This window comes from Manacus candei, unplaced genomic scaffold (genome assembly GCF_025592945.1).
Source record: "Manacus candei isolate 608988 ecotype Guabito, Panama unplaced genomic scaffold, ASM2559294v1 h1tg000043l, whole genome shotgun sequence".
Lineage (NCBI taxonomy): Eukaryota > Metazoa > Chordata > Aves > Passeriformes > Pipridae > Manacus > Manacus candei.
The window spans coordinates 16,890,478-18,041,064 of record NW_026138091.1 but is presented as its reverse complement, the minus strand read 5'-3'; the positions used below and the strand labels follow the sequence as shown (position 1 = coordinate 18,041,064).

At 37.9% G+C, this 1,150,587-nt stretch overlaps 6 protein-coding genes and 4 long non-coding RNA genes across 29 annotated transcripts; 5 read left to right on the top strand and 5 right to left on the bottom strand.

The window, feature by feature from the left end:
• Positions 1-164,968: 164,968 nt before the first annotated feature.
• FAM3C (FAM3 metabolism regulating signaling molecule C) lies at positions 164,969-192,007 on the top strand. 2 transcript variants are annotated; one of them, XM_051795589.1, is made up of 10 exons: positions 164,969-165,129; positions 178,683-178,743; positions 181,311-181,415; positions 182,504-182,533; positions 182,942-183,065; positions 186,312-186,370; positions 187,859-187,909; positions 188,327-188,411; positions 189,337-189,463; positions 190,403-192,007. In XM_051795589.1, the coding sequence occupies exons 2-10, from the start codon at positions 178,731-178,733 to the stop codon at positions 190,490-190,492; spliced, it is 684 nt and encodes a 227-aa protein (XP_051651549.1). In that variant the 5' UTR covers positions 164,969-165,129; positions 178,683-178,730; the 3' UTR covers positions 190,493-192,007. The 2 variants fall into 2 exon arrangements, with proteins under 2 accessions (XP_051651549.1, XP_051651550.1); XM_051795590.1 differs by lacking the exon at positions 164,969-165,129 and adding an exon at positions 178,540-178,558.
• A 3,919-nt stretch (positions 192,008-195,926) lies between these two features.
• WNT16 (Wnt family member 16) lies at positions 195,927-211,601 on the bottom strand. The gene is made up of 4 exons (XM_051795540.1): positions 210,520-211,601; positions 210,181-210,428; positions 207,939-208,225; positions 195,927-202,904 (listed from the first exon to the last, which is right to left on the bottom strand). Exons 1-4 carry the CDS (start codon positions 210,903-210,905, stop codon positions 202,440-202,442), a joined length of 1,386 nt encoding a protein of 461 aa, XP_051651500.1. The 5' UTR covers positions 210,906-211,601; the 3' UTR covers positions 195,927-202,439.
• Positions 211,602-226,849: 15,248 nt separating this feature from the next.
• Positions 226,850-373,344, bottom strand: CPED1 (cadherin like and PC-esterase domain containing 1). Of its 6 annotated transcripts, none has more exons than XM_051795420.1 (23): positions 373,218-373,344; positions 372,278-372,747; positions 360,588-360,774; positions 340,880-340,986; positions 338,928-339,003; positions 328,414-328,570; positions 326,748-326,916; positions 314,142-314,284; positions 312,691-312,763; positions 310,974-311,141; positions 309,922-310,026; positions 308,589-308,758; positions 303,220-303,287; positions 302,855-302,899; positions 300,903-301,089; positions 298,045-298,213; positions 254,131-254,248; positions 247,308-247,444; positions 237,954-238,174; positions 237,589-237,690; positions 236,709-236,796; positions 234,819-234,965; positions 226,850-229,941 (listed from the first exon to the last, which is right to left on the bottom strand). In XM_051795420.1, exons 2-23 carry the CDS (start codon positions 372,527-372,529, stop codon positions 229,714-229,716), a joined length of 3,117 nt encoding a protein of 1,038 aa, XP_051651380.1. In that variant the 5' UTR covers positions 372,530-372,747; positions 373,218-373,344; the 3' UTR covers positions 226,850-229,713. The 6 variants fall into 6 exon arrangements, 5 of the variants coding, with proteins under 5 accessions (XP_051651380.1, XP_051651381.1, XP_051651382.1 ...); XM_051795421.1 differs by having other exon boundaries at positions 298,045-298,210; XM_051795422.1 differs by lacking the exon at positions 234,819-234,965.
• On the top strand, positions 367,839-1,069,907 carry LOC127474598 (uncharacterized). Its single transcript, XR_007905913.1, has 3 exons — positions 367,839-367,857; positions 832,815-832,953; positions 1,069,663-1,069,907. It is a non-coding gene; the product is annotated as an uncharacterized LOC127474598 (long non-coding RNA).
• Positions 388,935-407,147, bottom strand: ING3 (inhibitor of growth family member 3). 3 transcript variants are annotated; one of them, XM_051795550.1, is made up of 12 exons: positions 407,008-407,147; positions 406,777-406,848; positions 402,502-402,602; positions 401,064-401,129; positions 398,428-398,524; positions 396,227-396,298; positions 395,828-395,947; positions 393,511-393,668; positions 392,996-393,186; positions 391,649-391,841; positions 390,548-390,586; positions 388,935-389,888 (listed from the first exon to the last, which is right to left on the bottom strand). In XM_051795550.1, the coding sequence occupies exons 1-12, from the start codon at positions 407,033-407,035 to the stop codon at positions 389,772-389,774; spliced, it is 1,254 nt and encodes a 417-aa protein (XP_051651510.1). In that variant the 5' UTR covers positions 407,036-407,147; the 3' UTR covers positions 388,935-389,771. The 3 variants fall into 3 exon arrangements, with proteins under 3 accessions (XP_051651510.1, XP_051651511.1, XP_051651512.1); XM_051795551.1 differs by having other exon boundaries at positions 393,511-393,569; XM_051795552.1 differs by lacking the exons at positions 406,777-406,848; positions 407,008-407,147 and adding an exon at positions 402,784-406,006.
• TSPAN12 (tetraspanin 12) lies at positions 431,835-484,437 on the top strand. Of its 11 annotated transcripts, none has more exons than XM_051795512.1 (10): positions 431,836-431,956; positions 432,322-432,458; positions 432,765-432,873; positions 434,851-434,893; positions 452,254-452,336; positions 452,961-453,096; positions 468,265-468,339; positions 473,066-473,173; positions 476,742-476,885; positions 482,882-484,437. In XM_051795512.1, exons 1-10 carry the CDS (start codon positions 431,937-431,939, stop codon positions 483,176-483,178), a joined length of 1,152 nt encoding a protein of 383 aa, XP_051651472.1. In that variant the 5' UTR covers positions 431,836-431,936; the 3' UTR covers positions 483,179-484,437. The 11 variants fall into 11 exon arrangements, with proteins under 11 accessions (XP_051651471.1, XP_051651472.1, XP_051651475.1 ...); XM_051795513.1 differs by having other exon boundaries at positions 431,846-431,980; XM_051795515.1 differs by lacking the exon at positions 432,765-432,873 and having other exon boundaries at positions 431,839-431,956; positions 434,843-434,893.
• Positions 488,989-759,965, bottom strand: KCND2 (potassium voltage-gated channel subfamily D member 2). 2 transcript variants are annotated; one of them, XM_051795503.1, is made up of 7 exons: positions 759,857-759,965; positions 756,504-757,677; positions 510,662-510,824; positions 499,859-499,957; positions 498,231-498,326; positions 494,004-494,251; positions 488,989-492,203 (listed from the first exon to the last, which is right to left on the bottom strand). In XM_051795503.1, the coding sequence occupies exons 2-7, from the start codon at positions 757,616-757,618 to the stop codon at positions 492,026-492,028; spliced, it is 1,899 nt and encodes a 632-aa protein (XP_051651463.1). In that variant the 5' UTR covers positions 757,619-757,677; positions 759,857-759,965; the 3' UTR covers positions 488,989-492,025. The 2 variants fall into 2 exon arrangements, with proteins under 2 accessions (XP_051651463.1, XP_051651462.1); XM_051795502.1 differs by lacking the exon at positions 759,857-759,965 and adding an exon at positions 758,826-759,163.
• On the bottom strand, positions 817,697-847,155 carry LOC127474597 (uncharacterized). Its single transcript, XR_007905912.1, has 3 exons — positions 847,039-847,155; positions 823,233-823,279; positions 817,697-820,814 (listed from the first exon to the last, which is right to left on the bottom strand). It is a non-coding gene; the product is annotated as an uncharacterized LOC127474597 (long non-coding RNA).
• LOC127474595 (uncharacterized) lies at positions 847,385-860,270 on the top strand. The gene is made up of 4 exons (XR_007905910.1): positions 847,385-847,492; positions 848,886-849,013; positions 850,841-850,908; positions 860,148-860,270. It is a non-coding gene; the product is annotated as an uncharacterized LOC127474595 (long non-coding RNA).
• Positions 997,087-1,000,570, top strand: LOC127474600 (uncharacterized). The gene is made up of 3 exons (XR_007905915.1): positions 997,087-997,235; positions 999,369-999,448; positions 1,000,522-1,000,570. It is a non-coding gene; the product is annotated as an uncharacterized LOC127474600 (long non-coding RNA).
• Positions 1,069,908-1,150,587: the final 80,680 nt, after the last annotated feature.

Sequence of the window (1,150,587 nt, the reverse complement as noted above, 5' to 3'; positions counted from 1 at the left end):
CATTATTTGCCGGAGAAGTGGGTCAGGACGCAGGCACTGGCACCGTTTCTGCGGGAAGTCAAAACAAGACCAGAAAGAAAAGAATGCAAACCCCACCAAAACTAGAAGTGAAAAATGAAGGCAGACAAACACCAGATCCCACGTGGTGGGAAATGCGGGAGGCGGGGCGGACACTGGGCCAGGGGGATGCAGAGAGACACGACTGGGTCCTGTGCGGAGCCCCGGCCGAGACCCCAGCCCTGAGCGCACCGTAATCCAGCGGGAGCGGGCACCCTGCCTCCTGGGCTGCACCTGCTTTCCCACGGCCTTCCCGCGCCGAGCCGATCCCTCTTGAGATGCAAACATCCCTGGCAAACGCGAGAGGAATTGGGAGGGTAAGATGGCACACGTGGTCCTCAGCTTCATCACAGGCCCGCCGAAGTGCAGCCCAGGAGCCGTGTGAATGGTCTCTGTGTTTGTGATACTGTTCGCATCCGAGGGAAACGGTCTACTCTGCAAGGATGTGATGCGACTTTTAATGGTGGGCAACTTAAGTGTAAAAACGCTTGGTGCTGTATAGGTACCCTGCTCTACCGAGCCTCTCAGTCCTCAGACACAGGAGCTGCATCTATCAGCTTGTCCTTCAATTTAAACAAAAAACCCCATCCTGTGTCAATTTTACATTTCAAAGTCCACCTGCTCTACCTGGCTGTTTGGTACATTATGAGGTATCTTGACATGAAGCAAATTGGAAATTCCTGAGTGAACAAAAGTTAGAGGAGGAAGTGCCGAGGTGCTCAAGCAGTCGATTGTATTTGGAAAGCAGACTGCTGTTGTGTCTTCTTATGCAAGGCCAGCATCTTTCAGAGTACTGCAGAATTTAAATACAATAGAAATTGGTTCTTTAGGAGAAGGATTAACTTTGAGTGACAGTTCTTGTTAAACGGACTTTTGGTATCACAGGAAGAAACAAGTTACATGTGCTGAGCTCTACCAATAAAAAACTATTTTAGGATTGTCCTAGGGAAAACGTTAAAGATTTTATTCAGCTGATTTTCATGTTATTGAAAGAGCCTAAGTGCCAGGAAACAACTGTAATGCTTTCTAAACCCATACGCATGCAAACATGCACAAACACACTGAGACACATATGCAAGACAAGATACTAATACAAATAGATAATATATTTGAGACAAACTCCAGCTCCAATCTCATTTTGCAATTGGTTTAGGAATAAGAATAATACAATATTGCATAGCAAAATGTGTAGGTATTATTATAATATACAGTATAAAGCCAGTGCTTGAAGGACTGCAGTAATGTGTACTTGGCTTTCTCTCAAGCTGGTAGGTAGACATAACTCAGTTGTGCTGCTTCTGAGTACACGTGAATTTGCAGCAACTTCCATATTCCTCCTCCATCCTTGTTGGGACCAACTTTTGAGCAGTTTGGTGCTTTTTTAATCATCAGGTGCTCAGCTGTGGCCAAAGAGACTCTCTGACAAGGCTAAAGGATTGCCTTTTAACAGCTGCTAACATGATTACCTGAAAATTAATTTTTCAGGTGCTGGAAAAACTTTAATTCAGTGTGTTCACTTCCTTACAGGGTTTCTTTAAGAATTCCCTTTTACTTGTGCCATGAACAAGTTACCCATTGTGAACACACCCACACTAAAGGACAAGCACAGCATTCACAGATGGCACAAGTATTTCCTAGTTTTCCACAGTAAATTACTACACAGAGAGAATCTGGACCTGACATGGTCATTATGCTGAGAGTTAACTTTCACTTCCAGTAGGTAATACACAATAATATTTTACAAGGTGAATGATAAACATTTAGAACAGATCACCAGTGAATATGTTAGACTCTCCATAATTTCAAACCTTTACATCATGAATTTATTCTCCTTAAAATGTGACCACAAATGTCTGCACTAAGCAACTCATCTGCAGTTTTATGGGCTGTAATGCAGAGATAATAAGGATGGATTAGAAGATTTGTCTCTGGCCTTTTAGTGTGTGCATACCTGGTCAGAATAAAAATTAATTTATAATATCCTTATATGATAATACTTTACACCTGCTTTGAACAGATGTCAGTGATTTAGAAAAGACACAGGACAGAGGCCAAGTACTACAAATCCCTTCTGGTTCTTGAACTGAAGAATGGTTGGTGAGAAAGCTCTCTACAGCCTAGAAAATACTAACCTAGAAAATACCCTACTGTGATAGGGTGACACTGTTCCTCTTTGCTTTCAGTTGTCAGGAAAAGATGTTCTAGCTTGTACTGTGACAAGCCAAACTCACAGAAATTAATTTTGAAATAAATCTGTCAAAAAAATAATTCACTAGCTCTAAATACATGATTTGTTTTACTGTTTCCTCTCTCTCCTGTATGAAGTATAAATAACCCACAACATGACTAAGTAGCAAGCAGACATGAAAAGGACTTGTAGTTAGCATTGCAGATTTCTGTTTCTTTAAAACTATTCTTATTGATGACTTAGCAATGAAAATATGACTTATTTTCTTTGCTATACCATACAGTAAATTTTTAGTGGACTTACATAAAGCTGCTCTTTCATTACACAATATTGTAATTATATACTTGTACTTTTATGGAATATTAGCAAATCTTGATGAGAAACTGGTCCCTGTTTAGTTACTGTGTTAACGTTTTCCCCTCTTGATAAGCCTTTCACTTTTTTTTTTTAAATTTCTTTAGTTCAACTTTCTTTTCTCACCTGATGTTAAATACTTTCTCCTAATCTGCTCTTTTTATCAATTGTTTAATTTTTTCCTCAGTCTAAATGAACTTTTTCTCAGTGTTGAAACTGTATTTTCCTTTGTATTGTGACAATCTTGTTAATTTCCGTGGTGAGTCATTCCACATCTCCTTCAGCTTTTTTTTCTTTTTCCTAGCTTACTTTCAATGCTTATGGGGTTTTTTTGCAATAGTGTCAATTCTTGTTGCATTTATCTTCCTCTCTTGTGGGAAATGTTTTCATTTTCAATACTGTCTTTGATATTTGTCAAATCCTTCTTTGAGTTTACATGCAGCTTCTATCTTCCTTCCTTCCTATTCTTCCATATTTTAAGTGAGTTCTATTTTTTACACTCCATCTAGTGTTATTTTCACTTTTTAAAATTGGTCTGAAGCATTACTTTCTGAATTCAGTTGCCTCAAAGAACTCAGAAAGACAAGAAAAAGGGAGACTTTGAACCTCTTATTTGTCCCTTTGCTAAACATATGTAACTGAACTGCTTTTCAAAGCTAAACCCAAAGATGGTAGATGTGTATATTTTCTTCTCAGAAAAAGATCCAAACTTCACAGTTCAATAGCAGCCAGGTGCCATCAGACTCTGGGAAGGGCTGGGCGAGAGACAAAGTCTATTTTACTTCTCAGTAAGGAGCAGTTGAAAAAGCTGAACTGTTAGATGCACTAAAGAAAGCGGGGTTTAAACCTGTGTTTTCAGACAGCTATCTGTCTGGCCTAGCCATGGAGAAGGCTTCAACACCATGTCTTATGGCAAAGCAAATGATCTAAATGAAAGGTTTGTGGGCTAGAAATCTTAGATATCTGTTTCTGCCAGCTTCGTCAGCTGATTGTGAAATAAAACTCCGATCTCTTTGCAAGCTCTGTCTCTTCTGGCAAAACCAATCTGTACCTAACTGTTCAGTGTCAAAACAGCTGCCCCTTGCTAAGTCTTCCAAAGAATGTACCAATACAGTGGTTACAGAGTATTAGAAAATAGCAATGATGGACTGAACTGCAAACTTTGAACAAGATTTGTTTTATATGTATACATATATATGTATGTACATGAGCACTGAGTCAAATTTGTCTGCATTTCCTTAATGCTCATTTCATTCATCCTCATGATCACAATTTACCTCTCTGCTATGTAGCACTCAACACTACTACTCGATACCCACTACTACTATTGAAAGCCTGTTGTGAACAAGTGTTTCCAACATACTTCACGAAGGTTGCTGCTATTTTTTCTGCATGAAACCTTTCTGTAAAGAAAGATGCACCAGTGACTGAGTTTCTGCCTAGGTTTTCAGCTTTTAGAGAGCCATGGCCATGTTGTAAAATGCTCTTACTCCAGTTGCAAATCCCCTCCTGTGTTCTAGATAAACAGATATGCCTCTACTGGTTTTTGGTTGTTTTCCATCTGGCTATGCAGCAACAGAGAAAATGAAAATAATATTTCATACTCCTGTTAAGCATTCCTATTAATTTCTGATTGGGATAATAAATGTAAAACTAGGAAAGCACAACTACGACCAGACTAGCATATTATCCCACTGCATGGATACCTGTTATCAACACAATAGTTTCCCACAGGGACAGATAAGGCTAACTCCTGAAATTATAAATGAAGAGTGGGCAGGAGTGAATTATTTAACATTCAATTCCCTTCTAGTCTCCAAACACAGGGTAGTGTGACCTCTTGGGGGGTTTAACTTTTGCTCATCTTTCTGTGGAGAGCCAGGTAGAAGTGGGTCTGCCTAAATGCCAGGAGCAGTGATAGCATGGTACAAAGCCTCTCCAGGCTCCTCTACAGCCTACTCAGGCCCCGAATTTGGCCCTCCACTTTGAGACATGTAAGAAACCCAGTCTTTCCCATCACCCACACAGTGAGCTGTGTCTACAGTTTCACGTCCCCTTCCCCTCCTGCTCTTACCACCAATAAAGCTCTCATTACGGAGTGCAAAGAAACATTTTCTGTCCCAGTGAAGAAAGTACTTTCAGTCTGTAACTGCAGAATAAGGCACCGCTTTCAGTGCTGTTGACATTTAAAAGGCTCTTTTTCTGCTACCTCCTTTTAAAGCTACCATCTTTGGGTTTAGCTTTGAAAAGCAGTGTATATCCTGATGGGAAATTCAGATAAATAAAACCAAAAGGTATACTTACAAAAACATCATACCAAAATGGAAAACTCCAGTGCATGCTTAAGCTATGTGTTAAAGGCACACATACACTCAAACGTGCAGAGTAAACAGATTCCTACATATGCAGCAGGCTTTAACAATAGCTCATATAATAGTAAATAATAAATAAATAAATCTCCCTGGAACCAGCCATTAAACTGAGATTTAGTATGTCAATTCCAACCCAAAGCAAGTTGTCTTGGCACATTCTCAGGTCTAATAAAAATTATTTCTTATGCTGATTTCACATTTATCAATTCTTTTCTCTTTCATTTGTGACTCTGGTGATCTTCTGACAGCAAGTGCTGACCTACAAGTACAATAGATGTGAAATCCCCAGAACAATTTATCATTATCATCATGCTTGGGTAAACATTGTTGGTGGTGCTGCACAGAGGAGTTTGCAAGTAATGTATGTGAAATAGTAGGAACACTTCATTGCTGGAAAATGAAGGACAGATTTTTTTTGTTTAGGTAGTTTTTGTTTATTTGTTTGGGGGGAGTTGTTTGTTTTTGTTAAATGCATGTTTATAATTTTTCCTGTATTTTTTTGCTTATTACAAATTGTAGCACTTTTACAGAGTATGTTTTAATTTTAACTAGGCAAAGAAGCTACTGAGATTATAGAACTAACCTTGCATTTGACTGCTATTATTCTCATAGATTTTAGTATGTAAACATTTTTGAAATCTATTATTCACCTGGGTATAAAAGTATATAGCAACAAAACAACAACAAGGGTATTCTGATATGCCATAGCCCATATCAAAATAGCAGGTATTTATCAGCATTCAAAGTGTTCACAAAATAAACTATTCAAAATTCATCCTCCTTTTAACAGTACCACATGTTGCTGGTTCGTATATAGGAAAAATAAACAGAGGTAGACATTGAATTCTGTATAGAAACAAAATGCACAAGTTTCTCAAGTAGGGAAAGGAGTAACTAAATAAAAAGTATTCCTTCTTAACATCTAAAAGCATTTAAAGCAGTCATTCCATTATAATGGCTTTTAAGATCTCAGAACATCTGTTGTTAGAAAGAGTAACTTCTGAAATTTGAACAAAATTTAATCAGAAAACATAGACATCTTTGCTATTAAATCTTCAGAGCTGTCGATCAGCTGTGACAACTGAAATATATAAAATTTAACATATACAGAGAAAAGTCCGATTCATTTAAAAAAAATCTTATATTCTAAAGGAAAATTATGAGATCTGTTACTACTCAGTATTTGTTATTTGGGGTTATGATAGACAGTTGTATGCAAATACTTGCTCAGTACTTGGTAGATATCAAACTTGGCAAAAACAGTCTTAATACTTATTAGAAAGTGAATAAAGAACAAAAGAGAGTACATCAGTTACGCCACTCTATAAATCTTCTCTCTTGGCGCTTCTAACTGTGACTGAATACAAAATTATTTCTTAGGTGCCGTTGTTTGGGGTTTTTCTCCCTCACTATACACATTCAAATCCCCAAAGTTTCTTCTTTGCAGAACAACAACAAGGGTGATCAAAGATGAGGTGGAATGGCTTCTGTATTTAGGGAACAAGGAGGAATATATTTGAAGAATTTGAGGAAAAAGAAGAGTCTGGATTGGAAGGGGATTGGAAGAAAGGTTCACTAAATTTTACTAAATGGACATGTACCATCAGCCTTAGTAAATCTCCTGAACTCAGAATTAGTTAGTGGTTGCAGGTTACTTGGGGAAAGTGTTATATATCAGTCCTCTTTCCCCTTAGGAACCTACTAACTACTGGAGAAAAAACAGTTGCTTTTCCTGAGCTGAATGATACTTTTGGATTACATTGTTATAATTTCCTTCTGCACAGACAGCTGAGACCTTCAGAGATCTTATTAATGATAGGCATGGTCCTGTTTGATGACAGAAACTATGGCATTTTTAAATAAAAAAGATAAAAAGATAACAGTGGTTTACTCAGACCATCAAAATATTCTGCCTGCAATTAATGAGTGTGCCATTAGTTATGCTCTTACCAAATGACATGTGCTTAAAATTGGAAAAAATGTAAACAATTCCATGGAACCAAATTTCAGGAGAAAAATAAATCCCTAAGTAAATTTTATGGTTAAAGTAAGGATTAAGGACCAATTAAGCAAAAGCTAAGCAGCCAAGTGTAAAGTATGCAGGGAGATGACGGAGCCATGGCTCGCAGTTCAGCTAATTGAACATGACATGAGACATTATCTCGTGGGACATAATGAATAACAGAGTGAGAAGCTGTCAGAAGTTAGAAATAGTATTGTGAATGTTGGTTGTGTTTCACGTTTGGTTAAGGGTGAGCTACATGAGAGTTGGCCAACTTCACAATAATTGGAGTGCAATAGTGGCATCTTCCGGGGAGAGAAACTCTTAGTGCCAGCAGTGCCTAGGTAACAGTATCATTAAAACTATGTAAGGTCTAGATTACCTAGGTAACTCTACTGAGAATACTAAATTTGAATACAGATATAGTAGAACTGGTAAAATTGGGAAAAAAAATAACTAAGGGTTGATTGATTATCTAGAGGAAGACCAGAGGGGAAAAAGGGAAGGATCAAGGAGGATGGGGGAACATGCTTGGGAAAATGTCAATGAGGAGCATAAAAGGGTTTGCATGTGTGAGCAGGTTTTGAGTCAGGAAGGTTTTCTTACTTTAATCAACCTGACTGAAACATTCCCAGTTCATAATATGAATCAGCAGCATTGTGTGACCGCCTGGATTGTCACTTCTGTTGTGATACTTCACTGTACAGTCAATTTTTAGTGTCAGGTTATGTGATTTCATCCTACCAGAATCAGTAGGATGCCTTGTTTCGTTTTGTGGTTGTCCTTGAAAAGGCCAAGCCAAATTCCTAATTCTGTTTTAGATTGTCTCAATGGGGAGGCTGTAGTTTGCAAGTGAAGACACGTAAATGTAAGGGCGTCCAATTTACCATGCTCCCATCATTGCTCAGGGAGAACTGACCATTGGTTTCTGATCAAATATCAATGTCTCCTTTGCAGGGCCTGTCGAATAACTCTCTAAATGTCATTGCATGTCTCTGTTGGGATATTTACTGACTACTGTGAGAACTTAGAAACCTCACATACACGGAGACTTTTAAGGGCCCAATTCAAGTTCCTAAACATAGGCATTTGGTGCTATTTGAGAATCTAAGAACCTCAATTTACTACTTACAGCAGAGGTGAACAAAGCTGTAGCAGGTTCTAAAAACAGATCTGGCAACCATGGCTGCCAAGGTTTAACTGTCTTAGTTTAAATCATCTCTTAAAGTGCAGGCAATTAGCTCCCTTCTGAAAACAGCTGAAGAAGGAAATGGCCACTTTTTGTATGCTAGTTGAAGCTCTCACATAGGCAATAGGACATTCAGGTCCTCTGCCCAATTCTTTTGCAAAGTTCGCTGCCTTTTTTCACTGCTAGAGTTTGCCTGAAGCTCCTGGGACCCATTAAGTTGTGTAAGTGGTTTTGTGGGTTCTGCTCCAGTGTTTTTCTTCTCTACAGGTTTTTATCTGCTCAGGAAAGATGCCAATGCTACTCTGCTCACACGGGGATTTTTGGAGATAAGTACTCTACAGACAGCTCAGTACCAGTCTTTCAGACAAACGTAGTCTATGCAACACTTAGTATAGTTTGTGGCAACTTCAAACTCTATTTAGATTAAGGACTTTGTGAAAAGGAAGATTATTATCAAGATACTATACCTATATTTAGTATAAATATATATGAAAGTAGGAACACTTGTTGAAACATCTCATATTTAGCTAAATTATTATTAATAGGAGACAGGGAGGCTTAATAAGTGGGATTAGCATACATGAGTGGCTACATTAATGAACTGTTAGGATAAATGAAATACTTTGAACTTTCATCATTTGGAACAAATAAGCTTGTTCATCTCCTGAGTGATTTATGAATATACCAAAAATACCCTTCAACCTTTGATGTGTAAGATAGTTACTTTTAAAGGGGAGGGAGAAGTGTGGAGAATTGTGTGTGTACGTGTGTGTGTAGTACAGCAAGCTCCCATACTATTTTTTTTCCAAACTTTTTAATCTCAAAGTAGCTTTCAGACTCCAGCAACAGTCAAGAATATGGAAAAAAAATTAAAATATTAGGATAGAATCACACATTTCTTCCCCTATGATCAACGTAACCAGAGTGGTTGCCTTTGCACTTCTGTTCACCCTGAGCAGTGCTGAGCTGGGCAGTCAGTCTTGCAAAGGCCTCCCTTATCTGTTAACTTTGCTGAAGTTGGAAGTAGCCTTAAAAGACTTGCTGTATGGAACAGCTTGACAAATTCCATAGCTAGAATAAGTAGAACTCTGAAAAACAGGTCCCTTTCCCACACTTTTAGAGTGCATGCTGAAAGATTCCAGTTAAACCAAAGACTGGAATAAAACCTGTGGTTTGCTCTGTCAGCTGCTCAAAAGAATTGAAAATGCACAATTTACATTCTGCAGATATCAGAACCCATATCAGAAAACAGGGTCACACCTCCAATATTTTTTATTAAGATGAAAGTAAATCTTACCACTGATTTGTGATACTGGCAAGTATGTTTGTCATAAAATTATTGATTTTTTATAACTCAAATCTTGAGGGGCTGGATTATATCTAATTGTCACAAACAACAAATGTGCAGTAGCTACAAAACATCTTGGCTTTTTCCTGAAAGAATAGTTTCACAGTTTCTTGGTATACATTGTAAATAAAGGACCAAATTTAAAATTTTTTGCATTCAGTTTCTTTGTGCTCAGAGCACTGAAAAATTGAGAGTTTTCATCTCACAGCTGCTTTGTCCTCCCCACCTTTCTGGGGCTTATATGATATAGTGAGATGTGCTGTTCTTCTTTAACAGCAAGAGAGAAAGATTAGGAAAAACACTGGTGGAATGACTAAAACATGTAACATCAAACATAACCTAGCCCATCCCCACGCTGAAATTTGCGTGGTTCTTTTCTCCAGTATCTCTTACATACCATAGACAAACAATTCTGTTAAGGGTGGGGCTTTTTTGTTTTGGCTTGGTTTTTCTTGTTGTTTTAGTTTTGGTTTTTGTTTGTTTTGTTGTTTGTGTGTTTTTGTTCGGTTGGTTTTTTATTTCAATTGCTTTAGTTTTTAGTTTGTTTTTTAATATCTAGAGCCATGCCTGTATTATTGTGTCTCAGTTGGATTCTATGTAAAAACAACTGGAACTGTATGCTGACCTTCCAAAACATTTATGGAAATCCTCAAAAGACAAAAGAGTCTTGGATTGCATTCATGTATTAAAACACAGGATTACTGAAAGAGATGAGGTCCCTGAAAGTTTACTTTGAAATGTTTGACTACCCCAGTAAACATTCAGCCTCTGGTGTGTACTTTGCCTGGCATACTTAATAGCCTCAAGGATATACAGAAAAGAGCTCTTGAATAAGCATGTTCCCTTTCACTGCCTGAGCAGCTTTTAAAAAACATATCTACCTCACATATTTCTAAAATCCTCATAAATTCAGGAATTAACTAATTCTTAGTGAGTAAAGGAAAGCCCTCTGTAGTCTATTTTTATGTTAAGGAACAGATTTTTCTCCTATGCAAACTTACTAAAGGCAGTTTGTGTTCAAGAATACTCAGTTTTTGGTAATACTTGTGTTGTTTCTCTATGCATGAAAGGAAATATTTTGGAACACCTGTGAAATCTGTACATGTTTCAGAAACTGATTCCAGATTGTGATGAGGTTTAGAAAGATTGGCTCAGCTTTTGAGTAATAAAATACAGCAGACAGCAATTCTTCTTCTGAAATATTAGACTAGAATTTATATCCTCTGAATTGAACAGGAGTTCACCCCTGTGTACAAATGCATAGAGAAAAAAATGCATGCAGGTACTTTATTTGATTTTCTTTTAGCTAGGTATTCTGCATAGAATTAGTATTAGTGAGAGTCTTCAGCTGAAAGTCAACAAATGTGGGTTTTTTAAGCCTACTGTCGCACAAAGGCCAAATTGTGCAACTCTTTCTCATGCAAATGAGAAGTTCAAGTCAATGGGATTTGACACGTAAGTACTGAACAACTTCATAATTTTGCCCTAAATGCTTTTACTTTGATAGATCTCTGTCTTGCTGTCTCTCTGTCTTTTGAAAACAGGTTATCTCTGAAACTTTTTCTGGTGATATATCGTGGAAGTGAGCTCAGTAGGCTTCCTGCCACTTTTTGAAAACCTGTTAACAGAACATGTTAATTGCCATTTGCTCCCAACTTCATTATAAATATAATTTTATGCTGATCTTCAAGCTCCATCTGACAGTACTGTGCACCATAATATCAAGATATTTACAGCATCCATCATCATGACTGACACATATTAGACAATTTTGCTTTTTTATCAACAAGGTTCCTATCTTTGAAGACACTGTCAGTGCAGTGCAAAGCCAAATAATACAATGTGGTCTACTAAAACACTAAAAAGAGTGCTTCAACATCTTTTTTGTGTTTGTTTTCTTTTTTTTTTAGAGACTAACTCTTAGATCTCCTTAAAAAGGAAGATAAAGATTTTAGTGGCCAAGGAGGGTTCTTGAGAGAAGACAGGATCATTCTGGCCCTGGAACTAATGTTTCTCCTTCGGTGATATCTTATCTGTGGGTGCCTGTGATAATAACAACTGAAAAAATGAAACTGAGTAAAAATCACACAGGTAGATATCACGACACTTGTTCACTAGAGGAGACTCTTTCCTCTGGGCAACAGGGAACAAAGCCTGATTCTGCTTGCTGAAGGGCAGCTCGGTCTAACCCACAGGACTAAGACAGTGAAAAATGAAAGCAATTGCACTGATACAGCCTGCTGCTAATATATAGGCATCCCTCCTTACCACGCAGCTCGTGGGCTCATGTTCAGCTAGCAGTGCTGCACCTGTGCAACGGATGTGTGAAAAGGCAATCTTTAATTTTACAGGTTACAAATGAAATGTGTCTGTATTTTATGCTCTGCGCTGAATATTTAATGCAGGGACTGAATGGTATTCATGATATCAGGGAGAGATTTTTCACCTCAATGACATTCAGTCTAACCTGAAAATGAACTATAGATTCTTTGCCTTTCTGTTTCTCCTCTTCCTTTGTGGCACATATAAACCACGGAAAGAAAAACAGCCATGGTTGAACTTGGACTGGGGTCACTGTAATGCTGTCACTGTCAATGTTCTACCACTCTTCATTCTATGGAGCAGCAGAAGGTACTCCCACTGCAGAGCAGAGGATCTCCAGATACAGCATTCTATTTCCAGATATCTGTATTCGCTTCAGTGATGGTCTGTTCTTGTGCCCTCCCTTCACTGAAAAGCAAGGGTACCTTAACACCCATATCTCCAGCCATGGTAATCTCTCAGTCCTGCTGAAGGATGTATGGTCATGCCCTGGGAAAACAGAGCCCATACAGCAAATATTTGAGCATATTGGATTGCTCTGCCAGAGGCTGAAGCAAGAGATGCTCAGAAGAGTTTCAGAGCTAATGTCATTCCCATGTTACAAATCTGCTGCAGGCTGTAGCTGTTGGGGACTGAGGTAACACACAGAAAAGAGATTTAAGGATTGGTAAAGTGGCTGTCTTGACTCTCTCTCACCAGTGGCTAAGCTGGGCTGCTTCCAAACCAATTTACTGCCCAGCCCTCCCCCAATCATCCATGTGTGGTGCTGTATATATACAGACATTGATACATCACCTACAAAAGAAAAATGCATTTAATAGGCTGAGTTGAAAATTTGGGTGAAAAGCCTTTGTAGAAAAATAGTACTGTGGGTCTTGATGACTTTCTTCTTCTAAAACAATTTCCACATTTTTGCCAGTTCACCCAAAGAACACTAAATCATGCTGATTTTTTTCTCGAATTAAACAAGAAATTACCTCTATTAACTCTGTAACAGGTCTTACTGCAGTTTTAAAGCTCCCTAACTTCACTAAATTTATCAAAGTTTAGCCTGACTGTCTCACCAATCAGGGCAGGACATCCACAGCTGAAATCCCCCCTGCCCAACAGAGCATACTGACATTCTGTCTTCCGTCCTGTATCCCAAGAGGTCCAACCATCCTCTCCCCTGGGAACATCAGAAAAATACTGTTGAACTGCAAGGCAACGTATCTGTATTCTATATTTTTATTTAAAATAAAAAGGCAATTAATTACTTCATTAACATCAATTTGCACTGAAGTAACTTCAGGATACTGCCACTGAAATCAGTGGATTTTCTCCACATAAACACCATCTGAGCTGTCTGCACAGTTTTATTTAAAGAGGGTCACATGTGGAAAAGCCAGAGTAAACAGCAATGCCACTCTGAAGAACCTTGTAGGCTGTGCAAACAGTTGATCTGAAAATAATAACCCTGGAAAGAAGAGGGTTATTTTTGTATAGAAATAGCATAAATCTAAGGGGCTGCAAATCAGTAATATTTCAGAAGTTAGAGAAGAAAATAAATATCTGGTTCCTATTTGTCTTCTCAGGATGCCAAGAGTGCAGGCTAGCACTCTCTAAAACATTTTGTGGAAGCAGTAGAGGACAGTCAGTAGCAAAACTCTTCATTATGGGATGCCAAGTCCAGAATTCACTCTGCATTTTAGTCCCATGTCTCACACTTCTGTTAAAAAAGACCCACCCACGAGGGTACTCTCCTGGGCCACAGCTGAGGCAGGACCTCAGAGGCAAAAATGAAGGTTTCTTTTTCAAGGATGAAGTGCTAGACTGCTTCTCCTCAGGAAACAACACAGTAAATTGGCTTGCTACTCCTGCAGGGAAGGATGATTGAGGACAGGAGATGGCAACTGCTGTCTCTTCTTCCCCTCACTACTAGGTCAGCCACTGCCCTGGTCTAGTATAACCTAACTACTTCCTGAGAAGCAGAAGCAAACTTGGTTTCTTGGGACAGAAAAAGGAAGCAGTAGAGCTCTGTTCACGTGCTACCCTTCATAATTATCCGTCACAGAAAATTGTTTACATGTCCTTTTCCTGAACTCATGCTGAGGTGAAATGTTCTCTGTTTCAACCAGAAACTCAATCTTGAAACTTGGTAATCTTTCTGAAGTGTATCCATAAGAAGATAAGGTATTATGAGACTGACAACCTTTGATGAAAAAAAAATGGCAGGAAAAACTCCTATGCAGCACTGATAAAAAACAACAAAAAAGGGTTCTTTTAGTCTATGGGCTTTTGTGAAAGCTTGATTAATATGTGTCAAGAGATTTGAGGGTCTGAAACAAGACAAGGTGAATGGCCTGAAAATTGAAGAATATCTCTAATTATTGTATATTTGACTCCTCCCAGAGTTAGGATCAATGGGATCTTCCTTAGTAGAACACGCCAGAGTCAAAAAGTAGAGCCAAATCAGGAAATATTTTGACTAGAAGACTAAAAAAATAAAACTTGCTTCAGCAGTTCACCAACTATAGATCATCATTTATATTTAATTGGCTATATTATTTCTCAACTGCTTCTAATAAAATGTTGCATATGTTGGATTTGTGTTAATAGAAATGAGACAGAAATTGAGACATAAATGTTGTAGAAATTGCAAAAACTTTTGTGTGAGTTGTTATAGAAGTAGTAAAGGTCCAAGGGAATGCCCCCAGGATGTGAACTTTGGTGGCATACCATATTTATTTATTAATTTAGCAACTTAACATTTACATAAAGCTCAGGTAGAGCTATTCCTACGAATAATGTTGCACAATAACATCAGACATCTCTACTAATCCTACAGAACATCAAAAGCAATGCTGGCTGCTATTCAGCACTGGGTTCAGTGCCATGACAACAGATGGAATTCATGGCTGAGGAGTAAAAAAACAGACTTCCATCCCCCTGTCACTGTGTAAGAATCCCTAAAGAGAAAATTATGCAAACTAGTCTAAAATGAATGTGGAACAGGAATGCCTGTGAATGTGTGCTATGTGCATTTACACAAAACTGCTTATTTGTGAAACAGAATGTAAGTGGTAAAAGTAGATATGAAAATGTTATTTAAATTCTTGCAAAGGGCAAAGAGAAGAAGGAGGAAGAATGAGCTAGATTTCTCTTCCTCAGAGTTCGTGGGGAGCAGACTGAGATTCATAATATTATGCTCACAGGCAGATGACATGAGAATGATTTTTTTATGCTGTTAAAATGAATGTTCCTATGTTTTGTGAAGAGATCATTCTGGGATATTTTAATCTAAATATGCATGTAAAATTTTGTTTGGCAATATTTGGATATCTGTAGATTGAACATTTTGGATGTTACTGCCCTATAGTTAAGAAAACTATAAATGAAAACCTAAAAGTTAAAATTAATCATTGGTTTACATCATCCATTAACAAGAAAATGGTTGAGATGATGGAAATTACCAATGTAAAAGAAGAGATCTTGAACTAAGTTTTGCTGGTATTTTTTGGTGGGGGTGGCTTTTTTGTTGGTTTTGTTTGTTTGTTTGTGGTTTTCAGTTGTTTGTGGGTTTTTTTGTCAACATCCCACAGAGCGAAGCCGATGAGTCAGATGTGTCTACTATGCAACTCCTAAAGACCACTGTTCCTTCAAAAGACCAGGCAGTCATGCTTACTAAGTTTTGAAGGCAAAATAACCGTACTTTCTGAAGCTTAAAAAGGTCAAGTAACAATAGGTTCAGCGTTGCAGGTAGAAATGAGAATTCTGGGAACTGAGATGAAAGTAAAAGAAGAAACTGAAGTCTTAAGTTTAAGTCAAAAGATTATTCATATACTAAGATGTTTGCATGATCAAGTAATACATGTGGAGCAGAATATAAGATAGAAATGGCAACTCTTTAAAGGTACTCTCTGGTTACCTATCCCTATGTCTAATAGAAGCACAGTGTTACATAAATAAATTTTCAGAATTGTCTTCACATTCTCCTCAGCAGTAAAAATGTGCTGTCCATCAGAACCATCTGTAGTACAGAAGCATGAGCGATTTTTTTCTGCAAGATGGTAGTCAGAACTAACCATATGGTTCTGCATTCATTTTATTTTGGAATGACTATTTAGTACCCTGGTGACTGGGTGCTGCAGGAAAAATAGGAATGTTTCAACATTTCCTCACCTAGCTACATGTTCTGTAGCAAACTTGCAGTGGTTTGCCATTGCAAGAATACTTAAGGAGCAAAAAGTCTCACTGAATGTCCTATGCCTGTATTCCTGACCTTTAGAGAAGTTTGACTCAAGGTCTTCTTGTTTTCTGGTTTTCGCTACATGTCACTGAAAATTTTCCTTTATTGCATTTTTTTATATATGGTGAAAAGAAAGAGACAGCCTTTGATAATAGCTGCAAAATTGTTTAATTTTTATTTGTTCTCTAATTTATTTGCAGTAGTTATGACTGAAATACCACTGTAATTTTTTTTTTATTAAATACCTGATGTTTGTGTCTGGTTCTTTGATATGACCTATGGCAAGGAACAAGCACAGATGTGAAAGACTTCTCTGTACAAGCAGTGTGATCAGATACTCAGCTGTGCATAGTTGTATTTGGGAGCATTCAGTTGCAGATTTTAGACTTGAGGGGTGTTTTGAAAATATGTTTAGGAGTATACATTATGCATCAGCCTTGTTTTGGATTCCCAGTTCATACACTAGAAAAGCATTTTTTTGGCCTCTAGTAAGACTACTCCTTCACCTGATGTTTTACATAAAACTTAATATATGACTAAATCAGCCTTGTTAAAGCTGACCCTCAGCCAAGCAGAGACAGAAATTATTTGTGATAGAGTAGCAGACAGAGTTACATCTTTTTAAGGCCAAGGAGGAATTTAATGTGCTCATTAAAAAGAAATTCACTAACAAAGTTAACATTCTCATAAAATAGAAAAATTCCTAATTTTTTGATACACAATGGGGCATCCAATTTAGGAAGGGTCAGTGAGTTTCAGAGGTCCCTTTCGTCCTTTCTGGACTGAATACGTTCTTTTGAAACCTACCTTTTGAGGAGAGGGTGGAAGGCAGCAAGACCTATTGAGATGACAATGAGATCAAAAAACAAGGAGTGATTATTCAAATCCCTCAGAGAAATAAAAGCCTGAAGCAAGAAGAACTGAACCCAAAAAGGACCAGGCAGGGTGGGGAGCGGGCAAAGGGGAATGAGAAGCACAAACTGAATGCAGAGGGCAAGGCCTGAATGGGAAGCAGTGAAAGAATTGGGAGTTGAAAGGGGAAGGAGGAGGGGAAAGCAGGGCTGAGGAAGAGAAGAAAGCAGTGAGAGGCACATCATGATGAATGAAGTACAGATGGAAATTTTATTCTTCTCAACCTGTAGCTCTTTTGAATACTTTATCTGACGGGTCTATTTTGCTAAAGCACAGCTTAATCATATTGCTTGTCCTGAACTAAGATTTATCAAATTTTCCATTTTTACATCTGTTGTCAGAGTGGGCCACACTGGTGAGTGGCAGGTACTGTAAAGTTTCAGAAGGCCATGAGACAGCACATTCAGTCTTCCGCTTGGTTGCTTAGATACACTAATGAATTGTAGGAATTTCTCACCTCACATTTGCCCTCTCCTATGCTTCAACTATTGCATTTCAGATAATAACATGCAGACATTAAAAAAAAAAATCCTTCTTTCTATGAAGAAACTACTTACAGCACAGCTGCACCCACAACAAGAAGCAAGCAGCTCAGATAGTTTTCCTCATAATTTTTCTAAAATCCTTCTTCTGCAAGCTCTTTCTTAACGTCCCGATTAATTTAAACTTCAAACTCTCAAAAAATTTATTTGCACTGGTTAACTAAAGAAAAGCTAAATTTATCCTATCATAATTCTCTTCCAGTTTTGAGCATAATAGTCCAGCTGCAAGTGCAGTTTCCCTTTTAGTATTGGCATGTAAAATTTGGGAATCAGTGTCATCTCAAAGCATGGGCTGTAGCTTTGAGAGAGTCAGTACACAGAAACCTTGTGGAGTTAGCTCCTTTTGCATCATTTAGCCTATTGCATAATTTGGATCAGGTTGAGTCAGTTTTTGGCTGGCTTTTAGGCTTTCTTACACATCTGGGAGAGTGGGACCTTCATGGGTCTTAGACATAAATTAAGTCTAACCCGTGTTGAGAAAGAAAATAAGGTAAAGCAGACGTCAAAGAGGATGAGGACAAGAACAAGGAAGAAGATGAGGATGAGGATGAGAACAAGGAAGTGGAAAAGAAAGAGGGAGAAAGAGAGGAAGACAGAAAGAGAGAAGGAGCTGGGTTTTTTTCCAGTGAAGTTAGGCTAGGAAAATGACAGGAAAGATCACTTAACAATAAATAAACTGTTTTAAAAATCCTTAAATGTTTATGTTCTATTTTATTCCATGAATTTAAGAAAATTATTTTAAGAAATAAAGAAAATGCACAAGTCCTGCTGTGCTCTTATTTTTTTATTTGTGAAGAACCACCAGTGCGGTGATACTACACATTAACAAGCTACACATAGGTGTTAAATACATCGAGTAGTATAACTGTGGAAATAGCGAGGTAGAGTGAAGTGTCTTTGGAAGAATAAAATAATTTGAGCATCCTGTTACAATCTCTGATAAGAAGGAAGTTAATAAACAGTGGTTATTAAAAAAAGAAAAAGTGATTTACCACAGGAAGAGTTAGAGAAATAAAATCTCCTGCTGAGAAAGAAACTCATGAAGTTGACTTAGCAAAATTTAATTTTAAATCAGAATAAGATATATTTTGTCATAGGCAAGCATACATTCTCATGTGTCCTGTAAGTTTAGTTTAGGGATTTTTTCCTCCAAATTTAGTTAAACTGCCAGCAGTTCTGTTGCGCATTCAAATTCTACAAAGAAATACTATGAAGCCTGTGCGAGGTTTCTGTCTATTCAGAGTCCTGAAAAGAATAGTGGATGGCTACACCTGCAATTCTTCTGATTTCAGTCATAGCAAAGTGCATCACAAGGGAAAGTGTGATTCAAAACACATCAAAGATTAGCGTCTGCAGACTTCCTCCTCCCTCTTAAAGGAGGTGTCCTATTTATTAATAACATTTCCAAAGAAATTAATGAATTTCTATTCACTCACCTTCTCTCCCCATGAAAATTCTATTCTCAGTGTCCCTCTGTTTCTGTGTGACCATGGACCTAGAAATGGAGAAACCTGACAGGGAGTCTAAAACAAGTAATAACAACTCTTTCTCTAGAGCTTACTTTGACATACGCTTAGATGAAGCCATTGCTCTCAGCAGAAACAAGAAAAGAACATTGTTCAGATATTGCAATAAGTATTTTTTCCCTTTTTTTTTCAGCAGGGTGTCTTTATTGTTTGTTTCCTATTGATGGTAGACATTAATAGATGAGTAACTAACACTCGTATCCAAAGAAAAATTCTCCTAAGAAAAATTCCTCATGACAAAATCATTGCATTCCAAAAATTTCACTGACATTGTGCATGACAGGTATAAGACTACTGAGTGGACAGACACTCTGCAGAGGAAGCAGCCACCCTTGAGCCCGTGTATTAATTGGATCTCACAAATCCCTGGGGGCTTGATGAGTCCTACACGATGAGGTTCCTTCTGTTTCTTTTGGCAAAAAGATATACTTTAATAAACTACTCGGTTGACTTAACATTTAGGCCCTTTCCTGAGCTACAGAGCTGTTTAAATGATCCATCTTAGAGATATTCAGTAAAGATAGTATGACTCAGAAATTCCACACCCCATCATGTCACTATATTTAGCATCTGACCAACCACTGGCTGAGTGGCAGTAGTTGCCTGCTATTCCACACCCTGGAATAATAGGATAAAGAGGTTTGAGTGAAAAAGATGGAATCTAAGTTCAAATACCTAATGCTTTCCTCAGGATCAGAGCACACATCCTCACTAATACAATTACTTAAATGAAGAGTGAAGACCTGTGCAGCTGATTCAACCTCTATGTATATCCAAACCCTCAGAGTGGCTATTGTCCTTCAGCCCATTCTTGGTCCTTGGAAGGAGTCCTTTGTGACTTCAGAGGATGCAAGGCTGATATCCTACTCAGGCCACTGAGGGGTAGGTGTGGGACTCTAAAGATATGATCCCTGCTCCTCCTTTTACTCTCATAGCAATGAAGGAGAACATTATGGTCAATAGCAGACCTGAATTTAAAGCAGGGATCTCACTGTCCAACTGAGCCAGACAAAGTTGCATGTAACTTGCAGAAACTTTTTATAATTTGATTGCATAAAACTACCTGGTTACTACCACTTGATTCTAAAGTCTTTGGTAAATCCAGTTTTAGTACTTGAGAGGATACACATAAGTGCCAGCATTCGGAAAGAAGTGCTTAAGCTCTGTGTGGAGTTGTTAAAAGACTTGACTCAAAACATATGGTTAAGAACTGAAAAGTAAGAAAATATTTATCTAAACAGTGGAAATTTGCAAACCTAAAAGGAAGACCTAAAATGAACACAATCAAGATTTGAGAGAGAAAAAAATTCAAGTAAGATTTAGACAGTCAGGCAGACAGAAAGGGTGTATGAGAAAGAAGAGCTCCAAAGGAATGAAGAGCTATTTTCATCCCTGTTATATAAAGTAGACAGCTACATGGGATAAAATATAAGTGGGTTTTATATAAATAATATAGTCCTGGAGGGGTTACCATGTGAATAAGGTATGTAGCAAGTGATACAGTCTGACTTTCCTGTGTGACTTCCATAAAATCCATATTCAGTAAGTTTTGCTTTCTAGCAAACAATGGGACATTCAGTTTATATGTGAGGGGAGAGGGCATTCCAGTGAAAAGAGAGAGGGCACAGAATGGGAAAGAGAAGCAACTCTGGCACAATAGAGTCAAAGAATGCCAATTCAGAAGGCGGGTGTGAGAGTAAAATCTGCTTCCATGCCTGCTACAGCATATATTACACAACTGGCACTTACTTGGCAAATCATCCGCACAGGCACTGAACTTGGCAGCTTCACAGGGATAACCTCTATGTGAGGAAGGACTGTTCTTCAACAATGTCTCTAAAATGTTTGGCACCAAAATACTTTTTTTTAAGAAAGCAAGCATTTCTTCCACTTCGTATTTCAGTTGAAAATCAGCATTTTCTTTTGGCTGCCAAGGAGACATCCCGTCCGTGACTTTTGGTATATTCTTCATATGGTGTTCCAGATTATTTGATATTGTGTACAAATGCCATTGCACAATCATTGCATTTTGTGGATGTTCCCATGTTAGAGAGCAATGAGTGTATTCAGAGACTTGCTCAAGTTAAATGATCTCCTTTTTAATTATTTGAGGAATTATGACAGAGTGCTTGAGGCTACAATGCCCTGATAGAAAGTCTACAGATGTAAAAATGAAAAGCATTTGAAATACTGGTGAAATTGAAATGTATTTTTTTCCACTGACATGCTATCTTATGCACAGTAGTAAAAGAAAGATTTGGGATGTTAGTAAGAGTAGTCGTCTTTTATTTCTTTAATGAAGTAAATCTATTCACTTCAATGGTTTGCTGCAGGTTATATACTTACATTACATACTCAGGTCACGTAGAAACTCAGTGCCCAATTCTACAAACATGTGAGTGAACGCTATTAATTTGTGCAAGAAAAGTTAAGAAAGTTAGGAATGTTCAAGTCATCACAGGATATACCTTTTGGATAATTACTTTAAGGAGGGATGGGATCACATGAATCCTAGAATGAGATTGGTTAAGTATTTCTAATCACATTCCAAAGATGAAAAATCAGTCTTCTGGATAACAACCTAAGACTCTCAAAGAAAGTTCCAGTTAATTTTGAACATGGTTGAAATTATGAGTGCTAGAAAGAAACAAATGTGTCACTCTTCCGATTTGCAAAGAAACATGAAAGTGAACAGAGGCAAAGATGTTTATTACAATGCAAAAGAAACTAATTCCTACAGACTTGATTTTCATTTGATCTTTAAGAAATAACTGAAACTTTTCTGTGAAGTTAGACAGTAGGATATCTTCTTGCTGTGCACAATAAATTCATAGTCTCTGAATCAGCAAAATGGAAGTCACATACAAATACATAGGCATTGTAAGCAATTTATTCTCTATTCAATACCTCCCACAGAAAGTCTGTTTAGGCAGAACATAGACATTACTTTTAAATAACGGAGGTGTAAATGCTCTTAGGAGTTGTAGAGGATATAATCATTCTGAGAATTATTCTTGCTAGAAAAGATTGCACCAGTGAACTAGCAGATCTTTGTAGGTAAACATTTTAAGAAGCCTTCTAAACAGTGTTTTGCCCATATGCATCCCCATACTTACTACCAGATGGCATAAAATTGCATCACATAGGGATCACTCTCTTTTTTCTCTTTCACTTCCACTGTCACTCATTTTGATGAATAGAGGGTCACAGTGAAAATAACACATACACAAAAAATGGCTGAGGCCCAGATGAGGAAACAATATTCATTTCAGGTCTGAACTCGGCCATTTTAATGATGATGGGAAGAGACAGGAACCAGGCCTGATCAGATGGGATCTGCAGCTGACATGCTTCCTGATCTGTAATGGACAGACATTTGTTCTGGACAGGACCTTTACCTTGGCTCTTACTATGTCTCCATACTCTGAGGCTGCCATATACCCTGTGTTGGATGCTGGCAGGCCCAAATTGCTTGTGTCAGCCTTGAATGTTCATCACAACTTTACTGGGTACAGATTTCCTGAAGGGCTTCACACAACATTAATTCAATTCCATTCTCTTCAAAAAGAACATCTCACTTCAGGGACTGTGGATCATGTAGGTGAAAGCATTTTTTTAGAGGATGGACAACAACTTGGGAAAAATGCGCCAAAAGACCAAAATGAAGGAAATCTTAAACTCTGGGGATTTCCCAATGAAGATTTTCGTTGTAGTTGTTGTAGAGGTATTTAGCACCTCTTCCTCAATTTGTCTGCCTTAGAACTGAGATCACAGGGAGACAAAGGATCTTCTCATTTAAGTGATCTGTCCTTCCACTGCCAGATAATGTCATGAAGTTGATAGCAGGGATTGCAAACTGCCCTTTCCTGTCCAGCATATAATAAGCCTTGCTTGTATATCAGATCTAGGGGTGTCTGCTCCTGTGTTCTAGTGCAAACACTGCTTGCTGGATAAATCGAAGAACTTTCTCTCTCATAGTTAAGTTGCTGTGCCTTGAAATTCTTGCACAAAAGTCTTAAAATAGAAGGTTTCTCTCCTCTACCCAAAATAACCACATTCAGCTTTCTGTATTACAACTGAGATGATTGCTTCACAGCCTAACAGTCACAGCCAACAAAATAGGATCACATGAAATTCAGCAAAGATTTTGATGAACAGACATCAGCAAGTAACTCTATCTGTGAACACAAGTGTTATTTAAGGTTCTTGGACTCCTTTATTTATGATCATTTCTGTGTCTTATCACTGTGGTATCTGAGTGGCTCACAAAACTCCCATGAGCAGGGCAAAGAATGATCCCAGTTGAAGGAGGAAGAAGAGAAGGCTGAGAGAAGTGGCAGTCACACAGAGCATTTACAGAACAGCCAAGGTCACTATCCATGCTTCCTCCCCTTTATGAATTCCCTGTCCTTCCTTCCTTTTACTAGATTGTTGGCCAAATAAATATGTGCCTTCCATCCAAAGGTCTTTTGCCTGGTTTTATCATCATGATCGAGCTAATTGGGAGCAGGAGGGTAAATGAGGCATAGCTGATGTATATGGCATAATGCCCAGCTCACGCTACTATTAAGCTGATGCCGGAAAAGTTAGGAAACCATAGCCTGGCACTGAATAATAGGCCTATTACAACTCGAGTGTGGGGCAGAGAGAGATTTTCCTGCAGCTGGCACCTTTTCTACAAGTGGTTTACAAGAGAAAGTAATGAATGACTTGACTCTTTATGTTTCCTAGGTTCATTTCATCACAGTTCATCAGGCACCCAAGTCTGACTCCATGTAGAAAGCAACAATCATTTCCCTTAAGAGAAATGAGTGACAGATGAAAAATAAACTGGAGTTATAATCTCCCATTTCATGGGTTAAGTTGGCAATTTAATGGACTGTGCTTATTAACTGATTTAAGTTCCAGTTCACTGATATGAATATCTGTAACTTAAACTTTGCTTGTGATGAGAATAAAAGCTAACAGCTAACATCATAAATAAGGTACACTGGAGATAAACTAAACTTTCATTTCAGAATGATTTTACTCCATCAAGACAAGGTACCCGGCATCTTGCTCAGCACTTTTTCCATTAAAAGCCCATGTTTGCCCAAAGGGGAGCATCTGTTAAGATCACTGCTGCCACATGGAAACCTTTTCCCATATGTACTACATACAAAATGAAATGAGCACACGCATTTTTTCAACACAAATGAATTGTGTTTGTTAAGCAAAAGAGAAAAACAGCTATATAAAAGCCGAACTCCGCCTGGTAAATTTGGGTGAAATTTGCCTTTATCCCCATCTATAGTCTGATCTTCTCCAAATATGCTAATCTTCTCTGAATACCCAACTTTGGAGGACAAGTTCAGGCTTCTTGAATGAGATACTCAAACCCCCAAAGATTTTTATGAAGCTTCAGAGCTGTTGGTGGGTAGTTACTGCTTGATTGGCGATGGTGATGACTTACAGGAAGTTTGTGGATAATTAAAGACTGCAAAGAGTGGTAGCCATTAGCAAACCATTATTTACTATTGATTAACATATGATGAGGTTAATTAAGCAACAGAAAAACTTATTCAGTATTTTGATGGATTTGCATTTGCTGGGAATTTTCTTTAAGGTTGGCTGCTTTTCTAAAAGGTTTGGGCACATTCAGACAGCGACTCAGCTAAAATACTCCTAGCCTCCTTGTGTAAGGGGTTGTATTTTAATTACCACAGTATTTCCTTCTGTTTTTTTTTTCCTTCCGTGGTAGAAATGTAATAGGTTTTTATGTACTCATAACAGAAGCTATTGCAATGTTTATTTGGGTAGAGTAACCTCTGGTAAAGTGTTGTTCTTTAACGCTGCTCTGCACATATCTCCCTTTCTCCCTCACTACAAGTAGCTGCAGCCAGGAGGAACTGAAGAGAGGGGGCTGAGAACTGACTCATGGGTCCTCTGCTCTACTGTTGATTGTTTGCCACACCTAAACCACCTTCTGATTTCAGAGCTGTATATAAGGAACTTCCATATTAAGTACAGAACTAGTTTTACAGGGTTATTTTCCTGTTACAAGAGCACAGGAGACATTGTAAGAAGGATGAAGGAGCAGGAGCCAGAAACATGGCAGAGACAGATGAGAGGTTCTTGGAAGTCAAAAGAGTCATAACCAGGAAAATCCCTCTATGACCCTGCACCACTCCAGTGCAGTGGCTAGCAAGAATGATTAATCCATGTTCAGAACTCTAGGAAGAATTATAGCTGCACAGGCACTCCCAACATCATAATATTTTTCTATTCCAGGATTTTTTTAGGAGTTCCCTCTCTCTTAGTCCCTTCCAACAGCTGCTACTGCTATTGTGGATTTGCATCTGCTGTTTCTGTGTGGGCTTTGCTGCCATATGGCACCATAATTCTCGCTTACTCACCACAGCTCTGCCCACTCTCCTAATATCCACAGTGTTATTGAATAGTACATCACTTTGTGTTTTGAAGAGAATGTTATGTGTTTTGGCTATTAATCATGATTCCAATGGTTTTATTCCACAGACCTGAAGGCTTAACTAAAGTGATGCCAATTTTTTTATTATCAGTTGTCACTCATTTTCTCCAGTAGATGGTAAATTTTTTTTCTTTAAGTCCATCCTTACCTAAACTGCAAAGCTTTTATCTATGGGCAAAAAGATGTCACCAAATGTGCAGTCTTTGAAAAGTACAATTTTCAATAAAGCGTATCCTAGAGAAATATCAGAGATGATTTATTTAAAATGGCTGTGAATGTTCATTCAACATGGCATGCCATGAAATCAAACAAGCTGGAGGTCACCTGGGCTCATCTTTCACAGCCTATCCTCCTGTTTAAAGGCTGTGGTAGGGTGCTTTGGGCAGGTGGTGGCTTTATGTGTCTTTGGGCTTTTGAGCTTTTCTATGGTACCACAGCACCAGAACAGAAATCAGCCAGAAATGAGAATGAAAGGAAGGGGAATTTAAGGGTTTTTTCTCTCATTCTCCTAGTTTTTGTTGTTTTTTTCTCTCATTCTCCTAGTTTTTGTTATGGTCCCTCTCCATGTTTGTTGCATGTACAAAAATAGCTATGAGCTTTAGTGTCTTCCCATTTTTTCTGCAAATACCCACAATTAACAACACAACTGGATCAGACACATGAGCACATGCTTTTGCCTGGCAATGGCAAGCAACATTTTTCTTGACCTGTTATATACTTATGCCTTTTATAGAACAAAGGAGAATGTATTGTGTAGATATAATGCTAGCCCATTATTATACCAGAGAATTTCTTGAGCTTATGTGGTCACATACTGTAAACTATTCACTAGGCAGCCAAAGCACTATTAAACCAAGAGTAACCTGTCTGAAGGGCATGGGATTGAACAGTTAAACTTTTATATCCAGAGTTACAAGATCTCAATCGATAGCATCTTTGCTTTCTGCTTTGTTGCAATATGAAGTGCCTCACACAGAAATCCAGGATGGCATATGAATAATAAATATTGCTGAGTAACAGCTGGAGTTTCTCAGGGTGTCTCTCTGTGAAATGCTTCCCTGTATAATTTACTAGGTGTCTCATTAAAGCGGAGACAGTATATACAATTACACCTAACAAAATGATACCTCTGAACAGAAAGGGTCACTGTGTTGCCTGGAAACTGGTAGTCTGTCTAAAACCAAACACCTGCTATTGCAGACCCATGTTAATTTGTACTGCTTTTGGACAGGAGCGGTTATGAGAATTCAACCCAAGAGCAAGATGCTTGTCATCAGGAAGAACCCTGCTGTGGCACTGAGGGCCTCTTTGCTCCACATCCAGGGTCACCTGGGCGGGGTAAATGACATTTTACTGTACACCATGAAGCTACAGTGTGGGGGTAAATCCCAAAGGCTCTGTATGTGGGAGACAAGGAATAGTATGTGTGCTCCTGATCCATTCCAGACAGAACATGGCTGTTGTGACTTCTCTCTGAATTCTGTTCTCTTCAACGCAGGCACAGTAGCAGATTCAAGCTCTGAGCAAAAGGCAGGGTTTCAGCTTGAGGATAACTTTTGTGCATGTATTAATACACTTGTTTCTTTGGTTCAGTGCTGGAGGAACATTATGAACTTTTTCCTATAATATAATGTCATAATTAGTTGTGAGAGCCACTGAACCTATTATAAGGGACATTTCATGCAATCATGTTTGCTGAAAAATTTTTCATGCTTGCAAGAACAAGAATATATACCCAATTATTTTTAGAGTGTCAGTTTTCTGCATGTGGATTTAATTAGAAAATTATTAAAGAGAAAGGAGAGTGGCTTTTTTTTGGTTTGCTTTCTTTTTACAAGCCAAGTTTCAGGAAATGAATTGCATAAATGTTGCTACCTTGGTAGCCTTTAAAATTATAATAATAATAACAACAATAAAATCTTGTTCTCAAAAGGCCAGGAAAGCACTTGATGTAAATAGACTCAGCTCCGTGGAAGCACATGGATTTTTGCCAATTGATACCAATTTAGAATCTGTCCTGACCTTTCACTCGGGTATATTAAGTACTCTGATAGCAACTGAAAATTTTGAAAATGACAGAGTTCTTTTAAGACACATTTTAAAGAATTATTTAACCCTAAAAAGAGAAAGATTCCATGGCAGAAAGTCGACAATAAGTGGGGGTTTTGGCACGGGGTTGGGCAGGTAACACGGTGAATTGTATTTTTTTGAAGGCCGTGACTCTGTTGCTCTGGGTTATATTAAAGTCAGCCTCTGTATGTGAGAAAAGTTGATTGATTTGGATGGACTTATTCACAGTTCAAGGTGCTTATTCAATGACATTTAAGTTGTCAGAATTGGATCTCGTGATAAATAGAAATAAAACATTTTTTGTGAAAGACAGATGAAACACAGTAGCATCTTTCCAGTCTAACTACCTACCTAAGCCCATAAGCACTGATCTTCCCAGACATGCCATTGAAGGAAGGCTTCAAAAATCCTTGTTGACACTAAATGTACACTCACGGTGAGGTGACAGATAATGATTTTCCATCCTGAATCTCTACCAGCAGCTGGGTCCTCTTTGCATCATTCGCTGCCAGTTGTTCTTGGAAACAGGAAACCCTGAATCCAGGTCTCCTTTATCTGAGGAAGATTTGATTTCATTCAGACCCTACTGAAGGCTGACCAGGCCCCCAGTCCTGTGGTGTCCTGGATAGCAGTGTACTCGGCTCCCTTTAAGTTGCATGGCGCAAAGGGCAGTGGAGTGTGCAGAAGGCAAGCGAAGCCCATGTTGTCCTCTGAGTACAGAGACAGAACCCTTCCCCTTTCAGGCATTCCCTTCTGCTGTTGGCAGGTGCCCAAAGTGGAAGTGCATATATGCCTGAATTACATGCCTTAGTTGGGTTCATTGACCATTAAAAAGGGGAAGGGAATACACTCTGTTTCCAATCCCTCATATTGCAGCATTTGAGAGGAGTTGTGCATGGGAAAGAGCTTCACATTTTTTCTCTGTGTGAGCTGCCATCACACAGCAACACAACTAGGTCTCTGATCTTTCTCCCATCTGCTTTATTTTCTTTCTTGCAGTGAAACAACTTCACTCTCTGACTTATTACTTCTGCTTCAGCCTTAATCTGGGAATTTCTGCCCATATCTTCTCTTCTTCTTTATATAACCCTTTGGTTTGTCTCACTCTGCCCGAGCAACTGAGGACAGGAGTCCTCAAGATCTGTTTTTATAGCCCTGCCTTGGATACCTTGCTGTTCATGGGGTAACGTTTGCCTGATAACCCAGCTCTGTGCTTTGTAAGGTGGTTTGACAGTCATAGTCAGAGCCACTGCAGATTTTTTCTATGAATGCATATTTCCATGTCTGTTTGATGTCTCTTTGCTTACCAGTAGTCATACTGAGACTATGCAACTGGAGAGGGGTAGTCATCTCTAAGTCTTATTTTGCTAATCATTTTCATGTCACCCAGAGTAAGGAAGTAAGAACACACCTGGTACAGGTCTAGTGATCAATTATTTTTTGATTCCTGGCACGACATATGAGTTATCAAGGACAGTGTCTGAATCAAATAGTGTAATGCACAAACTAGTTCTCAAGCTATAAATGCAAAATCTGCAAAGCTGTGTTTGATGGGAGGAGCAAAAGAAAAATAATAGGATATGTCACAGAAAAAGTCTATTCCAGCAGCTATGATATGAATTGCAGAGTGAGTAATTTCAGAATCAATTAGAATATTCTGTATTTTAGATCAGTGATGGAATAACAACTGTATGGGATTTGGACTTAAAAGTGAATTGAAGTCTCAGGAGTTTGTTTCATAGAAATGTGCTGGCAATAAGGCTGGGATGAGGCTGAATATAAAGAAACCAAATAAGGCAAGTTCTTGAGGGATTTTTAAAGGGGAAAAATCTTACAGTGTTTAGATAGACTACAAGAAGAGAGCAGCATTAACTGGAGAACCATACATTGAAACATAAAGGGGTTGCATTACTCTGTCAGTAGATACCACTTTAACTTATCAGTAGATATTTCATTATCTTACTTTACCTTTTCTAACTATAGAAAATAATGTGGTAAATTAAATCAATCAATGAATCAGTCATGGCAGTGAAGCTGAGGTGTCAGAGTAGAGCAGTGTATTTATTAGAAACCGAACAAGACAGAGTTAAAAAGTGAAAAATACAAGGAACAAAGAATTAGTGTAGTGCTTCATAAACAAGCATTGATTTAACTGGCTCCACCTTAACTCTGCTCCGGAATTAAAAAAAAAAAAAAAGGAAAAGAATCAGGTCTTTGCATATGTAGACATAAATGTAATTTAACAAAACAGGCTGAATCATGAATTTAATTACACAGCAAGTGCAAGTAAAGTGTTTGTAATGCCATTATGGAAATGTGACTGTGATAAACTTATTCACATTACATTCTGTTGCTAATTCAATTTCTATGCACAAGTCCAAAATGCTAAGTCTGATTTTGTCATGACAGAAATAACAAAAACAGTATAAAGGAAGACATGTTTTGTAGGTCTTTCAATAGCTGGATATTAAAAACTATGTTTTCCTTCCTAATAAATGTTATACTTACAGTTAAGCAAACCGAAGAACAGTTTCATAGCCAACCTTTATGTCCAAGAATAATATATTCTTGGACATTAAAAAAATTTTGAAGCACCCACCATAAAATTGTACATGAAAACTCATACTGAAAATGAAAGAGAAATAAACTTGAAGAGAATGTTAGTGACATCTAGTAAATTCTCTTGGAAAGGAAAATTTGTTCCCTGCCTGAATCCTCTGCTTCTCATTATTATCACAGAAGTTTTACTGTTACTTCACAGACATAATCTTGCTACTAAATAAAATGTTAATAACTTCTTAAAATGAGTCTACATATTTGTTCTTTGGTTCTGTGTACTATGTGAACTGCAATCCCTGTCTCTGCTAATCTTGGGGTTTTGTTACAGGGTCGTGAAAGGTCTGTGCTCTAATGATCTGACTAGTTTTAAAATAGGTGGTTTAGGGATCAGTTGTCCACATGACAAAAAATTTTCATAGAATACCCTTTTTTTCGCCAAAAGGTACCACTTTTAAATTCATGTCCCTTTTTCCCCCCCTAAATATCAAAGTTGACAGTAAGGGTCCACAGTTGGATATACAACCCAACAGCTTCCTGCTAGGAAGGGGTGGGCACAGTGCATTTCTCATAAATAGCCATGCACTTATTTTTACCTACTGTTTGTGTGTGAGGTAACTGTGGAAGAACGGACTGCAGACTAACTACATACACATGGGAATTAGCTAATGTTGGCAAACCCTTTCCCTGAGATAAGTTGTCTCGTGGTGTGCTGATCATACCATGGCAGAAACCTACCCACTCTTGATGCTAGAGAGGTTGGTAAAACAAACTAATTCCTTTGTACAGGTAATCTGCCAGTTTACTTTACTGACTTTTGATTTGCATTCTACCATATTTACAGTTGGCTAAATAAAAGTTCTGATTCCTTGGCAGTGATGTGTGCACCGTGATGGATAGGTGCTGTATACACTTTTGATGCCAATATAAAGCTTCTGACACTACAGTAGCTGGAATATTATGTTGAGTATAATCTATAATCCGGTTTGCAGGATGAACAAACACATTTAAAATGTTTCCTTAGGACTTGAACTTCTCAATATCATAGCCTAAACAAAGTAGTAACTTACCCAACAGGAGAGAAATAAATGGCCAAATTCTGCACCAGAAAAAGAAGAAGCCTTTATTAACAAAAGGAAGTACTGGGGTTTTTATTTTTCTTTGATATTTGGCAATAAAAAACCTTTCCGATAAGTAAACATGATGGAAATGGTGTACTGACAGTGATTTTTATCACTTAATCAACCAGTAAGCAAGAATAAGATCATGATTTGGGGCACATCATCAGGAAAGCTAACATCAAGGTTAGCCTTTGACTGAGGCAGGAATAAATGTAGGCCAGAGTTACTATCCCTTGAAAAGGAAGGAAAAATTAAACTGAAACCCTGTATGCCTGTTCCATTTCAGGAGTGATTAAAAAAGGTAAGAAATAAGCACTGTAGCCTGAAAAATATGTCATTGCCCTTCTTTTTTGTGCACTCATCTGTTTAGTAGGTGTATTTTGCTTATAGGTGGAATATAATATATGAAAAAACACTTAAGTATGTCTTTTGATTCCTACAGCCATTTAGCTTCTTCTTGGATAAATTAGGCTGCTGTACACTCACCACCTTAGCATGTACACTGCTGAGCTGATCATGTGTTTCTAATGCAATCTGTTCGGATTTTTTTTCTTCTCAGTACAGAAGAAATTCAAAGTCAACTTAAGCAAGCAGTAGGTAAAAAGACTTTTTAATATGCACCTTATCTCAGAGCTAGTGCAAAGGAAGTTAAATGAAAAGATGTGGAGATCAGTTTTTCTTCAAACTAGAGTTTTAAAAACACTAGTTTAAATTTTTAAATTTTAAATATTTTAAAAATAAAATACCTAAGGAATTTGTGTGTATAAAATTCATCAATTATATGTGCCCTTCATCATTCCACCCTGCTTAAAGGTAAACTACAGCCAGAGACAAAGATCTCAGAAACAGATGAATTGATAGACTAATATAAATTTAAAAAAAAAATAAAATTAGGTTTAAGACTCTTTCTTTCACTTATTTGAGCTTTTTAAAAGGATGAACATTCATCATGACTGTTTCAGGATTCACTTTAATACATATTTGATGAGGTTTGAAAGAACTCAGACTTAGAAATTCTCTTTTATTTAGGCTTTTCTAAATACTAAAGTGGAATCAACCTTGGATTTAAAGGAATATTAGCTCTCTCCTCACATATTCTGTCTAGTCTTGTGAGAACTGCCCATTGTACCCAAATACAAGAGTTTCTTTAGCAGTGCTGAATCTTAGACATTAAAGACAGCCTCTCCTCAATGGGGGTTACTACAAGGGGAAAAAGAAATTTTCAGTGCGTCAGAGAAGGGACAATCTAATCCTCTTTGCTGGTACATCTGCTCTGGCAGTTTTGCTCTACAAATCAAAAGGCATCCCATTAATTAAAATTCCTTTTTCTTTCATTTTTATTCAGTTCAAGAAATCTGACCAGTATTCAAAAAAAAAAAAAAAAAAAAGATTTCAGGCCACTTTAGTCACAAATATCCACACAGAAGTGTACACACTTTGTCTGGTTTCCGCTTTTTTCTTTCTCCTTCCTTTCTTTCTTTCTCTCTCTCTCTCTCTTTCTATCTCTTTCCTTCTCTCTCCCCCTCTTTCTTTCCCTTTTTTTATAGAGAACCTTCTTCTTTGGCAAAGTGTAATACACTCAGAGAGTCTTACAAAACAAAGCTTTCAGTTCTTGGTCAGCAACAAACTCATCTTTGTTCATGGAACTCTATTAAAGAAAGAAGGCCAATTTTATGCAGGTTTCTATGGTCTGCAGCACAAAGGCATCTATCTGCATGCAAGCTATCTGGCAGCCACACAGTAGACTATGAGATCATCTATTTTAGCAATCGCCAGCTGCAATGAGGAACTGTAAAAAATTATAAACTGGTTTATATAGTACGTTTTTTTTTCTAAACAGGTGGCACTACAGATTTATGTATTGTTTTGTGGACAGATAACAGTGCAGCTCATGGGGTGTCTTCACATCTAGATCTTGGGATCTGGTCTGCATTTTCCCTATATGTCTAAGTTTGTTTTCATTGGACACTAATGTCATCTATCTTAAGCAGGAAGTGATGCTCGACTGCGTTATCCCTGGGGTTTTAACTGTTGTCTAAGGAATTCTGGCCCTTTATTTGATGGACTTTTACTGTGCTTTTGCAACCATCCACTATTATTCCACAGTGGGTGGCCAGCTATTTAACACTTGCCAGTTGCATCATACACTGCCCATAAAGACCACGTACTGTAATTTCACAGCACGAAGAAAATGAGAATATTTCAGAATTTCTTCTCATAGAAGAGGAAGATGTTTTTAGAAGGGAACTTGAAAGTAATTGGAAGGGCTTTTATACAGAAAAATGGGCTGTCCATGGCAGGATGCATAACGTGATCTAAAACACAGTGGAAAGACTCCCTTTCTATCCAGTCGGATTTGAACTGAATCTATGCTGAAGATGGACTTATAAATGATGGGTCTGGGCAGCATTAAGCTACAGAGTTCAGTGGGTTTCCTTGATTATTGCCATAGGTCAGGGAGAAGTGAGTCTCTCAGTAAAGAAAGAGTCAACTAGAAAAGGTTTTCTTGAGAGACAGTTTTCCTGTTGCACACAGTGCCCACCTTATGAACAGATGAGCAAGATATCATATAATAAGGTATAATGGGGAATTGTATTATGTCGATCCTTGTGCAAAAAAACCACTTTGAATTTGTTTTTATTATGCAGTGACTGCCAGGAATACAGTGTCTTGTTCAAAGAGAATACCTTAAGGTTGTTTCTCCGTGGAGTTCAATTAGCAATTCCCTAAATTTGAAGGCTAAGCGCACCTTCCCTGTGTCAGAAGTATTCTCCTGAATTTATCAATGCAATTATAAAATGGTCAAACCACCAGATTTAGAATATGTTTTCTGAAAACAAAATTCCCTGTAATTTCTGAATATAATGGCTTTTTCAAACTAAAATTACCTGAAAAGCATAAAGGAGGGTGGAAAAAACAGGGTGGTAGTTGTGCTTCATAGGGTGTGTGAGATATATTTACCTAAAGAGCAAAACCAATACAAGACGCTCCCTTTCAAGCCTGTTTGAGTGAGAATTTTTTTACACAGGAATATAAAAGATTTATAAGATTTTGTTATCTAGTACCAGCAATTCAGAAACAGTTAAATTCTGTAAAGAGAGAATACTGTGTACTTTTCATTAAAGCAGGATATCCAGTTGCAGCTAGTACCACTGGAAAACTCACCATGTTAATGAAAACAAAGTCTTTACATCCAGCATATTCTGACCTAACTAGTGTGATCCTGCAATCAGACTAATGATTCTTTATACATGCCTTTTGGATCACTGTATCTAGTCTGAGGTACAGAGCAATAGATTTAGAACAAATGAATACATCATGTTTACAGAATCACATCGTAACAGAGAAGCTGAAATGCTACAAAGGACAATATTTACTGCTGTAAACAGGTGACTGTTCTTTCTGCCTCTCCAGATGAACTCCAGGTTTTACCTTAGGTTATACAATTGTAGATGGCCTAAGCATTAGAAATATTATTAGAAATTATTACTTTGTATTATTAGCAATACTATATTTTGAGTTCATATTAACTTTACTGTTTACTAGCCTCAGCCCACAGTAGCAGATGTTGCATAAATCCTTGAGAGAATTCTATGTATGTTTGAGAAGATGGGTTCTCACATTGCTTTTAGCATTTGTTATAAAAGCAAAAAAATAAGCCTTATTTTGTTCCCAAATATGAAAGAGAATTTATGCCTTCAGTAGCACCTTTGTGAGTGGGTGAGAAGTGAGTTATGTTTCAAATGAATTATTTAGCCACCCACACACAGTTTTAGGTGGATGATTAACCCATTAGTGGGTCTTTTGCTAGAGCATTCTGCACGATTTGTAGTTTTAGCCCATATGTGTGCGTGCATGCATGCAAGGCACACATAGCTACTCAAAAACTTGGGTAACCTGACATAGGTAGAAGAAATAAAGCAATGTAAAGAATCACAGGCCCTCAGTAAACATTCTCTTTGGAAGAATAATAAAATACATGCCTGTGTGTAAGACTATTTGGAATAATATTTCAAGGTATTGAAAAATCTGTAGCTATTTCTTGGGATAAGGAAATAAGCTTTCAAGCAAATGCATTCAGGTATCTATTCAATGAGCTGCTGTGGGACTGTCGGAGGAACTTTCAGGTGAAATTCTGCTTAGGTTATGAGTCAAAAACCTCTCATGAGCTGAATTACATATTTGGAAGCTCTGGGGTCCCATGATTTCATTTTCTAATGGTGAGTTACTACAGCTTAATCATCTGCCACATGTCAGATAGGCCTTCAAAACAGGCTGCATGCAAGCTACATGGGATGTAAGAAAAATTTGACTGTACTTAACCTGCAAAGGAAGAGCCACCTAAGCCTCATTTGCAGAGCTTAGCGGGCTAAGTGTAGCAGTTATTGCTGCTCAGCTGAAATGAAGTAACTATTATGCTATAGTAATAATGAGGCTTCAATGGGATTTATGTTTCTAAGTGCTTATGTCATTTTTGAAAATGGGACTTCAACAGCCTAAGTAATTTAGGTAGTTCTGAAGGTTTTACCTTAAGCAATGATAATACCTTCCAGCTTTACAGGAATCAATCTATCCCAGATTTTACACTGTGCTGGAGGGTGCATTTTGCTATGGGAGATATACACTATGAAGACCTCATGATAATAACCCCTTATCCTTCTTCGCAATGTAGTATCTGGGAACGGAGGCAAAATTTTTCAGATAGGAGGAAGACTTAATTTCCTCTGTAGTTCTTGCATGATATGTACAATTCCATGGGAATAGCTAGTCAAGAAAAGAGGCACAAAAATCAGGATGTTTGATATTTCTACCCCAGTGTCTGGAGCCCAGATGTGAGTCTAAAGATCAAACAGCACCGAACCAATACTTTCTTCCTAGTGGAAGAACCAGCAAAAATTCTTCTTCTCAGATCTACACTTCACTGAAAGTCCAGCCTTTCAGAGCATGTAGTTAAGTTCAAAAAAAGGCTCTTACAGGATCTCAGTAGACTAAAAGAGCAATAAGTCCCTTGTTACTTGACAGAGCTGTCTGTCTCCAACAGTTATGAGCAGAAATATGATACAATTATGCTTTTAGGTGGCATGTGGGTGGCTCTTCTGGGCTACCTTAGTTGTGGGATAATTTTTCATGCTCATATTTCATGAGTTAAAAAGTGGCTTTGCACACCTGACTTTTTAAAACCAAGATGGCTGTTCTTCAGCTGGTTTTGCCACAGTTGAGTTTCATGATGCCTTCACAGCAAAACTTTCTCTTTCCCCTACCCACAATACTGTGTTTTACAATGGTCACATTGCAGCTTAACTGTTATTTGGCAAAAAATTCCTTCTTCCTTACTGTCAGACAACAGAGCACATATTTATACAGCAAAGTGACAGCACTATACAGGGAGTTGATGTGCATTTGGAGAAATAAAACTAAAAGGACCTTTTTGACCCTATTAAGGGCTGCTTTCTAGAGTTTTAATTGCTACCAATTACGGTAGATATAAACACTAAAACTTTCATTGCAATGAATAGGGTATGATACTTCTATTTTTATTTTCTGTCAGTGAAGACATTACAGTAAAGTAGATCACACTTGCCATTGCTTATCAAAATGGTAACAGGGTTTATGAATTGTTCATATGTTGCAATGAGGGACTTGTCCTTAATTTATTTAGGTGATCAAAAGAAAATCAAGGCACAACTTAGATATTTATATAAACATAAACACATATATGTCTACGAAGGAGAGATCAGTAGATGCAATCAGTCTTTAATCTAGCAGGCAAAGGCAGTGTCTAGAGGTTAAACCAGATAATTAGGTAGACGGTATATATTTTTAACATTCTTGTGTGCTAGTTGGAACAAAACTCAGAGATTTCCTGAATGGTATGCTTGAGACAAATTTTTCTATTATACAGGTGTCAGTGATCTGTTGTCCCCCTTGGCTCTAGAGTAATGGGTTATATATAATCCATGATATTATATATTGCTTTGCCTATCCGTGACTTTCTCACTTACCTCCTTCTACAAGTGGAATATCAGTTATCTCCTAGTTCTTGACCTGGGGGAAGGATCACCATATAATGTTTTGTAGTCTGTGTTGGGCAACAGGTCATACTGCCTTATATGTCTCCTTATATTTCATGACTTCTGAATGACAAAAATTGTAATTCATTGTGTCTGACTTCAGACATCTATGCTGTTGTGCCTATGCTGGAGCTAACTGTCCATGGCTCTACTTATGTCAATAAAGTGAAGTAGGTATTTTTAGGATGCATGTCATCATTCTATAATGGGAATGCAAACAAATACATAAACCCCCACAAATTCAAAACATATTAAGTTTAATTTTGGGAAAACCAATATGGTCACTGGAAAGTTCTTACATTTGATGTTTTTCAGTTATAATTTATGGCAAAATTACTAACAGAATATCAGAAATTCTTTAATCTTGAAGAATTTGTCATTCAGGAATGTATAATTTTAAAATTCATTGCTATAGGACTTGAAATTGTTCCACTAAACAGGGAGGCCTCTCACTGACTTCAGTGGATTTGGGAACGTATCACAGCATCTGATTTTTGAAACACACTTTGCACACACAGTTGCCATCAACTTAAGTAAAATCTGACAATGACATGCACCTCTGAAATATGGTTGTTTTGTTGAGATGCAGTTATCTCACTGACACAGAATCTGATATATGAATGATTAGGATGTATCGTTCTTTCTCTTATGCCTCCCTAAATAAGCAATACCTGCTACAAATTTAAATCTTCAATAAAAGGGCAAGCAGCTACTGCTTCGATCTTCCTACTGTGATGAGACTTCAAAAATTAGTCATGGTCAGTAGTGTTCATCATTTATGATCAGATAAGCCTTCTGTGTTTGACATCAAAGTGCGTGTAAACTGGATTTGAAAAGGTGATGACAAGCCTTTTGATATTTTCGTGTATGTGTACACATTGACTATCTTTAAAACGGAGATGAGTCATAACTCAACACACTATAACATCAGAAACACAGTCACATGGGGACATCAGTATGATTCTAGCAGCAGGGTAAGATTCAAGGAGGTCTTGAATAAAATACTGAAGAAGTGTTAGTTTATTTAAGTAATTCATGGAATTCAGCACCTAGCTGTTTGCAAACCTTGTAGAAATATAACATCTGAATTTGGTTAGAGAGTATGTAGTTCCGTAAGCTGAAGATCCATTAGAGCAGAGGACTTGCCATTCTAGTGGGGAGGTAAAAAGTGAGACAGAAAGCAGAACATCTGGAGGTAGTGGTGTATGTCTTAGAAAAGTTTAGTGGAAATACTGGGAGCTTTGAGAGAAGCCAACTGTATCCTGGACTGCATCAAAAGCTGCATGCCAGCAGGTTGAACATTCTGGATGAACAGATTCTGCCCCTCTATTCCTCTGCGGTGAGGCCCCCTCTGGAGTACTGCATCCAGCTATGGGGTCCTCAGCACAGGAAGGACATAAACCTGTTGGAGTGATTCTAGAGGAGAGACATGAAGTTGATTAGAGGCATGAAACACCTCTCTTGTGAGGAAAGGCTGAGAGATTTGTGTTTGTTCAGATTAGAAAAGAGAAGACTTAGGGGTAAACTAATTGTGTTCTTCCAGTACCTGAAGGGAGCCTACAAGAAAGCTGGAGATGGATTTTTTACTAGAGCATGTAGCTACAGGACAAGGGGGAATGGCTTCAAACTGAGAGTAGGTTTAGATCAGATATCAGGAAAAAAGACTTTACTGTAAGGGTATTGAGGCACTGGAACAGGATTCCCAGAGAAGTTGTGGATGTCCCATCCCTGGAAGTGTTCAAGGCCAGGTTGGATGGAGCTCTGAGCAACCTGGTCTAATGAAAGGTATCCTTGTACAAGGCAGGGAAGTTGGAACCAGATGATCTTTAAAGTCCTTCCAACTGAGGTCATTGTATGATTCTACAATTCTAAGATGCAGGAATGGAGTACAGGGAAAAAGAAATACTCTCTGAAAGCAATGGAAAAGTCTTAACTGGTCAGGAAGGGGTGGAAGTTATGTTCCAGGTTGAAGAGAAGCATGTAAACAAATCTTTGGAGATTTGAAAGCAGGCCGTGGGTCCTGGCTCAGGTCTGTTTTAGTATAGAATATTAAAAATAAACCTATTTTAAAGTATTGGAGATATAATTCTGCAGAGGGCTTCAGGTAACTGTGTAACTCTCTACGTCTAAGTTCTGGACTTGTGGATTTTAGACTTGTGTGATTGTTGGCAGAACAATTTATTCAGCAATGGTCTTATAACACAGCAGCACAGCATGTGAAGAATGGTTGCAGTGCTGATGCCATCTATCAAAGTGCATTCAGAGCTTAGGAGATTGATGCTGATTAATGTGGTTTTTTTCCAAATCAAACTATGTGATCAGTGCACATGGCATCACGGAGTCATAGACTGAGTCAGAGTTGTTTTCCAAAGGAAGCAAAAAGTTAGAAGCAAACATGAGCTCATTTGATTGCCAAGTAAAATGTAGACGTGCTGATCACTGTGGGTAGTGGCAATAATGAAGTGTTGTGTCATTTCATTCATTGATTGTACCTTGACTTCCAAATTTACGTGGGTTTTTACTCTGAAAGGAAGTGAGAATTTTTGGTTCAAGGAATTAAAATGGGGGAACTGACTGCCTTGTGTAAACTGAGAACAAGGAAAACAATGCCTGCCAGAAGAAAGATGGGGCACTAGCGAAAGGTGGAAGGTTGAGAGCCATGCTTCTGACGAAGAAGGAGGAAGGATTACTTTAAAGTCTCATAATGACTCTTACAGCATGCCTTTATTATAAACTGTAAATGTTAATCACATCACCTTCAGCTTCTGTTTACTGTAACTGGAAGCTGTTATCCAGGACAACAAGCCACCCACCTTTTGTGTGTCCTTCAAAGGCTGAAACAACACAGTTATCCAAATAAACTGCTCAAAGCTACTACTACTCACTACTGGGTTATTATGAACATGATATTTCTGCTCTCCCATCCTGAGTTATAGAAGCCCTAAGAAGAAACTGCATGGTGCTCCATCTACAGCTGGCAAAGGGACAGAAGTGCAGCTCAGTACAGAGGTGCACTCCAAGTCCATTCACACAAGTTGATGATCTTGGAAACAAAGTACAAACTCTTGAAAGTTCTAAATACACTGTCTAGACGATACAGAGAGCATGAAATATGATGCAGTCCAGTCTTGGAACTAAAACAGTGCTGAGGTCAATTTTCTATCCAGCAGTTTGGGATAAATGGCTCTTCTTATTCTAGTTTTTATTAAAGGCTCACAAAGTACCATGCATTTAGTAAGACAACCAACTTCACTTTGCTACTTTTGGGCAGAAAACAGACTACTAAAGTTTCAAACATCACTGACCAATTTTGAGTTCAAAATCACATAAGACAATGTTTTGTAATCTTTTGATGAAGAGTAACAGATTGGGAAATGTAAGTTGAACCATAGGAATTCTAGAAGTGACAAAGGAATAAAGTAATTTCACTCCATATGCCAACCATGGATTGCATAGCATTGTCAGTAGTGCACTGATCTTTTCTTCTCTGTGGGTTTTTTGACAGGTTTTTGTATATCATTTTGTAGTTTATTCTTCTCAGTCTTTTCTTTGGTGCTTAAATACTGTTAAGTCTTTTGCACACATTTCATAGTTTATTCCAGTAATGGTCTGGTTTTCCAACTATATTTCTTTCTACTTCTCTTATGCTGGTTCATAACTGGAGGACTTTTCCACTGCACTCCCTAAGTACCTCAGGTTTAATTGTCTGAGAGAAGAATGACTGTGTAACTTCTAGTACAGAAGCAGTTGAAGGCTGCTCTATACCCAGTGCCAGTATGTCCTTAAGTGAAGGGAAACAACTGCAGGTTATAAGTATGGAAAAAAAATTTGGGCCTCTCAGAGATGAGTTGCTGCACCCTACATGATGGGAAGGTTTCACCTTGCCTCAGTAGCAGGATCCAAGTAGGAGAAATCAAATATGTAGGGTTTTGACTGTGTCATTTCCTAGTAGGTGGGATGTAGGGTTTTGGCCAGGAAAGGTGGTAGAAGGTATTTTGCCACTTTTATTATTGACTAATCAAGCTGGGAAAGTGTTTTGGCAGTAAAATCCTAACTGTGATAACTCTTTTCTATTTCCATTGCCTGCAACTTGTATTTGAGACAATGGTAGAGAACATATTAATCAAGCTGTTTCAGCAGCAACAGAGCTAGTTATCCAAACTACAAGAGCTATAAAGAGCTTTTAAAGTCAAGTTGGGTCAGTTCTGTGTTCCTTGAATTTAACCTGTTTTCTAGAAGGGTGAGAGCTCAGCTTACCCGTCAAGGATTTAAGCCATTATGCTTGCAAATAAATAAGGCCATTCTTTTGGACAAATAAAGCTATTTTTTCCTCATAAAGATTTTGCTTCAGCAAAATTCTCTATCTCTATGAACTCCTTGTGATCACTTCAATCTTAAAAGCAATTTTTTAGTATTTTATATTCTCAGTAAAAAAATAAAGTCCTAAATTGCCATTGGAAAAAAAATCGAAAAAGCAAATCTATTTTTTTCCAGTAATTGTGAGTTCTGGTTATTTAAATGTACCTGACTTGTATGAGAACTACTTGGCTTCAATGTAGTTTATAATCTTTGTGGGTTTTTTTTTCTCCGTAGTGAATACTTCTTTACCTGCTGTGTCTTTCCTATGGCTGTGGGAATGCAAGAAAGAAAACAAAATGCATAACAAGTTCTGGATTGATTTAGAGGAGACTCTATATCTGTCTGCCCTTCTTTTCCCTGAGAAGAGATGTGTTACTCTTCAGGGAGAGATTGTGACTGATATTGATACTAGAAAAAGATTAAAAATCCATTGGGGAAATCAAATGAGACTCAGAGGAACTTCTGAGCAGTTATGAGTAGTTATGAAGAAAATATATTCTTTAAATTTCTTTTAATCTTCCTTTTGAGTGCTCCATTTGCACACCAGTGCCTCAACATTTATACTTCTGGGAAATTTTAGAGAGAAGGAAGATGTTTTTCATGAGAAGGGATTTAGGTGCACATCACTGTTTTAAATGAGCTGAGTAAAAAGATCTGTGATGCTAATGATTGCTGGAAGGTTTTGTTCTTTGGTCTTTATAATTGAAGTCTGAGATAACATCTAAGTACTATGTTCTGAGGGCTGCCATTGAACTGATTTTTCACTCCCCTTTTCTAAAACTACTGAAAATACCAATGATCTTTCTGGGACTTAAATTTATCATCTTTCCAAGTCATACTCAGAGACTAGGAGAGAAGAACTGAATGAAACATCATCTCTTCATTTAGTTCTGTGCAAATAGCATAGGATTTTTATTCTTGGTAAATACAGTTATTCATAGAGTATGTTTGGTTTGCATCATACGGATTTTTTATTGTAGTGCACAATCACACAACTTAAAATTTCATCCAGTTCTTAGAAAGAATAATTCTTTACTCTTTTATCCAAATGATTGTAGCTGAATTTCAGTAGACTTCAGAGTACTTGAATATTACTTTCCCTCATGAAACTTCATCAGGCTTCATCTGAATTTCCATTTCTCAAGGAGTTCTGAGATATGAAATTGAATAAGAAGCCAAATATTTCAAAATTCTAGAAAAATGAAAAATTTAGATCATTCTCCTTGAGTTGTTTCAACTCCATACATGCAAAATGGTCTGTGTGGATAAGATTAAACTGCTAATTCTGGTGTGATGTCTACTAATAAAACACAACAATTATTTTAGCTTTATGATAGAATGCACATTAATATTTAGTATAAGATGACAATTGAAATGATGACATGAAAATAATTCTTTTTTTTGCCCTTTATCAAGATGAAATATATTTCAGATCTGTTGAAGTGAGTATTAGGTAATTTTGGAATTGCATTGAAAATATAGGAAAAATTAAAAATTAACCATTTCTACTACACTATGATTACCTTCAATCAGAGCTACACTCTTCTTATTGAGGTTGCTTGGGTGTGTCTTTTATCTAGAACAAGAGAGTTATTATTCCAGAAAGACATTCATGTTTGTGTAAAATATTTTACATAAGTCAAAATCAGCATTTTTTGGAAAGAATATTGTTCCCTGTATGCTCAACCTCGAGCCCTCAGAAGCCACATCAAAAGCATTGCTAACTGAAGCGAGGTGATAATTATAATCATTATGTCAATAAATAAAAGCAAAAGGCACAATTTTAGAATTGCTCTCTGAGCAGGTATGGTTCAAGTGAACTGAACAGATCTTCAAACTTTAAAACAACAAAGCTACAACTGGAGAAACTGCAACCACAATTAGCCTATATAATTACACATAGCTTGCATCTGATGAGTCAGGCTGATCCCTGGATCTGACAATGGAAAGATGTTTTACCTCCAGAAAAAATTACCTGGGATGACTACCTCATACATAGGCATTTACATTACAGGCATCTGAAGTGAGGTGCAAAGGATCCCACCTGTGGGAGATTTTGCCTTTGAAGTGTTCAAGGCCAGGTTGGATGGGGCTTAGAGCAACCTGGTGGAAGATGTCCCTGTCCATGGCAGTGAGGTTGTAACTAGATGATCTTGAATGCCCCTTCCAACCCAAACCATTCTATGATATATGATGAAGGAATTTAAATGCAGGGAAAACAATAGATATAGTGAACAAAACTGACCCTTGAAAGGAAACTGATTGCAATGACAATATTTAGAGGAAGATGAAAAAGAAAGCATTTTGTACCTGCCCTTAAACAAATACTCAACCTGTCAGACTGTGGTTTTCACATTGCTTTTACTCTTCTGTGATATGACTGCAGGAAGGCTCCAAGCATGTTCTGCCTGATCTGCTCTTTTTGTTAGTAAGAGAGACATTTTAACACAGTTCTCCTCTGTGTTAACCTTCCCATAAGAGTGAATAAACTGTAGAGCCTTCCTGATGCTGCAAAGTTAGCGCACGATGTCCCACGATGATGGTAATGGGATTATATGATGCAGTGATCCCTTTAGGTGCTACGTTCACATCTTTCATTCATGCTCCACCCCTCCCTCATTCATAAGAAGGGGAAACTCAAGAATTGCTGCAGAAAATGAATCGAGAGACATAAACTGGCAATGGCTGAGACCAAATCATAGAGTCGTTTAGGTTAGAAAAGACTTTTAAGATCATTGAGTCCAAAAGCAGCATCAAGAAATCAGCTAAAGTCTGTCATCTCTGTAGCTTCATGTGACCTCTCCTATGACAATGGTGGTGCTGGGCAAAGGTTCACACTATGCCTCCATAGCCCACCACTCTTCAGCAAAACACTCATGTAGATTTAAACTGAATTACAAGCTTCTGTCCTACTAGTATGAACAGAACTTTGTCACACACTCGAATTTAGGTATGTCTTTAAGCAGTCTGTTGCTTAGCAATGAACCTGGGCTCCTACTTATATATTTTGGTGATCAAAGGACTCTGTGAGACAACAGAGAGCACTGCAGTAGCTGTTTCATATATTTAACAGCTCTTTCCTACTGTTATGCTGTGAAGAGGAGTTAGACAGCGGCAAGAAAAAGGTTCCAAAACAAGAATCATTCTTCTTTATTGTCACATGCAGAACTGACCCATTACTTGCAGGAGTGCTCCAGTCCTCAAAACATCTTTTCTCTCTAAAGCTGATGTTTGTGCAGTTAAGTTGTCTCTTTATAATTCATTATCCAGTTCTTCTCCCAGCTCCTTTCTCCTCTCCTCTTTGCCTGGGTAATAGATAATATGCCTCCCTGGAGCTCATAGTTTCTGATTGCTTCAGTGCAGAGGGCCTCTGCTGGACCGGGGGAGTCCTTCCCAGCAGACACAGACTCAGGATGGGGGAATCTGACAGCAATTAGCCTGGACCACCAGGATCACCACCTGGAATCCTGGAGTCCAAGCCTACCTGTAGGTGCTGCCTCTGCTCTCAGCAGGCCTTGAACACCTCCTCACTCTGGGGGACAGCATGATGCTAAACTTGCCCTGTGGTGAATTCCCCAAATCCCATACAGCTGTCTGGGTAATCTGTGCTTAAGACACTGAATTTCATTGATGATTTACATGGTTTCATTTATCCTTGTAATCTTGTCACCCTTTTCCCTACCACAGTTTTTGTGTGTTAGTTTCAGTTCTATGTTTTTTGGATTTAAACTATTTGAGGAGGGAGTGGGAGTTGAATTTACAGATATCTTAACGAACCACTTAGTTTATGAAAAACTCACTTGTAGAATAATGGTTTTCTATTTTGGAAAAGAATCCTGCAAATTATACAACAAATCAGTCTGCAACAAGTTACAGATTTTCATGCTAAATATCTTTACCTTTCTAACATGCATCTTTACCTGCAAGAAATGCTTGCCATCATATTGAAATAGTTCAAGGTACAACTGCTTAGATATGTAGATCTGATTTTTTGACAAGATTATTATGTGTTAGGGAAAATTTTATCACCAGAGTTATAGTCAGAACAGACAGAAAAGACCTAATTTTCACTGCCCCTCTGATGTCTTTCCAACTGTCATTTTAGAACTCAGAGATATATTTGTCAGATAAAATCTACTAGTTCCCTCAAAATCTCTTGATACTGCTTCTTTTAATGCTGCTGCCATTCATGTATGTATTCATTTAATGTGCACTGATTTTCCAGTGAAGACTATCAGGCTGACAATCTAGAAGTTGAAGAAATGTATTAGATAATTTGGGAAGGTAAAATTTTTTGTCTCCACACAATGTCTAGTCAACATGGCTAAGATCTTACTCACAAGGGTGAGTAAAAGCATCAGTGACAAGTGTTTCTTGGACCTTGTTTCAATGTGTGAAAAAGCTGAAAGGAGCCTTTGCAGTGATAGAACCTCCTCATGCAGCAACTGCACTGGGATCATTATATATGGGCACTACCTAATAGCTGGAGAGTGTGGATGAGTAGCTTTGATATAAATACAAGTCTTTTTACCTCTGCAAGAAGCTTCAAATAAATGTTGACACCCAGATTTTTGCTTAGTCAGAAGTCTCACAGACAGGTCTTTTCATTTGCTATAAAATCATCTGACAGTATTTAATATAAATCTAATAAACAACTTTAGATTTTGTAGCATCCGGAAATAATAGCTATATTCTGATAGCCTAGCTTACTAAACTAGCTAGTAGTTCAGATCTAAACCTGTTTGGCTCTAAATTCAATTGCTGAAGTGGTTTCTGTCACATGATCTAAACACTTAGGCTGTGCTACCTGCCAGAGTAAAGCTGTTGTAAAAAAAAGGCCATAGATTCATAGGGTCAAGTCTAAGCTCTCAGATTAAGACACTTAGAATCATAGAATCAGATGGGTTGGAAAGGACCTCTGAGATCATCAAGTCCAACCCTTAATCCACTACCACCACGGTTACTAGACCATGGCACTAAGTGCCATGTCCAGCCTCATCTTAAAAACCTCCAGGGACGGAGAATCCACCACTTCCCTGGGCAACCCATTCCAATGGCTGATTACCCTCTCTGTAAAGAATTTCTTTCTAATATCTAACCTAAACCTCCCCTGGCACAGCTTAAGGCCATGCCCTCTTGTCCTACTGCAGATTGCCTGGGAGAAGAGACCAACTCCCACCTACCTACAACCTCCTCTCAGGTAGTTGTAGAGAGCTATGAGCCTCTCCTGAGCCTTCTCTACTCCACGCTACACAACCCCAGCTCCCTCAACCTCTCCTCATAGGACTCATGTTCAAGTTCCTTCACCAGCCTCGTTGCCCTTCTCTGCACCTGCTCCAGCACCTCAACATCCTTCCTGAACTGAGGGGCCCAGAACTGGACACAGCACTCCAGGTGTGGCCTCACCAGCACTGAGTACAGGGGTAGAATCACTTCCATGGACCTGTTGGCCACACTGTTCCTGATCCAGGCCAGGATGCCATTGGCCTTCTTGGCCACCTGGGCACACTGCTGGCTCATGTTCAGTCTCCTGTCAATCCAAACTCCCAGGTCCCTTTCTGCCTGGCTGCTCTCCAGCCACTCTGTGTCCAGCCTGTAGTGCTGCATGGGGTTGTTGTGGCCAAAGTTCAGGACCCGGCACTTGGCCTTGTTGAACCTCATCCCGTTGGAATCAGCCCAACTCTCCAGCTTGTCCAGGTCCCTCTGCAGAGCCCTCCTGCCTTCCAGCAGGTCAACACTCCCTCCCAACTTGGTGTCTTCTGCGAATTTTCTAATGATGGACTCAATCCCCTCATCTAAATCATCGATAAAGATATTTAACAGAACTGGACCCAACACTGATCCTTGGGGGACACCACTAGTGACCAGCCGCCAGCTGGATGCAGCACCATTCACCAGCACTCTTTGGGCCCATCCCTCCAGCCAGTTCCTAACCCAGCACAGGGTGTTCCTGTCCAAGCCATGGGCTGCCAGTTTTTTCAGGAAAACCTATATGTCCAGTTATAAAACTCAGATAGGTGTTGAAGGTCCCAAAAGAATCAGTGTAGATTCAGTCAACAGCTCTAGAGCCCAGAATGATTTTAAGGTGACCTACATTCAGCCAGTGGAGAGTTCATTTGAATAGAAACTGGGTCTGGGACGAGGAACCTGGAGCTGGACCTAAGCACAAGACAGACATGGGTACCCTCTCTGTTTAGGAGAAGGGTCTTCTAGACCTAAGCCTGAACAGAAAGAGAGGAGAAATAACAGCTATCCAGAGAGCTGGCAGAGGAGATGGCAAAGACTGGCTCATTCCCTACTCAGGAACAAGGATTTCCTAGTCTGAATATGATGAGGATCCTCTGAAGGGGAGAGGAGATGTAGTTTGCCAAAAGCAGCAGCACAGAAAAGAGTCAGCAGCAGGGAACAGGATTCTCCAAAAGCAGGTTTTAACAAAGGGCTCTGGATCTGGCTGTGATTTCAATGCTCTGAACTGATCTTCCTCTAGGAGACCTTAACTAGAAGGAAATGTTTTTACTCTTGATTTAGTCAGGCATAACTGAAGCAAAGAAAAGTGCAAAGAAACTGAAAGAATATGAAGTCATTTCAGCAACTTGTTGAAGCAGTATGGCAATCACTATCCCTCTTAAAAGGTCCTGGGAGCTGTTGATATCAGTGGCAGCCAAGACTGACAAATAAATTTGATTTTTTTTCTAATTTTTTTCTTCCTGTTCTTCAGTTTATTAATTTTGTCCAAGTGACAGAGTCCATTTTCTTCAATTGCTTATGTAATCAATTACTGTCTTATTATGCATCTCCTGTTGGTTTGGGGGTTTTTTTGGTAAGGAGTTAACTACTGGCGTGATGGTGGGATGTGAATGGTCCATGACTCCTCAGCTGCTGCAGGTTTACACTGTGGGAATGCTCAGAGATCCTGGTTCATCCAGTTACAAGGGTTGCAATCTTCACCTAAGCCTTCCCTGGGTCTCATCTAGCCCATATGTCTGGATCTCATCCACACAATAATCAGCGTGGGGAGAGCTGTGCACAGCCAGGGATCACCCCAAGGTAAAAACAGCTTGTGGCAAAAGCATCGATCTAGACCTTGGAGATCAGAAGAACCCTGAGGACTCCTCAGTTTAGGATTTAGCAGTGTGGACTGGGAGCTTATAGATCACCCTCAATAACTTCTGCCTCAGAGTGTGTTGTGGCAACCCTCTGCACGATAGAGAGGATTTTGGAAAAATCTGGAAATTACTGGAGAGTTAGAAGAGTCATAGCAGTAAGAGTTACAACACTTATTTCAGATACCAATGAGGAGGGACAGGACTGTAGGAGTAAGCTGCTGAAATGATGCTTAGGTAATTTTAAAATGGTTTTAGATGACCCAGTTTTCAAAAAGAAATACAAATGCCATCCTAAGTTTCTTATCATTAAGGACATACACAGGTGCTTTTCTCATTCGGGACCCTGTGACTGTAATAGTTAAATTACTCCATTTACATGAGGGCAGGATTAAATCTAATAATGTGAAAGGTGGGAAGAAGTAAAGGCTTTCAATAATGGAGACTGTGCCTGCATTCAAATTAGAAGGGGGAAAAAACCTCATATGAGAGGAAAGGGTTTAGATATAGTAAAGTAATTTGTGGACTTTGGGATTAAATTTCAATTTTTTTAAATAAAATTTTTAATGATTGTTCCTTTTAGAAGTTGAATTCTTCTTTATTTATTAAAAAAAAAGAAAAACAACAACCAAAAAAACCCTAACTCTACCCCCCCCCCAAAAAAAAGTAGCTGCAAAATCATTTTCATAAATGTAGAAGTACCAAATATTGTTAATGTTTCTTTTTGTGTTAGCAAAAAGGAAAGAAATCAGTTCAGGTTGATCTAAAACATATTAGAAAATATTTTTTAGGTTCAGCCACCAACTTGAAAAATCAATTATTTACACATGTCTAATTAGGATTGTAAAAAAAGCCTTAAAGAAGAGGAGTATGAACTATTTTTCACAGCTCAGTGTTCTCTAATTTTTTTTTTTTGCTATAGTTCCTCACAGGCATTGCTATAACCCTTTCTGTTACAGTTGGTTATGCAGGCTCCAGTGCACCTTTTTCAGTTATTAGCAATACACAGTATCCAAGCTGTCTCTCCTTTGAGCCCTATTATTAGACACAGAAGGGATCTATGTAGCTCCTTTGCGCTGCACAGACAGAAGGTAATTTTGCATGCACGGCTGCCTATTTTCAGTAGGTATGTGCCTGCTCTGTGTATGATAACCTCTCTGTGAGTGTATATTTCATGAGTAAAATTTAGGTTCTGATGTTTCAGCAACACATGCTTAACTCATGAGTTCATGGCTTAACCTGGACCGATGCTCAATTAAAAATACCAGTTTAATATTTTATCAATTACGCTGTCAGGTACTCAGGTTATTGGAGCTGTTTCCTAATGCTAATATTCTTGGGCTATCTTTTTTACTTAATTAGGACTTTTTGGAAGACCTGTATATTGAGCACTATTATTTTAAGCTAAACCTTTTCACTTGTTATGCTTCTGATTTCAAGATGGAATCATCATTACTTTGTCCCTATGTTCTGCACTGGGATCTCTTCTACATAGCATGGGTTTCTTTCTGCAGAGTTGCTTTCTGTTTCTTCCAAATAGAGTTGGGATGCTTGTTTTGGCAGTTCTTAGAATGTCTGAAAGGCTTTACTTAAAAGCATTTTCAATGCACTCTGTGCTTTTCTGCAGACTGGTTTCCATTTTTGTCCCCATGACTTAGAATGGTGACAGTGTTTATTTTACTGATCAAGGTGCACTTTTTCATATTTTAAATGCTTTGCCTAAGTTGGGCAAAAGGATTGAAATGAGTACCATACAAAATATCAGATAAGCTCTGAAAGATATTCTCTTTGTGATAGTATTGGTGATATCTGGTCTGAGACCATCCCAAATGAAAACATTTGACACCACTGGATTTAGAAAATACAGTGTTCGTGTTGTTATTTTAACACTGACTTAATATGGGGCTGATTACCCAGACAGTTCCTTAGAATTTACCTGTGATGAAATGCTTTCCTCCTTTACCTTTTGTTTCACATTAAAGTGGAATACAAACATTTTGAAGGACCTGGCAACATGAGGAGCTATGCACTCACGTATTAGTCTCTTTCAATATGTTCTTATCTTTTTCATCTGTTATTTTGCCATAAACCTGAAAAAAGAATCCAACAATAGCTATAAAACAATTTCAGTGTAATTATCATTTTTTTGGAGGATAAAATAGCAACTCTCATCACATCTTGTTTAGCTTTGAAGTCTGAGAAGAATACCTGGTTTTAGGTTGCAGTAAACACTTCTTCATAGGCCTTCACGTTCAGACTTTATTCCAAGAGCTGCTTGCACTTCATAGTGAAATATAAGCATAAATTTGTTATTCCAAATGTTTCAAATAAATGGTTCTCTATGTCTAGCATTACCATGTTTCTTGCTTTTATTCCTCAGTTGTCATGATTCTTACCTACTGCATCTTACTACACAAGCAGCCTTGTAGGCTGGGTTGAGCTTTTTATCCCAGAATCCCAGAATATTCTGAGTTGGAAGGAACCCACGATGATCATCAAAGTCTAACTCCTGGCCCTGCACATGTGGAACAGAGAAGATGTGGTATTTCACAAACACACTGTCCTATACTTGTTATGCAAAGAAATTATATGGGGCATTTTACATTTTAGAAAAATGCACAAACCCCTGCTGAATGACTGATAAGTGGGAGAGGATTATGTGGGTAAGGGGAGAAGGATATGACAGTCAGTCTTGATCTTCAGAACTGAGTGCAGGCAGGTTTATTGTCTGGCTTGAACGTGTCTGGAGAAAGTAAGCTGAATCTAGGCACGAGTGTCAGCTAACAGATACTTTAGCATATACATATTTTTACAGTCTCCATTAAATCTCCATGAAAACATTATACCCTGGTGGCCTGCTCATGAGCATTAACGACCTATTCCAAAGCCTGGGTCTGGGCTATAAGCAGACTTTCAAGTAGTTTCCACAGTGACTTTCCTGAGGCATGAGCATGACAGCACACAGAGAAGCCTTACAGACTGAAGTGATAAAAACAACAGCATGGTTTAAATGTTTACTGGAGTGAGCACATTACTAGATACCTTTCATTACCTTTCAGCATAGGTAGAACAAACTAGTGTTTTACAGCAGGGATCTCAGGTTAGAGGACTGACTAGAGAACTGATTCCCTGGAAATTATTAGACTAAATGAGCTGCCTCTTTTCTTGATTCTGATGAAAACACCTTCTATTACGTATTTTACATTAGTAGCACCCTTGCAGAAAGGGTTTGTAAACATTTTTTTCAAACACAATCTCACAAATCAGTACAGTCAAACATTTTCTCTTGGTTAATTTAATTTCAGTCCTCTCTCCTGAGCTGGAAGCTGCTACATTTCCCCTTGAAGCCATGGACTGATTTGAAAGGTTCCCCAGGGGTTTGTTGTGAGGGGTCTTTCTTTGTTACCTGATCCTGGAAGAAGGGGTGTTTTCTGTGTCTGCCAGGAACAAATTTCTCAATACAGAGCTTGGCACTCCCAGGCCCCAGCTGACCCTTCCAGCCTGGCTGAGAGGATTTAGCACCATGTCAGGGTGTACCTCATGGGGGGAGCACTAGACTGATGCTTGCATACTTTACCTCCAGAGACAGAATGTGAGCTGAATTTGTCAGCTTCCATTGGCCTCAACTCTAGCACTGAAAAAATGATGGGGAAAATTGATGCAAGCTTATTTGAGCAAAAGAAAATCTTAAATTCTTAATATCAAGGTTGTAAACAAAATAGCAAAGGTAAAAATCAAAACAGCAAAGCATAATTCTAACTCACCTCTGACAAAGCTTTTGAGTGTCACGTCTGTCCCCACTGACTTCTGGAGAGGAATTTCAAAATTCAGAAGTCATGCATTGCAGCAGAGTCTTCCTCTGTCCTTACCTCTGTCCCTTTCTATGCAAATTAGGAATTCATTGCTTTCTTGGGGACATCCCTAAAATTCTTCCAATTTTTCCAAGGTTGCTGCAACATTTCAAGGCCATGATACAAACATACAAATGTTATTTCGTAAAGAGAATTAAATGTATTTACATTCTTTACACCAAACTCATCCTTATCTATCAATGCTACGTTTTGTATTGTGGGTGCATTGAAGAAAGATGGTAACTTTAATAAGAACATAAGTGTTTTTCAACCTAACGTGGGCTCAGCAGGTTACTTATCATAACCAAACCTGAAGTTCTTGGTCTCTTTAGAGAGCACAATATCTTGCAAAGAAACATTTTTCCCCCTCTTACTCACCTCTCATATAAGCAGTCTCACAGGTTTGTTTAAACACAAATATTTTAAATTTTGAGTCTTTATAATAATGGAACAAAGTCAAGGCACTGTTCTACAGTCAGTCATATCCCAGAGTGCTGGCTGGCCATCTGCTGCCATGTACTGCAAGAAGCACTAGTCTGGAAAATATCACTTCCAGCAGTCCTTTGGGGAGGCTTCACTCTATTGAGGTCAAACAGTTTTCTTCTGGCTTCATGTAGATTATGTGTGCTGAGGCATGTCATGGGTCTAGTAATTACAAACATTTTTTTTAAATTACAAACATTTATGTATATGCACATATCGTACCATCACTATGAATATCCAGAAGCAGATGGCTTCTATCTCAATTTCTACCTTTAAGGAGCTACATCCCTTCACCTACATGTAAAGATGATATTTTTTTCAGGAAAGTGAATTCACTCTGCACTCTGAGATCTTATGCTGGTATTACTGCTAAAATATGCCACACATTTCCATAATACTTTCTCCTGTAAAGTACTCAGTATCTTCTCTCAGCTGTAGCAATGTCGCTAGCATACCAATCTTGGTAGCAGAGTCACCTCAGATTTTATCATGGCTCCTCATCTGCCAGAATTTTTCTTTTCTCTCCTTTAGTAGGCTTGAGATAGCCCTCTTCCAGTAGTGCTTTGGAGTGACTTCCTATGAAAGCCCTACTCAGGAAGAGGAGAACTGGATTACCCTACACATCTATACAATCCTTCTCCCCAAAGATCTCAGTGTAAATGGTGAACAAAAACACAAAACCAAAGCAGAATGCTTGATTTTTCTTTCCCTCCACACATTTGTATTCAGCAGAACTTAAAGAAAACGTCTCCTAAATCCGTTCTGAATAATGCTTGAAATGTTTACCCTTTGACAAAAAAAGCACAAAATAACTAGGAAATACAAAGTCCTGAAACCATTCCCAGAGGCCACTGTTGCATACACTGTCTACTTATTTCAGTTCCTTTATGCCAGGCAAGACCTTAAGCTTTCTGTTCAAGGCACAGGAAAATACAAAAGAGACTCAGCTTTCCTTCCTCATGGGAATGGGAATCTCAACAGAAGAGAAAGAGGACCAGTTCACTGTGCAGGAAGTTACTTTAGCTTACAGTGAAAGTAATTCTCCAGTGTGTGCCAAAAGATGTTCAACATAGCTAGAGTTCTCTTTTCATTAAAGGAGCAAGTTGCAAACCAGTACATACTTTTGATTTTCATTTTTAGTATGGTTATGATTTTTATGATAATTAATCACCATAATCTATGAGACCACCTTCTTATGACACAAGAATCTCTTGTTATCCTGACCTTCATGTAATTATCTGATCAAGCAACTAAATGGTCAAGCCTGAAAACACAATGTATATAACAATATGATACATCAAAAATGACTAATGTTTAATGTGTTGGCTTCCAAGAAACCAGAGGCTGATCTGTTGAAAGTTCCTGGGGACAGATAAAAGTAGAAGCAAGCTGTGACGATGCAATAGAGCCAAGAGCCTGAGCTACTTGAGACACATTACTACTGTTAAAGCTTTATTATTAAAAATCAACTGATTGAGAGTATATAATGGAATGTTTAAGTTTAGGTGCCTAATAAGAGAAAACAGACAAGAAGAAAAACTTCTAATTGTATTTTAGGATTAAATGACAAGAATGAGTCCAGTACTTACCAGGAAAGGGAAGGAAGTAATGAGCAGAGAAATTAATAGTCTTTTTAATTTCAAGTATCTCAAAAAATTATTTCTTCTATATGATTAATATAATAAAAATGAAAAAGCAGATGTAAAAACCCAGGCTCAAAAACCTTTGAGAATATTTGAGATATTCTTGAATCTGGGAGGTCCTGATGAAGTGTATTATAATAGCTCTCAACTCTGCAGTGATTTTGTTCCAGAGATCATGGCAGCCAAGGGAACCTTATGACAAAGATATTTCCAATTTTGAAAGGGGTAGAATAAAATTATGGAAACATGCCATTTTGATAGCCTGGAAAAATCAGAAGCAAATTATTAAAAGTAAGTTTTCAGTATTTAAAGGATAATTGCATAATAAGAAAAAAGACAACTGATTTTTACAGAATTAAACATATTAATCCACTACAATTTCTTTTTTTCCAGAGAAAAATCATGTAACAGACAGAGAAAGGGGCAGCAGCAGGATGTATCTTGACTTTTGGCCTTTGAGATCTCTCCATATGACATTCTCTCTCAAGGAAGTCACGCATAGATGATGGCTTAGGCAGGTTCACAGCTAAGAGCACACATCTGCTCCAGAGCTATTTGTCAACCATTTCTTATTACGTCCCATTCCCTAGGGCTTTGTCCTCTGCTCAGTATTCTTTAGTATTTTTTAATAGTTTACATGAATAATTTTTAAATCATTTGGAAAGAACTGTCATTAAAAACTGAGTGAATGAAGATGGTAGTCAAGGTTCACTGAAGACGATCTTGACCAGCTGAAGAATCTTTCAATATGAAAAAGTGAATTTCAATAAAGGTGAAATTCAATATACTGCTTGGGGCTTTTCACGTAGAAAAGAGCATTGACTGACTGGCAGCAATAACATGGAAAGGGCATAGAAGTCTCCACAAGCTAGCTCTGAATCAACTGTGTGTCATGTGGTTGTAAAGACATGTCATTTTGTGGTGTCTAAGGGTCGTCGTTCTGTGAGGACTTACCTGGGGTACTATATTTAGTTGGGTCATCATATTTTAAGAAAGATGGAGTTGAAGAAAATCAGAGAAAGCCAAGAAGAAAAGAGTTTTACAAAACAGGACCCATAAAAATTTGGAAATATCTGATTATATTTAGCATATATATAAGCAAACTAAACAAGCGACAAAGGACGTAAAAGCCTTATAATCCTGTAACAATTCTTTGTTTTGTTTTTTTGTTTTGTTTTGTTTTGTTTTGTTAGCAGAATAATTCTGTTTTGTACTCCAAATCCACAGGGGGTAGGGCAAAAAGTAAATATGTTAATTTGCTATGTTTATTTTTTTATATTTGGAAATACTTCAATATTTTAAGGTGAGTAAAGAATTGTGCGAGCTTAGTACCTAGAAGATTACAGATGTGTTTAAATAAACCTGTCTTGAGAATTCTTCATGTTCACTTGATCATGCTGTCATGACGGTACCCTTTCTCAGCCTTTGTTTCTGAGGGAAGTTCTATTCATGTTCTGTGTATACAAGTGGTTACCAACCAATGTAAGATCACCACGCTTCATTCAGGCCCCGATGCATGCTGGGTGTAGACATGGAGTTTGTCCAGCCAGTTCCCTGTAGATCATTGACTTGCTACAAGCACAAGCAGACTGGCAAATTTAACATCCAGGAACCCTCTTCTGCCAGTCTCTTTCAGACCCACCTGTAGCCCCCCTTTTTATTGGGCCACCCACAAGGCTCTTTCATGCCTGTTATAGCCCCCTTTGCCAGAAACATATAGTTTCTTGTGCCAGCTCTGAGCCTTTCATCCCAATATCCAAGACACTGATCCCTCTTTCTGCAGCCAACTCCCAGCCTATTTAACTTCTCCCTGCTACTCCAAAAGCCACATAGCCTCTGGCTTTCTGTAACTGCTCCTGGTATTTCCCTTTCTGTGCTGAAAAATTGTCTCATGGATATGTACCAAAACTGAATTAAATGAGCCTGTTGGCTCACTGGTCGTCTTTCAGGGAAAACTGCTACCCCCAGATTAGAATTTGGCTGGATTGAGAAACTGTTCCGTGGGATAAAACTGTCCTTCATCAAATTTGGCATCTTAAATCTGTTTATTGAAAGCAAATCTGATTTTTTAAAAAGCCTGGGACTTCAGCTTTGTAGCAGGTAACTTTTTCCCTACTATCTTAGAGAAGGGGAAACACCGCCTACTTCATACACAGAATTGTTCCCAACTTGCAACTAAAGCAATCCTTCACGCACACTTACATCTACAAAATCATGCATTCTTACTTTCATATATTTAGACATGTCCGAAATATTTTCTGTGGTTGAACTGAGCCCTAAGACAAGAATCACATTACCCCGTGTTTCCAAAGTGTTGACAACACTAATACGACCTGGGAACAATTGGAATTTCTCGCACTTTTTCAGGTGCAAAGTGAAGGATACAATACGAAGAACACAGATTCACATGGTCACACTTTCCTAAACTTAAAAAAAAAAGTCTTGAAAAAAAAATTGCTGCTTTGATGCTAAAAATAGATTTTTTTTAGGTAGTGGTACAAAAATCAGATTCTTTGGAAACAGACCTTTAGAAAGTAATTTAGATGCCCTATTTCAGGTGTTCCATACAGGTAAAATTTAATTGAAGGCACTACAATTTCCCAAAGTATGTTTCATGGATTGAATTTAAACAGAGGCTTCCTGTAAGGGTCAGTAAGCAGAAGTGCTAATAGCATTATGAAAATCTGTCTTTTCTTTGAAAATTGAGATCCTTGCCTTTCTAAAGGACTTTTTGTGAAAAGATGCTGAAAGATGAATGTTTGTATTATTTTTAACAAATTTTAGTACCAGTAAAGAAATTAAAACATCAAAAGAGAACTAGTATATGTCCTAGAGATGTTTTTTTAGAAAAGGAATATTTTACTGCTATTATACATTAAAATAAACAACAGGGTGGGGAGACTGTGCGGGGAGGAAGGGATTTTTAACTAGAATAATACCCACGAATCAGGAAAAACCTTTATCAATACAGATAAGAAAATTAGGCTAATGTGTTTAAACCTGGGTAATTATGACAAAGCACCAAAATAGTCACATTTTGTTTTTAATCTCTGTGCCTGAGGACTGTAATTCAAGTTTGCAGGAGAACATAGCTGGACCAGGTCTTATATCAGAGTCCATTTCTACCTGCCGCAGAGCTTTCCAGCTTTGCTACAAGTTTGACTGAACAAGACGTTCATCAGCTCTGCTGTCACTGCAATCAGTGGGAAAGGCAAAAGTACTAGAAAGCAATCAGCTGTTAATGTATTGCCCTCTTTTCTCACTCATGGATTTTTGTTCAAATATCCTGTATATAAAGGCTTGATTTCTGTTCGTCATTGGCCTGAAAAAAGGATAAGGTCACCAAAATCACTGGCATGAGACTCATTCAGCTGAGATGGGAAGTAAGTGTAGTATATCAGAGTGTCTACATATATTACAGGTTTTGCATGCAGGGTAGAGCAAGTAAGAATTTACAAGCCAGCAGCAGTAGTTGAAAAGCTTTGAAAATTAATTGGGATAAAAAGTTGGTTGAACTTTTACAATTACAGAATTCCTCTAGCCTACCCACTGTAGCATATGTGTTTTATAGTGTTTAGACCTCTACTTTTGCCCAAAATGAAAAGTGAAAAGGGAAAGTAATTCCACCAAATCACATGATGTGTAACCTACCTGAAAACTGAAAAGCACTTTCCAAATCTAATAGTCTCCAACATGTTACCTCTTCTTGCTCCTCACTGCGTGTGAGAATCATCACACATGCACTGAAACAGAGAAAATACTTTTTTCCTTACTTAAGTTGGTGATAACTTCTGATTCTGCTAATGTTGTTACATATCTATGTTTGTTCTTTTTAACAGCTAAAAACTTAGGCTGTAAGGTGAGAAGGTGTGCAAGAGAGAGAAAGAAGAAGATAGCTAGAATTAAGGGGAGTGGTAATTGTGAAGATCTGTGAACATGGATTTTAGGAAGAAGTTCTGCAAACCATTCAGGTTTTATTCCTAAAAAAGCAAGAGGACCAGCACAATCCTCAGCTGAACTCTTTTTTTTTCCTGAGACAATGCATCAACTCTTGTGTGTATGATTCAAAGTAACGATGCACAGGTATGCTCACAGATGGGCCTTCCAGTCTTTGTATATGTCACACACATATACTTCATGACTGCAACAAAAACTGCTACGGCAGGCCAGGAAGTCCATGAATTTCATTTCTCTGTTCCTCCTTATAACCCAATTTGAGACATTTGAAAATTGAAAAGGGAACCAATCTTGTTTAATTAAAAAAAAAAAAAAAAAAGAGAAAAAGGTCAAATGTATAAACCTTTTCCATGCAGTAGCAGTCTTGAGATGTAGGTGCTACATACTAAATGTATCCAATACAAGTTTTAATGCTTTTAATGGCACTGGCACGAGGTGTTGCTGACCATTACAGAAGCATCTTTAAAGATTTTGTTTTCTGAGAGGATGCAAGCAACTCAAAGCATTAGAGCATGATGGTGTCCAGGCTGCCACTGGTTTCACCAAGGCCTTAGAGATTCCCTACAACCAAACAATCAGTCAATTTAGTTTGCTAAGCCAGTGGTTTTACCCTGTGCAAGTATTAGATCCCACAAAATGATGTAGAACTAAATGATGAACTCAAATCAGTAATCACTATTAGGATGAGGTTCTTCTCACATATCTATAAATATATATTTAAAAGTCAGGATCTTGGTTCTGCTGTTTCCATGTGGGGATGTGATGCCATCTGAGTTGCCCAGAGATACCCTGCCTAGCTCCTTGCTGCCTCTCCAGAAAGTTTCCCATAGGTCCTCTGTCACATCTGCCAAGCTAAATACATACACCCTCATACACCCTAGAGAGTCTCAGGTGACCCTGGCCACTGAAGTTTGAGCAAATTATTTGACCTCTAAGGTCTTGACAATTAGAGCTAACAGAAGTTCATTTAAACTATGTCCCGGCCATGCTCCATACCAGCTTCTTGTGAAGCTTCTCGCTGGTGGAGCACAGGAAACTGGAAAGTCCTTAACTTAGGGTAAGCACTACTTAGCAACAACCAAAACATCAGTGTGTTATTAATATTATTCTCATACTAAATCCTAAATACAGCACTGTACCACCTACTAAGAAGAAAATGAGCCCTATTACAGATGAAACTGGGTCAGTTTTCAAAGAAGAAATACGTTTTCTGTCACAGTGGCCAGTAAGGAGTTTCAAATAGTTCATAAAAATGCCACAGATGTAACACGTTATGTTATACAAGTTATGATATGAAATACTAATTTTGATTAGCTGGTTTACTGTGTGGTATTGCAAGATTTGCATGTTGGAGAAAAAGAATGAATCAAGCACATTACATAAGACAGAAGTCAACTCTTTATACGAGACACGTTGAAACACAACCAGCCCAACCCAGGAAAACCTTTTGATCACTCTATAAAAACAAATTAGGAAAGTTGCTCAGGCAGGTTGTGCATGTGCTGTTTATCAGGACAGCTTGCCTGGGCTTGCAGAAATAAAGCAATTTTATTGTAGAAAAGTATCTAATAAGTAATTATTTACCTTTTAATGCAAATATTGACTTCTTTGAAAGTGATCATCCTCATAACAGTCATAAGTAACTAAAATAGCTCAATAAGACTTAAGTTTTATTTGCACACGTGTGGTTTTTTAGGAAAGAAATAAATGTCATTATGTGACTATCTGAAACTACTGACTTTTTCCAGTGACAGTCTGTGATATCCATAGAGAATGAACTGTATTTCTACTGAGAATTACTTGTAAAAATATCTCAGATAAATCTAAGTAGCTAATCCTCAGTTAATAATTTGCTTATTTTAGCTTTTTTCGGTTTTTTTGCAATTTCAGATTTTTGCAACTCAAATTTATTCACCAGATACTTATTGTAAATAATTTTGATATGTAGACCACTGGCAGGAATATGCAAAATCTGAACTGTGCTAGAACTTGGTGATCATATGATGTTCCTTTCTTCCCCAAGCTGGATAAGTAAAACATGGAAAAAGCTTTCTTCACAAGGAGAAAAACATACATTTATTTGTAAATGTTTTATTAGAAATCTGTTATTTAACTGATCATTCCTGTTTGAAACAGTATCTATGGGAAGTAAATAAAAGAAGAATTAGGCAAACCATCTTCAATCTGAAAATTTTAATGTATATGCATAATAGTTCATATGCATCTTTGTTCAGTTCTTGTACCTGAATTCAGCCAAAACCAGTGAAAGACAACAGTGACAGAAACTGCAATTACATTACATTACACTCATGTTGACTTAAGTCACTCTTATTAACTGCTGCTATGTTTCTTGAGTATGTTTGCTACAACACATTAAATTGAGAAAATCTGTGTATCCACTTTGGCTCAGTAAAATCATGCTAGCCTCTCAAAGGACCCATAAAGACTGACATTTGCAAACCCCTGCTCTCCACAGCATTACACTAATCCACCAGTGACCTATTTTTGAGTTGTGTTTCTAATAGCTGGACTATCTGTCATCATACAGAATAGGCATGTTTACTAAAAAAGAGATGTTAAATGAGACAGTTTTCAATCTGTCTCTAATTACCTTTTAGTATAAAACTACTACAGATGATACTGTAAACCCTTCCCGCCAATGAGATTATATTCCCTTAGTACAGGTGTGTCTTCTGTTCTTAACCAGTTTTGAAGTAGAATATAACATTGTGGAAGATTAAGTAAGAGCATAAAAAAACATTAAAAATCTCTCACAGTTTTGTTTTTTTTTAGTAACATCAATAGAAGCCAGTAAGAAGTCAACATATATTTTCTGAAACAGAATCTGACCATTTTTGACATAGCAATCGAAACACATGAAACCCTGTTATTTTTATAATTTTCCCCCTTGCCTTCAGATGACTCCCTGAGCAATTCAACCTAGATAATGCTATACTACCTGCAAAGAATTTTCTGTTTAATATATGAAGTAATTATAATTCAGTATGCAGTTTGATACAGAATGGAGCCAAAGGTGAGAATTACAATTCTTATTTTCTGATAGCAAAAAATTTTTAATCTGTGGTAAACTGAAATGAAGAAATAGAAAAAGATTTCCAGATTTGGAATATTAATCTGTAATGAGTTAGAAACACACAGCCACCTCTACATACCTGCTCATGACCTAACTTAGATGGGCAGCGTAGTCTCAATCCCTTTACATCTCTTTGGAGACAGGTATTTTCTAGGATCCAGTTGATCTTTTTTTTGTGTTGTAGATTTCTTTTAGCAGGGGTAGTGTTAGTTCAGGCAGGGATTTCCTGTCAGTTCAGAAACTCCAAGTTACCACTTACTATGTTGATTTAGGATAACTTCCCTCTAGAATCAGCCCTACTGTTGGCTAACAGAATTCGATGTCCTCTTTCAGCATCTCCATTGTTGTAACTGAAGAGGAAGAAATCTGCAATCTTCTTTCTCAGACCTTGTTTGGTCAGTAAAAGAAAATTACAGATTTGTCCCTTCTTGTACCACTGTATTCATGCTTATAAATGCTTATAAAGGCTTTTGGACACACGCTAACATATTCCCTTGTAAGTACTCAACCTCAGCTATTTCCAGAACTCTGATCTTTTCTAAATCTTCATTACTTCAGAAGCCCTGAAATAGTTTCAACGTGAGACAGCGCTCTGTTAGCCATTGCAGAGCCATTCCCTGTTGTTAACTCAATCAAAATACCCAAACCAACCTAATAGGTATCTATGGTAAAATGACTGGCTTGCTAAATGAGTGGAGAGCAGTGCAAATTGTCTACCTTGACTTCAATATGCTTTCAACACCATCTTCCAGAAGATTCCCTTAGAAAAGCTGATGAAATATGGACAGAATAAGCTGATAGTGACATGACTGAATACTGCTTGAATAGCCAAGCTCAGAGGGTATCAGTGATATGAAATCTAACTGGAAGCCAACAACTAGTGACATACTCCATGTGTTGATAATGGTCCAGTACTTCTCAACATTTTCATCAGTGATCTGGATGATGGGACGGAATGTACACTTATCAGTTTTGTTTATGATACAAAGCAGGGAGAACTGGCTGATACACTGGAAGGTTGTGCTTTCATTCACACAGACCTCAATGGGCTGGAGAAATACTTTGAAAGAGACCTCTTAAAGTTCATCAAGGGAAAACACAAAGTATTGCATCTGGGGAAGAACAAAATCAGGCACCAATACATGCTGGGGGCTGCTGGCTGGAAAGCAGCTTCACAGAAAAGGACCTGGGCATCCAGTATTCCATCATCGAGCACTGGCACAGGTTGCCTAGAGAGGTTGTGGAGTCTCCCTCCTTTGAGATATTCAAAAGCCATTAGCATACAGTCTTGAGCAACCTGCTCTAGGTGACCCTACTTGAGCGGGGAGTTTGGGTCAGATGACCTCCAGATACCCTCTCCAACCTCAACTGCCCTCTCACTATGTGAAAACATTAAAGAAAGAGGCAAAAAGAGTTATCTCATTGGCATAAAAAAGAGAAAGAGCACACATTATAGGGGTTTGAAAAATATTTAGTATTCGCCACTCCCAGCTGAAAGTAATAAATGATCACTGTCATCCACAAACGCAAATTATTTTCTAACAGGTATTCTAAAATAAGTGCAGGATTTCACATAATTTATTAATTTCTTAAAAGAAAGGGCTATCTTTAGCAGAAATAGACAGAAAATGCTGATGAGTATGAAAAAGCATATAGTACTGCTTGATAGTAAAAGTGTGAATGTGAATGTTCTGGGTGTATTATGAAAACTTTCAGAACAGCATACAAGAGGGCTACCCTTCTTTACTGTTCTTGAAAACAATAAATGAAATGTGGTTATTAAGAGATCCTGTGGTAAATCTTGAGATAAATAAGAAAACAATCACTATCTGTGTTTATTGTGATAAAAACATCTATTATTTAATTATTCAGAAGAAACTACTGGGTTAAGGGATTACAAAACTATAAACATATGCTAATCTACACATAAGAATCTGTGGAATATGGTTAAACATAGATTAAAATACTGATGTGAATTTAGGACTACCCATGTGTGCTGTGTCCAGATTGAACCTTGGCTTGAATATGGGCTTCTTGTCTGCTTGTGTACCAGGACAATATCCAAAGGGTGGGTGATATAGGTCAAAGAAAACTCCTTGATCTGAGATGGATTAATTTGAGGAAAAATATCTTTCTCTGACTGTTCTGCAGCAAACCAGCATGTGAGGCTACTGGATTTCTTCAAGAGGGAGAACAGCTGCCATTGATAGCTACCATAAGTGAAAAGGGGTATAAAAGAGGAGAACTAACGCTGACAGAGGAATGCTGGACAGTAGGGAAGGGATATGAATTCATACAACACAAATTTATGTCTACAGTTATATTTAAAATTATCCTCATGCAGCATAAACTACATGGATTTAATTTCTTTCTCTATTTCAAGTTTTGCAGCTCACACGGAAGTGATTTGTATGATGCTTTTATGAATGCCCTGGGACTGCAATCAAATATATTTCAGAGGGGTTAGTCATTAGCAAATTTTCATTCCCCAGAAGTTCACATCACTAAACTGCAGTCTCATGTAGTTCAACACAGCAGGTGAGATAAGCCAAGGAAGAAGTAAAATTCCTTGCTTGAAAGTGAAGGGGGGCGTGAGTGTGGTGGGAGCTCACACATTAATCACAAAGGATCCTGGATTTCTCAGAGGACATGGAAGCATATCCAGTGGGTGTTTAAGAGTAAGTGGGGGAATTCTGACAGGTGTGTTATTATTTTTTCTAGATCTGCATATGTTTGTAATACACAGAATATAATTATGTTTTGGGAACCCTGTAAATTCTTGTATCTGCTTACTTTCAATTATCATGGTGTGCTCAAGAATAAACCCAGAGTGGGAGTCTTGGATAAGGAAATGCAAAACGCTTCATTCTCTTCATACCAAGAAAGCTTAAAAGCACACATGACTTATGTTGAACACTGATATGTTATCTAATTAGAGGAATAATTTCCAGTTTTGCAATTCTGTGTGAAGGCAGCGTTCCACACTGAGCTATGAAAATATGTTGATAGACTTGGATACTTGAGGACTCCCAAGTTATGTAGGCAGAAAGGTATAAATTCTGGCCTATGACATCAACACTGAGCCAATATCACTTATCCAGAGTGGTAATCAGAGAAGAATACAAAGTAGAAAATACTTTGTGTAAGGTGATTGATGATGATGTAAAAATTTCAGAATCAGGCTTCTGTTTAGAGAATCTAGGGAAGAAAAAGGTTTTGTTTTCTTCCTCCCCCTAGGGGTACCTCTATGTAGATTTCACCATTACTTTTAGAGGCAGCAATTGCTATACTTTATAGAAAACGCTTTTCATTGCCTACTATAAAAGTCACATTACATGAGAAGATAACTGTATCATGTTAACAATCAAAAGTCATTTGCTTCATGGCCCTTCAGCACCACATTTAAATGTAACTGCATTACTGACTGCATGCTGATGATTAGTTATGTTTACTACCTTTGATGATTAATGGTTGGTAAAAAAAAATGAAAAGGGGAAAGAAAATTATTAAAATGTTCTTCAATGCTATACTTTTGGTATAACAAAGGGCTTACTCAGATCTGAGAGTGGGTTGTAAAAGAAGATTTAGGCCCTTAATCCTTACTCCAAACAATACATAAGATAAATCAAACAGGAGAGTGGAGATGCTGTAAACATTACACAGTGCTTGTATCTGGTATCCGAGACACTGGGATGAGAAGCATCACATCAGTCCCTGAAAATCCACACTCTCTCCAGAAGCACTAGTTAACTCTGAAAAGAAGATTTATCTAGATAAATCTGCTTTTTGGAAAGACGTATTAGAAGATAAGGATACAGATGTGAGTAATAGAAATATAATTAACTGTACAGATATGATCTATACAGTACAATTTGACCTCAAGGCCCAAGAATGAGATGAAGAAAATGCAGATTCAGATACCAGACTGAGAGATAGAGTATTAATCCTGAAATATAGGAAGTACTCCCTCGTGTATATATAAAAAAAATATTTTTCAGCTTGAGAATTGTAACGGTGTTTGGACTCAGAGGCTTTGCCTTTGCAGAAGTACACCCATCACTGCACAGTTATTCATAAAAGCTGTTCTTTGTTTGTGGCTTACAGAACATTGCAGGTGTGTTTAAAATTCATTTTGTGTGATCTTTAAAGGTCATTGCACATATTTACAGTTTTGCTGCACAAAGATTTGCTGTTGAATGTAATTTTAGGTCATAGTACTTACACTCACTTCAGCTCAGGTCAGAAATGAGAAAGAATGAGCGGAGACAAGTATTATAGTGAAAACAAGTTGTAAAGAAGGCAAGCTTTATATTATTTATTTGAGGGAAAACACAGACATTGAGTCTGAAAATAGAATCTTTCAGAGCATTATAATGCTTAGGAACAAGTTTAACACGGAAATCACTTTGGAAATTTAAGTATAACTAATATAAAAGTGACATTTTAAGGAATATTTATAGATTGAACATTCACTGTAAAATGTCTTTTTTCTTTGTAAGTCTTTTTCTGTGATAAAGACAGTGGGGTTTTGGTTTATTCCATGTTGCATCACAGAGTGTTATTTGATACAGTGTTACAATGTCTATTTAGACACTGCATGCCAAACAAGGCACTTAAGGAAGCCATGTGATTGTAATAGTATCTTAACTGTAATTGGATAAGTATCTGTATTTCCCTTTATATCAGCTAAAGAATCTAAAAGTCCTTCTGGAATACATTTATGGGAATTAATGCATAAGTTTATTGCCATGGTAACACTATCTAATATTCTCAACATCTAGTTGGATTGTTCCTCATTGTGTTCCACATATGGATAAGGCAGTGCTGTATTTTTAATTTTTGGTGCTTGGGTTAAGGGTGACTGGATTCAATAAAATGGATGTGCCTCATAGATGTAACATGAAAATTACGGGTGCACAATGCCTTTTATTACTGAAGAAGAAGAGTTCATTTTTAAACCATAGGCAAAACCAAAAATACCCAAAAGACAAGAAAGAGAAGGAGAATCATTTGTTTAGGTACTAGCTAACCTGCTACATTAAACTTCTCTCTCTCTGGAATATCTATATTGACCAGAACTCCCATTTGTTTTCATGTTACAGCTGGGGGGGGTGGGGTGGATGGAAGAAATAAACACAAAGGAAATCAAAGCTAAAAATCAGTTCAAGTTACATAACAGAAGAATGGGTTGTGTTCATATCAGAGAAAATATTTGCCATTAGTTTGTTGGTCAGACTCCTCAATAGTGTTATTCACACTGGTGTAAATTAGAATGGAATTATCTTTCGTGATTTTCAAAAACTGAATATCGAGTCCTGGTCACTCTTCAGGAATAGATATGTTTAAAACCACATAATTTATCTAAGGATGGATAAAGCTATGTGGCTATCTCACTTCCAGGTCAGTGGTTTTTGCAGTAGCCCAGTACAGCAGGAAAAAGCAAATCCTTACCACAACTGCTTTTTGGTTATCTGGGCAAAACTAATTGGTGGTCTCAGTCTCTGGTAAAAAAAACCAGCCACATACACAAGTCTGGGCCTGACTCTATCTTTGACATTGCAATGTGTACTGCATTAAAACCAGCACGGGTTACAGAAGCCTAAGGGTCAATCTAAAGCCCTCTTTATGGATCTAGTCCCTGGCTGACTTCTCTGATTGTTTAAAAAGCTTCTGGTAAAGTAGAAACTTAAGATAAGACCTGAATCTGCGCTCAAAGTTCACAATTTTGCTTTACCTTTTGAGCTCTGTGTTTCATAAAAAGATATGTATAATTCAATTTTTTAAAAAAAGTTTAGTGGCTCGGTACTTTTTGCATGCAGTTCATGAGCATCCCTCTTTACCTTAATCCTAATTTCATGGCAAATTACCATTTCAGAGGGTATTAAAACAGGTAGTATTTTCTTTTCCCACCCTTTCAAATTTTTCTACACTTATAGTGAAATATGTTCTAGCTGAGAGACAAGTTCTACTGCTTAAATATGCTTAAATAAAGCATACTTTACTTCTTGGGCATTGTTACATCCTTTGTGCCTATACTGTGGTACCCCAGGGCACTCTCAGTGTCAAAACAGTCTGTGGTCTGGCAGGCTTCTGTTTGAAAAGGGATAGGTTACTTCAAGAAAGAAAAGGTTGGGAAAGAAAAGAATTTGACAAGAAAAAGCTTGTTTCATATAACTAAGTGCAAATTACTAAAGCTTTGCATGCATCTTAAAATTATGTTTATGAAAATAATTTGTTCTTGATTAGAAACAATGAAATACCATGCACAATAGCTCAAGCAGCACCAGAGTGAGCAGTATATATAAAAGGTGGAGCAAATGTGTTTTAAGGAAAATGTTATGGAATAAGTTGGAAGATGAAAAACCAAGATGAATCATATTTATCTTTAATTGCAAGAGGAGTCTAAAGATGGTAACCTTGATTCTGAAATGTATTCAAGCATTAAACTCAGTTATTAGCAATCACTGCTTCTGGGATTTAGTCAGCTGAATACAAGAATCTGATGCATATGCTTGTAACTATATCTATTTACCTCTGTTATATTAAATGTACAGAGGACTGTGGTAGATCTACTCCTACCTGGAGCAGCAGCTGGTAGACAGTGCATCTCAAATAGCAATAGGTACCTCTGTTTAAGTGATGGAATCTCTTTTTACATAAAGGAAGATGTATTGAAATATTCTGATTAAGAAATTAAGTATGTAAAACAGTGTATTGATATGGTCTAGTTTTCTTTGGAAATAAAATGCAAGTGGTATTGATCCAATTTGACAAGGTCTTAGATTTCAGCTGAATGGTTGATTCCATCAGCCTTTTGAGTGGCCTTTGAGTGCTACAAAAATTTCCCTGACCAGTTTTGTTTTTCAGGTTCTGGTCTCTTACAACTTCTCACATTACACACCTGTTGTCACTGACTCTAATATAAAGTTACAGTTGATATACTCCAGAGAGCAGAGTCTGACCCAGAGTCCATAAACTACTCTGTATATTTGCTTTTAAACTGCTCTGTATATCTGCTTTAAATCTTCATAGACATTCATTACTATCTCTACAAATTCAAATGTTGAAACTGATTGACATAAGGATTTTAGTTATTTCTTGTATGCAGATTCTTCTATTGATATAACGATAAAATATTAAATGGCACACAAAAAAAATCGAGATGATTAAGAGGTATAATGAAAATTAGTTATGTTGTAGTATTTGAACATCTCAAAGTTACAGTGCTGTCAGTGTAACTTAAAAATTTGATACTTTGTTGTAAATGATCATTATAAAGTAGACTAAAACTCATCCAGTTGTTACTACTGCTGTCCTGACCAGAAACAATAGAGTTATTCTCTGTAACTGGAATTTTCATGCTGGTAAAATAAGCTCAAGAAAGAGGCATATCTATAAGCAGGTCTGTGCTTTCAGTGGAAGCTGTGCTAGGACATGAAAAGAATGATGTGGACGGGGTGAGGGCTGAATGGGAAGGGTCAGCACCAGTCCCGCACTGCAGACAAAACAGCATGGGCAGGGAGCAGAAGGAATGAGCAGAAGTGATATGTGCAGATACAAAAGTAATGACAAGGCCTTAATACATTACCAGACCACAGAGCCCAGCATCTGGGAAGAAAACATGGAAATGGAAGAGCCTTAATGAGACCGTGATGACCGGTTGTTTACTCGACTACAGCACAAAACTCATTAGTATCAGCTGACTGCCCCTGTGGTGTGCTGTGATGGACCTCACCTAATTGCCTGAGTTCCTGGAGATAAAAGATCTCTTCTCTTGAATAAGCAATGATCTAATTAGTGCATTTCTGTGCAGCATTTCTGCTTCTATATCTTTCTCATATTTTGGTAACCATATTATGTGGTATCCAAAGGCAACAGCACTGAACTCTTTGGACACTTAATATATTGTGATAGCCTTTAAAAAAAAGTTTTTCAGAGCTGAACTGCCATGGGAAATTTTAATGAATCGAGGTACAGATTTTATATTCTTCCTAGCCACAAAGGTGTTCAGGAAGCTGCAAATGAAATAGATTTATAACGTAGAATTTCTTTGAAAATAGTCGGACTGGTAGACTACTCAGGGAGAATACAACACAGAATATGAAAGAACCAGAAAGCTACCTAAAAAGGGTTTTCCCAGTGTACTTGCCTTCCTCACAATAGAAGAGTTGAAGAATTTATGAGATGCCCTCTGCAAGACTATCTACAATGAAATTTGGCTGTGAATACAACTGAGATTCCTCAGGTGCAAAATATTACATATTACAAAACTGGCAAATGACTGGATTGAACAATTAGTACAGAGAAAGTCCAGTATGAATGACAACAATGAAAAGGGCAAAAGGAGAAACATTCTCTCGGGTGAAAGTAACTGGCAGAACATATGTTATATATACCTAGGAAGCTCTTTTTTGTTTTTGTAACTCTCATCTCAGTTACTTCAGGGAGGTTTTGTACTCCTAGATACACTGGTGAGTCATCAGGCCTTCATTGAGCTTCAGCTTCTTCATCTATCAAAGTAGAGAATAATATTTCTCTGGTTTACTGGAGTGTTACAACTAAGATGTCCTAAAACACTCTGAGTTCCAAGGTGGTAAAGTACATGGGAATGCAGAGGACGGTCATAACTTTGATTCTCTGTGCTGTGGGGATTTGCCTGGAGACATATCTACCACAGGCATTTCTTTGATAAGTTTGCTTGAAGTGGTATGCCAAAACGCCTTCCAGTGTGCAAGAGACTGTTTGTATGTGCTTTGGAGCATGCCAGAACATATCTGAAAAGCAAAATGCATTTTCCAGGTCATTTCAGATCACATAGCATCCACACAGCACATAGCTGCAGTACATACACTACCTTTACACTGTCAGCCCAACAGAAACATTTATTATCTTACAAGGAGGGGAACATTGTCCAGTCCTGTCCAATCTCCATGGAGCAATAAACAGGGGCGTTGGCTGGTGTGGTTCAATGGATAGAGTGTGAGGCTGACTACAGCTGCAGCCTCTCTACAGTCCCTGTGAAGTTTGCCCATCAGTATGGTAACTGTCCATAGCTGGTGAGAGGGAAAGAGCCTGCAGGAGCTTGATACCCAAATAAAACTTTTATGTTTTCCCAAGGGGTCTGCTCCTGCCCATAGAATGTACACAGATGCAAACCATTACACCCCTCCCATGTCTGGATCCGAAAATCCCTTAGCTTACCTCTCTTCCATTTGGACTCTTCCTACCAAGCCCTGCTCATGCTGAATTCATCGCAGGAAGATCTTTGACAACCAGATCATCTCTAACAGACCTTCATGCCTAGATGACACTGAAGAGATGTTCCCATGTCCTGATTCAACATTGGCCTTCCCATACATTCAGGAACTTTCTCTTGCCCCTGATTTAGATGTGTGGGAGATGGCTTACACTTGTGAATGCAGTCCCTTCCAACCTTCAACATTCCTTGATTCTGTGATTCTGTGTGACTGCTGCCTCAGTAGCAGATTAATAACTGTCTTCAAAAGAGAATAAGCAGAAACACAGTGACAGTCTTGTCAAACATGGTAAGTTTGAGCAAAAGAGCTTGGACAGCTTTTAGGCACAACTAAGTACACTTCATGTATTAACCCCAAGCTATTGGTTCAATGGCATATACATAAAACCCTTACAACCAGGAGGACTGAATCGTTCTAATCTTGTCATTGCATGTGCTTCTTTCTGTTGAGACATAAACTGACAGTGGCTAATTAGTAGTGATTTGAGTTCATATCTCTCTTTATTATAGGTGTAACAATGAAGAAGGGCTCTCAAACACAGATTTTCTGCAGAGAGAAAAAGAAGGCTGCTGTGTCTTTTTTGGCATCTTTGGCCAGTCACACCACACAGTTTTATCCCTCTGCCTAGAACTTGTAATATAAGACTTACGTGATAATGCTGTCAAATGCCATTGTTTCTTTATCAGACAGATATTTGTAGAAAATTATTTGCAGTATGGTTTCTGAAGCTCAAGAAATATTTAGATCTCTTCAATTAGAAGTACCATTTTGCCAGCATTTTCCAGCTGCTTCCACAGGAAGGATTGAATCCAAGTGGATTACTCGTGCAGTACGCTCAAAGCATAAAGCTGTGCCAGGATGAATGGTGGCTAAAGAAATACACTGAATTTTTCACAGTGAATGGTGGATTTTGGTAAGCCACACAGGACTGAGCAACTTGAAAGCCCTGGCTGAATGATGAGAATTAAAGAACAAGCAGAAGTTCAGTCACTGTGGTATTTATCGCAGCAAACTACATCTTTAAAATTTCTGGTTATCTTGGAAATGGCTGTGGATTAGTCAGGTTGTAAAACTGTCTGTTTTTTTTTTAATGTAGGGACACTGAATTCATGCTTGTTTTCAGTGATGTGAGAAAAATAGAAGACTGTCATCAAAAGCATCTTCAAAAGCAAATGAACTGGTTATTACGTTGAAAGTGGCCATTTTGTCTCTCTGAATTCTGGTCCAAGAAACAAGCTTTCATACTGATTTCAGGTTTGAAGGCACAGATGATTTATGCCTGTCAAGATTTGCCTAATTACCTGATATGTTCATGTGTCTCAGTGAATAGACTGCCAGTTTACAGCAATTGGAAATTTGAACCTTTACAATAAAACTGAGGTAATGAAAAAACAAATATGACTTACAGGAGAAGAAATTGTTGCTCACTCCCAACTCCAAAATTTTTTCTTACTGAAAATTAATTGAAAAATATTCTGACCACACCAATGACAGTGAAGAACAATTGCCTACATTTGGTTGGGAAGTTTAATGAATTTCCTTTTGACAATATAACTAATGGAATTTTGATTGTGTGGAATTAAGCAGAGATGACATCCTCCAGGATGCCTTTTCAGGAAAGAAAAAGGAAGAAGTGATTAAATTATGATGTGACCATACACTCAGTGTCAGAATTTTCCCCAGAGTCTTTTGGCTGAGAAAAAGTAGAAAGTTGCTGAGCTTGATACTGGACTTCAGTCATCATAATACCTTGCATATACTACAAAAATGTGGTGGTATTTCCTTTCTAATTTGGATGGCTACCTGTAATAATGGCCGACTTAAATTTTGGTGACAGCAGTTTTATTATTTTCCATAAAGCCTACCATCTCAGGTGCTTGCCTGGGAAGGATGAAATCTTACTCTGACTTCTAAACTGAAGAGTAGTTTGAACTCATACATCCCATATTTCAGGAGGATGTGAATGTGCAGCTGGAGGCCAATGATCACAGAAACAAAAGAAGATGAGGCACAAAAAAATGCAATTATAACCTAGTGCTTGGAGCACTCCTGTGGGAGCAGAGCCCTTAACGTGTTTTTCCTTCTAGATCAGTCTTTAATCTGAAACTAGACTCTCTTCAGCTCAGTTAGGTGGCTCAGTAGCTGGAATGGATCTGCCTTCCACTCATTCCAAAGTCAAAGTCTGTTTCTGATGTGAGCCTTTTTCTGTGCTTACCTCTGGAGCCGTTGATAGACACAGCAGGCTGCAAAGCTTTGTTTGTTTCTTTGGTTTGTTTTTCTTATAATGCTTCATCACCCAGTGTCACATCTGCCAAACTTCTGTGCCAAAGTCCATTCTCCATCTCTGGGTTTTGTTTTGGTTTTTTATTTGCCAACATGTGAAGGTTCCTTTGTCTCTACTTGAGAAGACCAATGTAGTGGTGAAGTGGTGAAATGGTGAAGCATTTCACCACTCAGCTTGAAGTCTATTTGGATATCTGTGGTGGAGCTTGAAGCTGAAGTGAGTTTTCAATTGAGCATCAGCTGTGATCTGTTCATGAGTAAAGAGGAAATAGCAAAGGAAAGGAGCTTCAGTTCTCTCACTTCATCACATAACTAGCTATTTAACTTAATTGAAGCAGAATGTTCCTGCTCTGCCACTGTTCAACTCTGCAAGGGACAACAAATCATAGTGAGCTCATCCAGGTCAGAAATGCCACTTCTGACAAGTAATGCCCTCTGCTAGGCTTACCTTCCCAGGAGGCCAGAAATTCGGATCTGTTACACTCTCAGGACATGTTACAAAGGCTGCTACTTTTAACAGACTTCAGACAGGCACAACAGCAATATAGTTTTGTATTTCTGTGGGTGGTTCCAGTCTGTGCTTTTCTGTCTGATAAAAAACCACTATTTTGGTTTTCGTAATATTTGGCCTTTATGTATACTCTTAAAAGCTGCCTATTTCAGTGCTTAAGCATTCTCAGTGCCTTACAAATTAAAACAGAATAAATTAAAGAACAAAAAATTAAAGAACAAAAAGCTTTCTCTTTAATAACTTGATGGTGAACAAAAAATTAAAGAACAAAAAGCTTTCTCTTTAATAACTTGATGGTAAACAAAAAGAGTAAAACAGATGTCACTGTCTGAATGGGATCCAGGATTAACTGACCAGAGAGTCAGGGGGTGTTTTACTCATTTTGTAATGTGAATATTCTCCCAACTTTCTACCTAAGTATTTACTAAAATAATTTTGAGGATATATATAAAAAAATAAAGTGTATATTTTTTACCAAACATAAGCAGTGTGAACTTCAGTATTTGCATGAATGACAGCATATTTCAGCTTGGACCCAATTATATACTTCAAAGACCCTTCAAAGATCCTGAAATCTGTGTTAAGACAAAATCCCTATTTGAAGTTGGTACCTATAGGGAATTGGAGGATATTTATATTCCAAAAAACACACTTAAATTTTAAAAGGAGTGGCCTATTTTATGCTTGAACACAACTCATTAGAGAAATCTCTTAATGAATATTTTTCAATCATCTAACATAGAAAATCAAAGCACATAGGGCATATTGTAAGATCTGCATGGATTGCTAAATACTCCAGTGGACATGGGCACTGCAAATTATGTGCCATTAATAGTTTTGTGCTCATTCATCAGCATATGATTTAATAATAATTTCGGTAGTGAATTTCTGTAGTATTTACACTATGAAAGAGAAAAAATACATGAAAGTAACCACCATCTCTGCTACTCTAAAACAGCACCTCTGAGACAGCTACATAATTAATGGGACTACGATTTTTACATATACCAATAAATTTTTAACATCAAAATTCCTTAAATAATGTTGTTTGTTTCTCTGATTTATTGAATTTTATTTATATGAAGCAAACTGCTACAGAATCTGACTCCCCATCTTCTGTCATCCTGATATTTATAAGTTTTTTCTTCTTTAATACTCCAGCTTCAACTAAAGAGGATGAAAGGTGGTAACAGTCTGATGACTCTTTCCTTGGGAGTTGGGCTCTGCAGGTTTGAATGTTCTCAAGGCAAGGGAAATATAAAACATCTATGGATGAGTGTCTGGCTAATGGGATATTCTATACAGGACAGCCCAAGGCATATTCAATGATACTAGTTATGCATTTGTTTGAATATTATTTTTTGTGTGCTCATTGTGTGGAGGATCCTGAAGGTCACCTATATGAGAGGACATTTAGGCATTACATTCTGAAAGCAGAGAAAATAAAGACCAAGAACATTTTGAAAAGTACTTAGTGATTCAGGCTATGTCAATTTAAAGGACAACGCAATTTTAGGGACAACTGCATGAATCCCAACTTTCAGAAAAAGCTGAGCTCCTGAAGGTTCTATCTTGGGCACTCTGAGTCACTGGAGAATCTAAGAACTGAGACGGAACACCTCTCTGCCATAGTACCTTATTATGTGTAGTAAGTTGGCATGTCCTCACAGGGAGTGAAACATGACGTTTTGTGGTTTGTATTGACTATGACTTCCTATAAATACAGTAAAATTTCATGAAAATATGGCAAGAGAACCAAAACACGTGTCAGCATGTATACATATGTGTAGTGTGAACCATTACCGTTTATCAGTTTCCCCTTACACAGCTCCTGAAAGAACAGTGGGGGGGTTGAGTTTGATAAACTCAGACTTCTGTAGAAAACAAGAGCTAGATAACTGCTGAACAACTTTTTCTGCTCAATATGTACCATGGGATATATAACTGTATTTGTAGGACTAGTACAATATGACAAAAGTATGTCTTCCCATTCACTTTGCTGCTACAGGGAAGAATTAACCTGTTTCCCGAGCAGCTGTTAGGCAGCAATTACAACACTAGTAACAGCGTTACTTCAAATCTTCCCTTCAAACTGATTAACTCATGGCTTCTCCTTTGTGGTTGGGAGAGGAGGCTGATAGCTTGCTCCAGAAAGCTGAGAAGAGGCAATGAGGACACACATGCTCCTGCTGCAGTTCCTCATTGTATGCTTGGGAATGTGATCTGTGCCAGCAAAGATGGGAAGAGTGTGAAAGAACCCTGTTTTCCACTCTTTAATCCTCTCTTTCTCCAATGGGAATTATGGAAACAAACATGATTATACTACATATGCTGAACAAGACTATTTCTTCTTTCTCTATGAAATTATTGCTAAAAACCTATTTAAATTACTTAACATATTCTACCTTTTAGGGAAAAATAATATACACAAAATTAATTTGACTTATTTTGTGCTGTTTGCTTTCCCAGAAAACGAACGTAGGGGGTGTCTCACGGAATGATCTCTGGTAAAATGGAAAAGCTGTAGCAGCATCCCCATCAGGGGCAGATCTCCTCTCTCCCTCTCTGAAAGATCCAAATTCTACACTAACTTACTTGAGCCTTTCTTCTTACACTCAAATCTGTTCTGAATACTCAGCAGACTCCTTACTCTGTGCACAAATCCTTTATCACTGCCTAATCTTCCACTGTCTGTTGTCACTTCTAAGTATCACATGATCTCCCAGTCTATCTTCCCACATTCTCCAGGGAGAGTAGAACTCCTGCCTAATGACCACCAACATACGTTACCTCTTCCTCTTATATACAGTTTTATAAATGCCTACCAGGAGTAGCCTGTTGCAGGAGTTATGCTCACTACAGAGTTTTTAAATCATAAAATGACATCTAAACAATTCTGAGTTGGTTACACCATCTGCTTACTCAGTATTTTCAGTGTCTGAGCTGCTTTAGCAAATCAAGGACCTGCCTAGGGTAGGTCATTACTTAGGTACTGAGGCTGTCAGAGCGGGGAGATCATAGAGGATAAATCCACATCAGGCAGTGCAGCATATCCAAACTGTCTGCAAATGAACTGACTCAAACCCTGCCAGAGTTATAGCCGTGTCAGAAAGACACATCATCCAAACTTGCCCCAGTGGAAAACTGTTAGCTTATGCTTCTAGGAGCCAAGATAATATCTCTGCAAGACAGTGCACTGTATTATTTAAATATATTCATTTATCTAGCCCTAGCATGGAGCTGTCTACACAGCACTGCATAAATTGTAGTGTCCATTTCAGAACCAGTTTAGGAAAATAAAGGTTTTGTTTTTCAGAAGGTAGGAGGCCAGGGACAGGCCACCACTGCTGCTGGAATGAGAGATCTGAAAAAAGGTGTTGCACTGGAGTTGCTCCACATTGCAGCAACTATTGCTTCAACCACCTTGACCTCTTTCTCAGGAATAGTACCAGCAGCAGCAAACCTAGACTGTCCTGCACACAGTAGAGAAAATCTTGGCCCTTTTGCAAGACTAGCAGTCTGCTGCTCTTGACAACTACTTGCAAAACACGTGCCTCAAGGTGGGTATGGTTCTCTTTTAAAGGTCTCTGTATCCTACATTTTTGCAGCATCTCTGGGAATGGTACTATGTCAAAGGAAAGAGCAAAGCTGGCTTAGCACACCAGATGTGCAAGCTTTATCTTCACAGATAGGAGAGTAGCAGCTGGCATGCTCCCATTCCAGGAAATGGTGCAGTTCTCTACTGCTCTATGCTCAAGCTGGTCTTAAATTGCACAGTATAAGCCATAGGTTGTAGACTCCATAGGATAGAGAATGTTTCTGGTTTTTTCTGTTTTGTACAGTGCCAAGAATACCAAAGATTTCCATAAATAAAAATTATAAATAATTATCTCCCAGAGTTTCACTACAGCTGCCAGGTTCTGTGCCTGAATGTGATTTTACAGGATAATTAGTTGTGAGTGGTCTTATTTTCTTGTGGAATGAAAGAGATCTTGCAATAAAATAGAAGATAAAATATACTTAATGCTACTTCCACTGTCTGCAAGAAGAAAATTGAATTTGCCATTAAAAGATCAGCTTGAAAGGAACCATCAAGATGTGCACTATTTAGAATAAGCATGAGACTGTCTTTATTAATTTCCTCTCACACTATTTACTAATCTGATTTCTTGTGACATATATGAAAAACAGGTTGTAATAAGGTTGACAGAAATTTTTAATTCTTTTGTGTAGTCAGCAATATTTCCATCTCAAAAACTAAAATCACAGCATATTTAACAGTTAACACTTTTCTTTATTATATTCTTTATTATATCGCTCTTCTTGACTGTCTTAATTGTATGAAATGACAGAGATAGACAAGTCTGTCCAGCTTGTGTGGCCTACAATCAGGTAACCCGAAACACATATCCTCTTTCCATTTAAATGTGTCACATTTTCTATCACTTTTTTCCCATGATTTCAAGCACAAGCTGAAACTCCTAAGTTTTGGTTTGTGATTAACTTTGAAATTTCACTTCATGTCAACCAGACTCTGGTTTTGTATTGGTTAAACAGGTGATCTTCCCCTCACACCCCCTATATATTGAAAAGTTTCTTTTCAGGAAAAAACCCACAAGAATTCTGGAATTTAAGCTTTAATTTCAGACCATATTGTTTTAATTTTATGTTTATGTTATTCCTACATTAATTCACAACACAGTCGGGAATGCAAAATTGGGTGCAGATGAGATTGTGCATCCCACCATATAATTCCATGGTAGCATTTTCAGTAATAACATTTCAATATTATGTATTTTGAAAGACATTAACGGCAGTTACCAATTATGGCAGATTAATGACAAAAAGTTGCAGTGTCTCCTGCTATTAAAGAGTTTAATGGTTTCAGCACTTCATTTTGTTTTCTGTTGAATGCATCATTTCATCAGAGCATAAATGGGGAACACTCATGTGGAAAATAATAAGAGCTCTGATTCAGAGTCTCTGATGGATTTAACTACAATGGCAAAAGAGGTTATTGCCTGCAGCTGTCCATCCTTTTCCTGCAGGAAAGATTAACAACCCACTGTAGAGTACGAACAGCACAGAGCGTGTCTGCTCGTCACAGAGCTGTACCTGTGTAAACTGCCATCAGCTGGGCTTGACCCTCACGTCCGAAGAGGTGCTGAATTTGAGAAGGATTGTGAACCAAGGCTCTCAGATAGTATTTTCAGATAGTACTAACTGGCAGCTGTCCTTAATGCCTAGTAATATTTTCTGGGCATCTGTATTAGACGTTTAGAGTTTCATCTAGTTCAGCCTTTTGATTCACCTGAGACCATGAGAAGTGGGCTCATGTGAGCCCCATGAGGTTTAACAAGGCTAAGTGCAAGGTCCTGCACCTGGGCTGGGGCAACCCAGGCAATACAGGCTGAGGGATGAAGGGATTGAGAGCAGTCCTGCTGAGAAGGATTTAAGAGTACTGGTGGATGAAAGGCTGGACATGAGACAGAAATGCGCACTTGCAGCCCAGAAAGCCAAACATATCTTGAGCTGCATCAAAAGAAATATTGAGGCAGGTGATTCTGCCCCTCTCCTCAGCTTTTGTGAAACCCCCAAATGGAGTACTGTGTCAGCTCTAGGGTCCAGAGAATAAGAATGACATGGACCCGTGGAGCAAACCCAGAGGAGGCCATGAAGATGATCAGAGGGCACCCCTCCTATGAAGACAGACTGAGAGAACTGAGGTTGTTCAGCCTGGAGAAGAAAAGACTCTGGGAAGACTTTATCACAGTCTTCCAGTACTTAAAGCGAACCTATAAAAAAGATGGGGACATCAGGGTGAATTTTGCAAATACCAAGATGACTCCTAGAATGTCTTTTTTTGGGGGACAATGTTTACTGTACTCTTTTACTCTTGCCAGTACCTGGATAATGGAGAACTGAGAAGCTGTAGTGAAGAATTTTTCTATGTAACAGAGCAAACAAACCAAAACATTTGATGTTTGTTTGCTTGTTCATTTTTCTTCCAAGTGAATAGGCTTCGGAATAATAACATTAGCCCCAGCACAGGAAAGGCCTAGCTTTCTGTGTGTCCAAGAAGCACACATCCAAGGCAACACAGGGTTGTGTTGGTTTTCCCTTCTGTTCAACAAAAGGTCAGGCAGAGTACAAGCTTGTTACATAAAATGTGTGGTTGACAGACTGTTCTTTCTGTTAAACCCAAATGTCGACATTAACTGTCTTCACTTGAAGAATACTTAAATCTGTTAGACAGGGTGCAGTAACATTTGCATGCTGATGGTGATAGCAAATCTTTTCTCCTCTTCTGAGTAAATAGAAGAGGGCTGCCTCTATCTGCCAGAAAAAAATGCATTGGGCTGATTTCAAAAGACATACATGTTAGCTGTTGCCCTGAATCTCCCCCAGCACTGTTCCAAACCATTTTGGTTGCAGGGTTTTGCCAGTACTTAGTGTGTGTGGCAGAACTTCCCAAGGCATCAGCATGTTGGGAGACCTGAAATGCCCACTTGACCCTTCTGTTACGGTTTCAGGAGCATTTGCTGGGGCATTTCAGTTATGCAGAAGCCACATCAAAAGGAAGGTGGCTGTGCACAGTGAGACATCTCTTAGACCACATGTCAATTTATACCATACAAAGCCAGTCTACGAATACATCACATAAAGCTGCAGTCTTATGGCTTGTTTTGACTATTCCTAAACCAAGCAAATAGATTGTCTCCCTTCCTTTTCACTCAGCTGGTATAACTTCACATATAATCACTCCATGACCCAGTTCAGTCAGAATGATCCAGGTTAGCTCACACACTTTAAATAGTAGGCTTTTTTCCTAACCTGTTTCATTTTGATTGAATTGGGTTAGGGAACAATTATGTACACGTATCAGAGGGGGAGCATGGGAAATGGGGGAGGATAACCTTCAGAGAAGACAACGAGAAGCATCTGGGATTAGGAACCTTTTTGATCCAGATCAGCTGAAGCCAGACATGCAACAGCAACCAAACACTGGCACTACAGGAAATTCCTATGGGATTGGGTCTTCATCTGATTCAAAACATCTTAGTTCCTTTGAAGTTGAGAGTGATATGTTCATTTATAGTACTAGAGATACTGTCTCCTGTGTATTTCTGAATGGTTGCAAAGTGGTTTTCAACCATTCAGACTGTCTCTCAGTAGCGAATTACTTTAAGCTAAATATCTGCAAACAGAAAAGATTAATCTTAGAAAAGAATACCACTAGTGGGTCTCTGTGGGCTCACTTCTTTCAATCATCGACAAATTCTATTGACAAGGTTTCTCCATTGAAAGCAGAGATAAGCTCAGCTTTCCAGTCTGCACTATTCTTCATTAGCTAAAAAAGAAAAAGTCATACAATATAGGGAAAGAAAAAAAACCAAAGACTGCTTCTGAAGACTAGGGAATTCAATGCTTTAAGCTTGCTTCTTCCTTGTAATTTTTTTCCAAGAACTCCCCAGTATGAATTAATTAAAATGGGCTTGCTAATTGTTAAAGAGGTTGCCTGTATATTTGTGCTCTGTTGTTCATGTGCTGTGCTGACCACAAATACAGAAAACCAGAAGAGATAGAACCAGAAATCTTATATTTTTATGTGAATAAGTAACCTGTCACATCCTGGTAATCCTTGCCTTTTTTGCCTATGGAAAAGAGATGTCTAAGCTCTGCATATTCATCCACTAAAGCAAGAAGATCCTTCCTTTACTCAGTTCACTGGATGCACTGAATTCTATCACCTTTGAATGGTAATTTAGAAGGAATAGAATTATAGAGAATGGTACAACTCTTATTTTTGTGGTCAGTCACTGCTAGAAAAATGAGTAGAGGTAAGGCAAATGCTCTGCTCTATAGAGTCAACAGTGCAACTTATATTGCTTGATAGATGTAAAAACCAAGGATCTAAATCATCAAGGAGTTGATCATATGTGGGTGGAAGAGGACGGGCTGAGGTTCAGGCAAAACAGAATAAAGTTTTTTTCAAAACCTCAAGCCTTCACCTCGTTGCAGTCATTTGAGTTGCACAATTATGCTAATATCCTTGGTGTATTTAGCTTTTGGTTAGCAGTGAAAGAGTGCTGAGATGGAAGTTTTGCTGGAATGCAAAGGGTTTGGGTGAAACGAATGAGACGTAGAGGAGAAAGTAAGAACTTTTTTTAGCTGTTCTGTAGAAGAGTGGGTGTAAAAAGGAGAGAGGGGCAATGTGAACTGCACAGATGCGACTGGACATAGAAGGCATAAAAGAAGTTCCAAAAATTTGTTAGTGAAGTTTGTAAGAGATGAGGTAGAATTGTGTTGCTCTGTGGAAGGACTGGGAAGAACATACAACTCCCACAAAATTTTGTGTGAGGAAGCTAATAGGGACTAGAGATAAGTGGTGACAAAGGTATTAAGAGAATGAGACAAATCCCCTCATCATGAGGAACAGTCAAAGCCACATTTCATGAAGTCATGAGAAAAGAGGTTTTTTCTGTGGGGCAGACTGAAAAAAGCTGAGGAAGAGTGAACTTCAAATAAAGACTGAATTTTGAGAGAGATTCCACATGATGAAAGTGACAGGATAAAAAGAGCAGGAATCAGAAAATGGAGTCTTACTGTCAAATCATGAGCACTAGAGATGACATCCACACCCACATTATGCTTTCAGGATAGGATATTGTCAGGTCTAGCCCAGCATGCTCCCCATCATGAACTGATCTGATGAATTCATACTGCAGAAGTTTTTATTTTGTCAACAAATCCCACTCACTCATAGGGCAAAGGTGCTCAGGGATCTCAGACTAACCCTTTGCATGTTCTTTATACTTCAAGGAGTGGTGGAAACATTGCTGAAAGGAGTAACAGAGGTGTTCGGATCAGGCATGCTGCACTAAGGGATAATATTACCCAGAAGTTTTTTCTCTGTTCTTTTCCAAAGGTCACCACAACCTCATGTTTTAAATGCTGACAAAAGCATGCAGGCTTGCATGGCCTCAGGCTCCTTCTCTAAACATATTCTAGTTATAATTAGGTGTGCTCAGCTTATAATTATGTCTCTGATACTGACTTTCTTTTATTGATTGCCTTTGGGTGAGACACTTAGCTTCCCTACCCTTTCTGTCTTTTAGTCTTTCATGTTTAGAAACAGATATGGCAATATTTACCTTCTTGGCTTTGAGGCATCTTTTAGAGATGAATGTGTGGTTGCTCATGAAACTCTTTGAGGATGAAAATATTATGCACATGCTAAATAATAATTCCCTGGGTGTGATGTAACAGCTCAGTCTCACTGCTGACTATTCGTATTCATTTGCAAAGCATTACAATTTGGACTACTCACACACTTTAGAAAAGGTTCTATATAAAATGAATGTTCTAGTTTTAGTTGTTAATGTTCATGTAACTGTACACTGCTTAACTGTTTCACACTATAAATGCATAAATGAGCTTCTGTGACAAAAGCAAAAGGAATACATGAAACTTTCTAGAGGAAAATATGACCTATAGCCATATATTATAAAGTCAGAGATGAGGAACACTTCCTTAGTAAGTTTTTCAAAATAAAAATTTGTTTAACTGACATTTTTATGTAAATAACCTTACTTCAAATGTTTCTTAGAGATACCCAGATTTTTTTTAATCTTCTGCCTAATTATGAGGCAGAAATATTTTTTTTTCTTTAAGATCTTGATTGAGTAAGAAAAGCCCAATTACTTGGTCTCAGCTGGTATCCTGTGTCCAGTGGGGGTCACAAGCAGATATTGGCCAAGCATTTGCAGTACCTTTCTCCCAGCCCCCTTAGCCTCTGACCATTTTCAGTTCAGGAGGCTTCCTGAGTAGATTCTGTAGTCTGTAACAGACCTCTGCTCAAGTGCTTGTCTCTTCCCTAGAGCCCAAGCAAACTTTTTGCATCTGTAAAGAACATCTTTCCTTTTCACTGAATTAACATTGTCCCAGTGACAATTCAGCCACACCTGCACCAGTTTTCCCCATTAGCCTTGCATAAGCAAAGAGCAGTAAAAAGAGAAAAAAGAAAAACTCCTGATAAGGATGCACCAGTGTCATGGTTTGAGATAGCCCCAAAATCCAATTCCCTAGCTCCATTCCCCCTCTCAAACCATGACAACCAGTAAGTTAGTTCTCTGCGCATTTTTCCCTAATTTTTTTGTTAAAGTAAAGGGGCTATTTAGAGTGACAGCATGCAACAATTGGCCCTGTCACTGTTTGAAAAATCCTTCTTTCCTTTGTTTCCTGCTACCTACCTTTTAAGAGAAATATATATTGTAGGAAATTGTTTTACTTGTCATGAGAATCATCAGTAATTGTTCATTTTATGGAATTCTAGCTTCAATATAAAAATGGAACTTGGCAAATAACATAATAATCAGGTTCCATTTTGTTCACTGATCCTACACTGAGTGAATGGAAGATGCATAGGTTTGCAGAATAAAACAATATATTAATATACTTTCATAATCGGTTAGAAAAAAAGTCTGAATTTATGAGTTATTTTTTGCTTTACTCTTGCACATCAGCTTCAGTAACTGAGGCATCAGCTCTTGTGTTCTGTCACCCCAGAGTGAAAACATACAAGTACCCCAAAAATAGCTTCCATCCTGTTTCCAATATGTTTTTCTTTCAGATAAGGCTCTGAGTTATTAGTGCTGTACTAATGAATTCCAGCTATAGCCCATGTTGTGCAAACAGTTGCCTGAGCTTCTCACATTCTATTCAGCTACATATCTATGAAACTAGTGGCATATTAATCAGAGTAATACCCACCGTTTTCATGGCAAACAGCAGAGAACTTCTAGATTGCAACTAGCCACAGAGTTAAGCCAAACCACAACAGTTGTGTTGTTTTCTTTTTCTCTGTCTTAATGGAAAGGAAAGCAAGAAGATGTAGAAAATGAAGATAAAAGGATGTTCAAAGAACAACAGGTATCCAAAAAGGATTCTTCACTGTGTCTTTTTTGGGGGCACTTTTCCTCCTATCAACAGAAGAATTTTAAACTTGATCACTTGGTGGTTGCTGTGGCCAAGATGACCACCAATCTCCGCGTAGCTCACAAGATCTGCTTTGTTGACAAGCAGCAGATCAAGAAGGGCATCTTTCTGAGTCAGCTCTCTTAGGACCTGTTTGATTAAGTTGTCATCCAGGTATTTTAGGAATCTTCTGGAACAAGTTGTACCAGTTGTTTGATGCTCCCTGTTAATTTCTGGCAAGTTGAAGTCCCCTATAAGGATAAGGGCAGTTGACTTGAAAGTGTCCCCTAGCTCCTCAAAGAATAATTCATTGGTGTCATCATCCTGGTTGGGAGGTCTGTAGCAGACTCCCACCATGACATCCACATTATTTGTTTGCTCCTTGATTCTTACCCAGAGGCTCTCAACTGTGCCATTGCCAGCTGTGAGTTCCATGTATTCTAACCATTCCATTACACACAGTGCCACCACTCTGCCTCTTCAGCCCATAAGTGCTCCTTTTCTCAAATTTTTGCACATCATCCCATTGCTCATCACTGGTGAGCCTGATTTTGTCCCTTTCACCCTTCCAAACCAGTTTAAAGCTCTGTCAATGAGCCCTGCTAGCTCCTGTGCTAGAACTCTTTTTCCTCTCAGATGAAGGTGCATCCTGTCAGGTGTTAGTAGACCAAGTGTTGAGTAGATGGTCCCATGGTCAACAAACCCAGAATTTTTCCAAATACATGGACCTCAGAGCCATTCATTGACCTGATGGATCTGCCTATTCCTATCAATATTATTCCTTGTTACTGGAAGGATCAAGGAAATTACTACCTGTGCTCCTGATCTGTCTACCAATCCTCCCCAGGCCCTGAAGCCTCTTTTGATTGCCCTTGGGCTTCTCTTTGTTGTTTCATTGCTGCCAGTTTGAACAACCAATAGTGGAGAGTAATCAGAGGGACTGACTAGACTGGAGAGTTTTCTAGTAATGTCCCTTACCTGAGCCCCTGGGAGAAAGAAGACTTCCCTGTGAGTTGCTTCTGGTCTGCATATCAGGTCCTCTGTTGCCCTTAGAAGGGAGTCTCATACTACAAATACCCTTTTCCTGTTAACAGAGGAGGTCTTGATGTGGGGTGCAGACGGAAAGTAGCTGGATTTTTTCAGGCTGAACCCTTTTCTCTCAGGAGTTTTGTTAGATTCTCTACATATACTGGCAATAGAACCAGTTTGTCATAATGAGTGTTATTCCAAACTGCATGAATTTTTATAATAGAAAACCAGAATATTTTGATGCATTTTCCACTTTGTCATACTTCAGTGTATTGGTTTTCAAAAAGTGTCCCTAAAGGAAGACATGCAACTGCTGAAAGTATTAATAATCCATAAGAGATAGAATTAAAACAGTATCATAAAGAAGGACTGTAGAATTGATTGATGTCAGATAGATTTTCTTGTAAAAGTCTATAGCCTTGCTATCAAATCAGATATTCATGAAGATTCATCAAAAATATTTTAATGGATTGCTATTACAGATCACTCTAAAGCAATTAGAAATCCATTGCAAATTACAAAGCAGATACTGCAGGAATACCATACAGCAGATGATCATGGGAAAAATATTTTAAAAGCTGCAGATTAAAGAAAATTGCTGTTTTACATTTGGCAGAGACAACCAACCAAAACAATAGAGTTAGCAGAGAACTGAGGTACCTGTAAGGAGAAAAAAATCAAAACTGCTAAGGATTCAAAGAAGGATTGGAGAGTTTCAGTCTATTTAACTAAGAATAGATATATATCAGCTCCTGCCATTTTAGTCAAATGTCTTCCAAACACTGGTGCACACAAAGGGTCCTGTTGCCTTCAACATGACTAATCAAACTATGCAAAGTACAGCATGTTGAAAATGTCTGAGGAAACGGGGCCTTTTAAGAGTCGTCATTTTGACTAATAGACAGTATTCAAGTGTTCAGTATTGATTTCCTTATATCCTATTCTGTCTTCACATATGCACTAAGTATAGGATTTATTTCAAAAGTAGTCCTTTTAATGCGAAGTTTAACTTAATCGCTGGGTACTGTCAAACTAACATTAGAAATCATGAACTAAGTCCACTTCTAGGCTTGAAACTAAAGGTCTCCAAGGTAATAAATTGAGCATTGACTTAAAAATATGTTTTAATTCTGTAATCTCTTGTCAGAGTATTAAGGCTTAGGCTTGCAAGATCTTCCATAGCATTAGAGCTTATCCTTTCAAGTGTTTCTTTTTCTTTTTTTAATAAACATAGAGCTTTTTCTTCATCTTGTGAATGTAAGACTTTCCAAGTTCAACTAATTTCTGTAGATACCGCAAAACACAGGTGGAGAAACTTAGAGGATGACTGCCTTGACTACCTGATATTTGTATTTTACTTTTACGGATAATGCAATGTTATGTGTAGAAAAGCCTGGGTGTGGGCATCTAGAAGACTATGTTAGAGCAAAAAAAAGAATCTGGAAAAAAACATGTCCTACTTCTAATGAATTGGACATGTTTTCCTTTTCCAAACAAATGCAAGCCTTTAAATTGCTTGTGAAGACTTTGTTCTGGATATTTTTTTCCATAAAAACAGAAGTAATGATATACTAAAAATTTCAGACAAGTTTACAAGTCTTTGTCTTACATTTATAAATGCTTTTAGTACAAATATTAATAGTATCTTTATTAACAGTACTCTTCTGAAGCATCTGCTTTCTCTTAGTTTCTCTATAAAAAACTTAGACCAGCTCTGATGAGTTCTAATTCTCCTGTAACAGTCATAGCCATGTTTTAGTGTTAGGCACAGGACCAGGGCTATGCTCACTGACAAAAGTTTCTCATTTTGATTGGCTTCTCTGCTCCTGAAGGCATCTGTTAAAGTGAGATTGGCAAACAGATACACGAGGCTGATTTTAGCAATTATTATGTAAGCTGACATTTGGCTGACAAAAAATGAGACCAGGTAACAATTTAGCAATGCCTGAAATTAAAACCATACCTGAAGAATATCTTGAGTGTGCATTTCCATTACCTTTGTATCTTCTGTTACTTTTGTCACAAAAATTTCAACACCCTTAATAACTTTGGTCACTTTATGTGCATGCAATGCTTGAAGGCCAGCTACTGTGAAATCAATGATTTTCAACATCTTCACTAAATTTGATCAAACAGGTTCAAACGTTCTTGCCTTGATTTTTTTTCAGAAACACTATTCAGTAGAAGTTCAATACATTGTAGCTGAACCTGTAACATTAAAAAACCTCTGTTACAGAAAAGAAGCTGTACCCTTGGTCTGTTTGTGTGGTTTGAAGATAAACTAACTACCTTTTCCTGAAAGGACTGGCCCTCTTCATGTGAAATATTTAACTATTATAGAATTCTTAGCAGAAGTGTCTATCATCCCTAATAGTGTTCAGCCTAATTTTTTTTTAGGTTTTTCTATGTTTGTGTGAAATCTCTTTCAGAAGCCCTTGCAGGCAGTTGAAGGTAATTCTCAGAAGGTAAAGCCAATGTTCCTGCAGAGTTTCCATCTTCTTGGAGAGAATCATGGATGATTTCCAGAGAAGATATGACTTTATTTTTCATACGGTAGAGTTTCTGATTTTTGTGTTTTATTGTACTTCTATGTCTTCTTGATTTGCAGTCTTGTTGCTATACCTGGTGAGATACCTGTATACAGCATTTTCAGGATTCACCTGGGCAGAGTGTTGGGTCATATTATCTAGACCGTGTTTTCACCAAGAAGAGTTGGACCACATGATCCTTGAGGTCCCTTCCAACCTGGTATTCTATAGTTAAAATGCTATTATAACATTGCCCACCACTTTACAATCCTGTTAGTTCACCGCCAGTGATAGTTTGCTTCAGTGGTTCAGAATTTATATTTTTAACTTTATAACCTGAAAAATTTATGGAGAGTTTAAATGAGTGAGCTTTTGACTTCCCTGGCTTGAAATTTCCCTTCTTTCCTTCCTTCAAAGAAGACCAAAGGGATTTTCAAATACGAAAGCCAGCGTTTATCATACAAGTAAATTTAACTTACTTGGCAGAGAAAATACAAATGAATAGGCGAAGAAGAATAGAAGAGAAAGAGGAATTTACATCTAATTTCCCTCCTCTCCATGGTGTCCCTGCAGGTAAGTCCTTGCTCCCAGATTTGTTTCTACTTTGTTACTGATCAGGTGGATTCCCTCATCCTGTGTACTCACTCCACAGCTACACAAGGAGAGGGTTATATTTTGTATCATGGCTGACTGTCCTGTGCTGAAGGACTCTTGGCACGTGAACTTAACTGAAAAATTTCATAACTATTTTGGATCCAAAGCCCTCATATCTGAGAAGGGGGTGATTATTTTTCCTAGTTTTGCCGTGTTGTCTAGCACCAGAAAAAAATTACAGAACTGTAAGTTCATTCACATGTTTCTATCGTATTAAAAAAATAGCAAAAAAGAGTTGAACCACATTCCCTTCAGTGCTTGCTAAAACTTGATCCTGTTTGCAACATGATATGTAAGACTAGATTGAAACAAAATGGTAACCTGAAGGTCTATGCTCATCACAACAGATGAATAAAATGCAAAAAACTTTTCAGGAGCAAGAGTGCAATACTAAGGTTTTTTTCAGACTGATTAACTTTTAATAAGACAACATTATTCTTAATACTGTAAAGGTTATGCATTAAAGCTAATCTTGCATTGAACATTCCTAAAAAATACCCTTTGAGAGTATGACACAAAATAAAAAGATCAAGCTTGTTTCTTTCTTTCAACGCCTCCATATTTTTAATTAGACAATAATTGAAATAAGCCATTAGTAGCTGACAAATAATCAATTTGAAAAGACCTCACTCTGTGCATTGTCTAATGTACTAATTGTTCCAGTTTCAAAGTTATAGGCCTGCTTCAAGGAAGGATTCTGATTTTTGCCACGCTAACACTTAGGTATCTAGTTCTTTGGGCAGTGTTTAGCAGTCCTGATTGAATTTTATATGCAATGAATGGAGGATAGAATAGTGGCACAGAAATCAAGATTCAGCTGTTGTAAAGTAGGTGGATAACATGAAAACCTAAAGGGAAATTTATTTTTAAGTTCTACCTCTCTTTTGTATATATTAGAGACTGCAGTTGTAGGACCTTTCTGTCATCCCTTTCAGCACAGTTCAGTGCCTCCTTCATGCCTGCTGTAACATGCCTGCTGTAACAGTACTTATATGCAAATAGATACTCTAGTGGTCACAGCACTCTGGCAAGCATGGCAAGAAACTTGTCTTTCAGGCCTGGCACAGGCTCAGACCCGGCACAGGCTCAGACCCACAGAACAAATATCCTGGACAAGTTTGCTAGCCACTGTGTTGTGGGCAAGGCTGGTGTCTCCTATGCTGAGCATGTGATATGGCAAAAGGGAGCATAAGCTCAGTGAATGTAACTGAATTTTCTGGGCAGGGATTCGGTGACTGGGGCACTCCTGTACCTTATCACTGGGCATGCATGGTAGCAAAATCTTATGTTGAAACAGGAAAATTCAAAGCACTGAACCATGTTATAGTATGTAATTTGAGCAGTATTTCCACCTTACAAGCTTTAGTTCTGGACTTCTTCTTCCTTTATAAATTAGGCATATAACCTTAAGCGTAGAAGTATTCTTTTGCCAGACAGAAGTTGTAGAGAAACAGTAAAGGTACCTTGATTTTTTTTTCCACATAAACAAGCTATAAATGAGCCAAGTGCAGTCTCTTGACTGATGTAAGCTGACTAGTTCCATATATTGTTATTACTGTTCTTACTTCAGAGCCAATTGACTAATGAAAGACAAATAATCAAGTCTGAATGCTAAGTACCTGTGTCACTGAGTTCTTAGGGCAAATATTTTTAACCATATATTGTAGCTTTTATGTAGCATCCAAAAGTGTGATAGGTGGCGTACTGATAAAAGAGTTCCTACTCCAAAGTATTTATATGATCTGATTATTCATGACATATCAAGCCAAAAATCAAAAGAATGGGAAGAACAAGGGGAAGCAAGACCAAAATATAATGTGTCAACGTGTTTCTTTCTCTTTTGCTTTAGGAGTCTTACTAGTTTGGGCATTCTGCATAACCAAGTGTGTTTCGTTTAAAAAAAAAGGGGATAAAAATGGAAAAAAACCCCAAAATTAGGGTGGGAGGGCATGTGTCTACACAGAGTACAGTAGGGTAGGGAAAAGGAATGGCAAAGCTAAACAATAATAAAGAGAGAGCAATGAAGAAAACAAGGAAAAGTTAGGGAACTGATGCCAGGATATAAGTTTGATTGAAAAAAAGATGTGGCTGTGGACTGCAAAAAAGAAGGGGGATAATGGGAAAAGGTCAGTTCTAAGACAGTCTCTTATGAAAGTACTTACAATACCAGAGACCAAAGAGATTACAGAGATGATTGTTAGTGGCTAAACTCCAAATAATCTCTACTCTGACAATGCCACCAAAATAGCATAAGTGGAAGGTCAAAGTTAAATCACAGAAAAGGATGGACAGTTATATCTTGTAATGGACCAAGTTACATGATCACAGAATCAAGTAGGTTGGAAAAGACATCTCAGATCATTAACTCCAACCTATAACCCAACACCACCTTCTCAACTAAATCACAGCAGCAAGTGCCACATCCAGTCTTTACTTAAACACTACAGGGGTGGTGTTTCCACCACCTCCCTGGGCAGTCCAATACAATGTTTAATCACCATTTCTGTGAAGAAATTCCTCCTACTCTCCAACCTAAACCTGCCTTGACACAGCTTGAAACTATGTCCTCTTGCTAGTTGCCTGGAAGAAGAGGTTGACCCCCGACTGGCTACAGTCTCCTTTCAGGAGAGTGATGAGTTGTAGAGAGTGATGAGGTAACCCCCAGGCCTCCTTTTCTCCAGACTAAACAACCCCAGCTCCCCTGGGCACAGCTGTGAAATCCCTTCTCTTGCTGAGGTGTTTTGCATCCAAATTAGTGAATGAAACAGAAGTTGAGAGTTTGTGTTGCAAGGCTGAATGGAAGCTTTAGGGTATGGAATTTCTTTTTGGCACTGTCTAATCAGAGCAGAATAGGGCCAGACTGATATTTTAGAACGTTATCTTAACACTGTTATTCCCATAAAAAGTTGGAGGCAACAGGTGCCGGTGCTGAGGCATGGCTTCTCAATGATGGAACTTGCATTTCCACTTAGTGCCATTGCTCTGATGGTTTGGTGCATATTATCCAAGATTTCATCATAACACAGAAGAATTTACATTTTCCAGCAGTTACTTCTAAATTACTGATGTCAGTTTATTTCAGCTAAATATTTATTACTTGGTATACCATTTCTAACATCACTCCTTTGGGGGAAATCATTCAGCATATTCTAGGTGTTAGAAATATGTTCTTTGTCTCTTCACACTAATTATTACATCTTTTTATTAAATATTGAGCACAGCCCCCATATACTTCTTTTGGTGATAGACTCCCCATGTGCACATAATATGGCTATCTCTTCCTTTTGATGCCACACTATTCTTACACAAACAGCTTTTGCAACAGAGTCAGACAGTTAGTATGAAAATACCTATCCTGTCAGAACAGTTCAGCCACGAAGTTCAAATGACCAATTAATCACTGCATCTGCTTCAAACTCCCCTTAGAGGCTTGTATTGTCTGAGCCACTTGCCCTTTAAGAGTTTCTCTTTATCCCTAGGCACTTATGACTTCATTTGATCTGAATCTAATTAGGTGCAGAAGAATATGAGAAGCAAGTCATTAAGACAATGGAACACAATCCTCAACACTGAATTTTATAGCAGCACCTATAGCAGAATTATCCTAGGAATTTCAGAGAGCAGGCAAAACCCCACATGACAGTATTTTCAAATACTGCTCTAGTGACTAAGTGTCAGTCTCCAATCTCTTGCTGCCAGCTTGTAGAAAGCTGTTTCAAATCTGAAATACTGAAAAAAATGGACTTCAGGTGGCAGACTGAAACAAAAAGGAATAAGTATATATTGTGGTTTTGGGACAACTGTCCCTATTCCTGCCTAGTATTTCAAGGAAAGAAAAAAGGGACATATAAGACACACCTTGGTGTTTGCCAGAGGCCATCCTAGCAGCAAAGATGTTCCATCTTTAATTCTGCCCCTGGAAACAGAGACTGCTTACTTAGAAGACAGTGTAGTGTGCCTGACTGCCATGGATGTCGACATTTCTTCTTTCTTCTACTTGTCTCTTTTATTTTTAAAATAATTATATGAATACCGAGACAGAGTTTACGTAATTCCACATGCTCCCCTTACACCAGAAGCAAGCAGTACATACACTTAAATGGGTAGATACCTTGGCTAGAATCACTTCTACTTGCAAGTGTGCTGGAATAATGCTGCCAAGTGAAAAATATTTCTCTGTAAGTACCACTTCACAGTTTCAGAGTGACTACCAAGATTTTAATCCATTATAGGTTTTCTAAAAGACCTTTATGCGCTACCTTTTCAACCTCATATGCGGTCTTTTAATTCCAATGAACTCTTTTCCTCCTATCAGTCACTGAGAAGGGAGAGGTAAGGTGTCTCATTTGATAGGACTTTAGCAGAACTGATGCATCAAAAATCTTATGCAACCTTTAAAAATGTCACAGACTCAAGAATGACTAAGCACTCCAATCTCTAAACAGTCACACTGACAATTAATAATTTTATTTTCCAGTTCATTAAATTATGTCTCTTAGCATTTGGGGCAAAACACATATTAAAAGTCAATCCAATCCAGAGTGACACAAAATTCAAAAAGCCAAACATCAGATTTTAACATATTTTTGTCCAAAATGCTACTTTTCATCATCAATCTCCTTCATCAGATGCCAAATGAAGTGGAAGGTGTTTCAGCATGGTCTGGAAAATACGAGCTGCAGGCTGCTTACCCAGGTTTAATGCAAGTGTTAGTCAAATGCTCTTCCTTGAGACCTCCATGCCACTAAGATTCAGGAGTTTCAGCTGAGGTAGGGTTCAGTTAGGCCTCTCAGGTGAACTCAATAGTTGTGATGGAGACCAAAATGACATATGTATGTGGGAAGGGGGGGTAAGAAGTCCTAGACTTTTGATCCTATTTTATATGAGACTTTTGTACCATTATTTGAGTTCATATAACAGTCCTTCTTTCAGACCTAACATTCTACCACTGATGCCGAAATGAGCTTCATCATTAACCTCAGAGCAAGTAGCAAAATGTTTTAAGACCACCAAAGACAAAGGCATGTGTCACTCCACGAACTACAGCTGGCCATGGGTTACAAAGGAGTGGGGAGCCAGGGTGCTCTGTGCTTGAAGCAGGGCACTGCACGTCTTTGGAGATATGTTGAGGAAGCAGCAGCAGCTGCCTTCTGCATTTTGAAATTTGTGATTAGTCTTCAAATTCAGATCATAGTACAATGCAGTCATTGAGCCAGGACAACACAGACTGGCACATACAGTTTTGGTTCCCCTCTGTACTTAAAGCATAATAGATATACGGTGACTACTTTCATTCCGTTTCTATCTGCTGGGCTAGAGTTCGAGCTGCATGCACCCATTCTGCCTACAAGGGCAAAGACAGTGTTTGAGGCAGATCTAGCCTGGACATGAGTTTGCTTGCCTGGAAAGTCAGTTGTCTCATTCTAGATGTGAGTCAGAGTGTTTGGGCTCTGTGCTTAAAAGAGAGCTCAGACTATGAATTAAGATGACTGTAGTTAGCTTGACCAGAGTTGAGCCTTTTACATTTGTTATTGCTCCTGATCCCTGCAGAAAAGTCACTTCAGTTTTTTGGTGTTTTCTTTACCTCAGTGATGTCCATGAGATTTAAATGAAATTCTAGAGGTCTCAAGTTCATGAGACACATGCAAAAAAGGTGATATTGGGCTTACACTTATTTCAAGCTGCTGAAACTGTTCTTAAAAGAATATCTTGGAAACTCAGTTTGCAGAGTACAGCAATATTTCTTATATATACAAAAATAGAAAAGAAACCCACATGCAGTCAGCCTTAGGCATGCAAAACCTCTGTCATTATTAGACAGAAAACTAGGAGTTAGTTATATTTTTAGAAAACTAATAATATTCCACAACTTTCCAATATATAAAGCCAATCCCTTGCTGTGGTGAAACATACAATTTATTTCTAGACACGAGAGTGACCTAGTTCTGCTCTCCTGCACATCAGAGTCAACTTCTGTTTCAGAAATCTCATCATTCAGTGCAGGAAGATTTTATGCTGAGTACACTGATGAAGGCCATTGCCACGGTTTTGCTTTCACCTATGCTCAGTTACACAGACTGAACTTTTCACTTATGAAGGAGTATGAGGTCAGTTGTACAGTGGCAAACCAGAAAGAAAGTGATCTCACTGTGTTGCTCCTCCTATGAAGTGAGTAAACACTGCACCATCCAGATGAGAGACATGAACTCTGTTCACCTGGATTTGCACTGACAAGGGAAACACAGCAACCAGGGAGTGAAGATCAACCCTAATGATGTTCTAAGACATATGAGAAGCCAAAGACATTGGAGAGCAAAGTTTGTGACATCTTGTTGGTTTTTTTTTCTCTATGGTACAGTTTGACTTCTCACTGCAAACTTTGGCCCTTATTTTCTAAAGGAGACCCCTGGCACACCCCTTTATTGAGTCAAGACCAACCTTCAATTGAAAAAGTAGTGGACATCTGATTTTTGTGTATTTGCCATCTTTTTTTTTTTTTTAAATTTCCCCTCCCCCCCCTTCCCAGATTTGACTTTCGTGTATTTAAGTTTTTTCAGCCAGTCTGATAGTATACGAAGAGCTATCCTAAAGAGACAAGGCAGTTCCAGGGGCTCAGAGGAACCTGCAGGAGGTGGCACCACTCCCACGCTGCTGTGCCCGTCTAGGTACACCAGCAGAGCCCTCTCGTGGAGACACCATGAGAAGCAGCAGCAGGAGTGGTTTTTTCTAACTATAGCTTACACAGTTTTCTTAAAAGAGCTAAACAAAATAAAGAAAAATCCCCACTCTTCATTTGAGAGGTCTATGAGAGGCATTTCGTGGTGTAACCAAATTGCTTACGAACGATGCTGGCTTAGCCAACACTTGCTATCCTGGCTCAAGCTTGTATGCATTTGGCTTAAGATCCCCAAGTTAAACTGATGCAGTTTGGTCGTACTAAATATTGCCATCATAGGGAATGTGAATAGATCAAATCCTCTGTTTCACATCCTTATGCCAGTAAAACTGCTTATGTATGTGGAAACAGGCTGATGGAAGAGTGCTTTCATTGGCAAGGATAATATCACTAAGCTATGGTGGTGTGTCTCTCTCAGCAAGGGAAAACATTTTCTTGGGGCACTGCCTGTGCTCCCCTGAGGGGGATCAGTCAGAAAATGGGCTGATATATGGATGTTGACTATGAATAACAAAGAACGAAAATTAAGATCCTCCATTGCTCAGGGTGTGTCTGTGGAGCCTTATGTTAAGTCTTCACCACCAGCATGAAGTCATGGAGGTCTTTGCCAGTCCATTTGTCCAGCGTCCTCAGTACTTTGGAGTTGTAGAGCAAAACTATGTCTCCTATGAAGAAACAGCCACGGTGGTGGAAGGATGGGTATGAATGTATAACTGGCTTTGGAAAAGAGTTTCTGCTATACAGCAGGCACTCCTGAAGCATAGTCTTAATCTTAGACTGTAATGTTCTGTGGTTTTATTACTTGCTGCCTCTCAAGGAAAATAGCACTAATTAGACTACTGACATTTGCATTTATCACTGATCACATTTTAATACCACTTACTTTTTCTTCATCTCAGTTTAATTATCAGTTCAAGGATTTGATGAAAAGTCAATTGCTACTTTCATCAGGACAGCACTGGTCCTTGCTAGGATTATTTTCTCCAGTACTCCTGTGGAGATTGCCAAAGCTCACTCTCTGAAAACTGCTGGATACTTTCTACAGGCCCATCTGTATTATATTAAAGGTTTAGTTCTTAGGAGTTTTGAAAACACTGAAAAAACACAGGTAAATAACCTGCTGATAGATTCTGCATTAGAAGGGAAATGTGCTTCAATACAGTGAACTTCACATCTTCTGTCCCTTTGTTTGCTGCCATCTTTCACTAGGACTTGGTCTTCATGATGAATGACTCTTATGATAACCTATAAATATACCTGACGTTTTATACTTTCATATCCTCTTTCTTAATAATAATTCTTGATCTCCCCTTCTACAGATTGTGGCAGGGCAATTCAGTTTCATGGCACTAGTGGAAAAGCAGCTCAAAGAGACCATATGGCAGCTAAGCCTCCTCAGTCACCAGGGAAAGCAATCCCATTAAAGCTATATTTAGCTGGCTCTAGTCCAGCCTTGTGAGCAGTAACAACTATGTTTCTGTGACTGTCAAGGCATCAGAATCAGATGTGGGGCTTACAGAGGGTCTGTAGCCTGTACCACACAGTGTGTTGGATTTGAGAGACCAGTAATCCACTGGAGAAAAGAAAGAAACAGGCAGAAACTGAGGGAGCTGATCTATTAACTGCATTGTTATATTCCCTCAAGGGGTTGTAATAGGAAAACAAAATGAAGGTTAAGCGAGGAATCATAGAAAACGTGAGCAACTTCCAAACAGCCTCAGTGATAGCTGATGTTTGTATCATGACACAGACTTGAATCAGTGTGATGAAGTGGATCGTTGGACCTTGTGCCTTCTACTGCTGCCTGTCACATGGATTTCTTGGCTCCAACATAGTCAGTTTCAGATCATCATTGATTGTGTAGGATAAGGGATCCTAGGAGAGATAAGATTTAGGAAGTCCTGAAGACTGCAGGCAAAAATAGTCATAATCCTGTGCATGTCTACCTGTAGCATGTCTTAGAAGCAGAGAACAAATTCAGATTTTACTGTTTCCCAGAGGTTCTGCTTCATGCTGTGCACGCTAAATTATCCATGCTTGTGTTGTTTACCAATTCTCTAACATTTCTGATCCTGAAAGTACTTAACATGAATGCTGCTGTCTGACACTTTCTCATTCCACACAATTCTGTGGATACGAGGAGAGTGCCTGCCAAAGGTTTTTTGTCAGCCATCTCTCTCTTAGTAATGTTCGGCCTCTTTGACTGTGCTTTCCACAGTTTTGGTTTTTTTTGAGTCCAGGGGCAAACATAGTACAATGCTCAAGTAAAAAATGAATTTGGCTCAGATCGAACTGGGGAGTAAACCTAGAGGACACCCTCTTGAATGATCTGCCTTTGTGAGTCTGAAATCTTTTCTGAAAAGCTGCTTAAAATATAAACCAACAAAAGCATAGAAGAGAAAAATGGTGCTGAAAAAAGTGATTCTTTTTTAAGACATTTAGGGTTGTCAGTTGTATAGGCATCCTGTTAACAGAATTCCCCCACTAAAACAGAGGGATATGGGATCAATCTCCAGTTCCCCTTGGCAGAGGATTTTCATCTAGATTCCAAGTTTTTCTGGGGTCATTTTAATGTGAATGCCCTCATTCAGGTCCTTAGACAATACAGATTTAGATAGTCTTTTCCAGAAGTAGGGAAGCTTATTCACAATTCTGAAATGCCTAATCCTACAAACACTAACCCTGTCACGTCCCCACCTCACTCTGTAGGAAGAAGACTGCATTTTGGAGGAGACTCATTCAGAAGCCACTGAGGGGTGTGGCAGCAGGTCCTGTCTTATGGGAGTTCTTAGGGGATTTCTGATCTCTCCACAGAAACATAGCATTCCTCTGCCATCAGAGAAACAAATAAGTGCATGAGGAAAAACTAACACAGATTTTTACCTGAAATTACTAGTAACGTACTTGTCTCTGGAACAGATGAGAGGTGCTTAATACACTGAATAAAACACAGCTGCTGAAAACTTCTGAAAGTTCAAGGAGGTCATGGAGACATATAGGGAAAGTTGCTATTATCCTGCACTCTATTATTTAGGAACACAGTTCAAGGTAACATCTAGTCCTCCATGTTAAGTCCATTTAATTATTTATTTTTTTTCTAAAGGCCAATTAATATTTTAAAGTCGAAAATACATGTCTTGCCTTAAGTGTGACATTAAGCTCAGGTACAATCATAGACAACTCATTTAATAATGATGCTGATTGCTATAATTTTTATAATACATCACGTTTAAAGGTCTAATTGTCTAAGGACTATAGTTTAATGAACATTCCAGTTTTACTATAGACAACATTCTTAATGATGCCCTATTTCACACTACTGCTTTTGCTTATATGGTTCTTTCTTCAATTGCCAAATCTGAAGTATTTAAGCATATGCTCTGTCTTGATGGTTACCTAAAGCAATTAGCTGTAATTTCATGTTCAGCAGTCCAGTTGTTTCCAAAAGTGAGTTCAGAAAATTATAATGTGTCATATTTGCCTGAAAATCTCCTGCATTCCAATGTTTTGGTACAAGTAATTAAAACTGGAGGCTCACTTATTCCTGTGAATGTGCCCGTGAAGTTCCAGTAGAAATCTGCCTACAGGTACACATAACCTTCAGAGCTGGCAAGCAGTGTTGACTTTCCTAATATATACTTAATCACTGGGGGTTAATTTTTCATACTAACAAAAGTGAACAACTGTCTATACGATGTGATAACTGTATACAGGTAAGGGCACAGTTAAAGCGTTAACTGAGAGAAGTAGACAGGTAAGCAATATCGAAAAGCCATCTTCTAATCCTGTAACACTGAAGAGTGCAGAAGCACTGTAACATCCTTTCTTTCTCAGCTTTATCCACTGCTGCCAGGAATACCTGAGGGAGTAATGGTCTCTGCGAACAGATCTGGGTAGCAAAACCTATCTGTAACTGATTCAAGAGGTCATTCAGCAGTGGGAGAAATTCTATTCCTCTCCAATCTCATGAGCTGGATAACATGATTTTTGTTGTATTGATCTGGCTTTTTAATAGTAGGAATGCTCTGGCCCTTAATAAGTAGAACAGTAATTTTATTCTGTACCTCTTTCTGTTTATGAAGCCTAAAGTGCATGGCACTATTTAGCACATTACTAATAAGACAGGTTATTATCTCCTGTGTGGGTGCACTTCTAGTGTAAGACAGTGTAGGTAGGAGCCAAGGGAAGTCAAAGCTGAACAGTGTGTTCAGGACCCCCAGACACCAGAAGTGTACAAGTGAGCAGGACATTCTACAGCCAACACTGAAATTAGCCCTTATGCACACTGATAATGTGCTCTTCAAAACTTTTCTCTCTTCCCAAATCTCATTTTCTCTGTTTGCAGTGAAGAAAAAAAAATAAGTAGAGACAGTCACTTATAAGATTATAAATGTTAGGAGAATCCTATGCAACCTCCTAATTAGTTTCATTTCCCCTGTGTGCACTCAATAACCCATTTAACATCATGGATGTTATTAGAAGCCTTTTCTGCCCATCCTGTTTGTGCTCTAGTCTTTGTCAGAAAAATTACTTTACTGTCACACGTGATTTCTGCCACTGCCCTGATCCTGCTTTCAATATTTCAGCTCTTCAAACAAGGATGTTAGGAAAACCTGCATGTACAGCAAAAGCAGACTCTTCCATATAAAATGAATCCAGTTCAGCAGTGTTAAGTGATTTAAATAAGTCTTCAAACCCCTAATAAATGCTGTATCAGTCCTTATGTTCATACGTATGTCCAATCCAATGCTGAATGCTCATAACTAGCCTACATGAGTTTATTTTTTTCTTTGGTATTTGAGAAATATAAAGTTTGACTCTAGAGTAAGACAAATTAAAAGCTATATTGTTCTCTTGTAGATTATATTTGCTGTGACAGATACTAATTATGTTAGGGCTGGTGCTTTCAGGAATGGATGTATTCACTGGTCTGGGGGCTAAGGGTTGTTTCCTCACCTTAGAAATGCAAACACAACAGAAGAAAATGCTTAGTGCTTGTGGTGGGTTGACCCTGGCAGGACATCAGGTGCCCACCAAAGCTGGTCTATTACTCTCCTCCTCAGCTGGACAGGAGAGAGAAAAAGTAATGAAAGTCTTATGGGTCAGGATAAGGACAGGGAGAGATCACTCACCAGTTACCATCACAGGCAAAACAGACTCAGCTTGGGGAAATTAATAGAATTTTGTGCCAATCAAATCAGAATAGGACAATGAGAAATAACCCCAAAATCTCAGAACGCCTTTCCCCCAAGCTTCCCTTCTTCCCAGGCTCAACTTCACTCCCAAATTCTCCATCTCCTCCCCTCAGTGGTGCAGAGAGTCGGGAAAGGGGGGTTGAGCCTGTTCATAACACATTGTCTCTCCCTCCTCAGAAGGAGGACTCCTCATATACTTCCCCTGCTCCAGTGTGGGGTCCCTCACACAGAAGAGGGAACATGAACACGAACATGAGTCCTCCCCATGGGCTTCAGCTCTTCTCGAACTACTGCAGCTTAGGCTTCCTACTTCTCACAGCCTCTGTTGGGCATCCATCTGCTCTGGCATTGGGTCCAACACGGGCTGTAGGTGTACTTCTGCTTCACCATGGGCCTCCACAGGCTGCAGGGGCACAGCTGCCTCACCATGGTCTTCACTATGGGCTGCAGGGGAATCTCTGCTCTGATGCCTGGAGTACCTCCTTCCCCTCCTTCTTCACTGATTTTGGTGTCTGCAGAGCTGTTTCTCTCACAGTCTCACTCCTCTCTTCACTGCTGTTGTTAAGCAGCAGGTTTTCCCTTTCTTAAATCTCTTATCCCAGAGGCCTTATCACAATCACTGATGGGCTTGGACTTGGCTCCAGGTGGTTCCATCCTGGAGCTGGCTGGCATTGGCTCTTTTGAATATGAGGGAAGCTTCTGGCAGCTTCTCACAGAAGCCACCCCTGTAGCCTCTCCACTACCTAAATATTGTCATACAAACCTGATACAGTGACACTTCATATCAAAAGCAGATTGTGGTGGGAGTCTAACATTGTCTCTCTGAACACTAGCACCAAAATCTAGCACAAACCCTATACTTGGTCTGAACCTTATCCTGAAAAAGTTATCAATGCCCACAGATAGGATCTGTTTTAAAAAGTGTGAACTGGGAGATGTGAGGGATATGTGAGCTGATTTATGTGCATTTTACATTATTAAATCTGATGGGTTTATGATTTTTGTTCACCTTTAGGTTATCTATTTCTGTGTCTACACAGTTCTGATTTCTCCCTTGATTGTTTTTATCTTCATAGTTCATATTGTCAGTAAATTGCATTAACAAAGTGTTATTTTTCTGCCCAGATTATTAATGCAAGCATTGAGAACTCACTGTCAATAATATCTTTAAAAGCCTTTGTTACTAATCTCTCTGAAACTCAGCAATTCCTTCTTCAGCATGACTCAGTGTTCCAAATGATTACATGAGTTTTTACTCACCTTAATTAAATAAAAATTTTAAGATCATTAATGCCTTTGAGTTTTGTTTCCTTCTTGATTATGATTGTTTTCATGTTCATATCCTCATCTCCAATGACTAGATTGGTTTTTTCCCTGGGAAGACAGGAAGAAAAGCTGGAACACAGTAAACTGTGATTCATTATGACGAGCAACAAAATGTTATTATTTTTTAAACATGAGGTTGGTCCAAAACTGGTTGGCCAGAGTTGCTGTGGACTCTTTATGCTTGGAGATGCTCAAGAATCAACGGGACACAGGCCTAAGCAATCTGCTCTGATTAGATTTGCTTTGAGTTGGTGGGGCACGGGGTGAGAGGTGGATGGTGAACTAGATGACCTCTGGAAGTGCATTTCAAATTTAATTTAATGATTCTAATTCTAACATTGCGATCCTCACTGAAATCAGTGCCGAATGCATCTCAATGATCTTTTATTTCTATTCTGTTCTCCTATCACAGTCATACTTATTTTCTTGTTCTCCTTCATTTAGGTAATTGAAGTGCTTGTACTGTATTTGAAGTATATTTTTGCTGTATAACACAAAATATAGTTGTGGAAACAAAAATAGAGTTACACTGGCATTATGTATTCATAAAACAATACTGTCATATTAAATAAGTAACAGCAAAAGACTGATTCATGAGGCCAGAACTTGAACCATCAAAATGAGAAAGACCGTAGTCGTTAAAATAATTCACAGAAAGATAAGGCTTAAAATAAAAAAACATAAAACTTAATAATCCTTTCATGTCATAGAATTCAAGCTTCTTTGGAAAAACAGATTTGTATCCGTATGGGAGTATCACTTTTTGCACAAAGGGGGTATGCAGAAATCCATAAAAGATACTGAAATGCTTCTGTAAAAGAAAGGGTCAAGAGACACTAAGAAAACAAGTCTTACAAAATATTGTACTTATCAAATCCTGAAGCTTTTTCCCAGGAACTTTTATTGTCTGTGATTCTGCAGACTACAGGTGGAACAGAAATGAAGCTGGTGAATACATGGCTAAGCAAATGTCATTGTAGTTTTTCTTGTTATCAGAAGTACAGAACCAACTTAGGAGTTACTGAGATAGTCTGATAACCAAAAATGGCAATTATTTCTGTTAACATCCTGGAAAAAATTCCCAGCATACTTCTGAGCTTTCAGAATTGATTCTGAATACCTGAACTTGACCAAGACTTGCCAATCACTTAAATTAATGAATTCTCTGTCAAAGTCTTCCTCTGATTCTTTCTCTTTGTAGCAAAATTATGCCTTGGAAGACTTGTACCTGAATGCCACCATACTTCAAGATCTACAGACATTGTGACGTTGCCAAATGGTCTTCCTTACACAAAATGGCTACTCTGACATCATTGTAACCAACAGGAATTATTGGTTACAATAATGAAAGAATGCTGAGGATACAACACAGATACTCAGCTAATTTTAAATTACCTACTAATTACTAGCTTTTAAAGAATTGGGCCAAAACATATTTCTTGCACAAAATATCCTTCTAACTGATCATGCTTATTTAAAAATGGGCATAGGTTTACAGAGAAATTGAATTTTTCTTGTCACAACTTACTCTGAGCTTTAACTATGAGCAATTTCACAGCTCCAGGGAGAATTCTCTTCAAGCTGCATGACAAATTACAAATGCTTATTAAGGACCTCAGACTATCATCGTCAGATACAAGCACATGTTTAAGGCCCTTACAGGACTATCTTACTATCTAAGTTTTTGCTTCTGGTTATATTTTGCCCCATTAATTGGAGTTATTAGTTTATGATCAGTCACTTGCAAGGTTATTTGTGACAAAGGGAAAATTGTCAAGAGTTGGATTTCTTTTGCTGAATTCTGTTTGTTTACAAGGGATGTACATAAAGGTGTTTTCTTGCATACAATAAACAGGCAATTTCTTTGCTTTTAAATGGTATATCTGAACGTTCTGTGAGTTCTGGGACAGAGAAGCTCTCATTTCTTGCTGCTTCTTGAAACCTTTTTATTTTCTGATTACCACTGCTTTCTGCCTCAAACGCATATGGATATCCAGCAGTGTCATGTCCTATCTTCTGATCATGACCCCATTGCTTTGAGTAGTGTTTTGAATTACTCTCTGTGGATAGACTTGATTACTAGTTCCATTGACCTAATGCATCCACCATCTGTGAATGAGCCTGCTATTCTGTATTTAGCCAAAGACCCACTTCATGGAAACTGTGAGCACCTTTCCACCCTATTTCAGACAACACATTACTCAAGCATGGCTGTTACAGTCAACTCATTCAAAACATCTCTTCACCTGACCTGAGTCTCATGGCAATTCTTTTGCACCATCGCTAGGTTATTGAGACCTCTGTAAACAGCAGGATAGATTGAATGAGTATCTCCAGTTTAATCCCTCCTGTGAAATTCCACACTGCTATGCTAATTGTTATGAATAATTTATTTCAGCTTTCTTTGTGCCAACATCCAGTTACTGATATTTCAGCAGATACTGCGTTTCACTGCAAACTAAAATGAAACTGCATTGTAAAAAATCTTTCTGCATCTGTGTCAAATTAATCTATATTCTAGTTCAGAAAAAAAACTAAAAAAGAAAGGAATTATTGCCCATGACGTCCAAACCTATTATGCTTGTAGACTGACCAAAATTCAGCAGTTAGCCCAAGTATGTTTTCCCAGCTACTCGCTTGCTTCTTTCACTTGCACTAGAGTATGTTTCTTCAGTTGTTCCACATAGTGTAATACTGTCAATTTGCCAGCTTTTACTTAAACAACACGTTAAAGAAGGTTCATCTAACTTGACATCACTGTGGGAGGCTTTATTCTGCCCAAATCCTGATGTGTGATGGCCAGCTATTACACAACGCTTCTCAGAATTTATTTATAACATAACAAGGCATGTATATTTCAAATATGTCTTTCATGGCAATGGATAATTTTCCCGTGCTTCATCTAAATTATCCTGAAAAGACTATTACACATCTTTGTTTGTTTAGTACAGATTGGAGGCCTTTTCTTTCCCCTCATTCAGACATTTTACGTAATTCTATTACGGAAGTTCTAGAGTTGATGGACTCTAGAATGTTTAGAAATAAGTGCATATAGCTGTGTACATAGCTATGTGTAAACAGTGGCTGTCTTACATTCAATGGATCAGAAAAGTTTCTTGTTTCACGACATAGCTTCATAGAAAAGTTTGAAATTGTTTTTAGCTCCCTCCTTCCATCATCTACTAATAAGAAACCATTATTTTAATTTTTTTTTGGAAATAGAATATTTTTGCTCTCAAAATAAAATCATAGAATCATAGAATCATAGAATCAGACAGGTTGGAAAGGACCTCTGAGATCATCAAGTCCAACCCTTGATCCACTACCACCACAGTTGCTAGACCATGGCACTAAGTGCCACGTTCAGCCCCATCTTAAAAACCTCCAGGGATGGAGAATCCACCAGTTCCCTGGGCAGCCCATTCCAATGGCTGATTACCCTCTCTGTAAAGAATTTCTTTCTAATATCTAACCTAAACCTCCCCTGGCACAGCTTAAGGCCATGCCCTCTTGTCCTACTGCTGATCGCCTGGGAGAAGAGACCAACCCCCACCTGCCTACAACCTCCTCTCAGGTAGTTGTAGAGAGCGATGAGGTCTCCCCTGAGCCTTCTCTTCTCAAGGCTAAACAACCCCAGCTCCCCCAGCCTCTCTTCATAGGACTTGTGTTCAAGTTCCTTCACCAGCCTCGTTGCCCTTCTCTGCACCTGCTCCAGTACCTCAATATCTTTCCTGAACTGAGGGGTCCAGAACTGGACACAGTTTTTTTTTCCCTCATAATTTCCTCAGTACCATAAATCAGAGCATATTACAGTGGCACAGAGAGATCGTGGTAGGCACTGAGCTGCAGTGCTGCATACAAACCCTTGAGTGCAATAGCACAGTAAAGTAACGGGGTATAGAAGCTTCAGAAAGTCTGAAGCAGGAGTGGAAACGCTAGAAATGTCTCACCAGGAGCACAGGTGGATAGGCTGAGAGCACCTGTCCTGGCATACAGCATGGACATGCCTAATCTCACCCCATATTTGTGGACAGTTTGTGTGATCCTGGGATGTGATAGATAATCTCTCTTACAGTTACAATAAGAACATTTCTCTGAGGAATGCTGAATGGCAATATACATCTTGGTCATTTATGGGAACAGTAATGCCCCTAGTTAGCATGGCAATCAGCAAACTAGTATCAGCACGGATTTGCTAGCACTGAACTGCTGTACCTCAGGTCTGCAGGAGTTGCATGGCCAGCAGGACATGTCCACCCAGTTCTAGACTCTGAAGTAGTTTTGGTCTGTAATAGGTGTCTGCTATGAGATGAGACAATGGTGTGAGCCAAAAGAGTGGCTGACAGCATGCTTTAGCACAGTGCTGTTGCTGACATTCAAATATTAGCGTAAAACTGAGATACATTTGCTGTGTTTAAATTGTGCAGTAAAGAACTGCTAAAGATTATCATCAATTAAAGTAACACTCCCGTCTGCGTCCATTTCCCGAGACGCAAGATTACTTTGCCGCTTTTACTTATCAATGACATTTTTATTGGTATTTTAGTGGTAAAAATCATAGCCCTAGAGCCTGAAAGTCTCACTCAGCTCCTACGTACACTTCTGCTTGATAGCTGAGTAAACTCTGAAGTCCTTCAAAAAAAAGAGGTATATAATCACTTTTGGACCAAGAAATTTTAAGGATTCTGTGGGGAGTTTTAGTGGAACCAGTATGAATGGAAACTTTTCTGCTGACGATGGTGTGATCCAGGCAGGACGCCAACCCCGATCTTGCTCCCAAAAACAGCTTTACCAATTTGGTATTAAAACTGTTCTCTACATAAGCCAAAGCTTCAGAGCAACAATTCCATCTGTGATTTGAAATGTTGACTACTCACTTTGCCCACAGAATTCAGCTGCAAAATGATACGGAATAAAAAGAGATTAAAAACCTCTTTTTCCTATTGACTACTCACACACCAGAGACTGAAAGGCAGCCAAGTAGCCAGTTGATTTGACATTCATCTGCACATCTTGGGGACCTGAGAGTTAGTGATAGGATTTCCCCTTCCTTTTCTACACTACTTCAGTTCCAGAAATCTCTATCCTCTCAACTGTTCTGATCCAAATGGTCCTGTTCTAGCTGATGGACAGGAACAAGTTGCAGAGGGAAAAGGAGGATGAAAACTACTTAAAACAGAAGTAAAAAAGCTTAATTTTTTATCACCATAAAACCATTGATCAGAAACTAGTAAGCACTTAACAGTCCTACAAAGACACAAATAGCTATTAATGAAAAAGAGAAAAAAAATATTATCTGATATCTCTCTGAATTAAGGGGATAATTGCCTCCAGTATAAAATACTAGCAAGTATTATTAATATTTATATTAAATCAAATAAAATACTTTTAATATTATAATGGTCAAGACTTAGAGACAGTTGCCTCAAGGAATGAATTTCCAAATAACCCATTTCTGAATAAGATATTAAAGCAAACAGCTCTATTTATGATTGTCTACATTGTTTTGTTACTTGGTGTTCCTGGGAACAACTGTGATCCATTTTAGGTGCTGTGCACACTACTAGGACAGGCCAGGGTCTTTTCTGAAAGAGAAGTGTGAATGGGACCACATTGGCTATGGAAGGAAAGGGCAAAATGTTTAGTTGTGTGAATTCAAGCAGGAGTCACAAGTTGCTCTTGGATTCAAAGAATGGTTCCCAGTTCCCTAGGACTGCAACTTGGATTCACAGGTTTGATGAATTTCCATATTCTATTTTTTTAAATAAACAATTCTCACTTAAACATAATTTAAACAGATTTATTTGTGAATAAAAATGTATCATTTTCAATTTTCTTTATTGCCATGCGTGTGGTGATCAAAGTGCATTTTAGACAAGCAGACTGTGTTGATATAAATTCAGCAAATCACTTATCACAAAGGATTCTGTGACAAGTGGTGTCCCTCAGGGGTCTGTATTGGGACCAGCATTATTTAATATCTTCACTACTGATATAGACAAAGGGATCAAGTGCACTCTCAGTAAATTTGCAGATGACACCAAGCTGAGTGGTGTGGTTGACACATCTGAAGGATGGGATGCCATCCAGAGGGATCTGGACAAGCTTGAGAAGCTGGCAAGGTGACTTGAGATTCTTGGATTTTATTAACAACAAAAATTGCATGCTCATAAAGAAGAATGCGGGTCTATTTGGAGGTAGAAAACCATGATGCCAAATTAAAAAAGTTTCCCTACACCTGGTCTCCTCCAAAGAGGACTACATGTCTAGATCATAGTGAATAGCTGCTGGAGAGATGTCTTCAAGGGTTTCCATCAGCAAAACCTTTGCAATAATACCTCATCAGGGTCTTTGAATATTTGCTGATGTAGATCTCTAGAAAACCCCTTCCAGTGTAGTATCAGCTGATACTGCAAATGACTTGTAGAATTTCAGGCAGCAAAGAATGCAACATGCATGGATAAAAATAATAACTGCAGAGATATCCCAAGGATAAATGAATAAGGTGCCTCCCCATTTCCATTACTTTTACTCACAACTACCAAAGTTGAAGGCTAATTTTCTCCCCAAAAAGAATTGCTCCAAAATTTTCTTTAAAAATTTCTCCCAAAATGGTATTGAAAATGTCTTATTTTCAGCAGTTTATAATCCTTATGAGAACCTTATATCCACACAGCTTCTAGGGAGCTATGTGGGCAATGACAAACAGGAGTGTATGCCTATCATACAGATTCATCTGGCCATTGATACTCTTTCCTCCATCTTTATATCTCTATTTCTATCCTTTATGGATCTCAACTCAGTATAACATACTGCATTTTGTCTAGTTCCCTTTGCCATTCATAGTAAGATTTCAATTAGAGACAATAATTAAAAAAAAAGCAGAACCTATTCTGGTTACTAACATTAAACTGCCACTGAATTGGTTAGTATTTTTCAAACAGAACTTATTTGCAGTGTGTTCTTCATTTGCATTTGACAGAGGACCCATACAATCAAAATAAGTATTCAAGAAAAATGAAGAAACATAAAAGGGTCCTTAAGGCAGTTATTGTGTGCGTCTGAAACTGTTTTGGTAACTCAGATTTCAACCTATCCAATTATTTGGTTTTCAATTGTACTTAGCTCCTACTATTTTTTTATTTTTTTGAGGGGAAGGCTTTCTCTTTAAATTACTGTTCTGAAAATATTAGCTCCAAAAGCGGAAAACATGCGTGTCTCACTGTGTCCTGGGGAGGTTTTTGTGATGGCCATCATTCACCTAGCATTAAGCAACCACTTACACTACTCACATCCAGTAAAACCTTTATATTTTGTCTCTGCAAGGGAGCTAAAAGAGAGCTTTAATCCTCTTCTGCTTTAGTGCAACAGTGGTAGCTATTTATAGAACCGCTCTGGCGATGGGTGGGCATTGCAGATGGCTCCGTCTCACCACAGAGCTAAATTAAGTAATTTGCTTCTGAAGGGGAGGTTTATTTATTGACCTCAAAAAAGTTAATCTTGTCTTTGCCTAGAGCTCAACATACAAGTCTAATCCAGCAGGTTCATTTCACTTTCTCTATGATTTTTCTATCTTTAAATGCCTGGGTTTGTTTCTCTTTACATCCTTTATATTTTAACGTAGCTCTCATTTCAGATCCCACTGCTTTAGGCTTATCTTCTGGTGTCATTTTCCATGAGCATTTTGAGTTAACTGGCTGCTTGGGAGCTCTCTAACAAGTCATAAACATTTAAAAGTCATAGAAATAGTTTTGCAGATGAAATTCTCTCACCAGAGACCCTGTGGCATTGAAATGGAGAATGGAGATAGCCCTGTGACCTCCAGAGAACTCCAGCACTGGTTTCTCCTACCAACCACATTGCTGGCTCCCCCCCTCACAGTGACACCAGGGTGGTCAAGAGCCCAAGTTGTCCCCCTGCCCTCTGACCTGGGGACATGCTACAGTGCATCAGAAGACATACACTACAGCGGGTCTCCCCATGGAGATCAAAGCCCACATGTTGCTTTTCTAATGCTAACAAAGGTGGTATGAATTCAAATGTTGCTGCCAAATGATGCCATGGTCACTTTTGTGACCAAATTCACCTGAAACTGGTATTGCAAGAGACGTTGTGACTGTCACGTTTTCTCCTGCCCTGCTGAGGCAAGGCAAATCTGATCTTTTCCATAGCTTCAGGATTCTGACTGATATTATGGCATCCATAATACTGCTCTGCATACTCTTAGGGTGTGTCTCACCTAGTCTTTTATCTTCAGGAAGAGAAAAATTAGAAATTATTTCTGAGGTCCTACCCAGAACTGCACAATTTCTTGTCCTACAACATCATGACGACAATCCATACAAAAAGGTAATTAGAGAAGGAAAGAAATACCACACTCTATTGAAATTCTCACAGTATATATCCCTTAATACCAAGCTATAGGTAAATCACGTGCTGGACTGACTAAATTTTTTTGTACTAAAGTTCAGGAAAGTCCCTACAACAGCAATATAGGTAAAGATGCCTTGAGGAATAGCAGGGCCTCACTGGTGGCAAGTGTTGGTACAGTATTGATTTGACCATGATAGGTTCACAAACCAGGATAATGTTGTTTGCAAGCAGCTACCCCTAGAGTAAATATAAAAGTGAATTTCATAGCTCAGCTGAACTATCAGAAGTGCTGCCTTCTTGAAGAAAACAAATTTCACTAAAAACTTTATTGCAGACTAATCTGAAGCTGTGAGATGTACCAATACCATGCAGACACTTTAGCACCTTATCTAGTCTGCTAACCAAATACTGCAGTTATTGAGTACCCGGAGAAATTAATTTCTACAGGTAATCTTCCAGTCCACAACTGGATACATGTTCATGATATTTCTGGGGTTTTTTCCATTTTTCCTTTTGGATCGGTATTTGTATTAATGCTAAATTCTATTATCTTATCTTCATATTGAACTCCTCCTTTTACTTCTGTAATAATCTGGTAGCTCTTCTGTTCACTAATTAATTCAAGGACCAATTTCATGTTTAAAGGTATGATAAGGAAAATGGATATTTTATATATAGTAATACTATGAATCCTGGATCTACTTATTATCTCATGTGGAAAATTAATCTAATATTCTCATGGCACCCAGAAGCATTTTCGGGAAATTACATTTTGGCTTATTTTTTACATTTAATTCGTAAAATAATAGCATACCTTTTTTTTTAAGTTGGTGGTAACTCATTGACACACTAGTTAAAACTAGGACTGGAGAAATCCCGCAAATTCTCTGTATTTTCAATAAGCTCCTTGTGTCTGCCCAGAACAAATATGATCCACAATCCATTGCATTTTTCCAAAACCCAGGAAGTTTATGGCATATTGAATGAGATTGACCTGCCTGTCGCAGGAAGAGAGTAAGTTGCTTTACAAAAGTGCCTGTTTCTCTCCATTAGCTTTGAAAGGAATGTTTTACCACCTTGCTCAGCCTTAACTCCTAAAGTCTAGTTTCTAACACCTAAACTCTTTTCCTAAGAGCAGAATGGCTCAGCTCCTCCAAAAGCCAAGAGGAATTCCTTGTGTGTGTTTACACAGAACCACATGCCTTCTGTATTTTTCTACATTATAATTCTGCATTTTACATATCACCTGCTGCACTTCACAATACAAACTGCAAAATATTTCTTAGTTGTTGGAAATAAACATTCTCAGTCTTTGGACAGTATATAAGAAATATATCTGGGTTTTTTTTCAAATTTTAAGTGATCACTGCGTTGTTATGGAAAATGCCTGTGTGGTCAGGTGTGCTTTGGGCGACATACAGGAAGCAATCTCCATTGCATCTGTTTTTAATGTTAACTCATACTTGAGCTAATTCCAGACAGTCTTCATACCTTCATTTAATTTCTAAAGAAAGCATGTTATACATGGTTCAGTTATGAATGTATGATATAGTTTAGATGTTACAATTCTTTGAATGTTTACTGTGCTAGTGGCCTGTTACTGCTGTACTAGAATGAGGAACTACTAGAATTTAATGCTACATTATAAATTTAAATTTGAGTTTCTATTTAAAAATTATTTCTATTAGTTCTATAGCAAGAGCAATAATTTTTTCAGGTATACAAAAATGGCTAATTCCTATCAAGCATGCAGGATGTTCTTTACGTGCCAGAAATGCAACGTGGTCAATGAAAACAGATAGCTTGTGAGTCTGCATTTTTTATTATATTAAAAAGAATTTTTTTCCATTCTGAAGATCACATTTGCTCAAGATGCAGACCACCATGACCTCTTATGCAATAGCATAAAGTCATGTTTTGCCAGAGGAAAAGTGAATCACTGTTCTAGTTTACGTATTAATTTCAGTCATACTTGTGCTGCCATATAAAACACTGTGACAATCAATGTCATTTATGTTATGATTGTTTAAGTGGAATCCACTTAACCCTTCCAGTCAGTTTTAGTCATAGTCTAGCTATTGTAGTAAAAATTCCCTGAATAGCAAAACGTCGCCTTAATCACATGTAGTCAGCATAATTTTTTTTATAAATTTTGGGTAACCGTAGAAGATTATTGGAGAATAATATGTATATACTTGAAGATTTTTTAGGTTTTTTAGATTAATTACATGCAGAAATCTATTACAAGATGATAAGTAAAACATTTCAAATGAAAACTTGCACATTGGCAGTCAGTCACATACGTATTTCAGCTGCTTTTCCTAACAATGTCCATTACTCAAAACTAACATTTTGAGTTAATATATGGATATATAAATATATCCATAGTCTTCAAAATGAGGTAATTCTAACCCTTTTCTTCTAAAGGTCAGCTCAAGGTTTGCTATTGCTTTCAGTGGCAATAAACAAGAGCTTGAGTAGAGCAGTACTTGCTCTTAAGTAAGGTTTGATCCTCAACGACTTGTCCTCAACTTTTGTCAGTAAATTAAGTCCCTGGATGGGGCATAATGACACAGTGCATCTGTCTTGAGGAATTATCCAACCCTTCATCCAGTCTGGTTTCTAAAGATTTTGATGGTCCTTCACAGTTCCACAAAGGCTATTTTTTGTTCACCATGAAATTGTTTTGCTTGAACAGTAGAAGTACTGCAGCTCAGATGGGGACAGCCTCTAGTGGGACCTTGCGCGGGGTTATTGCGACTCTCTGTCACTGTGTGCTCAGTGCTATTTGTTCCTATCCTCATGAGGAGGACTGTTCTGCTAAAAAGAAAATAACGAAGCCAGAGTGTAGGGTAATGTGATTCCCACGTTTCTGAGTACCAAATATAGATAAGTAGATTGTGCCTGGGAGGCATTAATTAAATTCCTGGGGTAGGTGCTATGGTTTTACTGAGTGCCTTGTTCTGTATTTATTTATTTATTTGTTCTGAAGTTCCTAGCTAAGCCTCAAACACTTTTCCTGTAATCCTCTTGTGTATAATTACATTGTAATAGAGAATTCCAGAGCAAAATCCTGGTCCCACGGATGTCATTAACAAGAATTAGGTCAATTGCCTTTATTGCCGAAAGACAAATTCAAACAGCCTGAGACCTGAGCTTCTGGCCTGGCCTTAGATATGCTTTTAACATCCCAATATGTATACTACTTTCTATCTTCATCAGCATCAAGTAATAACCAAAGGTAAGCCAAGTTGTGCTCTTCAGCTGTGAGACCTAAGGGACATTCAGCAATCCTGTAGGTACTCAGACTGCACATCAGGGCTGCCAGAGTTCCTTGTCAGTAGGTGCTTAAGGAAGAAAACTTGAGAAAGTAGAGGCAAGAGGTAAATTGAAGGATTTTCAATGGGATATGCACCTTCTTTTACTGAATTTGATATCAAATACTTTGTATCCCCACAATAAAAACTTGTTCACACAAGTTTTAGAGGATAAATGAGTTCTCAGAAGTGAAAGAGAGTAACAATACTGGTTATTTAAATGTACTTCTACTCTATTTTTCTTAAAGACTAGGGAATATGAAACACTACCAGATTATTCATGTACTCATCAAGTATTATATATATTTTATGATTTCAATTTAAAAATAAGGGAAAAAGACTAAACATGATTTTTTTTTTCTTGATAGGCAATACAGAATGACTTGTTGTCTTAGTAGGAAGTTACATCAATAATAAATTGGCTAAAGAAATGCAGCATTATTTATTGTTTCCATGCCTGTTATTTACAGCCGTGATATTTATCATAGTCTATGTCATCATGGCCAGTCTTCGCGAATGAAGATTTGGGAAAGGTCTTTACCCTTCAAGCCTGCGCAGTGGATTTTTTAGGTGAGACACAGTGTGCACTGAACTGAGCCCACCCTTTAGTCCTGAGGTTCATCTCGGACAGTGGCAGCGAGGTCCTCAGGACGTAGGTTTGTTTTAGGGTGACCTTCTCTTAGATGGATGGCCTTACAGGGCTGACGAGCTCCATCTGCCCGGAGGAGTTCCCTGACCGGGAATCAAACCTGGGCCTCGGCGGTGAGAGCGCCACATCCTAACCACTAGACCACCAGGGGGCCCCTATTGTCTATGTAAACCATTGTAAAATGCAACATCCTTCTCAATAATAAGAAATTAAAATCACATTAGGTTGTGGAAACTTAAATACACAATCCCTCTCCCCATAAAGACTAATATTCACTTGATCTATCTTTCCTCCAAAATCAACATTTACTGGGGACATTAAAAGATTATGTTTTATAATCCATGGCAAACAATTTTCCTGCAAGCCCCTTCTACTGTCAGATGCACTGTAATCCTTCTTTCACTCTATCAAATATAATCCTACTTCTACATCAGATACCAAAATGCAGCTGTGCTGCTGCTTCTGCTGCTAGGACACAATTGCCTTCCCCCGCCTGCACCATCTCTAACACAAAGAAACTCCCCAGAGTTGTGGGACAGGTTAACTCTTCAGTTCACATCTCTTTTTTATCACTTGGAGCAGCTCCAAGCAAAACAGATCAAGGTGCATACATGTTTGTTTTTATTTTAAAGAAACGGAGCTAGGTTTCTCTGTTATTAACATCCCAAACCAACTGGTTTGTCCTAATGAAGAGGAATCCATGTCTTACTGTAGTATTTGTGTTTTGGATTTTCTTTTCTTGCTATAAATTAGAGCAAAGAGTGCATGATTGAAAACATACACTCTGCTCTAATTTAATATAAGGAGTTTTCTGTCATTCACAAACCACTTAAGTTGAATTCACTGTATTAGCAGGTCATCAAAACCCCCTACATTATATTACCATCCACTACTCAATTTTCTATCTTGAGTTATTTTTTATTAAAATGTGAAGTGAACCACTGTACAGCAGGCAGCTTGCCAGGCAAAAAGTTATTAAATCAAACACAAGAGACATAGATTTAGCTGAAACACAGTACTAGCCTCTTTTCTGCTCTGAGTAGTGGTAAGATTTGTGAGAACACCTGCTTTAGCTTTTCCTGTAACTTACAGTCCAAAATGCTCTCAATGCCTCAGCAAAGATTTATCAAGACAGACGCTTTTCAAAGACATCTGACTTTTGTTTGTTTGTTTTCTTGAGACCACCTGCAAGAGCCCTATTCTGCATTAAATTTTGTGTACAGAAGTGGCAGCCACCTTCAGTGTTGTCAAAAAGAATAAATTAAATATTCCTTGTCTGACTCAATGCATGGCTATAATCATGGGGTGCAAAAAAGCACCAATGGGGTCTCTGAGACAGGGAGATACAGCCAGGCTATGAAAGCCTCTACATCAAGGAGACATAGGAAGACTGATGTGAAGAGAAGGGAGTGAATGCAGGCAAGACTCAGAGGTGATGGAAATACAGAGAATAAAAGTTTGATCATGGTTGCCCATGGTCTGTTCAGTGAAGAATGGCATAAAAAGACAACAAGGATTGATTTTTCACTCTCTCTTCCGTTACAACAGTTAGGTGATAACAAGTAAACTGTGAAGAGGCAAGCTCAAAACAAATAAAAGAAGATTTATTTTTTTTCTCACGTAGTGTAGTTAAGCTGTAAACCTCCTTGCTTAAGGATGTGGATGTTAAAAGTTTGTATTGATTCAAGGGAAGGCTTGATGGAGTTCTGCAGAAACGTGTTAAAAAGAACATAGAGAATGTAGCTTAGGTGGTATCTGAGTCTGGTTAGAGATCAGAGGGTGCTTGAGAAACACATTGCATAGCTCCTCCCACTCTTACAGTCTTTCCTGGGTATCCACTTTTTTGCCAGTATCAGCAACAGGATATTGGATTTATAGGAACCTTTAGTCCAGTCCAATAGAGAAACTGTCATCTTCTGAATATGAACATCTGTCCTAGTTAGGACAGCTGAGATCAGTTCATCATGGTGGGTGTAACCCAAAACTGTATTCTATAGCCTTCCATGTCATTTCCCAGAAACTAGACTATTGTTGTCAATAGACTATTCGCACCCTCTGCCCATAGAGCCTGACTCCTCAGGCTATAAACTAGGTGTTAAGAGGCCTGTGAGATAGGAAGATGTTTCTGTCCTCACACCCTTTGTGGAACTCCCCGCCCTGAGGGGAGCACTGAACATTCCTGCCTGAACTGGAGGATATATAATCTTGGAGTTTTGGAACATTTTTCAACCCACTCGTGGGATCCAGAGGACGGCTGCATCTCATCGCTCTCAACCAGACTTAGACCACCACTGGACTGCGATCACCAGTTCTGGCCAGACTGCAGCAGCTCTCCCACCAGCAGGTTCTTCCCCTCTCCCTTTACTTTGGACTCAAACAGGGCCCAAGGAACACCACTTTGTTCAGGCCCCAGGGTACTGGGCTATACATTTGGGTTTTTGTGGGTTGAGACCAATTGTTTGTTTGTATTATTGTACTTACTGTATTATTTTAATAAATTGTTATTCTGACTTATAATCTCTCCTTTGAGTTGAGTTCATTCCCCCTGCTGGTTAACTTTTAAACCAGCACAACATCATAGATATTTACCATGGATTTCAGAAAAAGTGTTGGACAAATGAAATTGAAATAATCACAAAAAACGGACTCATGAAAGGTTTGCTTAGCTGACACGCTGATCATTTCAGAAAGCAATGAACTCAGTAGAATTAAGTTTAATGAGTTTCCTGCTGAAATCACTTCTGAAATGTTGACTTCTTCATGAACCTTTGAAATAAATCTGCATCATGCAAGTGATACAAGGCTTATCTTGGTGGTTGTGATTGGCTGTGACAGGTTGAAAGTTAATTAGAAAGCTTAACTGGATTTGATAAATGTCTGCATTTCATCAGTTGTTAATCTTGATAAATATTGATGTGTAAATCTAGTCTACAACCAAGTCATGCAAATGAAAGCACAATTACACTCCACCACAGCATGCTCATACTCAGAACTGCCAATATTTAAAAATCTCACTTCAAGCACTAGTCTGAGGTGCTCACAAGTGTACAGGAGCACTGCAGGTTAAATGGGGTTGCCGTCAGTGCTTGTTCCCATTCACCATGTAAACCATCACCTCTAACAGGAGAATGAGCATCTGCCTTTCTGACTGGTGTGATGTACTGGGATAAGGCTGATCCCCATGTCACACTGCAGAAGGCACACCCTGAAGCTGTGACCCTGAAGTCATAGAAGGGCAACACAGAGATGCTGCTGTACTACCACATTGCTAAACCACCACCAGACAACACCAGGGAACCTGGGAACAGAAGGCACACATTATCATGGCCCCTGTAACTAGCCCTGTGCCATGTTTTGCACAGTCTATTCTGCTCTTTTCGGCAGATTTCTCTGTTCAGAAGGGAAGTGTTGCCATAAATGAGGGCAGAGAACCTTGGGTGGAAGTGAGTTGAGGAGGGCGGAGAGCCTCCCTTACAGCAGGAGGTCCCAACAGTTTCTCCTGCATCAGGAGATGAAGTTCCCCACAAGGAGCTTGCAGGACCAGGGAGGCTAGCAGATCTCCCCACTCACAGCCTCCAGAAATCCCACTGGATCCTAGCTCCATAAACTTAAATGCTTGTGTGGTACTTGGCTGTAAGCATGATCCTCTTTGATATCATGTGCTATGACAGAGCTTGCTGATACTGCCTGTCACAGCTGCAGGTATGTTTTGTCACTGATCATGTTTTAGGGAAGAAGCTGAAATAGAATCCTCCCCCATACTTTCCCTCTTCTCCCAAACCAGAGATATTGAACTCGCTTCAGAGGTTAAGAAAGAAAAATCAACCTTTCTGAAAGCCTGACCTAGATTTTTTCTAACTTTAAAGGTCGGGACAGACCCTTTTTTAACACTGATACTGGGCTAGATCCATCTGATGTCAATACCGCTCCTGGGTGGCACTGTCTTGAGGCTGTGCAATTCAGGCACTAATTTTTATTTTAATTTCCATTTGGTCTTCAAGATCAGCAGGTAGTTGCAATAATTTCTCACATGTTGGAATGCAAAGGACCACATCAGAGAGGAAGGAATACAATCCCTTCACATCAGAGATAAAAGAAGCTCTTTTGAGTCATGGTTGTTGTCTCTGAAGCTAGAAATAGAAAGTCATCAGTGTTTTTTTTGTCCTGTTGTCATAGGGGAGATTTGCCAAATTATCTGAAATTCTTCTCTTATATACTTTGGGACTCTGAGCCCCAATTTAACTAATACTCAGTCTGGCTGGCGTTTCCTCCCATCGTGGGTTCCATTTCCAACGGTTTGAGGTGGATAGGGAGGGGGAACTCCAGCACCAGGGGTTTCTTCAGGTCCTGAGCCTGGAGGGGAGAGGTGCTCTCCCCTCCCCCCACTCACAAGGTCCCATGGCAGCCACAGAGACAGCACACAGGACGTGGAGAGGAGGCAAGAGAGAGAGTTTATTGATGGGTTGGTTACATATATAGGTTTAGGAGATTCACAGGGTAACCAATTACAGGTCTCAAAGGGCTTACAGGAACACCCAATCACAGGAAGGGGTTAACAAGGTCCAATGAGAAGACCTCAGGACATCTTCCCAGGACACTCCTGCATGGCAGATAAGAGTCCTTCACAGAGGGTGTCGGGAGGAAGGAGTAGTGACTTTGCAGAAATACAAAAAGCCATTTTGAAACATGTTTAAACCACAGTTTCTCATATAATGCAGATTTACTGCCACAACTCAGCTAGTCTCAACATGTGATGCTGTGGATGAAATTTAGATCTTCAACATGAATAATTATTGTAAATCATAAAACATGTTAAAAGCAGTTTCCAAAGGCAAAATGGGAGTGATGATGTTGTGCAACTTTTTACAAAAAAACTCCCTCAATACAACTTGCTTCATGTTAATGTTTGGTATTGACTCAGGCTGGTGTTCTGCTTCTCTCATCAGTTCATCTGGCAGATGCAAAAACACCTGGTAAATTCTTTCTGTTCTTAGTTTGCCTTCTTCAGTGCTGTAACCTTGGCCCATCAGTGAGGTTTAGGTGTTCCAGGGGGAAATTGGTCTTTCCAGCAAGTTCTCTGTATTAGCCAGTGTCTTCTTCCATTTAGAATTTATGAAATGTGTGCCTTTTCATTGCCACATTTGACGGGGCTGGGCTGAAATATAGTTTAAATATAATAGTGAAAGTAAGCTCTTGTTCGTATATTTCTTGGGGTTTTTTCTTTTTCTACCAAGACCCAAAAGTGTATACTTTACACAGATTTTACAGAGGGTGTCTCTATACAAAGGGGTTCGGGCACCACCAAATAACACTCATGCCCTGCAGAAGTCAGATATTCCAGCAGTTAGACAATGGTGCTGTTGCCTAAAAGACCGTGGATGAAAAAAGTCTCCAGGGTCTCCAGGCCAAAATAGGTAGGAGATAAGATAAGAAAGCAGAAACTTTAACGAGCCTCCAGGCCCGGGGAATACAAACCATAGCATGCACCTTCCAACCCAGGTGCTACAATTTTATAATGATGTCCATTCAATCCCCGCTCATCCACCCCCCCCCCCCCCCGATTCTGCCCTGTTCCACCCCTCAGCACACCCCTTCTGGAACTGAGTATGGGGGAGTTTGGGACCCCTCTTTCATCATCTTCCTCTTCATCACAGCACGTACAGTCCTTGGAGTTCCTCCAAAGTCCTGGGTTTGAAGGTCACTTTGCCTGTGTTTACATCTCCTGGGGTGCAGGTATTAAGGCGCTTTCTGCAATTCCACATTAAAAAGAAGACTAAACAGCTAACAGACTTTTGAGGGATTTACATGGGAAGGAGTTTGGTATGTGCAACTGCTAGGCTACTGCCATTACTTCTACTGGAAAATACTGGTAAAAAATATAACACCGTGAGAAACATAATACAGTTACATTTAAAATCTACATTCACTACATAACTACTTCTAAAGTCTATAAAAATTAAAAAATCAAAAACTCTAAGGCAGCAGTGCTGAGGCAGTTTAATTCAGCTCAGTCCCCAGGCACTCAGGCAAGAGCTCCATCAGTTCTGAGCACTGGTGGAGTAAACCTGCACCCACTATTCAGACAGAAACACTTTCAGAACTTTTTAACAGCCTTCCAAAAACCAGGTTTTCAATTTTCTTAGTTGCAATCTGGATTTGGACTGTGTACACTGCCAAGACCAGAATTCACACTTCACGTATTCTTTATTCTCAGTTAGTAAAGAACCATTTAAATCTAACTAGGGTTTGAAGATAAGACTATAATACTACTAATGTTTCAAAAATTGTCTGGTTTAAATTCAGACACTGTAACATTACAGACTGAATTGATCAATAAAAAACCTTCATATCCTAAGAAAAGAAATTTTTTCTTTTTCACATGCTAAAATTAAGGTTTTTCAGCAATTCACAGGGAAATCCAGAGAAAGAGATATAAGTATACAGCAAAACCAGCTATTATATGTTTTAAAGATAGACCTTGAACACATCATGTGGATGTCATCAAATAAGGGCTGTAATCTCAGGGTGATTCTGGGGTTCAGTGTGGAAGGTAAATTCCTTACCTGTGGTTTGGATCTGAGAAGTTTCTCTGATGAATTTTTTCTTCAGTTATTTTTTTTATCAAACTAACTTTTTCAATAAAGACAAAGCAATGCATAGATGTTACAGGGTAGAAAAGGAGGTGGGAGAAAAACCAGGAAGCCCGGAAAGATGCAGGGCCAGAACTGTAGGGCACAAAGTTAGCAGATGTCTGCTCTCTCCTGCTTTATCATAGAATCATCAAATAGTTTGAATTGGAAGGAACCTGATGCCTTAAAGATGATCTGGTTCCAACCCCTCTACCATGGGCAGGGACACCTTTCACTAGACCAGGTTGGTTAATGCCCCACCAAACCTGTCCTTGAACACTGCCAGGGATTGGGCAGCCACAGCTCCAGGCAACCTGTTCCAGTGCCTCACCACCCTCACAGTAAAGAATATCTTCCTAATATGTAGCCTAAATTTCCCCTCTTTCAGTTTTAACCCATTACTCCTGGTCCTACCCCTACAGTTCCTGATGAAGAGTCCCTCTCCAGCTTCCCTGTAGGCCCCCATCAGATACTGGAAGGTCGCTATGAGGTCTTCACACAACCTTCTCTTCTAGCTGAAAAGCCCCAGCTTTCTCAGCCTGTCTTCATAGGGGGGTGCTCCAGTCCTCTTATCCATTTCGTGGCCCTTTGAGTTTTGCAGTTACTTCAAACTGTATGCACCTCTCTTTTTTTGTCCTTTAGAAAGAATGCTATAATTACTGACTTATTTTCCCTTCAGAAGTATCTGCATTTCAGAATTTAATATGCTGCAGTCTAGAAGCAAATCTGATCAATACATATGTGATTTCTGCTATTAATACATTTGTAACAGAATTTAAAGAGCTATTTATATTTTTAAAAGTATAACATTGCTAATCTAGAAGAGTTTTTTATTGTAGGATATATTCATACATGTATGCAATACTGTGAAAATAGCTACATTTCAATTCCGCCCAAATTTCACTAGATGGCACTAAAAGCCCCAAAAACTCTTGGTCACAAGATACAGTTAATAAAGCAATGACTTAAGCTTCATTGTATCAGTCTTTCATTAAGATTTATACTATTTCTTACCAAAATCAAACAAGTTTTGAACATGCATTTATCACAACATATCGTATGTCCACTTCTGATGTATACCGATTTCTAATTTTCTCAAATTTCACTGTAGTAAAAAAATAATTCATATGCTGAAAGGATGTATGTACCATCCTTGCACTTATTGAAAGCTGGCTGCAGTTTTTAAGCACATCCCTTGGATTCTTTGATTATAAGCATGATTAATAATTGTTGTATGTAGTAGCATGGGATCAAACTTAAATAGAAGTAAAGAAAATGCTGAGGACAGACGTAAATGACATCTTTCAAATCTATCCCTGTACCGAGTGTGCCAGCTGCCAAGGGCCCAGTGAGGGGACTCCGATCAAAATCCAGGTCCAGTGTCACCAAAGGAAATGAATTGACCTTGGACACTTCCATCTGAATCTCTCCATAGTCACAGAGTTCAGTAATTATCATTATTCAAATGAGAGTGTAACTTTGTACTGGAAGGTGCTGATGAATACTATAGACCTACTACAGCAAACCTCACACTAAGCTGTGAATCTGACAGTGTGTGAAGCTTTTAGTCTCTGAATCATGAAGAGTGGGGAGTGCAAGGAGATAATTCTCATTGCTTTGGATAAATGACACTTTCCCCATAGAGGATAAATTAATCAGCTCTTTCTCTGTTGTGTCTTTCCTACAGAGAGGACTACAAAGAAGCCCTTTAAGTTTAAATTAATTTCAAAGTAAGTAGAGCCACAATACCTACTACATACACAACCGTGTACATAATTGCAAGTATCACATTATTGGTGACAAGCATGGCAAGCATGGCATTCGTAAATGTCCTGTTTACACTCAGCCATCACATGGCTGTAACCTCTACAAGAGGAAAAAGAAAAAAGAAAATTTAGAGTTCCCACGAGGCAAAGTAATTACAAGCAAAAGTTCTAAAATGTAATTTCACTACTTGCCCTGTACCATGCCAAACACCTGCCAGCTACACAATGCTGGCTTCTGCAGCAGCTGAAAAAAATTGGCTTTCTGAAGTACTCAGCATGTTTCAGGCAGCACCTTGCTGAGCCTGATACTCCATATGAATAGACAAAATCACCAGTGATTGCAATCTCTGAAGGGAAATATTGCCTTCCATTGTATCTAGATCTTATCACTGAAAGTGGATGCAATTAGAAAAAATGTAAGTGGATGTAATCAGTTTGGAATGTGCATTGGGCAATTTTTGAACCAGACTTGCAGCACCAACCCCAAGTTAAAGTACATTATGGAAGCCATTTAAACTGCCTGAATTAAAAGAAAATTACATGTACAATCATATGAAAATCTTGAATCTTGAGGTTTCTTTTGGGAAAATTTTTCCCTGACAGACTTTCTCTCCCATAATTATGCTTTAGTGCAAACATTCAAAGTAACTTCTATTAGTGAGCTTATATTAATAACCAAAAAGCACCACAGACGCAAATCAGACATGAAACAAAAACGTATTCCCAGATGCTATGAAATACTGATTCTGCTTCTCTTCTCCTTCTATAGTTCTTAAATTCTTCTCACAGCTTTTCCTAGAAAGATTGTACTCTTACCTCCAAAGATGGCATCTCCAGCTTTTATCAGGAAAAGGTTAAAAAATGCTTGTTTGAATCTTGTAATTCTTATTACCAGTCACAAATATTTCACACACAGGCAAAGCCTGACCAGTGCATTTTGGAAGACTGTAGCACTACAATCAGATATCAGCTAATGAAAATTTCAGAAATTTCTCCTTCTCCATGGGTTCCTACTCCCAGTCTCCATATTTGGTTCAGTTAATCCCAAGCACTCCTGTGCTATTTGTGACTGTACTTAATTTTTTTACCGAACCAAACACTATATCACTATATCCATACTAAGGACTAGCAGCTAATCCCAATAGTATTTCATTTGTACTTTTCTATAACTAAGCCTTGTTCTGTTTATTAAGAAATCTTTCTCTGGTACAATTTGGTGGAAATTTTCTCACTACCTTCAGTCAGACCAAGATACTCTTCCGTATATTTTGTTTTCCGGCATATTTTAACAAAAATTTTGGTGAATTCATTGTTTCAGGAAAGTGATATAATTCCATGTGAGTTGTCTGGGGACAGAGCATTAGCACATATTTGTTTATTTTGTAAATAATAGGCATTTTCCCCAGGACCAGACCTTCATACATGGCAGCAGCCAATAAACATAGGCATCTGTTTCTTTTCTTTGTTGATATTGAGTTTTCTTCATACTTTTTTATCCAATCACATACTTGTATTTGGACAGTTGTAGAGCTGGAATGTTATTTACAGTCCTGAGAAACAGTAGTTTCTGCTTCTGTATAATTCAGTTCTTCCACTCAAAAAATGAGCAGCATATATATTCCTCTCTTTCTCTCTTCTTTTTACACGACTAAACAAGTCTGAAATTTTCATAATAGAGGCATTTAGAAAGAATATAATAACATTGCCTATTGTTATGTGAGCCAAGCAGTAAGAGCTTCCTTCAGGCTGAATCAATTGCCTCAATGTAGTTTGGAGAATAAGTTCAGCGAACAGGTAGCCATCTAGGCTAATCCTTACAAAAAAAGTGAACCAAAACCTTCCTTCTGAAGTTTAGGTACCTTAATCAGGGTGTCACTGAAGAGCTTCAACATGTTCTAGCTTCACAGCCTTCTTCTAGAGTCATGACTGGAAAGGAGATGCTGGTGTCTTCGTTATTGTTCTCTGTGAGGGGATTCATACTCCCCCCTGGGTCCTCGAGTTCATGGTTTGGATTGTACCCGTTAGAAGCTGCCAGATCCAGTAGCCCATTCGAGGTGAGGCCACAACTTCCTGGTCCCAGGTCCAGCCAGTAGCAAGGGTGAGCACGTGTCTCCAACAGGCACATACACATGCATACAAAGCATGCACACAGATCTGCATACATACACAGATGTATCTACACATGCATTGCTGGACAGACAGAAAACCCATCACTGAAGCAAGCAGAGCACAAAAGGCCTGATCCCGTTCCCCCCTCTGCCTGATCAGGATGAAAGCCCATTAGTGGAAAACATGTCAATATATATATGTGACCAGTAGCTGTCTCTGGATCCCAGTCTCCTCTGCTACTGTCACTAGGACATAGGCACCCCCAAGCTGTCACCACAGTCTAGGTGTTGGTACTCTTACCTGCACGCACACATGCACTCCCCCAACCCCTCCTCCAACACCAACACATCCACCTATGGTGGGGATGAGGCGCAGGGCACTGCTAGACACAACAGCCTGTTTACACATTTTATCCCCTTTCTCCTCTCTTATTCCACAATTGTTTCTCCTCAAATGACCTTGATGTTTCCCTTTGCCCCATCTTTGGTTCCTCTAGTAAATATCCCACAATAAGTCTCTTACATGCTGAAAATGCTCTTGCCAGCATTCCATGATGTATCCCACAACCTTGGAGGCAGGAATCCCCCCACACTCCCAGTCTGTAAGGTGAACCATGGAGAGCCTCACTGGCAGTGGGGCTGGTAGCCCAGAGAACAAGTGTGCTTGGCTGGCACTACGTTGGGTTGCTTTGCCTTGCATTGCTCCTATATTCTTTCATGGTTATGGAGATTAGCCTTAAACCATATAACATAAAGAGTCCCACTTTGCACAGAAATCATTACTCACTGGGCTAAAGTGAGTATCAGTCTTAGGTTTTCCTCTAAGCCTCTGAGCCTTGCTCACCCAAGAGAAACCTGGGTCTTCTGGCAGCACCGTGATGCCAGATAAAACATCTACCTAACAGTAGAGAGCCTGGGTTTAAATCCTGTGGTGTCATCAGACCTTTACATGTAAGTAGAACAGTCTCTGCTCTCATCAATGCTTTGCGTGCAGATTAGAGCACACACCAGAGACCAGGTCTTCTTCCAGGTGCCTGAATCATCAGATTACTGACTTGTCCTCGCAATCCTCATCCCTGTCATCCCACTGCTTTGATGAACCCACCATCTCCAGCAAAACATGCAACCAGAGTGTGGATGCTCCCAAGAGTTTAGGCTTGCAGTTTCCAACCCCCACCAGCAGAAGAAGAAGAAACACCCAAATTCTTTCCTCTTGAATTCTAATCCTTTAACATCTCCACAAAAAGAAGGAAAACAGCACTACCAGCACATGCTCCAGCCATGTGTTTGAGAGAGATGTGTCTAGTCATTAAAATGTAGATGCCTACTGGGCTGAGTCCCCATGTGAGAAATACCACTGTACAAATCATTATGTGGCCTAGCGTGAAACAGGTGCTGAGCTTTTATAGATGCCAAAACTTACAAGGAAAAAACTTCAAATACCTGAGGAATACTTTACATGGCAAACATGAATATCTGTGAACTTAAAGCATCTTGTAGGTTAGATGGCAAGTTCTTTAAGAGCTGGATTTTGGGTATCTACCTAAAATGAACATTTGAAACTAAGCGATTGAGACAGCCTATCCTTCTGTACTTGTAAAGCCTATCTGGCATCTATGTTTGTTGTGTGTTGACCTTGTAATCCTGATGGATTCTCTGGATTTTATCTTTGCAGTCTAAATATAGGCTTCCAAGAACACGCAGAAACACTGCTCTGAGCTGCGGAGTGGACATGACTGCTCTGCGGACATGTCTCCAAAGTGTGCAGATAAAGCATGTACACTTGGCAGCCATTTCAAGCAACAACCACGGCTTCAGAAGTGAGTCATGCAGTGAGTCAACACCTGAACAGGACATCATCTGTGTTTCTAGCATTTAAGCATAAGAAGCTCAAAATGTGTTTTGGTTTACTTTACTAGAAGAGAAATACATTCAAGACTTCCAACTATAATGTTGGATGTCTCCTTGGAAAGACTAAATGATCTTAGAAGTTCTACTGTAGTAGACTAACAGTAGAAGATAAATCCCCAATTAATGTGAGCACACGAACAGTTTATATTATCTCTCCTAGCCAAGATTCCCAGGGCTTTTTACAGCCATTATTCAACAAAAGCTTCCTCACAGCCTTGTGAGAAAGACAAGCATTACTTTCCCCACTTTCTGTATATATAAACAAGCTCAAACAAGGTTAAATGACACCAGGTAACGCAAGAAAGCTTCAATGCCAAATTACTGCAGCATCTGCTTCACTGGAAGAAAGGGTCAATATCGGAAAATCCCAGTGCTATTTTATAATCAGAATGTATGAAATTACCTGTCTGTGGATTCATCATTAACATACAGAACTATCTTTCCTCCTGCAGACAGCAAACCTATGTAATTAACCTGGGGTTCATTTTTCATGCATTTTTAAGAAATAGAAGGCAGATAAGATGGACTTTGCTCTTTCCCATTAACCAAGCTCCCCTGAGGGAGATGTAATGGGCTGTGTCACAGCTGTGCCTAAGCACTCTGGAGGAAGAGATAAGATTATTTCACCTGCAGTTTAACAAGCTACTGGTAATTGATTGGAGGTTCTTACTGCAAATGTGATCTAAAATGTGTCAGCTAAGGCTTCAGTCTAGGTTAATAGGAGAAAAAATGTTTTCCTTGACAAATACTAGGGAAGAAGCAAACACCTTGGCAGTCACCTGCCTTGGCTGACATGTAGTGACTTATTAAGGTTCAGAAACCCACTAGTCTGCCTGAAGTGTTAGACAAAAAACAACCTATCACTCTAATTAAAATGCAGCTCTGGAAGCTGCCCTTCAAGAGTAATGTTATGTGCAATGCTGGCTCGGTTCTGTCTCATACAGGAGAGAGAGTGATTATGCCAAGTCATGAGTTCACTTTAGAGATGAGGAAGAAATATTAATGAGTGAGCTCTTGAAAACAGAGAAGTATGTGCAAAGCTTTCCTTGCAGGATAGGAAATTATACTGCCAGTGCTCAATAAAAGCTTTCTATGTACTAAATGGGTTCATTCCTAGTGGACATTGCTAATGTTATTTTTTTCTGCATTAACTGCATCTACTATAAAGTATTTCAAGAATTTACATTTTTTCTATTTTTTAATTGTGCTTTTCTTCAGGAAATAAGTCTGCCGTTGGGTTGGCACAGGTAGGTCACCTCTGCTCCACCATATTTCAGGATGCTTTGAGACAGAGGTGAACAGGCAGCTGGATAGGGTGCAGGAATCTGGGGGAGGAAAGGAAGAAGGAAGAAAGGAAGAAGGAAGGATTATCACAGCCTGGGAGCCACCTTGCCCAGGAAAGAGTCATGAAAGCCAGGTCACCTACTGGTCTTGCTGCTGTGAGTGGGAGGGCAGGGTGTCCTGAGCTTTGCAGGACTTTGCTGTGCAGGACAAGTGGCTCTGACACATGATATAATCACCCATCTGTCCCTCCATACCCCATAGATGTTGCAGAGGCTGCAAGCCCCACTTCCCTGGGCTCTTACTTCAGCTCTCCATGCCACCCTCTGACATTCCATACCATATTTGTGGAAGAAATGCCTAATTCATTTGGTGTGGCAAAATTCAGCATACTTGCACTGCTGAGGAGGTGAAGTGGAATGTGTGTGATTCTCCATGCATGCTCTTTCTTCTCGGCTGCTGTGAGCACATTATCCTGGTTCACAAACATTCCCACACTGAACTAGTCAACAAGGATGAAAAAGGTCTTCAGTCTCCCCCACACTTAGCTTTGATTTCTACAAAATGAAGGAGCATGCTATAAGCACCTAAGAAACCAGGGGGCAAACACTACAGTGAGTGAGAAATAATGACTCCGTCTTTCTCCTATATAAATCTACAGAAATTTTCCTATGTAGGCAGGAGAGGATTGGGAAGGTTTGAGGAATAAGAGCATGTTGAGGAATTTCAGCCTTACAACTGAAAGCCAATTTTGAAGTGCCCTCATGCAGCATAGCAATACCTGGTATGAGAGAGGGAAGCGCAAGCAGGCTGCATCCTGTGGTGAACCTCAGGACATTACACAGCCATGACTAGGCAGGAGGCCAAGAAGTCCATCAGATACACTTTGTCAACCCCCCTTGTTCAATCAATATTTTTTCTCAATTTGGGGGATTTTCTACCATTGGAGGTGATGTTTTGCTCTGTAATGGAGTTTTTTTTAAAGTAGAGTTTTACTGCAAAGTTCAATAATCATTCGTCCAAAGCTTTCTGACAACAATCTGCTTCATTCCATGCTTGGGTTATAACTGATGAACAATGTAATCTAAATTGCCAGGAGCAGATTAAAATCAGCAGTTGCTAGAACTCCATTCTCTTAAGGAAAAAATTAACATGATTACTAGCCACTACCTTACTCCATTCGTCTTTTTCCTCTTCCTTATTGAATAATATTGTACTGAGGATTTATATCATTAGCACTTACAAGCAAATGAAGATAAATGTCCTGTAATCGATTTCAGAACCATCCTCGAACTAGAAGCATGAAGAAGCAGATGAAAAACCAAAATGTACTCTGGATTTAAACCACACTTTAAAAAAAAAATCTCTATTCAGGGCTAATATTGTGTGGAAAATTCACTACAAGGAAAATAGCTCAAACAGATGTCTCATATATAGAAATAAGCAGAAAAACAGCCACAGAAACAAGGAAAGAACAATCCTGTGAAGACAGTTGCCTTCCATTTCAAAGCCTCAGCTTCTCTCAGGGTTTCTGCATTGCCACTGAATATGTTGGCAATACAGCTGCATCTGCATTTCCTTGCATAGAGATTTATTTTTAATTCAGACTGTGGACAGCAAAACCAGTAGCAACCTAAGAAGGTTTTCTAATGAAAAGGGGAAGACATCAAGTACTACAACATTTGACTTAAACAAATCCAGAGAACAATCTCTCTTGACAATAACCAAGAGAGCTCACTAACATTGCACTGCCTAAAATGACAGAATGTCAGGGTAACATTTGCAAATAAAATACCTGAGGATTTGAGGGGGGGAGTGCCTCTCTGTGTATGATCTGTGATATCAATTTCACCCTGGTACCTGCAGTGGTGCCAAACACAATTATTCCTTGTCCATCTTCACAGTAAGATTTTTGTCCAGCTCCCACTTGCACATTGTGAACTTTAGCAAATAATACTTTGTGTGTGTAGATCAGGCCATGTGCAGGCCAGGCTCTGATGGGTGGTTTGTAGATCTTGTCAAAAGCTTTCAAAAGGACATTCAGTCAGAGCAAGAAATTGCCAAGAGTAGGGAATAATTAGTATGGCAGCCAGACCACTCTGGAAAAGCAGGTTTCCAAAACAAATCTGGCCTGAGTTGCATCATCAGGACATGGCTTTGCCCTAAGCAATGTTTGGAGCAGCCAGTGTGTTCCTTCTGGAAAATGCATGAGCCAGCATCCTTCCCTGGGAAGAGACAAAAAAGATGATGCCACAGTCAGCTCTTCCTCCCTGCAAGGCAGCGACATTCCCAAATCTATGCCTACAAGACACAGAGATGCTTTGTCTAGAAAGTGTCATCATAAAAAGCCAAATAGATTAGCTCACAATTTTGTCACCCCTAGTCTCATGGCAGCTGACAGAGACTACTGCTCATTCCGTCTTAGAAGAAAAGTATTTTGAAATACGCCTCCTTGCCTTCACACAGCCCCTCACACAAATGAACTGAGAGGGTAAATGTTCAGACTTTCAAAAGGTCTTTTCAGCCAGGCACTTTACATAGCTCTCTTTGCTCTCTGCCCAGGAAAGGCTGACTGAGACATCCAGTCACTATTAGCTGGTTAAATGAGTTTGAAATACATTAAAAGAGTGGGCTCATTTTCCTCTCTTTTTGCCACAATCTTGCCTTGATCAGACAGGTAATCAAGCCTATCAGTCTGCCGTAGAGCCAGATTTCTCTGAATACAGCCCCACATTCCACTCCAACTCACCCCATTTAACACAATGCAGAGATTTATTACTGTGAAAATATCTTTTCTGAAATTGATTCTGAGTACTGAGAGACAAATTCTGCACAGTGAAGGCAAATGAGAACATTTTAGCAGGTAATAAATGGATGATCAAGCTCATGAGTTTTCTCAGAAGGGACCCTTTCTGTTGTGGTCGAATGATTTTGGATACTAAGCTGCTAAAAATAATGTGGTGTCTTGCATTCTAATGACAGAATTGTTATTGTACAGATAATACTTCAGGCTGCATGAGAGAATGTTGTTTGGTAGGTCAAATCCTTGAGGGATATTTCAAAGAGGAAATAACTTTTATAAAACCAAGAATGAGTTAATAAGATACTAATCTGTCATGTTCTTCTGCAGTGAGAACACCCAAAGGCACACTGAAATCAGTTGGTAACTTTTGATTCTGAGAGCATAATTTTACATCATGCTTAAGCCTAAATTAGTTCACAGCATCTTCCTGCACTTCATATTTTTGTAGGCATTACCTGTGTGATTAACTTTGGTATTTCGCAGCAGATAATGTGCCTCATGCCACAGGTCTCCATTGCAGCATCTAGACTCTGTAAGGGCATCTGAAGACCAGTGTTTATTGCTGTGTGAATCAACTGGTTCCACTGAAACAAAGAGCAGGTTTGTAGTAATTTTAAAAATGCCACACATGAGAATTACCCAAGACTGAAAATGACAAAAGCATCATTAATCCTGAAGGCTACAGCTCACAGATGGAGAGAGCTCTGATGCCATCTACAGAGGACACGCAGGAGGGAATGGAATAGGCATCTTCTGCATGATTTCAGGCCAAGCAAAATGAGGTTTGGCTAGAAATCCTTTGAATTTCTGCTGAAAACTAGTGAGTCTCCATGTCTGACTCAGTGTGGTCTGACTGACAACTTGTAGTCAAATCTGGCATACAGAACACTTCCATCTGGTCTCTTCCCTGAAGGAGATGCAATAGTCATTCAAGTATGAATGACACTTGAAGAGACAGATGCCTATTCCAGAGGCTATGAACGAGCTGCTACAGCACTGCTACTGCTCCCTGTGGAAGGTGAGGGTGGGAGACAGAGAAAGACCTTCCAGCCATCACTTCCTTCACCCAGTTTTCCCTCACTCCCTACAGCAACAGCAGATCTCCCCAAGACAGGCACGGGGTGCAGCTGGTACTGCTCTTGATGGTAAGAAATAGAGGCAGCAACAGTTTCCAGGAAGTGAGAGTGGCCAGCGAAAAAAAAAAAAAGAAAATGGTGAGTCTTTAAAACACCTGAGTGAACAGGTTGCCTCATCCAAACTCTCAGTTCAGGAACACAGTGTCCTTGCAGAGCTGAAACCTAGGCTTTGGACTGAGGATTTGCACTCTCCTTTGTCTGGACTCAGCGCCTGGAAACCATTCTGGCTGTGGAGCACCATCCTGTCTCAGCTGGGTATTACCTGGAGAAACAGGCAACAGAAGCAGGGATAGAACCACCCCAGAGCTCCTGGGGTAGATAAGAGAGTCTTGATACTGAACGAACTGAGCACAGAGGCAGTATATGACACGGACAGGTAAATAATAAGGCAGAAACACTGTGATGCCACTGCCAACACTGCAGCTGCAGCTTACTGTACCGGGAGGAGATGCCAGGAGTATCTTCAAGGCTCTTTTACAGAAAGCAGGCAGCTGGAAATGGGTCTGCTGGAAAACAGCCCTTGACCCAAAAAAATTTTACTAACTACTGACAGCCATCTGAGGGCAAAAGGAAGAAAAACTCAAGGGTGGAAGGAACCCTTGCTGGTAGGAATGTGTAATTCACTATTCACATATGATAACTGTTCAACTCTTCCTAAACTTTCCTCAGGTAGTGAAGATTTTCCTGTCCCCTCAGGAAAGCATTCAGTGCTTTCCATTAAATTTGTTAAATGTGTTTTCCATTAAAATTGGTTGGGGGAGCATTTGGGTTTCTCAGCTTTCAGGGTGAAGCTTCGCTCAGCTTTTATATATTTACTGAGATTTTGAATCCTGCTCTCAGTTTTGGGTTCCAAAGTCTAAGGCTGCTTCAGAATAGCACGAGATAATTGCATTACTCATATCCTTATGCCCTTGTGTTCTCCTACACACCCCTGGGTCATAAAGTGAGGGACAGAATGGCCCTGTTCATACACTCCCAAATCAAAACAATCCAATTAATCCAATTAATCCAATCAAACCAATACCTCTGTAGGTAATTCCTGGAAGGATGTTTCTTTTGTCTTATTGACACCAAAGGGACATGAGGAACAAAAAAACCACACTTTCTGTGTTTCTCAGGATTATGGCTGAAGAACAGTTATGGCTGGAGAATTGATTTTTTCCACACATTGTGTGTGGTCAATGCGTCTGGCCTCTTCCTAAATACTTTTAAGGAACATTCCAGCATTTATGGGAAAAAAAAACAAAAGTCAGGTTCAAGTGTTTATTTTCCAAAGAGATCACGCACTGGAATCCTTTCATAATGAGTATTTCTGTTATACCAGATGACTGATGGAGCATTAACCAGCTTATCTGCTGGCTTCTGTGTGCTAGAGCAACATTTTCTGACGCTATTGCTATTGATCCGTTGCTGTCCCATTAGCTTACAGAATTGACTCATGGAGCACTTTAGACATAGGAAAAGTAGATACTACACAAAAGTGCCCTCTGGTTTTTATTAATACACTACAGCTAAATTCTCAAGAGTTGTCTTGGCACCACTGATGTACAAGCAGTCTTAACTTGTTTGCGATTTATCCTGGCAGGCATGTGACACATCTTCACCTCCCTGTGGAGTTAGTGCTGACCTGAAATGGAATGTCCATTGCTTACAATAGTGTCTGTTCGTTTAATATTAACAGATCAATTTGCTGTAGGTTTACAGACACATGGAGTCTAAGCACAGTGTATTCTAACTTTAACAATATTTACAGTTCTCAGCAAGCCACTTCCATTGTCAATATCCAGTGCCTCTGTTCCCTGTCAGTTCCTGCTCTAGTAATCACAATGATAAACACTGTTTAGTGAAGAACATTTTTATGCAGCCTACTTTGGACAAATAATGTGGGAAGGAAAAAAGTTTATGAGCCTCAGAAACTTTCCAAATGCTACTTTTGGTTCAGCAGATACATAACTCAGTTTCTTTTTCGCATCTGGACTGTGTACACACTCTCACTGAAAACAGACTAAAGAAATTCCATTGATGTCCCAGGAAGAGGATCAATCCCCATAGCTCACCTTTTGACAACAAGGACCTAAATAAATATCAGGTCTTTCAAAAGTAGGACTGGTTTTGAGAAGAGGTGAAGTAGATGATCACAGAAAAATCCACACTGGCTCAGTAACAGTGGCAAAGTGTCTCTTCCATGGCTCAATTTGTTCTGATGGTTCAAAGGGTAGAGAAGAAGCAAACTCCACAGCCTTTATAGTACACAGCTGTCTGCTACTGCCTGTACAACTGCCCTTGCTTTCTATCTACCTCTGTATCTTTTGGTCAGCAGCCACACTAGCAGAAGGTGATTCCCAAGCAGAGAGATGAGAGCAAAGAGGAAACCCAGTGGTGGGCAGCACTACCTTGTCTCACCTTTCCTCGGTCAGCAGATGTTGCCTGAATAGGGCTTGGCACAGGAGATGGGAGGGAAAAGAGGGGCAGGCACTTTCTGGGTCCAGGCATGGAGGGAGGAGATACATGAGATATCTCTGCAGAGAGGGGGATTTGCTCAGCCTCAGGGCTCCCAGCTGGTCATGGAAGACAACACTTCAGCTAGCAGTTTTGTTGCTGACAAAAAATTGATCTTTTTCTGACCCAGTATGAGGACAAATTAATACATTTAATTTTCAACCATGGGGAAAAAACCCATATTTGCCTGCTTTACTGAGATCACTGAGCTGACCTTGCTCACTGAGGTTGGGAAAGAATGAAACAGTTTTGTGCAGTGCAGTGTGACAGACTGCCAAAGAGATCCCTCCGACAAGACCAAGAGGAAGGCAGCTCTGTCATGTCTGCCCCAGATGCATACAGCACATCTCCACCACCCTTTTACTTCAGCCTAGGCAGCCATTGGTACCAATGAGGTTAGCTGCTGACAAGTCAATTTACATTCATTTCAGACCTGAGAAAAATAATCAATGCATAGAGCACAGCGATGGTAAATCCAGCCCAAAAAGATGGATGACTTATACCCCTGTTAACGAGTTAAATGAAATCAACTCTACTTGAACTCCACATTCTCTCTCTCAGCCAGATATACATATCTTAGGATATACATCCTAATATCTTAGGAAGAGATTATAGTTTGTTTCTTAATTTAGACAGAAGATGCCAATATAAAATTTACCAGAGCCTTAGTGATGGTGGTCACAGCTACTTTACGGGCTTCCGAGATAAAATGAATACTGCCAACAAAGAAGTTTTATTCTTTACTGTCTTCTAGATCTTCATCACTTACCAGCAGTTTTGAATACAACCCTTTATTACTGCAAAAATGACTGCACGTGGTTCCCAGAAATGGACTCTCAGAGGCATGGAGAATGCATCTCCTCCTCCAGTGTAAGGATCTTCCAGATTTTTAAACTGCTCCAAAAAATTAATCTAAAATGAGGTAGCCTGGGAAAATAGGCCTGGGACAAATTTGCATGAACGTGGATATTACTACTGTGGCTTCAGGGAACAGATAAAAAAATAGAATGGATTTTGTCAACTGATTATACTTTGTCCTTAGCTTTGGTTTGCGCACCTTGAGAAACATCTTTTCCTCTATGGAGATCATTCATATTAAATGAATAATTGGTTTATTCTGTTGCTTCAGTTTTTATTTAAAATATAATTCATAGGCAAATTCTGTATTCCCTCTAGATTTTATGAATTACAAAACATATATTTAATCTATTTTACTTAAACCCACAAATTTTCCTTTTCAAAGGATAGGAGCTCTTCAGCACTATAAGAATATCTTTAGCAATATCTAAACAGGCAGATGAGAATTAATCTGTTTCTTTGTCAAGCCTGCAAATCTAATGCACATTAATTGGAGGTTTATGTGCAGCTATGTAAAATCTCATTCTTCAAGGTGCTGAACAGCTTGCCTAACACCTGGAGGTGGTAAACACACTTCAAGGTGCCAAGCTCCTGTAAGAACTTGTACATTTATGGAGGCCTCTGTTATAACCCAAGGCTTCTTCAGTTGCTTAACAGAGTTTGATGCATTCATTATAAATTCTGTCTCAGAGTGAGAAATCCTTTTATATTTATCTGTCTAATCTTTGTGTTTCCCTCTTGGTCAGACAGACTTAACAGAGAACTGTGAGTCTTGTCAGACTTATAGGGATGTCAGTTGAGTTTTTAATCATCTTCCCAATTCTTATTTTAAACATAATATATGTAAGCGTATTAATGCAATGTCATAATAAATGTGTACATAGTAACTGCATACCATGCAGCAAATTATTAGACAAAAATCTCACACTCTATAAATTCTTTATCTAGATCAATTCTTTTACAACTTGGCTAAAACTGGAAGTAGGGTTTATTTTTCTTTTGAACGGTAGTTCTCTGAACTCTTGTGTTTGCAGTCGCTGTTCCACACCACGTTGCACTGGATAACCAAAATAGGCAAAGATTATCTGAGAAATTATTACATGACTGTAATGATAACACCCAGAACTCAGTTGTTTGTTTTTTAATTGTTATTGCCTTCTTTCATGTAATTTCTTGTCTTTCTGACAGGTGCACAGAAGATATTTTGTTCAACATACATGATAAATACTTGTCAAATGCTTGTACGCCCAGACAACCAAAATTTCAGCTATGTTTTTAGCTTTGGTAGCATTCATCTCTTGTCCCTAGAATACTATCAGTTCAGTCCATTGGGCAGTCTCCCTGACCAAGAGCCTTCTGCTGTTGTGTTTCAATTTCCTAAGAATGCCACTATACATCAGGTGCATTTCTGCTCCCATGGAGGTTCAATTTGCATACATAAACCATTGCATTCTTTAGGTGTACATTGCATAATTACAAGAGAAGACCTAAGTTTCACAGCTATTTTAATAGTGTAGGTTTTCGAAGTAGCATTCTGCTTATTTTTATCATCCTCAGCATATTGATATCAGCATAGTGATTCTGTGATATAGTATTCAAACTGGAAGAAACTAGAAGATGTATTTTTTTCAATTCAAAAAAGAAGAAATTAAATGAGTTTTGAACACTACTCTCAGAAATTAGAAGGTAGAGAGTAAAATCTGTTATTTAAGTCTATTATGATTTTCTGCTCATATCAGTGCTGTGCATCACGATATATTACCAGAAACTACCTGAAATTTGCTGTAGCCATTTCACTTGCTGCAATGAGTATTTTGTTCAAAGACACACAGGAGGTTGCTCTTCTGGATTCTACTGGACAGGATCTGCACACTGAGTTGTGTTCAGTATCATACAGAGGTGTTACAGAATTATTTCAGATTTGCTGGCTTTATCTCTGATGTGTTGGAAGTTGTTCAGACTTTTGCCCCAGCAACACAGAAATTATCTGAGGAATGTGACCATCTCACCATGAGTTTCTGAGCACTGATTCTTTTTGAAATACACAGTGCAATACTCAATAGAAGGGTACATCACCCCCTTCTAAGCTGACTTACTACTCTATCTTAAACCTTGTAATGTTTCAGTCTTTAAAATAAAAAGGTCACATCCTCTCACATGCCACACATGCATTTGAACTCTTTAGTAAATTTAGAGGATAATAAATGATAAGAATTAGGAACAAATATCTGTAATTGTTATAAAAAGTTTATTTTAACATTAATTTACAAAAATACTGCACAATTATGCTTTCTTTCTAAAACAATGGGATCTATCTAGATAAGACATATTCTGCTATGACTGTCTTAGATGTTTAAGTGTTCCATTATGTGAAGCCTCTATGACTAATGGCTCATTTAATTCAGTGGTAGAATAGAAACTTTTCAAAAAAGTGCTATTTAATTAACTTAAAATACTGGGTTTTTTTAAATTCAGATGGATAAATGAATAGTTCTAGAGTAAATGGAATGCCTAATATAAGAAGCTGCACTCTGCTGGGGCCAAGGAAATCAAGGATGGATCAACTTCCACTTGACAGGTACCTTTGGTTAGCACACTTCCTGTGGCTGAGCATAGTTTGAGTTCAAATAGCCATTCTGCTTCAGGACAACTGAACCAACAACATCCAGAGGAGTGCTCTAAATCTTCTGAGCCCAGAAATGGTGGGAGTTTGATTTTCCAGTCACTTACCTTTACTCATTTCAGTTCAACATGAATAACACTGAATACGCACTGGGGACAAGGGGTCGTGTGTCTCCCTTGCACTATGTCTGTCCGAGTGGCAGGGCTGGGGTGTTCCTGGGCTGTGCTTGTGGAATCTCTTGCCACGTCACCGTTCAGGATTGGTGGATAACAGGCAACACTAGGCAGCATCACAGCTTTAAGGGCAACTCAAAGTGAACAGAACAACTAGGCCTTAGGTGCAGGTTGGGGATACACGTGGGAGGTCATAACTAACCACTCAACTAAGGTAAGAGGATGAATGAACCCTGAATAGGTGAGGATTAGAAAAGGATAAAGACACCTGAAGAAAATGAAACAACTAAAGATATCTGTGCCATCTTGTTGGGGTTATTAGGAGGACAGGAAGTAAACTAGGATAAGGGAGAGAGGAGAGCGTGGGAAGAAACAAAAGCTTTGACTTGCTTTGTTTTATGGATACCAGAAGGAAATAATGTAGTATTCCTTTCTTTTCTATATGATTGTGAATGGGAGAGGGAAGTGAGAAGATAAGTTTCAAGCCTGCTCAGCAACAGAAAGCTACTCTAGTTTTGTTCTTTATCAGTTCCAGTGAGAGGAAAGGAGCTGGTAAGGAAGCAGAGCAGATTTTATTTGCACGTCAGCTGAAGGAGCAGTGAGCAGAGTGGGAGGACATTAAAACCTTTTGTAGGTTTCCGAGATGAAGAGAGATGTGAAAACTCGAAATTTAGTCTCACTTCATTTGATCATTGTGCGGGGCACAGAACAAAACTAAAATCTTCCATTTTATTGGATGAGGGGCTTTCAGAGAGAAATACAGTATTTATTATTTATTAATGTTGTCATGTCCTTGTGTTTATTGTACTTCCTGTATTTTTATATTAGTATTCAATATGAGTATATTGCACAACTCGTATTGTGATTAATGTTTATTAAACTCATTCTAAAGGAAGGATCAAAAATATGATGCTTTTATGAAGAGGAGTAAGAAAGTAGTGACATTCCTTTTGTATTTTCCTTTTTTTTTTTTTAAGGGGTTTGAAGAAATTAAAGTAATGACTTTTGTATGTGTTAGCTGTGAGGAGACAAGGTACTCCATATGTCTCATTTAGTCCAGCCTATTTAGACTGAGGGTAAGAGTACATGAAAAATCCCATTGTTAAAGTCAGTGAGACAAACAATCAGTGCCTCTAATACGTTTTACAGTGGCACTACAAGATGCTACTGGGAGAAAAGAGAAAAGTCCACTATCTGAAACCACTTTCTTATAGTTTCCTAGTGTTCACAAGTCTTGATTAAAATATGTTAGAATGTAACATATATCACTTTAAGGAATTTGTCTACTCCCTTTCAAGGCTGTGATAGTATCTCCATTTTTTCTATTTTAAATTAGCTTCACCAAGTGCTCTCTAGTCCTGGCATTGCAAGATGTAGTTAATTTCACTTCTGCATTGACCTTTTTCACCACCTTCATAATTCTGTAAATCTCAGTCCTTTTTCCTTACAGATTTCTCATTTCTCTTTTAAATCACTTCAACCTTTTTAATCTTTTCTTATAAGGCTGCTGTGACATCTCCATCATCATTTTACTTGCCTTTCTCTGTACCTTTTCTAACTCCACTGTGTTTTTTTGAGGACCAAGAAATTTTAATTTTGCAAGATGAGGGGTTTACATAGTGGCAAAATTATGTTCCCTGTCTTATTTTCAACACCTTTCCTGTCAATGATCGAGGTTTTGCTGGCTTTTTAGGGGGCTGGTACTGAACACCGGGTCAATGATTTCTGCAAACTGACCACGATGTTTCCAAGATCACTTTCCCGAGCTGGAATAGCCAGTCCTGAATCCTGTATGTAGGTACACTTCAGATTCTTTTTCTCTAGATGCACTTCTTTTCATTTAGATAGAGTGAAACTAATTAGATATCTTTTTGTCCATTCAGTTTTGTGAATTTCTTCTGGAGTTCCTCACTGCCTATGATAAGAGATTGGTATCATCTTCAAACTTGAGGATTTTGCTGCATTTCCCTTTCCAGATCACTGGTGAAGAAGTCCCTACTGAATTTCATGGCTGATATTTTTCCACCCTGGACAGTGTCAGTCTTTATTTCCCATCCTTTATCCATCCTCCAGTAAATAAAAGGTCATTTCCTGCAATACTATGGCTGTGTGAGGTTGGGGTTTTGTAGCCTTCATTTTCACTATGACACTCATGATTTTGTAGGCATCTATCATATTGTATCTCAGGGGGATGCTTCTGGCTGAATAGCCTTGTCTATAAAGCAAATCCTTTGCTTTCATACATTAGAGCACTCTTATCCTTCTCTGAGCCTTCAGCTGGAGATTTTTTGTTTCCTTGCCTATTATTCTTTGCCTGGTTTTGTGCAATTTGGGATAATTTTGTCTGGAGTATATAAACTGTAAAGTAGGGCATCCAGCAAGCCTGTCCATTTTCTTCCCCAAAGCCCTAAGTTTGTAACAGAATCTACCACGGGATTTGCAACTCTTTTAAATCATGTATACCTCTCCCCACTCCGCATTCAAAAAGCATCCCATATTTTCATCTGGGTTTTCTGGGAATAAAAAATCTGCATGTACATTATGGACAGTGCCCATCATGGTTATTCACACACACAATTAAACTTTATGGCTGAACTAAGTTGGATGGTCACCATCTGTCAGGAAACAAACTTGTCAGAAAGCTAACTCTAAGTGAAAAGGGAGCAGTTTTTAATTGGATTAACAAATTGAATCAGCATATCGTGCTGTGAGGCATGCTAGAGCAAGAGAGTTATGCAGTTGCAAGCACAGGAAGCAAGGGCAGGTGCAGCCTTCTGGGAAGCAATGAGCCATGAGGATGGCCAGCTATACCCAGCCTGCACACTGACTCACTATGGGTGGGACAGATGCTGTCACAGACTGGTTGCAGAGCTGAGCTGGATATCTCCTGCAATCTGGTACTCTTTGGACAGGTTGGGTTTACTGCTGAGTTTATAGCAGCTGTATTGGGTGTCCATGCCCTGGTGTTGGCAGCAGGGGGGTGCAAGGGTGACCTTTGTGAGAAGAAACCAGGATCTGCCACTGCATTAGGCAGTTCTAGATGGCTCCAAAACTGAGCCACCACATGACACACAGCTGGGTCTGTCAGCCAAGCTGTGGTACCTCTGCAAAAATGTATTTAAGGAGGGGTTAGAAACCTGCAGAGCAGCAGAGAGAGAGAGGAGTGAGAAAATGTGAGAGAAACAGCCCTGGAGACATCAAGATCAGAAGTGAAGGAGAGGAAGGAGGTGCAGTCCATAGAATATGATGGAGCAGTTATTCACATTGAAGGCCATGGAGTTCTCCATGCCACAGTTGGTGGATGCAGCCTTGAAGGAACGTACAGCTCATGGAGAGTCAATGCAGGAGCAGGTTTCCTGGAAAGAGCTGAGGTACCCACGATGGAACAGTCTGGTTTTGAAGGACTGTGCCCTATGGGAAGGACCCTCACTAGAGCAGAAGGAAAGTGTAAGGAGGAAGAAGGAGCAGAGAGGAGAAGTAATGGACTGACTGCAACCTCCCATTCTCCATACATCTGTCCCACCTGGGGTAGAAGGAGGTAGAACAGTTAGAGGAGTTGGGAGAAAGGGATTGAAGTTGAACCTGGGACGAAGGTTTGGAGTGGAGGGGAAGGTGTTTTGATTTTGTCTTTCTTTCTCACTATCTTACTGTTTTTCTCTTTTTTTTTAATTGTCCTAGTTAGGACAGCTGAGATCAGTTCATCATGGTGGGTGTAACCCAAAACTGTATTCTATAGCCTTCCATGTCATTTCCCAGAAACTAGACTATTGTTGTCAATAGACTATTCGCACCCTCTGCCCATAGAGCCTGACTCCTCAGGCTATAAACTAGGTGTTAAGAGGCCTGTGAGATAGGAGAATGTTTCTGTCCTCACACCCTTTGTGAAACTCCCCGCCCTGAGGGGAGTACCAAGCATTCCTGCCTGAACTGGAGGATATATAATCTTGGAGTTTTGGAACATTTTTTAACCCACTCGTGGGATCCAGAGGACGGCTGCATCTCATCGCTCTCAACCAGACTTAGACCACCACTGGACTGCGATCACCAGTTCTGGCCAGACTGCAGCAGCTCTCCCACCAGCAGGTTCTTCCCCTCTCCCTTTACTTTGGACTCAAACAGGGCCCAAGGAACACCACTTTGTTCATGCCCCAGGGTACTGGGTTATACATTTGGGTTTTTGTGGGTTGAGACCAATTGTTTGTTTGTATTATCGTACTTACTGTATTATTTTAATAAATTGTTATTCTGATTTATAATCTCTCCTTTGAGTTGAGTTCATTCCCCCTGCTGGTTAACTTTTAAACCAGCACAAATAGATAATAAACTAAATTAATCTTTTCCAAGTCAAGACTATTTTGCCTGTGACAATGACTGGCAAGTGATCTCCCTTCTTTATTCATGAGCTTCTTCACCTTATTTTCTCCTTGTGTCATGTTGAGGGGGGAGGCCAGCTGGGTGCGTGTCTGACAGCCAAGCCAAGGTCAATGAGTCAGCTGCAGTTGTGATATTCCATGTATTACAGAAATCATATTCTCCAACTCATTTCACATGCAAAGCAGTAGAGAGTACTCATTTTGTTAATGAGAAGCTCAATACAAGCAGGCAAGGAGCACTTGCAGCCCGTAAGACCAACCTTATCCTGGGCTGCATGGCCAGCAGGTTGAGGGAGGTCCCTTCCAACTGGAAACATTCTATGATTCTGTGATTTCTCGGAGCTGCCCAGTGGGAAATTCAATCAGAGCATTGTTAGAAATCTGACAATCCCAAGAAAAATATGGTGATAGTATAAAAAGCACAGAAAAACACAGCAAATTATTACAAGAAATGTTAAACTTGGCCAGTCTGTACTGAATAATAAACAAGAAAACATAAGATTTGATTTAGAAAAGAAGGTGATGTGAAGTATCATCCCCAGCCATGGATATGGGAACCACCAGCACTGTGCACTGCCTCTCTCTTCCCCCTCCTTGCATTCACAGCTGCAGTCAGACTCATCTGCTAGGGCACCCACCCTGCAGCACTGATGGACAGGTTTCCCTGGGGAGAACCAAGAATGGGCTGGCAAATTTATAGGGGTTGGAGTGTTGCAGTTGGACATAGGAGCCCTGGGATGCAGTATACCCCTGTTCCTGCACATTGATTCAATGGTCCCTCTGTGTGTTCAGAGGAGAGTGTATGAGACACAGCCCACATGGTCCTGATAGCATGGAGTAGGATTGTTTGAGAAAGAGGTGGTTTTTTTGACCTTACAGCAATAGTGATAATTATTATTACAGAGTTTGCAGAAGTGTTGAACTCTGTCCAAATCACACTTGGTATTTTTCCAGCCAAAAGGGATTGCTGTTGTGGTTGTACTTTCATTGTAGTTATGGGTATTGTAGAAGCTTGCTAGTTATAACTCTTTGCTGTTTCCATCTCTTTCTAGTTTCATATTTGTGCAGCTGTAATGAGAACAATAACAAGCTCCTTGAAAAGCTGTAGTTAGGTAGGGACATTCTCTTCACAATTCTGCAGAGTTTATTCTTTGGTTCAGCTGCTACAGGGCATAGGCTTAAAAATACATGACGATACAATGACTGCAAAGCATAATTTCACACAGACAAGTGAAAGAATGATTTAGCTCTGTGAAATCACTGTTTTTAGGAGAAAAGCGCTAACAACAGTAAGATGAAACTGCAGGTGCTGAATCTGCATTGTTCAGGTGAAATGTCAACAAACCTTAGAGCCATCCAGAGATACCATTGCACTTGTTCAAGATGGGAAGAAGATTCTCACACATTTCAGTGTGAGCTGGATTAGACTCGACCATCTCAAATATAACAGGTAATTAACACACCATGCAAAAGAATGAATTTGCAGTATACTGTCCCGTACCATTTAATTAAAAAAAATGCACTATGCTTTGAAATTTGTAATTATTCCTTCTTTTTTACTCATTTGAGCATCTGAGTACACAACAGTTACTGTAAGATTACTTGGATTGTTGGCTGCTTTATTACCAACATTGAAGAACCAGTGCAACTCCACTATTCTGATGATCATGTTCTCTTTGGAAACCTGTTTCAAATTAGGTTCCAATCTTCTAACACAACCATTGAAAAAAAATGAGATAGTAAAGCCAAGCATTCACAAGCCTGTAAAATGTTCCAGTTAGGGCTCTTCGTGCAATCTCAGCTTGTTCTTCCTTGTGTGTGAGTGTTATAATATCACATTTAATTTTAAGTTAATGACAAGATATTCCAGATTCACAAAAAGAATGGGTGATGCTCTGGGACAAATCTGGTACCTGTGAAGTTAGAGATTGTAGGCTGCTTCATTTAGAGACATAAGTAGACATGCAAGGGTAAGCCAGGGAAAAGCAGGATATCAAGTGATGACCTTAAGACTAGACAGTTGAGTGCTTTTCTGGGAGACTGAACCTTCCTCAGATACAGGCTGCTTCTGTGATTCTAGACATTTTTTTATATTTAATCTTTTGCCTTGGCTGATAAGTGAGTCTCATGCTCTGAAAATTTAGGGCCCTGATTTAATTTTTTTTATAATAGCAATTGGCATATATTTTGTATGGATAATCTGGGTTTTAATTTCTCTGCCTCTGCTTATATATTGTAACAGTTGCATTGTGGAGATAACTATAATAATGATTTTGAATTACTTAGCTTTTTCTATTAACAGCAATCCTGAAAGCTCTGTAAAGAAAATGAGATTTCTTTTTAATCCAACATGGGCTGATGTGGGAAAGTAGTGAAAAATGGAAGTACAGTTTCATATTATTAAAGACAATCACAATGTCTGTGCTTTGAAGGAGCAAATTAAAATTGCACAGAGATCCTGAATTCTGTCATCCTACAGATTCTAAATATGTGAATTTAAAATCTTTCCTCTATTTTAATGCCCTAATTCTGAATTTAAATTTTAGCTTTCATTCCTAGTGCTCATTTAATCACTTGAACTTCTGGAAAAGTAATAATAAGATGCTATGCTAGGAAGAGTCACAAGTTTGGAATTTGTTTTCTATTATCAAGATATACATGTTAGTTATCACAGTGTCTTTCCTTCTAATTTCTTTTACCATCCTTCCAAAGCTTTTCTACCATTCAGAATGTTAATTTTCTATCTTCCTAATTCCTTCCTTACTGCCAAAGTCTCTCAATCAACTTACAATATTTTGTTTTGCTGCATTACAGAAAAAATCATGCTTCACTTCCAGAGCTGAGAATATTCTCAGATTTAAAATGCATTCAAGCTTTGGCAAGCATAGCAAATGGTGCTTTCCCAATTCTAATTAATTTCTGTGTCAGATTCTTCCCTCGTTTAGCCATGTTTCTCAATAAATCCAAACATAAGGGGCTCTGAACATCTAAAATTTAGAAAAAAGATATTGAAAAAGCAGTATGACCACTGACAGTGCTGTATCATCTAAATAGCTAATACCAGCAGCCATGTATGAAGTCATGAGGGATGGCACAAGAGGCTGAAGGAGCTCTGCCTGTTAGTATCCATAGTAGCAGAGAATGCAGGGTTCTGCTAAGCTTCTGGCCCCACAACATGCTGCAAGGAAGAATCCCAACCTGTATCTGCTCAATTATTGATCTGCTGATATCCTCGCACCTATCTTCCCCACCGTCATGCTGCACTAAAAGCATCTTTTAGTTTCACTCTGTAGGAGACAGGTAGTGAAATTTTATACAAGAAACCTTTGCTTTCGGCTTCCTTTGGGACTGCTGACTCACGAAACCATAATGTTGTTCTAACATAATTGGAGTAAAAATATACTTGACAAAGAAGCATTTTTATGTAATGCTGCTACTCCCCTCATCCTGAGCAGCTAGCCAAAAATGAAGTTGTTGGCTACTTATGTAGGAGCAAAAGTAGTTGGCAGTGTGTTTCTTTGTTACTGTTCTCTTTATTTTTAAACATGTACCAAGGTCCATATCTTTGCACTGAGAAAGGGTAAAGAACTGAAAACAGATTATTCATTCCTTTTGAATTTTCCTTCAGTCTAAGCACATCTCTGAAAACCCATTCATTTGCTACTAGCTGTGATCATGCCCTAGAGCTAGGGTCAACCTTTCACCTCTGTCAACTTCACTGTTCCACCGTGCTCCTTTACTCAGATGAAGTCCTTCTGCTTCATGCAGTCAGATTTTTGCATTCCAGTAAATAAAACCGATGACAGACATCCTGATTTTGACTGAGAGTTGACAGATTAATCCAGCATATCACATAAATTAGCATAAACTATCTAGAAAATTTCAAAATGTGATATGCCAAGCTTGCATTTATCTTATAGTTAATGTAGAAATCATGACACTAAAAATAAACTTTACTAGCATGAAGATTTTTCTTTTCTCATAGTCATTAGATCACAAAGACACCTTACTTCCCAAATAATTTATTACTTTTACATTGCAGTATCACAGAAGTAGTCATTCTTAAAAGCAAGTCAAGTAAAAAAAAATTTTCCAGAGTAATTAGCCAAGCAGCTATGTCTGAGATGAGTGATTCAATTAGAAATTGAATTATGCAGAGTTTGTTTTTACTGATATGAAAAAAACCCCACCAAAATCCCCAAAAAACAAAAGGATTTAGTCCAGCCTTGGAAGTCTGTGGCTTTAGTTGACATTCCTATCAAGAAAACTTCAGGAGAAAAAGGCTTCCTTTCAGACAAACAAACAAATCTTTTTCTGAGTAATTATTACCACACTTCAGGTGCGACTGTTGTAAGCTATGATGCTGCTTGCTAAGTGACGGGCTGCTAGAGACATGGAAGTGGCATTTAGAAATTCTCTGTCTGCAGTGCTGCTTGTTTTTGAAATCAATTAAGGAGCAGTAATAAAGAGCAAGATCAGGATTTTTTTTTCTGTAGGTACCTGAGAAGGTGAAATGGTGTCAGAAGACATCCCCTTATACTCTGATTGTGAAATGATTACAGTCCCAGTATTTGCTATCTCTTGAGAAAGTGGTCAGCTCCATTCTAGCAGGGCAGAACTGAGCCTCCCTGCTAGTGCCCCTTCTGCAACAACAGAAGCATACAGAAAAAAAAAAGAAGAAGAAAATACCCTTTTAAAATATAAAAGTGCAAATATTTTCTTGGATGTTGCAAAATTTGGGCTGCTACTCACGCACTTCATCTCAGTTATTTTAGGCTCCTAACTGAAGTCCTAATTTGTTGCTTAGGGTATTATTTTACAGCAAATGGGAGAGATATCTTTAAAGAGTGACTCAGCCAAGCCAATTGCAGGTGCCTATCTCTATTTATTGACTGGAGAAGGTTTGTTGGGCAATTCAGTTAAGGCTCCAAATCTTTTTTTGTAACATGTTTATTATTTCCAGAGATGTCATAGAGCTGATGGAACTTCATATTGTTCACACAGATGAGTGCATTGTAAGTACAGTCTGCCCACAGATATCAGCCCACACCTCTGCTTGTTATTATTTTGCATAGCAGCACTTTTCTGGGAATATAGGACAGCCTATTCTTGGTCCTGAAGCAATATTATAAATAAAGATTATTATATTATGTTCATAATTTGTAAAAAAAGATTAACTAACTATGCTATTCTATGCTATTTCATTCAGTCTCATGGTATGAAGCATTATTCTTTTAGATTATGCACCTCTGTGTGCTAAAGTTATTTTGCATATCAGGTCATATACACAGAAATTAGATACACAAAGAATACTGACATTTTGCTTTAAACTAAAGACAGAAACTTCTGTGTAAGATTAGTTATCTAAACTATACTCCAGCATCATGCATTGAACTGAACATTTAGAAAGTGGCTTGATACTTTCTGACCATCTGTACAGGGCCACATGCACCGTTGATACAAGAAGATTCAACTCCGTTTCATAAGCATTCCGTTGATTTGCCTGCAAAATACTAAATATAGTCAAGGAATTTCAAAAGGTTGGGACTACCAGCAGAGCAGAATACGAATGCATTATCTCATATACTTATAACATACAAAAACTTGAATATTTTCCATAATACAGTCATGACACTCCATGATATGTTTATAACTTACTGTGCATAAAAGTTGCCACTAAAAAGTCTTTCTTTGTAATTGCTGGTCAGTATCATTTTGGATACCATAATATCTCCTTTTATTTTAGGGGAGAAATGGAAGCACAGAGGTATTTCCTGTGCAAATGGGTTCTTCTTTATTCTGAACCTCATGTTATTTTCCTCCTATGGACTATATGACACAGAAACCCTTTGCACAGCTGGAGATTTGCTTGTTGCTCACCATAGTTCTCTTGGCAAGCCGAAAGCCTTAACCACTCTGGTAATTAAGAAAATAATAAGAAATAAGAGGCAACACTGTTGTTACAGTAAATCAATGCACGTACACAGAATTGCACATCAAGCTTGGTGTGAAACAAGAAGGGCTAGCCACAATCTAAAACTTTTTGTGGTGTCTGTATATGGAGGAACACAAAGAGAACACATTCATCCAAAAGCAATCCAGACTCATCCAAAGAGCAATGGAGAGATGGACAAATTAGCTAGTGACTCACATACAGTTGCTTTGTGACTGTGGCCATTATCAATGAACATGCTGGAAGGTCAAGATTAAGGCAGAATCGATTGCCTGATCCTTCCCAGTATATTGATGGACATAGGTGTGTCTAATAAAAGCATCTCATCTGCCATCCAATTTTGTGTCTCTTCTTGGGGAATTAAATTAGGCAACAAGCTGTCAGAAATAACTATGGCTCAGAAACAGTGTTAAGAAAATGCAGAAACATACATATAGAAACAGGAATAGAAATGGCAATGCCACTTCCAAAGCGCAGTTGAGCTCCTCTTCGTTTTCTGAATCTGTTGCTCATCTGAATCGAGTAAGGCTCATAATGACTGAAAGATGTTGTAGTACAGTCTGCTGAAATTAGTCCATCTTCATCACAAAATAAATCATCACTGCTCCTGCCACTAACCAGCATCCGTGCTGGCATTTTCAGCAGAAGAGCTGAAGGTACTGCCAGCAGACAGAGACTGAAACCCTTACTGGTCATTTGGTTGTCATTTGGGACAGGCATGAGATGTGTGCAGTAACAGGGAGCATGTAGTGCCTGAGAGCCCACAGCTCCCCACTAACTCCATCTCATGACCACTTATCTGTCCTTACACAGCTTTCATCACTCAATTACTTGAGCAATGTATGTGTGTGTTTGCCTCATGCTTTGTGAAGTACTAAAGCATTCCTTCACATTTTCTTTCAAATGGATAAAAAAATCAGGTGACCATGCAAAATGACTTACCAGCATATATAAAAAAACTTATTCTCACTTCCACTGCAGTCACTAGGCACAAAGCCAGTTTCCTGACACTCGTTTCAGGAATGGTTGACTTTCAGCTGGGGTGAAGAGAGGTCTTCAAATCCCAGGCCTGTTGATGTGATATATTTTATAGATTTGATATTCTGCATGCATGATTTTTTTAAGAAAGAATAAGACAGAATATAAACTGCTTAGTATATTCCAAATATGTAAGCAGGAATCTTATTCTATTGTTTAAATATGATTGTACCAAGTATGCAATACTGTCATTATTTGTGATCAGTGTTTTGTTCATCCACTTCTTGTGCTTTTGAGATGTAAGATGACTACAGTCTATTTAATCTGCCATTAAATTGGTATTTCTCCCCTTATTATGAAAATTCAAGTGATCACTAATTCAAGTGATCAAATACACTGAAGACGAAATAATGAACCAGTGTCCTCAGGAACAACTAGAGATGGACTTGTGCAGGCTGTCTCTGAGAAGCAGTCTTTGCCAGGGTCACTCCTTAGCAGCTTAGAGCATTCCTTTCTCAAAATAGGTGTTACTAGGCCTTGCTAAAATCAAAATTTAAATGCTCTTTTATGATGCAGCAAAATATGGATAGCAAAGTGCAGTCTATAACAAATACATAATAAAAAAGATCTGTGCGTGCTTAGGGAATTTACTTGATTTATCATATTATTTCTGTGGAAAAAAGTAGCTCTTTAATGCAAGAACTAGAGAAATAATTCTTAATTTGCCATGTTTCATCTGTTTGTCAGAGTAAAATTCCTACAGAGACATAGATCAACACCATCTTTTAGCTCTCAAAAGCAAAATGACTGAGATGTTTCCTAGTGTTATCATTGCAGAAGAAATTATACTACTGAGGTCATGTACAAAGGAGTACAGTGTTGGTATCTTTGTGAGGTTCTCCACCTTTTGCTTGTTTGTCTTATTTTGACCATCATGTTTTGAAAACAGTCTGCTTTAAAAACACAAGGAGTGTTTTATCTACAACCCAGAAAAAAAAAAGCAAAACCAAACCAGTTTGCGAATTAAATGTACTTATTCTAGTGAGTCTACAGACCTTTGTCTCCACAGAAAAATATTATGCATTCAAATAAATATAAAAAACCACAAATCTTGTTCTGGAGATAAGAAATCATGTGACAACTTTATAATATTTCTTTTACCCATATCCTTGTCTTTATTTTTACAGTATCGACTCTGTGTTCCCAAAACCAGGTTTCATTTTCACAGGTCCTTCTGAAGTACAGTTTCCAGCAGTTAAATATTTAATAAGAAATGTCAAGGCTAAAGTGTTAAATGCTGTAACCTGCTACCACCATATTAATATCCCTCTCATCAAGCAACAATTTCAAAAAATTAGATACCTTTTTTCCCTCAAAGCCTTAGCTCGAAGGTCTAAAAGGCACAGCAGCATTTGAACTAATTTATTTTTTAATCTGGAGTTTAAAGTGAGAATTGAGACCGTTATCTCACACAGGTCTGTGTTTACATCACAAAAATGATTATCAACTGATAGTTTCTGTTCAGCCCAGGCTGGAGATCAGAACACCTTACAAGCTCTACATCTCAGCTGAAGTACTTTGGCAAGACAAAGTGGAAAAACCTGTAGCTCTACAGACATTAATACCTCAAGTCACTACAGTTCGGGTTGAACTGATATTGCTTCACTGTTTCCTTTATCAGTCTAATGGGAAAAATAATATTGTATTTACCAGTGTTGCAACAGCTATGTCTTACAATAGAAGTTATCTCAGAGTACAGGTGTGTGTCAGTAAAAAGGGAGAAGTAAGAAGCAGTAAGTGTATTAGTTTGTGATAAGACCCTCTGATGGACATGTAGTGACAGGACAAGGGGAAGTGGCTTTATACTGAAAGAGAGTAGGTTTAGAATAGATATTAGGAAAAATCATTTTACTGTGAAGGTGGCGAGGCACTGGAACAGGTTGCCCAGAGAAGTCTTGGATGTTCCACTTCGGGAAGTGCTCAAGGCCAAGTGGATGGAGTTTTGAGCAACCTAGTTTAATGAGAGGTGGCCCTGCCCAAGGGAGGGAGGTTGGAACTCAGTGAGTGTTAAAGGTTCCTTCCAACCCAAACCGTTCTATGACTGTACTATTGCTCAGCTTACTCAAAACTAGCCTTTCTACACAATGGGAATTATCACAGTAGAAATATACTGCATCATGCTCATATGTGTGCAGCCTGCTCAAACTCAGGAAGTTCTGTGGGCAGGTTTGGTGGTTTGCTTGCATATAAAGAAAACAAAATTACTTTTAGTTTTTAGCAGCTACTGCAACACTACTCTCTCTGTCTTCTTTCAGCATTGAAGACTAATGTTTTGGTTTTGTTTGTTGACTTGGTACCTGATATTCAGATTTACATTTTGTTCCTTGCTTTGTGCTGCATGAGAGAGCTCTCAAAGCACTGGGATAAAAGGATAGCACCATGTCCTTATAGGGAGCAGATTTCTACTAGTGAGAAAGTTTCCACACACTGGCCATTAAGTATGTAAAGCACATAGACACAGCAGTGCCTCTTCATACACGACATTTTCTAGTCTGATCGTGTGGCAGATGTACATCTTGGTCAGACAGGCTGAGGGGGAGGTCATGCTCGGGATTTAATGAAGTCACAATTCATGCATAGCCACTAATTCTAAATCTGTAATTGTGAAGTTTTACATAGAGTTTACCAGGGCATGAGGCTGAGATGAGAATACTTGTTTTCTTCTTTATGATGAGCACCCTGGCCCTCTTATTTCAAACTGTCTTGCAGCCTTTGGGGAAGGATTTATGTTGTCTAAAACCACTGATGCTGCAGGCGTATGAGGATAGCATCTCATTCAGTTAGGAAGCTCAATGAAGTCAGAGAAAGGTCATAATACTTTCAACCCTGCATACTACTCCTGCAATCTTCTTTCAGACTAACACAGCTCCTATGTGTTTGTATATGTACCTGATGTATCCCAGACTCATTAGAACTGTTACACATGTACAGATGGAACTTCGATGCATGCACTGCAAAATCAGTTTTCAAAATGAGTTTTACTTCCAGTTTATATGCAAATCAGTTGCACAGTGGGTCCCATAAGCTATAAACCTCTCATGCTGTGCCCATACACTAGAGCACTTGAGAAGTGGCTGTGTGTCCTGGATTTGTTGATGCGCAGCCACTGAGATACTTAGGAATCCTTGAAAAGTGGCAAAATCCCCCAGTAGTTCAGAAGGCTATTCATAAAAGCAGCCACCTACTGCTAAAATTGGTAAAGCAAGAGTGTGCACACTGTGCTGCAGACTAGTTTTCCATTGTGGTCACGATGCCAGTTCAGTCAGTTCAGCCAGATCGCAGTGTAACTGGGGTGTGATGACCATTCACATTACAAATAAATTTAGGTTCTTAGATTATTTCAGGGAGCTCAGAAACTATTTAGACAGTATATGAGCTAAGCTGTGAATAGAAAGTCTGAGGAGATATATTGGACTGGAAAGCCATGTCAGAAATTATGAGCATAGTGTAACTAATCTTCTACTGATATCTCCGACCCCTCTGGGAGGGGTTCTCCGTTCTGTGCCAAATTGACCTGCACTTAACTTCATATGTATTAAATGCCTTTTCATTTGTGTTTCCCTGACTATCTAATCAATTGAGCAGAGCAACTGACCATGGAAAAAGAACTCCTTCCCTTGCTCTTACACCCAATATTTCCTTTTTGTCTTCCGGAGAAATGTTAGGTTATAAGACTAAAAAATCCCATCCAAGAGGAAGAATAGTCATCAGTAGAGTTCCCAAGCACTGCAACATAAAGAGGAATTAGAACTGCCAAAGCATGCCAAGACGAATAGTAAAAGGAACCCAAAGTTTCATAAATTTCAGATTGAGTCAAAACACCAAAAAAAGTTTTTTAACAAAAAAAATTGAATTTTATTTTAAAATAGCCCATTAAATACAAAGTACTGCAATACAGCAAATGAAAGTATATCCACAGAGGGAGTGAATCCTCTTATTTTGAAGTAAATGAGAGTAAAATTGGGGCCCCAGTATTTTGGAAAGAAAATTGAGGAATAAGATAATCCTTTAGGCAAGAAACTGAAGTGTGGGTTAGCCTAAGAATGCTGTAACAGATAGAAAGAAAAGCTTTGAGCTTTGAGACAGACTCATACACCAGCCTTTCATCTGCTGCCCAGTCACTCTGTGTTTTCCATCTATGGCATAGTAGTTGTTGTCCCATAACATGACTGTATGTTTGACTAAGTGTAAAATAAAACTGAATCACCACATAAGAGATAATTTGGTATTAGATGCAACTCTGCCAGCAGCTCTTGCTCACATTTGTCAAAATTTCATTTCATGTGCTTCATACAGTTGTGTCCATACAAGATGTTGGCCATTATAGGCAACAGAAAGTTTGCCATGACTTCAAAGGAGTCAGGATTTCCCCCATATTCATCACAGTATATTCAGCATAATAGCAAAAGTGAGGATATTTTAAAACTCATTTAATATGTGCAAGGAGTATTAGGCAAGTAGTCAAAGATGAATCCATTCAATGCCTCATCTTTGCCAACACATATTTATCCTAAAAAAAGCACACTCTTTGGCTTAGTTTACTTTCTAAAATACACATACTTATCAATTTTAGGCAAATGAGTGGTAAATTTCCACTGGCTTACAGTATTGTAAGTGGGCAGATTAAAACTATCAGCCTGAAATCCAGCTCCGTTGGAATCAATACAAAAACTTCGATGGATGTTGCATAGTGCCAGGATTTCCTGTTGCCTCAGAGACAGTATCTGAACATACTGGGCCTATTGGTTGTGACTGTTGACTGGAAGACAGTCAGAGTTTTTACGACCTTCAGCAAATGTTTACATTCTATGAATGCAGAAGACCCATTATAATTTCCTTTAGGAATCTAGAACTAGTATTTTCCTTAGTAGATAAGTCACGAGTCACTTCAGCTCTGTATTTGACCGTGGCTAGTACTGCATACTTGCAGAAAAAATGTTAGGAAAAATCATGGATATAACATAACTTTTCTTTTCATAATATGTCCCACCATGATGTTCTGTTCATTTGCAATAAAGAAACTTCCAGAGGTCTTGGTTTCAGCTAGAAAATTGTGTTTAATGTTAATCAAATAAAATTTTAGAAAATATAATTTTACATCATCACAGAAATGTTGACTAGGAGGGACTTGCAGAAGTTGACAGGTTTATCCTCCCACTCAATGCAGAACTATAAATATCTTATCTTTAAATCATCCCTCCCTCATTAGACAATTTAAGACAGCAATTGTATTATTCTCTTGGCTACCTCTTCAGGCTGAACAAACTCCCTCAGGCTTTGTACATCACATGCTCCTACCCCATCACCATGTCAGTGGATCATATTCAACTTCGCATCCACTGTGACCCCCACCAGTGCTCCTACTCAGCCAGTTAATTCTCAGTGCATTGGCTTATCCTGCTCCAGGTGAACAACTTTAGTAAATCTAATGGTATATTTTTCTATATTTGACCTTGTGCTTCATGAAAGAGATATTGGAGCTTTTCCCCAAACATATAAGTGTGTGAATGCCAAACAACCATGAAAAAGATGAATAGCAAGTAGCCTTTTTTGGAAAAATCTGGTGTGCCTTTTAAGTCACTACCATCTCCATAGCTGTTTTCTATTGTCCTTCTTCTGTAGATCACCAAGCAAAAGCAGCATCAGTACACAGGTCATGTTGCCATGTTAGGTTAAGCTTGAGACAGGGCAATGCCATCATACAGAAGTGGAAAAGAAATGGTCACATTCTCCCTCTGTGAGCTGAGCTGTAAGGACTGTAAGACTAGCATGTGAGAAGTGAAGATAGAAAAGAACAGGCAGGGAAGGTGTTGTTTGTATTGGCTGAAAGAATTGGATGATCATCTAAGGCAAAACGAAGGTATTTTATTTTAATTAAGACTCTTAGCAGAATATGCCAGATTGTGAAATAGTAAACCTGATGATATTGATATGTTTTGTGGTTACAAGTAGCAGGTTTTTTGCCTCTAAAATGGACTATCACTTCAAAGATATATTGATAGAAGTGATCAGTTATTGTGAAGAAAAGCATTAGCAACAATAGTGCTATGTGACCACATTACCATGGGCACTACTGCCTCACGTTCAGGTGTGACCTTCATCATTTACAAGCCTGTGTGTAGTCAGCCTGCCAGAACCCCTTAAATTTTTTTCTTAATTTCATACAACAGCTTGTAACAAATGAATATGCACACACTTACAGGATTAGGCTCTGATTTGGAATACAGGCTCATTAGAGCAGCATGAAGAAATGCATTTTTTTTTCCAGTAGAAGATTTTAATATTTCAAAATTTGGAATGAAACCAAGGAGTGTTGAGTCTTTTCATGGTATGCTGCCTCAACTCTGGGGAAGCCTGTCAGCCTCACCCCCCGCATGTCTGGGCAATTGGGATTGCCAAGAAGCCATAAACTGGAGGTCCCTTCCTTCCCAGCTCTCAGCACTCTGTCAGTCCCAAAGCAAAGCAGTCTGTAAGCCCAAGATCGCTTAGAACCAGCCAGAAGGGCTGTTAAGAAGAGAAATGGCAGGCTCATTTGTCTTGGAAACCTGCCTGGATTCCATTGGAAATCGGTCAAAAATGGAAATTCTTTTGTGGAACATTTTGATTTCAGTGAATGGCATATCCCGACGAGAAAATGTTTCATCAGAAATTTTCTAGCCAGAGTGTTCTCTGTTGGAAGTAGATAAAGCTATTTTTTTTACGGATTTTTTTTTTTTTTTGCACTCCCACATGGTTTTGTAGGATCAGATTAATGAGCAAAGCATTCTGAACATTCAGTGGCATTTGATTCTGAGGTTTTGCTCCAGGAATCCCTCCCTCTGGCTGAAATCTAAGTTCTAGCTCCATCATTCAGGCTCCAATTAGAGAAATTGTTATCAAGTGAAGCTGATACCAAAAGATAATTAATTGCTCTCCACTGACACATTTCTTATATGCCCATAAATGCTCTTAAATTCAGAACAATTAATTGAACTAGAGGCCTCCCTCTGATTAAAGATAGACATTAATACCAGATTAGTCCTAAATACAGGAAGGGGATATTTCCTACGGAAATCCTGGTATATCTTTCTGTAAGCAGTTTCTGTTCATTTAGACAGCTTCTAATATGCTACAAGAAATAAAATCCTGTAGCACCAAAATCAGGTTCAAAAAGTGTAGGATTTTCTGGTTATTTAAATTTAAAATGGTAGTAGGTAAATAGCAATCACTCTGTGACTATAAACATGTTTATGGGTAGGTAGGCAGATGTCAGATTAATGCCATTAATTGCTGTGAAACCAGTGAAAATTCTAAAAGGAAAAAGAAATGCTACTTCAAACACCAAAAAGACCAAATATCACAGGTTCAGGATAGACGTTAGGATCATAAGCATAGATAGGTAATGGTATGGATGTCTTGCAGAAACTAGACCCTCCCTCACCAGATGGAGTCTGAAGGAAAGGTTCATGATTCTGAAGGGAAATAGAAAGGTGGGTTAGGAGACCAACAAAGGCCCTTTTCAGCTACTTCCCGATACTCTGTGGAAACTATGTGTGACTTTATCTGATAAAGCAGTCAGTTCTGGCAAATTCTAAAAGTAGTGGCTTTAGGGATAATTTAAACCACTGTACTGGGGGAAACATCTTTGGTGAATTTTTAACAGAAGTACAGCACTTCAAGAAGGAAAATACATCAAAAGGATCCTTTGTAACACAAATCTGTTACAGTAACATTTTTGTCCTGTCAAAGTCAAGTGAATTTAACTCCAATATGTCCTGTCTAGAAACTAACTGCGCAACAGCACAACAGACTCTCACTCCTCCAGTATTTTTCTTTCCTTTTCCTTCATGGTGTTTCCATTTGCAGGATAAAAGACTCATTGCAAGTAATAAAAGTTTAGAAGTCAAGTCTTGCATACATAATTTTTTAAAAGTAGTAAATAGATTTTTATTTCAACAAGATATATTGCTAAAAAATTAAAAAAAAAAAGAGAGAGAGAAGAAAAAGAAACAAATAAACAATCCCACAAACCAAAAAACAATGACGAAAAAGAAAAAACACATTCAGGCAAATACAAATGATAAAAACCAAAATTGCCTTCTAATTTGTTTTGGGAATGTTGCTAGAAAGGGCTGTTAGTTAGTACTTTATTTAAGACGTGCAAACCATTTTGTGCACATACACAGGCAGTCACATGTACAATCTCACATCCTTTTGAACTAGTGATGTTTCCTGCAAACACACAGGCTTGAAAGACAGGACATGTCCTGGTGTGCAGACCTGATGGAGGAACAAGTTCATGCCTCTTTGAAGAAGTTTGCTTTCCTTGGGAAGTTGTGCACCTCTACATTTTTTGGGGGTGGCGTGAGGGGGTGCATCTAGGAGATTTTGCTCTCTGGACATCCTACAAGCTAGTATTTAAGTTGAGACTTGTACACAAGTTTAACAAACTGGGTGAATAGACACGGCAAAAGACAAAAGAATAGTAAGAGCTGTTCATACAGTACATTGCTATAAAACAAAGCAAACATTCTTCCAGTGTCATTATTTGAACTAAAATTTAAGTTATCTGTAATTGTATCGTATGGAATACATGGGTTTAAAATTTACTAAGTCATACTATTCTTTTTTCAGAAAATCTGTGGTATTAGGCTTGCACCTAGCAGCATGAGAAACAGTTAAAAGTGCTGATGTACAGGGAAGGTGTGTCCAGCTGCAAGAAGGAGGTATCGGTTCTGACAAGGTATCACACTTAATGAGACTGTTGTTAAAGTTGATTGGTTCTCATACCATACCATACCATTGTGGCTATTGAGATAAGCCTCCATCAAAGAGATCTGAGTTTCAGTGACTATATCAAAACTCTGTGGCAGAAGGAAGTAATCAATGAGAAATACTTTTTCCTCCTAAACTGCTGAACTCAGAAAACTGCCATGTCTGTGGTGAATAGAAAGTCTCCACTGCACTTGTTTTACTGCTCAGCAAGGCTGAACTTCTGTCCCAGCTGGACTGTGAAGAGCTTTTGAGACAGGAGTTGATTAACTGCAGGCAAAACTAGAGTCCGCTATCCTTTCACTGTGAATGTTACTGTGCTACTTTGAGATGCTCAGCAATAGCAGCGAGATCCATAGAGGTGTAACACCAGTGTGAAGGTGGCAAGAGAACAGTATCAGAGGGCATATGGGTTAAATGACACCTTCCAAGTCATTCCAGAGGTTCTCATGTTTCTGGTTCCTTTCCCCACAACTGCAAAGCAATGTTTTCTAACCTCATCATCCAAACTGCCACAGCTTCAGTATTTTAATCTCAGGGTACTGTATCTTCTGGCCCTTGAAGAAATAATTTTTGCAGTGTGGTCTTATGACTAGTGAGCTCTGCTATATCACGAGGTATCTGCTCCTGGAGTTTCCACAGTTGCCACAGATCCTTTCATTAGAGTTCAGTTGCTTGTACTAGCTGGAGCCTAGTCTGATCTCTAAATAAATCTCTTTGACCTAAAACCATCTGCATTTAGGTCTGCTGTACCTAAAGTGTGTCCAAGTTCTCTTTTTTACTTTCAGGGTTAGTCAGATGCCTCTGTTACCAGTTCTGTAACTCTGTGGTTAGAGCTAGAATCCCCTCTTCAGGGCTGTGCCTATCAATCTACAGCTAAGGATGCAATTTCTTTTCTGTGGTCTAGCCAAGCATGAAAGTAGAGATGCAGTGATCACCAAAGTCCCTGAACTTTTTATCTTACTCATCACTTGAGGTTTAAATGGATGGAGTCTGGTCATTCCATGCTGGTGACAACTGTGTGAGCTAGCAGAATCCTTAATTATACATGCTGCTTTCTGCTTTTGGATACATAGGATTTAATAGCTTTTATTATAGTAGCACCTAAGGGCCCAACTGAGTATTGTCTCTATCCTGCAGGTATTTGCTGAGCTCTGTTTTTGCCCCATCACCCTGAGAGTTTTCTCAGAAGATGGGATTCTTTCCTTTACACTGGATAAACACAGACATGATAACTGCTTACAATGGTTTATATGTTGGTAAGACAGGAAGAGTGGTTATCTTTATTAAGCACTAAAGTGTAGGTGGACATGGAGACACTGTCCATCAACTCCTCTCTCATCACTTGTGATGTATTGTGAAAAACAGAGCACATTCCTCACGTACTTATATAGGTGGGAGGAAAGAAATTATGATGAGGGCTGGAGCTTGTTGGTTTCTAGCAACAGGAGAAAGGCTCCCACTCCTATCTGCAGATCTGCACCTAAGAAATACTGAGTGCCCCGGCAGCAGCTGAAGGGCCAGGAGCTCAGTCCAGCAAAGCAGATGCACCAGCTAAGCCTGACCCTGCAACAACACCAGGTGGAACCTTCAAACGATCACAGGGGCAGACTCCCTGCTATGGGGAAGGAGGTCCTCACAGGCTGATTTCACCTGCTGGCAAAGGGTATTTCCCTGTTGCTTGGGCTTGTATCTCAGACACCAAATAAAGACTTGTGGGGCCTTAGACTATTATCCTCTTCTGCTCTTCCACATGGGTAGCAATGATATTGCCAGGGGAAGCTGTGAAAATATTAGGTATAACTATATGGCTCTGGTGGAGAGGCTCAAGGACGTAGGGGCCCGGGTGGTTTTCTTGTTGATCCTACCAGAGAAAAGAAAGGCAGGGCTTGAGGAGGAGTAGGCAGATACTGCAGATCACCAGCTGGCATCAATAATAGGGATTGGGTTTTTTATGCTTGAAATATTTTATCTCAGGGTAGGAACTCCTAGGAACAAATAAGGTCCTCCTGACAAAGGGGAGCAAAAGCAGCTCTGCCATGCAGCTGGCCAACATGGTAAGCAGAGTTTTAAACTAGGAACTAAAAGGGAGGGAGATAATGGCCCTTAATCAAGTAAGGAAGTGGTGTGAGATGATGTGTAATAAACAGAACAGGGTAAAAGAGGTCAACTTAAGCAAATGCACCTCAATGAGGAAGTGCCAACAGTATGGTATTACGAGAAAAGGCCTGATCTTTTTCTGGGTCGTTGGCTCAATGGGGTGCCTTATCTGACATATTTATCCATGAATGCATGCAGCATGGAGAAGCAACAGGAGCAGTTAGAGATAGGTATGCAAATTCAGGGCTACAGTATCTCTTTGAGATCACAGTGATGTCATGGGATAGCTCACACAATCGTGCAATCGATGGTTACAGGCAGTTTAGTGATGACTGGGAGGGAGAGGAGGAATTTACCTTCTGTGAGAGAGTAGCAGGGATACATGGAGCTCTGCCTTGAGAAAGGTAGGATCTGGTTGAGAGCTTAGGGGTGAGAAACAATATCTTGCTGAAATGAAAGATTAATAAACTTTGAAGCAAACTTCACATGCTTTCTATGACAAGGAGTTATAATTGGAGTGGCTTCGTTGTGCAGAAGAATTCTCATGCTGCCGCAAGATGTTCAGAGTGGTGCTCATGCCCTTTCACAGGGCAGCTCACGAACAATATCGTCTGTCTGTCTCAGGGCATCTCCAATTTCCAGCTGGTGATGCTAGTTCTTGATCTCAATGAGTACAATCTCAGTTGGAAATGTTCCCCATATGCTTCTCGTCTAAAACTGGACAACTGATTTTTAGGACTTTCAAAGCTTTTTGGAAGACCGTTTAGACTCAGTAATGTCATATGTGGGAACCATAAGATATCCACATGGAAGGTTTTGCAAAAGATCTGCTTTTTGCTCTTTATCACTGCAGATAGATTTTGCATGGGTCTCCAGCTTTTTACACTTGGCTCATAAGTCCTCAAGCCACAGCATCTGTAGTAACACCTATGTATCAGATGTTAAGACAAATCTTTATGAGTCTCATATGGCAAAAGAAAATTACCACCTCCCACTTCTGTCTAAATGACAGAATATCCTGTCCCCACTGGCACCAAATGGCCTGATTTCACAAAGAATATTATATTTCCTAAGGAATTAATAGGATATCATATAAAAGGAATAGCCCTTGTAACACTTAAAGCACTTTAGCAAATCAGATAAGAAAGCTCCCTCTAACCTATCCCATATATGTAATTTACAGAACACTTTGGTCTCTGCTATTGTCAATCTATAAGAGTTGAACAATACTTTAGCAGTTGCAACTACACTGACTTCAGTGGAATGTTGCTCACTTAAATGCGGAGATTTCCTTTTACAATTACATGCATTTAACTTGAAATAAAAATAGACCTAAATTAAGGGAAAAAAAACAACCAACCAACTAAAAAAAAAAAATCCATTGCTACTCAGACATCTCATATCAGAGACCTGCCATTTTGGCTGCTTGCAAATTCACTTCTGATAGCAACAGGGTGAGAAATCAAAAAATGAGAAGGTATATATTTTAAATCCTATCCCATCATAGGGCAAACACTAAATAATACATTCTCTTTCAGACACACACCCTCACTGTCTATATAAAACTGATAACACCAGTCAGAAAGGTAACAAAATGTCATTTTAGGGAAGATTTTTTCATACATGTTCTCACATGTTTGGAGAGACAGGAGAGAAGAGAGGAGCAGGTTTCTTCTTGTGCTTTTACATTTTAGTTTCTATTTATAATTAAATGACTCACTACTCAGTTAAAATCACATTTTCCAATTGCTTCCAGGCAAACTGCCTGCAGTGTTCTCTAAGGAATTTTTTTCTCTTTTTTTTTCTCTGTAATATTTAAAAGATGGTCTAGCATTTGCATCTTATTTATCACAGCACTGTAATACTGATGTTACCAAATGCAAAGACAAGTATTTCCTATGATTCTGCTACTGTGTTGAGAAAAATAACTTTTGTGCCACAGATATTCTAAGTTTTGGAGAGATGGGTCTCTGCGGCTGGCTCATTGAAAGCACCATGGAGAGATCTGCTAGGGAAGAAGTATTAGTTTATAGCATGAAGTTTAAATGTGAAGTATAGGTTTGCAGGGGAATAGTACTCTTAAAAGTCACCAGGAACTGCTTTGATACCAGAACTGAGAATCAAGACTGATTAGTGATCAGCAGAAAATCTATTGCCAGAGGCAATAATCAACGGCCTAAAGGTAAAGCACTTGAAAGGGTTTGCTTCTGTATTTTACTTAATTTTCATTTATCCCTGTTAGCCCTGGGATGCTAAATGAGGCATGCAGTACATTTAGTTTTCCTGTAACTACATGAAGGAAATGTTTTAATTTTCAATAAAAACCAAAAACATAGTGCTGTGCTACAAATTTCACTTAGTAAAAAAAAGTAGTTATGAGAGAGACAAGAAAGTTCAGGTCAAATGCTAGAAACTAGCAAAGAAACTTGTAAAAGAGAGGAGTAAGGCAACAAGGTCTTCTTTGTTCAGGCCCAGTGTATTCAAGTTCTTAAGACACTTTGGATTCTGATGTTTGCAAAATAAATAGTTACAGTATATGTTTTTCCTACACAGTGTAATCATAAAACCAAGTTATCTTGTTATTTTATTTTTAAATAAATATAAGCATTTTAGAATTTTAAAAATTTAGATTTAGAACACATTAGGTCATGATGAAACATTTAGAATGTACGTAGCTATGAAACACATTATGTTTCATACTGAACTTCTTAATCTACAGAACATCACAGACAATAATAAAGAGCAAGGTCCTGTAGGTATAGATATTATTTGTATTTCTTATGGAAGACCTCTACTTAATGATCATTATAAGGCAATTTACCAAAAAAAACCACCAAAAAACAAAAAGGAAAATTATAAAGTAAATTAGAAAAAAAGGGGAAAAGAGGAACTTGGAGCCTTTTTGAGACACTACGGAGGCTGCCATACACCTTTGTCTTTTGTTCTATCAGCTGCCACATTTCCAGGGAACTGTGACTCTTCGCTCTCCATGCCTTGTGTCACCCTTTCAGCCAGATAAATAATCAACAGAATTAGCTGTAGCCATTCTCAAGTCTTACTTATTTCTTTGACTTCGATAGAGATGTATTCTGGGGTGTTAGTTATTGTGCAGATAATATTATTTCTTCTTTTAATAATTTGATACTGCTACTTACATAATATTTTTAAAATGTTTGTTTCTATTGCAAACATTAGCTTATCAAAGGAGTCAGCCTCTATTAGCATAAAAAATGACTTGACTAATCTTACTGTAGACAGTGTCACCTAATAAGTAATCAGAGGAACATGGTGAAATTTCATATATTAAGCACTGAAATAACTGTCAAACTAAGATATATTTATATCATCATTTAGAATTAAAAGTTATAAATACCTCCTTTTCTTTAGTAGTGCTCCCACTGGATATTTCTTTGAGAATACAGTATGCCTGAAATTTCAATGTATTGTGAAAATTTACTAAAGAAATTGCTTGACTGATGTTCAAATAACCATCCCATACCAAGGACCACTTGGTATAAAAGACTGTTATTTTAAAACGGATAAAAGAAAGATCTATTGGACAGAAGTTGTTAAAATAATACATGGAAACTTCCTTTTGTCTACCTGACACTGATGATGTATGATATGCCCTACATTTTGGCTGTGGCTTTGTTCTCCGCTAAAAGAAGTGCCACGCTGATTTTGTAAAAATGCTCTCTTGCTGGTTTGACAATAGTGGAATTGACAAGAGCCTGGCTCTCTGCTGCCCTAGCACTTTCCATACCCACCCCAGCAACAGTCCAGCTGACGGAGTTAGGCTAGCAGAAGTCTTCCTCACAATAAAATACTGTTCTTCCCGCTTACCTCCCTACCTACTCCAACTACCTCTACCTCCATACCCACCCACCTACCTACCCCAACTCATGGTGGGGTTAGAGAAACATCAGTGCCAAAAAAAAAAAGGATAAGGAAGGGATGGGGATTACCTTTTCTTCTTACACAATAACACAGTCTGGGTCTGTCCTACTGACCACAGTGTTTTTAAGAGAAAAGTTAGGGGTTTTTTGTTTGTTTGTTTTAAAGCCGAAAATATTTTTTCCTGTTCGGTAAGAGAGGAAAACTTGTGGTGTGCCTGGGGAAAAAAATGGGTGTGTAGAAAATAACAGAAAACAAGCAGAAACATTTTGGTCTCCCAGCCCCTCCCGGACCGAGCACCAGACTGACCCTGGGGCACACGTGGCATCCCCGGTACAGATGCGTGGCTGAGCACGCTCGCACCTGCGGGACCGCGTAACCACCCGCGGTCCAGCACCGCCCCTGTCCCCGGGACGGCCCCTGCGCTCGGTTGGGGCGGGCGGGGGCGCGGCTGCGGGCGGAGCTGCCGCGGTCCCGGTCCGCCACCGGCAGGGGGCGGGTGCGGCCGCCCGCGCCTCCCTCCGGCTGTGCGGCGGCGAGGGCTGCGCTCGGTTCCTGCTCGGGGCGGGCGGGCCGGGGCAGCCTGTGCGGCGCGGCCGCCGAGGGGACGCTGCACGCCGTGCCCGCGCCCTGCAGCCCAGGTGGGTGCTCGCGTTCTCCGTTCTCGGGGGCCGAGGGCGGCACAGCCCCCGCGGGGCGTCCCGCCGCTGGCTCCGCCGCCCGGGCGCCCATCGCTCTCCTGTGCGCGGGGCAGCCGCGCCGCGCTGGCGCTGGCCGCCGGCCCCTGCCTCTGCCGCCGGCTCCCCGGGCAGCGCCCCTTCCCCCGGCGGTGCCCCTTCCCCGGGCCGCCTGACCCTTCCCTCGTTCCCTCCCGCCCGCGTCGGGTGAGGCCGGCCGGGGCTGCGGGTCAGAGGCAGGCGGCATCCCCGTTCCCGGGCCCTAGCCGGGCGGCGCGGCGGGCGGGAGTCTCCCGGCGCTTCCTCTCCTCCCCGTCCTCTTCCCTCGTCCGCCGGCCTGGCCCAGCGAGGGGGCTCAGGGCCAGGCTGGAGGTGGTGGTGGGGCGGCGGCAGCCGCTCTCCGTTCCCTCCGGCCGGGGCGAGTGCCCGGTGCCGCCGGCGGAGGCGGGGGAGCAGGAGCTGGAGGAGGCACGGGGCGGTGGCGGCGGCCGGACAGGACACCCCGTCCAGTTAAACAAGTGTTGGCGTTGTTGAAACACCCCTTGGTGCTGAAACAAAGACGGCGCGGTGCAAAATAAGTGGTGTTCCCACCGCTTTCTCTATGGAGAAAGCGCCTGCCTGGTCGCAGGCGCTATTGGCAGATGGATCGTAGGGCTTGACTGAAACACTAAATACACCTGTACGGAGGGCAGCAGTGAACTCATAAGGAATTTGAATGTCCTGTTTGCAGAGAGATACTTGTCGAAGCAGCCTGTGTGTCTCTGGTTTCTGGCCTCTGAGTTGATGAAGTAGGAAAAATACAGAAATTTATGTACTTTTTTTTCTGGTAGATAAGTGCTGCCATATGTTAAGCCACATTTTTGGCTGAGCCGCTGGGGGGGGATGTGTAACTCACCTGACCCGTTTGTCTGCCCATTTTCTCTCATTTAAGAGGTTAAATAATGACGTAATAACTCCAGACTTGTGCGAAAATCTTTACGTATACCAGATATTTTTTGTAATGTTCTGTGTGCCCTATAATGCCACACAGGCTTAGGACCCATTGTTGGCTCTTTGCTGGTGAATGTCTGACTGCTCCTCTCTTTCAACATGGTATTATTTATTTAATACTAATAGGGGAATTATTTAGGAAAAAAATAATTCAAAACAACAAACCCATACCAGAAATAGCTGGTTAATGACTGTACAACGGTCGTGTTGTTTTTGGTTTGGGGTTTTTTTTAAGCTTTCAAAAGTACTCAAGGTATGAGTGTCTTCATTAGCACGTATTCTCCCCTAGGGATTCTTTTAAGTATGAAGAAATGTTTTTCATCTGTTGGTTTGTGTGGCAAAGCAAGTTTTGTGACTTGCTTTCAGCCTGCGAGTAGGTTCTTCACAAGTTGATAGCTTGGTATTGTAATGCAATAACATCTAATCACTTCGGGGTGGAGGAAGCACAGGATTTGTTGCAAGCCATTACTTCAGTCTCTTTACAAAGGTCCTGACCGTTTCACCCAGTAAGAGTAAATAGTTAATAAAAGTTGCTTCACAGAACCACAAGTTACTGCTTAGCCTCTCTTAAATGCGGCCCGAGTGCTTCAGGGTATATGTGCTCTACCCAGAATTACAGAATGGTTTGGGTTGGAAGCGGCCCTACAGAGCATGTAGTTCCAACCCTCCTGCTGTGGGCAGGGACACCTTTCAGTAGACCAGGTTGCTCAAAGCCCCCTCCAACCTGGCTTTGAATGCATCCAGGGGTGGGATATCTACCGCCTCTCTGGCAAACCTGTGCTAGTGTCTCACCATTCTCCTAGGGAACCCCTGAGACATGCCACTCATCACTGTTTTAGTCACTTGGACATTGAACCGCTGACCACAGCCATCCAGTGACCACCCACATTTAATGAGAACTCTGTGTTTAAGAAGAGAGTGATAATGTAGAGTTTGAGATTTTAGTGGAACTTTGGGAAGCTAATATTTAAAAAGTGAATTCCTGCATGTTCAGTTTTCAGGTTTTTGGGGAAACATTATACTACAGGTAAAGGAATTTGTTTCCTTTTCTTCTTTTTTTTTTCCTTTTTTTTTATTGGTAAGGTCATAAGATGAATTGGTACTATACTTGCCTGTGTACAGATTGTTGTGTAGCCTAAAGATTAGGTGTCCATTAGATGAATCCACAGCAGACACAGAGAACACATTCTTAAAGGTTTGAATTGTTGAAAGAGAATTTGTTATTCAAATAGAACCTAGGTTCTGGTTTTTAAACCAGCAGTTCCAGTGAAGTGAGGGAATTGACACGTGAGTGCTATGGCTGCGAGTCTTTCTACTTATATGTTCAGTTCTAAGTTTTTCACTAAAATCTGCTGAGAATTTATAGGATCTAAGGCTTAATTAATGTAAATCTTCATGTTTTATTTGCCAGTGGCCAGCTGCATAACCTTTTTGCTGTCAACAGTACTGGAATTATTGTAATTGTTTTGCAGTTTAGAAGGATCCCTCGGAGAAGTCACACATTGATCTGAAACCAAGACTGTATGTAAATTCTCAGGAAGAATATCATTTACATTAGTTTCAGAAATCTGAGAGTCCTGCAGTGAGACCATGAGATGGGTGAGCAAAATTAGCAGCCTGATGCTGCTGCGCTTTGCCTCTCAACACTCTTGAAAGTTGTCCACTAATCTGTCATAAGTTATGTTCTCTTTTACTGCATTGGGGTTCCCTAGTGAGCAAAATCATGTGGTCTGGGCTGGAGAAATGGTGAGTGGGCTGGAGCAGCCTGGCAGGAGAGCTCACCTGTCTTGTAAATTTTCATGGTTCTTGATGTTATCTAGGCTTAAAGTTCTGTGACGTGAGACCAGAATGGTGACAAGGAAGTAACTTTAAACTGGTATTGCTGCTTGAAACCTCATTTCTTAGCATTTCTTAGCTTAAGCATCTGCAAATTATAAGTAGGTGCTCCTAGCTTCCTGCTTCATCATCTAAAATTTTGTGTTTAACCATGAATCCAAGCATAGCCTCCTCATGCTTTTGTTACGGGAATATGCATCCCAAGAGGATTTTAGGATTTTTTTTCTTGAAGGGAATATGTTTCTGGATAATTTGTGAATCTAAATCTACCCTGTAATTTGTTTCCATCTGCTTGCATCTTGGTATTATCCACAAATTTAAAAACCTTATCCTTCTTCAGTAGTACAAGTCATTGTACTACTTATTAAATAGTATTTTACGCATTTGTAAATTCAATCACATTAAACTTTTTACAGGGCATTAACAATAGGTACTCTTCTGGAATTATTTAACTGTTTTTGCTCCCCATATACAGTACCATATTTTTGTGATGCAAAAATAGTTTGTATCTTCATTTGCAGACTAAGCTGTAATTTAGCATTTCATACCTCTTGTTGGCCTCATACATCCTTAGTGCTAAGAGGATATGGAACAGACTTTGTGGAAGAGAGGAGAAATTTTGGAAGACTATCAGGACAGAGAGAACTGCTGGAGTAAACTCTGCCCTGCATTTAATGTGCACTGTTGTTGAGTCAGTTTTAATGGCAGAAAGTTGCACAATGTGTTTATATATACAAACATGTGCTAGTTCTCATGACAGTCCAGTTAAAATCTTAATTAACGTTGAAATACCTGACACATTCTCCCCTCTAGTTATATGACTTGCTTTCTTGTGTCTGGCTGACTTCCTTCACTTCTCCCACCCATTCTCCAGTTGTCTTTTCTCTGCGGAGAAAGTAACCATCTCCTAGTAGCAAAGATCTTTTGTTGTTTCTTGATCTGTTTAACTTGATCACCATTTAGTTGAGTCATCATTTCACAAACATTTAAGCTGGTATAAGCTAGTATTGCTGCTGGTAGAAAGCTGCTGACCTGCTCCCAGACATTAATTCTGCTTTTAGATCAGCCTGGATACTCTTGAGTTTACTAGGTGAGGTGGTTGAGGGAATTGGCATGGCTGGCTGTGTGGTTGCTGATGAACTGAACATTAGTGATACCTGAATGGTTTTGGAACTGCATTTACTGAGGGATGTCGTTCCTCAAATTAGTTCTTCTTGGATATGGGTTATGTTTTTGATACTGGTTTTGATACTGTACCCAGCCAAGATGTAGGTTATAGATCTTTATTTTAATATCTTCATGCTTAGAAGCCAGTCTAGAAACTGCAGATTTTGGGACTGGGCTGTCTTGTGTGTCTTCAGTAGAAAGAAGTGAGTCACTTGAGCTGTTAAGGACTGTGTCACTAACTGACTTCCTCTCCATTTCCAAGCATCTTCCACTTCATTACCCACAAATGGTGGCCTGACCAGTGCTAATATGGACCAGTAGTAATGACTTGCCTGTACCACAGGAGCTGTGTGGTTCTGAGTGCCTCACACAGCATGGAGGTTATCAGTTACCAGCAACAGTCTCATATGTGCAGTGTGATCCCACTGTGCAGTGCCTTGTAGGCATAGCACAGTCCTTCTGTGTGTTGAGCCTGCTGTGCTGCTGCTGCCCCTTCTCCCCAGAGCTGATGTGCAATGCTTTCTCTGCTGGGGGCACCGCTTGGCCAGTGACTTGCTCTGTTAATCCTGCAAAGGACCAAAACTGTGCCAGATGCTGCCTACACACGGTAGATGAGTGGATGAGAAGAGGTTCTGTGATGGAGCATGGGTTTCTGTATCCCTTAGAGCAAGAGAGAGAGATACCAACAGTGCTGTGAGTGGTGGCTGTCACCAGGGAGTATTTTCTCCTGAGACGTACCCAGCTTCCTGGTGAGATCAGCTTGCTACTGAGCAAAGGTTAAAACTCCTTTCTAACATGCAGCCTCAGATAATGCTGAGCTTTTGTTAAAGAAGCTTAAATGCTTGGTAGCGTAGATTTGCAGGTTTTTGCTGCAGTGTGCGAAGATGTCCCTTGTTACTATTAGTAGGCTTAATCCTCTCTGCCTTGCAAAGTATATAGAACCTCTGTGCCTCACCATGTCTGCAGTCTCAGTGTGCAGCTCCGTGATGGGTGTGGTGGTCTGTGCAATAAATAAATCTTATTAAAAAGATGATCATCTCGTTCTGACATCTGAAAGCTACTATCTAGAGTCTTACTGTGCTTGGGGAGAAGAACAGTGCAGAGGAGCTGATCAGTTCTCCTGCAGTAAATCTGGAACTATAGAGGAAGTATTTGTAATGCTCCTTTCCTCTTCTGCTTTCTTGCTTCCTTGAGAAATATATTTAAAATGGGCCTCAGTGTAAAGTGATGTGCTGTAACCACAGCCTCAAGTAAATTTATGTAGTGGTCATATGTAGTTCTATCAAGTCCCCAGTACATGAGAGTGATGGAACTTCTGGATTGGGTCCAGGGGTGGGCACCAAAGATAGCCAAGGCGCTGGAGTATCTATCTATCTTACAAGGATAGGTTGAGAGAATTGGGCCTCTTCAGTCTCAAGAAGAGATGACTGAGATGTGATCTAATCAGTGTCTATAAGTACCTGAGGGCAGGGGGCCAAGAGGATGGAGCCAGGCTTTTCTCTGTGGTGCTGAGCAATAGGACAAGAGGCAACAGTCAGAAACTGATGCACAGAAAGTTCCACCTGAATATGTTGAAGAATTTCTTTATTGTGTGGGTGACCAAGCACTGGAATCACAGAATGAAGTAGGTTGGAAAAGACCTCTGAGATCATAGAGTCTGACCTGTGACCTAACACTGGTGTGTCAAATAGAGCATGGCACTAAGTGCCACATCCAGTTTGTTCTTAAACACCTCCAGGGACCGTGACTTCACCACCTGCCTGGGGAGCTCATTCCAATGCCCAACCCTTCTTTCTGTGAAGAACTTCTTTCTAATGTCCAACCTAAACCTCATCTGATGCGGCTTAAGACTGTGTCCTGTTGCTTGTTTCCTTGGAGAGGAGACCGACCCCCACCTGGCTACAACCTCCTTTCAAGTAGTTGTAGAGAGCGATGAGGTCTCCCCTGAGCCTTCTCTTCTCCAGGCTAAACAACAGATTGCCCAGGGAGGTTTTGCAGTCTCCTTCACTGGAGATATTCAAGAACTGTCTGGATATAATCCTGTGCCATGTGCTCTAGGAGACCCCTCCTTGAGCAGGGAGGTCAGATCAGGTGACCCACTGTGGTCCCTTCCAACCTTACTCATTCTGTGATTTTTGAAGTCGTAGTAATTATGTGTATGATTATTGTTCTTCAGGCACGTACCTTTTGATGTGGTAGTTCTGTTGAAATTTTCTGTATGGAGCAGGATAAGATACGTGGTAGTGATGTGTTATACTAATAACAAGCTTAGTATTTTTTATTGATACAAAGATGTGAAAGCTGTTGTACATCTGAAATGTCTGCTAGATTCTGGCACACCTTGTTTCAAGTGAGACCTGGTGATTCTACAGATTAATGTGTTGCAAAGCTCTATTTACTCCTTCCTGTTGAGGAAAAACTGAACAGACTTTGCTCTCTTATGAAATCAAGGTGGTAATTTTTTTTCTTGAAAGAACATGACTGAAAACAAATCAGTAGTTTTAAACTTTTGAACAGGTAGTATTTACAGCAGTGCTTCAATTACGAAATAGTTTGTTTATCATTTGGCAGAAGAAAACATAAAACCTCACTCTCTTAAATCTTTATTGTGAGATTTATGTACTTCTCTGTGATGAAATTGGGAAGTAAGTTTGTGAATGAGGTTCAGCAAATTGTTCTTGGGGATTTTATCTATCTGAACTCCAAAATGTGATATTATCCAACTCTATGAATATAGAGCTAAGATTCTCTTTAATAGGTACGTCAGCAGCAATAATATGGTTTACTTTATCGCATATAAATCATATGTTTTTTAGGGACCATAAGTCCCATTTTTAACTATATGAACCAATGAATTTTGTGTAATATTTGAGGAGAGTCTTCAAAGTATGGATTGGGTGCTTATAAGGTTGGATGTTTGGTTTTGTTTTGTTGTTTGGGGTTTTTTTGTTGTTGGTTTCTTTTCTTGGATTGGTTTGTTTTTGTGGTTTTAATTGCAAAAGGAATGTGGATTGAGTTTCGTGTGGGAAGAATGCCTTAATACTTTTATCTTGAGCTTCCCAGGATTGAGAAGAATTTTTCAGTGTTTGAGACTGAGTAGTTTATGTGTTGTGGGAAAGTACTGGCTCGATGCCAGTAGCAAAAGCTGGCATGATCAGTGATCTGACATCCCATTTGGGGAACGTTAGTTTTGCACATCAGGTATGAAAACACTCTGGCACAATTCTGCTTCTTGTATTTGTTGTCCTGGAAGTGAAACCACATAGCAGTATTTGCAACATAGGACATGCAACAGTAACTGAATTACCTATTTTTAATTTTGGAATAAGCTTGGGTTTAATTTCCTAAATATATCTTCATTTGGAGTAGATATAATTTGATAGAAGTAAAATAAAATCTCGTTTTAACAGGCAAACACTTTGGATCTAAATCAGTTGTCTGGAATATCAAGCTGAATCTTAATGTGTATATAGAAGAATACAATTCAGGTGATATCATTTTTGTAAGAAATTAATCATTATACTTCATGGTAGCATGTGTCGCAAAGGAGAAAATACGTATTCATGAGTCTCGAAGTTGTTCTGTGTGGACAGACCTTTTGCCTATGTGAAGTTCTACCATAACCACAAAGATTTCATATGGATGTAGGAGTGCTGTTTGTAGGAAACAACTACTTAGGTCACAACCTGTGTTACCAGAATACACAAAGAGTGCATGATTATACAATAAAATTGAGCTGCGCTATTTATTTTTTAAAGATGTAATTCTTTTCTATGTCTGTCCTTCGCTAGTTTCAAATTAAATGAATTTTGTAAACATGGTGGAAAAACTATTCGTAGCCTAGCAGAAGAGTAAGCAATCTGGATAAGAAAATACATCCTGCCTTTGAATAAAATTATCATATTAGAAGCCTAGATTCCCACTCAAATTTAGCCTTAGAATGATTTTGAATGTCTCAGCTGTTTGGTCCATGGCATATAATTCAGGCTGACACAACCATTGATTTAAAACCAGAATTCACATAAGAATAACTAGTATGGTCTTTGATGTGTCTAATTAATTGTGTAATTCTGAGTAAAAAACCACCACTACTCTGAACTGCTTGAACACAACAAACTGAAATATCAACGGAGGTTGGATTATTCAAAATGTTGCTTCACTGATTGCATTTTACCAATTATGAAAAGCTAAATTTTTTGGTTGGTTTGGTTTGTTGGTTGTTTATGCTTTTCTCTGACAGGAATAAAATGCATCTGCTAATCACTGAAGAAGGCAGTTTGTGCTGAAAAAAAAACCCAAAAAACCAGCCAATGTCCTAATCTCCTAATGTCTTGGAGATAAATAAAAAACTCGAGCGTTTTTTTTTGGTTTTTTTTTGAATGCTTGTCTAATTCTAGTACGGTGTATGCTATTCATATTAACAAATAACACTAATAGTAAATGCAGACAAAAACAGGTGTAACATTATTCGAGCTTGTTTGAAAGCATGAAAACATTTAAGTCCGGGTTTAGGGGGAAAATTTCACTTTGAATTTAATGCAAAGCATCTCAGGCTGATACAGATTTAGTATTACATAATCTGGGTACAGATTTTCATATAATAGTGTAGAAAAAGGGGGTGAATATTGAAGGGGATATTAATTTGTACCTGTAGACTACCTGTGTTAAGAAAAACTGTCTCTGATATTTTTTCAGGTTGTTATGATGATTTACAGCCTCCTTTTATATTTTTTGTTTATCCTAGTAGGTGGAAGGTTGTTTTTCTTCAATATTATAAATACAAACAAGTAAGCAGCAACCAGAGAATACTGAGAACAGTTGATCTCGGCATATTTTGTTACAAAGTATATATTATAAAATATATATATTTAAAATATATATTTAAAATTATATTATGAATAAATAGTATTTTAAAAAATTAAATATAGTTTAAAATGACACCTTAAAGATAAGAGGCAAAGGTGTCTGATCCTTACTTCCCTCACTTTCACAGTTTAGTGCAAAGCAGACTTGATTCTTTTATCCCTTAGTTAGTTTATTTAGGTCATGTAATTCTTATCTAGATTCTTCCATTTGGGGATTATGCGTTAAGATAGGAAAAAACTGCACATGGGTCTCAGATAAAGGTCAAGACAGCACACAGAGCAAAGTATTTTTTGTTTGTTTAGGCAGAGCAGAGTAGCTGCCTTTTTTTTCTTTTTTTTCATACACAGCAGTCCTGATGGTACAGCTCACAATGAGCAGTTACACTTCTGTGGCAGTCTGACATTTTTGACCCCGTATTAGAGAGCTGCTATAATCTCTTGAATCCTGTTCTTCGTTTCTGCTGCCTGTCCTGCTGCACTTGATGTCCGTTTTGAAGTGTATTACTTCCTGTTTTATTAAATATCATTGTTGATTTTGGGACCACTTTGTAATCAGCTAAGGTTAGAATTCAAAATTATCTTGACCTTCTAAATTTTTGCCTCTCATCTTTGCTTGTTTTTATATGCCCATTTTGTAAGTATAATCTGTGCATGTTATGATATTGCTAATGGAAATGCTGTTACCTGAGAATGAAATAATCTGCATGTTTTGTTATTATCCTTAAAAACATTAATTACAATCGTGTTTGAAAAACCCTTTTAAATGTTAAGTACATTGCAAATGGCCACAGCTTTCTGCACGGTAAGTAGGACAGAGGCTGTGCCCAAGTGACGTGTATCCCATGGCACCATCTCTGGACAAGAGTGTCAAGAAAGCCTGATGAAGAATTGACGAAATTTAATTGCATTCAGCTTGGGACTGAAATCTGGATTTCATTCAGTAGTGCGTCAGTGTGGCAGTATTAATAAGTACCGTTTGTGTGTATTTTGTCAATTACATCAATGCAGTTTCCTCTTGCACCATGATTCTAAGAGGTAAACTTGTTTGATGATGATCCTATCTAGCACATGAATGTAGAAAAAACTCATTCTTTTTATTATCTAATGAAACATGATTATGGACTCGTAATCTTCCTAAATGAAGTTATATTATAAGCTTCCTCTGTGAAGTACCTAGCAGGGTTCCCTCAAGAGACACAGGTTGCTTTTAAAAGCATGTATCTGCTGCTCCCCTGATTGAAGGTATGGATAAAAATATGTGCAGTAGCTCTGTGGACTTATCTGCTAAATTTGTTGTATTTGTGTTGAGTTTGTCATCCTACACAAGTTAATGAACAAGTGGGACAGAGTGGAGGAAAAGCCCTTTGTTTTTTCTCTCCTTTTTTTTTTTTAAATTATTTTTTTTTTAATTGTAAACTGCTGTTTTCTGTGTAGCATCTTGGGGGTTGTTTGGAGTGGCTTTGGCACCGGAAATTGCAACATCTGGATATTGCCCCTGACTTGGAGCAAAATACAATGCATAAGGATGGATGGAGTAGAAAAAAAAGCAATCAATAACCTTAGCGCTCAGCTGTCTTTCCACATTTCCACTTTATAGCAGTTTGCCTCTAGAATAAATAACCCTTTTCTGCATGGACAGACATGCAATTCCATGTGGGGAACTGGACAAATTCAAGAACCTTTCACTTGTCTTCTCTCATTCAGGTTCTTTTGAGGACAGCTCCTCATTTCAAGGCACTTTCTGCTGCATTTGAGGGATTTTTTTGGTTTCTTTGCACCTCCCAAGTTTTGGACCTTGACTGATAAACCTCCTAAGTTTTGTGCTACGAAAACAATCTGAAGAAAAAGATGATCTGTGTTTTAAGTCATGCAGTATAATGCTTCTCAAAACCATCCATTTTACTTTTTAACTTGGAGATATTGATCGCTTCTGTTGCCTGTTTTGTGATGCTCTCTTTGGCTTTTGCTTCTGTATAGGCTTCTGCTGTACTCATTGGGGTACTGCCTGTCAACCCTGCTGTATCTCCTACCTCAGTCTCTGACTAATAAGTGATAAATGTCAGCTTTGTTCTACTACCTCACAGAGAAAATTATGTAGTAATAAAGACATTATTTATATTACTCGACATTCATAAATCAAGAAGATATTTAGGTTCTAATTCTGCTGCCCCTGTTTGATGGAATCTTATGCCGAAGAAGAGAAAAATAGTGTTTGGGTTATTTTGGCCCGTTTTCAAAGCAATCAAAGGAATGTTGTTGGTATTGGTTTTATGCACCTGAGTCTGCATCAAGCTCAGTTATGGTCCTGTGTTCTTTGTTTTTAAATGATCCTAAGATGTGCACTATTAGAAATTCCAAATCCATTTTTTAATGAGTTCTCTGATTTCAGTTGTGAGGTCTAATACTGAAGATGTAGAGTAATGGTCTTTAAGCATTCATAAGAGCTGTCCTGTTTTATTCCTGTTCTGTCTTGAAATAATAAAAAAACCCTCTAAGGTAATGCGATGCAGGGAAAGGACATGGCATCCATAAATTATTGTCCTGCAGCTGGAAAGTGCTGTGCAGTGCTTATCTCTACTGTAGCATTACTGTATTTATCCTGTAGATCAAAACCCACAATACTTCGATATACTGTAATTTAGAAAAAGAATCTCTAAATCACTTTTGAAATTCCTTTCAAGGTGACACATGGCATACTCATTTTTCCTTTTCCTAAATCAAAAACATTCCACACCTTAAAAAAAACCCCAAACCATGTTGTCTGTTGTATATTTTTTGATGGCAAGATTGATGGCAATCGTTGAAATGGGTGGAAGGAGATGTTAGGATAAAGGCAGTCAAGATTGGATCAGGATTGTTTCACTTAGATGCTGCTTTCTTTTTGTTCATATTTTTACTTTCACACTTTGAATTCATGATGTGTATTTGTTTAGAGTAAAACAAAATAGGAAACTTTAGGGTTTTTTGAGTGCAACCTTAAAACAAGCTTGTAGTAGTTCAAACTACAGACTGTTTATTTTAACACTGATATATTTCTGGGGGTGGGGAGAGGAAGGAGCCTAGAATAATTCTGTTCACAGACTTTGAAATAAAATGAGTTTATCTGCCCTGACAGATTCTTTGTCTTTTTACAAGACAGATGAATACTAGCCTTTCACTGAAAGAAAATGTTATTTCTGGATATAATATGTGGCTATAAATATAATGGATATATTATGCCCATAATATGCTATGAGATTTCCCTTATAGTACAACATTAGCACTCAAAAACATGTGTCTGCTTTTCAAACTTTGTTGATACATATTTTCAAATTCTTATATAGTTAAAATAAATATTTCTATATTTGCTTTTGTTTTTTCCCCTTTATTTCTCTGCTGGCCATTTTCTTGGAAGCTTGAAGCAATAGAGCACAATGAGTCTTTGTCAAAGAGGATCTTGGACACAAATGACTGAACTTGAAGATACTGAACTAAGTGAAGGCAAAAGTTTGTCTGCATAATACTGATTTTTTTTTTTTCTCCCTAGCATAAACCATGAAAACTATGTGGGGGCTTTGGTGCTTGTCTCCAAATGATTTGCATTTCTAATAACAGTATTTTTTCAAACAGTTTTAAAGATAATCTTTTTGATGTTGTTCAAAATGATAGCATAGGACTGCAGACCATTAGGGATGCTGTAGCTTTTGTGATGGGTGGTCTGGGGCAGCTACTTGGATTAGAGTGATAGCTGATTACATGTTTTCAAATGTGCCTCAGTATAGATGATTCAGGGGAAACTTGAGCCAGATGTCCAGACTCAGTGCAGCATGGGCCCACCAAGGCTGAGCATGACCGGGGTGCAGAGTGCAGATTTGGTACAGCCCAGGGGCACAGCATCACTTGAGGAGGAGGTGATAGTCTTTGAGCAGAGCCTGTGGAGTTTGTGGCCCATTTTGACTCTGTATGGTGGCACGCTCTTCTCAAGAAGATTTTGGAAACTTACATGGTGTTTGCTCATAGACAGTGATTTTCCGTTTATTCTAAAATAGTTTGAGTACTAAGCTTGGTACTTCTGTCATCATTGACCATCATATTAGTCTTCTGGATGTAGCTAAAAGTGACAGATGTGTTGTTACATTTCTGTAAACATAAATTAAAGTATTGAAATTACCTTCTTTCGATTCTACTGAGTGCAGTTTACGCAATACCTTAAAGACCAAAACGCTTAAATCTTTTCTCTCTAAATCACAGTCTGCTATGTTATGTTGCCAAATAACAACTTGCATCCAGAAGTTGGTAGGACTTCGAAGCAGTGAAGATGGAGTTGTTGCCTTTTACTACATAGCTTTTGGAAATTAAAGACTTCATAGATAGAGCACTGGTAAATACTTATGTCACAAATTGAAGGACTGAAAGTTAAACTGAATTTGTAGCGGATTTGATGACATTGATTTAATGTTTTTTTTCAGAACACTTGTTTCATGGAGTAGCAAGTGAAAGCAAGACATCAGAAATCCCTCTTAAATCTTACCTTTACTGTGAGCATTAAGAAATAGGTATTCAGAACAATTATCATTAATTTTGTTGACTAGAAAATCTATGGACTTATTTCTGTTAACTCATCACAGAAGTGCTTATTTGGTTGTAATTACAATGATGTGTTGTTTTTTTTTCCTGCAGGTGGCTATTTTTAATGCAATAGCATTGTTAACTGGCTGAAGACTAAACATGAGAATAGCAGGTAAGCACGCTCTGTAAAAATCAGACTTTGGTCACTTGTGTAACAACTGCTATGGACAATATTAACAAGTTGTGACAATAAGGATTTAAAGTCATAGAATCATAGCATACTGTGTTGGAAGAGACCTCAAGGATCATCTGGTCCAACTTTTCTTGGCAAAAGCACAGTCTAGACAAGATGGTTGCCTAACCATGTGATCCCTCCATGTGAAAATGGGGGATTTTCTCAAATGCTTAGTGTTTAATTAGTCTGTCAGCACCCCAGGAAAGCCAGGATCATTGTGCCTGCACAGTCTGTCCGTTATGGGGACCCTTCACTGAACTTCCTTTATGTGCAGGTGGATCTTGAGTGACTCTAGTCATACATGCTTTTGTTACTGATTGGTGTAAAATTCTCTCGCTTTGCTCCTAAAGATACAGTCAATAAAATACAGAGCACCAGTAGGGGGTGATCATAAAACATAAAATATGCAACACCATTGGGGGGTGGTCATACCTTGGAGGTGGGCAACTTTGGGATAGAGATGTGTGTGTTATTACAGTTAAGCTTCAATGAACAAAGTTCATCTGAGGAGAGAGATTTCACCATGGTTGTTGGCTCAACAGCAGGACATCTTTCCTATCTCCCTTGGTTGACAGGTGCTATATGGTTTATCAGCTGCAAAGTGCCACCAAGTTCCACTCCCTGCAGGGATTTTAACAGCCTAGCCATGGTGTTTTCACTCTGCTCCGCCTGCCGTTTCATCCCCCTTAGCATGGCCTTAAGGTTATAGATTGTGTGTGGCAGGGGAATCATTGTGGGATAAGTTGTTGAGCATGCTTATGGCATTCCATCCAGGGAGTAGCAGCTGCATTTTACCCTATAATTTCCATACCATTGTAACTTCTGTTTGAAAGTGAATATAACTTCCTCTAATTTGACTGACACCCATCTTTCTGCAATGGCCCAGCACCCTGTTCAACCAAATCTTAAAAATGTCCAAATTGGAGAATCCACCACTTCCATGGGGAGATTATTCCAACTATTGATTGTTCTCATTGTGAAAAATTTTTCTTCTGTTTCCAATTGGAATCTCCCCCAGAGTAACTTGTACCCACTTCTTAACGTACGTTCAAATCATCTGTTTTCTCCAGTGCTTATATGTAGTTCTCTTCTCTTCAAGTGCAGTGATCTTTGGAGTTCCAGCATAATATTTTTAAATTAAGTTTGCATCTGTGTTTTCTTACATCATAGTATGTATGTGCTCACACACAAAAAAAGAAGGATCAACTACAGGCAAAAACCTCTTGTATCTCTTCATCTTTCTTTTCTGTTTTTATCCCCTCATCTTTTTTAGCCTTTTGGAAGGATTGATTAGCCTCTCTCATGCTTCTGAAGGCTGAGTAATCTGTCTATTTTAAGGTTTTCTGAACAGCCCATCACAACAGCAGTCTGAGATGTGCAGGAATACATAAGTTTGTTTTTTTCTGAAGGATTTATTTGGCTGGCAATGTGAGAAACAGAAGTGTGCTTTAAGGTAGCTTCTTCCAACCAGTTTGACATACTGCAGAGAGATAGGAAGGCAAGATGTTGATCAGATGCCTTCTCACCTAACTTCTACTCTCAGTCAGTATTTTACAATAAGATAAATAGATGTAAAAATGTATTTCAAATTATGCTAAAAATGGTGAGGTTCATGGCAGTGCCCCATACATTCAAGTTTCCATTTCAGATGTAAGTTGCTGAGGTTGTGTGCTTCCAGCTCTTCTCCCAGGAGATAGATTGGCCACTCAGCACTGGAGAAAGTTTGGCTCTCCAACTTTGAGATACCCAGGGCTTCAGTATATTAAAAGGGGAAAGGGAGAGGTACTGCTTTTTCTTACTTTTTAAAATAGCTCTTTTGAACCATCAAACTTTGTTTTTGAAGGTCGTTAATTTAAGTTTGTTGAAAAGTAGGTGAGGATGCTTTTTTCTGGTTGGCTGGTGGTTTTGTGGTGGTTTTGTTTTTTTAACATAATACTCAGAGCTGACTGACCATAGCAGCCAAGCTACAGTATATTAACAGATCCTAATCAGTCTCAGTCTTGGCCATACATTAAAATAGAGGTAGCTCAATTTAGGGGGTGGGGGTGGGAAGCACAGTATTTGTGAACAAGGAGGAACCAGGTACTCATGGCTAAGAACAGGGAAGTGGAATGAGAGAGGTGGGAATTTCACGTTTGGGCAACAACCAGGTAGATCAGCTTAGTTCATCTTGTCAAACTCAATTTTCATGGAAAAGTCTTTGGTTTCTCCTGGCTTCTGAGCTGAATTGGTGGACTGTGGTGTCAGGCAAGCATGAAACAGGAAAAAGCTAAGAGCAGAGTATGTATTTGGTATGGTAACCTGATGGACTGGTGCAGTTACATTCTACATTATAATGTCCATTTTTTGCAGGTTAATTCTGTTTAGTAAGTCCCCAAATGATCATATTGTTTCTGAGTTCCCCATAGTGTAATCTGATATACAATTCTCATGTTGTCAGTTTTGGTGAACTAACGTTGCTATTTGCAGACAATTTTTTGAAACTTTTCTCTGTTTCCTAACAGGTGCTGCAAAGTTGGTAGTTGTCATAGCAATATTTTTGTTGACGTTTTATGTCATATCTCAAGTGTTTGAAATAAAAATGGATGCAAACTTAGGACACATATTTGGTAAGTGGTGACTTTGTTTTCTCTGTACATCTGTTAATATTTACTTGAGCCGTAATCAAGAACATCATATTCCTTCTTCTTTAAGCTTGACTTAGGCTCTTACAGTTAAGAATTCTGTGTTTGTTTTTAATATGTATACTTGTTATTTTATATATATATATAATATATAATATGTGTATTAAATTATTTTCTGTATACATCATTTTACCTGCTTTTTTTGTTTACTGGTACTTGCATTCTTAGTGTAGAGTTGCAAACTAGGTGACCTGAATGATGTTTCTGGAAATCTGTGCTCTGCCTTACTACTGCTAAAGAAATTCAGAATTTGTTTTGGGTAGACTTTTTTGCTTGCACAGGTACACTACCATGTTAAGTTGAATGTGCAGTAATCGAAACATTTCAGATGTGCCCAGGTTCTACACAGAGAAGTATTAGCAGTTAAGGTGTCTTAAAATTTAAGTCTGTTTTGAGCCAGCATTATCTTTAAAGGTGCTTTTTATTACCAAAAACCCACCAAAGAATTTTAGGTACATGGGTAGAGTTCATGTTCGTTAACTCCAGATTACTGCAGTGTGAGCCAACATCTGAACCAGTCAGCAGAGATAACTTAAATAACCATCGAAGAGACAGAGGTGTCATTAAGGTATGTGCATGATGAGGTCACTTGTGTTTCTTCCTATCCCAAGAAAGGGAGTCACAAATGGCTGGGTTGAAATACACCTCAGTTGCAGCTTCCAGTCTGAGGTGAAAGGAACCTCATCCTCCTGAAGCTGTAAGAGGGAAATTCATTTCACTTTAGTGCCCACACCTCCATAAATCCTTGGATGTTTTGTATCTTCATGGATCTTTGTGTTAATCAGAGAATAATAAATTAAGGCAGAGTTCTGAATGGGTTTCCTGATCACTATCATTCTTCTACTGTGTAAAAGTTGCTTTTTATTGGAGCATAGTATTCAGGTGTATTTAATACTCCATTTCAACCAACCTGTGTTTATAGAGGTACAGAAAGATTTTACATTTATAGGATATTTTGTAGCAGATGACACTTAATTAGTAACATCTTGTAAAATTTTCCTTTTTCATTTTAGCTAGATCAGCATTGGATGCAGCTGCACGCTGTGAGTATTCATATGCATGTATTACTGCTGTGACTTGCTTTTGCTAGTAACAGAAAGACTGTTGAATTTTCATAGTTAAGGAAATTTTAATTAGACTTTAAATGCAATCAGAAACTAATTTTCCTCTTTTCCTGATTTTTTCCTTAATTTCTGGTAGTCTATTCTGTAGTTTTGGCTTGTGGCTTTTGATGACAGTGCCAGAGCAAGCAGCAGGGTGACAACAAGAAGTTAGAATAATGAGGTACTTCAGAAACCTAGATTATTTTAAGCTGCTATGCAACTACAGATGTGATACTTTTTGCTTTTGCTCTTTTCCTTGAATTCCTTCAGAAAAGTAACTGACGTTATTTGTCTGTTAGCCTAGCTATGGTGTTGTCTCTAAAATCTTGGTTTATTTCCTTTTGAAAGCTACAAAACCTCCAAGATACAAATGTGGAATCTCTAAAGCTTGTCCTGAAAAGCATTTTGCATTCAAAATGTCAAGTGGAGCAGCGAATGTAGTTGGACCTAAAATTTGTGTAGAGGATAATGTGTAAGTATTTTTTACCTGTTATCTCAAAGTATCTCTTTCCAATACTGTCTTAGATCACTTTGCACATAAAATCAATAGCTTAAATTAGGTTTTGTTTTCCAACAGTCTGACCATATGAAAAAATTACATTGCATTATAACTTTATCTCTGAAGCATACTTAATGCTCTGCAGTAAATGCAGAAATGTATGTTATTTTAATACATGCAAGACAGTTTGTACTTTATATCAAGTTTACAGATTGAAGGGTTAGGTAAACTTTGTCAAATCAGATGCACACTTGCCTCTTGTCCTTATGCCTCTAATAGTAATTCAGTGAATTATTGTATTGTCTTTTTCAAGTCATCTTTTAAGCTGTATTTCCACAGTACCACTGTCAGAACACATTTTCCACTTCTCTTTAAAGGTTGATTTCAAAAGGGGAAATAGTATTTTAACAATTGGTATTTAACTGTGCTAATAGTAACTAAAGTTAATAAACTTAAAATAATTGTGAAATGAGGAAAAGAACTGCTCGAGACACAGTTTGGTTTTAAGTCTTCTATTTTTAATAATGATATTTTTGACAGTATTATCAATAATACTGCATCTAGAGTATGTAACTGCATACCTTTCAGTAATCCCCATAATGGGAATAATAGTATTTATTTTTAGACTGTTTTTTCCTTGTAGGTTGTTCCTCCTCATTGTCACTCAGAGTGTACAGCTTCCTATTAACATTATCTGTCTACTCAATTTTGCAGGTGACATGTCAGAAAAGATGTTACAGTTGTCAGATTTTTTTAATATCAGTCACACTTAAAGCCTTTGCCTTCCATTTGCGTTTAAACTACTTCAGTAGCTGTTTGTCAGCCCACATTATGTTAGTACAGAGAAACATATATAGCAGTTGGTGCTAATGAATTCTAGAGCAGATGTCAACTTCATTGTGAACAAAAGAACCCTACGTAGTATAGTAAATTAATCTATAAGACAATAAAACATTTTCCATCACTTTACTATCTAAAGTAACTGTAAGACTAGTCTCAAATGATCTTAAAGAGAACACTATTTTTAGCACTAACTCTGGCATTCTGTTGGGAGGCTGACTTAGCTCAAGCTTGCTCGCTTGTGTAGGAGTCACTTTGCAACAGAGCATCATGGTGTAGTTGGGGAGCACGTGTGAAGAAAGCACGAGCTCACCTTGGCACATACTAACTACAAGCTGCTAGGTTTCGCTTTCCATTCTTATCAGTGAGTCATTTTGTGACCTTGGACAGGCTTATCTAATCTGTTGGCGAGGTATTTTTGTTGGTGTTACAAAACTTGTTACCATCTCGTTCTGGTTGCTTAATATAGGAAGCTTAATATCTGTGAAGACTTAAGCTGATTCAGTGATTAAAAGTTGTGGGAGTGTAAGTAATATTTTAATTTTGGAATTGTAGTGTTATTTTCTTTGGGGTTTTTTTGACTTTTTTTTTTTTAATGTATCGCTTACTGTTTAACTAAGAAGAGATTGTTGTTCCTGTCCAAAAAAAAGTAAAAAATCTTCTACTGGATATTTTACTGAAGAAAGTGATGAAAAGAAAGTAGTTGCTGGCAAAAGTTCTCTATTCTCTTAGTACTAGTGCACACTTCAGTGCTCAGCTATTGCATTTTAAAGTCCAGTTTGCCTTGGCAAAAATCTTTCTGGTTTGCTTCAGAGGAGGACTTGTCATGTCTGTTTAAATGTCCACCAGAAAATTCGATTGATTTTATGTGGTCTCCTGCTTTGCTCATAAGAGGTTTTATTTCTCTTTCAAAAGCTCTCATAACTTTTTGATTGTAGATTCTTGGAAGAATTCTAAAACTGATGAAGGGCTGCCCTCCTGTGAGAAGCTCTTGCACTGCAGCCTGTTATGTTCTTGACGGTGCACAAGCTGTCTCAAGTGTACAACGTAGTATATCAGAACTCTGAAAAAAAACTTATTTCCTCTTCAGAAGCTGTTTTATTAGAGATATTTTGTGAACTCACTCCTGCAAAGTTTTTTTTCTGATTACTTTGTACTCTTCTTCATACTTTCAAAACAGGAAAGCAGGAACAAGTTTTCATAATTTGTAAATTATGTTTACAGAGTAGGTTTTTCCCTATACATTAAATGTAAGGATGTCACCAGGTTTATGAAAGCACTAAAGGTGCCGATATGATTCAGAATGCATGTAATTTCTCAATCTTTAATTATATAGATATTTTAATGTGAAACAGGAATTCTGCTGTGTAGAAGCTCAGTTATAGCCTTGTTCTGTATTGGGAGGCCATAATCTGAATTAGAAAAAAAATACTGGACTCATCATCAAAATATTATTGTAGTCGCTACTTCTTGGGATTTTTAGAAGGGGTGATACTTCTTTACTACCAACTTCTCCATGCAGTTTTACTTCCTCTGTTAAGAAGCCAGTTGCATGATTGTGCCACGGTAGCCTGATATCAGAATGTTGCACTAAATTCCTTTAATAACTAATAATTTTTGCATTCATGGTTGCAGGATTTTTTGTTGTCTGAATGTGTGGAATTTCAGTGTCTAGTCACCTCAGATATTTTTGGACTATTATTTATTTACGGAGAATTTTTGATTAAAATGGAAGGGAATTCTTATTATTTTTTTGTAAATTAAATGTCCACTAAATTTCGTATGAGGAAAGGAGTGTGTTCAGAACTTCACTGCCTTCTTGCATTTATGTTCCAGTCTTTATTTGCCATATGTTTTTCTTGTTTAGAATGGATGCTCAGACATGACATGAAAATCTTATTTCTTGATGTGATGCTGTAATATGAGTTTAAATGCTTCTGTTCAGTTAGCTTTTAAATTCATTAACACATTTTTGTTTATCATGTGCTTACAACAAAAAAAAAACACTTAAAATGTTGACTATGTGACTGTGCCAAGCTCCTCAAGTTAATATTTGGTTCAGGCTCTTTAGCTGCAAGGTATTTTTTTAAATAAATTAATAACACTATTTTTGTGACATTTTTAATATACAGACATACTTTGAAATGAAGATGATTAAATGATCAAACTAAATCAATACAACTGGAGATATTTGTGTTATTCTCAATTCGGTTGTGCCATAAGAGCACAAAGATTAGTTCAAGGAGATTTTGCTTCATTTAATTACTCATGAATGTGTGGTCTTTTAACTGTGTGACTTCTAGAGTTTGATCCGATTTAAAAAACAGAAATATTTCACATCAGAAAATTTTCCTATTAAAAATATTTATTTTGTTTCAGTTTAATGAGTGGAGTTAAAAATAATGTTGGCAGAGGAATAAATGTGGCCTTGGTCAATGGTAAGTGACATTTTAAGTCAGCAAATTGTTTTCATTTTCAAATTGTTTCCAAAATTTAAGGTGAAGAAGTAAGGGATGATGAAAGGCAAGCAGTATGAGAAAAGGAAGCATTCAGCGTATTTATACTGAGATAATGTCAGATCTTGGCACTGACACCTTTTTGTTACAAAGTAGAAAAACTCAGTGTGTTTTTGTTTCTAAAAATGAGCTGTAAAAATAGCAACAGTGGAGTGCTCTGGCGACATCAGATAAATTCCTAATACACAACAAGATGGAAAAAGACATGAGATGCATCCTACTTTTGCCCTTGCGTGTTTCCACCACTAATAAAACTGTAGCCTGCATTCTTCTGTTGCTCTGTTTTCAGTGAAACTTCTTTAACAATTTTGTTACTACATGGAAAGACTAGCTCATTATTTCTTAGCTTGAATCTGTATATTTGGTCTATAGATCTTGTCCCTAAATACATGATGTTAGGTAATTTTGTTCAGGGTTCTTAATTTTCATTAAAACCAAACAAATTTAACTGTGCGTTACCTTGAAAGCTGAACTGAATGTCAGTACTGGCAAATTTCTCCTTAATGTGTAGGAAGCAATTCCTTGTAGCACTGAGATAGCACTTTGTCAATTCACTGTAATATAAATTCATGTTATTTTTGGATTGTACTTAGGTTTACATCATCTAAAGCATGCCTTATAAACCTGTGCTGCTTTCCTAAATTGTCTTAATCTCTTCAAAACCAAAATACTTCTTTGTATTTTATAGCTCCAGTGTTTCTCTGTCTTCCAAACTTTAAATGAATGTGTATATTAAAAAAAGTCTACCTTCCATCAAATACTGCCTTTGTAGACACCATAATAAAAAAAAAACTAATGAGATATACTATATTGTCCATTTTTTCTATCTATTCTGATTAAATCTACTAACAATTTCCAGTCTATAGGGAAACATGCAGTGTAATTTTCATCTTCCTTACTTTGTATGTGGCACTAAAGGCAGTCTATAGCTGTACTGTCTATTTTTGCAAAACCAACTTTAAAAAAGGCAAATATATGTACTGAATACTCTGTATTTGTTTTAGAGGATGTAGGTGTTTTATTTTAGATTCCACTTGAAGTGAAATCAGAAGTTTGTAAAGAGTCATAGAATGGTCAGGGCTGGAAGGGAATCTTAAAAGATCACCCAGTTCCAACCCCCCTGCCATGGATAGAGACACTTTGCACTAGACCAGGTTACTCAAAGCCCCATCCAACCTGGCCTTCAACACTTTATGGATCATCTCACTTTATTTCCTCTTAGGTTTTCCTGCACCTTTTCGCAAACTACTGTTTAAGGAACAATTTTCATAGAAGTTAAGAGTTATCATTTATATAGTGTCTTCTGCAGCACTTCCTCTGGAAGAGTCAGTAACAGGAGTGTTGGGCATGTTTTCTGTAAGATAATTTTGGTTAAATTCGATGACACTAAATATTTCTTTTTCCCTCCAGGTAAAACAGGAGAAGCATTAGACACTAAGTTCTTTGACATGTGGGGAGGAGGTAGGTGCAGTTTAGCTGGTCAGAAACAACAAATGTGCTTTTTTTCCTTCTCCAGACTCCATTTGCTGTGGTGGTTTAACAGGATAGTTAAGGGAGTGCTTCATCTCTACCTTTGTAATTGTGAGGAGAGTGCAACTTAAACAAATAACTGAGGTGGAAGGAAATGGTATGGTTAATCAAACAAACTTGTTCTCCAGAGTAGTTCTCACTAGTCTTTACACAATATGTATTAAACTCTTTCTATAAACTAAGAGTTCTCTGATGCATTTTAGCTTTCTCTCACTTCAGCATTTTTTATGCATGTTAAGTACATTTAAAATATTCTTAAAATAATATCTTCACAGAAAGACATTGCAGATGTTTAAGTATAGAACTGTGGCTTGTTAATAAACAGTTTTGTGTTCTCTTTCTTTTCAGATGTGGCACCATTTATTGAATTTCTGAAGTCCATCCAGGATGGAACAATAGTGTTAATGGCAACATATGATGATGGTGCAACGAAGTATGTAATTGATTTTAAATAGCAAGTCTTGCTTTAAACTTTTAAATGCTAGTTTATACTGAGAAAAAATACATTCCTTTTCATGCAATCACTTCAGATAAGGATTTGTTTTTCCAAGATGACAGATTTGAAACTATACTTTCCGTTTATTAGTTTTATAATGCTGATGTGATTTGGGAACATCAAAGATCAAATTAAAACTAAGCAGATGTATGTACATATTTACTTAGAGAACTCTTAGGTGTATACTATTGTGAGAAACAAAAGTAAATTAGATATTAAATTAGACCCTTAGCAAAAATATCATGAGTGTTTGTTTCTGAAGACCCTGTAGGTAACTTAAAGGAAGAAATGAAGAGCTGCTATTTGGAGATTTTGGAATGATAACTTATCCTACAGAATTGTTTTCCCTTCCATACTAAAATTATCCTTTGTGGGCCTACAGGCACTGATCTGTGCTGTGGGGCAGCAGTCTGAATTTTGAATTAACTGACCCAAGCAGACAAGAACTTCTTTCATATATTCAGGCTATTCTTCTAATCTAAAATAGCTTTCACTTTATCTAGACTTCAGCTTGAGCCTGCAAACTTTATTTACTTTAAAGGTTGACTTTTTTAGTTGCTTGGAGAATTGCTAACATGACTTGAGATATATGTATAAATTCTCACAGGAGTGGGTTCCTGGCTTTTGTTGGTGTACTAATAGGTTTGTATCCTGGTTCCTTGAGCTTATAGCATGAAAGAACAGCGCTCATTGCATCAGGTAATGTTAGAACTAGCCTTATCTGATTTTGAAAGATAGATCTTGCCCAATATTTACTGACTTAAACTATATTTAATCAGATTAAAGATGATTGGTGCACTGAGCAATGAAAGCTCTAAGGGCATATGTTTTATTCACATACGGAACTTCTGTTTTGTTCAAGGCTTAACGAGGAAGCCCGGAAACTGATTGCTGAGCTGGGGAGCACATCAATTACCAACCTTGGCTTCAGAGACAACTGGGTCTTCTGCGGTGGAAAAGGAATTAAGACTAAAAGTCCATTTGAACAGGTCTGTGATTCTTTAACTTACTGGAATTTAACAGCTTGCGTTAATAAAGGCGTAGCATGTTTTATGAATGCTATGCATTTTTACAAGCTGACCATCTATTGCAGTAGTGGCACACAGTGTTACTTTCAGATTTTTTCCTTGAGCAGCCTCCTCCTTTTAAACACAACAAAAAGATTCTTTGGTGACTCATAAATAAGAAAAAAATCTTACATGGGGTAGATCTTAATATGCCAATAACTAGATCATTTATCTTTTTAATGAATCAAATTAAACTGAACAATTCAAAACTTATTGCCTAACGCTTGTATTTTAGTTAGTTCATGCACTAACAATGGTGAACTTCTGACAGATAAGTGGTAGTTAAAGTGCTGGTGTTCCCAGCTGTTATCTTTGCTCTTCTCTCAAAAATTATTGCTGCTACAGCAAAATTTGTGAAATAGAGTATGTTCCCATGCTTTAGCTGTTAAAATTCAGTATGTGTCAATGATGCCTTTAATTACTGGTAAACTCAGCTTTGAACTAGGAGAGGAAGGAAGATGCATTTTCATTTGCCAGCTTTGCAAGGGAGTGGAAACCAGTGCAGAAGCAGTGGCAAACTCTTGGAGGCAATAGTGTCTTACCTGACTGCAGATCATTGCTTTGAGGTGGTTCATGCTTTAATACAGTTGGTCTTTCCTTGGTTGTCTCTCTTCCTAAATAAACATCCATAATAAAATTTAAAAATGTTTTCCTGGTGTGGCTTAACTATTCGTAGCATACACTTGTCTGAGCAAGTTACATTAAGTGGTGAATACTGGGAGATTGTTAAATTTGATATGAAGGACAAGAGACTAATAGTGATGTTTTTTCTTTTTGTCCATAGCCTGAAAATAAGTAAATGTCTTAAAGCTGTGAGTTAAAGCAACACATTAACAACAGATTGATGTTTTCCATTTATAGCATATAAAGAATAACAAGGACACAAACAAGTATGAAGGCTGGCCAGAAGTTGTCGAGATGGAAGGCTGTATCCCTCAGAAACAAGACTAAATGAAAACAAAAGGAAAGGATAAAGAATACGGAAGAAAATGCACTTTCTGCTATTATTAGAGAGAGGGCTATGAAGGAGACTGCACTGTAAATACTATTTTTAAAGCATGCAGCCATCTTGTCAGTGTGTGCATGAGCACTGACATTTTGAATATTGGGATTATTTATTGCTAACACACATAGAAATTCTTTTTGTAAATATGTCCAAAATAAAAGAAACATCAAATCATTTCTATGCAGGTTTCTTAAAAGCACAGTATTTAGTTTTGCCTGTGGTAAATAATATCTTGTAGATAACTGGCCAATAAATTACATATGTGGACAATAAATAGATCCTGACAAATGTACTGTCTTCTTAACAGTGCAGTGTTGCTGTGACTATGTAAACTTAATGGAATATTGTAGATTTTAGTGATAAATTAATAAGGAGCTTTAATTTTTTTTATCCTCTGCCTTTTTAATGGCAGCATCACTTTTTATTAAAACTATTTGGTTACTCTGATACCGCATGCTCCAAAAATTTTTGTAGTTCCCCATGAAAACTGAATAATCAGCAAAGGAAGAATATATGATTGTGTAACACAGGTATGCCATGAAAAGCACAATAGAAATTATTATTTTTTATCTTTAGGGGATGAACAAAAATAAATATATAAATAGCGTGTGTGATATTTAAAACAGACTTGGAGGAATTTGTACTTAACTTGAAAGTGTTTACTTTATGGAAGAGACTTGGCATGTTAAACAGCAGTACTGTAATTTGTTCAGTTTTTATTGCAATTCTTGTACTGCTGCTTAACCACTGATTCTCACTATGGCTATTCAGCTATAGTGGCTGGTCATATAGTAAATGTGCATAATGGAATAGCTTCCTCTTTCAGTTCTAACATCAGAATTAGAGCCTGTTGGAAAGCAGTCTGCCTTCTAGTGAGAGTTGTTTCAGGGTACACAGTTGTGATCCTTTACCACCCATGTTACTTCTAATGTGAGCTGAGGCAATCTGTTCTTCCAGTGAAATGTTAAGAGCATTGTGTCTTGGGTTATGCAAAGTGTTACTTGTAAACTTAACTGACAATGCTTTTTTTTATGGAAAAAAAATGAGCCAAGTTTAAGTGGCCTTATTCCGTAGCTTGTATGAGAGCTGTGAGAAGACCTTGCTTTCTTTGTAAATTTCTGTTTAAGTAGGGCCAGCTTGAACTTTTCCTGAAACTAAGTAAGGTATAACTGACGGTGTCTGTATTCACAAATTAAGGGCTGACACAGAATTGGCTGTAATCTCTTGGGCTTTGTGTCATGAGTTTTGGTATATTCTGCGTAAACTTCAAGCTAGTACCATGGGGCAAAAACCACAAAGGATTTTTCAAGAAGCCACAGTGAGTTTAACACAGAGGCATTAGAAATACTGTTATTGTTGATGTTTTCTGAGACAAATTCTGTGCACTAAAAATTTCAAGCAATATTGAGAATTACCTTGTAAGACAAATAAATAACCTCTGATACCAGAGTAAGACTGGATTCTGAGTTGTTCTCTATGTTTAACTAGCCTGTTAAATAATGTGGGTTTCCATCAATTTTAATGTAGAACAACAGTAAACACACCTGACACTGTAAAACTGTTTTTCTTAAATCTTTCAGATTTTCATGTATAGGAGAACATGTCAAAATTCTATATGTTTTTTTCATCAGTGTAAACCCCCGTGTTCTAATGAATTTGAAATTCTATTTCATAACATTAAGCCGTTGAGGAAAACAAGTTGCATAAGTCCTGGAATTTTTACAGAAATCCAGTTTTGTTGGTGTATATGCCACTGTTGGCTTTGCTGCCATCCAGAATAATATCAAAATAATTTTGAAGTTACTTGGCAGGGGCTTAAGAGAAACAAAATTTGGCTGCATTAATAGTTTCCCTGGACTACTTTTGTTTTGGCTTTTAATGCCAATGAATATTTTATCTTTCATCAAATTAAAAAGTTCAAATTTCCTTTACAAAATTAAATGGAGAGGAAATAAGACTAAAGGCAGCTCTCTTTTAGCCCTTGTATCTTTTAAATTTGTGCCTTTTTTAGCAATGCAAATTGAGTAAATATATTATGATTCTTTTAACCTCTTAAAGTTGTACCTACAACAAATGTTTTAAACAATGGATTTTAAAGCAATAAAACGGTAGGATTATTTTTGTATCTTCTTAAATAATTTGATTCTTACTCTTATTCTCTAACTCATGTCCTCACAGCTCTATGGTATCACATTTAATAAGACTTCTGTCAAGTATATGAAAGTTGTACTGGAGTGGCCACACAAATGTGGTCTCCTTGCTCTTGTCCCTTGTCATGGTCTGTTGACTTACTGCAGGATTTGGTCATGCCATCTCTGCCTTTGGTGGGCAACTTACAGTGTCCTGCTGTCGAGGGGAACTTTCTTAATGTTAAACAGTGAGACTTTCTGACAATCTATCTGCATTTCATTTGAGTTGCCAAGCACAAAGATTACTGTTCTGGCCTCTCTGGTCTCCCATAGTTGATGGTAGCAAGTAGTCTGTTGCAAAGATGAAGGGCATTTTGTACCTGTGTGTGACAAAGCTCCAGGATGCGTGTTTTCCTACACAAGATGATGGGAACATTTGCAGCATCTTGGAGACTTGTTGAGAACAGAGCAGTGACGGAAGAGAAAGGTAGTGGGGGGATGTCTACCTCAAAAAGAAGAGCTGTGAGAAAAAAGAGGGGAGGACACAAGAAGATTGTTAACTTAATTTTCACCAAGGAACACCCAGTTAGGATTCAAGCCACTTGAAGCTGACTTCATTGTAAACCACAGCTCTTAATTGTTGTACTAGTGGTGCTTTATATGGATTAACAAGAGTCTTAAAAAAGAAGCTGAAGAGAGGTCTCTGCCCTCTGGACCTTTCCTAGTTTTCATGATCCAACTTTTTTTTTTTTTAATGTTTCCTCTGGAAACAGCAGACCCTTTTACAGCCTCAGTTTCCTGAGTACTAGTTTGGAAAAAGCTTCATTTTGCTCGGCATGTTTTGCTTTCCAGATGTCTTACTGTGGCACTTAGTTTCCTCAAACATTAATGTGACTACTAAATGCTTGATGTGTATGTAATGTCTCCTAAACTGTTTGGATTTTCTGCAGTCTGAGAGTTTTTCAAGAATATGTGTATTAATAAAATAAGAGGCCAGGTGGATAATTTCAGAAGGGGAAATAATATTCCAAGTCAACGCTACAACTAAATGTTGACTGACTTGCCTGTGTAAGGGTGGGAAGGGCTGCTGTACTTCAGTAACTGACTTGGGACATGGCTAAGGTGGATACTAAGCAAGGGACTTTTTCTTGATGAAATCCTCTTCAGTTTTATGGCTGTAAGGCCATAACCTAGCCTTAATACAAGGGGCCTGGCAAAGAAAATTGAAGAAACCTGTAAGGCTGGATGGGGACTTTGAGGCTGAAACAGGAAGGTGCAAGAACAGCTCTTGACTTGTTCAGTGATATCACGAGGTGTCAGTGGCTCCTGATGCTGTACAAGGGATGCAAGGGACCCTGCTTCTCACACTCTAAGCAATGTGCCAAGAAGACACAAACACCTGAGCTCAGCTACATCCTGCTTCTGCCTCCCTGGGAGTGAAAAAATAAAGAATGGCAAGAGAGCATGTGCTCTACTGGAGATGTTTCATTACATTTCTGCTAACCTAGCTTTAAGCCACTTTTAGTTCCTCCTTGCTGCCTCTGTAGTTAGCCCTTTCACTCTTACAAACAAGTTCTAAAACATCCTTCATAGACTTAGGTTAAAACAGGTTCCTCAAATATCTCTTCCTATGTATCTCTTCCTAGTATCCATCTAGGTAGGTTGGCTCATCTGCCATCCAAATCTTCTTTGCTGAAAATTAACAATTAGTTTTTCGCAAGTTAAAAGTTGATGACTCTACTTAGATATCTTTTACATTCTTCCTGGCCCTATCTTTTCCTTTCTAGAACACACAACCCAATTGCTTTAATCTTGCATTTAAGTTGCTTTAATCTGTAAATCTGTAATCACCCATTCCCTCGGAAAGGTCTGTTCCTTTTTTAGGGTGTTGTCCACAGCAGGATATAGCTACATGGTCATGAAAAAAGGCACTCCCAGCTGAGGAGGAATCATGTCTCCTCTTTGAGCTTGATGGATGGCAGTGGAAGAGAGTGCTGTCTCCTGTGGAATGTAGTCTGCAAATGTTTTTTCCTACCAAATGCTACAGCAGTCTTCTTTGACTAATTGTCTTTCTCAACCTTGAATATTTCAGCATTGTTTTTATCAGTACAGCCTCCTGTTCCCAGATCTTGTCAGCTGAATCATCCCATTGGAGAACTTGCTGGATAATGTCTTGATTTATGGCTTTTATATCTTAGTCCTCATAGGTGCCTTGAAAGCACCTAACCCATCGTAGATAACTGCACCTTGTGATAAGTTTTGTAGTGTATTAGTAAATAAAATTAATATCCTCTGTTTGTTATCCTTTGAAGTATGTAGATTTGAAAACTTTGTCTCAGGGCATTAAAATATATGTGGACAGAGGAGATCAGTATAGAGCACTGTAATAGTCCAGCTACATTGTCTACTATGTAAAATGCACAGAAATCACTCTATCCTGTGGGAAATTTCTGATCCCTGGAGATAGCCCAAAGCAGCTAATTAATTCTGTTCCTCTTGTTGATCTTGCACTACAGTGCAAGAGGCTTAGAGTGTTTCTTAGCATTGCATTTATGGGACAGTCAGCAAACGGGAAAAAAAAACCAAAACACTGAACTCAACTAATGTTTGAAGGTTATTTAAGTGGTTGAAATTGTATTATCCCAAATAGGATCTTAGCAGAGTGTATGTTACTGTTCTGTCTTGACTTAGTGCTGTTTAGTCCTGGGCAAGCAGGGCTTTTTGATCAGGTTACTTGCAGTTGTACTGCCATAAAATCATTGATCAATGATATGCCTGCCCCGAAGCACTAATCTTTCTTACTGTACATGGTTTGCTTGTTTTCCTGAGAGGGCGTGTCGTCAGGGATCATAAAACTTCCACAGGAGGTGCTCGAGCATTGGGTAATTCCAAAAGTTTGATTCTACCTAGATTTCTTGCATAGAAATCCCTGAAATTGGTTTATTTTGCAAGCTGCTTTTTTTGCAGAACTTCTGTCATTCTCTCCATTCATGCTGTGGGGGTTTTGGTTTTGTTGGTTGGTTTTATGTTAAAACCCAGGCGTTTTCAATGCACATGAAGTGTGAAACAATAGTTGGACAATACTCTAATGCTAGCAGCACAGTCGAGGAGTTACTACTCCTGGTCACCTCCCTGAGGTGTCATGCCCTTGCTGCAGTTTTTTTCTGCTCCAAACTGAGCCAAATCTGTTGTTTGTACAGTGTTTCTGTGAACCATATTGTTTAAACCAATCAATGAGCTGTGCTTCAGAACAGGGAGTAGGAAGCCTGAGCTCAGCCAACCTGGCAGGCAAACCCAGCCTGCCATGAAACTACGGCCTACAGCTCTAAAATCAGCATGTATAAAACTTAACAACTTAGTTCTCAAAGCCTCAGGTAACTTCTGGTTTTGCTCCCATTGGCATAATCAGCAATAACTAGCCAGATTTTTTTTTTTTAAATGGCACATCTTAAACTGGAATTGAGTAGTATTTCACTTTTGTGTTCCTCTGAACGTTGATTCTCTTAATGATCTTTTAAAAACTCAGTATGTTTAATGTCAAAATATGATTTAGCACACACTGAGACACAATGGAGTGTCAAATTAATTTCTTAGATTATGGGGCAGATTGGTCCATGCTAAAGAATGGGACATTTTTCCAGTTTGTGCTACTGACATGAGGCACAATGTACCTTTTAGCACAGAGGGTAAATCATCATGCACAGAAATAATACTGCAGTATGTTTTTTAACCCCCAGTATAGTGTCGAGCTTCCTCTCTAGAAAACAGAAATGCTCATGAAATGTGTTTCACTCTGCTCCACAATCAAATATAAATTCTCAGGGCTTTGGGGAAAATGATTATAGAAGTCTTACCCAATCAAGTTTCAGCTTTTGAATTAAGGCATCCAGATACACAAATAACTTGATAATAATAATAAAAAAAGGACTGTAAGCTTATGATTGTTGAAGTATTAAGAAGAAAAATGTGCAGGTCATTTAAAATATGCTTTGTTGTAATAAACGTAGCAAGGCTGAGAGGAAAAAGAAATGGCCAAACCCTGAGATGGGCTCTGATTTTTCAGCCCATGACAAGCTGTTTTCATGCTAGCAGGCACAGGTTCAGCAGAAGGTTTCTCAAGGCATGTGGCACTACCCTGCAATGAATCACTCTATCATTTTCCTGTTCAGCTAGTGTCTCTAAACTCCACGTGTGTCTGCCTTTACTCTCCTAAATGCTTTATTTGTTACACCTCTTTGGTGTGCAAAAAATTACAGCTCCCATCCGCTGAAGGCCATCCATTTACAGTCACTCCTGGCGTCCAAATTCCAGCCTTGGCCAGAGGTATCACCAGTCAGTGTTCCCTACTAGCTGTGAAATGAATTGCAGTCTTGTGTTCATATCTGCCACCACACTTCCAGCTCTGCAGAGATGACACAGTGGCCAGAGAGGAATAATTCACATTTCATTCTCTGCTGGGTAAACCATTAGTTATTTAACAGAACTCTCAGTGAAATTACACAGTTGTTGATGCAGTTTAACAGCAGACCCTGGGACAGACATGAGTATTTTAGCACTAATTATCTGCAGCATTTACATGAAGATCACATGGAGGCACCATTCCTTTCAGGATGAATTTGTCATTTGGCAGGGCAGGGGGTGGGGGAAGCATATTTGACTTCCAGAAATACAAACCACAGAAGGCCAAGTTTGGGAAATGCAGTAGCCAGCTAATTCTTTTAGTCTGTACCTGTGCTTAGAAAACTGTACTCAGCTCTGCAGGACTTGCACAATAGCGACCACTGTATGGTCACTATACAGTCCTAACTAGCAAGCCACAGTTTTCCAACTACACGGCCTGAGAAATAAATGCAGTGACAAGGTAGCCAAAACATTAGGTTGATTCTTTTCTTTTTTTTCAAATCTAGGTCTGCCATTGTTTTTGCACATCATTTTGAGAAAGTCATTCCCCCCAGTTTCCTGTTTATAGTCAGAATACTAATGCTACCCTCCTTAGTGATGCTCATTGGACATATGGGTGTGAAGCCATTTCTCAGTTATTGTCTCAGCTGTTGGCTGCCCATGCCACTTCACTAACAGGAAAAATTGTGAGAGTCTGTAAAATCCTAGAAGTTGCTTTTGCATATTCTTGCATGAAATGAAAAATTAAATCATGATACCACATTCACTATTACTACTGCTGCTGGATCTGGGCACTCCAGATCACCTAGCAGCACAGACGGGATACAGTCAGAAGAGGATTCACAACTAACAGTTTTTGCAAGTTCTCTAGAACAAATAATAACATATTTTCCACTATAGTACTTCATGCTATCCCTCCCATATGAAAGTTACCATAAGACAGAGGGTTCAGATAAACAGTGCCTCATTTGGCATGAAGTCTGCCACAGTGGGATGATCCCTTTACATGACTTTAATAAAATTTTAGCCATTGGGCGGAAAGCAGTTGGTGTGGGTTCAGCACTTTCCCACTCTAAAGTTGTTTATCTTGTGAAACCTCATCTTTCCATGAAATCAAGCATCTCAGCTCCATCAGAAATCTCAGCCAAAGTGGATGTCCTTCTAACATCATTTCCTTTGAATGACCAATGATAATTGTTCCTGTTTACTTTACACATACACTTCACATACTTGTACTGAAAAGTACTGCTCAGCACAGAGATGTTTTGACAGCAATGGAAACAATCTCCATTTACTACACATCCTTTGACAAGGGATCTCCAACAGGGAAAGACAAGATGGTGTTCTTTGGTTGGCATGTTGACAGAATGACCAGCTGTATTCCTGTATTAACTCCTCAGAGCACGTCAGCACTTCAGTCATCAACACAACTTTGCTCTTAAAACATGCAGCACAGTGCACATGCATTTCTGTGTCCAAAACAGAAAACATAATTTTCCCTTTCACAAGAGGCTACAATTATTCTTTCTTCAAAAAGTAAACTTGTGGCATTTTTCATAGGTTTGCTACTTTTCTCAAACTGCTACTCCATGCATAAAAGGGCACTATGTGGGAATAGGACTGAGAGAAGACCTTTTCCCCACTCAAATTTCCTTCCAATTTTTTTTTCTAATCTCACTTGCTCAGATAAGCACACATGAAGCTACTTTCAAACATAAAGTATGTATTATTGCAAAGCTGTACAACAGTATTATAAGGCTGTAGTTTCAAAGTCAACAGCCTTGATCCTCCAGTCCCGGCATAAGGAAAAAACCCCACCCCATTCAACTGAGTTAATTAAATTCATCCGAGTGCCACATGCCCACCAGAGTAGCTGAACCACATATGTCATACATAAGCTCCTCTTGGAAAGAGGAGGCATGCTGTCTTACAGATGATTCTCTCTCTTGCTGTCCCGCAAGGAAAGCTTTGGTTTGAGAGTGTGGAAGTAGTAAAGGCAGTTTTGTGCAATAAATAGTGCAATAGATGTCAGTTAATTTTTTTAGCCCTGATGCTACTACTAAACAGTGTTCATAGCCTGATCCAAAATTGCTTTTACAGATACTGCTCATCCAGAATTAATTTTATGGATGTAACTGAGGTAAGTTACAATGGAGCTTAACTTAAACAGCAATTTAAACTGTGGTGGGTAAAGAGAGTAGCTCATGCTCCAGTCTCCCCAGTGCACTCAGTTTTGCTTCTGCTTCCCTCAGATTGCATGCACTTGGTCTACCCTCAGTGCAGAAAGGGTAACACCACCTCCCATCAAATTCTCCCTCAGCTTCTCAGAAGCAAAATGAATTCTTCTGCTGCCAGTGAAGCTTCAAACCTGTGTTAGCTTGTTTGCTCAGCCATTGAAGCTTTCATAAACCTTACATGTTGCCACTTCTCTTCATTGTCTTTTGTCATTCTTTGAAAAAATACTCTTCCTCCCAAGAAAACCAAGAAAAAAATCTTTTATTAACAACACTTATGAACAAAAAGGTGGGGTTTTTTTGTTTGTTTGTTTGTTTTTTTCTGAAACTAGATGATTGTTAAAAATAACACAGCATCAAATGCTGAATAAATAGCCAAGCAGGCAAGAGACACCCTGGCTGTGATGGCTGCGTTCTGGCTGCCCCACATCTCTATGCAATGCCAATGTCAGTGCCCTTCTCCTTCAAACCCACAGAAACATCTTTCTGAGGTTTGCCCCTCCTGGGAAAATCCTTGCAGTTGACCTCAGGCCCAGAAGCCCAGAATCATTTCCTCCCCATTTCCGGCCCTGCCAGAAGTTAAGGTGAGATTGAGAAGTATATTGGCAATTTTCCATATTTTACAGATCAGGTGTGGAAGAACCTTTAGGTCCAGTAAAAGCTAAGCTGTTTTGAAAGAATGGTCAAGGCTGTAAGGATTCTGGTCTTCACATTGAATTCCCATAAGCTGGAGTCCCATATAAAAAAACAGTTGTAATCTCAGCAGTGAACTCAGTACCTCTAGGAGAAGGCTCAGGTAGGACACCAAGGCACTTGCCTCTGACAGGAACTTGATGTGGGGCAGAATAAAAAAGAGAGAGAGGCAATCTCTACCATGCCTTCATATCACATTGACCAGTATCATCTCCCATCCATGCTGCCAATAGGTGCTGTGGCACAGCCTGAGGAGCCACTGGGTTTCCTTTCATTGCTGCAAGATGGGAACAACCTGTGGCTCACAACCCTCTCTTTAGGATCTTTCAACAGCATGTGTATTTCCCATCTGAATTTTCACAGAGAGGGTGTTGAATCCTGTGACAGTGACTGGCATGCTGAGCACCCTTCTCACAGACAGCAGATTTTGTGGCCTCAGGATAATAATCTATCCAGGTCAAGAGACACACTGGCCAAATGTGGAGTAAAGGTCCAAAAAGAACGAGCAGATTAAGGACTTAATTGTTTCTGAACTGATGTTCCTAAAATAATCCACATAAGGCAGTGAAATACCACAACATAGAAGATTTTGTTTCCTTCTTCCTGACCTACACATCCAATAAAGAGTGACAGGGAATCTGGTCACCATCTTTCATGGGAAAATAACTGACAACAAGGAAATGAATTCTTCAAAGTAACTTTGAAAGCCTCAACCAAACTGTCCAAGATGATTTCTTTCTAAAAACTTAGTATGGAAGAAGTTAAGGGATTGCAAACCCTTGCAAGTCCCCTTGATGTCAGTGGGAGTTCTGCACTTACTGCTGGAGCTGGGATTTCAATGTTCGTAAAATGCATTTAAAAGAATAATAATAAAAATGAAAATATTCAGAATACTAATTAACTGATCATTTAGAGAATCATAGTGTTTCTCATCAGTGTGTATTCACTGCAATAATTATGAGCACCCTGATGGTAAAAAAAAAAAGGAACAGTTATGTAATTCTCTGACTAATTTCCCTCAGCACATGCAAATAAAAATCAATTAAAGGCTACTACAATATTACCAAATATCTAACCAACAAATATCAAAGACTGTAGTCTTATCACATAAGTTTTGGAAATGTTTTACATAACTTGCATAATTTAAATATTTACAAAATATAAACTTTCTTGTCTTATCAAAAATAGGTATTTGCACAATTAAACAACAGTAATCCTTTCACATGCTGCTTTTTAAGCCAGGCATTAAATCATTGCATGAAAATAAACAACCTTTCACAGATGTGAAATAAAATTAAGCCAACATATGAAGGGGGAGAAAATGTTATCATTAACAGTTAAATATTTCAGTGGTATGAGCCAATCCATAAATTACATTGTGCATTGAATTTAATGAGGATACAACCTAATGAAAAATTTTAAATGCTGCTTCTATAAAGAAAACATGTTTTAAAAAATCTTTTGCTTTATGGCAGATTTCTTTGGGCTGTGTTTCACATGGTTAATTTTGAAAATGATGGTGAAACACCAGTGAGATGGTTGAACATGGCAAGTTATTGCAGTGAGGTGATGACCAGCTGACTCACAAAATGTGTGCTCAGATACTGAGGAAATGCCTGCAAGGGTTTTTGTTTCCTTCTAATATTAAACTGTATTTTTGTCCCTCCTCAGGCCTGTCCCTCGTGCATTTGAAGGACAAGCTGTAAAAAAAATCCTGAGGTTGCTATTTGGTACACCATTCACATTCATCAAGCTGTGCTCTCCCCTCTCTACTCTGGGCACAGCTTGCCTCACACCAACAGATCCTCCTCTCCCAACCAGGCAGTGCTGAGCCCTCTGCAGTCATGCACATTTCTCAGTACCATATGCTTTTCTGCATATTACACAGAAGACAGCTTTCTGAACGGCTGCAAAGCAAACACTTAGTGGTCAAGAGCAGAACACCTCCCCTAACCTTGTGATTTTTTCTGAAGTGCAGAAACGAACCATCTAGTGGATTCATCTAGTCCCACTTATAAAAACATAGACATAAGGCTATATCTAATGTATCTTATAAGTCCTCTTAACTCTTCAGTCTCTGACTAATGAGATCTTGAGTTTTCTCCACTGTACCTGCCCACCCCATGGATCTTCAGGACGTTGTAGCTATTAAAGACTTGAAAAGTTTAGTGTCTGTCCCTGCTCACAGAGTAAGATATTCAAATGTGTCATCAGGAGTCCTTTTTTGTTGTTTAAGCTGCCCCTGCATGCAGTCTGGTGCTCACTAACTTGTTCTTTCAGTCGCCAAATGCTTGGACTACTTGTTGTTTGGCAGTACCCATTCTCCCCGAGGTTGATCCCCCCAAAATCCCACACAGTAATAGGATTTGCTGCCTGTGTGGCAGCTCCACACCAGACAGGGCAGGATGGTTTGGCTGTGTTTCCTGTACTTCATCTTACTTGCAGGTGTGTACATCAGTCATGGTCTCACACCTCCTGCAGCGCACGTAGCAGCACCAGACAAACTTGCACTCGCACCTTTCCACGTGCCTGACAACGTGGGTGTTGTACCCGCGCCCGCAGCACAGGAGGTTACAGCCATCGGGTCCCTGTGAGGTGCGGTTACATTCTCTTCCCTGAGTCCCAGGGATCCCCAATTTTTGATCTTCAACGCAGTAATTGGGTGATTTGTTCACATATAGCAGGTCCTCTTTCCCGATTGGTACTTTTCTCTGGCTTTTCTCTTTCCTGCGTAGCTTTTTTTTCAGTCTGTCTGATATTTGTATGCTGTTTTCATACTTATCCTTTAAAAACCGGCCAATCTTTTCAAAGGATGACATTGTTTTCCAACAAGTTTTCACAGCACAGGACCCAGAAACACCGTGACAACGACAATCCACAGACATCAGCTTTGCTACAGCCTGAAAGCAAAGGGAGAAAAACATTTGGATGTGATCTTTCATTCATTAAGAATGCTGCCTGACATCAGTAACACGGAGGTCTCAAAGTATTTAATATTACAGCTGCCATTGCCATTTCAGTGACAGGGAAGCCACAGCACGTAAGGAACCACAGACCCTCTCTATGAGAAGCCCCATCTTCAGAAATACTCTGCATTTGGACTTTGCAATGGCAATATCAAATCACAACAACGAAAACTATGATTTCTGAATCACTTTTCATTCTGGAGGATCTTAAACACCTGAAATTACATGTCCTGTGTCACTCCTTCCACCACTGGAATGCAAATGGCTCTCATGGGGAATAGCAGAAAGGGAAAGCAGGGACAGGGCGGGTCAAAGTACCCTTCCTATGCTGGAAGACACTGCGCAGGTAAGTGCCCAATTACGTAGCCTTTTAAGGGTGCCTTGCAGCTACCACCAAGATGACTAAACATCCACAACCCAGTCTCTATCTAATGTCCTGAGAATGGCTGAGGTCACACAACAGCACCTGGGCACATCGTGGCTCAGCACCCGAAGCAGTGCAGCGTGCAGCCCCAAGGCACCTCAGGGCAGACTTCTGTTGGAAGAGCAGGAGGATGCCCACCTTTCTGAGCTTCGCAGAAAGTCTATCGAAAGAGCCACCATGGCTCAGCAGAGGTGTCTTCAACTGAGGTATTCTGGAGTAAATCTCAAGTGCTTCTCACTTACAGGATAAAGCTCGGTTCTTTCAATTTCTGCATACTTGAACTAGCGTGGGTTTCTAGTGTTTCAAGTTTCATAATGGCTCTATTTAACACAATTAGATAGTTGCATTCATATTACTTTTCTTATTTTCAATGTTTTAGCAAAGATTCCAGAGTTATTGCCAACACTAAAATACTCTTAGATGAGTTACTTTTCCATGCCCCTGCAGAAGCAAGGGCTGGGCTGAACAATAACTGTCTGGCCAACAATGGGAATCTGAAGTCTGTGTCAAGCTTTTGTAACACATGAGAATTTTACTTCAGTTTATAGGAGACCAAGCCTCGAAGAACTGGAATCTGTAAACAAGGAGTAACTTACTTTATCTGAGACTACAACTCAAATACTCAGCAGACAATCAATTTAATACTTCCTTTTTGAATATCTAATAGTCATAGCATAAAATTATACGATTAGTATTGTGACATATCTCACATTAGAGTTTGTAAAAAGTGCACTGAAAAATCACACATTCACAGATGCAGCAAGAGAACAAGGCAAAATGCCAAGGAAAAGAGAAACACAATATCAAAAGAAATTTTACACACAGTTTACAAACAGAGAGGATTTAATAGTATTTTTCCAATTTTGAGTGATTAGTTATTTTTGTCAAGCAATTAGAATCTCAAAGTAGTTTGAAATCATATTGTGCTACAAGATTTATAAGGTTACAGGTGTACTTCTTGTTTTCATGTCAGTATGATAAGGTACTTACTAAGGGCATAAGGGTCCAGAAATTGTCAGAGGAAGCACTGGACATGTCTGTTAACTGCTAAGGGTGAGTTATTTCCATGTGGGCAAGTAGCCCAGCCGAAGACACAGAAGTATTGTCCCTAGAAGACTGTTATTGCAAGACAGTGAACCAGGAACGTGATAGTATTCATTACAAACGGTAATAAGGTATCAAAATATCCTTCTTATAAGCCCCAAAACATGAACATAAACATTTTCCAGCATCTCCTATGTAAAGATTTAAAAATACAAAAAGGAAGAGTTATGCTAAACTTTACTTCAGATAACATTACTGCTAGAAAACCCAAATACCAACAATAAACATTCTTTTATTCTGGACAGTGGTCAAAATATTTGCTTTATCTTAGAGTTTGCCATTAAATTACAAAATATCTATGCATGAAAGCTGCCTAAATACTCTCCATGTTTTATTTCAAGATAATGAACAACAAATACACCATTGATACAACATCAGTGAAATAAGGGTCTTCTGGCCTTTTGGGCTTGCAGCAAATTTGTTTTTTCTTAAGAAAACAATGCCACAGTGCCTTGGAAAAGGAATGAGTTCATGTGTCATATGCACCAAATAAGCCTGTGACAGGGTACAGAATCTTTTTGGAGAGCTCAGTACTGTGAAGAACCTGAAACGTGTCCTGGTTTCAGCTGGGATAGAGTTAGTTTTCTTCTTATTAGCTAGCACAAAGCTCTGATTTGTATTTAGTATGAGAATAATGTTGATAACACACTGATGGTTTAGTTGTTGCTAAGTAGTGCCTACACTAAATCAAGGACTTTTCAGTGTCTTGTGCTGCAGTGAGGAGCTGCAAGAGAAACTGTGAGGGAGCATGGCCAGGACAGCTGACTTCAAATGGCCAAAGGGATATTCCACATCACGGAACATCATGCCCAGTATATAAACTAGGGAGACTTGGCCAGGAGGGGTAGATCACTGCTGGGAGACAGGCTGGGCATCATTCAGCAGGTGGTTAGCAATTGTATTGTGCATCACTAATTTTTCTCAGGTTTTGTTCCTCTCTCTTTGATATCTCCTTTTACATTACATTATTATTGTTGCATTCTATTTCAATTATTAAAATCTTCTTATTGCAAACCACTAGTTTTACCATTTTTTGCCCCAAACCTTCTCCCTAGCCCACTGAGGGGAGGGGAAGAGTACAGAGGATGTGAGCAAGCAGCTGTGGTTCAACCACAACACCCTGAAAGGTCCTCAGTATCTGATAGTTTCTGTTGGGCCAAATTCTACCACATTCCCAGAGACTGTCAGTCTAGTCTAAAACTCTGGTTTCATTCACTCACTCAATGTGAATGAAAATAGAAAATACTACTGTTGCCTGTCATTAAAAGTGTGGACTCACAATCTACTATATTTTACACATATAGCCAACATATAAGATAACTTTGATCCTCTCAAAAATACTATTCATGGAAAATGAAGACTCAATTAGATCCTTCAGCCCCTTGTAACTTTAGTTCACCATTTGAAAACATGTTCTCTTTGGCTGAATGCACTTTTCTCCTTTGCCAGTCAATCCCATCCCCATGACACACACGGCCCAGCTGACTAGAGGTGCGATCTGGAAATGGATCCAACTTTGAAGAAAGCAACACGAAAATAAATGTTTATGTTCTAGGCTCTGTGTTTGTGTGTGTAGTTTTTTTTTTAAAGTTGAACAGTTCCTTGGTACAGTTCACAGCAGAAGACTCCAGACAGTTCTGCTGGCCCACTGGCAGCAATGAATGATGAGCACAAGGATTGTATGGGAATCACAAGTAAACACTGTCACTGCAGACAAAAGGACAGCAAACTATTGCTGCTGCTATTCTAAAGGTAAAGGCCAACAAGACAATAGGGTATCAAAGAGAAACCCATATCACTGACACCTTACACAGAAATCACATTCTCTTTCTCTTTCAAGTTCCTCTGGAGCCTTGCAGTCTTCTTCCCTACACTTCTGTCGCCCTAATCTGAGACAATGGCTCTGTCTAATGACAAACATGAGTAATAAAATAAAAATTTATATCTGTACTGTGTATTTAAATTAAGAGAGACCATTTTATAGAAATTACTATCTCCTTCCTTAACTATCTCTCTCTCCAAACATGAGAAACAACGTTTTGCTCCTTCCCTAAGGAAATAATCACTTAAGCTTCTGTTACTCTTATTAACATCTCCTACTACAAGATACCAATCACTTTCCTTGGAGATGATTTAGCTGACTGGCATCTAATTAAACTTACAGTAAGTGTTCTCACCAACTACTTAAGGTTTAAAGTTTGCTTCTTCCACTTCGGTTATGGAAAGGGCTTATGTCAGAGAGCCACAGAATCATAGAACGGTTTGGGTTGGAAGGGACCTGAAAGATTTTCTGATTTACAACTGTATAGCTTAAATGAAATAACATATTACCTGTAAAAATTAGTTTAAATTAAAATAGTTTTCAGTTATACCACCATAGCTCTCATGGCAGTTTCCTATGGTTATTCCTTGTCTACAGCAGGTAGGAAAGTTGGGTTCAGTAAAACTCACTGATCCTGCTTCTGGCTACAAGAAATTACTGAATTACAATGGAGTCCATCAATACATGTAGTTAAAACCAAAGGTTTTTCCTTTTTTCTTTTTTTCCTTCTATAGTTATATCTGTGCCACTGAGCAGAACAGACCTAAAGTATTATAGACCCAGAGACAGCCATTAAAGATGAAATTAAAAACTCCAAGGTAAAGCAGAGAAAGCAATTTGAAAGCAAGAACCAGCATCCAAGTCTCTGTCATTCCAGATGTAAGATCCAAGCACTCACAGGCTCACATCTCCCTGTATAGGTTGTTTTGGCCCCCATTTTTTACCCTCTACAGGACAGGACAGGAGAACCCAATGTCACACACTCACAAACATAACATTTCCTCTGCAAACTTGGTTTTGAAGTTCTTTGGGCTGATGAAAAGCTGTCCAAATCCACTCTCCTCTCACTTCTTTGATTCATGCTTTAACCAATGAGCTATTTTAAAATAGAGGTGTCATTTCTATCTCATGTTTTAAAAGACAATATTAACTCTTGATTTCCTCTCTGAACAATGCGAAACTTGTGGTCTCAGGTCTGCACCCCAGACTGTGGATGAGTAATAAGGCCTTTTGTCCAATTGGCCTTCTCCTTCAGTACTAGAGAGAATTAAAAATGTAGGTCATGATGATAACAGAATAGTGAGTGAAAAAACTCGTATTATGCTGACAACAGGATTATTTCAAATTTGCTACAGAGTATCTAGTTAAGATAACTTTATTATTTAAGCATTGCAGATCTATTTCTTAGTTTGTGGCTTTTATTTTAATCCATGGGGATTAGTTAGTTAAAACCAGCTCTGATTTTGAGTTTGTACGTGCTTGCTTTGGTGAATGTTAGTGCTGTTTTTACCATTGGCTCCACATACACCTGCAGTCAAGGGCCGGCCTCCTTTAGTTGATGTCATTTTGTCAAAGAAGGTGAACAAGCAGTTGCTGCCCATATCTGAATGACACATACCTGCCTCCCAGCCTCGTTGTTGTGCAGGTTCATCACCACCAGTCCGCTCCCACTCTTGCCCGTTAAGTTCTTCAAAGGCATGTCCAGGAACTTTCTGCTGAATGACATTCCGTAGTGGATATCGTCAGAGCAGCCGCCCCAGTGCCAGCCCTCGCTGGCCGAGCCGCCGTGCCTCAGGCTCAGGTCGCAGGAGCACTCGGTCACGTTCCCCGCACTGCAGGATCGCGTCACTGAATGCACCAGTCCTGCTGATGTCACCGCGTAGATGAACGCGGTCTCCTTCGTGCCTGCAAAGCAAGGCATGAAAATATTACTTCATAACTCCCGCTGATTACCTTCCTGGCTGGGTTGTAGAGAGCAATTTTACAAGCCAGACTATTATGAGAAGGGAACAGTTACAAGTTTAAAGTCATCACAGCTTGGTCTGTAGTGTTAATTTGTTTAAAGTAGTGGATGTTCATATCCAAAAATGACTTCACAGTCCCTTCATAGGACCGTGCCACTAATGGTGCTGTTTTCTGATGCTTGTATCACGCATTTTTTGGTAACTTCTTTCTAAATCTGATTGGGAACTTTATTTGCCACAGAAATTTTCAAGCCAATTAAGTTTAATCATAAAAAATAAAAATAAAAAAATCAAACCTCGAACTAACCATATTCCAAACCCCTTACTCTCCACTCTGCTTTTCACTATTCACATTGATTTGAGGAATAAGAAAAGGTTAGTTTAAATCTCAGAGAAGCTGTCACGATCCCAGGTTACTTTGGTATAGGGCCAGAACTTACCTCATGCTAGATTCAGCAAACATTAATGTTATTCTAATTCACAAAGGTTGCAAAGAGCCCCAGAAGTGTTAAACCAGATAGAAATCAGGATGGCATAAGAATATTTAGGTCATGTGCTTTTCCTAGAATAAGGTGGCCATGGGAAAGACAACAGCATAAAAGGCCTTTAATTGTTGGACTATATCTCAGAAGAATCATGGAGTGACCTGCATGGGCTTCTTAAGCTGGTTCCATTCTCTGAGACTTCCAGCATAATGTGGCACACAGCTTTAAACCATGTTAAGCAAGGTATACTCTAAGCAAACTGAAAATCCAAGGGTGGTGAATAACTGTAGCCAAAATTTCACTGTGCTAATTTTCACTGTTGTGAAACAATCTCCCAGGTTCCTACTCACAGGCAGGAAAGTTCCTGTTTGTTTCCCTTGTTCGTAGTGGTCTATGGTGCTGGTACGATCATAAAAGGCTTCTACAGGACACACTACTGAAGCTTTGTGGGTGAGCAGTGGCACTCACCTGCGGAACAGCCCTTCCTGTTGGACAGAAGGACTAACATACAATACATACAGCTACATATAATGGGGTAAACTTCTCCCATTTTCTTTTTTTCCTTTTTGGAATCACTTTTTATTGCTCATTTTATGTTTTCATGGTTAATGCCTGAGGGTTTTACACTGTTTTAGTACAAAGTGAAGATTGCACAAACACAGAAGGAAATGCCACAATACCTAAATTCACATCAATCACACAATCAGTGACCAGAGTGTTAAAAATTAGTTTGCAGGATACCTTGGTGCTGACATTTGATTCAAACATAATTTGAATCAAATGTAACCCCCAAAGGCTTCTTCTTATTTCGGTGGAAATCTCAGCAGTTCCATAATTAGTTTATGCAATAAAAAGAGCTTTAGTTTTGCTGTGCTGATCAATACCATGTCGCTGAGCACATATAATACATTTTAAAGCAATTCACACTGTATGTGGTGCCTTGAGCAGATTTTTTACCTGCAAACAAGTGACCTTTTTGAAATGCTATGTCTCATCACCCCACTCATTTAGTAATTGTGACATAAGGGAATCAACCCAACATAAGTCTAAGAATAACAACATTTCAACATATTTAAGTGGATCTACATACGGGTAGTGTCGTCCACGGCCGCACTAAGCAAAAATTACACTTAACAACATCAACGCTGGAAAGACAAGGGCAGGTTTCGTCTGTTGGGTGCGTTTAGCGTGCCTGAGGTAGCCTCCCGCGACGGCTGCGTCGACCGCCCGCCCCGCCGCCCCGGCTGTGCCCGACTCTGCCGTCGGGACGGACGGACGGACGGACCGATGGACGGTCGCCGGCGCCGCCCCGAGGGACTCCTCGCCACGCAAACCCAACACACCGGGGCAGCCCGGCTGTGTCTGCAGCGGACGCACCCGGCCCGGCGGCCCCGCTGGGGCGGACACTCACCGCTGCTGAGCTGGTGCCCGGGGGCGGCGGGGGCGGCGGTGCCGCGGCGGGCGGCGGGCGGCGAGCGGCAGTCCCAGCGCTCGTGTCGGAACTGGCTGCGGCACTCCTGGAGGCCCAGCCGCGCTCCCTCCCGGATGGCGGGCACCAGCTCCGGCTTCTGCTCGCACAGGTCCAGCTGCCGGCGGCTCAGGGGAGGACTGGTGCAGCCCTGCTTCTCCGGCCCGCCGGCGGCGGCGATGCCCAGCCACCTGCAGGAGCAGCTCCCCGTCAGCGCCGGGCCCCGGCGGACACGACGGGACGGGCACCGCGCAGCCCTCCCACCCCCGCCCGGCTACTCACATCCAGGTGCTGCCAGCGGCGGGGCAGAGGAAGAGCAGCAGCAGCAGCGCTGCCCGCAGCAGGCGCAGTCCGAGGGGAGCCCCGCGCCCCATGGCCGCCGCATCGAGCCCCGCCACACAGCCGCCGCTGCCCGCGGCCCCCGGGCAGCAGGGACCTAGGGGGACAGTCCCCAGAGGCGCCCCCCTACTCGGGTCTCTCCCTCTCTTGGGGCAGGGGGCAGCTGGCGGGGCAAGCACGAGCCGTCGGACGGCGCTCCCGAGGAGGCTGAGCTGGCAGGGAGGGCGGCTGGAGGGGACGCATCGGGAGCGCCTGGTTCCTTTCAAGGTGAGAAAGTTGGGACTGATGTTTTCCCTGACTCCTTCGGCTCTGCCTCCCCGGCCGTGCATTGGCCGCCAGGGGGCCGGGGCGGGCCGGGGCGGGGGCTCCGCACAGCCCCGCACCGCACCGCACAGCCCCGCACCGCACCGCACGGCCCCGCACCGCTCCGCGGCGCCCGGCCGCACCTCTCGGGCTGCGAGGGGTTTAGCGGGGGTCCGGCTGCGGCAGAGAGGAACTACAGGCAAAGGTTTTAATCCACAGGAAGGAGAGAGATGCTGTTAAGAGATCATAACATTCCCTACACCTTTTATTCAAATTTTCTAATGCTTTAGCAGTATTAACTGACCGAGTCAGCATCAGTATTCATTAGGACAACATTTGTTCACTTCTATTAACTTCAGTGAGACAGTCTTATCAACTGCTACCTTATTTGTTAGTCGTTAGTTACACATTAAAAGCCAGTGAATCAGCTAGCACCTGATGAAGAGCTGGCGTTGGCACTCTGGACTTTCAGGTCCTCTTTAATCACAATATATTGCTGTTTCCTTCTGTGTAAGCAAAACACCTGCACAAAAAATAATCTGGTATGTAAATGGTAGATCTGTAAAGACTTTGATTTGATACAGTCGTAAATGAGCAAAATAGCTCTTGACTGACAATAGCTCCAAGTGAAGAGCACAATAACTCATCTCAATGACAAATATACATTTTTAAGAGTACAATGTGTTGAGAAATAATCACGTAAATGTGCTGTTCCCCCTGTCTTTTTGCCCCATGGATGTGATGAGATGTTTTGAGGCCACAGGCTGTGGTATATTTAGGTCTATAAAATTATGTCTCCTTTGTACTTCATGCTCATTTGTCTGTTCTTAAAGGGTCTCCAAAGCATCACCAGCTCTGGGCAGATTACTAATGAGCCCATGAGCTATATAAACCTTCGAATATAACTTGTTTTCTCTGTTCTGAATTTTAGTCTGGAGAACATCTGCTTGTGGTTTCAGAGAAACTTAGTCCAGAGTGAAGGAAATGGATGAAGGACATTGGAACACAGGGAACCGACCATGAAACAGGTCTGAACCAGCCAAAATGTGTGGGCTGTGTCAGAGAATTATCTAATTATTCCAGGACACATGGCTCATTTTATCCTCATTACTGCTTCCTGGCTCCATCTTCTAAAGTTCATTCAAAGCCCTGGTCTAGCAGACAAGAATTTCTTATGAGCTCCTTTATCTGTTCTATGCATTTATCATCCATTCTCAAATTATTTTTTTCCTTTTAACAGGGTTATTCTCTTTGGCTTTTTTGTTTGTTTGGTTTGGTTGTTGTTGTTGGTTTGCATTTATATTTTTTAAAGTTAATATGCAACTCTTGGTCCCAAATTCTTACATGTGAACTTTTCTGTACTAGCTACAGAATGTTATATGCTAATAGCAATGTAAGATTAAGTTAGAAAAATATTGATTTCAAAAATTCCACTCTTATTTGCAGCATTTTGTATATGGCACCATAAATAAATTACCCCTCTATTGGGTTCCCATGTATTGGGATCTGATTTTGTGTGCTTTTTTTGGTACAATCATCTTTATCTAGTTAAGAAAATCCTTTGATCGTATCCACTTGTGTAAAGTAAAACATTTGCAATTTGGAGGGCTGATGCTAAACAAAAAATAATATAAATTGTAAGAGACTCCTTGAGATCATCCAGTTCGATCTCTAGAAGTGACTTGAAGCAAACTACATTTTTGCATGACCATCTGATTTAAAGAAGTTTGGATTACTATGTATTTGAGTCCTATCTCCCATCTGCCTCTCTTCCCATCTGTTTCCTTTAGAACCACTCCCCTCTCTCCCACAGCCCCTGCACCTTCCTCCCTAACTGTCACATCCTGGTTCCCCACAAGATCTCACTTCTCTGGCCTCCTCCCTTCTCCTGCCTCTTATCTTCCTGCCTGCTAGTTACATCATCTCTCTCCTTTATTCCCTCCAACAGTACTCTCCTCCCCAGGCAAGGGCAGCACATACAGGACTATTTCTGGTAGTCTAGAGCTGTGCGTCTGCGTGTGAGTCAGTTTGCTACTAAGAAGGGAAGGGCAAACACATTATTTTGCATGTTATGTACTTTGCAAACCTGCAAAGGGACACAATTTGGAAATACCTTGTTGATCTACCAAAATTTATTGAAATTTGCCAAATGTTTCTGAAGTCCTTAATTCTAATTCACTTATGCTTCAGAGCCCTCTGTGCCTGAAGATCATTCACAACATACAGAAAGCAACATGAGCGGGATGCAGAGACAGAGAAGCAGAATTCTAGCCAAGGTCAAGTGCCAAGCCTCTGAACAAAATTTACTATAAATCAGGGAAGATAAATTAGACTTACTGCTTATCTTACTTTCTCTAGCCCAGGTGGGGCTATCTGTGGCTATTTATACTAAAATGCCCACATTTTTTGTTTTGAGAAGAAGACAATCAATTGTTTAAGCAGGTTGGTATTTCCTGACTGGACATTTATCACCTTACTATTTGATGTAGATGAATGTGATCTTGACAGAGTCAATTACATATATATATAGTTTAATTCACTGTGAAATAAAGAAGTACTCTATTGTGCATAATCTGTGTGAATAAGCAGATCACATGATAAATAATGTGCTTCAAAGATGGGCCAATTACCTCTTTAAAGAAACAGTGGCTAGTATTTTCACTACAATAAGGTGTACCTTGATTAGATGCACCTAATCTGCCATCTTATTAGATGCAAATACGTACAAAGTTAACTTCTTTTACAAAATTAACTTCAGCTAAACAAGTCACCCTTCTTGAAAGTTTTGTTAAGATTATTTCCCTTCTCCTGGAACTTCTGAAGGCCAACAGAGACATGAATATAACAGAGCAAACTCCATTATCCCACCTGTACATACAATGAGGCCATTATCCCCTTGTCTTACAAAACTGAGCAGAGGTAAACCTGCCATCCAAACAGGAAAAATCTCCCATAATCTCTATATCAGGTTATCCCTTCAGCTATGACATTTATTATGTTTGGTGACCAAGCTCAAATTCTATACTTCTGATGCAAAAGATGCACTTTCAATCCCCCTCAGTTCTTGGCTGCACAGTGGCACCCATCCCCCTGGGAACTGCAGACATGCTGGGTCTTTGCATTGAAGGAATGGAACTTTGTTGGCAAAATGGTGGTACCGAAGCAGAGCCATTACAGGATGGGAGTTGTGAGAGTACTCTCACAACTTCAGTCTTCAACTGATGTACCCTCAGTGAGAAGGGACATACGCAGTGCGACCCTGGACTTCAGGCCATTAGTCCTTGGTGCAGTGCTCCCTTACAGTGCAGCATCTTCTTTTGAGGTGATCTCTGTGTAGACAAGTCTCAGGCCCTCAATAAGGTCAGGCTGGAGGTAGAAGGGATGCTAAGAGAGGAAAAGAGATGCCTCTTCTCCCATACATAGCCCACCAAGATCCCTTTGTCTCTTGTCTGAAGGTTATTGCTGTTATCAGTGTATTTTTCATTTTAGTATTTGTAGACTGAAAGTACACACTGTTGCTAATTCAGACCCAGCATGCTGAGTTCACAAATGACTGGGACAGCAATTAAAGTGCATCCAGTAATGACATGGTGGCAGAGAGAGACTTCACAAACAGACCTCAAAAAATTGTAATGATTCCAAAGCTATCCCTTAACATTATCTTTGTAATAACTGCACAACACAGTATACAGAACCACAATTTCTATGTACACGGATATATAAAAAATGGAGAAGAAGGACCTCTAAGGTAAGGAAAGAGCAGGCTTCTCACAATCCTTTGCCAAAGAATCCAGAAGAAAACTAAGCTTTCTGTATCCCATAATTGTAGACAATTGCTGAAGCAATTGCTGAGCAGATCTCCTGGCAATCTACATTGACTGTATCTTTGGTGATGTGTTGCCAGAAAGCTGGGGCTTAGGAAGAGAGGACTGGGACTGACTACGGATCTGCTGTTCCCTGTGGTCAAAAATCTAGAGGCAGCATCCTGGACTTACCAGTATTTACATGAGTGCTTGAGAACTGCTTGTGTTCTGGGGGATCCTGGAAGCAGGTGTGGGTTTCTTCTGAAGTGCTGCTGGCAAATTCTGTTCTCTGATATGGACTGCCTAAATGTAGGTATTTTCTAGAGTTACTCCTGAGGCATATTTTGGGCATACCAATATTAAGTAAAATGCATCTAGGGAATGCTGTAAAGGCTTCAAAGCTTCATGCGAAAGATGTGGGAAAAAGATGCCCTTATTAATTCTAATTGCACCCAGATCTTACTTCCTACTAAAACTGAAATTAGTGCTAAAACTGTATTTGATAACAGTGAACCTTTGTGCCATCAGTTAATTTCCCTGGTTGTTTTGAGAACGATGAGAAATGCTCCTGGAGACAGGAGGTAATAAAAAAGGAATTTTTTACTGACATAAAATTTTCCTAATGTTTTCTTGAAACTTAAAGCAAAATTATTTTTAAAAATTATTTTTTTACTTAGTAGATGAAGTGTATGAGATTAGAGTTGGTGCTAGGAGGTAACTGTGGAGTTTGGTGAAGAGTAGTTCAAGTGTGTGGGAGAATTCAAATTACTTTAGTGGAGTGGGGATGTTTGGTGGTAGTCCTTATTTAATTTTAAATTATACTCCCCTAAGGACGTAACACCACTACTTTGTTCCTGTATGTGGAAGCTTTATACATAAGTTCCTGAGATAAGCAGAAAAAGATACTCTGTGTGTGTGCACAGAAGTAGCATGCTCTCTCCCAAGGACGTCACTGAATTTTAGGTATAAAACAGGTAGAGGAAGGAGGGGGAACTGCTCCTCTGAGAGCAGTGCTGTCATGTTTCTGCCCCAATGGCTAATTTGCGTTATCACTTTCCACACAACTCTTTCATAGCAATGATTTTGCTACATCTCATAAAAGTGACATGATTTGCATGTATAGAACTGTTGCCATCCTGTGATGACAGAACTGAGATTCAGAGGGCTATTTAGTTTTCTGTTGATAGATGGTACATCATCATGAAAACCATGGTTAGGCCCTTGGTTTCTCATTGCTAATTCAACTTCTAATGAGTTACCTATCCTTTGAGTGAGGATAATGATAGAAAAAGAAGAATCTACTCTGTAACTGTCATAACACAAGGCTGGCACTCTATTTATTGTCTTCTCATTCCTTGAGGTATGGCTGTATGCCTAATTCACAAAGCATTTGGTCCAGTCATCAGATTACTTGCATCATACAAGTGAATTTACCTACAGAGTCAGTTTTGAAAGGAAGAAGCTTAGGAAGAAGTGAGGGAACGGTATTCTGTCAACAATGACAGAAGTAGTCACTTCCTACCTGCAGTGTGGTGGTGATGGGAAAAAATGCGTGGCCTGCTTTTGTTATATGACAACATTAAAAAAATTCCAAATTCAAATAATTCACTGTCCACCTTTCCCCCAATTTCAATGATCTTGCCCACTTCAGTGTATTAATTTTGTCTGTTCTGCCTCAGCATTTTTTCTTTAGAGCCTCAATAATGCTTGCTTCACATCTTGCCCCATTCACACTTGGCATTTTTTGATTGATAAAAATAGAAAATAAATAAAAAATTGAAACCTCATACAGTTACGGTCTGGGTAATCCAAGACTCGTGTAAACTTATGTGTCTTCACTGATAATGAGCACAACAGATCTTAAAAATCAAGGTGCAAAAAACTGCCTAGTAGGATGGCAATCTACCCCTTCATAAATGTCCATTTTAAGATTAAATGATTACAGGATACCTTGCACAAACAAGTTTTATAAGACTTTAAAAAATTTTGACTGGGTTAGATGATAAACATCAAATCCTTCTTAGAATTTTTCTAGATCTTTCTAAGTCAGTGTTACATGTTACCTGTTTCCTGAGCCACCTTCTTATTTCCTCTCCTCAATGATCCCCTCCTTCTCTCTTTCTAACCTGTCTTTTTTTTTTTTTGGCTGGGCCTGGCACTGTAGTACTTGAACCCACTTAAACCTTTTAACACTGTTGTCACAGAAAGTCTTTCAGCTTTGGAAACCTTACCCTTATTATATCCCTTTAGCTGTGATATTTATCCACTGTTGCATAAGGCAGGGTGGTTGTGGTTTAAAATGTGTGTAGCCACAGGCAAGATGCCAAAGTCTACAGGGTTTAGGCTGTCCCCAACTAATTGAACTCTGCTAAACTGGCAAGTTATCAAAGTAACTGGGATTTGACATCTCAGCAACCTTGTAATAGCATTGACCTAAATCATGCAAAAGTTAAGGCCATGGGGATAAAAGGGAATAGTTTAAATTATTGGGGATATTCTGTGGTTTTATGCTCTTCCCACTGGTAGTTTCCTATTGTGCTAATAATTATTTATTTGAAAACTTTCTTTGGCTCTTGTGTTTTGAGATGTTTGAGCAGATCAACAGCTGCAAAAATGTGACCATCAGTGAAAATGGGGTCAGTGTGGAACTTGAACATTTAAAATTTCCCCAAATGGGGTCAGTGTGGGGCTTGAACATTTAAAATTTCCCCTAGTCCTGTGAGCAGAGGGCAGTAGCCCTTCGCACAGCATGGTCAGTAGTAAACATGACTTGGGATTCATCCTGGAAAGCAGGGCGAGGCACCTTCCACCCCAACCCTTTTCAGGAGCTGGTACAGCCAGGTAGTCTTTGCTAGGAGAGGCAAGGAGGAGGCATGTGGTCCAACATTGCCCTGGAGGGTCTGGGTGATACAGGACTCCACAAACACCAGCACTTCTGATTGAAGTGTGTCAGTCCCTTCAAAGTGCAATGGTTAATCCTGACTCCGAGAGTGGAGCTGGGCAATTTGTCACTCCATCTGCCTTTCCTCGCCATCCTGCAGAGACAAGGCTGTTGCCCAGAGGCCTAGGATCTCTTGCTGGTTGCAATTCCTAGGGTATGTGAAAGATTCCCCATATGAAGTGTAAAGGAGCTCACAAACACAGCTGTAAGATTAAGTGCCGTGGTGCCATAAGTATCTGTTTTTAATAGTACACACAGTATTAAATTTCCCTCTTAAATGAACAATTTATTTACAGCCTCAGAACCAACTTAATGACTTCTTTTGTCTAGAATTAGGCATATTTCTATAGTTTCAGTGCCCTCACAGCAAATGCTGTCAACCTGTGTTAATGCTCAGAAAATTTAATTATTTTGTGATTCAGAATTTTCCTGTCCTTTAGGCAGTGAAGGACAATAGGCAGGACTATCAAGTCCTTTAATTTCTCATTTGTGTAAATATAATCTATTTTATTTCCTAATTATCCTCAACAGTTGCATTAGAATTTACTCCAGCTCATCGTTCTGCCCCAGCTGTGTTTGGTACTTCTGTGTGTGAAAGCCTGACAGGTACTTCATTACTATCAATGATTTGGGGTGGTTTTTTTGTGTCTATGGCTGTTTCTACAGAAGTGATTAGGAAATATGTTTGTATAACAAACTTTGAGCGTACACTATATGTTATTCCTCGGAATTGTTTTCCAGTGGTAGGCATCGCATTATCTGTGTTTTAATGGAACATGCATCCTCTTCAGGTGCACCCTCAGGAGTATTATCTGTAAGGGTCCGAGAGAGTCCACTCATTCATGGACAAACATTGTGATGATATACAACAGGCCTAGTCCAACACCAAAAAAAGGAAGGGAAAATAAGCCTGTTTCCCAGAAATGACTATCGATGTCTTTGCATATTCTGTGATATCTGTGATATCTATCATCTTGTGTTTTCCAAGGCTTGTTACACTTCAATATCTGTTGGAGCAAAGGGGAGGAAAGTGATAGGGGCTTTCTATTTTTATTACCAGAAGGTTGACTTCGTTAGCATGCAAATCCAGTATCTCTGTGTACTTCTTGTTTATCTCATCCTCAGGCTATACAGGATATTATAGCATGCTGGCCAATAATATAGGTGATTCAACAGGAAAGATTTTTAGACTGACTTAGTGATACTTGACTTGTGCTTTGAGATACAACTTAACGGGCATATGTGATTAAATGCTTTCACGATTGTAGAGGAAGCTTGAGTGTGTGATTCAAGTGCAGAAATATATGAAAGAGAACTCAATACATTTTGTTTTATTGTAGCTGTCACAAATTTTATATTATCAGGGTTTTGAAGAACTGATGTATTATTTTTATTTTTTCATTTGAGATTGAAGATGCTATTGTTAGCAATGACAACTCTAATGTCTCCAATAATGTTTTCCTTATGGTAATTGTAGAAATTGAGAGTTAAGAATATAATGACAGAGCCAAAACAAAAACTGGATTTAAGTACAGAGAGTAAATACTGGTCACTTATTTTTACCAATAAAAATGACTTGTACTGTTATAGAAACTTGAAATGGCAAAAACTAATGCAGCATAGCTTGAAGGGAGGCCTAAATACAAAGTCTTAGGTGAATCATATGTATTCAAAAGGGAAAGGAGCGCATTCTCAGATCTGATTATAAAAAAACCCAGAATTTGCAAGTATTCCATATGATCTCTATTTTATGCCTGTTGATACTTTCAAGGAATAAATTGCACTATCTGTACAGTATAAATAAAGCAGAAAAATAAATGTCTGCTAAATCAAATTATATCAGACTATATTTACGTCATATAAACTTAAGAGTAAGTGTTTACTGGATCAAATCCCTGCAGCCATATTGGAGGACAAAGTTTCATTGTATTATTTGTGGCTATAGGGGGGCAGTATATTAACTTTAAATTTACCTGCCTTACAAAAATAAGCAAACTGGTTTAAAAAAAAATATAATCAGATGTAAAACTACTCCCTAGCTGCAGAATCTGTGACTTTCAGAAAGTGGCCAGGAGCTGTGGAAACAACTTTTTTATAGAAGTAAGCTTTAAGACACTTAAAGCTGTATGCTGAGGTGATGTGTTACAAGGTAGACTGCTTTACAATACGACTCCTGAGACCACTTATGCATGTGTGAGTGTGTGACTTGGTGCAATTTACTCACCAGAATCCTGAATCTGCTATGTTACAGCTCCACCTATTTAAATCAGACGTCTCCACTTCAACAAAACAAAACTTTCCTTCCTTTAGCACACTATCCCTGTATGAGAATCAGCTAAAAAGAAGGACAATTGCTGTGTAAATACATAATGTAACTTTGTCTATACAGGCACATGAAAGATAAATGGATAGGTAGGATGTATTTCTGTGAAAATAGGGATTTGATGAAATTCATTTGCTGGAGAACAAAAAGGAGGGAGATGAAGGAAGAGATGGCTCTTGTAAGAGAAGATAAAAAACGAAAATGCGTTTTAATTTTTTTTAAATTAGTTTTAATTTTTGACTTCTCACAACTTTTGCTTCTAACAGCTTTTAGTCACGTAGTGGGTCCCAGTTGTAAACAGAAGGAGTCCCAGTTCAGGTAGGCGTGTTGAGTCCACAGGCTTGCTGGGATGTGGAGGTCATTGTACATGGCTGTACATCTCTCTGACTTTTTGAAGAAACAAACTGTGCAACTTGCCCCTTCTGTTTGCTGGTAAGACAGTCCATAATCCTTTTGAAATCAGTTGCAGCATGGAGGCAAATGGCAATGGCAAAAACTAATGCAGCATAGCATTTGTCTTGCTCACAAAACCTTTACTACTTGTCCAGAATAAAGCTGATGTAGACCACAGCTTCGCTGGTTGGCAGGCTAAGGTGCTGTGTGGAGACTGGAAAAATTAGGTTGGCCACTTGTCCATAGACAGGTGAGGGGGGAGGGGAAATGGAAAGGGTGGGATCCCACAAGAAGTAAGGCAAAATTATGGAAGTGGAAAAGAAAGGCCAAAAGATTTTAATAAGGAATGAAAGGCAGGAAAGGGAAAAGACCAGGAATGCTTTTGCAAGAGGATGAGAATTACGTGTTTGCAGGACTTGTCTAGATATGCCAGGAGAACCCATGATTTCCTTGCATGCAGTCATGTTCTGAAGCATGAGCAAATCTGAAGAACTCTGGGCTTCAGAGGTTTGTCATTTTATCGCCATCTAGAAGCCCTTTTTGGGGATCTTTTCAAATAAAAATATAAACAGTTGGAGAAAGAAGTCTAAACATGAACAGGTAGCTGGTCCACATGTTGTAACTATGTGTAAGATATTAATACAAAACAGAATTATCTGCATTCTTGACTAGATGGTCACAAAGTATTTACAGATCCAGGAAACACATCTATTGATAGCAGTTGAATATGTGGCTGTAATAAGGCATTTTCTCAGACACTTTCATAGTAGTTTTTTCTAAATCTGCCAATAATAACCTGGAAAGATACTGAAAACTTCTGCTGACTATCTACATTTTCTTCAAAAGTAATGATATCATGCATGAACAGGCCAGGATTGGATGTCAGCTTGCACTGCCATTAATATTATTGTGTGGTGAGAAAAAAAACACAAGTATTCCATCTGAAACAAAAAAAAACAAGGCTAGGTCCCTCAATATTACTTGGTGAAAGATTTGAAGACACAAATCCCTATTTAAAATCTACCAGTATTGTGTCATAGCATTTTTACCAGAGCCCTTGTAAATCAAGACCTGATTTTTCTTTCATTTTATATTGCAGTGTGCTGACACTTGGACATTAGCCATACTTTTCACTTCAGCAACTTGTCTGTGGCTGAATTACTGTCAAACAATTAAACATGCCAAAAGACTTTTCTCCTCAGATCTTCTACACTCTGTGTAGGAAGCTTGTGCTCAGCAGGGGCAATAACAACCTTGAACCAGGCAACAAATAGTCAGTGTAGTTTCACTTACAAACATCCCAGAAAATGTGTGGTCAGGATAATGGGAAGCAGCAGGACCACCCTAGCTTCCCCAAGCATGAGAAGGAGGCAGAGACCTGGTTATGGTGGACAGAGCAAGTCTAAGTCTTACTGTTTCCAAATGGAATAAACTGAAGCAAATCCATGTCAGGGAGCATCTCTTTAGGACAAGAGAAGTCTTGTTAGATGTGCAAGTGCTACCCTTGGCTGGTGTATGGTAGTGACTTTACTTGAGAAAGATTAGACTGTGCCACTGCACTAATTCTTTTCCAGCAGGACCGTATTCTGTAGTGTTGAGACCCTGGTGCTGTTATTTGGGGATTGATAGCTTACAGGCAGGTCAGTGCACCTGTATTGACCTTCCCACCATCAAAACACAGATTGCCTGGAGTATGCCTAGTCAAAACTAGAAACTACCGTGAACTTGAGGGACAAATAATGACTAAACGGTTGATATTCAATCCGTCAGACCATAGGAAATAACCCAACTACCCTGGCTGGAGGAGCATGGAAGACAGTTTGCCGGATACAAAATGTGGTAATCGCAGCCTTGTCTAGACAGACACTTCACTCCAGACTGTCTCCTGGGGAGCGACAGATCACTCATTAAAATGACTTGCATCTCTACTGAATGTTAATTAACAGAACTGTGAGGAGCAGGTGTTAACTTGTTTTATAGATTCATTATAGTTCCTGAGCTCCCTAGACACAGTTAGATATAGTTACCAAACATTTAGAAGTTCCTGATTTTGACCCTTTTTGTCTCATTTACAAACTTGTACTTGTATATGTAATTGTATTTATTCACACTATTTTAAGGATATTTTAAAGTCAGGCATTTAAACCCCAGGAGCTGCAAGAGAAGTCCACCAACAGGTGTTCGGTGGGGAAGGATGCAGTTTGCCTGCATCAAACTTGCGGAGAGATTGTCAGCTCCCTCCTACCTCCAGCTCAGCATTTGTTTTTCACCTCTCTCTTCGGGGATGCTACCATTCACCCAACTGTCATAGCTGCTATCTAACAGCTGCCCAACTCAAACTATCTGAGATTGCCCAGGTTAGTTTACACACTTTAATTCATAGAGGTCTCTTATATACTGTAGTGTTTTTAATTGAGCTGGAGAGCAATTACATAAATAGCTATAAGCCACACAAAGGGAAGTTATGTTGGGGTTTATTTGTGTGTTTGAGGTGTGGAGAGGTGCTCAGGGCAATAAATTCTTCACAGAACCAAAATGGGGGATGTGACCAACATGTCAGGCTCATTTTTTAACACCTATTCGACCTTTTACTGCACAGGGGTCAGCCTGTCAGCTCCGCTTTTCTCACATAGAGACATTCATCTAGCCCTCTTGTAAGGCAGTAGATGGAGATTTGTTCTTCATTTACCCAAATGAAAGGTCTTGAACCTGTATATCCCATGCTACCATCAAATGTTCAGCTCACCAAAATGCCTGCAGGGCTGGCTTCCCTCTGACCCAGTGCACTGTTAAACAATCAAGTAGCTCCAAGAGCAGATGTTGAGAATGTTCCATGTTCTCCATGCTGGAGAGCATATCCTGGTGGTGGTGGTGGTGGTAGTGGGCTTGTGATCCTGGTCTCAAGGAACAGAGGGGGGATGTAAAAACATCTTCTACCTATGCAAGGAATCCCACAGCCACTCATCTGTTGAACTGATATTCTTTCTCAAAACTTTAGTCACCAATCAGAAAAATCTAAGAGTTACTTTAGATTCTCTTTACAGTAAAAAATATTGTAGAAACAATAGACACCTCTAGAGAATAATTCAGATTTCAGTCTTCCTGTGATGATTACAAAGAAGCCTAGTGTGACCACAGCCATAATTAAAATGCCTCAGTTAAATGTCTAGAGTTAAGGAGGAAACCAGGTTTTGGTGCCTGAAAACAGTCTCTAGAAGCTGTTGTCCCTGATTTCCAGGCTGACCTTGACCCAACAGGTGAGTTTTGAATATGTCTGCAGGCTCTGTTGGATGCATTTCACAGCTGAAGGTCTGCTCTTTTGATAACTCTATCAAGGCTTCAGAGCTGAACTGTTCTAAAGACTGTGCAGACAGTCTAGAGAGCTGTGCAGACAGCCAGCATTAAGAGGTTACTACACCCTCTTTGTTACTGCACAGAAATGATGCAATGTAGAATTTAGGGAATAGTAATGGGTGGAACAGCAAGAACTGCTATGATTTAACCTTTTACCACCTTATATGTCTGTGTTTTATAACAACTGGGCAGGATACAGTGCTCATAGGATGTTGAAACAGGATTTTACAGTAGCTAATAGATACCATTTGCTGTAAAGAGAGCTTGACAAACACTCTGAGCTGAAAATAACTACACCTATCAGTCCACAAATTGTAATCACTCCAGTAAAAACTTTAGTAGAAGAGAACATTGCTTTATTATAAATGAAGATGTGACTGTGATTCTCTATTTTAAAGGAAACCAGTTCTGGGGTACATCATTCTGGGTGCTGCATTATCTAATGGCTTGCAAGATCAGGTTTTCAAGGCCTAAAGTCCATCCTATTAGGATAAATAGGGATTGGCAGGTTTCTTTGAATACATTGGAGGCATTAAAGCTATCATAACTAAAAATTTCTATAAATATAAAGAAACTTTGGAGCTGGCATATGGACTTAAAGGAACAAAACCCTTCAGAAATAATAAAACTTCTCTGATCTATGAGATGACTTGACTACCATCTGGGGAGGCTACACAATCATCAGGCAGAGTAGAATATTGCTTCAAACTCCTTAGTCCCAGTGAATCATAACAGAGAAGCTGATAATGACAAGAATAAAAGAAAACATAAAAGATGTTTTTGGAACATGACAAGTGAGAAACTCTGCCAAATACAGATCCGGTCTTCAAACCCTGAAAATAATCCACAGAATTTACTGACTTTAAAGGGCTCCTGACAACTTTAACTTTACACACTTGATCTACAGTGAGATCTTCATGACTGCCTTGACTTTGTCAAAAGGTGTCTGAGTCATTTTGATTCCTCACTCAAGGATTTTAATTCTGCAGTCTTGTCTTCACCCAGACTCCACCCAGCATCCTGAGAGCGGCACCCGGGCAAACATTACTGGCAGACACTGAGACAGGCACTGTCTGTTTTAACTGCATTGCTCACGACAGATAAAAAATCACAATAGTGAAAACCATCTGCTGGGAGGATTTTGTCCCCACAGTGGGGTATATGAGGGAAATGCTGACTGCATTGACTATGTGTGAACACAGCTTACGTCAGTCTGTTAGGTGGGAGCATGCAAAGCAGTTCCCTCCCTTCATTCCATGTAAGCAAGCAGTGGGGATAAAGTTTGTCAAAAGCTGGGAAAAGACCTTGTTATTTGAGTTTCAGCTGAAAAGGACTGAATTCTGCTCCTCATTAGGGAAGTTCAGTTCTAGAGGAAATCAAGGGGATGCTGCATAAATGCTGTGTTTCATAAAGACCTCGGTTCAGATTTCATTTGAACATATGCTTGACCTTCACTTCAGGGCTCCTTAACATGCTGTCCCTTGCCAAGGTCGTTGAACGTGTTTGAGGGATTGCAGGAAGGGCTACCACAAGTGCTGAGGAGCTGGCCAACCAGCCAGATGAAAGAACCTAGAAAAGGTAGAAGTCCATTGTGAGAGAAACTTGTGCTGCAGGAGACCCTGTTGTGACCCTACAGGCTCATCTTGACCGTTCAGGTTAATGACTTGAGTAGGTACTGGCCTGGACTGTCATGTAGCACTGTTTTTAGTACAATCAAACCACAGGCGAGTAAGGCTAAAATGCATATTTTTACTGTGTAGTCAGAGCTTTTCTGTTCAATGGATAGTGTGAAGGTACCAGTAAATACTGCAGCACCAATACACAGGTATGCCTGCATTATACACTGACTGTTCTGGTGTTTTGAAGATTTACAAGTGCAAAGATGGTGGTGGAGTTTGAAAGATGGATTTTTGCTTGGTAAGGGCAAGCTCCATGAAGAGCTAAGTGCTAATGCAAACTAACTACTTAACACAACACAGCTGTTTTAAATTCATCAGAGAAAATCACTGCCCCAGACAAGAAGCTTGTTCTACCTCTGTAGCACTCATTAGATCTTTTGCTGTTGGAATTGACAAAAACATTAAATTAATCACTGATACTTTGAAGAATTGTGAAAAATGCATGAATTTGCAACAGTCACATCTTAGATTTCCAGAAGTTGCTGGGCTGATGAAACACAAACTTCTAAGGTCATCTGAAAAAAAGACTAATGTGGAGTAGGGCCAGTACAGATAGTCATAACAGTGAGGTAAAACAAGCCAGATGCAAGGCTAGCAAGCAAACAAGAAGGTAAGACTGTATTTTTCATGTAAGCCTACAGAGACTTGTTTAGCAGTTTGACTCTATGCCAAATAGTTCACTGCACCTCTAAAAATTGCTTTACTCTAAAAAAGTAATCTGAAAGATCCCTGGACTGCAGTCAACTTAATATCACACATATCTGCATCTTCAAAGCATTCTCTTTGGCTCAACATAGCAACAGAAGCATAACTATTAGTGGTTATTTCAACCTTGAGGTAATTTGATGCCCTGCAACTCCACCCACTAAGCAAATAAACTGACTTTGATGTCCCTTAAATATGTGACAGAAGAGAAAAACAAAGGCCTTGTATTTAACACTGTGAAAGAGATGACTTCTCAAGGCATTTCCCTACAAATAGAGAAATCTTCTTTTATTATAGCCAGTTATTCCAAAGATACTCATTAGGATGGACTTGATCATGGTGGCCATCTATCCTGCAAGGCTCAAACTCACAGTTCAACATCTATGTAATATTTAATATGAGAGACGAGGAGTTGCAATGCAGTGTCGTTGGACACTGGTAAATCATGCTCCAGCTTCAGCTAGAGTTTAAAGGGATGTAATAAGAGCTGAGGTTACTGCTCTGTATGTCAGAGTATTTATTTTGCAGCATAGTTCCAGTCTCTCTCCACCTGTACTTAAAGTATACCCCAGTTCTATTCTAAACTCCATGTGCTGCTGGGAATGTTTGAGCAGGAAACTTTACTTTTCAGTGTACTTGTTTCCCAGCCTGAATATTTCAATCCTACCACCAATTTCAGGGCCACTTATATCTGTGTTAGGAGGTGGAACTCAGCTTGACAATTAGGTCCTTTGCTATTTTAATGGTAAGTAATGGGACTGAGGTAAATATATGGAATATAGGAACACTTTAATGCTTATTTAGGCAAAACATCACAGCAGATATGATAATTCTAGAGTAAATCATTGATAACAATACATACTCTCACTGGAATACAAACACAGTGATTCTTTTATTGTCTTAATCCATAAATTTTAATGTGTATGAGCAAGCGATCCTTGCATGTCAATCTCAGCTCTCATCTTTCACATACCCAGAGATGCTAGATATATTTTAAAGTTACATAATGAAAATGTAGCTTGGTACCTGTTTTAGTCTGCATTTCCTTTATTTATTCCTAAGACTACATGGATCATATATAGTGTTCAAAAAAGCTTATTCAAAGAACTCATTTAAATAAAGATCAATTTGCAAATTGTACCAATGACTCTGTACAGACAAATATATATGTACATAGACATGTAAGAAATAGAAAACACAGGAAAATATCCACTTAAAACACTTGAAAAATATTAGGATTTGGAAAACATTAAGACATCTGGGTGTACAGCACATGTAAACCATTTTGTGGTGAAACTAGAACTCATGAATTGCACATTCACTGATATCAGCTACAGTATAACAAAGTCAGCTCTTTCCTTTTCATCAATAGGCTTTGGTTAAAAAAACCCAAACATAAAAACCCAGTTCATACCTTAAAGACATTTGTGTACAGAACAATAGCAGTAACAGCATGTGGATTTAAATGAGCTACCAAAAAACCTCCATATCTTAACAGAAGCAGAATTGTAATACACCTATTATTGATCATCTTAATACTGAAGACATCTGACCGTATTTTGCATCGCCTATTAATAATGACATGATATTATATCTTTCAGCTTTAAGGCTGTGAAGCTCTGGAATTCCAGACCCAAGAGAATATATTATATAATTTGCATACAATATTCTTTAGATAATCATATTGCTCAAAAACAAATGCTGTTTTTTCTGTATTTATGCGCAGCTCCTGACCCATCTTTCAAGCAAAGCTCCACACCAGGGAAAACCTTACATAGAAATTTGGAGACATTTACTGTAAGCAATCAGCAGCATATTTTACAGAAACAGAGATAATCACACCATCTCACAAAATGTGAGTAATTGTCTAAATTAGGAGCTTTTTCAGCATAGTGGAAGGTCTCCTAAACTAGACGTGCCAGATCCTCTTTTTGAGGATACTCCTATTACCTAGGAAGCCAAACTCCATACTGCATAACAATTTCTCATTGCATCCCTACATATCTCACCTAAAGGAGCATGAATTCACAAAACTATAGCTGGGCATACAGACTGTTGAGTTTAAGGATCTTTGGCAAACCCCAAATGTTGTGTCATGAACTGTTAGCCCTACTTCTACTAGCACTACTAAGGTAAATAAGATGATGATTCCTTGCTATAATTTGTTTATTCTGTGACATGCTTTGAGGCTTCCTTTCCCAAATTAGAAGCTAATGGAGGATTATATGTAAAACTGTGAAGGGAAAGCATGACACAGAGTCAGTAGATCTTTTCTTAGACCTGCACTTACCTGGTTCAGACTCCTTTCTCTAACGATAGTGGGAGAGAGTGGTGCCTTAATTGCCTGCTGCATGACTGGATTAATGAAAATCCATAACTGGATAATTTGTAGGGACAACAGTCTTATAGGTTGCCATTAACCTGTCACTCAGCTGTTAAACCTGGACTGTGCTTGGTTTCCCATCATGGCACCATAACTGTGAATGAGTGGGCTGCCAACACTGTGGCAGGGGACCAGCAGACAGCCTCTCCCTGGGGCTTCACTCACAGAAAGTCTGCAAACATTGCTGATGTAGCTGGGCTCCAGCATGAAACTGCAGTTCAGAGAAGGTCTGAACTGAAACTAACATTCACAAAAGGTCTTGTCCCTGCCAAGCATGGGATGCTGGCAGTAAATCTCCTGCTGCCATTGCATCGCACGCTCCTCATGACAGATTAATAACCAGATCCTGAAGTTTTTATGTGTGCTTGAAAAGGGGATTTTTCTTATGTTTGTGGTATTGGCTTCACACATTGGCAAGTATTTTATGAAAATCATGAAAGAAATGGCACTTCCATGTGGGAAGAATACTTGCTTGGCTCACAGGCCAAGGTAGACACTGAAGCACTTATCTAAGTGTTCTTCTTGCATATGGGCACTCTTCTAAACTGGAACCATAAATAAAATTATGTTAACAAATTCGCTATATTTACATGTTACATTGAAACTGTTACACTCATTCTCAAGTGTAAGGAATCTATCTATTAGCTTTAGAACATGCAAAAAAATAGAGTAGATATCTCTTCCATCTAAGATATAAAGAAGAGGTGTGTTTTCACTAAAAACACTAGAGTTCAAACTTGGCATCATCAGTAAAATGCTAATAGACATTTTCAGTTGTATAAACCAAGTGTATAACGAGAAAAGGTTTGATATTCAGGGGGAATCTATCCATATAAAATAAAACTCTTTAAAATGGAATGTAGTCAGTTTCTAAATACATTCAAATATTACAGTGTCTCTATAAATAGAAAACTATATAGTGCTGAAGAACTGAAGCAGTCCTTTCCAAATGTTCAAGTAAATATATTTCTCTCTCTTTACTATCATAAATACACAGTTGCTTGAGCTACAGCTGTTCTAGTCTTTGGCAACAGTTCAAGTAACTTCCTCTCTTCTCTCCACCTTCCATTTTGACACAATAGAGTTACCAGGGCATATCTCAATTTCATAATGTTTTTGAAAAAATACCACATGTCCCAAACTCTGTGTGTATGTTCAGTCAGTCAAGGAAGCATGTCAAAATTCTCAATCATCCTTCAATTGTCACTCCCGTAGTGGTATTTCTCTAGTACCAGCACTATATCCAAGAGAGGTTATGTGCTGACAAGCTCCCTCTTACTTGCACAGAGCCTGCTGAGAAGGATTTCAGAATATACTTGATTTATTGGACCTCGGACATGATATGGGGAGTGAGAATTTGTTGCATAGTCCTGCAGTTGTGATGATTTGCTTTGACCACCGAAATACTTCCCCAGTGTATAGTGCCTTGATAACGTCATTGTTATGTGTGGCTGTTCTTCAGAGGGATTGGATTTCACCACCTGCAAAAAAAATGACATATGTGAGTGCTTTCTGCCTGCATCTAGAAAGACAGATACACAGCTGTGTGCACACAAATGCTACGGCAGTTGTGCACAAAGCAGGTCCTGATACTTTTACCTTGAGCTGCAAGTTGCTCGCAAACAGTATTTTAATGGCCAACTTGTTATGTTACATACTAACTAAAGTGCAAGATCTTAAGTCTTGAAATCTAAATGCATCGGCCCATTATACTCTGTAGATTCTGTAACGCTAATTCTAATGTAAAATACATTCTGTTCTCTTCATTAGAGACAGTTTATGGAAAACAATAAAATTCATACTCAGAGCTTGTCTCTATATTCAGCATGTGAAAAAAACAAAGGACAGCCCCAAACTGCAGAAAGGTTTAAATCCTGCTCTGATATTAAGCACTTGAGGAACAAATACTGTGACTCAGCTAAGAGCCTTGTCTCAACTATGAGAATGTCTCACTCTAAGGTCGTGATGCAAACCTGGCCCACCCCCATGTTAAGATGAAAACACTCATGTATCATGTTTCTCCAAGAAGGGAGTTATGGTGAAATTTAACATCCCTGTCCCCAGGGCCTCACATGACCTCACATCACCTGACAAAACCACAACATGATTCAGTAACTAGTGCCAAAGAATGATGCACCTTGGCCCCTCAAGTATGTATAAAGCTCTGGGATTATCAGGTTCAACTCGAATGGAATAAACAAATGCCCATGGGACTAATAAGAGAGAAAGTGAAAGGTATGGTTGTCAGGAGCCTAATGACTGGGGAGGGTGGTCTCCTGTGAAATGCTGAAGATCTTGTCTCAGTGAACACTCAGTTACTGATGAATAATGAAGCAACTTCAAGAGAGGCAAAACTTCAGAACCTTGCGCATATGCAGGACAGAAGACTTCAGCCCCAGCAGTGGCAAATCCAGAGAAAGCAGAAAAGGAGACAGGTGGTTAACTTATTTTTTAAAAAGTAAACATATGCTGACTTGAGAGCTCTGATGCCCATCAGTTTTCCTGCTATATCAATCACAGCAGACGCTTGAAAATGCAGAATTCATTTATTAATGCACATATTTATTCAGAAGCATGTTAGCTTTTCAAAAATATAAGGTATATTTACTGCCACTGAACAACCAGAATAAATGTTCATATGTAGTGAATATTATAATAAACAAAACAAATCAGACAAAATTAAGTGTGAGTGAAGGAGTAACATATGCAAAGGCTTGAAAGATTGAGCAGAGAGGCTATGAGGAAGCCAGCTGAACTGAGAAAGGACCAGGAACTACCCATGTAGAAAATTAATATATCCTCTGATCAATTTGATACAGCTAAGTGAAGGGCTATTATTTGTTTTTATTCAGTTACTGCAGGTTCATTTTTCTAAATTAGTGCCTTAAATCTTATAACTATTTCAAAATGATGCCACCTTGAACCAATCACCCAAACTGCATTCCTGTTAGGCATAATCTCCCAGGAATGCACTCTAATGTTCATCCAGCAGTCAGCCAGCCACTGATTAAGATACCAAAATCCCAAGGTTGCTAGTTTCTGTGTTGTGACCATGATTTGATTTCATTGCCATTAAAATAGGAAATAAATCTGAATTTAAAAATAGCTTCTATAATGGTCTTTATAAGTGCTGCCCAATCTGCTTCTCCATAAGCATTTTAAAAGAATGAGCTAAGTAAAAAATCAAGTTTGCATGTGTGCACAGAACTAGAAGTTTGTTTGGGCAGCAAGTACCAGGGTTATGCAAGATAGTTTGTCTCAGCTCAACATAATCCTGTTGAAAGCCCAGATCCCTTGGCAATCTGAGCAAAGATTGTAGGCTCTACAGAGGTGCAGATTTCTATGCTATCAGGCTCACCCTAAAGACCCACTGAAGTGGGTTGGTGGGAACTCAATTTTTGAGGACAATCAGAGGAAACAGCTTTCTCTTCAGACAGTTATTGGGAACTAAATGAGAACTGCTGAGGGCATTTCAGTTCTTGTTTTTTTACTGCAGAGAATGGCCAGTCCCCCCTTCCAGCACAGCCATGGTTTAGCTCAGATGGCAATTATAGGGGAGTGTCATCTTCTGGGCATTTAGGAGTGTCATTTTTTTAAGAGAAAGCAAATGAAAGTACAAAGCAACAGACTTAATCTATCTCATCTGGTTTCAGAAAACATGAAAAGTGCTGGGGTTTTACACAGTATTCTTGGCTCTGTCCTCAGAGGCAAAATGCCATTTTCCTAGTGCAAACTGCTTCAGCACCTGATGAAACTCCACTTGCCAGGATGCCAGGATGCAGAAATAAGCTGATGACAAAACTGTTAAAACTAACGAGGTATCAAAAGCATTCAAGGACTTTCTTTTTGCTTTCCTCAAGGATCAAGTCTGGATTTTAGTTGCTGATGAATTCTCCTGGGCATATCTGTGCCTCTTTTAGGCACAATGACCTCTCAAGCCTCATTAACAACAGTTTTGTGGGCCAAATTCTCCAGTGATCCTCCCCAGAAACACATACTTTCTGTTGAGATTCTTCCGGCACAGAAACAAGAGCAAATCTGAACACAAGCTCATACAAAATGATGGGGGAGTGCATGAAAAATGCTGATGACTGATCACACCCTGCTGTTTTCCACCCAGTTCCATACAAAGCATCTGAAATATTTCCCTTTGAAGCTCTCCTTTTCGCTTGTAAGATCTGTAGAAGTGACAAGCATCCGCAGTGACCCACGAAGACACCAACATCTGTGCTCTAGACAAAAAAGGGTTAATACAGCTTTCTGGGTGAAATGGAGGGAGGCATTTACTCCATGGGATGATTTATCCATTACATAAATATGTGCTCTGTGACTTACTCCGTTTTTCTAACTCCATTTGTACTGAGCTGTGTTTGTGCCTCTCAAGTTCTGAGCAGAGTAGATTAAAGGACTGGTTAACCAGCCACACCTGCTGATTTTGGTCCCAAAGCACTACAGAGGCCATGGCAATGGCCTGAAAACATGTGAGCTGCTGGGGAGCTGAGGTGGAAACCAGCTGTGAGGCTGACACATGGCACTAGAGATCAGATGGGTCTGATAACACTCCCAAACTTGTGGTCTGTCCCAGGCAGCCTCATACCGGAGCAGAGTCCCAACCAATTCCAGTCAATTGACTCCCCAGACTCTTCTGGAAATGCATTTGCTGTCTGGTAGACTGTGTTTGAGATAATATTTCTGCCTGTGTATTTATGGAGAAAAATCAAAGCTTTATAGTTATTGTTTTATTCTGCTGTGTCTAAGAGAGTTAAATATAATCCACAGGCTACAAGAAAATAGACTTGCTACGCATATGCAGACACCACAAGGACACTCTGGAGCCTATGCTTGAATTTTATGACCATCACCGCTGAATTTCGGTTTGTTTAGTTTAAACTACTCGTAGGTTTAATTAGCCACAGGATATTTTGGTTTCCAGTGTATACTGTGGGTGTCTGATGAAGGCACCTTTATTTTTAGATTGTTGTTTTTTGCTGTAATATTTTTTCACAGCAAAAATTAGTACCTCCACTTCATTCCTGGTGCCATGGCCCATCTTTGTACCTGAAAAACTCTACAGAGCTTCTCTGCTAACCCTGAACACATTCAGGTCCTGGGAACAGGTTTGGCCAGAAGTGAGGCTTACAGAAAAATCGGCATGACTTGGCAAAATAAGCAAAGGCGGTTTATCCTTGAGAGGTTCAGAAAACATTTGACGGTCTTTCTTACTTAAAGTAATTTATTTTGACAGAAAACAAATTCCTAAAATTATGCTGAAAAAATACTAGCATTTCACTTGTGTGGTGCTAGTCTTTTTTAACACTTATGCGCTTTTGATAACTCTAATAAAAAAAAACCACCTAGTATTTTCTCCATGAGAATTAAGTTTTTGTATTCTAAATGGCATATCAAATTACTTGTGTCATTATTCTAGTCAGTAATCAAATTTCTGAGATTTTTTCCAACTCGTAGCTTCTTATTGGCTAAAAGCCCCCAGCTGACTATGAAACATTATAAATTTATTAACTCTTGATTTCAGAGAGCCATCTTTCTTTGCACCCTTTTTGCCCCCCAATTTTAACTTTTCAGTAACAATTTGTTCTCATTCTGTATTTCATTCTATCAAAACTTCCACCTCTCTTTTGATCACTCAGAGAAAACGCAATCTTTCTGAAAGATATGACAATCCCAGTCTTATGGCTATAAACAGATTTTAGCTAAATAACTTGAGGTAGTTTCCTAATCTTTTGTTAAACAATCCAGATTTCAGTTCATAAGAATGAAGAATGTAGCATCACAGGCAATTTCTCACTTACACTTCTGTTTGTATAGTTGGTTACTGTAACTATCCCAGATAATTTTTTCTCAGTCAAGGGAAAACAGATACATAGCAGTGAGATTGGTCCTTCAATTTTAAGCTCCATTTTAATTGTATGTATGATTTGATGTGTGTGCACTGAGCTGCTCAGTTGGGAAGCCATCAGAAAAAAACATGCAAGACTGAGGTACGGCAAAAAGATAAACTCAGTCCATGAAGAAGCAGCAGGGATATATAACACATAACAAATAATATAAGAACCTGGAAACTGTGCAACATCCTTTTATATGAGTTACCTTTGCAGAAGAGCACATTTATTCTTATTTTGAGGAATTATCACTACAGCAGTTCAGCCTGTCCTTGGGTGGCCTTACACTCCAAGCAGCGAGGGACAAGCGCCCTGTACAAACTGCTATACCCATGATTTGTATTCAGGCCTAACTTTGAGTCACAAATGCTAACCTCATTGCATACCTTTTCGTTTCTAAGCACCTGACAGTTAAAATATCTTAAATACCTGGAAATTATATAAGTGTAAATTATTACCTCATGGAAATGGCAACCACACTTCCCTTGCAGGAATTCCTTGTAACGTCCCATGGTGATGACAAAGGTGTCAACCACTTCATAGCCCAAATTTTTTGCTGTATCCAGAATAATCAAGTTTTCATTCCACAGGTTTTGTATTTGTGCCTGCATTCCAGATAAAATATTGCAATGTCTTGTCAGAAGGGCTGTTTAAGGGGTATTGTGTCATGGAAATGAATAGCAAAACTGCATTTTGAATAAGCAATGATGTTATACTCCAGGCATGAATTACTATAAATTCACTCTTGGAAATAGCTGCTACTCCAAGGCTGTTGTAGATGTTTGCAGAAATTACAATTACTTTTCAGTAGTTGTGCAGCTTCCTTTACAGGAAGATTTCAAGGTTGTTTAAAATATAATCAAATTCATTGAGGCTGTTGCTTAAAAAGGAGTAAAGGACATGGGTATCTTAAAAATGGTTATACTGAAGAACAGTTACAACTGCAGTATCTATTTCTGAAGATACTGCAGGAAGGCCAAGAATAGAAAAAAATTTAACCATGAAGGAGGCAAGGTGGTGGATTGGACACTGCAGATAGAAGAGCTTTGAGAGTAGCTGTGGTAGTCCTGAAGCCTAGAGCACCCAAACCACATGGGTAATTTGGCATATGATTCCAATATTGAAAAAGAACGTCAGTTATTCATCATAGTTGATTTCTGGAGTTTTGCCAATTTACTGAATAAAAAAAGATAAAAAGGTACTCCTCAAAAGCCTTTAATACTCTTTTTATTCTTGCCTCATCTACCCTGCATCAAAATTCTTCTTCCTCCTAGGACTGAACTCTACTGAAACCTGTGGCAGGAGCTGTGAAAATGTTTCTTCATGTTGATGACAACAATTTCCCTACTGTATTCTATTGTGGTCATCCAGATAAATTAAGAAAATTGTTTGAATCAATAAGAAGACATTCGGTAGAGAAAAGGTAGATAAATAGTTAGACAGAAAGAATTGGCAAAATCAGACAGGGTAGTCTCTGTAGCAGAAAGAAGGGTGAGAGTAGCAGTAAGTCACACACTGAATACAGCAGTGTGTTATGGATGCAAAAGGACGCAGACACCAGTCCCCAGTGTGAAAGGAGTGCTGTATGTAATCTATGAAAGCTAATAATTTTCTCTTTTCAACACCTGTGAATAGCTGGAGCATGACACACAGTGCTGGTAGGCATCATGCACTCCGTTCTGCCCTCTACTGCTTCTCATCCATGCATTTTATGTGTAGAGAATAGAGAATTAATGTCCAAATTCTAAATAAAAATATTGAATTGAATGAGTTACAAAAGCGCATTGAAATGAGGCCATTTGTTACTCTGAGGGTCTTGGATATGATTTAAACTAACTGTAACATATTATTAACATACAAATAACAGGCTGGATTCACCAGTACATTCCAGCTGCTCTGTAATGGTCTGGTTTCACAGGTGAGTTAAGGTAGATTTATGAGAGTTATGCAATGCAGCCAGACCAGTGAATCTGATCCAGCAGTAAACACGGAGGAAGCCTGTGAAGGGCCTGTGCTCAATGTGGTACAAGGAGCAGTCTGCTTATCCCTATCTCAATTTCTCAACTTGGACAAGAGGATTAATATTGGAGCTTCTTTTGGTTCTTGGGACAGCTGACCAAGCACAGCATCTCCAGTGGCTCTCTGATTGCAGTGGAATCCTTGAAATAAGGCGAATTGGTTTGAATCCATATTAGTAAGCAGTATGAGCAAATACAAACACTAATCTTTCTTTGATCCGCTTAAAGCTTGTTCAGCAGAGGTTGTAACGTATTTTGACCAGACAGCAAAATTAATGCTGAAATGACAAGTCTTCCATGAAAATACATTCAAAATGTACTATAGCTTACTTGTGATAGAGAATGTATTCCATCCACCGGGAGGTGAAAGCCCATGCCTATGGATTTGATAATTACCAGGATATTTGATAGATTTTCCCTGTTTGGCAAATTAAAAAAAAAAAAAAGGATAAACATTTTAATCACAGAATCAGAGATTATGCTGAGTTGGAAGGGACCCACAGGGATCATCAAGTTCAGCTCTTAGCCCTGCACAGGACCATACCCTGAGAGTCACACCATGTGCCTGAGAGTATGATCCAAACACTTATTGAACTCTGGCAGGCTTGATATTGTGACCACTTCCCTGGGGAGCCTGTTCCAGCACCCAATCACCCTCTGGGTGAAGAACCTTTTTCTAATATACAACCTAAGCCTCCCCTGACACCACTTCAGGCCATTCCCTTGGGTGCAGCCACTGGTCACCACAGAGAAGAGATCAGTGCCTGCCCCTCCTCTTCCCCTCACAAGGAAGTTGTAACTGCAATGAGGTCTCCCCGCAGTCTCCTCTTCTCCAGGCTGAACAGATCAAGTGACCTCAGCTGCTCCTCATACTGAGCAGCCCTCCCCTGAGGGCCCTTCACCATCTTCGTTGCCCTCCTTTGGACACTCTCTCGTAGCTTAATGTCATTCTTATATTGTGATGACCAAAACTGCACACAATATTCAAGGTGAGGCTGCACCATTGCAGAGTAGAGCAGGACACTGGTGTGGCCTCACCTTGAATATTTACTTAACAGAAACATCAAAAGACAATGTATATTTATTTTTTTTCAAAGCCATTTAAATGCACACCCATGAAAAAACAAATGAAATTTTTGTGTTTAAAAATTGTTGTTTCTCATAATTTATCATATCAAAACTTGGAATAACACCAAGTACATAGCATTACCTGCTCAACACCTTTTGGATAATTTGCAGGTGATTGGAATTAAGCCACTGAACACCACCTACAATTAATACAGTCTGGTCTGTGTTCTCCAGGGGACGTGACCTGAAACCCAGAAAAGAAAAACAACACATCTTGCTTTAAAACAGATGGCAAACATTTTAACTGCATTGCATTGCATTTCACTGAACTGTATCTGGCACCCTGATCAGAGGCCTGATGTAATTTTCTACTATTTTTTTAATCACACAACATGGTCTGCACACGTTATGCGTAATAGTTTACCATCTTTAATTGTGAAATGTGTTAAACACATTTGCGAATAGAACAATAATACAAACAAGGGTACAACAGAGTTTGTACAGTACCTCTGCAGCAGCTGTTCCAGTGCTTTTTCAAAACTTGGTCTCTGGTTTGCATTCATCCAGAACTGGGGGTAGTAGGAGTAACTGATAAATGTTTTCCCCTCATTGATATTATGATAACATTTAACATCATGAGTCTTTTGCCATTCCTGAAGAGTCTTATTCACTCTTTCTATTAGATAGTACATCATCCCTCTGTTAGTTGAGTCACCTATAAAAAGAATCTTTAGATGGAAAAAAAGATATGACTTAGAAGTTGTACAATCCAGAAACCAAAAGCTTAGAAAAAAATACAGCTGCTCAGGAGGTCTTTAAACCCTTCTCATAATGTTCAAGTAATACCTCTGTGAGCTGCCTGTTCTCCAGACCTAACATCTCAATACTAAAGTTCTCCTTTAGCAAAATCTGTGTGATTTGATTAATAAAAATATTATGTGTTTCAAAGACAAAAAGTGCAGGTTATAGATGGCTATAGCTGCATAGTTAGCCCCGCATTTTTCATCCTTGGTGGTAATTTCTTCTGCTTATGTGTATATATCCTTCCAATTGCTAGTACACAACTGCTGTCGTAATTGCTTGCAGCTTCCTGCTTTTTTTCCTTCAATTTTTCATGTGATTTGTTCCTACACAGCATGTCTTGATTAATGTCTGTCTTCCATAAAGGGAGTTAGAAATGCTGTCAGGATGATGGAAGTACTTTAGGTATAGCAGTCTCTGCTCTGCTACTCTGAACTTGCACATGAATGAAGTCATTTGGGCTTGTTTCTATTCATTCTTACAGTCCTCTGACAAATCAAACATCTCTGTATTTGGAGACCACAGAACTTAGTGGTTTGTTGTTTTTTTTTTAATGCAATTGCTCTATTTTTAGTGGATAGGACTAGCAGTTCCTCCTGCTGAAGCAGGTAAGCAATGACAAAATATTACGAGAACCCAGCTTCACTGCGGTTTGCCAATGAAACTGTGTGCATAATCAATTACCACAGTCACCTCAGCCAAAAATCCACACTGAGGACCAAAAATGTAAAACTGGGAGTCAGAAACCCCACAGAACCATAACACAGTAACAGCCCTGTTCTCTGCACAACAGTATGCAGCTTCTCCTACCTCCTCTGGCACTCAGGGTAGGTAGCACCCTGTAAGCTGGTGTTTTGTTGTTTCATTTCTTAATTTGGTTTGGGGTTTGATATTTTACCACTTCCAGATTGAATATTTGATTATGCAAATAAAATTGAGACTGCACAGGATTTCATGTTTAAGAATACATTTCCAAAGTGTTTTTTTAGAGATTCTATGTGGTGGAAGCATCTTGGACTTCTCTCATCTAATACATCTCTATTTATCTATTCCCTTGAGGAACATACCCTAATTTGGTGTCAGGGCTGAGAATGGGCATATCAAGGGCTGCAGAGAAGCCCTTGATAGATTATGTATGGTAGCAAACAAATTAAAACTAACACGAAGTGCATAGAGGCTCTTCTACCTCCTGTCCTGGACCTCTCAAAGCCTCTCCACAGAGGAAATTCTGAAATAGCTGCTGTTCATGCTTGCACTGAACAAGCACTTCTCTCATATGCAAGGGGGTTTCCAGCTTTTCACATTGTGTCAGAAGAAACCACTTTAAATCAAGCATAACATGACACACAGAAGTCAAGGATCCTTGGATCCCTTGGATATTCTCTTTTTCCCTCTCTGACAGACACAAACATACATACAATTATTTATAATTAGGAAGACAGTTTATGCTTAGAATATGTCCTAATTCTAAAGTAGATTAACCTGAGGTTTTAAGCGACAATTTTTTTAGCTTGCAAAATCTCCTAATTTCTTCAGTCTGCCTATATCCATGTCTCTTTAATCTCCATTTCATGAGTCCATCACTGTAGTATCTAGATGCATATCTATTTAAAAAGTAGTTCTCAGATATTAGCAGGCAAGGATATCATTAGCTTGTAATGTAGGTGAGAACATTTTTGTGAAAACACAACACATCATTAGCAGAATAACAAATAGGCACTACCAAGTTACACATGTACTGCAATTGGTAGAACATCCAAGATTGTTTCTCTTCTAGTAACATACAGTACTATTTTGTTATCACAGCACATGGGAATTGCAAAGGAGCACATTCAGCTATTACACTAAATGGGCAGATCTGGCATTTTTATCTCATTCTTCATTCTACTGTGATAAGGATTCTCATAGATACTTTCTCCTTCTAACTGTGTTTGGTCTAATCTCATCTACCACTCGTTTCAAATAGCAGGACAACAAACTTCATGAAAAAAAGGAGAGAAGAACTATGGCTAAGGCCAATGAAAATGATGCACAGATATCTTTTTTTGCCAACACTGTGCATTTACTATCAACTAAAGTGTGAAGTGTCATGCTAAATATTTCCGAAGTCTCAAACAGTGCAGAGCATCAAAGATCGACTCATCAGTCTCTTTCCTATTCTTTGGATGTGTCAAAATTAGAGCAAAACACACACACATGTCCCAATTCACACTACTAAATAATTTAGCCTTGTAGGGCTTTACAATTTCTATACCTACACAAGCACACACATATAAGCTGTGGATCCATGAATGAATTTTCAAGCCTTCCCTGGGGTACCTAGCTGGCCAGGTTTGCAGATGGAAGGGCACTATGTGCAGTCATTTAGTGACAAGATAGGTACAATTATGTCTTAAAGTGGCAGCTCTAGTTCATAAATGACATGATGCTGGGCACCATATGAAAATATCAGGTGGGCTTTAGCATAGTTGTCCTGATGTTCTGCAAATGTGATGGAGGTGATAGGAGTCAGAGCAGATTCCTTCTGATAGTTAGTATAACTGGATGAAACAGGTAACTGTTACAGCCCTGACATACTTCAAATATCATCACAAGATTGATGAGACTGCACACAGCCTATCTCCAAAGGCTGTTGTGAGTCTCAGAACATCTCCATTTTCACTCTTAAGTGAACTTGTTATGAGATGGTGAAGCAGGAGGTCAGGAAATTAGATCAGACAGTTAATGCTGTTGAGTGTCCATCTGGGAATGTATACTTATTTCTAGGAGAAGGTGTGGCTGAACAGGATGAGTCAGGATTGAGACAGATGGCAACATCCCACTGGGGAGGAATACAGATTGTTTCACTTGTGAAATTACCACAGACTCTCAGAACAGGTCGGTTAAGAGAATACTTGAGACTTGATGTAAGTGGGGAAGAAAGAAATGAACCAAAGTGGACTTGTGGATGTACAGAGAGGCAGATCAAAAGCGTAGGTCACTCTCAAAGGTGTCAGTCAATTACAGAACCATATGAGCTTTCAGTGAAGAAGTCTAGCTGTTCAAGCAGATAAGAGCTACATCAGGACTGTATAACTGGAATCAAGCAAATTTGTTTAACTCCAGCTACATCTTTCACAGTGATATTACAGCACTGTTGAAAGATATGTCATTAACACTAGGACTGCAGTATCTGAAACCTACAGTCCCTGCTCTCTAGCTGTAGTCTGTTTGCAGTCATCACAGGAGGGTAACGACAGTCATTCTCTGGAGACCATGTGTGCTGGGATATTGAAGGGAATGTTCTGCCCTAAGTCTAGAGAAGATGTCAGACAGAAAGATAGGTGTGCATTCCTTGTAATCCAATGCACCCCAGGCTGGTGGATGAATAGCAAATCACCAGCAAATCTGCACACACACTGCATCCATTCATTAAGACCTTGTCTGCATTCAACTATCTGCTTCTAACTATTGGTTCAACCATGCTGTGAGAAGTGTAAATCCTGGAAAAATAAAAAAATTCTTCTCTCTAAATAAAAAGAAATTAGGTGGAAGAAGAGGACACCTGTACATAATCCTACCTGCTTTTCAAACTGCCCTTGTGCAGAGCTGGCCAAGCACATTTTGTTGAGGTATGCAAACCATCAGAAAGCATCTTTCAAAATTCATGTTCTGCAAGTCAGCTTCATTTTCAGCAAATGCTTGGAAGCCTCAAAGGTTAAAAGTGGTGTTCAGCTTGAGGAAGAAAACCTATGTCCTTCAGCTAACCCAAGAGCTTTGATGAATTAATCATTCAATGTAATTTAATGTGTGGTAACTGTATGCACATTTATTTCTATACAGTTGCATGAACTCACTGTAGTTGCATATGCCATGCAGTATTTAATATGATTTCAACCAAAGGTTCTAGGGATGACTATGACAATAATAAGGAAGATGATGGCTCAGGTGTGTAGAATACCTCATATCTCTTTTTTTTTTACACGTCTGGCACAAGGCTTAGTCATGTACTGTTCAAGTCAATGAGGATTTGTCTACAGGATGACTAAAGGATCAGTCATACATAAGGTTATAATTTTACCAGACAAAGAACAACACTTTCACACAGACAGATGTTTTCTTGCAAATATTTTGTGTGAAAAATTCCATTACAGCTTAAAGGCTTTGAAAGATTGTGTAAGCATAGTGGAATTCAATTCTTAACCAGACCTATCATTATAAATTAACCACACTTAGGAAATTTAAACACCTGTAAGTTCAAAACACCACTTAACTCTAAAATATTATTAAGAAATTATAAGCTAAAATTCCTGTTTTAACAGCTGAATTTTAAGTACTTCAGCAAATATTGTCTTTTCATATTTCCTGTTCTTAATTACACATGGCTCAATGGTGCTTAATTATAAGACTAAACTCTGGGTAGTATTTCTCACTGAGAAGCAAAATATATATCCCTCCTGCTGTTGAGGCCAACTTTCTATATGCTGCTAATTGGGTAAATAATAACCTGTTAGAATCCATTTTCCTCCACCCATTTTTAAAATTTCTTGTACAAAAATCAAAGCATCGTGTCTTAATACAATTGTATATGTCTTACAGTAAGAAGTCATTAACCACAGTTAGAGAGAATTTTGTTGAGCCAATATAATACAGATATGATATTTTATTATGACTACCAATTTCTTTGATTCAATTAGAACATAAGTGTGGAGTTCCCTAAGAATGACACAGTCTGCATCTCATTAGACTTGGAGTTTAAAATGAAGGAGAAAAAAGACTGCAGATATGAAAAGTGGACTGAATGAAAATCTATTCAGCCAGAACAACCTTAAGCACAGCACTTCAAAATTTTCCTGTTTACTGTGTTTGAAATGCAAAAATATCACTTACTATTCTTGCTAACACATCATAAAGCAAAATAAGACCTCATAAAACTCGTTTTGTGCACATACATGCTTTCTTATGTCTCCATTAGCCTGAATGTTATTGTTTCACTACAGGTGGTCTTACATTTTTATGAAACCAAGTGTCCTGGTTTTCGCTGGGGTAGAGCTAATTTTCTTCCTAGTAGCTGTTACAGTGCTGTGGTTTGGATTTAGAATAAGAATAATGTTGATAAGACACTGATGTTTTAGTTGTTGCTGAGCAGTGCTTACACTAAGTCAAGGACTTTTCAGATTCTTGTTCTGCCCTGCCAGCAAGGAGGCTGGGTAGCACAAGAAGCAGGGAGGGGACACAGCCTGGATAACTGACCTTAGCTGGCCAAAGGAATATTCCAAATCATATGGTATCATGTTGAACAATAAAACTGAGGGGAATTGGCTGGGGAGTGACAACCTCTGCTCAGGGACTGGCTGGCTGTTGGTCAGTGGGTGGTGCGAAATAGCACTGTGTATCACTTCCCTTGTATATTTTTTATCATTATTATTTTCCTTTCTTCTTCCATTCTGCTAAACTGTCTTTTTTTCAACCCACAACTTTTACCTGTTTTTCTGATTCCGTCCCTCATCCCACTGTCGGGCAGTGAGTGAATGGCTGTGTGGTGTTTAGCTGCCTGCCAGGTTAAACCATAACACACAGAAACAAGTTAGCTCAAGCACAGTTTTATAAGCATACAAACTGAAATAGCAGTTAGTGATGATGTGAAATCAACTGGAAGTCACAGCCAGGGAAAATTAATTTCTTTTATAGAGAAAGGAGATTCCATTTTTTCAGATGAGCTTTGGAAAACAAACAAATTCTAACATAAGACATGAAAGTAGCCTGGAGTTAGAAAACAAATTAGAAAGCATTTTTGAAGGCCTAATTATGATGCAGATAGGAAAGAAGTGGTCAGCTTGGGTGATCATAAATATATTTCAGAAATATTGGTAAATGAATAAAAGAAACTAAAGAGCAAGAGATATCTATGTGCTGCATTTTATCAGTGTTCTATGAAACATGAGAAAAACAGAAGGATTGCACTTAAAGATACAGTTGATCTTCTGTGTGCTGCATTTCAGACAAAAAGAACATTCACTTTACATTATATGTCATCACCCCAGCCTGCACTTGTGCTTGGGATTGCTCTGACACAGATGCAGGACCTTGCACTTGGCCTTGTTGAACTTCATGAGGCACAGAAGCCCACCTCTCAAGCCTGTCAGGGTCCCTCTGGATGGCATTCTTTCCCTTCTGCAAGTTGACTGCACCACACAGCTGGGTGGCAAACTTACTGAGGATGTACTTGATCCCACTTTCCATGTTAAACAACACTGGTCCCAGTACCAACCCCTGAGGCATGTCATTTGTCACTGCTCTCCACTCGGACATTGAGCCACTGAACACAACTCTCTGAGTGTGACCACCCAATTAATTTTTTAAACACTGAATGTTCCATCTATCAAATCCTTGTCTCTCCAGTTTAAAGACAAGGATTTCATGCAGGACAGTATTGAATACTTTACACAAATGATGTTTTAAATTGTAAGAACTATAGTCAGCAGATCAGAATCCTGAAAACAAATTATATTTTTTTCCAGGACAAAAATCAGAAACTTTAATGAATCACAAATGTCACTACTTGCTTTATCTGTGACTCCTGGTGCAATTTTGCATGTCTGAATTTTTTATGAAGGTATTCAGGTGTGAAATTCAGTCACAGAGGGTTGTTAGAATGTTGACAGTAGGCTCGATGTCATTGGACCGAAAGAGGCTACAGAAATACATGTCTCTGCTTTCCCGAGAAAGGATTGGTAATTATCTGGGGTTTACAGAGATTTTATTGCCTTAGTTCAGAATAAACTTTCAGGAAGAATTCAGATGTAGATACATGAGTCCTTCCTAAAGAATTCTGAACTCCAGAGACCAGAGTTACACAAGCTGAATATTCAAAAACCCTGAATACAGAGGCACGCAGGTTAATTGAGCCCTTTTTGAGAAGTGGACGCACAAATGAGTTGTGTTGTTCTTAGGTAACTTCAGCAAATGACAATGTAAATCAAAGAGCGTTCTAGATTATCTCAGTATCCTCAATTGGACTGATGACTTTTGCCCTTGTGTTTTGCACTCATCCTTTTTTTTGCTATCTGCTTACATTTCTAGCATTGAAACCTGTTTCTGGAAACTCAGATGTCTGTACTACTTAAAGACAAGGCATGTAATGAATTGAAACTAAAATCACAAATGAGGAAATATAAATATCTATAGATCTTTATAAAAATCTCTTGTGTAATAAAAATGTATTTACAATAATTATATCTTTCTGGCTACTCAGTAGCTCCTCCATAAAAGATCCAGGTGTCTAAAACATATGAGACAGGCAAAAGCCTTTTGCAGTGAGCCCCTGAAATTTTTTTTCTACTACATCGCTTAGACTGTATAAAGTAATTCTAAAGTTTGACTTACAACAGGTAGAATCAGGATCTTATCAGCCAAGCAGGGAATCATTTTTATTCATTTACATTTGGTATGAAGAAATTCTCTCTTAGTTCTTAAGTTCCACTGAAAAAAGGGAGTTAACTCATACTCTACCTTTATTCATTTGGTGAAGGAAGTAAAAATGCTATTGCAAAACATCACACAAAGTTAAAATCACTCCAAAGTGATGACAAAAAGGGAATATATAGGAGAGGGAAAGACACAGGGGAAATATACCAAAAGGGGAACATACTTTAGAGTAATGACTTTAAAAGAATAAACCAGCTAAACATACATCTGTGCAAAGGTAACAGGAGTGATTCAGCAGATTTCTACAGAGCAGAAAAGGTTATCAGACAAAGTCAGGTGACTTATGTAAAAGATATGGAAAACAAGTGCAATCAGTTTTACAGAGATTTTTCTTGCATGGTGTTAATGTAGAGCAAGTAGGATCTGGGTCTCATCTGACACTGGAATAGATCAGTGACCTCAGAGAGTCAGAACATCATGGAAGTTGAATTAAGAAATTAAGCTGACAAACAGTCATTTCATATACTTGGTTTTAATGGACTCTTAACAAATATTTTTGACACTGGTGAACGCGAGTGGTCAGATTCAGGAGGTGGGAACACCAGCAAATCCTCCCAGCAATACCCTGGCAATCCACTTCCACAGTGGTGTATTGTTCCTCTGCTGTCCTTCAATTGCCTAACCAAAAGGTGTTTGCTTATTGAAGCAGCCTGATGTCCATGGAAATTAAAGACCAAAGCAAAGCTATCGATTTCTTGTCTATTTTTGCAGTGGTCAACCCAGAAGTGCTTGTTTTGTACATGAGGAGCAAATCAAGCCTCTACTCTGTCATATAAACCAATATTATTTTAGAAAAATATGTTAAGAGAAATGCACAGCTTTATAGTAATTGAGAAAACCACAGGCAGAAACAAAGCCAAATGGCAATAAAGTACATTTTGCAGGGCAAGAAATTACAGAATTGAAGGAGAAAATGTTAATTGAAAGACTATTATTTTTGTATTCATCTATATAGAAATGCTCTTCGATTTTATCAAAAAGTTGCTTTTAGTTACTGTTTTCTTACCTAGGCAATACACTTTAACATCTTTATAACAATTAATTACTTACTTTCTGGATATTTGTATCCTCAGTAAGGTACCTGAGCCTCAGATCAGAGCTCGCTCTCAACAGTTTTACAGTCATAGCATGCTTATTAAGGGGACCTTGTATTTCCAAGCAATCACCTGAGAAGCTTCACTAAAAGAAAAGAATGTGCGAGAAGACTTGGTAAGATTAGTGTGCACAAGCAATGCCATGCATTAGGTATGCAGAAAAAGAAAATCGACTTGCATGTCAAATGTGAGACAAACTGTGACAACAATGCAACAACATCCTCCATTTGCCATCCTTGTGTACTCACTGCAGGTCTGACTGGTAACCACATACACCATAGGTCTTGAGATCCCATGTGAAATGACAGCAGACAACTGCCTCTGCATATGAGGCTAAATTATGGATAATGGTTGTTTTTTATCCCCGTGGATTTTTCATCTGAATATTTTTCCAGTTATAATAAAAAGGGATTTTTCTCACACATCAAAGAATTTTGAAATCTTCAGGACTAATATCCAGGTAGATAAAATGAATTAAAATGTAAAACCTGTTACATACCCTTCTGCCCTCCACACAGCGCTGGAGCTCGGGCTTGGCTAGCACAGAGTATCGGCAGCCATGGGGCTGCCACGTTATTTCTCTCCAGTCACAGGTCCTGTTGTCAGAGCAGCTGAGGCAAGGGACAATCCACTGCCCTGGAAAACAGCAATGGGAAGTCAGCACCTCCTCTGTATTTTTGTGAATGGTTTTATTGCGCAGGAAGCAAGATGTTTTTGAGTATTTTGTCATGGGAGTTTTTCCAAAATTAAATGCCCTCTAACCCTTTGAGGAGACTATTTCCTTCCATTTCATTTAGCTAGGGTAGGAGTTTTTCCTTTCCCCAAAAGAGCTGTGAATGCTCAAATCTGACAGCTGTTCATGGGTTTATTTCTCAGTTCATGTTGCCTTCTTGTAGCACCTTGTCCTTTTTCAAGAGAAGAGATACAAGAAAGGGAAAAGTGGTGAGGAGTGAATGCAAAAAGAAAATATTCACATTCAGAAGTGCCTGAAGACAAGGTTCATTCTCATCTACAACTAAACATTTAAAGGCTGGATGGCTGGTTGAGAGTACCCAATAGAAAAATGAAGCAGGATGAAGACTTTCCCTCAAAAAATACTAACTTTAGTTTGTGAGAGTTCATAGGACTGTCCCAGATTGCACATATAAATTTCAGAAGATGACAGTAAGGTGAGATGAATAATGTATGTGATTTATTAAAGCCTTATCCCTATTTTCAAAAATTATTTTGCAGATTAGGAGCATAAAGTGGGATTACCAAAGGTCAGTGGGTTTTAACAATCCCTTACCAAAGGTTGAACGGTTTTATTATTTTGTTTTCTAAAGTTATGCCTTTCCAAAATCCTACTGGAAGCCTGATGGATTTAATCCCTCAAGGAAGACAGAAAACTTTTGAGTAGCCTTTATATTCAGATCAACAAAAGAAACACTTTTTCTAGCCCATATAAGTACACAGTACTGACACCTCCCAGGGACTATGTAGCTCTGCCAGCAAAACCTACTTTTGTTCTGATTAAAGGCATTAGACAAGGAAGAGTGCAGAGGCCCCCAAATCCTTGTGTCAATGCTATCAGGCCTTGCTAGCACAGATGGGTTCCTCAACACTGCCCAGAAAATAGCTCCAAAAGCAAATGGTTGCAGAGTAGACCTGGTCTTAGAGTTTGTTGCCAACGCTGCTACCAGGCAGCAGGTCAGCAGCCAGCTGGGTGTGATGGATTGCTGCTGCACAAGAAGCTCCAGCAAAAACCGCAAGGCTGTATATTGACATTTTTTTATCAGGCCAGGGACTGAGGGGGCTGCTGAGCGAAGCAACCCTGTGGGATGCCAGCGACCTTGGGAGAGTCAGCTGCTACTCAGGAGCACAGGAATTTCCAGGGAGGCAGCCTGTGCTTGCACTTAGCCAAAAATCCAAGTGAATATGTTTTTGAAAGCAGCAGAGGGAGTTGTCTTAGCAGATAAAGAAGTCCTTCCAGATAAAAGCATCAAGAATTGTTTGTATGGGAGCCCACATAAGTACATCTAAGGGCAGAAAACATCCCACAGTGCCACGACCATGCAACACCAGTTATGGCTACCCTGCCCTGTGCAGAACATGCTCATCCCAGCCTTAGAGGCACTTGCAGATGATGTGGAGTAAATTATGGCAGACTGAACCTAAAGAAAAACCTGGAAATTGGCTTTTACCATGCTGTGGGTCAGTGAGGATGACCTGGCTCCCTTGGTTCCCACGGGCATGGGTGCCTCATGAAGGCTGTGCTGGGCAAGCAGCATGGAGGAAGGAGGGAAGGAAGGAAACTCAGGACCATGGTGGTAGAGTGCAAGCAGGAAGATAGAGATGCTCCACGCTTCTGGCTCAGAGGAGTTTCAAACTTGCATTTTCTGCATCCTAATCACCCAGCTGTTAGGAGAAACATTCCCTACTCTTACCAGCTGAGGACCACTTTAAAGTTCAAAATTCATTAGGACGGGAAAATAACATGCTTGTAACCTGGAAATTTTTGTGTAAAAACAGAGATCTGAACTTTGGCCCCTGGGCAAGATCCTATGTAGACTTTTTATCAAGGGGTTAAATTGAATCTTTATCTAAAGGTACAAAGTGAATAACTAGGTTCAGGAGCACGGAGTGTTCTTCCAAATGAATGTCCTGCTCAGCTGGGAAACCAAAGGCTGAATTTAGACAATTCCTGTTGCTTGTAGCCTCCCAGTGCTAGCTGCTGTGAATCCCTTACTTGTGCTGACCATCCTTTGGTTTTGAGGTCCTTTGTTCCAGATTGTGGTCTACTGGCCACCACTGGTGTCAGGAATGCTTTGACCCTTCAATTGCCCTCTACTGTCACTTGTGGATCTTGCCCTTAGTTCCCTCTGCACACACTTTGCAATCCATGACTAAAGAGTCATTCTCAACTTCATAGTAGTTGTACGAAGAGACTGGAAAGTGCTAGGTCTCAGATAACCCAGCAACAGTTGCTATGCAAACATCTTTTACTGCTTTGTGCTTTTTGAGTAATAGAGCAGAGACAGAATGGTTAGTTGTTTTGAATTCTGGACTCCAAGACTGCTACTGTTGAGCTCTTCATAAATGATCTGAGAGTTGTTTCAGGCAGTGTTTTATATTTTAAAATTATATGAAAACTGAATATTTTTTCCTGATGTTGTAGTTTTTCTTTCACACCAAATACAAAAAAGTTCTGGCAATGTCTAGAACACAGGAGATCCCTCATTTTATGAAATTTTCTTTTTAACATTACATACATTTATGAGCTGATCTGGTTTTAGGTAATAAACCAGAAAAGTAGAACTATATAAAACGAATATTGAGGAGCCAAAATATCTGAACAATAAAAGTTTAAACTTTGGCAATTGTAAGTGATAAGTACCTTTTGAAAAGTTTATTTTAAATAGTTTGGTTTATATTCAATAGCTCTCTAGGTATATTAAGAAAAAATAGATCATTTTTTGGCATATACTAAAGATTAGTAGTAAATAAAAAAAGATTTGAGAACAAGGATATATGGAGACAAACTGATGTGTATAGGAAGCACTAACATTTAATGCTAACAGAATAGTTGTAGGTTTTATATTTACATAGCTTTTTCAAATGATGCATCTAAATTTATGCATTTTTGAACCAGTTATTATTAACTTTTCCTGTTTCAGTTTCACAACAGTTAGTCAATGCATTCTCAACCTTCAAAAGTAGGATTGTGTTAAAAGAGAAAATGAATCTTACAAAAAAAGGTGAAGACCATTAACAGTAAAAAATAGCAAAAAATATTAGTTTGGAAATTAAACTTATTTGCTAGGGAAATTGTAAGTTGCTTTTCCCCTATTTATAGAAGTTAGCAGCACACATTGCATCTTTCAGCACCATTTCAATCAGGCTGCATTTTGTTGTGCTTCAGCCAAAAGAGTTAGCATTAGCTCTACCAGGCAAGGGCAAGTTTACCTGCAATTCAGTGAAAGAGAGCAGGAAAAAGAGAGGTGTTGTTAGTTTCTTCACAAACTAAAAATTGGCATAATCAAAGTTTTATGCTAACCTGTAAGCAGGAGGTTTCCACAGGAAGAGCGAAAGTAAATTGGATCTTTGGCTCATTAGAGCAGTTATAAATCTTCTTAAGATATGAGATTAAACATTGTCAGTACTCCCTAAAACTGTTCTCATAACATGAAAAGAAAGATACTTTAAAAATAATTAATTAGGATTGTTTATTTTCTATTTTAAAAATATTACCCTGAAGTTAAAATTTTAACCAATAAAAGCCAATCATTTAAATCTGATAGTTTTGTTGCTTCTTTTAGCCTCTTTTATTTTTATTCACCCTTTTCCATTTTCATAGCCACATATACATACATTTTCAAATTTAAAATCAACTTTTTTCTATACTGCCGAACAATCATCCATATAAAGAGAAAAAAGTATTCTATCCTGATTACTCAAAATCAAAATATTTAACCTACCTGATGCTAAAGATAGTTTGTGGATTTATGACTAGCTTACTTTTGCATTTGGTGTTTATTTGGCACTCTAAGACTTTCAAAAAGCTTTTTTCTCTGTGACTAGGCTACAGAAATATTTTTTATTTTATTATTTATTATTTATTTTTTAGCTCAATTTATGAAAAGCAAAAGTAAAAATTATTTTTAAAGGACATTATTTGCTTAGGCTTATGGACTTATGTCTGAACTGAGATTTATTCCTTGTAACCAAAGGAGACATTCATTTTGTTGAACATCAGTTAATGTCTCTGTTGGACCCAAATCCAGATAGCTGTTGAATGCAGAGAGAGCTCACACAGAATTATGTTAAACTGGATACAGTTGTAGGAAATGTGGAAAGTGGGATATAACTAAAACATACATGTCACAGAAGCAGGGCAGAACATTAGAGGAGAATCTGTGATCTCTTACCCACCAGATTTTTGTAATTGTCTGCAAACCACATTTCCACAGACAGCAGTAGCCTGATTCACTTGCAGGAATTTAGCAAAACTTGGGGTTCTCATGGTCTCTCTCAGCTTGCTCTCTCTTTCTCTGAGGAGCCAAACACACAGTTAATGCTTGCTGACTTCTGTATTATTGATAATACACCAATACTGAAGAAAGAGCTAATTTTCCTGTGATAGCCTGGTTCAAACCCCATGTGAATCAAGGGAGATTTTCGGAAAGAAAAAAGATTTTTTTTGCTCTAAAAATTGTAATTTCATTCTATGATGTAAACAAGAAGGAAAGAAACCTCTGCTGTCGAATATTTCAATTTGCATTTAGTGATTAGAGAGAGAGTAAGAGAGAGAAAGAGACAGAAATGATGTAAATTGAGTGCATATTTCGTAAGGTGCTGAGCTTCCTCTAAAGAATAGTGTCATAGTAACTAGGAGAGGAGGAAGCCACTTCTGCCTTTGGTCAGATCCTGAACTACTGTCCCTGCTCTACATCAAAGGACTAGAAATGAGGCATGAAATCCGAATTGTATGGAATTGCAAAGCAGACTTCTAAGTTTTACCATTAGTGTCAGAGGAGGTAAAGTTTCATCTCTAACTCTGCTGCTCCACCTCAGCCTTTTTCCATGTATGCACAAACACAAGTTTTTCTCAGCACAGATAGATTTTGCAGTGGTAGTACCTCAGTATCCCTATAAAACTAAGCTCTTCCCTGGCATAAGAACAGGGTATGGTGCCACCTTACTTCTGCAGAAGTTTTGAGTTGTCTTCTGAGGGGAAATGACATTGCTTGGCTTCTCTGAAACTTTAACTTATTTAAGTGAAAGAGTTGTTTCTGCTTTAGCAGGGAATTTGCCATGGCTTCCATATGTGTTAGGAAAATGTTCACTGCCAAGATTGGTATACCATTCGGTTGTTACAAATTTGGAATGGTTTTCCACATAAAGACATGCTTTCCAGTTCCACTTGGAAGTTGTGACACACAGTAAAACTACATGGCCACTTGTTGCCAGATACTGCAAACCCCAGTTCTAGGTTCATTAGACACTTGACAGTCTTCACTTTCTAAGCATAAATTATCTTTTCCTGTTTAATATACTTTTCCTTTGAGACTGCACCTCCTGAAGTTTGTTTGAACTTTAATTGTGTATAGTATTCACAATAAGGCTGTAAAAGATATTTTATATTAAGCCTCATTTAGCTAGATGCAGTATTCAAAAGGAGTATGCTATATATCAGGAGAAAGAGACTGTCGGCCCCAGAAGGATTCAGTGGATTTGGTCTGGGCTTTCTAGTCACAAATGCTATGTCCTGATATAGTGGCATCGGATGATTCACAACTTGTGTGATTAAAATATGCTGCTAGGTACAACAGTGTCTCTTTTGTGCTTTCCCTCTGTATAACACAAATTTAATATATGCCTCTGTTTCACATGATATGATGCATTCAGGCAGTTCCCACATTCCTGTAACTTTTTATTGATTGTTCCATGAGTTTGTGCAAATTTACTGCTGTGAGAAGTACAGATAAAGATAAAGAATACAGTTGTGTCAATAGACCATAAAGGAGTGTTGGGTTATTTTTCATTTCTCTAATAAAGGATTGAACAAAGTTACTTACTGTCTAATACAGCAACAACTTAAGCTATGAATGACCACACACCTGAGTAGTTAAAGTACACCTGAATAAATCTTTATGCAACTGTGACCTTAACATGAGTACATGCCTGACATTCTGTTGTAATCTGAGTTCACACTAAACCAAAGACATGTCTTGATTGCATTTCTTATTGTAGAATGTTTAATTTGTCCATCTTGTAGGTATAACTATATGTAAAACTAAAAACTGGTTTTGTGTCTCCAATATATAAATGGAAGTATACCATTCAAATGAATCAAAATGTTGTATTCTTTTTCTAAAGTTAAGTTTTGAGTAGACAATCCCTTCTGGTTTGAATAAAACATCTGAGATTGGCTCAGTTGGTCTGAACAGGGTTCTAATAATGTCAAGGTATGCCAAGATACCTGTATGGGTTATTCACTTAAGAGCTGGACTCAATGATCCTTGTTGTTCCTTTCCAACTCAAAATATTCTGTGATTCGGTGATTTTTATTTTAATTGGTTTCAATAGGAATATTTCAATGCATTGTAAAGGCTATATGACAATAACACAAGCAATGGTGGATCATTGATTAGAAACTTATTAACAAAACATTCTCACATAAACAACCTGATTTTAAAAATCAGTAACTGTTACAAGTGATTAGTTCAATTTATTGTGCGTAGGTTAGTGCATGTCTATAGCAAAAAGTAAATACTGTTTCTAGTTCTTCTTTGATGAGGTGCATGAGTTAATTTTCAGAAGAAAGGGGATAAAGTACAAACCTTTTGTGTCTCCAGCTTCACAGGTCTTAAACACTGTCTGTGAAATTGCTGAGAGGTATTCATGAGACAGAGGCTGCAAGCCACAGGACTCCTCTGGGTGAATTTTGGAACCACAGTCCTGAATTAAATGAAATATGTGAAAATTACAGCAGTGTGCCCATCCACATAACTTTGAAATCCTCTTCAAGCACATTTAAAGAGGAAAAAAACATATTTGGGGTTGGTTCTGGAGTTCATTCATCCTTTACTCTTCAATATATAGGTTAATATGAAATTTATTATTCTTTTTCCATTCAGACAAGGGTTTTGTAATAAATTATCCCAATCCACAGTAAACATACAAAATATTACATTTGCTAAAGACACAAGAAATTTTATTGAGGCAAACATAAATAACTTTCACAAAATATTATATTGTCTCTACTTACGGCATATAAGTATATATAATATATATATATATAAGTATATATAATACAAACTGCATGAAAAATGGAGTGGACCTTTCTGGCTAAATGCAATGATAAGATAATATTCAGTAATTCAAAATTTGCCTTTTTAAAAAATTGCATATGCTTAGTACTACTAATTACTTACAAACTACACAAATGTAAAGACACTTTTACTGGAGTGTGTCCATTTCAAGAAGGACTATTCTTGAAACATAAAGAATACTGAAATGCAATTTCTCCAAAAAGAACAAAAGTATTTCATTAGTATTTTCTTCACTGAAGCAGGCCAATTTCTATTTTCTAAAATGACATTAAAATTAATTTCACAGTTGTCATATAATATCATTCACTGTTGCCATGAAATTATGCTACATCTAGGATGTTATGCCTAAATTACACCAATGAGAAAATTACAGTTAAGTCTGAGTAGGGTGTAGGTGAATCTTGACAGCTAGTAGAATATGTGCAACTGATACAGATGGCAATATGAACACATCCTGGAATTTAGTAAATACTGGTAGTTCTTGATTATGCAATCAAAAAACCAAAGTGAAATATTTGTCTCAAAATTAATCTGATCTCATTAAATTGCATGGTGGCAGAAACAAAAGTCTTCCCACTGACTTCAAGAGGTTAAGGTAATTTTTGTGCACACATAGGCAGAGAAATAGTGGGTATTTCTGGGTTGTCCTGTTCTCTGCTTAATCTCTGTAACTAGCGGCAGCTGTTATGACAAAAGGAATGGCATAGTGTCTTCTAGTGTTAAATGTGATGCTGTCTTGGAGCCTCTGGGTCTGGACACACCGTACAGCTATTTGACAGTATTACTTCAAATAACATTAACAACAGAAAGTTCCTACCTTGCAGTAATACAATTTGCACAGGACTTCACAAGAAAATCCAAAATTCCTGAATGTACTGCCATTGCTCTCAACACAGTGCCATAAAATAACAGGGATTTTCTTGTTCATATCTCTGCCCAGGGTATGTGTTTAAACAAACAAGATTTTTTTTTTAATTACATTTCTTTACCATTAACAGCAGTTTCATGTGGCTAGTTACCTACTAATTACAATCAATATGCAGGGAACTATGTCACTTTTGACTTTGTTGTGTTTTCAAAGTATGCGAACCATGAATTTTAAAGGATGCTGTTTGTGTTTAATATGTAATTCACATCTAAACTATCAGGTCACAAGTGATTGTGAATCCCTGAACAAAGCTTATTTGTTTCATCTTTACCTTTGTAGGAGACCAATCCTTTACCACCACTGACATATTTAATATAATGTGCAGCTACAGATTTTACCACAGCTCCATCAGTCTATGGCACATTAAGGGCTTTTCAAACTGCCTGCAGATTTTTTATTGTTTTTTGCAGGTGCTGCAGTGACATGAAATTTTTCTTGCCTTGCCCAAAGATGAAACATCTTGTGATCTTAAGTATGTTTACAAAAGATCACTCATGGCAAAGATGAGAGCAAGACATGTAAACATAAATGATAGCTTCTGCTCTGTGTCTGTTCTCCCTGCAAGCCTTCATATTTGGATGGGAGATATAAGAAGGCCCTTGCAATGTCTGGACTAGAATCAAAGGAAAAATTCCCCTGCATTATGTACTTTAGTGCATATCTAGAATGACACTTTATAAGATTGATTTGGCAATTGATTTGGCATTTCACTAGTAAACTTTCTTTTATCTTTATGGAAGATCATCTGGACACTAGCAAATAAAAGAGGAATAAAGCTTTCTTCTCTATATCTAGATAGTTTTTAGTCATCATTGGTTGATACTTAGAGAGTGAATATTTCCACTGTGTGAAATGACAATTGTTTCTGTTTCAGACCACACTACAGTGAACCTGATTTTTCATAAAGTTTTAGCATTTAAAAGATCACAAAGATTTCTGAGCCTGCTACTTTACAGTTTTCTCAAACTACTAATTCATGTTATTTCATTTATTTATAGTCTGTGTGCCTGATTTAATAAGAATTTTGTTTGTTTAGTTCACCTTTCAATAACCACACACTATATTTCCTCTCAATTATATACTTATGTATATACATAAACATAATGCAGACTTAGTTTCACTCAGGTACACGTTAATATTAAAAAACCCCAAATCCAGAATCAGTTTTAAAATTGTATGGGGGAGATAGAGAGAGAGGTAAACAAAGCATTATAAAGGTGACCCACACTCATGCAGCTAATATGGCATGAGTATCATATAGCTAATACCATCATAGATGCAGCCATGCTTTAGATTAAGGAATCTAAATTAACTATTAATGGATTTTTAATTACTGTTGTACCTTTTTACCATCTCCACCCTAATAAAAGAGTGATTACTCTGAAATTGCAGCAATTGCCTACAGACTAACCCCATAAACTTTCACCAAACTAGAAGCAGTTAAAAAGAGAGAAAGTAAGCAGCCTGAGACTTCCCTGGAAAAAGTCTTATCAAGCAAAGGACAAATGGTCTATCTGTGTTTGTTTGAACACTCGGTGCTCCAGCAGTGACAGAGCATCACAAAAAAATAAAGTTACTTTTAGCATCTACAGCTGCTGCTACCTGTCATCTCAAAAAGGCATTTTAAATAGAAAGGTAGGATTTTCAGCATTTTTCTGGAATAACCCAACTCTGTCCATTTAAAGCTGTTGCTAAATCTATAATTTTTGGTGGAAGTAGACTTATGTTAATGAATTGAATGCCTTGGAAACTCCCACCCAGGATGACTGTATCTAGACTGTATCTAGACTGAGCAAGGTCTACAGTTTGGTCAATAATAGTTCTTGGTGCATTTGTATGAAACTCCCTAGCAATCAAAAGGAGTGGTGGGCTCAACATTTTGAAAACCAGGCAATTTCTGCATTTCTGAAACTGTACCCAGCCCAAATCACTGAAGAGTACCCCTACCAGTCTAATAAAGGATCAGAGTATCGGAATGTTTTAAGCTAAACAACAAGAGAAATATAACTAAGCTCACAGGAATTCATTTTAGCATTGCATACAACCAACATGTAGCCAAAATCCTGCCTTTTTCTTACATCCAGAGCCCATGCATGTCTGGGAACTAATGGATGAGATAAACCTCATTGATTATTCTTGATAAAGAAGGGAGGAGACCTCCCCACCTGTCAGTTCTGCCCCTGCAGTGCCACAGCCAGCATTGCCCGTCAGCACAGCAGGTCACTCAGCTACCTCCCCTCAGGCACCACAGCCCTGCCTCCTCTCACGGTGCTGCCAGGACTGCCTTACTCCTTTTGACTGTTTGCATTTTAGACATGACAGAACAAAACTTCGTGTGAAAGAGGTAATTTAGAACACTTTTCTGTTGGTCTTTGTAGGTTCACTGACTTAACTTTATTTGATCTGTTTCTATTTTAGCTGACCTGAGTTTCTCATGAAATCTTTTCATGTCTCTTTAGTCCATCTTTTTCTGCTATTTTACACATAACTAAAACTGGATGAAAAGTGATTAAAAATGATACTATAGAAGGAATTTCAATAAAGTTAGTCAAAGAGTGAGCTCATGAAATAGTGAAACTGTATCTTACTGCTAGGGCATAAATTGTGAGCAGACGGATTAGTTCCACTCTATCAACTTTCTTAATATGGCAGTAATAAATGAAGGAACAGTTGGCATATTGACTTCTATTCAACTGTCTCCCTCTGTCTGGCTGCATTATTCAGTGATAGATGAACCTCCAAAGATTCACAGCTTCAGGCTGGTTCAGTTCAACACCCAAACTGACTACACTGAACTGAAACTCATGGGTGTACAAAACAGGTATAGAGATCTGTCATAAGGAGAGGCATTCTTACAAGAAATTTCAGTACGTTATTGTTTTTGACTGGGGCATAATGACTATTGTTAGCCATCAAGCACTAAGACATAGATGAAGACATTGCCTGCATCAAAAGACACACAAAGTCATAAAACAGAGAATATAGGATTAATGGGATGAACTGATGGAGTAATGTGCTGCAACTATGATTTAAAGGAAAGAAACTGCCACCACTGTATTTTTTAAGGAACTTAATGTGTTCCATCTGCAAAAATGGGATAATAGCTCCCCAAAGACCCCAAAGACACTGTCATAAATATCACATTAAAAGACTACAAGATGCTCAGTTCCCCACAGATCTGGTAGGGACCATAAAAACACTTTAGAGAAGGAGTCTGGGCACTCGAAGATTTGGAATACACAGTACACAGACATCAGCAGGAGTCCAGGAAGGATATGAAAAGCTGAGATACTGACCATATTGTTGGGCATGGTGGAGACATCAGAGAACAGTTTGAAATGTGGACAAAGTACAGCCATCAGTCTAAATTGCTTTCCAGTTCTTAATGGAACTATTCATGTTGTTGATATAATTAATATTACTGTGTCTTAAGAATACAATAATACCCTGAACTGTGGGTCTCAATCACAGACTTCTGTATATAAAATTTCTTTGAGAATAATGTCATATGCTTTAACCAGTGGCAGAAGAATTTCATAACTACACAGTATCTTTACTAATTGCTAAAGAACTTTTGAAAATTCCAGTAGGTGCCTCTCTACAAAGACAACTGACTCAAAGCTCTTACAATTTATGGACAAATAAATTTCATCTTGATACTAAAGCAGATGCAGTGGCTTCCTCTGCACTGAGAATGCCAACCTCACAGAAAGCTAAGAAACTGTTTTGAGAAATAAGTACTATCTATTAAGAAAAAATATTACAAATTTCATATCACTTTTTAAATATCTTTTACGTGTATGGGGAATATAAAAGGATCCTTTTCTTCTGTGGAGGATTTTGATTCAATTTCACTTTACATGGATGTGATATCAGTTAGACCCTATCTACCTTCCTGCTTCCAAACACTCAATAGCTCCAAGTTCTGCGTTTGTGAGCTAAAAAGCACAACTCTTAATCTAGCAGAGTCTTGTGAATTAGGACTCTGAACTGCTCAGAGATCCATCAGAATTAGTTGAAGTAAGACAACTGAATGTAAAATCCAACTCTATTAAGAATGGAATAATATAAACTTAAATTTTGGAAAATGTTTCAAAATGTACCTAAATATAATTACAGAGACTTTTTTCCAGTATTGGTTGCTAACATCTGCATGGATTTCTAAAGTGCTTTCTTAGCATACATGTTTTCCTCATGCAGTTAATGCTATTTTTCCCAAGCAAGAACAGTGATGATTTCCAGCTTGTATGCTTTATAAACAAAGTACACAAAGCAAGAAAAAAAAAAAGGAATAAAAAGAATTTAGTATGTTTTCCTCCCTAAAAATAAAGATAAAATAGGGAAAAGTAATAGCAGATAAAGACAGGCATTTTGCTGTTTACATACTGGTGGTTTTTAGTTTAAAAAGTGATATGGTACTGCTGACCTGAAGACTTTAGGAGCTGCATTGATTTTGGATTTTCCCTTAGTCCTTTTCTTTATCCCTCTCTTTTCTCAGTACTAGCTCTGAATGTGAACTGATTTGAAGTTTGCCAAGTCCACTATCTGAAAGCAGGGAATAGCTTGAGAAAACTGTGTGCTTTGACAGCGCAAGAAGTAAATATTTTATGTGATAACCAAAGGAATTGTTAGGTATTTATGATTTTCTCAATAAAGTGTTGATGTGATTGTGATTGTTTTCTCTGCTAATTAAGTAAAAAATGTACTATACTAGCTGGGAAATCCCACAGCCTTGTGGCTATTTTTAAGGAGTATTCAGAGTTATTGGTTGTATGGCATTCACAGTTCACATTGCAGAGAGATCTATACCCCTTCCTATGTGCGAGAGGTGCTTGAGCTCTAGACTTGTCCCTTTGATTTTAGACTAAGACCTTTATATCACAGCCGTGGAAGACACAGCAGAACTTCTCAGACTGAACAGTTATCATTACATTCAGAAAGTATGAAAGGGGATGAGAGAAAATAATGAGTTGAAAAGCATTACTGTTCCTTCATGAATTCTGAGATTGAATACTCTAAGAATGAATTCAATGCATTGAAAAAACATATGTGAGCCAAGGACTCAGTCCAGTGAGCTATGCATCTGCCAACGCTACTGTTAAAGCTGCTATTTGCAGTATCAAGGCTTGCAGAGATGAACTCATTTTTTTAGGGTATACCATACCAGAGGTACTTCCTTCTCATTTCTAATACCAAATCCTTTAGACCTTGAAAGAATATCTATTAACTTTATTTAGGGCCTGGAGTATAGTGAGGTTAGGATTCCAAGGAGAGATTTAGGATGTTTGAATCCAATTCACAACTCTGCCTCTTATTTTCTGAATCTTGTAGCTTCATCCAACACTACTTACCCTTGTAATGTATCATCTCAAAAGTCTGACTTGCCACAATCCTCCTAAGTGCCTGTTTTCCTCCAGTGGGCATAGGCAAAGCCACCCATAGCTCACAGAGCTATTTGAGTCAGCCCATTTAGCACTAACAGAGTTTAAAAATACCTTTGCCAACAGTGCTCGATCTTATAGGTGTTGTCAGGACATTACTGGGAGTGGGCAGTACATAAACATTAACTGGTATTTCCCTGGGAGAACATTTCCCTATGATACAGCAAACGTAGTTTAAAGTCCCTCTTTGGAATGACTGGCTGCAAAGATTTCAGTTCACTCTCCCAATGTTTTCCTTCCAGTTAGGGGGCTACAGGCTATTCTGGGCAGTTGTTTCAGTCTCTCCCAGGGAAGCTGTTTGCATTTGTTTTGTACATACAATTAAATACTGACTTGTAAAGAGCCTTGAAGTAGGTACTTAGATCCCTGAGAGAGCATGTGGCAATTCACACTGAAGGACAGATTCTCCTGTAACCCAACAGGATATATAACTCCCACAGAAATGTAAATCTAACATCTATTTCTTTCTCTATTATTTTCTGCAGAGCAATACATCTGACACCCTAATCACTGTGCTGACATGTGGAGAATCTTGTTTTTACAAGCTGAAGTCTTCTATTTCAATTTTTAAAAAGGGTTGTACTCAAATGCTTCTTTTGGTGTGTGCTTTCTTCCCCTCAGTTATATCAGATGCTCTACTAAAAAACATATTAAACCTTTCTCTGCAAGCTTTACCTCACTAACACTCCCTACACTGTGCAAAAGGAACCTCGTTACACTGCCTGGACATGGCCTGTTTCCCTAGGCCTCATGATGCTAAAATGTATCTCTCCCCAACTGATTGTTCTGCATTCTCCTGCACATTCCCTGAACATCACAAAAGGCATGTAACACTACTTTTTTCAGCAAAATATTAATGATGAATAGTAAACTGGTGACTGCCAAACAGGATGAAAGAAAAAAAGAAGAAGAAGAAGAAGAAACATTGGGATTTCCTTGCTTATTCTAAATTGGTCCCAATGACTGAAAAGGTATTAGTGAGCCATGGATGGACTGAAGGCAAGATTTCAAGAGGTTTGTTACCTTGGGGAAGCAGACAGAAACAAAGCTAAAGAAATAATAAATACATGGACTAGATATATTCATAAAAAAAACCTCAACAAACAGAACAGTTTGTTACTTGATTTATTTATGTCATACTGACTTCAGGGTAAATTAAAATGGTTTTTGTTCAAGGAATTACTGCACCCACTGTTTTATACAGAAATTCTGTTCTCTATGGCATACTAGGTTTTGGAATACACATCAGAGCCATGCATGGTCTGGGGAACATTGAGGAAGCTCAGAAACACCAAGTAGATTTCTGAAACTGTTTTCCTAGACAGTGGCAAAAAATCCAATGAGTTCCTGCCTTTCATGTAAAAGTAAGTGCCTACATATGCGTGGAGTCTTCACTTTAACGGGAAGCACACTTGTATCTGGTGGACAGCAGGAGGTATTTCCCTTTGCATACGTACAGATTGCACTGATGCAAATGTTTGAAGAGCCAGAGCACATGGCCAGCTTCGTGGAGCCATGGGCTTTGATGCTGGTTGTCTTTAATCTCTCTGTGTCTCAGGGAACACGCGGGGTCAGATGCTGAGAGGAGTCGTGTTGAACACTCGAGTCAACTCCCCAAAGCTAAACACCCTCCACTTCGGAAAACAATATCCCTGGTGAAAGAACGTAAACTCACTCTCAAGTGAGAGTGTTCCAAATGGTTTCTCTGCTCAAGTGTGCGCTGAAAAATATCACCCACCTATAGAGGTTTAGAGGGACACAGGGCAGTGCCATTGGGTCAGACCTGAGCTGAGCCTGGAGAGGTCTTTTCTGCAGAAGGCCATCTCATCTGAATGGTGCTAAGAAGAAAAACATCTGAAATGGGTGTGTGCTCGTTGCAATGCCCCCACTCTGGGCAAGGATGATCCCCATACCTTGTGCTTTCCTGGCAGCTCAGTGGGAGGCAAGTCATAGTGGCTGGCAGTTTTGCAAGCAGCTGTCTGACCCTTCTGTTTTGGGTCTGTTTTTAAAAGGACCTTTGACAAAGGTCCCATTTCTGAAGAATCAGCCTCTGAGGCTTTTCTGGTCAAATATCAGACCCTTCTCTTATTAAAACATTAGGCTGTTTATTTATGAGTTAAGAGACCTTGAGAAAGTATATTTTTAGAAAGAGAGCATTTAGACAAATCTTTCTAACTGCAACCAGCAAATATTTTATAAAAAACCTATTACTGGTGTAAGGTTTAGAGCCTTTTTGCATACAAAACAAAATGTTAGGGCTAAAACTAAGAATGTGTAAATGATGTTAGAGAAAGCATTCATGCAAATGTCCAGAACACATAGGCAGTGCATGGATAGGTCTCCATTTCACACTACGTGTGACTCCCATTGAAGCCACTTATATTCAGAAGGTGATATATAAGCCTATGGTAGTGCAGAAAGGATGACTACGCCTTTTTTCTGTATGTGTGAAAGAGAGCGAGACAATGGGAAGATTTAAGAAGTGGTGGGTGGTTTTTTTTCTCTTTTTTTTCCTTTTCAGTTTAAAGCTTCAGTAAAAATAAAAATACTTGAAAGGAAATCAGTCAACATTATTTGAGATTAAAGTTTCTTGGACAATGCACATAATGAAGACTATATCAAACCAGAAAAGATAAATGTATTTACAGGCAGAATCTGGTTGTCATTTATATTTCCCTTATACCACACTGTGGCTTACCATAAAAAGAATGAAGTAATTGGAGGACCGATGTGACTTTGAAAATCAATATGTATTTAATTGAAAAGAGCCTTTGAGCTAGAATATTTTCCTTGCTGTCTAATAGCTATGTCCAGCAGTAAATTTCACATATCCCCAGATACTTGTTTAATATACACAGCTGGGAGACAGGAGTAAGACAGGCAAATTTGTTTTCCTAGAACACCTACAAATCTAGCCATGTAATAATTTATTTTCTAAACTATAATGGTGTCAAAATTGACGCTAATGAATGTGCAGCACACTGGCTGCTATAATCACAGAAGTGAATTTCATGGATTTTTATTAAGCATGATCTTTTTCAAAAGATACTGTTTAAAGGTTTGCCTTCTGGTGCACAGCAGACTGAAAATGTAGCTTCCTTACAGCTTGATGGCTTATTGAGCAGCAGACTGCATGCAGGTAGCTTTCACACATGGACAGAAACAGATTGCATGCAGTTAGTGCCAAATGAGCAGACTGAAGTTAGAATTCACCCTGCTTTCTCCAACAGCCTGCTCGCAGTAATTTACTACTACACGCCCTTTTCATTCACCTAAAGTAATAAAGCAGCCACTAGCTGAACAAGGTTGCCCTCAAAAAAACCATCTAATTACTTCTGAAACCTGAATAATGGGCTTAGTGACGATATTTATTCTACTGCACAAGGCACGATAAGTGACACTGAGCTGAAGCCTTACTCTGATCAACACTGAGATTACATTATCCCAGAGATAATGTAATTTAAAATTAAAATTAAAAACTTAAAAATTGACATTTAGGCTCTCTCAACAATGTATTAAGGCAGTGAACTACAGCCTATTAATCATCAAAGTTCCCCTGACCTACACAAATATTTTTATACAGTAATTCATTCTCCCTAATAGATAGATGTCTGGAAGATCTCTGTGATTCACTTCGAGTCTGGAGAGCAATGAAGAGGCAGATAATGCAGCCAGTGCAGCACCACAAACATAAATAAATCAAAGTGACTCAAATTGTTTTCACTGAAATGTCAGAAACATGTTAACAACTGTTTTTCTTGCAAGGACAGAGGCTACACTTGGATCTGGGCAATTTTCCAGGCCCAGGTGGAACCCACTCACCGAGATTCAGCACTTCAAAGAAATAACTCTGTGTGGAGCTAGAGACTCCTCCACCTTTCATATGTATTTTGAGTCAGCCTGTGAGGTGTTTTGTGTTTAACTTTCTTGTGTCCACTAATAAAATGAATTACTGTAAATTTAGGCTTCTGGTGACATGGAACAAGTTTTCCTTCAGCAAAGTAGGCATGGACAGCAAACCCTCCCACATTATCACTACATTGTTTTTCTGACTGAAAGGACTATTTGATTACAGGCAATGCTCCCTGAGCAACTCTAAAATCATGGATTCAATATTATCTTATTATTTCAATATTTTTGCCTTAGGCTGATGAACAGTCTAGCTGACAGATGGCCTTTGACCCGCCCATACTCCTAGTCATTTACCAGCTATTTTTCATTTTCCTACTCTTCTTCAGTAAGACACTGGATATCTCTAACAGAAATTTTTCTCAGAGTGTCTGCCCAGTAGTTACTCAGCAAAAGCCATACAAATCTTGAACCAATCACACAGACCAGCTTCCCTCCAGTGGCAGCTCTTTTTCATGTGATAAAGGGCTGCCAGACCTTATTGTGGACATTGGGACTCTGGCCTTACAGCAGACTGGGCTGTTGCAGAAAACTAAAATATTTCCAGTTTGAATTAGAGGATCTACTACAGACAAAAGAACTGAGATAATGGAAGGGCTCTATTCCAGCAAATATTAGATTACAGTGTACTGTGATTTAGCATATATTAGATACTATTATGTTCTGTATACTGTAATCTGTATTAGATACATGATAGTAATTTAACAAAGGTTAAATTAATTATTAGTGCAAGGATGTTGTCATCTTGCTTTTACTTCATTTGAAAACTTCTTGGTTTTTTTCCAAAAATTTTTTCATATTATCAACATGAGAAAGACAGTAAGAATGCTTGAGGGAAGGTCAGAATGGGGAAAGGCAAAAGACAAATACGGGTTAAATGAACAGCAAATTGTTTTCTTTGGATACACAGCTGTCTAGATGTGCCATGTTATGGCAATTGAATAGAATTATTTAAATGATTGTTTGCATTTGCTAAAAGATATTTGGAAATGCTTCAAAATGCCTCTATTTTGCAATATTAAACCTACCTTCTATTGTGTTGAAAGAATAACATAGGAGGAAACAGCTCAAGATCAGCTGCTAGTCTGAAAACTCTGCATTACTATTTTCATACTAAAGAGCGAACTAAAAAGAAAACATGTAGTAGATGAAATATAGTTTACCATTTTGCACTGAAAAATGTCCATACAAAGACTGATCTTAATAGAACCCCATATAGAGATTATGGTAATTAAATAATCTCCTTCTAAGCTGATGAACTTCTGCATCTAACATACTGGGGAATGGAAAGGTACTAATGTCCAACAAATTACCTCAATGCAGCTATGAAATCCCAGACATGCAGAGGCTCCAAATAGCCTTCACATTGCCAAGTTCAAGGCTTAAGGATGATCTGGCTTTCTCCTGGTAAAACAGCATAAACCCCTTCACTGTATCAGAATGCAAAAGCAAAGCTTCATGTAAATGAAGGTTGGACTTGATGATCTTGTAGGTCTTTTCCAACCTTAACAACTCCATGATTAAATGAGATTTGGATATGCTGTAAGGCATTTCATGTAAAGCAAAAAAAGCTCTCTCAGTCCTATTTTGCCTGTTCTCACCCTCCAGCAACTGATTGAAGTTCTGAGTTAAAGCCAAACGAAAGCTGTGCTATCATTATTGATGAGTGCCAGTGGTCCCCTGGCAGTGTGCCACTCATAACCAGTTTTTACAAGAAGTTAGACATTTCCCAAGATATTTTTTGCCTGTCTTCTGATTGACCTTGGAAGCAGCTGTTGAGTGCAATTATCTCAAAGGTCTGCAAGACTAATGAGTACCTCTCTGCAGCAGATGCAGCAAGTTACAAAAGTAATTTCTATTCTTTCTCAATGCTTAATAGTGAATGCCTCAAATGCCAGGAGCTAATGCAAAGTCTAAGTTCCCCAAATACTCATGTTTGCACCCTACCAGATACAACTCACATATATGAGAAGTTTTTTTCCAACAGAGCAACTCTTCAGATCTACTTGTCCATCTTTTCTGAAGTACAAGCTCCTTATCTTAAGCTTTCTTCACACAGACAGTAATAGTATTAAAAAAATATGCCATGTCAAATTATGATATACTGTCAGAAAGAGGACAAGTTAAGTGAAAGCATGCTGATCATAACTTTATTGTGATTTTATCTGGAATAACTTGCTCTTGCAACATGCACATGTGCAGTGTTTAAGGGTTGTCAACCACATGCTTTTGCTCCACATCTGTCAACTAAGACCAGAGATCTGTTTGCCCAGTGTAGCACTCTGGAACATTATGATACTCCCACAAGTATTTCTGGCTTACAAAGCAAGAAATGGGTTACCTTGAGGCTGTGGTATGTTCATCTGTGTTTTATATGTTACAGTTGTAACACTTCATATTTTATAAATTATATTAGTCACTTCATATGTCAAATCACAGAAGTCAAAAATGAAAAGGCACTTCTAATCATTAGTACAAACAAACATATATAGCTTTGAATCTTTCACATCATAAAAATTTGCCACAGTCAAAGAGCACATCTGATTTGTTTTATAACCCTTAAAAACGGGCATCTTCTTCCATACAGTTCAGAGAATCACAGAGTCAGAAAATCATTCCTCTACAAAAGAACCTCAGGAGGTCACTAATCTAACCTCTTGTTTCATGCAGACTCAGCTGTGAAATCAGATCAGGTTGTTCAGATTGCTTTGCTATTCTTGAAAACCTTCAAGAACGGAGCCTGCAAAACCCCCCTGTGCAGACTGCATCTCTTGACTCTCCTCAAAGAAAGAAATGTCCCCTTACATGTTCCCAGACAGAAATTGCCCTGTTTCAATTAATCAGCTTTTGTTCTGCTGTGCATCTCTTTCATAAAGAGCCTCTCCTTGTCCATCTCCTCTTACACAGGAAGACTGCTATTAACTATCATGGAAACCTTCTGCATGTTGGGTTAAAAAAGACCATCTCCCTCAGCCTCTCCTCTGAAGGCAACTGCTGCAGGCCAAATGTGCTCTGAGGGCTTCCTGTACTGCAGCTTGGCATGCACACACCCACCAGAGACCTGACAGTGCTGAAATTCAAGTTAGGAGAAGGCATTCCTCTAGTTTTGTCAGTGTAGGTTGATTAGTAAATATTCTGGGAATTGATATGCCAGACTAAGCCCAGCGGAAAACATTGATGATTCTATGACTCTCATGAGAAGTGCTGAGACGTAGGAGATGCAAGTTCAAATCTTTTATTTACTGATTGATGCAGGTACAGTCAATGGTTTAAGTAAAAAATCTACAGTGGGATAAGCAGTGACTAACTCTAAAGTAGGGGTTCATCTATCATGGGGATTCTGCTCCACTGTAGGTAACTGTTTCATAGATTTAAAAAGAAACAAAACAACAAAATAATAAAAATCTGCAATGATTGCAGACTGGCAAATCCTCTATTTGATGTTAATCCTATTTTAAACTCCTTAGATTAATATGCAGCTTCAACTAAACAAGGAGATGTAATTTAGCACTTACTTGGACTTCACAATGAACTGGTTATCAGTCACCGTTCTGGTCTATAAAGACATGATATTTTTAGCAATACGTAACCAAAAATATGTATTCAATTATATCAGCTTCTGTTTTCTTCATTATGGGAATGGACACGGTAGCTCCATGCTTTACAAATATTTCTGATTTGTATAGTATGACATCAAGTGCTATTAGTTAGAGACTAGCAATAGCATGAAGCTTTACAAAATCACACACTAAGAAAAACCTACCACAAACATACCTGCAGTTTCAGCGAAGGGCTTAGCAATCAGTCACTACAACTGAAGTGTCCTAAATAGTAAGAGTATAAAAGAAAAATGTGTTTCTTCATCTAAAAACTTGACCCAGTAAATTAATCAACAGCCTGTTCATGGAAAGCCACATGTGGCAGCTGTGCAGATAACAGAGGAGTAGGCTCCTTGGCTGTCTATTTACTCACCACAACTGCTTCCTCCAGACAATCCTCTCTTTCTTACAAGGAGTAACTAGCTAACAATATGTTTATGGTTTAGTAGAGCGATTCCTCAGCAGGATGGAGAGACGAGATGTGACAAAAATTCCCTGTTCAGTGCCAGGAGATGGAGCAAGCAGGTAGGGTAACATCCTACTCTCACTAAGCACATACATACTTCCCATTCATATCTTCCTTCTTTAGGATCATAGGATTAAGGCTGGGCACTTGTATAGGTACTTTGCTGTATTGAGAACAAACGCTTCAGTTCCTGCAATTGCTGCTGTTACAGGCACAGAGCCTTCTCTCTGTAGTGCTTTTATCGTAAGAGCCCCTTTTCAGAGTATCCACGAAACTCATTTTTTTCTGAAGCTTCAAGATAGTTTGCAAAAAATATAGAAAGGCAGCGTACAAGCTCAGTGAATGCCTTTTTTCCCATCATCACCTCAACTATATTTAGGTGATCTTTATCTCTGATCTTTGAGAAGGAGGAGAATAGGCTTGCTATTGACTTCAAGAAAAGCTGTTTTCTGTAATGTCATGGTGGCATGTGTTAGATTCTACAACTCACTTCCTGGAAGGTTATCTTACTCCATTCACTTCACTGAGGACTCTGAAGGACTAATGCTTTAGCTCAGGCACCTGAGAGAGATGCTCAGATTTGAAAGGGATGAATACCTCTCTCCGTTTTGTTCAGGGGATCTTCAAACACACTACAGATATAGGGAATTGAAACAAATATGAACATATTCAGGATGACTATGAAATCCAAAGTTGTCTTAAATTTTTCAACTATAACATTTCATGACAGAGATAAGCTATTGACACAAGAGTATTGCATCATTGATATATTGGCATGTGAATCGATGCTTTGTCCCATATTCCTTTTTAAGTTATGTGACAACAGCTGAAGGCACCTTTAGTCAAAGAACTGACAGAAGCAGCTCCAGAAGTTGATTTGGATTGTGCCAAAATAAATATTCTTCTAGAGGAACCAGAAGAGTGCCCATTTGCCACAGAGGGAATTTACTGTATCCCGTTAACACACATGTTCCCAGGAAGAGCTGATGCAAAGAGAATGCTCTTATCAAGAGGAATTACATTAATGTAGGTCCTTTTCACTATAAATTAAGTTTCCAATCTTCTTAAAGTCCAGCATTTGCTCATCAAGTAAGAGGGTCAAAACCACATCCAAAATTAAGTGTATGATGTGCTCTTTCCATCCTGACAGATATCTACAAGTAAGAATCAGACACCATACAGTTCTTTCTTTTTCCCGGGAAAGAGAGTTTTCCAGATGGTTCTTACTTCCTTTCAAGCTTGGTATTTATAGATTAAAGGACACTTTTGAAAAAGCCTTTTTGGCAGGCTGGAACTTAAAAACTCAAAAGAATAAAAAGTGTATTTTTAAACTTCTATATTGTATATTAATTTGCTGTGCTGTTCATATTATTCTATTACAAAATAATAAAATAAAATAATATTTATAGATCAGCTTTTATATTTCAACTGCTTTTGAACAACTAATAATGATGTTCACACCTAAAGATAGGGAACAGTCACAAAAGTATGTGACTGGAGCAAAGCTTCATAACTTTATAAGGTGAGGAGTGAAAACTGAATTTTTATTTCATAGAGACTAGAGACAGAGCCTTCAGTCTTATCACTAGTGGATTTATTTCTCTATCATTTATTTAAATTATACATTGCATTCCTAACAGATGATAAAACCCTGGATAAAACTTCAAGCCATATAAAGAAAAAGTAAAAAAAAATCCCTCACAAATTTATAATTTCAAATAAAATTATTATGGGAAAAGTGGTTTTGCTGCTCAATTTCCTTCATCACCAGTCTTCTTCCCCCTGACTCCTGCTCCATTTTCTCTTCTTTCACTTCCTTTTCCAAAACAAACTTTTATCCAAACATCATATTACCTCTATGATGATTTGACCCTGTGTTTGTAAGAGTTTTAGGAATTCTCAGTGGTTAAAGAGTCAGATCCAACACAGGTCCAATCCTTTAGAATAATATGCTTTATTTCTGATGAAGTATATGAATACAGACTATTCAGCACCCCACAAGTCCTCAAACTCTGAACATTATATACATCATCAGATATTCAGAATTCACAAAGTCACACCAACAGTTATGACTTCAGGTTTGAACTACACGTATCTCACATGCTAGCGAATGCAACTAACATCTTGCTAAAAGAGTTTGCACCACGTTCCCTACCTCCTGTGAACATGAGACTCAGGTAACTTTGCATGCATTACTTGTTTTTGTCAATTGTATTTTACCTAGATTGCTCAGGATGTAAGTTACAGAGCATAGGTTTCGTCTGATCAAATATTTAGAGCTGTAACACAGACACTACTCCTTTATAGCTAAGCCATTCAGATAACTCAAGAGAGATCAGCTGAACTGTGCCTTAAAACTGTTGATTTTCCCCATTTATAGGCATCCCAAGGAACTAGGTCACAGTGTTGATAACAGAAGTAAGGCAAGATGGATCCCATACACAGTGTACAGACTGAGAAAACACTTGGGTCACAGAAGACTTTCTCTTCCATCTCACCATCATATTTCCATTTTTATAAAGAGTAGGGACCAAGCAAAATATTTGGTATCAAGGCTCAGTGTAAGCTGTCAGCTCCCAGAGCACCCATCAAAAATGCACACAGTAGCTCTTCAAGTACCATGTCAGCTCTCTGACAACTCATTGTCAAACAAATGTCTTTTAAGGCTGCTACAAAGCACAGAGGAAAGCCACACATCTGTCTTCATCTTTCCTACTGTAAGAAGAGTGGGCAGCAGAAGATATTGTTAATATTTTTTCTATAGCAACCCAAATATAAAACTTAACGGTCCACAATACACGGCACTTTCTTTCGCAATCTGTGGGAGAAGTAGTCAAAGAACATATGAGCTTCAAATGGGCTTGGAAACAGCTAATAGTGGGCAATAAGCCACAATAATGAAAAACACAGCTTTGAAGCTAAACTGAAAACTGTACTATTTTCAATATCTTGCTTTCAAAGGCAACAATAAAATGCATTTTGAAGAGATGATACGCTTTCACATTTCTTTTTTGGTGGATTTACATATTTTTCTGTGCTTCTGTCTAAAGTTGATTATTAGTTTAATTTATTGTAAAACAGAAAAATCAAATTCCTATAGAGTTTGGTATATCTTTGATTTACAACTCAGTTTTCAATCTGCTCTTTGCTGAAACCAGCCACGAAACACAGAATTACTGAAGTAGAACAAAACAACTACAATGCTCCACTTTGTTTTCTGAAACACTATTTTTTTCTAGCAGAGGCCTCTGTATTTATTAATGAACCTTTCAGACAGAGCCTGGTCTAAAATGCCTCACCCTAATTTGGCCAATCAGGCATTCAAACTGTCGAACTTACAGAACAGGGAGTAGTTTCTTTCCTAACCTAAGCCCTGTTGGAAAGAATTAATAAAGGAGGTGTGGGTGATGTATTGACTCTGCTTCTCTGGATTTGTGCCTGGAAGAGATCTCTGAATATGTCCCTTGGCTAAGAACATCATGATTTGACCTACCTGGACCAAACACCAAAGTTTCACAATAAAGCCTACTGTTATTTTGGCCTTCCATAGCTTTTGCCAGCAGGATCCTCCCATACAGAAGGACCAATTTGACAATTTTAAATCTCTATGGTTATTTTTGAAGTCTTATCTAGGCTTAAATATGACACGCATTTATTTTTGTAATTAAAGTCAATATTTTTGCTGGATAGACCAAGCATAATCATGACAATTGAGACTGTTCTTATTGCAAATATAGAAACCTTGAGCCTTCCTTCACTGGATTACAGCATCAGTAGAGTGGAGTGTGTTTAGGTAAAATCTCTAACACAGTGTTACAAAAGGAAAATAGGTAGCCTAACATGCTCCTGCCTGATGTGTATGCAATCATAGTTCAAATTTTATTTTCAGAAACAACCAGATAGATTCTGTTTCTAATAAATCAACAAGGATTTTGACAAGATATGGTCAGTTCTTCTGGTATCTATGTGTAGCATCAATAAAATTTTTTTAAAAATCATTATTTCAGTATTTGCATGTGATTACAGGTCTTCTTTTTGTGGCTGCTTTTTTTTTTTTTTTTTACTGTTTCATTTCTGTCCTATTTCTGTTCTACTGTTGCAGAAGAACAGAGCTTTACATACTATGGCTTTGTTCAGCACACTAGAACTTAGTATAAGTTTAACACATGTAACACAGCTGATGTTAATAGACATAAATGTCCCCTAAAGTAGTTTTCCATATTTATGTTGGAGCAGATGTTTTACCTCTTTTTGTGTCCTTGGACAATGGCCATTCCACAAGACTCTAACTGAGATACAATAGGAATTATGTGGCTAAAATACGGTTTGTTCAGCAAATGTATCTTCTTTTCAGTTGGATTTACCACCAATATGATAGGAAAGAACAGGAAAAATAATAATCTTCCATTGTGCACAGTTGACCAGAAATGCAGAAAAAGTGTAAGATGTTTCCTAAGACTGTGCTGCAAAAATAAAGTTATATTAGAATGTCACCTCTTGTGACCATATATCGTTTCTCATACTTGTGCAAAGCAGCTACGTTCAGATAAAAAAGAGTATTTCAAACAAAACACTTTTCTCTGTCTTCTCAGTTTGGTGTTATGAACCAAATACTTAAAAAATTTTTCTGGAAATTTTAATGAATATTGATTAGGTTGAATTTCTGGAAAAGCAGTAGAGCAGCAGTTTATAATCAAACATTACTTTTCTAGCAAATAGAATATGTTGTCTGAAAATGGTTTCTACTACATCACAGTTCATTAATTTAAACCAGGTAGACATAATAGCTTGCTTTGAACAATGGATTTAAGTAATTGCTTTCTTTCTTTTTTTACTTTTATGTAAATCATAACATCACAGTTCTGTTGACCTCCAAGAACCTCATAATTCTTCAGCAATCATAAATGAAGTCTTTATTCTAAAACCCAGCTTCATTTTGAGTTAAAATCTGTATCATGAGCTTGTCTTCAATTCAGTGACTTCTTTTTTCAAGTTCTGTCTTCATTTCCCTAATGTCCATATGTATGTTGACGTTGCTCCATAACAGAATGTTTACTGGATCAAAAACAAGGGAAAAGTCTCATTGTTCTAATGATGGCATCCATCCCAAACTGTATTAGCTACAAATAATTGCTTCCTAAATTGCTCTGTTGGCAAGGAACATCCTGGTTTAAAACCCTCTTGACCTTCAATTTACAGAGCAAAGCAATTGTGAGCAAGATTTCTGGCAATAAAAAGCCTCTAAATTATACTTCTCTTATTTCACTTCTTTAAAACTGAACAGAAAAAGAAGTTCTTAAGCTCAGATATGTGAGCAAATCATTAGCAGATCTATTTTATTTCCAGTTTAGGTTAACTAAATGTGGCATGGCACAGCTCTTTACAAAAAGAATCTGAGTTGTGAGAATTATGGACACACAAAGCAGGATAGAAACCCACAGCAAAGAAACCCATGGGGTCATGTAGTTCATCCTCCATACTGAGGCAAGATCAAGTGTACTAGCAGTTTTACTAATCTCACTTAAAATCTTCCAGTAAAGGGCATTCCACAACATAGCTAAAACAGTCTGGGAGAAGCCACATAATCTATCACTCCTGAAATGCTAAGAAACAGCAATGAGTGAAAGGAAAGAGCAGTAATGTTCTTTGCCAAATATCTGTTTCACATCTATTGTTTCTTCTTTATAGGACCTTCCTTTGTTTTACAGATGAATCTATAACTAACCATTAGTAAAAAGGAATTAATTCACAAGGACAAAAGCATTTCTCTAGAGATTTGCAACTATAAAGTTAACTAAAAACAATGCAATAGAGAAGAGACACGGGCATGGATGAGATTTCCAGAATTTTAAACCAAAGATCTGAAAAGAAAACTCCAGGTTGTTTATGCTCATTTCAATTACAAAGATTAAAAATATGAATTCATCTAAAATACTGATCCTGTTTACTTTGACATGAATATGACCAAGAGTCAAATTCTTCTGAGTGGAGTTTTTGAATAAATGTGATATGAAGAAGTATATTGTATCCTTTGGACTTTAATGAACTCTCTCCGTCAAAATGTCAAAGTAATGGTAAAGAAACAAGATTAGTTTTTTTATTTGAATGTGATGGAAATAAGCAGTGGTTTGTAAAACAGTAAATAAGACTATCAAAGAAATAACATGTATAAGAATACAAAAACAATAGTAGTGAATGTGTTCCCTTTTCTCTGATGAACTAATCTGCATGACAGTACTAGGACATAACTTGTCTCACTTGTACTTAGTTTCACACTAAGGCAAACTTGGCACAGCTTCTAGCTTGCTGAGTGGGGAGTTACATTCTGACTTGGCAGATGACGCTCCTGCCTTGCAGTGCCAAAGGTCCAGAGGTTAAAATCTAGTTGCAGCTATGTGTGGGATACATACACAGTGAGTCCCATCTCCAGCTAGGACTAGGTCCCTGTTAATTGGTTCTATCCTCTTGAATGTCTGATTGCCAGCTGGCAGGCACAAAGTCTCATTTGTGGTATTTAGCAAATTGGAAGTGATATAGTCAACTCAGACCTTCAAAGTCAGGCGAAATTTTGCTAAATGCAGTGGAAATACTTCCTGCTCTGCTCCATGGGACACATATACAAAGGAGGTGAGAAGAGCTGTGTACAGGAATAATGGAAAAAATACTGTATTACAGGATGGATTCTGTCTTGAAAATTGAACTGTGAAGTGATCCATGTATCTGAGGTATTCCCAACAGCCTTCACACTCAACTAAGTTTCATGGACTCAACACTCGTGGACTCATAGAAGAATTTAGATTGGAATGAACTTTAGGAAGCTCAAAGCAGGCAGAAATGTGATAACTCACTTTTTCAGGGCTCCTAAGTATTTTAAGTTTCAGATACCGCAGTCTAGCAAACCCGGTTAATTTTATTTTGAAACAGTGTATGAGAATTTGTACAAGAAGTGGCTGCTTGTGTGCTGAGGAGGCAGTACCAAACAGCTGACCAGCAGCAACTGAAAGCGATACAACAGAGAGCTGGTGCATCCCACCATTTGGTTAACACATCTCTAATTAAAAATGTCCCAGTCAAAGGTTTGAACCTTCTCAATCCAGTTTTGCCCAATTTTCCTTCTTGGAGCCTCTATCTGTGTTGCCATAGAACCATGAAATTGCAGAAAAACAGGTTGACAGGGACATCAAGAATCATAGTCTAAGCTTTCTGTCAAAAGCACGGTCTAGACAAGATGGCCCAGCATCCTGCCCAGCTGAATCTGAAGTGTCCAATACTGGGGAATCCACCACTTTCCTGGACAGTTTATTCCAATGGTTGATTGTTCTTAATGTGAAAAATTTTTCTTCTGTGTCCAGTCAGAATCTCCCCCAGAGTGACTTGTACCACTACCCCCCATCTTTTCCATGTGGTTCCTTGTAAAAAGGGAGTCTCCATCTTCTTTGTAGCTACCCTTTAAATACTGGAACATGGTGCTAAAGTCTCCCCTAAGTCTTCTTTTCCCAAGGCTGAACAAAGCCAGCTTTCTCAGCTTTCCCTCGTCTGGCAGGATGGATCAGTCCTTTGAGTGTCTTTGCGCTGGACCATCTCCAGCCTGTACATGTCATTTTTTGTTGTTTTTTTTTTTTTTTTTTTTTTTTTTTTTTTTGTATAGCAGGGACCAAAACACAACATCCCAGTGCAAATATTTTGTCTTGGATAAAGTCCCGAATGAGTGGAATTTTTCTTGACTGGAAAATTAGGTTTGCGTGACATTTAAGGTGACAGAGAACCATCTTTTTGTACATCAATTCATCATCCAGTTGTATAAGAATTGAAATTACAAATGCAGTTGCCTTAGGACAACTATACTTATTTGGGACTGGGGATAATTCCATAAACAAGTAACAGAAAGCTTCTCTGATAACTGACTAGTCACATCCAGGATGATCACCAGAATATGACTCAGAAGGAACCATTAAGGCCATCAGCAGGAGTTACTACAACTATTTAAGGTGATGTCACACTCCTCATGAAGAAAGCCAGTCAGGAAGAGGACACAGCAGTGTCCTCATGCATCCACACCATCTGAATCTCACCTCACCAATGAAACCATCAGCCAAGAAGCCAAGTATCTCCTGTCAGCGAAAAGAGTTTTTTAAGGAACAATCTACCTATTTTGATATATAAACAGAAGAACCTGGAGTAGATTGGGAGCAACTGGAGAAGGTTATTAGGAGTGAGGAAGATAGGAAACAACTGGGTCAGAGGCACAAGACAAAGAAACTAGGAGCTGGTATTCTTTTTTATTTGGGAGTAAGACTGGAGGAAGCAGAAAGAAGTTTTGAGTTGAAAGTTCATTTTAGTTAAAAAACCACCAAGTCGCTTCACTTTCGATACGCTGAATCAGCCTCCCAAAGAAGCCTCTTTGGACATCCAAAAATCAAAGCGGAGTAGAAAAACTGAAAGTCTGAGAAGTATTTCTGAACCTAATTATCACATACATCAACTAACTTGCAAAGGAATTATTCATGCTTTATTGTAGAATTTGCCAAGGTGATAATAAAAGTATTTTGTGCCTTCCAATGTACCTCTATTTTGCTTTAACACATTTTTTAAAAGAGAATATTTAGTTATATACAATATTCAAATGTGAAATTTTGTGATTTCTGAAAATCCAAGAACAAAAACCTACTTGCCAAATGAAAATAAATTATCCTGTCTCAGACCTCAGGTTAGTGAATATTCAAAGCAGCAAATATCTGTTAATTTCCTTCTTATTCCTAAAGACAGCCAAAGGTATAAAAAAAGTTACTCAACTTGTTTAATTCCATTTTTCTGGTGTGCTCATTTCAAACAGGAATTCTGAGGTTGCCAGGCAAATTATATTATTAAGGGGGCTATCTCAGTCTTTCAGACAGTTCAGTCCTTCATGATATTTTCTGCTTTAACATCAGGTGTGTTATGATGCTCTTAGTCCTGCCTTGGAAGCTGACTTGGATGCCTAAACTGCTTATGTAAGGTGTTAAAAGTCTATCATACACAAGTACCACATTCAAAGTCAAGCAAATATGTTTTACCTGGTCTTCAATATAGCACCCTTACCCAAGCTAGCAACAAACAAGTTTGGGACAGAAATACATCAGTTCCCAGGGGTTTACATTTAAAAGACTGCTGTTGAGAAAATGGGATATTATATGTCATAAAATCATCACATAATCAAAGCAATAGCAATGAGTTATGGGTTTGGCTCTGATCCACTGTAGTTTCCAGATGCTTTGCAAAATGCACAAACCTACAGTCTGTACTCAGTTACAATAGCTTCAGTTACTTCAGTGAGGTTATGACAGGTTGGCACAGCAACAGCTGAATGCAAGCTCAGTCTTCATTTGCAACAATAAAATATAAAAGCTATTGAACAGCTTAAAAAGAATTCAAGTTTATTATGGATTACAGTAAACTGTTTCATAATGTCACATAAAGTATGCAATATATCTAAAAAGAAATGCATGAATATAAGTAATATAAAGAGAATAATATTTCCCATCTTTGACATACGAGAATTTCATACAGTTTAATGTCAACTTCTCTGCTGGACATTTCAAGGCCCTGTGTCTCATAGTCTGAATTTGCTTTCATGATGTTTGGAATATGTGCTAACCATCACACATATTTCCAAAAGACTTACTGGTTTCGAAAATGCATCCTAGTCATATGCCCAAATCTCTCTGAAACGTGTGGCCAAAACTGTGTGTGCAATTGAAATCAATACATGCAAAAGTGTGTTTTTCAAAAACAGTGAAGAAGGTTTGGGTTCTATGAGCCAGGTATCTTCTCATCCCTTAGCACATACTCTTTCAAAACAAGGTTTTTTGTTGGATAGCACTGTTTATCACACCAACTGCTCTCTATCTGTATGTATGAATAAGTAATACTAGGAAGTGCCTATTTATAACAGCTTCCAGTGCACTTTTTCTGTCTGTATCAGGAGATGGTGGGCCTGAGACAAACTGCTGAGTCTTAGCATCCCGGCAAACAAACTGTGGAGAAGCCTTCTCTGGCCTCAGGTGAATAGAACCAGAGTGGCTCCCTCTGCCTGAGTACTTTCTACACCATCCAGCAAACTAGACAGCTAATGTTATTTGCCCCACCAAGGATTCACAGACCATGTACTCATATCCTGGATCTCAAAGTCCTTGGTACATGGTTCACCAACAGCCCCTAAAGAGCTCAGTGATTTGCTGCAATATTTAAGAGGGCTTAACCCTGTTTACAAGCAGGAGGAAAGAGCAGGACTGCATTCTGTTCTGGGTTTCACCACCTGACCTAGGTGACCTTGCAGTCTTTTATACTCATCTTGCAGTTCTGCTTGGATTGCAATCCAATCTGCTTGGATTACTGCGAACAAATACCTAATTTATTTTCAAGCTTGAACATTTTACTGACACCTACTTTCCTCTTACAACTGGGGAACTGGAAGGTTTGTGAGAGTGGAACCTGAACGTGAACTTTCACAGTGACTGAGCTGACAAATGTTGTACTTGGTCCCTAAGGGGAGGTGGATGATTGAGAATATCAGCTCATTCAGAGCAAATTGTAACCTCATTCTCCTCAACCTATATACATCCTCAGCAGAATTCTCAAAGGAAACAAGAAAAGTGAGAAAGTTGAAAGGAAAAGGAGGGAGAAAGAGAGAGGAAAATTTAAGACCTATAAAACTTCAGACAGGAGAAATAAGTACCATAATCTTATAGTGTTATTAATTTTATTTTGCTGCTTTTGCTCTAAACATGAACTTTAGTTTCTCCAGCCCTCTCTAGTAGTCAAACTAGAAGTAGAAAATTGAATACACAGGTAAGTAGGGAGCAGCAGGGGCAGAGGTTATTACACACGAGAAACTTTGCATACCAAAAATGAAATAGTGAAATACCAGTGTAAGTCCACCTGCCAGGGACTGAGAGCTACTTTTGTAGATGTTGTTCTCACATGGCTGTTCTGTTCAGTGGATTTACCACTTGTAGAGATAACTGTAGTACTTTCCTTTGGTCACTGTAACCCATCTATATTATTTTGATCTTAGGGCTACTAAAACACAAACAAAATTTTTTAATCATGTGTTCCTGCCATTTGTTTAGTGGTATACAGTATGCATACTGCAGAGCCCTGTCTATGGCAGCCACAGGCAGGGACTCTGCTCATGACTGGCCCTGCCTATAACTTTCATTTAGATCTCAAGTTCTCAGCCCCAAGACTTGAATTTTAGCTTTAAAAAAAAAAAACCAAAACAAACCCAAAACAACTCCTCTAAATTATTTCACACTTTTAAGAATGGAAAAGTCATGTCCCAAGATTTTAATAAGAAGATTAAAAGACAGTCCTGCATCATATATCCGCACCTTTTTGATGTTTTCCCAAGATCAACAACAAATACAGAATCCTTGTTGCATTTTTTTTCTTCTAAAGTTCTATTGTGGGATTTCCAGATTTTCAAGAAGACCTCAGTTTAGCCTCTGCTGTCATTGCACAATCAGCTAGAGGATTCTGGGTGGTGTGTTTACTCCTCAATTGGCTTGTCAGCTCATGAAGTACCAAGAATACAAAGGTTTGGCAAAGGGAAACCTTGTAGTATTTAGTTGCAAACATAAAGAAACAGAGAAGTCGGTGATTTGATAATAAAAATTAGTACCATTAAATTTAGGAAAGGAAGAACATAAAATCGTATTTGCCAAAACACATAATGTGCACTGTGTAATACTTCAAGGCATTTTACTCTTAAAAATAAAATATGCTTCAAATATCACTTGATGAGGCAAAGCTTCCATTGTGTATTCTCTTTTTGTCTTGAGTAAACCAGCTACAGAATACTTGAAAACATTTGATTTAATGCTGCTGATAAAATATTTTTAGGGACGAATTTTAAAGGTACACGCAAGGTAAGTACAGCTACTCCAGTCTTTTGTTACTCTCTTCATAAATGAGTGGAAAAGATATTCACAACCTGAGGTGTGAAGAGTTACCCAAATACGATGCTTATAAGAGCAGTCATTCCAGCACAAAACATAACATTAGATTTTCTCTCTCTCCTTTGATTACTTGTCCTACTTACCAAGACACTGTCATAGCAGGAAATGAGGACAAACACATTTTAAGTTCACTAGAGGATTTCCAAAATTGCATGTCTTTGACCTATTTTCCCTCAAAACATTTGATCAAACTCTATTACTTCACAGGCCAATGAGGGCTAGCATGTTTTTTCATTTTGAAATGGACATCAATGGTGGACCTAAAAAATATTTTCCACAAACATGCCCAGACAAAATGATCAAATGTTACTGATGGACATATAAACAGGCAGAAAGACAGAGAGACAAAAGGAAAGAATAAGAGGATATATTCTCTCTTTGTTCATTCTGATTACTCCAGCAGATTTTGTTCCAGCACTTTTTAAAGACTTCAGGAAATCCCACTGCAAAAACTAGCTCAGAAGGGAGTATCCAGGCCCCATATGTATAAGCAACTCCTTGATATTTATCAATGATTCTGTGTAATCAATAAATCTGTTTCTCTACATTAATAATGTAATAATGCACAGAAAAATTTAAATAGGGCATTTATTTTTTCTTTCTAAAGAATAGAATTATTTTTCATAAATATGAAAGTATGTCATCATGAAAAAGAGCAAAAGGAATTAGAAGACAAAAGTCAGGAGTGCTGATAGACACTACAAATATGTTTCTGTTTTGGAAATAAATAAATACTGACTGTCCTGTTTTAGTACAGGACAAATGGGAACATGGATACAATTATACACACTCCAGATCTAATAATATTGCTTAAGACTTGGGGCCTGCAAAGATGGAGACCTATGATATTATTCAGAACAAGTTAACCCACTGACTTTGCTGGAAATGTCCGGTGTGTGAAGTGAAGCATGCATATCCCTTTGTAGAAAAATGCACTAAAACTTCCATGTTTTCCCTCTGAAACCTCATCAAGCCATGGGGATTAGAGCTCCCCTCAAGTATTTTCTGTGTCTTTTTGCTGCCAGCATATTGTTGTTCAGTTCCTGCATTCTATTAGTGTTCCCTTTTGTCTAGAATTTACTTGGCAACTCTTAAAGATTTTTGGTAATATCATAACCAATTTCTAGAACATCCATGCTCTCTCAAAATAAAATTCTTAAGTGTCAAATGTCTGTCTCAAAAAAAAAGCACCAATAAACAAAAATTGTGCAACCTTTCTGTCAAGCACTGCATCTCTTAATAAAGATATTATGGCAAATTACACAATAATTTTACTAATTTTAATAATTTTAATTTTGATTAAAAGAAGACAATTCCTCAAGCAGTTTTTTTCCAATACCTTTTTTTTTAATTTTTGTCTGTAGTTCAATACTATGAAAAACACTTGGGTGTTGGATCAGGAAAGGTATAGCACAATGGGGACAGGAATCAGGAGTATCAGTAGTGTTTTTCACTCGTGACAATATACTTTGTAGAAAAAAATCATATAGTAACAAGAGGTTGTGGAAATTACCTTAACCCACCAGGTGACCAGCCAGAAACATTCAGGGTTTGGTACAGCCGCTGAACACAGGTATCCAGAGCCTTGCCAGTAAGGTGTAAAAATGATTTTCAGCATACTAACCACTTACACAGAATTGGAAGGTATGCTCAGCCTGGGATCATCAGCTTGGAGGAGGATGTGATACTGAGCTTCTGATGTGATAAGAAGGGAATATTGAGGCAATTGATACCTGTTCCCTTTCTCTTTAGATCCTTTTCACATGGCAGTTCCTAGTAGGTTCCTTGGTCCTTTCCTAAAGTGATTTCATTGCTAAAAATGCAAATTGGGAACTTCCCTGCTGAAGCTTTTCCTTTCCTTGGATGAACTCTGACTAAGGGTTCAGAGTGACTGGAAGAATTCCTTAACCCCTCTCCCAGCAGAGCATGCTATGGCCAGGAAAAGGCTTGTGCTTTTGTACTCAGTTGAGGTCAATAAACCGCAAGCTGACTAAGGGGCAGGGACCATCTTGAGATACCAGGATAGCTGCTTATTTAAATTTGTAACCCTCTTTTGGGGTTTTTCTAAGGTTTTGGGTTGCTAGGTTTTTTTGCTGTTGTATGTGCCATCCATGATGAAAACATGGGAGAGGTCTGAAGGAAGAAGAAAATAATGGGACAATGAATAGAAAAGAAACCCCTAAAACACAAGAGCAATAAATCCACAGGAAAGCACAGGCACTACTTGTATTCCAACCTATTAGTGGTAAGAACTGAAGATGTTGCAGCTGTTCCAAGGTATTTTGCAGATCAAGGCTTCCTACAGGACCGTAGTGGGTTTGTGCAGCAAGGTTTTACTAGTGGGGAGGACTACAGGGGTGGCTTCTGTGAGAAGCTGCCAGAAGCTTCCCCCATGTCCAACAGAACCAATGCCAGCTGGCTACAAGAATGGACCTGCCCCTGGCCAAGACTGAACCAATTAGGGATGGTGGTAGTGTCCCTGAGACAACAGAGTTAAGAAGAAAAAATTAGTTTTTGCACAGAAGTAATTACAGCCAGAGAAGAGAGGAGTGAGAATATGTGAGAGGAACAACCCTATAGACACAAGGTCAGTGGAGAAGGAGAGAGAGGAGCTGCTTCAGGCTCCACAACTGAGATTCCCCTGCAGCCCGTGGTGCAGACCATGGTGAAGCAGCTGTGCCTCTGCAGCCCACGAAGGTCCACAGGGATGCAGAGATCCATCTTCAGCCCATGGAATAGCCCCACACCAGAGTGAGTGGATGTGTGAAAGAAGGCTGTGACCCCATGGGAAGGTGATGCTGGAGCAGTCTCCTGGCAGGACCTGTGGCCTGTGGAGAGAGGAGCCCATGCTGGAGCAGGTTTGTTGGCAGAACCTGTGATCCCACTGGGCATCTACACTGGAGCAGTCTGTTCCTGAAGTACTCCACCCCATGGAGAGGGATCCATGTCAGAGCAGTTCATGAACAACTGCAGCCTGTGGGAAAGACTCACACTGTAGAAGTTTGAGGAAGACTGTCTCTCCTGGGAGGGACTCCATGCTGGAGCAGCAGAAGGACTCCTCTCCCAGAGGAGGAAGCAGTGGCAGAAACAAAATGTGATGAACAGACCGTAAGCCCCATTTCCCATCTCCCTCCACCACAGGCAGGGAAGGAGGGAGGGGTAGGGAGGAAGGTATTTTTAAGGTTTGTTTTATTTCCCATTTTACTTATTCTGATTTTAATTGGTAATAAATTCAACTAATTTCCCTAAGTCACAAATGTTGGGCCCATGACAGTAATCAATTAGTGACCTCTCCCTGCCCTTATCTCAACCCACAGGCCTTTTATTATATTTTCTCTCCCCTGTCAAGTTGAGGAGGGGAGTGATAGAGTAGGCTTTGGTCGGCATCTGGAATCAACCTGGGTCAACAGACCACAAGGACATAGGAGGAGTAGGCATAAATAAAACAGATGATTTTGATGAAAAAATAAGAGATACAGGTTTCATTCAGAAATTTATCATAGAATCATAGGACGTTCTGAGTTGGAAGAAAACCACAAGGATCATCAAGTCCGACTCCTGGCCCTGCACAGGACCATCCCCAAGACTCACACCATGTGCCTGAGAGTGTTGTCCAAACACTTCTTGAATGCTGTCAGGCTTGGTGCCATGACCACTTCCCTGGGGAGTCTGTTCCAGTGCCCAACCCTGCTCTGGGTGAGGAACCTTTTCCTAATATCTAGCCTAAATCTCCTCTGACACAGCTTCATGCCATTAAAGCAAAAATGTTGGCCAGAACACTGGCCAAGATTAAGTGAATTACACATATTCACAGACCTTTAAACCAAATGCTCTAGAGAAGAAAGACAGCATCTCTTCAGCAGGCACATCACTCTGTGTAAGTGAAGGTGGCTCTATTCTGCAATGCCTTTCAGTAGAAATTTTCCCCCTTTTATGGGATTAGGCAGAGGAGGCAATGCTCATTTAGAGACAAAGGAATAATAGAATGACAGGGTGAGACAGCAGTCCACCTGTACCACATATTACTCAAATTCTTTACTGGAACTCAGAAGACTTCTGTGTATGGTGGCTCATTGTCATGGCTGTTTCTTTTTTCATGCCATGCTCAGACATTAAGCCACTCACAACTGCTCCTTCTTAAATAAACTCCAGAAGCCTTTGATCTGTTTTCTACAAGGCTTCCCAGCAGATATTGGCATCTACTTTATTTTTCAGGCAGCACCAATGGAATGAGATTTATGAATAACTTCTGTCCTCTGAAGCAGTCTGGTAGCAAACAGCTGAGCACGTGCCACTCAATTGAAGACTCGGGATAAGCAACAGAAGCTTGCTTCCTTCCTAAAACTTTTATATTTTTCAAGGTGAGAACCATTGCCAGTGTGGCCAACGCACAAAGGCCGACAGTTTTACACAGAAGATACCAAATTTGTTTGACACTAATTTGAAATATTTTTAACCAGATTAAAGTGCAAGGCATCTTCAAGTGATCCTTAAAGTGGAATTTTAAAATTTATGCATTTTAGTACAAAGTACAGGCATCAGCTTCAGAGTGACAAGTATTTGAGCTTTCAGTATCAGCCACAAGAAATAAAAATACTAAAAAACACTAAAAAAAAGAGTATCAGATTCTAAAATGAATAGCCACAGCACTGAATACTGTTCTTTTTTTTTTTCCCCCCAAGTAGCATATTGCTGTCTTTCATACAGAGCTGTGCATGTAAATGAAAGGAGTCTGAGATGTACAAACTCCAGCTGGAAAATATGCTTAATTCAACACAATAAAATGAGAAACAGAACTATATTTAATCATAACTATATTTTAAAAAATCTAAATAAATGTGTACCAAAAATACTGCAAAATAGTATTGCACCATAGTACTGCACAATAATTCTTCATAAAGAGATCTCATGGTTCCGTCTTCTTTGAAATGCAGTGAAATATGCCCCCAACCAATGTTTTTCAGCAAGTAGGTTGATTGTCTTTAGCAAAAGGGCAAGGATTCATTCCAAGAGTCGTGGTATATGCAAAAGTAGGTAAATGACCTTCAGACTCCCTTTAAAATTCAAGCTCATTTTTTTCCAGTAGCTAGTCAGACCCCCAGGACACCCTTACTGAGGCATTTATGCGTTCCATTTTCTGCAATGAATCCCACCTTTTATCTAAAAATTTAGTTTTAACCATTTTCATTGCAACATCCTGTGAATAATTTATGCAGATAATTACAAATGTTTATATTTATTTTGATTTGACCAAATAAAAATAGATTCACTGGATGAGATTTTCATTGATAATCCTTATGTTCACAAGCACCTGTAATGGCTGGAAGTTCTAACCCTAAAGGGAACAAGGCTGGACTTGATGCTGACCTGACTGCAACTACTCTGTTGTGACTGATTTGTTTCCTTGTTTATATCTACACACTCTAGCTCTGAGCAAAATCAGAACACTTATTATGCATCAGCATTCCACGCTCTTTTATGTTGGATTATATACAGTAAACACCTCACTTGACAACATTCATCACACAGGTAGCACATTTTATTTGTACGGGTAAACAAAATAGGTGGAAAGTACACATACAAGTATTAAATGGCCTGAATTCCAGATGGTTTGCTTGCTCCATAAAGTAACAGTATCTGCTGAGATGACTGTGGTACTGTAGTTCTTTTTCCTTACCAAACACATGCAGTAGGAAGTTTCTCTCTGTTCTTTTGTCATCTTCTTTGCTGCTCTCTTATTTCATGACCTCTGAGTTAATCCTTCTATTCTTCCTATTAGCAAGTTTAAGCAGGCAAACTTCAAACAGACTAGCGATTGGTCACAAGGTTTAATGGGCATGTAGATAATCATCTAAATTACATTTCTGGAGTTGATGGGCCAGACAGGCTTAGAGAGTAACTTTACCAGCTTTCACTGTTAATCAGCAAGGATTGTGTGTCTCAGTACTTATCTGCCTTTGCCTGCCTCCCCGAGGGCCTGGGTCATACTGACTGATTAACAAAGGCAGCTGCATTAGCTTTCTTCTCCCAAAAAGTGTGGCATGGAGGCCCAAATGACTTGAAAGGCAAATGTGACCACAGCTCAAGCACCAAGCACTCTCTTCTCATCACTGTGGAATTGCTGGCCCTCCTCTTGCAGATTATGATACTCACACAACAGTTGTTGCCAATTTTCATGATCTGTTAACACTTAGGAAGCCTTATGCTGAAGGCTCTTATTTCACATCTATTGTGCTATCATCAAGGGGAAAATTCAACAGGCTATTTCACATTTTCTGATTAATTTGAGAGCAGTGTATGAGGTGAACCGAAAAGAATACAACAATTGAATTGTCAATAATGAATGCCCTGGATTTCAGCTTTGAAACACAAACTGTAGATGGCTGGGTAAAGAGAATAACACCCCTCTGTAGGATACAGACAATTTTACAACTACAGAAATAGCAATGGATGGATCTGTAGTGTGAATCTGATTTTCTCAGCGAAGCAAAGTGTATCAAATCTGAGTCTCTTCTTTGTCTTATATTGGTGGTTGTGTTTTATATCTACCTTGATTACAAAAGGAACAAGAGCAGAGGAGGATTGGCTTCCTGACTTTGGCAGAAGTTTGTCCTTCAGGTGTTTGTCTCATCTTGTGTAGTAAATACTTTTTAATCTCTTTATCAAGTTGTTAAATAAACACAAAATCAGACCAATTAAACTACGATTATCCACACAAGAAGCTTACTCAGGAGCAACATAGGCTAATTCCAGCACTCTTTAAAACAGTAAAACCTTTTCATACATTTATAGCTCTGTACAGAATGGAATCTGACAAACCAGATAAGATTTTATTTTGGATCTCAATTAAGAACATTCTACAAGAAGAAACTAGTGAGGAACAAAGTAAAATAATCTAGAACACCGACTTCCTTATCTGTCTCTTGAACTTTGAGAAAGGAAGTTGGATTCTGACTTTCCACAAGTTTTTATAGACAAAACTATGAAACATTCATGTTTCTGTGACCTAGGTGCAACCACTTGTGACTGATGTCAGAGGCAGACAAGAATTAGGCTAAATACTTCCATAATTTTCCAGTCTAGGAAGCATGCCATTTCTCAAGTTTCTAAACAAAGACAAAATTTTCCACTTTTATCTGGGACAGACCCAGAACTCAAGGACTGTCCCATATTGTGATAAAACCTTCAAGTCTCAGTTTTGTTCCAGGTATTCCCTGAGACATGGGATTATCCTATTTCCTAGCTTTTGCGTGGCAGCCTGAGTACCTTACCCACTCCCGGAGCCACAGCGTTCACGCCTCTTTCAAGGAGAACAAAAATGGCCAAAGCTCTATGCCAGATCATGAAACCCACAGCAGGATTTCAGATATGTCACATCCTCTTTACCAAAAAAAATGCACAGAGAAAACAATCTGAATTTCATATATGCACTGTGAGCATATAGCTGGAAGAGTCTTTACACAGTGCAGCATTAATTCACTTCACTTTTCATTGTTCTATTGTACAATTTGGCTGATTTACAGAATTATCCTTTTCGCTTTTACTTTACCAAGTCAGAATTATAAAATTGTAATTAAAAGACCAGACAAATTATTGAGTTATGATATCATTACTGTGACTCATTAGTCTTTCCCTTATATCATGTTGATAACAATCTATACCCTCTACTTAACATTACAGCTTTTCAATGCCAAAATGCCATCAATAATTTCCAATAGCATCAAAAGCTGAGATGATCAAAATCTAGCTATTATTTCTGGAGAGGCAATAGTAAGCATACTCTTTCCTGCAGACTCATTTTTTGATCCCACGTGGTAAGAAAATAAGTCTAGTTAGGTCAGATCCAAATTACATGGAAGTCAATGGGAGTCTGTTTCTCTGTTCAAAGAGCTTGCATTAAGGATATTTTTCTCTTCTTTTACTGTTATACACACCACAAAAAATGGGCACAGAACCTGCTACTAAATCCAAATTTCAGTCTGCTTTTCTTTCAGTCTCAGAACTGAAAGAGCTGAGTTGTACAGCTGTATAATAAGAAATGTGCAACTTTTGTGTGCCCAAAACTTGGCTCTAGACACCTTTACCTTTCACCCCTCATGATATGAGTATTACAGAAAGTCTTGTAGATGGAGTAAACTTGGGTACCAGAAACCGACAGATGTATGTGCAATATATATTTTGCAAATGCTTCACAGACAAATGCTTTGCCTGTGACTTAGGAACTGGCAGTCTGATCATAGTTGTAACACTTTGTGTGCTGTCATACAGTGCAAGTTATTTCTAATTAATGAACTTTCTCTCCATGAATCAGGTACATTGACAGAATGTAAACACTGACACAAATATTTACCCAAAACATAACCTAAATATTTCAGTGAGGCTTTAGAAACTCTGAATGACCTTTTCTTCCTCCCCACCCTCTTCAATTATTGTACTTTTAAATGTGTCACTGGACTTCCAGGAGCTTGTAAAAAACTGCTTAGCTCAAACTTTGCAGTTCTCATAGTTATGTGGCTCATTCAAAGACTTGTAAGGCTTTACACCTTGCTGGGGAGTTAATTCTTATCTCTCGATATTGCACAGTTAGAAATGGAAGTATTGAAAAATTATGGGCTTCATTCTACCTTCCTAATTTAGCACAGTTAATGTAGGCAATGCAAAACCTGATCCACCACAGTGATTGAGAGGGCTAAGGTTCCCTGTGGAATCAAAGAAAAACAACAGCTATTAGAGGATGACTGAGAGTCCTCAAGTACATTATCTATTCCTTTCCAGAGATCTCAGGTGCCATCACAAGACTTTATCATCAGTACAGTACACAGAGCACGACCCAAGAGTGCCTGGCTCAGGGCTGCATGGTAGGAGCTGCCTCTGCCTGCCCAGGGTCTGGCTCCAGCAGTGCCCTTGCAAAGATAGGACACAGAAGGAAGCAACCCAACTAGTCAGGCTGGGTCAGGATGCCCCAAACTGCCTTTTGGCTGAGGTGATTTGAACATATGGTCCCCCTCTTTTCCCTAAGGGCTATCAGTCCATCAAGCTGTACCTCTCTGCTCAAACTGGAGCCAGTGCAGCAATGCATGGAGGGATCACTGTGCTGGGCAGGGAGAGGAAGCAAGAGTAAGCACAAAAAAAGTCTGAGTTACAAGGAGTCTTCTGCAGAAGTTACTGCTACCAATTCTCCAGCAAAATGTAATTGATTCCAGCTGTGTTACTGGGCCTGTGTTATAATGAAAACATCCAAAATAAGAGCAAAGGACTATAAGTGAAAAACTATTTCTAAATATGTGGGATGATTGCCTGATAACTTAGCATAAACAAAAAAATCCATAGCTGACAAGAATTATATTAAAACAGGTTTTCTGATAAACTTTTCCAGAGAACAGTGTTCTGCCAGGATCAGAATTGCCTACCCAGCATTTACTTCCATCTGTCTCCTTTCACAGCCACCCACAATGGTTTGCTGTTATTATTTAAAAAGACATTTCAATCCTTTGGTTAAAGTCAGAAAAAACCTGGATCTATTCCAGTCTGTACTAGCCATCCCTCATGGGCTCAGAGATAGCACTGTATCTACAGAATCTGCATCCACAGCACTGTATCTGCTGCAGCACCTCCCCATCCTGCAGTACCCTAGGGAGCAGGTATTGCAAGGCAACTGTCAGGCTGAAATGTCCAATCATACGCCCCACCAGCACCAGTGGGATCATATGTGTCATAATTTAACTTCCTAACATTTTTAGTCATGCAATTAGGAGTTTCTGCTTGGCTAGTTTCCGGGCAGATCTTCATCTTCTGTATGTTTAATGTGTCATGCACACCCATGAGATGATATCAGTAATTGTATGAAAGGGGAGAACAGCCTGAACACACAAAAGAATGGAATTACTCTCTCAGGTCGTTGAAGTTTACCTTTTATGATTTTGTTCATCACTTACGACATTTTTCTGTGGCAGCATAACAGCAAAATAACCATTCAAGTTAGGAGTCTAACAGAGTCCCTAGGATGGTGAAATGATCCTAGCAAGACTGTGCTAAATTGCAAACACATAGAAGACAGAAAGAATTGTAGGAAATACTAAATTTTCCATTATTGAGGTAGGAGGTTCTAAAAACACCTCTAGCTGGTGTCAATAAATTCAGCTGTGCTGAAGAGTGATATCATTCCTGACTTAAGAAGTTCTTAACTACAAGAGTGCCAACCAAGGAAAGAGAGCATTGGAAAAACTAAAGCTGAAAGCTCCATATAAAATTATCTCTCTTCAGGGGCTAATTATTACAGCAACCTAATACTTCCTCTCACTAATGATCATAAACCAAATTAGTTCATTGGTGTCATCTCAGTCATTATTGGCTTAAAATTGTTGAATCATTGAATTAGTATTCCTATGGATAGTCTCAAAGCACTGGTGGCCAATTTCTCCATCAGTGATCTGTGTAACACATAATTTCCCATGTACAATGCATCGTAATAATGACAAATGTAGTTGCTGCATCGACACATCCGCTTTCTTCAGTCTTTGCCTGAAACTTTCCTGAAGGGTATCTGGTATTCATCTTGGATCATATGTTAAGCCGGAAACTTAGCTACACAGAGAAGACTAAGCACAACTAATATAAAACCAGGAGTGTAAGCAAAATACTGTAAACTGGAAGACTATAAATTTTTCTCCAGACAGCTGGACCCAACATGGACTTAAGCCTCAAAGTCTGGGCTCTCTAATGTGGCATCCCCAATGTGCTGGGGAGTATGATGATGGTCCTACTCAGGCACAGTCTACTGGAAATACAGGATGAAACTAAAAATTTTCTTTCCATGCTTAGAGAAAGGGATGCCTAAATAGAAGCACAGACATTGTGCTCATTCTTCTGCTGGTTTTTCCCATCTTATGCCATAGTTGTGCCCATTTTCTCTTTATGGCCTCTTCAGAGCCCAGCAGATGTCTGACAGGGAACAGTGACTCTGGGAACCTGTGACTACTAAATGATAGTGGAGACTATCATTTAGTGGAAGTTAACTGTGCAGATGAAAAAAGTGAATGTTTGCCTTCTACAGAAAACCCAGAGCATTATATTAATTCCTTCAAATGATGGATCTCATCAGCTCTGCTGAGTTTTTGAGACCTTTCCTTAAAGCAGCAGATAATGGCCACTGATCAAGATGCCAGCTTAACAGCCACATTCTGAGTCTGAATCCAAAAGGAGTTCAGTACAGAACAGCATAAATGTTAAGAATACCCATCACAATGGTTAATTGTTCCTCTGACTCATCTACAATGCTTTAAATCATTGCAAAAGTCTTGGGTATAATTAAGGAAACGTGGCAAGCCTTCTCTCCCCAGTGGTATACATGCTGACAAAGACAGAACATGCTGACTCTACAAAACATTTTGTTGTGAGATACACACACAAAGTAAACCTCTACTTGCAAATTAGCTAAGTGTATTTATTATTTTCATGTCTATCATCTATCATCATAAACATTGTGGAAGCACCAAGTTGTGTTATTCAATTTAGGTGCTTTTTCACTTTATACTTACAGTGAATGGTGATTATAAATCCCTTGATCTTTAAATATTTTAAAACTTCTTCAAGTAGTTTTTTAGATTATCCTAAGCTTTTGTTTGATCATAAATATTTAGGAAATTTAAAAAATTCTGTTTAGGATATCTAAGAGGATATCTATCTAATTAGGAAATCTAACAAATTCAGCAGTTTTATTCAAGTGAATTTGCTCAGATACATTGCCTGGCATACCTAATGGAAGAGAATTCAGCCATATGTTTTTGCCAGGATGGGTACTCCGTCAATGTAATTTGGAATTGCTCCCCTAAAATTAATTGAACCATGTTGACATAGAGCAGTTGAAGATATAAGCCCTCAGCCTTCTTTCTATGGCAGTCTCTCTGTACTAGCTCTCTATTTTGCGGCTTTCACCTAAAGTACTCACAATTTAACATGTATTCAATTTGATACATATTTGTTCCTTAAGGCTAGGTGAACCTTGCTCTATTTTTCCTGGGGAGTGGGTTGCAGTCACATAGTACCAAAATAATTTATGCTTTATTTAATAGATTAATAGCAATGCAAATGTACTTCTAGTGTTTTGTGTGTTTTCACCCTTAAATCACTTCTACAATTTCTGAACATGAAGCTTCTGCTCATTTAAAACCAGCAAGAGCTTTAAACCCAATCCTGATGTGAATTTCTTTAATGAAGAAAGAAAAATCTGCCTTAACCAGCACCCACTAACCACCCTTCTGTGCCCAGCTGCTCATTTCTGCCCCTGAATCTACCCCTTCCCTTGTGTTCACATAGAGAGATTGGGTAATTTATCCTGGAAACTAGTTCATAAAAAAAAAAGAAAACAAAGCTTTTCCATCTAGTTCATGAGTAGCTGCAGGCAGGGAAAGGGATGCTTAAGTTGGCATTGCTCCTGGAAAGAATGACTGTTATACTGTGCTCTCACTAATGTTTCTGAAGAAAATTTAGGGTATAAGCTTGAGTGTTTCAGATCTAGTAATGAGTGGGCTTTTTTCTTGTCCCAGATACTCCCTCCTTGAAAAGAGAGTTAGCATTCTGGACTGCACAATAGCTAAAATATCTAACTTAACAGTTATACCAACAAAATTTTCAAATTTTATACTCATTTAATCAAATAATCCTCAATGAATCAAACACGCTCTTTTGAACAACAGGAAAAAAAAAAAAAGGACTCCAACTATTTTTTTGAAGTTTGGGGCATTTTTTGTTGTTGTTCTGAAAAATCCAAAACCACTGAAAAATATTCTTACTAGCTCTATACCTGAGAAGGCAGAGGAAAACAATGCATGATTGCTCTCATAATGGACATTCTTTTTTCTCTGAAAGGGAAGTAAGCTTACTTTGTAAATAAGATACAGTCTGGTGGTTGTTACAATTAGGTTGTGTATTCAGTTCCAGAGATGCACTCTCCATGTCTTTTCAAGCAAGACACTCAAACCCAGAACTACCAAAAGGGTTAGCTGCTGCTACAACAAACTCTGCAAAACCTCTGAGTCCACACCTGGCATCGGCAGTGTCCTGAGGACAGAAGAGATGAGCAGTTTGTAATGGTGGTCATGCTGAATCTAATGCAGATAATGGGAAATACAGAAGAGAATAATGTGCTTCCAGCCTGTCCTACTACAAGACAAATTCTTTGTTTCTCTCCTAAGCTTTCTTTTTTTTTTCTTTTATGGACATTATGTGATACTTGCAAGGTTCTTTGAAATCTTTGTGTGGAAGTACTATGCAAAGAGTTAATACATGTTTCTAAAAGTGATGGTTTTTACTTGTACTGTCTGGTATGAAAAGCTTTGTAAATGTAATAGCACACAGTTTAAAATGAAATAAAACCATTTTATTTTCCCACAGTTTAAAATGAAGTAAAACTCTTTTATTTTCCTTTGGAAATGTATAAATTGAGCTGCAAAAAAAAATAAGTATTCTCATAACTTTCTTAACACAAAAATGAGAGCTTTTTCTTCTCTATATCTGAAAATCTATAGTAAAATTAAATATACTTACTATACTAGGTCTAGGTCTTAATTGCTTTGTCATCAATGGAAGTTTAGTGGACAGACAGAGAAATCAACATGTTGTTGCTGGCAACCACATTAGCCCTCTGCACTGCACTGATTCTGGAATGTACTCTTTTACATTTTGAGCAAATGCCCAAAGAGAATGATGAAGAGAACAAAACACACTATGGTACAAAATGTAATATTAGCTATCCATTACTCATAATACACAAGCAAAATCAAATAAATAACTGTATTACTAAAAAAACCAAAACCCAAAACACCTAAAAAACACAACAACAAAAACAAACAAATAAACCAAAAACTACCCACTCCAAAACACTCTAGATACAAAGTTCACAGTGTCAAACAAGATTCCCTAAGCACATCACCAGTTACTCGCCATGACTGCAACTAGGCAAAGATTAAAAATCAAAGAGAGAGCACATTTCAAGTGAGGTATAGATAAATCTGTTTGCATTTTAAAGATAATAGTCACTGCAAGGATGAATAAAATACTTTTTCCTTTACAACAGTTTGTATGTAGTGTGGGGTCTTTCACTTGAGAGAGATGCTGATAACCCTGTCTTAAGAGCTCACTGGCTTTCCTGCTGCCTGCTTTGAATCCTGACTATCTTGGTATCACAGCTTCAGAGACGATAATGAAATGGCACCACTTCTTTCGGGGTACTTAATTTGAATATTGTTACTAATTGCACAAAATCTGCTGAAGGTGCTCTGATGATGCAACAGTTTATTTTCTATTGATTTGGTTTTAATGAGGATATTATAGTTGCTATAAAAAAGTAAAGAGGACAATATCTTTTCCCTTTCTAGGGGCTGCAAGGCTTGGAACCACACACCTCTGAATTCAATAGCCTTGAAATTAATCCAGCATTATTCAACTGCATGAGAATTGTTAGAAGACTGCAAATAACATCCTGCACTCTGTCTTTTTATTGTAACCTTCCTTATAGTATCATCTTGCAGTGAAACCCGAATATACTGATGGGATTAAACATAAAAGAAAGTCAGGAAAAAATTACCGGATTAGAATTTTAAGCAAAGCCTTCTGTGAGAAAGACCACACCACTGTCAGTGACCTTCCTCTCCTCATGTGTGATCCCAGTTGTGCCTAGTCAAGTGTCCAAAGGATACTCCATCAGTTCACGCTTATTTATCCTTTTGCTCCTAAAACAGGTGTCTTTGTTCCTAAGAGAACAAGCATTCATGGTGGTGTATTAACCCACTCTGCCAGAGGTCATAATGTTCTCTACTATTAAAAGCAGAATGTAATGATGTTATTTAAGCCCTGAGTTCTGTATTGATAAAATGACATCATTCTAAGCAAAAAGGAATAAATTCTCTTCTAGCAAATAGGAAAAAGAGTAAAAAATGTAGGCTTTTAAGTGTTTTAGAATGCCATTTCTATCACCAGCTCCAGTCTTTGTTTGTTTTTTAAATGCACTTTCTGATAAGTTTGCCTCTAACATAAGTAAAAGTTGTTTTAGAATCTCATACTGTATCTTCACAGCAGTCCTTAGATACCACAAGAATGCTTTTCATCTTATTTTTACTCTAAACTCCTGAAGCTGTCCCTAGCTCTGAACAATTATATTAATTAGAGAATAGTTATTCACAGCGAAGCAGAAAACCGAGCTTAATCAAAAGAAACTTCTAAAACACTCTTAATTTTTATCACTCTAGATCTCTTTGCCTTTGCAGTGCTTTAAAGATTCACACTGTCTCATAAATGCTATCATAAAACATTAACAACAGTGTAAACTCTAAGTGTGGGAGGATGTGTATGAGGTTGAATTCATATACCCAGATATGTGCCCCAAATAAGGAAAAAAGAAGAGCTCCTCACATCTTTCCAAGCAGTGTGTTGTCCTCATAATATAACCCCAGTTCAACTTATCGCTGCTCTCCTTTTCATATTAATTCACACTTAAGATGTCAGGCAGGTTGCTGTACACCTGAACTGAAATCTTAGGTATTATATGTGGTTTCTCTTATTTTACTGTAGCAACTACTAGATCTAGTGCTGAGCCAGTAAAAAGAGCAAGAAGATGGTCCTTGACCTCTTGGGTTTGTAAGAGAAGTCTAAGAGAACAGACAAAGAATAGGTAGAGGGCCAGACAACACTATAAACAAGTATTCAGATCAGCAGTCAGTAGGCTATGACTATTACACACATTTTCTCTGACAGTTCTAATTTGCAGATTGATATAATTATTGTCAACATACAATTTGCTATCAACATTTATTATCTCTTTGCCTCCTGTTTTAAGTCCCAGTATGTATCTCTCCACAAGAAAAAAGAATCCCTCTTGATCTCCCCCATCACATAAAATGCTCTGCCTTCTACCACCCTAGTCTGCCAACCAGAGATGGGAAGGAAGTTTTGCTAATGGATATATTGATATATAAAGATCTTCATAAAGAAAATAGATAAATAAAGATAGGATTAAACATTTGACATGAACACGGATGACAGTTTCAACACAATAGTTTTGAAAATCCTTCTTCCTGGATGCAGAATTAATTGTGACAAAATATACTACTCCTGGATGCTCTAATAATTAGAATTAACACACCAATCCTTTTAATCTGCCTAAAATTCCACAGGCAAAAGCATTGCCCTGGATTACCATTTACAATGTCACTTCCTTCTTTGAACTGGTTGGCTTATCTTTGTCCACCATATCAAGGATATTTAGTCCTCAAACTTTGGAATACAAACAGCTCCGATACAGCCTGTGTCCCAGGTTTTTTCTCTTATACAGAATATCTTTATCACCATAGTTTCACTAACTGAAATCTTCACTGTTACCTGCTTTCACTACCTTTCTTCCAATTTTCTGTATAATTCAGCCTGATATCCCCTTTCCCAGCCCCAATTTAGCCCTACTGGACAGACTCTCATCCTTTTTTTCCCTCAACAGACCCACTGCTTCCTAAGCATTGTTATTATGTTCCCAAATTTTCATTTGGATAAATGTGATGTAAGCAACAATGATCCCTTCCTTCAAAATTATCAGTGGGTTTTTTTCATTATGTTTGTTGCTCTAGAATAAACAGTTTTCATTCATAAATTATCTGGCAGTATTTTTCTTGAACAATGATAAGCGCACTGTCATTGTAAATATCTTTCCCAGTAAAAGGATTTCCATGGCTCCAGTGTCACAGACAGATACTTATGAAAACTGCCCACTGCGTGTTACAGAGGGACTGTTTTATCACAAGCAAACAACACCTCTCTGATGGAGAAGGTTTTGCCTGACCAACGTAAAGATTAATTCACCCGGAGCTCTCAAATACACGGTAATAGGTTCTTATGCTGGACTTACCTTTTATATCCAAAACTTTATGTAAATATTGAATTTCATACAATTTTAGTGTTTAGAACTCAGATTCTAATCTCAACAAAAACTGACTCTACACCAGCTTTGGCCCATGTACCCTAATTTATATCACTGGATGAACAGAACCCAGCTAATATCACTATTAATTTGAATACGAAAAGAATGCAGAGACAATACCTGCACAAACCCACACATCATGTAGTCATCAAACAAAGGCAGACTGGGACGGTCCTCTCGATAAATTGTTACTTTGTAGCTGCTCACAACCGGAGGGTTGGGCTGCGAATCATCTGTTACGAGAATGATGACTTTGTTCAATCCAAGGCCAAGGGGGTAGTTAGCACTGCTGCACAACAAAATAGGAAAGAAGTGGAATAAATCTTAAAGAAATAAAGATTTATGCTGCTTTATCTGTGGCTGCTAAATTTTACTTGTTCCTTGAGGCTGCTATTTCTAACATTTTCTCTTAAAAAATACATGTGATTTTAAATAAAAACAGTGTAAAATAACATTTTTAACAATTCATAGTTCTTTCAGAAAGATATAATACTGAGAGTGAAACTTCGTGAAAACAGCTTCAGTAGCAGTGGCAAATATTCTGACATGAAATCTGTGAATGAAACCATCAGGGACAATAATTCCTGGCAGGCCCAAGTTTGTGATGAAGTCAGCAGAGAGACAAACATGACCAGAGATGTCGGCCACTGAAATTGTCCACTAGCCAAATGTGATGACTAGACAAACTGCTCAGAGTGACAGACAAGACCAAAGCTGAGCTGTGCTCGTCTTCCTTTGGAAGGGAAACAAAAAATGCTGAAAGGCAGAACCTGCACATGCAAGGCTTTTACTTTTCAATTTAAAGGACATATTGGTATTCTGTTTTCCTTTTACAAGGAAGAAATCTCTAAGCTTTTCACTTGTATCCATATTGACTGCCAAGGGAGTTAACATTAAGACACCAAAATGTTCAGTGGAAGAATTTTGTGGTAGTTTCTTTTGAAATGATATATCAAGACTAACTTCTTACTGAAAATACAGAAAACATACTGAGTATTAGATCAGTAAGAACTGTACAGACTGTCTAGTTATTAGAAGACATTCTAGGTCAAAGCATCTGCTTCACAGTCAAAAGATGGTGTGTTGCATGAGCACTTCATGTCATGAAGCAAAGTTTGCTCTGTAATGGTTAAGAATTCTTTCCAAGTAATTCATTGTTCATGCTCTCCTTTTTATCCACTCACTAATGGCTAGTATGTAAATAGGCCAGTTCTCTGGTTCTGAGGTACCTGACCCAAATAAATAAACTGGTATTGTCCCTGGCACATGCTGTTGTCTCTGAGAGAGCTGGTTGGCAAAGACAAAACTGTGCCAGGGATCACAATAGCAATTAAATATCATGGATGATTGTGGGTCAGTGATAAAACCTAATGTTTAGTGATGACTGCTCTCTCTTCTATCATCCAGCTTTATATTTCTCTAAAAGATCAGATAAGCTGGGACTCTTGCAGATGGCAAGATGACCCACTTAGTGGATGAGAGCAAGGCTGTTGTTGTCTCCCTAGTGCCTTTGGCACTGTTTCCCACAGCAATCTTATGGAGAAGCTGTCTGCTCACAGCTTGGATGGGCATACACTTTGCTGGGTAAAAAATTGGCTGAATGGCCAGGCCAACGATCAGGACAAGGAGAATGAGTGCAACCTCAGTCAGTTTGCAGATAACATCAAATTGGGCGGACGTGCTGATCTGCTGGAGTCTCTGCAAAGGGATCTGGACAGGCTGGATGGATGGGCCAAGGCCAAGTGTATGAGGTCCAAGAAAGTGATGTGCCGTGTCCAGCACTTGGGTCATAACAACCCCATGCAGAGCTACAGGCTTGGGGCAGAGAGGCTGGAAAGATGTCCAGTGGAAAAGGACCAAGGAGTGCTGACGACAGTGGGCTAAACATGAGCCAGCAGTGAGCACAGGTGACCAAGAAGGCCAAAGGTATCCTGGCTTGTATTAAGAATAGTGTGGCCAGCAGGACTAGGGCAATGGTTGTCCTCCTGTATTTGGCACTGATGAATCCTTGACACCTTGAATCCTGTGTTCAGCTCTGATCCCTCACGACAAGAAAGACATTAAGGTGCTTGAGTATGTCCAGAGAAGGGAAATAAAGCTGGTGAAGGGTCTGGAGCACAAGTTTTATGAGGAGCAGCTGAGGTAGCTGGGGTTCTTTAGCCTGGAGAGAGAAGGAGGTTGCCTGAAAGGAGGTCGTAGCCAGGTGGGGGTTGGCCTCTTCTCCCAAGTAACAAGAGATAGGACAAGAGGAAATGGCCTAAAGTTACACCAAGGAAGTTTTAGATTAGATATTAGGAAGAATTTCTTTACTGAAAGGGTTGTCAAGCATTGGAACAGGCAGACCAGGGTGAGTCACCATCCCGGGAGGTATTTAAAAGACCTGTAGATGGGTCACTTAGGGATATGGTTTAGTGATGGACTTGGCAGTGCTGGGTTAACATTTGGACTTGATGATCTTAAGGGTCTTTTTCAATGTAAATTATTCTATGTTTCTATGACAATCCCTTGTAATACAACTCTGATGAAAATGAATCATTGTAAATTAGGAAACTTGAACCTATTTCTTCTTTTGACCCCAGCTGTCCTACTCTGACCCACATAAGCAGACCAATTCTAGCAGCTTAGGGCACAGTGCAAAATTAACACCTGGATACAAAAGCTCAAATTCTTTCTTGTCTACTGTGTGCAGTGCAGTGATGGTCCGTTCCTACTCAGCTTTGATGCTGTCAGAGATTGCAGGAGCTGGGTGAGATGCTAGCAACTGTACCCTCTATAAAGCTAAGGCTAATTATGGCTTGAGAACATACTACCACTGACTTCAGGACATTGAAAATAAATACAAGTTCCTCAGTGTTGAACTCCCTCTGACTTTCACTCATCTATCTGTGTTCTAGGTATTTGGAAACACAAAAATATTCTGGAATATTCTGCCATATTTCCAAAATTAAGTTTTTACACTCATATTTTGTTGCTCATACCTTGGCCCTTTCTTGTCGTCAAGGTGCACTTGGCATTGACAGTTAGAGGGTTCTGCTCCTATCTTCACTGTCACCATGTCGAATGGGACTTCTGCGTAGTATTCTTTGATCTTTGGGTTAAACTGAGGATTCAAGTCCAGCTGTGGACTGGTGAAGATCTGCCTGATATGAGATAGGGTATCTTTATCTGTTCCAAGAAGGCATCAAAGAAAAAACTGTGAAATGTATGAACATTTTTGAGTAACATGCAACTTCTGGCAGATTGATAACATGTACAGTGGCAAGATATTTAATGCCTAGTCACTCTGAGACTGATAATCCTGCTGCAAAATCTTAATGGAGTTTTTAGTGGCACTTCAGAGAAAGGTTTAGACCTTGGAGGGATTTTAATTATTCAGTGCCCAATCACTTTAGTCCTAGTCACAAAACTCAAAGCCTGAGTAAGCCTTTGAAAATGCAAGGATTAAGTCTTGGAGATCTGTCTCCAGTTGGTTTACCGAAACATAAAGAAGAGCTAGGCCAAAATTCATAACCTACTTAGGTACCAGCCTGTGTACAGGGTTTATGTACAAATGTAATTTCCAATAAAAATCAAAATAAGTTCGACATATTCTTACTCTTCATAAGAACAAGTCACATGGAGATGTCTAGACTCATGGGGTCATTTGCAGTACAACTGGAAGAATGTTTTATTAAAATTCCTAAATCAACAAATTCCAGCTCTTTGCCTGTGTATGAAATCTCCACAGTCAAATCCTATTTGCTCAAATGTATCCTTTATTTTGTAGTGTTTGCCCAATTACTCATGAGAATAATTATTTGCTGGCAACCCACTTATGACAAATATTTTAATCCAACCTATCAGATTCAGATTTACAGTACAATTCCACATTCAGAACTGCTTTTCACATACATTCACTAGTACATGTTTAAAACTGGGTACTTCAGAAAACATTCCAGATAGAAAACTCTTTTATTATAATATCTGAAAAATCTTGTAGCTTAAAACCTGGTCTAAAAGGGTCATAAAGAATGTAAGCAGTTCTTTGTGGACCTTTTCTATCTTGAAATATCTGCCTTGAGAAAGAAAACAGGGCAATTTCAGCACCTTCTTGCATGGATTAAAATATAAAGGAAGTTATTCCAATGGAAGAGAAGAACTTGGGCTAGATTTGTAGGGGAATAGAGTCTTATACATTAATACACAGAAGGTATTAAAAACACCCCTACGGATGAGTACAAACAGTTCTCCACATCCTGTATGTCTTACTTAGAAATGTTGTCTCACTACTAGTTTAAAAATGAGGAATTTCAAAATAAAATTAATGGAGGTATTTTCAAACTAAAATGTTATAAAATCAGAATAGTGATGCCAGTCAGCCAGCCCCGCAGCATTTCTGGCCTTTGATTGATAGAGTAGTTCCTGGAGGCACCATATCAGTAATAGAGAGGACAGAAGGCTCAGTGGGTAGCAAAGCCTTTCCACCACAGAGCAATGGCTTCACATTTACAAAGCGATCCCTCAGATAACATGTCAATGAGGAAGGCAGCCTACATTTTAGAAAAACTCATCTCTTGAGCAGCTATTTAATATCCCGTTATTGAACCCCAGACAAATTTAAAGGTTTTTCCACAAGAAAAAAACATATGCTGAAGTTAATGGAAATAAGGGGCAAAAGTCTATTGAAGTGTGACAAGGGATCAATGAGTGCTGGAATACTCACATTAATATGCACACATAGCAATGTTTAATTTTGTGCTTAAGGCATATTTAATATAATAGCCCAGTTATTGAGAGTTGTTTATAAACATTCTTGCTACTTAAAAATCCTTTTTTTTTTTACAGCCTGCAGATACTTGATTCACTGAGAGGTTATGCAGAAAAACCCAAGGAATTTGTTCAAGAAATCTCTCTTCTTCCCACTTAGTGATCTAGAAAGACCTTGACTTACCATGACTGCATTGCCTTTCTTCAGTCTTACTTGAATAATGCAATGCTGAAAGATAAACAGAAACACCTAGTAGTTTTCTACTGTAAGCCCAATTACAATCCTATTGGAGAAGAAAATATCTTTTAATCATAAAAGATACGTTGTACTCTTATTCTCTACAGTGTGAGATCTTTGTTTTAGGCCCATGAACACAGTTCATGGGCTCAGCATAACAACTTACACTGAAGAAATATATATTGGTCTTTTATATGTAGTAAGCCAAGACTTCAGCTGGAATACAAAACGGTGTAATTTAAATCATGCATGTTATCAGAAATAATACAAATAGGAAAAACATGCTTTATATAAAAGATCTGATCCCTTACCTTTATGACTCTTCTTGGAGTCAGAAGGAACATTCTGCTTAGGACTCCTATTTCCTTGAGAAGATAGCCTGTTGATTCAATAGCAGACATATTTTTACATGAATGGAAGGAACAGAAACCATGAAACATTTTTCAACAATTTCTATATGGTATCCTAGGGCACATGGTATTTCAATATTCCCCATAGAAAGATCAACCTTCTGGATTCATGCTCTCAGCATTAGCAATATTACCTGAGTGAACATATTCCATAATAAATGGCAGCATATCATATCAAAATAGAAAACAAGAAATAAATTCCAAAACAAAGTTGCATTACTGGGAAAAGGAAGAGTGGATATAGCCAGGAATAAAATAACCCAAACTGTATCTCTTAACTGTTTGTATGATGGTTTTCTGTATATGCCTGAGGTTTCAAAAATAATTAAAAATAAATGAAGGTCTGTGTCAAGGGCAATATCTCTACTGACATTAGCACGAATTCCTAAATGAAACTCCTATGTGTTTTGCTTTGTTTGCCAATTCAAAACAAATCCAGAGTATATATATAAATAAATCCTCCATGAAAAAAGACAAATGATTTGCAACAATTCATCAACATGTTAGTGGTGCCCATATTACAAGCTTTGCAGACTTTTTCTTTCAAATAGAATTTTGAGAACATAATAGAAGAAAGGGAGTAGCACAACAGAAGAAAGGGAGTACGCTTCTTTTTGATCACTGTACTGGAGCTCTAGGTAATAACACCTTTTCAGAGGTCTACTAGCATTTCTTGAAGCTTTCATGCGTTTTCCTCCCCGTGTTTTCCATAGAAGTTCTCATAAAGCAGCTTCTTCACAGATACTGAAGTTTGGATTTTGAAAGACATGAAGTCACTGTGCCAAAGGAAGGGAGGTAGCAATATTGTTCTGTGCAATCATCCATCATGTTTCAACAGAAGCTTCTGAAAGCAATATTGAGGTCACTCATGGTAAAAGGTAAACTGTTCAATGATAAAATAGAGATTTCTGCATTATGTCAATGAGATAGGAAAGAAGTCGCTGGCAGATCGATGTGTCTCTGTGTGTGCGTGAAAATGTAGTTCTGAGATTGAAGTGTCTAGACACCACCCTAATTTCATGCACATTCTTGACCTACTTCAAAGGAGGCACTTAACAAATTATTAGAGTTTGTTTTCCAAGTTGCAAGTAATTTTTCACCCCCTTCCTCCTTGCCAAAGAGAACAGCTAACACTTGTTAAATGCATTTTTCCTCTCCACTGTTTCTTTTTTCTTGCCCAGTCCCAAACTCTTAAGGTGAAAACAAGATGCCTTAACTCTATAAAATGCCAGAGGCAGTGATCATCCCACTGTACTCAGCACAGGTGAGGCTGCATCTCAAATCTTGTGCCCAGTTTTGGGCCCCTCACTACAAGAAAGACACTGAGGTGCTGGAGCCTGTTCAGAGAAGGGCAATGAACCTGGTGAAGGGTCTGAAACACAAGTCTGCTGAGAAGCAGCTGAGGGAGCTGGGCTTGTTTAGTCTGGAGAAAAGGACGCTCAGGGGAGACTTCATCACTCCCTACAACTACCTGAATGGAGGCTGTAGCCAGGTGGGGTCATTCTCTCCTCCCACTTAATAAGTGACAGGATGGGAAGAATCTTTCCAATCCAAATGAGTCTATATTTCCACGATTTATTTCTCCTCTTTTTACTCATCAGTACCATTAAGTTTTCCTTCGTGCAAGCTCTTTGCAGTCATCAGACTGAGGTAAGATGCAGTTATGAAGCTCTTCAAAATACAGGCACCAGCTGAGACCCTGGACTGTGCAGAGTCCTTTCCTTCACATGCTGTTACTCAAGAAGAGACCTTTATCTGTATGAGTGGCCCCTTATTTACTTAAGTATCTCGAAGGAGCTATCAAGTAGAGGTACATACTTTGCCCACACACTTTGTAATTAGCTCTAATGAAACCAATGACTGTATGTCAGTACCCTTGGTGACTGCATGCTTATGAATGTATGTACCTTTTGAAAAATCCCAGATGTGTACATCACAAACTATTGACTGTGAACCTGTCCTTTAGGAATCTCTCTGATTCCGCAAATGAGAAAGCCAAAGGATTGATAGCAGCAATAGTAATATAGCTCTGATGGTCTAAGCAATCAGAGACATAAGCAATGAAGGATGTGTAGAAATAGAATCTTTCATTAGATTAAAATATAAAAAAGAAAAAATCTAGTCACTTTTGGTGCCTTTGATGGGTATGTTAGTTGTGGATGGTACAGTTTGTAATGGGTCATTAACTAAAGATCGAGAACATATTTCAGTATTTAGCAGAGTTATGAATTTTATTTCTTTAGCTGATGTTATATAGTTATCTCTTCAAAATGAAGAACCACTGGAGGTAATTTTGTGAGACTGTATCACTAACAATTTTTTTCTGTTTGATTAACTGGCAGTGTGAGCTCTCTGTTTTGTAGAGTGTTTGCTTGGCTTCAGTCACAGTTTCCATGATGGCATTTGGTTGCCTGAATAAAATACCTTGTGCTGATCTTCAGAAGAGAAATATAAAGTTGCTGACTCAAGAGTAGGAATGGTTTCCTGGCACTCAATACCAACTGTCTCTCTCCTTTCCTACTTCCCTTTCTCTCTCATTCCTCCTATTGCAGGTCAGTGATCTTATCCACACTTCCTTGTTGTTGCCACCTTCTGTCCCACAGATCAAACCATGTTACTTTCTCAAACTGCCTGGGTAATTGGCACAACCAAGTTAAACTCCGAGAAATTATGTTCAACACAAATTCAGTCTGAAGGCTGCTGCTTCTATTTTGATCTAAAAAAGGGCTTGTATATGGAAAGCTAGAACCACTTTTCCAAATATATCAGTTGATTTCATAAAAACATTTGCAACTTTATTGACCTGCTTAGGCTTTTGTCTTTTGCAAATACAGAAGAGCTAGCTTCAGTCACTAATTCGATTCTTCCATGATACCCTGCTGTGTGACATAGCCGAACATACTTGCCATGATACTTCATAGCACCTATTTTAAAAGACAGCAGCTATGCACATCCTATCATAAGTCATATCACAAGTTGAAACTGCAGAGTTGAAAAACAGTGCACAGACAGTGCAGAAAATTGATTTCAGTGCACATGTTAGGTAGTACTGCTCCATCACTTTCAAAGAACTTTGTAATATCTTATACCAATACATTAGAGGTGGTCATTTCACCTAGGCTGTAATCTTTTCATTATACTCTGAGATGAGTTTCTGGAGTTCTTCTTCACTAACACCATTTAAGGATTCAGAACTAGTCATGTAGATGAAATGGGTGAAAAAATGTAGACCAGGAAGCACCTTTAAATCCTGTCTTCATCCTATAGATTCGTGATCAATGAACAGAGTGACTGTACAAGACCTGAGTCAGAAGTCACTATTTTTCACATAAGTATCTCGTCTGGATTTTTTAAATGGAAATACCAGTTTTGCATAGTCAGAGAAATAAAAACTGTGTGCCACAGAATCAGCTCAGTTGCTTAGAGCATGGTGCTAATAATGCCATGGTTGCAGGTTTGATCCCTGAATGGGCCATTCACTTAAGAATTGGACTCGATGATCGTTGTGAGTCCCTTCCACCTCAGAATATTGTGTGATATCAAGTGTTAAATAAATCAACTGAACAGCCTGGCCTTACCTGAAGAAATTTAGGAAAAGTGTTCTGATATACAAACTCATCAAAGTTGGGAATTGCAAAAACCAGATAAATCAAAGCTCAAAGAGAATGCATACCCGAGTTAGTAAGTACAAAAAAGCTCGTTCTTCCTTGCAATTAAATATAATTACATGCCTATCCGACATATGCATCACCATCACATGCATGTAACTATAGGAGTGGAAGATTATGATTTAGCAATGTCAAAGAACACGTTTTTTTTATACAGTGAATGAACAAATGGTAATATTAGCTTAACCATTGCAGGAAAATATAGTGCAAAGAAGCAGATTGGCCCTTGTTCTGGAGAAGTATCATGGTACTTCTACACATTAATATGTATACAGTAATGTTCAGCTTGAAGGAAAAAATGAGGCCAAGGGACTTACTCAAAGTGAGTGAGTGGCACAGCTTAGATTAGAACAGAAAGCTGCTAAAGTCTGGTATGCTTTGATATGCAAACCTAAATATTTCTGCAAAAGGGCAAGGGCTTACATATGAATGCAAGCAGCTGCATCTTTGAGTTACTTCTCATGGAGTGGTCGCAGTAACAACAATAACTCTGCACATTTATGAAACTGTGTATTTTCAAAACACTAATAAACAGTTACCTAGCACAGTGGGAATGGATAAACGACTTTATAGCTAAGTAAACAAAGATAAAGATAACTATTGACTTGATGGAAGCCCCACCCAATTCAGTGAGGAGCAAAACTAAAACTTAAGAAATCTTACAGATGCCCTATACAGTCATGACAGCATTCTCCAAGCAAAATGCATAAAATAGTGTCATTCATTCAACTTGAGACTCAGTGGAACGGAGCACACACATTGTCTAATGTGCCTCTGTTTCCAAGCCCTTGTTTGTAAAATCATAAATGTCTTTATACAGCAAAGTGTGGCATATATGTATATAAGACATCATTAGCCAAGAGATAATGAAAACAGAAAACACATTTTGACAATTTTTTTACTAAAGATGCAGTATACCACAAGTTTTCCCCTTCCCTCCATTCATTTTTCACTCCCTCTTTTCTTTTGTCCTCTCTGTCTCTCCTTCCCTCCTTGCTTTTCCTCTTCCCTCCTATGAAAGTTAAAATTTCTTGATAGAAGTTCAGTGGATCCAACCTTGTCATTGCGGTATTTTTTCCAGCTCTTCAAAAAGAGTTAAAATGAGGTTCTCAGAGTATTATGGTCTTTGACCTGCCTCTTGTTGGTCAGAAAATCTAGAGTCACTAAAAATTATTTGTCCTTTTGAAAAATCTTCACCTGAAATATTATATTTTCTTTACAGTTTTGCTTTTAATTGGTGCATAAATTAAGACAATCTTAACCCTGAAAAATATTCCTAATATTGATTTTACAGTTTTTCGGAAATAACTTAATAATTTACTTCATCTTTTTTCAAAAAAAATTTAATGTAGTTCCAATTAAATTTTAATCCAGAGTCCTTCATATTAGAAAGAGAAGAAAACACTGTCCTATGTAGAAACCTAGCTACAATTCTAATGGCAGAATGGCTGACAATGCTCCATGATGGCATGATGGACACTCCTCTCAAGATTGCAAGTCCACCTGCATCTACTGAAGAATTAAGTTTTATAATGCTCACTGGAGATATTGCAATTAATATAATTTGAGAAACTACCCTCATATATATAACAGCTGTCTTACCATTCTGAAATATTTGTATGTGCCTCTTTAGTCATGAACTGGAATTGTTCAAGTAAACTGGAAAGCAGCCAATGCATCGTCAGGACTGAACCAAGCCGCCTCATTGGGTCTACCATGCGATAAAGGTCGTGCAGTAACCTTTGAATCTTGGGTGCAGCAGAAGGGAAAAGCTGAGAAGAGAGACACTGATTAGAAACCCCACAGTATAATATTTCTAGAATGTCAAGATGTGAGAAATTATCAGAAGACAGTATATATAGCATAGGGATTATTATATATTAATGCTCTTACCCACATGTGAAGAAAATTACTGTCTTGCCCAGCCTTGCAAATCAGAATTCCTAGTACTGACAAGGAAGTCAAACTCCTTTGCCTCTGTACTGACTTCTGGATCTATTAAACTCAATCGCTCTTCAGAAAGCTTTACTAATTTCCATCCCTGAAACTCATCTAGGAGTTCTCAAAGAAATCCTGATATCATGCAGACTTTCTGAACAACAGATTCAGTTTCAGATCTTTTATTTCTCAAATATTCAGCATTTCCCTCACTAACTGCCATGCCTATTTACAGACACTGACTGTTATTCCTCTACCTGTATTCTTCTCCAAAAATGAACATGAAGTGTTGCCACTTCTTCATCAATATCTACTCTTGGGTCATGATCTCACTGTTATAGTGTCTTCACTTCTTCCAATCACACCTGCTTTGCTTTATTATCATTCTATTTTATTACCAACTCATTGGTCATTTACATAGTTTTCTTCCCTTCCCTTCCCTTCCCTTCCCTTCCCTTCCCTTCCCTTCCCTTCCCTTCCCTTCCCTTCCCTTCCCTTCCCTTCCCTTCCCTTCCCTTCCCTTCCCTTCCCTTCCCTTCCCTTCCCTTCCCTTCCCTTCCCTTCCCTTCCCTTCCCTTCCCTTCCCTTCCCTTCCCTTCCCTTCCCTTCCCTTCCCTTCCCTTCCCTTCCCTTCCCTTCCCTTCCCTTCCCTTCCCTTCCCTTCCCTTCCCTTCCCTTCCCTTCCCTTCCCTTCCCTTCCCTTCCCTTCCCTTCCCTTCCCTTCCCTTCCCTTCCCTTCCATTTTCTGCTGTCTGTTTCTTCTTTAGCTGTCCTTTTCAGTGAATCCTTAGCTCAAATTCTCTATTTCTTTATGTCTTTTAAATTAAATGCAAATGATCCTCCAAAATAAAATCAGTGTAAACTCTTATCTCCTTACTTCCCTGCCCATCCAGCCTAATACATGTGCAAAGAAGGGTAATGAAGGATAATGAAGGAGAAATGTTAGGAGATTTACATAAAATATACATCCAGTACAACAAAACCCTATTTATTTTACCAGCTCAAACTGTCCAAGACTCTTCAGCTCCTTTATGAAAGTAATCATTGAATTTATCTCTTTTAAAGAGAAACATTGCTCATCTTCTCTGTGGTACTTTCCGTCCTGTGAAGGAAAGGGCAGCATGTTCTGGTGAAACCATGGAAAACAATGTGCTTTCAATTAGATCCCAATCCCTTTGGTGATCAAAAGAACAAGTTACAGCAGATCTCAACCAGCCCTAACCTCAGCCAACCAGCTCCTTGATACCTCTTCCCATTTTTCAGTCTAGAATAAAGTTGATTGTGCATTTCTTTTTCTTTTGTGTAGAAAAGCACAAGTCATGGTATCCTATGGAACACAGCCTATGTAGTTGCATCACTCGTGCATATGTCTGCTGCTTCCTACTTTATCCTGTCATAAATTTAGAACCCATGACCCTGTTTTAGCCACACCTGGCTGAGAGACAGAAGTTGCATGGATAAATTAGTCCCTGTAAGTCTTGCAAGCAGGATGCTCCTCAGAAATGCATCCTTAAAAGTGCCCAAACTGAGAGAAATACTGCTAGAAGAGACTCCAGCTTGCCAGAATAGTTTTCACTAGTCATGCAAACTTTATACAGACCCTTTAAATGCAAAAAACAAAAAATGGATATTGCATTAAGAATAAGAGACAAAGTTGTAGGACAGAAAAATCAATTCTAATGCTCATGAACTTACTTGTGTGAGTTAATCAATTCAGGGTGAAATTGCGAAAACACACAAATCTGTACATTGACAGAAGACCATTTAAAAAATGATGGGAAAATTATTTCGTTAAAGTTTTACATATATGTTTAAAGCTCAGTGTTTTGGGGAATGATATAATTTGAGAGTCAAATTTTAAGAAAAGAAAATTCCACTGTTTAATATAATTACAGTTTTATTCCCAAGAATACAATAATAGATAGTTTTTGATAAAATAAACTCTTCATTCTATAATTTCTATAGAGCATCAGCAATTTCAGAGAAGCATACAATTTAAAATTAAATGTTTTCAAATAGTCAGTAATAAGAAAAAGTAGAATGAACTACCTTGCTCACAGTTGATCCATATATTTTTTGCAAGGCTTCAATGAAAATGGATGTGGAGGATGCATTAGATAAGAGAAATTTAAAAGTATCTTCAAAAAGAAGTTCTTTAAAAGTTTGGTCCTGAATAGTTGATTCATCCTCATCTTGAAAGTCAAAGTTTTCATGCACCTGTTGGAAGACAATATAAGAATTTATAGTTTGAATAAGAAGTCCAGTCTCCTCATAACGATATATACTACACTAGAACTATTTATTTTAAAAATGTAATAACACAGCTGACGGGATTATAAAATAACAAACGTGTGCCACATTTTGTCACAGCTTCATACCACAATGTTTCCTGCCCTCCAGTGGACAGAGTGCAGTATTGCAGTGCCATGTGAGCTTTTCTCGTACGTTTGACTTATAAATTTATTTTAAAAAAAAGATTTTATGCTAACCTAACTCTTTCAAAACTCAGGTATTTAGGGCTACTACAGATAAAAGGATAAGTTTAACAATATAAATAATATTAACAAATTAATATTTATGAAATATTACTAAATCATTATTTTAGCATAAAGACAAATATAACGTCAAGATGCATAGGGTGTGTGCATGCTACACTTTCCAAGGGATACTATTCAAAGTCAAATGTCGCATTAATTGTCAACTGTTATTTTTTTAGAGCAATTTGTATTTTCATAAAAACACGATTAAATTCTACTGATTTACTGCACATTTACGGATTGTGGATAATGGTTGAAATTCCCATACAGGCAGATAAACATTATGTTTTATGTTTAGTTTTTTAAGCACTTCTGGCAGAATTTTTTACAGCCTGGCATACGATTATTGAATTCTTATGACATGCCACATTTTTTACACTAGCTGAAAAAGTCTTTGCAGACTATTTAAGGATATTGTCTTCATGGATTTTTTAAATTGTGAAAAATTGCTTTCATGTGTCCATTTTTCCTATGTGTCTAAAGGATTTTTTTTTTGAAGGATGGAGAGAATGACTGCACTGTCGTTGCTAGAAACTTGAACAGATTTTAAGTAAGGATATATTCACAATTTTTTTTTTAATATTTGCGTATCACAAATATGGACAAACATTTTATATGCCTAGGTATATACATATTCATGTGTGTACAGGGGTAATGAGAAGCAGCTGGAAACTAGTACAGTATTTGTTTCAGGACAGGCTGTTCTGAGGCAAGAGTGGTACGAAAACTGGCACAGGTCACATTTCCCTGGTTTTTAGGGCCTTGAGGATCATCCGGAAAGAAGATAGCACAATGGAGGTTAAAGGAGGTCATGGGCTGCGGGAGTACAATACAATTTATGGAGAACTTTAATTTGTATTAAAGGCCAATTGTGGTATTTTAACTTCCTTCCCACATCTTTGTTCTGTCATATTTAAAACCTACCTCTACTTTCATGCAAGGTTTCCTGTGGGTTTTGTATCACTGATATTCAGTTGGGTCATAGATAGTCCTTTCATGCTAAACTGAAAGATTTGCACACCTCCTGGTGTGGTGAACTTTATCACAGGAACTCCAACTCTTAAAAACACATTTCTGCCATAGCAACTCTCCACATTTAGGCAAAATTAATATTAAAGTATTTGTACATTTCTAAAAGATTTGAGAGTACCTATCAAAGAGGGTTTCCTGCTGTGTTCTTCTTGGTGTATTTTTTGGAGGTCAAGCAATAATTTGTGTAATTTTCTCACCTCAAGAACTACTGGGTATACTGACATGCCGAATCCAATGTCAAAGGTTAGCATTTGAAAACATTGGCTGCATCTGAAATACAATATAACAGGAATTGGATTCAGTGAGGTTAGGTACTGCTGTGAAATACAGAATCACAGAGTCATTTATGTTGGAAAAGACCTTTAAGGTCATTGAATCCAATCATAAACCTAACACTGACAAGTTCACCACTGAACCATGTCCAATACATATGGTGAAATGCAATACACACACAGGTCCAGAGAACACACACAAGAACATGCACACAGAGGTCAAAAGACAGCATGTAATGCAGACTAAATAAAATTTCCAAGAGCCAGCAGCATTAATCATATATGGAGTCAAATTGTGAGCTGATACAAAAGTGCCATATAAAAACATATTATTATATGGTTGACAGTTAAACCAGTGAGGGAGGTGAATTATGATAAAGGAGGAAATGTCTTTTGAAGAGAATGAGGTCCTCCAAAAGTTTCAAGACATTTGGAGGGTAATAGATGGTGAAACTCTGCAGGCTCACTGAAGCTGAAGAGTTCTGCTGCAGCTATGGGGATGTTTGAAGGCATGGACCAGGAGCTCTAAGCAAGTCTTGTGTTACATAAACAAGAGAATCCATCCTATTGGTAAAAAAAGAGAGCTTGGACCACTGTCAAAATAGCTTCATTCCCATTACACTCCTCCCCTCCTTGCTACCCTCTCTACTCACAATGTAAGCTTTATTCCCAACTGTGTAAGTCAAATAATGAGCTTTACATTACTGCCACCTGACTTGTCAAAATAGCTTTATAAAACACATAAATGTACTAAATAGTGACTTATTTAGTATTTATCATAAAAATGTCAGGGATGGGACATAACATATATAGAACAAATATTAATTTTAATTAGTAAAAATATTACATAATAGAGGTTGATTTATGTGTAAGAATTATAACACGCTAATGGAAGTGATTACACACAGAAATGTGGTTGTTTGCGTCTAGGTGTCTTTCATAAGGTACATTCCATAAGATATTCTACAGTGTCTCTTGTTCAGGTTGCCAGCTAGAGTCAGCTCTAAACCACCTGGGATATTCTAGCATTAAATATTTGACATATGAAAGATGGCTCTCTGAAAGGAAATACAGCTTTATATGTGTTAGGACAAGCTGAATTTTGAGTGATTTCTGTTCATCTGTGCTGCCTGAAACACTTCATCAGGACAAAGCATCTGGTCCTAGGTATTCATCACAACCTTTTCACAAACTGGAAACACTGTGGATATTGAAGAGGTTTACTCCTTAAATGCATGTCCTTACTTGACAAAGAAGTACGAAATAGTAGGTAATTTTTTATTTTAGGAGTTGTGTAGCCCCTACAATTTTTATTGTGTTCTAAGGAGTTATCTTGCATTACACTAGAATTACAATGACTACTGCGAGTCACTTACTGATTGAAAGAATTTGGTCCTGAGGTAGATGATTCACTGAAGACCTCAGTTATAAGTAGAAGTTTGCTTATAGCCTCCTTCATGTTGTTCAAGGCTTGTTGGGGAGAACTGTTTTTGAAGAATATGTCAAAAAATCTTTGCAGCTGTGAAAGAGAATTCATATACTTTTGAACATTTACAGTAAATCAGTGCCTACAATCATAAATTAAAAAGCTGGTAGAAATAAAAACTGCCTTGCAATATCAACTTCAGTTCTTATTTATTTTCACAGAGAAGCGGTATGAAAAGCTTAACACTTTTTGTTTAGAAACAAGCATATCAGAAACAAAATCTATATTAATGGTTTTAAAAAATATCAGTCACAGTCTAAGCTTACTTCAGTATAACCTTTTGCTGGCACTGGTTCTAGGCAAAGGAAACTACAAATGTTTATTTCTTTAGCAGTGGGTAATAGCACACTTAAAGTAAAAGCCTTCTCTCTTAACACACTGTGCCAAGGGCCATCCCATTTGGCTTTGACTACAAATCCTTACCCCAGTCAACAAACTTTAAAGAGAATATATGAGACAGATGTTGAAAAAAAGACCAACCACCCCAGCCTGTGTTTTGACTGAACTCTGCATACCCTGTGATTTTCAGACTCATGAATCCTCACAATGGCATATTTACTGGCCTGCAGAGCACTGTCCTCAGCTGCTTTCATCACTCATGCAAATTCACCCATCTCATCACTTCAGACAGAGATTCAGGGAAACAACTGGAGCAACAGAGACCCAGTGAAGAGTGGGACACAGGCAGGGTTTTTTGCAAGAGAGTCATCTGTGCTAAGAAAGGGCTGCCTTTAAACCATATTTCCATTAGAGTTATTACATGGCAAAGAACCCAACTAATGTCTGAACTATGTAAAACTGTTAGATAATCTAGTAGTACTGTACTACCAAAGATCTCTTCAGAGATAAATGATGTAAAAAGTACACGTAGAACATGTTTTGTATCGACATTCAGAAAGGAAAAAAATCTGATTACTTACAGGAATTTCTCTACTAAATTTACCTAGAAATGCCAGTATATATTTTTTATTATCACCCACTTATACATGTCCCACTGGGATAACACGATGAAAGTATGCAAACTTCTGTAGACAATCCTACTGAGGACTGATGCGCTTGGCATCTCTCATCTCAGACTACCTTTGACTACTACAGCCATGAACAAGTATACACAGCAGATGGGTTAATCAAGCCTGGTCTTCAGTAAAAGTTTAACGTTATATTTTGGCTTCAAAGCATGATCACAGAATCACAGAACCACAGAACGGTTGAGGTTGGAAGTGACCTCTGGAAGCCATCTGGTCCAAGTCCCCTGCTCAGTCAGGGTTATCTGCAGCTGGTTGCCCAGAACTGTGTCCAGACAGCTTTTGAACACCTCCAAGGATAAATACTCTACAACTTCTCTGGGCAACCTGTGCAAGTGCTTGGTAACTCTCAAAGTAAAAGTGTTTCCTGATGTTCAGAAGGAACCTGCAGTATTTCAATTTGTGCCCATTGCCTCTTGTTCTGTCACTGGGCACCACTGTAAAGGGCCCAGGTTCATCTTCTCTACAGCCTCCCTTCAGGTATTCATACACACTGATGAGATCTCCCTGACCCTGAAAAGCTCTTCCAGGCTAAACAGTCCCAGCTCTCTATGTATGCTCCCTCTATGAGCATTTCCTCATATAAGGAATGCCACAGTTCCTTAATCATCCTAGTGGCCCTCCACATCCCTCTTGTACTGGAGAGTCCAGAACTGGACACAGTAGTCCAGGTGTGCCACAAGGGCACACTGCTGGCTAATGGTCAACTAGGTGTCCTAGACCCTTTTCTGCAAAGCTGTTTTCCAGCTGCTGATCTCCAGCATGTGCAGGTGCCTGAAGCTGTTCCTTCCCAGGTGCAGGACTTTGCACTTCCCCTTGTTGAGCTGCATGAGGTCTCTGTCAGCCCATTTCTCCAGTCTGTGGAGGTTCCTCTGGGTGGCAGTGTGACCCTCTAGTGTATCACTCCTCCCAGTTTTGTGTCATCAGCAAACATGGTGAGGGTACACTCTGCCCCATCATCCAGACATTTAACGAAGACATTGAACAGGAATGGATCCAGTAGGGATCCCTGGGGTACATCGCTGGTTCCTGGTGCTGTGTTATGATGCATTCACTGTGCTCACACCAGATACTAAGCATACTTCTGTGCACTCTAGTCCACAGCATTTTCTAGACCATGTTGGCGTCTCCCCTTGTGAGCATGAATACTGTCAAGCACATTGGTCTCCACTGGCATGGATGAATGGCTTTCAGTTTCTTCAGGCAGCATACTGCAGTTAAATGTAATAAGCACTTTTCACTTTCCTTTTTAAAAAACACTGTATCATTGCCTACAGCCAGCCATGGGAGATACTTGAGTATGCAGTTAACACTGATCCTTCTTTGCTTTTTGTTCTCTTCAGCTCAAGTAACTCCATCCAATTGTGCTGGTAAATAACTGGTTGGTAGGCTTTTGGTCTGTCTGCCTTCCTGTTCTTATCACCTCTGATTTTATTTCAACAAGTGGTTGTCTTTCCAAATTTTACTGACTAAAAAAAATGTCACCCATGCACAGTTCTGGACTAAAGGTTTGTAGTGCCTGAGACTTTTTCTCCCTTTCTAATAAAGCTATTTGAAATGCCAGTAGGAAAAAAATGACAACAGTATATATGACTGAAGTCATAAAATTAAACCTCTGACTGCCAGGAAATTATGAAGTAAAGGTTTCACATATAGCCTCAACTCTATCCTTTGGATATTTGCATGATGTTGAAATGTTGAATCACATCACACTGTATTTTTATGCTGTAGAAATTTTTCCTTGTGTACTACAGTTCCATGGGTCTCTGGGGCAAAAGATCCCCGGAAGTGCTATTTAGAGATTATGCAACTCCTCATAGTATTCTCCATTTCATTACCACAACAGGCTGAGAAGGAGTCCTTGTTTCCCAAAGTCTAAGACCACCAAGGCTCTGTTTCTCCCACAGAGTGGTAGAAAGATTAAGAACAAAAAGCTCCATATTTTTCAAATTAGTTCTCATTCAGATTAATTTCTGAGTGAAATTGTCCGATTTCAGTTCATTGTTCAGGGCAAATTAATTAAACTGCTCATCTGGAATAAAAAAAATAAAATAAAATGAAGGCTCATCTCACCAAGGTGGTTCTTCAGCTGACTTTGACAATTATTTCCAGCACCTCTGACAGATCTGGCACACTACTCACACTCCTGCTACACTGGCTTGCACATTTTCTCTAATTTCCTAAATCTCCAGTTGGTATTGAAGGATTAAGCGAGAAGCTGTGTTATTTTGCTGCACAGGGAACATAAGAAATTGTGGAGTTTTATAAAGAGAGATGGGGGATTACCACAAGGAAAGGCAAGAGCACCATTAGCTCATTTTGTCCCTTGCCATCAATCAATTCCCAAGCAGTTCAACACAAAGGATACATAATGCATACATTTCTAGTAACAACTGATGAAAGACAAGCTTACTTCCCCTATTGGCACTCAGAGCATGCTGTTGCCTATAATAGTCAACTGTTGCCAACAGAACAGGCATTAAAACAAAACTGGCTTCTCCAGGAAACTGCTCTCCTTAGCCAGCCTAGAAAAGAAACATTGCTCAACAGGTTCTCATTAAAGGATATCCGATTTTATGCCAATGTTTTTCTAAGCCAATGGCTGAAAATAAATATTTAGTCAGGCCGGTTCAGTACCAGTGGAGACAAGAGACAAATACTTCAAGTTAAATTCCAATTCATAAAAAAAAAATCCTATTCAAACAAGTTCAGGTTAGGTTTGACTCTGATGGATTCCATAGGATTTTCAGCAACTGCTGGAAAAATTTAAAGTGATAAAGTGTGAAAATCTGCAGTAACCTCAGGTTCTTCTGAGTGAACAAAAGTATATAAATATCTGTGTTCAACTGCAAAATCCTAAAGTCATTGAGTTGAAGGTTTCTTCAGGTGATCACAACTGATGCTGGCTGTCTCACCTGCAGAGGAAACAGTCTACCTGTCCAGCAAAATTCAACCTCACCATTGCTGGAGTGGGATCAAAACAAGCACTGAATAGTGTAAAGAGGACAGAGCAAGAAAAACTGCTAGCAATCACAGGAATCTACTCTGGGAGAAAGCTGACCTCTGGCTGGCAAATTTTTAAGCAGAGGAAGAGAGATTAAATTTTAGTAGGCTGTAAAACTTAATGCAGACATGCACATATATTTTATACAATGACACTACTACAGACAGAATTGCAAGACTTCTCAGGAGCTTGCAGATGTTCATCCACATGTTGGACACATACAGCTGGGGGTATGTTCTAAATATTTACGTAATGCCTTACAGAAGTGTGTAAATGCAGTCAAATTATGTGGATCAAGCACACATTTTCTGTAAAGCCAGAATGAACTAGAAATACTCTTTAATTTAACTTAAACTCATTGACCTTTCACTGCCTGATAACTACTTTTGCTTTAGGAATAGCCACTGGGAAAAAACAATGGCTAACTCAATATTACTTTTATGATGCTTTTTCTTTAGCTGTTTTGACAGTTTTTAAAATCTGCAGTCATTAAAATAAGGTTTATACTCTCAGTGACACAGACCCCTCTGGTTCCTCAAAAATACACTGAACCATTAGTCAACGGTCTGACACATTGAAAAACTGCCATTTAATTGACAAAAGAATTATGATTTTCAGACCTCATGTACAAGACTCATGGAGCCTGAAGAAGAGTGGAAGAGTGTGGTGCTCACAGGGCTGGATGTTATGATGACTGTAATTCCCTCAAGAGGATTTTCCTCTGGCAATTTTTCTGCAAAGGAATTTCTCAGGAGAGATGCTGGAGCAGCCTATAGCAGCTAGCTGAACAGTGAGCTGAGGATTGCCCTGAAAAAGGGTATAAAACCAACCTATAGTGGTCTTTCTGAGATTGCCTTCTAACTCAGTCCTAGCACAGCCTTGTCTCCTGATGAAACAAACAAGAACGATTTTCCTTAACTAACATTAGGAATGAAAACAAACGCAAACTTAGAACACTTCCCTTCACTGACTGCATTCATTAGCTTTCTGTTGACTGTAACAGGTGTTCAGAGACACAGCTCACATGAACTCAATTCACTCAGGTGTCAATACTGTAGAGAAATCCCACCCTACAAGACTACATAGCTTATGTCTATGGATGAGTTAAATGCCTACTATCTGTGTGGAACACAGATACTTGAAGAGCATAATTCATGCCATCCTAAGGTAGCCACCTCAAAATGGTGACATTAATTGCAATCTAAAATTGCTCAGGTTCCTCTGGGAAATCTAAATGAGACACTGAAGACAGGTAGGAGATACCCCACCGGAGTGATCATACAGCCCACCCACAGACAACACCACCTGTGTGCCTGGAATATTCAGAACTGTCTGGGATTATGTTTGATCAAATTTACCATGGTAAAGAGGAAGGTGACCATCAGCAAGGTTAAACAGTAACCAGGAAATTACAAAGTGACTTTTGAAACAAAGAAGGAGCCAGCTTGGGAAATTGATAGAACGTATATTATTATTACTGGTTGCCAGTTAATTGTATATCATCAATTAGACACTTCTGAACCTATCCAAGAGGTAAGGAGATAGAAGAAAAGAGACCACTGTGGCTACTGAGTAATACAATTTTGAGGTTTACATTTTGGGATTTAGTGCATCATAATTTACAGTATTTGTATAAATAGATTTTGAAAGGACCTTGCTGGTTCCTAGTTGTAGCCTTCAAAACCATATGGCAGACAAAGTTATCAGGATAAGAGTTGAAAGTAAGATTTACATCTGATGTGCCAAAGAATGACCTTTGGTTTCAAGAAATTACCCTTTTTGAAGTAACAAAGGGCATCCTCTCCGGATTGTTCTGCTAGCCACCAGAGCTTTTGCACTCCTGATCAGCCGGATCTGCAAGGTCTCAAAGACAGTAATTGCCTCTTCTTGAAAACAGCTTGAATAAATTCAGCCAATCTCTGAAAACTTTCAGCACAGGCTCTGTACCCGCAGTTCGCTTTTGTACATTCATTCATTCTTCTTACTGGATCTATCTTTGGTGAAATTTCTTCACCAGGTCCAAATACTTTTGGGTGTAAGTAGTTGTCCATAGGTACAAAAATACTCTTTTACACACAAACAAGAATCTTGTTGACTATATGTATGGAACTATCCAAATATCTAGCATGTCTGCAAGAATACAAACTGATTCACTTTGAAGGCTAGGATAAAACATATTTAGCAATAAAGCTACTTCCTATATTGTCTGTTAGCACAGGTGGACCTCTCCACTGATCATAGTATATAGGAAAAAGTCACAGGATGTGTAATGGGATAAAAATGTACCCATGAACCATGTACCAATGGTTCCAGAATAAATCACAGAGAAAACACTGCAGTAATTTATCATAAGTTTATAGCACTAGCTTAAAGTAGGTCTGTTTATTCCACTCCTGATTTATTGTTATGATGTGCCATTTCTCTGCAGCTTTATCATCGGACTTGACGAAGGGGGAAATCATGTTAGTATTCAGCTGTTTTCTACAGTAAATTTCCCAGTTATGTATATATTTTTCTTTACATAAGATTTTTAAAGACATGATATTTAACTGTTCATTAAAAAAGTTGTTAACAAAAAACCCCCAACCTCTTGTCCCTTAACACTTTCACAACTTATCTACGTGGAGGAGAAAAGGCCATCTGAGAGAGGTTTCCTCTAAAGCTCCTTGCTCTTAAGACTAAGTTTAAAAACAAAGAGCCACTCACCAGCTTCAGCAACCACTAAATTAGGCCATTTGATTGAGACTAAACAAAGAATGATTTCCCAACCCAGCACTAACTTCTTAGTAGGAAAGTAAAGGTGATTTACTAACAGCATTTCCCAGCTCACTGCAAGACACAAAAGTGGATCAGCTTGACTAAGGGAAACGGTAAATCAAATAAAAGGAAAGATGAAAAGAAGAATCAGGATAATGGAAGGCAGGTCTAGGAAAGTTGGGAGCCGCAGTGGGGCATGCTTACAGAGCTTACAGAACAGCCAGAGCAAGAGAATTTGTGAACCAGGAAAAAAACCCAGAGACCTAAGGGCCAGGATAACAGGGTAAAGACTTATGACATATTCACATATTGTAGAGAACAACCAGTCTAGAGCTCTCCCTTAGCTAAACTGGGATGTTCATAATGAGAAGAGTAGAAAAGAACTCCAGAAGGAATTTTGACTGTATTTGTGCACTGCATGACAGGTTGACTCAGAAATGAAGAAGATAAAGAAGAAGGATTATTTATTCTTTCTTTTAAGATGAGAAGTAGGGGTATGAAATCAAGTAACCAAGCAGAAGTTTCAAAGCAAACAAATACTCTTTCTCAAGCAACACATAAACAATCTGTACAGTCTTATTCCTAGAAGACATTGGGAAGATCAAGAGAATTGCACGGCATAAAAGTTCACTGGAACTTATTAAACATCAAGTTATATATTCCACTTCCAGTTTTGTATTTCTAACCTTGCAGGTTACCAGAAATAGCTATAGTCTGCCTAGGGACCAGCACCAATTTATGCTTGTCCTGTTACACATTTTCATGATGCTCACTTGCCTGGTTGTTGCCAAGAACGGCATGTCAGACTAAGCATGTCTTTGATCTCCCCCCGTCCAGACAGACTTCCATTCTTAGATCAGTGAAAAGAGAAATGATAGTGCTCTAGATCCCATGAGGACAGAAAACAGAGATGGGATTTATATTATGTCCAGTCTCCCGGAAAGATGAGAATTAAAGCATTCTTACAGAACTTAATGAATAAATTTAATTTTAGCCCCAAATAATCCTGCAATCTAATTGATTAAGAATTGATGGTAATTTGTCTTTTGTGTTTGCTCCCGGAAGTGATTGGGCAAGAATATTAAATTAAAAAAAACAAACAAACAAACAAAAAAAACCCAAAACAAAACAAAACAAAAAACCAAAGTGAGAACATCCCGAGCCTTTCTGCCGTTTGTAAACATTTTGCTCTTTATCTGCATGTATGTTTGCATTTTATCTCACTACAAATGTGTGCCTAAAACTTGAGGTAGTATCAAAACCAGCCACTTGAGGGCAATACTGCAACTTAATTTCACGGTGCTCGGCTGTAAATCAGACCTCCACGTCATATTAAAAGACGGATTTCCTGTATAAGTGAGGGTCCAGTTTTATTTGCATGTGTATTAAGTAGAAAAAAAGTATTTTTCACGTTTCCAAATGCTTAATACACAGAGAGTTTCAGCGACAGTCATAGTGACTTACACCACAGCAAGATTAGCAGCAAACTGCTTTAATAAAGTATGTTTACTTCACAACTGGAAAATCACTTCAGAGCTGTTTCATCTGAGCGTATTAAGGGTTATGCAAAAACACCAGTCAAGCAATTCAAGTCTAGGAGGCACCTGTCTATTTTGGATGAGCAAAGGGATGGTGAGCCAGGGGGCCACGGGATATTGCCAACAGCATAGAAGAGCCTTCCCTGATGACGCAGGAGGTGCTATTACAGTCTACAAAAGTACATCCCTTCATTAAGAACTGGGATCAGGTTTGGAAAGGTTAATGGCAGGGCAAAGTAAGCACTTCACAGTGTGTTAAGCCTTGGGATAATTAATCATAAATTACTGTTCTGCATACCAACTTCTACAAAACAGAAAATTATTCAGGGGTCAGCATTCTACTCAATACACATGCATAATGTCGATTAACACAAAGGAAATTATTGCATACATTGACAGAGACCCTTCCCTTAATTGGTCCCATATGCAAAATAGAAAGCTTCTATTTTATTACTAATTTTTCAACACACAGATGGTCTAAATAAGGGGTTTCCAAATTCCCTCAAGGAAATAGGGCTATTACACAAGCCTTATATCAAAACATCTGTGTGGCAGAAAGCCATTCTCTCCCCTGCATCCCTTGCATGTTCCCATGCTGGGCCCAAATCTAGAGCTGCACTTTTTTTACCCGTTAGCTACACACAAAATCATCATGGCAGCTTAGGATTTACCTTCTTTTGCTTTCTGAACTGAGATACTAAAATATGTATAATCTAGAGAAAACCTGGTAGTCTGTGAGCAAAACATACTTGAACTCTTCCTGAACTTCCATTTGACCAAGGCTTATTCAAGTAATCATCCTGAAACCATGCCACTACGACTAGGATAAGTAAATATGCATTTCAAAAATCACTTATAGTAGTTTACTAAGAAAAAAGAAAGCAGTGGGGAATGCAGTATTATTTAATTCATTAAACTCTTGTTTTCTCTTTACACAGTTTCTCTTAATCATTTGATATCATCTGCTACCCCATCTCCAGTTTTATTAAAAATCTCTCCATATATACCATATTCTGGTAACTACTAGCAACCATAAAGTGTCGTTGTACACAGGAGATCAAACTTTAAACATACTTAACATAATAAGTTTATGATAGCAATGCTTTAACCAAGTTAACCACAAGCATTGATGAATTTCTCATAGATAATATTTAATTACACTGGTATGAGACAAAAATTCCTGAACAGAGGTCTGTACACTGAGGAGGTCTCTAAATTATTGTGTAGCATTATTGGAAGCAGCGCATCAAAATTATTCTCATCTCTTCATTAAAAAAAAATAAAACCTAGAACTCAGTCAGCTGCTCTCAGGGAAAAACATATCAAACACTAGGAAATTTTTCCAGACCGAAGTCTCCTCTATAGGCATGTTGAGTCCCCAGAAACAGTGATGGGTATTCTGTCAATCAGTGGAAGAACGTGTCTTAGAGATCCCTTCTGTCTGTATCGACTATTGACAAGTTGGTGATTCAAAGCATGACAAACCATTTCCATCCTACATAATAGAGTCGGCGGAAATTTAAAGTGTAGGACATTTCTGGACCAGGTTCCTTAGCTGGTACAAACACACACAGCTCCACTAGCTACTCTGGGAAAGGAGATCACTCTGCTGGTATTGTATGTCCCACTAGCAAATGACAGCTCCATGAAGTTTATGAGAAACTTGACATAATCTCATCCCAAAGGATATCAATGGTTAAATTCATACCTTCTCCCAAGTATTACTTTCTGATGGGTGATCTGCCTGTTGCTTCTGCATCAAGCACAGACCCTCTTGATGATTTTCCCAGTAGTGCTTTCTCTCTACTCTATGAATTCCCAGCATCTAATTTCTCCTAGAAAATCCCTGACCCCTTTCATGTTCTTTATAGGGTGCACTGTGCTGAGAGAGTTTTACATACCCTATTTTCTGTCATTTCATTAATTTGCATTTCAACCTCCACATCCCTACAAATGTGCTTTCTGTGGTGCCTATTTTTTGTTTATATCTCACCATTTTGGCAAGTTTGCCTAAAGGTGTAACACCACAGCAGATTGGAACTACTGCAGATGCACTGCTATAATTTTTATTTCTTCTTCAGCTGCCAAAGTGCTCTGTAAATGGTGGCTGGCACCCTGTTCAGCAGACTTCTCTCAGTGGGAATTGTTTTACAGAGCTATATCACAATTACTAATGACTGCTTCAGCTGCAATAGTGATGCTGCTGGATATTGTGCTATTTTAATAAACATAAACCAAAACTGAATCCCAAGGTTTGAAAGTGAGCAACCATTACTCTTCATAAATGTAAACAGAGGAAAATAGATGGCAACGTAATATCTCCATTGGCTTCCATAGCTTCTGAGGGGGTGATATGGTTTGAAGCTGGCTCCCTGCCAAGTCTCCAAACCCTACCACAAGAGTTCCCCCCCATCGAACCTCAGGGAGAAGAGGGAGAAAAACAACCAAGAAAACCCGAAATGAGAGAGAGACAGCTAAAGTGATATATATAAATATATTTACACCTATGTTACACTTATATACAATTAAAATATATACAATTTCCCAAGGTAAAGGGAAGGGGGAAGGGAAAAGGAACAAAACCAAAATAAAATATATATATATATCCTGATTAGTGGCCCGAGATCTAGTAACTAAAAGAGTTAGCAAGGAAATATCTCACACTTTCCTTGGGACAACAGAGAGTCACTCTGGACCTATTGCCGGCAACCTCCCCCTCCCAAGGTTGACAAGGCCTAACCAGGCCTCGCTCCCCAACACGGCAGACCCGACAGCAGGGAACCTGCACCTCCAAGCCACCGGAAGGAAAGAGAGTAAAGGCCTCTCCTCCTTTTTTCTTATAATCTGGTTTACGTAAAAATCGTAGGGAATACTGGGTAAATCTGGACCCTTCCTTGGTTACAAACTGGTCACCAAGGAAGGCCTAGCCCAAACCACCACAGGGGGGAAAGAGAGAAGTAGGTTCAACTCATCCAATTCTGGTAATCCAGAATTTGGTATAGAATGTCATAGCCCACAGAAGGAAGCAGACACTTTTACCAGGAAACTCATCTCACTCCAAAACTAGCATCTAAACTGGGTGGGATGACTTGTTCTCTAGAGGTGTCTGTTTCTCCAATAACTAAAATTAGATAAAGAGCTTAGAACTAGGCACTTCACTTTGAGAGAGCTAAAATTGTAGAACATACCAAATGGCTAACATCATTAAGAGTCCAGACAGTAACACCACAACACTCGGACTGATCCAAAGCCAAGATCTGCTCCTACTCCAAGAACACTAAATGGCCAAAGCGCACCCATCCACTGACGGCTGCTGCAGGAGCTGATCTATGTGACCTCAAGAAATAACTGCTGCTTTGTGATCTTAAATCATCAAAAGGAAAGAAGAAGCTGCACAACTGTAGCTTCTTCACAAAGAGCTGATGTGTTGGAAGCATAGTTCCTTAAAGAAATGCGAAGGCATATTTACCAGTTCATAGGTCTGCTGAGCAAACAAAATGTGTAGAGAGAGGGGTCTCTCCAGGCACTTGGAGAGAATTAATCCAGTTAAGGCACACCCTTCTTCATAAAATTGAGACCATGAGGGGGTTTAGGGTCAGGGTTGAGAGAGTGAAAGAGCCTAGAGCCCCAGGGACACTGAGGCTGGAAAATGCATGGCAAGGGGATCACCCCAGGGCCCCAATATTGCTGCATCTGCACCTTTCGAATCCCACCCTCTCCATGGTATACTTCCTTCTCCTTATTTAGAAGTGCCCTGACCTTCCTCTAGTCTGTTTTACTGCACCTAAAAAAGGAATCTAAACAAACTATTTTAAATATTTACTTTCCTGTTTCACAACACTGTCAATATCCCAGAAAAAAGCTGTTACTGTGTGGCAGCACCCACACTGCTGTGCTTTAGAGAAAACAACCTTGCAACTGCTGTCAAATGTCACCAATAAAAATGGGCTCTGAGGCGTGCAAATGCCCCCAGTGCACAGGGCAATGCTGCCCTGCTTCATGAAGCAAACCCAATCTGTTCTGAGAAATGAAAACAGTACTTTACGAGAACATTCATTGTAGGCTGTGGACTGCTAACAAATAAGAGGTAAAAGAGAAGAAAGATATTCTCTGGTTTTCTGTCTGTGTACTTTGCCTGAAAGATGGAAAAAGTAGAAAACAAAATGTTTGACCTTTATGGTAAAATGCTTCTTCTTGGGTGGATGCCAGACACTGGTGGTTGAATGAATGAATGCCCGCAGAGGTGTTAAGGATGTCACAAGCACATATGCTTTGATGATGACAGAAAGGTCTTGAGCTTTAAGGATGTCCTTGTGCTCTGATGAAGCTGATACTTGATTCCTGGAAAGTAATAAAAATACATAGCATTAATACAGTGCTTTTGCAAATGAGTTCTAAGAAAATAGTGAAATAGTGAAATTGTTGGAAAATAGAAATTAATCTTTTTTCCCTGAAGGTAAGCAACACAGTAGATTAAATGAAGTGGCCTGGAACAAAGCTTACATGAAGTAATTTCATTGCTTTCAGCATTTTTAAATCTTAATTTCCAAACATATAAAGCAACTATATTAGGAGGGAGTAAATTTTGAGAGTACATATGGGTAAATGCATTTTTGGAATATTATACTTGTTGCAAACCCAGGACATTCAGAGTGAAATATCAAATTAAGATTAATTTAAACATTAAAGAAATCCAAAAGCCTTAAAAACCAGAAGTGCATAGTCAAGGTACCCAGATTTAACACTGATTAATACCAAATACAGAAACTCCACCAAACTCTGGGGAAAAACTGTAATATTGTTAGTACTTTCCTCAGTGTAATAAAAAGGACAGAAACATGTGGTGCTGCATACTTTCCCTAATGAAAGCCATATACAATAATTCCAAATATTAGGAAAGACTAGGATACCTATAAATAACCCATAATACCTCAGTTAACCTAAGAATTATTCAAGGTAACTTTGTCTGGGAAGTGATACAGCTCTCTAAAAACTGGCCTACAGCTCCCATAGTACACACAAAAAGAATGAGCCATAGAAACAGGACAGAAAAAAAACAAACTCGAGGAAAAAAAATCAGTTATTTAAAAGCTCATTGCTTGGGTAAATATGAGCTGTACTTGGGCATATTCACAAATGTGGTTATTAATCTGTCTGTTAAAATCTCTGAGTATCAATTTACCTCATAGCAAATGCAATGGGAAGATGACTATACAAATTATGGCTCCTAAGGCTGATTACTTGTAAAAGACAAGGGGCTCTCCTCCCATTTCTGTGCAACTTTTGGCAATACGTGGCCTTTCCAGACCTCAGTTTTGCTATCTGTTAAGGAAGCCTAACAACATCTATCTGAAGGAGAACTACTTCTTCCCTCTGCAGAATAGTAGGTCCTCAGAGCATAAAATTTGTGAAATACTGTAATATAGGAAACAGCACTTGATAACAGACAAGTTATCAAGTACTTCTTCATTCTTCACTTGAGGGAGGATCTCTTTGCAAAGGACCACATATGTGTGTCTGTGGTAGGGGCAAGGTGAGGATGGGAGCAGGAAACAGCTCAGCCACCATGAGACCTTAACATTCAGGGGTGTTTCTGGGTCTGTATTTATCTTTCTAGGTTCTTCAATGCCCTCAACATAAAGACTTCAATGTTTACACTCAAAACATGTGCAAACTCGGCTAGTACAGAAACAAACATTATGCAAGTATGAGATGCAATACATCCAAATGCTCCATCTGCTGTGGTCTCCTCTTTAGCTACATTCTGCATCCCTGACTCCCAACTAACTGTATGATGAAGCACTGGCAGTTCCTGAGGATGGGGTATCATGAGCTTACATCTCTGCACTCATGTGCTGCTTCCACTGGTGCTGCAGATGAGAGGTATGTGTCTTGTCGGTGCTTTTGCTGCCCTGGGACACATTGCTTGTGGTGCTGGCCCTTGATGGTCCAGGCTGGCCAGAACACTCTGGGGTGACTACTGGGAGCTGCAGGTCTGAAAAAGTACCAAGAGGATGAGAAAGGAAGTCAGCAGTGCATTGAAAGCAGCGGTCAACTCCTGCTGCTAAGGTTAAAATGTATAACACATAATAGATAGAGAGGAGCTATCAGCATCAGCCAACAATGCAAAATAACAAATGCTGAGATAATAAACCTTTTTTGATCTGCTATCAGAGAGTTTCTCCCCCACCAAGCACCCCCTTCCAGCTGCAAGCTTAGCTGCAACTAAGCTTGCAGCTTAGAGGCTTAGCTGCAACTCAGAGGCTTAGCTGCAACTCCCACTTTACAGGTGAGTGCAGTAATGTTCCATACAAAAAGTGCCCCCTTCTCCCTTCTTCAGTACAGAAATCCTTTATTTCTAAATACAGAATTCCAAAACTTAGTTTCTCACAGAGTACAATTACAATTAATGGGGATACAAAATTTATTTGACTAAGAACCAAGGGACTTTGACACTGTAATAACATAGACAGCTCAGTAAATAACCACATATCTTTGTTTCTATGTTCACTATTTAAGGCTACAATTTGTAGTTACTGAAACCTATGGGAGGCTTAGTTCTGCCATCGAATACAGGGGGTGCAGGACTAATGTACCATAGTCTTCCAGATTACTGAGGCATATGACCATCAGTAGTAATCAAAATATTGTGATGTGAGATCAGTCAATGGGTGGCATGTATTTTCTGCTTTTACTGTGCCTTTAAAAAGGCACAAAGCCCTTATGTTGTATCATTATTTCATGTAGGGTGGTTTTCATTAACTCTAATACACCTCACATTTCAAGTTCTTAAGTAATAGTCAGGGAAAAGTCAAACTGTTCACACTACTCCCAAACCTTAATACCTTTCTTTTTAATGACATACTGCATCTTGCTAATGTTATGAATTTATTTGTAGAACTTCTCTTTTAAAGCATGCACTCTCAACTCTGGTACATGACATGAAAAGTAAAACTGAAGTTGTGTTTCTGGTGATGAGCTGTGAGCAGCCATTTAAGGAAAAAAATTATTCATTTTTATAGAGATCCTGGTAAAATCACATTGTGATTGTCTATAATCATTGGCTGTTCATCAGATCAGCTCAGTTCAGCTTTCCAATCTCAGTTGGGATCTAAAGTTAAGCTGGTCTTCTGCCTTACATGCATTGCACCATTTAGCAGGATAAAAGGCTTTAATAATCAAAACCATGCAGTTTTTTAATAGAGCACGTCATACTCAAATGTTATTCACACTGGCATCTCTCTGTTGTGTTATGCATTATAGCTGATTTGGACTTTGTAAGTGACTACCTGGTTTTTGACGGTACAGCAACAAAAACAGACTACTCCGCCTACTTGGCTGCACAGTGGTAACAGGAGTAAGCCAGTAAACTCCCATTAAGTAATTTATTTAGCACGCTTGCTTCTGAATATGCACAGGGACCAGATCTGTGAAATCAAGTGCTGTTTTTTCCATGCTTGCCTTGTAAAGACACAAGGATAATTTCCACCCAGTAGATAGACAATGGCATTTCACCATGGCAGTTTGCAATGGCCCCATGCAACTACTCCTATGCATCACTTTAGATATCTATTAGCATGGTAGTATTCTTAGGCTTTGTATTTAAGCAATGGAGAGAGAGTGAGAGAAAGAGTGAAACAGAAAGAAAGAGAGACCAGCCCTTGGAGCACTAAGAGAAATACTGGTTCTGAGGGGCTCTCTGAAAGAGAGTGGCTTTTTCACTGACCGTGCAAGAAAACTAACCTACTTTCTTGCAGCTGCAAATAATTCCCAGAGTGTAAAGTTTGATCACACAGCTTTGGTGTTCAGATAAAACCAGAATTATTAAAACACATAAAGGCCCTCCACAGTGCACAAATTACTTCAGAGATCTTTTTCTAATTTATGCTCACATGGGTAAAAAGGCAAGACACAGCCTTCTGCTGTTGCAACTATTTATGGAGTTATGGAGCCAAGCCCCATACCCCTGTATCTTGGTAGTGTAGTACATTCACCAGGAACAGAACAGCACTGTAAGACTCTGGAGTTCAACTCTAGTAGCCTCGATCTTCAAACAGCAAGATACTGATCTGGCACACGGCTGAAAGGAGGCAGAACTATGTTTCCAGACAAAGCCCCCTATAACATCAGGCCATATCTCCATGTCTACGTTAACAGAATCATGCAAAGGACCACAATCACAGCTCTTCTTGTCTGATCATCTGAAAGCCAAATTATGTCAAAGGTGCACATTTTTCAGCAATTACTTTAGGTGAAATGACCATTATGTTGAGAGAGTGAAATACACAAAACATAATTTTCTTATTTAAAAGAAAGTAAACATTTCACTGAAAATAAGAACATGGCAGAAAAGGGCTGTTCAGCTCATTATTCAAGAGAAAGCAAAGTGTCTTTTCCTTTAAAAATATGTTTTTAATTGTGTTGCTAAGGTAACAAGTAAGCAGTATCATATTAACTCACAAGACAGAGTCTGAAAATAATGAGATGAGATTTATACCTGTATTTACCCCTCCTAAATGAGAGTTTTAGTTGTTTCAGGGAAATACAAAAGACTAATTCATTTGATATAACATTAATTGATTTGATATAACAAAACAAAGTAAAACAAATGGGTAGGGACAGATGAAAAAGAGAAATGTCCTTGAATTCTCAAACTACTGGGTAGAAGATCCTTAGTATTGCCCTAAGTCATTGCGAAATGTCCCAATGTCAAAAAAAAAAGGAAACCTGCCATCTGTTAAAGAAGAGAAAGTTAAAAAAATTCAGGGTGCTGGTGATGAGCATTGAGAACTAAGAAAGGGAGAATTGTCATAAATTATTCCTCATGTTATAAGGCATTCTGTTTGCATGGTGCCTTACACCGTTCTACTGGTTTTGTGTTGGCATCCACCTGGGAGAGAGTCCATTGCAAGGTGGCTGTAAGAAGTAGTGAGACTGTCAGAAGGTGCTTGCATCTTTGAGATGACACACAGCATGTACGTCATCAGGTAGAGTTAAGGGGGAGTGACAGTCCCTCAGTTTGGTAAATCTACTCCTAGTAATCAATGAATACAATTTTCATAATAATAAAGAGACATCAGTAGGGCTGAACTGAGCACTCAGCTACATCAGTTCTCATGGCAACTCTTCACCTGCTCCTGCACTCAAAAGCAGTAACAGTGTTTATTAGAGCTGTGTATTTGTTAATCAACATTATCATCAATGAAAATTAGCCTGCAGTGCCTTTACCGTTTGCAGTAATTGCCATGTTTTTCCATCTTGAAATCACTCTACAAGCTGTTGTTAATTAACCAGTCCTTTTGAAGTATGTAAACAACATCAACATTTATAATGGAAGAGGTGAGGCAGGCTCATCAGTTGATATTTGTCAGGCAGCTTGGAAAACCAAGTTAGAAAGAGTTCCAGCATCCAGATTACATTCATGTCCAGATAACATCCCTGCTTTCAAAAATCCAAATCTTAAGACCAGTAATTTCTGTAGCAGACTCTAAAGATCGAAAGGAAAAAAAGTAAACTACAAAAGAACATTTTTCCTTTAAAGTGGCTATGCAGTAATTGAAATGCTACACAAACTGCTGTTTTTCCTGAGGAGCAGCTGCAGGCTTTGCCACAAGTACTTTTTGCTGCTGCCATTTGTGATGATCCTGTGTAAAGCAAAGGGCCTAAGGTTGGATATGTGCTTTCACTTTAAAAAAAAACAGAAAGCTTCCCTTCCTTGAAATTCTGGCTTGAAAAAGGTTTCTGATGCTGACATCTCTGGAATGATACCATTGAAAACACAACAAACAGCACTACTTTACCTCTGCCTAGGGTGTTCATTGTGAGGCCATGTTGATGGGTAAGGAAGCCACTACAGGTTCTCAACTGAATTCACACATCAGCTCTCTAACCACAACAACAGGTAAAAGACAGACCTAAGAACAGTTGAAGGGCACATCTGAAAAGGAGGTGTAAGATCCAACAAAGCAAGTCAACACATCCAGATAAAAAAAATTAAGCACCTCTTTGTCATATGAACTGACAGTAGATACTGTTCTGTCAAGTGCAATCTCTTGAAGTACAATAGTCAAACATATCAGTTAACAGTGACAATTGATACCTAATGCAGCAGCCTCGTTGACATCTGAGGCCTTTCAAGTGTTTTACACAGCTATGACTCCTTGTTCTCTCTTTCAGTCTCCAGCTCCTAAGGTATTTTCTTGTCTTTGGCTCAGAAGTGAAGATTTAAGACATACACAATAAAGAATAGCTGATTTACGAGTACAACATCTGGCCAAGCAAAAGGTTTACCAAGAGTTAGAAGTATATTTGGACAAATTAAGACTTCCTGGAGCAGAGCAAAGCTGCAGCCACCTGAACTGGTGGTAAATGGAACACTTAGGTTAACATGAACATCTGGCAATCTGCAAAGGTGAGGAATTCAGCAGGAGAATACCCTACTAGTTGAACTAAGTGGGTAACACTCAGTTAAAGAAAAGGAAACAAGATGAATGAGAATGTGTCCTCTTTTTTATCTTTCCTTTTATAGTATCCTTTGGTGTTACAAGGAGGGTTATGATATAGTTTTGTTAGTTTCGTTTTTTTACTTTGTTCAAGATCAAATAGACTATATTTTATACACTTCAAACATGAAGCAAGGAAAAATCAAGACTATTTTCTGTGGAAAAAAAAAATCATTTTGTTTCTAAAGTGCCCATCAACTGTCAGATCTGTTACAAACATTTCAAGAGTGATTCAGTCACCTTGGGAGCTCCTGGTTGTTTAAAGAAGCATAAAGTTAGAGAAGGGATGCAATGGAACTGAAGTGCTGTGCTTTGTTCTGGGCCCAGCACATTGTTAATTTCTTTCATAAGGTGAAAGCTCAGTGCATTTGTACTTGTAGGGTGTTCATCTGATGCTTTTCAAGCAGGAAAGACATTACTTTAGAACATGGAAGTACATTGATCCTGAAAGTATGCAGGAGTCTTTCCATCTGCATAGGCACCTTGTGAACTTCTTCCTAAATTTTCATAGTGGAAGTCTGTTTCTATCAGGAGCCTGAATTCTCTCACATATGAAAAAAAAGAGAATTATAGTCACCTCATGCCCTTTATCATCAGTTTCTACCACACAATATTCAGGAAATACTGATGTCCTCTCTGTCAGCCTTGCAGGTTTGCTTTCTGACAGGGCACCTCAGTGAATTAGAAGAACTCCACACTTCATCGTGTTCTAGGATCATCCAACTTCCTGACTGATGTGGGCTGCTGGAAAACAAAGAGTTTATTTGTGATACAGACCAGGCAAGCTGCATTGCTACAACCTGGTCTTCTTCTGGTATTTCAGCTGGACAATTTTCCAGCCCTTGTCGGTTGGAAAGGTGTGTTTAACAGCTGCAAAGATTGTTCCACATCAGGAGATGCTTAAAAAGCTTTCATAGATTCTTAAGCAGACTTTTGAGCACCTCCAGGACCAAGAGATTTTGATCAAAATAAAGCCTAGTATCCAGTACCTCTGGCTCAGTCAGGTATAGCAACTTTCTCTAAGCTGCATAACTATGAAAGTAATGAGCATTGAAAGTGTTTTTTTTTTTTTTTCATTTTTCAGTGTTGATTTTGGAGGATGGATGATTTCAGTTGAACTACCACCACTATGTGCCTTGAGACTTGTCACAGAAAGCAAACCTATCCTATTTAATTGCTTCCTGTTACCCATTTGAGCTATTGGATGAAAAGACTGAAACAAAAGACTCTCCTATTGATTATACATTATGAGGACACTAAAGTAAGAGAGAAAAATTTTAACACTCAGTTTTATAACCTGTGCATTTAGAAACTGTGAAACTCAAAGTAGATAATGAGTATTTGAAGGAAATTAGGAAGACTAGGGCAATCCTAGCCCCAGTGAAGTCCTGGAAAAACTTCCATGGATTTCACTGGAATGTCGTTTCTTGTTTGATATTTAAAACTCCTGGCATGGTCTTGACATGTGTTTCAAGCTTCATTTGTGATGTGCACATTGCTGCAGGTTCAATATCCCACCCACTATTGACTATTGATCCAGCTATCCTTAAAAGGTTTTCATATTCAAAAAACACAGTAATCTCACCCTCTGTAATACAGTTAATCTGAAAGCAACCCACCCTGGATATTTAGAATGAAGAAATGTCAAACTACTTGTGATTTCTGAAAATTTAAACTATCCTAAATACATTTAGTATTAAAAGCCAAACAACTTTATAGTAAAGCAGATATAGAGGGAAGTTAATTTAAACTGTGGGTTGAAATGCACTGAAATTCATGCCAAAAACACCCGTGAAGTTTCAGAGTTAAAAAGATAAAATGAGGATCATTTGTATGATGTTGTTTATTTTCCTCTTTAAAAACATCAGGAAATACAGCTTCAGTCTAGATCAATCATTTCCCATGTTTATTTTATCTCTGTTTTGACAGGTGAATTAAAAACAGTATTTACAGTATTGATTGAATACAGTGTTTGCTTTTTCATTCCTAAAGCATCCTCACAGGTAAACATTAGAGGTTTGGGGTTTTTTTTCCAACATTTTCCAGAAGGGCTGCTTCTTCTGTGTGCATCTTTCATACTAGAACTTAATTATACAGATAAGCTATAAAACTCTTGAAAAACCAAGTCAGTGAAAATGCTGGCTGATTACATGATTACATGATTAGAGCCACAATTCTGTACTAGTAACAGGGTAGAATATAGAATAGTGTAGGCCAAGTAATTAAATTAATTTGGCTGCTTTACTTCTTTTCAGACTACTCATATTTGTTGTTCTTACAGAAGTACGTTCTTGTCCTAGCTGAGATCTGTCACTGTTGTAAAACCAAAGAAGCCCACATAGTTTATAATCAAATTAACTGAAAAGAATCAGATATTGGTTTTATTGGCCATTCTTGAGACTCTTAGCAACTTCAGTAGCAGAAAGGTAGTAGGCACAAACCTGATCAGAGCTGGTGTGCAAACATTTACAGGGACCAGCTGGCAAAAGAAATTATAACCAAAATTAAAAAATCATGTTCCAGTCACAGAGATGTTGAATTATTACAACAGAAAACAAATTTAATCTATAGCTTCTCTTGTCCATAGGTGGCTCCACTGGGTCTTGCTTCCTATCAGCTTGTAACCCTTCCTGCTGAATCCACAGTAACCCAGGGACACTGGGGACAGGCAAGAGAGATTTGCTAGGCAGGAGGAGAGGAAAGCTGGCATGGGGTTAGCAACAGACCGTAAACATATCACATAGTGAGAGCACAGTCACAGAGCTGGACTATCTTGGCTCTCCCTCCTACACAATTTCATTAGGACTACGCCCATCCCAAGACCTTCTGCGTGATTAATGCTGTTGGCCAGGCCAGCAGGTGATCAGAAGAGCACATAAAGCTGGTAAACACTTGCATAGTCTCTGCACTAGTGACACTAATAAAAAGAAACACAGAAGCTGTATAGCAAAAGTATTTCTTAAAAAAAGGATCAGTGATCTGTGTGAGTAGAGAAAACAACTATGCATGGCACAGGCTGGGCCCTGGAAGTGATGAAGCAAGACAAATGCTTATATGGGAAGACAGACTAGTTTGAAATCCTTAGGGAACAGGAAAATCAGAGAGGCAATGCTATAAGCAATTCTATTTTCCCAGGCAAAACCTCTTAAAGAGACTATTTGTTGTACATGCATCAGGGTGCCTTTCCTGTGCCTTAAACTGAATCTGAGGAACTCTGCTCACACTGTGGACCTTAGTCCTCTTCATCTCTCATCTGAGCATAGTTCCAGGAGGCAGCCAAGTGCAGTTTTTAATGCACCTATGGTGTGATACCAAGTATGAACACCTGAAATCTCTCTGACAGTTGTTTTCCAACCTCAAAAAGCTTCTAGGTTTGGGTTGTTTGCAAGAAGATTTAGTTTCCAGATCAGTGCAACTGCTGCAGCTTTTGCTGACCTGAACAATAAATGCCAGGAGCCTTCCTTCATCATCCATTAGCCATACCAGAACCTCCTCATGGCCCAAGTCCCATATAGTGAGCAGAGATCAGGTGCTTGATTAAAAACTGGGCCAAATGCCCCGTAAAAGCAGAAGTGAAACCAATCTTCTCATACTGAACAGCAAGCACTTATCAGTGTTGAAATTTAGGATTTGTTACTATTCTTATCCTTTCTTAACCTCCTTGCTTCTCTCCTAGAAAGTAGTCATCACTGGTATATGCATAATTTTTCCCCCCATAGAGACAGAAGGAATATGAAGTGTGAGACTGACAAAAATATTTTGCATTAGAGACAAAGCAAAGAAACAAGCACTGGCATAGTACTTTCTACAAAACCATTTTCTTTCCTATAAAACAAGGGTATGAGAATGGGTGTGCTCTCTTAAATACAAAACCTATCAGTTTAAGAGTTGTGCAACAAGAAATAGAATAACATTTTTTAAAAAAAACCTTTACCACTGATTATCCATATCAACACTGTCATAGCACATAGTAAATCCAGTAATCCCATCCTCTCAGCCTTTCTGCCTGATATTTCTTTCTACAGCTTACTATGTCTTTAATAAGATGGCATAATTCTTTGTGTATTCACTTTTACAGGAAATTGCTTGGCTCCTTGGAGGCTAACTAAATGACGAACACAGTAATAACAAACCCACTGATCCTCTTCAACAGGAATTGCAGAGAAGCCCTGTTGACTCAAATACACAAGAGTGAAAGTACATGACTGATTTGAAAGGAAACAAACTGTTCTGTGAGGAAATACTGATGAAAACCATTATTTCTGTGAAAAACTTTAAAATTGAGCATCAAACAAATCCTACTAAATGGCAACTTAACAGTTGTTGGAAAGAAAGATCTGTTGGAGAATGCAAGCTAAAGCAAGTAGAAAGAACTGGCTTTATCAGGTGAATGGAAGGGGAGCATCTGAAGTCTTGCCTCTAGAAGTTTGCTTTAACTAATGCCTTTTTGTCCAAGGCAGTAGGCACCACTGAAGACATGCTAAAACTCAGACAAAACAGAATGTCACTTACCTGGTGTAATATGACTTCATGAAAAAACACTCTCACAGGACCTGGATAGATGTTTATTACACTGCATGTTCCTTATGATCAGTTTTGACAATGTACTGCACCAGGAAAATCTAAAGGTCCAATTTAAACTGACCTTCAATGTACAGTTCTTTTAAGGGAAACACTTCACAGCTTTTAAATATAGATCCATCTTTAAATGAAACAGCACAAAAATTAAAAGGGAAAAATATGGTATACTTAGGTTAGGAACCATCTAACCTCAAATTTAATCAAGCATCCAAATGTGAAACATTTAATCTAAGCTACTTGTCTAGACCCCATTTACAGTCAGTGATGAGAGGTAACTGGATAGTAAGTACCTGCAGAGGGTAATTCAACACACCTATTTTAAACACATATTTTAGGATAAAAAGAAATAGTATTTGTAGGTGTATCTCTCTCTCCATTGACTTAAATGAAAGACTAGAATACTGCTGCAGAAGATACCTAACTTGTAAATGGTTAAATGAGATGTAAAGAATCCTTTCCTATGTGTTAGATTTTAGCATATATATAAAAAAGGTGAGAGAGGGGAAGGGAGAGAGGGGAGGGGAGGAAAAAAAATAAAAATCAGACATATAATTGCAAACAAGGTTAAATACTAATGGAATAAACATGGAGTTAGTTGTTATTGGATTACAGAACAAATCAAGAAAAAGACAAAATTTCTTATTAATAAAGTTTATATTGTGAAGGTAGATCATAAATTCAAAATAGCATCAATGATGGAATTCGAGTAGTGTAACTGAGATCATAGTGTGTCCCTCTGTAGTGTAAATAACCCCAAGAGAGTGCACAATAGTTTTTTTCCAGTTTCTATTCAAAGCTGAATTTTACCAATGATAAATTAGAATTCTCTGGCAACTTGCCCATAACCTTTAAACTTTTCTGGTTGATGATCTTAATACACAAAGGCTTTATATCAGTAAATTATGTCTGGATGGGAACCAAACTCTGACTCCTACTCCTTCTCCATGCCACAACATTTTTGTAAAGCTGAACAAACATATTACACTGAACCCAGGGCTTTGAAGAGTAAACACCAATACACTACAGTAACACAAAACAGTCCAAAAATAAGACACTTATAGCCAAATTATTTCTGCAATATGCAATAGCCAAACAATGCAGTATCTTTACCTGAAAAGACACTGCATAACTGTACTCTATACTGAAGTGGTGTCTGAAATGGATTACCATTCTTGTTTAATTTTTTCCCTCTATGCATTCATACTAAAAATAAAACAGAATTGTAAGCCCGACCATAATCACATATTGAATTTGAAGAAATTAGATTACCTGAAAAGGCTTTTGCTATCTGGCATAATCCCTCTTTTCTGCAAAGGAAATGCTGGATTTCTGGAAGTAGGTTTACCTGTATGTAAGAAGAGAAACTTTAATGATTTCATTCAGAAAAGCATTCTTTTTCCTTCAATGGAAAAAGCCTTCAATGGGTCTGTGTTCAATTTATCAGAGACACTTCATGTGCAAAACTCCTGCCAGTGTCAAAAGGAAATTACAACACTGCCATCCCTGCAATGTGGGATAATGAAGTTAAGGTGTGGACTCTTCCTCCATGGCCATCACAAACCAAAATTTTAGACCTACATCTCTCCTCCTGGCTGCTGAGTTTTCACCTGTCCCCTTTTCAGTCTCTGCAGGTTCTCTATTCTCTGCAGTTACCAACTGCTTTCCCTCCCTGCATGGAAATACCCCATGCCTCTTGAATGACTGTGCTTGGGATCAGTGGAAAGCAAACGTAGCTGAACCACTTCCAGGCTCTGCAACAAAGAACTGTGTTGCACTGTGGTATGGACATGCCAGCAGAGAGTAATATTACTCAATATTTAAAGCTATCTGAAGGTCTGGGCCATCTGGTTTAAGTCCCCGCTCTGCTGCAGACTTCCTGAGAGAACTTGGACAATTCCTTTGATCACCGTGTGTCTCAGTTATTCATGTGTGAAGCTTTTGGACATTGCAGCATGCTGTAAGGATTATTATATTTCACAGCATTAGAGGCTCAGATATGATAATATAGGCAGACTGAGCAAAAAGCAGCTTGCAGAAGCCTGGGATGTTTTATCATCTGAGCTCTGAATTCAAAGTATGTGTATTTCTAGCAAACTGGAACTGCTACAAAAATTTCAGTTTGAATACACTTAGATAAGGCATCCTGTCCCAGGGAACCCCAGTGTACATGCTCCTAGCTCTGACTTCTGTGGACACCAATTGTTTTTTGTATCTTCATGAACTTCATACCTGAGGCACTTTCTAAAAGCAGTTCCACTTCTCCCAGACCCTCAAGTTGGAGTCTATAATTTAGGGTCTTACCATTATTATCTGTGCCATTTTAATTTAAATACAAGTCAACTGTACCTATAGCTTGGTCAAATCTTTTCAAAGACTTACATATTTTTATTAACAGGCCACTTCTTTATTTAGACATTATATATCTAAGTAACCTAAATTGTGCCCACAACACACTCAAGTGAAAAAAAAAAAAAAGCAACCCTGAAAATACCAAGAAATATTGGCACTACCAATGCTTTGGACCATGAGTAAGCAGTTTGCAGTGCCAGAACAAGGAACTCCCTTGAAGGACCTGGAGGAGAACACTGGTCCAGCTAACACATTATCAATTGTAGGAGCACTGTCGCTGTTTGGAGAGGTGCCTAAATTATGTTTACAAAAGAGCAATTACAACAGGTGAAACTCAACAGTGATATAAGATGTGAAGCCTAAATTTGTCCAGCTCTATCTTCTGCCTATGCTATTATTCTGAAATATTGTGTGCATTTTCTAATCATTTCTTTCCATTTCTAAAGTCTCTTTTCCAATGGGGTAAATTGCTTAAATTTCCCTTGACTTCTGTAGACACTTTTGCTGCCAGACATGCTGGTTGATGGTGGCCAAGAACACAAAATTTTAAGCTCAAGAACAGAAAAGGGAAACTTGACACCCAATTTTACTAATTTTCAGTATTTACATTGAAACACTTACATCCAAACTAACCTCCTGTGTCTAAATGAGAAATTGCTTTTGATCACTGGGTGCGATACAGAGAATTAAATGCTGGTATCTGACAAGTATTTCACAGTAAATAGAAAACATAAAAAACCTTTTTTAATTGCTGCTAAATCATGGTGCTGTGGTATAAAATAAGGATTAGATAATTTTCTTTTTATGTGGGCTGAAAATTTGGCCTAGCCTGTCCATCCATTCCCACAAAAGATAACACAATAATCTCATACCTTCTGGAACAACTCTAGATTATGCAAGTCTTCTGTTTGAATGCAGCCAGTACCAGCATTTTTTCTGGAAGATAAGCAGATCAAAAGATCCCAAGGGTTTATACCACCTATCCAGAAAGAAAAGAAGCACATTGAGAAAGAAAATGTCATGTGATTCCTATTTGTGCAAAAAATACTTAAGAGCCAAATCCTAAAGAACAGTAAACGGTTGGAGTGCTAAATACCTGAATTGCTACAGCTGGCAGCAGGATAAAAGACATATTTGCTACCAAAGTTCAAGCTTTGGAACTATATAAAGGTGTTTCACAGTTGGCATTTCCTGTTATCCCTGCCTGCTGATGTTCAAACCCTGTTGCTTAGCATTCGGAAATTAAAAAGTTCACTAACATGATGCTGCTTTAAGTTGTTCCTTTTTTTTTTTTTAACTCTTCAGCATGCTCACTTATAATACACATGCAATATGATTTTCTGAAGTCTTTATTGGGAAGCAAATTTCAGAGGCATTAATACTACGGTCATGCTATTGCAAACAGCAGGAATTTCTAGCCTGAATTTTGGTGTAGTAGCTTCCTAAATATTAGACACCTAACTGCCAGATCTAGAACTAATGTACAAGTGGGAATGAAGTTCCTAGCTTCCGAGCTAGTGCTGATGCTTCCTTTCTGGGGCAAAAGAGACCTGTGAGATCATGGGGTTCTATTATCAGAAAACAAGCAACATCAGAATCAGACATAGCTGCTTGAAGAAGTGACAGAACTAAATTGCACCAATTTAAACACCACTGGATTAGAAGATACAAAGTCTTGAAGTTTGCCCATATCTCAGCATGTGCTGTGGTGTAGAAGTGCCAGTGTTGCTTCAAAGGAGCTTGGTCAGCTCCCTCAAATGGTTATTTGTTTATCTGGACGAGTTAGAGATAATGGCATCTCACAACAGAATTATCACATCTGTTGAGGTCACAATGAATATGTTCAATAAAGGGTAAATCATTTCACTGACAGGATGGCAATTAGTAATAATGAACTTCCAAACTAAAAGGGTAGCCAGTCAAGTTGTACAACATCCAAGGCAGAGTATAGCATCGGGTCTCGAAGCTCCCTTCAGGACAGCTATTTCAGTGACTGGTTGGTTCTTTTTCCCAAGGTTGGGAAGATTACATGCATATTATTTCATTTTGTGCTATCCATCTGTGATGCCTTCCTACTTTGATTCGATTATCCTCTAAATTTGGTTCCGCCAAATAGCCCACAGAGGCATTTATTTTATTTATTTCCTTTATTTCCTTCTCTGAAATGTACTTTTCTCCTATCCAATCATGATTACAAATGTCAAGCAGGGTGAAGATTTCACTTAAGGAGATTTAGCACTCAATTTACATTAAGTACAGTAATGAACTGATTGTACAGAATGGATCCAGGACTGTGAACGTAACTATCTCTTTTTTATGTTTATAAGCAGTGTGACAAAGCTTAAGAGATCAATTTTCAGTTACACTACACTTATTATTGTGACGAGTTCTTCGATTTCACATTATGAGAACCAGTATTACGGTATAAAAGTAATTAAGGTATATGAAATTTAGGCAAGACAGACTCACTACATGCTTCTTTGTGAAAGAAACAACAAAAATCCTCTGCAGGTAGATAAAAACGTCACAGACAGCAAACAAATGAAGCATTAAAGAAATGTACAAGCAAATACTTCATTTTAGTGCAAAAGATTGGCAGGGCTAACAACCTACTCAATGACCTCACCAGCTATGTAATTATCAGATAAGCAAGATGTTATGCCTCTGACTAGTAAACACCTTCGAATAAATCATTATAATTATATATAAAGCACAATGCCTAGTTGTGTGCAAATTGAAAGGGAGCTGGAGGGAACTCCATTTCTCAGAAGCAGCTCATTTCCTTCCCTTGTTTATTGTGACACATCCTGTCCTGGAATGAATTTGATCCCTGACACCAAAGGATATGCTGCACTGTGTATTTGCCTTTAGGATACATCAGAGTGATCAATATGAATGTACTGAAGAGAAGAAAAGGAAAAAGTACCCTCAGATCTGCTGTGTTTCTGAGCCAGTGCCCAGGAAGTAGAAGAGTTCAGGAGGCTTGAATGCCTGCCATGATTTGTGCTTTCTATTTAGAGTAGTTAAACATCTAGCCAGTTATTTCAGTACAGAACAATCAGAACACAAACATGTCTATTTATAGATCTCAGGAGACTTCCTATCAGAAAAACAGTGTACACCTAGTGCTGTCTCTCAGATTCAGGCAGACAGAGCAGTATGACTTCTATTTCAATATATTGATACATTCCTCATCAACTATACCTGGAAAAACATTCTTGGAAAACAAAAATGAAAGAGGCATGTGTTACAGCAGCTATTTGTTCTCAAACAGATTCCTCTGTGAACAGATATAACCTAGAAATTGCCCGTGTCACTTCTCCTACAGCTTAACTTTTTGTGGAAAACAAACATCTCTGATCATGACACCAACTGACTGTCTTCCTTCTGCAAATTTAACAATTATAGAACTATATTGTAGAAAAAATTTGCTAGTATTATTAATATTGTAATAACACCAGCGGCCCATGCAAAGAATCCCAAGCTGTCAGACACCATGTTTTAACATAGGAATCCCTTTCACAGAAATTATTTTTAAAGTAAAGCAAGACACATGAGCTAAAACATTTTAAAATAAAAGAGAAAAGAAGAACAAAATGCACAGTATTAATAAAAGTCATCTGAATGGAAAGACTTGATTCAAAATATTTTTAGAGACTTTAATGGAGAAGCATTAATACATTCATAATATTCCATCTTCAACATACACACTGTTTTGCTGATTTCCTGCAGACTTCAAACCAGAAGCAGGCTTTGACAGGACATTTGAAGGGGAAGGTTAAAAGGAATACTTGATATCTGAACAATTTAATTATTAGCAGTTTGCATGAAGTTTTTTCCATATGAAGGACTTTGTCTATAACTACAGAAATCCTTTTTGCTTTATGCAGCAAGTCAGTGGAGCTCAGCATGCATAGATCAGTTAGTATGAAATCACCTCATGGAGATAGTCTCTACTACTTTGTATTGCTTTGCATTTGGACAAGCAGGAGAGTGGTAACAAAATGAGCATGTTCATACCCTCTCTGAGCAACTTTTCAAACTAAGATTGTTTAGTTCAGCCTGTTAATTAAGGCCTTGCCTACACAAGGAACACTCATCTGCAGAATGAAATCTAATTATGCAGGCAAAGTGAGCTTTATGTGGATACATGCTGGCAGCATGATGCTTTTATTCACCCATCTTTTGTCAGCTCTTTCCCCCTCCTCTCCTGCAGTCATTCTAGCCCCGTCTTCCAGTCCCATCTTATAAAGTTTTGTGTACCTGTGATGTGTATCTGATGTTCACCTAAAAATATCAACCCAAGTTGCTAATTCAGCTAGTAGTAGTACAACATATTTTGATTCAAACCTGATGTGATCACCTTTCATTACTTTTATTCTGAGTCAAAGTACATGCTATCCAATTCAGAGATCAATGTTTCAACCGAAAATTGATATAATTTACAAATTATAATTTTCAACAAGATACCAATGTTTTCATTGGCTTTGACTCTTTGAAATATTTGAAGTAGTTAATGCGGAAAAATAATTTAAAAGATAATAGTCAGATAATAGAGAGAGAAACAAACATGTTTTTTACCAGCAGAGGAAATAGCAATGCAGGGACCAATAAAAACTTCTTCTAGAAAAATAGTCTCTGGAGAGTTTTTGTATTCTGATATCATACATCAAAGTTAACAGAAACCAAATGAGAACTGTAAGATTTAGTGGGGTATTAAACTTATGGATAATTTTCAAGAATTTCTGAAGGTGATTTCTAAAATGAAGTTATCCTATTCCAACCTCTGAAGTTATCACATTTTCCCCATGAGCTATGGCACTGGAGGCTGGATTTTGCAGGAGAACTGTCAGAAGCATGCTCCTCTATGGACCTTTTAATTTCCTAGGTGTAGACACAGAAAAATATTATATGGTTTAACCAAATGAGTAAGTTTCATCCAATACCATAGAGTGAAATTTCATTTTGCAGTGCTAAGGTTCCTATTCTGAATTTTGAAATGAAAGAACTTTGAAAATCAAATAAAATTTTCAGCTTTTACACTTATCTTCCTGTATTTCATTCATTCTGGGAAATTAAAAAACTGTTTGGTTTTATTTTTATTTTAACTTCTAATCAATTTGCAATTTTGCACTTGCTCACACCATACCCTAAAATTAATCACTTTATGAGCATGAAAGGAAAAGAAGAAAACAAAAGTGAGCGCGGATTGCACCAAGTTTGGTGAGCAGAAACATATTTATTGAAGTAGCTGCTTATGAACAAATCCAACTTTAAACTACACAGAGAAATATGTTTTATAAAGCAGTATTCATCCCTGCTATGTAGCCAATTAATAGGAGTCAATAGGACAGTGGAAGCACTAACAGATGTCTGAAAGACAGAGCTTCTGCCTCACTGACTGGCTCTGGATCCTGGGCTGAATTTTATGCTCCTCAGCATCTCAGAGGGCAGCAGCATCAGGCAGATTGTGTGATGGGGTCTGAGGATGTGGGAATTCTACACCTCTGAAGATCTGAGCTTCACTGATAACACTCCAGGAGAAAATATCCTTTGAAGCCTATTTCTGGTTACAGCAGCTTGGCTGTCTCACTTGTGCAAAGATCAGAATGCCACTTGTTGGACTGAATACTTTCTCTTTGTTAACAATAAGCCATTTTACAAGTTTTTGATATCACTGTTTCATTTGTAAGGCTTTCCCTAAAGGAATGTCTCACACCTAGGTGTTCAGGAATTTTCCCCTTAAAGAAGTAGTTAATGGAAGCATTTTAATTTCTCTTTTGGCATGGCCCTTGACAGTCATGAGCTATCACTGATAAGGACTCACTACAACAGCAGTAAAGGAATATTCACTCTGTTGAGTGAAGACAGCACAGGACAAGGTGGCAAGGTTTCTGATATTTTCTGAACTATTCTGGAAAGCAGCTGTAAACCTGTCCATATGCAAACCTTTTGCTGTTTCACACAATGTGCTCCATGCCACTTGTTGAGACTGACTGTACTCTGCCATAACACACAGCCCAGTAACCACTTGCTTAGCTGGACAAATTAGGTTGAAATCTTTTGTCACATTAATTGCAGTGGAGTATTATAAGTGTAGAAAAACCCCCACACTATATATGAGGCTGAGACTGTTGGATGCAGTTAATTCATTCACAAAATACTTTGTACAGTTGCTGTATGGTTGCCAGGGAAAGGCTGAAGGAATCCTGAGGACTGTCACTATTCACCCCCCTTGAGGATGATCAGGATTTTTTATTTCTTTTGGCTCAGCTGCCCCCTAACTAAAGGATGTGAAGTGCCAAGGGAAGCATTCTTCATAGAGGAGAGGCTGGCATGAACCGAGTAGAACCAGACTGCCCTCTGCTCAAGAATTAATGCACAGTCACATCTGAGTTCTGTATTTGGGGAGTGAAATAGCCATTTGAAGTTCTATCACAGTGCCTTGCTCATAAAAACAGGATAATGCTTGACTGTTCTGTATCTCTTCTGCAAATGCTGTGGAGAGATGTTAGGTCTAACTACAAATGGGGAGGTATAATGCTTCCACTCTTGTCTTAAAAAAAGAGAGAGTTATTTTATTGCTGTTTCCTTATATCAGGAAGGGCCAGGTTGCAAGCCTGCTTTTCTTGTCAATCCAAAGGAGAATTTTAAAAGTGAAAAAATAAATCAGTGTAACAGGCCAAGAGCTACCTGTTTCTCCCCAAAATGTTCTCAAATATTTCATTTTTTCACCTGGTCTCAAACTCTAAAACTGCCTAAGACCTACCTACCAAGTCAAAAAGTTATTATCTCCGCTACTGGAGTAACTGATGACACAAGGCAGATGACTTTCTCTAAAAGAAGCAAAAGAAATCTATTGCAGGCATAAGTACAAGAATGGATAACTGACAGGACAATCCTTTCTCCATTTGTATTACACTGAGTCATGCAATATATTAACAATCCTTTCTTCAACCAAAAAATTGCCATACTATAAGAGAAAACCACAACAGAATTTTCAGAACTGCAGCAAACGTGTTAAAGCATGTTTTTCAATTTGCAGATAAGTGTCTATAAGACAACAAAATGTAATAGAAAAAAATAAATTGCAGTATTATTAAACTCTATCCATATATTTTTCTATGCAACCAAAGAATGAGCAGAATACTGGAAATAAAAGTAACTAATTCTCCACGGAGTTGTATTACAGATTCTAACTTTAAGAACCTATAGGTTTTATCACGGCATAATCTGTCAACTCAAGCTATGAAAATATGCTGTCAAAATACTTTCTGAACTACAGTAGAGTTCAATAGCAAACAAAAAGAAAATATGCAGTCCTGACCTAATGGCAAACACATTGGGGCAATTCAAACACTCAAGCCTGTTATTCCACTTCTGTGCTTACACACCATGCTTTGAATGAATATTCAGATTACTCTGGTATGTTCTCCACACATGGGTGTTTTCTGCACAGCAAGCCTCAGTGAAACCAAAAGCACCTAGTAATCCAATATTACTCTTCTTGTATGCAAGCTAAAATGATTTATATATAGTTGCTCCTAGATGCTAGAATTCTTACTTTACATGTATTTAATACACCAAGTAATACCATAATCAAAGTTGCTAGATAGGTCTCTCACTTGCACAAAAAACATTGTAGGACTGAGACCTAATTTTCTCTGGGATGGAAGTACTCGATACCTCATTAAAGCACAGATTTCACAGATTTCCCAAAGCTCAGCTTTAGGAAGGTATCTCCTTACCTTCTGTGAATGTGGAGAAGAAAACTGTCTGACAGAAAAAGAGATAGGCTACTGAGAATGGACTGGCATGAAGAATCAGGTGAAAACTGGAAACAGAGAATGTGGATGTGGAGAGGAGAAGAGTCATGCTGTTGAGATGTGGGGATAAGGTTGAGGTGAAGATTATAGGGAGGGCAACTCTATAGTTAGGGAAATTATTGTCCATATGCTTCATCTGCCATAGCCATTGAAAAACTTGCAATGATTCCCTGTCTTGGTAGCAGGGCCTAAGGCTAAGCATAAGAGGTGGTAGTGCACCATGCATGAATCAAAGAAAATAAGTCAAATATTACCAAATTTTTACATGTGCATCCCACTAAGGGAGGAAAACCGCACTGCTTCACACGATGAGAGAGAGGGCACTGCGATCTCCAAGCATCAGCAGAGAGGAAAGAGTAGCTCCACCCTGCTCAGTGCCAAGTAAGAAGTCTCTGCTTGACACAACTGCCTTTGGACAGCTCTCACTGCTATGTGATCCAAGTTATTCTAACAACTCTTGGGACTATATCCAGCAAAGAACTTTGTATCCCTGTCCTGTGCACCCTGAGGCAAAGTCATATGAAAAAGCAGCACATAGTCACGAAGTGGAAGGATGTATCATGAGCGAGTGAGTCAAATCAAAGTTGGAAAAAATGGATGTCACAGCTTTTGAGTACCTAACTGTGTGCTGGTTGTGTGCATATATGCCTGCTCTGGTCTGATATTCACTGATCTCCCACTGATTTTATAAAGTTTTTTTATTTAAACTTCCGATAACATGAAAAAAAAAATAGCAGTTCAAAAATGTGATACCTTTCACTCACAAAGTAGAGTAACAAAAGAAGGGAAACAAACACGTAGCAATGAAGAACACACTAAGGACAGGGAAAGCTCCTCTTGGCTGGATGCAGGAATATAAAATGATGAGAGTCAATAGATGCAGAATCACCAAGATTCAAAAATTCTATTACAGAAACATTTACTAAAAGTCCAGTCATTTTTTCAAGGGGGGGGGAGGAGATTTATACCTGAAGTTCTCTTATTTTACTGAGTGTAACTAGAATTACAGTTTTCAGACCCATGTCTTAGTTGCTGAATAAAAGTGCTGTGATCACTAGTTCTGTGATAAAAACTCATCTACAGACCTGCCCAAGGGAGCCCAGAGAAACCACAGCAGGTGGAGGAATCCAAAGAGCATCCTGCTCCAGCTGCTTCCAGGGACATTGCAGGAGGGAGATCTATCCACAGAATACTCTTTTCTCTTATGCACATGCACACACACACACACGTGCACACACACTAAGGAACACAGAGGCACAACGCTTGGCAGGGCAACCCCAGTAACACTGTCACAGAGATACAAGCCCCTGCCCTGGTCTCCCCAAGTCCTAATGCCCATCAGGATGAGTGAACGGGAGCCCCAAAGCACCTTGTGGACCTGAGGAGGGGTTGGAAGCACATCCTAACTTTGATAAGTGTGTACACAGGAGTTAACAACAAGAACAAGAAGTACTGAGGCAACTTTCCCACTAGACTATTGCCAAACCTGCTGATTCTGCTACTTACAAGGAAGAGTTTGGGCTTTTAGAAAGGTGCATGCAACAAAAGAGCTGGAGGCTGGAAAGAAGATTCAATTGGAAAGTAGTTCCTGGGGAGGATGAGTTCTGGCCAAAGGAACCAAACTGCCAGCTTGGTTATACTTTCCATTCTGCGTTTCACCCCAACCTTTCCACCACTCCCATTCTTTGCAATGGAACATGAGGAACTTGAGCTAAGCCACCCTCTGAATGACAGCACTAACGAGAATTCATCATTGGTTTTAAACTGTCCTAGAGCTGAGAAAACAGCCTCTACCCTTCTATGGATATAGAGGAGGTCAGGATAAGCAGTAGATGGGTTTGTTTTAATGTCTTGTTTCATTCTAATTACAATGAATTACAGTAAAAATGACAATGTTAAAAGAATGATGTTTGATCACATACGCAAAAAACCCATATTTTAAGGTCCGAATGGCAGCCCTTGGTCACTGCAATTACAACATGCAGGCAACCTATGCCAATCCTTATTATTGTATCAGAATCCATAATACCCAAGAAACAGGAAACAATCAGAATACTGAAAAAGAGAAGCTTGGGAATAAAGGCAATGGACGAAACAGTGTCAGGACAAAGGGTCAACTACTCGTCTGTAATCATCTGCTGTGTTTGTTTTCTTCTCCTGGGTGGCCATGCAATGCCCCAGGAGACAGCCTAGGGCAGTGACAGTTCCTAAAACTCAGGGAAAAGCAGGCCACCCTCAGTGACAGGACCAGAGCGCAGATATGTGGACATGAGCCATACTGCATTACTTGTCCTCAGCTCTGGGGAATTGATCCATTTTATTTATGAGTTAGACAAAACCACAGAAGATAGTGATGCAATAATTAAGTCATGGCTAATGTAATGGAGACTTCCTACTGTACCCACAAACACTGTTTTCTATGCAGCACCCTACTCTGCCTTTCAGCTCTACTCACCTGGCACGCCATGGGGTAGTGAAAGTTGGTGACACGGATATCATTATGACTACCATGTAGAGCATCAATGGAACATGGACTCTAAAGTAGACCTTAAAATTATGCCTCCAAACATTTTAAAGAGACCTAGGATCAGACCTCTCACTTTTAAAGGTCAACAGACACCCTCACATTATTAGATTTGCAAAAAATGTGTACTGTAACGGCTGGGGTGTAAATCAGATGTGTCATGGAGCTGCGTAGAAAAGTAAAAAACCTGATGCCTTCTCCTACTTCACACAGAGGGCAACATAACTAGTCTACAATTACCTTCTGTGCTAGCACTTTCTGGAATACTTCGTTCTCTCTGTTGTTAGAGCTTTCTCCAAAAGTCCTCCAACCTTTTTCTAAAATCATAGTATTACATTTCAAGTGAAAATAGGGTTAACATGTGCCTGACTCTGTATTTAAAGTCCTTGTCTTCAGCCTACTCTTTACAAAAAATGACCACAATTATTTTTTGTCGAAGACTGACTTCTAGACAGGTTCCAGTGACATCTGGCCTCAGTGGGGTTGTGAAAACTGGAGTGAGCAAGGTTTTTTCAGAGACTTACTAAAGCCAGCTGGGGAAGGAATATTTAAATGCCTAACTCCAAACACAAAAAATTACTTCTTGATTTGGTCCAAAATAGCTAGATCTTGTTCTTATTTTGTTTATCAGCCTGTTTAACAGTGCTTTAGTATGCTGATAGGCTTTCTATTTTATATCTTGTAAAAAAAATAATGAATTGTAGCAAAGAGTGGTTTTCTTCCAAATCAAGAAAAAATGGTCTTGTCTAATTTTACCACTTTATACTAATAGTCCTTTCCCAATAAACTGATCTACTGAGCTGTCAGCTCTAAAATAACTGTGGCTGTGCTAGATTCATCTTGCATTTAAACAACACAGTAGAAAACTCAGTGTATTCTATATACATACACACTTTTAGTGGTTGCTATAAATTAAAACAAACTCCTTTTTATAGCTAAATATTTATTTTGGAAAGCATTACCACAACTGTCAGAAACAAAGTCATTACAACAATAAGCTTGTTATACAAACACTTTATGACTTGAACAATTTGGTTCAAACTTTCCAAAACACATACCACTAAGCTCTTCTGTCCTTCCCTCTATCAGAGTCTGAATATATTTTATTTATATGAGGCACCATTGAGGAAATATGTTAATACTATACTTCTTTAATCTTGCTACCCATTAAAGTTGCTCAAATCCTATTCCTTTGTCAGTTTTTAATCCAAATCCCCTCCATATTTTGACCTTCTGTTGTGAAAAATGGACATTTTTTTGTAAGGAAATATGCCTGCCAAAAATGATAGAAATTAATGACATGTGGGGTTTTTCCTTTCTAATCAAAGAGTGGGTGTCACTTTCAGTAATATTTTTCTGTATGAAATAATTTTTTCCAGAAATCTGAAAACTCTTGTGACTAACTTGAAACTGAGAAATAGTTCCAATCTCTAAATATGTCAGAGAAGCTTCCATTCTTTTTGACATCTGTGCAAACTAGGATTACCTCCAAATGGACAAATTCAGGGGTTGAATAAAAGAATATTCAATATTACATTGAAAAAATCAACTTTGATGGAGTACAATGAACATCAGAAGGGTAGAATAATCACTCCTCTCATGAAAAAAAGATTCCTATTTGATGTAAGATAAGCCAGCATAACAACAATATGTTGTGTGAAATTTTCAGAAAGATGTTCTAACTCGTGGGTGGCTACTGCACTTTTGATGTCTGGGGTGGTTTTGGGATGCAGCATTCAAAAGAGCTGTCAGCTGAAAGTGGATGCAGCTGGAGAAAGTTGGAATCTGAACCTAGGAATGGCGTGGGCTGGCTGCAAATTACAATGAAGGCCCACATAGCGTATAAGCTTTTTGCTGCCTGAACCAATAAAAGTCATGGTAGCTAAAGTCAAGAAAAAAAATGTTTTTGTTTCAGTGGTATATAATGCCTCTACCTAAAATGGGAGCACAGTGATGAAAAGCAGCAGCACACTTCTCACAGCTGACCAGGGCACAGAGCCAGTGAGCACATCAAAAAGGGTGCACAGCTTCCAGCAGCCAAAACACTGGGCAATCCTACCCAACAATCCCTTAGAGAGAGTGCTCTGGCGGGACTGTGACAGGCTTCTGGCTCGATTTACTGTCATTCTCCCATCACCTATTTTAGCAGACAATTATCTGACATTTAGGAACAGACATATGTATTTATAAACTAGTCTCTGCTTGAACCCTATCAGAGCCAGGATTCATTTCTAAAGTGAAGCATTTTTAAAATACTTGAAAAAGCAATTATATGCTGTTACCTTCTTATCCCACAGGCTACAGTTATGAAACATTATCTCAAATTCTTTTACAGGATTTGCGCGTTACTTTTGTTATAATTTGCATATTATAAAGCTTGCACACCGACACCCAAATCCCTTGTATTTATTTAATTTCAGTGGAACTGCACATTGCTGCTTTCCTTTGGCCAGTATGTAGATCTGCCTGGACACTGGTGTTTTTCAGATTCTATTAGCATGACATAATTTATTCCAGTAAGGTTTTAATTTTAGCTCACTGTGCAATCAGTGCGTAGTATTTTAATTGTTGGAATTTCTAGGTCAGCCCCATAAATACGACTCTCCACTGGACTGTATGTTCTGTTTATAAGACTAAAAAGAACATTCAAAGAATGATATGTTGGGTAAATTTATGACTAAATGCAATATTTTGATTTTACCTTACAGACCTCTGTGTCCTTATCCTTTGTTATGAACAAATAAAGAATTTCTCTTTCTCAGGGAAAAGAGTGCATTTGAAACAGGAGATTTAGCACAATCTTACAGAGGGTTTATTTTAGTGCTACAAAGAAATTGTTTGTGCGCTCTTCTTCTAGAAAGCATGACTATGTTCTGCTAATAATTAGGAAGAAGAATACATATTGTTCAGAAAAATATATGATGCATTTAGATTTTCTAACAAGAAACCACAGCATCAGATTAGAGAGCACATGCTTGTAACACACTGTGTTCTGAGGACCACATTTCTACCTATTTAGCTTGTTTAGGAAGCTCCTTGCTTAATAACATACAAAAAGTATGCTTCTATTTTACTTGTCAAAACTTTGCTCAGGACTCACATGACATATATTTTGCATTACAAAGCCAATCAGTTTTGTATACTGTTGGTTATATATTTGTACCAGCAGTTAACCAAAATGATTTTGGGAAGAGAATTTACATCTGCTAGATTTGAAGATACACATGTATTTGTATGGTAACCCACAAAATACTTCTGTGGCTAGTCTCAGCATTATTATTTTGCACAATATTTTAAATTACTTACTTATGATAGAATGATCTTGTGCTTTTGCTGGCATGTTAAGAGCTCCAGTTCTGCTTATTTAACCTTACCTCCACAGGATTGTTTACACTTTCAGAACCTGATTCCAATTTACTTTAATTTTCTCAGAGACTTTTGTATTTATAAAAGCTGAGCATCTAGTGACCTCTGTATTCCTGACATTTCCTTTACTCTCCACCATGAAAAAGAACAAAAACCCCAGTGTCCCATTTCTGTTCCAAAAAAACTAAACTGCTTCCTTCAGTGGGTTGGTCCTTGTAATTGAAAATGGCAAACAGATGTTTACAGAACACATAAGCAATTTTCCTTGAGGCCTTTAGTCTTTATAATTGTTTGCTAAAGTTAGTTGGATTTCATGGAAACTTGTCTGAGGCTGTAACAAACAGCAAGTAAGGGCTCCTCCTAACTGTATTCTGAGCAATTAAAAATAAAATAAAAAAAAGGAAAGTTAGAACTAATGTTACCTACTCCTGTTAATGTATTTCTAACTCAATAGAAAACCACTCACTAAGGAAAGAAATTTGGTTCTATGAGTACTGATTTTTACATACTGTCCCATGAAAACCATCCCTAGTTCAAAATATGTTATTTGCTTTCTACCTTCTCAAACTTCAGCTGCCTAGTATCTAAAAACCACTGATTTTGTACTCCCTTCCATTTTCCCCCCTCCTGTCAGGAATGCATTCTCATAGATTTTGATTTTTTGAGAATATTTTGCATTTTAAGAAGATGCAACTACATACTGAAGATACATATGTATTTGGAGGACACGTCCTCCAAGCCCCGAATCACCACACCTGATTCATACCTGAAATTGCTCCATTTGCTTTAGAAATCATGTTTTTCTAAAAATCAGTTTCTTGTTTGCCTCATTGCTCAAAGTTAGTCATAGACTTCCAGAAATCTGTGAGATCATCTTGTTACCCCACAAGGGGACTCACTACACCCAATAAAACCTCTTTATCTAATATTTCAAGATGTCTAAGATCAAATGCTCCACAGCTCCAGGGGATCCATTTGATTACTTCACTAGCCTTATCCCCAAAACAGGTTTCCTAATAACAACTTTGTTGTTGTTGTAGTACTGTTTACTATAGGCATGATGAAAAGATCATTCTTTTTTTCTTAGCACCAGACTTTGTTAATATTTTATGTTAACAAGTACCTCTGTTCACTCAAACATACCAGCCTTCACACTCATTGAAGAAAGAGCATCACTGTGTCCTCCTATATCTACCAACTTCTCTCATTTTCACTTATTTTGCTGATATACTGTATCTTGGAAAATGAAAAGCGAATGTCTGACAGTCACCAGACATGGCCCTGAGGGCCTCCGAAAGCCACGGCTGTAGTTTATTCTCTACACTAATTAGCAGTCCTGAGGAAACTATTACTGGCTGCACTTATGAAGTAGCATTTCTACAAGTTCCTACCTTGCTGCTGGCCCAGATGTCAGCAATTAGGCTGACACTTCTGCTATTTAGCCTCTGGTCAAAAGTATGTACAGTGAGGAGTACTAGGGGTGATACAATATGCTAAAGGAGTAACATAAAGATATACAGCAAAGATCATGCATTTCATCCTAGTTCTAACTGTGACTCATACAGTTTTTATCTAAGTTCCTCCATCTCTAACTCTGATGTGGCAGCATTTCTCTGCCTCCTAACTCCTACTATGAATCAAAGTGAACAGAATCACTGTCTTCTCATGGAAAATGTAGATTTTCTTTAAAAAGTAATTTTTCCAAACGATACCCAACAAACCAAAATGAAAAATTAATAAAGGCTGACTTGGAAAATTGCTTTTTGGAAGAATCAAAGGAGAGTTTTCTTTCATCTGTCCCCAAATGCTTCTTCATTCCTGTAGCACACAGAGGGAGACAGAAAACTTTGCAGCTAGCATCACTCCACATCTAAGAACACCTGTGCCTGCTCCTGCAGTCTCCTGCTCCCTGACATTCCCAAAGCAGCTGGTTTTACAGGGAGTGACCACTGGGTACAAAGAAGCAACAGAACTCTCTACAGAGAGCAAAGGAGGGTGGCAGCAGAGGCCATACCTTCCTAAGAACACAATTCTCAAATCACCATTTTACAGCAAAATGAGTTATGCCTGACTACATACAGTTTGCTTTATCAGTGAACAGTTGTTCACTGTTTGCTGTAAGTAGTACTCCTTTAAATAAGAGACAGATCTCTCGAGCCCAGCATGCAAAAAGAAGGGCCAAGATCACTCAGATTTGCTCCCATGGGTGTTGTCTCACTCATCCCTTCCTGTTCCTGATGCAGCTCCACCCAAGCACCACTCCCACATCTGCAAAAAGCCAGATCATCCTCATAGTTAGTTGCTGGAACGAGGGCTTAGTTAGCACGGCCAAGTACTTAAACACAGCAAGCTCTTAACGTGACAGAAAATAGAACAGCATTAAGTATGTATTTATAAAGCCAAAAAAATGAAAAAAAAAACTTCAGAACTAATATTCTTCGCTATATATGTAAATTTGAGGATATATATAGTGTACTATCTCCACTCAACAATGTCAGGTGAATGAACAGGAAATGAAACTGGTATTGATTTCAGTGGAAATTGACAGAAGAGCTAAATATTGACCAAAGCTAAATTGGGTTCAATACTTATTTTATGGAACAATAAATCACAAAAAAAAAAACCCAATCCAAAGCAATATAGGTACTGTAGATATCTTTCTCATGGCATGGCTAAAATTTCATTTTCAATGGATGTCACTAAAACTGCAAACAGAAGCCATAGTTAAGTTTAAATACTTAACTTGGTATTTTAAAAATAAGAAATTATCGTGTAAAATGAATACTAAGAAAATGGTTTATGATTCCTTTTTTAAAAGTCCCTCAATACAATTGCAAAAACTTCCATCAAATTACTAACATTCTAAGGCAGCAGGGAGCATATAATGTTACATTGCACTCAGTTTGCCAGTAGCTTGAATACATGTGTTTTATTCCATGGCCAAACTAACTGGCTATCATTTGAGGTTATGCAGAATCTTTTCCATTCCAAGATGCACCACTAACAACAGAACTTTGCATGCTATTGCTGCATGAACTAAAACTGGCTGGTTGGATTTGTAACATACAACTGCACATGTTTTTTGGAGTCTGCAGTGTGCTGACATTTGCTTAACTATTAGGAAAGGTGAAGAATTGAGAAATGAAGGAAATTCCTTTTAAAGGAGGGCTACCAATGACTAATGAGGCAGGCACACTGAGCAAAGAACAGAAAAACTGATGGCTCCAGAATGAAAGATATAAGGAGTTTATTTCTCTTTGAAGATATCATCTGGGCAAAGTACGGAATTCATAAAAGGTTCAGGCAGCAGGCAGTAACTAGGGAACATTATTTTTGGAGGGCAGAAATGCATTTTAGTGAAAAAAAATTCTGAGATAAAACCTTCCTTTTAAAAAATGTTTGTTGTGAAAATGTTGTCAGGGCATCACAGAGCCGAAGGGACCCACAGATCTTGTTAATCTTTACTGTGGTATCAGAGATGAGAGCTTCTCTGACTGGAAGAACAAAGAAGGCAGAAGACATTGGAAAATATTTGGCAAGTTCTTCTCCAGTATTTGCCTCTCTGGGAGAATCTAAGAGTGCTCTGAAGCCAGATGGCTAATCCCACTCTTCTCTGATAGAGCAGCACAGCTCTGTCCTAGGCTGAGGGAAGGAAACCCTGTAGTTTGTACAGCTCAGCATGGCAAACCTCCCAGGAGAAAGCCTGAAGGTGTGGGGCTTTCTCACTCCTGATCCTTTTATCATTTTCCATGAGATTGTGACACTGGTTTCAACACCCTCCAGGCTGTGGCAAAGGCAGAATGTGTCCCAGAGGCTACGCCTCTATGAGCAGAGGTTCACATTTTAAAAAAGGACACAGAAGGAAGGAAGGAGCCACACACCAATGACACCTTCTTCTGCCTAGCTGGCAAACAAAACAACTGTACCATTTGTAGATGTGCTGGCCAATACAACCTGATATCTTTCTCATCTGCTGTTATGCAACTTCTTTTGAACTGCTTGCTTCAAAACAGACTTACCACAGATACTTACTGGAGGTACTGACCATGCTAAAATGGATTGCCCAAGGTGGCAATCCCAGTTCTCTGCATAATCTGACTATCCCATCATCTGCTACTAATACAGTACCACCTCTCTATCTCCATGCCAGCAGCAGACTAAGAGACATGTTAAACTTATAGCAAAACTGGCTCATTTAGGGCTGCTGAGAAAGTAAGTCTCAAAAAGCTCAGAGCAGGGACAGATACCATCAGTCCATGGACTTTTCTCTCCATGTGGATTTGATTGCTAAGGAATGGTGAAAGCACAAATACTTTTTGTTCAGGCAAAGCTGCTTGAGAATTTACTGACAAAGCTATTTTTCAGTGAAAAATTAGGGGATTGAATAATTTATGTTTTACTGCAGAACACATCTGTATGGATTTTTCATAGTAATCCCATAACCCACAGACTCTGCCATGACTAAAAAAAAAAGTATACTTTTCCTTTCTGGCCAACTGTTTTCCAGTTACCAAAACTCAAAATGTTTTGGCTGGTCTGTAAGAAGTGAAAAATTTCCACTGAAGAAAACCATTCCTCCGTTTCTCTCTGGCAGCAATGAATTCAACACAGTACTGCAGCCCAGGTGTGGAGGATCTTTCTGGAAGATCAGTGTGCAGAGCTGTCACATTTGGGTTTCAAACAGGAGCAGAGCTGGTCCCAAAATTCTTAGTGGGCCAGCACAAAAAAAGTTAGGAATGTTTTGTGGTGAATTTTTTTCCATATATGACTTCAGCTAGAGTCTTGGCCCTCAGCCATTCAAAACAAAAAATCCTTTCAAATTTAAGTGTACTTTGAAAGATACATGAGTAAGACAGACTGAACAAAAATAAAGCATCAGATAGAGCTGCTAAATAATACCATGTAAGAAGGAATGATTCTTTTTACAGATTTTTCACAACATTCAGAATCTATGTTTCTCAGTTTGTTACCTATATATTTTTAACTGAGGCTTCAAGGAGTATATTTTTAATAACTTATTACACTCCTATTAGGAAAATATGCCAAAGCATAGGCCAAAATACCCTTCTCCAAAATAAGAAGTACTATGCCATCCAGAACAGTAAACCCCATCATCTATTGGCAAAAAAAATTAACTTTGAATGCAGTTTGCTTAGCTGCAAGAAAAGATCATTGGTTTGGTATGCAGACATGCTCTTTTACTTACTTCTTGTTTTTAAAACGTAACTTTAAAGCTAGGCACTTGCATAACAGGGAATAGTTAAAGGCAGAGTTATGTCGCCATGAAATGGAATTAATAGTCTTACTCTTTGCCTTAAATTGGCAAGCATTTGACTTTTTTATGTAATCCAGCATCTGCTGAAAGCTGTAGGATGTTCCTGGAAAATACCTAAAATCTTTTCAGTTTTTAATTTTTTTTTATTACTGGAAAAATACTACAGGAAATACTGATTCTAGCCTGTAAAATATAAATACCCACAGTTAAGCTGATTTCTGCAGGGAAAATGTTTGCAGTGCAAAAACCTGTATTGGAGAACGTCAATCTGAACTCATCATTGTAAGAAAATCTAGTACAGTCTTTTTTTTTTATGGGTCACAACTGAATTTGGCATACCCACTTCCTTAGCCATTTGAAACAAAAGTGTTTCACAGAGATGGTGCACATGATCCCCAGAGATGCCATCTTTTCTCTGCAGCCCATCTGACATTAGCAAAACCTGCAGACATGCTGTGTCTTGTCACTGTGATGGAAACTACTCAAGGCAAGGAGTGGCTAAAATATGCCTATGTTACCAGACTCAAATAAGAATGAGGTGAAGACCATTCACTATTTCTTGGTACAGCCTGCCAAAGAAAACTGAATGAACCTCATTTTCAAGAAAGTTTCTTAAAGAAACTTGAAATTAGTGATGGAATTTTGGGCAGCCTCGAGCATGCTAAGTAATTATAGTTTTCATCTATGAAACTACTCGGTTTGGTTAAACTCAAAGCAAAACTGAGCTCTCTGGCAACCCCAGAAATGCTGAAAGCCCGAATGATGCAAACAGCACTCCCTTTAGCATGAGAAATATCCAACCACACCATTTTCCATCTGACAGAATGGTGACCTATGTATTTTTTCAAAGTCATCCAGTTTCCAAACTTACTTGCAACAGAAGACCAAACAGAGAACACAGTTTCAGTTCATACATCTAAGGTGTCCAAGAGCTCTTAAACATGGTCAGTTTATATATGCCCAAAGCTCCTTTATCAAGCACAGTGTAACTGTACACAACAAAGCCATAGTCCCTTGTGCAAAAGACCAGGCTTCTTCAGTAGCCTGTTTTAACTGTGGATCAACTTTCAACAGAAACTAAGAACCAACAGTAATGCACCCCAGATTCTGCAGCAAATGGAAAATGTACTTTTTCTGTATCATGTTCTTTAACAAGCTTACAGAACAATCAAAACATTACCAGAGGAAAAAAGTACTTTCGTGGATACAGCTTTTCTTTAAGAGAGAAAATGAAAAGGAACTAAATGTAACAGGTATGTGTTTTGTTATAAAATGCACTATTGAAAATCACTCAGTTATATTGATGAAGTTGGTATGAGAAGTCATCAGAAACCAGACTGATGTGATTTAGTTGTCAAGACTATGACAAACTACTCTGCTGCATTATTTTAAGGAAGGATATATCTAATGGAAGAATCACCTAATTGTGGAAAATTAGCTTCACAACTGAGAAGGGCTAGAATTTGGCTTCTATCCTTACTTGTATTGGACTTTATAAGCTTTATCTTTGTGGAAGAATGCTAAATAAATACTGTATTTAGTGATCACATTTAGTAATAAATGAATTAACTAAGTCCAGTTAGTCTTACTGTGATAAGGGCCCTCATGCCTGGGGTTTTCCACTAGTCTCCTGTTTTCAAGGACTGTGACTGTATATCCATGTTTTTCCAGGATGCGCTGACAGAGCTGACGGTCGGTCTCACGGTGGGCAGGAGGTGCATATAAAACTGCTCTTCTCATGTGGTTTCCAAAGTAGTGGAGAATGGAATCATCAATCTACAGCAAACAGAGTGCAAATACAATGGTTTTAAGATAGGACACTACTCAGCAATATAAAATACAGTTGTTATTTTTCACAAAAATAAACTAGTAACCTAATGTGACAACACAGGAAATAGCTCTAGTATAATTAAGAATCCTAAACAGTACTAGAGATTACTGTGCTCTAGAAAATTAAATGTAACCTTATCATACCTTATTGCCTTATTAGTCCAACATAATCCAGCCTACAGGAGGACTGGCAGAGAAACTTTTATATAGGAACAAGTGGAAAGGTGTCTGATGTCTCCAATGAATCCCAAGGAACACCTGGGTTACCTATCACTCACTATGTTCCTATATAGTGTCTAGGGACAATGGCATCTAGAGAAAAGCCTTCCTCTATGTAATATCCTGGAGTATGAGCTTCTTGCAAGAAAAAATGGAAAAGAGATACCCCAAACACACAAAAATAGTGAACTTCTCCAATGCAAGTCCTTCCTACAGGCTGCAGATCTTTACAAACTGTTCCAGCAGGGGTCCCTTCCGCAGGGTGCAGTCCTTCAGGAACAGACTGCTCCAGCATGGGTCCTCCATGGGCTGCAGGTGGATACCTCAAGGTGGATCTCCATGGACTGCAAGGGGATTGCCTGTCTCACCATGATCTTCATCACATTCTGCAGGGGAATCTCTGCTCTTGTGTCTAGAGCACCTCCTTCCCCTCCTTCTTCAGTGACCTGGGTGTCTGCAGAGTTGTTCCTCTCACATATTCTCAGTCCTCTCTCTACCTGCAGTTGCACAGTTGTTTTTTTCCTCTTCCTAAATCTGTTATCCCAGAGGCATTATCAGCATCCTTGATGATGAGCTTGGCCTTGGCCAACAGCAGGTCTGTGTTGGAGCCAGCTGAAATTGGCTTTGTCAGACATTGAGGAAGTTCCTAGCAGCTCCTCGCAGAAGCCACCCTGGTAGTCCCCCCACTACCAAAACCTTGCTATTCAAACCCCAGTACAATAAGGCATAAAAATAGGATGCTCCATGTAGCAATCAGGACACTAATATCTAGAACACTCTAGCTATTCTTTTGCAGTAAAAACACCATTCACAAACAAGACTTTCTTTTGGTGAAAAGTACTTGTCTTTAGGATTGAAATATACCATGAAGGATTAAAATCAGGACATGAAATTAGTTCTTCACAAGCTTGTGAATTTCAACCTAGCAGTAGTTAGCAGTTCAAAAACTAAGTTATTCCATATCTTCTAATTTTAGTAAGCTTATCACCAGAGATATGAAGCACAAACAAATCACCACCATTTTGTGCACAGTAGACTAGACTGAAAAGAGACAGATGTTTTGATATAAATAAATATCATTCAAGATGTGTCCAGTTGTTTATAGGACTGGGATCTAGTGATAAAGTCACTCTCCTTAGCAGTCTATTCCCTGAGTATGAGATGCAGTTTTACATTACACTTGGCTGAACTGTAAGTTTCTCTGCAGCAGTGAGGAGCACAAACTATTTCAGAGCCCTGAGCTTCTAACAGCACATCTGCTTTTGCTCCATGGAAAGGGTTAGCATCATTGATGAAAGGACCCTGAAAAAATCTCAACAGAACATTGTCAGAGTTTTCCACATATATTTGTTAAATGTGCAACCCAAAACTAGTTTAGACACTGGGATATTCAAGTAAAGGCTTGATCACTTGCTGGCCGGAAGAAGCACAAATAGCACAGGGTGAAGTCATAGGAATTGCATTAGATCACCTGTCAGACAGTGTTCCTGGCATCCCAGCTTTTTAAAAACACATTAATCAGGTGCCAAGCACAGCGTTAGAGTCTCAGACGGCCCTTCCCCACCACAGCACCCATCACTCTTGTTCTCCTCTGCCTTTGCCCCTTCTTCCTCTCCTCTTATCTTCTCTCTTTCCTGCTCTCTTGCAGTGCCAGCAGCTGCTGGCAGCCCTTTCTCTCCATTTCCCTCCCTGTTCCTAAATCCGGCCCTTGTCCCAGCCCCCCTCCTGTGCTCCCTCTCCCTCTTCCAGGCAGTCCAGCCAGATACTTCCCACTTTCCATTTCACTTGCATCGTGGAAGAAACCCAGAAGACAGAGACACCTCTTGCTTTATTTTGCAAGAAAATCCCATTTTCCATCCCACATGTGCTGCAGGGGCCAGCGCTGCGGGATGAACTGAGGACACGTGAGAAGCACAGAGGGGCTGCAGGCCAGGACACATCCCTGTTCCATTTTTGCTTGCAATTATGGTTTCTCCTACTCCCGTCCTTCCCCGTGTGGCCGGGGTCCTGCCTTGGATGTGGCAGCACTTTGGGTGCACCCTCCTCACTAACAGTTACCACAATTCTGTTATGCTAGAAAACACACCTTTCTTCATGAAAGCAAAGTCTCCTGCAGTGTCACCTCTGAAGTATTTTGCAGAGGTCCTGCCTCGAGCACCCAGCAGTGACTTCATTTCCCCTGCAGTCAACACTCCAAGGTCAGTGCCTGCAGGGCTCCCCCAGCTTGACCACTGCCTCACAGCCCACGCCTGCTCCAACTGGCCTTGGCCTTGGGTGCCAACCCCACATGAGGGACGAGCTGTCCCGCCCGGTGAGGCATAAGGGACAGGAACCAACCAGCCCCGAGGCGTCCCAAGGAGCCCAGGGGTCAGCCAGCCTGCCTGCGGCAGGATCTGCCAGGGAAGGGGCTCTCCCTCTTGGTTCCCTGTCACCATTGATGCAGACGGCATCTTCCTCAGCTCTCTGGGGAAGAGCAGAAATGTTTACAATGCTTTAGTTTGGCTGTGACAAATATTCAACAGAACACTGATAGCAGCATTAAAAAAAAAAAAAAGGAAACAGAAAAAAAAAGTAAGTTCTGGCAGTAGCAGTAGCCTGGGTCATTTCCACAAAACACAAAGGGAAATGGCCCCAAGCAGCTCCACAGGGCCCATGCAGCAGCCGGCTCCCACCAGGCACCTCCCATGGGTGCTCAGGGGGCTCCTGACAACCCTCGCAGATAGAGCACAGCACTAGTTGCTCCAGAGGGCTTTTCTTGGGGCATTCACTCCAGAGATACACATAAGTCCCTCAGACTGATGGTGTACAAAGCCTTCTGCCACAGCGCTGGGAAGGACCAGGTGGGGACAAACTCATCTGTGCCCCAGCCTCCCCTCCCACTGCCCAGGCACTGGGCACGAGGTATTTTTATCCAACAGTTCCCAAAGAGCTGTGATGGGATCTCTGGGACAAGGAGAAAATTCAGGATCCTAAATTTAACATCTTGACCCAATATCTAATCTGGTACTATTAAATAATATGAAGTATCTCCACACCTTTTAGGGTACTTTCTTGAGATTCATGTGTAGTGTTGCCAAATTTATTTCCTCTGCCCTTTCCTTTTAGAGCTATATGCAGTCCAGGTTACAAGATGCAATGTGTCCACTGTTTTCTTGCCAAGCCAGTCCAATGTAAGGTGGGTTGTTAGCTAAACAGAATTTAAAAAAAAAATAATCTGGCCAACTGCATGCCTGTAGCAAGTGATTCCATACTTTTTTCCAAAGTTCTATATAAAATGTTTTGCATGACTGGACATGTTGATCTAGTTACTATTGGATGTTTTTCAGAATTTCCAATATTATAGCAATAGCAGTTATGTTTATATATTTAAAGAGTCTTCTGGTTTTCATAAAATGTTTCTCAATCATAAAAATTCAGCCTGAAGAGAGAGTTGGTATAAGAGAAGCCGAGTGCAATAGATGAAAATAAGCTGTTCACATAATTCCACATTTTATGGTTCTGATTTTTTTGGCATTCCTATGAATTTAATGTCCAGTAGGTTTAGACAGAAAACAAATGGGTCCATAACATTTTGAAAATTTGAGAATAATTGGTAAGTGGCCAAATGTTTTGGTGTACCAACCATTTATTAGCTCTTCCTCAGTTTGAAGACTCAGACTATTTGTTAGGTCAATTTATCACAGATTCAATATACCTTATGTGACAGGGATTGGTAAAGAACATCTGCAGCCCATGTCTTACCTACAGAATGGTGTGTTTGTCTCCACAGAAATTAATGAGGCTTTACAGCAAAGCTGAGATTTCCCATATGATTTAGGATGAGGCCTGTGTCAGCTTTGACATGATATACCTGCTTTTACAGCTTACAAAACACTGCATTTAGCTGAGTCACTGACCTCATTTTAGTGCAATTGGCTGTTACACAGATGATCCACAGCCTTAACAACTGGTTTAAACAAACCACAATGGGCTATAAAGTGAATAAAAATGCGTAAAACTTAATTTTGTAATTTTTTTTCAGTTTATAGAATAACATGGAAAACACAAAAGAAAACAAATTGAGCTCCATTAAAATTTATTATGGTTTTTCAAAAAAACTATCACATCAAATGTATATTCCTTTGATGTCTTAACAAGATAAATGGCCCAGTTTATATAATAGGAAAGCTCAAGAATTATGTAACCATCCTTGTACAGAGGAAAATAGACATCTGTTATCTGAGTTGTAATTCTTAGTTCTGTCTATATGTAAGTTCCACAGAGCTGTGAAGTACTCTGTTAAAGAGAAAATGTTTTGACATTTCCCTTGAAACCAACATATCCAATTCTAGTTTATGAATGTATAAGGATATAATTGATTCTATTAGTCTCTGAAGCTTTTCTCTATTTTACAGAATTTCTGGGTTGTTCCAAAAATCTAGAATTTGGTTACTAACTGGATCTTAGGATATATGATTGCTGTTTTTGTTTTGGTCAAGAAGAAAACAGCAAAGATATTTCAAGTTGCGGAGAGAAAAACAGTTCCTTGGCAGTTTTTTCAGATTCCAAGAAGATTGCATAATTCCATAAATATTGATGCATTGTCTAAGCCTGGCAAAGAAGCAAATATATAGTTTGAACTCTTGCCATAGAATTTCACTGACCATCAACTTCAACTGCAGAAAAAAAATTCTTCTTCCTAATATAATGGCCCACTCATGTCTGCCTCAGCTTCTCTCAGGAAAGAACTCAAAAACTGTGAATCATCTTTTCAGCTACCCTGTTCTGGTGGCATTAGTCCCTGTGTTTATTACTAGCACCCACACTTCACACTAAGCTAGCCAAGACTGTCAGAGTCTTGGTCCAGTAGTTTCAAATAACTGACTGCAGCTTACTTCAACCCCACTGCTTTCTGCAGGTACTGAACTGCTGCAAAAGGGATCTATGAGCCACTATGCAAACCAAAAGGCCCTTGCATGAAAGGGGAGTGCAACAAAAATACCACAAAAGAGAACCAGCCTCATAAAAACAACACTGGCACTATCAGCACTATTCACAGGCAGTGAACAGCCTAAATTCCATTTAACCAGCAAAGAAAGTTTGCATCTTTGCTGTTAAATACCACTTAGCTGAACAACATTAAAAAAATCCATGAGTGAAACTCCTAGAAACTACCACACTAATATTAAACAGCATCAATAAAAAGAGTGATAAAAACTTAGCATGTGGTTCTAATGCCCCAAGTCATTGATTTACAGGACTATGCAGATCTTCATTAACTCCAAATGTGACTTCTAAATTTCTTTTTGTGTTTGTATAAAAGTTCATAGAAATAGTAAGTTCTTCATACTACCATTATATTTTAAGTGCACATAGCTCCTGTATCAATAAGTAAGAGAGAAGTTAATTTCCTGTTTCACTTCCTGGAAGATATTTAAATATGTTGGCTTTATGTTCTGTTGGATTTCCTAATCAGAAAGGACTGGGTTGTAGAATGAAACCTCTGGAATGTAATTCTGCTTCCAATTGTTTGTTGGATAAACACAGAACAAGCAATTAGATTATTGGCATGACTTTGATGGTTGTTGTCTGATGACTTCATAAATCCAAGAGCAAAACCAGAGTTACTTGCACAGTCATCACCAGCACTCTAGCTGGAAGTACAGAGCTATTGTATCAAAATGCCTTTGCTTTATGCTTGCATGTAGTTCACGGTACCAACTGCCGTGTCTTAAGAACAGACAATGAGCCAATCCTCCCATTTATCAAAACAGCTCCTTTTGGAGAAAAACTTCATTCTGTGAAGTCTGTGAGTGAGATTCTGCCTCCATTTCCCATTTGCTGCTGATGCTTCCTTCTCAAAGTTCCCTTCCTGCAAAGTCTCCACCCTGCCCCTCTTTCCTGACTGCTACCACAATAGCTTTGCCCTTTATCACCAAAATATCTCTAGCTATCTGCTCAGTAAAAATAGCTGTTTCCTTAAGACCTTTTGCATTTTATATTGAAAAGGGGAAAGCAAATGTCCCGCTTTCATAGGGTGCGATGTGAATGTGGTATCATTCCAAGGAAACCAGTTGGTGATACCATACCCTATATTGATGGCTTTCTAGTAACAGAGGTTTCATACCAGAGAAGTTCTTTGTTCTTCTGTGAGGAGAAAAGAGTTCTCATCCCCCTACTTATTCTATAAAATAATTTTTAAGATTAAATTTAGTTTAAAAATGTATCAAACCTTGTTATGCATAATGTAATCTTTTCTATTCAGAGCTCTCCCCATGCTCCATTTCTGCATAATAGTGAAAATCATCCCTTCTCATTCTATCATCGAGCTTCAATTCTCCTTTTTCACATATTTACATTTCAAAAGTTTCCATTGGCTTTGTTTTCTCTTCTTTCCATTTCCATTACCATTTCCCTTTCTCTTACCTTGCACAATCCAGCCCTCTCTGTGTACAATCTCTTCTGTGCGTTCTGAGGAGACTATTTCTTTGCAGCCGTAGTTCCTTATTCTCCTCCTCCATCTGCTTCCTTTCCCCATGCCTTCCTCCATGACACACTCCCCTCCCTACCTCCTTTGTTCTCTGCTTATTCTGACTGATGCATGTATATTATATCCAAAAAAATCAATAGAAAAAAGACATATACCTTTAGAGTGTGAAGTTCACCAGATTTGTATTACATGTCTGCATTAATTCATGATGAATTTTGCATTAGAGACAGTCATTTGCATTGACTGTGAAGTCCATCTTTTTGCCTCTGAGAAGACAGAGTGGAGCACACAAATAAAGAGGGAATAATTCCATTCTGGGTGTTCAGAGTTCTACAGTTATAGTAACAATTTCTCAGCTTTTCGGTAATTTCACTCCTAATTTTCAAATATAGATTCCTGCGCCAGCAACCTATGCAAGATGTTCAACTGGATCTTCCTCTAGCTCTTGGTTAAGAGTAAACCATGATATTTCTCCTTTTTTTTTTCCCTTTTGTTTTTCTTTCCTTTTCTACATAATATTTTGGAGGTATGACCACATCAAACTTTCATTATCTTGAATCTTTCATCCTGTTTACTCCTATTAAATGATATCCTATCCTATCCTATCCTATCCTATCCTATCCTATCCTATCCTATCCTATCCTATCCCTTCAAAGTGAAGCCATAAAAAGCCTTTTCTCATCCTTCCTCTTTGCTCACTTTATTATAGCTCCTCTTTGAGATATATCTTTTACATAAAACTTAGGTTAAGGGCCTTGAAAGGAGGACAGATTTTTTTCACCATACTGTTATATTTCATTTATTAGGATGCCAGCCTCACCCACTCATCAAATTCTCACATGATCAGCTGCATATCTTGTTTGTTTTCTTTTTTTCAGCTAGCCTTAAATGTCCAGGGCATGTGAAGCAAGGGCCTTGTGAGCATGCATGAAATAATATCCTTCAAGATCCATCCTAAAGTTTAAAAATCTGATTTATTTTTTTTTTAATACATTGGCCATGGCCGGAGAGGTAATAGGCTGAAAAAGTGCCTATCACAGAAGCAATAACTGTAAAAGGTGATTAACCATTTCCTTCTCCTTTCTCTCCAGCTGTGGAAGAAAGAAAGAAAAGAGAGAATTTTGCTTTCCAGGACCAACAAAAATTCCCACTGCCAATATGGTGTACCAGGCTTCCAATTCCAACATGGATATAAAGCTTAATGGCTTGGGAACTGGGTCTTTTAAGAAACCAGGAAAAGTGCTTTTGGATCTTCTCTGACTGGGAAAGCAACTGAACCTCAGGTATCTGCCCTCCTAGAAGGCAATATAGTTCATATTCCTTTCTCCCAGCAGAGGTACTACCTGAGCAAAATGCACTCTGTGTAGAGACATCTAAATTGGCTCTGGCTGAATTAATTCAGAGAGTGGAAACACAGCTTAACCAGCTAATTAACTCTTCTCAGAAATGGCCGAGAAGCAGAGCTAAATTACTTATGATGAGTGTAACAGTTTTACATCTGCCTGGTACCAAAAGTATTTCTGGCACAATACCTTGCCAGGCAAACCTACACACAGGGCTTGTATAGGCTTTTTTTTTTTGTTGATACCTATTCCAGCTTCAATGCTGTAGCACCAGCTCTTCACTATATAGATTCACAAATATTTCATAATGCAGGAGAGGTAAGAGTGCCCTGCTAAATCTGCAGACAGCCTGCTGCTAAGTGTGATATCACTCTCTAATGCCTTTAATGCTGGAGATTCAGAAATAAGCCTTGTATTTTTCATGCTAGAGATATTAACATTTAATGTTGTACTAGAAGATGTTGACCTCTGTTCCTGTGAATTTAAAGCTACAGGATATGATCCTCAGCTGCTTTTAAAACTCCTGTAATGTGTGATACCTGAGAGAGGAGTACTGTGAGCTCTGACTGGTTTTTCAGCCTATGAATGATATCTGCATTTTTGCAATTTAAAAAAAGGCAGCTTGCACTATGTGCCTGACAGGAGAGGCTCCATCCCAGAGCATCTTGGATGTAAAGACACATTTACAGATCAAATTGGCAATGTCTGACCCCATGCTTCTTCCAGACTTGTATGGAACTCTCCCTTCCAAAATGAGGTTAATGTTGATATCAGAGCTGCACTGGCAAAGCTGCACTTTCCCTCAGATCTCTCCCTTCACTTCCAACAAATGGCTCATGAAAGGTGCCAGGGTTTCTTGGGTTTTGTTTGTTTGTTTGGGTTGGGGGTTTTTTTGAGTCACTTAGTGTTATGCATACTCTGAATGAAGAAATTAGCCTTTGGAAGGGGATTTTGCTCATGCAATAACAATCAGAACCAAATTCTTACCAGCAAGCTCAACACAATACTGATTTTTTTCTCTGAAGGAAGCAAGAATGAAACCTGCCCCTGCCCAGTCAGAGGACAATCTGCAGTGTGACCCATGCAATGGCTCAAACCCCATAAACACTGTGTATTACCTAAAGAATATTATCTCCAGCAGGATCTTATTTTCCTCAAAATTTATTCATGAACTTTGATTTCATAAGACGTTGCAGTGTTTGCTTTAAGTCACTGTTTAACCGCACGATATTTTTTTATTGAATTTAAATTTGCTGGCTGGACTAATTATAGAATAAGAATACATGTGTGACTAGTTAATTACAAATGTGAATAACTATATTCTAAAGTAATTTTCCGGATTCATACAAGAAGATTTTAACCAGAGCTTTAATGAAAAGTTGATTCCAAACTAGCTACCATTGGTGGCACGCGACTGTAAAATGAAACAGTGTAAAGTTTCAACCATGACATCTATCTTAGATGTTACTGAGCACCCAATAAAATCAAGCCAGATAACAGTTCAGCTATCTGAATAAGCAGTGGGCGAAAACACACAGTTCAAGAACACACTTTCAGAGCAAAGTGGTAGAGGTTTTTGGAGATGTTTGTCTTTGCTGTTCTCTGAGATTATTATTCAGCCCACACAACCAGCATTCTCTGGAAACAGAGAGCAGCTTAGAGTAACATCCCAACATGTGCAAGACATTTTGTTCATCATGCTCTAGAGGAAACGTTCAAGACAAATAGGGAGCCAGCTATGGGTGGTCTTTAGAACTTGAAGAGGAATGTGTTAGGGTAGCACAGCCCTGGAAAACATACCTATAAGAGTTAACATACGCACTTACATCTGTACTATAAGTTCAGCATGTGCATGTGATAGTCACATCCAAACACGTATGCTGGAGAGCAGTAAGTACAGCATATTGTAAAAACAAAAGCTTCCTTCTCATTTCAAACAGCCAGAACGCCAAATTCCACGTCAATCTCCATTTTTTCTCAGGCACGTTGTTAAAGAAGGTATTACAGATATTTTCAGCCAAACAGCATACTATCAAAACTTTGCCATTATTTCACCAGTTCTTATAGATTTTAAGTAGCCAAAGGCAAGGTATGAAATGTTCTTTGCCATTACAATAGCAATGGGTAAAAAGGAATGGACTGTAAGTGTCAAAAGATGTAACCCACACAATGCAACCCACATAAGTCAGCTCTGCTTATTTCCCTTTAAATTGTAATTATTCATGTCTTATTGCTGAACAAATCTGAACCTGGGTATCTAGTGTACTAAAATGTCATTAAAATATAAAATGATGACAATGCAGCATACAGTAGATTTCTGCAACTCATAAGATAATACTCTGATCTTCTCAAGAAAAAAATAAAGTTAAAAAATTTAAGAGTTCATGCCACAGTTATTTCACATATCTGTTTTCGATTGTTGCAGAAGATGCACTTTACAATCACTCTCCTAAAATCAATATTGCTGACCTTTTAGACTGTGAACTTTGTCTAATCAAAGAAGCAGCCTTGTAGTCTTTTTTTTTAAAATTTGAACTGCTTTATGTGGATGCTGTCCATAATCTGTGAGTTAACAAATTGTTTATAGTCCTGCTACAGTTGTATATAAAATGATAGCATAATGATAATTTCATAGTTTGATGTCTGCTGCACTATTAGCAGCTCTCCTATACAACTAAAGAAAACCTGAAACATTTGTGCTAGTGCCGATCACAGATTCCAGAGTATAAATAACTACCCAAATCTGGACCATTTAACAAACTACATTTTCCAACAAAAATAACAGTGTTTGAATTTGGTAGATTTTAACACCCATCCTTAGGAAACCTATACAAAATAAACATGAGGTCAGGTAACCTAAGGACAAGGTAAAATTTGTGAGACAAAGATTCCAAAGTATACAGTGTGACTTGAAAATATGAAAACTGTTTCTTTTATTTCTCAAACGCAGTGAAATTCAGCTTCTCAGCAGAATCCCAGTAAAGTTCAAAGCTGACGAGCAGATAACTTTAACACAGGGCAGCTGCAGTCTTGGTGCCAATTAACAACCTCGGCCACTTTCATGAAACCCTCCTGGCTCCTGATTTATGTGCCTGTACTGTAAAGCCTCTAAACCAACTCCCAAAGCCAAAATAAAGTATGGTCTGTGCAGCAAACTGAAATCTCGCTGGAGTCACAGAGCAATGCCATGTTTCAGTTGAAGATTTTAGGATTCCTATGCTAATAACAGCACTCTGAGGAGCTGGTAATAGGAATGTGCTTGCACATATGCTGCTGTCATTAGATCATCCATTTGTTTGTATACAGATCCCAGACTTTCAAGCTTAGGCTAATTTTAGCTGGACTCAGATGATCCTGCCAGACTTGCTATCCCTTACTTTGCTAATTATTGCTCAGCACTCTGCTCCAGCTGACTTACCTTTTTCAGTGTCTGTGAGTTACTGCCAGGGAGAAAGCAGTTAGTGGTGCTTGGAGAGACCTCCTTGTACCTTCCTTGCTGTGTTTTGGTCAGTTTGTTGGATGTAATTCCATTAACAACTGCCGAAAGGATGCTGCTGGTCATGAGAGGAGTCAGGGTCTGGCAGAACAGACAGATGGCCACCACTGTGGCCAGAAGGAAGGGACGAGGGCGACAAAGCCTGCGGCACCTGGGGACTTGCCCACAAACCATGGCCTCTTTGCCGTCCTCACTTCAACCTTTGCCACATTCCAGATGCAGTCCAAGTAGCCACGTCTTGCCACAGTAAAAAAAGTTAAAGGCACACTTTACCCAAAACTAGCATGAGTTTTCCCATTTCTGCTGCTGTTTTCCTAGTGTCAGGCAAGAAGTCACGGGTTCCAGAGGAGCAGAGGCTTGGGGAGCACCTTCCCACGGGCTACTGGAACAACCTGTGAAAAAACAACAACTGAGCAGCAGCAAACAGCAGCATGTCATGGGGCATCCTGCAAGGACCCGTGGTAAGCTTTTCAATACAGTGCTCTTGGGAGAACAGACCTGCTAGCAGACAGGTGAGGAGCAGAAATCTTCACCCCTTTTGCAGAAGGAACTACTCAGCCAGACAATGGCATCCAAGAAAGCAAGAGGTTAAAGCTTAACATGTCCTGCCCACAACTGAAAAAAGTCAGAGAGTGTACCAACTTTGCGAACACTCATTTGCTGTTTTTTCTCTCTTGCATTCTCAATTCCCATTTTGTTTTTACAGTTTCCTTCATTCCATTCCTTTTAAATTTCCTCCTTCCTGTCAGCATGCACAGCTTTCTCTCTAAAAGTGATAATTTATCTGAAAACTGACAGACTCTGAAGATTTCATTTGCATTTGTTTTGTCCAGATTTCAAGTTCAAAGTTAGGTTTACTTACTTGGTTCTTAATCTGTTTGAAGTTTTCCGTTCTCCTCTAATGGACTGCTGATTAAAACCACTTGTAACAACCCTGGCTCATGATCCCAGCTCGTCTCACACACTCAGGAGGCAGGCACACGCACATACACACGCCATCTGAAGCCAGTTGGACCACAGACTTCATATAAATAAAGGCTGGACTGCTCAGTGGGCGGGGCTAAACTGGCTCTGCTAGGAGCAGGCACAGGGCTTGGAGATGCAGTCTGAAGCCTGGATGAGGAATAAGAGGTGTCCTCGCTCATGCTGCATGCCTGGAAGCCACCATCACCACAATTTTTAGAAAATTGCTGTTACAGTGATTAGCCTAATTGAAACAATAGTAATATCTTGCAGGGAGCAGCACCTGCAAAATTTTAATCCAGACTAACAAAAAATGTTGTAAAATAAGCAAATTTACTTGTACATAAGTGCCACTGACAAAGCAGTTGTCAGTAATTTTCCGTAGTAGATATAATATTTCATTACAGTGTATAAATAAAACTTCTTAGTGATGTCAAAGAGGGAAAGAAAGGAGGGCGGACAAAAATACTCCAATGAAAGCATTTAGTATCTAAGCCTAAGCCAGAAGGTCTTAGTTACTACTTCCCCCTGCTGACACAGGACAGGGACAAGACAGATGGGAACAGTTGACAAACTCTATTATCTTTATAGACCAAAACTTCTAGTATAATCAAGTTATTTTAGCTAAAAATATCTGTTTACAAGTCATCTATTTTATCTTTCATCCTTAGTTAACTATTTTTGTAAAGAAAGTTCTTCCTACACTGCCTTATATATAAGAAATGAGTGTTGTTGCAGTAGCTTTGAGGCAATCTATACAGTTTAACAGCTGCAGCAGCATTAGCAAGTTAGAGGCCTATACACAGCAAGGAAGGGCATATATTGTTTGAAGTGCTGGGTTTTGTTTAGCTTTTAAATCCTTTTCTTTTTCCAAATGAAACCTATCAATTTGCACACAAACAGAACACCTAGCTCAGGACCTCAGCTGTCACATGCACTGCATTTTACAGAATCACAGAACATGCTGAGTTGGAAGGAACCCACAAAGATCATCGTGTCCAACCCTTACCCTTGCACAGGACTGTCCCCAAGAGTCACACCATGTTCCTGAGAGTATCATCCACACACTTCTTGAACTCTGTCAGGCTCTGGGAACCTGAGGACCTGACCACCCTCTGGGTGAAGAACCTCTTTCTAATATCTAACTGAAACCTTCCCTGACACTACTTCAGGCCATTCCCTCGGGTCTGTCACTGGTCACCACAGTCTGCCCCTCCTCTTCCCTTCACGAGGAAGTTGTAGGCTGCCATGAGGTCTCCCCTCAGTCTCCTCTTCTCCAGGATGAACAGACCAAATGAGCTCAACTGCTCCTCATACGGCTTCCCCTCAAGGCCCTTCATCTTCGTTGCCTTCCTTTGGACATCCTCTAATAGCTTAATGTCTTTCTTATATTGTGGTGCCCAAAACTGCACACAATATTCAAGGTGAGGCCACACCAGTGCAGAGCAGAGCGAGACAATCTCCTCCCTTGACCAGCTGGTGATGCTTTGCCTGATGCCCCCCAGGGCACGGTTGGCCCTCCTGGCTGCCAGGGCACTGCTGACTCATATTCAACTTGCCGTCCACCAGGACCCCCAGGTCCCTTCCCATGGCACTGCTTTCCAGCATCTCATTCCCCAGTCTGTACGTACACCCAGGGTTGCCCCATCCCAGGTGCAGAATCTGGCACTTCCCCTTGTTGAACTTCCTGTAGTTGGTGATTGCCCAGTTCTGCAATTTGTTTCTGTCTGGGGCTGTAGTTTTCTAAATGAGACTCCTGGGTTATTCTGAGCAGGAAAAGAGTACTCCAGTTGCCTGTACCCTCCCATGATAGATGCTTGCCAGCCACAGAGGAACTCCCATCTCTGCTCTCCAGAGACATGCTGCTCATGCTCTGTCCTTCCCAGCACAGCAGTTTGCATCCTCAGGCCCTGCTCTAGCCAGACTGTGCTGCAAAGCCTCTAGCAAGCCAATAGATCTGTCTAGCAGGCATCGGAAAAACATGGGTATACCCTGCAGCTCTCTGTGGGGTAGATCTCCGCCATCCAATGGAGAGGGGTACTCAGTGAGCTGGTACACTCAAAGGAGGATAGCAGAGGCACTACCACCAGCCAGCCTGGGAGCCACAGCAACTCCATCAGCACAAGAGGGCAGCATAGAGAGTTGGTTTATTGTTGTAAGATGTGTTTTTTGGCATGCCCTGATTTCTGGGCCCACAACCACCAGCTGTGTGGGTGGCATTTGAATGGTTGTCAACTTCTCACAAACTCTTAGTGAGGGTATTTTATGAGGGCTTTTTGTGCTATTGCTAGAAGACCTGATGAAAACCAGTTTATAAAGATTTGGATTAATGGCCGCTTCATGATGTGAAGATCATACCCCCTTGGAGAATCCCACACTAGAACAAAGTAATCCTCTCTGTCTTCACCTTCTGCTCCCTCAGTTGCCTTCAGCACAGCAAGTAATCCTGCTCTCCCTCCAGCCCAACATAATTTTCCTCTTTCAAGTGCTTAAGTAGGGTCTTTATCCTCACATTTTCAGCAGTGTCTGAGAGCCAATTCAGCCTTCCTGCAACCCCAAAATCACTCATGGCTCTCAAGTCTTCAGGACAAGTGGGTAACAGATGAAGGGACATCAGCAGAGAGCAGGGATATCAGCAGAGGGTAGGTGGCTTACTCTGCCTCCTGTATACTCCTGGGAATCAGCCTTCTGTCCATCTGCTTTTCCCAGCTGTTCCAAGGAATGAGCTGGATTTCTGTCTATGTTTTGTGGTTTCTTTTCATGACAACAGCATGTAATGCACATTTCTGAAGCTGTAAATCCTTTTCTCAATCACAGCTAGAGCGCAATGAATGTGATTCCTGTTATCTTTTGAATCAGGATTCCACTACAGCTCTGGGCTTACATGTCCACTGTCATCTGGTCCCATTCCGACACTTCAGGAAATAAGGTCAGAACTATTGCATATGGGGACTAATTCCCCTGGCATTGACTAGTCATTTAGGTACAGAATATAAGTGGATAAAGAGACAGGCATCCTCTGACTCAAATTCACAAGAAAGATTCTTCAGTGCATAATATTCAAATAATTATGGGCAAGATCAGAAATATCCAGCTAAGTATTTATACTCACAGGTATATGTGCATATTTCAGAATTCTTAGCAGAAAGGTGTAAATCTCCTCCTTCTGACATAGATAACAAATTTAGTATTGATTTCCCATTTGGGATTCCCATACCTCTTCTTTACAGTGGCTGTTCCCATTGCATCGAGCTCTCTAGCCTGCTTACCTCTTCCTACTCCTCCCCCTCACTCAGGACTGCTTGCCTGGCTGCTCTGTACAGCAGGCAGCTGCTGTCCTGCCTGGCACGAGGCAAAGTCGTGCAGAGATCGCTTCTGCCAAAACCAGCAAGCCATGACTGTCAAGAGTGATCTCCAGTGCTTGCAGCCAGAAACTCAGTTCCATCTGCATCATGTGGAATAGACTGTAAGTGTTTAAAGCTACCCTGACACAGAAAAGGTGAGAGGAAAGTCACAAGACTTGCTAAAAATTGCCAGGGACTGGGATTTGAAAGGACTTAGCCAAGGTGCCATGCAGTCATGTAATGCTCATCATTCATCATCTCACTGGGGTTTTAAGCAACGTGGCTCATACACACAGAGCTTTCATTTTACATGAGTCTCCATGTTTGCTCAGTAGTGAAAGCTAGTGACCACTGAAAAATTATTTCCATGGTCTAAGTAGTGACCTGGACATATAATTGCCAAGAGCAAGGAGAAAATACTAGGCACAGAAAGTTAACAGGAATTTAAGGCTAGCTGAATAGATCCAGTTTATGCATGATTAACTTCACTCAGAGATCTAACATAAATCATTCCACAATTCTGAATAAAACTAAGACTAGGTATAACTGCTTCCAAGATCAGATCTTGATGTAAGAAAACGATTTAGCATCAATAACTTCACTATAGAGAGGCTGCCAAAAAGAAAATATGTTTAGAAAACCTCTTCACAATTGCTCTTTTTCTGGAGAAAGTTTCAAATTTCAAAGCATAGTATCCTAGCAACCATTTCAGTGATAAATGAGATCTCATGAAAAATAAACTCAAACTGATAATTTCTAAATAAACTGATAGTCAAATGCTTGTAATCATGTCTGTCATCTTCACATTGCAAACCTATATGCAATTGTCATTGTTTATGGTCAATTTTTAATTTCTTTTTTTGTTTCTTTTTTATTTTCTAGCACACTAAAAATTGTGTCAAGGGCCATTAATTCTCACTAATTTAAAAAATTACTTAAAAGGTTCAGGAAAAATAGGCATCAATAGCACATTAATATTCAAGCAAAGCATCTTGTTAAACTGTGCTGGAGAAAGCCTGTTCAGCTGCACCCTCCATGATTTTTTACTTCACCCTAAATTAAATCCAGATTGCAATTAGATTTGCAGTGTCTTCAATCCTGTGTGTGGTCCTATTATAAGCAGTGAATGGGAAAGACTGGCACAAAGTGAAGAAAATAGGAAAAATACATTACTTTTCTGCACATTGGAAGATTTGATACTGCTGAAGGTAAAATCGATCCCGGCATAGTAAAAACCCATCCTCTCTCCTTGTCCCATTCATAGAACTCTGTAAACCTTAGTGATATTGTGATTTTCCTCCACTCTAGAGAACAAAGATTCATGTCTTAATCCCACTTTGGCTCAGCTCTGTGATTTTGGCTCACAGTGAAGGCAGGCAAGCAGAGAAGCACAGAATCAAAGAATATTCTGAGTTGGAAGGGACCCACAAGGATCATCGAGTCCAACTCTTGGCCCTGCACAGGACCAACCCCAAGAGTCACACTATGTTCCTGAGAGTATCATTCAAACGATTCTTAAACTCTGTCAGGCTTGGTGCTGTGACCACTTCCCTAGGGAGTCTGTTCCGGTATCCAACCACCCTCTGGGTGAAGAACCTCTTTCTAATATCTAACTGAAACCTTCCCTGACACAACTTCAGGCCATTCCCTCAGGTTCTGTCACTGGTCACCACAGAGATCAGTGCCTGCCCCTCCTCTTCCCCTCACAAGGAAGTTGTAACTGCAATGAGGTCTCCTCTCATTCTCCTCTTCTCCAGGTTGAACAGCCCAAGTGATCTCAGCCGCTCCTCATACAGCTTCCCCTCAAGGCCCTTCACCATCTTTGTTGCCCTCCTTTGGACACTCTAGTAGCTTAATGTCTTTTTTATATTGTGGTGCCCAAAACTGCACACAATATTCAAGGTGAGGCTGCACCAGTGCAGAGCAGAGCGGGACAATCCCCTCCCTCAACCGTCTGGCGACGCTTTGCCTGATGCCCCCCAGGACACGGTTGGCCCTCCTGTGTGCCAGGGTGCTGCTGACTCATATTCAACTTGTCGTTGACCAGGACCCCCAGGCCCCTTCCCATGGCACTGCTTTCCAGCATCTCATCCCCCAGTCTGTACATACACCCAGGGTTGCCCCATCCCAGGTGCAGAATCTGGCACTTCCCCTTGTTGAACTTCCTGTAGTTGGTGATTGCCCAGTCCTCCAATTTATTGAGGTCTCTCTGAAAGTACTGCAAATCCTTGGAAAGCAAAACAGTTGATGTTAATGGGAGAAGAGTTTTAGGGGAGACTCCCCTTAGGTTTGCTCCTTGTTATTCTTCAGTTTATTTAATATTTTTTCTTTATGTAAGTGGCAATAAGTGATCCGGGCTACACAAGCAGTGTGTTTACTTCTCTTATCATAGAATTTACAGTCCATATATATGTATAGTTGATAATTAGTCCATTTTAAGTCCTTAAATAGTCCCAATTTAAGTCTGTAAATTTTATCAGTGTTTTTAGAGCTGTGATAGCTGGATATTTTGCCCCAGGAAAGATGCTGTTAGGCCTGAATTCTATGAGGAGATCAGCCAGACTAGTAATGCCTTGCCATGGAAAGGGAAAGGTCTTGATTGCTCCCTTCTCCCCTGCCTTACCTCTGCTCCTGCTTTTTCCCTTTCTCTCTTCCTACCTTGTTGTGGTGCTCATTAGATCCTTTCGCAAGGAATTGTTCAGCTGGATTGTTTTCTACCAGGTGAGGGAGTTGAATTGACTCTTGGAGAGGTCCAGTGGGCCCTAGTGCTGGCACAGGTTAGGCAGCAGGAGAACATAAGTGAGAGAGGATGTAAACAGAGGAAGGGAACGGGACCTTTTAGGCAGAGGCAAAGCTCAATACTCAGCTTACCAGACTACCAAACCTACCATTCCCTAAAGTTTTAGGCAGAATCTGGGCCAACTGAGTTATTTGTCCAGAGGTATCTCTTTGAAACTCAGCCATGATCTTCACTACTTTGTTTTGGCAGAAGAGTGACAATGAAACAGGTATCTATTTATTTATGTATGTTAATAATACGGCAAGTTGCTTGACAGGAAGATACAGGAAAGCAGTTATGAATATACTTTCCATAAGTGTTATGAAGATACTGGTTCCTGCTTAAAAGGCAAATCTGAATGTCATGAGGAAGAAATAGATCAGCAAATTCTCTGCTTCGTCCTGTCTGCAGTTATTTGCTGACTCTTGACATAATCCCCTTGCAGCAGTTATTCAGAGATAACATAGATTTATGGATTTTGTAGCCAGTTTGATTGCTCAGACTCATTGGTTACTTCTGAGAGATGGATAAGAATCAGCGACAATCAAGAAATGCCCAGACAGGCTCTAAGAACATGGATATTTATCTTCAGGTATGCAAAACAGGAACAAAGTGAAATATCTCTTGACACTGTCTGTGTTCCTTTTTACTTTAAGTAATTACTTTATTTTGTGATGGTCCACATCTTTTCTCTGGCATCTTGCCGATTCTCCTCTTCTTCACACCTCAGGTGAGAGCACTTGAATTTCCATTCTCAGGTCTTCCTCTTCCTAAAAACTTTTTCTAATGATATCTCTGTCTTCTCCCAAGATCATTCTCTTCTTTTAATACAGTTAATAATCTCTTGGGTTAGGTGATCTAGAACCTTCTTATTGTCTTTCAATTATATTTCCTGGGTTTACTATATGAAAAGAATTTGCACAAATACTTTTCTACTTTCTCATGCACTTCTCTTGCAAGCAGAGCTCTTCACTGCCTTGTACCTGCAGAAGGGCTCTGAGTGCACTTGATGTGCTGCACAGTAGTATTTCCTTTGCAGTTCTTCCTAGCTGCATATATTCAGATGAAAATGTACCAATGGGAGTGGGAAGAAATTGAGAATACCAGTGTCACTGACTCTGTCCTAGCCACTCCATGCCTGCATAAATGATGTCTGCAATGGGGGTATCTGCATTCCTCACTAATTATTCTGCGTACTGGGACACCCTTCCCACACCAGACCTGTCCCCTCTACCCTCAGCACCAGGTCAGAAAAGCTCCCATGAGAAGGAGACAGGGGGAGAGGGACAGCAAGTAGTAGGTATATCAGTTTGGAGGCTACCGCAAAGAGAAGGATCAATCCCTCAGCCAGGCCTCCAGAGAGAAGGTGGGATGTATCCTAAATAGCTGCCTTGGCAGTGGGAATGTCTGATGCTTGCAAGCTGGCCATGGAGTTGTTTGAATGAGAGCAACAAATATGAAGGAAAAGATCAGTCTGTAGGGGCATTTTGCAGGGGGAAGAGAAGCATTTAAAAACCTATTTAATTCTAATGCTTATTTATTTTTAAAGTAATGCATTTTGTTTGTTTGTTTTTAAAGTTAATTGTTCTAGTTTCTGTTCCAATAAACTCCAAATATAGAATTGAAATGTCATAGTCCTCCAGGTCCTGTCACAATGTCTTTCCTCTTCTGTGTAAACTCAGCTATTTCATTGCCATGTTCTGTTTTCCCTCTAGCCTGGCCTAATTATGTAGGTAGTCAAAACTAGTGGTGTGTTTATTTTTTCTCCTGTTCTACACTGTAAGTAGACCCAAAACAGTCATCCCCAAGCACCAGTTGCCATCAAGTTCAGAAGCAGTATCTGTTTCAAACAAACCAACTTTCAGAAGCTGCAGTAGAAAAATACAATTAGACTCCTCATTCCATAAACACTATCTTCCAATTCAAACCCTAAATTCCTTAAACTGTATTTTATTTCGTCCCCTTACCTTTGACTGCCTTTCTTCCTCTTCACTGCTTATATAATCAGGAACATCCTCTCTTTCTTTAGCAAAGTGGTTGCTTTGCTGAGACCACTCAGACTTTTTAATGACTATTCCAGTGTCTTCTAGGTTCAGTTGTCCTCTAATGCTCCTTGGCAGCAAGGAAACAAATGACAGTCTCCTACAAACATGCAAATATTGTCACCTCTATCGTGTGCATGTAAAATAAGAGTGTAATGCTTTCAGGTACCTACAGCTGCCTGTGGTGTTCTGTAGATGGTTTAGTCTGTGCTGGTGCAGATGATGTGCTTGCCACTAACAGGCTTGGCAAACAAGTTCTGTAGTTTTGGACCAAGTTTTCCACATACCAATCGTTTCAGACATTTTGATCATTACATTTTTGTTAGCCCCAGTATAGTAAATATCCACGCAAACACAGAAGTTAAACCTCATCATGGCCTCCACTGACTTCAGAAGATGAGTTCATACATGCGGATGTTTTAGGCACGAGGGAACAAGAACTTGATTTCTTCCTATTAAAAAGCTTTGTACTGATGGACATTTGTTTAACAGAGCTCTTCCATTAGCAGGGAGAGTTTTAAGACAACCACATTACATGGAAATGTTGACTAAAGGCTCATCTGTGCCTTTCAAGGCACCCATAGGTTTAACCAGCCCCATCAGGAGCAGACACTAAATATACTAGAGTATATTACAGTTTATTCCAGTTTGTTGCATTCTCATGGTGCTGCCAGAATATACAATAAGCCAGTACAGAAATGTGTTACTTGGGGTGCTTCACATACTGTGCACATATATGAGAAATTATTGTACAAGTGAAAAGAACATGAGAAGATGCAAGACATGATATTTTGTTGTTCTTATGGATAGGCAGAAAAAGATAACGGTATACTTCTGAACTTATCGATCTGGTTGTAAGTGTACAGCTTCTCTCACAAGCTCAGCTGCCACAGCATGATTGCTGCAGAACAAGATAGCAGCAGCCACTGTGGCACAGAAGTTATTTTAGAAATAGCGTTAAATATGCTACATCTTTTAAGCACTGACTTTTGGCAAACTACTCCACATGATATTTCTAAAAGTAAAGCTGAAAATTAGATTTAACCGTTTTTTATATCTTAGAAAAGCAACGTGGCTGGAATAAACAGAGTGAAGGAGGCCACACATCATCTCCTTCACAGCCGGCATGAGCTCTGATGAGTTCTTTGTGTCCTGCCCCATGAAGAGTCACTATACTGCCTCTTAGCTCTGGCCTGCTGGACTGCACAGCTTGCTCAAAACACACCTGGTGGCTATTGCATGGGGCTAGAAAGCTGAAACTGGGGAGGGATGTCATGCTGAACTACTGTGATATGGCTGGGAGGAAGCTGAACATCACACTGTCAGTGAATGATCTTGACCACTTTGATTAAACAGATTGTGTAAAACTAGCATTTGATGCAAAGGTCTGTTGACAATGCAAGGATTAAGGAACATATTTTTCAGGTCTGAGAGATCTAAAATGTTTTGCTGTGATTTTTCTATACTTCATACATACTTTGAATTGTCCAGAGGAGCTGAAAAGTGAATCGAAGCGTTTTTGTTCATTGGCTGATCACTAGGTTGTTGGGATCTGTTTCTTTTGTGGGTTGTTTTGTATATTTTTTAATTATGGATGTATGCTCTATGACTAGGGGCAGATGTAGATGTACTTAGCATTTGATCTTGAAAAAATTAAAATATAACCGAAATATAACCAAATCAGAAAAGCTCTGAAATACATCATGGAGTAGCTGAATAAGCTCCTAATATAGTTTTTAATCAATTACTATTTCTGTAAACTTCATTTTGATGCACTTTTAAAAATAAAGTGCATTAAAGAGACTCTTTGCTTCAGAAAAATCATGTAAAACCAGGTAGTGCCAACACAGAAAATTAATAAAATGTATATAAGGCTGAGAGCTAATTTGCTTGTTTAAAACAGTCTTTAGAAGGAGAATTACAGAGAATTTTTGGGATTGATTTAAAATCATACCTTCATTAGCCAAATACAGAATCAGGTTACAGTTTTATAATGTGCTGATTTAATTATGAACAATATGTTTAGATAATTCCTTTCCTCATGGGTTTAAATATGACTGCTTAAGATACAAACAGTAGGGAAGAGGAAAACTTAGAATCTTTTCTATTATAAGGCTTGTCAGCGTCCAGAGAAAGACATTCCCAGTACATTCCTTTCACCCTCTTAACAGAAGTCTTTAAGTAAATAGTTGTCAGTGAGTGTTTGGAAAGCATTTTCAAAGTGGAAAGTACTTCAGCATTGGTAAATCTTGAACATTAATGCAGATACTAACCAAAACACCTTAAAGTTGGATTTTCTTCTCTTTTCTGCTTTTGAGAGTCATCTTCTGTTTTCCTGTCCTGGGCTAAAACCTCACTGAGATGTTTGCCTAGTCTGTATTTTAGATTGTGTTTATGTCTTACAAGAGCAACCAACAGTGTTACAGAAGAGAGAGGCAGAACAGTTCTGATGTAAGTGAAGCTCTCAAAGGTAATCAGCACTTCTGAAATCAGCACTTCTGTCTGCAAAAGCATGTTTAAAGTCAGTGTTTAAGAAAATTTTTGCTCTAGATTAAAATGATTAGCACATAATTTTAATTTTTTGAGGCTAATTTTAAAATGTATGGGATACCTTCTTAAATTAAGGAGTTGGTCAATACTACTGACTGTAGAACTGTTTCATTTTCCAGACCTGCCTAAGGAACACATTTTTATCGTCAGTTCATTCAACTACTGACTGATCCATCCATCTATAGAATGTGCTTACTTTAAAAGTCTGAGATTAATTTAGCCCCAAATAACATGACAGAGAGATTAAACACATTTTTAAATAATTTAAGTCAAGAATACAATATTCAAATGAATTTGTCACAGAAGAAACACTCCAGGTTGTCATCTTTTCAGTTAAACTACATAACTGAACATTTATTAAAACAATTTTTAAATATGAAAAGCACTTATTTTTACACCACCACAACCCCTCCTGCCCCTCCCCCCCCCGTTACAATGTACTTTTAATCTCACCAAAATCGAGCTGTAAAGAAAATTTTCTTTGTCAACACAGGGAAAAATATTCCTGCATATCTGACAAGAAAGGATTCCCTAATTCCATAGTACTTCACTGACTGACCCCTTCCAGCGCTTAACTACACTCACGCTTGGAAAGTTTATCCAAACATCTATCCCACATGTCTTTTTCTGAAAATAAATCATGGATCTTGCTTTGAAATTGTAAGGCCACAACTTTGCAGGCAGAAGCAATATAAAATTATCTTCACATTGCTCTGCTATTTCTGTTCTACTAATCCTCATGTGTGCAAATACATTATAACTATTATTTATTCTTCTAGACAGAAAGGCTTAATACAGCCTTAACTAGGAAAACAAAGTTAGCTGTCAACCTAATAAATAAATCTGTGCTCAGCAACAAAAGTATACTTAAGATTCCTCAAAATTTTGATATTTTTGAGAAAAATATATAAATTGTAGCTGAGCAACGGCATTGCTGAATAAATATTTAGAAAGGAACAGAGCTGTCATAATACTAAGAAATTTGCATAATATAAGGTACAAGGTACAAATAGGTATTAGGGCTTGTGGATCCTAACACTGTTCATCACTTGTAGAGTCATGAGGCAAGTATTTCTCTACTCTAGCTGTAGAGTAGTAGCTAGGAATAAGGGAATTATTCCTATTCCTATAAAAAGGGAATACAGTTATCAAACAGTTAAAAGTCATTTACTCAATGTGTCAGTGTGTCTTCCCCTCTGCTCTGCTGTTGAGACCCCACCGGTAGTACTGCGTACAGTTCTGGTCCCCCAACATAAGGACATGGAACTGTTGGAGCAAATCCAGAGGGCCACAGAGTTGTTAAGAGGACTGGAGCACTCCCCTATGAAGACAGGCTGAGAAAGCTGGGACTGTTCAGCCTGGAGAGAAGGTTGTGTGGAGACCTCATAGCGACCTTCCACTATCTGAAGGGGGCCTACAGGGAAGCCAGAGAGGGACTCTTCATCAGGAACTGTAGTGACAGGAGTAATGGGTACAAACTGAAAGAGAGGAAATTTAGATTAGATATTAGGAAGAAACTCTCTATGTGAGGGTGGTGGAGCACTGGAACAGGTTGCCCAGGGAGTTTGTAGATGCCCCAGTCCAGAAAAGGCCTTGAGCAACCTGGTCTAGTGGGACATGTCCCTGCCCATGGCAGGGGAGTTGGTACTAGATAATCTTCGAGGTCCCTTCCAGCCCCTTAACATTCTATGATTCTATAATAAAGACTTTAAATCTATTATGAACTAATGCAGGTTTTTCTAAAATATAAGATGTATGCAAGCACAAGCTTGTAAGTAATCATGCAACTTGCTGACAACTTTTGTATGCTCAAATAGTTATGAAATACAAGGAAAAAGCTGCTGTTCATCTTTATAGAATATTATATAAGTATAAAAACAAGATATGGATTTGAAAGCGCTAAGAGGAATTTTACTGCAAATTGGTGTAAGTACACTGAAGTGTGGTATTTTTCTTGTTTTAGTTACATTATTCTCAGAGCTTTTTAGTCAATCCTGGGAGGAGTAGTAAAACTTCAGAGACTGTGTTCATACAGTGGGGCCTAATTTTATTCATGTGTACCCTGAGGAGAGTGTAAAAACTCAGACCCTTATTCCTCTTGCAATTCTGCTTCTTGGAGATTTTTAGTCTAAGTGCAATACTGAACTCTCTGTTGCCAAGCCGAAGGTCACCTCTGTTGAAGAAAAAAAGTGTATGGTCCTGACATTCCAGCAGGATGAGAAGGGAGATGAAAAAACTTGCCAAGAAAAGCCAGCTTGTAGTGGAAAGTACCTCCCTGGTGAGGGGGAACAGAAAAGGGAAACAAACCTCAGATTTTCTGATCTTTACCATGTACAGTTAAACAACATTTTGCAAAATTCGGTGAAGAAGACAAGAATGCAAATTATCCTGTGCTATTCAGAGGGACAACCTAGTGGGATTTTCAGATCAGGAAGCATAAAAGTATTTCTTCTTTCTTTTTAATTTCAGATCTAGAATAAATAAAACCTACATCTCCCCAGTCCAAACACACAATACCGTTTACAAGGCATAGACCATGTTTTGTTCTATTACAGCTCTTAGCACATTGGCTCTCAGTTTGTGATACTACAAATACCTCCTCATCCTAAAAGTCCACCCAAATCCTGAAGCATTGAGATGAAACTGAAAGCAGCTGCACTGCATAATACCAGAGAGTTACCTAACCTCGTGTCTAGCATCAAAGAGCGTTCAGTGGTCTATGCCACGAGGCTATGAGGATTGCAGGACTGCCAGTCAGCCTGGAACACTTCCCTGGTTACAAACTCTCTTGACTTCCAGTGATCAGCCTTCAGTGAGTTTCTGATGCAGGTATCTTTGCTGTATGTCCCATTTTGTAATGTAAGCATGCCATGTGTTAAAAAATACTGCTCATTTTTTTACTTTGGACTGGCTACCTCCAGATTACTTATTCTATCAAAAGGCACACCTTTTCCACATCACTTCTGAATTTACAGATCCCTGTTACATCCTCACTGAGCTGCCTCTTTCTCATCCACACGAGTCCCAGACAATTCATCTGCTTCTCAGTTGTGTTGTCATTACACAGCTTTTGGTTGCTTTGATCCTCCTATTTGAGCCTTTTCCTAGTTCTGCTGCCTTTTTGTAATGGAGCAGACCAGAATTTTACACTACATTAAGACCTAAGTGCACCATCAATTTACACAGCATAAAGCTGTTTTCTGTTTTATTCTTTATCTCCTACTGAGTCATTCTTAGCACTTGTCTGACCTGCTGCTGAGCAGTGAGCTGAGGTTTCCATAAAATTACCCAGGTAACTCCAAAATCACTTTGCTACACAGCAATAGCTACTTCAGAGGACCAAGGTGCAGGTAAAGTGAGAACTCAGTATTATTTTACATATTGTTTTATATTTGTTATTTTAGTAAAATATTGAAATACATCTACTTTATCAGACTCTCAGTATCATGAGATTTGTCTGCTGCTTTTAGCACTTTCCATTTTTATTATTTTTGAGAATACAACCTAATTGCAAACATTCTATTACTGTTTAGACCTCTTTAACTGATCTGTTATGTATATGATTTTCTCCTTTATTATTATCCTATTTTCCAAATAGCCATGTGGATGGCCCAATGTCCCATTAAGGGACTCCTACTCTTCAACCAGTGCATCACTGTTTTTCAAAGAAGCTTTAATGAGAGACCTCACCTAAACACTCGTCTACTCAGGAAAATGTCCAGCAACTCTATTGACCATGAGGCATGAACATTCTTAATATGTAAATATTTCATACTAATCAGTGCTTTTACATTCTGATCACCTAATGACCTGTAAGCTTCTCTTGTTTAGAAAAAAACATAAGCATGTACAGGTATTGCAAATTTTTCCACATTTTTCATATTTGTTCATTTCTATTTTCTTAACTTTGACACAAAATACTGAGGTGAGATTTTTCCTCTTGTGATTTCTCTAACTCATTTGCCAATGAAAAATAATTTATATTCTCCAGTGAAACAGTGATCCAATGCTCACACTAAAAATTGAAATTTTTATTTGGATTTGTGTTCTGTTAGGTGTGGTTACCACCAGGTATGGTTACCACCAGAGTGAGAGATTTTGCTATATATGGTCATAATTCTCAATGGACTAACTTCATAGCCATAAAGACACTCAGTCTAAGGGAAGTCTGCATTAGTGGTTGCTTATTTAATTTCAAATCATAGCATGGCACTAGTTTCCCACAGAAGAAACAACTCGTTATCTCCGTTGTCTCAACAGTCTCACTTAAAAGCAGATATTCTAGTCCTCAAGTGGTTTTTTTCAGACTGCAATTTCCACAGAAATATATACAGTGGGTTCAGTTCACAGTTTTAATGGAACCTTAGTTAAACTGCTCCTTGATGTTTATTTTCCCCAACTTCTACCCTATTCTTTTACCAAAGTCTATTTATCATCCATAATCGTTTCCCTTCTTACACATCTACTTTTCCCCAGTTCATAGACTTTAAATGCCTATTTCTTTCATTAAAAAAAAATGCTGTGACAGAATCCTGGTTTCATTCTTTGCACATACTCCTATTACTAATGGGCCTGTCTGTTTTTATTCCCTTGACAGTATTTGCATGGTCATGCAATGTAACACTGCTTCTCTCCCTCTCTTCTCCTCCTCTTCACAGGTCTGGAAAGCTACTACATGAAGGCCACACTCTTCCAGCCTGAAGTAAAATCTTTAATCTAAAGGGAAAGTGTACTTTTTTTAACAGCAGAAAGAAGGAGGAATTAGAAAATAGAAGTAAAAACCCTGTTTCTGTTCAGTGCTGCTGCATGAAACAGCCACAGAAAAACAATAAAAGGAAATTTGTTAGTGAAACCATTTCGGAAACAGACTTTTTTTCTGACAAATGTACAGAAAACATTAATTTGAGGAGTTGAGGTTGTTTTATTTTACACCTAATACAATTCAAATTTAAAGGATTACTTGCACAAAAAAATAAACACATTTGGTATAAAAATTTATTGTCACTTTAACACCTTTTTTTCCTCTTATGGCCCCCACCTTCTCTGGAGCAGAAACATATAAAGACTAATGGCACAAGTTTGTTTTATTCTACAGCATTTTTTTTGTTTTTACATACTTGAGTACCCTAAAGGACAACAGCCCGCTGTATACAAGAACCATTTTCTTCAGCCTGCTGAATTAAGTTTCATAAAGAACCAAAGCTATAAAGGCATTTTAAAAACATTGTCTCTTTTTTTCTTTTCAGAAGCACTGACTTTTTGCACCATTTATATACATAGTGTTACGTAACAGCTCTTGAGTACAGTACATGCAGCAGAATATATCTCTTGTATATAAAACATACATTTAAAACCTTGACTTATCGGAATTCTTTGAAGATTAAATAATTGTAGAATGCCCAGTGCTTAGAGAAAATGGTTTGATAGTACAAATCTCTGCATATGTTGGCCACTGGAATAATCCAAGGCTCACTGGAATATTATCTGTAGCACATCAAGGTGCGTAAATAATTTACTTAGAATGTTAAAACACAACTAGCAAAACCAATATTCATGATCTTACGACTGGGGGCTGGAATTAGGTGATCTTTACGGTCCTTTCCATTAAGTCCCAACCATTCTATGACTGCCATGTTAACTCTTCAGTGGTTGCAAGGAGGTGTTCTGAGAGTTCCCCCTCTGCTCCTAAGACCTCTATAAAACCTTTAGTACACAATTTGTTTTCCAGATGAAAAAGCTTATTTATGTCTACTGCCTCTTCTCTTCATTGCAGCTGTACACTGTGGACAGTACCATTTCCCTTTTGGTGCTTCTGTCAGTCCAACACATCCATAGTGGAACCACTCAATAGGACACTATAAAAAGAGAGTTAAAGAGATGGTTTGGGATTTGTTTGTTTTTTGTTTTTTTTCACAGTGCCTATCACAAATACAATTCTATGAAAATGAAACACGAGTAAAAAGCATAGATTCTGCTTTTCATACAAATCACAGGAAAAAATGACAAGAGATGAAGATCTCAGTCTCTAACATACACTCAATAAACTAAGGAGAGTGATAAGAATTCTAGGACTCATATGAACTCACATAACAGAGCAAAATAACTATGTTTTGCTTTGAAAGACTTAGTTTGACAATACTAAGTGACACAAAAGTAATCTTATGCATTTCTGTTTAAATGTAGTGTCTCAGTAAATACATGATGACATTCAACTGCTCTTTTAAAACTTTTTTTATTTGAAGAGGACAACTATTATTAGCTAAACACAGCTAAGCATTCAGAGAAATAAATGGCATTTTGAACTAGGGCTTTTCTGAACCCAGTAAAGGCTGAAGGTTTCTAAAAGAACATGAACTGTGAGGAGAAATGAGAAGTTTCCTGAAGGGTGGTTCAAAACATATGCACTTTACTCTAAAAAAATCTATTCAAGAAACAACTCTAAAAAAAAGTAACTTCTGCAAACAACAATTACATGCACAAGCCTCTCATGAACCCTTTGAACTTTGTTACTTACATCTTGGTTATCACAGCCTACCATTTCACCATAGGACACCTAGTGAGAAAAAAAAAATTCCATTCTTAATAATTGTATTATTAACTAAAAGCAATTAACATTTTCAAAGGGCTAACATTCAAGTTTTTTCCTTTAAGGAGTCTGTCCATTAACAGCAGCAACAACATTTTGATTTTTCTTCTCACAGGTATCACAGATATCACAGAATATTCTGGAAGGATATTAGAAGGGACTCACGAGAGTCATCTCTCTTAAGCATCCTCTTCACTCTTAAGTGAAGAGGCTGTGTGGAGCTTCTGTTACACAATCCGAACACCACCTCGTTCATAGTGAATTGATTTTCAAAGACTGCTTGTGCAAAAGAAGATGCATCTGCATATTTCAGGTTGGATAAAAAAGGTCAGCACTCAAAGCCTGAATGAAGTACATTTTGATGAAAACAAGAGTGCTCAGTATGTTATCAGCCTAGTTCTCAAGATTATATTGATGTCTGCCATTTCCCTTGCATACATGACAATTTCAAGCACTTTATTTGAAGCAATCAAATATTTTAAAGAGAATTACAGAAATCTACAAACTCTAAAAAAAGTCAACTCTCTTAAAAGTGTTTGAAATAAGAACAGGCATTTTAAGTAAGTTTCTCATGTTGTCATTCATTCTCCGGATGGTTTATCTAAAATTAGGTTTTTGTTTGGTTGTTTGGGCTTTTTTAAGTTTATGGGATATATTGGGGTTTGGTGGGTTTTTTTTTGTTTGGTTTGTTTGGTGGTTTTTGCTTTCTATGGGGAAGTTGGAGAAAACAACTTAACTTACTAACTGAACATTTTAACTACATTCACTGTGAACCCTTTCCATTTTTAATTTAATTATTTCTGAAGTCTCCACTAACAGATTTTAAACACTCCAGGTGTGTCACATCACTAGAAAACTGACCACTTTTAGCCTGAGTTGATAATATTTGTAGCACCAGTAAGTAAATAAAAACAGATCAGAATTTCAAGGGTAAAACCACAATGTTTTAAAATTAGCAACCAGAGAAGGAAGTTCAATTACATCAAACCAGCAGTTCTAGTTGTATTTCAGGCTGGAGGCTATCCTTACCTGATTACAAATGCAGTAACGTGGCTCATTTGGATCATAGGTCCAGTCAACCTGGCTATTAGAATCAGACTCTGGTATTACTGCTGTTTGCTGAGACAGTTCTTGTGCTAGTGCAGATGAAGAAGAACATGATGATAGAGAGGAAGAAGAAGATGATGACGAGGACTGCTGACTTGAGGATTTGTTGTTGTTTCTGAGAAAAGGAAAAACAAAAAAGGAAAACATGGCATACATGATTTAAATTTATTTCCTGCCAAGTGAAAGAATCACTAAACAAGTACTTTGTTAACTCTGAAATACTGCAGTATGTAAATCCCTAAGTATCATTTGCTAACAGATTTCATTCAACTACTGCAAGCACTGGAATGGACCCACTGAATGCTCTTTGGAAAAGGAAACAAGTCGTACCAGCTTACAAGTGCAAAATACATTGTTCTGATCAATGGAATTTCACAGCTCTAAACTGTCAAATGGCTTTAATGAATGCTTTTCTTCACAAAATTTTCCATTAACAGCCTTGGTGTCAAGTCCCCATAAAAATTATATTACAAATGAAACAGGAATTTACATATAAATAATGTCATATGTCATGTACAACAGGTAACTGTTTTGAAGATGACTGATTCTCTGTTAACCTCCACTCAAGCATCACCAATCACTCCATAGGAATGGTGCCAGAATAAAAATTTTATGCTTTTGCTTATAGATGAGATCTGACACTAAATCTATGCATAGATTAAAAATCCTTCTAAAATAGTATTATTAACTGAGCTGTGAACACACATAAATTTGTATGAAGAAAAAACTCGTGTCAGTTTAAAAGGATGGGCATTTTGAGACAAATTATTTCAAGTACAAGTTGTGGCACTGTTGGTTAAAATGTTTTAAAACTTCATTTTAATCAGAAATAAAATTCAGTCCATTTCCTGACCTAGATGATCAGTCATCAGAAAGTGTTGCTTTTATTTGTGATCTGGCATGAAGCAAATCTGCAGATTATTTCAAAACCATCTACAAACTGTTGCATGGTAATTCCCAACATTTGCTGTTAGGTCAAATCTCTCCAGAACACAAAAAAATGAGGGAAGAACCTTGACTGTATCACAGATGAAAAAGCAAATCAACACATTTATTTACAAACTTTGAGTGTGTTTGCTTAAATAAAAAGTGAGAGGACTGAAGAACACAGCCCTGAAAAAAAAATGTCCAGCAGGCAATAACTGTCTTCTACTGATCCTCCCTCACAGATATTAAATACAAAGTATTTCTATTATGGTCCATGACTTTTAAGAGAAAGCTTAGCTGCCTTAAAAGCTATAATTGCAGTCAACAAGTAAGAAAACCTACTTGCTTTTTCTGCCACTTCGTGAATCTGTGGTTGATGAACTTAATGTCTGTGTTAACGTAGATGCCAGAGCTGATGACGAATATCCAGCTGAATCCCTGGACAATGAAAATTCTCTTCCAAGCTGAAAATCATTGTTTTTAAATGCTTCATAGCTGGCTTTTAGACTGGATGTTCGTCTTCCCTCCTTCATCTAAAAGGAATACTGGTATTGTATCAGATTGCACAGTAAAGCTCTTACATAAGACAACTGCTAACTGCTAATTATTTGCACAGGTTCATTAGTTACCTTGTTAACAAAGTGATGTAGAGTAAGCAGTAAAATGTGTAAGAATATCCCCCAGGAAAAGCCAGAAAACAAGCTGTCCCTTTAGGCAATTTATATAGGATGAAACTGTGGCATATAAACAAAAGCTGAAAGTGATCATGGGAATTCAGATTTTAAAAAAAATAAAGTCTCTAGTCATCTTCTTAATCAATAGCAGATGGCAGAGTGACAAGAACATTTTGACATTACCTGTGCCGTGGCTTGCACTGCTTGAGCTGCTGCCATGGTAATTGCACCGGCCCCGGATCCTGAAGATAATGAGCCCAGGTTATATGATGCCAATGGTTGAGAAGAGTTTGTATTGTATGCATTGTTTGAAGAGGATGATGAATTACTGTTTCGACACCCTTGATGAATAGAACACATTTATGAAATTCAAAATGAAACTAAATTCCTTTGCATTTTAAGAAGAGTTATATATGACAACCAGTGAAAGAGTAGGAACTCTGTTAACGTATCAGAGCGGTCTAATAATTTTGAAAAAAGGTTTTAAAAGTAATTTGACATAGACAGTATTTGTATAAGGGAAAAGAAAAAGAAGTTTGTTCCCTCTCTATGCTCATGTGCAAGGAGTCCTTTTAGAAAGACAGCTCTCACTATCCTACTCAGCTATCAAAGAAAAGATGCAGCTGCTGTATCTGTTGATACTGAAACAATGTTGACTAACCATCAAGAAAGTAAGAATTTGACTGTACACCTATACTGTTTCTGAAGTAAAACTTTACCGATCTTAATTCTAAAAACTACAAATCACACTTTTAATGCAACACAGATTTCCATGGTCATCTACAGAATGACAGCTGCTCATAGTTACATTTTATTTGCAACTTCATGTGAAGATCCTTCAAAAGAAAAGTGAAATAGGTATGAGGGAGACTACTTAAAACTGATGAACACTGCTAAATTCCAAAACATACAGTAGTTACTTTACGTACTATAACCTCTCATAATCTTTTATTTTCAGAAAAGAAACGCCTAAATTTTGAAAATGGGCAGAAAGTTGTGGGGGTTTTTTTATTCACCAAACAGCCTTCTTGCCTCTTTTGACATAAACAATATATGAAAGAATTTTTATTTTATTGTAGCCAAATGCCACGTCAGACCAACACTTTAAAAAAAAAGAGATATGAAAATTCTTTTCCCTTACTTTGGAAATTGTTCCATGCATTTCTTTTTCCCAAAGCAGTAATGCATTGATCTCTTATATTTCTACTACTGGCTGAATGAAATCATACTGTTATCTTCTTTGAAGCAGTGTAAATAAAAAGGAACAGCCAACAGACAGCTGTTGAATGACAACAAAACTGACCTGCTTCATGGACAACACAGATGAGTAACAATGCCTACAGTATCTCATGTTTCAAGTGACTGAAAATCCCAGAGGAAAGGGTATGAGCCTCTGATTGAAAACTGGTTGAATGGCAGATCCCAGAGGGTCATTATCGATGGCACAGGGTCTAGTTGGAGGCCTATCATTAGTGGTGTCCCCCAAGGTTCAATACTGGGCCCAGTACTGTATAACTTATTTATCCATGACTTGGATGAGGAGGCAGATTCCTCTTTAGCAAGTTCGCTGATGACACAAAGCCAGGCAGAGTGGCCAATATCCTAGAGTTCTGTGCAGCCCTTTGAAAGGACTTTGACAGGTTGGAGAGAGAAGCAGAGAAGAACCTTCTGAAATTCAACAGAGGGAAGTGCAGGGTCCTGTGCCTGGGGAGGAATAATCCCCTGCACCAGTACAGGCTGGGGTCAACCTGCTGGAAAGCAGCTCTGTGGAGAAGGACTTGGGGGTCCTGGCAGACAACAAGCTGTCCATGAGCCAACAGTGTGCCCCTGTGGCCAAGAACCTGGAAGGTTCTTAGGAAGACCATTGCCAGCAGGTCAAAGGAAGTGATCCTGCCCCTCTGCTCAGCCCTGGTGAGGCCACATTGGGAGTGCTGTGCCCAGTTCTGGTCTCCTCAATACAAGAGACAAGGAGCTCCTGGAGCAGGTCCAGCAGAGGGCTATGAAGATGATTAAGGGACTGGAGAATCTCTCTTATGAGGAAAGGCTGAGAGAATTGGGCCTGTTCAGTCTCAAGAAGAGACAACTGAGAGGGGACCTCAACAAGGTATATAAGTATCTGAAGGAAGAGTGTCAAGAAGATGGAGCCAGGTTCTTCTGGGTGGTGCCAAGCAATACGACAAGAGGCAACAGGCAGAAACTGATGCCCAGGAAGTTCCACTGGAGTATAAGGATGCACTTGTTTACTGTGTGGGTGTCCAAGCACTGGAACAGATTGCCCAGAGAGGTTGTAGAGTTTCCTCACTGGAGATATTTCTGAACTGTCTGGACACAATCCTGTGCAATGTGATCTGGGATAACACTATTTGGAGCAGGTAGGTTAAACCAGATGACCCACTAGGGTCCCTTCCAACTGTACCCATTCTGTGATTTCAAAAGACTAACTCAAAAGTTTCTCTTCTTTTAATTTAAAACTAATGAAAGGAAAGACAATTAGGATTACCTGGTGTATTTTCTTTAGAAGCATCTGAAGTCAGGGTAGATAGAAGAGCTTCAGATTTAAACTTCTTTTCAGGAACATGATCTGTTGTACTGTGGTGAGAAGATGGATTGTGTTTCCTTTCTAAATGAAACAAATGGAGGGAACTTAAATGTAAAACCTATTCAGCTTGAAAGTCAAACTAAAAAACCAGCACTTTCAACTAATTTCCACTAGCAAAAACTTACTATTTCATTTTTGCACTTCTTCTTAACAGACATTATTATCATTTATTATGCCTTATTTTCCCCTGAAATGTCTGGAAGGAAAAAACCTCAGAATATTTTTTTCCTAACACTACTCAAAAAAAAAAAAAAAGGAAACATAAAAAGTGGCCACTTTTTTAAAGTCTCAAATACTTACTCTCTACTGGAGTATGAGAATGGGCGTGATGGTTATTCACAGGCTGTGATGGTGTATCCAGCTCCAGAGACCCTAAGAAGGGGTGAAAAGGTTAGGAAAATTTCAGAGTTGTCCTTGCCATGCTTTTGACTTTTAGATATTAAGTGAATCTTTATAATATTAATCAAATCACTATGCAGTTATATTTATTTTAATCATAAGAATTTTTGCTATAGTAGAAACCCTTCCTACAGTACAACCAGGAGCCAGTGAGATTAGTTTTAAAAATTGGTGAATGCTAGTGTTTAACTATTGAAATCAAGAAGTTAAAATCAAGGTCAGTAAGGAGAACAAACAAAACTGCCCTCAACATGCCACTTATTCAAATGAGTTGCACACAAGCTGGTGATGATTGGAGGATGGCTGCACCAAAACTACTGACAATCTCCTCCAATATGAATTGAAAAATGTAACAGGTCAACTATGTAAACAAGACATTTTGTCCCACTGAGTCCATCTTGTCAAAATGGAAGCAATAGCAATGTATTTCCAGATGATTTAAGATTCAACAGGAAGGGCTTCACTACCATTATCCAAATTTTCCTAATGCTTAAAATAAAAAGAGCAATTAATACAAAGAAAAAACCCACCTATGAAGTCGGTGAGGCACAAATGCAAGTATACATCTAGGAATAATATTTCTTATAGGATGAGGCTAAATAATTGCAGCATGGGAGAGACTTTTGACTATAAATTTCCATTAGCACAATATACAACACTTTGTGCATCAATCTCTGGCAAAAAAATCTGAAGTAGCTGCAATATCTACTAACTCATGTCTACATAGGAGACTATTCAAGAAAGCAAGTGACATTCATTTTTCAGTATCTGTAGCTTCAACATTTCTTTACTTTTTTCAGTGCTTTCAAAAAGCACTGAAATACATGAGTATATGAGTAATACGTAACTGTATTACAAAAGCTTAAATAAAATTATTCTGGAAGAAGTTCAAAGCATAAGGAGCTATTTTGGCTGAGCAAACTTCAACCACATCATCAACTCGCCCAAAGGCTGCCCTCTGGCGGAACCTCAGCTATATGCATTTATTCTGAAAGTGAAAAAATTTACAGGCTTCTACTTTTAGCTTTATTTAAACAAACAAAGAAAACCCAAATACAAACAAACCTTAAAGATGCCACATGCAGTTTGGTGCTTTTCTATTCTGAGTTCTTGAAATGCTACCTAGCAACCTCTCCAAACACATAGCTCAACAGAAGATAAACAGCTGGGATTTCAACTAAAATAAACTAATCATTTTATGTAGTTGCTAGTTCATTAAAAGCATTCAATTTACAGTTTTTTCTTTGTGCCTGTTATTTGTAATAGCAATTACAAATAAAATATCCCAAAATTCCCAACTCATATGCCAAAGCCACAAAAAGTTCCAAGAAAGAATATTTATTCCCAATATCCTCAAGTGATTTAAGTTACTTTTCACTGTGTTTGGTTATGAGGACAACCACTGCCTCCATAGTCACAGTAATTAAATGAACTCAGAAATATATCATAATCACATCCAAACTTGGTGTTTAAATGCTGATGCGTACAGAAAGGCCAGACTCTTCTACACCAAGTTGGTCAAAAGAGTTGTCACATTACATTTTTGTTCACATTCTTAACACCAGCATTGCTATATTTGTTCAACATGCAGGTTTCTTACCTAAAATGCTCTTCCCTCACTGCACCATTACAAAACAATCCATTCTCACCCCTTTAAAAAAATAAGTATCTAACTGTATTTGATATTCCACACCTAGAACTAAAATAAACTAAAGACCCTCCTCAGTGTGGTGGCAATCAATTCAAGGAAGAAATAGTACACTTGCAACTGGGTAGGTGACAGGCTTATACTGAAGTACTTTTCTGAATACCTCCAGTCATTAAAAACAGGTTTAAAGAATTCTGCATCTGTCAGATACAGTCACCAATTCACAAGTGCAACAGTTGTGTGAAAAAGTTATTTTAATTACTCAGTTGTATTTTGACTTCACTGGTAAAAATTGATGTTGAAACTAAAATTTGAGAATCACTGACGAAAAGTGGGTTAAAACAGTTTTAAAACAAGTGGGAATACTGCCTGCCACTAACAAGTGTATGATATTTTAATTTTGCAAATTGACAGAAAGTGTGTCAAGTTCTTAAAGAAAATCATGCATACTTACGTCTCTCTAATATTTCTGTGATTCCAGCATTATCTGCTTCAAGTTCCATTTTAAATTTAGCGAGTTCCTGGTCCAATTTTCTCAAATGACGGTCCACCTGTTTTTTAAACAAACCAACAACAAATAGCCTCCAGTTCTGTAACATGAACATATACATCCTTAATTTCAGACTTGCTAAGTATTTCCCTTCCAGCAATTTTATGCCATGCACCATTAAGCATGTACAGTAACACACAGAAGCATATCTTCTTGGTCACCTCCATGTCCCTCACTCAGCAGAGACACTGGTGGTAACACCAAAATAGCGTAGGCAGTGATCCAACACACTGTCATAAGTGTCTCTTTCGAGAAAAAAGATGAAGAGGACTTGGAGGTGCTGTGGATATGTCAATACGAAGGAGAAGAGAAAGAACAGTTCATGACATGGGCTTTAGAAGAGGTTGGGATGCTTTGGGGAAATTGAGTCTTAAGTAAAAGTGTAGAGATTCCTGTGCATTTGAGTAAATCATGACGTGCTCTTGGGTACTAAAAATTAACAAAAAACCCCCTGAACTCACTATCGTGAAAAGAAACACTATGTTGCAAATGCTTTCTATGTCTGCAGCCATCCAGCAAAATATATCTGTCTCTATTAAAAACTGAACAGGTTTTTCAGTTACCAGCTAACCAAAAGAGAGGACATAAGAGCTGACTTCTGGAACAAACTTTTGGTGCTGCTGTGAAAATAAAGTAGTTGTTTTATGTTTACTACATTTGAGTGCAGTGTGACTTGCAGGGTCTAAGAAAATGCAAAGTAAATATACTTAAACTTCAAAACCCACATGCCACTATTCTCTGGGCCCGGCCTTCCAGCCAGTTTTTTACCCAGCCAATAGTGCACCTGTCCAAGCCAGGAGCAGCCAGTTTCCCCAGAAGAATGTTGTAGGAAACAGCGTTAAAGGGTTTATTAAAGTCCAGGCAGACAGCCTTTCCCTCATCTGCCAATCAGGTCACTTTGTCAAACGAGGAGATCAGGTCATTCAAGCAGGACCTGCCTTTCCTAAACCCATACTGTCTGGACCAGATCCCCCTGGCTGTCCAGCTCGTGCTGCGGGATGGCGCTCAAGATGATCTGCTGTTGCAGTCCAACAGAAAATGAAGTGCTAGAATTAAACAAGAAACCTTGGGCCACAGGGGCTGGAAAAAACCATCATCTAAAAGACCAGACAAGATCCATTGACATTCACTTCACGTGGATTGTCCTGATCTCCCCCAGCAGGAAGTAGAGAGACTTTGCATGATGCTATCAGATATCTCATTGTTTTCTCCCTCCCTGTGTAAATCCTTATTTCAGGAAAAGCTGACCACCCTTCCCCAGTATAATCTTGCTTACTGGAAATATCAAATCCTTTTTCCCCCAAATGTAAATACTGGATCCGAAAAATGTAAATCCATTTTTCCCCTTATGTCACCCCTGTTACTGGAAATGCTAATAGATTGTGGAAACCCCTGTCTGGAATAACCCTGCCTCCTCATTAGCATGTTAAGCCCCCAAGACCCTTAAACAGCGTTTGCATGTTCAATAAATCATTCCAGTTTTTGCCCCCATAGTTGGGATCATGATAGCTTTATTAGACCCTTACAATCTGCTCCATGACCTTCCCCAGCACTGAAGTCAGGCTGACAGGCCTGTACTTTCCCGGATCCTTTTTCCGACCCTACTTGTAGATGTGCATTACATTTGCTAATTTCCAATCATGTGGAACTTCTGCTAAATGAATGCAAGTGGCTCAGTGAGTTCTTCCACCAGCTCCCTCAGTGTCCTTGGGTGGATCCCATCAGGGCTATAGACTTTTGTGTGTCTAAGTGGCATAGCAGGTCACTGACCATTCCCTTGGATTATGGGGACTTCATTCTGCTCCCCAGGTCAGGGGGCTGGTTACCCTGAGAACAACTGGTCTTGTTACTAAAGACTGAGGCAAAGAAGGCATTAAGTACCTTGCATCCAGTAAAGGGTGGAAATTTTCCTCAGCCCTCCTTTTGTTGCTGATATATTTATAAAATATTTTTTATTGTCTTTTGTAGCAGTAACCAGTTTTAAGTTCTACTTGGGCTTTGGCCCTTCTAATTTTCTCCCTGCATATACTCACAATATCCTCGCAGCCCTCCCAAGCTGCCTGCCCCTTCTTCCTAAGATGATACACTCTCTTCTTTCCCCGAGTTAAAGCTATTGCTCTCTATTTAGCCCAGCAAGCATTCTTTCCCACTGGCTTCGTTTTTGGCACATGGGGACAGCCTGCTCCTGTATATTTAGGATTTCCTTACTGAACAATGTCCAGACTTCCTGGACTCCTTTGCCCTAAAGACTGCATCCTGAAGGACTCTTTCAACCAGTTTCCTAAACAGGCCATAGCTACGCATTAAAACCTTACAATTTCTAATCTTATTTCTTTGTTTTGTATTTAAGTGACGCTTATTACCAAAATAACAAAATTCTTAAAAGTCAATAAAATATTAAATGTTTCTTTCACCAGCAAAATACCTGTATGTAGATCACACAGAAGTACAGGTAGCACAGTTGTAACGCTTATCAAAATTCTTAGAACTCCTTAGGGCATAAATTTAGGTAATTCACCACAAGTCTTGTGTCCACTTACCAGATCATATATTTGATTAGCCAGTTGCACTTTTTCATCTGCATCTTCCAAAGCCTTATAATAATCCTGTTAAAGAGAATTTTTTTTAAATTATGAACATAAATAAATTAATTTCCACTATTAATTTTAAGCTATTGTTATCCAACACAAAATATAAGCTAAAAGGAGAAATCCAAGTCAGTTTTGAGAAAGCCTGTGAAACTTTACTGTAAACAACAATCAGCTAAATTTTAAATGAGAGATATAATATATACCAATTTATTGTCTGGGCCTTAGAACAAGCAAACTACAGGATGGAGACACCTCCTCCTACAGTAATATTTATATTTCTGCAAGAAATGTTACAAGAAAAGAAACAATCCTGGATTTATTTTATATTACACAGCATAAAGTTATGGACTCAAAATGAGATTATGTCTTTTACTTCCTACAGATCTTTAGGACCACGGCAGATCCAACTGCTCTTCAAAAAGATGCTGAAAAGTACTGTGCAGGGAGGCCCTTCCAACACTGCAGTTAAATAGAAACAATGTTGTATATATCTTAAATTATTTTAAAATAAATTTCTATAACTCATAAGTGTAACTTGAATGAAGCAATCCAATTTAAAAATCTGCTCTAACCAATGAAAATTCACTGACAAAACTTTTTCTTAAAAAATATATTTTCACATGTTTTTATGTTAGATTTAAACAGATTTTACTGCTTTTAATTCTCAATTTCCAGTGAATAGTATCTTGCTTAGACGAAAACTACTTTAAATTTTGGTTCAACTAAAGTCAAAAGCAAATTTTCATTTACTCTAGGGAAGTTAGAACTTTGACTTTTTCTTTTTTAAAATACAGAAATCTATTTGCATTAATTAAAGAAGTAAACAACCAAATAAGAGGCTGAAGTAGCCAGTGTAAGATACAGAGGATTTTCTCCCAACCAAATGATGGACTACACTGCAAAAAATACCATCACCAAGGCCCAAGTACTGAAAGATAGAACACATCCATCTTCTTACTCCTCCCTCCCTCAAGCTACATATACCATGTATATAACATATAAAAGGACAGAGGTAGAATTACAGGAAATGCTAAATCTAGCTTTAAAATTATCTTCTAAAAGAAAGCCAATTAACTTACACAACCTCACGTCACACAAGGAGAAACAAAAAATCTGAGCTGAAAATTTAGTACCTGGTTTCCTCACCATTTCAGGATCATATTTTTTAAATTGCTAGCAAATACTGGGTAAAACTTGAGAGAAATGCTTGATCAAAGAAACCTTTCAGTCACTTTTCTCCTCCAAGGTAGTTCTATCCATCTCTATGAAAGCCCAAGGGAAGGCATAGTTCTGAACACTTAAGTCTCCATCTATCATAAGCTACTTTTTCCTAAGGTTATCTTAATTTGCAAAAGAAAAATGTTACCCACTCCTGTGATATCCTTACTTTTTTGATTGATGTCATTTGTTCTTCTCTCCATTCAGGTTTGTTTTTCTTTGCGTTCATAAAAAATTCATTTACCCTCTGCTCAAGCTGATCCATTGCATCTGTAGCATAGGAAAAGATTAAGACAAATATTATCTTCTCATGTACATAAACATTAGGAAATAATGGGAGATTTTTTTCTCAAACAAAGTTGACAGGACTGAGGTGCAAACTATTAGAGAGGAAAAAAAAGAAAAAACCAAAACAACCAAGCGACAGTGGACAGCGGAGGGAATTATTTACCTTCATTTCCAAGAAGCAGAATTGCATTCTGGTAGGATTCTCATCAAGGTTCTTGTGCTCTCCAGCATGGGACAGGCAGGACTCCAAGTTCTAAAGGTTTTTTGTCCCTAAGAGCAGTGGTAGTGACTTAAAGCACGACCCAAACTCCTCACCCAGGGCTCTAGATTGCTGACTTTGGAACATTCTAGCCAGTTACAAACTGAGCAGGAAACAAAATATTCTCCTAAGAGAAACAGTCAAATACAAAACCAAATAATTGAAAAAAATTAGTGCCTCAAAAAGGTAGAGCAACTGAAGAGTAAAGTCACTGCCTTTAAATCAAGGCCCTCTCCATTGTATGCTAGGAAGGGTAAGGGCAAAGCACAAGTTATTCCCCCATCCCCACAGGGGTAAATCACTGATGAAATACTATCTGGACAGGATTCTCACTTACATGAAGTTTAGAAATATCATAAGGGGAAAAAATAAAACCACCAATTTTCTAACATTAACTATCTCTAGAAAGGAAAATGTTAACTACAAGGGGTTTTTTTTGTTGTTTATCTAGACAGTAACAGGGATTCCCTTCCCTTTCCCTTCATGTTTCTCCCACTGAGTTTACTACTTCAACAGTTGTGCACACAACAGCTTGCATATTTCCAAAAACGTACAGCTGCCTCAGTCAAACCTGCTTTGACAGCCTTGCTAGTGTCAGGGTAGATGACAATACTGATTTTTTTTCACAGTACTCTAAGCAACGCTGCCCAGACAGCAGTTTCAAATTAAATGTGACAACCCACAAACTACCTAGACTTCAGGTTCTGGATGTAAAACAGCTAAAAAACTTTCCAGAAACCACCATCAAAACTGAATTACATGATGGGCATCATCTCTTGCCAAAAAAAAAAAAAATGGAAGTGAATTATCTAGTTCAAGAAGCTCATGAATGACAGTATGACTAACTCTTAAAACCCAACAGAGGCCAAAGGTCTTTTCACCCTATGAAAATTCACAGCTAAAACTATTTATGTAAATAACCAAAAATCATTCATACTAAATGATCAAAAACATTCATCAATTTTCCCTATGCTGGGAACATCCAGCACAAAACCCAACAGGAACCTAACAACTCTCACCATTAATCCCAAGCCATAACAGTTGTGACACAGGCTCACATCAACTTTGTTTAGACACAGACAAACAAAGCATTCAGTTTTGGTGTATCACAGGCTAAAGATGGGAGAATCTGTACAATGAGCATTTTCCACTTGCACCATGTTATCCAGGGAGAAAGTTAAGAAGCCTGAAAAGCAATCAAGAAGCACACACTTTATGTGGAGGCTTCTAAAATGACTTCTGACCAAATGACAACAATTCGGTCCACAAAGCCAACAAACTAAGTGTTCTACCTTCTATCCCAGAGCCCATACACCTTAGGTGATAATTATTCTAAGAGCTCCATAGACAAGAAATGACAAAAAAAATCTTTCCTCTTCACTTTTTATTGAGGACACGTTATCAGTCTGTGTGAAACTGCATAAGGGAAAACTTCCACAGAAATTTGGTTTCTCCTAAAAGGGCAGAAACGGCAAAGGGAAGTGAAGGTGAGATCTACCAAATTATATGAAAAGTTCTCTCTGGTACACTCAAGTTCATCCACCTTTTCTTCCTCCCAACCTTTTTAATCCAACTGTGATACTATATTCTGAGATACTAATTTCTTACATCAGATTTCTCAGGGGAGTTACCAGGAAATCTATTAGAAGAGAGGCTTTTTTCCAGAGTTTTATGTTTTACTATAAAGGCCTGATAATCCATGACTTGACCTTAAACAGAGAAACATATTTTATGCTTCATGTAGAGCTCAGTTAAAGCTCAAGAGTCAAGTCACAACTCCGATGACCTTTGCTTTTCCCACAGCAGTCTTATCAGAACATACAGAAGGTACATCTGGTTCGTTATTTCTTCCAACAACAGCAGCACCTGCCCCATTAGGAGTCCAAGTGGTCTAAACAGGACAGAACATAAAGTCAACACTGACTCTAAAACAGAGCAGCACAGGTGTCTCTGAATTACAACTCATGTGGATTTCTGGGACAGCATCACTCATCAAACTACTGTTTTCAAGTACTTTCAAGACCCTGAATCTTCACAGCAAGTCACTGTATCACAGCATGAGAACAACCTCCGGGCAGTTTGGCAACTGACGTTAGAGATGCTACTCCAGAAATTTTGTAAATGTCTTTGGATGCTCTGTCACTCACTGTGTAAAAATAACAGAAGTAACAAGGTCTGAGAGAATTTTTCTGTGTGCCCAAAGTTGGTCCTAATATACAGTATTCAGTGTCATTTGCTATTTCCAGCAATACAATATGGAGTGTTATTTGTAATTTCCAGTTAAAGAAGAGGAAATGACACTCCTGCAACCTTGGCAATGCTAGCTGGCTCAATTCTGAAACACACTTAAAGAAAACCCTACTAGCTTCTTTGCCTCTCTGTGGAACAAAAGTAAAACTTGTGAACTTATTCCAAACTACCTAAGTCAGTGAGCCGCTCACCCCCTCTCCAGGTGCTCTCTGGTGATAGTGACTTTAGAGGGATTTTCTCCCATGAGCCATGACTGTTCCCACAACTTTAAGCACTGAACCCAAGACAGCACTTGGGTCATAACATACTAAAAAATCCTATAGCCACTTCTGTGTGTGTCAGCAGGGTCTGTTAAACAGACCTGCTGGGTCTACCAAAGTAAATATCCAAGGAAAAGCCTAAGACTGCACTTTGAAATATTATAGGTTAAACTACAGTTTTCAAGAACTGTTCCCACTTAGTGCTGCATTGTGTATTCCTATACAGCATTCCCTTGTTATTTCAAACTTTGCACTTTCTCTCATTCCTCTTTACAATAGCCTAACCCTTCTATATGGACGATTCCTCACATCTCTTGTGCAATAACAGCTTCATTAACGAAGACCTTTGGATCACAGTTACAGATAACCATATTAACTGTCTGTTAAATGACCACAACAGCTTATTAGATATTAAAGGACATCTAAGTCCCAGATGAGATTGCATTAGAAAGGATGAAAGGCCAGTGCATCCTGAAAACAGCATAAAGCAGTGTATTACATCAGGATATAAGCAGAGATATAAAGTGATCTAAAAGAAACCTAAAATATATTTGCAGAAAACCCGAAGTATAAATAATATAGTTTTTATATGTATATATGTACTTATATACACTATATTGTATATATTTATATGAAAGATGTAATTATATTAAATATATATTCATCTAAAATGTAACTTGTATAAAACCTAAAGTATACTTATAAAGTATATTTGGTTATGTGTCAGCTAGGGCACGAGAGGCAGAACAAAGAGCACTTTCACATGTGCTATTTTAAGGGAGCTGGCTGGAAAGTTTCAGGGACAGCACGCCGCTGCCTGCTGAAGGAGCGGGACACAACTCATGTTCCAAACCACCATCACTGCTCTTAGGGATCAAAAATCTAAAGAGTTTGGGACGTGCCACCGAAAATCCCTTAGCGAGCAGCACAAGCCCAGGAGCTCCGCTCCAGCGAGACCTTCCCTGCGCCGAGGCCCGGCGGCGGGCGTGGGTCGGGGCGGGCCCGGGTCTGTCGCGACAGCGCCGGGGGCGCGCGCCCCGCCCCTCGCAGCGCCCCGGCGGCTCCGCAGCGCCGCCTCCTGCGGGACACAACGAGAGCGCCCGGCACAGCCGGGACACCAGCCGTGCCAGAGCGGCCGGAGAGCCGGGGCGAGGAGCGGGCAGGGGGCAACACCGCCCCGGGGCATCCGGGGGGGCGGCGGCGGGGAGCGAGTGGCTCCGCCGGCACGGGCCGGAGCGGCACCGCTTCGCCTCCTTCGTTCCCCGCTCGGCCTTCCCGTTCCTCCCGCCCTGCGGCGGGGGCGCGGCGGCGGGGCCAGAGCCCGCGGGGCGGAGCGGGGCGGGCGCGGAGGGGGCGGGCGGAGGCGGCGGGGGCGGGACTCACGTACTCTGCACCTGCAGGTCCATCTCGCGCATCTCGGTGAACCTGTCGCGCAGATCCATGGGAAGCTGCTCGATCACTGCGGGGACACGGGGGAGCGGGAGAGAGGGGGGGGGAGCCAGTCAGTCACTCGCCGCCGTGGGGGAGGGGGAGCGCCGCCTCCTCGCCGCGGCTCCCCCCGGCTTCCCCGCACCTGCCGTGCCCGGCCGCCCGGCGTCCCCGCCGCGCACACACTCACTCTCCAGATAGTCCTCCAGGTACAGCATGGCGGCGGCCGGGCCCGCGCCCAGGGGCTGATCGAGAGCGGGGGCTCGTCCCTTCCAATATGGCGCCGCCGCCAACAACACCCGCGCCTCGACTCAGCGAAAACAACATTGGCGGCGGACGGCGCTCGCAGCCGCCGCGCCGCGATTGGCTGCCCGCGGCACTGACGCACGGCGCGGCCGGCGCGCCGGCCCGCGGCCTCACGGGAAGTGTAGTGTGTGTGCGGGGAGGCGGCGTGTCCCGCCATGCCGCGTCCTCCCGGCCGGTCCGCCGCCCTGGGGGCATTCCCGCGGTCCTTGCGGGCGTTCCGGCCCTGCAGGGGCCGCGGGATTCTTGCAGCGCTGCTGCAAGTCAGGAGAATGGAAAGGGAAAACTTGCAGCTTCTTGACCAGACTTGGGGCTTTTGTTTGTTTATAAGTTGTTGTTTTAAATGCTGGCAGCCGGCAGTAGTGCATAAAAAGCATAAGAAATGTCAAAACTAATGCAATCGCTCCAATCTGTGTCTTCTCACGAGTGGCCTAAGGTAAAAGAGCTGCTCAGTTCAGCACAGGTCACAGGCAGTGACCACCTTACAACAGCAGAAATTTAGCGTGGGCTTTAGTGTTGCTGTTCAGAGTGCAAAAAAATAATTAGCTGGTAGCATTTATTGCAATCCAGTTAAAACACTTCTTGCAGTAATTTAAGTGTTTGTAGCTGAGGTTTTTCACGCAACTTCTATCTCCCAAGTAGTTTTTTCATCACTCTTTTATTGCTGATATTTATTGCTCTAATCATGGACTGGTGTATTAATCCAGATTGGGTTTTGACTGAGGAGAGGAATTTTTGGGGCTCGCATGATGTCAGGTGTAGGTAAAGGAGCATAAGAACTGTTGTAGCAGATCAGGCTTGTTTTCCACCACACTTTTTGTTTTCTCTTCATGTTCTCATCTGCACCATACACATCTGAGCAAGGAGAGAAAGTGGATGTTTCAGCCATATCTGAGTAAAAAACTTTAATGGGATGTTTTTGAGGGTCAAGACCAAGGGAAAATGACATTATTTTATCATGTGTTAAGTTCATACATCGTGAGTAGTTAGCTGAAGATGACTGAATTTTGGAAATTGAACCATAAATTTTGTATGTAGTCTGTATGTGGACTCATGGTAGCAATGTGTTGAATACATAGGGTATAGCTAAACATTTTTAATTCTTCTGTCATTAAAGATGGAGGGGGGAAAAGGTATAACAATAACTTCTCAACTTTGCGAAAAAAGTGCTGTGCCAAAGTGGTCACTTTCCATGCTCACTCCATCATTAGCCATGTAGTCTGTACTGCCAAACCAGAAATATCAACCAGTTCAATATATACAAATGAACAGATTTTATATGGTCATTAAGCTCAATTAGCCTTAGTTGAAATAATCTGTATATGATTGCTTATACAGCTCACTTTGGTGTACAGCTTCTGACACAATGGACTAGGAATGACAGTATTTTTGAAGTTTTGTGTGAAAAATTGCTTGGCCTGATTATGCTATGTAGAAGACAATACTTACCATTCCTGGGAAGATAAATACCTGTATGAGAAATAAAAATATGTTTTTTTTAATAAATAGGCGTATCGTGAAGTTGTAAGAAACCAAGTTCCAAGAGCTGAACTTGGGTATCAGGGTCTCTTTCGGTGGGATAAGGGAAATGAGAAAATTCTTAAAAATCAAATCTTTTAAGGCCATTTTGTACACGAGGTTCCTTTTCTCTTTGGGCTAAGAACAAAGGAAGATCCATCACCTTTGACAGGAAATGGCTTGCAGCCAATTGGGAAAAGGAAAAGCCCCTTTTCAGAGAAAAGAAACCTTTTTAGGTAAAAAAGAATACATTGAAACTTATATGAGAAGGGTGGGATTTTTGAAAACTATAAACTGTATAAGTTGTACGCTCACGGGGTCTTTTCTCCCCGAAAAACTTGGTGGGAGAAGGACCCAGCACGCTGAATAAATTCTTTGTTTCTTTGTTCCCTGAATTATGCCATCTTTCTAAATTTAGAAGAGGAATTTTTCCCACACTTGCACTTTTATTGAAGTGAAAGGGTTTGATGCAGCAAGAGAGCTTAGCCCATGCAAAGTACTGACATCCTATACTCATTAGGAAAAAAACTAGGTGAATTTAGGGGAGATCTGAATTGATGGGGTCACTTTCTTTTACGCTAAGTCAGGGGTTTAATGTTTTCTAAAGAAAAAAAAGCCATAGACATGTTTGGGAGTAGATTTCATGGAGCAGAAGTTTAAGAGAACCATATTGTACACAAAGATACCACTGTTAGAACTACAACTAAAATACAGTCCTTAGCATTTGCTTCATGACCAAAATCCCAAGACAACACAGACATTGGGACCGTGTGACTTATACTGTGCTGCAGTTTGCAAGGCTGTGTTTGACACATCGTCATCTTTGCAAGCTTGGGAATAGCCAGCAAAATTCTCATTGGGGGCTACTGTGCATAGGTATTTTCATCTGGTTTCTGTGGGTTGTGTCTAGACCAAGCAACCCAAGAAACATAGCTTTTGGGGCTGTGTCTCAGTCATTCCCATTAGCAATGGCATGTGCCCTGTCTATATTGGTAAAAAGGTAAAATGAAACTCAGGTGTGCCAACAGAATGACAAAGTACTAGTGGGGCTGGCTACTGTCTTCAATGTATGTTTTGTGGTTTACTGGAATGTGAGTTTTATTAAAATAGAGACCTGCTTCAGAAACTGTTCATTGTAGTGCTGTACAAAAGGGGATGGGATTATGCAGTAGAATAGAAATGAAAATACAATTCAACTTTGTTCAGTATTTATTTAAAAGAAAATAGGAACTTATTTAATTATCTGTAGTCCTCTTCAGTATTTTTTTTGACAAATGGAGAAACTTACATTTTTCATTTCTGCGAATGTTAACTCCTATAGTGAAATGAGTAGCCACCCCAACTTCAGTGGGATTGCTTGTGTAAATGGTGCTTATCATGACCAATGGCACTGAGTTTAAACTGACATTTAAGAAGTGATAAGCCACTCAGACCATAAAAAAGAAACTGTTTTTACAATGGGAAACTTCCTGTTGTGTATAAATGCAAAGAATTAACTCCATTGATTAACTCAGCTTTTAGAACAGCCTCACTAGAACAGCTCCTGATAAGGAAACATGTATTAGTGACTGTTTATTGGAATGCAAATATAGTGAAAAGGAACTAAATGCCAACTGTGAACTCAAGGTAAAAAGAAATTCAATTTGTGAATTACAGTCAACATTGCTCAAAAAACTTCTGTGCATCAACAGAGCTGCTTAGCACAGGAAAGGAATGGAAGCCACAGGAGCTGCTGTTTTCTCCTGTTAATATAATGTTATTAATGTTGATGGCATTTCTCCAGCAAATGTTTCACATAAATCATGTTTCATCACTGTGGCAGAGCGATGGCATAAAGGAATATTATAGTTGCCATGTGATCTACCTAAAGCTAATTGCTTGCATAGGTTTCATTAGTTTTCAGCTGACAGGAAAAAACCTGATTAAAAACATGGATTTATGTGCTGATATACACTTCTGAGGTGGGGTTAAGACTTTCAAATTTTCTCCCTTGCTTCTGCTCTTACCCATTCCAGATCTCTGTAATGTCCTTTTTCATTATTCTAATTTCTTCAGTATCTTCCCACGTGTGGGGTTGTTTGACATGTCTAACTCCATCATTTCCATCATTGCATTTCACCTGCTATCTATCTCTTGGTCCCTCCCTTTCCTTGTTCCTTCCTAATCCATTCTGTCTTCTAAGCTGTATGATTGTTGGAGCTTTCTGTAACCATTTGGGACCATCCCAGTTACGTATTTACTTCAGTACTCTGATTTTTAACTCTTGTCTAATACAGAGTTACTGGACCTACAGTCCTCATGTTTTGTTTCTTTGTTTTCAAGGAGGACCTGTTTGAAATGCTTTGATTTGAAAAAAATCAGAAAAGACCTACCTAGCCCATTCCTAGATTGATATTCCAGGTTTCAGCTACTGCTGGTAGGTTCCTGTGCTTTGGTTTCTCATAAGGGAGCCTCACTGCCCATGGTACACACAGATTGTGATGTTTCTGAGGGCTAAACTGCTGTCACAGAAGAACTGCGAGACAGAGTGACAGCTAAGTGGCATCCACCGGGGTGCAGCAGAGCCTACATACAACTGCAAGCCTGGGTAGCTCCTAAACTACTAGAAACTGAGCAGTTTGCTTTTCTTTGGCACCTGCTTCTGCTGCACTAGAGCAGTCCTGTCTGGTGGGCCAGAATCCATTCACCACGGTACACTGCTGTGAGCACGTGTTGTGGATCGCAGCATTCCTAGCAGTTTTGTCTGCCAGTGTCAGTGTCAGGCTTGCTGATCTCACATGCTTTCAACTATTTTATTGTAATTCCTCCTCACTTCCTGTTTATTGCCTGCTATTTTTCTCCTATTTTGGCTGTTTTTCCATTCTTTTCAGTCCTCCCAGTTTCACAGTCCAGCTGTCCCTCCCAGATGTCATGGACCCCACCATCTTCCAAATTCTACCCCTTCTGATGCTGCAGGGGCATCACCCACAGCATCGCTCTCCCTCTGCAGGAAATAACAATCATTCCTGCTGTACTACACACCATGGCTGTTGGAGGACTTTAGTTAAATTACTGAATTGTCTTGGGACTGAGCACCATCTAAGGGTTACAGCATGATAGTATTTTTTCTGGGCAATCAACTTTATGTAATCGGAAACTCCATCCAAAGCTGGATCCTAGGAAAAAGCTGGGTCAGAGTATCAAGTACATAATGTTACCCTTGTCTAGCACAGCACTATGCAGAAACTTCACACTTCCATTATATGATCCTCAAATGGGCAAATTTGGCCCAGAAAAGCGTGTCTGGCTGATAATCTATCTGAGAAATCACTTTCCTTTTCTGCTTATTACAAACTCTTCCAGATTCTGAGATTCACATTCCTATTTCTGGAAGCAAATCCATGACCCCAGATAATTAATTTGCTGTAACCATCAACAGGAAAATGGAACTGCCATTTATCTTTCAGCTTGACTTTGTGTACAGACTCAGTCAATAATATCTCCATCTTTTAGTTAATTGTATCTGCTACAGATTCAGTTAAATTTGCTTGCAGATTTCAGTTATTTCCTGAAAGTCTGCAGGATATGAGCAATTGCTGTTTATATGTTAATCACTGAAATGTTTTATCCTGACTTCCTAAAGAAATAAAGCTTATATGAACAATCCATATGTTTCTGTGCACATTTCTTTATCTGTCCTTTCACTCTGCCCTGTCTCTATTGAATTTATTGACTAATTTCGACCTAACTGAAAATAAACCCCACATTCTTTTAGAGAAGAATTGTGTACTCATCAGATGCTGTGCTACCCCTAGTAGTTTTGGGTTGGTTTCTCCCTTTCACTGAGAAGGTTGTAATATGAACCTTCCACCTATTAGACTCAAGAAAATCTGCACTCAAAAGCAATGAGTACCCTAACCATGAAAAAAGCTTCAGTTGGTGAATATAACTTATGTACAAGCAACCAACATAAGCAGTTTTGCTGCTCACAGAATGTCCAGTTTTGTTTGCTTGCTTTTCTTAAAGTCTTGAATTCTAGGTCATGTGGCATGCATGGCAATAAAGCTTAAAAGTAATTATTTTAGTAATTATTTAAACACTTCTAGTAATAGTTTAAGTTTCAAATGCCTTTATCTGTGTATCTGTAATAAAAGATATTTTTTACCTTTCTCTCTCAGATTTATGCATGTAGTTTTTTTCCGAGAAGTCAGCACATTCTTGTGCCTGGAATTGGTCCATATCTGCTAGCTTTCCAACAAGAAATGCTATAAATGTATGCTACGCCATGAGTGGCACAGAAGAATGTGGGATATGACACCATCTATCCCCTATGCTGCTCAGAAGGTGTGTCCTCTGAGATTTGAAGACTACAGATGGAGCAAGTAAAAAAATAAAAGAGCCAAACACTTGGAGATGTCAATGCAGTTGTATTATCCTCCACTCAAATTCATGCTCTTGTAGCCTTCTTTGTCCCTGGAGCAAATTCACAAAAATTGAAAGCGGCAGCAGGGGAAGGAAATACTCGGAAATTTGCCAAAATAGTGACATTATGATTGACTGAAGGAGCACAGCTGCCACAGGAGAGGATGCAGACTTTGAGGGCAGGCATGAATCTTCACTGCCTCTGGGCGTACACTGTCAGATCCATGAGGATAACCCAGAAATCATCATCTTCATGATCATTAGGCAAGAGCTGTGCAGAGATTAGGGCACACAAGAAACTGGAGTTTGGACTCAGAGGAGTTGCAGGACAGGACAATCTCAAAGTCACAGAATATGCTGAGTTGGAAGGGACCCACAAGGATGATCAAGTCCAGCTCCTGGCCCTGCACAGGACCACCCCAAGAGTCACACCATGTGCCCAAGGGTACTGCTATGACCCCTTCCCTGGGGAGCCTGTTCCAGCACCCAGCCACCTTCTGGGTGAAGATCCTTTTTCTAATATCCAACCTAAACCTCCCCTGACACAACTTCAGGCCATTCCTTTGAGTCCTGTCCCTGGTCACCACAGAGAAGAGATCAGTGCCTGCCCCTCCTCTTCCCCTCCTGAGGAAGTTGTGACTGCAATGAGGTCTCCCCTCAGTCTTCTCTTCCCCAGGGTGAGCAGACCAAGCAAACTCAGCCACTCCTCATAGAGCTTTATACTGTAACTTCTCACCTAAGGAGAGAAGATGTACTGCAATTTAGCATAAGATAAGAGTCTACCTCTTTCCTTTGATAATATTAGGCAAAATTTGGGGAAAAAAAGGAAGAAAACTGACTTCCTTGAAATTTTATTGCCGTATGTATTCAAGGTGGTAATAACGTTGTAGCCATGATGCTCTCAAGGTACAGTCAAGTGCTCTTTCTGGGGAAGCTAATTTACAGGTTAATTATTTTATTAGAGATGTATAAAACTGATGGAAATAAAGACAACTTGGAGAGCACAGAAGCTCTTCTCCAAATGTCCTATTGATATTTTTTGTGTGATTTTTTTGAAACTTTTACAAATATTTCATGTGACCTAAATGTACTTTTTTTATATATCTTTGGTCAATTTTGCATCACAATTAGAAGTACAGCTTAAATGAACTAATAGTATTCCCTACTGACTTGCATCAGGATATTATAAGATTATTATTGTTTATAATTTTTGTTCTAAAATGCAAATTCATGGTCTCACATGTGGTGAGCCATGTCATGTTACTACAGAAAAAAAGAATAAAAGATGGCCACAGGCTAAGTTAATACCTAATTTGTTTTTCATGTCCTGCATTGGGGGAGTAACCTCACCATATTTTTAGATAATTTCTAAAGATTTGCAATCAGCCAAAATGATGTAATACCGTAATGATATAATAAATTGCTTCATGTTTGCATATATGCAAAAATCCTTAGTGAAAGCATGCACAAGATTATTTGAAATTGCACTGTTAAAGCAGAAGAGGCAGTAAGTGTCATTGCAGTCCATTTTAGAAGGATTTATCTTGTTTCAAGTTTTCAGACATCTCCACAATTCTCACGTATTTCAAGGCCAAGTCTTTCCAAAAAAGAAATTTATATCTTAAGCCTTCAATATTCATTTATTTTAGTGCACATGGAGAGTTTGCCTGTTAGACACCTACCTTGTGTCAGTATTGTATTTCAACAAAATATGAAGAGAATTACATAGTCACTTTGGACTTCATTGGCATAATAGTTGGCATTCATTGCAATGAACTTTCAGGGTAGCAAGTGATAGGAATGTTGCAGTGTTTCTAACACAAACAGAGAATCTTACTAACAAAAGAGTTAATTTTGGCAAAGAGGTTCTAATCGAGAAATTTCCCACCTCTCATTTTCATGCATGTTTTTGCAGAAATATCTAGTCTTTTATATTTGTATATGTTATATGTATTAAATTTGTTGGTATCACAGAAGTTATAAGAAATAAGGGTTTACCAAAAAAAAGAGAGCTACTTTATGGGAGGCCACGAGTTGATTTTACAGAAAATCTAATGTGTCAGGGGAATATATTTTTTTAAAGGAAAGAATTCCTCACTGCTGTCAATAATTTCTAAGGAAAGTAATAAAATCACTGCATTTTTTACCCCAATTTAATTGGTAAACAAATAGTAAGTATTTTTTCCCCATTAATGAGAAATCCTGTATTCCACTTAGTTACCATCTTAGATCTTCTCAGCTCTTCTCTGTGTCTGTGCCCTTAAAGATTAATGCAGAACACTTGGGAATGCAGCTGACTGGGAATTCTTCAATGAAACAATTTTTTAGCTGGAAAATACTCATTCACTATATACTAAGGTGCTTGCAAGAACCTAAGTGCTTGAACAGGGCTTTTACTGAGATGCAAAAGAGTGAGAGGTATAATAGGCAGCAGCATTGTGGTCATGAAACTCTCTTGGGAGCTAAGCAGCAAACTCAGGAGTCTCTTCTGTCTTATTTAGGTGTTGGCTCTGAGATTTTTTCTTTCTGAATATGACTGCTAGGTGTGAGAGAAACTACTATGGAGCTAGTGACTGTTCTATCTGTGATGCTGGGGAATCAGCTTCACAGCTCTTTTGCAGGGAGTTTAAACAAAATATACAAATACATGAAGCCATAATATATCCCTACCTTGGAGTTGATTTTCTCATGGCTGGAGCAGACTTTTGGGTCAGGGAGAAGTAGCAGACCTGTAGTCACCCTGAGCCTTTCATGTCTTAAGTAATACCCCTCATTGCTAGGCTACTATCTGTGCATGCATTGAATTGGAAGTGTTTAGTGACATTTAATAAAGAAAATGAACATTTAAGAAATTTTAAAAAGTTTTACAGGATCAAAAAAACCCCCATTTCCTAGTCTAACTGAGCATCTTTCTTCAACGGGGTAGATTTAATTAAAAAAAAAATCTTATAAATGATTAAAAACTCATTTCAGTTTGATATATCTTGATACCACTAACATTAAAAATTACTTTTGTTAGCAGTGAAATCTGGTATTCTATGATTGACCAAGTTCTGTACATAGAGAGGGAGAATCTCTCTTGAAAATATTGACAGAAAACATGAAGAACTTCAAGACAGTGTTTATAAATTCTTGAGAAAAGTTCAATGGCCCCTAGATTATGTGCATAAGGTATAATTTTAAAACTATCAGGTAATGCAGTGTTGTAATTCTGTAACAACATTTAGCTGCTAATTAACATAGTAACAGATAAGTGTTTGGTGAAAATAGAAGCAGGTTTTAATTTATTTTTTAAATCATGAATGTCAACATTGCTGCAATTATCTCTGGGCTATTTTTCCATTTTGAGGCTAAATGCAAATTCAGATAACAAATGGTTCCTTCTAAAGAATATCTACTGGAGGAGGAAAGGCCTAAAATAGTATGTCTTACCAGTTCTCTTCTTTTGTAAACAGGATTAACATAAACGGTGCTGCCAAATGATGATGATTAATGGTTCTAAACACTATAGATCTGCATTATGTAATGCATCTCATATCCTTGAAATGAGGACTGTAATTTGTCATTGTTGTCTAGAGCTAAAATTTGAACATGTAATTTACAAGAATAGATTGTAGTGTTTTATAATTGCATTTTTTAATTCATATGGTCTTATATTTGAATAAATATTAGATCTCAGAGCAATGCATTAATTTGCTGTTCAGTGGCTGGATAATCAATTATACATTTTTTTTAGCTAAAATGTCTTCTATAACATTTCCTATATGGTGTGGTACCGTATAAGTAGCACAAGAATAGAGCCTCACTCTTCCCACCAAGAAGTGCTCATTTGCTACATTTATTTCCTCATCTCTACTCAACCACGTGACTGGCAGGGTTCACAGCTAACCCCTGGGGATGGAGCACATTCTGCCTGCTCATGGGAATTACCTCCTGGTCTCTTGTCAGCATGCTCTTACAAGGGGGCTGTTTTTTCATGGGCCCTCTCCAACACCTCTTCTTGGCCCTGCTCCATGCCCTTGTTTTAAGCAGTGGCCTTGGCTCATACCAGATATATGGTTCATTTTAGGCTGTGTAGTTCATTAAAAGGCATGTGATAGTTCATATTCAAAGAATTCCTCTCACTGAACCTCCCTGTACTCATTTACAGAATTACAAAAAAAAATTATATAAGAGATCCCAGACGGAAAAACCTGATTCACAGCAGTTTGTTTGGTTGGGGTTTTTCTGTTGTTGTTGTGGGAATGTAATAAGAGTCCAACATTTTGGCTTGTGATATGGTCTTATGTGTCCTAATTGTTTGAATGGGAAATTCCATTAAATCGCTGACTTGTGGTTCTGGAATTGCTCAGTGACCTCAAGTGCTGGAGGACAGCTGTAGCTTGCCTTCTTTATTTACTGATGCTGGCTCATAAATGTATCTTGCTAGCTTGGACAACACAGACAGGTCCCTTGTGGGCCACTTTGCTGAACTTGACTGAGGAATGTCTGCCCCTGGAAAGAAAAATATTTGGTTTCCAACAGAGAACTAGAAGTTTCTGTGCCAAATGGGACAGTGTTTGGAACAAGCGAGAACAGAATGGAAAGAAGATGGAATTATCATGTTAGGACTGAAAGTTATTATATAGATACCTAAAACCAAAATACATCTACACGAGTATTTGTCTATTGTGAATGTTTCTTCCTTTTCAATTTTCAATCAGTGTTAGCTGCATAAAGCTAATAATCATTCCTTAGTACTTCCTTTCACAATATAGGCACATTTTGTTAATTGTTAAATAGGCAGCAAGTGATATGGACACATCAAGCTGTTTAGAAGAAGACAAATGCAGGTCAGATCAGTCTTCAAAGACTTTACAGAGCCCTGCAAAAATTCACAGTAGTCAGAGCTAAATGCCTTTGTATATAGTGTCACATACAATTAAAGTGTAGTCTGGAGGTACTCTGTGTCTGCTGCCTGTCTCAGAGATGTGGGAATTTATTCACTATTAAGAATCAATATATTATATGGATTTTTAGTCCAGAACCAACTTATATGAATCAAGGACAAATATTGTCATCTGCTGATGATTTCAGCTCTAATCATACTCATATTTGAATTTTAAACACCCTGTTTCAAACACACACCTGCTCCATATATGTGCATATATGTGTGTGAATGCATAAAGGCTGTTTTGGCAACAGTACTCATCCCTTGTTCATAATATTATTTTTCATTATCTGTCCCTGCATAACTCATTTCAGAATTACGCACACAATATAGACTTATAGGGTCAGAATTTGAAAGTGATAGGAAAAGAAAAGAATACATATTTTCAGTGAAGACATCTGTGTAGTTTTATGCAAAATTTTTATATGACTGAACTGAGAAAGAGCAAAGAAAGCAACATAAAGGTAAGCCTATAGAATTTAATGGAATATTATAACTTTGTTGTATTTTTTTTATTTATCTCACAGATTCCATAAGGAAGTAATAATCACATTGTATAATCTTTTAAGATTGTGTCAAAAAATAAAAAAGACACATACTTGTATAAGTTCTGTAAGTTTTAAAGTAATTTTTGTAGAACCCTGCTAGTTTCCTCACCTCTAGCAAGTTCTAAGGGATTTTCTCTATAGTCTGTGTTCTTCAGTCTGTTCACAGGAAGGCTGAAGGCATGGATACAGCTGGACAAGACACGTGCCTTATTCAGTGAATTACTAGTAGCTATCATTTACTGCTTTGCTACAGCAGTGACAAAATAGTAACAGAGAGCAGAACTCCCATATCGGGTAACACACACACACCAGCTGTCCCTTTAACCCACTGCTCTCCTCCTTTCTCATAAAACCCTTTTTTCCCATCTTTAAATATTACATACTTTATTGTTACGAATAATAGTCTGTTTACAATGTCATGTTTTATGTACCCAGTGAATTATGGAAAATTCTGTGTTTGTAATGGAAATAAAATACTTACTTCACGCTGATAAAAGAAACACCGAAGTTTGCCCTTCATGTTGGTTAGTATTTGTGCAACTTTAAGAGATTTCTTTGCATCATATACACAGGTGCCATGTGATGCAGGAGTTACCATGGAAACAACACTGTTGAATGGCAAAATCAGGCTTCATAATAACTTTATCTTAATCACCTTCAATTTTTCCATATGTTCCAAGTATTTTACTCTGTTCAGCATGAAATGAACAAGAAACATAACAGATCTGTGAACCGAAGTATGATAAGCTTCACTTGCACAACTTTTCAGTTATTGCTGTCCTGTTTTAGTAATAAATCTCCTTTGTTCCTATCATTACTTGTATAAAAAAAGAGAAGTAATGGACAAAGCATATATGTACTTTATCTACATATCTTCAAAAGATATTGTGAGGCAGATATCTCCCAGTGGAGACTTTACTATAGTAATGGTGATACCATAAAAGGTCCATCACTGGTGCCACACTGTGTTTTATGGGAGAAGGTTATGGAAGAAAATGGTTACTTTGAGAGGGGACCCAAGGTACCACAGAACCTGTGGATACTTGTCAATTGAGCACAGACACTACTTTATCACATTAAGACCCCTATCAAATGATGCTTTATTCTTTGAATATAAATTTCATTATATGAAAGAGCTTGTATTTGAAACTTTTTCAGGGATTTTATAGGCTATAGAGGATTTTTTATGAAAACAGAGTTGAACATTCTGAAATCAAAACTGTCATCCCAAGTCCCAGAAACTGGAAAAGATACTCTTGCTGCTCAGTGTGACACTGTGGCTAGCCCTGATCATTGTAGCACCAGTACCATGAAGTTGTTGTCATGATGGCACACAGATGAAGTTCATTTTGGTTGTTTCCCAGATCCAGTAGCTCCTAACAAATGTAAGATGTCCCCAGAAGTGTCCCTGGAAGGTCTTTTAGTATTTTAATCAGTTTTGTGTCTAAAATATTGCTGCGTGTATAATTTGTTCTGCTTCTACTTTTAAAAACTTACTGCATTAAATTAAATGTTTTCAATAATTAGGAGTCATGAATAGCAGTCTGGGTATTCAGCTGCTAATAAGCCTGAAAATGAATTCTAACTTGGAAAACATCCGACTGACTTCTTTTTCATTCATAAAAAATAAAAGGAAAAGGAAATGACAGGCTAAAAAGGTTACCTGAGGCAGGTCTCATTTGCAAAAGTAGCAGTAATTATATATTACATAATTAATAATTATAAATTAATTATTATATAAATTAATAATTATAAATTAAAATATAATCAATAATTATATATTACATAAAAGCCAAAGCAATCAATATCTCTACAACAAAGCACATAAAGAAGTAGTTCATACACAGTGAGAACTATGGCTATTAAACTGGCCTTTTAATCTATAAAGCAAACTTTGTAATCAGTCCAGCAATTTTTCAGTCTCAAATAAGCCATTTTATGGGAGTCTGTCAGATTTGTGATTCAGCTCTGGGTATACCATTGTGTGCACTTTTTCTACTGCTTTATAGTCCATAACAAGTTGTTCCCAGGACACTTAACAGATAAGTCATATTTTCATCATTCACTGGAGCCTTAAGTACATTTCGGACACCTCCTGCAGGACTGTTCATTGTAGTGGTTCAAGGACACCTGGTCCTGTGGAACAAATGCTTTATTTACAAATATAGATTCAATGAGTTTATGATATGCAGTAAGATATCCTTTGATCCTGAAAAAGAAGAGCTGATACTAGTGTGGTGCAAACAGAGAACAAATTTAAATTAAGGCATGTCATAGCTATCAAAAGCATCCCAGTGCTGTAGTACTGAAGTAAGTGTTCTTTGATAAGCAATCCCCTGGGATTGTAATGCCATTTTAACATCTTCCATGGAAAATCACGGATAAATGACAGTAAGTAAGTTTCCAAGTCTCTGATGTGATAGCTCAGAGCAGACAATTCTCTTTAACAATGGTGTTTTGCTGTTGGACAAAATTGAGCTTTAAGGCATTTGGCTTTCTATCTGTATTTTTCAGAATTGCCTACAAAGTCTATTTATACTCACTCTGGCATTGATGGGATGTGATACTAAAGTTGTACAGCAGTTCTGTACCTCTGTTTGTGCCCAATTTATCTTATCTGGTGGATACTGTAGCTGTGTTCAGCTATGTCAATGCCAATGGGTAGTGGCAAAAGAACTGATGATGTCCTGCACCACTGAGTGGCAGTCCAGTTCTGCATGCTTTTGTCTGCATCACAAATCCAATCCAGCACCCTCCGTCACCAGAGTGTTTGGTCCTTGGGAGGAATGCATCAATATTTCAATAACATATTGTTTACATGACAAGAAGCCAATTCACTCACTTGAAAAATGGGCTACATTTAGGAAAAGTATTATAAAGAGACTCTGTGGTGGAATTTCAACAAATAAATGCCATACATTCTCAGATGGCAACTTAAAATTCAAAATACTTGAGAATTACAAGTTCTTGTGAAAATAATGAGCTGTACAATATTTCCGCTCTATATATTTATGAAGTATTGCTGTTTGTCTTACACCAAGCATATAGAGGCTTCAAGGAAAAATCAGAGGCTATGCAGAATACTACTTCTAAAACACTAGCACCGAGATGGCTCAGATTTAGAGCACAAGCAGCCTAGTTCAGATAATATGCAGGAAGTAGAAAAAAAATGCTGAGGAAGTCACAGTCATCCATTGTCCCATGAAAGGTCATTTCTGATTCTGACTTTAATGAAAGCTAGTTACTTTCTGACTCTCATGATATTAGCCTAATATCTTATGTGAATGTAGTGGGGTTTTGTGGCTGGGTTTTGGTAGCAGGGAGGGGCTAAAGGGGTGGCTTCTGCTAGAAGCTGCTAGAAGCTTCCCCTGTCTGGTGGCTCCAGGACAGGCTTCCTGCTGCTGGCCAAGGCCAAACCAATCAGGAGTAATGGTAACGCTTCCATGATAACATGTTCAAGAACAGAAAGGTATTGGATGGAAAGAATTCCAGCCAGGGAAGAGCAGAGTCAGAACATGGGAACAACAAAGTAGACACCAAGGTCAGTGCAGAAGGAGGGGCAGGAGGTGCTCCAGGTGCCAGAGCTGAGGCCCCTGCAGCCCGTGGTGCAGCCCATGGTGGAGCAGCTCTGCCCCTGCAGCCCATGGAGGACCATTGGGGTGCAGAGACCCACCTGCAGCCCATGGAGGAGCCCATGCTGGAGTAGGTGGATGCATGAAGGAGGCTGTGACCCCGTGGGAGGCCCAGGATGGAGCAGGGTCTTGCCGGGGACCTGCAGCCTGTGGAGAAGGAAGCCCACGCTGGAGCAGGTTTTTCCTGGACCCCTGTGGGGGACCCATGTCGGTACAGGTCATTTGTGAACGACTGCACCCCATGAAGGAGTGACCCATGGACAGCAGTTTGGGAAGAACTGCTGCCCGAGGGATGGACTCATGCTGGAGAGGTCCATCAAGGACTGTCTCCCATAGGAGGGACCCCACAGGAGCCAGGGAAAGGACTCCTCTCCCTGAGCAGCAGCAGAAACAACTGACCGTAATCCCCACTCCCCATCCTCCTGCACCGCTGGAGGGGAGAAGGGAACACATTGAAAGAAGGAGGGGTGGGGGAAAGGCGTTTTAAAGATTATTTTATTTCTCACTCTTTTGCTCTTATCCTGTTAGTAATATGCCCACTTTGAGTCTGTTTTGCCCGTGAAGGTGATCAGTAACTGACCTCTCACAGCTGTCATCTCTACTCATGAATCCTTCGCTGTTTTTTTTTTCTCTCCTCTGTCCAATTTCAGAGGAGAGTGAGAAAACAGCTGTAGTGAGTACATGGCGTCCAGTCAGGGTCAACTCACTACAGTGAAGAATCCTTCATATTGCTGAAATGTGAGACTGATTACAACATGAAGGAAAGACATGGTAGTAACCCTGGTCTCACTCATCATTCTGTGGAGAAAACCAGTTTGGGATTAGGTACCTAAATATATTCACTTCTTCCAGACATAAGTTCAGAGCAATTGAAACCTGACATTTGACAATTTAAGATACTGAGTAAAAGAAAAGATGCATTGAGAGTCATCCTTCTCATAAAGATTCTTCATGCCTTTTTATGATTTTTCTGTTTAGATAAGCACCTTGGCAGGCATGTATCTTTATCTGACAAAGATCTAGTTATGACACATCAGAGTTAAAAAGTCATGGTAAAATCTGTGTCTTTTGATATGGAAAAAACCCTTTTTTGGAATGAAGAAAATTGTAGCCAGACAACTTACTTTTCTCTCCTTCTCCGAAGGGCTTCAGTCTAAAGCATCTTCACTTCATATTTCCTGCCAGACTTTGTAATAATAGCATAGTAATGTACAGTTCAGATGTCTTCTAGTTTTCTTTTTCAAGCCTCAGCATCCCTCCATCATTCTTCAGATTTTTACATTCTCCTTTATCTTACCTATTCTTAATGTCTTGTATTTCTACTCATCTCTGTCATTTCTGTGTCCTGCTTTCTCCTGCATCTCATTCAAGCCTCCAATGACAGTTTCAGCAGCAATTTTCATGGGACCTGTAAGCCATCTAGGGGGGCTTTCAGATCCAAGGAGAAGGGAAAACTATTTGTGTTAAGGCATCTCACACATTGTAGCTCCAGGCTTTGTCATCTGAAGACTGAGGTGTAAGTGATTGTCCTGGTTTCAGCCAGGACTGGGTTTAATTGTTTTGCAATAGGTAGGAGGGGGCATGGCAAGGACTCTGATGGTATTCAGGTCATTGCCAGGGACAAGGGAAAGTGACACTCTCTGCTTCCGAGGAGAAGAGCGTTCTATCAAAGGAACGAGACTGGTGAAGGGACTGGAGTACAGGCCCTATGAGGAGAAGCTGAGGGAGCTAGGTTTGTTTAGCCTGGAGAAGAGAAGGCTCAGGGGAGACCTCATCATTCTCTACAACTACCTGAAAGGAGGTTGTAGCCAGGTGGGCATCAGGCTCTTCTCCTAAGCAACCAGCAGTAGGACAAGAGGGCATGGTCTTAAGCTCTGCCAGGGGAGGTTTAGGTTGGATATTAGGAAGAAATTCTTTACAGAGAGAGTGACTGGACATTGGAATGGGATTCCCCAAGGAGGTGGTGGATTCACTGTCCGTGGAGGTATTTAAGAAGAGACTGGATATGGCACTTAGTGCCATGGTCTAGTTGACAAGGTGGTCTTAGGTCAAAGGTTGTACTCGATGATCTCAGGTCTTTTCCAACCTAGTTGATTCTGTGATTCTGTATGACATTCCATCGGTGGAAAAAACATAGGAGGTGGAACAGTCCTATATTTGTTTATTGTCAGTTTTTCCTTGTAAATAATGTATTTGTTTTATATATTTGGTTATTAATATTGCTGTAACTGTTCATTTTCTTATCTCATTGCTGTTTCCAGTAAATTGTTCTTATTTCAACATGTGATCTTTGCCTTTTGTGCCTTCCACTGGAGGAGGAGAAAAGAGCAGTGGCGCATGGTTTTTTTAGTGGAAGTACTAAATGGGAAAATACCATTCCTGAACCATGGCAGTGATCCAGACACAGCCTCACCTTTGACATTTCTTTATCTGTATCTCAATGCAGAGAAGAATCTGGACAAGGTACTGAAACAAAGAAGAAAAAACAGATTTAGAAGTAGAAGATGTTTAGAAGAGGAGAAAGAAAAAGTGGAGATTCAAAGAAGGATAAGGAGAAAAAAGGAAGAAAATGAAACAAGTGGAAAGAAGGGAAGAGTTGTCCCCTCCCTGTAAGGCCACAAGTAAACTGATGATTAATTAACACCAGATTTTACTTCATTGCATCTAGTAAGTTCTCTGCTAATTCTTAATCAGACTTGAGCTCTGAATCCTGTAAGGGTATGTGTAATTAGATGGGACAACAGGGTGTAACAGTAACTCTGTACTGAAGGACAACTGCGTGCAGAGCAGCATATTCACCTTAGCTAGCAAGAGAATCTTCTGTAAAAATCTATTTCGTATGCACCCTGACCTTCCCAAAGAATAACTGCTCTAAGAAATAATTTATCAAACACTGAAAAATAAGGAAATGTCTGAGTTAAAGATTTCTGTGAATCTTTATTCCCTTATTAAATTACGATGCCAGCTTCAGTTATACAATCATACACATTTTTCTCCTTGACCCCTGTTTCATTATGTTTAAAGAATGAGCTTTTGAGTATATTCTTTTAGCTTCATTCAGCATGTGGTCTGTTTACTTCCCACTATTCCATCTCAACTGTGAGGACAGCCATATATTTCATGCTGGCCTGTTCTGTGATTCTCATAGCACACATGTGTTTCACAAACATTCCTCTCTACAACATTTCCCTGAAAGAATGGAGTTTTATCATCTCCACCCTACAGCTGGGAAACTCAGGATGTACAAGTATCTGGGAATTCAAGCTGATCCATCTGACTAGTTCACAATGGGTTACATTTCATATTTTTAAAGGGTAGTTCCCCTTAGCTTCAGATAGAGTTGTGAATGTTTAAGCATTTCTGCAAATCAGTCTGTGAGATCTCAAGCCAGACAATGAAAAGAGAAAATAACCACTGGGAAAAATGTGATTAAAGAAACTTGCCACACAGGAACTTTGCAGAGGAGACTGACTACAGTTCACCAAAGCAGCTACTGTCTAGTGATGGGATCTCCTTTGTATTTCCCTATAGCACCAGAGCTTTACGATAAGAAGTGTCACACAACCTTGATAACTAAGTGTTGGCACATCACAGATAATAAAATATGCTCTTTGCTCACAGAAAATCCCCTTTTGTGCCTGAAAAGGAAGTGTGGACTGCAGTGAACAGGACTCTGAAGATCACTGACAAGGGACTGAAACTTAGCAGGCTTGAGAGGTGGGCCTGTGCAAACCACATGAAGTTCAACAAGACCAAGTGCAAGGTCCTACACCTGGGTCAAGGAGATCCCAAGCACAAATACAGGTTGGGCAGAGAATGAATCGAGAGCAGCCCTGAGGAGAAAGACTTGGGTGTGTTGGTGGACAAGAAGCTCAACATGACCTGGCAGTGTATGCATGCAGCCCAGAAAGCCAAGTGTATCATGGGCTCCTTCAAATGGAGTGTGGCTGAGGGTGGTGGTGATCCTGCCCCTCTACTTTGCTCTGGTGAGAACCCATACACAGTACTGCATACAGCTCTGGGGTCCTCAGCATAAGAAGGACACTTGTTTGCCTTGTCACTGCTGCTGCTGTCCTCCAGTCATGTAAGAAGGAAGATATTGCTCCCCAGTCTAAGTGTGACCCTGAGGAGCTTCCAGAGGGACACTGATGGCCAAGAGAGGAGAAAGAAAGGAAATAGGCAGAAACAGGTCTAGAGAGTAACTCCAGCTGGAAGGGGCCAGCTGTGAGGTCAGACCATGTTGCTCAAGGATTTATTCATCCTGGACTCTGCAGCAAAGCCTCTGAAAATGACAGAAAGATGGAAAATTGTCCTAGACCCCACCAAAAGAAAAAAATCTGCTGAAGCGTTGTTTCAATTCAGGCAGCCCAGGAAAGTTCCTGGCTTAGGAAGCAGGGAAGACCTTTTGCAAGAGTCCATTAAGCCAGAGTGTTTTCAAGACTATGATTTTAATCTCTTAATCTTGCTAGTCTTCTCTATTTTATTTATTTCAAGTGCTACCTTATTCCAGACTGTTTTTTCATGTTTAAGTGAAACCAAGAAGTTGGTGCCTTTTGATGTCTTTATTTCAAAAGAAAGAAGGGCACTTTTACCTCACAATAGCAATGCTGACTCTTGTTACAAACATGCATTTTAAAAGTGGATATTTATGTATCTCGTAATTTTGTTCTTAATCAAACCTCTCTCCTGCCCTTGACCTGTCATATTTGTTGGGCAGACAGTTGTAACCAGTGTTGAGGACCAGACAAGAACTAAGATTGAAAACAAGGCAAACCAGACCCAAGAGAAGTTGAGAAGGGTATAAAGCAAAGAGCAGAAAAATGAAAACATGGAGAGAAGGGCTCTAGGAGCCCTTTTTGCTCAAGTAGCAAAAGGAAGGAAAGTAAGTCTGAGTCTAGGTTAAGCAGAAGACAGATCCAGAGCAAAGTGTTATAGGTTATAAATCTGAGAGAGGAATTTTTCTTTCCCTGCTTCCCTGTAAGAGAAACAGAGTTTCGAATAGGGAAGGGGGAAGGGAGGTAATTAGCCTTACAAAAGAACTAGCCCGACAGACTGCATTCCACGCTGATGGTCCAGCAGAGGCTGGGGGAGCTGCCCGCCTGGACAGAGGACAGGGCAGACTGGGGAGTTTGCTCTTGGAAGGAAGGAGACGGGGGTCTGCGTGCAGGCATTTGGGGAGAAGGACTGAGGATCTGGTTTTTTGGCTTCTCATCCTAGTCAGATCGGACTGCTGGCTTCAGCTTGCCTGGGAGCTGGTTTTTTTTGTCTCCAGCCTGGACCAGCTGTGTTTTCATCGGAGAGTCTCTGTACTCGCTGGGAGAAAAGGAGGAGCTTTTTGGGGCACCATCAACTGAGAACCACAGTGAGTCCTGTTGGGGGTGAACTGCTTTCCTTACCCCTTCCTTCCATTGAGGGAAGGGTCCCCCATCTTCTTTTCGGCTCCTCCCGTGACCCGAGACCAACCCCCAGACCCCCCAGGCCCCTCTCCCCGAGTGGTGACTGCCAGCGATCCAACAGCGCTCCCTGCCGGCCACGACAGAGAACTGCAGGTCCTGCACCTCCAGTGATCCAACAGCGCCCCCTGCAGGCCACGATTAGGACTGCACCAAAGGACAGAGAAGTATTCATTTTAGTTTGGTTTTTTTTTTCCTAGGACCACTGTCTAGTTTTTTTGTGTTCTGTTACTGTTTTTGCCATCATACATATATCTTTTAATAAAGGGTTGTTATTTTTTCTGGTTTTTTTTTTTCCACACTTCCTTGATTAAAGCCCCTTAATTTTGAATTTACAATTGCCGAGAGAGAAGAGATTGGTCTATCTCATAACTCATCCTCTTTAGCAAACATTCCAGTCCCCTCAGACTGAGACACAAAGCTGAGAAAGAACTAAGCTAATCACATAGTACCAAAGTACAGAATACCATTACAATAAAAGTAACAGACTGAGAAAGCAAGACCAAGTGATGAGATGCCTACCTGAGACACTGACAAGCCACCAGCTAGCTTTAGAAATCCATCCCAAGTTCAGTGTTGGCACAGCTAGGCACACAAATTATTCATTACAGACAGAGGCCAGTTACAGAACTTGCCTGCCCAGGCCATACCTGGCAGGGGCTTGCAATTAAAAAGCTATGTATAAAAAAGAATTGCTTAAGTATCCTTGAAACTTTACAAATGCCATGCAAACTAAAAGGATCATAGAAAATTTCACATCTAACAGACCACGTGGCTGGAAAAAATATTAACTCATTAAGAATTGCTACAGTGCTACCAAACATATTTCTGTCTTACACTAAAATCTTGGAAATAAATCTGTCCGTGAACAATTTGCTAATCAGAGTAGACCAAGTGGAGTAGATACCACAGAAAATTAAAATGAATATGTGCCAAAGCACATCCACGTGTATGTTCCTCTGTTCAGTGCTCATCTGAGTAATTTTAAATGTTATGGCAGCATATAAAAGGACATTACTTTAACTCATCACTTTTTCAGTGATAAGGTTTCCTGCCAAATATTATCAGGCAATTATCACCTATAAATCTACATGCATGCCTAATGCTATTCCACTTGATCACATAGTTTAAATTAAAGACACTTAAAGCTACGTGCTGGATGGGTGTCTTTAATATCCACTCCTCTTTTAGTCAGGTTTCCTGATGAGGAAGGGCTTATGAGATCATACTGTAGTATTCATGCAAACTTAATGTCTGTCATCCATAGCCTTATAATAGCTTTTGAACCTGTTGGCCACTTTCAAGCACATTTGACAAAGAGAAGCTAACTTACAGATATTAACGTTCCATACATCAAATTAAAACAGGCAGATAAGCAGAGGAAAAAGAGATTATTGGAGTTAATTGTATCTCCATCCCCCTCCTCTGTCATTGATGAAAATATGGCATCATGAATACTTTATTTAAAATCTACAGAATTCATATTAGAAAGTTATTGTGGCTGTCCTGTCACAGAAGAAAAAGCTTCTCAAATTGTAGTTTATTAGGAATGAGAGAATCCAAGCAGAAAATACCAAACCACAAGGCTTCCCATGCTCGTAAGTCTCTGTGCAGTAAAGCAGCATTACTTGTTACAGCAAACACATATTTCAAAAACTTACCAAGAGCTTCGCCATTAGACTTCTGTTCATAAAAAATATTCCCTCGACTTGCCCTAAATACAGTCTGAAGAATTTAGTTTAAAGAAAAACAAAAGAGTATGTACTGAAGGAGCATAGCAGCTTCCCTGATTTTTTTATTATTTTGGGTCATTAACTAGTACTTTCAGTTTAGTTACTGTTTTGAATACATGGGAACTGCCTGTGTATTTCTTTCCCAGTGTTGACATCATGGAAATTTCACCAAGTTTGACAGCCTGGTAGAAAGCAGAATTCCAAAGGGACCTTCCTCTAGGCCCTATAGTATTTGGCAGACATTCATAAATAGGACCTGTTTACTTCAGGTTTTGAGCAAAATCTCTTATGGACAGCTAATGATTTAGTTAACAACAAAATGACAGAAAAATTGTTTCACAACTAGGGGACCTTCTTTATGTTTGTGATGGAGTTGTTGCAACAGAATGTTTCAAAACTAGTCTGAGAGCATCTTATGACCAAAGACCTCAAAGAATGAAAAATCAGAGACATAAAATCTTGAAGTGTCATTTTTAGCAGGATTTTTAATATGTAAGATGTCTCAGTAACTGGTTTTCTTTTTCCTTTCCTTGATTTTCTTATTGCACTTAAGGAATAGTTTTACTCTAAGACAAAAAATATCTGAAACAAGTAAGAAAACTTCTTATTTCCTATTTTTGGCATGTTCAAAGAAATGTGTAAGATAAATAAATATTTTTTAAGTGCATTTTTTATAAAACTTTGCTCAGGTGATTTGCTGTCTTCCAAGGAACAATCAAGAACACAAACACAACCTCAGTTATTTTTATGTTGGTTTAGAACAGATTGAATTGTCCTCAGCTAAGGCTGGAGCTCAGTTGTAAACTGACACTGTTTTTGTAAACTGGCATGGGTTCACTGAAAATACCATACCTGTTCAAGATCTGTCTCACTGACAGTGTTCATGTGAAGTCTTCAGTAATAAAAGGAATGAATGGTATGTAAACAGCACAGTGAATGTACAATGTCACCTTCTAACAGTTGTAGCTCAGTTTGCCTTATTTAGTTATGGAATTATCGATACTCACTGCAGATACTACACTTCCTGAAGAGGCCCTTGATTTAACAAAAGAGGATCAAAATAGCAGTTAAATCTTAACACATTATATTTCTGCAATATTTTTGAGTATTTTTAACTTTACTACCATTTTTACTTGTATAAATTTGGCATAAAATCCCCGTTGCATGGGATTTTATGTCCATCCATGTCCATTTTACTTTCTTTTTAAGGAGGAATAAATACACCTGAAGAATCTGTCTGCCGTAATTCACTACTAATGGTATGAAACAGTGATAGTAAAGCTGAATTGGGATTCCACCAGCAGCTTCAGTGATAAGCATTTGAATATCTGGACTTTGTGTGTGTTTTTTTCCAAGTCATTGTTTCTTGTTCTTCAAGAAACAGATTTTTCTTTGGCCTTCCAAGAGCTAGATTTTATCCATTACATCTTTTTTCCTCTTTCTCAGCTTTCACTAGAACTTGTTAATCTTTGTATAACATGAACTCATGACCATTTTCCTGTTCTAGTTAAAAAGCATTTTCCAGGATCTTTTCTTCTAATTTTTGTGATGGTGGCACTGCAACACGTTTATGTGTATTAAGGGAAAATTCTTTGCTAATCTGCATGTAATTCTATGCTTTAAACTGTAAGTCTTCCTTTTGAAAAAAAAAATATACACACACATACACACATTGTAACAATACAAACATCACTGAGAAATTAAATAAAGAGAGTAGATTTAGATTAGATATTAGGGAAAAAAATCTTTACTATGAGGGTGGTGAGGCACTGAAACAGGTTGCCCAGGGAAGTTGTGTATACCCCATGCCCGAAGTGTTCCAGGTCAGGCTGGATGGGGCTCTGAGCAGTGACAGGTGTCCCTGCCCATGGCAGGAGGGTTGGAATGAGATGAGCTGCAAGGTCCCTTCCAACCCAACCCATTCCATAATTCTATGAAAATCCCACCCTGATCACCAGATGCACACACACACTTTAATGGATTTCAGAGGAAGAATGATGACTTTTTTCAGCTCACTCGTGGCATCTGTAAGTACCATGCACATTACTGAACAAATCAACAGCCATTTTGCCTAAAAAAATAACTGCACATTTTGGCCATTTCTGTAATAATATATCTCCAATATGGTTGTGCTTCGATATTTGCTGTTTAACGGTGGGGAGCGGGTGCCGGGCTGTTAATTGACCAGATTCAGGTTCGATGTTGGCAGAGTTTAATTTCCGACGCAAAAGCGCTGAAAACTTGTGAGGTGCCCCTGAAACCAGCGTTTCGTGTGGCATTGGCCACCCTGGGCCAACGTGCCACGAGAAAGGGGCTTTCGTGTCGCTCGGCTCCGCTCAGCCCATTGCTGAAGATCCTCCCTGAAGGAGTAAAGGCCACGGGCCGTGCGGCACCGCCGCCGCCGGGGCTGCCCCGCCGCCCTCAGCAGCAGCCCGGCGGCGCTAGGGCCGCGCGCGGCGCATGCGCGGTGCTGCCGCGGGCTGTGGGAGCGCTGCGGGCGGGGCGGCGGGGCCGGGGCAGTCCCGGGTCCGGACTTTCTCCCGCGTCCGCTGCAGGGCATGGGCGCCGCGGCTCCGCGTTGTGCTGCCGCGCCCCGGCCCCATGAGCCCTCGCCGGAGCGAGTGAGTGCGGGGGGCGCCCGGGTGGTAAGTGGCCGCTGTACCCCAGCCGCCTTCGCTCCCCGGGGCAGTGCGTCCCTGCCGGGCTGGGAGGGAGCCGGCGCCCTCCGGGCCGTGCCTCCGCTGCACTCAGCCCCGCTCTGCCGCTGGGGTGGCCGGCGGGTTCTTCCCTGCCCGCAGCTTTGTTATTTTTACGCGAAAAGCTCGCCCGTCGCTGTCTCCGGGCGGGGCGGGAGGGGAGGGGAGGCTGCCAGGGTCCCCGAGGGGCGCGGCCGGTCCGGGCTCGGCGCGGCTCCGCCGCCTCCACCTGCGTGCCGGTCCCTCGGCAAGGCGGACTCGCCGGTCCCTCTCCGCCTCTTCCCCTGCAGGGTGCCGGCGGCCCGGCCTCGGGAGGGAGGATGTGGTGAGAGGATGGGGCTGTGTCCCGCGGGGGCTCGCCATGGCCAGGGAGGACTCGGTGAAGTGCCTGCGCTGCCTGCTCTACGCCCTCAACCTGCTCTTCTGGGTGAGTGCAGCGGAGCGGGCCGGGCCGGGCCGGGCAGGTGCCGTCCCGGGGGCGCAGGGCGGGCACGGCCGGCCCTGTCCGCGGGCTCCCCGCACTGGGCCGGGGCAGGAGGTGCCGCCTTCGTGCCCTTTTGGCCCCGTGCCAGGCAGCTCCCGTAAGGGAGTACTGATCACTGGGGAGGCAACAAAATGCCTTTGGAAACCAGCCGGAAGTAAAATTGGATTAGTGTTCGTTACATGCGTGAATTTGTACACCTGTAATATGTAAAGAGGGGAATATTCATGGGTGCTGTGGCTTCCTGACTAGGTGAGTTTCAGAGGAATCCTGTGACCCGAGACGGACTCCAAAAGCAGTCTACTGTGCCCAGGCCTTGCCCGGAGTCTTTTTTCTACATTCAGTGGCCAGATCCTAACTGGTAGGCAAGGCCCGTTTCTTTTGTTTTGAGGATTTCAGTCAAAGCTGTATTTATAGCAGCAAGGTTTCTTGCTCTCCAGCACAGGTGGATGTGATCAACACTTGTTCCTTAAACTTTCAGAACTCTGAAGAAAGAGCAAGTTGGATATTGCTGAGAGTCCTCACTCACTTGCACCAAATGCAGTCTCTTTCACCTGAATAGTTGAGATTTGTGCAGGATAAGGGTAAGATGGCAAAAGGCGTAACATCCTACACCTGTTCACAGTGTCTTACTCCTGAAGTGCTGTAGATTTGAATGATGCAGAGATAATACATGGGCTGGGACCAAGCCTAGTTTATATTAAGAGTTTTTTTCCACCTGCACTGAGCTCTGGGGTCCTCAACAGGAGATTGACCTGTTGAAGTGAGTCCCAAAGAGGGCCACCAATTTAATCAGAGAGATGGACCACCTCTCCTATGAGAAAAGGGTGAGATAATCGGGATTTTCAGCCTAGAAGGAGAAGGCTTTGGGGTGACCTAATTGCAGTCTTACAGTACCTGAAAGGAGCCTACAAGGAAGATGGAGAGAGATTATTTGCTAGAACATGTAGTGGCAGCACAAGGGGGAATGGCTTCAAATTGAAAGAGTAGGTTTATATTAGATATTAGGAAGAAATTCTTTACTGTGATGGTAGTGAGGCATGGGAACAGGTTGCCCAGAAAAGGTGCGAACTCTCCATCCCTGGAAGTGAAGGCCAGGCTGGATGGGGCTTTGAGCAACCTGTTTTAGTGAAAGGTGTCCCTGCCTATGTCAAGGGGCTTGGAATTGAGATGAAGTTCCATGATTACTGAAAATTAAGTGGAGATCGGAATATGAATGAGAGAAAAAGCTGTCAAACAGTATTTTGAACAGAATGATACTTTTTATATAATGCAAGGGATGTGAAAATCTGTTGAAACTATGTAGCTTTGTATATTGTGTTTAATAGAGATGAAAAATAAAGTATTTCTTTACTGTGTGTAGGAATAAACCCCTTTAATAGGAGATGAGGAAGGCTTTTTTATTAAAAGAAAAGGATGTGTAATTATTTCTAGCATCATCATAGTTTTCATTGGATTCTGTACAAAATCTACAACCCTATATTTTCTTTTAAGATGAAGGTTGCCTGACCTGAGTACAGCTTTGGATTTTTACACATATTCTGGGAGAGTTGAGTGAATGGACATTTACATGGTTGAAAACATCATGTCCTGCTGTTTGTCTCTTTCTTTCCTCTGGTTTCCATGATGCCTAATTTGAGCTATCCTGAACAGTTCCTATTTGCACTTTTAACTCACTGCTTTGTCCCCTTAAGCTTCCTCTGCTCTTTTCCCTTGGTCTCTGTGCTTGTTGCCTGCTGTGTCCCAATCAGATGTATTATTCAGGAACAGCTGTTTATAGCTGAAATAGACATTTAGGTGGTACCTAAATTACACCTGAGGTTATACCTTCATGCTGTGTCAGTTATCTGTCCTGTGTTGATGGGAGACTTGTTCCTGGAGCTGAGTGCTTCATTTTTCAGTCCTCCTGCCCTTATCTTTGGAGGGGGCTAGTGTGTTGGGTAGCAGTTCCTCTCTAGGAAGATCAAGGTCTCACCTGGAAGATTTAAATGTGTCTGCCCACTTTACTTGAATTTTAAGTTTCTTTCCATGTCAGATTGCTCTTTCCTACTTTTCATTGTTTTTTTACGTGTGTTTTTGTTGTGGACCTCAGGCATGGAACTACACATCATCTTTGAGCTTGTCAGGGGAACAGCACTAATTACTTCTGCAATGTGGTGCTGTTGTTAACTTTGTTCCTTCTGAAGTCATATCTAAATTTGATTTAAAGCATTCATTGCTAGAAATTATTTCCCATTCTTTAGATTTTGTTGCCCTTTTAATAATGACATCTCAGATCACCTTTACCTAGAAAATGTGATATTTTTGTCTTTTTTTTCTTTTTACCCTAGTCGTATAGGATAAAGGATCTTTTGAGTCTGTTGTGGTGTGACAAGTCACAGGTAGGAAAATGGCAACTTGATTTTTTCTCTGAAATATAAAAAATGTCTGTAATTAGTCTTTCTAGCTGAGGCCTGGACACTGGAAAGTGTACCCAGGCAGTTAAGTGAAATCTGTATAGTGGCGAAGTGACTTGCACCACAGATGTTGCAAAGAATTAAATCCGTTTTCCATAATGTATGTAAAATTAAAGGTGTTGGAACTCAAATGAAAAATTGACCAGTTCATTTGGAGTCCTCTGCATTTTGCAAAGCAGATGAATGCACTGGTTTGTTTAAAATCAAATAAACAAGTAAGAAAAACCCCCCTGAGTCTGCCAGAACTGTGTGTTAAGAAATAGGATGTGTGGTGGTTGAGTAGTTAAATGTATTGCAGTTACATCAGATTTCTTTGGAGGAATGAGCATATATTACCTCTTTCTGCTCCCTACCTGGTTCTGTTTGGATGTGTATTTAACGGCTGAATATAAATCTGCTATCAACTGCTTGTTGTAGTGAAAGCTCCCATATCTTTTCCTCTGTCAGAGCTTGAACCTTCTTCTGTTCGGTTTAGTGGAAGTTTTACTGCTGCCTTTTCTGAGTGTCATAGCATGACCCACAGGGCAGAGTTTTCTTGTGAAAAGTAGGTGCTTATCCACTGGTGTGGGCATGGGGGCAGTGATCTCCACTGGCCACCACTCTTCCTTCCATTCGGAAAGTTTTACTAGTTGCTTATGTTAGTGCTTACTTGGATAAATACTGGCTTAGGTTATGGGCTGGATGTCAGGAAGTTCAGATTAGATCAGCCCCTTGAAAATGTGCAGCCATGTTTCTCCTGAGCATGGTGGGTTCTGTCCCAGTGGGTCAAGACAAGAGTGATGCTATAACTCCAAGATTTTTACAGACCTCCTCTTTTGAGACATATACGTGTGTGCTGGTTTAAAAGTTAACCAGCAGGGGGAATGAACCCAACTCAAAGGAGAGATTATAAGTCAGAATAACAATTTATTAAAATAATACAGTAAGTACAATAATACAAGCAAACAATTGGTCTCAACCCACAAAAACCCAAATGTGTAACCCAGTACCCTGGGGCCTGAACAAAGTGGTGTTCCTTGGGCCCTGTTTGAGTCCAAAGTAAAGGGAGAGGGGAAGAACCTGCTGGTGGGAGAGCTGCTGCAGTCTGGCCAGAACTGGTGATCGCAGTCCAGTGGTGGTCTAAGTCTGGTTGAGAGCGATGAGATGCAGCCGTCCTCTGGATCCCACGAGTGGGTTGAAAAATGTTCCAAAACTCCAAGATTATATATCCTCCAGTTCAGGCAGGAATGCTTGGTACTCTCCTCAGGGCGGGGAGTTCACAAAGGGTGTGAGGACAGAAACATCCTCCTATCTCACAGGCCTCTTAACACCTAGTTTATAGCCTGAGGAGTCAGGCTCTATGGGCAGAAGGTGCGAATAGTCTATTGACAACAATAGTCTAGTTTCTGGGAAATGACATGGAAGGCTATAGAATACAGTTTTGGGTTACACCCACCATGCTCTATGGGCAGAGGGTGCGAATAGTCTATTGACAACAATAGTCTAGTTTCTGGGAAATGACATGGAAGGCTATAGAATACAGTTTTGGGTTACACCCACCATGATGAACTGATCTCAGCTGTCCTAACTAGGACATTATCCACCCCTTATTCTATGCCATCCATGTCATGCCCAAATTAACCCCCTTTAAAAACTATATCCCTTTAAAACTATATACATCTATCTATCTATCTATCTATCTATATATATACAATGAAACATTACAGACCATTCTCACTCAAAATTAGGTCCCCTTGTGGTACACAACGTGTCTCCCCATCTTTTTGCATTACCCACCACGTGGAACCAGGTCCCTGAGCAAAAACAATCCCTCGGATGGGTTTGCCTTTGCTTGAGGTGGGACTAATCCAAACAGTCTTCCCTAACATTCCTCTCATATGTACCACGGGGACTTTATCTCCATCTACAGTATGCAAAAGTTCTGATTGGGCAGGGCCAGCTCGATTGATGGAACCTCTGGTGTTGACCAACCAGGTGGCCTTTGCTAAATGCAGCTCCCAGTGTTTGAGAGTCTCCCCACACAGTGCCTTCAGAGTGGTTTTCAGCAGTCCGTTGCACCGCTCAACTTTTCCAGCAGCTGGTGCATGGTAGGGGATATGATACACCCACTCAATGCCGTGCTCTTTGGCCCAGGTGTCTACGAGGCCATTCTTGAAATGGGTCCCATTATCAGACTCAATTCTCTCCGGGGTGCCGTGTCGCCACAGGACTTGTTTTTCAAGGCCCAGGATGGTATTCCGGGCAGTGGCATGAGGCACGGGGTATGTCTCCAACCATCCAGTGCTTCCTTCTACCATGGTCAGTACGTAGTGCTTACCCTGGCGGGTTTTGGGGAGCGTGATGTAGTCAACTTGCCAGGCTTCCCCATACCTGTACTTTGACCACCGTCCACCATACCATAGAGGCTTCACCCGCTTGGCCTGCTTGATGGCAGCACATGTCTCACAGTCATGGATGACCTGTGAGACAATGTCCTTGGTTAAGTCCACCCCTCGGTCACGAGCCCATCTGTATGTTGCATCTCTCCCCTGGTGACCGGAGGCGTCATGGGCCCATCGAGCCAGAAATAATTCTCCTTTGTGCTGCCAATCCAGATCTACCTGAGAGACTTTAATCCTGGCAGCTCGGTCCGCCTGCTCGTTGTTATGATGCTCCTCATTAGCCCGTTTCTTGCCTACATGAGCGTCTACGTGACGGACCTTCACACTCAGCTTCTCTACCCGGCCAGCGATGTCCTGCCACATCTCCGCCGCCCAGATGGGTTTCCCTTGGCGCTGCCAGTTGGCCTTTTTCCATCGCTCCAGCCATCCCCACAGAGCATTGGCCACCATCCATGAGTCAGTGTAGAGATAGAGTCTTGGCCACTTCTCTCGTTCAGCTATATCCAAAGCCAACTGAACAGCTTTAAGCTCTGCAAACTGACTTGACCCACCTTGTCCTTCGGTCGCTTCTGCAACTCGCCGTGTGGGACTCCATACAGCTGCCTTCCATTTTCGGTTTGTCCCTACAATGCGGCAGGAGCCATCCGTGAAGAGCACATATCGCCTTTCATCTGCTGGTAGCTTGTCATATGGTGGGGCCTCCTCAGCACGTGTCACCTTCTCCTCCTCTTCTTCAGAGGATAGTCCGAAACTCTCACCTTCGGGCCAATTGGTGATAATTTCCAGAATCCCAGGGCGATTAGGATTCCCTATCCGGGTTCGCTGCGTGATCAGAGCCATCCACTTACTCCATGTGGCATCGGTGGCATGATGTGTGGAAGGAACTCTTCCCTTGAACATCCAGCCCAGCACTGGTAGTCGGGGTGCCAGGAGGAGCTGCGCTTCGGTGCCGATTACTTCTGAGGCAGCTCGAACTCCTTCGTAGGCAGCCAGGATCTCTTTCTCAGTTGGTGTATAGCTGGCTTCAGATCCTTTGTATCCCCGACTCCAGAATCCCAGCGGTCGTCCTCGGGTCTCCCCAGGCACTTTCTGCCAGAGGCTCCAAGAAGGGCCATTCTCCCCGGCTGCGGTGTAGAGCACGTTCTTCACGTCCTGTCCTGTCCTTACTGGCCCAAGGGCTACTGCATGGGCAATCTCCTGTTTAATTTGTTCAAAGGCTTGTTGTTGTTCGGGGCCCCACTGGAAATCATTTTTCTTCCGTGTCACAAGGTAGAGAGGGCTTACAATCTGACTATACTCGGGGATATGCATCCTCCAAAAGCCCACAGCGCCTAGGAAAGCCTGTGTTTCCTTCTTGCTGGTTGGTGGGGACATGGCTGCTATTTTGTTAATCACCTCCATTGGAATTAGACGGCGTCCATCTTGCCACTTCACTCCTAGGAACTGAATTTCCTGAGCAGGTCCCTTGACCTTACTCCGTTTAATGGCAAAACCGGCTCTTAGGAGAATCTGGATTATCTTCTCTCCTTTCTCGAAGACTTCGCCCGCTGTGTTCCCCCATACAATGATGTCATCAATGTACTGTAGGTGCTCTGGAGCCTCACCCTTTTCCAGTGCAGTCTGGATCAGTCTGTGGCAAATGCTGGGACTGTGTTTCCACCCCTGAGGCAGTCGATTCCAGGTGTACTGCACACCTCTCCAAGTGAAAGCAAATTGTGGCCTGCACTCCGCTGCCAAAGGAATGGAGAAAAAGGCATTGGCTATGTCAATGGTGGCATACCACTTGGCTGCCTTGGACTCCAGCTCGTACTGGAGCTCCAGCATGTCCGGCACAGCAGCACTCAGGGGTGGTGTGACTTCATTGAGTCCACGGTAATCCACCGTCAGCCTCCACTCTCCGCTGGACTTACGCACTGGCCATATAGGGCTATTAAAGGGTGAGCGAGTCTTGCTGACCACCCCCTGGGTCTCCAGTTCACGGATCATCTTATGTATAGGGGTCACAGAGTCTCGGTCGGTGCGGTATTGCCGACGGTGCACTGTTGCTGTGGCTATCGGTACCAATTGTTCTTCAACCTTCAGCAGTCCCACAGCAGAGGGGTCCTCTGAGAGACCAGGCAAGGTGTTCAACTGTCTAATTTCCTCCGTCTCCACAGCAGCTATGCCAAAAGCCCAACGAAGTCCTTTTGGGTCTTTGAAATACCCACTCCTCAGGTAATCTATGCCAAGGATACACGGGGCCTCTGGACCAGTCACAATGGGGTGTCTGTGCCATTCCTTCCCAGTCAGGCTCACTTCAGCTTCCAGTACAGTCAGCTGTTGGGATCCCCCTGTCACCCCAGAAATGGAGATGGATTCTGCCCCTACGTATCTTGATGGCATTAATGTACATTGTGCGCCAGTGTCCACTAAAGCCTTATATCTTTGTGGCTCTGATGTGCCAGGCCACCGAATCCACACAGTCCAATAGACTCGATTGTCCCTCTCCTCTACCTGGCTAGAGGCAGGGCACCCCTAGTCCTGGTCATGGTACTCATTGTGCTCTTCTTGTGGGTATGACCTGGAGGTCCCTTCAAGAGGATCAGACGTATCATCATTCCTGTACCGTCTGGAGTCTTGCCCACGAGAGACTGGAGCAACGTTTACCCTTGAAGAGTTCTTTATGGTATTTGTTCCTCTTTTCAGTTCACGTACCCGGGCTGCTAAGGAAGAGGTGGGTTTCCCATCCCACTTCCTCATATCTTCTCCATGCTCACGGAGGTAAAACCATAGATCGCTACATGGAGTGTACCTTCTCTCCTTAGCTGGGGGACGCTGGCTCCTGATAGCAGAGACTCTTGTTTGTCCTGGTGAGATATGGAAAATCCCTTCCTTAATTTCTTCTCTTAGCTTCTGGTGTCCCTCTTCAATTTTCTCTTCTAGGCTTCGGACGTGTTCAGCCAGTTTGGTTTCCACAGATGAGACGTGGGCTCGTAATGGGGCGGTGACAGTGTCTTCATAAATCCTGAGTTTGCTAACCAATGCTCCCACCTTGTCCTCTCCCTCCCTCCATTGCAGCGTTGCTAAGTAGCGGGAATACATTTCTGGCCCGAGTCGTGCAAACTTTAACCACATTTGGGAGGTGCACTGTACGCCATCTGGACTCTTAGGGAATCTTTCATCCTCTGAAAAGATTATCTCCAGTACAGCTAACTCCCTTAAGCACCGGATACCTTGTTCCATCGTGTTCCACTGTCCTTGCTGTACGTGGAGGTCCTCCTTGCAAAGGTATCTCTCCCTCACACTGGACAACAGTCGCCGCCAGAGGCTGAGAGTTTCCTGCCTCCTTCCAATCCCCTGATCAATGACTACATCTCGAGACAGGGATCCCAGCTGTCTGGCTTCACTCCCATCTAGGATCGTATCGTTAGCTGCGGCATCCCAGATTCGGAGCAGCCAGGTCAGAATGGACTCGTTCGCCTGTCGTGTGAACTCTCTCCGGAGCTCACGTAGCTCACCCAGGGATAGGGACCGAGTGATTATTTCTGGCTCTGTCTCCTCCGGTGGATGTGAAGGTCCCGCCTCTTCGTCATCATTTGCTATGCGAACTGATTTAGTCTTTGATTTCCTTTTCTGGACAGGGGCGACTGCTATTGGTTTTGCTTGTTCTTCTGGCTCCTCGATGGTTTGTGTGGACACGGTGCCGGTTGGTTTATTTCTTTCTCCCTCTGACTCAGCTGTGGTTTGGGTGGACGTGGTGTCTGCGGATTTGGTCCTTCTCTCCTCGCCCTGACAGTGCTGTATCATGTCAAGCAGTGCCCGGTAGGCAGTGGCCAGGGCCCAGCAGGTTGCTGTGAGCTGGCCATCTCTGGAGCTGCCAGAGCATTTTTCCTTCACCAGTCTTATCATGCTAACAGGATCCTGCAGTTGTTCAGGGGTGAATTTCCAGATCATTGGAGGAGAAAACTTTTCCAAATACTGGCTGATGTCCTCCCACTTCCCGTGCCACTCAGCATTATCTGCTCCCAGGGCAGGTGTCCAACCAACCTCCCTAAAAGGCACTTTTCTGACCCTAAACATGGTGTACACAGTACAGAGCAGACAGAGCAACACTAACAATAACATTATGCTGTCCTTAACATCAAAAGGGAACTCAATATTTTCAAAAACTGTTTTAGCAGGTCTGAAGGGGAAGAAGGAGGTGGGAGGCTGGAAACCATCCACCCCTGTTCCCCCAAAAAGCTGGGTACGATTTTTAATGAGGCCCCAGAGGTAGCAACCCAAACCAGGACAGGCAAACAGGACTGAATACACATTTACAATGAAACTCATTGCTTCTGATGTTAGAATGACATAAACATAATATACTAATAAAGCAATTTGGATCCCTCTCCCTGGTCTTAAAGAGAGCATCAAAACAGGCAAATAATACGCCATCTGTGGAAATATGAACAGGCTCAAATACAACATCCATGTGAGTGCATCAAACAACATGGTGATCAGGGAGTTTCTATATTCAAATAGACAAATGCTTCAAATGAAATTGTGATTCTGACTTCTCTCTCTCTGCCCGACGTTTGGGCGCCAAAATGTGCTGGTTTAAAAGTTAACCAGCAGGGGGAATGAACCCAACTCAAAGGAGAGATTATAAGTCAGAATAACAATTTATTAAAATAATACAGTAAGTACAATAATACAAGCAAACAATTGGTCTCAACCCACAAAAACCCAAATGTGTAACCCAGTACCCTGGGGCCTGAACAAAGTGGTGTTCCTTGGGCCCTGTTTGAGTCCAAAGTAAAGGGAGAGGGGAAGAACCTGCTGGTGGGAGAGCTGCTGCAGTCTGGCCAGAACTGGTGATCGCAGTCCAGTGGTGGTCTAAGTCTGGTTGAGAGCGATGAGATGCAGCCGTCCTCTGGATCCCACGAGTGGGTTGAAAAATGTTCCAAAACTCCAAGATTATATATCCTCCAGTTCAGGCAGGAATGCTTGGTACTCTCCTCAGGGCGGGGAGTTCACAAAGGGTGTGAGGACAGAAACATCCTCCTATCTCACAGGCCTCTTAACACCTAGTTTATAGCCTGAGGAGTCAGGCTCTATGGGCAGAAGGTGCGAATAGTCTATTGACAACAATAGTCTAGTTTCTGGGAAATGACATGGAAGGCTATAGAATACAGTTTTGGGTTACACCCACCATGCTCTATGGGCAGAGGGTGCGAATAGTCTATTGACAACAATAGTCTAGTTTCTGGGAAATGACATGGAAGGCTATAGAATACAGTTTTGGGTTACACCCACCATGATGAACTGATCTCAGCTGTCCTAACTAGGACAACGTGTAATTCTCTTCAAGCGTGATCTTGGAGGTTTTATGGTTTCTCTTGCTTCTTCCTTCCTTCCCAAAGGCCATTGCCTCCAATCTCCTGTTTAATATCTTTACTGATGATCTGCATGAGGGGATTGAGCGTACCATTAGCAAATTTGCAGATGACACCAAGTTGGGGGGAGTGTCAATCAGCTGGAAGGCAGGAGGGCTCTGCAGAGAGACCTGGACAAGCTGGAGAGGTGGTTTCATTCCAATGGGATGAGGTTCAACAAGGCCAAGTGCCGGGTCCTGCACTTTGGCTACAACAATCCCATGCAGCGCTGCAGGCTGGGGACAGAGTGGCTGGAGAGCAGCCAGGCAGAAAGGGACCTGGGAGTTTGGATTGACAGGAAGCTGAACATGAGCCAGCAGTGTGCCCAGGTGGCCAAGAAGGCCAGTGGCATCCTGGCCTGGATCAGGAACAGTGTCACCAGCAGGACTAAGGAAGTGATTCTTCCCCTGTACTCAGCACTGGTGAGGCCATACCTGGAGTACTGTGTCCAGTTCTGGGCCCCTCAGTTCAGGAATGACATTGAGGTGCTGGAGCAGGCTGAGAGAAGAGCAATGAGGCTGGTGAAGGCATTGGAGCACAAGTCCTATGAGGAGAGGCTGAGGGAGCTGAGGTTGTTTAGCATGGAGAAGAGAAGGCTCAGGGGAGACCTCATTGCTCTCTACAACTCCCTGAAAGGAGGTTGTAGCCAGGTGGGTGTTGATCTCTTCTCCCAGGCAGCTATCAGTAGGACAAGAGGGCATGGTCTTAAGCTGTGCCAGGGGCAGTTTAGGTTGGACATTAGGAAGAAATTCTTTACAGAGAGAGTAATCAGAAATTGGAATGGGCTGTCCAGGGAGGTGGTGGATTCACTGTCCCTGGAGGTATTTAAGAAGAGACTGGATGTGGCACTTAGTGCCATGATGTACTAACCACGACAGTGTTGGATCAAGGGTTGGACTCGATGACCTCAGAGGTCTTTTCCCACCTGCTTGATTCTATGATTCTATGAAATGACTTCAAACCTGTTGATAACATGCCCAGTGGCTGTGTCAGTTCAGTGTTCATCTGAAAACAGTGAAGATGTGCAAACCATGTTCTTTGACTTTTTAAAATCATGGTTTGATTATGGGTCTTGGCTGGAATAAGGTGACATTCTCTCCTTGTTTTGCTGTGATGGTGTTTAGCAGTATGTGTAACCACACGTTTTGAGAAAAGGACTGCTTTCTTCTCCAAGCTGGGCTTGAAGCTTTTGAAGTCCTGAATAAAACTGTGCAAGAGCCAGTAGTCACTGTCTAGTAAGGTCTAACTGTCAGGCTCTTAAAAGAGAACATCTGAAGTAAGCTTCAAAGCGTGTCCTGTGTGCAGCTGTCCCAGTGTGTGTGTGATGGGACTGCAACATTTGTCATTGCCAGCCTGGTGAGGACAGATTAGTACATGTGAAGCTCCTTAAGATAACATAAGAGAACTGGCTAATCTGATCATGAATACTGCTGAAAAACTGAAGATGCAAATGATTGCTGCAACACGCTATTGTCTTCATAATTTGGTTGCTTTCGGAGCCTACTGAAGCAGAGGTATGACAGAACTTTATCAGTCAGTCTGCTGCCATCCTTGTAGCTTCTCCAGAGCATTGCTTGAAAGTGTACAGCTGTGTGCTGTTTGGAAAGAAACTTCTTTTACTCTGCTCAGCTGATGAGCTGTGATGTACCCGTGTGTGCGAGAGGGAGGCAGGCAGGAAGTGTTGTTTATAATGCTTTCTGTCATTTTTGACCTAAAGTCTGCTTAGCTGTAAATAATTCATAAGCAATCAACTGAAAGCCCAAGGCTCTGTTGTAGTGGTTCATCCTGTTTTATAATGGACTAATGGATGTACTGCCCTTACTGCTCCAGAAGAGCTCTGGTTTTGTGGATGCAAGTAGATTGGTACTTTGGGAGCTGCAACTTGCAGCAGATCTTGAAAGTTTTTTTCTCCTGAGGTGGAAATAAATCTGTTGTCAGTGCTCTAATTGTTGTTAAGTGACTGACCCTGATAATAGGCCTGAAGATACCCTTCTGGAAGCTGTTTTCAAGGTCGGTTGAATCATACATCTAACTGCAAGATGTCTCTTTTAGAGCTGGGGAAGTTCCAGTTTCAGGACTTCCTCGGTTTTCTAATTTCATAAGGGTTTTTTTGACAGTGCCCTGGTGAAGCAATATCCTTCAGACTAAATCCTGTGGTTAACATTGGTTTTGTTCTTCTGCAATCCTCACGTGTAGATGGGCATGACTTGTTAGTGTAATTTATGAGACTGAGAGATCCAACTTTATCCTGTTTCATCTTACACTCTGTAAGACTGCTATTTGCAGTATATTACATTCTGGACAGCCTAGTAAAAAGAGGAGATCTCCAAAAATGCATGATTTGGTGTTTCATGGTCAAGACTTAGCGCTTTGCTAAGCAGATTATCTTAGTGATGCTTGAGAGAAGACCTGTTCCTACTGCTTCCTATTTTTCTGTTCTTAGTGGCAATACTGGTCTTTATTATATCTAGATAGTGTGTGTCATGACTTGGAGAAATTTAGTTTTCATAGCTCTACAAATATATGTTACGCAGTTTGAGACTACAGGGTCTTTCTTTCTGGTGGGGCTTAACTGTATTGGCAAGCTCCTGACACTGTTCCTGCTCAGTAGCAGTCGTGGATGTAACATAAGCATTTTCATTAATTTTGAGCACTGTATAACTTGTCCTCACAGAAGCCCTCTTTGCCATACTTTGCAATGCTGCCACTGTTCTTCTGTACTTCACTGTGGTTTCTTTCCCAGCTAAACCACCTTGGCAAGCATTTGTGCTTGGACAGACCTTCAGTGGCAGAACGTGGTCAGCCTGTAATAATGGCACAGGCATAACCCAGGGGATGCTGAGTACAAGTAGCCCCTGGGGATTGTGGTAGAACAGGAACTAGCAAATGGTGCTGAATACAGGGAAAATTCAGTCTCCTGGCTACTTAAAGTAGGGGATTAAGCAAAGCAATAGCTTTGAGAGGTACAGGTCTGTTCGACTTTTCTTTGCAGCTCAGCCAAATGTGTTCTTAAAAAAAAGTTAGAAATAGTTAAAATAGGTGAACCAGATAGTGATAGTGGAAGCAAGTAAAAGCAGTGCAATTATTTTGTCAATTTTCTCATTTTGTAAAAAACAGCCAAGTGACTTAGCAGGAAAAGTACAGGAAAAAGTCTGTACAGACTTTCTCTTGAGAAAACTGCCAACTTTTTTTTTTTTTTTTTTTTTTTTTTTTTTGGTAAGCACGTGAGGCAGGAGCAGCTGCTGTTGTGTTGCTTGTAATTGAGGATGACTGTACTGTAGTGCCTTGGACAAATCAAGGTTGTAAGTTGCAGATGACTGTGTCATGGGTGATAAGGATCTCTTAACTGATGATTAGTAGTGTCAGTGGATGTTTGAGCCAAGCCCGCGATGTTGCCACTGCCTAGGGATATGCTGTTTCAATTGAGCAGTGTTTAAGCTTTCCTTCACACGAGCAGTACCATCTAATTTCAATCTTGTGGTTGCAGCCAATAAACACTTCTGGCAGGTAGTGGAAATCGATTTGCATCTATCTTGAATTTCTGTTTGCGAACAAAGGGGAAAAAAATCACATGAAATGAAAGAGGAGCAAGCTTCCAGTTAGTTTTTTATTTGTTCTGAGTGCTTTGCACACTTAAATCTTCTAGTTTTGCCTATGTGCACCACTTGAGAATTCAGAACAAGGGAAGATGAGTGTTGTGCAAGGAAGTAGTAAGGATGACTGGAAGCAGTGATATTGTATTTTCTGGTTTTTCCAACTTCAAATGAGTGTATTTAATCTTGTAATTTTTTTGCCTAATTTTTCAAATCTGCTGTAACACGAGGAAGAAATCAGTCTTTCCTCCCTTCTGTGGAACCTGATTCTGCATAGAGGTTGTTTCTGTTGCTTTTCAACTTCCACTCATTGGTGGGGTTTGTAGATACTTGGAATGAATAGAGTTCAGGGCAATGTTTAAGTTTAAATGATGAATAATATCCATTGAAACAAACACTGCCTGGATGGGTACCTGTAGCACTGTAAACAAGGAGTTCATCCTAGGCTAATATACTCTGATTTTAGAGACTGCAGTTTAGACCTGTGTAATTGAAACCTGATTTTCTTAGCAATCTTTGTATAAAGAAAATAACTATAGCTTCTGTGGGAATATGGTGTCTTTTTAAAGGAATGCATTCAACAGAGGAAGCTATAGGAGGAGTTTTAAGGACCAGAAATATTTTTAATTCTGGTATTTGATAAATCTTATACAAATAATGCAGACTAAAGACACCAGAAGGTAAAACATCATTCCATTGCCAGACCATGTCCTAACAAAGTAAAGTTCAACCGTAAATCAACTTTGTATCTTCCCCTATATAACCTTTTATGCCATGTATCTTTATAGCTGGTATGTCTCACCCAGAGTGGCATGTCAACAGTGAATTGGTAGATGAGTTTCTGCAAAACTGTCCTGAAAAAGAGTGACTTGATATGCTAATGGAAAGGAAAAAATAAACCCACGCCCCATCCCAATGTTAGAAATTACATGAATATGCTTTTAATTGGCATTCAGAAATCTGAGAACCTCAGATATTTTTTAGGTAATCTTCACAACTAACTCTGTCCACAGAGTTGCCTCCACCTTGAGGATGATGCACAAACCTGTGCTGACAAAATTGGAGCCCATAGCTCAAGGGGAAGAAAAAACTTCCAACTGTATGCTTATACTGGTAAGGCATGATCTTCAGCAAACTGGGAAGATCCATTTGGACTGTAGATACTTGTGTATTTTTTTCCTTTAAATTCACATGTTTTTCTGTTGAAGTTAGCTACTGAATTATTCATGAATCTCTGGGCACTGCATCTGTACCATGAAGATTCTCTGTCATCTCAAGAGTCTGTGGTAGACACTAGGCAAAGCTCACAGGAATGAAGTTTTAAATATCATGTAGCTATTTCCCACATTCCTATAAAAATGCACAAAATTAAACTGTCCCATAGGGGACAGGGAATGTGTGATTTATTTAAAAATGCAGGTTCATTTTAGTCATCTTTGTGTACTCGTGTGTATTGACGTGTAAAACAGAAAACTTAATTGATAAACCCACGACAATGTGATGTGTAGTCATGTGGATCATAGGAAATACACAATTTTTTTCCCTTTTCCATTTTTTTTATATATATATATGTATGCTGGGTTTTAAAGTAATTTGCCTGCATCTGGGAGATTAACTACTGTCCGTGAATAAAAGCAAGCTCTTACAGAAACAAAATTAAGAGTATATTGTGTATATGGGAAGGCATATCAGCTTGATGGTGATGTGTGGCTTGTGATATGATTGGGACACTTGACCTCTGAGCATTGCTGTGAATTGCCCTTGATGAGCAGCACATACCTCTGCCTCCCCAAAGGCAAGAGATCGCTTGACTGTGAGATGCTTACTCTAGAGAGAAGAGTGGCACAAGTTACGTCCTAACAAGAAGTGCAGTGCTTGGGTGGTCACAGAGAGGATGGATGAAAACATGCATGCACTTCTTTTTTCCACTTTGCTTTTAATGCACCCTTATAGTACACAGCTCAGAAGTTGTTGTGGGTCTGACACACAATAGAACTGTACCTCAACCTGTTTGCATGTTTGGGCTCTTACTTTCTTTCTGCTGTGCTTGCTCTAGGAGCCTTGAACAGCTAGCTACTGGAAAACTTGCTCTTGTGCCCCAGGAGGGTGACCCATCACCAGCCTGTTGGTGCTCCAGCAGTTGCCTTACTGCAAAGTCTGCAAGTTCCAGGCCTTGCCAAAAGTGGAGCAGGTTGTTAACTTACTGTTGCAGCTGTGCAAGCAAACTGGATTCAAAGTGCAAATATGAATGTGCTTCAGCTGTTTGCAAGTGGGAGGGGACCAAGGCATAACCTTGTAGGAAGCTTAGGTAAAACTAAATGTTGGCATGTCCGTAGAATAAATAGTGCATTAATAAGGAGTTGGGGATTTTCCTTTTTTGTATGCTATTTATTCTCTAAACATTTAAATGGTTTTGCCAGGTAATACAGAAAAACAAGACCTCTTGTCCCACCCTCCTCTGCCCTTATCCTCTGTCCCAAAAAAATGTAGTTCTCTGTTTATCCAGGGATCTGAGTTATCTGTGTTTGTTCAGTGATCTGAATATTGAACCTAATTGTGAAAATCCTGTGAAAGCATTGCAACATGCTCTGTTCATGACCTTGTAGTGATTTATCCCCCCCTCCCCTTTGGTAAGTCACAGGCTCAGGTTACCCAAATCAATTTTAACTGGAAAATTTTCTCAGTTTTTTTTTTTTAACTGAAATAAAAGGATATATTCTGATTAATGTTGTCATATCTTGGAAGTAATTTCCTTGGAGCTGGAAACCTTTTCATGCAAAGCAAGTTGCTCTGTAGTGCTGCTAGTCAGCATTTTGTTATGGGTACCAGAGCGTGGCCTGAAGTTGTATATCCCATCTGTTAGAATAAAAAGAATGGTGTGTGATTTTTAGTATGGAAGATACTTTTAATCTTTCCTCCAATTTAATAATTAAAAAAAAAAAACCTTCTAAAGTCTGAGCACAGCAACCTGCATTGTCAAAAAGGAGGGTGTTAGAATATTTGAATGAAAAAAATGACAAAAGGATGAACGCGGGTGTGCTAACAGCAACAGCCATTGGTCTTGCTCCCTTAAAGACAGAAATCCATGTTCATTTATTAATTGAAAATGCAGATTTATTTTCCAGTTTAGGTATGGCCTGAAAGACATTGTAAGTAGGACTTTCACAATAATGGCTTAAAATATACACTTAATGAATAACAGATGATTTTATAATTTCCTTTTGACGCATAAATTATGGAAGAGAGTTCCAAGGACAATCAAACTGTGCTTGGAAACAATTGCTCCTAATAGTTTTTGAGTCTATTGTTGGATATTGTAATTAAATTGTGTGAGAAAACCCTAGTAGCTTTAAAAACTTCATGTTAGCAATAAATTTTAAAATTTAATATATTATTGTGTGCATACTGCTCATATATAAAAATATAATTTATTACCTTTGTTTAATCAGTGTGAAAATATGTTTAAAATAGAGTGTGACAGCAGGCAGTTTTGTAAACTCTTCAGTGTCATGTTGATGGCTATATAACATACTGTGACAGTTCAGAATTAAACCCGCAGTGACTTGTGCAGCCAGCTGCAACAAATAAAACATGTTTTACTGCATACTATCACATTATGCTTACAGCACAGCAGACTGGCTGTCATCAGAGGAGCTTGAATGAAAACTTTTTGGTGAAATGATGTAACTGCTAATGTGAGAATTATCTTAGTAGTTTATTTGTCATAAACTTGTGTTCTTTCATATGATTGCTTGATACAGATTTCTAACTGTATTTTACCTATGAGTTAGTTACCAAACAATGGCTGAAGTAGGGGCTGCCAGATTTTTGGGGCCACCTTTTTGCCATCCTTCAAATGAACCAAAAAGAACTGTAACCAGGATCTTGCCCCCCTGCCCAGGACTCTTTGAAAATCACATGGCAGTGAATTGCAGTGATGTGCCTGCTGTTCTTTGCTGGTAGGTTGGATGCACACCAAATTTTTCGGGAGGTTGTTAGTTTTCCTGCCTACTGAGTGCCTGGGCTGAGTTGTGCTGCTGGTGTTAGTGTAATTCCTGTGCTGTATGCTGAAGGTGGTTATAAAGTGAAGTAACTAAATTTATCCTAAGTATTTTATCACAGAGTGGAAGTGTCGGCTGATGCTTTTCTGTGTGTATCAGCAGGCCTTGCAGTGAGATGTGGAGGGTTAAAAATGTTTTGTGTTGCTTTTTGACCATAAGAAGGTTGGCTGTCTGCGTGTAGTCTTCATCTCTCATGTTTTTAACTGCTTGTGTCGTATGTTTGCCTGATGCTTTCTTCCAAGGAGATAGCTAGTTGTTGAATTTATCTAGGACAAGATTCCAGTCATCATCTTTTCCTTGTTCCTGCAACTTCTTGCAAATAACACAAGAGAAAATGTTCTTTACTGTTCCACCAGCCCAAACAGACCCCACAGAGCATAAAGAAGATGGGTGAACACAGTAGACTTGTATCACACATTAGCTTTCTGGACTATGCTTGCAGCATGCCAAGCACCCAGGGCTCTTGCTGGCAGCACCCAGAACCAAGGCAGTGCCCGTACTTTGTGCATCAGATCTGAGAAGCGGGAAGAAGCTGTGGGCTAGCTACTGGGACTTCTTGTGAAATTTTGAAGGCAGAAATAGCTTGCTGTGGGCATGCTGCGGGCACAGGAGCTGCTAAGGACACAGAGTGACTTTTCCTGTGTTAGGCTTGAGCCAGTTAACTTATTCTTCATAATAACTTCAGGGAAATATGAGGGCATGTGGGAAGGTAGATGTTGAAGGCAACAGACGAGATTAGCACTTCTAACTAATTTAAGAAACTGTAAGTATAATGCTGAGGTGTCCTGTCATACCCCTATACAATGCACAAACACAGTAGTATTCAGAAGAATCAGCATGCTTAGGTCTCCCTCTGTCAGCTAGACTATGCTTCTCAGGTCCTATGTCTTTTAGATTCAGGCCCTGAGCTGTAGTTCAGGTTTAGGTGCCCATGTGAGATTGAGTGAAGAGTGCCTTGTCCTCTAGCAGTACCTCTGCTACAGCATCATCAGAGCTGGTGCTGTCACAGCATGGCAGGTTCTGAACATGTTCAGGTTTGACTTCTCAGGAAATCAGTGACCAGAGCCACAGGTGTGCTGAATTGTACAATGTTATGACATGACAGAAATCTGTGTCTGCTGAGGTGGTGGCAATTCTAGATGGGTTCAGTCTTGGGGATTTACATGCTGTGGGAGCAGTCTTGGAAAGAGTGTAGTGGCTTTATGCCTCTGAAGTGCCTGACAGGTCAGGTACCCCCCAAATGCTTTGATGGTGTGGTGTTTATAATTGAAGCATAGTGAGTATTATTGTTATTTTATGGTTCAGGAAACTGAGACATAGCATTCATGGTGTGACTCAGTCTGAATGAGTGAGAGAATCAGATTCTTCTACATTTATCCCCAAGATACATTGATACACAGGAGAGATTTGTCAATACTGTTGTATCCTGTATAGGGCTTCCGATTTTTCTTTGCTAGCTATGTACCTGAGCATGGCTTCATGGTTTCATGCAGATGGGTATCACTTGTGAGCCCTGAAAGAGTCACAGATTTTAGCAGCATAAACCATCCCTGTTGTTTCTGTGGTAGGTAATGCAGTGGTGGGACAGGAGCCAGCAGGACATCACTGGGTGAAAGAGAAGGTATTCCAGACATTAATTTTGCATACTGAAGAGAATATTATTGTCACTGTCTCCCTAATACTTAAGTAACAAACCAGCTCTAAGCATGTAGCAGTACAGTTTTGGGGGCAAGATGCTGTTCAGATAAATCGATGCATGAAAGATGTTAGTGATGACTGATCTCTACTTAAATTATGAACGAGCTTGCAGTTTGTTTTAAATGCATGACAAATAACTTAATCTTTTCTTTTTAGTTGATGTCCATCAGCGTATTAGGTGTTTCTGCTTGGATGAGAGACTACCTGAATAATGTTCTCACTTTAACTGCAGAAACAAGGTAAAGCTTTAGTTAAAAATCTCTTAATCTGTGAGGATGACTGATTGGGGGTATATGTTGTTATTCTGCATGGCAAGTTTCCTAATTAGGATTTGTAGAGCTAAGAAGCCTTCAATTAAGCTATTTTTTTGTTGAAAAGTGTATTTTTGCCACCATTTCTGGCATCACTTGAAATTAGAAAAGGGAGAAAAGTAGAAATTCAGTCCTGTGCCTTTCTCTTCTGACAGGGATCAATTTTTGGCCCTTTGACAGCATGTAACCATATCATATTACTGTTTAGTTTTGAATACTTTATTCAGTCCAGAGATTTAGGAATTCTGTTAGCTTTATTACAGCAGTGCTTATGAGCCCTAGTGATGAAACAGGGCCTCATTGTGCTGCTTACTGTGCAAGTGCAGGGCAGGAAGACTGCCTTTGCTCTAGAGAGATTTTGGACAATGCATTACTTTCTGGTACCTGAATGCAGCATTTGACTTTAAAACCATGTAGAAGAGATTGCTGTGAAATGTGTAAGGTGCTGGAAAGAACACATCTGCTACTTTTTAATGGCTATAGTATGTTTTTCTTCTGTATAATTTTTGTGTGATTGTGCTTTTTTTTGATTATGGTTCTGATTGGTTTTAGGGTGGAGGAAGCTGTCATTTTGACTTACTTTCCTGTGGTCCACCCGGTTATGATTGCAGTCTGCTGTTTCCTCATCATAGTTGGAATGCTGGGGTACTGTGGAACAGTGAAAAGAAATCTGTTGCTCCTTGTCTGGGTATGTTTCGTAACTTCTAAAACCAGCTAACTTCTACTTCATTTCAAGAGTGTAAGAAAGGTTTTAATCCACAGGCATTAGATAAATACTGATTATTTTTTATTACCATATTGAGTTATGGTATCGGTGAGGAATTGTAATTGTACAATTACTTTCCTACTGCACACAGTAGGAAAGAATTTATTGCCTAGACTGCATTATGCTATGACTGAAAGACAAGCAGTGTCTCAGTTGCAAAAATTCACTTCATTTAGTAGAGAAGTTGCTGAAGGGAAAAATAACTCAAACTCTTAAATACTAGTAATTATAGGAACTTGAGTCAGAGAACTCTGAAATAAACCCTTGTGCTACTGTTTTAACTCATAGCTATCTAACCTATACTTTGCTTTATTACCACAGTTGATTATGTGTGTAAAGTAACAGCATTTGTAGCTGATAAAAGTTAATTCTGACTGTGTTCAGAAGCTTTACCTTCTCTTATGTGGATGTGGAATTATGCACTTGCATTTGGTTGTGAGCAAGTTTAAAAATAAATTCCAGGTACTCAGCTTTTTCCTTCAATTGGAGACTACATAACTGAGCTGACAGCAGCTGAAAAGCAATAGTCTCTCCCGCACAAGGCTCTATGTACAGTTTAACTGTGATGAGACTTTGACTGTCAAGGGAGCCAAACACCATTTTCTCCATCTGGAAGTCAGTGAATTTGAGGACAATAAAAGAACCAGTCAACAAAAAAACAAACCAAAAAAACCCAACCAAAAGCCCATCAAGTGTGCACAAATTTTACAGGCTTAGAATTAAAATTTTTAAACTGTTGGCAATACTGAGATTAAGGAGGGCCATGTAATTTTATGCTTCTTAGAAATGTAGCTGGTAGCTCTTTGCAGAATTGGGCTTTGTCTTTTAACATGAAGGTAAGCAGAATTCGAAGCAGTCCGTAAGCCCAAGAGAGTGGGAACACTGGATGTGAAAGCAGTGTATCAGACTTAACTACCATAGTTGCAGTAGAAGAAAGTGGACAGGTAAAATCCTTCAGTTCTTGAAAATATCCAGGGTCTTATACAAGTAGAGTTGGGGTTCTACAGTGTGTGTTGGGTTCTAGCAAAGTGCATACAGTTGAATTTTTCTTGTGGATCTGTGCAGGCTTAAGTATGTGATACCTAGACCTCATGCATTTTGAACAAAATGGCCACAAAACCCTGTGAGAAGTTGGCTGAAATTTATGCAACTTTTGCTTTTATCTAATAGGAAATATTCCAAGGGCAGATAAAACAGTTGTAAAACTGTACTGGGGTTTTTGCATTTTATATTAAAATGTCTTTTTTTTTTTAATTTGAGAGGGTTGGATTAGGCTTTATTTTACATTTCCACTGAATGTCTGCAGCAGAAGTGTTCCTCAATTGCAAGAGGGCAAATGCTGTTTCTGCTTTTGGGTATTTGTTAAGGTTGTATACAATATGAAGATTATTGTTTCAAAACTATATAGCTGGGAAAAACTCTCATTTAAATCTGAATATGTTATAGTAACAGAATAGTCATGCATTGTTTATTTCTAGATCAATGGGAACAAATTCTAAAACAATTACATAGTTACAGGCAGGTGCATAATAATAATGGATTAATGTAACTTCATACCATATAATTATTTCTCCAGTAGTCTTTCTTACGTACTTAAAAGGGCTCTGTACATATTTTTGTTTCATCTAAATAGTGAAAGTATTAAAATATGGTACACTTATTAAACCTTAGGCAAGGTTATAAGATTACTTTCATAATGTGTCTTTTATTTTATAGGGGTGATAGTTTTTAATATTAAAATTAATTAAAAGGCAAAACCAACTATATGATATATACCAATACAACATCTTGGGTAAAAAAAATGGTTTTGTTATAAGCTTTGAAAAAAACCTACCTAACTAATTCAAGAATAAATGAAGTTAAAACTGGTTTTGACCTTCTGTTTATTCATGCTGCAAGGGAAAAGAAGAAATCATTTATAGCTTTTAGTGCCATCTGGAAATAAATTAATTGAAGTGTGTTTAGGCAGTCAAGTGATACTAAATCAAAACAAGACATTTTTATCATTTTGTGTTGCAATATTTTATTTTCAGGAGCTTGAGATTTGCTCTTGCTAAGCAAACTGATAAGCAAAACTAAATGATATCTTCCTAAGTATGTCACTGTCTTTGATTAGTTGTTAAATGAATGCAGTTGTGTTATAGCATACAGAAGTATGCAGACATAAGTCAATGCTTCATTCATCAGACTAATCAGAAAAGTGATGGATCAATAAAATGAGCTTTTGTTCAACCAGATGAACTAAAAGAAAAGAACCTTCATGTAAAACATTAACAACCTCTTACAATCATGCTTTTAAACTTCTTTTTGAAGTACATGAACAGCTGTGATGATGGCATGCAGAGATATTTAGATACAAGTTCTGACATTCCTGGCAGCATGCTAATTGCTAGTGCTGATGTTGTTAATTGAATTGGATTTTGGAAAACCTTATAAAGCATAAGGGCAATAGATACATATATTATGGTGTTATGTATTTTTAATACATCTGAATACATAATTATTTTAATTTATTTTTGAAATTTTGTCTTTCAATTAAATGCCCGAAACCTTCCCTTCTTCACATGGGGCATAAATATAAGTTGAACTAATGTTTGCTTAGCTTGATAGTAAGAAAATGTAACAGCTCACTCTTACGGATTGTTTGTAGAACCAGCATTTTAAAGGTATGATCATTTAATTTTAATTACTTCAGGAATATGTAGTCCTGAAGGGTAGTTCATCTGAAGAGCCCTTGTGTCCCTTAACAGTCTATAATTTTTTTGTGATTGACCAACATCCTCATGTAAAAGTGGATGCGATGCCAGCCCAAAGTGGAAAATCTGAACTCTTCCAAGTCACTGACTTCAATGTATAGAAAGTCCAGGGGTGGGAAACCAGAACCCAGGTTTTATGGTGCTTACTACAGTTCTATCAACAGGATTGGTTTTTTTTCAAATCCAGAATAATATTTTACCTCTTTTGTTCTCAGGCTCTGTCCCTTTTGGATTGTTTTTCATGTCTCTCATGTCTCTGCACATTGCCTAACTTAAAAAAAAAAAAAAACAACAAAAAACAAAAAACCTAAAAAGTGCATATATTCTTTAGGAATATTAACCTTAAGGATGTGTGTTGTTTTTTTTTTTTTAAGTTCTTGTTTTATTAAAATAACAGGAGTAAACTCTGTTTCTTGACAAGAAGAACCTCATGAAAATCCCACTAGAAAATACTTCCTGACTGGAGTTTTCATTGGAAATTCTGGTATTTGTAACTATGACTTGTCTGTAATTGCAGCATTTAAACAACACAGGATTCAAATTTGTGTACATGTTTTCACAGAGGGAAAAACTGTTAGAAATATTTGATGGTCAATAGGACAAATCCTGTTACTGATTTTTATCATAAAGTTTTTAATCATAAAGTAATAAATATTCCTCAGAGCTAAACTTATTTAGACCCTGTTGGTATGTGGTCAAATAGCTTATTAATTTTGTCATGGCAGAACCTGGGTATAAATTGGACCTTGGCAGACTGAGTTGTCTATGAAGTTGAAACACAGCCAAACCATCATTGAACTAGTAGTTTCTGTAACTTCTATCTAAAGGGTGACAAGATACTTACTACTGACTGGGTCACCACTTGGGGCAAATTATTCTACACCCATATACCCATTTCAGTCCATGTGGATGCAGAGGTGAGCGGGTCTATTAAATTTGGACATCTGCTATGTTGCAAGATACCAATAACTCTTAATGTCTTCCTAGAAGGCATTCTTACTCTGTGTGAAATGTTAACTGTTCTGCAGTAACACAGCACCAACTATTCTGCAATACTTATGACTATGGTTGTCATGAATTAGTATGAGAGTTTAGTGATAATTAATTTTGTTGTGGTTCTTTTTATGTGGCAGCATGTATTTCTGCAGTAATACATAGTATAGGTTATTTGCTCTGTATTAATAAAGGATATTTGTTCTGATCCCTGTAGACTCTTTACCACAGTCACAGCTGCTCCAATACCTTGTACTAACATTTGGCACAGGAATTGTTATTTACCAGCCGGAAGTATTTCTTCATTATTTAGCCACCAAGCATTCAAAGGGAAGAAATAACTGACAAACATACTTGGTGTAAACCCATGCAGTTTCAAATTAAGCAGGACAGAGACTGAGTTCATTTTCATATTTAATACCTTTTATCAACAGCTAATTTACTAATGTGGTGTGAGTGGGAGGGAGACACAGGTTCACAAGACAGGTTGTCCTGCCTTATTTGAGAGACTGGTTTAAATGTGTTTATAATACTGTAGTTCAGGTTTGATGAGAAGCCAGTACTGTGCTAAAACTCAAGGTCAGATAGTCAGTGGGTAACTTAAGGGGCTGAACATTTAACTTGCATTCTGAAGGGCTGCTTGTTTAATGTTCCACTGGTAAGAGAAAAGAGACTTAAAGTGTGTCAATTTTTATTATACCCAGTAGTTTCAAATACAAGCGATCTTCTCAAGAAAATAGAGTATTTTTGTTCTTTCCATATTTCTAATTTTCAAAGGTAAACTGCCTGAGAAGGTGCCTGTACTAACCATTATTAGACATATTTTTCCCTTGAAATGTGATAGAGGGTAAGCTTCTTTCCTGTTTAGGTCAGAAGTTTTAAGGTTCAAGCAAGTTGTTAGAATTTGAAATGGATTTTGGTGATGCCACAGTGTGACCAGAATGCTAAGCCAGGCTTTGCAGGAACAGGTGCATTCTGCAGGGCTCCCAGCACTGTGGAGTGGAGTACATTGGTCCTGGGGTCCTCTGTCTGCCTGTGTAAGCAAGCATGAGGTGCATTTGGTTGACCTTGCCTTCTCCAGTGTAAATAAATCTGTACTGTGTATGTCCTTAAAATACTTTTTCTAAGGCAAGTGCTTTGAAATAGTGCCTCATTTCTTTATCTAGGAGGGAGCTTACAGAGGAAAGACACAAATTGCCTGGCCGTATGGGTTATTGGGAGGTGTGTGGGGATGAAAGGTGCTGCCTGCTGAACAAACAGCAAGCAAGAGTAGCTGCATATCTGAGCAGCGTGGGGGAGTGTTGGAGTGGGAGAGCATGACAGGAATTGAGCTGGTGGGAGTGTCCAAGTCTTCTTGCAAGTACTTGGCTTAAATCCAAATGTTTGCTGTGCTTGTGGCGATGATCTGCTTCTTTCACCCAGGCACTTAGCAGCTGTCTTGAACACTTGACCGCACTGAGCCAGAGCAGAAGCAGCGCAGCACTATTTGGTGCAGTTATCCAGCAGCTTGAAGTAGCAAGAACTGTCATTTCCCTTGAAGGCAATTCAGGGAAATGCCATTGAGTTAGGACAGCAAGGTTGGATAGTGCTGTTAGGAGGCCATCAATTTTTTGATTTTGTGGATTTCTGTGATAGTAAAGAGCCACTTACTCATCCTTTTAGAAAGAGGCTCAGTGCTCTTTCTAATGGCAGCAGTCATTTTATGGTTCCAGTATGTTTTCAGCATGAAACGTGCTGCCTGGACTTCTGTGCCACACTTTTCACTGCATGCTGTACTTTTAGGCTCACCTGATGGAGCTGGCTACTTTGTCTGTTCTTGGAGAGTTATATTCTGAGTGTTGGTTTGACTAGGTGTCACTGTGTTTGGCCTCATGACCCAAAACTTTTGGAGCATGCCTTGTTACTCTTATCTTCAGCTGGATCTGTACACATCTGTGGGGCTTGGTGGGACTCATCCAGAGAGCTGACTGATGTCATTGCACAGCCTCTCTCGATGATTTTTTTGAATGGTCTTGGTAATCTGGAGAGGTCCCACCTGACTGGAAGCTGGCGAACGTTGTCCCAGTTTTCAAGAAGGGCAAGAAGGAGGACTCTGAAAACTACAGGCCTGTCAATCCCGCTTCTGTGCCTGTTAAAGTTATGGAGAAGATTATTCTGGTAATTATTGAAAAACATCTGAAAGACAATGCAGTCACTATTCACAGCCAGCACAGCTTCGTGAGAGAGAAGTCCTACTTATCAGTCCAAATAAATCCTGATTTCCTTTTATGACAAAGTAACCCACCTATTTGATCAAGGGAAGCCAGTTGATGTAGTCTTTTTGGATTTCAGTAAAACTTTCAATACTGTCTCTCACAGTATCATCTGGAGAAACTGTCCAGCACACAGTTGGATAAACACATCATGTGGTGGGTGAGCAATTGGCTCATGGGTAGAGCAAATAGAGGGTAATAGTGAATGGGGTAACATCAGACTGGTGACCTGTCACTAGTGGGGTTCCACAGGGCTCCATCTTAGTCCCTGTGCTCTTCAACATCTTCATAAATGACTTGGATGCAAGACTGGAAGGGATACTGAGCAAGTTTGCAGATGACACAAAACTGGGAGGAGTCGTTGAGTCCTTTGAAGGCAGGACAGCCCTGCAGAGAGACCTCGACAAATTAAGAGGGCTGGGCAATCATCAACCGTATGAAGTTCAACAGGGAGAAGTATCAGATTCTGCACCTAGGATGGGGCAATCCTGGGTGTATGTACAGACTGGGGAATGAGATGCTGGAAAGCAGTGCCATGGAAAGGGACCTGGGGGTCCTGGTCAACGACAAGCTGAATATGAGTCAACAGTGCCCTGGCAGCCAGGGGGGCCAACCGTGTCCTGGGGGGACAGGCAAAGCATCACCAGCTGGTTGAGGGAGGGGATTGTCCCGCTCTGCTCCGCACTGGTGACCTTGAATATTGTGTGCAGTTTTGGTCACTGCAGTATAGGAAAGATATTAAGCTATTGGGGAGCATCCAAAGGAGGGCAACAAAGATGGTGAAGGGCCTTAAGGGGAAGCCATATGATGAGTGGTCGAGGTCACTTGGTCTGTTCATCCTGGAGAAGAGAAGACTGAGGGGAGACCTCATTGCAGTCTACGACTTCCTTGTGAGGGGCAGGCACTGATCTCTTTTCTATGTTGACCAGTGACAGGACCCGAGGGAATGGCCTGAAGTTGTGTTGGGACACCGAGCCTGGCAGAGTTCAAGAAGTGTTTGGATGATACTCTCAGGCACGTAGTATGACTCTTGGGGATGGTCCTGTGCAGGGCCAAGAGTTGGACTTGATGATCCTTGTGGGTCCCTTCTAGCTCTCCAGATTCTGTGATCTTTCTTGTTCCTGTCCCGTCCCGTCCCCCCCCCCCCCAAATTCCCACTTGTTACACTGTTAATATTGCTTCCTCCTTCCAAGTTCTTGAACAAGAGCAGTAGAAGAGACTGAAACAGCACCAGAGCTGAAAAGGGCTCTGGAATGATGCTCCCTGGTGAAAAGAGAAAGGGAGATAGTAATAAAAGGTTGGTGAGATAGTAATAAAAGGTTGGTGAAGTGATGGATGTGCGTACCAGAAAACTATTGAAAAGACAGGGACTGATAGGACAGTAGGTTCAAGGGACTGGGGTTACTGAGAGGAAAGAGCTGTGAGTGATACCCGCCAGGATGGGAATGAAAGATGCTGCATCTTGACTGAGAAAAGTTGAGGACTGCTGAGTCCTGCTGCTGTAGTGCTTTTTTTTAGCTCCGTCCTTTTCAGGTCCTCTTTTTTCATTCCTTGTTTGCCCTGGTTTTTTTTCCTGTACTGAAGGGCATAGGGAATGGGTAAGTCTCTAAGAGCAAGGAAGGAGTAAATGAGTAAGTGGCTCCAGAAAGCTCAGCCAAATCTCTGTGTCTTGTCTGAAATGCAGCCCAGTCCTACTGGTGGGGCATGACTTGATGCTGTGGTTCAGCTGAATTCTTGTTGCCACAAACTAAGTATGGAGTGGATGTCCTGTCAGGTAAATTAATCTTTTTCTTGCTTAATCTTGTTCTTTTGACTGTTTAACCATGGAGACACTTGGATGTGTGGGTTTTAGATACAAAAGCATTTCTTCACTCAAAGTGGTGATTGTTTTAAGTGTTTTGGGGCATGCTGAGGCAGAATTATTGCGTGTGTCAGCACCATGTCAGTCTATTTTACAAGCAAAAAGGATTTGCTTGACTAAAGAAGAATTTTTATAGTATTTAATTTTCATTGGGAGAAAATAAAGGGGGTAGAGAAATGAAGGAAACTGTGTTTTGAAAATCTGTGTGGAATGGAAACTCTAAGTTTTAATATAAATCCTATGAAATAAGGGAAGAAGAAAAGGAAAGAGAATATTGTAAGCCTTGAGGAAATATGGTTTAATGTCTGTCTTTACCTGTGTTCTCTTCAGTACTTTACCATGACCTTGAAATGATCCTTACTCCTTGGCAGTTCAATGACGTGAGGTAATTGAGCCTTTGGCAAATAAATCCTAATAATTGTGTGAAGTATGCATTTGCTTATTTCCAAAGTAATACCTGTTTACTATTATAAGCAAAGATTAACCACTAAAGTAAAAATTTAAAACAGGTCATAAATATTCCACAGAAGAATCAAGGCTGTGAACAAAGTTCAAACTATTTATAAATAATTTTGCTTAGTTTTTAAAAAAGCCAAGGACTTATTAAAAAGAACTTATATTCATACCTTAAAAATCTAAAATGTTCATTGCCTTTAAAAAAAAAATGAAAATTAGCTCTAAAGATTTTCAAAAAAGTGGTAACTATGTATATAAAACTTGGACTTTGCAAAGATCACAGACTGTAAGACATTTTGATAAAATTTTGTGATCTGGGGAACCAAATGTAAAATAGAGATATATGATCATGAACTGGATGACATTCAGTAGCTTATGTTGCAAGTTGATGGTTTCCTCCCATTTCCTTGTTGACTTGTGACTGTGTCCCTCATAAATTTCTGTGTTGTCAAGCAAGTAAACCAAATTGAAAATCAAAATGACTAATGAACTGTTAATCCCTACAGGACAGGGCTGAGGGAGGTGGGGGGGAAGGAAGAGGGGGGCGGAGGAAAGTTTACGCTGCTGGAGTGGATAAACAGAGGATTTCAGTTTTCTGTGCAGTTTATCTGACTCCATTTAATGAGCATTTGCTCCGTTTAGTAAGGGATAGCTGTATTAATCATTAAAATAACCTTGTTATCTTGTAAACTGTAACAAAAATAAAGGGAACTATAGCTTTTAAGTTATCAAAACAGGAAGAATTTGTTAGGTTTTGCACAGAAAGATTCTGGTTCCTGTTGGTGATCCAGTGGTGATGGTCATCTGAAGTTTCTGAGGGATAAACAGATACCTGGATGGCTTGCATCTCCAAAGAGCATCATGCAACATACAAACCAAAAGGTTTGAGGGAGGAAAAAGATTAATTAAACTACTCTTTGCCTTTCTAGTCTTGATGTAGTTTGGGTTGTTGCAGAGTCTATGTCTCTGTTCATGTTTCTGTGAGTTGAATAGATTCTTGCTTCCAAACCGTACTTCCAAACTGCAAAAAACCCGATCACGCTATGTTTGGTATGAGCGGGATCAAGGGAGTATGACTAGGGATGTGTTCAGGTCTTTGATTCTCCTTGTGCATCGGTTAACAGCCCTGTTTTATGGGTTATAGTAGCTGAATGCTGATGAGGCATTCCATAGGTAATTGGTAACAAATTCCGAAAGCCAGCTGCGGCAGAGCAAAAAAATCCACGTGAAAAAAACCATCACTTCAGGAACGTACTTGGGTATGCTCAGCTTTGCAGTAGAGCTGCCCTTACTTGCTGGGGCTGCTTGGCACCAGAGGGCCGTAGTGACTTGTTGGTCACTAAGTACCTGGAGTCACCAAATTTCTGAGAGCTCCTGGTTTTAGCTTCATTTCTGACATAATGCTTATGCCAGGGTTTGGAAGGGTATCTGCACCAGTGGGATTATCATGATGGCTTGACTAGGGCAGTGGCTCTTGACATTGCCCTGGCTGTTGCACTGACAAAGACTACTGCAGGGCACTAGAGTTTTAACTCAAGTCTTCCTTTGTAGTTTGAATTTAATATTTTTACAGTCAAAGAAATCTCTGAGAAATTCCATGTTCTTGGAAATACCTTGGAGAAGGACATTTAAAATGGGGGGACTAGGGTGGGAGGAGGAGCAAAATTTTTACAAACTCTCTTGATGTACTGTGTTTTTTGAAGTCATGGTTTTTCCATCCTGTTAGTAACAAAAATAGGTTATTTTTTAGCAGTTCTTTTTACCTTTTGCCTGAAAAGCATAGACAAATTATATTAAGTGATTAATTGCAGGAATCATGTGGCATATTCAAGACAAACAAACAAAATCTTTAGATCTACAGTAAGAGGTTTGTATTGCATTTCTGCAAAAAACCATAAAACATCATGCTTCACACTTTACATCCTTCCTAAAGTTATCCACAATTGCCACAAAAAAAAATTCTGTACTCTGCAGCATGGAAAGCTGTGAGGGAGAGATCTTATGTTGGTAGATGCTTCACGTGTGTACTTTTCATTATTACTGTCTGAACAGAATGGGAGTTGTTGGAATAAACACCTTTTAAGCAAGTGCAAAATAACTTAGATTCAGTAATAGTGATTTTGTGCTTGCTTTTGCTATTTTTATTTGTGTCTTTATCTAAATGGTTGAGATGATCAAGAAAGAAATGTGTTCCTGGAATATATTTGATGGTGGTGAGTATTAGTTTAGTTTGGTAGAACAAATGGAATAGCAAAAAAACCTGTCATAACTTAATTAGGATAAATTAATTTTGTAACCAAGTTTTTAGCCTTAAATGGAGAGATAAGAAGACATTTCAGGAATATGCCATAGCATATATGCTCCCTATATGGAGCACTGGCATATATGGAGCTTGTACCCTCTTATGGGGCACCACTGTGATGTGCAGCAATGTTATTCAGACTAAAATTTCTGACTCTATTTAGACAATCCGTATAGATCTTTACAAAAATAGTTTTGAATTATTTTGATTTTTAATACATATTTGAAAATACCATGTACTTTTCTAGTGCTTTATCAGGTTCTGATAGCCTTTATACAGAGAGCTCTTTGAATTAGGACAAAACCTATTCAATACTAGTCCCTATTTTTTGTTTCTTTTTTTTGTTGTTGTTGTTTTCTGCCTTTATTTGCTTGATGGTTACCTTCCTTTTGTGGTTGAAATTCATCATAATTCGATTTGCATTCAGTATGTTCCACTGTCCCACTGTCCTTTCTGTCTTGTATATGAATTCTCTGTAGATGTGGACTTGGGGCTGTCTGACTTGCAGGAGAGCAAGACCTCTCTGGAGACTGTTGCAAGTTGCAGTAGCCGTGTATGACCCTGTAGTGTCTCTGCACTAGTAGGTAGTATTGTTGTGGTTGCTTTCCGTACTGTTGTTATGTGTGGTTTCTCCATCAGAGGTTTCAGCATTTGGATATTGGCTCTGGTCTGTAGCACATGAAGAGTACTCCAGCAGAACAGCATCTGGTGATTACACAGGGAATATCTTTACTATCTTTCCTTGGCCCTTTATCCCCTCTGTCTTTACATCTGTCTGGAAGCAGTTTTCACAGTAATGACTTTGTTTCTGTTCTCACTTCTTTAATATTTACTCTCTTGCACAGGAAAGGAACAGATTCTCCTGAACTTCGGAGTCTCCAGTTCCTTCACCTCTCTTTCAGGACTGATGTGCTGGAAATTTAGAGTTGTTTAAGCCTCTGGAGACTGTCAGTGCTGCAAATCCAAGTGCTTGTGCAAGGTTCTGGGTATAAGAGGAAATGCTCGTGTAAGAAAGCTAGGTGCTTTACAGAGCTGCTGCCTCCCTCCCAGCCTCCTCCCCTTCTTTCCCTGTTACCTGTGGTGGTGAGTGAGCTTAAGGAGGAGGTTGCAGGACAACCAGCTCCTGCTAATTGGCAACATGTATTTGAAACTGAAGGGATCCTGAGGTTTAGGATCTTGGCCACAGGCAGGTCTGTGACTTAATAAGGAGCAGTAAATGTCTACTGCTTTATTTATTTATTTTTAAATTGGCAAATAATTTTACTTTGATTTATTACTCTCAAAAGAATGTTTTCTACAAGCATTGCAGTCATTCAGCTTCTCTCAAGGAAGCAACATTTTAGTTTTTCACAGCCTTGCTGGAGGAAATCCTTCAGTGAAACTGATGGGTTTGTAACAGGGTCAAGGCACCACTCCAGTTTTCTGATGACTTTGCATAGTCAGACTAGGGAGAGATTGACAGTGATTAGCAGTTGCCCACAAAAGGCAAATGTTAAAAGTCTCTAGGATTTGCCATGTAAAAGGTAGTTCTTAAAGTGATCACTACTGTGCATTAATTGCTTGTAGATTTTTTTTTTTTAATTTAATGATGGCCTGTATATGTCTTTGCAAAACTGTGCGCTCCCTTCTGTGCTTTCCTCTTCTTACTGTCTCTCTGCCAAAATAAGCAAAAAGAAAGAAACAGTAGAAAATACCTCAGCAGTGGCCAGTACTCTGAGGGAGGTGTGCTGTAGAAGGTTAATATCAGTGACCTACTGGTGCAGTTTCGAGTGTGATATACTATAGTGCTCCTCAGTGAGTTAGTATTCTTTACAACATGCAGCCACTCAGCCTATAGGAAGAAATATTTAGCCTTGCTTCAAAACCAAGTCCCTGTTCCTGGCAAAAAGCAGAAGTGTGTAAATGCAGGAAGATGCATTTAGCATTCAGGCTTCTGTGGGAATTTAGCTGGGGACAAGGAATAAGCCCTGAAGCCAGTAATAATTCCTGGATTTGAAAGATGGAAATTAGGTGTAATAAATTTAAATAATGGTTAGAGGGTTTTTCTTCCCTCAAAACTTACATAAGAATTATTTGTTTTGCAAACCATTATATTTAGAGAGAGGTATAATATTCCCCTTCAATAGCAGGGTGAAACTGAACCTTCTGTGTGCGAGTTTGGTGTGCCACAATCGCTCAGTTCCTAGCATGGGCTTTTCACTGTGTCTTTTCTTGTCTTTTACCCTATGGACAGAAATGGGCTTTCTCAGGACAGAAAACTTGATTCTGCATTGCTCTGATGTGTCCAGATGTAGCTGGTCAGGAGTGCTCAGTCCCTGGCAGACCCAGAAGTGGTTTATGAGTGAATCTGGCTAAATAGCTTTACATTCTCGACTATTTTCAGTAATGAGAAAATCTTCAGTTTGGCTCTTCTGTCTCCATCTACTACCACAAGCATTCTTAACTACATGGTGACAAAAATGAGGAAGTTTCAAATATTAAGGTTGATGAATTAATTAAATGTTACAAAGAACTGCAAATTAAGAGTTTTGCAGAGAATGCCATACATACACCCCCAGATGAGCAGTGAGTTTTGTATAAAATTCAGGGATAGCAGGCAGTCCTGGGCTTGTTATTCAATTAGAGCATAAACCCACTGAAATTTTGACAACTGAGAACTCAAATTCACTTTTCATTGAAACATTTAGTTGTTCTCCCTCTCAAAAAGGGAGAACATTTAAATGTTTTTTTAAAACTTAAACATTTTTTTAATAGTAATTGAAAGAGCTAAAGCATGCGGCATTCTTTCCTGTTTTCAAAGTGAATACTTAGAAAAGTAATTTTCCATGCTGTTTTTTTTTTTTTTTTAAAGAACCCTTTGTATAACTTGCAGGCACTGCATTGGTAGTGGTTACTTTGCATAGAAGCTCATGAATTTATTTTTTAGAGAAAGCATCGTTGTTCTTGCAAGGTGTGAATCATATTTTTCTTTTGGACTTTTGGAGGATTAACATATTGTTATTGAAGACCTGTACTGGAGTTCTGTGTGTGCTTACAGTGTTGATTTGTAAGGAAATGCAATGTGTTGTTCAGCTATAATGACTATAAAGATGCAATGTAATATGGTGAAGACTAGTAAAACAGAAATTCTCTTTTCAACACCATGTGTATTGGACAGATCTTTGTAGGGGGAGCGTATGAGTACAGGTTTCTCCTGAAACTTAACATGAGTCTTTTTCATGTACTTTTTTTCTGTGTGCGCGTACAAACCTAATTTAGGGAGTTAGATTTGATCAGGAAGTAGAAATTAAGGCAAGACACTGTTCAGTAGCTGCCAAGGTATCTGCGAGTTACTCAGTTCCAAACTGGGTGAATGAAAAAGGTGCTATGTAGATGACTGTTAAATGCTATTGTAAATAATACATCTTATTGACCCTGTAATAGAAAAAAGAAATCACCTACTATGAGTACATGTTTTTTGTCTTTTGTATTCATTCTAAATAGATTCCAGAATGACATTACTAAATAAAGGCCATTCGGCATGTGTCCTACTATGGAATTATATATTTATTCTATTCTATTTTATATTGTGATGGTGTTTCTTTGATTTCCAAATGAAATTAAAATCCATGAAGACTGTAACTTTTAAGTCCTGCGTAATGAGAACAAGTAGGAGCTCAGTCCATTGACATGGAAGAAAGTTTGGAGTCAACAATGAATGGGACTATACTTCTGCTTTAAATGAAAGATAAATGGGCTACTTTTAATGGAGAACACCAGTTAAAGCAGCCTTAATGTCCATGGAGATTTATCCTGCAGTTCAGAAGGGGTTTGTTGATACTATACAGAAGACAATCCTGCTCTTTTAACTTACAGCAACAGGTTTTTCTTAAATGTCATTACTTCATTTTTACTTGTAGTCGCTATTTTTAAATAGTTCAAGGGTTAGACTTTGTAATAGAAAAGGTACTTCAGTCAATCTAAATAAATATTTGTACAGTTAGACCTGACCTCAAATACCCAGATCACTTTGATCAAAACATAGTTTTCAAGAACCATGTTTGTTTCTGTGTTGTCAATTTTTTTTTCTCTTTTGACTATTAGCATGATTTACATATGTTTCTTTAATGGAACTGAAAAAAAGAGATTTCTTTTATACATGAATGAGGGGAAAAAGATTTGTCCTCTTTGCAGCAGTTTTAGCATAATGTGTCAGGATAGCCTTGTACTCTTGGGCAACAAGGAAATTCATTGATTTGTCCATTGTAATGTTCATATGCTTCATGTTAGTAAGAAATATCAGAAAGTTTACCACATGAATCTTTCATATTTTGTTTACAAAAATGTATTTCGGTTTCCATGTCTTCAGTCATGTGAAATGTTAATAATGTTTTGAGATGTTATTTAATATTGTTAAGGGTTTTTTTTAATTTGAAAACTTTTATATTTCAAAGAATATAAAGATAACTAAGACCGTTCTGTTTTCTTCAGTACTTTGGAAGCTTACTTGTAATATTCTGTGTTGAACTGGCCTGTGGTGTTTGGACCTACGAGCAGGAAATAACGGTGAGTCAGAAAAGGAGGCTGCATTTTTTTTCAGCAAAAGAAAAAGATTTCCATTAGCTAGCTGTTTCCTAATTGCTCTAGTGTTTATCTCTGTTCATTACTCTGACAGTCTAATTTCAAGTGACTACCTTTTTTTTTAAACAGATAATTCTTCTGGGAAAACTTGTCTGTCTGGAAGGTCCTATCTTGGTTTCTGCTTACCCCCTCTGTATTTGAGAGCCAAATCCTGCAGCACCTACCTGACTGAAGGACTTAATTTTTTGTTAATTCTTGCTTAGACAGGTTTTCATTGAAGTCATTGAAACTTTTGGGGTTAAATATGAGCTTCAGGCTTAAATAAGGCTTTTGAGAGAGCAGATGTGAGAATTTGAAGGTTTTTTTGCCCCAAAAGTTCTCCATGTTTAAAGAGTGTACTACATTGTAAAGAAATAATGTACTCTTTCAATAGAGGACTTACTGTCTGCCGAAATGTACACACTGCCTCCACAAGCTGTAAATGCCAGTTTTAAGCAAAACATGTCTTGACTATAAAACACTCTTCTGTAAACTTGTGAAGAGATTTTATCTCTATCTAGCTTTTATAGCTGCACCAACCTTTAATTTTCAAACTGAGGACTTGTAACCATCATGTAAGAAAATGGATAAGCATTGAACACTGAAATTAAACTGAAATGTTACTCTGCTGGCTGCTATATCTTTGCATCTTGTACTCAGTCTGGTACATTTTTATGAATAGAGGGACAAATATTTTCTCTTAACTGCCAAGATATGCCCAATATAATGGTCTTTCCAACAGTGAATAGCAATTACATTGCGGTAAGATTGGAGGGAGCTTTCTCGATATTTGCACAGTACGTGGAGCAATGGAATTTCTGGCAGATTTGAAGTCTGAAGTTACGTGGCAGCACTTTGCATCAGAATTCATTCCCTTGTGGTACAGCTTCCAGATGGGTGTTACAGTATAATAGCAATTAAGGCTATCCCTTTGCTTTAAATGTCAACTTGTGCTGATGCATTTTAAAATTGGAAATACAGACAAGAGGCATTCTTCATCCTATGGGCACAGCTGCCCTCTGGGGGGATTTTGCCAAGATGACTGTCATAACTAACATCCGTCTTTCCACAGAAATCTTGTCAGTGGAAAGTACCTGAAACAACATAGCCTTCAGAGCAGTGGAACATGCTTTCTCCAGCCTTCCCTATTCAGTTTGAGAACCTGAAGTTATGGTGTATTTTAGTCTGACCCCCAAGCTTTTGATTACATGCTATGCTACTGAAACTCAAACCTAGGACAGTTTGATGAAAGCTGGCATAAACCTAATATATGTTAAGGCACTAGTGATGCTGTTTCCCTCCAGAAGAAAACACTGCTGTCCTTGCATCCCTTTGCTAAAGTAAGCAGTGCTGAATTCCATGCCACCATCATCTGCAGTGGGTCACAGCGAACCCAGATACTCTTTTTTTGCTTTTCTTTTTCTTTTTTCTTCTCTCCCTGTATATATATGTTTTTTCTTTCCTTATCCCCTGAAATACTGGGTTGTGTTGAGGTTTTGTTGTTGTTGTTGTTTTGCTGTTGTTGTTTTTTTTTTTTATTTTCTCTTTTTATCTGATTTCTCACTATTATTCTCTTTGTCCTAACAATACTGCTTTTTGTGTGATAAGGTGGGGTACAGCTGGGTTTCTTGCTGCTAAGACCCATAGGGAATGTGGCAGTCTGGAAGAGCACAGTTGTTTTTCAGTGGTTCTTTCATACCTGTGCAGGTCACTTCCCTAGAACATGCTTCCACCTACTCTACTTGATAAAGATAAGAAGACTCCCTCTTATACCCATAAGGGTGACTTGATGTCATGTTTTTTTCAGTGTAGCATGAAATCACATGGGCCCCTGGTGGGTTTCAGAGAATCAGTTGGCATTAGTGTAGGTGGATGGGTGACGTTGTCAGAAATGTCACTGAGGCATAACCGCCTCTGCTGTTTCCGTATGGGCTCTCCTTGGAGTGTGGACAAGTTGCTCTAAGAGTCCTTGCATAAACAATTTTCCTTCCAGCTCATGATAGCTCTCAGCATGAAGTGGGGCCTCATGACTAATTTATTCCACCCACAAGATTGAAAAGCCAGTGTGCGTTCTTGGCTTACTTAGGAATTGATCAAGCCTTGATAATCATTAGAAGAATGAGTGAGTAGATTTCAATGGCAGACCGAACTTTACAAATTTATGTTAAAATCAAACCAGCATCTCTAGTTTTTGTGTTTCTACACACTACAGAAGAGCACTGGTGTATAGTCAAACAAATGCATCTCAGGCATCTAATATTGTGCACCACTGTGTATATGAGCTGATAGGAAGCTGTTTAGTAGATGCATCAATGTCCTTAGCTCACATAATTGCAGAATATCACAGAATATGCTGAGTTGGAAGGGACTCACAAGGATCATTGAGTCCAGCTCTTAGCCCTGCACAGGACTCTCCCCAAGTGTCATACCATGTGCCTGAGAGTATCATCCAAACACTTCTTGAACTCTGTCAGACTTGGTGCTGTGACCACTTCTCTGGGGAGCCTGTTCCAGCACCCAGTCACCCTCTGGTGAAAGAACCTTTTTCTAATATCCAACCGAAACCTCCCCTGACACAACTTCAGGCCATTCCCTTGGGTCCTGTCACTGGTGACCTCAGAGAAGAGATCTGTGCCTGCCCCTCCTCTTCCCCTCACAAAGAAGTTGTAACTGCAATAAGGTCTCCTCTTCAGTCTCCTCCAAGCTGAACAGACCAAGTGACCTCAGTGGCTCCTCATATGCCTTCATCCTTGGAGCAGTCAGACACACAGATTGCAAAATCACTCCTTACCTCCAGAATTCAAATTGCCTTTCTACAGTGGGGTTTAGATTGTTTTGCCTTGCTTTTAATTTCCTTCTCTTACTTCTTTAGCATTTTTTCCACCTTTCTTTTTTTCCCCATTGATTTCCTAAAGAAGTTGGATGCCTCGTGTTGCAGGCATAACCTTGGACTGTGTTCAACTCAAACAATGAAAACTAATAAAAAAATATTCTAGCAAATATGAGCTTAATTGCAGCAATATCAAATTACTGAAGAAAGCAGAGTGCTAGCTTACAATGTAGAAGAAAGAGAAATGCATTGAATACAAACCAAATTGTTTTATTATAGTGACCAGTGTAAATGGTTGTGATAGAAAGATTCTGTGATACTGTTTTAAAGTATTTTTGGTACTCTACTGCTAACATATTTTTCATGTGGACCACTGTGAGTTCAACACTTTATCGCTTAAGGGAGAAAAATCTGCTAAATGAAAGGCATGTTAAGTTTCTGGGACATTATTAGTGTATTAATGATATGAAGCTTTACTAGGGCATCAGAAATAGTAGCATAACTTAATAGCAGTAATGAAACATTATCACATGTTCTTATTTGTCTTATGGGTTCAGGCAGGCAGTGATTGTCCCTATGTTTTTGTAGAGCATAGAGCACAATGAAGACCAGGCTTCTTGGGAAATACTGTGATCAGGCTTTTTTATTAGATAACATTTGTTGCTACTTGCAGAATGCTTTTACTGTTTGCTCCAAATTGAACAGGATAGCAAAGTCACAACTGCTAGAGGAGCTGGGCTCCCCTGCCATCCAAGCGAGAGCTGATATTGTGATTTCGATTTCTTTCACCATGACTGTTAAGGCTAATGGAAACAAGGCAAAACTCAGCATGAGTGATATGTGTGCCTAGGAGGGCAATGCAGTCTTCAGCAACTTGTTTTGTTTTGGCACACTGAAATTTGTGCAGCTGAACGGAAGTGAGGTTCTAATCTTGATTCTTAAATGCATTGCATGCCTGGTGCCATAGCACTTGCTTCTGTTGTTTGTAACGAATTGCTGACGTGTCATATTCGGACAATGGAGAGCACCAGCACCTCACTTCTGAGTAGTCAAATTTGAAAGAAAAATACTTCAAGAATCCTTGAAGTATTTATTTGTAAATTTCAAGATTTACAAGACTGAGTGTGTATGAAGAAAAAAGACCACAGAGCCTTGTCTGCATTTCCTTGTTTCTGTTCTTGAGTAAGATACTGAAACGGAGCATGTTAAGGATACCTGCATACAGGACTCCAGACCAAGCCAGAAAATCACTGAAAAAACTCTTAGGGTAGAATTCCTTGCAATTAATTTTATATATGTAGAAGTTAGACATTTAGATCTAAGTTTGTCACCTTAGACAGTGAAGTGGATTTGAGACTTCAAGGCAGTGGTGCATCTGCTCTGTATAAATTACTTATCTTGAGATCAATTGCCCTGTTCAGCTGCCTGTATCTTTCTCTTGACTAAGAAGACACCAGGGAGATACCTAAACTGGGGCAGACAAATGCTATCCCTGATGACTTGGATGGGACTCAGTTCAAGTTTCATGCCAGGAAAAAAATGTGGTAATGGTATAACCAAATTGTACCCAACTGTCCCTGAATCTCTCCGAAACGTAACTCCTTTTTCAGTGTAGATTAATTTGTAAGCAAAGGAAACAAATAACTTTTCCCTGATATTTTAAGAAAAGCTTGTGAAGTATTAGTATCATAAAAATTGCAACACTTGTTTTCCTGTTTTATTTGTATACAGCGTTATGTTGGTCATTGCACTGGAAAGATCACAAAATAGATGGAATTTGTGGATTTGGAACCACAAGATTATTGATCCATTGTGTGAATCATTTATCTTTCCTTGCTCCAGGTTCCAGTGCAGTGGTCTGATATGATCACACTGAAAGCCAGGATGACCAATTATGGCCTACCTAGGTACCAGTGGCTGACCCATGCTTGGAATTTCTTCCAGAGGGAGGTAAGATGACAGTAATTCATGAACTGAAGTAATACATGCTCAGTAAGTGTTACTTATCTGCTAAAGGAAGAGGTTTGGTTTTAAGTGAAAAGTTAATTTCATATGAAACACTGTGTAGTGATGGTATCTTTTAACATCACTTGATATCCAGTTCTTTAGTTTTTATATGCCCTAAAGATGCTTAAACACCAAAAGAAAAATGTCACTAAATTCAGTTAAATTGCTAACACTCTCTTCTCCTTTGCCAGCAAGGTTAGGACATCAACACCTTTTAGGATTACTGTAGCATTTTAGGATACGATGTATATAAAATTAAAAATCTGCAAAATAAGTAAAATGAATGCGTGGTTTTAATATTAAACTGTGCTCCCCTTCCTGTAGGCTCTGTTAGTTTCTTTTCATCAAGCTGTCATGGTTAAGATATGTGTTTAGCTGGAAAGGAGTGGAAAAGGAAGTTTTCATAAAGATGCCTACACTGTCTTTTTGGTTGAGGTTTGTGAAAATGATCAGGGTTTTTATTTCCTTTTACTGGGGGGGGTCAGAAACAAACCAAAAAGCTTCCTTGTGTATTCACAGCTTTGCCCTCTACCCTACTAAAATTCAGAACTTTTTTTAAAGAATGAAGTATTATGTTACAGAAACATGAAATCGCCCAAGGTAAAACCCATTAACTCCAAATATAACTCACATGCAGGAAGAGAACTCCTTAAATGCCTGTCATTGTGCTGCTCTTGTTGAAATGTTGAAATCTATCAATGTTGCACAGATTTCCTGTTTATTTAAGCATTTCCTGGCAGCACTTGATTCGTCTGTATTTATACTAAAACCTGAAAGAAAGAGGTTAAACACCAGCATACCCCCACCCTGTTCTCTGCTCTGGCCATTCAAGTGCTCTGTGAAACTGAGTAATTCTTCATGTGCAGGTAGAGTGTTTATATCTGTTCTGTACCTGAGATAATATAATCAAATGGTCTCAATCAATTTTCCTTGAATAGAGCTGGTACTGTATCTTGGTTGAAATGCATAGATTGGATAAATTAAAAACTGTGTCTTATCCTCATAGTTGTTGTGGTGTCATCATAATGGCTGGTTATAATATGAATATTAGTAACAAAATTTCAACTATGCCATAACTTTTCTAGGGTAGAAAAACTTTGTTTTAGAAGTTAGATTTTCTATATTCCATCTCTGACCAGATGAATGATTTGGGGAAAGTTTGAAGTGAACATTTGAGAAACCTCTTTTACAGATTCTACTTAATTAATGGACTCTTCTTGATATTGTGTCCACTCATAACTCAGATGCTGTATTTATGAGCCTGGCATGTGCTTTATTCCTGAATGAGCACTTTGCTTGTGGCCCTTCTTCAGTCAGCTAAATTGTGATTACAGTTCTGTTACCAAAGATTCAACCCTGATCAACTTGGTTTTCTCTCTTCTGTGTCTTTTAACATCTGAGACAGATGGGAAATGTGTTTTCCCTCAACCCTCTTGGTGGTCTAATACCAGACTTGTGACTATGCTAAGGAAGATGGTAAGGGTCAACTGAAGTCAGGAAAGAAGAGCTGGGTGGGGGAAGAAAAGATTTGAGAGTAAGAAAAGAAAGTTTAATGACATGGTCTTTGCAATTACAGTGAGGAGCCAAAGCTTGAGCTTTCCTTAAAGTCCTGTGTTGGAACTAACGAACTAATAAAAACAGAGACTTTAAAGTTGTGGTAAAGAAGGAAGAAGTGAGATTTTTAAGAGGACTGGTAAGGTCAAGGGCACAGTGGGTGCCAGCAGTCTGGGCACTGATCTGCTTGATTGTGACCAAGGAGTGGTGTGGAATACAGGACTGGCTCTGAAGTGGGTAAGGAGGGGGGCAAATATGTTCCCAAGCCCATGGATCAAAGGAACCAGAGGATGACTTACACTCAGGCTGGTACTGGAGGGCATTCAGAAAAAAAAAAGGCATCTTGTTTCTGCAGCAATACTTCTTTTCAGTCATGTCAAGTCTGCATCCAATTCCAAACCAAATCTAATGTAACTGCTTTATCCCTTTTCTATATGAAAGTGGTAGACTGGTCATTTGGCTTTAAATCTCTGGGTGTGCTTTGCAGAGGAGAAGACAGTTTGTTAGTCCTGCTGGTTTTTATAGCCAATTACGACTGATCTGCTTTGCAACCAGACTTCTTACTTTTATGGTTGATTCTGTTGGAGTATTTGCTTTAGTGTGATACCCTTTCCTGTTATTTTCTGTTTTCCTTTTAGCATTTGCAATTTCTATACCTTTTTGCTCACACTTTAATCTATTTTTTCCTTTTTTTTTTTTTTTCTGTTTTAAGACCCCAGCTCATCAAAGGGGTTTTACATCATAAAGATACAGAGTCCCAAAACCTGTCTGATGGATTTATTAAAAGGGCCTTAGGTTCATTTATACCTTCAGGTCACGCGTGGGAAAAACACTGCAATGTTTTCAGGAGGTCAAAATAACACACTTTTACTGGCAAACTTTGGAAAATAAGGGAACTTGGCAAAAGTTTAAAGAACGCATTCAGTCAGAAAGCATTTCACAAAGCACTGACTTAGCAAATTCCAACCCATCCAGGTTTAAGTTACCCAAATATCAAGAAAAGGGGATTAGAAGTAAAGAAAAAGAGAGAGATAAAGAATTATACCTATTGCCTTAGGACCACGGTAGCACCAACTACTACAAATCCAAGGGTAATAGGGCTGTGACCACGTGGAGGCCTCATGGTGTTGGTTTTATTTGCTCTGGACTCCTGTGACCACCCACCCCCTCCCCAACCCCAAGTGGGGCTTCCGGTGTGCCAGCCATTTGGGATCTGGGTTAGGGGCCCCTGGGGGTGCAGTGTGGGGTGTGTGACAATGGCAAATGGCCATTCTGGGGCTGGATTAGGGGCTCCAGGGGGTGTGGTGTGGGGCAGTGCTCCCCATGTGCCAGTGACTGACAGCTGCACCAAAGGCATTCAAGGAGGCAGGGTTTTGAGGCAGAGCACCATCCCACCTTGGCAGAACTTGATCTGCCCCCTCACCCACACACTGAGTTGTTTCAAGGCATTACTTTCGGTTTCTCACATCTGTATTCAGGTAAATCTGTGCTTTTTCTGGTTTTCAACAGATGTGTCCATAGTTGTATCCTTGCAGGAATAGTCCTCACTAGTAAGACCTTTCCATACTATTTCTTTCAGCCACTGGTATACTTGTCCATTGGTCACCATTTTGGCATGAAATTACCATGAGTTAGTTCCTTGTAGTAAGGATAGGAGAATTCCAGGACAGGACAATTTCTGTGAAGAATCCTTTGAGGAAGCAATTGGGATTTAATGGACAGAGCCATTCCATTGACTATTTCTGAGGTATTCATTGGTCACTACCTTGAAATTTTCATGTTGCTTTTATGTAAAAGTACAACAAAACAATATACATAGAAGATCTTGTAGATACTTTTAGTTCTATGTACATATTTTAGAAGTTGGTGTTAGGAATTTATTTAGCTTTTTTGGTGACCTAGTTTCATGAAGAAGTAACATCATTATTGCTGATCTTGGCTAATCCTTCCTTTGCAGTTTAAATGTTGTGGCGTGGTGTACTTCACAGACTGGCTGGAAATGACAGAGTTGGACTGGCCACCTGACTCCTGTTGTGTCAGAGAGTTCCCAGGATGCTCTAAGCAGGCACATCATGAGGATCTCAGTGACCTTTATCAGGAGGTAGGAAGAAAAGTATTAATATTTCAGAAGGCTTTGTGCATTCTTCCTGATACAGTAATTTTCTGAATTTGTAGTGCAACAGAGTAATTTGTTTGTAGAGTAGTTGTGTTTATGGAAAGTGTTTATTGTGTTTATGTTTATTATTAATGCTGAAGGAAGGACAGATGGACCTACCCACCCTTGCCTGGGAGTGAGATAAGTTAATGGCAATGCAGTTAACGTCTGAGATGTGCTTAAACATTGAGGTATTTATTTTATATCGGTTAGTTGGAGTTCAAATTTGCTTTAATCCAAAAGTTAAAAATTAATTGTGATGTAATGTCTAGGCTCCAGCCCATTAAACTAATGTAGGGTAAGTGTAAGAGTACTCTAGTGAAATATATAGTGAAGGAAGCTATTGAGAATTTCTTAGGAAGATGAGAGCGCTCTTGATAAAAGGTCTTATGCCAGGAGGCAGGTAATTCAGTTGTACTCTGAGCACGCATAGAAACTTGTTGTGGAAATGTTCTTTTTCTCTACTGCATTACAGTATGATTATTTAAAAAGAATTACAAAAAAAGCACCTTAAAACCAGGAGAGGACCTATTTAAACTCAAAGGAGGTGATCATGGTAGCAAGTCATTACTGTTCTTAGAGTGAAAATTATAAAAAAAGATAAATACACTCTCTACTAAAACTCAGTTCTCACATAAATATTGTCCAAAGTCATGTTTTTCTGAAGACTGGTTTGCTTACTACCATTTTTTAGTGCTAACAGACCTCTGAAGACTTTTAATTGTGCATTCAGTAATAGCAGAATGACCAATAGTGCAGATAGTCCAACAGCAACAAAAGGCATGTCTCAATCAGGTAGTTATGAGGATCTGACAAGAGATGCATTCTTCATTTGATTGCTTTTAGAGTAATATAGGAAGGAGGATGGACATGAGAAGTGTGCTTTCAGGTGCTGAAGCATGAACATTTCTCCAGTGGATGGTGTAGCTTTGCATTGTGGAAGAGTACCTAAAGAACAGTTTTATTTTGTCCCATTTTTTTACGCTGTTCAAGACCCTTTCTTACAAGAATCGGTTACATGGCTTTTGTTCAGGAGCTGTGGAGCAATACCTCTGAAGCAGGGGAGATTGGCTATATAAACAAACCAAAATGATTATTAGCTATTGCCAGAAACCAAACAAGTTTTGGGGAAATGAATTTGTATGGTATTGACTCTGTGAAGAGAAGTTATATCATCTATTCTGGACTTTCCGACATCCATCCTAGGAGGTGGTGTGCTTCCATTAGGAAGAGCTACCGAAAGGCAGGTGCCTCAGAAGGCCAGTCTTTGCTAGGGAACCTTAAAGACAGCGGTGGAGGCTATTTTCTTTCCACCAGCTATTTGTAGAACCTCTCTTGCCTTCTGGCAAGGCTCACACCACTGACAGCACTGGTTACTCTTTAGAGGTGTCAGTCTCTGAATAGGAAAACCATTCAGGCTTCTTCTGGGGCCTGCGTGACAGGGAGAGTTCAGAAGGATGCTGAAACTGAAACCATATGCCTTTGAAAACTCAACGAAACCAATATTTATTACCAAGAGGTGGCCAACAAAACGAAAAAACCCAAGAGAGAAGAAGGAGGAGAAAAATAAGCCCTCAGTACAACTCCCCCAGTCACCCAGGTTGCTTATGAAGTTATCTTACCGACCCAGAATGCCTAGAATTACCCATAGCAAAAGCTGCATTCTCGGAGAGTCGGCAGGCTCACAAGATAGCGGGCGTCCCTGCAAAAGGCAATGTTGTCCTTTGATGTGAAGCTTGCCTACTTCCAGCATGAGCTATCTGCTTTTTATACAATTAATTGATGATGTCTACCTGGGCAGGTGTGGTCAGCACCGCCCAGCTAGAGGCCTTCAGTCCCTCCCAACGTTATGTAAGTGGTGCCTCTTCTGCACATGCTTGTGTGCTTTGGAATTCCCCACGCGCTTGCGTGCTATACTTCAGGGGATCTTTTCTAAATGAGTCTGGGGGCGTACTTCATCACTCTCCTCTTCACTTTCTCCTTCGAGTGCCCTTGAAAGGCCGTCAACCAATAGAGAGGTACCAATTAAGTATAGTTTATACAAGATGCTCCTTTCAAGGACAGAGTTCTGGTTTATCAGTGCTTGTTTTCTCATAACTTGACAGAAAAAGAATAAACTCTCACAGGTAGCTGGACCAACCACAGACCAAAAAATAGCAGCATCTAATTGAGCATGAATACAGCCTGCCAGTAGTATTCTTGAAGAAGAAAAAATTGTGGCTCACTCTTCAGTGATGGTTGTTTTTTGTAATACCATTGCCACTGTTAATACCACACAGACCAAGTCTGTTACAGAGAGCCCTCAAGAAGTGTAAACATATTGAAACTGTAGAACATTCATTTGCCCCATGCATCTTTCGTACTTATGTGAAAAGGCAGGAGTATGTAAGCAGTGTCACTCAATGAAAAACTGCTTTTTGAGCACAGGAAGCTCAGAAATTTGAGAGGTACTAGTCACTGGAGTGTCAAGTGTGCAAGGTTTTCTTGTGTCATATCTTCTGCTAACATTTCATGCCCACAACCATATTCCAGGAAAGTGGTTCTCTGAACACTTCATATGTTCAAATTCTTTTGGTTCTCCTTGGAGAAAGTTAATAGCCAAAGATAATTATTATGTAGGACATAAGGGCTGTGTTAAGACCTACTTGATAAAAAGAAAGGCTAAGTGGCTTTTTTTCTAAAAGAAACCTGAAGGGTACATTTATGGTTGTTCCGCCCCTGCTGTACCAGAGAGCATTTTGGGTGGATTCGGTACTTGGCAAAAATTTATTTTTTGGTTCTCTACGGCAGAACCCATTCCAAAAAGGGACAGGCTGTATTCTGTTGTACCAGCCACAAAAATACTTCATTTCTCTTAGAGATATGTACAGGATTTGCTTGGCAAAACATTTCTTTCCATGTTGCTTGCCTGTGGGTTGTCTCACAGACTCTTGCAGTATACTTGCTAATAAGTTTATCAGTATCATGCAAAACTTCCAAGGCTAATCTGCCTAAATTCTGCTTTGGAGAGCTGAAGGAAAAAAAGCGTTTTTAGAAACTGATTCAAAACAAACTTGCGTAGTCTGGTGGTTTGAGAGGGAGCCTGATAAGATTAGCCTTGCTAGCCTAAAATTGGCTTATGTAAATGCTTGGCAGGTCCATTCTGGTACTTCAGAAAAATTCTTTGTAGTACTTCAGAAAACCGAAGTTTGGTTTGTCTGGGATTGATAAATATTTTTTGTTGTAACTGTGCTGTAATTTTTTGCTGGAAACTCAGAGCTTTTTGTAGTCTAAGTTGGAATCCTTCACAGTTTAATTTTTGCAGAAAGAAAGGTGACATAGTTCTGCTTGAGAGTATTTTTGGCAGGAATCATATTTTTCCCTGTGTGATTTTAAAAGCTGTTTTTCAAATGCACTAGTCTCCTTGGATTGCTTTTATTCTGATGAGCTTCACCGTTGGTGCAGTTCATGGAACAGACTGATCTTAGAGCATGACTGTGAGGGAAGTGTGAAGATGACAGTCTGTTGTGGTCTGAGCCCATCTTGAGGTGGGGAACTGCAGCCTGGATAAAATGATTGGTAGGAGTTGATATCTTCAAAAACATCAAACTTGCATGTTCAATATTTTCTTTTGTTTTCTAGCATAATTTTGAGTACTCAAAATTTGTTTTAGTTAAATTAATTTTGTTTTAATTTTGGTTTTGTTTTAATTTTTAATATTAAAATTTGTTTTCAATAAATAAAAATATAATTGTGAGTATACTCAAAATTTGAGTATACAGAAGATTTGTTGATTATGTTGAGGGCTTATCTTTTCTGCTCTGAGAAGTGCCTTATTTAAGTTCAAGTTCTTATTCTGTGATGTTGCAGTAAATCAGAAATACACTCTTTTTTCCCACTTTAAAACTGAAAGTATAAAATGGCTTTAATCCTTAGCTCTGTAGGAATGTGAAGCTAATTCTTCTGAATGATTGCTGCAAAGTTTTGTACTATATTTGACTTGGCAACAAAAGCTCCCCATTTAGTGACAAACTTTTACTTTTGCCAAAGAAAGTATATTTTTATACTGTTTAACTGCAGGCTACCAACTATGAAAGTGTCACATAAGCAGAAATAAAATGCGTGAATGTGAAGATAACAGGGCTGGCAGGGTGTTTCTCAGTTTTGAAACTGGTTTTGAATTTGTATGAGATCAGAACTGTAAGAACATCATTAAATGGAGGGAAACAGTCTATCTAGATTGGGCATAATTTGTCTCAGTTATGTGTCTGTACTGCAGGAGATGTAGGTATTAATGTTATCACTCTCTGTTAATGGATGTTTTCTCCAGGCAACAAATGATCTGAGTTTGAATATTGCTGTGGTGGAGCATTTTTAAATTGTGACCTGCATGTACCTTCATTCCTTTAAGTTATCAAAAGTACTAAAATGCAGCTGATTTCTCTGTAACTAAAAACAAATTTGAAAAATAGTATAGCTACAACTGTCTTCTAAGTGAAGAAAAGAAGATGCCAACATGACAGTTTTTGTTCCCCCTCAAGTTCAATTACATTGCTTTTGCTACAATGTGTTTTTTTTCTTTTGAAATTTCAAAGAATGCACATTTGCTCTTTCTTCTGTGTCTGTTTAGGAAATGACATAGTGAAATGAGGAAAGACATTGAGATCCTTTAATTTACTCTGGTACAGTTATCATATAGTACATTAATTTTCTTCAGATCCTAAATGAAAGTCTGTTGAATGCAGTGTGAATTTTGTGTATGTGGCAAAAATTGGGCCTTTTGTTAAGTACATTCAGGGCTGCAGCATTTGAAATTGTTGTCTCTGGGGAATTCCAGCATGATTGAAAAGTGCTGTTTATCATGTCCTGTCTTCAAATTCCATTGCTTTGATCAATTGCTTTCCTTTCTTAAGAAAAAACATAAGAAATATGTGATAAGGATTATAAATGCAAAAAATAACATTCTAAAGACAGTGCCCATTTTGATGGGTTCCTGATGTCTGCTTCTGGGACCAATGCCTCGTGGTATTACTTCATCCAGTTTGCTACTCTGAATTTTCCATCAGTGTCTGTGTTCCTTTGATTTTTTTTTCTTTTGTGCTGTGAAACCCTGCAAAGTTTAGAATATAGAATAAGCATCGTTCAGAGTAGCAAAGGGACCTCCTTTCAAGGTTTTATTCTCTCTAGGACTGGGCATCGCCCTTACTGAGCAACGAGCATTTTAACTTGTGCTTGCAGCTGTTATTCAGTAGTTCCCAGAGTCACTGTCTCTTTGTGGATCCTTGCTGCCCTGTGAGGGCTTGGGAGCTTTCCTGAAGCCTTGTGTGGTAATTAGTTGGCTTTAATTAGTGAGGAAATTGTACAGCATGAATTGATGGTTTGGAAAGAGCTTAATTTCCATTTCTGTGCAACATCAACTTAAGATGTGTTAATGTAGTTTTCATCAGACTTTTTCTGATTAGGTTATTCGGGTCTGTAGATCTTTCCTAGAGTACTGTTTCAGTTTTGGATATAATAATGGTGATATTTGTAGAAACAACCTAAAGAGTTTAAAATAATTGACAACCTTGAGGATCTTCAATTTAAGGAGAGAAACAAGATGATAAAGAGAATTTTAATTGCTTTTAAACAAAACCTAAACAAAACCAGCTGAGTTTCTTTAAAAATCATTGAGTTGATACGAACTCAGATCAACTTTGAGTGATTTCTGAATTGAAGAGCAGCACAGATCTCTTGCAGCTTGTTACATGCAGTAAAGTCTCTTTGCGTGAGAAAACTTAAGGATGGCATAATGGAAGCACTTCAAAAGTAGGCAAAATAACTTTCAAAGTATTGTTTGAAGGAAGTGAGGGATAAATTTTTGGGAACCAGAAAATCCAGCACTGAGTAGGATGAGCTAAACCTTGGGAACTGCAAACCAAGTAATATTGACTGGGTTTTTTTAATCTATTTTTGTTTTCTAGGGATGCGGTAAAAAAATGTACACTTTTTTGAGAGGGACGAAGCAATTGCAAGTGCTGAGATTTCTAGGCATCTCTATTGGAGTTACGCAGATCCTGGCTATGATCCTCACCATTACTTTGCTGTGGGCTCTGTACTATGACAGAAGGGATCCTAGGACAGATCAGATCATGGCCCTGAAAAGTGATACCTCGCAGGAGCTTCTGAAACCAAGCCTGACCAGGATCTTTGAACATACATCCATGGCAAACAGCTTTAATACACACTTTGAAATGGAAGAGCTAGAGGTGATGCAATGAGTCTGAGAAGTCACGGAGGGTTTTAATTGTTTTGTTGTGTTTTTATTCTGTTCCGTCAAATATGCCAAATATACTGGTTGTCTTATGTGTCAAAAACCAGCTAATGAGTGGAAGTGAAGGAGACAAGAAAGAAAAGCCTGTTGTCAGCTTCTTAGCCGTGTCCTCAACCATGAAACAGAGTTGATTTTGTGTACTTGTTTTTTAAAAGGCACTCATTGAGTTGGGCATAATAATATTTTACTTAATGTCACAATCTCTGTGATGTATAAAACACTGATTCATTCACAAGTAGACAGAACCTCTAAGGAAACGTCGTGGGAAAGGAAGAGAAATACTCATCTTGTGAAGAAACAACGTGCTTTGGACAGACAAAATGTGACTTCGGTTGAAATGGACTTTTAAATTTTAATAAGCCATCTGGAAAATGTCTTAATCAGGGATCTGTGTATGTATAATTGTGTGTTTTTGTGTGTGCATGAAAAGCAGAACTAGAATTCAAGTTAATACTTGGATTAAAAAATTTGCAAGATTTGTAAAAAGGGCGAGATTTTCTTTTTTCTAACAAACGCTTTATCTTAGCTTTTGTTGTTAAAGATGTTAAAAAATTTCTATTTTTATCTAACATAACTGTTTATTTTTTATTTTTAAATGTATTACACAGGGATTCAAAACAAAACTATAACTCTGGACAACAGACTTTAATTTTCTGGAGAATTCGTCCTTGACAGTTTGTTCTATGGACTGTTTCTTAGTGAAAAGGAAGAAAACCTTAAACGTTCTTTCCAAAATGGGAATCAGTATAGGAGTAGCACATTTTTAGAGATAAATCTTTTCTCCTATCTGTGATTCCCCTGAAACTAGAAACAAAAGACTGAAAGAAAAATGCTTACACTTCTGGATGCTATTGCAATAATTCTAAAAGTATATGAGGAGAATTTATACTTTGGCGACTTCTTCATTGAGAGCTCTCTGGTGGCTTAAAATGCCAACTGGAAATAGCATTAAAATATATTTATTGAGGTGGGAAAAGTGCATTTTACTGTATTTTTATGAACAGTGTTTATTTCATAAGATTATTTTTACAATTGGCCACGCTCCTGAAATATATATTTGTTCCACTGAGTACAGTAGTTTGTGGCAAATGGAGTTTTTACATAATATTACGTTAAAAAAAAAATCTTTCATTTGTTTTGGAATTTGTAAAAGAAAAAAAAGTAAAGTGTGATTTGGTAGACAATAAAATTACTTTTCTCTTAAATTCCTTAATGGCTTTTTTGTTTTTATGTCGTGGAGTGGGAATACTTTGAGTGGGCATTGTGAGGGTCCTCCTGCTACTGTGAGTTAATTTAAAATGTCTTTACCCTTTCCAGAGAAACTACATTGTAAGTTTCATTTTCTTTTTTTTTGATTGTCTCTGAGAAAGCTTCTTAAGGGCTTGTGAAATTAAGGTCTTCAGTTATGTGGGCTGTTGTTTGCTTTTTAGTAGTCTGCATGTGGGTGTAATCGTTTCAAGGGTAGTATTGCAAGCAAGATTACTTTTCTGCCTTTGTATGTCTCCTAAAGATGCTAATACTTATTTTGGGAGGTAAGAAAAAGACTAAAGGATAGATTGTCCCAAAATTTTGCTGGAGTATCTTTTTTGAGAAATACTTTACTGTGTTCTATTCTGGAAGCCTTGGCCCAGTGTTACTGTGTAGGCACAGCCGACTTCCATGCCTCTGCTCAGCCTGGGCAGTGTTGCTGTAGAAAAGGGTGAGATTCCTGTTTAGAAAAGGAGCAGGTGTGCTCAGAGTGCTACAGAGACCTGTGGTGCTACACAGGGGATCGAGTTGTCATTGTTTTTCCCAGTTTAAAAACACACAAAAAAAAGCCGATACAAATCACAAATGGTGGAATCTTGATAATAGATTGCATGTACACATGCATTCAGCTGTGGATTACAATGGATTACAGCTGAATGTAGGAGATTTCAATTAAGTAAGGTAAAAAAGTAATATAAAAAGAAATGTAAAATTTCCTTTGTCCAGGAAACCCCAGCCCTTAAAGTTTTACTCATGGAGTATCTGTGGAAGCTCCTTTGTCCATGTTCAGCTATCTCTAGTCTTTCCCTGTGAGGAGGAGTCAGACTACCGGTTAGGGTTGCCTGTATGTCTTCTTGTGTCCAGGTTAGAGCTCACGAAGGAACAAATATGGTGAGCCAAGCTAGGAGGATATGTTGGAATTTAGAGATACTTCCAGCTCAGGTCATTTGGTTTTAGGCTTTTCAGGTGCTGAGTAAGCACTGCCATCATGTGCAGTCAGGTTATTTTAACAGCAGAGGAATTGCTTGGAGTAGGTCTCCTTTGATATAGAACCAGTCCCCCAGATTTTGAGGTTTGTGGACCTCCAATGAACATCTGCAGTCAAGGTAGCCTCACTTGGGCTTGGCTTCCCAAATCCTGATCCAGTCTGCGTTCAGCATGGGGCTGGTTTCATTAGTGGAACAACCCACATGTCAGAAATGATAAAATATTCCCTCCCTAGTAAGGAATATTGGTAAGTATTCTGGGAAAGAATCCTTCTATTTTGAGCATCTAACCACATTTGCAGAAATAGGTCTGAGCTGTAAATTTGAACACTCTCAAACTTTCTTAGCTCAGGCTGTGAGGTGTCTGTTTTTCTAGAGCTTCTTCAAAGAGCCTTAAAATTAATTGACTGAGCCTGCTCTTTTCCTGTAGAGCTTTAGGATATATATAGGAGAGAGGCTGCTTGGCAAGAGGGGAACATTTAGATACTTATAGTAGTGAAAACTACTTCATCCTTTTCTTTGTCCCTCAGTTTTGCAGGAGTACTTGGAGAAGGATGGTGTATTCTTTGTTCTGTAATGAACTAAATCTCTCTTGTTGCAACAAACAACTGTGGAAATGCTCCTTAACGTTTTTCACAGAGCACTCAAGGTATACTCAAGGAGAGCAATTGTATTAGACAAAGGAGGCACTCCCTGCTGCACCAGGTGTTCCTGTTCGGCCTAGTGAATCATACCCAATCCCTGGGACTGTGCCTATTGCTGTGGGGCTAAACACAGTCATGATTTGGGATTATGGGGATGCTTTTAGGAGGCAAAAATCACTATTCCCTAACGTTGGATAAGGTATTGATTCACCTGCCAGCAGGTTGTATGTCAAGGCTTTTGGAAGGAAGCAACTATATTTTCTTCGTAAGTGTTCATTTTGTAAAAGCATATATGAATATAAGGGAATATATAAACAATAAATAGTAAAAAGAAAGGCTGTTGGTCACAGCAACTGTACAGTTAAATATAATGGAAGAAGGGATTTTCTAATAGCTTCTGAAGTGTTTACTGCAGAAGCATTTTACTGGGTCTCAGTTAGTTAGAGCATGGTGCTAAAAACACCAAGGTCGCAGGTTCGATCCCCTATGGACCATTCACTTAAAGAGTTGGGCTGGATGATCCTTGTGGGACCCTTCCAACTCAATATTCTGTGATTCTGTGAACTATGTAGGAAAACACTGATTATTAAAGTCTTATGACATTGAAATACTCAGGGTTTGTGTGGCACTGTTTTGGTAGTGGGGGGATAGAGGGGTGGCTTCTTTGAGTAGCTGAGAAGCTTCCCCCATGTCCAACAGAGCCAGAGCCATCCAGCTCCAACACAGACCTACCACTGGCCAAGGTCAAGTCTGTCAGCGACGGTGTTAGCACCTCTGGGATAGCTATTTGAGAAGGAGAAAAAGTTATTGCAGCAACAGCAGCTGGAAAGAGGAGTGAGAATATGTGAGAGGAATAACTCTGCAGACACCCAGATCAGTGGAGGAGGGGAAGGAGGTGTTCCAGGTACTGGAGCTGAGATTCCTTTGTGGTCCATGGTGAAGACCATGGTGCAACCAGCCATCCCACTGCAGTCCCTGGAGGTCCCTGGTGGAGCGGAGATCCACCTGCAGCTTGTGGAGAACACCATGCCAGAACAGGTGGATGCTTGAAGGGGTCTGTGACCCCATGCATAGCCCTTGCTGGACTGGGCTTCTGGCAGGACTTGTGAAGAGAGGAGCCCACACTGGAGCAGTTTTGCTGGCAGGACTTGTGACCGAGTGGGGGACCCACTCTGGAGCAGTTCATGAAGAGCTACAGTCCATGGGAAGGGCTGTCTCCCATGGGAGGGACCCTACACTGGAACAAGTAAAGAGTGTGAAGAGTCCTCCTGCTGAGGAGGAAGGAGCATCAGAGACAATGTGATGAACTGACCACAGTCGCCATTCCCTGTCCCCCTTCACCTCTGGGGAGGAGAACGAGGTAGAGAATTCAGGAATAAAGTTGAGCTTGGAAAGAAGGGAGGGTGAGGGGAAGGTGTTTTAAGATTTGGTTTTATTTCTCATTATCCTACTCTGATTTGATTGATAATAAATCATTTGCCCCAAGTCAAGTCTGTTTTGCCCATGACAATAGTTGGTGAGTGATCTCTCCCTGCTCTTGTCCCTACCCAAAAGCCTGTCCAGCTGAGGAGGGGAGTGATAGAGCAGTTTTGTTGGGCATCTGGCATCCTGCCAGTGTTGTCAACCCACCATAAGCATACATTTAATCATGCAAAATGCTATTGTAGAAGTGAGATTATATCTGAAACTTTAAAACTTGTGTATGATTGACTACTACTACTCTCTTTTAAAAAAAAATTGTGATGTCCTAACCTTTTGAGAATTCCTATGCATCTACTTACATTTTTTTCAGCACTCCCCTACTTCAGTTGTTTCTTGTGCATAGTTACTGTAAAAAGTAGGTAATTAGATATTGCAGGCAGGGAAGAAACTAAGCTATCTGGATAGTTCCCATATATCTTACAGACTTTGTCAATCTATATAATAGTGTTCACTCCTGACACAGGAACACTATATATAGTGTCCACTCTTCTAGCCACAGGTTCACATATCCCATCAGCTGATGGCTCTTCCATAACGTGATAATCCTCAGATTTTCCCATAGTCAATGGGAAAATAAAGTCCTGGTGGGTCCCATGTGCAGCAAAGACAGCATATGACCTCCTAAGCACCCTCCCTGCTCAAAATTTAATGATCCTTCTCCAGATAAGCTACTTCTCTGAAAGCCGCCCTTCTCCCTGGAGCAACTGAGGCTACATCATGCTCTCTGCTGCAAAAGCCTTTTCCTGGTAGTCAGAGGACAGCTGTTTATGAGAGGACAGTTGTTCTCAAAAATGCTCTGGGATGGTTCCCAGACATGCTTTAGTCTTTCCCTGCTGCCCAGAGCAGTGAGCTCCTAGCAGAGATGGGCATCACATGTACCAGTGCTGATATGCAGTTGATAGATCAGCATTGTCTGCAGTCAGCTGCCCTTTATTAGTGATACGTGATGTGTTGTTACCTGCTCTTATGCTACAAAAGGAGTTTGATCTCATGTGCACTAATATTTTATCAAGGGAATTTGATACCAGGTTTGAGGAGGCTTTGTAGCCTGGGAGGTTCAGCAGAGTGGTCGGTGTCTGGATGTACTGAAAACATAGCAGACATTTTTTTCAAGTACAGATAGAGATGTGGAGTTCATATTGCTGGAAATAATTTAGTGTTCTCTGCTGCTGCAGACTGGAAAGGGAATGGTGATGGTCACTGGCACAGAACAAGGGCAGCTCTGTGTAATGGAGCTGTGACATCCTGGTCTCAATGGCTCTAGTATGGCTTAGATACACTCAACGGCTTGCCTGAAATTAATGTCTGGGACATTCACTGACTTCAGATATCATGTTCCTTTAAAATTACTGGAGGGGGGAAAAAAGTTTTCATGAATAAGTTATTGCAAAACCAGGTTGACCCATTCAAGCATGCAGATGTTTTATTTAAGTATTCCTCAAATGTCTATTTATTCAGCATAACACGTGTATTATGCTGCCTTCTGAAATACGATATATGACTGTCAAACAAAATTGTCAAAACAACAACCTCAGTTTCTTTGTATGATACACAGAAATAATTACATTTCATGTACAGTACAGATGCATTTTACAGTCATCAACAGTCATTCACTACCAAAACAGTATTTAAATCACCTAAAACACCAAAAAAAAGTGTATTTTCCAAATTCAGAATAAATTAATGGCTTTGCATGTGACATATGGAAATAGGAGACAGGACTGGAATTCTGCAAAATCTTACTAAATTATCTCTTAAGCTGCGTTTTAAAAATGAAAGTACATGTTGCTTCAGGGGTATAACTTATGCAAGTGTATTGCTGTAGTGTGTTCTTTCTAGTGCCTATGAAAAGGAGAATAAAGAGCTTTTAAAAGACACGTGACCTGATGGAGTCAGTAGGTTTCCTGGGTTGTATCTAGACTGTACCAAAGTAGGTTTAGTAACTGCCTTTTTGCATTATTTAGCTGATATAGCTAGTCATGAAGTACCATGTGGCATAAAGAAGTTTTTGCAGATTGCTAACATCAAGGCAGTTTTTATATCAATAACTGTTTGGCAAAAGGCGGGGACCAAGTATGAGTAACCATGGGTAGAAGTAGGATGCAAGTAAAAACTCTGAGTGTGTTCTGCCTCTCCTTTAAACCCCACTAAAGTTTATGTAACCTACCAGCTTCAGCAGACCTACTGCAGTTTTCTAACGGGGTGGAAGAGAGGAGAGCAATGCCAGATAATGAACTCGGGCAGGGTTCCTCAGAAGGAGTGCTCCTCCTCTGGCTCAGAGGACAGCCTGTGCTTTTGTTCTCTGCTAAAGTTTGAAAGAAATATAGAAGCTCAGTTTACAATAAGTAAGTTACTCTGATTTGCAAAAATAGTGAGAAGGTAACTGCAAATTAACCAAGCTTCAAAATAAGTAAATGATTAAAGAGTAATGAATGGCATTATCTACTCTTTTTACTTGCAGTTTAATTCTAATATGTGACATTGTTGTATTTTGGTGTATATACTGTAGCATGATAGTCCATCATCTACTCTTCAATGTCTGAAAGACCAGCATTTGTGTGCAATAAAAAGTGTATCATCAGCAAGTTTCAGTTTTTAGTGGGTATTTTCTGTTAATGTAAATTTTCAGGTCAGTAGAATGCTAGCAAATACTATACTGAAACATACACTACTCAAACTATTAAATAACTGTGTTAATCATTTATTGTAATGGCATCTAATGCACTGAGCCTTTTGATTTATATGCATATTTTACTTTGCAGACATGCAATTATTTCTGATCCAGTGTTTTTGATGTATATATGTATGTATTGATATGCACATATTCCATGTATATTTGATGTATATGATGTATGGTATGTCATGAATATAAGAAGCATTATGATACATCTAACATACTCTCATGAAGGAAAATTATGCTTTTTTTATCAGAAGGGTTTCTGATAATATCATTGTGTTTTAAAAATGAAGCCAAAAAGCCTTAACTCGTAAAGCCTTCATATTAGCTTTTAGGCCTGTCCGTGTAGGCAAATTCCAATTGAAATCAATTATACTTTTATAGCTTTGAGACTCAATCAATTATTCTATCATTGTTCTTAGGTAATTAAATGTTTTTCACACAATATAAATTCTCAAACAAGTTTTAAGATGTAAGTTTACAGATAATTACAAAAAGAATTTAGCCATCATTTTTACTGAATGTCTTTCAGTGTCTTCCAGTGTAGCTAGTACTCTGGATGCTGCAGAATATGAGCAAGGAAGGTTTGGAGATAATTGTTAGCTGATCCCAAAAACACCTTTGTGGTAATTTTAATTTAAATAGGATTGATCCTGTGGCAGTACACTGAGACGAGAGGTTTGTTCTGAAAATACAGAAGTAGACAAGATGTCTGTGGAAGAAAGGACTGTGTTGATGTCATCAGTAGCCTTGAAATCCCAAATGGTACGGTGATGTTGGAGGGGGCAACAAACTGTCATAGAAATAAAGAATAGTGGACAAAAAGAACAATGACTGAACAGCACATTTGTGGTGCACAGTTTGGCTGTAAGATTATGTAAATGTTTGCCATTAGAAATTTTTAGTGTAGATGAAGTTGTGTAAAATACCTTAAAAAAAATATCCTGATTCCTGATACAACAGGTGTACAATGACTTATTGCAGTTGTAACAGTACCTAGGAAGCAAGATAAAACAATAGTAAATATTGAACTAACTGAACACCTTTAGTTCACTAATGAGTGTTTGAGTAAGAAATACTGCGTTTTTCAAAAGGGAAGTTATTTGTACAACTACCATGGAACATTAACAATCAGCTTGTTGTAAGTGCACGGAAATGCCCCTTTCTACAGTAATATTTTATCATGCCTAATCTGAAAAACAACAAAAGTAAACTGAGATCACAGCTCCAAATAATTTCAGCATGCATTATGGTTGTAGTTCTTTCAGTCAGTACAAACATATTTCATATGAGCATTTTTTCGTTCATTTTTTTACAGTTCCTCAACAAGTTTGTGGTTTATTAACAGGGAAAAAAAAAGACAGGTTATCAAAATGTTTTTTCGTTGTTTTGCATTCAGCAGGAACACAGGTTTCTATTTTTTCGTTTGTGTTTTTTTCTAAAAAGAGCTTTCATGATAAGAAGAAGCATCAATGGGGACATTTCATTGTGCTCATATAATAAGTCAGGATGGTCACAGAAGATTCCACCACGCATCAGTTTGGACAAGGGGTAAGAAACTCCTTTTGGTTCACACCCTATGACACCAACACCCACAAAGTGTTTTGTTTCTCCCGAACCTCTTGCTCTGTGTCCAGTGGCACACTCGTCAAGGGGTATTTTCTTTGTCAGCTCTCTCGTTCCTCACGACTCGTTTTTCATTGCTTGAGCTCAGCTTGCAAGTGGTCTTTATGATAATTTATAAATAATTCCTTATTTTATAAAGCAGATACTCTGACAATGTTTCCTCCTGAATACTCAGGAGAGTCTGGCCTATCATCTCCTTCGGGTGTGGTGACCGGAGGTGTCGGGATGCTGATTATTGCTGTAGTGACATAAGGCTGCTCACAGTTTAGTTTAACACACTCTTCCACTTTGGCGTTTAAGCTGGAACGGCTGGAGGAAGAAACAAAAATCCAAGCAAATAGAAGGTCCATGTTACCACAAAACTCTTGTGTACCCGATTCCACTCCCTCACCCGGCCATCTCCATCCTGCCCCATTGGAGAGCTCTAAGTGCAGAACAGCACTACCCCAATACCCTGCACCCCAGCAGCAGGTGGTCCATGGCTTTGTCCATGTCCCTTTGTCCCTTCCTTTCCACCATTTTTCAGCACTTCTCAGCCTAAGTGTTTCTGAACAGGGGAAGCATTTGAGCAAACTTAGCATAGCCAAGTTACTTGCTATGCAGGAAAGTGGAAACTAAGGGCCAGTCCCAGTCTCCTGCATATTCCTCAATGCCATGCTTATTTAAGAACATTGTGTATTTTAAGAACATTTTGATATTAGGAAAAATTTCTTCACTAAAATCGTTGTCAGACATTGGAACAGACTGCCAAGGGAAATGGTGGAATCACCACCTTCAAAAGGTGTGTGGATGTGGCACTTGGAAATGTGGTTTAGTGGTAAATGTGATAGCACTGGGTTAATGGTTGGACTCCATGATCTTGGAAGTCTTTTCCAACCTTAGTGATTCTATGATTCTATGTATATTCTGTGTCATCAATAGTAATATTGCATTATATGCACTACTTAAGGTTGAGTTAATATGTTCATGGTGTTGTTGCGGTATTTCTGCATCATAAGAAACTTGTAAAACTCAGACTATTTCAAGGTGAGACCAACATTTTATGCTTGTGTTTTTAGTTTTTTTTCTAGCACAAAGCTGGTGCTTTGTGTTTTTGCATAGTTGGTGTCTTGAAATATGGTGCAGGCAAGTCCTCTAGCAGAGAAAGGATGGATCCAGGCAGAATATTTCCTGAAAAGCTAAGACAGGTTGGAGCTTTGTGCTGGCCAGGAGGTCTCATTGCACAACAGCTGAAAAACTTCAGTAGCCACAAGCTGCTGGATTGTTCATGGAAGTGAAATCCAAACCTAGTAACTACACAAAGGAAGCTACTCAAAAGTAGCTTAACAAGACAATCTCTATAGCAACTAGTACTAAAAATCCTTCCTTATTGAAGGGTGGCATGTATGACTTCAGTAGAAAATACTTCTGGGTCTCCTGAGACCTTTGCTGTGTTTTCAGAGGTGGTATTCAGATATACCTGAAAGCCAGATGCTTTACTTGTGAGAGTAGGGGGACATTCAGTAAACTACAGACTCTTAAACTGCATTTTCCTCACTTTTGTAATAACTCCTCAGACTAGAAAATACATTTTCTTATCCATTTCATATTTTTTTCATTTAGAAGAGTCTTCCTTATGACTACTACACTTAGGACTCTGGAAATCAGTTTTATGTCTCTGCTCTGCAGAAATGTGAGGAAGTCTTATTTCCTATGCTTCTGAACCAAGCATGGACAGACAGACCATTTCCTCATGTCATATATTAGAATTGCACATTTTTCTTTGCAAAATTTTTCTTCTTATGTGTTTGCTCACAGCATATAATATTTGGTGCTCTATTTCATTTGGGGTCTCTGGATGCTGTTTGCTGCAAATAGTACACAGTAGTTTGTGGGGAGGGCCTGAGAGGGCAGAAATGAATATAAACAGACTATCCTATTATCTTGGATTAAGCTTGGAGTAAAAGAAGTGCAGAACATACATATAAAAATGCATAACTCTTTTTAGGTGACCGTTAGACTCTCATCTTTAGCTTCACTGCCTGCCTATGGAGGCCGCAACACCTCTACATCTCTTCTCTAACAAAGTCAGGAGCTTCAGCTCTCGGTGTGCTGATGCACGAGAAGTACCTGTTAGACAGTGGTGTCCTCTCCACACATCTGATCTGGATGGTGCTGAGCTCTTGTACACTGCCTGGGCGGCTGCCAGCGATGGCGGTGTTCGGGATGCGGTAAGTCTTTTTATGTCTTCGTGAGCAGCAAGTGCTGGTGACACCTTGTTGAGATGAAATAGAGGGGCTGTGGCTTGGAGGTCTGTTGACTGTAGAAACCTCCATACAGCTCTCTTCGTAGACTTGCTCATCCACAAACTCGTGGTTCTAGCCAGAGGAATCCAACAAAGGGACAAAGCACACACAGAGAGATAATTGAAGTGAAAATATTAATCATGATTGTTTAAAGGCTTAAACTGACACAACTGAATAAACTGGGAAAGTTAGACAGCTTATTCTTGATTATAGTGTTTAGCCCATATTAGCCTGGGCTCAATACCAATACAAATGTAAATGCTGGAACAAAACACTCAGAGCTCTAAACAAGAAAATGTTAATCCAAATTATTTTGCAAAATAGCATGTGATTGTAATGTAGTTTGCATTATAAATATCTGTATAATCTATGAAGTACCACAAAATAGAGATTATGTTTATTAATAAAATGCAAGTGATGCTTATGTAAACACTCTAAATGTCAACTGGAAATAAATAAGATTTATTATATTGAACTATAATGCAATAAAATTCATAAATATTTTCCAGATTAGTTTAGAAAGCTTCCTTTTGAATTACATGTTATAAATCAGGAGCTGAAACATGTTTTGAGGTGTGCAACTGAAGAAAAACATTCAAACAAATAGAAGTTCTCATTAAAGGAGATGAGATGGTTACTTAAAAGCATCTAAAAAGCTCCTAATTACTATAGATGGATATATCAAAAGCAGTTTAGAGGACTGAGAATTTTAGTTAAATGAAGTCCTCTTTATTCATGCAATCTTTGCTTAATCCTAGTAGTTTTATAGGGTGGTCACAAAGATGAATCCAAAGTCACTCAAACAGCCAGTTTACATTGATTTGGCAGGTGATTAGGGAGCATTTCACACTCAGACACAGTTTCCACATTTTTGTGCAAAAGAGCATGAAATACTGGTGTTCCTTATGGCAGTGAGGGAGGGAGGGAAGAAAGTTTTATTCTCACTTAAAAGTAGAAATCCAAACTAAGTAGAGATTAAGATATGTTCACACGCAGTTTGAGAAACCCTCATTTTTAAAGAAAAATCTTTCCATTTTCCACTCTGTATCCTAAGAATGTTTTAGGGGAATGGTTTAGGGAGCATGTTGAGGATTGTCTTACACTCTACTTGGTCCCACATCAAATTTGTAAACCTGCTGTGTTTTTCTGTATTAGAATGAGGTAAATTATTTTTCCCCTAAAAAGCGATGCACTAATTGGAAAGGTGCTGATGTTGTTCAGAATTGCCATGCTGTGCCAATATAAAACATGTGAACAAAGTAAACAGAATAACAGCTGTGTCCAAGCGTTTGCAACAAATGGAAATACCTTTATTCGTATATTATTTTTATTTCAATTTCTTCTGTTCTTCTTCACTTAGACATAAGTTTGTGTGAACTAAGAGTTGTTGAGGAATGCAAATTTCAAGTGATAGAGAAAGAAAGAACTCGCTTGAAAAGCGACTTCTGTAAGGCATGTGTCAGTCACAGTTAGGATTTTGAACATGATCACAACAGTAGACATAAAATTCAGAGAGAAAAATTAACCTAATTGCCATCTTTAGATTACATTCAGGGGCTTGCAGTATGTTTGCCAAGAACACTGCAGTTTTTCTGTTTAAAATAATTTTGTGCTTCCTAAAACTTTTATGGAGCAACCAACAGGAATTCAATTTGCAGGGACCATTAAAGTTTTATTGACTGAACTTTTAATATAGACTGGAAACATTTTGAAATGCTATAATGGCTCAAGTTAATAGATTTGATTATATTTTTAATTAACTGTTCTTAAATTAGCTAAAAGTAGCCTGTAAAATATAACTTTTAGTGCAATTAGTTTCATCATTAATGTAATTTTCACAAAATTCCATAACATTACCCACTCTGCATTTCTGAGAGTGGAGGAGATCTTATCCTATTGACTTTCCAATGAAAAGAGAAAATATGCCTTTTCTTAGCATCATGTGGACTGATGCTTATACCATTGTGGATGGTGAGAGTCCAGGAAGATATGCCACCCTTGCTGTTATACCACGAACCTTGCCAGAAACTTGCCACATTCCACATGCTGAGGGCCAAAAATGCCAAGTTCCCAGTAAAATGTTAGGAATGCATGATCTGCAGAATATAACTTGGAACTGCTGCATACATTTTTGTGTTCATATGTCATATGAAATCAGTACTCATAGCAGGACCCAACAAAAGGAAAAAAGTAGATTATGTGCAAATGTAAGAAACAAGATAATACTTGCTTTGTAGAGTTTTTTTTTCTTTTTTTTTTTTAAAGGAAAAAAAAAATAAGGAAAAAAAGATTTTACATATTCCGCCATTATGATTAGAGGAACCATGAAACTTTGGGAGCCGAATTCAGCTCCTACCAAATGATTAGCAATTTTTTTCCATGATTTCTGTAAGAGTTTGACAAGACCTATGGTTTTTAAATATGTTTGTAAAGTTCCACTGTGGAAAAATTTTAAAGGCAGATTGCTATTATCCAGTTCTAGTACAAAATGCCTCAAAAATGTTCCAAAAAGACCCGGCCTGAATCTTGGCAAAGAAACCACATTATATTCTGAACAGGATGCAAGACATTTTGTCCTACAACACATTATGTAATAATGAATACTCCTAAAGAAAAGAGGAGGCATAAGCACCTGTGGAACGACATATTGCTATCTAAGTGATGTAACAACTGGGCCCTATTATTTACAAAGAAATGCTCTCAAAAGGAAAACATTAGATTACACACATACATACATACATAATGTCTTAATTTTAATAAAAATTTAATGTCTGTTGTGGGAAAAATTTTTACTTGTTTGTTTGTTTTTTTTGAGAAAGAACAGAAAGACTTTTATAGTAATCTCCATCAACTATAGCAGAAGCGGTATTGACTCTTTTAATGAAAATCTAAAGCTAGACTATAAAGATTAGAAAAAAAGGCAAATAAAATAGCACCAAGTTCCACTCTGTATACAAAGCTTAAAGAGGAATCATGTCATTTTCTATATGAAACTGGAACTTATAAAACTAGATACAAATTTGTAAATGGTGGTTTCATGGATGTTGACCAATTTATCCTCAATACAAGATAAATTCTGCATGGCAGTATACCACACACAAAAATACAAACATACAAGGAGATAATTTTAGCAATGCTCTGTGTGAAATTCTCAAATCTACAAATACTAAATTCAATATAAATATTTATGTTGTTATCTTTTATCATTATCCTTAAGAAATGACATAAAAGAGGAAACAGTGTAAAATTAAGAATGATTAGGGCTATTTCTGTGACCTTATCTTTCTAGAAATATACTATTAGTAAACATGGCACTTAGTTATTACTAAACTGTAATTCTGCTATCCTTTATTGTTTTATAATTATGCAGGTATTGATCAGGTGAAAATATAGAGAGCACATAATAAGTAATTCTTTTGAGTTATAAGGACTTTCAAATCTAGAGGAGCATATTTGAGCCATGAGGAATTACATCAGTAATTTCTACAGGGATCTCAGCACCTAAATGGAAGCAAAGATACTTGGAAAGCTTTGCACCTGCATCTGGATTAAGCACTTGAATTTTCAAAATAGAATGCTGGGTGGTCCTCTTTTACAGTCACTGCAGTGAGAATAGTGTTCATGTCAGAGGACGCAGTCAGCATATCTCCCTGCACAAAATTCCAACATCTGCTCAGGCAAAAACTTGCTTTGAGTGCACTGAGTATCGAATGTATAAGGACTACAAATTGTAGTTTATGAAGTGTATTGCAGAAAAGTGCAAATAAGAACATCATGGAGCATGAGAAAACCATACCAAAAGTCACATATACAGCTTGGCTAAACCAGTGCCATCTCACTGATGTCAGTATCTTTCACCCTGGATGAGGCTCTCATCCAGGATCTATTATTTATGTGCATTGGGTATATTGCCTTAAAGTAAGATAAAATAGCTTTTCTTTCCATCTAACTGCTTTAATATAAAGGCTTATTAATTAGAAGAGATAACTGAAAACATTCAAAAATATACTGGTGTTGGAATTCACAGGAAAACACAGTTCTCTCTTCTTACCGTGGTTTTTTCCAGGCAGTGAAGCAGGTGGTGGTGCTGTGTTTCAAAGGAAGAGCCAGCTTTGCCAACAAAGGCCTGTTCTTCTTCAGTGGAGGACTGTTGATACATAGAACTCCATATTATTCTCATTTTTGAACAAGAGGGCTCTTATTCAAATATTTGATCAGAACTAATCTGGATTGTACACGGTAGCATAACTGCAATGCTTTTTCTACACAGTATAACCCAAATTATTTTGCATTTGAGTTTTCTTTTGCTTGTTTTTTAATCAAACTGTTTTCTTCTCTTCCCTTGCACCTCCTGTTAAATATTCCCATCTAAGGTCTTTTAAACATACACAAAATAGTACAATTTACAAGTGCAATCAACATGTGAGCTTTGAATGCTGGATCAACACAGGCTTAAAATTATAATCAATTTAAGTGACAGTGAATTTTTTTTTCCTGGGAATGTGCCTCATTTGAAGGAAATTAAACATAGCTGTCCTCCTGGGATCATTTCATAGCACTGAAGAATTTGTGGTATTTTTGCTTACACAAAAATTCATGTCAGTGATCCCAGTCTGCTGGGTTTGGAAAACTTATAGCAAATGTTATAGACAGAATAAAGTAGAAAGCATCCATTGTTTATTAATTGCTTTCATAATTATTCACTTGAAAGCAAAAAACTAGGGGAGGAAGCGGGATAATAGGAGAGATTACAATTCAGCTTAGGGATATTTGAAATCTGCATGGTAATTAAGCTGTTTTGTGTCTTTTAAGTTCAAATACTTGAGTTCTTTCAAAAAGAAGAGGAAACGAGGGCTCTAACTGCTCATCTTTTGTGTTAAACAGAACAGACGGACAGACAGCCACTTCCTTCTTTTCTGGATACAGGTTAGAGCATCTGGCTGTTTAACACATATTGAACAGAGAGGGCATAGAGGAATGAAAGCTTTCCCTCAAGGCATTGCCTAAATGCCAGAAAACAACATTAAAAAAACGCTGTGTCTTTTGTCTTTCTCATCTGGGTACGACTGAGCAGCCAAGGGGCTGACTCCCAGCAGCGTAGGTCACTGTGGATCCCAGTCCCAGCTGCTGGTCCTGGCTTCCTTGGCAGGGGTAAGAGGGGATTCGCTTCAGGTAACGTTAGATTTCAATGCATTTGAATAATCACCAAGATTCTTCTTAAACCAAAGTAGGTGCTTCGAGGGAACTCTTTTCACTCTGCAACATCCCTCTGTGCACACAGTACCCAGGAGCTGCCTCTTTCCACACTGAAAATGAAACCTGGCTTTGTCACCCATCTTCTTCCTGTTTAAAGCCAAGTGAGATAAATCAAAACTACCACTTAAGAGGCAAATGCTCTGTACTTTCTTAATGGGTTCTTCTACAAGATCTCTAAAAATGTGGGTTACATTGAATCCAGCATTTCTATCTGGACATTTCCCTCATCTCTTAATATCCCATCATTGACTCATAAGCTTCTTTTAACAATAGTAATTGTCCAATTTATCCTTCCTTAATCTACCTCTAAAGATAACCTTGCCGAAAGCCCCAAGGTGACTTGCCCTGGTGATAAGTAGAATAAGCTACTGCTGGGCTGTCATTAAGGTGTTCCTCCGGAGGTGGAGGAAACACAAACATTACCTGCTGCAGCTGGTTACTCAGCAAGCCATTTCGTTTGCTCTGCATGTAGGCGTTAGCACTCCCACTCTTTGCCGCACGAATTCGAGCAAGCCTGGCTTTCTGTGTAATAGATAAAAGGAAGAGTGTCACTTGTACTCATATCCATTATCCTGTTTATCTAAAACTGCTAATTGGAATCAGCTGCTTATGAATACCAATATCACAGCAACTGACAGACTGCATTGCATCCATCCTCCAGGTGGAGCAAATCACAAGCATCTTCCCATTTAAAATGCAAATGATTCAAGTTTTTATTTATTTGCATGCATTAGCTAACAAGAACAATGATTTTGGAGAAGGGATTAGACGGATCAGGATGGAAGTGGCTCCCTTTTTTATTTTTTCATTGCTGTAACTGTGCCACTCCTTACGTCTTGTGGGGCAAAAACATGGACATCCATCTCAGCTGTTACTGCAATGAAAATCTCTTTGAAGGGGTGTAAGACCCCAAGTCTTGAGCTACAAGCTCACCAAAGGGGTTTTACTTTGAAAGTATACAAGGCTCCAACAAAATCCACCCTCCAGATTACTGGAATAGCCCTCAGTTCTTTTAACAATTTAAGAGAGACCACAAAGGAGAAAAGCTACACCCGTTTTCTCAGGGGGTACTTCTGCTGGTAAACTTTAGAAAATAAGTACACTTGACAAATGTTTAAAGGGTAGCATACAACCAAAACAAAGCATTCCACAAAGCATTGACTTAGAACATCCTAATCCATACAATTTGTCAAAATCCAGCCCATCCAGTCCTAAGTTACCCAAAATATTAAGAAAGGACATTAGGAGAAGAAGTAAAGAAAGAGAGAGAAAAAGAGAAATATAGCTATTATCCCTAGATCCAGCATAGGTCCAGCTACAAGAGTATAGAAGATGGAGAATTCAGACATGTGATCACAGGTCCTTAGTTTTATCTGCTCTGGCCCCCTGTGGCCACGCCGCCCAGGCGGGACTTCTGGCCCACTGGCCACTCTGGGGCTCCATGGCAGGTTGAAGGGTGGTGGTCCCACTGTTTGAGCTAATCAGAGGCTGGGTTAGGGGTTCCACTGGGCATGGTGTGGACAGTGCTCCTAGGCTGCCTTTGACTTGGGCTGCTCCAGGGTTGCCCAAGGAGGAACCAAGGGGCTGGATTGGGACAGGGCATCACCTCACCTAAGTGAAATTTGACCTGTCCCCTCCCCCAGCCCCTCTGCTGCTTGAGTTAGTCCCAGCCAATAATTAATGTAGTAATCGAGTGTCTCACAAAGGGAATAAATGGTTCAGAATAAAACATAATATTGCAATGTTTGTGAATGGGTTTCTCAGAGTCTTCTGAGTTTTTGGAGTACCAGAATGTGGTAGTGCTTTTATCCTGTCTCCCAGCTAAGTTCCTGAATGCTTGCCAGGCATTCTGCTTGCCAGAATCATAGAAGTGAATCACAGAAAGGCTTGGGTTGGGAGGGGCCTTTAAGATCATCTAGTTCCAACCCCTCACCATGGGCAGAGATACCACTCACTAAGTCAGGTTGCTCAGGGCCCCATCCAGCCTGGCCTTGAACACATCCAGGGATCAGGCATGCACAACTTCTCTGGGGAACCTGTTCCAGTGCTTCACCACCTTCCAAATAAAGAATTTCTTCCCAGCATCTAAACTCAACCTTCCCTCTTTCAGTTTAAAACCATTGCATGTTGTCCTGTCACTATCTGCCCATATAAAAAGTCCCTCTCCCACCCTTTTATAAGCACCTTTTAGGTACTGGAAGGTTGTGATGAGGCTCCTTAGAGCCTTCTCCAGGCTGAGCAACCTCAGCTCTCTTAGCCTATATTCATAGGAGAGGTGCTTCAGCCCTCTGATCATCTCTGTGGCCCTCTTGACCTGCTCTAACAGGTCCATGTCTTACTTGTGCTGAGGACCCCAGAGCAGGATGCAGTACTCCAGGTGGGGTCTCACAAGGGAGAGTGGGAGAATCCCCTCCCTTGATCTGCTGGCCACCCTGCTTTTGATGAAGTCCAGGACATGGTTGACTCTCTGGACTATGAGTGTACACTATTGGCTCATGTCCAGCTTTTCACCCATGAGAACCCCCAGGTCCTTCTCTGAAGGGCTGTTCTTAATGACTTCTCCCAGTCTGTACTTATATCTGGGATTGCCCTGGCCCAGGTGCAAGCACCTTGCACTTGAATTTATTATCTTCATAAAGTTCTCATGGGCCCATTTCTCAAGTTTGTCCAGGTCCCTCTGGATGGCATCCCCTCCTTCTTTTCTGTCGAGTGCACCGCTCAGCTTTGTGTCATCTGCAAACTTGCTGAGGGTCCACTTGATTATTGCCTGTGTCACTAATGAATATATTGAAGGGCACTAGTCCCAAGATAGAACCCTGGGACTGGGACACTTATCACTGGCTTCCACCTACCTCTTCATGTCTGTTGGTATAATCAGATTTAATACTTATTGTTACTGGTCATAGACTGTTCACAACCTGATTTTTCAGAGACTGCAAGTATCAAATTGCTGAGAGAAATGTGAGATTTCTCATGTGAGCCTCATTGCTTGTGAAGGTGACTTTCATTCCAGAGTACAAGGAGGTTCATGAGTGAAGGTCATTTTGCATCCACTGATTTTGTACAACAGCTAGAACTCAGAATTAGGGGAAAGCATGAAGAATAGACTCTCTCAACTAATGATGTGGAAAACAGAAGCTTTTATGGAGTTTCCAGGATGATGTCCTGGTTCTGTAATTTTTTGTGGCTGGTTACATGTGTGAAAGGGAGTCTGAGTTTATCCTCAAAGTTAGGTTTCTGATTCTGAAAGGCAAATGCCAAGCAGCATCTGGAGTTGAATGGCTGCTGAAACAGAAAAGGATATGCAGTGAAGAACTTAAAAACCTGACTTTGATATATTAATAGGGATTTTCATATCTAATACTTAGTTGATATTTTCAAAAAATAGAGGGAGAATTTTCCTCCCTCCCCCAAATTTCTGTGACATTAAATGTCAGCATGAAATGACTTAGAATCCCTGAACTCTTACAGAGGGAAGCAGCCTGGTTACTGCAGCCACCAGATCTCTCTGGCACGATTAGTAATTAACTTACTACGAGGAATGGCTCAACACCACGCTTCTTTGCACTCACAGCCTCAAACTCACAGATCTTCTGAACAGCCTGCCAAGAAATTCATAACAGCTAACAGCAAACATGGCTTACGTTATATGTCATGCATTTATTATCTTTTAATTGTTTTGAAAGAGAATAAGCTAATGCTCTGCATGCGTGCATCACTGAGCCAAAAAGCTCACGAGAGGCTGTTTCCTGATTTTGTGATACATTGGCCATTTTAGAATAATACATTGGTTTATCAACTTCCTTTGAGCACACAGCCTTTCCAGCAATGTAGTTAACGCATCTCAATCTAGTGGTAAGGAGAAGAGATGCCTGATGACCTGGCCTGGGGTCCCCAGGAGCGACCAGTGTGAGGAACTGTTCACAGCTCCCACCCTCCTGGCTTATGTGGGCTCTTTGGTGGCACATTCAAGGCTACCAGCAGGGTTAGGGCTCATTCCTCAGGACTAGCAATTAAAAATCCCCTTGGGCAGGCAGAAAATAGATTATTTTCTAGGGGGTGCTCCTGAGATGCAACTCCAGCATGCTGGGCTGAAGGCTGGGGGAAGAGCTTTACCTGCACCACTGAATAGTCATGGGTTGAGACGTGCACTTGGTTATGTTCATAAATATATCAAAAGGTCTCTCTGTTTTGTCTTAGGAGCTTGAGACGCTTTGGAAATGTCTTTACAGTGTGCAGCTTGGAGTCCCATAAATAAGTTATTTCAGTCACAAATGTTTTAGCTGTGGTACTTTTCAGTCTGCTCTTTATACAGGGAGATTCATTAGATTTAATGAACAGACATTTTACATACATTAGTTGTGCTTTTCATTTTAACATGCATATTCATTTTCTTCTTGGTGATTGAAGCAATAATTATGGTGCAGCACCATTTAATAAAGAAATATGAAAAACATAACAGTTCATCAGACCATCTTAATATATCAAAGTGTTACACATATATAATAGGAAGGCTGTACTTTTGATGTGAAGATTTTAAATTGCTTTGCAAATATGAATTTATTGCATCTTAGAAAGCTTTTGTGAGCTAGAAAGTAATAGCTTACATCTTTCTAGCTGAGACTCATTGAGATGGCCTGAATTTACATCATTTACCAAAGAGAAGATAGTAAATCTATTACCAAGACAGGAACCAGATATTGTGGCTTCCATGTTTATACTTCAGCTTACAGAAAATAGTCCTGAAACTGGAGGTGTTTACAAATCTGTTAAAGTGATAAGACTTATTTTCAGTGCTTCTGATTTCAGTGCTGCCTGATTTATATAAGAGCCTGTAGTATGAGCAGTCTAGTGACTTCTCACATTTGCTATCAAGAAATCATTAAAAGCTCATGTCATGCACAGGATTTTAAGGGCTGTGTGCTGGGGATTGAATTCCCATAAAAGGCAGCAAAATGACATGATGACATCAGTAAAACTGTGATTACAGAAGACCTACATTTTCCTTTAGTCTGCATTTTCTGCCATATGTAACAGAAAGGGAGTGACAACTGCCCCTTTGAACCACTACAAAGCCCTTCCTAACCCTCCTCTTTCATGGAATATCTAGCAAAATAAAGAAAGGATTAAGTTCTCTCGCAGTAGATGATATCTTTGCTGTGAGGTTTCCCCTGTTAGCCTCCAAATATGAAAATTTGGTTATTTTTACATGGTCTAAGGCTAAACCAATGTAGCTGAAATATAGTTCTTTTACATATTCTAAGGAAATTCCACCATAATCATCTCATCTGCAGTTTCCTAAAGAAATTGATGACCAGCTCTAATTCTTACCACATCCTTTGAATTTGCACTGAGCTTCTCTTTTGAATGCACCTCTTTCTTTTTTCAAGCTTCAAATTTTACAACTTAGAGGTGCATTCTTGTCTGTGGCTGCATTTATAGAAATCTCACAAAGGGAATTCACTGTTATTCAACAACAGTTAAGTCTGTCAATTTTAGAAATATAAATTTATTTTCACAAGGTTTTAAGTAGTACTCAGTGTAACACTATGGGGTATATACAACATCCAGCTTTTAACATTCAGATGCCTTCAGCTGTCCAGCTATTTTAGGAGAGAGATTTTATCAGGAACATTTTAGGGCAGGGCTTACTGAAGTACTGGGAATCATTTTTGGCAAGATTCTCTTCAACTTGCTATACAAGAAGCCTGGGGTAGCCTAGGTAATTTAGTACTTAGATAGCTCCTGTTGTTTCCTGCTGCTCTCCAGACTATATGAATGTCTTACTAGAAAAACTCAAAAGTTACTAATTACTTACCTTATGGTTATTATTTTTTAATGATTTTGTACATTTAAAATATTGAAATTCCTTCACAGGAATTTTAAAATGTTAGCACAGAGTTGGTTTTCTTCACAGTAGCTGGTATGGGGCTGTGCTTTGGGTTTGTGCTGAAAACAGTGTTGATAATTCAGGGATGTTTTAGTTACTGCTGTGCAGTGCTTGTACAGAGCCAAGGCCTTTTCTGCTCCTCAGCTGTCCAGCTGAAGAGGCTGGGGATGGACAGGGAGTTGAGGGGGAGATATTGACAGGACAGCTGACCCCAGATGACCAGAGGGATATTGCATCCCATATGGCAACATGCTAAGCAATAAAAGTGGATGGTGGTGGAGACTGGCAGGGGCTGCCCTTGCTCTGGAACTGGCTTGGTGCTGAGCAATTGTTTCCTTTTGCATCGCTTTTTTTCCTTGGATTTGCTCCCCCTCACCCCTTTCTGCTGGTTTCTTTCCCTTCCTTTTGAAAAAGATTAGACTGTCTTTATTCCACCCACAATTTTTTTCACTTTTATCCTTCTGATTTTCACCCCATCCCTCTGGGGAGGAGAGATCGAGCAGCAGGGTGGTGTTTGACTGCCTGCCTGGGCTAAACCAAAACACTGTGGCTCATAGAGCAAGGGCCAAAATTATCAAAAAAATCAATTACATTGTTTTTTATAGAATTGTTTTGTTGTGTGGTCTTTCATAAATCCATCCTGTGTGTTTGTTTTTAAGTGAAAAATCAGGCCCACATTTCATGCTCTGATTTTCTAATTTTCAGTAATTGCAAATAATTGACTTCATATTATCTGACATAATTTACAGGACATCGGTACATAATAAAGAAGAAAATGTTGTTTACTTTGTACATTAATAGATGTGGAATTAAATAAGGTTCATATATTTCTTGGGTCATACCTTACTTTCACAATCTATTCAAATTATTGTTCAGTAAACACGAGTTCTAGGGGTTTTTTTTGCTAAATTCAAAAATCTTGGATAAGCTGTTAGTTATGTTTCTGCAACCCCCCCTGAGATTAACAGCCTATCTCATATAGAGAAGTCAAAATGGCTAGCAGGGTTCCCTGTTGCAAACATTCAATTCCAGACTGCCAGGTGCTGTTAAGCAGTTATTGGAGTTTATCCTGGAGCCATTTATAATTAGCTAGTAACTAATTCTTCATAACTTGACAGATAAATGCATCATGTACAATCAATAAATAATAAAGCAAAGCCAATCTTCAGGATATATTTTTCTTTGTGTAGGTCAAAGACTGCACTCAAATGGAAGATTCAGGTTGAATTTCATGTCTGAAGTCAAGTTCTGGAGCTGATGAAGGTTGTTTGGGTGTTCTGCTGAGGCACCATGCAAGGTCACTCTAGGGAGAAAGTGCTTAAGCAACTAAAATTAAGGCTCCTTTGTTTATCAGATAATGAACAATACTGGGCAGAAGTACCTGCACTTAGGCACTTGCTGGCTAAGAGGACACAAGGCTGTTGCTTTCCAAAGATGTAGAAAAACAGATGCATGGAAAACTGAGAAGCATCTAGCAAGCGATGCTTCATTTATGGTAAGGATGTTATAATCATAATTGCTGCTGCAGTATGCTGGGATGGACCTTTGTGTCCAAGCTGCCAGACACTTGTTCCAAGAAGGCAGCTGTGCCTCCTCCTATCTCTTCCCTGGGCTCGTAGTCATCCCAGTGAACATGGCACTGTGAGGGTCCTGCCAAATCATAGCCCTTGCTCCCTATCAAATACAGAACAGGAAATGGTACCCAAGCTTGCCTAAATCTTTCTTTTTTCCTTTTCCATTCTTTCCTTTCCTTTTTCCTTTCCCCTCCTTTCATTGCTTTTGTACATGACTAGTTACAACACACCTGTCATTAGCTTTACCACCTGCAGGCACTGATGGGCAACCAAAATAACTTGGCCTCTTGAAGTTGTCTCTAGCTGAGAAAAGCTCCACAAATAGTATTCTTCCAAACTGTCTCACTAGTGATAAATCTGCTTGAGAAGAAGGCACAGTAAGACTACAGGGCATAATTAGTTCTGCCCTGAATTCCAATTTCTATTTTGGATTATTTATTCATTTATTGTCAGGGTAGGTCAGATCCTTGGACCTTATTATCTGATAGAATACAACATTCTGATAAACAGATGATTTTGTTTTTGTTTTGTTTTCCACTCTTTTTTTGTTTAAAAACAGCTTCTTGATTGCAAGAAGCTCCCTGTACTGCAGCAGAAAGCTGGCCTCTCCTGCCAAAATTGGCTGTATTACAAAGTGGGATTTCATGGTAATTATAACAATGTAAGCAAGAGCTTCCTTTAAAATGCATTCAAAATGCAATGGTATATAAATAGATTTCTCTCTTCCATCTTCTCCCAAGCATTAATGTGCAGCATCTTTTTGCCAAAAAGAAACAAGTGGAATTGTCTAATCTTGAATAACTGCAGAAGTCAGTAAATGCATATACTGATGGTCATGTGGTTCTTGAACAATCCTAATATAAGCGACAAAATTTGTCTGCTGAAAATTGCCAGTGCTCCTCAAACTACATTTCAACTCTTTAGCGAAGAACTTTCTCGAGTTTCCTTCCAGCCCAAATGTTTTGCCATTTCTGAAGCCTACCTTGATTAAACTTCTGTATGAGATACTGATAACATACAGAATATGTATGTTATCATAAATATATTGTATGATAACAATATATCATACAATATTGTATGATATATATTCAGTTCAAACATACAACTGTCTCAAGCTGATGAAAGCTGTTGTAGGCAGTGGGAGGTACCACTGCCTGCAGAGGCTTGTGCTGCACTCCATGAAACAGCACCTTCTTTCAAGCTTATGTTCCTCAGCCTTAGAGAACAGAAATAAATTTGAGGCCTAGGGAAACATTATTTTAGAAAATGGTGTAAAGCCTCTATTCTACTGGGTGAAGAAGGAATTTCAAACTTCAATAAAGTGACCTTTTTGCTTGAATATTCTTTTACAAAGCAGTAGAAACCCCCTGTGAAAGGCAAGGCTATATTTCATAGCAAAATATGGACTATACAGTATCCATGACGTGCCTTTTGTTGATTTTTTTTTCAAGTCCAGCAAAGCAATATTCAGTTCAACATCTCAGTCATTTTAGATTGAGAGAGATTAGCTTTGCAACAGGAGATATCAATTCAACACACATCCGGTGCTAAGTTAATCAGACCTCAAAGCCATTTTCTCCAAAGCAAGAAGGGCATAAACACAGAGGAGATCTCTCATCCTTACTGTTGGCATTGTACTGGGGAGCAGAGCAAAAATCTCTTGGCAGGATTGCCATTCATCACTTCATGTCCCTGTTTGAAACATACAAAGAGCCCACTATTTTGCAAGGAGAAAAAGTCAGTTATTAACTCAAGCAGTTTCTATTCATTTAAGAGATTATGGGGAATAGCAACCAGTCTACCAATCTAATTTTTGCAAGGTATTTTCCTGTGTCCATCTCTTTTTCACTGACAAATTGTGCTGGTTTTGGATGGTGTAGAGTTAATTTTTCTCACAGTAGCTAGAATGGGGCTGTTTTTAACCTTCCAGTTCTCTCCCTGATCCTGCTGGTGGGGCAGTGATCGAGCAGCTGTGTGGTGGTTGGCTGCTGGCCAGAGTTAAACCGTGACACAAATGTAAAGCAGGCATGGAAAACTCTGTTTTGTAGCATGCATTAGGAGACAGTTCCTATCTGAAGTAAGACTGGTTGTGTCTGCAGCTATTGTGAATGCCCAGAAAGGCACATTGATTGCTGGGATCAAGCAGCATGACTGGCACCATGCTCAGAGGCACAGTAAGGAGCACTGAGTGTCCTGGCTGAGGTGCACAGTTGTTTCTCTGCTACCATTATACAAACAAACAGAAGTGGAAAAGTTCTTGATGAAAAAAAAATGTAGTGTAGAAATGATATGATGTCCCAGCTGTGGAAGAGAGGAATGGACAGCTGGAACTTGGTTGTGGGACAAAATAGCATGCTAAAGGATGGGTGGATTTAGTAGATAGATAAGCAGCCTATATTTTAAATCAAGTTTCTAGAAAGGTATGACATTCCTGTGATATACCTGGTTTCTTTTATAGCCATTTTGCCAAGATGTGGCCATTAAAGGGTGCTGTATCTTCAGCCTGGGCCAATGACTTTCTTGGACATGTACCTCTGTTTCTCCTGATTTTAAGGTATGCTGAGAATGGTATCACTACACACATTTATTTAACTTCTTTTTTTTTCCTTTTTAATGAAGAAATCACTCAAAAAGGTGACCAGAAAGAAACACACAAACATTTTGTATATTTAAACCTGGTGCTGTTGTTGATATTAAGCAGGTGCAGCTTGCAGCTGCCTGTGTTCCCTGGTTTATATGTGCAGTCCCCAGCCACAGTCTGCCTGCACACTTCTGCCAGCAACGGTCCTGCTCTCCCTGGATCACTGGAGAGTCATACCTCTGAAGAGAAACCATGGGAACACAAAAAGCCCAAGTGGTGACACCTCAGCCTTGGCAATCACGCAATCTATGTGGCATCCAAAGCCTTCTGACTGCCATCTGCAGAGGAGTAGAAAGTAAGGTGTCTTGGCTCCCACACCAGGGCTTCAGGTGACAACAGAGTTTTTCTGAGCTGTCTGGCATCACAGGGTTGGGAGAAGGGGATCAGAACTCGTGCGCTGGCAGTGATGTGGAGATGAAGGTGACTGTCTAGGCTTGGCTGCATCACCCCTGGTAAATACTTCTTCCTGGCTCCTGACCATATGGGCCTGTGAGGGAAACAGTCTTCTTGTAGGTCTAGTGGATATTTTAGGGAGAGACTCAGGAAATCAAGAAAGCTGGAAAAAGAGACTTTTTTCCTGATTGAGCTGTTTATCTGAAGCCTTTTAAGCAAAGTAGAGCTGAGGAGACAAGTTCCCCAACAAGCAGATTCTCTCAGAGGCTGAACTGGGGACTTAAACTGAACCTAGATTAGTGAAGCAAGCTCTTAGCATAGACATTAGAAACCATTATTATGTTTGGGACTCTTTATTTTTTTTCCTCAGAAGACTGTGGTAGAAACAAAGTCTGCCTGAAAAAACAGAAGAATCTTCAGTTGGTGGGACTGCAGCTATTGCCTGAAAAGACTAGATCTAGTTTAACAAGTAGGATGAATTACCACAATAATAGGTCTGTACATTTTGACAGAAAAGATTAATGATCCAATTTTGGTTTGTGTTGTTTGGTTTTTTTTCCTCACTAAAAATAATACGCCATTTGCATCTAGGACATGGGCTAGGCATGTAGCACATACATAAAGTTGTCCTCTTGCTAAGAAATACTCACTGTAAAGACACACAGAATATAGAAAGTCATATCTTATCTGTTGCTCAACAACATATGGGGGAAAAATGAGAAGCTCACCTTTTGTGCCCTGCGCTTGTCTGCTCGTTGATTCTGGTGGTATATACGGCTGAAGTTGGAGACAATTACAGGAACTGGCAGAGCAATGACCAAGACCCCACTCAGGGAGCATATTGAACCAAAAATCTTGCCAGCTATTGTCTTTGGCACCATGTCACCATACCTGGGTTAAAGAAAACAAAATGCTTAGTACAGACAAAAGCTCTTCTAATTATTGAACTTCATGATGAATTAATCACACAATAGATTTTAATTCTCATGCAAATAATACTTGCTTCATATAACTATTACTTTATGCACATATGCATACATATACAGCAAGTCCACTGTTGTTGCACACACAATTGTAATTTGAAGCTAGTTTTGGGTCTCCTGTCTGTCAAACTATGAGCAGGTAAATCACATGTTTTACCTGCTGTAGTCTTTTCAGGCTGCCTCTATTGCAATGGAGATAGAATGACTTTGCTAAGAATAAAAAGTCAGTGTTGAAATTCAGTCCTTACTCTGCTTGCTGGAAGAACTCATCACTTTCCATTGACAAGATCCTAGAGAGATCACTTGGTAAATTAGATGCTAAACTGAATAATCTGTTGTCTCACTTAAGCTGACATAGTAATTTCATTTAGGAGGGTGACAGATTTTTGCAACAGGTTGCTCAGATCATGAACTTTCTATCCTTGGAGATTTTCAACACTTGGCTAGACAGAAGTATGGCTGACCCAAACTTCTTGTTGTTGACATGAGAAGCTGGAGCAGCTGAGCTCCAGAGGTCCCTTCTATGGTCTAGGTGAAAGCAAACATGAAAAACCTAAGCTACAAGCAAGCGACCAAACAAATTCTAACTGCAAATCCTGTCAGTGCTCAGAATTACTAGAGCTACCACCTTTCTTTATGATATTGGATATTGCTTTGTCCAGCAAGAAAGAACATAGTGCTAGTGAAGTATATAAAGGCACTCCAGTGCCAGCTTATTAACAGACATCAGCTCTTTGCATTTTGCCATATTCTGTAGGGCACAAGTATGTAATTACATAATACGGAGTTTAATAAAGAGATAAATTACTTTCAAGTACCATTTGTTTTTTAACTTTACTGGATTTTAAGTTATTATTAAACATTGATTGTAGCTTGTGAGTTTAGTATGTTTGTGGGCATGGAGACAGCACATTCCCTATTACAAAGAATTAATAAGCTGTTAACACAAGATAAGTTAAGAAATAAAACTGCAGGAGGTGCAGTGTTTGGGAAATACTGTCTGGAAAGCAAAATCTGTTTGGCAGGAACTGGAAAAATAATAGAGAAGAAGGGGAGAGTCTTCAGGTCATATGGTCCAAATTTTGCACCTAATAACAAGAAGGACAGGATAAAAGGGTGAGGACAACAGATGATAGAGAATCTGTACGAGGCTGGAGGATGCCTTCTAGCAATGAGAGCTCGGCTCACATCAAAAGGAGGTTATGTATGGCCTTGTAGGTGAAGATGAATGGTTTGCATTTTGTAAGATAAGAGGAAAGTGTGTAACATAAATATTCAAATAAGTTGTAATATAGCAGATGTAATATAGATGACCAAGTCTTAGACTATTGACATAGATTATATTGTGTAAAATAAATGTTTAGTTGCTTTACCAAGCATACCCAAGTGTAAAATATTCACAGGAAAAAAATACATTAATATTTCTGCCAATAAACCCCATACACTCAGAATTTGAATGCCATTAGCTTCTCATTTTGTGACATGTAGGATTGGATAAAAAATACATAATTTAATGGAATTCATCTTTTAAATTAGTAATATAGCTGGTCTTAATTATAAGATATATAAAACTGCAAAAATACTAGAGAGTCATGCTTTCTTTCACATCAACATTTGCACCTCATAACATAACCATTCCTGATGCTTATCTCTTCCTAAAGCCACAGCTGACTATCAACTGTCAGGACTGATGCATGCCCAGCTGTTCTTTCCTTTGGGGCAAGGAAGTGAATAAATGACCTTTCAAGGTCTCTTTGACAAATGGGATCCCCAACACCTAGCTAACCCCATTTTTTTTTCAGGCAGAATGATAGGAAAAGCAGTGGGCATGGGGCCAGGGTGCTGAGCTCTGGGGAGAAGTCCTAGGATCAAATCACTGATAATCCTTTCTGCTTTACAGTATTCATTACTGTTTTACTTCATTCTTACTGATACAATCCAAGTATTTTCTTATATTGAATCAAACTGTATCAACAGAAAGCTATGTAAAAGGCAATATATATTTACACATGCCTGACACAACCAGATTTTGAAATGCAAAATTTACACATGCCCCAGTGCTAGATCTCTTAAAATAGATCTCTTAAATGAGATTTCTAAACCTTCCTAAATATTTAAATGCTTATCACTTGACATGTTAAATTGCTGAACGTCCATAAGCTCACATTGTCACTGATGGCTGCTGTGGACAGAAGGCATTCCTGGCTCTAATTAATTTGGTTTGAAGTTGCTCAGGGATATAGTTCATCCTGTTTATAATGTGACAGTGTAATTACATGAATCAAGTTCAGACTGAAGCTTAAGGAGTTATGACAGGAACCATTAGCTGATCTATCTCTAGCATTTCAATGTTTATGTGTGGACTTACCCACTGACATAAGCAGATGGCTTTTCACAATATGTCAGTGTTACAGAGTGAAATAAAAAAATCAGGATTTTTTGACACATGAAGGTATTTTTCAATGATTTTCTCACCTTCCAGAGAAAATTACAGGCAGATGGATATACTGTTTATTTTAAAATAACTTGCTTTTGGTTATTTTTCTATTTCAGCTTGCATAAGTTTAATAATGTGACATTTTCCAAAGGTAATGTTGCTTGTCTATTGTTCAGTGTTAATAATATCTTTCACATCATTAATAGTTCTTACATAATTAGTTTTTCTCCTGTTGCTGACCATTGTGTTGGAGATGTTTAAATAAAATTATGGTCAGAAAAAATTACTTCAAAGAAATTAGCCTTTCTGCACAGGGTGAGAAACATATTTACTTACTTTTGTGACAAAACAGAGTTTTTGCTTCATTTACCCTAGTTGGCCTTGCTCTCCTCTGGGACAGTGATACAGATTTTAGTCTACTGTAGGCATGATCAGAATCGTTAATGAAGTTCCGCATCCTGCATTAAACATTACCTTTAGTTATACCTCATATATCACTGAACACCACCAGTGGAAGTGGATAACAAAAAATTAAGGGAAAATTCCTTCCTTTACCCCAGCTACAATTGCTTTATTCCTTGGAAAGTCTAAACTAAAAAAGAATGTAACTACATTTTGAGATGGAAGGGAAGCTTTGTGGTGCTTTTATTTCAAAGAGGAAAAATTATACTTGATCTCTTAAATAAATTCTACATTCTGCAGAAAATCTGATTTCTTCAGTCATAGAGATACAACAAATGTGGAATCTTATTAAGCAATTTTCACAGACACCCTTTTCAAAAGGGAACTATTTCAAGGTTTTATCTAGTGCTATTCTGCTTGTCTCACTGCTCTTCAGGCTGGAACTGCAAGCACATTCTCCTTTATTTGCTTTTTTTCCTAGTTGCAGTCTTTTCTTAGCTTTGCATATAGTCTGTTCCATGTATGTCTATTATTGTGGCCAAAGCTCAAGCCAGTCTTTGGGCATTTATGATTTGTACTGACAGTCTAATTTTGTAATGTCAAAAGTGTCATCCCACTATTTAATGTACTGGATGAGTGAAGAAAAAGAGATACCATACTGATCCCAGATATCAGTCAGGTGCATTCTACTTCAGTAGCCAAAAAGGGAAGGAAAAAGGCTATGGCAAACTAGATCTGTCAATCAAGTTTTATCAAATCATAAGTCAGAAACAACATGACCAAGCTAATGCCAAGGTTTCACTAGATGTAGTCCAGACAGGCCAGACATGTGCTATTGCTTTCAGTCCACAGGTATCTGTTCACTAAATGACATCACACAGGGAGAGATGGATGGATGGGATGGGTAGATTTAAAGGCATGTATGTTTGTCTCAGTTGTTTGTATTCAACAGGTGACAGACTAATTTTGCACAGTTGACTCTTTACTGCATGACAAGACAGCAAACCAGTGGATTCCTTCATTTTGCAAATACTGGATCTTTCAGAGTATTGATGTGAGTAAAACGGGCCTGATGTAGCGCTTTGCATGACAGATTGGGGGGCACAAAATGCAGCTCGAATCACACACGGAAAACTGAGCTGTTGCAGGAGCTTGGGAAACATGAATGTATTTGGGTTTACAAAGGGTCTATCTGTAATCTCAGCATTGCTGTGTCAGAGCCTACCCATGGACATTGACTTGCCAAGGCAATACTGCTTTCCTGACTGGTGAGTGGAATATTTCCAGTGTCGCATACCCATAATTCAAGAAATCTCAGGCAACACAGGCTGTATTTGTGGCATCATCAGCTATTCATCTTATTCCTGAATCTAAAGAAAACCAGTTTTTGATGGCTCTAAGTTGCAATATTTCATAAGTCAAAGGTCTTAAATATAACTGAAATAAATCATATTTTTGGCCATTTTTTCTTGATGTGAGCAGAGAAGGTATTGTCTTTAATGATCTTAACAAATGAGAGGGACAATGCTGCTTTTTTAACTTCTGTTTCTTTGTGTGGACACAGAAATAATTTTTTTTTTCCAAGTGAAAAATAAGTGTATTGTGGAGGTTAAAATAGTGAACATCAGAAATTGTAATTTAGCAATATTTTTGTGTATGTTACACCAGAAATTAATACATGGAATATCTCACTTTTGGTCGAAACCCCCCAGGTGACCTCTATACCTACAATATGAAATTGTAGGATATATGTAGTGGGAATAAATCCGAGATTTGCATTTTCACAAAGCTCAGATAGTCTAGGCTGATACTGACAGATACATAAAAAGAAAAAAACTGTCAGAATGAAAAAAACCCCTCTCTGTGATAGGCTTTCCTGACACTAGAGGGCGTAAACGCCATTAAAAACAAATGCAAATGCAGAAACATTTTAAAATGCGTGTTACAGAGACATGTGTCCTCTCCCACCTCCTTCGAATTAATTTACATTCTTTAAAGAATTATTACATTGATTGAGGTCTGTTGTCTGCTCCCATATTATTTGCTGAAAAGAAAAGCTAGTAACATTTTTGCTTTTCAAACATGTAAAACATGTCAGAAAATAATGGTTGTAAAATAAATGAAAAGTTGTTAAAATTAACTTGGTAATATTTATTTTAAAAGCAAGGGAATTTATGACCAAAGAGCAATGAAAACAGTACAAGATCCATGGAAACTAAACAATCTTTGTAAAAGATTGTAGAAGCCAGCATGGCTCATTTTTTTCATGTTCCGGAGACAAATCACTGGAGTTGATTAAGAGAATGGTGCCCTGCCTTTCCAGGGCAAGAATTGTCTTCCCACCCTCCAGGTGCTTGCTCTGGCCGGAGTTGGTGCTTTACCCAGCTGGGTGGGATGATGATGCTTTGCTGTCTCAGCTAATGGCTCTTTCCTCTTCTCCAGGAGAAGCCCGAGAGGCTTCTCTGGTGAGACTCTCAGAGAAGATTATACAGCTGCTCATCAGCCCATGAATTTAGGCAGCCAGCCACCCACCCACTTGGGCACATGCTTACATCCCAGCATAGGGGAGAAGGCAGAAAAAGCAATTCCCATCCTTCCTGACACTAACAATAATCATTATGAATCTGCAGCCTTATGGTCCTGATTTTGGCCAGGTCTGAAAATAGCCTAATGCTTTTGGAAGAGCAATTTCTAATAATGCAAAATATTGCTGGTAGTGTGAGGTGCAGAACCACATTACATAGATTACTTCAAATTTTATTCCAGCCTAGGGAGATTCTGCATGGAATTGCATATAATCTTCCTGGCTGGTTTTACTGCTATGAAGGGCCCTCTGCTGCAATAACCCTCTCTTCTGCTCGGTGGTGATGGACATGGTCCCCTCTGGGTCCACAAATGTTCCTCCAAGCGTGGGCCAAAATGATCATTCATGAATGATGAAAACCACATCTGCTTCTCAAAAGTGGCAGTACTCCCTGGGCTTTCCAGCCCGCAGTGCAAGAGAATTAAAGTAGTGCCCCTGCACCTGGCTGGGTTAGCAGTTTCTGAAATACAAAATTTCTAATAAAAGTCAGGGTGATTTGGGGTTTTCTTTTGCTTGTTTCGTTTAGTTTTGTTTCTATGTACACCAAGGATTTCACCCAAGAAGGGTAAACAGATTTTCACAGTTGGACTTCAGTACTTTGAGGTCAAAACACAGGAACTTTTGCATGGAAAAGTTAAATGCTTGACCAAGGAGACACTCCCAGCTTCTTGCAGTCAAGACCAAGATCTAGATAATCAAATTCCCTCTGTTCTTGTTTACCATAAAATATTAAATTCAAAGAGGTAAAAATATCTTTTGTTGTCATCAGAAAAAGCTAATATCCTACCTGATCCTGACCAAAGCATCACAGGAGTACAATGTCTAATTTATACTGCATGGGGGCTGTTTAAACTACCAGAGATATAGTTCAGCTGACTCCCAACAGCTGCATTACAGTCACAGACATACTACTAAGACGGCATTTTGGTTTGTGTTTTTTCTCAGATTGCAGAAGCAAAAATGAGCATGTTTGTTTTTAGGAAAAAGAGAATGTTTCTGAATGGATCCGACACTTTTTATGAATAAGAAAAGCAACATAGCAGAAAAACTGTTCTTGATGTAAAACTTGCAATCTGCCTCTCTTAGTGTTCCCTAAATAATGTGGTTCTACAAGGCAGTGGCCATCATCCACAGTCACAGGTGAAAATGTGCCTTTTTTAGAGTTTGCAATCAAAGGGAGCTTTGCCCAACCCTTCACACAGTACCAGGCTTCCATGGCAAGTGCACTTGCCCTCACTCTACGTGTCCCTGCCAGTGCCTGAGTCTTGTCCTGCCTAAATGTGACACTCACACTGTGACAATCACTGCAGAAGGTCTCTGCAGAAGAAGCTTGTGCTTCCAAACCCCTTTGGATTCCTTTTTTTTTTTTTTTGTTGTGATGTAGTCGTCATGGCCCATTATAGAGCACCACAAAATTGTGCTTCCATTTCTGTGATGGAGATGCTTACCTGGTGAGAGGTCTGTCATGTTATTTGGTGGGATTTAATGCTTAGTTCAGTGGATGGAGGGCAGTAAAATTCATCAGCTAGACTGCCACACACTCCACAAAGGAGGAGTGACTGGTGAACTCTGCCTTTGTGCTCTCATGGGCATGTGAATAAACCAATCTCAATTAACTCCCTTCACAGGTAGACTGGCTTTGGAACTAAGCAGATATGATGCAAGGGAGCAAATATTAGTTAACCACTTTAACTTTGAAACCGTTTAAGAAAAGACCATCAGTGAAGAATGGAAACTAACCATTCTGAGAGTAGAAAAAGAAGTGCTATGCATAAAGCAATAGTATAGACACGTCAAATTACATCTGACAATTGCTAAATGGGGTCCTTGTCTAAGGAGAGTTCTGTAAATTGTTATAAAGCTGTTCCCTAGAGCCTCCAAGCTGCTTGGTAACTAAATGCTGGAAAGTTGACACTAATTAGTCATTTATTTCAACATTACATCCAACAAGAGATAATATAAATTGCTACTGGTAATAATTTTAAGTGGAATTTCTAAATAAGCATTTCAACTGTGTTGCCTTAAGGACTCAGCCTGTACATTTACAACTTGAGAAGTATTTAAGTTGCTGTTTAGGAGCTAATTCTTTTTTTTAAACATGATTGTATGTGAATGTGAAATGAGACAGGGTTAGAGTTGAAAGAATGACTCAGAGGTAAGTAAAAATGACTTAATTTCTTCAAATCATCTTTACTCCTAAGAATATGATAGCTAATTAACAGTGAATTAAGTTATTACTTTGTTGTATTACTGCTGTTAATTCTTTAAGATACCATGGTGATGAGCGGGTAATAAATGCTTAGCTGGATGATGTTTCCTAGGATGGTACAAATGCTTACAGGAAGAATATACTTTTCCACTGTCCCTGTGCATATTCTGGGGCCTGATGCAGATGTACCATTTTTTTCATTCTACTATATGTGAAGCCAAAAGTAACTCATAAGAAAAAAAAAAGACAATTTGATCCTTGCTCCTGTAACTCTGACTTACTTCACAAAGAGAAAATATTCCAAGGTCTTTGCTTCTAAAGATCAATGAGTTATATTTTTTAGGACCTACTTTTCCAACAGTTCTTTTGTCAGTGCATGCACTCCCACACAAACACATATATAGGAAGGACTGACCAGCTCTCTCACGGCTTCCAGATGAACTAAAGAATGCCAGTAATAGTTCAGACCAAAGCTTCACCTAGCCTAATTTTCAGTCTCCAAAATTTAGTCTGAAGCAAACAAACACATAAGGAAAAAGAATAGGCTAAATATACATGATAATATCATTGAATGGTCTTCCATCCTTCAACCACTCACAAATAACTGAAGTACCAGAACTGTATTTTTTTTTTCTGTTAGTGATCCTTAGTTGGTTGCACTTCCACAGGCTTTATTTTGACCTCTTAAATCCGTGCATATTTCTGGCATTCACAACATGGTTTGGTAGTTCCTTGGTCAGTGTTCTTTTGACTGTTCTGTCTTGGGTTCTTGTATTCAAAAAACATCTGGCAAGTGTTCTCTAGCCATCCTCCTCCTGCCTCTTGTGTTTTCATACCTATTTACCTTATCTCTTTCCTAGGATGACAAGTCCTACTATGTTCATACAGAATCTGCTCCCCATATTTTATCATGCCTTTTGCTCTTTTTTGAATCTCCTCTAATTTTTTACACTGTTTACAGGAAAACAAGACCAGAGCTACACACAGTTTTCTAAGAAGAGGTATGGACCAGTTCAGAATAGCTTATACTTCTGGTCCCAACTTGTACAGTGAGCCACTGTTATTCTCAATGTTAATATGTGATTTCTCACCCTTGTTATTTCTCTGTCCAAATCTTTGCTGGTGGGAGCTTCCCAGTTTTCTATCACTGACTGAGAAAAAGAAGCTACTGGGCTTCTGGCACAGCATGAGATTTTTGATAACTATCGTGACATAATTTGTACAAAATAATTGTTGAAATGGCATAGCTTGCCCAGTACCTGTGCTAACCAGAGAAAGAAAATTCACTCCTAGATTTTTACCAATATTTAGGTTAAAAGGAATGCATCTTTGTTTATCCTATGGATATGAATTTTTAGTCCAGATTGGTTTTGTTTTTTTCCCTTCCCTTTGTTCTTTCATAAAATCCTTTCCGGGGAGAACTGGATTAAAAAGCAATATAATGTTAAGATACAGTGTTTTATATCTCATGGAGAAATGGACAAATATGAACCAGAATGCATGCACACCAATCTCAAACACTCAGTGTTTTAAATAAATTTATACACATACAATAAAGTATAAAGAATTTCCAGCAGTTCCTGGTTGAGGCATTAACTGGAAGCAACATGAACACATGACTACAAAAAGCCCCACCTTCAAAAGTACCATCATCTCCAGCTACTCTTCACATCAAAGGTTAGGGGTAAAAGACAGGTAATGCCTTCAAGTGAAGGTCTGGCCATGGTGCTTAGCAATGACTGAATAAAGGCTCCACAGTACCAGTGGTAAATGAGAGCAATGTGACATTTACTGATTACACCAAGGCTGGCTTTAAAGAGAGTCTTGTTGCCAGCTCCATTGATTCCCAGCAGGATGGACTAGAGTTTGACACATCCTTCCTGGGAAATGATTCCAAAGCAAACTGCTAAATATCACCCACCTATAAATATCACCCCACCCGGTCTTGGTTCATTGACACTCTCTGTTCCTTCAGACACCTCATGAGCCTGTGGAAGATGACAAACTCAGATAATTCTGCATCCTTCTAGGAACACAGTATTGGTAAAACTTTTCAGCATCATGACTAAAATTAGGATTGAGCTGTGAAACACAAATTTTGGTGCAGATTCCAATGTACTTTCTGCAGCCCAGGGGTATGTTTTGATGTGCCACCTTGTTCCATGAGAGATGAGAATTTTCCTATTAGCGATGTGATTAGGCATATTCTGGGTCCAGTGTTCGTCCCAGAAATATTGCTGAAAATTTTATGTAATTAATTTCTCCTACAGACTTTCTTTTAGTTGCAATACTTATGCTAAATAGCAGCAAAGTCCAAACAAAGCATTGATCTGCCAACCCATTCCTAAATTTCTCTTGAGTATATATTATCCATCAGATAAAACTGCCCCAAGTATAAATTACATTAACACTAGAAAAGCACTGTGAAAGTTTGCAAGGACAGTCATGCCTTTTTTTGTGACAGCTACTGGGCACAGCACTGAGATCTGTGAGCTGATTTCTCTTGGGAATCAAATTTACCTGCTCCCATGTTCAAGTAAAACTCTGACTGACAAGAGGTTTTAGCCACTGCAGGCTTTCATGCTGTTCAGCACTCTAATGGGCAGGTCAAGGTCTAGGAATGATTCTCAGCAAATTTGGAACTCCTTCTGCCTTTTTTTTTTTTTTAGCAGGACCCATCCCACACAGAAGTCTGCTGCCTTGGGGCCTAGGAAAGGGATATTATTAGGAAACTTTGATCTGGTATGGCTCTCTCTAACTACTTCCCTCTATGGCCAGTAGTGCTGAGACTGAAGAAAGGAGTTCTACTGCAATCAAAAGGAACTTCAGGACACTGGGGCACTTGGTCAAAGAAGTATGTGTACAGGTTCTCCTCAGTTCCTTCTGTACAAGGGGGACATACTGAAAGGACCATGAAAACTAGCCTGATTTTCCTAGTGGTGTTCCTCAAACTAGCCTGATTTCCACCTTAGAGCTCTGGTGCCATAGGTGGAATTTTGGTTTTTTTGACCATGGAGTGGTTTATGTGGCACCAGGCCTGCTGAGAACAGATGGGGTCCACCTGCTACAGAGAGGAAAAAGGATTATGGCCCATAGTCGTCAGGGCTGATTGACAGAGCTTTAAATTAGGTTGGAAGGGGATACAGACAGGCTCACTAGAGATGAGCCTAGGAACTGCATGCCTATGTTGGAGGTGAAATACCAGTTGAATTGCATCTACACCTATACTACAGGTGCACTTATACTTGCACACAGTATGGGGAACAAACAGGAGGAGCTGGAAGCCATTGTGCAGCAGGAAAGCTATGATGTAATTACTGTCACAGGAATGTGGAAGCCATTGTGCAGCAGGAAAGCTATGATGTAATTGCTGCCACAGAAATGTGGTGGGATGACTGTCACAACTGGACTGCTGCAATGGATGGTTATATGCTCTCTAGAAGCGATATGCAAAGTAGGAGAGGTGGTGGGGTAGCACTGTACATTAGGGATTGTTTTGATTGTATTGAAATTAATAATGATGGTGATGATGACAAGGTGGAGTGCCTGTGGGTAAAGATCAGGCAGAGGGTCAGCAGGGTGGATGTCCTGGTACAAATTTATTGCAGACCACCCTACCAGGATGAACAGGCAGATGATACATTCTACAGGAGGCTGGCAGAAGTCTCACAATCACCAACACTTGTAATCGTGGGAGACTTCAACTTGCTAGATGTCTGCTGGAAATACAACAGAACAGAGAGGAAACGGTCCAGGAGGTTCCTAGATTGTGTTGAAGATAACTTCCTGACACAGGTGGAGAGTGAGTCAACTAGGGAAGGTTCCCCACTAGACCTGTTTGTGAGCAGAGAAGGACTAGTGAAGGACTAGTGGATGATATGGTGGTAGATGGCCAGCTTAGGTACAGTGACCACTAAATGATAAAGTTTTCAGTTGTGGATGAAGTGAGGAGAGGAGCCCACTGAACGACCACCTTGGACTTCCAGGGGGCAGACCTATTTAGGAGATTGATTGACAGAGTCCCTTGGGATTCTGTCCTGAAGGGGAAAGGAGTCCAGGAAGGCTGGACATGCTTTAAGAAAGAAATCTAAAAGATATAGGAGCAGGCTGTCCCCATGTGCCTTAAGATAAGAGGTGGGGAAAAAGAATACCTTGGTTAAACAGAGCGCTTAGGCTAGAACTCTGGGAAAAAAAGAGAGTGTATCACCTCTGGAAGGAGGGGCAGGTAACTTAGGGTGGCTACAACCATGTTATGAGGTTATGTAGGGAGAAAATTAGAAGGACCAAAGTCAAACTGGAACTTAATTTAGCCACTGCAGTTAAAGACAACAAAGAAAGTTTCTATAAATACATTGAAAGCAAAAGGAGGGCTAAGGATGCAGAAGTAGCATAGTGTCAGGAAGTGAGGAAAGGCTGAGGTACTTACTGCCTTCTTTGCCTTAGTCTTTAATACCAAAACCAGTTGTCTTCAGGATACCTGGCTCCCAGAACTGGAAGTTAGTGATAGGGAGCTGAGTGAAGCCTCCATAATCCAGGAGAAAATGGTTCATGACCTGCTATGCCAATTAGACACCTACAAGTCTATGAGCCCAGATGGGATGCACCTAAGAGCAATGAGGGAGCTGATGAAAAATCTCACCAAACCACTTTCAATCATTTACCATCAATCTTGCTTAACTGGAGAGGTCCCAGTTGACTGGAAATTAGCAAATGTGATGCCCATCTACAAGACTGGTTGGAAGGACAACCCAGGAACTACAGGCCTGTCAGCCTGACCTTGGTACTGGGAAAGGTCATGGAGCAGATCATCTTGAGTGCCATCACACAGCATGTACAGGACAGCCAGCATGGCTTTATGAAAGTCAGGTCCTGCTTGACCAACCTGATCTCCTTCTATGACAAAGTGACTTGCTTAGTAGATGAGTGAAAGGCTGTGGATATTATCTATCTAGACTTCAGTAAAGCATTTGACACCATCTCCGACAGCATTCTCTGGGACAAACTGGCAGCTCACAGCTTGGACAGCTGCACTCTTGTTTGGGTGAAAAACTGGCTGGATGGCTGGGCCCAGAGCATGGTGGTAAATGGAGTTACATCCAGGTGGTGGCTGGTCACTGGTGGTGTTCCTCAGGGCTCAGTACTGGGACCAGTCCTGTTTAACTTTATCAATTATCAGGATGAGGGGATCAAGGGCACCCTCAGTAATTTCACAGACAACACCGAGTTGGGTGGGAATGTTGATCTGCTGGAGGGTAGGAAGGTTCTGCAGAGGGATCTTGACAGACTGGATCAATGGGCTGAGGACAATATTGTGAGGTTCAACAAGGTGAAGTGCTGGGTCCTGCACTTGAGTTGCAACAACCCCATGCAGTGCTACAGGCTTGGGGAAGCGTCCCAGCAGAAAGGGACTTACTGTTACTGGTTGACAGCTGGCTGAACATGAGCCAGCAGTGTGCCCATGTGATACCATGCCCCATGGCATCCTGGCTTGTATCAGAAATAGTGGCCAGAAGGACTAGGGAAGTGATTGTCCCTCTGTATTTGGCACTGGTGAAGCTGTACCTCAAGTACTGTTCCAGTTTTGGACCACTCACTCCAAAAAGGATATTGAAGTGTTGGAGTATGTCCAGAGAAGGGCAAGGAAGCTGGTGAAAGGGCTACAGCACATGTCTTAGAGGAGTGGTTGAGGGAGCTGGGGTTGTTTAGTCTGGAGAAGAAGAGGCTCAGAGGGGACCCCATTGCTCTCTACAACTACCTGAAAGACGGCTGTAGCATGATGGGGCTCAGTCTCTTCTGCCGTGTCTCAAGGGAAAGGATGAGAGGAAATGGCCTCATGTCTCATCAGGAGAAATTTAGATTAGATATTAGAAAAGAAAAATCACTGAAAGAGTGGTTAGGCATTGGAATAAGTTGCCCAGGAAGGTGGTGGAGTCACCATTTCTGGAAGTGTTCAAGATGTGGCATTTTGGGATATAGTTTATGGGTGGTTATGGTGGTGCCAGGTTGATAATTGAACTAGCTGATCTTGAAGGTCTCTTCCAGCCTTGATGATTCTGTGATTCTGTAAAGTTCCCAGATTGCAATACAGGTTTGCTTTCACTCATTGGCACACTTTCCAACTTAAAAAATTCCTAATTCTTCTTTCACATATTTAGTCCAATTAGAGAACACTAGAGTTTAATATGTCAAAACACTGATACTAGAAATATTTCAAAAATGTTCTTAAAATAATAAACAGAATTATTTCCTTGTCTTTAAAAATAGTCTTCCTCCCAATTTTCTATTTATTACTTGTTTCACTTCACATATTTTCACCTCACTTGAAAATAGGCTATTGTATCATGTTCAGTGCTGGCCAAAGCTAATTTTTTGCTTGCTATGCCAAGCTAATTTTTTGCTTGCCAACACAACCACCAATGGACCTGTATAATTTTTACATTCCTTCAGGCAGAGCAGAAAAACATGAAATAGCTTTTGTCAGTGTGACACTGCTACTGGCCTAAGTCTCTAAGGATCTCTGCCAAATATTGAACACTTCACTTAATTTTTCTCTAATGCCTACTCTAAATCTGTTCAACCAAGTGTAAAAAGTACTCATATATTTTTATACATAAACACATATATATATTATACGTATATATAAATATACATTTAGATAAGACTAAGAAATTTTCCTTTAAAATAAAAAATAATTCTTTTGTAAATCTTTTGTGCACTAGAAGATTTCTCACAGTCCAATGTCTTAGTGTCCCTTTCCAGCTAGTAGTCAGGAGAGTAATTTTTCTGAGAACATCTGTTGTTATTTTGCCTCTGAAATTCATCTCTTTCCTCATTCATGACATTTTTTGTGCCTTTCTATTTAGAATATATTTGAGAAAACACATCAGTGGAAGTTGCTAGCTGCAATGAACTATTTCTTTTTTTTTTTTTCTTGGTCTAATTATCTTTTTTGCTCTTTTCCAATTTTCAGAGATTTCTGAACTTGCTCAGATAAGTCCAGAAAAAATGAAACAACTCGTACTTCAAGTCTAGCAAAGCAAAAGCCTCTTCTGAGTTCAGTCAAGGCTCCTCACAACTCAGTTTTCCATCAGTGTTAAATCACCCCAAACCTTGAAATAAGGAGGTGATTCTATTGCCTGGCAGAGTAATCAGTTTCAGCTGAGCATAGTTATATCCCCTTTCTTGCAAAGAAACCAAGAGCCTGTGTGAGCTGCTCTACCCAGGGACAGCTTAACCCTCACCCTTCCAGCCGCCAGGCACTGCCTCTGCAGGCTGTAAAAGCTTGTTGTTATATTGTTTATGTAATTTAAATAGGGAAATTTGCAACTATTGCCACTACAAATTAACTTATTGAATCAATGATTTTGGAGACTGACGTCCTCTTGTCATCAGATTGTGCAGTGTGGAGTTTGACTGCTTAACCAAACCAACTCTGAGTCAACACAAATTTGAGTGGATAACTTTGGATGTGGAAATGTAGCAGCATGCTACAAAGAGTAGAAATGGGTCTGCCTGCCTCTGCCAGTTTTGATAGTGCGTTTTGTAATGTGACCTCTTGTGTGCTAGTAATTGGACTCAAGCCACCAATGAATCTCTGAACATTAGCACACTGCAATGACACAGTAATGACTTTCTGTCACTACTAACCCCATTCCTATTTGAATTCATGTCCCATGACTGAGAGGTTCTGTATTTCACTACCAATCCTCTGAGTTGTTCAGGCATAAAGTTTCATAATGCTTACCAGTACCATTCTTTTCACAGGTAGCAAAGAAATAAATTTTTTCATGTGTTTTCTCAATTTTTAAGAAATGTCTCCCTCTCTCTTGCATACAACATCTAAAACGTTTGTGTAAGAGCCTTTAAAAAATCTAACTTTTTAGAGATCACGGATAATCTTTGAATATTCTCATGGATTGCTCAGAAATGGAGCTTCTGAATCACTATATGTCCCTCACATCACATTTTTAAATGCCAATTCTGTAAAATTTCAGTGTTCATTAAAAAGTCTGAAGCTTTGTAGAAAATTTGCCAGATGCCCAATAGTGAAGACAAGGATTTTGGAAGGTTGCATGAGACTTTTTTTCCCAGAGTGATGTGAGTATATATTCCCTACATGCCAAGGAATCATGCTATAGGGAATGCTGGAAAGGGATTTTCTCAATCTCTTCCTGTGCAGCCTGTGCTTCATAAAATGCTTAAATATTCAGCAAGCCAAGCCTGTTTTAAGCGAATAATCAAGCTATAGTTATAAGGTCTTGTATATTTTTTTACTAATTAATTTTAATTTTTGAATTGTAACACATAGAAAATACTTTATCCATCAACAGCAAGTAGGGCTTTTGGAGACCAGAGCTTTCATGGAGGGTCAAATCCCTCATGCACAAAGTCTTTTTGATCCCAGCTCTCACCAGGTTGGTTTGACTGCACTGAACACCAAGGCTGGAACTGAGAGAGAACACCTGCACTACTTCCCTGCCTTTTGGTAGGAAAGCCATATTCTATCCCCTCCCTTCTTCAAGTTTTGAAAGACAAACCTGTTTTACTTAAGATGGTGGCTCAGTATATATTCCTGCAGGACGTAGCCCTCCTTGCAGCATGGATCCAGATTCTGTGAAGGACTAGGAATTCAGTCTCACAGCACTACTCTGGCTTTTTTTCCCAACAATTAGCTTACACTGACCTTCCACAGAGGGCAAACTCCATTTTTAGGTGTCTAATTCTCTTGTTATTATTTGGCACAGCCTGTCTGCAAATCGTTATGCCTAGTAATTAGATACTGCAGTGCTCAGGGTTGTGACACAAGACTTTCTGAACCATTAATATTATGCCTCCATGTAATTCTTTCCCTTTCCAAAGTTTGAGTGTCATGCTTAGAGAAATGCTGTGGTGTGTCAGACATCAGCCTTAAAGCACTGTAATAGTTGTTTTTTCAGTAGAGATTCCTGTTCTGCAAATGAGGGCTCCTTCTGCTTATCCACCGAGCAGTGAATTCCCCAAATCAGTGATTCCTGAACATTTTGAACCACAAAACAGCTTGCTTTGAACTACTGTGAACCTTTAGAATCACATTGTTAATTGAGAACACTATAAAAGTAATATACTGCAGATCATTTATCTTGTCTCTGCAGGCTGTGTTTTTGGACCCCTTAATGTAAACAAGTAAAGCTCCTCCTGACCAGCACTCTGGCCATAGCTGAAAGATTATTTCCTGAGCTACTCCCTTCAGCTTGACCTCAAGGTCCACAACAGCATCAAAGAATAATCTACCAATATCTAACTGTCTCCACTTCAAATATATCTATATTTGATTTATTTATCTTTCTGTATGTCAAAACCTTTCGAGAACTCTAACCAATACCTGGCAGTTCTCATGCTTAATTTTGCCTGTGCTGTTCGCTGAAAATTTTGTCCTTGGATTTTAAATTTCTACTCAACCTTTTGGTTCAAACTGTGTTTCTTTTATCTCTACAACAACAGACACAGTTTAATGAGGACTGCCAAACTCTCTCCTTTTTATGCATTTTCAATTAGTTTTGCTTCTCGCTGAGTATAAATCACTTTCTAGAGACCTTTATATAGCAAGTCTTCTGTCCTTTTCTGCTGTCAGGCTTGTTGTTTTCAGTGTGTTGAACACTGATTTCCTTCCTTTTCTCCTTGACTTTCTTATCGTAGGTACTTTCTTGTTTGTTCCCACATTATAACGACACAACTTTGGGGCTGGAGCAGGAATTCTGGGAGAAGAGAGGCAGTGCTGTGGTCCTGGTGCAAACAGACTATACACCTCAAAGCACTGCTTCTCCATGAAATGTCTGAAAATTGCCCCCGGGTGTCCCACGGATTTTTGTCTCTGTACAGAAGTGGTTTGTCTAGGGAATGGGTGAAGAAATGATCTCTTGGCCTTGATGGTACAGAAGCAGAGGAGTGATAGGCTTGACTGCATGTCACTGTGGATGTTGTGCCATGTTGTGCACACTTATCTCCAGAAGTGACTGCTACTCTCCTGTGGGAGATAGGACTTGGTGTCTCATGATTGCAAGGACTCTTAAACTGACTTATAGCCCAGAGGTGTACCACACTAAAAATCAGAGATGTTCAATTTTTTTCAAGAGTAATTTTTTTCAAAAGTAATATTTTCAAGTGCAGCATAACTTCTGATGAGTGATGAGGACTGGATGCTAACCTCATCACTTGCAACTACAGTTTCACTTATTCTAGAGGGCTTTTTTAAGAGTATCTGCTCTCAGCTCTAAGTGTCTGATGCTTGTGATCTGGCTCACAACCTATATCTGATTGCAGAGGAGACCCAACCAATGCTGATGGTAATGCTGTTTCTTTTGATAATAAGGCACATTACTTAATGAGGTAATTAGCATAGTTTGTATTAATTTGTCTTCTGCGAGAGACCTCCCATGCTTTTACAGAATATAAATGAGAGAGCAGAATAATCTGCTCTCACAGTTGTACCTATCTCTTGTACCCCACTTAACTTCACCTGGTACCAGACCAGAGGTTCTCCTTGATGCTCTATCTCTCTTTTCAGAATGCTGCTTTCATCCCCAGCTGCAGTTGCAAACATCCTTGTCATGGGAAGAACATGAATCTGCTCCACTACCACAGCCAGAATGCACAGCAGCAGGACAGATAATTATTGTCTTTTTAAGTTCCATACTTAGGATTCCTTCTAGCACTACAAAAACTGAACTAATAAAAATTTTCAGAGAAAGATTATAATTATTCAAGCATCTGAGACTGTTTAGTCGTGTGATCCTTTTACTGTGACTTCTGTAATATTTTCTGGCTTTTCTCTGGTGCATTTTAGATCATCTTTTGCCCTGCTGATAAATTTTAGAATGTGAGATCTCAGTTACTTGTGCTGAAGAAGATAGATCAGTTCTGGGTTTTAGACAGCTAAAAAACCACTAAAATAATTTTCCTTGCTTTCAGAGTAGAGCAAATTTTGGTTGTAAATATTAGGAAAGATTTTCATTCTTTTTACTCAAAACTGTGCTATTACAGGCTCACATGTCAGATAGCAATTCAAGCCCTCTCTCCAGGCCTTTCTTTCTTTAATGTGCTCATCAGTATTAACCACTAGATGCATTGCCTTTGGAGCCGGAAGATCTCTATGTTCTATTACCAATATTATGTCTTTAATAAATAGGCATGCAGGTATATCACTGGCCTGTTCCTTTACAGAAAGAGTGGAAAGGAATGGAGAAAAAGTCCACAGGAGGTCAACTCTCATAGGAAAGAAAATAAAAGACCAAATTAATAGAAACTTCTTAGGGAGTAAAGCAGCAATTTCCATCTGTGCCAATAATTTAGAACACAGCTGAGCAGTATTTTTTCCTTCTGATTTTATATTATGCCACTTTTGCTTTTTCCCCTTCTTTCTCCAGCCTAAAAAGGTTAATCCATCTGGTAATCTCCGATTCTCCCTGTCATCAGAACTACTGTCCAATCATTCAAACTCAAATTTTGTAGGATCATAGCTTAAAGGCTTTGGGATCCTGTCTTCACATGTGTGTCACCATATGTGTAACATGAGAATAATCTCACAGGGAGAGTGAAGAACAAAGGGCCTGAGGGAAAAGAAGAAAGAGGTGCCCAGGAACATGGTTCCTGTTCCTCAGGAATTATTATACATGTGTCTGTGAGGACAGCCATGCATGTGGTCCTCCTGCTCAGTGATTCAGTGCTGTGAAGGTTAGGTGAGGTAATCATGCGGATGTGTTGGTCACCTTTCCAGGAGATTTATCAGCTTTAGCTCAATGCTGTGCTGGCATAGACCCCAGACCAGGGCTGGATTTCATCCCATCAGCTCACAGGGTGGGCAGAAGGGACATGCAACCCAATGTCTGTATGTCTGGCATATTTGCTACTCAGTGCTGCTGTTATCCCACAGGGAGAGGGGCAATGCTTCTGCTCTGAGGAAAGGATGGCATGTGACCTCCAGTGTACGATATGGACCACATTTTAGGGTGTGGTGACTGTAAGACAGTGACTCAGCTTATCTGCATCCATTCTATACTTCTAATAATTATACTTATAATAATTATACAACTATTAAAAATAAGCAATCAAACAAAAGCAGTCGATGGGGATAGATTTTCTGAAATACAGAGTTCATCAAAGTGTAGATATGACGTAGTGATGCCAAATTCCTGTTAGTACAAATGTTTGCTGCAGTAAGAAGACTAAGCCCTAAATAGTGCTGGAGAAACACTAAAGACAATCAAAACTTTGTGACAGTCCAAGTAATTGATGCATTTTGGCTTGTAGATAAGGGATTGAGCAGATTTACTTAATCCTTAAAAAAACCCCTCCACCTTAAGTAGTTTATAAACCTATATAAAATATTACTTGAAAAATAAATCAGAATGTGACGTAAATCAACAAGTGTAATAAACTCTGTTGTGCTTCCAAAAATCTTTTAGACATGTCAGCTGTAATTACATTGATACTTATTTTATTCTATTCCCATAAAAGGGATGAATCTGTGGAGGTCATGTACTGCATTATATCTAGCTCTTTCTACTAAGCTGAGCTGTTATGCAAGAAATGCATTAGGAATACAGGGTAGCTCTTGCCAAAGGCCGAGTGGCACCACAAAAAAAGAGCACTTAACCATAGAGACTTCATTAAAATATTTCTCTCTTTCTTTTACAAACAAATAATTTTGCTTTGCAGGAGTAAAAGTCCTATTGTTACACAGTCATGAGTGCCATTTTTGGTACCCTAGTCTCTCAAGTTCTCAGGGTAGCAGTCATGGAAGTCTAATACTTTTTTGTCCTTCTTCTATAAATAATGCCCTAAACCCCATTCCAGATCTAATCTGCTGTGTTTGAGGAGGGCAAGAGCACCTTAAGAAGAAGAAGAGGGGTGTTTTCCCAGCTGAAGCCAATATAAAGGCAATGTATTTGCCCTTGCGTGTACTGTCTGAGCTTATTCATTGAATTAGGATTAGACCCCATAATACTCTTTCAAATTGACAGGAGGTGGATTAGGGCTAAAACTACAGATAACAACCTGTTTTCTTCAAAAACAATCTGCACATGAGTTTTCAGGATTTAAAAGTAAAAAATGATTTGTAAGCACTATAAGAAACTACTTTTGAGTTGAAATTCACTGGGACGATAATTCCGTAATGACCAACAATTATAAGTTTGTGTAATAAGTGTTCTTTAACCTCTGGAGATATAGTTTCCTTTGACTTCTAATATAAAAATATGTAGTTTATTAAGTAGAGTTTTGAAATAATTTTTGACAGGGAACCAACAATAAGAGTCTTTAGTGAAGACAAATTTCAAGGTAGTGAAACAAAGTTTTGCTGTGATGTGTCACTATATGAACACCATAGACTAAATTCTAACCTCATTTACACCAATGAATCCCTACTGGAATCTATGGGCCATACCATGGAAAAAAAGGGTCTTGAACTTAAGTCTGAAAGCCAGTCTCTGTCATCAGTAGTCTTTCTCTAAGACAGCAAATAAGCTCCCTATTGATGACGAGGATTCGTTCTGGTGCAATGCTAATAGTGTGTATTTATAGACAGAGATGAAGGCACTGCCTATGCTTCAAAAACCTTAGCAGAACTTATAGAGACAGGACATGAAACTGAAATAGGAGTTAAAGCATATACTGTTGCTTACATGAGTTTTGAGAATGTTGTTTTGTGATAGGAATCATCCTTTCTGTAGTTAGAATGGTGGGATATGTGATATGCAGTTGCACAGACCTTCACCTGGATTCACCTCACTTTCCTTTGGAAAGCTGTCTGAGGAATCTTATTCAGAGAGCTCTCAATTCTTAATGCATAGTTGAGCCATTTCCAAAGACTTCAGAGTAACTTCTTTCTCATCATCTGAAAGCCTAGGTAAACTCTAGTGCTTTAACTATGGAGAGCTAAAAAGCAGAAGAGGTGAATTTCAGCCCATACTTTTAGTTTTCAGAAGCAATGTTTAAGAGGCTCAGAGACCACTGCTGGTGCTCTTTATAAGTTCCTCAGACCCCCTTTCCAGTTGTCAAAATCCAAAGCATTTCTCCTCAATAGATAAATACTCATGGAAATAAAATCTGTCTTTTTCCTTGAGATGCACAGTTCTTTTTTTTCTCCTTATTTGACTGTGTTTACCCATCAGTACATGTGTACCTGCTCATGTATAAGTGCATCTGTATTAATCACCCTTGGCCAGACTCTTAGAGAGTCTAATAAATAACATATTTGTGTTTTGGTGTAAGAAATGATACTTCTGACTTTACAGTTGAGGTTGACAGGTCATTTCTAGTCTAAAGATATTCTACTTCTTTTTTATTGCAATTTTTATTATTACTCTGCCTTAAGCAATATTTTGTGTACTTGGTCTATTAAGACACACACTCTCTTCTCTCTTTCCTTTTCATTTTATATGCCTATACATTTTTATGATACTGCTCTAAAGGATAATCTGTAAATCTGCTCATGCTCAAATTTTATATTATAGAGAAACTATTCAAACCTATTAACACAACGGACCGGAAACTCTTTATTGTGAGGTATCTTATTGAGCATTTCATAGGTCTCTAATCTCCATTAGCCTGAATAAACAACTGCAATCCACACAAAGCAGCTAAATCCAGGACAGGATTGCTTACTGAGGCAGAAAAAATAATAATGTTTAGCAATGTCAAAAGAAAAGCAAAGTCAACAGAAGATTATATATGTCGGTAACGTGTTGTCCTGAGATTGAAATACTTTATTTTTATTCCTCTACTTGCCAAAATCACATTTAAAATAGAAGAAACCTTAAAGCACCACTTCACTTAAAGAGCAGCCTGTTGCTCATGAGTGCTCAGCTCAAATTATTTCCTCCAGCAAACAATAGTACGGTGAAAACCAATGCCACTTCTTAAGCTTCTGGAACAATTATTATTAGCTGAAAATATCATGTAATGGAATTTCTTTCATGATCTGAGATGCTAACCTCAGATCATTCTGTAACTGCTACTCACTTGATAAAAAGAACCCAGAGCCAGCCCCTGAGAAATGGAAAACTGTGTTGTGAACTGAAAGACACCAAATGAGGCTTCTGGAGCTCATTAAGGGCTTCTTGTCATATCCAGAAGTAATACAGATGTACTGCCCATGTTGATGTAAGGAATGGTAAGATGACTGCTGGGGCCAGCAGGGTCTGCAGACTAGAACTCTGCAGAAGATGAGGCTACAGGTTAGATTGCTTCATGCATCCCTTGGATAGAGACACATTGTTAATGCATCTTCAGTCTAGCAAATCCAGGCAGTATTTTCACCAAAAAGTCATATAAAATACCAAACTTGAGAAAAAGAATGGGATAGGGGAGAGGACAGAGTGCTATTCCACATTGTACCAGGGGTTTACCATTTGAAATGGGACATGCTTCTTTCAGACACATCATGCTGACACATGCATGTAAGGTAATGAAAAAATCCACCCAACAGCACCCGAATGGGGAACTATAACAGGCAATGGCAATGTTGTACTAAACTCCCTCTATTTTGCTCTATCAGAACTTTGGCAGAAGAAGGAATAAGGAACACTAAGGAAACACTAAGGAAACACTAAGGAACACTAAGGAAAATGAGAGCCTGCTACTATGTGACTGACTTATCAAAGAACAAAAAAAAGTCTGCAATACTTCATCTTTTTTGTTATGTTCTTTACAGGCACAAGTGCCTTTGCAGAGAAGAGCCTGCATGTCTGTGTGGGCAAACTGGACATGAGTCACCAGAATGTTCCTTAATACATGTAGAGCACCATTACCAGCAGTTTAGCCATCAGGATGAATAATTATTATGGACCTCTATTAGGCAACTGTGAAATCACCTGTGGTGTACTGTGTTTGATTTTGCACTTCCTGTTGGTAAACTGTCAGAGGGCCACCAAGATGTCTAGGCTGTGGAGTCTCTGCCCTTGAATGCATTTAGAACTTGTCTGGAAGGTGTATGAACAGTGTGACCTAACTTCAAAGTTAACTCTGTTTGAGCAGGCTGGACCAGATGACCTTCAACAACATTTTTTCTACAATTCTATGATTGTGTAATGAGACAGCAGCTCTTAACAGTAGGTGGACTCTCATCGCTCTCCGTGTGTTGAAGTACCATGAGACATGTAGTCTGAATATAGTCCTTTACACTTGTTTCCCCTTCCTTTTCTTGACCTCTCTTGTACTTTCAGTTTCTGTGAGGTATGAAGTACCTAATCCCCAGGAAAAGACTGGTTTGTATTTATAGATTGAACATGGAACACCTAGTTATGCCTGCTGGAGACATTGTACAAATATTAATTTGTAAAATTAACTCTTTAAAACTGCATAAAAGTGAAATTTTGTCCTAGAAAATGTAGCCATAACACCCAGGGCAGGTAAGGTGCCCACTTAGCATCAATATTTTATCTTCCCTTTTACTCAGTTTCAGCCTCCCCCCAAAATTATGAATAGTTATTGTTTAGCAGTCAGAGACTTTGTTACCCTCTTTTTTTGAATTGTTACCCTCTTTTTTGATTAGTCCTTGCTAACTTTCTTAGGGAGATTCTAAAAGCAGATGATGCGAAATGGTTCTCAGTTCATGACTGACATTTTAAAGTGAATTACTGATTTCCCCTTGATTTTATTTTTGACTTAATTTTATGCCTTTTTCAGCTTTGCTGTAACTCAATATATTTTTATAACTATATTTATTTACATTGTGTATCATAAGGCTTTAATGTATTTTCTCTAAAGAATCTCTGCACTACCAGATGTTACAAATGTTTGCAAAAGGAAGTCTGTTCAAAAGTGTGGCCAGGCCTTCATTTTTGGTAAATTAGTTAGGATTTGTGCAAGGTATTAAAAGACAGCCAAGCTTGTATGTGCAGGCTACATAAGACCCAACTGGTCTTGCTTGGGCCCGGTGACACCTGAATATAGCTAAATTCTTTGTCTAATGCCATTCTGGGTATGGATAAAATGCAGTTGTATTTATACAGTGCTGGGCCAGTAGCACCTCAACTGGCTTGGCTGCAACATGTCCAGGCATCACTTGGAACCCAGAATATCAGGAATGTAGTGGCTTAACCTTGACTGGCTGCCAGATGCCCACCGGACTGCCCTATTGCTCCCTCTCCTCAACAGATGAAGTGACGATAAAAAAGCTAGGTCAGGATAGGGTGGGGAGACTCCTGACTCTTCCACTTCCCTCACCCTGAAGGGTGCAGAAGGATTGGGAATGGCTGTGGTCAGTTCATAATGTTTTGTCTCTGCCACTGCTTCCTCCCCACATTCTTTCTCTGCTCCAGCATGGAGTCCCTCCCATGGGCTGCAGCTCCTCAAGACCTGTTCCAGCATGGGTCCTTTCAATGGGGTTAGAGTCCCTCAGGAACAGACTGTTCCAGCGTGGGTCCCCCATAAGCCACAGCTGCTGCCAGGAGGCTGCTCCTGCATGGGCTCTAGATGAGCTCAGCTTCCTTTAGAGAATCTCCGTCTGCTCTACTGTGGGGTACTCTGTGGGCTGCAGGTGGATCTCTGCACCCCCATGGACCTCCATGGGCTGCAGGGGCACGGGTGACTCAACACGGTCTTCTTTATAGGCTCTAGGGAATCTCTTCTCAGGCACCTGAAGCACCTCCTCCCCCTCCTTCACTGACCTGGGTGCCTGCAGGGCTGTTTCTCTCACATTTTTCTCATTCTTGTTTCTCACAGCTGCTGTGCAGCATTTTTCACTCCTGAAACACATTATCACAGAGGCATCACTAGCATCACTGATGGGCTCAGCTTTGGGTGACAGAGGGTCTGTTGTGGAGCTCGGTGAAAGTGGCTCTATCTGAAGTGGGGGTGGCTTCTGGTATCTTCCCACAGAAGCCACCCCCAAAGTTATCCCCCAACCCATCAAAATCTTGCCATGTAAACCCAAGACAGGGGAACACAGTGGTGAGCCTTGAACTCAATGTAACAGGGACTGATCTTACCAGCATCAGGTGAATTGTCACACCTGGAGTCCTGCTTTTCTGCAGTACTGAGACCTCCCATTGCCACTGGAGTGACTGAGGGCTCCTGGTTTCCACCAGCCCTAAAGTAGGAAGTGTGTTTGCATCTGGGATACAACAGCTCTGCATTACAGCAGCTGATGTGAAGTAGACTCTATGTTGACACTTACTGCGCGCTCTTCAGTTTTGCCCTGAAATGTTTATGGAAAGGGTTAAGATGAAAAAAATAGACCAGAAATCTGCTATCAAAACATGGTCTAGAGTCTTTTCAGATTCATTCAGAATGTCTAAAACTGTTGGCTAAATAACAGCTTGCCAATACTTCTCAACTGCTTGTCTCTTTGTTGCTTCCCTGCCCCTGAGAACAAGGCTCAGAGATCAACACCCTCACATGGGGTGGCCTTACAGACAATCTCTGGGTTTTGAAAGAAGAGAAAGCCTGAAAGAACTGAAACGGACTTTTTTTCTATCCAATTCAGTGCACACAGAAATTAGTCCTGGAAGACAGAACAGCCAGGGCCGTTTTCTGTGGCTCTGAAGCCTGCCTTAACTGGATGGCAGCAAAGGTTTTCACCATGTCATTTGATGATAACCACTCATCACAACAAAAGGCCATTACAGGCTCAGTTCTAAATGAGCTCTCACTAAGTAGCACAGATGCTATAAACTCTCACCTACTGATCAGATGATCGCAAATAAATCAGCAGAAATGGTCTCCAGCCTTGACTGTGATCTCACACTTCCCAGTTTGGCCTCAGGTTTAGATGGGACATAGCTGGGTTTTTTTGTCCTCTCTTCCATAATCCGCTGCCTTATTTCTCAGTTCACTGTTCTGGCTTCCCATTAATTCTCATCATGATATTTGACTAAATTTCAAAACATACCTTCTGAGAAACTGCATGCCCTGTGCTAACTGCTACCTCTGATAACACTGACGGTCCTCTGAAACAACGGAACAACAGGCTGATGTGAGCAAGCGACAAAACTTGCAAAGGATAATGGACATTATCATGCCTTCTTCTGCACAAGATAAGAATATCTGCATTACTCTAAAAGCTTTCAGAACAAGAGATACCACTTAGCTTATTTTCTCTCAATAATTTGTTTACACATGCACGAGACATGCATTTGCCCTTATCACATAAATAAATATAAACACAAGCAAATAAACAGAAACAAGCAGTTTCATCTCTGGGCTTGGGAGGAAAAGAACTGTAGTTATTTTTCCTCCTGTTTCAGAAAACCAGAGGGAAACCCAGAGTCTGTGAAGAATCAGGCAGTATTAAGACAGAAGCAAAAGTAATGTAATATATATGTAATATGAATCAGATTTCAGCTAGATTTTCAAATCCAAAAATGTGTTTGCATGTGTGCCAGAAATATTTTCTTTTGATTGATAAGAACTAACTTGACATGAAAGCAGATATTTGAAAGAAAAACATGGACACTAAAGTGTCACTCTGAGGAGAACTAGGCTCTCATGACATCCACTCAAACAAGTAATTTGCTGATGAATAAGCTCATTTGGTAGACCTATTTTCTTTTTTATGATAGTATGCTTTTCTGCCCACGAGTAGGCATTTCTTATTCCTTTTTTGCACTCCAAACCTTAGGTATGTGAAAGGCTGCCTAAAATGTCTGTACTATTTCTTGCATAATTTCTTTCAACAGTCATGGTTGCATGAGGTAAAAGGAAAAAATTCAGCCTCTCTACTACCTTGGAGGTGACATGGAGGGTGACAAAATCAGAGGCTCACCCCCTTCCCTCTCCCCTCCAGAAGCCATTACCCATAAGGGATCTATAGGACTCCGGAGGTATAAAACTGTTTGCTGCTTGAGGCTGAGCAGACCCCAGGCTGGCACTGCACTCATCCCTGTCTCTGCCCCCTGTCTTCTGGGATCTTCTAGTCCTCTCCATCCAGGTGCTCCCATCATTACCTGACTGTGCTCTATTAAAAGAAAAATGCCCTATTGTTCCTTTTAATGAATCAGATGAAAAAGAGTCATTCAGCTGCCTTCGTGAGGCATCTCAGCTCAGCAGAGATCCAGATCGATACACAGTGCTACTCCAGCCTGAGCTGGCAAGACTTGCAGTCCGCCTGTGTGTGCACACTTTTGAGGGGCAGGGGTCACAGTCTGCACAGTGTTCTAAAATGAGTCTGTGACTCCTTCCTCTGGCCATGGGAAATGCTGTTGGTGCTGGGATGACTCAATTATCTTCCTGCTTTTGCTGGAAGCATTCTGAGAATACAAAAAAAAAAAAAAAAAAAAAGTAGGAGCTGATCTGAGATCTGACCTATGCCCCTCAAACTTTATCTTTTTTTTCCCAGTAACTCAAGGCTGCATTTGCCTGCACTCACTTTGTGTGTGCCTGAGTGTTTTCAGTTTCATGCCTGGTTGCCTCCCTACCTGAGTACCACTGAGAGCATGTTTTCTCTGTGAAAGGAATGTATATGTTTGCCTGTGTGCTTGAACCAGGAACTATTTCTATGAGGAAAAAGAACAATCGCTGTTGAATTACAAGCAGGCACTTCTTTCTGAAAATTATTCTTGTAGACAACAGTTGAGGTTCACAGAGGTGAATGCAAGGATGTATAATGTATTTTTACCTGCTCCATCCTGCTCATTTTTTCTTGGTGAGGAGGGAGTGGAATTTTTTACATGGAGAAAAGGGATTGTTCAGCTAACCTTCATGTTAGAAAGCATGAAGTTGTGAATGGGGGATTCTGGATCCCTCCATAATCTCAGCTGCAGTTTATTTCTTTTTATGCTGGATAAAACAGTCTCAACAAGAAAGGTGAGGTTACAGCTGCTTTCCATGGCTGCAGCTCCCCACGGCTGACTTTTATTCTTAAAGGTCTTGAATATGATCAGTGTTGAGAATAATTTAAAGGATTTTTTTTTTTTTTAATTTGGAGTAAAATGAGTTTGTCATTCTACCATGAGAGCTGCAGCATGAGGCATTGTGTATTCCTCCTAGCTTTGTGTTATGGTTTTGCCATGAGTGGGGATATGAAATCAAAAGTTCCAGCACTCCTTGGTAAAGGCAGATAATGAACAGCACATTATTTTTCATCTGCAAAACACTGCCAAGAAAGTAGAAAACAACACTGAGGAACAACATAACCCATGTCATTGTAGAAACTTAAATCATGGCTGAAACTGAAACCTTCTCAATCTCATATGCACTTAAAATGCCCTGTTCTGCTAGAAGGAAATAGGCAAATCCATGAAACTAGGAGCCATATCACAATATTTTTTAAAAAAAAAGTCCACTGTAAAGACTTCCTTGTAAATTCTGTAAATAACTTCAATACAAACCCAATCAAAGTATATTGCTGGTCTCACGAAAGTCTGAAAATGTTCTGTGATTTGGGCTGTATGGCAGTGAATCTTCACCCCTGTGAAGATTCTCAGGGGTTTTTATTAGGATTTCACCTAGAAGAAGTTTTTACTCCTTTTTATTCAGATTTTTGTTTTCTTTCTGGTATTATCTTCTCTTTCTCCACTCAATGAAAACTCTAATCATTTTGATTTACTTCCAAGTTTATGACATCTAACTAAGTTGCTATCTGATACAGCTGGCCTTTTTCATCTTTGTTATTTTCTCTGTTTCCTAATACACCACTGAACTCTATATACACATTTCCTGAAACTAAACCTATTCCTCCCACCCTACTTTTGTGTCACTGATGATTCAAAACTCTGAAACATACATTTGAATGGTGCACTGACCTTTTCCAAGTGTTCTTGTCTGTTTTTTGTTTTTAGGAAATTGACTGTAGAACAACTTTGGTTAAGTCTTTTGGGCCAGAAGTGGTAGGACAAACCCTGTTGCTAACAAGAAATTTGGGCTGCCACCTTATGGGATTCTCCAACTACTTTTCCTCTAACCTTATTTATGTGTCCACCCAAATTGCTTTGGTAACTCATTCAAAGCTGGACCTTTACTGCATTTTCCTAGGAGAATGTCTGAAGTTCATCCAGAATAAAATCACAGACTTTCCCTGAAATGACATTTATAAGAATAAACACCTCTCCGAACATTTTTCAGGTGTAAATAGCAAAGGGTGTTTTGACAGACCTCTACTTCTGGGCACTGAGAGATCATGTCTCCATTGCCTGGCCACTTTTGCATAGTGTTTCCTTGAAGAATCAGTGTTAAACCATTCAATTTCTGTCACAGATGACATGCTGCTGTTTGTTGATTCTGTGCCATCTTCCAACAGCTGGTCAGAACCTGCTCCTTGCCTCTTCTATGTATTGATTTCTATGTCTGCTTCCTAAGTTAACTTCTTCCTTCATTTTTATTTCCCATTTAAGCCTATTTTGCATACTTTTTGTACATATATTGGTATTATTACATTTAGTCCTCAGCCAGAATTTTCCATGATTAGTTCAATTTCCTGAGTTAGAAAGGATAAAGTTTCCCTTTTGTTATGTGATGAAGTTAGTCAGAGCATGTAAAAGTCATTTTTCTTAACTGATACAGGGGATTTTCCTATTTATAGGGCAGTATTTTTACCTGTAATAAGGAGGTCATTTAGGAAGTGAAGCATTTCTTTATCTATGAACACTTTCCTTGAACAAATGGCACCTGGGACAGAAACTCCAGATTAGCATATCTCTTTGACAGTCTCTAAAATGATCTGGTAAGATCCAGGCTCTTCACTGTCACCAGATGGGGAATGTGCATCTTTGAAGTATTTTTACCATCTCTTTGTGATTTTTGTTGTGAGCTGAAAAAATATTTTTCTGTGTGGAATTTAATAATCTCTAGTCTGAGTTCTTTTTTAGTAATTTCTCCCACTTTTTGTTAATATTGTGGAAGGGAATCTAACATGTTTTGAATCCTAGATTTATATGTGTCTGGAGCTGTGGTTCAGTTCCTGGAAGAGAGGAATCACAGAGTATTGTTATGGATAATGTGTCATTTTAATGTAAATTGAACTATTCAGTTTCTTTTTTGCTTCCGCAAAAAAACTTATTTTATTCTGTCCACAGCCATTTCACTTTTTTTTTAAGAGCAGATATCAAACCAATTAAAGTTGTTACATTTGGAGTGAATATTCCACAGTCCTGTCTAAGCAGCAGAATATTTTGAGTGTACCTTGGACATCTAAAATCTGAAGCAACCCTCACTCTTATGAAGCAAAAATTACAAACCATATTTTAAAAAATAAAATCCTACAAGGCATTCTAGAGTATACAATGCTTTGCCAATCTAACAGACTCTTCCCTCTATCCCCCCACAGCATCCAACATCTAGCTCATCTTATGTCCCTAAAACTCAGCCCTGGAGAAATCTTAAAGGTCCTGTTTATATTCTATGTATACTGTATTTTAATTTTTGGAAGATATGTAGCCTTAATTTTCAGTTCATATGCTACCTCACCTGGCTTGGGGATGTGGGAGGAGGAAAAATCAAACAAAAATTAGCACACTAATCTTTGTTAGCTTTAGAATCACATCTTTGCAATTTCTTTCAGGCCTCCTCTAGGTTTTGTAAATGTTCATTTGAAATCTTCCCAGTTTTTAGCATGTCATCTGGATAACAGACAACAGCATTTACCCCCTGCCTTACTTAGCTCATTATTCTTTGAAACACAGCAGGTGATTTTCTGTTCATACCTAAATAGACCCTTATGTGTGTTTGTCGTCAGAATTTTTTTTAATTCTAGATGCAAAGCCACCTGCAGGCACTCTTGGGACCAGCCCTGTTTGGTTAGCTCCTCTCCACTCAGCACTTTGCAAATAATCCTTCCGCTCTAGAAATCCAATATTGTCCAGTCTGAGCCAAAACTGATTGGTTATTTTGTATTTCTGATAAACTTTTCTGTATTGTCCCCTCAAAAATACAGTTTGCTCTCTCAGCCCATTTACTGCCATCCAGGTGAGGAAACAGACTCTGGTTTCCAGTGTACTAAGCTGCTTTTCCACCAGGTTTTGCAGGGCTTATAATACATCATCTCCCCAGAAATGCAGAGATGATTTTGTCACTTGCAAATGACATTGCAGTTATACCTATTACTAAACCACATCTGTAATAAACAGCACTTTAGTTTGAGTTTTCCTGCCCCGTGACACAGCTGATTAGCTACCTTCCACTATAACTTAAGCTTAGGGAAACAGTTTCTGTCACTCCTTTCAGTTATGATTGCTTTCAGTGTTAACAAACTGCATTTGTAAATTACAGTGACAGGAAGACCTACCTGTTAATCATCACTTGTCCATTCACTACCACCATGGTACACTGTGCTATATATGTTCATTTTCTACTGTGCACAGCCAGTGCTCAGTTATCCATGGACAGTTTATTTAGTTGACAGATTAATTGCGCCACAGATGCAGAGACACTGGGAGAGGCCAGTTTGTTTCTGGCAGGATTATTCATGCAAGTGCAGTTCTGTGCAGTTATTGATACATTAGTCTCACTGAGTGACCCAGCCAGGGAGGATACAAAAGACATCTCCAGCCTGCTCCAGCATGAGCAGGAAAACCTGTAAGCCCAACCAGGTACAATATGGTTCAAGCAGATCCACTTGGATGCATGCTGGAGATGACTCTGGTGCTTTGGTTAGGGGCCTCTTACCAGACTGAGCAGTGCAGAGCGAGCTTGCCAGCCAGCTTGGGTCCAGTCTTAGGCAAAAGCTCATAAACCCTTACAGAACTGTGGAGCTTAGTGCAGAGGAACTGAAATTATTCCAAAAAAATCACCTTAGGATGAACAGGCAACGCTAACGCGAGCTGCAGATCTGACATACCACCCTTGAATTCACAGCCAGCTTACTGGGATGCTTTTCTTTACATCTATTGCCCAGATTTCCCTGATACCCAAATGTGTTCCAGTCCCTACAAGCACCTAACCTTCTGGCACTGCAGCTTCTTAAAGGAGCAATGCTCCTGCCTGGGGCTGTAGTTCCCCAGGCACTTTGAGGCGAGACACAGTGAGCTGACTCAGAGAATGGACTCAGGTTCAAACATTGAATTTCCTGAGTTAGTTTGAACAAAATTAATTAGCAATACATGAATGCCCAAATACTACTGCCAGCCCAATGGAGTCAGGGACATGGAGGTCAAAAAGAAGGGCTGAGGTGAGAGGAGGACAGCCTCTTGGGTGTGGTACTGTTATGTTCAAATTTAAGGTGCTTGTGGAATTACGAATTTCTAGACATCAACCTGTTTATTGAGAGTCTTTCGCAAAATGTTATTGAAACAACCAGTAGCATAAAACATTTTAGGCTTGCCAAATACCAGCATACTTGAGTCTTCTAGTTGATTTCCAAGATAAAACTATTGTTATGTTAAAGGAAAAAAAAAAGAAAAAAGAAAAAAGTGCAGGGTAAGTTTTTAATCATTTCCTTAGAAGTTCTGCGATGTCTTTATCTCAATAAGTTCCACTGTAAAGTATAACTTTTTAAGGAGCACTTGTGCTTCATATCAGTCAATGTTAGGAACATAACTTTTGTATACTGGGACCTTCTATTCTGTTTGTATAAAATTACTGTCAAAGCCTGACTCTATCCTAAAACTTTTCTTACTTGCATTACATATAAGTCCCTTTTACCCAATGCAAATAGTTTATTTTTGCTCTCTTTTTTATTTCAACATCCAATACTTTGCCAGTTTTCTGTTTTGTGTTTTTCCATATGTAGAGGAGTTAGAAAGTAAATTGTCTACTGATTTTCATAAAAACAGGCTCAAAATATGGCTTTATTTCCCTAGGATGCAAGATAATAACTCCCAACATCCAGAAATTAAAGGCAACTAACACAGAGGAATAATTTATCCTCCCTTGCTGCAGGAATTGTAAATCATAACTGAAATTAAAGACTAAGTCTTGGTCACACACTTTTTATATCCTTGCTGTACATTAGAAGAGCAAATCCTTGACATTTAAAGCACTCCTGAAATTGTGAAGCTGAAATTGTTTCGTTTCTGTTGGAAGTGCCTTTCTATGCAGTTACTCTCTTTGGTCCAGTGGAATCACTTAAGAAGAATTTTATAGATGCACTCCCTAAACTTGTTATCCATTCTAACTCCCATATGAACACTTTAAATACTGCTAGAATCAAAATCTCCTTCTAAATTTAGGGAAAAATCCTCAAACACTGAAGGGAGGTTGAAAAATGTGGGAATTAAAAATTCAACCTAGACCTCATTTACAGTGGTAAAAATCAAGAAGTATTCTCATTTTTGTAATGTGCAACTGGTAAGGAGCTGGTAGTGCAGGTAGGAATTTAACTGCTTTTCTTATGATTCCTTTTCTCTGGGCTACATTATATAATGCCAAGCAAGAAAAAAGCTGTGAGCTATATTTATTAATGACAAATCTGAGTCACTACTTTTTTACACCACTGTAAAAGTGATATCATTCCAGAGGTATTGCACTGATCTAAATCCACAGACTCAGGTCTCACTTTATCATTTGAAACACTGCTCAATTTGGTCCAGAGATTTTTAGCCTACTTTCACCAAAATAATTAAAGGATGCCAAAGGATGCTGATGCCTGTTGTGGACTGACCCAGAAAGCTGGGATTTGGCAATGAAACACTGGAAGAACTGAGTGGCAAAGATTTAGCAACAACACTGAGAGGGGAAAAAAAAAAGGAAAAAAAAGAAAAAAAGAGGAAAAAGATTAAAGTAACAGAAAACAGAGCAGACAATCGATGAAGCCTAGGCAGAAAAAGAATCCCGATAAACTAGTAAGAGATTGGGTGAGTTTCGTCAAATAGAAGAATGTATGTGCATGTGGAATAGAAAAGTAGTAGGAGTTAGAAGCTTGCACCATTTTACAAAGTGTTTTGTGAACCTATGTGATGAGTAAATATTTGAGAAAACATCATATCTCTGCTTTTATTGTCTGTCACCTTTGGGGTAGAATGGAGGAATTTACTCTTTACAAAATAAAGAGGATGCACATCTATATTTGCCTGAGTATAATCCCAGGCCCATTATCTTCAGCACAAAAATCACCCACAGTTTGAGGGCTTTGCAGGCTTTTAAACCCCAACAGCAAATGGCTGACACCACTGTTTCCCATATTTCGGTTTTTTTAATAGGTACTCTTAACTGCTGAACCTCTAATATATTTAGATGTTTCCAAAAGAGAGTTTAACTATGGATTATTTACAGAAACTCTTAGAGAAATGAATCCAATTATGTCTACCCATGAAATCAGCATAGCTACATGCTATGTGTAAGTGGAGTGCCTTTATTTCAACAGGACCAGAAACAGTAACAGTTTCAAAGCTAACATGTAGGAATTGTAATGAATTTTAAATGAGTGCACTTAACAGACAAGGCTTATTTTTAGAAAGTGGAGCTGAGGGGATGCTCATTCTCTGTTCACAAAAGCCATTTATTGCACTGATAGTTCCACAAAAAATGTCTAGCAAATTAATGATTATGCTTTCATTACAAGATACACACAAAAATCCTGTTTAAAGTATATGGACTGCTGATTTGTTTCAAGTATCCAAAAATAAAATTTCTCAATATTTCTGTATGAGAGGGTGAAATCCCAATATTTCCTGAGATACAGGTTACATTAAAGGCAATGGGAAATATTTCATCCTGGATTTTCAAACTATCTTTTTAAACTTACATATTTGGAAGAACTCACAAACTTTTTTGGTCATGAGCATCTTAAGGACATTTCAGACAATCTGCTTCACGTGGAATGAAAACTACCACATAATATTTAAATGGACAGTGTTACCCCACCAGCTCCCTGCCTGCTCATCACTGGTTAATACCTGCACAAGACTATATGCTATTATAAGCAGAGATAGAACACTTTCTACTGCATCCAGGCTTTGTAATTTGAAATCTGGGACCAGTGAATGGTTTCAGACTAATTGCTTCCAGACATTTTTCTTTTTTGAGAAGTTTTAGGTTGTGACAGTTCTAAACTGCAGGAATCATTTTTAGAAGCCCTTCATTATAAAATTTCAGCATCTGTGAACCTAGTGGTTCATTATATTTTCAAACATTCAGAAACAAAGAGAAGAAAAGCCTGTATGTGAAATTTCAAATGGTCTGGTTACCATGGCAAATATATTTACGCATTAGCATTCCCAGGGATAAAAGTAATCCATTGGTCAGGGCACAAGTTATTTTTTATTTTTTAACATATCTGTAATGTTTTGGAACAGGTCTTCCTTCCAGTAAAATAAACACTTCATAAACACTTAAACACTTGCATTCATAAACACTTCAAGCATTACAAAGTAACAATATTTTCTGGCAAAATATTTCTTAAAAATAACTTCTTCATGAGATATGTACAGTGCATTCCATTCTCTACAGTAAAAAAAGGAATGTATTCCCAATGAAATATAGAGAATTTGTGGAGTTCATTAATTGTGCAGTAACATTATAAATTATGAAGGAAAGTTCTGTGGTCTGTAAAAACACAGTGATATTGCAATTAAAAGCTATGGAGAAAGCTCTTAGATAAATAAAGGAGATATTAATAGAAGTATGGCACAGAAAAGGTCAACTGGTTCCTATGGACTTGATAAAATTAGAAGCCAATACATATGATTCATACCGGCATAGTACCACACTTTTCATGGAGTTGATGGTGGCATAATAAAGATGAGAAAGCATTATTTACTGTACACCACGTTTTTGAAAATCCATCAAAAGTACCAAAAATGCTGAATGGCAACAAATAGTAGATTTTTGAAAATATCTCTTTTTCTGATTGAACAGAAAGGAAATGAAAGCTCACCATGAAACAGTGTTTCGGAATGGTGTTACACACCTACTGGACACCCATCTAATTATTGATATAAATTAATGCATGAATTAAAATAGCACCAATTGTAAGAAAAATGCAGAGTAAAGGGACATCCTGAAGAAGATGAGAGTCCATTAATGTTTGTTGGAGTATGTGCTGTTCAAAATAATGCTGCTGAAATACTCCTTGATAGCTGTGATACGCTTTTTCAGAAATAATCCTTGCTCTCTCCTTAATAAGTACTTAGGCAAAGGAAGCAGAACTCTCAGGAACAGTCAGTCTGGTGCTTAGCTAGCATGACAAATTGTACCCTCGTCAGACTCATGCACTTCTCATTTGCTGAAGCTCACATGGGTTCAGAGTTAAAAATGGGAGCAGAACATGGTTCCTTTGTAAGTGCTTTTTAAGGCTCTCTTCTTCTTAATTGCCCACCCTATTCTATATTTCATTAGTTCATAAGCACACTTTGTTTTTCATGCAGCTTAGTTTTGAAGCTTAAGAAACTCTAAAACTGAAAAGCATTTTTGGTATGGAACTCCAAGAGGTGCATTTAGGCCCTTCCTGTAGAATGCATTAGTATTAGGAATATTTTGGTAATGAAGCAGGGAGGGGTTATTGTGCTTGAGTTACTTTCTTGGTTTAATTCCTTTTCAAGTGAATTTATAAATTGTTAAAGGATCTCTGAATGACAGCCTTGCTTTCTATGGCTATTTACAGAACAGGTATAAGTGTGCACTTCTTTGCACATGCTGAAATGTCTTACCCAAAGGTGGGATAATGTGGGGTACTAACCAGAGGCACACGCATCTTCCACATAACTATTCAAACATTGTCAAACTGAGGAAGAATTGGTATTTATTAATACCTGCTGTCAACATTACAAGGAGAACATTACCTTTACCCAATACTGAAATCAAAGTATTGGGTAATTGAATGTATTCCAGCAAGTAGCAATCACATGACATTGATACTTTTAAAATATTGATACTTATAAAATATTAATATTTATTTATTGAAATGCTAATATTTAGGATAAATATTTACTATATTTAAATGTTTGGGTAATTTAAGTAATTTCTTGTGCTCAGGTTCTCTATTAGTACCCAAGCTCATGAGATATGTGGTGCTTATGCTGAAGTATTATTTAGTTTCTCAAAGCCCCTGTATCTTACTATTTGTTTTTTAAAACCTATTCAGTTTGCAGATAAATTTTAGTGGCAGTTTTTTCCTTCATTCTCATCAGATATCTGAAAGGAATGGATTAGGAGACCTTTAAGATCTATTTGCTGCCTTTTGGTTTTTGTGACCAGTTTCAAACTTTATACACATCATTATTTTCTTTTTTCCTTTCTTTCAGGGGTGAAAAGATGGCCAGGCAGAGTAAACTGCTGCCAGAAAGTTAACTTCTAGCAGCTGCTACCTTAGTGAGCTATAGCAGTAGAGAGGATGTATCCTGAAAAATCGTTACATTCCTTTATGCCCTTTTCAATTTGCTGAGACAAGAGTGATGTTGGCACACAGCACAGTGTCATCCTCAGGTTCTTGCTAAATGGTAGGGTCTTCTGTTATGGGACAGTTTTATCTACTGCCTCTGCATTTTCCCTTGTGAAAATGAACCTTTCTTTCTATGGTTCCAGACAAAGCAGCTTGAAACTACCTGGAAAAACTATACTTTGCTAAGTCTTTTATCCTCTGTCTCTGTATTATAGAGCCTTTTCCATTAGAGAAGGAACTATCACTGGCAAGCTGGAGGAGCACTGCCCCAGGGCTACGCTTGTTTCGGTCAAAGGTTATGCTAAAGCCCTGGAAAACCAAACTTCTGGTGTGTTTGGTAGACTCACTTTTATAGAGCCTTTGCTAGTAGATCTAAGGAATGGGAAGATGTTAAATGATAAAAAGAGCTCAGCATATACTTCAAATGATACCAGTGTTAGAGTTTTGTCCTAGTGTGAGAATGCACCAGATCTGAGAAGGCACTTCATTGCTCACTTACTTTCTCCTGGCTTTAAATACCTTAGTCTCAACTGTGGGATGGGCCCTGGATGGGGGACCCTGCCCAGCCACCCTTGGAGGCCCCTGCTGCTCCCAATGGGAAGCATGAATTACACGTATTTGTAACTTTTAAGTTTGGCAAAGTACTGAAAAGGGGTGACAAGCAAAGTAGTGATCATGAAACATCTGCAGTTATCCCACATGAAATTGGCCCACAAGACCAATTCTGGTCTTGCTTACCTCTGGCAATTATGTTTTGCAATGGCCCTATACTGGTCACAAGAATAGGTTTGCAGAAATGCCTCTATGTTATCTGCAAAGAATGGGTAGCAAAAGATCTTCCATTGAACAGCTATTGTGAAACCTTGAGCTGCTATAAAATATTTCTACAAGAAGGTGACCATGCTTTACAGAGAAATAACAGAGAAATGACTATATGTGGAAGATAAAATTAATGATGTTGTATTTGTATAATCATATATTTCTGAAAAGACCATAATTTTATAGGTGATGAAATTGGCACTATATTTTCATTGATTTGCTGTATCAGTTCCATTTCTAAGTGGCATGTAGAAATATCTTTATGAAATATTATTAAGTGTCTATCTGTTATCGCTGAAGTTGGTTTGCATCTACTCCGTGCACCTAAACTAGTCAACAAGAGCATCAAAATCATTAGAGGCACTTTGATTAAGAATTACTTAGGACCTTATTTATTAGTAATTGCTTGAAATCTCTTGTCTAATTTTCAGAGTGGTGAATTCTGTATTTTGTCTACTAACCCACTGCATCCAAAGTCTTTAGTTTGAAAAAAATTCAGAACAATTCTGAAATAATAAATTTTGTTGCTTATGCTTCTTCTCAAAACAATGAATAATAGTATTAATGAATTCTCCCCTTCCATATCTAAGAAGACATTCCCTTGATTAAAACAAACTCCTATGTATTCTAAGAATACATGGGGAAAAAACCAGTTATGTGTAAAATTTATGTGAAGTATTTTAAATTCCTGCCCTGTTTCCAATGATGAAAAACTGCAGTGTTACACATTGTGACAAAGACATAGGATGAAGGATAATTACAGAATGTGTAACTGCCATTCATGTGTGAAATCTTCTAGGGTGGAAAAATGCATGCTCTGAGTTAGTAAAAGAGACACCAGTTAAATGGATAACCTTGATGCACAGAAAAATTCTGAACACGTTTACTTCTTCACCAGGTATTCATCTGAGAATGCCTCTGTGTACCACACTGTTTTTCATTCTGTTTGTGTTTTTGCTTTTTCAGCACAATGATACTCTTTTAAGAAGAAATACTTTTAAAGGTCAAATTATTGTTGAAAAGTAATTCTTAGTTAATATATTTTTCAGTAGATGGGTTTCAGGTCATTTTTATTATAGATGTCCTGAATTCTTTGCTAAATGATGTATTTTACCTTGTTGAGGAAACATTTTATTTTCTTGACTAACACTCATGTGTGAATACTTAGATGACTTAAAATATGTATGTGTAAAATTTATACAGCTATGATACTTCACTTGAAATTGCACTTATTTCTCACAGTTCATTACACAAACCACAAAGAGGCAGCTTACGAAAGAATATTCACTTAAAATACACAAATCTTTTAAACAAAAACAGACCTACTGTTATCCAGCAAAAAATAAAATCAAACCCTCACTAACTCACTCAAAGAAACATACCAATTTTCAGATAAATGTGTTTGGAGAAAAAGCTGCTGGAAATCAAGATATTTGTCAGATACCCTCATGAAAACATTTTACAATTAAAAATTGGGTTCAAACAGTTAAGAATGTCATCAAAACAAAAAGTATGACATTTTCTAGAGCTAATCTACAATGAATCAAGACCTTTGAGTTATCTGCTCTCCATTTCATAAACCACAGCAGACTGGAACACTTTTTTTTTCTTTTCTCATTTCTTTATTTCACTCATCTTTGCTTACCCTTAGTTATAAGATCAGTCACTGCATTTGTATTTCAGTAGTGGTACCAATATTGATGGTAAGTTACTCTCACAACAGATTTTAATATTCTTCCATGCTCTACCACATCCATACCTTCCCTGCCAGCTGTAGCTGAACTGTCTCTCATCACTGTCTGTTTCTGCTATTCCACCCTCAAAGCATGGTTAGGAGAGAAAGACAGAGATAAGAATAGGACATCCACCTATAATTTGGAATTATAACAAAGAAACTTTAATTTGATTTTTAAATTATTTGATATTTATTTTACTCCATTCTGTGTTCAGAGCCAACTTGGATTCTTAATCCCTGCAGCAAAGGTGCAGACAACTGCATGACTTAATATGACACATGTAGTACAACTGAAGTCACTAAGGATGCTCAGTAGTTAAAATTAATATGAGTTACTTTTTGAGGGACTGAAGCACTTTATAGTAACCTATTCTGAGCACGGATATTCTCTTCCGCTCAAATGGCCGTTTCTAAATTCCTATCTAAATATTAAATGGACAAGTAACGTCTTGTAGGACAGTTCTCAGTGGAAGAGGGTTAGTATTATCCCTGTCTTTGTAAGACCCAGAAATGAAAAGATTCAGAACAGTATCTCGGGTAGTTGAGGTTAGTCCTTGGAAGGAGTGTCTTTTCCCATGTACTGCAGAGGGACCCTAGGGAGACCAGACTTTGTAAAAAAACACACCTACTGTGCCAGGCTCAACATTTGAAAGTTTTTGCAGGCTGCTTGGTTGATCTGGAGCAAGTTACTGAATCATAAACATTACTTAGTCTACCAAGACCTTTCCTTACATTTAGAGCAATTCAGTGGGGCCTCTGCATATTTGGGAGTTGTCTTAATTCTACCAGGTTTCTGTCAATAGGCTGTTTTTAAACTACAGAACAGTATAAAATTATAGGACATTCCATCTGCCTCCCTCTTTGCTTTGGAAGAGTTTTGGAAAATAAATCTTTTCAAGAACCTGTATGAAACAATCTGTTAGTCAATTAATATAAATAGAAATGGAAATGCTATTACGGTAGTATTTTTTGAATAGTAAAACTGTTCCATAAAAATTCTGAATTCCCTAGGTTTTTAACTAGTGTTATTTCATCTTTATTGGCAACAAAACTGCATGCATATGCAACACCTTTTCCTCATGCCCTCCAGGAACTAAGCTGTTAAAAACATTATGAAGAAAGCTTTATGACTTAAATCTGCTGTGTTTCTCCTAGTGTTGCACTGGCAAATGCTCTATAATAATAAAATTACTTAATGAGGAGTTTCATCAATTTAGAGTAGCAAAAATGCCATGGTATATCATGTAAAGCAGAGTTCTGCATTATTACAGCAACCAAAGCAAAAAGTTCTAAGTACATATTTGATGAAGGCCACTTGAAAATATAAAGAAGTGTGAAGTAATCATAGTCTGCATCTATCTACCTATTGCTTAACAACTGCTTTTTCAAGCTATGAATTCTTATTACCCTTGGGATGTCCCAGCTCAGTTCCTCTCTCCGATGAAGGTGTCAAAAGGAAAGGCCCTGGTGTCACCCAAGAGAGGTGAGCTCTTCTCCTCACCCTTCTCATGGCAACTGGCATTTGTCCTGAGATTTCCCCGTTTCTTTTGCCATTAGTCAGGAACTTAGTCATCACTTTCATTTTCTCTCATAACAAGATGGAAAGGAGTAGGAGGAAGGAATATGTATGCTCAGAATGTCTCTGCTCTTCATGTGAGTGAGAATTAAAGTGGTTTGGGCATTTCAACTCAGTAGTTCCTACTTTTAAAAGCTTTGAATGCAAAATGCAAAAATAACTCTTCACTGACTGGAATTTTGCTGAACACATCAAAAATACTGAGAAAGCTAATTCTGTGCTACTGATTTTTTTTGTCAACATAAGAGTCTTCTAATTTGCAGAAGTGCTGCGAAGTGATTACAAATGGTTGTAAGCTCTTCTGAGAAAACTTAAAACAATGGGTTTAAGCGTAACAAACACAGAAGTGACATGACCAGTATTTTTAGACAAAGAAACAAGCAAGCAAACTACTGTTCTGCTGTGATCTTTTTGTACTCTGTAACTAACAAATACATTGATTTTAACTAAGACAGATAATTCTGATATAAATTTGTAAATGAGAAGCAAGCTCAATTTACGTGGAATTATTTAATGTTCTGTATTTGCAATCTATTTCTTCTCTATAAGTTAGCTTTGGAATGAAGCACACACCATAACTTTTATGTTATTGTTGTTCAGCCTTGTTGCTGGACAGTTAATTTGCTATAAAATCCATACTATATCATTGTTATTAATTAGAGTAGCTGTGAACTTGCCTTTCAAAACCTATTAAACACAAATTTTTAGTCACATAATAATAAAATGTGCAGTGAAGTTCTTCAGTAGAATAATGTCACAAAAGAATTAATACAAAGTAATTAAATCTTTATCGGAAGGAATCCACTTTATCAAGTGATAAACCGAACTCATGGGAAAAAACATAAAAAAATACAAATACTGTGTCAATTTTCAATAAATTGGCAATGAAAACAACCTTTTGTGACTTATAAAATTAAGAGGGTCAGAAGTGTACCTTTACAACTTTATTTATCAAGAAGCTGAAAAGGTTAGTGTAAGTGAATTGATATGTACTTTAGTCTACATTGTGATTTGTCAGGGATTTTCATAGCAATAAGAAACATGGCAGAATTGATATCACTAACCCCTTACATGAAACTTTCTCAAATGCATGTACCTTTTACAGAGATACAGAGCACTGCATAGTATTGATGGAATTATTCCAAATGTGCAAGAAAAATTAAAAAATTATCTGAGGTTTATAATTTCAGAGATTTAATCCAGAAATAACTCTTTAATAAGTACATACTTATACCTGGGTTTGACTGAAATTATTTGCCTAAGTACTTTTCTGAAGAGAGAAAATCTTCATAGACACTTAAATGCATTTCTGATTTATAGCCTTACATTTTAAGAAGCAAGGTTTGTTGCTTGCTCCCATTTTGTACAACAGTTCATTGAATACTAGCCTGGCTTCAGGTGCTTCTAGAACACCCACAAAAAATAATAATAAGTATGTCTTAAAGTAAGTGATAATGTTAATCAGAGAATGTATGTTTGAGATCTACATACCCTTGGAAACAGAAATACCAGTATTAGTTTGAGGAACTCTTCTGAATTATGGTCTGTCATGAATCTAGTAAGAAAGTAACATTTTTTAAGTAGCTAGAGAGAATTTCTGTAATAAGAGCTGAAATAGTAAAGTTTAATTTTATGTGGTTGTAAAAATCTTGTAGGAAAATGTGTCGCTGTTGAAGATGTCATGTCATTTAAATGGGAATTACATTTGTTTGAGTTGTAATGTACACCTGCTGATATGAGATAAAATTAAGCAGGTGCAATATATCAGAGAATGATATTTATAACGAGAGGTTTAAGTATAACAGCAACAGAATGAAAAGGACTGACAGAAAAAAAAGAAAAGAAAAGAAATTTATTCTCAAACAAGGCTCAGGAATGCAAGCTGTCTCTGAGAAAGTTGTGTGGAGTAGGCACAACCATTTTTGGGATTAAAGTACAGCTAAGGTCATTTAAATTAGTCTTTTCCAGGAACCCAGTACAAACTTGTGAGCTACACTGAGTACTCCTGGCACAGATATTATCTAGCTAACATATATTGAACTATTACAGATGAATATCTCCCCTTCTTCCCTTAGCGTGACCTCTTCAATTTGGTTTTCTGGTTAGAGTACAACACATTTTCCATCAATCTTATGCTACGAGAAAGGTCACCTCTCAGCATGGCCAGGGCTCTACAGGGGAGGCACTTCTGTGCATGTTCTGATTCTCTAGTTGTACTCCCTGTGCAATGCACTTCTAGTTCAATTTTTCAAGCCAAGCTGGATTTTTTCAAGCCCTTACTGGGAAAAGAAACAACAGACAGTTTACGTTGCTGGAAACCCCACTCCAGCAGATTTTCAGACCACACGCCTACCCCTGGATATCTGCCAGTAGAAGCTAACAAATGTTTTGACTGAAGGTAGGCAGGAGACTTGCAGAGATAAGAAACTCCTGAGAAGTTGTTTAGGAGAATTTTGATCTCTATTACTTTAAATAAGGGGAGGAAACAATTTTTCTGAACTTTTCTTTCCCTTTGCAATTAGTGCATGATGTTGGTCAACTCACAAGAAATACTTCAGATGACCATTTGGAGGTTCAAGACTAATATATCCCACTCATCAAGCAAAATCAAACTACTGGATTAAATATTTACAGTTGGCTTCTCTGGTCACTGCAGTTATGAAATTTCCTAAATCTTGGAGCAGTTTGAATTATACTTGAATTGATGTATTGGACACATAAACATTTAACTAATCTCTGACAGATGCCAGTGTGCTATTTCAACAACTAACAATAATGACACAGTAGACAAATTAGTGTAATTCCTTTCTTGCACAGGATTAAAATTCAAATTTGATCTTGGTCAAATTTTAAGAGAAACAACAACAACAACAATAATAATAATAATAATAATATTTTGAGACCTACAACCTTTCTCCTGTTACTTGTATAAATTTCTTTCAGAATACATAAAAATATGGAGTATTTCTCTATGAAGCATATGCTTTTTTAAGAAATACCTTAGTACCAGTACTGCTATTACCACATTCTCAAGGAAGAAGTAATTGCATTGGCATAATAATTATCTATTTCTAAGGCGTAGTTAGGAATGGAATCTGGAATAAGAGTTGGTGTATGAATGATCAGAGTCTAATAGATTCAGTTGCTTACACAGATCCCTTTTACAGAAATTTTCACTTTTATTATAATGCCTCATTCATGTTATCAAAAATAAGAATCATTCCTCTTGTGTTTTCTTTTTAAAACAGCTGACTATGCATTTTGGAGTAAAATAATTGCAGTTCAATGACATGCTGCAGAAACTCCCCCAGTATAGTGAATTTACAAAATATATCAACTGTACAAATGCAAATTATAGTATTATAGTTTTCCCCATAAATGTATAGAAATATCTCAAATACTTCTTTGGTCATTCATACTTAAAATGAAAGAAAATCTATATGCAGGGACAGTTGTCAAATTCAGAAATAGGACTGGTAATAGTGATAGATATATTTTGCCTGGTAGATAAAAACTAGTTTGGTTTTGATTAAAATGAGATATTATATTTGGAAAAGTTGGATATGATGAAAAAGGAAAAAATATATAATTTGAAGTAAACCTGAAAAATGCAATATAAGTATTTAATTAACTTTGTGTTTGCACTATAAAAGGTTTTTAGAAATCTTCATTCTTTTAAATAATAGGTCAATTAAAATATTCATGTTGGAATACATCTATTTTAAGAACTGATGAAGAACAATACATGTTTTGTAAAATTCCACCCAACATTTTTGACCCGTATGTTTGGCTAGATTCAGCTTAATTTTGAGAATAGCTCTAGGCTCTTCATATTTTGGAGGAAATCTGTTGTTCATCAAAAAGCAACCATTTAACTTCATGTAGAAAAAATATTGCTGATAAGTGTTCATAATTCCTCATGAAGAAAATGAGTATTCTTTTAAAGCAGTTCCAAAAACTGTAGCTTAAAAAACTTAAATCATGTCTGGTAAAGTAATTGTAGCTGCAAAACTACTTATTTTAATCTATTCTACACTATGCATCTGGTCTGACCAATAACGTGGGCTCAAAAGAGAATCATACTAAATGGGAGTGTGAAACATATGGAAAACTCCAACTCCATTTGTCTTCTAATCCTGGTTACAAACAATTTAATTCAAAATGCACTTAAACCCAGGAAAATCCAGAGGCTTGCTTATCCACTTGTCATTTAACAATTGGAACATACCTTCTGGCACAGTATGATGAGAGTTTGGAGCCAAAAGAAGAAACAGGTTTTCTATTGGGATCCAGTTTTTGAGGAAATGTGTTTTAGGATTTTTGTTATGTTATTGTACTACGTTATTGTATTATTCCCTTTCATTGTACCCCCATTTTCCCTTATTTTCCCTACGCCTTCGAACCCTGCGTCTCTATTGGCCAGTTAGTGCTGCGTTGCAGTACCAACCTAATATGGCCATTTCTTCCCTGTATGGTCCTAGTTTGCAAACTCCACCCTTGCTCCTCCCCAGTTACCCCCCTTGTTCCAGCAAGTTCTGCTCCTGCCTTATAAAAGGCAGGAGACATGTTAATAAGTGTTCCGTTTTGCACTCTCTGTTGGAGTGTCTGAACTCTCATTCCTCTTGGGCCGTCGGGAATGCTGACAGAGCCTGTTTGCCACAGTTTTCACGAAGATGACCCATTCTCCAGTTTAGAACTGAAGGCATAAACGTACTTCCACAGCAGTGTGACAAATATAACAGCGAAGCAGCGAGCTAACTAACTAGCTAACCATCTAGCCAGCTGACTATGTTTAGTCTCAGCGCAGAGCTGAGATGTCTTTCAGCCATTATTAAAACCCAGAAGATTTCTAAGATCAAGAAAAGGTAATGTTTCTTATAGGTTGAAGTAAATGAACCCCCAAAATGCTACACTCTGTTAAAAAATACAAACTTCCAGTGTATAATCACATGATTCCTCCCCTCTTTTTCCAATTTCATGTGAAGTTAGATGTTCTTTGTCAACTACTTTTCCTAAGGTAACAGAGTGGGGGTTTATGGGCTTGTATTATATTTTTTTTTAGTGACAGAGGTGGGAGAGGGAATGGACAAATGCAACTGTTAGCAGCAGCTGATGTGCTTTTGACCATCATGTTTCAGACCAAACAGCAAATAATAAAATGTCTCTCTAGAAGTCTGTGTTAATAACGAATATTACCAAAACCAGTTTAGTTGTGAAGCTCTGTTTTAGCTGTAGCAGGGTCTGTCAAATCAGAAAGTCTAAAATGAAGCTGTAATCTGTAGCAAAGTGCTGTCACAGGACATAGAGGTGCCTTATTAAGTTTGCATAACATCTTGGTTGAAGGGTATGGATTTCCACAGTAACTTCCCTTTTGTATTATTCCCTAAATTCAGCAATGAATTGGATTCTTTCAGACCAGTATGGGCTGATCTAACAAGAGAATAAGCTGTTTCCTGCATAGAGGAAGACTTGGTGAAGATCTTTTGCTTGATAAATTCAGACTTTCTTACTGCAGCAAAGGTTGGAAACCTTTTATTTTTCAGCCAGGAACAAAAGGAAAATTGATTCCCCACCCATCCATACTTAGTCTTAAGCACCCTGGTCTGTAGAGAGAGAGTTGCTGCACATACCAAAGCCTATCTTCAGGTTTTAATGCTGTCTCTTTCTGCAGTCATTTCTGAAAACACCCCTGGTGTCCTTTCATCTGTGGTTTCTCTCAGAGCTACTGACCACCAGTGTAGCTGCCTGAATCCTTATGTGCCAGTGAGCCCAGTGAACAGCTTTAAGCTGCATTAGTTTGCTCTACAGTCTCTCTAGGAACTTCTCACCTGCTGTGGTAGTTTCTCATGCAGACAATAGTAAGAAATCATGTCAGCCAAATTATTTCCCTGTATTAAAAACTCAAGGATTTTTTTCACTATAATTTTCTTTGAAAATTTACCATTCAGAAAATACAAGAACAAGACTAATTAATGTGTCAGGCCATAGGCAGTCCTACACTGCTGAAATAACTCGGGTAGTTGATGCCATTTCCCCTGTGGTTCCTTGCTCCCACTCTGCTGCCAGAGGTTACTGTCTCCAAAGCTGAGCGGCTGGGATGCAGTTCGTGAGTGCTCCTCAGTGCACTCTCTGGCAGCTTACCCAAGCATCTGCCACAGCAGTTTGAATCAGCCCTCCAGACCCTGCACAGAGCTCGTTCAGCACAGATGTATATTCTGGCAATCATTTCATTGTTGGTCCTTAAGTAACACCCAGGAACAGGGATGTCATACATAATTATACAGCCTTTTGGCAAACATATGGCCTCACGTGTGTAAGATTACCTGCCTCATCCTGGGCAGCCTCTGTTTATATCCACCAGCACCTTCATCAGGTGAGTTGCCTCTAAGAAGCATGTTGCTTCACCATTTACACTAAACTCAGATTTAGCAGTCATACTGAGGATTTCCTTATTGTCTTATCTGACCTACCCAAAACCTGCTGAGAAACTGTGAGGATGCTGTCCATCTCCCTCTTGGATTCAAACACTAACTACTAATGAGCAAATTCTTCTGCTCATCTCCCAAACCAGAGGCAATTGCCTGCATAGAACAGAGACAGTGTATATTTTATAAAAAGCCATTGACTTATGTAAAAAATGTTAAACACATTTGGCTCAGTATATTCCCCTAGGTCTTTGTTGAAGAAATTGACTTCTTTAGTAGCATTTCACAGGAGTAAACACGGTATGACATTAGCAAGGAAATATTCCTGGGGTTTAACTTTAAAACACTATTTGTAGTGTTACCACTTTTACATTCAAACTATCAATTCTGGTAGATTAAAAAAGTCCATTAAAATGAAAGTGTAGATAAGGATGCCTTTCTGGTAAAATGAATATAAAGCAACATAAAAGGATACACCAACCAAAGTGTCTTGAACATATTAAGAGAGTAATATTTTACTATTTTTTTCACTGTTTATTTTTATGAGCTTCGCCTCAAAAGACCAAACATGAATTCTATTAATGAGATCAAATATTCTATGTTAATTATTCTGCCATTTGCTAGTAAAAAAGAATGCTAATATAAATGTACTTCTGAAATCTAAAAATGTAAATTTAAATTAATGTATAATGAATATCACAAAGCGCTGCAGCTAATAAAAGATCAAACTTACTAGAAAGCCCATAGCAGGCTTCAAGGCAATCTGCTGAATTAGAAAAACACTTAGTTTAAAATTAATAGATAGTAGGTAAACAGTCTAAATTGCAAACAGTGACAACTTTTCAAAGAAAATAGGTTAAATGACTTTTCTGCTTATATTTTGGGCTATGTAGACTGATCTTCCTGATTCCACCTCACTTGTCAGTTTTCGCTAGTTAGTTACCTTCATTTTGAAGTTCAATATCAGAATGGAATCAAACTTCACTATACATTACTGGAAAAGAAAATCTGAGAATGATGAGTAGGCAACCACCATATTCTGATTTTTCCATTGTATTATTATAGGCTTTGTATGCTCATGACAAAGATTTATATGACAATTCAAAATCAATGGCAGAATTGCTGCTGACTTTGAGGAGTCTGAGAGCTTACCCACACCAGTCAAGCTAAGCTCAAAAAAATGGAAAAGCAGAGACACAGTTGGAGACTAAGATATCTGATTTTCAGAAAATGCTCAGAACTCAGTTTCTGACAGGCAGGCCCCAGTGCTGTGCTTCAAGTCAACCACTAGAATCATCAATCAATGACTGAAAAAGTTATATTTATTTGCTGATATTATGTCATGATACAGGGACCAAAACTTTAACTAGGATACACAAAGATAAGGGGGGGAAAATAGAGATTTTGCTGCAGGGAAGTTTATAAGCATTATAGACTAAAATCAGAAAGGAAATATAAGATCACACATCCTAATTTTGGCATGATGGTGTAGCATCCAAAACTGTTGGCACAAAGTCCAGAACGTACAATGTGCATGGTGAGAATGATGCACCCCAACCTGGTAGAAACCAGGCAGACAACCAAGGCTGAAGATAGCCTCTAGAAAAATGTAGGTGGAAAAAAAATGAATCTTGAAGATTTTAGTCTCCTCTCGCAGGTAAGGATCTCTGTCCAGGCTGGACTGATAGCCCAGGAGCTTGTCCTGAACGTAGGTGCTGGTTATCTTTCTTTATATGAAAGCGGATTTTGTAGTTTGGATTTTTATAGTTTTTGCACAATCAATCACCATGAGCAAAAACTAGAAATGTACTGTCAGAAATAAAATAACGAGATTCAGTCTTTCTGTTTCTCTTGTAGAAGCTGTTCAGGACTTACTGATATACAAAGGAGACTAAGAGAAGGAAGTCAGCTAGGTGAGAGAATTGGGGTTTCTGCTCTCGATCCAAGGATTGTTCATGTGCTTTTTGCTAGTCACCTCCCACCTGTGGCACCAGGACTAGGTGAATGAATGAATGCCGCTTTACCACCAACTAAAAAGAATGGCCTAAGAGTGTTCCACCATTGCTGTCACATCCTTTCCCAGAGATGGGAGTGAATCTCTGCAGCTCAAACATGAACCAACAGATGCTTCATCTCTTATAAATCTGTGAGTGTGTTAACCATTCAGGTGTGACTGGAGTTGAGAAATGAAAGGGCATAACTTGGTCATGTTTTAAAAGAAAGTGATTATCAAAACAGTGCTTGCTCTTCTCTTCTCTCAGGTAACAAGTCATAGAAGAAGTAGAAATGGCCCCAAGTTCTGCCACGGAAGGCTTAGACTGGATATTAGGAAAAATTTCTTCACTACAAGAGTGGTTAAGCATTGAAACAGACTGCTCAGGGAAGTGGTGGAATCACTGTCCCTGGAGTGTGGATTTAGTGGTTAGGGACATAGTTAGTGGTGGACTTGGCAGTGTTAGATTAATGGTTAGATTTGCTGATCAAAGAGGTCTTTTCCAGCCTTCATGATTTTATGATTCTATGATTCTACGAAATGTGACTTTCCTGTTCCTGGGAAGGTCTCCTGGAGAAAGACAGCAGGACACCTGGCTTCTCAGCCAAGAGTTGAGAGGACACCAACCTGCTCAGTCTTGCCAGGATCAAGGTGCTGCAGGGCAGTGTCAGAGGCAGCTCTGCAACTCTAGTGTGAGCTCTGTGGGACCAGAGTCAGGAACCCAGTTTGAGGTGTGAGTGGTTTTCAGGGCTCAGGCAGTGGTAGCTTTCAGAATCACAGCTGGGTGCACTTAAAGTTCACCTGAGTTCTCCTTTAAGTGTTTAAGTCTTTCTTTATATGCGGCCTGAAATTTCATATCCACTAAAATTCATGGGGGTTAAAGTCTAATTATTGCGTTATTGCTAATTCTGAATTTAAAATGCTCTCTTTGGCAGTTAAGGAGAACAACTAATCGTGTCAATCCACTCATGCATAAACCCATGGAGGTTAGCAGGACTCTTCTGGGGACTAGTCAGGTGCATCAGGAAGTGTAAGAGGCATCTCTTAATGCTCCACTTTGATTTGAATGATTAGAATTTTGACAGACCATGCAAAACACCATGAATTTTAACTTTCAAACAAATGACTGAGAGGGAAAACTAAGAAGGTGCAAACTGGCTGGGTGCTAGCTGGCCATGGTAACTGCCATGTGCAGAGGTGCTCCCTGATAAAGCCAAAGCAATTTAGCTGTTCATGAAATAGGGAGCTATATTTGGGGGTTTTGTACTTTTGGCTTTGCTATGTGGAATGACTGTGCACAGAGAACTTTTTCTACAAAAGGATGGAACACAGCTTTATATGTGACTTTTTTTAAGGTTATACTTTCCCCCAATTTGGACCTCAGACCAATTCCATTCGAGATTTATGCTACAGCTGTGAGAAGGAAGTTGTCTTATAATACACAGAAATAAGACTGACAGAAATAAGATAGTTTGGAGAAGGCAGGCCCTAGATTATCTGCACCGATATTGCAGGTACTGGAAATAAATGAGTAATGCAAAATGGGATGAGGGAAATGGGGAAGAGGGCCCAATTTGGCAATCTAGTACTTCCAGAAGTTACTGACCAAGACACAAAGCAAAGCCCCATACCATCTAAGTCTAAGTGTGGAAGGGGAAACCATACACACTGTTTCAAAGTTACAACAACACTGCCAACTATATCTGGTGTACACCACTGAGGGAACTGTTATCCAGCATGCTTGCCAAAGCAGCCCTCCAGTTGCTTGTGATTTCAAACACGCCTTGGACTAGATTCACCTGGGCTGATGGGGCCCATTGCAGCACTAAGGTGAGTAGTGCTGAGGGAGAGCAGGTGGATGTGTGCATATGTGAGTTCTCAGTGCATCTCTTACCTTTACGGCTGAGGGGAAACTTATGGTCATCAAGGATTTCATAATAGGCAGTGAGAGTTACTGAACTATTACTATTTATAGCACTTTCCAAAGTGTGAAACGAAACATTTCTTTGGTGATTCTAGTGCCCTTAAAGCCAGAGCCACCTGACATTTGGAGGAGTTGGATATTGTGAATTGGGTAGCTGATTCCCTGCAGATATTACCCTATTAAATGACTTGAAAATGAACCATGCAGGGAAGGATCCATAAAGATGGAGATTACAGCCCCAGAAATCATTTTCCTAGTGATCTCAATCTCACAGAGGCTGATGGCACAATCCATGTCTGCTGCACCAGTATCTCCTAGAAGAGAAAACTGAATACTAGTCCTAGGAAGAGCCATTGCTGGCAGGTTAGTTTTCTTTCATGCGGATGATGTAGATAAAAAGCTTAATACACAGCTTATGAGCATTGTGCAGAACTTTAATACAGAGAAATCATGTCCTTTCATTAATACAGCTCCTAGGGTTTAATTGAAAATATCCAAACCAAGTAGGAAATGTTTCAATTATTGTATGTTTTGATTTAACAAAATAGAAAAAGTAAAACATCCTTTCTTTTAGGATAGGTTTATTCATTGTGCACACACAGCATGTACAATTTAAGGCTGGTAGAAGCAGATAACTGAAAGAGCTTTCAGTGATAAGGGTAGAGTTAATACATTAATGACTTTTATTAATATATCAGAATAACTTCTTTAACATATTCTATATAGGATTATAAATATTTTTGTAACTTATAGAACTACATAATGGTGGCACAGAGGATTTACAGCATCTACTAACTTTAAGATAATAAAAGTGTTTAATAAAAGTGTTCAACAAAGCTTATTGACATTTACTTTTCCCTTTGCCATACATTTATTAAGTTTGAATATCACATTCAGATTAACATCAAACACATAAAATATGGAAAAGATGGAGAGAACAGAAGACATATTTTAGTGCTTTGATGTTGATGCCAAAATTTTTATTTAAGATATTTATATGTAGCCTAAAAAGGATAATAAATTTTACAGAAAGCTAGTCTTTTCAAACTCCACAGGGTAGACTGAAAGTACTGAAAGGGAAAAATTGAAATACTGCTGAACAATCAATCTTCAAAAGCAAAGAATATTATTATGCAAACACATTTAAGGCATCTGTAACTTAAATTTGATTTCCGAAAAGTGGCATGACACATACAGGACACTTTCAGATTAGATGTAAGAATGGGTTTCATTAGCTTTTTCAGGTATTTTACACAGGGATCAATTGCTTTAGAGGCACTGAAAAAAAGACTACTATGCACAAAGTCACAAAGTACTTATCATGAAGTACAGTTTGATTTAGTAATGTAAAATATGGTCAAAGGCTGACAAAAGCAAAGACAATTCCCTTGACTGAAGTGTTTGCCAGTTTCTACCTACTGCTACCTAGCTGAAATTAAATCAAAGATTTGTAGCAAGAATATGAGTGAGAAAGAAGGAACATGTACTTGGGTAGATTAAATTTCTCTCTGCTGTATTTTTTCACTCACAGTTTGTGCAGGGCTGAATGATATTAAGTATGAGCAAACTGGATCAGATTGAAAGAAAGGTGAGATGTCTATCTCAAAGAAAGCTGCAACAGAAAAATTTTTAGAGAATAAAATTGTTTCAGCAACGTTTGACATTAGGTATTTACATTTATTAAAAATAACCAAATATATAAATTGGAGGTTAACACTTGAGCAAAAAATTCCCTTGTCAAAATATATACATATACTTCACTGTGAAGTCAGTTTCATTGTTTTTGATGGCATTCAGTTCAGGGGAAAGCAGAGACAGGAAATTCAGCCAGCATTTTCCAAATATAAAAAAAGTATGCAGACCTACTTTGGATTAAATATTTTGGGCTTCGGACTGGTCCAAAAAAGCCACATTGGAGGGTCTCTGAAGTGCCTCTACTGTAAGACACTTTGGAGTGCAATGCCTGAGCTGGGCAATGCCAGCATGCAGAGGCATTAGATTACCTATTCTTCCTTCTCACCATTTCTGTTTTTGGTGTGCACTCCTGGGGGACTTCTGACAAGGAGAATCCGTAAATACCTTTTTAGTTTGGCTGTGGAGATTCCTTAGTGCCAGGCACCATTAGTCTGGTCCAGTGCCCTATGGAATTAAAACCTGAAAAGTTCGGACTTTGTGGAGATGTGTAGCCTCTCACTAATAGGTAGAGTCAAGGAGAATTTCCTGTTATTATTATGAGAGCAGAACTAGTTATGAAAAAAAGTTACTGGAAAATCATAGTTGGCATCAATTTATCTGCTTAAGCTCTGGAAAGAAAAACATACTTTAAGGTGCTTCTGTAGTATTCTATATAAATATTCCAAAAGGTTATGAACAGATATTAAAATCTTCCCTGTTTATGTCTACATTATATCAGATTTTATATCCTACCTTCCAGGTAATAATTTTATCAAGTAGAATCCAAATTATTTTGTTTCAAATGTCACTGAACTCTCTACTCAATTTGTACTTGCTATCTGTTTAAGAGCTAGATGAACCCTGCTGTTTAGAAACAAACATAATATTCTTAACTATGAAGAGAAAGTATTAGCAGCACATTAAGCAGCCTTGAATAGGGAATGGCTCAGTAGATAAAGTTTGTGAAATCATTATTTAAGCTTGCATTGACTACATTTTCTGATCAACCCCACTTCTTGTAGTGCTACCCAGGTGAAAATGGATCAAAAATGTTACCTTGATCATATTTTGAGATGAGCCTTTGGATATTAGACCATGCATTATCTTTCTTTCAACAGCTTTAGAAACAGTTGAAAGCAATGCATATAATCTCCTTTACATGGTAACTCCTTAGGGCTGATGTGATCACCAAACCAAAAGATTTTATAATTTACAGATTTAGTTGTCAGATGAAATTAGGAGCACTCTTATATCATTAACAGTCATACACACCTAATTTCAAATTCTGCCATATGATATTACATTAACAGTCTGCTTCTGGCAAGTATAATTTGCATATTAATGTATTTTTTAAAAAGGGATTTTTTTTTTTTACTTTGACATTGTCCAGAGCTACTGCATTTATATTGAGAGACAACTACATAATTAGCAGAATTCACGTGGTTTGGGTTCACTTACAAAGTCCATCTATGTTTAGGTATTTCCTAATTTGCCCATTGTCTTTATTGTTATTGTCCAGTGTCACAGATGTAATACTTGAGATGAAACCCCCTTGAAAATGTTGAGCAACTGATAGGATCAGTGTGTCTCTGCTAGAAAACACATCTAGGCATTCCCCATTGATACAAAAGATTAAAATAATTCTAAACTTTTGGGGAGGAAATGACAGAAGTCTTTAGAGAATGGGTAGTTGACTGGATTTACTATTGGATCATTTTCATTGGCAAGCGGATGAACAACACTATTAATGGTTACTTCCCAGTCACATAATGTGCAACATTTGAACATCAGCTTAATCAATGAGGTTTTCCTATGACCATAAATTCTCTCACACATGATCTTCTGCAGGTCTAAAACTTTATTTTTTCATATAATTGTAGTGTGTTTGTTCTTAGAAAATTCTTATAAATGAGCCATATATATCTGAATGCATAAATATAGAAAGGTAAATCAACATGAACGTATGTGCATGTGCACATCTGTGCATGCCCCCATGCATACACATGGGTATGAGGCAGAATTGGTACTCTCTTTTAGTTGTTTTGCAATTGAATAAAAACTTATTTACCATGAATATACAGAAAATATAATTTATTCCCCTATAACTGTTTGTGCTTTTTCTCCGTATTTTTTTATCGGTTCAATGAATTAATGTTTTGTTCATTTTTTGCCAACCAGAAAGAGGCAAAGCCTAAAGTGAACAGAATTCAGTCGCTTCATAGATGAAATGATTGTGGTGTAAAGTTAAAACTGGATTGGATAATATCTGGAGCAACCTTCTCTGTCTGGTTGACCCTACTTTGAAAAGGGAAGGTTAAACTAGATAATGTCTAGAAGCCCCTTCCAAAGTCAACTATTCTATGATTCTGTGACGTTTTCAGGTTTTTTTTTCAATATAGCTAATATAATGCAAGAGCTGTTTCTGATCATGCAAGAAAGGAGACAGTCAATTGCAAAGCTGCATGTTGAGTAGTCATAACCTATTTCCAGAGAAGTGAAGAACAAAACAGAGAACTATTATAACTTGCAATAAGCTGAAGACTCTATAGACTTCAAGAAATAGTTTGATGGAGTGAGCAATGCAGTTCCTGCATTCTAACCAACACTTTTACTGGAAGTCACACTGCTCAAATATCAAATTTTCTTATTTTAAAACCAAGGGGATTTGGACACAGAAAACTTTCTGTGGAAGACATAATACGTAGCTACACATATACTGGAGTGAATTCCAGTAATGAAATGAAGATGCTGTCTTAGTGTAAAAGTAGTCTTTGCCAATAAGAGCTATGGAATCAGATTTAAAACAAAACAAAACCCCAGCCAACCAAACACACCCCCCCTCCACCTTTCTAGAAAATGTAAAGTAGCAAAAACAATTTTGACAGAGGACTCTTTTTAAAGAAAATATTTAGAAATTTCTTGATATATAGGGAGACTTTTTGCTCTTTCACTCCAAATATTAGGTCCAGAGGTGCCAAGCTTGTTTGAATTCTGACAGTCAGTGATGGATTTGTTGTTATGAAATTATTCTTTCATTCTTAGAAGGGAGGAAACAGCTGGTACCTTTCTAGTTCCTTTCAGAGAAAACATCACTATAAAAATGATCCTATTGATAAGCACATGTGAGAGAGTGGGAGTGTTGTGTGGAACAGAATGTTACAGTAGTGTTTTTTTCTTTAAAACTGCAGAAGATGTATTCAGCTGCCAATTAGAGCCTGCCAGAGGGGTTTTGTCACTGTAGAGTCTGAAAGTCAATTTAAAGTTGTTGCTATGTTTTGTAGTTTTACTAAACTAAAAGATGTGTGGAAGCCCACTGAAATGATGATGCATAACCTCAGAAGTGATGATAAAATGAATATCAGTATCAGCATGTAGGTAGGTAACCACTGTAGACTCATTAAGCATTCTCTGTGCTCTTAACACCACAGCACTCCTTACAATAATTTGTCTAAGTGCACACTTAAAAGTCTTAAGTCTAGATTGAGAGTAGTACAGCAATTATAGCTTGAAGGACATTTCCTATTCTAGGGCTGTGAAAAACTTTTTACAGATGATTCTAAGAGTTTGAGTGAATCATGTGACAGTTTCCTTTCAGCATGGAGGTCATTTCCGAAGACATCCTGAATCACAGGAAGCTTAATATTCTTAGGAGTTAAAACTTGAATTTGTAGCTTTGATTATAGATATGATGGAGATTATCAAAATGTAAGACCGAGTTACCTAAAAGAAATAGTGCAGGCATGTAAAATTAATGAGTTTTTTTGGATACTTTGGCCTAAATACGCCAGTGAGTAGGTAGATCAAAAGACTACAGGCTTCATCATGCTTCCACTAGCTTAGGTAGATAAAAGCTAGATTGGAAGGCAGGCAAGGAAGACACTTGTCTGCAGAAAACTGATAATTAAGGGAAACAGCAGAAGGAAAAAAGGCTAAGATATAACAGCAAGAATTGTACTTCTGGGTTTTTCAGTGTGCCTAGGTCCAACCACTTTACCATGTCTTCACCAAGGAGGGACAGCCAACTCAGTTTTTTTGATTGGGATTCCTATTACTCTGTATTTCCTCTGGAATACATATGTATGTTTTACACTTTCTATTAAGATGAAGAGGGAATGTCGATGAAGTCAGAAGGTCTATGTAGGAACTGAGTAATTTTTGCTGAGAACATTTAAAAAGGTTATTACATTCTGCTATCAATACTTACTGCTCTGCTGTTTTTCTTGTGTTTCTTTAATTGTTTAATTTGTTTATCAGGCCCAAGTGATGTGTTAATAATAATTTGACTATGATAAGGTATTTGACTATGATAAGGTATAAGCTACTATGATAAGGTATTTATTGCATACAGTTACAGGGTATTGCTATATAATATCACAAAATCAGTATAAAAACTTTACTTTTTCAACTGTTAAGACCTAATGAGGAGGTTCTTAAATATCCTGAGTAATTACTCCCCCTTGTGAATGAGATAGTTAAATGCCCTATTTATAACTGATTGCTGGAGTTTACTTAAAACATGTTGTCCCTTCTCTTTGCAGTCACTACTTAAATTGAACTTTAATTAAGAATAAAGGAATGTACCAATGGAACTTAAATGTGAATCTCAGCTTGTCACTTTCTCCTCCCTACTTAAGGTCAGCAGATGATGACATAATACTGCCTCCACGCAGATCTGAAAAAACAGAAATAAAACTTATAACTATGTCTCTGAGAATTATATTCTTGAATGATGATATTAACTGGCTTTGTTTAAAACAAGGCTTTAATATTTTCTATCAAAACAGGCCCAAGACCCGCCCACTAGGCTGATTTTAAAGGCTCAATTTACAAAGCTTGTAACAGGAGTTTTCACCCATCATACCTAACATACTAATTATTTTTCTGAATCGTATATTATTACATGGTCTTATATTCATGTTTCTGTGCCCACAGAAAGAACTAAAATAAGAACTGAGATAATTCAGAGGTCGTTTTTATGTTTATCTATGTAAGAGATACTGCAATAATCAATACTTCAAGGACTGATAGCATATTTTTTTTTCTTGGGGAAAAGTTAGAAATGGAAGTTGTTTATTTATTTTATTGCTGTAATTAATGAAAAAGAAACACAACATGAATAATTTATTATTCACACATTAGAAGTCCTGACACAGAGCCAGAGATGTTGAGAAATCCATGTAAGAGCTTGTTCAGATGGATAGCAAATTTTGAAATACAAGAGTAGAAAATGTTAACATTATTTGTATTTACATCTTCAATTAATTTTGAAAATATTGATGAACTTTTCAGCACAATAAAGTAATAGGCGCAACATAAGAAGATACTTGAGAATTCTTTCTGTGCTCTTTCCAATAAAAAATTACATCTTTTTTATTCTGAGAACTTAGGGTATTACCAATTCTGGCTTTAAATTGTTCACATATGCAAATGCACCTCTTCAGCACATTCTATTAGTACTGAATTTTTCTTTTACTGTTTCTTGCATGAGGGTAGCAAAGGCTGAAAATCAATGACTGCACTTTTCATTGGTTTGAGATGAGTGCCCACTATTTTACATTGCAACACCTGCTTAGTTCCCATTCTTCTCTCTTTTGAAATCATTAGAAGACAAAGATGAGGCAAATATTTTCTAGTATTTATTCAGCATCTTAATTAACATTCAGGAGTTTCAACAATGGGTGCCAAATAAATATCTTAAAAGATGTAAATAACATCCTTCTATGTGAAGTCAGAAGAGTATCTATTTAGAAAGAAAAATCAATCTTTTTAGTACAGATAGCATAAATTTTGTTAGTTCAAAGTCGTTATGTCTGGTTTAAAAGCCCTGAGGCTGCACCAATGCACTTTTCTCTTTCTTGATGTTTGAAAAGATAAATAGGTAAACAGGAAATGACCATCAGATTCAGTTTAACAAATTGATCTACTAAGTTCTGTTTCATTTCTAGGTTCTTTGGTTCACTCGACTGGAATTCAGTAGTGAATGATGTAGAGCACTGCTCTTCCACTGAAATGGAACCTGAAAATTCCCTATTTCTGAATTAATTTCCTTATGCTGTTAGAATTTTGATGCCATGTTTCCTAGAGAAACTTTATTTCTCGGCAGAGTTAAACATTTTGCATAATATGTTTCATTTAGCATCTTATAACTTTTGTTGCTATGAAATATCATTAATGAGTGCTTGGAAAGTATTTTGTCTAGTATCAAAAATCATAGTCAGAACATAAGGCAAAATTAACACCATAGCACTGCCAACACTGCAGCTGCAGCTGATCCCAGGCCACTCAGCTTGGAAGGGACACTAGCAGCTCTCTAGACCTTCTGCTTTCTCAAAACAGTCTCAACTGTGAGGTAAGAGTGGGATGCTCAGGGATCCAGTCAGAACTTGAAAACTTCCAAAGATGGAGGCTGAACCACCTTACCAGACAACCTGTTCCACTGCTTGACTATCCTCATAGAACTTCACTGTTATCATTAATATCCAGCCTAAGCCTCTTTTGATTCCACTTACATCTGTTGTCCCTCCTTCTCCCACCATGCAGCACTGGGAAGTGTTTGGTTATGTCTATTTTAGTAACCTTCCTACACACATTGGCCAAATGCTATTAAGTTTTATATTCAGGAGGTTGAAGAAACTCTTTTCCCTCAGCAGCTTCCCTTCACAGGACAAATGCTCCTGTCCTTTGAGCAAATTTGTGGATGGTCTGCTGAACTTGTACCAGTTTATCACTGTCTTTCCCCAAATTGGATCCAATACTCAAAACTACTACAGTATCACAGAATCACGGAATCTGCTGACTTGGAAGGGACCCACAAGGATTGTTGAGTCCAACCCTTAGCCCTGCACAGGACCATCCACAAGAGTCACACCATGTCCCTGAGAGTATCATCCAAACACTTCTTGAACTCTCTCAGGCTTGGTGCTGTGACCACTTCCTAGGGAGTCTGTTCCAGTGCCCAAACACCCTCTGTGTGAAGAAGCTTTTTCTAATATCTAACTTAAACCTCCCCTGACACAACATTTCATTTGGGTCCTGTCACTGGTGACCACAGAGAAGAGATCAGTGCCTGACCCTCCTCTTCCCTTCCCGAGGAAGTTGTAACTGCAGTGAGGTCTCTCCTCCATCTCCTTCAGGCTGAACAGACCAAGTGACCTCAGCTGCTCCTCATAGAGCTTCCCCTCAAGGCCCTTCATCATCTTCATTGCACTCCTTTGGATGCTCCCCAATAGCTTAATATCTTTCTTACATTGTGGTGCCCAAAACTGCACACTATATTCGAGGTGAGGCTGCACCAGTGCAGAGCAGAGTGGGACAATCCCCTCCCTCGACCAGCAGGTGACACTTTGCCTGATGCCCCCCAGGGCACAGTTGGCCCTCCTGGCTGCCAGGGCACTGCTGACTCATATTCAACTTGCTGTCGACCAGGATCCCCAGGTCGCTTTCCATGGTACTGCTTTCCAGCATCTCATCCCCCAGTCTGTACGTACATCTGGGGTTGCTCCATCCCAGGTGTAAATCCAGCACTTTCTCTTGTTGAACTTCATATGGTTGGTGATTGCCCAGTTCTCTGATTTGTCAAGGTCTCTCTGCAGGGCCTCCCTGCCTTCAAGTTTTGTGTCATCTTCAAACTTGCTTAGTATCCCTTCCAGTCCGGCATTGAAGTCATTTATGGAGATGTTGAAGAGCACAGGGCCTAAGATGGAGCCCTGTGGAACCCCACTAGTGACAGGTCACCAGTCTGATATTCCCCCATTCACTATTACCCTCTGTGCTCTACCCATGAGCCAATTGTTCACCCACCACATGATGTGTTTATCCAGCTGCGTGATAGGCAGTTTGTCCAGATGGATCCTGTGAGAGACAGTATTGAAAGCTTTACTGAAATCCAAAAAGATTACATCAACTGGCTTCCCTTGATCAAATAGGTGGGTTATCTTGTCATTAAAGGAAATCAGGTTTGATAAGCAGGACTTTCCTCTCATTAAGCTGTGCCAGCTGTGAACAGTGACTGCGTTGTCTTTCAGGTGTTTTTCAATAATTCCCAGAATAATCTTCTCCATAACTTTATCAGGCACTGAAGTGAGACTGACAGGCCTGTAGTTTCTGACGTCCTCCTTCTTGCCCTTCTTGAAAACTGGGACAATGTTTGCCAGCTCCCAGTTAGCTGGGACCTCTCCAGATTCCCAAGGTGGTTCAAAAATCGAGAGAGGTTTTCTGATGACATCAGCCAGCTCTTTGAGGATTCTGGGATGAATCCCGTCAGGCCCCATAGTTTGGTAGGGATCCAGCTGGAATAGCAGATCCCACACAATTTCAGGGTCAACTGGGAGTTGATCATTCTTGCAGTCATGGTCCTCCGGCTCAGGGCACTAAGACCCCCTTGGTCCTTCATCTGTGTTGAAGACACAGAAGTTGTTGAATAGAAAGGGAAGGTCAAAAAAATTCCTTCAATCTCCTGGCTATGCTGTTCCTTATATAAGGATAACACAGACTTTTTTAGCTGCCATGTCATCCTGATGCCTCATTTGTAGCTTGTGCTCTGCCGAGAACCCCATATCCTTGTCTGCACAGCTGCTTCCCAGACAGGCAGTCCCCAGCCTGAACTTCAGACAGGGTACTTTTTTCCCAACTCCTGGACTGATAACTCAGGAATTCTGCTAGCTAGTAAACTAAACAACACCAACAAGATTTTTTCTATAATGTCTTTAAATGGAAGTAGCTTTACCACAAGTATTTTAAGGAGTGCTATTAAATGTAACGAGATAGATGCTCAAGCTTTTTGTATTTTTTTATGCTGTAGCCTCCATGCAGGAGTGTCCTAATCCTGCAAGGTATCCTACTGGTGGGCTAGATGAACTCAAAGGAAGGAAATGCACAGTGGAGGAATATGCTATGTTTTCTTAATAGCAAACAAGATCATTGTATTAGCTGCAGATAAGGAAGACATAAAAGAAAGAGAATATGCTTCCATCTATTTTCATTCTATAATTTATAACTGAAGGAGAGAGCAGTAACATCATCAACCCCAAAACGCTGATTTTTTTCCCCCCTTTGTTTCCAGCTAAAATAACTTAGGTATATCCCCCTTGCCAAACATTTCTAGTACTTTCTCAGCTCAATTTGTTCGAAGTACCACTTTTCTCTATAAAAAATTAATCATCACCAGCTGTTCTAGCCATTATTTCTCTTGAGTATATTGTGTAAAAGTACTATCTCTAAAAAAACTATCTCTCAACTAGTATTCAGAATACTTTTCATAACTACATTTCCACTTAAAGGAGAATATAATTAATAATTTTAAAACATATGATTCACCAAGGCAAGTTTTAAGAATTCCTAATTCAATCCTCTCTCCTTGTCTTGAACTAACAGTGTGAGTTTCATTTCAGTGTTAGTTATGTGAAAGTTTCTAGGGGTGTAAAGTACAAGATGTAGATGACAGTATTACCTGCCTTCCAATGTGCAGGCCTCTCCAGCTAGAGACATGAAATACTTTATTTCCCATTCATTACCTCAAATCATCCCACTAAAGGACTGATATCATCACAAATTTTACTACATATGGCTGCAGAATGTTTGTCTAAATTAAATATTTATTAATAGTGTTCGATTTATTTTCGTCTGGGATATACACACACTCACATGTGTAACTAATTTTTCTAGTTGCTTCTTTCTGTCGTCTTACTCTTCCTGTAGTCTACCCCAAACTGGCCTTCATAATAAGAAAACTTACTGATTCTCTGAGTGCAAAAGAGAAGATGCATAGTGCAAATGAAGGTAGAAATGACTGTGTATATGTGAGGCAGGATCACGGAAAAGCATCCTATACATATATCCTATACATATATCCTATATATATATGTTTGGTAGTTTGTGTATGTGTGTGCCTGGTTTGTGGTGCCATGGCAATATTATGCACCCAGAGTTGCCCTGGTCAACAGGGGAGAGGAAACCTTGTGAGACCTCAAGCCCAATGGATTCCACCACTGCTTAACACTTGATACTGATTTATAGACCAGGTAGATCAGGACACATTCTCATGGCTTATCCACAAAAATAAAAGACCAGAAAAAATGGAATTCCTGAGGATAGATCTATATTGTTTTTATATAATGAGACCAGGATCTCTGTAGATGTGAAATGAAGAAAAGAGGATAAAGCATGTGAAAGAAGAAAAAAAAAAATAAAGAGGAAACAAGGCTTTCACCCTGGAGAAAGGACAACTCCTTACTAATGGCCAATCTTACTGGTTGGCAACTCTCTTCCATGGCAGCTGGCAAAGATGCAGTATTTGTTTGCATTCCATAAACTTTTTGGCCAAACTTTACTAAGGGGTAATGTGTTATTAGACAGGGATAGTTACACATATCAATCATTTCAACTGCAGTACTCTGCAGTCACATTTCTCCTTTTCTCCTCTTGCACCTAGCGTTTTTAGCTGAGTAGGAAAAAAAGTGGCAGATTCTACGGGGTTGGTAAAGTCCTCTTCCAATTTTCCTGCTCTGGTGATTCACTGAAGACAGTGACTTTGACTCATGAGGTTTTTTACCTTGCTAAAAGGTATGATCGCAGGGAACAGATTTGCTCTATTATTCCTGTATATGTTCCCATTCTTAGCACAACAGATAAGATCTAATGAATAGGAATTTATTCTTTGGTGTCTCAAGGAATGAGAGCAATTGGCAGTGAATGCTGACAGATATAATAACTATTCTTACTGTTGTACATTATTGCCTAGTCTTCATCTAGTCTCGATCTATCCCTTATGAGCATGATGTAAAATCACCTTGCATTTTCTCTCTTTCTTATCTCAGGCTAGATAGTTTAGTCAGGCCAAAAAATTTAGGCCTAATTTACTTGTAAGAAAGTTTTCCAACCTGTCAACCTGCAAAGAAGAATGAATACAGAGCAACTTCACTTTTACCTTCCAGAAGAACTTTTCACTCTTAGGATATATAATTGTACTTCCTAAATATATAAAGCATATCCAAGTCTGTCCCACTGCTAATTTGATATTTGAATTTGAGGCTATTTTGTGAGCAAGGTCTAACATTAAAGGAAATTTGAATAAAAAAAATAATCTTGCTTTAGGCAAAATACTACAGAAGCAGGAATGTGTGGAAAATCAAAGAACAAACTAGGCAAAGCCTTCAAGAAAAAGACTGAATGTAGGTAATCTTCATTATGCTTTTATGACACAGGCAGATAGATTGTGTAATCTGAGATCTCTTCTGGCTTTATGTTTCGTAAGACATTAAAAACTTTAGAGTAGTGGTCCATAGAAATGACAAGAACCATCAGCTGGATAGTAATGGAAAGCTTGTGTATGGAAGCTGTGTATCAGTTTGTGAAATGGAAAGAACAGCTTCAAAGTTTGTGGCACAATCTCTAGGCTTGTTCCTGCCAGTTGCATGCTTCATTATGCTCAGTGTAGAGCAAAGCTGAAACTTGACAAATGAGTATCTTCTGCTTTCCTTTGTACCAAGAGTTTAATGTTTTGCAGAATCCTTTTATATTTTCCCTCAAAGACTTTCATATTGGCTAGGCAGATATTGGTGGATTTCCACAAAACATAAGTTATCCTAATCACAACTTTCTGTAGATCATTTCAGGGTAGCTGGAGCTAATTTCTTAAATTCTTTTGAGGATTCTTTAGAAGCTCATGGAAAAGTGATTTTACAGGGCCTCCAAGGCCTTACAGTACTCTTAGAGATTTATTTTCTCAAATTGGACCCAAAGCAACAATGATATTACAAAATAAATGTTCTCTCTATTTAAATATATTTGACATGGGTCTGGTCTCTTTTTTTTAACAGTAATCCATTTTCTGTGACCCAGCAATCCAATCAAGTATGAATCAGTTGCTCAGTTCCCTGCAGAGGGAGCATTGGCCTTTGCGCCTAAACAGAGCTTTCTGCAATTGCCACTGTAAAAATACACTAATAACAAATAAATTAACTACACAGACAACTGGGTTCTATGTTATCAGCAAGTATGCAGGATGGCTCAAGCAGAGATCTTTGATAGGGTCATCGGAGAAGAGAAATGAAGAATACTTTCAGATTCTCTCTCACAGAATACATTCTATTTATTTCAAAAGGTGTTTTTTGCATATCCATTTTGTGGGCTGTTAGCAATTAATATTCTTTTTCCTACTTTAAGCAAAACACTGCAAGTCTGTGAACTAATCACGAGGATGTTAATTTGATTAATGGCTGTACTGCACATTAGCTTCTAATATACAGAAATTAGGAAAGTTCCATGTTTCAGAAAGTTACCTGAGAAACTTTAAAAGTAAACTTATGTAATGACACCCTGATAAAAAGAAGAAATTCCATTTAGCTACTGCTATTCATATGCACACAGTGCAGACTTTTCCTCATCGTGCACAGCTGGTCTGTGGTACACATACACATATGATATTAGTACTTAAAAAAAAAAAAAGGAAGGCTCCTTCATCTCATTTCTGGACTGAGGACACATAATGAACTTAATCCATAGATTGTTGCTAAAAAGAATATAAAAGATAACTTCTGTCAACAGCGTGACTGGTTCTTAATGAAAGCCTTTATTTAAGCAGGCCAGGCAGAGAAGTAACTCACTAAGAAATATGCAAAAGATAAGAAAACCTCTCTTTCCCCTTTAAACTTCAGTTTTTAGTAAAATGAGCTTCTTCATGTGCTACCGCTTCTGTGTTATAGGCTACTGCATACTGCTACCAGTTGCAACCATATGGCATCTACTTTATGTTAGTATTTACTGGATCACTTCTGCAAGCCAGGCTACAACTCATTTCTAAGCAGGCATACAATATACGTTCAATACAATACAAGGGTATTGGGTGAATTCTGGCCTGGATTCTTGGCATTTTCAGGTGAGTTCAGGCAAGCTCAGTATCAACATGGAGAGAGAAAGTCCCAAATCACTTACTGAAGTGGGTTGAATTGCCTTCTAGAGGTGTCTGCCTCCATCCATTGATTGTAAAGGCAATTTAGTGCTACTAGCCTCCTAATTCAGGAGGTTCAGTCAAGTCAAACAGGATGACCCCAGACCTCCATTTCCACCAGAATTTTTATTCACTCTTGTGAAGAAATGAAACACAGTGTAACCCTTACTCTTCATGACTTACTCCTGGTATAGATTGTGAGTCATTAAAAGCTGGACTTCATTTTACTTGCGAGGGAAATCTCTCTTCCACAATTTAAAAGTCACCATCCAGTTGCCTGTATTTTACAATACCTTACTGTCATTACCAGTCTTCATATTTCTAAAATATTTCTCTGTAAAATTCATGTAAATGCAGTGATAATGCATATATCTGTTAATGCGACTTCCAGTGATTTTTGATTTATTATAAGCTTTATAAAACTGGATATATTTAATTTTGGCAAATAATTTTTTAAGGGGAAACACATTTTCAAGTTATCACATATTAACATCTCAATATAATTAAAAATAGGCTCAAATGAGAGATGTGGGATCCTAATATAAACAGAAAACACTACTTGATGGATTCAACTGACAATTTTTCACTTAATCAGAAAATAAATTCAGAGTTCTTTTCTTACTGGCTGACTAATAAACTGTAATAGAGAATTTCCTATTTAATTAACAATTTCACAAATTTTCTGCAAGCAGAATAGAAGCAAATCACTGTCTCATAGTTGTATTGACTTTGCCCGGCAATGATTTTTGTCATTCAAAGAAGCAAATGTGAATAAACTCAAATGACTGAATTCATAGAAAAAATGCACCTGATGAATAAGATTTTTCACAAGGAAGATTTTAACCATAATAACCACCTTAAAGATATGTCTGAAGAAATGTTAATTACTGCATGCCTCAGTTATGACTCACTTAGAGCCCTCCTGTTGAATGAGAAATTTATGGAAAGGAGCAGGAAATTTACATTGAGTATGTCATAAATGAATTCCTTAAAAGGCACTTATAGGATAGACATTTTAAAACGAGCCTACATGACCTATGTACATAAGTCCAAGTGTTAGTGAGTATTAGGGTCACATTTCTTGTTTGAACTATAAGTAACTTAGAAGCTTAACTTCCATGAACTTTCAATGGGATTCCTGAAGTGATAGCATTTTTCTCAACTGTCTCTTTCTATATGACAATGAAATTTCCTGGATAATGCTGCTCTGTTTTTAAATTTCTGTATAACAACTCAGTGGAGGTGCACCCTGCTACCCAGGGATACACTAGAGAAATCCATTCACCCAAAGGGCACTTTGACAGTGTCTCAGCAATGCTGTTTCAATGATTGCTGCATACTAGGAAATGAGAAACCTTACTGTATGGCTACATAAGAACGAAATCATAGGTATTCTTTGCAAAAAAGATTTGTAACAAGAGAAGAAACTCACCGAAAAATCCTCAAGATCAAATACCTTCCTAAGATCATGCTCTACATTAAGGCTCTTTCTCCCTTCTCAATTTAAGGTACTGAATAACGAGCAGATCACCCTTGTCCAGGACACTTTTACTACAGCACTTTTCATTTTTCTAAATTGAAATGCTCTCTTTTTGTTTATCTGTCCCTCATTGCTTGTGATTTGATATTATGACGTTATATGATGAGGTTACCTAATCCCATTCTGTCAGATATTTCTGACTGAAACCCTCAATGTATATTTTAAGTTTTAACGTTTCAGCTTTAAACTGCTTTTTCCTCTTACAGTTGCTGTCCAATTCTCACAACGCTTCTGAATCACATACATATGTAGTAAGGTAACTGTAATAGTTTAATCACAGCTAGCTGTACAATTTAGACATGATGGAGAGAAGAAACCGATGAGCATGACGAAGTGACATCCCTCCACTTGCTGTTATTTTCAACAAACTTTCTGGCTGCCATCATGGTCTCCTGCATAGTACAGGTATGTTGACTTTATTGGTTAGGGCTACACTTGTTTCTAAGCTTGTGTGTAATTTAAAATTGAATCTTAATCTCTTGTTTTGTACAGTTTGACACTCTGTAGGAAAATACTGGAAGGGGATGAACTCTCCAAGGCTGAGCATGGATGTATCCTTGTTAGCAGCCATGACAATGGGCTGGATAGGAAATGTAGATATCTAACAACTGGCAGACAGAAAAAAACAGGTTTTTACACTTCTAGAAAGAGCTGAGTCAAGCCTATTAACTTCAATTGCCATTTAAGATGCTTCTTACTGGCTTCATCTAATGGGCATTTGTTAGGTACTACATGACTATTCCTGAGTTTGGAAACAACAATGCTGATTTGGGACACTTCCCAGGCCAGACTGGTGGAAACAGACCTGGATCAAGTATGAGAAATGAACATGCTGAGATTTGTGCATGGATATTTTCACTTTTTTGAATTAAGATCCACACATTCAACGTATTTAAGCACTTCATATGTGAATGAAACATCTTCAAGGCATTAAATCAGGGGTTAAATCAATAGATGGACTTCTGTGTTTTGTATCTAGTGGAATCCTCTTTCCCAGGCATGCTTTCACCAGGATTTTCAGAATAAGATGCACAGGTGACAGCAACGTGAGCTGAAATGTCCAGGTTTGATGCAGAATTACTTGGCAGAATGGAAAATTTGAGTTTCTGCCCTGTCAGAATTGTAGGCAGAATTGAACAAATGTTTCTATTGATAGCTTCTAGCATTTGGAAAACTATATCCAATGCATTACAAGATATTGGTACTGTTTGCAAAACAAGGCCTAATATGTCTTCAAATGATGAGCAGTGAATGCCACAACATTTTTGAAAATGTCATTACTCATCCATTTTTGGGTATCTTTTGTACCTTTACAGTGTTTCTTAATGGGCACTCTGGGCTCTTCTATGAAACCATCTGACTATCAAATAACCACAGTCAACACCAAACCTGAGTGATCTTGAGTTTCATCAGCCCTCGGAATAAATACTAACTGCAGCATCCTTCTGTAAGGATATAATAGGCCAGACACACTTAAAGACTTAAGTAAGACATGTGGATTCCCTACTGCAAGAGAAGAAAAAACAAATTTAATCCTTTCAGTTAAACATTTGAAGAAAACCAGGCAGATTTACCAGTTCTATAGCACTTCTGTTAAAATCATACATACCTTTGCAACAAATATCTGAAAATATATATAAAATAGAAGTGCATCCATGTTCTAATACATATGGTCAAACTAAACTTTTACTAAATATTCAGTTTGGTTTACTTTTTCCATGATATTGTTAGAAATGTACACAGTTTTGATACTGAAATAGCATCACTGTATAATTAGACACAGTTAATTATACTTTGTACCTTATATGGCTGTCTACCATAATTATAAAGTGTCTTAACTATTAAGGATTAAACATTAATGGTTACTTTAAGGACCATATTTCACCATTTCTTCACTGTTCACCAAAACTCTTATTTTTATGAGAATTCAAATGTAAAAGTATTGCATTCCCACAAACAGGAATCAAACATTTACACAACGGATTTACTTGTGGTTTTGTTTCATATTCTTCTGACAGGAGATTTAAAGTGTGTATATATGCATTACATGTATTGTATCTAAAGTATGTATATACTAATGTATTACCAATTTACAGGCCATCAAACAGAAAACATTTGATGTTTCTAATTGGCTACTGCACTGCTTCCCAAGGTGGATTTTTAAATATATTTACATCCAAATAGAATTTTTTAAAAAGTAGTAAGAAAATGTACTGTACAGAAACAGGTATAAGTAGCAGAGCTATACATTAGAAAACCCCACTTTTTTTTTTTTCATTTCTAGTTGCCTTGGTCATTTTAATAGGCTTGTTTAGTCATAGATACTCTTTTTTTGCTTTTCTGTCTGCTCTTCATAGGTTAAAAATAAAGAATCTATATAAAGTCTGGAAGTATTTTAGGGATTCTGCTGTTCAGTAAATTAGTTTACTTCTTTTTAAGTTTTCTGACTGAGTTCTAATAACTATTTCTCATATTCTGTTCCATCTATTTATTCATCAGCCCTGCTTCTTTTTTCCAAAACTGCAAAAAATAAAATGACAGTGCCCTATAAAAGGAGACCAGACACGTTACTGCCTGAGCTTTGCACAGCTAGATAAATTTGATGCAAGATTGTTTACCATCCTTCCACAGCAGGCAGGGTACTCACAGTGTGTGGCTTATCAAACAATAATGCCATCACACATGACATTATAGTGGGCTAACATAAGAAACACTAATGAGGATGAGACACTGACAGACTTCAGGCACAGGCATAAACATAATCCATAAAATCACATCAGAAATAAGAAAATAACCAGTATAATGGAACAAAAAACTCTAAGATAGAAATGCTTGGTTGTTACTGCCTTGAGCTCTCCCTATTAGTATTTCTGGAGTGCTCTGATGGCTGAGCAAACTCTCTCTATCTCAATCTATGTCAACATGTCTCTGAAAACTACCACATTAAACTTACTTATTCCTATCTGTACAGAAGAAGGTATTCTGAAAATGCATGGGTAAAAGATGTCTCTTTCCCCTTCCATAACCTTATTTTTCTGGTATAAATAATATGCCTACTTCATTCCTACTTTCCCTCTGAAGCTCAAATTAGGGAAAAATGTAAGCAATTCTGAGATACCATGTTGAATGTCACCAAGGTGGTGATCCATCTGTAGCTAGTATTGTGAAATCCTCGTCTGCAATGTTGATTGTTGTTCCACACAGGGGATGAATGCTCCAGGGTCACGTTAAAGGGCATTGACTGTCTATGGTTCACAGTTCTCTGTTTTAGTCATTATTGTTGTAGTCAGCTATAATGACACCAGTTGAGTCAAAAGCAGGATTTGGATAGATATGCCTGTCTTTAGGAAGTATTCTGCATATATCTATGTGTGCCTTCTGAGAATTTGCATATCCATCCCACCAGAAGTCAGCCCATTCTCCTGAGTCTGCTGGAACACAGTTAAAAAATGCGTGTTCCCCCAGGAACATAAGATTTATTGGAGGTGGAGCAGGACCCCTCCTAATTACAAGCATATTTACATATGCATATGTATACATATATGTATGGGATGAATTTGCAATAAATAAGTAAAGAAATATGCATAAATATACATATGTGAGTAGAACTTTGATATTCATTAGTACTTTCCTTTTCCCCTGTAAAACTCTTGTTTTGACCTGTTGGGTTCATTTTTACTTGCAAACAGAAACCAAACAGTAGTTTGGGTCTCTGGTATTATTTTTTTGCAGTAGTTTATCTTCTGAGTAGAAAGACTAAGATCTCTGCTAAACATCTCAATACAGTGGAGATGAAATAGTTTCTGATGTGCTTATTCCTTCTGCAGCCTACTCAGTGTCGTTTACTCTTTTGTCATTGTATGCCTTGAGTGATAAGCAATACTGAATGAGGCACCAGAGCCTCACTGCCGTGGGGGAGAACAGGTAGTTTTCTGCTTCCACGAATTCTTCACTGAAGTATCCGCATGAGCCCCATTCTGTAATACAGAGATTGATTCACAATGGGATTCCACTATTTCTTTGCGACGCTATTGCAACTCCCTGCTCAGTTCTACAGGTGATAACTGAAGGCTAATGCAGTTATTAGCCAGACATAGGAAAAAAGAAAGCTCAAAATGATATTTTTGTCATAGACAAAAACTATAAAGTTATGGACGCAGAGAACAAGAAAACAATTCCTGGAATAGCAAGATGTTTGTTTTGTTAGTAGACCAAATCACAGCACAAAATATGGTGGTAAGTTCACATCAAAGTTTTATTGGTGGGTAACTGTGACTGTCTAATAAGTTTTGCTACCTAACTGCAACCCTGTTTATGTATTTTTCAAATGCAGGTTACCACCACAAACTGAGGTTTTCCTTTGAAAGGACATTTATTAAACTGTGTGAAATTAAAAGCTAATAAAGTCTGCAGTCCTCTTAGAAAGTACCTGGAGTCCCTAGGCAGTCTGTGCTCCCATGTCCACAACTCTCCTGGGACAGCCAGGCTGGCCCCAAATACCATCCAGGGGGACTCCAGCTAAGGATCCATATAGTGTAGAAATGTTAACAAAGGTCTCTGAAGAAGATAGAAAGTCATTCAGTGTTTAGTCATGCTGCACTGTTCAGGAAGGTGGAATCAATCACCAGGATTCCTGCCTATTTTGCTGTCTTCCTAAAGTGCATTTGTTGTACTAAAATCTTATCTTGTAGTCAAATCAATATGCATTCAGTATATTAAAGGTTAACATGTAAAATGGTAAACATATGTTATACATGAGAGGTCACTTGTAAATTCCCACAGCTTCAAGTGTATAGCTACCATCTACACATTAAAATGCTGGAGTAAAATCCAGTGACAGCTAGAGGCATAAATATGGAGCCAGTAGGTTTTCTTAAAGGACTGGAGGCATAAATATGGAGCTAGCAGGTTTTCTTAAAGGAACTTTGAGATGATATATCTTTTAAAAAAAAAAAAGATTTGGAGGTACTTGAAGCTTTTCACAATACAATTATAAGCAATAAACATGTATTTATTCAGATCGTCTTGTTGCAATGTAAATGTGGGGGAACATATCAGTAAGGAAGCTGGATAGTTCCTTGTGTATTTTTGAAATGGATGACCTTGAATGACCTTTGAGGCAACCTGAGGCAAAGTAAAGGTAAATGGAGCACTATAAACAGGCAGAGTTTCTGTTTTCATATTAATATTCTAGCAGTCTTGTTTCTGCATCACACAGATGCAGAAAGTGTGGGATGCTTAGGTGCAACTCAGACAGATGGAGACATTTTGCAGGGTTTAACATGGCGGAAAGGCTCCTATTCGCACAAGTAAATTGAAAATCAGTAGAGTTGTGGGTATTAATGAATTCCACAGAATAAGGTAAAAGGCAAGTTTTCAGCCTTAGAAAGATCGGTACTGGTCTGAATGCAACAAGGGGCACAAAGGAAATTTCAAAGAAAAGTAGAGAACTCACTGAGGTCTAATAATTACTGATCTCTGTATCGTGTAAACCAAATTACTCGACAGAGAAGTTGAGCATTAAAAATGAATGTCTCAGAGTGTTTTGGCATCTGTTCATAGCTAGACATGTTCCAAGTTATCTCCAGAAATGAAATAGAATAATTGGGTCAGATCCCAGCCATTCATTTACCTAAACCAAATGGGAGGAAAGAACTAGCTAGCATTCTTTATCATCATCCAGAGCAGTTAGACCTTTTCCATCAATTTCCTCTTAATTTAGTTAATAGTCAAAGGTTTTTCTAGTGCAGAACGTTATAACATTTAACACCTACTGTGTTATTGCACGATTTTCTTTATGCTGACATTAAAACAGGGAGAGGAGAGTGAATGATTATGTTCTAAGATACAAGCTGTACTTCTGAAGATTTACTTCTCAGCAATTAAAAACAATGAACATATCTGCATGTTTGCCTTTCTTCATACTGAGGTGAGGAATACTCCACTCAGTGCCTTTCTATTTCTCATGCTTATTATCTACCTTCAAAACCTGTGGAAGTTCTGCACTATAAATTACTTGGATGGAACAAAAAAACCTACCCAATCATGGTCATGTTACAGCTTTAATGGCAAGACCTAAAATCATTAACTATGGGTAACTACTTTAATTACCACATAGGCCTAAACTTGGCAGTATTTTCTAAAAAGGCAATGAAGACCCACCAGTGGATTAATCTCCCTGTCTGGCTTTGAGAAGCCCTTTTTGGGCCATCATAGGCCCCCAGCTTCTGGGGGACTTGTCGACAGGTGATCTGGGCTGTGTACTAAAGCAAGTGAGTGGGCAGAAAACCATGAGTTCTGTGACAATAGTGCTGTAAAGCATTTCCATTTCACCTAATACAGGTACAGTTCAGTTTTTCTTACAAGTAGACTTAATGAGACTTAAACCTTCCTCTGAAATGCACGTTAGATATTAGTAACTGTACCTACTAATAGCGCATTTCTATCAGGAGATGTTGAGTAGATGCACAAAATAAGATGCTCATTGTTGGACTGCAGCAAAGAGGAACATGGATCCTTTCTATTCTGAACATATAAGGATATGACTTATCTCAGACATTCACCTGCAGAGGACACAAAAGCAAGCAACAGTGAACATTACTGGAACACTGATGAGATGTTCTGAATGCTGCCAGGATAAGCTGCAATCATAAGAAATTATACCATTAACTGGTGAAATGTAGACTGGTGTGAAATGCGGATGAGGATGCAGACAGCAGGGAGAGGATTTTTCCTGTTGTATCATGCCTGCAATGATGTTTTATATAAATGCACAAGTGAAAGCTGTAGAGTTAGAGCACATCTTTTCACCAATGTAAGGTTGTACATCTGATAGCTGCCACTATTGTCCTCCATCAGCAGTTTGAAGATTGAAAGATGTCTGAATCAATTAAAACACCATTTATCCTCAAAACACAATCTTTTGGAAGGCTTTTCTAGGGAGACAGTTGATGGAGAGTCCTTGCTCAACTACGACGTTCACTGATTGTCACCAGGTTAATGTTTCAAACGTAGTCAACCATTTTTCAGTGTTTGAAGTTGCAACCGTTTATTTCTGCTACATATAAAGAGGGTTTGCTTACAAGTCTGGGTATAACTTTTGGGGAAAAATGATTATAAGACTTTTGTGTGGTGGTGGGGAGAAAAGAAGAAATGGGAAAACATTCAGGGAAGTTCTCACCCCATCAGAAATACTCGTCTTTTTTAATTAGTCTGAAAAGCTGTTAAGCCTTTGCTTTTTTTTAAGATTATGGAGCTATCAAATGAGCTTGCATTTAATCTTCTATAGTCTATTTATAATCTATCATCTTCTACAGTGAACCGATAAGGTTAATGCTTAGTATTACTTAAAATTCATGTGAATACTTTCTACCAACTGCAGGATGTAGTAAAGGGATTTATGAATTAAAGCATGATTGATGCTATAAGAAGCTCTTGCTGACTTTACAAGACAATTTACTCATTTTTCAGTTAATTTCATAACCTCCAAGAGAGGTTAATGGAACATTACATTCCATTTTCTCTTTTCTTTAAGAAAAAAGGGTACTGACACTACAGTGTTAATTGTTTAATGTTATGGAAATATTATTGGTTGATTAAATTGGATTAGTTAGATTATCAGCTCAGAAACATATTACCATGCATCTTATGTTCTGTCTGCTTTGAAACATTTTAGAGTTTGAAGCACTAATATTTTAGAAACCATACCCATACAAAGACATATTTGAAGGTTGTTAGAGTAAGCTGAAACTTTAAGTAAATTCCTAAAGTTTGGACAGAAGGATGCAGGAATAATTTTTTGGTACAGACAGTATTTACCCCTTTGATAGGAAGTATTTTTTACAAATGAAATTTAATGCCAAAATGTAATGCAGGGGAAAAAAAAGACTAGATTTTTGTTCCCATCTTCCCCCCAAAGTAGATTAAGTTGTTTGTAACACAGATCAATAACTTCTGCAGTACCAACTCTACTACCTGAGTGAGACCTGCTAACAATTCTCTTTCTGTACTGCTAACTGCCCTTTGCTGAGTGGTGAATAGCCACATGTTCTCCACTGCTCTGCCTTTCTGCACCACACAGAACCAGTACCATTGCTAGGAATTAATCTCAAGTTTCTGTGCAAGGTAATAATTTTTAAGAAGCATCATGTCTCACATCCACTAGTCCTGTCGCACCAGCTCTGAGAAGGTGCTGAGGAAGATCAGCTAGGGATCTTCTCAGCACCCAGTCATCCCTTTCAATGCATCTAGCTCTGCGTGGTCTAGGCCAGTTCCCTTTCAGTTACAGCAGCTGCTGTCTGGGTTCACACTTGTGAGACACTGGATTATTATATTATTATATTATTATATCAATTATTGGCTCCAACCAACTCAAGTGTGAGTATGTTGTGGGGGGAGGGTCAGGTCGAATTTCATGAAGGTGAGGTAATGCCTTATTCCATACCCTAGTGCCTGTGAGCCTGCTGGCGCAATCCCGGAGCAGCTGTCAGTCCCCGGACACTGAGACCACTGCTGCACCGCACACCTCAGAGCCTCTAACCCTGTTCCAAATGGGTTGGCACAATACAAGTGCTGCCTGGGGGAAGGGGGTGTGGCCACAGGGAGGCCAAAGCACACAAAAGCAGCAATATGTCTCCGTACAGTCCTAAACATCCACTGGTCAGATTATGTGACTAACACGTCTGTTCTAGAACAAGCAGCAGTCACAAGTATTGAGGCCGTGTTGCTGAGAACACAGCTGTGTTGGGCAGGACACATCTCCAGGATGAAGGACCACCGCCTCCCCAAGATTGTGCTCTATGGTGAACTTACCGCTGGCTGCCGCAAGAGAGGAGCCCCAAAGAGAAGATACAAGGACTCCCTGAAACAACATCTCAGTCTTGGCCATATTGATCACCATCATTGGTCTACTCAGGCCTCCAATTGGGAGGTCTGGAGACACACCATCTATAACGCTGCTGCTTCCTTTGAGAGTGCACACAAGATCACTCTCGAAAAGACAACGCAGAAAGAACCGTGTCTTGCCGATACCATACAAGGAGTCTTTCTGCTGTGCCTTTTGCAACCAGACTTGTCTATCTCGCATTGACCTCTTTAGCCACCAGCGCACTTGTAGCAAATGTGGGTAGAGTCCTTCCCAAATCTTCATTCGCGAAGCCTAGCCATGATGATGATGATGTGCTCTCCATGGGGTTTGAACCCTGCCACCTGGACATGTGGAATGTGGACTTGCACAGGAGTGTCTGGTGGTAGCTATAATTTTTTTTCTCTTTCTTTGCTTCTTCTTGTCTTAATCTCCTTTCTTAATATTTTGGGTAAATTGGGACTGAAGGAGTTGGATTTTGCTAAGTTGTATGGGTTAGCATGTGCTAAGTCAATGCTTTGTGGAATGCTTTATTTTGGTTGAATGTTACCCTTTAAACTTGTGCCAAGTTCTCTTGTTTCCTAAAGTTTAAAGTGCTCCCTGAGAATATGTGCGCAGTGTTGCTCCTTTGCGCTCTGTCTTAAGGTGTTAAAAGAACCGAGGGCACTTCTAATATGTCCAGAGGATGGATATTGTTGGAACCTTGTATATTTTTAAAGTAAAACCCTTTGGTGAGCTTGTAGCTCGGGTGCTGGAGTCTTACATTTTCTGAGCTGTTGGGTTGAAATGGCAAACTGACCTCCATTCAGTCTTAGCAACTCAAGAAGGAAGAAGAAGATGGGATCTCATACTGTTTCCCAAAGATGATTCAACTCTTCCTGCATATTAGACATCCTCAGCAAGGTGCTCTTTTACAGTGTGAAAGAGCAAATCAAAACAAAGTAGAAAGATTGTTTCTGTTGCAAGAATTATTATTTCTGTCCCTGCCTCAAACAGGTGGAAGAGCTTGCAGAACTTTTTCTTGGACATATCAGTCTCAGAAGACTTGGTTGTGTTAAGCTTTGTCTGACTCATCAGCTTCAGAGTCCTGTTTCCAATCGAGTGCATTTTTGTGGATGAGGTGTGGGGAATGTACTGTTACTGGTTGTCACGGTTTAACCCAGCAAGTAGCTAAACAATATATAGTTGCTCACTCATTCCCCGCCCCCTGCAGTGGGATAGGGGAGAGAACTGGGAAAAAAAAAAGTAAAATTTGATTGAGAAAAAATAAAATAGGATAGAATACTTTAGTAGGATAGTAACAGTTTCATAGGATAGAAACAGAAGGAATAAAAATAATAATGGTAAAAGAATTAGAATAATCAGAATGAGTGAAACACAATGCAATTGCTCACCACCCACTGATTGATGCCCAGTCCCTGAGCAGCTGCCCCTGGCCAGATTTCCTCCTAGTTTCTATACTGAACATGGTATCATATGGTATGGAACATCCCTTTGGCCTGCTTGGGTCTTCTCTCCATCTTTGGATCACCCTTCCAGTGTCTTGTGTACCCCCAGCCTCCTCACTAATGGGGTGGTGTGAAAAGCTGCAAATTCCTTGACTTAATGTAGGCCTTAAAAGCCTGCGGGAGTTTCAAATAAACCACTTTTTGCCACTGGAATCCAGAGAAGAGACTTGTGGCTCTTTCCTCCTAGTGAAGGGGGATCTTGCCACCGAAACCCTCTCTGAGAAGCTGCAAGTGAGGAGTCGTGAGCAATCAGCTCTGTTAGTGTATATATCCTCCTTCTTCTTGCTCACACTAAAACACAGTGAATTGCTACTGCAAACTATAATGTCATTAGTTAAACAAAAATGCATCTTCTGTCATATGACAGGTTTCTAAGTCTGGAATATATTTTTAACTTGAATAAATTGGCTTTGGCTGTGTTACCCCTATTAACATTAATGGCAGCCACATGGCTGAAACTCTGAATATGAACTTGAATAAATCATTAAAATGCATTTTTTTAACTTTTATTGCTCTGTGTGTCAGTGATATCAGTTGGAGAGAGGATTGGAGTCTTACATGCAACTGAACAGGTGATTAAATCTATTTCTTTATATTTTACATTAAGACGAACCCTTTTTTCTTCAGATTCTTTACATCCTAAATAGTTTTGCCTTGTAAAAAATATGTTAAAGCTTTAACTAAATAGATGTGAATAGATATAAATGGTTATAAATTTAGATATAAATGGATATACGCATTCAGATTTTCCACAGTCTTATAACTGAGTAAGCATAATAACTTTTTTAGAAAACGAAAAGCTCAAAAATCTTAAAATTGTTTCCAGATCTCTGAATGGACTCATAATGAATAAATTACTAAGAATATGTCTTTTTTTTTTAAAGCTTTTTTCACTTGTTAAGAAATAACCTTTTATTTTCAGAAAACACTTAGTTGCAAGGACTAGAGTAGATTTGCACTTTGCTGAATATGTTTTTGTACCATTGAGCAGTCAAACTCTGTTTATGTAACAGAAAATAATATTTATTGTAACTCTGAATTTAAAACATTCTGTAAATAATAAATTAACTCCATGGGTACAAAACACTTCATATCAAAGAGCTGGTCAAACATAAATGTTTACAGTTTATGATTTCTTCACATTCATACTAAAATCAAAGAGATTAAAAATTTGTTGAAAATGCTACTGAAGTCAGTGGAAAGGTGGCCACTGACATTAGTAGGAGTTGGATAGAGCCCACCATGAGGAAAAAAGTCAGTATTCAACTCATAGGCTTTGAACGTGCCAAGTTCATACACAGGGCACATCCACATCTTGCAGAACGAGGCATTGACTTCCTCCAACACATCCAGGAGATGTTTGGCTTTTAATTTAATCTCTTGTTGATTATTCATTGGTGTGAGGCTGAAGAGCAGATGGAATACCAAAACAATTACTTTTAAAGCCATACAAAATATGTCAGACACTTTAAAACGTATTCAAACTTAAATAAAACACAGTGTACATATAAACACACTGCCCACACATACACTCTTGTCTGTCTGTGTTTGTATACTTTCATATACATGTATATCTATAAATGTAACTGAGGGAAAAAGAAAGATTCTTTAAACCTTGAAAATTTTGTATTAAAATTTTACATCATAAATTACTCTTTTGTGTGGTTATTTTTGGGTTGTATATATGGATGAGTACAACATACTCATAGGTCTGTGTAGAAAAACATGGCAGACTGGAAAGAGGAAAAATGTACATTGAAAAAGGTTTCTCAAGAACTAATAGCCTCTGTTGAGTCTACAAGAACTGATAACACTGTGAGTTTACCAAACCTGTGCAAAGCCACAAGTGTACACTGATGTCAACAGCTCCCAGTTGTGGTCTATGTCTGCCTCAACTCTACCGCTAAACAGGAAAAAGAAATTTACAGCATTTGTGTTGGGAGTTTCCAGCCAACACATGATCAGGCCAAAACTATATTTTTATTATTTTTTTAATACTCAAATACTAAAGCATTCATTTTTCAGTGTTCCAGCAATCCTACTTTCATATTAAAATGTTTGTGTTTTGCATCCTTTGGTTTTCATATGGAATTTTCATTCTTGTTATGGCTAGACTCAGGCTTTGCTTTCTGTTTAAGGCTTGCCAAGTAGTGCTGAATAAGCAGTTTCGATGTTGATTGACATTTGATATTTATTTTATATTTGGTCCTGAAATAAACATAGGTTATCTTCTGGCCACAGAAAACATCGGAATGTATGTGGCATACTCATAATTGATGTCCTCCACCTTTCTTCTATTATTTCTTGAGAAAAGTCATTAGGGCAAGCGAAAATAAGATGCAATCGTTTCCTGAGGGGGATAAGCTTTGAATGAGTAAGTTTAACTATAGACAGACTGTAAATACCTTTGTGTGTTATATTTGATCTAAACGCAAATCTATGTTAGTAAAGTACTCGACTTACCCTGCAGTCCAAGGTCTTGAGCATCAATGAAGGTAAAGGCTTGAATACACATCAAGAGGCAATGTTATAGATTCCTGACATGGGTGTTGACTTTTGTACTACTTGGTTTTCAGAGGATTAAGTTTAGCTATTCATTCACAATGAGAGGGTTTGAGGACTCACTGAGCAACCTAATTTTAATCCATGCATTAGCAAAGCTTTTTAGTAAACTTCATAAATATGCGCTTGCAGGGCAAAAGGGGAGAGATTAAAATTGCCACAGTAAAGTTAATCTTGGCATTTCATACCTTCTGAGTATTTTATTTTTTATCATGATTGTTTTCCCAGTATATGAAACACCAGAGAAGTGTTGCATAAAACTGAGAATAAATAAGGGGGAAGCAGGTTTAGACAAAGCAATCTGTCGTCCTTGCCCCAGATGGTACATGGTTTCTCTAAAATGTTAAAAACAATCTGAATCTTGTGTGCTTGAGAACGTGTAGTACAATGAAGACTTTTTATAGTATGTAATTTGCAGAGTTTTGTAACAGTTCTGAGAGCAGTGTGATCTCACAGGAAAGCCATTTAAGGCAGGAGGATTATACCAATGCAAAGTGCTATGTGAAAAACACAGCAGGAGTGCAAACTAGGAGAAATCCCCTGAATAAGGAGTGGAGAAGAGCATTCACTTATTACACTTGCATTGTACAACAGTTTGAATCCATTCATGAACAGAATCAGGAGGGAAAAAGGGATCTATAATGTGGGGAGAAAACAGTCGACAAGAGTTCCTTAGCTTGGCTATCCCAGGTGGCTGAGCAGGTCACCAGTTCTTGAGGCACAGGTAGATGTCAGCTCAAAATGATCAGGAAGGGAAAAACTACTGTGTCAGCCCATCAGCTTTCACACCAAAGACAAACCTCAAAAATCCTACCTGACAACTCAGAAAGACACTTGATTCCTACTACACTACAAGTCTGGAGTTCATTATTGGACTCCTTTCCCATTTCATGTAAGCAGGAATATACAGTTTTGGTGTTGGCTGTAATCCATTTTTTTTTTTTACATCTTTAAGTTAGTATGATATTAAATATGAATTTAGGTGAATTGGACAAGTGTGCATGTGTATGACCATTTATTCAGAACAACAAATTCAGTTATAAATTTGTGGTTAGGCAAATCCCGGGAAGGACCTGCAGTTTAAGAGCTCAAAGAAGCTGCCTCTCTCCCAAAGTCAGCTTGCAGACAGGGGTAGCTCTCAAGGAGAAGCTGCTGACATGAGGCACAAAATGGAGCCCTTCTAGCAAGAGGCACACTGAACTCTGTGCTAGCCTTGATGCAGTGATGCTCCCTGCCTATCTGCAGGGATGGAGAGCTGGAATAAATGGTGCTTTGGGAGAAAGTAAGAGTGAAAAACACTGCAGGGTGCAAACTGTGCCATTGGCTGGACCAGTTATGTGTTTACTGTGAGGGAACACTTTTCCCCTGCTCGTTCTAATCTTTAGTACTCACTAAAGGCAAAAGAAAAAGCTACAACACAGCAGAGCAGACTACACAGAATGGAATAACAGGGCTGTCATCCTCCACTGGAACTCCCCTTGAGCTTCTACTCTGGCCTTTCCAACTGCAGTCATTCATTTTTCACTCTGCTATGCCTCTATCTCTTCCTGCAGACCTTCTTCTCCCCTTTTCCTCTTACTCATCACTTTTCTCTGCCTCTGCTCCTTTACTTCCTCATCCACCCTGAACTGCTGCATCTCCCTGTGAGCTTTTCTCACTCTTGCTTGTGTTCTTCCACGGTTTTTACTCTCTTCTCCCTTCTCTGTCTGACTCCTGTTTCCTTCTGTAGCATAGTGCATCCCACTTCCACAGAGAGAAAAAGTCTTCCTGCTGCCCGATCCTATGCTCATCACCATGGTGGCCTCCTGTGCCAGCACAGAATCATTTGAAGAGGCCTTGTAGCTGCTGGATGGAGCTGTTCATGCTTCTGGTGGGGTGAGGTATAAGAACTCTTTTCAGGGAGAAGGAGTTCTAACTAGGATCGAATTTGTTTAAAACAGTCTGGGCAGAATTCACCTGATAAACTAAAGCCTCCATCCAACTTATGTAAACAGAGGTGGGTTTTTTTTTTCTATTGGTGATAATTGGGCAGCTTGTCACAAGGGCAGGAAAAGACACTGCTGCTTGAGGTAAATCCCCAGCCTTTCTCAATCTCAGTTACCTTTTCCCCACATAGAAGTGCTGATTTGACTCCTAAGCTTTGTCTGACTGCTCCCGATTTACCATCTGAATTTCCTATTTCCTGAAGACTGATTTTCTATTACTTACACACTATTCTTAGTATATATGTGCATAGCATGAAATGCATAGGTATTTACATAGTGTGAGACACTGGATTCAAATCTCATGAAGGAGTATTTAATTATTGGGTAGGAACCAACTCAACTGTGTGTGTGTACGTGTGAGAAAGGGCCAGGCCATATCCCCCATGGCAGCCCCAGAGCCTGCACGGCAGGAGCAGCTGCTAGTCAAAAGGGCAACCTAGAAGCCTGCCCACACCATGCCCCCTGGAATCCCCAGCCCAGCCTCTGTTTGGCTACACCACTCCTCACAGCTTCCTGGAGCCACAGAGTGGTCAGTGAGCCAGCAGCCCCACCTGGGATGGGTGACCACAGGGTGCCAGATCACATAAAAGCAGCACAAGTGGCCTCCATCTTGTCTTTTCTCTCAGGACCTGCCACCTGCCTCGACCACATGAAGCTGGACTTCCATAGGACTCTTCAGTGGTAGCTATTTAATAATCTATTTGTCTCGTATTCTCCTCTCTTCTTTCTCTTCTTCTTTGTCTTTGCTCCTTTTTCTTATCTTAATCTCTTTCTTTCTTTACTCTTTTCTTAATATTTTGGGTAACTTAAAACTGGTGGGTTGGATTTTGTTAAGTTGTGTGGGTTGGCATATGCTAGCTAAGCCAGTGCTTTGGTGGAATGCTTTGTCTTGGTTGTATGTTACCCCCTTTAAACTTTTGCCAAGATCCTTATTTTCTTCTATATTTTATCAGTAAAAATATCTCCTGAGAAAACGTGTGCAACGTTCTCTCTTTACTCAGGTATTAAAGAACTGAAGGCTCTGCAAAAATTCAGTGGGTGAACTTTTGGAGTCTTGTATATATTTTTAAAAGTAATAATCCTGGTTGAACTTGTGGCTCTGTGGCTGAGGTCTTACACATAGCATGAAAATATAATTTGAATCCAAAATAGAAATATCAGGATTTAACTGAGACCTATTATTGCTTCATTTGAGCTCTGAACCAAAGTAGAATATGCCTAGATTTTACAATGACATGTCAAAATAGTGCTTTAAAACTCTTATTATATATACCATCAATCAGAAAAAGATCTTCACCTTTTACCCGAGGGTCAAAGAGTGGGTCAAAGAGGAGAGAAGCACAGATACTCATGTAGTCATTGAAAATGCCCCCGATCACTAAACAAACTACTTTTAAAAGGCAAAAATCTCTTGAAAATTAAAATCTTCTGACAGAATTTTTTGTGATTCTGTGTTTTATATGAGAGTTAAGTTAACATGAAGTATAAAATGTCAGCCTAACAGTCAACCACTGCTGTGTGATTGCTGTTTGCTCATGTGCCAGGTACCACCTGACAAACCATTCTCTCACCTGCAACATCATGTGACCATAGAAGAGTGTTTGGGCTGATGTATCTCCCTGATGCCAGGAGAGTATGTTGTGGGCCTGAGAGCTGCCAGCAGGCAGCCATGCAGGGGGACTCTTCACTGGACAGCCCTCCCCAAGCAGGAGCAGGCAGGGTGGTTAACTGGGATATGTGGGAGAGCTGGATCAGCTCAGTGTTGTCCACAGATGTAGGCAAACTGTTACTACCCAAAAGTGCAGGCATCCTTATTCTTGCAGGCAGTTTGGGCAGCTGTGTCCTGGGCAAACAGGAGAGGAGAGGTCTCAGGGGTGATCTGGAGGTGTTACTATGGTTTTCCAGGGGTGGGAAAGGGTGCAAGGGGCCTAGCCTGAGGAAGGAGAGGGCATGGAAGGAATATAGTTACTGGAAGTATTTTTGTCAAATTTTGGAGATATTGAGGATGTCTGAGTCAGATAGGGGACAAAAAGGAGGAGTGTATATGATTGGAAGTAATCAAGGGCTGGGAAGGATCTGAAAAACTTTGTGAAGACAAAGGGTAGCTGTGTGTTTGAATAGCGATTTTTTTTTTTCTACCAGAATTGTCTTTTCTTCTTTCATATCCCTTTTCGTGCCCACACATCTCCTTTCTCCAACCTCACACAACTACGTACTGCTTCCCAAAAAGCCCTCCTACCAAATCTCTCCTTATTTACGACACTCCTACACTGGTTAGTGCTGCACGATCGGTGAGGAGGTGAAGTGGCACCAGAGCAGGCAGCCCTTGAGACCCTGGCCATGGGTTGGGCAAGCCTGCTTCCTTACTGCTTGGTGAAGGAGCAGTAGGCATTTCCTCGCATGCCTGACCCTCTCAACAGCAGCTGGGCACTACTAAATGCATCAGTCATCATGAATGTGCTATGGGCAGTGGTTCTGCCAGCAGGCTTTCAATAAGGGACAGGGATCAGCCATAGAACTTGGCTCTCTTGGGTCTCTTGCTCAAAAGTCCACACGCAGATAATTTTGAAGCATGAGAGTCTTTTCATGACAACCAGCACAATGGACACTGGGACGTCTGAATGAAGTAGTAGAAAATACTAAACTTGCCCACTTCAACACAGCAAAACTAGGATGAGGAGCCAGGAACCTGTTGAAATTCTCCTACAGTAGCTTGGAAGCTAGGAAATAGAAAACCCTTTTGAAAGTCCTCTTGAACCAGAAGAGAGTAGCCGGAAATTGCTCTACAATAGGGGACCCACGAGACCAAGGTCCCTCAGGATGAACACCTAGAACCAAAATGTGTCAGATGATTGGAAATATACTTTTGCTGCTGGGACTTTGTTCCTGATGTCATCGTTACCAAGAGAGAGACTGGCACAAGTCCCAGATAAGGCTTTCTGCATGTTTGGAGGAACATAGATGACATCATCACCTTAAGTGAAAGAAATCTAATGTCTTTAATTCCAAAAAGCCAAAAAACTTTAGACTGCAGACTGTCCTGCCCAGAAACAGCAAGATATTTATTTTGCACTTGTTGTGCTAGCTTTGAGGAGATTTAGGGAAATTCGTTCTAAACATTTTTCCTATACCATGTTTTCAGTGGTTCTCAATCTAAACAAATCTGAGATCATTGAAGAACAATTTTGTCTCCAAAGTATTTTTTCTGAAAGTCTACCCTAAAGTTTTAAAAGAAAGCTATAAGGAAATCTGAATTAAATACATAACCACACTTAACTTATATTCCATCTATTATAAGTCATGACCAGGCCTAAACACACAAACTAATAACATTAGTTTTTTCTATCAAAAATATATTTATTCTGAAAAAGAGAAGACAAAACGTATCCATCTTTCATCTAATAAAACAAATGATAAACCAAACAAACATTAAAAAAAGGAAGCAAAATCAAAATAGGGCTGCTGAATATAAAGTAAATCAGCGGCATTTGTTCATTGTGCCTATCCATAGGAGAGAGATACCTCTGCATGCACATGGTACCTCATCCCCCAAAAAAGCTGAAAATGAATACAACAATCCATCCTGTTTAAGGTGTGACCAATAACTTCTGGTTATCTGTACATACATTAATTTACGCTTCTCAGGAAGCCTTGTGGAATTTCTTGCAAGCCATGAACCCAGACCCTTAGGCTGTAAGAATGTGAGTGGGTACTCTACTGACCTGGACAGCAAATCCACCAGCTTGGGGCAGTGGCTAACCCACAGATAAACCTCCATAAGTACTTCAGTCACCAGAGAGAAATAAAGAGGCATATTGTCTTAGCAATGTTTAAAAAAACCCAAACAAAAAAACCCAAAGAAAAGTATGATATTCAGGGTCAATTATTAAAAAAGGAGTATCTTTCAAAAATAAAAGTAATTGCTAATTATTTTGTTTCTGGGGCCAATTTAATAAGTGAGGTCCTGAAAGAGATATTTTACATATATCGGCTCGAAGTCTCAATTCTTGGGATGAGCCTACAAAACCACAACAGGTAATTTTTCTTCACCATTCCTAGTTGGTCAGAAAATTTTAAAAATTATATTTTGAAACGTGCATTTGTGTGCAATTTAACCTGTCACTAAACGGAATTACTTTTTCAAATGCCAAAGTACAGGTATGTAATTACATGGATTGAAGCAGTCATATCATGCAAGGGCAATTTACAGTTTTTGAGTATGTTATCTAACCCTGGAAAGAATTTTAAAATGTAATTTTTTTGTAACAGATTTCCTTCAAGGTGGAATAGTGGATTGCCTTAGCCTTCTAAATAGCACTTGCTCTACATCCATATACGCCAGGACCTTGCAGTAAAATTTAGATTTTTAGACATTAGTCTGACAATTATTTCAGTTGCACTTATCTTCTGTACTGCATTTCAATGAAAAGTGGAATCTCAGGACTTAATATCAAAAATACTACAGAATTCTCCAATGTTTCCCAGAAAAATACAGTTCCAAGGCTTCTTGCCTAGGGCTCTTTTTCAAAATGCAGTCTTTATTGGTAGTGGCAGTAAATAATTTTCATATTATAAATCTTGCAATAAGAGGTAACAACAATCAAATCCTAGTGAACATGTTACGAAAGCATAGATAATAATAGCACCATTGGTGAATCCCAGAATGCCTTCATTTCTGATATCCACACAAAGTATTAATGAACTTGATTTTCCACAGCTTTTTGTACATCCAAAGTCATAAGCAAGAAATCTACTTTGATTCTTATCCCACACCTATGCTGTTTTAACATTCGTCTAAATAGATTTATAGCAAAACTATCCATAAGTTTCATAGTTGTTTTCTCTCTGCTGAAATAGACAAAAAGAACAAACATAAGGAATTCTGAGGAAAGAGTACTACAGCTTCAGAGGTACACAAAGCAGAATATAGTACAAACCAATGGTATTGTCAATATTATAAAATGATCACAACTAATGCTATGAAGTCATTAAGTAATACAAAACTATTTTTTTGCATCCCGCCCAGATTAAAATTCCAAAATAAACAAAAAGGAAAATGCCTGTGGGGAATAATAAAATTTACAATATTCAGTGAAATGGCAATAAGCTATGAAATAGAAGCAGAATATAATATAAATATAAACCAGAAGCAAACAAAATTGAAAGTTTAAAACTGACACTTCAAAAGAAAGCTGGAATACAGCTGTTGGTTTGGGAATATGTGCCAAAGCAGGTTGGAATTACTGGGAAGAGCATTTTGAAGTAATAGAATCACTTGCTTGTCACAGTCTGGGATGTCATGTGATAAAGCACATGAAGAATTACCCATAATCTGTCTAAATGTCAACAAACCAAAAAGATACTGCAGATAAGCAGCTGAAGAGATGAGTGTCCAATAATTAACTCAGTCTGACATTAAAGACTGAAGAGCTTAAAAGGCATTAGGTAGTGTGCAACTATAATTTTCTTTTCATTCCAGTAAAACATCCTAAAGAAAAGGTCCATCACACCTCCACTCACACACCTCATGTAATTATCAGAAGTGAAAGCAACAAGAAAACAAAGGTCTCATGCAGGCTCTGTGATGTGCAGTTCTCTTCTGACAGAAGAAATAGCACAAAGGGAAAAGAAATCCTCACCATACTTCCTCACAGATTCAGAGAAAATTACTGTAGCAACCTGGAAGAGGAGCTAAACCATTATCATGTCTGTACACCAATATTAACAGTTCTGTGAATGTGCCACTGTGATCATCCTGTACACGCAGAACAACCAAATTCATCACGTCACGCTTCTTTCTTCAACAGAAAGCAACAATCAGTGGGACATTTAATCATAAAAAAAGTTAAGGAAACCCATCTCCAGCACTTTTGGAGACAAGAAGAAAGTTTTTGCTCTTGGTGTAGAGCAATCACTGCTAGTGTTGACATTTCACTTTAGAAAAATCATTCCATCCCTTTAGCCAGTGCAATTGTTTCTCTTTTTACAGGGTACTTCAACTTCAAAATAAGAAAATAATATACATGCAACCCTTCCTAGTTCAGACTTTCTGCCTCAAATGAGTCCTTTTCATGACTGAAAAGTCATGATGTTATTTGCTCTTCTTAAACAGATTAAGAACTTTCCTACTAGAGATATAATTAATGAGAAAGAATTTCACATTTTATTTTACACACAGCAATATGGACTTTGAAGCAATGAAAAGTCATGTGCTAAAGTTTGTTAACTAACCACTGAATTCTGGTCAACAGCTTTTACAGAAAGATTCAAGATCACAGGAGACATGAAAAACTAAGAAAAAGAAATACAAGTTTACACTGCAACCTTGTTAGGGAAAGGGAAAGCTGATTTTTACTTGGAAGAGGGGATCCCACATCCTGTGGCTGAGTATGTATACTTATCACTTAATAAGAGACACTCAATTGGGAATATGAATTGATTTTATGTAAATACTGAGTCAGAGTCTTGCTAACTCTCCTAGATGTGATTGTTGCATTACTGTCTCCAAGGTGGGCTTCTCTGGAGAGAAGGGGACACACACATTCATCCCTCAGAATTATCACTGATTTAATCTCTAAATTACTTCAGCAATAACACTGTACATTAATTCAGGTTTATTTACTCTATGTCCTGCAGGCTACATCTTTCCCTTGAGAATAACTCATCCAGGGCACTTTCTAAACTAGTTAAGGAATATCCTTTATCACACTAGAACTGGATGGGTTGTTTTGGTGCCCTTCACTTCATCTTTCTCTTTTTCCTTCTCTTTTTCTCCCATCATACAAAAATTGTGGAAAGAGAAATTTAAACACATAACCTTGTGCTGTCACATATACAGAAGAGCTCCTACCATTTGACAGGAATGCCTGTATTTTTGTTGTATGCCAGTCACATCTCCAGATACATAATAAGAAAGAGGATATGGACTATTGATTTGAATCCAGACCAGTTTACTTGGTGTTCCAAACATAAGACCTTGTTCAGGCTTAGAATATGCTCGATGCCTTTGAAAGTAGCTTTTTTAAATAAAGGAGATACTGTTGTTTTTGGGGTTTTTTTCAAGTTTTAGGTTGAACTTAGTGAGACAGTATTGAAAGTGATGGTTTATGTGAAGATAGAAAAATGTAAGCAGAAAAGTAGCTAGTGCTTTTCAGTCTAGGGAGGCAAACTGTTTTGCCCAAGTGTTCATCCCAGTGGAAAGGATAACCGAAATGGTATATCAGAAATTATGTAGGTTCCAATATCCAAAGGAGATTCTATAACAGTGCATTTCATTTAAACAAATGTTCTTCAATATGCCGAGAAATCATGATGACCTTTACAAGTATCACTATTTCTAGAGTCTTCCTTACCCTTTACCACATCCATTGATATAGACTGTCTGGAATAGCCTGAATGAGAAACAATAAACCAGCAAATGTCAAGTGAAATGTCATCATTAACTTTAATGCATTACTGTTCATCATAATAAGTCTGATCTTGAAACAACTTGCAAACTTGTGCAGTTTCGGTGGCAGTGAAATTTCTCCTAATTTACACAGATCACAGGAAGACCAGGATTATATTGTGTGTCCTAGGTGGAGCAAAATTTGCCTTTTATTTGAACAGTTTCCTAATAGCTGTGAGTAGATAACCTAATTTTTACTGGATTATTCCTTAAAATGAAATCCTTTTGTAAGGGCCTTTCTTTTTTTGAACTGAACAATCAGTATGAAATATTCCAGTGGAAATGAGAGCAGTGCCCTGCCAGGAGATAGAGCAGTCAGGAAGGATAAAAAGTCCGAAGTATGATTTGTTTTAGGGCCTTCAGTACAAGAATAAATCACATCAGAGCCTCACAATAAGAAGATGTTTTTGTATTAAAGCTTTCCATAAAGTTATTATGATCTAAACCCTCTTCACTGTATATTCAAAAGAATAAGTTTATTCATTTATATTATTAAAACATAAATGTACATATATTAAATGTACATATAATAAAAACAAATGAATTTGTAGTTTGAGATGCATTTTACATTTTTTTTCTGTAAAACTTAAAATCAAAAAATAATATGTAGGCATCTTCAACATTAGAGTCAAAAGAAAAGAAAAAAAACCCCAAGATTTTAGGTCGCTTTTTCAGAATCCATTTGACTTTTTGCATTATACATTTAAACATTTTGCTAGAATCTGTTCTGAATTGTCAACCTTAGCAGGATGGACGCTGCATAGATAATGTGCAAGAAGCATTTAATTATAAAGCTGTGTTCTCAATACCCAAATAACAGTGCTTCAGCACACAGTTCTTTTTGATAATAGTTTCTTAATTGCCTTGTATGATCTTGAGCATGATAAAGATTCTAAGCAAAGAGCTGGATTAGAATATCTTCTTGAAAGCCACAGATTTTATTTCAGTTCTCCTATGTCTTCTTCACAGTGTTAAAATTTACACTATTATTTCCCCCATTAACCTATTTTAGACCAACGCATCTTACACAGAAAAATTCAGCTTTAGTCTGGAAACTGATAATCCATGAATAAACTAGAATAACCCAAAGAAAATGGTGAAGTTTGGTCTATCAAGATTATGCTTTCTTCTTTCCCATCTCTTTAGATATGATTATAGTTGATGAAAGGATGTACTGAGGCCACTGCTTGCCTTGCATCTATGTAACCTTGATTACAAACATACTTAAACTCATAAGATGGTGTGGATAAATGTGAAAACTCTTCTTTTAATTTTCCTGAAATTCACAGTCTTAGTTACCAAAATAAAATGTAATAAAGAATACTCCTCCTATCAAGTTTTTCCACAAAATTTATTATGATTAAATACTTTTTTCTTATCAGGTCCTCTGTCTAAAATAGCCCAAAAACAAAAGAAAGAGAACTGTGATACACTTAGAGGGCAACAGAAGTACTTATTCCCCTTCAAATGCTCTGTTTGGTCCTAAGAGAATACACCTGCTTCTCTGAAGCAGTTCCATCCACTCCCCAAAGAAGAACCTGAAGAATGTGGCTGCAGTTATATTTAAACCTCACATGTAGGTTCTCCTGGTCCCCGAAGAGCATTGTGAACTGAAACAGGCTTCAGGGAAAACAGCATATTTGATAATTAGTCCCTTTGAAACAGCCTCCGTTCCTCTAAATACAGCATACTTCAGAATATTTTAATGACTGTAAAAGGAATTTGAAGATCCTGAAGTGACAAAAATTGTCTCATGGAACCATTCAACCTTGTTGAGGACCTTCAGAGTATATCAGCTGTCTTCAGGTGACACAGCAGCCTCCCTGCACTTATCCCTCAGACTTCCCATGCTCCAGCTATTAAAAAAGATGCCATGTTCAGTTTCAGGTTGGAAATTATAGCAGCTTACTCTGCTAACAGTGCTTATCCCTCAATGCAGGAGACTTCTATACCCATTTTTAAACACTAACCCCCATAACTTCCTTGAAAAGTAAGTTTCCAGCTATATATTAAACCCTGGAGCTCAAAGATTAAGACTACTGTGTCCAACGCAATCAGCCACAAATCTCAGCATGGGTCTTGCAGCTATTCACAGCCTGGAGCAGGTGAGCTCTCATCCTGGCAGCCTTCTATTCCTCTACATCTGTCCTGGGAAGACAGATGTGGGACTGACTGGTTTGTAATGTCATTAGTTGCCCCCATTCAACTCACCCTTGGAAACTGCCCTCCAGAAATAGATGGCAGAGTAGGTTCTGAAATTATGACTCGGGCTGACTGGGATTCTTCCTCCATTTCTAAGGTCTAGGGTCATTCTCAGCGAGTTGCAATGCTGCTTAGAATGACTTTTCTGCCTTCTTGCCAATCATATCCCAGGCTGGTCAACTCTGTCCTGGGCTGTATCAAAAGAAGTGGGACCAGCAGTTTGAAGGAGGTGATTCTGCCCCTCTACTGTGCCCTACAGAGACCCCCACCTGGAGCACTCTGTCCAGTTCTGGGGCCCATAACAAGGATGTAGACCTGTTGGATCAAGTCCAGAGGAGGGCCACAAGGATGATCCAAGGGATGGGACACCTCTCCTATGAAGACAAGCTGAGAGAGCTGGGGCTGTTCAGCCAGGAGAAGAGAAGGCTCTGGGGAGACCTTAGAGCAGTCTTCCAGTACCTAAAGGGGGCCTAAAAGAAAGATGGAGAGAGGCTTTTTACAAAGGCATGTAGTGATAGGACAAAGGGGAATGGCTTTAAACTGAAAGAGGGTAGATTTAGATTAGATATTAGGAAGAAATTCTTTATTGTGTGGGTAGTGAGGCAGTGGAACACATTGCCCAGGGAAGGTGTGGCTGCCCCATCCCTGGAAGTGTTCAAGGCCAGGTTGGGTGAGGCTCTGAGCAACCTGGTCTTGTGGAAGGTGTCTCTGCCCATGGCAGAGGGGTTGGAACTAGATGGTCTTTAATATCCCTGCTAATCCAAACCATTCTATGACTCTTCTGTTCCTGGGAGATTGATGTCAGACCTGCCCACCCTGCATACAGACTCAAATGCACCAACATGCGCAGTTAAAAGGGCATGTTAAAAGGGCAGCAGGCTTTTGGCTGGAGGAAAGTGAGAGCAGCTCATATTTTCTTATTTGCTGGAAAAAACAAGCATGCTTTTGAAGAACTGTGTTTTCATGTTTTCAAAAGTTTTCCTATTTTTTGTGTTAAAAATAAGCAGCGTTAGCAGCAGATTCTGCTAGAAGAGAAATATCCAACCTCAAAAAATGCAGAAATAGCTTTAAATCTTCAGTGGATTTGCATTTTTCTTACCAGTGTTTTGCTTGGTGTTATTAATTTGGATGTGAATGAGTACTATTTAGGTGTACTGAAAATCTGAAAGGTTCCTTTTTAGTACTAGTTCAATTATCAGCATGGCACATCCCAGCACTCTGAGACTAGGGAAGCAAAATTTACTGGCCTTCTGCCATCCCTAGCCATCTTCCAGTTATATTTATAGCTTAGGGAAGTCCCAGTGCTCCTTTTACCACATATGTGCAGTACAAGTGAGAATCTTTTGTTGCTGGGCTTTTCTTCAAAGCTTTTAGCTTGGGACACTACAGCAGGCACTGTCTGGGAAGTTACCTACAAAAAAAAAATCGCAGAGACAGCAGAAAAATCTAATGGAAATTCCACTGAATGCATTGCACCAGTTTTCTGTTTAAATTATGGTACAATTTGACTGGAGCAGAAAGTGCAAGTTAGACTAGAGCTTTCATTATAGGTTTTATTTTCTATTTTGCAGTTTGCCACAAATTGCTCAGCATTTCAATATAAAATATGTATTTACTTTTCTTTAATAATTCCTAATACATGCAACTCTCTAAGGTGCACAGGCAATGGGTGTGTGTCTGTAATACAAAGTTTTTACCTAGTAAGCTGTAAAATAAGTATTCTAGGTATTCACTATATAATATCCTGTGCTTAACTATAGAAAGGTACAAGGTAATTCAGAGTCTATTTTTAGAAGCATCATAATGAATTGAATTATTTTATGTCAACAGGTTTCTGAAACCTATTAAAACATTTTAACAGTGTGCAAACAAGTAAAAAAACCTCATTCCTAGAACTGCTATTGTAATTTACTTCGATATGTTCTTAAAACTAATCTGGACCATGGCAGATTAGAAAGCAGAGCACAATACACTTTATTAAGCTCTTGCTTACAGACCGGCTGCTGTGGTTTTGCTGTCATGCAAGGCTGTTATTTGAGCAAGGACAGAACAAGAACTGTCCTTTAAAAACCTAATAACAGCATGCACCTTGGGCTTTGCTATGTTTTGCTGGGAGAAAAGTCACAAACATATACTGTAATTGTTTATTTATTGCATTTATTTTTTTATTTTTAATTTTTTCAGAGCTAATGTAGACAAGACATTTGTCTCATACACAGATGGTAGCTGAAATACTGGAGGAGTTCTTAAGCTTGTTGAGAAGCGTGTTAAATTGTGCTTATCACAAAGGGCCCAATACAGAAGTCTGCAAAAGGATCCGTGGCTGTCATTATGATAAATGGGAAAAGAAGAAAGCAATAGAAGGTAATAGTGACAGTGATGTAGCTGTAATGTAACTGAATTTAAGTGAAAAATTAATTACTGTGAATTAGAAAGGATAGTACTAGGCACTACATTCATGACTATATTACAAGCTGTATGTGCTGGTGCATCATACAGCAAGAGTGCAGTTAATATTTCTTACATGCTGCAGCGTTTTAAGAATCCACAACTAGAAAAATAACACTGCCATTGAAACTGGGACTGAGTAATGTGGTGTTAATTTTTCTAGCAGCCCTAATGACACATAAAAAGCAAAAGCGAGAGGGATTTCCATACCTATCTTCTTCATTAGGAAAACAACTATCTACTGTTTATGTGCCTGCGTTCTGAAGTATGGAACTGTACAAAGTATACAAAATCCTTTGGAAATGCGCTAATTTACAGAGCATGGAAAGAAGAGATGTTGTACAAAGTTGTATTTTGCTAAACAAAGTTCAGCTCCCTAAATAAAACTCAATTTTCTTTGAGGATAATTTTCAAGATAATAATTTAAGCAAACCATAAAAAGAGGCAGAAAGATTTTTCAGAAGTTATTAGCACTGGAAATATTTTTAAAGAATCAACTTCCAAATCTCTGCAAAGAAAACTGAAGGAAAATGAAAATGGTTCTCTATGTTCAAATCCAAGAGGGTTCAGATATAGAATTCTGAGCTGTATTCCTCTGTTGAATAAAATGAAATTTTTCCAATTTACTAGATTTCTGCTTTTCTGTTCAGAAACTTCAGTTTTGTGCTATAAAGATGTAACTAATTAATCTGTTGCATACTTAAGATTCTTGGATGGAAAGTCCTATGATACTGCATACATTATTACTGAAAATATGATACCTCATAAATAGAAAAAAGAATCAGCCCAAATACATACTGATTTAGAATTGCCCTAAATAAAAAATTGTTTACTGACCCTTCTCCATCCACAGCTTGATTTTTAAATGTATCTCCTCTCTCATTCTCTAATCAGTTGTTTCTTACTATAATTTTCAAACATTTTTCTGTGTCCTTTGCAAATTCAGTCTTTGTCGTCAAACTTGAAGGTAGTACCTTTCTTCAAGTAGAATCCTAAATCACTTTCAAACAATGTTGTAAGCCCATCAGACTTTAAAAGCAGATGTCTTCTGTTATCATGCACTGTACTTGAGGAACTGCCCTTAAGGAGGGTTCAACTTCCAAATTCATTGCCTTTTTTGGTTCACTGTTAGATTCAAGGTGTATCACAAGGCCTATATTTTTACACCAGTTTAGTGGATACACAGATTAAAGAAGGGGAAAAATATTTTTATTTATAATTTTTCACGATAGCTTTTGGTGTATTTCAGAGGTTGTCTTTTATTGCTGTCCTTAAGAGCAGCTGAAGCCAAGAACAGGTAGTTCTTTTCTGAAGCTCAAGAAATACTTTTCATAACATGTATATGTAAAGAAATTTTTAATAATTTTGCTATTAAAATTCATTGTAACATCTTTTCAGTAGAGCAGTGCTCTGTAAAATTGAGTTCTGAGAATTGCTACAAACCCCAAGTATAAAAGACATGAAACTAGAAAATTCTTTTTCTGACACACAACAATTAAAACTAAAATCTGAAAAAATAAGTTTCCAGTCATTCTTGAGGCAAGTAACTGGGTTGAGGTTTTAAGCATCTCAGTTCCAGATTTTAATTCTCCAGACTTTCACTAAAGAGATTGCATCAAAACACCAAAATCTGATTAAAATGGAAAACATCTGGATATCAAAGTAATAATGCATGTAACTGGCTTTGAACTTAAAGACAGGTCAAGGTTCCCCTCTTTTTAAATAGCAATATTTGCAGTATTTTTTCAGAAAATACCACATAGTGTTTTGCTCTCATGTGCTTCCGTTCACTCATACAAGGTGTCTTTTGCTCTTTGATGCTTCTCAGGAAAAACTGCTATGACACTACTCTTTTTCATGCCAAACCACTATAATGGGAACTTAATGTGAGTGTGCCAAGGAAACCTGATATATTAGTTAGAAAGAAAAATTGCTATCAAATTCCCCTCCAGCTAAATTATTTCTTTCTCTAAAGAGACAAGGACTTGAGTTCTTGTGGCACAGTGTTTTATAACTGGATGACTTGTCTTGATCTTGTGAACAGCCTGTCCTTCCATCTCTGCCTTTCACCATCCCACACTCTTTCTCACCATCACCCAACTACATCCAAACCAGGTAGGGGAAAAAACTCCACACATTACCATTTGCAACTTGCTTCTTTTGCAATTTTGCGTCCCCTTTATTCTCTCTTCATTTAGGGTCAGCCTTTCAGAAGAGTGAATGAAATAGCATTCATTCTTAATCAAATGCTCTACTTCCTTTTAGTAAGCCTGAGTACCAACAAATAACTGGAGAAAAAGAAGGGAGAGGGGAGAAGATATCAAAGATTCAGTTAGTTTTGAAATGCTAATGTATATAAAAGAATTAAAAGTATTCCTCTTATGGGGCAAATTGCTAATGTTTTATACCTGCTACACATAGAATTAATTTCCAAATAATTAATCTGTTACTTCTGGGATGCTTTAGGGAGGATTATGCAGATCTGCAGTTGAAAACTTGAAGAATGTTATTAATACATCAGGAAAAGGTGTGGTCTGTAAAATTAGACTATTTTCAAAGAAAGGGAATATTGCTAGTGGTTGGATGTGGTTTATAAATAGGATGCAATCATGAAAAAATGACAGATGTATTTTAGAGAGAACAATTAAAGATCATTTATGACATTATTGGAGAATAGAAGTCCAGTGCTGAAAGTCCTCATTCTTTTCTTTATTCAGTTAATATCAACTATTACCGTGCTGAATTATTTGCAAATTCCCTTTATATTCTAAAATAACTATTCTTGCTTTTGAATACAGATCAATTTTTTTAAAATTGAAATAATTTTAATTTAAATTAAATGCCAAGTAAATATTATATAAATTTTTGTAAGATTGGTGATCTGAAAAGTGGGGTAGCAAAATCCTCTTTTTCTATGGAAAAATATCAGGAAAAATTTCTCTTTCCTCAGACAACACTTTAACACATTGGTCCTCAACCACATTTGCAAAATGAATGTGTGGTTTACTGTAGGAATCAGTCAAGCACTTAGAAATTCATTAGTTGTAGCAGAAAAAAATTACCTGGGGAAATAGATTTGTGATTAAGCACTGGATAAGGCCTAGGAAAGAAGGGTTTGGTTGTTGGGTCTTTTGCAGATTCCCTCTGGCCTTTTCTAAATTTCATTGCTTTAATCAGCAGTGCTCTGACACCTAAGTACTGCAGTCAGGGGGCCACACTGCACTAAATGCTATTCAACTACATAAAGGAAACTTAACTGAGAAGAGTTTAGTTACTCTGTGTTTTAGTTACCTACCAGTAATATGAAAACTTCTACTTTTCTTTCTCATCTGTTCTCTGAGTCAGGGAGTTTCTGCTACAGTTTCTTTGTATGATAGTACAGTGGGGCTCCAAGTTATATTATATAAATAATACTAATAACAATAATAATAGTAATAAGCCAGTTGCAGATAGCGACCTGTGGTGAAATTCATTGCATCTGGATTAAAACATCCACAGTGTAGATGTCTGCACCAGAACTAGGATCTTCTTATAGTCAAGGAAGAGAAAAAGATACTCTTCAGATACAATTTGTCTCACCTATTTCAGAGGAGATACATCATCTCTTTAGGATGAGAAGTATCATGATTGAAAGAGATCTCTTTCTCAATTTGGCTACAGCAAGAGTTTAGGTGAGCAGCTAAGACACAGTGAGTTGCTCCTCACAATACCTGCAGCCTCACAGATAGGTAGGTGGATGGATTTTAAGATTTCCTAATATATATGAATCATAAGACACAGGAAAGTGTATTTAAAAACTTCTATGGAAAGACAACAAATCTGCTCCCTAATAAGATCTAACAGAAGGCATGACAGATTTCAGACAGAAAAAGTTTGAAATAGGATTTATCTTCAATTTTATTTATTTATTTTTAATTTTAATAATGACTACATCTTTGTGCGTATAAGAGCTCTTTAGGCATTTTTTAAAGGTTTTAATATTATCCACAGGTTCTTCACAGTAGGTGTGGACCAATCCTGGCAAATATAATGATACAAAAATAGACACAGTAAAATAAAAGTCTAATACCTTTGAAAAAGTATTTTTTTGCTATGACATGTAGTGACACAGAGAGAGTATCAATGAGTACAGTAACATGAAAAGGTTTTATCAAAGTCATTGTGAATAGTATGAATTACTCACTTCTGGCCTTTTCTGTTCACAAGGAAGTGAACCATACAAACTGGATTATATTTCTACAACACTTTCAAAATTATTTGATGTGGTATCCTATGCCATGAATTTTAACTATCTCAGTGGCCACCGAGTTTTGATAGCCAGCGCTGGGATGGCCTCTCTCAGTGAGGATGGCCTCTCCACAGATTGGACAACTCATTATAATGCTGGGGAAGTAGTTGAAAATTCATTTTGGAAAGTAGAAATCTAATTTTTCTGACACTGGATATTGAAAGAGGCTTATATACGCTGTAAATAGAGAACTAACTGTACTAGCTAGGATCCTATGAAGAGATATTACTGAGATTATAATTAAACAGCAGAGAGAGATCTAAGATAAAGTAATGCTATGTATGATACAGGTGTATGTAGATACAATGACTGGAGAAATAAAAAAGGTTCTTGTTGATAGGATGCATTTTTCCCAGTCTGGTTTTGTTATTCACTTTTGATTTTGTTTTCTGTTAATTCCCATCTTTTACCTTTCCCTATTCTTCTCTACTATCCATAATATTACGTGGGTTTTTTTACTCCTTCCCTTTGCAATTTTCTTACAATGCACTTCTTTTTCTGAGAGGGTGTTTCTCTCCTATTCAACTAGTAGTTCCTCCCCTTACTCTTTATGAACTTATTAGCAAGTTAAGTTTTTTTTAACTACCTTTGAAAATCACTTTGACATCAGTGACACTGTATTGACTGTATAAGAAAATGGAGTTTAGTCTGCAGTTTCTTCCTGATCCTAGGATACAATTCCCCTTGATCTCAATACTGCAGGTTGTGGTAGAACTCTGGAATTCAGATTACTTTCCTGGAAATCCATAGTTAGTTTGCTAAAAGCTCTGTAGTGTACATTGTACAAACCCATGTACGAAAATTTGCTATACTCTTCAGTTAACAGCATGCTGCCAATTTAAAACTGCTCCCTGCAATCTTGGAGGCACCAGGAAAGATGAACCACTGAAATATAAACAAAAGGCAGTGATGGAGAGAAGTAAGGGGATGACATAAGCCCTGGTGCACAGTGTTCGCTGGATCTTCATCCAAACTAACTAGGGAGAGAACTATTAATGCTAACATGTAAGCAGTTAGAAGAACTCTGGAAAAGATTAGACAAATAAAGTGCCAGGAGTCTTTTGCCATTAAAGGACTGAAAACTATTTTAAACAGTGGTACATTCACAATAATAAGAAGTATTTCCTTCAAGTTTTTACACGATGGTTCTCCAAGTGTGTTCAGATATTATTCTGTAGTTGTAATTTTCAACAAATTATTTCCTCTTAACTACTTGAGATTCAACTGATAAGTTGATGAATCTTTGTGATAAACATACAATAATTTGAAACCTGAATAATTTCCATTGTCTGTGCAAGGTTAGCAAGCATTTCAGTGTTCCTTTTAGAACGAAGAAGATCTAAATTCTTCAGATTGATTAATCTGTTACAAGTTTTATGTAGTAAAACATTCTACAGTGTCATTCCAGGGCCTCAGAAGCCAGCTAGGGCCTCTGTGGAAATCAGCCATTTTTACATCAACATTGAATCATTTATGAACATGCTTTGGGGCAGAAGATAATTTTGAGAACCCAGAAAATTATCTAACCAAGATCTGAGGGTGTGTATTAAAATGTTCGCCTTCCATCAATTACATCCTCATTTTCCTAACAGAAGAAGATCAGATATTCAAGTCTAATTATGTGCTATGAAAAATTAATTTAAACCTAATGCATAATAGTTTTTTTCACCTTAGATCTGGATTGCATAGGGCAGTGCCCATTTTCACAGCAGTCTCAATATCTACAGTTGCTTTATTTGGACATTTTTAAAAAACCTTTTAAAAACTTTTTTTCTTGTAGGGACTGAAACATTTTCTTGTCATTAAATTATTGCTAATCTCCAGATTACTATGTCAGATAGAAACAGATGATATGCAAATAGACCCTGCTTTAACTTTGAGAAATATAGACTGTAGTTAATGTATTTATATTTAGTTAGGATTGTATGAGTGGGTTTGTGTAATCTTTACCTTACTGACATAATATTAAATGGATCTTCCCATGATAAAAAGTGGAGAATGCTCTGTGAGAAAAGCTGCAAGTTCCCATTTCTCTTCAGTGACTTTAAAGAAACCTCAAGTTCAGTAATTGTGGGACTACAGCTACTATAGTTACTACACTACACTTGTGATGTGTAGAGACAAAGGTGTTAAGTGAAGCAAAGTCCACCTTGTAGCACCAGCAGGGGGACAAAGTGGAGTTAAAGATAGCAGGTCACAGGTGTCCCACAGCTGCCCACAGGGGGAGAATGAGTCAACAGACAGAAAACAGCAGGAGACTTAAGGAACAGAAGGCCTTTCAGATGATCTGTGCTTCCAGTGGCTTCCAGAGGCTGCCCAGCTCCAGAGGCTGCTGGGAGAATATGGAAGGGTCATCTCAGTTTTTAGATGCAGGGATCCCTAAATTTTTAAGGGAATGAGAGCTTTCATCTTGCAGCTTTTTTCTTGTTATTTGAGTTGCCAAAGACTTTTGTTTCCAACAAAACATCTTTGCCTTGTGATCAGTCTTTAAATTCAGGTTTTATAGAACCAGAGTAACTAAACTCTGCTTGAGGTCTAAGGAAACAAGGTTTCACACTGTTCACTTTTAACTACATTAAAATTGTACTAAGAAAACCATAGCAATAACACAGAAAGTGCTATGTGTTTCTGTGCTTTAATGTTATTTGTGTACGTGCTGTTTTGCATTTTTTCTTGCATTGCAAAGTTACTTAAATGCATATTCATTTTTCTTCATAGAAAACAAGGTGTTTAAAAACCCTTATCTACCCTTTTTCTGGAGATTTTTCTCCTGCTTTTTATTTTTATTTTGTATGCTTTGTTTTTGCTTTTTTTTTCTTGAAATCACTCCTTTCCTTTCTTTTTTAGAAGCCAAAACCATTATATTTTTCAAAGTGAAATCTGCATTAGAGAAATTGCAACTAAAAGAGTCCTTAAATATAAATACTGATTTAAGGCATCCTCACACAAGTAAAGGAAAACACTCTTGCAGCTTCACAAAATCCTTAGCTTTAACTGACCCAAGAAGAAAAAGATTGATTACTTTCTTTAGTCTCCTTAATAAAGGAACTCAAAATGTACTTTTCCAAATATTCTGTTTCTAAGGACCTGATGACCACTTCCATCTCCATTTATCATGTAGAACAAGTGGCTAAATGTTAAACTTCACAGTGAACTTAACATCTTGGTAAGAATGCCTTGAGGAAATAGTAACGTGCTTCTGACAATGTAATGTGATTTTAAAGTTTCAGTGTATTAGATTAACTCTTCCCCCTCAGGGATTAAAAGGACAAAAATATTGCAACAGCTATACTTTACAAAGTTTTCTGAACAGCATCACCTCGGAAGTTAAAACCTGGTATGGGCTATTGGAAGTGCTGCCAATTCCTAATTTCATTGTAGGAGCTGAAGTTCTTATAGTGAAGTGGCAATATGAAGAAAAAAAATTAAAATTCAAATATGTGAAAACCAAGGCTTAAGTAATTCTACTTTAGGTGCTTTATTTAAGAAGACAGACCCTGTAGGTTTTCCAGCAACCTATGGTTAGAAATAGACTTCTCCTGAGCAAGATGGAGAACATTTTTACTAGCTTTCTCTATATTTGGACTTGTGGAGCCAGTCTTTTTCCTTTGGTCACAGTGGGACTGCAAACAAGCAGCCCCTGCTTCTAGGGTACCATGTGATGGCTTTGAAGAAAACATTCAAGGTTAAATCTAAGTATCACTGAAAAGCTGAAAAATTGGACTTTGGTAAAACCTCCTATATTCATTAAAAACCATGTGCCTTCCTCAGAAATGAGAAGAAGACTAATCAAGAAGAAAAGTGTATTAGTATATGTATATTTTGTCTTTATGGATTACCTCAGCTTCTAGATTGTAGTCTCATATTGGTAAACTCTAGAACACATTGCAATATTAAACTATTTGTTGACTGCATACTGTCATAACGTTATGTTATGGAAGTTAATGATTTAAGCCAAACATTCATCTAAAATAATCTGTTTCTCTAATCACCATATTGATATTTTTGACTGTTCCACTGATGCCAGAAAATTGATACATTCAGTGCAGTCGTGGAAGTTAGACATGTAAATTACATATTACACATAAAATGAATCCTAAACCTTAAAATGTTCCTTTTATATTGCAGTGATAAAGACAAATGTCTTTATAAGAATGAGATGACCAATATTGTCATCTCTTATTCAACAATCATTTTTCTTTCACTCACCATAATGATTAAGAGTTCCATTTGCAAATAGTGTGACTTACTTGAAAATTTAATCTAGCACCTGATTGGATAAATAAGGTCAATTTAGGATGAAGCAAATGGATACTATTAGACTGAACATCTGTCACTCTCTTGCAGCGCAATTCATCTGATAAAATGGTTACCTCTTCATCAATTTCTTGACATAATAGGAATGAAGTCATCATAATAGAGCACTGTCGTAAGATCAATGTTTTCAACTTTGAAAATAAATGTCTTGGCTATGCCTCAGCATTCATGTGGCAGCTGGAGACAAATAACCTAAGACAACTTTTGTTTCCATTGACATTATCTCTTACCTAAGAACATGCCTCTGAGTACTTTTTTGGGGTGTATAAAGTTTTTCAAATTAATTTTAGGAGTATAAGCCCCTGTGTTTTACAGTAATTATGTTAGTTGAAGGATGAAACTGCAAATGAAAGAGAGATTTTCAGTAAGTGTAACCATATCTACAAAATTAAATTACAATTACAAGAAATCACAATATATAAATATGAAATATTTATAATAAAATATGCTGAATGATAAGTCGTACGAGTAATGGTAATGTTTTAGAAACATAATATTCTAGACATGATATCACATTGCTTAAATTGTGTATGTAAAATGGATATTACTATACTCATTGAAGATATTTACATTATTAATATTAATTATTTAATACATATACATCACTAAAGTTAATGCAGTTTTTATATCCTGAATTTTATTCCTTCTTCTAGTTAAGCCTAATTTCTAAGCTAATCACAAATTATGACAACAAATCTGTTGATAGCTATACAGTCCTGTTTTATATTCCCTGATTCCAAAGGGCAATATGACTTAACATAAATAGTACCATATGACTAATGTAACTAGCCAACACACTGAAGATTGCCAATAGTACAAACTGAAATTAATTTTCAGGAGATATCCAGTGTTTTGTTTAAAATTTACACATAGAAAAATCTGAGCATTGAATACCAGTGGAAAATGAGTAAGAACCCACCACAAATATAGTTGTTGTTTTTTTTTCCTTATGCTTACACCATCCAAATACCTCTTCAAAACTGAAAGTAAAAATTAATTCACACAACAACAATTATCTGCTTCAGGAGAAAAAACATATTATCAGAATGACTGAGAAATTTATGATCTTTATACGGGGTGAAATTCTTTAAATATTCAAGTAAAAGACCAACTTGCCTCTGAGCTTAAGGGACCCAAGAGACCACTTAATTCTAATAGATTAGGAATCTCCAAGATGTGTGAAAATATTGCTTCGTGTTGCAAGAAAGGCAGTTCACAAATTATGACACAGCAAGGTATGCACATCACTTTAATGTACACAAAACCTAATCCTGACTGAATACCTTTATAGTTACATACCATTCTTAGTGAAAACTCTTTCTTTGTATGGTCTGTACGGGATAGCCCAGCCATCTAATCAGGGGTCTTAATTCATATGCTTAATTTAAACTCTCACATTACTGGAATGAGCATGTCTCTAATCTTTGACCAGATGGGCCAGCTGTCAGAGACTTCTCCCTTCCTCTACACATCTAAAAATGCCTGGACAATTACCCTCTCCAGGTATGCCATCAGTTTTAAAAGACACACTTAATAGTGACTGGGCAGGACATGAATAAAAAAGTCATGACTTTGGCAGCTTGTACCCCTCTCATGACACTTCTGCCCTAAATGGAGGGGAATGGTATAAACATGTAGTTGTTGCTGGTCAAGGTTGTGCTGAATACAACTATACTGTAGCAAAATCATTAGAATTTACCTTAATTCGAAACTGCACTTAGCTATATGATGCAAGTTTGATGGTTGGGTTACTATACTCATAATACTCAAAAGATCCATCATAACAATGTGAGGAAGTGTATTTGGAAAAAAAACACCAAAATGTGTACACCAAAACATAAATCCTCATATTTCTTGTTATTTTTACTAGAAGAATATGGGTCAAACCTTCCAAATGAAAGGGGAACTACTGTTGCATAGTTTGAGGACAAAATTTGCCTTTAAGTGACATCTATACTAGTAAGTAAAGGTGGCCCTGGTGATGCTGCCCAAGACCATATGTATTGCCCAACTGTTGGCATGTTTCTTGGTTAAGCTCTGGTCTGTGCCAGTGCAAGGAATTCCAGACAGTGCTAGCCCACAGTACAGGGAACAGTCTGTTCCACACACACTTCCCACCACTCTGCAAGGGAAGAAAAATTAAGTTGTGTGAATGCAAGCTGCACCATGCCTTTAGATTTTAGGGCCACAGAATGGTTTTACAGGTCTGTAATTTTTAATATTATACACACAGACACAATTCTACAAGATGTTGTTTGCATAACGCTTCTTCTAGAAATATGGCACCATATGCTTAAGGCATAAGTGGCTGCATACTCCCGATCAAAATTATCATTAACTCAGCAATTTTTTTTCTCCTGTTTAAACATGCTTACACAATCTTTAAAAATATTAGGAAGTCACTGGTTATTCATACTTTCTCTTAATGCTACCTTGTTTCCACTACAAGGTTGACATTAAAAAAACTCCTACAATTCTAATTAAGGTTTTTCCCCTTAAAATGTCAATATTCTAAAATATTTCATATTTTATAACAGTATTTCATAATAGTTGAATTCAGGTGGGACTGTAGACATACTTTTTATTTTCAGAAGCATTTTAAGTGACCTTATAAGGCTGATAAAAACTGTAGCACAAAGAACATTCAGAAATCTTGATTCCAAGAATGCCTCAAGAACTTTGGTTGTGGATGCTTCTCCTTCAAGAGCAAGAAGAAATATTATGGAACTGCTATATTTCTGAGTTAGCAACTGCCAGGAGTCTTGTCTTATTCCAGTGAGAAATGAATTGTACACAGTACTACAAAGGAATTCGTTAAACAGAGCAATTTCCTGTGTTTCCTCTATTGCAAACACCTAAATCCAGAGGGAGCAGGCATGGTGGTTTAAAAGAGAAAAAAAGCGGTGTTAATTGAGACTGACAATTTCTTTTGTCACAGGGAAATTTTTAACAGTTTAAAGAGAACAAACAAGGCTTTCATATATTGACACTTCAGTTGCTTCCTTTATCAGCTCTTTGTAAACCTAAGGAATCAACTTACAGTAACATGAAAAAATGTATTCAGCTTAAGATTAGAGCTATAAGGTTAGGATTTGCACAGCAGCTTAGATCCCAAATGTCATTTTGACAACCAAGCGCAAAGAGTGTACCTTAAAAACACTGCTCCAGCTCTGACACTTGAATATCTACTAGCAAAACTCCCAAGAAGCCACGTTTCTGTGGCTGGCCTTACACATGGCTTGTTTCAATGGTTTTGGTGCCAAATTGTTTGGCATCAGCCCCAGTGGATATGTAGACTAGGTTATCTCTCACTTGCAATTGTTGTTGGGATAGATCATTCTCAAACACTTCAAAAATCTACTTAATTATAAAATGTATAGCATTTTTAAATAATACTGGAAGTGTGCTGGCTCCTATTGCCTTTTAGTCCAGAGATTAGGGTAGAGATTAACTTAGATGTGGGGCAATATGGTTTGGGTCTTCTCCCTGTCTGGGCTAAGCAAAGATTTGAGGCAAGATATTCCAGTTACTAGGTGAATATTCTATGTATAAGAAGGGCTTGCGAGGGGAAGACACATGACTGTCCTTCTGATAGCACCATGCTGGTAGAAGAGCCAGGGGGATTTTCCTGGGGATTAGGAACAAGATGTTCAGTAATTGAAAAACATATCCAGCACTGGAACTCAAGGTTCTGCAAAACTTCTTTGGTAGGATTCAAAATACTTCAGAAATGAGATCATAGGAGAGTTCTTGAATTTTTGTGCATAACTGTCATTTTGGTGTCCTAGCCCCAAATGTACAGAAACTTTATATTATGAGATGAATTAGAAATAGACTGAGAAGTAACTTCTTACTAGTAATCATAATGTAGTTTCGTTGTTTCTGATTTTTTCAAGTTCCTCAATTATTTAATTAATACAGCCCTTAAGGTTCATTTATACTTCATGTAAATCAAATATAAATGAACTGGAGATATTACCATGGGAAATGGAATGAAACTAATTAATATATTACTTGATTAGTTCTTATCATTAGTTAATAATAATTAGCATTTTTTTCCTTCCTTTACAATTATGAGATGTCTGTACTATAGGAAAAGCCATAAAAAGTTAGTGTGTTTTCTTAAACATCATTCTTAGTCTCCAGATACCCAAATTAACAGCTGTTATAGAAGGATTCACATTCTGAAACAGCCACGACTTGGTACTATTAGTCATGTGCCCTTGCTAGGCAGTTATTTCTCAATGGTATATTGATTACCATGGAGAATCAGTATGATCACCAGTAAGTGTTGAGATTTTTGGGATGCTAAACAGATGCAGTCTGTGCACAAACCTAGCCAGGTCCTCACAAGTTCTGAGGACAATATGTCATCTGCTGGAAGAATTCCTGTGGAATTTTCTTCTCTCATCATTCATGCTAATTTGTCTCATTTATCTTCCTTCTCTCAGATAAGGTCTGAAAACAAAAGTGGCAATACATAGTATGACAGCCAATGATACAAAATCAATCCTTTGAAGGCTGTATACCTTGAATACTATTGTTATACAGAACCAACACAGAACATCATGAAGCCACCTGAGTATGTCCTCCCTCCCTGCTTGGTGTGATTCCTGAAACAATGAACTTTATTATGCAACAAGTTTTCACTACATTTGTGCACTGTGAATACTCTAGTACTAAAGGAAACAACTGATGAGTGAATATATTTTCAACTCATGAATTGGACCTGACACAACATATGCATAGCTTATAAAATATATATTAATATTCACTTTCATTATACACTATGTTTGATAGACATAGGTACTTTGAGAGAGGTAAAGCAAAATACATAAATGTAGCCTATATAAACATGTCCTTTTTGTTTGTTTTGTTTTTCAAAGAAAGTGAAATACTAAATGTTTTAGAGAGAAAACTTAGACAATTTAGAAATCTCATGTAGGAAAATTAGAGCTATGCATGTTAAATAGACTCTTAATGGAAAATTTTTTGAATCAGCATATTAAAGACTTATAAAATTATATTACTAACAATACTAAATCAGATAATTTCCTCTCATTAAAAGTTCGGTTTTATATGGAGTGTCATTTTCATTAGTCTCCAATAAGTACTGTAGAAAAATGGGAAATATATTTTAAAATAGCTCACTTCATCCAGAAAAATTCACCATGAAATATGCTGTTCCCAGTGGAGATCTAGTACAAGAAAAACCCTACTCCATCCTTGCAAGTGTCATGTTTAATGAATGTATTTGACAAATTCTGAAATCTTTAGTAATACATAATGACACAGTATGATTGAATCAGACTATTAAATATATTCTTATTTTCAGGTTCAAATTAAATTTCCTGAACATACAGAACAGGTACACACTTCATTTTAACTGGTGATATGAAAATCCCAAAGCAACATGTTTATCAATTTATACACATTGAAATTACACAATGTGTTACTCTGTCCTATCAAAGATGGAACTGTAAGAGAAAATTAAAGAAACTCCTTTTCTTGCTGCGTACATGGAAATGAAAAACTATATGTTTATGATGTAAATGCACACATATTGTCAACTATCATAACAGTGTCACACAGTTTGTGAATAACAGATAAACAACGACCATCTTTTGGAAAGACTTGGCATTTGCCATTTCTGGCCATTGACTGAGAAGAACAAGAATATTCCATTATGTATTTACATAAATGATTTGCACTCAGACTTCTATATGAACTTAATGGTTTTATCTTTTTCTACATTAACTGCTGACAACATAGATAATCAACACGTAAATTTTCATTGACTTAATGTAAGTTTAGTGTAGGTTAATAATTTAACAAATGGAAAATGCACTTTTTGATTAGCATAGAAATTTGAGCTGATGGCTTTTTACAAGATGCAAACACCAAAATAGCCAATTGAACTGTGTTGAGCTTTGACTTGGTGATTTTTCTTCTTCATTTGCACCTTGGGTAGAGTGATCAGCTGAGCCGATACCACTGAAAGTAAAGTTAGGCCAAAGATGAATGCTTTTGAAATGCTATCCAATACCATTTGGATCCCAAAGGACAAAATGGGTCTTTGCTAACTGAATAATTTTCTGTTTTTCTTGCCTCATTTATGTTTACTACATTTAGGATTTGGAGTAATTTCTGTGTATTTTTCATACAGAATAGATATGATGAAAAGCCTGTTGACACCTTGCACGACTGTGACAATAATAATGTGAAAAAAATAACGTGCAAAAGAAATTTGTTGTCAACTTGAAGAATTTTGTTTAAGTAAATCTTCAATACAAAGGCATGACCTTTACTTTCTGAATATATTCTGAACCTTTGCTGTGAAATCCTTGTGCTAATGTGCTTCAGTATTTGCATTTTTGCAGAGCAAAGCATTATTGTTATTAGTATACCCAAATGTATTTAAAATACATAGTTAAAATAAGTCAGAAAAAATTCTAATGTAAGCAATCTAATTTCCATATGGATTATTAATAATAGAAGAATGATGCTTGTCAGTGATTAAATGTTGCACTATACTATTTTCAGAATAGCAAGCAGAACACTTAATATGCTGCACATTATTTTTCCTTTTCAGTATTTAAATCTTCTAGTAAGCCCACACCATGACAGCAGGAGACACAACAATGACTGAATGTGCACAGATACCACTACATCATTCTCCCTCTATTAAAACTGAATTGAATGTAGCAACGATGTTCTGGCTGCTCAGTGTTATTTCTGGGTCAACATCATATCTCTCCAGGAAAGGTGTTTTTGTTGTTGGCCTGACTCTCCCTCTTTCTGATTTAACTGACATAGTTGAAATCATGCCAAGGTGAGAGAGCATTTCAAGTTCAGCAATGAGGAAAGCAGCTTGGGTAAGTGCCATGAACAAGCAGCTTTCGGAGAGAGATGTGGAGCAGAGATTCAGAGCATGATATTTTTGAAATGAGAAAGACACGCACACCTCCACAGTGAATACTGCTCTACCCCTTTCCTCCTCTTTTTCTTCCAGAAAAAAGTGAGATCAAAGACCATGTATTATGTTATATTTCATTCCTCCCAAAACACTAAGTTTTGAATCAAAATCTAAAAGTATTTAAGTAAAGTCATTTTTGTGGTAAATTCTATCTATAAACAAAGCTCTGAAGAAAAAGAATTCATTTGTTTCAAGGTAAAAGGAGATTTTCTTCAGATAAGCCCAGAAAAGAAAGAACTGTCATGGCATTTAAGAAGAAAAGTGTTGTTCCAACCATATGTCCTTCTGTTTTCCTTATTAGCAAGATAATCTAAGTACTAGGTACTTTTCAGTTCTTATTGTTGTTTATTTTAAGTATAAAACCTCAAAGCAGCACGCACAGAGTTCCCGTGTGCACTGCACTAGGGACTGTGCAAATAGAAGAACAGCAGCAGGCAATTTAGATTTAAGACAGCTCATCGGCAAGTGCAGGCAGACAGTGTCTGCAAAGGCACACCGAGGTAGCATTAGTCGGTGTGAGCGACAACAGTTTTGTCAGGGGTTGTGTAAGCATTGCAGAAAAGGAAAGGCAGAATTTGTGATTTGAAGGAAAACAGTGAGGCAGGTTAGCATGTACTTATGGGATGCACCTTTAGATTATGGATGAAATCATGAAAGTGCATATTGGAAAAGTCTGCTGAAAGCATGAAGGAACTAGCTCGGGATATAGTGTGGGTGACTCTGTGCATCTGAACACTCCTAAAGCCACAGAGATGTTTGCAATGTTTATGGGGTCAATAAAGTGGCTCAGTAACAAAACACAGTATAATAGGGTAAATGACATTGTCATTTCCAAGACTATATAAAAAGCATGTTTTAGCCATAGAGGCATAAATGGAACCATTTAATGGGTGTGATGATTTACATTTTCATTTGAAAAGAAGTTCCCCCAAACATTTCCTCCAGTAAAAAACAGATAGTCTAGGGTAAAAGACCTTGACAGAGATCCACATATGAATGAATTTTAGTGTGTGCTTAGTAAATTAGTCAAAAGAAAAAACCAATACCTAAAACTCTCAAAGCTTCCAATGTGATATTCAAATCCTATAGTGATGTGAAACAGCAGCAGCCTGTGATTCATGATTTCCCTAACAATAAATAAATATTTTATTGCCAAAGATTTTTGGTTAAAAAGAAAAGAGACAAGCCAGAACACCAGAGTAGTGTCCAGTGGGCACGCTCCAGGACAGTGACTGCCCAGCAAGAGTTTCAAAACAGTTGAGAAAGGCAGTGATTTTTTTAGAGAAAGGAAGGAAAAAAGTGGGAGGGGGAGGGAAAAGGAAAAGGAGGAAGACAGAATGTTTGGAGAAAAAAAATAGGTTGCAGACTGGCTATGGGAATTTCCTTAAAAGCTTTTTGGCTGCCACTTTTTTTTTTTTTTAAAGAAGTAATCATTGTGTAGCTGAGATTATTTCTGAGTTCTTCACTTCACCAGTTTCAAAGGGTATGATCTCTTCAGTACAACTTGTTCAGTGTTGACTGGCACAATTCCCAAAATAGCCTCCCAGTCAAGATCAAATATAGCTGTGATGTGCAGTTTGTATTGACTGACGAGCCAGCTGACTGAGACAGCTGGTACATGATAGTCAGGCTTTAAGGCATTCCATAATTTCAATTTAATTTCAAAGGTTACACTATAAGTAGGCACAAAATAAATAATTTGCATGAGGACAAAGATAATCTCCTCAAGTAACTATGTTATTCATAAATTATACAGTTATAGAACAGCCTCTTGTTATTTTTTTTGTCTGAGCACAGTAGACTTGGTAATGGTAAGGGTAAAATGGGCTTCTTAAATTCTGTGGAGTTGGTAGATGTGGTTTATACAGAATTAATTTTACCCTCACCATTACCAAATATCTTAAAGTATGCCAACATTATGAGTCCACCTTCATGGAAACTAAGCTGTTAAGAATTCATTAACTAAAGATGAAATCCAAAGCCTATTTCAATGGCTACTACTTTTGAGGCATGTCACTTATTTTAGTTCCAAGGCCATCTCTCTTCTGCACAAATCCTGATTAAAAATATTCACAACTAATAATTGTTTCTGTCTGTGACATGGAATCATGAGCAAAGCTACTCGTTGTACTGAATGGTTAAGCCCCGAAAACTCAGGTAAACATCTCTTTGATATTTGGTGAGGTTTTGAGAGACCTCAGATCTAAATAATTCTAGTACAGGTGGATATTTGGAATGTTTAAGAAGTAGGCTTTTCGGACAAATCCAAAAGGCAATTAGAATAAGCTAGAGAATAATTAATAGAAATAATGAGGAAAAATTAAAGTGTTCTTCTATAGTCACCAACTGAGAATGGATAAACAGTCTCTGAACTTCTTACAAAGTAAAACAAACCCTTATTTTTCCGATATTGTAAATCTCACATATCAGTTTGGAATACAAAACCTCTGCAAAGTTTAGCAATCAGTGAGATTTCACTTTTGTGGCTTCTTCCCCACTTGTATTTCAAAACTGAGCAAAGCCTTGTTATATTTCCTTGCCGTGTGAGAGAATAACATGTGAAAAATGCCTCTCCTTTTCTGTAGGCATGGCAAGCTGGGCACAATGACATCTCTTCTCTGTTTCCTAAGTGACAGGGGACGTTCATGCTTGACCCTGACAGAAGGAGCACAGCCCTCCCTGATGGTTGCTGTCTCAGGAGCTGAGCAAGAGTCTACCCAGAGCACAGGGAGAGGAAGATCCACCATGGACCTTGGCTCTGGGGAAGTTGCATACAGATCCCTCAGGCTTTTTTACTCCATTTTTTTCCCTCAGACAAGGCAACTTCATAAAATGCATCAATAGAATATAAACTTAAAGGCAAGAGGACAATTAAGTGTTTCTGTTCAGTTTAATGACCTGGGTGCATCAGACTTGAGATTTGAGAAGGAACCACTGAAGAAAAATTTGTTCATGTATTTAAATATTATTCTATTAAAAATAAATGCACCCAATTCTTACTGCTGCTATTTCCAAAAAATCAGTCAAAAAAGTCAGATCATAAGTTTACATGTGGAAGTTTTCTCATAAAATAAATAACACATGGAATCCTCTTAGAGATAATGCGACAAACTATTACTATTGAAAAAAAATTTTTTCTCCATGCAAATATTATGATCTTTAATAATTATGTTAATTTGTCATTTATATTCACAGCTCATCTTGTGAAATCATTATATATCTTAACATTAACTTTGATTGCATAAATATTACATTAACTTTCATCACGTAAGTATTGCACAATCATCATTTTAAATAGTTATGAAAGTGACTGAATAGGTTCCAATTGAGTTTAATTTAACTGAAGTAGGAAATATTTTTCCTTTGATTTTTAAATAGTGCTTTTGATTTAGTTATTTTATATACCAACCACTGAAATTTTCATTCTTTTATTAACTCATATAAAAATACTCGCAGGAGCATTTCTACAAGCAAGTGAGGGTTTGAGGCTGACTACTGCATAATTATCAAAACGAAACTATATCTTCCTTTCTTTGGGATAACCCAGAAACAATCTCAGGTTCTGATACAGCAGTAATTTTAACATTCGTATATCAGAAGCTTGTGATTAATTGCCATGATTAAATTCACTGGTAGGTTTAAGCATGTCCTTAATACCTTCCTGGACCCCAGCTGCAGCAACCTCCTCTGCAGCCAATTCCTCTATGGCATGGAGGGTTTTCATGCCTCTAAACAAATAGTTGGATATTGATTCACAGAAAATGAGGCCTTTTAACCTATGTGACCATCGAAGGAGGATGTCAACATCTGTTATGAATGTGTATTAACAGAGTCACAGGGTACATAGGAAATTCTGGTAAAGTAATGCTGATGTTATGAATGGCAGTTTGCTCCCTCACTACTTTGAGGAAAGAGAAGGTAGTGGGATTTACCAGAGTGGGATTTACTCTTCTACAGTACTTATCTGGCTCGCTTACCCAGCCTTTTAGAACTATTTGGGTGACTCGGTGTTCCTTGTTAAGGCAATTTTCACCCTTCAAGAGTGATTTCTCCAGGGTATCCATGGTGGGACATTGCACTTCTAGAGAAAAAGCAGCTCATCCTGTTCCTTATTTCCGGAGATGCTATCCCCCTTAGGTGGGAAAGGGACAAAGAACCCTCAGTGTCTGCCAAATGTATTTAAGAACATAACCTTTTTTTACATAGTTATATATCATATTGGCAAACCTCTCCTAGGACAGCAAACATCCAAAGCTAACACACTCTTCTACTGTATCTGGGAATTCTTTTCTCAGATATGCATTATCTTCTAGCCTCTTCAGAAGGGGTACCATAAACTCCACCTCTCCTTTGTAGGACAGACTCATATTAGCAAGTCCCAAACAGCTCTAATGAGGCTCAAATCTTTCAAGATAGCATAGTTCTGATCTGACCACAGTGAAGACTGAATGAAAAGCAGTAGTCCCAGATTTATTAAACATCGTCCTGGGTTTCTCTATGATCTGTATCCCTGCTCAGAGGCACTCCATACCACTTCCGTACCATTATCTTTTACTCATGTCTGGCTTCTGGATACGTCTCAATTTGCAAAGCAAGAACGATTGGTTGGAGTTCCCTCTGCTCCCTCTTTTTTTTTCCTTCCAGAACAAGAACTGGAATCTCCTCAGATTGCTGCCTCCTCCCCCTCCTTCCAGTCCTTCTTTCCTCTCTGTGGCAGCCTAAGTGTGGAAGTCGGTCAATCAGAAGAGGCTGGGATATATCAAACAGGGTTTTCCACTGTAACTAGCTAACAGGACTGGGATTTTGGCTGAAGTTAATCTAGAGTTGCAAAATGCTGTCCTTAGAGATGATCTAATTCATTGGGATGAGATCTACTGCAGGCTTTTTAAAGTAAAGAAGAATGGATGTGTTTTTTACATTTTACTTATGTTCATTTTAGAGAGAAATGCATGTTTTAAATTCTTTAGTTGTAAATTCTGTTCCTGAGGCAAAAATAAAAAAGGAACAATTAAAAAAATACTTCAGTGGCTCTTATTGGCAAACATTAACACATAATATTTCTGCTAACAGTTTTTTTCTGTCTCCTCTCTTTCTTTGGGGTAATTATATATCTCTTAAATTTAGACAGTGTTTTCAAAACACAGGTTAATATATCCAATAACTTTGACTTCATATCATATTCTTGAAGCCTTTAGAACGTTAGCATATAAAACTGGGATAATGCTACTTAACTGCATTCATGCATTAAAGTCTGTTTACCACATGTATTTTACTTTAGTTCTTACATTGCAGAGTTCCTTCAGGAAGCATGAATAACTGAAGTAGACAGAACAGCAATTGAAAAACAAAGCTAAAGAGCAAATGGGAACAGATTTCAATGTAGCAAGACAAAAGGTCCCTTTCTCTGGAGGATATAATATCGAAAGAGATATTGTATTAACAGCTTCTTTTACAATATTTAACTGTACAGATACTTTTTAATAAGCTTTTAATAAGCTCTTTACCTTGCTACATTTCAACTAAAAAACATATTCACAGAGATGTAAGTCATAATTGATCATAACAAGTATGTATTATTTATAAATAACCTAATCAACATTCAGCAAGGGGTTGCATAAATAAGCCCTTCTACATATTGCACCTTATAATGAGCCACTACACAACTAATCACTTATTAGTGCTATGGGCAATGAATGATTAATTAGTTAATTCAAAAGTGACATTTTAAGGGTATAATTGCTACCTTTTCTAATTTCTGAAGGTTATTATGCCATTATGCCAGAATTATGCCATGTTGACGTACTAGACCTGACACAGTAACAACTTTGTTTGTCAATAATGCACTAAGAGCAGGGATGGCTCCTGAGACCTGATTGCACTAAACTGAGTGTGCACTCTGGTTCCTCAGTACTTTACAGTGAATCTCGGGGAAATTTGGAACAGCAGCTAGCAAGTGGAAGTGCCAGAGAAGATAAAGCACTCAGATCCTGCACGGCTGCTGCTGTGCCCATAGTGTACAACTAGCTTTGATTCTGGCACATAACTCATTTCCTCCTCCAGCTGCTGCTGTCCCCTGCCTCTTCTAGCTTCTCATCTTCCCTTTGACACTTATGTGTCAGCTCTGGGAGGAGTACGGACAAAATATTGCTCAGACCCTGAGTGGACAGTACTCCATTGCACAAATATTTGTAGGAATGGGTGATGTAGGATGGAGATGAAGAAAATCTTGATTACAGTGACCTTTGTATGTGAGTAGAAAGCTGTAGTGATGAAAGGATCAGATTTCTCTGCAATATTTCTGCTTTAATATAGGGGAGCTAGTAGAGGGATCAAAAGAGGCAACATAAAAATCTATAAATGTATGATCATATGGCCCTAATTCAAGGTTATGGGGCAGGAGCTTGACCAGCAGATGATCTGTTCTGCGATTCAGCAGTCTCACAGGGCTAATGAGAGCAAAGTGTCATTTCTAACACCCATCTAATGCCCTCTTTCAAAAACCTTCAGGTACAATTGCTGACATGACATCAGTTAATGAAGTAATGTCTTCAGTTAAGCAAAGTTGCTGCATATGTGAAAATGAAAAAAAAAAAGTGTGCTTGTTAAAGTCACATAGAACTTTAATAGAACTTTATTAGAGGTTTTTGCTTGACCAAAGCTAAGTTGGAACATTATTCTTACTACATCACTATTCCTACTACTGTTAGTGCAAAGACTAAAACAATTGCTTCTCAGAGTAACACATCTAACTAAAAGCTATGCCCTCAGCTCGTTCAAATCACTTGTCAAAGACAGTGGATAAGCATGAAACAGAAATACATGAATAAGCAACACATAAAGGGATCACATATCTTTAACACTCATATGCTTTATTTTAGGTTACTGAAAAATACCTTGATGGTGGGACACAGCCACTCAGCTGACAGTGTTTGCCTTTATCACGTCCCTGCATCTGCTGCACTCCTGGCTGCAGGAAGCTGGGAAGTAGCCACTGCACTGCTGCTTCAGTCAAAAGTCTAAAGGGAAGTCTGGGCAGAAATTAATACTAATCTGAATGGCATTTTCTCCTTGCAGCTTTAGTGTTTGAAGATAATAATTTTATTCCATTTTGCACCTTTGGTTGGAGGATCTCATTACCATGTATGTTGTTGTCAGATAGCATCACTAATGCTATTGCCTATATTAGAATGAAAGGCTCTTTTCAAGGGCTGAATGGCATTAAGGATCTGGATGCAGCGATGAAAAGATACAGCTATATAAAGTGGAAAATTAACCCTAATTTCTCATGTCTCTCTTGTTTCTGAGATCACTTAAGTATCACTCTCAATTTTTCCCTCCAGTTGTCAGTCAGCTTCTTCTAAGAACCAAATATTAGTTACTATACACTACTATCTTCTAAAACATAAAAAATCCCATTCTGCTAGGAATGGGAATGGGAACAGTTGTCTTAAAAGGGAAACTTCAGATTTTGATTTAAAATATGTAGAAATACACATTTATTTATAATTGAAGTTCAATATAAGCTGTAAAGTAAGATTTATTAGTCACCTAAAAATTCTGTCCTCTGTTCCATGCTTTTATTCTAGCTAAAGCTTGGGTGATATTTAGGTTCCTTCTATGTTTTTTTCTAATTTATGAAACCAATTCCTATGGCCTTTCTTCTTATTTCTTACAGTTTCCAAACAGGTGTGGTACTTATGTGCAAAATTAGCTGCTTAAGAAGCTATTTCACATACTTTTGTCTTGTATATGTGTTTTTTAACTATGCCTCTGGCTCTTTATTCTTTGGATGGGAGTTTACTTTTCCCCCACCTCCTCAATATTTGGTTGTGTCAGAGACACGTTTGTTATATTATTTTACTATTTTTCACATATGGAACTGCGCCATAAACAGTTTAGCTAATACAGTACTACCTCCTTCCCTACATTCTCTCTTGAACTGTTGCTGGAAATAAAAGACCTGCACTGGCAACAGAATTACAATGAAAGCATTTTATCTCATGCATATTACAATGTCATGTCCCATGAATATACAACATAGAAGTGGTAAAGGATTGTCTAAATATGATCCATCTAAATATAACATGGTTCAATAGCTGTGGTCCTTACTTGCAGCCACTGGCCATTCATTGCCTGAGAGGTTTATTAAAATGCTGCTACAATCACTGAAGGAAATCTAAATGTAAATTTTGCAACTGAGACCAACAAGGACATAAAAATTTCATGTTGTTTTCACAGTGTTTTCCCCTTTCTGTTGCTGTCCATGAGCTGGCAGAGTTTGTGACAATGGCTATGCTCTAACTTGCCTTTTTGACAAAACTTTAGTCCTTATAAACACAAAAAAAGCCCCCAAGAGGAATAGCTCTGCAATAAGGGATATGCATTCTAAAGTAATTAAAAAAGCATTTGTCTTGCTCTTTGATAATCATTAGAAACAATATTGTTCAAAATCTTAATTATGACACAGGTTGCTTTTATGTTAGTTTTTCTTGAATAAAACTCTAATTAGCAGCTAATACACAGTTGCACTACACTTTGCATATAAGTGAATAGACAATAAAAACACTGAGGTTCATTAAAGTGATCAAAGAGAATTGCATACTCTCCACTCCTTTCAATAACTGTTCTACAGAGAGCTCGAAGGTTTTTAAAAAGCCTGAGCAGTCCTTGCTGTTAATGTACTAAGTGAGTATAATTACCCAAATCAAGAGAACACAACTTATTTGCAATGAACTTTCCAAATTAAAATCAACGTTTGACTGCTAACACAAATGAGATTCTGTTCATGAAAGGATCATAATAATTAAGCAAAAACTATTACTTTAAACTACCATGAACCCTTAGGACAATGACCTGAGTTTATAAGAACTGTTCTTTGTAATATGAAACCCTGGTACTAACTCTGATTAGATGGTTTTCAGTTTAATAAGATGCTACTTAGTAGCATGGATCTAAATCCACATTATATTCACTGGAAAATTTACTGGGTGAAAAGAGATTCAGAAATCTTTATGGGTTGCCACTGAACTGAGTAAAAGAATCTGAATCACTTTTTAACTATGGATAAAAATTGCTCGGAAACCATTCTGTCCTGAAACTTATACATAAAGATTCAAAAACAGAGAAGCAGGAAATAGTATAGGCAGAAGGAGACAAACAAAGCAAAAGATGAGGTGTTGTCACAATCAAAAGAGGGAAAAACCTATGAGAGCCACATCTAGATCACTAAAAAACAAAGGACAGAATCACAGTAACTAAGAAACTACCCCTAAGTTGTTTTTCTCATAGGCTTGTTAGCGTAAAATGCTGGTTTGGCTTTAAAAGAGAAAATCAAAGAAAGATACTCCCCTATGTATCTAGTTGAGTAAGAATGGTTTAAGACCACGTTTAATTGCTTTGTTAAATCCAGATAAATTTCTAACAGGTGAAATTCCTGAGAATAAAGTCAGCTCTTATAATTGAGAATTTGTCTTACAATGGTTTAACGAAGTAGAACACTGAGGGAAAAAACTGTGAAAAATACAGCAGTTCTAAAGGGAGAAGCTGAGTAGTTTAAACTCCTAAAATATTAATTGTGTAATAAAGAAAATAAAAAATTTGTTAAAAAGCTAGCATAAGTAACAAAATGCCAAATTGAAATGAACATTGCTGGCTAAACTCAGGATTAAGATTGCTATATTAAAGGCCTATTATAAGGACTGTTTTTGTTTTTGTTTCTGAAGGAAAAAATAGTGTATATTTTATTAAGATTGCTTTCTGAACATATAAGAGCAATGCTATACATTTTTAAATCTTGGCTAAAATTTAGTAAGAAATAACAAGGAAAAGACTGTTGTAGTTTGTAAATTGCAGATGTATGAAAAGAGAACTTGGTTTAAGTCAATAGCTTTATGGTTTGCTGGACTGGGACTTTATTAATTATAAATAAGATCTTTTGTGTTCATATTAAAACACATTTCAATACTACAACTATGTCAAATTGTCTTATTTTTAATATACTGATTATGATGTGGTATATTGGAGTACTGCACAAGCCAAACTAAAGTATTTTGTTCCAACTAGAAGGTTACGTTGAATGAACTTTAACATGAGCAAAAACAACATTAGAAGTATTAGATCATTTTCCATTAGAGCACAAATTTGCACAAAAGCAGCAGTGGGACAACTCAGGAAACTAAAATTATTCATTCAGCAAGTCTTTGTGGGATCAGTCTCTGAGTCGGTTTTTCTCTACATGGCTGCTCCTTCAAGTAATAAGATTTAAAAATACTTACAAAAACATAGTTGGAAAATAATGAAAGGTTCCCAAAAGTCTTAAATTAACCTATAGTTATATCTGTGTGTAACTACACAGACATTTATTGCCTTTGTACATATTTGATTGCATCTGCAAGCTGCCTCCAATACCAAATGTTAGAATGCAGTTGTGGTAGCTATGCACAAGGGACTGTGGTTATCCAAGCATTTCAGCATGGTCTAGCAGCTCAAGGGTTTACCTGGCTTTACCAGTAGTCCCTCACTAATGTCACTGACCTGTGTGAGAACCTGTGCAAGTTTTACTTCACCTCAACTGTTTGAGTCACTCAGTTGAGAAGTAATTTTGTTCTGAGGACAAATCCTGCCTAACAGCTGCTTCCAAAGCAGTGGGATGAGATCTTTTTACACCTACGCATGAACTTAAAATAGATTGAGAAAGATAAGAAACCATTGTGCTTTCTGTCAGCAAACGGAGCAACAGAACTGACACACTGCTGTTCTCAGTGCTCTTAATTTTGAAGTTCTTAGGAATTACTGTAAAAGCAAAACCAAATTAATAGCACTCCATGGAATAATGTCAACCATGTCTCTTGCATTATTTATAATCTAAATATGCATACTAATATTTTTCTAATTTTAATAACAATTATTTCACATGGTCTTGAGGATCGCATAATGTCTGGACACTGTTTCACTAAATTGCATACCATGATGATCTGCTCTTTGGATAGTCTCCAGGACAGAGGCCATGAAGTATAATTAAAAGGAACTAATAATTAACACCTATAAAATGTAAGATCAAGGAAAGGACTGATAAATTTAGTTTTATACTATAAGTAGCTTTAGCATTTTTCCTCTGATGGGCTAAAATAGCTAGGTATTCTGGTGTATGGAAACATGCTAAGATAAAACCTGAGAAATCTGGTTCATTCTTTATTTCACTACATGAAAACAATGAAATCAGTACATCCTAATGAGCACTTAACCATTCCATATTTTTTGCTACATGCAACCAATTATCAGAACTGCAACAGTGCATTTTACATGGAGACATTTCAGAGACTGGTGTCACAGAAGGACTGAACCAGAAAATAGCTGAGGTTGAATGGTTCAATCCCCATGCTCACACAGGGCCACCGATAGCCAGCTGCCCAGTCCAGATAGCATTTGAATATCTCCAAGGATGGAGTCTACACAGTCTCTCTGAGCAACCTGCTTCATTGCTCAAAAAATTTCAAAAATTTGACTTCAGTGTAAGCAAAATTTTTCATAATGCTGCAATACGAACAGAAGAAAAGGAAGTTTAAATCAACTAAACATACTCCAATTTAATAGATTTCTCATAAATTAAATATATTAACTTTACTCTGTCAAGCTGTTATCATTCTACTCATACTATACATGAACTTTTACAATACATAAATATATATTTAGGTAGGGTTTGAGTGTGCATATATGCCTTCAGTTACTATATACACCAGCAGGTTGGCCAAGAGATTTTGCTTCCACTTGCACCTAAGTAAATTAAGAGTAATAATACTGAACTGCTCTCTCTAATAGGGCTATGTGATGTGGTGAAACTAAGAATAATTCCAGGTCTGCTTGCATTTAAATTACTGCCTTAATGATCATCCATTTTTAATGACTATAAATAGCTGAAATACTAGCATATCATTCACTAAAGGTTACTTAGTCATTAATGTATCTACACAACATAGTAAATAGTGCAGTAGAAAACTCCAATGTCCAGAATCACAAATAACAAACTATGTACATTCTTTTAAAGTCTGTTGGTGTTACAAAGCTTGAGAAACAGATGTGCAATAATATATTTATCTCTCTAGTACGTCTTTATGATTATTTCTTATACCTACAATATTTTTATAAGCAGGGATTTATAATTGCAAAAATTAAACTTAACTGCTTTTGAAATATGTGAATGACATCAGCTGCACTCTAAATTTTGTCGAGCCTACAAGCCATTTTGAAAGCATTCATGGTACATTTGTGTCTGTGAAACAAGACAAACATGAAGAAAATAATTAAAGGTATTGCAAAAAAACTTCAAGTTCTAATTCCATAAATATAGAAGCTGTTGTCTTCTTGACATGCGTGTAATCTTTCCTTCGCATCTTCCACTACCTTAAAGCATCTGCCATATAAATATTTCTAATGATCAGTCAATACTGCCAGTGTTGTCATCAATCACTACAGAACAAGTACTCTTTTACACAGTAATCACATAAATCATCTTCCAAGAAATTGTAATTCTTCAACACACACCTCTTGATCTTTGGCAAGGTCATCTCAGCTCTTGAAGCCTTCATGCAAATACAGCATATGTCAAAACTCAAAGATGAATGAAAGGAAGAAAAAAAGTAGATTCAGTTTAAAAAACTGTCAGAGTAAACCAGCCTATCTCTTTAACAAGCAAAGTATTAAAAACATTTGTAATGAAGAGTCTGATATTTGATGATAATATCTAGTAGTACTAATGCTTCCTCTACACAGAAATAAATCACAAATGTTCATTTGGAATACTGCCAGGAATTACTCAAAATTTTACCAAAATGCTCTGGAATGAGATTTTAACTTTTAAAAATAATTCTTGGGAGAAGCATGTGTAGCCATTTAACAAAAGTATCTGTGCATCATTTCTGACTACATGAAGGAAGGAAATATGTTCATATTAACTTAAATTTACAGCTGCTGCTTCAATGTCTAAGACATGATTAGAAGTATTACAGAATCACAGAATGGGTAAGGTTGGAAGGGACCTCAGTGGGTCGTCTGGTCCAACCTCCCTGCTCAAGCAGGGTTGTCCTAGAGCACATGGTACAGGATTGCATCCAGACAGTTCTTGAATATCTCCAGTGAGGGAGACTCCATAACCTCTCTGGGCAATCTGTTCCAGTGCCTGGTCACCTGCACAGTAAAGAAGTTCTTCCTCATATTCAGGTGGAACTTTCTCTGCATCAGTTTCTGCCCATTGCCTCTTGTCCTATTGCTTGGCACCACAAACAAGAGCCGGGCTCCATCCTCTTGGCACTCTTCCTTCAGATAGTTTTATACATTGATGAGGTCTTCTTTCATTGTCTCTTCTTGAGACTGAACAGGCCAACCTCCCATTGTCAATTATTAACAATAGACAAAACTTTAGGGCATTTAGGGCAAATCCTTGTGTGCCTTTTCTTCTAAGAGTTTCCATTATCTTCTTTTTAGTACAGGGTACAGTCTTTACACAGCATTTTGCCTTTGTGTGTCTATATTAGGATGGAGGATTGTGCTTATTATATTTTTTCTCTTTAAATTTTTTTTTTCAATGCGATGAAACAAAATACCGTAAGCAAAACAGAACAAAAATATTTCATTGATTGCTTTTGTTTCTTCCTTAAAAGTCAAGAAAAAAACCAATAAAACTTATGGAGAAATTATTTCTGAAGCAACATCATTATAAACCAATTGCTAAGAAATGGCTTTATGTAAACTGCTTTACAAGAGAAACGATCCACCAATGAGAATTATTTCAGCTGATGAAAAATCAGGGTCAATAAAAAGACACTGATTTATGAAATAATGCCTCATATAGAAGAATAATTTTCCTCCTAATGTGTTATTTGCATGACTGAATTTGCAGGTCACTGCAGTCTATCAATAAAGAGCAAATCTATAGAGACACAAAGAGACATGAGTGAGTAGGAATAGTCATCTTGGAAAAAACAGTTGTTCTTGAATAAAGTTTAGTGGCCAAATCCTGTGCTGGGGAAGGAGCTGTTGACTCCTTGAACTGATGCTAAAGTTGCAGATAAGAGTCACTAAGAGCAGAAGATGCTAGGAACCAGAAAAGGAGCGAACTTGTAAATTATATCTAAGGGGCTAAGTGTCTGACTGGAGAGAACAACTACTTTTTACTGTTACCCATAACATGAAAGGTTTAAAAATTGTCACAAGTTCTAACAAACAAATCAAAAGAATAGCTGTTCTTCACTTAAGGAAACTACGTTAGATTTAGATGAATGTTGGCACAAAACATAGGAATGTAATAATCCTCATATTTCCCTATGACAACTAAATATATGACAATAATTCACAAGAGATTCTGCAGCATACCTGAGAGATGTTACTGGTAATCAACAGGACAAGGTTATCCCCTGGAGAAATAGCCACCAGTTAATAGTCTGGAAATAAAGCCCACATACTTAAAGTGTTTACTGTGTGATAACACAAAAAATATGCATAAAGCACATATACAAGATGAACAGGAACACCTGGGATCCTGGTATATGAGAAGTGTTCTGGAACATTTAAGTGCCTTCACTGCAAAATTTCCATCATAATATTATATCTTATCTATACTGCAATAGCAAAGAAGTATTCACTGTCAGCGAGCTTGATTCAAATTAGGAATGCAGTAAGGCAAACTCATCTGAATTCCAAGTAGTTTAAATTGATATATACAAGACAAGGCTGGTTCTGTGGCTGTGTCATGAGACAGAAATCAGGAAAACAGATTCAGACCTTTTCTTCACCATGGCCTTTCTCTGTGACCTTGAGGAAAGACAGTTACAACTGACTGTTAAAGGTAAAGAGATGAAGAATATCAAATATAGTTTCTAGACAGGTCAAAATAAACAAAATCAGTTTTATTGCTGCATGACAACGTGTATGCAGAAGGTGACACCAGATCAAAAACTAAGCAAGTGAATTCCAGTTAGAAGTATGTTACAAAAACTACAAAAACTTGGAACTAGAAGTCTATGACTCTCAGACTGCTGCTATTTTTAAAGGTATCCCATGACAGATACTACAGCATGTTGACCCTACTCTGATACTCTGCTCCAAGTCATAGGTGTAAGTAAGATGGATCTACATGGATCTTTGGTGTGGCCATCTCTTGGTTTTACACCAACTTTTAACTTTCTGTCTTGCGAAGCACTTTTACTGTACCTACTACAAAATGAAAATCCTCTGTTTGAGAAGCTGGGTAAATACTGATGTAGTTGCCTCACAGTGAATATTATGTCACCACAGTTTCATTGCTACTTTAGTTAATGTAAAGCTGGCTTATATATATATTAGTTGTTTTTCAGGATAGAGATAGCTTCAGATATCCAAGATGTACTTGTACAAAGTAATTATGGATTTTAATGTATTAACACAAAATACATTTTGGAATGAGCTACTCATGCTGCAACTCTCAGTGCAAACACAGCTGTCTCATATGAACAGATGCCATAAGATAGTGAAGGGGATACTCTGCCACCTTGTGCCAAAGGGTTGGAGCAAAGACAGGGACTGTCAATGTTAAAAATCTTATGCAGCACAAAATATATTGCCATAGAAATTCATTATTCTATCAAAGTTCCAAATTCCACTGGTTTTCAGATAGAAAACTCCTCTGGGAACATTGTCATATTACCATGATTTAACAAGACATACTGAATTAGCTGAACAATTTTAAATGTTTGTGCACTCAGTCTTAGCCAGCGGCAAATATAAGATAGTATTGTTTAGCCTAGCCTGAAATGATTGAAGTTCAAGCTAAGCTGATGAATGGTAACATGTTGAGCAGTAGTAAACTAATTGTGTATCTGAGTTCTCAGGTTACTAAGTCTGCTTAAGTCACTTTGGAAAATTGGATTTTGCTAGTCATTTATAACAAGATTTTTCAAGGTATTTAGACATTTTGCTCTCATCAAAATCAGTGGGGGATAGATGTCACAGTGCCTTTAAAAATCTTGTTTTTAAAGCCCTGTACTGCTGAGCAGAGAAAATAGAAAATTAGACCGGCACCTGCAAGTTGTTTTTGGACAATGACTCATTCCTGAGTACAAGAACACAGTGATGGTTAATTGAGGACAGGCAGACACAAAAGGACTCACCATGCACTCATATAGGACCTCAGAGCAGGATCAGGTCTCAAATACATGTGTTAAGGGAAAGATTGGAAGGAAGAGGCTAAATTGCAATAATAAGATAACTCTTTGCTTAGGCTGATTCTGACTAAAATTTTAATGGTTCTGAAGCACTTGGAAGTTAAAACACAGCAATAATTATGTATGCCATCATTTTTTCAAGGTAAGGGTAGCTAGTTGGTTTCTTGGCATCATAGAATAAACGAGATATTTCCTGCATTTTGGGTTTCAGTATTTATGGAAAGTCCAAAGTCATGATAGACGTGGTCTGTGGTCCCTTTTCTCCTTGTTAAGATGGTGACTGGAGAGTCTGACAGTGCTTGGAAGGATGAAGGAGTCTGTGTGTCATTCCTGGTCCTTAGAGGTCAAAGAGGGAAAATGCAGCTCAGGGAAGGGCTGGGTGACCATACTGGCTGGTGTCTGCAACATATAAAAGCTAAAATGAACAAATCCAAGAAATGAAAGAGCGATCAGGGTATTTCCTAATGAGCTATATGAAGAAAACAGACCTGAATTTTTCATGTACTGACCTCTGCCATTGAAAATTATCCTTTACTTTTACTGGTGGCTTAACTTAGAAATGAGTGGGAGTTATACACCTGTTATGTGAGAAAAGAGGGTGACGATAAAGCACCTCTCCTTTGAGTTAGTTTTAAAATATTATCTGAGATATAAAATGTAAATGCTTGTTCACATGCTTAGTGTGCTTACAGATGTCTACATTATATTCCCTTTATTAGCTACTTAGTAGCAATTGCATGGAAATAATCTAATAAAGCTATATATAAAAAGTTGGACTATTCGAGCCATAAATGAAGATGAGTGTGCCAGAATTATTCCCTTCATAATATTTGTTCTCAGAAGAAATGAGAGAACAGCAGGGAGCAATGGCTGAGCCTCGCTGCAAAAGTGAAACCCTAGCTAGTGTTACACAGCATCCCAACAAAAACTTTTAATTAACCCCAATATTTTTGAAATGTAGAGCACACATAAAAGGGTAAAAAACATTGGAATTTTTTTATTTCTAGGGTTGTGTGTTGCAGGTTTGAGGAACTACACATAATAAAAATATAATCATAATTCCTCAGTGGTGTAATTAATTCCTATCTAGGATGAATTGAAAAAGTTGCACATCTCAAAACACTCAACTAATGATACTAACAAAATTATGAAAAGGTAAAGATTACAGAGTGTTCAGAAATTAAACTATGATCTACACCAGATGTGTTATTCTTTTTCTCCCCACAGTATCTAAAAAAAAATCTTGCAACCTGTAATAGAACCTTACCCTTAATTATTCTATTCTTAAAAAGTAACTCAGATGCATGAATGATGCAGGAATCATATTCAATCAGAAGAAAGACAATCTCAAAAAAAATTAAAAGAAAATGAAAATATAAATGGTAAAGACCTTTTATTTTTACTCAGCTATTTAATTCTTAAAATAGTTAATGAGGAGACAAACTTCCACTGATTTATAGATCTTTTATCTGTTTCAGTGTTGCAAGGTTTAGAAATAGTAATAAAATAAATGTTTTTCAACCTTTCCTATATCCTTATAGATGAAAATTCTTAGGTAAAGCGAATATTATAATGCTTATATACATGCTAGGTATCAATTTCCTTGTGTCAGTGGGATTTCTCATGTGTAGTAGTGTGAATCATTGGATGGTCCTTATGAAGAAGTGACATTCACTATGATAGAGTTATAGAAATCACCACATAAAAGATGCAGTGTAACGTCTCGTAACTCAGATATTAATGTTTGGCAGTCATAATTTGGAAAAGAATTTCAGATTTCAACTTCCCTTTAGATGCTTGTATGCACAATTCCTTAGGAAATCTGATTGCTCCTAACAGATTTTCAAATATCAGAATTATAAGAAGTAGAAAATGCAAAGAAACTCCTCAGAGTATTTGCAGCTTTTCACAACTGTATCATTTTCTTGTGGTCCACTAATAATGACCCTAAGTGTTGCTATCACTTCAATTTTTAACACACAGCAAAGCTGACTAGTGAGATGGCAAATAAAAGTCTTGAATCATCTTATGGATTTGTAGATTTTTTTTACTCTAAGGTCCTCAGGCTGGTTCTTGAAATTACCATGAAAAAAAGTATTCTTCTTAGAGATATCTGCAGATGAGTAAAATGCTGCTTATCTCTGGGGTTCAGCTGATGTCCTTAGCAGAGCAACTTATGAAACTCTTTTCTGCCAGGTAGAATTCTTTGGAATTCAGGATGTTCTGATACCCTTAATTTCTCCAGCTCTCCTGATGTAGCACACAATAGCCGTGGCTTTCTCTCTCATGAAACAAGCAATATTCAAAATTTGTTGAGTAAGTATAATGGGACTGTTTTGAATGAAGTTGCAGGCTTTCCATTAAGCAAATGAAGACATTTAGTCCTATTTTCCAATGTCCTATGCTTTCACACCAACATCTATCTATCTATCTATCTATCTATCTATCTATCTATCTATCTATCTATCTATCTATCTATTCACCTATCTATCCATTCACCTATCTGTCTATCCATCTATCCATTCATTCATGTATTCATCCTTCTATTCTTCTGTTTCATTAAGAGGCAGATGTTAATATAAGACTAAGTTGGGATTTGTGAAAAAACTGAAGAGGTGTTTAAGATATTTATGCCTGTTTTAGAGGCAGTTGGGAGAAGTCTTCTCATTTCATACTTCTAGAATTTGATGGATATTATGGGGCATTAAGTGCACTTAGCTTGCTGTCACACTGCGACCTGCAACATAGGCACAGTTTTGAGGTATGATGCAAAAGAAATGCAATGTAATTTTAAGAAAAAAGTTTTAAACTATCACATTGAAGTATTTTAGCTATTGCTGACTGTATGTAACATGATTTCCATAAGGTTTCATGGAATCCAAAACATTCTAATGATGATTGCATCTATTTACACTAATTATGTAATTATACCAGTTGCACAAATAGAAGGCAATACATATTGACTGTAGCCAACAACTAATTATCAAAATAAAAACAACATGAAACCAAGCTGGGAGTAAAACTGAATGAAGTTAGGTGTTTATTCTTCAAGTATGTGCAACAAACAAGTACAATTTCTCTACTTTTCCCCTTCTGTCTTCTACCCAAAAGAGAACTCCCACATTTATACACCACCTCAGGAGATTTTCCTTACAAGGCTCCCTAAAGCTTGTTCCATATACCAAAGCTGAATTTGAAGACATGCCTAAATGTTGACCCAAAAAAGAGTTCAATTACATCCAGTAATTACATTCATTTTAATTACATGAGTGCAATATCGTTTAGCAAATATTCTAGAGCAGAAGTCAAAAATTCTTCCAGAGAAGCAGGGATATCTGTTGCTGGGATGTGGGTTAGTGTAAGGCAGGAACCCCTGATTGTGAAGATTTATCAGTTCAGCAGGACCTGGAAGCTACACCTCTCAGGATTTTTTTAGGTGCTATCTGTAAGACTGTTGTCACCTTCTTAAGAATATTCCATCGGTGAAATCTTAGAATCATAGAATCGTAGAATCAACCGGGTTGGAAAAGACCTCTGAGATCATCAAGTCTAAGCCTTATATTATCCAATATGTTGTTGTTTTTCTTACATCTCTTGCTAGTGTTTGTGGGATATTGTGTTTTAAGAACCCCATAATAACATACAAGTAAACATTTAAATAACAAAAATTACTAATGACTCACTTCAATTATACCTTAATTCACCATTCAACTAAGGATCATTCTTTCCACATAAAATCAACCTCAGAAATATTTCACTGTATGTAGGTAATGTAATTTAATTTATGATCCTTTCCAATGTGTTTTCCTCCTGGTAGAGTCTCTACCTATTTTTGGGGAGGGATTACAGAAAAAGAATGTGTGTTTCAAGCATGTCATAAATCAACTAAAATGAAATAACTCATAGGACAGCCAAAAAAAAAGTGCCTAAAAATCACCAAGCTGGGCTGGAAGACCACTAGCAACTGTGCTTGATAGACTTTTGCTTCTGTAAGAAAAAAACCACAATTTATCTTCAGAAAGAAAGTATGTCAGTGCTGTCATGATACATATATTTCAGTCTTATTACAACCAAAATTTCAGCTTAATGTGTCCTATTCGAGAAATTACTTGTACTGAGATAAACATTCTTTTTCTTCCCTTTTTCCAGAACAAAGTCTACCACTGAATTTGGGTTGATGTACGGAAATGAAAATTACTCTCTCTTCACTAAGCCATCTCTCTGCCTTAATAGCTTAAAGATTGTTCCAATAAAAATTGGTGACATTTATTTGGGACCACGTTAGGCAGAATCACTGAAGTCTGTGGACCTCTCATGCAGAACATTGTTTCCCATGCCAACCTAAGGCAGTGTCTCTCCTTCCACATTTGCTTGGCTGGATAGGCAACACAGGGCACAAAGAGACCACTTGTAAGCCATATTGTCCATAACAGTGACTGCAATTCATGGTACAATATGGTTTATCTAGTCCACATTACTTGTTATAGTTTCAGGTTTTTTTCCGATGGAATTTCATGAATACATGTGTCATGACAGTGAGTCCTTAAAATACAGATTCACACTTCTGTGGTTTGGGGGTTTTTTTCAGTACTAAGAGATATTAGCACACACTGCTAAGGACAGATATTGTTACCTTTTAAAAGAACTGTGATAGTTTTAATTAGGGCACTTAATGACATTTGCTAGCAACATTTAACTGTAATCGACAACTTGTCAACATGATCTACCATTTCCTGTTTTCAAATGATTATGGGAGGAAGAAGTGAAAACATCACTAAATGAAACTGCTAAAGGACTTGCAATTAGTTCATGAAGCTAAAGAAACCGGTTTAATGAGCAACTAGATTTTCAGATTTCCTTTGAGTTCATTTTTGCAATTTGTATTTTTAAGTAGGGAGAATGGATTTCTAAACTTCAGGGTTTGTACAAGGGCCTTTTTCTGTCTTTTCTGCAGAACTTTGGAATATATTTAAATTAATTTTTGAAAACAATACAGTTTTATTGACTAATTTAGTTTTTGCAGTAGAAAAAAGAGTTGTGGTGTTTAAAACAATTATCTTTATTCCTGGAATGCTTGGAAATTCTAACTGACCTGAACCAGATCCATTTTGTGCGTCTTTTTTTTGACATCTATTGCCTACATTCATTTAAGAAATGTTCTCTCCTTCTCTGCTTTCTGTAAAGTCCACTGAGGGAAAACAGATTATCACAAGAAAATTCAAAAGAGAGGGAATGGAACCATAAGATGAGCAATTAAAGAAAGATCATTACCAAATGTTTATTACAACAGCTGAATATGAATTAAGTTGTCTAGCAACTTTAAATAGTTGTAAACTAATGGTGACATTCTCATATTGTAGCAAATTATCAAAGTCAAGATAGAACAGTATATTAGCGTATATAATATAAACATAACCAAAAATGGGGAATAGCTTAGTTCAAGAGACAGATAAATTGGATAATGTCATAGGTAAGTTCTGCTGCTGAATGAAAAAATGAGTTTGATGGTCATTAGAAAAAATTATTAAATTAACTATTTTGAAGCGTGTAGTTTTGTAGGAAACAAAACACTATCTATGCATGTAGAGATGAATTCCAATTGCAAGTGTCAAGAACTTTTCTTGAGATTTTAAACCATTGCTAAAGGTCAAGGAATGTATTTTTAATGCCAATAAGAATAATGGATGTCATAGTATAGTCCCTAACCAAATAACTTTCTTTATCCATGTTATAACATTAAGGCTCAGATTCACCCTATTTGCACTAAATGAAGAGCATTTCTTGGTATTTTCTGTTTCTAGACAAAGTAATGAAATAGGAATACCTAGATGACTATGCCATCTAGGCTCCACTGTGTATCAGTGGAGCTAAACAGAAAAAAATCTAGGTCCAAGGATTATTCTGCTTTGAAATACAGTTTGACATAGCTATGCTTCAGTTGCCTTTCTACTTACAAAACTATGAGATGTTCTTATCCCTCATTTACAAGGAATAACCATTCACCTTAGAAGTGGATTAAGGTAAAGCACGTTAAGAGCTTGATGTCAAGGTTTTAAGAAATAGTTATGCTAAAGAGCCTTAAGAGACAAATTTACACTAATGCAGAGATTTTACCAAGACTACATTTTACCAAGATCGCCCAAATTACCATGCATCAGCTGATCTGGATAGCTGTCAATGCATATGGTCTTACCTCAGGACACAGTATGGCAAACTTCTTGACATAGGTTATCACAAGCAGAATTTTAAGCACATGCTTGAATCCTTCTGAGACTCAATACAATTTGAAGTTCAAAGTTAAGCATATGCTTAAATATTTTCTTGAATATGCATGAGCTGCTCAGCTGGGCCATTCAGTGAACATGCCTCCTCTTAAATTTGTTTGCTAGAATATTTGCAGAAAGTGAATCCACCAGGGCCACAGACACAGCCAAGTTTGTGTTTTTTTTTCATTTGTTTGTTTGTTTGTTTAGTTTAAATAAATGCTCATGAATAAATTTTGCAGTATTTGCTTAGCATTTCTTAAGGGAATAATGTCTGCCAACTGGCCTTGCCATCAATAAGGAAGTAACTAGATGTTAAATGTCAATATGTATCATTCTCTCCAGACTAGACATGTCAATGAAATTAAAGGTAAATTACTGAACATCTGGCTAGAACTATATTTTTAAGAAGTCTGTTCTAGTTCAAGTCAGAAAACTAGAGAAGAACATCTCACCTCTACTCAGACATCTGCTGTATTTAACAGCTGCCTATTCCCAAAAACTTTGATTGATCTGGGAGCTTAAGAGGCCATCTGAAGATTCAGCTTGTGTAAAAAGAGTGGTTGAGGGGCTACAAGCCACAGCCACAAATGAGGGTTTCCATGGTTCAGCAGCTGCACACACTGATTGCAATGACCTGTGCCTATGCTACAGAGATCAACTGACCCTGAAAAAGGAAATCACAGTGTGGCTTCAAACCTGCAGCAACAATAGAGCAGACACACATTCCAATAGAATTCTCTTACAGAATCCAAAGATAAAGTATTTTTTAGTACTTTGTTAAATATTTCTTTCTTGTTCATACTGTAAAGTAAGAGTGTATGTAATACAAGACCAGAGGTAGTATGTCAATGTCATGTCTTTTACATCAAGGTCACAGTTATGAAATTAGGTTTGGCTGGTGTTTGTGAAAAGTCTTTACTAAGAAGTATCTACACAGTGATAGGATAAAAAAAAGTCAGATACTTAACACATACTGTAATATATAGTTCTGAATGATTTATATAACTCAATATACATAGTTTTGAAAAAGTAGTGTTTCCATTAAAAGGGAGATCTATTAATTTCTAGTACATGTAGAACTCCTGGATTTTCCCAGAATACCAAATCCCAGGACCGACAAATCTACACGGGGAGAAAATAGGATCAATTTGTACCAAAGTGTTGTGCAATTCATTGTGCATTAACTATTACTGATTGCTATACATGAATCTGGTTATTCTTGATCTTATTATTCTGCCTAGAATATAATGATTAATTAGCCAAAACCCAGTAAGGAACACTGTTCATCATGATACTTAAAATAAAATTATATGAAGGATATGATAAGGTTTAAGATCCTTATTCTTAGGGTAGGACTTGAATGCCAGTGTAGCGAAACTGCAAAAGGTGAACAGGGAACCAGAAACTCTAGCCTGAGTTTGCTCCTAAACTTCAGTGCATAATCAGTGTTAAGATGAAGTAGAAGAGAATGATTTATTCTTATATGTTAGTAAACTATTCTGACATTGACTATAAAGGTAAAACATTTATGAGACCTACTGATATGCGCTGCTAGTCATGTGAGTTACGATCTACCTGGAAAGTAGGCTTATGAATAAACAAATCTGCTAATTAGAGCTAATTGTGTCAGATAACTGGTCAACAAACATACTTAATATAAGCTCTCTGATTCCATTGGGGAAAACTTATTGCTGAGTGCATGAGGCAAAAAATTTAAATAAACCTCAGAGTGGAAGGCAAAGAAGCGGTAAGTGTGAAGAAGCGTTCAACTTCAACATGGTTGAAAGCACATAACATTAGAGATTTGACAGAAAGTTAGGTGATAGAGAAATACAGTGGCAGATGAATGCAGTGAGGGAAAAAGTTTGCTAGTTGATCTGTGGTACATATAGGTAAAAACGACTGATTTACAGTTTTTGCATTAAAAAAAAATCGTCACATTGTTACTAATATTCCATTTGCAACCTTCTGACATCAGAACATAGAAATAGCTACTCAAAATACCTACATTTAAATATAAATAAGTAAATAGGGTACATATTCTTTTTGTGGATGAAGAAATATAAATGGTTCTGAAAATCCTGCCGTCTACTATCACTGCAGGTAGGGAAAGATCACTGTCGTAAGGAAGCGTGGTTGCAATCAGTGATCAAATGCCTATCCAATTAATTTGAGGGGCTTCCAAACCATGCTTGCTTATTGATGTTCATGCTCAGAATTGCAACAAAGAGTCTATAAGGCTGTTAAAAAATTGAAAGGACTGTTTACAGCCCTATGATTCAGGCTCCTTTTCCTGAGAATAAACAGGCCATTCTGTGGAGAGCAAAGCCATCAGCAAACACTTGAAATTTATTAATACTTTTCTGCAGCATTACTCCTCCACCTCACTAATTGCTGCAGCTGCTGCTACCAAAGCATTTCAGTTACAGCTGAAAGGAGAGGTGGCCCATCCAAATCTTACAGGGGAAAAAGACCCTCAGGATACTCATCTGTGATGTGGTCCAACACATATAATATTTGTGTGACTCTGACTCTTCTGCTTTCCACAGTCATTACTGGGTGAATTCTGGCTGTTGTGGTCCAAATGGAAAAACTCCCATTAAAGAATATGATTTTACCTTTTGCTTTTTACATTATACAACTGCAGAACTTCATTATAGGAGTGAGACATAATCTTTTTCTTCTGTGTTACAATAAATTTAAACTCAAACAAGATAACCATGGCCTTAATTCTAAATGTCACTTGAAAACAGAAACCAAAGTACTGTGTCCAGTTCTGGGCCCCTCAGTTCAGGAAGGATATTGAGGTCCTGGAGCAGGTCCAGAAGAGGGTAACTAGGCTGGTGAAGAGACTCAAGCACAGGTCCTATGAGGAGAGGCTGAGGGAGCTGCGGCTGTTCAGCCTGGAGAAGAGGAGGCTCAGGGGAGATCTCATCACTCTACAACTCCCTGACAGGAGGTTGTAGCCAGGTGGGGTTGGTCTCTTTTCCCAGGCAACTATCAGCAAGACAAGAGGGCATGGTCTCAAGTTGTGCCAGGGGAGGTTTAGGTTAGATATTAGAAAGAATTTCTTTACAGAGAGGGTGATCAGGCATTGGAATGGGCTGTCCAGGGAAGTGGTGGATTCTCTGTCCCTGGAGATTTTTAAAAAGAGAGTGGATGTGGCACTTACTGCCATGGTCTAGTAACTGCAGCGGTGGTAGATCAAGGGGTGGACTTGATGATCTCGGAGGTCCCTTCCAACCCATCTGATTCTATGAAAATGGAATGTGGACAGTTTCAGCTGAAGGAGTCAATAAGCATACATAACAAACTGAGAGTGTGCTGCCTAATTTATTCTATGCTTGGGCAGAGTCACCTCCTGGACATTTTGATCAGATCACACATTCTGGGAGGTTCATGGAATTTCATAAGTTTCTCTTTGCAATGATCCAGGTGGCACAACAAAGATTTCAGAAGCATGAAGAAACTTATACTATCTCAGGTCCAAACTGTTTTCTGCATTTAAAACCCCATGTCAAGATAATTCCTCTCCTCTCTCCTCCCCTCTCCTCCCTTCCTCTCCCCTTGCCTTTGCTGTCTTCTTCTTCTTTAAAAAACAACCTCCCCAAAACCCCCAAAGCAACACTTTTCCACACTTTTAGTATGTCATAATTTATATTCCAATTAAGAAAAATAGCACTTATTTGTCCATCTGCCAAGATCAAATACCTTTATCTCATTTTAAATCAACCTGTCACATGAAAATAAATATGTATTTCTTTAGGAGTATGGGCAGGTAGATTGACAAAAGATTGTGAAGCACTGAAGTGCTGTATTGATCCTTCAACAGTACTGATTAGGGAGAGAGAATTTAGTTTGTCTTCAGATGAAATAGCAGAACAAAATTAGTAAAATGGTCTGCTTTTTTATCTGGCATAATATAATTAACATTTGCCTTGCTATTTCTATTAGTTTGCTTTTCCCTCTTTCTATTTGTAGCTTTACTACTTGGAAAATAATATTAGGGATACATTAAAAACTTACATATAACTCAGAATTCACAGGAAATCAGATAGTTACCAGGAGTCTCTGGATAGTTGCAGTACTCAACAAATTGAATTTTTTTCTGAATAAAAATCTAACTCAGAACACCTTAAGGTGAATGGAAAGTCAATGACCTCTGTAGCACATGGAGAACAGAATTCAGTTTTCTAACATTTTCAAAACTATGTCATACTGTTGTTTGCCTGTTTCTCCTTCTACCATCCAGATTCATAAATATTTTTAAAATAAAATACAATAAGTAAAAAATCCCCAAACCAACTATAACTATATATGTTTATTGTGATCAATATTCAGACTCAAACTTGTGAAATTCCAATAGCAGCAAAGAAGTGAAATTAGATACTGAGCTACAATTATAAACATAATTAAACATTAAGCCTTTGCCATAAATATGTTCATTATGTAAGAAATTTCTCTATGCTGCGCATTTATTTGTGAGAGGTTCACCTTATTTTTATATCATTTTAATTTATCCTCTGGCTATTTATATAATATCTAGTGCTACTTTATTTAATTTATTTAATTTTAAGTCAGTGGAACACTTTCATGAACTGTGTTCCATACATAGATTAAAACCTCTGTAAATAATGCCTGAAGCTGTGAGATCTATTCCTCACATCAGACAACTAATGAGACACCCTGACTGAAAGACTGGCACTATCTTTCAGAAGAGTTGGACTGGGCCCTTTTTCTTCTACAAATCATGTACTTAAAAAAGAGAGAAATTATGATGTCTGATTTTACAGAAGCTGTTAACAGAACTGAAATAAAACATCTCCTATTCATGCAATAATGAAACCACAATGTGATTATACAGCAGTTGAATGTATTTTAATGTGTAACACATATCTGATAAATTATTTGAAGATTAATAACCACGTCTTCTTTATAACAGTGGTTATGACAGAGATGAAACACTGGGCTCCACAAATGAAAGATTATAATTCATTTACTTCTATGCTCCATACCTGCTCAATATCCAAGGGATTTACAGAGTGAAATGCAGAATGGTTCGAAGCTGAATAAATCTGTGAAGTATTCTCTAAACAAAGTGGTATATTTGCTCTTAAAGTTTGTACATAGATAATTACAGAAGACAGAATACAACACAGTGGGATACAGATTGAGTTCTGAATCTTCTGTGATCTGCAGTGAGGTCAAAGTACCATGACTTTGGAAAAGGATTGCAGAATTATTGTACTCTAAAATAGAAATAGTTCAAATAATACCATTATATAATATAGCTTATTATGTGTAAAGCTCATTGCTTCATCCCAAATGTACTGATCACATTTGTTAGTTCCCTTTTCCCTTCACTTAAATAATTAGTGGAACTTAAATGATATCAATATGTTTAAAATATTGAATCACAGAACCACAAGATACCAGGTTGAAAGGGACCTCAAGGATCCTCTGGTTCAGCCTTTTTTAGCAAAAGAACAGGCTAGAAAAGATGGCCCAGCACCCTGTACAGCTGAATCTTAAAAGTGTCCAATGTTGGGGAATCCACTACATGTAACTGTGAGCATGTTCATGCCAGGTAAAGAAATTTTTGTATAAAAATATTCAGTAACACGTAATAATGTAAAGAACCATTTTGCAAAGCCAATTCAGTATTATTATTTACCTTTCCTGATGCAGTTACAGAATACATTGAACCTTCATGCAATAACAAACTCTCACTCCTTTGCTGAGGTTTTACTGTTTCCCATTTGAGATATGACAATGAACATAAGCATCTGGGTCTGTAACAGATATGTTGTGCTATTTATCTGTACTATAGAATCTCTAGTGTATTTCTCAGGTATCAGAGTGCAAAATCAATATCAGATGTCAAGAAAGGCAAATATACGATAAGAAATAGTGTTTATCAGACATTAAAAGGAAGGATAAATAGCAAAATATTATAACTAAGCAGAATCTGAAGATACAACATTTTGCCAGTGTAGAAGCCTGCGCAGTAAGGAGTTAATGAGTTGCTAGGCCTCAAACACCAATAGCCATTCAAGCAGGTAAGTTAAAACATGTGGCCCTATGGAGGTAGGGCAGCACCTTTCCGAGGCCCATTCCCCATTCTGGTCCATAGTGGCTGCACAATACAAAGGACAACGCAAGCGCAGAGGGGGTGTCAAGAAGCAGGAATGAACTGTCAACTAGGAATCAATCCAATAGTGGGGGATCCAGACCACAAAAGACCCTCAAATGATCCAGGGGAATGGACTGTGCATGCTAACTCATTTGCATGAGAAGCAATAAAACTTGCCCCAGGGCAGGGAAAACTTCTTTTATTTCTTTTACTATTAGAAGATAGGGGCAAAACATATATCAATTTCCGTGCCAAGTGCACAGTTTGCTATTAGAACTTTGTGAGCTTTTGCCATTCTGGCTTTTGCCATTTCTGGGTTTTGCCATTCTTTTTTGACCATGGGCATCTACAAATCTTGGGTGTTCCCTTCTATTTAGGAGTGGCACACAACACTTTTACTGGTGTCATGGAGAGTATGCTGCTGTAGGAAGTGACCCCTTAACTGTTAAGGTTAACAGTCAGGAGGGATCCGAGTGGTGGTGAGTAATGGTAACCCAGGAAAAATCAGTGCTTGACTGCTACCCTATTTTGGAGAGATTGAGAGAATATGGTGCCTGCCTGACATCACCAGGCACATAATCGGCAAATGGAAGTTCAATAGTGAAATGGGATCTGCATTTCCGTCTTTGCTACTTTTTGTTTAACTCACAGAAGAGTACATTTGTTGATGACTGCTATGATATATTTCTATTTTAAACACACTTTTCCAAAAGACCTTTCCCTGAAGTTTCCTCTTGGTAATAGAGGTTGCAGTTAAGGGCAAATTTCAGAGTTGCAGTTTCACTGACCATGACATCTTTATCTCCAAGGTAATACCTTTACAGAAGGTTAATTTCCATCTAAGATTTCTTTATATTTTGTAGGAACCCTGTGATCATTTCTGCATTAAAGAAACCTTTAAGGGACATGTAGGTTCCTTCGTCTGCTTAAGGGGATTCAAAGCCTTTTTTTGTAACCTATTTTCCTAGTTCTTTTTTCTGGTTTTGTTATGGAGTATTAATGTTCTCAATTCAGCTTGTTAAATTCAAGTACAGTCATAGAGAAAGTGAAATCAATTTTTCTTTGTATATTTCCACTTCAGATGTCAGGTATTAAGTCTACTTGCAACTCTTGGGCACTAAAATTAAGCTTTCTCTCCTTGATACCTGCAGAAGTAGTAGAAACTGAATCAGCAACAAAGAAAGAATAAATGATTTCATCAGCTAGTAAAGAATAAAGAGCAGCATCAGCAATGTTACAATAGTAGAATCTTCTTTGTTACAATACCATTATGAGAATTCACTTATTAACATGGTTAGCAATATAATATTTCAGAGCCATACAAAGAAGAACACTAAAGATCTTTAAAAACTCTTAAAATATTAACTTATTCAGAATTAAATTTTGTGCTGATTTTCTAACTGTGCACCTTGATAATAGCCACTGGGATTATACAATTGGAAAGCCATCCAGAAAGTAAACCCTACATTTCTGACTTAATCTGATTTTTACAATATCGCTTTTTTTTTTTTTAATCAAATAGTACTACACTGAAATGCAGAAAAATTGCTGCTTGTTCATGAGTTCAAAGAAATTCAGGCAAAAAGAAACCCACAAACATTTAGTCCTACATCCTGCTATATATAACTACAGAACTACCATAAATTATGTCTTTCCATTATTACTAGTATTTGCAGTAGTATGGTTGAAATAGATGCATTTTTTTATACTGAGAATCTCATTTCATTATTTCAAATTCTAACACATACACTACATATTTTGCTAAGTAATTCTAAAGTTACTTTCTAGACTATTTGAAAAAATGTCTGTGCAAAATTATCTAGAAAACACTACTTAGTTAAAATAATAACGATACTGGTTCCCTATCAACTCACCTCACTTATGACCACCTTTACAATTTGGAACCTAAAAGTCTTGATTGAAGTGCAGTCTCCTGTGGTTTTGTGCTTCCATCAGCACAGTGAGAATCAAAAAACCTCTGAGGAGTTGCTTCATTTAGCACTTGCAAGGTGTCAAGTGAATTTCCAACCAGCCCCCAAACCTCACATTCCAAAATGAGACAAATAAGCAAACAAATGAAAAATTCAAACCCCAGATAGTCTTATTTCATGTTTAACTTATACCTTCTAAAGTTAGTGCTTTATGTGGTTTCAGCAAATTTCATCAAATGATGAGGAAAACCATATTAAACCAATTGTAATATGACTGTGTGGCCATATTCTTTCCACTGAGTTTACACTGAAAAAGGACCATTAGATCCCTTCATATGTTTACATACCAGTATATGCTGAAGCCAATGATTTCTGCTTTGCTGAAGTACAAATTGAGCTTGGCCAAAAAATATCTTCTTGAAAAGAATCCAGACTGGGTCTGAAGACATCTGGCCACAGAGACTCTAGTGGTTTCCCATAGTTTTCTCCAGCAATTAGTTAATCTCACAGTTGCAAATTCTGGCCCAGTTTCCTACTTGGTTTAACTGTCTTCCAGTTGGGAGTTCCAATTAGGGGTTTTTTTCATGTTAAAGAGATATTTAACACTCCATAGTTTCTTTATGGGAAGCAACTAATCCTCTGGTCCCCAAGTCACCTCTCAATCTCCTTGTGAGAAGCTAAATGGCTCACTTTTAAGTGTTTAAGCAAATTTCTGTTTATTCACACTCAAATAATTCTCAACATGCTGTTGCAAACATGCTGTACACATAATGAACTTCTAATGTGGGAACACCATCTACCTGTTCAGCTAGAAAATGCCGCTTATTCCATTTCCAGTACTCCCATAGAGATGTGTTCCATTCCAAAATGTCATATAGCTGTGGTGAAACACATCATCTAAGATGAAGCCACGGATTTTCTGAAGTGGTAAAATTCCCACCAATATTGATAGGGGCAGAATTTCCTTCAAGAGGAACTGCAATCACACACGTAGAGAGAAACAAACACTCAAAGCAATAGGAAATGAAAGTGAATTACTGAGACATCTAATATTAGGCCTGTAAACAAAACATAAGACAGAGCCTCTGTAACCTATACTGCATGTAGTTATGTTGATGTTCTGTAGTAAAAAATTATGCACAGGTTCTTAGTGAAGCAGAATTATTTTCTTTTGAAAGAAAACACTTTCTGGGGAATTTTATTGAGAAAATTTTGAACTCCTCCAGCACCATCAAAATTAAAAAAAATATTAAAAAACATTAAGGTGGGGAAACTTAAGCACATAAACAAATCCATCAGTGCACAAATTCAATTTTGTAACGATAAAAACTTCGATGTTAGCAGCATAAATGAAGTTTCCCCATTTCAGGTATGTATTATGAGTGATCATATGTATGTCTACTACAGGCAAAAGACCCCATATTGCATCTGTAAACTAACTGTTCACTTAAATGATTTCTTTCTGCTTCCCAGACCACAAAGAATTAAATAATTTTAGACAGGAAGGATAAGATCCCTCCCACCTAAATTTATACATTTACTATGTGGATGATCTACAACAGACAAGGCCATCTAAACTCCTTGCAGAGGGTGGGAGTACTGTTACCCAGAAATACAGCCATGACTAACACAGGACAGAGGGACTGGCAAAGAAATCCATTGCTGAATACTCTTTTCTCTTGACAAAAAATAATGTCTAAGCTGGATATAAACATGCATGTTACTGTTACGAAAATTGGTGAGATGCTTTCTATCCATATTGAGAGTCATCCTCAAGAATTTTAATTGGTGCGAGAAAGTAACTGAATGTCCTGGGGCTGGGCTGGGGACGTGGGGGGGGGGGGGGAATGAGTATTTAGGAAATACGATAAAAGAGGAAATACTCATCAGCCTTCTCTCTGCTTGAAAATGAAAATTCCCTTCAAAACATCTCCACCACCCCTAACTGCCCGAACTAGATATAGAATGAAGATAAAGTAGACAAATGTTGAAGTGACTTCAGGAGAAAAAATTACAGATTGTGAAATTCTTTTTCCTCTTTGACAGCTGGTAAGTGTTTTCACTCTGGGTAATTTCCAAGAGGGTGCAAGGAAGGAGGTAAATATAAAGTGTAATGGTAACCTCCCCTCAGGGCATAGTAGATCATTATTATAGTCAAGAATTCACAGCTGTATAAGTGTGTGCAGAAGATGTGCAAGCTGAGGTGAAGATGGAAGGTTAAAACTGGTTTAATGAAGAAAATCTCTTATCTTGTCCATGAAGAGAGCCCAGTTTTTGTTCTGCTTTGTGACAACTGGAGTTGATTTGACTCACTCTGGAACAACATTTCCCTGCATGGGAAGAAATGTTCACAAACTCCATTTTCTGTCAAATTGTGGCAGTCCAATAATGGTCTGCTTTGGAAACAAAGTGTCAGAACTTAGCTGTTTTCAAGACAAAATATGATTGTTTGCCTACCTGCCCAGGGAGTACAGCTAGGGCTGTACAGATCTCTGGCTGCAGCATGGGCAGGCTGGCCAGCATGCAAATATATGAAGGTTATCAATAAAACTGTAGATTACCAACTCCTTACACTTGCTTAGTGTTTGTGTTTGCAGTGGAAATGCAGTTAAAGTTCTCCTAACAAGCATGATGGTTGACCAAAAGCGTTGCTGCCAGTTGACAGAAGGCAAAAAGCACAAACATCCTGGTAATTAGAGGCTGATCAGCTGAGATGGTTAGAACTCTAATATTCTGAATTAGCAAGGGATTGAATGGAATTTGACTAATTATAATTAGAATGCAAGCACTTAACTGAGAGAACACATGTCCTCAGCTAAAGCCGACATAGTTGAAAAGTAGGGTTTAAAAATTATAAAGGTAAGAAGGAAAATGGCTTGCTCTAATAAAACCACAAGGAATATTTGCACTGAATTGAGACAGGCTTAAGAAGCTACAGTTTTCACATAAGAACACAAGTATCCTATACTCAACTTAAATTGCATTAAAAGGCAGCTTTTTATGCTGGGCCTGAACAATTGCATGTCATCCAGAGTGGTGGCCAATGGGTACTTTGGAAAAGCAAGAAGTTTTTTGCTTCTGTAAGAGTAAATTGAAAATCCTTAATGGTTAACAGTCATATAATGTAATTATAAAAAAATTTCTTAAGATGTTGTGTGTGTACTTGTTCTTCTATTGTGCTAGAATTTGGAAGTCTATAATATAAAACATAAATTAATGGTTGCACCTTTCAAGTTCTTTGAAACACACTGCTCTAAGGAGACCTGATCTAAGATGAGCATAATGAATTGCCATAATGGGACAGATTGAAGGCCTCTTAGCCCATTAGCCTGCCTCTGATAGCTGCCAGGAATACATTCTTAAGTAAAAGAACAGATAGACAGTAAGAATAGCTTATGAATAGAGTATTCTTCCTTCTGGTATATCCTTTCAGATTCCAGCAATAATTAGCAATAACCTGAACCACAAATTGCATCTAAACTATTAATATCCAACCTAAGACATATTCTCCATGAATTTAATTATTGTTTCATCTTACATGTATGAAATATCTCCTAATCAGACAGCTTAAACTACACACTGGATGAAACCAGATCTGTTTAGATCTTTTGCCTGATATTTTGATTCAGTTTTTCCCTAGTTCCTCTGCTGCGAGAAACTCAGAGAAATCTTTCTGCCTCACCATCATATCATTTACAATTTTAAAGATAATTATTGTGCCTCTTTTCCAAGATGAATAGCCACAATCTACTTTGTTTTCACTATTCAAATTCTTTTCCTTGTCTCTGATAAAACTTGTTGACCTACCAGGTAGTTTTGTACTGCCCTCTTTGTGCTAGGTCCCAGACTTCTCCAAGACTTTTTATGTCCAGCTCAAAATATCAAGCCAAGTTAATGATATCTTTTATATCTTTGAACTGTAATACTGATTTCAAGTGAAATCATATGTTAATTTTTATATGAACATCTTTTGGAGATATATAGGTACTTGCAGTATTCATAATAAGGATGCACTACAGGTACCTATGACATTTCGTATTTCTTCTCGAATTCTACCTAAATACATAGCATTACTTCTATGTAACTACATGATGCCACTTTGCTTTTGGTGACTTCTAATCACTGAGTTATATTTTTAGAAATTTGTTCATGATGATGCGTTTCTGAATGGCAAAAGTTAATTTAGAGCACATCACTATATAATTGTTTCTACAGATGTTTGGGAACAGTTCTGTTTACATCACTTTGCACCTATCATCACTTAATTGAATCTTTGTTTTTACTGTCTAGACACTCAGTGTTTGGGAATTCTGCAGCTCTTCAGTTGTAATTTTAGCTACCTTGAGTAGTTTAAAGAGTAAACATTCCCCTATTATTCTTTTGCCTTCTTTTTTTTCTATTCATTTATTATTGTGCTAAATAGCACATTTCTGGCAGAAATCCCTATAGCACCTACAGAAGAAAATTTTAATAAGCCCAGTTGTGCATCTGTTGAAATAAAAAAAATAAACTGTGGATACAATGATTATTATTCATATTGATTTAGTATTTTTGTGTACATTAAAAAAATTAAGAAAGAAAAACATTTCAGTATTTTTTCTGTTTGTTTTCCCTTCTGTTAACACTACATGCAACTTAAATGGTTCTTTGCAGACACTGCTGTCATATGCTTTCTACAAAAATGCATATTCAGTACTACAAACTCAATTTCTTGTAGATTTAAACCAAATCAACTGCATGAAAGAAGCAAGAACAGTAGCTATTTAAATTTTCCTAATTTTCCTAACCTAACACAATATTTAATAGACATTTATACTTCTGGCAATCAAATAATTTCTTCATTTGTATCGAGGATGAACAATTTTATCTCACAGTATTTTATATGTTCTGATATCTAAATGTTTCATGAGCATGACAGAGATAGCCACAATGCAAATTTAGGAGGCACTAAGTTCGTAGAAGAATGCAATATTACAACGGATATTGTTAACATTTTGGGACACCCAGTTTGTGCCTAAATTTAAAGTAGAATATTTTTGATGTATATGTTAGTTAAAGGACAGGATTTTATAACATAATTTCTTTGTTTATTAAAGACTCTCTTAAACTGGTTACTAATGGGATGTAAGCTGAGGCTTTGAATTAAGTATCCGTTTTAAATACATCCTTGAAGCATAGTTTGGATGTTTCCATGAGCCCAAACTCATCTGCTTCATAATGAACACTTATTGAGTTAATAAAAGTGCTTTTTACTCTTGTACAGACTACTTGGCTTCCGAATGCTTTACAATATGCATCTGTCTATGGGGGTGATACCCGAAAATGCTGCTGGCCCATCTAAATGAGATTCAATTCTATTCCCTGAATCCGGAGCAGCTGAAGGTCATAGGAGACCAAATGTAAAAGAAAGGTAAGAATTGTCTTATAGTGTGAGAAGAAAGACAGGATGTTGTCACCTCTGCTCCAAGTAGAGATTAACTGAGGAGCCTAAGGCAAGTGTGCAGACAGCCCTCCTCTTCCTTCTCACATTCATTCAATCCAGTGAGGCACACACCATGTGTCAAAAGATACAGTAAATACATGTCTGCACAGTCCTTCCTTAAGAAGAGAGACATGCCCCATTCTGTTCCTTGATTCCAGCCAAGAACATCACAGCCATCATCAGTTTCCTGTTCATCTCTGATGTCATCACCCTTTGATGACAAAAGTAAAAACCTAGTCTTGTCCTTTAAAGGTGTGATAGATTTAACAGAATGTAAAACCCTGTGCCATGCCAAAGGGAGGCTGGAGCTGCTAATTTGCTAGTGATGAATCTGGGTATATCAGGGCTGCATAACCTCATCCAGTTGTCTGGGTGTCAGTTGCTTAGTTAAGCCACGCTGGCCCATAAACTCACTCATGTGAGTTTCAGCTTTCCTCACCTGATGACTCTCCATTTTCACTCCTCACACATAGCAGAATTAAAAACTATGTGTTCTGTTCATTTTTCCTTGCTTTCTGGTGGGTCTCCTACTTTGAGTTAATCAGGTCATCGGGTTGAATTGAGAACCTAGACAGACTTCTCAGTGCATCGTGGATTTTGTCTCCTCCTATATAGCCTGACATTGCAGCCCATGTGGAGGGCTGCATGATGTGACAGAACATTTTGCTGAAATTAGTACACCTGCTGGGCATTACTGTAGGCAGTAAATTTAACAGTATTACACAGGTATAAGGCAAGATAGTCTTTGGTATAAGAATGTTATGGTGGGTTTTTTTATTAAATGCTGCATTATGTTTTTCAGCTTCCAAAACCCATTTTGAAATCTAATATCTTAATGTGATACAGAGGTTTGGAGAACAATAGGGGTTAGCTGGCTGCACTTTCATATGGCCAGCCAATTCTATTTCTTCTCTTGTGGATGTTCCTGGTTTTATAAGGTAATGTATCACAATGAGAGCGTCAGCTGCATCATGCTACAGCTGTGCTAAATCCTTCTTCACACAATGATGTCCATTATGGTGTCCTGATACTAGTAGGCTGAGTTATGAGCTGGACATGGAGTGTTGCGGAGTGCTGAAGCAGTCTGGCAGCCAGCCAGGGACATGGTACACCAGTGTGTGCTTTGTGGAGTGAAGTAGATGATAGCCTGTTGCTGGAAATTGCAGTTCTCCCATGCTGTGCAGTTATGATAGGGTGGCATGAGTTGGCAAGTGGTGGCTATGATTTTATGGTACAATTGATCTGCAGTACAAAGCAGGATGAAATTGCTTAACAGCTTCAGTTTGTCAGGATTTGACTTCAGCTACTTTATTTTCTAGTAATGAACTAGGTCAGAGTTCTGTGGTTCAGTATTCCAGGAATGTGGCCATTTACTACTTCAGCAGCAAGTCTAGAGGTGCCTAGGTATTTTTAGTTTACTTTTGTTTGTGTTTAGTTTGAAGAAATAGTAGGAATTTAGAGCCAATATTATCATGGAACTGTCTAGTGTACGATATTTTAATTCAGGAGAAAGAATATTAGTGTTCGCACAATTGCTATCTGTGTCTTCTGTGGCTTTCAGCATTTAATACTGACTCCTCACTAGGTTATTGCTGTATGTATGACCACGTCCTAATGAAGTATTTAGGCTTTGCTGATCATTTCATACAAATGCGTTTAGTATTACTGGATCACAATTCTTTTGATGAATTCCTTGAATTGCTGTCTGGGCTTAAGCCATGATAATGGGGAAAAAAATTCTCGCATGAATCCTAAGAGCTGTGAAAGACCTTCAGATGGTCCAGATTCTCTTTCTCTATTCCTTATTTTACTATTTTGCAATTAAGAAAATAATGATCTTGTTTATATGGAAGTAATATTTCCTTGAATGTAGTCAAAGTTTAAGAAGATGATGTTTGGGGTTTCTACAGTTTTGGTTGGGTTTTTTTTTTCAGATTTTTTTTTTTTTTTAGATTGATTGTTTCTTTTTGTGTTTGTTTTATTAAAAAGGATTAGAAGAAAACTACTGTAATAGTCAATTATTTTACATATTAGAGAATAATACCCTTAACCATGGAACATGCCTGTACCTATATCCTGTAATGCAGAAGGGAACAAAAATTAAAATTGAGGCAGCAATTTTAAAAAGAAGAAAATCTTCTTCCAAGTAGGAGAGATTACTTAGTTCTTTAGTGATCAAAGACAACATTATCATTCAATATGTGAATTGTCTAATATTCTCAATAACAAGTAGTCACTGAGTTCTCCACAAATTATCTCTTCAGTTTAGCCCACAATAAGAATATTTAACTAGTCGTGTCTTAAGATAGCAAACTTATGGGCTATGCTACTAAGTTTAATATCTGAAAAGATATGAAAAGTACATGGTATTTCATGAGAAGAACTTTAGACTTTATCTTTCCATAAGATTTTCTCAATACCTGAAAATTAAGGAAAACATAATTTATTTAATTTTTTGTTGTACAAATGTCTGGCAAAAGTTCTTGATTAGGAAGACTGCCAAATTACCTACATGCCATCACTGTCTCCTCACTTTTTATCTCTTTCAGACATGAAAAGGCAATTTGCTTTCATCAGTGTCCTGACTGATGTCAGTAGAATATTTAATATAACAGAAAGATGTAAAACTATGCATCATCAAGATGCTACTCATATTTCAGCTGACATCTCCACACCAAATCCTGGCAATCTAATATACTGTGAGATTTAAAAGAGATGACAGAACCTTGAATCTTCTTTAGTGTGAAGAAATTGCCCGAATCTAATGTCACTCAGTCTGAAGAAAAAGAATGAAGAAATTAGTAGGATAAACTTGTCTGTTCTCAAATGTATGACCAGACTATCATGTATAGCCCAGACTACCAAAAGTACATAGGGGTTCCATAACAGCATAAACATTAATATTTATACAGCATCAAGAAATCATCTGTTAAAGAGTGCTTTGTCCAACCTGGCCTTGAACACTGCCAGGGTTGGGGCACCTACAACCTCCTGGGCAACCTGTTCCAGTATCTCACCACCCTCACAGTAAGAATTTATTCCTAATATCCAGCCTAAGTTTCCCCTCTTTCAGTTTGGGCCCATTACTCCTTGTCCTATCACTACAGTTTTTGATGAATATATAAAGTATAAATAATTATATACATATAAAATATACTATCATATACAAATAGATTAGCCAAATTACTGGATGCTCAGCCAGAAAATGTAAGACATGCCATCTTTAGGTGTGAGTGTGTATTTATGGTAATCAGAATAGATAACAGTGTCAGATTTACAGTACAAAGACGTGAAAAGTAAGGGGAAACAGTTTTTTCAATATACATTGCTATCCTGGTAGCAGTTTGTTGTTGTTTTTTTTTCCTTTTTAAATGAAAACATGAAATTTTAAATCAAATTATCCACAGCTTCTGTCTTGCGATAATTGCACTCAGTGGGGACTTCTGAGTTTACTGTAGCAGAGAGTGTATCCGGTTATATATTGTTGCTTAGTTAAAAGAGTAAACTAAAAGCTCTAATAGCTTTTGTTGCTGGCAGAGAACCAAAATGCAGTATGTGTGGCTTATGGATTGCCTGGTATTTAATGCAAAAACGCACAGGCAACATAAAAAAAACCTTCTTAATTTTAATTGGTTTTATTCTATTTCAAATTGTGTGCACAATTCCTATTAAAATACACAGCACAGGATGAAAACAAAGTGACCACAAAAATAATGCAGTATTTTATGGTTTAATTCATGCATTGCATCATATCACCTCATTCATAATCAGTCAAAGCATTATTTGATAATGGGAAAGATTTTTCTGGTTAGGAACCTATTAGAGAAACACAGCGTTTTTGAGTTTATATTTTCTGACTACACAAAGTTAGGAACATTAAAATCATTTGTCTAAATGCTTAATGAATTTAATAAAGCATTTGTGATATCAGTCCACTAAAGTGCTTTCCAGTATTTATCCCATTTTTTTTCCTGCATAAAGGTTGAGCAGTTTATCTAAAAACCCCTCTTTATTTTAACTTTTGTTTCTCCTGGAACTAAAGGAAAATGATAGCTTCAATATTAGGTTTAGTGCACAGAGAAAGAAACAGAGCTTGAGACTAGTAGATTAACATACTCTTTATTCAGAAAAAGGAAACTGCCTTAGGAAGGATTTGAAACATAATAAATCAGTTTCAAGAATAAAGCAGAACCCTTTATTGTTATGCCACAAAGCTTCTTAAGGATATGCTGATGTATTTCTGCTGTCTACATGCAAAAAAATGTAAACTGAAATGGTGATTATAATAAAGAAACGCTTTTTTGAATATTCAAATAGATAGTTTTAAACAGGAAGCTGCCAATATCTACTTTCAGTCACTCCATGGAAACCTAATTATGACAGATAGCATCCAGCCTGCCTGATGCGAATTTTACCTGCTGTATATTCACCGATGATTTAAATCACTGATACCTATCTGTGTGTTCTTCTTTGTACATATCTTCACCTATCTTTCCTTATCTTGAGTTATACTACACATAAAAACCCTACTCTTCTGGCATGATAGTACAAATGTTTTATACCGGGACATTCTATATCTTCTTTTTTTTTTTTTTCCATTTAATTTCTAGACAGAACCTATGTCCTCTTCGGACATTTCAGTTCTTCTGCATGAACACCTCCCATTCCTCTGGACCCTCTTAGAAGAAGCCTTGAAACAGCTACAGATTTCAGTCCATTTCCTTTAGACCTGTTCCACTTTTCCACTTTCTCAGTTTATCGATGGAATTTGCATTCCTTTTCTTTCATTTTTGCACAGAGTATTTTCATTTGCTTCTCTCTTGATATTCTGCTATGGCAGCTAATCTTTCCCTTTTCCATCTACACATTCTGCTACTCATTACCATGTTGTCGGTGTTCAGCATTCCTCCCTCACCTCACACACGTGGAGGTGCTATCTCTCATTCGCCTCCTTTGGTTGCAACAGTCATGGAAGTGCTAGAGCAGGAAGGATGCCAGCATTTTAACTACTGTGTTAACTAAACCTGAGCAGATGGTCTTCTAATCTCCTAGGAAGAGGAGGCTCAAAAGTGTGATAGATAAATTCTTTGAGGTGCATTTGTAGAAAAATGGAGGGCTCTGAAATACACGGTGCTTTGAGGGCAATGTTTTGAGGGGAAGCTGAGACGTACTCTTATTTTTGTTCCTCCCTCTGTTTGGAGCTTCATCCTAAAATTTAGCCATTGCAAAGGTGATGCTTTTTAATGTCATGTAAGCATGGCCAGGGATGAATAGCTCTTCATCCTTTCTACTGAAAATCATAGAACTTTCCTCGCTAAGTAGTGTCTACCTCCTAATGTCACTGATGTGTGATGTCTCTCCTAGAGTTCCTCTCAGAGCTGTGTGCAATTCAAGGACTGCTTTCAGTATAACATGGTTGTGTAATCTTGGCTAAAACTTCTGAGAAAAATGCTAAGTTGTGAGAAAGAGCTGTGAAGAAGTACTAAGCTGGAGAAGAAGGGTAAAATGACAGGCAGAGAGGTAAGTTTGTTGAGACAGGGATAGTTGACATCTCTATGATTCCAAAACAAAAACACTGTCATGAGAAGGTATAAAGATGGCACAACAGCAGCACTGAGGATTAGCAATGGAGGCTGACCCTTTCACACCTGCCATCAGGCTGTCTGGCCAGCACAAACTTGCTGCATGCTTTACAGGGGGTTGTAAGCATATCAAGTTATTTTTGTCCAGATTCTCTGTTGTGTGTAATAGGCAAAAATAACTGGTTTATACTCTTCAGATGTGTACATCCTTCCTTCAGGTCTTTGTTCTTGGTAAAAGTTGTCCAAACATAATGACACTGAGAAGGCAGGTTACAGACATCAGCTGAGCAAAGGCATCAGTCCTGTCACCGCAAAATGTCAGGTGGTGATTAACCAGGGAGATTTACATAATAGCTACTGAGTGGGAAGCCTCTCCCTAGAAATAAACATTACTGAGAAAAATTGAGGCCTCAAAATTCTCAATATATGTAAATGTAGAGCTGAACACTTCACTATCATTCTTCTCTCAGTGATCACTAGATCACTATGCAACTAGTACAGAAACCAGAACTTTGAACTAAGGTAGAAAATTTAAAAAAAATAATTTACTTCATTAATTCCATTAATAGAATTGCACATGGAGCATCCTTGTCCCACTCTATCAAAAAATACTGACGCAATATCAAAAGGAAACTACATTTTCCCACTGCAGTCATATTGTACCTTTCTTACAAGAATCTGCATTCCGAAATTTCTAGGCACAAGTTTTTCCCTCCTATATTTGACATCATTTGTGATGATCTAACAAGCCACTTTCAAGTCCACAAATAAAATCCTCTCTGTTAGGAGCAAGGAGAGAGTTCCCTTTCATTCAAATTTTAGAAGTCAGATGACCACATAGATCTATGAGCTACTAAGTGTTTGATCAATCCTTTTTCAAGTATATTGCAAATAATGAATGTTTGTGCAAGGCAGTATTGTAAAATGACTGGGACAGATTTCAGTAGCATTCATCTGTTTTAGCACTTCATAGTGGTTCCTGCCCTTACATTTCTGAACAGATTTGAACCAGTTAGAGTGGTATTAAATCACATTATGACTTTGACTCTTCTTTCTTTCTTTAAGGGATACTCTTTTTTTGGGTATCCAGATGTGACAAAACTTTTTGCATTGTAGAAGACAAATGTACCCAAATGAACATCTGTGACTCAAAAATGAAAACAAATGGAAACAAATGCATGTGCCCTCTTTGAATCATAAGTCAGTATCTATAAAGCCTTCAAATAAACCAATTAAGACTAAATGCAACTTTTAGTCCTTGTATCACACAGTATTTCCCATGAGGTTGTTTCCTGAGATGTAAAATTTTACAGTGAAAACATACCGCATACTCTAGTTCCATTTGCTATTTAATACATATGTCATGATCTGTCTTTAGAAAGAGAATATATCCATAAAATGTCACATCATTTTTGTAATTGTCTGCTGGAATGTGGATGATTTTTAAGTTGTTCTCTGCATTTGTGACATCCAAATCTCCTGGATATTTTAAAATTTATTATATCAAAGTATAGATTTAAAATAAGAAATTTATATGGCTACATGCATCAATACATGTTTCGGTTACAATGATAATAGGGAGCCTTCTAACATTCTATTGTTTTCTAACAAGATTTGAGGCCACTTTTCTTTGGCCTATTTTTAATTTAATGCCTTTTGCATTTCTAAGATATAAGAAAAAAAAAATCCTGAAGTCCGTTTGTTTGGTTTTTATGTAGATGGGCTTTTACATCAAGTATTGAGATTGCTAGAGCATATGAAAGGTGTACAAGTAATACTGAAAGTCTGCTGTTACTGCTTGTTATTTCGAATACATTAAAACACTCAATTCCCCATTCAACAACTCTTGACCTACAAAACTAACAACTTTCTATTATCAAAGTATCCAAATAAGCCAAGTCAAATGGGGTTTATCCGGAGAAATACTTTTGAAACATAGAATTCTAATAATGCACAGTAAATAGGATTTAAGATGGAAACCAAAAATGCATCACACCTTTGTCTATTCAAGCTAAAAGGAATTACTGAAATATAGAAACAATTAAAAAATGTTAATATTTGAAACCATTTATCTATTACAGTATGGGAAGTTACTATGTTTCTAAAAGCTGTAGTCAGTGAAGATATTGACACTGTTTTCATCCACAGGGTAACTGCCATAATACAGGTCAACAGTTTTCAAGCTGCATGTTTTTGTTTCATAATGATTACTATTGAAAAGACAAGAGGGAATGAACAGGGAAGGAAGGAAGAAAGGATAAGAGGGAGAGGTTGTCTGAGGTCTTTTTGTAAGCAGTGTTGAATAAAAAGGGGATCTTAAGCAGTTCCTCAGCATTTAGGATGGGAGAGCAGAGATGTGGAAAGATGACGATGCAGCGGCTGACTATTTGCATCAAGAGGAATAACTTGAGAGAGAAAATACACAGGTGGTATGAGAAGTTCAAGCAGCCTGGGACAGGAGCATAGAGGAGGAAGGGCTGGTAGGGCCTTTAGCATAATGTAATAGTTGCAATAAGATCCATACTGAGGCAGCACTCCCCATTCTGCATTCTTTAGAGAAACTAGAAATCATAGTGACAACTTTCTCATGTTCTTGAACACCTTCAAAGTCTTCTGAATAAATCATGGGTGTGCCAATATGATTCCACATCACAGGATTTTTTTAAACTGTACTTTATTTTTCAAACTCGAGAAGTCTGAGCATTGCCTTACAGGAATTCTATTCTTTTCTAGAAGTAAAATACATGAGGGTTATGCAACAACATAATTAAGATTGCACTTACTGCCTCAGCTCAGATTTTTTCTGTGTTTATTTACATGATCTATTTTGTTTTCCAGTCTCCAGGATACTGGAAATTCTCATAATTGTCATATTATTTCAGATTTCTATCTTCACAGCATCCTTGTGAATCTCTACTCAGCACTGGCAAGGCCACAGCTGTAGTGCTGTGTCCATTCCCGGGCTCCCCAGGACAAGGGAGATGTGAAGCTACTATAGAAAGTCCTCTAAAGGGGCACAATGATAATTAAGGGACTGGAACATATCTCTTATATGATAAAAGGTTGAGAGAGATTCAGGCTGTTGAGGCTGGAGAAGAGAAGTCTTGGTGGGACTCTCATAAATACGTACAGATATCTGAAGAAAGGAAGTAAAGAAGATGGAGCCAGGCTCTCTTCAGTGGTGCCCATGGACAGGATGAAATGTGATGGGTACAAATCAAAACACAGAAACTTCTCTTTGAACATCAGTAAAATTTTTTTATTTGTGAGGGTGAACAAGCACCAGCAAGATTTGCCCAGAGAGACTGTAGAATTTTTATCTTCGGATAAATTAGAAAGCCATCTGGACATGGTCCTGGACAACTGGCCTTGAACAAGTGGCTTGCACCAGGTGACCTCCAGAGTTCCCTTCTGACCTCAGTCATCTGTGACTGTGTGAGAATAGTACCTCGTAGTTCTCCTCATTTTGGCATTTAAAAATCTCTGAAGGATGGGATCCAGGCCATTTAAATTCACCAGATAACTTTCAGTTTGACCTGGAAATTTCCTTACTAACTACAGGTTACCTACATTTGTCCCTCTTCCATTCATGCAAGAAAGTCGAAATTAGAGTAAAAAGAACTTTTTGACCTTAATATTAATATAATACTCTTTCTATTCCCAGTTTATAGAACTTACATAAAATTGTGGGGGTTTTTTTGTTTGTTTTGTTTGTTTCTTTGTTTTGTTGGTTGTTTGATTAGTTTGTTTGTTTTGATTTCTTGTGCCATTGCCTTTCCCATTCGGCCTCCGAATTCCCTCTCATCCCTCATTCAGCCACTGCTGTCTCCCAGAGCCTTCCCAGCCCCTTGCTACCACTTGCCACCTGGCAGGCAGAAGAAGTAGGTAGACCCCAGGCTTCTGTTTCTCTACTGTTGAGGACAACCCTGTGTGCTAATTCTGTCACGCATGCCATAGGCTATCACTGCTTATTATGAACTGTAGATGTGCACGTAGACTTGTAATGTGAACCCCTATAACCTAAAGGTTTGCATAAAGGTGGATCAATTTTTAAAGACACTGCACTTTGGTAGCTCTCATTGGCCTCAGTGAGGTTTTTTGTTAAAAAGTGTGCACAAGACACATTTAAAGTCAAACACATAATGAAACATTTAAAAAGAAGACAAGTAGCTTTAAAAACACAGCAAAATTACTAAAAGCAATGACAATATTACCAACTGATTTGAACTTCATTTTCTGAAATAAAATTGGTGGTTCCAAGTTAAGCAGCAAGTGCTGAAACATTAAATATCACAGACATATCACATAAATAAACATATATTTACATATATATGTTTCCATCAATCTGTCTTTAGCAAAGTGAGCTGCCTTCAGTATTTGACATTTGCTATTTATGATTTTATGCCTTGATTAAAATGTGTATGTTCATCCAGGTACAGTATTTTGATACACTCTCTGCCACAATAATAAAGATCTTGTACTACAGTTTACACTAGTTGCTTGTCATCTTTTTCAAACAGAAGATATTTAGGGCTGACTAGCTCAATTGCCTGTTGAAGCGATACGCTAAGTATGGAGCCCACAATCTTAATTTAGGTCCCTAAGTTGGATGCCAGAAGTTAGGTGGTGTGAATACCCCTCTCAGAGAACAAGACATAAAAAGGAATGCAGCTATGTATAGAATGCAGAGAAGACTAATATAAATGTCCTGAACAAAAATGCTGTATATCTATATATGGTAAGTGAGAGATTGCTCCAGAGATATGCTTATGCATTGTAACTCCTGTGAGAGCTCCAAGAGAAGCTCTGCACCTCCCAGCACTGGTCCTTAAAAGATCAAGTATTTCCATCTGCTGCTGTGCTCCACCTTGCCTGATCACAAGTGGAGTTATTACAAGAACAGGGATTACACATCATTTCCCTCTACAGTACTTTGAATTATTTAATCAATGTGCTTTATTCCACAAGCTGTTCTAGCCATGCTTGTGAGGGTTTAAATCGGAAGATTGCACTGTTACATGAGCAACCCTTGGAGGAACAAAGCTCCTTGCTGTATTCCCTGTGGCAATGGTTAGAAAAATGCCATATACCGCTTAGAGACATGGCACAAATGATGGTTCCTAGTCTGATGCATTAGTCTAATATTCTCCCAAGTTTCATTATGATATCATGTTGATCATGCTGCTGTTAACAAATTTTGGAACAGCTCCCTTCCTGCTGGCAGGTACAGTAAGAGAAGATAGGCTACAGCTGACACCAGGCATCTGTCATTACAACTGTCAGGAAGCTGAATACAAAAAAGGTTTACCAGCCAGATAAAAATTCCCCGATTTTTTAGCTTCTATATCCCTGCTGTGTCTCTTGACATTATTAGTAACGTTACAATGGCTACTTCAATTATGAATATGAAACGAGATTTTTTAAAGTAAAACAATTGTAAAAAAGGATGAACAAATTTTTTCTTATTCTAACAGTATCATTACAGTCTTTCAACATCAACATTACAGTGACCATTTTCAAAGTTCAATTCTAAAGCCCATACTACTATTTATAAAACAGTCAAGAGAGTATTTAGATAGTAAAACTAATAAATTTTTAGCTTTTTAAAAAACATTTTAATTCCTCTTTTAATGCTTTCCTTTAAAACTGAAACATTTACCCTAAGATTTGCTTTCTGATGTTTAGCAATTTCAATTGTTTAACAAACAAACCTTACTTCGTCTTTCAACATTCATTTTCAAAGTAAGACATGTAGTCTGATGTGGAGACACAGCAATTATAAAAGAACTTGGGATACTAATGTAAAGCCAATTTATTCCAACATTAGTCCTAGGATTTCAGGACAGAACCTTATTATTTGGGTTCACTTGAGATTATCAATTTTTATGTGGCTTTCAATTCAGTATTTAGGGACTGCTGCCAGAGGACCTCCTTAACTAAATCAGAGGCCATATATAAAACTGTTCATTTTGGAACATTTATCTAAAGACAGTGTAGCCTTCTGAATTGGCCTGATTCCTCTAGAAAGAGAAAATAATAAATGCAATAAGGGGCAGGTGTATGCATTTTTGGACTAAGTTAAGAAACAAATGACTTGTGATTCTGTCTTTCTTGTGATTCAGGAAACCAAGTATACAACCAGATCTGTGAAGAGGATGAGCCACAGTTTCCTTATACTGGCCAGATCCATAGGATTTTCAGCCAGCAGCAGCAATTCACATCAGTATCACAGGCCCTGCTATTTAGTCCCATATCTGTCATTGCCCTCCTCCATGACATCAAGCAAGTTACTTAATTTCTCTCACACTTAGTATCCCCTTCTGTAAAATGAGTTGACAATTATACATGTCTCTTATGTCAGGAGAATATTTTTGCAAAATATTCTGAGATCCATTTATATAAAGTTCTAAAAATGTTTTATTGTATAACAGTACACAGAGTTTCAAACATCATAGTTGCAGAGTTTGTTAAAAGTTTAACCTAAGACAAAGGTTGTATCTGCTTTCCAGGTTGTATGTTGTTGATATTTTTAAAAAATGCCAATTTGAATACTTTCAGCAAAGTGTCACCCTCTGGGCCATGTTATTCTGTCTCCATTCACCCTGAGAAGAGGATCTTCATTCTGTGCCTCCCATTTCTCATGAAAAATATTTTTAAAAGTTAAATTAGATTTTTTTTTCTTTTTCTTGTTAGTATATGGAACAGAAAAAAAGATTTCTCAAAATATGATGAGATTTCAGCATCAATGAATTAAACTACCCAGAGTATATTTTTCTTTCCTTACTGATGTCCAACAACATGAACAGTTCACCCCTACCTGGTCTTCAATCAGAATTGATTTCTGTGATGGCATCTTGGCCAAGATACTGATTTTTAAATTCATAGGTCATAAACCCAAAGGGACCTGAGCAATTATTATCACTTACATAATACAGATTTCAGGGCTTCCCTGAGGTTAGTTCTTGTCCAAGCGACATATTGTTCAGAACAAATGATTATTCCTGATTTTAAAGGTAGTTTTGATACACCATCCATCTCAAATCCTTGGAATTTGCTAAAAACGTAGATGAAGCTTTTTCTAGCTTGAAATCTAGCCACTGGAAAAAATAATTTCTGTCTGTTTGATTACAGAGCTTTTGCCTGTTACCCACAACCTCAGTACATGCCACGGACAATCTTACTGGAGTTTTTATTTTATAAAGAGAATACATAGAGCTTCCTTGGTCTTTTAATGTATATTTTGCTTTTCAGTTGTTTAAAAACTTAATGAAATTTCTCTGTACTGTTTCTGTATCAATATACTTCACGTAGTTTTCAAATGGGCACAGGATCACTGGGGAATTGTATCAACACTACAATTTGAAGCCATGGAAGGACTTTACCTATAGACTGATATAGGTGTGTGCACCTGAGGACCATATTTGGATTTTGTCTCTGTACTTTCTATAAAATTTACTATTTATTTCATCATTTATCAGTATTCTTCTTTCTGTGTCATCTGAAAACTTCTTAATATATATTTTTTCATTATATATTAACTAAAATGAGACTGATCTCTTCAGAATATCAAAAGTTTCCTTCTACATGTTCATTTGAGATGTGTTATCTAGCTAGTACTTAACCCTCTTGATTTGCTGGTAAATTTTTATTCCTGTATTTTTCATATTAAAATAATTAACAATATAAAATATTATTAATATTCATCAAAAGAAACTGTATTCTTTTTAAAATGAAACTGTATTTGAGGAATAATTTTTCTTTTCTCTTTCTGAACAAAATTATGTCTGCACAACAGACACTCAGTCACTTCCCTTTTATACCTGGGACAGACAGAAACTGAGCTCTCACTTAAAAACATCTTTCAAAATACTTCAAAGAACTTAGAATTTTTTTACAAGAAGTACAGAGATGTCCCCATTTTTCTTCCATATGCTGGGGAACTGTGAATAATTAAAGCTCAATTCATAGGTGTATAGCACCTAATGCAAATATTCACAGGCATTATTTTGATTTTACAGTTATATTGCACTTGTGATAGACATATGTAAAGGATTACATGAAGTACTGGGCTCTAGAGACTCAGTACATTGGAACATGAAAAACAATTGACTCTAATCAGGATGTGTAGGAAGCATCAACATGTTTATAATGTCAAAGAAACATCCAAAATTAATTGAAATAAGAACAAAATAAAAAGACAACAGTCAAATGACTCTAGGAAACAAAATGCCATATAATTCAGAAGAAAACTAGGATAGATAACAATAACTAGAAAACAGAATGGTTTTGGATGCACCTGTGCAAAGACTTTTTTTCAGGTGGCTAAATATAGGAGATACATTCAGGCTTGATATAATAAAAGCTCAGACCTTTTACTTCAATGACTCTAAGAGGTATAAATAGGAAGAGAGAAAAATAGAAGTGTGTATGTATGTGTGTCCATGTGGTTTCAGTCTATGAAGATGCAAGTCCTTCTGACGCACAAAGGGATAAACCTCTGACAGGCTGCAGTGCTCAGAGGTAGGAACTCTGGCAACACATGTCTAATGCTGGATACCATGTATTTCTGTTTTCTTTAATGGCATGGTTGTACATATATAATCTGTGTGTTGTTTGGATAAACAGATAGCCTACACTGAGGGCAGATATGATGTCACAGTTTTATTCTTTTGAATTGATTTGATCGAATCCTCTCTCTTATTAGGAAACAAGACTGTTATCAGAGAATTCTTAAAGAGTCGTTTATCCTGATAAAAATAAAATCAGTCTTCTTCATCTGGACTGTCTCGTTGTTTTGTGAAAAGCACTGCTAGATGCTTTGATGCCAGACTAATTTGTGAGCAGTGATGAGATCAGCACAGAATGTTAAAGAAAACCTGAAATGTGAGCCCTTATCCTGTGACTCTTTGGCTGAAGTCTGCTTGTAATGGTATATTTATTCCTAAGCAGGAATTCAGTATAGTACACAGTCATATAGATATACATGCTTTTTATAAATTGGAAAAATATGTTCAGTGTTCAAAATGCTTTATTTCCTTGCATCATTTTAAACAACATACACGATGTGACCAAAAAAAGCAATATTTTGCAGAAAATTTCTCAGGAAGATGCTCCCCTGAAGGAGGCCTTTGCTGCAGTCTAAAGATCCTATCTAGGTGACTGAAAGCAGCTAGCCGTGGATTAGATGAGGTCAGCAGGGAATATGCATTGGCAGTCCCTGAGTGGCGGATGGCCTTTGGCTGCCCCTATGATCCCAAAGCTGCAGTTCAATTTTCCATTTCAGCTTTACCCAGTGAACAAGGTCAGCCTATACTGTCTGCAACAGATTGATATCTTAGATGCACGGACATTTCAGGGGGTGCATAGGGTTCCCTTACATAATCCTCCCTTCTCTTTGTCAAGTCTTTCTTTATTCTCTTTATTAACCTACTGTTCATTCCTTTTTACATCATGTATTTTCAAAAGACATAACAAAACCATGATTTTAGCAATGATTTAGTGACAGCTTTAATGATATGATATAGCATCTTTTTAGTTTATTTTTAAAGCTTAAAATCCTCACTGTTGCAGAAAGTTAACATGTTGACTCATGAGGTTGTTATATCCTTTTTGTGTGATGTAAAATCATTGTGGCTGTTTTCTCAAGGGTTGTTCTTTTATGAGACTGAATTACATCACTGCTTCACAGAAAGCATTTTTCTGCATGATCAGGAGGCACACAGGGTGAGAAAGAGATGACTGTCAGCAGCCAATGGGAGATGCTGCTTCTTAGCATTACACTGTGAAGACATGCTCCTAAGGGCATGTTTAATTTTGAGCATCAGTGGTCCCACTAAAATCTGGAAGACTAGTCACAGGATTAGTGTTCTTTTAGGATGTCCTTGTATATTTAGGACATTTGGGGGACAATGACATTTACAAGCAGGTTTTTTCCCCCTTCCTTCTCTCAACCTTCTCTATCACAGTTTTATAAATGTACTAAAACAATAGCCTCAATTCAGTCATCTCAAGCAACAAAAGCACATTAAGGATAGCAGTTCTCACTCTGCTTCCTTACTGCAGATGTCATTCATCTTCCTGTGCACCTCCATGTGTGCTTAGAGAGAAACTCTGTGCCTACCCCAGATTCACTATATTAATGCCTGTAAGAAGGGCACAGACAATTTTGCACCTCAGACTGATGTTTCTGATCACGTATAACCCTTTCTTTCCAAAACTCAGGTTGACTGGTTAAACAGAAACAAATTCTGCCACTGATTGTGCTACTCTGTAGCACAATATTATTTAGGAACAGCAAAAATAATACTCAAAAGTAAAGGAATTATGTGGTGGAAATGACTGAAGGTTATTCAGTAAACTGAAGGTTATTGTATCCACAAGGTACGGTCATTTCTTGGGGTAGTATGGAGTTCTGTCCTTAAAAAAGAAAAAGGGACATAGCAAAGGATTTCAGAGAGAAGAGCTCATTGGGCTTTTGTATCTTTATCTAAAATTCATTTTTTGTCTGCCACTGCTACACGGTATACAAGAAAGGAGGCAAAATCACAGGTTCCCATCACAGACAGCAGATCTTGAGAAGGAAGGGGAGGAGAGGGTGGTAGAGAGAACATGAGAGCCAACTTTTCTGTCAGACAGAGCAGGCAAAGGCAAGGATAGAAAGAAAGGTTGTTTGTGTATGCCAGCTGTGCCTTTAGACCTCCAGAACAGCATATGAGCTAATTGCAAACTGCCCTGCATGGCTAAACTGCACTGACAGACAAAAAAACTATTTGGCAACGTGATATTTATATAAAAGCCAAATTAAAGCTGTTTAAAATGGACATAATACTGAAATGACCTACTAGAGCTCAACACTCAGGTATCTCTACTGTTTTAATCAATACACAAGAGACACCAAGGTCATGCTTCAGAAGCAGCATACAAATTAGAGCCTGTTTCCTTACAGGAAAATCACATAAAGCTGAAGAACATACATATAGAAGAAAAAAACTTGATGAATTCTACTACTAACAAATTAATAATTAAGGCTTTTGAAAATTCTTCACTACTCTGTTAAACTAAGAACATGGCAACATTAACATCTACACTGGTGAGGTGCATTTGCTTCTTAGCCCATTTTTTTCTCCTTACAAAATGGTTCTGGGTAAATGGCTACAAGAGATAGTAGGCACAAGAAACTTACTTTGATCAGAGCAAAGTGGTATCTAACCAGGATCCTACATGAAGAAAATGCAAGAACTAAGTCTATTCCCTGTTATAAATTAATGTCTTTCCTTCAGATCTAAATCAACCAGCTTGTTCTGGGACACTGGCTCCCCAGCATTTCTCTTTTATGAACCTTGTAGCTGTTGAGTTCTTTTTTCCTCACTGTCCAACCCTGCAATTGCCTCTGTGAAATCCTTATTCTCTGTCAGCTTTCTAATTCTTGGTGCTGCTACTTCCTGCAGGTCTGCTTTCTTGTACTGCTGGCCGCCCAGCAGCCCTGAGTCCTAAAGGAGGTGCAGTAAAACGCAGCAGCAAAACAATACAGAGAGTAGCAGATTAAGATGAAGTAGTGGTGTCTTGGGAAGGATAATGCCTTCCTGCTATAATAACCACTTTAGCTCCCTGTGTGCAGTAGCATGGACTCCAAGATAACAAACCAGGCTGATCTTGTACTCCAGGACTTATCTATGATGCAGATAAGGTTGGTATCTGCTGCTCTAGGTGCATGTAACAGGGAACCAAGTACAAGTTTGCTCCCTGGAACAAAGGCAGTTGGTCTTCTGCAGTGTTAGTTATGTCTGCCCTTCACTGGACAGATGAATGCAGGGGTTCCTCAAATCCTTGCATGCTCTGTGGACTGCCCAATCTCTGTGTGAAGGACAACCTGCAGACAGTCAGTCTAATCACACCCACTTGTGTACCAAACTATTCAGTGTGCTGACTTGAAAACCTCAGAAAAGAACATCAGTTCAAGACGCAGCATAGAATTTGTACCCAGACAGATTTTACAAAATACTGAGAAACCACTCCCACTCCCTTCCTTTCCATGCCATCCCAGGCAGCAGCCAGCTCCACAGAGCTGTGGGTTACCAATGATCCCATTAACACTGCTTGGTTCCTTTTCTGCCCCTGACAGGATTCATACAGCAATCTCTTGCTGAGTGACTGGTGGAGCTCTGGCCACTTTGAGTAACAGTCTTTGAGACTGACAGCCCTCTGTGCCTGAAGGGATCAGAAATATGACTGGGAAACAATTTGAATCCTAGCTCTGATACTACCTTCCTGTATGTCATTAGACATATCAGCATCTTACCTCAGGGTGCTGCGTAGGTGACTGTGGAAAATAATAATGCATCATCCTAAATCCCCTGGAGACTGGTTCATACATCCTAAGACCAATTGCCTCAGAGAGAAGACTTAAATCATATTCTAGGGGGTATTAAGCTCCAAGAGATATCAGAGTGTTTATGAGGTCTAAGCTGAGGACTCTTGCCAATTCTATTTTGAGAATAAGCTCTGCTACCTTTCAAGAAAATGGTTTAGAAAGACACTAAAAGCAACTCTGAGGAAGCCCCTTTTCCTTCACCTATTTGCTAGTGTGTCTGAAAAATGATTTGACTCAACACCTGAGGACTGCAGTAGACTGAAACTTGATTTGAAAGCTCTATTGATCAAGGGCAACATGCCTATCTAACATCTCCACATCATAGTTTAATTTATGCTCCTACATGCTATCTTATTATATATACTATATTCCTATACTCTGTGTCCTATGTTCAATTTTACTCCTATATGTTTTGTTCCTATATGACACAAAGAAGCTCTACCTGGTTTAGCAGGATTAGGAAAGAGTAACAGCAGTTCTTCTAGCTAAAACAATTTCATTTTATGCAGAAAGATTCAGCAAGTTTAAAAGACACTCCTAACCTTTAAAAAAGTGTTTTCTCTGTGTTTCTTTCAGGGAGTCTAAGGACAACAGATCTGGATCTCAGAAGATGAGAAGGATGAAAATTCAAGGAGAACGCTACTCTGTTGAGCATCAGAGGAAGGAAAGTAGGAACCTGAGATGTCAAGAATGAGAAAAATATAGAGAGAAATTTGAGGGATTAGAGGAGTACAAGGCAAGCAGAGAACAGGGCAATGTTTGGAGTGACAACAGTGATGGGAAGACAGTGGGAACCAAAACAAGTTTCATGTCCTTCAACCTAACTTTGTGCTCAGAATAGCTGCAAATGGAGATTAAGTTGCTGCGCTTCACTGAGACTGATTGCTATTTATAGACCCGTATTTGTCCTAGTTCTGCAGCATTTATGCATTTTTTCTTACATTAGAACAAACACTAAAATTTGAAAACATTTGCTCTCAACGTACAACACACCATGAAAAACATGTTTGAATTTTAAAAATGCTGCTTTAATACTGAGCTACTTCCAATGATTTGTAATGATTTCTAATAAGGTAGAGAATATAAAGGTTTTAGACTACATAAGAATTACCATTTGTGAAATATTTCAAAAAGTCAAATTAATGATATCTCATATTTAGGAAGTAATTTTTTACATTAGGGACTATGCTGTTTATTCTCACAGAGAAAGAGAGTTTAATTTTACTTCTTTTTCAAGTTTTCATCTTGCATCTAAAAAGGACTGTCACTGTTCAAAAAGTTGAAAATTTCAAGGTATTCTTAATATTCCTTAATAAAAAAAAATAAAATATAAAACCTATCTGTTTACTTAGTGTCCCAGCTTTCAGGTTTCTTTTGAAATTCAAGTTCATTTATTAAGTTATTTAATCATATAATATATCAGTTTTAATCAGAAATTTTCATCAATATAAAAAATGAATGATGACCTGATATAGCTTGTTTCAAGAATCAAAATTAAAAGGTTGTGCATTCACCAGACAAACATTCAGTACTTTTCTGGAAACACTCCAGTAAGAAATGGAGGAGCTCAGTTTATCAGTAACCTGAAATGAAATGAAGCAATCATCTTGCAACCTTCTATATATTTAAATCTTCAGATGTTTACACAATCAGATTTTAAATGAACGATTTAAGTAAATTTTATATTATGACAAAAAAAAAAGCAAAAAGAAAAAAAGAAAAATTATCTATAGAAGAAAACAGAAGTACAAAGAACAGAGATAAGTAACTTAATCTGCATCAATTATTAAAAATTTAATACTGGCTTAAGTGTTAGGTGAGACAATAAAGGCTGAATTTGTCATTGGCTGAGAAATGCATTCCAGCACAACAATTTTAGTATCTGAAAGTATTCTAAGATATTATTCAACCTGAATACAGAGGTGGGACTTGCAGGAAGGAAATATTGGAGCAGTAGACAGGAGGTGAGAGGGGGTGGTGGCAGTGACAAAGTTGGGGAAGTAGATGCAAGAATAGCCGTGAGTAAATGCAGAAATGTAAGATGCATAAGAGCGATTGAGAGAGCTGCCTTAAGAAGATGAGAAAGATATAGTGCTAGGAGAGTTTAGATGAAGGGGTATCTATAACAAATGACAATGATAAATTAGGAAAAACATGGGTCTTGGCTCTTATTTAGATGATTTATAACTTTAGAAACCTGAAGGCTCATCTTGTTATTGTTCCAGTAAGGAGACAGGGGTGGAAAAGACTTATGCCTTATTATTTGCTCTGCTGTGAGGGAAAATAGGTATAACTGCCAATTTATACCCTCTATTTACTGCAGAAAGTTGTACTGATTATTTTTGAGGAAAAAAAAAAAAAGACATGGTCATCTGGAATGATGCCTAATGATTAAATAATGTAATAAACTATTGACACATCTTGTCTCATGTAAAGAAGAGGAAAATGAAGTGTTAAAATAGCTTATATCAGACATGAGACACAGTCAGCTCTTGGTACCCTACTTAAGAAGCACTCAGCTCTCCTGGCTGTGCACTCAGAGCCTTGGCATACTCCCTACCCTGACTCACCTTTCTAGCTCATCTCAGGTGTTATGAGGAAAAAGACAATGGTGGCACAGGAAGAGATAGGAAGACAAGGAATTGAGTGAGACTTCAAGAAAAAATGGGAAAGAGATTGAAAAAAATAGAAAAACTGCACACATCTAAAGAAAAACTATTTAAGTCAATCTAAAACAGTATGTCTTGCCAGGGGGAGAAAAATGTACCCTTGAAAAAACGACTTGAAATCCACCATGACTTTTTCCCATGAGCTTGCAGGACTGTTAACTAAGGCATGTGGTAAATTGGGATGTAATCCTTAATTTCCTCTGTCATGTAGGGCTATTTATCCCTCTCATCTGTTGTGGTCTTTTTAGTTTGAGAGCATGAGTTCCCCAAGTACTAGGAATTCAGGGCCACATTCCCAGATAGTGTTAAATTTTGGAAACCCATTGACTGCAGCAGCACTTCTGTTTCAATGGCACCACTGATAATTGGTCATCATGTTTTTTACATGCTGCCTGACACTCTGCAGGGCATGCATAGTAATAATACCACAATAATGACAGTCATTTAGAGTTCAGAGGATATCAAACCACTCAAGAGGAAAAAAAAATCTACACTGCGGATGTACATCATTTTTTCACTCAAGATAAAAAAAATGGTATTTTTGCATTCAAGAAAAACAGTGGAAAACATGCAGTAATTTAGACTTGATCTTCACAATGTTTAGATGTGTGTCTTGAGTAATTTTCCTAGAAGACTTCCCATTTAAAAGTCTGCTGTCAAAACATTTTATGATGTTCTGGACTTTCTGTTCTCTGTGAAAATCCCAGAAATATACTCCAAAAATTCTAGAAAATTTGTATGAGAATTAAAGTTTAAAATTGCTTTTGCCCTTCCAGTCTTATTACAGTATTTTGAAGAACATCTATGCTTATTTAGTCATATCAACAAAGTAATCTTGAGGGGAAAAAAAGCTCCCCAATCATTCCTTAAGAAACAGTTATGTTTTCATGCTTTTTTAATAACAGGCTCCATACCCTGCCCCCCCCCCCCAAAGTATTACTACAAGGACTTAAATTCTTTTCAAAACAGTTTATAGGAATGGGTACATTATGCCCACTTGGAATAATATGGGATAACAATCAAGCAGGGAATTGAATATTTTTCCTTGAAAAATATTTTCACTCCAAAAACAAATCTAAAAATTCCATTTTTTAACCTGACTGTGCTATAAAAGGCAATCTCATGAAGAAAATATTCTGCAAGACATTTTACATGTAAGACATTTTTTACAATGAGTCTATGGCATAGCAATATGTGATAAAACCCCCAAAAACTTAAATAATAAAATAAAAGGATAGGAGATGACCTTTCTATGCTCTCATATATTAATGGATTTTTAGTTATAATAATAACACAAATAAAGGTCATACAGTGCTAAGATCCGTAAAAGGCCTTACCATAACAGTAATTTTTGAGGAATTTATATGAGCAACATTACACAAAAGTGACCTTCCCTTTAATGTACTGGTATTATGATTCCCAGTGCGAATGACCTCACTTTGAGATATCTTATCTTATTAAATTACAGTATTTTTGAAAACACCTCCTAATTTGCTTCTTAATGTAATTTTTGAGACATTGTAACCCAATGACTGTTATAATAGCTCCAATATTTCCTTTATGCATCTATAGGTGACCTACCCATATTGCTCACTCTGAAAGCAAAACAAAGTTGCCCCCTTTCAGCAATTTGTATTGTAACAAGAGTTTTCTACTTCGTCACAGCAACCACAGCACAACAACTATTTTAAATGTCCTCAGCACTACATTATAACATTCCATATATGAAGGATAAAAAGTGAAAAACTCTTTAAAATATAGTAGAATAAACATGCTGCTATGTAAGTGAATTTATAATTTTTTTATCAAGGTCAAAACGCAAATGGAATCAATGTCCTAACTTACTAAATCCTTAGGTCCTAAAACTGAGTTCTAGTATTTACCAACCTGTAATTTTATACTGTTTCTCAGCCATTCTAAATGAGAAGTAGATCTCACATAAAAAGAGAATCTCAAAACTGCAACCATGAGCAAAGAGACTCACAGCTGTTCTTACTTGTACTTCAGGAACCTCTCATTCTCCACCCTCTTTCCCCCAAAAATATACTTTCATTAACCTATTTCTCTACAGAGCAGAGCAGCAATAATTCTAGAACACAATTTACCTTCCCAAGTAACCTAAAAGGGGGCATGGACAGAAGGGAAAACAATTCTGTAACTGCCGGGAATATAACACAGACTGCCTCTAGCAAAGGCACATAAGGAGCTAATTACCTTGAAGGTGCAAACTAATCAAGTTAGGGTGTCAGCCTCTCATGTTATTCACATGAATAGCCCAGACGAGGTTACTGAAAATAGCCAGAAGTTGCTGATGAAATGGACAATAACATTTAACGGCATATGCTTAAAGGGGCCAGCCCTCAGTCCCAAACCCTGTTCTGTCTTACTGCCCCTGAAGTTCAAATGTCCCATCTAGCACTGCATCTAAGCTGAACCCTGTGTGTGACACAAAAAACATATGAAAGTGTTCTTTCTCCATATGTCTGTGGCAACCTGCTGCTTTTCCAGCTGTTCACCAATCTCGAAATGTAGCAACTGTACATAAAACCTGAATAAACAAATCCATATATCATGGGTATGGGTTCAGCTGAATTCATGTTTTACCTATGGTGTAGTCTTTTACACACACATGATTTATGTATTTAGGTTGGAAAATGATCTTGAGCATCTCTAACAGGGCTGCCTCATGCCCAAAGGGGTTAAACCATAATGCCTTGAAGAAAAGGATCATTTGTGGACAGCACCTGCTTTGGATGGGCAGCTCTGCATCAGTTCCTTGTAGATTAGGACTGTATTGCCTTCCCTTTATTCATTTTTTTTTAATATTTACAGTAATATTGAAAGGTGAGGCTTACAGAAGTTTAGATCAATGCATAAAAGCCTTCCTACTCATTTAGAGAGAAATAATATTGTTCATTTTCCAGAAATGGAAGAACTCTGATTTTCCTCCTCTCCAAGCTCTTCTACACTAGTGTAACTCCCTTCAGAAAAGTGATTTACATCATCATATAGGGGAACAGAGTCAATAACTACTGGGACAAATAAAGCAAATCTTAATGAGGATCCTATGTGTGTTTTTTGAAGTGATGAGTGAATAATCCCAAGAAGGGCACAATTATGCACCATTAAAGGCTGTTGCTGTGTAAACGTGAAGAAGCTGGAGGAGATTTGCACAACACCACAGTTGGGACAGACAGGTGTGACTGTTGCTTGCACTGCTCTCCCTACACAGCAAAGGCTTGGCTTCCAAGCATAAAAGCTTTTTGCTCACTGGATAAATGAATTAAGATAAAATACAAGGCAAGTAGAGTGCCTTTGAACAATTCACCAGTTTTTCTAGCTGCCACACTTGAAAGGAGTAGGTACTCCTGCTCTGTTAAAGATACTGACCCGGAAATTTTCATAAAGGATAAGAGAGGAAATAAATTGCCCATTTCTCAGATGTCACTGTGCACTGATCTACACCCTCACTTCTTTTTGGCAAGAACAAATTCAGAATTGTAAATGTTAGGGTCGGAGGTTGTGCTTTTTGTTTGGTTGGTTGCTTTTTTTAGTGGGTTTTTGGTTTTCCTTGTTTGGGTTTTGTGTGGGTTGTTTGCATTTTTTTACGTATTCTGAAAATTTAAACATGATCAACTGTTGTAGCTCAGATGTTGTCAACTGGTGTATCATCAAATTTGTCCATTCTGTATTTCATTTTTTCATCTGTAAATAACGAACTGTATTTTCTAAATTGTCCCTCAGGTAGCTTGTGAGTGAAATTGAGCAGAATCTTTCAAATCTATTGATTATGTTCAAACAACTGGTTATATATCAGCTGTTGACTATAAATATCTTTTAATGATACATTAATCAACAAAAATATTTTATTGGAGTTACTTTTTTTTTTTGGTCTTGGTTTAATTATTTTGGATTTAAAATTTATGTTTTAAAGATCCAGTAAAAATTAATTTGAAAACAGCTACCTGTAAAACAGATGAAAAATACTTTAACTTGAATATTTCCCTTTTTAAAAAAATAGTGAATGATGGCATGAACCTCACTTAAAATCAGTGAAACTTACAATTATTTTCATATAAGTATTTCAGTAAAGATGAAATTAATTTTTTCTATTTTGAGGTTTGGGTAATAAACTAAAAGAAATCCCTTTTTGGCTAAACACTTTTTGGGATAATGAGTCAGAAATACATGAGTAGAACACAATTATTAACTGAAGTCAATATGCATTCATTGTCTGACATTAAGCACTAAAGGTTTTTTACGAAGCTTGGTGTTTATTCAAGTCTAAATTTTCAAGGAGATTTAAAAGTTTATGTCAGAGATTTAATCACTTTATTAGAGGTAAGGGTGATTGGAGATAATCTTCAGCTGTTCCATAGTTCCTTTAAATTTTGATTTGTCATTAGAAGAATGATTTCGAATCTGTTCTATTCCTGAATAATTCCATCTTTGGTACTCATTGAGGAAATATGTGCATACTTTGAAAAACAAACAAGTTGCCACTGGAATTTCTGTTGTTTGTAAAAAACTAATACTTTTTAAACAAACACAGAAAGAGCAGAATAAATTCTAGATTTTAAATTGGTTTTATTCAGCTATTTTCTGAATACTTTGCAAAAGTATTAAATTTAAGAGACATTGGAATAGTGACTGCATTCTTTCTATCCTTTAAAAGAGGCCGGATTCAGATTATTCTTCAAATGATAATCACATTTTCAGCTCTGCTTTCATATATTGACAGTTAAATTTCAGTGAGACACCATGCACTTTTAAATACCTAAAATATTTTCCTGATTGCCTGAAAACACCTACATCTTGATGGAGGAAAAAGCAGAAATGACACAGAAAAATCCTCATCTGTAATTTGGAACACCTCAGAAAATGTCACAGCTGGGATTTATTTCCTACTGTAATCTCACTAATTTCAATGCATTTGGAGGGCCATCTTGAGACCTTCTGAAAGGCCAGATTTGCAGTGTCAATAATTATGTTATGATTGTGGTGGTAGGCATAGCCAGAGCCTGGTGGGATGCCAGATGCCTGCACATATCTACTGGCCTCAGTGGGCAGTCGGGAGCAGTTTGCAGGTGAAGCACATGGCAGGTCTGAGGCTGGAAAGCTGGTGACTCACCACAGCTCATGAGGTTTTCAGGCCAGCTAGACTTTGGGGCTGTCAAGTCAGTATGTCTCACCAAGCCAACTACTCATAAAGTACCGGTTCAGTTTGAAGAACCATACCCAGTTCATGGTTAGTTAACCACATAAATTTTTGGTAATTATATGTGTAAAAATAGTTACAGAAATTGAAAACAGTAACACTGCATGTATAATTTCACATTTAATTAATTATTAACTTTATAGAGTTGCTAATTGATTATACGAAAATATCCTTCTTCAAGCTGTAGTTGCAATATGAAAGAGATACACTGGTTCACATTTAAAAATGATGCCCATAAAAAGAACTAATATGTTTAAGATGAGAGTGAAATTTTATATATCTTCTGATATTAAGAGCAGTAGACTAGGTGTTTGACATGAGTGTGCACCATTTACAGCTTAGTGCTTTTTCTAATAAGAAAGTTATGAGTTTTAATGTATTTTTTATGGTACTAATAAACTAAATATTTTTAACCTCAGTTTATCATTTATTTGATTCACACCATGTTAGATTCTAGAACATGAGGGAACATGTAAACATACAACAGATAGCTTTGGTCTACAGTCAACTCTGTATTCCTTTCTCATGCTAAAACATGGCTCTGCATGTGTTTCAGCACAAAATTCTGATTCACAAACATCAACAGAGTTTTGCTGTAGAATCTGATTGGACCATATTTTCCAGGAATTTACACTTGATTAAGGATTGTAACACTAAGATGGAACAGGGTATAAATTTGATTACCCATGTAAGACAAAAAAAAAAAGAAAAAACTTAGATTATCGATGAACAATATACATGGCTACTCATTTCTTACAGAACTGTTTAACACCTTTAGCTTCCCAAAGAGATGTATTTTTTATGAGTACCTAGAACTGCTGCCCTTGTGTAGCATTTACATCAGCATTTTCAGAACAACACTTAGAACTAAGACAAGTTAGAACTACAAGGGTCAGTACCCTGGACATCAGCTAGATTTCACTTAAAGTGATCTTCAGATCCATTTTGAGTCCATGTTTATATAATTAGAGGAATTATATTTTATTACTAATTCCCACTGTAGTTTTGCCTGTATTCTTCTACTAAAGTTCTACAAAACTCAGCAAAACCTCAAGAAAAGCTATTTAACCAGAAATAATGAATGCTAGAAGATGCCTAAATCTACATTTATATCATGCATTTCAATCACTCCACCAATGATCCAGTTTACAATGAAACAGAGGTGGTTTGACTGCTTTAGCCTCTGGTAAAGCAGTTAACCTTATGGTGCTGAACCTTCTGAATATTATTGGAACTAAATATTTTCCATTTAGAAGAGTCTGTCTTACTTTCTCTAAGTGACTATTACAATTTACTAGCCATTTATTTCAGCTTTACTTTACTTTCAGCTATAAATGAGCTGTTCACTTAAACTGACAAATTTTCTGCACAGATTAAAGTGGAAGACACAAACAGTTTTCCACAGAGAAATGTAATATTACAACTATGATTATATCACCCCTTCAGTCTCTAAAATGCCTTTTAATGTGTCAAAATTATTAAAAAGTTCACATGTTTATCAAAATACCAATCAGCTAACACTAGTCAATGAGAGGGGGGGAAAAAATGAGGTGTTCGGGAAGAAGTACATTTGGTTTGAATTTCATTGTACTTAATAACAGAAGATACATGATAATGTCTCAAAAGATGGACATTCCTGGCATTCACTCTTTCCTTAGCTTTAGAAATACTCTATTCTGCTGTGCCAAGGGAACTCTCAGTTCTTTCTCAAGCCAAACATAAAGGACGAGAAAATCCTCAAGCCTGGCAATCCAAGCCTTATTGCTTGGATGACCAGAACTAGAGCATTTGTCAAATGCATACGGACAGTCTCCATTCTTTTTGTGCTTTGATGCTTTAAAAGAAAAGTGGTTCAATTATCCATGCTCAAAAAGGATCACAGAATTTTATACATCCATAAAATGGTTACTAGGATGAGGATTTCAATCCCATGCAGATGTCTAGTTGAGGATGCAAGTTAAATTTTCTTGCATTTCCAAATTTACTTGCATATCTTAAAAAAACACTGCTATTTAGGTGTATTTGGATGACCTCTACATAAGAATGTAGTTCCACACAGCCTGGCACCGTGCTTGCATCTGGTAAGCAATGATGGTGTGTTTCTGCACCATAAAGAGGTATCAAGTTACCTAGCCTTGAAGTGCACGTCAGATTAGTTATTTGCTTGTGTAGCACAGAACTAATTGAGTTGTTTTCAATCTAGAAACCTTTAGGCAACACTAACATGTGGCTTCATGTGCTGTTTTACTGAGAATAAAAAATATGACTTATGAGCAACACAAAATTTGTTCAAAAGCAGGAAATCAAACTCCTTGAGGTGTGAAGCTACAGAAAGGAACATGGGAATTATGCTGGAGATTTTTTTTTTTTCCATTCTTAGAAGAACTGCTACCTTGCAATACAAAACAAAGATAGTCAATATCAATAATAATTCTGCATTTTAGAGGACTCAGAGAAAAGTCTTAAAATAACCCATACCATGCAGTAGACCCTTCTTCATGGATTTAAACCTTTTGAAATAGAAAGTCCTGCACTGAAATCTGTTTTCTTATTGTACTTTAATGTAGTTGTTTCCACGTTAGAGCAAATTCATGATCATAGGTACATTACAAAACAATGAACAAGTAAGGAATTCTTGCCTCCACTGGTCTCTGACTCTTGCATTCTAAATATTTTTTCTCAGAGCACTGAAATAAAATTAAAACATCTAGACTTCAATTGACTGTCTGTACATTTTGATTTCTTCTACTGTCTTCACAGCTTTCATTTCTTCATTGTGTTTTCCTACATTCAATACTCTGTAATTCACAAAGCCCAAGACACTGGTTGGTAAACAGAAAAGATGATGATGTGTACTTCTTGGGATCAAATGCAATGTAAAGCCCACTGAAACATAGTGGAATAGGCTATGAGACCCTAAGGGCTGGATCTATTTCACATAATTTTAGTCATCCTCAAATTAGTTACTTTATAAACTTCACTTATTTATGCTTCCTTTCTAACCAAGAGAGAGAAACAGATACTTCCAGAGGGTAACGAAAAGAATATGCGCCCTAATAAGATGCCTTTTCCCTTCTTCAGCAATGGAAAACTTTCATGATTTACGTAAAATATCTATACCCATATCTATGATCTTAATTGAGATTAACCCCAAGCTAAAACATGAAGGTAAATGCTTAAGTGTGCCATGAAATTGTATATTATTACACTTATTTACATTTCTTTTTATGGAATTCTGGCCTACAGTCTGAAAAGCCAAACTTCAAACAAGTTACAGGCATAAATCATGTCCCAATTCATGTACCATGAATGACGTGCAAGTTCTGTTGACAAACCTGTGCCTGCTTGTATGGATCTGGCTTTGATAGAAACTTCTATCACAATTTCTATTTTAAGACATGTGAAGATTTACTTCAAGATTGCTAGGGATATTAAAGCCTGAAACTCGATTGTATCTTGTGAATGACAGAGAGACACCGACTCATTAAACTGTTTAGGAACCTCTTGTGTTCTTTGTTTTGTTATGAACAGGAAAGCTATGATAAGGAAAAGAAATCTGATTTTAGATCTGCTAAAGAGGTTAAAAGAATAACTACTGCTTAGTTCAATTGGTTTTAAGTTATGGTCTTTCTATGACTTTGACTTGGGATTTTTTTTTTTATTTGTTTTTTCATGCAGTTTGGATGCTAGGTCACTGGATTATTTCAGCACTGCTGTGCTGACTTTTTAAAGTGTATCATTAGTCCTAAATCTTATTTTTATATTTTTTCTGATATATGTTATTTTCTGCATACAATTATATACATATATATATATATGTTATTTTCTGCATACAATTGTAGGAGTCAAAATGCAGTTGTCAACAGAAAGGAGCTTGGTGGGTCTATGGAGTAAACCTTGGGCAACAGAGGCTGAGAGAAATCCTTAATCTGAAGGACTGGACCTTCCTCACAAGACCTGTTGATGTACAACCATGTGGATTACCCTGGCTCCTGCAGCAGGATAAGGAAGGACTTTGAGATGAAGTTATCAAACCGTGTTGAAAATCCTTGGTTTTCTTCCCCCCCATGTAATCCTGGTTAAGGGAAATATTAATCAATTGTGTAACTGTAGCAGAAACCTGTGTAATCCTCTAGTTAACATAAAGCCATCCCCTAATTAACATAACATCCTCCTCATTAACATGTCCAGCCCTCAAGACCCTTAAATTGCACTCACATGTTCAATGAAGTATTCCAGTTTCTACCTCCATATCTGGGATTGTCTTAGCTTTCTGGACCCTTGTATACAATAAATACCAAAGATATGCTTTTGAAAGCAGAAATATGCAAAATCATAGCCCCTGATGTGAACTTAGAATTACCGTAAGTAGTTAGGCAAGTTGGGCTTTTAATGAAAAAATGTTCAAGTTTACAGAGACAATTATTGTAGTAAAGCATGCAGACTTACAATTTCAGTCATGTTTTGTATGTTGGTCCTGGGATTCTGCATGTTTCAGAAATCAGTGCTGAATGTTAAGAAATACAGTGTTATGAAGATATTTTTTTCTGGTATCTAATGGCTAAAATTAATTTTAAAAACCAGTTACACTAATATAAAGGCACATTTTATGGAAACACGATGAAAATATTGGAGTCATTATTTCTGTAACCAGTCCCAGGCCCATGCTAGACAATTTCATACTCTTTCTACTTTGCATTATCTAGATCTATGAAGACTTCATAGTAATTTAGAAATCATATTGGATCAAAGTAGAAATAGTTATAAAGGTTTTTATTGTCCTGTAGTTTCTACTTTTATGTAAGCATTCTTATTTCATCCCTCAACTGTTATGGTAGAACCTACTAAATCCCTTCAACTCTCCCTTTCTGTGTTCTCATATGCACCAAGATTTCAGAGGTAAAGCTAACTCTTGCTTTTATCAAGAGTAGTGGTGGGATTTCTTAGTGGACTCTCTCCAGCCACCTCAGTGCCTAAAAAATCCAGTCCTGTGCAGCCTAGCTGCTTAAATACTATGCGATGAACATGGTACAAGACATAGAAAAAATTCATAGGCCATTCTACTTATGGAATGATGATAAATCCATGAAAACACTATAACCATTGCCCGAAAATCTTCTTCAAAAGCCAGTGGTACATAACTGATACAGAAATATTTAATGTGAAATATTATTATGAGAAACTGTACCTCCCAAAAGTGTAGCATTTCCTCTGAATTTTCATCTTATGTGAATTCATCTAAGTGAATAACCACCTCTTTTTACAGGTTAATCTCTAAACATGATGCATAGACTCTAATATGGCAAAATGTTTCTCTAATCCTTAGAAATAATTCCAGGATATGTACAGTTAAAAAAAAAAAGATACTAATTTAATTAATATGAGCAATCTTCTGATGGGAAAAAACCTGTTAACTGGATTTTCAAATGTTAGCCCACAGTTCATTAGGTTTAATTTAACTAACTACATCATACAGGAGATAATCTTAGCCTACACAAAATTTTGTTTTGCCATTTTTTGAGTACATAAAAAAAATGACCTCCTTTGATTAATTCAGCTCCAGTATTTTAAAGAAAGTGTTGTGGACATCATGTTTTAGTGGTGCTTTAAATCAACATTACCAATTGAAAGACACGTTTAATCATGCCTTGATGCTTAAAGACTTATAGTAGGTCACATAGTTATTATGACAGCCAAACTTGATAATGGTGAATAACCAAGATTTCAAAGAAAAGAGGTGTGAACAAAGAATTAAGGAAGTTTAAGACAACTCCAAATAACAGTCAACACTTTGACAACATAGCTAAAACATTCAGTATTTTTTGTTAGAAATTGTAACAGCCTATGCCATTTAATTCTTTGAGTTTAATAATCCAAAACTTTAATAATTACTATAACTAAATTCAATTTAATTGTAATTATTATCCTTAAAAGAATTTTAGGATTCTTGTTTTGTTGCTCCTTACTAAAAATAACATTTGAGAACTGACATTTTGTAATAATCATAAAATGCTGCTAAAAGGTAAAAGCAAACTAGTTTAACAAGGCTTTTACAAAGTCATCCTGGCTCTTGCTAGAATAGCAGTTAAAGCTTAAACTCTCTAAGAAAACCAGTTACCTGAGCTTAAAGGACATCAAGGGGAGCTTCTTTTGTCTTTGTAGTTTAGTGCCATTAAAATCTCAGTCCCACTAACCTTTACTGAAATCTGCTCTTAAGGACTGGATTCAAGAATGTGCCTGGATTGTCCATTGTCTTGTCCAGCTGTAACAGTTGTTCTCAAGACCCAGTTAGTCCTGGTGTGTGTTCCTGTTGCCGCACCGGTGCAGACACTGCAGCCTCCCCACTCACACAGAGGAGCAGCAGCACATTTGGGGCAGGGAGACAGGCCCTGCTCAGCAATGGTGCTTGGCTTGGCTTCAGCACAGTCCCATTAAATCTCAGCAGAACTGCTTCGCTGCAGTCTTATACTCCAATTTACTGCCTTTTTCTGTATATCCTCTCCCCTCTGACTTTCTGTTCTTGAAGGAATCACTTAGATTTACCTTTCTGGAGTAGTTCTGTTTTGTCTAAGTAATTATCTAACGACTGACACAGAGGTTTGAACTTGGGCTGCCACTCCCTGGAGAAATGCTCTACAGATGAGCCATAAGCCAGTCCTTCACTCTTTAATATTTAAAAAAATAGGAACGGTTCCACCAAGCAAGAAACCACAGCTTGTGGAGGCAATGGGACCTATGTTCTGCTTGGACCATCTTTGTTCAAGGCCCTGTTTCAGATCAGGTGAGCAGGGAGGAGCTCATGTCTCCCACATTCCTTTAGCTATTCTTCCCACTGTAGTTTTTTTAAATACGGGAAGGGAATGCTTCCTCTAGATACTAGGATGATGGCTGTGAGGAACACATCTCATGGTTGAAGATACTGAGATTACTGACTAACTTGGCTACACATATTTCCTCTCCACCATTATCGCTTCCATTTAACTATAGCCTGCTGAAGCTGTTTGCCATGCTACAGGTATCAGCAGGCCTAGACTCGACTCTCAACTTGCAGTATTTTCTGGGTTCACACCTTCGTGGCACAGTAAGATGATTGTGAGGCCACATGGTGTTGAGCAGAGCACACCAAATACTCTTAAAAGTTGGCTATATAATGTAGACCTGTGTACAGTACCTTTAGAAAACTAGACTGAAATACCTACATCCCTGTCTGCAAATATATCCTACATGATATAATCTCCTTAGAAAAATCTAAACAGAGATTTGGTCAAGCTAGTTCAAAACCTCTACAGCAGGAAAAGCTGATCTTTGGGTTCACCCTCTCTTTCTAGAGGATGGAGCCATGAGCAGTCACTCAGGTCAATGCTTGTTAACAAACGCAATCCTGAAGAATTGCACTGAGTTTAGAAGCTCACTTGAAAGGGGTTTATGCAATGGCTGAAGCACCAGTTAAGATATCAGCTATGGATGAAAATGTACAGACAGCCTAATTTAATGATCTCGATGACTTACATAGCACTGAATATAAGTTTCCCACCGTGGTAAAGAAAGCTCCCTCCATTCCTCCCAACTTTTCTCACCTTCATTCCCAGCCAGTTAAAAAAACAAACAATCCTCAGGGCTCCAAACAAGGACTCCCAAAACAGTGATGACTATCCTATGTGGAATTCCTGGATAATTTATTCCCCACCCCTAATTTACATATACTCAGTTTACTGTTAATAACAAGAAAAAGTTGATATAAACTTTGTAATATAACCTAGTCCTGAGAATTTGCCTTCTGTGATAAAATAGGACACAGTTTGTTATAAAAGAAACCGTGAAAATCCAAACAGGTCCATAAAGAAGAACTGTACTCCTGAGTGCGAATTCAGTTTTTGAATGGAAGAGCAATATTGGTTTAGATGCACCATTCGTGTTTGCTCCACTTCTGATGGACATTTTGTTTTTCCATCTGGCCTCTTTCCAGCATTTTTATTCTGAGCATTTATGCAGCACTCCAAGGAGTCAAGCATAGAACACGTTTATAAATAAAAGATATGTTTGTATAATTACTAGGTAGAGAAAATAACTATTTCTGGGTTTAGTTTATTTTGTTTTTGAATGCACACATAAGGCCTGCATTTTTCCTTTCCACTTTTCATCAATGGCCAAAGCCCTCTTTATATTCTTAATATACGAGCAGTATTTCAAAGTATTGTATGGTGTGACACTACTTAGGGAAACAGTGTTACCTCTCTTTAGGTGGTCAGCTGGAAAGCCTTCTGGATTCTGTGGCAGTATATAAATTGCTTGGTAAATTGAATAAAAACTAAAAATTGAAGGGTTGGATGTTTTAGCTTTGAGGCATTAGATAAAACTGATTTAGTCATTTCAGGGATATGGTTTAAACAGCTCCCTTTCTTATTTCTGTCATAAAATTCATCTGCAAGTAAAAGAATGAACTAGGCCTACCATTAAAGCAAAAATAAAAGAATGAACTTAAAATACTTTTTATTAATGAGTTTACCTTTTTTATTATTATTTTATTGATATTGAAATCAGGCTCTTAAACCAAGTATTTTTCTTTAACAAAAAACCAGTTATGATGTAGTGATACTCTTCACCTTATCTTAATGATGAAATACTACAAGACCTACACAACACAGGGGAGAGCACATTCAGGTTCAAAGTTTCTCTTTACTTGACCTTTAGTAAATGTTCATAATTTTGCTTTCCTGTAAAAATACACTCTTCTACTAGACATTCAAAACTGAGGTGCATGGAAGGGAATGAGTTTATGCACAGCAAGTCACACAGTCCTGTGACTTGCTAAAAATTAGCAAGATATTGCCTCAGGAGAATGTGTTTCAACTCAGACAAATTAAGTCTTTTGTGGATCCATGCAGTTTTCGCACACTTGAAAATTCCTTCCAATGTGCAATGAACTTGCTCCTCATATTTCCAGTTTGCATCTGCTCAGTGCTTTCACAGTAAGAACGACTACAGTCTGATGGCTTAAGCACTACCTTTTGACTCTGGTGTCTCTCACCTTACTCCCTCCTCTTGATGCTATCCCCCTTCACAGAAAACACTCAGCCTGGACAATAACAAGTTCAAGTTGATTTCCGAAGTTTTAGGAAATGGGGAGAAAGGAAGAGGATGTGACAGAAAGTGTACCAAAAAGGTTGGGAAAAGGTACGAGAAACTGGACTGGGGTTTTGATTTAAGGGAGTTTATGTATGCAGTAGGATAGAAGGGATACTGAGGCACAAGGATGGGTTCCTACTTTGGGAAGATTCGGAACTCAGAATCAAGGTAATTTTTTCGCTTTTACAGCTGGGCCCAGCTCTAAATCTTTATACTGTCATAAAGGAGGGAATGAAGCAGTTAATGAAATGGGAAAGGAAAAGACTTGGGGTTACTGCAACAAGGCAGTAGAAAGGTGCAAAATGAGTACCACTAAAGACCTTCAAGTACCTTGGTCTTTCTTCTAATCAGAGTATTGCCTTTAAATCTAGATCCAAATTTAAGGTTCTGCCTTTAACCCTCTTGTTGGATATCAAAGGTATGTGACCGGACATTCATATCTAGAATTAGATAAGGAACAGGATACTCTGTGTGAGGCCAAAAGCCTATTTGATGGTACACTTGATTAATTGGTAGGCTGGACTGATATCATTTTAAGATTAACTTTGTTTTATTTCCTTCCTGTAACATTATGTCAAGGTGAAAATGTATTGACTTATATTAATTTATTTTGTTCTGGTACATTGTGTGTGTTCAGGTTAATTCATAAATGGGTTGTTATAGTCTTGTTTGGCACATCACCTTGTTAGTGACTTTTGAAAGGTATTGGTTAGTGCAAATGGCATTGAAACTCTTCACACAGGTGATATTCTAATTTTTTTTTTAAATAGTGCAATCTGATGCAGCAATTCATTAGTATCCTGCCACTCAATAAAAAGGATGATCCTTATCTCAACATAATTTTGACTGAGGAGGATTTATGTTGATTTACACCAACTCACAAGCCAGTCCCACAAGGCTAACTTCTTAGCCTTGTAACTACAAGTTCAGCCATTCTAGGAAAGATGACATAATTGTTTCTATTTTAACAGCCATTTTTTGAAAACTTTCTGAACAATCTGTCACATTCTGAGAACAAATAAACTGGACAAAGAGCTTCATCTTTCATCTCTTGCTTTTTGTGCAGAAAATAACTTCTGTGCAAAACTGAGTATAATACAAAATTCTAACAATCAACATACTTGTATAAGGCACAATACGGAGTATAAGGAAGGCAGGGGAGAAAAGAATATCTTATTTCATGAAACTTTATTAATATGTGACTCAAATATTTCAGTTGTTTAGTGAACTACAGAGAAAATAATTTTTCTCCACAAAAAAAAAAAAGTGCTGTTCTTGTGTCATAAACAACTTAATCACTGAAAGGACTGAAAAGACAGAAAACTCCCATTTGCCAGTGAAACTACTCAATCAGAATAAATTTCCAGCTGAAATTGCATTTGAATTGAAACCATTACACTTTACTGAAAAATTATATATAAGCACAAGAAACTCTAAGGAATAGGAACATAAAAGAGCACCCCAACAGCCACTTTCCCTTGATTTCAAGGGAACTGTAACAAAGTAAATATCATTGATGACTGTGCACATAGAACACTGGCTAATAAAGATGCTTTAAGTTTAAGGAAATGTAAACATTTCTGCTGAAATCCTGTGTTGTTTATCTCCCTAGCTACTTTTCTATAGGGAAAGAAAGTATGTGCATTTGAGCTGAGCTCTGCCCATCAATAACTGGTTTTATCTCTGAAAATGAAGGGTCAACACAGAAAAAGAAGAGGAAAAAGGTGGAGATGAAAAGAGAGAGACAGACCATACTGAATAGAAAATATAGGTAAAAAATCAGAGGCAGAAGATGAGGAATGAATAAATGGTGTAAAGAACGATGGGGATGTGCAATGTAGACTGAAGAGACTGGAAAATGGTACGGACTGTGAAAGCTCTGACTGAGATAAAATTCATAATGTTTCTAACAAGAACCTTGTAGTTCTGAGTGGAGATACCAAAATGTGTGATTTGCTTGCTTAAATATATCAGCCAAGCAGATAAAATGTTATACTAGAGTCAGTAAAACCCTTGTTTTGTTTTAAGAAGCTACGTGAGACTCTATGTCTGAGATCCTGGATGCTAGTATAAGTCAAATTATGTGCTTGCAGTACAACAGTACACTGCTATTATTCACACTAACTAATGTAAAGAAGAATTGAGTTGTGTAGGATAACAAAATAACTTGAGGAAGTCTTTACATGCAGTGCTAAATTATAGCTAGGCAAAGAACTACATTTTAACAGATATTAGTGATTATCCACAGTAAAGCCAGTGCAGCAATATTAAATCACACATAAAAGAGCTAATACAAGGTTCGATACAGCATTTTGTATTTTACTTTATGCATATTGCTTTTTTTCTTTTTTCTTTTTTCCCTCTTTTGGGATTTTTACATAAAGAAAACCAGAAATATAAAAGAGAAAATCGAACAGGCATCACAAAGCATCTACAGGTACACTAGAAGCAAAAATAAGACTAGGGAAAACACAGAAACTGCTGAATGGGTCAGGCTGACAAAGGTCATGGAAAAGGCCAATGCCTCAAGGCCTTCTTTGCTTCAGTCTCTATTGAAGCAAAATAGGTAAGACTCCAGGAATTCCAAGTCCCTGAGAACAGAGGAGAAGTCTGCAACAAAGAAGACTTACCCTCAGTGGAGGAAGATGTCCTCAGGAAATATTTAAACAAAGTAAAATCAACAGAAGCTGATGGGATGCACTCAGGAGGGGTGAGAGGTAAGAGGAATAGCTGGTGTCATTGCAGGATCACTAGCAGTAACTTTTGAAAGGTCATGGCAAATGCTGGAGACTTCTGAGGACTGGAAGACAGCAAATACCACTCCCGTCTTTAGGAAGGGCAGAAATGCGATCAGCAGAGCTACAGGTCAGTTAGCCTCACCTTGATCCCTGCAAAGGTGATGGAGTAAATAATCCAAAAAAACATTTCCAAACACACAAAGGACAAGAAGGGGAGTGGGAATTGCCAGTATGGACTTGTGAAGCACCCTTGACTGACGAGAAAGACTTCTGCAATGAGATGACTGGGTTAGTGCATACAAGGAGAGGAGTTCGATTTTGTCTTGATCTCAGTAAGGCTTAAAGGACCGTATCCCACAAAATCCTCCTAGAAAAGCTGATGAAATATATGCTATATAAGTGATTGGTGAGGTGGTTTGAAAACTGGATAAATTGTTGTGCTCAAAGAGTTGTGATCAGGAGCATGAAGTCCAGATGAAGGCCAGGCACTAATGCTGTACTCCAGTGGCTGATACTGGGGCGAATATGTTTCATCATCTTCCTCGATGACCTAGAGCACAGGACAGAGTGCACCCTCAGCAAGTTTACAAATGATAAAAAACTGAGGGGAATGGTTGATGAACCACGTGGTTATGCTGACACTCAAAGGGATGTCAGCAACCTGAAGAAACAGACACCTGAGAAGGAATAATGGCATGTACTGTTACAAGCTGAGGGCTGAGAAATTGTTCTCTGTCAGTTGACTTCAGCTAGACTCAGACTGAATGATCATTAAAAAATTGATAGCACTATGGAGAAACTAAAAGAAGTGTGGTATTCCTAAATGCCCTTGAAGACAATCTAGAAGGTGATGTCAATTATATTAAGATTCTTCTGTATACGTGCAGACAATAATGGTGGGTCTTCACAGAACAGGTCAGTTTTGAAATGCAAAATTCCTGTTTATTCTTTTTCTGACAGTCTCCTTTTTCCTTACCTCCCATTTTTAGTGTGAAATCCAGACAAAAATGTACTTCTTCCCCTCAGCCCTGCTGCTTTCAGCACAGCTGTTGCTTTCATCATGATCATTTAATGGAACCAAGGAAATAAGGACAAATGAGAAAATGGATAATAGCATGAAAGGAAGAAGAAATCTTTATACAGATAAGTAAAATTTAATCTGGGAGGAAAATAATTGATGAGGCAGAAATAGCTATGAGCATTCCTGTAAATTCCTCAGGGAATACTGGCAAACAACACTACAATTCCTAGGGGACTTTCCTGCGTATTGTTAAAAGATAACACATGCAATCCAAATCTAGTAAAGTCAAGGGATTTTTTGAAAGATTAAAAGTGGTGGGTTTTTTCAAGATTGAAACTAAACATTTTATCCTGAAAGGAAATTTCATAATGAAAGATTTAATGCCCACTAGACTAATCAACTTTAAAAAGCAAACAGAAAAACAAACTACTTTCTTCTTCAATCTTTTCATGCTGCTAAGCAGGGAGTTAGAAGATCTTTGACAGCAGTTTCAGGTCCAGACTACAACACATAGCTCTGATCTTGTACTGTCTGACAGTGCTAAGTTTAGCACTTACATTGTTTGAGATTTTTTTTTTTTGGTCTATTTTCTAGAACACCGGAGAAAAAAATAGGAGGCCTGTCAAAGGATTAGGAAGCAAACTTTCTGGTGCAGTGCTTTTTCTGTTTAGTGCCAACCTACTTTGCAGTATTAAGATGCAAGGGAGAGGGTCTTCTTGAGTGAAATCCAACAAAAGTTTTTTAATCTTTTAAAGGTTATGCATTATGCCTCCACTTTCACATTTCAGAATGAATAAAGTTTAGGACAGATTTTCAGCAAAGCATGTTTTTAAATGCCATGATACTTTCATACATAAATAATTAATAAACAAATCAAACATTTAACGAGTAGGTTGTGAGCCCTGCAGTGTGCCTGAGTAGCATTTGCAGTGGGTGGAACACACCCTACCTATGTCCATAGGGTTGGGATAGGCAGACAGCTGCTCTTTTTGTCACCACTGCTGGTCTTTTCCCCAGTAGAAAGGGGCAAGGAGTGAACAGAGACCATATCCAACCTCAAGCAAAAATCTCAAACTGATCAGCTCATAAAGTTGTGGGTAGCAAATGTTTTTGCTTGCTTTGATTTCTTTTTTCTTTCTACTAAGTTTACAGTTTAGAAAGAACTCAAACAAATTCAAACACTTCTCCCCTATGCCAGGATCAGACACTGGGACATGATGTTAGCTACATAAAAATCCTGTATTTTTTTGATGAAGTTTTTACTGCTTTGTGTACTTTCCTCATGGCAGAATCTAGCCCTAATTAGCTCTGTGTTAATGAGCCATTACTAAAGGTAGACAAGAATTACTGTTCTCATTGAATAATAATTTCAGCAGGCTGCACTGATACCTTTATGTACGGGTCATGGAAATAATATTTAAGACAGCCACGTAAAACACTCAGATGAATACTGAAATTACTTACTGGTGTGATACTGATTAAGCAATGTAGCAGACTTTAAATAAATCTGCTCCAATTTCTTTTTGTGAGAAGGATCATCTCCCAAGTCCTGCAGTTTTATCTGCCTGGTTATGTTCCTGGGCAAGAAGCTTTGACTCAAGGAAATGCTACACTGGTTTACCATTTCAGTCCAGGATTTGGGTGGGCTTTTAATTTGTTTCTTTCAATACTCACTTTAGATCTGATAAAAGAAATGTACTACTTTTATTTTGGCTAATGCACTTTAATGAAAGTAGGATTGTAACTTGGCAAAGAAGTGCAAGCTGGAATGTAGAGGCATGGAAAAAAGCCTGGAGACAGTGATCAAGGACAAATGAAGACAGGTGTTGGTGGCATAAAGAACAGGAATGCAACACGGAATAAGGCTAGAGAGATAGCTTGGGGCAAAACTTTGAGGGTCTTTCAAGGCAAGGACGCAGAGTCTGAACTCAAGGTGAGGTGTGTGAGTAAAATTAAACAGGACTAACTTTCTCTATGAGCTCTCCAAATACACATTATAACAAATTTTGCACTTCTATTTTTCAGAAGTGAAACTTAGACAGAAACTGAGTGTTTTAGTCAGACAGATTTTTATATAATCTCAGAGAACAATAAACATATCTTGCCTCAATATAAAAGAAAGTAGGAAGAAAATGTAAACATATACACTCCAGAAACTAAAACAAGTTGAGAAGAGACTCCAGGTAAAAGGGCCACGTTGTGCAGCTTCCAACTGATCATTCCCACACGGGGTATAGAATTTGGAGCAACGAACTCAGGAACAGCCATGTGGTCCAAAACTTAGAACTTGCTCCCATATTTCCCCCAGGAGCAAAATCCTAGAAAAAAGAATGAAGGTAGGTGTAAAGCAAGAAGTGACATGAATGTTGCGATAAATGTTTCCAAAGCCTGAAGATAATAGATGCCATGAACCTGCAATTAAAACTAGTATTCATGGAAATACATTTGTTTCTCTCTGAACTACATACAGCACTAATGGAAATGCTGGAATCCTCATCATGTCTTGAAACACCGGGCTATGGTTTTACTGTCACTTCACAGGGTCACTTAGTAATGTATAGGACAGCTTTGCTATGGGATTAACAAATTTTGGCAGATATGAAGCAGTGAATGGTTCTAACTTTGCCCTAAGAGAAATAGTCAGCTGAAAATATCTGGAAATTTAGAAGAATCTTCACTTAAAACATTGGTACTGTTACCTGAACAAAGTTCAAACCCATAAGAATATGTTTGAATTATATATATATATAAAGTTATCAAAGGCTTGTAACAGCCCTACAAAACCCTCAAAATTATGTCAGGGGAACAAAAGGAAGATAGAAGTTAGAGAAGACACCCTTATGGACAACAAGCTCAATATGAGTGAACAGTGTGATGCTGCAGCAAAGAAACCAACAGGATGCTGGGCTGCATCAAAAAAGGCCAGCAAAGAGAGATTAAGAAGTCATTATCTCACTCTACTCAGCACTTGTCAGGCCAGACCTGGAATACTGTGTTTAGTTTTGGTCCTCAGTATATAAAAGAAAGATGTAGTCAGGCTGGAGAGGTTCCAGAGAAGGGCCACAAAGGAGATCAAAGGACTAAGAAGCCTGCCAGGTGAGGAAAGGCTGAGAGAGCTGGGTTTGTTCAGCCTTGAGAAATGAAGACTTAGGGGGGACCTTAGCATTGTGTTATGGTATTTGAAGGGTGGCTACAAAGAAGGTGGAGACTCCCTTTTTACAAGGAGTCACAGGAAACAGACGAATGATAATGGTTATAAATCACTCCCGAGGAGATTATGAATGGACACAGTAGGAAAATTTTTCACAATGGGAACAATCAGCCATTGGAATAATCTCCCTGGGGAAGTGGTGGATTCTCCAACACTGGACACTTTTAAGATTCAGCCAGACAGGATGCTGGGCCATCTTCTCTAGACCATGCTTTTGCTAATACTGGTTGGGCCAGATGATCTCCAAGGTATCTTCCAACCTGGTGTTCTGTAATTCTATGGTTCTATGATTCTTCTACAGAGGCTATCCACATTTAACATTCAAGAATGTTAAAACGGTTGTATACGTTCATGGTTATTTCTCAGAAAAATATCACCTCACATGCAAATGCCAGTTGTCAAATATGGAACTTTCTGCATGAATATACTGGATTTGATTTGGGTTTCACTGGACTGTTTCCTTATGTCTAGAACTGAGTAAGTACCAGAGAGTAGAAATAAGTCCAGAACATAAAACTGTATTGCTTACAAGTGCAGCCCCCTTACATACAGAAAAATGGTTTTTCAAGTTACTGAGTTAAAGGAGGTTATTTGTAGGAACTCTCCTACATCACACAATTACATCAGAGAAGGAGATTCTACAGCCCTATAACTCAAGTGTTGATGTCACAGACATGTGTAGACGTTCCTGCTCTCTTTAAGACTTGAGGTCAGGACAATACATCCCACATTTCCTTTGAGCAGGATGTTGTATGGAAGGAGATGTGGCAGCAGATGATATAAATAATTGTGATCAGTCCCTTCAGATGCCACTTTCTGTATTGTATAACTAATTACATAAGAATCTCTGTTTTCACTTAGGGAGCTGGGACCTAGATAACAAAAATGGCTTTTAAATATCAAGTCTAACCTGAAGAAACAGAGATCCTGAATTGTTTCTAGTTCCTATGTCTCTCCCTTCCCATTGGTTACCTTTCAAAGCACCATGGAGAGCTTTTTTGATGGCAAAAAACATTTTTCATATTTTTAATTTGGTCTGGAATATATTTGAGCTTTATGTACATAGAAAATTCATCTCAATATTTAGAATGAAGCCTTTTAATTTACAAAAAAATTGCATATGGAAAAAAGTTAGACATTTTTATAACTTTCTTGCAAGCAGGGAAAAAAAGGACTTTTTCGATAAAGTATTTTTTTTCCATTTGATAATATAAGAATAGCTGACTTGTCTAAAACTAACTGTCTTGTGAAGGGGGAATGAATCAACCTGTAAGCTCTGATCACACAGGACATAATCGTCTCACCAGAGCAGTCTTTCCTTCCTAATCATACTTCTCAAAATCACTGTTCTTTAGTAACATTGTTCTTTAGCAACATGAAATGCTGTCAGATACAAAACAATGCAAATTCATGATAGCATATTTTGATAGTAACAGAACAGCTCTATTTCTCAGAATAGTTGGACAAAGATAAACACACACATGTGTACTTAGAGAGAGCAATGGGTATGTACATGTGTTTATGTACAGCGATTCATACATACACACATGCAAAGACACTACATTTAAGGTAGAAATAATGGACACTACTGTTTTGGATTCTACCAGGTGCCCCAGCCATGCTTTCTTTCAGCTGTAAATGCTTTTCATATCTGCTTCTTCTGATCAGCAAACCAGCAGTATCTTTTCTGGTTTAGCTGTTATCAGTATGATACTTCGAGAAGGCATCTGCAATTGGGTATTGCTTTGGAAAAGCCATAATCTGTAATTAGTGACGTCAGTCAACTTATTAAAATGCAATTACAGAAAGTACTTTAATAATAAAACACTAGGATGAATATTACAGGTTTTTTCAGTGTCATAAGCACAGTGAAAAAGATCTATGTTATCTTTTTCTTTTGGTTTTGTGGCTGATTAAGACAGTTTGAAGATTTTGTTTGTTTACCTATGAAAATCGTCTTAACTATAGCTTACAAATACAGTTTTATATCTCAGTGCATTCCACTGGCTTAGAGGGCAGTTAAATCATTAAAAAAAAAAAAATCCTTGACCATATTATTTGCCTTGATTTTCATCTATCTTTACTAGGAAGCTGTCATATTAGAGGAAATCATCCTGCAAACTGTGTGCTTACTAAAAATGGAGAAAGCTAAGGATCCATTTCGAAACACACTCACAGAGACTTTCATGGCAACTGAGGATGGACACAGAAATAAATAAATAAATCCAAGGAGATAAAATACTGAGACAGGATGAGTCATTTTGTATCAGTTAGTGCCAGCTCTACATTTGCATTGTGGAAGGTCAATTATTTCACACTGAAATATAGCTAAAACTATGAACTCAGTAGCTCTAGGCACTTAACACTGTTCAGATCTGTACTTTAACACTTAATTTAATATTTTTCCTGAAGGGAAATGATTAATAATTGCATTCAGTGAAGCACACACTTTAAAAGTTTGACCCTCACAAGCATTTGTTTCTTTTTAGGATTAGAAAAAAGTAGCTGTTTCCCCAGATACTATCAATTTTTTACATTTTTTACACTTCACACAGCTGCAAACATAACATGCTAAAGGCAAAATTTTAAAGACAACTAATTAGAAGAGTACTTTGCAATTATGTGTTAGACCATTCAGCAGCAAATAAGAGTGAAGTGCTATTTGATGTTGAGTCTGATACTGATGAAAGTTTAGACATTCCTCCTATTGAATTCATTGCCATGTGTCATCTACATCTTAAATGGAAACAGGGAGCAGGCATGAAATTATGTCTGTTAATTCCTCAGTTTGCATCTTTAGACATACACTCTGAATCTTTTCGAGATCCTTGAAATCCTTTTGAAAGGATTCACTTCTACATAGGAAAGGAGATATATCCCAAGTGTATTTTGAGAAACTAGAAAATTTAAGCAATGGGAAACCCATTATTTTGGTCTTCGACCCAGCATTCATAGTAAATGAACTTGTCTAGTGAAAATGCTGACTGGACAGAGAACAGTAGCATTTGGACAATAAGGGACAAATGGACAGAGCAATGGACAGAGATGTTGCTCTGTGATCACAATGTTCAAGAAAAATTTCGTCATGTTTTTATTGTATTAAGTGTATATCTCATGTCCTGCCAAGGCTGCTCACAGTCATGTTTGTTGCATTTGCATATTTGTATGTGGATACAATGCATCAGGATGTGCACAGAAAGCTTAGCTATCAGCCTCAAAGCTTTCCAAAGAGCCATTTCTTGGCAATAACTGTTAGTCCAATCCGCACTAGCTAATCTCAACACTGTGTTAAGTGCAGGAGGCTCTCTGCCCCATGCCAATGCTTTTAGAATATAATGAAAAGAATAGTCTGTTTGATCTACTATGAAAGCAAATATTGTTAAGCAAATGACCTTTAGGTACTCTCTCTAAAAATATTCCCACTCAAAAATTTATAGAAGAGCATATAATGCAATTATTAACATGTGATCTACTCTGTAATCTGAGAACGTGGGTTGAATATCTTTTTTTTTTCAGTATAACTGAAAATAATTTCCATTAGCATAGTGGTAAACTAAAAACTGAAACTTGCAGCTGGGCACTGCATAGTGCCACGCTTTTAAAAAAAAAGGGAAGGTTATGGTCAGCCAATATAATTAAAAAACCACTATTTATTTTACTGCTAGTGAATGAAATCCAATGCGTGCAGACAGATGTTGCACAGCATACTGCATGTCATTTCACACATTGCAGTAAATTAGGCTTCATTGTTTGAAGTATGTACAATGGAAATGAAATGAAGAAAATTGCTAGAGAAATACAATTTACTTTTCCAGTGTATAATTATTACCAGATTTAATGTCACAGTCCTTTCACATAGTATTCCTTCAGTTCCTTAAAATAAAGTCTAATTCTCTGCTGCTTTGCACATGTTTGAAATGAGAACAACATTTTACAGTTTTGCACTTAGTGGTCTAGCTTATCTCATCTACTTCTCTCCCTCTGAACATACCAGGTGGCACAGAGGAATGAAAATCATCTCACCAGCATGGTGATACTCTTAGTGTGACAGATTCCCTGGTGGCTGGATTGCTGGTAAAACTGTTTCCTACTCCTTCTCTCCTAAATATTCTTACTTTCCCTGGGGTCAGGAGGACAGCAGATGAGCCAGAAGGAACAAGCTCTCTCTTTTTCACACATCCTGCTTTACTCAGCAAGTAACCAGGTCCATTTCCCAGCAAACAGAGATTCACGTCTCTCACTGTCAGTGCGTACATATTTATTTTACACAACCCAAAATTTTAAAAACTTAAATGGAACTTCAGGAATCCCATAAAGAGGTGGAATTTGGTCTTAACTCACATCAAGATACACTAATCAATGAGGTGGCTTTTGTTAGCATTCTGATGCCTGGAGTTAACAGCAGGCATCAAGACAACTATTTCTGGCACCGTTAACTTTCAGGAATATTTTTACAGAGATCCTGCAAGGATGCTCCATAGCTTCATCATGACTATTTCTGATTCAGTACTCTAGCTAAACAGTGCCAAAACTGCTCAAAATGTGTGCCACGAGGATTTCCACTGCTCTGTAAGTATTACGACTTCTGAACTGAACTGTCGGTGCCCTACCTTGGTTATTTCCTAAGTTTCAATACTCTTCTCATGTCAGGAGCACCCAATTTTTTTTTCTGTTTTTGCTGTTTTGAATTAACATTGAACTTTTTACTGAAATCATTGTAAATTTTGAATGCTCTAGACCACTAGGTTACAATAAAGTGGTGCATGATGCATCTCTGAAGACCTTAATTTGCCTCAGTAGACAGAGAAAAGGAAATATCATCCAAAATATCTTACAGAATTTCAAATCATCATTCTCACCGAACAGTAATTCCCACTAAGTCCTTTTAGTAAAACTGATCAACAGAACAGAATGATGACTTTCTTTTCCATGATATAGTCAGCCACAGATACACACTTCTTAAATAAAGGATACATCCTAGGTGAGTAAAGTATAAGTCCACAGCAAGAGAATTTCCTTTAAAATCGTGATCTATCACAGTTTTATTCCTGAAAAAAATCTAATGGAAAAACTCTTCAAAATCAACACATGGAATAATCAAATGGTCTGGCCTTTAATATAGCTTTTACAGCCATTTTGCCCTCCTTCTCAGGAGGTTGTCAAACTACATTTCATCCTATCTTATTTAAGGGGTACAATACTGATCCTCACCAGTGTGCAATTAATATTTCCAAAATGTTTAGAGAAGAAATGTAATTATATGCATCTCTAAATCAATATTCTGTTTTCTAGTTACAGTATTAATTTTTAGTTTATGCAAATTTAGATGGTTCAGACTCACATAGAAGAGAATTCATCATTGCAAATGGAGAATGAAATGCTTATCTGGTGTGTCTAGAGGAACATGGACATAATGTGTTTTGCAACAGAAGGATAAAGACATGAAGACAAAGTAATACATAAGAAACTGTTTGTTATCCTTAACCAAAATAAAGGCTTGTATATTTCAAGTGGTACCAAACACAAAAAATTTTAGGGTAGATATATAAACTTAACACTCACCATAAACAAGATATTTTCCAGAGAAAAGTAATTTTATTCCTTTTTTTTTTATATTCTCAGAAGTCTTGCATATTTACACTTGCCAAAATTTAATATTCAAAGTATAAGGATGTGATATATTTTGTAAAAACATTAAATGCAGTGGAGTTACTGAATATGAACTGAATGAGTTAACCTTTTTCAACAGAATTCTAAAATTGCTTAACAAACTTTTAAGTTGTCTTGTTTTATCTAAAGGTATGTTGTCAACTTTCAGAGCACTTAATGATTTTTATCAGTGACACAAATTGAAACTTAGGCTAACACCTGAATCTGAGTTTTTCCCGTGCTGTTAAATGCTGTTTGCTGTGCAAAAAAGGCCTGTCAGAAATCACTCAGTACATTTGTGTGTTTTTCAGTTTCAGAAGTTTTCTCTTTTCTCAATAGCACTGGTCAGAAGGAGTCTTTTTGCTGTCCATTTGCTCAATTCTTCTGGTGTCCAATGGTACACATATCATGACAGATCTCTAACTATCCTCAGCACAGTTCTCACATATTTCCATCTTCTTTTTGGATGTCTTTAGATAAAAAATTGTTGAACACTAGTCATTAACATTTCTTATATATTGATTCAAGGCAATATCTAGCATTTTTCAAAGGTGTTTGCTTTAGGAAGAAATGAGACTTGTGTCTATACCTTTGATGGATTTAAATCCTTCACATACATGTGTTAAAATGAAAATACCATCTGAACTGCAAATTTCAGAATTTGGTCTTTAAATAGTAGATTTTCAAAAGCCTAATATTGCTTAAGATGATAAATGTAACTACCACCTTTCAAGTTGATATTCTTCTCCTTCCAAAACACCCCTAGTGGTTTGAATGTGACCGCCAAAATACACAAACTGCTTCACCACTTATATTCCTCTGACTTCTGAAGTAGCACAGGTTGCAAACTGACAGAGCTTTGAGTAGATGCTCTGAGCTAATTGCTACTTCCACTTTCTTGGGATGCCAAATTAGATTTTCTGCAGTAGTTAAGGAAAAAAGTCAGCAGATAACCCTCCTACTTGCAGGAGGGCTTTGCAGGCACAAGCAGCAGAGATCACTTTGAACAAGAGCAGTCACTACATGCTTTCCAGTCAGGCTTCCCTTGTGGTGGCTGTCTTTCAAACAGCAACACAGCAGACAAAACATATTTAAACTTCTAACTGTAAAGCTTCAAAAGAATTGCCAGGAAGTGTCAGAAGCAGATATCATTTCTGAAGCTAGTTTAATTTGTTTCTCCTTAGCATAGCAAAGAAGTATGAATTGGTTTCTTACTCTAGTGTCTGTTCAGCTGGTAGAGAGGAAACAAAAGTTATATGTTTCATGTAGTTTTCTCAACTTAAAGTTTGCAAGGGTGTATCCCTCTGATTTACCCAAAAATAATCCCAGTGAATTGACTTAAAGCCTTAGCATGATCTCTCATGAACCTGAAAGGTGTGCATACTGCCCTTATTCTGCACAGGGTTTGTGATAACTCTTTTATGCACCTAGGACAGAACACAAGATCAGGATGCCTCCAATTCTTCCTAGGCTTTTCATACTTGCACATTACCACCTTGAAATGAGAACATAACAGTCTTAAAGCTTTATGGGTTTTTTGTTTGTTTTGTTGGGTTTTTTGTTTTGTTGGTTTTTTTGGTTTTTTTTTCCAGAAATACCCTCTGAGAAGGTACAATCTATTGAGAATTTGGGATGATATCTGGCGTTTACAGCTTCTTCTCAGCTATGTAAGGCATTATCATCTCTTTTTTATTTTTATTAGACAATAATTTGTGGTTTTATTCAGAGTTTCAGCACAATTTGAAAGTGCCTGTTTGAATGTTAATTTATGGAAAGTGCCAAATTGGCACTCAGAAACCTCCTCCTACATGTCTCTCTTAATTCCAGACTTGCAAAACTCACATTTTGGATTATGTGAATGGGCACATACAGCTATATCTGATTGCAAGAGAAGTATATACTCAGACTGTGTGCGGTGGTAGGAAAGAGCCTGGGCATATTGCCTAGTAGTGTTAAGACGAAGGAAGAGGAGGAGTAGAAAAAAGGAAATTTCTAGTGGAATTCATAGGGGGAAAAGCCCTGTATCTTTTGTATTTATCTAGCATTTCTCATCCAAGCACATCGGAGCCTTCAGTCTTTGATGGAAAGAGAAAAAAACCTTCAAGACCTTACTGCTACAAACCTTTATCCAAAGGAGAATTAAACCCATGAGCGTTAGCAGTAACAGGGCCTAAATTTGCAAATGATCAAAGGCAAATGATCAAAGCAAATGAGCAATATCTCAGGCAGGTTGGAATGGTGCCTTCCCACACATCTCTCTGAATTATTATTAAACAATGTCTCTGCAATCTGGAAGGGATATTTCCCATGGAAAATATATACTCTAAGCAAAGCACATTTTGACAAAATATGGAAAAAACCTCTGATGGGTTTATGGAACAGCAAAAAATGGCCAGTATACTTAAAATGCTCTCCCAAAAACATGACATATGAAAGAACTATAAGTCAGCAACGTCTGTCAGAGTACTTTAAATTCATTAGCTAAGCTTTATGACAGTCCAAGTGAGATGGGTAATGAACAGATTTTCCTTTTTCCTATGATTTCTGAAAGCCACAGGCCAGTCAGTTATGCTCCCGCAGTCTGATTAATACCTTCCTGCAGTGCGTGACATAAGCAGGGCCTGGTTAAATTTTGCTAGTATAAAGTTGATTTGACATGCTATTGACAGAGCAAATAAATGATGACTTGACAACAAAATATGTCCTGACAAGAAAAAAATGAAGACATCTAACCATATAACAAGAGGAAGAGGAGGAAAAAGAAGTCCTTGCATACTGTGTTAATAGCATTAAGTATTTAAACAAACTATTCTTTCAAAATGTTACACATTTACAAAAGGGTCTCCTGGGCCTACTTATAACTTATGAGGGATATTCCTATTTAAATATAAAAATGTTGATTTAAAAATGCAAAGTAGCAATCTCAGTCAAATGTCTGAAGGACTGATTAATGCACACCTTCGGTACATTAGGGGCTCTCTGCATTGATAGTACCTTGCATATTCATCTAAGGTATATTTTAATTACAACTGTTGCACAATTTGTCATCTTATTTCCTAATCAGTGTTACCTCTTGAGGGTTATGGCCCTTTGCTCATTATTATTGTCATTAAAACATATGTGTTTTAATGCCAACTAATTACTAAATATTACAGGATAAGGTTTAATGTGCAGTTTCAACTGAGACCTGAATAACCTTTGTAGTAACAAAGTCAAAATTTTAGTCTCTTCCAGTCTGTATTATGAATATAAAGCTTCTCTGGAGTCTGTGGACATAAAATAACACATCTGCTTTAATAATGTGCCTTACAACTTTTGTCAGTCTTGCATTCGAGCTGGTAGAACAGAGGTCTGTCTCCAAGTGATGAGTAAAACAATAGTGTTAAATCCCCATTTCCTTTGACTAGGAGAGTATTCTGACTCTCAACAAGGACTTCAATTTATGGAGATCAAAAATATTTCTTATCAGATTTAGGGAAAGTAGGTAAGGAGGAGGTAGATAATTTTACAATTGATAACAAACAAGATACACTAGAAAAAGAAGAAAATAACTTTCAGATATGGCAAACACATTCATGCATTCAAAAGCAGAACCTGAAGACATATTCTCACTGCTAAATCAAGTATCAGAATTCTGTAATACAGACATTCACGTATACACTGAACGTGTTTTTCCTGAACTACAACATTTTCATCTTATGATTCTAACCTTGTGATCTTCCTTTTGCCATGTAAGATCAGTGGACTCTGTGATGAAAAGATTCATTAACGTGATGAGTAAGGTAGGGTCAAAGTGCAAATCATGTTAACCAATGAATATTTATTTCAGATATATATATCTATACATTTATTTGTATACATTGACACACACGAGCAAACAGAGAATAGATATGTGCATGTGCATTTTTCTAAAATCAAATTGCTTCAATGTCATACAGTAGGTAAAGAAGAATGCCTGCTTAAATGCTTATAAAAATAATTTAATTTTGCTTTTATCTATTTTGGTTTTTTGAAAGGACAGGACTGAAAGTGAACCTCTAGCAAAGTCTCACCGTCAAATATGACAATGCAATATATTTAATTTTTTTACTGTACAAAATAGTAGTTTGAGAGCTATAGTTTAAGAACTATAATAATAAAGAATTATAATAATAAAATAATAGTTCAAGAAATCCACTAGCAAATTCGGTAACATACTTTAAATGAGAAATATTCTAATCAAGCTTATACTTTCTGTTTATATAGATATATATAAACATGCTGTGATATATTCAAATTTGTTTTCATCTACATTGAATGTGAATCTTTTAAGCTACCAGAAATTTCCTGAGCAATATAGAGTAGTAGTTCTTTAACACTCTAAATTCATACTCTTGTGTTTCAAAAAGCTTCACTTTTTAAAAGACCAAACTTTAAAACCATGTTAATTAAATATGCTTATGGATGTCAAATTACCCACAGTAATTTGGCTCTTGTACTGGGAAAAAAATTAAAGGATATATTAACTTTAAATAGCTTTAAAAGGAATATTTGTGCCATTGAAGCTAAAGGCAGAATTTTTAAAAGGGAGGAAGGAATCCAGTGTAAAACCTGACAGCCATTTATGGCAGTTAACAGCTAACAACTATCAGTACAGAAAGCAAAGATGATAAAATGGAAATGGACCAAGTGATGGACAGTCGAGTTTTTTTAAAGCCTTGTAAATGTTAATGCTGTCTTCGTAATAGGTGCAGCACGATGCCTGCAGATGATCTGTTAACTACAGAACTTCAGCTGAATGATAGCTCAATAGAGGGAAATATAATTCCTCACATTCTTTTTTACCTCAAAACAAGTAAAAATGTTTTTTGATATAGTCATTTCAATTTGTACACTTAGTCCTGTATCCACCATCAATCTCTCCATCAACCACTGAATGTCTAGGATTATTCATTTATTCTAGGCATAGGTAAATTAGAAGCCTAGACATTTTACCATCTCACTTCACTCACAGACATTTTACCATCTCACAGAAGTACTATGCATCCCAAGCACTTTCTGTCCTTCTCCACTGACTATGGAAGAAGTGTAAGGCAACTACTTTCTTAATTTAGACTCATCAGTTAAATTTCCAATATTAGGTGGTATGAATTAGAGCCTGACTCATTCAGTTTAGGAAAGTGGTGTTTGTCCCTACCCAATTCCTAACAGATTTCCGCTGCATCTTTCTGAGAGAGAAATTTAGTATTAAACAAACAAACAAGAATAAACCTCCACCACTTAGTACTCTTAATGGTAATAAAAGAGGAATACTTGAACACCATTTGTACTGTCTGCATGTGGAATGGAAATCTTCAATGTATTAGACGTAAAAGCCATTTCTTACCTATCCCTCAGCTAGAATCAAGCAGCATTCAGAGGCTCCATACTCTTAAACTAGGGAAAGGGGTAGCATTGAAACACTGACATATTTAACCACTTGATTTAGAAACATAAACTGAAAGTTAATAGTCTCTCTAAAATTAAAGGGTCTTTCTGCCTTCAGTGTATACTTTTGACTTTTTGGCTAAACATAAAAAATAAGACTCATCTACATAAGAAGTGAAACATCAAACACTGGCACTAAAGTGAGACACAACCTAAGTGGGTCCTTTGATGCATTAAGTAATGTTTAGAAACCAAAGAGCCATTGGTCAACTAAAATGCTGGATTTCTCATAGTGAAGTTCTTCTAAAGTTTGTAGATTTTTCTTGGATGAATTATTCATTAATTTATAGAAACAGTAACTGCACTGTGATATGAATTTCAATGATTTGTGTGGCTCAGCTATCTTTTCATAGAATAAAAATATATTTTCATCTTTCATCATATTTACCTCTGAATAGCATTGCCTTTATCTTTACCACTTTTTAGAAGTCTGTTTTATTGCTCTTTCTGCTAGGAGAAAAAAAAAACAACCAAAAGAAATGGGGCATTGGGAGTAGTAACATTGCTTTATCTTTAGGAAAGTAATCCACTCCTGTAAGTGGAGGCAACTCCTATTAACTCTAGTGACAGCTAAAGCTGTTTACACCTGGGCTGAGTTGGGCAATTTAGGTAGGGCTAACAGCACTAGCAGATATTAAATTTTCCTGACATTTCTAGTTACAAAGATTTTGTGTTCAATTTCTTATACTTTGTAAACTAAGAGATTGGTATTTTTCTACACTCCGAATCTGCTCAGACTTCAGCTTTCAGCTCCGGGCTAACTTGTACACCTTTGTAACTTTAATCAGCCTGGCTTTCCAGTGACTTGATTTGGGGTCAGTATTTTCATCATGGATTTCAGTGTTAGGTTCTCACTGTAACTGTTGTTTTATAGCATGCACAGACCAAGACAGATAGAGTGTAGTCTAAAATTGGTGTTAGTGCAATTTAACCCTCTTTTTAAAAAGAGAAAAAGGAAGCAAAGTAAATCACATCACATTTGAAAGGTTTCTTCAGCTGCACTGGTGATTTGCATGAGCACAGGTGGTGTCAGCAGCTGCAGTCTCTAGGACAAAGATCATCACAGAACAAAAAATAGCACAAAGGGGTGACGATTTTATCAGGAGTATAGCAGTTAGAAAAATAAGTGAGAAAAAGCAGAACAGTTTCATTAATGAAACAGCAATTTGTTGTTTGAAGTGTTTCATTGGAGATATCTCAGATTTGACAAATTTTTTGTCTATTCCAAAGCAAGATAGTCATGTGATTTACATCTAAATTCTGTTAGAGGCTCCTTGGGTCAAAGACTCTTGTGTATCCACAGTATGTGCCCATGATAGAGACCTTTGAAGAAAAGCTATGCCTCCAGAGAACATCTTTAGACTCTCAGGACCCTGTCAAACACTAGAGTTTCAGGCAAATATTTTCTTATAAATTCTCATTCCTAGCAGTGAAGAGCCTGGGGAATGTAGTTCCTTCCAGACATGCCCCATGAGGTGTTTCTGAGAGATATTTGACACTTCAGAAAAAAAAAAAAAGGCTTGATTCACTTTGCATATGCAGACATACACAAAAGTGGGAACTCACCAGACAGAACCTGGATGTGATTTTTTTTTCCCATATCAGTTCAGCTCATGATAGAAAGAAAACATCTATTCAAAATTCAAGAGAATTGTTTTAATCACTTTGGAGCAGCCAGAATATCTTTATTGAAAAAAATGACCTTCAGTCTTCTGCCTTTGAAGACTTTACAAAATGTGCAATTATCATCCCCAAATACATCCCATATCATATCTTATTGCATAAATGAACAGCCTTCTTTCATCTAAAGATAAGTGGGCATGGGAATTTTAAAGACAACATGAAAACAAGATGTGCATTTCAAAACAATCTATGAAAAATAGACTGCACCTCCTACTCAAAGCTGCAATAGACATGATAAAATGGCTAAAAACAGATATTCTTGCACAGAGAAGACAGATATTCAAGGGTCAGAAAAGACACACATTGAAGCTAATCTACAAGCAACAGACAAATGAAAAAATATTTGATCCTTCCTCTGAGAGATATCTGTCATTATTCTTTAGAAATATTTTTAGAGAAGTTCTGGACATATTAAATGCTTTTGTTGAAAAGATTCTCAAAATTTTTTGACAAAATCATTTATTCACCTGTTCTTTATGAAAAGTGGTATTTTGTAAACTTTGCAGAAATAACAGTTGTGTTTCTCAGCTGGGGAAAACAAGTAGTTGAGCCTGTTTCATAAATAAAACAGAATAAAAATCCCACTTCCATCTTTCATGTAATTAAAATTTACACACATGAAAAAAAAATCATTGTTGTCAAAACCTGTTTTCTCAGGAGTGTTTTCCTTCATTTTTTCCATCTGAAATGGGTTCACCTAGATTATGCATATTACACAAAGTATTCATGTACGGTGGTATCTGTAGAGTCAATTATACAAAGTGCTCATACCCCTGATGTCTACTGGAATCAACAAGTTTTAAAGCTTAAAAATAAACTGTAAATGTAATATAAAATTTGGCCCTTGTATGTCAGTTTCTTTCCAACAACTAAAAGACACTTTTCTGCATTTCAGGGAATGTAGGGGCAAAGGAGACCCCTCTTTAGACCCCATGAATAAGCAATGCATGGAAAAGATCAAATAGCACCAAACAGGGTGATGACAGTGTCTGGTTTTTGTAGCTGAAGTAAAATATTGAGAAAAATACTACTAGTCTCTTTTGCCACTCATGATGATAATTTACAATTTTCTTTTTTTTTTTGTTACAAATTTCTCAAGTTTTTTTTCTAATTAATAAAGAATGTTTTAGTCTGATGCAAAAATTTTGGTAAATACCTCTAATATCATTGAATTCAACCATCAAACTGACACTGCCAAGTCCAATATAAAACCATATCTCTAAGTGCCACATCTACATGTCTTTTAAATACATCCAGGGACAGGGAGTCAACCACTTCTCTGGGTAGCCTGTTCCAATGCTTAGCAACTCTTTTGGTAAAGAAATGTTTTCTTATATCCAGTCCAAACCTCCCCTAACACAACTTGAGGCTCTTTCTTCTTGTCCTATCACCTGTTACCTGGAAGAAGAGACCAACCCCTATTTTACTACAATCTCCTTTCAGGTAGTGTAGAGAGCGGTAAAGTCTCTCCTCAGCTTCTGTTTCTCCAGGTTGAACAACCCCAGCTCCCTCAGCCGCTCCTGATAAGACTTGTGCTCCAGACCCTTCACCAGCTACATAGTTCTTTTCTGTTGGCATTTACTAAAGATTGAACAGGTTTTTGTAACTAAAATACCTTTGAATTATTGTCTCAGTTTTAAGAAGCCATGAACAATTCAAAATTCTGGACCAAGTGGAACCAAGAGTTGCACCTACATGCAGTCAGACATGAAGAGGCTAACCTCCAAGGAACACCACCAGAGCTCTGCATTCAGTTCCCAGGCCTACCACATTTGCACAAATGCAAATTCTGCTAGCAAGAGCAAGCAATTTACTTTCCAGAATCCAGACTTTCCTCCATAAAACAGAGGTATTGTATCTTTACCACTATTGTCTACCTCTCCTGCTTAGTGTGGTCCCAAGCTTTTTAAAGAAGAGGCTGTGAAACTGTATGGTTCTTAACCAAATGATCAATGTAGATGTAATAAGAAAACTTCATCCACTATAGGAACCACACTTTTACTAAATTAATAGCGCTAATTTACTATAAATATCAATTATGGATTGCAAATATGCTATTGGTTTGCAGGCCAAGGCCAGGAGACTGTTGTTTCATTTTCAGTCAGTTTTATGGAAAAGGATAGAAGGAATATTATATGCTAATAGGATTTAATCCAAGCCCCACTGAAGCAGAACTCCCACTGACTTCCATGCTGCTTAGATTTTAACCAGTGTGAAAATTTCTTCTCTGAATCTTTCTATTTTGATTCAAGTTTCCAAAACAGCTTTAAAAAACAAATGCAAATACCTTCATATGCAAGAATTAACATCTGCATAAAAATTGATTCATACCACTCTCCACCTAACAAAAATGTTGCATGAGTATGTACTTATTTTTCAATGCTGATCAACTAAAATAAAATGCAAACTTCTAGTTAGCCAAAGGGAAGAAATATGCTATTATTACTGTCAGTACAGAAATCCCACTACAAACAAGCAATAAATAATGCCAGGAAATGTCAGTTTCAGAGGGGATGTCACCATGGAAAATAAGCTTATGAAGTACCGAAATACAAATGGTACTGCTTCTAATTTTGAACTTTGATAACAGTAATCAAGCCAGTTTAGAGGTATTTTCCACTGGAGACAGAGAAAGTATACCTTAAGATGGGAGATTCAAATAGAATCCTTCCTTCAACATAAAATATTGAATAGAAAATTGATGCCCGAGGATTTAAGGATTTGAAAATGTTGAGGAATGAAGACTTAAGAACAAATGCAGCACACTTATTATTCACAAGTTCATTTCAATTCTCTTCATGTTAAAGTCACTGTAGTATTTTTTCCTGAGCCTGGTGATTTGGTTCATCTGAAGTAAAAGCCAACATTTTATTTGTTTTCAAAAACAAACAAACAAACAAAAAACACCAAAAAAACCCCAACAACCCCCCTCCCCCAACAAACCTATTTTTGAAAATCAGACTTAATTCTCTGTCTGTTGTTAACAAGGATACTCCTAGCAGAGTTTCTGTCAGGCCCCAAGCAATGCCTGATCATGTCAGTGGGAATATTTCTGGTGTGTTGCAGATTATACCCTTACAGGGCATTGCAAATGACACTGTTCCTTGTCAGAATTTTCATTTAGGAAGTCCCAAACATAATGCTTACACTGTTGTACACTGTAAGGAAACTTCAGAACAGGTAGATTTACTGGAAGTCATGATGACAACTAGATAAATTTAGCGAGTTCAGCATTTGGCAAGATTCTTTTTTTCAAAGAAAGGTTCCGTAAGGGAAGAAAATAAATGTTTTCTGCAAAGAGATACTCATATTTAAGAACCACATGAAAAAAAATATTCTATAATACAGAATTTCTTCCTACAGAACTGTCTTGTTACTAAGGGAATTATACCAACAGCCTACATCCAAATAGCTTGTACGCAATTTCAGCCATTGTCAACCATTAATAAGAATTTCATTTTTTTAAAATTCTTTATTGCATCATTTTGTTCTCCTGTGTTTTCCTTACTATCTTGATTTCATATGGTGGGTTTTTTATTTGTAAATAAATCATGAAGACTCATTTAATTTTCTCCAGGACACCTATTAATGTGGCTAGCTTTTTTGTTATTGCTTTTGGAAAAATATCTATTCTCAGAAAAACCTTTTTAGGTTAACACTGTTTCTTTCCAAAGTTGCTGATTCACTAGTTTGCACTATAACAGTGTAAAAACATTTTTTTTTCCAAAATTGTTTCTTAAAAGTGAACAAAATATTATGACTGTAACATTAGAGGTTAAATATCTTATCTACAGGAGAAATAATATGTTTCTTTCCATATGCCAGGACCTTCATCTTCCAATAATCCCAGTGGAATTTCAAGAGCAATGTTTTCAACAAAGGATTCCCTAAGGCTATAAAAGAATATTCATGCATAGGCCTTTTCTAATCAAATTGAGGTTGGCAACTTTCAAAAAATTCTACAAAAGAAGATACAGTAAATCTCCACTTTTCATATTTGGTAGTTTTCATAATTTACAGGCAATGAGGCATAAAGTTTTACTTCAGTATGTTAACACACTGTCAATGTTGAAAGCAGTTTAAGTTAAACTTAACTGCTCTTAAGCAACTCAGCAGTGAGTACTTTATGCCATATATTGTGGAATAGGCTAGTGCACTTGACTTTGAAATGGAAGACTTAGAAATAAGTACAAAGTGCATGTTAAGTTATAAAGCAGGTTTTGTAACTGGTTTAGATGGAAATTGCATTTCCAGTTCAAACCCCCACATTTTCAGTACACACTTAATACACTTTTCTTCACATCAGCCTTACTGTGAACTTCACACACTCTGTATTTTCTGCTCTGGTTATTCTTATTCCCAAGTTCAGCTGGTCCTGTAGTTTTCTTTATAGACTCTCCGAATATGATTCAGTTGTCTAAATATAGGCATGTAGTACTGTGTAAGATGGCCTAGGGCATCTGACCTGTCCATCTGCTCTTCCAAAAAAAGGAATGGGCCTCCTGTAGGTTATAGACATCTGTCTGTTAGCCCTGTGTGGAAGACTTGGAAACTCTAGGGTGTCACACATGAAGTCAGTACACACCTGCCTTCAGAAAACTGAGTTTTCTGTCCTCTCTCATGTCCTGCCCTGAGCTGCTTTAGGACTACTGTAATCCATTAGATTTGAATCTGATTTAAAACTAATATCTAACATAATATGTGCACACATACTTGTGAATTGGTATTTAAAATCCCGCTGTAGTCGGTTAGTGATGCCAGTGATGCCTGCTGAGAGACACTATGCACCTACAGCAGACATGGTTCAGATATCTACTGACATTTGAAAGAGCTCTGCAGAGCTTCTATATGTAGATGAAAGCTACACCATAATCCCAAAAGAGACATGCATCCTGTTGGAGTAGCAGATGGCTACGATGCATCCTATAGGAGGAGCAGATGGCTACCAGGAGAGATGTCATAGGTTGTATAAAATGGCACTACAGGTCTGTGTTCAAGCAACAGAATCCTAAGTCAACTGAATAGCCAGCTCTGTGGATACCTGTCAATAACCATAATAATTTATTTTCCAATACCCTCCCTCATAGGCAAGATCTCTACACAAAAGTCGGCCTCAAGTGCCTAAAAAGTAGGTGCCTGACTGTGGCAGAGATAGTTTGTCTATCAAAGGTCATCTAGAATCTCTTGAGGTATTTACTTCATTCCATCGATTCAACAAAAAGGTTAGTCAAGTCTGCAGAACAACTCAATGTACCTGGATGCTGACTAAGGCAATATCTATGGTCAAGCAGTAGGAAAGAAAACAGGTATTCACCTTGGATCTAGGGAATTGATAATGAAGTTGAACTAGCAGAGCTTAATACTTTAAAAAGTACTGCTGCTGAGAGTGCTGTTCATGTTCTGCATAGTACTCTAACTGTTATGAGCACCTATTTGATAAAGTGGAAAACTTGTCTTCGGAGGAACTTCACCTGAAGTGTGGAAACTACTCTTGCTTGTCTTCTAAATACTCCTCTCCAGCAGCATGGCAACTCTGGAACAGTCTGCTTAGTAGGACCTTCTCTTAGAATGATCCATGTACGTTGTACCCCTAAATGTTTTGCAAATGGACACTGATGCTGCTGCCCATAATTATGAACGAAGGTATGGCCATTTCATGCAACTTGCTGTTTTCTGAGTCTATCTGCTGTTGCTAAATCCTTCTGGAAACTTAATTGAGGCTTGCATTTTAGCAGAGTGAAGTTGGGACTTTCTAGTCTGAGATGGTTCTAACCATGCAAAATGGCTGGGTCTGAGTATCAAAGAAATGGAGGCCAATGTAAAGATGTCTAAGAGCTGAGATGTCCAGAGTAGAAGAGGACTTTTTTCTGTATTGCATCAAGAAACACCTCTTCATGTTTCTTGAAGTAGATGTTTTGGACTCATTGATTATGACAGAAAGCTTTGGTCAGTGCACACAAATGGGGCACTTTTTTCTATCTTATTTGACATAAAACAGGAAAGGGATAAAGGTACATTTCCCAGTTTATATGGTGTATGACCAAAGCAAAGAAGTGACAGCAGTGTAAATCCTGATCATGAGCAACATGACAATGTATGAATGTCACAGCTTCCCTTTTACAGCAAGTCAGGTTAGTGGTTCTTTACAGGCTCTGAATGTAAAGCAGATATTGCATGTAACATTCACTGTTAATATAGAGAATAAAGGGCTGCAGTTATTTTATTCAGTTCTGTACCTGGTGCAAGATAAATAGAAAATCTGATTTATTTCACCTGCTGAAGACAGAAAAATTTGAGTTGACAAACTGGCTTAAACAGGGAATTTACATTATTAAAAAACTATATTATCGCTATTTGCATTTTTGTCATTACAGACATTAACACTGTCCAGGGATTTTAATCTTTCAGGGACCGGTTTATGAAAGGACTTAACAAATGTAATTTCATTGTCATGTTGTATTTTTAATATTTGATTTTGTTTTTTCATTATGATACAACAGCTCAATGTTTATCAATTAGTGGACATATTGACAGATAAACTAAATCTTTGATTAAATTAAATTTACTCAAATATTTAAGTTTCTGTAGTAATTTTTGTGATATGAATTTATGAGCTCTGTGATGAAAATAACATGTAGCAAAAAAAATTGAATTTTCATGCTCAAACATACCAATTAAAACAGTCCTAAAAGTATTTCAAGAAACACTCAAACTTGTAAAACCACTGAAAATTAACTCAGGGAAGTGCAGTATTCCAGCTGTATAAGCAGTGCATGGCAAAAAAGAGGGAGGGGGGTTTATTCTCCCCTGTGTTTTACAAGACCAAACCCTACTGTCTTGCTTTATGTTACATATATATTTCACTTAGATGAGAATATAAAACTTCAGTGAAACTTATCAGATTCCATGACATTTGTGAACTTTACGGGGCAGCACGAAACTTTTCCTGATCTGAAACTGTTTTTATTATCTTCAACATATAATTCAATAACTAAATTAGTCAAATTTTTATTCATTATGATAAAGGGATTTATTGACAGGTTTTCAATTTGCTATAATTTTTTTCCATTTTAGTTTTATTCCTCCACTGTCACGTATAATGACACAAACTCAACAAGAAATATTTCATTAAAAATAGATTTTTATATTTTATATTGGGTTTATTCTAATTAGTAGGATTAATACTGGCATTAGTTATTTAACTGCTTAAAATATGTTCATTTCTTTTAAAATTTCATGATACAATGCTGTTTCACATAAGGAATGCGTGCATGTGTCTCTGTATGTGACAAGGAGATAGCATCATGATTAGCTTCAACTTTAGCTAAGCTTGGGCCCTTGACCTTGGCTGCTTTCTTGGATGTGCCTGCCATCACAGAAGGTTACAGCACCTGCATGATTAGGCATAAACTAGGGTGTAAAGGAAAGCAGAAACTCCTACTAGGAATACTCTAGTTGAGGAAAAACACATCCTCAGGTTCATTCCATACTATGCAGTGATCAGAAGGTTTGTATTCCATACTTATTGAGTAGTTTTTTTCATAAGGAAAACAGCCTACAGAACAAAATTAAGAACTGCTGTTCATCTGGAAGGCACAGACTGGATCTTCATGGAAATAAATGATGACTCACTGTGGCTGAGTTCATAAAGAAGTATAAGACTGATCTACTCAGTGAGCAAACTAGCAGTTCAATGAGGCAAGACCAGCTTAGTCCACAAAGGTTTCAGAAATCATGTAAACATAAGAAAATGGATTATAGTTGGCTTTAAAACCAATGAAAAATAGCTCATGTACTCTAACTACTGCTTGTTTTTAAAGATAAAAAATAACCAGCACAAGTTGTATTATTTTGTAACAAGCCAGAACAGAACAGTTGCAGAAATACATGAAGGAGGCTATTGTACAGAACAGCTTTTCTTTCAGATCTTTCCATTGATAATGTCAGAAGGTTCCACTCAGCTTTGTTTAACCAGATGTCAATGAACAAAAAAACCCTTCTCCTGATCTGTTCTCCAGTGTAAAGCAATGAAAAATTAATTAATACTACACTGAAATGGCTATTCAATTAGAATAATTTATTTTTTAAAGGCAGAAAAAGAGTAATTGACATCTGTGAGCAGGTGTTCCTCATGCCAAAAAATGTCTCACTTTCATCTATTTAAAAAGCTGGAAAACTGCACATTTGTTTGGGAAAGCCAGTGAAATCTTATATTACATGCACCGTAAAACAGGTTCAAAATGCTGTCTCCTCAGACCTGTAACTTTAAGCCATTGCAAAGCATGAACTACCTAAATTCACCAAAGAGTAACAGTCACTACTTCACTATGTTGTTGCATGACAGCTGTATATGAACAGCTACTTTCCACTATGAAGTGGAATGAAGAGATGCCACATGACTAGGGGCAAAGCACTGCATTGTGTCAATGTCATTTCTGTTGAAGATCTTCTTGTAGCCTGACATCCAGAATGGAGTTGCGCATTATGTACAATGGATAATATTTCTGACAATATGCTCTGGATGGCCTTGAGCTGATTATCATTACTACTTCAGAAAACAGTTGTTACTGAATTGTTTCCTTTCAATAGAGTCTGCCTGAGGAAAAATAGCAAGTGAAACTGGATTGTTAGTGCTGGATATATCATAACTTTGCAATTTCCCTACTTTGGTACTTGAAAACAATTCTTTGTCAAGGACAGGAAACAGCTTGCCTGTAGGTGCAATAATGGGAAGCGTAGAGCTGATCTAGATGAGCATCTGTAAGATTATCTCATGCTTACATGCTAAAACTTTCCCTAGTTAACAATAACAGACTCAGGTTAAAGGCAAATGGTATCTTCAGGACTGCTGCTCAGTCCTTCAAGCAGGGCTGTACACAACACCCTTTCAGTTTATTTAGGCAGCATTCAGCAAAATGTTTGACTATGACATGATACCTGAAAGGCAAGAAACAACCATCAGTATTGGCGTCCCACAATAATGCTATTATGTGGTATTCAATCATGGATCTTGCATTACAAGCAGCTTATGGACACTCTTTCAAATAGGAGCTGAGTCTCAGAACTGACAGAGGAACTGTGTAGATATGGGTATCTGTGACCATTTACATCCTGTGAAAATGTAGGACAATAGGGTGATGAGGTGACATGATCGTTTGCTGTAGAGCTCAATGACAAGTCTAATCCAGATTTCTAGAAGAGGAAGGGATGTAAGGATGAGCTTTCATCTCTCACCTATGACTAGAATCTAAATCATGCCCTTCCTTCAATTTTCTGAGGTGTGCAGCTGTTAGCCCTGTTACATTTCTCAGTACATGATCAACAAGGTCAGCCAAGATGGCCATCCTGTCATACAGTTCTACAGAAGCAGCCATATGTATGCATATAAACCTGTTATTATTATTTTTTAAATTATCACACTAGTAGACATGAATTTTCATGTGACATTTATTCCTCAAAGAGAGGTTTTTCTTAACAATTTACTTCAGAGACAAGAAACACAGCTCATCCAGAACAAAAATATCTGCTAGGAACTCACCTGTGTTTAGAAGCTCCAGCTGAGGTGATTTCGGAAGGGTCTCCACAAGTGACAGAGTTATGAATACCAGCCCATGATAACAAGCACTTAAATAAATAAAAAGTAACTTCCAAAGAATGAAATCCACCTCAAAACCTGAAATTCCATAACTAGGAAAACAGTACTGGACCATCTATTTAACTTAGAAAAACCTTGAAAAGCTTAGAAGAGTCAATGAGCACTGAAAACAAAAGCTCAAATGAAAGCTGCACAGAATTGCTTAGAAAGGCAGGAAGTAAAGAAAATGAGAAGATGGGGGAAACACATACCTAATGCCAAACTCCTATCAGAGGCTCTCATGTTGCCTAAAAAAAAGGTGAGAGTATGTCAGGGGAAGCTGAATTCACTGGTACAAGAACAGAATGTGTCAAAACTCCATTTGTTATAATCTTGGAGTGCCAAAAAATGTATTAACCATTAATACCCTGAGTGTTCCCTTGTGATTCTGGTGTATGTGTGCTCTTTAAATTATCCATTATTTGTACTTTAAATTATCCATTACTTTACTTTAAATATACAAACATTTTTCCTTAAAAACAGGATTTTTGATTAATATATATGTGTGTATATATACATATATTTATATATAAAAATAATTACCTCTGTTCTCACTAATACACATTTCCACATTGCAATGTTGCAATGCTTAAGTTGACCTAAACCTCTTTCCCATTAACATCTTTCCATTAGATTAGATATCGGCCATAATCCTCCTCCTAGTAAGACCTAAGGATATTTGACATCAATTTCAATAGGCACAGGAACAAGCAATTTTTGTATGTATTTGTTATAAATCCTAATAGATTTCAGCATCTTTAATGTAACAACCTTTTTCTTCCCTGTCTGAGTCCTATACATAGATTACTAAATATGCCAACACATACCTCTATCCACGCAATTCCCAAACATATCTGTCAATCAATTTTTTTCTATTCATAAATGAGTATTATTCTTCTGATGCAACAGGGTGCATCAGTCAAAGCATCGCCAACCGGTTGAGGGAGATGATTGTCCCGCTCTGCTCTGCATTGGTGCAGCCTCACCTTGAATATTGTGTGCAGTTTTGGTCACTGCAATATAAGAAAGACATTAAGCAATTAAAGAGTGTCCAAAGGAGGGCAACAAAGATGGTGAAGGGCCTTGAAGGGAAGCTGTATGAGGAGTGGGTGAGATCACTTGGTCTGTTCAGCCTGGAGAAGAGGAGACTGAGGGGAGACCTCATTGCAGTTACAACTTCCTCATGAGGTAAAGAGGAAGGGAAGGCACTGATCTCTCTCCTGTGGTGACCTGTGATAGAACACAAGGGAATGTTGTGTCAGGGAAGGTTTAGGTTGGATATTAAAAAAAGGTTCTTCACGCAGAGGGTGGTTGGGCACTAGAACAGGCTCCCCAGACAAGTGGTCACAGCATCAAACCTGCCAGAGTTCAAGAAGCATTTGGATGATACTCTCAGGCACATGGTGTGACTCTTTGGGATGGTCCTGTGCAGGGCCAGGAGTTGGACTCGATGATCCTTGTAGATCCTTTCTAACTTGGCATATTCTGTGATTCTGTGATTCATTTTTTTCCTTTAATAGCAGGTATGATCTTACTGTGATCACTGTCTTTAGAAATAAGAAATAAAATGCTGTATCAACTCATTAAAACATCCTTTAACAGGGATATCTGCCCTGTTAAAAGAAACAGAAGCAAGTGTACATTTACCTCTGAAGTAGTTAACTACATTCCACATTTTCTACTCAAGAAAATTACCACTGTGAAAAACCTCACAGTGATAGAATCATAGAATGGTCAGGATTGAAGGGACTGTAAAGGTCACCTAGTTCTAATATCCATGCCATGGGCAGGTACGCCTTCCACTAGATCAGGTTACTCAAAGCCCCATCCAGCCTGGTCTTAAATACCTCCAGGGATGAGGCATCCACAATTTGTCTGGGCAACCTGTTCCAGTGACTCACCATCCTTATTGTAAATAATTTCTTCCTTGTGTCTAATCTAAACCTATCCTTCTTCACCTTAAGGCCATCCCCCCTTTTCCTGTCACTACATGCTCTTGTGAAAAGTCCCTCTCCAGCCTTCTTGTAGGTCGCTTTTAGAAAGGCTGCTCTAAGGCCCCTCTGAATTCTTCTGCAGGCTGAACAGCACCAGCTTTCTCAGCCTTTCTTCATAGGAGAGGTTCTCCATCCCTGTGCTCTTGGTGGCTCTCCTCTGGACTTGCCCCAAGAGGTCAACATCTTGTGCTGGGGTCCCCAGTGCTGGATGCAGTACTCCAGGAGCAGTCTCCTTAGAGCAGAGGGGAAGAATCATCTCCCCCGACCTGCTGGCCATGCCTCTTTTGATGCAGCCCAGGATGCAGTTGGCTTTCTGGGCTGTAAGAACACATTCCCACATCATGTTGATCTTTTCATCCACAAACACCCCCTAATTCTTCTCCCCAGGTCTCGATCCATTCTCCACTCAGCCTGTACTTGTGTTTTGGATTGCCCTGACTCAGGTGCAGGACTGGCATTTGGCCTTGTTGAACTTCATGAGGTTCACGCAGGCCTACCTCTCAAGCCTGTCAAGGTCCTTACTAAGCCCTTACTTCAGGGTGTATCAGGTTAAGGTAAAGATTTAAATAAAGACAATCTCGTTTGCTCAGTCTTGCATACAATATGCAATGCACACAATTTTTCTGATGAACAAGGACTATGTTTCTCAGTGCACATGATATTGTTTTATTTCATCATCTCAAATTTGACAGCTTTGTGACATATAGATGTTTTTCAACTGTCTACTTGAAAATTCTGTAAAGCTCAACTAAACCTAGAGCAGATACTTTTAAGGCATAATGCAAATATTCAATGCCACTGACAGAATGTTTCCACAGTTCTTTAAGTCTCATGAAACCTCAGTTTTCACAGGGTCAGTTCAGTTGTATGAATACTCTTATTCTGTTTTCACTTAATTCTTGTCTTAATTGCTTGAAATGAAACAAAACTTATAGTAGAGAACAATCAGTTGAATACCTCACAGCTTATTGCTGTGGACAAAAATTGTGATTCTTTAATAAATAACTAGGAATCACAATTACACAGGTTACATTACTTGCAATTTTGTCTCTGGAAAAAGAGAATATTGCATACAGTTCTGCTGCACATAACTCAAGATTAATGCTGAAAATGAAGGTGAATTCTTGGAATAGCCACAAGAGTGACTAGGGTTTAAGAAACATACTTCATTGCAAAAATGCCAGGAGCACATTGCTTATTTAACTTCTCAAAGATACTCTGTTAACTGATGACTTATTTGATCATAGTGAGTACTACAGTATCTACCCAGATAACACATACAGATGATAAACGCTTCCACAGAGCTCAGTGGTAATAAGACAACTTCCAAATGTTCAAAATTGATGACAGAAAAGTTGCCTGGGATTCAGGTTTCTTCTTTTCAGATGCAGACATCTGCAGTATGAATACTTGCCTTGACTCTCTCTACAGTCTATGGACAGCTGTGATCATTTTTATCATACTACTTTTTTCACCTTAGATAAATGAACTGTGCTCTAAAGAGCCTATCACTCTCTGCTGGAAAACTTGCTCAGTTGCAGATAGACATCTAAATTAAAATTTGGTGAGAAGAACTCCATTTATACTAGAAATGTCACACACCTGCCAACAGATGGACTCTGTGATCTGTGATGGGACTGTTCACTGATGGTTCTTCAAATAGAATAGGAAGCACTGTGCTCCCAAATTTAAACCAGAATTAATTCAGAATAGTCTTTTACCTTGTGTCGGACATGAGGTCTGATGCAGTGATCACAATGGTCTTATCTGATCATAAAAATACAGTGAATTTAATCCAAAAAGGAAATTTGCAGAAACATTTCTTCATTAGCTCAACTTTGCTATTTTAAATTGCATGAGGCAAGTGTCATGACGTTCATAACCAAATCTAGATTCTGCTTTGGATCTTCAAATCTGATTTTGAGCTTTAGCTGAAATAAAATTAATTAATAATTAATTCCCTTACAAAGACTACATTAATGTACTTTTTTTCCAAAATAAAAAGATAGGAGACATGTAAAAACAACTTTGGGTCACCAAATCTTTAATACCATGGTCTTGATATTCTTACAGAATTGTTGTAATTGCATTTCACAGATACATTAACCTTTTATCCTTTCCTGATAACAATGTTTTTCCTTGTGTGTTGGACAGAAAGTACTATTTCTTCATTATTGCAAAACAAAATATTCACTTCTGTCTTACAGATGAAATTGTAGGGGATAAAATAAGAATCAGACGTAATCAAAACTGAGAACTTCGTTGCCTGCTTTTCATATTACCCTTAATTCAAGATCTAATTCCTCAATGTATTCCTCTGTTTTACAGCCTTTATTTATGCCTATTTTGCTACTCAGTGCTGAAATAATTCACTATATGTAAGACCTCAGTACAAGCTGTGCTCATGCCAAAGGAGTTCTAACACAGAACATAAAAATGCTTTCTCCTGTCTAAAAATTAAAATATGAATAAGTTTACGGGCTTGTAACCACAATAAATTATAAATGCGACAGAATGCATCACATATTTAACATCAAAGTCCATAATTCGTTTATTAGTTGAATATATTTTTGGCTCTGGTTTGAATCTCCAGCATTCTCAAATCTCTTCTTTCTCAGTTTTTTATTGAGCTTTTATTGTTTTATTTGTAGTTTAGAAGATGTATTATAAACTCTTAACCATACTGTAGATGCGACATTTTATGTCTTAAATCTACCATTTAAATTTTACATGATAAATTGAAGGTTAAACTTACCTTTTTTTTCTTTTTTTTTTTGTAGTTATGTGGGAGTATTTTACTTAAACTCAGAAGCGTGAAGCAGGTCCAGGGGTGCTTTAGATACTCACACGCTCAACTTCAAAGTATTAATATAAGCTTTTGCTTACAAGCATGTGGGACATGTTTAGCTCTGGGCATATATTACTATGTAACCTATATATGGCCAATGAGAAAGATCTACTTCTTTCCATAACCTATTTTCCCCTTATAGAAAAAGTTTAAATTCCTATGAGTAATGAGAACCAAATAAAATAGTTTCAAAGCCAACCTAAAAATGGAAGAAGTTTTATAGAAAAAAATTGCTTTGCTTACTTCTCATTCTCTTGCTTCTGTATCAGGAATCTGTCATTCTGACCTGTAAGCTTTAAGTAATTTTCTGCCCTTTTCTGAAGTTTTGAAGACAGACAAGAGGTGTTCACCATCTTTCAATATTGTTGCCTCATTTTACATTTGTATGTGATGAGCTTTGATTCTGACCATGAAGACAGAGAAATCAAATAATTTGGGAGAGCCTGAAGGGGCAGAGGCAGACCAACTACTGTTTAGCAAAAAACAGTTTCATAGTGTCATGGTCAGCAGTTAGTGCAGGACCCAGTGAACTGTACTGTTTCATCTAGGTAATGCTCCATAAATAAGAATGAAACTTGTCTCTGTAGGTTAATTTTTATAACCTCCAGTACAAGTTTATACAGAACTTTAAACATTTTTGCCCCCCTGGTTTTGTAGGTTGGTTTTGTTTGTTTGTTTTAAAGAATAAAGCAAAAGTTGGGAAAAAAAATACTTTGACTCCCAATATTGCCATAATTAAGACTCTATAATTTAGCTACATAATAAGTTATGTCATGGGAGGCGTCCAGGTGATTACAAATGTCACTGTATTGACTTACACTTGCTCAAACTCAATTCAGGATGTTACCAAAACCAATTTATTTGTTTCATGTTTTTTTGTTTTCGCAAACCAAATCTTTGGGATTTCCAAATGTGTGAGTTCACAAGGAATAGCAACATTGTTTTGCCTAGTCTCTTCTAGTCTATCTATTCTGAAATGCATCTTTATGATTAAGTTTAAAATTTACTCCAAATTCTCTCCACACCATGCAAAAATTATCAATTTTTAGTAGGACTATCCAATCACCACATTGCATGAAGAACTGTATTTCTCCTAATTTCATCTTTCCAGTTTGAGGTGTGACTGAAAAAATCAGCAAATTAATATAAAATAGGTTTAATCTTCCTGTACTGCATTCTCTTGCAATTATTTAACTTTGAACCTTAGTTTTTATCAGTCATGAAAATGTAAAGTATGTTCACAGCTGTCATTAAATTTCATATATCCCATGAGAAAAGGGGACTTTTCCCATTCCCGATATTTTACTGAAACCAATACTGAAATGTATTGGTTTCATATTCTTTTATTTCACTAAAATTATGCATTCAATTTCTTCTAAAATCTGATTATTAGTTCCTAAGATTTCCTATATGCTTAGCCTTGCAATGACTTTTGCAGGTCCTTATCTTCATGCACCAAATAAAATCAAGGTTCAGTGGAAGTTATGACATTGAGTTCAATGTGACTAGGACAGGATAAAAAGGAAATTTTTACCATTTGATGCCCAATTATTCAATTCCCTTGCTTGGTTTGAAGGCACTTCTATGACTCCTGTGGAGTACTGGATTTTTAAGTATAGAGATTTTTTTTCAAAAATATGTCTTCACCTCTTTCTCAAGATGATAAAAAACAAATAAAAAACCCAAGGAAGGTGAATAGTCCTCTTTAGCCTCTTTTTTAAAAATAGGGAGATGATGTCATTAACTTGTGTCATTCTCTAAAATTACATTATTTAGAAAATATTTTGAAGGTTCTAGGACTTTTTTCAGTATGTAAACAAGATCAGACATTCTTTTGAAGTAGAGTTGCCTTTGTTCTAGAGCTATTTCAGAAAAAGAATTAAGGCATTACTTGTTCTGTTACACTAATTCCAAAGCACAGCAAATACAGTATAGCTATTGCAACTCACCAAGTGATACTGTAGGGCTTGCATTTAACAAGGGCAAACATACTACATTTTTAGAAGTTATTTTCATGGCAAATAGAAAAATGACTAATAGAGATAAAAGAATTAGCTGAGAAGACTTGGGTCCAGCATCATAGAATAACAATGTTTTGGTTTGAAAGAGACCCTAAAGACCATGTAGTTCCAACCCCTCTGCCATAGGCAGCAACACCTTCCACTAGACCAGGTTGCTCAAAGCCCCATCCAATCTAGTCTTCAAGACTTTCAGAGATGAGGCATCCATAGTTTCTCTGGGCAACCTGTTCCAATGCCTCACCAGCTTTACAGTAACAAATTTCTTCCTAATATTTAATCTAAACCTACTCTCTTTCAGCTTAAAGCCATTCCCCTTGTCCTATCACTACATGCTCTTGTAAAAATGTCCCTCTCCAGCCTTCTTGTAGGCCCCTTTTAGGTACTGGAAGGCTGCTCTAAGGTCTCCCTGAAGCCTTCTTTTCCCCTGGCTAAACAACTCTCTTAGCCTGTCTTCATAAGGGAGCTGCTCCAGCCCTCAGGTCATCTTCATGATCCTCTTCTGGACTTGTTCCAGCAGGTGCATGTCCTTCTTACGTTGGGGGTCTCAGTGCTGGATGCAGCACTCCAGGTGGGGTCTCACGAGGGCTGAGTAGAAGGGCACAACCATCTTCCTCGACCTGCTGCCCATGTTTCTTTTGATGCAGCCCAGGGTGCAGTTGGCTTTCTAGGCTGTAAGTGCACCTATGCTGGCTCATGTTAAGCTTCTTGTCAACAAACACCCCCAAGTCACAAAATCACAGAATCAAAGAAACAACTAGATTGGAAAATACCTCTGAGATCACTGAGTCCAACCTATGACCTAATACCACCATGTCAACTAGACCATGGCACTAAGTGCCACATCCAGTCTTTCCTTAAACACCTCTAGGGAGAATCACTCCACCACCCCCCTGTAATTCATCGCAAAGTCCTTCTCCTATGGGATGCTCTCAATAGATATTAAATTACCAACAAAGGGTTAGTAATTATAGTATTGTTCCTTCTATACTGGATGTAAGTAATTTTATTTTCTGGTGTGAATTCATAAATTACACAAGATTTTTTACTTTTAAATCTAGTGTATTGGCATCTACCTCATCTGTTGCACTTCAGCAAGAAACATCTTACTGAAGACACACAGCAACTCAAAGCCCTCTTATTCACATATACTCTATTATTGCATGGGGTCGGGGCCAAGGGAATGGCTTTTTACAATTGGCAGTCAAAGATATTTTGCTGAACTTCCTCAGTACATGAAAAATGACAACAGAGCTGAAAAGAGTATCACAATTAGTCCCAAAAATGGCTAAGCAAACTTGAAATTTGCTTAATAAAGGTACTGTCTTCACAAAAACCTCTCAAAACATATATCTTTTAAAATTTAAATGGCATTTTGTGATATTTGTGTATTATCATATCCCAAAGATTCTTAAGTCTCTGAAGCAAAGCAAAGTTAATGAACCCAACACCCACTCACAGTATGAGTGTCCTAAACTGTTTTGCTCATTTGAAAAAAGTCTTAAAGTAGCATAAATATACATACTGATCATTGATTTTTTATTGTATTTGCATATAATTATTACACTTATATGTTAAAGTGAACTCCTAGCAAATGTATTTATCTTTAGAATAAAAGAATTTAATTCAAGAACAACAAGAAGAAGGATACTGGTAACTACAAGCCAGTCAGCCTAACCCTGATCCCTGGGAAGGTAGTGGAGAAACTGGTCATGAAAGCCCTTTCCAAACATATGGTGGACAAAGTGGGAGCAGTCATATAGATTTATGAATGGAAAATCATGTCATAAGAATCTGAAAATATTACATGGTGAAATGACTACAGTATGCAGTGGATGAGAAGATATCGTTTATCTTGGATTTAGCAAGACCATCAGCAATGTCTCCCGTAATACCACCATCCCTGGAAGTGCTCATAAAAAGGGCAGATGTGGCACATCATGATATAGTTAAGTGGGCGTGGTGGCATTCGGCCAAAGTTTGGACTTGATGATCTTGGACGTCTTTTCCAACCTTAGCAATTATATGACTATATTCTCCTCAATAAACTAATGAAGGACAGGTTATATCCACAGAAACTGAAGTGAACTGAAAAGCTGACTGAGCGGTTGGGCTCAAAGGGTTGTGGTCAGAAGCATGAAGTCCAGCTGGAGAGTCAGTGGTGGTGTTTCCCAGGGGTCAGTACTGGGGCCAGTATAGTTTACCATCTTCAGTAATTACCTGGATGATGGGACAGTGTATCATCAGCAAATTTGCAGATGATGCAAACTTGGGAAGGTTAGTTGATATAGCAGAGGCTTATGCTGCTGAAGGGACCTCAATAGGCTAAAGAAATGGGCAAACAGTAATAATCTCAAGGATTTCAGAAAAGGGGAATGCTAAATCCTGCACTGGGAAGCAATAACTATGTGCATCAGTACAGGCTGGGGGCTGACTGGCTTGGAATCCTGGCGGAAGAGCCATCAATGTGCCTGCAGCAAGGAAGGCTGACAGCTTTTCCTGGGTTGAATTATAAACAGCATCACATGACCTGCAGGTTGATTGTGTGATCCCTCCCTGCTCCTGACCACTGGAGAGGCCACAGCTGGAGTGCTAGGTCCAGCCCTGGGCTCTCTGGTCCACGAGGGCAATGAAAATATGAAAGTGAGTTGAACTCAATGCCATGAAGATGATGAAGTGCTTGGAGCACGTGACCTTCATGGAGAGGCTGAGAGAGCCTTCATTGTCCGGCCTGGCAAAGATGCGCAGGAGCATCTTATTCACGTATATAATAAACACCTCATGAATGCAAGAGTTAAGAATAGGGACTCAGACTCTGGGTCAAGTGGAAAAGAGACACTATTGAAACAGAGGAAACTTCATTTAAATGTAAGGAAAAAAAATTCATTGTGAGAGTAGTCAAACACAAGAGCAGATTTCCCAGAGACATTGTGCAATCTCTACACATGGAGATATTCAATAGCTGGTTGGGCATGACCCTGAGCAGCCTGCTTTTGGTGACTACTCAGAGCAGGAGGGGTTGAACGAGACAATCTCCAGAGGCCCCTTTTAACCTCAAATCAGCCCTGCAATTCTGCTTTTCAAAAATAAGAAGTTGCTCCGTAAGGCTATAACCTTGTAATCGTAATATGACTTGTGGGCTTAATGATAAAATAGATTTTCCCCAGTTTGTGACTGATTAAAGAGACAGTCAGAGGACTTCAAAAGAATCAGAAGACTTGCTTATAAGTCTGTTAATTCATGAAGGTCTTTAAAAAAAATTTGTCTCTTGTATCCATTTGATGTATTGTTCTAACTAGAAAATTATGATAATATAAATAAGCTCCCACAATAAAATGTTACTTACTTTATTCACTACCTAGTTTAAAAAGTGTACTAAAATGTTAGAGTTAAGTTTTCTAAGTCATTGTCTTCAAATTCTTAGAAGTCTTCTGAACAGATGTTTAAAATTGCTGGGTTTATGGTTGAAAATGTTACCTTTCAGGTTTTATCACAGAATCAGAGAATGGGTAAGGTTGGAAGGACCACAGTGGGTCATCTGCTCTAACCTCCCTGTTCAAGCAGTGTTGTCCTAGAGCACTTATAGCCTTGTTGACAAAAAAGTTACACACACAGTGCCTGTGTCCTGTAGAAGCTATGCAATTTTAAGAGTTTCTGCAATTTTATTCAGTACTAAGATTTTCAAAGAAATCACTGGAAGTAATGGCTGAGAACTTAGAAACACTTTTCATTGTGACATCCACCTAACCCATTTTTCTGTTCAACATATATATTGATGACCGGAAACTTCTTGGCAAAAGTTCTATTTTGATATGATATTTATGATGAGACAATGTGACAACTATCTGTTGAATGCAAAATACTCTGTTAGAAAGTCTTAGGACTTCTGGTGACTCATAAGAAGTAAAACCAGGGACATCATTTTAATTTTGGAATCTCCATTCCTATAGCACACAAGCTTGATGCATCTACAAAAAACACAGCAATCTCATGCTCCATTGCTTTTGATGTGACATAAAGACTTAAGAATTCATACATTGTGTCAGATTAAAAATATATCTAGGCCAGGATCTTGTGGCCATTACTGACTGCATAAAAAAGAGTAAAACCAGAACAAATATATTTGATGCTTTCCCTTAATAGTGTCTTCCATCTATTTTCAGTTCATAGATTTTATGAAGTAGATTGCTTTTCTATGTACTTACAAACATAAGTGAATTTGCCTAGGTATCCCCTTGAGTAAAATCAAGTTTTTAGACATCTGTTATGTGATATTCTGCAGAGTTCAGTGAGTTTCTGGTTTGCCGAGAATCTTAAGAAAAAGATTCCTAAGAACTATAAACTCTCTTAAAACAGGATGAAAGTAAGAGTTAATGAAGCACTAAAGTATCATAACAAAAAAAACCTAAAACTATCAGAACTTTTTTTGGATGTAAGTCTTTTCCATAGATTTTTACACTAGCAGAGCTGGAAGCTTTAGAACCATGCAAAATGCTCCAAGTTGCTACGTTTAAATAAAATCATTTAAAAAATGAACCTCACATTTTTGATGTAGACATTGTAGCTTGACTTACCATTTAGCTGACATGTAATTTGGTATATAATCATATTACATATGTTCTTGCTCTTCTGTATTAGCACAATTTTAGTAAACAGATTCTTCATTATATTTATTCCCTCTAATGCATTTCTAAGGTCTTCCTAGTCTGATGAATACTGCTGAAGTCATATGATTGATGAGTAAGTTAAGAACTACAAAATTTCACAGAATAATTCTGCAGGCTTCTTGCAGAAAATTCTATAAGGAAGGTATTGCTATTTTTTTCATAGTTTAATTACAGTGGTTTGAAAGACTGAGCATTGAAACAACCCTTGCAAATAGTTAATGGCATCAATCTGCTAAAAACAAACAGATACCTTAGGCTCCCATTGTTCCTTCTACCCAAATCAGTGTTACTTTTTAGTATTTTCCCCTCATCTAACTGGACTAAAAATAAATGCAAAGATATACTCTTCAAACCATCTTTTTTCCTTTTTCTACCCTGAAACTCAACCCTGATCAGTGGTTCCTGGAAAGCAAATTCTTCTTGGGATTGTTCATTTATTAGAAAGCCATTGAAAAGGGGAATTTTCTTCATGCATACCAAACTAAAACAGCTCTTCATGTCCTCCCAAGATTAAACACAGGCTTACACACAAAGCAACAGGAACTTGACCCACAGTGGACAAGGGTACCCACCTGCTGAGACCTGCCCTTCTGCTGCCTTGCCCCACTTCTCTGCACTGAGTCTGATCTCCTCCTCAGTTCACACTAGCACAGGAAGAGAATCAGCAATATTCAAAATCCCCTTGGATATTTTATATTCTAATAACAAATGCTTCTTCGGATACCTCAGCTTTCAACTAGCCTTTTGGGTCTTGGATTCTTTTTCTGAAATTACTCAGTTCTTTTTCCTCCACATTTGGGAACATTATACCATCTGGTAAGGGTTTTCCCTCTTCAGTTTTCCAGAACTGATTTTCCATGAACAACTTCCTTTTGATTTTACACAGAATTCCAGAAAGCAATAATCTGAATACAAAAGGAGGAAGGCAGATATGCCAACTACCTGCGAAAAAAGCATTTGTGGAAATGCATGTTTTAGACTACAAAATTCAGAATTTTAAAGAGAAATGTAGATCGTGAGATACAATTCCATCAAGCATTTTCAAGACTTTTTTTTTCCCACAAATTTTGATAATTACTGTGGCTGATGATTGGACTGTGATTTCCTCTCTTCTAAGGTCCTTCTCTTGTAAAGATTCTTCACTGAGACATAATCCATAACTCTCTGAAGTCAACAGGATCCTTAATTGGTTTTGCATCAATTTTTGGTTTTACACTAATTTACTTACCATTTGCCTAAAGGACACAACTTTACCTGTAGTTATTTTTCTGTCATTAATAGCTAATTTATATTCAAAATCCTCTAAAATGATTTTGTAAAAATGTTATCTTTTAGTTTTAAACAATGGAAAAGATTTTGATTTATTTTGTGATTACAAGAACAAATTAGCATGAAAGTAGGTTAAAAAATTTTGAATATGCCTTTTATCAAGAAAACTTCTGGGCTCCCTGCCAATTTCAAAAGAAAAGAGTGATGTTCAAGGTAAAGATGATACTGTTTAGCTACTGTCTCAGTCAGAATATGGGAACAGAGACCCTTACATTTTGAGTCCTTCCATATGAAAGAAGTCTTACTGAAATAAGGTGCAGAAAAATAAAGCATTCAAAAAACTGTGTTTCTGTAGCAGACAAAAATAAGATGCAGACAGATAAAAATGAATAGCAGTACTTTTCAAGATTAGAATATTACGTATTCTTGATGTTCACAATTGAAGTAATATTTAAGGTGTACTGCTAAAACTCATGTAGAGTGTGCAGAGAAGAAAAATTCAAATAGGCACTGAATTAACTTTGAGACACTTCAGAGTATTTGTTTGGATTTGGTTTCTGTTTGGTTGTTTGTTTTGGTTTTTTTTCCAGAAAGAGCCAGGTAGGTAATAGCATAGTCTTCTGAAAATAGTTGCATTGGGAACCACAAGCTTTTCAGGAAAAAATTGGCAAGAGTGTTAGTTGTTTTGCAAAGAATGACTATCTCTTATGGGTAGGAAGATATGTCACCATTAGGGAATATAAACTAAGAACACCCTTTAGATTATTATCCTGTGAATCCCTGTGATCCGTGTTCTCCTCCCATAAGAGCAGGGGGTGTCAGGCTCCTCCAACAGAACAGTTCTGCACTAGAAAAGGAAGGAGGAAGACTTTGTAATTAGGGCCCTTTCCAATTAAATATTTATGTAATGGGAAAAAGTTGCAGTAGGCAAAAAAGGGACTCACAGGATACATCGCCTGATAATCAGATTTTTTCCCGAGACTGCATACAGAACAGAATGGTCCCACCAGATAGCTGAACAGCCTAATAACAATCCTAGATTCTTTTTGCTCGAGTTGTGTTTTATACCTAACTGAGAAAATATTAAGGTAACAGGTTTTTTTATTGACGTTCAAAATTAACACTTGTAATTTACAATTCTCCTGACAAAGTGGTTCATGAATGAAAAGTGTTTATTGCATTTTTAATGCATAATATATACTGAAAAAGAGAGAGAAAGTCCTCCAAGGCACTTGAACAAGCAAATGCTTGAGACATGTTTTGTACTTCATGTCTTTTCTGCAACAGTAAAATCTGCCATACAAAATAATGTTTTATTCTCTTTTTTAAATTCGCTTATTCAAAACTTAAAACTGCTCAGAGGAAATTAGATTAGGCTACACAAAAATATGAATATGGGCTATCTGTGCCTATAACTACTATGTCTGAAGAAAGAAGAGGCAAAATATACATTAAAAATACACCTAATACTTGATATGATTAATAAACATCTACTACTTTTGATGAATATGGTTGTTTTAGGGTAATTTAACATATAATCAGTATTATTCGCAACAAAAATTGACCTGGAATTTACCAAACTATGTTATGTGCATTCTTTCTGAAATACAACATTTGGAAATTTTGTTGAAATATCTTGTAATATTATTAAACATGGAAAATAATGAATGCAAAATTATTCTACCAAGCCATTTGTAGCAAAATACAACAATGATCCAATCTATGACCTCTTTTGCTTGAAACTCTAAGGAAGGGTCTCCCCTTTATTATTCTTGATTGTCCACATGAGGCTGCTTAGATGAGTGGATTGGTGATAGAAATAAATGGTCTAAAGGCTCTGTGCCTCAGAGACCTCCCAAATGATTCAAAAAAGAGAGTTAAAATGATACATAGTATCGAAATAGACCCCCAGGTTGCATCCTGGAGTTTTCAATTTACTATATACATAATAGATTCAAGATAAAAGTTCTTGGCATCTTTTCAAAAAGTAGAGTATTTCAGGCAAGAAGTCCATAACTTGTTCACTTGCAGAACAGGCATTTCAAAAGAACCATTAATTTGGGGATTTTTTTTCCCCTGAAGAGTGATCCAAAATGTGCAAACAAGGGAAGGTTAGTTATAAGAATAATCCTTATGAAATAGCTAGTAGAAATGGAAAGATATGATCACAACATGAGTGTGTCTCATCTGCTTTACTTCAAGATCAAGCATTCTGTATTTTCCTAAAATTTATGAGAAAGACTGGCCTTAATTTGTTTTTCCAGAACTAAGTGATATTTCATCCTGTGGTTTCTCAGTTACTTTAACAATTGCAGGTGAAACTCTACTTTTTCCAAGTCATCACTCCAGTGCTCAATGAAAAATGAACACTTCGTTTTCTTAAGTCATTATGGCACTGTTTGCCCCAAAGAGAAGTTTTAAGTTACAGTAATAAATGTCACAGAGTAGTTGGAATAGTTGATGAAAATTGTTTCTAACTTTAAATTTTTAAACACACATCATTTGAGTCACAATAGAATTGCTTCACCTGCTTCCTACTTCCCACTACTTCCTACTTCAAATGAATTAAAAATGTAACTTGCTGGCACTGCAAAGGGTAACCACGGAAGATCAGGCCGCCCTCTATTTTCACATTACTGCAAACTAGGAGTAGCTTGTGAAACAATAGATTTACACTGCTATAAAAGTGATGTAAGTGGGATAAGCAAGCAACAACAAGAAGCCTCGGCACCCCATATGGAAATGCTTGGAACTCCTCCAATAAAAAGGTCATGTTTCAGAAGAGGAGTTTAATCTTTAGATGAAGTGGTAATGGATGCTATAAAACCATAAAATGCTTTGCACAGACAAAACTCATGCTTGGTATAGTCGCTGAGATCCACACATTTGTGACCTCAACACTTGCCTGTTGCAACATGTCTAAACTACCAACCCAGAAGAAACTCTTACTGCTCCAGGAAAAATAAGTTGTTCAGTTTGTAGAAGCATGTTTACAATACAGGTGCTTGGGTACCATGCAGATGGACAGGATATAGAAACCTAAGTAGAACTGGTTGCAGTGCTCTGGAGCTTTCTTCTATATCAGCTTCATGCTAACTGTAGAGGCAAACCCAAGGTAAAGAACTGTGGGGTCATAATACTTGGAAATGTTCCCAAGACTAACCAATGAGATTGATACTTCTCTAATCACCACAGTATCTGAGGAAATTCTCATTATACTGCCTGATAAATCTTTTAGTGACAATAACAGAAATGAACACAGAAGAGGACAGTGCTGCCTCAATCTGGATGTGAATGTTATGTCTGAACTTCAGAATAAAGTATATTTTTCTCTCTTAAGTTCAGACAGACCCACACATACATACAGAGGGGAAAAAAAGCTACGTGTTGTTGTCATCAAGAGTGCAAAGTACTGAGAAGCCACAGTGGATCTTGTGTGTATCTTTGCGTGCAGTTTCAGGACAAGACTCCTACTGAGAACAAAAGATGCACAGAATGAATGTCAGAAATGTTCATACTTTGTGGAACCAGTATTTCACACTGGGAATCTAAAAATAGAGAAAAAATATCTCTGTTAGGAAAAAAAAAGAAAAAAGAAAAAGACCTAAAGGAAAAAAAAATGAAAGAAAAAAAGAGGAGGAAGATTTATTCTTTAGTAACTTCTTAATGTTACTACAAAACAGCAAAACTCAGATACTCTTGATGATTTAAGACATCTACCTTTCAGTAGCTAGCACACTAAATTGCTAATTGTTCACAAAACCATCTAAAAGGTATCTCTTGGTTACACATGTACTGGTAAAGGAGAACTGGCACCATAAAATACTAAATCCCACAAGTTTTTCGCTTCTCTGTCACATCTCAGTGCATTTAATATCCTTCTGTCATATTATTTATGACTTCACAAAGAAACCAGTTATTTCCCATTATCTCTTCAATAAATAAGTAAAGCAGAGCATGCTGCAGCACTACAGTTCGTTAATGAGATGCCTACAAAATCGTCATGGTGCCTAGTCTCAGAAGCTTGCACAGCATCTAACTGTTAGAGTTCACCTCATCCCTGAAGAGCAATTGTATCTTTTACACATTGATATGTTCAAACCTCACAACTAAGACACACATTTTTGAGTGGATTACATAAAGTAAGTAAACCTTTCCATGACACATTTAACATTTAAAAAAATTGAAAATTCTACAAGTGTTTTCAGCTTTCATCAACTTTTCCACCAGTCATCATAAGAGTGTTGCCTTCCTTTCTGATAAGAAAGGCAGGTAAAAACTTTTACCTTGGATTTCATTTGGGTGGGAAAAATCTGACACTCCAGTTCCCATTGGAATAGGATTAATATATAGAAATGTTACATTATATAGTGTAAGACATAACTAAAATCCTGATCTAAAGCCTGTTGAAGAAAATGCTTTGCCTCCAAACCCAAATGCTGGTAGAAATTGACTTTTCCGCCCATTTCCCTATATTGCTGCTTAATAAATAATGCACAGGTGAAAAATGTTTCTTTTTTACTGGATCAATAAGACTGTCACAAATGAAAAGAAACCAGCATTAAATAACTTCTACATTTAAAAAGACAAAATATTTTTAAATACAGCAAGTACAACGTTTCCTGTAGTTTCTCCTGGCCTTTTTTATCATAAGACATAGTGTTCACAATGCATATTTCTTTAGTTTTACTCACTGTAGTTTCTCTTTTTTAATGTTCTAACATCCCATCTAAACTGCCCCTAGCACAGCTGTTTCCTCTCATCCTGTCATTTGTTACCTGGGAGAAGTGGCCAGCCTCCACTTGGCTACAATCTCATTTCAAGTAATTGTAGAGAGCGATAATATCTCCATCAAGTCTCCTTTTCTCCAAGGTAAACAACCCCATCTCCTTCAGCTGCTCCTCATATGACTTACTCTCCAGACCCTTCATCAGCTTTTTTGCCCTTCTGGACACACTCCAGCACCTCAATGTCTTTCTTGCACCGAGGGACACAGTGCAGCCTCGCCAGTGCCAAATACAATATATGACTTTATCATAATATAGTTAGCAGGACAATCCCAACGTATAGGCAGATGTCTTCAAATGTCCTTTATCCCAACAGAATAACAAGGAGATATAATATATGGCACATTTTTCACTATTTCAGTAAACAGATCAACCAACAGATAAAATCTCTATTGCTCTAAATAGCACTGTTATATCAGTCCAAAATTAGATACATCAGGCTCTGGCTGTCATGTTTTCTGATGATATTAGTGCGTGATATACTTTCAAGGTTGCCTGAAAGCTTCTGTGAGTTAACAAGACTTTGATACACTACAGAAAAAAATGCCAACTTGTTCCCCTTTTAGCTGTAGGAAGCTCTGAGCAAATTTCCTACCCCAGTGTTGATTATGAACAATTTCTGTGAAATATTTGGAGAGGGATCCCATGTATGACTCAACATCCATGTTAGCAGAGGAGACAGCTGTATCATTTGCTTTCCATTAGGAGTTTTCTCTTGATAAACTGTGGACAGATAAACCTCTTACATCAGAAGTTGGAATGTATTATCTTACTGTTTTCGTGACAATGAAACTATGCTGCAAAAAATATAATTAAACTCTATCCTTTGTTTTTTCCACCCTATCTCCATATAAAAGCAATACATGTATTGAAGGAATCCCTGTTAACACTCCCATGGATTTTGCATTAAATCCTTAAGAGTTTGAGATAATTCGAGAAAGTAATTGTTGACCTGGTCAATATCTTGCTAGAGGTTTTTATACAAAAGCTTGATGTGAAGTGCTCTCAGGTGAAATCCAAGTCTCTAGTTCATTTCCATAGGCTCTGGATCAAGTGAATGCCACTAAAATCTGCAAGGCATTCAGGTACTCCCAGGTGCTGCAGCATTTATTCACCTTACATTGAAATACTTGTTAAGTATTTTGAAGCTGACAAAAGTTCTCATCACCCTGTAGATTGTGACCTTTGACTATATAAATAGCTGAACAAAATAAGAGCCATAAGAACTATCTGTGAGTTTAAAGCATCTGTTTTCCTATTTGCACAGTACTCAAGCTCTATGACATTCTTGGAGCCTCTGAACCTTTGGTACTTAAGCATAGCTATATTGTATCCATTGTCCACAGAACTTTAAAAGTATCTAGGAAAAAAAGTATAAAAGTTTATTTCCCTAATCTAAATCTGATCCAATCCATAGTTACATCATCTCCATTACCTGAGAACGTGAGAGGGTGAGATGAATGAGATGAATTAGTATAAAACTAATGCCCTATCACTGGCCAGGAGCAAATGACATGAGTAGGACATAAGCAAAGGCAAGAATACAGTGATACTTCACCTGTTTTAATCTTCAGCAATCTGCTACTTAAGAACTTCCCAAGGCAGAAGTCGTATCTTTTTTATTTGATATGCACTGGTGGATATTTTGCCATTAATTTTTCTAATTGTTTTTTAAGTCAAAAAAGAACATATCAGTAATGTCTGGATCACAGCCTTTCATCATTAGATGAAATTGTGCTCTTATAGCATTGTTTCTTTAAAATATTCTCCATTCCACACATGTATGAAAAGTCAAAATTGCTTTGAACTGAAATCCCAAAAGCAATTAAAATCATACAAGTCAAATTGTCATTTTGAGGTTTTTTTCTATATTTCTAAAAGAAAATTAATAAAGAGTAAGTGGTTCTCATTAATAGCTTTTTGGGAACAGGAAATTCATAAATTATATTTTCCAACTATATTTTGCTTTTATCAAAGTCTCACATAAGAAAAAAAGTTCAAAAGTTCAAAGATTCTTGAAGAAATTTTCTATTACGTCACATTGCAAGAGCTCTCGATGTTTTATTGTGAAATTTTTAGAAGAAATATGAGGTTTCTTTGGGAAAAACTTCTAGATATTTAATTGAACATATTCAACTTACCTTGATATTATCTTAGAATCATAGAATGTTTCAGGTTAGAAGGGACCTTAAAGGTCATCTAATTTCAACCCCATGCCATCATGGCAGGGACACATTCCACTAGACCAGGTTGCTCAAAGCCGCATCCACCTTGGCCTTGAAAACTTCCCGAGATGGGGCACCCACAACTTCTATGCACAACCTGCTCCAGTGCCTCACAGTGACAAATTTCTTTGGTGAGTGGGCCACGCTCCTTTTGAGGCATCCCAGGACACAGTTGGCTATCTGGGCTGTGAGCACACACCGTTGGCTCATGTCCAGTTTTCATCCATGAGAACACCCAATTCCCCGTTCAAATCCATTTCTGGCCAATCTGGAGATAAGGATGTCATGTGGGACCATGCTGAAGGCCTTACAGAAGTCTAGGTAGATGACACTGGTCAGTCTTCCCTTGTCAACCGTTGCAGTCACTCCATTATGAAAGGCCACCTGACTGGTCAGACACAATCTGCCCCTAGTAAAGTCATGATGGCTGTCTCAAATGACTAGCTTGTATGTGCCTTAACATTGCTTCCATGAGGATCTGCTCTATGATCTTCCTAGCCACAGAGGTGAAGCTCACCAGTATGTGGTTCATTGGATCTTCCTTTTTCCTCTTTAAAACTAGGAGTGATGTTTCCCTTAGTCTGATTGCAAAAGTTCTTGGCTCTTTTTATCTCTGATCAAATTCAGTAACCAGAATCAGCAAATAAGTCACCAACTCTTATACTATGGTAAAAAAAGCTTGTGAACAGGTATATTTTTCTTCCATCTCATACACCACAAACCTGTTGTAGAGAACCTGACTGGAAGAACACAGTATGCTGGAGAGTCAGTGATACAAATAACACTGAAATTAAGCAAGCATAACAGACCGGTGCTGAATGTCTATTCCAAACTTGAGACTGTGCTTTGTTGCACAAATATCTCGTATGCAGGATAAACATGACCAGATCATTGTAACAGAGGAGCATGCAGGCAACTCAGTACCGGTGATTATGCCACCTGTATGAGTTTGCCTTCATCTAAAAGTGCAGCAAGAAGTTCTCATGAGAACATCCTTTATGGAGTGATTTTATTTCCAAAAAAGAAAATAAATTAAAAAATATATATATATAAAAATTATGCAATACAACAAAGGACCAAAAAGAAGGATCTTCTCTGCATGCACAGGACTGATACAGTATGTTGTGGAAAAATCCATCCAACACATCCAAAGCTATCTGAGTGCATGTGTCCCAGCATCTGAAAGGATCTAAGATTTACTAGCTATCTATATTCCTCTTTATCTTTTTAAAATATCTATTTGATTAAGCCATTTGTTGTTTTGCCATTCTTGCCAAGATTCAGAAAGAATCCTGCACCTTCACTCTCTCATCTCACATCTCACCATTCCACCCCGGCACAGACCATTAGTCACTATCAGGCTGCTCTCTTGCAGGACTAGCAATTCAGCTTTCAACACTGTCTTTATCTATTTCCCTCTAGCAAACTAGTTAGGTAAACAATTTCTCTGCAGACTTGTTTTATAGGTTCCCATTCTCAATTTTTTTAAGACATTGGAAAAGGGCTTGGTTTAGATACATTACAAATATTACCTCAAATGTCAGAAGTATGCAAAGAAACTTGTCTTTGTACCAGGACTTGTTCCAAGGACAACTTAGAAGTAAGCAAGAAGCTTAAGAAAGAGCTTCTTTCCCATCAATATGATCACTCTTCAAGCTTTTAAAAAGCACTTGCTTGAACAGCAAACAGGAAGCGTCCTATTTTTAAAAAATAGAATGAATCAAAATTAATTACCCAAAATTATTAAATAACCACTGTTTCCCCTCAAAGGAGAAGCAAACTTTCTGTAGTTGTGCAAGATAGCGCTTTTGCTCTAGAACTTGATTGGGAGTTTATGATAAAGCTGGACAGTTGAGGGGAAAAAAAAGAGGAATATTATTTCTTCTGCAGTTCATTCATCTCTTTCCTCAAAATACGTCACTTAATATGATATTTAATGCATAAACGAAAATAATATCATGAAATCTTACACAAAAGAGAAACATACTGAAGGGAATGTTATTTCACACTTGTATAGAACCGTACTAGCTGGCAAATTTGAGATTTGCTACTCTGGAAAAGCAGATCACGAAGACAAACTAAAATGAGCTAAACCAAATTATTATTGATAACAGGATTTCAGACCAAATTACAGAATTTCATCACCAGAGAGACTGAATGATTTACAGAGAAGCAAATGAAGTTGAGAAGGAAAATGAGAAAGACATAAACTCTGAAGCAGTTTTGTCCACAATCCCCCATCATGGCCATCAAGCTTCTGTAATGCTCCAGTCTGGAAGCAGTTTTAAAGAAAATGGTATTTTTTAAATTGAATTAAATATGAAAATGACTACTGCAGTGAGTGTGCCTGCTCTAATTTGTTTTAGTGTGTCTCTAAAATTTTCACTCTGCTTCACAGCTACGCATTGGCCTAACTGCAGTCTAGGGCTCTGACACCTCCTGGGACACTAGAACAATGGCATGGGGAAATATGTCTGACACATCTTCATTGGAACTCTTTAACAACTGACAGTGGTGAAACAGCTAACAAGACCACTATGTGACACGGTCTTTAGGTTTCCCATTCAGAAGAACAGGGATAGTTTACAACCCTTTGAAGTCAAGGTATTCAAGCTCTCCATATCTTAATTCAAGAGCATTGATATTTGAAGAATGACTTCTTTCCTGAAGAAAATTACACTTGATTCTTACTTAAATTTTCTTCCAATTTTCTAGAGGCTTCTTTTAAGCCAGTAGAAACATTAAAACACCTTTTCTTTCTAAATTTAAAATTTTTGTTGTATTTTTTGGAAAAGGCAAACAAATTGTCAAAAGCACTGACGTGGCCTTGAGAGTTACACAAAACAAGAATATTTTGAGTTTAAATGTAGCAGACACATCGCCTTTTTGATAAAGTGGGAATTGTCATCAAATGTCAAGCATGTACTCTGCTATGATCTTTGAAAGAATATGTTATGGGCCTTTCACAGTTATGTAACTAGGAACAAGGAGACTAGTCCAAACCAGCTACCCATGGAGGTTGGGATTTATATCATCCATTTTGATTTGGTATTGCAAATCTTCACTAATTATAATAAATTTCATTTATACTCAGTGTAGAGGAAGGAGCACATCCAGATGCCTGTTTCTCTTCATTACCTCCTAAGTGAGACAAGGATGACTAGTTCAGAAGGATTTAACTTTTGGAGGAGTAAGTTAAGGCTTATAAATACCTCCCAGAGATAGTAAGCAACTGGCGGAGAAATAAGGTGGAATTCCACCTCCAGATTCTTCTATAATAATTCTATTGTACAGTATGTCCTACTTAGTTGTATGTCCTGATTGTCTCTTTTAAAAATCACACTCCTGAGATACAATCCCTAAATTCTGTAGCTATATCCTTCCACACAAACATAGGGACTGGCAAAAGAATTGTATACAGACAACATGAAAAACTTATTTAAGGAAAATTTTCTGCTGCATTTGGATTTGTTTGCTTTGAAAACAAAGGAACCTCTGAGTATAGCTAGTGAGCTAGAAAACAGGTATCAGAAAGTATAGTAAAGAAGAAACAGCTCTGAGACTAAAGAGATGAACCAATCTATTTTCAGCCTTTTGATATGAGTATCTTTCAAATCCACTTATGTGGATCCAAATCCACATTTCAAATAATTTTCCTGTCCAGTATTCCACATCATCTGGAACATTGCTCTGTATTTACCTAATTTCTTTGCAAAGACGTAGCAAGCAGTTCACACTAAACGTGGTGACTACACAGAGTAATAGGGAAAGTTCACATATCTTCTGGAAAAGTGTTCTAAGACCCAAAACCTCTTTCCTATTGTGTGGTCAAACCCACTGTAAATCCACTCCATGGATCACTGCCTGACAGACATCATTCTGTACTCATGGGCTCAGGGCAGACGCTTACCAGAAGGCAGTTGCATCCAAAGGGATTTGGGCAGTTCACTCCAGGCCCTCTTTTCTAGAGACCTGAAACAAAATGGATTCCTATCTCCCTCTCCCCCAATTAGGTTTTTATCTTACATGTGTGCACTGCTGCACAAAGCCGTCTGTATTTTAAAACCGATGTTTGCGTGTACCAGACGCAACTAGTGAGCATCATCTGTGGTCTGCAGCTGTGCCTGTCCCCAGAGGAGGAGAGAGGCTGTCATAGTTCTGCTCAGATGGCAAGAGCCTGAACCATGCTGAAGGGCTCACCAGCTTGACCAGCAACATTGCTTTTCCCATGGATGATTTAATGCATTAAATTTCAAAAGTTTGGGCCTTCAAAAATACTGTAGGCTAATGGAATGATAATGGTTGCGGTCTTTCAGCAACTACTATTTCTGCAAGGAGCTGACTGAGATTGGATGAAAGGAGAGAGGTAACAGAAGCAAAACATGGTCTAAGAAGGACAGCATAGATATCACATATTACCTGGGGGTTTTTTGGAAGGAGCTTCCTTTATAATATTTACCTCTAAAACTCAGCACCTTTCAACACATTAACATACGAATGGTTGACTACGATGTTCCCAAGTAAATCAGATAAAATTTAAGCTTCTCTTTCACATAGAAAATAACTAATACTGAGCATGTCAAATTATTAAGCCAGTCTGAGCACAGATTTACTCTACACTGTCTGTAAGAAAACTTCAATTTGTACTCTTTCAAGTTTTCCATCCAGGTGCTAAAATGGTAAATGCTACCTAAATTCTCAAACCCCGTAGAGTTTACAATATTCAAAGTTTCTTTTTATATACATACATATCAAATAAACACAAGAAACAGCTGCACCTCTAACTCTTTTTAGATGTGTGAGAATAGGTGTGCTTACTCTGTTTGTCCAGCTCTCCTGTCTCTAGTACTTCATATCTGTGTCTCAACTTGGATGTGATTGTAAACAAATGTATCAATAAAAAAGCCAACCAAAAAGCTTAGAAAATCCAAAAAGGTTAATTTCTGTAAGTGATACAAGATACTGTGGTATTTAAATTACAAAGGTGCTGTTAAAAAGAGTTGTTACTAAAGATTTTTTAATACTGCTGTGTCTTCAATAGAAAGACCACAATTCTTAACCCACTATTTACCAACAATGAAGTGATTAGGTACCAAACAAGTATATTGTCTCTTCACAATCATATTTCGAAAGCATTTCAATCTCCTTGTTTTCATTCCTCTATGGGAAGCAGGAGAGTTGGGGACCAGCATGTTGCAGCTGTAATGCACCATGCCAAAGAGCATCAATTTTGTTCCTAAGCAACTCTGCACAGTGCAGTAGTCGCTGTCCATAGCTGATAAGGATGCTCAGGGAATTGTTAACTGGCTGCAAGTGAAAGAGTTTAAAGTTGAAGAAACTGAAAGTAAAGCCACTAAAATAGTAAGAAAACTCCTCTTTTGGGTTATAAAAGAAATGGGGATCTAAACAGTAACAACAATGAAAAGTTAAGGATCCCCCTCACATTACATGTGCTGTCATACAAAAAACTCTTTTGGTTCATCTTACTGAAAGAAGTAATGAGCTAGGAAGCAACAGACATTTTCAAACTGTAAGCTATTACACAGTCTTAAATTTTCAAACTATAAGCTATTACACAGTCTTAAATTACTTCCTTCACAACCTCACAGCCTGACTCTCAGCCATTTACAGGAATGCCTGGATGGCCAAGCTTGCAAGTGATAACTTGAAAGACTGTTCCCTGTGTATCAGCCAAAATACTTTGAGAATCTGCCAGTACAATTCATTAAAAAACCATGTCTCTGGATACACACTTGAAAAAAGTTGAGGTTTGGCCTCAAAATATTTTTTCCAAAATAATAATTAATCAAAGCACAGTAATGTATTACCAAAAAATTAGATCATTATAGGTACCGTTAGGGAGGTTCACAGTTAATTCTTAATCCAAAGTGATTTAAAACTGTGGTGAAATATACTTACTTTATTTTAATTTACCAAAGCACTCAGAGTAATTAAATAAATTCCTAGAAGTTTACACTGCCTGTTATACCATAAGAAGTTTTAGCTAAGGACACTGAGACTTCAGTGATCAAAGAGCTAAATTTATTTATACAGATACATATTTTATAACATTTTTGTTTTAATATTTATATTATATTAGATCATATTTAAAAAATATAAAAGTGTTCTTAATATTGGGAGTCCTGCTTCATATGTTATTTTTTGATATGAAGATTTACTGCAAGTGGTAGTAAGTACAAAGCTGAGCTAACACCATCTGGTTAAGAAGTAACTCAAATCACAATGCCTTGTCAAAGAGAAAGAACTGTGATACATGATGCTTACCTCAAGAAATAATAGTTTTTACAAAGAATCAGGAAAAAGCAGGGAAATGTACTTTAAATATGCTTCATTTAGGAACACAGATTAGGCAAAAATCCACTAGCAGAGCAATAGACTGGGCTTACAAAGCTCATATTACTGCACAAAAAGAAAATCCTAATGCAGGTAAAGTATTCTCAAATCTCCTACATAAGTCTATAAACAATATACATTAATAAATCAAATAGACACAAAATAAAATGTTTGCCAGCACACCAGAGAAGGAGATGAATTTGCAGTGGTCAAAATTGAGAATTATGGTTTACCGTTTCTTCCCACACATCGGCATCTTAACAAATTTACTCTGTATAAGCTAAATATGAGACCTACTGAAACCAATAAATCCTCAGATTTGATGTTTCTTTCAAAAATGGAATCACCTACCTGACACGGTTTAATAATTTTGCACCCAGTTTCTAAAAACTTTTAAATTAATTTCACAATATCTGCATGTCATAGCTTCCATTTCTTACATATGCTGAACTCTTGGTTTGAAAACCACAGAGAGAGAAAATTAGGATTAAAAAAATATATCTCTCGGATGCTTTACATTACTCTTTCAGTTACCCTTCTTTTTTTTCTTGAATTATTCATTTCTCTTTCCTAAGAATACCATATACACGACACTTTTATCTTCTTTCTACACTCTGTGAAAATAGGGCATATTGTATTTTAACAAGACCTGAACGCTAACAGGATCCATTTGAGTTTGATAGGAACATTTGACTCTGACTCTTGGACATATCCAAAGTCTGTGTACAGTGTTCTGTACTGATCCTGGTAGTTATTCCTGTGCACATAAGACTATGTCTTCTACAGTGACTAGATACCTAGTTTCACAGCTCACTTTCTTTCAACTGTTCTGCTTTGTGTTTCTAAGCACCTAAGACTCTTTTGAGAATTCAAGTTGAGTGCCTATCTCCATCTTCAGATACCTAAATGCCTTTAAAAAAAATCTTCTTTGCAATGTTTGGTTCCTATAAACAAATAAACACAGGGGGTCTTTGTGTCTGTAAGACTTGACTTTACTGTTAAGCCAACCAGATCAAAGAAAAGAGTAACAACAGATGAAACTGAAATAACAGGGATGAAATGCAAAACACTTTTCCCAAATATTTTAAACATGATAAATTTTACTTTGTTCATATTAGTAACATTTTTGTAGCTTTTTTGGCAACCTCATATTTTCTGTAACTGTGCAGGATCAAATTGTAATTTACACAGTAAAATACATTTACACTGTAGCTCAAAATGCTTTCACCTTCAGGATGGAAACCTGCAGATAAGTAGGGAACAATATTGCACAGTGGAATATAAGAAAGGAAACTGCTTTTCTAAATACACAAAAAAGACAATTGCTAATATGAATAATATCTTTGTATCTTTAATATTTAGATAGATAGCAGTCTTTCATTGTTTTGTTAGCTTTTGTCAATGCACTTAATGCTAGAATCTGAACTGATGATAGTAGGAACTCTGTACTGATAACTGAGTACATTAAGATAGATCTTCTAATAATGCCTAAGCTTGTGTCTATGCTGCTGTGAGTAAAGGAGTATAATCTCATTTGAATTATAATAGAGCTGAAAGCCGTTGGATTTTATTTTTTTATGTATTGATAACATGATCTTCATATGTGTTCATGTTTAAATCTGAGCCTTCATACATTAGATACCTGAGTAAATATTTGTATCCAGTATTTCTCTACAGAACACTTATACCTGTTGCACATCAGGTGCTCTAGTAAAAAGCAGTATTTTTTATTTCATCTCAACTCACATGTATTTAAGTCTATGCTGTGGGAATACTGCAAATTTCTTGTCTACTTTGGTGAAAATGGATTTTTTTTCATCAAAACAAACGCCACACCACTTCTACTTAACAAGGGGCTTATAAATATTACCAGCAGCACAGGAAGATCAAAATCATACGCTTCATAAAAAAATATGTAAGAAACAGCAGTAGAAATTAGGCAACTAATTGTGACAGGGTTCGAAGCCCAAGCATGGTAATTATTATTGTTCCAGAAAAGGTAGCATAGGGCTATCACTTCAAAGCACTGTCTATAAATTTAAAAACCCTTCCTCCACTGCATAAACAAGTCAGAAAGAAAAAAAGAAAAAAAAGATGTTTTAAAGACTATGTCTTCCATGAAAACCTGTGCTCCTATCTATTGCCCGATAAGCGATAGGTACAGAAATATACAGAATCATTTCCATCACTGTCAGCTCTGTTGTCAGGTAACTGATGAAACATGTTAAGGTTGAATCTAAACTTTTTTTCTGTATTTCTAATTTATACTCCTTCTTTGGAACAATCTACCTACTTAACCCCTGCTGAACCAGATTATTGTCTCATTAGCTTACCGTGATGCAAACTATGAACTTCTGCCAATGGACTATAATAGCATAAAAATCAAGTAAAAGGAGTAGTTCATTAGACTTTCTTTCAAATGACTGCAAAGTTAGTTGTCGCCCTGAAGTTGCAAGATGCTCTCAACTTATTTTGAATAATTATTTTATTTCTGCAGTATTTGTATGTTCCCATGTTCAGAAATACAGTTTCCATTTCCAGATTTTTTTGCACAGTAGTAAAATAATACAGTATTCTAATACGGCATTCATAGATTTATATTGCTTTTATATTGCAAATTTTTCTTCTTAGACAGAGGCACAATGATGTGAGTCACGTACCGATTGTCATCACTCAGTTTGAACTTCTTAGGCTTGATCACTTAAAGATTTTACTAAAATCACAGTATTCACTGATGATTAGTTGAATGATAGGCCCCAATTAATAGATCAAGCACCAAGCATAATTATTCTCTGAGATGATTTTTTCTGCTGTACTAAGCCTATTTCTTTGCTATATCCTGACCCACACCAATCTAATTATTTTTATTCTTATCTCACAGTAACAACAAGAAAACAAAATTACATCTGTTTCTACCAAAGGAGCAAACATATTAGATTCTGAGCAGAAAGATCTTTTTGTGAAGCATCACCTTCATATTCTTCATAACTGAACTAAGGAAATTCATGCTCAAGAAAAATGAGTGAAATAAGCTAACTTCTTTCCCTGTAAGAGATCTTCAGGATTTTTTTGAAGACAAAAGCTGGTCCCCAGTGGAACTAAATAAGAATACAATGACTCCGTTCTCTGTCAAGCCAACAACAGCCCAATGCAGTTTGAGTAGTCTTTTTATTAGAGAACAAATAATTTTTTTTTACTGCCATCAAAATGACCTTTAATATTAGAGATTCCCCCTGGAGCCCTTTTTGAATATCTAGCCACGTGCTTTGAAGGTGATCACACTACACTTTGCCCCTCATCTGTTATATAGTATTCTAACTACTCAGGCGAAATGTCTCTGCTGTGAAGAGAAAATAGATTGAGACATCAAACACATTTGTAGAATAGAAAATTCAGTAGGTTGTGTATAAGAAGACAAAAATAGAAAAATTCTATTTGAAACAGAGTTAAAAATATCAAACAAAAATAAATGAATGAGCCAACACAAAATACAGAAATAATATCCCAACTTTGCTAATCCTTTGTAATATTCACCATAAGAGTATATTTGAACTTTTAATGAAATTGTTCACAAAACAAAGATTTTGAATTTTGTGCTCTATTGTCAGATTTTATTGAACTAATTTTTTTAATATAAGTTCTGAAGAGACGGATTATTTCAAACTAGAATGCAGAGACCATAAGGAACTAAAGGCACTCACAATGGCACAATGGTGAGACAAGGAAAACAACATAATGTGTGGCATTTCAGAAAAAAGTGATGATGTGGAAATTTTGTGATTCTCATAAGGAAAAAAATCTATCAAACAAAGGTCAGGACAAAAAGTATGTTCTGAGAAAAGTTCAGGTCAAATGAATGAAAATGATGATGAATGAAAGATTTGATCTAGTGGTGAAGGATGAATGAGGAATCTGGAACAAGGAGCAGAAGCAGAAGCAGAAAAAATGAGGCCAGAGGAGTCCTTATTAAGAACGTTAACCTTGTCGTGAAGATGCGAGGAAAGGTGCCAAGCCAGTAGACAAACCCCAAACAGGAAAACTACGGGAAGTGGTAGTTTGAAAAAAAAAATGGAGAAAAGAAATAGATAGAACATATCTGTAGCGATGCAGAAAGAATTGAAAAGGAGTGAAGATGGGAAAGAACAGAATGTGCAGGAAAAGGAAATTGCCCTGTTCCCCTGTTCACTGTTTGAGACTTTCTGTTGTCACATCTCGTCATCTGTTTGATTGTAAGTCTTCAGGGAATCTGATACATCCTAGGTGGGATCCCTCATACATTATGGGCTATATTAACAAATAAGGAAAACAACTAGTTGCTTTATCTTTGCTGGAAGACATCTAGTTTATACAATCAAAGCAAGTAAATGAGTTGTGTTTAGGCTTCCCTTCATAAAGTATTGTCCTCATCTACAGAGCATTGTGTGACTTGACAAAGCTGCCCAATCTAAAGCCTGTAAATATAGAATTTTAATATAGCAGTGAGATTGCTTTAGAACTAGTCACAGAAGAGCACTATGTTCCTTATTTAAAATATAATATCTTTATAAAACACACACTACAGCTCTGACTGACTTGGGAACAAACATTACCCTTACACCACCAAAACCTTAGCAGCTATTCCAGCTCATTTGCTGGCTACTGACAAGGCAGAAGGAAAGTTATTAGATTATCATGTAATAAGGTGACAGCAGAAGGTGCCATAACTGTCATTATGGGTGTTGATGTTCACAAGCCCCCATGGAAGTCTGCCAGTCCCAATTCAACAGACTTGAACTTTTTCTCTGCAAAGTTTTACAGTATCTTGATTCTTCCCCTAACTTCATGCTTCTCATTGTTATCTTGAATCTCCATAAAATGCTTTGTGACCTCTTTCAATTTTATTCTCTTTTTCCCTCTTGTTTGTACTTTACTTTTCCTTTTGCTACAATTAATCCTGATAAAATGCTAGTTTGAAATTTAAAATCAGACAGCTGTTACTGGTAGAGTGTATGCTGTTATTTTAGAGCCCTCTTTCTCTCTCTTCTCTCTCTCTGTCTTTATTTTTTCCTCACTTTCTCTCTTCCTTTCCTTCATTCTTCCCTTTCTTTCATTCCTTTTTCATTTATTTCATATAACATCTCTACGTAATGTATTACTTGAGCTGAGCAGTCAAGAGCAGTTAATAGCTGGGATATCCTTGGAGGCAAAAAAGTAGTAATATTTGAAGTCACTAGCACTCTGAAGAGGAAAATGCAATCTATGTTTTTAAAGACACTTTAATTGCTCAGCAATCATGCAGAACTGAGAAATATGGCTCTGCTTCCAAGGTAATAACTCCCCAAATTGCAAAGTTCACTTACTCAATACCCTTACTATCTAGCAAATTATGAGAACGACACCATGACTCAAAAACTCAACTTCATGTTAATCTATTATTTACTATTAGCCTTCATGTATTTTTATAAGATTTCACATAACCTCTGTGCTACTGTCATTTAAAGCATAAAGACTTCATGAAGTTTTCTTCCTAAAAGAGAAAAGTTGTTCCTATAAAGTCCATTTATATACCCCTGATTCAGCTAAAACTAAAGTTAAAAGAAGTTCTGTATTAGTGGAGGCAATAAGTTCTAGCACAGTACAAAGGTAGCAGTATTAACTACAGTCAGTTTTCACTGACCCTTGATGCTCTTCCTTGTAATTTCCCTCTCCTTTTGTGTAATTATTCCATCAACTAAAAAGCCTTCAGAGCTTTTATTATGCTAATTTTATTTAAATGATTCATATATATTTATCATTTATACATAAACTTTACATGGTTATTATGATGTTAATTAAAAGACATCATCTAGCTAATGCACTGATTAAAGATTTCATAGCAATTGGTGATGTCTCTCATATCTGAACTTCTGAGGGCGAGACTTTGGATCTCTGTACAATCTACTTACAACTTTCTCCGTGCAAAATACCTTGAAAAAGGATTTAAGCATGACTGGATTATTTTTAAAACTTTTTAAAACCCTTAGAACCAAAATATTGTGTGGTTGGGTACTTGAAAATAGGTTCTTAGGTTCTATTCAAAGACATTTGAAATCATGTTCAAATCTCATCAGTACTTCTGAAGATTTTACTTAGAGTAATACTTCAAAACCTGGAACAACAGAATAATACTCATGTGTGGGTCAAAAAACCAAACAAATCATATTAATGCCAAATAGATACCCTACTTGTGTGATGATCAGTTGCAAATTGGGCACAAAGAAAGAAAAGATTATGTTCAGTACCATGGACAAGTACTTTACACATTGTCCATAAGAGTGGAAACAACCTACTGTGAAAATACCTTTCATTACAAAAAACCACACACCAGCTTCTGTTCTTTTATAATAAGATTATACATTCTAAATATCAGTAAATTTTTCTGATCTACTTTCTTGAAATGATCACAGTTCTAATTAAAAATATATGGCAAAAAGTATCAGCATCAGAAAATACAAGACTGTGGAACTAGTTAGTGTGTGTAACTTCCCATTTGCCACTATCAGAAGAAAATGAAAGCCAAAAAAAAACCTCAGGAACCTAAAAAGAAGATTAAAATCCCCAAAGCTCTTGTCACTCCTTTTTAGCATAACTTGCCCTTACAAGAAGTATGAAATATTTACAATGCACTATATTTATCTTCATTTGTTATATCACGCTGAAGATAAAAGGCTTGCATAAAAAATGGTGGCATAAGACAGTCCCTTTATCTTTTTCAATATTTTGTATGTGCATTTCCCAACTAAATTACAATTGCACATAATAAATCAACTTTTTCCTAATAGTTTAATAATGCACTTTCATTTTGTTAAATTTAAGAGTTATACATGTTTCATAAATCTCAACTGTCCCAACAAAATGTGGCAAAATGCTAACAAAATTATGGTCTTTGCCTGTATGAAAGTGAAAATTTTGTCATTTACCATCTGCAATTATTAAATAACTAGACAGTTTCAAAGGAAGCAAAAAATTTCAGTTTCATAGATGATACTATACAGCTCAAAATTAAGAACAGGGAAAAAATTGTCATCTCAAATTAATCAACTTTCTAAGTGTCTGTTATAATTACAGACAAATGCATTTTATAACTTGGTGCACAGGATCAGCTGATACAATCGGACTCTGGTATGAGATTTCATAAAATAATACTATCTCCTCTTCCCATTAAACTGCATTGGATTCTAATGTCAACAATGACCCTTTTTAACCCCTAAGTCTCTGAAAGAATTTATACTGCCATTAGAATTATATTTAAAGACACATGCTTGATCTGTCATATGCCTTACACTTCTTCGGATCATTTTCCAGAGTCTGTCACCAGTCAGTGTAGCATACTTGTCACTTAAAAGTTGCAGGTCCAGGAAAATCAAAGGAAATGTGTTCAGTGCTTTACATACAATGAGGAATGGAAGATAAATTATAATTCTCATGAAAACAAATCACTTTGTAATACTGAACTCAATATCCAAGTCTACATCAACACATCACTTCAAACAAAATGGCAGATCCACATACTGATCAACTTAAATGCTTGCACTTGGGTTCTCCTTATAATTATTATTACTTTAGCAACACTGTATCAAGTCCTACCAGCAAATACATTAATACATCAAAATACACTGATAACTCACAGGTATTCATAAAGTATTCCAATTACACTGTCCAACACCAAAGAGTTTCAAGATTTTTTTTTTTTGCTTTGTTTTGTTGTTTGCTTTTTCATTTTTTCTGCAGTTTTGAGGCTTCGGTTATTTTAATTTCAGCAATGTTGTTAACTCCTTTACATGTGTAAAACACTTGGAAAGAAGTGACAAGTTGTATTCATAAAGTTCTATAATAAAAACTTACCCTCGCATTTTTTTCTATCAACATCTTTTTAAATTGAGTATTTTCCGTTTGTGCCAATACACTTGTTGAAATGTTGGCTGTAACCAAACACCAGCTGCACTTACCCCAGTGTTGTCATGGTGACAATGGTGTACCAGAAGGCTGCAGGAATGCTGGTGAACTTGCTGGCTGATGAACCTTTCTCTGCATAGTACATGACTGTGGCAAAGATGATGATGGCCATAGTGAGCGAGAAGAGGAGGAAGCCTAACTCCGAGGCACAACTTTTCAGGGTATACCCCAGGATGCGCAGACCCTGTGAGTGGCGGGAAAACTTAAAGATCCTGAAGACACGAAAGACTCTTAGTGTCACAAAAGCCCCACTGACATCCTCGTTATCTGTCATAACCAGGCCAATGTAATATGGCATGATAGCCACCACATCAATGATACTCATGACACTGCGCACAAATTTGTAGCGACTAGGGGCTGCCAGCAGACGTAGGAGATATTCAACGGTGAAGATCATGACACAGGCAGTATCCAGACAGAAGAAAGCCACTGCATATCGCTCTCCACAGGGTAGCTCTTTGATGCGACCCGGGCTTACCCCACAGGGCACTGTCTCCACCACATTGGCAATAACAGAGACGGCAATGAAGAAACCAGTGACATAGTAGAAGACCAGAGCCAGTGTACTAGTGTGGGGGTTTTCAAAGGCCCGCCACATCCTCTGACGAGCTGTCATTGAGGGTAGGGAGCTCTCAGCTACATGATCCTGATCGGCATCATCCTGCAGGCGTTCAGCATTCTCACGTCGGCGATCCTTGTACTCCTCATAACAGCAGTCACCAATGATCTCAGGGATGATACCAAAGAAGGCCAGCTCCTCATCATAAGCTGAGATGCACTCCTGGCGGGGATAATGAAGCTTTCCGGTACGGTAGAAGTTGAGAATGTGGCGGAAAATGTCAGGGTCCCGATCGAAAAAGTACTGCTGTGTCTCAGGGTGGTAGAAGAAGTCCCGCTCTGAACTGCCCAACAGAGTGTCAGGGTAGCGCTCCAAGGTGTCCAGCCACGTTTGGAACTGGATGCCACTCACATTCAGCACAATCAGAGAATCCTGGCTTCGCTTTCTCTCCTGCCGTGGAGCAGCTGGCATGGGACCACTGGCCACTGGCATCCATCCTATGGCCGCTGCCCTGGCAAAGGGTAACCAAGCTGCTACTCCTGCTGCCATGGTTCCAAACACCTATTACAGCTAAGGGAGTCAATCTAGAGACAGTTCTGGTCCAGCCACTAAAATAGAGAGGGAAAAGAAAAATACCAATGCTCACACATTTTTGAGGCAAGTGAATTTCTGAACACTGTTGTGATTTTCAGTGTTCATCAAAAACCTGTTTGCTTCCTTTTCGTTTCCTCCCATATTTCACCCCAGAATATGCTTTCCAGGCGCTGGGCAGACAATTAGAGCAATAAATGAGGGCACTTGGAAATCCATGTATTCAAGACAGGTACTCTAACGGCTAGATCCTTTGGATACAAGGTCTCCATGCGAGGCCCCTGGATGGAAGCAAGGGTCCTCAAAGCACTAGACCCTGGAGCTGGCTAGTAGCTCTGGTGCAGCTGTGCAGCCACCTGAAAGGAGATCTTCTTCCACGCGCGATGCAGCCGATCCCTCCGCCCCTCCTCCGCTCGCTCCCCGCCCGCCGCCGGAGCCGGGCCGCGGCAGCCAGCGGAGCCCTTCCCGGGTGGGCTGCAACGAGGCGCCGCCGCCGCTCGCCGTGGTGGGGCGGAGGGGATGGGCCGGGAGGGCCGCCCCCCTTCCCGGCGGCAGCCTTGGAGCAGCGACAGGACGAATTCTCTCCCTGACCTTTATCGCCGCCCCGGGGACTCCTCCAGACCCCGGCTAGGGGCCGGGGGAGCCGGCGGGGCAGGGGGAGGAGCTCCGGGCGGCAGCATTAAACTTTAAGGCAAGTTTTCTGTGCAGGAAATGCTTTGAAGGGCACAGGGATGCCGGGGATGGGGCGCCGGCAGCGGGGAGCGCCCCACAGAGTGGGAGCGGGCGGAGCGGGGCTCCTCCCCGGACGGGGCATTGGGGCCGGGCAGAGCCCCGGCGGTCGTGGCGGGGGTAGGAGCGGGAGCTTTGGAGGCGACCGCAGAAGGTGGAGTGTACGGGGCATCCCCGGGAGCGCCCGAGCGGGCGGCGAAAGGCGAAGCCGGGGGAGGTTGGCCGTGGAGTGGGAGCGGGGCAGGGGCTCCCTGGCGGCGGGGGAGGCCGGGGAGGGCGGGGGGCCGCGGAGGCGGGCGCGGGGCAGAGGCGCGCGGTGCCGTAGCGGTCGGCGGTGGATCATGCCCCCCTTCGTCCCCCCACCTCCTTCCTCTCGCCCATTCCCCTCGGGTCAGCTCTAGCATCCCTCCGGACGTGCCCAGCCTGCGGCACCTACCTGTGAAAGTCTGGCGAGAGCGCTCAGTTGCATAGAGACTTTTGGAAATACGGGCTCTGCTGCTAGATCTCCGCGCCCCGCCGGGAACGGCGAGGAAGTAGTTGCTCCTGAGAAAGCTTGATCGCATCCAAAGGGACATCGATAATAAGGCTTTCCCCCACCCCCACCCCCCTCCGCCACAGCCGAGCGCCAAGCAACAAGTTCAAGGGGTGGGTGGGGGGAAAAAACAACGTAATCGCGCCTGGCAGCTCGGCGGAGCACGTCCTTGCGGGGCGCGGATCCTGCGGCGCGGGGCCGCTGTCAGGCGCGGCTGCGGCTGCGGCCGCTGCCCCTGCCCTGCCGCGGGGCTGCCGCGGGCTGCGGGCGGCGGCGGCGAGGCCCTGGCGCGGCCGGGGGCGGGGAAGGGGCTTCCCGCTGCCTCCCCCGCGGCGGGCGGGCCATGCCACCCCGCCGCCGCCCGCGGGCGAGGGGCGCAGGGGCGGGCGGCGCCGGGTGCCGGAGCGGGGCGCGGGGGAGCTCGGGCGGGCAGGGCATCGCTCCGCGGGCGGAACAAAGGGGCTGCGGGCGGCTACGCCGGCGGCGGCAGGGCAGGCGGGGAGCGCGGCTGAGCCTACGTGTGCGTGTGTATGTGTTTGTGTGCGTGCCTGTGTGTCGGTGTCTGTGCGTGTGTCGGTGCGTGTCGGTGTGTGTGCGTGTGTGTCGGTGCGTGTCGGTGTGTGTCGGTGTGTGTCGGTGTGTGTCGGTGTGTGTCTCTGCAGGGCCGGGATCGCGCGGTCCAACCCCTCCGCCGGCAGCGGCGTAAAGACCCTTTGGAGTTCGCGGTGTTTTGGGTAGGGATCGGGGCGGCGGCGATGGCTTAAGGTGAGGTACCGAGGGGATTTCTGGGGAGCGCTAGCTGCTTTCAAGGGAAGGGGAACGGTTCACTAAAAGACGGGGAGATGAGATGCCTGGGAGTGAAGCGTGGCGATGCTCCTCACGACCCGCCCCGAGCCACTCCGGAGTTCTGGCTGCAATATCCAAATGGCTCTTACCAGCTTTGGGAACGGCGAGAGCTGGGACGGGTGTGGGAGCCTTTTCCTCCTCCTCTCCGCTCCGCTCCCGTGCCAAACCGCCCCCCTTTTCCCGACGCTAGATGGCGCGTGGATGACGGGAAGTGAGCTCCCGCCGGGGAGCCGCTGCGGGGCCGGGCGGGCGCGCCCCCCGCGCCCCTCGCCCCGAATCCCTTCGCCGGACTCCCCGCTCTGCCGCCTCCAGCCGCTGCCGAGTTCGCGGAACCGCTGGATCTCCGCGGCAGACGGGCACGTAATTTCCCGAGTTTCGGGTGGCGCTCTGTTAGTACCGATAAGTAGAGGGAACGATCTGTATTTTTCAAGATTTTTAAATCGCCTTTTCTTCACAGACTTGCAACAAGATACCAGAAGGTATTCCTCCTTCTGATTTGCGTGTGTTTCCGTTTGGTAGTAAGAGGTTTCCGAAAGAAGCACGGATTAAATAGGTTCGTTCGTACGTGAAGATCTTATAACCAAACCTTCCACTCTGATAACCTACTTCAGGTATATGCCAAAGAAACACAAACAAAAATAAACCAAATACACACTGAAGCTTGACAGTTAACTCTCTTCTATATTTTAATAATATGCTCTGCTTCAGTATATATTTGCTTCTGACTAAGGTCAGACTAAGATAAACATTCGCAGTACTGTAGTCTCTAAGCTGCTCCTACAAGAAATGCTTGAAGGTACAGAGAGAAGATGTTTTAGTAGTGTTTGAGTGCAATTCCTAACCTGGTAAAATATGTGATGATGATCGCGTATATCAAGTCACTTGAAATAAAATATCACATAAAATAAAGGATAATTTCTGTATGTTTCCCGAAGTTGTTTGTTTGTTGTTTTGTTGGTTTTTTTTTCTATTTCAACAGTTCAGTACATGATATCCTATAAATCCATTAAATTGAAATCAGTGGGTCAACTACAGATATTGAGCTTTCAGTGATGTGAGTATTCTTTTCCCATATGAAAGATTAGGGAGTTTTATTTGATGCTACAGAAAGGTAGTCCTGTAGCAATTAATACAGCGCAATTTATGATCCTGTCAGCTCAGCACTGAGACAACAATACAGGACTTCCTTTCCTGAAAATCAAGAAGTTTCTTTTTCAACTATAGATTCTTTTTGCAATTAATAACTGTTCTTACATTTTTAATATGCCTAGCTTTACAGAAAACAATTACTGCTTTCAGTTGCTTTTTTCTTTTGCAGTTTTTCCAGAATAGAAGTCTTGCAACACAGGGTTTTCCCTGTATAGGGGGGAAGCATCTCTATTGACACCACTGACTGCTTGGAAAAATGGTCACCTCACCTTAAATTTTTGTGGACAGCCTGTGTATCAGAGAGGCATCTCTCAGAAGCAGAATCTTGGAAAGAAAACAGTATACTCTATTAACTTCTTAATTAATATACTACTGAAAAGTGATAAACAGGAGCTCAAACTTTCACAGCTAGTGCCTTGAAGTTATGTGGCTGCAACATTCCTTATTTTGTATGTTTCTGGAAGACTAAGTTCTGGTATGTAAAGTGTACCTAAGTATTCAGTTCTTCCTAAGTCAAAATCCTGCCTGTGAAATCAGAATTGGCTACAAAGAGATTGGTGTGATGTGACAGGGAGGATTATGACTTCAAGTAGGAATTAAATAGCAAGGACTCAAATTAGACAAAAATCCTATTTTCAAGCAAAGAAAATAAATCCTAGTAATTGTAGGAAAAGAAGAAAGTGGTTCTAAGGGGAATGCACAACGGACTCTAATATGAGCTATTTCTAATTCTTTCCAAAGTCATGAGGTACAAAGAACTCTCTATGGATTAAAGAAGATAACAGTGATGATGCATAAGTTTACATTAATACATTTCATTTTTTCTTAATTATTTTTAGAAATATTTAGAATGTTTGAAACCACAAATTTTCCTTATAGACTGAATGCACATGTACATTCCCTCTTCTTAATTCCTTTAGTTTAAGTCACTGGTCTTTCCTTTTGAGAAAAGAACACTACAGATATTTAAAACCACCTTGTAAGCCTTAACCTCAGGATTCAGCCATACATCTAACTTTTTTCTTTGCTACTTCTTTAGACTAGAAGATAATTTCACAGTTCCTTCATTCTCATATTAATTTTTTTGTACACTCAGTACCAAGTGCATAAAATCATATGGAGATAACTGGTTTTTGAATATATGCTATTTTTCACCTTGTGGATTAGTAAGAACACCTTCCATAAAAAAACCCCATATATTTATCTACTATATGGTCAACCAATGGAAAGGATTTTTAAAATTTATTTATAGAACCAAGATTATCTCTTCAAAATATAAACATTTCTTTCAAAACCCATTCTGGTTACCATTAGCAGGATATTCTACTGATCTGCCTCTTCTCATATATTGCTTACTTGAAGGTCTGAATGCTTCTCAGTCTGAGCAGAAGAGGTTTGGGGTTTTGTTGTTTTGTTTTGAAAGGGTTTTTTTTTTAAATGAAGGGAACATTCCTGAGACCTTCTAAGTAGCAAAAGTCTGTAAGGATTTCTAGAGTGCTGCTCACAACCTCACTGAAGAACTGGGTCACGAGATTAAGAATGTGTCTCACAGAGGAAGATGTTTGATTCTACCTTGCAAATAATAAAAAAAAAATAATGCTTTGGTCAAACTTGCAATCAGCCCAAATATATAGAGTCGTAGTCTTCAGTTTCCTCACCTCCATAGATTTTTCTTGTCTAAATCTAGCTGCTTTTTGTGCTATGGCCAGACAGAAAAAGTGGGAAGCTTTTGATAATTTTCCCAAGACATAAAACCATCTTTCTGGGGGTTTGCTAAAATAGGCTCAGGTCACTCTGTTTGGCATCCTTTCTATATAGAGAAATGGATTGCTCTGGACATTAAAAAATGACCTCTCACTAGTCAGGGATTAAGACATACTGTGGGGGGAAGTGCACAGTATGCACCATTTCTTTTAAATTCTGAAATCAACCTGAGAGTTAGTATAGCCATCATTAACCTAGAAAAAGACCCTTATTTCTGTGGAAAAGTTTTTTTATGTTTTTGTTACAGATTTAGAGGATGAAATATGAAGGCAGAACTGTCAGCATTGTGGTTTCTTTTTTTCTTAAGGTGACATTAAGTTAGCACTTGGAATCATCTCAAGAAAACCTTACATTCTTCCAAAGAAGCAACTGATTTGATCTCAAATATTGGTACTTTATCTGCTCTAAACCAACAAATACTGATGTAGTAATTATATTTGTTATTCTTGATATACAGGATACTATATAAAAGATTAATTATCCTAAACTATGTATTAGTCATATTAGGCTCTCGGAATTCCTTTTCAAATTAGTAATATGTCATCCATCAATGAAATGGTAAATAAAAACTTTTAAATTTTACTTTATATAAATACATATTTCTCATTTTGAATTCATGTTTTGTCATAGGTATCCATTGGCTATAAAAGGTATTCTGGGATGACTGTGGTCCTTAAATTAGGAGTCTTAGATACTTTACATTAGGCAGAATGTTCCTGAGACTGAGAGCCTAAGCCAGTCTGCTAAGTCAAAGGGAAACTACTCTGGACTTCAAGTGTCTTTAAGATCACATCCTTACAAAAATAAACGAACAGTGAATTAATGCAGGAAACTAATAACTACTAGAGTTCAGACTCCTGGTTGTGCTGAAGCACTCTGGGAAGTCTTCTTTGACAAGGGTGCCTCTTGCCAGACTTATTCCATGTCACTGTAGCCACATTCCTAGTCATATGCAGAATCTCCAGTGTCATCAAGTACTCCCATTTCACTCCACAAACAAAAGAAAAACATCTTATTTTTGACTTAACTCTTTTATTTTCTTTTCTATATAAAATACAGCATGGCAATCTTTCAATCTGCATCCAAACATTACCAATTTAGGTACTCCTTTTTCTTTGTATTCCAGGAAATGTAGGGCTTGGATGCCAGCCACCTTCCTCTGCTCCTGCAAAAGCCTCACAACGATCAATGCCTCCTTGCCTAATTAGTCCCATCTCTCTTATATTGCGAATTCTTTCTAAACTGTTTTGTCACTGAATTGCCTCTGCTCTGGAGGGTGGAGAGTGCCCAAAGAGCACAGCTCTGACTGAGAGCAACTGGAATTGTATCCTACCCATTTTTAATAACTGGTTTCTGTTCCAGCAAAACTTACACCATTTCAAGTTTCAGCAGCTTTATAGGAATCCTACATGAAAGAGATGAATATGTGCAAAAATTATAGTTAACAGAAACAATGTGTCATTCACTGGCACAGATGAATATAGAGCATTTTTCAGAAGTTAGTACATAGAATAAAGTTATTATCTTGCATTAAAAATCACTTCCTTAGTCCAGCCAGCTCTTGGCGAAGAACAAAGCCTGAGGTCAGGCAGACTGGCATGAAGCTGGTAACTCTTCAAAACTGAGAATATCTGGAGAGTTGCCTGTAGGGGCACTTTTTATGGCAGTAATTGCTAATAGCCCCTGTACCAGAGTTCAGAACAGGAAATAGAAACCTTCTTTCATGTTAATGATTGCTTTCTAATTGCATAAACAGCAATGAAAAAGCAGTAATTTATAGCAAGCTACTTTTCCAACTTAGGGAGGAAGTAATTTTTTTTTGTAGTGTTCCTGGTGGCATTGCTGTAGTGAGTGTTGAGTCCAAGTTTCCAACAGAGAGAAAGGATGAAATAAAATGTCTTGTAGTCTGTCTACAAAATTGAAACTTTACGCATGATTTTTTTTCATTAAATTAATTTTCAAATAAAAAAATCAGAAAAGCTAGCATTTTTTTCATAACAGTTTTATTCTCCTGGAGCATAAATTGGGGTAGAAGAGTGGACAGTTTACAAGTTCTGGGAAACATGTTAGTTAGGCTTGATGTTATGTTATTAGTGGATGTCATTTGGACATAGCAGGCATAAAATCAAGACATTACAATTCAAAACTGTCCTAAATTTAGTGTCATTATGCTCTACATACTCCAAAAGATACATGTCATAGGGAGACATTAGATTTATTAATTATGTAGCTTGATCACAAAGTTAAAAAATACATTTTATTTCTTGATTAACAATACTTCACCTCGAGGACAGATTTCAGAACAGGTTATTCAGTTATAAGTTATGCTGCTAAGACAGTCTGCCAGCTTGCACAAAATTATTGCTGTCCAAATTAAAAGTATGTTTCAATGAAATCATACTTGTTTCATAAGGAGGCTGTGGCTTTGTTTACCAACTAAAAACATTATCTCGCTGTAGTTTCATTGTTCATAAATAGCAAAAAAAATCTAAATTGAATTATGACCTTTTTGAAGCAAGATCATAAGGAACCAAATGATCACAATGTCAGATCTTTAGTTTCCTCCCAATTATGTACATAGCATTGCTCAGTCACTCGAAAGGACTGCTATATGATACAACATAAAATAGTCTCAAGACTATAGCAATTACAGTCTAGATATTTGACATACACTATATGAATTTTAAAGAAAGATCTGTTCAATCTAATTCACATTAAAGCAACAGAAAGCAGAACGGTGAAACACCAGGCAGTAGGGACATTTCTAGAAATACAGCTCTGTTAGAAGAAACAACTTAAAACCACTTGTTTAGCTAAAGGTCCTAAAATCAATGAGGGTTCTGCAAGGGCCAAAGTCCATTTGCAGCTTCTGCTCTGCTCTCATTAGCCTCTGCAAACTGTTCATATAATTCACAATGAGCTTTGTCATCTAATTTTAGCTGTTATGCTGAATGAAAATGTTGTCTAGATGGGACATCAATCTTTCCAAACCCCATACCATACTCTTCTAATTCATCCTCTGGTTACAGCAATTAGGGCAGAAGATAATGTAACATGGAAAGCTTAAAAAAAAAAAGAGTAGTACTGTGTGCAGCATAACCATTGATTTCTGATTTCCTGCCTGTCTCATGTCTAAGGAAGGGTGATCTCATTAGCTGTTTTCACAACGAATAATAATAGGGTGTCTTTTCTCTATCCACTTGCCAGTTTTCATGAAATTATAAAACCTGCTTATCTTAAGTCTCTTTACCCCTCTAAAATAACATTCGAGATTTACTGTGAGTTTGACAGACAGAATGAAGGGAGAAATCACTTTATTTTGAAATTTACTCAATTACCTACAAAACCAGGCTACAGATTGCCATCTATCCTTATTTTAATATGTTAATTCTGAGAATTTCTAGCCAGCTTACTCAAGAAAAGAGATATCTGGACACATTCTCTTCCATTCTCTTTATTGTGGACTTCCACATTTCTCTGCCTTTAGGTGAAACTCTGGTTACGTTGGACAGTTACAAAGAATAGGACAAAGTTTGCTTTTGCCTTGTTGCCATAACCCTGAATTACATCAAAGAATTATAATTGAGAAGTGAGAATCCCTCTTCATTTTTTCCAGAGATACTAATGTAAATAATTGCTACTACTAGCCAGCAGTGTGTGTAGATCAGCAGCTGTTCTTGAACATCAGCTCTTTAGAGGCATATCCCCTGTTTAGACCCTAGTCCATGTCAGCTTAAGCACTTTATAGCTTGTGGGGATCTCGGGAAAACATTTTGTAATAGATTTATGTGCATGTATGGGTATGTGCAAGTCTAATGCAGTGGAGGTTTAACAGAACATTATCATAAAAAACAAGCACAGTATAGGTTATTTGTTATCACAGTGATTTGTTGATTTGTGATGAAAAATGCTTATTTCAAAGGTAGAATTAGTGTTTAATGTAATTTCTATCACTGAAGAAATCTTTCTGCTATGAAAGAAACACCTTTTCTATCATAAAGATTCTCCTGATCTCTTTTCTTTGACTAACAGGACCAAAGTGCAGTAAAGAACTCATGTTCTTTTTTTTTCAAGTTATAATGTCACATCATAAGTGCTCCCTCCTTTCTTCTGAGTTCATAATCTCCAATTGTGTTTCATTGCATATGGAAAGCTCAAATACAGTATCTGGTTAAATACCTTCAACCTTTTAGGAAATTACAAAATCCAGTGTTATGTAGAATAATAGATATTTTGCCATTTGGTTTGTTGAAATGTAAATATCATGACTCTACATAAAATAGAAATGACAGATGGAGAAAGCTGTACATGCATACACTCATAGAAAAGTAGGAAATGTACGTTTATGTCATTTCAAGCTTGGTCTAAAAAAGTTTTTATAGAGAAGTACATTTTTCATGGTAAAACTGTAAAGGTAGATAAATTACTGCTATTGCTTTCTGGTTTTCTCTGTTTTGTATTGGATATGTAGTTGACAAGCAGGTAGCTTTTCAAATAAAAGATTTTATGGTTGGTAGTAGAGTAGTAGAGCTGCAAATAATTGCTTTTGTTTCTTTTTCAGTTCACTGCCTGAACAGAAAAAAATAAAAAAACACCAAAGCACTGTTGTATGTGACCCCAGAGCTAAAATTCACTGATTGTGCCACTGAAACAGAAGAATGAAAACAAATTAACATGTTAATAAAATTTTAGTAAAAACTTTTCATTTGGAAATTTTACATTATTTTTTTAAATTTTCCCCAATTTTGGCATTAAACAAAGCAAAAAGTAATTTCAAAACAATAAAAAAGAAATGTTAACCCCCTGAGATTTTCAGATTTTCCCTTTCAGACAAAACTGTTAAAAGTTATTTCAACCCAAAGGCTGGGTTTTTTTTCAGAGAAGAAAAAGGTCATAAAACACAGATGTCCTATTTGCTGTATATTTTTCAGAACTTACTAATTAATTTAGGCTGTGATACAGGTTTCTCTGCTAAAGTAGAAATTTAAAATTTCATCCTCCATTTGGTTTGAGTCTGTAGAAACAGCTAATACAAAATTTGCTGTTCCTGTAAGTACCGTGAGCTTCAGCAAGGCTTGGTGTGGGCACAGGGATATTCAGTGCAGAAATCCTACTGAAGGACAAAGGCCCAGTTTTAAAATTCGTGATTCCTCTTGCAGTCTATAAACAAGAACTTTTCCATAGTGAGAATTGTCTCAGGAAAGGAACTTGCAGAGTATGGTAACCACTTAGAAAATCCATCATTATCTAAAGCAAAATGTGCATGCTTCCCTTGCAGCTTTGTGCTGTGCTGTTTGCTTAAGTCTATAATTGTGAAAGTGAATGTTTTTTAGGCTTTAATACCCCCAATAATTACATGATTAATGTTACATTCATGAATAGGTATTTTTACCCTGAAGAGCCATCCGAAACATCTGCATTAGTTTCAGAATGGTTATGTGAAAATTTATTTTTTTCTTGGACACTGCTTACTTCTATTTTTGTACTGGCTGAGTGTTTCATGTATTACAGTGCAACTAATACATGTAATAAGCTAATAAGTGTTCTTATTATGTTTCTGTCACTCTTACTTCTTGACACAAAATCTTTCTCCTACTGTGTAAGTAAGATTAATTTGTAATCTTATATGCTTACTTACATCTCCCACAGTGTTCAAAGTAGACTAAATATGTAGAGTCTCAAATACAGTTTAGGCCTAAATTATAAAAATTAAACACTTTTGTCTACATGCTACTTCCTCCCATTTATCATATGCCTGTATCTAACAGAAAAGATTGAAAGATCCCCTTATTTATTGTTCAGGAAAACATAAACAACACAAACAAACCCAAAACCCAATAGGTTTACTAATGTCAGCTGTAAAGAGCAGCTTTTATTGCTAGCTACAATAAGAAATCCTAATAATATTTAGTACTGTGTATTGTGCATGAACTACTGATTTATTGTCCAATGAATCTTTAGATATTTGACGTGTACAAATATTAATGATTTTATGAGGTAAGGAAGCAAAAGGTAATTCTTGGGATGACATATGAATATTTGATGACATTGCAAGGTTATAATGAAGACTGTTAGCAACATGAAGTGTTACTCGGTGTTAGTAAAGAATCAGCCCCAGGGAGCAACGTGAAGAAAGATGCAGAGGCTCTCTAAAGGCACTTTGCAAGGTGGCATGCATCTCATCTAAATTTTACCACCTTAAGAATTTATTTCAGGATAGTATTCTTATCTTCTGTATTGTTGATAGAGAAAGGCAAGTAATTGCTTCTCATTTTTACTTGTAGTATCAGTATATTCTTCTTTACTCTCAATATTTATTATACTACTGCATTAAGAGAAAAATAGATAAACAGATTCCAGAAGATTTTTATGAGATATCTGTAAAACCCCTTTGCATTGAAGGTTATTCTGTGAGAGCAAGAAGACAGCCTTAAAAAGCTCCTTACTCAATAAAACACGCAAAAGATCATGTACTGAAAAGTGAATTATGGCCTCAAGTTGAAGTAATCTACTGATGGGCTGCAAAGCTGTTTATATCATATGTCCTAAGTCACCATCCTTTCCATGCCGTGTAATTGCTGTTAGATAGTCATACGCTATTGCATGAAGCTTCTGTGCATTTAGCACAGTGTAGAAAAGGAAAACTACAACTGTCTTTGATAGGATTAAATTATACAACTAATCCTTTTCGTTCCAGATGTCAATACATAAAAGTCATATCAGAGACTCAAATACAGAACCTCATACATAATTTTAATCCCTCATCCTGTGCTGCAGGTTACAGATCTGGAAATTATAGCATGTAAAATCTTCTAAAACTGGATTCCTTTCTCATTGCTTTAAAATCCAGTGCTGATAATATTAAACATTTTAATGAGTTATTTTGGAATTCCCTGTGTGAGAGCTAAATGAATTGCAAATTGTTTATACAAAATGACGAAGGGAGTTTGGCATTTTATGGCAGGTGAAAAGCATATCAGACATACTCACTTTCCATCTGTAGCTGCATACCTAGACAGCGCCAAACTGAAAACTAGGCAGCGTGCAACAGTTGAGAAGACAAAGTGTGATGTGCATTTAATTTCACTGAGGGAACAGGCACACATCACAGAACACATCAAAACCTATTGCAAAAAACTATTTCATGTGAATGAATGTATCTATACATATGTATATACACACACACACATACATATATATGAACATGATATACATATATATTGCTTGGTTGGATATATTGAATTTCTTTATTATAGAGACAATCTTGTGTGACTGTAACAGCTGTACAATTTAGATATATGCTACTGTGCATGTTTTGCAGGTGCCAAATGACAAAAATCTATCTACATTCTATAAAATCTATATAAAGTCTGATAATTTTGTAGTACAAAGAAGTCTCTGATTATGTGGAGATTACCAAAAAAAGGAGTGTATTGAAATCTGTGTATCTATTTTCTTTTTAAACCACCAGTCTCTCAAAAAGAAGTAATAAAAAGACTGCTTTTGTAGAACTTGAAATGCTTTACGCTTTGCTGCTGCAAATTTAGTCAGCAAAAGCAGCTCAACTCATCTAAAACTCATTTCTGAGTTGTGCTGACGTGAATGAAACCATCAATGATACTGGTGCAAAAACAATGACAGAAAGAAAAAAAAAAGATTTTTTATTTTAAGCTTCATTGAAAATAAAAGACAAACCAGAACATTTGTCAAATAGAACAGTTGGTGATTAGTAGAATTTAAAATGTCATCACCATTTAAAATAATCATACTTTAAGTGTTAGTGGATCAATGGTAGGCTAAATATATTGCAACAAGAGATTAAAAAATATTCTAATTTATTACAGCAAGAGATAAAAGTTATTTTAAAGATGACATAGTGCAGTTACCCCCAGACTTTTGGTCAAAATTGGTAAAATGTGGCTGTGATTTATTTGATACTCATCTCTCAGATCCTATGGCTATCCAGTGATTTGCTGCGTTCAGAATAGAATAACAACTGTAAAGCAGCTAAGGGGCTTTCTGGAAGTCCCTGATGTATCCACCTGGCAGATGCTTGCAGTAGATCATAGCAAAATAGTCCTTTGCCCTACTTTTCTGTGGGGCAAAAGACACATTTCTCTGTGTTTTCAAAGTTGACACAATTGCTAATTTCTCTGGTGAAGGCTGCTGCTGCTGGTGACAGGAAGAGACCTCCACCAGCTGAAGGACCTAAAAAGGAAGAAAGAGCAGAAGGCACTCCAGTCAATCCAGTTTTCAAGAGTAATACTTATCTTGATTTGAACAGTAGTTTTGTCTTCACTGCAGCCATTCCATAACTATGTCTCCAAAAGGATTTCCAAACTTATAGTTCAAGGTAGTTTATATAGGTCTTTTACAGAAATTCTATTATTGCTTCAGTTGGTGTAGATTTTTATACATAGTGTACCTATAAATATATTTTTTTTCTTGATACGTATCTATGATTTGAATACACATATACATTTGTATACATGGAAGAGTTTCAGAAAATTCAGGTTCCTTTTCCAGCAAGACTTTCAACCCTTAAAAAGTGTTAACAAAATTTTCCGTTTTGATGCACCAAAAAAGGAATACTTATAAGTTTCCTTTTTGTAGATGATTATAGCTAAGCAGATAATAAGGGGTGAAATTTGCAAATATTTATTTAAATGAAGCATTGAATTTTCCATGGCAATATTCTAACTTGTTTTGTGCTACTTTTCCAAGAATATTCTAGGAAATTAATTTACTGAGAGTCTGCTTAAAATATGTATCGTTACTGAATAGTGCATGATACCAATGAAAGTAATATCGGAGTTCTAATATGCGGTTATTGAAAATGAACAAAAAGCTATTGGTTCTAAGCTCTGGTGTGCCCAGCAGAGAACAAAGAAGAAAACATGACTGCTTGTATGCTGCTTATATTCTAGCTGCAATGCTTTGCCTAAAATCTCCTGCTGTTCTTTGCAACTGTAGTCACCCATCATCATCATCATCATCATCATCATCATCATCATCATCATCTACATCATCTGTTCCTACAAACATTTTCTATATTCATAACTTAATGCACAGTCAAATTAGTCTTATAATGTGACCAAACATGGGCAGAAATATTTGTAGAATAGAAAATTTACGAAGCTAGATTTTTGTAGCAAGGCTTGTATTCGCATAGACAAAAAAGTGCATCAAACAAAAACCCTATCTCTGTTTGTTGCTACAGATAAATAATAAAAGGTCAAAATCAAATTAGTCTTCACTGTCTTCTTTTATTCCACATTTGTAGTAAATTGCAGTATATTTGCAGAGAAAATTTGGCTAATGTTAAAAAAAATAAATACTATTATTTTATTATGAATTTTTAAGCTAATCTCAGGTTTCTGTTCAGATCTGTACCTTTTATTACACATGAATCTTGCACTATTGATTCTTGCCTTGTGAATGCCCAAACCAGGTCTCAGGTGTACGCAGCAGAGAACCCCAGGTTCCTCAGGTGCTCTATAGCCTACATGTCAGCCTGGATGGGTGACAAATCAGCAAATCCATGTGGCCATACACCAAAGGGTGGGTCATCATTTAAAGATTTGCTCTCAAAGGGCTTCATCAAGGAGGCAAGCTACATCAGTGCAAGGTGTATTGTGGCCTCTTGCTCACCCTGAGTGACCCACTCAAGCGTGCCATTGTGTCTCTTGCAGCTGAAAGGAAGATGCTTTTTCACATCTGTTCAAAAAAGAAGAAAGGAAGCTATATTCAGCAAATAAATTATTAACTCTGAATGATTCCCTCAGCTCTATGGCACAGTCATTGCTGCCCCAGTTTTCTATCTTGCATATGAAGCATAAAATATCATTCCTGTCATCAAAGACTTTTCTGATAGAAATTGGTCAAATGGCTGAAGTCAGAATTGGGCAAGATGAGGTAGCATCTTTTGCCAAAGAATATATAATTTCACAATGTTATGTTTTCAAGATCTTGTTATGTTCCTGAATTGAAAAGGAGACATGCCAATGAGGTAAAGGCAGGGAAGAATGGCCCTGCCGTTTCTTTGACATGAAAGGATCTACTTAGATGCATACATCAAGCGCAAAACCTTCAAGTTTGGAACGTACTTGGTGAAGTGGTCTCAACATAAACTTTTAGCCCTTTTGGTTGCTTCCTTACAGGAGTTTGATATGACTCAGCAGCAAGACTTTTCACAGACATAAAAGCGCTGAAACTGTAAGTCACCTCCATCAGCCAATGCAGAGATTTTACTAATAACGCTGAGCCTTACATACATAAGTGAGTATTTTTACTGAACTAAGAGGAGTTTCACAAAGTAACCCAGATGTTTTATGGATAAATTAAACTTCTTAGTGTTTTGATTCATACCAGTTTTCCCAGATCAGTCATCAGAGAAAATTGTCCAGGCAAAAAGTACTTTACTCTTTTATTATATATCTGTTCAGTAGAGGTCATTATCTCAGTCTTCCAAATAATGGGAAATGAATGGGAAATGAAACAAGAAAGGAACATGATCTTCTGAAAATAGGACAGTAAAGCAGGGTCAGAAGTTAGACTTGACTCAGTATCTTCTCAGTCCCAAATCAGTTTCCAGAGTGTCAGCTTGTATATCCCTGTATAACTACCTCTTTATATAACTCTTTTTAAAAGTAAACCCAGTGTTTTTTTCTAAATGATCATTACCATATCTGAGGAGTTGTGTAGATTCAATAATATTCTATTATTGAGAACATTATTTACACTCTTTGTTGGTGATGAGAAGGACAGAGACAAGAGAATAAACTAGCTGTATGAAATATGTTGGAAGAAAAGCTGTTTGATTATGCAAACACCTTAACACATATATCTCCCTGGATACATTCATTTTGTATGAAGTTTTTCAGTGTAACATGGGAAAACCTCCCCTTATTAACAAAATATTGGCTGAAAATGTAGTGAAAATGTCAGTCTGTTAGTGTAGTTAGAAATCCATCCTCTGGATAAATTTATGGAAATGTATTAATTCTGAGGAACACAAGAATGTTAAGAAAGTGGCAAAGAATAAGTCCCACCATACATATTTTGAAGTCAGATATGGAGTAAGTTGTTTTGACTGGATGTTTTTGTGTGTGAGACTTTAAATAGTAACATAAATATTTAACATAATTTTATAAAACAGTTTCATGTAAATATAAACTTGCATTTTACATTTTTAAGATAGGTTTTGAAAGTCTGCAATATGCTTATGGTTAATTATAATCATGGTTCCGTTTGATTAGGGAAGTAAATATGGGATGATCTACCTGATCATCTTAAATCAGCTGGTCAGTGGTTGCTCTGTGAAGTGACACATAATACTCCATACTGATCACTGACATTTGACTTGAGTGAAACAGTCATCCGACAGAGAGTCTTGGCTCCAAATGCTTCCTGAGCAATTCAGAAGGCGAGGGAAACAGTTCCGAATCTTCCTTCCATATTCTGATGTCTTCCACTCCCGTGGCAAAGCAGATGGAAGTACCAGCTACATAAGTTGCTGAGGAGTGAGTCTGTTCCCTTGGTTCAGTCTGTGCAAGTCTGATCAGATGCAGTTCTTCTTGAGGCCAGGGCATGGAAAATGACAGTGGAGCAGAAATTTATCATTGACTGAAACTTCCTCAGTGAATCAGTAAGGAGAACAACCGATTTAAATAAGATGCCATAGATATGTAATCTACTAAAAATCAGCACATACCCAAATGTAACCTCTATGTCCTTCCTACTGGCTCATATGGTCATCACACAGCCAATCTGGGAGGTCATTCGACCTAAATGCTTTTCATTACATGAGGTGCAAAGCTGGTTTAAACTTGGCTCATGGCAAATACATTATTAAATTCTCAGGAAAAATACCACTGCATAGCCAAGCATCACTATGCTTTTTAAGATCCTTTTTTAAGCTTTTTGTGTATTCACTCAAGGCTCAGGCTTGAACTCATTTTGCAGTTAGGGATTTACGGCAAGGATTTTGAATTTATCCAGCTTGACATGAGACATGTAAATGTCTTTAGCCCTATTTCTTCTTTTTAGTGTGACAAACAGAAATCCTCCCCCAAAATAAAAACTGAGGTATTTGAGGTTGTTGCTATGTCTTCCCAGAGCTCTGCTCTGTGAATGAGTTTTTGGCCAGCAAAATCCTCTTTGTTTCTCTTCTGTGTGAGTTTAATATCCTTTAAAAGTGAAGGGCCTAAAAGGGTTTAGTTGCCTCAGTTAGTTCTCGGGTAGTCACAGCTTTCCTGAGGTGTTTCTGTATTCTCTTTGGGAATTAAATTCCCACAGTGGTTCACTGGAAATATGTGGTGTGATCTGGAGGTTACCAAAGACCTTTTCACTATCTGTGGGTTAAATACTACCCAAAGGTTTAGATCAAGGTTCTGAAATAACCCAAAATGTACAGTTGCGTAATCCGAAAGAGAAGACTTATTTTCTAAATTCTTTTAATGCAATTTTCTTATTTGTAAAAAGTAATTTGGGGACCAAGTCTCTGCCCAGATATTCCATGATAAACTGACGTTAGAGAAATCAAACTATGATCAATGACTGAGATTAGAATTGGCTTTTATATCAGCTTTAATATATCCCTGTTGGTATGTGGCTTTGCAGGATTTTTGGTAGTGCTTTAGTAAAGTCCTTTGACTAACAATGGAGGGGGTTATGGATAGTCAGCAAATGCAAGTTCAGTTTACAACCTGATCTAACTAACTAGTCTTAGAGAGCATGTGAATGAATGCTTGATGAAACCCCTGCATGTTGTGAAGCAGATCTGTAGAAGTTACTGCAAATGTAACAGTTTCTCAGAGATGTAGCTCTGCTAACTATGCTTAGAGAATGTGAGTAAATGTCAGCATTCTCTCTCCCAAATAGGTCTGAGTGAAAATCAGTTTTTTCTACCCCCAAAGTATAGTTGCAATCTTTTGGGAAATCAAGCAATAAAATAAAAATATGACCTTGCAGCAACTTTTAAAGGGTTTTTTTAGGGATTTGCAAGATTTATCCTCCTTCTTTGTTCTGCCCATGTTATATACCCATGGCCAAGTAATTTCTTTGTGTATGGAAGAGTCTTTTCCTTAGTTCTGACTCCAGTCAGAAGTCTGAATGCTCTGACAATATGAGGCTGCTGCAGTTTTTAATTGCAAAATCTACTATTCAATTAGATGGTTTTTCAATCCTCCTTTTCCCCGAGCTCCATTCAGAAACCTCTGAAATCAGTCTCTAGTCATCCTGGTCCAGCTAGGGTTACCCAAAATGCAGTGCTCAAACAGAAAGACTTGTCAAGTCTGTCAGAGCTATTGGAGTTCCACCTTCTCTTAAACAGATCCCACATGAAGCCTGTGTGTATTTTGCACTTGAGCTACTTTTCAGTGCAAAACTACTAAGCTTCACCTATTTGCTTTTCAAAATTCATGCATTCTTCTGTTACATTTTTCATACAGAGCTCCACAGAGAATTGGATTATTACCAATGCATGAGAAAACACTCCCCTTTCTTAGTCCAGACTCCCCTTTCCTGAGGGTCAGCTTGGAAGTTCCTTTTCCTGTAAAAGTCTTCTGTATCAGAGGTGTCAATCTGCGTTTGTAATAATGTAGGTTTGCATAGAAAAGGACAGACTGCAACTGCAAGTTTACAGATGAGGCAATTCTCATTTTGAAAAAGGAAAAATAGGAAACAATAGAAAAGGAGGGACTACAGAGCAGCTAAAGGCTATGTAATAGAGCAGTAGTTCAATACATAGAAGGCTCAAATGTACCAGTTTTGTAAAATGTTTATGATGTCAGAAAGTTTTACTATATTAGCTGAGCAATAAAATAATTTTTAAGTCATGTATTTCCTGGCAGCTAATGACTGGACACTGGATCTGAAAACCCATGAAAGGGCTTGCCATTATACGTCTCCTGTCATTAGCTGCCCAAAAGAGGCTAAAACTCTCTTTTAAATTACAGATGTCTAAAAATACAGAGGAAAGTAGTTAATTTAAAATAGTTTGCCTTTCTACCAGTTTAAAATTGCGTTCTACCATTCAAAGCTCTGGTCTACATCATGGTTTTTGTTTCTTATTATGTTACTCTATGGAAGAAGCAGACATCGTGATTCTGTCAGTGAAATTCTGAAGCAGTTCCCCCAAGATCTTTATAGCACCTGATTTATTGCATTTAGTGATCCTCTGTAGGAACGAATGGATGAAGTGCTTTGTAGTTTTAACTTAACTCCATTCCTCTCTGTTTTTATCCCTTTTTTATCTAGGGACAGAGACCAACAAACCAACCACAGTTCAGAAGATATTTTTCCAGACAAATGAAATCTCTCTGAACTGTTTAAATTGAGACTTTATATGAAGATGATTTTGTACTAGGAAGCAGAGGACCACATCTCTTTCACATGGAAATCATCGTAGTACTGCTGACTTCATTTAAAATCAGTATAACTCTCCTTATTTGTGCTCAATCAGCAACTGACCCAAGGCTTTCTGCAGAGAACTGATGGCCTTCCTGTGCATGTTTAATTTCTGAAGGCTTCCTCTGGAGTGTTTTCTGATAAAGGTAGTGATTTTCCCAACACAACTTTTTCTAGTAACAACTGTATTAGTAAGTAAGTAAACTAGCTGTATTAGTAAATAAGTAAAATGGGCCAAGAACCAATCTGTGGTGGTTCTAAGTTGCACATAGTTTTCTCCCTTCTCTCAGAGGCTTCATGCATCCAACCTGTCAGGAATAGTCCCATCAAAACTGTACAATGCTAAGAATGCAAGAGGATGAGTGGCTGTATACGAGAAATTTTGTCTGTGACCTGTTTAGAAGTTGCTTTCCTTGTTGTGTAAGAATTCAGTTTAAGAAGTGATTTTTTAGCCTTAAAATTGACACATGCAAACTGGGTCCTGTTGTTCCAGAGGTGGTGTCTCTTGCACTGAACTGCTTTGAAAGTTGAGCTAGTTAAAGTTTTATTGAATTAATGATTCCGATAAATAAGTTCTATATTGTCTTCTAATACATTTTTTTTTTCTGGAAAATCAATATAATCCTAGATGAACTACACAAACCCAGTTTATAAGTCCTCTTAAAGTCTTTATTGCTTACTATGTGTCCTCACAATTATTGTAAAAGTGCAGCCCTTCAGTTAAGGCAATAATTGTAGACAAAGTTCTGTGCAAAAATGTCAAGCTTTGATCTGTACACTGAAAACCAGCATGAGAAATCAAATCAGGGAAAATTAATATGTCTTTCAAATATCTGTTTCCATTTCTATATAGCCTGAATAGCTGCAGGTACTGTAAACACTGCAAATTATGTATCAGTAGTAATGATCAGCCATAACAAATTTATGTATTTCAATCCAGAAAGTGCACAAATGAACAAACATTGTGAGGTTATGCTGTATAGTAGTTGTTCTTCATTTCAAACATTTTAAATTCTGTAAAAGAGCCTGAATTTAACCTGCTTAAGGCAGACTACCAAACAAGTTGCTAGATTCTGTTTTTCTGAAACAATTGCATTTAGGACACGGTACTGTAATAAAAGGTGCTGTTCTTCCACAGGCATGCAATCAACTGCATATAGGTAGGTAACTGCAATCCAACCCATGTAACAGCAGGTTTATCAGAACTTCCTTTAATGCAAACATTTATGGCAAAATGAGTGTTGGAGTTTTTTGGGTTTTTTTGCTTTATTTTGTTGTTGTTGTTGATTTTCTTTAGCTGAATACATCTCAATTGCTGACACTTTCATTATTAGCTGGCTAATACTTTCATTAAGTCAGTATGGAGTTTGACTCCCACTGTTCTTTCAACTTCTATTAGAAACTATTTAATTGAAGCTCTCCATACAGTGTCTGTTAACCCTGACTGGGATGTGCTCAGTTTTTTAAAGAAAATTGCAGCTGTTGCATTCTTGGCTATTTATATCTGTTAAAGAAGGTTACCTACTAGTTATGACTGAAATTGTGACACCTGAGGGCTTGTGGTATTATATTTACCTATTTATTTAATTATTTATGTAGAAAAATCCAGTCAGTATGCCAAGAACTACAGCTACAAATAATTGAGACTCTTCTAACTTCTCTGCCAAACTAGTTTCAAATTTGGATCCTGAGCACATAACCACCCTATAAGTTAATGTTGTCATAATGTTTCCTGAGGTGCTGAAAGTGTTCAATTTCTGCAGTAAAACTTCCAAAAGCAATCAATTTTTGATAGTGGGGAGTAGATCAATGTTTCTCTTATACTGTTTCTCTATATGGCTCTTGGTATGCACAAGAGCCATAATCTAGGGACCTCTTTTAGCTTTTCTGCACAATCTGACCCAACAATTATTTATTGCACTCTGAGCAGAGTATGTTCTGCATACAGCATAGCCAAAAAAGGCTGGTTAGAGCACTCACTATGGATGCAGATGATGTAAGTCCAATTCTTTTTCACCCTTCCCCTCCGCTTTAACTCTGACAGTCTCTTTGGATCTGCCTTTCAGATTTCTTAGCAAATCTTTTATCTGAGATGGGAATACTTCCTTCATCTGTCTAAGCTCTAAAACTTAGAGTCAATTTATTGTCTGGCTATGTTTTAAGAATTCATTCAAGAAGAAAGACTTTCCAAATGGCAAGGAAGGCCACCTCTATGCTATTTTATTTTGGGTGGGTAGAGATCTCAGCTCAGATTTATTTGATCAATGAGGGATTTGAATGCATCTCAGGTGAAAAAGAGCTATTGGATTACTCTGCTATTGGATAAAGGGAGGAAAATGCAGTGCTGCAGAGGACCTCTGAGAAATGGCTGGCTTAGATGTGTTTTTAGCATTATGCCATTGCTAGGATGTGAATCCCTCATGGCTGTTTCTTTTAGTCCTTATTAATGCAGTAAGAGTAGAGTGATTGCCTGCAAAATACCATGAATGAAAGGGAAAGAGGTTTTTAGCTTACTGATAGCTGCTGTGTGTGAGAATTGCTCTAAAAGCATTAAGAGATGTATCTGTTGCTAATGTAGGTGGGGAGCCCATTTACCACTGCCGAAACAGGAAGGGATACCAATTCTATTTATTTTCTTGTGAATTCCTCAGCACCCCTATGTTACAATCATTGGAAGATTACTTCATGTTTTTGTTATGAAGTATTACCTATATAAGGTAATACTTTCTCAAATAAATGGCTGTTTTAATGGATATTTGGATATCACAAATGTATTAACACTAAAATAATACGGATATTATCCTATTTCTGCTGGCTCTTGCTATATCTTTGATCAGATACATACTTCCTAAATCACCTACTCTTTGCCTACTCATATGGTAAGTATAGTCTTTTGGAAAAATTAAGAAGTTGAACTCAATAATCCATTACAGTCTCCACACCTCAGACTGCATTAGGAAAGAAGTCAATAATGTAATGATGAGATCTATTTAACTTTTGAAAATATTTCTTCATTGGAGCAGTATCTTCCAAACTTGGTTAGGACTGTTACAAGAGGGAGTATTCCAATACCTGCTGGGATTTTTTGTCTTGAGAATACTTTATTGTCTGATACCAGAATTACTGTTTAATTAGCTGTAGAAAGCATATATTTTTGCCCATGCATAAATATTGTTCTATACATATAAAATAGGAGGTGTTTTGCTGTTGCTATAAACATCATTGTGTTTTGATGGCACAGTGCAGCCTGCATGTGGGTACAGGAGCTGTGAAACCACGTCAGCCCCTTTCCCAGGAGCCATGACTTGGGCAAGAGAAGATGAAGACTGTTGCTTCCTTAGCACTTGTTAAATCTAATCCAACTCCACTAAGTGATATCTAATGTCATATTATCAACCTCTGATTTTTTTTAATTTCCCACATGCAGACATCAGAGTGCACCTGGAGCTTCTGATAAAGTCTTTTTTGTACTTAGCCTAAGTAGCCCTCATTCTCATGTGAATAGTTTAAACAGCCTCTGCCAAGTCGTATTTTATCAAGAAGGCTTCTTCAGTATGTCTAGAACCTAATGATATACCATTAATCCTTGTTTCTTAATGAAGTTATTTGAAAAAAATCTACTTATATTTGGAGTTACATGTCCAACATTGTTTCTCTGAGCCCATATAGTATCTTACCTGACCTTCACAGCTGTCTTGCTTTGCACAAATGTTGTCTTTAAGTAGTTTTGGGGGTTTTTCACTTCTTTTGTTTGTCTGTTTGTTTGTTTTCCTGGCAATACTTCATTGCTTGCCTCATGTTAGTTTTAAGTGTAAGATATAGTCTGAATACCACTGTATATTTTTCTGGCCTATTTTGTCCCTTGCATTGTGAAATTTTCATGGGATGTACACTGATGACAGCAATGTTATTTCCAGATTTCCTAGGCAGCCTCTATGTTCTTAGGAAAGTACCTATTATATCATAGTTCCATCAGTCCTGTTCTATGCTGTTTATAGTTTCCAGCTGTTGCTTGTTATCGTGCTCCTTGCTCTACAGCTCTACTGTTCTCTCATGTGAAGAGATTGTTCTCCCTGTCCTTACTTGAGCACTATTTTTGTATTATGAGAATACTCCTATTGCTATTTCAGCTCTGTTTGGCTCATCTTCCATGTATTGAGGCCACCTGATACAGGACTTCTACTTTGGGAACAGTAGTATTGCCTATGCTTGAATCTGAGTGACAGTGTTTCTTCCCACAAGTGGGATCCTTTTATATATGTGACTATTTTTTCTCTTATTAGTTCTCTTTTGAAGTCTACATATCTGCAGCATTCAGCAAACCTATCATGAAATCTTCATTCTGCTGTCATGAAATCTTCATTCTTTGCTTTTTATTCCTAGCATTTTAATATAGCAAGTGATCCTGTCTGATACTCTTTCTTGAAGGAAGTAAAAAAGAATAATAGACTACTCCAGCTTTTGAAGCATGCTTTTCTGTCACTGTAAACTTAGAGACAATAACTAGGAAGGAACCAATTCACTTGCACCTTAAGAATAGTTTGGTAACAGTTTTTTTCTTAGTCAAATTAGAAGATCTCAGTCAGCAGTTTGCCACTGTCACTTGTTCTTCTTGAACTGATTTCCTTGACCCCATAATGAGAATCTGTCTTCTAGGAAATTTGTCTAAGTTACTACCTTTTTGTAATTAGTCTAATGACATATCCTTTAATGTAAAACTAAGACAAGAAATTGTGATATTTATTGTACTGAATTTTTTCTCTGACTGAAATATATTAAAATCCGTGAGGGAAGCTAACTTGTTCTGATGCCAGCATACATGAAAACAGCACGCTATATAGCCCCGATGGCATGCAACTGTATTATCTTATTTAAATCTGGATCATTGGTATTCTTTGCAGTTTAAGCAGCTTCAGATGTTAACCAGCTTACACTGGTATAGAATGTTATATTTGGAGGAAAATTACTCTCCTGTGAAATGGCAAAACTGATTCATATCCAATACTGTAGCTTCTGAAAACAACTACACTATCTACTGACAAATTTAGCCATACCAAAAAAGGCAGTGATACATATTGAAGATTAATTATGTAATTGAAAAATGTGTTTAAGGAAAACTGACTTTTAATCTAAAATTTATTTTAAAGAAAAAATAATCAATGTTATTTTCTGAAATTTTTATTAAAAATGGAAAGGGAAAGATTTTTTAAAGATTTTGGTGAATGGTATATATCAAAGCAGTATTTTGAAAAAATGTTTTTAACAAATACATTTTTCACAAACAATTATCCTTCTAAGTTTTTTTCCTTCTTCTGAATTAAAAAACAGAACCAACTCTTAATAGGATTTTTCAAAAATTACTTTTCCCAGAATCATATTTTTTAATGGCTCTAGCATACAAAATTTTAAATGTCATCTTTTGCAAGAAATATCAGTCCAACCCAATGTCTGCTGAACTCAATGGCAGTATATGACTCATAGAGTCATACAATAATTTAAGATGGCAGGGATCTCTGAAGGTCATCTAGTCAAGGTCCTCCTCACAGTGGGACTGATTTGGAAGTTTTTACAGGATACAACTTTTCCAGGAAGACTTTATACAGGATGTAGACACCTGTGACAGTCTGCATGTCTAAATGTGCTTTTACCTGTATGGTAGGGCTCAAAATATGACTTACCAACAGGAAAGAATATGAAGCTCTCAGAGTTTGGGATGGCTCCTGCATTTCCTCCAGTTGTGAAGAGCTTTCAGTTTGAACCTCTGATAAGCAGTTTTGCTGTTCAGTATTCAAATAAACATTCATTTTAATGAAGTTCACATTTCCAAAAATACAATTTTTTTTCCTTTGGATTTAGTTATGAAGCCTGCTGTACATCTATGGATGAAAATCGTGAATATAAGGATGTCCTTTGCATTTTGGCCAAATACTTCATTTTGGAAGATTCTGCATGTGAGCGTGATGAAGAAGGGAGAAGGGAAGAAGTAACAGCTGTTGATTGACTTCTTTGCATTCATTAATGTTGAATGAGTAGTAGGAGTATTGAGTCAGGGTTGTGTGACTGTCAGGAGCACTAGCACAAAAGTATGGAGTGAGTACAGTCTGGTTCAGACCTGGGCAGTGAGATATTGATACTACTCACTCTGAGTAGCTTATGTGGGTGCACACACATCCTCCCCAGCAATCAACTTCTGCATGTACTCTTATGACTCACACCCACCAAAATATTCAGTTGTACATAGAAATATTCACAGAACTGAGCAAATATCTCTTCAATATACCCTACAGAAAGACAGGGAAGAATTTAAAGATGTCACAGTCTGCATCTTAATTAGATATTCTCATTTGAATCTTGTGTAAAGATGCAAAAGCAGGTCCCAGAGCATGTCCTATTCATGTTGCAGCTCCTTGGCTCCTGATTCTAAAAGCTTGTAATACCACTTGATTTGTCAGTTCATATGCATGTGATTTAGGATTTAGTTTAAGACTCTCAGAATCTGCTGCCTCTATGCACATAAGGATTTTATTTATCATTTCATAACTTTTAAAATTAGAAAATAGGTATATAACTTTATTTTGTGAAATGACATGGAAAAGCAGTTATGACAGAAAGGATAAAAATCCATACGCTTAGGGTGTCTTATTTAGTTTGTCAAAAACACTTGAACTGTTGAGTGAATCTAATGTAATACAATGGATCTGCAAGTACATTTTCAGTCCCTTGAAAATGATTGTCAATTCAAGGTTACTTCATAAAACTGAATCATGAGCAAAGATTATTTCATGAAGATGAAAAAGCCAAAGAAGTAAAACAAACGTGCAAATGGGTGTTAACAAATTAGAAATGTGAACATAGAAAAATGTTAATAGAGATTTGTGCCAATAAAATAATTTTTTCTTATGTGGTCTTTCTTTGACCGTTGTTGGCCTTTCTATCTGTTCACTATGTAGAAAAATTATTTATTGACTTCACTAGCACTATTTCAATTCATGCAGGCAACCATTTCCACTTGAAAAAATAATAAATATTATTCATGAGTGTTTTCTTGCACAGATGGAATTGCAAAGCTATTCCTTTCTCTGTATATTTTTCACCCAAATTCCACTTTTAGCATTAAAATATGAATAAATTTAGTAATTCATAAGCTTATGTGGTTATATTTTCTTTTACACATATTCTTATGAAAGTAACATTTGTCTTCTTATTAACTTTTCTTCATTTATTGCCTTCAAAATAGCACATGAAGCATGAGATACTTATAAGATTACAATTATCTACTGAGGAAGAAAGGTTATTTATCAAGTATAGAATTACTGAAAACATAAAGGCATTAGTCTCTTTCTCCCCTTTGTTTTCTGTTCCAACTCTCTATCTTGAACTGAGTTGCTGTCTAGACAGATGTATTTGCACTGATAGTAAAATTAACTATTGATTTGGCCTATATATAAAACTCCAAAATATAATGCATAATATATGGGTCTGGCAATAGGAAATTATGCCAGATTTAGCTCATATCTTTTAATGCTAAACTAGATAAGTTTAAAGATAAAGAAAATTGTTTTGTAAGTTTACAAACTATACTTACTGTATAGCAAATCTATTACATAGGAGTTCAACTGAAATTTACATGCTCGTACTTCAGTAAGTCATCCAAAATGTTATCACTTAGAAAACTATTAGTTTACCAGCAGAATGGAAATAGTAATGGAGAAATGATAAAAAGATCACATACTGGGTAAAGAGTAGACACAAAGAAAGTACCTAGAAAGAGACTGTCAGTGGAAGTTTCTGATATTGGTTGTGGGAACAATGTCAGTTAAAATTTCTATTTATGACCTAGGAAAAATTATTGAAGTACAATTCACTGATGACTGTGATATTGAGAAGAAATTGTCAATAGATGGAATGCCATACTCTGAAAAACAATATGGATGGCCATAATAAAAATGTTTTTAATTGTAAGAGCATAAAATACATAGGACTATGTGCATAATAAAAACAACCAACAACTTTTTTGTCACAAGGAAAAATACCTGATTTTCATATAACCAGGCAGCAGATAATCAAGTAGAAACCTAAATTCTGTCCTGAGAGGAATGATAACTCCACCTTCTCCTTTCCATCCAAATACCCCATTGAATTACAACTCAGCTCCTTGTCATATGACCCTATGACTCTTGTGACCAGAGGTCCAAGTGTAGAGGTTATAAAGAATATCCTCAGAGAGGATATCCTGGGTATAGTCAGACACTCCTGGAAGATGAAAAGGAACAGATTAAATTTCCTTCAGCTATAGAATACTGAGAATGATGTTCTCTTTTTTTCATGTTTCCTTTGTGTTTTCCTTTCTATTTCCTTCATGTCTACACAAAATTAGGTGCATACATTGATGGCCTTTAAAAATACTAAATCCTGATCAGTGTACACAGAGGATGCCAGATTCTGGACTCTGATACCAAACTTAAAAGATGAGTATTATTCAGCATTTCCATCTTGCCAGCAGTATCTCTCCTCCTTGTCAAACAGGGGATTTCATGAAATCAGTTTATGTTTACTTTTAATGTGCCAGCATCTGTTTCAGATATCTACATTGTTATAGTGAGGCACTGTGTTTCAAATGAGGCAGTAACAAAATTGTTCAGCTTCCTGAAGCGCCTTTCAGCAGCTGTATGTGGTTGGGCAACTGCAAGTGCTCCTAGTTTGTTTCAAACTAGACCAGGTGAAAGTATAAGGAAGGAAGTATTTTAGTATCTTTCTCTTGTGTGAGATGAACTTAAGATCTCAGAGAGGCCATAGTTTCATGATACAGAAGCTTTCACCATAACTGAAGTTTATGACATTTCTGCTCTCCACCTGTTGCCATTAGATTTGAGTCCTGCCCTATGGTTTGTTGCTCATTTGTGTGGCAGGATTGCTTTTAACCCCAATCATTTTCGTGAACTAGTTTACGCTAGATTTCTCTACTCCTGCGCCTGTTTGAGTTCAAAGAAAAATCTCAGAAGCAGTTGAGCCGATACTTCAGGAAGGGTAAATTGCTGGGACATGGGAGTGGTAACATTTTACAGAATCACAGAATGGCTGAGGCTGGGAGGGGTACCTGGAGGTCATCTGGAGGTCCATCCCTCTGCTTAAGCAGGATCACCTAGAGCCATTTTTTCCAGGATCCTGTCCAGATGGATTTTACATATCTCCAAGAATGGAGACACCGGTCTCCATCAGTGACAGTCCTCAGTCACCCTCAGTGTAAAAAATTTTAGGATTGACTGTCATTAAATATTTTGTGTGACAACAGCCAGCTCTAAATTGGAGCTAAGAAGCACTTTTAGAAGTTCATAGTTGACTCCCAGCTCAGGTTTTAAAGACTTCATGTTCTTGTGTCTGTGTAACACTTCCTGTGTAAGTCTGCCTGGATGCATCTATACTAGTCAGTTCTAATATGTTTTGGAATGCTTCAGGGCATGGGAATGTGATTTTCCTTACTAGGCAATTTTTGGCACACTCTCTAAAAAACATTCAGCCTGTTTCAACTCTTAATGTCCCTCAACAACTCCCTGGCATGGTCTGTCAGTCAGAGCAGCTCAGAAGAATACCCAATGGGCAATTTGCCTTCAGCTACCCAGTCTTGGTAGTTTTTTAGTGTAGATGCCAGCCATTCTATGAATTATCTCACTGCCTTCAAAACTCTCAAGCATGTTTAATTTGCTGGTATAGAAGTAGCCTGTGTTTGCAGAATATCTGAATGTGTGCTCAGCTCTATGACCTGATCTTTAGTACATCATGCTACTTTACGTGCCCTTGACTGCTGTCTCGATATGCAATATGTGTAAAGGTGGTAGGGCGTTCAAGAATGCCAAAACTTCTTTGCTTCTTGTCTTAGTTTCCTGGAAATATTTTCTTTAACTTTTTTCTTTTAGAACTTGTCCATAACTTGGGTTCTATTTGTGGGTTTGCCTTTCTGAATAGCCCTCTAGCCATGAAAATCTAGTTAATTTAATTTTTCTTAATTGTCTTCATCACAGTGGATAACGTTGTGACTCAGATACATGATAAACAAACAAATCAGTTTGCTTAATTTTAGCTGCAGTACAACTTTTCAATGTATTTTTATCCTTGAAATAATGGTCTACACTTTAAGATAAAAAAAACCTCTGAACAGATTTTTGATTGAAAACTGCAATTGCTATCAGTATTCCACTGGATTTATTACAGAAAAAGAATGAGAAAATGGACTTTTTTAAACCACGGTATTTATTTTTAATTTCGGCTCCATTCGGGGCCTCCTGCTGGCCTACTTCGTGTTGTTCTCAATTTATATTCATTGTAACTGAGTTGGGGAGGGAACTGATCACTATGTTTAGCATGCTGATGAATTTCTGTTCTTCACCTGTATGCCTCTTTAACACAATTATCTTTACTTTGTAAATACATATAACTCAAGAATGTACATCAGTGAAATACCGTGCTTCTGTTTTAATAAATTGAGGACATCTGCACTTATTGCTCTCCTTAGATCTGCAGGACACTATAATAGAGTTTGAAGTTATAATACCGTAACATAAAAGAGTTGATTTATGAAGATCTAAATAACAAACCCCAAGAACTATATTAAAATAATGTTTATATTTAGGAAATTCTCTTTTTACTACTGTTAGCATTATTGTTCAATTTAATCTAAAAATGGTTAAATATATAAATTTGTTACATTGTAACCTACTGAAGCAAGAGATGGCAGCCTCTTCTTTTATTCGTCTCTTGTAGCTGCCCTTGTGTTACGACCCACCCTAGGAAAAGAGGGGGGAGGGGGTAACCCAGGTTTTAGCAATAATTCCTTTGGGGTGGATTAAAGCGAAACGACACTAAATAATCGGTGTATGAAAACATATATTGATAAGATTTATTTTACAATTTTGAATCAATAGGTAAGTTAACATTTTTGGGTGCTGTCATAACCTTTCTGGGGAGGAGAAAAATGCATAGGGGAGAGAAAGACAGGGTAAGAGTAAGGGAGAGCAAGAAAAAAAAAGAAGATGAGATAATCACCGCCCACTGGATCCAGCGATGTCTTGATACGCAGGTGGTGGGGGGAGAAGGAAAAGCAAAAACCCCGCCAAACCCCCAAAGTCACCAGTCAAAATCCATATCCTTTGCACCTCCCCCAGGGCAGGGAGTTGTTTTCATAGGTTGGTGTCCCCCTTTTTGGCGCGGGGTTCATGTGGAGGGCGTGGTAAACTCGGCTCTTCCCGCCTTTTCGGGGCTTGACATCTTCTGCACTGGAGGAGGGGGGATGGGCCCAGTTGCCCATCAGAAAGTCAAAAGCCTGCAGAAGTCTCTTAGAATGCATAAATCATTAACCGTTCCAGTCTCTGACACCTTGTAACACAGATATTTTTGAAACTTTTTCTTGAGAGCCCATATTATTTTGTGCATTATTTTTAAGCTTCTCTAAATTGTGTTATTTACAGAGTACTTTGCATGTACTCTGAGTTTCAAAATACATTAAATTCTCCCATAATTCCCCTTTTACTAACTTATTCTGTTCAACCAATTGTTATATGATAGCTTCCCATGTGGTGACTCATCCAAAGTGAGCACACCACATAGACATACAGATACCAGACTACCGTCTAGTCTTATTAGTGAAATTAGCTATTGACTGCGGTTGGCTTTTTCCTTCATTTCTCTTTCTTACAGCAATAGAAAGGAAATGTAAGATGCAGATTTATTGACTGTCTGATTGTAGCCTTTTGTGTAGTGCCTTTATTTTAAAATATTAGCTTTTCTAAAAACGTTTGTGCCATGTACTGGTAACTACTTTGATAAAATAGAAGCTACACTTTTAAAAAAGTGGAATATCCATGTATACAGTATTTTTACAACTAAAACAGAAAATATGACACAATTTATGGAGCAAGGAGTTGTGCATGCATGAAAATTGAATATAACAACCATATATTTTTCTTCAGATCACATTCAAATCAGTTATTTTTCTATGGGTTTACATTCTCAGGAATTATTTCCTTTTAAATGCCTTTTACGCATAGCAGAAGTAGAGAGACAGCACATTCTTTCTGTTTGCGAAAGGCTTAAAATTACCATGTTTGAATGAAGATTTAAAATGCTATAATAAATATCATCCTTTGTGGTTCCATAAAAGAACAGCACTTTCGAGTGAATTTAATGCTTATGGAAAGTATAAAATTGACTGGTACAGAAGTGACACTCCTATTTATTGTCACTATGTACAGAAAGGCAGAGGCAGAATTGAAGTTCCCTTGAAGCAATGCTGTGTCTTATGTGTGATATGGAGGGAGATTTCCATATATTTTATCTTTATATCTCTGCAAAAGCAGTTAATAAGGCTGTTGTTTGTGCAGACAAGTAGTTAATATAGGCATGTAGCTATCAGAAATTCAAATAAGAACTGTGCCAGAAAATTAAGTTAATGGGTTTGTACACCCTGTCAAGGAAAACTTCATCATCTACTGACCTTTCCCTTCTGCCTACTCAACAGTGCCTGAAGGAAAAAAGCTTTGTGGTCACTTCTCTGGTGTCCAGATAATGCACTCATGCTACAGGGGACAATAAAAACGCATATTCAGCTAGGAACACATGCTAAAATCTTACTCTAACTTCTTCAAAGCCCCCAGATTCCTGAACTGTTTCATTACTTTGCCAAATATATATCTTTTAATTCTGCAACTTTCAGTTCTTTGTGATCTGGTACATTTATACTATTTCCCTCTATTTCCAACATTGCAGGTGGGTAGAGTAAAACATTATTATTTATGCTTTCCAGAAATGTTGAAATTACTTACCTGTTCATTACATGGATAAGACTACATTGGCTGTCTAGCTTTTAAGGGCCTAAGGAGAAGCAGAGAAGATAATTGCCCTCTGGGCACATTCCTTCGTAACAATGAAGACATCTGCTTGCTTCCAAAAGATAGCGCTGAAATATTTACACTATTAAAAAGAAAATTCAGCATGAAGAAAAAATCAGCTACATAGAAACATGCTGGGAAAAAAAAAAAAAGACAAAAAGACCAATGATATAACTAAACAAGTAAGCACTTGCTAAGCCATGCTGACTTCCTTCCACCATGCAAGACCAAATGACAGTGAAGAGACTAAACTGAGACTGAAAACCAAAACATTTTAATCACACATATATGACATTTTAAAAGTCTTATTACTTCTCTCCCCCACAGGAAATGTGACACAGTCTCTTCATGACTGTCGACTACATGCCACCAGTGCCATCCCTCACACTCTGTGGTTTTCGTTGCCTTTTGGACTTTCCTATGGTGATGATACTTTTTTTCTAGAACTAAGCAACTCTCTTTTCCTGTAAGGTTAATGGAAGTTCATGTGTTAACACTATGGTCCCCTAGCCCAAAAATATCTAATTGCCACACACATAGAAACATTTGGCTGAACTGAGGTATAGGTAAAGTTGTAGAAAGAGTATTTGGGTGTAGAAGATGATGTCACTGTTCTCTCTGGTGGTATCTGGGGAAAAATCTGGTACCATATTCAGACAATATACTGAATAGGAAAATGTGTGTATGAAACATAGCAGTATACTGGAAAACAGTATCTCAGTTTATTATCTAATCTTATCTAATTATTAATTGGTTTTTTTTAACAGATCATCTAAATATTTTGCATGTATAATTTAAAAAGTATCACTACAGAATAAATGTATCTATTCACTTATTTTTTTTTAGGGCTGCATCATTATCCCTTGTTTCACAGACCATATACTCATATTTCTGCAGGATTTCTCAGGCAGATGTCGAGCAGCCCAGCTTTGGGATTAGTACTTTTTTGTTACTGCTTTCTATTTTGATTTTCTGTTTTAGGAAGGTCACACAGCCCATGAAATGAAAACAGTGAAGAGAGAGAGAGACTGCATAATCTATGTTTGTCAGTTAAGAGCAAGATACTAGAGAATGGGAATTTGTTCATAGAATAGTTAATACTCACAGTTTAGCTACTGAAGATAAAGATATTTTTATGTTGTCTTGAGAAAGGTAAAATGCAAGAAGTGGAACCCGTATTTTTCCAAGGCCAGTCTTTAAATTTGTCTCTTCTCATGATTTAGTGAGGACATGGCTTTTATGTTTCCATGATGCAGTCTGGATTCTTTCCTGAGCGTGACAACACTGAGGACTGCAAAAGGCTATAAAGATAACTTAGACTTTTTGACTACTGCTGATGGATTTGAAATGAGGTCCCTTTCTACTTTTTCACTGACTGAACTGAAATGTAAAAATACTGTATGTTTTGCATATGCATTGGTATGGTGTAGCATGCCATACACTGAAAACTTATACTTTATACAAAGTGTACATTCGGTACAGCAAAAATTCTTCAACAGTTTTTATAGACAGCTCTCCAAATACCTTAACTTACTTGCTTTAATTTAGAGAGATTTAGAAATATATGCTTTCAGAAGCTTTAAACATACGTAATCTGCCTCATCACTGTTAAACCTTAATCTATCCAATGAGATAAGCATCAAGTACCAGTATTTTCTAAATAAACAAGAAGATTTTTTAGGATGACAAATCTGAAGTAGAGAAAAAAGCCAGTCCCTTGAGATATGAAAGTTCTGAATTTTTGTTTCCAGTGTTATATTATTCATGGCCATGATGACTTCTCCTCATGCTAAGCAAATGAATGGTCAGATTAAAACCAGAGTTTGGCTTTCATTCTGAAGAGTCTTAAAACATTTTGTAGAGATCCAAAGACATTTAGAAATATACTATTTTACAACTTCACTTTATTTCTCTACTTCATAATACAGTATTAGGAAACCCTATTTTATGTTACCAACTTTAATTACTATCTGAGTTTCACCTGTTTCATAGGGAGCTCCACAATATCTTCTTGATTTTGTTAGACTAAAATTATGAAATGCTACTGAAGTAATTATTTTGCTTTTGACTGTTTACCAACAGTATCCACAAGACTATATGCATTTTATTTTATGTTTAGCTGTAACTAGATATCAGGTAACAATTCTTGAAAAACATTTTAAATTATTTTAGCATTCAGAGCATTTATAAAACATGAAAAAACCAGACACTCATCAAAGTTTTAATAAAAACAAGGTCAAAAGGTAAAAGGAGGAAGCTGCTCCATCAATGAATTTATACTGGTGTGCATTTTACTTTTCTTCTAGTTAGTTGTGACATTCTAACAGCATATTGCCTGAGATTTGTGTAAGCATTGCTGTATTTCAGGGAAGTGTATTGTAGTATATTAATTACCATAATGTTTATGCGAGTCTAGAATTTAAAATGCCATATTGATCTTGTACATATTTATTAACATAAGAATATGTGGTAGGCTACTTATACACTATTGTATTTGTACCACAACAGCGTAGGATCTTGTCAGGTCCTACATATAATTCCCAATTTTCAGGGGCTTATAATTCATTAATTCACACTGGAAATAAGGGAGTTTTGCAATTGATTTACCATTACTTACTTTTAAGAAAATATTTGTGACCTTAAACTAAACATTTTTTTTTTATAAAAAAGCCAAAGAAGTGAAAGATTCAAGCAATGATGACTGCCTAAGTAACACATATAGAAAATGTGACACTGGCAGAGACCCAGTGATAACAGAGGGCATGCTTAGCAAGAAAATAAAATGAAAATTATATCTATTGCAGTGCAGGCCTTTTCAAGAATGCCTTACTCCTGAGTGTCTAGCACCCTTTTTCCTTTTTCTGTGTATGTCGGTTGGGATGGAGAACTAAAACATAAAAGCAGGTAAAAGCAATGAAGAGTTTTACATGCTTTGAAAGTATGTGGTTGTTCAGACTATTTGTGTACTAACAATGGAATTGGCAATTGATCTCTTCACAGTCACAGCCTAATGATCTTAGAGCAAGCAGATTCAAAGGATGGTGTTTAGCACTGAAGATTGTAATACTGATTTTAAATTCATTGCGGTGAGAATAAAAAGATAAATGGATATTTAAAAAAGATGAGCATAAAATATGCGAATCAAAATATTTACCTTAGATTTCTCTATTGATATGACTATATAAATTAATTTCAACATAATTATTTTACGTACAAAATAAAACCCACATGTGAAATTATGTGAGATGTTAGCAAGGAAAGAAAAAAGCTTCTGCATGAAAGGAATGATTATGTTCTGTATTTTACAGCAACATTAACTTCTTCAGTTGTAACAGAATAAAAAGAAGGAAGAAGGAAGAAAGAAAGAAAATAGAAAAGACAAAATGTCATTGTCCTATTTTACATCAGTACTGGCTATCCATTTTATTTGAAGAATCAATATAACTAAACTTTTATTTCATTTATATAAAAGTAATAAATAATGGCTGGTGACAGAATACATTAATTTTCTTTGCTGCAGATTTCAAAATTTTTAGTATAAGGAACATCTGTTTTGAATAATGTCCACTGGTGTTTGAATGCCTTAAAGTGAAACAATTGAGAGGAGTACTTTTTCTCTTAGTTTCAGAGCTAAAGTTAGTGCTGCAGTTAGGCTCACCCATCAGATAAACCCACCTGCATAAACAGAGAAACATATCCAGAAACTGAAATCTCTGTTTTGAAAAAATGAATCTGTTCTATTAAAAAGCAGCAAAAGATCCACTCAAGTATATACAAGAAGTACTATTATCCCATATAAAGAAGATTACAAATGATACTTCAAATTACTTTTAAGTACAAAAGCCTGTGGCATACTCTCTTACCATTCGTAAAGTAGACTTGATTCTAATTAGTTGATATAATCAGAGATTCCTTTTCCAATTTATGTATGTTTAAAATATGTAAACCAGCAACAGTTGACTGCAGATCTGAAATTTATTTTGTTTAATAATCATAGTTTGATAATCATTGTAGAATGCAATGATTTTAATAAAAACCCCATATATTTCTAAATCAACTCATTCCCTGCATAATCTTGATGGTAACCCTAGAAAACCACAAGCAGAACTGTGAAATACGTGGTTGCAGATAGTACCAACAGGCATAATCTGAAGAAAGCAAGTGAACACTAGGATTGAAGAGTTTAGTCCAGGGAGAGAAAATTACCTGGTGAGGGGAAAATTCTGAAGCTTTTTTCTGTTATTTGCCATAGTGCTTAGAGATAGAACAAGATATTTTTGACTCTTGTATTTTACAAATGAACTAGGAAACAGCAATAAAATATCTTCCTCATCTAACATTTTCACATGTTACTGCAAATTATACCCTTTCTTGAAAGTAATAGTAATTTGGGTTTAGATCCATGAAAAGATTTAAGCACTGCAATGGTTAGTATTGTACTAATTCTTTAAAGCATTTTGCCGCCTCCTGGAATTCCCCCATCCCAGCTCCAGTGCTTATGCCTGAAGAAAATTAGGTGCTAAGAATTAAGGTCAATAACAGAAACAGAAGCTCATTTCTGAAGATAAGATCCATTAAAAACAGGAGGCAGCAAAAGGAGACATTGAGGTACCTAATAAGACACAGTGAAAACAGGGCTTAAACCCAGACATTTAAGTCCCAATTACAGGATACCATTCCTGTACACTGGTTCCTGACGCTAGTTGCTTATTCCAACATCTCTGAAAGAGTATGGCTAGAAGAGGAAGAGAGTTTGGTTTCCTGTCCTCCTTTTCTCATTGTTCCCTCCAAACTTCCACACAATACAAAAATAACTTATAAGGAAATAGGTTTCTCTTACTACTTCCTGTTGAAACTGCCTTTTTTTTCTCCATAAAATAAATACATTTTTGTAGGAGCAACAAACATTAAAACTTCCTTCCAATATATAGCACACTCCATTGAACAAAGAAACTAGGTGTCAGTAAATGATCGCTACTCTATGTTAAGTATTCAGTAGAGCATATAATCAAAGATTCTTTCCCTATCCACTAGCCTGTGAAGTCATGCTTAAATATTTAATGCTGAACATGTAATCATTTTATATGAGCGAAATAGCTAAACCAGGAGGGACTAGAGTGTTGCTTTTGCTTCACTGGGCTGCAGTACAGAAACAAGCTGAGTTAACAGCACTGGCATGGGTATGGAAGACAAAGGTGGGATGAATGTTTACATGGGACATACCCAAAATCTGGAGAATCTGACCTTCTTTGTTGATAAAGCTGGAGAAAACAACCTATCCTCTTGTAACACACTTTGTGTCAGCCAGCAAGTGTACAATTAATGTCTACTAAACTTGGCCTCACAGATACTGTGGAAAAAAGAAACAAATAACTTATTGTTGCTGTGCATATACAGTGTAAATATGTAATACATATTACAGTGTAATATGTAAAAGCAGTGCCTACTCAGGGAAAACTGAGGCAATCTACAGTTATAGCTGTTGAATATGAGGTTTTAGAATCTAAATATGAGGTTTTAGAATATAAATTTTAGATTAGAGAATCATAGAATGGTTAAGGTTAGAAGGGAGCTCTGGAGGTCTGCCATGGTCCGAGGGGGGATGGGGCCGTGACACAGCACAGATGGATTCGGACACAAGGTAGGGATGCAGATGGAATGCTTTAATGAGGTGTGCACGGGATTGTTTATCAGTTCAGGTGGGGAAAGGACCAGAACTTGGGGTGGAGCATGAGACAGACAAACGGGGGAACTAATCGGGATAGGGACACAGGCAAAAAGGGAGGAGCCAGGGAAGGAAAGGGCGAATGGTGGCTGTCTCCTCTCCGCAGCTTCTCCGGCCAATCAGAGAGGGGAGCGGGGAAGCAGGGAGCAGGGAAGCAGGCATGCCTGGCCACACCCGGGAAATATAAATATAGGGGCATCATAAAATGTGTATATTTATAAGCACATAGAAACTATAAAGTCCGTATAATAAAGTCCTGTCAATTGCTGTATATCTTCCTCCATGCCTGGAACTGTTCCCATCCGGAATCTTGCTCCTTCACAGAGGTCATCTGGTCCAACCACTCTTCTCAAGCAGGGCCACCTAGAGCCAGTGGCCGAAAAAGTTTCTCTAGTCACCTGGAGAAGATTCAGGCACCTACAGGAGTTTTCCAGATAGATTTAGGAGCTTATGTCCTTTTGAGGGTTATCCTATCCTATCAATTTTTTAAACATATGTCAGGTACTATACCAGTTAAAATAAATGTCCTTTTAAAAGAGAATCATTCCATTGTTCCCAAAGGTAAGAAATTAATAAATATAAATCAATCATATATCCATTCAAAAATAAAAAATACATAGAAATAATTCATTCTTATTCCTTCCATTACTGTTTTCTTTCCCAATTCAATTTGGTTTCACTCATCCTAACAGAAGGCCTACCAATTTGATGTTATTCTATTGAAACACATATGAATAACTGCTAAAAAATGGTTGTGAAATTTATTAAGTATTCATTGATGAACTGAGAGTGAAATCTATTGCTGTCCCCTCTGTAGTATTCTGCATTTATATACGCTCTCCTCCAAATGTTACGGTCAGAGTTTTCAGCTGATCTTCTGACCAATGGAACTAGCCAGTGCTTTCCTCAGAAACAGAATTATAAGCAGAGAAGTGTCCAGGTGATTGACTTAACAGCAGCACCCAACCTATTGTAAGCCTTTGGGGAGACTTAAGCGCAAGTTTAGTACAGACATTGAGGTAATCAGATAAAAAAAAGTGTTCTGAATATTTACTCTGTGTGAGACTGGAATAATACTGGCAAATCACAGCACAGCTTTTGTTCCATTTCCTTGGAAAAACTGCTACTGCCTCCTTGCCTGTAGGCAACCAGTCTCTGTGGTCATAGCTTCTACCTGGTTTGTTTCCAGTGATTGTGAGATGTCAGTCCAGCTGACTGCTCCTGAAAAGAAGAGTCCAGGTCTCAGCTAGGTTTCAGGGACACAGAAGCACACAGGCATTTGAAAATTATAATGATCGATAACAATGATGCTGGTAATGCAGGTAGCAGTAATAAGATTTTGAACTAGAGCAGTCTTCACTTGGACATAAGAAAAGCGTAGTGCTTGGTCCATACAACAACTGTCCTTGTTTCTCAGGTATTTCCATCTTTTGACAGCTCTGTAAACCTCTGTCCCTGGTTTGTCTCTGATCTCCATCACAGGCCAATCTGACTGACAATTTAGCTGCTTCTTTGTGAAAGTTCTTATTCCTGCTATTCCTTGATCTCCTACCCCTGAAAAGTCCTGTTGTTACCTGCACTTTTTATTATTCCTGATGAATGAATGACTCAGTTCTATACAGTGTTTCAAAGCTGAAAACTTGTCCTTAGCTGACAGAATTAATGTATTTTATTTTGCTATCTCTATTCAGCAGGATTCAGAGATTCTGATGATACTGGACTTCTTTACTGCTTTTAGCTAGACCATGGGAGATGATGAATCTCTAAGCCTTTGGTTTTACTCTTTCTTTTCTTAGCAGAGAACAAGGAGATTACAGAGGGTCTTGTCTCTACTGCTAATGCAACTTGTGCATAACCTATGAGTATGGAACTCAAGGGAATAACAGTAAGTCAGGTCCCTTTTAAATACTAGTATCTGGTGGTGTCTGAGGTAGCAGAGTAGTGTACTATGGATGAGATGAGAATGGCTCAAGTAATACAGAGAATTTCCAGGTGTTAAACAAAAGTTTGAGGTTAGGTTCTGTGCCCATGACAGCCCATTTAGCATGTGCAGACCTGGCACAGTGTCATAGTGTCCTAATGTCTTGGTGTGCAAAAGCTGGCAGGAACCTTCAGGTTGGAATAGCTTTGCATATGTCCTGGTTTTATCTGGGATAGAGTTTGTTTTCTTTCTAGTAGCTGATGCAGTGACGTGTTTGGGATTTAGGACGAGGATAATGTTGATAACACACTGATCTGGTTGTTGCTGAGCAGGGCTTAGCCTAAGTTAGGGACTTTTCAGTGTCTCATGCTCTGCCAGTGAGTTGCTGCACAAGAAGCTGGGAGGGATCACAGCCGGGACAGCTGACCCAAAATGACCAAAGGCACATTCCATACAATAGAACGTCATGCCCAGTATTTAAACTAGGGAATTGGCTGGGAGGGGCTGGTTGCTGCTGGGGAATGGGCTGAGCATCAGTCAGCAGGTGGTGAGCAATTGTGTATTGGGCATCACTTGTATTTCTTGGGGTTTATTTCTTTCTCTTTTTTTTTTTTTTAAATTACTATTATAATTATTACTATATTTTGCTTTATTTTCCCTCAAATATTAAAATGTTTTTATCTCAGCCCACAACTGTTGTTTTTTTTTTTTTACTTTATTTTCCCCCATTGGAGTGGGGAGGCAGAGAATGAGGGAAGGATCATCTGTGTGATACTTAATTGCTTACTGGGGTTAAACCAGAACAACAGGGCAGCTCTTAAAAGATTGTGATAGTTGTATCCACTAGAAAATTGTTAAAATTATCTCATTGTTGACTTAATCTCTTCAATTTACATTTTCAGGTCTACTTAAGAGATGCAGACTGTCATAGATAGGGGGTATTTTTTCACCTGAGATCTGGAAAATATTGTATTCCTTATTTACTAAGTATATCAAATCTTTATAAATTTTGAAGTTACTTCCAAATCAGATTTTTATGTTTCAAATAGGATTTGAATTTCAATTGACCTAAAGAAACTCAATTATGAATTTGCTAAAAATGCAAGGGTTTTTTGTTCTGAAATTGTGCTTAGTACAACATGGCACAGTATCATTATTCTAGTGGTTTTCACTAGCTGAGAGGCAGCAAGGACTTTCAATCTGATATTCCTCTTTTCACCTGCCCCTTCCCTTCCCCCTCTCCCTTCTCCCTCCTCCTTCCCTTCCCCTTCCTACTCCCCCTCCCCTTTCCCTTCCCCTTTTTCTGTTCCATTCCCTTTCCAGTTTTCCCTTCCATTCCCTTTCCCTTCCCTTTCCTTCCTTCCTTTTCAGCAGAATTCTTTTCTACATTTGTGGACTGTGGGAAGAGCTAGGTTACTACTTTAACAGGTTAGGGACAGAATTTTGTATGAGACTGTGTGTGTTTGGGTTTTTTTCCTTCTTCCCTGAAACAATAGAACTTTCTTTTGAAGACAACAGCTCAGTAGCTCATTAGGTAGAGTATAACTTAGAAGGGAGAGTCAATATTAGAAGAAGAGCAAAACCAGAGGAAAGCAACTGGTTTCTAGTATGAACTACAATAAAGGAGATAGAATTACCATTATAAGAAATATTTATATTTAGACTTATTGTCAGTTTATCCCAGATGATGAAATATGTCAGTCAATGATGTTGGAGGAGCTGGCACATTCTCATTTTAGAAATATCTACTGTTACTAGCTTGCAATTGTCAAGGTCTACTAAATATGGCCTGCTGGCTCAGAAAGCCCTTAAGGCCATTTTTTAATCTTTCAAATGCAGTTCCTTGTTGGATGTCTTTAGGAGACTATTTTTTTTTTCTTTTGGTGGGGGAACTGTAGGAGAAAGAACCAGCTAAAATAAGTGAAAGAATATGCTTCAATATGAATTCAAAAGTGTCATTTGAAAATAAGCAAGGGTCCACCTACACTGATACTCTCTTTTTGTTTGTGGTGACTTCTAAAGAATGCAATTAAAGAGGCCATAATATGCTCAGTTGTGTTACAGCACAGCAGTAAGCATTTTGCATCTGTTCCCATAGCAACAACAACACTACACAAACAAGTTGTTCAGGCTACAGTCTCTGTCACATTGGTATGGGGAAGCTCTCCCTGGCAGGGTAATAACTATAAGTTTCTAGGTCTTAAAAGACATTGTTTAGAACTCTATGACTAAACAATGACATACTTAACAAAGTCTTATGGTACCAAAGAAGGATGAACTGCAGATGAGATATATACTTCTATTTGTAAAAATAATTCAGTATTTCTAGTGACATCACTTTAAAGAAAAACAAAATAATTTTGTTGGCTATAGATACAGTAGGAGTTTTAAAAGACCTTGAAATTCTGATCACCTGGAAAGCTGTAAGAAATGGTAAACAGTAGAAAGTTACTAATCAGACCCAATCATGGCATTGTTAAAATAGTGTTATCAATTATGGCATTGCTAGAACTATTTTTTGGTATGTAGATGAATGTTTAATGGTTATTTGTTTTTAAAGAGTTTGTGTTTTTGTAGTACACGATAAGAGAAGAATCACTTTACACTATTAGATTAATTATGTGAACTGATGTTCAATTAAATATTGACATTCTTTCTTCAAAAATAAACAATTTATTAATGTTTATCAAATATTTCTTCTATGTTTTATTAGAAGGGTACAGAAAAATGCTTTGTAAAAAAGTAAACTAAATAATGACAAGAATATGAAAATATAAGGACCTTTTTCTTCTTTCTTATGTGGAAATTCTTCACATTGAAACTGCAAGGATTAGTTGTATTACCTAGCAGTTCAATAAGAAGTATCAAATTAGAATACATTATCTTAACACACTTTTTCCATGGTTACAAACACAATAGTTAAGAATGCAAAATAGTTTCAGATATAACCTCTAATTTTCACACCTACATAATAGTTTAAATCATCCTTTTGTGGGGACACTTTCCATATTTTTCTGTGCCCAAATTAGTTTTTATTTTGTTTGCAGCTTTTTTCAGTTTTAATGATACTCCAGCCAGCTATCTGCAAATCAGGGAAAAATACATGTTTGTAATTTAAAATATATTATCTCTATTTGTTTTAAAAGGCCTCTCTAGAAACATCTAGAATATGAAATAAGGAATTTAAGCCCAAGTCCAAGGAGAAAGTTGGACTTATCTTGGCAACAGAATTAGGCAGATCAACTGACAGGCTTGGGACTTCCTCTATCCCATAGGAAGTTTCACTAGGGCTGCTACCTCTCTTAAGAAGACTTTAAAAAATCAGAGACAGCCAGTTACTGTGAGGGCAGACAGCTGGGAGTTACTTGTGTGGCTTTCAGTTGTATCTGGGCCACATCAAGAAGAAAACTGGATTTTTAGTCAATTTTTTCCCATTTTTTTAATCACTTGCACCTTGTTGATATAAGCATCTTTCTCTTTGATTCACTGAGCGCTGGCGAATCCTGCTCATAAGTGCTAAGTCACTGAGTGGCACATCTTCAGAAAAGGACACTTAATTACAAGCTTCTGTTTAAATTTTTTTCAATAATTTGTGGACTTGAAAACCAATGAAGCTTTATGACTTAGCATGCTGTAATTATTTTTACTCAGATGATGAATTTGATCAAACAGGGACATAGCACAAAAACATTTACAAAGAGTCTGTAAAAGAGCTATGTATAGATTGTTCTACTCCTTTTACACTCTACCTTTCCTTCCAACCATACCAAACAGTGTGAACTTTAATCAATTATCCCCTCTGTTCTGACTTTGTGATACATCCATATTTGATAGATCCTGGCTTTCCAGCACACCAGATGATTACACTGATATGGAGGATATGAATACAGGAAAAAGGAAAATAGTTGCTCTGGTGGAAAGAATGGAGAGACATCATTGCAAAAACTAATGTTTGAACATCTTAATGTCAAATTCAATCCACAGCTCTGAGGTAAGTCTCTGGAGTCTCAAAAAAATACACAGGGGCGATGAGATTCCTGAGTAAAAAAGGCTGTGCCAGCTGCTCCAGAATGTAATGAGCCACATAAACTGCCCGAGTGTTCATAGAGCCCTGGTTCAGTCCCATTTATTTTGCACATATATGTATTTACACATATTATAGGTATCATCCTTCAGGATCATCTTTCTGATGGCTTTAACCATACCATTCCCCTAGCAATGCATCAGCTAGTCTCATGAATGAGTCTTTTACTCATTAATGTCTCTCTTGTGGCCTTTTTTCTACCCTCTTTCTTGCAGAAGTTTGTAACCCAGTAGCTCTGTTCAAACAGTTCCAGCTTCCTGGCATTACCCCATATGCTTTAGCAGACTGTCTCTCCTCCTTCTTGTTCTTATCCATTGAAATCCCCCTTATCTCTGTTTTTCTGCCCCATGGTTTTCTGCCAAGCTCAGAACTCCTGCCCATGTTTTATCTCTATTTCTGGAGCTACAGTTCTAACAGCCTTGCTAAGTCCATTTCTTTCTTTCCGTATATTCTGGATTCGTACTTTTAATATCCCATTATCCTCCCTTCTGCAGCAGGATCCTTTATTCTGAACATGAAGGATAGTCACAAATGTACCTGACTTCCCAGTCGCTGGCAGTGGCTGGGGTTGGTCAAAATTTTTATGCTGTAACTCTGCAAAAGAAAGACCATGACATTGATGATATTGTTTTATGGTTGGGTCAGGCTCCACCCAGGAGGATAGAATCATTAAAGGTTGCACACAATTACCATCAGTGATTCCTGCACTGGCAATTTTTCACAAGATACAGCAAAGCAGATTTTCATGACAAGTAAAAAAAGCACTCCTCTGACACATGGCAGCCCTCCTCCATTTCTAAGCCTTATGCCAAACAAAGAATATTAGTCCTGTTAAGGACTAAGGTCTTCAGAAGTTTTTAACATGCACTACTTTTTGAAATTACTGAAATTACTGAACTGCTCTGGTTAAGCTTAAAAATAAAAAATAAAGCAAAAATAAGTTTGATGTGAGGTAGGCATCAAAAAGAAATCAGTGTAAAACATACAAGTTTTATAAAGTTAAAATGTTACTGACAATGAGGCAGTCTAATAGGAATTCTACAGAAGTTATAAAAATATATTGCCTGACCAGCTCCAGATTTTACTCAGAAACAAACAAAAAAGCCCAAATCATTTGCTAAGGACTTTGGGACATTTTTAATAGCAGATGGGGAACAGGGGAGAAATGACAACTGAGAGCAGGTAAAGGAGGAAACCCCCTTTTCTTTCATAAGAAAAGCAAAATACTTCTGATTCATATTGCAAGTTCATATTCTTAGTGGTTAGTTCAGGAGAAGCTGTTGATAGAGTCAAGAGGGATTAACGGCAGGAGAAAGCCTGAAAGTGTATTCTTTGCCAGCCAATATAAGTGAAAATATTTGGAGAACAGGTGGGCATGATAAAAAAGGTTACTATGAAGCTTCATTTTCTCTTGGCTTTGACAGAAAACAGCTACCTCACTACTTCACAATTATCTGTGTAGTCAAGGTAAGATGAGATTGAGAAGAGTTTATGACTTAGTTTTTCAGCAGCAGTAGTCAAAGTAAAAGGCAAGTAAAGGGCAAGAATTGAGCTCAGCATTTTCATTTTCCACATGGGACATTATATATTACATTTGCATTTTATATGTTGCATGCAATTTTCTGAGCATTTCCCTTCTGACATTCATGCCATATGAGATGGTCGAGTATTTGTTCACTTGCGTTACTGTTATCCCTTTTAAATTATGGTAAATTCTTGCTGACAGGAAGATACAGACCTTAACATAAAGCAAGCAGAGCCAAAAGAGAGAGGATGAGAGGAAGGAATAGGAGAAAGAAAAGCAGAAGGAATAGAGGGAGAGATGAATAGAGGAAGGTAGAGAGGAAAGGAGATGATATTTTTAACAAGATTTTATTCCTTGTTTGTCACGGGTGACAGCGGGTCTGTCAGCACCTTGGCACATACTGACGAAGCAATAGATGTTGACCAGATCAAAGTATACCCCTGAGATGGACTGAAAGAGAGGACTGAAAATGGAGGCCCTGATCCTGACAACATACTGATGCATCCTGAAGAAGCTGTCCTGTGGGAACAGAGAACACTGTCTCATGAGAACAGGAGCACTGTCTCATGAGAACAAGGACCTGTTTTGAACAAGAGTGGTTGGGAAGAACATCAACATGAGAGAAAAATAAGAGTAGGTGCTCGGGACTGTTGTGGGAAAGAACTGGGCTGTTTTGAGAAAGAGCAAAGTTGTGGTGAGAAAGTAGAGTTTAGAAAATGCACCTATTAGCTGTAAGAATTCTGGTGTGAAAGTTTGAACTGTCCTATCCGTGTGCATTACGTGTGTTCAAAAACTGTACTTAAGGGGCTGCGCAGCAGCCCCGGGTGGCTGTCCCTGCTTTTTCCTTGGAATAAACTTTGCTGGAACCTTTTTCGTGTCGCTTTGGCCGTTCCGACATTATCAGTGACACTTGTTTGTTTCCTAACTTTTTATGTAATGATAAGCTGCTTTAGAACTCTCAATCTTAGTTTATTATCATTAAATGGCAGATAACATTACTTAACTTTCTTCAGCGCTTTGAAAAACAGAAATAAGGAGAAGCTTGTGTAGGAAAAAGAAAGTAATTTTAAAAATATATTTCTGCCAAAAAAGCTTCTTTAAATCATTTCACTTCGAAAAAGCTGTTTCCTCTTACTTAATAAAAAGTGGAAGGTTGTTATGAGAGAAGTCAGAAGCATCTGTCTAGGTCATGTATTATACCTTAGTTTTCTTTGCTTCAACTATAGGCTCCCAAAAACTCTGTTGTTTTTCTGACTCCATATTACTATGGAACTGTTCCTATCCAGACCACTATGGGAACTTTCAGATTTCTGTGTACAGAGTAGGAATGTTGATAAGGTAATAAATTCTAATATATTTTTGGTAATGCTACTGGGTGGTACTGGAAAAAATTGAGGGAGACAGTTTACTAAACCAAAAGTATCTCCAGGTTCTTATAAGTCCACAAACTGGAGAGGGTTTATGGGTCACAGAGACCAAAGGGAAGAGGAATGATGGTGTATGGCAGTGGCTCAGTTTAGTGGGAAGTGTCCTTGCTCCAGCTAGAGGAAATGAGTTTCCACTCACTCTGCTCAGGTGCAGGAGATTGTCAGAGAAATTCACAAGATGAACAGATCTTTTAATGACTCTCGTCATGTGGATTTTATTAGCAATAAAACCATTACAGTTTCACAATTTGCTTCACTGCATTTTCAGAAGTATTTGACAGGTACATGTCTGGCTGATGTTCTTGGGAATCCATTGAATTTCTGTATTTGCTTGTACATTGACAAAGATAAAATCATCCTTTAAATTTCAAGACAAGCACTTAACTTCTGTTTTCATACTGTTTAAGATAAGTTTACTTAATCTTCAAAAAACAGAGAAACACGTTCTGTGCAGGATAGATAAAATCTTAGCTAGACTTTTAAACATGAACAAACAAAATCTCCCTGAGATTTTATTGTTAGGGTAACAAACATATGTTAAAAATGTTTTCCATTTTAAAAATTTTACAGAATCACAGAATCAACTAGGTTGGAAAAGACCTCTGAGGTCATCAAGTCCAACCTTTGACCTAACACCACCTTGTCTACTAGACCATGGCACTAAGTGCCACATCCAGTCTCTTCTTAAATACCTCCAGAGATGGTGAATCCACTACCTCACTGGGCAGGCCATTCCAATGCCAAATCACTCTCTGTAAAAGGCTTCTTTCCAATGTCCAACCTAAACCTTCCCTGGTGCAGCTTAAGATTGTACCCTCTTGTCCTACTACTGGTTGCCTGGGAGAAGAGGTCGACACCCACTTGGCTACAACCTCCTTTCAGGGAGTTGTAGAGAGTGATGAGGTCTCCCCTGAGCCTCCTCTACTCCAGGCTGAACAGCCGCAGCTCCCTCAGCCTCTCCTCATAGGACTTGTGCTTGAGTCCCTTCACCAGCTTCGTTGCCCTTCTTTCGACACTCTGCAGCGCCTCAATATCCTTCCTGAACTGAGGGGCCCAGAACTGGACACAGGACTCCAGGTGTGGCCTCACCAGCACTGAGGACAGGGGAAGAATCACTTCCCTGGTCCTGTTGACCACACTGTTTCTGATCCAGGCCAGGATACCATTGGCCTTCTTGGTCACCTGGGCACACTGCTGGCTCATGTTCAGCTTCCTGTCAATCCAAATTCCCAGGTCCCTTTCTGCCTGGCTGCTCTCCAGACACTCTGTTCCCAGCCTGTAGTGCTGTTGGAAAACAACTCATGGGTACAGATAAGGCAGTTTATTTAAACCAAAAGCAAAGTGAAAGCTTGTGTGTGCAAAAGCGAAGCAAAAGGTAACACAGTTTATTCTCTGCTTCCCATCAGCATTGATGGTTGGCCACTCTCAAGCAGCAGGGCTTCAACACATGTGATGATTCCTCAGCAGACAGCCATTGGAGACAATGAATGCCTACCTTCCTGCTCCCTGCCTTAGCTCTTATATCTGAGCTGACATCATATGGTATGGAATATCCCTTTGTCAGTTTGGGTCAGCTGGCCTACTTGTGCCCCCTTCCCAGGATCTTGCCCTCAACTGAGGAAGGAATGTTATAGTGCTGATGCTGTGCTCAACAGTAGCCGAAACACTGGTATGTTATCATCATCCTTCTGGCTACCAATGCAAAGCATAGTGCTGTGAGGGCTGCTACAGGGAAATGGACTCCATCCTAACTCTGACCCAATACAGACATCTATATACTTATATAAGAAAAGCATGGTCACATTATTCAGAGAAAGGTGATGTATTCTTAAAATGGTTTATTCCAAACTTATTCAGATGAAACATGGAAACTAGTTTAGATAGTCCTCAAGGATCTTCACTTGTCACTTCCCAATGTGATTTGTGGTTTTACTATTTTATCTTTTTTTTTCCACTCCAATAAGTGCTAAGTTTAGCAATAAGGGAGGAAAAAGGATATCTGACTTTTAAGGGGGTTTGAGGGATTGTGTAACAGCAAGCTGAAAGCCAGGGCTTAGTGCATATACTGTGCTATGGAAAGTACTTGCTTGTGTTTTGCTAATCCTAAAAATTCCCCAAGGTTCTCTGACTGCCTGTGTCTACAGTGAAGTGCATTAGGGAGTGCACTCATTCCCTTTTTAGTTCTCAGAAACCACAATTCACTGAGAATTTTTTTCCATGGTGCTTTAAGAGATTGTATCAATACCATTTACTATACCAGAACATATGTTAAGAGTGATTCTACCCTCTGCATTAAGAGGTGGCAAACCTAAGGGAAAAGGACACACACTGAAACTTGCAGAAATTTCCCACTACTCAGCAAACCTTCGCCAACTTGACTTATGAAAAAGCAGACTGACCATCTAAATCATCACAAGAGTTCCCTTAATTTCTAACTCAGCAACCACAGAACGACTATTAAATACACCTCTGGGAAACTTAAGGTTTATTGATGCATGCTTGATGTGAATTTTAAGTCCAGCTTGTGATACATGTCCAGAATGCTGATTGACTTATACACTCTGAAAAAAAATCTTCAAGACCAAAGTTTAATTCTTAGGTGAAGACTGTTATGAAAGACAGAGATTTTCTTTTTGTCATGATCAGCTAAATCAACAGTAACATCTTGTCCATCAGGGACCTGAAACCTACTCTCAGTAAAATGCATGGTTGCAGTTTCCCACAGCCTTCCTCTGATGACTGTAGGCAAAAAAAGGAAGAAAGAGTTTGGAAAGAATGGGAAGTGTCTTTTTCCTGTAGTGCAGACTTGAACCCAAAAGTGACGTATCATGCTAGCTAAATATTTAGATAAACATAGATGTGCTATAGAATTTAAATGTTTTATTTGAGTTTCAGGCCAATATAGTGCTTTGAGAATTAGACATTATTTTAACTGTACTGATTCCTAAGAGAAATACAGTCCTGACTCTCTGTTAAAAAGAACACTTCTTAAGTGCTTTCCTATATTTAGAGGAGGATAAATTTATGGTTTGTGTGTCGCATGACATCCCAGCCTCAAGTGCTGAGCTATGTATACCACTGACAAGACTATTCTCCAGGTCAAAAGTATACTTATACATTAACAATGTAAAACAAAGGTAACTGTTGTGCAAGACAAATGTTGTTCCCTCTTTAATATGCGTTATACAGTGGCAATGGCAATAAAAAGGGACTGAAAAAGAGCAGATGGCAAAACTATTATTTGGAAGAATGTTAACAAGTGTCTCTGCTTCCCTGGTTTTTGTAACACTTGTAAACATGGAGGAGCCTATGCTCATTCCAAAACATTCAGGTCTGGGAAGGCTAGAGTCTTGTAACCTCCAGTGAGGAAGCATTAGAAGCAAATTTAATAAGAAAAACACACTTGCATGCCAAAAACTATGGCAATGCTGAGCCACATATTTTTGGTTTAATGTGGGATGTATTACATCAGCCACAGATATATTCTCAGTATATCGTAGTTTTCACTGTGTTCAGACAAAATACAACCGGACTCACAGAGGAACATATAAACATCATGAAGTTCATAGTACAGAGCTCTAGCTTTTTTTAACAGAGTTTTGCTAACCTCTTGCCTAACCTCGCCTGTATTTAGTTGACTCGCTAAAAAAGTATAAGGGAAAAAGAAACAAGTAATAGACATCAGACTTGTTTAGCAGCAGAACGGAGTACACAGACTTATCACCATATTCTTTATTCCTGAAATTTCAATTTGATGAAGTGCCTCACAAGTTGGCATAGGTGATATATGAACATTATCATTCTTCAAGTCATACTAAAATTGGAGCAGTTGTGATTGGTGTGTTGACTCTTTTGTGTCAATTGAGAAAATAAGAGTGGAGTTGAAACAGATGACACTGGCTGAGTGTTGCTGTGGGCACATTTGACAATAAGCATGTTATAATGGTTCAAGTTCTTGAATGCTGTCAGTAGCATTTATAATGCTGTCAGTAGCATTTATAGTTACAGGAGTTTGCTGATCTGTTGGAGTAGCAAACAGAAACATTTCTAGATTTCCTCACTAGAGCAGTAAAAATAAAAACCATAAGCATATGAGTAGTTTTTTACTCGTGTTCCAATGACACCAGGGCCAATTTTTGAGAAGAAAATGAGTGAAAAATAGCATATTTAGTGAAAAGTGAAAGCTGTCATAATGCAAGAGCTTCAGCACATTGAGATAACGGTGCATGCTGTGAGGGAAAAAAAAAAACAAACGAGGTGGTATTTTACAGTATGTGGCAGTGTTTTCCCATGTAAACTGTCTGAATGCAAGAACTGAACAAATTCTGCAAGTCTGGCAAAAGGCAGTATAAGAGAGTTCTGACATACAATATAATTTCATGGTTGCTCCTGGCTATTGGCACTTCTTGCACAGTTACGATGTCCAGAAATCAAACAATGACATTCTTTCAGGGTTGAGATACCAAGGCCTCACTATAGCTAACAGTTCTAAATTAATTTTCTAGGGAATAAATAAATAAAAAATAAAATTTTTGAGACTGAGGAGGCAGGAATTAGAAATACCAAAGGCCAGGAGTTCACAAAGTGTAAGAGGTGTTCATTGCACTCAGGTCAAAACAGATGCTGAAAAAACTGTTTAACAAAGATGTTGTGCATACTACATCTTCAAAAATGTCGACATGTTATGATATTTGGGTTACATATTTGGAAAAAGGGAATTTCCCGAAGAATTAGAGATTTTTTTTCTGTCTGATTTTGGCCAGCATTCCAGGATGTAACTATGTGCTAAAACACTTTTTATTTTGTAGATAACACTTCCCCTCTGATGACAGGTTTTTTTGAGTGAGTTGCTATGGATTAAATACTTACCGATTCCCTTTAAGACTCCAAGAACAGCAACTCTGCTCAGCCAATGGCAAAATGATAGAGAATATGGAGATATCAGAAGGTGTGTTCCTGTTGTTTTTTTCTGATAGGTTCTTTCGTTTACTGCTTAACTGCAATTGGAAGAATACTTGCTGTCAGCTCTGTGTATTTCCTTGTTTTGTTGGATTACTTTCATTGGCTTGCACAGTACAGAGGCTTTCCATGGTGTTTGTGAAAAAAATGTGTTTATTATTTTCTACAAAGTGCAAACAACCTCAGAAGAAATAGTGGCAGCCTAACTACTGTTAAACTGCACCAAATTATCTCCCAAATATGACATAATTCAGAGTTACACATCATAAGGGGTTGCTTTAAATACAAGTTTATGAAAAAGGTCAATTTCATGCTTAAGTCTTTCATTAACTCAATTTTCCTGCTTTTCTAACTCAATAATAACTTAATGAAAACAAATTTTAAAATTTTTTTGGAGTATGCAAGTGGATCATTTACAATGATTATTTTCAGGTTGGGTGGCAGACTTGGCAAAACTAATTACTTCTGCAGTTCCCAACAACATTCATGAAACCAGTTCATAAGTGACCAGGAGTTAGGGTGTGGGATCAGAGAGAAACAAGGAATGAGCAGAGCATTGGCTTTCATTTAGGTTCTTGGCTTGAACATTAAGATTAGTGGGACAAACACCACCATTTGTGCTGACACAGGCAGTGCTAAATAAGAACCAGAAAGCAGTGTTACCCCAGAGCCTTTTGCAGTGCATGTCAACATTAGCATTATTGGCCCATCATTCTTACAAGCAGTGTCACATTTTCTCATACCCAACAGACTTAGCAAGCAGCTATAGCTTCCATAATAGTTGCTGCTACGGAGCAAGAGATAAAATTGGGCTTCAGAGACACTGTACCTCTCAGATCACATTTATCTGTGTATTTTACAGGACAGAATCCAGTTCAACAGGTACATTTGCAGTCATCCAGATGTGTTTCTGGAAGCTATAGATTCTACTGAGCCTTTGAAAGTAGGGCTTATTATTTCATTGATGCTGTCTGCAGCTCTGGGTGCTGAAGGAGTGAAGGGAAACTGGTATGGACCTAGCAATGGCATTTACAATAAGGTAGATACATGATAGGACTGCAGCTGAAGGCAGAGACTGTTTAAAAGCTTGATGGATGAAAGTGAGTGAAATCTGGAGAGCTGACACTGAGATGTGACACCAGGAGCCAAAAGACATCAGAAAAACTGAAACATTCAGTCAGGAATAGCTAAAAGTTGTGGACAAGAAATGTTAATAACCTCTGAGAATGGTCTGCCAGGGAATTCAGCAGATATTTCAGGATAAAAAGAGAAGTTGAGGGAACAGAAGCCATTGGGAATTTAAATATAGGCAGTACACTTGGGAGGGTGTGGAGCAATGTGAGTAATTAAAATGTTGAATTTATATCTATAAAATAATTTAACATAAAATACTAATGAGGTCATAATTCTGAGTCCTTAACCTCTGCTTGCCTAGAATTCAGTTGTCATTTACAGAAATCTTTCCACTGCATTTTTTAAAGCAACAAATGCATTCTTTAAAAGGAAATTTTATATGTGGCAAGAACACTATCTTCAGTTTTCAGTTGAATGTGATTCTAGTGATATATATGTAGGCACTGTGGCAATAAAGATTCAGGGAAGCCTATTGACCATAGAGGTCATTCATTACCAAATACTCAGTCTGACATATATACATCTGTCGTACAATTATTGCAAATGACACACTGGGCCAGTTGTGACTTTTTTTTTCACCTCAGTCATTACTCTTATTATAAAGCAGTATTATTAGCGTGTCTCCATTTTGTCTTTCTACCAGATCATTGTCTCTTACTTACTTTATTAATGTATGAGCTTTTCATATAAAAACAACACCCACAGAGATAAAAAGGTGATTGTCAGCTGTTGTACGGTTACTTGGCAAAAAGGATCTATGTAAACGCAATAATTATTTAAATTGGGGGTAATGTTGTTACTTAATGTTTGTGAACATTACCTCCATTAGTACAATATTTGTAAAAGAGAATAATGTTTTTTCAGTAAGGTGCATCTGCTGACAGGGAGACAGATCACCCTTCTGTATTGCATCAGATCATAGACTGTCATGTGTCTTTATTAATACAGTAAGTAGATCAACACTGTACAGCTGTACAGCTCTTTTTTTTCTATAAAATAAAGCCAAAATTACTTAAATTAATATGTTTTTTGAGATTTACTGCAAATTTATTTTTTATTATGATAATGATATTTATGAAGTTAATTATATTAGTTCCCAGACATGCTACCTGAAACCAGAGCTCTAATGTGTCAGACACTGCAAAAATAAGAAACATAGAAAAAAAGTTAAAGGCTGTTTGCAGAAGGAGGCTGTATAAAACTTCACATTTTCAACTGGAACTTTGAGCAGGATTGTAGATTTCTCGTACTTCACATTCCTGGTAACATCAAGTGGTCTCAGCAACATGTCCTATGAATATCTATGCCTTGCAGACTTTCATTAAAAGTTAAAAAATGGGTCAGGGTTATAAAAACTATCTTATACTTTAGCATAACCCAGAGACCCCAGAGTGGGTAAAGGGTAAGTACACCTGGAATACTGAATGACTCTCAAGAATTCTCATAAAATAGCATTTTATCACCATGTTAAATTCTGTATGCTTATTCTTGAACAAGAAGATTAGGATAGGATAAAGAATCTCACTTTTGCTGTTTCTTACCTTGTGAGTGCCTGTTTTGGCTTTTGTTTTTATGTCTTCTGCGTGTGTTTTGAAGGAATTTTCCAGATTGTCAAAGCAAAGTGCAAAAATAGGTATTTCAATAAATATCATCGTATTAACACCAAAATGCTCAGAATCTATATGTGGACCTTCCTTGTTTGAGTTTATGAAGTAACTGAAACTCGGAACAGGTTGGCATGCAGTAGGGAATAGAGTAAGCACACTAGAAAACCATTTCAAGTTATCCTATATATATGTGTGTGTGTGTGTGTGTGTGTGTGTGTCTTCAATAGAGGTTTGCCTAGAACAAATAATATCAGACTCATCTAATTCCTTCTTTCTATTCCAGACTCATACAGATGAGAAACTGAAGGCTTTTGACAGCATTCAATGATATCCTAGTAAACAGACGAAGCAAACATTTTCTAGAAGAAACTGTTTAAGGTTTCAATGAAACTGGTCAGAAAACTACATTTGGATAGAAGGTGACAATTTTACATTGTCAAAGTGAAAAAGTTCAAAGACAAAGGGATTCAGTTGCAAAGAGGAAGGATAAGAGACAGCTGGCTAAAACTAAGACACAAGCACATGTGCTATTGGTGTCATGTTCTTATGAGTAATATCATACAGAGCCATATAAACAAAAACATGGCTTCTAAAATACATAAAAATCACTAAGCTTTTATCTGGAGTACCATGGGTATGGTACTTCAAGAAAGATTGGACCTCTTTGAGTTTAGAGAAAAAGAGCAACTGTGGTAAAGGTCTCAAAACCATGACTTACAAAGATTAACCCATTCTGTTTGATTCCTGGAGTCCTTGTCATGTCCTACCATGTTCCTGTTTTTTCTTCATTTTCCTTACTGGGATTCCAGTTCCCTTCATTATTGATCTTCATGAAATTTTCATCACCTCTGCCTTTGTCTTTTTTCCTCCAGGCTGCCCATTCAAAATAGTTTTTTCCTGTTCTCTCTTTTAGTTCTTGTCTCACCTATATTTGATTGTTATAGTCACACACATAGATTATTCCTGGGTACCTGTAACTAAGTAGTTACTGAAAACAGAAGGGAGAGAGTGAGATAGTCAACATAAGGTACTGAGACTCAGTCAAAGTAAAATTTCAGGGTATGTGAAATCTCTGATGGTTTTATTAGTTAATAAACCACTATAAAGCATCTACCATGTAATTGGTAACACAATTTGTAAAGTTCTTATGAGAACAAAAAATATCCACTTCTCACTGCCACATTCCCAGTCCCTGCTCACATGGCATATATTTCTTACAGAAAAAGGCCGATCACATTTCTACATGTCAAATAAAAATAAGTAAATTAAATCGAGCCTGAAGCAGACACCTGGCATAAAAAAATCTTGACTCAAACAATTTAAGTTTAGTAACTTTGTAAATAATGGAAATCAAAGCCATATAATGGAAAGTGTTGAACAATCTTAGTAAAAATCACTTGATATCACAAGCTCTACCTATAATAATTTTTCCTTAATGTAACTGTATCATATCCTTCAACTCTCCAGATAGAGGCTCATTTCACAGATATCTTTGTCATTCTGAATAAAGTTCAATGAAAAGAATTTTGTGAGAACAATGGATGTTTATAAACAGAAGCTCAGGGAATAACCATGGTAAGAGCATTCTTTTTTAATCTCTCTGATATTATAAAAATATTATTTTTGTGCTGAAGCCACAAAAGATAATTCTTTTTTCCCTAAAGTTTAAAAGTCTATTATTTTTAAATGATGACCCACTGCTTCACTCCTAAGAAAAAAAAATTAACAATGAAGTGCCATTCTGACACATAGGAAAAAGAATTATTAGAGATATTGTACAAAGATTACACATTAATGTAGTGAAGAAAATAACCTGTCTTCTCTTGTGCATAAAATCTGTGCAGGAACAATTAAAATTGTGTGACTCTTTTACTTCACTTCTGGTGTTACACAATAATCGGTAGGAGCGGAAAACTGTGGAGTGGTTTGTTATCCTCTGTGTGTGGATTCAGGGGGAGCTTTGAGCTTTGTGTTCTTCTGAGCAACAAGAATAAGACTGATGTTTCTGGTAAAATTTCTGTCTTGTTGTAATTGTAGTATTTGCCTTCTTATTTGCTTCTCTGACAAAAAAGTTTTGTCTTGTTTGCAGTCCTATTCATGTCTTGCTCAGATGATTTTCACCTTTATAACCTGCATTTTATATAGTCCTAAATTCAAACTGTAAAATGTATTTTCAGCAATTTCTGTTAAAATATCATAATCAGATAATTCCCATAAATCCATTGCAACTTTTACCAAGGTCAGAGTTTAGTTTCTTGCCGTCACCTTCAATAAACTGTGTAATACTCCCTTACCTACATGTGGACTGTCATTCCTTCCTCCTTTGCTGTTGCTTTACAGGCTCATGTAAATATACCATCTTGCATCTGCAAGAAATAATTGTGTCTCATGGAAGGCACACAATTCTGAGTTACACACGAGTATAAGGAGTTTTTTACCTTTTCTGGCCCAAGGATGTCCGTATCTGTCTCCAACAAGTATGGGGAGAGGTCAAAACCCCAGAATTTTCCCAGAGATGATGTTCTCAGCTTCAGATAAAAGTCGAATAGGGTCAGAATAGCATTCTCAGAAGTTTCTGGTCCTATTTCAAAAGTGATCCATGGAGATACTCTATTGTCTGAAATACCAAGTTAGGGCTGAGAATGATTTATTAAAATTGTCCATGCCCTCTAAGAAGAAAGTAGTAAATTTCCTTAAGACTAATTGGAAGGTTTAAAAAGGTGGTATTGATGTGGTGGTGCCTGTTCTGGTGAGAATGTTTCTATTTAAAAAAGGCTGCAGAAATTACTCTGAAAAATATTGTTTATCTGCCTAGATATGATTTTTAAAATTTGTTCTTAAGAGTTGTATCTTGGAGAGATAAGACAGAGAATGATCATTTATTTATTGATGAATAAGGAAGCTTTGGACTCAGATGTCTCACCTTTGAAAACTCTTTGACTTCTTTTATTTGATTTATAAACTTTGCTCGTGTAAAAGGAGCAAAATGATCTCATTGACCAAAATATTTTCCTAAATTTCCTTTCCAGGAGGATGGCTTGATCAAAAAACATGAAAAAACTGGAATTATTTCCTTTAACTGAGTATTGAAATTGTGTAAGTGGATTACTTGTTGTCAGGATATTTAACAAAGGACTTTCTTCCTCAGTTTAGATTTTTTTTTTATGAGCATATGATTTTTCACTTTTAAATTGCATTAATTTCATTATTGTGGTGATTTCTAGAGGTTTACTTATTATAAGTTTACTGCATTGACAATGGTTTATACTCAAGATGCTCATCACCTTTCAACAGCAGAGCTCATAAGGTCCTGGAAAAGACAGTCTGGATAAAACAGAGTAAGAACAGAACTTGACCACCCAGGAAAATAATGTTAAATCCCATCAACTTCCACTAATAACTAGTAAGTATTGTCAATATCTCCCTTGTTACTCAAGTGTCAAGCAACTAACGCAGGCCAGTTGGACTCATAAGTTATCTAAAAGTCTGTCCTTTACACTTTCACCCATAGTAGAACCCTTTGTATTACTTGTTCACTTACGATCCTTTTCCCCTCCCCTATGGATCATTTATGAGGACTGCAAATAAAAGAACTGACATAAATGCACAGTGGACAGCAGCCTTTGAATATTTGATGCAGGTAACCTTCTAGAGTATTGAAATGGGTACTAGAAATTTAAAACTCTAAGTGAGGTTCAGAGAACAGCATGATGGTCAAGATTCTTATATGTTCTCCCATTGTAAACATTTTCAACCAACCTAAAAAGTATATGTTGTTGTTGAACTCACAGACCTTTGTATGACTGTTTATTTGTAAAATATTCTCCTTAATGGGCAGTAAGACATTAGCTGATACAAGCAGCTATTATTCTTGGACTGAAGTTCAGAACCACTGTTGTCAACAACAGGGGGAAGCAGTGTTGTTTTTTTAACATTGCAGTTCTGCAAATAAAAACCATAGGATTAATATCTCAATATAAAACAAGAGTGGTAGGGATACAAAGAAGCACTCACAAAATGGAAGTAAAGAGAAATAAAATAACTTTACAAAACCATACAAGAACTGAGATCTCCACATTAAGTAATTCCCAAATAATTCTTCACTTCTGCAGGGCAAGGAAGGGGAAGAAAGCTGGATTTGGTTAATTGCCTACTAACATTTACCTTTTCAAAATGAAAATATTAAGACTGGGGAACATGGCTAACTGATTATTTTTCTTGTGACACATATGGTATGAAGACTATCAAAGGGACAAAATTCTGGCTAATCACTATATGACATTTTGGAAAGTTCCACAACTACTGTATATTATTTCTATCTAAAAATATATAAATAGCAAAATTTCAAATCAGCAATAATTTTAAAGAAAATTTACATAGCTATGAAGTATTTATTCAATGCTTGGAGTATCTGCTTTATTCTGTGGAAATTATTGTTTCATAGGTTTTTGCTTGATTATTTGTTTATCTTAAGAAATTTTTCCTTGGTGCATTGTCCTTTCAGTTCAAATTGAACTCATGACACAAGGTTACTCAATCTTTCTGACAGAAAGATTTGTGTCTGTATAGAAAATGCCACAACATGTATCCAGTCTGAAAGTTCTTGCTGATAGTAAAGAAGGTAAATTAATCACACTTCTGTAGTGCTGAAATTTTGGAACTTTTCTTAAAGTGATCTTATTGCAAATAACCATCGGCCTCCTCTTCTCAAAATGCAAATTGACATTTTTTGGTAGTTAAATGGTAATAGATCCATATTGAAATCTGTAGCTTATACTGTTTGCTAGTTTTATGCCTAGCACTGTAAAAATATATAATAATCAAAAACCAAGAGCAAGAACTTATTTAACCACTTATAATAAAATAGTTAAATATCTGAAAAGGTATATTTCACGTGATTATGAGTATTTTTCATAAACATACAACCATACTTAGTTCACCACCATTATTGTACCCCATAGCATCAAAATGACTAACTGTTGATAGTAATCTCTTTTTGAAAAAACTCACATTTATATCTGACTGTTGCATGGGTTGGATTTATAAATGTAGTTGCTTCAGATGCAGCGAGTTTGGCCTTAACCAGGCCATTTCTGTCAAATGTTCAGATTACCAATGGCTGTGCAAATGTACTCACATTCAATAGCACATGTTTGAAAACTGCTCTCCTAAGACCATAAAGATGACCAAGTCTGGTAAAGTCACCATCTTGAAACCAGAAGGCTTTTAGCAGGATCTCTAAAACTTAGATTTATATCCTCGAGGTAACAAACTTTAAACTGCTTTGCAGAAGTTTCTTATGTTCATGAGAAACCAGAGCTATAAGTAGAAATAACATGGTAATTTTTATTTTTTCAATATTTCCAACAGCATCACCAGCTTTCATAAAAGAAATACAATTACATTCTCATCCCATCAAAGCATTAGGAAGCATAGCCTATAGTTTAATTATTAAAATGTTTTTATTTTCAAAAATCAGCAAGCTATAATCCTCATTCTTTAGTGTCTTTTTAAAATATATCATACATTAGAGAAAAATAGATAATACAATACAGATGGAGGAATTCTAGGCAATCAGACACCAATCTGAATAAGGAAAACTGTATTTACAATACAGTTATACAATGCATATGATAATTTTATAGTACTAAATAAGGAGGTGGAAATCAAATTCACAAAAAATGCTGTGTGGGAACCACAGCAGGTGTGTAGAACATGAGCTTCACATAGTGCTTTCTGGAGGGAATTCATCTTAAGTAGTGTTTAAGACATTTAAAATGTCTTCAATTTCTGCAGTGTTGTGGGTTAACCCTGGCTGGTAGCTCAGGACTACCCAGCCACCTGCTCACTCCCCACAGTGGGCTGGGGGAGAGAATTATGAGGGTAGAAGTGAGAAAACTTGTGGGTTGAGATAAAGATAGTTTAATCAGTAAACCAATGCAAAGTAAGGAATTAATTCACTAATTCCTGTTGGCAGGCAGATGTTTAGATATTTCCAGGAAAGCAGGGCTTCATCCTGAATAGCGGTTACTTGGGAAGACAAATTCCATCTCTCCTGACACCTTCCTCCTTCACCCTTATTCTCTGCAGATGTTATTGCAAAGCAAGAGATCATATAATATGGAATATCCGTCTGGTCAGTTGCAGTCAGCTGTCCCTGCTGTATCCCCTCCCAAATTCTTGTGCACCCCCAGACTACAGAGTGGTGAGACAGTATGAGAAGCAGAAAAAAAGTGCCTTGATGATGTGCAAGTACTGCTTAGCAACAGCTAAAACATCAGTGTGTTATCAATACTGTTTTGGCTTTACAAATCATAGCCCCGTAGAAGTTACTATGAAGACTTACTACTCTTTCCCAGACAAAACCAGTACATTTAGTAGAATAGAGTACGAGACTAGAGACCACTAGCCTAATAGTTTACATAAAATGCTCCCTTACAGCGTGCTTGTGGTAAAAAAACTCAGCTTCATGCTGCTGTTACCAAGTGCAGTTTCTTTTTTATAATTAGTGTTGTCACATAGCTTTTTCCTGCACTTTTTGTACATACAGGAGCTTCTACAGGCTTGTGCCTTGTGCTTTAGGTACTTTCTGTGCATTTTGAATAATTATGCAAAGTTTTGTAACTACACAAATCATAACTTCCCTTATCTTAAAACTGTTCTCGTGCTAAAAACTGTGTGAAAAAATAAGATACTATTTGCAGGGCCTTTAGATTATGTATTCTTGTCTGCTTTTTAACTACCAACATTCAAATTTACAGGTACTACTACAACTTCTGCCAAGCATTATATTATAGAATCATAGAATCATTTGGGTGAGAAGGGACCTTAAAGATCACCTAGCTCTAACCCTCCTGCCCTGAGCAGGAACACCTTCCCACCTTTCCACCACTACAGTCTATATTTTTTTTTCTGTTACCCTTTACATGCAAATTCCAGTCTGCCATCCTACATACTTACAAGATATATCAGGATCTTTCTCTAAACTGTTTGTTACTTTTATGTTATCAACATTACTTTCTCCTGTATTTTAAATGCTGTCTTATCTTGTGTCATTTTCTAGAATCTTAGCTATTACATATATCATTTTGCTTTGAAATTTCAGCATGTGCTAATACTGTATAATTTACACTAATAGGGCCACATTTTAAAATGTGAACTCTGGTAGCTGCAAAATCTGCAACTTTATATGCAGAAAATCTACATAAGCAGTTCACTGGCACCCCTCTGAAAATGCATGTGCAATGTCTTGGGTGATTATTTGCAGATAAATCTGCATAAGCTGGATGTAAATATTAAACATGGAACTCAATCTTGAAAAAGAATCTTGCTCACTGATGAGAAAAAAACTTTCAATTTGGAACAGTTTATGAGAATTCCTTCCCCGTGTCAAACCAAGCAGCTTCAGTGGCTTAGGATCATAACATGGAAAACACATCAGCTTCAAAGGACTCTGACAGAGTCTGAATTAGCACATTAGGAAAATCAATACCACCCACCTACATCATGTGCCAGATAATACAGCAGAGCTGGGAAGAGAGAGAAAAGACTCATCTGATGTGACAAAATTATAAACTTCTCTGTTGGGCTGACCTTGGCTGACTGCCAGATGCCCACACAAGTGCTCTCTCACTCCCCTTCATCAGCAGGCCAGTGGCTGAAAATTAGATGGAAAAGCATGTGGTTTGAGATATGGACAGGGAGGTTCCTCACCAATCACTATCAGAGGCAGACCAGATTTGACTAGCAGAATATTAATTTAGTTTATTCCTAATTAAAAAGAAAATATTAAAGTAGGATAGAGAGAAACAAAGACTGAAACCACTTTCCCCTTATCCTACTCTTTCTTCCCAAGCTCAACTTCACTCCTTTGTTCCAAAATCTTCTACCTCCTCCCCACTCTACTAGCAGTACAGGGAAGATGGGAAATAGGAGTTGTGGTCATTCAAAATATTTTGTCTGTGCCACTTCTTCCTCCTCAGCTCTTTTGCTGTTCCAGCATGGACTCCCTCTCGCTGGATACAGTCCTTCACGAACTGCTCCATTGTGTGTTCATCCCATGGGCTGCAGTTCTTCATTAACTGCACTAGCGTAGGTCCCTATGCCAGAGTTCCTATCAGAAAACCTTCTCCATGAGGTCTCCTCTCCACAGACTGCAGCTCTTGCCAAGAGCCCGCTCCTACATGGTCTCTTCACAATCTGCAGCTTCCATCAGGACAGGTCCACATGCTCTGGTGTGGGATCCTCCACAGGCTACAGGTGAATGTCTACTCTGGTGCCTGGAGTACCTTATCCTCTTCCTCTTCACTGACTTGGGTGTCTGCAGGTATTTCTCTTGTATTTTTCTCACACCTCTCTCTCACAGCTGCTGCACAGTGTTTTTCATATCCTTTCTCATGTATGTTTTCCCTACAAGGCTCTGCCACTATTGCTGATGGACTTGGCTTTGGCCAGCAGCAGGTCTAGAATAGATATTTCCTCAGAGTTTAATTAGAAAAGAATAAATGTAAGCAATGAAGGTCATTGTTGAAAAGGCATGTTCTTATTGATAACAATATAATTTGTAGCTGCTTTCTAACTAAAGTATGCTTAAATGGCTAATTAGAACATCCAAATAAGCTCTTTTAGAGTAAAAAGCCTTTCCTTCCCGTGACACATTTCTCAGGGATGTCTTTAATGCTGACTGTTCTTCGGGGAATTCATGTTTAAACAGATAGATAATTAAAAATCTGTCTAAATATTCCTGATTTTTGTTATGCTTAGCTTTTGATTAGCTTTAATCCTTATCTTTGTTTTATGTCTGTGTTTAATACCCTGCAGAACTTTCCTGAAATGCATTTCTACAAAATTGTACCTGGGCAAATACTGCAACATAGTGAGTACAAGTATTTCACTGAATTTAGAAGAACTTTTTCTTCAACCATATTATGCTTTCAAAATAAATATTTAAATAACTGTGTTTTCAGTCTTATACCTTTTTCCCCCAAATAGCTTTTTATATGAGTAAATGTACTCTTATACAAGGATAAACTTGTACTTTTCTTAGTTTTATCACTGATTCTTCCATACCATTTGGTATTCTATTTCCCTCCATTTTAGTAGGCATCAGGTCTAATAACAACAAAACACACACGACAAATTACAACAAGACATGCAATACAGTTCAAAACATACTATAAGTTGTAATATACTTCTTCAAACTATTTATAGTTTATATAAACAAAACTTACTTAGACCACTTATGTAATAAAACAACATAATTGTGGAAGCAGAATGGGTTTTATATAAAAAAGGTTATGTTTATTAGAAAACTTATTTGTAATGAGTAAATAAACTTTCTCTACCACAGTACTTGGTATGTAACTCTTTAAATCTAAAGAACTGAGAAAATGCATCTAGACCTGTATTTATTTAAATAATTTGGTTTTTTCTAATTTTTGCTTTTTTCCCTATCTTCAGTTATTTACTGCACTGATTGTTTTGCTGGGTGGGGGTATTCAGACTTCAGTTTTAGTCATCCAAATTCCTTCCAGCGTGACTAAGGAAGGGGCTCACTGAACAGCCAGTGGTGCCCTTATGAACAGATGGCAGAAACTGATGCTGTTTGCATCAGATCACCCATTAAACTCTGGTGAGACTGCAGGGGCTAATTCTGCATCCATCCCTGTAGACTATTACATCTCAATGCACTGATTTAACTATGCATGAGAAAACTGAAAGCAATTGTGGGAAAAGGTTACTTCCCCTTCACCCTTTGATCATTTGAGCTTCAGATATGTTAAAAGACTGTATCATCCACTGGTAGAAGTGAAGAATTCAGTCTGATCTGAGAACTTAAGAAGGAGAGCTGTACCTATCACTCTATTAAAGGATCAAATAAATATATCATCATGCAGAGTCAAAAAACGTTATTGTTGAACAGTATATTTGGGGATAGTTGAGCTCCTTTACCCCTTTTCAAGTAGAGAAGATAGGCTATGGCATTACATGGAAAGAGAAAACTCTGTTGTAGAGCCCACTGCCAAGGCCTGTGATCAGAAAATGAAATCATTGTTTGTTCACTTTCTCCAGACTTTTTTTGTTTAATTATTATTTATGCATGCCTCTGCACTTTGAGTTACATGTTTTCTCTCAGTGATTATTTATTTCTACCATACAGCATGTGTAAAATCCTGCTGCCAGAGAATGGGTCCACAATAAGTTAATCATGTATATTATACTGCAGTTACACTATGACCCTGTCTACTTTTCCACCTTGTCAAAAGCGATTTAAAATTTCACCTTACACTTACCAGTAGTTGGGCTCGATTTCCTTGTGAAAGTTTTATTCATATCTGGTCATTCTCTGAAATAAGTAGCTACGTGTTTGTTTAATGTATCCTTGGCATATGGATTAGCTCCCAAACTGACAAACTCTTTAGCACTCATGGCCTGGATTTAAGAATTCATTGCCAGAAATATATCAAAACATTTTCTCCTTCTTATCACGAGGAGAAAATGCTGATCACTCAAGACACATTTATATTGGCTTTAGCTGCATATTCTTGGTATATTTTGAAATAAGATGTTTTATCAAACAGTATATTGTCTAATTTAGTTTTGACAGCATCTATAATGAAAAATTATGGCAGATACTTTAAAAGGAACAGACTGTATTGCAGAGAACTTTCACACAATATGTTGTGTACTATGGCATGTGTGCCACTGAATTCTGAACAAACTATAAGCATGTGACTGAAATAGAAAAGATTTATAAAAATTTCTTTAGAGAAGCAAGTGTGACTGAAGAGAGTGAAGAACATTTTACCACATTGAACAGAGACTGTGATTTGCATACAGGTTAAAATGGGTGTTGGTACTCATAAGAACAGAGGATGTACCTGATTCTGTAGCCATTTCTCACTGAAATCTTCTGCAGGAAGCAAGGCTGTGAAATAGATTTAAGATATTTATTACAGAAATTAGTTTCTGGCATTAGCCTTCAAGGATATATTGAAGAAACTGCTTTCCATAGGCTTATTGAGGTCAAATGAGAATGGCTTCCAGAGGAAAGCTTTATGGCAGTACTATGTGCTTACGGAACTGCTTCTTACTGGATAAATCAGACTGCATTAACAAAAGTAGAGCTTCTTTCTGCAAGTAAAGTAACTACCTCTCTAAGTATTTCAAGGTGTATGTAACCTGTAGGTCACCCAGTCTGATAATGTCTGCACCAAGAAAGTTATTGGGCCACATTGCCACTTGATCTGGACCTGTGTGCTTGGTTTTGTTTGCATACCGAAGAAGAAATGGGAGCAGAAATCACAGAGAGGAAGATAATGAGAATAGTGAATGCTCATATCCTGTCATGTTGAGGAACTGGGACACAAATGAGAAGACTTCAGGTCAAAGGCCATCTCAGCATAAATCTCTTTTCTGAAACTGGCAGAACTCTGGAGAACCATATAATTAAGAGGTGGCTTCAAATACCTTCTTCAGACACCTGTGTTATTCAACAAACTGGTTTGTTGCTGAATGTGAGGAGTCCTTATGCCTCAAAACATCCATAAGTTTCCATGGTAGTGCAGTTTAGCTGCCTCAAATATTACACAATCTTTTAATAGGGTGTTCCTTGAATTCTCATGCCTTTGGTACATGCTCACAAAGTCTCAATCCGTGTAAAAGACTACAAAGAATAAAATTTTTAGACTGATGTTCATACCCCCATTAGTTGATGGTTATTTTATTATACCAGCATGTGGAAGACCCCAGTTCAAAGCTTTATATTATTTGATATCTGACAACCACCAGTCCAATCTGCAACATGCCGGTAGCTCAGATTATGGCACACATTATCTCACCATGATGTCATTTGTTGCTCTGGTGTGAGTGTCTTTGCGTTTTCATTTCTGAAGAGTCTTTAATGTGTAGAAATCCTATTTATTTCTATTAGCAAGACAGTGTTTCCAGATTCTCAGGGGTAGGATATTTAGGGGATTATATCGCATCTAATTTAAGTCTCCATTTCAAAAAAAGTAGTATTTATTTGCACGAAATGGATCAGTTTCAACACAAAGTCTCTACACATGGCCTTTTGGAAAGATTAATACAGTTAACATATTTTGAAAGGGGATGTGAATCTTCATGTTTCTTCTTAACATCTCCTCATGAGTTTATAAGTTTCCTTGACCATTTTGACCACCTCACTGAATGCCTGTCTTGGATACATTTCTGTTGCTGTGCCTTACAGCTCAGGAAGGTTTCAGTATTGCAAATTCTTCTGCATATCTAGGCTAAGTCCAGTCAAAGTTCACAACTCTCAACACTTACAAACCACACTGACAACACTACACCTTTAAATTCACTTTAAAGGTATCACTATCTGTTCCTGAAATGTTTCTACTTTAACACTATGATGTGCAAGTCATTACTCTTAGATATAACTAAGTGCACATAACTTTCTCATTTGCTGGGAAAACTGTCATCAAATAATTATTCACCAGTAAGTTTTTACTGTCTTTATGTATGTATTGTCATCACTCATCAATAGTCAAACTGAATTTAGTCCACAAGAAATTGAAGTAAGCCTCGGTGACAGGAAAACTTAGGTTCCAATTTTTGAAGTTGCAATGCTTATCTATAAGGTTTTTTACTTTATTTTTCATAATTCTTCTTTGCATCCTATTCCCCTTCACATACGCTTTCTACCACCTAAACTGTAAACAACTCAGACGTTGTTTAGAAGTATAACTTTACCATAACATATGAGCAAGATTATATAAAACTGACATCATCAACAGAAGGATTTATTTACCTTTATTTACAGATTACAGGACCATCCATCTAGACTTGCAGTTCTTTTTAGAGCTAAGCTTTATAATTACAGAATTCAAATTAAACTACTGAATTCCATTACCACACTCATAATGTCAAAAGCACACAAATTCTGAAATCCAAGTACCCTATACAACTAAAAAAATTCTTCTCCATTTTCATTTACTATCTCCATAAATGCTCATGAAAACAATAGATGAGCTAACATATCTAGTCCCTCTCCCTCATCAAGGTACACTGCAAAAGCATTTATCTTTCAAATTGAATCAATGCACTATTAAAGCTCTTATTGATATAAAGTGAATGCATAGGAGGCAAGCAGCCTCAGTTTCATAACTGAGCAGAAAAAACACAAAGAAGTTGAATGTATCTTTTGAGAAAAAAACCCAAAAGATTCTTGTGGAAAATACGAGCTGCTGATTCCGTGTCTCATTTGAGTCTTATTTGTGATGCCTACATTTACTCTCAGAATATGGTTGGAATCAACAAACAAGTAACAGGAATGTGTTGTTCTCTAGCATTTTTTAGCTATTCTGATAAAAACTGACACTCAAAAAGATGACAGAGATGTTTTCAGCATTTCAAAATGTACAGGAAGTATGGGAGGTGGTGTCACTGAATCTGTGGAAGTGAGGTGCTGATCTGTTAAATATTTACTTGTCCTGATAACATTACAAAAAGGGTTTCAGTATAGCATTTACAGAGAACAGTTCTGTTATTCCCTGCTTCTACCTTTGCAAATGATCAAAGTACATATAAGGGTATTAGTCTCTTCACAAACTTTTACTGGTGGAAGCTTTACACTTTTTTTGGTCTTAAAGATAATACCATTAACATTATTCAATCTAAGAGTGCACTCGTTCTTTAGAGTTTCATCTAATGTGCTTTGCTTTGTTAGGTAATAGTAGAAGTGAGGTAGCAGATGTCCATGCTTTTCCCCCAGCATGAATGATGTTTGGATAGAAATGGTCAACAACCCATTTTAGGTCAGGAGAAGAACAATCTCGAGTGCTACATGTGCGGAAGTACTTTAATCTTGTGAAACATGACCCTACTAAGTCTATCTTGCTTGTCTTTGATCTTTTAACGCAGTTCACTTGTTCTATTACCTCCTTTTAAATATAGCAGTCCCATCTTCCAATGTTTAAACTATATGTTGTTCACAGCCAGCTGTACTTCTTTCATGCACTCACACTGGCCCTCAAGCTATTTGAAAATCTGTCCTGAAATAAGCGTTCAGAGTCAAAACTACAAATGCAGTCTGGGGTCTGCATTTTGACCAGATAGGCTTTTCCATTTCCAGCAGAAAACAATTTTTAACTGCACACTCCAATTCCAACTTGATAATATACTTACATAGTGGGATAAGAAAACCTGGAAATTTGCATTTGAGCACATATTTGCTAATTCGTTGCTACAACAGATTCCTTTTCTGGTCCAGCGAACTTCAAGTAACTTTTTAGAACTGAAACAGGGATGAACCACCTCTGGAAAATACTGGTCTTGCCAGACAACATCACTTCTGCAGAGCTGCCTTTGGGAATTTCACTGGGAAGAGTGGCTTACCCATACAAAGAAGAAAAAAGCTAAAGAGATTTCACAGAGACATTTATCAATATGCAGCCTTTATCTTAGTGTTTTAAAGTGTTTAAAAGATCTGAGGTCTTCTTAGGTACAATATATGTTAAAATATAGGACTGAGAAAACTGAGATATAGTTATAAGGAACTGAATGGCAAAAGAAGAGACCAATTTTTTTCCCCTGGTTTTACACAGTGTTTTGCGGGCCCAGGGTACTATTGTCATATTAGCACTCAGCAGCAAGAGATGATTCAGAGTAGAGCTGTCCTACTGTGGCTTCCAAAAGATATTGACAAAAGGACTTGCATAAAATAAAATCTGAATGAATGAATCTGAGTGACGCATTTATGTAATTTCAAAAAGTTAAATTAACTTAGGTTTTAACATGAAATATTATTTTCTGTTTGGACCAATACATGGTGAAACAATTAACAAAATGCTGAAAGTGTAATATTTTCATACTAGCTTGACTGTCTAAATGCTGGAAACTTTGCTAAAAGAAGATTTTTTTTTTCCTGTCAGTCTTATACCAGTCCTACAAAATCAAAGCAGGAAACCTAGAAGTTTTGGAATTTTTTTTAATATTTAGCTTAATACAAAAATTATAACCAAGCTCTTCATCGTTTGGAAGCAAATTCACCAGAAAGTGATGAAAGGAGAACACATTTTTGCCTTATCTGGAAATTTTCTCCAATTTAACCTTCTGCAATTTTCAACTTTTTCCCATCCTTTACTGTATGTATAGATACATTCACTTTCATCGGAACCTTCATTTCTAATATAAAACTCTTCTTTTAACTGAACTGCTAGAATTCTTAATATTTCAGTATCTTTATTGCCCACCAAGTATCCTATCTGCTGCATGCAACAGTTACCATCCCTTAGTTTAGCAATTCTGAAGAATATTTTTCCCATGAACAGATATAAAAGCTTATGTTGCCTCGCAGAAAATAGAAAGAAGCAAGTCCATTTTTATTAGTAAAGCGTCATCATCTGTACTATCTTCTTATAAAACAACTCTTTTCTACATGGGAATTTTGCACCTTATTTTCAAATAGTGTTTTCCTCAGCAGATGTTGAGTGTGAGACAATGACAAACTTATTTTATTATAATCAATGAATAGGGAGTGAGAGTGTACACGCATTACTAATTTTTAGATTGCCAGTCTGCAGTAATGCTACAGCTGGGGACTACAGGTAGGTCTAGTTATCCTAGTAAGACAAAACCCAGGTGTTCCCTTTGCATCTCTTTCGTCTTTCTTCTCAGCTAGAGTATTAAAAGACTTGTGTTCAGACTGCAATTTTCAGCAAATCCTTTGCACATCAACACTGTTAACCAGCATATATGCTGTGACAATTGCTGAAGTCTTATTTTCAGCAAAACACATTTTGCTCCCCTCCACATGCAAGCGTTTCCACATATGCTTCTGCTATCACATTTACAAAAGACGTAAATTAATGTAAAATTACCATATGTTCCTGACAGGATTGAATTCTTCCTAGCAATTTTTCATGAGATTTTAAATTTTTGATACTGAAATCCAAATAATATATATCATAAAGAAGAAACATTATTTAACCTGCCGTTTGGCCTGTCAGATGGCTATTAAAGTCAGAGGTCATCGCTAAGAAACAGCAACAGGTTTCCTTTGGGAATTGGACATTGCAATAAAACAGAGTATATCTGGGTATTCCAATACATGAACCATCCATTGCCTATGTCCTAAATGTACTGAATCTGAATATTCAATCTTTTTTCTAGGTTTACGATTCTCAAACTTGCATTGTGAAATAAGAAGGAAATTATGTAGTAAAGCCAGGGACTGAAATCCATTGCATGAGTCCTTAATTTTCAGCAAGGAAATTAAAAGAAGGCTCAATAAAAGGTAGAATAATCAATTTTTGGTCCATAACAGCTATAAACAATTTAAAGGCACTATTGAATGTCAGTACTACATAAAATTTAATTAACAAATTAGCAGAGCACCTAAGAAGCTGCTATCCTGTTAGAAAACTGATTCTTTTTAGAAACATTAGGAAGTCACAAATACTCCATTAATTAATGGTAAATGTGTGTATCAGTCAAGTGTTCACTTGAAATTTTGTCTGTACCGTTGTGGTATTTTTGGCTCAGATTAACACTCCACTCCTCACCAGTGAACAGGCTGAGGCCCAACTGAGTCTTAGTTTACTTGTGTGTAAACTGTCCCCATGTAAATCATGTAAATCATGTAGACCAAGTTTACCCAAAAATGCACACTGCCATTTTATGAATCTATTCTTACAGTTTCAGTACAAATAATTTTTTACTCTGGATGAAAAATATAAAAGCCTACACTGTATTTTACAATTTGTTCAGCACATCCTTTGAAAAAACAAGTTAGTTGAGACTCCCCTGCACCTTCTCCCTACCTCTGGCCCACTTTCCCCACCCTGAGGTCCAGGTAAACCATTTAAGGTAATGTCTTCCAAAGGAATTTTTGTTAGTTGCCACTCCCATGGAGCTGTGTGTGAAAGATTTGTCCATGTGCTGCTACTAGGCAGAATCTAATTATGAGATCCTTTCTCCTATCAGTAGCAGCAGCAACATCTTCCAGAGTGGTTAGCTGCCCTTCTTTCACAAATCATCTGAAATACAGAGAAGAAGGTGGAAAGGCAGAGGGAACAAAGCAGCAGAAGTTCTTCACTGGTGAAAGCAAAGGAAAAGGGAGAAAAGCAACAAAAGAACTGCAGTTAGACTTGCTGCTAAATAATATTATATTTGCTGTCTATCTGAACCCTGTGTCTTCCACCTCCCTCAAATCATGATTTTACTTAGCAAAGTGAATAATTTATTAATCACCTAGACTAAGTTACTTGCTTTACTTGTTACAAGTAATCTTATACCAAGTTGTCCTGTAAACAGTCAGCAGAATCATTCATCATTCTATACCCACATACAAAAAAGAAAGGAAGCTAAAACAGGAAGATGTGATCAACTCAATCAGAATGGAAGAAGTTGTAGCTTTACAGAGGTCTCTGAAGACATGCCTTCTTACAGCTAACAAGGCTGTAAGAAGCCTTTGGTCTTGTTAATGAAAAAAGAATGACTACTGTATTTCTGAGTATAGAAGCATTCAGGGATCATTTACCATTGCAGATCTCCCCTGAATTATATTGATCTTTTCCCTTGAAACTCAAAATATTACTGTGAAAAGATTCCTTCTGGAAACAGCATCACAACATAGCAGTTTGACATATCCCTGGTGAATCAAAAATTCAGATGAGAGCATTCACCCGCTGACTTCACTCTACTTGTTATTAAAAACAATACTGGAAAACAAAACTTGTCTCCTGAGTAAGTAAAATAATAACTTAATATTATCATCCCTTTGTAATTACTCATATATGATTGCTAATTTCTAAGGTGCCATCAACAAATGTTAAAAAGGATATTCTTCAAATCAGAAAGAGCTTCCTGGTGCCCATTCTTCTGTCTCAAAATTAATTCCAGAGGTACAGCATTCCTTTAATTAACTGTACTGCTTGGGAACCTGTTCTGCTTCAAAAACATTTCTGATTCCGTAAAAGGCAGATGATTTTCCCACCACTTTGTTGATTCTTCTTTTATCTAGTTACAACGCAACAGAGCATAGCAGGGGCTTCTGTATGGAGCAGTTCTGACTGGTCTGAATGAAGAGAGGGACAAGTTGGCAGGAGTCCATCACTAGTGTTACTTACAGGTAACTTACAGGTACTTGCAACTGCCCCCAAACCCCAATCACCCTAGGCTTTGACATCACTTAAAGCCACAGGAGGACCAACTGTCTATATTGCTGTTGGCCTGTTTTGGTTTTTGTCTGAGGTAATTTTCAGTTTGTTATTGGCCATTAATGTCTGACAGGAGAGAGTAACCTTTAAGTTATTGGGCTGCTATAAGCTGTAGTACTTATTTTTTCTAAACAGTTGGCAGATCTGAAATAGATGCCATGTTGCAATTAATATAATAGTAATGACACATCTCCAGGGCATTCCCAAACAGTATATTCAAAGTTCACATTGTTTAATGGAACAATTAATGCAATAATTTTTACTCTAATATATCTTCACTTGTAAATCATCGAGTCATTAACCTTAATAAAGCCAACCTGCTGTCATTCATCATGCTTATCTGAAGTGCTTGATACTGCAATAACACAATACTTCACAGTATGAAATGTTCAAATGCCCCAGTGAAATCTGATAAATACAGCAGCCTTTTAATGCACTGGGAGTACTTTGTAAAGAACAAAGGCAAGGTGGAAAGATACAAAAAAGAAAATAGGCCAAAAAACCCCAGATAATGTTAAACATAACAAAATGGAAGGTAGTGATGGTGACTATTGTCCCTGAATTATAACACAAACGAGATGTATAGGAAATGTACAAACCCAGAACATCTTGGCATAAAATAATAAACTGAATCAAATAGCTAGTGAGTGTGGACAATATGTGTAAGTATTCCCTTGCAAAACAGGCATGAAGGTGAGTATGATTCAGTAGCTGGAGTATACCGTGTTTTTCACATTACAAAGCAATACAAAACAATACCAAGGAATGTTCTTCGACTACAGTAATTTGTGAGATTTTTGGCCAGAAAAGTTTGGTCATAAAAACTAAATCACTTAATTATAATGTAGATACTACCTCAACTCTTATCAAGTCAAACTCCTTTTTACTGAAAATGCTTAATCACAGTGCAGGTTTTCTCTTACAGTTCCCTTCTTAAAAATTAATTGACTCTTAATGTGTTTTGTTTGCCAAAAATAATTGATTGATATATTCAAAAAGGACTAAATAGCTCCCAAATGGAATAATAAGAAGCACAACAACACATAAGAAAAGAAATTAGAAGTTTTTGTAGTAAGTGGATGGGTAAAAGAAAAATTTGAATCCTGTGAATAATGAAGGGACTCCTTAACAATATCATGAAGAATAATTTCAGAACTAAATGACCAAAATAAGGTTAAAAAAAAAGGTTCAAAGGGAATAAGCAGATTACTACAATAATAGTTGTCCATTGCATACAAAAATGGCAAAGGTGAAAGTGTCTATACTCCACACTACTCTCCTAGTCATCAACTGTCAGCATTACCTCACCTCATGCTTATAATGCTGTACTGGTTATACACTAAGTTGAAAGAAAATCTTGAATAGCAATTTCTAGAGGACACAGAATACTATTTAAATGTACTAGCCCAGATCAGCAACTGGCATAAATCATTGTAGTTCTGCTTAAATCAACACAACTTGGGTATCTGACTCAGATTTCCAGAGGGAAATGATCATATATCTATGAATATCAGCCTGACATTGTCTCCTGGTTTATAGGAAAAGTCTATAATTGGGCACAATCCCAATTTAGACATTTTAAAGTTTTTGAGATACTGGCTCATGTTAAAAGTACATCTGTTACTATCTATAACAGACACTTGGCAAACAATCTCAACAAAAATAGCAGATTTAGTATTTCATATGAAATGATGGTTTGCAGCAGTTCAAGGCAGGATAATCCCCATATTATTCAGTCTCACAGCATGAGAGAATAGTCTGTTCAAAAATAATACGTGAGTTGCATTACAGGTAAATTATGTGCAATAACCATAAACAGACATTATTTTAAACCATAGGTTTCACAGTATTTACTGCTCTACCAGCACTTATCTTCCACAGGAGCCGTGATTTCATTAGTCCATGTGCCTTAGTTAAAAAATATATGAAAAAATATCAATGTAATATATAAAGTATCAACATCCAGCTGCATCCAGTTGGCGGCTGGTCACTAGTGGTGTTCCCCAGGGATCAGTCTGGGCTCAGTTCTATTTACTGATAATCTGGATGAGGGGATTGAGTGTACCACTAGCAAATATGCAGATGATACCAAGTTGGAGGGGAGGTTTGATCTGCTGGAAGGCAGGAGGGCTCTTCAGAGGGAGCTTGACAAACTGGAGAGATGGTCTGATTCCAATGGGATGAGGTTCAACAAGGCCAAGTACCAGGTCCTGCACTTTGGCCACAACAACCCCATGCAGCAATACAGGTTGGGGACAGAGTGGCTGGAGAGCAGCCAGGCAGAAAGGGACCTGGGAATTTGGATTGACAGGAAGCTGAACATGAGCCAGCAGTGTGCCCAGGTGGCCAAGAAGGCCAATGGCATCCTGGCCTGGATCAGGAACAGTGTGGCCAACAGGTCCAGGGAAGTGATTCTTCCCATGTACTCAGTGCTGGTGAGGCCACACCTGGAGTCCTGTGTCCAGTTCTGAGTTCCTCAGTTCAGGAAGGATATTGAGATGCTGAAGAGTGTCGAAAGAAGGGCAATGAAGCTGGTGAAGGGAGTGGAGCACAAGTCCTATGAGGAGAGGCTGAGGGAGCTGGGGTTGTTCAGCCTGGAGAAGAGGAGGCTCAGGGGAGACCTCATCACTCTCTACAACTCCCTGGAAGGAGGTTGTAGCCAGGTGGTTGTCGATCTCTTCTCCCAGGCAACCAGCAGTAGGATAAGACATGGTCCTAAGCTGTGCTAGGGGAGGTTTACGTTGGATATAAGGAAGAAATTTTTTACAGAGAGAGTGATTTGGCATTGGAATGGGCTGCCCAGGGTGGATTCACCATCCCTGGAAGTTTTTAAGATGAGACTAGATGTGACAACTATTGCCATGATCTAGTAACCACAGCAGTGCTGGATAAAGGTTTGGACTTGATGATCTCAGAAGTCTTTTCCAACCTGATTGATTCTGTGATTTTATGATCCCTCATAGTCATCTAAGGAGACTGGATTTTTTTCCCTCCTACATCTCTTATCACCAACAGGTTAGTATAATTTGCTTCACAAAATATACATATAGGGGAGAAAAAATTAAGCCTTCATTGCAAACATAGCTTCATGGTTCCTCAATCTATTATTGAAAACCTTGGTCTAGGTACTAACACTGCGTTGGAAGGCCCAGTGAGGTAACAGAATCAGAAAGAAGACCCTTTGTAATATTAAAACCATAGGATTGGCGTTAGCCAATTAATTGTACCACCAGCTATGAAGTTCTACTTTGGCAATGTAACTTAGCATTATCCCACCTATACATAAATTTTTTTCAGAACTCTTCTGAGTGTCCTTCACTGGATTAATTGAATTTCGACCAAAGTCTCAGAGAGCTTTCTCCAGTCCATCATTGGCTTGGTAACAACATTGTAATGATGTCTGTGCATTTGGCAAAGTTATGTCATTCTTGCAAGTGACTTTCTACACTTTCAAGTGCCCAGAAAATCATACAGAGGTATATTGTACACCTACTCAGTGGAGTAGGATGCAAAGCAACCTACATTTTGATTTGGCACACTTCAGTACCATGCTGGCAGTCCACCTCTGTTTGGAAAACATCTGGGCCACCTTAAATCAGAACTACCTTCTCTGCTAACACAAACATTTTGTTTCTGGCTCTGCAGTCAGTTTAGTGCATGATATCAACACTGATAGGTCCACACATCTGAAACCCTGGAAACACAACCTATGTCTGTTGATCAGGGCACTGGTCCTGATCAAGGCAGGATGAGTTCAGGCTGTAAGTCATAGACATGCTGGGCTGGTGAGAGAGCATCAGAACACCAAGAACTCTGGAGCCAAAAGTTGAAAAAGTGCTGCTAGTCTCCCTGGACCAGACAAATGGATATGGAAGTCTCCATTTTCCTGAAAAAGTGTAAGAACTTCCAAGGGGTTTCTAATTTGACAAGTGAATTGTTTCAACAAATTTGTTTCCAAACCTGGTCAAAACTTAGAAGACCAGAAGTATAACATAAAAAGAGATGAAGAGAAAATCTTGGTCTGGAAATTCGTGTTTTGGACATAGATTCCTGTTCTTTACCTGTTAAATACATACAGTGTAATCACTGATAAATATGGGCCCAAAATAAAAATGAGAGGTAAGTAAATAAAGAACAACTATAAAATTCAGTGTATAAAGTTGCTAAAATAGCAAGACAATATCAGAAGTTAAAGAGCGAATATTCACAATTTATAAAACATAACAACTATATATCATAAAGCATCCATTTCACCACATTTTCTACTATTTCTGGTGCTTAGGATGGCAATTAATATTATTTGTATTACAATTATTATGGTACTTCTGAGATAAAATTTCATAGCAGATGGGTGATATTAGGTATGAAGTCGTTATTATTCATTTATTTTCATGTCAAGGTCTTTGGTCTTTCTTCTTGTTCACAACCTGGACATTTTAATCTTAAACAATCATTGTGCATCATCCACCATTTTCTTTCATTTTACTCATGTTTATATATATTGATTTTTTTTAGGGATGTAGAATACTTCTACTAGTGTGTGCACATCATGGATATATGTAGTGTGAGTTATGTTTTCTTTTTACTGTGCAACTCTCCGTAGTAAACCCCTAATTTCAAAATTATTTCTCGTTTCAGTTTCCAGGTTGTTTCCTCAACGAAATTAGAATGAAAATAAAAATAAGTCCACTTAAGTCAGTAGAGTTAAAATGCTATATAACTATGTGAAGAGAATGATCAAATATAAATTTAGATGCTATCCTATGTTGTAGGAAAATGTATACAATTGTATAAAAATATGAAGAGTGTTTCAAAGACAACTCAGAGCAATAACATACCCAGAACCTGATGAAATTCCACTACAGCAAAAGCCCATTTATACTTTTGAAAAAGTTTCACCTTTGTGAATGGCACAGAGAAACTAAATCTGCTGGTTTTCTCATTCTCATGAATGTGTTAACTTCACAAGCAGTTCTACTGATTTCCTATTTCCCTTGAGAAATTCTCTCCAAAAGTGCCTCATTCCTCCTATATTCAGCTGTCTCCTTCTAAATATCTCCATATCACCTCATATTTGCCACCCAGCTGCTCAAATTTTGGAAATCCTACCAACTTGATAATATGCCTTGTTTCTTAGGACATATCTTACCTTCCCTTTTGCTTTTCTTTCCATATATCTGCATTCATTTGCTCTTATTGCTGTCTACAACTACCTGAAAGGAAGTTGTAGCGAGGTGGTGGTCCAACTCTTCTCCCAGGTAAGAAGTGGCAGTACAGAAAGTAATGGCGTCGAGTTGCACTAGTGGAAGTTTAGATTGGGTATTAGAAAACATTTCTTCACTGAAAATGTTGTCAAGCATTAGAAGCGGCTACCCAGAGAAGTGGTTGAGTCAACATCCCTGAAGGTATTAAAAAGACATGTAGATGTGGCACTTAGGGACATGATTTAGTGGTGGGCTTGGCAGTGTTAGGTTAATAGTTGGACTAGATGGCCCTAAAGTCTTTTCCAATCTAAGTGATTCTATGATTCTATCTAGCTGAAAGATAATCTGTGTTTATTACAAAACCAAAAAAAAATATCAGAAATCTAGATTAACAGGAAGAAAGAGAGACAAGAAGACCCTATTTGTCTTAAGTTCAGAGTTTTTCTTGTTTGCTGGAAGAATTATTTCATGGATCATTTATTTTAATATTAGCCTTTTTACAAGATTTTATTTCCTAGACATTTCTGCTTGCTTCAGAGATAAGCTATATTCAGAATGGTAGTTCTGAAACAAGTGCAGGATGGAATATTAGTTTCCATCCATGGTCTTCTGCCTTTTATAAAGAAGAATAAATCACGTGAGAGAAAAAAAAGATATGACTTTATGTGAACCTCAGTATTAGAGCAAAATGTTTTGTGATGGATGTTTGAACACAGTTTTCCTTGTTAAATGAAACTTTCTTTTCCTGGACTTTACCATAGTGATTCAATAATACAATACTTTAATAAGTAGAAATGTTCTGATGCACAGAAAACTAGTATGAATAGTGACAGCATTCTTTTCAGTACATAAAACCACCTTGGATATTAATTTGTTTTCTGGGGTAAAAAAACATAATCTGCAAAATATGTAAATTGTTCTTTGCTGTGCAAATTAATGGTTGGCTTACAGAAAAACTTGAAATTGTAATGGAGTAATCCTACATAAAGAACTTTGCAAGTTGAAAAAGGCTTAACCTTTACAATTTAATTTCCAAGAAACTGAGTGAAATTCTCCTCAGGATATAGGAAATAATTTTCCGAGATTTACTATGAATTTTCAAGATAGTTTGCTATTCCGATTGGTTTTAGATTTTTTAAATCAAGAAATTCCAACAATCCAGAAAGCTGAGTGACCCAACAATCCCACTTAATCTACACTACATAAATACTGAAATATCTTCTCCTCGTAAAAAATCAGAGTGAATAAAAGAATTATATTTAAATGCATCCAATCTCTGTTTTGATGTTTAAACCTCTTATATCTGTGTTAGTGTGTGGCTCAGGATCTCACCTTCTGTGAGTCTATTAACTATAGTATGGTGGGTCATTTTCTCTGACAAAACCTGATCCCTTCAAGGTACCAGCATTCCAAGACAGAGAGAGTGCACAGGTTAAAATCCCATGATGGCATGAGTCTTAAGTTACTTACAAAAAGCAGGACCTGTTAACTACAGGAGAGGGATGGAAAATAAGTTGAATGTATTCCTTCTTGATTCCTGTGCTCTGAGTTTTGGTCAAAGTATTATTCCAGAACCTTATTGACAAAAGCCCATTTTTTTCCCACTATCCCACATAAATCTGTGTCGTTCCGAGAACTCAGAGGAGCTCCCTAATGACGCAGAGTCAGGGTTACTAACTTTACATACAATAGAAGCAGCCACACTGACCCAGACTTTTTGTATTATAAAAATTTGCCTGACTGAGAGAATCTAGAATAGAGTTTCTATATAGCTATTAGTGTTGATGTCTAAATCAATATAGAATTAGACTTCCATAGAGAGCTGTTATACCGTCCTTTTTCCTGTCTCATGGAGACATTGAATAATTAACCCCCCGAAACTCCGCTTTTCTGCAAAACAAGAAAAAGCCACACATGTTTCACAGGCCCTAAACAGAATAAAAGTGACAACATCTCTACTGTTACTGGAGTTAAAGATTTTGAAAATCAGCCAGCTAAAGTGAGCTAGATTCTCTCAAAAATTTTATCCTAGACTTGAGTTATATTTTTGTTCAAATTAGACATGAGAACTTTCAAAGCGATAGAACCCCAAAATGTGCAATACTGTGACAAATTACTCAGTGCTGCACTCAAATATTTTTTCCCATACCCATCATTACTCACTGCAATGGGCAATGACATAATCAATCAACTTGAAAAATAAACATTAAGAAGAATTCAAAATGGCATTAGAAAAGCTTCAAGAAAGCTGCCAGTTGGTGTTTTATACCAGCTTGCTCATTTAATATTCTAGAACACCCACAAGTGCATGATTATTTATATTAATTGACTCATTTCCATGGCATCTTTCTGAAGGCAATCATGTGATTCAGGGCAATGATTAAATCAAGTAGCAAGCACAAACAGATATTCATAATCAACTTTAAATAAATTATCCTTTTGTTATATTCTGAGCTCTTGCAGATTGCAGAGGAAGCTGGCATGGAAATATTCTGTCTACCTGGTGACTGACAACTTGCAGAAATTACTAAACTGCCAATGATAAATCCAGTCATTCATATTTTGGAGCATCAGTGACTGCATGTGTTTGCCCACCCAGATCTGTGACTGCAATATGAATGCCTAAAGCACAGATCTGGATATATGTACTCAAAGCAGCACACATCTTCCGAAAAAATAACAGTTTTAATATGCTTTTAAAAAAGCATATTAAGTATGATGGTATTCTAAGGTAGTTCTAATGAGACAGTAATACCAAAATCAGATTGATATTTAAAACATAAAATGACAGTTTTAAAGTTATCAGTTAAGAGGACTAGCTTCCTTTTTTCAATTGCAAATGACATCTAAAATGTTAGGTTAATATAATATTGACTTTATATCATTTATATGCTTGGTATAGAATGAAATTTCTAGATGTTTCAAGATTTGTATTGGTGAGTCCATAAGCAACGCTTACTCTAACATGATCTTAAGGTTGTAAGAAGTTGTGAAAACTGGAGGATGTTGACACTTGAAATGTAATCCAAGCACAAGTTCTGCCTATATATTCTCTAATAAAATTCAGTGTTTCCTTGGGATTTTATTTTCCTTCTTTCTCAAGCACTCCAAGCTTACTTCTGTAGCATGTAGAAAGCAAGCGCTGTAACAAGCTGCTCTCAGTAAGATAGTACCAGTCATCTAATGAAAAATTCTCTTGCACTTATTTGAATATGTATATCAACAGGGTTGATATTATAGGGTTGATGAGAGGCCAGAAAAACATAGATTCTTTACTATTTAGACAAAAATGCTTATGTGTCCAAAACAGAATTCAACTAAGTACATATCCTGAAAACATAGCCATTCTGATCCTGAAAAATGTCCTAAGTAAAGACAGAGAACACAGCATGAAGTTCATGTAGCTTGAATGGCAAATTTAGAGAAATTGGAAGTGAAAGAAGAGTTCAAGAAAATGAATAATGGTAAAAATCTGAGAGGTTTTGAGGTTGTTTTTCTGCAGGAAATAGTTAGAAAATGATTTACACTGTGTACAACGCAAGGGAAAATATCTACTCTTCATAACTATATATAAGCCTCAAGAACAAAAGGACTCCCCTGTACTATACCTCAGACTTAATAGACACTGAGACAAATCAACAACCAAAGGTTTATTAATAACTTAGATTTTCCTCTCTTTTGGCTGTATTTCATTCTGTAGCGGATTTTCTGAATTCTGATGCTCAGTAAGTGTGAGACCTATACAGAAACCAAATGAATATCTTGTCTTATACTTCCAGTGCCAGAACTTACATAGGAGGATGTGTCTTATAGGACAATATATGATTTTGTGCATTTTATGCTTATGGGTGTTTCAATTCTCATTTGCTTCTCGGGACTTTTCCAAACATTAGTAACTAGATTAAAAAAACAATTAAACATTAAGACTCATAGAGAAAATATTGAATTTTATTGGAAAGAAAGAAACATCCAGTCCAAACTTGGTGTCATGCCTAAAAAGTAACAAAATCTTAACTGTGTCTTTTATTTTTTATTAATTTTTAGCACTCTGCATTTGAATTGTGAATAAGAATATTTTCTTTATAATACTGAATCAAAATTTCAAGATATTGCAGCTATCTTCATGGAAAACTTCCAATTACAGCCATATGAAAGCAAATCCTGTAAGCTATGCTTAATTTCTAGGATGAGAACGCACGCAATTATATTAGTTGTCCTTTTTTATGTAGGGGACCTCTGTCATTGAACTTGAAAATTCATTAACAATTCATTAATCTTTATAAGATATATCTCCCATGTTTGTCTGATGGAGGAAAATTTCAGGGACTTGCATGCTACCATTCATTTCAAATATGATGCTAAACCTTCACTGGGCTTAATTTTTTTTGTGTTAAAAGCCATCACTGATGAACTGAACTCAATGATTTTAGCCTTTTCAGTTTTAGACAGATGCAGTGGAATAAATCCAATGCCTAAAATAGTGCAATGCAATACCTAGTGAAAGTAGGATGAAGGTTATTGCAAGAAACGGATATCTTGGAGCCACTGCCTAGGAGTTTGAGATTTTTCTCTTTAATTGTACTGGTAATTAATTGCATCAGTAGCCAGATGAATTCCACATTCTCTGCAGAATGTGAAGTAGAAGCTCAGCAGAGAAGCTGCTCTCTGAGCCAAGTCCAATTCCTTAGGAGAACTTGACTGAGACATGATTATATGCTGGTTGTTTTTGTTCTATTTAGTTCAGTCCCGAAGGACTCAGGATATTGTCACTGTCTCCTGAAATTGAGCTCCATTATATTGACCAATGATTTATTAAAAGAACTTTTAAGTATGACTCTTATAACTAAGAAGTTTTTTTAAGAACAGTGGGCAATTTTACTTTTCAAGCGGGACTACTCCAGACACATACACTCAGATTTTCAACTGTCTGTGTCATCCGCGTTTATCCATAGTATCTCCATACATTTTTGCATTGCAAATGTTTTGTGAATTCCTGGTTTATTGCTTCAATTGTTGGATATGGTAGCAGTACAAAGGTGGCAGGTGTGACAATTCAATGTCAAGGCCTAGATGTGCAGAGAGTGGGATGTTATCTTCCCTCTTTTTTGCCAGAGTCCTTAAAGCAATGACCTGAGTTCATCCCACCTTGTCTTTTGGTACTTAACGGAGACAATTAATTTAGAAGCCTAATTACTGAAAGTGTCTCCTATGGAGAGTTGCAGACATCTTGACAGAATGATTCATATCTTACACAAGCTGACTCACTTTTTGGAAATTAATATCTTTTTGCACTAATAATAGAGGGAAGCCTAAGGTGAACAGACTCCTAATTTAGGCAGGCCAGCTAAAGACACAAAATCAGATGAGTGAAGTTAGGTCCACCTAATTCATTTCTAGCTTTCTAAAGTAGTCTCAGTCAAAATTGCCTCATACTGGTGTCTCAAAAATGAGGGCATTTTTTAATTCAGGAGTGGATTTAACACAATTTAAACAAAAACATGAACAAGGTATTTCCATTTTGGGGAACATTTTTTAGCTTAGCTCTTTTAGTAATGAAAAAATTTTCTTCTTTTTTTTTTTTTTTCAAAATCAGATGAGGAAAAGCAGGGTGCTTTAGTTGTGGAAGTTCTATCATTGCCTCAAGCGCACATCCAGTCATTCAAAGGTTCCTGAGCTGTCAAGGTGATGAAGTGAAAGAAGAAAGAGCTAAAAAGGGGAACAGTATCAGGGGAGTGAGTGCTTTCTCATTTGGAAGATTTGAGAGTGACGTTTAAATACCTGAAAGCAGGAAAAGAGGGACTAATTCTTGATAAGAGGTTCATATATATATATAGGACAAGACAAAAGGATACAATCATAGCAAAGGGAACTTTTCTGAAAAGTTGTTCTACAATATGTTTGGTTGACTAGCTCTGGTTAATGTCAGTGCTGCAACTCCAACTCTAATGTCACAGCCTTTCTTGTTCAACTTTCCAGGGAAAGATGAGTTGAATGCTACAAATGTCATGAAGATTCAAGGCCATTTTTAAGTTTCAAAATTACATTTGACCTTTGGATACAACACCCTGTATATAAGCAAGCAACAAATGTTGCTATGGATAGGAATCAAGGTAAAGAGACATGCTATTCATGTTTTTCCCTCATGCAGTCCTAACTTGAACTGCATTTACCACTGATTTGTGAGAGGAGATAGTGCAGTGTTAGTTCGAATTGCATGGTTACTCTAAGAGATGGGTGAATATAAAGAATTGAGGTGAGGACCTGCAGTTATTTGAATCTATATTTAAAACCATATTTTAAACTCTTTTATGGAGCATTGTAAGAAGTTCCAAAACACTTTTTGCTTACATTTGTCCATAACAATCTGTAGGATAAGTTTTCACACAAAACTACAACTTTTAACACCAGACTGGAAAAACACTCATTGTGAAGCACATTTCAGAGCAGTTTTTGTGGAAAGTGCCTGAAAAAAAAAAAAACCAAATAAAAAAACCAACCAAGTAAACAAAGAAAAACACTTGAAGGAGAAGAGGTTGGAAACATATGCTTCTATTCCTTATTGTAGTACTTTAAAATGTAAGGGAAATATCAAAACCAAATGAAACACAGCAAACAAAAATTCAACTTAATTTTAATTCAATACTTAAAAGCAAACACTATCTTCATCCGTGCAGCAGTGTTTCATTTCTCAAATATATATGTATAAGACTATTTTGGCTCTCTACTGAGTGTCTGGTGTTTTATAAAATGGTTATATTATTTTATAATTTCTCTTACAGATTCTGCTCAGAAACTCATAATGTAAAACAATCAATTCCCTTCTGTAAATGTATTCCCTTAATCTTGGATTTTACATTCCCCAATTTTTAGTATGTAGATGATGTAGGCTATGCAGAACATACTTTTGCCTTCTTGTCTTTAATGTAATAGTCTAGAAACAGACTTAAACAAAATTAAAACCTTTTAACTGGAAATTTTCTGGGACACTAACCTAATACCATCTTCCTATACTTGCATTGGTCCCCATAAAAAAGTGTGCCATAAATTGATGAGAGTTAATTCTAAGGACACATAATGGTTTGGTCTAGGCCTCTTCCTGGCAACCAGGTCGAAACTAGGAAAGTATCTATTTTCCAGTATTTCATGCTATTCTTTACTTAAGTAGGAATATAAATAGAAGTTGGAGGAAGTTGGTTGGCCAGATCTCTTCTGGCAAAGTTGGTGACAGCAGGCTCCCTGTGCCGGTCTCGCTCCTGTGGGAGTGAGGCCTGTGAGGCCTGTTGTTTTTCTGATTAGAGAGGAGAGATTCGGTGGAGTGGCTTTCATTTTCTTAAGGAAAGTATTAAAATTTTGGTTTGTTAGTTCTTTATTAGTTAGGTATATCTGGTTTTTTTTTTTTTGGGGGGGGGTGTTGGGAGTTTCTTTCTTATGTAGTTGTATATAAGTGTAAATACATATATATAAATATTGCTTTAGTTCTGTTATTTCATTTCTCTTGTTTTCTTTCTCCCTTTCCTTTCCTTTATGAAAGGGAGGGGGGAAGCCCTTTTCATTGTGGTCCTGAGGAACTTGCAGGGAGCCAGGTCCAAACTACCACAGGTGATATGATTTGAAGCTGGCTCCCTGCCAAGTCTCCAAACCTCGCCACAAAAACTCCCCCCACCTCCTGAACCAAGGGAAAAGAAAATAAAAACCAAGAGAACCGAAACAAGAGAGAGACAGCTAAAGCAATATATATAAATATATTTACACTTATATTACAGTTTTATACAATCGAAATACATATATACAATTTCAAAAGGAAAAGGGAAAGGGAAGGGGGAGGGGGAAGGAAAAAAAAGGAACAAAACCAAAATAAAATATACACGATCAATAGTTCAAGATTTAGCAACTAAAAGAATTAGCAAAAGAATATCTTACTACTCTCCTTGGGACAACAGAAAGTTGCGCTGGAATGACCGCCAGCAACGTCTGTCTCCCAAGGTCAGCAAGGCCTTACCAGGCCTCACTCCCCAACACGACAGACTCAACAGCAGGGAACCCGCACCTCCAAAGCCGCCGGAAGGAAAGAAGGGCAAAGGCCTTTCCTCTTTTCTTCTTATACCCCAGCTTACGTAAAAATCGTAGGAAATACCAGGTAAATCTGGGCACTTCCTTGGTTACAGACTGGTCACCCAGGAAGGCCTAGACTAAACTACCATAACAGGACACAAGCTAATTATATTGTCAGATTTAGCAGGCATCCATGATTATGTAAGCATTTAAAATCTTATATACTATTTTCAAATTTGGGCCTTATGGAATGGGAAAAGAACAAACTCACTATAAAGGCCAAGAAAACTTTAATAAATAGCATGTATTTATTTATTTATTTGAATCTCCTTTTTGTTTTTTTATATATGTTATCAGAAATATTAAAATTATATCCATTTAAAAATATTAAAAGAGTAGTGTTTTCACAAGGAACACAGCAAAGAATGCTATCATTTAATATGTGCCTGAGCATTCAAAAGTCTCATTTGCTTGTAAGGATGTAGAAGACAAAATCAGTTACCAAATATTCACTATATTCACTAAATATGTTAGGACATATTATTTGCTTTAGTCTGTAGGTGTTCAATGATTATAGGACTTTCTTCCCCTAGGTACTTAAAACATCAAGTGAGAATTATAGTTTGGGGATCAGAATGCAAGTGTAACAACAAAGTAACAACTTTGCATTTCATGTGAGTGACTTGAAAAAAATGACACATTAAACTTGGATGCATGCTCTGCTGTTTCCTCTAGGACACAAGACAAAATTCAAAACACAAGTACTTGTACATCAGGATAATGCCAGCCAAGAGTGAAACTATATAGAACCATACTACAGTGGATATCCATGTAGGTAAATCATTTGCATGAAAACAAGTTAAAATTTACAAAATGTCAAGCTTATGACTTGATGCTCCATAACTTTAGGGTCCAGTGAAGAATTAGATGCTTGGGGAGTGGTAAGGGGTCTCAAGCTGGACAGGACTTAAAGAACTGTTAGACATGCTCCATAATTCAGGAGACCACTGCAGCAGTCTCTAAAGAGCAAAGCAATCACTCTAGTGAGAAAACTTCTAAGCTCCTATCTCCTGCCTGACACAGCTGTGAAGTCAGTTTTCTTCTAGCCTGACTTTCTAATTGGCACCTTTAGTAACTTCCTGAGTCAATCAACTCTATTAAGTCCTCTAAGATCACTAAATCACCTTTTTCCTTGACTATTGAGATCAGTCCATAAGCCAGATCCCTCCTCCCTACCTGATATTCTTTCAGTGGAGCAAACTCAGTCCCTCCCAAAAAAGGCACGATTAACCTGTTATGCAGGTTAATCTCAGATGCCCTCTATCTTTCTGAAAGAACATAGTAGACATCAAACTGCAAGTAAGCAAGCATAAAACATATATCCTTCCTCATTAGCTTTCCCTAGGATCCACCTGTAGAAAACAGCAAAAGATGAAATTTCCCAGATGACTCAGAAAACTTAGGCTAGACACTTGCCCTGAACTTTCTCCTGGAAGAAGCCATACTTTTTTGTTAACTTAGAGGACATCTAGACAAAACTTCCCTGGCTGGTAAACATTAGATTTGTGGATACGCAGCTGTACATCTACCAGGCTCTGTCTGCCCACAGACCTAAACTCCGTGAGACCTTGTGCAAATTTGGAGCTGGCTTCCTACCAAGTCTCCAAAACTCGACAACAGAGCCTTGCTTCCCAGAGAGGGGAGAAAAAAAAAATCAAACAGCCAAAGCTATAGCAAAAATGTATTTTACATATAAAACAGATATATACAGTGAGAATACTATATACCTATAACCCCAGAAACCCTAAATAGTTTCCTAAAAGGGAGGAGGGGAAGGGAGAAGGAAAAAAGGACAAAATAGGATGAAAAGGGACAGAAACAAAACAGGTGTACACAATCTAAAAACCTGGTAACCAACTGTGGTGGGGGAAAAAAAGTTTTCCCCTTGAAGTTATAAAATGGTAAACCTCCAGGGGCTGGTGACCCTTGGGGTTGAGCCAATGAGTGCTTCTGCAAAATATAAACATATCACTAAGACCAGAAAAGAGGGGTAGTTGTTGATCTGGTAGTGGTAGTTGTTGTTGGAGAGTGGCCATGTTGTGAAAGCCACGAGCTGAAGGGGCAAGAGCCCCTCTGGGGGGCCACGGCCCCCCAGCCCCCGACTGGGGTCATAGAAACTCGGAAACAGTGTTAAACTGGACTGAGGTCTGTGACTGAGAAGCTGGGAGTTTTTTCCCCACTGTAAACAACAGCAGGAGCAGCGGCAAAAGCAGCAGCATACAGAGGACAGTGGCAGAGAGCCAAGAGATAAGAGAGAAGTAGCAGAGACATCATGCAGCCAAGGAAGACACAGAGATCTCTAATGGAGAGAGAGCAGAACGAAGCTCTACAGAGACAGAGTTTGGGTAAGAACTGAAAACAAACCCCCCCCAAACTCTTTGGAGACCCCTCCTTGAAAGGAGGGGTGGAGTGCCTCAGCACTGCAGAGAGGAGCTAAGAAGCTCAAGGTGTCCTGGAAAGCTGGATGGGGACAGCTAGACGGAATGTGGAGGGGGTGACCTTGGCCCCCCTCATCGGTGCTGCCAAGCTAAGCTAGCAGCCTGAGATCAGAGCACAGAAGCTCTGGTAGAACTCTTGAGGCAAAGGCCTTCAACTGAAAGCTGCCCAAGACGTTCTGGCTCAGGGGTGAATCCCCTGAGGAAGGGACCTTCATGGGATGTCTTACACCCCATGATATGACGTGGTGAAGCGAGTTTTGTCCCTGTAACACAACCCACAGAAGAGAAGACCCTCTCTTGGAGTTGAAGGGCTGAGAGGGGCTTGGATACCTCCCTCGTGTGTACTGGCAGAGATCCAGCTACATCTGCTGCATGAAAGAAGAGAGCCTGCTGCCCTAGAGACACTGCTGCTCTGAAAGTAAAAAGGATCTCTTCCTTCTTCCCTCCTGGACTTTTATTTGGAGAGAGAAGAGATTTGATCCATTGTAAATACTGCTTTATCATGGTAGAGATAGTTGAGATTGTGTGTGTAATGTATTATAATATTCATTTGTACAGAGTACAGTCATTGTAATATATTCCCTTTCCCCCCATTTTGAGTCTCGTGTGTTGTCTGGAAAACCCATCTCACACTGGGCTGAGATGTGGGAGGGGAGCTTGACTCGAGAATTGGATTTTGGGGCTCTCAAACCACGACACCAGCAAAATAAAGAACTGGTAAAATCTCACCATTTCCCTTGAGATAAGCAGGACAGATTTATGCTGCCCAGCACTCTCCCCTCACACGTGGCAGACGACAACAGTCCATACAGGCCTCAACTTCAGATAAGCAAGACCGCGTACGGATCTACTGTTCTCAAACCTCGCCAGAAGAGAAGAGAGCTAAGGTCTCTCTGGTTGGCTTATTTATACCTCAGGTTACATAAAGGAATAGCACGGAATACTTCCTGGGTCACCTTCCTAGTTCCTTCCTGGTTACAAGCTAGTCTCCAGGAAGGAACTAGGGTGAAAACTATTACGGACCTATTGTTTCAGTCTTTCCCAAGTGATGTCATAAAATGAGAACAATTCATATGTTCAATAGGGGAGTGGATCTGTGTTTTGATGTTTGGCAGCTCATAAGACAAATGCTTGCTTGTATCTAGAAATCAGATTTTTCCATGTCTTTCTAGTCCCTTTACTGGTGGGTACACCGACAACATTTAATAATGAAGTGTTTTCTTCTGTGGTATAAGTTTTTCTTCTGTTTTGTAGCATTTATTATAATACAGATCTCCAATTTCCATATTTGCAGATTTTGACTTTTATGCATTTTGTTGGTACATTTACATGTGCATTATTTTCAACTTTGATATAGTCTGCCTATAGAATAAATCTATTTTTCTTCTCTGATTTGGATGTTATTTGGAACCAAAATATTGCTTGTAATGGATGTTCATTCTTTGAATTACATAGGAAAATATATTTATTTTTTGCATTGTCATGCAGATTTTCTCTGAAAAAAGGCCTCTTTTTTCCCTTTCCTTTCTTTTCAGCTGAGATCAACCCTTGATAAATTAACACTTGTATTGCAGGCAACCCTCAGGAAAAGAAACATAGTAAACACTTATGATTAGACTTTTTGGATCAAGAATTGATAAATGAAATTACTTCCGCTTATTTTTAATGTCTATGAAGACACAATCTATGTGTTAGCATGTTTACAATATGGCAAAAAATTAACAAATGGTGAGAGTGATTAGGAATGAAATTACTAGCCGTAACTACAGTGTGACTTGGCAATCACATGAAAGAAGTAAGAGACTGCACAACAGCCCATAGGGCCTTTTATCCTCAGCTAAATGTGCCTGTTGAATCTACTTGCTATTTTTTTAAGGAATGTGTTATCTCACCGCTAGGTGTACACAGTTATTAAATAGCTCAAGTTCTAGAGTACTGTGCTTGTGTTTACTAGTCTTTTGCAAGAAAGATTCTACTTTTCTCTTTACACGGGTATTTTATGACAGAATTTATTATCTTTTATTCACAAATATAGTTTCCAATTTTTTTCTAAGCAATATTCACATACTATTATAGTCTTCATCGGATAACAGCAATAAAAAAGAGATTTAAAAAATCCCAAAACAACAGGGCACCAGCTTTTCACATTCAACTGATAAAAAATGTGCAAATTATAAAATGATTATGTCACTGTGTGTGTGTATTTCCTTGTGCACATATACATATGATTAAGATTGAATGTATACCGTTATGATTAAAAGGCATGTATATGTGAAACATACATGAAACAATATATAATATATACTCTATAATATATACCTTCTACCATCTTCAGTGCATTGGCAGGAGAAGGAAGGATGAATGCTTTGTCGAGGGAAAGAAACAGAATATAGATGGGCAGCAGGGAGGAGTAAGTGGAAAGCAAAAAGTTTTCTTGCTTGTGAATGAATGTGTTCACAGAATCTAAGAAGATGGGAAGCAGTAGTGCTGAGACAACAGACTACCAGACACTTTTTCAAAGCAGATTTTTTTTTTCCACAATCCAGTAAATGAAGTACTTTTCATTTACTTCACAGAGGACATTACCTCACAGTCCACAAGGCATGAGTGTAAGTGAAGAGAATGAGTCCCAGAAATCCTTCCATCCATGCCCAGTATAAATAAAGGATATTAACAAACCATTCTTCTTCCTCACAGTGCTGCTGTAGGTCCTTTACTATGAATGTGTATATTTAACTCTATGTGTTCCCAAGATCTTTTTATGATATATACATGATAACTGTAGAATATATGCATGTGGAACTATTGTACTTAACTGGTGAAATATGAAGAAAGGATGTTTAACCTCTGTACTGGGTTGTTCCTTGAAAGAATTTTAGGAATTTGCACACCTTAGACAACATTAATACTGGGAAAAAAAACCCAAACAAGACACCAACTGCCACTGAAAATTTGATAGTCTTCTTTAGAAATATTGAAGCAAATACTTAGAGTAAATTTAAATTTTACTATGAAACAGACTAGTGATTCTGATATAAGTCCAAGGCTCAAAGTATTCTGAACACTTGATCTGTTATAATTTCATTTATAATAAAGAAAACTCTGACACAACATGATTAACAACTTTAACTATTTATAAGAAAAAAGATCCCAAGGAAATATAAATTAAATGCAATTAAGCAGTAATACTAGTCTTTAAAAAATTGCAACATATTTTCCCAAGTGGTTAGATGACTGAAGGTACAGAATTTCTTTTTTTCATGTACTCATGCAGTGTTCATAATTCATTTGTTAAGGTTTTAGGTCAACAGCTTGGTATGGTGTTCAATACAAAGAGTGAAAAAAAAAAAGACTTGATATAACCATGCAATGGAAAGAAGTTCTGATGCTGGCTTTAAAATGCAGCCTCTAAAACCATTTTTATTTTTGTCTCTGATTCAATTTTTCCCCATGATATTGTTGACTGATTCCACCAAAAATGTTATTCTTACCGCAAATCAGTCAGCTTGGTGGCATTATACCAGCTGTGATTTTGTATACTTTCTCTACATGTCTGTAAAATATAGTTTAATAACAGAAGTGCAGACAGTGTAATAAGGAAGACATTGATTATTTAACTGAAAATTTGCTATGACTTGCAGTGGTTTGTAGTAGTAGTGATTCTGAACTGTCATTTGAGATTACTTTTCAAGCATTCAGTGGCCACTATAAAAATTTCTTACACTCCATTTGGGGTACTGAGTGTTCCAGTTTAGGTTCTCCTATAACAGCAATGTCACTGGAAATGGCATTGAGTGTTTCTCCAGAAAAAAAAAGAACACCAAAATCCAGCCCCTCCAGCCCCCCCCCAAAAGAACAACAACAACAAAACAACAAAAAACCAAACCAAACAAACAAAAATAAAAACAAACAAACAAAACCAAACCCAAACAAACCCCCCCAAACCAAACACTTTTCCATTGGAATACAATCTTTCATTGAAATATAAGTATTCTTAACCTATCATTATGTATTCTAGGAAAGCTTGGAAAAACATTACAGACACAGGGAAAAATTGGAGTGAGCTGTTGCTAACATCACAAAGCTGCCTTGTCTATGAAGTCATACAGGTTTACAGCCTGCCAAGTGCTGTAGGAATGACAGGGAAGAATAACAAATACTTACATAATGAAGTGCTTGGATATTAAAATGCCTGAAAAAGGAAAATAATAGAAAAGGGATGAACTGAGAGTGAGGCAGTTTTGAGGCCCTATTTGCCTTCAGTATTCCTAATATAACCAAGACTAATTAATTTCTTGTATTATTTCCATCTCTGTCATTTACACAATTTGGAAATTCCCATGGAGTATATTTTTGGTATGGAAGGGGCTGGCAGAAATAATAAAATTAAATAAATTGTTTTACATGTTCCTGGATTTTTCCTCTAATTACTAAAGGATGTGATAAAGTGCTGGTTTTATGACATTTATTAAACTATTATGGCTACTTAAAAGTGGTCATTTTACACTCAATTTTATTTGGACTCTTCCAGGAAAACAAATTCACCAGATCATTTAAGTGGTTTTCTTTGAACTACCTCTGTTCTTCCTACACAGACAGGTAGGACAATCTGAAAAAACAACTGCCCTTGTTTATATCCATCTTCCATGGAGACCTAAGAAATAACTCCTATTTTTATGTTTCCTTTATCTGTTTATTCCACTTTACTTTGCACAGTAGAAGCTCTGAGTATCATCAAAGCTAACCAGTCTTCATTAGATCATAGCAGCACAAGGCTGTAGTTTACATTCTCTAGTTATTTTAGGAATTGCTTGACTTGCTGAAAATACGTCATTCCTACATCCGGCATGGGATTCATCTGATCTGAAGCAGGCATCTGCAATACATGTCTGTCTGTGCCTGAGACCACAGTGTATATTCCCTTTATAGCCAATGGAGAGAAACAAGCATTTCTAGAATGCAACTCACGACTGCTTAATGTAGATTCCCAAACTAGGTCAGATGAATCACACCTTAAAAATTGATGTACCTCTATTGTGTGTTAAGCATGTTTGGTGACTGGTTCAGATACAGATAAATGACAAGCACTCTTTCCAAACCTGGCAAAGCTTGTTTGCCTTATTCTTTTCAAGAAAAAAGTCCTATGCATCTAGTTTTTAACTCCATTACATTTTAAAATAAATTTTATCTTAGCTTTAATTTCCACAGTAGTGTTAGTTAATGACATTTAATTTACTGACTGCCTGTTTAAGACTGATCATTGTATTAGGTCCAGAGTTGATACAGGGGAAGAAAGATGTTCAATAGGAAGTTTCAGAGGCTAATTAAATATGTAAATGGGTATAAATTAGAGTATGAGTTTATAAATATTCCTTGACTGGTCCCCTCCTGAGACTAGTCCTTTCTGTGGGATAGAAGCTAACATTTCCAAGACTGGAATAAAGTTTGCTCTTTCAAAAGAAAGAGAAAGAAATTATATCATGATGATATACTTTTAAAAAATAGTTTAGAAGTTAGGTACATAACTGGTTAGGTTGAATGAGTTCTTTGAAAACTCCCAGACTAAGAAGAACATTCAATCCAGATGCTCAGAGTAATAGGTCATTCAGCAACAGATGGATATTGCTGTTTCCTAGAAAAGAATAGCAACAAATAGGTCAAGCTGTTGTTGCCTATTTTCATTCCTAGCACATGAAGAAAAGTATCTGTCCTGGACCTGATTCTTACAAACAAGGAAGAACTTGTTGGCATGTGAAAGCCAGAGATTGCAGTGCTGATGCTCAAGATCCTAAAAGGAGGGAGTAGGGCAAGTGGCAGGTCTGCAATCCTGATTTTTTGGAGAGCAGATTTTGGTCCCTTCACAGACCTGCTTGGGAGAATCCCATGGGATATAGTCTGAGAGAGAAGAGGAGTTCAGGAGAGCTGATTGATATTCGAGTATCACTTCCTCCAAAGCTCAAGAAAGAGTTGTACTGACAAGCAGGAAATAAAGACAGCATATGGACTGCATGGAAGAGTAATAGTCTTTTAACTGAATGTAGGTAAAAAAGTATATCTGATTTGAACACAGAGGCAGGTGACCCATATAGTGGCTGTCCAGTCTTGTTGGGATACGGTTAGGGAAACCAAGAGCTGGCTTTCCTGGAGTTGAATCTAGCAAAGCCAACAAGAAAGGGTACATAAATAGCAAAAGGGAGACTAGGGAAAACAGTACCCCTCTGCTGAATAGGGAATGGGATTTCGTGACAGATAACATGAAATATGGTGACGTACTCAAAACCTGCAGAGGCTACACAGCAGCCCCCAGCTGGGGGGTTTTCAGTTGCTGCTTTAGACTCCATTGTTAAATCTCATCAAGCCCTACTTCAGGTCCTTTTTTTGGATCTAACCCAGAAAACTTTCTTCAAAGCCTGAATGGTGAATTAGAGAAAATCTTTGAGCACAGTTGTCTCATTAAGCACCAAGCTGCCAGTTTAAGTTCAGAAATATTAGTCTGATGTTCTTTCGTCTGCATAAATACATTTTTACAGGACATTTGGCCTTTTTCATTCCCACAGTTTTCTAATAAATATTGAACTTCATAGGAAAAGAGAAGGGCTGTTCTGATTGAGAGAAAAGAATAACACTGAGGGAGCAACTCTTTCTCCAAAAATTGAATTTCTTTGACTCAGATTGTTACATATATATGATATCAAGAGCAGAATGATTGACATTGCAAAAAGAGAAAAAGACAGAAACACCTCCAGAATACCATAGCATTCCCCTGCTATTTTAAATTGTATGAAGAGTCTTAGTTTAGTTAAGTAAAAAATATGCTACTATTTAAAAGGTATGCAATTAAAATGACCAGAAGTCATAGGTTACATTTTACATTGCATTTCTTTTCCCCCATTTAAAAATACTTTTCATTACTATAATAGCCAGGCACCTCATTGGACAGAAAAATAGACAAGAAACACTTGGACTTATTCTTTGGCTCCAAGCATTTCCAAAAACTCTTCAGTGGAACATGAATCCATCGACCTATTACTTTTACAGTCATAATCATCCCACTAGTCCTACATTATCATGGTGCCTTTATTTGGTAATCAGGTGGATAATTTCAGTGTACATGTTTTTTTGTTTAAAATTGTAACTTTTTTTTTTTGGTAACAGGACTCGAATTTAATTCTCCAATTCATCTTTTTTTTTGTCTTTTGCTTTTCGTGGGGTGGGATTTACTTGTCCAGTGATGGCAGTAAAATTAAATAGGAAGTTTAAGCAGTTCCAAATTGAACTCGTAAGTTAGCTGCGAAGAAGAAAACAGGGTTGAGGAAAGTATGAATGTCTTTAATGGACTTGTTTTTAACCTTTTTGATATAGCAGTCATGGATTTTTTTAAAGAATGAGAGTACTTCATATTGACTCTTATAAATAGAAAGAACATAATTAACCAGAAAATTGCTTAAGAGAAGAAAGCATACCAATATTCATAAATGTAAGATTTACTTGGTGGGTTGTTTCTGGCTGGCAGCCAAGAACCCACACAACCTTGTTTCCACTGCTCTGGCAAGGGTCCTCCAGAGACCGCAGTTCCTTTAAGGCTTATCCCCCATGGACCACGGCCCCTCTTGGTGTGTTACCAGTTGTCTGTCTCAGAAGTGTGGCTGAAACATGGTGGGGTTGCTTCATTTTAGTTTTATAAGGAAACAAAATTTTGTTTTCTGCAGGATTTTGTTCCTTGCAAAACCTAACTTTGTGACTTTCTATTTTAAAATATGTCTGATTGCTTCTTCATTCAGATTTCACAAAGCATAATACTCCCTCAGTAGCTAACTCTAATTCCGAATGCTGCATACTACAATTTACAGCCAGTAAATTGTAGTTCAACTATCACAGGATTTGGTCGCTACAGTTAGTTTTCCTGATGCCTCTCAGTTGTGTCGAGGCTGTCATTATATGCAGTGGAGATCTAATTGAACCAGTGCATAGTCAGAGAAAATTGCAGTCCTGGTAGTGAAATAAGAGCTATTGCAACATTGCAGCAGTACCAGCACTATTCAAATCTCATAATGTTAGAGGAAGGTAATTGTTAGATTGATGGAGGATACTCAAATGTGTATTGAAGCTCCTTTAACTTTGCATGTTTGATATCTACTCTTACAACGGAACTTTTATATTCAAGGCCTTTCAAAAATACTGGTACATTACTTTATAGGTAAAATTATTTTATTCAATGTATTATACAATGATAATAGGTCATTGAGTACTTAAAACATTTGAGGATATTCTGGATATTTTTCAGATCTGAGAATTCTTCCAAATTTTATTATCACTACTTTTGGTTTGGTTTTCCTTTTGTTTGTTTGTTTGTTTTTCACTTGTGCCTCCATAGCTCTCTAGAAATACAGGAAAACAAGTTTTCTTTTTTCAGATCATCTGACTCCACATTTCTTACTTTGATTAGTGTCCATAACTAAAATAGAGAAATAAATGCCTCTGAATATCTCAAAATCCTTAAATATTTCTGAACATTTCAGCAGATATTTTAAAAATTTCAATGAGGAAAATAAAGTCAGTTATAGACCTCTACTCTTCCTGATAGATTTAGTAGCTAAGAATATTTATAGGCAGTAGATTTGCATAATACTAACAAAATAGAGCGTAGTCTCTATATCTGAAAAATGCTTTAGAATATGTTGAATTAAGCTCTGGTGTAGGTTTGTTACAAATCTCTTGCTAGCATAAAGAGTGCATAAAATAGTCAAAGGTTAGATGTGAATCTAGACAACAACTGGTAGCCAAAGTCATAAGTTCTTGTTCAAGTGAGATGGAATTGCAAAAATGAAGTAGCAACATTACAAGTTCCTTTATAAACAAGAATAAGAAGTCTCAAGAGTGTCAAGGTTCATGACTACTGATTTATGGGAAATTCAAGCTACAGATTTTAAGACTGAGTCCAGAGGAGGCCATCAAGATGATTAGAGGGACAGATCACCTCTCCTATGAGGAAACGCTAAGAGAATTGGGATTGTTCAGCCTGGAAAAGAGAAGGCTTTGGGATCTCCTAATTGTGGCCTTCCTGTACCTGAAGGGGAGTACAAGAAAGATGGAGAGAGATTATTTACAAGGGCATGAAGAGATAGGACAAGGTGGAATAACTTCAAACTGAAAGGGAGTACATTTACGTTAGATATAAGGAAGAAATTATTTACTGTGAAGGCAATGAGGAACAGGTTGCCTAGAGAAGCTGTGGATGCCCCATCCCTGGAAGTGTTCAAGACCAGGTTAAATGGCGCTCTGAGCAACCTGGTCTAGTGAAAGTTGTCTCTGCCCATGGTAGGAGGGTTGGAATTAGATGACCTTTAAAGTCCCTTCCACCCAAGCCATTCTATGATCTCTGTTCTATAAATGCTGTTGAGCTTAGCTCCTAATCCTTCTAAAATGACCTAATTATGCCCAGAGCTTCATAAACACCTGTGCAACATGCCCAAAAGGCTTCTGAGGTAGGCACATAGAATGAAATACTGAATAAGTTAAGTACATATTTAGTCCATTTGCAGAGTTGGGTGTCTCTGAATCATGTCTTAGAACATCAGCTCACTGGTGAGGAACTGCCTAGAGATTCCTCAGAGGAACTGCTTAGAATTGGGGTTTAACTGTAGAGGTTTTGGGTGCTTCTATCCACTTGAGGTCCAATGCCCCTTAATACTCAGTCTGAGAACCTGTGAAAAATGGAAGAGATCCCAATGTGAGAAAATGCAATATCACCTTTGCTTTATTAGAAAAACAAGTTCCATAGATTATCTGCTTTAAAAGCGGGTATTCAATTTTTTGAGATTCAATATCTCATTTTTTGAGAAAATGCACTCTCTATCAAAACTTCTGCTCTTTCAACACTCCCACTTAGTCTGTGTCATTCTGCAGCAAAGAACACATGCTGCACAGGGAGAGCTGGTGCCTTAGAGGGGTATCGCAGCTTGCTGACATGTTAAAGAATGAGGCACCAAGCAAGAAGGATATGCTGCAAAGACCAGATAGGGCCTAGGACACTAAAGAAGGTGTCTGAGTTCTCCTCCAGTGAATAAATGTCTTTTAAATCAATCAAGAACCGTTTATTGTCAGACACAAAGATAACTCCTGACTATTAACCCTTGTGTTGATAACTTTCAATTGCAGAGAAAAAAAAATCAACTGTTTAAAACTTCTTTACATACCATCTTTATTTAAAAGGTGTTTCAAGACTGATAAGGTCTTAAGCTTCTCCCTTATTTTCCTCTCATTTTAATTTATTGCTAGACATTGTTCAGGACAGCCTTAAAATCATAGTATCTAACAAAGGTTTGCATTCCTTAGTAGGTGAAATCTATAAAACCAGTTGTAAACTCTTAAATAAAAATTGACCTTGTCATATCAGAAGCTACCAATTCTACATGATGTCCATAATAGCATCTCAAATGTAACCCTAGCATAGAGTTGTGTAAAATTCATATATCATGGAAAACACTTGAACTATTTTATGTTTGCTCTTGAATCAAGTTGACAAGATGACAAAAAGTACTTTTCTTTGTTCTCTCCATACCTAGTAAGGTCTCTTGTGCACTTAAAAAACGAATAGAAATTATTGCTTTCCACCACAATTTCCCCTCAATCTTCTGTCTATGCTGGACTAATCAGGTCACTGCACAGAATACTGCAAAAACATTGCTGCCATGCAACAAATTATTACGGGAAAAGCTGGAACAAAAGTTCCAACATTTACCTCAGACGAACCTATGAAAATTTTCCAGTGTTGCGTAACCATTTTAGACTGTCAGAAAACCCAAAAACCCCAGGAGTTATGAAACTCCTATTAAACAGTCTATTAGGTTTAAGCATAGTAATGATGCTCATAGTAATGATGCTCCAAAGATACAATAGACAAATGCTATGCTAAACAGCTTCAATTGCGTTGTTCAAGAACTCTTTTGAAAGCCTCTTGTACAGTTGCGCAGTTTAGAAAAGTAATACAACTAAGAACAGCAACTGGAGCTTTACAGTCTGTCTACCAAATTTTAGTTCTCAAAATTAAGATGCCATAAAAGTGTTTGAAATCTCAAAAATTTAATGTTTTGCCAATTACTAAATCAAAAGACAAATAGCTAAGTAGAGATATTTATATCTCCACAACTGATAGACTAAATTTCAGTCTCATGAAGTCTGAAGTTGCAGAAATATTAATATCACCCAAAAGAAGTGGAGTTTGAACTACAGTGTTGGTGCCAGTGGCAGAAATGTTTAAGAGTTTTTCTAGTGTGGCCATTTCAGAATTAATACTACTGTAATTTTAATTCATGTAGTTTCAAATTTTGTTTTTAAATTTATTTGAGTGTGCTCAACACTTGAAACACCCTTACAGCTATATCTAAATCTGTATATTTTGTTTAAAGATATTTCGAGGTCAGTTTTCTTCAACAGTCCGTACTGCATTAAGTGCAGGTAAGTTCATTGTTTCTATTTCATTGTCACATGTGAAATGTCCATGTGCAGTGCTCTATTGATTTTAAGCAGTTTTGCACCTTTGACTGAATTTTCCTTTTGATCAAAACTCAATTTTCTTTCCTCCATTACTGGTGAACAGTTTTAACTTTCAGAGACAGAGAAGGGAAGCAAGTTGGAATTCTAAAGCTACCCCAGAAAGTGGCTAAATGTTTGTGTTACCATACATAAGATGTGTCCACCCTGTGAAAATACTGGATTTATGTAGTGATAGAACAGCTGACTGGACCAATTCAGTCTTCTGAAAAAAAACCTTCAATTCCTTCCATATTATTTATTTCCTGTATTGACCTTCAATGAGTTGAAGTTTTAACACACAGGTCCTATCTGTCCTATAGGAATAATATTGTGGGAGGCATTCTGGTTTTTTATAGCCTACAAAATAACTCCTCCCCATTATAGTTACAAGTAATTCTGATATAGTCCAAAGCATATTCATCACTGTGTAAGTAATCTGTAAAATGCTGGAATAACTGCATAAATTTTATCCTGTAAGCTTGTTGTCTTCCCTTTTCCCCTCCATCTTCTGCTCAGTATTTTTCTTTATGGCAATTTGTTTTTTAGCTTTTTACTAGACTGCTTTCACAGTGAAGGTAATACTGCCCAGAACAATACTGGGCAGATTTCTAAAGCTTCTCATTTGTCATGCCCTTTCCTGCAAATTTATTAGATAAAATAAGTGTCTCTGTTACTGAGTATACTAGCACCTCATTGTCAGCTGCAGAAAAACTAATCTCGGCCCTGAATGAACACAGTGATATACACAAAACTTGGAGAGAAACGTGTGGATTGTACAAAGAAAGAGACAAAGACAAGCACCAGGAAGCCCACGTAGTTAATCAGGATTTGTAGGAGGTTTGGTTTGTTTCAGCTAACAGGTCACAGCTGGGTATGCCACTGCCTGCCACAAGTTGCCATCAACCTTGAGTTTCCCATTACTGCCTTGCTATCTCTTGGCCAAGATGTCTTTGCTGATGGCCTGTTATAGCCCAGGCTCGGCAAAGCAAGTGGTTCACACCACTCCACATGACTTTGGGGCACACTTGTGCTCAGTGACACTGATCTTTCAGAACAGAAACTGAAGAAGAAGGGATTTAACTCCCGCTTGAGAGTCCCACAATTGGCCCATGACGATTGTCTGATGACAGCCATTGACAATTTCCATTGTCATCACATGAAGTTTGCTCATATTTAGTATCATGTACTTACTCCTTACAGGCACCAGATCAGTGAATCTATCCCACAGGACTTTACTTGCAATTATTTCTTTCTATGTTACCGTACCTACCTGGGAAGAAATCTCACAGTAACTGCTCAATAACTGTTGGTTTGGTGCTAGCAATCCTTCTTCTCTGCAGTGTTATCCTTACTTTTTTTATCCTGTTGTAACTTAAGCAGTGAGCTTTGATTGCTATATATGGCTATATACCTTAGTACCTTCCCTATCAAAGATCTTTTTTATTTCCTTATCAGATTCTAGTATAGTGTGAATCAATCACTGTAATAATTTTAACTTTTTTTGTGTGTTCTTTAAATCTTTGCTTTAATGGATTTGTTTGAAATAACCCCAAGTGTGCTGATTTTTGTCCTTTTCCATCACTTACTTTCTACAATTTTTTTTCTACATCTCCTTTGCTTGTTTTTATAATGTCCCTTGTTTTCTCCAGATAATGTTTGCATTATTCACACCTTTTTACTACCTTAAATATTTTGTACCACTTACATAGAAATACTACATTTTAGTACACTCTATGTCCCTCTTTTCGGTTACTGACATGAAGTTTGCTTGTAGCTTCTGAGGAAATACAATTTTTCAATTTATCTTGCTAATACATTATAGTCTTTCGTAGTACTATCTTCCTTAACTTTCAATTTCTTTCAAAATTTGATCTTCTAAAGAGAAATGTTTGTCATAGGTTAATCTCTATAAAATGCTTTGTGCTGAAAACTGTAGGATATATGTTAGAGGTTAGAGGTGGGCATATCATGGTTAGTTTATGGGATTAAAGGCACATCTTTATGAACCGAAAGGAGCCCAAAGGAATCATGGCAGACGGGGGAACTCCAAAAACCTCATGAAACCAAAGGATGACCCTGAGGCAGCTGCTCCCCAGGAATATTGCAGGGGAGCCTCAGCCCATGTCCCCAGGGTGGTCACCAACCTAATCATTTTGTCAACCAGTTTCAGGTGATAAGAGACTTTGGGAATATGGGAAGTATTATGGGATGTCAGGAAGAGCCTTCTGAAATCAAAGGCAATGAAAGCATCAAAAAGTCTGTCCTATCCTCTTGTTACACTCCATTTCTAACTATTTTCACAGGTGCAAGGATCTCTGTCCTGTGTGCACATATGTGTCTGGGGATTGGAGTGCAGCAAGAGTGGGACAAGGGATCTTAGAGGGACGATGTGTCTGTGGTGGGTGCAACTGGAGAGATCACAGAAGGGACTCATTGTGTTCAGGTGTGCATGTCAGTGTGTCCTGCTTCTTGCAGGACCACCTAAAACTAAGCCATATACCTCAGAGCATCTTCCAGATGCTTCTTGAACTCTGTCAGATTCAGTGTTGTGACCGCTTTCCTGGAGAGCCTGTCCAGTGACTGACCAATCCTCAGATGTTCAATATGTCCATAGAGGGTAAATCTAAATATGGAAAATGAAATTATTTATTCATCTGATGTTTTACAGTGTTGCAACACTCAGTTTGTCTTTAATGACAGTTATGAGAGAGACTTCTTTCTCTCACCCTTCATGTGCATATACATGCATACTCCTTGAGGATTATGGCACTCCAAATGATTATTTTAATTCCTTATTTAACTATACAAAATGTCAGTCTAATTGCAGATTTTCCTGGAAACTTCCATTTTCTGTCAATATGACAGAGTCTCAAAGTACCAAAAAAAGTAATTCCTAGTTGTAGAATCTCAGAAATATTAGTCCAGGACAACTGTTTTATTTAAAGTGTCTTTATCATTTCCACTTATACTGCAGTTTAAAATATATATATATATATATATATATATATATATATATATATATAACTATATTTTTATTTACTTTTTGTTTGTGTGTGTATATCTTTTTTTCATAACTGGGAATAACTTTGCATGAAATAGTGATATATCTTCAACTGAAACTTTAAAGTACTTGAGGTATAGAATGTTAGGATGAATAGCTTCTAACTGTAGTCTCAGAAGCAACAAATAGAGTCTTCCACTTTGAATTATACTAGTTTAAATTCCTGCAAAAGATTTCAGGAATGTTTTATTGAAAATTATTTCTTACTTCAATGTCTTTGTTTTTAAAGAAAGCAGGAGGAGATTGAAAATGTTTTGGTTATGTCCAATACACCTGCATTTTGTTTGTTTCTTATATTCTTAAGAATATATTTTTGAGTTCTACATTTGAAAGTTATGCATCTAGTAAGAATTTCTGCATTTTGGTTTAGCAAGTAGAGTTAATATTTTCAGTGCTGTAGCAACAATCCATGCTTATTAAAAAATATATTAATTGAGAAACTAATTATTTATTAATCACAGAGTCATAGAATATTCTGAGTTGGAAGGGATCCTCAGTTCTAACTCTTAAATAAATGGCCATGATCTTGGCTTTTTTAGCACCATGCTCTAACCAACAGAGCTAATGTTCAGAAAGTTCTTCTCTAACATCAAAAGAAAAGTGTCACCACTCTCAGACCCTTTAAATGCCTTTTGAATGAAAATATAAAAAATACTCCCAAGTCCCTCTCCTCAAAACTGAAGAAAAAGCAACAAAAAATTGAGTGTAAATTTCCAACACGAAGGGACAGCTGAAGGTGCTCTTTTTTAATTCCAGTGGCAGCATTTGTTCCAACCCTCTCAAATGTTCAGCTAATTCCATAGCAGAGAGATTTTAACAGAGATCAGATCACATTATCAATAAGCAGCTTCCTATATGACTCCTCCCACTTCCTCACTTTTAATCTGTGTAATTTGCTCATCAAAAGCAGTCTAACTGCAGTAGCACAGATCTCCATGGTGTGTAATTTATTCCTAGGAAGACACACTAGGGCACATTTGGCTCTTAGCATGGGAGGAAGGAGCAGGACTTGACCCTGTTAGTTGGAAACAGGAACCAAAACATAATGCAAGAAGCTGTCTATTGAACAAGTCGGTACTGAACAAGCCTCTCATAGGTAGACCTAGTAGATTCATGTCTGACTTCTTATTAAACTCATGTCCATGGAGAATGAGTAATCAGGACTGCTGTCATCAGAACTGCACATTAGTGCAAGGCAGTTAATACAGGGATTGGTGTGGGGTGGAGGGCACAGGGGCCCAGAGCTGCTACGCGACTGTTATTGAAGTCGGTGCAGGAACAGTGGTGAGCTGCAGAATGAGTGACAGCTGGTTTCCTAAAGGCTGTGTTTAGATCTCCTTAATAAGTCCTGTGCTGCAACACTGGGCTAGCCGTACCTTTTATTTTTTAGAGTTCCTGTGTCAGGATGTATTATTGGTACTTCAGAGGTATATATGCGTTAATCTTCTTATTGGAATTATTCTTGGAATTCACACCTGCTTTTCCTTATTTTGGTCTCCATCCTCTACTTACCTTAAAATTTCCACAAAAAGTGTCAAAATTTTTTGTCTCTATGAATTCCACTTCTTAATTTGTTTAGAAATTGCCCACTTAAATTATATAGAGAGGCACATAGTCAGAGGTACTCAATATAGTTAATTCTCTTAATAAATCAGGGATCAAGACTCCACTACTAGCTCTTCCTCAATGTATCGTCTTGCATTGTAGGACTCTAACTTTGATCCAGAACAAGAATCAAAAAACCTGAAGACTAAACTTGCTGATTGAGAACTGTAGCAAATAGTACTGCTGTTTTGTGCTTTTTTGTTAGAGAATTTTATTTTTTTTAAAACTCCACCAATTCCCTGCACTTTAGTGTCATTTCAGTCAATTTACTTGGAAAGTTACCGGATGTTCCAGAAACTATTGATTTTTAGCAAGATGACCTTGTATTCTCGCTGGCTATATTAGAAAGTATACATGTTGATTTGGAAATATGCAATGATTTCTTCACTGCTTTCAATTTATTTTCTTCAAAGTGTAGTTTGAGCATAAGAGAACAAGAACTCAGCTCAGTTCAGTGCTATCACGTGTTCTGTACATTCTATTTTGTGCAATGCTGGTGCAAAGTACTTTGGTAAATATTGAATTACGTTGGACAAATGAAAAACTTTCTAGAATTGGCAAATTAGTTTTCAAAGCAAAATTTGGAAATAGCTGTGAAAAAGAAACATTCATTACAGCAATAGTGGTATGTTGATCTGCAGTTAAGTGAATTGCTAATTTCTAACTCTATATGAAACAAAAGCAGAAGCTGACCTCAAATAATCGTAAATTGCATAAGAAAAACTGGAAAAACCAGAATTTTGGAGTGAATGTTTGGAATTCAGAGCTTGCACATCCATTTTTCTAAGCAGGATTTTAACTTCTATATGCTTTTTGGTTTATAACTATTCAATACTGGGCGCCTTTGGAAGTGCAGCTGAGCTGAATCCGTGCTCTACAGATTAGCATATTTTGTATTAAGAAGCCTACTTACAGTCCTTTTAGACCATTCTTTTTAATTCATGTTCACCTTTACTGTACTGCTTTGAGGACAGAATGTTTGAAATACACCTCATGCTATGTGTCTTTTCCCTTTTTTCTCTCAGTGTTCGAAAGAAATAATTCTCAGTCCCTCATTTAGATACTTACTTGTCATTTCTCTGTGTCTGTTTGCAGCAAATACTGTATGGACTTGTAATTTCTGTAATCTTAAGAATAATGAGGATTTAAAGGATTGTTCTACATTTAAAGTCTAGATAAAACGATCTTCTTTTTTCCTTCAGGCAAAAAAGAAGTAAAGACAGAAAATGAGTGAAGATTTTATCTGGGTAGTCCTTTAATCTTCTCCTTATAAACTAAAAAATCCTTAGCTACTTCTTTCTCCTTTTTTTATCTCAGGAAGAAAAATTGACTACAAAATCCTACCATTGAAAAGCTACTTTCTCATATTTAAGAAGCCATAAAAGACAATCTTGACAATATTCTTTTCTTGCAATCTACACTCTTAAATGAGGACTAGGTTAAAAATATTTTTTTTTTTTTTTAATTTGGAAAGATGATATGTTTGGTTTCTACTCTTTTTACACAGAGTAAAAATAGTTAGACTGGTATTGACATAACAGGCTTTCTTTAATGCCCATGAATATTATTCCATTCCCATCATCTCCTGATGATACAGAAAATTCTGATCTATCCCACCACACTTTTTGTATATATTTTGCATTAAGAATTTTCCTTGATTTGAGATTTGTACAAATAGGAGAATAAAACAACAAAAAAGGATGGTTCCCATATTTTTGTTATCTCACTAAACTCTTTGTCTCTTGTCCCTGTGATATCTGAGTGTACAAACATGTATCATTACATTAAATAATACCTGGTAAAATATTTCAATAGCTGCAAATTAGGAAGGAGTAAAAATTCTATTTTTCCACATATAAGGCCTGATGATGTACAACACATTCCATGCTGATCTGAAATTGCATTTTTTTTTCCTGGGGTACACCTCTTCATCTCAGTTCACATGCTCGGAGATGACTCCACGAGCCAAACTTGGTAAGAGGGTATAATCAGGAAAGTCACTTTAATAATGTACTATTAAACCAAAAAGGTTGTTACTTCAGAAATAATCACAAATATTGTATGCTGGATGAGTTATCAGATTTAAGGAAAACATTTTTTTTCATGTTTCCTACTGTTGAAGTTATGTAGTTAAAAATTTTAGCAGTAAAATTTAAGACATGATATCTTAACTAATCTTTGCCCATAATACTGCAGCCACATAGCTTTACCCATATAGAAGACTTGAACTGAATCATTGTCAGAAGCTGTAACAAATGTCAAATATTAATTAATTTTGCATTGTCATGTAATGAATTTTGCCATGAACTCAAGTTAGTGCAACCAAGCAGTTCTTTGGGAACTATGAGACAGAAGCACTGACACAGTAGGTACTATTTTGTTTTACCATAAATGTAAAAGACAATTCATTACAGTTCATGATAATTGACACAATTTTTGATGGGAAATTATGGAAAATCTAAATATCATAATTTCAATATCCAATAGAAATATATTTTTATTTTGTGATACTTTTAGTTTCACTGAATTGTGAAGCACTTTTGGTTTTGGTGAAGGAAAATGGATAAATGCACTAAATGAATCATTTTAAGAAGTCTTTAGTACATTAACAAATCATTGCTTTGTCTCACCATAATGGCAATAATTTAGGATTTAAGTAAGTTAGTATGTAAACTAAATAAAATAAAAATACACTATTACATCTGGTATAACATAGCCTTATGCCCCATTATAGCAGTAGACATTGATAAAACAATTGAGAATTGAATAAGTAGCATTTATTTCATATGCATTCATCTAATCAAATCTAATCAAATCTAGTCTAAACTATTCGTAGTTATAGACCCTAAATAACTTTTGACAAAGGAGCACCACTTGATAGGCTCCTTCATTGCAGAATGCTTTCCTTCTTGATTAGTGCAAGTGCCATATTTGTTACTCTCTGTTTTTTCTATTTAAATGTGTATTGCCTTCTTCATTTTTATTCTGACATAATTCTGCGTTTTAGTACCAATAAAGTGAACAAATACATGCACAGTTTAAAGATTTTAAAATTTAAAAACCTTAAAATTTAAAATTTAAAAAATTAAAGAAAGGATGGGCCACATGAAGTAAACTTCTGTGGTAGTTTCCTCTCCAAGTCCATATTAAGACTGAGCATTGCACAGAGTCTAAAAGAAAAGAATAGCAACTCACATGTATATGACCTTAACAAGAATCTGGAAAGGTAGATGGTCAAAATGGCATAAAAAATGTTATGGTCTTAATGAGTGAGATGTTTAATGAACCGGGAGGTACTATAGGTAAGATTCATCACATTGACATCAGTTTAAAGGTACCTCTCTGTAGTGTGTTTTTGTGGCTGGGTTTTGGTAGCAGGGTGGCTACAGGGGTGGCTTTTGTTGGAAGATGCTAGAAACTTCCCCTGTCTGGTGGAGCCAATGCCAGCCAGCTCCAGGATGGGCTTCCTGCCGCTGGCCAAGGCCGAGCCCATCAGGAGTGATAGTAAAGCCTCTGTGATAACATATTTAAGAATAGAAGGTTGTTGCACAGTGAAGAATTCCGACCAGGGAAAAGCAGAGTGAGAACATGGGAATAACAATGTAGACACCAAGGTCAGAGCAGAAGGAGGGGGAGGAGATGCTCCAGGTGCCAGACCTGAGGCCCCTGCAGCCCGTGGTGCAGCCCATGGTGGAGCAGCTGTGCCCCTGTGGCCCATGGAGGATCATCAGGGTGCAGAGACCCACCTGCAGCCCATGGAGGAGCCCATGTTGGAACAAGTGGATGCACTTAGGAGCCTGTGATCCTGTGGGAGGCCCGAGATGGAGTAGGGTCTTTCCAGAGACCTGCAGCCCCAGAGACCTGCAGCCCATGGAGAGGGAAGCCCACACTGGAGCAGGTTTTTTCCTGGATAGGACTTGTGGCCTCTGCAGAGGACCCAGGCTGGTACAGCTCATTTGTGAAGGACTGCACCCCATGGAGGAGTGACCCACAGGACAGCAGTTTTTGAAGAACTGTTGCCTGTGTGATAGACTATGCCAGAGAGGTCTATCAAGGACTGTGTCCTGTGGGAGGGACCCCACGGGAGCACAGGAAGGACTCCTCTCCCTGAGCAGCAACAGAAACAACAACTGACCATAACGCCCATTCCCCGTCCCCCCACACTGCTGGAGGGGAGGAGAGAAAACATGGAAGAAAGGAGGGGTGGAGGAAGGTGTTTTTAAGGTTGTTTTACTTCTCATTCTTTTGCTCTGATCCTGTTAGTATAAATTCAATTAATATCTCCACTTTGAATCTGTCTTCCCGTGATGATGCTCAATAAGAAAGAAATTATATGGATTAATATATAAAGAAAGTAAATTGAAGTCTCAGTTGTAAATACTTGCACCATTTGTTCAATAGCTTGCTTTCTGCAATTAAAGAAGCCAAATTATGGAACTTTATACACCCAAAAGTTCTAATGAGACTTGCGAATGGGTTTGTTGCTCTTTGAAAATGACTAAGAGGAAAATTATCTTTAAATGTACATGAAAACCATGCTTTTTGCAATTTCTGCTACTTCAACTCTTTTATATAAGTATAACCTGTATAACCTGCATTAAAACTGACTAAGATGTTGCCTTTTGAATTCAATTTGTTTGGAGCTTCACTTATGAGAGAGCAAATACCAGGGAGCTACAGAAAAGGCAGAGAAAAGTATGTTTTTCACACACTCAATTACTCCAATCTTGCTATAGTGGAAGGATTTGTATTACTGCTGTGTGCTTTTTTCCTCTCTTTCAAAAACCATTACTTAAATACAGCTTCAGGAATTGAGTTTTAATAAGCAAAATTCATTGTTGACTTTTACCTCATGGTTTAACAGTTTTTAGAGAGAAAACTGACATAACTATTAAAATAATAGTTGCAAAAACTCTTCTGAATTATGAAGGATATTGCAATGTACTGAGCAGATACTACAGATGGCTTCTGATTTAAAATCATGATTAGATCCGCAGGTGAAATTGGGTTATCAACTTTAATGAAGTTCCAGTTCATATTCTCTTTAGCACATTTATATTTTATGTATAGAGTGGTACTGATCTTTCCAAGTTTAGTTCACCTAAAAGGCAGGGGTCTTGCCTAAGGTAGCTGGACTTAAATCTTCCTACGCTGAGAGAAGAGAGAGAGGCACCTCAGCAGATAATTAATTCTGTCTTAAAACAGAATATTAAGGTAAGAGAAATGAGTGTGATGTGGAGGTGTGCCCCAGGGGATATTCTGTAATGAGACTAATAACCCACTAGATCTCACAATGCTGAATGAAGAACTAGAGACTCCTCTAGAAAATGATCCAGAGCATCCAAGATGACCCATGGAGGAGCCTCTGCCTTTCCGTTGGCTTCAGAGATATTAAATAGCAAGAAATGAACTTTTGACAAATCCTCTCCTTTTCCAGTGGTTTCATAAGGTAGCCTTGGTGACCAGCTTATAATAGATGCTTCTTTTTTTTGAAAGCTAAAATTAGGAGACATGAATCCTTACCACAGATACCTCTCACAGGTTTGGATTCCAGCTGTTGCTCTTTCCTGTGTATAAGCATTGCAGAATTGAGCCCAAAATTGTAAATTATAGTTCATACCTAAGACTCTTAAATTCTGCCTTAAGTGTCTTGCAAAAATGGAAGAATCCAGGAATTCAGCTTTCTGTTTCTTATGTATATCAGTGGCACCCCTGCATGTACAAGGAAAGCTAATTTTGAAAACTGGTAACACTATGGAGTGAAAAACAATAGCTCAAAGTAAATGATAGGAAAATTATCTCTGGAAAGAAAAGAAGCATCACTCTCTCTTCCTCCATTGTTCTAAGTATCAGAATCTTGCAATGTCCCTTCAGTTGTATCCTACAAGCCCTTTTCTTTAGGAATTGTCATTCCTTCGCTGACCTTTTGGTCTTTGGACTTTCCACCATAAAGTAAGTTGGAGAATACCTAGGATATTTTAGAAGTTTCAGAAGATATTGCGTTTATCTCACTGTGTGATAACATAATTCTCTGAGCTTGCATTTTTTAATGCTATGGGAAAGAAACACAAGAAAACAATGTTATAAACTTCTACAAAGAATTACAAAAGAGAGGAAAAATAATGATCAGTAGAAGAAAAAGAGTCATATAAAATATTGCTCACAACATGCACTGCAAATGCTCATAGTCACTCAGGGCAAAGTGGTTTTTACCCCATTTAGCAAACAGTTCACCTGCTACAGAGACTCTTCCTTTGTTGGTGGGAAAACAGGAATAAGTGTCAGCAATTCTATAAATGAGCAAAATAGGTGACCTTGATTCAAGTTGAAAATGGAACCATAAAACTGAACAAGGCTAGATCATCTAGTCTTGTTAATATGCATTAACATAACAGTGCTATGTTATTTGTGTAATAGTTGTATAATCTCAACTCTTTGCAATATTCTGATTTCAGAACAAAAAAATTAACAAAAATCAACATGACAACTTTCTTTACATCTTTCATAAGTTTCATATTTGTACTCTATTAAGAAATCAGGGAGAGAGAGTTGGACTGATCCTAATATGGCTAAATGAAATGGATGTATTCAGTTAATTACATTTTTATAGCATTGTTCAAGGCTGTTTTTCAAATAATCGGTTTTGTATCCTGTTGTTCTTTTCTAGCTTTATGCTCTATAATCTATTGTCATAGTTTTCTCTTCAGGAGTTCTGCACTATATGATTCTTTTTGTTTGTATTAACTCAGCAGGTGGGTCTCCAAACTATACATATGCAGAATTTGTGCAACATTTAAAGCACAGCTGGACATGGTCCCTCTTCACTGTTTCATGATACAGTTGTACTTTACATGATTGGGAGAATAATTCCCTCTTTTTGTTGTGTGGTTTTCTTACGAGAAAAGAGGAAGAAAATGCATTGCAGGACAGCATTATTGAAAAAATTAAATAAGAGAGCTGTGATTAGTAAATATGACTACATATAACATTTTTTATGAGGGAGTTAGATTGCATACTGTTGTATCCCAGCAGAGGAGCTGCCTCTTATATAGAAGGAGGCCTCTGGACAGAAGGAGAACTCTGGAAACATAAAGTTATAGAGACTGTAACTCATTTGTGCAGAAATAATATTTGAAAAAAATCACTTTAACTTAATTAGACAGCACAAAAGTCTGAATCCTTGCACGAAAACAGGTCGTGTAATCTTTGGTATTCAGAAATTTCTTTGAATTTGGTGAGTGTCAGAGACTGAAACAGTTACTGACTTACACATTATAAGATCACCAAAAGACTTTTGCAAACTGAAAAGCAGCTACTCACCCAGCAAAGCCCACTCACTCCTTAAATACTGCCAAAGGACCTTCAGATCAGATAAGTGGGTACCATTGTTCAACTATCCTAGGTGCAAATGCCTGCCTGCTGAAAACTGGATAAGGGAAGAGGCTGAGAAGAGACAAGTCCAGGAAAAGTGGGAAAATCCCTTTTATCATGACAATGTCCTCCCTTTACATGATAACTCTGAGCATCTAGCCTGGGCTATGCATCTGAAATATTGGACCATGATGGACCATGAGTGATACTGACCCAATAGGCAGCTGCAACTGTCTTCAGGAGTCTGCTGACATGGCCCATGGCACTATCCATTGTAAAAATCCCTGCCCCAAGGAGGTACAAGGCATTCCCATCCTAGCTGGAAGTATATAATAGCTCATAATGTCTTTGAGTGTGGGGGCTTCCCTCCCCTACCCCCAACCGATCAAGACCATCACTTCTGCGACTACCAAGTTTCATCGCTGGACCCAGTGGGCAGTGACTATATATGACCATATCCATTTTTCAACCCTTATCCTTTCTTTCCTTTAATTTTCCTTACCCTTAACCTGTCTTTCCCTTTCTCTCCCTTATGCATTTCCTCAAGTGTTATATTGTTATGCTTTAATACTGTCATATTGCTATAGATGCTTGAATATTGCTGTATTGCTATAGAATGATGACACTCAAAACAGCAACATACCAATTTACCTTTGAAAAGAAATTGTTCTAAAATAAACTCCACATATATATATTTACAAACACCGATTATTCAGTGTCATTTCACTCTAATACACCCAAAGTGATTTACTGATAAGAACCTGGGTTACCCTTTCTTTTCTGAGGTGGTTTGCAACAGTGCATTTAAAACTGTGCTGAATTCCACTTGCAGTTACGTAGCAGTATATGGCCTTCTACAGACCCTTCTCTCCATTTTTTCCCATCCCTGGCTGCAGACTTTCTTTGTAAAGTGAAACAACAAATCAACACAATTTCTATACTTTCTTTCCCCAAGCAAATCTATCAAATGTTTTATATGACATTCATTTTTATATGCACTTTTTTCATATCAGTAAATATAGAGTTTTGAAAATTGAACAAAATCCCCTGGTTCAGTGACTTCAGAATGGCTTTTCATTAACTGCATGTTTACCAGAAGTACTGGTAAAAGACAGTAGAACGTACAATTACTATGATTCTTTGATGTCTTGGGACTCAGACAGTTTATACTATAATAGTTGTTGGTAGCTGACAGATCTTCTTAGGGAAAATTATGAACTTACTAACTTCACTTGCAAAAGGGGAACTAGTTTCAATAACTGCAGAACATGGTCATCAGCTGTTAGATTCTAATGAGACCGAAGGGTAGCATGATGTCATTCATTCACATTTGTGAACATTGATCTTTGCTGCAGATGTGTACTTCATTTGTGTAGAGACAACAGGGCCCAGAAAACTTGGGCAGCTAATTGTACTGCTTTTTTTAGTTATATTTTTCTATCACAGTCTCTTGAGTCTGGAAACTCCATGGTTCATATTCTCATGTTCTTTTCTAAGGTGCAGAATTATGGCTTTGCTTAGCTGCTATTCAAATTATTCATCTTAGAATATTTGGTCTTTTATAGATTCTTAGACTCCCTGAGACAACATCCTATCCAGCTCTTCTTTTATTCTGTTTCTTAGAGAAGGTGATATTTATCTGCTTTTTTTGAGTACATTCTAACAAATGTTTCTGCAGAGAAAACTTGACACATTTTGAATTTAAAATGTCAGGATTGTGTTGTTACTAGTACAAATCCTGTCTTCATATTTGTATCTGTTTCTTCAATTCTTTTCTATGCTGATATACCTAGTTCATATGATTCACAAATGGTCATAAACTCAACTCTATCAGCTTTGAATTTTGTCATTTTATCTTTGGTTTTCTAGAGTTACTAACAAAGTGACATGTTGTTACAACCTAAAGGATTATCTGGCCTGAGTGTGTGTGATCATGACTGTGGGTTCATAGGATTCAGTAACACACAAGAACACAGAAGTTTTATCTTCTAAATTTCTCTACTTTATTACAGACTACCTCAAATACCACAAAAATCTCTATTAGCAAGTAATCTACCACAAAATCACTACTACTAAATGTATTTATGATTAATAAAGCAAACTATATGATCTATTACACCTAACACATTATAATGTATTTAATCTGAATCAATAGATACAACATATTGGTAATAAGTCATCAACAAATTATTATCCTTAATGAATAATATAGTATCAATCAAACAGTATGGCAGTAACCAGTAATAGCAACAACCACCTTTATAGCAACAACCAATGATAACAACAACCAAGTAGGTATATACTAATATAGATCACTACATTAGTGAAGCAACTGGTTAACAATGCAAATATGCTTATGAGATATTGCTTACAGAGATATTTGACACATGTATTGAGTGAATTAGACAGATTTCAGAAGGGGTGAAATGATCCCAAAGGGGAGGACAAACCCATCCCAGAGGGGAACCCAACCATCCCAGAAATGGAAGGAAAAGCCAAACCAAGCTGTTGGAAACATGAAACGGTGAAGAAAATGCAAAGCTCAATATGTAATAGGGCCTGTGGTGCAAACACGAAAAACAGATGGATTTCTTGTGGTTTGTGTTGACATGGTATTGGGGAGAAACCTGGAGCAATGTGGAAGCTACGCAGTCTCGTTCTAATTCATGCCAGAAATGTTTTGTACAAACTGAGTACATCTCCAACAAGAAATATTCTGTACAATGCAAGTACAAAGAATGGAAGGTTTTACTACAGCCACCACAAAACACTTTGCACAATAGTCATTAACAGGGTATGAAATGTACCTCAGTTTCATACCTACCTGGGGGATGAGAATTTGACACAAAATTCATTGGCACAGATCAACAGGTTTGTCCTTCTCACTCTCCCCAAAAAGGATGTCTTTTGATAAGTCCTGCATCCCAAATATGTTGAGTGTTGACACAGGAAATTAAACTTGTGATTGCAGTCATATTGTAAATGCTATATATAGCTATTCTGCAGCTGATGCATTTGCCACCAGCAATCCAAAAGAACCATATATGTTGCATTCAATAAATGGTGCTATTTGTGAATCCGACTGGCTCTTTTGAATGCGATGAGACCTATAGTTAATAGACTATTCATGCATCCGGATTTGGGCATATAGTTACATTTTTGCAGGAAGGGAAAGAAAAATAATAAAGTCTCATTTCATAAATTATCTGCATCAGAGAGTCTGGAGTCATCCAGTCAGCACCAGTGACAGTCCAAGATCTCACAGAAAGTTTGTGCTGAGTGTTCAACATGTTTAGGAAAGCAAAGCTCTTTGCAACATAACAAACTCTCAGAGAGAGAGCCTCTCTTTAGGCCAAAATTTAAGTCCTTTATATATCAGAGACATATGAGGGTGTAGGACATCACAATTTCAAGTAGTTAACAGATGCTGTTAATTTTGATTTTTCATCTGTTACTGCCAATAGATGACTGCTTTTTAATTCTTGTTTCAGTCCAATTTTGTTTCCCCAGGCTGTTGTCATTTTTACAGATGATGAATTGCCATTACAGTTTCTCGAGTTTGAGCTTATCAATGGTATCTCTGCATGTGTCTGGTTTCTAGGTACCCCTAGGTACCCGTACTGGGGTATCTAGAAGAAGTCAGCTGCAGTTTTCAAGGATATTTCTGGTTTAAAGGCTGTTCCCAGGTTCACAGTTCCCAGGCAGGCAGGCAATTTCTCTGTCAGCATTATTCAGCAGACAATTTCTTGGGTTCAGTAATTTTCCCTCTCTAATCAGGCCACCTTTATGGCTGCTCTTATCATATGTTTACAAATGATCAATTTAAAATCTGAAAAGCCTCACTGCTTTCTGTTTAGTTGCCTATTTGTGTTGTGGTTCAACATAGATGTGGTACTTAGGGACATGGTTTTGTGGTGAGCTTTGCAGTGTTGGGTTTGTGGTGGAACTCTACAATCTTAGAGGTCTTTTTCAACCTTAACAATTCTATGAATCTACGATTCTATTTTTTTATTTTGTGGGTGGGTAGGGCACATGAAGAAAACAGTAAAATACCTTCCTCAGTAATACTGTTGTGGTCTTGATAACACTGAACAAAGCTGTCCTGGAGCATGAAAACTTAAGGAAATAGATATCCATGACACTTCTTACAAGCTCTCAGTACATTGCACATTACCTAGGTTGTGCTGTTTGTTAGAATGAGTAGGATTCCTCTCATCTTAATGTAACCATATGAGTTTTTAAACTGAAATAGTAAGGGTGGCTCCTCTGTCAAATGAGAGAGGTAAAGAAACCTGGAGAGAGACTTGGCCCATGTATAATCATTGCCTAAATGGAATCGTCAGAATTCCTTTCTGGTGATGTGTGTCTTTCCATTGAAGAGAAATTAAAAGCACTGTTATTTTCAGTCTGCTAGAATTTTCTGGTTCTGATATAACTTTGGTATGAGGTATTATGTATCTTTTATATCTTGCTGTCCTTGTGTCATCTTCCAGGTTCTCTACTGTGTTTTTTAGTATAATGCAACTCTCAGTAAAATTCACCTTGTCAAATTACAATTCTTCTGTCCATTCTTTATCAGCTTCTTTTTGGCCATCCTTCAATTGCTTAGAAAGCTGTCATTCAATTGTTAAAAGATAAATTGAGGTCTCACTGATTTTTTGTTCCACATGTCTATTATGTTTGGGTCTCCTGTCAGATGCTAAGATTTTTACTGGGATATGTCTCTAAGTTTCCCTCCTTACCTGTTTGTGATTCCTCAGTAACAATGCAATCTGGCTGCAACCCATGTCAAAAAGTAGAGAATTTTCTGCCCATCTATCAGGTAAAGCAAGATTCAGTTTGCATCTGAGCCCTTTTTGCAGGACCTATTTAATATGAAGATTTTGTATCTGAGCTAACGAACACTTTAAAATCCATTGCAGGAAAAGTATAGAAAATAGACAAGTAGAAAGAACCTTGTGAAATTCTGGGAAGATAAAAAGAAATAATTAAATCAGTTGAAAAATGTACAAAAATAGGCAGTCTGAAAAACAATTTGAAAAATGTAGAAAAAATAGACTAAACTTTACCTAAGTATTAAACTATACATTACAGGAAGCGTACACTGAATGTGTGCCCTGAGGACAATGGATGAAAACATCTACATTGCATCTAGAACTTTTACAATCTTTTAGTTCTATCCATCGATGAGTCCAGATGATTGGTGAACCTAGTAGAATTATCAGAAATAATAGCCTAGTTTTTCTAAATATTTAATATAATAGATTGTTTATTGTATTATATCTCATAAAAATAAAATTAGATTACATTTCATAGATTCTATTCTTTCTAGATTCTGTCTATTAAAGTATAGGTGATATGTATTTGATTTAGATTGTTTTTTAAAGTAATTTTTGAGAGAATATCTTACACTCAAAGTTAGATCTTGTTAATGATAACTGAAAATCTTACTATTATTTATGATTGGCAATTATTGAAAACCAAAATCTACTTTTCAGTTACTAACAAACAACCTTGGAGCCTAGAGACTAACTGTGTAGGACAAGTTGTGGCAGTAACCTCCAAATGATAGGTTTGTTTTGAAGTCATTTAAGAGCTTGAATCCTTTGTGGAGACCATAAATAGCAGAACCAAATGTTTTTTTGTTACGTGGCTGTGAAGGGGTCAGTTAGCACATCTATTCATTTCAAATTGCTTCCACTGACACCAGACCTGTCCCTTCAGTCACCACAGAGGGAGATGAAGAGGAATAATGAATGAACTAAAAATAGAGGAGTGAATCTATTTGAGGATGACCCGATAGAAAGTCATAGAGAAGAGAGGCAGAGGAAACCATCTGGATATTTTCTGAACAGTAACCTGGGGTGACATTTGCCTTTGTTGAAGACATGGAGTCTTTTAACTGTCCTCACTGTCCTTAGAATTTCCCCTTTCCTTTCTCAGGTTTTCAATGCTTCTTCTCATAACTTTTCTCCCCACTGCTACTGACTTGATCTTTACCCCTCCACATTTAAAATTAAAGAAATCTAATTAAACAGAAGTATGAGTTTTCCTAATAAGAAGATTTTGGGTTCGTCAGGGTGCGAATACATGGTCTTGTGAAGAACTTAGATAAAAGTTGTGGTAACAAAGTTATAAATGAAATATTTTGTTCTCCAACTGTTACTTAGATGGAGGTAATATTGAAGGACAAAATGATCGTGGCTAAGGGGCAGAGAAGCTTGAGTTCAAATATGATGTATTTTGGAAATTACAAATAAATCTAAAGCAAAGAAAGAAGCTTAGGAACTTGGAATTTGATTTATATTTTACAGCATTATTTAATCCTACTGAGAGTAAGAAGAAAGGGGAAATTGAATTTTTATTTATGGAGTAAAGCATTCCAAAAAGTTATTGAAAAAGGGACAAACCTCCTGCATAATTTCAGTTCAGAATAATTAAATATTGGAGAGGCCCTGATTTCCAACAGGAACTGTAACATAGCACTTTGAGACTTTATTATGTACACACTTCTGGCAAGTATGTGAATAAGATGTAAAACTGAGAGGAAACACTGGAGTACAAGGGCGGGAGCACCTGTTTCAAAATGTCTTTGCATTCCTGCCAGAAAGGATTTCTTCATCAGAGTTCATTTTGTCACTAGTAACATTAAACACTCTCAGTCTGAGTTCATGGTCCAAGTAGTGACCGAAATAAAAATTAATGCACCAAACACCAAGAAATTGGTCAAGAAACAATATCTGAAAAATGTCAGGGAAATTGGGCTGAATCTGACAACACAGAAGAGGGGAGGCTGCTGTGACTCCCTGCCCTTGGATTCATGATGAGCAAAGGGGAAAGATCATCTCCTTCCACCCAATGCAGCACAGGATGCTTCTAGCCTCCACTGCCATGCGAGCAGAAATAACTTTTGAGTTTTTCTTAACACTGAAATTGTGCACTCTTGTAATATGTCACACCCTTCAGCAGAAATAAAAGTCCAGAGAATTGATGTTAGGAAGGGTAGAAAGATGGAAAAGAAATCTGAATGTACTGCTTACAATAATAGTTTGTCTTGGGACTTCTTTTTTAGTATTCTTTTCAAACAACATTATTTTTCTAGCTGCACTTTTGCTATATTCCCAAAAAAAATTGATGGTAAATTCATTCATATGTGCTACTGAAATCTAGGAATGAAAATGAGAATGATCTAAGAGCACAGAAAGAGAAAGCCCTCAATATTTAAAACATAGATAAGGACAGATATAATTTTGTACTAAGGTGTTCCAGCATACTGCAAGTCTAGGCAGTCATTGAGAAAAATGTGGGAGGAAGCTCCCCAGTTCAAGAAAGACAAGGAACTGCTGGAGTCAGTCCAGCAAAGATTATAGATATGATCAGGGGACTGGACCATCTCTCCTATGAGGAAAGGCTGAGGGAGCCTTTCAGCCCTGAGAAGAGAGAAGAGATGACTGAGAGGGGATCTTATCAGTGCATGCAAATATCTTCAGGGTGGGTGTCAAGAGGATGGGGCCAGACTCTTTTTAGTGGTGCTCAGTGACAAGACAATGAGCAATGGGCACAAACTGAAACACAGTTAGTCCCATCTGAACATGAGGAAAATCTTTATTTTCAGAGCAACAGAGCACTGGAAGTGGAGCCAAGAGTGGTTGTGGAGTTTTCTTCTCAGGAGTTATTCAAAAACCACCTCAACATAATCCTTTGCTCCAGGTGAACCTACTAGATTGGACTAGGCGATCTCCAGAAGTCCCTTCTAACCTCAACCATTTCACGACTCTGTGAAAGCCTTTAAAACTGCTTGGAAGGTTTTCTAAAGTAATACTTTTAAATGTGCACATAATTTTTGTGGTGACTGAAGTGCTATAAAGCAACTCCAGTGAAACCAAGTTTTTGCTTCAAACACTAATATTTTTCATGTAACATATAGAGGAATAAATTTGGTCCAAAGTGTCAGCTTAAGTATTTGTGACTAACATGGGAAATTTAAGAAATATAAAGCCTCTCTAACTATGGAAAAAAAACCCCACCTGTCTCTTGGGCAATGTATTTGATCTTTAATTTTGCTTTGTTGTACCTCTACAGTAAACTCTATCTTTTTTTTTCTCTTGGCTGTGAATAATTTTTCAACAGAGGCAAGCTGCTATTACTGCTTCTAAACACCTTCATCATCATCATCATCATCATCATCATCATCATCAAGAAAATAGGATCTATTCTCCCCTCCTTTATTCTCTGACAGCACAGAAGTGTAGAATCAGCTGTAGAGTCAGCAAAAGTTTGACTGTCTGAGTCAGAGAGGAAATTGTTATTAGCTACTTGGCAATAAGAAAATAAGAAAAAGTAAGAGTACTCCATCAGCACCCAAATCTTTCAGTTCCTAGAAATTGGTCCCACTGGAAGAATGTATTTGATGTTAAAAGATGACTTCTGCTCCATGTTCTGAGGGAATAAAAAAAAAAAAAAAAACAAACAAAACAACTGCTTAGGCAGTGTAGTTGGAGAAAAGAATATATTCTGGTCCAAAGTGAGTTAACAGGCCTAGTTGTGGAGATAAGCAAGGAGTGATCTGAGCATGGCCCAAATTAGTGTCATTTTCCCATCCATCTGCACTTCAATATTTCTATAATTTCTTTCTTACTTTTAATATGAATTGGTTTCCTTTTCATTTATAATTTGTTTAGTTATAACAATTTTATAGAACTGGTAAGGAAAAATACTTGAAAGGTAGGAAAGTAATTGTCAGAGTTTGAGACGAGATATTGTTCCACTTTTGAAAAGCTGTGCAAAAAAGAATATTGGATGAGTACTAACTCATTGCCAATTATATAAAAGATTATACTACATGTACATTTTTTAGTCAGAAGAGCAAAAACATGTTTCCAAAAAAAGTGAAGACTGTCAGCTAGAACTTTGGAAAGTATACTGGAAATCCTGGATGTAATCCTTTAAGAATCCAAAATTAGCAGAGATGAGCTACATAATTTTTTTTTCCACTTTATTTTAACTGAGACTTAGAATCATAGAATCGTCGAATCAACTGGGTTGGAAAAGACCTCTGAGATCATCAAGTCCAACCCTTCATCCGACACTGCCGTGGTTACTGGACCATGGCACTAAGTGCCACATCCAGTCTCATCTTAAAAACCTCCAGGGACGGTAAATCCACCACTTCTCTGGGCAGCCCATTCCAATGCCTGATGACTCTCTCTGTAAAAAATTTCTTCCTAATATCCAACCTAAACTTCCCCTGGTGCAGCTTAAGACCATGCTTTACTTGTGGACTATTCATGAGCTTCATTAGCACAAGGAAGTAAAAGGCTCTAAAGTATAGTGCACTTAAACTCATGCATCCTATCACCGTGAATGAAGAACATGTGTAGTAAATTAAGTCATGTGGTGGCCAAGTTCATCAAATACTTCTAGATGTTCTTCAGTTTGTGCACATGTTAAAGGTGATGTTTCTCAGCAGGATGGGAAAATGTCAATGAGATTATCAAAATTCATATCAAGATTAGGCAAATATGTAAACATATGAGTCTGCCAAAATTGTATTGAAGGTAATGAAAATATTCTATTTATTTACAAGAGCCCATTGAATCTAAACTATTAGAAATCATAACTGCATATGGTTCCCTTCCTTTGTAAGTTTTTATTCGGGTATCCTCAGGAAGAGCTCTGACATCAAAAAAAGTTTACCTGAGTAAGGGCTGTGTCAGGCACTGTAAGGATCAAATTACAAGTTCTATATTATAAATAAAAATCCTAATATTATTTTAATCACAAATATAGTCTCTGAATTAGAACAGTAGAATACATGGGTTATTTTTCTTTCTTGTGGGTAAATTTTTCACAAATGTTGGCAGCCTAACAGCCATTTTTTGAGATTTCTAGTAACATCATAAATGAGGTAAGTTTTTCATTTAAATAAATAAAAAAACCCCAAACAAGACAAATAAAAATACAGGTAACAGTACCATCAGTAGTCAGTAGTTTGGTTTGTAAATTTAATTGCAATGAATATGGGGGGGAGTTTATTTAAATTTTAAAGGTCTTTTTTTGTTTTATTTTGTCTTCTCCCCCTAATGTTTTATTCCACTACATGAAGCACTTGAAGTGTTAGAGGAAGGATTAATCAGTGAGATTCTTTTTTTCACTGTCCATATTATACAACTGATACGGTTTGAAGCTGGCTCCCTACCAAGTCTCCAAACCTTACCACAAGAAGTCGTCGTCGTCCCCCCTCCAAACCTCAGTGAGAAGAGGGAGGAAAACAACCAAGAAAACCCAAAATGAGAGAGACAGTTAAAGCAATATATATATAAATATATTTACACTTATGTTACAGGTATATACAATTGAAATATATATACAATTTCACAAGGGAACAGGAAGGGGGAAGGGAAAAGGAACAAAACCAAAAATAAAATATATATTTATCCCGATTAGTAGCCCAATATCTAACAACTAAAAGAGTTAGCAAAGAAATATCTCACTACTCTACTTGGGACAACCAAGAGTTGCTCTGAAACGATCGCCGGCAACCTCCGCCTCCCAAGGTCGGCAAGGCCTTACCAGGCCTCGCTCCCCAACACGACAGACTCAACAGCAGGGAACCTGCACCTCCAAGCCGCCGGAAGGAAAGAGAGCGAAGGCCTCTCCTCCTTTCTTCTTATAGCCCAGCTTACATAAAAATCGTAGGGAATACTGGGTACATCTGGACCCTTCCTTGGTTACAAACTGGTCACCAAGGAAGGCCTAGGCCCAACTACCACAACAACAAAGAGGAAATGGTAGGGTGGTGCACTCTTCAACCAGTACACTGATTTTAAACATACTACGACACACACTTGGTGGGCTTTGGCAGAGTTGTGCAGTAGTGAGACTTCTAGAAAGCACAGAGGATGCGACCTTGCCATGGATCACCTCACCTTTGATTGTTGAAGCTAATGTATACAACCACATTGTATACATTAGGTGATAGACTACATGTGACATCTGTAATTGTTTAGCTGAATGAGGGCAGTACAACGTCCGCAATTCTTCTGTGATGCATATGGTTAAAATATAGAATAACACAAAAAATGTACACACAAAGAGCATAGAGAGAAGATGAGCTTTTTTGGTTCCAGTCTGCAGCAGCATTTATTTTACCAGTTAGATATGGAATATAAAACAAGAATATTAGCTATATTCTAGAGGCTGAGGGGAATGTGTTAAGAAGAAAGCCTGTGGTAGATCATTTGAGATTAATAGCTCAGCACTTGTAAGAATTTGGTGTCTATTTTTTCCATTCTTCAGCTGGGAACTAAATGACTCCTAAATCAATGTCAAGAAGAGACCATACCATTACAGAAAAAGGTGAGATTAAAAAGCGTAAATGGAAACATAATCCTGAAGATATGGAGCAAATGTAGAGAATGGGAAAGGCACAAAAGGAAGTATTTTACCCAATATGTTTGTATGTGTAGTGTATGTACATACAGTGTAGCATTTTGAACTCGAATATTTTGGTAACTTCAGCAGAAAGGTCAAGGAATCACAGTGATTACAATTCACAATGACTGAAAGAAAAAATTTCAGGACACTCAGAGCTGGGGTTTGGCATGTAAAAATTATACTGTGAGAATGATTGAATGATGAGTTGTAAGCCATGGGATTGTGAAAGAAGAATCATACTAATTGCAATGTCTTTTTCTATGTTTTAACATCTTTCATGGTGGCATTTTTAAAGCTTTGTTTTTGCAACAAAATTATAATCTGTATTACTTTTCACATTTACAATAAATTTATGGCATTTTTTTCTCTGCTTATTTATTTTAATTGCATCACTTTGGAAACTTCAACTGGATAAGAAAAAGTCAATATTTACTCCATGCTGTTTTTATACCATTTGCTCTGGTGATGGATTCATAACACAAAGGGTGTTTCTTTTTAGCCAAAAACTTTCTGTTTAAAGTAATCTTTTTAGCAGAAATATGTTTTTCATATTTGGAAAGTTATATCAGTGTCTATATTTTTGACCTTACATAGAAAAATACATTAATGTTCAAGCAAATGTATTTTATTGCACTTGGATTCTAATATGTTTACAATGTACAGAACATTCTTCTTCTAGCAGTGTCCCCTTATCTGTAAATATGCATCTTTCAGCCACTGTTTACATCTAGTGTTGCCCCATCCCAGATGCAGAATCCAGCACTTTCCCTTGTTGAACTTTATATGGTGGGTGATTGCCCAGTCCTCTAATTTATCAAGGTCTCTCTGCAGGTCCTCCCTGCCTTTGAGGGAATCAACAGCTCCTGCCAGTTTTGGGTCACCTGCAAATTTGCTTAGTATCCCTTCCAGACCTGTGTCCAAGTCATTTATGAAGGTGTTGAAGAGCACAGGGCCTAAGATGGAGTCCTGTGGAACCCCACTGGTGACAGGTTGCCAGTCTGATGTTACCCCATTCACTAATACTCCCTGTGCTCCACCTGTGAGCCAATTGCTCACCCACCACATGATGTGTTTGTCCAGAAGGATCCTGGCAGAGACTGTATTGAAATCTTTACTGAAATTTAAAAAGATTACATCAACTGGCTTCCCTTGATCAAATAGGTAGGTTATGTTGCCGTAGAAGGAAATTAGGTTTGATATTCAGGACTTTTCTCTCATGAAACCATGCTGGCTGTGACCAATGACTGTTTTGTCTTTCAGGTGTTTTCAATACTTCACAGAATAATCTTTTCCATAACATAACCAGGCACTGAAGTAAGACTGACTTGCCTGTAGTTTCTGGGGTCCTCCTTCTTGCCCTTCTCGAAAATCAGACAATGTTTCTAGTCAGTGGGGACCTCTCCAGATTCCCAAGACTGCTAAAAAATCATCTTCAAGTGTCATTTGAAAAATCTGAAATACCTTGTTAAAGAAAGGGTGTTTTTTAATAGTATGGGAAACACACACAGGAAAATGCCTAATGAAAAGGAATGGAAATGGACACAGAGAGAAGGTGTTTCATATCAGGTAGGCATTGTTAGAAAATAAAATTATTGAAAATTACTGTTACAATGGTGTCTAAGACAGGAATGCTATAAAAAGATCTATGGTAAAGAAAGATGATTCATGGAGGAAATACTGACTATCATACTTAGCCACTTTATATCATAAAATGGAAACAAATATGTAAGTGTATTCTTCCCTGGTCTAGTGGAAACAGCTGTGGAACTGTGAAATGAATTGATGTTACTCTTACTAAGTTTATCTAGAAGTTTTGCTTTCACTGTATGAAGAAAAGTGGTTATTCAGATGAAACTTCTTCATTTAATGAAGTCAAAGAGATGTATTAATTTAAGCAAAACTCTCTCTATCCAGAAATTTGTGAATGCAGTCCAGATTCCTTGTACCATCACATGGTACAAGCTGGCATAAACATTTGAACAACAATTGGTTTGCTGGAAAAAGAAATTTTAGCAACAGCCACCATAAATTCAATTGTAGCGTGGGAACTGCAAAAAAAAAAAAAAAAAAAAAAAGCACCAAAACCAGACAATATTTATTGGGCCTTCTTGTTCACTATTAGAATGTCAACATCAGTGTACAAATTGGGGGCATAAGAAAGTCCCTCTCCAAAGGAGTTTAAAGTTTATATATACAAGGTAGCAAACTATCTACCTCTACTGTTAGGAACTGGAGGCACAGCACTATTAAGATTATGATCCAGACAACCCAAACCCTGAGCCTTACCGGTATCAAAACATATATCTGAAAGCATGCCTACACAGATCACTCTCCAGCTGTGCCTAACCCCAAAAAGTAGCAACATCCATAATCTGGTAGTGTGTAGTACTAATCATATGACAAAAACATGCTGGTCTGGAAAGAGTGGCTCTTAGAATGCATTTATCTCATTTGGCAATCTAGAATTCTGTCACAAATTTTCTACACGAATTTCCCCCAATCAGGGCAGAGTGATAAAACTAGAATCATTCAAGATCAGAAGAAGAGAGAATACGAGCTGCTCTTCATAGCCTAACTAGTGATTTGGCAGGTGACACCCTAGGAGCTAAGGATTTCCTCACCTCCCTGTGAAGCTGAAGTTGTTACCTCTGAAATGACGTCTCCAGTGATGGAGAAGCCTCTTCCAGAAAAGGAGTGCTGACTTTCTGCACCCCTCCTGAGAAAGCTGTCCTGCTTGCTGCCTGGCAGGAATGCAAAAAGGCACATTGCCAACCACGAGTGATTAGGCTTAGCAGACAAAGACTTCAGGTCTTTGTCCGTATTCACTTCATTCTTACTTCATCTCATTCTTCCATTAATGCCTGCATGACAGTCAAAGAAAGGTACTCTCATTAAAATAAATAAATAAATAAATAAAGCCAAAATAAACACAAAACCCAAATAGGAGCTTTGTTTTTCACTACAGTAATAAACTAAAACCCACTTCAAATTATATTTTTCACAAAATCCTCTGGCTTTTCCTGTGAACTTACTGTTTCTTGACTGACTTTCTCACAGACAAATAATTAAAGAAGAAGTATAAGAATGTAACCTGTCAGCTACAAAAGAATGTTAAACATCTCTTCCTGACATCTGACAAAGCCAACACACTGAAATATTTTCAGAATGGGCATAGTGCTTGTCTCTATAAATTGCTAGTGCTTGTTAAAAAAAATGTATTTTTATGTCTTGATTTGAAAATATATTGCCTCCAGAGGCCCAAATATAAAGGAAAAAGATGAATTTGGGGCAAGTGCTTTCTTTGTGAGTGTTGATCTTCAATACATTTACCTTGTGATGCTTTGTGTGAAATGATACAGCTCAGCGTGAGCTCATAAGTGATCAAGAGTATTTAACCACATTAAACTGGACATGAAAGATAAACTAAAGCAAATGAAAAGAAGTATTAAGTACAGTAATCAAGATCTGTGATTTGAATTTGCCTTGATTGTGACAGCTTAATATTTCAGAACTAAGTTTTTTAATTTCAAATGAAGAAAGTAAACACTTGTGTTGATTGGCTGAAAAGTTTATGAATTCCAGAAAGTCTGTAAACTCTATTCATGTGACATAAGTCAAGATGAAGTCTTGGTGAAAGATGAAATCTGCCTTTCCTTACTTCTAAGGAACCTTACACAATGTGAACAATTACATTTCAGACTTGTGTTTTCTGCCCTCGCAGTTAGATGGATGAATGTATTTCTCAGATTTACATTGACATTTCCCTTCAGTGCCAAATGGCAAAAAACAGATTGCTAATTAATTTAAAAGAAAACCACATTTGGGAAGTTTCAGAATAATCTCTATCTGTAGTTCTTTATATATGCTTTCAATGAAAGCAAGTTGTTGGAAGGAGGAGGGAGTGAGGACTGTCTCAGTTCTGCTTGTGTGCCTAAAGGGGGAGAAATTGTTTCATCCTTGGGACTGCTTTGGGTAGTTCCAGTCATGATTACTTCATTATGCAATAAAATAGAGTGGCATTTCTTTTAATTTTCTTCCAAAAGAAAATTAACTAAAACTGATTGACAAGAGTTTACAAATGCACAAATGTACCAATTTCACAAATCAAATTTAAAAATTTATTTAGAATTTTAAAATACATTGCATAGAAATTGACATTAGAAAACTGATAGGAGAAGATTTTGAAGGAAAAAAAGACATTTTAAATAAATATTACCTTCTAATTTAAAATACTTTATTTCTAATCTTTTTTTCGTGTCCATATTCATCATCTCTTGATGTATACAGAGACACAGAAATGTAAATATCCTGTATAGGTTTGAATTAATAACAATATTTTTCCTCACAAAATTCCCCCACAAATTATCAGGCACTGTTATTGATTATAATCCTTATTCATATTTGTTGAAGCAGTGGAAAATTCCCCATCAACCAACATCTATATGTAAGTAATTAATTTCCAGCACATGATTACTGAAGAGGAACTTGAGGATGGGGTATTAAGGTTTGCATCCGCTCATGTTGAAAGTGGAAAATCTTGCATATAGGCACAGTAGCACCAATCACTTTAGCGCACCATATTTCACAGGTCTCTCTGCAAAAAAGAGCTGCCAACAGCTTTGATCCAAATGGCAAATATAATGACAGACATCTCTTTGAAATCAGTACTATGCCAAATAATCTGGAACCCCTCAGCTTCTTATAATTTTATATATATTACTTATTTACTCTTGCATATACTGATTGTTCTTCACATGGACAAAAGGAGATTGCCCAGCATGATTCACAAAGTAGATAAACTTAGGGTAAAGGAAGAGGTCTAAAAATAGAGAAGTTGGTTTGATGCCTACCTAGTTGGTATAGTATATTCAAAGTTGTGTTTGCTGAGGGACCTTAGTCTCTTCATTGGTGCCTGTCAAATAACACATTATGTCATGAGTCGTTATCCTTGTCTGTGTTTGTGATCATATCACTGAATGAGCCAGTAGCAGAGGTTTTTTCAGGTAAAACTCAAATGCAGAAAGGAATAGATGGTCACATCTGGATTACTCAGAATTGATTTAAGCAATGTTTTTCTAACAGTGTTAATGAAGTTGGAGGTATTTGGAGGAGTGGGAAAATTGGTTATTCCTTTCTATCTTACATCCAAAGAATGGACCTTGAATGCATGTTCTAACAACAGAAAGTTACATAAATAGTTGATCTCTCAATAAAATTATACTCTTACTCGAAATCATAAAATATCCAATTCCTCCTTCCTGCTAAGTCCACACACACTTTTTCCAGTTAAATTATTGAACATACCTATTGTATTTTACTTTTTGTTTTAACTCAGTCACATTTCAGTGATCTGTAAAGAGTTCTATAAAACATACTCTAGCAATACTCCCCTTCTGAGCTACAGGACTTGTAAATAAAAGGGCTACAGAACTTTCAGTAAACCTGATCAATTTACTTTGATGTTTTTATGGGAGCTTTGCAAATATCACATAGACTTTTTGATAACTTTTACTGGTACAGATTTTTTTAGGTAAATATTTTAAATGCAATTTTAAAATATAACCAAAATATGAGCACTCTTTAAAATGTTTAAAACAAAAAAGATCTTTTAGTTAAGTTTCTGAGTCATTTTTTTGTATGTAAAGTCAAAACTAGCACATCCTCAGTCCTCTGCTATTCAAAGCCAATGAATTTACTTCACAGAACAGATACATAACATGAACATGCCTTTTAAAAAGCCAAAATACTTGTTGTCTGAACAGCTGGAAAGATTAGAAAAAGAAATTTGTAGGTAAATCAAATCTTATTAAAGAGTATTAAAGAGTAAAAAAAGTCTCTGTCTGGATAAACATTTTACTTATCTAATACACATGTAGTATTAAGAAGTCATAGAATCATAAACTTGTAGAAAGGCTTAGTTTGGAAGGCACCTCAAAGATCATCTAGTTCCAACTCCTCTGCCATGGGCAGGGACAACTTCCACTACACCAGGTTGCTCAAAGACCCATCCAACCTGGCCTTGAACACTTCCAGTGATGGGACATCCACAGCTTCTTTGGGAACACGTTCCAGTACCTCAACACCCTCACAGTAAAGAATTTCTTCCTAACATCTCGATCTATGATTTTATTTTAAAACTGTTTCTGCTTGTTTTATCACTATCTGCCCTTGTAAAAAATTGCTCTCCCTTTAAAATACTGGAGGGCCTCAGTGAGGTCTCCCTGGACCTCAGAAATAGTATCACTGAGTTGATGTAGAAAAATTAAACTTTATTCAAATACTCACGTAACTGAGTTACCTACAAAGTTGGACCTGTGTCACAGGTCTTACGGCAAGCCCATATTGAAGCTGCAGCTGGAGACCAGGAGCATAGTTTATGGCTGTCATGGTTTGAGATAGCCCCAAAATCCAATCCCCTAGTCTAAGCCCCCTCCCACATCTCAACCTAATGTGAGATGGGTTTTTCCAGACAAAACACGCCAGACTCAAAATGGGGGAAAGGGAATATATTACAATGACTGTACAAATAAATATTATAACACATTATACACACGATCACATCTCTACCATGACATACAGTATTTACAATGGATCAGATCTCTTCCCCCCTCCAAATAAAAGTCCAGGAGAGAAAGAAGAACAGATGCCTTCCAGTCCTTAAGCAGTAGTATCTTCTAAGGCAGCAGGTTCTCCTCATCTCATGCATGCAGCAGCTGTGGCTGTCTTTCTGCCAGCACTCACGAGGGAGGTATCCAAGCTCCCTCGGCCCCCTTGATGCAGGTAAAGGGGTCTTCCGTGGGCTTCGTAACCCCAGACAAGGTCGTTTCACCACGGTCATATCACGAGACGCAGGGGGTCTTTGTGACGGTCTGGTATCTCCAGGAGACTCAAGCTCCTTGCAGGGCCTCTATGCCACTGCCTCAGGCTGCCACCTTGGCAACAGTGCGAGGGGGGAAAAGCCAAGGTCCGTCCCCCCCCCGCATTCCTCTCCGTTCCAGTCCAGCTTCAGGATGTCTTTTGAGCTTCTCAGCTCCTCTCTCTCCCCAGTGCTGCATGTCCAAAACTCTTCTCCAAAATAGGAGTCCATCTCCCTCTTTTTCTCAGAGGGATCAAAGGAGTTTGGGGGGGTCTGGTATCAGTTCTTACCCCCAGAACTCTGTAGAACTCAGCTGCTGGCTCTCTTTTTCCCGGCTCTCCTTCCAGGAGTTCTTTCTGCAGTGCTGCATGTCTCTGTTGCTTCCCCGGTTCAGGTTCTTATCTCTGGTTCTCTGCCACCGTTTCTCTGGTCAGTGCCGGCTACTGCTCTGCACCCATGGAGAAAACATTTCCCGGCATAACTACAGGCACCTAGCCCAGCTTTATGCTGTTCCAGGTCCCCACAGGCCCCCGCTGGGGGCTGGGGGCCAAAGCCCCCCTGTGGGGCTCAGAGTCCCTTCCTCGTGGCTCTACAACATGGTCACCTCTCCTACCCAACCAAAACTACAACTCTTCTCTTCCGGTGCTTGTGATATGTTTACATTTTTGCAGGAGCTCCCATTGGACAAAATCTCAAAACTTCCAGGGGTTACCACCCCTTGGGGTTTTACCATTTTTCTTAGCCTCTGGGGGAAAACAAGGTCTAAACCACTACAATGGCATATGAAAAAGTACTGACATCTATGTTCAGGCATGACTCTCTGTCACAGTCTGATGAGACTGGAATGTTTACTAAAGAGGATGAGTTATGAGATAGACCAAACTTCTCTCTCTCAGCAAGTGTAAATTCAAAATTAAGGGGCTTTAATCGAGGAAGTGTGGAAAAAAAAACCAGAAGAAACAACAACCCTTTATTAAAAGATATATGTATGTTGGCAAAAACAGTAACAGAACACAAAATAACTAGACGGTAATCCTAGGAAAAAAAAAACAAACAAAAAAAAGGGGTCTGACTGAATACTTCTCTGTCCTTTAGCGCAGTCCTAATCGTGGCCTGCAGGGGGCGCTGTTGGGCTCTGGAGGTCACCACATGGGGAGCAGGTCTGGGAGGTGGTCTCGGATCGCGGGAGAAGCTGAAAGGAAAATGGAGACCCTTCCCCCAATGGAAGAAAGGCACAAGGAAAAGTAGTTCACCCCTGCGGGACTCACTGTTCCCAGATGACGGTGTACCAAGGCTCTCCCCTTCTCTCCCAGCAAGCACAGACCTCTCCGATGAAAAAAAACACAGTAGGTCCCGACTGGAGTCACAAGGCAGTGGCGGCGCAAGGCCAGTGGTCAGGCCTCACCAGGATGAAAGAACCAGAAAAACTGGCTCCCAGGTTTTTCCTCCAGAAATGCCCAGACACAGTCCCCGTCCCCATCCCAGTGAGAGAACTCCATGGTCTGACCTGTCCTCCATCCGGGCGGCCAGGTCCCCAAATCTCAAAACCTTCCCCCCCCACTCCAGCATTCGATGGACCATTAGCATGGAATGCAACCTGGCCAGCCATTTCTTTTCTAAGGCTAATTGATTCCCTTCCCCCTTCCCTATTCCAACTCTGTTTCTCTTACAGGGAAGCGGGGAAAGAAAAATTTCTCTCTCAGATTTATAACCTATAACACTCTCTTCCCCTCAAATTTCTATTTACTATAATGCATTCTTGAACTCCTGTTAAAGGTGTAGATACCTAGATAACCAGTCTCCTTTTTTTCTCTGAATAGGAATCCTATCATTTGTTTTCAGACTGCGTTTATGAAGAGCTATAGTTTTTACAGTTCATTATGTTAACCTGTATTAAGAAATGCTACTTTTTTCCACTCATATAATGAAAATCAGTTTTTCAGCTGACTTTAGAACACATTTGCTGTTATCTCAAAATGGAGTTGCACCAACAAGTGTCAGCACATGAAATCAGTTACAAAGAATAGCATTGTAAAGCTAGTTGAATATTAACGCCTCAGACAAATGAGTTGTGATTAAAGGTTGATAGTTTTACTGGAGGTAGCTCAGTAAGACAGTAGCAGCCTGCCAGTAGTTTAATCAATTAACCAGATTTCTAAAAATACCTTGACCTTTTTATCTTCCTTTTAATTGGGAAGATAATCCTCTGATATAAGAAATAATTGGTCTGTGCCATGCATTTGAGCCTAGGCTTGCATGGGCTTTAAAGCCACTTGTTTAAGGACAGAAATACATTGGAATTTGATTTTAATGTTTGACTTGGTGCCAGGAAGATCTTACTCTGTAACTACAAGAAAATGTATGCCACATGGCTGCATTGCAGTAGTTCAGAATTGTAGAAATCTTTGCACAGTCTTCATTCAGGCCCCAGTGTCACTCACTTGTCTGTTGTGTATAATCTGTTCGAATTTCTGACAACACAACCCCTAAAATAGTTAACTCAAAAGAACTTTTTGAAAATACTATTTAATATATAGTACAAAAATATCAATGGGCTGAGACAATTACCATGTAGAACATTTCTGAATCTGATTACACCACAATTTAACAGTAAATGTAGGAATAAATGGCTGATGTTTAGAAAGGGCATAGGGGAAATGCTTTTTCAAAATCTGGATACAATTATTTTATTATAATTTTGAAATTATTATTTAAATAAGAGACTCTCCATTTTCTGGTTTTGAAGACAGTTTTTAAATATTCTATCTCTGCATTATACGATTAGTAGTGAAGTGTTAGCAGTAGCATAAAATATATTGCATAAAAAAATCTGATGCTCTCTATTGTATTCTAGATAAAAAAGTACTCCACTCACGTTAAGATAAAATGAAATGAAAGTAAAGTTGTACAACTATAAGATTAGAAGGGAGCTTGAAAAATCACTTTGGTCATCGTCATACAGTGAAGACATCCGAACATATATTTTTCTAAACTGCTCTTGAAAAACACTGTGGAAACAGTTTTATGACAACATGCAGTAGTCTGATCCACTGCTTTATAACATTAAAAAGAAAGTTAATATCTTATCTATAATTTTTTGTTACAAAAGAAACTGAATTATACTTGTCCTTTCCTATGGTCTTCATTACTTCTTCATAGCAACCTATTACAATTAGAAGACTATATTTTCCCACTTCCTGCCTCCAGCAAAGGCAATTTGATTATTTTTTGCTTCATGCACTCTCTAACATGCTTGCCATATATGTAATTTTCTTTGTAGGTTCTTTTTTTTTCTTGAAGTGTGGTGCCTTAAACTGACTGTGGTATTGTAACTAAGGATCACTAATGCTAAGTAGAGCTGAATAATTGTATTCCCTTTTGCAGAGAGCTGAGAGAAAATTTCTGTCAAACAGTGCTCGGTATCCAGTTGTCTGCTTCGCTCCACTGCCCCATTATGGTCAGTGGTAGGGTACATTGTGTCCACATTTTAGCCTTTCACACATACTGACTTCCTTGGTTTAGTTTAAATGTACATTTATTGAAAATTTAAGCCAGGAATTTAGCATTTAAAAATTTTTCTTAACTACTTTTTAATAATCTAGATGTAGCAACTAGTTCACTCTATATTCTGGAACTGTTCTGGGACCAAAGTTGACCAGTTTTCAGTTCTCTTGTCCCTCCTTTTCTTTGCACTTTGGAAGATAGGTCTATGACATTTTTTCCTCCATTTTCAGTCCTCTAAGTCTTTTCCTATTGTTTTTTCTAAAAGTACTATTAATGTTTCAAGTTTTTCATACAGTGCCAAAACATTTTAATGTGATTTTACACTTACGACTTAAATACAACTATCACCAATTACTTTCTCTTTACAGGACCAAACCTGTATCACCATCTTCTTTTTAAACATTGCTTTTGCAATCAACTTTCAACTCAGACTTCAACAAAGAAAGAACAGAGAACTTCAGTTGTTATTTGTGTGGGTTTTTTCGGATTGGACTTGTGCCAGTACTTCTTCTAGCTTTTCTCTTATGCAGTTTTAGAACCTGACATTTTTGTTCTTTTATTTCTCTTATTAATTCATACTCATATATTCTGTTGTATTTCTGGATTTATCCTTACAGCTATGGGTTCTTTCTTTCTAATCTTAAATAATTATACCAGTGCCGCCCAGCCCGCCCCAGAAGCGTGCGCAATGCCACCCGGCCCCGGTGCATGTACCTGGCCCCAGCCCTGGGCAGGGAAAGGAGAGAGAGAGAGAGAGAGAGAGAGAGAGAGAGAGAGAGAGAGAGAGAGAGAGGGGGGGGGAGCTTCGCTGGCATGGACTGTGCCCACATGGGAGATGAGAGGGGGAACCTCAGAGCACACAGAGGACACCTCTAAACCCAGGCAGATGGAGCTCGCTTAGCCCTGTAAGGCCATCCATCTAAGAGAAGGTCACTCCAATTAAACCTACGTCCTGAGGACCTCACTGCCACTGTCCAAGCTCACTTGGCCCTGGCAGATGAACCTTAGGATTAAAGGGTGGGTTCAGTTCCGCGCATACTGTGTCTCACCTAAAAAATCCATTGTGCAGGCTTGAAGGCCTTACCCACATTTGCAAAGCCCTGTAGCGACATCTTCTACAAATGCAGTCACACAAAGATCAAAAGACAAAGGCATATACAGCTGCCTCCAAAGGTGCTCCCAAATTAACTCTAGCATGCTGGAATATCAGAACCATGCTCAATTCTGCGGATGGCGGACGTCCTGAGCATCAGTCTGCCCTAATTGCCCATGAACTGTCATGTCTCAACATTGACATAGCTGCTCTCAGTGAAGTTCGCTTTCACGAGGAAGGCAGCCTTAAAGAACATGGTGCCAGTTACACACTCTTTTGGTCAGGTAAACCCAGGACCAAAAAGCATCTCTCAGGAGTCGGCTTCGTGATTAAAAACTCCATTATTCCTAAACTCGAAAATCTGCTGACAGGTCATTCTGACCACATTATCTCCTTACACCTTCCACTACACAATAAGGAACATGTTGTCCTTATTAGTATATATGCCCCAACTCTCCAAGCTGACCCTGCTGAAAAAGATAAATTTTACACCAACCTGCGCTGCCTTACCCAAAAGGTTCCTTCAGATGATAAAATCATTATCCTTGGTGATTTCAACACCAGAGTAGGAAAGAATTTTGAAGCCTGGAAAGGAATATTAGGCAAGCATAGTGTTGGAAGCTCCAACGATAATGGTCGACTTCTGCTAGAATTCTGTGCAGAGCAACAGCTCACCATCACCAACACTATCTTTCAGCAGAAAAATAGCCTGAAGACAACCTGGATGCATCCCAGACCTAAGCATTGGCACCTCATCGACTATGTCTTGGTGTGACGGAGAGATAACAGTGATGTCCACCATACCCGCGTGATGCCTAGTGCAGAATGCCAAACAGACATGTTTGGTTTGTGCACTGTAAACTCAATTTCAATCTCAAATTCAAACCTAAAAGGGGCAGTATCCCAAGGAGGAGACTCCAAGTTAATAATCTTCAATCAGCCACAGTGACAAACAAATTCCAGGCAAATCTTCAGATTAGGCTCGAAAATCATTCCACAGATTCTACAGATACCTCTCCTGAAATACTCTGGTACCATATTAAAAACAGTATCCTACAGTCCTCTGAAGAAACCTTAAGGTTCTCCCTCAAGAAAAACAAGGACTGGTTTGATGAAAACAATCAAGACATCCAGGATTTGTTGAGGAAGAAGAGAACCGCCCACCAAGCACACCTTGCACTGCCATCCTATCACCTAAGAAAAGCAGCCTTTCATCTTGCATGCAGCAAGCTCCAACAGAAATTCCATGACATACAGAACAAGTGGTGGATCAATCTACCTGAAAAAACACAATTATGCGCAGACATGGGTGATCACAGAGGATTCTATGAAGTCCTGAAAACAGCATATGGGCCTTCAGACCAAACCCAAAGTCCTCTACTCAGCGCTGATGGTCAAACACTTCTAACAGATAAAACCTCCATTCTGAATCGATGGTCTGAACACTTTCAGACTCTTTTCAGTAGTAGCTGTGTAGTCCAAGACTCAGCAATTCAGTCCATCACACAACAACTGGTGAAGTGTGAATTGGATACTGCCCCCACTTTAGGAGAAACCCTCAAAGCCATACAGCAGGTGAAAATCGGCAAGGCAACTGGGGTTGATGGAATCCCACCTGAAATCTGGAAACATGGGGGCCTTGCACTCCATGCTAAATTTCACAAGTTTGTGGTGTGCTGTTGGGAACTAGGTAAACTACCATCAGACCTTCGCGATGCAGTCATCCTCACCTTATTTAAGAAGAAAGGAGTTAAATCAGACTGTTCAAATTACCGTGGTATTACTCTACTCTCCATTGCTGGCAAAATCCTGGCAAGAATACTCTTGAACAGACTAATACCCGCTATAGCAGAAGGAATTCTACCTGAAAGCCAATGTGGTTTCAGAGCCAACAGGAGTACCACAGACATGGTATTTGTCCTCAGACAACTGCAAGAGAAGTGTAGGGAACAGAACAAAGGTCTCTATGTAACCTTTGTTGATCTCACCAAGGCTTTTGATACTGTGAGCAGAAAAGGTCTATGGCAGATTCTAGAACGCCTAGGTTGTCCCCCAGAGTTCCTTAAAATGATCATCTCACTTCATGAGGATCAGCACGGCCAAGTCAGGTATGGCAATGCACTTTCTGAGCCCTTTCTAATAACAAGGCTGTGTTCTTGCACCAACCCTATTCACAATCTTTTTCAGCATGATGCTCCAAAGGGCCACGGCAGACCTTGATGATCAGGATGGTATCGTACTGAGGGGAACCTATTCAACCTAAGGTAACTGAAGGCCCACACTAAGACCTTAAACCATCTTGTCCGGGAGCTGCTTTATGCTGATGACGCCGCCCTCGTCACCCACACAGAAGTAACTCTGCAGCATTTAACATCCTGCTTTGCAGATGTTGCTGAGCTCTTTGGGCTGGAAGTCAGCTTAAAGAAGACAGAAGTTCTCTATCAACCGGCACCTCAGGAAGTTTTCCATCATCCCCATATCACTATTGGCGAATCAGAGCTCAAATCAGTCCAGCAGTTTAATTACCTAGGTAGCCTCATCTCCTCGGATGATTAAGATTAACGGAGAGATAGACAACAGATTAGCAAAGGCATATAGTGCCTTTGGAAAGCTTCATAAAAGAGTTTGGCGAAATAAACACTTGAAGAAATGTACCAAGATCAGTGTTTACAAACCCATCGTGCTGTCTGCTCTCTTATATGGATCTGAATCATGAGTCATCTACTGCCACCACCTGCGTCTCCTAGAACACTTCCATCAATGCTGTCTCCGTACCATTATAAACATCCACTGGTCAGATTATGTGACTAATACATCTGTTCTAGAACAAGCAGCAGTCACAAGCATTGAGGCCATGTTGCTGAGAACACAGCTGCGCTGGGCAGAGCATGTCTCAAGGATGAAGGACCACGGTCTCCCTAAGATCTTGCTTTATGGTGAACTTGCCACATGAGAGGAGCCCCGAAGAGAAGATACAAGGACTCCCTGAAACAACATCTCAGCCTTGGCTGTACTGATCAACATAACTGGTCTACTCTGGTCTCCAATCAGGAGGTCTGGAAACACACCATCTATAACGCTGCTGATGCTTTTCAGAAAGCACGCAGGATCACTCTCGAGGAGAAAAGAGAGCGCAGAAAGAACCATGCCTTGCAGAATATACCACCTAAGGAGTCTTTCTGCTGTGCCTTTTGCAACCGCGCGCTTGTAACAAATGTGGGTAGAGCCCTCCCCAAATCTTCATTCTCTAAGCCTAGCCATGATGATAATTATATGACACACAACGATAGGACCCTTTTATATGATTTCTTTTTGCTTTTCAAGTCACTAAGGACACTCTGAATAGTTAAAATTCTCTCTAACCAGGCTTACCATCTTCTTCTTGAATTAACTGGTTTGATATTGTGCATTAATATTGTTTCTTCCAGTTAAGATTTAGTTCTGCCTAAAAGGGAGAATTGATTGTGATGTCAAAGGTTCACTGTAGTATGGGGTGAAAGTAATCGCAAGATCTCTCAACTCTTAATAAAGTCTAAACATAAAGATGATGAGTATATATATAGTATTTCATTCCTTACTTGTCTTTCTTGGAATATCAACTCTCCAAAGAAAAAAAAATTGTTCCCCAGAATTTCTGTGATATTAATCATGTCATATGAAGTGTTTTACCGAAATTTCTAGATCTTTCAATCAATGTCATGTTCTTGTGTTTCATTTCCAAGATGTGGCACCTCGGTATTTTACAATCAGCCTTAAGTTTTTTCTATGATTCTCTAAACTCTGTACTATGGTAGCAGTTGGTACAACCCTACTTACACATGCAATATTTCTAATGGAAAGGCCACAACTACTGGAAATTCTTTAGCTGAGAATTACTTCATCATATCCACAAGACTTTTATCTTGGATGGAGTTTACTCATAGATTAAAAGACCAGGCAGGTACATACTTCATTCTCACAGCACAAAAAATGCACAAGATTGCCTGCTGGTGAAGTTGTTTAGGGAAGCTGACCTGAACTGTCAGACAGCATTTCTGGAATTTTGTGATAAATGTATGAGTTCATAGACTTACTGAAAAACAATTTGGGTTGAATTCTCAGCTAATGTAAGTTATCATTCCTCAGTTTACTTCATAGTTTATATTACTTAATTTCAAAACCAGTTACATTATTTTTTCATATTACATATAAAGGTTTGCAATGGTTTTGCATGGTAGTTGCTTATCTGAATGAAAATTATTTACTTGCATACAGTGTAGCACTGGACAGCAGTGACCAGGAATGCAGTTTACAGATCTGAATCAAATTAAATCTGACAGATGCCCATTAAGTATAATAAGACTTGGATCAACTCTATCACAAACAGAAAATACTCTTCAATAACATGTTGGGAGCTATGTCAAGTGATAAAATATGACTGTAACATAAAAAATGAGCTGCAAATATCTCACAACTAACATGCTCCAAAGAATGATTTAACAGTAATATTTTAGAAGAAGAACACATCATTTCTGTTTCATACCAAAGTACAGAAATTACTGCTTCAACAAATGGATAACTTAGCATCATCTTTATGGGCCCTAGTATGATGCTCCAGTGTTCACTGATGTGAGAAAAAGGTCATCCTAAATGTGTCATCTCAGATATTTCACAAATCAAAGAAACTGGTGTTTCCACACAGTAAGGAGCTAATTCTAACTCTACCAGAAACCTAGTCTGTATACAACTGTGTTTCCTGAGCTGGAAAGCAAAAAGCAGATTATAATTCTTGCACACAAAACCTATTTCCTCTTTGTTGCAAAAAGAAGGGATAAATAATCTGTGCTTGTCTCATACTTGGTCTAGGGAGATTGCTCAAAAGAGCATCACATTTTTTGCTAGTCTTCATTCTCAGTTCTACCAATTTTTGTCCCTTTTCCTCATCTGCCCAACCACTTGCATATAAGCAGAAGTTGTTTGAGAATGGCTACTTTTCCTCCACTTGGTTGTTACTATTATAAACAGCAGGAGTTGGAGAGGAAGGGAGGTGTATGTGATCTCTTGCATTCTTTAGGAGGTGAAAATAGTGGACATGAAATACGTGTGAGCTAGAAGTGACCAAGGAACCTGAACCTCAGGTATAGGAGTAGAGAAATTTGTTATTGCAATTACACTTTTTTTTCCTCAAAGGGAAGATGTAGCAATGTGTAATATTAACAATGAAATAATTTCAAGTACTGGTAACAGAACAAACTGTTCAAGGAAATACGTGAGTATCAGATACAGAAAAAAAAAGAATCTTTTTCTGTAATCAGAAACATTCTGAAACAGTAGTTAAGAAACAATTTACAACCAGATTGCAGAATCAGTTCTGTGAAATACACAGCCAGTCTTTAATAATGGGAACAAGTTTTCCATGTTCAAATAGCTATGGTTCAGATTGTGTCAGTATTTCTATTGTAACTCATACTTCCACATGCTTCCCCCATCACACTTAGCTGTACATGTTGGGAGTTTTTGCTGGGTTTTTTTTTGCACTGAAGCTTAGATTTCTTATGCAATTTCACTAACAAAATATTTAACCTTATAAAATACAGAGGTTTCAAAACAAACTGTAATACATTCAGTGTGGTCTGGCTAGTCAAAGTGGGCTTTGAGTACATATGGTAAGAGGTGAAATGTCGGTTTCAGAAAATAGTAACTGAGAGCAAGTGAAATTTTGCATACGTGTCAGTGGATCTGTACTTAAGTCAGTAAGACGTGTGATTCCAATTTAAGTGCATTTTAAGGTCCACTGAAGTAACACTAAAAGGTTGGGCTGAGTCAAGCTTTTATGCAGGTGTATAGATGTCTAAAGCAGAACTATGGGCACCTTTTTAAAATGTTGCTATTTGAGGAAGAATGACTCGTTGAGGTATAGGTTTTCCAGATGGGAGATAGCAGACAGTTAAGAAAACTAAAATGCCTATCTCACTTCAGTAGCCCTGACTGGCACTGAATATGCCTTCTCCATTATTTGGCAGAGCAGTAGCTGTGGGACTGTTCTCCTTTTGAGGCTGTAGAGAACCCTATGATTAACTGCAAAACTCATCTAATGGATCATGTATTGGAAAATCTATCATTTATTCTAAAACACATACTTTAAGATACAGTTAAAAGCTGTTTTGTTCAAAATCCACATTGACTAAATGTATGTAATAATTTAAATATTTTTAAAGGTATTTCAGTTGTATTAAAAATGCCTCAGTAGTAACATTCTGCACAGTATTTATGTTAGTAAGTATAATGATTTACATTTGTCTAGTTGCTTTTATCCTATGGGATCTCTGAGTTGTTTATAAGTATTAATACTATTTGTTTTAGTGGCTTTTTATTTTAGTTTAAAAAGTACCTAATCACATGTTTACATTACATTAATTTTGTACTTTGAGACATTTATGGTGTACCTTGACATTGCTAAAAATAACCTGTATAGTTTAATTCAATTTTATTGCTGTTGCTTCCTATAAGTAGCTGTTGTAAAAACAGCTCTACAATATCACTTGGTTTATGATTTAGTTTCATGCTAGCAGCAGCAGTGGCAGCAGCCACTATGGCATGCTGGGAACAGCAGGAGGTTTCAAGGCCTCTGGAGGCAGGTTGTCTCCACGACCAGTCCAAACCACAAGAAGCTCCATCAAAGTGGCCCTTGGGGAGCGCTGATGACCAGGAGTGCCATGACCAGGTCATGCCAACAGGGAGAGGTGCCTGAGAGGAGTGCAGTTGGTGCAAGGATGGCACACTCTGCCAGCTGCCAAGCTGCTGTCTGTTCTGCTCCCCCACAGGTATAGGCAGCAACCCTGACAGTCACACCAGCCACCTATTGCCTGTGCAAGCCCACCCAGCAGCTTGAAGACCCCAGGGAAGTAGAAGGGCTTACTAGGCAGCACTTTCACATCTTCAGAAATATGGTAGTAGAGACAAGGCAAGGGTTGCGCTCTGCAGCAGCCAGGATTCATCTGCCTATCCAGACTAGCTGGGGAGGACTGGAGGTGGCCACCAAGACAAAGTTTCCTATCAGGGAAGCTGCTGCCCTTGTGGAGCACTGCAAACTACCCAGCGGTTCTGAGTGGAGGAGAGTGCCAGCTTGACCTCCACAAGGTGTGCTCTGGTAGAGCCACCCAGACTGAGACTGGAGGAGACCATACTAGTTGCACATACTAAAAGACATAAAAGGAAGTGGAGAGTGCTAGTAGTGGGTGACTCTCTGCTGAGGCACCCATCTGCTGGGCTGATATACAGTCAAGAGAAGTTTACTGCTTGGTTGGAAGCTGAAATCTATGATGTCACAGGAGACTGCCACAACTGGTTAAAAGCATAGACTACTATCCCGTACTTTTTTCGCTGTGGGCACCAATGGCACAGTGGGCAAGTTCAATAAGGACTTCAGAGCCCTGGTGGCACAAGTGAGAAGGACAGGGACCTAAGTGGTCTTCTCCTTTATCTTGCCAGATAGAGGTACAGGCAGAAGTTGACATACCATGCAGGTCAACACCTGGCTTCGTAGCTGTATCATCACCAGGGCATTGACTTCTATGGTCATGGGACTTTCTTTGATGAATAAAAACTACTGAGGAGAGGTGATATCCACCTATCTGGAAGAGGAGGTTCTGGAAGATTGGCTGACAGTGAATTGCATTTTACACTGGTGAACTTGGGGAATGGGGTCAAAATCCTTGTGTACTCATAAGCAACAGAGTGGATGAATACACCTACCACAGCAATGACATACACCCCCAAACCCTCCAAAAAGGTTCCACCAAAGTGTGAGACAGTCAACAGTCCAACCAACTGCATCTCTATACCAATGCACATAACAAAAAAGGAGGAGCCAGAAGCCACAGAATGGAAATCAATGACCTGATCATTATCACTGAAATTTGGTTGCATGAATCACATGATTGGACCACTACAATCAATGGCTATAAACTGTTTGTGAGGAACAGAGGTAGAGGGTGTAGCTCTTTACCGAAAATGGTGTATTGATTGCACAGAATCTGTCTTTGAAAAGCAGTAATGCACAGGTCAGGAGTTTATTAGTAAAAGTTAGAGACCAAGACAACAAAGAAAACCTCGTGGCTGGTATTTAGTAAAGGCTGCCTGATCAGGGGGAGGATGTCAATTAAATGTTCTCACTTCAGCTACAGGAAGCATCACACTTGCAGGCCCTGATCCTAATAGAGGATTTCAGGCACTCTGACATTTGCTAAAAAAGCAGCACAGCAAGCTGCAAGCAGACTAGGTGACTATAGAAACGGTTTGAGGACAACCAGGAGATCAAAAGGTCAATCAGAGGAGATGCACTACTTGATCTGTTTCTCACCAACACAGATGAGCTTATTGGAAAGGTCAATATTGGTGGTATCCTAAGATTCAGTGATCATACCTTGGCAGAACTTGTGATCTCAAGGGTGAATAATATAGTCAAGACTCTAAAGTTTGAGAAAGTAAACTTTCAGTTTTTTAAAGGATCTGGTGAATGGGATCCCTGGGAAACTGCCCTCAGGGACAAAGATACTTTTCTTAGACCACAAGAAGTATTTATTCTTATGTACAAGAAGTAAGGCAAGGACGGCAAGAGATGAGCACAGCTGAATAAGGACCTTCTAGTGAAACTGAAACATAGGAGGGAAATGCATAGGCAGTCGAAGCAGGGGCACACATTCTGGGAATAGTGTAGGGATACTGCTCAAGAACATAGGGGTGGGGTCCGGAAAGCTAAGGCATAGCTGGATCTAAATTTGTCAAGGTATGTGAAGAAAAAGGGGTTCTACAGGTGTGTTAGTCAGAAAAGAAAGATAAAAGAAATAATACACCTTCCTGCTCCTCAGTAAATGAGACAGAGGATCTGGTGGAAATGGACATGGAGAAGGCTGAGGTACTCAAGAATTTTTTTACCTGAGTTTTAACCAACAACCTTTCTTCCCACATCTCTTGAGTCCCTGAATCTCAAGGCAAGGACTGAGGAAATTAATTCCCACCCATTGTAAAAGAAGATCAGGTTTTAGCCCATCGGAGGAACCTGACAACACACAAGTTCAGGGGACCTGATTAGGTGCATTCCAGGGTCCTGAGAAATTTGGCCAGTGGATTCACTAAGCCATTCTCCTCCATACTTGAAAGGTAATCACAATCAGGTGAAGTCCCCTGTGGCTGGAAAAAGGAAAATATCACACTGATGTTTAAAAAGGATAAGAAGAAGGACCTTAGGAACTACTGACTAATTAGCCTCACCTCTGTGACCAGTAAGATCATGGAACAGTTCCTCCTGGAAGATATGTCAAGGCACATAAATGACAGGGAGGGGAATAGAGACAGCCATCATGGCTTAATCAAAGACAAATTGTGCCTGACTAATCTACTGGACTTTTACAATGGAATAAGGGAAGAGCAGTTGTTGTCATCCATCTTGACTTCTGTAAGGCTTTTTATATGATCTCACACAACATTCTTGTTGCTAAATTGGAGACATATGGGTTTTATGGACAGACTATTCAATGGATAGGAAATTGGCTGGACATCTTAATCCAAAGACTTGCAATCAACTGCTCAAAATCCAAGTGGAGATTAGTAATAAGTAGTGTCCCACAGAGGACTATACCAGGACTGGTACTGTTCAATATCTTTATTAAAGGACAAGGGAAAATGGTTTTAAACTGAGAGAGAATAGTTATAGACTGGAAATAAGGAAGAAATTATTTATTGTAAGGGTGCTGACACACTGGAAGAAGTTGCCCAGAGAAGTTGTGAGTGCCTCCTGACCTGATCTAGTGTAAGATGCACTTGCTCACGGCAGAGGATTTAGAACTAGATGATCTTTGAAGGTCTCTTTCAACCCAACACATTCTATGATTCTATGATTCTGTGGTTCTATGCTTACAAACATCTAATATTACTAGGAAACATCTGTATACACTCACACTTCTATGAATTATTAGCAAGAGTTTCTTGGGCCTTAAGCAGGAACTTCAAGTTTTTGCTGGATCATATTGTGTTTTAAGGTTGGTACTGTTGCTATTGAAATAGCAGACTTTAACAGTTGACTCTTATGGGAAGAAAATTGCATGTATAATTGCACGCACCATTTAAGAAAAAAAAGGGATCTGGAACAGCACATTCTCCATGACACTGATTTCCACCAGTGCCCTTCATACTGAAGTCTACATTCTGTTACCACTGGATACCATTTTGCTTGTCTTAAATGTTAAGAGAACTCCTGAGACGTAATCTTTGAGTAAGATGTAATAATCTTGACTAATTTAGACTATTAGTCTTCAGCTGCTTCATGAGACTTTTACCTTGTCTTTCTTCTATCATTGTGAAATTGTTCAAATGCATCAGATATACAAAGAATATACTATTTTATTCTGTAATGATGTTTACGTCAGTGACAATGTTCTTCTGAGATTAGTTAGATTGGAGACATGAGCTGTATCATTTATGATATTATCGACAGGGTTTAGGAGGGAAATGTTCATGCTGTGGTAAAGAAGCAGGAAAGAGAGCCCCTTACAAATCATGACCCTAGAGTGGTCAATCATAAGAGCAGGACCACATGTACTCCATCCTTTTGGATCCCTCAGGATTAATTCTACATAGCTTCCACATGAAGAAGATAATCTCTTATAAACCACCACTATTGTACTCCTGCCCATCTACGCAGTAAAGCTTTTTACCTTCACTGTCGTTGCTCAGTTCTCAGATCTTTATGTATTCCTCAAGGGGCCCTATGTCTCCTACCACTAAAATCTGCTGCCCCTTTCTTAACACTCATCAGGGTTGCAGTTTGAGAAAAGTGGACAGTAATATAAGAATCAAAAATCTGAACCCATGGCAGCCCTTTGGACTATCACCATAGCCTTTAGCTGTTGGGCTGTTTCTTCCATAACTTAAGTAAGGATGGAAAATTGACAAAGCCAGCAATAAGTAAAATCATTATATATAGTCTATTCATAGACAAAATGTTATAACTTACATGTGGAAGCTAGCAGGTGCCACTAACCCATCAGATGATGAGAGAAATTAAATGGATATTTGAATATCTAAAGGCTGATGGGCATGATATTATTGTAGATATATAATCTCATAAACATATTCAATATTTTAATATTGTTCAGCACAAATTCTACTAAACTCTAGTATGATTTTCACTAACCTTCTTTGTGCAAATTCTTTATAATGAATGTCACAAGATGTTCAAACAAGTTTAAAGAAACTATCTTTGACAGGACCAAGTTAATTGCCCTTAGATGTGATGTCACACTTTGCTTTGCTAGCTGGATTCATCTTCATTTTCTCTTCACTGAAATACTCCTTCCTTCAGAAACACATCGTTATAGTCTACACATTTACCTTAATGTGACAAAGAAACATATCCTGAAACAATTTCTCTGTTAGGTATTTCCTTCTTAGCTGATGCTTTCTTTCCAGACTATTTGTTGCATAATATTCCATTTATGATGATATCTTTCAGTAGTGTCACATACTATAAAAGACCACAACATATTTGCTTTATTTTTTTTGAAAACTCTCATGGATACCACAAAACCAAAACAGGAAAGATGCTTTTTAACTAAAAGCAGGGTGGAACATCAATAACAAAAAGCAAAGAAATCTGGGCATAAAACCTTGGGTTTGCTACTAAACAGAACCTTAGAACAGCGATTATATTTTACTATGGGTCCCAATAACAAAGTGGGATATTAGTTCTCCTTAGCCAAGGTATCTGATTAATTTGTATGAATTGGATAATGACTTGATTTCTCATGGATTTAATAGCTGCCATTACAGGAAAAATTGGCTTGTTGTCAGCCAACAGCATTAGCTTTCCCTGAATTGTGGTTAAAGGTCATAAAAGAGCACTTAATTTGATTTATTTTATTAATCAAAACCATACATGTTTTATAAAGGTCTCATGATCTCGCATTTGCTATCTGCAGTTGGATGTGAATCCATCAGCCTTTAAAGCCTTCAGCACCCTGAGGAACTGTTCTTGGATACTGCTGGCATTTTTCTCAGAGAACACACATTAAATGTACTCTTGAAATTTTCAAAGTAGAAACAAAGTTTACTTAATTTCTAATAGAAGTAAAAATTATAAACAATTGATGAAGGCTGTAAGGATTTGCAGAGACATAGGTATTGACAGAAAATTGGGAGATTTGGACCTAAAATCCATTCTTCTATATCAAGAAACCATGTCTCTGCTAAAATTTCCATGACCTACACAGAACACTTTGTACCAATAAAGGGTTCAATTAACTTTAAGACCATTTTATTAAGTTAAAAGGTATTTTTACTGAATTATAAAGAACGTAAAGTTTGTCCTGTACTTTTCCCTAAAGTCACACTAACGTTTCTCAAAAAAAAAAAAAAAAAAGACATTTGCAAGTAATTAAAAAACTTCTGTTCCTTGATTTAACAGCAGAGAAAATTGAGTAATAAGCCTATGGTTAGATAATACTGCTGAATGACAAAGCTTTTTTTTTGAAGAACAATAGCTGAAGTTCTGAATTCAATAGACAGCTGCTCTCAGGGAAAGGGAAATTTACGTGACACAATCAGAATTTAAAACACCCTCCCCCAAAACTTACAGAATGAAAAAAACAATTACCTCTAGCCTGTTATCTGAGAGGAAATCTTCAATATGAAAATTAATAAGTTTAGATATTCTTTTGCTTTTCTCTATAATGATATCTATAGTTTTACTTCAGCCTGAAATGCAAAATATTGATTTAATCATGGTGATCAAGGACAAGATCCTAAATGGAATATGGCTAAGCAAGAACTGTTATTCTGATTTTGAAATTTCATTTCTTGAACAAAAATCTGCTATAATTATTAAGTTCTGAGATATAAATGAAATTATACATAGATTGAGTGGATTCTTTTATACACAGAGCTGTGGAACTGAAGCTTGCAACAGGGAAAAGTAATTCACAGTTGCAGTATCCAAGAAAATAAAGAGTGTATTTACTGAGACATTTCAATTCTAATATTAAGGTAATAGTATAATTTCAAAACATTGAACTTTAATTACCTAATGCATTGCACTGAGAGAAAGTAATAGTTACAGAACTGTAGATTGTCTAAAAATATTATCTACTTTTCATTCTTGCTCACAAAACATATGATTGCCAGGAACCATTTAAAGAGTTATGCTTTATTTTAGCCCTTGTTTATAGAAAAAAAAGGCAGTGGCATACATTTATGTACAATTTTTCCAACAAAGATGCGATGTTCCTGAAGCTGAAGAGTTAGTTTGCGTGTGGGGAATATTTTGCAAATTACAGTGCGAATATTAACAGTACTGTTACATTCAGTGTTAATAAGAATAATGTTAGTACAATTTCCAAGCCACCTGCTCAGAAAATGGTTTGCTACATGATGTCAGTTATGTCACTTTCAGTTTCAGTAGTTAGTCAGACAAAAGGCAAAGAAGAAAAGCAATTTCCTTTAAAAATTGAATTTGTAAGGGGTTTTGTTTCCAGAGGTAAGTAGAGCTGGCAAGAGGAATCAAGCATATGAGTTCTAAGAAATTTGTTGCCTAAATAATTACATTACATTTTTGAGCAATAAGTTCCTTTTTGGTAAGACTGTAATTTCTCTAGGCAGAGGAAGCTTATTGATCCTTCTGAATGTGTATTCAGTCAGTCTTATCTAACTATTCACTTGTTTGACCCACATCAATGTAAACAGTCTATAAAAATTTTGATGGTTTCTCAAGTTTTACATTCAAAATTATCATAAATTAAATCAGTGTAGAAAAATGAATACAGAGATGTGAGGAACAAATTATGTGAAACGATGAAAAGTTCTGCTTTAAATTAGTCATTGCTATAGAATGCTGCAGTGCCAGCACAATAACTAAGATGGAAGTAAATGAAAGGGGGGGGGGGAGCAAACTGAAGGATATGAATACAAAATGTACTGGTTTTGATTTGGTTTGACGGGGATGCAGTTAATTCTTCACATGAGTCCATATGGTGCTGTTTAGACTGGTGACCAAAACAGAGCTGATAACACACCAATGTTTAACCTATCACTGAACAGTCCTTGCACAGTGTCAATGCTTTCTGTTTCTCCCTCCACCTCTCAGCAATAAGGCTGGGAGTGGGCAGGAAGTTGGATACATCTGGGACAGCTGACCAAAAATGGCCAGAGATACTCCATGTCATGTACCATCCTGTTGAGAAATAAAATGTGTGTGTTGCTTGGGAACTGGATGGGCATTGGTCTGGTGGTGGTGATTGAATACTTTTGCATCCCTTGGGTGGGGTTCTTCCCCTCCCTCCTCCACTTACTAAACTGTCTTTATCTTAAGCCATGAGTTTTCTTACTTTTTGCTCTCCTAATTCTCTCCCCCATTCCAAGGGGGAGCAGAGGTTGGTGGTGAGCAAGTGATTTGATGGGGACTTAGCTTAGTCAGCTGGGGTTAACCCACAAGGCCAAAGTAAGAGCAATTGCAAAACAAGAATAGAATAGGCAACAATCAATGTAATTTTTCTCCTCTATCTTTTAAAATCAAAGGGAAGTCAGTGTAAGACAACCACGGATGAGTCTCAGAACTCTTACTCAGCAACTACTCGTGCTATTAGATCTTACCTTTTAATTTAAAGACTGAAGGACTTGGCTGCAAATATAGGGCAACATTATGGATTACATTCTAAAAATGTAGATGTCATGGAAATTAGATTTCTGGCAATTTCACTATGCTTAATTTCATTGACAGATAAGTATTAAACCCATGGTTTCAATGACCAAATTTATATCATTAAAAAAGAAAAAGGAACATGCTTCAGCTTTGGAACATTGGTTATCCATACTACCTAAATTTTAACCATGTGGGATTTACTGACTCTTTCCAAGAAGATTCCCAAATATGAGTTTGGGAATAGCACATGCTATCATTCACACAGCATGGATAAGTCTATAGTGGTTTCTTTCTCACTGCTGTGTAATCTTTCAACATTATTTATTTCCACACTCAAACTTAAAATATAAGCAAAATAATATTAATGTGTAAGACCCACATGAAACTGAGGGTAAATCCATGGTTGTGTGAATTATATGCAGCCAGGTTATGCCACTTGTGACTTCTAGGCTAGTGGTACCTGATCCTGTGCTATTTATCAGTATGGAGCTGATGTTTCCACTGGCAATTTACCTTAACCATGCAATGTCATGAATATTGCAATGTATAAATAGTAATATGAAGTTTTATCAGGTTAAGTGACATGTTTTCAGAAAGAACTGAAAAACTCTGATGACAGCGTGATGACTTGTTTTCCAAAATGCTCGCCATAAGAATGAATACTATTTTGTACAGAATGCTCAACAGAGTTTAGATTAGTATTTTAATTTATTTATCAGGTAACCTTAAACAGTACCTAGGTTTTACTGTTTCCTTCCTTTCTTCATGTTACAATACCTTACTTAATCTTTGTATAGACTAGTCTTAAGAGTAAATTTGGTTTAATTGTTCTACTGACTAGAGCTGTAATGTTACCAGTGTCTATACTGAGGTTACCAAAGTCACATGGCTTAAGTTGACTTCATTTGTACTGCCAGCAGGGATGGAGCCATGGGTGGGAACCAGTTCCCTTTGGGATCTGAGTAGGTCTGACCGTCCTCACAAAAAGCTTCAGTTTATTTTGATTTAGAACTAGAATGTGATCCAAAGGTGATCCTGGCTCGAGTGTGTGCTGACTGTGTAGATGAGGCGAGCAGCTACTTTTTTGTTCAATAACATTTCCATATGTATCTCTGCAAGCTAGTCATTGCTAGTCATGTCAAAATACTGTGTAGAGCAGAACAATCCAAAATAAATTTCCTTGCAATTAAACTGTGACAATGGGAAATATCAGACTGTCTTTGACCATTTCAGAAGGTATTAATGACTTTACATTCATTTGTTCTCTTATGATATAAGAAACATTAAGACCTGATAGAGTAACACTTACAGTTTCCTAAATTTTCTTTCTTTATGTGTATATATCCCTCCTTCATAGTGGTAATTCTCACTTTTTGTTGCATAAGTACAGTTCAAGCCAGCAACTGGTCCAGTTCTTAAAGCAAAGCATCTGTAGACAGTACAAAAGGGAAGAGTACATATATTTTCCTCTCTGGAAAAACTTCATGCAAGTTGCTCTTTGTGTTGCATCTCATAGGCAACATCTTCACAGAAAATGAGCTATACTATGTTTGACTGATTGCAAAGGTTTTATTATCAGAAAAAAGATCCTTCACCTTTCTCAGGTTCTAGCTTTGCTATATCACTCACTAAACTACCTGTCAATATATATAAAATAGGCCTAATCAGCTGACCAAGGGGTGGAGCTGAGGTCATTTCAGGGAGATTTAAACTACTGCAGGGAGCATGGCAACCTGAAGCATGGGGAAGAGGAGCAGGTAAACAGGGGCGTGGCACATCAGTGAGAGTTTGGCACAGCAGTTTACGTGGCAGTTCACACAGGCAGGGTGAACAGGAAGGGCACAGCCACCCTCGCAGCTCTCCCTGGTGGCTTGTGAGGTAGGTGTGTGGCTGTTGGGTTTTGGTGTTTTTCTTTTCCTGCAACTCAATTCGACCCAGCAATGGTTTCCAAACAAGCGAAAGCCATTGCTGCTGCTACCAGGGTGAGTGTGCTAACGCAGACAGAACCCCCCAGGAAGGACGCAGCTGTTCAGGTCTCTGGCTACACAGAGTGCCTGAGCCTGATGTTGGTACCAGAGGACAGTGCAAGACACGCCTGCATACGATGCGAGCAGGTGAATGATTTGCTGTGCTTAGTGGCAGAGCTCAAGGAAGAAATGGAGAGGCTAAGAAGTACTAGGGAGAGTGAAAGGGAAGTAGACTGGTGGAGTCATACCCTTTTGACCCCAAAAGAAGTCCAGCAGGAGACGGTGAAGCCCTGTCTCTCCTCCCATCAGGCAGATGGAGCAAACCAAGTAGTTGGGGGGGAATGGAAATAGGTCCTTGATCGAAGATGTAAAGGATTCCCCTCCCGACCCCCATCACCTCCCATGGTTCCCTTAAAGAACAGTTATGAGGCCCTGGACCCAGAGAGTCAGGTAGAGGGCAGTCAAGAAGAGGATCTGTCTGGAGGGTCTCCTGGTTGCACCCCGTCTACCAGACGGATTACAATCACAGCTATAAAGAAAAAAAGAAAGATAGTTGTAGTAGGCGACTCCCTTCTGAGGGGAACTGAAGGCCCTATGTGCCAACCGGATCCATCCCACAGGGACGTCTGCTGCCTTCCTGGGGCCTGGGTGAGGGATATTAGTAGGAGACTCCCTGAGCTAATGCTCTGATTATTATCCACTGCTGGTGGTCTAGGCTGGCAGTGATGACATTAATCAGGCTAATTAAAAAGGACTTCAAGGTGCTGGGTTGATTAGTCGATGGGACAGGAGCACAGGTGGTATTCGCCTCAGTTCCTGCAGTAGCAGGGATGAATGAGGAGAGGAGTAGGAAAATTCATCAATAGGTGGCTAAAGGATTGGTACCACCGGCAGAACTTTGGTTTCTTGAACCATGGGGCAAATCCTATGGTACCTAGCCTGCTAGAATCAGATGGGCTTCATCTTACTAGCAAGGGTAAAAGGACTCTAGCCCGTAAGTTGTCGAGACCGATCCAAAGGGCTTTAAACTGGGTTTGAAGGGGGAAGGGGTTGAAACCAGGCTATCCAGACATGAGCCTAAGGGTAGAAAGCCTGAGTTAGAAGTGAAATCAGCAGCCCAGCTGAAGTGCATGTACACGAATGCACACAGCATGGGTAACAAACAAAATGAGCTGGAAGCCATCATGCAGCAGGAAAGCAGTAGGACAAGAGGGCATGGTCTTAAGCTGTGCCAAGGGAGGTTTAGGCTGGATCATAGAATCATAGAATCAACCGGGTTGGAAGGGACCTCCGAGATCATCAAGTCCAACCCTTGATCCAACACTGCCATGGTTACTAGACCATGGAACCAAGTGCCACATGCAGTCTCATCTTATAAACCTCCAGGGACGGAGAATTCACCACCTCATTGGGTAGCCCATTCCAATACCTGATTACCCCCTCTCTGTAAAGAATTTCTTCCTAATATCCACCCTAAACCTCCCCTGGCACAGCTTAAGACCATGCCCTCTTGTCCTACTGATAGCTGCCTGGGAGAAGAGACCAATCCCCACCTGACTACAGTCTCCTTTCAGGGAGTTGTAGAAAGCGATGAGGTCTCCCCTGAGCCTCCTCTTCTCCAGGCTAAACAACCTCAGCTCCCTCAGCCTCTCCTCATAGGACTTGTGCTCCAGTCCCTTCACCAGCCTTGTTGCTCTTCTCTGGACATGCTCCAGCACCTCAATATCCTTCCTGAACTGAGGAATCCAGAACTGGACACAGTACTCCAGGTGTGACCTCACCAGCACTGAGGACAGGGGAAGAATCACTTCCTTAGTCCTGCTGGTGACACTGTTCCTGATCCAGGCCAGGATGCCATTGGCCTTCTTGGCCACCTGGGCACACTGATGGCTCATGTTCAGCTTCCTGTCAATCCAAATTCCCAGGTCCCTTTCTGCCTGGCTGCTCTCCAGCCACTCTGTCCCCAGCCTGTAGTGCTGCAGGGGGTTGTTGTGGTCAAAGTGCAGGACCCGGCACTTGGCCTTGTTGAACCTCATCCTGTTGGAATCAGCCCAACTCTCCAGCCTGTCCAGGTCCCTCTACAGAGCCCTCCTGCCTTCCAGCAGATCAATGCTCCCCCTCAACTTGATGTCATCTGCAAATTTGCTAATGGTATGCTCAATCCCCTCATCTAAATCATCGATAAAGATATTAAACAGAACTGGGCCCAACTGATCCCAGGGGGACACCACTAGTGACCGGCTGCCAACTAGATGCAGCACCGTTCACCACTACTCTCTGGGCTTGGATATTAGGAAGAAATTTTTGACAGAGAGAGTAATCAGACATTGGAATGGGCTGCCAAGGGAGGTGGTAGATTCACTATCCCCAGAGGTTTTTAAGATGAGACTGGATGTGGCACTTAGTGCCATGGTCTAGTAACCACGGCAGTGTTGGATCAAGGGTTGGACTTGATGATCTCGGAAGTCTTTTCCAACCCGGTTGATTCTGTGACCCACTGCAGTGATCCTAGATCACACATCTGAATGTCATTGCCCCTTTTCCTCAGGTGCCCAACTGGTCTGTGATGTGTTTGGTTCTGTTTCAGTAATACAGGTGGTTAAAAATTTCGTGGTTCATATTGCTACTGTACTGATTTGCCAAAGAGAAGAATATTCGTACACCTGGCTTAAATGTCAGTTGTTTCAGTAACAACATAAAGGTGGCCTCCTACAAGAAACTCCTTGAGAGCTGAGTAATTTGAATACTAATATATTAATTAAGGTGATTATTACTATTATTTCAAGTGGTTGTTTACTTCAAGGTTTGTATTTCAATTGACATCCTGTTGACAATTATTTTTGTAAAATATGGGTGTTTTTTGTAATAGTAAGTACTTCCATTTATATATGGAGGTATTTAGTGCAACCAGCAGGAAATTCCTAGAACAGGGGAGAATGGGCCTATCAGACCTCGATCAGGCTGGAGCGACATGCTTGCCTCCACTTAAGTTTGATAGGTGTGAACTCTATTAGAAAGCTCTTTTATAAAGCCCAGATTCCCTGATACCAAAGTGGTCTGGGAGTGTTTGAAATATAGATAACCCTTGCACAAATCTTATTTTACTGAATTCGAGCAGGAATTAGGTCTCTGTAGCCCTCCAGACTCCTACAAAACTATAGCATTTCTCATTCTCTTGTGCTGAACCTGGTCCATCATGTACAATAATTTAAATATTGATTTGGAGGATGGACTTTATTTGATAATTTCACATGGTTGCATAATCACTATTGAATTGAAGTATTTGCCTGCCCTGGTGAATATTTAAGTTATGTAATGCGGAGTAATGTCAACTGGAAACACTTAGAACCAGTTGTTCCTGAAACTCCTATGAAGTGGTGGTTAGGGCACACTTATTATAAAAGACGGTGTTTCAAAGTCCTACTTTAAATTAGATAGAAGACAGATACACCTGAAATGTGAGCCTAGAATGGACATGAAGACGAGTGTCTCACAACTTCAGAGGAATGCAGTAACTAGTGGGTTACTTGAATAACCAGAGGAGGTTTGGATGACAGCTATTCTTAGGAAGAAGAATAGGTGAAGGGATTGTCAAATGTGCAAATCTGAAAGTACCTGAGTTACCTAAATGCTTTGGTGTCTTCAGGACTCTGGTTGTAAGATATATACAGAACAGCACAATCACAAGCACAGAGGATATTTTATTACAATAAAATACAAAAATTATTTTATATATTACAAGTATACAAATGGCAAGAAAGTGTTCAAAAGTGGTGAGGTGATTAGGAAAATTATACAGGAACATTCAAGTTCAAATTCCCGATCTAAACCTGAAGGAAGCAGTACTTCTGCCTCTTACATGCAAGGTAAATAGTGCAACAATATTTACTGGCCATGCTGGATTTGCTTATTCTCTTTTATTTCTCCTATGACTGTATGTTATTTCTAACATATTGTGTGCATCTGTTTATGCTTTTCTTCATACAGTGCTATGTCTGTAAAATCATTACTATTACTAATATTGATATAATATTTAAAATACCAAATATAATTAATAACTTGTATTCTTGGAGTCAAAACTAGAGTAGAATGTGCTATTGCATTTATATTCTAAAGTGGTGAAACCTGAGGAAAGCAGGTTTATGAACTGTGCTGCTTGTATTCTTTGATTCTACTACAGAATGTCAGCTTATGCTTCAATTCACAAACAAGCACAATGGAAATTGTAACAGGCCTCTTTATGCTTTCTTCCAGTGTGGGCTGAATACTAATACAATCAAACAAGGCAAAATAGTTGTCTTGAAAACCCTCAGAAGCAGAAGTGTTAGCTTGGTGGCATTACACATAAGTCCCACTATTCATTTGCATGTACTTTTCTGTCAATTGAATCTCTTCACTCCAAAAAGGAAGGAAATAAAAAAATAAGGAAATTAAAAAAAAAAAAAAAGAAGAAAAAAGAAAATTAATCTATTGTCCTACAATTTTTTAGAAGTTTGAAAAAAAAAATCATTCTCTTTCTTTTCCAGAGTAAAGTTTTTTGAGGAGATTTAGAAATCAATTTGCACATTTTGTTTGTGAGAAGATTTTTTATTAAAGATACTCTTCCTATTTCCACTTGGCTCATCAGTGGCAATTCTGTAACTCAGGGGCTGTATTTGGACTTGAGGAGGGCATACTGGAAATTGGCATTTGCTGACTAACCGAGACTTGTGAATGCATGAGACTACTTCATCATTGGACATCAGGTTAAGAGATTCAGCTTTGAAATAGGTAAAAATATGTCATAATTGAGAGGGAGAAGAACAGTATAAAATATGTTTAGTCTGTGCAGTTGCTGAAAAAGTTTATCAGTTATTTCCATTTATACTGCAGGAGGGCAGATGACCCAGGTCTATTCAACCTCCTGCTTAAAACAGACAGTCCAGGGTCTTGACCAGGTGAAATTTGGAAATCACCAGGGAGAAGATTCCTCTGTCTCTCCGTGTAGTCATTTCCAATGCTTGACCCCTCTCACAGTGAATATTATATCCAATGAGAATTTTTCTTCCTGGTGATTGTGGCTACTAGCTCTTGATCTTTTGCTGTACACATTCAAGAGAAAAATCTTGCTCTGTCTTTACTATAACTCCTTTATAAGTAATGAAAGACTGAAATTAGATTCCTTCTTATCCTTGTTTTCTCCATTCTAAGCAAACAATGTTTCAACAGCCTTTCGTAATATGTCATGTTCTTCAGTCTTTCTAACCATCTTGGTTATTCTCCACTAGGTTCTGTTTGTTGTTATGTCTCTTACCAGGGATCCAAAACTGGATCACACAGTGCTTCAGATGCACACACTGAATTTACAATCACTGAATGCAGAAGAATAACCCTTTGCCTCAATCTGCTAACTACACCCTTGTTGATAAAGCCCAGTAGGCACATTGTTGTAAACGTATCTTGATACCAGGTCAGTTTCCAAAGACATACTACCCAGGCAGTTTGTTTCCAGCCTGGACTGACGATGGACTTGTTGCATGCCAAATACAGGATTTTGTGATTATTGATCATTATGAGGTTCTTATTAACCCATTTTTTCGGCTTGTTGGGGTTCCTCATCAAGAACATCCCAGTTCTCCAGCATATCAGCCATGATCCCCAATTTGAAGTAATGCAACATGATAGGGGTGAATCCTCATGAGGTCACTATCAAAGTTGCTAAGTTGTCATCCCTTTTATCAGTTCTGGAGAAACATGCCTTATAATTGATCACTAGGTACATTTTGATTCATTGACTGCTATCCTTTGGGTCTGATTTTCCAAAATTTTCATCTAGATTATAGTTCACTCATCTAATCTTTATCTCTTCAGTCTGGCTTCCAGGACTCAGTGGAAGACTTTGATATAATAGAGATAATTATATAACCTTGATATAATGAAGGTAAATGCAGTTCGCTGCATTCCCTTTAACCATGGAACTGGTCATTCACTCAGAACAAGGAAAACACAATTTGCCCTCAAGAAATTGATGCTGACTATAGCCAGTAAACTGTTTGTTTTTTTTCCTTCATGTGCCTAGAAATAGCTTCCATGAGTATTAGCTCTGTAATTCTGCCAAGTAGTGTGGTTGACTCTTCTGTCTGCCTAATCAAAAGAAATTTTGTATATGCTTACTTTCTGGGGCCTCTAGGATAGGGAGATTTTTGTTGTAGTTTTAGTTAAATGGCAAGGATTTTTAGTGATTTTTTTCATACTATCATGTAATTTGGAGTGCGAGGGACTACCCCCTGTTTGAGCTGGATCAGTGAAGTCTCTCTCGGGACCTGCCAGAAAGGTGGGTCCCTGAAATGAAGCTTCCTGGGAACTCAGGAGACAGGAGATAAAGGCAGGTGCCTGAAATCTCTCTTGGTGCCTGGTGTTTGCTTGCTGGAGCACTGTGGAGGCTTGGAGCCTCTTCTCGGCAACTGCCCTGACTCAGCTGCAGCTGTTCTCCACTTCAGCTGCAGTCATTTTACACATCAGACCAGGGTCACTCTGCCGCCACCTGAAGCATTCTGGCATGACCAGCCCCTGCTGACAGCTCAGGGATTCCCCTCTCAGGAGCCGCACAGAGCACTACCACCGCATGGCCCGAGACCGCTGGGCCTCAGCACTGACCCTGGCCCTGCCATCAACACTCCACGTGGTTTGCTATCTCAGAATCACACCACTGCCTTGGCACTCCCTTCAGAAATATCCTCCAAGGTTTCTTTAACTTATGAGGGAGGAGAATATCTAGGTAATATTTTCTACTATTGTTGGGTTTTTTTGTTTCTTTCCATTTTTAGTAAAATTGTTGGGTTTCCTTCTTCATTCAGACTCCTCGTAATTTTTACCTTGTTTATATTGGAGGAGAGAAATAAAAGAAAAGGGAGGGTTCACCTCATTAGAGGTCTCACCTCCCACATGTATTGTCATTAAACAAAGACTGGGCTTAAATCATCAAGTTTAAATAACCTAAATTTTAGGGTACATGTATGTCAACTAGCTATCTTTCCTACAAATGTCAATGGAGGAAGGATCCAGGTACCTAAAAGAATTTAGTGTCACTGGAGAAGCCTTAGGATGCCTGAGACATCCCCATAGAACTAGAAGATATGACCCATTATCTCCCGAAGAATCATGCTTTCCCACATGAGAAGGTGGAGATCAGGGGAGATATTTCAAAGAATCTCACATGGAAATAAACACGTGCTTAACAAATTGAATCATTCCACAGACAAGTATTTTGCATCCAAATCACCCTCTTGGCTTCACTAGTGGTATTAACATGATCTCTATGGGTTATGATGGAAGTTTAGGTCAACATTATCTTTTGAGCTAAATTTTACTGCCAATTGCTTGTATTTTTACTGTGTGAACCTCCACCGTACAGTTAGTTTTTGCTAAGAACGATTGGGATACTTTTGTCAATGAGGATCACTTCCCTGAATAATTTCATTATTTATTCACAGCTCTATGAAACAGGAAAAAAAGTGTTCTAGAGTTTCCTTTTTTTTTAATAACACGAATACTGTACTTTTTAGAGAGTTTATATTGTTGTTTTGTTGTTTGGTGTTGTTTTCCCCCTTTTCTTTAGGCTTTTTTAACTTCTCTGAAATCTATATCTTGGAATTTAAAAAAAAAATAAATTGTAAGTACAGTTAGGACCTGAAGAACGTCCTTGAAAATGCAAGCATGAGAAAGTTATGTATGGAAGAACAAAAGTACAACAGTCATTTCTGCATCTGCTATAATATACCAAAGTTTGTAAATTGCCCAAGTTACTCTAGGGCAATGGTTAATGTTACCAAAGTCTGCATCTCGACTGTACAAATGTACTATAAAAATAGATGATCAGGAAAGACTGTTACTAAAAACAGATTTTTAATTGACTCAGTTCTGTCATAAATTTAATTGGAGTTATAACTATGATGACTAACTTGGTCTCCACCATTTAGAGTATTCTTAATAATCAAACTCCTTTCTTACAACACATAAGAATAACTATTGTGATAACTTGTACTACACTACTTAGATAATTTCTAATGATAAAACTTTTTCTTATAGCAAATAAAAATTTGCATTATGTTTTTGTCAAACCAAAACATGGATAAAAAATATAACCACTGTATAGAAGTCACTGTTTGCCTTTTGAAGTGTGGTTCTGTTAGAAAAGAAGAGTGATTTCTAAATAAATTAAAATCTTGGATTTCCTCTGAAAAAAATGCACAATATGATATGCAATTTAAAAAGAAAAAATACCAAGAAAATAATAACATGAAATTATTTGGAAACTTTATTCCAGAAATGAGAACTTCCAACAGTTTTTGAAATCTTAGCAATTTATTGAAACAAAGTAAAATGTCGTCAGAATAATAACAAAAAGTATTTTTAAAACTAATGTTCTTACTTGTCAGCTCTTAAGATTTTGTTCAAGTTACTGAATAAAAAGGAACTCTGAAAGGAAGCAAAATTGTCAATGCTTATGAATTAAGAGTGGGAGTGGGAGAAAAGAAAAAAGTATATTTCTGAATCATATAAAATGTACAGTATTTTTGTTGAGCTTGTTCTGATAGCAAATAATGAAATGTCATTTCTGTGATAATTAGCCGATAAACAGACAACTTCATTCCATTTTACAGTTAAGATGATGTAGTGTGATAAATAGGTCTATATATCACAAGTCATCCCTCTGAACTCAATAGAGCTCCTTGTACAAATAATGTTTTCTGTAGTAGACTAAGTATCCAAATTTTGTTTTCAGGATCTGACTGCCTGGTTCACTGCTATATATGTTTCTAATTTCATCTTTTCAAAGCTGCATTTGGTCACATTAGGAGCAAGAGAAGAAAGGAAAGAAATTTTTTTCTTATCATGAAGGTAATATATTTTAAGAGTCTCATACTTGTAAACTTTCCAAAGTTTATGAGATTCTATGACAATGATGGAATTAATTTTTGTCCTCTGCTAATCTCAAATATGCATAAATTGGGAATTGAACCAATATGTTGCTATTCTATTGCACAGTTAAATAACGCAGCATTAATGATGAGTTGAAATCCTGGGCCATAGTGAAGAATATCTGAAACCAAAATTAGATGCTTCTTCAAAAACGGAACATCACATAATCTCTCAAATTATACATAGGCAGCCGACATGATACTTCTGTCACTAATGACTCATCATGAAGCTTTTTTTGTGTGTGTGCATGTGGATTTATTATTGAATTATGAATTATTAAGTGCAATTGCTAGCAACCATTGTTTCCAAATATACACTTTAGGTATTAAAACTCTTTGAAAACAATTTTCCATGAGTTAACACTTTCTCGAACTCTATTTAGTTTAACTTCTAGGATTTAATCATCAAAGTCTTAAAAACACATATAATATTAGTAAAACACAGAGATTAACCCATTGAATTGCATGTAGAAAACTCTTTGATGAGCAATGCATTTTGAGGCAGATAATTGCTGTTCATATTTAGAAGGAATACTGTTGAAGGAAGTTCTTGGTTTCCAAGAAATGTCTCTCAGCTTCTCAGATGTCCATCAAAATTTCATCACTGGATCACTTTTTAAAAAGTCTGTACATTCACTCAGGTGATGGGCAAGCAGTTCCATTACAATAAGATTCATTACTAATTCCAGTTAATTTTAGTGTGGGGTTTTTTTAAGTTTAATTAAGCTTGTATTTCCACATTAAATCGCATAGCTCACAGTATTTTTTAAAAAAAGGTCTACATTTCATCAGTCTCATTTCATATATAGTTAATAAGTAGAAAATCCTCTTCGGAAATTAAAGAACTTTTTTACATTATCTTTATAATTAACTCAGTATTAAATTAATAATGGAGACATAGTAAAACTTTAAATTGAAGCTTTGAAATACAGATTACAAATAGCTAATCAAAAGAAAAATACAGATGAAAGAAATATGAGAGATGGGTCCACTTCTGGGGAAAGTATCATGAAACTAAATCACTGCATTTTGTGTGTGTGTGTACAAATAATCTCCAAGCTACTGATATTTCTGAGTTCAGGCTATGAATCTATTGTGCTGCACTTGCAGGCTGTATTGCCTAAGAAATTAGGAATATTGCATTTCACATGTAAGCCAATTCTGCTCTAAGGGAGCAGTTAGACTTCTAGTGTCCCACTAGAGGCATCTTCTAATACTTTTTATTCTGGCAGAATAAAGGTTTAGTCTCCAGGTAGTCTCAGCTATGTGATTTATAGCGTGGCTGAGTATGTGTCATAGAGTCCTCCACACTTCTAGCCACTCAAACAGCAAGACTGGGGAACTGTTGGAGCTCCTTTTGGCTCTCATTTTTGGATTTTGCACCAGTTGGGGTCAGTGGCTGAGTTTGGAGAAAGAGGAAATGACCTTGGATTTGCTGCTTCACAGATTTGGAGCATGACAGCTGTTTTGTGTATGCAACCAGATGAACTGTAAACCTCATTCCTCGAAATAGACATTATCTCCAGTCCTGTCCTTACCTCTACTTTTGCCATAGTGGGACTCTTCATATTATAATGAGATTAATGACCCAAAAGATCAGAACCAGCTCATATTTCCAGAGGATTTTCTAATACTGCATCTTATAAATACTTAGCTTTTACATTCCTTTCCTAGCAGCATTTACAATATTGGCATAAATCCTGTTAAAATATCAATTTATTCTAAAGATAATTTTTACAACAAACCTCTTAACCTTTGTTTGCCAATTCTGTAATATTTGTACTACTGAGATATCATCTAGGTTTTGAGTGATTATGTTCAATTTTTTGTTTCTTTTTGTGTATGTAACAAAGCTGAAATAATTTTCAGAACTTGTCTAGATAGAATGCTAATTCAAACTTTAAAAGGAACTCTGTAACATAAGAGGCAAACCTGCAACATATCCAGAGAGAATTAATTTACTTTTTTTTAACAGAATAAACAAATCTGTACCTGAATAAAAATGTATTATATTTCTAAATGAAAAGTCAAAATCCAAACCCACATCCTAACAGAACCAACTAATCAGAAAATCTCAACTGTTAATATAAATTACATGCATAGTAGCAACACCTATTTCCTCTTAATTCATATCAGTCTTATTTTTTCTCTCTTGCCAAGAGTCATGGGTTATAAAACCTTTACAACTGAAAGGGAAGAATTTAAAAATGAAAGCAAAGCATAATTTGAATGTAAATGAGAGAATTTAAACACATTTCTGAGGGGTGCTTCTGAAACTTGAAAGACTTTACAAAATGAGATTTAAGTTGATATGAACAGCATGTGATTGGAATGTAAATGTTTAAGAATGTTCATTTGCCATTGATAGGATATCAGAAATAGGCCCAGAATAAATTGCCTGAAGACTTAGGGTTTAAATTATGATTAACAATAGTAACTGTTATTTTATTTGCTGTAGCTGTTATTATGAGAGACCATAAATTAATCACAGAATCACAGAATATGCTGAGTTGGAAGGGACCCACAAGGATCATTGAGTCCAACTCTTAGCCCTGCACTGGACCATCCCCAAGAGTCAGGCACACCATGTGCCTGAGAGTGTCATCCAAATGCTTCTTGAACTCTGTCAAGCTTGGTGCTGATGACTCAGTGAGAAAATTAAAACATTGGATTATTTTAGAATGGACCTTACAGAAGCTGCTAGTGATCAAACATTATCCCAGCTGACTTTCTGCACCTAGGTTCCTTGGTCAGGGTTCCCCCCACAAAATCTTCTAATTCTATGAGTAATGTTTTACAATGCCAAAATTCCTAGAAGCCTTACAAGGTCCTGTCCTTTAATGTATCATACCTCTTGCAAAGGATTTATTACCTCAGGCAAATGACCATCAGTGAAGGAAGAACAGGGTCAGGTACAGGAGAATGTCCCACACATGCTGATCTAGTTTAGTCCACCTAGATTTAGACATAATGTACCCATGATCAGAGAGTAGTTGTCATAAACTCCCTCCATTTTCAGTAGGAAAAGACAGGCATCTTCTCATATTGGGTTGCTGCACCCTCAGTTACCAGGAGACTACACAGGGAGCATGAGGAGAATACTTTCTTCGTGGGATTCTTAATTAATACCAACATGTTCAAGTTTTCCTTATTTCACCTTGTATGTATCCACAAATAAACATATTCTTTGGATTATTTATGATAATTAGTCCAGTGAAAAGGAAATATGAAGAAAGGGAAACTGGACATTTTGTTCATCTGACTGCTAAGTGATATCATGGGGCATAAAATGAAACTCAGATACCTCTTCCCAGAGGGATGATCAAAAAGATGCTATACTAAAACTGGAAAAGTAAATAGGAGCAGAAGAAATATAAGGTACTTTGAAAGTTAAGTGAGTTAAAATATCAAGCATAAGAGACATTATTTATGTTTCATACTTGTTCTCCAAACTAAAAGAATTTCCACCTGACAGAAATAAAATGTCTTGGTTGAAAATAAAAAGTTTATGACACAATTTTATAAATATTTCTAAAAATGCCAAGCAGTCATAATTTTCCCATTAATTTGATATCATCAGGCAGTTATTAAAGACTTACTGTATTGTAATTCACCTTTTTTTTGAACTCTACTGTAACAATTTTTTTTAAGATCCACTGTAGACTATTCTCCTTCAAAAGAAAACAGAACTTTCAACAGACTGCTAAGAGGATCAGAGGACAACAAAATTGTGGAGAATATGCTACATAGAGATTCAAATTCTGAAGTTGATAAATGCTTTATATGACAAAACCATAGAGACAATTTTACATATATATATAACATCATAATATTAGCAAAGAGTACAAAACCAGAATGTTTTCTTTTGGACAGAGATCTGGAAAACTACAAAAGCTAGTGCTTCATTTTGTCAGGGAAAAAAATTACTTAGATTGAACTCTGTATAGTGTCTTCTGGTTTGGAAATCTAACATTTCTTGTGAAGACATACAGTTGATATTCAAATTGAGAATGACTGATACTCCTGAAAAGGAAAGGTAGTGGGGCTGTATTAGACAATGCAATATTATCAATAAAGCCTTCTCATGGAAAAATTCCTTAAAACAGGTTGATGCCTTATGAACACAATAAATTTTACCCTATCATCTTTGTTTTCTTTCTTTTTTATTTTTTTTCTTTTTTTTTCTTTTTTTCCTTTTTTTTTTTTTTTACCAGAAAGGTTGCACGTATTCTACTTTCTGATTACATAAGTGGACAGTATCAAATACTAGAAAATAAGATGAAAGTTACAAAATGCCCACAATAGTTTTGGGCATCATATTAGCATTTGGAGGCATCTAGAGCACCTCCTCCCACTACTTCTTCACTGACCTCAGTGTGGGAAGAGTTGTTCCTCTGACATGTTCTCACTCTTCTCTCCCAGCTGTAATTGTTGTTGCATGGATTATTTTTCCTTGTCTTAAAAATATTATCCCAGAGGCGCTACCAATATTGCTGATAGGCTTGGCCTTGGCCAGGGGTAGACCCATCTTGGAGCTGGCTGGTATTGGCTCTGTTGGACATGGGGGAAGCTTCTTGCAACTTCTCACAAAAGCCACCCCTCTAGCCCTCCTGCTACCTAAACCTGGCCATGCAAACCAAATACAACTTGAATTAAAATACTGATTATATCTGTTTAAACTGTTTGCTGCATATATGAATTTAGAATATGCTTTAAGGTCTAAAGGGTGATATCAAGTTTTTTCTTCTAACCACAAACTGAAAAATGCTGGAACTTCAAAGATTCTTGATGTTAGTGGCTGGAAGGAAGAAAACATTTAGCTATCTGGTGTTTCACTTCATCTAAATGGGAAATAAATATAAAGGAGGAACCTCTCTTCCTGCAACTAAACTTCTCTCTGTTCTTTTTTAAATGTCCTGGGTTTCAGAAAGGCAACCTGAGCTTTAGAACGTGTATTTTGAGTGGAATATTACTGAGTGAAATATCTCTACTTTTACGGAGTGTTCTTGAGTTCCCCAAAGATTCTATTAACTAGAGTCTAATGTATAAAGGAAATAGTTAACCCATTGTTTGTCTTCAGAGAGTTGATATGGTAACAAGGATCATATTAGATACATTCTAGAAATATATAATTTTGATAGTAAAATGTTTTATTGCAGAACTTTAGTTTTCAAAATGTTATATTGGAATTGAAGATGTTGCTTTTAAACTGTACAGCAGAGACTATACAATGTATTTGAGGGAGCTCCTTTAACGAAGAGACAGAAGTTAGGTTCGTGGTGTTAAAGATTCAACATGACATTTACCTAACCATGCTTCAGAAGTCTGCCAGAGAGACATTTGTGCTTGCTGTCACCATCTTATGATCTACCTCCATATGCCCAATGGAAAGAAACTAATACTTTTATAGTGTTACATAATGTTTTGAAATTATTCCTTTAGTGACATGAATCAGAAATGTTCTCTTTAGAACTTAAAAAAAAGTTTTGTGAGGTATCTGAGGAGTGTTTCTGTGTCTTACAGTATTTTGGAGAGTGGAGCCTTTTCAGAAGATATGTGGATGACTTACATTGTTTCATTGGTAACATCTATACAAGTAAATAAAACTGTTCCAGAATGTGAGCCTGTGATTGTCCACACGGTTTAAATTTTAGCACAGTTCCTGGTACGTGCCAATCTCTCAGACAATTAGTGCATTGTCCAGGTAATTGCATGTGCCAGCGATCATTCTCTGATTGGATCTGGCCCTTGTCTTTTGAGGGAAAAAAGTACTTGATGATACATCATTTAACCTGACCTTAAGGGCCAGAGGGTGTTCCTGGCATGTTTAGATTTCTACTGTAGGCATTCCCTTTCAGTCCTACATTATTATGAGATTTAAGGCAATGTAAAGTCAAAAAGGTTCAATTTCCTCTAAACCATTTTCATACAAATCTTCCTAGGAACTCATAGAAAGCTAAGGTTTGTATGATATCACATAAATTTTACAGGAACTTCTCTACCAATTTCATGGAGTTTCTGTATGGTACCTAAAGAACAAATATGCACTTCTTATGCAGGAGAAACTCCTATAGACTACACTGAGAGTTGTGCCAATGGATGTGAAGAAGAATTAGTTCACTAATGATTTTCTGTGACATAATTAAACTTTATATAATCAAAACCCTGTAGCTCTAAGCAACTTCTGATTCTAAAGCTGTCTTTGAAACACTGTAAGGAACTGCAACATGTAAAAACATCTCAGGGGAACACATTTAAAAGGGAATGGGGATTATGGGATTATGAAGATACAGTCCAAAATACAACTGTAGCTTTTTTCTTTTTCCTCAAATAACAAAACACATCAAACAGCAAAGGAGAAAGATAGAAGAGGAAAAAGGATTTCAGTCTTACACAAGAGGAAGTAGAACAGAATTTGGGAAATTAAAAATATTTTTTCCACCAGGAAAGAGAGACAATATTGTAAGAAACTGGAAATTTCTCTAGCTGGGGTTGTAAAAACCAAAACTAATAATTATTTTTTATAACTCATGTACAAACTGATAAAAAGTAGTGATATTTTAAGATGGAATGAAAAATTAATATACAGAACTTGTTTAAATTGCTAAACAAAGTGTTACACTATTTTATGAAGGTAAACTTTATGCACATTAATATGTTATCTATGAAATATAACATAAAGAAATTAAGAAAATATCCCAGCAGAAAATATGGCCCACCCTGGTATTGTCTGTCTGAAACCATGATTTGCATCCAAGGAAGTCTAAATTGCATGAGATAAGTTGGCTCTACACTTGACTGTGTCATTCCCCACATTGCTTTTATTATTATTTAACACATTTCAGAATTTCAGTGAGTAGTGTTTCAGTTGAGAATTGACAATCTTTTACCTTAACATATAATCAGCCAAATACATAGAAATCAAGGTGGTGTTGCAGTAACATATGTTCAGAAAGGCAAATTTTCTAAGGCTTTTTAGGTAGTGGTATGATAGCAATGAAGAGGAGAAGGAATACAGAATTGTCTGAATTGTCACTAGCAATTCGCTGATCACAGCAAGATCCATCATGAACTTAATTCACTTTTTTCTTTTACGAGTACTTCCTCGTGGAAAGATTCTAACACCTTTCTCCTGGTAGTGATATATATTGTTTAAACTACAAAAATTAGTTAATGACCAATGTAAAGGTATGTTCTTTCATGTCCATAGTACCCTGTGGCTTAAGCACTTCTTTCTGTCCTTTGTGTCATACCCCACAATTAACATATTTACATTATTCTCTTGAGATTACTAAAATAGTAATGAATATATTTGAGGTGGGGTTGGCCTTTGCCAGCTGCCCAACAGTCACCCAGTTGCTTTCACTCCCCATCCTCAACAGGACAGGGGAAGAAAATAAGACAAAAAAGTTCATGGACTGAGATAAAGGCAAGGAAATAATTTACCGATTACTGTCACAGGCGTAACCAAGCACAACCAAACAGCTCATTCACTCACCCACCCACTGTGCAATAGGGGAGAGAATCAGAAGGGTAAAAGTGAAAAAAGATAAGGACAATTTAACACATAAAATTCTGTGCACAAACAAAGTAAATCAAGGAATCCATTCCCCACTTTTCATGGGCAGGTAGGTGTTCAACCATGGCCAGGAGAGCAGGGCCCCATCACACCTATTGGTTACTTGGGAAGACAAACACCACCACTCCAAATATCCCCTCTTTCTCCTTCTTTCCCCCACTTTATATATTGAGGATGACACCATATGGTATGTAATACCCTTTGGGATAGCTGGGGTCAGCTATCCTGTCTGTATCCCATCCCAGTTTTTTGTGAACCCCCAGCCTCCTCGCTGTAGGGGTAGGGTGAGAAGCTGAAAAGTCCTTGACTAAGTATAAACAGAGCTCATCAATAATTAATCATCAGTGTGTTATCAATATTATTCTCATCCTAAATCTAAATCTCAGCACCGTTCCAGCTACTAGGAAGAAAATTAACTGTATCCCAGCTGAAACCAGGACACTGCCCATTGAAGAAATCAGAGGGGCCTTGCCAGTGGTCACAAAGGATTAATTCCTTGAAAAGTTTATCTGGAGGGAGTACACTGACATTATGATAATGACCATAGACTTAAAAATCTGTACAAACAGTTAATCAGAAAGACAAAATCATATTGTTTACTGAGAATATTAGTCTAGAAAAAAATGGATTCTAAGTGATCTACTTCATATTTGCAGATAAAATCTTGAATATACAATTTGTAAGCAATATAAGAAAAACAGACCCAATCCTGACACTGAAAAATTTTAGTTTCCTTTAGCAGTGGTAAATTTGGCACTGGTAGCATATGCACAAATACAGACAAAGAAGAGAACTTCCATGAAAGTATTAACCAAGTGTTCCTTGGGCTATTATAGCAGACAAAACAAAACAAAAACCATCACCACACAAATAAGAGAGAAAATTCTAAAAGCCTTACTGGTGAAACCTAACTTTGTAGAGGCTGTGGACCATATGTTAGCCTTGGAGAAATGTAAAGGTTGCAGGAGAGAGTTAATGTTGAGTGTAAACAATATTGATATTTTAGAGAAAATCTGTTAACTGGAGAAAGAATTGTATTTGGACTGACTTCTCTCCGGTTCCACGAGACCCAGTGCAGCAGTCTAGTTTTGTTCAGCAAACCAATAAAGCACGTTTAACTCACACTGATTACATCTGTAAGCGGTGAAAGTGCTTATAATTAAACATGAACTCTAACCCTTTGCTGAACATGGACAGATTTAGGTATTGTTAAGGAAACTTCCCTGCCTGACAATCCAGGAGCCACTCTGGCAGTCACACTTGCACTACCTGAGCTAGGACCAAGGCCCATTCACAGCTGCACACCCCACTCTCACACAGTCAGACCATCTTTCCTTAATGACTTGGCCCAAGGTTTCAAATAGCAGAGTCTCAGATGTCAAGATCCTTCAAATAGTTTAATCTTAGTGCAATAACTAAATAACAAAATAATAGCTCGAGCTGGGTGCCTCTGAGGAGAGGCCTCAAACAAAGGAATCCCTGGTCATTTATGCCCTCACAGTCTAAGTGCAGGAAAGTCTGGGGGTCATGGATTCCTGTTGTGCCTGAGTGTACAGGTCCCTGTGCCCTTTGTTGTGCAAAGGGGTGGCAGTTCATGGCCTCTTGCTTGGGGGTCCTGCGACCCCAAGCTCAACCTGCAGTCTGAACTGCAGCTGCACACTGAGCTACCTGCACTGAATGTATTCCTCAACAGTATGTTCTTATTCAACTGGCATTCAAACACAGGGTTGCTGCAAGGAGGCATCTCTGTACCCCAAATAAAGACAGGGGATACAGCCCACCTGACTGGCATCTCTCCTACCACTCTTGGATCATGTATTAAAAGTTTTACTCCCTTCAGCTTTTATATTTTGACACCCATGTGTATTTCCAGATCCTCCATTACAGATAACAGCACAATAATTCACTATTGTATTTTTTGCAAAAAAAGTTGATGACTCTCAAGCCTTTAAGTCTTGCCTTTACTTGTAAAGATTTTGCTTGTAACAAAATTAAAACTTGTATACATATCCTTTGTTTCCCATCATTCCAGACTGTATAGGCCAGATGTATTTCAGGGGAGTGGATCTGATCTGGTGCCACTGGAGCCAGGCTGAGAAGCTTTGCAATCCACTCCCCACTGCATCTGACTCCTGAAGAAGTTATGAGATTTGACAGAGTACCACAAAACTGAATAGATGAAAACTGCAATGAGCATGTGATTCTCCGCCTGAACAAATGAGTCTTCCCGGAACTGATTGTGCCAAGATATCTGAGCTGGTTTTCTCTGGTGCCAAATCAAGTTTGACAGGGTTTATTAGCTTAGGATCAAGGCCATGGAAATATAGCTATTTTGCTTTAGCTTGAATTCTTAGCTTGAGGATTGTGCCTCATCTAATAAATCCTATAGAGTTGAGCTGGTGCCTCATAATGCCACCTTGGCTGCCTGTATCCATTTTACATTGCTTTGTTATGCTCTGTTTTGAAGCTTGATAATCCACCATTTTAAAGGGATGATGGATGATTGAATCTCTTTGACTATAGCTCACACAGTTTTTGATTAGGTAAAAGGAAGAAACTGCTTTTAAGAAAACAAATGCTTACAGGTAGCAAAGGGCTCTACTTCACTTGATTTCTCCTTTTTTTTTTTCCCTTCAATGAATCAGACTGAGAGAAGTCAAAAATCTTTATTGTTAGACAACCTAAAACATGATGTAAGTAGGTATTTACTTTCTCTTCACAGCCAAAGGTGCACATAGCAGCTTCAGTTCTTACCTTTAATCTACCATTGTTTATATAGACTCTGAATTCTCTAAATCAGTAATTCTACCAATGTGTCTTCTGACATGAGCTAATGCTTACTACTGCTTACTTGAGACAGAACATTACCATAAGTTAGTATGGGAAGCCAATAATCAAATCATCATATTTCATAGTTAATAAATTATTTTTGTTGCATTTCTATATAAAAATAAATCTCCCTTCTGTCTCAGTCTGAGGAGACTGGGATGTTTGCTAAAGAGGATGAGTTATAAGGTAGACCGAACTCCTCTCTCTCAGCAATTGTAAATTCAAAATTAAGGGGCTTTAATCGAGGAAGTGCGGAAAAACCCAGAAGAAATAACAACCCTTTATTAAAAGATATATGTATGTTGGCAAAAACAGTAACAGAACACAAAAAAACTGGACTGTTATCCTAGAAAAAAAAGAAAAAGGTCTGACTGAATACTTCTCTGTCCTTTAGCGCAGTCCTAACCGTGTCCTGCAGGGGGTGCTGTTGGATCACTGGAGGTCACCACGCGGAGAGAGGGGTCTGGGGTTGGTCTCTGGTCACGGGAGGAACCGAAAAGAAGATGGGGGACCCTTCCCTCAGTGGGAGGAAAAAAAGGAAGGGAAGCAGTTCACTCCCACGGGACTCACCGCTGTCCCAGGAGATGGTGTCTCAAAACTCCCCCCTTCTCTCCCTCGGGCATGCAACTCTCCGATGAAACACAGCAGATCCGGGGAGTGGGACAACCAGGCAAGTCAAAGCCAGCAGTCCCAGCTGACCAGGATGAGAAGCCAAAAACCAGATCTCCCAGTCCCTCTCCCTAAATGACTGCACGCAGACTCCCGTCTCCCTCCGAGTGCCAACCCCGCAGTCTGCTCTGTCCTCAGTCTGGGCGACCAGGTCCCCCCAGCCTCTTTGATGGCCCATTAGCCAGGAATTCAGCTAGATCTTTTGTAAAGCTAATTGGCTCCCTTCCCACCACTCAGTCCGTTTTTTTTCTCTTGGAGTGGAGCAGGGGAAGAAAAATTCTCCTGAATTTCTAACCTATAACACCTCCACAATCACTATTTTGTCAAACATGCTTATTATACTGAAAAGATTTCCTAGAATCTTTTGTGGAAATTATTTTTTGCACAGTTTGTTCTAAGGTGTTTTTTTAAAATACAAAAATTTTGAATGGATGGACAGAAAAAGGGTGTCTTCTAGTTCTATGACTGTCTCTATAAGTGTCTAGAAATGCTAAGATGATCCCAGATATGGGGGCTAAAACTGGAATACTCTATTGAACATGCAAGTGCAATTTAAGGGTCTTGGGGGCTGGACATGTTAGTGAGGAGGACGAGTTATGTTAATTAGGGGATGACTTTACGTTAACTAGAGGATTACACAGGTTTCTGCTACAGTTACACAATTGATTAATATTTCTCTTAACCAGGAATACATGGGGGGAAGAAAACAATGGGGTTTCAACATGGTTTGATAACTTTATCTCAAAGTCCTTCCTTATCCTGCTGCAGGAGCCAGGTTAATCCGCATGGTTGTACATCAACAGGTCTTGTGAGGAAGGTCCAGTCCTTCAGATTAAGGGATTTCTCTCAGCCTCTGTTGCCCAAGGTTTACTGCATAGACCCACCAACTTGCTTTCTACTGACAGCTGGGGTTTGGCTCCTACAGTCTCTAAGAATTTTTGGTAATAATAGCAATGATTAGAGACAGAGAAATTCTCTGCCTTTCATATCCTGCAATATCAGCAAATAATCATGACAGTAAACTCAGCTGCAAGAAAAGATGAAGAACTGTTGTGGTTTAACTGGGCAAGCGCAAAGCCATTTGCTCATTGCACCCCATGGGATGAGGAAGACAATCAGAAAAGACAGTAAAACTTGTGAATTAAGATAAACATAGTTTAACAGGACAGAAAGAAACAGCTTTTGACGCCAGTCTTCTAATTTCTACAGCTCACAATTCACCATCAAATTGTTGTGCTGAAGCAGCTAATAGGTGTATGGCAGATATTAAAAAAGCTTTAGTGTAAATCAGTTAAAAAGTCAATCAGATAATGAAAAAAACCAGCTCTATTAGTTCCAGCGTTTATTAGCCTACTGACTTTGAGGTATTATTTCACAGAATCACAGAATGTGCCAAGCTGTAAGGGACCTACAAGGATCATCAAGTTCTACTCCTTGGTCTGCACAGGATGACACCCAAAAGTCATACCACATGCCTGACAGTATCATCCAAATGCTTCTTGAACTCTGGCAGGCTGAGTGCAGTGAGCACTTCTCTGGGGAGTGTGATCCAGGGCCCAACCACCCTCTGGGTGAAGAACCTCTTTCTACTATCGTAACCTCCCCTGAAACAACTTCAGGCCATTCACTTCGGTTCTGTTACTGGTCACCACAGAGAAAATATCAGTGTCTGCCCCTCCTCTTACTCTCACGTGGAAGGTGTAGATTGCAATGAACACAGAGACATAGAAGACTTAAAAGTAATTCGCACAATGAAACGCAATAAGGATCAATTTGTTGACTGATCTCCATCTCAAGCTGTTAAATGCCTTCTATGTTTTTTTCTGTAGATGGACACCTAAAAAGCTTTTGCTTTCATTCCACACATTATCATTGAGGGTCTTTCCTCTGAGTTTTTGCTTAATAGTACAGTAAAGGTTTATCAGCAGCAGATAGTTTTGCAGATAAAAACACAGATAGTATTTTTCATTTGACAGCTGATGAATAACAGTAATTATAATAATATTAGGCAGTTGAAGTTATTTCCCGTACATTCTGATAAAGTCATATGCTTATACATTGGAACCTATTATCAGAGGTAGATCTCTCTTGTTTTATTAATAAAAAACAGTCTTAACATTTATTATACATTAAAACTGTGGTGTAATATCTAGTTAGTGCAGGGACTGATTTGTTGCAGCCTACTGCAGGAAATTTAATTGATGGAGAGTCTGTTTCTGAGGGCTCTGCAGAACCATGAATGACTCCAAAGGTAAAGATATTAAATACCCTAGGACTGGACCAGAGTTATTTCCCTGAACAGCAATTAGGCTGCATGTATCAGATTCACAGCATATGTACAGCAGAGTTGGAAGGGACCCACAAGGATGATAGACTCCAACTCTTAAATGAATGGCCTGTACTGACATTGAACCCATGAGCATCACACTCTAACCCATAGAGCTAATATAGAGTCTAATGGTTTTACTAGCTTTGTATTTTCACTAGAAATAGCCTCAATAGCCCACATTAGATCAACACTACTAAAATGATTCCTATTTAAAATAAACAATTCTACTTTGTCCTTAAAAGTCCGATCAATCAATGAAAAAAGTCGAAGAAAAAACGGTAAGGAAACTAGCTTTGGAAAACAACATTGCAATATGCCTCTGATTTTTTGAGCTATGACTTTAATGTGAAAATCTGTGACCATTTTAGCCTACCTGGATAATAAAGAGAGAAAAAGTTTTGTTATACTAATCCCTGTCAAAAACCTGGAGATGAAAACATTCTAAGGTGTTGGATATTTTTCATTGCGCAAAGATAAGCAGATCTTATATAACATACTTATTTGCATATATGAAATTTTTAAAATACATTAATGTCTTTAAATACAGTCATTTGTCCTTAATCAGCTCTTGGGTAAGGTCAGTAAGATGAGTTTGAATTATGTCAGTGGTGAATTTAACTATGATCCAAGAAACACTTATTCTTAATAATTCGAGCTGAAATATGTATAGAAAGGGTATGGAGACAAGAAGAAGTAAATGTGAATAGTTTAGAAAATAGATACAAGTAGCAAAAAAGTTTATAGCTCATACAGCTGTCATTCACTGCAGCACATTTTGTCAACAAGTATTTATGGTACTGACTGTTAAGAGAAGCATCATGGGATTCTTTGTTCCTGTTTAGTTTAAATTGCCTGATAGACATCCATGTTCCTAAATTACTGCCTAGCCCAGCTTCGAACCTCCTTCTCTCTCTGCAGTGTGTTGGGGGAGCAAAAACCTGTTGCCTCAGTTCAGCTTCCTCAGTTTACCAGAAATCCTTGTTTCAGAGGCATCCCTTATTATTTCCTAAAGCTGCAAGGAAAATGTGTATTGCAAGTTATTTACCTCCCTTGCATTGAGAGAGCTAGAGAAAAGGTCACCTTCTACCATTCTAGTAGAGTGGTAAGACAGAAAACAAGATATTAAATGTTTATTTATAGTCAAATAGTAGCTACAGTAAAATCTGATGCAAAGAAAAAAATATTTGACAATTCTTCAGATGTAATATCCAGCAGCAGCCTGGATCCTAAAATGGGAGGTTCACCATCTTAAAGAGATGGTTGCAAAATGCTCTTCACATTTGATATAAATTTTCATAACTTTGTCTTGTCTTTATAAATGCTGAAAAAAATATGAAAGAGAATCAATCTAGAATACATGTTGTGTTCTAGAGATTCTGAACTCTGTCAAAAATAACTTATTCCAGTGTACATTATTTGAATTTACATGCTTCTTATCCTGCTGATTTATAACAGGGATAAAAAACTTGTTGTTGCTATATCTTTCTGACTGATTTATGTAACTTTTTCCATGGGTATGTTTGAGACCGTCTTTTTGGCATTACAGTGGTGTCCTATAATTCATGTAGCAGTAAGAGAGGAATTACAATGACAGAGAAAATCAGTAAGATATAATGTTTAGATCTGACTCATTGCCAGCTGTGAGTGCCCTGATCAAATGCTTTAAATTTAATATTTAATGAATAATGACTAAAATAAGAAACTAAATGACCTGAAAAAGGAGCAAATGAAAACCACTCCGGAGAGCTGGCATGTTAGAAGGAAAAATGGAGTAGAGATAACTTTAAAAGTTTTACTCGTTTTCACTTCCTGAGTTGGTTGAAATGTCAATACATTATGTCTTCATCATGACCTCAAGAACAGCACCTGCCCACCAGTGTGCAAACTTAAGAGCTGTCATTGCTAACACAGAAGTTTGCAGTCAAAACCTCTGTTGTCAAAAAATGTATGAAAAAAACTGGTCTTTGAATTAAAGCATAATGACCCCTGGGGAATAAAAGCACCGTCATGCAAACTGGTGAATAAGTCATTTTACCACATTCTCATTTAACGTTATTTCAGGATTTGTTTGTGTTATATCAATATGGCATCAGTCTTTTGGCCTAATGACTGCTTTTTAGTGTTTTGAAATTCTGTACCTTTCCACTTATGTTTTTTTTGTTCACTGAAATGCAATACTCCCTTGTTGCAGTGTTATTTCCCAACGTGCTACATGACAGTTTCAAGAACTTTGACCATGTCACAGTTTCCACTGGAGTTGAATTTTGAGGGAGGAAATCCTTTACCATCCTACAGAATTTTGTTTGCGATTCCATCTGCAGACCTAATACTGAGATTTTAGATTTCAATTTTGATATGTCACTGATATATAACAGTGTAACATTGTGGACCTCAATGCATTTAGTTCAATGCTTTCATTTTAGTTCATCATGAACTGATGTAGGTAAAGTGGTTTCACAGTGCGCCAGAATTAGATACAGCCCAGCAGGATAATTCAGAACACCACAAATAGGCACACTCATTCCCTATCAATTTGATAGAGAAGTTAAGTTCCTTAGAAAGGTAATCTACAAAATCTGTGTATGATGATGGAAAGCCACTTAGAGTGGATATAAAATATAGTGGGGACTGAGAAGACTAATTCGGGACTTGATATTTAAGCTCTCGGATAATTTGAAAGCTAAGATGGGTAGGCACCTAACTGAGCAAGGCTTACTCTTTTTAAAACCAGGTAAATGGCTTTAGGTCCCTTATTTAAAAAAAAAAAAAAAAAAAAAAAAAAAGCACTCTTGCAATGAAAGTAGTCTTCCCAAAAGCAAGTAATTAACATCAGCCAGAAATTATTCAGATGCACCCCAGTATCTTCCAGAGGACTTTTTCGACTTCCAGATAGGATATGTCATCCCTGCAGTCAGGCCTATAGAGAGGATATCTGACTGGTGTCTGTAATATGTTAGTCTCCTGCACAATGAGGTTCAGACTACAAGTCTCCAGGTATAGATGAATTTTTAGGACAAAGAAGAGTCAGACCTGGTAAACTCTGACAGCTGCTGAGGTTGAGTGCTTATATCAAAGTGATCAGTGTCTTCTCCCGAGTTAGAAGTGATAGGATAAGAGGAAATGGTATCAAATTACTCCAGGGGATATTAAGTTACGGTATGAGGAAAAATTTCTTCACTAAAAGGGTTGTCAAGCATCGGAACAGGCTGCCCAGGGAAGTGGTTAAGTTTTCATCCCTTGATGTGTTTAAAAGACATGTAGGTGTGGCATTTAGGGACATGGTTTAGTGGTGGACTTGACAGTACTAGGTTAATGGTTGGACTCGATTTTAGCAGTCTTTTTCAACCTCAGTGGTTCTATTCTGTCCTTTTCAGATGTAAGACATCTTGCAGGAGCAATGTGAAATCTATTGACAATATAAATACAAACCTACTCAGAAAATTTAAAGGTTTCATAAATTAGCTGGGTCTAATAGGTCTCACAATTAAGGTCTGATAGCTGAGTGCTGCTACTTAGAAAGGTACTTCCATGGCTGCCCATGCAGGCTATCTGTGGGAGATTATCCATTTGAATAAGATGCAACAGAAAGCTGTGTGGTGTTCCTCAGCAGAACCATTCACAGCTCAGAGTTCACTAAAACAGACTATGAACTTCTGTCAGTTTATGAACTTCAGTCACTGTGCTCTGCTGCTCAATCCTTACAAAATTTCTGCTATTTCTGACAGGAAAAAAGGCAGGACTTCTTAGTCCAAGACAATAAAAAGGTTTGTATAGCACCACTTTTTAGGAACCAGAGAAGGACTTTAGGATCTCAGATGTACAGAATGAAATTTGGTGTTAATGTTACTTTCAGAGGTGTCTCAGTTGCTATCTAAAATACCTGAAGTATTCAACTTCTTGATATAAAGAAAGTGTCCTAGGTCTCCCTCAGTCCTGCACAAATGATGCAACAAGTCATAACAGAGAAAGAATAAAAGATTTTATGTCACACATAGAACTCGTATGGTTCTCATGTTTACACTGAAATTCTAACTGGATAAAGTTGGAGGCTACAGCTAATTCTGATCTGTTACCTCCACTTTGATGTGAGAGTGCTTATTTTCCGTTACAACTGTTTTGTTGTTCTGTTTACAAATGAAAACAGTTGGAAGTCAGGAAAAATGCTGCTTAGCTGACAAGCCACTCTGTCAGAGGTCTGACAGAATGGTAAAGTACTTCTCTGTCCTTGACTTCTCAGCACAACAATAACCTTCCTTTGCTTCAGATTCCTCAGTGAGTGTTACATGGAGCTCTGATACCTGTCGCCTGAAGTCAGAATTTAGATAACTATAACATGGTGTGTGAAATTGCAGTCAAGACTATGACATAGAAAATTTCTAAATAATGCAGACAGAGCCTATGTGAAGAGCACAGTATGCTGCAGCATAAATTTGGCAGAGTCTGTAAAGCTAGGTACCCTTCTTAATTTTTAACCCTCTTTATGTACTTTTGCAGTTAGATGCTCTATAGAAGTAACCAAATAAGTACTACTCCATACATATCTGAAAATGCACAGAATATAATTTAATAATAACATTTCAGGCTGGTACACATGAATCTTTACAGTTTTACAATTCGCCTTTGTCACAATACCACAACATTTAAAAAAGCATATTTTTAAAATGCATTAACTTGATGTTTCTCTTATTGGCTTGCATGCATTTTTAGGTAAGGGAAATAGTAAACTGCTGAGGTTAAATCTGATTTACATTTTCTGTATAGGCACGGGAAATTATAATGCCAGGTGCTACTTCTCAGTTGGATTTATTTAATCAACATGCCCAGATCATGGAGGAAATACTTAATGATATTAGCTGCAAAAGGACAGTACCCAGAAGTGTCATAGCACAGCAGGACAGAGCCACCCTACCAGTCTCAGGAAGATGACTTTTTGTTAGCAGCCGCCAAGGAGAGGAAACTGCTTTGGCACCAGTGCAATAATATTTAGCCTTTCACTTGCCATATAAACATGCCTAGGAGTGTAGCTGGCCAAACCCCAAATACACTGCAGTGTTTGGGACCTTTTCACCAGTAGTGTTTTTTATAAAGAAGTCAAATGGATGCCTGGAATGTTTTGCTTTCTCAAAGGTCCTCATAGCAGAGCTAAAATTACAGAGTCATCAATAAACTTTACAAGAGCTAGATCTGAAAGCTACAGACCCAGAGATTAATTGAGTTTTGCAGAATCTAGTAGTACACAAATAAAGAGGGGACTGCTGGAGCATTCTTTCTTTCCCTGGTTGCTTTCTCTGGTCCAGATGAGAGAAAAATCATATACTGCAGTGATTTGTGAGAAGGAGAGTTGGAAGCACAGCTGCAAAAGTAAATCGTATTTTTTGCTAGCCATGAAGATGATTGAAACAACAGAAAAGTAAACCAAGAACGCTTTTTTACATTTTTAATGCATTTTCAAGATGATATAAAGCAAAAACAATAAAAAAGACACTTCGTCACACATTATCTACAACATATACAAAAATATAATGGCCAAATATCTTTCTGTGTGAATTAGACCCAGTAGCCACTAAGTATATATTTATTTTATTCTGAGAATTTGTACAAACATTTCTCCTAGGAAAACTTTAAATCTACTAGATAAACTGACCAGATGCAATTACAAGTGTATGACCTTTACAGCAAATTATTAGCTTATGTATTAGAAACAAATTTTTTTGTCCTTTTTCTTCTGCTATGTAAAACCTGAAGCATGGCTCTTGACTGTTCGGGGCAAGGTTCAGAAGACAGAGAAACACTATAATCTCAAGTAATTATAATTTTAATAAATGTGGCCATATTTTATATAATACAGGGCAAGATAGAGTGAACTATGTGAAGTGAACCTAGTCAAATTCCAGCAATTTCAAAAATCTAAGCAAGGATAGAAAACCCTTCTACGCTGATCAGATGCATTACAACTAAGCAAAACATTACTGAAATTTCAGGATCTTTTTCTTTTCGTCTCTTCTTCTACTTCTTTGCCTGGTCGTTGTCAAGTGAGAAAGTCTGTGCTTCAATTTGTACTTCAAAAAAAAGGTTGGATAAAACCAACCATACATGACATCACTTTAATTATACATTTAGTACATAACATGGATTTTGGACCACAAAATTAAATTGAGTTTACCTTCACCTAATTTCTACATGCTAATGTGATTTATCAGACACTGTCTTGGGATAGATAATTTATTTTCTAAAAGTGATTGTAACTAAAAGATACGAGAATTTTTTTCTAGTAACTAGTAACTGCTTCGTTTTTTGAGGTAACATATGGTGTGAAAAATTTTGGTAAAAATCCATTGGCATCTGAAAGTTAATGTTCTTAAGAACAATAATATGTGCTCTATCCTACTCACATATAGACTACATTCTGAATATATGGTGAGATTCCTCAAAGATTCTGCAATTAATAAGGAACTTTCATGTTGCAGAGTTAAAGAATTTTTTCAGCTCTTAAATTACCTATCGAGAAACTTCTAGAACTGAGATTAGGTTACCGTGTTAACAGATTCTGACATGAATGCATGTCCCAAAATGTTCACAAGAGACCTTTTTGTCTTTTTAAAACAAATATGTATAAGAATCCAAATCTCAGTACAGTCCACAAAAATATATCTTAATAAAATATAGCTTACTAAATATGACTTCAAAACTGACAGATGAAAATGAACATTTTTCTTTTACATTTACTTGAAAACCTCTATAATTTTCTAGTGTGATTCCATACAACAAATTACCTAAACAATTAAGATATTTTTCAGAAAGCCAACTGCCCAATAATATCCAATTTTCTGTATTTAAATCTTGTCCACTAAAGAAATAGGAAATTTAGTTTACTAAATAGCTTACCATAGCTTACTTTTAAGAGTCAGTTTCAGAATATTTGAGGAGATGGATAAATACAGGAAATCTAACTAGACAGTTAAAAGCACTAAGCATAAATATCATATAACTATTTACCAACTTTTTATAATTGTTCTTATCAATATTTTAATTGTAAGTAACTAATATTTTCCCTGCAATTTTATGAATTTTGCAGCATAATGTTGCTAAAAAGCTCAGGAGAGATTCTTCATATCAAATATTCATGATTTATGAGGAAAAGAATGTTGGCACAATATTTTCACTCTTCAGACATTAACAGGTGCAAATTTGCTAATCTGGGAAATGCTTCAGCAGAGGAGATTGTGTTAGCTATAACACGATTGGATCAAATAATTATTCAATTATCTAAGTATTTTAGTTGTTTAATTACTGAAACATGTTTTCTTTTGCAAGTCTGTTTATAACCTTATAATTTTGTGTAAAATATTGTCAAATTCAATAGGTGTTGAAAGTCAAAGGTAAGCATCTTCATGGTAAAGACTGGAAGTTTACAGCTTTATTAAAGATAATGGAGTCAAAATTATTTATGTTACCTCAAGATCCCACTCTGGGATTCTTTTTTAGGTAATGGGACATGCAATTAAAGGATATGTACTTACCACCTTCCCCAATATCATAATAAATGATTATGGTGAAAACAATTCAAGAAGGCAGTGACAGAACAATATTAGAGGAGAGACCCCAAGAATGCCACAATAATTATGTACATTATTAGGCAGTTAAAACAAGCATCTCAAACCCAGAACAAAATCATCTGTTCTCTAAATTTGTAAAAAAACAGACAGTCATGGCAGATTGTGGGTTTTTTTTATTTAGAACCACTTCAATAGTCTTGCTATTAGAAAATAGGGTGTCAATAAATACTGTCATAAACTGAAAAAAAAATATGTGTGCGTTTTTTTTTTAATTTAGGGTGAATTTACTGCTCCTTATAACTTAGAATGCAACAATTCCACAAAGGTGTGATGTGTTTGTGATGTATTTTGAGTTTTACTGAAAGAACTTTCTTCCACATGTAACGTTTTGAAGTATTAATGGTAGGCACAATAACAACTTTGTTAATACAGTTTAACTCTTTTGAAAGTAAAAAAGTATATTTGACTAAAATTAGATTTGATAGGGAGGGGGAAAAAACCCCAAAGTTATTGCAGCATATAGTGTATTCAAGGGAGCTCAAACTGAAATAGGACTTCCTGAAATATACGTATGCATTCAAATAGCTATAAACTCTCTCTTTAACAAGCGGTACTCAACTGCTGGCAGAAAAAGCAGTAACGTGAGGCTCAATAATAACAATATTCTCTGAATTATTTTTGCTGTCATTCACAGAGATAGATTTTCCATTGATTGTTGTCATTTCAAGTCCCCATATCTCATCTTAATTTGAGTAGCTGCCTGATGGAAGTCATGTGTAGACTGAAAAATCAGTCCTTTCCATCAAAGTGTTTGGGTGAAAGAGGGATTCTGTTACTGTCACATGTCTGGAGTCTGGAGAAGATGAATGCTTTGCAACTAGGTTAATATTAAAAATTTATTATTCTTGGGGAATTAATATAGCTCTTTATAGTAAAAGAACCATGTACATCTGTGAGTGTGTGCACCCTGAAGGTGTGGATTTGTTTCACCTAAATTTACCTATGTAATTAAGATTCCTAAATTAGTAAGAGCAAAAGGTTGCATCTGGTCTAAACTACATCTTTGAACTAAACTGGATTATCCAAGTAACCAGAACTAACAAACCTCGTCTTTCTTATAGGCAACAAGAAAAGAAAGAGTTTCAGAAAAAAAATAATTTGATCCAGAAAGACAAACGTCACAAAGTGTCTACTTTATTGACATATAGAGTCTAGATGGTCGGATGATTTCACTGAGACAGAAATTTTACTCCCTCTAAAAGTGCATCATTATTATCAAACAGACTAATAGAGGCACTGCAGAACTAGCAAATGCAGGTAGTAAGCTTGGTCAATCCAGATCCTTCCCATTTATCATGGTACAAAAGGAAATGAAAAAAGTGGCTGCAAGGTCCATTGCCCTGCCCGGAACACTGTCTCCTGAGAAAGCGTATTAATGACTAATGCTGAGAAAGAGTTACTGACAAGTGGATAATGACTATTGTGTGCGTGTGAAACAAATCATTGCGCACTTTTAAATCATGAACAGAACTCCATGTACAACATGTATTGCCTACATTACTGCTTGTCTCCTCAGGCTACTTTGTGTTATGTTTCTTGTCTATTGTCTCAGGCCTTAGCTGAGAATAACAGGCATGAAAGAGTTCTTTAATTTTAGTATTTGTCTGAAGTCAGATAATTAAATTTTTTACAAAATAATTCTGGCACAATCTGAAGTGTTTTCTTCTCACGGTGGATTTCTGTTACACAAGCCCCTAGAGTAAATGAATATTCTGCTAATGGGAATGTAACAGTAATGAATCATTGGAATCTATGCCTTTGTCACAGAACAAAGATGAATCAGCTGAAATACTATCCAGAAGATTATAGGTCTAGAGTGATGGTTATCATTAGCAAAGTTAAAGGTTTCACTGTGATTTGTATACTGTAACTTTCAAACCTCACAAAACTGCTTACAATTGAGTTCTCTCGGGTCCAGTCGATAATTCTGACTATCTCACTAACTTGTTGACAGCTTCTTGCTGAAGGTCATATTCTGATCAAGCAGATAATTTTAAATACTTCTTTTGCCTTTTGAAACTTAATCTAAAATACTTCTGTGAAAAAAGGAAAATGCTCCAATGCTTACTTTTCTTAATATATGCATTTGAGCAAAAAAAATATAAAAAGTAATATTGTCTCACTAAAAGGTTACTTAGATATCTGAAAACTGGAGGTAAATAACTGCATGAATCTGGGACAGGTGAACTTCACTGGGCTTGGCAGAAAAATGCATCATGTGTCCTTGCAGATTTTGTCATCCCTTTTATTTGACTACTACCACATACTATGAATTTTGATTCAAGAAAATACACAGTGCTTTTTTACCATTTTGTACCATTTGTAAGATGAAATGGTTCCCTATTTTCTTTTGATCAACAATAAAAAGACACTGGAGAATTGTGAGCACACCAGTGCTTTAATATCTATACTTACTGTAATATTTGAATAAAAATCAAACCTGAACCCTAATCTACATTTCCAGCCAGATATAATACTACAGGTTTATAGTGGGCTGAGCTTGGTTGGCTGGCCAATGTCTACCCCACTGCCCTCCCAGTGTCCCTCTTCAGCAGAGAAAGGTGAGAAAATAAGACAGAAAAGCTTGCACATAGAGATAAGGACAAGGAGATAGCTCATCACTCACCATCACTGGAAAATAGATATGAATTGGGGAAAAATAATTTAATTTATTCAGAGAAAAATAATTGGAGTAGTAATCAACAAAAATTAAACCACCTTTCTCTTCACCTCTTCCAAGGCTCAACTTCACTTCTTCATTCCCAGTACTTCTACCTTTCACAACAAGCTGTCCCAGAATAGAGCCTTTCAATAGAGCATAGTCTTTCAGGAACAGACTACTCCAATAGACTGAAGCTCCTACCAGAAAACCTGCTCCTGCATGGAGCTACAGCTACAGCTCCTGCCAGGATCCTGCTCCAGCAAGGGCTTTCCATGGACTGCAGCTACATTCAGGGTATCTCCACCTGCTCCAGTGTGGAGTCCTGCAAGGCTGCAGTGCAGGTGTCTGCTCCATCATGGTCATCCATGGGCTGCAGGGGGACAAACAGCTTCTCTGTGGTTTTCTCCAGTGGCTGAAGAGGAATCTCTGCTCTGGTGCCTGGAACACCCTTCCCCTCCTTCTTCTCTTACCTGGGTGTCTGCAGGGTTGTTACTCTCACATTTTCATCACTCCTCTGTCTCACAGCCATGCAGCAGTTTTGCCCTTTCTAAAATATGTTTTCACATATGTGCCACCACCTTGGCCAACGAGTTCAGCTGTGCCCTGTGGTGGGTTTGTTGGAGCTGTCTGGAATTGGTTGTGTTCCACGTGGGGTATCCCTTTCCACTCCTCCCAGAGGCCACCCCTGAAGCACTCTCATTACCAAAACTTTGCCAAGGACACTCAATAAAAGGTTTAAACTAAATAAAAAACTGGATAAAAGCATTGCACATAAATAGTAGGGAGATTTGGCCTAAAACTTGCAGTAATAGCACAACAAAGGCATATCCTGAGAGGCAAATATAGTCCTCATTAACTAGCATTATTCTGACTGACAGGCAGCCCTTTCCTTTTCCCTCTCTATGTGTACATAGACAGTTCATTCAGCTCCAGCTTTTTGGGTTGTACAACTTATTCTGCTGCACCTGCTTCTGTACCATATTTTAGACTCTACAAATTCAGCAGCTGGAACCACTGTATCTTTAGATAATTATTATTATCCCTCAAAACTGATCTGAACATCAAATCTGCTCATAGGAATAGGATGGAATTCAGCCAATAACTTTGTAAAAAATTTATAAGATCTGACATTTCAAAACAATGGAGTTGACAGCTCTAAAAGAACCAGAAAAATCATTGTTAGTAGGACTATACAAAGAGAGACTATAGAAAACTTTTCTCACAACCAATTGATTTAGAATCTGAATGCCACTGTATGACATATGGCTGCATGGGAGTTATTTACTTGTAACATCATCTGACCTAGAAGCAACGTAAGAGCAATCTGGTGTAAATAATTGGTAATGAGCACAATATCAACTATCTAATTTTGAAGACTATCAGCTGTACAAAAATTAGTGCAACATATCTTGAGCAGGACAGAGTTCCTTATAATCTCAGAATTAACTTTGCTATGATGTCAGTTGTGCTATATATCTTTTAATTTTCTAATGACAGAATAATATTACTAAAGCTCCTTATAGGGTTCATATATTGGAGATAGCAGTGTGTACTCGATCACACTCGAATACTTTTGTTTCATTGTACTGAATCCCATGTATTATCTTGAGTCCAGTTAAAAATGACTGAGAAGTTATCTGAAAAGTTAGATAAGCACTATAATATTTATTTTTTGAATTTTTTTTTTTATTGCTCCCTCGGTCTATTGGGTCTTTCAGGTAGTTATAATTTGTTACTTCTAGTGACATTTAAAACTCACAAAGAAAACACTGACTCTGAATATTGAATATGGAAAATAAATGTTTTCATTTTTTGCCTATTTTCATACTTTTAAGGCATTGCTACTGTAATATTTACAGAAAATAGTTTTAGGGTTAAAGGAAAAGAAATGAACTGATGTCAGATAAACCATCACAATATCTAGGGCTCTGGAGAAAAACGGTATGAAAATATTGATCTGAGACACAGCAAGCCTGGATTTCATGGAGGATGCCAGAAAACAGTAGATTAATTAGAAAAGAAAGTTTACGACCCATGAATTTAATTCTCAAAAAACTTGCAAGAGCTTTCAAAAATATGTTTATTTAAGTTTCTGAACCTAACATTGGAGTTAGATGTGGCAATTTAAAGTACATAGCAAAATTTCAGATTTAAATTTTAGCAAATATTTGGCCTGTGACAAAACTCATCTATTTTTTCTCTTAAGCTTTTGATGAAGATCTGAGCTGAAGAGCAATTAATGATATAGATCTTGATGTTCAATAGAATAATGTATGATTCTATGATTCTATGATTCTACACCTTACATGGTAGTACTATTTTTAGCTATGCAGAAAATTACATGGAACTAAAAAATAAATAAATCTAGTTCAGCTCAGTAATGCATTTAGTTCTGAAGAATTTTCAGGTGCAGCAATATAAACTAACTCACAGCTTTGGTCCAGAGTGAAAAGCTGCCCAACATAGATACTAATGTAAGAGATCTTAATATGCTGGAGGAATGCTGGAAAGTACCTATACACAAATTGTTTGCCCACAAATATATAGTCACACATGTCTCTCAAGATCTTTAAAAGAATAAGAAACTTTGCAGTCAGAATACTGGCCAAAAATCAATTTTGTTTAGGTTTTCTAATAGTGTGCTTGTGAATAGTGCTGTGACACATCATACGAAAGAAAACTAAAAGGACAATGAACAATGCCAGATTCTATTAATGCTAACAATGGCCTCTTAAAGATTCTCACACATAATTGAATGTGAGGATGTCTCTAGCGGCTAATCCCAGCATTTAATTCAAATATGGATACTTGATAGATATGTCAATATTTGTTCTTTTTCTTGCTCTTGTCCTTGACCTTTTCCACTATGAAACTGTGTTGCACTGTCAGTCATAAGATAAAAAAGTTATGAATGAATGATGATGCCACTCTAGCACCTTGTATGAATACTCCTTTACAAAATTAAAGAATATCAACACCTCACATCTTGATCAGCATTCCAGTTGTATCAGGCCTTATATTTTCATCTGTGTTTGGCCCAGCCACTTGTGAAAGTTTGTTCTTTTACTGCCAAGTTATGAGAAAACAAGCAATGATAAACGAGAGCTTCGTCCTTGAAGCAAGCATCTTGTATAAACTGAAATTCATTGCTGTCTTATGATTGGCTCATCACCTTTCAAGGGCACTTGAAGGAGAAACTGAAGAGGAGAATGATGAAGTAAACCCCCAGACTCAATTAGAAAAGACCCCTGAGGTATAATGTGCATGCTCAAGGGGAATTCCAAGGTACCCACACATGCGCAGAAGAGATGCCACTTGCATAACAAAGGTCTCTAGCTTGGCAGTGCTGGCCACACCTGCCCAGGTAGACATCACCAATTAATTGTATAAAAAGCAGATAGCTCATTTTGGGTGGGCTTTCTTCACACGAAGGACCACATTGCCTTTTGTGGGGATGCATAAGCCTGCTGACCCTCCGAGAATGCAGCTTCTGCTATGGGTAATTCTAGGTGTTCTGGGTCAGTAAGATAACTTCATATGCAACACCTGGGTGACTGGGGGAGTCGTGCTGAGAGTTTATTTCTCTCCTCCTTTCTCTCTCTTGGTTTTTTTTCATTTTATTGGCTACCATTTGGTAATAAATATTGGGGTTTTTTGAGCTTTCAACGGTGTTTTGGTTTCAATCTCAGCATCCTTTGAACTCTCCCTATTACACCAGTATAAGACCACACTACTGGTGCAAAGTATATATGCTTTCTCTAACGCATACACAACTCTTAAACCACTCTTATCTAAAATAACTCTATTAAATTCAGTAGAATTTAATTTCTGCATATAAATACCTGGTATAGCTGTAAGCAAAAATGAACTGTATTTGATATATCTGTCTTATATAGATCTCTATCTACTGGTTCTCCTGTTTACTACTTAATAGCTAACAGATTTTCAGGAAATTTCATTATGTCAGACTTTTTAGAATATCTCAACAGGACAAATACATCTATTGAGAATGATGCTTTCCATTTCAAAAGTACTACAGCCTCTCACTTTAGTGTGCTGTGGAGAATATATAGTGGCTTCCAATGGAATATTAATTCCGCTTTAAATGAAAAGCACTTTTGGTATTTGAATGTATTTATGAAACTGTGAATATGGAGCTGTGCTTAGCATTGCACAGTAATCCACTGAAGGATTATACTGAGGCACAAGATAAGTACAAGTGCCTAAAGTAATCTGGCCACATGAAATAAAAACAGCCAGAGTGCGCTGGTTTTGTCTGGGGTAGAGTTAACTTTCTTCACAGTGGCTTGTATAGGACTGTGTTTTGGTTTTGGGTTGAACGCGGGGCTGATAATATAGAGATTTTTTTTTATTTTATTGTTGAGCAGTGCTTACAGAGAGTCAATACCTTTTCTGCTTTTTGTACTGCCACGCTGCCAAGGAAGTTGGGGGTGTGTGGAAGGCTGGGAGGAGACACAGTCAGGGCACGTGGCACAAACTGACCAAAGGGATATTCCATAACATATGACATCATGCTCAGTATAGAAAGTGGGGGGAAGAAGGAGGAAGTGGAAGGGGGGCATTTGTGATGGCATTTGTCTTACCAAGTAACTGTTACATGAGATGGGGTCCTGCTCTCTTGGAGATGGCTGAACACTTACCTGCTCATGGAAGCAGTGAATTAAATCTTTTTTTGCTTTGCTTGTGTGCATGACTTTCGCTTTCCCTATTAAACTGTCTTTTTCTCAACCCACAACTTTTTGGGCTGTTACCCTTCCGATTCTCTCCCTGATCCCACTGGTGAAGGAATGAGTGAGCGGCTGCATGAGGCTTGGTCGCTGGCTGGAGTTAAACCATAACACAGAGGAAAATGAAAATACTGATACAGAGTTCCTATTTCTTTTTTCTCCCTTTAAATTTTGATTAACTGCATAGTTTGACTAAGAATGCCATGCAAAAAAACTCATTTGCAAATTCTCAAGTTATATTGTTCATGCATGTAGGAACTTCTTAGCTAGTGTCCAATCAACTCTCACATAGAGAAAAATATTAACGCAAATGAATATAAATATATGTCTAGATATATTTGTGTATATATGTATATTTAATATTTAGTTAAATGAAATCCCATTACTCCTGAAGGTATCACTGCCAGGGCTAGGCACAGAGTGTCTGGAGAGCAGCCAGGCAGAAAGGGACCTGGGAATTTGGATTGACAGGAAGCTGAACATGAGCCAGCAGTGTGCCCAGGTGGCCAAGAAGGCCAATGGCATTCTGGCCTGTATCAGGAACAGTGTGGCCAGCAGGACCAGGGAAGTGATTCTTCCCCTGTACTCAGTGCTGGTGAGGCCACACCTGGAGTACTGTGTCCAGTTCTGGATTCCTCAGTTCAGGAAGGATATTGAGGTGCTGGAGCAGGTCCAGAGAAGAGCAACGAGGCTGGTGAAAGGACTTGAACACAGTCCTATGAGGAGAGGCTGAGGGAGCTGGGGTTGTTTAGTCTGGAGAAGAAGAAGCTCAGGGGAGACCTCATAACTCTCTACAACTACCTGAAAGGAGGTTGTAGCCAGGTGGGAGTTGGCCTCTTCTCCCAGGCAGCTATCAGTAAGACAAGAGGGCATGGTCTTAAGCTGTACCAGGGGAGGTTTAGGTTAGATATTAGGAAGAATTATTACAGAGAGGGTAATCAGGCATTGGAATGGGCTGCCCAGTGAGGTGGTGGATTCACCGTCCCTGGAGATTTTTAAGATGAGATTGGATGTGGGACTTAGTGCCATGGTCTAGTAACCACGGTGGTAGTGGATCAAGGGCTGGACTTGATGATCTCGGAGGTCTTTTCCAACCCAGCTGATTCTATGATTCTATGATTCTATGACTGTTGAATTAAGGAAAGAGATGAATGTACTCATGTAGGCTAGTCATTCAAGACCATACAAACCTCATGATCATCCTATGATTTTTCTCTGCGGAGAGGAAGCAATGGAAAGAAACGGTCATATGGAGAGATATTTTTTCCCAAAGCAAAAGGGAAAAAAATTAAACCTCTATTACTCATCAAACAACACCATTTTGTGTGTATAGCAATGAAACATAGAGCAGGGCCTGGAAAATACCAAATTTTCTAGTCTTGTTCAAATTGTTTCTTTTATGTTGGACAAATATTATGGTTTTGCCTGGGATAGAGTTAATTTTCTTCAGAGTATAGGGCTATGATTTGGATCTGTGCTGAAACAGTGTTGATAATTCAGGTATGTTTTACTTACTGCTGAACAGTGCTTACACGGCATCAAGGACTTTCCTTCTTTTCAAATCACCCATCAGCAATTAGGGCAGGGGTGCACAAGAGGCTGAGGGAGGATACAGATGACACATCTGACCCCAGCTGACCAAATGGATATTACACATCATATAGTCTTGTTCACTACATAAATCTGGGGAAAGAAGAAGGAGGGGGGCATGTTTGAAGTTACAGTGTTTGTCTTCCAAGTTGCTGCTATGCATGATGGATTTCTGCTTTCTTGGGGATTGCTGAACACCTGCCTGGCTATGGGAAGTGGTGAATTGACTCCTTGTCTTGTTTTGTTTGTGCACAGAGCTTTTGCTTTACCCATTAAACTGTCTTTATCTCAACCATGAGTTTTCTCACTTTTACCCTTCTGATTCTCTCCCCCATCCCAACAGAGAGGAAGTAAGTGGGGTGGGGTTTAGTTGCCAGATGGGATTAAACTATGATAACCATGGAACAAAGCCCACATGAATGTAGTATTGCAAGATACTACTTGTTGCAAGAAACCTTTAGGATTGCTAATTTAGTTGCTACTTCATTTGTTTATTGGAAAGCTGGGCTACTACACACGATAAGTTGCAGCAATGTGTGCACTGTTCTGCCAAAGGGAGAATGAAGACAAAATGGCTGAAGTCATTGGTATAAAAAACCTCTTTTATCTGGGACTCACCCCAAAATGTAAAAATAGGTATATGATCCCAGACATGAGGAAAAAACAGGCAAGGTATAAGTACTAAATGAAATCTTGCTGAGTGAGAGTGGAGGCCTTCTGCAGGTGTGTCCCAAAATTAATGTCATCCAAATAACTTCTACAAAGGAAAAGGCAGTGCATGTTTTATCTCTTGTTTCTTTCTTTAGAAGTCACACAACTTCACTTTGCACCCACTTTTTGTAATACTTTCTCCTCTAAAATTTTTGAGATGCCTAGGCTGAGAAAAAGGAGTTTTCATTTGAAGTAGAATTTTATTTTAAAAACATACACTATCTGTTAATGGTACATTCACAAAAAGGAGAAAAATATGAAAAAGAAATATAAGAAAGAAAAAATATAGAATTTATAACAACATAAATCTGTGCATTACAAACACAAATTATGCACAGTGTACTTAATACCAAAACTTTTAAAGAAGATATATAAGAACTTTGAAATGAATGGTCATCCAAACTACGTGAATTTTAGGGAACAAAAAAAGTTGCATCTAGTGTAATCACCTGTAATATACTTTGATTTTCAAGTCCAAGGTACTGATACAGAGAAAGTTATTTTCATAGATAGATTTCTATACTGAAATGCAGTGGTAGAAGGTATAAAAGGTGATCTGCTGCTGGCTAAGTATGTTTTGTGTTTGGGGCTTTTTTTACTTTGGAATTGAACAAAAGTGATAATACATGTTGTGGCTGATCTTGGTATGGACTTCCATTTGTTGCCTGACATAATCTTGGACAAAATTTCACTTTAAGATTCTTCTAACACTTTTTACAAAATTACAGATGGCGGATTATTTGATCTGTATGTATAGTCACTGAAAAGTGGTGGCTGTGCTTATTATTTGATCTGCAGTTGAAATAATAAAGAACAATCGAAAACTGAATCAGATTTCATCAAAGGAAACATCTGAAATTAGCTTTATCTTCTCTGTAATTCTAACAAAATAATTTCTTTTCATAACATAGAAAAGAAGATGGATCCTCTTTGTTTGCAAATCTTATAAAACAAAAGTTAATTAATATATCAAAATATCTATTTATGGGTTTCCATACTTTAGTGGAAAAAAAATTAATGTATGGATTACTCAGTGTTTATTTGCCATGATAATAACTTGCTTTGAGTACTTTCTTTTCATTGCATTTTCTTTTAATTGCATTCATTACTCCTGAATAAATTTTTATTTAGTGAGCATAATGATTTCTTTACTTTGCTTTTCAAAGCAGACACGTAACTTTCCAAACAAGTGTCAGCCTTAAGAACCATTGTTTAAACTTTACACCGCTTCATTTATTACACAGCACAGACTGACATACAGCAATTTGTTGTGTGATTATGGCAAACTGTCCAGATGTGCTTCTTAGAGCAATGCCACACTCCTTTATGATTGCATATTACCTCTATGCTCTCACTAATTTCTTTTCCTTTTAGAAAATAAAATGGTCAGCAACAGCCATTAAAAAAATGGTATTACTGAGGTCCATTGAAGTTGTAAGACATCTTTAACACTCACTTGCTCTACCCAAACAGCATTTAAAAGTCTCCTAAAACTGCTGAATCAATAGGTAAATTATTCCTTGCTGTTGTCTTGGAAAGCAGTGACAACCTTCATAAACCAATAAAACAATGTGTCTCTGTGGTAATAGAAGGTGATCAGCGTGACTGTATGTTCAGTCAAAATGCCCGTGCCCATAGCCCTCAGATTGGTTTCCCCATCCTTCCAAAGCACATATTTTGCAAAGACTTTCTTCTGATAAATTCAGAGTTACATCTTAGCTTAAAAACATACTACTTTAATAAGAGTTAGCAAAGTCCAGAAAATACCAATTCAATAGAATTATCAGAAGAAATTTGAAAGTTTCTTATTTGTTAACATGCATCATCATGGCTAGGCTCTATCCACGTTTGTTAAAGGTACGCTGGTGGCTTATGAGGCCAATACGAGATAGACATATCTGATTACAAAAGGCACAGCAGAAAGACTCCTTAGATGGTGTATTCAGCAGGATACGATTCTTTCTGCGTTGTCTTTTCTCCTTGAGAGTGATCCTGTGTGCATTTGCAAAGGAAACGGCAGCGTTATAGATGGTGTGTCTCCAGGCCTCCTGATTGGAGGCCAGAGTAGACCAGTTAAGATGATCAATGTGACCAAGATTGAGGTGTCGTTTCAGGGAGTCCTTGTATCTTTTCTTTGGGGCTCCTCTCCCTGTGCAGCTGAATTCTCAGCAACAGGGCCTCAATGCTAGTGACTGCTGCTTGTTCTAAAACAGATGTATTGATCACATGATCTGGTCAGCGGATGTTTAGGATTGTACGGAGGCAGCGTTGATGGAAGCGTTCTAGGAGACGCAGGTGGTGGTGGTAGATGACCCATGATTCGGAACCATATAAGAGAGTAGACAACACTATGGTTCTGTAAACACTGATCTTGGTGCTTTTCTTCAAGTGTTTATTACGCCATACTCTTTTGTGGAGTTTTCCAAAAGCACTATATGCCTTTGCTAACCTGTTGTCTATCTCTCCATCAATCTTACCAACTGAGGAGATGAGGCTACCAAGGTAAGTAAACTGCTGGACTGATTTAAGCTCTGACTGGCCAATGGTGATATGGGGATGATGGAAGGCTTCCTGAGGAGCAGGTTGGTGGAGAATTTCCGTCTTCTTTAAGCTGCTTCTGTGTGGGCAACAAGGGCGGTGTCATCAGCATAAAGCAGCTCCCGGACAAGATGGTTTAAGGTCTTGGTGTGGGCCTTCAGTCGCCTTAGGTTGAAAAGGCTTCCATCAGTACAATATCGAATGTAGATACCGTCCTGATCATTGAGGTCTGCCGTGGCCCTTTGGAGCATCATGCTGAAAAAGATTGTGAATAGGGTTGGAGCAAGAACGCATATCATCCCTTTCCGTAACACAACATATAGAAGGTGCAGATAAGAGGCCTTTGCTCTCTTTGCTCTTCCAGTGGCTGAAGATGACAGGTCCCTCTCACAGACGATTTTGCTTGTATAGGCCAAAGCCTGCTGCTCTGACCTGCCGTTATCTCCATTCCATTCGGGAGGCGTGGGGAGTTAGTTCTACTGTCCCGTTCAGGGAAGTATTTAGATCGCTTTTTTGTATTTATTCACTAGCTCTCTATTGAAGGTGTATATTTAGAAGATATTTGTTTTTAGTTCTTTTATCCCTGCTTCCCCCTCTCTTTTCCCTTTTTTCCCTCTCGGGGGCTCCCTATTGTGTATAATATATTCAAATTGTATATAAAATTGTAAATATATGTGATATATATATATTTGATATAATCCCATTTTGTTTGAACTTCTTTCAGTTTTTTTCCTGTGGTTTGTTTTATTTCCTCGCTTAGGGAGAGCGGGAGAGAGGAAGAGACAGCCTGGACTTGGCAGGAGACCCAGGCCAAACTGATACACATGCTTTATCAAAGAATAAAGTATGAATTTTTAGCTGGGAAGAAGTATTATGTAAAGAAACACACACTACTGAAGTGGGAAACGGCTTACAAAGAAATTCAAATTTTGCTAGGAAAAATAAATAGTCTAGAAGAATAAATACAAACCTTATGTAGTAAATGCATTAACATTTTTTTAAATAAGTCTAATTAAGGGTAATTTGGGTGTTTTTGAAAGCTGTTGACTTGAAGAATTATAAAAACCTTCAATTATGACAAATGATGTACACAGAATGTTTAAATGATTTATTCATACTTTCGCTGGATATGGTGAAGTTAGTATTAATCCCATCCAGCTTTTTTACTTAGTAGAAAAACAAATAATTATTATATTCTTTTTAAATAAAAATATAAAATTGAGATTGAAATGTTTAAGAAGACTCATCAACTTCACACGAATACAACATTCTAAACTGGAAGAGCTATTAGAAAATATTTACTAAAATTGCTATTAAAAATTAAAGAAACGCCATAATTTACTTTGTTAACAAAATAATTGTAGAGTTCACAACACTTGTGGTAACTATACCACAATTAAATTAACAAAGAAATTAAAAAGAAAGCCACAATGGAAACATAAAACTGAACTCATCAAAAGTTGATATGCAGGATATTGAAACCATTTTTACAAGAGGAAGATCTCTTTCTACAACACTCCAGTGTCTGAGAGAAGCGGCCACCAAAAGCCTCAAACAACAACACCTAGATGAAAATACAACCTCCTGCACTAATTAGGCAATGCAAGTGTTTTAAAAGCTTCCTCATTTACTATATTGAACAGCCTGCCCAATACTACATGCTGGTAAACCCAAGTCAAGATAAACAGTTCATAGAATCAGAGAATATCTCAAGTCCGAAGGAATCCATAAGGAGCATTGAGTCCAACACCCTGCTCTTTATAGGACTGCCTAAATTTAAACCATATGACTAAGAGCATCATCCAGATGCTCCTTGAACTCTAATAAGCTTGAGGCTGTGACATCTTCCCTGAGGAGCCTCTTCCAGTGATCGACTACACTCCACTGAAGAATTTTTTCCTAATGTCCAACCTAAATTTCCTCCCATGCAGATTCATTTCATTCACTTGTGTTCTAATGCTATCCACCTTGAGGAAGCTGTAGACTGTGATGAGATACCCCTTAGGCTTCTCTTCTCCATTCTGAACCAGCTAAGTAACCTCAACCACTCCTCATAAGTCTTGTCCTCAAGAGCTTTCAGGCATTGTAATAATTTGATGTTTTTCTATATTGAGATACCCAAACCTGCACCAGGGGATGCCGAGGTGGGATCACACTAGTGCAGTGAAGAACAGGACAGACACCTTTTCTTGACCAGCAGGTGATGCTGTGCCTGATGCACCTCAGGACAGGGTTGGACTTTTTGGCTACCAAGGCACACTGCTGACTCGTATTCAAGTTGCCACTGACCCGAGCCCCAAGATCTCTCCGTGGGGCTCCTATCCAGCCTCTTGTTCCCCAATTTGTACACACTTGCTCTTGTTAAACTTCTAAGTTGGTTGTCTCTTGATGGCAGCAATTATCAGTGATCTTTTCCAATCTCTTCCTGTATTTTAGCCCATGTACAAAATCAGGAAAAAAAAACACCAAACCAAAATCAAAACCAAAAAGAGTTTTTTTACTTAAAAATTGTCTAGTGTTCTTAGAAACAGTAGAAGGAAACTGTGTACTTAATCTGTAATTTACTGTGAAACATTAAGCACTGTGGGGAGTGTTCCACTCTTGGATGTGAAAGGCAGAGCTTGATCATTGAAGTTTTCCTTTTCTGCATGCATAACACTTTAATATCTTATGTAATCGCATATACTTTGTATTTTAAAATAAACCTTTTAAAAAGAGTTTCTAAGCAACAGGGGAAAAAAAGTACATTACAGGAAATAGACTGCAGAACAGCAACATTAATTTATAGAAAACATCTAATAGTTTGAAAAGAGGAGTACTTTTCATTAAAAACTAGGAAAGATATACAGAAAAAAATGGCAGGGAGAAACAGAAATAGATAAGCAGATATCTCATATTCCATAGATTATATATAAAAGCAACTCTACAGCAAATTTTTGTAGATTTACTGTAGAGATCTACACTGAAAGCACACCTAGAATAAAGCCAGTTCAGATACAAACAGCAATTAAAACCATAAGCACACCACTCTTAAATGCAGACCATCTGTCACTTTTTTATTTGCACTGATGAGCAAAAAATAGCTCTTCTCTTAACATGTCTTTCTGAACTATACTCCAGACACAACCTTGTGATGCTTAATCTGCCAATTTAACCTTCAATTTGACCACAAGTTTTGTTTTGTTTTGTTTTCCTACTGTTTTTAATTTCTTTGTTACTGTCTAGCTTCTTTGTGTTTGAGTATTTGAGTTCCTTCAATGTTTCTGTGTTTTAAAACAACCAATACCTTTTCTCATCTTTAATCTCCCATGTGCCAACCAACCACCTGCTGGTCCTGTGTTGTTTCTTGCTGTTCAAGAATGAGATAATTAAAAGGGAAACTGCTATTCTTATAAACTAATGAAAAAGGTTTTAACTTCTTTCTTCCTTAAGAACAGCTCTTTCATTTTTATAGTCCCACTTTATGAAGATAAAAATTATTAATTCCAATTACCCTGAAAATGAATCTTTTTTACATTAAATTCCAAGTTTTAGAATGCGTTAACTGAAATTAAATTTCAATTAATCAGAAATTTTGATTAATTCAATTTCATATGCTGCTTATTTAACCTTGGTTATATCCACAAAATGTGAATATGAAGGAAGTAATTTTGTTTGTCATCTCTTCTTCAGAATGAAATTAGTGATGACAGTTAATTACTGTATTAAAATTGTTTCCTTTGTATTGAAATCATTTGTTTAAAAGACTTTGAAAAATAAAAGTCTAGATTACACTTAATTTAAAATTTAGTTGTTTCCAAAAAACATGATACAACTTGTCATAATAAGAATTATTTGTTTTGTTAGAAAAAGAATGGGAGGAGGGTAATGGGGACACTTCCTAGCAGCAGAAGATCTGCATACTCTTAGACGTGTAGAGAAATCCCTCACATAAAATCCAGAAGGATTCAGTACATATATTTGCAGAAACATTGTCAACAATCTCTAATATTTCATTACCTTTTGTGAAAAAAATTAAGGGTCTAATATTAACAGTAAATAAAAAATATCATATAAAGGCAAATCTTGTGAACTCAAAAAAGCCTCCATAAAGCTTTTCAATGGATGAATAAATAGGAGATTAGAAAGTAAAATGTTCAGCTTTCCTGGATAGGCTTTAAAACCTAACCTGGAATGCACTTTTTCCGCTAGTTTGGTTCTTCACCTAGCAAGCATATTGATTGTACTGAAATGAGGATAAAGACCAAAACATCTAATCTCACTTTTGCTCTCTAAACACTTGAGTTTTGATCCAAAGATTATGCAAATAAATTGCAGCCCCAATGGCACTGTTATTTCATTCATAATCATTCATTCATTCATTCAGAGCCGTATATAACTTGTGCAAAGTACTACATCTACTAAAATGAAGTTTCATTTCAAAGAGTGATATTGAAAATGGAATCAAGGTACCTGATAATCTCCATATTAAATGCTTCAGTTACAGAAATTAAACATATTTTTACTCTTCAAAACTGTAGTAACTAGTAATTAGAACTCTATCCCAAGGGAAAATTATGTTTTAGTGTCATGTGTCTCTTTCGACATTTTTCAGTCAGGGAAAGAAACTAAGTGGATAGACAGACACAGTAACATTTCAGTTATGTCATTTTCATTAAAAGATAATACAAGTACAATAAAATATTATCATCCTGGACATCTGGATGACTGAATGGCCACTAAATGTGCCTGAACTGTAAGACACTTTATTATTGCAGTCTAAATATGTATGCTAAAAGGGTCCTGGCTAAGGTCAAACAAGTAACATGAGAGCTGTCATTTGTATTTCTCCCTTCCACTTGCAACATGGTTTGGTTCTGATGCTCACACTTTCCTCTATGAAGACTGACATAAGAGGTTGTTCTACAGCATCATTAGAACATAATAAGAATGGCTCTAGAGGTTGAATCAAAGACTGTTCTTGACCAGCATCCTGAATCCAATAGTTGCCAATAAAGTGTGCACAGAAAAAGTAAAAAAAGAAAGACTCAAATACTCAAGCACATGCTGCCTTACTTCCAGATATCCTCAGGTCAAAAATTTCTGAGAAAAAGTGTAAATTGCTCAAGTAGTACATTTTCAGTAGGTGTCTTGGAGACTCTAAGCAGAGTTGCCACTTCCGGGAATGATGCTTCTAAGTTCAGTAGCCTATTCATGGGTCTGTCTTAACTTGATTAGAACAATATAATTCCTGTATCCTGAGTGGATGGAAAGAAAAGTCAATCCAAAAGAGCACATGTTCCAAATGCTGATTCCAGTAACCTACACAGAAATATCAGAGCTGGCTGGAGCTGGCTCTGTCCAGCATGGGAGCAGCTTCTGATATCTTCTCCCAGAAGCCACTTCTGCAGCCCCTTCTACTACCAAAACCTTTCTACATAAACCAAATTCATTCCATTCCTTGCCTTTGTGAATCACATATTTAAGAATTAGCATTAAAATATACATTCATAGCACAATCTAAAATCTTCACAAACTTCACTTACATCAGCAAAAGAATTCTCTCAACAAAAAACAAAATAACATCGTCACAACAATGAAAAAGGTGGACAACTCATGCCCACTTCATCCCTCTTCCCTTCATCCAAAATTAAAACAACAAAAATTCCCCAGAATTTTGAGTTCATGTTTTACCCATTGCTTCTCCCAATTTCTATCCTTATGTCAAATTCCTTGAAAGATCCACACTGGGTGCCAAAAAAGTCTGTAGTGTGTTGATGTTAGATGGCTACCAGGTGCTCACCAAGCCACTCTCTCACTCCTCCTCAATGGAACAGGGGAAGAAAATAGGAACTCTTAGGCTGAAATAAAGGCAGTTTAATCAGAGCAAAGGCCACACGTTGATACAAAGGAAAACAAAAAGATTTATACCCTATATCGCATAAGCTGGTGAGCTCCAGCCACTTCCTAGGAAGTAGGGCCTCAGTACACATAGCAGTTGCTTCAGAAGATAAATGCCTTAGTAAAAAATGCACCCTTATATTCATACATAATTAGACACTGTTACTTTTTGGTCTATGTTTGACCCAGTCACCTGCGAGAGTCTGTGTATTAGGGAGGGTTTGAGACATACTGAAGCTTGAAAACCAAGACACCGTTGGAGCTCAATAAAACAGACAATTATTACAAAAAGTGGCTGACATAAACAGGCACCCAGGAGAAGGAGAAAACCAAAGAGGAAAATATGACACTCTACTCACTTAGGTGTCATTTATGAGATGATCTTACCCACTCCAGAGACTACAAAACCCTCTGCAGCAGCAGCATTTTCTGGAGGGTTAGCAGGCTTCCACAATAGCAGACATCCCCGCTAAAGGTAACTTGATCCTTCATGTAGAGTAAGCCCCCCAAATGGAAAACCTATCTGCCTTTATACAATCAATGAGCACCTCTGCCCAGGGAGGTGTGGCCAGTACCGCCCCGCCAGAGGTTCTCAATCCCACCCTCTTGGTTTTGTAAATTCATCCCTTCAGCACATGCGTGAGAACTTCGGAAATCCCCTAATGCACGCGCAATATGCTTTTGGGGTATTTTCTAATTGAGTCAGGGGTCGAGCCTTCCTCCCCTCCTCTTCGACTTCTCTTTCAAATGCCCTTGCCAGACAATGAACCAATAGTAGAACACCAATTAAAATAGTTTATTCAGAAGTTCTCCCTCCAAGGAAGAATTCTCTATTTTATCAGTGAACTTGGTAGGGAGAATATAAACTACTACAGGTGGTTGGGGCCAAACACAGACCAAAAAATATCAACATTCCCGCTATGGTATGTTCTTTTCCTGCCAAGTTATGAGAAAACAAGAACTGATGAATGGACTTTGTCCTTGACAGGAAACATCTTGTGTAAGCTGAAATTAATTGGGGCCTGGCTGTTGGCTGACAGCTCTTCAATGACAATTCAAGGAGAAAGAGAAGAGGAGGGTGATGAAGTAGTGACCCCAGACTCACTAGGAGAGACCCCCGACGTGCAGCATGCAGGCGCAGGGGCCTTTCCAATGTACCCGTGCATGTGCGGGAGGGAAACCACTTACATAATGGAGGGAGAGACTGGAGGCCTCTAACTGGGTGGTGCTGGCCACATGCGCCCAGGTGGATGTCACGGACTGACTGTTTGAAAAAGCAGACAGCTCTTGCTTGGAGCAGAAAGCATGCTTTACCTCTGAGGGCAGTGTTTCCTGTAGGGACGCCTGCCAGTGTGTTTTAGCCTGTCAACGCTCTGAGTATGAAGCTACTGCTATTGGGAATTATAAGCATTCTGGGATTCGGTATGTACAGCAGCTGTGGATAGCGCATGGGTGAGTGGGGATTGTCTTGGGTTTTGTTTTCTTGTCCTGTCTCTCGGTTTTCTTGTTTCATTTGTTACTTCTTTGTAATAAACTTTGTTTTGTTGAACTTTGAACAGTGTTATTGTTTCAGTTCAGCAACCTCCCGGTAACACCCCTCTCCTTCTTCTTCCTGTATTCTTTTGTTTTCCTTTTTTCTTCTTTCTTCCTTTTTTTATTCTTTTTGTTTTTACTTTTCTTTTGCTCTGCTCTGCACTGGTGTGGCCTCACCTTGAATATTGTGTCAAAGGAAGGCAATGAAGGTGTTGAAGGGCCTTGAGGGGAAGCTGTATGAGGAGTGTATGAGGTCACTTGGTCTGTTCAGCCTGGAGAAGAGGAGACTGAGAGGAGATCTAATTGCTGTCTACAACTTCCTCATGAGAGGAAGAGGAGGGACAGGCACTGATCTCTTCTCTGTGGTGACCAGGGACAGGACCCAAGGGACTGGCGTGAAGTTGTGTCAGGGAAGATTCAGGTTGGGTATTAGGAAATGGTTCTTCCCCCAGAGGGTAGTTGAGCACCAGAACAGACTCCTCAAGGAAATGGCCCCAGCACTAAGCCTGAGAGAGTTCAAGAAGTTTTTGGACAATACTCTCAGGTACATGGTGTGACTGTTGGGGATGGTCCTGTTCAGGGCTGGGAGTTGGACTCAGTGATCTTTGTGGGTCCCTTCCAGCTTGGCATATTCTATGATTCTGTTATTCTTTTTCCTAGTTTTTATCGCTAAGCAAAGTCATATGGTATGGAATATCCTTTTGGCAAGTTTCAGTCATCTGTCCTGGCTGTGCCCCATCCCAAAGTCTTGTCCACCCCCAGCCTTCTTTTTTGCAGCGGTGTGGAGGTGATTTGGAGAGACATCTCTGTGCTTGGGAACACTACTCAGTGGTAGCTGAAACACTGGGGTCGTATAAACACTGTTCTATCTACAGATACACAGTACGTCACTATGAGATCTACTGTGGGGAAAGTCTCCCAGCCAGACCCAATAAAACAAGGAAAACTTGTGTGAAATGAAGCAATTCCAAAGCTTTCATATGAAGCTGTTGGCAGAGCTGCTCACAACCAGTGAGAATTTTTTTTTTATTTTGACAAATCTGCACAATGTTGAGAATATGTTATCCTCAGGCACTGAAAACAACATATGTAAAACAACTAGACTACGACGCTCCTCTTAGATACACATATTCTTATTTTACTACAAACTGTGTTCAGGTTACCACTGAAGTTCTTACCATTAGTAGTATCAGGAAGTCACATCTTGGTATGAGACTATGATCTGTACTTTTAATATAAGATAAAAAATATGTCATGAAATGAACTCAATAAGATTAGGTAGCTGTATGAAAATCTTTTCTGCCTTACTAGATAATGGTTAAATTTGTGCAGGAATCAAGCACATGGATGTTTTAGAGGTCATATGTAACTTAGAGGTCAGGTGCAACTCTTATCTATGAAGGATTAACCAGCTTTCCAAAAGTATTAGCTTCTGAGCTCTGGGTCATACTTTCATCGTTTTTGTAAGGGTCAAAATGTAAAGAAGTGGACTCAGGTGTCAATAATAAAACTCTTACAGAGACAGTTGTGTTCCAGAGGGAAGACGGATTTGTGGGGGTCTAAGGCACCATAGTACGGCCAGTCTTCGCGAGTGAAGATTTGGGAAAGGTCATTAACCCTTCGAGCCTGCGCAGTGGATTTTTTAGGTGAGATACAGTGTGCGCTGAACTGAGCCCACCCTTTAATCCTAAGGTTCATCTGCCGGGGCCGAGCAAGCTTGGACGGTGGCAGTGAGGTCCTCAGGATGTAGGTTTGTTTAGAGTGACCTTCTCTTAGATGGATGGCCTTACAGGGCTGACGAGCTCCATCTGCCCTGGGGACTTTTTCCCTGACCGGGAATAGAACCCGGGTCGCAGCGGTGACAGTGCTGCAACCTAACATAAGAACCTTCAGCACACCTTCCACTTTCGGCTCTTATACTCTCAATTCACATCTTGTCAGATTAATGCATCATATAAAAAGATCAGTCATGCTTATGAACCTGCTCTTTTGTGTGAGCCCCGATGATCACTATGTCCCAATTTTGACAAGGTCTTCCAAAGTTTATGTATAAATATTCCTTGTTCAAAGACATGATCAGCTACAGAAGTGTTGCTGCAGAAAAATATTTGCTTCTTTGTTAGCAATGGTCCAGTAGTAAAGTTTATGAAATTTATAACCCTTTTTCTTTTATTTGTCTTTTCTTATACTTGCTTCATGGGTGCTTTTCCATTATGATAGAAATTGTTGGGTTAGAAATTGTTGGGGTTTTTTCTTCTAAGACAACAGGAATCAAATGGAAGGCTGATACTTTATGACACATCTGTGTATCGGTCCAACCTGTCTCTTTCTCTTCTCTTCCTGTTAGGAACTGCAGTAAGCAGTCCCAGGACACTAGAGCACAGATTCCCACTGTATTTTTCAATTCATTTCACTTCTCCCTACTACATGACCTCTTATTACGTTCCAGAACATGGCGCCTTCATTGCAGATCAGAAGAGACTTCCCAAGAAATCTGTTCTTCAGCTTCACAGTTCCTTTCATCATTGCATAAGACATTCATGCGTTTGAGGACTATAATCATGTTGCCTCTTGTTCCTCTCTCTGAACAACTATGGTCCATTTATTCTTTCCCAAAAGTTCTGTTGCGGTTGTCTTGGATCATGCCTTTTGCTCTCCACCAGACATTCTCCAAGGACTCCACGTATTTTTGAATTTAGGGACTCAAAAGTAGATTCAGGCCTTCAGCTAGGTTTTGCTTTTGTTTATCTTTTTTGTTTATCTGTGGGCCAAGTAAACAAATACTAGGTCACATGAAGAGATGGGTTTTTAATATCTGACACTTAAAACGCTAGCATGGGAACTTGTGCTTTGACAGATGTTCATGTATATGTTCATATATATAGTTGCATTTTGTCTATTATCTTAAGTTTTACTTTAGCACAAACATCCAGCTCATCTGTTCCGTGCGTTCTCCCTAACATCACAATTAAAAGCCTGTAAACAATACATTTAAAGCAGAAAGCTGGTGGTCAGGCACTCTTTTACCCAAAAAAACGGTAGTTTGACAAGTGACTCTGAATTTCTTCCTCTAACATATACAACAAAAAAAAAAGAACTGGCCCTAACCCAGCTGTCAGGCTTTGATTCAGGAAGGAAGACTTTCCAAGGCGGGAGTTATCTATCAAAAAGGCAGTCCCATACTCAGGGAAATATATCTGATCTAAAGCTCATAGAGTGTGAAATCAAAGGTTGTGAATGGCTACTCAAGGGAAACGAAATACATTTCTATGTGGCTGCAGTACAAATGGTGTTGGTAATGGGTTGTGGCAGGACAAAGGGCAACTGAATTAAATACCAAGATCTAGCACGTTAGCTTTACTTGATCAAAGAAGTGTAAGATAGCACACTGACATTATGAAAATTATCTCTTTAACTTTTCTGTACTAAGTCACTGATTATCACTTTACTTTGTCTTCATCTCATCAATTTATCTGATAGAAAGAGTTCATCCAAGAAATACCAGGAGGGAGCTCTGACTATATAATTATTCTGGTTGAAGACTCTTTTCTAACAGATTCATACTGTGAAGTATTAATTCCTTTATAGCAAATGCTGTCATCCAGGTAGCAGGTTAAGTACTGACAAATGCTCACTTTGCCTATGGTTTTTGAAGACCTCAAATTACAGATATAATATAGTCCATTCAGTGATATCTTCAAAACACTGAATGTAATGGAAGACAATAGTATATAGCAGTTATGTGATCATTAATCAGTCTTGTTTAAACTACGGATATTAAAGAAAGATAAATATCTTTCTATGTTAAGTCTGAGTAAGGTTCAGAATGATTAAATATTGGTTTTTCCTTGGGTTTATGTTTTTTTTTAAAGAGTACTTGGTTCACTATTCATGAAATTCTGGACCAGAAATAACAATTTCAAGAGCAATTACTTTAGCAAAGCGTATTAGTAACTATGTCTGTATTTATGCAAACAAAGGCTCTGCTATATATGAATCAAAGTTGAGAAAAAAATTTCTAGTAATACTACACTTCTTATAGTTCTTGTTAAACTGATATATTGTTACACTTAGTTTAAAAAGATTGAAATACTTCTGTAGATCTCTAAGGTATAAGAGTCAGTTCTCGCTTATGTTATCACTTCTATAAATAGTCAGGAAAGGAGTTAAGGAAATGTTGTAGTTCGGCTATGAAATCTTTATTTTATATGTTCTAATTTAATATACTATAAATTTAATATACTATATATTTAATATATAATTTAATATACTATAAATTAATTATGTTGACATATCTAAAACAGTGTGTAGGTTTATATATTTCTCTTTAATATAGCAAATCAAATTAAATAGTGTCCTATGACTACCAAAACTTTATGGTTCAATATAGTAATAAGGACATTGTTTTAATATATTTCAATGGAACAGCAAAAGTCCAGTATTTATCAAAAGAGTTTCGCTATTAATACATTGACTGGGAAGTTAGAAATACAGAATTAATACATAAGGTTCATGCTATATAGCATCTTAGAGAAAGATTACCATGTTGATGGATGAATGGAATTCTACCAGCATGTATATCACCCAGTGCAGCATAGTTAGTATACAAAATCAGTGCCAGAAAACTATCTTTGTAATGGTGGGGTAGAAGCTCTTACAACAGTGTCAATATAAGACCCATTATTATTCTTTTTTCTTTCTTTCTTTCTTTTTTTACACTCTCATTTAAAATCCATATTGCAAAATTAAAAAAGAATTAGGAGACCCTTATAAACTGGTAATATGAAAATTTCTGAATGAGATTCGATTGCCTTTCCATTAAAGAAAATAGCAGTGTTTTAACAATCCTTCATGTAGTCATCTTTGCAATTTTCAGAAGAGGCATTAATACATCATTTACTCATGAGGTGTTAGACTGCAGTGTTTGCAAGATTTTGTGGTATCATCTATTAAGTTATGTTCCAGTATTCTGACACAGATACAACATAAATAAAAAGGTACCAAAAGAAAGATGACATTATGGCCATGATGCTTTGTTTAATTAAAAAAATTTTTGGGGAAAACAAGTAAATGAATAAGTAAATGAATTGATGTATCAATTTAATCAAATTCCTTTTTCCATAAACTCCTGCAAAATAATGCTGTCTGCAAAATCCTGTCATTTAAATACCTTACAAATTAAAAATTTAAATTTTCCAGCTTAAAAGGAAATATAATTTTAGCATAGTCTTACTCATTTTTTTTATCTGTCTCAGCTCTTAAATAGTGAAAAAACTGTTTTGGGTCTCACCAATAAAATATCATAGTTGTCACCCAAATATCTTAGTTATTCAGTTTACCATCCACTGCTCATTGTTCTCCCAACTCTTTTTTCACCAGTAAAATAATAATAATGAATAAACTTCAGGAAGACTCCAAATAATTCTCTTAGTAGAGTAAACTGAAGAAAAATTCAGCCATGGAGAATTTCTGATGGTGTCTCTAAACCTGAGTAGCACAGTGTCCACTGCACAACTGACTAAGCAGAACTTCATGAAGACCATCTTCAAGCTCTGAACAGCCTATTTGTCTGAAGTCACATAGTAAATTACTTATTTCATGTCTTTGCTGCTTCTGCACTTTGATTGTCTTTTTACTCCTCTGGAATGTGCTTTGCACATATCTTCTGGACATTTGGTAGAACAATTTGGCCCTAATACTTGGTTCTCTGAGTGCCATGCTTTTTTGAATAGCTGTAACAGTACCACTTCTTAATAGCTACTATGAGTAGTAGTAGCAATTGTAAGTATGAGGTATTCCTTTTTCTTCTAGTCTCCATTCTATGTAACAACTTTTTAAGGGATGGTTTCTGTGACATCTATACAGGTCTTTGTAAAGGTGGCGTAGAGATAAATCTTTTGGAAAAAAAACAATTTCCTTGGTACTACTTCATGAAGAGTATTTTCTTTCCTGAATGCTCAAGAATTTGTTTTGTTGGTCTTCTGATTTTCCACTATGCCTAGAGGTTTAATGGAAAGGATTATTTCTTCCTACAAATCATTCAGAATAATAACAGCATGTTTCCTATAGAATGCCTGAATACTTTACCTGCCTTTTGAGAGTCAGTCCCAAATTTTCCTCACTTTATTCCAGAATTTTTGGTACTATTGGCATATTCTGGTATAATAGTAAATAATAATAATTCCTTCTACACTGTTTAGCTCCTGAAATCAACAGTTTCTGCTTATTATTTGGGGAATACTTTCCAATACTACATTCTTTATGTCATCCATGACAAAACCAGGTAAAAGCTAATTCTTCACCCCTCACACACACATACCACACAAACATTTCACAAATATTTGTATGGCAATGACAAGGTATCCCTATAGTGTTAAAGTATGTGTCTTCTGAAGCTACTCCTTACTGAACAGAAATGGTGAGATTCCTAGATGCAATGGACTATCACTATACAGTGGCTCTGCAAAGAGCATATTTTGAAGATAAACATGAGACAAAAGAAAAAGACAAATGCAGAAGATTCAATCTCTAGAAATGTCATAAACTACACAATACTGAAAAATATCCCTAGAAAAATAGCTAAAGAAATTTTCAGAGCTGCTTACAAACACAGATTCTAGGAGTGATTCCCCAATGATATAAGTGAATTATATTTCAAAAACTGAAGGTTTGGTTTAATATAATCAAAATGATAATTTTTAGTCATGCCATTATCGTGCCTTCTGTCATAAAGATGATGAGCATGTTTCCAAAATTAAAACTCTGATCTTAAGATAGGAGATCAATAGTTATTGTGAAATGGAGAGTGTGATAAACCTGACAAAGACATAACTGTAATGATGTTAAATGTGCCAAGGTTATTGAATGCTTTTCAAGATTCTAGTTATCCCTTTTAGATGTACACTAATCCCAGAAAAGTTCTGAATCACTACAATTGCTTTTCAATATATACCACCTTTACATAAGATCAGTGCTGTGCAAGTCTTTTCACAGATCAATTCGAAAAGAAAATGTGACGTTTATTCAATTCATTTGTTTTAACGATTTGAGACACTGAATTTTATAATACTAAAAATTGGATTGTTGAAGTATACATTTTCATGCCAGAATAGCATTATTTTAGGGTAAAGAGAGGTTCGTGGGTTTCTTTGGGTAGGAAAAAAATGCATTTGTAAATGTTAGTTACAGGGAAGTTTTCTGATTAAACATACATAGTTACCACAGTATTAGAAAATGTCTTGCAAGACTACTATACTGTTAACATAAACCATGTTTTTTTTGAGAGTACATGATGGTACAAAATGATTTAAAAAATAAATTTTTACGGTAGTTTCAGAAAAGAAATAATGTTCTCATACAGTTAAATTATGTTTGTCTAGATTTCAATATTGACACTCATGAGCATAGTAGCTGAAAAAAAAATTTAGACTTTTTTATTAGGATAAATGGATTTTCAGGTATCCAAAATACACACTATAGAACAAGGAATTTTTAAATCTGGAAAGTGGAATTTGTGTTTAATTTTTCTATTTATGCTACCACATGCTGACTGGAGACACACTCTTCCCCTCTCCTCTCCCCCCCCATTTATTTTTTTTTGTATTGCATTATCATTCTTGCTTGTATGGCTCTGGTCCTATACTACACTCAACTACTAGAAATTAGATTTCAGCCATCAAGTCATTGATTTGCCTTGCCTTGAAATATGTTTCTGGGAATCACCACTATCCAGACACAGTAGTTCTGAGAATTAGATTGCAAAGCAGCAGGTCAAATAGGAACAGACAAATAGGAGTAGAGTCCATATCCAGAGCTACGAATGCTTCCTTCTTGCTCTGTAGAGAACATCTATTCAGCAGAATCTAGCACAGTCAGAATGTAGATCAGCTTGCGAATAAGCATGTGGCAAAACCTCAGGTTTCTTGTATAAATAAGCCAATCTATAAACTAATTTGATGAGGATTATACATGAGCAGAAAATGCATCATGTAGGACAAATGCATTTTAAATAAGGATGCCAGAGTCCCTGAGTCCTTGACCAGAGACAGGAAGGATGCACACATTGCCTGTTTCTAATCACTAGCATGTCTGACTGTTTGTATAAGGATATTTTTCTTTGGCTGTTACAGAGTCAATCATATGTCCTCTCCAGGCACACAGAATGAGAAATTAGGGCTTTAGCTGGTAATACTAAGGACATATTCACTTAGTATTTTGGAAAAGGAAGAAAGACATTAAGATTAATTTACTTGTGGTCAGTGTGACTGCTGTTCATTTCTGTATTCATTTTATGACATTTGGGTTCAGTATTTTTTGCTTCCAAAATTTTTGAAGATGTATCTTATTTTAACCTCATCTGTAATTATCTCTAACATTAATATTCTGTATAATGTGTTTTATGTATTCTTTCTTCATATTATGTTCAGCTTTATGAAATCATAAATTGGGCTTGGTTGCAATGTGATCATGCTGTGTTATGCCTATATTCTCTCTCCTGCATTATTTCTACAGCCTTTTAACTGTAATACCCTGCCACAGTACTTCTAAATCACTTTAACTCAAAATCAAATTACAAGAAAAAGCTAGGGAAAAAAAGCCTCTCATTCTCCTGGATGATTCTGTTTGGTGCTTTCCCTTATAATATGTGGCAGTTTATTAATATAGCACATAGATTTTATAGCTTAGCTATGTTTCTTATAAATAAAGCAGATGAAAAATCCTGCATGAATATAATAGTTTAATTATGCATTTAGAGAAACTCAAGTTAAGAATCCAAGAGATAAGCTTCTCATAAAAGTAATTCATTGTGCATTTCTATGTTGTGATTTAACAAATAGATAAATAAAATAAAATTAAACACTTTCATGGAATTTAGGATATAAAATAATTTTATGGCCCACTCATTAAAAGTTCATCACAAATTCAGTTCCCATGAAACACTGAAAGTTTTAGTGTTGGTACTGAAGTGAATATGAAAGTCTTCCATCTGTCAGGTAGGAAGTAATGTCTTTCTTTGCAAAGTAGGCTGTGCCACAGGAGACATTATATGAGATAAAATTTGCAAATGGAAACAAAAAATGTTGAAATAATATTAAAATATAAGTAAAAATCAAATAGAATATGTATAATGGTTTATCTCTGTATTTTATATACTTATATAATTACTAAAGTATTTAATGAAACAATATAGAATCTATGCTGGTATATGTACATAAGTATATATACGTGTATGCTTTCAAATGTTTTGCAAAAATATTAGATGATTCAGGATTTGTTAAAATAAGACAATGTGAGGTCTTCAGTTATTCCAAGTACATTATATCTCTCCTGTAGTTTTTATTTAAACAGCCTTCCTGCAGGATTTTCTTCTATGTGCTCCAAATGCAAATTCAGATGCAAATTGTCTAAACAATATGCCAAGATTAGCAGCAACCTCACATAGATTGTGCAAAAAGAATGTGTAATTTTCCCCGATTCCTTAATAAAACCACAAAACCCCTGAGCTTTCACTTGGCTGAATTTAAATCCCAGAAGAGAATTCTCAAGTCATTTGCAGTAGCTGATCAAAAGATTTATCTGAGTTATGTTCCCTCTCTTGACTCCCCCCCCACAAACTCTGAACATCTTGCTCAGTGATGCAGAGGATAGCATAAAGTTATTCAGACTTCCATTACAGTTTACATCATCTTTGTTCTTGGCTTCCATGAATGGTACTCACCATTCAGCTACACAATTTTGAGGTCCTTCATGTTGCATAAAACTATGATGTATCTCTGATGATATGCAGCATCGGAGGAACTCATGCATTCATATTACTGCCTGGTATCACCTCTAAGTCACAGTTCCAGGTGTGCTGCTAGGAGCTCTGTTATTTAGATTATAGAGAAGAAGACACATACAAGTCCTTTCTTCTTTTGACTAATAACACAAACTTATCAAATCAGGGACATCTCACATCATGGTCTTGCCCAAAACTTCAGTTTTGTTGTTTTTAATGTACCCACATGAATCCAATCAATGACTTAAATATCTGGAGGAAAGCTTTTGAATGATTAAGTGAAGGCAAAATACCACAATATCAAAACTCTTTTGTGTTTGTTTGGCCAAATCCCTGATTTTTTTCTCCAGGCTGCTTGTGATGCAGACAGGAAAGGGAGCAAGCATTCTTAGCCAGATGGGTTCTTATGGAATGCTAACTCCATTTTATGTGTTTTTCAGCTCTCATGAAAAATGAAAGAAAAATCCAACACATTTACCTTTCTCTTTTAAATGTTATTTCACTTTATTCTTCCTCATTCTTCTACAACTCAAAAGCAGTTGTTGAATATTTCTGAAAGTCATGGTAGGTAAGAAATTTGGAAAATATAAATTCATAAGCAGATATTTAGAGTACAACATTGTAACATTAGAGGTTATGAAGCAATTTAAACCAAAATGAAACTGTTGCCCACAAGAGTGACTAGCAGGGTTTCTTATATAAAATGAAAATGTGGTAGCAGTTAAGAGCCAACAACTGAGTAAAGGTGTCTTTTATATATTATTGAATTGGAACTATAGTGATGATTTGTCCAATGTTTGTATAGGCATGACTGCCACAGTTGGTGATTTTTGTTAATATGGATTTAGTTTTGTACATATAATAAATGCATAATTACTGTAAGACAAACATTTGTTCATTGCGGTAGGAATACAATAATTTAAATTTAATCATATTGTGCAGACTCTATTTCCCCCCCAAAGTCAATAGAGTCAGTAGTGGTTCAGTATGACTGTTGGGTATAGTTCAGTTATGCGAAGATAATAAGGATGAAAGTAACCCCTGCAGATTGGAGAGGCTGAGAACCTCAGATCACAATGCTTTCAATCACCATTTTAGAGAGCCCACAGTACTGAACACCAGGCCCTTGATAATTCATTTACTTAGTGGCCCTGTCTAATGTGAACTGCACAGTGATGTAAGCTTAGCTGCTGGAACAAAATTTACAATGCAGCTACAAAACAAAACTTTTCCAAGTGAGCCAAAGTGTTCCTCTTTATAAAATAGTATTCACATGTGGAATCAGCATTCTTTTGATCAGTCTTTTTATAGATTAAGAGTATTTTCTTTTCTTCTCTTTTCTTTTTTTCCATGTGATAATTCTATTTGTGATTATATAATTCTATATGTGAAAATTCAACTTTTTCTTTCCTACTCTCTCTACTTCCTTTTCTTTGCTTCAGCCTTGTACTATTTGAGTTCTCTAACTCCTATAATTCTGTCCCCTCCTGGAAAGATGAATAAATGTATGGGAAACATAACTACTAGCACCAAGTGAAGTCAGAAAATATTATCATAATGAAACAACTCAATGGTTTGGACTCAGATATTGAGTTTTTCACCCTTTGAGGTCCTGAACATGTCATATTCTTCCACAAAAAGCTAGGATTACTAATTACTCTCTCATAAAATGAAGACATAAAATCCAACAATCCAGCTATATACAGAGCAGCAAGTTCACTCCCTGACTTTTACTGGATATTCCTTTTCTCTGTCTTCAAAGACCTCACTAGTCCTTTTTGCCCCAGCACTATACTAGAATCTTTTATTTAGGACAATAATAAAATGCACTTACTAATTCCTTGTCCAAGACAACATTTTCCTAGGATCTTCTGTTCTGTATTTCTAAAAACGTATTCTTTTTTTCTAGATTTCCCCCCTCCTGCATTTGATCATATTATACAATGCTTTTCCAGATTGTGTTGTGTGCTTCTTTCTATTATATAGAATGGAGGCTACGTCTCCCACCTTTTTTTCCCAGTTACAGGACAGAAATAGTTACTAGATTATCTGAGAAGTTAATCATGTCCATCTGTACTACTTTCTGTATATAATTAAGAGATCATCCTAGCATGTTCAGGAGCAAGATCTCCAGTATCTTTCTTAAATGACATAAAATGCATATTTGGAATGAATAATTCTGTTTTAATCATGAAAATATACAGTGCTTCCTGGGTTTTGGAAAGAGAAATGTCACTTTGTAATCATTATCCTACAGAGTGCACAGTAACGTCTAAGGGTTACTCACAGATGTAAAGCTGCTCACTATAAGAGCCTGAAGGAAAGCTCAGGTGTCTTGACTTGTCTTTGCTACGGATTATGTATAAGCTACATGGTACATTATGGTAATTATGCTATTGTTAAAAGGACCAGCAAAGATACAAAGTGAATATATGCATATGTAGTCTTTGAATTTATAATCAAACCTCTCTTACCTACAGTCCTAGAAATTAAATACATTCTTAGAAAAGAAATCCCATCAGCCAGTTCAATATAGCCTTTGAAGTCTAACACTTTAACAGGAATTTTAGAAGAACACTTGTATTGAACCCTCACACTTTTCATACAATTTATTAATCTCGATAGTTTTTACTGTTTTTCTTAGAATTCATCTGCTGTTTTAAGTGCCATAGAAATGGAGAAAGGTAGGTGGAAAGATGGAGGAGGAGAGAAATCCTTTCTCTGTGAGTTAAATAGAGGAGTGGATCACATAATTGTGTACCCCTGGTACTGTCTTATGGCACTGAGCATGTTCTCTGACATACAAAACAGTATGACTCCCTTCCCCACCAAATCCACCCCTATATCATGTACATATTCATAGTGAAAAGGTAAAATAAACATACAGCAGGGTAGCCCTGGCCAGATTTGGAAAAGTTAGAGGAGGATGTGCACTGAGGGGGACAACAAAGCTGACTCAGTCAAAAGTTCTGCAAGACTACTAGGAAGACCCTTTATGCAGGCTAAATCTATAGGCCAGCAGGCAAGCATGATAAGTTTGTCCTGTGCTGGAGCTGTCAATGCCAGAAAGCCTATTCCTGCAGTGGGGATGTCCTCTTCCCTCCAGCACTATCAAAAATATCCCTTCTCCTCCATATTTTCTGACATATAAGGGCCCACCTATAAGAGGATGTGGTAGAAGGCAGAAACAAGGGCAGCAACTTTCCTCTGACCCTCTAGTGAGGATGTTTTCTGCTGAGTATTTTCTTATTGCTACATAAACATTTCATTCATCAGGTAAACAAGATAGGGAGGGAAGTTACTGGAACATGTAATGATAAATTATAAAGTTAGCTATTTCTTAATAACAGATAATACGAATTTTACATTATATCTGCTTGTTTATCCTGCCATAATCAAAGAAAGTACCAATATATCAAATGGCATGCTGGTTATGAACTGTCAAAATACTGCTGCAGACCATTCTGGTTCTGCAGAATCCATGGAAAATCCTGTCATGAAGAAAAATCCTTCTGAGATTTGTTTCTTCAGGCAAAAATATAATTGATTTTTAAATAGTTTAGAGAAAAAATGCTAAAAATTCTTCTTGTTTCCAAATCATCACAGCGTGTTTGATAGAAATATAGTCTTGAATATGGAAATAACACTTATTTAAGCAGCTTGCAAAAAACATTAGCCATGCTTCAATAAAATCTACATTTGATGCCTACTAATGTTCCAGTTCACTTTGGGGTCTTAATGAAATTCTTTGGTATTTAATATTAATTTTGGAACTGAATTTTCAGAATTATGCAGAGTTTTATGATGTGAAAAAGTTGGCTTTGTAAAGCATTCACTCTGGTTTTAAAGTTTGAAGTTTCACTTTTAGTATAATTTTAGGTAATGTTTATTGACATGCTTGAAATTGCAAATACTAGTCCTATAGATTATATCTGAGAAAGGGCCATTGTAAGACATTTTTGTTGATGCAAAGATGTCACATTTAAATGGACTAATGACAGAATGTGACTTATTTTGAGTAATGGCATAAAATTTTTGGCCATTAATTATTCTCATCATTTGAGGACACGACAGTAATTCTTTGATGCAAAAAGGATTTATTTCCTATATAGTGCAAAAGGAAGTATATAGTTTAGCATGCATGCCAATCTCTGAAGGACTGAAATACCTGTAGACTCATGACATTGTGAAAAAAATTGTTCTGTTTATACTGGTATATCATGTGGCATAGCTGTGAAATGAAGCACTGTTGTTCTTGAAAAAAAATTGTTGGATAAAAAAGATTATATATATAAGTTAAAAAAGTCATAAAAAGGTGGTCTTTTACTGGAAATTTTTCAGTACTGCTATTGAGAGCTGTACTTTCTGCCCAATAGGCCACTTGGTTTGAAACTTGAAGTGAAACAGGGCTGACATGTCTACTTCCTTCTCTTCCTGAATGTATTGTATGGCACTCACTAGAGGTTGGTGAATGCCACAAAATAAGTTTCCCACTACTCGGAATTTCCTTCTGTTCCATATCTTCTTTGATTCCCATTCTAATATTCACATACCATTTGCTAACTTTTAAAACACCCAAAAATCTAGTTTAGAATTTTGAAATCAGCTCCCAAATTTTGAGCTGCAAACATAAGCATTTATTTTTCACATTTGCTTTTCTTATCTCCATATGGAAGACAATGACACAGTGAAGTGCATTGAATTAACAGAAAAAGTAAACTTTCAAGAATGCAGAGGTCACCATTCTGTAAAAATGCTGCATGATTTCTCCATAGTCTGGAAGACAGTTAACATTAACACATCATCACAGTCTATTTGATAGTCTTTGCTATATTTTTGCCACACAAATACTTATATATACTTGACAGTCATTGTTTGATTTTCCAATCTGTGAAGCCAGACTTCTGAGACTCCATATTTTTGAAAGCTCTCTTTTATCACACTGTAATATAAAAATACTTTGGCTTTTATTCAACTCTGCCATTAGAAATTGCCTGGGTTAAACTTAATGTCCATGCTGCTTTCATAAGTGTGGGCACTTCAAGAAAACTGATAAAATCTTTATAGTTCTTCCCCAAGACAGTTGCAAGCACAGTGATCACGGGTGTACAGGGGCAGAGAAATGACAGAAAAAGAGGGTGCACCCTCTTGCTTTCCTCCATCATGTGAACTAATCTAAAAACTTCACCTGTAACAATGTACTGCCAGGTACACTTAATTTATATAGTCCCCTATGTTTACCAGACATCTAGAGCAGAACAGGTCTATTGTGAAGGATGACCCTTAGTAGCCTAAAAAAGGGATGGCACTAACTTAATTTAATAACTGACTTTTTCTGTGTGGAATTCCAATATCCAAAGATTTCTTTCAAATATTGGAAGCCAAATCTCTGTTTTTTTCTAAAAAGGAAATAAAATAAAAGATTATACACTTTTTTTTCACAACAACATATTTAGAATGAAGAAAATATGAGAATGGAAGTTTAAGAGTAAAACTCTGTGTTGGCTGCACTGCTAGAGACTCTGACTTCTCTAGCTAAGAAGGTCAGAGAAACCTCATTAAGCTTCAGATTCATAGTCCAGCACTGCTTATTACTATAGTGACTTTATAAGTGCAAGGCTGCATGTTTTGGGGTTTTTCTTTCCTTGAGCGCTTGTTCCAACTAGGATTACAGTTTTGTTGATATGACTTTATAGAGAAGATCAGACAGAAGAGCATTAGTGGATTACTGTAACTCTGGAGACCATATTTATTTGTGGAATTTCTGGAAACAGATCAAGCAGAGAACACAGACTATTGTTTGGGTACAGAGGAGTATGTGCTTTGGAGCTGCAAGGGAAGTTACCTTGCTTACCGCGTTCTTGAGTTCAGAAGAGTTAATCTCTTTTCTATTCTCTCATAAATTTATTTCCATAAAAGCAAGACAGGGTCACCTGTGCAAAAATGGTTAAAAAAAAAATTCAGAGGAACACCTGTTCTTTTTGAATGCTGAACAAGAAATATTAAACAAAACAGGTTTACCCTGAAACTTACTCTCTTTGTTTTCCAAAGTCTCTGTATCAACTAAGAGGTGTTTTTTTTTTCTGTCAAAACTTGCCAAGATTGCTTTTCTCCAGTCTCCTGTTATAATTGCTAAGAATAAAGATAGGAAGACAGAGAGAGAGACTATCAGTGGTGTATTCTTTCATCAAGCTAATGGTAATATGCCAAAAAGACTCAAATAAGCACCTGCTCTAGAAGAGACTTACTACTACAATGAACTACAAAGTACAGTTTACATTATGGTGTATTTAGAAGTTGCAACAGAGATCAGGTTAGGGCTGCTGACCATGAGTTCAAGAAGTCTACAGGATAAGTTTAAAAAAAGAAAGCAAAATTAGCAATATAGCAGTTGGAAAATGCTGTGCTGACTAGAGGAGTACCACACACAGAGAACCTACTTGGGCTAGGGAGAGAGATCTCAGTAAAGCACAGTGGCACGTGTGACCTATTGCCACACACTTCTGTTTTCATTAGAAGAGTACTGCTTTCATTTTTAACTGCTAACTTTTAAGTCACCATTTTATTCTGTTAAATAAATGAAGAAGATGATACTGCTCTAGGACTTCATGGAGCTTTTCCTTCTTTGATAGAAGTGTTATTGGGATGGGATCAACTCTTCCTGTTTAATGGAGGTAAAATCTGTCTGGGGATTGCATCAATTTGTTCCATAAGCAGTGCAAAAAACTGCTGAAACAGTTTGGGAGTCACAGTACGCAGGAAAATGGACAAACTCTTTGCATGCACAATTTTACCTATTTTCCAACATCAGAGGTGTTTGTTAAGAACAGTATACTGTATTGTTGTCTCCAAAATGGTAAACCCAGTCTTCCTGGTCAGTTGAAAAACGTGGATTTGGCTGTTTTGGAGCCAAATTATGATGGAAGGTCATATTGTTATTCTTCCACACGTTGTACTTCTCCTATCCTAATCATCAATGAGGGGAGCAGTTGAGGGTGTGTAATCTGAATGGACAAATTAGAGGCAAGAGGAATAACTCATATTTATAAAGCTTTGACTGCATCAGGGCCTGGGATGAACCATGAAACCCATACTGTGCTTATAGCTAGTTAATAATGCTTTTATTTCATTGCCTGCCTGCTCAAATAAATGTTGGTTTAATATTTTTGTATGCTGATTTTACTTGGAGCGCAGGATGCAGTAGTAACCAAGTCAATTTAACTTTGGGATTATATCTGTACATACTTGCTTAGCTGGCAACCTTTGTTGGTATACATACATCCTTCCTTTCCAATCTTTTTCTCCCCTAACAATCTTAAAAGTCTTTTTTTCCTGAATGTTTGATCTAGATAGTGATGAAATAGTTACCAGGCTGAGTAAAAGGCTGGAATAATTGTCTTTTCAGACAATTAGCCTTCTTCAGGGGGGAGGGTTAATTAACTTCTCTAGTTCCAGCGTAAAATAGCCTGCTATCTTACAGATTCATGTTTTTGAAGTGCTCGGAGCACTTGATATTGCAGGCTACTGTGTATTAAAAACTCTCAGTGAAGTCAGTAGGAACTGAAATACATTAGAGAGCTTAGAAATGCAATATTTGGGATACATTTAAGTTCTGAATGTTGAAATAAGCAACCTCAGTACAGGAGTTTAATACCCCACAGCTGCCTTCATTCTGTATCAGTGAGGATACATCCCTCTGTGAATCAGATTTGCTTCTATTATGTGTCACATAATAAAGAAAACACATGATCACATACATCAATATGGAGAACAGACACATTCCTTGCCTGCTTTACATGTAATTGCATTATTTTACCAATAGCCTATAATCTGTTTCACAGATCCTTATTTGCTGTAGTTTTCATATTTGCAGCTTTATTAGACCAAGATAATACAACAACTCTTAACATTTTAGTGTTTCCTAGGTTAGATTTCTGAGAAATCTAACATCTTGGAAACACAACTTTTCAAATGCAATAAAATCTCCAGAAACTATATAACCTTCTGTTTATTAGCAAATCAAGCAGAGAGCACATGGATGACATATTACTTTTCCCAAGTTCTTTTGCTAATTTTTTTTCCCAATCCTTTTTTTTCTGTCCTGCAAAAGTTGTACTGTTAGTGAAGGATAAGTTATTATTGATACTTATTTCTTAAGTTCTCAGAGAGGAAAGCAACAGTTTATCTACAGAAAAAGAACCCAGATCCTGGTCACAATGTCAGACTTGCATTCTGTGGTGGCATGTGCTGAAAAATTCTGCATAATCCTTGGTTGTAGAAAGGGAAAAGGAGTCTTCAAACTCACTATGTACTTTTTGGAATGGAAGGATTCCTATAGAAGTCTGAGAATGGAGAAATAATCAAGATAACTGCCTTATGCTCAATCTGTCAAAAATGTTCGTCTTTTTCAACTGAATCTTTTCACAGTGTTCTGCATGCTTTGAAATGGGTTCAGTTAATGCAAAAGGAAAATGCTGTTGAATGAATATGCTAGTTTGTGCTTGTGAGCAGTTCTTTCAACAGAATTTCACCAAACCTCCATTAACCACCTTTCAAAATTCATACTGTAGGCCTCTGAAAAAAGTCATTTGTTCAGGTTTCAGCAGTAAAAATAAATATATTCAATACAGAACATAGGCAGAAAATAATAAAAAGAAAAACTGTTTTCAGTCCAGTTGAATAGTTCATACTGTGTGTTTGCATTGTGGCAGAAGTTTAGGCAAAGAATACCTCTCATTAGGGACTAAGTGCCCTTTTAGTAAAAATTTCCACCTGCCTTCATTCCTTCATGCTTATCTCTTCGCAGACTTTGTCTATCCTGTGAAAGATCTTCCATGTTCTACCTGAACAGTTATCCTTACTACTCTGTAAGCATCTCTTCTCAAAATATCAATTAGCTTGACTATATTCTTATGTTTTGATCCATATATCCACAGATCTATACATATGCATATATATTCTAGCCTAGTGACCTTTTCTTGATGCTGTCACACGTTCTCAGGCTGTCCTGTGATTTTTAGGAGGACTATCTGATGCTACATTTATATATACACATATATAAACATATATATAACATATATATACATTTATATAAAATATATTCATGAAATGGATGTCAGGCAATCACAGACTGGTATGAAAATATGTGGGTTATGTAGTTTAACTTTATGGCAGTGCCCTGCCATAAAGTGGTGGCCAAAACTAAATGATGTTCTCCTGTGTAGGTTGGGGAAGGGCCTCCCAGGTCTGATGTTCTGGGAAAAGTAGCAGGGATGGCTGGTCCTTCCAGGCAATCATAGCAGACAATCAGAGTAGGAGGGAGGGAGTGACTGCTGGGGCAAATGGCTGGTGAGGTTGCTAGGAGGGAGGTAGGACTTCTGTCAGAAACTGGAGACGGTGCCATCGCTTCTTGCCTGTTTATCAGTGGTACCTGTACTACTGGCCAGCATACAGAAAAAAACAGTAGAATATTCAAAATGGTGAAAAGGTTTGAGGTCTTTTTTTCCCATTCTAAAAAATTGTACATTTTGGTTGAGCCTTGCAAGGTCTTCTTTACCGTGACACAGAATACATTATCACAAATGACTTTGCTGTCTCCATCTTCCGATAACTCCATAGGCTCTTCAGTGTTGAATATTGTTTTACTATGTTCAGGGTTAAATCAGAATAAGTTTCTTAAAGTAGTTATTTGTTATATTTGTTCCAGATATAAAATATATTTGTCACATGATGGGAAAAAAATTGAAGTCTACAATGATAGACCCTTCTGACATTTTTGTGGAAGTAGAAATATTTTAAAAATAATTCCTATTCTTTTGCAACATTTGCAATCAGTGATGCATGGAAGTAATGAAATTATCAACAAAAAAATGTGCTTATATATTTTGATCTTCCAAGCCTGTTTCACATTTACTTTGTTTGGTAAAAGGATAACTTGTATATAATTGTGTGTTTAGATTGCATACTATATTCTGTTGACCACCTCCTCCTCTAGAAAAAAATGTCCTGGAATTCTAAGACTAATCTCATTTCTGATTTCTGGATGTGATGCCATTAAAATTTACTCTTATTAAGCCAGCTGCAGAATCAGGGTTTATTAATCATCTAAATAAGCTCAGCTTTACAGGAAAAAAACCTAAAAATTATTTTAAGACAGTCCCCTCCTCAAATCCTACAAAAATGCAATTCTTTATAACTCCACTTCATCATCCATCTAACCAAAATTTAAAGCTGATCTAGCAAACTGCATACAACTGCTTCTGTTATGCAGTGTATTACCTCATTGTAATAAAGATATTAATGACAATAGAGATAACTACTTAGTGGAAAGTTTAGCACCTGGGCCCTTTGCTTTATCTTTTCAATAAATCTACCAATCTGCAAGATGAAATGACAAGGAAGAAGGGGTATATAATACAATACTTTCTAAGGTAGTATTTGGCTACTGGGATATTTATGTTCTAAACACAAATCTCATTCATGCCAGTACTATAACAGCAATCATAATCATAGAATCATAGAATCATAGAATCAGCTGGGTTGGAAAGGACCTCTGAGATCATCAAGTCCAACCCTTGATCCACTACCACCGTGGTTACTAGACCATGGCACTAAGTGCCACATCCATTTTCGAAATCTCAAAAGCATGCTAAAAGTCTGTTTTATGGGAAAGAACAAGAAAACATCAAGAAACACATACTGACAAACAGGTCTGTTCAGCGTGCCTGATCAGACCTAAAACAGAGAGGCATGATGAGCATGAAAATATTGGGTAGAGAGCTGCCTCAGACACACATCCTTTGCAGGTCTTCTCTATGAGGGTGGAAGCAAAGGTCTTGGAGCAGCACTAGCTTGCCTAACCCTGGATGGAGAGGTGAGACCTTCCTGGGCCTTCAGAATTGTTCCTCTCTCTCTTGTTATGAATAACACAGCTAATGGTCATACAACTTCATGTACCACTTGAAATGCCCAGAGGAACTGAAGTTTCTGGCTTTAGAGAAGTCTCTGACTAGAGTGATACCGATAAAAAAAAAATCTCTTGATTCTTAGGGTCAAATAAAAACCAAAATCCAGAAAAATTAAAGATAAGGGAGAGAAAGAAAGGAGGAACAAACTCCTGAGTACAGAACTCCAGGAGTGATACATCTGAGATTATATTGCTTTTTGTTCCATAACCCTGAGATAAACAGGACCATATCTACCAATCTGGTGTAAAAAGTAATTTATCTGTTACTCCAATTCCAATAAAGATATCTCAAGAGAAAAACAAACATGCCACTTACTTATCTCTGATCACTCCAGGTTTTTTTTTAGTTTCTCTAGCTCACATGAAAATAATAGAATAAACAAAAAATTCTTCATCATTATTTAAATAATTTTTAAGCTCCTTTTCATATATAGAACATAAAGAAAGGCATTCAGTAGAAAATTAATTGGAGAATAGATTGTTAAATTGTTGCAAAAATAATTAAAAAACTCTTCAAAATCCAGTCAACCACTCTTTATCTATTCTATAATTCTGAAAATGAAAGTAGTTTCTAATTTCAAGAATTCTCATGTGAGAATGTCCAGCTGGGCTTTTATTTAGATAAGCAATCTTTGTTCTATGATAAGGTAGTAAATAAACAAGTATTATAAATTTCCATCAAGTATATATCTGACATTTTAAACAAGCTTGAGTAGCCCCTACTGGGAATAATCAAATTTCTTAAACAATTAGACCTAGAAAGCAGTGCATTTTGGGCCAGTTTTAGTACACCTTGGGTAGTGGAATAAAACATTAGACTCAAGACCCAAGTGATTCCAGTCTACTGTGAAGTATAATAATGATCCTGAAAGGCACAATGCCTAGAGCAGATTATTGTCATTATAATTTAGAATTCATGCAGAAAAACAATAGAGTCTCACTAGGCTCCTTTGATAAGGGTTTGACATTACAATTAAAAAGTTAAATCCAGAAATCTACATTAATTCTGCAATAAAGTGTAAAGGCTTCATTCATTGTCACTTCTCTCTTGATATCAGCTTTGTTGTGTTTTTTGTTAAATAGAAAAGCTTCTGTTCTAGGCAATCACACAGGAGTTAGTTGAAAACTGGAGCAGAATCTGAAGTCTTGCACAGTCCTTTATGGAAGAATAGTTCAGATATATTTGTATTGTCAGTGCTTTTTAGTTCAAAAATAATGTTTCAATCAATGCAAATATAGTCAGCAAGCTCTTCCAGAACAGAATGCTTTGTGGGTCATTTAATTTATTGCCTTTGGCCAAAATTCTGGATGAAAACCCTAAAGTCCTGTCTTCAATATAATGCAAAAAGAAATAACAGTCAACTAACATTGTTTAGCTCTTCTCTGCAGGCCTACCAATAACATCTATGAGATCTTACATTGTTGCTGCAAGTGGATCCCAAGAAGTGGTTGAGGTGGTTACATCTTTACACATGCTGTAAAAGAGAGCAGCATAAACCTGTTATGAAATACTAAGAATAAAATATTTGTACAATTGTTACCTGTGCTTCCTAGCAAGCATACCAATTTGCATGCATGTAGTTTTCTACAGATTATAATTCTGAACTGAGGTGCAGGTTGATGGAGGACCTCTGTTTTCTTTAAGCTGACTTCCAGCCCAAAGAGCTCAGCAGCGTCTGCAAAGCAGGATGTTAAACACTGCAGAGCTGCTCCTGTGTGGGCGACAAGGGCGGCGTCATCAGCATAAAGCAGCTCCCGGACAAGATGGTTTAAGGTCTTGGTGTGGGCCTTCAGTTGCCTTAGATTGAATAGACTTCCATCAGTATGGTATTGAATGTAGATACCGTCCTGATCATAGAGGTCTGCTGTGGCCCTTTGGAGCATCATGCTAAAGAAGACAGTGAATAGGGTAGGAGCAAGAACGCAGCCTTGTTTCACACCATTGCAGATGCTGCTGAGCTCTTTGGGCTGGAAGTCAGCTTAAAGAAAACAGAGGTCCTCCATCAACTTGCTCCTCAGGAAGTCCCCCATCATCCCCACATCGCCATTGGCCAATCAGAGCTCAAATCAGTCCAACAGTTTAATTACCTTGGTAGCCTCATCTCCTCGGATGGTAAGATTGACGGAGAGATAGACAACAGGTTGGCAAAGGCATGTAGTGCTTTTGGAAGCCTCCACAAAAGAGTATGGCGTAATAAACACTTGAAGAAAAGCACCAAGATCAGTGTTTACAGAACCATAGTGTTGTCTACTCTCTTATATGGTTCCGAATCATGGGTCATCTACCGCCACCACCTGCGTCTCCTAGAACACTTCCATCAACGCTGCCTCCGTTCAATCCTAAACATCCACTGCTCAGGTTATGTGACCAATACATCTGTTCTAGAGCAAGCAGCTGTCACAAGTATTGAGGTCATGCTGACTTCCAGCATGGGCTCCTCCATGGGCTGCAGGTGGGTCTCTGCACCCTGATGGTCCTCCATGGGCTGCAGGGGCACAGCTGCTCCACCATGGGCTGCACCACGGGCTGCAGGGGCCTCAGGTCTGGCACCTGGAGCATCTCCTGCCCCTCCTTCTGCACTGACCTTGGTGTCTACCTTGTTATTCCCATGTTCTCACTCTTCCCTGGTTGGAATTCTTTCCATGCAACAACCTTCTATTCTTAAATATGTTATCACAGAGGTGTTACTATCACTCCCGATGGGCTCAGCCAGCTGCAGGAAGTCCATCCTGGAGCCGGCTGGCACTGGCTCCCCAGGACAGGGAAAGCTTCTAGCAGCTTCTAACAGAAGCCACCCCTGTAGCCCCACCCCTACTACCAAAACCCAGCCACACAAACCCACTACACTCATATTTTTAAAAAAAGACAGTCTATTACGTATCTCCAAACACTGCAGTGAGAAATTAATATCAGATTTCTTGACTGCAGCGTCTGAACCATATAGATTTCCTAGCTTAACTTGGTGAAAACACACCCTCATTCATCCATGTCAACAAACAACTGTCAGCATTGCTTCTACTTTGGTTAGAGAATGGTACTGTCTCTCTACTAAATTATCTTCTATTCATTAATGAGAGAATTTACAGAAAGAAAGGTTTTATATGTATATTTGTAGTCACCATTTTAGTGAGGTCAAATTTTTAGAGCTTGAAGAAAGCAGTTTTAATTGAAATGACAAGTGCATTTAGGTAGTCTCTCTGAGATTTAGTATATCAATTTGGAAAATGCCTGAACTGTAAGAATGTTGTCCTCTATTTTTTTATTTACGTGAGGGGTGTGTTGCAAGTTGAAGTTTTCCTATCTAAAGCAATGGTCTTTCACTTTGTAAAAAGCATTAGGAAAATGCATCTTGCAAGAAACACTGCAAGGAGAAAATACTTGATTCTGCTATTTGCAAACACTTATAGGATCAAGCCCATAGGCAACAAATAGAAATATGCTTTTGAGATTTTTGTTTTTAAAATTATTTATGAAGAAAATACCAGCAATCAGTTTCGGATTTCCCTACCACTGTCATTTTATATATATATGTTCAAAATTGAACCTATAAACAAAAAGTATTGTTTGAACTAAATAGCAAAGTTTCGTAATTCTTATTGTTATGTATAGTTTGTACTCTATAATATTAACACTGGAAATTTGTATAGTCCATTTAAATCTACATTGTCTTGCAATGCCACAGAGATAGTGTTGCCTTGCACATCAGAAACTAAATACAACCACTGTCAGCACAGTGGACCAAGTAAAGTAATCAAGGACTCCTGGAACTTACCTAAAAGATTCAGTTCGGTGACTTGTGACAACCAACTTAAAAAACCAAAAGTATAAATTGCCTCTCAAGCTGTAAATCAAACCTTAGCCTTCCACATTCCTCCAACTCCAGAGCAGGAGCTTGGTTTATTTCTAAAGCTAAAGAATGCAAAACCTACCTGTCCTTTAGGACTTCAAGAGTACTGCCAGGATTTAGTCTACTAGTATTCAACCATGACACATTCCCCACGGGGAAGTGTGTGTGTGTGTGTATATATATATATATATATATATATATATATATATGAATCAGTACTATTCAGAAAAAGAATTGTTTCCAGGCCAAATATTGGAAACTGGAATGTACTGCAAACTTGAGACTTTTCACTGTAGTCTGTGAGTCCTAGTCAGAAAACTTTGAAGCAGAACGAACTTGGCATCAGGAAAAATGTCTTTATGGAAGCTTCTGAACTGAGGGGCATTAATTATCTGTGATCAGCCCCACCAAATTCATCTATAGTGAAATGCCTCCTGCCTAACTTCAGTCTTTTCCTGCAGGCTCTGCTTCACCTCAGGTAAACCAAAGCTTGGAGGAAATATTGCCTATCTCAGCCTGGGATGCAGTTTGGACTCAGCAAAAAACTGAAATTGAGCCCTGGAGCTGGGAGACAGTCCTGTGAAGAGCAGCCTGTGAAAATAGTACCCTCTCCACGTTATTATACCTTTGTGTCAGGTGGTTTATAAAGTTTGAGCACACATTACCATACCGATAGGTATTTCTCCCACCATTCCTCAATTCACTTTTTCTTCAGTCCACTAAAAGAGTAGGTTCTGCTTCAGTGTTCAGAGCTGGATCCAACGTATTGCAGAAGATGAAGTGGTCAGATGTGGATTTTGCCTTTTTTGATACAAGCAAATCACTACCAGCATTGCACAGCTGTTACCGCATAGCCTATGAAAGCAAGTTATGGTCAATTTAGCTTTCTTTATGCAGTAAAATTGCAAATGGAGTTTAGCATTCTGAAATAAGATTCTTGGTAACAAGTGGTTTGATATATGGACCAAGAGGCAAAGCTTGATTTTTTTTCTGCTATATGGAACAGAAGGGGCTGGAAGTCCTTTTTTTTGGCGTTTGGCTTGTAGGCTTAGCAAATTAGCAATAACTGATGAGGACTAAAAGTATACAGAAAGTAGTTCTGCAGCGACCTTTCCTATCATATTTTCATTTTACTAGTGGTCAACAAATATAAACATAAAGTAGACTTTTGCAAGAAAAAATTTTCAGTAGTGTTGGAACTTTTATTTTCATTGGCAAATACTCAGAGCTAGTCAAATCTTCACCAAGATAAATTTTTAGTATTTCACTTGCATGTAAGGACTTAAAAAGAATATATACCTGATTGTTAAAACTCAGTTAAACTAAAGGATTGAGGTTTTTTCCCTGAAAGAAAGGGATCACAGCTGGTATTCTAATACTGATTTTATTATTTTCTAAAGAAATGCACTTTCTTGAATTTCTGAAATTACAATTTATTTATTTATGGGGAATTTTTTGTTTGGTTGGTTTTTTTCACATTTCAGCTGAGTGAGAAAGCTTTATTTATCCCAGGAAGATGAAGAGCTGGACTAACATAATTTCATTGCTACAGTAGTATTTGCTATCCTTCAATGATCTGTATCAACCCTTCTGTTCTTTTCTTTTTACTTAGTACTGCAGCAGTGGTTGCTATTAACATGGACATGTGATTTTCTGGGGCCATTCACCTGAGACAACAAAGTGGACATCTGAATCAATGCAGTAGAAGGCTTTGTTTCAGGGTTTTTTTCCTGTCATAAAAATATTCTGTAGCGTCTTCTGTTTGAAGTCATTGCCTAGATGTGCCTTCTGCTGCTGTGGTAGTTGTCTCTGCTGCTGTGTCTGAGTTACCAGATAGAAGGTCTTAAAGATTATACATCCGTATATCTCACTACCAGCATCCAGCTTAGTACATGTGAGGTTTAACAAGGTCTGCATGAATCTCTCTATCCCCAGGTTTTCTGCTTCTGAAAGTTCCAGACATAAAGCAACACCCAGAAAAGTTGACCTAAAATCAGATCTCAAACTCTGTGTTTCTCCTTCAGAATACGTCTCTTTTTTTGCCATCTTCCAATATGGTGTCTAGTCAGGAACAAGTAATATCTGTTCATTTAGTGTCTTTCATAATTTACACCATAACATTATTTTTAAATTCTTCAGATGACATAAAAAAATAATCTTAAGGATAAGGAATAGAACAAAAAATGGAAAACATCAAGTATGATGGTGGTACTCATCAGTTTTCCATCACAGATCTGTACTGCACAGAAACACTTCCTTTCACCACAAAAAAGACATGAAGAGAACTAGGAAATTTGTGGAGGGTTGTAATAGATGACCAAAGGTGTAGAATCACATCAAGAGAAAACTTCATGACCTCAGCCTAGAATGACCCATCAGCCTCAGAAAAGTGAAAACAATGAGAATGTTTGAAATAGCATTGTATGTGATTACACTGTTGGTTTTTCTTGTGTTTAGAGTCAAACTCCTGATTATCAGCATTTCCTGCATTTGACAACATTTAGCAAAGGTGCTGCTATTCCTGTTTCCAGGGCCAGCCAGTAGCAGGACTGAATGTGAAATTTAGAGGGGCAGACACATGTGCATGTGTGCACACGCACATTAATGCATGCACACGGAGGACTCAAGCTCTCTAAGCATACAGGCAACTCAGCCTACAGTTGCTGTCATTTAGACTTTCCAACACATGCACAAACAGGAAAGAGAGTGACATTACAAAGCAAAAGTTGTGAGGCTCATTCATACAAGTGTACTGACCAGCCACTTGCTTACATGCAAAAGGCCTCGCCCCCTTCTCTTCATTTTTCATAGTTGTACTTCTCCTTCATCAGCCTTGATCCTTCCTGTCTCCATCCTTGTCTCCTCCCAAATAAACAATGCATATGAAATTGTCTGGGCTTTTTCCAGTCATCTTAGTTTTGCTACACTCTTATCCAAATTTGTTATTACTGATGCTCTTACCTAGATCATCTCAGCCTTACCTCATATTACCAATATGGTTACTTAGGTGCTCCTCCCCCAAAGATTCCCAGTACTCCTCATGATTATCTGTGAATCTTGGCAGTTTCTCATGCACTTCCTCCTTAGCCATCTGTGCAATTCAGCCACTCCTCACAGCACTAGCTGTAACTTTTGCCAGCTTCTCACTGTGTTATTTGTGGTGTTCAGCAATTTCTCATGTCACATTCTGTAGTTTCTCAGTGTCTGTTCAGATAGTTAAACTTCATGCCAGGACTGCATATCTTAACAGTCAGCACCAACCGTTCCGCTTTATGGTTCTGCTCCTACCGAATGACATTGCTTAGTAACACTGGTGCAGCTGCTACAATCATTAAGTGCCAAGGGAAAAGAAAAGAGAGAATGATTATTCTCATAGTACACTCTTACACCTATATCCATTGAGGGTGGTAAGTAGCATGTTCAGCAGTTCACTAGAGAGCAAAGCAACTTTTCCATGAAAATTACTTTGACTGAAGGGGTAGGTGTGCGGGAACTTAAGAAATGCACGCAAAGGCATTACATATGTGTTTGAGGTGAAAAGTACTTTAAATTGTCAGTGCTAAAAGAGAGTAGTTATGAAATTCTTAGCTACAAAAGAGTTCCTCCTGACCAAATTGCAATAAATAAAAAAATGTTTTCCCATCATTATTAAACCTGAAATAATTGGGTAAGCTCTTTAAGAGCTTGCAAATGTGTTTAAATGGAAAAGAGGAAGGGAGGTTTAACACGTTAACATTCTCTGGTACAAATTTGTGTGATTCACAACATAATAAGACATCTAGGTATAGCCACACATAGATCTATATGTGAGCTAGAAACATTACTGAACTGCCTTAATGACCATATCTAGTGATGTTCTTAATCCTCCAGAATACCCTGTGTTTTCTACACAGAGAACAGAGAGAAGTGTGCCTTCATTGGAGTCTGCATGACATCCAACAGATCTTGTAAAAGCCTCAGATGCCCTAGGATGAATGGAATTGCATTCATGGTTTATGTGTAGGTAATTTAGTGCTGTCCTGTCTAAAAAGACAGCTTGTTCAGTGGACACCTATTCATTACAGTAGGTGGTGAAATAAACCCTCACCAAACAGTAAATATTAAAATATTCATGCTATATGCCATGAAAAATATATTTTTGGGTTAGTTGTGCCATTAAGCCCAACTATACAACCAAGATCTGATGATAGTCTGCCTCTCTATGCACAGACTCTTATATTTTACTGCTAGATCCTCTGCATCACTTTTTTTTGTGCCAGTCAGTATTCCACTTTCATTTGGGAAAATCCTCATTACTCTATGTCTAATGCAAAGTGAGAACATGAATGGATATATTACTATGTAAAATGAAGTACGATAATTCAAATTTTCATGTAGCACAAAGCATATTTATTATGATCTAATTGCATGACTTCTGAGCTAAAGATTTTTTGACAAGCTCTTCTCTTTTGTTGCTGAAGTCAGTAGTTACAACAAGAAAAGGTTTAATTTATGAATATGTATTAATGCCACATTTCTACCAGATTCGTTCGGTCTCTTCTGAAAAGAGAAAACAGTGCAGGAAAATTCCCAGCTACAGAAAAAATTTATTGTGAAATAACATCTAGATTTTTTTTTTTTAAGTATATTTCTCACTGAGTTCCTTAGTAACTATCTTTAGAGCTAATAGTTATTGGAGAACAAGTCTGATCGTTACTTGAGAATCTGTTCTGTAACAGCTTTTCTCTACCAGCCACCAATCTATGTAGGCTTACAGGAGGCTGGAGCTATATCTTCTCTTACTAGACCTGAACAACCTGCAAATTTTCAAGGAGAAGCTTTGTCACAGAGTATTTATTACCACATGCCATTTCTAAATTTCTGAAGAGATGAAGACAACATATTTTAATGATTTTCTAATACTCAGTGCCTAAAATAATTCTCATTGTTGGTCATAAATGTAATGAATTCTATGCACTGTAAATAGTCACAAGCATTAAAGTGTGCTCTCATATTTCAAGAATATAAAATGAGATGGCAACATGGGAAGAATTGAAATATTTTAGTAGCTTCATGGTAATTTGCAACTCAAACTAAAATCAAAACATCAAAACCAGAAAAAGAAGGGCAGACTTAACTGAATTACAAATTGAATTTTTAAAGATTTCCATAGACTCTCTTAGCAAAAATGAAAAATTCTGCTATGTCTAAGATAGAACATGAGAAAGGGATGATGAATACTTGATGGATTATTGACATGACTACAATACAAATATGTTTCTACATAGTATATTGTACCTCCACAGAAAAAAAACCCTGAAAATCATAACATCATTGCAGCATTTGTTCTTTTCTGAACTTGTGAAGGTATGTTTTAAGGCCTTCATTCTGTTTTCAACTAGGAAACCTCCCACCACTTTAAGAAGAAAAAGACTTCCTACTGTCTTAAGAAGAAAAGCACACAAATAAAAATTAGACAAGGGAATCAGGGCTGTATATATAAACAAGAATTTTGCAATTTACCTTCCTGAAACTGGACTAAACACATTCTCTTCCATAGTGTAAATAAGGAGAGGGTCTGGGGAAAGAAGACAAAAATCCAGACAAAGCAAGCACAGAACAGGGAATATGCCTCATCTTCATACTGCACAATGGAAATTCTAAGAAGATGATAATTAACATGGTAATAAAGATAAATTAAGTTTATGGAGAACACTAGGTTGAACCTGGGTTTTCTCTTCTTTTCCCTTTGTAAATTAACAGCAGCAATGGTCTATTACTAGACAGGATGTAGCTGTTGACTCCTTCAGAAGAATTTCCACACAGCAGGGGAATCACCAGCTGGCATTCTGACCTAAGGAGACCAAATATGTGGATGAAAGAAGGAGGCATGTGGAGGTATCAGGGATGAGAGGATTTAGGAAACTACTATACCTCTTTCTTTTCAGTTCACAGAAACAGCTGACTCCCTTGATAGGTATAATAATCACTTGATAGGACAATAATGACTGAAATTATTGTATCTAGAACAATACCATAAAACTTAGATGTGGATGAATGTGTAAAATGACACTTATTCATTAACATTAAAATAAAAAATTGCCCATTTTCTTTTGATGAATCAGCAATAACAGCCAATTATTGTTTAGAAGTCGACACGCTACTCTGCCTAAGAACATATTATAAATTTAGTGTTGCCTTATTAGACACACTGTTTTACTTGTTAATCAGTTTGTTTACAGAGAGCAAGATTTCGTACTTTACAGTGCCATCTTCACCATTATAGCCTTGTAAAAAACATATGGACATTTCCTTCATCTCATTGGGTGCAGGACTTTTCAGCTGAAGTAAACAAGGGGATTGTTAAATGAGTGCTGTCTTTCTCACAGAAACTGCATTACATCAGTATTTAAATTCATTAAGACTTGGCATCTTTTATTTAATTCTAATAAAATGAGAAAGTACTACATAACATCTCATAACAGCTCCAACAATAGCAATTCACTTGGACTTAATTTCAAACTGTTGAAGATCCATAATTCATTTTTATTTCCTCAAAAGTTGTTTTACAGTGATTTTCTTCCCATTGTTACTATTTAATTCCCAGAAGAATTATTTGTCTGTAGAGTAATTTATATCTCAGTTTCATAACCTCACTACTCAAATGAACACTTAAAAACTTGAAGAAAAAAAGCTACATGCATAGTACTAAAACCTGTTTCCTATAGAATCCTTTTTCATTATATCTTCTGCTTTTCCTAAGGTCTTTATTAGAGTGAAATTAAAATTATCCAGCTGTCATATTCAGTGATTATTTTTGTATGCTAGTAGTCCTCTTACTGAAAAAAACTCATCCCTACAGTACATGGTTCTGAATAATTTTTTTAAACTTTTCTCTTTATGGGTAATGATGATATACCAAAATATACCTCTTCTCCAAAAGCTAAAGTGTGCTACAGTCCTGTCCATACCTGTATTTACACAAATTTAAATCATGCAGAAAAGTGTGTTTTCCTCTACAGAATCCCTTATGATGGGAAGCCAATTTTATATTTATCTAGTCAACAAGTTTGCGACGTTCTACATAGTACTTTACAAATAATCTTGACTAAGAAATCTGAAGACTCTTGCTGATGACACTGTCTATGAGCAATAAAATGACATAATTTAGACTCTCTCTCTGAGAGAACAGGGCATTCCTAGTGGGGTGAACACAATGTCAAAAGGATTCGTACTCTGTGTAGTGATATTCAGAAAAATAGATTACAGTGCAAGGTGGGTTTATGGTGTATTCTAAAAACACATCATATGGCCATCAAACTCAAGTGTTCTGGACCTGAAGTAACGTAGATGAAGTCAGCAAAAAAGCACTTAGGTCTTAGACTGAGACAACCAGTAGAGTCTGAGGGATGTATGGAAAAAGGAGCTCCTGATAAGTTTAAGAATGATTTTTGTTCATCTTATTATCTCAATGATATTCATCTGTAGAGCTTCCTCAGAAATCCTTCAGAAACTTGAAGCTGAAAGGTTTTTTTTATTTTTCCTTTACTTATTAAACTAACTGTCTTTCAACCCATGAGTTTTCTTGGTTTTCCTCTTCCTATTCTCCTCCTTGGCCTCTGGGGCAGGGCAGGGTAATGGAGTGGCTGTGGGGGGCCTTAAAATACTAGCTCAGGTCAACCCACCCTGCCAAATCAATAACATATGTTTCTGCAGCTTCCCACTTACGTATCTGCAAGTCCATGTGTGTGCACACAATCTTATCTTAGTAGCAGAGCTCCATTCTTGAGCAGGAAATCTGTACCAGAGTGAGTGGACCTGACTTACCTTTTCAGGAAAAAATGGGAGTTTACATATCAGCCGAGTCTAAATCTACAGGCTTATTAAAAATATATATCTATGAGGAGCAGAAAGAGAAAAAATACGTGATTTGCATAATTCCAATGTCTGTTCTTATAGTCCAATAGTGTATTAAGAATTCTTTAATAAGGAAAATTAATTAATGCTATAAATAAATCCTTCTTTTTTCTATAAATTTAGCTACAGAAGTGCTGCAGGTCAGTGTTAGCTCTCAGGCCCGTATGTTTGATTTGATATTATGGAGCAATAGATATCTAAACCCCTCTATATACCTGTCAGAATAGAAAATAAAAGAAAGAGAAATTTTAAAATCTGAAATAATTTGTGTTAGTAAAGGAAAAAAAAGTTTGTTGCCTTTTCCTGCCTGCATGCTTCTGTTCAGCTTTGTGCCGTACCTTTTCTTTACCTTATAAGCATCAAAGTCGAGGTCAGGCTTCATCTAGTTATTAGAAAGACTGAATTGCAGTAGATGACATTGCCCTTCTTTTCCCCCTAAATAGTCTGGGGTTCCAGGACTGAAGCCTAACAAAATGCAGCAAAGTAAATAGCTTATAAGTTCATTACTGGATTTGGATTGCTCTGAAGCACTGTGTTTAGATGCCCCTGAGGAGGTCGGTTGCTCAGTATCAGTCATTCACTCTCTAGCAGTGCTGCTTCAGAAAGTTGTTTTGTCTTGGTCTCAATCTGCAACTAATACAATTTTTAGGGACAAAAAGTTGTTTTTTAATCTTATTTCTTCTTTGAAATTAGATTGTCGTTGGGAGAGGATATAAGCTAACTACATTATCAATGACATTTTCCTCCCTTTTACCTATTTCATCCATGCAACTCCTTCATGGTATTTTCCATATACACTGTTTCTCAATCATCTAGGCATGTAATTGCTTGGTAGCACTTGTCAATGGGAAACAAACATAATTTTTTCTGCAGTTTACGAGAATTAGAAGCAGGAGTCCTAGTAAGTCCCTTATAGACGTGTAGGTGGGGCACAGGAACCCAGAAAATGGGAAAACCTGCTTTAAAAAAAGTAATGAGTTCTGTTTCTGCAAGGGCAACAGACATTGAGAAATAGGCTCCTTGAACTCTATGGATACTGTCTCAGGTACTTGTGAACATGTGAAATGAAGCTCAGTCCCTAACAGAAGTCAGAAAATTGGATTTTGCTGTCTAATTTTACAGAATGTCAGTAAGTCATTACTTTTCACATATGAATTACAGTTTTCTATACTGTAACTGTCTTCTGCTTATTAAGTAGATTGTGGAAACTAGGAATTAGCGAAGTAGTGCAGATAAGAAAGGACAGGATGTCTATGTTCTTACTAACACACATAATCCTAAAGTTACTGTAACTCTGTCTGTTGTAAAAGGCAATTTGACTGCCTTCCTTTGTCAAAGGTTGGCCAATATCTTGTTCAGGCAAAGGTCATCTGACCTTTCAACAAAACATAAGCAGGTAGATCACTTCACTGCTTGTCTTCTGTGCCCATAGCATAAGATGTAAGAAACTCCCCAGATAAATGCAGTCTGGAAAAAAACAGCATTTAGATTCCCTCAAAATCAGATTTTGTTTAAAAAACTTACTTTTGTGAAAGATTACCATTTTTCCACATAAAACTGCTAGCTTTTCAAAGAACAAATTAATACAGTTCATTTCTTTATATATGCATTTTATCAGTTTATGTGGACACTTGCACAAATGTGTCTTCTGTTTGGTTTGCTGAATCACATCCTAAATGACATGGAGTAAACCAGCTGGGACATGGAGTAAAGAAGCTGAGAAGGACATGAAAATGAGAATGAAGAACATAATAAAAATTAGAGGGAACTGAAGACTTTTGTCAGACTTGAGGAATTTAATTATTAGCACAGCAATTTATATCCTTATATTGTAGGAAATAAGCCAATCTCTTGATAAGCAGATTTAGAAAGAAAGAACATACTGTCCTACACTGATTTTTCAAACATTTTTCATTGTAGAAGGGTTTTTTGCTTCTTCTCAGGCATCTGGTACTGGCCACGATTAGATAGGTTGGCTGGAAAGGACAAATTAACTAAATTCAGCTGGCAGTTCTTACATTTCTATGACATCTGGTGTTTCTGCCATGTTACTGATTTGTCATTTTGACAAATTGTGTTACATCATGTGATAATAACTAGCAGCATCATAAAATGTAAGTGATGTAATCTGAAGTGACTCCAACAATTTAAAACAATCTGTTATTTTGTTTCATCTGCCTGTTACCAATTTAGAAAGCAGGGAGGAATAAAAAAAGAGGTTAAGTCCAAATCTAACCTCCAAAATACATTATTGTTTCTACTATGACAGATTTACTTCTATAAATACAAATGTGAGTTACAAGCCATGAATGGTGATTTAAGGATATCTATACAGCATGTAAAATCCTTTATGGAGCAAAGAACTGGAAGAAATTAATTTCTTGGCAGCATAAAATTATCATGACTATATTCACTAATTTCATTTTGGTTCATGATCTGATTCAAAGCAGAGAATGAGATTAGATGTTTCTCTGAACACCAAACACATGATTTAAACTGATTCAAAACTGATTATATTGAGGGATTTTTAAGTCCAGTAGCTAGTGTCCTGGGATGAAAATGTATTAAGAATGAAGACATTAAGCGAAAGAACTTGTATTTTAATTACAAACATGTAATATGATAGTTAAAGAAAAGCTAATTAACCTTTATTTGCCAAAGTGTTCTTTTTTTGCTATGACCTATTTGGAATACATTTGAAGATTCATATTCCCTTATTTGCCCTGTTGTGGATTTTTAAGCAGTCGATTGATTTAGAACTGGTTTTAGTGGTAAAATACATTCAGAAATATCAAGGTACATTATGCATGAAAATGACTGTAGACATGTCATCATTCAGATTATTCTGCCTTTCTATAGCAGACTTAGGAGTGGTTTTCTTGGAAGGATGTAGTTGAAATGGAAAGGAGTGACTTTGGCTTCTATAGTGAGTGGTCAACAGCTGAGCTGTAAAATAAACCTAATTTTATTGCAGTTGTATCTATCACATTTATGAGAATATGGAGACTCACTGATCATGTTTTGTATCAAACCACTTTCTAAGTAGGAAGCATGGGAAAATCCACCCCTATTATTATAAGTCAGTGATATGATCTAATATTTGAAACAGTCTGACTGGAGAAGAAAAATTTAACTTTCTGAGAAATATGGAAGTTCTCACAATTGCACATTTGTTTATTGATCAGAACAAAATCTAGACAATTTGCATGTTAATGAAATTATACATGTTCTTGATAATTTGGCAGTCTTACAGAATTAGAAACTCTGACATTTCTAGACAAAAAATGTATTTGTTAAAGCACTATTTTTGTAGTAGTTTTGCACATCCTGAATGAATATTGTAACCAGTGAAACACTGAGTATGTAAAAGAATACTTCTATAAATATTTTGAATTTTGTTCTCCATTTTCTCTTCTTCTACAAAAAATCATTACATATATTAAAAAAATATTAATTTATTAGATACTTTGTTTTTTGTTTGTGCAAGGTTAGGGTAAGTATGATTGTGTAAAAACATTGCAAGAAAAAAAAGGTAAAAAATTACTGAGGTCTATCCAAAGGGCAAAAATTCCAATGAGATAAAAAAGTTATTTTAAAGGTATTAGCATGTGTTTGGGATGTGGACGTGACAGGGAAACAGTAGAAGAAGAGATCAGTGTTCTCTCCCAGTGCTTTCCTGGAATTTTAGGAACATTTAAGTGTTGTTCATTTCATGTTACGTAAAGATGTATGGATATTTCTGTATTTACTTTACAAAAAACTACTGTCAGTCTAAACAAGTATTGTGGAAAAATGGCTGGGAACTCCATGGAAAGATAACCAGAGATAAAGTTAGAGGAAACTGACAAGTTATATTCACATCCTCACAGAAGTTATAACAGTACGGAAATTATGGGGTAAAATGCAGCTGCTACTCCCTCGATGGAATGCAGTTGGCATGTTCCATGATGATTCTCCACACAATAGTAACCACTTGCTGAAAGGAATGGAATGGAGTGTGGAGTGGAGTGGAGACACCATGGCCAGGCTCTGTGGAAATCCCTGCAGGGAGGGAAACTCAGTGGTACTTTGCAGCTGATAACCCACATAGCACCCGTCAACCAAGGTAGATAGGAGATGTCCTGCTGCTGAGCTAACAACTGTGGCAAATTCTCTCTCCTAGAATGAACTTGGTTCATTAAAGCCTAATTATAATATTAACACACACCTCCATCCCAAAGTTATCCACCTCCAAGGTATGACCACTCCCCCCGGGCACATGCTCTATATTTTTTTGACTGTATCTTTAAAAGCAAAGTGAGAGAATTTTACACCAAGCAGTAACAAAGGTATTTAGGACTAAAGTCACTCAAGTTCCACCTAAACATAAAGCAGTAGTATAAAAGTAAGTTGAGAATGGAGGAAAAGTTAGGGAAGACCACCGTAACTGCTGGGATCAGGCTGTAGGAAGCCTGTTGAGTAAGAACTGCACTCTACACGCACTGAATACTTCTATTGGGGTTGCAGCATGTCTGTGTATTGTTTTAAATACATCTTTGCAATCAGATACTATCACCAGCAATCTTTGAACCTTAACCTATCACAATTTTGTATTAATAAAGAGTGTTGTTCTGCAAACTGTTCGAGGGAGTCCTTTGCAGACACTGGTAGTTGCCAGCAGCGCGTAACACACTCAGATGAAGTGGGAAGACCCACTGAGGGGTCTCCCTTACGCTGTTGGCTGAGCCCCCTGAAATAGGTAGTCAAATCGCCCTCCAATACAGCAGGACTGTTCGGGTCTCCATAACAGGACAAGGTTGGGCACAAGGGTCTCATATTTCCTGGGGCACTGACTGACAAACAAATCACTGAGGGTCAAGGAAATTTCCCCTTTTCATGTGATAAGTGTTTCACTAAAAGTAATATTCTGGAACATTTTTTAGGGACATATATTTCCCTACAGAATTTGGAAAGTTAAGTTCTTTGCTTCTAGAATCTTTCAAACAAATTTGAATTAGACATTTAAGTCTAATTTGTCTTAAAATTGTCATTTAAGTAATATTTCTATTGGTTGTAAAGTGAATTTTACTAAAGTCACAACTCATCTGGGACCATAAGATTTAGAAGTAAATTATAATAAAATTATAAAATTATAAAATTATATGCATATATTTTCAAAAAGAAATACAATGGATTCTGTTCCTTCCCTATGTTTCTCTGAAGAACATATGGGTCAAATAATTCAAGTAAAAACTCTAGAAAAGTATTTCAAATGTCAACCATGTTAATTTTCATTTAATGAGATTGCTCTGCATTGTGCAAATAATTTCCAGGAAGACGGAAGCATGTGCAATCTGTTGGGGTTATGGTTTTGATTTTTTTTGATTGAGGAATTCTGCAGACATGCTAAGTAAGGGAAATCTGAGACATTATAGTGAAAGGATATTTAAAGATATGTTGCATGAATTTCTTCTTGAACACAGAAGCAAAATTCTTGCTTTATAAAAATAATAAATCCAAGATTTCATCTGAAATTTTTCAGATTATGCCATCTGTATTGGGTTTGAGTGACCAGGATGTGGTAGCAGGAGAGGGACTACAGGAGTGGTTTCTGTGAGAAGCTACCAGAAGCTTTCCCTATGTCCAGCAGAGCCAACGCCAGCCAGCTCCAGGATGAACCTGCCACAGGCCAAGGTTGAGCCAATCAGAGATGGTGGTAAGGCCTCTGTGATAACACGTTGTGGTAGTTGGGCCTAGGCCTTCCTTGGTGACCAGTTTGTAACCAAGGAGGGGTCCAGATTTACCAAGTATTCCCCATGATTTTTACGTAAGTTGGGCTATAAGAAGAAAGGAGGAGAGGCCTTCGCTCTCTTTCCTTCCGGCGGCTTGGAGGTGCAGGTTCCCTGCTGTTGAGTCTGCCGTGTTGGGGAGCGAGGTCTGGTTAGGCCTTGCCGACCTTGGGAGGCGGAGGTTGTCGGCGATCGTTCCGGAGTGACTCTCGGTTGTCCCATGGAGAGTAGTGAGATATTTCTTTGCTAACTCTTTTGGTTGTTAGATATTGGGCTACTAATCAGGATATATATATTTTTTATTTTGGTTTTGCTTCTTTTCCCTTCCCCCTTGTGAAATTGTATGTATATTTCAATTGTATATACCTGTAACATAAGTGTAAATATATATATAGCTTTAGCTGTCTCTCTCCTTTCGGTTTTTCTTGGTTGTTTTTCTCCCTCTTCTCCCTGAGGTTTGGGGCGGGGGGGGACTTCTTGTGGTAAGGTTTGGAGACTTGGCAGAGAGTCAGCTTCAAACTATATCACATGTTTCAGAAGGAAAAAAAAAAAATAGAAAAAGAAAAAAAAAGCTTAGAGAAGAGTGAGAATATGCGAGATGAACAACTTTGCAGCCACCAAGGTCAGTGGAGAAGGACAGGGAGGAGGTGCTTCAGGCACCAGAGCAGAGATTCCTTGCAGCCCATGGTGCAGGCTATGGTGGAGCAGCTGTGCCCCTGCAGCCCATGTAGGACCACAGGAGTGGATCCTACACAGTAGGATCTACCTGCAGCCCATGGTGGAGACCCACACTGAAACAGGTGGATGCCCAAAAGAAAGCTGTGACCCTGTGGGAAGCCTTAGCTGGAGCAGGGTCCTGACAGGGACCTGATGACCTGTGGAGAGAGGAGTCCACACTAGAGCAGCTTTCCTGGTAGGACTTGTGGCCCTGTGGAGGACCCACATTGGAACAGCCTATGCCTGAAGGACTGCACTCTGGAAAGTGACCTGCATTGGAGCAGTTCATGAAGAACTGTAACCTAGGGAAAGGACTCACACTGGAGAAGTTTGTGGAGGATCGTCACCTGCGGGAGGGACCCCATGCTGGAGCAGGGGAAGGACTCCTCTCCCTGACAGTGGTAGAAAAGACCAGTGATGAATTGTCTGTAACCTCCACTTCCCACCTCTCTGAGCCGCTGGAGGGTGGAGGTAGAGCCTGGGAAGAAGGCGAAGATGGGGGGTTGAATGTGTTTTTAAGATTTATTTTATTTTTCATTTCGATTGGTAATAAATTTAGTTAATTTTCCTAAGTGGAGTCTATTTTGCCTGTGATTGGAATCAATGTGTGATCTGTCCTGGTCCTTACCTAAACGTTTGAACCTTTTGTTATGTTTTCTCTCCCCTGTCCAGTTGCAGAGGGGAGTGATAGAGCAAGCTTGAAGGGTACCTGGCATCCAGTTAAGGTCAAACACCACACCATCCGAAACAGGTGTAAAGGAGGGAAATAGTACTGAAAGCAAAAAAAAAGTAGTTAGGAAGGAATTGGTAAAAAACCTCTAACAAATACAAATGGTTTTTTTAAAGAATATGATTCTCACACTTTCTGCATAGTGCCCAGTCTTCTGTCACAACAGTAAGAACGAAAGCTGAAAAAGCTGTCTGAGAACTTTCAGAAGAGCTCTAGGACTCTTTAAGATTCAAGTTTTATGATTTAAAAGCTCAGATATAAATAGTTGCTTGACTGTTTGGATTCACAAGAAAGGGTGTTATTACAAAGGTGTGGAAAAGGAAGTTTGGTGATTTTATCCTGCAGTTGACTCACAGTGGAGCAGAGTATTTCCACTAAATTATTTTTTGCTTCATTATTTCTGAAACTATATCTGAACAGTTATAAACAGTGTATTACAGTTTTTGTAATAGTATATAAACTAATGATAAAATAATTGATATTTTTATGAGGTAATTTTTCCACATAACTAATTTTACAAGAAAATAATTCTTTTTAGTTTCTTCTAATTAATAACTTTTATTCACAAAATTATTATAGACATGAAAACAATATTTTTTCATTTGTTTCTCAGTTTCTCATACCATTTGGAACCCTGTGTAGAACTGCAGTACTTTCACAGTCACAGAATCACAGAATGAGTAAGGTTGGAAGGTAATTCTGATCTCCATTCATTTAATAAGTTTCTATAAGCAATGCAATAATGATCTTCAATTCTTCATTACGTCCTTGATATGGATTAAATACTTTGCCTCCATCTTTGCCAAAAATTTTGTTTGTTTCTGAAAGTTAAGAGATACAGAAGTGTTATGAGGTTTATTGAATATTAAATATTATATTCCTTAAACATCTTAAGACAGTCTGTATTTTAAAGCTGTCTAGAAATGTACAGGCATAGCTAAAATACAGAAAAGTTCTTCAAATATCTAAAAAGGTTAGAGTTTCATTATCTATTTACATGATTGACACTGAGAAGATTTATACTGGGCTTCTCAGACTTGCAATTTACTAAAATGTAGAAATACCTACAATACAAAAGCACAAAATGTAAGCATTATTTTATTCCATCATTTATATTTAATGATATGTGGGAATGACTCACTCATTACTCAGCACAAAATTATGTGCAGACATGAAACTAAATTGCCTACTAAACCCACTAAGGACTATGTCTACAAACCTGTAGCAGAATTTGAGCCAATATTAATTCAATATATAAAATTATTATGTAATAATGGAAAGTAACAATTATACTGGCCTCTCACCTTTGTGTAAGTAGATGAGTTAAATTGAGAGGGAAAAATCTAACTATTTCACCATATTAATCTCCTATTAACAATTCTATTGCTGAGGGGCCTTACAGTCATCAAAACATTTAATCTAAGGAAGTATGCAGAGTAGAAGAGGGCTTTCAGTCTAACTGAATAAAGGAAAAGAAAGGATGAAGCAAAAAAGGCAAATTCCAGGTTTGAATCCAAGTTGCACTGGGGAGGGTTCATGTCTTCTCTGCCCCTGAACAGAAACTCTCATTATCTGTTGCTGCCAGTAGAAACAGTAATTTATTCCAGCCCTTGCTAGGGACTGACTAGTTGACACATCTGGAAAAGGTAGCCTGTTCATACTCCCTTCTCTTATAACTCCAGGCTTAATCTCAACACTTCAGTAAGAGTTCCAGGATTATCAAATAAAAACCTTTCACTTACCATTCAAATTCCACCTACATACAGGGAGGCCTATCTGCACTGAGTATGGAAGTCAGCAGAGGATTAGCTTGGGTCATTAAAGTAAGTGCTTGTTACTACAAATTATCTACTTATAGCATTGTGCTATAGGTCCCCCTGGAACACTCATGCATATGGAGTGCACTTACCAACTTTGTCCAAGAGCTACTCTGCTTACACGTGTGACTTAGGTCTGAGTTTCACTTGTCTGTATGATGCCTGATCACAAGGAGCTTTATAGATCAGACGTCCATACTTTGCAAGATTTGTCAAAGACTGAAATGCTATAAATGCTTATCATCCTAGGGAATCAGCATAGTGTCTGCAGAAATAAATCAGTAATAATGACAAATGCAAAGTTTCCAGCGTGCTGTGCAGCCATCTTGAGTGAACATTTTTCAGGGACAGCAGCCTGAGAAAAAATCATGACAGTATTGATGAGCACAGGCAAACCTACCTTGGTCTCAGAAATTTTGGGCTGTTGGGGGTTAGTAAATGCGCCTACATGCAGTGTCAGATATTTAAAATAAATTATTCATGACTTAACAGCAGCCCAAGCAGAGTTTAGTTATCATGTTCACTTTGTAGTTTCAAATAATGAAATAAAATTGAGGAAAAAGTGAAATCTTCAAGAACCATGCCCAATGAGAATAAAAGGTGAAATCCATCAAATTGTTATTCTAAAGTGTCAAATTATTATGATCATTTTTTCAACTGTATATGTCTTTAGGTTTTCATATTTCTTTTAACACAAGGCTCTCTACAAGCATGTTTCTTTTTTCTTTAAAAATAAATCCAGAAACTAAAATGAGGGGTCTGAGAAAGATGCTGAATATAAACACAGTGAATTAGGTAGAAGGTGAAAATATCTTTCAGTCGCTCCTGCTTTACTTGTTCAGTGCTGCAAGTATGGAACTTAAGTGCTTTTTTCTGTTCGCTATCACTGAGCTCTTTAATTATTTATGTTGTTCTCTGGACCCTAGGAATGCAAGAAATCTATGTCTTCCAAGAGCCAAATTTCTCTGTAAAATCACAAACTTTAAAAGAATTGCTGGAGGGTTTGTGCCTCTCAGTGCAATGCCTACAGAAGTGTGAAGGAAGTTTGTTAAACTAACTCAAAGCAACTCAGATAGGATTTTGTCTGGGACATTACACATAATGTAACAGAATTACAGGAGATGTATTCTATCATTCTCAATTGCGTGGGAAAATGACATTAAATGTTGTTTGAATTGTCATAGTGGATGTATTGTTCATTTAGCAAAATGTCTACATTGTTCAATTTATTTTGAGAACAGTTCTGAGATGTTAAAAATAAAAATATTGGAATATGTGAGAAATAATAACATAAAACCCATAGTATAACATCGTTTTAAACGTTTGAAACATATGGTATCCCTAATGTAGCTCCAGTTGCAATAGATCATGCAGTGTAATTAAATAGACAAGGTAATAGATAAAGAAGACAAGGACAGAAATAGGCTTCTAGGATTTATAATTTTGAAATCAGTTCCTCTATTTAAAATGACTGAATAAATGGAATTATACAAGCATTTGGAGAGTAGACGAAAGAGAAAATATTGAACCTTGTTGAAGAAATACAGTACTCTGCTGAGCTTTTAAAGAACAGTTATTTCATGTCATACCAAGAGATTATCACCTCCAGTATGCCACTCCGAAGGCAGGTAGTAGAAGACACCTCTGGAAGAAGGATGGGTCAGAGTCTACAGGACTTCCTGGTCTTTTACAGATTCCTCTCCCAGATCCCTAACATTGCTACGTCAATAACTTTCTGCTTCAGAGCTTGAATTTATTAGTCTCAGTGATCTTCATCTTCCCCATTTGTCAGGTTGGTTTTTTGCATCCACGTAAATTATCTGGTCCCTATATCAGGGAGTCCTAAAATATAAAAAAAAATGAGTGAAGAAGCATATTCTTTCACTTGTTTTAAATGTCAACTGCCATTTAATGTGATCACGTTTAGACATTTTGTTAGATGGAGAGCAAACACAGTAGTTTTCTCTCCACATTCTTTCTGTCATTTTTGCTTTTTATCATACCATTGCTCATTTGTCATTTTCTCAGCCTGGAGGGTCCTGATTCGCTTGGTCATTCCTCACAAGGAATGTGGGAGAAATTACCAATCTCAGATTTTGTGAATATATTTAATAATGATAAGACAGCTTCACCTCCCTCCTGACTATTAGATTTTGTCCTTCATTAGTTGTGAGCCTTGCATACTGGTGAAATATGTCACACCTGTTGCTCATTCATCAATGGCAAATGACATGTAGCAGAGTCAAAATAGGCATTCAAAAGCTGGCATTTTCTTCTACTAGGCTATTTAATCAAGGCTACCAACACTCTGGGTCTGAGGAATTTGTCTTAACTTTGTGAACTATGGCAAATGAGAAAGAACAGAAATATTTTTTCTGTAGTTATTCATGCATAATAATTTATTGAGTTCTTGGCAAACATCTAGCAAGCCTAGGCAAACATTTCATAGAACCATAGAATCATAGAATGATTTGGGTTGGAAGGGACCTGATCTTAAAAGTCATCTAGTTCCAAGCCCCCTGCAATGGTCAGGGTTTACATCTACAAAACCAAGTTGCTCAAAGCCCCATCCAACCTGTCCTTGAACACTTCCAGGGATGGGGCACCCACATCTCCTCTGGGTGACCTGTTCCAGTGTCTCACCACCCTCACAGTGAAGAAATTCCTAATAGCTAATGTAAATTTACCCTCCTTCAGCTTAAACCCCTTGCCCTATCACTATATGCCCTGTCAAAAGTCCTCTCCAGCTTTCTTGTAGGCCCCTGTAGGTACTGGCAGGGTACTCTAAAGCATCCCTGAAGACTTCTCCAGACTCCCCATCCTTCTGATGTTGAGGGCTCCAGAGCTGAATATAACTTCTTTCATTCACAGTGTGCCCTGGCAGGCAGGAGGGTCAACCATGTCCTGGGGTGCATCAGATACAGCATCACCAGGGGGGGTCAACAGAGGGGATTGCTCTGTACTGCTGAGGCCTCACCTTGAGTACTGTGTCCAGTTTTGGGCATCACAATATAAGAAAGATATAAAGAGTGTCCAAAGGAGGGCTACAAAGATGGTGAAAGTTTTAAAGGGGAACCCATATGAGGAGCGACTGCCGTCACTTGTCTTGTTCAGTGTAGACAAGAGACTGAGGACAGACCACATAGCGGTGTACAGCTTCCTCACTAGGCCAAGTGGAGAGGCAGGTGAACAGGGACCCAAGGGAACAGTATGAAGATATGTTAGGGGAGATTTAGGACTTTTCACCTAGAGGGTAGTAGGGTACTGGTACAGGTTTCTCAGGGAAACAGTTACTTCACCAAGGTTACCAGAGTTCAGGAAGTGTTTGGACAATTCTCCCAAACAGAGTGATGTTTGGAGTTTTCTTGTGCAGAGCCATGAGCTGGATTTGATGATCACTGTGTGCCTCTCAGAATATTCTACGATTCTATGATTCATTCTTCCTGTTGAATGCCTTAATGATCCATATCCTCGTATATATTGGCAGATTTCCCTACATACCTTGAAGAAAAATAGGTTCTACTATTTCAATGTCAAAAGGACTATTGTAATTTCCCTTTCTTCTGTTGTTTTGGGGTTTTTTTTGTGTGTGAATATAGTAGATATCTGTATTAGTCTATGCATTGTATAAAAGTCATATCTATATTGTATGCAAATTTTGTATAATTGCAGATATAATATACACAAATATTATTTATAAGGTTACCTACTGCAGTAACACAACAGTATTTTGTAGCTAAATAATATGAAAATAAAATAAAACTTTTATAAATTTAATTACCTTCTCGATGGCTGTGGACCTTTCTTATGGAACTCTCATTTCTTTCAGGGTTTCTCAAATCTTCCTGGCTTTTTGTGCCAACATTATTACCAGGAAATGGCTACTTAATTCACTGAAAATTGAACTTCACATCCTGTTTCACTTTTTCACAATAACATCCCAAATAAACATCCTCCTTTCCAAGACTGCCTATCATTTTTGCTGTCAGTGCTTACAGTTATCTTTGACCAAAAAAGTCACCTTGAAACTCATTCAGCTCACTCTTAAAAGAGTATGGCATGCTTAATTCCATAATTCATTCTTAACATGAATTGTGCTTTATATCCAATATGACTCATGCACAGATCAGCTGTCACCAGCTACTAGAGACTATTATGATCAGTGGAAAGTAAAGGATTTTTTACCATAGAAAAAGTTTAAATGATTTAACAGTGCAATATTTACAAGGAAATAAAGAACTTGTCTAATCTTGATTAAGCTGATTTAACTGTAGTCTGAAAACAAATGCCAGTTTAGTTTTCTCTTTGGTATGGCCCTTTATAGTAGGGTCTACTTCCTGTTGTATGAAATGCTATTGTCAGTTGTGGTGAAATTCTACATTCTAAGAATAGTCTGTATTGGAATACATCAGGGGTTAATGTGAGGCTGTTTAATGTAAAGGTAAGTTGTTGGCACATTATGGGATAAGGCCATTAAAAGAAGCAGGAAGCTGAAACAGATAAATGTCTGTTAAAGGTCGGAAGGTATCATCTTATAAAGCATCCAAAGCCTCCATACGGATATTAAATACTGGTTGGTCCTGTGTTTGCATCAAGAAAAAACAAATACAAAACTAGCAAACTGAAACAAGTAAATTCTAATACTCTTTGAAGGGCAACAGTTTTGCTGTTTTCCTACATAAATTCTGCTATCTCCCCAGTTTGTCAGTGTCCTTTTGATGGTGATATATCTTCAACAGGAAGATATAAAAAAGCAGAGGTTCACTGACACTGTAAAGAATAAGCATGCTTAACTTGATTACCCTGTGTTGACTGTTTAGAAAGCCCCAAAACTTACTTCCTTCTTCTATTACCATATCACTTGGTAAATGTATGAACTATTGCTTTCTTTTAGTATCTGTTTTATTATTACTTCTTTCCTGTTGACTTTATGCAAGATAGTATTTCTATTGTAAGCTAAAATTTTCATATGTGTTTGCGTAGTTTTACTTTGAGTCACTATTCATGGCACTCTTTTTAGCATTGGGAGTCCCTTTGTGTGAGTCTTGTTCTCTTTAGCGTCTCCTATGGCTTGCAAAGGAAAGCATTTACAGCCCATTGGTATCATATTTGGATGAAGTTAGCACCAAAGTCCTATCACTACTTTGTTTCATAAAAGTCGAGAGCATTTAATATGCTGCTCCTATAAATCCTTACATTTTTATCTGCCTTTTGTGATAGCATCTTGAAGAGAAATAGAGGTATTGTTAAGATCAGCAATTATCAGAAGGGCTTAAATAATATGGTAACTTCCAATGTTTGTTTGGTAAGTTCATCACTGAGATAGTTTCTCAGCAAAGACTCAGTAGGGGACTGAAATCTGCATATTTGTATTTTGCATTAATCAACCCTTGCACTTTCCCTATTAAAAGCTATTTTTATACCGTATTGGGTTTTTTTAGTATGTAACTAAAAGAGTTCAATATGCCTTCATTTGTCAAATAGAAATTCTCACCTAATATAAAAGAGTTAGACAAAAGTTAAACCTCTAAAATATCCTGATGCTAGAGTTATACTTCTCCCAAGAATCTACTCAATATTTAAAAGAGGATTTTTCTCTTTCAAGTTCAGGATTTGTTTTAAAGCATGTACCCAAAAATGATCACGAATGCTGTTGTCCTTCTGAAACAAGTGTTAGGTATTACTTGACAATTAGTTCTGGTTTAAGGGTTCTTACACATGATGCAACTATTTTCATATTATTATATTGCAAAAAAACAGTAAGAATTTTCATTATTGGTCTTCTGCATTGAATAAGCAGGTCATAAAATACTAATTTCTTATAATTAGATCTATCATGAAACAAAGTTAGATCAGATAAAGGTTATATGCATGGTGTACTGACAGAGATGTTTGTTTTCAGTCTTGGTTGGTCAGTATAATGCCTTACAAATACTTCCAAAGTAATAACTAATGCTGTGGTAATAACATTACATTACATTTTCAGTAGTTTAGAAAGGGTAAAACATAAACCAAAGGCTTTCCCTTACTTTTGAAAAGAAAAAGAATATGTCCATTGCAATAGTTACTTTTTTTCAGGCCAAATAAATTTAGATGAAACAGCAAGAAATACAACTATTTTTTCTTACTTACATGAATCCACATAAAGAAGTTGGTGAATATTTGTAGAGATAAAGAAGACAAAAGCATTGAGGAGTTTATATATGGATTTAACAAGTAGTACTTTGGGATTTAATGTCACTATACTAAAAGGAAATCCAAAATTAATAGATCATTTTAAATATGTGTGACAGAAAAAATGCTGCCAATACTGAAACTGACTTATTTTTGAACATTTGAAAACATTGACTCCAATTATTGTTTAATTAGGTTTCACTGAACCAAACATATAGTGGGAAGGGAACATTAGCCTTACTGTTCTACTGAAAATCATGAAGTTAGCAATGTCCTCACTTAACTTTGAACTATACATCATAGTCAACCAGCTAAAGAAACTATGCAGACTATTTTGATATGACAGAATCTAGTCATGAAGTAAGATGGGGAAAATATTAAGGTATGAAAAAATTTATTGACTTTTATAGACCTTATGTAGAAAAACAGATGATAGAATCCATGTAATTTTTTTTATTTTTAAAATGTTTTTCATAATTCTGTAATAAGAATAACAATAAATATTTTGAAAATCACCATTTTCAATATTACAAAAAAAAAGGAAATAGTTTTATTTTTCTATTTAAGCAAGAACTTCAAAGAAAACAAAGGAAAGATGGAATTTCTTCTACGTTTAGGGTAAATTCTTACTGGTGAAAAATGTGTTATTGTCAGTATTGGTAAATTATGTCCTTCCTCTGTTAGCCACATTCAGTAGACTGATGTCAGGTGTAATTTATCCATACTGTATTGGTAGTTTCCAGTCCTAGACAAGGCAATAACTAATTCCAGTTAGCTGGACACTCATTTGTTCTGGATATTATCAAACATTAGCAATGAAAGACGTTTGTAGGCTGCATTTCCAGGAGAAATTGTAATGATACTTTTAAAGCTCTACTCATGATAGAAGAAGTTGAACAGAGGATAGAAGGCTGGTAGATGACGGGAGAGCACTTCCATAAAATTCTCATGGAGAAGCTGGAGAAGTGTAGACTGTGTAAATAGACAGTGAAGTGGATTGAAAACTGACAGAACAGCCAGGCCCGGATAGTGCTGATCAGTGGCACGAACTCTAGTTGGAGGACAGTGACTAGCAGTGTACCCCAAGGCTCAATATTGGGTTCAGCCCAATTTTCAGTTTGAAATCCTCATTAATCATTTGGACAATGGGGCAGAGTGTAGCTTCAGCAAGTTTGCTGGTGACACAAAACAGGAAGTGGCTGATATGCCAGAGTGACTTTGAGAGGCTGGAGATATGGGCTGATTGGAACTTCATGAAGTTCAACAAAGTTAAATGCAAAATCCTTCCCGCAGGGAAGAACTCCATGCACCACTATATGCTGGGAGCCAGCTGTCTGGGCCATCATTATAGAAAGGGACCAAGGGGTATTGGTGGACCAAGCTGAACACGTGCCAGCAATGTGCTGGGAAGTTGGGAAGCTGGACTAGATGACCCGACTGGACTAGATGACACTTCCAACTGTACCAATTCTGTGATTCTGTGTGAAAAGAAGGTGAATGGTATCCTGAGCTGCTTTAACAGGAGTGTTACCAGCAGATCAAGGGAGGTGATTCTTCCTCTGTACTCAGCACTGGTGAGGCTGGAGTACTGTGTTCAGTTCTGGGTTCCCTGGTACAAGAGAGAGGTGGAGCTGCTGGAGATAGAGTTCAAAATGATTAAGGTACTGGAATATCTCTCATATGAGGAAAAGCTGAGTGAACTAGGATTGTTCAGCCTGGAGAAGAGCAGACTCAGGGGTGATCTCGTCAATGTGTACAAATAACTGAAGGGAGGGTTAAAAGAGGATAGAGTCACACTCCTTTCGGTGGAGCCCTAGAAGCAATAGGCACACACTGAAATATGGGAGTATTCTTCTGACATCAAGGAAATATTTTTTTACTGTGAGGACAATCGAGCATTGGACAGGTTACTCAGGGAAGTTGTGGGGTCTCCATCTTTGGAGATATTCAAAAATTTCTGGACATGATATAGCCAATGTGCTGTATGTTGCTCTGCTTGAATAAGGATGGTGGACCAGATGGTCTTGAAAGGTCCCTTCCAAGCTCATCCATTCTGTGATTCTGTGAAGAATGTTTTTTTTCCTGTAACAAATAATACAGTTTTCCCATAAAACATTAACTAGTCATGTCTTTATCTGGTGTCTTTTCTGACATTGATATTGTTGCTTTTCCATATCTTTATTGAAAAACTATGAGAAACAACAGGAGAGTATCGAATATTAAGTAGCACTGCATGAGCTTCCTCATGCTGGTGATTCTCAATGAAGAACAAACGTAATATATATAACAGCAAGAAAAGGAATTAGGAACTCTGAAGCACAAATCTTTAAAAATAACAAGAGCTTTTCTGCGCTGCATAATGCTGCAATTATTGTTTTCTCCAATGGCGAGCTATCCAACATCACTGGCAAGAGGAAGGAAGTACAGAGTGACCAAAAAAGATGCTGCCACATCTAGGTTCTGGGAAAAAAATGACATTCAGTCCTTTTTCAATGTTCAGTTTGCTCACTAGCACTAGGCACAAAGAAGCCAGATTCCCCCTTTTATTAGAAAAGTGTGTTGAACCTGTTATTTTACTTTGCATTGTCATTATTTAAAGAGTAATTCTAGCTATGCCTACTAGAACAGTAGTATTGTAATCATTGGGTTTTATGAGTTTATGACTCAGTCAATTTCATTCCCATTGGAATGGAACTTTGCTTACAAATTTTCAACCTGGTTGCATTTTGTTCTTAGAAGACTTATTTGAATTAAGACATATTATATGACATTGCAATCCAAAAACAGAAAGCTCTTTTCACAGATTTTAGGTTCTTGCTTGACCTACTCCAGAGACAAAATTTTAAGGAATTGCAAGAAATTAGCCATAAGCCTTCAAAAGAGAACTTCTTATCTTCTATATTGAAAGACTTTAACCAGCAGATTTATTTATCTTTAAAAGGAAGCTACTGCAGATCCTATTTTTAATACAATTATGATTACACTATGCTAGCATGAGCTTGCTAGTATGTAGATGCCAGAGAAACAGACTATTTCTCTATTTAGAAATGTTTCCATTTTTAATGGTGGAACCATTAAACAAGAAAAGTTTACTTGATCATGGATCTATAGTACAGATTAGGCCAGGTACAGTAAGGTCAGCAGTTCTTCAAAGACCTTGCTCTTATGTTCAGCAATGTCTACACTGTTTCTTGGAATAACTTTTGTCACATTTCATCTGATTCAGCTAAATTTAATTTCAAAGATAGTTGGATATCCAAAGCCTTTTTTGGGTTTCTTTGAACTGAAATGGAAAATGTGAGTAAGTCAAGAAATATTAAGAGAAAAGAAAATATTATCTAATGAAATTGTCCCATTTTGCACAGCTGTATATGTAATGAAGTAACAGACTCCTTGAGTTTTCTATGAAATATTTTCTGCTCTCAGTAAGACCAACATAACTGCTCTTCAAATAATACAATACCTGAGTGTTCTGAAATATAATCACTCCAGTCTTGTTCCACAGATCACTAGTTTCTGTTCCTTAAAATCACCTGTCATTACTTATACTCCTTACTCTCTGAAAAAGAAAAAAATAAAATGAAAAAACTTATTCAGACAGTTAATGAACTAAAATAATTACGTAAAATGCTTAAGAAATTTTTTTTTTCTCTAGAAGGGCAAGATTTAGGTCCTGAGGAAAAAATTAAAGAGCTTGTAAGTTTTTCAGGCAAAATCAGGGCTGTGAGTATCATGACATTCTGTTTGTATGAACAGGCATGGCAGAGACAGCAAGAAGCTTGTGGCTTGAAGCAGGACAGTAACACTGTTAGAAAGAAAATGGAAAGAGGTAACAGAGTCTTGGAAAGAAACATATCATGTAACAGGGAAGGATCCAGAAGACAGTTTAGGGAAAAGGCTGAGCAAGAAACTAATCTCTGGAGGCTATCTGGGAACTCCAGGGCCTTGCAAGGTAGATCAGCTGTTATTAGTTAAAGTAGTTCGGGATTCTACAACAGCATAGTCACACTGTTAAGAGTGTTTGACAGGTCTATACAATTTGCTTCTCATCTGTAGTGATTAGCTTGGTCTCATGTCTATGTAGCATATTCTCTCTGGTCCTGAAGCCTGTCTCTGCACTTATTTTGCTTTACTGAGTTATACAATTTCCTTGACAGTAATCTTTCTCTCCCTCCTAGATATTTTGTGAATGTTGTAATCAGGAGGGAAAATGAAAGCAACCTGATCAATTAAGAAATACTGAGTGTCTAGGTAAAAGACTAAGATACGGGAAAGAGATTCAATTGTGTAAGGCATACTAGTTTTAAAGATAGAGTAGAAGAAAAGACAATAATCAAAGAGAGGCCAGAAGTGAAAGGGTAGAATAGAAATGAGCACTCCTCACCCCTGGGTTTATCATTACAAGGAGCATAAAATTTACCTTGTACCTAATATACAAAATTTTCTCACTTCAAGACAGTGAATTACACTGAAAGAGTCATGAATAGGATGGTAATGACAGTCTCCGTGGCTGTGACATCTCCCTTCACACTTCCAAATAGACTTTTCTCATTAGTTCAGTGTGTTGAAACTTAAATGAAGCACACTATATTATTTTAAATGGCATCTAATCTACTTTGGGAGTTTTAAAGTCAGGTATATGAAATGAGCTGAGGAAATAAGGGATTTGAGCAGTCATTTTCATAATATGATGCATTATAACAAGTGACATGATAAGAATGGGGAAACAAGGGTGTTGGGTCCTCTTGGCCTATTGTATGACTCTTTCTTAAAAAGAATTAAACCACTGTCTGATGACCACCTATACTGGAATTTTAAATATTTAGATATTCACACCTATTACATTCAGTTAAGACACAGACATCTGAACATTACAGAACAAGTCTCAGACAACCAAAATGGGAGAAGTGAAAAAAAACATTCCGGCTAAGAGATCTTATAGGTCAGCCAAAATTTATTACAATATCCAGCAAAGAGAACAGGGCAAAGTTAGTAATTGAAATCTTCACTGTAAAAAAACAAAACAAAAAACCACAACTGATGCTTGTTGAGGAAAACTCATGACAGCCCCACAAAAATGAGAATAGGAAAACTATGTTTTTATAGTGACTTTTATGGATTTTATAGTATCTTTTCACCAATATGTGACATTGAAAACTGTTACATTGGATATCGCTTTTTGTTTTTAAGGAATATCATGTGGAATTTATTCAAAGATTAAATTCATTTCTTCAAATACCAAAAGCAGCCACCTCTGTAAGCAGAAAAAGAAAAAAAAAAAGAAAAAATGAAAAACTGATGTTTTGTGTGCTGTGAATGGGCATATATGACAGCAGTGGGTTGACCCTGACCGGATGCCAGGTACTCGCTACAGCTGTTCTCTCACTCCCCTCTGCAACTGGACAGAGGAGAGAAAAAAAACACAGCAAAGGATTAATGAGTTGAGATAAGAGCTGGGAGAAGTCACTTACTGATCACCATCACAGGCAAAACAGACTCAAAGTGGGGATATTGCTTAAATTTATTAATAACAGGATGAGAGCAAAAGAGTGAGAAGTAAAACAACCTTAAAAACACCTTTCCCTTACCCCTCCTTCCATGTTCTCCCTCCTCTCCCCCAGTGGTGCAGGGGGATGGGGAATGGGGGTTATGGTCGGTTGTTGTTTCTGCCGCTGCTCAGGGAGAAAAGTCCTTCCCCTGCTCCCATGGGGTCCCTCCCATGGGAGACAGTCCCTGATGGACCTCTCTGGTGTGAGTCCATCCCTCAGGCAGTAGTTCTTCCCAAGCTGCTGTTCTGTGGGTCACTCCTCCATGGGGTGCAGTCCTTCACAAATGAGCTGTACCGGTATGGGTCCCTCACAGGGGCCACAAGTCCTACCTGGGAAATAAAACCTATCCAGTGTGGGCTTTCATCTCCATGAGCTGCAGGACTCTGGCAGGACCCTGCTCCATCTTGGGCCTCCCACACCCTCCTTCATGCATCCACCTGCTCCAGCATGGGCTCCTCCATGGGCTGCAGGTGGGTCTCTGCACCCCGATGGTCCTCCATGGGCTGCAGGGGCACAGCTGCTCCACCATGGTCTGTACCACGGGCTGCTCTGGCACCTGGAGCACCTTCTACCCCTCCTTCTGCATTGACCTTGGTATCTACATCGTTCTCACTCTGCTCTTCCCTGGCTGGAAATTTTCACCTGCACAACAACCTCCTGTTCTTAAATAGGTTATCACAGAGGCCTTACTATCACTCCTGATTGGCTCGGCCTTGGCCAGCAGCAGGAAGCTCATCCTGAAGCCAGCTGGCATTGGCTCCAACAAACAGGGAAAGCTTTTAGCAGCTTCCAACAGAAGCCACCCCTGTAGCCCCCTACTACCAAAACCTAGCCACAGAAAACCACTACAATAACATGATATTTATTTGTAAGAAAAAATATTCATTTCATATTCAGGAAAACAAACAAAAAAAATTCAATGAGTGGAGATAAGAGGGAAGGAGAGTCTTTTTGATCCCATAAGATTAAACAGCCTTTGGTGATGCTCCCAGGTGGCACATGTTGTAAGCGTCCTACACAGAACCATAAGCACTGGCTTTGTATGTATGTATATACAGAACACTACTTATAAGCACAAAGATAGTATTAAAAATGCTTAGACATTTAATGGAGCTATTTTATGATTTTTTAAAATCTGGAATGAATTCAGAAAAGAGTATTAACCATGGTCATTTGGGTCCTGGAAAATGCATCATATTGTAAACTAATTTATGGAACACTATGCTCAGCCTGCATAATTTGCCTTATAAAATTATGAGTAGGAGACAGCTAGTATTGTAAGCATGCACATTCTAAAGAGATTTCTGACACTACTCTTCAAATGGAAGGCAAATGGTATAGGAAGACAAAGTGAAGGAAAGATTTAGGCAGGTCAACTAAAAACAAAAATAAGGCATAGTGGGGGGTTTGTGTTTGTTTCATATGTTAAGTACTGCAGTTGAAATATGACAAAAAATCTTGAACTCAATCAAAATTTTAGCCCGTTTAGTTTTAGATTTACATGGCTTTTTACTTATTTCTGGAAAATTACCTCATCATTCAGTAAAAGGAGATTGTGAATTTCATATTTTGAATGCATTTTTTTCCAAATAGGCTATAAACACCTCACATGATTAAAATATATAAGTGGGGGAAAATGTGTACTTTGATTTCAAGATTATACAGAAGAACAAAGACTAAACATTATTTAATATGCTAATGCTCTTTGATGAGTTTCATCTCTTTCCAATTACAACACAAAATTCAACATCATCTTTTTGTCACCAAATTTGTAATATCTTTCTACAGAATGCTTATTAAATATAAAACTTTTTTTCTAATATGAAACTATAAACCTGGCAGTGAATAGAAGCAAGATTTAATGTTGCTGCTACTTTTAGTGTAACCTCAACACATGATTCCAAGCAGAGTGAAATTAAAATGATCGCTGGGTCAGGACTCATGGGAAGGGAGACCCCGTTACTGTAGGGGTGATAACAAATCTTAGACATGTAGGTCTTTACCTAGATGCAATGAAGAGGTGGAGCCCTTATAATTCAAGGGCAGGTATCTGAATGGCTAGGTTTTGAGTTGCTTGTGATTTACATAATTAACATATATTTATCTGCTTCTCAGTCATGGACTTTAAAACACTTTGGACGACTTTCCATCAAGAAAATTCTTCGGCTGGTGTTCCTCATGTTAAGGAGTCATGCCTAATCTGGCTTTGAGAATGCACAGTTCCAACATCTTAAACTGTTCAAGGAAATTCTTTTTTCTTCTATAAAGTTTAAACTACTATCCATATTTTGTTTTGGGGGGGATTTGTTTCAAATGAGTAGACATAACTTATAAAAAAATTGGTTCGTACTCACTGCTTAAGTACAGACATACAAAGTGCTACTTTAAGTGTATTTTTCACGTACCAGCTACATTTCTGAATGAAGAACTTTTATGATTCTCTTCTCTTTGACTTCTAGCTCTTATACTGCACAGATTAGAGGGCTCTGTATCTTTCAGTGAGGTAGTTTTCTCATTGTTGCCCCTCTGAAATTTCCATGTTTAACATTGCTCAATATTCTGAATTCAAACCATCCTTAATTAATTACCGTTGCAGTATTCTACATTCAGTTCTAATAACAATGAACACTGAGAGTCATGAATGTAAAAAGTTGCCTTTTCCAGTTCTAACAATGTAATGCAATCTATCACACTGCAGTTAGCCAAAGTTCAGTTACATCCTCTGGGGTTTAATTATTCTGTTCAGTCTGTAACAACAGAGCAAATGAAGTGAATACCAGAAAACATGTATTTTTGAGATATATAGTGTTTAAAATCACTTGATAGATGAGAGACTCTTCACAAGTTGTCTGAAATTCTCTAGGTTATGATATATATTTCATAGAAAAAACCCCTGTTGTTTCAAATCTATTTATTTCTCCAGAGAACTCTCAATTAGGAAATCAGATATGAAACAGTTAAAAAACATAATTTCTTAAAAAACTGCTACTTTCTTCTACAAGTCAGTTTAAAAAGCATGCTATAGTATTGATTTCTATCAAAATGCGCAACCAGTTGACACAAAGCAAAATCTGAAAACCAATATCAAAGAAATGGGACAAAGAAATAAAGCTCAGACTTAGCTCCATCCACTGACATAACTAAGGAATAAGACTATATCAGAGTTACTTATCCTGAAATTATTTAGTTGTTAAAATCCAATAAAAACAAATAGAAAAAAAAAACCCTATCAAGCAAAAAAATAACCCAACAAAACCTAAGAACTTTCTCCAATATTACTAATGTAAACCAACCATGTGGTCCATTTTTGTATTTTCAGTAATTTCATGGGACAAGATCCAGAATGCCAAAATTCAAATTTGCAAAGATACTTAGTGCAATGTGGTGATTCTATATTTTGGTATGTGCCTCCTGAGCATTGTGATAGATGATATCCATGTAGATGGATACTGTCTGACGTTCACTTAGCAGGCTGATGATGTGTGGACAACACAATATGACTGAGCAAACACGTCTTGACAAAATCAATGAAAATGATAGTGAGTTGGACCTCTTTTCCTATGTGTATATGTGCTGGTTTAAAGGTAAACCGGCAGGAGAAATGAACCCAACTCAAAAGAGATTATAAGTCAGAGTTACAATTTAATAAAAATGATACAATAAATACAATTATATGGACAAACAATTGGTTTTAACCCACAAGATACAGATGTATAACCCAGCACCCTGGGGCACGAACAGAATGGCGTTCGTTGGCCCCCATGCTGAGCCCCATGTGGTCCCCCTGAGTCCAACATAAAAGGATAGGGAAAACCTGTTGGTGAGAGTGCTGGTCGCAATCTGGTCGAGTCTGATGGAGGTTCTGGATCCAACAAATGGGGGCAGAAGTCCCAAGACCCAAGATTATATACACTCAAGTTCAAGTGTGAATGCCCAGTACCTCCCCCAGGATGGGGAGTTCCATAATGGGTGATTGTGAGTCATGAGATATTTTCGGAATCCTTGGTGGCCCATTAGCAGACATGACCCCTCAGACTGGGTGTGGAGGTGCTAATGAGTCCCCAGAGGGAAATTATCACACCTGAGTCATTGGTGTGAGGATAGGAACATCCTCCTATCTCACAGGCTTCCCAACACCCAGCCTATAGCCTGAAGGGTCAGGTGTGCTCTGGACAGCTGCTGCAAATGGTCTATTGTTAAGAGTTCCTGGGAAATGACATAGAGGGTGTAGAATACACAGTTTGGGTTACACTCACACAGTGATGAACTTGTCCTGGCTGCTCTAACTAGGACAGTATTTTTATTAATTTCTTTGATGTGAGTATACACATTCCCCCAAGGATCAAATTTATTTTATCCATCTCTGAACTTGGCATCCATTAACTCTCTTATCATGCATGGTTTCATTTTGTCAATTACATTCTCTTAGTAGTATGATTCTTCTCTCTCTAGTTGTTGCACTGGATAAGATCTTTTTTTTTTTAGACATTAGTTTTGTTGACTTCAGGGGATAGTTATATGAGTTTCATTACTTGTATTGATCTGCAAAAACGGGAAGTTTTTTCAAAATTTGTTTTGTTAGTGGTTGGTTTGTGCCCTGAGTATGAAGATTTCTCCATAGATTTTTATCCCAACACAAATGCATATGTTATCATTGCAAAATCACAAAATAAGCTGAGTTGGAAGGGACCCACAAGGATTATCAAGTCCAACTCCTAGCCCTGCACAAGACCATCCCGAAGAGTCACACCATGTGCCTGAGAGTATCATCCAAATGCTTCTTGAACTCTGTTCCAGAACCCAACCACCCTCTGGGTGAAGAATCTTTTCCTAATATCTAACCTACCCTCCCCACCCCAGCACAACTTCAGACCATTCCCTCAGTTTCTGTCACTGGTCACCACAGAGATCAGTGCCTGCCCCTCCTCTTCCTATCATGAGGAAGTTGCAACTGCAATGACATCTCCCCTCAGTCTTCTCTTCTCCAGGCTGAACAGACCAAGTGACCTCAGCTGCTCCTCATACGGCTTCCCCTCAAGGCCCTTCACCATCTTCATTGCACTCCTTTGGACACTCTCCAATAGCTTACTATCTTTATTATATTGTGGTGCCCAAAATTGGTGAGGCTGCACCAGTGCAGAGCAGAGTGGGACAATTCCCTCCATCAGCCAACTGGTGATGTTTTGTCTAATGCCTCTCAGGACACAATTGGCCCTCTTGTGTACCGGGGCACTGCTGATTCATTTCAACTTGCCATTGACCAGGACCCCCGGGTTCCTTTCCATGGCACTGCTTTCCAGCATCTCATTCCCCAGTCTGTACGAACATCCCAAGCTGCCCCATCCCAGCTGCAGAATCCGGCACTTTCCCTTGTTGAACTCCATATGGTTGATGATTTCCCAGTCCTCCAATGTTTTGAGGTCTCTCTGCAGGGCCTCCCTGCCTTTGAGGGAGTCAACAATTCCTCCAAGTTTTGTGTCATCTTCAAACTTGCTTAGTATCCCTTCCAGTCCAAGTAATTTATGAAGATACGTATTTTAGTTATGAAGTCTTGTTGCAATGTGTTCTTCACACTAATTATGATTTTTAAAAATCACTAACTTTCAGTTTTATTGAATATGCCTCATTTTTGTGCTGGAAAAAGAAAAAGGGGGGACACTGAAGTTGTATTTTGAGGTTCATTTATTTCTGTTCGTACTTTTAAGAGTAAATCTATAGGTACTTGAAATAAATGTAGGAAAGTATACAAAATACTTACATGAGAACACTATTATAGTATGGATAAAGAAAAGAAGTAATATGCATTTTTAAATTCAGCGAAGAAAAGGGAATTAAGCTATCATTAATATATTTGTCCAATTTTATTCTTTTTGATGTTGTTAGATTTTACCTCCTCTTTAACTTTTTGGGTTTTATTACTGTTACAACTCAGTATATCTCTATTAGAATGATTTCTTTTTAAGAGCTGTGTAAGTAGCAAAGTCTAAACCAAAAATCTATATTATTGCTGCTGATCCTATAAGCTAATTATAGAATCATAGAATCATAGAATATGCCTATATATACCTAAATATAGCCTAAATATGCCTAATTATAGTAAAGAGAGATTAAATCAGAACTGAAATCAGATCTTACAGAAATTTGAAAGAAAATATATATAATCTTTACCTAGGAAAATCTTTACAGCCTCTGTAGTCTGCTTCAGACTGAACTCACACGAATACAATTCCCTCACACAGTTCTGAAATAGTTTTCCTGTGAAGCATGCAACATTACTCTGGTGTTATAAAGTGCTTTATTTGTCTTTCCTATAGAACAACACGCCTGTTTTACAATATATTTTGTTGTTTATCATCAGCACTAATAAACTGATATAACCCTTGGTGCTATACTGCATTGCCATGAATTTTTCTATTCCCTATGAAGTTAATCATTAGATATAATTCATGGCATCCCCAGGACTAGAGGAATAACTCATCAAACAAAAAAAACAGAGAAAAATCCTCAAAGTTGGAGGAGGAAGCTACGTTAAAACTAACCAAAATTTCATTTTGCTGTGCTTTCTCCCTCCCCAAAGTAAATAACTGTAAAAGAATTACTATTTACTTTCACAGAAAGCAAGTCTTTATGATCTGAAATAATACTACCTTACCAGATACTTGTGAAAGAAACAAATTAAAGAAATCACTAGGGTCATCAAAGAGCCAAATGAGTAATTTGTCTTTTATTCAGAAGCACAGTGTAGGGATATTCATCAAGGAGAAATAGAACTTTACTTCAATTCTTGTCTCTACCTGAGGAGCTTTTCAGCTCATCTGTCATGTTTGAAACAACTGATTAGGCAATATTTTAAGATTCAGGCAAGTATGTAGTTAATTATTGTACTCCACTATTCCTTTCTTTTGAAAAGAATGCTGATATAAATATTTGTTTTCTGTTGTTCCACTCCGCAGAAAGACGTCAACACCATCAAACTAAGGACTTTTTTTTTCCGTATCTCACCTGAACCTCTTAAGATGCCTCATATAGTCAGTACTAGTAGGACTACTAGAAAAGGATCTGAATCCAATTCTTATGTACAGGAAAATAATTAAGTTGTATGTTTGTTTTCTTTGAGCCTTATTCCACTTGGCAGTATATGCAAACAGCGAAAGGCTATCAAATGCTTCATCTTTGTATCTGGAAATTTCACTAAAAGAAAAATTCAATCCACCATTTATGATGTCTCAGAAGAAAATTTTTAATCTTGCATACTTTGCTTGTTTCAAGATCCTGGGAAGATATAGAACAACTTGATATATAGACAACCTAATGCACAGTTTGTCACATGCCTTACAGACTTCCTTGCTCATATGTACCATGCAAAATTACAGAATTCCCTATTTGGCTCTTGTGCATCTTATGCTGCAATTCCCTCAGAAACATAGTGATGTTTAATATGGTTTAATGAGCTCCAGTGAGACCTTAACTGAACAAATAAAGAGCCATAGAGGCACTTAACGAGGTATGGAATCAAGCATCATCACAGAAGGAGTAAGAACCAGCAGCATGAGAGTGCAGAAAAGGCTATAATTTTATATGTTATGACCACTAGTGGGGGAAAAAAAATAAAAAATTCTATACTATCTTCTACTACTCATATTCTTGAACACTGGCAATAAAACCTTAAAAAATGCAAAACCCTTATAATGTAACAATTTCTATGCTTCTCTAACATGAACTTTTTCTTGGTGATAACATTTTTATTTAATTATGTCTGTGAGCTTCATAACTTCTATTGATGAACATGGATTGGCACACTTGTTTAAGCCTATAATGAACTAAATGTTATACAGAATACAATTTTCCTCTTCATTTACTTTAATTATTATAGTTGTAAGTGCTGTTGCCTTCCACGATTACAGAATAAATCTCACTGTAGGATCAATTACTACAGTTTAAGAATTAGACTTAAGAGTTGTTTTGTAATTATGTACAGTTTTTGTGCCATTAGATCTCAGTATTATTCTTTCTAAAATATTTGGAGACCTAATGGCATAAAACATTAGACTCAACATCCCAGGACACTTAACTACTGAACTTTTGTCAGCATTTGACTACTCAATGAACTACAGTTTGTTAATTTGGCCTCTTTAATGTTTTAAATTAAAACACTGGTAAGCAAAATCAAATTTTGCTAATTTGTGCTAAAGAGTAAAAACATTCATGAACTCATGATCCATACCTTACAGAAGGAAAGAATGAGCTAAATCATTTTTTAAGAGCTTTAGAAAGTTTCTGAATTGCTACTGTAGAAATGGACATGTATAATACTCCCTCCAGCAGAAAGAAGCAGTTAATTAAAAACTCGTTAGCTGGATTCATAAATTTGTTGACAACTGAAGGCTTTTATTCAAACTAAAGTATTCACTAACATACTACACTAATCCAAACTCATAGTGAAATCAGAATGACCCCATTACTGTGTAATATCTTATGAGCAGATAAAGGGTTAGGAACTCAAGTCTTCTGACCCAATATACAATCCCAACTAAATGAAAGACTGATTGAGGAGCATTGTGACAAATTACCATATTGATATACAAGCTAATCCACTCTGCTATCCCTTCATAGTTTTTCTGAGATCAAATCTTGCATCCCTCATTTTATTCTGTAGAAATAGAACAAGAAACATGACACTACTTCTATTAGCATCGATTGTAATAAACAAGTAAAATTTGAAGTATGAAATGAAAACTAATGCATGAGCCATAGTGACCAAATTCATAGATGGAGTTATAAATGAACCCAAATAATTCTAAGTGAAACTACTGAAAAATACTAATTGGTATATTTACATGTTTTTCACATGCCACTTACTATACAAGTTATAACTGCTCAAGGTCTCTCTAATTTAATTTAATATTTCTTGCCTCATTTTGATTTCCTCAAACTCACCAATAAAGGTCTAATTTAGAGGCAACGTGCAAGTTCACTTCCTGTGCTTTTCTTTACACCAAATTGCTCTTGCCTGCAAGTGTAACATTTGAAGTTACTTACTGAGAGGCACGGCGTTGGAAATTGTGACTCCGTAATTTAGGGTGCTTTTTCATTCATACCTTTTTGCATCTTTTAGCTAGGAGACGTGAGTTATAAAGTATTTAATTGTTTAGACACTAGCAGTATAGTTGTGTGTTGCCATGTGGAAGTTACCAAAAACTGTCAAAAGGTTGCTAAGGGCCCAAGTAAGCAGTGAACATTTAATAAACTGAGATGGAACGAAAAAAAAGACTTTATCTATTTCTCTCTCTCTCTCTAAAGAAGTAAAAAATCCAAGATTATTTTTTTTCTTGATAGCTGAGCATCACCTCTTCTATGCTAGTGGTCAAGTCTTGATCCAGCTTATGGATTAATTCCTATTTTTTAAATCTGCAAATAAAATGCAAAAATCTCTCTTTGGACTTGTATACAACGGTTTAACATGTTTAAATGTATTAATAAGATGATTAGATCACCTTCTGCATTACTGGTGCAAAACTTAATATGTTTGTGACAGTGTTATAGTTTGCAATGTGTCCTTAAATTCATTTCACTAGCCATCTTCCGTGTGGTCCTGTGGAAGAGGAAGATGGATGGTGAAACCAAATCAGAAAGTCAAAGGTAATGTCTGCTATTGCACCAGTGAAATCTGTAGATAGTGTTGTAACAAAGAAACCACCTACCTGGATCTCCGTTTGAGACTGAAGGAAAACAAATTTGGCAGTCTGATAAGTTGACAGTAGGAGCTGTGGAAGAAAAGTCAACCTATTTTTCCATTTTTTCCCAATAAACTCCAGTTCCTGGTTGATGTAGAATATTTTTAAAGTATCCTTTTTTCATATTTCACCAGCTCCCCACTGACTCTGCAATATCTTCCAATTCATTATGCAACAGAAACCAAACACTTTCTCTTTATTTTGGGACAACAGAGAAATTACCCATTTTGAACAGAGACCAGTTTAATGTGTAGTAGATAACAATGAAAACATCCATCACAATCAGTTAAGTAGCAGTGCTCAAAATTATTTCATAAGCCATTGGAATCATCTAACAGGATTTGATTTGTCTCTTTCTTCTAGATTCTTGAAAAAATGTTTCATACATGCAATCTTAATCTCTTCACTTTGATATTTGCCAATTTACTAGTCAATATATTACAATATTTTTTTTCTAATATAGAACAATATTTCTATGAAAAAGTCAAAATAAGGTTGATTATTTTTAAAGATTTTCTTCTAGGAGTTCAAATAGTGACTCTAAATTCATTCTAATGGGCCAGATGTATTTGAACCTGAACACTTGGGAGTGTATTTGCTCCTGACTCCATTTTTAGCCAGTGTAGAAACACTTACAACTCCAGAGCAGCTTAAGTTTCTCCAATCTGAATTGCTCCAGGGAGAATATTGTCTTTTCTGCTGACTGTAGAGAAAGATTAGGACTTCTACATGAATATCTAGTTTTCTTTAAATCTGTTGATATTGGATTTTTTGTGCATCCTGTATTGCTGCATGATACTATTAGTACCTGGATGAATCGAAGACGTTTATACACATTTCACATACATACATTTATAATAGTTTTCATTACACTTATAGGGCTTGCTTTTTCTCATATTTATCCCCTAAGATTTTAGCTATATTGAAAATATGAGTCCAATCACCATTTTAGAAACATGATTTAAATATTTTAGAGCCCAGACGACTCACAAAAAGGAAAAAAACTATTGTGCCAATTTGAGTCCTCTTTTGAAATAATTCTTATCTGGCTTTTGGTGCAAGTTACTGGTTAGCTGGATGAAGAGTTAAAGGTGACAAACCTATTGCTGGAGTTACCTGATATCAGAACACTCAGAGAGTTTAACAGTCTGGCTACCTTAAAAAAAACAAGCAATGGTCACTCTTAGTTTTGGAGCCTTCTCTCATGTCATTAATGAGCTGTGCTTTGACAGAGCAATGCCCAAAAGTGATGTTGAGTACTTGCATTAGTTAACCATAGGTCTCCAAATAAGCGAAATGACTTTGAGCAGTTTACACTTGTGATGGAGAGCATCTAAGTATTTAACTACCTCTAAGTTGATTTTTTTTTAGATTAGGCTTTAAATATTTTGCCCCACTGCATTAGTGAAAAATGGTCATGAACCCAGAATAACCTGAGGTGAGCCATTTATCAGGTATTGCAAAACACTGCATGTATCACTATTGTTATGCTGCCTAGTAATTGGACCTTAAGAAAAAATGCAAATAATTTCCAAGTGTTGATTCATTTTCAATATCTGAGGGTAATAATAGGAACTAGAAACACATTCCAATGAATAATAGATTATGAAAGAGTATCTTGCATAGTTTAATAATTTTTCCTTTAAGAAAAAAAATTAGACTTTTGAATTCCTAACATTTCTTGCCTATTTGAAGAAAAATTATGTACTCCACAGGTGTAGTGATATTTTAATTTATTTTGCTTTCCAAATTAGTAAAACCATAGATTTTCTATTCTACACATAGCCCCAGAATTCAGAATTTTGGAATGCTATGTTAAGTCCTTCCTATATGTCTCGATACAAATCATCTAATTTTTATACCTCAGGATTGTTTTAAAAAATTCTCCCATGGGGGACTTGTTGTTCCTGCCTTTTTAGAAAATACTGAATGGGAGTCATTTATGGTATATAAATGGAAAATACTCTTGCCATACAGCTAGGCACATGTCAAATTCAAGAACAATGTATTTTTCACAGTGACTTTTCTGTCAGAATTTTGTAATAGGGTCAAACTATTTTCACATATGGTGAGAAGCTCAATGGCCAACATCAGTTTATTCGTGTAACAGCTCTGCTTTCAAGGATGCCAAGTGTTAGGCTGGTATTTTCAGTACCTAAAAGTCCAAAGAATAATTTTCTTTATGAGCATTAACTTTTCATTCTTATATTTCAAAACTCCTAAAGATCTCACCCATTTGACTTACCCGCGATAATGGAGGAAAATAATTTAATGTTTATGGAAAACTACCAGAGCCTGACATGCTTCCATCATCTGGCCAGATGATAGTTTGGGCAAAATTTGCCTGTGGGGAATAGTAGTCTCTGCCTCATGCCTTTGTGCATCTTTCCTATAGAGCACATTCTGATGAGCCTTATCTGCCAAAAAAGTGTGAAGTTGAGAGTATTTTTCTCCAACCCAAGTTAGTGACTTCTGTTTTTTGAAGTATCATTCCAGAAACTGGGTTCTTCCTGTGCAACATGTATTGTTTTATTATTCTCTTCACAATATTTCCTTTAACTGTTAATTATTTTTTTGCCAGCTGTGATTATCAAGAGGTGATATGAATGAGTGTGATGTCAAGTTAAATAGCTTTAAACCCTCCTAACCACTCCACAAACCCAAAAACATAGGCATGTTAGTTACACAGTCATTTTGGTATTCAGATACTGATGAGAATATCTAATATTTGAAGATATACACCTTTATTTAGTGAATCACCTTATGCAACCATACAACACAAACTATTAATACACTTATTTGAAGCCTTTATTCAAGGCAACATTTCTCTCTCATTTAGCTCAAGAGGAATGTATACAAAATGTCTATCCAATGAGAAGAATGACATGTATGTTAGCTAACAGAGTGATCCATGAAATTCTATGGTCCACATGCACAAACACACACACAACACCAGCCTGTATCTGCCTCCACTCTTGATGATCAGGTATGATGAGCTGTTGGGTCTTTTATGGGTAAACAGCTCAGATTTAAATATTTCTGTCTGCCGTAAGCAAGAAAAAAACAAGCAATAAATATACATGACAAATGCATATATAGTCTTCCTTTTTAGCAGATTACAAGTAAGAGGTATGCTGGTTCATTTATTGTACTTTAGGTCTGCAATCAGCTACTGGTGAGGTAGAAGGTCAAAAGAAGGGACACTTCATGGTAGGGGAAGCAATCTGCTTCTACAAAATAAAGGTAAGAGATATATATAAAAAAGTAAGATAAGAGGACTTCCTCTATTGAGTATACAAAAATGATAAGCTTCTTTCCAAAGAAAGGGTCAGTCCCCTAAGCTGATGTTAGTTAACACAGCAGAGATATTGTCTAAACTGGATTTATTTTCTCTCTTAATTTTTTTTTTAATTATGTTCAGGAGTAATGGCAATCATGGCTCTAGTAAGCAGGTGAATGAAGTATTATCTAGAAAGGAGATGTAGAGGTGAAGAAGTAGCAACGCCATACAAGGAAAAGCAACACCTCCTGCAAGGAAGAAAATAAAAAGTAATCCAGTGGAAGGATACCCAGGGAGTATGAAAATAAAAAAAGTATTCCATTCTACTCACGTATGAACATGAATATATGCATGTGAATTTACATTAGTGTCCTTTCTGGGTACCATGTATATTCTACCCTTACAAATAACATGATGAAACTGGTATTAAATTAGAGTACTACTACTGCTCAGGCAACTGAAAAGACAGTTCTGACTTGGATTGGCCTGATAACCCGTAACTGTATGCATTGATTTTGGATGCTGTACATCTCCCTGTACTGCAGTATTGAGTACTAGTCTTTTTTTTATTATTATTTTCTATTAATAAACAATCTATTGTGAAAGGTACAGTATTAATATTTTCAGAAATTTTGCTGTATCTAAGAATGTTATCACTCTATGTACTGGCATTTGAAGTAATGTGGAAAAAAAAGAAAAAGAGAGAAATTTACATGAAAAAATGCCTTCTTATCTAGCAGAAAACATTAATAAAATATTTTTTATGTTTACAGTGAGAGAAAAATCTTGAAATAGATTACTTGTTTACCATTAATGGTGAATGCTTCCTGATTTAGTATGCAACACATATGAGCAATCTTCCCTATGCAAAACATCAGTGGATGCATAGTAATTATGTCAGAGCAATGTAGACATTATTTAGAAGAAAGGATTTGGAGTGCATTTACGGGGGCTGGAGGAGATGTGAAACTGAAATCCAAGTGATTGCATATGCATGTGAATGCATACATGTGCACACAGACATGCATGCTCTAGCATTTTCAAGATATAACCTTCATTTTTCATGCATGTCACACGAAGAAATAGACTATTGCTTTCAGTTTAGATGATTTAAAACAGTACAATAGCAGATCAAAAATCATATGCTGCCTATTAAGTAAATAAAAGAATATTCAATAGGTATAAAATGCTTGTAACTGTGTTTTAAAATATTTGAAAATTATTAAATATTGCATACTTCATTTTGTCATTTATTTCACTGTAATTCATTTGGGCTATATTTTTATTCATTACTTTTAAGCTTTTCAGCTCATTAATTTGTTATCTAATTATATCTAATTACTTATTCACAGCAGTATACCTAACTTTCAAGAACTACCAAATTTGTACTGTAAAATGTTCTGAGAATGTGTTCAATACACTCAATAAAAAATTATTTCACTTTGCTTAAACCCCATCATATTAATTTAGCAAAAAACTGGACCAGCATTTTCTAATCTAGAAATACAGTGTTATTATCTTAAGGTCTTCTCATTGTCTTAAGGCTCCACTGTGCTTTATGGAAATTAAGTAAACAATAGGACATTTGTCCTTGAGTAGAATGAACAAATGTTCTAATAATCAAAGCTAAGATCATAAGTAGTGAGAAGCAAGATCAAACCTACATCTTTTCTCTGATTTCTCTTTTATATCTTTTATATCTACTAAAACATATTTACTGTACCTGGCACTTACACTTTTAAAATTTGCATTGTCTTTGTTTCTGTGCTGTTACACATTTCCAAATTCTTTCTTTTTTCTTAGTCTAAGGTAGGGCTAGGATGGCTTTCAACTTACATCAATACTGCTGGTTTCTCTCTAGAGAGACACTTAAGTGATTTATTGAGTTGAAATCCATTTAGTCAAATCATGTTCTGAGGAGTGAGGGAACTCCTTTAAATAGAAATTTGGTAGTACATCCGTCTTTGGTAAGTGGATTCTGTAGAGTTACAGAAAATACTTCTGTTGTGACAAAATCTACTCCATCTTTGTGTTCATTGTGCTGTCAGACCCAGGGACAATTCTTCAGAGCCTGCATGTTGATCACAAACTGGCAATTCTTAAAATCTTTATTTACTTCACGGAGAGCAGACTGAATACGCAAGCTGCTCATTTCTATCGGAAGATAGAGCACCGTTCTTGCAAGAGTTCATCTGATGAAGACAGCAAAATTTTGCCATCCTCACTTTCTTAAAGGAGGTTTGTATCTTATATAATGGTACAGATTGGCCTGTAGCTGGCTGAAATCTGAAAGATGGATCAATTCAGAGACTTGCATTTATTGAGTTTTGAAGACTGTGACATCCTGTATCAAATTTTGAAAACAAGAGAAAGGGAATTTTCAGTCATGCCTATTTGATAACTCATTGTCAGCTACAGCAGAGCAGCCCTATTGGAACTGCGGAACAGTGGAATTGCAGCAGTCAGTAGGAAGCAAGAGAACTTTCTGATCCTGAAACTTTGACATTGGAGCTGTAAGTCCAAAGAAAAGTGTCCAAAAAGAACTTGAGGTTAAATCAAGCTCTATTGGACATACTCTTAGAAGGATCCTGAGAAAAGGATAAACTAAAGGATTTCATAAAATGTGACTCGAAGATGAAATCAGTGCATAAGAATCAAATTTTCCTATCTGTATCTGAAAGAGTGTTAGCCTTCTGTTTGGTCAGCTAGGCTCTTGGTTGGTTTTTGAGCAGAATATGCACACGTTAGCCCAATAAAAGCCAAAACTTGAGATAATTTATTGGAAAGTCCTTAAGAAAGCTTACTATTCAAGCATCTTTATGACACAACTGGATGCAGTCACAGAAATTTTTCCAAAATTGGCTTGGTCAGAGCAAAAGGCTTCCCATCTGTCTGAAGTACTGCTATCTCTAAAAACCCAAGAGGGAAAGAGGGAAATAGATCATAGTGGAAGTGTGTTGCTGACAGCATCTCAGATTGGAAGTGTATAAATGACTACCTTCTACCAACTTCCATGGATTCAGAAGCAGGGATCAGACATCAGAGGAGGTTTACAGTTGTCTGAATATAGGCATCACTACAGTTTGAGCTGGTCAGCAGCTCTTGTTTCAGAAAATCAAGATTCTGATGAAGGTCCTCATGTTGTATTTTCTAGCCACATGCAGATACTTGAGCCTCCTAAAGTGGTTTAATAAATACATGTTTTGGGAACTGAATCCTACCCTAAGTGTTTATCAGCTAACATTCTGCTCTACATTTGCCATTTGAAAAACAAGGTTGCTTCTAAATGCAGAAGAACTCTATCCTGCTTCAAGGATTGGTCAATTTTCGAACAAGAAATCTGAAGGAATGCAACCACTTGCGGATGTCTCCACTGAGAAGGATGTTACAGCTGTTACTCTAATAATATGTTGTAGGGAGATTATGGATGACCAGAGAACAGAAAGTCAGCAAGAGGCTTTGCTAATTTATTTGTTACAGAGATCCTGCAGTCCAGGCTGTAATTAAGGGTTGGCAGGCTCCCAAGCCCATCACCATACACACAGATTGCTGCCTGTAAGACATGCAGTGGACTTTATTAGCAAATTCTTAGTAGCAGTTCAAGCTTTAGCTGCAGTTGTGCTATTTGAGTTTCAGACACTGGTAGGAAGGGCCATAGTCTGGCCCTTAACCATATAATAAAGTTACCTTGGTTTGCCCTGGCCTGAGCCTGCCCTGTTATTTCCACAAGTTTGTAAACTTGGCCAAATCTCCTCTCATGTTCAGTGGTTCTACCAAAATCATTGCCAGTTTTCTTCATGATCAAGATTCTCTATGATTAAGAACTACTACTACAAAAAAAAAATAAATAAAAAGGAGAGAGACAAGAAAGAAAAGAAAGAAGAACCTTCTGCTACTCTTTGTAAAGCAAGGAGAGCTCATGGTCTGTGGGAAACAGGACAAGGAAAAGTTCAGTATTCCTGTTTCTTACCATTCCCCAAACAACATGGAAATTATCAAAAAGAAAACAGAATGAGAAAACCAAGATTACAAATCAACAACCTCTTTTGATGGCTGGTGGTGGAAGATTTAAACATAAAATTATAACCTTATAATGTTAATATTTTATCAGTCTGCCTCTCAGTAGAATGTGTTGAAGAGTACAACAGAACAAAAATGCTATGTCAAACAGCAGGTAACAGTGGGGTAAAATTTTAATGTTCCTAGCAATAGGACAGAATGCTATTATCATAAGAGAACTTGCTTGAAAAATGAAGGTGGTAAATTTTATCCTTTCCATGGGCATGGTGAGACTAGCTACTCAATGATGATGCTAGCTACTCAAAGATGTAAATGAGCTGCCTTCCTTCAAAAGTCTTCATTCTTCTACATTTACCAGACAAAATGGATAACACTGGCTTTGTCTTTTCAGTTCGACATAGTTATCAGTAGTAGACTGGATTAGAAGTATGTCTATAGGCAAGTGAGCATTCACTGTAAGTACTGAATTTTTGACCCCTACTGAATTAGATAGGATAATTAACTCACCTCTAATCAACAAAATCCTTAGGACAACATAAGGTTTTGGTTTATTGTTTTAAATCTTACTGTATGACTCCAGAGATAAACAATTTGATTCTGAACTTTCTACAGATTTAACATGTAAGTAGAAACAGACATACACATATAAAACACTTCCTCTGACGTATAGAACACTGGTGTCGTTGTCTGTATGCTTGGGAAAGACTGGTCACATCTGTGTTTCCCAGTGAAACAATGTATAATTTACTAGTTCTGGTGACTTTTTATGCCTCCAAGGAGTTTGTTCAAAGATTTTCTGCACTAAGCAGTATAAAAACACACAGTTGTAAGGGTAAATATAATACATTAACTAGCTACTTACATTGCATTGGATGAAAAATTAAGTCTCAGAGGTGTTTCTGGTATTTGGAATAAAAGTTCTTATCACTTTTTGACATGGGATTACTCCTCTGGGCCTCCTTTTCACAGCAGCGTTTCTTATTGTGATGCAGTGGTGATGGTAAATATCCAGTGGTGGGTGTGTGCTCCTCTACACATGCCTGAAGGAGTTTTAGCACTGTCTTGTAAATGTCATACAGTGTATGTACCATAACTCCTCTGTAGAATTCTCAAGTTTTTTTCCTCCCAAAAGATAAGAACACACGCATTATGTAATTTTGTGGGAAAAAATAAAAGAATTGAGTTGCTAGCGACAGTTCACTTGACCGTGAAGAAATTTTGGGCTCTAAACAGAAACTAGACATGTGAATTAAAACAGCACTCATTTGGATCTGGAGCCTACTCAGTAAGCACGCTCAAAGATGCAACGGAGCAGTTTAAGCCTCTGTCCCACATCTGCAAGTCTATACTCCATATCCCTCACCAATAGCATTCCCAAAAATAATAGTAAATTCCAGAACAGGTCTACTAAGCTATGTCAGATATGTGAGGTTACAGAATTGCAGAAAGATGATACAGGAGTGCAAATAGTTGTGGTGAAGGCCCAGCTGTGAAGGAATAAGAGACTGGAAATAATTCTAGGTCATGATCAGTATGAGAGATAGGACATCTCTGCATCTCTGAACTTCCGTGCCTCCAACAACCGCACACAGGAAGACATCCCATTACAATTAATCCCACTTACTATCTGATGGTAGAGATGAGCATTTGGAAACAAGAACCCTTCAATTTCTGGACTGCATTTCAGCTGACATAGTACTGAAGATATATGAATCTAGAAAAGAATGCTGTGGTGCTTTCCATTATATCACAAAACAACCAAAATGGAATACTACATAAAGGCAAATGTTATTTTATTTGTTTGGGGGCCAAATTCTCAGCACACAAAAAATGGTATCAAATCAAATGGAATAGGGCTCCATAGCTGTGTACAAGCAGAAAACCTGACTTTTAATGTCAGATGTCAAAAAAATACAATTTATGGTGCATTGAGAAGTATTTTATTAGTAGAACACAACTGGATGAAACCTCAAAGCTATCTACTAAATTAACAACTAAATGATAAATTAATACTCATTACCTACATGACCTTTGAGAAAACATAAGAAGTTAAAGTATTTTTTTCCTTAATTTTTTAGATATGGTTCGACTTAATAGTTTAACTAATAAAAAATGCTCTGTGGGAATTTAAACATCTGAAAATAGTTAAGAAAATGTCATCAACATTTAGAACCCCAAGAACTTCTCAAAATACATTTTGTTTTTTCAAAAAATGGATTTTAATCAACATTCCTATTTGCTGTATCCTTTAGATTGCAAACTATTTCATTGCAACAATTTCCCTGTACTTATGAACATAATTCTTTGTATTATGGGCATCAAATTAGCACAAGTCATAAAAATGTTTCTAAATTTAAAGAAAAAATATACATTGATTACATACTTCAAATTACATTGGAGAAACTGTTGATCCAGAGTGGATAGAATTCAACATGTGTTTCACGTATGCTTCTTTGTCTTCTGGGTTGTTGATGAGTTTCTTTAGAAGAAATTCAGAGGAATTGTGTTGTTCGTTGGGAATGAAGAACAGATGTGTGTAATGAGTGTCTGGGGTGAGATGGAAATCTGTGCAGCTGTATATTACATCAGATTTTTTTTTATCATTCTCAATTAGCTTTTGGAGAACATTGACTACAATGTGACCAGCTGCTCTTTCAACTGACTGTACAATTTTTACTAAGTAAAATGGACCCTATATAGCGAATTTTATTCCACTGTCATGTTAAAAATTAAAGGAAAAATTGTACTGGAATGTTTATGCTTCTATCCTTCTTCTTTTCTATTCTTAACTCCTCTTTTTCTATTTTTACCAGCAACTGAACAAAAGTGAAGTACATGAGCACTAATGTATCTTGTATGATACCTTTGAATCTCTATAATCTCTTTTCCTCAAAGGCTGAGTCTGTAATGAAATTACAGGAGTTGGAATATAGTACTCATTTGCTAGACACTTATCTTAAAATGAGTTTGCACCAAGATGCCCACTCTAGGATTTCTCAGAGAGGGAATCACTTCCTGTTTTACAGTACTGTATTGAAAAAAGCTGAATTGTGACACAAATATATTTGGGTTGATATACTTCATCAGGTTTATCAGGTAGGATCTCATTTGTAAACCAATGTCTTGTGTCAAAGGAAAATCCCATGATAAATTCCTAAAAATCTTTTAATTTCATCTTAATCAATACATTCTTGTACTTTGCTTAGATTGAATTCTACACACAGAAGGCAAGATCCACAAAAGGTCATTGATCTCTAACCCCTTTAGGCTACATAAGACTTATATCCTGTTAAAGATGTATTGTAAACACGGAGGCATCTGATAAATTTAGAAACTATCTTTAGAACAATATATTTGCTTTTCTAATTGTTTTTATTATTAAAGGCAGTATACCACACCACCATGTTCAGTAAAGATTATTCAAAAATATTTGAGAATAGATCCAGACCAAATACATTCTAATTTAGGTTCCTTTCTCAAACAACCTGAGTTTGGACCTTTCCTCTGTAGAGACATCTTCTTTTATGTGCCAACACAAGTGGGAACACTAGAACTGTATGAGACCTTAATTTTTGAACTGTAGTGACCAGTGGGTACCTAAAAAGAAATTTTCACTCATTCTAGCAAGGTCAAACTCACAGTTCTGTGATGACTAGTAATTATACAGAGTCACACAACAGTGCTGTAACTTGTCGAGCCAACTCTGAACATGTGTTTGCCAGGTGCTTGGCACAGTGGGCAAGAGAAAGTATTTCATCATGATTAGAAAGAAATGGTTCTTCTACACATTAATTACTTGATTCCTTTCTGGAATGCTGGGATGCACAATCTTTTTAAGCAGATAATATGAATATGCTGTACAGATTTTTTCAAAGATGTTAAAAGAGAAAAAAGATGATTTGGCTAGTGTAAAAACCCTTAGGGTCCAGAATATCACTAAGAGGTTATACATTAACAATTATTTCATCTTTCCTTTAATCAGGGCAGCCAGACTTCAGCAAATATCTACTCAGTATATCTGTGGCAACACAGATACACATTGCATGCATCATTTACCTAAGAACTAGTGGCAGCCAAGTTTTAGTGTAAGGCTAGAAAAAATATTCATGAAAGGGCATCTGATGACTTGAATAACACCCCTGAGTATTGAACTGAATATCAAAAATTGTGACTTTCTCTAGGAGAAGAAAACCTCCTCAAGAAGGTTGAATGAGGGATTTCTAAAATTACAGTATGAAACAATACAAGCCTAAAAAATGTATCTAAAATATTTTAGATCACCAATAAAAACAGTTTGAACAAAGATTAACAATTATTTCTGCTTAATTTGTTACTTAAAAGTGATTTATGCTGTAGTAAATACTGACAGCTATATTCTTCTTTAATTTTCCCTCTCTGATGAAAACACTGAATCCTTCAGTTATTAGGGCTGGATTTTATGACAGTGCATTATTAGTCAATCATTTGCAATTTCTACAAGTGCCTCATCTAATACAATCAATAGGTTTTTTCCTTGTTCCAGGTGTCATCTCTATGATAAAAATCTGTCTTTTATGTGGCTATAAACTGATCATGGGTCATAAAATATAATAAGTGCATACCAAGTGAACACATCATTACTCATTCTCAATATTCACTGAATGTACAAGTAAATGAAAGCAAGTAAAGTTCTAGCTTCATATACAAATTTAAATTCCATTAAATACTCCCCTAGCTGATGGTCCATATTTCATTCTTTCCCATGTTTAATTTGACGAATTGTTAAAGCTGAATTTTTCTAAACCTTACAGGGTGCCAAATCACTCAAGGAACAGGATGACAAAATGTCAAGCTATCAGTTACACTCTGAAAAGGAGCAGACAAAAATCTGAGCAGGAAAACTTATCTGTTCTTGATGGACTACTGATTTATGTCATTAAGACTTTTCACCATCAGAAGTAATGTAAGTCATTGCACTACTCCAAATTGTTACTGACAATTCTAATTATTTTATTAGGAGATATAGGTTTGTTTATATTTGATATTCCTTCAAGTTTATGAGCAAGTGAATAGCTATTAAGAAAAAAAATATTTTTTTAATAGACAGGAATATAATTAAATATCTGAGAAAAAAAAATTCTCAGTAGATTCTTGTACACATGAAGTTCGCGTCTGTAATACTCAGTATCAGTTTGAAATTCATAATGGGAATAATTATTGGGAGCTTTTCAGTAACACAATTCAAGGTAAAGAAAATAAAATAATTTGATGTTAATGCACAGAAACCTAGATTCACAAAATCACTTTTCATGCTATTCAATGAATTGCAATGAACTTCAGGAACATGCAGGACCATATTGTTTGAGTGTTTCCACAGCTTCTTCACAGAAAGTGTTGTTGTTTCATCACTTCTTACCTTGCTGGATCTTCCTTTTTTTTTGAATTGTAGCTGTCAATCCCTTTCTCAAAATAGGCTTCAGAGATGAGTTGGCCAGATAACACAAAATCCTATTTTCAGTGAACCACCAGACAGAAAATGCCACAGCAGTCAGGAGATCCAAATTCAGCTTATTTTCTCAATGACATGATTGTCAATGAACATCTTCCAGGAGATTACAAATCTAGTATGATTTTCCATGAAGGGTCTTTCTCAGTCCTTTCAGCTGAAAACCATTTGATTTTGAATGTATAAAGATTAAAGGAAACTAATCAAAAACCTAGAGTTGAATACATCTGTCTTAGCTTAATCATCTAAAAGTTATACACATGAGTCTCTTGCACTCATATGGGTCTCCTTTTAAGTCAGTGAAGAGAAAAACCAGAGAGTCATTTGTCTTGTGCTGCTATAGCCATATAAGACAGGTCAGATGAATATCCCTCTGGAGGTGCCTATTTCTCTCCATTGACTGTTAGTGGAGCATAGGTGACTATCTCATATTTATAAGTATAGAAGTTTTAGATGTCTAAAGTTGTATGAAATAAATTCCAACTCCAGAGGCTAAGGCAGGATGCTAGGACAGGTGGCCATGGAAAAAACAGTCATTGCTCAAATTATCTGGAAGAATTTTTACAAACTAGAACACCACTGTCCCACCTACACTATAATAAATCCCCCTCTCCAAAATCTGCAAGGGTAACCAGATAACCCAGCAGGAATTAAAGATAGAGATATGTTGTGGTTTAAACCCAGCTGGAAATTAAGCTCCAAGCAGCTGCTCGCCTTCCCCCCCATCCCCTCCGGTGAGAGAGGGACAAAAGGCAGAGATTATGGGTTGAGATAGCAATGTACTGGAAAACAGAAATGAGATAAAGAGAGTAAACAGTAACAGCAATAATATTAATAGCAACAGTGTATATAAGAGGATGATTACATGGAAAATTGCTCATGGAAGTTAAACTGATCCGACTGACCTGACACTACTGCAGCCGGTGCCATGCAGCTTCCTGAGACAAAGGCGAAAAATGGTGGATGGAACCATTCATGCCCATGTTTTTCCCCTGAGCCCAAGACAATGAGAAACAATGAAAGACAAACCCTCACCCCCGTAGGACTGGGGTCACCCCAGTGATCCACTTGCTGCTCACTCATCCAGAAGAAAGGAACAAAAATGGCAGCAGTTCCTCTGCACATTCCCTTTTTCTTCCACCCGAAGCCATGTTCCCTTCTTCTGGGACGTGAGAATCCTTTATTTCCACCCTGAGCAATGATGTGGGTGGTATAGAATAACAAAGGAGACACACCTACACAGCTCCAGGCTTTGCCCCACTCCCATCCATGGTCAAAACTAGGCCAAGATAGGAAAAGATTTCTTCAGGAAAAAACCCGTAATCTCTTATTTGGGGTACTCATGAACATTTATCTTTTGTGCTGTCTATGCTCTTGTCTTAAAGAGGACTCTCACCTGTTCGATATATATTTAACTAATATAAAACAGTTGAATAAGATTCTTCTCATCTAAGTTTTCAATTTATTTTCTCTTAACTAGCAATTAAAAAAGTAAATAATTAGTCCCATAGGACCTTCCCATTAAGCAGTTAGTACATCAGAAACTGGCAACCTTCTTAATGGCCACATGTTAAGATATATCTTTCACTTGTTCCATTGTGAAGAAGACAAGAATCTTTTGTATGGTCTCTTACCCTGCGCCTTAGAAAATTTACATCTTGTGCTGTTGAACTAGAAAGCAGCACAAATCTATACTGATTTGCCATGCTGCCATGAACATACTGTAGTTATAATAACTTCAATATATATAAGTTGCATAATGTATACAGTATAATGTAAGTTATTGTATGTTTTGTGGTTTTTGTGTATCACCATCATTGAAATGAAGGCGATAAATCATTACCTTTGTCTGAGGTGAGTATACCTTAAGGAACCAAAACACAAAGAACTCAATGCAATATTTGGGGTTTTGGCAAGGTATTTGTATATTTACATACTTCTTTATTCACAGCTGTTCACAATGTCAAACAGGTCATTTACATCCACCAAATCAGAAGTAAACTTAACAATTAACATACTCATCTATGAAAATCTCATTTGTTTTCCTTCCTTCTAGCAATGAGTGAAGCACATCTAAACTCCAGATTCCACTCTTATGCAGTAACAATTGACTTTACATTGCGGAGGATTTGGTTTTAACGATATGTAGCACTGAATGGAAAGAGGGGTTAAAGTGTTATGTTGCTGTTAACCTTCTTGTTTACATGACCTGATTTACCAGTTTGCCTGGGTAAGGAGGAGTGACACTTCCTTCCACTTGTCTAGCTCAAAAAAAACATGGAAAATATTACTTGAGGATTGTATAGCAGAAAGAGGTTTTGTCTCTTCCCATATCCTGAAGTAGTTCAGACAAAAGTTCATTGTATTTACTACAAAGAAAGGAGTCTGGAATTCTGTTACTATTATCAATGATAGCTCATCTTTCTTGAACAGTATACCTGGCTCTGGAAGTCACACAATTTTCCCTCAAGGACAAAGCAGGACAGTTTAAATTTGTTGATGTGAGTCTGTTTCTTGATTAAAACAAAGAAAACTTACAGATGCAATAGTAAGAACATTTTCTCTACATTACTAACAAAAATACCTTTTGCAACATGTTTTGTTCTTCTTTTCAATTCTGGTCATTACCAGCATCTGCTGCCAGCAGTATGCAGTAATTTAAGCATTATCTCAGGAGCAGACAAAAAGTACTGATACATAACACATGCCAAAATTCAATCAACTCTTATCAGAGTTAATGATTTATTTTTTTCTACTGTGGTTTGATAAGAAAGTAATGTAATGAGGCAAATACATTTTTCTGCAATTTACATATCACACTTGAAATGTGTGTCTTTTTTTTAAAGAAAAAAACTTATTTCATTTTAAACAGTCATTAAAGGGCTCATACATTAGATAATTATTTGCCCAAATAAACACAATTTGTCCATTTTCTTGGGGAAAGTATAACTCAACCTGTCATTCATGACTCACCTTCAGAGCAAATTATTTGTGTTTTCTCACATTTCATTCACTAGCTTCACATGTTTGAAAAAAAAAAAAAAAGGAGCATTTTATCTATTAATTGCTTACTATCTTCTATGATTAGTTTTTTCAGATTAGACTGTACCTGTCATGCAATCTAGTATTTATCGGTACATGCACAATAATGTTAGTACAAAGCTTGAAAAGAAGAATTGTAGATATTTCAAACTTTTACCTATTTTTTAATTGATAAAATTATAGAATCATGGACTTATTAAGGTTGGAAAAGACTTCTGAGATCACCAAGTCCGGCTATCAACCTAGTACCACCACCATGTTCACCAGATAAAATAAAAAAAAACCAAACAAACAAAAAACCAAAAAAACCACCACCAACAAAAAATCCACCATGTGTTACATGTTTAGTTTTCAAATTGTCTCATTTTAACTGTGGGTTACAGAATTAAAATTGATCTTTTATTTAGTCATCACTTTGACATTGGCATGACTACAGTAATTAGTAGTTCTCCTGTTGTTTGTCAGGTTTGAATAATTTTTGTTCAGAACAATTGAAGACAGCTTGTCTTGGATTCAGACTGAGAATTATATTGATAATTACTGATGTTTTGAGTCAAAGACTCTTTTTTCGTGTGTCTCATGCTCTGCCACTGAGAGGGTACTCAGCAAAAACCGGGAGGGAGCATAACCAGGACAGGTGACCTGAACTGGTCAAAGGGATATTCCACAGCACAGAACATCATTCCCAGTATATAAACTAGGGGGAGTTACCCAGAACGGTGGCTGATCTGTATTTGGGAAAGGGGTGTCTGATATCAGTCAGCCGGTGGTGACTGAAATGTTTGTGGGTTTTTTATTTCCCTTTTTATTATCATTATTATTATTATTTACCTTTATTATTGTATGTTACTTTCTTTTCAATTACTAAACTCTTCTTAACCTACAAGTTTTTCTTTTGATTCTCCTTGCCATTCCACCACGGTGGAGGGGGAAGAGAAGGAGGTTCAGCGAGTGGCTGTATGGTATTGAATTCCCAGCTGGGCTTAAACCACAACAGCCAGTCACGACTCTGGCACCTCAGTTAATCAGGAAGAACACTGGGAGAAACACATTCATATGCTGTTGAGTACCAAGAGGTGCTACAGGATAATTTCTGTGCTTCAAAGTACCTACAACTGCAGTTCACCAACGAAAACCTTGGTGTCGCTAGTTGGAGTCTTCCTGTACTCATCTCAGTATTTATGTTAATTTAAAAAAACCATCAAATTAAAAAGTTTATATTTCTCGCAAATAACTTTGTATAAAATGCTGAAATCCTCAATGAGCATTACTAAAGGTCAGATCTGACTTAAAGTGATGAGTACAGATGATATTTCACAGCTAGAATTCTGGAGAGGACTTGACTCATCTGGAGAAAGTTCTGGTCAGGAATATGTACTGGAAAGTTACATATTCTAACTCCTAAGACTGCAGATTAATCATCTGCAGAGACACAATGGGAAATAATTTTTTCTTCACAGAACAGGGATTTTGCACAGGAGTATGAGAGAATTCTCTGGAAGTAGACCCTGAGTACAAACCGACAGTATAATATGATTGCCAACAGAAATGAAACTATTATTGTACTGGAATGGGTAAATAGGAGTTCATATGTAAGGTACATGAAGCCCACTCTCCTCAGTGTCAATAAGCCTCTGCTTGTTCATTGGTTCGGTTTTTTTCCAGAGGTGAATGCTACCACACATTTTTAAAAAGAAATAAAGTACAAAAGGTAAACAGAAAGAATGGTTTGAAAAAAATAGAAAGAGAGAAAAGGTTATCTCATGGGGTATGATTAGTGTAAATAGGAGCTAACTAGAGGGAACAACTGTCTTCAAATGAATTGAAGATCACTGTAAAGAAGATAATAAGAAACTGTTCCCCTATAGACAAAACAGGTAATGATCTCAAATTGAGACAGAAATTCTAAGACATGAGTGCAAGGGTTAAATTAAAGTTACTCTAGTAGCCTGATTTTGAACACTTGCCTCTTGAAAGCTTGATGTTCTTTTTGTATATTTAAGAAGTCATATTTAAGTGTACATACGAAAGAAAAAGATTCAACCATTATGTTTTCACTACTCTTTTCTGAATAAATGGAAATATCTATCACTGCTCTAACAAGCATGGATTCTTTTCTTTAGAAAAAAATCGTTAAACCCATCCTCAAAATCCTAATTAGGTACTTTGAAGTGTTTCTAACAGTAACACTAATTTTCTCAATTTTTTTGAAGGCAATAGCTCTCTTTATAATGCAATTTGTATTTTTTTCCCCTTGTAACAGCCCCAGAGGGGAATGCTATCTCATAATAACACTCACTTTATTTTGTATCTCACTGCCTAAACAAGCAAGATATTTTGTGAATAGAATTTTATAAATCCTGTTTTCCATTTTGCTTCTACATTTAGAATGCATTAACCTAAGCAAGGGGATTTTTCTTCTTTGTATTTCTCACAAAAATCTCTTTCCTCTTCAGTGCCACAATGACTCTCAGTTGTTACCACACGAACAATACTGAAAAAATTAAAACCTCTCTCATAGCGCTACATGCACCACACCAGACTGTTTCAGTGGTGACAGTGTAAACATACTTTGTGCCATAAACAACACCTCTATCACAGCCTCTAGAAGCCAGTATCTCAACTTCACCATTCAGTTCCCCCTATTCCAACCCCATTTAACACTAATTTTTATCTTATGTAGCACTATTCATTGTATATTAATTTTAACTTGAGTGGATTAGAAAAGACACTTTTGTATAATATTTCAATATAATATCTCATGTATATCACCACTTGAAAGCAAGACAGTAGTATCTCGTATGTATTTTTACTTCTGCAGTCAAAGAAGTAATATCAGCATCACCGCTTTGAACAGATACACAGATAATATTTACTTCCCGGCACTAATTATGACTAGATATAAGTAGAAAAATCTTCTGGTGTAATAATTTTTAATTAAAAAATCAGTTTGATTCCCAAATCTATGGTGATTTTACAGAAGTTTATATACTGTATATCTGAAAACAAAATACAGTGATGTCCCCTAAAACATTTTCTAGTAGTTCCCAGAAATAACTTCCAGGAATGTTCCTGAAGAGTTTATCTGGTGTTCATGACAAAATGTGACATAACAGTTCATTTCTTTGGTAAAAATGAATCTAACAGTCTAGGATACTTATATATTTTACCTTTCCTGTCACATTATTTATTTTCAAATTCTAAGATAGTAAAACAAGTTAGATGTCTTTCTCAAAACCTCTTTTTGCCTCATAATTGTATACATAGAACTAAATGTACATATGACTATTTAGGACAAAGAAATCACTTATCAGTAACACACAGACACAATGTGTTAGGCATGCTTTCCCTCCATTATTAATACATGGTTTTCTTCAATATGCATCCAGGTAAAGAAATGTATTTCTGGCATGGGGAAGAATTAGAATTCAGAATATCCCACAGAACTTTCACATATCAGATTTCCATAAGCTTCAGGGCAGGAAAAAATTATCGCTGAGGGCAGATAATTCTCCAAAGATTGAATTAATTGTCCTTGGGAATGTGTATTTCTTGACACTGATTGAAGAGCCAAACCAGGCAAACAGCTAACCCTAGATCCCTTTAGAAAGAAATAGTTTAGTGAGATGAATTCCATTAGCAGGATCTTCACTTTTCAGTTTCTGACAATTTAGACGTCTTATTTATATGGACTCAAATCTAAGTGAAGTCAATATTTCATCTGAGTGCTAAGTTAATCTGACAATTCACATTTTCTGAGTTCATATCTTCTTCACAAGGCTACTCCAAAAAAAATCAAAAGGCTATTTTTTAAAGGATTGTGCTCCAGCAGTTTTCTACGTTACCATTTTCCAAGTACCACAGCAGCTGTGCAGTAGCTTCCCATTTACTAAGTACTTTCATTTCCAGACTTCTGAAGTATTCTTGAAGCTCCTTTCTGAGAACTTACAAAGCTTGTGGGCTTTAAACAATTTAAGGATGGCAGTTTATTCTTTGATGAGTACCTGTAAAAATTACAAATAAAAGTTTCAATTATAGCAAATCAAATGCTGAATTATAGGATTTAAGTGTTTATGAAATTATGTCTAGCAAACATAAAGATATACACACAAAAATACACGTAGAAAATCTTTCATTAACATGATTTGTATAGATAGCCAAAAGAACTTTAAATTTCTAGGAACAGCTACAAAGATCTAACTTTTCTACTAATTCCAGCCATACATATCAAAGTCTAATTGTTTTCTTGCTTTTTTCTTTTTTTTTTCCCTTTCTTCTGTTCCAAGCCTCCTTGCAGCCTGTGGGCTTTTCCCTTCATTTGTTACTTGTTTGGTCATTTGGACATCTACACAGTGATATGTTCTTTGGTTTTTGTCAGAACAAGTTAGAACAAACAAGTTGCAAGAGTGGTAGAGCTATTTGTGCACAACAGCCACACTGAAAGAAAGAGTATCACTGTAAGGATCCATTTTCTAATCTATGCTTAGTCACACTAGAAACAGATACATCTCCCTTTGGACTTCCACAACACTAACTATAAATAGGGGGTCTAATTTCAGCTTGATTCTCCCCACTCCCTCCATGTTCAGAATTTGTAGCCTGCCAGTTTTTATCAAGAAAGTTTCTCTAGATGATATTAAATTTAGTGATAGCCTAATTAGTACCATAATAAGTGGCACAAACTCAGAACTTTGTAATGATTGGGCAGGAAGAAAAGATGCCCTGACATGATTTGTTTCAATGAATGAAAACAGCATGACAAGTCCAAGTCTCACAGGACAACCTTAAAGGGCAACAGCAGAACTGCAATATCCCTATGATAGTCCCATATAGGATTGTGTTATCTCTCTTCTAAGTTTTCCCTTCATACTTTATTTTTATTATACCATTTTAAATGGATATACAGTCACTGCACATGCAATATAACCAAATGACCAACTATATTAGAAACAAATGTGTAATACAATATTCCAGTTTGAATGGCATCAAACAGATCTTCATTAAAATTTAGAGATTAAAGTCTGAGGGAAAAGACTAGAAGAAATTAGTATCCTCCATAGTAGTCTAAATACTTTTCCCCACCTACATTGCAGTGACAAACAATGTATTATCATCCAGTAGATAATACATAGGAGTGAGAAATAGAAAAAGTGAGAAATACAATGCCAGAATGCTAGGAACACTATGATTAATAGGAAGACCATCAAAGGATTTTTTTTTTCCCTGCAAGGAAAAAATTCCTATAGGATCTAAGCTTGCAAGATTAACTGAGGATCTTATGTTTCCAGATAGGAGGTTCAGCTCATGTGCACCTCAGTGGGAACTTGGGGTTTTCAGCAACACTCAAGAAGAGCTCAGAATTTGGCAGAAACAATCCCATGTTAGTAAATGTTCATGTATTAAATCTTTAACATGAATAAGCCTGAGTAAAACTGAAATATTATATTCACCTATAGGAGATTTCTAGTAACTTCAAAATATTTTTTTCAAAAGCTATAGCACCTCCACTGCCAAATAGAAGGACTAAATGCAGTACACTGACCAAAATTAGCTACCTTAGAAGTTAATTATTTTTTCTTGCTCCATTTCACAGTGCCAGAGTAACATTTCTGCCAACCAAAGTTCATGGTAATAGCAGCCAGCTTGAAAATCTAGAATTGACTTGAAAAAATTACAAAACAAACTGGTTTAAGATTCAACCTTTGGAAAGATGGGAAAGACTTTGGAAAACTGTCTTTACAGTATATCCATAAAGTCTATACTTCTCCCACTTATAATCGGATAATTTGTTCAACATAAAAGAAACTTTTGGGCAACAGGAATCAAATATTTTGACAGAAAAGCAAAGTAATGCCAATGTACCAAGAATATGTCCAGTCCCACAGCGTTTTGCATAAAAGTTCTGTGCTTCAACTGACTAAACAACCCAGCCCTGACAAACACCCATCCACTTATTCCAGCAGTAACATCAAACTAATGATCTCTTACGGAAGTTTAACTAAGACTAGCATCAAACATTCATCAGAAGTATGTCTCCAGTCTAATGAGAACATGAACAAAAGATGTCTCGTCTCTTCTCTGCTCTACTCTGCACAGGTGTGGTGTAATACCTTCAGTACTGTGTGCAGTTTTGGGCACAACAGTATAAAAAATATATAAAGCTCTTAAAAAGCATCCAAAAGAATGTTACAGAGACGGTGAAGGGTCTAGAGGGGAAGCTTTATAAGGAGCGGCTGAGGTCACTTGTCTTATTAGCTTGGAGATGAAGAGGCAGACTCCATAGAAGTCTACAGCTTCCTCATGAGGGGAAGTGGAGAGGCAACCACTAATTTCTCTCTGGTGACTGAGTGACAGGACCCGAAAGAATGTCATGAATCTGAGTGAGGGGAGGTTTAGACTGGATATTAGAAAAAAGTTCTTTATCCAGAGATGGTTGGGCAGTGGAACAGGGAACAACTCCCCAGGGAAGTGGTCACAACACCAAGACAGAGTTCAAGAAGCATTTGAACAGTGCTCTCAGGCACATGATGTGATTCTTGGGGCCGTCCTGTGCCGGGGCCAGGAGTTGGACTTTGACTGCATTTTCACTGTATACCATCTTCTGCCACTAGTCCACTACTTCCATGCAAGTAGCAGTCAGCTTACATTTGAGTGAATCCATCCCTTTTATTTAGTTTGCCTCTGATCAATCACATTGAAACTATTAGAACATGCAACAGAAATTGATGCATAGGTTAATATTCTGTATTACTAAATCAGGCATTTTTTTTCCATGAAAGCACAGGACTAAAGTTATGCAACAAGACTTACTTCAGGCTTTATGCATGATCACAGTTGTAGCTTACCTTTTATCCCTTAAACCTTCTTAGCAAAGCAGAACTGAAGAGTTAGTAAACAATATATGAGGAAAAAATGAAAATAACTATTTCAACAATCTTTCATGCTGAATATTAGGATTATGTATATGTAATCCCCCAACCATTCCTAAAGCATCTTGTTAAATGCATTAGACAAACTGATAAAGATTACACAAAAAGACACACATTTACGTCAAATCTCAGTTAGCATTCATGATTATATTATTCTGGTTTTTACACAACTCAAAATCCTATGCTAGCAGATACCAAAACAAACCATGATTTCTGTATTTCAAAGTAGAAGGTTTCATATATGTATGTTTGTCTGTTCTGTTCTCCAGTAAACCCCATGCAAATATAGAATTTCTTGTGTAGGAAAAAAAATTTAATACATACATTATCATATCTGAAATTCACTAATTTAAATCAAATAGGGTTTGTAGGGTCCAGATATTCCCTCGCTGATTATTTATTTTATATTTTTGTGTAGATAGCATTTTTGTCAACTACAATTTGTCAATGTAGTACCATTTTCCGATTGTAATGAGCGTTATGACAGATATCCTAATGGTTTTATTTCTTCTTATCCAGACTTATGGAGAATCACCTGCCACTTTGTTTAGCTGTTATAAGAATAGATAGAGATTTGTTCAAGAAGATTGAAGAGGAACACAAAGGACGTGGAAGACCGTGTCTCATCGTAGCTCAGTCTTGCACTAAATCAAAACTCCATCACCTATCTCTGTTCTTCACAATTTCCCTTACCAGTGAGTCTGGTAGGCAGAGAAGCCCAATTGTTGCTAACTGCTTTGTGCCACTGCTAATGACAGCACTATCAGCTCCAATCTGTGTCACAAGCACAGCTGGTGATCAGAGCTTTAATAATTCTGGAATAAGATAAGAACTCTCAGCAGAGATTTCCTGTAAAACATGAAGCTCTATAAAGGAATTACATGGTTCAAGTTATCTCTTAGGATCTAACAGACAGTCCTAATTTCCAAATAAAACATCCAGTCCAGACTGGATTCTAAACTACCAGACTGATATTTTAAAGTCTACATTCAGGGCTCAAATGATGAACTTGTTCAGAGAAGGAAACTGGCCACAACTACTGGAAAACCAGCTACGGCAAATAATTTCCTTTCTTCTAGCAGAATTGAAAAATAGGTTTTATTGATTCCTTATCAAAGAGAGATAGCAATTAGGCAGAACACTAGCACATTGTGAATAAAGACGGCTTCATTCCTTGTTTACTTTCTGCATTTTCATGAAGGAAAGCACCACCTTACTGCCAGGCAAACAAGCCAAGGCATATGCAAAATGTAGGCTGACACTGTGTACATGCCATACACAGGTATTGGGCAACCCAGAGTAACTACTGTGCCTCACTGTGACTGAAAGCCCCAGGAAAGCAAGCAGGATATAAAAATGGTGATAGCATGTACCAAAGAACAGGTTTTCCAGGCAGGCTTTTTCGTACTTAGTAATCTTCAGACTGGGGCAAAGTTTGAAGCACGGTAGGCATACAGCTGTACTAAAGGCATACAGGACTGAACTCAGCCTGGCTTAATAACTGCAACTGAGACAGCTTTTCCTGAGGTGAATTAGACCTGCTTTCTCGGTACACATGAATCATTTAGGGTATATTGTCTTTCAGATTACCTGCAGCTACCAAGTAAATTACATCCACCGTAGTGTATATTTATTTCACCAAGCCTGACAGTTCCACAGCTTATTTTTCTTATGATCTTGGCACACACCTGACTTCCAGTTTTCTAGAAAAAGTACTACAAATGACTCTTTTTAGTGTGGAGATTTAAGCAGTTATTTTCTCAGTTTCATATTTACAGTTTATACATATTTGTACAGGTTCACTGCAGAGGTCAATAATGCTAACATGATCCCAGGGGAGGCAGAAAACTGGAATGGTTTACTTGACATACAACTTCATATTTAAAGAGTTTAGGGTTTACATATTCAACAGGGGGTTTACATATTCATTCCGTTAAAATTGGAGCGTTTCACAAGGATCACATAAGGGGAAAACTCAGGTTAAAACATCTTGGGGTTTTAGGAATTTCCTCATGGGAAAAACCCTACTTTATCTTTGGGGATTTCACAGGGGAGATTAGGTGTTGGGTCCACAGGATGTGAGGGATACAGAGTATACACATACAAAGGGGAGAACACAATGGGTTTTATGTAGAGGTCTGATGAGATTAGGATGTGGATTCTCTGGCTCAGGCAGAGCATGTGATAACATCATGTGAGAAGTCTCTTTACATCCTGCTGAAGAAGGCAGGAAGAGTCCACAGAGAAGAAGGGTTTTTCCAGTCTCTGTACCCCATGGCCTTTGTTTAAACCTAGCAGTTTTTTTATTCTCATGTCCAATTTTTGGAATCCAACAGTTAACATCTAGACAAAAGTCTAGATTTATTCCCCTTGACTTTAGACACTTACCTCAGTTGCCTAAATTGTTTATTCCCAATAGGCACATACACATGGCCATTCAAACTCCAATTATCCACTTTGTGCAGGATGAAAGTCTGTTAGTGAAAAATGTATACATATGTACACACATCTACATGTATAGATGGTAACTAGCTTTACACACAGTCTGCTCATTAGCTGGCCCTAGTCCTCCTTATCTCCCAGCTGTCTCATACGCAGACAGACACATACATGCAACCATGGGTCCCACTAGAAGCTGGTTCAGATATAGGGCCCCTACAGTAGTCCACCTCTGGACCTCATGATCTCTCCAGTACCCACCATTCACCCCATGGTCCCTCCAGTATCTGACTCTCAGCCCCCCCAGTCTCTTCAATAGCCATCCCAGACCAACTGACTATTCCATAAGTATTTGCCAGTCTTCTTGGTTACTCACCAGCTAGTCCAGCTTGATGCACATCAGTGACAAAACACTGACACACACATCTGCACACAATGCCCACATGCTTTGGTCTCTCTGGTTGCTCTCATCACAGACACAAAGGCCATTGAAACTCCTGGACCACTCCACCTGCCACACTCAAATCCCTGGACATACAAGCACACAGAGATCCCTGCACCGACAATAGAGTTAGAAATGGAGTGTAATGAGACAGGACAGGCTGTGGAGATCAGGTGCAGGGCATGGCCAGATAAGGATTCTGACCAGAAGCTTGGCTATACAAAACTAGTTCCTTTCAATCCCTTCTTCCCACACTTATACCTTCCCAGTCCACTGCTCTTTCCAAGTCTTTTTTTCCCTGCTTTGAATATCCCGAAGTCAGGCTCAGTACCAAAAGGATCTTTCTGGCAGCCTGTATCAAATGTCAAATTTCAGGGACAATAAGCTCCCTCATCAGTCTACAAGGTGAACAAGGGAGCCTCTCCCACTAGCTGAGTTTGGTGGGTGCCACCACTGCGCTGTGGTCTGAGGCTCCACCAGGATCAGCTGGGGAGTATTTGCCTTACAGGGTTCTTTTGCTCCAATGAGGTTGTTTGGGTTCCCCTGCCAGTTGTTCCTCTAAGATCCTTTGGACTGGTGGAAATGAGCCTTTGATCACATAACATAATAATAAACAATCATAAAATTAGACATTAGTTGCCATGAAACTAGCATGAATGCACGTGATTTGGGGACAACTATCTTCAATTTATTACATATGCTACCATGTGCGTACGTCAAATTACCTACAAGTTCCTGTCTTTGAATACTAAAAATCTGAGCCAAGAATCATGAATAATTATTTCTATAATAGTTGGTCTGCAGTTTTTGAGAATTTATCATTCTTTCGAGACAGATGAAAGTAAGTTTTCTTATAGAAAAGTTAACTGGATAAATACATATATTTGTATATATCTACATCTATATCTGTATCAGTATATATATAGATATGTGAAGAGATAGAATACCAGGAAAGAGGTAAAATAGTAGGTTAGGGTCCACGTTATGTATCTTATTTATCTGTATTTTGGGCATAAAATAGATCTCTAAGAAAGGTGAATGGAGGTTGTTGCCACATCAGGTTAATAGGCTATGTGCTAGGGCATGTTTTAAGTAAAGTCAAGTTGAAATCTTTAAGAAGTATATATTTCACTTCCTGAATTGTACACAAGGAAGTAGGATCCTGCAAGAAGATAAGGAAGAGGCAGGAATAGTGGCATTTTCTGTAGGGTCTAATACCACTCAATTAGTTGTATTTCCCCAGTTAGGGGACCACAGTGGAAAAATGTCTTATTTCTGCATGACAATTTTATTCATGAATGAATGGAAACTGAGGTACTCAGAGCAGTGTGCAAAGTCACAAAGTCAAATAAAGACTCTTCATGGTCATGTGCATGTCCATAAAAATTCCAGAGATAGAGCAAGGACAAAACAATTATTTACTCTAACGCTCTGATGGACTTTCAATGGCATATCCAAAGCGACTTAGAGGCTCTGCCCTGGAAAAGAGATATTCACTACACTAAAAATACCCTCATAATAAACAATTTTATTGGGTGCTCCTCTAGAAAGGGTGACAAGGGAGGAAATAGGCTCAGAGGTAGCTATATTTGCCTCCTACTCAAGTCAGCAGTGCCTGAAAGCTTTCAAATTGCCTCCCTTAGCTCTGTATACTCTCTAGTTTGTTGGGGGATTTTAATCAGGTATGTTTCCCAACTCAGAAACATGAAATTCACTTAAGAAATGTGGAAAATATTTTAAACTGACTGTGTTGCACCCAGGAAATAATAGGCAGATACACAAGAAACTGCTTGAAAATGGCTCTTGCCAGGCTTATATCATACATTTATCACAGACTTGATTTTGTAAACATTATAAAAAAATTATCTAAATTAAAAGTAGCATGTCCTCTATCTATTTATCAGCAGATTCTGTGATGTTTGTCCCACTAACAATATTTTAAAATAAAATGTGCTAAGTTGTCTAGCTTTAACCAGTCAATATGCATAGAACAGTAGGCCATAAAATGGCCCAGTTTACATACAGTTAATATTGTCCCTAATACAAAGTCTGTTTTCCTAGTTTACTACATTAGCAAGGGGGTGTCTTTAATATTGGCCAGCATCCATTCATAAACAACATGAGGTCACTAACACCAAATTATAGGTGCAAAGTAATGCAAGGTTTTGAGGAATTTTTTTTAACCTAAAAAGAGGAGCAGAAAAATTAATGAACTGGTAAAGTGACATGGCTGATTGACTACCAAAGATGTGTCTTCTCTCAGTAAGAATGAGTAATTAGCTGCACAAATGGAGGATAGTAAATCTGGACCTAACTTGTAAGAGTTATCAGAGGTAAATCAGCAAACTAGAAGAGAAGCAAGTTTGAGTTTAAGCCGAAAGCACTAGTTGGAAACTATAAGAAATGTGGAAGGAACATGACAGTTTTTTCAAAAGAAAATCATACTTACCAAACTTTCTGTATTCTTTGAGCACAATAGCCAGCATGGAAGAACAGCCAGACAGCACATTTTGTTTCCAAAAGATCTGAGCTATATCTCCTCTGGAGATTATCTGGAACGTAATTAGCCCAAATTATCTTATGAATACGGATGAATCATGAAGGTAAAAAACCAATTATCATGTACACAAATGACAATTAACTGCACTTATCTTTAGACCTATGTGTTTGTATGGTCAGTGTGTGATCACCACTATAATCATAGACATGTAGTAAAATTAATCCCATTTTCTTTGCAGTCAATCAATTTGCTTGAATCTGTTGCTATTTACTATCAGGAACCTACATACACCTGTCAAGACACAGAATTTTCTTCCTTGGAACATGTTGACACAGTGCATTTATTTCAGGCTGCAGCAATTTGCCAACATCAGCTGTCATCAGTTAACATCAGTTAGGAACTTTGGTGTGACTTTTTCCACATCAAAAGAGACATTGACTGTTGTCTGTCAAAGGGGAGATTTACTTACAGAACAGAACAAATGACTTGAGCAAGAAATTCAATACTGTACAAAGAATTACCATGTTAATCAGTAATTTCCTTAGTCACCTGATTTATTTGGTTTTGGGTGATACAAAGCCTGAGCACATTCTTCTGTCTTTAAGCTTAGGTAACTCCCCCGGGACAGAATTTTACACTGTCTGATGCAACACTGTGAATCTGTTGTGACACTGTGGATCATGCACTATTCTCTGGTGGAAGGCCCCAGAAATGAGTCTGGGGGCACTTTGGAGTCTTTGATGGTTTGTGACACCTTCTAACACATGACAGCTGCCTCTCATGTCAGCATAGTTGAGCCAATTATGCTCCATCAGAAGGGTTTTTAATATCTTCAGGTCTACATGCGAATGTCTTGGTACTTCCCTTTGGGGAGTTTCCACCATCAGAAGGGGTGAATAATGTGAATGTCCCAATACCTTTCCTAGGGGTGGCAGTGATTTACAGCAGAGCCAGTTGTGTAAGGGAGGACATTGGCATGATAAAAAACACTATTCCACCTTGCAGGATCTGCTTCTTATTGGTCTTCTGCCTTACCTGGCTCAAAACTCAGCTTGTAGCCACTGGTGGTGGGTGCACATCCCCTCTTCTTCTAGGCTGTTAACCTTGTATATCATCAGCAAAGCACCCACTGCTTTTGCAAATGACTGAGTGTTTGAGTCATTAAAATTAACATTTCTGTCTCTCACGGTAGCAGGCAGAAACTGATACACAGGAAGTTCCACCTGAACATGAGGAAGAACTTCTTTACTGTGAAAGTGACAGCACTAATGTGACAGATTGCCTGGAAAGGTTGTGGAGTCTCCCTCACTGGAGATATTCAAGAACCATCTGGATTTAATCCTACACCATGTACTCTAGGATGGCCCTACTTGAGCAGGGAGGTTGGACCAGATGACCCACTGTGGACCCTTGCAACCTGACTGATTCTGTGCACAGGCATTAGCTGTATCAATGCAAGCAGTAAAATGAAGTAACACAGAAAAAACCCCTTGTTATTCCATTCTTCATTTCATATACTACCTGAGAAAAACAACAACTGCTCCACATCTCCATTTTACCTAGCATTTTTCATGTAAATGTCTTCGATAATTGATTTTTCATGACTAAGGAATAAGCATTTGAGCATGTAAGACTAAATCTTGGGAATATAAGTAGTTCAGACATCATCAAAGAAAATATTTTTTAATTTCCAAAAATATTTAAATGTTTCCATTTGAAAAACTTTTTTTTTAATCAGTTGATGATTTAATATTATATATGTTAGTGCCATGAAGGAAACAATACGAATCTGACATACAACAATATCAATTTGAAACACTTCAGTTGAAGCATTCAGTTGAATTCACTAAAAGAGAATTTGATTTTTTCCTATTTTCTTCATTTTGTTAATATTAAAGGACTTTGTTATAACACTGCCAATGTTTTTTGTTTCCATTTTTCATTTTTGACAAATTGTATTTTCTGACAGGATAATTTTTTGTTAAATTTTTGTGGTGATTTCTGATAAGTAAATAATGGAATATACATGCACATGAATAAAAATGTCTGAACAAAACAATTTCAGTGAAGAGAATAAGTTTATCCTGCGTTGTGGGAAATAGCTTGCTACTACATGCTGCCAGCAGGAAAAAAATTCTTCTTTGTGAGTCTGCATAGCAAATATTCAATTTCCTAGATGTTTCCCTGTTAACCCAACCCATTTTCAGTGTGTGATTTATTACTTGGATATAAAACCAAATAACAAGAAAATGCTTTAAAATACATGTATTATATTTCTTGCTGTTATAAATTATGCAGCATTTACTGCTTCAAAATTATCATGGAAGTTTCACAAACTTGCTTCTGAATTTAGTTAACATCACTGCAGAAATTAGCCCCGAAGTGCTACAGATTTCTACAACCCTGATGATAGTCTGAATGCACATATAATAGATGCTTTTCTTCTCCCAGTTTTTATCTTTAGCCACCTGACATTATGTCGGTAATGAGAATCAGACCTGAAATAAAAATTTCTATCACTTTCACAGAAGGACAGGAAAAGTATGATGAGAGTCTTGAGGCTAAGATACTAGAAAATGTTAAACTTTTTTTCCTTTTCTCAGTCAATTATGCTTTTATTTCAACCTTTTCTGCCTAAAGAGAACCAGCAGGATGATTAATACGATTTCTACAGGCAGCTTGGCACTTATTCTAACAGAGGAAGTGACAACCCGAAGCAATTCCCTGGTCTGCTAAATCCAGTATCAGACCTCTGGCAGTGGAAAACACTAGCTGCTTCAGAATAAAGAATAAAAGAGCTCAGCTGTGGAATGTTTTAGTGATTTGCTACTGAGGCTGCCCTCAATGAGCTAAGTACCTTTTAAAGAAATTACTCCATCAGCCCAGCACTTTCTCAGAAGAAGACAAGGTAGCATAGAAATATTTCCCTGCATCCATTTTATCCTGTGTCTTGTAGAGACCAACAGGAACAAATGGCTGACAAGAATTAAGCAGTGTATTACGTTAAGAAATTGTATATAATTTGGCAATTTAAAAATCAATTGTCTGGTATTTATCTTCTCTATCAGTTTGTTTTTTTCTTTTCTTTTTTTTTTTTTAATTTAATTGTAAGAATCAATACAATCCACAAGAATGAAAGTTGCTGAGCAATATGACCGCAATCCAGCAGTGCCCTCATCATATTTTCTTCTAGTGACAGGGTCTTCACACAGTGAACTACTAAATATTTGAGGTACTCTATAAACTAGAAGTGACTTACACAAGGACATGCAGCTTTTAGAGGGCAACATTTATTCCTCCTCATCAGGTATTCTCAGGTGATTGGTAATACATCTGCTTTTGCAACAGCGTTTTATTTGTATCATAACGCAGTTATCTCCTACCTTTAATAGTGCCGTAACAATCGAAGTACCTTTCTGGATACTTCCTGTTGCTGTGGTGTTGTTATTTTCTGATTAGAGTTATTAATTTTTCTTTTTTTTAGAGATTGCACTGCCCTACATTCAAGACCTGGACTGCTTCAACACATGAATGCACTGTAAAAGCAGGAATGAAACACAGTGTAGGTGAAGAGTGGGTGAAGGATGGAGTTCTTGAAAGTACTGGAAAGGCTTTGAAAATTACTTGAAAGTATGGAAAAGGTGTTGACAGTACTTATGAGACAAGCAATTCTAAGATTTTGTCAGGGTATGCTGCAATATGGGTGAAAAGGTGGTTCTCTGAAGGTGCACTAAACTTCTGCGACAAAATGCTGATGGAACTCTACCAACTGCTTTTGCTGTGAAAGTATTTTGGAGAAATTTAACAGAATGATGCATACAAAGAGGATTACTGCAGTGCATAGACAACATGTAAAACATGCATGCTCTCCGTAAAATCAATCAGAGATTAGCTTGCCATAAAATTACTGCAGAAAATATTAATTATTAATTAACACATAGTTATTGACCATAAACCCATGACATCTAACCAATAAGAAGCTGTCTGCCACTGAATATATTGTACTGACCTTTGACTTCCCCAGTATTGATCTAAGACAAGAATAATTCCCAAAAGGTTTGTGATCTTAAATTTGTGAAAGCTTCATAGATTTTTAGGAATACAAAAATCCTTAAAGAGTTGTTCAAAATCACAGACAATATGTAATAGCCCCAAAACCCTGATCCTTGAATAACTTTCTACCTAGGCTAAAACACCATCTTCTCCTTATTTAATTTTTTTTTTCTCTAGAGACATGACTCAGATTTCTCTCTTCTGCCTAACTATCTGTTTTCCTTAGGCATTATTTACTTTTGATATATCTTTTTCTATGACGAAGCTGATTAAGTGAACCAAAACATTCATCAATGTTATTGTGGAATCAGGCAAACCAAGAGGCTGTACACACCTAGATCATGTACCCAGGAATAAAAATTCAAAATGTTAATGACTACTGCTGAGAATTAATAGTTATATTCTACACATTAAATTCCATCACTTGGGCAGTCAATTTTGTCTTCAAGCTGCATAGAGTTTTGTTTATCACTTCTGGAGTCATGCTCAGCAACCTGTGCCCCACTGCAGTTTTGGAACATGCCTTGCTTGTTGAGTCCTGGGAGGGTCCTCTTTCAATAAACAAATAAATAAGTAAATAAATCATAGAATCATAGAATCATAGAATCAGCCGGGTTGGAAAGTACCTCTGAGATCATCAGGTCCAATCCTTGATCCACTACCGCCATGGTTACTAGACCATGGCACTAAGTGCCACATTCAGTCTCATCTTAAAAAATCCATTTGATTATTTTAAAAAATTTACAATTTGTGAATAGCCTCAGGTTAACATGGTGTCATAATTGATCTTGGTGGGAAGTCATTTGAATTCTGCGGGTTCTGCCATCAGAACTCTTATCTGTCCCTCCATTAAGGGGAAGGTAGTCTTCTTGTATATGATATAGCAGGTTGCCTTAAGGTTGATAGTCTTGCTCCACAGAAACAGATAAGCCTGCTTCTTTAGTTTAATCTTTTAGGGAGCAGAAGATTATGTCTTAAAATGAAAATTTTAAAATTACTGAGACCAGATTTTGTGGATAAACTTGCTTTGGGTTGATGCTGTGTCATGTGGCTTGTCAGTTACAGATGTTCTTGAAGTAGTTTTTTCATCTTGTTTAACCAGAATTTGAGACCATCACCTTTTCTTTTGTGATATAGACTGCTTTCCTAAGTATATATATCTGAAGTCTTAGGATAGCGCCTCTCTCTTTTCCCCCCCGTAACATCTTACTAGCATCTCTGCAGACAGCCAGAGGCATCTATTGCTATTCTGTTAAACTTAGTTACCTCCTTGGATCTCCCTCAAAGCTGAACACTTAATTTCCTTTCAATGACCTAGAGGATAGAAAGACAAATAACTTATTTCTATTCCAATGCTTTCAGAGGTATGTTGTGTGGATTCTTTCCAGATAGGTATTTAGCCTGTTCTATGAAATTTGTAAAGCATGCAGCTATATTACCTGCTCTATGTCTGAATGTTTCCTATGATAAGCTTAATTTCAGACTGTGTGGGGGGGAACAGTTTTCCCCCTGCAGTTATAAAATGGTAAAACCCCAGGGGGTGGTGGCCCTTGAAGTTTTGAGGTTTTACCCAATGAGTGCTTCTGCAAAATATAAACATATCACAAGCAGAATGGAAGAGAAGGTTAGTTGTTGGTTGATTGTAGGAGAAGTAGCCATGTTGTAAAGCCAAGAGGAAGAAGGGCAGGAGCCCCCCTGGCAGGCTCTGGCCCCCCCAGCCTCCGGTTGGGGGTGCTGCAGGGACTTGGAACAGCGTCAGGCTGAGCTAAGTACCTGTGGCTGAGAACTGAAGGAGCTTCTCTATTGTAAGAAGCAGCAGGAGCAGCGGCAGAACTGCACTGATCGAAGAAACGGTGGCAGAGAGCCAGGAGAGATAAGACCAAGCAGCAGACGGCATGCAGCCAAGGAAGACACAGAGTTGTCTGAGAGAGCCGAGAGAGAGCCAGCAGCAGAGAGAGAGAACTAAGCTCAAACAGAGACAGAGTTGGGGTAAGAAACTGAACCAAAAACCCCAAACTCCTTTTGTGACCTTTCCTAAGTGGAAAGGATGGACTCCTACTGAATGGAAGTCCTAAAACTGCAGCAGCACTGCAGAAAAGAGCTGAAAAGATCAGGCATCCTAGAAAGCTGGACTGGGACGATTAAAGGAATGGAAGGGGGTGATTTTGGCCCCCGCTCACCACTGCTGCCAAACTGGCAACCTGAGACAGAACACAGGAGCTCTGGTAGAACTCTTGAATCAAAAGCTTTCAACTGAAAGCTGCCCGAGATGTTCTGACTCAGGGGTGAATCCCCTGAAGAAGGGACCTTCATGGGGTCCCATTACGCCCCATGATATGATGTGGTGACGCGAGTTTTGTCCCTGCTACGCAGTGCACAGAAGAGAAGACCCTCGCTTGAAGACGACAGGCCGAGGGGCTTGGATACCCCTTGTGTGTACTGGTAGAGATCCAGATATAGATGCTGCATGAGAGGAAGAGAGCCTGCTACCTTAGAGACTGCTGCTCTGAAAGTGGAAAGGGATCTTTCCTTCTTCCCTCCTGGACTTTTATTTGGAGGGAAGAAGAGATTTGATCCATTGTAAATACTTATGTCATGCTAGAGATAATTAAGATTGTATATAATGTATTATACTATTTATTTTGTACAGTCATTGTAATATATATTCCCTTTCCCCCATTTTGAGTCTTGTGTGGTGTCTGGAAAACCATCTCACACTGGGTTGAGATGTGGGAGGGGTCTTGGACTAGGGAATTGTTGTCTCAAGACCTCCACCCTGACATTCCAGCTCATTTCTCTCTAGATTTGATGTGAAATTCTAAGTAGTGAAGTCTTAAGTGGAACCTACTTTATCTTTTTCTGATCCATTAAGCAGTGCGAATGGGATTTGTCTGTTCTAATGAAGCACCAGAATTGAGAAGGCTTGAGTCTAAGGTAGGTAAGTAGGCTCCTTGTGGCCAGTGTCTTTTAGCCAGCAGTTCAGTCAAATTAATTAATCTCTCCATGTGTGTTATTTTCACCATTGAGAACAGTAATTACCTCAGAGGTGTATGGTTAACTCATACACATCTACAACTAGATTGAATCAATCTGTATGTAGACACACTACGATTACACATGATGATACTGCTGTTTGTAAAGGTGCTCATACTGGTTTTAACACGGTTGCTTGCAGCAATGCTGTTATGACAAGGCATTCAACACAAGTTGTAAAATCTTTCTGGATTGGGTCAGTTGCTGAACTGTGTGTTGTGGCATATGCATGGCTAGAAATGTCTAGTTTAAATGTAGTCCTGTACAAGTGCAGCCATTGCAGAAATTCTTTAAGATACAGCCTTTTACACTCCTATAGATTAGCAGATTTTCATGTATCTTTTAAATTCATCCCACTGAATCTGAGAGAAGCAAGAGCAGTATAATTTCCATGCTTCCATATTTAAAAATATCTCCCTTAAGGAGTTTAGGGAACATGTTAGGATAGGAATTCTCTAATTAACCTGGCATCACAATCAAGGAAATGTTTAAAACAGACTGTCCTTTTTGTCCAGGGTCTTCTTGGAGAGAGTCTAAGGTGGAGATTACTATAAATGTACAGAGATCTTCCAGTCTGAAATGGGTTTCTACCACAATTAAGACTCAGAGAAAAATACCTCTCATCCTTTACTCAGTACCGGAGGTTTTGGAGAAATATTAACAAGGGAAACCCTGCAGAATATTTCCTGCATATCTTTACCCAATTCGAACTCAGTGAAATACTACAGCTTTAATTTTCCATGCCATCTCCTGCTAGAATAAACTTACTCGTTTAGACCTTAGCCCTTTTTTTTTTTTTAATAGTTAAGGAAGCCAGCTTTCAGGTGAAATGTGGTTTAGGAAAATAATAGGCTTCTATTTGTCTTTATAGTAGAATGAAATAACCCTGAAATGCAACTACAAGTACTTCAGACACCCCTAGAACAAATATATATAGACATATATATATACTGTATTTTCAGTCTTTCCTATACTTTCTGAATAATAATAATAATAATAATAAATAATAATAATAATAATAATAATAATAATTTTTTACTTACTATGTTTCACTTATCTGTTGCCCTCAAGGAGCTTTGAAAAAATCACTTTAAGTAGCACACTAGAGTTCTCTATATTTTATTATAACATTTTAAAAACATAACTGTGCTGAAGGAAATATAACAACTGAGGAAAGGTAGTTAATAATAAAACCAATTAATGTGTGTGAGGTTAGATATGGTAATTGCACCTGGAGGTGAATGAACTATAAACACTGCACTGATGATACAACTACAACTCTGCTAATAAACCTTGGTTTTGAAATGCCAACAGAGTTCTGTTGAATCTCCCGCGGTAACTCCTTCCTACCTAATCCAGATTTCAATTGTGGCATGCAGAAGTCATGAAATAACAGACTAAGTCACTGGAATATTTATACAAATATTCCATTCTAACACTACTGAGAGAATTGCATATATTTTGTTTAATACAAATCATACACATATAGAAAAATATTTATTCATATTTCAAATTATTAATGACATCTCATAATTGAACGTATTAATTAAATCTAATATGCTATAAATTTTTAAATATCCCTGTCTATTTTATAGTATTTGCAATTACTGAAACAGTTGCCATTAGCAACAGATGTCTCCTTATAAGCACTAGGAAACTAAATTCAATTGAAATCCTGGCAAAAAGTTTTGAATCTTTGGCATGTATTCTAGCATGGCAATTACTGTATTTTTTGTATACACTCAGAACTATGAAATAAACTACACATTTTGAAATAAATGTATAGATATGCAACTTTTCATTTGTAATGTGAATATATATGTCTGAAAATGGTGAAACTTCATTTGCCACGATCAGCTAGAGAGGGGCGTTTTGCAGAAAAGGGCGAAAGGAATTCCAATGCTTCATTCAATGCTGAAACATGTAGGAAATGAAAGAACTTTATAAAAAGTCAAAATTTTGGCCAAACTCGGTATCCTGCCTTTCTCTTTGTATTTCAGTAATTCATACTTGCCATTGCCAAAGAACAAAGATCATGAAAGACGTAAATTTGCTTTTTGTAGCACCCAGAGAGGGAAGCTCCTGCCTGTATTCTGCAACATAGGGTTCTGCTGAGAGTGACTGTTCACAGACCCCATTGGGCTGCCAGTCTAGACATAGTATCCAGCATAGAAATCTTGCTCTTGCCTTCCTTTTTCAGGCCTGCTTCCAAGAGTGCAATCCCAAAGACTGCAGTGGGCAATGTAATAAAATCGCCTATAGTGGCTTTAAATTCTTTCTGTCCTGGGTAATGGTCAGTTTGACTATTTTGCTGCCATCATAAAAAAGGCACAGTGAGGCTGGAGGAGTGCCTTGCTCTTTGAATGCCTTGTTTCCTGCAAATTCTAGCATATCATTTACTACTTTCATTAACCTTCTCTGAAATTCTAGTATTAAATCTTTTGAAGTGATCCTATGAATGTGAGACAGCGCCTACCCAGCTTGTAACATTGCTTCATATAACAGGATTATGGTGCTTATATGCCATTTTTCAATTCCTGTAATTTGTCCAAGCAATCTGTTTGCTACAATATACCAAGAAGTGATCCTCATTGAAAAAAACTTACATTCTTATTAAGAGTGGTCATAGTTTCATGCTAAGGTCTTTGCCTTGCTGATTAAGTAGAAAGAGAGGTTTAAAATAAAACAAAGGAAAATGTGGCCAAGCACAGTTGTTTGACAGGCATAGAGGCCCTTATCAGAAGAGGGACCGAGTCTGTCTAACTGCAGCTAAGTAGCAGACGCTGACTATTGTTCACATGAACATATCTGTGGCTACCCTTACTCAGATCAGCCCCATTTATGGCACTAGCACTATCTGCTATTCCGAAACCACACACAGAAAACACTCCAGTGCTAGAAAATGGTTTATGCCATTAAATGGCATGACTTAAGTCAAATGGACTTCTGTTGCTTCCGAAGTGTTTTCTTTTTTTTTTCTGTTTTATTTTGGACTGGATATTTCAGTTTAACATCTCTCCTCTTACCTCAGCTAACCAGAAAAAAAATTCTGTCTGTTTTTCAAATCCTCCTGATGTCATGGGCTCTGATTCACAGAAGTGTTAAAAAGCCTGAAAATAATGATGTCTAATATCTGCTGATATGTTCCAAAGCTACCCAACTGGTTTATGTAGCTCAAAGATCCAATATCCATGGCTACTGATTGAGCATTCAAGTTGGGTGCTCATGCTGACCAGCAAACGCCTCAAAAGAACTGGGAATCCCTTGTGCCAGAGCACATCTGGGGTTCTTGTGTATTGACAGATACACTGGGATGTCTCACAGGCAGTCTGTGTAGTTTCTGCATCAGAGAGTCAAAATCACAGAATATGCTAAGTTGGAAGGGACCCACAAGAATCATCAAGTCCAACTCCTGGTTGAACACAAGACCATCTCCAAGAGTCACACTATGTGCCTTAGAGTATCATCCAAATGCTTCTTGAACTCTATCAGGCTTGGTGCTGTGACCACTTCTCTGGGGAGCCTGTTCCAGAACCCAACCACCCTCTGGGTGAAGAACCTTTTCCTAATGTCCAACCTAAACCTTCCCAACACAGCTTCAGGCCATTCCCTCAGGTCCTGTCACTGATCACCACAGAGAAGAGATCAGTGCCTGCCCCTCCTCTTCCCATCATGAGGAAGTTGTAACTGCAATGACATCTCCCCTCAGTCTTCTCCAGGCTGAACAGACCAAGTGACCTCAGCTGCTCCTCATACAGATTTCCCTCAAGGTCCTTCACCATCTTCATTGCACTCCTTTGGACACTCTTCAGTACCTTAATATCTTTCTTACATTGTTGTGCCCAAAACAGCACACAATATTCAAGGTGAGACCTCACCAGTGCAGAGCAGAGCAGGACAATCATCTCCCTCAACCGGCTGGTGATGCTTTGCCTGATGCCCCCCAGGGCACAGCTGGCCCTTCTGGCTGCCAGGGCACTGCTGACTCATATTCAACTTGCCATTGACCAGGACCCCCAAGTCCTTTCCATGGTACTGCTTTCCAGCATCTCATTTCCTGGTCTGTATGAACATCCAGCGTTGCTTCATCCCAGGTGCAGAATCTGACACTTTCCCTTGTACTTCATATGGTTATGATTGCTCAGTCCTCCAATATTTTGTCGAGGTCTCTCTGTAAGGTCTCCCTGCCTTCGAGGGAGTCAACAATTCCTCCCAGTTTTGTGTCATCTGCAAGCTTGCTCAGTATCCCTTCCAGCCCTGTGTCCAAGTCATTTGTGAAGATGTTGCAGAGCACAGGGCCTAAGACGGAGCCCTGCGGAAACCAATTAGGGACAGGTTATCAGTCTGATGTTACCCCATTCACTATTACCCTCTGTACTTGACCCATAAGCCAATTACTCACCCACCACATGATGTGTTTATCCAGCTGTGTGCTGGATATTTTATCCGGAAGGATCCTGTGAGAGACTGCATCAAAAACTTTACTGAAATCCAAAAAGCTTACATCAACTGGCTTCCCTTGATCAACCAGATAGGTTACCTTGTCACAGAAGTTGGATAAGCAGGACTTTCCCCGCATGAAGCCGTGCTGGCTGTGACTGATGACTGTGTTGCCTTTCAGGTGTGTTTCAATATGTCCCAGAATAATCTTCTCCATAACTTTACCGGGCACTGAAGTGAGATTGACTGGCCTGTAGTTTCTGGGATCCTTGTTCTTGCTCTTCTTGAAAATCAGGACAATATTCGCCAGCTTCCAGTCAACTAGGACCTCTCTGGATTCTCAAGACTGCTCAGATATCGTTGAGAGAGGTTTTGTAATGACATCAACCAGCTCTTCAAGGTCCCATAGATCTGTAGGGATCCAACTGGAGCAGCAGATCCTGCAAAACTACAAAGTCGACTGGGAGTTAATCATTCTCGCAGTTATGGTCCTCCAACTCAGGGCACTGAGACACCCATGGTCCGTCATCCATTTTGAAGACAGGCACAAACAAAGCATTAAACACCTCTGCATTATGTCCCTCTTTCTGAGGTGACCATCCGTGTCAGGGACCTGAGTCCTGCCTGAAGCCCTGGTCCGTGGTTGTGTTTGTCAATGTGGCACAGCAAATTATTGTATAGTTTCACTGTTGGGAACTGAATCTTAGAAGGAAAAACAATAGATTAGGACAGGAACTGAATTTTGGAAAGAGAAACAATAGATTAGATTAACTGGTGGGAACTTGACTTTTAGAAGAGAAAACAATAGAGCTGTTGTTGGCATGGAGTTCGTATCATAAGCAGTTGTGGTCTCGGTTTGTGTGCTGGTCACGCGTGAGCTGATGTCGCAATTGGAAAATTCCACTCCTGAGAGAGGGATATAAGAGATGGTTCTGGGTTGGATGGGTGAGGAGGATGAGATGCACACTGCCTTGATCCAGGGGATGCCCTGAAGGTGCATGGCCGGCCTGTCCCTCCCACTGAGTACCATGCTCCATCTCCTTCTGCTCAGCAGCTTTTCAGAAATCCAGGGGTCAGTATCTATTAATTACTATCGCAAGTAAGAGAATAAAGTTGCTTTGCTTACACTCGTTGTGTCTCAGTGTTTGTGATTTTGGGAATCCTCACGAACCTAGAACACCATCCTCATCCTCTAATGGGCTGATGATATTTCTATAATGCCTAATACCATTAATATGTTTGAAAAAACTCTTTTTATTGTCACCCACATTTCTGGCCAGCTTCAACTCCAGTTGAGTTTTGGCGGCATAAAGTTCCTCCCTACAGCAGCAAGCAGCATCTCTGAATTCTTCCCATGTTACTTGACCTTGCTTCCACTGGGCGTACACCTTCCTTTTTTGCCTTATATCCAAGAGAAGATCCCTGCTCAACCAAGCCAGTCTTCTGCCTCTCCTGCTTGACTTCCAACATTTGAGAATTGCCTGCTGCTGTGCCCTTAGGAGGTGATGTTTGAAAAGGGACCAACACTGATGGACCCCAGCAGCTGCAAAAACATTTTCCCAGGGGACCTTTCTTACTGATTCCCTGAGCAACCCAACGTCTGCTCTCCTCATGTCCAGAGTTGAGATTTTGCTGACACTTTTCCTCCTGTCAACAGAGATTTTAAACTCAATCACTGTAGCCAAGACAGCCACCAATTTCTGCTTCGCTCATGAGATCCAATCTTTTGACAAGCAGTTGATCAAGGAGGACATCTTAGGATCTCCTTAGAAGGTCTTTAGGACCTGTTCCATGAAGTTGTCATCAAGATTTGTTCTGGTTCTGTAAGGTAGATCGGAGGCAGATATAGGTAGCATAACCTATGTAAAACTCTTTTCCAGAGATCATGCTATCAGAGAAGTGTAAACTAAATCGGTGGAGACTTATTACATTATCTCTGTGTTTCTTTTGCAAATCCTCCTGTTGGAGTCCAGCTGCAATTTCAAGCATCTGACTGCTTTATTAACTCTTGCCCTTACTCTTGCTGTTATTAGGGATAATGAGTATTGCAGGCTAATTACATGTTGCAGAAAATGGTTTTTACTCTCCCATCATTCAGTTTTACTCAGTAACTTTTTGTATTTGTGTAATAAGTAGAGGACAAGAAGAGTTCATTAAGTGTCTTTTCTATTTCCTTTATTGTCACAGACAATTCTCCAAAGGTATTCCTAAATATTTCTATATGTTCTGCTTCACTGCACCTGCCCACCTTGCATCTCACCATCAATTAGAAATACATTGCCAAGGGCTGTTGAGCTGATATTTGCTAAGTTTGTCACACATTTCTTAGATTACCAGGAATCTGTTTCTGGGCCCCTCCTTTGGTTACTAGTATATTTTGGCAAAGAAAGACTGTTAACTTGTTTTTAAAGAATACAACTTTTAAATAGAAACACATATTTTGTTTGGCTGTACCTTTTTGTCTCTGCCAAAAAAAATCCCTTCCTTTAGTTTCCTCTACCTTTATGTCAGATATGTGGTGCAGAGAATTGAACAAAGGAGTCATGGTAGAGAATACTGATTTTTCAACAAGTTCAGATAGAGCCATGTTTTACAACTTTCTCATTTAAATTATGAATTAAAATTAATAAATTATGAGAAAATTGCAGAATAGTGCCCCAAGATCTTTAAACTACTTTTTAATCCCATCAATCAAAACTGTGTGATAGCAAGTCGAAAAAGTCTGGATTTTCACAACTTCTTAGACTACCAGAGGCCATGCAGATGATTTCCACTTCAAGAAGTATTCGCTGCACATGTCTCTGCTTATATACTGCTCTCCACCACCAGTAGCCCACAACTGAAGATGAAGTGAGAATGCACAGCATTTGCAATGGGTAAAATGTCTCTGTTCTGCACTAGTCCTACTGCCCCTCATGCTTCATGAGTGAAGCACATTAAAACTATCCAGGAACAAACTAATTGTCTACAGGGTGAGAGCTGAACCACGGTATATGATATCCCTTCTTGCTATACACAGGCGATGTTCAGAACAGAATCGAGGTAATAAAATGGCCTACAACTTTCACTTCTGTAAATTTTCTGCCTCCGTTGAAATCAATGGAGATTTCAATCATGGGTGTGGTGTGGTGTGGGAGGGCTACCAGGCAGCTCTACCTTGACTGACTGCCCAGCTACACCATCTTCAGTGATGCCATGAGCTCTGCATGGGCTGCAGGCCCTCCAGTTCTGCCATATACTCTCAGCAGGCCTTATCTGCAGGCCTTCTGGCTCTGCCATGTACCTGCAGGTCTAGGCCCAGTCCTTTCCCCTGCCCTCCACACACGCACTCTCATAGTGAGTTGGTTCTGACCCGTATCAATAATTCAGTGATATTCAGATCCAGGATCTCACAAGTGTGAGACAGTAAGCTACTTCATGCTATTTGTAGGTTATCCCCAATCCCTGGACTGAAACATTCTGTAATTAATAAGGTGATATATTCAGTGTGGAATGTGATAATGAATTTTTATATACCCTCACATGAGTCAAGGCAGATATTGTTGTTACTTCACATAAAACCATTCCTTTCTTTTAGCTATGATTCTGCCTTCCTTGTTGCATCTGACAACTTTTTTTCTTTTCGTGGAAGTCCTTTCATCTTCCAAAAAGCATTATTGAACTATTATTGCCGTCCAAAAGATATTTTAATAATACATACAGTGAATATACAAGGACAAACCCACAAAATGGGCCCACAGGAATCTCATGAGGTTTAACAAGACCAAGTACAAGATGTTGCACGTGGCTCAGGGCCCTGTATCAATATAGGCTGGGGGATGAATAGGGGGAGAGCAGCCCTGCCCAGAAGCACTTCAGGTGGATGAGAGGCTGGACATGACCCGGAGATGTGCGCTCGTAGCCTAGAAAGTCAGTTGTGTCCTGGGCTGTGTCAAAGGCAGTATGGCCAGCAGGTCGAGGGAGGGAATTCTGCCTCTCTACTCTGCCCTTGTGAGACCCCACCTGGAGTGCTGCATCCAGCTCTGGGGTCCTCAGAACAGCAAGGAAATCTGTTAGAGCAAGTACAGAAGAGGGCCACCAAGATGGTTAGGGGGCTGGAGCATCACTCCTGTGAGGAAAGGGTAAGAGAATTGGAATTGTTCATTCTGGAAAAGAGAAGGCTTCAGGGTGATCTAATTGTGGCCTTCCAGTGCCTGAAGGGAGCCTATAAGAAAGATGGAGAGAGATTATTTTACTAGGGCATGTAGTGACAGGACAAGGGGAAATTGTTTCAAAAGGAAAGAGAGTAGGTTTAGATTTGATATTAGGACAAAATTCATAACTGTGAGGTTGATGAGGCACTGGAACAGGTTGCCTAACTCTGGCTACCCCATCCCTGGAAGTGTTCAAGGCCAGGTTGGATGGAGGTCTGAGCAACCTGATCCAGTGGAAGCTGACCCTTCCCGTGGCAATGGGGTTGGAACCAGATGATCTTTAAGGTCCCTTCCAACTCAGACCATTCTATGATTCCATAATTCTGGGATGAATTTGGCATTATACAGGACCCATTTAAATATCTTAATATAGTGATCAGGTATCGTAGAGTGTCCAAAATGCTTATATCTGAAATTATGCCTATTTTTTCCTCCAGCTGAACTGTCTTCCACTGCTATTTAATAAACTAGCAGGATTATTTTCTTGTATCCCTGTGTTACTAGATACAGGGACAGATTTAAACTTCATCAGTAAAAAGAGTTTGCAAAGTCGAAAATCTCTGTTATCTTGCCATTGCTGGATATCAACAAGTTTAATGGGCTGGTTTATCTTCACAACTCAAATAAAGAATTTATTTAGGATGACTTGATAGCAAACGGTTGGTTGAGAATCCCTGTGACATGATAACAGGACAACAGATAACTGATGGTACCTAAATGTTGAAATCAGGGCTTTTGTACGCTACTCATCTCAAGAATTCTAACAAAAGAGCTTTACTGGGCATGCTTCTTTGAAATTCATAGCAGTTTTGCAAAACATTTCCTTCCTATAATCTAATCTAGAATGCAATTTCTCTGGAAGCAACATTGCTGAAGGCTTGGCTTTGATCAGCTGATATTAGTATGAATACAACTATTATTTGAAAATCTCATTTTGGTGAGTATAAAAACAGGGCTGTAAAGGAGACATCATCAGAGACCCAAGTATTCTAATTCTTTAAGTCAAGAAATTGTTTCAGCTCAAGAATTACAGATGACAAATGAGAAATCTCTAATTACGTAGCTATTATTACCTGGCCCTTGCCAGAATCAAATCACAACAAATAATTGCAAATAATGTTCAGAATGAGGCAGTTTGTTTTTTCAAGATCTTTTCAACATATAGTCCTGAAAACAGTTTTTCTCCAATAGTTCTCCTATTTTTTCCTTATAATCCATTAATATTTTTTAGTTCTTATGCTGGTGGTAGTGATTTATTACATATGTCAATGATATTGAGCAAAGAAATTATGTCTAAACCCATTAATAAACACAATTTTCTTAGTTCAAACAAACTTAGGCATTCAACATTAGCTCCAACAACCCTGTCCCATGTCTGCTTATCAGTTTTGTAATCCTGTGTAGTCCATCATGTACCCAGAAGCAATTTTAATTGAGTTTTGATTTTTGTAGAAATTATTTGAATCTTCCTAAAATTTTAAATAAAACTGAAAAAAAATTCCCCGAAAAATCTCGTTCCTCTAGAAGAAATAGTCTAGATTTAAATGTATGTTTGGGACCAATATCGTTGTTAGGAATTTGTTTTGCATTGTATTATGACAATACTGTCATAGCACAAAGTGACAAGAATGCAGACTGAATGCATTAGCAGTCTCTTCTGTGAGGGCAGTTGTTTTGTTCTTGTTTAAGGAACCTGAAGCCATAATTGCTATTTCATCCCAAAAAGTGCTCTATCTTCCTCCTATCACTGACACAATGTGGGGAAGCTTGAACTTGACCGGTTGCCCTGTTGTACCATTCTGAAGGTAAAGTCAATGCTTACATTTACTTGCCATAAGGTAGATCAACTGGTACCATAAAGACAAATGGATCAACAAATATACTATTAATGCAGTACATTATATATTTTTAATCCTTGCACCTGAAACAACCAACAACAGCTATTTATGGAAGCCTAAATTTCTTCTTAAATTGAAAATATAATGGACTATTACATGGGCATAGGGACATTCTTCGTATCACACAAAAATCTTCTGAGAAAACATTTCTGAGACTTACATGATTAGTTAACATGAGGACCTGGGCTGTATCCTCATTAGGAAGAGAGGTAGCACAGCTCTGCTCCTCTGCAGCAATATTCATTTTGAACCATCTCACAGAGAAGCATGGCAAAAGGAAGCAGAAAGAAGGTTTAATAATTATATAAAGATAGATGGTAAATACAGCAGCTCTTTCTGAAATATTTCCACCTCAAAAATCAGACTGTTTTTGTAACAATGATAGTTTAAACCACCTCTTCTGGTTATCTCACCAAAGCCCACAGGTTGTACAAGTTTGTATCTTTCCAAGTCTATGACAGACTGGTGAATTTAAATGGTTCTGGCCTACTACAACTTAAAATATCAAAATACCAAGAAAGTACCATCTCATTAAAAAAACCCCAGTAGTTGAGATAGAAATTAAATGCAAGTGAATTTCAAAAAAACCACACTCACTCTTCAGCATATAGCAAAATGCAGAACCTCACAGAGTATCTGGATAATAAAAAGGAATTTGAGGACTGGGGTTTTTTGTTGAATTTTATATTTGTTTTTGTTATTATTTTCCTTTGCTATTTTTTCTCACTAACTTAAATGAAAAAATCATATAAAACTAACCCGGTGGAAAAATGAGAATTATAAGATTAACACCAGGGTTGTACAAAGGAAGGTACCGTTAATCTTTGCTTATTTTTAAACTGCATAATACACATAAAGGGAATTTTATTAAGTTTTCTGTAAAAATAAGGAACTGTATACTGCTATTAGTTATTTTCTTATTTTTTTTCCATCTAGTATGACTACCAGTAGGACAAAGAGATTAAAGGGAATATAAAGACAAATAACATTTTAACAGATGTCAAGAAATACTTTTTTCATAAGGAGAATCATTAAATGTAGAACAGGCCTCCCAGGCAAGATCGTTGAGGCAAAAACTCTGTGGTAATTTAAGAAACAATGATATACTATCATGAAAATGGTTTAGTAAAGATTCATAGTATCATATGCAATCACATAACACCTGCAGGATGGACAAGGGATAAGACCCAGACAGCACGGGTTTAGGAAGAGCAGGTTTTGTCTGACCAACCTGATCTCCTTTTATGATCAGGTGATCCCCCTGGTGGATGAGGGGAAGGCTGTGGATGTGGTCTATCTGGACTTCAACAAAGCCTTTGACACCATCTCCCATAGCATATTCCTGGAAAAGCTGGCAGCCCATGGCTTGGACAGGGGTACTCTCTGCTGGGTTAGGAACTGGTTGGAGGGTTGGGCCCAGAGAGTGGTGGTGAACGGTGCTGCATCCAGTTGGCAACCGATCACTAGTGATCCCCCAGGGATCAGTGTTGGGCCCAGTCCTGTTTAATATCTTTATTGATGATCTGGATGAGGGGATTGAGTGTACCATTAGCAAATTTGCAGTTGACACCAAGTTGGGGGGGAGTGTTGATCTGCTGGAAGGCAGGAGGACTCTGCAGAGGGACCTGGACAGGCTGGATCGATGGGATGATTCCAACGGGATGAGGTTCAAAAAGGCCAAGTACCGGGTCCTGCACTTTGGCCACAACAACCCCATGCAGCGCTACAGGCTGGGGACAGAGTGGCTGGAGAGCAGCCAGGCAGAAAGGGACCTGGGGGTACTGATTGACAGGAAGCTGAACAAGAGCCATCAGTGTGCCCAGGTGGCCAAGAAGGTCAATGGTATCCTGACCTGTATCAGGAACAGTGTTGCCAGCAGGACCAGGGAAGTGATTCTTCCCCTGTACTCAGCACTGGTGAGGCCACACCTGGAGTACTGTGTCCAGTTCTGGGCCCCTCAGTTCAGGAAGGATATTGAGGTGCTGGAGCAGGTCCAGAGAAGAGTAGCGAGGCTGGTGAAGGGACTGGAGCACAAGTCCTATGAGGAGAGGCTGAGGGAGCTGGGCTTGTTCAGCCTGGAGAAGAGGAGGCTCAGGGGAGACCTCCTCACTCTCTACAACTCCCTGAAAGGAGGTTGTAGCCAGGTGGGCATCGATCTCCCAGGTAACCAGCAGTAGGACAAGAGGGCACAATCTCAGGCTCTGCCAGGGGAAGTTTAGGTTGGATATTAGGAAGAAATTTTTGACAGAGAGAGTAATCAGACATTGGAATGGGCTGCCCAGGGAGGTGGTGGATTCTCCGTCCCTGGAGGTTTTTAAGATGAGACTGGATGTGGCACTTACTGCCACGGTCTAGTAACCATGGCAGTATTGGATCAAGGGTTGGACTTGATGATGTCGGAGGTCTTTTCCAACCCTGTTGATTTTACTATTCTATGATATAATTATTAAGGTTGGAAAAGACCTCCAAGATCATCAAGTCCATCCTTTGAACACCATCACATCAACTAAACCAAACTAAACTAAGTGGCACGTCCAATTGTTTCATGAACACTTCCAGAGACAGTGGCTCCAGCATTTCCCTAGGCAGTCTGATTCGATGCCTGACCACTTTTGGTGAAGAAATTCTTCCTGATGTCCAACCTGAACCTCCCCTGGCACAGCTTAAGGTCATTTCCTCTTGTCCTGTGACTAGTTGCCAGGGAGAAGAGGTCAACCCCCCTGGCCACAATCTCCTTTCAAGTAGTTGTAGAGAGCCATAAGGTCTCCCCTGAGCCTCCTTTTCTTCAGGCTACCTCAGCCACTCTTCGTATGACTTACTGTTTAGACCCTTCACCAGCTTTGATGTCCTTCTCTGGACATGCTACAGAATCTTTCTCATAGCGAGGAGGCCAGAACTGGACACAGTACTCGAGGTGTGAACTCAGACCCTGCAGTCAGCTCAACTGGTTAGAGAACATTGCTAATAATTCCAAAGTTGTGGATTTGTAACAGGGGTTGCCTGGTGGACGACTTCTCACTAGTTGCTTCTCCTAGACGGCGTTCTGTGGTGCGATCCCCCTTGGCCGGAAGGAAAGAACCTCAGTGTGCCTCTCTGGAGTCCGGTAGCAAAAAGTCAGGGGATGGTTTAGGAAGAGGGATGTGATTGGGTAAAGGCCTGAGGGGAAAGGAGTGGTTTGGGGACTCCACTAACCAATGGAGGAAACAGGAGGACCATGGTCCAGTAGGAATGCAGGGATTGGGGAGGGATGTCTGAGACAACCGATGGGGTTAGTATAGAGGCGAGGACTGGTACAGGGAAGGAAGGCAACATGGCGCTCTCCAGAGGGACCACGTGGGTTGGGAGGGATAACATAACACCGGGAAACCTTACAAAAGAAACCGCAAGTCTGTAAGTGACCTGATCCCAAGAAGTTACCACTGTGATGATCTCTCTCTTAAACACATTCCTTCCGTTGAGTCGTAATCCCTGAATTCTCCCACAGATTTGACCCCTGTAGAGGCCATTCACTTAAGAGTTGGACTTAATGATCCTTGTGGATCCCTTCCAACTCAGAATATTCTGTGATTCTCCTCACTGAGTACAGGGGGATAATCACACCCCTAATCCTGCTGGCCACACTATTTTTTATATGGTCCAGGATGCCACTGGGGACACTGGGACCTGGGCACACTACTGGCTCATATTCAGATGGTTGTTGATCTAGCCCTTTTACACTGAGCAGCTTTTCAGCCACTCTGCCACAGCTAGTATCTTTACATAGGATTGTTGTGACCCAAGGGCAGGACCTGACACTTCGCCTTGTTGAACCTCATACTGTTGGCCTCAGACCACCGATCCAGTCTGTCCAGATCCCTCTGCAGAGTCTTCCTATGCTCCAGGAGATCACCCAACTTGGTGTTATGTGCAGACTGACTGAAGGCACACTCAACACCTAATCCAGATGATTGATAAAGATATTAAACGGGACTGGCCCAAATATTTGGGGTTTTAATAAGTCAGTCAGCTTAGTTAATTTTTTGACAGACCTTTTTTTCTCTCTAAATCGTATTTATTTGTTTAAGCTTGAGAATGTGTGGGGTTTTTTTTAAACTGTGAATGGAAAAACATAGAATGAGAGTAAAAGACATAAAATGCAGGGTATATGATAGAAGTGTCATTAATAGATGAACCTCTCTTTAATGTGCCACAGGTCATGCTTTGTGTACGCAATGTCGAAATAAAAGCTGATGCTTTTTCCAGAGTTAGGATAGCATTATACGAACCCTTTTACTTCATCATCTCAGTTAAACTGTCCATATTAGCACAATCAGCTGTCACTCTCAGTTTTCTCTTTGTTTCTTTCTCCCTTTCTGTAGATTGAGAATCTAGTACCACTGGTTTAAAAAACACTTCAGAAAAATGACATATTCTCACAGCTTATCAGACTGGAACAGAACTCCAGCCTCTGCTGCAAAAATCATAAGGCCTATGGTTGCATCTGCTATATAAATACAGCATGCAAGAACTAGCACTGAAGAGTAGAAATAGCTTCCAAATGCTTTTCTTTCTATGGCAGCATTCACACCTAATAAAACGTCAAGCCTTAAGACTAAGTGTTTAGTTAATAGGTGTTGCAAGTGCAGGAACATATCTGATGAATCCATTACTTTAACCAGACTGTTACATGTCAGATCAACAAATATTTGCAATCAATATTTGCAAATATTTGGGTAAGTAACATAACTAAGGACAACACATTTTATTCAGGTCATTCAGATACCCATTAAAATAAAAAAGGAAAGAATCCTATATCTGATTGATTCTGGAGTCTTAAAAGATGTCTTTCAACTAATTTTTGTACTGTATCAAAAGACGGTAAGCAATGCCATCTAATCTATAACTTACGTATAATTGTATAATTACACTTGTAATTATAACTTTCAGAAGCACTGAAATGAACTTGGAAAAGCACTGAATAAAACTTTGAAATACATGCACCTACTAATATCCTAAAGAGAATCTAGTCCATAAAGCAGATATTTTCAAGTGAATCACTGGGATAGCCTAAATGCCCAGAAGGACAAACTCTTTGAAAATATTAGAGGAAGAGATAGCAAGAGGGAAACTTAAAACCATCAGAAAGAAAAAAGCAATGAAAACTCTTTTCAAGTATTTTTTGTACTCCTAAATACATTTTGAAAGCTTGTGTTACACTATGAAAGCCATGAGATACCACAAAGCAGATAGCCATACCTGGTTATCAGCTGAAGTCACAACTTTTCTGGCTAGGGAGTGCTCAATTCAGAGCAAAGTCTTTGATCATGGGATGGTGTCCCTGTTGGGAGAAAAAACACATGAAGTGCTTTTGTATTTCCCTGTGAGTATGGACTGTCTTGTAGGTTACGTTGACAAGTTGACAAGCACATCAACTTCTCTGAAGCTACCACTCATCTTTTTGTGCAGATGAATATAAATTATAGATAATTAATTGCTGTTTGACTGGACCCCTCAGCTCATTAACCAGACTAAGAAAAGATCTGTTGCTCTTTTAACTAGATAGATTCCTTCCATTGGGAATATTAATGGACTCATTAGATAAGACTCCCTAGTGATTCTACTCTTGGAGTGGCGCTATTAAACTGAAGTTAAAGCTTCAGAAGAAGATAAAGTTTTATTTCAGAGAAATATACTGCTGATTCAGACAAGTTGACTTGATGATCGAATAGATCTTTGTCAATTTTAACGAAATACTATACCAGCTCAGGAACATCACCAAAACCTGCGTTTCAAAGGCAGACTATCAGTTTTCTACTGAGCTTTCCTGTGTAATGTTTCAGAATAATGGAGAAAACAGCAAAAGATCCTTGCCTCGAGAACAGTCTGCTTTTAATCAAGGTTGAATTCAGACCTGACCAGAACAGTGACAGTATTGAGCAACAGCTCAGGATCTTTAACCTCACAAATACTGGGGGATAGGGAGAAGTGCTATACTCAATAGTAAAACTTTCCGTTCATTGACGTAAGAACTATTTTGTGGACACAGTGTTCACTTCTCTTTGTACAATAGTAAGGTCAGTAAACCAGAGTAAGCCTTTAAGTCATTGTGGCAGAACTATACTCAGTCACACATCAGCAGTTGTGTAGCAGGTAGAACTGGACAGTCTAGAAAAAAAAAATCAGTGTTACAATTGAACATCCTTTGCCATTGAACCAGTTGTACAAAACTGAGAGATAGGTACTTCCTGAGCAATAGCTAGCAATGTCTTTTTCCTGCTAGCAATTTACCTGATATAGAGATTTTAATTCATCCCTCCTTCATTGGTTTTTCATATATGTTTTTTGAAAACTGTTCAGAATTCAAAAAAGTGTCACTGTTTCCTGTGTGGGTGCATCTGGGCCACCTGTATGCCCTTCCTGAATAATTTTGAAAGATCATTTTCTTAAAGAAAATCTAGCAGAAGAGCGAAGGTTTCCAGGATATGAACACATTCTGTGTTCTACACATTCTGTGAAAATAGATGGTTGGTTAAATGGCTGCTTTACTTAGATTTATCTTATTAATATCATTGGTACAGAAAAGAGTTTTTTGCTAGATTTCCCTGAGATATGCACCAAATGGTTCAAGTGAATATCTCAATACTGTGAAAATATAATGAATGAACTTTCAGCATCTTGGATTCTGGAAAATCCAATGATCATAGGGATTCAGCCTTCATTAATTCTCATCTGAAGCATTAGCTCCTGGAGTCATGCTGCTTGAAAGAATAGTCTGACTCATATATTCTGAAAATTCTGCTTCTTAAGACAGTAGAAGAAAGTTTGAAAACTGCCCCAAGTGTGTTATATGTACCAAAAAAACCAAAGCAGCAAATAATCTACCCTCACATTTTCACACAGTCATTTAAAAATAAATAAATAAAACCAAAAAAAACAAATGTCATGGTTTAGGAATGATATTCCCCAATTTTGTCCTTCCACTTAAAACACTTAAAATGACCATGCATCACTTGCTCATTTCCCTTTCTTCCCCTTACAACCAGATGGAGAGGAGAATGCGAACCACAAAAAGATAAAGACCACAGGTTGAGATAAGAACAATTTACTGGAAACAGTAATGAAATATAAAAAACTAACAACAGTAATAGTAATAGCTGAGTGTACAAGAGAGGTAAACGATTCACATGCGATTGCCTCCCACGTGGAATCCAGCACTACATAATCACAGACTCTGGTAAATCAAAATAAGAAGTGATCCCTCTGTGCATGGTGTGAAATGGTATAGAAAAACCCCAGGGTCCTGCAAAAATTTACCCTGTCCTGGTCAGAACCAGGACACCAAAACAAAAACCAAACAAACAAAACAAGAAATCCCTCAGTAAAAGCAACATGCACACACACACACACACACGTGGTCACACACAAAAACAAGCCTTATGGTTTTGTTACTTCTTTACTATTTTCACATAATTGGGTAGAATAATATGTTGGATTCTTTCAAACTGTGAAATATAACATCACCTGGTTTATTTGTAAAACAATGGGTCAGAGGAGCACACCTGCATTCTACCGCTTGTAAATTACCACTTTTCTATTATTTAATTCTAAAAAATCAATAACTGAGCTTTGCAATAAAGCATAAAGCATAAACACTGAGTAAAGTGTTTACATAATTACTGATTGTAAAATCTTAACATTCTTGAACTACTTGTTTAGAACTACTTATCATGAAAATGAATTTCACTGATCAAACAAATTTTCATGGCTAGGCTTCGTGAACGAAGATTTAGGAAGGCTCTATCCACATTTGTTACAGGCACGCTGGTGGCTTATGAGACCAAGCCAAATGTACGTATTTTTGATGTAAGTGTTAAATAAAAATTTGTTTGCATTCTTCCCTAGGAAAACAGCAAGTAGAAAACATGATCATAGAGATTTTTCTCAATAGTGCCTCGGGTTAAACCATGATACGTGCATACAGCTTAGACTATGTGTACTGAAATTAGGCTGAGAAATTTTTCACTCATCATTTATTCCTTAAGCATATATGATATATGCATCTTAATAGTTCATCAGCATTTGTTCCTGACTATTACACAATTGATTATCTTTATGGAATACCATTTGAGTTTAAGCTTCTTACAGTGGGTGATCAATCAAGTCACTGACAAGTTTATAACTGTTTACCTCTTATCTTCTCTTTACTACTTTGTTGTGATTGAGCATATGGTTGTTTTGATTGTCTTGACTTAGGAAAGTGAAACATGAGTTGTACCTATGCAAAATTCAGTTTTCCACCTATATATATATATATTCACAAAATGAGGAAAATGTTAAAACTCTTCCCTATTTTGTGTCTGCTCAAAGGTATCGCATTTGTCATCTCTACCTGGAACATGATCCCTCCAGACAGTTTTACTGGGACCTGATTCCTAAATTTCTCTCATCTATTTTTCTACTTACATTTGGAAAATATTGTAGGATGGTAATTGCAAAGCTATTACAAGCTCATCAATATTAAGACTGCGTTTTCTTATGGATTCACAGCTGGTGTTGCGTTTGTGTGTCAAGGTTTTGGTAATGGGAAGGTTAGAGGTGTGGCTTCTGTGAAAAGCTGCTAGAAGCTTTCCCTACATCTAATGGAGACAAGTCCAGCTGACTCCATCACAGACCCACTGCTGGGCAAGGCTGAGCCCACCATTGACAGTGGTAGCATAGATTTAAGAAGAGAAAAAAGTTAATGCACAGGAGAAAATTGCACACAGGGAAGAGAGGAGTGAGAATATATGAGAGGAACAACACTGCAGACACCTATGTCAGTGAAGAAGGAGGAGAATGAGGTGCTGCAGGTGCCAGGGCAGAGATTCTCGTGCAGACCATGGTGAGGTAGCTGTGCCCCTTCAGCCCATGGAGTTCCATGGTGGAGCAAATATTCACCTGCAGCCCATGGAGGACTCCATGTGGAGCAGGTGGATACCCAAAGGACACTGTGACCCTGTGGAAAGTCCAGACTGGAACAGGCTCCTGGTAGGACCTGTCTCCCCATGGAGAGAGAAGTTCACACTGGAGTTATAGCAGACACCATTTCTGAGAGAGAAGCTTTCAGTTTTTCTTCTCATAATGACTTTATTTGGAATTCCAAATTGTAAAAGTTCTCTTTTTAATTGTTAAATAAAATTGTTTCATTAAAGGTCAAAAATGAAATTGGGCTCTTCCTGTAGTTGTTGTTGCTGGCATGTTTTAAAATAGGAAAGATTCTGGAGTGTTCTTTTTTAAAAAAATCTGAGTGTACTGTTTGTGATGCCATTATTAAGACAGTGCTCTGAAGTTCTGCTATCACACTGCTGTGCTATCATTTTTGCTGTTTCCTCTATGAGGATTTGAGTTATTGTCATCTGAGATAAAGGCCAAACTTGTAAAACAGAAAAATAAACATTTTTTTACAGTCTTGTTTATATTTATATGCAAGGTGAAACATTTAATGCGAAACCCAGTAGATATCAGGAGACAGCATCTTTATTGCAATAATATTTACAATTTTATCTAGTCCTGGAGTTTAGGTTTCATCTCTTTTGAAATGCAGTCCTTGTCATGCCATATTTATTATTCATATGTTATATCATTTTCTGGTTCAATTTATCATTCCAGTTTTGGTGGCAAGAAAAGTATTCTTCTCTATACTAAGGATGAGTAGACCTTCCGCTTGAATCCTATTCAGAGTTTAGAAAGATGTCTTGAGGTAAGAATAATAATAATATAAATAGGAAAAACCTATAAATCATCATATTTTCAGGGTAATTTTCAAGGTCACAGATGATGTAAAAGACTCTCCTTTTATCTTGTGTTCCCATTTTTTTCAAATATTCTTAAGTACAAATATTTCACAGTATTATAAAAATACACACACACCATGTTTGAGTATTTTATGCAGTAAGAATATGCATTTGATAAGGCATGTCATCCTGAAGATCAGAACCTTAAAAAAAATAAAAAACATTGATAAAACTAGTCAGTAATTTTGTGAGTATCACATGCTTTTTACAATTGCTACAACAGAAACTGTTGTAGAGAGATTGTTACCTAGGGCTAACAGCACCTGTGTGCAGCTATTAAACGATGATTATTTTTTAACAGAATTGTAGATATTGCAATGTTTTGTTAATGCCTGAAAAATGAGATTTAGTGAAATCAGCAGTTGCTGCTCTTGATATTCCACACTAAATTAATTGTAGTGGGGCCCTTGAAAAGCTATTCAATTTATACGTAAGAATGACCACTCCACAGTAACAGTTTTTGCTTTTATATGCGCTTTATTAAATAAACTCACACAGACACAGAGCTGTTATTTCTGCCTGGGAAAAACTGCCACCCTGAACACCCCAACAGGTAATCTTTCTGGATCTTCCATCTTCTTGAACAATGATCATGATTTGAAGCACCTCTGAAAAAAAAATAAATAAAAGTAGTTATCACCTTTTCCAGAAGACCCATACCACATGGTCACCTATATAGATGTAGATATAGATATAAATATATAATGATGAAATATTTCACTTAAATAATTAAAAAGGAGTAAAAATTTTGGGAATATCATAATAACATGTTTGTTGAAACAAGTGTTTAAATTGTTTCAAGTCTGCTACGTAATTGCTGAAGAACTTTAATATCCAAAGCGTTTTTACTTCTTGAGAAAGAGCAGGAACACATAAAATTTTCCTCTGTCTTACAAAGAAACTGTTTATTATTCTCTTTCCAAGGATTGTTGTGTTGTTTTGTTTATTTCCATAAGATAGATAGGAAGTTAAGTATTTTAATACCTGCTCCTCACTTTATGTCAGTTTATAACTTTATTGTTTAAGTTCAATTAATACTGATCTTCAACTGTGTGCTGGTTTGGGCTGGAATACAGTTAGTTTTCTTTATAGTAGCTGGTATGGTGCTGTTTTGAATTTGTGCTGAAAATAGTGTTGATAATACAAAGATGCTTTTGTTATTTCTGAGCAGCGCTTACACAGAGCCAAGGTCTTCTGTTTCTCACAATATATTTATTTTCAATCCTAGTTGAACAGACTTTATTGAAAGACTCAGTTATTTAACTGAGTGCATGTTAATGGGTCAAAGTGTTTTTCTGTTTAAACTCTGGGCCTTTGAAACTCGTCTGAACCAAGGAATATTAAAATAAGATTTGCTCTCTGGCTGACTCTTTTTTATCCATCTTATAAAAATGATATAAATTGACTAGTAGTCAGTGGTCTTTACTGGTTTTGAGACTGTCTTCTTCATCTGAACAGGAGACTGAAATACGGACCTTCTTTATATATATATATATATACATATATATATATATAAACACACACACATATATATAAACACATATATATGTGCATATATATTTATTTATTTTTGAATACAAGAATTCAATTCCTAGTAGTAGTATTCTTTTAATTTCTGCCTGTGGAAAGGAGTTTAAATTTTCATTTGGAAGATTATGTATATTTTTCAAAAAGAAAACAAATTATGTGATGTCTCAAATATATTACTTTAGAAGCATATGGCCAACTTCTGTCTCATCTATTACTCCCTGTATGTGCATACTGTAAATTTAATGCAAAATCTTCTATGTTGCTCTTGCTCTTTTCATGTCGAGAGAACATACCTGCACTCCAGAATAGACAAAGAAAAATGGGCTATATGCATTGGATTAAATGAAAAAAACAATTCCTGTCTATCCTTACGTGGAAATGTTTCTCATCAGAAATTCCTCTGTGTTTAGAAATACATGAGAAAATTGCCTTTTATTAGATTAAAACTCTTAGATTGAAGGAAACTGTCAGGTATGACTTTGACATTTCTTATAGGCCCTAACACCCCCTGTGCATTTCATCACCTTGTAAGCTTTGCCTGTCTCTACCCAGCTGCCTTCCTACCTCCTGTTCTTGTTTTCTTCATTTTATTTCCAAATCTTAATCTTCTGCCTCCATCCTATGTGCCCATTCCCATACAGCTAAAGCAATACCCCAGCCTTACCATAGGTCTCTAGAACATGGGCAAAAGCCTTTAGAAAGTTTAGTATTTGTAATGTGTGACTCCTAAATGTGCTATTAATTTCTTCAAGGAGGTGAAAGGCCAGTGGCAGGATTTTACACTAGATTAACTTCGACAAAGTAGGAGGTGCTAGTAAGTGTGTGAGACTGCATATCCATATTAGAGTTGAGAGATATTAATTTTATCCTTTGCTTTGGCAGATTAATGACACCCAAAAGGCATTCAGTCTGAAACAGAGTTTAGCATAGTTTTGTAGATTAATGGACACCCAAAAGGCATTCAGTCTGAAACAGAGTTTGACATAATAGCTAAAAGACAAGATCACCAAATTTTGATCCCATTACCTTGTCCCATCCCTCACTTTCTGCATTCACCTTTAAATGTAATTTTATTTTATGTTTAATGTTATTATTTTTAGAAAGAGTTGGAAGCTGACACTACAGTTTTCAAAGGCTGGATTCTGTGACCTTGAGACATATCAGAGATATTGAGGTGCATTACATAGGCAAGTGTACATGTGAAATAGAAAGTCTCTGTCCCCTGTCTCTTGGCTACAAGTGCTTTCCCCTAACCTCCAAAGGTTTTTTGTAGTTGTTTCTCCCATGGTAGTAACATAATCAACATTATCACAAAAGATTTGGTTCAAAGTATGGACATTCAAAAGTGAAGGGTTTGTTTGCACGGAATATCAAAAGTAGCATACAACTGCCAATAAAATGTTCAAGATTTTCTTACTTATGTAGCAAAAGGTGTAAGAAATAAGCAAAATAGAGCAGTTAATATAATAATTTTTTTTTGTGAAAGAAACGTTCAGAAAACCATACTGAAATATTTCAAAATGCAATAGCACTGATGTTCCTCATCTACTGAGTCAACATTTTAGTAACCTTATACAGATTTAATTCCCTTGTTTCTTTTAAAAGCTTTATCAGACCCAAACTGACTTCAGGACCAAAAAAACATAATTTAAATATGTCCAAATCTGTGGTGTAAGTTATACATAGATTAATATAATGCACAGTCGTATCTTTTCAAGTGATAGCTTACAATCTCAAGGAAAGAGGTGTCACAGAAAGTGACTGTAACACTTATGAGTGTTGAAAATTGTACTGATCTAAAGCAAAGAAAATTTAACCCTGTTCTACATTATGGTTCTACAGAAACATTTGTTGTAAACTTCTTAAAGCACACATAAATGTGGTTATCAATGATGACATCTGTTTATTATTTTATCCTCTGTACTTTTTTCATCGTTTGCATGACTTGTGTTTGTGTAATTATTGTGGGGAAGAGATCACAAAAGTGTAAAACAAGATGGGATTGGTAGAGTGTGTATGTTAACAATATGCCAGTGATGTGCTTCATTTTCACTGATTTCTTTGAAATTATGATATGTAACTACTCACAATTATGTTGTGAAGGCTAAGTTAACTAACATTTTTAATCTATTTAATTTTTTTCTGTTTATAAAAGGATGTAACACCAAAATCTCTGCTGTAGCTGTTTAAAATATTGCATAGAATTAATTACATAATTATGCACATGAAAATTTAGAAAGGTAAATCAAAATAAATAGACTTATTCCAAATTATTTCTTTGGCTACATTCCCATTCAATTTCTTTTTTGAAATTAATGCTTTCCAGAACAGTATTTATTTTATCTTAGATTTTTTTTTTGTTTCATGGATGTTGTTCCACCAACAACAATCCAAATGAAAAAAAAAATACTGGTTAGCTTTAAAATGTTTTTCTACAATACAATAGTTAAAAAAAAAAATAATTCCATAGTCATATATTTTTGCCAGTGATAATGTAGTTGGAAATTTTGGAGAAGTTTTGGTCACATAATCCATCAACGCTACAGGCAAAAATTTTGAGTTTTAATTTATCTAAGAAACTTCAGCAACTGTTCAGCACATGGGGAAGTCTTAATAGATGACCCTTAAACTAGTTTCACAGTTCTGTGGTTCTAAATTTTTATGTGTTCTGACATACAAATAATGATGCCCCAGAGCTTATTTATAAATGTGTTTTCATTGTTGGGATTTTTTCATTCTACTTATCATTTTAAAATGCTAGAGACATGGCTGTTATATTGTTTTGTATTTCAGCATCATGAAAGAGGCTATCTAGAAAGGATTCAGCAGCAAGTTTCAGAGATTCATCTGCAAAGATACACATACTTGAATATCCAAAAGTAGTGTTGCTAAGCAGCGAGCTAAAATACAAGAATGTTACTAGAAGAAACTAAAATACTTATAAAGTCTAACAATTTATGCAGATTAATTCTATCCTGTAAACCTGGGAGACTTTTCTGATGTCATATTTTTAGTATGTAATTTTCAACTAACAGTCATCATGAAACAGATCCTTCAAAGATCCATGGTTCTGAAATAGTTGTCTTTCTGCTATGATTTGAAGACATTGGGAAAATGTTTAAAACAATGCCAGTTGTGTTTAATTATTCATTATGCTACTGAACCAGTATTAGTATTCTGTGGGACTCTGGAGTAATATTGAGCAGTGGTTGTGGTGATGTTTCCAGATCTAGTTTGTTCTTTGAAGCTTATGCCTTTGTACATAGACCATTTCCTGAGGGACAGGGTGATATTGGCAGGCCAGTAGAAATGGTAATTGTGTCAAAACTGTACAGTGAATGACAAGGTGCTCTAGTGGGAGACTAAAAGAAAGTGCAGAGTTTAATTACAGCCTGCAAATCTTCACAAACTGTGAATAGGGAGAAGCCTAGACTGTGTGTTTAGCATTGATTTGTGAGCCATTATTAACTTTCCAGAAACACTTCAATGTTACAAAAGATAAAGCTTTACATAACGAGAGCTGCACCTTTCAATTTCACAATCCTAGACAGTCAAACTGCTAGGAAAAAGTGTCACCTAAGGAGCCCGAGGTCATTAAGCAAAGCAGAATAACTAATTTCATGCCTGTATACATTTACAGTAAAGTTGAAAACAGATTTCCACTTCACGTTATAAAAATGTGTACTTGAAGGATTCCAAATCTTTTCTATTTTCCCTTCCAGTGGTGAAAGTTTAACTCTGCAGCAGCAATTTTCGTCAGAACATTTCTAACATAAAGAAACAAGTTAGAATTATAGCAGTGGTCAAACTATACACAGTGGATTAACAATGGCCTTTATATCACCTTCCTGAAAGTTGAAAAAAAAAGTATGTTAATGACATAGGAATAAAAATAACCTTAATGGAATTTAATGCTATCTTTGCATCCTCTGGGAGCAAAAGTAACTAGTGCTTTCATGGTCAATACCATGTGGGGAGGCAAGAAAGGAAATTGAAGAATCAAAGAAAGAAGGATACATGTCACATCTCAGGTGACATCATGGGGTAGGACTGGTGCAGAGAGGCCAGGCAGAGCCATAGTAGGGTGGCTTTGTCACAGAAGAGCCCTGGACAATGAGTGGTGCTGTGCAGGCATGAGTGGAGCAGCCTAGAGGCAGCCGGTAGGCATGTGGTGTGCATGTAGAAGAGACCTTTGACTGTGAATCTCCTTTAGAGGAGAAACTTTCCACAGCAGCTTAGCAGAGTACTAGTCATGACTGGAGTGATCATCTAAACATCCTCCTTTGTTTCTTTCTTTGTTTCTTTCACATGCATTTTACATTCATTTCTTGGAAATGAAATTTCAGCTTTCTTTCCAAAATTTGTTAAGTCTTCGAGTGGTGTCCTGTCCTTTTCCCACACATTGAAAAGTAAGTAAGTACACCTTAATATCCTTCATCCTATCAGAAATCTATGTTTTTCAACATGACATCTTGTTTCTTGGCTCTATCTCATCTGACAGTTTGCACAAACGGTAACTCCCTGCAGGGATGTTGAATTTTGTATTCTCATCTTCTAAGATATCTACCACGGCAACCTATAGCACATCCAGCATAGAAATATACTTGTCATAAGACATCTCTTCTATAATTTTTCTCTTGTCAAGAGTGGAAAATTTTGTATTTTATATCTGTCTTTATTAGTTTAGGTTGTGAGTGTATCAACATCTGTATATAAATTACTGTCTTGCTCCTATTTACTTCTTGCAGCAGCAATGATTTGGAATCATTATTCTATTCAAGTTTTGGCAACACCTATATGAGTAAACTAGCCACTGCCTGAGAACACTCAGAATCTGAGACACACTCAATTTATTGTTAAATTAATAGAACAGTCCCTTGTAAGGTTAACAACTATTCCAATTTGTACTTTTCCAAGCAATTCCCAGACATGATCTAGGAGTTAGCACATGCCAAAGATCTTTCCCAGCAGCAGATTAAATGAGCTTAATAGTGCACAAACATATTGTTCCATGTTTACTGGCCTTGTCTTATTTCCTACTACAGATACAGTACATGATTCCCATATAGTTTCATCTCTTTTTTTAAAGAAGGTGAATATAGTCCTGCTTACAGTCAAAGAAGTGGCTTTCCCAGAGTGCTACCTTCCTGTATTTTAACAAGGGTGAATTTGACCAGCAGGACCAGGAGAGAAGACCAACATGTAGTGGGACCCCCTAAATGTAGTGTTTACAGTGTCATCCTACAAACATGCTATTTCTCAAACAGCAAATGAAATTTTCTCCATCTGTATTATGTGATAGTTGAACTAAATATAAACAGACTTTGTAAAGTATATCAGTCTTTATCTCAGACAGAAGAAAATAAAATGACATGGACAAAATAATAAAATATTCATAAGTAATTTTCTACTTAAGCTACTTCCTTATTTGGAAAGCTTCTCTGTGTTCCCACATGAGATCCTTCAATTTCTCAGGTTTTTTTTAACAGTGAAACCCATAGCTCAATTTATTTTCTTCCTGGGGCTTTTTCTATTCCTTCTTCAGAGAAAAAGTAAAGCTTCTTAGGCTGCAACCACTAGACCACCAGGCTCAGTTTCATTGTTTATCATCAGTCTTTTAATAGATATCTCATCAAATATTGTCTTGAGGCACCTATTTGTCTCATCTTCAATGAAGGCATATCTTAATGAATGCATGAAAATATGTTATTATTAATGTAATAAAGCTGGTAATAAAAAATAGAATACCTAAACTGTAAGTAGATACTTTCATATTCATAAATATCAGGCTTCAATAACTGGTAAAAATTCAATGATAAGTTAATGGTATCCTTACACAGTTGATTAGAAACTATTAATTAGCTACTATCACCCACATTTCTACCCATACCTTGCTCTTTTAAGCAATTCTAAAAACAAGGAATTTGACTCTATTCACTGCAAAAACAGTTAATAGCTCAAGACTACATCCATTCCATTATTCTGGTCAAAAGCTAAAAGGAAAAGTCTATTCACAAGTCTGTTCCAGTGACATTCAAGACAATGGTAATTCTCTAATAGCTTTTAGTGTATTTAAATAAAAACCACAATCTTCTATACTCTGTCATAAACAATTGTTTTTGAAAATTACAGAAATTAAAGGGCAAAAGTTTGTCTTGTGGGATATGTCTCCAATTTCTGTATGTTCTATGGAACTGTAGATCATTTGATGTTTGGTTTCTTGGGTTTTGGTTTGGAGTTGCTGGGTTTTTCATTCCTCATTGTTATTTTGTGTTCATAGACTTTAAGATCCTGATGCTTAGTAGATGTTGTCTGTGTTCATTCACCTCAGCTATCAACTGTAGTTAAAACTATGAACTGTAGTCAAAAGACTTTTAACAAAGCCAATGAGCATATACTTAAGGGGGTAGATTTGAATGGTGAATTGGTAGAGGTGGTTGGTATGTATCTGACGTGCTTGCATGGACATGCAAACAGTTTTTACATTTATTTTTCCTACTCACCAGCAAAAATCTTTTTTTCACATCTTCGTTTACCAGAGTATTCTTTTTCTATTTTAAATATAACATATCATGGAAGAAAGAGGGAGAAAAAAGTAAACACCTTGAAATTAGCCAATTTGAAACCCCTGTGGAAAAATGTCAAAGGAAAAATTATGGCTCCACGGAAATCAAGAATTTCCGCTTTTGTTGGGTTAAGATCAAGAATGCTTTTGCAGAGTTTTCTGCATCATCTCCCATCAACTATCTGGATCTAGAGTCAGGAGTTACCCTATGATTTTTAGTTTAGCAATAAAACAGAATTAACAGATGAGTTCTCTTGATTTGAAAACTTATTTTTTAAAAGATCCTATTTTAGAAATGAGATTTCTATTTCCATTTACTTATTTTCTTAATCTATTCCTTCTGATTTCTAAACAGCTTGGAGCAGATGTCTGTCTAGTACAGCAGTACTTTCCCAGATTAGGACCAGTCATTATGGTGCTGCTCAGTGCATTCTACCTCCCATTTATTAATAACGCTGCTACAAATACTGATATAGAGTTGCAGAAAAACAGGACAAGGGCAACCTGGTGACTCAGTTTACCTATGAGTGACGAGCTGGTTGCTGTTACCGCTGAAGGCATCACCTCAAGAATTCTCAGCAAGTCTTTAAAGGAATGACTCATGGAAGGGGACTTGCAAAAGTCTAAATCTTGAAAATTCCAGAACTACATTGTAAAATGTGTATCTTTATCAGATAATTCCTTAAGTACTTGGGACACAGTCTTTTCCAAAGGTAGGATAATTTAGTCAAACCAATGAATGGTAGGGTAATTGACTTTGCCTTTTAAATCATAGCATTGTTTTCTTTAATTCAATGGAAGCAGTTCTGTTTAAAAGAGACAGACACTTTAGAAATGCTTACAGTCTAGTTCTGTTTTCTGTGGGATTATTTCCAGATAAAATTTTCACATTTAGGCTGCAGAATCAGCCATTATAATTCTATAAATTGGCACTGATTAATCATTGAAAATGTCTGCCTCCTTTGTTGAATATAAAGAAAAGGGATGAAAAATAAAATTTCCAGCACCATATTTCAGATTAAATACACTACAAACCAGACAAATTAATTAGGGAATAGTAAAAGTGTTGAAATCGTCAAAAGAGCACTATATCAAAAACAATTGAAAACTAAAAAATATAGCCATTTTTTCATTAAAATCTTTTCCTTAGAAAATAAACCCTTACTATTTCAACACTCATTTTTAAATTAAATAGCAAGCTTCTTTTATGGTGATTAAAAGTCAGCTGAGTCACATCTCCCAATTAAAAATCTGATTTTACTGAAGTTTTATCCACACTTCTCTCAGCAATGCGCTTTCTTCCTTAGATACATCTTACTCACCCTGATGAAACTTTCATTTTTGCTAAACATGGTTGCATGGCTGGGGGGGGGGGCAAAATGTCAAACCACAACATCTTTGTGTTGCTCCTGAGAACTACGCAATCTAATTAGAAGCAATTCTATAATTACTTTTTCAATAACTCATACCTTTCTCAACTGCTTTTCACAAAAGCTTGCAAAACAACCTCGCTTTCAACAGATTTTTCACCACTAACAGTTTACCAGATGTGTGTTTGTTGTTGGGCATGAGAATAAATGCAAGAGAGGAGCCACTACCCTGGAGAAGAAAATCACAATGAATTTCTGGCAGCCCTAGGAGGCTGATAGTGGTGGATGAATGTGGGTTCCCGATATCCCTTATACAGTGCCAAAGCTGAAAAGGAGTCACTCCCACAGGATGGATTTTACAGCCTTATCAGTGGGTGTGTGGTTGAAATGTAAATTGATTCCCCGACCTCCTTACACTGTTCCCCTAACTAGTCTTGCACTCTCTTCTTCCCCTGACAATGATTCAGTTTACAAACACTACTGTGCAGTAGGCTATGGTTTCCCAATCTGCCGTGCAGAAATGTCAGGATGGGGCTGAACTGGCCCAGCCCTCTACTGCTATTCAGTGATCTACAATTAAAAGAAGTAAGTTTCATTTGGAGTTCATTCGAGTGTAAAGTCTGAAACAAAACTAGGAAGTACAAGTGTGCCCAGATATGAAAAAATCAAATCCATTGAATTTTGCATCAGTCAAGAACTGGGCAAGAATTTTCACAAAAGTTAAAAGAAGTTCCCTAAAGCAAGTAAATCCATTCTCTTGATACGTAATTTATAACTAATGTCATTCTGGATATGTTTCCAGCTGATATTTTCATGTACATTTTCACTTCTTCCTTCAGTGTAAATGTTGGTTTAAGTTTGTTGGAGTGTAATTTAGAGCTTAGAGTCATTTTCTGCCCCAAAGTAATTTTCATACATAGTTCATTTAATCGAGTTTAATATTCTAATATAAGCTAGTTGAGGTGCCCCTGGCTATTTTATTAATTTATAAACTTTTCAAGAAGACAGCAGCAGAACATACCAAAGATGACAGCAATTGCTTGCTGCTTAGATGGTGTCACTTGTTTAGTTTGGAGGAAACAAAGGATGCTATTATTTTCCCCTCAATGGTTGTCTTTCATGTTCTTTCCTTTCTTGCATTCTCCTCTGTTCCTTTCAAAATGTGTAGGTTAGTTCTTAAAATGACCTTAAGAGCTAAGATGAAACTGTAGGGGAAACAAGAGTTTAAAGCAATTTACAAAGGAATTAATGCAGAACCATTTTCCCCGGACAACTCTTATCTTCATCCAGTATCATTTTAATAATTCTCTCTTACTCCTCTTCTCTTCCTTGCTGTCATCTTCTACATGTTAAAATTACTTCTAAGGAACTTTTCAAATAATTAATTCATTATGGTTTTCTTTAATATGCAGAACATACAGTGCTTTTATAGCCATGATTTTTTCTGGTTTGTACATTTTATTTCTCACAGTATTTTACCTATTTCACAATGTCATTTGAATGCACTTTACTCAAATAATCCCCTTAAAAATAAATATTCTGAGTGTATTTGGGTATACCAACTTCTCCCATTCAGATTATCTACTGAAGTAAATGAGAGCTTGAAAAGCAGGTCTGTACTTAGTTGTTGCTGGAATTTTTCGTCATATTTTCTAAATAACTTTTTGGTAGTTCCTCAGAAGCTAAAAGAGGTAATCCTTTTTAGAGAAGTGTAACAGTCTACATTAGATAGTGCAAGTTTCAAATAATTCTGGGAGCTATTTATCTGCTTTGAAGAGATCTCTTATTAATAATATTATCATTTTGTCTTCATTCACCTGTTTCACCCTTAGTAAAACATGCTAACTGGGTTTTGACTTTTAAAATTCACTGGTTTTCTTCCTCAACACACAAAGATGAATCAACCCAAAAGCATTATAACCTAACCAGTTTATCCAAAACTATAAATTCACTGAAAATTTTCAATTATCAAAATCCCTTAGGCAAAGGAAATGCAGTGTTTCCCATAAATGTTAGATTTAGAGGCAGCTAATGGCTTTCTATAGCGGTAGTCAATGTGGTTCACACATACCAAGAGAACCCTCAAATTTCTCTTTAAAAGTAGGAGTTTTCCTTGGGAAAATCATATTTGATGCATTTTGAATTAAACAGCGATTGAATAAATCCTGGGCATCTGAAACAGCAAGAAAGAAGAGTGAGACAAAAAATGTGATCCAATTAGGAAGGTGGGGAAGAGCATGGATAGCAAAGCAACTTCTAGGTCCTCACACTGCACGCCAGAGGTTAAATTGCCTAGAATCCACAAAGATGCCTTGAAAGTAGACTTGCAAGCTAGAGTGAACTTGTAATGTGTGGCAGGAGCAAGAGGACAAGAGCAAGGAATAGGACAAAGGCAGGGCAGAGAAGCAATTGCTTGAATTAACCACCTGCAAACATCTAAGAATAAGAGTGTTTCCACCCCTTTCTTAAGCTCAACTGTCTAACGCAGGTGTGAGGGAAGATTTCTCCTTCCACTTGAGATCTGTACTCCTGAATGCAGTTAAAAATATTACCAAGGTTAATTTTTTCTGTTTCAAGGAACTAGCGACAGTTACCCCATCATTTCAGTGATCAAAATTCTGAGTATGAAGAATTTCACTACAATTCTGGTTATTTCTGATATTACTTCAGCTATATAAGTTGCTAGTATTCTTTTACTGTCAAGCATCCCTTCAATACTATTTTCAAGCTTTTCCTTACTTTAAAAAGGATCTGAAAATTATTTGGTGGAAGGAAAATAAAAACAATGGGGAATAAAAACCCCTTAGTTGCTAAGAAAGATAGCAAGGTGGTGAGGATTCCAGGCTCCTCTTCCTTCAGTTAGTCTTTCTTTTTTTGTTTTCTATACTATGAATATTTTTTCCAAAATATATCAGAACTTAGAAGGAAGAAGGGGTGTCTAGTACAGAATTATTGGTGAAGTCCCAGCAATAGAACACATCAGTCAAGCTGGGTTTATTGTTTCTTTCCTAGTCTTCGTATTACTGACTTTGAAATAATGTTGTCTTGAGACAGCTCATTTAAAGAGGGGGTGAACACATAGTAATATTTTAGAAACATATATGTCACCATGATTAATATCTAATCTAGAAAGGCATGTCTGAATTCAGACAAAAGCAGAAACTTAACCACAGTTTCCAATATCCTCAGAGAAAGCTTTCACTAAAGAGCTTTTAAGTGTTCACCTCTATATGAGCCTTCAGCTGAGCTGTAAAACACATCAGAACTGAATTTTTCTTGAATCCATTTTCTCAGGGAGAAGCACAGTTTTTTTCATACCCTTCAGCCTCAATAAAGCTTCTCTTAGGTTAAGAATTGCCTAATGTATGTATTGTTAGGTCTGGGCTAAGTGCCAAACTGTTTGCCCTCTTAGGATTTCAGATAATTCTGGGTATGAACAAAATCAGAAATGTATGGATCTAGAAAGCATTTATGTCAAAATTGAAGGATCTTTGATGTTAATGGCTAAATGACATTCAGAAAATGGAAAGAAATATTTTCAAGCCTGAAATATGAGGATTTTTTTATTATTACTAGTTCTATTAATTTGTTTAATTTAACCAAAATCAAAATGTAATCACCAACTGTGAATTTTTTCACAGTTAATATTCATCCTTTTAGACTGTCGTGTTACAATGTGTTATTAGCTGTCTTCCCAAATCATGTCCCAGGGCATATGATTTCAAATCAGAGATCACAGAATCACAGAATATGCCAAGTTGGAAGGGACCCACAAGGATCATTGAATTCATCTCCTGGTCCTGTACAGGACTATCCCCAAGAGTCACACCACATGCCTGAGTGTATCATCCAAACACTTGAACTCTGGCAGGCTTGGTGCAGTGACCCATTTCCTGGGAGCCTCTTCCAGAACCCAACCACACTCTGGGTGAAGAGCGTTTTTCTAATATTCAACCTAAACATCCTCTGACACAACTTCAGGCTATTTGCGTAGGTCCTGTCACTGGTCACCAGAGAGAAGACATCTTTGCCTGCTCCTCCTCATGCCCTCTCGAGGAAGCTGTAGACTGCAATTAGGTCTCCCCTCAGTCTCCTCCAGGTTGATCAAACCAAGTGACCTCAGCAGCTCCTCATATGGATTCCCCTCAAGGCCCTTTACTATCTCCATTGCTCTCCTTTGGACACTCTTCAATACCTTAATATCTTTCTTACATTGTGATTCCCAAAACTGCACACAATATCCAAGGTGAGGCCACACCAGTGCAGAGCAGAGCGGGACATTCCCCTCCCTCGACCAGCTGGCGATGCTTTGCCTGATGCCCCCCAGGACACAGTTGGCCTTCCTGGCTGCCAGGGCACTGCTGACTCATATTCAACTTACCATTGACCAGGACCCCCAGGTCCCTTTCCATGGCACTGCTTTCCAGCATCTCATTCCCCAGTCTGTACATACACCCAGATGCAGAATCCGGCACTTCTCCTTGTTGAACTTCATATGATTGGTGATTGTCCAGTCCTCTAATTTGTCCAGGTCTCTGCGCAGGGCCTCCCTGCCTTTGAGGGAGTCAATAGCTTCTCCCAGGTTTGTGTCATCTGCAAACTTGCTCTGTATCCCTTCCAGTCCTGTGTCCAAGTCATTTATGAAGATGTTGAAGAGCGCTGGGTCTAATCTTGTATAGGTTTCTAATATAAATGTCTGAACAATGCAGAAAAAATCTAGAGTGGGAGTTCTAGCTACAAATAGTTGTAAACTTTTTGAATTCTGAACACTTCACTGTTGAGAGTCTATTTTCTGCTAAGATTTTCCTTCTAATGTCCATTTAGACTTTATCCTCACCAGTTGGAAAATTCCGCTTTGTTAAATTTGATTTTTGTAAATTTGCAATTAAAAAGTCATTTGCAGGACAATTTAGTAATTTTATCATGTTCAGGACAACTCAACTACCACAGATTACCAGTAGTGTAGTGAAATAGATTATATTTTACTTTTGATAGATTGTATTAGATTAAATAGATTATAATAAATTATATTTTACTTCTTTTAAGATAAGCTTTTGTGCTGGGAGGGATCTGATTTGTTCACAAAGTGAATCCATGTATAAACAAAATATGGCTCTCAACAGCCCTTAGCTAATAATTAATAAGAAATTACTATTTTACTTCAGTTCTGCATGACTAACAATCTTGTCCTAGTGTTTGGCTTCAATATCCAGCGAAGCCACTTCATAAGTAAAACTCCTGGGGCCATGCAGTTTGCTTAAGAGGTACATCTAATTTAATCAGTTTGTTTGGCATCCTTGAAACACAGCTCAGTGCACGGATTAGGAACCTTTGACTATTTGTGCTCACCTTGCTTTAGACTTTAATCCACAAAAAATATGCATCTGGTATTTGGTGTTAAATAAAAGTAGGATTCATCTGAAAGTGATTTAAAAAATTACTGTAAGTGATCTAAGAATGATAAAAAATAAATCTGTTCTCAACCCAATGGAATATATGCCATAGTCACTCTGGTCTGTAGACCAAAACTGCTTTTGCTGTCACATTATTTTGATCTTTAATGGAGTCATAAACTAACAAAAGATTCACATTTTTCTGTCATACTTCTGAAATATTAATTATTTACTTTCTTGTCTGTCAAAGTTGATCTGCTGTTTTTTTCTATCAGAACAGAAAAAATGTCTTTAAAATAACTAGTGTACCAGAATGCAAAGCTGTGGTTATTACAAGAGATCAAGCTTGTAGAAGACTTGAGTAAAACTAACAGTTACAGGCAAAGAAAAGGAGTAAGCTATGTTGTATCGCAGTTTGGTCAAACCAAACACCCTGCCTGGAAAAGTAATAAATTTCATCAACAGTGAATTAATCATCCCTGCTGTTACTGCTTTTATATCACCAAAAGGTCATCTGTTTTAGGGGTAGCCAGGAAAATTACCTTCTGAAAGATTCACAAAAAGAATAAGATAATGTTTTTACACATTTCTTGGCCTAAGTCACATAGTCAGGATACCTTCAGGAGAATTTCCCTCTCTTTTGTTTAGCCACTCAAGACTATTTAGGCACTGTATTCCTCCTAAAATCAGTGGAACATCTGGGGCCTGAAAACAAGCTATACACATTTCTTCATATTTGGCAGAAATATTTCATACAGTGCCACCAAAGTACTCCTCATCCTTTGCCATGCGCTAAGTTATGGATGGAGCCACAAAGGCTGTATCATGAGGATCCCAGTACACTCTGCTGGTAAAAAGACAGAAGCCATGGGCTTGTCCCTCTCTCTTCTCACTATCCTTACATCTTTCTGAGGTTTGCTTTTTTTTCCCTATGGGAAGACCATCTACTGACTTCCCAATAAGTGTGTTGGCTGACTTGTCTTTAAAACAGCCTTCAGCATGCCTCCCCGAGAGCTAAACAGTGTAAAGAATGAGTGAGTCATCATCTTGTGAAGTCTCAAGTATGCTAATAAGTCTGGTTTTAAAAGATGGTCCACACGTCTTTTAACAAATGTGGAGATGTGGGCCTCAGCTCACACATTGCTGTTATGCAGCAGTGGTTGTATCATTATCTAGAAAGAGGTCTGGATTAAAATAATCAGAAAATGCTCTCAATTCAAATAATTGGGGTTGCTTGGGGTTTTCTTCCTGTTCTTTCCTTATTCATCACGCCTGTCAAGATAATTTCTTAGGTATGTGGTAAATACCTCTGTGTCTAAAAAGGGAGTGGTGGGTTAACCCACTAAGCACCACCCATCCACTTGCTCATTCCTGCCCCCACTGCTATCAGTAGGATAGGGGAAAAGATCAGAAGAGCAAAAGGGAGAAAAGATTATGGGTCAAGATAAAGACAAGTTAACAGGTGAAAGAAAGAGAGGAGAAAAGAAAAGAAAAGAAAAGAAAAGAAAAGAAAAGAAAAGAAAAGAAAAGAAAAGAAAAGAAAAGAAAAGAAAAGAAAAGAAAAGAAAAGAAAAGAAAAGAAAAGAAAAGAAAAGAAAAGAAAAGAAAAGAAAAGAAAAGAAAAGAAAAGAAAAGAAAAGAAAAGAAAAGAAAAGAAAAGAAAAGAAAAGAAAAGAAAAGAAAAGAAAAGAAAAGAAAAGAAAAGAAAAGAAAAGAGCACTAGAATAAACTGGCAAAAACCCCAAACCAGACCAACCAAACAAAGAAGTGATGCAAAGGCACTCACCACCTCCCAGTCAGCAGATCAGTGCATGGCCGGTCTCCAAGAAACAGCTGCTCTGGAAAAAGTACATCAACACCCTTCTGGTTTGTTTTATTGCTTATCATGATGTTATAGAGCACTGAATATCTCTTTGGTCAGCTGGGGATAGCTGTCCCAGCTGTTTCCCCTCCCAGCCTCTTGCCCATTCCTAGACTACTTTTTATGGAGACAGAGAGAAGATGTTGATGCTGTGGAAGTACTGTTGATCAATAGCTGCAATCCTGGGGGAATCCAGGCTTTACTGAATTCAGGTGAGTCTAATGATTCCCCTTGATTTGGCCAATGACTCCTATTTCCAGAAAAGCTATGGAAACGTCTTCAGGAAATTTTTCGATTAATTCTTTTTTACTGTGTAATTTGGTAATACATATAGAATCATAGAATTATAGAATGGTTTGGGTTGGAAGGGACTTTAAAGAACGTCTATGAATCATTTAAAACTAGAGTGGACAAAATACTGTAAACATTCATTCATAGCTCTGCTGCTATCATAAGCAGCCCTTTGTCCTAAGAATATCTTTAATCCTAATTTCCACTTTCTGAAGTTTTATTTTTTAATTTTTTTCAGGCAGGAATATCTGAAACTGGGTTAGTGGAGTATTGACATACAACTGAAGTTTCAATGATAGCTGCAACTTATGTTGCAATATCAGATGGAAAAATATATAACTAGAAATTCTTGTACTTAGTAGAATCATGGCAATTATAGGAATTATTATAATGAAGATATACTAAATAATTTAAATAAGCTATCTGGAATTTTATTTATTTCTTTACATGAACAATATTCTTAAGATAATTAGTCTGTATGCAAAACATTGCATAAGACTAGATCATGGCTAGGCTTCGCGAACGAAGATTTAGGAAGGCTCTATCCATGTTTGTCAGAGACACGCTAGTGACTTATGAGGCCAATACGAGATAGACATATCCGATTACAAAAGGCACAGCAGAAAGACTCCTTAGGTGGTGTATTCAGCAGGATACGATTCTTTCTGCATTGTCTTTTCTCCTCGAGAGTGATCCTGCGTGTGTTCTCAAAGGAAATGGCAGCGTTGTAGATGGTGTGTCTCCAGGCCTCCCGATTCGAGGCCAGAGTAGACCAGTTATGATGATCAGTATGGCCAAGGCTGAGATGTTGTTTCAGGGAGTCCTTGTATCTTCTCTTTGGGGCTCCTCTCATGTGGCAACCAGTGGCAAGTTCACCATAAAGCAAGATCTTAGGAAGGTGGTGGTCCTTCATCCTGGAGACGTGTCCTGCCCATCACAGCTGTGTTCTCAGTAACATGGCCTCAATACTTGTGACTGCTGCTTGTTCAAGAACAGATGTGTCTGAACTAGGCTTTTTTAAAGTTCCTCTTTTAGGTTCCATTTGAAATGTTTTTCATCAAATAATATATTATGATCACAACTGTCATTTACATGAGTGGCTTTATTCCTGTAAATAACAGTTCTAATTTTTTAATCTTTCAAGGAAGGTAACTTGGAAGTATTGTAAAGTCCTGCTTGAAAATTAACTTGTTATTATCTAGTCTTATTCTTCAGAGCAAATATTATTTGATGAAAAACATTTCAAATGGAACCTAAAAGAGGAACTTTAAAAAAGACTAGTTCAGACACATAGTTGTGTGACAGTAGTAAAAACAAATGCAGTAAAAGAGAATTAAAAACTTTAAAATCTAAGATTTAAAAAAAAAATATTATTGGAGTTCATCTGAGTCTTCAACTATGAACTTCTAGATACTAAGGAAAAAAACCAAACTTGTCTGAATTACTTAACTGTCTGGATTATTTAAATAGCAGTTTTCCCATGGTGATTATTTTTAAATTTATTTTTATTTTGCAAAACTTGCTTCAAACATGTACTGTTTACCAATCCAATTATAACAAAACCACATTTTAACCAAAATGACAAAACCAGCAAATATCATTAAGCCACAGGACAATGACAAATGAAGACTTTTATTTTAACAACTTCTTTTTGTAATCCAAGCATAGAATACGAATATAGTATGTTACATTGCATGTAATTTCTCACATTGTTAACACATTGAAAATTTAAATGTCAAGTTAGTTATATTTGGAAATTGGTCCTTTGGGGTGATTCTGATGGATAAGACTAAGCCATTTTGTTTTCTGCAGGGTGTAAGCTCACATGTTGCATGATGGTGTTGTACCAGCCTGTCATTGCAAGTGTAAATAAAGACATTCAGGTAGAAGATCTTCTAAGTGGAAAACATCTTCCCACATAGTATGTTTTAGACCTGAGATAGGAGAACCAGAGGAAAGAGGCACAAAATAGAATTCATAGTTTCATAACTAGGTGAATCATCTTTGATCTTTTGGTAGCCAAAAGAAAAAAAAACATTTTGGCTTCTATAATTTGTTTAAGAGTTATAAATAAGCGTCCTGAAGTTCATGGTATTGCAAAGCAGTGAAAAGCCATTGGAGAGACTTTGTTCTTTATTCTTTTGTACACAGCACAACTGCATAGCCTAGCACTGGAGAAGGCTGACAAAGACATCTGTAAGTAACAATAACTACTTAACTTTTTCAGACTGGAAAAACATCTGTCCTGTTATATAAACACCTCCACAGAGGTATAACTGAGAACTGTTGCTCAGCCTGTCCTGAAGCCCATAAAAGTGCCGGGCCTCCGTGTGTCTTCTTGGCATATCTCTCCTGCTCAGCACGGCCTTTCAAACAGGCACTGACTAGAGAGTATTATGGGGCAAGCATACAGAATTGAATTGAATCTTGATGAATGATCTTACAGGCTCCTTCAGGCTGCTTCAGTCTTTTAAAGGAGCATGAAAAGGGAAAATGGAAGGAGGTTCACATCTTCAAAGAATGTAAGGAACCTCAAATGCCAGTGATGCTAGGTCTCCAGTGGTTTTAATTTCCTAATTCCTACTGTGATATCTGAAATGATGGGAAAGAACAAGAAGTTGAAATGTTGACAATGTACTGCAAGGATCAGAGAAAGGAATGAATTTAGGTTTTCTGACTATTATCACTATATCAATAGTATTTCTGTAAATAAATTCAGATACAGCATATCAATATCATAGAGAAAGCTTTAGTTTTGTGGTTCATTAAGAGCAATGTATTTTTAGAAGATTTTGAATTAATAGAAAATAGGGCATAGGATTGAGAGAAGTAATTTTATGCAATGTGCATGGAAGAAAGCACAGGAATGAGACTGGGGAAAGAAAGTTTCCAGACTCTCACCTTAGTAACAAACAGATGTGAAAGCAAGAGGCACATAGCATCATTTGCAAGGTGTTTTTTTGATTCTGAATTTTTTTAACAAATTACCTTCTTCTTCTGAACAGTTCTGTTATCTACCACAATGGATAACTGCACAAAAACCCCCCAACTTTTCATTAATTCTAATTTGACCCCATCCTGTGCAACAACAGAAAACCTGAACTCTGTTGGAAAGTCACATCACTGACTGAAAGTCAAATATTGCACATGTGAATTACCTATATTCAACCTTCTTCTACAAGAGAAAATTCAGTCTTACACTTAAAAAAAATACTCTTTTAATAGACAAATGTCTGTTTTACTGTGACATAAATTAAATTATTATGCAACAATACTTGTCCTTCTGAATGGCTAAAAATTGCAAATCAGAAAAAGAGGAACAATTTTTCCCATTAAATATTTTGACCTTATTTGTATATTGTTATGGACAAGGAATACAACAAATGTAAATATTTACTCTGAGGAAAAAAGTATGGGAAAATTGTGAAATTAAAACCCATATGTAATGTGTTCCCTTCTTTTCTGTGCTTTTTATTGTTGTGAATTTTGTGTGTGACTTCTTTACCCTTCATAGGCATTCTTTGAAATTTCTCTTGGATACAAGGATGAGTCCAAATATTGCTGATTGAAAGACAAATATCAACATTCAAATCAGATCACAGCATCTGCTACTACTTCTAGTGTTTCAAAACATACCTGTTCTGTGAAGCATTCCAACACAGAACTCACTATGAAATGTCCAATGAGTTATATTTCTATTCTTTTTTCCTTTATACAAAGACAGAAAACTACCTCTTACACAATTGGGAAATGAATTAGAAATTACATGCAAGTCACAAAGCCTTTACTAACAAGAGCATCTTGAACAGCTTCACCATTTCACAATGGCAGTACATCTCAAACCAACACAGCCTATCTAACCACGATCTTCACCATGGGATGAAGGAGAATCTCTGTTTGGGCGCCTGGAGCGCCTCCTCCTCCTTCACTGACCTTGGTGTATGCGGGGTTGGTCCTCTCACCTATTCTCACACCGTCTTCTCTGGCCACAATTATATCTGCACAATAACTTTTTTTTTCCTTCTTAGATCTATCATCAGAGAAGCACTACCACCATCTCTGATTGGCTTAGCCTTGGCCAGCAGCAGCACTATCTTGGAGCCAACTGGCATTGGCTCTGTCAGACATGGGGGAGGCTTCTAGAAGCTTCTCAGAGAAGCCACCTCTATAGCCCCCACTGTTGCCAGAACCTTCCTATACAAAACAGTAGTGAACAAAGTTGCATCCAGCTGGTGAACAGTCATAAATTATATTCCCTGGGGCTCAGCACTGTGACCAGTTCTGTTTAATATCTCAGTATCAACAAGGAGAAGTACCAGGTCCTGCACTTGAGTCACAACAACCCCAGACAATGCTACAGGCTTGAAGATGAGTGGCTGGAAAGATGCCCGTTGGAAAAGGACCTAGAGGAGCTGGTCAACAGCCAGCTGAACATGAACCAACAGTGTGCCCATGTGGCCAAGAAGACCAGTGGCATCCTGACCTGTATCAGAAATAGTGAGGCCAGCAGGGCAGTGATTGTCCCCCTGCACTTGACACCAGTGAGGCCACACCTTGAATCCTGTATTCAGTTTTGGACACCTCACTTCAAGACACTGAAGTGCTGGAGCATGTCCAGACAAGGGTAATGAAGCTGATGAAGGGTCTTGAGAGTAAGCCATAGGAGGAGCAGCTGAGGGAGCTGGGGTTGTTTACCCTGGAGAAATGGATGTTCAGGGGAGAATTTATTGCTCTCTACAACTACATGAAAGGAGATTGTTGGAGGTGGTGATCAGCCTCTTCTCCTAACAAATAAGTAATAGAACAAGAGGAAATGACCTCAAGTTGTGCCAAGGAAGGTTAGTTTAGATATCACGAAAAGTTTCTTCCTGGAAAACATTGTCAAGCATTGGTACAGGCTTACAGGAGAAGTGCTGGAGTCACCATCCCTGGAAGTAGATGTGGTGCTTGACTCACCACACCAGGAGGTAGATGTGGCTTAAAGACATAGTTTAATTGTGGGCTTGGCAGTGCTGGGATAATGGTTGAATTTTATGATCTTAGAGGTCTTTCCAACATAAATGATTCTATGAATCTCTGATTTATCAAAAAGCTCAAAGGCCTGTCAACCTGAACATCTTATTTTGAGAAAGCCCCTCATTGCCCTAAATGTCTTAATGAATTTTCTCTATCCTAGGTATCCTGTAGCAGAATCTCAGAAGAAGGAAATCTCTGGGCCTTTACACCCTCACATTTGTATTTCCAATCCTCAAAGCTCTTCATGTACCTTGTACTGTTGGTCCAGTCTTGATTTTTGTTCTGGAGTCTTTGTTCCTGACTGGATTCTCTCTCTGTCTCTTGGTTGGTCATTATCTGATGCTTATCTGGATGGGTTTCAGTTTCTACTGGCAGTAGTGGCTTCCTTATCTTCCATTTTGCATTGGCCTCAGGGCCTCCCTCTACAGAACTAAGCAACAGTTCAAGGTAAGTTAAATGGGAATTCGAAGCTTGTGGCCTAAAGGTTCAGCAGCTTTAACTACTCATGCAAAGCAAAACTACACAGACAAAATAATAAATTTAAAAGAATTCAGTTAACTAAAATTATTTTACATGAAAATGTCTGCATACATAGCATGTTAGAAAACATTACTTGTGCAAGATCTTCATTTCCTTGAAGCCTACATTTAATACATTGAATCCAATTATTTCATATTTATATATATATATATAACATAGAAAATACACAACACAGAAAAATAATAATTTACAGAATCACAGAAAAATTCATCTTGCAAGAGATCATGGAGTCTAACCTTTGGTTGATCACCACCTTGTTGACTAGACCATGCCAGTAAGTACCATGTCGAGTCATTTCTTGAACACCTCTAGGAATGGTGATTGTGCCACCTCCCTGGGCAGCCCGTTCCAATGTTTAACAACCTTTTTCATGCAAAAATTCTTCCTGATGTCCAACCTGAACCTCCCCTGGCACAGTTTGAGGCTATTTCCTCCTGTCCTGTCAGTAGTTGCCTGGGAGACCGACCCCCACATGGCTACAACCTCCTTTTAGGTAGTTGTGGAGAGCCATAAGGTCTCCCCTGAGCCTTCTCTTCTCCAGGCTAAGAAACCCAGCTCTCTCAGTTGCTCCTCATATGACTTACTCTCTAGCCCCTTCACCAGCTTCATTGCCCTTCTCTGGACATGCTCCAGCACCTCAATGTCTTTCCTGAAATGAGGGGCCCAGAACTGGACAAAGTACTTGAGGTGAGGCCTCACCAATGAATTCACCTGGTTCCATTCTTAAGTAGGATAAATTTATAAACTAATAAAAGGCTAATTTCAGTACGTATTTGTAAAAAAATTAGGAGGTTCCTAATTTTTCTAATTTTGTTGTCTTTACTTAAGCAGTTTCTTGTGCGTTTCAATTATGGGGTTTAAAATAATTTTATGTAATTAAGAAAAGACATTTTATATGACCCACGAAGTCCTCTTTATTTGTACGGCTAAGTCTATTTTTATTTGGTCCTAGGCAGGACTGCCATGTTTAAAGTGACAAGGTTGTTGCTTGTCATGAAATAGTGAAGATCTATGTTTTTTCCCTATGCAAAACATTTCCCTTAAGACATTTCAAAGGTTTTAATTTAAAACAGCAACAGTCATTTTACTTGTCTCCTTTTTTCTCATTGTTCAATAAACAGGATAATCCAAAGCAATTGAAATACATTAATATTAATAAACTGTCAACTTGTAGGCATTCTGAAGTAATATTTTGGGAATAAATCATAGATGAAATAACATCTTGTGAATAAATCATAAATACAGGTGTGCACACATTTACACACCGCTAGGATTTATTATACACATAAATATATTGTATGCATCGGATGTATACACTAAGAATTTATTGATTAAAAACAATTCTTGTTGTCTGAAACTATGATGGTAGAAGTAAATAACCCTGCCATCTGCTCTTTCTCTTGTTCTTTCCAAATAAAGTGTGACTAGTATATTCTAGCAAAAGTGGTAAAAATCCCAAGAACTAAAATAATTAATTTCTGACATAAGATTCTTACAGTCTCTGTCACTGGTCCAAATACTATAATTCAGTAGCAATTTTTAAAATATCTTAAAGGTTTTAACTTCTAGAGGTGCTTTAGAGGAAGCAGTTCAAAGGCTAAGTCCACAGTGCTTCATGACATCAACTGGGAGGTGTAACAGAGAATTCTGATTATCTAGTTCCAAGGGTCCTCTTTCTAAATTTAAACCAGCCTTTTATAGACAGCAGTTTGATACACAAAAGATATTCTTACTTCATTTTTGATTAATTGTATTGAGTGTACATTGTGTCAAACAACAAACAAGTGGGCTTTCTGACTTCTCTGAATACATTCACATCTGAATGCCTGGAAGGTGTTTCCATTTCCATTTCAGATACTGCTGCCTATAAGCAGGAACACTGGCAGATTTCAAGCTACCTACATCTTCCATCTGCCAGTCTTTTGAACATCATGTGTCCTCACCTGACATCTGTACCAAAACAGATGGGATATGCTGCGCTTTGGCTGGACTATACACCCTGCAGACAGGCTGGATCCACACTGACAAGCATATGAGGTTTAATTTTTCTTCCCCAGAATTCCCTGGAAGTTTCTTCAAACTTGTCTCTAATCTTGAACCAAAGGCAAGAAACAAGTCTAAGTATGAATGAAGGCATGTATCCACACTCAAAATGAAGAGTAGATATTTCTGTTGTGTGACCCAACACTACACTGGAGAGCTGCCAGAGGTATTCCATTTCTTCTGCAAGATGTGAGACAACTTCATTCAATAGGAGCCATGGATACAGGATTTATATCTCAATATTTAAATTGCATGTGCAAGTTCTTCATCTCTCAGATTCTTTTCCACTGGCAATTGCAACAGCTACAATTCATTCAGCATCTGCAAATGTAACCAGTGACTTTGATTTGTCAGCATAAAGTGACCTGACTTATGAAATCCAAAGCAAAATGTTCATTAGCACTCAGCAAATATAGACCTCTAAGATGAGTCTCCTGCTGGCACTTCAGAGTACATGACTCTAATTCAAGATGATCACGCTTTGCCAAAACATCCATAAATACCATAAAAAGATGCATGCAAATGACAAAATAATAAAACAGTATGTCTTGAACTATGGAAATTATTATATGTATTAATAGATTTTGTTCTTTATTTACAATTGATGTTTTCTTTTATAAAAAAGTACATTATATAGTTGAATTAAGCACAACAGTTTCCACTTTCAGTTCTGGCTATAATTTCTATGAAAAAGATAGACCTTATAATTAGTTCTTTTTCTGTAGGACTTTGCTATGATCTGAAGAATCCATTACTCTTTCCTTCACAAGTACTTCAAAATCTGCTGAAAATTCTTTAGCAAAAACAGAGTAGTCAGAACTTCCACTCATATTTCATATAAAGCCATTACAAATACTAAGACAAATTGAAAAATTTTATTTCTATTAGCAATTTTTTTTTGTCTCTCGTAAAAGTCAATACAATTACTATGCACAGTGGTATCTGAAGTGCAATTTTGCTACCAACTATACTGCCTTTTCCTCTTTCTGGTGTTCTTCAGCAAGATCTCTGTCCCTGTCATCATGTGTTCTTGCACCAAAACCAGACAGGAGGTGTTCTTGGCAGTTACATGATCCATTTGTCAAGACATGGAACATTTTTTTTCAGGCAATGGACTATGTCTAGGTACCTGAAGATCCAGTTTTCACCACTTATCAAATATTTTGCCACAGTAAAAGGAAAACTAAACAGCTACATGCTGAGCATATAGTCTGCTTCCTAATTTTTGTCTCTGCTATCAGAGAACAATTTTTGGAATTTCTTTTGTTTTGGGGGAAGTTTATACCCTTGTGAATTTTGTAAATAAAGTCTTTCACTATTTCCTAATGAGATCCATATGCAAGTTGATCAAAGGGTTATACCCTCATGGCCACATGTGACTCAAAGCACACACTGGCCAAAGATCCATTCACAGATCATTAATCAGAAATTAGAAGTAAACTAAACCTCTTTTCTACATAAAGGCAGTGAATTATTATTGGCTGCTACTCAGCAAATAACAGGATTATATTACTCTTGACAGAGATTGCCTATCCATCTGGCCACATGCAAGCCTGCTGCCTGATGAGTGCTTTGAAGGGAGTTTTCTCACAGTAACAGAAAGTGTAAAGTTGTGTCTCCCTGTTTAAAGTGGTCTCCCTAAAACATATCAGTATTTACTAATGGTTTGGAATTTGGTTGTTACTGGCTCCTCTAGGCAGAGCATAGACAAAACCCCACATTTTTTTTTTGCTTGGTATTATCTTGCAGGTTTCATTCCATTTTTGCCCTAAGGCTTCAACTAACCTTATTTCATTAAGAGGATATACTAGTAGCTGTTCTTTACTCATCTGAAAAAGCTAAAATAAACATTTTGTTATAGATCGTTTATTTGAAAACTCATATTTATGTGTTAAATATATAGGGGAAAATTTTAATGGATGTAGGTAAAATGAAATGCACGTTAGAGATATTGCAATGTATAAGGTTTGAAGCAGGAAAAAAAACCCTAGTAAGAAAAGCATTTTTTATCATCATAACTCCTTTCTAGTCTCCCTGAATACTTCTTTTCAAGTAAGAGACATTTTACTTAACACAATATTTTGAGATATATATTCATATTCCTTCTACTCTGATACAAGCATTGAGTCAACACCAGATGCTCAAAATACATGGCAATAATTGGGCTCAGGCACCCACCTGATCGTCTCTAGGGTTCTGTGACTCAGAATGTATGGCATTATGCACACTAAAGAAAAGATGCCCTGAGTGCTGTTTTATTTTGTTTAATCCTAGTCTGAAATAAAGACTATTAGGAAGACTACATATGTAAACAGATTTCTTTATTCCATCCCAAGTAGTTTAAACAAAAGACATGAAAGTAGTCAGTGCAATACCCTAATTTTGGCCCTTTAGTTTTAGCTAGGAACACATACATAGAATTGCACAAAATAATTGGTTCAATTAACAGCTTCTCATGTTATACTTGGCTTCAGTTGAGCTTTCTCAATGTAAAAAACTAGGTTCCTTTTTTGAATTGGATAAAAGAGTTCATCTGTTGTCTCCTTAGGAATGCAGACATATTTAGACATATTTAGTCTCAGCTTTTCCAGTTTGTCCTCCAATGTGTGTTTCTTCAATCTTTTTTCCCTTTCAGAAAATCTATATTTTCTTTACATGAAAGGACAGATAAAAGAGAAAAGAAATAAGGAAGATCTTTATTCTGTCATTGTCTTCCAGTAACTAATCCAGTCAGTGTTCCTCATAGACCCAATTCCAAATTAGAAATGACGGATAACCTGTGCATGTGTGGCACTTCTAGTATGAGTCCAGTTGATTTCTACCCCAGAATTGCATAACATTTTTTTCTCAGGATGCATATGCAAAAATGGTCCTCTTAGATGCAGTGAACTGATACCTTCTTCTCAGTTTGAAGGGGAAAGTTATTCTATTTTCTATAGGTGATTTCTCTTTATTAATCAGTTTTACATGTCGTCTTGCTTTTCATGTCACTATGGAGGCTGCAGTCAAACACCTTGGTATCAGTGGAAGGCTCAGTTCAGTTGCCCATACATAGAGTCAGGTAATGAGATTCACATAATGAAGATAAAAATATAATCTAGGTCTCATAGCAAACACCATTGGTTACTTCCAAAGCAGGAAAAATCACAAGTACATACAATGATTTTGAAAGAATTTTGCAATTTGCAGTTTATAAATGCCCTTGTCTTGCAGAAACTTAAGCAAACACTTTACTGTTAACAAACAAGAGAAGGCAATAATTGCACTAATGGTTCTGTGGTCTCCTATACAGTTCTGTGGTCTCCTACAGAGTTGTAGAAGGCTATAGAACCTCAGAAGTTCTAGTCTATCCTCTCCCTCAAGGCTAGAAGAAAGGCAACTCAGTCATCACTGAAATTACGTCTCAGTTCTTCTTAAAAACATCCTGAGATAGAGATTCCCAGTGGAGCTAGTCTCCTGCTTCTCTGTCCTTTCTGTCACAAAGCTTTTCTTGTGTAAAATCAAGTGTCTCCAGGTGCTCTTTAAACCTTTTATCACGTGTTCTCTCCCCAGTGAACAAAGAGAGCACTTTCCTCTTTGTTTTTAATATATTTAGAGTCATTTGCCAAACCTATATTCAGAGCTATTGCCAAACCTTCCTACGTTTTTTGCCTCTCTGAATTAAATACACCTCTTCGCTTTCCTTCTCTGTGGAAATTTTTTTCAGCAAAACACATAAAAGTGTGCATTTCAATTTGGTTGAAAATCTCATAATACCAACTGTAAAACTATCTCTGTAGCCTGTTTAATCGGAAGTATTTCTACTGCTGTCTCCAATTGGAATGTCTTAAATTGGTTTAGCTAAATTTCTTTCTACTTGTCCTCTTTTCATCTCTTAAAGTATAAGCATATCTCTGTGCTGCTATTAATAACCATTCATTTAATAGTTCTATTATAAAAATTGCCCAAACTTCATCTGTAATATTTGAGTACATCGAAGGTTGTTAGGCAAGTCATTAGGCACAAGAAAGCCAACAACTTAAATACAAAGCAACTCATGAATTTTACAAAGCACTATTGCAGTCCTAAAACTGCAGTACCAACTTCCCTCCCATTATCAGCTCTCAGTCCAAGTTCTAGTGATATTAAATAAAATAGTCCTGTACTTGTTTGTGTGAATTGTAAATATTCAAATTTATGAGTCCATTCTGTTGACAGATTTAATTGAAGAAAGAATGAATTTCAACTATTTAATGTCTATGAAGAAAAACGTAAAGTTCTGGGTATCCATAGGATCAAGACATAGGAAGCCAATTTTCTTGTGGTAGTTTTAATTGTAAGAATGAGACAACAGTCAGCTCATGCACTTCTGACATCACAAACACTTTTACAGGGATTAATTTCATATCTGTGATGATAGCTAGTAATTGAACCTCAGCGTAATTGAAAGTAATGTCTTGTGTCAACAGTACTTCTCAGAAATGCAGATTTATGTGGTAAGATCTCTTGGTATGTACAAAGTTTAATCAAACCATGACTGTAGGAGAAGCTGAATAGTACGGCTGGTGTGCTGCCTGCTAGAGACCTCATTACATAAATTACCCTAAAGAAGCACTTAAAAATTATTCCTTTCTTATTAATTTGTAAGTCAGGACTGAAATAATATAATTTCTTGGCTATTTTGTTGACCTTTTGTTGTAGGATACTACTATGTGTAATGTGGACATGAAAGTAATTTGTTAGTTCAGCCCTCTGTTTCAGGGACAAATGAGGCCACAAGATAAATAAGATTCTTTTATACTGAGCACATATTTGGATAATTTGTTAAACTATAACCTCAATGTCATATGCAAACATTTCCAACAAAACTATATAAGTAAGGCATTGAACCTTTCTGGTTTTACCATCCTTGAGAGAAGTTCCATCGTGTGGAAAGTGAAGTTAGAAAAAAAATTTTCATAAAACTGCAACAGATAGAGGGGTAGACACAGAGCATTGAACTATGCAATATGGACATATTTTTCTCCATAAAAGTCTTTACATTTGATTGCTCTATAGTTAGGTCTGATTTTGTTATATCTAAAAGAGACATGGAAGTATGGAGAACAAATAAATAGATTTGTAATTTTTGGGAATTTTTGTGCATATTAATCAGTCAGAATATGGGTATAAAAGATACCAAGTAATCATGATAAAGCAAATGAAATCCCAGAATGTATAAAGGGAAGTATTATTTTTAGAGATAAGCAAGCATTGTTAGTGCAGTTAGACAAGGCATTGGTAAGACTTCCTCTGCAATAGTGCATACACTGTTCTCACAGCCTGTGTTTAAGAAAGATTAATTAAACTGCAATAGTTGCAGAGAAGGGCTGCTAAGATGATCGGGGGGAAAAAAAGAGTTTATCTTGTAAGAGTAGACTAAAATAACTTAATGGGGTCTGATAGGGTATATCACTGCTCTCTATAAATACTTCAGAAGTAGATAAATGCCAAAGAAGGAGAAAGCTATTTAAACTAAAAGACAAGGTTGACACAAGAACGAATGGGTATAAATGGGAAAATTGAGGCTGGAGATTAGAAGAAAGAGTGAGGTTCTGGAAGGTCTTAAAGAACAAATCTAACTAGTTTAAAAGTGAGACAGGATAAGTTCAGGAACGTAAGGCATGTTTGTGTAGGAATACTCATGATGACTAAGAAAATCATTTTTGATCTCTTTTTGAAGCTTCCCAGTAGGACCACCTGCATCTTCCATATTAAGAACTCCGCAGTTAGAATGGTGTTGTTTTATTGGTAAATGATAAAATACTGTCACTATTGATTTCGTTGGTCATTCAAAATGCAGTGTATTTCAAACTACAGATTAACAATACGTAAAAAACCTACTAAGTCTGCAAATGCTTGATCTGACCCTTTACCTCTGTAGAAACAGAAAATAAAATAAGGGCCTTCAAGGAGTATTCTATCTCAATATTTATATGGAAACAAAATTGTGTAACTGGGAATGGCTCTACCTTCTAGGCCCTTCCACATTTTCTGTCTTCCTTTGGACACTCTTCAACAGCTTTCCATGATGCTGTTCTCCAGTCTCTCACTCCCTAGTCTATATACACAACCAGGGTTGTCCATGTCAGGTGTAGAATTTTGTACTAATCTTTGTTCAACTTCATACTGTTGGGGATTGCCCATTCCTCTAATTGGTCAAGGTCCTCTGCAAGGCATATCTGTCTTTGAGGAAGCCAACAGCTCCCCCCAATTTAGTATAATCATATCATGGTTGGGCTTCGCGAATGAAGATTTGGGAAGGCTCTATCCACATTTGTTGCAGGCACGCTGGTGGCTTATGAGACCAATACGAGACAGACATATCCGATTGCAAAAGGCACAGCAGAAAGACTCCTTAGATGGTATATTCTGCAAGACACGGTTCTTTCTGCGTTGCCTTTTCTCCTCGAGAGTGATCCTGCGTGTGTTCTCGAAGGAGACAGCTGCGTTATAGACAGTGTGTCTCCAGGCCTCCCGATTGGAGGCCAGAGTAGACCAGTTATGGTGATCAATATGACCAAGGCTGAGATGTTGTTTCAGGGAGTCCTTGTATCTTTTCTTCGGGGCTCCTCTGTTGCGGCAACCAGTGGCAAGTTCACCATAAAGCAGGATCTTAGGGAGGCGGTGGTCCTTCATCCTGGAGACGTGCCCTGCCCATCGCAACTGTGTTCTCATCAACATGGCCTCAATACTTGTGACTGCTGCTTGTTCTAGAACAGATGTATTGGTCACATAATCTGACCAGTGGATGTTTAGGATTGTACAGAGGCAGCGTTGATGGAAGCATTCTAGGAGACGCAGGTGGTGGCGGTAGATGACCCATGATTCGGAACCATACAAGAGAGTAAACACTATGGTTCTGTAAACACTGATCTTGGTGCTTTTCTTCAAGTGTTTATTACACCATACTCTTTTAGTATCATAGGCAAACTTATTTAGTATATCTTCAATTTTGAACCCATCCAGCTTGTTTATGAAGATTTTGAAGAGCACAGAGCCTAAGATGGAGCCCTGCACTACCCCACTAGTGACAGGTCACTAGTCTGATGTCACCCCATCTGCTATTACCCTCTGTTCTCAACCCATGAGCCAACTGCTCACCCACCACATGATGTGTTTATCCAGCTGTTGCTGGACTTTTGGCCAAAAGGATACTGTGAGAGACAGTATCAAAAACTTTACTGAAATCCAAAAAGATTGCATCAACTGGTTTCCCTTGATCAACCGGGTGGGTTACATTGTCATTGAAGGAAATCCAGTTTGACAAGCAGAACTTTCCCTGCATGAAGCTGTACTGGCTGTGACCAATGACTATATTGTCCTTCATGTGTTTTTCAATACCTCCCAGGACAATCTTCTTTACTGTGATGTAATACATTGCATACTGTTTTTGATGTATCACTTCTCAAGACATATCATCAATATTTGGTATTTTAAAAAATCAATCATTCAATTACATCCCTATATTCACATTAAAAGAATACTTTGGAAATAGAAAATTTCATCAACCTCTCTATCAGATTTGCTGGAGTAAATTAGGTTGGAGTCTAAGACTAGCATTTTATCCCCAGCTATCTTCCAGCTCTGGTATGGTCAAGAACATTGCTGATCTTTTAACAGAAGACTTCAATCTCTGATGTTGTAATCTGTCATCCCTAATTAACATTAAATCACCCAAAATTAAAAAAAAACCCTAATGCTGAGTCGCTCTATTATGAGAAACTTTCCTGTCTTCAGTAAACAATCCTTCATAAGTCCATACCGAGTAGTAAGCTAAATTAGCTACATCAGAAAGTCGCTTCAGAATGAGAATTCATTAAAGACAGCAACAACGTAGTAGGAGAAAATGCACTGCTTGTTTCAAAAGCTATGGAGAAGCCTCACGTCATCAAAGACTCTTTACTTGGGGAATGAGTAATTTAATTACCTATCTTCCTGACAAAAGTCATCCTTGTTGACTCAGGATGTAGATATTAGCATATAGGGAAGTTATTGTTTTATTTAATCTAACAGCCCAGCATCAAAGAGACTTTACCCTATAAATGAGCACTGAAAAGTCAAAAAAACAATCAAGTAAACAGGCAAAGTTTAAAAGAGAAAAGAGGACAAGCTGCTGAAAGTCTCATTTTCGTCAGTTTTGCTGAAGTATAGCCTACCCCACTGTGCTGAAGGAAAACATTTACCTTTGTAATACCCTGTTTGAAGTACATATATTAACATTTCGGAAGTTTAAAACAAGGCAATTTAAGTTATTCTCTCTTGGACCAAGAAAATGCTGTCTTCGTCATTGCTGCTGCAGTCAATTGTCTATCCCATCACCTGGTAGCCACCTCCTTAGTGAGCAGAGGAGTGCTGCTAACTGCTTCAACTCTGGAAACTGACTGAGTTGCTTCTTCATGATTTATCACGGCCAGTCCTCATATCTTCTTTCTTGCCCAAACTGTAGTTGAAGAAGCAGTGGCAAATCATTTGTAAACAGCCTTGCCTCAACAGATATCACATGTTCCAAGTCAAATCTTCCACTGATCACAATGTGGGGACATTATTGAGAAGAGTAATATGACCGGCAAAGAAAGTTTTGGAGAAGGCAAAATAACATTTCTGTGGGATAGAACTCAGAAATATCTGTGTTCAAATGCATAGGAAATAAGTTTAAATAGTAGACAGATGGAGTAGGACATTTTCAGGTAACTAAAAATCAATTTGGGTTTTGAAAGATATTACAGAATCCTGGATCCAAATAATGTCTAAAGGAGAGGACTGAAAATTCTTTTGCAAGACATTTACAGAAGAATAAAAGGTAGGAGCCTTCTGTGGAATTTGGAAAGAGAAATGAGAAGGAAGAAGGAAGGAAGGAAGAAAACTGTGAGGAAATAGTGTATTCCTTCTGGGATCTCTGCTGGAAATATTCAGTAGCCTTAACCTTAAGGTTAAGTGGAATGCTTTGCTATTTTTCCTACTGTGTGTCTTTGTGCACACAGTAGGAAATCCTTTGCCTTTATAATCAAAAGGGTTTTTTTTTCAAAAGCCTCTGATATTTTGAAGACAAAACAACCATCTCACTATTCGAATTGGATTATGAATTGATCAGTACTGTTCTTATTCTGTGGAGGGACCCAAGGAGCTGCTTGGAGGTACATATACATCACACAAATTACTGCGTTCCCTCATCGTACAGTAGCTTCTGGCTGTAACTGGCACAGCTATGAAAAAGAGCATTTGGTCCTCTTGCAAAGGGAGCAATTTCACACAGACTACGGATGCTGCCAAGGAATACTTCACGTTTAGAATGCCAACATAAATCTGAAAGTCACAGAGCAAATACTTATGGAGTTCAAATAATTAATTACTTGGATTAAAGATCATAAATAAGTATCTAAGCAAGCAAATGCAATCTTTGTATTTAAATCAACTTATGATAGCTTTAAAACTATTATTAGAAACATTGAAATATTATTAAATTGCATCAGGTATAGAATAATATAGTAAAATACAGATAAAAGTAGTAGCCAAATAATACTTGTTACATTTGATAAGGGGAGAAACATAACACAATCACAATTACAGACCTTTTTTTTTAATCTTGAAGGGTTTAATGCAGAATTTGAAAATATTTTATTTTTCTGTGTTCAGCATGAGAAGAAGTCAGCTTTGCCTGTTGAAGTTTCCCTGGAAGTAACATGAGTATCAGCAATCATTTGATTTTTCAAAGACCTTTTTTTCACTTCAGTCTTCATAATGAAAAGTTGCTTCAGGGGGTGATCCATAAAACATAAATAACAAGTCATTTTGTGCAAATGCAGCATTTACACTTTCTGCATAATGTAAACACTAACTTACAGTAGATACATTTTCATATTGTTCTAATATCTTCTAAATGAGTTTTTTGTTTTGGTTCAAGTTGTGGTTTTGGGGTTTTTTGCAAGAATATTACACTTTCGGTAGCTTTTTGAATTTTGAAATGGATATTGTTTTGGGAGACAAAGATTAAAAAATATAAATTACATTTAAACAAGAAATTAAATGCTAATTATGGATTATAAACAATTACATACAAGTGCAAAAGAATATATTTAATGGTAGACTGCATGGCAGGAAGGACAAAGATTGAATATTGAAGGCAGTAAAGAAGGGTCTAGGGCCTAATATTTTTTGTATCTCTGCTTTGTTATTTCTTTCTTTATATTGTTTTTCCAGTTGGTACATCTGTTTAATTGCAAACAGCTGCTGGCAGTATAACAGATTTAGCTGTATTTTAGCAACGCAATGGCAAATGTTGATATCTTTTACCTCAGTAATAAACATAGCCTCATTCATGTGAACTTCTTGCCCAGGATACAATTGGCTTTCTGGGCTGTGACCGCACATCGCCGGGTCATGTCCAGCCTCTCATCCACCCCAAGTGCTCCTGGGCAGGGCTGCTCTCCCTCTGTTCATCCCCCAGCCTGTATTGATACAGGGGGCTGCCCTGAGCCACGTGCAGCATCTTGCACTTGCTCTTGTTAAACCATCATGAGATTGACACGGGTCCACTTCTCGAGCTTGTCCAGGTCCCTCTGGATGGCATCAGGTGTGTCAACGACACCCCTCAGCTTGGTGTCAGCTGCAAATTTACTGAGGGTGCACTCAATACCTTTGTGTGTATCATTAGTGAATGATGTGGTGTCCAAGCAATTTATTATCAGTCTAACAGTCCACTCATTGATTCATCTCTCTCCAGTTTAGAAAAAGGATGTTGTGGGGAACAGTGTCAAAGGCATTACAAAAGTCCGGAAAAATGACATCTGTAGCCTTTCCCTTGTCCACTGATGTAGTCACTCCTTCACAGAAGACCGCTAGGTTGGTCAGGCAGGACTTACACTTGGTAAAGTCATGATTCTGTTAAATCATCTCTCTGTCCTCCACATGCCTTAGCATAGTTTCTAGGAGGATCTGTTCCATGATTTTCCCAGGTACAGTGTGAGGTTAACACATCGGCAATTCCCAGGGTCCTCCTTTCTACCCTTTTGAAAGTACAAGATTTTTCCCGTCACATGGGACTTCACCTGACTGTCATGACTTTTCAAATATCATGGAGAGTAGCTTGGCAACACCATCAGCCAATTGCCTCAGGACTCTGGGATGCAACTCATCCAGTCCTATAGACTTTTGTATGTTCAGGTTCCTCAGGTGGTCATGAACCTGATCTTTACTTACAGTGGAAAGCCCTTTACTCCCACAGTCCCCATCCTGCTGCACATCCACTTGAGAAGAGTGGGAAGAGAGGCTACCATCAAAGACTGAGGCAAAAAAGTTGAATCTCTCAGCCTTCTCCTCATCCAGTTACCAGTTTTCCAGCATTGTTTACAATGCTTAGACCTTCTTTGACCTTCTTTTTCTGGTTAAAATACCTGTAGAAGTCCTTCTTGTTATTCTTTATTATTCTTTGTGCCTAGGTTCAGTTCCAGTTTCGCCTTGGCCTTTCTCAACCTATCCCTACACAACTGAACTTCATCTTTGTATTCTTCCCAGGTTACCTATCCTTGTTCCCACTGTCTGTGCATTCACTTCTTTCCCTTTAGCTTGACCTGTTCTTACACATTACAGCTTCCACTGACAGGACCAACAGGAATGGGCTGAATGGTCTGAAGTTGTGTCGGGAGAAGTTTAGGTTGAATATTAGAGAAAGGTTTCTCACCCAGAGGGTAATTGGGCACTGCAAGAGGCTTCCCAGGGAAGTGTCCACTGCACCAAGCCTGACAGAGTTCAAGAAGCATTTGGGCGATATTCTCAGACACATGGTGTGACTCGTGGGCATAGTCCTACGCAGGGCAGGAGTTGGACTCTGTGATCCTTGTGGGTCCTTTCCAACTTGTATTCTGTGATTCTGTGAATATGTGAAAGCAAACAATAAGATAGTGCATTCAGTTCATCTTGGGAATGATTAATGCAGGGGTGGCCAGGGGAAGGTATTGTGGTGGGTTGACCTTGGCTAGACGCCAGGTGCCCACTCAGCTGTTCCATCACTCCCCTTCCCAAATGGATAGCGGAGAGAATAAGATGGAAAAGAACTTGTGGGTTAGGATAAGGCAGTTTATTAAAGCAGAAGGAAAGAATCTTGTGCATTCAAAAGCGAAGTGAAAGATAACACAATTTATTATCTACTTCCCATCAGAAGCGATGGTCGGCCACTCCCAAGCAGCAGGGCTTCAGCACATGTAACAGTTCCTCAGCAAGCAACCATTGGAGACAATGAATGCCTGCCTTACTGCTCCTTGCCTTAGCTCTTATATCTGAGCTGATGTCACATGGTATGGAATATCTCTTTGGTCAGTTTGGGTCAGCTGGCCTACTTGGGCCTCCTCCCAGGATCTTGCCCTCAACTGAGGAAGGAATGTTACAGTGCTGATGCTGCGCTCAGCAGTAGCCAAAACACCAGCGTGTTATCAACACCCTTCTGGCTACCAATGCAAAGCACAACACAGTGAGGGCTGCTCTGGGGAAATGAGCTCCATCTCAGCCAGACCCAATACACGTTTATACATAGAATCATACAACCCCCATGTTGGAAGGGACCTTAAGAATCATCTTGTCCAACCTTTCTTGGCAAAAGCACAGTTTAGACAAGATGGCCCAGCACTGTGCCCAACTGAATCTAAAAGTGTCCAAGTTTTGGGAATTCATCACTGCTCTGTTAAGGTTATTCCAATGTCAGATTGTTCTCATTCTGAAATATTTTCATCCTGCGTCCAACTGGAATATCCCCAGAAGTAACTTGTCCCCATTACCCTTTGTCCTTTCTATGTGACTCCTTGTAATAATGGGAATCTCCATCTTCTTTGTAGCTACCCCTTAAATACTGGAACGTGGTGCTACAGTTCCTGCTAAGCCTTCTTTTCTCAATGCTGAACAAACCCAACTCTCTCAGCCTTTCCTCATCTGGCAGTATTCCCAGTCCTTTGATTATCTTTTTGGCCCTTCTCTGGACCCTCCACAGACTGTCCACTTCTTTTTTTGTATAGCAGGGACCAAAACTAAACACTATATTCCAGATGTAGCCTGAGCAGTGCTGAGTGGGATAATGCCTTCTTTGTCTCTACTGTTGATGCCCTTGTTGCATCCCAGCATCCTGTTGGTTTCCTGAAGGATGGTTCTCCCTTCCAAAGCATCCACTTTCCCACTCAGTTTGGTATCATCTGCAAACTTCATCAGGGTGCACTTGAGCCCATCATCCAGATCACTTATGAAGTGAGACCTGTGAGACCCTGTTTGTGGCAGGTTGCCAGTTTGAGAAGGATCTATTTACCACCACTCTCAGTGCTGTCTGTCAGACAGTGCCCCACCCACTGCACACACCACTTGCTTAGACCCTAATGCATCAGTTTCTCTAGGGGGAGGCCATGGGAAACAGTATCAAAAGCCTTGGAGAAATCTGGATAGACAATATCCACTGCTTGCCCCACATCAGCTGAGGAGGTTACTTTATCCTGGTAGGCATTCATGTTTGTCAAGCACCGTTTGCCCTTGGTGAATCCATGCTGGCTTTTCCCAGTCATGAGCTTCATTTGACTTGTGACAGCCCCCAGGACAGTTCGTTCCATAACTTTTCCAAGGACTGAAGCAAGTCTGATGGACCTATAATTTCCTGCGTCCTATTTTAAGCCCTCGTAGATGGCGATAACATTGTTTTTCTTTCAGTCTTCTGGGATGACCCTTCATCTCTGTGACCTCTCAAAGATTATGGAGAGTGACCTTGCAAGGACATTATGCAGGTCGCTCAACACTCTCAGGTTTATAATGTTAGGGCCCATCAGTTGGTAGGTGGCAAGCTCCTGTAACAGTTCCCACACCAATTCTTCCTTCACTGATGATGTGTCTGTGTTTACATCAACCTTGGTTTTCTGTTCCCAAGGCCCAACAGTGCTGGTAAAAACAGTGGTGAAGACAGTGTTGAGAACCTCTTCCTTTTCCATATTCTTGGTGACTAATTCACCTTTCCTGTTTAACAACACGCCAGTATTTTCCTTCTGTTTCTACATCTGTTGTTTACATACCTGAAGAACCCTTCCTTGTAGTTTTGACATCTCTGGCCAATTTCAATTTGAGCTGAGATTTTGCTTTTCTAACTGCATCTCCGCATGCCTCGTCAATGTCCTTATAGTATTCAATGGGTGTTTGTCCACTTTTTCATCTATCGTATGATTTTCTTCTGGTTTTGAGCAGACTCAGAACAATCCAGTTGCAGTTAATCCAAGGGTGTCTCTTTCTCTGACTACTTATCTTAACATTTAAAGGGAATGAACTGGTTTTGTGCTTCCAGGACAGAGTTGCAGAAAAAATGTTAGGAAATGGCAAGTGTTGAGCTTAGACTGTGGAATTACATCTGATAGCACAAGCAAACAAACAGTAAGAAAAAATTACATAATTTTTTTCACAGGAAAGTTAGATAAATATAGGAAAGATTTATTTCTTTTTTTTTTTTTATTGACACATTATCTGAATACTATCTTTGAAAAGAAATCTGAACTGACAATACTAAGAGAAGAATGAGAAAATATGCTCCAGAAAGCAATTTGGATATGGTTGCAGGCTGATTCTTTTCTACTTTTGGTTTTCATAGTCTGCAGCCCAGGGTCCTTCTTTGCCTCTCACATTTAACCAGGGAGTCTGGATGTACATACTTACTGCCTATCTATTACAGGCTGAATCCCACAGTTAGCACTCAGTCTAGTTTTCACTGTCAGATGCTCACTTGATGTTTGCCACCACAATTTCCTCTACCAGATTTCCAAAGAACCTGGAAAAGGTTGTGGAGGAAATACTCTGACAGATCTCATTACACACAGTGGCTTGCCAGCATAACTCTGACAATCTTTAGTAACAACTCCTGAATGCTACTAGTCTGAGAAAGGATAATTAAACTCATTTAGAGCCAACTCTGCTTCTACCAGAGACAGTGCAGGAGCTTTTTATAGTGAAGTAACATCTGACAGTAAGACTGAGAAGCCCTTGAAGCAAGAAGCCTACAATATGTATCTAATTGCAGGAATGGCTTTGATACTTGCTATACATTAAAGTGGTAAAAAATACTATATTATACTATATATACTATATTCTATAGACTCAATTTTCTTTTTACTTGTCATTACAAAGTTCGTTCTTCAGAAAAATGTTTGCTAGTACAACATGCATAGACCACAAGTGTGTTATTTTTTTAACTGTATTCATTTTAATTGAAGAAATAAAAATGTTTGATTCTGTAATACTGATCTTCCTCGACTCCTACTTTGTTTGGACTTCTTTCAGGGAACTAAGGACTTCATCCTATGTAACCCCATGCATCCATGGTAGAAAATGTCAGGACTTCTCCTGAGAAATGTAACTGAGATTTAATGAAATTTTTGTGATGTTAGAAATCTATTCATTAATCTTTTCCAATCCATACCTTGAATTCAGCACTGTGATATGCTCAGTATATTTTGACATCTGAAAATCTCCTTATGATATAGTTGTGTGAAAGAGCAAAATGACAAATGCTTCTTTCAGTCTTTGTAGGACAATTTATTGAGAGCTTTTTATGTTCAAATGTTTCAAGTGTTTACAAACGTTTTGATCAGTGTAGAATATCTTCTTCTTTAATAAGAGATTCTCATTCCATAAAGGATAATGCTGCAAGCTAAAGAAGAAAAACATGAAACCTTATATGATGGCAAGACATTTAATAATAGTAGAATAAACAGGTTGGAAGAAATCTTGACAGATAAAGTAACCCATCCCCAGTTGAAGGACTAGGTATAGTCCTTCATATATTCTATAAGGTAACTAGTTCTTAAAACCTGCCAGTGACAGATGTTTCACTACTTACCCAGATAATCTATTCCTGTGCTCAACCCTTCTCAGCTTTAAAATATTTCTACCTGATGTATCCCCTGCTTCCTCCTTGCTTCAATTAAAGCCTGTTACTTATCACTGTATTTGCAGAGAATAAGAATGATGGGTTATTCCTTTTTTTCCTGCCACATTTTTTGTATGTGAAGATGGCTTCTATATGTTCTCTCAGCCTTCTTTTTTCTAGACTAAAAAGCCTCAAATCCTTTTTCATAGGTCAATTTTTATGGAGTTCTGACCATTCTCAATGCAATATCATTGACAGTGATATGTGCCCCTTTGATGCATATTGACAATATAGCAGTAATCAGCTTCCAAAAGATGATCCCTCCTCACTGTTTACTGGCTAGCTTCCATAGTTAGATAGAAGCTCTGAAATATAGCAGTAATACAAAACACAGTACTGACCCATGTTTTTCTGATCTATTGGGATAATGCATTTATTCATAGAATAATGTCACCTAAGAAAGACAGTGATGTAAAGATAAAGATAATGCAATCAATATGAACATAATTCTTATCACTTGCTATCAGATACAAAATCTGGTTTCATTGCATTTTTCATCAAATCATTTCAGAAGATATTTCCAAATTATTTTTTAATTTAATTTTTACAATTGGTAAATGGTACAGATTATGCTTAATGGGGAGATAAAAGTCTAAAACCACAAAAGAAAGATCATCATCAAGGTGCAGTACACCTTCATAAAAGATTGGGTTTGTAAAAACAAGTTTATTTTGACAGTTCGAGATAGCTCTTCTGTTTTAAAATAATTGAAAAGATATCGTCTCCACATAAAGCATGAATCTCTGAATAGAGATACAACCACTGTAGACACTAATTTTCTCAGTGGTCCCTCAACCACAATTATTAGTAAAAACAGACTTCCTGTTTAACAGATCTTGATTTAAAAACCACTTATTACAATTCTACTGGTTGCCATTAAGATAGGAAGAAAAGGTATGATTTGGGATTCAAAGTACTAAAACTATTTAGGGAAAGCATACAAGAAGTTTTAAGCCATTCATATAAAGAGCTCTGTTTTCAGATTTTTCAAACATGAGAAGGCTGCTTTTCTGAAAAAGAATTAAAATGAAGGTTTATATGCAAGACACAGGCAGTACAGGTCATGAGAAATGTGTTTCCTGGTAGCCATGACAACCTGAGGGAATTTACTTAGATCTTTAGATACTATTGCTCCATCTCAAAATTAATCTTATCCACTGAAGCAGAAACACTTTGTGTGGAGACACAAGATATTCTGAGATATTCAGAGTTGAATCTCTGAGCAGCAGCAACAATGACTTATGACTGTAACAACGGGCTCAGAGGCTCTACAGTGACGGCTGTTTCAGCATTCCTGCCCATCCTAATCAAGATTGATGCACATAACTTGTCCACTAGCTTGGCCATCTGTTAGCATGGCATACTGCCCGCTCAAAAGGTATTATGCCAATTTCAGTGTTCCAGCCTAAGATGGATTTAGAAGGCAACAAACAGAAAAAACACAGTGCACTAAAACCAGCAAATAGCAGTCTATTCTTAGGGAATGCAATAGCAAGGGCTTGCAAAGTCTACCTGATGCCTTAGCAATCTGTGTTACAATCCATATCTCCTGCCCTGAATCAGAGAGGGAATATCAAAAGAGCTTCAGAAAGTGTCAGCAGCTTACTGTGCTGCCAAAGAGCCAATAGATAAGGGAAGTGATTTTCCCCCTTCAAACTCTTGTGCTCACAGAGACCATATCTACAGTACCCATCTAGTGCCCAGGTGGGCTTTCCAGCTGATCAACCAGGTCACAAAGCTGATCAAAGACAGGAACGCTTGTCCTGTGATGAGAGACTGAGGGAACTGGGTTTATTCAGCTTGGAGGAGAGGTGTCTTGAGGGGGAACTAAGAACAGCTTTTCAATAATGCTGATGATTATGAGGAAAATAAAGTCAGGAATTTCCAGAGAGTGTGTGGTGGGAATATAAGAAGCAGAAGGCATAAATAAGAACATAGAAAGTTCTGAAGGGGTACGAGAAGAATCATTTTCACCATGAGAGTGGTCAAGCAGTGGAACAGATTGCCCCAGAAAGTTGTACAGCCTTCATCCTTTGAGGCTATGAAAAACAGACTAGATAAAGCCCTGAACAGTCTGATTTGACCTCAGAGCAGAGCTTGCTTTGTAAAGGATACTGTCCTAGAGACCTAAAATCCCTTCCAATTTGGATTGTCCTGCAATCTTTCATGTAATCAATGAAGAAAGGGAGGCTCTTTCAGAAGATTGCTTAGACCATCCCATTTTATACTTTTTCCTATCTTGCCTCAGAAACTAAAAGTTTCATGAAACTAGAAGAAAAAATTGAAGCAGTTTTACAGAACTTCCTGCAAAGAATAATGAATATGGAATTCAGGGTCCAACCTCATTTGTATTAATGTAAAGGGAGAGGACCTGGCTGCTTGGAATTTGTATTGAAACACCAAAGACAAGTCCTGACAAATCAGATTTCCATCTGATTCCTCTACATGAGCAGTGATTGCTACTGAGACTGAAGAAACACTCTGACACTGGATGGTATAAAAATATCCATGAAGAGGACACAGCTGTAGCTGAAGTATACAGGATTGATTAGCTGCTATTAGTCTATGGCACAAAGTGATCTCTGTTAGATTCTCATATCAATAAGTAAAATTTTAACAAGAAGTCATACCTCAGTTAAGCAATTTGCTATCACTCCACAGATGTATTACTGTAAACATACACAAATATCATACACATACTAAAATTCCCTGTTTGCACATTTTATTTAAGGATATCAGAAATTAGATGAATTTCAATTGCAAAGAAGAAATTAATTTTATTGTATTTTTTAAATCAGCACTATTGGGAAGCAAAATTGAGGTCATTAGAAAGCAGTTAACAGGGTAATACAATAAGCATATAAAGCAAAGTATATCAAAAAAGAAAACGAAATAGTTCTCACATAATTTGAAATCTGTAAACTACTTGATAAGAGACTTTTTCTTCTAGTAACCCAGTGTTGGCTATGAAGTCATTTAACCATACAGAGCATTAAGTGCTTCAAAGTTCAAAAAGGTAGGGCACAGGATGTGAGTCAATCCTATAAATTCAAGACAGAAAGATATAGGTACCACATGGACATTATACTGTATAGATCTCAGACATTAACGTTGCTTTTGTGTTATTTTAGTGACTTAAATAAATTTCCCTTCACTTACATCCACTCAAGTTTAATTATACATTTTTTAAAAGAAGTTCAGTATTGTAGACTGATATATAATTCCAATTCCAATAATATAGCTGAAGCATGAAAGATTAATTCAAAATATATACTGAGATCCTCCAAGCTGATCTTTCAGCTGAAAACCAGTGACCTCAAGACACACATCTTTATTCTTGCACAAACTTCTATCCTTGACTACAAAACCCCTATTTATCAGAACAGTAAATTTTGAACTCCAGCTTCATTGACTTTAGCAAGACTGAAGTATATTGTACGCTGAAGGATCTGATTAAATATTCAATATCTTTCTGCCTTTTTTCTGCACATCTTCCTTATCAGTAATTGGATCATTCAAAAATAAATTAATTCATAATCTAAATAAGCTAATTGAGCTCAGTGATGTATTTTACAGATAAGTAAAACAAAGTTATATTTAACTCATTTAACTCAGTTTTATCATTTATGGAATGCAGTAGAGTAGGATATCAATTTTTTTCAAATGAATGTAAAGTCACCTCTTTCATTTTCAAAACACCATCAGAACTGCATGATATAATAAACACACCAGAAACAAAAAACCTCCAACTCTTTCTGCAGTCATTATTTACACCATTCTTTTCCATTAGGAAAAAAAAATAACCACATTTGCCAGTGTTCTTCATCTTAGCTCAGTGTAAAAGACCCTGAGCTGCAGAATCATGGCCATATTTTTAGCATCAGCACCCAAACTAATAAATTACATTTATTTTAACCTGATAGCACTGCTTTGAAAGGACAGTGAAACAGTGCTTTCCACTGTCCCTTAATTCCCATCCCCTTTGAAATGCAGAACACAGTTTGAATCCTCAGAGGACTGAATATAAAGCCAGTTCTCCTGTTTTCTGCTAGTCTTTTCCATAGAATCATAGAATCATAGAATCAACTGGGTTGGAAAAGACCTCTGAAATCATCAAGTCCAACCCTTGATCCAACACTACTGTGGTTACTAGACCATGGCAGTAAGTGCCACATCCAGTCTTATCTTAAAAACCTCCAGGGACGGAGAATCCACCACCTCCCTGGGCAGCCCATTCCAATGTCTGATTACTCTCTCTGTCAAAAATTTCTTCCTAATATCCAACCTAAACTTCCCCTGGCAGAGCCTGAGCTTGTGCCCTCTTGTCCTACTGCTGGTTGCCTGGGAGAAGAGACCAATGCTCACCTGCCCACCTCCCTTTCAGGGAGTTGTAGAGAGTGATGAGGTATTCCCTGAGCCTCCTCTTCTCCAGGCTAAACAACTCCAGCTCCCTCAGCCTCTCCTCATAGGACTTGTGCTCCAGTCCCTTCACCAGCCTCGCTGCTCTTCTCTGGACCTTCTCTGGACTGCTTATAGGTTATGAGAAGTTCTATCACCAGCTCTAATTTTAAAAGAACAAAGAAATTATTTCGGAATCTGTTTGAAACCCAGCTGGGTGCGAGCACTTGCTTCCCAACCTGCCTTAAGTATCTATTCTCGTTGGGCATAACAGTTCCTGTTGCTGACTCTGTGCCCTCTCTTCAGGTTTTTCAGATCATTGTTCTGAGAAGCCTGCCAAATGCAACTCTGCTTTCCATCCCTAACCTTAGGGAGTGTTACACTCCAGATTTTAAGCCATAAGCTGCCCAGAGCTGTTACGTTTTATTTAAGACTTTTTAAAAGCCTTTTGGTTTGTTATAACCTCAAATTTGCATCTGGAGAAAGAGTCACATACACTTCTCTGTGCCAGTGCTTGGTCACTATGACAGTAAAAAGGTGTTTTCTGATGTACAGAAAGAACCAACTGTGTTTTACTTTGTGCCCATTACCTCTTGTTCTGTCACTGAAGAGCTTGGCTCCAGTTTCTTTACACCATTCCTTCAGATATTTGTATATATTGATGAGAACCCCCCAAGACATCTCTAGGCTCAGAAGTCCCAGCTTTCTCAGCCTTTCCTCAGAGCTGAGATGCTGTAGTCCCTTATTCATCTTACAGCCCTTTGTTGGACCCTGTCCAGTAGCTCCACATCTGTCCTGTACTGAGGAGTCCATAACTGGACACGACACTCCAGATGTGGCCTCATCAGTACTGAGTAGAGGGGAAGGATCACCTCACTCAACCTGTTGGCAATACTTTGCCTAAGGCAGCCCAAGATACCATTAGCCTTCTTTGCAGGAACGGCACATTGCTTGCTTATGTTCATCTTGGTCCACCAGGACTCGCAGGTCTTTTTCTGCAAAGCTGCTTTCCTGGACAGCTGGCTCCAGCATACACTGGTGTATGAAGTTACTCCTCCCCAGGTGCAGGATTTTGTATTTCCATTTGCTGAACTCCATGTTGTACCTGTCAGTCCATTTCTCCAGGATGCTGAGGTCTTCCAGATGGCAGCAAAACCCTCAGCCACTCCTCCCTGGTTTTTGTAATCAGGAAACTTGCTGAGGATACAACCTACTTCATCATGCAGATCATTAAAGCACCTGTTAAACAGCATCAGATCTAGCATTGACCCCTGTCTGTTACTGGTCTTCAACTAGACTTTTGGTCGAATGTCTGGGTCCAGAGGGTCGTGATAAGTGGCACAGTTTACAATCCACTTCACTGTCTGTTTATCCAGCCAATACTTAGTCAGCTTATCTATGAGTAACTTTTGAAAGACAGTTTAAAAAGCCTTACTGAAACTGGAAATACACTATCCACTCATCTCCTCTACCAAACCAGTAATTTTATCACAAAAGTTTATGAAGTTGGTCAAAAATTACTTCCCCTTGGTGAACCCATGCTGATTGATCTTGTCTATCTTCTCTGTCATGTGCTTGGAAATTTTTTCTAGTATCAGTTGCTCTATTACCTTCCCACAGATCAAGGTGAAGTTGACCAGCCTGTAGTTCCCTGCATCCTGCTTCTTGCCTATCTTGAAGATGGCATGACATTTCATCTTCTCCAGTCCTTAGGCACTTCCATTCACCACAATTGATCAAAGACTATCAAAATTGGTGTCTCAATGACACCAAAATAGGCTGGGCTTATTTTACTCAGAGAGCAAGCAGAATTTTGGAATTAAGGTTAGGGTTGAGAAGTGAGAAAGGCCAGAGCTCCAGATGGAGTAACCAGGGTTGGTAAGAGGCTCCTAAAGGACACTATGACAAAATGCTACACTCTGGGTGAAGTTAGGTTAGGGTTGCCGGAAAGAGAAAGTTGTGATATAGTTGGGTGTAATTTTGGCTAAAAAATGATTCTTTAAACAACTATACTTGTAAAACAGGTTGTCTGTTATTCAGAGACTTCCTCCTGTGAAGTGCAGAATAAATAGCATTTAGATGGTGAACAAAACAAATTTCAATCTGTTCTCGCAGTTGTGTAGATGGAATTGGTATAGGTATTTGTTAACTATAACAAAATAAATAGAGGATACAGAATAATTAACTTTTTTCAGCATTGTACCTTCAGTGTTTATTCTTTGTTTTAAGTACATAGGATTCCTAAAACTCAGATTTCCCAAAGTTAAGATCTTTATATTTTTGATATAGTAATTAATGTTTGTGACTCTTCACCATAATGTTCAGTTTCTAATTGCAGATTTTCTTGTAAATGGTCAAGTGCTGGGAAGGCATTTAATAAGTATACACAGAGAAATGAATAATTTGTATAAACGTAATTTCACCCCAAGGAAGAACAGAGTGACTAAACAGTATCGCTTTAACAAGTTTAAATTTCTAGATTATATATTAGATTTATGATATTGTTTTAATCTTTTACAAAGGTTAGTTTGTGTACGATGTGAAAATTACCCATTTTAACTGATTCAACATAAGAACTCTCAAGATTTGTCAACTCATTTAAGTGCCTGAATGTGTTCAGTATATCAGTATATCACAATGTCTTGCTGAAGTAGTTTTAAGAACTCTCAATTTCATTATTTCCAGTTTCCTTATTTTACAAAGGATTGATTCTTTTCAAACTTTGAGGTTTTTGTTTGGAGTTTAGTTTCATTTTCTGTTTTTTTTTTTTTTCTTCCTGAATTAGTCTTTATTTTAGACAGATAATTTCTCTGGACTACATTAAGAAGTTTTTCTACAAAGTTTTGCACCTTATTTTCTGTTCCATGGGGAATGTTTGTGTTGGTCTTTCTGTTTTTTTGATATCAAACAATTCGACTGTGTCACACTGAATAACAAGAATGTTTTGAATATACATGAAAGACTAGTTAGAGTTACAATATATGTAGAGAATTATAGTACATTGGGGAGAGAAGAAATAAGGCTATGGAAAACCAGTTCTCTACCTTCAGTATCTGGGAACAGCAGGTCTAACAGGTTACTGCAGTTAAAGGAAGATTTTCTATTTGCTGCAGTGTGATCAGTCACAAACTGCTGAGTGTAACAGACATTTTCTAGCTATCACAGTGCATATTTCAGCCTGGATTCCATTGTTCCATGCCCAAACTTTCTAATTCTATGCTGGTGCTTAGATACTCCCATGTAACTCACTGTTGAATACTCTACATGCTGATTGATATGGCACTATTACAATAATATTTCCCTTTTTTATAGTACTTTTAATTTTCTTTGTTAAAATGAAAGCTTCTCCTTGGGTCTCTCCCAGAATAGTTTGCACGAGGCAGTATAACATCTTTTGATTTAGGTTGTAGTAGTTATTTAAAATGCTATATATTCCATCACATGTATTCACGATGTATCACACCCTGTACTTGTTTCCACTTATCTGCAGGAGAAAGTAAGGTATTCTATGTGCCTTTCTTTTTTCCCTTTTTTCATTCATTCACACAATGTACCAGACCAGTATTGAACCCCTGGACCAACATGGTGCTGGCCTTTCCATGACCAATTTAGCTTACTGTCCAAGAACAAAACCTCTTCTGGTTCTTCATGCCTTCCTACTTCTTTGTATTTCCAATTTATACCTACCTTTGGGGTATATGATTAATTTAACCTACTTTTATTCTAATAAATTCTATTTTAATTCTGAAAGATTAATATAAGCGTCTAGTCATGGACAGAGACTTATTCCATCTCAGACGGGTGAATTTCCCTCTGCAGGTTGATTGTAGAAGAAGCCAGCTTTCCTAGACAACCAAAATGATCCTGGAATCAATTGTCAGTGTGCACCCACTCTTCATATACTTTTTTTCCCCATGTCAGCTGTCTAAGTCACTAACCTGATGAATGATTTTGTATTTTCATAATGGATATTGACATAATCGATATCTGTTTATTACCTATAAGTGAATGTCCTCATATCATCTTTTAGTTTTCAGTTCATGCTTGAAATATAAAGAACTGAGAAGAGCACAAGACAGCTAAGAATTTGATTGATGGCACGTACATATGTTTTGGTATTATGACGCAAAGAAGGATGAAGAGTTTTGGTGTGTTTGGGTAAGAAAAGGGTGGGGAAAAATACTTGGACTTCAGATACCACAGAAAAGAAAGAAAAGGAGATTAGCGGAAATAGCCTGTGAAAGATGTCCAGGGAATAATCGTCATGGCTACAAAGAGAGGGGGTGGAGATTTTTAGTGCCAGCTATTAGATACCATCCACATCATGGCGAGGAAATGGTTTCAGCAGGAAAAGCTGAGTGCAGGAACCTGAAAGTTTGCCATTTTGCCTCCCTCTCTCCAGTGGGAAGGTGTCGGGATCAGTCCCATGTGCCCGGTCCCCTACCCATCTCTTTGAGTCTCAGCTCCAGGGCTTGGTGCTGAAAAAGTGGTGAAATGCATAATCTACACAGTGCTGACAGACAGCACTGGTGCAGGAGGGTACTGTGGGGAATGGAGGGGCAGGGTCAACCTCCAGCCCAACCTAGTCCAACCTCGCTGAGCCGAAAGCAGCACCGTGCAGGACCAATCCCCAGTGCAGCGGAGTGGTAGAAAAGTGGCAGTGCTGGCACCTGCATGGAACAGAGTGCAGCGGAGTAGCGGTGCAGCACGATATGGATGACCTCGCTTTCAGGGGGTTTGTCATTGTTTTTTTCATTGTCTCAGACTGGGGGGAGGGAAGCACCCCTGCCATCTTGTCTTTGTTCCCAGGGGCCACGTGGCAGGGAGCTTGGGAACGGCCACCATATTGGCTTTGTCTCAGGGGGCCAGGTGACATCTCGCCTTTATCTGGGTAAACCACACCGGGCACTCTCTTGGGGGAGAATTTTTGTTTGTTTGGGTAAGCTTTTGTGGGTAACACACTATCTTTTTCACTTTTTATTATTATTATTATTATTAATATTGTTATGTTTATTGTGAGGGGTTATTTTTTCATTAAAATTGTGATTCCAAATGGTAGTCTCTCTAGTGTTTCTCCCACTTTTGGAAGTTGGCCGTGAAGGAAGGGCAGCTTGAGTGGGGTTAATTTTCCCACCGGGTTTTTTAAACCAACATAATAATATCTATGTAATTATCACAATAATTCAATCAGACACTGCATACAAATGTACTTTTTATGGATGTGAGAACAACAGAAGAGAAACAGATACAGAAAAAATCAAAACTGTAAAGGGATAACATGCAGGAGAAACATCTCTGAAGGGATAACATGTGGAGTAAAGGTCCAACAGCTTTTATTTGTTGCAACTTCAAGAGGTGAAAAAATATAAATGTATACTTCAGGAGGTCACAGACTGCAGCTTGTGTGCCTTTTCTACTTGTGACAGTAACAAAAATTGGTTGAGTCTTCGCATGTGTGTCCTTCTTACCCACTCTCCCTTTCTTCCTGCTCTGCTGAGCAATGTGGTTTGTCCTAAGAACACCAGGTGTGTATTGCAGGCAGAACCGTAGGGGTGAGCACATAATTAATGCATTCCAGAGATGGGGCAGTTGAGTCGTTTTTATTTGACTTTGGTGCTCATGTGTAAGGATATAAAATGCTTCTGGAGACTGGGTCAGCTGTGCCATCTTGTCTCCTGAGGTTGTAGACAGCTTTTGTGCAGATCAAACTACCACACAACCCCTCTGCCCTCTGTCAGGGATATCTACAGGGTACACCCAGCATGAAGGCAGGGAATATTCATTTTTGGGTAAGTGTGTAAAAGTGCTAAGTTCTGGTCAAATAGAAAGAAAAATCGTAAAGTAGCTACATGTGTGCTTTGTTGCTTTGTAATTGTGAATTCTGAAAGGCCAAAGACTGTAAAAGTGTATGTTTTCAGACAAACCTGTTTATTTTATAACCCTACAGATGCAGACTGTTGACCAAATCTGAATCTAGCCACACCTAGCAAGGGGGTCTCACATGACTCAACACAAGGGACCATGACCTTATTATATTATAATCCACTGTAATAGATGGTAGAGTTTTAATTTAGATTTATTTAGTTGTTATTTAGATTTTATTAGTAATAAGTCTAATCATAATCACTGTGTCCTATCTCTTGCACCTGGCCTAGAGCCTGCTCTAGACTACTCTGTCACACTTCTCTCATGCCTTCCAGCAGTAAGGCAAAATAAAAAGTAACAGAAAATCTCTACCATTGCTCCAGTCTCTAATTAGAACTTCCATTTTTACCAGTGAGCAACTTATGTTGAAAATTGAAGGAGCATACTGCTGACACTGCTTTTTTCCTTTTGAAGTACCATGCATCTGCTAGAAAGGCTAAATTTTATGCAGCTATTGTCCAAGTTCTAGAAATACATACTTTTATTTTTATACAGACACACACACACTGAGCACCAAGGTCCAGAAAAAAATATTTGATGTCAATGGTTAAAAGACACTCATTTCAACATCTGTACTTTATTAGCACCAAAAAGTAAATCCAGAAGAGTGGTTTATAAGTGACAAGCAAGAGTATTGAAATAGCATTTAAGCAAGCTAGGTGCTGCTCCTTCTTCCAAAGACTTTAAGATAAACTGGCTGCTATTGCTGTCACTGAAATATCTGTGCTGAAAGCAGTGACTCAGGGAGTGTCAATCTTACTTAACAAGTAGAACCATAAAGGAATCCCCCAGAGTGACAATTTTCCCATTAACATTAAAGATCATCTGGAATCCCATTAGTAACACTCTCATGTCTAAAGCATATAGAAGGTCCACCATAATGAAGCTAAACTAAATCATGAAGGGAATGAGTCAAAAGTCTATTTTATTCTCTTTTGGAATGGAATCCTAAAATATGCCTTTGAGTACAGGTGTGACAAGAGAGCAGAAATGAAGGTATAGACAAATATGCAAAAGGGGGAATTGGCTCATGAAAAGACATTACAAGAAAGGCAGTTGGAAGGAATTACTTCAATAAAATAGCCTTGAAGACTGCCCTTCTTTTGTCTAAAGTTTTTTGGGTTAGCTGCAAATACATGGGGATAAATCTGAAAGGTGATTAGAAAACCGCAGGCTGACCGAGAATCTTTGATAAGAAAATGTAACATGAAGGTGACTGTGCTTTAACATCCACCAACCTATCTTCCATTTTCTGATCTTCAGGTTAAAACAACTGAATTGTCAAAGGAATGGAATAAAAATTACTTCAATCAGCATCAACACAGGATATACAGGAAGCAAAAACGTATGTTCTCATTATTTCACAATTATGTGTCACATTAACTCATGTTCTCTGTAGACAAAGTAGAGATGCCACATACTATGGTCCAATGCTGTGAGCACAAGAAAATTACCTGAATAGACTCCTGCATCTTGGTATCAAAAAAGATTTTCTGCAGATATAGCATTACAGAGGCTGTTTGTTCTATCCTACTTTTATTTTACAGTTGTGAAGTTTCATTTCCTTAATTTCCTTACCTGAAGGAGTTTTCAGATTTTTCTTTCTTATGCACTTTCCAAAAGTTTCTGAAGTACAATTGTCTTCAATTCTTGTAGCATGTAGGGGAAGATTTTAAAACTACTTCTGAAATAAATTCCTGCTATCCAGTTTGATGGGTATCGTTGTGAATATAGAAACCTCAGTCCCTTTCAAATGGTTTAGTATGTCTTTAATTAAGAGAGGCGCACAAAATTTAGGAGGGGGAGAAATCAGGTATCTAAAAATTAAGACAAGGCAAAACCCAAAGACTAAGATGAATCAATCTACAGAAAACAGGTATCATTAGGTATCTAATACATCCCACCATTATCATGTTACCAAAACAACTCATAATTTTTAATTAATTTGCAGACATAGCCCTTTTAATAGAGGTAGCTACAAGAATGACTGAAAGCCATTTGGAAAATAAAGTGAGAGGAATAAAAGCAAGTGCCCCTAAGACTCCTTTAGATACCTAAATACGCTCCGTACAGTGTATTCCTGACATATCTCTAGTTGCTATAGGTTGTCTTTTGTAATATAAGCAGAGAAGAAAAATTGCTCACAAAAATGAGTCATATTAATTCCCACTAAAAATTATTTAATTTTAATATATTTGCCCTTGTGACTCATTTGTACCAGTCTATCTATGTAATATTCAAGGCTAAATCTTGCTCATTTAACTAACAAAAACCACTTCCAATTATTCATTGCAAATTGTCCGTTATAGTTGTTTACACATTCAGTGACTTTAATGCTAGAATTTCCTAACTTTTCAAAGATTTTTATTTACAGTTGAAACATTTTAAGTATTTGTCAAGCAACTTCCTAGAGTTTAAGAAAGAACATAAAGTGAAAAAAGAAAAGAACTTTCATCACAAGTAATGTATCAACTTTCCTATTAATGAGTTGGCAGTCTTCAGACCATAGGTCCTTCTTATTTTATTAAGCTTTATAATATCGTCAGTGAAGTTGTCATCTTTCAGAGAAGATGTTACGGAAAATGACATATCTGCTTTACCAGTGGATTTACTTATCCATTTGTATGTTGCCTTTCTTTAAGATGTGACAATTCTGAATCCTTATCAGAAACAACTGAAGACTGTAGCACTGAGTTACTTGCTGTTTTATTTGCCATGGTTCTCAACCTCACAAATTCCTCAGGCTCAAATTTTGCTTTCCCTCTTTTTACTGAAATGTCTCATTCTGTATTTCATTCTTACTTCTCCAATTATTCTCAGCTCCAAAATCCACTTTCTCTTTTTTATCCAACGTAACATCTCAATGCCTGGGTTATTCAAATCAGATGACTTCCCACCCATTTTGCCTACCACTCTAAAGGCTAGAATTAAAAGCACTTTTGTTTTCAGGTTCCTCTGCAGGCACTATGGTGGCGGTTGGAGAGTGGTAGTTTTGATTACTTACAACTGCTTACTACTTACTAAATGTGGAGATCATGCACATCGTTCTTCATGAGCAGTAAAAGGTGACTGTTCAAGACAGAAATATCTGAGCATATTTTACTCACACGGATCCTTCAAAATAATTGTCAGCCTAACCAAATATGAAGTGAGCATGAGAGGATCAAAATTCTTAAAAGCTTAAGAGTTTGTCTGAATTGGCATTGATTTTTCTTGTTTTACGAAAGTTTTCTGTCAGTACAAAGAAAGTAGACCTACTTCAAAATCTAGAAACATTGGTGCTTCTTCGTGAAAGCAAACATAAAGGGCTGAAACAATCAAATAAACTTATTTTTCAGTAATCTTAGTCTGAGAAACAATATCCATTCCACTGAAAGTTAGTTTAAATTTAATAATATCAACAGTTTGACAAAGTTCTAAGTAGCTGAAAGCATAGCTTTATAGTGGAAAATGTCTAATGACATAAAATGCAATAACTATATCATGTCTGTCAAAAGAGACTACATATGGGAATTATTGATGTGGTTTACCTTAGAACGATTATTTTATTTAACTCCCAGTTTCCCCTGAGATCCTCTTCCCACAAGCTAATACACAAATGTAGGTTCTAGTCTTTGCACGTCCAAAAAGGAGTGAAGTACAGTCCATGAGGGTTCTGCTAAATATTAAGGCAGAGACTTTCCTCTTCAACTGTGCTAATGTCTGCGAATTATACATAAAATTAAGCCAGAGTTGTCCCATTCATAACATTGAGAGATTAATTTTACAGAAAGTTTCCATACCAAGACGTCGCACAATATTAAAACTCACTGCAAAGCTCAATGAAATTGTACTGATAACTGTAATCTGTTTAGAAAGGAAAACCAGGATAAAGCTCTGATTTCATTAGAGTAGTAGTGAATTCACTAACTACTTTTCACAATTCAAACATTTTTTTCCTTTCTGTGTATACGGAAATGATTGAAGATAAAAATTCTAGTAATTTCCTATGCCCCTGATTTCAGTGTAATCTTTTTACAAATAGGTAAAAGTAGGTGTACCTTTCACCTTGCCTTTTTCTTTTTCAGCTCGTGAGAAAGATATACTAATATTTCTTTTTAAAAATATTACTACAACTCTGCTCATGAACTTGAGTATGCATCTGCTCATGTAACATGTATTTAGCCAGAGGAAGTGACATTAAATTTGAACTAATTACAGCAGTAGTACAAATAATGTAATTTTTGAGCCCAATTTGATGGAGAGTTCTAAATATGGTCTCTATTTTTACCTTTTGCCCCATAGCCATCTAGGTTCTTAAAGTGAAAACACCTTGGATTTCATGTATTGAGCTATGATTTGTACATATAACCCATTACAACCACAGAGACTTTAAAGTGAAGAGATTAAAATGTTAAAATAGTAAGTGCTTTAAAAAAACCTCTATTGCTCTAGCTTCAAATTTTTTCACAAAAAATTGTACCCATGCACTCAGAAGTAGAACAACATAATCTGAATGTCTCTCATCTGTGCACAAATTTATTGTCCATTCATTTTATAACACTGTACGTATGGGCAGTTTACAAACTGACACCAAATTCAGTAATTTTTGGAGTCGCAAGTTAATATTTTCTCTTCCATTATTTTAGAATTATTTTATTTAGTATTTAAATATATTGTCAAAGCAATATCCTTCAAGACAATTTATGCATTGGATTTCTAAATGTGGAAATTTTAACTGTGTTATTCTTGACTATTCTTGCTGTCTTAAAACTCCCCATTCTGATCCTGTTACCATCAATTTCAGGAGACAATTTTTCAGCTGATGAGGAATGTCACAATTCTATTAACTTCAAAGAAATTATTATAATTCATACTAGCTGAACGTTACTTCTAGGCTCTCATCCATGTCATCATCATCATGGCTGGGCTTTGCGAACGAAGATGTGAGGAGGGCTCTACCCATGTTTGTTAAAAGCGCGCTGGTGTCTAAAAAGGTTAATACGAGATAGACATGTCTGGCTGCAAAAGGCATAGCAGAAAGACTCCTTGTCATGCACTAAATACATTTTCAGCAGCATATTGGACTGCAGAGAACTCCACGTGTATTTGTTACTTCATCACAGTAAGCCTGAAGTTTACTTGTGCTGGACATTGCAGGAAAAAACTAGTCAATGAACATTTCTGGGGAGACTTTGGAAACTCTGAGACATTTCATATGATTCAAAGTTTTCATTTCTTTTTTCACATTTCTTCTATCTTCATAATTACTTCTAGAGTCTAGTAAATAGGTTGCAAAAAACACTGTAAAATGGTACTAAAGAAGAATTTTTTATTGTCTTAAAAAAAATCAAAAAAGAACTGCTTATCTCAATAACAATCCTACCTGATTTCTAATTTACAAGTTTCAGATATGCTTTAAGTATGTTGTGCGCTGATTAGCTTTGGGATGTTCCTAACAGTCAAATAACATGGAAAATGTGCCACCTGGACCTTCACTGAAGCATGTTCAGAAAAAGCTATATATTTATTTCTGAAAATATCATTGTGATAAATGTCCTATTCAGGTGAAGCAATGGCATATAGCAGTAGATTTCTTATAGCAGGTTGGATTAGATTTCTTCTCAGAAATATGTTAAATAATGAGCCCATCAATAGAAATTTCAAATTAATCTCTTCAACTTTTGAATTTATGCTACAGACAGAAAACAAAATTTGCAATGCAGTGGAATTCCAACTCTCATAAAGTTTAAGAGCTATTGTAACAAAGACATTGAGTCCAAGGAAGTGGAATTAGATCATATTAATGGACATTTAAAATTGCTCTTTCCTATGTCTGTGTATAAGGGCAATAAAGGTGTTTAGTGGAAAAGTTTTGCCTTCAGCCCACTCCTCATTAATACACTTTGGATGCTGATATTTCAGACCGACAAAGAAATAGTATTGGCTTTCCAGCACTAATTCTTCTGTATGCTTTGACATATATTTTTTCAGCGGTATTGAAATAGACATTGAATGTCTCAGTCAGTGTTTGCTGAAAGATGACTAGGTATTAAGGACGACGTTTTGAGGCACAACCATTTCTCCAAAGAAAATGTTTATCTGTGTTAGAAAAACAACGTTTTCAAAATGTAACTTTGAAATAGACTCTTACCAAAATCATTAGCTCTTGCAAACTACACTGTCTATTTATACAAGTCTTAGGGAAAATTTCTACTAAACATATACATGTAGGAATACAGCTGCATGCAAAAACATTTTAGAAGATCTTTAAAACCACTCCTACACAAAATGTAAGAACATTTTTTTATTTCTAAAGAAGAATGAACCTATGACAAATATGCTAAAGACAGTTAATACATTTCTAAACATTGTGATACTATGATTTGATGGGAATATGTGAGCAGCATACAAACTCAGAAAAATTCATCCTCTTGCATGAAGTAGAATGGCTCCAATGAAAATGCACACAGGTCAAACAGGGACTTTGGAAGACTTCTTCACAGATTGTCTATAGAAATACTGAGGACTGTCCAGCAGTTCAGCGGTTTTAGGTATTTGTACACCCTTCAGGGGTAGGCTACTGTAGCAGACAATATATATCTGCAACTGTGATAGCTACTTATGATATAGCAAAGCCAAGGCAGGAGCTCAAACACTAGTCAAAAATTATTGACAATGTTTAATTGCTAGCAGCTAAGAACCTCATATGGTGAGTGAACCTTTAGCTGAGCTGATAGTACACATCAGGAAGTATTTCTGAGAGGTATTTTGTGATGATCCATCTTTGGGGAGGTGGGGGAAAGAAATTTTAGAAACATATAAATGCTGCAGTGTGCCACTTCCCCCCAAAGCCCTATTAAATTAGTAACATACATGATACCTGGATTGCATTCATCTCACTGCATCATCTGAGGAATCAAGGACTGCAGAAAACACCCAAATGTCAATGCTTTCTTTGCCTTAGCTTTCACAGCTGCAAGAGACTGAAATATTGGTAGTGTCTTAAACATTGTCAAAATTTGTAGTGGTTTGAACCAGGTTTTCCCCCTGAAGCTAAGAAAGTGGTAACCCCCAAGGGATGGTGACACTGGAGATCTGAACCAATCTACGCTCCTGTGAAATATAAACATACCACAACCAGAAGAAGGAAGAAGAGCTGTAGTTTGGTTGTAGAAGGGGTAGCCATGTTCTGAGGCCACAAGGAGCAGAGGGCAGGGGCCTGCCGGGACCTGGAACAGCATAAAGCTGGGCTAGGTGCCTGCAGTTGAAAGCTAAGGAAGTTTTCTCCACTGTGAGTGAGCAGAGACAGCAGTGGCAGAAGTAGCTTCCAGAAGCGATGGCAGAGAGCCAAAAAGATAAGAAGCGGCAGAGGCATTACAGCCAAGCAGGGGAGACACAGTGTTGTCCGAAAAAGAACTAGCAGCAGCTGAAAGAGAGAACTGAGTTCTACAGAGAGGAAGTTTGGGGGTAAGAACTGCAAAACTCCCCTAAACTCTCTTTGAGATCCCTCCAAAGGGGAGGGGGTGGACTCTTACTGATTAGAAGTCCAAAATGGAGTAAAGGAGGTAAGAAGCTCGGTTGTCCTGAGAGCTCAGCCAGGACAGTGTGTAGGAGGTTGACCTTGGAGCCCTCCCTTGCTGCAAGCTACAAAGAAGCTCACAGCCATCTTGAGGCAGGGCACAGAAGCTCTGCAAGGAATCTGAATTCCCTAAAGATACCAGACTGTCACGAAGACCCCCTGTGCTCGTGATATGACTGTGGTGGAACGACCTTTGTCTGGGGTGAACGTGGTCCACGGAAGACCCCTCGCTTGAAACGACGGGGTCGGGGGGGGCTTGGACACCCCCCTCGTGAGTGCTGGCAGAGATCCAGCTATCAGCTGCTGCATGAGAAAAGGACAGATGACTGCTGCCCTAGAGACATTGCTGCTCTGAAGAAGGGATCTGTCCTTCTTCCCTCCTGGACTTTTATTTGGAGGGGAGAAGAGATCTGATCCATTGTAAATACTTATGTCATGATAGAGATAGTTGAGATCATGTGTGTATAATGTATTATAATATTTATTTGTACAGTCATTGTAATATATTCCCTTTCCCCCATTTTGAGTCTGGTGTGTTTTGTCTGAAAAACCCATCTCACATTAGGTTGAGATGTGGAAGGGGGCTAGGACTAGGGAATTAGATTTTTGGAGATCTCAAACCATGACTAAATTATAGAAAGACCTTTTGTCAGATTGTAAAGGAGCAACCACCCATTGGTAACCACTGAAGCACGCCCTGCCCACACCTGAATATGCCTTCTGACTGAAATTTGGACTGTGATAGGAACTTGACATAATACTATTGTCCAATTATCTCAGATCTAAGGCAAAGTAAACAAGGCTCAGGAAAGAAACATGTGTTCACATGTAAACCAGACTCAGCAGCAGTGCTAACAATCAGCCCTATCTGGGCTCTGTGGGTGAAGGAGGAGGTTTTGGATGTGTGATAGTGAAATCTCTCCACACAAAACAGAAGAAGTAAACTCACCCTCCAGGAATACCACATACACATATGACATTCTCCTGAGAGGTAACTAAGAGGGGGTCATAAACCATCAAAGACCCCCAAAGCGCCCCCCAGACTCATTCCTGAGGCCTTCCACCACAAGAGGACTGCACGTGATCCAAGTGATGCAACAAATCCAGAGCCTGTTGCAAGACACTGTAAAACTTTGCCCCCCCCCCCACCCAGGGGAGGTGCCTGGGCATCTCCTGAACATATATTAATCTGTTGGACTCTATGTTTTGAGGGATCCTTGCCACCAAGAAGACCAGAAGAACAGGACCTATGGGATGCTGTTGGGTTCCACAGAGTGGTGATACATTTTCTATTTAATCTCTCTCTGTCGCTCTCTTTCTCCCCTGCCCTTTCTTTTTCCTATTTCTTTCTGTCTCTCTCTATGCCTCACATTTACTTTTAAATAAAATTCATACTATTGACTTCGGCATATGGTCTCGTTTGCACCTTAATTAGGGTGCTTCTTAATTATCTCTCTAATAATTTTAATAACTGGATCATAATATCAGCTCTTGAGCCTGTTGTTTACAGAATTGCTTTTTAAAGCTTTATCAAGAAATTTTATTCCACTCCCTCCTATTTAAAGCCTACATTCATGCATATCATAAGATTTCAAAATAGTTCCAAGTTGGATTTACAACTGTATGGTTGAGACAATCAGTTCTGCAATAGTATAGTCAGTGCTTCAACTGACACCAACAGGAGCAAGGCCATGTCTTAAAATGCAAAATAAAAATCTATGAGAAACCTTCACTGTTTTCCTCTTCCATTCTAATATTACTAAGTTTTATTTTAGAAATATTGCTAGACAGTTGGCAAATATATTGAGTTTGACACTGTCAATATGAATATTTTTCTTAGCTTGTGTATATGAGAAATATTTTGGGTCAGTCTGTAAGTTCAAATTATGATGAACTTGTAGGGATTCACAAAACAGCAGACAAGACAATGCCATTTTATGGTACCTGACTCCAATTTGCTCTTGAGATACTCAGATTCCTTCCACACTGAAGATGCCTCGGAAAATTAAAAACAAAAAAGAAAAAAAAAGAGAGAGAAAAGCAAAAAAGGGCATAAGAAGAGATGAAAAGAGGGATGTGTTAAAATCTTAGGGTTTTTTTACCTCAAACTGACTCAAACATTTCCTTCCAAAGCAGAGCCTTTATACAACATGACATTTTTACAACAGGCAAGTGATGATATTTTTAAGATACGCAAGTGCTTATTTCCTCTCAGAAATAAGAAATTTGAATGGATTTCTTTTTTTTAAGTCTAAATGGTTTCAAAAGCTTCCTTCTCAGCAGAATATCCTGAGCATCTTATCCCAGGAAGCTGAGACAGAGTCTTCACTTTTAGTGCTTTTTCTATGAATGAGTCTTCAGCCAAAAATACAAGATTCAAGAACTTGGGAATGAACAGAAAATGAAAGAGCTCAACAAGGTAATTTAGTGATTCCTGCATTAAATTGTGAAGGATAGTTCTGGGATCTAGCATCTGTTCTAATGGTCATGTATTTCTCACAAGTATTAATAATGAATGCAAGAAAATAATCATTATTTTAACATGAACCAAAACCCAAGAAATCTATATATACCATTTTTCACATGGAACCAAATAGTGACTCAAACAAGCTCCCTGAATGAGGACTACTCTGGATTCACAGTCACAACAATCCTTACTTGTGAGTTTCAAATAAATGAAGGTCTTTCTAAGGTGCTAAGAAAGTCAGCTCCACTGGGATTGCACAGTACCAGCATTTTAGTATCATTTAGTATCAGTCAACACAACTTAGTACCATTTAGTACCACAGTCACATTCATATGCAGAAAGAGTCTACAGTTCCTTGAACACACGGGAGCTTAGAATTGTTTTAGAGAATTTTTGTCCTACACTTCAGAAATGCTATTATATTTAAGCCAAACTGAGTGCCTAAGCTCCTTACATTAATAGTAAATGTCAGCATTCCCACAACTGAATTAAGCAGGTGACAGCTACAGGCAGGCTGAATTTTAATAGTTCAGATTAATTGAATTAATCTTCAATAAATTTATTATTCAAAAATACTTGAAATAGAATAAAAAGGATACATGCTTATCACATTAAAAGTACTGTCTGCGACCTGAAGAAAAAGGAGAAGCATTAACAAGTAGAATTATTAGTTTTATGAAGGAAAAATGCAGTAAATTAATTTCCTTTTTTTTTCAAATTTTTTTGATAATTGACAACAAATTTCTCCAAGTTGCTATATAACATCCAAATACTGATTCATTATTATGCACAATAATATTTAACCCCTTTCACACTCCAAAGAGGAGTCTCTAGTGTAAGATGTTAATGTAGCATTTATTATTATTTGGTAACAGCACCTTCTTCCCTCAAGATTTGTTATTTATTGATGTGACCAATTTCTGACAATAATCACAACACTTACTTTGATCCCACATGGAATTACTCCTCATGTGTATTCTGATTGCAAGTTTAAAGGATGGCATGTATGACATGGCCTTTTTTCCAGCATCATCACTTTCTGTTGCTTTATGGGATCTAGAAAACCCGAAGACAATATTCTAGATGTTTGTCTGTTTGTTTTTTAAACCTGGTAACTGTAAGAAACAGATTAGAACAATACAAATATTATGTTTAAATCTCATTTCATATCCTTTATTATCCCTTTCCTTTGTTATTCATAGTTGCGCCTTACTAGCATAATCCAGCAGTGCAAAAATTGGAATAACTGGAATAACTAGCAAACTGGGTTAACTAATATATATTAAAAAAATTAAAAACATCATGTCTTAATAGTCTTCCCTAAAGGACTATTAAAAATTAATACATTTTAGTCAGACACAGTTCAAAGTAATATATAATATTTGTAATTTCCTTCTCTATAGTCAGGCAGCTCTTGTTGGTTTTGGATGCTGCAACATCACTCCCCAAATGTCCTCTTGTGACAGAAACATGGTTAACATTCATATTTAAAAATTTGTCAAACAAATTTCCCAGTCTTCTCCCCAACTCCTTCTGAAAGTTCCACTAACACTTGATTATAAAATTCTGCTCTAATCAAGTATAGCACAGGTAGATGCTTCAGTCCTCCATACTGTTTATATTTTAATCCTCCCTGAAACAATGGCAACACATTACAAACTTAGAACCTATGTGTTTTGTAGGTATCATAAAGACTAATAAATAAGGTTTCGTAGCAGTAGAATATACTTCAGTCATTTGCTGTAATCTCATTATTTCCAGTTGCTATTGTAATCCCTACTAAATAGAAAGACTTAATTCACATTAGGAGGTGACATTTGAAATAACACTATGTAGTACGAAATAAAAAGCTTTTCTACCATCAAACAACGTTTCTATAATGCACAAGGAAACAAAAGACTGTATTTTCTCAGTACTTAAATGACTTAAGTGTTCAACACCCTGAAAATCCTTTTGAAAACTAAAGCCTATATAAGGACTAAATGTTCTAGGAAGATAATCAACATAAATTAAAATTGAAACAATAATTGGATATTTAAGAACAGAATGCAAACTAAGAACCATAGGCTTGCTTTTCACACAAATTATTAAACCAAACAGATTTTCTTGTTTTTCTTTTGCTAGTAGTAGAGTGAATACATGAAAAATTAATTGCACTTCTACTAGACATATTCAAAACTGAAATCTATCCGATTCAGATTCTTTATTTGTAAAATGAACATGATCACAATTATATTATATAATTCGTGTTACTACATACCATTATTCATTATTGTTAAGTTTCTTGGGCTATATGAAAGCATTTTCATTGTGTTTGTAAACTTTCTTTCAAAAACAATTACTTAATCATCTACTATTTTAATTTTTCAAAAAGATTAGAAGAGGTACACATATTTATTTTTAAAAAAAGGGCAATCAAGTCATCAAAGCATAATGCTTTAAGCTTATTAGGTGTCCCTACTCAATCTGCAGAAAAAAAAATTAAAAGTACTTCAGCAAAATCACAGAATGACAGATCTTTTGGAAACAGTCTCAGCAGATTCCCAAGTCCAACATCACTGTTCAAAGTAGTGTCACCACCAGCAGGTTACTCAGATCTATGTCCATAAAGTATTTCCAAGGATATCATTCAGTATCTCTAAGGATAAAGACTACATAGCCTCTCCAGACAACATGTTCTGTGTTGGATAACCCTCAAAATAAATAAAAAACCCCAAGCTTCTATTAAAGTGTAATTTTCTGTATTTCAGTTTGGCATTTCCTCTTGGCATTTCACAAGGCACCACTAAGAGTTTTTCCCTGTCTTCTTTGCTCCTTTACCAAGACCCTTGGGTATTTAAACACGTGGATAAGACCCTCCTGAGCATTCTCTTCTGCAGGCTGAACAGTTCCATCTCTCTCAGCCTCTCTACATAGCTCAAATAATCCAAGTTCTTGAGCATCTTCACGGCCCTGTGCTAGATTCCAAAACATCCATGTCTCTCTCAATAGCAGGGAGCCCCAGACTGCACACAGCACTCCACCTGTGACCTCCTCAGTGCTAAGGAGAGGTCCTCTTCTAGAAAATAATGAGAAAATACTTCCATTTTCATCAGGTTACTCTTAAATTTCATTGCTAGAACTGCAAGATTATGTTTTCTGACTTCAACAAAATTTCTATGCAAATAGTTTAAAACATAAGGAAAAGTTATAATGGTCTGGATTAAGTGAGGTTTTTCCTGCAAAGCTTAGTAACTCAAGCAATGTAAATAGAATAGTGAAAGCATAAGGTTTGTATGACAGGAAGCTCTGAGAAGTCACAGCAAATTACCAGCCTCCTTAATATGAAGTATCACAAAGACTGATTGCAGTGTTTTCCTTGCCCTCTTCCACATTTGTCTGTGTCTTTTTTTGATTGCAGGGCTTGTTTATAGGTTTATCATTACAGTTTCAGAACACTTGATTTATCTTTTTCACTTAGTACAGAGTAGCTACCAAGCAAATATTATTGTCATATAATCAATGAAAATTTGACAGTAGTCCTGCTTCTTGTTCAGCTATAATTTGAGCTGAGCATATTGTTTGTATTCCATGAGTCTTTGCTTGATAAACATACAAATATTTCTTTTACTAACCTTAGTGGCAAATAGATACTGAAAATAAAGAAAAAGAAATTAAATCATCACAAAATCTATAGCTTAACTTTGGTCACTTGGAAATATAAGGCATTATGCAGTATCTATGAAAACAGTTGTTCAAATCTCCCTTTCATTTTTGCATCCAAAAGCCAATCAGCATCAATGATATTAGATGAATATAGAAGACTGGTTTTCCCTTAAACCTTCAAAATGCTCACATTAGTGGTCAGGAGAACAAGAGGAGCAAGTAATATAGTCCACAGCCCTTTGTAAGGAAATCACGGCTCTCTGGTGAAAATGTTAAATTAAAACATTATATAAAGTTAATTTGTGACTGGACTGTGTACCTTGGTTTCTAGTAGATAGGTAACAGAACACAAACTTAGAGAATAACTAAAAATTAGTTAGCTCGGCAACAAATGTCAAAGATAATAATGTGGTAAAAAAATTAGGTAGGGTTTTAGAAAACATTCAGTTTTGACCTTGTATAAAATAAGCTGCAAATATACCTCTGCAGCTACAGAGGCAAGATGATGCAGCCTAAGATGAGCAAAGAAAAGGTAGAAGCGCAAAGTAAATGAATGTTTGACAGAAAAATTGTAGTTGAATTCATGAGTGGCTAAAAGGAATCAAAGGGTATGTAGAATGAGGTGAATGAGACAGTTGTGTGGGAAGAAAGAAAAGAAAAACCCAACTAAAAGTGCAACTGAAAAAAAGGAAAAGAAGCCCTGAACATCTCATACATCAAAGTATACCAAGGGAAAAAATATCTCTTAAAGTTTCTACTCCATTATTTCAACAGATCCAGGACAGATGCCTTATCTTCACCTCTGCAAGGGTCAGTGCACATCAAAATCTGAAAACAAGAAAAAACCTCATCTTTTGACTATAAATTAAAAAACTCCAAACAACTGAAAATCCACACTTTTAAAGCAAACAACAGTTATTAATCATCGACTATTTGAACTGTGTTATCACTCAGTGTGCTGTATGCTGATCCAGAGAGGTTAACAAGTGCAGAAAGTAAGTAGTATATGGAAGATAAAGCAGAAGAATAAACAATATATATAAAAATATATTTCTACATATATGTATGTGTGTTTATATAAATGCTAACTATATCCATTGATTTTCAGTCTAATGATGATTCATTGCGGGGAACATGTTTTAGGGATGCTGGATGATGCATCCTGGGAGAGGTAGTTCCCAAAATACACTCTAACACACATGGGCAGTGGTAAGTCCCATGGTGGTTGGCTAGGTGAATCACCTGTAGTCCGAAGGCATATAAAAGGTGCTGTTCACTTCTAATAAACTAATTTGGTTGTTGGAAATCCAAGCAACTGGGTTGTGTGCTTTATTTATTATATTAATAAAGCCATAATTTGTTACTGTGGTTAGGATGGTGCTTTACTGGAGAAATGGAACAAGCAGAGAATCAGAGAGACAGAGAAGTAGCCTATTCAACATGCTCAATAAGAAAAATAGGCTCAGACCATCTCTGATCATACATGGATTCCCACTATCTGAAGATGGTTCATTTATGTGACTTAAGAGCAGAACTGGCTTGCTACAACACTAGGTTTTTTGTAAAAGGGGAAAGTAAAGAGTGAGAGATTAATGAAATCAGAACATTCCTGTCTTTAGAAAATGGTGTGGACTGCAAGTTAGATTTTTTATTCTTGTAGCAATCATTGTCATGAGGACAGATTCCTGTTGTGACATGCCATGTTCTCATTATATCCCTTTTCAAAGAAATAAAATCAATATACCTCATGAAATTTTCAAAGTAAGTTTACCTGTTGATGGTTGTGGAATACAGAACTAATCTATGTGTGAACAGCTAAACACATTGCTAGGGACATTAGACAACTCTCTTCTGTATACTCCAACAGTTATTAAAATTGCACAATCTTGTTCTCATAACAAAGATTACTGTAAATATGAGGTGAAACATACTGTATAAGCTTTCATTATAATTGTGAATAAGAAATTTTGGACACTGTCCTAGATGGCTCACAAGAATTTTCTGATTAAAAAAAAAAGGCACATTTGCAATAGCTGTCCTTCGTCATCTAGTTTATAAAGCCACAATGAGTTTTGTTTTGCCCTTCAGAGAGCTGAAAAATAATAATTAATGTATAATTAAAAAATATGAAACACAGGATTCTGGAATTACAAAATTTACAGAAACATGGAACTATTATAATATGGACTCCAATTTCCACCTACATTCAGAAAAAAAGTCCATCATTGATTTTCACGAGAGCAAGATTTGAATAATTGATCCTGCACTTTGAAATCAATGAGATGCCTTTCCATGTGCTGTCCGTGTTGATTTGGTTCTGTTAATCTGTTTCACATCTAAGTCATCATAGTTAATGACTGAACTGGGTGATTAGCCCTGACCAGTCTAGATACTGAATCCTGTGACAAATTAAATCTTATCACTAGAACTTAGCCACATCTGCCAACAAGTAGGAGGCAAGTGTTGATGGCTATTCTTAAACTGAGAACCTCCAAATCTATTTTCTTCTGGCAGTAGATAGCATAAACCCATCATTTACTACTTGCAGTAATAGAAGTAGTAGCAGCAGTATTAACAGCATAAGCCCTTAACTGCAGAGATAAAACAAAGAAAAACACAAAAAAAACCCCAGCTATTGGGGCTGACAGGGTACATTGCAAATAATTCTTTACTTTTAGGATGTCACTGGTTTAAATCATATTTAATAAAAACAAATGTGATCAAAAATGGACCCTTCCATGTTTTTATCCTGCTTTGTTTGGCAATAAAAGTGAGAAGCCTGTTCTGCAATACTTCTAAGGTCTTTTGTATTACCTGTCTCATAACACAATACCTTGAGCACTAAGATGTTTCATATTCTCAAGGCATCTGGCCCAATTTCAAGCAACTGAACAACTGGCATGTAACTGTTCATCTTACTAAGTGGTAGGCTGAGTGGAATAAAGGAATATGGTAGCAAAAAACCAAGGTAAGACAAAGACTGCATCTTGTCTTCCAAATTCATCACAGTCATGGTGTTCCTAACATTTTGTTCCCCATTTACTTATGCAGCACCCTAAAATATTTTTGCACATGCTTAGAAACAAAGACAAGGCCCATATGCTGAAAAACAGTTTTCTAATTAATTAATAACTGTTATTCTAGAGTAAATTAGATTCTCTGTATCACTGTTTTTTCTTTCAAGCTGTTTTTTCTTTCACAGACTGTGAAGTAATCTGAAATTTAAACAATCACCTGTATTTCCTCCTGCTTACTCTCCTTTAAGCCATACAGCTCATATTTTAATGACATCAAAAATTGTACATCCATGTTTTATCGACAACCTCCTTGCCTGGTAAGATCATGGAACAGATTGTTTATGTTGAAACACATCAGAGACAGGAAGGTGATTAGAGAACACTCCACCAAGGGCGAATCATGCCTCACTAATCTAATGGCCTTCCATGACAGAGTGACTGCAACAATGGACAAGAGAAGAACTATGGACGTATTGTATCTCAGTTTCTGAAAGATCTTTGATAAGGTCTCTGGCAATGTTCTTGCTCCTAAACATGAGAGATATGGACTCTTAAATGAATAAGGAATCTAGTGTATGGCTGCATCCAAAGAGTTATAGTCAATGGCTCAGTGTCCAAGTTGAAATCAGTAATGACTGGTGTCCCTCAAGGGTTCATACTAGGATAGATACTATTTAATATCTTCATCAGTGACACAGACAATGGGATTGAATCTGCCAGTTTGCAGATGATGCAAAGCTGAGTGGTGTAGTTTATATTCTTGAGGGAAGGGATGCCATCCAGAAAGACCTTGCCAGCCTTGAGGGGTAGACACATATGAACCTCATAAAGTTTGACAAGGCCAAGTGCAAGGTGCTGCAATGGGGTCAGGGCAATCCTCAATATCATCACAGATTAGGGGATGAATAGGTTGAGAATAGCCCTGAGGAGAAGGATTTGGGCATACTGGTGGACGAAAACTTGGACATGAGCTGGCAATGTGCACCTGCAGGCCAGAAACCTAACCACATCAGACATGTGTCCATCAGTGTGAATTTCCCCCTCTATTTCACTCTCATAAGACCTCACCTGGAGTACAGCATCCAGCTCTGGGATCAACAGTATGTGAAAGACATGGACCTGCTAGACTGGGTCCAGAGGAGGGCCACAAAAATTGTCAGAGGGCTGGAACATCTTTCCTATGAAGAAAGGCTGAGTTGGGGCTGTTCAGACTAGAGAAAAGAAGGCCCTGGGAGACCTTAGAGCAGTCTTTTAATATATAAAGGGGGCTCATAAAAGGAGAGAGACATTTTACCAGGGCCTGTCAAGGGGAAAAGGTTTTTAAATTCAAAGAGGGTAGGTTTAAATGTGACACAAGGAAGAAATTTTTTACAAGGAGGGTGGTGAGACACTGTAACATACTGCCCAAAGAAGTTGTGGATGCCCCGTTACTGGAAGTGTTCAAGGTCAGGTTGAATGGGTCTTTGTGCACCCAGATGTAGTGAAAGACGTCCATGCCCATGGCAGGAGTGTTGGACCAGATGATCTTTAGAAGTCCTCCCTAATCCAAATCATTTAATGATTTTGTTTCTATATTAAATAGCCACAATCCTCCTGCCCATGAGAATATAATTCAAACTTATTTTGCAATCAGAAACCCACAGAGTTCAGGTGAGATATTTGTTCCTGCTCTGAAAGCTATTCCAGTGTGAAGTACAATGAATTTCGCAGCTGTACCTGCCTTTGATGTCAGAATATTACATTTGCTCACAAACCTCTAGGTTGACATTATGCCAGATTACTGGTATAATAAAAATAGTAATGCTTTTTCCTACATATAGTCAAATGGAATGCTTATCTGCATGCAGACTAATAGATCAGACTTTGATGCATGCACAGATGACACAAAATCTTTTGGAGTTCTAACATGTAATATTTAACAGTCATCCACTGTCAACAAAAGAGTAATACCCAGTCATACTATAATGGTTTACATTGTCTTAGCCAAAGATTGCTTAGAATTGCTTGAGGACTGTTGAAAACAGTTTTCAAATAAAACATATATGGCCATATTTCAGTAATAAAACACTGCAAGCTGTTGAGCAGAAAAGAGGAATTTGTCTGCTAGAGAAGCACATCTGTCTTTCCATTATGCAAGGCACCTGTCACCCAACCAGTGAGAAGAAGTCAATACCCAATTTACTTTTTACATCAAAGCATTTTCAACTTGGAATCATCAGTTTCCTCTACAATAAAAATTGGCAATTGATTGCAATTTTCTTTTTATCATTATTTTTCCTTACAAGTCATAGAGAAAAACAATAAAATACTTCATTCATGTGAATGTCATTCTCTTATTTAGACATTATAAATAAATTGCCTCTAAGTACAAAATGAAAAGTGGGGATTATTATTTAATGAAGACTATTATCCACAAAACCACATAAGCATAACTTTCCACAATCATTTTCATATTGCTGTTTCAGAGTAATTTTCTTAATTTCCAAATACATTCTCTTCAATTTATCTTTTCCCGGTGTTGTTTAGAAGGTGATAATATCACAGTCAAGGATACTTACTTCTTGAGATAATATATTAATAAAAAACAATAATACTAAAGATAAGCAGAGAAACATCTTGGCTTTGGTCTGACGAGAAACAAAACAAGAGTGGGTAAGCAATCTTACAGTGCCATCTCTGCTTAGATTGGATCTCACAAGATATGACATCTTTTCTTATTAATCAGTTGTTTTAGCTTTTTGCACTTTGCCACTGAATGACAACTATTTGCCTTTAGACACGTACTCAAATGAAAACACGCCGAGCATTTTATTCTGAAAACTGCTTGCCTTCATTTTCCTGGCTTCAGTAATACCAAGGAAATTCAGAACTTTGCAAGGATATCTAACACTTTCAGAAGTGAATACAAACAAATGTTATGGGGTTTTTTACATAATTTGTCAAGTCTGACTGAGGTTCACATCCTGAGATACCTTTGAGAAGAACAGACATTGAATGTAATAATATTTTTTCTGCCTTAATGGTAGAAATCTTTCCTGATGGAAAGATTAGACAAATCCATAGAACCAACAATGACTATTTAACACACTCCTGAAGAAGAAAATCTGTCTCAGGTAATCCCTAACTCCCTGATTACCAGAAAATGGAAGTTAATATAAAAGAGTTATTAATATTTAATCTGTTTCTCATAGTTTTGGGTATTTGCTTGTTTACTTGCTTGTTTTTTAACAAAGCACCAAATAGCAACTTGGTTTGGAGGCAGTTTAATCTGACCAACTAGAATAATTTTTGTGTACTCCCACTGTCACATTTTGAGTATATTTACTAACAGCAATGGAAGAATGAAACGAGATGAAAAATATAGACAGAGTCTTTAAAAAGTAGCATAATCTGGTCTAAAATATTTGAAATCATATTTAATATAATTTCTGTGTATTTTCTAGGTATATTTCCCAGAAAAATAGAAGTCTTATAATGCAAGAACAAGTCCAAAAGAAGGACTTAAAAATCAAAACCAGTCTGTAATTATAGTTTAAAAGATTCACCACTAAATTGTGATTCAGATACTTCTAGGTTTTGAACTTTTGTTCATCACTGAGTTTCATAAATTCAGTAAATATTCAATTTTTAACATAAGTATTCCTTTAATTTCTACAGTTTTCATTATACCAACATGAACAGCAGTTTTACCTGACCAGCTAGACATATCTCCAAATTAAACTCTATAGCACCCAGGAGCACAGCAAAAGGAGAACACCTATAGACATTTATAAGCAGACATACACATCTATGGGTTTTAATATACAAGTTAAATCCCACTCAAAGTGAATAAAAGTTTTCTATTTTTGTACTGACCACAATTTTCCAAGTCCTAAATGAAAAGTCTGCAAGCAAAAAAAAATATTTTTAAAAGGTCACTTTTCAGCAAGAAAGTAATAACTTTATTAGGCTTTGAGCATATTAGTTTGTTTTCCTTGGGGGAAAAAATAATATCTTGAAACACCAGGCAGCTTTTAAAAACATTGTGATTCCAGTTGACTTTTAATCTCCTCAATACATAGTACAATAAGACAATAAGGCAAAAATGTTAAATAGATGATACTGTAGAAAACACTTAATTTTAAAATAAACCTTCAATTGAACATCATTCCAAGAGGAATAGGCTTGTTTTACCATGACATGTTTTCCTCTACAAGAAAATGAAAGGCAATACAGAAACATTTATTATTTAATATTTGTATTGTAGTAATAGCTAGAGCTTGAAAATGAAGAATCAAGGTCCCACTGAGAAAACATAAAGAAAAAATACCTCCTTTCAAAGTTTAGGGTACAAAAGCTAATAAAACAATCACATTTTCTGTCATACTTAGGAGAGCTTATTACAGAAGTCAGAATTGCCATGAAACAGTTTAACCCAGCAGAGAAATCAGAGAAATCTGAGCTTTGGTATCTTCTACTAAAATCAAGTAGACCAGCATTCTAAATTGACTATATTTTACTGAGATTTGCTGAATAAGACTTTCAGAATTTATAATTTCTAAGTGTCCTTCCACCTTAACTTTCCTAACAGTTTATGCCCCAGATTGCAGTATATATATACACCAAGTTCTTCTCTAAGAGCATGTCTTCCCAAGCAATACTAGTGTTATGAAGACATCTGAGGTTCTTATTTATTTGTATCTGTGAATTTGTAGTAATGTTTAATTTTTTTTACAAGTTATGCACTGGTTTGAATGAAGAATATTAGTTGTCAGTTTTCATGTAGGTAAGTTTACCAGTGTCTTTGGCTGCATATTCTTGAGTATAGTTATATCTGTAAGGAATATTTCAAACCCCAGCTATCACTCAGTTAAACACCTCACTGGGTATCAGAGAAATCACTTTATTAATGCAGAGCATTTTTATTAAATTCTTAACATAGAGGTTGTTTTACAAAAATTATCTTTTTTTCTGTAACCTCAGAATCACATTTTCTAAAATATCCAAAGGTTAGTGTTCTATAATCTGAATGACTAATCTGAGATATTTTTAGGTGTATGCACATAAAAACAGGGCTGAACTCAATCCCCTGAAATATAATCTCCAGGTTAGACAACATTCAAGTCAACGATCATTTATTTAACTTTTTATTAGTTTCTACATGTAACTTATGTATTTGCAGAAGCAAACGTAAATTTAATTTAATCCATAAAATATGAAAGAAATTAAGTGTTGGAGGACTATGTCATAACTATTGACTTTTACTGCACTAATATAGAATGAGGGTCAGGTTACTTCTGCAGATAGTTTGGGATTCTGTTGCATGACCATGAAATATAACTGAAGATGTGCTAGAGAAACAAATCTTTTAACTAGTTTGATTGCTAGTAAAACTTCTGAAAATAATAAAAATAATCTTAAAATAATCCTAAAACA

Excerpts from the sequence above, each read along its gene's own strand:
- KCND2 (XM_051795503.1), bottom strand. The coding sequence starts at position 757,618 with ATGGCAGCAGGAGTAGCAGCTTGGTTACCCTTTGCCAGGGCAGCGGCC. Across the intron at positions 510,825-756,503 it reads GTCACCATGACAACACTGGG|GTATGGTGACATGGTGCCAA; the intron begins GTAAGTGCAGCT and ends TCTTTAACCCAG. Across the intron at positions 499,958-510,661 it reads ACAAGCGCAGGGCACAAAAG|AAAGCCAGGCTTGCTCGAAT; the intron begins GTGAGCTTCTCA and ends TCTATTACACAG.
- FAM3C (XM_051795589.1), top strand. Across the intron at positions 181,416-182,503 it reads AAACTTAGGACACATATTTG|CTAGATCAGCATTGGATGCA; the intron begins GTAAGTGGTGAC and ends TTTTCATTTTAG. Across the intron at positions 187,910-188,326 it reads CTTTGACATGTGGGGAGGAG|ATGTGGCACCATTTATTGAA; the intron begins GTAGGTGCAGTT and ends CTTTCTTTTCAG.
- ING3 (XM_051795550.1), bottom strand. The coding sequence starts at position 407,035 with ATGCTGTACCTGGAGGACTATCTGGAGA. Across the intron at positions 398,525-401,063 it reads CTAATCAAATATATGATCTG|GTGGACCGTCATTTGAGAAA; the intron begins GTAAGTGGACAC and ends TTTAAAAAACAG. Across the intron at positions 396,299-398,427 it reads CACAGAAATATTAGAGAGAC|GGTCTCTGGAGCTGGATACA; the intron begins GTAAGTATGCAT and ends ACCCCTTCTTAG.
- TSPAN12 (XM_051795510.1), top strand. The coding sequence starts at position 431,894 with ATGGGCGCCGCGGCTCCGCGTTGTGCTGCCGCGCCCCGGCCCCATGAG. Across the intron at positions 432,459-432,764 it reads CCCTCAACCTGCTCTTCTGG|GTGAGTTTCAGAGGAATCCT; the intron begins GTGAGTGCAGCG and ends CTTCCTGACTAG. Across the intron at positions 453,097-468,264 it reads ATCTGTTGCTCCTTGTCTGG|TACTTTGGAAGCTTACTTGT; the intron begins GTATGTTTCGTA and ends TGTTTTCTTCAG.
- CPED1 (XM_051795420.1), bottom strand. The coding sequence starts at position 372,529 with ATGGTTTGTGGGCAAGTCCCCAGGTGCCGCAGGCTTTGTCGCCCTCGT. Across the intron at positions 326,917-328,413 it reads CAGCACATGAGTGCAGAGAT|GAATCAAGTATCAGCTTCAT; the intron begins GTAAGCTCATGA and ends ATTACTTTCCAG. Across the intron at positions 238,175-247,307 it reads GCTGTGTGGAGGGCAGAAGG|ATTCTTTTTATAGGTGACTC; the intron begins GTATGTAACAGG and ends TTCCATCTAAAG.
- WNT16 (XM_051795540.1), bottom strand. The coding sequence starts at position 210,905 with ATGCACGGCCGGGGAGGCAGAGCCGAAGGAGTCAGGGAAAACATCAGT. Across the intron at positions 208,226-210,180 it reads CGGGCACCAGCTCAGCAGCG|GCACGAAGGAGACCGCGTTC; the intron begins GTGAGTGTCCGC and ends CTTGCTTTGCAG. Across the intron at positions 202,905-207,938 it reads ACAACGAGGCTGGGAGGCAG|GCTGTAGCAAAGCTGATGTC; the intron begins GTATGTGTCATT and ends CTTTGCTTTCAG.